The sequence below is a fragment of the Maniola hyperantus genome, chromosome 20 (assembly GCF_902806685.2).
Source record: "Maniola hyperantus chromosome 20, iAphHyp1.2, whole genome shotgun sequence".
NCBI classification, from domain to species: domain Eukaryota; kingdom Metazoa; phylum Arthropoda; class Insecta; order Lepidoptera; family Nymphalidae; genus Maniola; species Maniola hyperantus.
This window is the reverse complement of record NC_048555.1, coordinates 6,928,207-8,081,639: the sequence shown is the minus strand read 5'-3', so window position 1 is coordinate 8,081,639 and position 1,153,433 is coordinate 6,928,207. Positions and strand designations below refer to the sequence as shown.

The 1,153,433-nt window shown below is 36.9% G+C and overlaps 34 protein-coding genes and 2 non-coding genes across 61 annotated transcripts; 17 read left to right on the top strand and 19 right to left on the bottom strand.

Annotated features, from left to right (window-relative positions):
* Positions 1-25,195: 25,195 nt before the first annotated feature.
* On the bottom strand, positions 25,196-53,623 carry LOC117991722 (growth arrest-specific protein 1-like). Of its 2 annotated transcripts, XM_069505349.1 has the most exons (4): positions 53,194-53,623; positions 52,854-52,919; positions 31,569-31,805; positions 25,196-26,197 (listed from the first exon to the last, which is right to left on the bottom strand). In XM_069505349.1, exons 3-4 carry the CDS (start codon positions 31,800-31,802, stop codon positions 25,703-25,705), a joined length of 729 nt encoding a protein of 242 aa, XP_069361450.1. In that variant the 5' UTR covers positions 31,803-31,805; positions 52,854-52,919; positions 53,194-53,623; the 3' UTR covers positions 25,196-25,702. The 2 variants fall into 2 exon arrangements, with proteins under 2 accessions (XP_069361450.1, XP_034835215.1); XM_034979324.2 differs by lacking the exon at positions 52,854-52,919 and having other exon boundaries at positions 53,194-53,621.
* A 1,523-nt stretch (positions 53,624-55,146) lies between these two features.
* On the top strand, positions 55,147-57,277 carry LOC138403707 (zinc finger protein OZF-like). The gene is made up of 2 exons (XM_069505217.1): positions 55,147-55,430; positions 55,906-57,277. Exons 1-2 carry the CDS (start codon positions 55,361-55,363, stop codon positions 57,033-57,035), a joined length of 1,200 nt encoding a protein of 399 aa, XP_069361318.1. The 5' UTR covers positions 55,147-55,360; the 3' UTR covers positions 57,036-57,277.
* Positions 57,278-60,124: 2,847 nt separating this feature from the next.
* On the bottom strand, positions 60,125-75,936 carry Mfe2 (peroxisomal Multifunctional enzyme type 2). 2 transcript variants are annotated; one of them, XM_069505487.1, is made up of 15 exons: positions 75,726-75,936; positions 75,238-75,428; positions 73,705-73,850; positions 72,006-72,157; positions 70,863-71,034; positions 68,364-68,470; positions 67,496-67,625; positions 66,677-66,773; positions 65,938-66,098; positions 64,788-64,914; positions 64,241-64,424; positions 63,664-63,782; positions 62,311-62,472; positions 61,606-61,815; positions 60,125-61,183 (listed from the first exon to the last, which is right to left on the bottom strand). In XM_069505487.1, exons 2-15 carry the CDS (start codon positions 75,425-75,427, stop codon positions 60,966-60,968), a joined length of 2,175 nt encoding a protein of 724 aa, XP_069361588.1. In that variant the 5' UTR covers position 75,428; positions 75,726-75,936; the 3' UTR covers positions 60,125-60,965. The 2 variants fall into 2 exon arrangements, with proteins under 2 accessions (XP_069361588.1, XP_034835610.1); XM_034979719.2 differs by having other exon boundaries at positions 62,311-62,468; positions 63,660-63,782; positions 75,726-75,935.
* A 721-nt stretch (positions 75,937-76,657) lies between these two features.
* Positions 76,658-83,246, top strand: LOC117992070 (uncharacterized). The gene is made up of 5 exons (XM_034979723.2): positions 76,658-76,885; positions 76,967-77,169; positions 77,921-78,118; positions 79,757-79,911; positions 80,736-83,246. The coding sequence occupies exons 1-5, from the start codon at positions 76,867-76,869 to the stop codon at positions 80,974-80,976; spliced, it is 816 nt and encodes a 271-aa protein (XP_034835614.1). The 5' UTR covers positions 76,658-76,866; the 3' UTR covers positions 80,977-83,246.
* On the bottom strand, positions 82,369-91,089 carry Rab2 (RAS oncogene family member Rab2). The gene is made up of 6 exons (XM_034979721.2): positions 90,881-91,089; positions 88,945-89,104; positions 88,193-88,348; positions 87,475-87,655; positions 86,935-87,068; positions 82,369-85,831 (listed from the first exon to the last, which is right to left on the bottom strand). Exons 1-5 carry the CDS (start codon positions 90,924-90,926, stop codon positions 86,970-86,972), a joined length of 642 nt encoding a protein of 213 aa, XP_034835612.1. The 5' UTR covers positions 90,927-91,089; the 3' UTR covers positions 82,369-85,831; positions 86,935-86,969.
* LOC117992066 (uncharacterized) lies at positions 90,696-103,013 on the top strand. Of its 2 annotated transcripts, none has more exons than XM_069505291.1 (9): positions 90,696-90,746; positions 91,742-92,980; positions 93,440-93,615; positions 93,905-94,063; positions 94,416-94,501; positions 95,719-95,876; positions 96,947-97,216; positions 97,350-97,576; positions 97,786-103,013. In XM_069505291.1, exons 2-8 carry the CDS (start codon positions 91,744-91,746, stop codon positions 97,544-97,546), a joined length of 2,283 nt encoding a protein of 760 aa, XP_069361392.1. In that variant the 5' UTR covers positions 90,696-90,746; positions 91,742-91,743; the 3' UTR covers positions 97,547-97,576; positions 97,786-103,013. The 2 variants fall into 2 exon arrangements, with proteins under 2 accessions (XP_069361392.1, XP_034835609.1); XM_034979718.2 differs by lacking the exon at positions 90,696-90,746 and adding an exon at positions 91,518-91,541.
* Positions 103,014-103,636: 623 nt separating this feature from the next.
* On the bottom strand, positions 103,637-125,383 carry Fpps (Farnesyl pyrophosphate synthase). The gene is made up of 12 exons (XM_034979505.2): positions 124,982-125,383; positions 124,153-124,321; positions 120,760-120,900; positions 119,857-120,060; positions 118,068-118,307; positions 116,692-116,984; positions 110,917-111,079; positions 110,129-110,269; positions 109,123-109,326; positions 108,338-108,577; positions 105,314-105,861; positions 103,637-104,977 (listed from the first exon to the last, which is right to left on the bottom strand). Exons 1-11 carry the CDS (start codon positions 125,185-125,187, stop codon positions 105,520-105,522), a joined length of 2,343 nt encoding a protein of 780 aa, XP_034835396.1. The 5' UTR covers positions 125,188-125,383; the 3' UTR covers positions 103,637-104,977; positions 105,314-105,519.
* A 6,969-nt stretch (positions 125,384-132,352) lies between these two features.
* On the bottom strand, positions 132,353-133,548 carry LOC117991994 (uncharacterized). The gene is made up of 2 exons (XM_034979638.2): positions 133,091-133,548; positions 132,353-132,574 (listed from the first exon to the last, which is right to left on the bottom strand). The coding sequence occupies exons 1-2, from the start codon at positions 133,376-133,378 to the stop codon at positions 132,353-132,355; spliced, it is 510 nt and encodes a 169-aa protein (XP_034835529.1). The 5' UTR covers positions 133,379-133,548.
* An 11,595-nt stretch (positions 133,549-145,143) lies between these two features.
* Positions 145,144-163,964, top strand: nompA (no mechanoreceptor potential A). Of its 4 annotated transcripts, none has more exons than XM_034979502.2 (22): positions 145,144-145,241; positions 145,351-145,436; positions 145,616-145,874; positions 146,976-147,257; positions 147,750-147,882; positions 148,608-148,750; positions 149,628-149,814; positions 151,335-151,447; positions 152,703-152,780; positions 153,523-154,254; positions 154,634-154,736; positions 154,810-154,913; positions 155,018-155,372; positions 155,449-155,609; positions 156,148-156,326; positions 156,404-156,543; positions 157,410-157,646; positions 158,148-158,298; positions 159,948-160,196; positions 160,597-160,772; positions 161,496-161,630; positions 163,369-163,964. In XM_034979502.2, exons 1-22 carry the CDS (start codon positions 145,175-145,177, stop codon positions 163,550-163,552), a joined length of 4,254 nt encoding a protein of 1,417 aa, XP_034835393.1. In that variant the 5' UTR covers positions 145,144-145,174; the 3' UTR covers positions 163,553-163,964. The 4 variants fall into 4 exon arrangements, with proteins under 4 accessions (XP_034835393.1, XP_069361358.1, XP_069361359.1 ...); XM_069505257.1 differs by having other exon boundaries at positions 149,610-149,814; XM_069505258.1 differs by lacking the exon at positions 152,703-152,780 and having other exon boundaries at positions 149,610-149,814; positions 154,631-154,736; positions 163,369-163,963.
* A 71-nt stretch (positions 163,965-164,035) lies between these two features.
* On the bottom strand, positions 164,036-166,229 carry NELF-B (negative elongation factor B). Its single transcript, XM_034979503.2, has one exon. It carries the CDS (start codon positions 166,106-166,108, stop codon positions 164,342-164,344), a length of 1,767 nt encoding a protein of 588 aa, XP_034835394.1. The 5' UTR covers positions 166,109-166,229; the 3' UTR covers positions 164,036-164,341.
* A 1,167-nt stretch (positions 166,230-167,396) lies between these two features.
* Positions 167,397-176,950, top strand: LOC117991871 (CWF19-like protein 1). Its single transcript, XM_034979504.2, has 11 exons — positions 167,397-167,563; positions 167,684-167,844; positions 168,610-168,708; positions 169,664-169,887; positions 170,579-170,694; positions 171,098-171,317; positions 172,257-172,371; positions 172,971-173,122; positions 174,159-174,335; positions 174,520-174,680; positions 175,554-176,950. Exons 1-11 carry the CDS (start codon positions 167,544-167,546, stop codon positions 175,714-175,716), a joined length of 1,608 nt encoding a protein of 535 aa, XP_034835395.1. The 5' UTR covers positions 167,397-167,543; the 3' UTR covers positions 175,717-176,950.
* A 343-nt stretch (positions 176,951-177,293) lies between these two features.
* Positions 177,294-412,220, bottom strand: Dscam4 (Down syndrome cell adhesion molecule 4). Of its 5 annotated transcripts, none has more exons than XM_069505251.1 (38): positions 411,988-412,220; positions 359,403-359,452; positions 254,773-254,891; positions 223,790-223,988; positions 222,613-222,768; positions 220,909-221,040; positions 220,140-220,275; positions 209,569-209,753; positions 208,665-208,937; positions 207,132-207,236; positions 202,479-202,623; positions 202,110-202,372; positions 199,967-200,128; positions 196,666-196,965; positions 196,199-196,318; positions 195,675-195,848; positions 191,792-191,942; positions 191,524-191,674; positions 191,313-191,442; positions 191,066-191,233; positions 190,863-190,993; positions 190,556-190,766; positions 190,328-190,474; positions 190,038-190,193; positions 189,812-189,951; positions 189,573-189,729; positions 189,274-189,451; positions 188,793-188,983; positions 188,352-188,537; positions 187,872-188,008; positions 187,282-187,438; positions 186,375-186,515; positions 185,556-185,711; positions 184,958-185,115; positions 184,633-184,705; positions 183,794-183,952; positions 183,040-183,205; positions 177,294-182,333 (listed from the first exon to the last, which is right to left on the bottom strand). In XM_069505251.1, exons 2-38 carry the CDS (start codon positions 359,437-359,439, stop codon positions 182,180-182,182), a joined length of 5,904 nt encoding a protein of 1,967 aa, XP_069361352.1. In that variant the 5' UTR covers positions 359,440-359,452; positions 411,988-412,220; the 3' UTR covers positions 177,294-182,179. The 5 variants fall into 5 exon arrangements, with proteins under 5 accessions (XP_069361352.1, XP_069361356.1, XP_069361357.1 ...); XM_069505255.1 differs by having other exon boundaries at positions 177,294-182,277; XM_069505256.1 differs by having other exon boundaries at positions 183,794-183,883.
* A 17,588-nt stretch (positions 412,221-429,808) lies between these two features.
* On the bottom strand, positions 429,809-431,590 carry Arp3 (Actin-related protein 3). The gene has a single exon (XM_034979188.2). It carries the CDS (start codon positions 431,473-431,475, stop codon positions 430,219-430,221), a length of 1,257 nt encoding a protein of 418 aa, XP_034835079.1. The 5' UTR covers positions 431,476-431,590; the 3' UTR covers positions 429,809-430,218.
* Positions 431,591-433,027: 1,437 nt separating this feature from the next.
* On the bottom strand, positions 433,028-439,927 carry LOC117991598 (leptin receptor gene-related protein). The gene is made up of 4 exons (XM_034979191.2): positions 439,763-439,927; positions 438,689-438,764; positions 437,471-437,657; positions 433,028-436,356 (listed from the first exon to the last, which is right to left on the bottom strand). The coding sequence occupies exons 1-4, from the start codon at positions 439,776-439,778 to the stop codon at positions 436,243-436,245; spliced, it is 393 nt and encodes a 130-aa protein (XP_034835082.1). The 5' UTR covers positions 439,779-439,927; the 3' UTR covers positions 433,028-436,242.
* A 152-nt stretch (positions 439,928-440,079) lies between these two features.
* Polr2E (DNA-directed RNA polymerases I, II, and III subunit Rpb5) lies at positions 440,080-444,456 on the top strand. Of its 2 annotated transcripts, XM_034979189.2 has the most exons (6): positions 440,091-440,370; positions 440,818-440,906; positions 442,520-442,698; positions 442,944-443,106; positions 443,549-443,627; positions 444,350-444,456. In XM_034979189.2, exons 1-6 carry the CDS (start codon positions 440,314-440,316, stop codon positions 444,413-444,415), a joined length of 633 nt encoding a protein of 210 aa, XP_034835080.1. In that variant the 5' UTR covers positions 440,091-440,313; the 3' UTR covers positions 444,416-444,456. The 2 variants fall into 2 exon arrangements, with proteins under 2 accessions (XP_069361731.1, XP_034835080.1); XM_069505630.1 differs by lacking the exon at positions 440,818-440,906 and having other exon boundaries at positions 440,080-440,370.
* Positions 444,457-499,784: 55,328 nt separating this feature from the next.
* LOC117991992 (uncharacterized) lies at positions 499,785-514,312 on the top strand. The gene is made up of 9 exons (XM_034979636.2): positions 499,785-500,024; positions 501,088-501,237; positions 502,894-503,004; positions 503,898-504,031; positions 510,600-510,744; positions 510,834-511,099; positions 511,178-511,306; positions 511,392-511,682; positions 511,764-514,312. The coding sequence occupies exons 1-9, from the start codon at positions 499,910-499,912 to the stop codon at positions 514,092-514,094; spliced, it is 3,672 nt and encodes a 1,223-aa protein (XP_034835527.1). The 5' UTR covers positions 499,785-499,909; the 3' UTR covers positions 514,095-514,312.
* A 2,295-nt stretch (positions 514,313-516,607) lies between these two features.
* Positions 516,608-516,681, bottom strand: TRNAI-AAU (transfer RNA isoleucine (anticodon AAU)). Its single transcript has one exon. It is a non-coding gene; the product is annotated as a tRNA-Ile (tRNA).
* A 3,402-nt stretch (positions 516,682-520,083) lies between these two features.
* Positions 520,084-520,165, top strand: TRNAL-AAG (transfer RNA leucine (anticodon AAG)). The gene has a single exon. It is a non-coding gene; the product is annotated as a tRNA-Leu (tRNA).
* Positions 520,166-522,703: 2,538 nt separating this feature from the next.
* sha (shavenoid) lies at positions 522,704-601,898 on the top strand. 2 transcript variants are annotated; one of them, XM_034979433.2, is made up of 10 exons: positions 522,704-522,989; positions 541,950-541,985; positions 587,839-587,993; positions 588,610-588,759; positions 594,529-594,639; positions 594,852-594,985; positions 595,433-595,601; positions 595,849-596,285; positions 596,361-596,582; positions 596,740-601,898. In XM_034979433.2, the coding sequence occupies exons 3-10, from the start codon at positions 587,894-587,896 to the stop codon at positions 599,281-599,283; spliced, it is 3,867 nt and encodes a 1,288-aa protein (XP_034835324.1). In that variant the 5' UTR covers positions 522,704-522,989; positions 541,950-541,985; positions 587,839-587,893; the 3' UTR covers positions 599,284-601,898. The 2 variants fall into 2 exon arrangements, with proteins under 2 accessions (XP_034835324.1, XP_069361361.1); XM_069505260.1 differs by having other exon boundaries at positions 595,849-596,582.
* Positions 601,899-603,536: 1,638 nt separating this feature from the next.
* Positions 603,537-608,609, bottom strand: LOC117991717 (uncharacterized). Its single transcript, XM_034979318.2, has 6 exons — positions 608,245-608,609; positions 607,465-607,815; positions 606,227-606,324; positions 605,551-605,873; positions 604,737-604,989; positions 603,537-604,162 (listed from the first exon to the last, which is right to left on the bottom strand). The coding sequence occupies exons 1-6, from the start codon at positions 608,566-608,568 to the stop codon at positions 603,739-603,741; spliced, it is 1,773 nt and encodes a 590-aa protein (XP_034835209.1). The 5' UTR covers positions 608,569-608,609; the 3' UTR covers positions 603,537-603,738.
* A 10,437-nt stretch (positions 608,610-619,046) lies between these two features.
* Positions 619,047-674,283, top strand: LOC117991876 (carbohydrate sulfotransferase 11). Of its 5 annotated transcripts, none has more exons than XM_069505329.1 (8): positions 619,047-619,296; positions 633,564-633,854; positions 634,744-634,800; positions 664,678-664,865; positions 665,690-665,987; positions 667,551-667,727; positions 670,304-670,461; positions 671,723-674,283. In XM_069505329.1, exons 2-8 carry the CDS (start codon positions 633,702-633,704, stop codon positions 671,799-671,801), a joined length of 1,110 nt encoding a protein of 369 aa, XP_069361430.1. In that variant the 5' UTR covers positions 619,047-619,296; positions 633,564-633,701; the 3' UTR covers positions 671,802-674,283. The 5 variants fall into 5 exon arrangements, with proteins under 5 accessions (XP_069361430.1, XP_069361429.1, XP_034835399.1 ...); XM_069505328.1 differs by having other exon boundaries at positions 619,047-619,330; positions 633,613-633,854; XM_034979508.2 differs by having other exon boundaries at positions 619,047-619,330.
* A 4,718-nt stretch (positions 674,284-679,001) lies between these two features.
* PIG-K (Phosphatidylinositol glycan anchor biosynthesis class K) lies at positions 679,002-686,882 on the bottom strand. Of its 2 annotated transcripts, XM_069505203.1 has the most exons (8): positions 686,679-686,882; positions 685,907-686,185; positions 685,104-685,312; positions 684,246-684,363; positions 683,875-683,985; positions 682,908-683,086; positions 682,627-682,746; positions 679,002-682,453 (listed from the first exon to the last, which is right to left on the bottom strand). In XM_069505203.1, exons 1-7 carry the CDS (start codon positions 686,751-686,753, stop codon positions 682,671-682,673), a joined length of 1,047 nt encoding a protein of 348 aa, XP_069361304.1. In that variant the 5' UTR covers positions 686,754-686,882; the 3' UTR covers positions 679,002-682,453; positions 682,627-682,670. The 2 variants fall into 2 exon arrangements, with proteins under 2 accessions (XP_069361304.1, XP_034835401.1); XM_034979510.2 differs by lacking the exon at positions 679,002-682,453 and having other exon boundaries at positions 682,623-682,746.
* A 1,430-nt stretch (positions 686,883-688,312) lies between these two features.
* Positions 688,313-694,596, top strand: Rab19 (RAS oncogene family member Rab19). The gene is made up of 4 exons (XM_034979517.2): positions 688,313-688,614; positions 688,683-688,767; positions 689,844-690,100; positions 690,919-694,596. Exons 1-4 carry the CDS (start codon positions 688,405-688,407, stop codon positions 691,018-691,020), a joined length of 654 nt encoding a protein of 217 aa, XP_034835408.1. The 5' UTR covers positions 688,313-688,404; the 3' UTR covers positions 691,021-694,596.
* Positions 694,597-694,663: 67 nt separating this feature from the next.
* On the bottom strand, positions 694,664-703,579 carry LOC117991873 (tripartite motif-containing protein 2-like). Its single transcript, XM_034979506.2, has 9 exons — positions 703,346-703,579; positions 701,792-701,913; positions 700,839-701,110; positions 699,917-700,036; positions 698,876-699,091; positions 698,357-698,571; positions 697,707-697,933; positions 696,431-696,597; positions 694,664-695,699 (listed from the first exon to the last, which is right to left on the bottom strand). Exons 1-9 carry the CDS (start codon positions 703,531-703,533, stop codon positions 695,223-695,225), a joined length of 2,004 nt encoding a protein of 667 aa, XP_034835397.1. The 5' UTR covers positions 703,534-703,579; the 3' UTR covers positions 694,664-695,222.
* Positions 703,580-703,822: 243 nt separating this feature from the next.
* Positions 703,823-730,033, top strand: LOC117991878 (uncharacterized). Of its 5 annotated transcripts, none has more exons than XM_069505338.1 (7): positions 703,823-703,966; positions 704,653-704,747; positions 721,006-721,274; positions 724,365-724,578; positions 726,632-726,778; positions 727,520-727,657; positions 728,135-730,033. In XM_069505338.1, the coding sequence occupies exons 1-7, from the start codon at positions 703,934-703,936 to the stop codon at positions 728,211-728,213; spliced, it is 975 nt and encodes a 324-aa protein (XP_069361439.1). In that variant the 5' UTR covers positions 703,823-703,933; the 3' UTR covers positions 728,214-730,033. The 5 variants fall into 5 exon arrangements, with proteins under 5 accessions (XP_069361439.1, XP_069361442.1, XP_069361441.1 ...); XM_069505341.1 differs by lacking the exon at positions 703,823-703,966 and adding an exon at positions 704,277-704,377; XM_069505340.1 differs by lacking the exon at positions 703,823-703,966 and adding an exon at positions 708,777-708,949 and having other exon boundaries at positions 704,457-704,747.
* Positions 718,380-720,564, bottom strand: LOC117991991 (uncharacterized). Its single transcript, XM_034979634.2, has one exon. It carries the CDS (start codon positions 720,454-720,456, stop codon positions 718,414-718,416), a length of 2,043 nt encoding a protein of 680 aa, XP_034835525.1. The 5' UTR covers positions 720,457-720,564; the 3' UTR covers positions 718,380-718,413.
* A 548-nt stretch (positions 730,034-730,581) lies between the features above and the next one.
* On the top strand, positions 730,582-735,436 carry LOC117991874 (peptidyl-alpha-hydroxyglycine alpha-amidating lyase 2-like). The gene is made up of 5 exons (XM_034979507.2): positions 730,582-731,166; positions 731,254-731,399; positions 731,920-732,118; positions 732,808-733,323; positions 733,862-735,436. The coding sequence occupies exons 1-5, from the start codon at positions 730,954-730,956 to the stop codon at positions 733,982-733,984; spliced, it is 1,197 nt and encodes a 398-aa protein (XP_034835398.1). The 5' UTR covers positions 730,582-730,953; the 3' UTR covers positions 733,985-735,436.
* A 192-nt stretch (positions 735,437-735,628) lies between these two features.
* Use1 (Vesicle transport protein Use1) lies at positions 735,629-739,067 on the bottom strand. 2 transcript variants are annotated; one of them, XM_034979513.2, is made up of 6 exons: positions 738,806-739,067; positions 738,463-738,559; positions 738,087-738,213; positions 737,403-737,608; positions 736,752-736,893; positions 735,629-735,960 (listed from the first exon to the last, which is right to left on the bottom strand). In XM_034979513.2, exons 1-6 carry the CDS (start codon positions 738,994-738,996, stop codon positions 735,911-735,913), a joined length of 813 nt encoding a protein of 270 aa, XP_034835404.1. In that variant the 5' UTR covers positions 738,997-739,067; the 3' UTR covers positions 735,629-735,910. The 2 variants fall into 2 exon arrangements, with proteins under 2 accessions (XP_034835404.1, XP_034835405.1); XM_034979514.2 differs by having other exon boundaries at positions 737,403-737,605.
* Positions 739,068-739,720: 653 nt separating this feature from the next.
* Prosalpha3 (proteasome alpha3 subunit) lies at positions 739,721-742,412 on the bottom strand. The gene is made up of 6 exons (XM_034979515.2): positions 742,284-742,412; positions 742,126-742,168; positions 741,607-741,936; positions 740,741-740,871; positions 740,469-740,592; positions 739,721-739,920 (listed from the first exon to the last, which is right to left on the bottom strand). The coding sequence occupies exons 1-6, from the start codon at positions 742,284-742,286 to the stop codon at positions 739,778-739,780; spliced, it is 774 nt and encodes a 257-aa protein (XP_034835406.1). The 5' UTR covers positions 742,287-742,412; the 3' UTR covers positions 739,721-739,777.
* A 2,835-nt stretch (positions 742,413-745,247) lies between these two features.
* LOC117991882 (uncharacterized) lies at positions 745,248-749,042 on the bottom strand. Its single transcript, XM_034979516.2, has 3 exons — positions 748,746-749,042; positions 747,769-747,961; positions 745,248-745,752 (listed from the first exon to the last, which is right to left on the bottom strand). The coding sequence occupies exons 1-3, from the start codon at positions 749,040-749,042 to the stop codon at positions 745,454-745,456; spliced, it is 789 nt and encodes a 262-aa protein (XP_034835407.1). The 3' UTR covers positions 745,248-745,453.
* A 7,231-nt stretch (positions 749,043-756,273) lies between these two features.
* Positions 756,274-851,526, top strand: LOC117991692 (ADAMTS-like protein 4). 3 transcript variants are annotated; one of them, XM_069505287.1, is made up of 17 exons: positions 756,274-756,388; positions 777,561-777,826; positions 785,220-785,286; positions 785,986-786,101; positions 799,440-799,566; positions 805,955-806,057; positions 806,920-807,050; positions 839,868-840,054; positions 842,255-842,415; positions 842,576-842,887; positions 843,142-843,366; positions 843,587-843,826; positions 844,138-844,285; positions 847,247-847,422; positions 848,034-848,205; positions 848,773-848,841; positions 849,304-851,526. In XM_069505287.1, exons 2-17 carry the CDS (start codon positions 777,783-777,785, stop codon positions 849,405-849,407), a joined length of 2,382 nt encoding a protein of 793 aa, XP_069361388.1. In that variant the 5' UTR covers positions 756,274-756,388; positions 777,561-777,782; the 3' UTR covers positions 849,408-851,526. The 3 variants fall into 3 exon arrangements, with proteins under 3 accessions (XP_069361388.1, XP_069361390.1, XP_069361389.1); XM_069505289.1 differs by having other exon boundaries at positions 806,920-807,054; positions 839,872-840,054; XM_069505288.1 differs by lacking the exon at positions 756,274-756,388 and adding an exon at positions 776,807-776,906.
* Positions 851,527-857,006: 5,480 nt separating this feature from the next.
* On the bottom strand, positions 857,007-1,014,803 carry LOC117991707 (thrombospondin type-1 domain-containing protein 4-like). Its single transcript, XM_069505358.1, has 17 exons — positions 1,014,583-1,014,803; positions 981,312-981,526; positions 939,513-939,576; positions 938,168-938,310; positions 928,606-928,738; positions 927,749-927,851; positions 926,564-926,694; positions 867,713-867,896; positions 865,325-865,485; positions 863,490-864,032; positions 862,722-862,982; positions 862,005-862,146; positions 861,633-861,808; positions 860,728-860,923; positions 859,938-860,009; positions 859,389-859,523; positions 857,007-859,010 (listed from the first exon to the last, which is right to left on the bottom strand). The coding sequence occupies exons 2-16, from the start codon at positions 981,347-981,349 to the stop codon at positions 859,417-859,419; spliced, it is 2,454 nt and encodes an 817-aa protein (XP_069361459.1). The 5' UTR covers positions 981,350-981,526; positions 1,014,583-1,014,803; the 3' UTR covers positions 857,007-859,010; positions 859,389-859,416.
* Positions 1,014,804-1,037,436: 22,633 nt separating this feature from the next.
* LOC117991756 (uncharacterized) lies at positions 1,037,437-1,042,507 on the top strand. 2 transcript variants are annotated; one of them, XM_034979359.2, is made up of 5 exons: positions 1,037,437-1,037,692; positions 1,037,803-1,038,057; positions 1,038,624-1,039,015; positions 1,040,327-1,040,460; positions 1,041,926-1,042,507. In XM_034979359.2, the coding sequence occupies exons 1-5, from the start codon at positions 1,037,660-1,037,662 to the stop codon at positions 1,042,108-1,042,110; spliced, it is 999 nt and encodes a 332-aa protein (XP_034835250.1). In that variant the 5' UTR covers positions 1,037,437-1,037,659; the 3' UTR covers positions 1,042,111-1,042,507. The 2 variants fall into 2 exon arrangements, with proteins under 2 accessions (XP_034835250.1, XP_069361438.1); XM_069505337.1 differs by having other exon boundaries at positions 1,037,439-1,037,583.
* Positions 1,042,508-1,042,987: 480 nt separating this feature from the next.
* Positions 1,042,988-1,071,083, bottom strand: LOC117991713 (probable peptidoglycan muropeptide transporter SLC46). The gene is made up of 5 exons (XM_034979314.2): positions 1,069,883-1,071,083; positions 1,063,955-1,064,056; positions 1,048,243-1,048,464; positions 1,044,741-1,044,897; positions 1,042,988-1,043,180 (listed from the first exon to the last, which is right to left on the bottom strand). The coding sequence occupies exons 1-5, from the start codon at positions 1,070,853-1,070,855 to the stop codon at positions 1,043,093-1,043,095; spliced, it is 1,542 nt and encodes a 513-aa protein (XP_034835205.1). The 5' UTR covers positions 1,070,856-1,071,083; the 3' UTR covers positions 1,042,988-1,043,092.
* Positions 1,071,084-1,083,585: 12,502 nt separating this feature from the next.
* On the top strand, positions 1,083,586-1,089,693 carry LOC117991706 (probable peptidoglycan muropeptide transporter SLC46). The gene is made up of 5 exons (XM_034979306.2): positions 1,083,586-1,084,746; positions 1,085,025-1,085,126; positions 1,085,911-1,086,132; positions 1,088,249-1,088,405; positions 1,089,448-1,089,693. Exons 1-5 carry the CDS (start codon positions 1,083,795-1,083,797, stop codon positions 1,089,545-1,089,547), a joined length of 1,533 nt encoding a protein of 510 aa, XP_034835197.1. The 5' UTR covers positions 1,083,586-1,083,794; the 3' UTR covers positions 1,089,548-1,089,693.
* A 14,460-nt stretch (positions 1,089,694-1,104,153) lies between these two features.
* On the top strand, positions 1,104,154-1,120,993 carry LOC117991689 (lysosomal proton-coupled steroid conjugate and bile acid symporter SLC46A3-like). Its single transcript, XM_034979287.2, has 5 exons — positions 1,104,154-1,105,339; positions 1,112,160-1,112,261; positions 1,115,787-1,116,008; positions 1,117,594-1,117,750; positions 1,119,165-1,120,993. Exons 1-5 carry the CDS (start codon positions 1,104,364-1,104,366, stop codon positions 1,119,256-1,119,258), a joined length of 1,551 nt encoding a protein of 516 aa, XP_034835178.1. The 5' UTR covers positions 1,104,154-1,104,363; the 3' UTR covers positions 1,119,259-1,120,993.
* The last annotated feature ends 32,440 nt before the right edge of the window (positions 1,120,994-1,153,433 follow it).

The following is a 1,153,433-nucleotide window of genomic DNA, read 5'->3' as shown; positions in this document are numbered from 1 at the left end:
ATATATATCATATTTGTTCATACATTAAAAAAAAAAATGTTTTAAAACATACTAGTGTAAACATATTAATGTTGTGATACATTGTTTTAAAACAACAAAGAAAACTTGTTCTATTTTACTCTAATGTCGGTCTGACGTCTAGCTATCCTAGTTTTTATGACAGTAACATTGACATTGAGTCATTGAATTTTGTTTTGCAAATAGCACAATCTTATAAATTTTTTTTGTGTCGGTACTTTTGTTGCCGTAGTTGATTTAATTTCACGGGCTGCAGTTTTCTATTTTCCTATGTACTTCGGGAACGAAGTACTTATCAAGATGGCCGAATAGTAATAAAACATACTAATGCTAAATGACAGGAGAACAGAGGAGAGGGAAGGAAAAAGAGAAAAAAAAGAAAGAGAAAAAAAAAAGAAAAAAAAAAAAAAAAAAAATCTTCTCTCCTCAATGGAAACAAAATCTTAAGACTCCCAAATGTTAATGGCACAAATTCTAAGATTCTCGTATGGGACAAAATGTTAAGATTCTCGTATGGGTCAAATGTTAAGATTCTCATATGGGTCAAATGTTAAGATTCTCATATGGGTCAAATGTTAAGATTCTCATATGGGTCAAATGTTAAAAATTTTATATGGGTCAAATGTTAAGATTCTCATATGGGTCAAATGTTAAGATTTTTATATGGGTCAAATGTTAAGATTCTCATATGGGTCAAATGTTAAGATTCTCATATGGGTCAAATTTTAAGATTCTCGTATGGGTCAAATGTTGAGATTCTCATACGGGACAAATCCCCATAAGATAAATGTTATTATTATTATTTATTATTATATCATAATGTGCACTGTCCTTACAGGGGAGTCCTAATGCGGCAGTGTACTCTAATCTATCTTATACTTAAAATTTACAAAAAAAAAATATTTACAACGACTATTATTAATCCACTACTTAACAGCTATATTATGTGTAACTAATAATCCACATTGCTATCCTTGTGAGCTTAGTCAGAGAGCAACCAAAAAATATCTATATTTTTTTTCGGCTATGAAGTATGAAGTATGAAGTGTATGTTTAGATTCCCGTATGAGACAAATACTAAAATTCCCGTAAGGGATATCGATAAGATGCCCATATGAGACAATGCTATAATTCCCGTAAGGGATATCGATAAGATGCCCATATGAGACAAATGCTAAAATTCCCGTAAGGGATATCGATAAGATGCCCATATGAGACAATGCTATAATTCCCGTAAGGGATATCGATAAGATGCCCATATGAGACAAATGCTAAAATTCCTGTAAGGGATATCGATAAGATGCCCATATGAGACAAATGCTAAAATTCCCGTAAGGGATATCGATAAGATGCCCATATGAGACAAATGCTAAAGTTCCCGTAAGGGATATCGATAAGATGCCCATATGAGACAAATGCTAAAATTCCCATACGAGACAAATGTTAAGATTCCCATGTGAGACAAATGTAAAGATTCCCAATTGGACAAAGTTAGTTAGGTCTGCCTGGCGCTAATCATTGCTAGTACTAAGTAATCATTTGTTGGCCTTGTCTTTTCTTTCTTCGTATTTTCCTATGTACTTCGGGAGCGAAGTACTTGTCAGTATGGCCGTGTCATATCAGGATAAAAATATATCCAAATTATTATGCTAAAATTGACCCAATCATAAACTTGGAGTCTACAATAAATATTTGTAGTAATAATTTAAACAGAATCGTTATCCCGCGACAGGATATCAACGTCAATGTTACCCAGCCCGAAGGATTATGATTTAATAGTGTTTTATATTCTTAATAGTTGTCCAATTTAATATCTAGGAATGTGACAATACGATAAATAATATTATGTGAATTGTCAATACTGGTAACTAATTATTCATTGTAAATTAAATACTGTCAATGTACTAAGAGTGACATTATACTAAGCTATTGTCAACATACAGTTGGCAATAGCTATTATGTGAAATAATAATGTTGTGTAAACTGACAATTTAAGTCGCTTATTATTATTGTAAATTATTAATACGTAGACCATCAATGTCACTGATTTTATTATTGTAAATTGGGTGTGTCAACATACCTTTTGTCAACAAACTTAAAATAAATAATGATTAATATTAAGATCATGTGATAGTCGATATCCGCCTTGTTTGCGATGGCAGTGTTATAAAAGTACCCTACCTCGACAGAGAGGGGACAGTCTTGTATCGACAGCCCAGAGCAAACACAGCGGACCTTACTGAAGTTAAGTATTCTTATATTGTATTATAATGTAATGTAATCATTTGCCTTTTATAGGTTACCTGTTGTAACTGTGTACCAAATATGTACCTACTACTTTACTCAACGTTCTAGTTGTTTTAAAAGATGTGTGTTATGGAGTTTCTTTGCCCTTTCTTCTCCATGACTAAACACCTTAGCGAAATGGGTGGTAGATTCATTTTAATATAAATAGATCAATGCTGAACAAATACAATTCAGTTATTATTCGACTTGGTTGGTTTTACTTCTGTATTTATCACCTACCCTCTTGTGCTATTTATTTTATACATTGAGATAAAAGTAAACACTGGGTTGTTAGCTTCTAATTATTATAGAAGCCTGTTTAGATGATTAGGATTCTTACTTTGAAATAATACAGCAGATGCTTTGCTTGATTTTTAATTACTTAGTATTTGGCCTTACCTGACAAATAATTGATAGATGATAACTTTCATTAGTAATCATTGGATTTAATTTATCATCACTATTAAAGCCCACTGTCTCTTAACTTCTTTCTTTATCTAAATTTGTCACTCGCATCTTAGTATGCGTGGACTACACAAACTTCAAACCTCTACAGGGGTTGAATTTTCAAAAATCCTTTCTTAGCGGATGTCTACGTCATAATAGCTAACTGCATGTCAAATTTCAGCCCGATCCGTCCAGTAGTTTAAGCTGTGCGTTGATAATCAATCAGTCAGTCAGTCAGATTTTCCTTTTATATACTATTTAGATAGATTTAGGGCAATTACGCACTGCATCCGGATCCGATCCGAATCCGTGAAAATAGGTTCCGAAGGATCCTATAGTCATAGAACTATTTGTATGGTAGTTTACGCACTAACTCCGACTTCCGTCATCCGAGTTCTCTCCGTCATCCGTGAGAATATCTCGAATTTAAGTATCATTGGACATGAAATACTTACCTATACAAAGTCCATCTAATTAGGAAGTCGATAGACAAAACCTTGAATAAATCTAATCTCGCTGTACTTAATCTCTGATTTTCTTCTGCGTATAATCAAAGAGACTTTCTCGCCATTTTAATTGGTAAGTAAGTTTAACAACTAAATCAACGGAGTAACAGCGAGAAAAGCACTTTAATTGGAGCGTGCACCGAACATTGAACCGAGGCTGAATAGGTACGCAGACTGGTTTGCGGGATGCTGGGTAGCGGCCGGCGACACATAGAAATGAAATGAAATGAAATGAAATGAAATGAAATGAAATGAAATGAAATGAAATGAAATGAAATCATTTAATTTTGCTACATGTGAGTAGTAAATGATCGTACATATATAGATGGTCCTTTCACATTTTGCCATTTATGTATGGCGTGCAAAATATGTGGTACTTACAATAAAAATAAATTTAAGAAAAGAACAAATAGAAATGACCACGACAGTAAAACTTTAAAAACTTATAGTTACATTATCAAAACGTCATAATTCAAAGTAATAATAATTTATGTCAAATCCCACAGTTATCCAAAAAATCCTTAACACTATAGAAACATTGGTTAATTAAATAGTCAAACAATTTTTTCTTAAATTTAGACATTGGTAGACTTTTAATGTTGTCAGATAGTTTATTATACAAAGTGACAGCCATACAATAAGAATTGCGGGAACATATCTCTAGTCTTCGCCCTGGTATTTTTAATTTAAGTTTATGTCGGCGGCGTCCGTTATCAGGCTTCATATCAAATAAATGCACATGTTTCTTTACAAATAGACATGTTTCAAATATATATAAACATGGCAAGGGTAATATCTTTTTTTTTTTAAACAAAGGCTGACACGGAGCTATTATATCCGCGCCACACAATGATCTGATGCATTTTTTTTGTACTCTGAAAGCATTTACGATATCGACAGAGTTACCCCATAGTATTAGTCCATAACGCAGTATAGAAGCAACATAACCATGATAAGCAGTTGTAGCTGCTTCTTCAGAGACTGTATTTCGGAGTCGATATAATGCATATACAAACCTATTAAGTTTTTTACAAATTATTTGTATTTGTTCCTTCCAATTACAATATTTATCAATTGTAACCCCCAAAAAAGTTGCCGACGGCACCACTTTTATTTTTTCATTATTATAATTAATGTTAAGGTTAAGGGATGAGCTGTTATAGGTCTGAAATTCAACTATTTTGGTTTTTTTTAAGTTAACGCAAAGGTTATTTAGATCGAGCCAATGAATAATCTTATTTAGTGCAACATTGATGTCTTGTTCAAGTTCATCTTTTAACTTACTTTCAATTATTAATGTAATGTCATCAGCAAAGAGAATTGTGTCATTTTCAACCGTGTCTGGCAAGTCATTTATATAGAGCAAAAACAGCAGAGGCCCCAAGATACTTCCCTGGGGGACTCCCGATTTGACCTCTTTATATAAAGATCTATGAATAGATTTATGTTTATTTTGTATGGTCGTAATTTCAACACATTGTTGTCGTCTATGGAGATAGCTCTTTAGCCAGTCGTAGCCAGCACCTCGTATACCATATTTATAAAGTTTTTCAAGAAGAATCTCATGGCTGACACAGTCAAAAGCTTTGGACATATCCAGTAGTATAGCAGCAACTGCTCTTTGTTTGTTGAATGCACTATTTATCTTTTTAATTAAATCAAAGCATGCTAATGTAGTTGAGCAATTTTTTTGGAATCCGTACTGGTTTGCTTTTAGAATCTTGTTTTTATCAATGAAGTCGTTTATTTTGTCAAGCATTACTTTTTCGAGAATTTTTGAAATAATTGGTATAAGAGTTATAGGTCGGTAATTATTCATCTCATTTTTTGCATCCTTTTTATGTATCGGTTTAACAATAGAATACTTTAATTTTTCAGGAAAAGTACCATCTTGAAAAGATAGATTTATTATGTGGCATAATGGCCCTGTTATTGTTGGTGCACAAGTTTTTAAAATCTTCGTTGTAATGCTATCTGATCTGTAGATCTGCCTGTTTTCCTGCTATAGCGAATCTATTTTTTGTTTGTTAAATACCTATCTAGTTTCGTGATTGACTACGGTACTGTACCTATAATATTAAATATCTTTGCTACGAACGAACGTCATCAGCATTTATTTTAGTAAGCACAGTTTGTAAGCCACAATCATCTAAATATTATATAAAAGGAAAAGTTGACTGCCTGATCAACGCACCGCTCAAACTACTAGACGGATCGGACTGAAAGGCATGCAGATAGCTATTATAACGTAGACGTCCGCTAAGAAAGTCTTCTTCTTTTCGGGAGGTCGGGGGTTCGATCCTGGGCACGCACCTTTTACTTTTCGCAGTTATGTGCGTTTTCAAAACAATTGAATATCACTTGCTTAACGGTGAAGGAAAACATCGTGAGGAAACCTGCATGCCTGAGAGTTCTCCATGTTCTCAAAGGTGTGTGAAGTCTGTCAATCCATATTGAGCCAGCGTGACAGACTGTGGCCTTAACCATTCTCACTCTGAGAGGTAATTTGTGCTCGGTAGTAGGCCGGTACAGTGTTGATAATGATGATGATGATGATGAAACAGATCTTCCCAAATAAATATATCGGAAATTCAGGCCAGAGCGAAAAGTGGCGAAAATAGCCTCCACTTCCTGTTAACCACTCTCGAAGGATTAAAGCTTCGCCAAGCTCATACACTTGGAGATTTTAACTAGCTAATTAATTTAAAAAAAATTACACATGACTCAGGCTTATCGGCGATCTGAAGCGTCGGCATGGCGTCGGATAAAAGGGCGTGTAATAACAAAAACGAGCGAGGGCCATCACGTATAACAACTTCATTCGCGCTAACGAGAACCTGTTCTGGGAAAAGTGTTACCAGGTATTTGGAATGTCGTGGAATTTTTCATTGGACCCACAAACAAGGCTTGTAGTCTGCGGCCCAGGTGGGTGCGAGTGCGTCCTGCGGGGCGGCCAGCGGTAGAACAAGAAATTGGAAGGAAGAAACGCGGACCGTAGAACGCGTCCTAATCGAGAGCGGGTCGGACAGAATGTCATCGCACCCGCTCCCAGCTGGGCCGCAGACAATGTCCTACGAGGTGCGAGCTTTACGCAGTTTTTGGTAGCTGCCAGTATCTTCAAATCGCTGGTAGATCATCGCAAGACCGCTGTTTTAAACCGATATAATATATGTAGGTACAATCCGCGAGTAAAACCACAGCCTTTAGTGCAAGTTTATGGCTTGATCGTCAATGAGGACATACGAATCGGGCTGATATTTGGCACGGAGATAGATATTATGACTTAGGCAACCGCTAAGAAAGGATTTTTGAAAATCAACCCTTATGGGGGTAAAATAGGGCTTTAAAATTTATGCAGTCCACGCGAATGAATTCGCGGGCACAAGCAGGTTCTACATACATTAGTTAGGTCCAAAACTCCAAACCGAAATGGCCTCGCAGCCAGTCCTGCAGAAAGTAGTTTTGTACTTGGTAACCCTATCCTAAGGACGATACAACTTTATCGGCACCCATCGGGTAAAAAAAGGTTATTGCATCTTTGTCCAACTCTACATTGTAAGTACCTACATAAAAGAATACCAGTATAAAATCTCAATGAAAGCTGGAATGCATGGACAATGCATAATGATCACTCATTTTAATAGTATTGCTTAGCCTTACCGGCTACCGCAAAGGAACAACTTTAATTATAACATAATATATGTATGTTTTTAAAGGAGGTGATAGCCTAGTGGTTAAGACGTCGACATCCTATATAGTCAAAGGGTCGGGGGTAAGATCCCGGACACGCACCTCTAACTTTTCGAAGTCATGTGCGTTTCAAGCAATTAAATGTCACTTCACACTTGCTTCGAAATTGAACGTTTACCTTGAGGAAACGTGCATGCCTGAGAGTTCTCCATAATGTTCTCCAAGGTGGGTGAAGTTTGCCGATTCGCACTAGACCTACACCGATTAGATCACATGTTACCTTTACCTCCTAATTCCTAAACTACACTTGTGCGATTTTGTTTACAAAATAATAAACAGGGTTGATCTTGGAAAATCGTTTGGAAAATCGTGTGATTATTATTAGGGTCAGGGGCTTAGATAGAACTTAGTTTTTTCTATGTAGACGGTACCTAATTTGAAAAAGAAAATTATCGGATTACTTAATTACAGCTTACTGTAGGTACCTACTCTACTCTCGTCTCGAGGCCTCCACTCAGATAAAAAAAAACAAATTTAATTGCCCGTATTCATCACACGGTCCTTACAATTTCAGCATCCACATCCGGGACACGTGTGACAGTGGGCGTCACCACTGCCCACGCAATCGTGCCCTTAAAACACCAATCACACAAAAATAAGCCTTAACATTGAAACAATAAAATACAAAGTTATACGACATAATAGAGTGCATGCAGTTATGCAAAACAAAGCCTTAAAATAATAGCAGTAGATGCGAAAAGCTATAGTATAAAAGCTTTCTAGTAATTTACTCATGCGTCGCTAAGCACAGGGCTAAAGCTTATTGTATTGTAATCGTTTAGGCGGTAAAACTTGGCTGAATTAATAATAGGGTGAGATAATAGCTCGTACTTACTTATCTTAATTATTTTAATATCAATGACCATGTAGTAGAACGTACATTCTATTGTATTCGAAATCATTAACTTTCATCTAAAGTAGATGTAGGTACTTCTCAGATAAAGCTTTCAAAAGATTTACACAAAGTAGTAAAAACATAATAATTTTCGTAAAGTCACTTATCGAGTCACCTATTTTACGTAGGTACCATTGGAAATTTGTCTTTATTTTTTCAATAGAAAAATTGCACATGTACCTAAGTAACTACTAAGTATATATATATGCTACTACTTACTAGCAATAAAATAATGGAATCGTATAGAAAAGTTTAATTTATGTTAAAAAGTAGTGATTTTAGCATAAATTAAATTCTTTATTAATGCAGGGTTCATATAAATATGTTTCCTATTCCTTATTATACTTTAGTACTTAGGTATTTTAATTTTTTAAATCTGAAAATTAAAGAAAGGTAACGTTTGAGGGTTCTAATCTAAAATATACCTACCGTTACTGTTACTGTACATTTATTTGTATGCCAGATTGTAAGATCCGAGACGCATAAAACAAAACACGTAGAAAAAGCAGGAGGGAAATAATCAAAACGTGTATCAAGTCCATTCCCCGCGCCCGCTCGATGAGTTAATCAGACGCCCAGTCCAGCGGTGGTCAAAGTTGCAGTTTTATAAAGGGCATTACACAGTGTACATTTTTAGTGCCTATTCTAACTTGTAAAATCGTCGTTTAAGTTCTAAGCAACTTTACAAAAGACCGAAAAAAATGCCATTTTAAAAATAAATACAAGAGCTGCTGGTATACAAAAAAATATGTTTTATATCTAAATTAAAATTTTAAAAAAACAACATAAAATTAAAACTAATATAAATTAAATTAAGTAAATCTAGATTATCTAGATCTGACCTCATCAAGACCACCGCAGCGAGGCATTGTACCTAAGATGCTGGTAGCATTATCCCTTTGGATGGCCAAACTAATTGTTTGACCAAGGTCCTTATTCTCTCGGGTCCCCGATTGACCCGTTAACCCTTTTCGAGCTTCCTGTAAAGATTAAATAAAAGCCTCCTCATCATGAAAAGTCAGAGTAGCAAAAAAAAATTTGGTGTAACCTCCCCCCACCCCCTATAACTAAACAATATAACCAATGAACCCTATCTTATACGTCGTGTTCAAAGTTCTGACACGCATTTGACCAGTTATAAAGCAAAGGTTGGGGAGATGTGTACAATAATGGAACATAATGACTCTATCGGCGGCGGCCAGTCGGCCCGCAGGAGATAATCCCGCAGCTGCTTTCTCTTGCACAGTTCTGACTTCAAGAGAAACTGTATTATTATACTAGATGATGCCTGCGACTTCGTCCGCGTGGATTTAGGTTTTTCAAAATCCCGTGGAAACTCTTTAATTTTCCGGGATAAAAGTAGCCTTTGTCCTTCCCCGGGATATAAGCTAACTCTGTACCAAATTTCATCAAAATCGGTTGAAAAGCTAGCAGACAAACAGACACACTTTCGCATTTATAATATTAGTATGGATATGGATTATGTACCAAGTACTTGCCTATCTATACGCATAGGTACCTAATCTTTCAACGCTGAAAATATTTTAAATAAATAAACTAGGGACTCTATTTTTATGTTTTGTTTTGTTTTTCCGGGCATTTAAGGATAACTTCACGCCCATTCCGACCTAAAAATGTATGTATGTAAATTTTTCAGTCATTTTGACAGAGCTGGATAGGCACATTGCATCCTACCTAATTTATTTTTGTGCTATAGGTGTAGGTGCTACCTGGTTATCTGTGGCACCTATACCTATAAAAACCGATAAAATATGATTTATGATTTATTTATTCATTTGCTTTCATGGTTACATGAAGCCCCGTTAGGGCATTGCAAAGTTAGGTACATTAACAATACATACATGCTAAATATATAATTATTATACAATTACATGCAAGCTACGTGTTACATTATTTTATAATAGATTTTATCAGGTAATTATATAGGGCATTCATTTTGAATCGAAATTATTTTTATTTTTATTTTTAGCATATGCAAGTAGCTACTGTTAATGTAGCTTTTCTGTTATACTATTTCTTTATTTGATCGTTTCATGATAGGTACTGAAAATGGCTCAAATCCTGAGCCCACTTTACCTACTCTTCCAATCGAGTAAGCTGAAACATCATCACGTCAATAAGGTGTAGGTACCTATTTTATACTTGCTGGAAAATGCTCAATCATTGCTTGAACTTGTATCTTTACTGGCGATTTTCTGAAATCGTTCAAAACAATGTTCTTAATTTCAGAGCTAAGAAATCTAAAATTTTAAATTGCATCCTTTACCAAATTATCTGAAGCAAAAAATTCGTCACGTTTTATTTTATTTCGTGTTGTAAAATCGTCACAATAACATATTACGCGTAAAATTTAACTTCTTACGCGCCATTTTAACTTTGTTTCACATGTCATAAGTAGATTTTAGTCCTTATTTTGAAGATTAACCGTACTTTTGATATGATGAGTGTTAAAATGGCGCATGAGGAGTCATTTTGTACGGACTATAAATTTAATTTTACTGGCTTAGTTTTTATGTTTTATACTAACCTAAGTATACACTTTCTTAATGGCACATCCGTCAAAGTGTTGAGTATCGTAGTACGTGGAATACTCACTAATTAAGTAGTTTTTCTTTATAAAAGCCTCGGCGGTGTCTTCAAAGATAGATAGTTTGCTTTATTGAACCGTAGACCGTAAAGACTTCATTAACGATTCGTTTGATTTGTTTACAATATTGTTGTTATAGGAATATTGAAGATTTTTCTTGCACGCTGGTTATTAATTATTGCGACTGGTATTCCTGTCCATCAGAAATGCTTTAAGGTACTTATTTTGATTCCTATAGGTAAGTACATGATGCCCGCCGCGACTTCGTCCGCGAGGATTAATGATAGAAATACCGTGGAAACTCATTTGTTTTATGCAATAAATATCTATAGTACTTAACCCGTATTACTCTGATCTTCAACTACTTACCTACTTATATGAAAATCAATACAAAAATCACATCGATACGTTGCTCGGGTGCGGGATAGCGCGGGTGACGTGCGGGTGTGCGGGGTACCTTATATCTAAGTAGTATTTTTTTACAAATTCAGGAAAGGCATAGCTGTTCCGTAAAGTTGCAATCGAACAAAGTTGCAAATCAAAGCTATAACAGCGTTTATTTCGTAAGAGATAATAATCACAGTTAAATCGACAATTCAACACAAAACTATCCATAGCAGAAGAAATCTCTAATCTCCAATACCAATCTCATATTTGAAACACAAAAAGCCTCATACATTTCAAAGTTGTCTAGGAACTTATTACGATAAAGTTGTTACCGGCTCCAGTCGAATAGACATGGAATAAATCATGGGGTTTTTATAGAGGCGTCAGCGGCCGCTGTCAAACCACTTCAAAGATTGCCGCTTTTGAGGCACAAGCAGGCGTAATGCTGGTCGCACATCATGGACGAACCGCACGTGCCGGCCATGCCACAAAGGATGCACGCACCGAATGCACATTTTTCAATAAGTATTATAAATAAGAATAAAGTCAGCAGAACAAGTGGTGGAATAAATACAGTCAGCACTCAGCATGAATTTATTCAGTGCCAGCCTCTTGCTGCGTACTAATGAGGTAATCCAGTATGTCCATTTTCAGTACTGACATATGTATTTCGTTGCATCGTGCGGCCCGGTGCGTAGGTACGCCGCATGCAACTAGTTACGACTTACGAATGTGTGATCACCATACGTCAGAAGATGGTCTTAACGCCATGCCAATTCTATATCAGATACACTTTTGGTAGGTAGGTAGGTACTTACAAGTTACATACCTAATTCTACAATTTTTTATATTCATCTGATAGCGAGGACCTAAAACTTTTGAAACAATCTTTTATCTTAATTATGTAAGTACTGCAAATGGTAGTTAATTGTTTTTACAATGATCCTTCAATATTTGTAAGTCCCTTCGTAGAACCACCGGCTTATGAAAACAAACTTCCATAGTTTCATAAACACATAAGTACCTAATGACTACCAAGCTTAAAAGCTCCTTTTGATATATTTATATCATTTATAAGCTTTTCAGAATGACTATGATATTTAAAGTAATATGTTTGTAGGGTTTAACTTAAATATTTTTGATGGAACCTTTAAATTGAATAAAATAAAATTTGGGCTTAAGTCTTGCTTAAGTATTCGCCTTAAGTCCAATAGTCGTATTTAAGGATTAGGAATACTTCACAGTAATCGCACCTAAGACGGAAATAACATAAAGGTAATAACCATTTGACGACAATGAATAATAACCAGTAGCTTCCTAACTTTGAGAGGTTATTGAACTCGTATTTTCTATAGAAACTAAACCTCTTTTTATCCTACCCACAAAGAGACCGCCGGGCAAATTGTGTATTGTGTAATGACAAGTAAATGGCGGTATTTTGCCTAATGACCAGTAAACCATAATTACGTCTGTATTCCGAAGAATTATTCCAACTTTTCTACTTCGCACTATTGCCTGTGGAGTGTGGATGTACGGTGTACCTGCTAATAATAAAATAGAATAATATGCGGGTTACATAAAAGCTGTGTAGTAACATGCTATCAAATATCTAAATCTACTTAGGTGATTAAATAAATTTCTTTGCAACACAGCGCCCGCTGAGACGAATTTAGATTCTACAGCTAATCCTAAGGAAGCTGTGATAGCCTAGTGGCTAGGACGTTCGCCTTCAAATCGGAGGTCGGGGGTTCGATACCGGGCACCATCCCACGCGGGCATGATTGTATAGCAATTAGATAAGATTAAGATTTTATTGTAGTATTTTCTATAGTCAGCATTCGTCAATATAATATGAAAGTTTGTAGGAATTACGCCACTTAATTCCATACCCGAGTAATGTAAAATCGTTCCACGAGAAGATTAAGCAATGTCGCTCAGCATGATTTCAACGGTAGGTACATCTAATCTAAGCGCCGAATATACTTATAACGTGTTTGTGCCACACACGGTGTATCAAATATTATAACAAAGAGGAAAGTATGCGGTTCAGAGGTGTAATTATGGCATCGTCTGTGATCATTACTAGGTGAACGCGGTGACGCGCCCACCCACCAATACCTATCTACGGCTCCACGATGGATGTAGCAATGAAAGCTGCTCTAATTACTTTTCTAAAAACTGACTTATTATAGTAATATTATAATTAACCTAAGTAACGGGTAAGTAAGTAAGTTTGCAGAACATGTCAAGAGTCTGACAGGACTCCGATGCACATAATCGATGGGCCGAGTACTCGCTTATTACTCGGTAATCGGCATACTCGGCAATTCATTTCATAATTCCCTAGTATTTTATAATGTGGTAGGTAAGTAAGTCCAATAAAACATTTACATATTCACACTTCTCTGCAGTCATCATAATTATTTTACCATTTCCGTAAGAGCGCGTATCAAAGCACACCGCTGCAGTACCGCTTTTTACGGCTTCCGTCGCATAGGTATGCAAATTGCAACTAAAACTGTGCGTAATGACGTCGTAAATCGTATACGGATTAAGGGATAGACGTTCAATGGTGCGAATGGAGCTCTTGGTCAACGTGGGAGCTCTCATTGTAATAAAATCTCACCTAATGCAATAAGCCTTGACAACGCGAACGTCTAGACTAGCTACGAATACCTCCCTCCCTGGCGTCTCGGTTTTGATTCCTACAAGTATTTGAGCATTTGTGATTTCTTGGTCTGGCCTGGTAAGGTCTGCAGGCGCTATTTTATATTTGTATTTTTGCTTCTTTATTCCGATACAAGTTAGCCCTTAACTGCGGTCTCACCTTTTGGTAAGTGATGATGCAGCTTCTGAAATGGAAGCGGACTACCTTAGAAGGTGTTCTAAAGGTAAGGATATTTACCACATTACCGGCAAAACCGTGTCACCAAGTGAGTACCTACCTACCTATAAGTTTAATAAAACTGCAATGCAACTTCCAGGTTAACTCGCGCATCCAGTCAAGGGCTAACCACAATTTAACAGGAACAGGAACTTGTAACAAAACGTCAAGGCTTCGATTTCACTGGCAGATGTCAATTGTTACCTACATAATTTGAGTTTTCACGCTAGGTAGCCTATGAAACGCCTATTTTTCTTTGATTTTAAGCAAAGTAAGTACTAATTATTGAGGTAATAAGAGTTATTACTTTCTAAATCCATGATTTCAAGTTACCCATAGCCTCATAGCCTAATGTTTGACATAAGTATATCGTCGATTCAATCAAACCGAGAGTTCCCTCACTCTAGGTACCTGTATTGTAAGTATTTCTGTTCCCTCCTCTGTGCTGACTGCTGTACAATCATTCATCACAACTTTTTCACTAGAATCATAAATTGGTGTATCCTATATTTGGAGAAGGCGGGACCACCCATGGAGTCACCGGTAATCGCCGCGGGCCAAGGGAAAAACAATACCGAGATACGCGAATTTCGAGCGCTGGCTCGCTCAACGTCACACTAAATCATCGATTTGAGATGTGTGTATCGTGTATATTCAAAAGGCAAATAGGTGCAGGAATGTTTGGGTTAAATAGTAAAAAAGTTGCCAGTTCATGTTTCTTCTTCTAAATTCTAATATTTAATGAGCAAAGGAAAGAGAGAGATATTTTGTTGATGGAATTTGGAATACTGTATGTTCGTACTCGACCATTCTAATTCGATTCTACCTACACTATGTTTATACCTTAGTCATAACTATACACACCGATCGCCATCTCGACCTGTCGCGTACGCGTACGCGTCGCGAAAAGGGAAAGGAGCGTCAAGAAGAGGAGCGTAACTAAATCAGGATGAAAAGGCTTCAAATAAGTACATCAGACCCTGCCAGAAAACTCAAGTCACGTGGTCTCGCTTTTTAGAGCCACCGTCCAATTTTTTACCTCGTTCTCACGCCCATCGCAAAACGGATGCCGCCCTCCAGGAAATCACCCATTCAGATGCTTGAGAGAAAAGTGCTAAATCACAGCAAGTATCCTCTACGTGTATAATGGCTGATGACCCTACAATATTGCTGACCCGAGTTAAGAGAGCCATCGTCGCCAGTACGTGATGTTTTTGGCAAACTAGGCGAATCTACTGTGGGAATGGAATTATATACCACTTCTGAAAACTTCTTAGAGCCTGCACACACTATTTTAATTTACGTATATGCGGTTGCTTTTTTGGGGTTCCGATTAAGTAGGTACTTATAACATAAAAAAGTGTCGCACGCTTAAGTAAAAATAAACAATTATTATGTTGCCCATTCAATAAAATAATGTATGATTGTAAACGTGCGAGTAAGAGCCTCTGAACCTCTGCAAAAAGATTATACAAAGCAAAGTAGGTGTAATGCGTATGAACTCAAAATTGGAAAAAGTTTCCGTCATGTTGTTACGTCTTAGCTAGAAAATATATAACTACCTTGGATTCAATATATTTTTAATACATTTTCAAAGGATTTTGTAGGACAAAGTTAGTCAAAATATTATTTCTAGCGAGGACATTCAATATTTTTCCCTCTTAGTTGAGTAGTTCAGAGAACGCAGTCATATTACCTGAACTGATTATAAATTATAATTACCCTTACCAGCCGTCTGATGCAAAATATCGTGTGTGAACGCCCTTATATCGATAAGTGCTCGCAAAAAACTACTTTAAATGTAAGGGAGTCTGACTTGATCGAAATTTTATAAGAAACCACGTGAAAGTATTATTGAAGAGACAAAGGCAATTTACTTTTTACTTAGGTGCGAGTACTTAAATCTGATTCACAATGGTGAGGACCTCACGTGCAAAACACGTGGTTACATGTGGTCCAATGTACTTATCATTAAAATGCCCACCTATGAAGATTATGCTATAAAGTACCTAACATATACATAGGTACCTATGTACTTATAGGCATAGTTACATTGCGAGGAGTAGATTCCCTGCTCACAACATTTCAACAAGACTATTAGTAAAAGTACCTAATTATGTCCAAATCGGCCAGTGTTGTCAACTAGTACAGAAAAAAATATAATATGCATACTCATACAGATAGGTACCTCCGTACCACAGGTGCCTTACCCATAGTACGCAACAGATCGAGATGGCAAATGGGGTATGAGGCGGGGGGACGCCCCGCACACCCGCACGTCACTCGCCCTATCCCGCACCGGGTTAGCGCAGGGGCTGTGCGGGTGTGTCGCCAGCCTGACTGCCATCTCGACCTGTAGCGTACTATACCTACTTGCATTATTTTGTGTTTTTATGTAAATGACATACCTATCTATTGTTAGGCAACAATCGTTGGTCTGTTTTTTTAAAGTAAATTATTAGGTATTAGGTACGGATGGAGAATGATTGTTTTATTATAAAATGTTTAATTTTTCCCAACCCCCGCAATTATTTATTTCTGAATACAATAGGCTACTTGACAATTTTTTTAAGTTGGTCTTAAATGGTTAATATTTGTCCTATTATATCAAAAAAATTAACACTATATTTTTTTGCGCCCTAAAAACCGTAAAACTTTAATTTAAAAAAATATTTTTCTTAGACAGGTGAAAACACTGTCGGCCATGTTTGGCCGATAGATTATCTGTGCTCTGACGTCATGCATTTGTAAACAACAGCATAACCACAGAGTACATTATATATACTGAGCATAACCTACCAAAGTTTAATAAACATGACTTCTATACTAGTTTACATGAAAAATATAGTAATTATCGTTATTGTATCATCCGAGAATGTAAAAAACGCATCGATAAAGACCACAGGAAAGTTGTGGATTAGAGTGCCCAGTGAAATAAATATACGTAACACGCAAAGACTTGCTTAAAGGGATCCTATATGACTAACGACTTCAACCCAAATTTATTTTTGCAAAGATCACTTTGTTGTAAGTCTTACTTAATAACTTATTCAATTTATAAAGAGAAAACGATATTTTTTTACGTTTACTATGAGTTTTTAGAAATATATAAAAACTAGCTTATGCTCGTGACTTCGCCCGCATGGACTTCATAAATTTCAAACCTCCATTTAACCCACTCAGGGGTGGAATTTCAAAAAATCCTTTCCTAGTGGATACCTTCTCTTTACCTACAAAGAACACACTCACCAAATTTCATGTATCTAGGACCAGCTGTTTAGATGTTTAGGCTGTGCGTTGATATATAAGTTAGTCAGGACTCTAAATTTTATATATATGGATACTACGTTAGTCCCCGCGTGACATAGGAATGACATTTCTTTGTTTACATATTTAATGACGTCACATCATGGCTGACAGCGTTTTCTGCGTTTCAAATAAAAATAAAAATTGTATTTTTTTAAATTGGATTTATATATCCATCCTGCGTTTTTAATAATTGTTATTGATATATTTCGTTGTTTTAAGCAAAATACTATAATAAATAATCATTTATTGGACGAAATTAGATATGAGTCAAGTAGCCTATTTTCTCAACTGGTTCGAAGGACCAACATTTGGTACAGTTTAGTTGACGTTCGTAGTGAGAAATATGTATATACCTAAGTATAGAGACTTGGCGGTTTAAAGTAGAGACAATTCTGCTACAAATAATTTAATAAAATGAAATGAATGCGCTAGAGGGTTGAATAAAAATTGGACGCGTATTTTCGATTTTGTCTCTATCTTTATGTCTATTTATTTATCTAACACTTGCCAAAATTATGTATTTAAGTACACTCGTACCGGGGCGGTGATAACCTAGTGGTTAAGACATCGGCCACAATTGGATGGTCGGGGTTCGATCCTGGGCTAACTCTAACATTTCGGAGCTATATTAGGTATGTAAATATCATGTTTTGCTTTAACAGTAAACTTCGTGAGGAAACCTGCAAGTCTGAGAGTTCTCCTCAAAAGTGTAAGCTCGCCAAACCGCAATTGGCCAGCGTGGTGGCTTATGGCCAAACTCTTCTCATTCTGAGAGGAGACCCGTGAGGTTGTTGATGTTGATGATGGATTCTCATGCCAAATGAATGTGTAATTACTTTGCATTCCTCGCACAACTTTACTGACCAGACAAATTAATATGAATCGCACGACCTGAGCAAAGTAGTGACTTGATCATTAAAAGGCTCAATTCGATAAGCATACGTATAGAATACTTATTAATGTTTTCAATAAATTCCAGTAGATATGTGTCGCTTTTTATAATGTATCTTCTAATCTTACGTCACACACACACACACGAAGATTACCTACCTGGATGCTTTCTTGTACTTCCTACTTATCACCTAAGTAATATTAGGTATGTAAAAAGAAATACCGTCTGACCTTAGGCATATGTTATTTGAGGAAGTGAGACGAAAATGAAAACAAAATCATTAGAAAACAGAAATTTTATTGGAAATTTAGAAAATAAATACAACTGAAATTCTTAAAACAAGATTTTGCGAAAACGAAACAAATGCAACAATCCTTAAATCTAAATCCTAACTAATTTAAATAAATAATTAATTTTATATTAAACCTACAATACTTTGTACGATTACCATATTCGAGGCTTACATTACTATGTATTTACAATTTCCGATTTATTCTAATAATCTCACTTTGGTAAACTGTGGTTAATAAGGTCTTATATTTTAACATAAATAAATGAGACAATAAATTAGTTGGATGGAAATGAAGGAGAGATATAAGTTATTTCTTATAATAAGATAATATAAGATATAACTTATTTCTCTAGTCCGTGGATGGAACCAAGGTTAAGTTGGCAACGACTAAGTACTTACATACTTAGCAGGTTATACGAAAATGGTAGTAGGTGCGTGCTTACTCATACCAATTATATTTTTAGGGTTCCGTACCTCAAAAGGAAAAACGGAACCCTTAAAGGATCACTTTGTTGTCTGTCTGTCTGTCTGTCTGTCTGTCCGTCTGTCTGTCAAGAAACCTACAGGGTACTTCCCGTTGACCTAGAATCATGAAATTTGGCAGGTAGGTAGATCTTATAGCTGACATTTGGGAAAAAATCTGAAAACCGTGAATTTAGGGTTAGATCACACAAAAAAAAATTGTGGTCATGAACTAATAATTAGTATTTTCAACTTTCGAAGTGAGTGACTTTATCAAGTGGGGTATCATATGAAAGGTCTTCACCTGTAAATTCTAAAACAGATTTTTATTTATTTTTATGCATCATAGTTTTTGAATTATCGTGCAAAATGACGAAAAATACGACTGTAGTACGGAACCCTCATTGCGCGAGCCTGACTCGCACTTGGCCAGTTTTTACTAAACTTTGACTGAACTAGGTAAGATAGGTAGACATTCAAAATAGCCCAATAATTTTCCGCGGAAAGATGGGCTTGTGGTAAATAATAACATTAAGTAAATATCTATAATATGTATTCTGAAATTATTCTGGCAATATGTAAATACCGAAATGTTCTATTCTGGCAATTAATTTCTTCCACCGTATTACATAGAGCGTAGGTAGCTAGGTATACAAAAATATTATGTGGATGTATTATAAACATTAATATTTCATATATTTACATTAAAATATGTAGGTATAATAGACAGTAGGTACGCAAGTACCTAGGTACTTACCTACTAAAATTGAATGCCAATATTATTTTCTATTGCCTACCAAGTAACGACTAATTACGAATTTTATAAAATCTGATATAACAGGACAGTCAACTACCATCTAAAATCTAAATTATTCTAAAATCAATAACACACACACACACACACACACGCACACGCACACGCACGCACAAATACACAATCTCATAATTTTTTTTAAATTATAAAAATATTGTAGCTCGTAACTGTCCTTTTAGTTCACACCACAAAAAAAAAATTAAGGTAGGTAGGTACGCTACATGAATTAAAACCATTGATGTTGGAATCCCAACAATAGAACACATTTACGGCTATTAAAAATTTCGACCGATTTATTTTAATTAGATACTAGATACCAACAAAAGGTCGCACGTACAAGGAAAGTCAGTAAGCAACAAAATAAAATAAGAAAATGCTTCATTCATATTCGTTGCATTATCGTGACTTGCATTCCGCAGTCGGGCGACATGATTCTGGCGATAGAACATTAGTAAACAATTGTTTGTGATTCGCATACGAAATGCTCAGTGCCCATTGCGATGTGCGCAGTGCGACTGATGTGCCGATATAGAGCAATATTTTGAGAGTTGAATAAATTAAGATTCCCTTGAAGATACCACGTAGAGGCTAGAGCCTAAGTATTGTTTCATGGTTTTTAAGATGTCAAAGCCATTTGCTAGAGATGCGTCGTTTCAGTCAGTCAGAAACAAGAAAACATCCAACAGACACTCTTAAAGTAATATAAAAGTAACAGCGCGGTATCATTAACAACCCAAGCCTCTGGAAACAACAAATTTTATCACTCTCCTGGAAAGTTGCTAATTTTGACTTACGTCATGTCATGCTAGGACTTAAACGACGATTTGCTTGCCTGCCTAAAATATGTAGGTATGGCCTTGCATAAGCAAAGGAATTTTTAAAATATATAAACCTGACCTACATTGCTACATTATTGAACAATTATATGTACTAATGACCTAGATATATATGATTTTTAAAAGTGGTTTAAAAAAATAATCATCGAATTCGAAAATGAATAACCTTATTCTAAACTATTTCTACTTCATTTGTACTTACTTTCCCATCAACACAATCATTAAATTGAACAAGATAATTAAAAAGTATAAAAGTAGTAAGAAAGTGGGATATTTTCGATATTTTTTAAAATTTAATAAAAGAAACGCAACTTGAAAAATTACAAAATAAAATAAATCTTTTAGGTAGGTACACGAGCCATGAGTATACCGAGAACAATCTATTTTGTTATAAAAACCGAACACATTTTTTGTGGAACATATCTGTTTACATGACAACATTCAGAGGGAAACAAACAAAATATTACAAAGAGGGAAAGGATCAAGAACTTCCAAGGATTATATACCTACCTAAAATTGATTTATTTGCATTCGTTTCTCTATATATTGCAAAAGCAATGTTTCCTACAGTTTGAGTAGTAGAAAGATGATTGCTAATTGCTAACACCAAACCATTATATATCTGTGATTATATCACTGATTAAGTAGTCTCCTTTTGTTTGAACGTTTAAAAAAGTTCACTTAGGTACAATAATTAATTAGATCATCTAGATCAAGCGCATATAGTAAGATAATTAGTAGGATTAGCAAGATCCCGGGACATGTGCACTGTGCACAGGTGAAAACCATTCCTGCAGATGTGAGCGACAAGGCATTCCAATTTCCAACAAATAAACAAACTCCATAGTACTCCAAGAAGTAAATAAAATTCATTGTTTTCATATAATACCTATGTAGTTAAATTTGGGAACTTTATAAGCAAGATGAGTTAGTTATAAGCAAGTAGTTTTATATGATAGAACTAAGACCTTGCTTGGTTAAACCGGTTCTGAACCTCTTCATTACGAGACCACAAACGTTAGGGTAGGAATACACATGCAAAATGTATATGTTGTAAATGTATAAATATATGTAGGTACTATACTATGTTCATAGTAGTTATGCGCCTCCTTCAAGATACTCGAAGTTGGAACGAGCGAGGTAATGAAGCAAAATGTAATAAATATAAAAAATTGATCTAAAATTGCTATAATAGCTCGTTTGAAAGCGATTTCATTTTAATACTTAAGACCTACTTATGAAATCTATGTGCGTGAAAACTACTTGCAGTAATTTAGGCTTCGAGTTTTAAATGAGCATTTACAGATGAATTTAAAATGGAAAATTACGGTTCAATTTCTGAATCAAGAAAACAAGGCCATTTCAAAAAGTTTAACCTAGATCTACATGAATATGTCATTCAATGTTCTCAGCGTACATATTCAAAATCCTTTGATCTTTTATCGTTTTGTATTTTATGTCTTTTTTCTTGTACCTTTATTTGTATTTAAATTTATTATTAATTATCTAGTTAGTGTAAGTGGCACTGCCGTTCTAATAAGATATAAAATAAATAAAATAAAAAATAAATAAATCTCATCTTTAATTGTTATACTAGGGATTATAATGTTGTCAAGCGCAAAGCCTCTCAATATCTCACAATAAAAAAAGTTATTGAACTTCCTGGATTCTTGGAAAGTATAGCGTGACTAAATCCTACCAAGTAGTATACCTATGTATACCAAGCTTAACGTGCAAAGAAACCACGATTTTAACTCCTCACTGTGGCTCTTCGTGGAAATATCACGACTTGTGTATTTCACGGTGTATTTTAAATTAAGATTGCCATTTACGTCAACATCTTAATAAAAATAAATGTAGGAATCGTGGAATAAGGACACGTGATACCTTTACCTAATGTTGTGAGAGGACTATAAAGACGTGACAAACTAAAACAAAAAAAAATTAAATATATAAAAGGAAAAGCTGACTGACTGGCTGATCTGGCTTGATCTTGATCTATCAACGCACAGTTCAAACTACTGGACGGATCGGGCTTTCGCATGCAGATAACTATTATGACGTAGACATCCGCTAAAAAAGATTTTTGAAAATTCAACCCCTAATGCAAACCAACTGACTACTGAGGCCATTACAATTCACAATGTCAACCTCTTCTTTCTATAATATCTTCTCAAAAATATTTCCTTTAATAATTCATCTTCATCTTCATCATCTACCATGCTGGCCAAGTGCGGATTGGCTGACTTCACACACCTTTGAGAACATTATGGAGAACTCTCAGGCATGCAGGTTTCCTCGCGATGTTTTCCTTCACTGTCAAAGCAACTGATATTTAACTTCTTAAAACGCACATAACCCCGAAAAGCTACAGTTTTCTGCCCGGGATCGAACCCCTGACCTCCGATTAGGAGCCGGACGTCCCAACCACTAGACTTTTACAGCTTCAATTCACCTAACCGAAAATGCTTAGTATGCCAAACAGATTGTTGAAAACGTGCCTATATTTTATTAACCTAGATTTGACAGGCTACCAGTTTTCAGACCCACGCAACTAGTAAAATTAATAAGTTACAAGACGATGCACCTAGATAATAATAATTTATACCACCCGTCTAGCCTCCAGGGTTAACGTAAGTATATCTTTAAAATGTGAAAGTAATTGCAGTAGAAACTACAGTACTAATAATTAACATATTTTACGGAAAAGAGTGGAAAGATTATTTATAGCACAATACTATGTATTAGATCATATTATTCTAGTCGAAAGAGCAATAGATGTATAGAGCCGAAAAAAATACCACAATAAAGCAAGCGAATGTAATGGTGGACGCACTACATTACCTATTGAGGGTAGAGAAAAGTGACTGGATGAGAAAATTTAAGGATCTGTTGTGGGGTCACATATTAAAATGTCTTCGCCTTTAAAAAACGTTATTATTATTATTATTATGTTAAGGAAAGCCTATCAATCAGTATTCAGTCATCAATCATCAATTCATCAGTCGACATCGTCAAATTGATATACTATTAATGTTGATACTGAACAGTAGGTAACACTCGTAACTGTATTCAGAATCCGTAACAGTTCTACGTCTACCTTCAAAGCCTCTAAGAGTTTATATGTATCCTAGAGTTCATGACATACTATTAGTCCTCGTCGTCAGTAATCATATCTCAACATCAACTCGATTCGTTTTACTTTGCTTTCCAGATCACGACGAAGCCTAATATACGGTATTAAACAAACGTGGACCCCCACGAAACCAAATATTACCGCCATCCCAAGAACGCGCGGAAACACTCCAGTAGATCGATTTAATTTTCATCGGTTATTTCTTAATGAACTACATATCATGATAAATTTATCAAGCCCAACATCTTAGGAGGATGTCAGAGAAAATAGATCGAAAAAAAAGTAACAAGATGTTGGCATCCCATCCCGCATATTTGTAACACGCTAACATACTGAAAGGAGATTTGTTTCGCCCGCCGGAATTAGCCACTCGAGACATTCACTTCCTCGTGTCTTGTTAATCGCTGACTATTTGATTGCATTCTTTTTTGATCTAATGAGTTAATACGGATCATTAGAGCCGAGCTTGGTCGTACGCGCCGAACTTTTTTAAATGAATTTGACGTGCACATTCTCATTCACATGCAGTTCTGAGAATATACGTTACTTGTACGTTATAATGTAAGACCACTTTTTTATGTACTTCTTAAGTTATTAGTGCTGACTATCTGACTGCAATTGAGCAGATGACTTACCTAGTGTTAAATGATTACCGCCGCCCATGAACATCTGCAGTGTTACAAGATCTGCCATTGCGTCGCCAGCTTTCAAAGAAATTTTTGTAAGTTATAATTTTATATCTGAGGCATCCATAGGCGATAAGTTCTGCATTATTTAATTTCATCAATCATGCTTGAGTAAAGTAGCAGGGAATTTTGTAGATATCAGTCATGCAAATATCAATCATCAGACGGTCGACTAATTATTATTATCTCCACAGCAGTGACTGTCGCAAAACTGACAGCAAACCCATCTAATGGACACCTAGTCGACATCATTCGAGCTCAGCGACACTGATGCCCGATTGACGGCGGCATCAGTGTTGCTAGCTCGAATGACGTTCCCTTCATTTGTATAGTACATTAACTTGCCACTCTGTTACGACGGCACTGACTCCACAGATACTCAACTCGAAAATACACCTTTAGTGGGACGGAAAAATTAGTTCGGCGTGTGTGACGCGTGCGGCATGCACGTGCTGATTAGTGTGTGATCAGCTAACGAGATGGAAAGTGGGTGAGTGTATATCCATCTGTTTGACAAGTCGCGTTACCGCGCCGAGGCGTAGATCAATCGGCGTGGCGCCGCGGCAGGAACAACCCTGCATTTGTCACCGGACCACCGGCGCCGCCGCCGCCGCCGCTGTATTTATAGAGGGGCGCGATTCCCGCGCTTGCGCCCGTGGGCGGCTATTGCGCTCACTATGAACTTTATTCGGATATCTAACTTTTACGTTACTGACTAACTACAGAGACTGTGCAAAGTCAAGCCTGCCCAATCGTACAAGGAGCAAGGGGCAAACTACTGTGCTGTGGTATAAATGCAACTAGGTATATTATGTCTCCTATCACCTTTTATATGCTTATACCGTTTTTGTACTTTAGAGCATCGATCCCATTGCTGTCGCTCAAAAAACAGTTAAAAAGCGATACCTAAAACCATAATTATTTCCAGAGACTCTGGGCAGATTTATCAAATATCAAGTATTAATAAATAGTAATTTATCAAATTAAGTATATTAAACCAGTGGACGTCTATTGGTTGATGATGATGGTGATGATGATATTATACCCAGTGGGACTTTCAGTGGTAGGTATGTTGTTTAAAAATAATCTTTTAAAATTTATTCGGTTTTGTCATTATAATTATTAGATACCTACTAAGCTAGGCACCACTAATAATAATTAATAGGTTCTGCAAAATAACACAAAGTATGTCAGTCATTCGATTCGATACAAAGTCGATTCTGCCCAAATAGTCTCTACTTTGCACACCCTGCGCACTTCGCCTGTAACATATTTTTATACCTCTATAAGTCTAACTAAACAAAAACAAACACACTTCACCTATACAACTTTCATATACATTCAATCCCTTGCAAAACCTCCATTTAATACACAAAAGTGTTACTTTAAAATACTGATCTATACATATTTACAAAATCTTACATACAACCTTCAAAAGTTTATCTATCTTAATTCCTATGTATAATCATATGAGGTAGACCTCAAAGCTTCCTGTCACGTATTGTACTTCGAACTGAAAAACGTAGAAAATAAAAATAAGGCACTTGATATTGTAATGGAATTCGTGGAAGACACCACCTCCTGTGGGTGATGTTTCCTATGCTTCTCTTCGTAGCCTCTTTCGTGGTTCTTTGTATGATTCTTTGAGTGTTTGTGAAAGCACAACCTGGCTAGATTGTTCTGCATCTTTGGGCAGTCGTAGTCTTCGTTGCCGTCGCAATGGCACGCTTGCAGGGCGGCAGCTTTCTCCTGCTTCCGAAGAATCTGAATGGAATTAAGGCACTTATTGGAACACTTTCTGCCGCGATACACTGATCTGCACAGATCCTTGTAGTATCGTAAAGCTGTGGCACATTGCGCGTCTGCTAAGCAGATGAGTTGTGAGAGCCGACAGGAGGCTGTGGCGTTGGCTGCTCCTCTCAACACCTGTGGACGACAGACGTCGATCCTTTGCTTTGCTTCCAGGCAGTACTCGTCCTCACATTGACACTGAAACAAAGGAAAACTTTATAAATAATGCGCACATTTTCATACTAAGTAGTATAGGCAGGTTCTATGGAATAACATACTGGATTGATCAAATATATTGTTTTAGGTGGGGTCATCAGTATTCAATCACCCCCCTTTTCGACAGCCTCCCTGACGCAGTTGTCAGAGATTTGGGCTTATAAGCGAGAGGTCCCGTGTTCGATTCCTGGCAGGGGCAATTTGGGTTTGTAGATTCTAAGTTGTCTCTAGTCTGGTCTGATGGAAGGTTTCGACCATGGTTAGTAGTTACCAAATACCACCCTACTTGCAAAACCGTGCCGCCAAGCGATTTAACGTACCGTCCCGTACAATGCCGCGTAGAAACCGACTTAGTGGTAGGTATGGGTTTAATAAAACTGCTATATCTAGGTATTTCTTCTAAGTTAGCCCGCTTACATCTTAGACTGCATCATCACTTACCACCAGGTGAGGTCGCAGTCATGGGCCAACTTGTAACGGAAAACAACAGTAAGTAGGGTATATTAATAATCGTAAACGATTAAAGAATTCCAGAAATAAGTACATTAGGAATTAAGTCTTACATAATATTCCGTATTTCCCAACAAAAACTATTAAAAAGTAGGTACTAGATTAACATAGTTTTAGAAAAGATGTGGAAAGTCGTAAAATCTGTCATAACTTCTGTTAACATTTTTTACGATGCCAGAGAATCCGAGCAGCGGACGTTATTACAAATAAGTATCTCAGCTCCGAATCCGAAGTGACGACTCTATAAAAAGTTGTGAAATTGTCGTAAATTATATTTGACGTAAAATATGCGTCGTTTTGAGATATTATGTCCGGTCAATGCATTCTTTTTGTCCAACATGATTAGCTAAACACAGAATAGATGCCACTGGGGCAGACGTGTTGGAATGAAAACCGCATACCTACTAATGTAATCATACTATGGGAAGGCCTCCAGCCTGCTAGAATTACATTGGTGGGAAGTGGATGGATGAGGAAGGAGAAGGGCCATGTAAAAATGGTAGCGCGCTCTGGTAAAAGCCATCCAGCAGTGGTTGCGAACAGGACGATGTGGATGATGTCTTTTGTGATTTAAAAAAATACTAATAAACCTACGAATAACAATATATATGTTATTCGTAATAATAAACGGTAATCTATCTGATAATGGGACATAATCCATTCCTACTTATTTCTACTGTCAGAGGTACCGATTAACCGAATTTGTAAACTATCAGCATTCGTTCTAGTCCATTTCTAATCAGATTAGCGACTGCGACGTCTACGCGACGCAGCTGTGAAACGGAATTTTTAAATAATAATCCTTATAATCAAGTGGCTTAGCTATAAAATTCTTTAATCGTGGTCTGAAAGGAACTAATTTTAAAAATGGACGAAACGTTTGAGTTATTCGAACATTCGCTATGGAACTAATTAACATCTTTTGACGGTAACGTTTAATTAAATGCCGATTTATGGTCCTGTATGTCGATGGTACAGATAAATAAAAGAGTAGCCTCCGTCTTACGCTATATTTTTTGTTCGAAGGCGGCAACTAGTGTTTCCAGATGTGTAAGTTTTTCTGGACGTCCTGATTTCATCATATTTTGAAAAGTCTCACGTTGCAGCAAGCATTTTGGATTTTTTTGTAGTCTTTATTGCGTGTATCATGCACTTATGTACTTAGTTACCCAATATTAATTATTATAATTATGTATCAATTTATACTTAACTTATATTTTATAGTTACCTAGTTATAAAATACTAGCGACATGACCCGGCTTTGCACGAGTAGTCTAGGTAATTATTATATTTTATCTGGTGCATTATTATTTTTATGATATAAGTTCGCGACAGGTCGAGATGGCAATTGGGGTATAATATGGGCGGTACGTCAGGAAAAGCTTTTTATATGTATAGATTATAAGTATCCATTCCTTAGTCTAGTTTCCATTGATAAAATTTTCATCTTGAAATTCCTGGGTCTCAGAATTCTTTTTAAACAATTTTGGTGACACTGTCTAAATTGCATCTAAATTGGAAAATTTCCCAGATGCCGGTCCCGTTTTTACGAAAGCCACACCTGGCAACACTAGCTAACACCTGCGCAAGAACGCGCGCTGTGGTAGGTCCCGATCAAGACGTCAAATCTCAAGGCTGCGCGGCCGCTTTGTGTTACCTTTCGATCAGCGCCGGCCCAACTCAGTCCAAGCACACTCGGCGCCCTACGCAAAAAGTCGCGCCCTTACTATTATACCTTACTTAGTTTCTGTACCTTACCATTCAAATAATTTACTTTAATAGTTAGTAAAACAGTTTTGTTAAGACGACATTAAATTTTCTATTCTCCAGGTCTTATTATTAGCCTATGTCACTGTACCCCAGGTCCTATACCCATATAAATATTAGGTATTTTCGTTGCTCCGTTGTGACGTGATTGAAGTACCTACAAACCAACAAACCAACAAACAAACACACTTTCATATTTTTAACATGGGTGGCGATTATAGCGTTAATTAAAACAGTATTATTAAAAATAAAAAATTGCTATGCTGCTACATACAGAGGAGACGCGCGAGCTCGCCAGTCAAGCGGCATCACCATGCGACATTGTGGTCAAGCGTGTGCCTAAGTAAAAAGTGAATTTTAGAAAACCAGTACCGTCGTCACTGGCCATGCTGCCTCCCATATTCCAGCGCCCAAGGCGGTTGCCTAGTTCACCTTTATTCAAGGGCCGGCCCTGCTTTCGATACACATTGCCCAACGCACCACCATAATCACACCGTTACAACGACATAATCAACCCGACCGGTTCACGATAATACCAGCGTTTCCTTAAAAACCGGCCGGAATAAATCTTTTCGGAAGATTTTAACTTTGACAAAAAAAATCCCGCGACTTTTTTCGCGTAGATTTTAAAGATTCCATTAGAATGTCTCAAATTCTTTTCATCACTATATCAAAATCTAAGTTGGCTACACGAAGAAGGTATATTAAAGTTTTAGGCTGAGATTTATAGAGCGCACTTTGACTTTGCTCAGACTTAAGATTGAATTAAAACGAGACAGATTTATGTAAGATATATACATATATCTGATTCGTTTTAACTCTGTCGCAATAATAACGCACATTAGGTTAGGAACTAATGTTCGAGAACGTAAAAATTTCTGAAAGTTTATTTTACTTGAGTGCATAAAACGACAGCCTAATCTGATTGCAGAAAATCACGTGTTTACTTTATCTGCGCTACCTGAAAGAGGCAATAGAGGCATATTATGTCCAACTATATCTACATTCTACAGCAATTTTGGCTAATAATGATGATGATCCATATTATGTACTTATGTGATTTGCTTCCTTTGAATGTGTAAGTTTGATGTTTCAACTTTGAAGTGTCTCAACCTATTGTTTAATACATTATTATGGCAGAAGTATCATATTCTTATAAGTCGTCATGATATCTAACCAGCACATGATTCTGGCACCATTAATGTCATCAAGCAATCGTCTCACCGTAGGTTTTTATTGCCATTACTATTTCGTGTCATGTTGGTGGTCTGAAACCAGTCTGATTCTGAAGCAGATGGCATTACGAAATGTAATGAATATTTAATTTATAGAAAGACAGAATTTCTTACACCTGTTGCATAAAAAAATGAATTAAGGCTTTTCAACAGTCGAGGCCTAGGTGAGTTGAATATAAATTCAATAAAATATGAAAGTAACAATGATATTAGAAGAAAAACTTCTAATATCATTGGAAAGTAATATAATCCCACACGGGTGACGACCGACGTGCAGGGCACAAGGTTTGAGCTGACCAATTTTCATTAAACTTGGAGTACTTACTAGTATAATTAAGTTTGACTATCTATATCACGAACATGTTTTTATTTGTCGAAAGCTTGGATTCAATCACATCAGTGTTATTTGCGTAACACGTGTAAAAACCTCACTTTAAAATGTTAATCTTGTGATTGAAAATAATGTTGTTTTTTTATTTAAATAACATTCGACTCTAATGACAATTACAGTGAAAATCCTATATAACAAGATCATTTATAATAACATTTCGGTTATAATATTATCCAAAAGTTTGTAGCATAAAGTCCCATCTATTTGTAGCATAAAGAGTTAACACTGGTATTACAGCTAGGTACTGCCTTTTGCGATCTAATAATTATGGCCCCTTCAATGTTGCTATAACAGATTTTGACTGTATTATTTAAAACCCTCGAATATCTTTCGGATGAGAATTCCTACAACGAGAGGTCGTCAACCGCGACCCTCAAGAATGATGGCGAAGCGTCGTGTCCGACAAATCTGACGTCTAAATTAGATTTTATTGCGTGGCGTCTGTACCAAACCACACCACCATAAAAAGACCTCCCTAGCCCGACATGCAACTATTACCACGATTAAATAAACTGCTTTGAATGGTAGCTCATAATAATTCGGTCGTCTCCCTCAATTGAGAAAGACGTTGTAAATAAGTGGTGATGAAAAGTTATTGTAGCAAATACGACCTTTGCCACGGCTACACGATTTATAAACATGAACGAGATGCACTTTGTTTAAAGGGGATATTTTGATTTGGTGCGACAATGTGGCTAATTCCTTTGTACACAATCTCTAAACTAAACTAAAATATCACGTCTAAATCTATTGCTATCCCTTTCATAATGTTGCTTGCGGAAAAGGAAAGCACTAGATTTAGACCTGTTAATTTAGTTTAGTTTAGAGATTGTGTACTAGAGAATCGGCCCCATTGTGTCCAAATTACCATACAGGAACTCCTACTTATATTTTATGCAATCAGCTATTTATATGTAAGAATCCAAGACACGCAATACTGCAAAGCTGATACAACTTGTGAGGATACCTCGGTGAGAATTTTAGAACTAAGGAGAGGGAGAAGTACAATAAAGACTTTTAAGGTAACAAGTTCATAGGTATTAAAATAAACGTCTGTAATTTTTTCTGCTTATTGGCAATACCATGGCTCTCGAATAAGTTGGCCGTGCTTTTTGTTTGCCAACGAAGCTGAAGTAAGGACGATAACAATGGGATTGAACGTCTACCGTTGATTTCATTAAGGGCTTAGACAAAGACGATCAACTCACATTCATCTGTCTTTTTCTTCCTTTCCCTTTCCATTCATGATCACACGCGTTAGGGCACGAGCTAGCTGACTTAATCACAGCAGCTCATTGCTAAGGTACACGTTGTTGTCACAAATTATCAAAGGTCTGTTTATAGGTCACGATTTCATAATCGTTATTCATAATTCATAATTTTCAGATTTTTCCTAAATAAAGCCTCATGGCTTTATTTAGGAAAAATCTGATGGTCAGTTTCAACTTACATTCATGAGCTCCTTCCCCTCTTCAGTGGAAGTGAGGGCTATCAGCGCATGACCGCATTCGTTGGGGCACGAGCTGGCAGGCTTGGTCAGCACCTCGTTGCAAAGGTACATGTAGTTGTTGAGGGCCGCTCCGCAACCTGTTCTGTACGCGCAGCGCATGCGGGCCTCCTCGCAAGGCGTGCCTCCTGCGCCCACGCATGCCGTCAGACATGCCACCGCCAGTAGCCACCACATCACCTGGGGACAACACAAAACTCATCAGCATACGTTATTTTTCGATTAACCATTACTGAACACTTTTCAAAAGTACAAAGTAGGTAGGTACTAGGTAGGTACCAAATCAGCTCAAATAAAACTTTTATAAATGGCTAAAGTTTATCAGTATCGGTATCGCATAGCTTGTTGAGTTAAAAGAACACACGGTTTATGTATAAGGTATATAAGGTGTATAAGGTAGGACCAAAAAGCATATTAGCATTAAGTATAATATACCAATAAGTGCAATAAAATTTTGCAGTTGAAAGTTCGATTCAATGCAACAGAAAGTTTGCTCTTTTATTTTTACGTTCGCGTATTAGGTACCTTTTATTTTCAAAGGTCACTTGCTAGGTGCACAGAACATAACATAGATGTGCCCTCAGAAATACGATAAAGTAAATGCAATACATAAACTACAACTGATATGGTGAAACCTTCCATTTAGAATCCAGTTTTTCTTTTATATTTTATACCAACCAACTTTCTTGTGAGAGAGCTTTTACTGATTTCGAGCTTTACTAAAATGAGAGCTTACTTTATATCTTTATTTTAAACTCGAGTTATTTTTTTAACAAATCCTTTATTTTAAGTTTTAAATAACGTTATAATTACTAAATCGTCGTCATAATAGGCTACTTGACTCATATCTAATTTGGTCCAATAAATGATTATTTATTATAGTATTTTGCTTAAGACAACGAAATATATCAATAACAATTTTTAAAAACGCAGGATGGATATATAAACCCAATTTAAAAAAATACAGTTTTTATTTTTATTTGAAACGCAGAAAACGCTGTCAGCCATGATGTGACGTCATTAAATATGTAAACAAAGAAAAGGCTACTTGACTCATATCTAATTTGGTCCAATAAATGATTATTTATTATAGTATTTTGCTTAAGACAACGAAATATATCAATAACAATTTTTAAAAACGCAGGATGGATATATAAACCCAATTTAAAAAAATACAGTTTTTATTTTTATTTGAAACGCAGAAAACCTTGGTCAAAGAATTAGTTTGGCCATCCAAAGGGGTAATGCTGCCAGCATCTTGGGTACAATGCCTCGCTGCGGTGGTCTCGATGAGGTTTTAGATTTAATTTAATTTATTTTAGTTTTAATTTAATGTTGTTTTTTTTTAGATTTAATTTTATTAATAGTTTATTTAAATAATTTAAATACAAATAATTTTCACAAAAAAAAAAAAAAAAAACGATAATTACTATATTTTTCATGTAAACTAGTATAGAAGTCATGTTTATTAAACTTTGGGAGGTTAAGCTGTTGTTTACAAATGCATAACGTCAGAGCACAGATAATCTATGGGCCAAACATGGCCGACAGTGTTTTCACCTGTCTAAGAAAAATATATTATTAAATTAAAGTTTTACGGTCTTTAGGGCGCAAAAAAAATATAGTGTTAATTTTTTTGATCTAATAGGACAAATATTAACCATTTAAGACCAACTTAAAAAAAGTGTCAACTAGCCTATTATCGTAACTTTATTAAAATGCCAGAAACTTACTTCATTATTTATATAAGGTCATTAATATGATAAGATCAGTAATTCTGCGTCCTGGTATCTTGATATTGTGATGTACTTACTATTAAGGAGTTATGCAATCTAAGTAAAACTTGTTTAATTCAAGCAGGTTTTAGGTACAAGCTTTTACGAAAGTTACTACATATTACCATACTAATTAAACGTAGCTTAAAGCTAATGCTACGAATAATTTATAATAGTTTGAAATATTTGTTTACAACTATATAATATAGAACGTATACAACTATAACTATATACACTTAATAGTGTGGAGGCAAAATAAATCGTGTCCAATGTACCTACCTATTCGATCTCTCTATCTCTCTATCGATCAATTTGAGATGGAGGCATAGTATAATAGGCTAGTTGACACTTTTTTTAAGTTGGTCTTAAATGGTTAATATTTGTCCTATTAGATCAAAAAAATTAACACTATATTTTTTTGCGCCCTAAAAACCGTAAAACTTTAATTTAAAAATATTTTTTTCTCAGACAGGTGAAAACACTGTCGGCCATGTTTGGCCCATAGATTATCTGTGCTCTGCCGTCATGCATTTGTAAACAACAGCATAACCTCCCAAAGTTTAATAAACATGACTTCTATACTAGTTTACATGAAAAATATAGTAATTATCGTTATTGTATCATCCGAGAATGTAAAAAACGCATCGATAAAGACCACAGGAAAGTTGTGGATTAGAGTGCCCAGTGAAATAAATATACGTAACACGCGAAGACTTGCTTAAAGGGATCCTATATGACAAAGACTTCAACCCAAATTTATTTTTGCAAAGATCAGTTTGTTGTAAGTCTTACTTAATAACTTATTCAATTTATAAAGAGAACGATATTTTTTTACGTTTACTATGAGTTTTTAGAAATATATAAAAACTAGCTTATGCTCGTGACTTCGCCCGCGTGGACTTCATAAATTTCAAACCCCCATTTAACCCACTCAGCGGTGGAATTTCAAAAAATCCTTTCCTAGTGGATACCTTCTCTTTACCTACAAAGAACACACCCACCAAATTTCATGTATCTAGGACCAGCTGTTTAGATGTTTAGGCTGTGCGTTGATATACCTATAAGTTAGTCAGGACTTTAAATTTTATATATATCGATACTACGTTAGTCCCCGCGTGACATAGGGATGACATTTCTTTGTTTACATATTTAATGACATCACATCATGGCTGACAGCGTTTTCTGCGTTTCAAATAAAAATAAAAACTGTATTTTTTAAAATTGGTTTTATATATCCATCCTGCGTTTTTAAAAATTGTTATTGATATATTTCGTTGTCTTAAGCAAAATACTATAATAAATAATCATTTATTGGACGAAATTAGATATGAGTCAAGTAGCCTATTGGTGTTGTTTAGGTTACATGTGTATAACACTCACACACTCACACACACAAAAGCACACACGCATACACACACTCACAAGCATACACACACACTGTTGTAATTTTATTATTGTATATACCTACATTTATTCTAAATCTATTCTGTTAAAAATAGTTTTAATTATAATTTTAAGTAATCTCTTTTGGCCTTCTGTTATAACTAGATTTAAATTTAAATAACAATTATGTATTTACGCTGTTGATTACTTTCAAATAAATAAAATAAAATAAAATAAAAAACATTTTTAGAAGGACAATATAATATGAACTGTACCTATCTACATATTTAAGCGTACATAATAATTGTAACGTCAATAAACTAATAGGATTGAATTATTGAAGTTTGGCAGTTGCGGCAGCAGTAAATTAACAATTCGGTGGTATAATTATATGTTGATACATAATCCTATCATTTTCCACAGGGATTATCGTGAAATGATTTTAGTTAGACTTGTCAATTTAGTATAATTTAAATCACACAGAATTCAACCTCAAGAGTACGCCAAGGTTTTGCATGACAACAAAATAGTTGGTCTGTGATTTAATTAGTGGTAATTAGCTCCTACAGACTTTCTGTGATTGATGTGAAGCTGTAATAGTCTAGTGGTTAGGACGTCCGTCTCCTAATCGGAGGTAGGGGTTCGACCCCGGGCACGTACCTCTAACTTTTCGGAGCTATGCGCGTTTTAAGTAATTAAATATCACTTGTTATAACGATGGAGGAATCGTGAGGAAGCCTGCATGCCTGAGAGTTCTCCATAATGTTCTCCAAGGTGTGTGAAGTCTACCAATCCTGCACTTGGTTAGCTTGGTAGACTATTGTAAGACAAAATATTCTTAGTTACAAGAAAATTGGTGATCTACACAATAGGCTAACTAGAAACAGAGACAAACTTGCAGCTCCTGCCTTCCGCCTCAGGAATGTCCAAAAGTCATTTGTGGGTATTGGTATTACCTTTTATAATAAAATCCCGCAAACTATTTTGGACTTACCTTTGCACAAGTTTAAAAAATCTATTAAAAATATGCTACTGAAAAAAGCATATTACACAATTGAAGATTATCTAAATGATAAAAGAGCGTGGATTTGACCTGCAGCTCGTTCCAGCAACGCACAAGACTGCAAATACTATTTTATACATGGCATAATCTTGTACCTATATCAAATATTTGAAAAGAGCAACCGCCGAGTTTCTTGCTGGTTCTTCTCGGCAGGAAAGGCATTCCGAACCAGTGGTAGATGCATCCGACTATTCGTAAGCACTTGTAAAAGTTTATACGAATAAAAAAGATTTTCATTTTCATTTTCATTTTCATTTTCATTGCCAAAACCAATATAAGCCTCAATAGCGCAACCGGTAAAGGACTGGACTGAAAACCGAAAGGTCGACGGTTCAAACCCCGCCCGTTGCACTATTGTCGTACCTACTCCTAGCACAAGCCTGACGCTTAGTTGGAGAGGAAAGGGGTATATTAGTCATTTAACATGGCTAATATTCTTAAAAAAAACCTTTGTCACTCTTAGTACAGACTTCGTGCCTACCGGCCATGCGGCGCCCGTTGTTTAGAACTTAATTCTAACTGATCTCCATCCTGCCTACTCGGCAGCAGGTATGGTAAACAAACAGAATCGCGTCACGTACTCTCCACACTCGCTACTAACTTACACGTGAACCGGAACGCTTTAAGGTTGTCACTTTCCTGCATATAAATTAACAAACAAGTAAACCACATAATTTTACTTATTATTATTATTTTACGAATCGAGATAATGGAACATTATAAGTACAAGCAAAATATTAATCAACTAACGACCCGCCCCGGCTTCGCACGGGTAGCTTAGCATACAAATTTTGCACGGATCTCAAATTTTTTTGAAATAAAATATACTGGTGAAGGAATTTTCAAAAACAGTTCGGTAGTTCCAGAGATTACCCGCTTCAAAAACTTACATACTTTGCATCTGTATAACATAAGTGTAAATTTTCGTTTCGATTTATATAGCTTGCATGAACACGAGTAGCTAAAACCTATGGTATTTTTAACTCGCCTTCTTGTTTTAAAAGTAACATTTCATCTTTAGAAAATCTCTGCAAATACCTACCCGCTTTGTAGCGGGTTTACATATACAGTGGCTCAAAGTTTCACATCTTTGAGCCGGTGTAACTTTGAAACTACACATTTTTTATGGAAATCTGATAATGCACAGATACAGATATTTGTTTCTAGAATATACTTACAAAATTTAATTTAGTTCGATCGGATAGTATTCAAATGAGAAAAACTACATTTGAAAGCGCTGCTGGGGAGCGCGCTAGTACTTCTCAAGCGCGTTTTGTGTATATTGCTAGATAAATCCTCTTATTTACGTACCCTATTACGTTCAGAATAAAGCACAGCAAAGACATTGCTGTAAGTTATTGTGATTGAGAGAATACTTTTTGGACAGCCCTAACAAATAAAGATGAACAGGGTCGTCGCCCGTCCAAGAGCCCAATGGCAAAAGAAAACAACGTGACAACTTAAGATGTCCACCTCGCCTCCACTCCAAGAGTTACATTACAATAACAATTGGTACCTGGCGCAGGTGCCAATGACGTCGTTATTACCATCGAATAAGACTTAAAATTATGGTAAAATATTCCTTTTGTCCACGGTAGCTCGAGATAAGCCTACATCTCGTTTTGTTTGTTAATTAAATGGTATTTTAAGTCGATTTAAAGTTTCAATAATATAATCTTAGAAAACATTTTTTCACGGTTTGTTAATAATCGTGACTTGCAAGTTGCGTCTCGTATTCGTCGTAGGTTGGGACTTCGGAGAAATGCTGTCGTGAGACACCAAAGATGAAAACTATTCGACTCAAAACATGGATGTACTGACTACCGACCCATAAGTATCTAAATCGAGAAGTTGCATCTCACATGCGTCCTAGCTTGAAACTTCGGGGAAGTGGTCGCGTCGTGAACTCGTGAGCCTACGAAAGGAAGAGAGTAGGTACCTTAGTGAAAAGTATGCGGCCCCAAACATGGTTGTGTACTGTGTAATCAGTAATGTGTATCTTATGTATTTAAATTCTAAATCAAGATCGGGGAAAGGGCGCGACATTTCCACTCTCAAATGGACGGTTAGCATGAACGTGTAAAAAGCAATAATTGCTTGCACTCAGTCAATATACGGCGTGTCCTTTAAAAAGTTAAGTATTTGATTCTAAATTTAAATACTATGTATTAAGGGATTTTCCCTCTTTTTGTCTGGTGGGAGGCTTGGGCAATAGTCCTGGTGAGCTACCAGGTTTAACGTTCCAGTACGATGCCATGTAGAAACCTACGAATATAAGGGCTGTCGATTAAAAAAAAACTGTTATACCCCTTGCAAGTTAGCCCGCTTCCATCTTAACTGCATCATCACTTACCACCAGGTAAAATTACAGTCAAGAATTTAAAAAATATCGAGCGTTACATTTTTGTTCTGTTTGCTGTGGAGACCCTGGAGTCTTGGCCATGGAGTCTTAGTGCTAAAAAAATTACACTTCTACACCATCTCCGCATGCTTATAACTTCGATAGCTACCAGAGTATACTTAGTATCCTGAGTTACGTTACGTTGCATTCTAACACCGCATTCTAAGTAAGGCTCTGACTTAATTAGCTTGCCACCTAATAGCTGAAGCCTCCTCGTCCGTACGCCAATAGCAATACCAACATCTTCTTTTACAGCACCGTTAGCTTAAACACCATCGTTAGCTATTTTCAACAGCTAACGATAGTGTTTCAACTTAAATCAAAAACCTCCCCTTCAGAAAAGTCCTTGGCCAAGGTTTTGTTGGAACTGCCTATATCCAAAGAATCCCACTAAATAATGAGCAGAAAATGAAAATCCGGGTAGCACGGCATGCGCACAGCGTAGTGCTAAACAGTAAGTCAAACACGCGTGTTCCCGCGCGCATCATTATGGCGTGTCGTTAAGCGATAACTGACCGAGCAAACGTAACTATGTCAGGTAGTGCCGGGGTAGAGCACACAGGGAATCTTAGATAGGTGTTTCATTTTGGTGCTTTTCTCTCTCTTCCGATGTCATATTCCTCATTGCTGGGAGTAACCCCTTACTATTAATCACATAATACTTAGACAATGCTTAACCGAGCGAAGCAAGGTCTCTGAGTTTACTTGAGTGAAATTGCACTTGTCGGTCTGTCAGAGCCTGTTATAACTTCTGCATTACTGAACGTACCTAATTATGTAAACTGATGGCCTTCAGCCGATATTGCATAAAACATTGTGCCTCAATAGCTCAACAGGTAAAGGAGTGGACTGAAAAACCAAAAGGTCGACGGTTCAAACCCCGCCCGTTGCACTATTGTCGTACCTACTCCTAGCACAAGCTTGATGCTTAGTTGGAGAGAAAAGGGGAATATTAGTCATTTAACATGGCTAATATTCTTTAAAAAATATATAAAAAAATCTTTATTTCAGGGGGGCTCCCATATGAAATGCGGGGGCTTTAAAGTGAAGATATTAGAAACTGAAACTTGTTTATTATGCGATGAGCTCCCACATCCTATTCCGTATAGGTACTAGCTGAGCAAGAGATCTCGTGGTTATTATCAAATGTTAGTGATAATAACTTGACCGCCGCCGGTTTCACGTGCTTTCGAGGAAAATTTAACTAAGTGCACACTCCGTTCAAGAGTTTCTTGACAGTAATGGAGGATGGTTTCTTCTAAATTGAGTCTGGTCTAGCTGTCTGGAGTAACCTATAGCAGCTGTCATTACCATAACTCAAAAATCGCTCCGCAGTGGGTACCTCTAGTTCACTCTGCTATAAGATTTTGAAGCCATGTAGAAAACCAATAAGCAAAAGTTTTCTATAAATCCCATCTTCAAAGTTAGTGCATTCTATGTATGTAACTATTTGAGGCAAGTGTAAATCGTATACATAATACATAATATACCCAAATTCCAATAAATCAATGCAAATCTTTCACAAAAAGCTTAGAATTTATCGTTTACTGAATGACGCCTGAGACTTACAATTTATTTGATTTGGACTCGGATCAAAATCCAAATGGATCTTAGAGCATAAAAACTTGACATCGATATTTACGATACATACCGAGCTATAAATTAGATCGCTTTATGTTTAGAAAGTTGAAATTGTAACATTGGAATAGAACATTTTTTTCTCGTTTCTGATAATAAAAATTGATCTCGGTTTTTATTATTACTAAGGTATTTATCATTTTTATTATATTACAATTACCAGAGCCAACATTCCTATAATTTGGTAATGTATTTAATGTAGTGATTCTGTAAAGTGATAATACTAAAAAGAATACCCGGCTAAGTTTGTTGTGGGCTCTTCTCAGGCCTGGGCGCGTTTGGAATCCTCGTAGCTTTAGTTTTAAGTACGTATTAATTATCACCACTATATTATCTTACAAAAAAAATTTTTGACAATCAGGAAGCGTAAAATTTTATCTATTCTGAATAAATAATTTATGTGTGCCGAATAAAAACACTAATTTTTAGAGTGCCGTACCTCAAAAGGAAAAAAGGAACCCTTATAGGCTTACCCTCACTTCGTTGTCTGTCTGTCTGTCCGTCGCGTCTGTCAAGAAAACCTATTCTTATTGTTTTGTTTTTCAGGAAATTGCAACTGAAAATCTCTGATTGAATATAGGCTATTTTAATATCTACCTTTATGATTATACACTAGTAAAAAAATACGTGTGAAGTTGTAGTACAGTTTTGAATAATTACAAAAGAGACCAAGACAGCGTCTCCAGTCAGAGAAATAAAATATGTGAGCACATTATGTAACACAATTTACCTAATGAATTACCATCTTGCCTAGCCTTGGTGACAGAACAAACCGTATTTAATGCAAGGCCTCGCTTTTGTTTTCTCAGCGATTAGGTACTTGTTACGACATAGGTACACATTTGTTTGGCAAACAATGCTTTCAAGTACCTACCTACATTCGTTTATATAGTGTGATTAGCTGAGGAGACTAGGTTTTATAAGTCGTATTTTGCGTTTTTGGCAAACTGGACTAAACGTGGACTAAGCACACTGGTTTATGAGAGCCAGCGCGTGCCAGACCTTCGTTATTTCATAAAAGCTGAAAGTTTCTCTGCGTATTGTCCCTAACACAGGCAGAAACGATCAGTGACTATGAAGTTTGGATCATGGTAGCTTTGGGAGATAACAGGTAATAGAGGTGTAAAAAATCTTACTCAAAGTATAAAGTCAATTTTTTTTTCTTCGGACTTCGGAGTAGTATTAGAAATTACGTCATGCATTGCGTGCCAATGCACGTGGTGTGCGTGTGGCCCTGCCAGACGCCCTTAAAGTTTAAAAAGTTTAAAGTAGGTAAGAAATAGGTAGGTAGGTACGTATGTAGGTACTGTGTACTTTTATTGCAAACGGCCTAAGAAAAGTACTTAAGAAGAACCTAGATAACTAGGTCGAGTTGCCATCTCGACCTGTCGCATACCATAGCTGATAACATACATATGTCATATGTGCCGTCCTTGCGAAATAATAATTTTTGAGCCATTGTTGGCGGTAGGTAAGCAATTAATAGAGAATGGGAATATCACCGTATGAATTCATATACAATGCAGTAAAGATTAAAAAATATGTGATAATACAATGTGTGAACATTGCAATCTCCTTTGTACCACCGCACCGCGCCGATAACGCGACCTAAATGAATTAAATCGAATCACGTTCAGATAACGAAGAACACTGCTAAAATGATAATGAACGAACACCAAGCCGCTGATTGCGTAAATATTCCGTTGAATAAACTTCTAAATAAACAAAACAATAACTACGACTTTTGTATCCATGCGTAGATCAACTCTATCACGAAGCCTCTATCCCGGCTGTACTCACGTGTCTAGTCGACGTTAGCCCGACTAGTTTCGAACCCATCCGGGGTTCTTTTTCAAGGGAGTCCGTTCGCGCACACGTCGACTAAACACGTGAGTACAGCCGGGATAGATATTATTTTCTTTTTCTTGAAAATGCGAGCCAAGATTGCAACTGGGCGTGAACTGCGATCGCCGTATGGAATTACATGGAACGGTTAATGTAACCAGTTGTAACAGTTATAATGAGGTTATCGCTTTGTTTACTCGCTTGCTCTGAGCTAAATACAGCAGTAGCCTAAACTGCAAAGAACCGGTATCTGACTAGTATATATAAATACATAAATATTTAACGATATAATACCAAATAAAAATAATAAGTATAATATTTAATTCAACCAAGAAAAATGTTGCACAGTGCACAGAAAAGGTAGACGCAATATATTTTGAAAGCATGGAGTTCCGTAGTAGGAAAACCTGTGTTCCGGGCACCGCAGCCTTTCCTCAGTTTCATCGATTAGGTACTTAAACCGTACTTAGCTATCTAGAATCTAGATAAAAGGAAAAGCTGACTGACTGCACAGCTCAAACTACTGGATGGATCGGGTTGATATTTGGCATGCAGATAGCTATTATGACTTAGACATCCGCTAAGAAAGGATTTCTGAAAATTCAACCCCTAAGAGGGTAAAATATGGGGTTTGAAATTCGTGTAGTGCACGCGGACGAAGTAGCTATACGCGGGAATAAGCTAGTTTGTCTATAAAATCTATGATAGTTTTATTAATAGTAGCTCATTTTAAAGCAAAAAAACAAAAATTGCAGCAGTAAAAAGAAAAACAAATCAATGACGTCTGCAGTCCCACACCAGACATCAAATATAATACTGGAGTCAGGACATGAAAAGTGCCTACTAAACATTACAGATGTACAAAAATATAACGCTGATTCCGAGCTCCCTGAGAAAAATAGTTAACTAATGTAATTCGCGTCACTGCATAGATATAAAATAGTACAGTCGATGATTTTCAGTACGAGCTCAAGACACATTTCGCTGACTATCTACATCTACACTTAATTGTTTTGGATGTACCTAAGGTACCTATAGTATCTTCGAAACTAATGATCCGATTCAGAGGAAAATTCTTACACTGAGCTACATCATCTGCGAGTGCTGGCTATAAATATTTTATCACGCGGACGAAGTTACGGGAAAAAGCCTAGTACCTACTTGATATAATTATTACAGCTGAAATGGCTACGAAACGTTTTATAAAAACGAAACTGCAATACCTCAAATCGACAGACTTCCTAAAATAACGTTGCACAAACATACACGGTCTGCTATTGGTAGCAATTCCAAGTAAGTGCACATTAATAGGTGGAACGGAACGCGGTACCAGAGTCCGGAATGTCACAAGGTTTGATTCAAGGAACTGCAAGCAGTCTGGCTGGACATCATTTTAGTGACTGCAACTGACATTAACTCTTCTTACGGCGAATAAACATCTCATTATATTATCATACGATCATCATCATACGATCGAGCTCAAGCCTTGTCTGTTGGCCATCTATTAAATTCTGCATTTTGATGACCTCCCTGGCGCAGGGGTGAGCCCCGTGGTCGTATAAGTGGAAGGTCCCGAATCAGAAAACTGACTATAAATAGCTATATAACATTCCACGTATAGACTTGCCACATAAATAAGCCTGTAAGTACTTATAGGAACTTTAAAGTATACTAAGAAAGATGTGATACGTAAAGATAACATACACAATAGTAGTGTACTTATTAATACAATGACCTCTATACAAATAGCGGTCAGTGTAGCAAATATTAGATGAAACAAAATTATCTTTACTCAAACAATTACCTACATACCTACTCTGATATCATTGGTAACAAGAATTATTTCAAGTAGGTAGTTACCTAAGTAAGCAATAAGCATGCAAGATAAATCGGAACATTCGGAAGCATCAGCAGAGAGCTATCTAGATCACTAGCTCCAATTCAAGGAAAGATTGCGAGGGAATAGGACACCGTTTTATCAACTGCATAGTAATTCTCCTCTTACGTGTGAATTTTAAATAATGCTACGAACCACAATTTGGATTTTAATTACTTTATTTATATGCCTGTTATTTTATAATCATGCAAGAATGCATGTTGTGAAAGCAAATGGAACATTTTTGAGCCATTCCAAAATTGCTAAATATTATATAGGTACCTAAGTATTTGAAAAATATTTAGAAAATTTACTTAAATAGATGTTAAGAATTGCGCAAAACTTTTTATAACATTTAACAAATACAAAGATATAAAAAAATTGCTTCTCTATCAACACCACGAACACTAACTTTATTTTTTCTACCTAATCAATAAAAATTAAAAAGGACCAGCTATTTATATAAATGTTACGATTAAAAAGGTGGTTATAAGAAAAGATTGAACTTGACAAATATAAGGAAAAGCGTAGTAGGTTCCTCTACGTCGCTAAGACGGAAGAGCGTAAACGTGGAAGGGTTAAACAAGCACTTAATCTTCAACAACATATTATATTATTGCTACCAAAAAATATGCGGGCTTCGACAAAAGATCACGTATTCCCCGTATTCCCATGATTCTCATGTTGCACTGACTATAGTTGTACATAAGATAACAACGATCCGACTATTCATTCGATCTATCGTCAATGTTCGATGATTTTTATATACGCACTTTACAAAAATCTCTACATCCCCTTTTCTGCAACAGAGATGGTTTTCTAGCTATACAAATCTTTTGCTAGTTTATACAAAATCGATACAAAGAATCGAACTTTTTGTACCAAATTGAGCTGTTAAGTTCTGCAGTTCATGATGACATGAATTTATTGCAACCCCAAATCTATGGCAAACGTGACAAAAAAACTGTTAAAATTAACACAAAGGGAGCGCAGGTAGAATTTGTACAGTACGATTTCCTAAATTGAGTATGGCAAAATGCACAGTATATTATAATTAAGTATTAATGGTTATTTTTTAACAATCCACTTACCTATCCATATTAAGTTTCAGTACCCACTTAAATTCATATTAACATATAGTTTGTTTTACCTTCCATTTTATAATTCTTTTTTTTAATAGATCAGTTCTCTTGGCAACTTTTTAAATATTTTTACTTTCGTAAACTGTTTCAAAGAATTATTTAAATGCACTTATGGGTTTGTAACAAAAAATCTAAGTCAGACATGTGATGGAAAGATATTCTGATGAAGTCGTAGACCCTTTCAGCTTCCGACCCCATCATAAATCAACCAAAAGTTTCGCCCCAATTTGTCACACGTGGCTTGCAGCTGCTGGAGATGCTCAGAGATGCAATATTGAATTTTTTTATTAGACTAGCTTTTCGCCTCCGCTTCGACCGTGTCTAATTCGGGTCACGCTGTATCTTAGGTTCTATGACCAATTTTTAACTATATAAGCTACTCAAAAAAGTAAAAACACCCAGTTACCTATTGCCTACTGGTACTAATCATTATCTACCTACCAAAAATAAACAAGTATGTACCTAATACCTATTTCAATTTCACTTCGCAATTTAGTGTTTTATAACTACAGTAACGAATCCATTCAAAAACACCCAGCTACCTATGGGTGGTTACTTGTTAATAATTACCTACCAACCAAAAATAAATCTTATGCATTTTAATTTCTTTCCGAAAATTGGTGTTTTTATTAACAACAATATGGCGTTGTACACAATCTCTAAACTAAACTAAAATGACACGTCTAAATCTATTGCTATTCCTTTTATAATATTGCTTGTGGAAAAAGGATAGCACTAGATTTAGACCTGGTAATTTAGTTTAGTTTAGAGATTATGTACAAGAGAATCGGCCCCAACGAATCTAGTCAAAAACACCCAGTTACATATTGGTGTTAATGATTACCACCAAAAATAAATACATACATATACCTACCGATTTCAATTTGTTTTGGCAATATTATTGTTTTATAACAGCAATAATGAAAATTGTATCATAATTTTGTACCTTATATAAAAACAGTGAAACGCTGGCCCGGACGCGTGACTGAAATCAAAACAGGATACTAAATATAGGTATCGTATTAAATTTTGGTAACACCCTCGATAAAGTGGGACATAAAATATCATGATGGAAATAACTTTTGGAATTATGACACCTCGAATTTTTTTTTTTGTATATTATCAGAACAAATTAAAATCCGATAGTTTTACGTTAAGAAAGTTATAAGCCATACGTTTAAGAAAGCTGAGTCACCCAGCAGACGATGGAGAGAGCTTGGTGAGAGATAAGATCCGAAGAAGAACCAGAGTAACCGACATAACATAACTAAACGGGTTGCGAAGCTGAAGTGGCAATGAGCAAGGTATGTACATAGTTCGAAAAACGATAGACGTTGGGGTTTCAAGATCCTAGATGCTTGCAAGAGTGACGACCTCCCACCGGAAAGCGCAGCGATTGGAAGTCCCAAAAAGGCCCATTCGCTACACTATCTTGTGGACATCAATGAATGAATAAATGAATGAATGAATGAACTGAACTGAAAGCTCAGTCAGTTGCTTCCATGCAATCAATTTGAAACACTCTGGCATATGTTTTAAATTACACACACAACTCGAGATGGGTTGTCATACTGTCAGCTTCAACTAATTAGATACAGGGCAAATCCCATTAATAAGCCCTTAATTTCTCATATCTAACATGTCCCACGATAGCTTATGTGTGACATTATCAAACCAAATATAAAGCGTGTGTAAACATCCTTTGAGATGAGCAAAGCACTTCACAACAGGCTAGTTTCGTAGACGTGGCATGTCATGTAATCTAATACGCTTGAGGACAGACATGCACAGTTAATTGAGTAAACATAGATTACACACATCGTGCGTCGTGTGCTCCCAGCTTATCCGATTTCTTTGCTGCGATGACAAAAATAAAATATAAGTAACTAAGGGCTTAGTGATTACTGATTAGTATAACATAAGCAGCGAATAGCGTTTACTAATTACTAGCTAGCATGACATTCTTCTTTTTCAGGAAATATTACTCAAAGCCTTTTCTCGAGCGAATTGTCTCTTCTAATCGTTACATCATTATAGACAGACTAGCTTATTCCCGCGACTTTGTCCCCGTGGCCTACACTTTCAAATCGCTGTTTTACCCCTTTAAGGATTAGATTTGCAAAAATCCTTTCTTACCGGATGTCTGCGTCATAATTAGCTTTCTGCATGCCTTTTAGCCCGATCCGTCCAGTTGTTTTAACTATGCATTGATCAGTCAGTCAGTCAGCTTTTCCTTTTATATGTATAGATATCTAGAGGGGCCACAAATCTTTGCTTAGATAGCAAAATTTTTTTAACTGATGAAAGTTGAAACACATTCGAAGGTGTTTTTACTTTACACGGACGTCAAAGAATGTCCGCGAAAATATTCCTTAAATAAGTATATTATGTAAATACCAACCAAAATTAGTAAACACAGCGTTATCATTGTTGGATAGTTACCAAATCACACTCACTAGACTGCAACATCACTTACCACCAGGTGAGATTGCAGTTTGCAGATTTGCAGATTTGCAAGAGCAAATATGTATCTGAATAAAATAAAACTTTGTGTCCTCACACTTTATATTAAAAAAAAAACTGTCCGGTGATTAGAGAGCATCAGCAGTTAACTGCAAAACTGAATAGATAAACGAGAAGGCAACAAAGCAGTTGGCATATATTAATATTTAAAACATTTCCATAGAAACTTAGTCTCTTATAATTTGTAAATTAACATAATTTACCGCTCTGGATTCGTCATGCTAAATCGTTTTGAATTAGTTTCGTAAAATCAACACTTTTTCAACTAACAAAACGTAACACCACCCGTAAGCGTAACACCCACAAAACTTTTGGGCTTCAATGAAAAATATATGCGAACAATCGTCTACCTAACTTATTAGATGAATAACTATTGCCTGACCTTGATGCCATATCCGAGAGGAAACCCGTTCTCAGTTGCTAGTGAGCTAGATGGGTTGATGAAAGGTTGATGATGATGATGATGATACACTAGTTAGGTTTTAAGAGAGTTAAATTCATACCTTTAAAACCAGGTTTAGGTAGGAGAAAATATTATGTGGAAATGATAAACTATTTACCATAAATAAGTAGGGTTGTGGGTCCTAACACCGGAAATTGGTCTAGATTTGACGGAGTTATGGAGTAACACCGCCAAAAAATTAGTTTGGTGAAAAGGTCTACTATCTTCGAAGGGCAATCTCCAACCTTCCATGTATTAAAATATGCCATGTATCGTTAAAAACCTTATGAGTATTTCCTAAGATAGTAACTGATCGCGAGCGATTTACTCTTATCCGTTGAGGAGTTCCATTCCTCAACGGATGAATGTCTTGAAGACATTCATTAGATCTTCACCAATTTTATATGGAACCCAACTGATAATACTTTCTTTGAATTAAAAAAAGAATTATTGAAATCGGTTCAGATTAGACGGAGTTATAGACTAACATTGCATAGTACCTATTATGCTATAATAATTGTTGCCTTATCTATTTCACATGTGCATCTGCAAAATTATGCATGTTTGCATGGTAAACTTCCTCATACAAATAGGTGGACGAAAACTGGTGCACAGGTGGACGTAAAAGACAACTGGTGAAATCAGCATAAAGAAAAAAAATAAAACAGCATACTTTTTTTTGAATCTCACATTTTTTTAAAACATAGGTACTAGGTACTCATATTAGAAGTACCTACATACTTATTATTATATTCTAACAAGAACATTGTTAAACTCCACTATTTTTTTGATTTTGGATGCTTGTTGTTACATAGTTCTCCGAAACAAAGTAGCAGTAAGTTTATTTTTATCCTTTTGTACGTCACTACAGGTAGTTAAGGAGTTACAACAACTTATTATGGACAACAAGGCGCAATAAATCATACGGACCATGCGTACTGCTTTATTACAAGCGCGTGGGTCCGCTGTACATTACAAATAACTAAGACGTGTCTGTCGATGGTTTTGTGTAAATCTATATTATCTAAATACCTATATAAAAGGAAACGGTGACTGACTGATCTATCAACGCACAGCTCAAACGACTGGATGGATCGGGCTGAAAATTGGCATTGCACATAGCTATTATGACGTAGACATCCGCTAAGTAAGGATTTTTGAAAATTCAACCCCTAACGGCGATTACGCACTGCACTTCCGTCATCTGAGTTCAATCCGTTATCCGTGAGAACACCAGCGATTATTATCTACGACATATTATTTCATAAGCTCCCATACAAAGCAATAAGTAACGTATTTTCACGAACTCGGATCGACTCACGAGTCTTAGATAATCGTTGGTATTTTCACGGATGATGGATAGAACTCAGATGACGGAAGTGCAGTACGCAATCGCCGTAACCGCCGTAAGGGGGTAAAACAGGGGTTTGTTTGTGTAGTCCACGCGGACGAAGTCGCGGGCCTAAGCTAGTCCGTTGATTTACTTGCTGGTGCTGTTGTTTTACTTTCAAGTTCACCTTCCGATTTCTGTCTGCTTTTTCCTTGTAACAGTTATGGCCTTCCTACTGTTTAACCGACTTCCAAAAATAAGGTGGTTCTATTCGGCCCGTTATTGCTTTTTTTCGACTTTTTTTAATGTATGTATACCTACATCGATTTTTTAAGCAATAAACTACTACTCTACTAGGTACCTACGTACTACTACCCTACTTTGCTCAGTTAAACAGAACACTACATTCGTGCGTGATTTATTTATTACATGTGATTCTATTGACCGAAACCTGGATAAGTAATGAAAATCAAGCTTTGCAACTACAAATTCCGAACTATACGCATTACTACAACTATAGATCTGATTCTAGGGGAGGTGGAGTATCAGCTTACATACACAACAATATAAAATCAAGCTTATTAGAGTCGACGTATTCTGGAGGAAACAATTATTTATGGGTGCGGCTTGAAAAGTTCGCGATTGACGTAGGAGTTATTTACAATCCAGGACACACAAACTTTCAGGACTTTCTTGATACGTATGAATCTCAGCTTCAAGGAAAAATTAGAGCTATTGTCTTTGGAGATTTTAATATAGACCTGTTAACAAAAGACAAAAAGACCAAACAATATAAGGAACTCATTAAAGGTGCAGGACACATACTTCTGAATAAAATAAGCGGAAAATACTGTACCAGAGAATGCTTAACAAAAAAATCTATTATAGATCATATCAGTACCAATTTGAAGAATGATTCTTTTCACATGGCTATTATTGATTCACCAATGTCTGACCATAAGCAATTATACTTGGACATAAAAAAAACTAAGCCCCCCCCAAATTTACGGCTACAATATAAAGCAATAGACTATGATAAACTAACAACCCTAATGAACAATGCTGAGTTAGATACTGTGACCGATTTTATGCAACTAGAAAAACAAATAAGAAATGTTACAGATGCAAGTAAAATATTAAAAACCAAAATATTAAACCCTCCGCAGAAAGATTGGATAAATCGTGAGGTAATTAAAGAAATTAACGAAAGAAACGAGTTATGGACAAAACTAAGGAAGAACCAAGATGATGATAACTTAAAAATGAAATTTAAAACAAAGAGTGCTTCTGTATCTAAATATATTCAAACAACTAAAAATACCTACTATTACAAAGAATTTAAAAAATGTAGTAATAAGCCGAAACAAATGTGGAAATTGATTAATTATTTAGCTATAAACAAAATAAAACAAAACTCTGCCCTTCCCAAACTAATAATAGACAATAAATCCATTACTGATCCAAACGAAATCTGTGAAACTTTCAATCAATACTTCTCATCCATTGGACCTATTCTAGCAAATAAAATTCCTAAGTCCTACCACAATAATTTCTCCCACGCCCTGCCTCAAACTTTCCTCCAATCTGGCTCTGAGCTATCCACTTTTGAACCCTGTACAATCAATGAAATAACTAAAATAATAACTAACCTTAATAATAATTGCAGTGTAGGAATAGACGGTTTAAGTACTAAAATAATTAAATGCATATTAAATCAAATAGCTAACCCTTTAAAAGAATGCTTCAATTACTTACTTGTACATGGAATATTTCCAGATACTCTAAAACTTGCGAAAGTTACGCCAATTTACAAATCAGGCTCTAAATCGGATCCGGGAAACTACAGACCTATTTCTGTGTTGACAGTACTGTCAAAAGTTCTGGAAAGAATATTGTACAATAGGCTACAACAATATCTTGACTCAATTAATTTTATCTCTGCTCGACAATATGGCTTCAGACCAAAAAGTAGCACTCTTACTGCTACGATTGACCTTGTCACTAAAATCAAACACGGTATTGATGGCAAAAATATAGTTTTAGGCATCTTTATTGATTTAAAAAAGGCCTTCGATACCGTGAGCCCAAACTTGCTATTAAAAAAACTTGAAACAATTGGAATAAATGGCATCGCCCTAAAAATGTTTCAATCGTACCTAACTAATAGAGCACAAATTGTCAAATTAGGTGAACATCAAAGCAAGGCTTTAGCAGTAACATGTGGTGTTCCACAAGGTTCTATTTTAGGCCCGTTACTTTTTTTGGTCTACATTAACAACATCCAAGAATTAGGATTGCATGGTCATTTAACTCTCTATGCAGACGATACCTGTTTGTTCTATTTTGGGCCATCTATTGGAACTCTTATTAGTCAAGCTCAAGAAGATTTAAACACTTTGTCTGCATGGTTCAAATATAATCTACTAACGATAAATATTTCAAAAACATCCTACATAATCTTTAAAGCTAAAAACAAATTAATTCAATCGTATCAACCTCTTACAATTGACAATACTCCGTTACATCAAAAACACAACGAAAAATACCTTGGATTAAGATTAGATAATTATTTAAACTGGAATACTCAAATTGAACATCTTAGAAGCAAATTGGCAGCAATGACTGGGTCCATCAGAAATCTAGCACGAACTATACCACGTGAGCTTCGTTACACTATCTATAATACACTAATTAAGCCTCACTTAATGTACTTGATTGAAGTCTGGGGAAGTGCTGCCAAGACAAGATTAGCTCATCTACAAACTGCTCAAAATAAAATAATAAAAATTCTTTTCACATATCCCTTTCGAACACATACTAAAAAACTTTACATCGACACCAAAATTATGAACATTCATCAGTTATATATATACAACACATGTATTTTTGTTAGGAAAACTATAAATAAAACAATCCACACAAATATCACATTTACAAAAATTAAAACTAAAACTCGTCGAGCCAGTTACCTTATCCTACCCAAAACTAGAACAAATTATGGCAGAAAAACCCTTACCTATGAAGGAGCTAAACTTTATAACCAAATACCTGCACACATAAAAAATGTACACTCATTCAATGCATTTAAAACTGAATTAGCTGCTCACATTATGAGTAATGCGAATCACTTCGACAAATGCATTGAATGAGTACCTAAATGGCGAATATTTGTAAACTTTATTCTTAGAATTAAGTTCTCATGTAAGTGACTTTGTCTTTATGAGAATAAACTTCTTTAAACCTAAACCTAAACCTAAACCTATTTACGGCACTTAGTTAATAGATCATCTCATTATTTCAGCTCACGCTTGCATTACAGCTAAGGACACGAGAAAAGCGAGGACATACCTACCTACTTTGTTACAGGCGAGGTATGATCAAACATTCATCATCATCATCATCCTCAACCAATACACGTCCAATGCTGGACGTAGGTCTCTTGTAGGGACTTCCACACGCCACGGTCTTGCGCCGCCTGAATCCAGCGGCTCCCTGCGACTCGTCTGATGTCGTCCGTCCACCATTCCAGCACCTTAGGACCCCAACGTCTATCGGTTGTATACGAACTATGTGCCCTGCCCATTACCACTTCAGCTTCGCAACCCGTTGAGCTATGTTGAGCTCATTTCTGATTTGATCACGTAGAGAAACTCCAAGCATAGCTCTCTCCATCGCCCGCTGAGTGACCCTGAGCTTTCTTATGAGGCCCGTATTTAGCGACCACATGATATTAAAAACCTAAATCCACCTAATTAATTTCGTTATGAATCGTGTTTACAGCAGCTGTTATCACTTATCTGTAAATTTAACCTTGAGTTTCTTCAAATTTTTGCCGCCACAACATTGTGTTGGTAGAGCATTTCTCCTGAAGTCATTCTGCAAATGGTAAGTCCTAAGTTATTGCCCCTTTCCAAGAATTGTAAAACTAAGGTCGATCATCTAAAGCTCAAGCTTTCGAGGCTTGATTTTTAGACGGCATCTATAGATATGTTCCTCTAACTTGAGTTGGCCAAATCTACATAATTACCTATCTAAGTATAAGTAGAGCTCTTAGTTATATTACTTTGATAGCGGCAAGTTAGTTTTAAAAGTATAATTATTCTATTTCAATCATAGCACATCAAAACCAAAATTATACAAATACACGTACTTCTACTTCGATGCTCCTTCCAAGTCACATGGCTAGCGTTCGGTGAAAAGTTTCAACAAAAACTTTACGATCCTACAAAAATATCACTGTAGGTACGAGTCACGAACCAAACATCACAAAACGGGATTCCCGGAGGGCTATTGTCCTTTGGCTGCAATCGTTTCACTTTGTTTCAGTTATTTTGTTCGAATAAGTTTTTATTTTTCTAACGAAGTTTCAGCGCGTTGCTGTTAACTCGAACGAACGGACGTATTGAACTACCGCGCGCGAGTTTCAGATTGAGACGATTGAGTTGTGTTCGCTTGCTCCGAGGGCGAGGCCCGAGCTCAGATGACAGCTTTGATGCCCCTTCCCCGCTTCCCTCGGGATAATAAAAGCTTAGGAATAGAGTTGTCCCGTTTTTATTTAGTTTTATTTTTATTAGTCCAACCGGTCTTTTACTGAGATTGTGTACTATGATTTTTGTATTGGAAGATTGATGAAACTTTTAAGCTTCGTTTTTACATTAACTGTGAATTGTGTGAAATCTCATCCAGTTAAAATGTAGGTAGATAAAAAAAAATTTGGTTACCAGAATGACAACTAATTATTATCCACTATAACTAATAGGTAACTAAAGTTTCCTTATTAAGTATAAGTTACCGCCAAGCATCGATGTACTAGTATACAAGCCACTAATGGGTCGGTCGTCGCGCGTCTTCTTCTGAGTAGGTACCTACCTACCTACTTCGAATCAATCTTTCGATTCGGGCGGTGGTAGATTTTCCGGGCTGGCAGCCTTGGAAGCTCAAAGCTGAAAAGCTTTATTGAATAGGTTATTTTTGATTTTAAATAAAATTAAACTAAACATTTATGTACATCAACTTAGTCATAAACATAATATTATTGCCTATTATTTATTCTAAAGTTCTAAACACACGTACTTAAAGCTCTCGGTACCTGCGGTAAAGTTGAAATTCGCTCGCCAGAACACCTAATATATAGGTACTTCGTGAGTTGTTTATGTGTAACAAGTTCTCGAGAAAGTCATTATTGAGACCTTCGTCGGGGCATATTTTTTGTTCGGCGCGGCCGGCGTTTGTATACCTACTGCAGTGTACTATAAAAAACGGTTTATTTTAAAATTGCGTTGATTGAGTTGTTACGGCGCGGGAGCTGGAATATTGGAGTGATTTCATGCTCGCGGCATCGGTTTGTAAACACCAGATTGCGTGTTATGCCGCTATTTTACAGTTTATTTTTACATTGTACCTACGGAACTTGTTTTAACTTTTATGTACACCTAGTTACATTATATTATAGTATTTATACCTATAACCTATCCACCTAATGTTTTTATGTTACCTAGGTAATTACCTAGATCGAATCGATCGTCGGTCAGACATTCGATTAGATTTGAGCTACAATAATATTATGCATAACGACAGAGACGGCAACATAAATATTGGCACAGATATATACAGATATGCAACTAGCGTGGCCCCCCTCAGTCCTTCTCGCTCAAGCAGAGGTACTTACTTGTAAAATGTTATTCCTTCTACTTATTTTACGTTCGCTTCAGCTATTTTAGCCTAGTATACTGCAACCCACCATTGCACAATAACTTCAAAAAAAAACCAACAAAACAAATCAATTATTTCTTTAAAATACTTGAGTCAACATAACCTCATTTCACGTTGTTTGTCAAGATCTCCCGTACAAATACATTTTGACAAACAACAAAAAAGTGGCCACGGTGATAAGGACAAAAACAATCATTTTGTCATCTTCTAATAAGAGCTAATGCATTTAGCTATCTCGCTCTAACAGTAAGTGTCTGTCTACTTCTAATAGTCCTTATTCTGAGGTTTTTAGAGGCCGCGGGTAATAGTGTTCTGTGCCGCGGGGTGATTACGTATCTCGCGACAGGCTTCCGACAGGCGCAAATCTCGCGATCATTGCTGTCAAGTGTCAAACGTATAGGTACTCTTTAATGTAAACCTCAATGTAAACAAAATAAAATTAATACATATTATAGATATTAGGCCTGTGCGTTTTAGATCGTGTTAACTTGTGTTTCAGTTTAAGATTTATGAAATTTTACAATAAGATAATAAGTAATTAAATGATAAACGCTGCCTGTACTGTTGAGAACCTTTGAAAATAGGTAAGTAATAAATCATTGAAAATGCGGCGTGTGTGTGCTTCTGCAAAACCACTGCTGAAGCCTCTAAATCCACGGGGACTACATTTTACGAGTGAGTACTTTATTATATGAACTTCTTCCAGATAAGAATAAGACATATCAAATCAATAAGTCGAGAAAAATACATACTAAATTCTCACATTGTAAAGACACTATTGGGACCTGACCACTGTGATGTATACATAACACACTCTAATAATATTTTCTGTTCTGTTAATGCGTATTAATCAAAGTCACATATGTTTTGTTGAAAACCTAAATATACTAAAAAACGATAAGCTGTCTGAGTGATTGACTGACTGATCTATCAACGCTCAGCTTAAACTACAGTCTACAGTCGATTGTGTTGAAATTTGGCATGCAGATAGCTATTATGACGTAGACATCCACTAAGAAAGAATTTTTGAAAATTCAATACCTAAGGGTCAGTACCGTCTTTGTAAGGGGGTAAAATGTGTGTAGTCTACGCGGATGAAGTCGCGAGAATAAGCTAAAAGTAATATATTTCCAAACTTTTTTTGTTTCAGTGACTTCTTTGTCCACGAAACTTGTGACAAATCACGAAAATGAAGAGCAACCAATTGATGCTGACGAAGAGTTAGATATATTAACTTTCGAAAACAATTCTGATACTGAATCTTTTATAAATCATGAAAATGAAGAGCAACCAACTGATACTGAAGAAGAGTTAGATATATTAACTTTTGAAAACAATTCTGATACTGAATCTTTTACGAATCATGAAAATGAAGAGCAACCAACTGATACTGAAGAAGAGTTAGATATATTAACTTTTGAAAACAATTCGGAAATCAAATGTTTTATAAATCACGAAAGTGAAGAGCAACCAACTGACACTGAAACTTTTATAAATCATGAAAATGAAGAGCAACCAACTTATAATGAAGAAGAGTTAGATTTATTAACTTTTGAAAACAATTCTGATATCAAATCTTTTATTTGTATGTTATGTGATTGTAAATGTGCAAATGAAAGTCAATTAATGAGGCATGTGAATACCCACACTGGGGAGACATCATTTGCTTGTGAGTTATGCAATTATAAGTGCAAAAAGCATAGTACCTTTGCGAACCATGTGAAAAATCACAATGTTGAGAAACTTTTCGCTTGTGAGTTATGCATTTATAAATGCAAAAGTAGTAGTAGTTTTAAAAACCATATGAGAACTCACACAGGAGAGAAACCATTTGTTTGTAAGATTTGCAACTATAAATTCACAGAGCATAGTAATTTAGTAAAGCACATGAGGACACACACTGGCACAAAACCCTTTGTTTGTAAATTATGTGGTCATAAATTTACAACAAAATGTAATTTAGTGAACCACATGAGGATTCACACTGGTGAAAAGCCTTTTGCTTGTGAGTTATGCGAGTATAAATGTAAAGAAAAAGGTGGTCTAGTGAGGCACATGAGTACTCACTCAAATAGTATGAAACCTTTTTGTTGTAAGTTTTGCAATCATAAGTGTGCAACAAATTATAGGTTAGTGGTACATATGAAAACCCACACTGGTGATAAAATTTTTGTTTGTAAGTTATGTAAGCACAAATTTGTACAAAAAAGTGACTTAGTGAAGCACATGCAAACTAAATCCCATAAAAAAAGATTCGGAAAATTGGATAGAGATCGATAAGAACGTCTTATCGCAGTAGGTAGGTGCATAGAGCGTAATAAACGCGTTTCTGCGAGATCGTTTGTTTACCTTTCATGTAAATTGTAAGCTAAGAGTAAAGAGATTGTACAATGTTGAATAAAATAAATACATTATAATAGTTTTGTGTTAAAATCAGCAACAATTGACTTTATTTAATTAACCATTGGATGAGAGAGAGTGTAACCTATGGGAAATGGGAATATTAAACGACTTAAGAAATACTTTTATTTCTTTCCATCCTACTCTTAGATGAAATCTCTATGATCAATCTTTTATTCAAATATGAAATTGAGTATCATTTAACATATTTTTGGGTAGGTATGTATACTTTTTGATTGTCAAATTGTGGAATTTGTAAGATAATAATATAATGGTGATAATTCTACCTAAACTTAAAGCTACAAGGGTTCCAAACACGCCCCCACACCACGCACGCACAGTTTGGCATAGTAAATGGCGCTTTTGCGCTTTACCACACGAGTACTCGTGTGGCTTTACCATACCAAGTAGGTACTATAATATCTATACTATTATATAAAGAGGTAATGTCGTTAAGTTTGTTTGTAGGGGGTAATCTTTGGAACTACTGAACCGATTTTAAAAATTCTTTCACCAGTAGAAAGCTACATTATTCCAGTGACATAGGCTATACGGGATCTTTAAAAACCTAAATCTACGCGGGGATCAGCTAGTAAATAATAAAACAATTGTCTGTGTTTCTGTTCTTTTATTTTATATACTTATTGAATTTCAACGAAAAAGTTACGAAACACCAGCTCTCAGAATAAATACCTGTTGAGTGTAGAAGTATTGTCACTCATACTGTTAGAGCGAGACAGCTAAATGCATTTAGGCTCTTATTAGAACGTGACAAAATGATTTTTTCTGTCCTTAACACCGTGGCCACTTTTAGTTTGTCAAAATGTGTAGGTATGTATGTGAGATCTTGACAAACGTGTTGTGAGGTTATGTTGACTCAAGTATTTTTAAGAAATAATTACCTAGGTATTGATTTGTTTTGTTGTTTTTTGTTTTAGAAGTTATTGTGCAATGGTGTGTTGCAGTACCTATACGACAGCCGAAGCGCTAGGCTAGGCTACAATAGCCATAGACATAGCAATAGCCGAAGCAAACGTAAAATAGAAGGAATAACATTTCACAAGTACCTCTGCTTGAGCGAAAGGGACTAAGGGGGCCATGCTAGTTGCATATCTGGAAGTATTATAATATACTAGCCCTGATGCCCGCGACTTCGTCCGTGGAACTAGGTTTTTTTTTTAAATCCCGTGGGAACTCTTTGATTTCCCTTGATAAAAAGTAGCCTATGTCACTCTCCAGGTCTTTATCTATACCCATGCTAAAAATCACGTCAATCCGTTGCGACGTGATTGAAGGACAAACCAACAAACAAACACACTTTCGCATTTATAATAAGGGTACTGATCTGTGGCAGAGCTTCTTATTTGGTTATGTTGGCAAAACTGCGTTTCTGTTAGTTTCGTAATGTTGGTATTGGAGCGTTGCCTTCATTTCATACATTTTTGCTTTTTCGATTTTGTATGGAAGTCCGGTCTAAAACTTATATATACTCTTTGTTAGTAATATATTACTTTACTCTATGTTAGTACCATAGACCCCTTAGTCTATGCCACAGAACATTATTGCAACTAACAACCGATATTTTTTTTTGTTTTAATAAATAAGAATTATGCATGTATTAAATAACAAACAAAAAATGGTCTCTTACCCAAAAAAGTATTTAATAAAGGATATTATAGACAAGCCGACACCTTTAGAAGTGTGGATACAGGGCACTATCGAACAAACTGTCGGCACCGATATTCTAATAATTTCAGACACTTTTGGAAGAGTAAAAGCTGTAAAATGTGAATCAGCGGGTGGTTTAGTAGATAAAAATTCGATACGCAAAGGTATTAATAATTCGCTTTTCCTTCTTTATGTACCTACCTATCAGTTTTACCTAAATCATAGATTAGAAGTTAGTCAGAACTCTACTTACTACCATTTTGACTGATTTTGACGTGATTTTGACTTTGATCACGTTTTGGTTTCTTTTTCATTTTCTTTTCTTTTAAGAGCTTTGTACTCATAGTGCATACCATGGTGATTATATTCTCTTTGGTGCATACCTTGAGATATTAATAAAGTAGCTTATATGGTTTATTGTAAAAAAACTGATTCGTATTCCTAATTTTTTTTCAGGATAAAACTACCCTATATGTTAACCCAGTCGGCTACCACTGTACCAAATTTCATTAAAATCCGTTCAGAAGTTTTCACGTGATGCGGGCACAGACAAAAATTCTAAAAAATGTTTTGTGGTCTATATCGATGTTTCCCCCGATTAACATTTTCGAAATAATTTTAATGTACAGAAATTATTGTCCAGCTCCAGTTACAATTTTATTATAAGTATAGATTTAGCCTGTTTAATTGCAGGTACATACTGCTGTATAATAGGCAAGGCAGTAAAAACTAGAGGGTTGCCGGAGATCCAAGCGACTAAAATAATAGATTTAAGTTCACAGCCTCAAATGAAAAGTGCATGGGAAAGTGAAGTTAAAGAAGCTGAACTAGTGTTACAAGGAAAGCTAGTACCAGAAATGAATTAGTTTTCAATACATATTAGAAAGTTTTCACTACATGGAGCAGTGATAGCCTACTGGTTAATGTCTGCCTCCTATTCCCTGGAATGAGTTCCAGAGATCAAACACCTCCTTGGGTGAGGGCAATCCCTAGCACTCAACTGACTTAACAGTGTAGCAAAAAATGAAACCTGCATGCCTACATTCTCCATATGTAGTCTCAAAGGTATGTGAAATCTGCCTATACAATCTATACTTGACCAGGGTGATGGACTTCTCCCGGGTCTTACTGGATGGGTTTGGTGGACCAAACCTTTCTCATTCTCAGAGGAGAACCACCGGCAATTGGTTGTTGATGATTATTGTGTTTGATCAATAAAATATTTATATTATATTCACCTGAATAGACTGTAGTATGTATATTTTGAATAATTTAATAGGTATAATATTAAAATAAAAGCATTCTTTTTATAAAATGTGATTTATTTATCCATCACCTGTACACTATCCATTGGAATGAATAACAATAATATATAAAAATATAATTATTATCAACATAATAGTCTTAAAAATAAATAATAGTTCAAGTCTCCTTATCACTTTTCAGTCATTTGCGACGTTTGTTGTGTAGAATATCATTTACCATTTTCCCCCTTATCATATGAACCAAGTTTATAAAAATGATAAATTGTAAAGATTTCAATACTCTCGAGCTGCGCGACGCGACGCGGCGCGGCAAATATAAGTTATGAGTTTGTATGGAGCAAGGCGCTGCGGCCTTGGACGCATACGGGAAAATTATATATTTGTTTACTAAAATTATTTGTTTATTAATAGTTTGTGTACAAAACAAGTATCTAGATTCTAGATCAATCTGAAATTGTTGCAACATGATTGTTTTAACTTTACACATATCATAGAAAAAAAATTAATAAATACACAAGCCTGGCTGAAATCTGATTTTGTACAATGCAGTCTTACACCTCATGTTCATATTGGATTACTTGTTTTGCAAGCACTATATGGTCCAAAACCAAACTTAAAGCCTCCAGTTCTCACTGGCCCTATGAGTTACGTTACATATGGAGTGAATTGTGTTTACTGATATGTCATTGGTCACGATCGCCTCTAGCAATCTTTCAGATGATAGTCACAAACATTTTAATTGGCTATCATTCTGTAAATTCAAAATTGTAATGCTGATTTATTTTATCAGAAATCCGGTGACTAACAGGGGAACAGGTTTAGTAATTGAAAACTTGGTATCATTATAAGAAATGGCAACCCCAAAAATACTTTAGGCTTATAACTTAGCATCACTCTTAAGTAGAGGTCCCAGCTTTTGTGCCAACATGATGTTGCCAGCGAGTTTGAGTCTTCCCTTCAAGTAGGCAACTTGGGGACTCAGGGTGCCTGATGCGATCTCCATGAGATCTTCATCTGATACTGTCATGGTTGTGTCTGCTTTGCCGTTCTTTGGTTCTCCCAGGTAGACTGTCAAGTCTTTCTTCAAGTCTAGAGCTGTAAGGAAAGTTTTTAGCTATGAATATTAATTATGCCAATATGCATAAATTACTGGTTTTTACATAACTTTTTTGTTATGTTATATATTACTTTATTAGATACTATATAACGCCTGCTATATCGTCCACAAGGATTTAGGTTTAAATATCCCTGTTATTAAATGACTCATTTTGACCAAAATAAGCGCAAGTCCAACACTTGACATAATCATTATAAACAGTAAGTTTCATCATACTTTTTTCAGTAATTTTTGTGACATCATGATCAACCCATCATTGGTCCACTACTGAACGGATCTCCTCTCAACATGAGAAGAGATCTGAATGAGAGAGACTTCAACTTTTATGCAATGCATTAAGGTTGTGTATGACACAAGTCTGAATCGTTCTCTAAAGAAGTCAAGATAACACAATACTTACTCCACTGCTTAATAGTTTTCCCATTTTCAGTGATATTGTACAAATAGACAGCTCCTACACTCTTGGCTTTGTCCGGGTTGGCTTTGACGCCTTCCTCAATCTTGGCAAACAGGGAATCGCTCTTCAAAGCTCCTGAGCTCTGTACCGACTGTGACGTCGGTGCGGGGGCACCACCGTCTTTGACGACGTTCTTCAAGTCTACATAAGCGCCTGTGAAAGAACATTTTCTATGAATATTTAGATGATTTATTTCAACTCTATAAACCAAATATTTATGTATAACTAGCGTATGCTCGCGACTTCGTCCGCGTGGACTACACAAATTTCAAACCCCTATTTTACCCCCTTAGGGATTGAATTTTCAAAAATCCTTTCTTAGCGGATGCCTACGTCATAATAGCTATCTGCATGCCAAATTTCAGCTCGATCCGCCCAGTAGTTTGAGCTGTACGTTGATAGATCAGTCAGTCAGTCAGTCAGCCAGTCACCTTTTCCTTTTATATATTTAGATACGAGTCAAATAATGTATGTAATATTTGTCTAAAGAAGGAATTTCTTGATAGTTCTGGAATGAAATGTTTATGGATCAGGAAAAATCATGTCGACCCATTGCTCCGTAATGGCGTGATTAAAGGAAAAACCAACAAACAAACACACTTTCGCCTTCATAATATTAGTAGTGATTTACTGATATGAGCGGTTTACCTGCAATGACCACATTGCCAGTCTCCTTGATCTTGGTCTGGAAGTGGACGCGCTTGCCCTCCAGCCACATCTCCGTCGCCAGGGTCTGTCCCGGCAGCACGGGTTTAACGAAGCGAGCCTTCAATGCTTTGAAGTTTGCAGGGTTGTTGCCTGCATACCTGGGTGACAAATTACACGTTTATTTATTTATTTTAGGGCGCCTTATTGATTGCAAATCATAAAGATCCTGGCTCGGGCAAAAAAACAATACATATTACTAGTTGATCAGCTTAGCTCGATTGGAATTTCTAAAAATTGGTGAGGGGCAGTATTTTCAAAAATCCTGACACAATTTCACTGAAATGAATGATGAAATTTCAGCGGATTATAGCCAATTAAGCTTTTCTTGTAAATCCTGAAACACATACACGTATTTCTTCATTTTCAACTCAATGCCCAAATACATTGCATTAAAATGCACTTCTGATATTGGACACATCAGCAAAAGCTGCTTAGTCTATTAAATATAAAAATAATAATAATGATAATAAATTGAAGAATGACGAACTTTCATACGAACTTGCATTTTCTATTTAACCTCCTTGAGATAGAAATTTTCAAAAAGACTTTCTAAGTGTCATAAAAGGAATGTCAAAATTTCAAGTTTCTAACCAAGGTTTAACACCAGATAATAAATCAATAGTTTCATCATCATAATCAACCTATCGCCGGCTCACTGCAGAGCACGGGTTTCCTCTCAAAGTGAGAAGGGTTTGGCCATTGTCTACCACGCTGGCCATGTGCAGATTGGTAGACTTCGCACACCTTTGAGAACATTATGGAGAACTCTCAGGCATGCAGGTTTCCTCACGATGTTTTCCTTCACCGTTAAAGCAAGTGACTTTAATTACTTAAAACGCACATATCTCCGAAAAGTTAGAGGTCGAACCCCCGACCTCCCATTAGAAGGCGGACGTCCTAATCAATAGTTTACCACCAGTTAATAGATCAGTCAGTCAGGATAATTGTTTTTATATGTATAGACGCAGCTACAACACACAAATAGAACAATGGCACCGATTCCGTTGTCTTTCTCTAAACTAATATTAGAGTATCTGCCTTCCTTTTCTTTTTAACAATGCTAAAAAGGGACAGAACACGAACTTTACATTTAAAGACTCTAAGTTTTAGTGCACGCTACAAATTTAAACAGTAGGCTCGCGACTGTGCGCTAAAATAACGGGTTTTACCATCTAAAAATTAAATTTAAAACTGTCAAACTGCGTCTGTCCTTTTCATATTACATTAGTAAGAAGAGGATGCGAATACTCTAAAATTAGGTTGTGCTCAGAATCAGTACCAATACTTACTTAGCGAGTACATGTCTGGCAGAAAATCCAAGAGACGCCAGCCCGTGGAGGATTGGCTTGGGATGCCCACCGGCGGACGCCACATTCGGGTCGATGTGGAGTGGGTTCAAGTCGCCAGACAATCTGCGTAATTAGTTGAAATCAATTTAGTTTCGCAAATCTCTAAAATAATTAAATTTTATTAATAAACCTAATAAATAACTTTTTTTTTAATAATATTAGCCATGCTTAATCAGGACTAATATTCCCCTTTCCCCTCCAACTAAGCGTAAAGCTTGTGCTAGGAGTAGGTACGACAATAGTGCAACGGCTGGGGTTTGAACCGGCGACATTTTGGAATTCAGTCGGCTCCCCAACCGTTGAGCTATTGATGAACCGTTGAGTTGTTTCAATAAAACATACATAATTATCATACATACATACAAACTAATATTTTAAAAAATTAGATTTTTTTCTTATAAATAGAGAGAAAACGAGCAGTCCGGTCACCTGATTACCGCCACCATGCTTTCAGTATTTTGACTAGCTAGAGCTAGTTGAAATTTTTCACCTATTTTGATCGTTTTTTAATTTTATTATACCTGTACAAAGCAGCCTGATCCTCCGCAGTCTTCTGTTCGACCACAGCATCAGGCGCACGTTTGGGCGCGTTCTCGACGCTAATCGCTTGAGTACTGTTTCTGGGCCCGCCGAAACCGCCCTGACCCAGGACGAAGATGTGTTGCTGCGTACGGAGTACTAGCTCTCGGTTTTGGAAGACTTCACCTAGAGACAAATATTAGTGAATGCAGATCCGGTTCGAAGGACCATTTAAGCGGGGTACTGAAGGAAAGGCGTAAAATACGGGGAAATGCGGTGAGGAAGCCGTAAATGTTTTTATTTGAAGATAACTAATAATAGGTTAGTATTTGACTACGATCTTGTCATAAGTGATGTTTTAAGAAAACCTACCCCGAATCAGTTTTTACAATGATCGATAAATCGGCTACTCCACAGGTGTAAGGTCCTACTACGTAGGTGCGAATCGTGAACTCTCCCTCAATACAGGGGAAGTCCCCAATGAAATCGATGTATTTTGATAAATCGTCTACTGCGCAGGCAGGTCTTTAAAAAACGAACTGTACTTACTGTTAACGATCGCAACAGCGCTGGATCCTTTATCGAGCACGTCGACTACGTAGTTGCGGATTGTGAACTCTCCCTCAATTCCGGGGAAGTCTCCGATGAACTCGATATATTGCTCCCCATGAAGGATCTGTCGAAGAATGAGACAGTATTGGAACACTGCCAATTGTATGAATCGTCATAGTTTTGTACTTCTACAAATTAATTATCGCTCTGCGTTACTTATAAAAGACCAGAACCAAGCCAAATTTGTCAAAAGGTTAGCTGACTGTAGCGCACCGGGATGCATGGCAAGGCAACAAACCAATGTTGGCCGCCAACATAGGAATAAAAACCAATTTATGGCGTTTTAAAAATACATATCATGTTAACAAAAAGCAATTACATGAATGTTTTGAAAATAAAACACACATTAAAAAAAACAGCCAAGTACGAGGCAGACTCGCGCACCGAGGGTTCCGTACTATCGTATTTTTCGACAGTTTGCACGATAAATCAAAAACAAATAAATGCATAGAAATAAATAAAAATCTGTTGTAAAATGTACAGGTAAAGCCCATTCATATGATACCCTACTTGGTATATTCATCTTTGAAATCCTAATTATTTGTTCATGAACACATTTTAATTTTTTTTTGTGATGTAACCACAGATTCGCGATTCTCGGATTTTTCCCCGTACGTGTGCTATAAGATCTACCTACCTGCCAAATTTCATGATTCTAGATCAACGGTAACCCTATAGGTTTCTTGACAGACACGACACTACACGACAGAAATGGTAAAAAAAATTATTGGTAAATTAAATTAATGGTAAATTAAACTAGTTGACGATTCAAAAGCACTTGTAAAAGTTTATTTGAATACAAATTTATTCTATTCTATTCTAAATATGGGTTCCTTTTTTCATTTCGAGATACTGAACCCTAAAAACTACAGAAAAAATAATTAAAATTGTTGTGGGCTCTTCTCAGACCTGGGCGCGTTTGGAACCCTCGTAGCTTTAGTTTTAAGTTTGCGTAATAATTATCACCACTATATCTTAGAAATCCAACATATGACCATCAAAAAGAGTTATTTATTACCTATTTTGAATAAATCATTTGACTTTGACTTTATTTATAGATGAAAGTAACTTCAAAGTAAAAACTTACGTTGGTGAAGTCCGCGAACTTGCCGGGCGGCATGGCCTGGCCGATGACGGGCGACTCCATCACCATGCCGGGCAAGATGAAGAATGTGGGCAGTGCGGTGAAGTTCTCGTGACTCTCGTACAGGAACTTCAGGTCTGTGGGGTTCACTACAGATGAACCCACTGAAAAAAAAAACCAGTTATTGTATTAAAATAAATCGATGATAAAAACATTTCTCTGTCATTTCTTGCCTATTTGAAATTATGTACTCAGTTAAGCCGATTTCTAAATGCGTCGAGAGTTAGGAGAAGACTTGCATGTAATTTTTCTCATAAGATTTTGGTAGTTTTTAGTGTCCACGGGACAGTTCTGCAATTGGGTATTTGACTACATCAAAAATAAATTATTTCTCAGTGATTATTAAATAGAGGGTCTTCCAAAATACGTAAAATCCACGTCCTTTGTTAGTTTTAGGTGTAATAATCATTTTAAATTATCGATTAATCTAAAAACAGCACGTCAAATGATTGTGACGTCACACACCGGTATTTCATAGAATAGTGTATTGGAAGAACCTCTATTTAATAATCACTGAGAAATAATTTATTTTTGATGTAGTCAAATACCTAATAGTAAAAAGGTGATGGAGGGAACCAGTTCAAAAAGTTCTAGAGGCACACTCTGCGAAATATATTGTGTAAAATATTGATAGACAGGCAGCTTCGCGCCTCTATTTGCGTAACGACAAAGACTTTCTTACCGCCAAGAGCGTAACAGACGAGGTCTTTGGAGTTGTAGCCGTATGTGGTCCAGTATGACTCCCGCGTGCTGTCCAACTTGCTGCGCTCTTCGAATTCCTGCGATATTTTTATTTTCACTTATTTTTTATTATAACAGCTTTTTTATTGTATTTGATATTGACTCTTGGGTCCGTGAAAATACGTTCCCAATTTGTATGGTAACTTATTTGTATGTAGATATTTTTTATATCCAAATTTTCACGGATTCGGATCGGATGAGTGCGTGATCGCTCTTAGGGATTGAATTTTCAAAAATCCTTTTTGAAAATTCAATCCCTCTACATAATATTAGCTATCTGCATACCAACTTTCAGCCCAATCCGTCCAGCAGTTTGAACTGTGCGTTGATAATCACTCAGTCAGTCAGTCAGTCAGCTTTTCCTTTTACATAATTAGGTAGATCTCTACGAATCTTTAAAAATAATAATCACTACCTATATTATAAATCACTACCCATTTTATAAATGCGAAAGTATGTTTGTTTGTTGGTTTGTCCTTCAATCACGTCGCAACGGATCGACGTGTGTTTTTATAGTTTAAGACCTGGAGAGTGACATATGCTACTTTTTATCCCAGAAAATCAAAGAGTTCCCACGGGATTTTTAAAAACCCAAATCAATGCATCCATAAAATTATTTTTTAGTTTTAGTTTCTTTGTTTTTTGTCATTTTGTGTAGTATTTTTTGTATGCAATAAAGTATTTCTATCTATCTATCTATCCATGCGTACGAAATAGCGGGCATCAGCTAGTATATTGATAGTAAAATGATAATATGAACCTGTAACTTCTCGACCAGATCGAGTGTGACTTCGGCCATCTTGTCGAAATGTTTGGCTTTGTTCATGTTCACAACTTCGGACCATTTCTCCTTCACGGATTCTATCGTGACTGGGTCGGAGGGCTTCTTCCTGTAGAGAAAAAGGTGAAATTTCAATGGTAATAGTCATAAGACATCATCATCATCATCATCATGATCAACCCATCGCCGGCTCACTACAGAGCACGGGTCTCCTCTTAGAGAGAAGGGTTTTGGCCATAGTCTACCACGCTGGCCATGTGCGGATTGGTAGACTTCACACATCTTTGAGAACATTATAGAGAACTTTCAGGCATGCAGGTTTCCTCACGATGTTTTCCTTCACCGTTAAAGCAAGTGATACTTAATTACATAAAACGCACATAAATGCGAAAAGTTAGGGGTGCGTGCCCGGGATCGAACCCCCGACCTCCGATTAGAAGGCGGACGTCCAAACCACTAGGCTATCACAGCTTCATAAGACATAAGTACAAATAAATCGGTCAAGTACGAGTCGGACTAACTCACACCTGAAAGGATCCGTACCATCGTGCATGACATAACACTTTTTAATTTTATTTCATTTTCATGGTGGCCATTTTGAAATTTTTATTATTTGTTGTTATAGCGGCAATAGAAATACACAATCTGTGAAAATTTCAACTCTCTACCTGTTACGGTTCACGAGACGCAGCCCACACAGACAGATAGATGGAGAGACGCACAGCGGAGGCTTAGTAATAGAGTCCCGTTGGCACGATTGGTGGGATACAGACAGTCACACACGTCACACAGACAGTGGTCAAACCATAGAACCCCTCTTCGCATTGGGGGTTAAACAAATTGTTACCTCAAGGGTGTTCCCGAGGATCTGACGAGATGAGCTTTAGTGGCAAAGCCGAGAGTAGAATCGATGATCACTCCTGACTCGGGGAATGATTCATGCACCATGTAGGCCTGGTAATAACAAAAAGTTTAAAAAGTTAATCCATACTTATATTATAAATGCGAAAGTAAGTCTATCTGTCTGTCTGTTTGCTAGCTTTTCACTGCCCGATTTTGACGAAATTTGGTACAGAGTTAGCTTAAATCCCGGGGAAGGACTTAGGCTACTTTTTATCCCGAAAAATTTTTTTTATTGCCTTGGCAGGATGTCAAGTATTGTTCATCATCATCATCATGATCAACCCATCGCCGCGCCAGCTCACTACAGAGCACGGGTCTACTCTCAGAGTGAGAAGGGTTTGGCCCATAGTCTACCACTTCACACAGCTTTGAGAACATTATGGAGAACTCTCGGTCATGCCTTTTTCAAATGTAAATGAAAGCCAATAGCACATCAATAAAAAATTGGTCAAGTGTGGGTCGGAGTCGCACGTGAAGAGTTCCGTACCATCGTACAAGAAATAACACTTGGCTGCAATCAGCCAGAGTTTTTCAGAATATTATAAGTTCAGGAACTCACTACATCCAACACATTTGACCTGTAATATTAGTGTAGATTTTAGTATCTGAAAATATCCGTATTATATAAGTAGGTACGTAATATAGTATCACGATGACGTATTGCCATTATCATTGATTATGCCAGTCATACAGAGTATAATGTAAATAAATTATACCTATCGTTTTAAATTTGATTTTATTTAGATTAGAATTCCATATTCATTTGCCAAAATTTTAATCCGTTACACACAGTTCTGTTGCGATCCGCACTTGGAAGGTTATCGCTACCTAGTACCTACCCCATCTATACTAATATTATAAATGCGAAAGTGTGTTTGTTTGTCTTTCCTTCACGCCCTAACTAAGCAACCAATCGACTTCATTTTTGGCATAGAGATAGTTGAAAGGACGGAGAGTAACATAGGCTACTTTTTATTACGGAAAATCATAGTTCCCACGGGATTTTTAAAAACCTAAATCTACTTAAACGAACTAAGTGGTGGGCATCACATAGTATTATTATAAATGCGAAAGAGTGTTGATTTGTTGGTTCGCTGGTTTTTCCATCAAGTACGTCCCAACGGAATAACTGATCTATGTGCTTTTTGCATGGGTATAGATAGAGACCTGGACTACTTTATATCCCGAAAAATCAAAGAGTTTCCACGGGATCTTTAAATCCACGCGGATAAAGTCGTGGGCATCAGCTAGTTTCAAATTACTTTAAGCACAGATAAAGTTATCGTGATTACGTTACATTACGATAGCAAGAATAATTTGATAACGTTACGTGATACCTAGTTGTTTTTTCAGCTTAGCAATATTTATCTATATTTATCTTAAAATTGTTATTTATACGAAATTTATCTATTTGTACTAGAACGTTCCCTATGATAATTATCATAGGAAACGTTCTACTTAGTACAAATAATTATAATTAATAGGTAGATATGTGGCTTATATACCATTCTAACTTTTAATAAAATAACAACGTTTTCACGTGTGTTACCAGATCTTTCCGCATACAAGGCGAACGGGATTTCGATAATTTTATTTTTATTTTATTCGTTTATTTGCAATCAACAGCGATACATAGACATACAATATAATTTTACATAATAACAACTGCAAATAAGGCCAAATAGGATTACAATTTTTTTTTACAGATTACTTAAATACTTATTAATTAGAAATTTATAACAGTACATCTGATAATTTAAACAAGCTTTACAATAATATAATAATATGAAAATATAAAAGTCAATTAACTAGTAAAAATACCTAGTAGGTGATTCACAACATATGTATGTGTGTGTGTATGTGTGAGTGTATAATAATAATATGCATTGTCACAACTACGAAGTAGGCCACATGCTTCTCACCCTACGTCCCAAGAATTATTATTATCTAAATAGTAAATATATAAAAGGAAAAGGTGACTGACTGACTGATCTATTTCAGCCCGATCCGTCCATTAGTTTGATCTGTGCGTTGATAGATCAGTCAGTCACCTTTTCCTTTTATATATTTAAGACTACTGAAACGTGGACACTGACAGTAATTGGCCTTATATACAAGTTCAAAGTCGCTCAGCGTGCTATGGAGCGGGCTATATTGGGTATCTCTCAGAGGGACAAAATCTGTAACGAGGAAATCTGTAGGAGAACCAGAGTGACCAACATAGCTCAACCAATTGTCAGCTGAAATGGCAGTGGGCAGGCCATGTCACAACCTCCCAACCCGCTGGACTGACGACCTTAAAAAGGTAGCGGGAAGTAGATGGATGAGGAAGGGAAGGCCTATGTCCAGCAGTGGACGCAAACAGGTTGATTGTTTTTTTTAAATAGAAAAAGCGAGCAAACGTGCAGGCGGGTCACCTGATGTTAAGTGATATACTACTTACAACAACGGGAGCAATGAGCTCGGGCTTCATGGCTTGGAACATGTCCGGAGGCAGGATGTCCTCAGTGAGGCGGGACGCCGCTGTGGGCACGATGGTGTTCACTTTGATGTCGTACTTCGCGCCTTCGATGGCCAGAGTGCTGGCTAAACCGACCAGACCCATTTTTGCAGCACTAGAAATAAATAATAAACAATGGAAATACTGTAGTCAAATTATTTTACCCAAATTAGGTATAGATAGTTCAATCCATGATGACGCGCCCCACTCTTTATGTCACAATCGGTTACGTTGCAAATGTGCTATGTATTGTTAGACTGTAAGTTCTATCGTAAATCGTAACGCACCATCAGCGATGTGGGCACCCGCACAAGAAGATAAATTAGGCAAAGATCACTCCCCGCACCAGTAGTTTCCCCGCACGAAAAATAGTGGGGCGCGTCTTCGTGGAATGAACTATCTATACCATTGTAGACTTTGATCGTCAATTGCTGAATATTTGTCAAAAAAAAAACGTAAACGCAAAACTAAAGCTTACGATGTTTCCAAACGCCAAAGAGCTGAGAAGAAGTCCACAACAAACTTAGCTGGGTATTCTTATTATCACCTTATCTATTTTTTTTATTTTTAGTTTCCTGCAAAATGAGGCTTAAAGAATCTGGTACATTGTGATAAAAGAGCGGTAAATAGGTTATTGACGTTTATAAGAACGAGTCTTTTTAGAGAAAATAGTTTTTTTTATTTTTTTATTCCGGGTTCCTTCCTTTTTCCTGGCTTTGGATTTTATAATTTCTAAATTTCTGGTCTGGTCTGGTGGGACGCTTCAGCCGTGGCTAGTTACCACCCTACCGGGTAAGCCGTGCCGCCAAGCGATTAAGCTTTCCGGTACGATGCTGTGTAAAAACCAAAGGGGCATGGGTTTAATAGAAACTGCCTACCCCTTCCAGGTTAGCCCGCTTCCATTTTAGACTGCATCATCACTTACCACTAGGTGAGATTGCAGTCAAGGGCTAGCTTGTATCTGAATAAAAATAAAATAGTTGAAGTAAGCAATCTTTTAATGGTCTATTAATCAGTGAAATGCAAAACGTTGGAAGTTAGAAATCTGGCTGAAGAATCGACGGCTAAAGAAAAACAGATAAATACCTGTAATTTGCCTGTCCAAAGTTTCCCAAGAGACCTGCATTGCTGGAGGTCATGATGACACGGCCATACTTCTGCTTCTTAAATGTCTCCCACGCAGCTTGGGTAGTTTTGAATGCACCTTTCATGTGCACCGCCTGGATGAGGTCCCAGTCCTACACCAAACATAAGTTTAACGAAACTTAAATTGCATTATGTTTATTTAGCTGATGCCCGCGATTTCGTACGCGTGGATTTAGGGTTTCTAAAAATCCCGTGGGAACTCTTTGATTTTCCTGGATAAAAAGTAGCCTATGTGACCTATGTCACTCGTGTCCTGGTTTTAGACTATACCGATGCAAAAAATCCGTTACGATGTGATTGAAGGACAAACCAACAAACAAACACTTTCGCATTTATAATATTATGGGTGCTGATATAGGTACTGATAGTGATGGTCTCTCTAGAAAAACTGGTAATAGGTGGAGTACGGAGTATTAGTAGAAGTTTATTTATGGAGTAATCGAGTTGGTATTATTTACAGCTGCAGATATCTAACCAATCATTTACCAAAGTAGATACATAGATTATAAACTGGCCCATCCAAGAATCGACAATCGACCTAAGGCCTCGACTTGCAAAGCAACTCGCATTACTGACTGGAGAGGCTGTCGAAGCCTTTTGAGATAATAACTAATGTCAAATCATGTTATGTAGTACGCGACAGGTCAAGACGCCCTGAACACCCGCGCAGCCCTCGCCCTAACCCGGTGCGGGATAGCGCGGGTGTGCGGGGCGTCTCCCCGCCTCATACCTTCGATCGCCATCTCGACCTGTCACGGACTATTCATAAAAGTTACGAAACAAGCCAGCGCTTGCTTAGTAAGCGCATAATTATGCCAAGTTTAAACTTTGTAGTCAAGGTTACGTTGCGTTTTTAACCTATGTTAATGCTAAGTTATAAAAAATGTTTATAAGTACAGTAAATCACAACAGTAACTATTTATGAGATGTTATCGGCGAGTTCACGCCGCGAGGCCACAGGTGCATAGTTATTTTCGACAAGGTATAATTTTGTCAGAAAAAAATATGCAAAAGTTTTTTGAAAATCTCGCGGGAACTTTTTGTTAATAATTTGTTAAGTTAATAATTGTGGCTAATTCCGTTGTACGCAATCTCTAAACCAAACTAAAACGACACGTCTAAATCTATTGCTATCTCTTTTATAATGTTGCTTGCGGAAAAGGATGAGACTAGATTTAGACCTGTTAATTTAGTTTAGTTTAGAGATTGTGTACAAGAGAATCGGCCCCATTATTTCAGGTTATAAGCTATCTTTATTCCAAACAGCCACATCTGTTCATCTTCACCATCATCGTCATTGTGACGTGAAGGAGTAACAAACATCCAATCTTTTAATTTATAATAGGTAATATTATTAGTAAGATATATATAAAAGGAAAAGGTGACTGACTGACTGACTGACTGACTGAATGACTGACTGACTGACTGACTGATCTATCAACGCACAGCTCAAACTACTGGACGGATCGGGCTGAAATTTGGCATGCAGATAGCTATTATGACGTAGGCATCCGCTAAGAAAGGATTTTTGAAAATTCAACTCCTAAGGGGGTGAAATGGGTTTTGAAATTTTGTAGTCCACGCGGACAAAGTCGCGAGCATAAGCTAGTAAGATATATGTTTTTAACATTATATTTACCTGTTCGGACATTTTTTGAAAGCTCTTATCACGCAGAATACCGGCATTGTTGATAAGGATATCGATCCGGCCGAAATTATCAAGGGCAGTCTTAATTAGCTTCTCGCCTTCAACTACGGAGTTGTAGTCGGCGACTGCGACTCCACCTAAATAAGGAATCTTCTATATATAAAAATTAATCGCTGAATGTGTTGCTGATCGCAAATCTCGAGAACAGCTGAACCGATTTCGCTAATTCTTTTTTCATAATATTTCTAGAAGTACTAGTTCAAACGGTTTGGTTCTTTTGAGTCTCCTGTTGATGTCCATGTAATCTGGAAGCTTAGCACCTTCTAAATTAACATGATGGCGAAGTCAGGTACATATAATCATTTGCAAGACAAACAACATACCTCATAAATTTCCGTTTTTGAGCTATGCGACAGGTCGAGATTGCAATCGGGGTATGAGGCGAGGGGACACCGCGCACCCCCGCATATCACCGGAGCTATCCCGCACCGGCTTAGCGCGGGGGCTGCGCAAGGCGTCCCCACCCCGATTGCCATCTCGAACAGTCGTGGACAATATGTTACATAATTATTCCATTAAAATTATGTTCATACAAAACTTGCAAACAGGTAAAAACAATACTATGGTAAAACCTATGGCTCAATAACAGAACCCATTGATACAAAATATATTATGTCAGTATTTCTTATTTACGTATTTTCCTTCACTTTATATAATAATATCCTGTAACATGGTATCTCAATTATTACCACTGCTATGAACTTAAAATTATATACTTTACCAAAGTACTTAAACATTAAATTATTATTAGGCTCCCATTTCTTATACCACATTATGTACAGATTTATAAAAGCACTATCAAAATCTTTTCAACATTTGTGTTTTTTTGGTTGTTTGATTATAATTATCATGATCATGATCAAACCCATCGTCGGCTTACTACAGAGCACGGGTCTCCTCTCAGAGAGAAGGGTTTTGGCCATAGTCTACCACACTGGCCATGTGCAGATTGGTAGACTTCACACACCTTTGAGAACATTATGGAGAACACTCTGGCATGCAGGTTTCCTCACCATGTTTTCCTTCACAGTTAAAGCAAGTGATATTTAATTACTTAAAACGCACATAACTCCGAAAAGTTAGAAGTGGATCCCCAGGATCGAACCCCCGACCTCCGATTAGAAGGCGGATATCCTAACCACTAGGCTATCACAGCTTAGTGGATGTAGATTATAGGTACCTATACCTATAATCAAACAACCAAAAAACTTAAGCAAATGCTTAAAGTTATTATATAAGATTTTACCATATAAAGCAGTATCTTAAACAGTGTTTGATAAAAATTTGCTTAGTCATGATTGTCTTAGCTACAAATAAAATAAATATTTCAATAAAACAATCATAATACTAAAAATTGTATTATTATTAATCAAAAAGTATTCTTAACACTGATACGATAAAGTCTAGAATATTAAATATAATATACTAAGTACAGCTAAAGAATTAACAAGTCAAAGTACTGACCTTTGTCCTTAATTTCCTTAACAACAGCGTCTGCAAAGTTTGACTTTCCAACACCATCTCTAGCACTTCCAAGATCGTTTACGACGACTTTAGCACCCCTTGACGCGAGGAGCAAGGCGTATTCCTTGCCTAAACCGCCGCCGGCGCCCGTCACCACAGCCACACGACCATCGAAACGCAGTTGATCCATCCTGTACGACGTCGCAACACAAAGTGATCGTAAACTTTTCGCTGTCACCGCGACGCAAAGTACTCGCAAAGTGCTATCTCAATCCTCAGTATATTGAACTTTACTCATCGACATAATAGGTATAATAATTGATAACGAAGTAGAATGACTCGGAACGACAAAGTTACAAAATTACTTTGATTTAAATAAAAGAAAAACAAAATTTGATACCCATAGCAAAATTTACTGTTTTTTACAATGTCTTGATTAGAAGAGGCTCATAATAATTACTTTTATGGAGATTTCAGTAATAACTTACCTGTTTGACTGCTTTTATTATTTCAACCAATTCAACACCGATGCCCGAACTCCGAAGAAATCACAAATCAAATTATATTTATTGCCACATAAAATCAAGTTTATATTTTTAGAAGATATTATTAAAAACACATTTAAAAATACGACCTCAAAAAGAAGTTCGAAATCTGCTATTTTTGAGCTACTATTTTTGTACAAGATTTTGATTTTAATTGACGTTGTCAATTAACTTCTCTAAATTGACACTTGACACACGCTTGACATTTCCTAGGTCATTGCTTGACACCATAGAGTGGCACTAATTTCTACGCATTATTGTCAGTGACTTGCATGTACCCATAGAGTAAAGGCAGAGCAGGTCGTTACGGGTAACATTGTAAACGTGCCTAACAGTATGTCGACGATCGCAATGGAAATGGCTTAGAGGCCCCGCAGACGGTCAAGCATGCTTGTCAAATTTTACGTGTTTGACAAACGTGCTTGACTGTCTGCAGTCGATTTTCACGTGTTTGTCAAATAAACTATGTGCTTGTCAAACAAGAATCCAGGTCGAGAATGGTTAAAACAGTGAAATATATTCACGATGAAAATTTACTGAAATCAATATGGAGCTAAAATGGAACGTTTGTTTGACAAACATAGCCGTACACCGTCAAGCATGTTTGACAAATAGACCGTCAATCAAATTTGCCAAACACGTAGTTTGTTTGACAAATACGTAAAATTTGACAAACATGCTTGACCGTCTGCGGGGCCTCTAATGCTCTCTTACCAAAGAGTATATAAACTATATTCAAAGAAATTGTAGGTAATGGTTTATCTCTAACGAGAGGATCTGTGGTAGGCACCGTGTGGTAGGTACCGGGAGTAAATGTATTCTGTGGTACCGGTGGTACCTATGTTAACGGACTTTGAATTTTAAGTTTTTTTATTAATCTGAATTTCCCATGTTCATCCAAGGAATTTTATAGCAATTATCAAGTTATTGTGATTTCCAAATTTGTTTCATGTTTGTGCTGAAATGTGATTAAGGAGTAACTTTGCTGTTGATTTTTCTTATTATAATTCAAATTGTTATGCATTATTGTATTTAAAGTACTTCAACTGTGGATACTCTTTTAATATAATTGCTTGTTACCAAAATGAACGATCCGTTGGCTGGTAAGTATATATTTTTTTATTTATAATTTGTAAACAGCTTTTTAACGTCCTCTCTTTCAATAAAAATCAATTTAATTTCAGTAATATACAACGAGGGGTACTGGCGAGTTAATGTAGTATCGCCCATGTTCGACTTACAATACAATATAATTAAATTAAAACAATACTCCACGAAAATTCGTCAAGCACTAGTTAGTCGAGTGGTTGATAGCTCAGATCTGATGGTATCAATCGAAAATTTACCCTTGTTAAAGTATTCAAACGAAGATCCTAGTGCTCTTAAGGTAGGTAAATATTTTTGTTTACCTACATATTAAGTTAAGTATTAAGTTTACAACACATTCTACACTTTTCAAATAGGTTACCTACCTAGGTTGGTGGCAAGGTTTTCGTAACTTAAATTCGTATCTATCAGCAGCCTTAACCTTCAGCAGCATGTGCTTGGTGTATCATTCTTCTTATTCTTTTACATCATTCATAAGTCATGACTAGTGCAAACTGCTAAGAGATTCTCAATGAGAGCGCTCAGTGTGCAGTGGCATTACAACAGATTATAATGATCTGGACGTAGTTAAAGTATCCCCTATCCTAACTAAGCTTAACTGGCATCCCAGAAGAACATTAACTTTCATGATGCTAGAAATCTTATTCATATTTTCACATCATAATAAATGAAATAAAGCGGTGCTAGCCTAGTGGTTAAGACTTGGTTTCTGTTTTGGGAGGTTGGCGGTTGGATCCTGGGCATGCAACTCTTGTGTGAAGTCTGCCAAACTGCACTGCACAGTGTGGTGGATTATGGCCAAACCCTTATCATTCTGTGCTCAGTAGTGAGCCGGCAGTGGATTGATCATGATGATGAAGAGATTATGTGTTTCCGCAGAATGAAGTATCCTTTAGATTGCCAGCTATCCGTGAGGCAAATTAATTTAAATGAGTTCCTCATTTAAGTAACATGCCATTTTCATGTCACTTCCTTTTCTTTTTTGTACCACCGGTCTTGTAAATAAATGATTATATATTTATTTATTTCAGATAACTGTCAAAAATAAGGTCACAGAGGTCTATGTAGCAATCTTTCTTTCGTGGGGCAATGGTATAACTATAGACAATGCAACTACTCATTTACCCTACATGCTGGAGCGTGGTGGCAGGAGGATTGTAAATATGGCTGTGAAAAATACTGTGCAAGCCCTATTTGATTGTATCATATTGCCAATCAACTTCACCCAGGTGAATTATACGAAATTGTGATATCACTACAATCTATTTATCTTCAGCCAAACAAAAATTAAAAATGCAAACAAGTAGTTTCTCACAGAGATATGCTAGATGCATACTTTCCATGCTAGTCTTTAACTTTAAAGCTGTTAACTGCAAAAAATATTTTTAGGATTCCGTACCTCAAAAGGAAAAACGGAACCCTTATAGGATCACTTTGTTGTCTGTCTGTCAGTCAAGAAACCTACAGGGTACTTCCCGTTGACCTAGAATCATGAAATTTGGCAGGTAGGTAGATCTTATAGCTGACATTTGGGGTAAAATCTGAAAACCGTGAATTTGTGGTAACATCACACAAAAAAAATTAAATTGTGGTCATGAACTAATTAGTATTTTAAATTTTCGAAGTAAGATAACTATATATCAAGTGGGGTATCATATGAAAGGTCTTCACCTTTGCATTCTAAAACAGATTTTTATTTATTTTGATGTATCATAGATTTTGAATTATCCTGCAAAATGTCGAAAAAATACGACTGTAGTACGGAACCCTCATTGCGCGAGCCTGACTCGCACTTGGCCGGTTTTTCAAGTTTTTGTCAGACTCGGATACTGAGGGTTCCGTACTACACAAGAAGTAAAACTGTAAGAATCACTTTTGTTAACAAACGAAATTCTAGGTCGACGGGAAGTACTCTGGGTTTTGCTGACAGATAGACAGACAACAAACTGATCCTATAAGGGTTTCTTTTATTCTTTTGAGTTATGGAACCCTAAAAATGTAGGAATTTTCAAAAACTGTTTGAAATTACCCAAATTTTTCTGAAAAAGAATGCTACATAGAATCAAACTTAAAACTAACTAAAAATCCTTTTTCTACATTGCATTCTTTTAGTTAGGCTTTTTAGTTAAAGCACAGCAGCATGGCGCTCAGGAGATTCTTATTGCAAAGTTAAATGAAACAATGACAGTTGAAAAGCCAAACTTTTGAATTCTAGCATTTTCTGTTATCTATACTTCTATACTAATAAATAATGAAGTGTCTGTCTGTAATTTCGTAATTACTACCTCATATTAAGCTCGTACGGTTAATTGAACTGTACCATAACTGAATCAAACTTTTTTTAAATTTTTGTCTGTCTGTGTGTCAGTTTAAACGGGCTAATCTTCGTAACGGCTGAACCAATTTCTTTCACAGACAAGTAGAGGATTAACCAAGGAGTAACATAGGCTACATTTTAACCGACTTTCAAAAAAGGAGTAGTTGTGTTTTTCTACCTATGTACACAGAAATCTCCGAGATTTCTGAACCGATTTGCGTAATTTTTTTTTAATCGACAGAAACCTTGCGAAATTGTCCTATAAAAAATTTTTTATATTTTATACATAATGCTTTCAAACATACAGAGAGTTCAATCCATGTAACGCGCCCCACTCTTTTTCTCAATAGTTTACCGTACATGTGTGCTATGTACTGTTAGGATAAGTTCTATCATAATGCACCGACAATAACGTGAGCACACACACACACACAGAGACGAAGATAAATTGGGTAAAAATTACTCCCCGCACCCCGTAGTTTCCCCGCACGAAACATAGTGGGGCGCGTCTTCGTGGATTGAACTATGTAAGTATACCAATCACTTTCAGGGACACCTACTGGACTTCATGTTTAACTTTATAGAAAACGATAACTCACGGAGTACCAACCAGTTTGTGCTCACATACCGGACTCCTCAAGTTAACTTTAAGGATAATATCACCATAAGTTTTGAAATTGGTGATATACGCGAAATATGGAACAGGTAATTTAATTGTTACCATTTTATAAAAATAACAGGCTTTTTAAACATGTTTCACAGTAGAGGGCAGGAAATATTGTACATCAACCTTTAAAAAGAGATTTCGGCTTCGTAGAGCGTTGTCTCTGTCACTCATATCTATGTGACGTTTGGTCTGTCTCGACGACAGAGACAACGCTCTACGAATATCAATAATTTTTATGAATATTTATTACTAGCTGATGCCCGCGACTTCGTACGCGTGGATTTAGGGTTTTAAAAATCCTGTGGGAACTCTTAAATTTTCCGGGATAAAAAGTAGCCTATGTCCTTCCCCGGGTTGCAAGCTCTGTACCAAATTTCGACAAAATCGGTTGAACGGTTAAGCCGTGAAAGCTAGCAGACAGACAGACAGACACACTTTCGCATTTATAATATTAGTATGGATTACGCACTGCACTTCCGTCATCAGTGAAAATACCTCGGAAGTCGGATGTGCCTTGGATTCAAATCGGACATAAAATTCGCGCAGCTCGACAGCGGGCGGGGCGGGGCGTGGGGTGGAGAGTACTGACGTAAGCTGTCAGTTTACTTTTTATTAAGACTATGGTTTACTTCCATGGACCTATATATACATAAATACTTTTTACTTGGTACCTACGGTGATTTGGTAGTTTTAGAGACCATGATTTTTCCATAAATTTGAGGTTTTGACAGTTTTGTATAGGCAATCTGTCAATACGTCAAACCTATTCTTCCAGTTAAAGTAAATTTGGCGAATGAAAAATCAGCCCTTAGTGTTTAAAAAAATATTTGAAGCCATTCTAAGGAATTTTTTTAATTTTTAGGGTCAAAGAAAGCAACCACGATCAAAGCAGAAGACCTTTCGTCGCTTACCAAATGATCCTGAACCAAATATGTTATATGTACACGCTAGAAGTGACTTTGTTGCAATTGTATGAAGTAGCGTTACCAACAGCGGTGGTGAAAAACTCCAGTAATATGGTGAAAATGAAAACACCGGAAATTGTCAACTCAGTTTTTACGATTTTAAATGAAATCACACGTGAAAGATTTCAAATAGAGTGAAGTTTTCAAGATGACGAAGAGGACTAGCTAGCTTGCATGACTTCGCATAGGTAGTTTTAAGAATTAACATCTCCATATTCATGGTACTGATTTAGTTGTGCTCTTCTAAGCACAACTAAATCAGTACCATCGACGTCGATTCTAATATCTGTCTCTGACTAAATTTAAAATATCTGAAACTTTTTCTTTTAATATTGCTAAAAATATAGCATATAGATGAATTTTAGAGGAAATACGATGGCGTAAAGGCCGAAATAGACAATAGAGATGCTGCAATTTTGAACCTTCAAAGAGATAAGATAAACAAAAATATATTGACAGCCAATCAGCTAAAGCGCACACCAGTTTGATGAAAAAGGAGAATGACTTTAGTCTGCGGCTCAGGTGGGAGCGGGGCGTCCTGCAGGGCGGCCAGCGTGTAGAACAAACTCTTCGGACGCGTTCCAATCGAGACCGGATCGGAGAGTATGGCATCACACCCGCTGGCTTCGCCGCAGGATGCACCCGCTCCCAGCTGTTCAGCAGACTAAGAGTGCCGGCGAGGAAATAGAATCCTGAAAGAAAGCTCTGAGCAATCAGGAGCAAATCGCAAAAATACATATGCGACCATCGACCTTCAGGAGAAACTTTCGCTTATGGGGGAGAAGGTCCAGAAAGTTGTGGCTACAAATGACGAATATAAAATGAAAAAACTAGGGGAAGCCACCTCAATGTTCAAAAACTTAACAATAATATACGTAGTTAGGAAAGCTTCCAGAGATTGCCCCCTACATTCAAAGTTTTCACCTCTTAAGTATTAGTGTAGATAAATGTATTTAAATGTTTATTAAAATAAGTATAAATTATATTATGATAGTCATTTTATATGAAGCAGTTTATGCTTCACTGTGTGACGTCCTTGTCTATGATATGGCACTAAAATTTTGTTATGTAATAGTTAAACTTGAATAAAACTTGTAAAGAACTTTAAAGATATAAGTGCTCTCAAACAGAGGGAGTATCATTGGAAGGATTTATTTTAAACTATAGGTATTAGCTTTTTCCCGCGACTTCATCCGCATGATATAATACGTCTCATAGACACGGACGCCACACGGTGAAGCATAAACGACTTCATATAAAATATTCGTGATGTTTTGAATCCGTGCCTCGTACGTGGCACGGCTGGCGCCCGCCACGTGTACATAATCATCCCTTACGATGCGCGTCGTGTGCACGGTTCGTGCGCGTGCGCTGGTGTAGATCAGCCATATTACGAAGTGACGTTAGCTGTGTTGTCAGAATATAAAGCTTATAAGTACTAGGTGTTATATATATGTACCACTTCTATAATTGCCAGTAAAAAACAGGGGAGAGGGGGATTATGAAAATAATAAAAAGAAAGAAAACCAATAACTTTTTCAACATTTATTTCATGAATTATGCCTTACAAACGTGTTCGCATATTGTAATCTTACAAAATATTACTACATCATTACAATGTGCTAGACTTAAAGTAACCTAGTTCAGTTATCATGTCTTCAATATTATCTTGCAAGCAGTCCTTACAGATCACAATTTCGTCTTTCGGTATATTAAAATCTTGCGAAGCTTTTCCTCAAAGCTATTTCTTGTGCTAATGTAATCACTAGGCCACCACCTCTCCATATAAAGGTGCAAGCACATTACTGAAGTGGTGTGTTTAATTGCAAGACAATTTCGCGCTACGATGGGCTAGAGTTATTGTGCCTAAGCACCGTCAGACTAATGGGCACGTCTGATATAAAATGTACAAGTTCTATCGCCACACGCTCACAACACAGTAATGTGTATGCCGTTAAGACAGTCAATAATATAAATAAGTATGTTTTTATTTTATTTCTATATTATTAACTAAGAAATTCTCCGGCGGATAATCTAGTATAAGCTCCAAAAAATGTATAACATAATATAATTTTTTATTACAATAAAATATAAAAATTAAATAAACATCTTTAATTAACAAAATGTAAACATGTGTTAAAACACATTATTGGTTAGGTTTTTATTTTATTTTTATTCAGATACAAGTTGGCCCTAGACTGCAATCTCACCTGGTGGTAAGTGATTATGCAGATGGAAGCGGGCTAACCTGCAAGGGGTATGGCAATTTTTATTAAACCCACACCCCTTTGGTTTCTACACGGCATCGAACCGGAACGCTAAATCGCTTTGCGACACGCTTTTAGCGGTAGGGTGGTAACTAGCCTCGGCCGAAGCCTCCCACCAGACCAGACCAGAAATAATAAAATTCCAAACCCCTGCCGGGAATCGAACCGGGGACAGACTAATTAAAACAACAGACATGTCAAGAGAGTAAACAGAAATAAGTGATTTCTTTCTGGGCAAAGGCATTACGCATTAATCATATCACTTAAAAATTCACAGCATTTTAATACTAAGCCAAGTTCTCACCTGATTGCTAGGCCAAGTTTTCGCATTGGACCAAGTGATGCTGTTTTATATTATCTGTACAATAATTTTCAATATGATGTCAATAATCGTCCTTATACTTTAAAAATAAAAACCATGGTCAGCGAAAGGTCCTTAGCCCAGCAATTTGACAATATAAACTAAGCCTTGGGAGCAGCTGCAAATCTTGACAAACCCCCTTAACCAGTTATATTAGTAATTAGAACTTAACATACTTGAAATTATTAGTCACCATTGCATATTTTGTATTTGGCTCAAGTTAAAATGAAGTATGTTTAGCAAAAAAAAATTACATGCTTTTGTTTGGCCAGCAATCAATGAATAAATGCTCGGTCAAATTGTTATAGATCTATATCACACAGTGGGTGCAAAATGCAAATGATAAAAATTATTTTATTATTGAATTTATTAAAATTATATTCAACATTTGTGATTTTCACATCGACATTTTAGGGAGTAGGTATAGTACCTACGCGATAGGTCGAGATGTCTATCGGGGTGAGGCAGGAGGACGCCGCACACACTCGCATGTTACCCTCGCTCGCCCGCATCGGGTTAGCGCGGGGGCTGTGCGGTCGTGCGGGGCGGTACCTCCCCGATTGCCATCTCGTCCTGTCGCGTACTATAATAATATTATGTTCTATGAACCATGACGTCATCGGATAAAATAAGTCCATTTTTAGGGTTCCGTACCAAAAGGGTAAAACGGGACCCTATTACTAAGACTCCGCTGTCCGTCTGTCTGTCTGTCCGTTTGTCACTAGGCTGTATGTATCTCATGAACCGTGATAGACAGTTGAAATTTTCACAGATGATGTATTTCTGTTGCCACTATAACACACAATGCGATGCGCGGCTTGACTTCAAGCACGTAGATTTTTGCTTGAGCCAAGCACTTTGACAGTTTACAATGTTTGCTTGATGCCAGAGTCAAGCATTTACGTGCTTGACGGTGATTGATGCGATGTTATATTTTTGCTTGACAGCGTCGCTATTTTCGAGATATGAGAAAAGTGCCGTTTGCTTGATCAAGCAAAACAAAACTATGTGCTTGACGTCAAGCAATAAATGTCTAACTACAGAGGCAAGTCTAAAAGAAAATTTACACAAACATTACAATTTCATGAATGATGAATAATATACATAAAATACAACTATATGATTCCACGCCTGGTCCATTCTTACATTTACTCATTAGTACCGATTCTGATGGCAACTAAATTTTAGATTATATGCATCTTTTTCTGACCAATGTAATAAGAAATGGACAGACAAACTTGCTTTAATTTTAAAAACTGTCAAACCTCGTGACTTTAGGTGCCAGTCTTGAGCATAGGGTGTTTAAGTCCCACAAAAATTTGAAGTACCTACCTATTAATTTATATAAAATTCATTTTCCGCCCTTTTATAGCAATATAAAAAAGAAAAAGATGCAGATAGTCTAAATATAGTTTAGACTTAGAGAGAGTTTAACTCTAGAGAAAGACATCAGAATCGACGCCAGTGTTTGGTTACGCATAATGAATTTACTTAGACTTTACTTTAGATATTTATGATAGTAAGTATAGCTATACGAGAAATTACTGCCACTACATACATAGTGAACAAAAAAAATTCAAACAAGGTTTTACCAATGTCTTAATATATAAAATATCTATATATAGCTAAGAAACAATATTTTCTAGAAGATTAAAGAAACGTCTAAACTTTGAATAATCTGTGTACAGTAGCTGGCAGGAAATGTTGTACATCGACCTTTAGAAAGAGATTGCGGTTTCATTCAACGTTGTTTTTGTCGTAGAGACTAACAAAACGTCACATAGGTATGCGTGACAGAGATAACGCTCTACGAAGCCGAAATCTCTTTCTAAAGGTCGATGTATAATATTTCCTGCTGGCTACTGAACTCCTTTTATTAAATGTCTTAGTTATGAATATTACTAGGGTACGTTTACATTATTCCAGTAAGCTGTAATCATTTCATCAAGTCAGTTAGTTTAGCAGTCTATTTATGTTGGTTGGGTTACTTCATAATCGTCAAACTATTCATTGCAATGATTGATGCAGGTTTTCCGGAATCGATCTAAGGTGATTGTGATCATGAAACCATAGCACCATCGGATCTGGATTTATATAAACATATCGTTTTGTAAGATTAAATAATTAAATATAATATTATTCAAGTAAAAATAGAGGTCTTGTAGTATAAAATGACTAAGTTATCTTTTAACTGGCAGGTATTTTTCAGGATACCTTAAATTGAAATTACATAAGATTCGTTTCGCATTTTCACTATTATAGCGAGTTGAGATGCAACAATTGTAGCATAAAAATAAAACTAGGTAGTTAATCCGTCGTGCAGTAAGTTTCGTACCAAAGTTTGTTGCACACAGCTGCACCTCTTCTGAAATCGACAATTATGAAATATTAATAACTAGCTGATGCCCGCGACCTCGTCCGTGTAGATTTAGGTTGTTTAAAATCCCGTGAGCGCTCTTTGATTTTCCAGAATAAAAGTTGCTTATCTCGCTCTCTAGGTCTTTAACTATATCCATGTAAAAATCACGTCGAACTGTTGCACCCCTCGCGCCTCTCTTCCCGCCTTCTACACTCCTGTCCCGCTTGCAAGTTATAGTAGGGGAGCCCAAGAGGGGATTTTGGGATTTACTCGAGCGCGTCAGATTAAAACAAGGTAAGTTAATTAGATGCAGAAAAGTGTGCATTTCATTGATTTGACAATTTGAGCGTGACAAGGAAATGGGAGAGTCACAAAAGTTCAAAAATCGGCCATGTCTTTTGGTTGCGTCCCAATCGTCAGTTTTTTGAATAGAAGTTACTTGAGGATTCACAAAACATCCCTTCTCAATATCTGACGCGCTCGATAAATATTTTTGGGTCTTTTTTGTATTTATAGCCTCGCGCTTGGCTGCAATTAGACCTGGTGATAATGCAGCCTAAGACGGAGCGCCCCTTTCTACACCTTCTTACGACCACCTCCACCATGCAAACCGGCAGATAATATATTTTTGCGATAAAAAAACACATGGGGCGCATTATATACCTACTAGTAATATCTAAAGCGCTAGAGTATTTCTTTGTGACTATATATATATATTTTTATACATTTTTGAAAACCTGTACGCGCTCTCCCCACTAGTGAATGGGGTTGTATAGCCTTTTTTCTTTTTAGCGCCTAATCTTTACAATCCAATAGGTTCCCACGGCGCGGCGCTCGAGTAAATTCCTATTTGGCCTCTTGGGCTCCCCTACTATTAGTAACATACCGATTTCAAAGCCCAATGTAAATAGTAAGAATGTTAGCAGGATTTGGATTTTGGAAGCAAGCGGCATCGCGTCAGTTTAGTCGTTCATTTTTCTAACCGACTTAGTAGAACACACTGCGATTTTGGAATGCAATTCTTATTTCAAAGAGTCGTCGTGCTCATTTACCAAATTAAATGCGTCACAATATTGTATCTCTTTATACTGAGTATGGTCGTGTATCACCGTATAGGGCGGCCTCAGCGTGTGCAGCGCAGCACCTAACAGCAGCCGCCCGGCGGCGCGCCGCCCGCGCCTGCGCCCCCCGCACCGCCCGCGCCTCCTGTCGAGTGCTGCGGACCGATCTTGATGCCGTTCGCCTGTCCCACACATAGCATCAAATTACCACAGTGTAAGGGCGTTTTGCACTTGTATTCGATTCGTTCTTGTGGTTCATGAAAATACGATTCGAAATAGCCAGCTATAAATGTGTGCTTCATTTTCGTGTTTTTATATTCGTGAATTTCTCACATCGAGTTAATCGTAGCTCAAAGTTTTATTTTTAAGCATTTTGTGTCATCATTCGTCATACACACGAGCTAAGGTACCAATTACAATCTGGGTATCTTTAAAACAAGAGTGAATAGGCATCTTCTAGGTAAACGCGTCCCATCCTAGGCCATATCATCACATTCCATCAGGTGTGATTTTGGTCAAGTGTGTGCCTATAATCTATACTTATAATAAAATGAATACAAATAAAAATAAAACTGCTTCACACATCACCTCATTGTTGATGTCAAAGACTCCCTCCTGTATCTTCTCGTAGATCTCTTTGGCAGTGTTGATGAAGGCCTCCTCGACGTTGGCGGCGGTCTTTGCTGACGTTTCCATGAAGACCAGCCCGTGTTCCCGTGCGAACGCCTCGCCTTCCTCTTTTTTCACTTCGCGCCGCGATTCCAAATCACTGGAGTAAGGGACATAGTCCTCATCATCTCAACCCATTGTCAGTTCACTACTGAGCATGGGTCTTCTCTCAAAATGAAAAGAGTTTAGTCAACTGGAAATGCAAGCCAAGTGCAAATTGGCAGACTTTACACATCTTTGAGAACATTACCGCAGGGATGCAGTGAGTGTCAACATTGTGTAACTGATATTAAATAGCTTCAAAAACAAAACGTTTAAAAAAACCGGTAAAGTGCGAATCAGACTCACGCACCGAGGGTTCCGTACTCAGGTGTTTTTTTCGACAATTTGTATGATAAATCAAAAACTATCATGCATAAAAATAAATAAAAATCTATTTTAGAATGTACATGTAAAGCCCTTTTATATGATATCCTACTTGGTATAGTTATCTTACTTTGAAAATTCCACTCACCTCCACCCCATTTCCTATGGTTCTTTCATGTTCCACATTATACATTAGCCACTTACGACCATGTCAGATCAGTTCAGAATTAAAGTGTCATTGAATAAAAAAAACATGATGTAAGCATCTCACCTCTTATTACCAATAAGCATGATAACCATATTTGAATTGGAATGCTGGCGGGCGTCTTCTAGCCATGTTGTCAAATGGTTAAACGTCTCTCGTCTAGTAATGTCGTACACGAGCAGCGCACCCGCTGCGCCCCTGTAGTATGATCGGGTGATTGACCTGCACAAACACACAAAAAACTCAAAGCCATTGCATAAACTTCAGCGACTAATTAATTAAATAATTGAAGTAGCTATTTATACATATCTCAATCCTAAACAAAGGTTTTTGGGCCTTGAACTAACTCAGAAACGCGTGACGTCGTCATCAAAACCTGCGAGATCGCGCGAATTTTTTAACAAACTTGTCATGTGAATCATAAAACCATAATCTTTACCATAGGTTGATTCAGTAAAACCTGCATCAATCACTATTACAATCGCAATTGTTGTAGTTGGCTAAATTTGTGGTATTCGTGTTGCAACAATGCATTGTAGCCAATAGTGAGCGATAGGGTACTTTTTATCTCAGAAAATCATAGAATCCACTCAGACAAGTTGCGGACCCATCAGCATCGACCCCAACCCATCTCTTTTGATATAAATCGTATGTGTGATTTCGTTATAGGCAGTGCAACCTATTCACGTTCAAGAAGTTTTCATTAGCATGTACTTACATTGTGTAAAACCTTACATCCTGTAATAAATTATAATACAAAGTATTCCCTATATTTCTATATTTTTGTGGCACATGTACATAGTGTAAAATGCAGTTACCTAAATGCCTCTTGACCCGCAGTATCCCATATCTGAAGTTTAATTTGCTTGCCATCTATGGTGATCATTCGGGCACCAAACTCAACACCAATGGTGAGGTCATGGACTGGCTGAAATCTTTTGTCTGTGAACTGGAGCAGCAAGCAAGACTTGCCCACACCTGGAAGTGGATATAATCCCACATGTTAGGACTGCTGGCCTTGTACCTGTGCAGTAGGCGATTTATCGATCTATTTGATGGTAAGAAGAGATGATGGTGATGTCTATTGGGCTGAGCCTTGGTTTGTTCAGTATACCTTTCGACCAGTCTTCTAAGCCAGTTTATGCTCTTTACTTCAGCGCTTTGATACATTTAAGTTGATTAAGTATTGATTTAGGATTTTCTAGTACTTGAAAATTCATTAATTCTTTTTTTGGCAATTTTAGGTTGTTACATTTTAGCATAACTGGGTCCAATGGGCCCTAGCATCACTGCCACATTCATTCGTAATTTATCCTCAAGACCTATTAAGATGATAAATCTGGCTATAGCCTGGAGTACCGGTTCCTTGATATCAGAGGAAATAAGAGAATCAATAATATACACTAATACATTATTAATAATTATGTACTATTTCTTTCTTTCTAAGTTTGTATTTTTAATAAGAATGTAATTATTGCTAATAACTCTTATTAAAGACATGCTGTTACTTTATAACTGTACTTGTTTCTAGTCTTACTTAACTGTACACCAATCCTATTAGTATTACAACCTCATAAATCACTCTTCAGTAAAGACATACAGTATGAAATTTCAATTTCATGCATATTTTTTCTTATAAAATAGGTATAAGTAGGTTCCTCAAAACATTTTAATTACTTAATTGAGTAGTTAATCAAATAAAATTAATAATACAGATAAACATATTATTAAGAGCAGTAATAATTGTATTATGCATGTTTGAGATGCTATCATAGAATACTTTCATTTTCTGTTTTCCTTGTAATATTAAAGTTACAACAAATGATCAAAATCTCAAGTTTTTAGACCCGTGGGTTTGACAAGTATGATGATATTATGTGTCTGTTTGCTTTTGTTTAATATAAGTGATTACTTATTATAGGGCCAACAAAAGATTGCGTTTATAAATTCTGTCAGTTACATACAAAATAATATTGTGTGCCCTCTCGCACACATTATTTGCTATTGAAATATCAAAAACGCAATCTCTCATTGTCTCTACATTAATACAACTTTTTTATACAAATAGTGAGCAAACAAGCAGGCAGGTCACCTGATATTACGAGATTACCACCACCCATAAACATTTGCAACACCAGAGGAACTCCCAGTATAAAAATAATGTGAATCAAACTCTAAACAAAGGAGTTTATCATATCATTTCCAACCACATTACTTTATGATATCATTCTATTTGATTATTAAAAATAAATATTAGTTTATATCTATAAGTAAGACATTGAGAACAAAGTTTCCAGCAAGAATACAAAAAAAAGTTATTTATATTGGAATTGTAAAAGGTACAGTTTGTAAATAAAAAAACAAAGAAAGACCTTGACATAGCAACAAGTAATATGATGATTGATGACTTATATTGATATCAGTTGTGCAACCAAAACCATTGTTAAATCAATGTGAAAGTTTTTAAATCAACACGAATTTATAAACTATAGTTTACATTACAATAAAACAGACACTGATAACTGAATATAATATGCGCCTCAACACACTTGTGTACGGCGCAGCGTAGGAGGAAGGAGAACTTCATCGTTTTGCTACCTTTGAAACGGCAATCACCTGTGTATGCCTAACGAATACTTGAATATATAGCACTATGATCGTTTCCTAACGTGTTTCCATTATTTATAACTCCTTATTAAGAAATCCAACTGTAAATTCTACATGCAAAACAATCTAATGAAATAAAATCAATACCTGTGTCGCCGATGATGATGTACTTAAACAAGTAGGCGTAAGCCATTTTAGAGACTGTTGTTCAAATTTATAATGAAATGGAATAATAAAACCTGATCACTAAACTTCTAAAACACTTTCCTTGTTCTAATAAGACGCAATTTTTAATTATTAATAGTATGATATCTTACAGCTGGTAGGAAATTCAATTTCAATGTGTCACTGTGAATGCTGTGAATTGCACTGTCAAAGTCAAATCTGTCAAATTTCGAAAATTGATAGTTCATTAATTAAATCGTTAATCGTTCATTTTTAACCGACTTCAAAAAAAGGAGGAGGTTCTCAATTCGTCGGAATCTTTTTTTTATTCTTTTCATTCATTCTAGATTAATGATTAAATACATTATCTCTATGGTTAAATGCCTAGATTATATATCAGAGGATAAATGAGGATAAAAGATATATAACGCGTATTTAACTCCTCAATAGTACGATTTTAGTCCTTATTTTAAAAGTGAACCCACGGAGCTATTAGTATATTAAATCTACGCGACCCCCCGACTTCGTTCGTAGAATGGTATTTTTTTAAACATGCTTTACAGCTCTGGGTACTAGCCTTAAAAAATTCTATGAAAAAAAGTAAGTGTCACTGCTGTTGTCAAACTTTTGTCTAACGAAATTGGTTTGTTATTAAATTTTAATAAATGTTTCACTTCCCTTTATTTAGTTAATAATTTAACTAATGAGTATAATCTATTACGTTTAATGTAAAGATCTTGTATGTATTTTTAATTTAGAGAATAATAATTTGTGATTAACCTTAAACTGGACAACGCCGAACACTGTTGATACCATGTTGATACAATAATAATATATTTGTAGTGATGGATTCTCCCGATGAGTCAACTTTATCGCGAAATCGCGGCAAACATGATCGTGAAAATGAGATACCTAGAAACTGTAAGGGCACGTCGAAACAACCTGGACAGGGTGACTGTGATGGAAATGTGTTTACATCAATGTCACATGAATCTGATTTACGTTCGAGGCCTCTGAACGGTCCGCGAGCTAGGAGTTTGAATTCTTTGTCCAATAATGAGACTGGGCAACCATCTAATAGACTTATGGAAAACAATTTAAGACAAGAAAGTAGTAATACCCCACAAACGTCAAAGAGTGTGAACAAGTTTAGTGTTAATCAGTTTGATCTTATTAGTGCCTCCAAATCTGAGACAAATGCCCGTGATAATGGCCTAAGCTCCGGTCAGGATAAGCAAACATGTCAAAAACACAAGGTATGCTTGGAATCTGTTAGTAACTCTTACAGTTTGAATGCCCCTTCGACAAGCGGGGCTTCCACCAGCAGAATTGGTGAAGTTTTACCAGATAACAGTGGTTTTAGGGAGAGTAGGAAGAGGCCATCAAGCTTAAAGTTGAATAAACCTAATCTTGAAGCTAATGACAGTTCTAGTGATACAGGGAATGATGATTATTCATTAGGTTCAGAAGATGGTTGTATTTACACATATAGAGGTGGAGAGCATTTGGCTGACTTGCCAAGCTCTTTCTTTAGCTTGGACATGGGCTTGCCTTTGGATAGGCACCTCCCATTGCTTCCAAACTATCCAGTTGCTCAACCGGCCGGTCAGAATGCTAGGGAACATGGCTCGAGAATATCTAGCCCTGATATGGATTTTCTGGAAATGGACTTTGACCCTGGGCCGTCATGTGAAGTTGACACAGGCGATGAGTCCACTCCTGATGCTGATCTGGATGTTGAGAACATGCATGAGGAGGATGATCCAGTTATCATTCGAGGGACATCTCCAGAGTACTTGCCTTGTGTTGTGCAGCCACAACCAATAGCTGGCGCATCTACTTCTCAAGCAAATGTTGAACCAAATTATAACAATGAGCCTTCTACTAGCAGAGGTGCAGATCTGGTACAAGAGCCTGACAATGCAAGAGGAGTCCAGACATATGGGCCATATATAACACATGTAAATGTTAGGGGTGAAAACATTCTTGTTCGCAGAACTATGTCAATTTGCCCGAGCAACAATATTGTTTCGGTGCATGCATCTAGTGGAGATTTAGTATCACCAAGAGAAATATTAAATTGTGAGTATTTTTAATAATGGCTAGTTTGTGATTTATGCAGCTAGCATTTTCTACAGTTTTTCTACAGTTCTTAAAATTTTGATTAATAAATGCTAAAATGCTGATTCAAATGTGTGTTGTTATTTGTCAGTCAACCATTGGCGTTGATTCTGATGGTTTTCTCTGAACTAAATTTAGAGTATCTTAATCTTCTTCTTTTTACTTAATACTGCTTAAGAAGTATGAAAAATGAATTTTAAAGACTTAATTTTAGTGTACTCTACAAAAAACAATAGGCTCATGACTGACACCTAAAGTCACGAGGTTTGACAGTTCTAATTTAAGTTGTGTCTATCTTTTTCTTATTACATTGGAAAGAAAAAGATGGGAATATTCTAAAATTTAGTTGTGATCAGAATCAGTACCATTGTTTGAAATTTTATTAAATACAATTTAATAATATAAAGTGTGAAATTTTAGACGAAGAGGAACATGCAGAGCAACCTTTGGCCTACCAAATTAATCAAGGGGAGCGGCCGGCGTTTGACTCAGTTAATCTGTCGTCTGCCTTGTACCATGTTACTATGGCCAAGAAACTGATGGTTGAGAAAATTGTACCTGATCATTCTATCGAATGTCATGGTGCAGCATCTATGGTAAACTATATATTTCTGGCTTACTTAACAACATGGATTCTAGTGACCAATGGCAATAATGAATATCATTTTTTTTTATTTTATGTTAGTTCTTCTTCTTTACGTTCTTTGCTTTTTCTCGTTAGAGGAGGAGGGAAGGAGTCTTAAAAAACTTTTGATTTTTGATGTGATGCAAGCCAAAATTTTTCAAAATCAGTGAAACAGATGAGGTGTAAAAAGCTAGCAGACACACAGACAGACAGACACACTTTTGCATTTATAATATTAAGTATGGATCAATTTTTATTAGGAGCAGGAGTCCAAACAGGCTGATGCATCGAGCGAAGCTACTGTAGCTTGTGTGGAGCCGCCGCGATGCATGGTTTGGTCGGAACGCGAGGCTTGCGAGCGACAAGTTACCCAGATCGGCACGTCAGCTTGCGGGGCCACGGCTGTCGTTAACACATTTGTAAGTTCATTTTAAGAGTGCTCTTCATGGTCGGAGCAAGTCGAGAGCATGCAGGACCAGGAGTCCAAACAGCCTGATGCATCAAGCGAAGCTATTGTAGCTTGTGTGGAGCCGCCGCGATGCATGGTTTGGTCGGAATGCGAGGCTTGCGAGCGACAAGTTACCCAGATCGGCACTTCAGCTTGCGGGGCCACGGACTATATGATCAAACCCTTCTCATTCTGAGAGGAGACCCGTGCTCAGTAGTGAGCCGGCGATGAGTTGATGATGATGACGACGACGATGATATTTATTATTTTAGGTCATAGTTAAGGAGAGATAAATCTTTATCCTTTTAATATTATGTTTATAGATTGCATTGGGGGTACCCGTGGACATAGAAAGAATTAATTCCGCCGTTGGAACAAGACTGAGAGCGAACAACGCATCTTTGCCGAGGTAAAGGCATCTTTGATCTAATCTCTCTGCTGGGCAGGTCTCTGCTCTTACGCTGGTCAATACAATCAAGTTTACTGTCAAGTTTGCAGCGGACTTGACGTTAAACTTGATCATGTTAGCGTTAAATGTTTCCGTAAAGAGTAGCCATGCCGTAACGGCGGCATTCCGTCCTCTAAGCAGTTCCGTAGAACAATGGACCAGCGAGGAATGCTTGCCTTGCAGTGCGGATCGTCATGGAAACAACGCTACGTATTACGTATAAGCATTAATGTAATTTTGTATTATTTTATATTTCAATTTCTTATCACTAACTATATTATAAATGCGAAAGTTTGTTTGTTTGTCCTTCAATCACGTCGCAATGGATTGGCGTGATATTTTGCATGGGTATAGTTAAAGACCTTGAGTGACATAGGCTACTTTTTATCCCGGAAAATCGAAGTGTTCCCATGGGATTTTTAAAAACCTAAATCAACGCGGACGAAGTCGCGGGCATCAGCTAGTTATTAATAATTTTCGAAATCATTTTTTATTCTTTCGCCATTTCGCCACTCACACCTTTCACTAGACAGATTCTGGGAGCAATCATTTCTAATTTGGTGACATTTGTAATCTTTAGAAAATGTAATTTGTTTATAATTTTAATTGAAATTGACATAATATTATATTGAAAATAGCGACTACATACAATTTAAAGTGAGTAGTTCGATACTGCCCGCAACAGCTCGAACTTCACGTCTCGCAGTACCACAGTCCGTCGTGACAACGGCTCATGCACTGGGTTGAAGAATCGATAGTCCAAATCATCGTAATAATCGTATGTATTCGCTATTTAGATAATAATAATAAACCACGAAATAAGTCTAAAATCATTCAAAAATTTAAAATTTAAATCATTTATTCAAAATAGGTGCTATTGATAGATAATATTATAGTGGTGACATTAATTACGTAAATATAAAACTAAAGCTACAGTGCGACAAGGCTATCTTGGCGCGTGGCGAAAATCGGAACTAACGTTGCCGTCAAGTGTCCGTTTTGTTCTTGTTTGAATATTCTAAGGCTTTGTTCTCCAACAGCGCCCCCCTGTCAATGTCATTCAAGTGCCAAGAGAGCCTAGTCACTCTGTACGAGGGTTAAGTCTATATGGTGAGATTGATATATTTTAATTGATGCATGCGTGTTTATGACATTCCCGTTAATTTGAATATGTCCAGGTACCTGTTGTCGAGGGCGGTGGCGGGATGCACGGCTGCTGACTTGGTGGCGGGGATACAGAGGGCCTCAGAGGGCCTCGTCACTGCAAGGTTCTTCCATACGCACCCAGAAAGGGCCGTCTCTCTGTCTCACTGGCTCGCTGATTGGATATCACTGGGTAAGAATTTATTCTATCTCTCTCTGCATCGTATTCTTTTTTAAGGTTTTATACCCGAAGGGTGCTAAGGCTGCCTATCCACTAGAGGTGCATAAAACTCCCGCTCCACTTCAGTGGACAAGGATTTGCGGACTAGTTTAAAAAAATCATGCATTTTAACGCGGAGCGGGACCGCGCAGATGAGTAACAGCAGTTAGGTGGAACGGGAAAGTGGAGCGTGGAAAGCGAAGAACTAAACCAACTGCCCGCCGTCAGTAGCTCAAATTACTCGTCGCGTGCTCGCAACCTTGCTCCGCGTAAGAAAAAACAGTCCGCAACTCCGCTACCCATTACTTCCCTGCTCCGCTCCGCTACCTAGCTCCGCGTCTATGAGCAGATACAGTAATCGAAACTAGTAAATAATTACTAAAATAAAATAAGTACTTAGAAGTAGGTAACATTGGTATAATAGTGCTTTATAAAAGGGTTTTAGGATATGATTTACTTAAATATATATTTACTTGAGTAATTACGTGGCCTTAGATGTTATTAAACAATTTACAGCAGGTGATTGAGGTTTTTTATAATTTTTATGTCATTAATTCCATTGAACCATCGCGCATCGACTCAATGTTAGACACATTTCCAAAGTTACACGTAGCTACTCTGTTGTACCTACCAACTCAGTTGGTGATTCTTTTTGCCCTCGGCACTATTTATTTTTCATAAAAATCTGGTAGCACTGGTAAAGTCAAAAAATGTTGTTTAATTAAAAGTTCGACTATAACAATTGTAATATCGTCGATTTAGGATCAAACCGCGTTCCCTCACTCTGCTACAGGACTTTTTACCAAACGTCAAAACGCTTGCTTAGTGGGAGCTTGTATGAAATAGAGAGATATGAAGTCATAAACGTTTGATACAATTACAACAACAAACAAATACAATGACGTACTTTTTTAGTTAAATCGATAATTTAAATTGGCAGGAAACTTAAGACTAACAGCGGACGTAGATTTTACGAATTTCGGTAGACCCTCTATTTCGAAGTGCCTGTAGTTCCCTCTATTGAATGTCTGAATTCTGTTTAGGTGCAGTACCAATCCTAACCCTCAACCTGCAAGTAGGTTGTGAAGGCGACATCCCCGACGCGTGGCATCATCAGATGGTCTTTGGGGTATCATCTCAGGGTGTCTACTTGACCAACCCTGTTGAGTGTGTACAAGAGTCGGCCCTGTGGCCGCGCCTGACGTCGCCGTCCGTGCTGCTGGTGCGGTCGAGGGACATCCTCAGCAGGTTCACTGACCTAACGCCGCTCATGGTTGTGCCTGATGAACGATTTCACACTTTCAATGTTCTTGGTAAGTAAAAGTTTAATAAATTGGGACATAAATCTTGCCGGATGGGTCTGAACCGTCGTCCATATATTTGTGAAAATATAAAATTGTGTATTTGTGCTTAGTTTTTTCAAAAATGAAAATAAACTTGTTTCAGGTCAAGTGGTGAACGTGATACGCGAATTTCGCGCCAACGGCTGGTCCGAACATGGAACGAGGACCCGTCACATCCGCATTCCGGCCTCCTACCAGGCAGGCGTCACCGTCGCCGCCCTCACAGGCTCCGAGGCGCACCGGCGCCTGATGCACGCGCCACAGTTGCCCGTACTGGCGCCCGAGACGGGGCCTGCTTGAGGGCGACTGCTAGTGCTACGGGTGTACATGGTGAGTACCTACCGAGCGGCGGCAAAAAATCAGCGTTCCCAAGAGAAAACTTGAAAATTCAAGAACCTAAATCCATGGGCATGAAATTTATCATTTAATAAAATCAAATGATGAATATATCATTTAATAAAATTAAATGATATATTCAATTTAACTTTAAAAAGGATTCGATTTCTGTTTTGTTTATTTTGAAAATCTTTTACTTACAGGTGAGCCGTAAAGTGATTAGCAAGACAATGATGGACAAAACATAATTACCTACATTAGGATTATTCCTCAGTGTCTGTTCTGACGGACCACAATTCAACTATAGAGCAGCAAAAATGTCGCCAGGCAGTGGTCGTGTAAGAATGGTCTATAGCTGATGCGTTGTCGCCGTAAAACTACTGAGTACGTTGGTCGCGCTGTGCTCGATCGCCGTTTAATTAATCAAAAAAGACCAGTTAAAAATTTAACGTACCGTTAGAACCACCGAATTTATGTAATTGTCTTAACATGGATACAATTTAATTTGTATACAATTCTGTAAAAATATGACGTAAAAAATTACGTAGTTATAAGGGATGATTTATACCAACACGCGCCGTGTTGGACAGACGCCACACGGTGAAGCATGAACTGCTTCATAGAAAATGTTCGTGATGTTTTGAATCCAGCCTGGTCCGCGCCTCGTACGTGGCACGGCTCATGCGCCACGTGTTGGCATAAATCATCCTTAAGGCGGTAAGGTAAATTAAGACGACTTTCACACAAAATGTATGCATTGTACTATATAGTTTGTAGGATACATAAATTATGTCTTTCATGTAGAAACAGGGTTTACTACTTTTTGGAACTATGTATTAAAAAAGTAAAGAACTGTCTCGAAGAAATTTTTAAATTTTATTTATACCTACCAAAGTACCTAGTAAGATTAATTATTATTATATTATCGATAGCAAAACAGTATTTATTTGTCATACAATCGACAAAACTGTCAATATGAACTCGAATATATATTGTTACTAATGTATATGTATCCTATATTATTGTGGATACCTTATTTATGTATCCTACAAATGTATTCCGTGGTGTACAAGCCATCTTAAAAGTAGGATTTTTTATAACTATAATCTGTATTTACATTTCTTTTTATTGAATTATGAACTGAACTAATAAAAAATGTACTGATTACTATCCTTGAAGGTGAAAGCCAGATATAGTCCGTACAAAATGACTTTTCACGCGCCATTTTAACTATAGATCAACGGTCATGTCAGAAGTACGGTTCACCTTTAAAATAAGGACTAAAATCATACTTTAGATATGAAATTTGGCACATAAAGTTAAAATGGCGTGTGAGAAGTCATTTTTACGCATTATGTTACGGTTGATTAGTTTTTAGAAAGCATTGGGAACTAATTTTCATATCATTAAACAGCTGTTAATTTTTTGTACATAAATATATTTTATTATCTCATCGAACTTGGTCTGGGACGATTGAAGTCTTATGCCCGGTTTCTGAGGTACTTTTGACAACGGTTTATCTATTCAATAGCGCTTTTGGTCCGATAACTCGAGGCATTGCGTTTTTGAACAACGCAATGCAAGATAAACTCAGTTTAAACTTAACTGGCCAATGTACGCCGTTTAACTATTCCATAAAGTTATTTGACGTTTCATCTGTCCGTAGGTAGTTCATGGTTTGCGTATTTTTAGATTAAGTCTGCGGCCGAGGTGGGAGTTGGATGCGTATTGCGGAGTGACCAGCGTGTAGAAAAAATCTCTAAATAATTACAAGAAATTGGAAGGAAGACATCAGAGAGTATGGCATTCCGCCCGCTGGCCGCGCCGCAGGACGCACTCTCCAGCTGGGCCGCAGACTTTAGCAAGGAAAAATCTAGCGGAATCCTGCGAGCGGCAAAACTCACGCAGTACTCTACTTCAATGTGTCGTATTGAAATGTTAGAAACAAGATCGAATTACCGGTATTTTCTTAACGCTACCAAAGTACCGTTATGTTAACGTTAAATAGTAACGATACCTATTCATCCATTAACCATAACACCTGACAAGTAAAAATACATTTAGTATCTTACTATCTTCGCTCGGCGCGCATTTACCGTTAATTGACGATAAAAATATAATGTTAAATAATTTTGGCATACTGCTACTATTAGTGTTTTACCTTTTTAATGTAGCAACCAAATGTTTTGTGGTAGTTTTGACATCAAAAGTTTTGTACCGGCCGTCCCTGGTTAGAAAAGTGCCATATTTGGGCGGACGAGACGACGTCCATGATTGCATTTATCTCTCCTTTACCAAAGCAGAACCCAAACGGAATTTCCATTGCATTCAGCTAGTGAAATTCCGCATGCCGAATTTCCGCTAGTTTGTTCCTACTTCAATTTAATTCGGAACAATGCAAAAATTAAGATAGATTTAAAAGTTGAACTATTGAATTCAAATTACCGTGTATTATAGAAATTTAATGCGATAAGTTTCTTAATACTAGAGATGGGTTGGTACTCGCAGACCCGAACGTTTATTGACGACTAGCTTATGCTCGCGACTTCGTCCACGTGGACTACACAAATTTCAAACTCCTATTTCGCCCCCTTAAGAGTAGAATTTTCAAAAATCCTTTCTTAGCGGATGCCTACGTCATAATAGCTATCTGCATGCCAAATTTTAGCCCGATCCGCCCTGTAGTTTGAACTGTGCGTTGATAGATCAGTCAGTCAGTCAGTCAGTCACCTTTTCTATATTTAGATTCGATATAACCGGCCGCCGCGATCCAGCGATCTAATGAAATGAAATAACTTTTATTTCGTGTAGGACAATTTGTGCGGTGCCATACAAAAACAATATCATCAAAGTCCTGTGCGTAGACTGTCTAATAAATTATATGTATTTATTTTTGTCGGGAAAAATCTAATTTATTTCATAAAGTGACTCGTAGTGTTATTTGTATCTTTTTGGATATTATTTACTAGATTAATATGCTATGTCTGAAATGTATGTACATATTATGTATGTTTGGAAAGCAGATTCTATTGAAAAGAACTGGCAAGAAAACACAAATGTTACAATAATGATATGTAGATAATTATCTACTAGAGCACTATACATGACTTTGTATAGTCCGCGACAGGTTGAGATGGCAATCGGGGAGGGAACGCCCCCCCTACACGCGCACTAACCCGCTGCGAACGAGCGCGGGTGACGTGCGGGTGTGCGGGGCGTCCCCCGCCTTATGCCGTGATTGCTATCTCGACCTGTCGCGTACTATAGTGGTCTTACAAAAGCGAACCAGTTTTAATGATGGTACTCCTATCCGTTAGTAATAATAAATTTAAAAAAAATCGCCCGCATTCCTTACTTCGTTGACCACCCTGCACTGCTGCCGTAGTAATAGAGATGGCCAGTAGTCAGAAAAGGCAGTTTTGAGAAAATGGCGCCTGAATTATTCTAACACTAGCCCGCCCGATGATGCCCGCGACTTCGTCCGCGTGGATTTACGTTTTTCAAAATCCCGCGGGAACTCTTTGATTTTCCGGGATAAAAAGTAGCCTATGTGTTAATCCAGGGTATAATCTATCTTCAATCCAAATTTCAGCCAAATCCGTCCAGTAGTTTTTGCGTGAAGGAGTAAAACAAACACACACATACAAACCTTCGCCTTTATAATATTAGTCGGGATGTTGTATTTATGAAAATACTGTGCACTCGATTTTCATGTTGCATACATGCATGCATGTTACACATAATATCTAAATAGGAAGAAAGATTTGACGAACATTCTATGATTGTTTTTTTAAAATCGACTTTTTGCCCTAGTTAGTTGGACTGCGAAGTTCAAATACGAAGTTTCCGCGGACCAACCCATCTCTACTTAAAGGTGAGTACTGACCAGGAGCATTCGTTTGTAAGGTGACAACTCGTATTCGAGCGTTACATCGGTGAGTATGTCAAGCCAAGCATTACATTGCGCTTCGTTTGTAATAAATATACGAATAAAACTTGTAAATAATCATACAACTTCGAACATTGCTGTAGGTAAACTAGAGAGTGCGGTAGTGTGTGTTACAGTACGCGGCAGAAAGTAATGTACATCAGCCTTTAGAAGGACATTTCGGCTTTGTAGAGCGTTGTCTCTGTCACTCGTGCCTATATGACGTTTTGTCGGTCTCAACGACAGAGACAACGCTCTATAAATCTGTTATCTCCTAAAGGTCGATGTATATTACTTTTTGCTGCGTACTGTACTAGCGTTCTTCCAATCATTACTTGCACCATCGTAATGTAATGCTCAAAATCAGATTTTAAATAATTACCATACATGTAAATGCTTTTGGTCTGTACACACTTTAACATACAAAACTGTATTAAAAATGTACAAATGGTTCTATGCTCTATCTAGTATGAAGTCATCTGTCAACTAAGCTTTGTAATTGGCTAAATTTTATTAGCCATCAACACAAATGTAAATAATTTCGTAAGAATATAATATTATGTATGTTAGTCAATTGGTGCTTGCTAGTCAAAATTAAATTAGCACATACGTCTATATACTCATTAACACAAGAAAACTACAGAAAATAATATTTTGTACACTCATAATATCGTATAACCTTTTAGTTAACTTCATGTATCTACTGCTCAAACATCAAATGTTAAATAAGGCATTAAAAACACACGCTGAGCGTTGTGTAGCCACTACTGGCATTCTATCACCAAAGCTTGAAAGCTTTGCGACGATTGTAACCACCTTTGGCTGACACTTTTACAGTGCGACAAGGCTCTTTTGGCACATTGTTGACATTGACAGGGGGGCACTTTTGGAGAACAAAGGCTTAGACTATTCAAAGATTCAAACGAAAGGGCAGACTTGACGGCAACGTTAGTTCCGATTTTCGCCACGCGCCAAAAGAGCCTTGTCGCAATGTACTATTAATCGTGTTCTTTCGCTTTTTTTGTGCGCATGAACATGACCTGCACATGCGCACAAATAAATAAAAAACACTCACTTTTTGTAGTACATAAATAAAATAATTAAAAATTTGAAATTGGCGCGCGCAACTGAGCACGCACGAATCGCGCACTAAAAATACCACAAATTAATTACCTACGCCAATCACAACTGTTGCGATGAGATAAAATCAATTAATCACAACTTTCGTGCTACCCCCGCATAAATGAGTGACGTGACGTGACGCGCTAATCGGGCACCGAATAACCGATATATTTGTAGCATTACCCAAGTACCGTTATGTTAACGTTAAAAAGTAACGATAGAGGAGTTCTCATTTTGATGCGTATTTTTTACCCTATATTGGTTAATGGCTAAGTCATCAGGACCTGCTTTACATTTCTGAGTTAATGAATCGTAAATAGGTAACTGATCGTATAAAAATTATATTTTCCTTATAATTATTATATTATTGTATAAATTACGCATTTTAGTTTTATTTCTTGCATCCTATTAGGTATAAATAGTTGCCATAAAAACATTACCTACTCATCATTGTATATTTAAGATAACTAAGTACAGTGTCATTTAAATAATGGAAGGTCATAGAATATACAGGCTGTTGATGGCAGAATTTGTATAGAAAATGTTTTTCTAAAAAGTGTCTATGAAACTTGATAATAATTTAAAAATCAAAGAAAGAAAGAAAAACTTTTTAAATTGTGCAACGCTTCGTGTCTCACACACAGACAATTTTTACTTTTTGTGGGTTTGTAGGTACCTACCTTACCTAGTATAGTACCTATATATGTATAGTACGTGACTGGTCGAAATGACAATCAGAGGGAACGCCCCCCCCCCCCCCCCCCCCCCCCCCGAGTTAACCCGATGCGAGCGAGCGCGGGTGACGTACGGGTGTGCAGGGCGTTCCCCCGCCTCATACCCCGATTGCCATCTCAACCTGTTGCGTGCTATACCTTCCTACCTTCCTGTTCATTGTGTTAGGCTAAATCAGATAATACTTAATAGAACCTTAAGACCTGAACAAACACGAGACAGTATTCGGGCTGCTTTTCTTTCGGGACGTCTGTCAAAATAAAAAGCAAACAATATTTCAAAGGATTTATTGTATTTATAAATTAAACCCGATTTAAATAGATGCCTAATAATTTCCACTCCCATTATTTCTAATAAAAAACAATAGATTTCACAAAAAGATGAATAAAATGGAAATTAGTTATCCGACAGTTTAGACTCTAAATTAAATATAACTAGGCGGTAGGCGGACCAATCAATTTACCCGGTATGTGATGTCATAGAAAAGTGCCCTCTCGACCTGTCGCGAACTATACAAAGACTGCTAAAATCATAACCGTTCCTTTTAGCTTTGCCGTAGTTGGGTAAAAATAAATCAGTTTTCTAGAAAGCATTGTTTGACACCGTAACATCAGTGTAAAAAACAGCCGCAACGCGACGGCACCCGTATCGAAGAAACCCAGAGGTGTATTTAACTGTAGTACGCGACAGGTCGAGACGGCAATCAGACTACGAGGCGGAGCGATGTTCCGCACACCCCAACGTCATCCGTGCTATCCCGCACCGGGTTAGCGGGGCTGTGCGGGTTTGCGGGGCGTCTCCCAACCTCGATTGCGATCTCGACCTGTCGCGTACTATAACAAGTAGATACGAATAGATACACAAAAATTGCTAGTTATCTATCTACAACTGAAAGTACATTCCTTTTTAAATCTATAAAAAACAACCAAGAAAAGAAAGAAATTTACCTCTAATATTTTATTAATAAATTAATACCCAATAAATACAGTCAAGCTACTCGTATTTATACGTTGTATTTCTGATAACAACTGTACTTCTTGCGATCCTTACGGCGGAAACAAATTTATCGGACGCGGCTGACCGCCGCGACTTATAGGTGTCTGGATAATAAAATGTACACTGAACTGTGCAAACTATCGGACGTAAGTGGCGGACGTAACCTCGGGCTTTAAATAAAGCACTCGGACGTCCGAAAAAGAAAAAATGTATAAACAAGATAGTATTAGCAATAAGCAATAGAAAAAATGTTAATTTCAATTTATAAAATTATAGTGATTTTTATAATTCATTTTAAAGATTTCACTTTTATATCTGTTCTACAAATATCCAAAACGCATGATGCCGAACTTGGATTGAAATTGTAATGTATCTAAGAAAACACCGTTGCTTACCAATCCGTGTGGCATCATGACAGCTTATAAACCTAAAAAGATGGAAGGTAGCATTCTCGCGGCGAAATTTGAAATGTAAATTTAAATGCATTAAATAAAAAAATTGAAATTTTTTTGGTAGTTTATTATCACTTTAGGATCTAATTAAGACTTTTTAAGATTTTTCATAAAAGGGTAAAATACCCTATTCTTGCAAGCCGCGTCAAAAATGACTGTGCACACCTTTTTTTTGTGTTGTTTCGGATTGACTATGCTGCGTAGGCCCTATTGGCCGCTACAGCGTCACCGGGGGGGTTGGCGAGCGCGAAGCTCCGCCTGGGGGTGAGCCCTAGGGCTCGAAGAAATAATTCGAGAGGTCGGGGGGCAACGTCCTCCTAAGGGCGCCTCCTGTGAGGCTCGGACCACGGCTTAGGATGACGTTGGGATGGGTGGAGTTGTCGGTTTTGTTGGTTAGTCCGTACGCCCCCGAGGCCGTGGCGTGAGCCCACGTCCGGGTGACGTTAGAAATCGGGGACCTCGTCTTCGCCGGCGAAGACGCTGTGAACTGACGCTGCACACCTTTCTGTCAGCCGCGGCTTATAAACACGTCCGATAGTTTGTTTCCGCCTTTATTGCCTCAACGCACTTGAGCGGCGCTGCACGACGCGGCACGGCGCGGTAAATATAGTTTATATTATGAGTTTGTATGGAGCAAGGCGTTGCCGCGTCTAGCAGCGTAGCGCGAATGCGTTTGGAGCTTTAATATTCATTTACATAACAGTGTCCTAATTTTTCCTATCATATATCATGTCAAGGAGTTTAAGGAAGAGATCGGGCGGTATGGAAGTGCTTTCCGGGAGCTGCCTTACACTTTGTACCACTGAGTTGTACCTTTGTCTTTCCTCCGCTTGGTAGATCGAGGGTAGTTCCAGTTCTTCGTATAGTCTCTTAATTCGTTCTATGTGCGCTGGTTCGGAGCTTCCGTAGCAGGCTACAAACACTTTCCTTTGATTTGGCAAGCATCTTTGTAGGGCTTGTACGGCCAGCCAAGAACATTTGCCCTCTTGAATGTCGGTACCAATTTTTCCTGTAACTTTTTCTACGCCGAAGCAGTCTATAAAGTCATCCTGCAAACATGGGAAATGAGAAATATTTATGCCCTTTGATTTCAGTTTTGACACAGAAATAAAAAAATTGGTTTCATTTTAATGGCTTGTTAAACTTGACTGCACGAGGAAGAGGAAGAGCCCCAGCTAATATGGTGGTCCAATGTCGAGAGGGACGTTAGAGCTCTTAAACATCTCGCCAATATCAACCAAGGACAGTAAGTTTTGGTCCTTAACAGATGAAATGAGACATCGGACAAGAGCAAGAAAAAGAAGTAGAAGAAGCCTTGCTATATATTTACAACTTCCTTTTATGATTTTGTGGTATTGAATTATGTACACATAACCGGTACAGTCTCCTTCAGAGAAAATTAGCGGCAAGAGAATGTCGGAAGAAAATCGTGGCTTAGAAATATCCGGGAATGGACGGGGATAGCCTACGTAGCACAACTGTTCCGATTTGCAAAGAACAGTAGGTACAACGTAGATATTATTATTATCATCATGACGAGATGATAGATCTTCAACACAATATTGAACTAAGTAGCTGATGCTCGCGAATTCATCGTGGATTTAGGTTTACAAAAATCGCGGTGGGATTTCTCAAAATCTATTCTTAGTAGAAATCTACGTTATTGAGAGTGTGAAATTTCAAGTTCCTATAGACTAGACCCTAGCGGTTTAAGCTGTTCTTTGATATGCCAGAATTTCTCCAACCTGTATATTATATAAAAGACTAGAAAATCAGGACTCAACTTCGCTCGGTTAAAAATGAGACTTGAAAATAAACTCAAGCTCATTTCACACTATAGAATATAATAGTCCGGTCCAAAGAGACATTCAAGGTTACAATAATTCGCATAGGGCTAAAAATTGGTACGAGTGTTGGGAACACCAATTTTTACCAATTTTTAGCCCTATGCGAATTGTTGTAATCTTGAATGTCTATTTTGACCGGACTGTAATATAATTTATATCCCGTAGTGTGAAGCTTTATCTTCGATCGGTTGAATAATGAGGCAAATATAAACCGTCTTGTTTTCCGCCTCGATTCATGCTGTATTCAATCCGCTATTAAACAATCGAGAGACGAGAGTTGATGATTGAGTTGATATAGCATTTCCGTTCCATAATATGAGGTTAGTGTTTGTTAGTTAGACACTTCTCCCACGAGGCTATCGACAAGCGACTCGAGTATAGTACGCGTATCCTATTAGTCGCTTGTCAGTTCGCGCGTACAAAACATGGCGCGTAGGCAACAACCAATAGCGGACAGCGCGCGCTATGATTGGCTGAGATATTTTCGAGCCATTTAAAAATTTTATGCGCAATTCCTGCGCAGGTACATCGGCGTAACTTATAAAAGTAGTAGTACTGTAACTTGTAAGCCCCACAACCAAACTTAGGGACATAATGTAGGTAAGGGCACGTGACATGGGCTCGTTTCTAGACTATAGGAATTTTAGTGTGCATGTAATATAAATGTAGGACACCGCCTGATAGCCTACGCGTCTCGACACACCAACACCAAGTAATGTTTGCGCCTTTAGCATAAAATTATGTTCTGAGGTAGCTGAATAGGCAAATACGTAATTTAACCCAGTGCTATCAACACAAAAATCATTTTGTTAACAGTCGAGACGCAGACAAAAGTTTCTTTATTTAAATTTATTTTAATCCTGTCTTCACCAAGGCTAACAATACGTCATGAGATGTGAATCGTAAAACATGCTAGATATTATCTTTAGGGTGCCAATGAGCTTCCGGTGTCCGTCTGTATAATTTTAATGAACCCCAAAATTTACTATCCATACTTCCATACTAATATTATAAATGCGAAAGTGTGTCTGTCTGCTAGCCTTTCACGGCCCATCCGTTCAACCGATTTTGACGAAATTTGGTACACATATAGCTTGCGTTCCGGGGAAGGACATAGGCTTACTTTTTATCCCGGAAAATCAAAGAGTTCCCAAGGCATTTTTGAAAACCTAAATCCACGCGGATGAAGTCACGGACATCATCTAGTCATCATCATAATTTGAATTAATCTGGTGCTGCAAATGTTCATGGGCGGCGGTAATCACTTAACATCAGGTGACCCGCCTGCTCGTTTGCTTGCTATATCTATTAAAAAAAATCTTGTAAACTGATGTTATTGTATACAGGGTTGAAACTACACAATTCCTACTCTGAAGCAATGAGATTATGCAGACGAAAGTGGTAGCAAAAGTCACCTTTTAGCAATCCTTATAACAAAAAAAAAACATTCAGTGAGACCTATACTTTAACTTTGCTCAGACTTAAGTTTCAGTTAAAACGAGACAGATTTGTGCCAGCGATATAACGCTGTCTCGTTTTAACAGTGAAGTCTGAGCAAAGTCAAAGTGCGCTCTGTAAACCTCAACCTAAGCTAAGTTACGGTCTTGTGAATTGTGAGACCCTAACTTAGATTAGGTCATAAGATATTATAATACGAATTAGCGAAGTTAAAACTCACCTGCATTTGAAATAAGTGTCCAATTTCCAAACAGATTTTCTCCGCCTTTTTATGTGTTTCTTTGTCCGCGTTGTTTGCTAGGAAGAGTCCCAAACAGACGGGCAGCTTATATGTATAGTACGCAGTCTTATACTTCACTATAGAACTATATCTCTCTACAGTGAACAGACTGTAGTCGTTCTTGTTTCGATGGGCCATCGTGTAGTCGAGGTGTTGGCCTACCGATGTATAGAGGATGGCCTTGAAACAAAATTACTATTTTAGTAACTCTTATAGAGACGAGTTAGTTATGAGTGGCAATAGTAACCCACTATTGCCATTCTGGTTAAATCAAACGGGGTAAATTAAATTTGATCATAGAATAACATCAGGTTCACTTGGTCACGTGACCTGAGAAATATAATAAAATTGATTTATTTCAGGTTAACATACCCATAATTACAAGTCAAAATTAATAAAAATAAAATATTAATACATAAAATAATTAAGTAAAATTAAATATCTGCAACAATATATCTACGAGCTACGTTGTCCCTGACTCGGCACTCGCGTAATCGTATCTCTTATGAGATAGAGAGGGGGACAAAGAGTGGGTGTATGAGAGAGGGAGATAGTGAGTTTGTGAGAGAGGGAGAGAGAGTGAGTGTGTGAGAGAGGAAGGGAGTGTGTGAAAGAGGGAGAGAGTGAGAGTGTGAGAGAGAGGGAGAGAGTGTGTGTGTGAGAGAGAGAGCTTAAAAACCTAAATGTATGCCGATTAAGTAGCATAGCAAAAAAAGGTAACCCACCTCATTAAAAAGATCAACAACGTTGCGGTAAAGCGGTAAATTTCCACAGTGTGTATTCAGCGTCTCGTATATCGATGCGTTTATTAGTATGGAGTCATTGATTGCCCCCAGGCCGACGTCGGGGCGGAGGTACCAACAGGGGACGCCGCGGCGCTTCGTCGAGCCATCCATTATATCATCCATCACTAAAAAGTACGCGTGCAACTATAGACAAAAGAAAAATAATTGTTCAACTTCTGGACATAGGCCTATTCCAGAACTTCCGTCCGAAATTTAGAAATTTCCAAATTGCCTCTGCTGGGATTCAAACCCAGGATCTTCCACTTAGAAGGACATTTAGAGGCTTTTGTGCCAAGGAGGACAAAAACAACGCGCGTCCATCGCGCGTTGTTTTACACCTACAACAACGAATTCATTATGAATAGAAAAGTCAACTGTTTATCTCATCTATCTATCTTTTACGTAATTTTGCTAAATTATACATATTGAAACGTATAGCTAATAAGGTACTTGAAGTAGACTTTTTACAAGCGCTTTCGAATCGTCGGGTAGTTTTAATTTACCACTGGTTCGGAATGCCGTTCCTACCGAGAAGAACCAGCAAGAAACTCGGCGGTTGCTCTTTTTAATTTTAATTTTACAATTTAAATGTTATTATACCATACTATACAAGCCATTGCAGCCCCGTGCATTGCTGGAGCGAGTCAAATCCAAGCTTTTTTATCATTTACATAGTCCATACTAATATTATAAATGCGAGGGTAGGCCTGTCTGTTACTTTTTCACGTCTCATTCGTTCCCCAGGTGATTTTCAAAAACCCATCCATTTAACCGATTTTGCGAACAGTACAGAGATAGCTTGTATTTTGGAAACGGACATAGGCTACTTTTTATACTAGAAAATCAAACAGATCTCCGGGATTTTTAAAAACCTAAATACACGCAGAAATCATCTATTTAAACATGTCTTGTTAAAAAAATACACATTTTAAAAAATTTTCCTTACCATTTCGACACACCAGCCCATAGCCCTGCTGACTTTAAGAGACTCCTCAGTTATGTTTTCAGGATTTTCCAAGGTCTCATACGCATAGGTAGTCGTCAGGCCTCTCGTTTTTTTGCCACCTTGCAAGTTGTATTGTAATACCTTCAAAAACATACAAGACTTTAGTAATTAGAAAAACAATCAACTTAAAGAAAAGGATATGCTCTGTTTAAAGTTTTCTTGATCACATAATTTATTTTATGATAGATAAAATAAAATATTGTCGCAGGTAACAACCGGGATCAAATCAAGATTTTTCCATTTCCTAGCGACATATACAGCATCAAGACGTCAAGGCGTCTACATTGGAGCAGGTATAGCTTAGCTCATATAACTGATTTCATATAACTGATTTTTGATTTATAAAGCTTTAGCACCAATTTCCATATTTCTAAACTCAAAAACGACAAATTTCTGGATACAATACAAACTTTTATCCCCTATTTAACCCCTTCAAGGGTTGAATTTTCAATTATCCTTTCTTAGTGCTCACCTTTTGAGAAGTCAGATAGTTCCCGAATTCCAATGGCCAATGGGAAATTTCAAAATACAGTGTATTTGTTTTTTGGTTTATATTTCAGCTGCTTTTCATGATTCAAGTTAGTTTTTTGTAAAAGACATGTTAGGATTGTTAGACTACAGCTATTCCCGGGAAAACGAAGGCTGAGATGAGATATTTACATTTTTAAGAACCTAAATGTTCACAGATAAAATTCAAAGAAGTCAGTTTTAAGGTGATATAAAGTTACCTCTTTAGTCCACACTGCTACTTCAGGTATATCAGCAAACTTCGACTGTGACATCAATGAATCAATGAGGCCTGGGAGAAAATCCTGAAATGTTTCCTTTTCTTTTTGCATTTCTGATATAGAGGCGTTTGTCGACAATTTATACCTCTGTTGCTGTGATACACTGTAAACAATGTCATAAATTTTTCAATTGACTCTTAGAGATTTTATGAGTGTAATATTTGTTACTCCTTCATGCCACAACAACTGAATCGATTTGTATGAAATTTGGAAGATAGCTTACAGAGTAGATAGCTTTGACTTAATAAATAGGCTAATCAAAAGACTCACAAGACTCAGAAAATCAAAGAGTTCCCATGGGATTTTTACTTTACAAAACCTATATAAACACAGATGAAGTCGCAAGCATCATCTAGTAACAGATGATCTCAGCTGTCATGAAATTATAATTAAGAAATGTGTTTATTTGTTTAAGTGTATATTACAGTTCTTTACTGATCAGTTAAAAATACAAAACGAAAATAAACAGTACAGGCATGGAATTATGGTTAACCAAAGGTATGTATTTGCAAATATAATATGAGTTAGTTATTGTACTACTCCAGAATTTTATTGTTTGAGAATTTGAATTGCTATCTGATGAAGATGTTTCGTCAATAGATACCTATCACAGCACATTGACATAGCATTATTATGTATAAGTAAACGCAATGGAATTCTAAAAATATGTTTTTACATTATTATGGTAATGAGATGGTAACAGATAAGCATACATACTTAAAAAACTTGTAAGTCTTTCAAATTGGTTAAGAATAATAAACAGACCTTAGAATTTAGATAAGTACTAAGACCCTGGAACTTGTAACAATAAAAATAATAAAAATAAAGTATTAAATATGCAGAAGCTTCAATGGTTTTCTAAAAACCTTTGTTGATAAATGACTTAGTGTTGAATTTAATCTCCACTTTAAAGCCCCCCATTCCCCCCCCCCCCCTTATATTAGGGAACCCCCTAATATAAAGCATTTTATATATATATTTTTAAATAGATATAGCGAGCAAACGAGCAGGCGGGTCACCTGATGTTAAGTGATTACCGCCGCCCATGAACATTTGCAGCACCAGAGGAACCGCCGATGCGTTGCTGGCCTTTTAGGAATTTGTTGGTCCGCCCCTTGAATAACCCCATGTTATAATCTAGTGGGAATCTATTTTTATGCAATATTCAGCTGAAGGCTATCATTTTACATAATATTATGTTTAAATTTGAAGTAATAAAGTAATTGAGAAGTTGTAAGGATCTGACAGACAGACAGACAGACTGCAATTCCCTCAAGTAGACTCAGAGACCTTCGCTTCGCTCGGTCAAAAGTTATTCAGAAAGTACTAGCAAGAAGGCAAAATCTTTCGCTTCACCTGAAGGGAAATATGTTAAGCTGTATCTTTAGTGTTAATGGAACAATTTTGATCAAAAAAAATTTACACACTTTCTCCCTACATAAATATCGAGACTAAGTAAATAGACACACAATTTACACACTTACCTACATTCTAATGTTATAATAGCTTTTAGAGCTACAGAGACAATTTAGGACAGATAATTAACTTATAAAATATGTGTAAGTATTTCCAAATACTAATAGTCTTACTGTACCTACTGTACTCTATTGAACATTTATTTAGATGATAAGAAGGGCATACACATAAAAGGATAGGTACATAGACTTAACTTAATATTTTTAACTAACCTGAGTGTTTTTAACCTTAAATTATTAAATCTATTAAATATCCTAAATATTGTGATATTCGAATTCATTCTGCTTGATTGAGGGTACACGCCAACAACTTTCTCCTAATGAATTCTATGTATAATGTAAATTTAATTTTATGGGCCACATAAACTCTCGGTTTCACTTTTCAATAAATTATCACTTCTTTATTAGAATAATTAATAAAAATAACACGGTTATTCCATCAACACGTGCATTGCATAAATCTGTAATATTAATTTAGTTAAACGTCTGGATTTATAACTCAAGAAACCATTAATGGCTAAAACGCAAAACAACAACAAGTCCACACAGCACACAGCGCAAAACTGAAAGTTTAGCACAGTGTTTTCACTTAAGATTTTGGTTTTACCCTAGTTTCTTTCACTCTTGAAATTATTAACCTAATTTTTTTAATTACTCTGAGTAAATCTTAAAATACACACGGTGCGTATAAAAAAGGGTTACTGCCTGCAGAATAGTTCTACTTTACCGCAAAATGCAAATTACTCTAAAGTGTAATGCACTCTCATCAGTCATCACTGTCAAGTTAACATGAAAAATACCCTGTCGTGCTGCGTACGTAATATTAGTCGTTTCGCCCGAAAATACGGCGAAATCCCTAAAAATAGCAACATTGGTTTGGCAGCCAAGTAACAAATGTCAATATCAAATTGACGGAACACCATGGACGACAATGGAAGCGGGTAAGATTGGTATAATAGCGGGTGTTTTAGGATACCATAAAAAAAGTCTAATTTACATGCGTTCGCGCATCGTTCATCCTATTTGTAGGTAGGTCTTATAGCACAAGCACAGACCACCTCCAACCTTGGGGGTGTTCTGTGAGCACAAGTAAAGGGAAAAATCCTAAAACCGTGAATTTGTGCTTATACTACGTCACAGATAAAAAAAAATTGTTATTATTTGTACGATGGTACGGAACCCTTCGTGTGCGAATCCAAACTCATACTTGACCGGTTTTTTTAAATACACAGATAAGAAAACTAAGTAGGTGAGTACTACACTAGCGGCACGCTATGATGGCCGGTTTGACACATTACAATAGTGATGTGGAATGTCAATTTATTCTCGAACAAAAAACAATTAAGTTTTGTTTTTGTACCTGATTAAATAGGTTTAATAAAACAAAAATGTATATGTTTATTTAATTTATTTGAACGAACTGAATATTTGAACGAAAATGAATATACATACTTTATATGCACACAAGAAACATATGAATACAAAAGATACCGAAAAAGGTGCCACAAAAGGCCATAATTAATCAGATTCGTCCATACTACTATTTTCACTGTCGTCACTGCTATCATCACATACATTAATAATTATATGTTCGTTTTCTATAATATTATCTATTTTCACATCTCTTTCATAATCTTCCCTTATTAATTTAACAGTTCTATTCACAACCTTTTCCCAGTCTCCTTTAGTCACATGTTCACAAGCTTCTTCTAATAATTTTAGCATTTTTTTTGTGGTAAATGGGGGTTCTGTATTGTGTCTTGCAGCATATCCCTTAATTTGAGCCCACACCAACTCAATCGCATTATACTCACAATGGTAAGGCGGTAACCGTATAACTCTGTGCCCATGTTCTAATGCTATTTCGTCAATGACGTATCGGATCTTGGTTGGTTTGTTTTCTTTTAAAAGACGTACTAATTCCGCTTTTAACATATTCATGTTTGCATCTACGCCATTTTTACGAAGCCATGCGACGATATCAGCTTTCTTTTGGGATTGGGCAGGTGGCTTGTCAATTTGCATCGAGTGGTATGGGGCGTTGTCCATAATTATAATAGATGGTTCAGGGAGGCTACACAACATTGAGGTAAACCATTCAGTAAACTTTTCTCCATTCATGTCTTCATGATAGTCTCCAGTGGTTTTTGACGCAAAAGCCATGAGAGAACCTTCGACAAACCCGTTGATGGTTCCGGCGTGACAAATTATAAGTCGCGATCCTTTTCCTACAGGAACTTTGGAAGTAGATGCTGCTGTGTCATCGTTCCAAGAACGGCCTACAGTATGGTTAGCATTAAGCCATGTTTCATCCAAGAACACAACATTTTGCCAATTTTTGATTTCTTTCACTTGCCGTAAAAAAGTATACCTTGCCATCGCTATATCAAATCTTTCCATCAATATTTTGCGTTTGTTACATTTTTTGTATCGAAATCCAATGGTCTTCAAAATCTTCGTTAAAGAACTTTCCCCACCGAAGAATAATCCAGCTTCCTTCAGTGAATGCACCAACTTTTTTCTTGTTGGATACTCCTTCTGTAAATAGTAGCCGTAAACATGTCTTCGGATAGCATCGGCATCAAAGCTATCGATGCCTACGACTGGTTTTGCTCGTTTTCTCTTTTTTGGTGTGTGAAGTTTATTTTCTTCTGTGCCAGTCTCGCCATATTTTTTTTTAGTTATCCGTCTAACAGTTCGTTGTCCAATATTAAGCGCATCAGCTACGCGTTCAACCACTGACGTTATAGGTAAAATTGGCCCTCCATTTTGAGCTTCACGATCGAAATAGTTACGAAGGCGTATTAGGAACTCACGTGTCTGACTATTTAGAACAGTTCTCTGCGTACGTTCGGTCATATCGACGAAATCCACAACAAAGGGCTTGAACAGAGTCCAAATTAACGAGCAAGGGTCAACAGTAATGCAGTATCAATATTTGAAATCCAAAGCCAGGTCAAAACTATATCACAATCGCATTGCACTGACAGTTTATACTTTTCGAAGCAACGTCAATTCGAAACTGCTTTGTTTTGCATTGAGCATTGACGCGAGTTTGCCGGAGGTAGTAGTTGTGCTAGCCAGCGATCCTATGTGACGATCGTATTAGATTCCATTTTTAAAAATTTATTGATATTTTTTTGCGATTTCAGAGGTTTGTCCACATAGTGAAAATTGTTCATATTCACAAGTACATTCACCCCTTAAATGGTGCAAACTGATTTTTCTACACTTGTATACATTTAAGAAATCAATTTAATAAATAAATTTTGAGTCCTAAACCTAAAACTACATTCGATAAAATTTATGAATCTCTGCACATCACTATCGTCAATAAAGTAATACAATTATTTCCTTCAAAGTCGTTATCAATTAATACGGAACTTCATGAGCGGACAAACGTCAAACCGGCCATCATAGCGTGCCGCTAGTTTAAGTACTACCATTGATTTCGGAACCAAGACAGCAATAGTATCGTCCCACTATTGCCCTCGCCTCGTACTTAGACAATTTGTATTAAATAGGTGGGTAGGTGCTAGACTGTTATCTACTTATTATTTGGTTCTAATTTAAAAAGAAAACCTTCAGGAACTTATAGAGTTAGCCATTTAAAAGAAAATCATACACGATTACGTATCACATTTTTTATTTTTTTCATTTCACTTAGGTGTCTAGAATCGACTTATTATAATAATAATAATCCAGTAGATAACAATAATTACTCGTACTTATACCTAATTTTTCTATAAGCGGAGCTTATCTCAAACTCGGACTAAATTTAAAATGGATGGAAATTCGATAGTACCTACTTATTCATGTTTTTGTTCATTTATTTTTAATACCGCACACAATATACATATAGTAAAGTAGTAGGACCCACCAGGGCCTGCCATTTTCCCCTATTTGCTTTAAAAAAAAAATCTTCATTTCCATCTTAATAATTTATCATGCAACTTTCTTCAATGATTTGTGCCGCATAGTGCGTAATCTTCACTCTTCCGAATAACTACCCTAAATATCTAATTTAAAAAGCTTACATTACAGCCGGCCTAGTCACATCTATTTCTAAATTCACGGAAACCATAATTAAAATTTTACATAAATTATTTTTCAGACCTATTATATTAATAATATCACTTAAAATGATAATTATTGATAATACCTAATAATATTTATGATACTTAAATAAAACTATTCGTTTACACTTCGCCTGAAGATATTGTCGAGGATTTTAAAGAACAGGTCATGCGGTAATCCTCTAGTAACTTGTTGTATTTGTGTTCTAAGGAGATCATAAGTGGCTTCTTCGTAAACTGAGTATGTGTGGGGTAATTGTAGTTCTTCATACAGATCCTTGATTTTCTGGACATCTTCAGGCTTGGAGCTTCCATAGTGTTCTTCCATAAGTTGACGTTGAGTGAAATTTGCCCTCTGTAAGGCGACTACTGCTAACCAGGTGCACTTTCCATCTTGAATATCTGTTCCTGTCCTTCCGGTTACTGCTGGATCTCCGAAGCAATCAAGGAAGTCGTCCTAAAAGAAATTAAAAAAAAAATCATTTATTCAAGTTTTACGCGCAAAATTCTTATCATAATATTATAATAGCGTTAGGTATTCAAAATTTTAGCATAACGATTTCCTTATTATTGTTATTATAAGTTACTACCTACTTTTGAAACAGGAAAATAGATCGACGGAATTTTATCCACGCAGTTGAATTCAATTAGGTAGGTATGTACTGTTATTATCAATGCATTCCTAACATTAAAATTCTTCCTACCTAATAATCATATTATTATCGTGGCCTTGGTTTTCTAATCAAAGTGCATAAAATATAAAAACTGAGTATTAAATTATTTCTTGTGTTTATATTATTATACTTGTATACCTACCATATAAGTATAGTCTATATTTTTAGGGATGCGTACCTCAAAAGAAAAAACGGAACTCTTATAGGATCACTTTGTTGTCTGTCTGTCTGTCGGTCTGTCAAGTAACCTACAAGGTACTTCCCGTTGACCTAGAATCATGAAATTTGGCAGGTAGGTAGGTCTTATAGCAGACTTTAGGGGAAAAATCTGAAAACCGTGAATTTGTGGTTACATCACTTAAAAAAATTAAATTGTGGTCATGAACTAAAAATTAGTAAGATCCTAAATATATATATCAATTGGGGTAGGTATCATAATATGAAAGGGCTTCATCTGTACATTCTAAAACAGATTTTTATTTATTTTAAGCATCACAGTTTTAGAATTACCCAGCAAAATGTTGAAAAAATACAACTGTAGTACCTACGGAACCCTCTTTGCACGAGCCTGACTCGCACTTGGCCGATTTTATATTTATTTAATTAATTAATTTATTTATCGCAACTTGGAAGCATAGGGTATCTCAAAATCCTATAATTTCCAGAAAAAAACTTAACTATGTAATTTCTAATATTAAAATATTAATTTTATTAGGTACCTACCTACCAGCAATTATTTATGAAAATTACTACAAAATAAATTATGTATGAAGTAGGTAGATATTATCATGCATACATGCATCACATGTAAAATGTGTAATGATTTTGGTCATTATACGTTCGGATGAAATGAGAATATAACTTACTTGAATTTGAAAGAATTCTCCCATCTCCAGTAAGATCGTCTTAGCCTGTCTGTGCGTCTCTGGGTCGTCCACTCCCGACATGAGTAGAGCGAGCCCAACAGGCATTTGGAAGGTGTAGTAAGAGGTCTTGTATTTCGTGATCACTTCGTATTTCTCCATTGTGAATAGTGAAAGGTCTGGCTTGTCTGTTTTCATCATTTGCAACTCTAAATAATGGCCGATCGAACATTTAAGCAACATCTGTAACAATAATAAAAGCCGGTGATTCCTTAGCATATTCTAATTTCTAATAAGTAGTCTATTCATGATTTAGTTAATATAGATTGTAGTACTAAGCTTTAGTATCTATTAGAGTAGGGTGTTGTTTGATAGATAATGTATATTCATCATCATCATCATCATCGCAACCCATTGCCGGATCACTATACCTACTGAGCACTCAGAAAGAGAATGGTGGGATGTGGTGGGTGAGAAGGCTTCAAGTGTAGACTGTAGTGTAACATTTTTAAGGGGTTTAGTGGTAGTTATTATGGTCTACAAACCTCTTAAATAACTAGGTACTCTAGTACTTACTAGGTATTACTTATACAGAAGACAATTAATATATAATTTATTATTATCTTTGTGTAAATCTGTCATTAAGTCTTTATATAATCAGCATGGCCGTGGACGTGGTATAATAATTAAGTAGACCGTACTTAATTACTGTAACGTAGAATAAATATTATATTACCTCCGCAACCTCGCACATTCTGAGACAAAACTCATGGTTCAATTATAATTTTTCCGACTTCAATGGGTTTAACTATAGTTATTTATGCAACTGTTGTATAAAGAGGGGCATTAAAACACGAAAGTCGGTTTATAGTATGACTTGAGTGTTTTAATACCTAATCATCAACAGTTGCATACAAGACTTTATCTACACCCATAATATTATGAATCCTCTATAAAAGATTCTGAAACAGTTAGCTTACTGGTACTGCTAACATTAAAACAGCCAGTCCTAGTAACTTAACTTCATCCATTACCTACTGAGTTTATACAAATAAACTAAGTGTTACTGAAAGAGTTATTTATTGTAATAGTAATTTACATTTTGTATAGTGCACTTATTGAAATTTACTTGAATATTATGTTCTTTAATGTTGGAAGGTCCCGATTCCGATATAGTTACCTACTCGGCGGAATATTTATATTTAAGTACCACTTCACTATAGCGTTTAAAACACAGGCACAGGTTTAAAATATCTGAAAATTCTAGCAGTGTCCTCTCAAAACATGAATCCCTAATTTTTTTGTAAACAAAACAATAAAAATATTGAAGAAAAATGGCGGGGATTCGAATTACTTAGGTACTTTTTTTTTAAACGCGCGGCGTTCTGGTAGTGAAACGCGCGTGAATGTACCATAAATACCACGGATCACGACTTAAGGTTCGGTTAGAACGAGACAGATTTATGCCAGCAGTATAGCGCTGTCTCTTTTTCACAGGAGTGTTATAATGAAATTCAGTACAACATTATAACACTCGTTTGGATGCTTTAATGGTTATTAAGATATTGGGTGTTTTAATGTTGGCAATAAGCTAACTGTTTCAGAATCTGTTATAGAGGATTTAAAGCATGGGTGTAGATAAAGCTACAAACTTACTTACTTTTATGGTAAGTATAAAATATAGATAGGACATAGCTACAAAATAGCTACCTAAGTCGCTTATGTTATGAAGCATTGTCGGGGGTGTGGTGTTAGTATAGAAAAGTAAGTATAAGAATATTAAAATACATACCTCGTTAAACATCTCAAGTACGTTCTTGTAATAGGGCTTGTTAGAGAAATATCGTTTAAGGGTGGAGCACATGGCTGAGTGGATTAGGGCTGCGTCGTTAATGGCGCCGAGCCCAACATTGGGCTGTCGATGCCAGCAGGGCACGCCGCGGCGCATCTCCGCACCATCCATCATATCGGTTGTTAGCAATTGGTGTGTGTGGAACTGTAATACAACGTATACATTAGATACCTATAGTACGCGGCAGGTAGAGATGGCAATCGGGGCGTCCTCCCGCCTCATACCCCGATTATCATCTCGACCTGTCGTGAACCTACTTGTATTAGTTTAGAGGTTAGTGATTGCCACAATCGCAATATGCTAAAACTTTTGACTAAAGTCATTCAATTTAACCACCATTCAACCAATAACAACAACCATATTGAAGATTACTACCCTTATTATTATTAATGCGAAAGTGTGTTTGGTTCGTCCTCCAATCACATCGCAACGGAGCAACGGATTGACATGATTTTTTTGCATGTGTAGGTATAGCCAAGTAACTGGAGAGTGAGATAGGTTACTTTTTATCTCGGAAAATAAAAGAGTTCCCACGGGATTTTTAATATCCACGCAGATGAAGTCGCGGGCATCAGTAGTAGGTAAATAATATAAGTTTCTAGACCCGAACGGCGAATCCATAGTGTTAGGTACTATTCTAGAATCTATAGATACTTAGGTCCCTATAGTATACGCGACAGGTTGAGATGACAAACGCGGAGGGAACGCACCGCACACCCCCACAGCCCCCACGCGATCCCGGCGCGGGCGGGCGCGGGTGACGTGCGGGTGTACGGGGCGTCCCCCGCCTCATTCCTCTATTGCCATCTCAACCTGTCGCCCTCTTATAGTTTAGGTCCTTACCATTTCTGTGCACCATCCCATGATGTTCGCCAGGTGAATATTTTCCGGCGTCAGATATTGCTGTTTTTCCAACATTTTGTATGCAAGAACGGTCGCTAGGCCACGATTTTTCTTTCCATTTGGCACAGTGTACTGCAAAAGCTATAACAATGACAAATAAATTAAGTAGGGTAGGTAGATTATACTAGGTTTATTATTAACGATAAGCAGGAAAAATTAAATAAGTAGATATTGTACTTACAAGCACAGGGTTTGAAGCCTAGATAGGCATTTAGGTAGGCACTAAGTTACTGGCGGGTCATAATGAAAAATAAGCATTGATTTTTAGAACTAGGGTAAGCAGTGCTTTTATACCTCTACGACCTGCATACGAGGTAGGATTTAGCTGGAAGGTAAGATACCTTCCTATCCCGTCATGGAATACAATATTACAGTAGCCAGCAAGAAATATTGTAGGTACATCGACCTTTGGAGTGAGATTTCGGCTTTGTAGAGCGTTGTCTCTGTCACTCATACCTTTGTGACGTTTTATCGGTCTCAATAACAGAGACAACGCTCTACAAAACCTCCTCTTTCAGGTCGATGTAATATTTCTTGCCGGCTATTGTAGTTAGATCTTCTCTATACTCAGAGTTAGATGAATACGTAATATAAAATTTTACTCAAAAGAAAATACCTACGTATCAAAATAAGATCCACCAGCTATTTATGTGAATATGAAAAATAAAGTTCATATGGACAATTACCTAAATAATCACAAAAATCTTGTGCCGATGAAATTACAAGCAGGACCGTAGCCAGAAAATTTTCGGAGGAGAAAGGGGAAAAATGACCATCATTATTTTAATATTTCAAAAATATTAAGATATTTAAAGTACCATAAACATTTGACATAGTATTTAATGCGTCCAAAGCAAGAATAGGAAATTTAACGACCTCTTTAAAAATATAGTTTACAAAGAAAAAATTGATTATTTCATTATTAACCAAGTATTATAAAAAAATAATGAAACAAAATACATTTCCAGCTGAGACATCACAATATGCAATAAAAGTTTTTATAATCTCCGTATACACATACGGTTTTCTCTATAACTCCGCTACTAATTATAACAGTTACGGCCTAGCATGTACGGCCTTTATATCATAACAAAATATTTTAATCGTCATTTCTTGTGTTTATTAATATCAACCTTAAGTCTGAAAGTGACGTGCCTACTTACTTTAAGTACCACATGTTCGTAAAAGATGAGGTGTGTTCAGTGTTGAGTCATGGTATCAGGTAATTGTATTTTATCTTTGTTACTAGGTACCTCATAAGAATGCCCTACATGCGAAATTGTTTAGCACTCCTTAGTAACGTGAATTGAATCGCGCAGAGTTTGCTGACAAAATATATTAGTACGTATTTGACTACTAGATTAGAACTTTTATTTTTTAAAACATGCTAATTAGGTTGTAGGAACAATTCCTAAACTAAACTAACTTGAAAGAAATAAAGAATACTGTTAGTAATTTGGTTTATTTTATAGATACAAATATATAAGCCGTGATAGGTTACGACATCCCCGTTCTATTTGGAAGGTCGGGGGTTCAATCCTCGGGCACGCACCTCTAATTTTGCGGAGTTATGTGAGTTATACGAAATTAAACAACATGGCGAGGAAACCTGCATGCCTAATTCTCTATCATGATCTCAAAGGTGTGTGAAATCTTCCAATACACTTGGCCAGCGTGGTGGACTATGGCCATACCCTTCTCATAGGAGACTCGTGCTCTGTAGTGAACTGGCTATGGGTTGATCATGACGATGAAATCTTTAAACCAGCATTCAAATAAGCAATAGCTAAACATCAATAATTGCGCTCTCTAATTTAAGTTCAAATTAATCGATCGAGTCAATAACCAGATCGAGAAAGAGGACAAACTTTTCCAAGAGACAAGGTTGTTCGTAACTCGTAACAGGTAGAACTGTCTAGAAGCATGTTGCTCAGTATCGAAGTTTCCTTCAAGGGTTACTTAACGCAGTAGTTTTTTGACGAATTTCAACATCTACTTATAATTGCAATCTCAGTTGTTATGATGATGAAATGTCAACTCAAGAAGCAGGTAATTGTTGGCCATGAATGTCTAATAGGCTAATAAGCTTTGGTCAGTTAAAATTAAGCAGTTGCAAATTGCAAAATTAGAATTTTTGCAAGTTAGTCTAAAGGTGAAACTAAATGTTATCGTTGAATGATTTTTACAGAATAATTACGGATTGGTTTCTGTAAGTTTTCACCAGTATCTGTTTGTTTCTAACAAAACTGTATCTAAATCATCATCATCATTAAGTTCACACGGTTAAAATAATGTAGGTATGCTCTCAGTAGGTACTAGGTCTGACTTAATGTAAAATTTATGAAAACAAGTCTTGTATTGGTTTGTGTCTCTATGTGCGTGTGTGGGGCTATCTTATAAATAGCTTTAAAACCTGTTTTCGCAACACGTCTCAACCGGCAGTTAATTAACCACTGTTAAACGCTCTAGGAATTAGAACTAAACTGCGGTTGAGAGAAATTGGAGCTTGTTAACAAGATACTTATCTATGTTTTGTCTGTCTAGTTTTTTGGCAGTGTGACCAAAAAAGTAATGGTCAATCTTGTTTGTAGAATTGGTATTAATCAAACTCAAAATAAAATCATAAAAATGTCTTTAAATCGATTTGTTATTGAGACCCACATGAAGCAAAATATCTAAGACGACATACCTACCAATTATGTGTAGTACTATACAAGGCATTATGCGTCGTACTAGAAGGCGTTATGCGACGTACTAAAAACCGGTAATCTAAACGACAAGTTTCCGATAATCAGATATTAGATAAGTAATAGTTTTAGATAAAATGTACCTATATTTAAAGCATTTTTATTTCTATCATCGCTGACCATATTGTTTACGTTATCAAAGCATCCGATGAAATCATAACCAAAGAAGATGAAGGTCGATTTTTGTGAAATTGAATTTATATTAGCCTACCTAAAAAAACTTGAGAAGGATACCTAGTTAATTTTAAAAATAAAATATATCCTAAGTAGTTCATACTGCCTGTGTGTTGTGTGTGTGATCATCCATCATAATCTAAAGCATCACCGAGATCAACTACTTATGACGGGTCTCTTCTCAGAAGAAGGATTAGATTATTGGCCACCACGTTGGCCAAGTGCGGAGAGGAGATACCTACATACATACGTATGTTATAATTTAATTCAAAGTTATATCCTTCCTCTTCCTATTTTTCTGACTACGATCTTACAACATCAAAATGAAGGATACTGGTTTATGGTGATGGTTAAACTAAACAGGTTCTATATCATTCTGTCTACCCACTGACAAAAACAACATAGAACGTACCTTGGCCAACCATTTGCTGGCTTCCGGCACGTCAATATGCTTGCCAGTTTCAGTCAGGTCCCTCACGATGTCCGGAAAGCAAGCCATGAACTCCCGGGACTGGTCTTTGGAGACGGCCAGTCCACGGGCTGCCAGTGGCATTTGCTGAGATGTGAGGGTCGACAGGAATCTAAGGATTAAAAAGTTTAGTTGACCTAAGTCCATCGGCACTTGATGAAGAACCTATTTCTAAATGTAAAGTGACTTAAGTATGATTTGAACCCTAAAATGTTATGGTGCAGTGAAATGACAAACTACTATTCCGTTTCAGTTTGGAATGATTTGGGTTTTATGAGTTATGACTTATGAATAAAAAACCTTGATTAAAGACGTAAAATTTCCAAATTCGAGATTCAAATAGTAGTAATTTTTATAGGTCCGCACTTTACTAAAATAACATTTTCGATAGGATACCTAAGTGATAAATCTGATTACGATGAAGTAAAATTTTACTAGATAATCATGAAAGTATTTTGACCAGGCAAATGACTGCCTTTGTTTTAAAACAAAGCAGTTCACAATGGAATATTTTGTTTATATGAGAATAAGAATAAAGAATCTTTTGTTATACCTACTGGTTCTGAAGAAAAAAAGAGATATTTTAATATGAGCTGATAAAAAAACTGTGTTTATTTTATTGTACTTACATGAAATTTGAATATTCTGAATTACTCGTAAGTTCCACGTACTTATGGTGTAAGTAATGTATGCAGTTAATAGGTAGATAGGCGACACGGCGCGGTAGTATTACGCAAACTGTACTGTGTTACTCCGTTTAAAGTTCACTGACCTGTGATATTTCTGCAACTTCAACAACCTCTTCGGCCCCGCATCTTCGTTCTGATTTAACGAGATGTTGGACTGGTCCAGCCTGGGTACCATTGCATCCGAATTTGTCACACTGGTTGTCTTGCTGATGTGCCGACGCAGCTCATTTTTGTACATTTGCAGGAATTTCTCTACACTTTTCTTTGTAGAAAACATGATGACTGGCATAAATTGATTCCCTTTTATAAATCGTATGTGAAGAAGGTAAGTTTATTTATGTTTAATTGATCAAAGCTTATTTGCAATCAAAGTAAGTCACACAAACGCCCGATCACGACGACTACTTGCGACCGACTGATACTTTGTTATGTTTTGCTCCTTGCCTCCAGTGGTTCAAAATAAAGCGATAGAGCTGACTGCAATGTTTACACTGGTTCTATCGACATAAATTTCCTCCGATTTCATGCTGTTTATGTTTTTATAGCGTGCACTGCGTGTGATCATATTATTATGTTATCAAACATGCATGCATAATGCATGTGCTAATTTTGAACTATTGTTGACTTAAATAAAGCTTGTTTGTTGGAGGTAGGTACATTTCTGGGTTGCATGTTATGTAATTTTATTTAAGAACTAGCGACCCGCCCCTGCTTTGCACGGGTGGCTCATTACGTTTTTCATGTGGATCTCTAATTTTATGGAAATAAAATTTCAATTTTCAAAATCGGTTCAGTTGTTCCGGAGATAGCCCCCTACAAACAAACTTACAAACTTTACCTCTTTATAATATTAGTATGGAAGTATAGATTACAAGATCTTTAAAAACAAGTCGACTTCCGAATCACATAATCATATTATCATACAATTAGCTTTGTACTATTCGTGGATAAAATATTTACTGAATGTCCATTGAGAAGTTCCATCCTCCATTTCCAAAATCTTCGGGTCTTCAACAAATTGAAATATTGGACCCGCTTAGAGGTTTCAAGGTGGCTCATCTAATTGTCTACCTAGTAAGTGGTAGGTACCTACCTATTTTTAATCATCTCGATAGAAGATGGCGGTCTCAAAACAGCTATTCTGTTTGGCAGCTTCTTAAATTCTCAAGTAATTAGCACCTAAATAAGTTTGAGGCAAAAATGACAAATTGTCGTTTGCAAGGTTGAATTGAAATTAAATAAATGAGCAAGTAGGTATACAAAAGCAGTAAAACTATGTATTGTGGATAATACTTAATTACAGTGTAGTTACGGATCTTTACTCATGTTGTGTAGGTATCGATAAAGTATCACGCGTTGCAAGTACATCAATGCGTGCGCAACGCACCGGCCGGCGGCGCCCCCTTCCGCCCCTCCGTCTTCGGTGCCACGCGGGCCACGTCACGTAGGCACACCGCCCGCGGTGAGCCGGTTAGCCCGCTCCTACTCTCATATTTTCACTGCCATGCAACGAATTGCGATTTGTGACCCAAAACAATATATTTTTATGTCGCTTTCTCATTGCATTTATTAATAATACCGAGAAGTTTTGTTTTCAATATAATACTTGCATGTTAATTAGATAGGTACCAGTCTACCTACCTACCTACGTACTTACTTATAATATTTGTATGATGATCCTTTCATTAAATAGGTAGTTAAGTAGTAGGTATCAATATGAATTACTTACAGTAAAATAACGCCGACCTCCCTTGCGCAATGGCGAGCGCTAGGGTCTTTATAAATGGGAGGTTCTGGAAATAAATTCGATTCCCGGCAGTGACAGTTTCAGAATTTATAATTTCTAGCTTGTCTGGTGTCTGGTGGGAGGCTTCGGCTGTGGCTCGTTATCAAATACCAACCTATCTGCAGCGCCAAAGCAGTGTCGCCAAGTGATTTAGCGTTCCGTAACGATGCAGTGTAAAAATCTACCTACAATACCTAGGTATTAATGTAGTGGTAGTACACTTGCTTTCATCTTAGACTGCATTCATCTAAATATATAAAAGGAAAGGGTGACTGACTGACTGACTGACTGACTGACTGACTGATCTATCAACGCACAGCTCAAACTTCTGGACGGATCGGGCTGAATTTGGCATGCAGATAGCTATTATGGCCTAGGCATCCGCTAAGAAATGATTTTTGAAAATTCAACCCCTAAGGGGGTGAAATAGGGGTTTGAAATTTGTGTAGTCCACGCGGACGAAGTCGCGGGCATAAGCTATTCACTAATATAAGTAAATAAATTAAAAAAATATAAGTACCTACCTAAAGAAATTAAATATTTAAATTAAATTAACTAACTACCTGCCACCAGGTGAAATCGCAGTCAAGGGCTAACTTTTAATCGAATAATTAATAACAAACAAACAAAGGATGGCGCATGATGTTACCTACATTGTACCTAGGTAATTACTAATTAGATACTTATGCAAAAAAAACCTAACTTCCTGGATTTAGGCTTCGAAAAAGCCTGTGGGAACTGTGTGATTTTCCGGGATAAAAGTATTATTGTCACTCTCAGTCTTTATATATATATATATATATATATATATATATATATATATATATATATATATATATATATATATATATATATATATATGTATGTACCCATGCAAAAAATCACGTCAGTCCGTTGCTCCGTTGCGACCTGATTGAAGGACAAACCAAAAACACATGGGTAGGTATAGGTAGTGAAGTAAGTAGCTAGGTACACCTATCTTTGCTATACCTAGCTATACTTATATCATTTAATTTCAATAATTATGACTGCAGTTTGTATCCATTATTACTTAGTTGGTACACAGAGGAAATCATAAATTTAAAAATGCCGACATACGACTCTACCTACCTATCAAGTTGCTACCAACAAATCTTATACCTACCACATTTTTATTATTTATAGTTAAAATGGCGCGTGAGAACTGTGTTCTTTATTTTTTCTAGATTTTTTCATTCTTCAATTCCGCAGATCGGCGTTCGCTTCACAAGTGGGTATAACAAGCATGTAACAATCTAGCTTCTCTTGAATGTTCATTGTTCCATAAGGTGCCATATTAACGTGTGTCACACAAATTCTTCACAAAAATAAAACGCAATTAAACTAATTGTGTTTTATTATTGTTTAAATTAGTGTAAACAGCACATATACCTACTCGTAATAATGCAGCAGCATAAATACTTAATATTGTGACTAAATTGTTAGAACAGGTGGTAAAAATATTATTCAAATACTCAATATGAACAACTGTTACAATATTTTTCTACTTGTTTTTCATTATTTATTTCTCATATTAAGTATGTAGGTCTTGTTAGGTTGATGACGCCTAATTAAACGATATTTGAAACATTTTTCTAAAGGCTTTTTCGGATATTCTCTGGAAAAACCAGTAGATTTAGCTTCCATGCATAGTTCTGCAAATTAGTAACATGTCGGTTTTCATCTACCTACTCAAAGGTCACCTTTGGCGGGCGTAGGGATTGTTCTTATAAGTGCAACGTACCGGGTTCGATTGCCGGCAGGGGCATTTCGGGTTACATTATTTCTCTGTGGTCGCTTCGGCATATCTATTCATATGCTAGTTCATGTGCTTCGGCCGTGGCTAGTTATTACCCCAACAGCATTAGCGCAGGCTTAGCGTTTCTGTATGATGCCGTGTAGAAATCCTAAAAGTTCCCTTCCTTCTGAATGCATCGTGAATTTATCAGCCTTCAAGGACTGCTTGTCATTGAAAAAACGTCTAGGTGCATCTTATATTATTCTTAACAATTAGTTTAACTTTCAAGTTGGTACAAAATTAGTATTTATTCAATTCAAATGCCCCCCAGAATCTTCAGTTCAGTAGGTCCTCACAGAGTCCTTTCGTTGAAATCCTTTTCGTTGAAGCCCATGACATAATAACTTGAAGCTATAATAAGTACTGACAATAAGCTATAATATTATACGGATGAATAGGGCAGCTATATCTAGACTTGTATAACCTACAGGTAGATAGGTAGGTAGGTTATGGTAATTGGTACGCGGGGTTAACAACATCCACTTCTAGCCGACTTTGACCTAATTTCTAGAGCAAAGTTCGCACAATTAACCATATTATATAAATTTAAACGAATTAAGTAGGTAAATAAGTACCTAGGTATAATAAATTAACGTTACAGCCGAATTTATTATTAAGACAGTACCTACCATGAACACTTTGTAGACACTTAGGTACCTAGAATCTAGATAGGTACTATCTAATTTTCAGGGTTCCGTACCCAACGGGTCCGTCCGTCCATCCATCCATCCGTCCGTCTGTCAGTGTCAGTGGGTCTCGTGAACCGTAATAGGTAAAGAGTTGAATTTTTTACAGAATGTGCATTTCTATTGCCGCAATAACAACAAATAATAAACATTTCAAAATGACCGCCATGAAAATTAAAAAAATTAATAAGTGTTATTTCTTGTATGATGGTACCGAAAACTTTGTGTGCGAGCGCGACTCGCACTTGACCGATTTTTATTTTTTTCATGGGGTATTGTGAAAAGGTACCTACCTACCTACTTAGTTAATTTACTAAGTATTTTACTAAAGATTTCAACGCGGACGAAGCTGCCCAAAGATACTTACACGGTAACGAAACCAAACAGAGACTCACTTCAAAAAATATAAGTCAGAATTTCTTTTGTTTTTCTTTTTTGTTCAATTTGTGTTATATATATTTTTTTAGGTTAAAAATTTACGTTTTTCTTTCATGTACCTACTTAAGTAGTTACTTACTTGGATTATAATGGGGCTGACATGAACATTGAACATATCTTTATAAAAGCCCCTAATTAATTAATAAAGGAGAAAAACATTCATACTTCCCTCCCTCCCTCCCTCCCCTAATAAATACCCTCCCCTAATAAATTCCCTCGCCTAATAAATACTTAAGATAACAAAATTAGAAATGAACTAACTAGATTTAATTTAAAATATAAGCTAAAATCCTATTATATTAACAAATTGTAATGATCCCCATTTTTGTATTAAATGTAATGTAATAAGTGCTTCTATAAACAATGTAATGTTTATAGAAGCACTATAATATGTATTAAGAAGTAGACGGAATGAAATGACACACTTTTTAAACCTTCGTGGTTTTTTGCTGGGTCTAAATTGGATTTGTTAAACATTCTTTATGTTGGTAATTTAAAAAAAAAACTTATTATTTAGAGGTAAGTACCTAATACTTTACCGTCGTAAAAAACATTTCGAAAATAATTTTTAAGCACCTTGTGAGTGAGCCGTTATAACCAAGTGGTTAAGACGTCCACCTTTCATTCGGGAGGTCACAGGTTCGATCCCGAGCATGCACCTGTAACTTTTCGGAGCTATGTGCGTTTTAAACAATTCAGTGAAGGAAAGCATAAGAAAACCTGCATGCCTGAGAGTTCTCCATAATGTTCTCAAAGGTGTGTGAAGTCGGCCAATCCGCACTTGGCCGACGTGGTGGACTACGGCCTTAACCCTTCTCATTGCGAGAGGAGACCTGTCAGTAGTGGCCAGCGGGCCGGTGATGGGTTGATCATGAGAATAATGAATGTAATGAATAAGTGCTATATTAATGCGTATAATATAATATTACTAATAATAATAGATAAATTAATAATTTAAACTAAAACTAAAACTATAAGTTTACTAAATAAGTAGACTTGTATGCACAATAGGAATCTAGGTACCATCTACCTACTAATGCATAATCACGATTTCTAGACAAATCGTGTCTGACGTCACAGCATCAAATAGCACGACAATTTACTCTAGATATTATTTTTTGGAAAACACAATACTTAATATGTTTATTGGAGGTGTGTTGGTCAATAAGTATTCGTGCTTTGCCTATTTATTTTATACTTCTATATTTATCCAGTAGACCGTATTAGCAGAAAATAGATGATGACGTATTGCCGCGCCCACAAATTCATTATTGTGTGAGGAAAGTTGCGAAAATCCTTAAATAAACTTACGTGAATTTCAATTAGATAATTATTATTAATATCTTAGGTAGAAGCGGCGATAGTAAGCGTAGACATCCGGTCTTTTAGGTATTCGGGGATTCGAGGGTTCGATCCCGGACACGCACATCTTAAGTGGCAAGGTAGGTAGGTACCAATCTATCCCGCAACGGGTTAGCGCGCCAGTGTCCGGTGACAGGGTGACAATAATCCGTTGCGGGATAGCGCGAGTGACGTGCGGGTGTGCGGGGCATCCCCCCACCTCATACCACGATTGCTATCTCGACCAGTCGTGTACTAATACAGTACTGTTTGTTAAGTTTTCGACATAATTAAATTTACAAAATGGCGGGAAAATTGTCGCGCGGAAATATTTCGTATTTGCACATGACTCGCAGTGCGGGCTTGCTATAGGTACCTACCTACTTATTATGTACAGTATAATACCCTATTTAATTCTTACTTAGGTACCTATCGGCTATGTCTGACTATCACGCATCACAGTCGTGCCAATCAAGGTCAAGATCAAGGTTAAAATATTGGGTTCGATCATCTAGAGTCAAGAAGTTTTGTTTGAATTCACAAAATGAGTAAGATATTATACTTACCTACTGTATTACACATTTGCATTATCTATATTTTATTTAAATAATAGGTACTTTGTATATAAGTATAGGTACCTATTTAGTACAAAAAGTAGTAGACAGACAAAATTTTAAAAACGTGTGATTCAGTTATGGTAGGTACAGTTCAAATAACTATAATATACTTAACTAGTTAGTCCAGGCGGCGGGACACCCCGCACACCCGAACGTTATCCGCGCTCGGCGTGCAGCGCGTTCTCATCCCGATCGCCATCTCGACCTGTCGCATACTTACTATAGGTATTAGGTACCTACTTTAAATGAGATGTAGAGTATGATTTTGGTACCTACCCAGTACCCATATTATGATGGCACTCAAATGGCATTATATTTTCAATATTGTAGCATTTTATGAATTATCACATACTAGCTTATGCTCGTGACTTCGTCCGCGTGGACTACACAAATTTAAAACCCCTATTTGACCCTTTAGGAGTTGAAATTTCAAAAATCCTTTCTTAGCGGATGCCTAATTATTATTAATGATGGCACTAATGTCCGCTCTGTATTTAGTGCGTTGTGTGTTCAGTACCTTGCAGCATCAGTATTGAGGAGTTGGGATCCCAAGTTCTATGGTGTAGTCTATGCTTGGCACTAAACATAATATTGCGTCATCCGTAGTTCCTGAATTCCTGAATTAATTCACTATGAACACTTCCTGAATCCTTCGTGTGCGAGTTCGGCTCGTACTTCACTGGCTTTTTAGGGTTCCGTATTATTTTTATTGGGACGAAATGAAACGCACGCTATAACAAAAAACAAAATATGTATTAAACACACATCCATCACAGCAAGCTGGTGTCGTAGACGGCATCGTCGGGCAGCAGGGACAAGTCCTGCGGGCGCTTGTTTCCGTGCGGCTTACGCGCGCGGCGCACGAGCAGGTACAGCAGCAGGTTGAACTCCGACGTGGCGTTCTGCACCATGCGCAGCGTGGTCTCCAGGCGCTCCTGGCGCGCGTCCCATCCTCGCAGCCGCTCCACGCTCTCGCGCAGATACTGGTTCAGCTGCAGGGGAAACTATATTTTAAAGCTTCGTACATCAATTCTTTGGTACAGACACGTGGTGGGACGTATGGCCTAGTTATAGCAAGAGGGATGAGTGGGCTAGCTGTTGTGACAACGGATAAACAATACAAATTATTTGTTTCAAGAATGGGTTAGCCGCCGAATCCATTTCGACTGGACAGCGTTCGGAAAGCTTCGAGATGTCTTCTCATTCAAAATTCCTCAGTGCTTGAAGACTAAAGTCTTCAATCTCAGAGTTATTCAGCAGGCAATGAAGAGATCTATGTTTGGAGTTTCTCTATGTGATCAAATCAGAAATGAGGAGATCCGTAGAAGAACTAGAGTAACCGGCATAGCTTAGCAGTTGCGAAGCTGAAGTGGCAATAGGCAGTGCACACAATAGACGTTGGGGGTCCCAAGGTGCGACTTCACGCCGGAAAACGCAGCGTTATACGAAAGATAAAATGTTGTTACAGATAAAATGTTACAATACAACATACAACATCTTTGTATAACCTTTTGGAGTCTCCTTTCCATTAATTTCCTTTGTATCCACTCGCAAAGGTATGTCATAACTGCTAGCAGCACCAAGAAGAGCGTAAAAAACAAATCATGCGCTGGGAACTCTAGGAAGAACCACGTCTGAGCGGCGCTGGCCGGCAGAGACCTGACCAGCGGCCGCAGCTCCGGCTGCTTCACGACTGAAGAAGGAAGAAGGCTCGGGAAGTAATACTGTGTGGGCAGAAGCAACAGAGCCAGCAGCCCCGATGCCACCAACCCGTTCGTGCACCCGCTTATAACCATTAAGCCTCACCGAAACACCTCACACTTCTCATTCCCAGATAATATTGTAAGTACTAAAAGTTTCAGAGTAATAATGTAAATACAACGTACAATACAAAGGTATTTTGAAAACTGAGCTGTTTGATTGACACATTAAATTTTCTTCTTTCGGTCAATTTGCGACAGCTCTATTACAAACTCTAATGCCGCGGCTCCACACGTTGGCCCCAACGCTGGCCCAACACTGTTCGACCAACTTGTGGATCGGTAAATAATTATCAATTTGCTCTAAATTGAATATTTCAGATGATCTGCAGATGATCAACTATTTTATTTTGATAAAAAATTCCAAATTAATAGTATGTCAGTAAATACACCTTCGAAAGGAAGGCTTTGTTTCAGATCACATACAACACATACCAAGCTGGAATACCTACTATTTTTATAATACACTAGCTGCCCCGGCGAACTTCGTAGGTACCGCCTAACAGTCGATTCAATTTTTTTAATTTTTGTCTCCGTAACTCGTCCTCTATCCTCGTACTTCGAGGAATATTATAAAAAAAGAATTAGCGAAATCGGTTCAGCTGTTCTCGAGATTTGCGATCAGCAACACATTCAGCGATTCATTTTTATATATGTATAGAGATCATGCGAGACCAATAATTAATCTATGATAGAGATATATTCTGTTGCAGTAACGGGGCTGAAACTAAAATTATTAACTACGTAGGTAAGTACCTTATCCAGTTTTATGATAGTTAGGTACCCTACGGTACCGACTTACTTCGTTACGTCCGATAAGATCATAATATTATCTGCTAATAGACTTTGGAAGCACCCCACGAACCAATATTTAGGATTTAGATACTGAAGTAGATTATTCACAAAGAATGCGTAAGTAGATAATAATATACTATATCGGTATTGTGATCGGTATAACCTACATAGATAAGGGTTTTGTTATTTCAAAAATTGTTATTCATTCTAATATTATTGTCTAACAGTCGTAACATTATACTAAGTAGGTACTTAAATGAGAATTTCATAGCTTTATTATTATTGTAAGTAGGTACCTACCTATAAGTTAAAGACCCGGCCCATGGAGAGTGACATATTTCTTTCTTCGTCTGCGTGGATTATATGAATTTCCAACCTCTATTTTACCCTTACGAGTTGAATTTTCAAAAATTCTTCCTTAGCGGATGCCTACGTCATAATAGTTATCCACCTTTCAGCTCGATCCGTCCAGTGGTTTGAGCTGTGCGTTGATAGATCAGTCAACCAGTCAGTCAGCAAGCTTATCCTTTTATACCTTAGGTAGGTACTCTAGGTAGATTTCTGTCTTACACCTAGATCTAATAAAATATAAAGGGTTTATTTTACTCCCTGTTATTCTGTTATTCGCTTGATAAGAGTGACCCCGATGTAATTATTTCTTGAAAGATAACAACATCATACGTTTTCCTGCGGGGCGATTGTCTAAAACCTGCATCAATCATTATTACAATCTCAATAGTTCTGATTGGCTGAATTTGTGCGATTCTTGTTGCAACAATGAGCAACAATGCATTGTGGCCAATAGTGAGCGAGCATTAACCAATCAGAGATGATTGCGATCGTGACATTGTAGCTGTCAAACAACCGCGGTAGAGCCACTGATTATCTACGCAGATTATCGTAGACCGAGTGGACGGCGACCGTTGTATAAGATTCTACAGAACTTGATGCTCCTATAAATACATCGCTATTTCTTTACTTACCTACTTAGGTAGGTGCTTAATTCATTTCTTTTTGCTCAGAAAAATGACCTCTTAACTTTTGAAATAAATTAAGCATAAATTTTGCATTGTAATGTAATAAAATTAAGTATCTCGCTTTTTTCGGCATTGTGATTGTTGATAACTCCTGAACAAGTCATTATTATCTAACTTCTATTGTGTCGTATTTGGTAGATTCGTGTAAAAAAATCTCTGAACCGACCTAACGACCTGCAATCGCAATAAGGATCAGCGTTGGACGATCATACTAGATGACCGCACTCAAGGTCATGACATAAAACAATATGATCATAATTAATTCGACTACAATCTGTGTGTTCATGACAATATGGCTGCCACGCTGCCGCCATATTGAAAGAGCGCGCGACGCTATCCTTTGTATGCGGTTTCCGGAAAAGCGCGCAGTTTGGGGTCACTGAATTATTATTGCTGTATGTCTGCGAATCAATTTGTTTGAAATTAACCTTTATTATTTGTTGAATAAGGACTTCTAAAATAGGTATTTTACATAGATTTTTACAGTCTGGTTTAATTCAGAAGCTGAACTCGCTGAACTGGCTGTACTGAAAGTAAAGGTGCATTAAAAATTTCTAAAATTACATCGCATTATCATCAACATCGACAATCGATACAGGTCCACCGCTGGAGATGGGTCTTTTGTAGGAACTTCACACGCCACGGTCTTGCGCATCGCACGCTCGGTCTGAATCTAGCAGCTTCCTGCGACGTTGTATGTCGTCTGGCACATAGTTCGATAAATTGATAGACGTTGGGGCACAGAAGATGTTGGGGTCCCCAGTCCCCTGTGCTAGAATGGCGATCTCGCAGCTGAAAGAGCAGCGCTGGCAGACCTCCCACTAGATGGACAGATGAAATTACATATCTAACACGAATATTGTGACTGGTATCCAACAAGTATGATGATTTCGGCTCGGTCATCGGTGTCAGCATATCTATGGAAAATTAGCGATGCATGTCGTCGGTGTGATTCGCTCATACTACTCTCCCATTGTCAGTCCCCCCCTTGATGTAATTTAACTGAATTATGGTGTAGAAATGCCCACAATATAGTTTTGACTGGCCAGTGATGCGCCCGTGAGGTACTATTACACCATAGTGGACATAATATAGACTGTTATCCTGAAAAGTGTGGTTATTGCAAGTGCTACGACAAGCTACGAGACGTAGACGCCTGACGTTGAAAGCTCAAGTGAGTGTTACAGAAAATAGTTTGTATTTTTGATATTTTTACATCCGAGAAAGTACATGAGCTACCAATTCTTAAAGTTGACTCGACTTATAACATTCAGGTAAAAAGACAAACTAGAACTGCCTAACATTCGTTACTCTAGCATTTCGGATATGACTTCACAACATACAATCTGGCGTTTTTAGAATTCATTTTGCTTGAATCCTTGTGGTGTTCTTTGGATGTTATAAGGTAGGTTGAGGACAAAGTGAGGCATTATACACGAAGATTTTTTGGTTTCTTCTATACAACATGAAAAAAATGTGCAAAACCAAAAAATCTTCCTGTACATAATCGGAAAATATGAAATAGGACGCACTCGGGAATCAGGACACATCACGTCATCATGTTTGCAACTACAACGTGTTATTTTAAAAAAACTTGATATTTGAGAAAAAATATTTGCAACGGCAGTAAATTAGGTTCTATCGAGTTTAGAAGGAGTGTGTTCTGTGGGATTAACCGTGCAGTATCATAGAATAAGAAACAATATGAACGGAATGTAAGTTTTATCATTAAATATACGATAAGTAAATAGGTTTGAACATTGTTAGTTAAAAAATTACACTTTTCCTAAATAACACGTTGCAAACAGGCCACATGATGTTCTATGGTTCTAACATCAATTTCAATTTATTAACCGACTTCAAAAAAAGGAGGAGGTTCTCAATTCGTCGGAATCTTTTTTTTTTATTTTTTTTATTTTTTATGTATGTTCCCCGATTACTCGAAAACGCCTGGACCGATTTTGAAAATTCTTTTTTTGTTTGAAAGGGTATACTTCAAAGTTGGTCCCATTTCAATTTGGTGAAGATCTGATGAACATCTTCGAAGATAGATACTGGAACTCCTCAACGGATAAGAGTAAATTGCTCGCGATCAGTGTAATAGCTTAGTAAACAATAGATTTTTAACCAGTCATAGCATAATTCCATGGGGCCACTAAAAATTGTGAAATAAAAAATTTTTACAAAAAAAATAAAAACCGACTTCGTTACACAAACACTAAAAATTGAAAAATAATTTAATTTATTACCGAATATATTATGTATACAAGAGTTAATATGGTTCCATAATAATATTTTTTGGGGTCGGTACCAATGAGGTGCCATTGTGGAGTCCCATAAAAATATGAAGTCTAGACGATTCGCGCAGCTAAAGCTAATTGGCACCGGCACCAAAAAGTATTATTATGGAACTATATTAACTCTTGTATACATAATATATTCGGTAATAAATTAAATTATTTTTCAATTTTTAGTGTTTGTGTAACGAAGTCGGTTTTTATTTTTTTTGTATTGCAATTCCATAAACTATGTATAAGGTAGGATTATGGATACCCCATGGATACCCAGTTTGGGTGTCGCAATTTAATCTGAGGTCTCTGTTCGATGGTTAATTTTTGAATTTAGAATCTTTTTGTACATTGTACCTACCGTTAAAATATAATGTAAGTGTTTTCGTGTGGTGATCAAAATAATCACGCAGGCTTTTTGCTACGCGGGATTTTTGCAAGGGCGGGATTTTTGCTGACTGACTGACTGATTGACTAACTGAGTCACTGACTGACTGACTGATCTATCAACACAAAGCTCAAACTACGGGACGGATCGGGCTGAAACTGGGCATGCAGATACTTATTATAATTATTACTAGCTGATGCCCGTCGCGTAGATTTGGGTTTTTAAAAATCCCTTGGGAACTCTTTGGTTTTCCGGTATAAAAGTAGCCCACACTCTCCAGGTCTTTAACTATATGCATGCAAAAATCACTTCGATCCGTAGAAAAACACAACTCCTCTTTTTTCGAAAGTCGGTTAAAAGCCTATGATACTCCTTGACTAATTCCCTACTTGTTTATGAAAGTTCCGTCAAAAACAGGTTCAGCCGTTCCGAAGATTAGCCCGTTCAAACAGACTTTTTCAAAGTTTTTTTTAAAAAGAATATTAGCCATGGTAAATAACTAATATTCCCCTTTCCACTCCAATTAAGCGTCAAGCTTGTGCTAGGAGTAGGTACGATAATAGTGCAACGGGCGGGGTTTGAATCGTCGACCTTTCGGTTTTCAGTCCACTCCTCTACCTATGATTAAGTTAATTGTACAGTTCACATAACCATATACTTATGACTTATGAGCTTATTAGTAGCTGTATAGATTACGACTTAGACATCCGCCAAGAAAGGATCTTTGAAAATTTAACCCCTAAAGGGGTATAATATAGAGGTTTGAAATTTGTGTAGACCACGCGGACAAGGTCGCGAGAATAACCTACAATTTGCATTTGTATAATTTTGGATGAATTTTAAGTCTCTTCGTTCGAAACATAATCTGTTATGTACTTACAGTGTAAGTTTAGTAATGTGCACACTTAATGATTGGAGTTGGAAGTGTAAGTACCTATAGTAAATACTTACTTACCTACCCACTTCGATGTATTTTCAGTATTTCTTTACCTAAATAGTAACAGATAGAATTTATATACCTACTACGATGCAATTACTGACGTTAAGTACGTTAGTACTTTTTTAGCGTTTAAACTAGTCGGGCTAACGTCGACTAAACACGTGAGTACAGCCGGGACAGATATTATTTATAATACGTTTAGTACTATTATATTATCTTCTGTGCGTTAAGTACCTACCAATCTACCTATACTCTATTGTTAATCTAAGCTTTTCTTTAATCGTTCCTTTTATTGCTATTTAATTGCGTTTATATGCGTTTAGGTACATTTTGTCACAAATTGTTACGTTGGTGATAAAAATAGGTTGACGCCAGCGCATTCTAATTAAAGGTAGGAAGTTGGAATTATTATGCAATTGCGACCACGTGTGCACACACTACAATAACCACGTATTGTCGTATTATGCACATTACAAGGGGTATTATGTAGTTCTAAGCCGAACAAACAATGAAAATACATGTGTGTAAACTAGGTAACAACATCAAACTCGAAAACTTTAAAGTAATATGGAAGAAGTATGGAAGCTACTGTCTGACAGACGCATAGAGTTACCAAAGCAGCGAAACAACTGAGGTACCGCCAAATCTGGATTTTTTTATTGCTACGTGTCGCGAGTCATGACAGCACACTAGTAGATGACAGGATCCTTGTCGCCACTGGCTACGCACCTCTATGGGCTACGCACTACGCTACGTCTACGAGTAGGTAGATATTAAAAAGAAGAAACGACTGGAGAAACCAAAATATTTTCTCACGAGCCCCTCCTATCTAAGCCAACCCCATCACCCATCTCTATAATAGGCGTATTGCTCAGCAAGGAGCGTAATGTATTCAGGTTTCAAGTGAGTTTCTTTATACCACCATAACTTCTGAATGCCTAAACCGATTTGAATGTACGTACTTACTTTGTATCATTAGAATCCTTACATTATCCAGAGTAACACTGGCTAGAAACGAAAAAAAAAACAATATGGCGGCTGTATGGCGCCATTTTCAAATATGGAAAATTTTACGTTTTAGTTCATTTTTTGGCAGGGTAGTCGCGTTTATTAATTATTTTAAATTGCGACTTGTTTACTTCAGTTAGTGACAAATCTTGTCAACATTGGTTCGAAATTATTCTGCTACATCTGTTTACTTGAATGATGTTAGGTAGGTATGTGTTAGGTGATAATTATGTGCGCCAGATTATCTGCGCAGAAAAATGCTGAAGAAATTGTCGCTCGCATTTTCCGCTTGCGGAATTCTGATTGTGTTAGTCTCATGCAGTCTTGTAAAATCCATTTTACTGTATAGCTATAGTACGCGACAGGTCGAAATGGCAATCGGGGTGGGGACGCCCCGCACACACACACACACACACCCCCCACCCGCACAGCCCCCGAGCTAGCCCGGTGCGGGTGCGCGGGGCGTCCCTCCGCCTCATACCTCCATTGCTATCTTGACATGTCGCGAACCAGTATGCATTTAGAAATGAAGTAGGTAGGTACCTACCTATTTAAAAATTATTTGGGATTTATGCGAGGTAAGTATAATTAATATTTACTTAGATTTTTCATTAATTTTTTTAACCTGTCGTGGACTATACATACTGCAATCTGAAAATGTAGTTGCAACATGGCGGTTCGCGCAGGTCATAAATGAAAGATTAAAATAGGTACACAACTACACAAGCCCGGTTGAAATCTGTTTTTGTACAATGCGTCTCAGTTTCAGATTGGACTATTTGTTTTGCGCGCATCGGATTGATATACACGCTGACAATAGTCAATGTTACATGAGGATGGAATTTTCAATCATTCTATGTGGGCTACGGTTAAGTTGTACTACTAAGTACCTATGCAATGTATTGCGAAAGGACTGGGAAACACAGAAATACTTTCCCACGAGCCCATCCTAGCCCATCCCACCTCTACAATAGGCGCAGTTTTCACACTAGCGCGTCGTGCGTGATTGCTCATGAAAGAGTCCCGTTAAGCAGTTATCAGATGAATGAACTTCCGTGCTCCGGGGAAATGTCACCGATCAATTGTGACTTTCGCGTCCAGGCTCATGGACCGATTAAAATCATTTAAATGTCTATCTAGGTATATATAAAAAGGAAAAGCTGACTGACTGAAAGACTGATTGATCTATCAACGCACAGCTCAAACTACTGGACTGATCAGGCTGAAATTTGGCATGCATATAGCTATTATGACGTAGGCATCCGCTAAGAAAGGATTTTTGAAAATTCAACCCCTATAAGGGCGTCAAATAGGGGTTAGAAATTTGTGTAGTCCATGCATAAGCTAGTTATGTACATAATTACATATGTATAAAAGGAAAAGCTGACTGACTGATCTATCATGCACAGCTAAAACTACTAGACGGATTGGGCTGAAAATTGGCATGCAGCTATAGCTATTATGACGTTGATTTCCGCCTAGAAAAGATTTTTGAAAATTCAACCCGTAAGGGGGTAAAAATAATAGGCGTTTGAAATTTGTGTAGTCGACGCGGACGAAATCGAGGGAATAAGCTACGAGTAGTTAAAAATAAGGCTGAAAAGTTTACGATTCTTGCCATTTAAGGCTACGAGAGATTTCGCGACACAGATAACGGTTTCAAATTCAGACTACGCCATTACCTACAATAATTTGCTCCGACGAGGACATCGGTCGACCACAAAGCACCGGAAACTGGCATCCGCTTTCCATCGGCACAATTTTTGGAAACGCCAAAATTTTACACCGCAGGCCTTCATGGCTTTTGTCATGTAGATTTTCAAATTAGGTATATGATGGAGGGACATTGTTAATTTCAAAAAGGTGTGGGTGATTCATCTTGAAAATAATTATATTTTGCGGCGTTATTTTACTAGCGTTCCGTACCCGAACCCTAGTCTCCACTGTCCATCCGTCCGTCTGTTCGTCGCGTCCGTCTGTCGTTTGGCGGGCTGTATATCATGAACCGTAATAATTAGAGAGTTGAAATTAGTCCTGCACAAGTACGAAATTATTTAGATGACAATCTCAAATGATTTGGTTTTATGAAGTCGTTTATTTAGGTACATTGTATAGGTAGGTAGGCTATAACGGTGTATCTTTACCCTGGAAAGCCTAACAGTACTTTAATTATTGCTATCCATTACATGTTCTCTATTGATCATAACAATTGATCCATTGTTGATCACACGATGTGTCAATAATAAATGGCAAATAAAATGACCGTCATTATTTGCATTGCGATCTACTTGCGATATTATTCTGATAATGTTGATGGTCACTGAATCTCAGTATTTGGACAATTTTGTGCTATTACCTATTGATATCTAACTTTATGGTCTACATTAGAATAGAAAGTTCGGGCTAGGTTAGTTCAACAAAACTGATGGAATAAAGAAATACTAAGCATTAGATAACTAAAGCTAATAAGTTTTTTTTAAATAAAAATATTAGTAATGTTAGTCATTCCCTTTTCCCCTCCAACAAAGCGTATAGCTTGTGCTACTATGTAGTAGATACTAATTGTCTACCTACTCCTAACGCAACCGGTGGGATTTGAACCGTCGACCATTCGGAAATCAGTCCACTCCTTAATCGTTGAGCTATTGAGGCTCAGTTTGGGGTTTAAGGGATGGCTACAGAAAAAAATGGTTGAGGTATTTCTTAACACCAATTTTATCGTAAAGTACAGTTACGTTAGTATTATTACATGATTAGATATCCCGTACTTTTATCATTATACTATATTCTGTGCTTATAGTACGCGTCGTAATAGGTCGAAATGGCAAGCGGGGTGGGAACGCCCCGCCTCATACCCCGATTTCCATCTCGAACTGTCCCGTACTAGAACAAAGACAGTAGTAAAGACAAGTGAATTACATTACAAAAACACAACAAAATATATAACTATAAAAGTACTAGCTGCCCCGGCGAACTTCGTACCGCCTAACAGTCGATCCTTTTTCAGGATATTTTCTTAATTTTTCTCTCCGTAAGAACCATCCCCGCTACTTCAAGGAATATTATGAAAAAAGAATTAGCGAAATCAGTTTAGCTGTTCTCGAGATTTGCGATCAGCAACACCTGAATGTGTTGTATTGCGATTCATTTTTATATATAGAGATAGAAATAATAAATAATAATTGTCATTAGGTATATTTCAGTCTGTTAGCACGATGCCTGTTATCCACTTTTTATCGGTCAGTCGACTTTTGAGATCAAACAAACAAATCTAATGAGTAATGACCTAACACCACCTGTAACTGATCCTCTGTGACATTTGTTATCTAGGTATAGGTATTAATGCTAGGTAGTGATATTTGTTCAACCTTGTTCTCGATTGTTTCATCACATTCATCTTGTGCAGCGAACCGATAGTTTTGTATAGAGTTTCCAGTAACTATAGCTACATGGATATTAGTGATTTTACAATAAGGTCTATCTATGACGTCATTTGTAAATCCACACTTAATCTAAAACTATATAAAAGGAAAAAGTGACTGACTGATTGACTGATCTATCAACGTACATCTCAAACTACTGAACGGATCGGGCTGAAATTTGGCATGCAGATAGCTATTATGACGTAGGCATCCGCTAAGAAAGGATTTTTGAAAATTCAACCCCTAAGGGGGTGAAATAGGGGTTTGAAATTTGTGTGGTCCACGCGGACGAAGTCGCGAGCATAAGCTAGTAATATTATTTTAAATGATTTTTATTTATTTATTATAATGCACACGTGTACCTTATATAACAATTTATATCTCGCCAAACTGCACATCAGTTTATCGGCGAGTTTACGCTCATAATGGATTAACCATTATTAAGTTAAGTTAAATGCGAAACTATACCTGTTTGTCTGTCTGCTAGCTTTTTACGGACCATCAGTCAAAATGTTCTTGCAGGTGCGATAGCTTGCATCCCAGGGAGTCGCATTATGTTTCAATTACTTACCTACATAATAATAATATAATCTAATACACCTAATACGCCACCATCTAATATGCCTTAGCTGTGATAGCCTAGTGGTTAGAACGTCCGCCTTCTATTCGGAGGTCGGAAGTTCGATCCTGGGCACGCCTCTAACTTTTCGGAGCTATGTGCGTTTTAAGTAATTAAATATAACTTGTTTTAACGGTGAAGAAACCTGCATGCCTATCATCATCATCCGAGCTCCGTTAAATAGTTTAGTGTCCATGTCTTGCAATAGTTCTATACCCACCGGGATCATCGTTAAGTGCATCTTATAGGGTAGGTGAAGGATTAGATTCGAGTGTTGTACTGAACTCATAATTATTTAGTTCTCTTTTGAAGCTTCTTCGTGTTGGACCTAGCCCCGTGCAAGCATAAGATCCTGGTTTTATCTCATGAGAGTACAACAATAAGATACTGAAATAGTATCCTGACCGAATAAGTGTCCCGTCTCTTCATAACCGATAAATTTTAACCCTGGCTTTAATATGTATTATAAATACCAATGCCTTGCTTCAACTCAACCCAAATGACTTTTAATTGAGCTCATGTTCTATAGGTATGCTAATGATAGTGATTTTTACTAGAAGATTCTTTATATTTTGATCGTGGAAAAACAGCTATTTTATAACAGTGCATTATCTTTTATTTAATAGTAAATATTGTTAAGACAAATATAATATGCTTTGTTCAGAAATAGGTAAATATAAACATCTTTCGCGCTTATCGAGCAAGTACATATTTATAGATTGTATCTTGATTTCAGCTTCTTCTAGATCTAGGTAAAAAAATAAACTGATATGAAAACAAAAAGAAATGGTGCTTTTTGAATAATCATAAATTGAGTCATAAATTGACTATCTTTGCAGCACCACTACCCATATTATAAATGCGAAGTATTTTTGTTTTTTGTTTGTTGGTTTGTCCTCCAATCACGTCGCAACGGAACAACAGACCGACACGTGATTTTTTGCATGGGTATAGTTAATGACAATGATGACAGAGGCTGCCTTAGGATTTTTATCCCGGTAAATCAAAAAGAAGTGTAAAAAGTTTCTTATTTTATAGCTGTTGGTAGGTAGGTACATTGTAAAAAATATTTAATAACAATTAAGTAGGTACCTGATATGGCTACGTTATTAAATACTACCTACTATTTTCTCTACCTCGGTTATTCTCTATTATTAATTTGATTGATGACTTATAGTTCTACCAATCAATGTTAGGTCATCACAAAATACACATCATCTAGGATAGAATAATCTTCTTCTGCTTTTCTTTTAGTTATGCTATCTACTTAACTTTGGTTTATGTTTCAAGGACCTTATGTGCCGTCGGTGACATAAGGAAGAAGACAGCAAGAAGATGAAGCCCCGAGGGGCGAGCGTCATGCACGCCTTTACTGCCCTGACTATGCTCACTATGGCTAACGGTAGGTTTCGACTAAAAGCGCGTTCCAACTCTATCGTGACGACAGTTGTATATATGTTACCGATGTTGTATATGATAACGACGCCGTACTAAAGTATTATTTCTTTCAGCCCAAACTACATGCAACCAAGGAATGGGACGGGTAATGTACGAAAGATTACCAAATCAGCAGCTGCATGGATTTGATGACGATGTAGTACGTATAAAACATGATTTGCTAGCGCTTTTAAATTCCGGGCTATTTCTACATACGGTATACCTACCTACCAGCAACTGCAATAAAAATGTATTTACTTAAATACTTAATATGCAAAAACTGCTTAGCCTGGTTAGGCAATGTCTATCTTGCTTTTATGTTGCAATTTCTCCCCACAGATACGAGAAACAGCACCCCCGTTTCGGGTATTAGAAAAATGTCAGGACCTATGTCTCAGGGATCGATCCGGTAACAGTCTGGTCAGGACTTGTAACTCAATAGACTTCCAGCCTGGAGCACGCATTGCAGCTTTTAGCCCTGAACCGGAGTATGAGGAATCGACGTGCTATTTGACGAGAGAACAGGCAGCTCCGGAGGGCATTGGCACGCTCATGATCGTGCCCAACAGCGTGCATTTCAATGAAATTTGTCTGACGTGTGAGTTTCTTAAAATATATTTATTTGTATTCATAGCTCGTAGCGTATTCAGGACATCTGAGAGACAAAGAATACAAAATGACGAAAATGTCTTCAATGCTTTGTTCTTGTTGTGGTACTTAAGCAGGAACTGGAAAAAGAAACATCGAAATATTCTGCTCAAGAGATTTTTATCGATAATATGTTAAGTGTTTGTTTAACGATTATTATTGTTATCCTAGTAGGTGTTTAGCAAAAAGTTTCGAACAACATAGAAGATTTAAATATTGAAACAATAATTCACAAAAAATGAAAGGCGGGTAGATTTAAAATGGTTATTAAATAAATACACACAGTAACATTTAAAAAATATTGGAAATCGAAATAAGTACGTTCCTAACTACTTATTTCAATTTTATAAAATTCCGAAATTGTTTGTCGAATGACTACCATATCAAGACACCCGTTATGATTATTAGGCAGGTATAAATCTAATGTTTTGGTCCACATTTCAAATATTTATCTGATAAATTTGATTAGAATAAATATAAGTAGAAATATGTTTACGTGAATCCATTTTAAGATTGTTGCTAACTAAAAAGTCAATCAATCAACCTTATCATGTCCTACAGTATCTTCAAACAAGGACCATTGTTCGCTACTACAGAACATAGACTTACATAGAATATACACTATTCTTACGACAATTCCTAATTAATCAGAGATAGCGAGCGAGATAGAGATATATCAAATTTATTCAAAAATGTTAATTAGTCCTAAGCTTAGTTACATACGTCCTCGTAATCTAAAGATTAGGCGCATCATTTGCCCCCGTACGCGGGTGATGTGAGGGTGTGCGAGGCGTCCCCCTGCCATGAGGCAGGGGGGCGCCCCGATTGGCATCTCGACCTGTCGCGAACTATAGATACTCCATGCCGTTTCTTAGCCTATTTTTGACGAAACGCCAGTGAAGGTGAAGCTTCGCTTGTGTGCGTGCTTTTTAAATGTTTTGTTCGGAGCTGGATAACTGTCGTGAACTATGTCCATGCTCTATAGATATTATAGCTAACCCAATGAAGAATGGGTAGGTACTAACATCTGTTTAATATTATTAACTTGTAGCCAATCGTCCAGAACGAGAGTGCCCATCCCGTCGCTATGTGTTCGAACGTCATGCTCGAAAGCGCTTGAAGCTTCCACCGTCAGATCTCAAGGAAATTATGGTTACCAATAGAACTGAGTGTGAGGATAAATGTTTAGGCGAATTCAGCTTTGTATGCCGATCGGCGACTTACGATTCCGCCTTACGAACATGTTCTCTAAGCAGATTTACTAGAAGAACGCACCCTGAACTCTTAGAAGATGACCACAATGCTGATTATTTGGAAAATACTTGTTTGAATGGTAAGACTGATATCTAATAAATATTTCATTCTAGATGATGTACATACGTAACTACGTCCGCGAAGATAATTTTTTTTTTGTGATATTGCGGGAACTCTTTGATTTTCTGGGATAAAAAGCCCTATGTCCGTCTCTGGGTGCAAACTGTCTCTGTACCAAATAGATGACGCCCGTGACTGTATCCAGGTGCACTTAAGTTTCTTATAAATCCCGTGGGAACTCTTTGATTTTCCGGAACGAAAAATAGCCTATGTCCATTCCCGGATTGCAAGCTATCACTATACCTTTCGTCAAAATCTATTTCAAGTCTAGCTGCCAGCGGCTGAAGCCGTCCACCAGATCAAAGCCATTGATATATTATACATTAGTACTAAATTATTGTCTTCACTGGAAATCGAATCCGGAATCTCCCACTTGATATCGTCAAAAATCTGATCATCAGTTACTGTAATAATTTATGGGATTTCTCTAAACTGATCTATTCTTTAACAGCTGAACGCCGATGTGACGGCTTAGCGGTATTCATAAAAGAGGAGAATAAAAGACTTGGAGGTCCATTTGAAGCTGATGTCTTCTCGAATATGACTCTGGATGAGTGCCAATCTATGTGTGTTCGCGCTGAAAAGTAAGTTGAATTCTCTTTTCTAAGCGAAGCGTGGATAAGTACGAATAAACTTCGGAATGTCTTTGCAGCTGATCAGTCTTCGACTTCATTCCTTTATAGCCTGGCAGGTTGCCATTGAAACACAACTGGCACATTGCACATGTTTCCTTCTGTAATATGTACGTGAAACATACCCATAATATCGTTAGTGTCTCAACGTAAAGCTATATCGGTGGGTTTAGAAAATTTAGCATACCTAAGTTCTAGTTTTCTCTATACCTAAAGCAGACCTTCACTAAGAGAGATAATCAGAAGCTACATGTGTTCGAAACCGGGGCAAATCATCTGATTTCCTTATAATATTATGAGCTAGTTAGTGGAATAATTCGTATGATTTTTCATTTCTAATCGAATTAGGTCTAAATCAGAAAATTCTTACGTTTTGGATAGTACCTACTTAAAGAGATTTGGTTAGACTTACTCATCAACATGGTTTATCTACCTATCGCTCGCTCACTACTGAGGACGGGTCTCCTCTCTAAATGAGAAGGGTTTTTAGGCTGTAGTCTGCCCCGCTAGCAAATTGCAGATTGACAGATTTTACACACCTTTGAGAACAAGAACTCTCAGCCATTCAGGCTTCCTCACGATATTTTACTTCACCGCTTCAGAAGTGATATTAACTCTGAACAGTTAGAGGTGTGAACCCTGGATCTCTAAAATCAGCTCCTAAAATGTTCCTGCAGATATTTCTGTCGCTCCATCGAGCACGACGCAATGACGAAGCAATGCGTCCTCTCGGAAGAAGATTCTGTTTCTCAGAAAGACGACGTGACTGTCAGCGCATCACCCACACACCACTTTTACGATCTCGTTTGTTTAGATAATCGTAAGTATATTTGTGTTGTTTTCGTAATAAACATATTATTGATGTTACCTATTCCTGCATGACAAAAGTTTAGCACGAATTAACATACCTATATTTAATATATTAATATTTATATTTATAATATAATATAATATAATATAATATAAAAAGAAAAGGTGACTGACTGACTGACTGATCTATCAACGCACAGCTCAAACTACTGGACGGATCGGGCTGAAATTTGGCATGCAGATAGCTATTATGACGTAGGCATCCGCTAAGAAAGATTTTTTGAAAATTCAACCCCTAACGGGGTGAAATAGGGGTTTGAAATTTGTGTAGTCCACGCGGATGAAGTCGCGAGCATAAGCTAGTATTTAATAGAAATAAAAATACATTGGCGTAGGTATAAGGTGATTCTCTCATAGTGCTAGAGGTTCTTAGCTATAAAAAGCTACAAAATCTTTTAAAAAGATCCTTTCTGACAAAGGCACTTAAAAGACATATAGGTAAAGCCGAATAGTTAACAAAATGGTGGAGAACCGAGCGCCAGTAAAAAATGATTGTGTTTAGTAAGTAGGTAACGTTTAGGTACAGCTTTTCAATATTAATACGAAAATTAAAGTCCTACTTAGACAGAAACCTTTAACTGAAAATGTTATAAGGGTCCCCGTACCCAAAGGCTGCCAACGTAACCCTATTACTAAGTCCCGCTGACCATCCCTCCGTCTGTCTGTCAGCTCAATTCAAAATGGCCGCCACGTAAATTAATAAAATCTTGTACGATGGTACGGAACCCTTCGTGTGCGAGTCCGACTCGCACTTGACCGGTTTTGAACATTACATAAAACCACAATAAGGTTTTCTCTCTAATGATTAGTCTCTCATCGGGTGACAGCTCGAGGGACCGAGTACCCGGACAACAGTGTGACGTCGCACCTGTTCTCGCCCGGGAGAAGACCGGACACCGCCTTCCAGAGGTACCGGAACAGCCGGATCACCGGCGAGTTCCATTCCGAAATAACCGGACGATCGCTCAGCGAGTGTTTGGACGAGTGTCTGAGGCAAACGAGTTTCCAGTGCAGGTAAGAACAACTTCCAAATAGAAATAGAAAGATTTTTTTTCAAATAAACTTATACGCTTTTAGATTGTATTTTTCAAGGTGTTTTTGATATACCTTTACTGATCAATAATTTAAAAAAACTCACTTAAGTGAGTTTTTTATATGTAGACGTACATGTAAACTCACTTAAGTGAGTTTTTTATTACTTTTATTAATTCTTTCTTTGCCATGCCTGTTCTTGATACTTATTATCATGTTCTTCAGTACCTACATAATTTTGGTGTAGTTTAAAAATAATTTACTTAAGTAATATCATTGACGAACTGAATTCATTGAATTAAGCTTCCTATCAAGTTTACATAATTATAACATTAAGTATTTAGGTACCTATACCTACAAGCAAACGCAAACAAGATAACTGGTCCCGAAAACCAACAGATAAATTATTCGTGCGGGGTAACTACATAATATATACAAAAATATAATTAATTGTAGAGGTTACCGACTTTGCCAATATACCACCAGACAGACAAATGCGGGGGGATTGTAGTCGTTTCCAACTTTTCCAATAAGACAGATGCATATGTAAAGGTACCTAATCAACTCATAAATAGCGTTAAGAACCTTGAGTACATTGCATAGGTAAAAAAATTAGGCACCTAAATAAGATTTATATTATAAATACTATCTGTCCCGGCTTTACTCACGTATGGGTTCGAAACTAGTCGGGCTAACGTCGACTACACACGTGAGTAAAGCCGGGACAGATAGTATTTATAATGGAAATCACTCACGGTAGTTTAAACGCTAAGATCTATAACATATAGATCTTAGCGTTTAAACCATGCCTGTATCTAATCTTAATAGTTATACATATAAAAGGAAAAGCTGACTGACGGATCGGGTTGTATAATGCAGGTAGGTAGGTAGTTAGCCGTTATAAGTTATGACGTAGACATCCGCTAAGAAAGGATTTTTGAAAATTGACCCTCCAAGGTGGTAAAGTAGGGGTTTGAAATTTGTGTAGTCCACGCGGACGAAGTTGTGGGCATAAGCAGAGATAATATATTACACAGATTATCTCTGGCATAAGCTATAGTCTGGTATAAAATACCAGAATACCTAAATTGTTCAGGTATTCTAAATAAAGAAGCAGTGTATAAATATGCCATATTATAAATAATTATTATCAGCATGTTATTTTAAACGTGACTGTAGAATAGATTAGCAAGTATAAATTAAGTAATAATAATGTTGTAAATGAAACGACGGGAATAATAATATTTATTTTGATATATGAATCTAAACAGTGCGTCAATAGTATATGTATGTACAACACTACAAGTATAGACTATAGTACCATAGTACATAGTAATAAAATTACCTATTACGTGTCGTTGGTGTTAACTTATAACACCAATTTGCGATCGGGGGTGTCCGGCTCTTAGGCGTCTATTATAGGTGGTAGTCTATGTCTAACAGTAGAAAATGTTAGGAGACCCCAATATTCTTCGAGAAAATATTTTTTTTCGTTTCATAAGGTCCGCCGTGTACAGCGATCGCGCAAGGACTTGCAGACTCAGCAGATATAACCAAAAGGATGGCATGCGACTGTTGTATGATCCAGACTTCGATTACTACGAAAATCTAATGCGTAAGTAAACGTTAATTGTCTTAATTGTTGATTAATTTGGTTGGGTATATTTTTGGAAAAGTCGTCTAAGCATCGTCTAAGACCTAAGTTATTAATTTGACCCAATTTTGAAAATATTCTTTGACAACGGCTTTAAAATTTTAATCAATGCTATATAATTACCACGCGACGGGTTGAGATAGCAATCGGTGTATATAAGGCGGGGGGACGCCTTGCACACCCGCACGTCAGCCGTGCTCGTCCGCAACGGGTTAGCGCGGGGGCTGTGCGGGTGTAGGGGCGTTCCCACCCCGATTGCTATCTCGACCTGTTACGTACAATAATATCGCTAAGGCTATGAAGTCAAACACAATAGGTACCTAGCAACTTTTTTCTTTTAAGTAAAACGTTAATTTAGAATTAGATGATACTCGTAGGTCATTACTCATTATAGTAGGTAAATGACATGATTATAAAAAAAACACAAACAATATTCAATAGGTATCTAGGGCAGATCATCATCAGATATAAGTAATTTAGTAAACTGGACCGTACCTAGATGTATACCTATCGAATGAACAAGACGGATGATATCAATATAGCGACGATAGTTAAGAGTTACACGATACAAATGATACGTTGTCCTGTTATTGCCATTTATAAAGCCAATTGGCATAAGTAGAGTCATGACATTGAACCTTTGAAGCAGAAAATAGAACAGCAATTCGCTACATTATAAACCCTTTAAGCCGTAGACATAGATAATAGGTACTTAGGTAGTTATGTAGAAAAACTAATTAGAACAAGCTGAAGTTAAATAATTAAGTGAAAATCACAATCCATCCACGCGGGCATGATTTGTATAGTAATTAGATAGGCTTTGAGTTTTATTGTAATATTTTCAATAAATCATTTTTTTTTTTGATAAATAAGTCGAAGCCTAAATCACAATTGAATTGGATATTTCCACGGAACATGATAAGATTTACTTTTCAAATAGGTAAAACACTTACGTCGATTCTGTCGAATACCAAGAGCAGAGCGTTTTTGTCAACTGAATACAGAAAAGAACCCTAAGAACTAAAATATTTACAAAAAAGGATTTCTAAAATCTTGAAATTTTAATTAAAATCCAAGCAAACTTTAGCAACGTTACTTTAACGAAGGTAAAATCTGACGATCTTACCACGAAGATACTACGCATCACTGAGACCCTCGTTTCGACAACCTACTTAGTACAATTGGCATTTTTCTATAAATAAAATTATTCTATCAGATCAGCTAGTAAGTGGAGAAAACGAGGCTGGGGGATCAGGAGGAGGATCGAAATCGTCTTGGGGGTCTAATTCATCAGGTTCGATTGGATGCATTTTCAACCTTGTTTTGGTTCAATATTAAATTTTAGTAATGTAATAATTGGGTATTATAGAAAACGATTGAATATTGCATGATCTTTAGTAGAAAATTTTATTTTTAGTTTGTTTAAATTATCAAACCTATTGAAAAATATGCATGGAGTATCTATTGTAGAAATTATGAGATATTACTTAGTAAGTGTTTTTGTATAGTGTTTACTCAGTAGGTACCTATAACCATCATTATTGGTTAGATGTCGTGTTCTAGAGCATGAAAGTTACTTATGTTCCTAATTCTTATCGTTTTATCTATAAGTAAGTAATTGTAGTTACCTAATTTTCGAATATATACTCTGAATTCAGGGGGGCTAGGACCAAAGTCATGATTATTACAATCGCGATTGTTGTCATCATCATCATCGTCAATTGATTGACGGCCACAGCTGGACTTCCACACGTCATTTGTAGTCTTTATCGTATTGTAGCTGTCCAACATTGGTGCTAGGCCTACTGTTTTTCAATTTAATTAATTTGTAGTATAGACTTGTAGAAAAATACATAATATTAATTATGTTGTTGGGTTGTGGGTATGCAGTAATTCAGCAGTAATATTAACATTTGAAGTAGTTTGCTAATAGTCAAAATAAACGTTAAAGTAGCCCCAATTAGAAAATTTGTAGTAGTATATGCATTTTATATTGCAGTCATTGTACTACTAATACTATCTGTTCTATCTTCAAGGTGGTAGTAAAGGCGGAGATCGAGATCGGGATCGGGATCGGGATCGGGATAGGGACCGGGACAGGTATCCACCCGACGTGGATCGTTATCCGGATGACGACCGGTACTACGAAGACGATCGTTACCCGCCACGGCCCGACCGGTACCCAGATGACCGGTATCCGATCGGTCCTGAACCTTACCCTGATAGATATCCGGGTGATCGCGACCGGTATCCAGCAGACAGATACCCGGATGATAGATACCCTCCTGGCGTTGGACCGGATAGATTCCCAGTAGACCGCTACCCTCCACCGATCGACCAGTATCCGCCAGGCGTCGACAACAGATACCCAGCGTACCCTGGTGGCAGATACCCAGTAGGAGACCGATACCCAATTGACGGAGGACGGCTTCCTTATGATCCACCGAATGATATTGGTGGTAGATACCCAACCTCAGATCGATATCCTGTCAGTAGATATCCTATCGACGTTTACCCTGACAGATATTCTCCAGACCGATACCCAGCAGACAGGTATCCGGTACCAGAGAGGAGGCCGATCAGACCATCATGGTCTAGCAGATATCCTGATAGGTACAATCAGGACCGTTTTTCTGGCTCTAGTGATTGGGGTCGGTACCCGTACGGTCAGTACCCTGTTGGCGTGAATCGGGACCCTGTACCTTTGGGCGGTGACCGTTATCCTGATATGTATGATAAATATCCGCCGACCGGATCATCATATCCTGGTAAGCACGATGTTTTATTTGCACGAATTTATGTAGGGCACTTTTACGATCGATCTTTTGTTCCTGAAGAGGAAAATTTTAGTCATAAAGAAATATAATATTGTGTGTTTGTTTATTAACAAAATTATATTCTATTTGTAATAAATTATTTATTATGTCTATTTAACTATTGCGAACTTAAAGTATTAAGGTTATGATTGTCTTTAGGCAAGGCATTCCGAACTAGTGGTAGATGCATCCGACTATTCGAAAGTACTTATAAAAGTTTATTCGAATAAAAAGATTTTCATTTTATTTTTATTTATTTTACGTACAAAGGTAGTGGTACTTGAATTGATTATTCTTGAACAGTGTTCTCTATTGGTCATCTTATAAGCAGGTTATGGACGAGGTGGTTACTATGGCCAGGACTACCCTGCCGGAGACAGATTCCCGGCTGGAGACCGATATCCTGATAGAGGAGTTCGTCCTGGAACAGACAGGTAAATTAAATACCTAATTGAAAATTCACTACGTTCAAAATTCCTTGAATTTATTTGTACCGTTAATTTTTAGGTACCCTGTTGAGCCAAGGCCTCCATTTGGATCAAGAAGGCCTGTAGAAAGACCAGGTGGTTATCGTGGAAGCTATCCACCGCCAGCATTAGATAGACCTATAGGTAAGGTATTTTTATGGAATTTCCTCCTATCCATAACTTTGGAATTTGATTTTGCTGGTATCATAAATGTAAAGGTTTAATTAAAAATAATTGATCTATTTTAGGTGGTTACGGTGGTTACGAACCAGATGGACCAATACCCCCCGTTGGAATTCCAGTAAATTCTCCGGTTGGTGGTGTTTTAGGTGGTCATATTGGAGGGCCAATTGGGGGACCAATAGGTGGTCCTATTGGAGGACCGATTGGTGGACCAATTGGCGGCCCCATTGGTGGCAGACCTCCTATTGCTCCAAGGCCATGGCAAGGTTCTAGGTGTGAAGAAGAAAGCTTCAGACAAGTTGGCAGACAACGTATGCAACGGAGATTTGTACGTCGTTTCACAACAGCTCAATCTTTGGCACATTGCCAACGGGAGTGTATTGAAGCTCGCGATTTCATTTGTCGGTCATTCAACTACAGGTATCACTTTATATATAGCTTTGGATTGCTCAACTTGGGATAAGAAATGCTACTAATGTAATGTAAACATTTGTAGGGATGCAGGTTACGGAGCCGAACCACGTGACAATTGTGAACTTAGTGATCGCGATACTCGTGAATTAGATGCAGCCAATCCAGCACATTTTGATAATACGGCAAATGAATACGATTTTTACGAAAGAGCACTTGGACGAAGCGCTGATGATTGCTTAGATGGTAATCGAAATTTAAATAGGCTACTTGACAATTTTTTTAAGTTGGTCTTAAATGGTTAATATTTGTCCTATTATATCAAAAAAATTAACACTATATTTTTTTGCGCCCTAAAAACCGTAAAACTTTAATTTAAAAAAATATTTTTCTTAGACAGGTGAAAACACTGTCGGCCATGTTTGGCCGATAGATTATCTGTGCTCTGACGTCATGCATTTGTAAACAACAGTATAACCACAGGGTTATACTGTTGTTTACAAATGCATGACGTCAGAGCACAGATAATCTATCGGCCAAACATGGCCGACAGTGTTTTCCAAACATGGCCGACAGTGTTTTCACCTGTCTAAGAAAAATATTTTTTTAAATTAAAGTTTTACGGTTTTTAGGGCGCAAAAAAATATAGTGTTAATTTTTTTGATATAATAGGACAAATATTAACCATTTAAGACCAACTTAAAAAAATTGTCAAGTAGCCTATTGTCATCAGTTAAGTCTATAGCAACTCTGTAACTATAATTTCAGTAATTTTCTTCAACAGTATCACAAGTATGTAACGAGGATGGAATGGAATTTACTCTCAGATTACCAGAAGGTTTCTATGGACGCATGTACACTTATGGCTTCTATGACAGATGTTTCTTCCGCGGCAATGGTGGTGTCTCTAACGTACTGAGAATTACCGGAGCTCATGGTTACCCTGAGTGTGGCACACAGCGGGTAAATAAGAAATCTGATTGTTACATTGTTATTGATTAGGAAATAGAATAAATGATAATGATTAATGATGTTTTCAGTACGGTGATACAATGACGAATATTGTAGTTGTGCAATTTAGTGACAATGTTCAGACGTCAAGAGATAAACGGTTCAATTTGACCTGTTTATTCAGAGGACCTGCTGAGGCTGTTGTTACATCGAATTACATTGGAGCTGGGTGAGAGATTAGCTGTGTAGATACTTAGCGTCTATTTGAAAAGTAGGTAGGTAGCATGCGACTTTGCATTCGTTTTCAGACTTTCGCCAAATATAATACTTTTCAAGTGGACGCAAATGTTTTGTTTACATAGTTTTAGAGAAATGATTAACAGTTAACAGTTTGCGTGATTTACTGTGAAGCGTGCTATTTCTGAATTGAGGGTAATTTTAGAAACTAGTTCATGTTTTGGGTATTGGGTTTCAGAGAATCGCTAAGCTTCTCAATGTTTGAGTGTGGGTGTTCTTTTTTTGCGTGTGTGTTTCCTATGTTGTCTGTGCTAGGTAGTTAGAGTAGGTTATTAGAGCGATTTGCATATTGTATGGGTGTATTTTATTTATATTATTTTGAGTGCTGTTATTAACTAACAGCTACTAACTTAGCACTTTGAATGAAACCGTTCTTCGAATAAATTCTTTGTGTCTTATATTTTTAACCGTTCTTTGTAAATCGGCGGGGTGATCGCGTATCTCGCGACAGGCTTGCGACAGGCGTAAATCTCGCGATCATTACTGTCAAACGTCACACGTAACAGTGGTTTCAGAGAGACAGCAATAGCCACAAAGCAAAATAAGAAGAAGAAAAAGAGAGACAGCAAATGAACTGTCGCATTGCTACTGCTGACGCATTGCTGTCGCTACTGCAAAGTTTTACGTAATCACCCTACGGTTGTTATAACAGGAAATAATTTGATGATGCTATCTATAACTTTTTGTCCAAATTAATAATTTCTTAAATCAAATCGGTTTCATTCAAAGTCATCTATTATGTCTTAAAAAGCCCCATCTAAAGTCTAACAGTAGATTTGGCTATGATTTGGTCGACAGGTCTGGAAGTCCGATACCGATAGAGTATTTGCCAGAGGAAAGTTCATTGAACTCAAAGGTCAGACTGCTCATCCTGTATCAAGGCAGACCGACGACCACGATCGCCGTGGGAGATCCTTTGACATTTAGACTTGAAGCTCAAGATGGATATAATTATGCTACGGATATATTTGCAACGAATGTAATCGCCAGAGATCCTTATTCGGGTCGTTCGGTTCAACTTATAGATAGAGTCGGGTAAGTACGGCTGTTATCTAAATGTTATAGGTAGGTATAGCTATAATACACGACAGGTCGAGGTGGAAATCAGGGTGGGGACCACCGAGTGTGAGGACACAGCCCCCGCGCTAACCCGGTGCGTGATAGTGATGTGGTTTTTTACATCTCGACCTGTCGCGTACTATACTTGATTACCTGCCTTTAGTTTTTTATAGTACCTAGTCTGTAATGATCACGTAGTGATAGATCCTGCCTGCAAAAATAATATTGTTTAAGGTTTACGGGACTCATTGAATTCTTTAAAAAACCTACCCACAATTTCTTGTACCTAATTCCGATACTTAGGTACCTACACAAAAATACTTCAACCCAGCTCGCTTTCCCCTAAAGAAAACCTTTGGAACCCCTTAAAATGTTTTAAAATGGACAGTCACACATTATTAAGTATTATCTACATAAGTACCTACTTATATATTCTTTATTTGATGAACTTTCGGTGCAACATCTATATATTTTCAGATGCCCAGTGGATCCGGACGTTTTCCCAGAATTAGATAAAGGACGCAGCGGTGACTCGCTGGAAGCTAGATTCAACGCATTTAAGATTCCCGAGTCGAACTTTTTAGTATTTGAAGCTACCGTTAGGACGTGTAGAGAGGGATGCCAGCCGGTGAGTTTGTAGACCTTGTACTTTTGTTGTAGTTGTACGGCAACACAATATATGTACATGTAGTTGAAGCGCGATGACTTCACTAAATTGAGCTGGTGACGGATGCGCCCGGTTGTGCCCGGGTATACAATTGTAGAATTTATAGTGACAAAGTAGCGTGGAAGCAACCGGCTGAGCTCCGGCTGCAGAGCTTTCAGTTGCTAACAGGATGGCATAGGTAATTGTTTTGTTAAAATGTTACGATTGGAAAAAGAAAACTGCTCGATCAGTTTCTTGCCGGCTGTTCTCATTAGAATCTTAATTCCAAACCACCGTAGTACGGATCGGGCTGAAATTTGGAAAAATCCTGTAATATAGGGGTTCAAAATTTGTGTAGTTCACGCTGACGAAATCGCGTACATAAGCTAGTATTTTGATTTTTATTTTGGTTTACTTTTCCGCACTCCACAAATCCAGAAGGAATTATAATCGTGTGCAAAGAATTAAAATTAAGTACCTATACAATTTTACAATATTTTACAATAGGATGCCAGCGATATAATATTACCTACCTACTTGTTGTATTAAAGTTGATAACATTTACGTCAATGCGTTTTAATAAAAATAAATGTTTCTTATCAGACTCGCCAGCTAGGGTTGAGTCTAGGTTATCGATATACTTAACGCCTGTTTGTTCCACATAATCTAGGTATTATCGCATACCTATTTGTGACTATTTCTATTTATAAATAGTTTAATCAACAAGTAGTTAGGCATGGGTTTGGTTTGTGTTATCAATCTATTTTCTTGGGCTAAGTTTTTAGAATATCTAAGTACATGAATGAAATCTACCAAGTTGTATATTCTAGCAATTCTGAGTTTATAAATGAGAATAGCTTTTTCTCACACCATAGCGCGTTTGGAAATTTGGAACTCCCGTAGCTTTAGTTTTAAGTTTACGTAGGTAACTAATTCATTGTCACCATTTTTAGGGTTTCGTACCTCCAAAGGTTAAGGTACGGAACTGAGCCTCAAATCCAAAAGTGCAGTAGTTACCCGTCATCATCATGGTTGAGCAGTTAGGACTTGGACTTTAATCTAAATATATAAAAGGAAAAGGTGACTGACTGACTGACTGACTGATCTATCAACGCACAGCTCAAACTACTGGACGGATCGGGCTGAGATTTGGCATACAGATAGCTATTATGGCGTAGGCATCCGCTAAGAAAGGATTTTTGAAAATTCAACCCCTAAGGGGGTGAAATAGGGGTTTGAAATTTGTGTAGTCCACGCGGACGAAGTCGCGAGCATAAGCTAGTCATGTATAATAATAGTACGCGACAGGTCGAGATGTGCGAGTGTGCGTTCCCCCTTCTCATACCCCAATTGCCATCTCTACCTGTCGTGGACTATAGGTACACTGGGACCTACCCAGACTTTCGCGATATACCCACTTAGGTACCTACGTAATTCAGCGAGACCCTTTACCAAAATGTTACCAAATATTTTGCCAAGACATCCATAGCAAAAGGAGACAAAACAATTAACTGATAAAGTCTCTACATACTTATTACAATTTTTCAGCTTCACTACATATTTCACCGAAAGTTTGAGGCGTGTAGTAGATACTAGTGTCTACTTACATACAATATTTCGTATTATTCCAGGCTTATTGCCCGAGCCACACCGGCCGATCTGAACCTTCCTTCGGTCGTCGACGAAGAGACGTCAACTCTACTATTGAAGCTGAAAAGAATAACACAACTGAAACTGTGAAACCAGATGAAGATGCAACGAACAAAACTGACAATAAGAGCGAAGCATCTGTGTACAAGATCTCGTACGAAGAGGCAACTGTTGATAAATATCTGAAGGATGAAGTTGAAACTCCGAGTCATGTTAGAAAGATGATTGAGGTAATTTTGTTGACTTTTTCGTTTCTACACATTTTAATGATTTTGCAAAATAATATGTACGAGCTATATTTAGTTTTGAAACATATGAATTAAATAATATACTTAGGTCGACATACATACTTATTCATCAAGTTTCATACTCACTCCATCACTATTAGCAGTAGATGATAAAATTTAAAAATTTATACTTGTCCGTTGTCGACAATTTCGATCTCGAGTTCAAAGCTCGAGCCTTGAAGGTACAGGTTGATGGTATACGGTATAGGTAGTATTTTAACAGCTTAGTTAACAACTTAGAAATAGAACGGCAGATAGAAGAGCTTACCTATATCAGAAAAGTACCTCTCCTTTTTTGATATTATGTAGTAGGTATGAACCGTACCTATCTATGTACTTTTAGGTGTTCGACAACCGTAACGAGATGATAGAAGAAAACGGGCCGGCGGACTCAGCACCTGTAGTGGCCGCGGTAGGCGTGTGCGTGTCCCCGTACCACTACCGCGCTGTACTCGTCGCTCTGTGCGTTCTTCTGTCCCTTCTGTTGGCTATGCTGACCGCTGCACTGTATATTTACAAGTAAGATTATTGATTTTTTAATGTATCAAAACATACTAAACTACATAGTTTAAGTAGTTTAGTATGTCTTATTTATCTGTCCGCATGGAAGGACAAGAATACCTTCAAGTGAAGACTAAACATGGCATCTTCTAGGCAAGCGCGCTTCATAGGTCGCATCATCACTTGCCAGCAGTCTGATTGCAGCCAAGCGCTAGTCTATAAATTAAAAAAAAAACTGGTTGCATTTCCGCGCTGAGCAGTCAGGCTAATCCTTTGCGCAAAAAATGAGCCAGCCCTTCAGTTGTAGATGACTAACCGCGGTGAAACGTCTCGTAAGAATTTTTTAGGGTGACATGGGTGACATGTTCTGATTGAACACACGAAAACAGAAAGAATTTTTAGTACTAAGTTAATCTTTCGTTTGCTTACTTTGCTTTGTTACAGCTTTTTTTTCACGTTGAACAGCTAATCTCTTTTTCAATAATTACGTACTTAACTAATTAAAAAAACTAAAGAAAAGCAAAAAACAAGTTTTGCTTTCTTTAAAATAGAAATTGATAAGGTCATATCATAGACATAAATAGGTATTATAGAAAATGTATGGCAGGCTACTTAGGTACTATTAGCTTTCCCCCGCAATCCCTTTTATAATGCTCTTTACAGCAGGTAGATTAGACCTACCTATTTAGTTTAGAGATTCTGTACCATAGAATTAATTGACCCTTACATTTTTCATACAAGACGGTATTGGCGCGTGTTACGCAAGAACATCGAGGTGACGTCGGCGCCCATGCACCGAGCAGCTGCGCCCGCGCCGCGTCCTACGCGACCTTCTCTGTTCGCCGCCTCACATCTACATAAACCATTCTCATTAAGGTAAATACACAGAGAATTTAACCTCAAGAGTACGCATATACAAGGGAGAATGCTTGAAAGGGGGGGACAGGGGAGAATGCTTTGAATGAATGAATGAATGAATGATTTATTTATTCAATAATATTTTTGTTGATTAGTGGACTCAAAAGTCACGGAATGAAGACAATGGGCGAAATGAGGGTACCGAACGGGCGTGGGCCGAATTTAATCCTAAGCAACGGCCTAAGCTTGGCGATCGGGGGTGTTCGGATATTTAAGACGTCTATAGGTGGTGGGTCTGTAGGTAAATAATAAAAATGCCCTCGCAACCGAATTTCGGCCAAAGCTCAGCGAGATTACCCAACTGGGCGGGAGATATTATTACCTATAGAGCGCAAGTGTGTTTGCAAAGTGCAAACACACGTGCACTCTTTATTCCCTCAATCTCATAGCCCGATGGGACGGCACTCCAACACGACTGGAGAGAGATTAGGTACGGGACCGACGGCTCGACGTGCTCTCCGAGGCACGGGGATGTAATACCGCCAACTTACTAATTCCGGGCTAGTACTTATACTTACTGAGAATTTCTTAACAGAAAAACCCAATAAACTGTACCTATCTTATATCTGTTTATTTTTGGCCCGACCCGGGAATCGAGACGACCTCGTAATCCGCAGTCAAACATGCTAAGCACTTCACCAACAAGACAGTCAAGTTTCCAGGGTAAATAATAATGACACGACCGATAAGAAGACTTGCATACTTAAATTTGATTTGTAAATGAATTAAACTAAATTACGCAGTGATCGCCTAATGGTAGTGGTTAAAATTAAAACGTCAGCCTCCTATTCGGGGATCTGGGGTTCGATCCCGGGTACGCACCTCTAACTTTTCAGAGTTATGCAGTTATTTTTTTAGCAATTAAACATTACTTAGGTAGGTACCTTAGCGGTGAAGAAAAACATCGTGAGGAAACCTTCATGCCCGAGAGTTCTCCATAATGTTCTTAAAGATGTGGTCTGGAAAACCGCACTTGGCCAGCGTGGTGGACTATGGCCAAGCCCTTCTCATTCTGAGAAGAGACTCGTGTTCAGTAATGAGCTGGCGATGGGTTGATGTCTGATGATGAAATTACGAGCAAAAGATACCAAACAAGAATTTTTCTTATCTAGTAGATATTGTTATTAATTTTCGGAAGGCGTAATTTGTCCATAAACGGCCAAGTCAAATATAATAATTTAGCAATTTGGCTTGTCAAGTAAACGATGCCTTGGACGACAGCCATGATGGGCAAAGAGTACCTATAATCTTAAATATATAAAAGGAAAAGGAGACTGACTGACTGATCTATCAACGCACAGCTCAAACTACTGGACGGATCGGGCTGAAATTCGGCATGCAGATAGCTATTGTGACGTTAGCATCCGCTAAGAAAGGATTTTTGAAAATTCATCCCCTAAGAGGGTAAAATTTGAAATTTTTGTAGTCCACGCGGATGAATTCGCGGGCATAAGCTAGTAATCACTACGTTTATGATGGGGATTGGGGATGGGGTGATCAAATCACAAATAATAGACAAATTTTGTCTATGCCATAGAAAGTCTGCCGCTGCTGCTCTCTTTCTTCTATCACCAAATAGATTGATAAATCACCCACTGGGCCACTGCGCATTCTTTTTACGTATCCCAACGTTATGTTTATGTTTACCAAATACCAACAGCCAATAAACAGGTATAACCTTATTTTTTGTTTCTAGTGGACTGGGAAGAAACTTCTCCGAAATAGGCGAGGAAGCAGGCTCGTCAGGACGTTTGGCAAACGCATTCGACGATGGCAGTGAACCAATATACACAGACCCCTCACTTTTCGAACGGTCTAGGTCTCTCCGATCGCTGCATTCACTGGATTTGAAACCCGATCGTCGTGAACATCACGCATGAAAATATGAACTACCCTCACTTTACTTAAGAGCCTGCATTGCGAAATAATACTGCGCCAATTGAACAAACTAAATCGACCTTAACAGAACTAAGTAGGGTTTATTTTGTATCATACTACAGACCTACATTATTTTTTACCGCAAGTGCTGAATTGTGCGGTAATATTTCATTAGGCGGGCTTGCTTTAATATTTAACTTATAAAATAATTAAATAAATGTCTACATTCTTGACTAACTAAATAAATAAATAATATAATTAGTCTTAACTGCCTAATAATGTGCTCAGTTTCTAATCCGTCCAAAGATCTTTTATTTTATTTTTATTTCTATTGTAAATTGTAATACAGAATAATTGATTTTTACTCAATTTCTTAATTCTATTCTATTTATTTATTGTAAGTCAGTACTAATAAATAAAAGTCTTTACAGTGATTATGCAAATCTTTTATTTCTCATGTGAAAGCTTTATCCAGTAAGGTATAGCATTATTTAAAAATAGATATATTTTATAAAGAGAGATTTGATTAGTAAGAACTAGTATCAGCTCTTTTTTTTTATTTTAATAGTCAGCTATCTAGTATAGGAGTAGAAATTTTACATCATTTTATAGACTGAGTCTAAAAATAAGAATTAGCATAACTGTTTTACTAAAAAATAGTCAACTGTAGGACATAAACTTAGCACATAAATTATTTTAGTGAAGAGGAACTTGAAAACTGAGAACTTGCTATAACTCTTTTGCTATAATTTAATAGCCAACTATGAATACTATAGTATGTGTACATAAAATTAATTAATGTGATAAGGTGCAGGAGTAGGGACACTCATCAATGGAGAGTCCAAATACTCCATCTCACTAGTGCTTGCAACTGGTTCCACCTGTGTATGCATTTTCACTTGCAGAGATTCATATAGCTTATGCACAGATTCATTGTGCTGAGTCCCAGGCTGTAAAGCCTTCATCAAAGTCTGTATTCTTGTCTCTGGTAACTTGGGGTGTATGTACCACAAAAGCTTTAGTAGATGTCTGGTTACATTGTCCTTTTCGAGCCCAGCAAAGAAGAACTCATCAAATAAAACAGTACTGAAGTCTTCCCCTTGAAACTCTTCAGGTAATTGTATCAGTAAAGCAACAATTGCATGTAAGAATGGGTCTTCGTAAGCTCTACCATCTTTACAGCTGCCTAGAATACTCAAGATCCTTAATATAGCTCCCCTATCTCGAAGTTTGGCTGCATGAAGGGTGTAATACATGGCTAGGACTCCACATACAGAGCTCTCTCTCATGTAAGCTTCGCAAGCATCGGGAGGTGGACCAGAATGTTCTATTGTTGTGATAGCCGACTCTCTTTCATCGGGTGGTAATTTATTATGCAGTGCTCGCACCTGGTCATCGACCATTAAAGACATTAAGGCTGGTAAATACTTGGTGACCACTTGACTATCAAGCTTTGGCTCTTTGAAGTCTTGAGAATCAATAATTTCCCAAGCACTCAAACCGAGTGCCAACATTCTCAATAAGAGAATCAAAATTGTATTATCTCTGGGAAGCCCCTCTGTGTTAATCAAATGCTGCAATATCTTTATGGCTGAAGTAGCCAAGAAGTTAACTGCATATGGATCACACAAAGTCATAGAGAGGTCACCCAGTACTTGTTCTTGTCCTTTCTTAATACTATCCAAGAAACCTTGAAGTTCTCTAGATCTCTTGATGTCCACATTTCTTTCTCTAATGCATGCGTCTAAACACCACGTGAACTTGTGACACGGATCAACGGATATTATATCCTGTACTTCAGCATCATGTAGGGCCATGAGAAGTTCAGCTCTCAGAGTACAATAGTGAACATTTCTAGTTCTGAGGAACAGAGTACGGAGAAATTGAAGAACCATATCATATAGTTTTATGCTGGTGCCTACCATATGTGCCAGCTTCTGTACTACTGCCCCTTGTCTCCTCACTTTTGGTGAAGGAGAGAAAAAAAGATTAGTTAAATTTTCATGATCAAATAGTATGTTCTCTTTCTCTCTAATGTATTGACTGAGCAGTGGAGACACTTCATCACCAAATAAAGACTGGTTATCCTGCCAGATTTGTCTCTTGACCTCTGTATCTGTATCATTATACAAATCTCTATCACGAACAAGTACTCTTAAATATTTATCATCAATGTGCGGCGTGTTCTTTAGAATACTCATAATAATAGGTCTGATAGCCTTCACTTTGACCACAGGGAAGCTTTTAGAGAGAAGCTCCTTGAGTTTCTTCTCGTGTTCCTTTTTATCCTTAGTGCCCATTTCGTTAATGTGTGATATGAGTTTGTCTCGTAATTCTTCCAACACGGATGTATGAAAGTCTAGCCGACGGACACCGTGCAGATCGAGTAACGGCAACATGGGTCTCAATGAAGGAAGCAGGATACCGTTCTCGAGCTGAAACTCTTCGATTGCTTTTAGCGGATCGGTGCAACTTGTGAGAGCATCTCGCAGGAAAGTTTGTCCGGGCACTCCAACGTCTTCTAAACCAGTACCAGGCAACTTACTGGCTGATCCCATAATGTGATATTTTGACCGACTTTTAGTATATTAAACAGGTTTTTTTTTTAACAAAAGACGCAATCCTCCATGATCAACAAACAAATGGTGTAAAACACAGATCACTATTTATACTTAGAGAGTGTAAAAAAATCAGAAAAAAATGCAAATAATCATCAAAATATTCATCCAAGATCAAAATCTTTTTTTTTTAATTTATTTTACGGCCCTGGATAACAGTCCTTTAAGGCCTAGATCTGGCAGAGGAGGCAGATGATTTCAGAATAAGCAGAATAATGAGATTCACCAATATTCACAAAATGTCATCATGCTTTTTTTTAATTTATTTTACGGCCCTGGATGTCAGTCCTCTAAGGCCTGTCATCTCTCACCCCATTAAAAATAAAGATCGACCGAATAGAGCTGAAAATAAATGGCCCCACTTTCGTTCTTGTGGTAGCCATGGATTTTGCAACCAAAACAATATTATTATAGTTATATCTGATATTTTTAAAATTATTATAAACACTGGAGAAGCCTATATCGTAAATAGTAAAATAATTGTATTTATATACTTCGTGTCTTATATGATATATCGGATGAAATGTATCGATATTTTTATCGATATTGGATGATTTAATAATATCGGGTCGATTTGATATATCATGATATTATATTTTAAAAAGAAAATACATATTGATATTTTATGAATACATTATGAAATATCGATACATATCAAGCACCCCTAAGTATGAACATCATTAGCTCTTGCAGTGCAAGGCTCTTTTGGCGCGTGGCCAAAATTGAAACTAACACCGCCATCTTGTGAAGTGTCACGATGTCCTCTTATATGCGCTGTTGCTAAGTAAATAATTTGAAATTCAGTGTTTTTGTTAAATATTAGAGCCGTTACATAATACATAGCATCACGATATATCCTGATAATATATACAGCATAAATGTGTTTGAATCCTATAGCTATATTTAGCACTAGTTAAATATAGTATTTGAGCAGGTAAACATAATAAGTTGCAGGTCCATAAATGGTTTTTATTATTCTTTCTTGATTTGGAAACAGGGATGGCTTTCCCAATTTCCCATTCAGTTAAAATTAAATATAACTTACTCAATTATGGACATTTTCAATATATTCCCTAAAATTGAGGAGATTTTATTTGCTGGCAGCCTTTGAACTCGGTCGGTGCTGTCGGTGGTTTCAACCACAGAGTACATTATATATACTTTCAACTTTCAAGTGCCAAAAGACATGCAAAATCAAAATACCCTTCCCTTGTCGTATTGTATTTTATTTGAGAAAAAAATTAAATTATTAAATTAAATCTTTTAATACATATTATATTATGTAGCGACCTACATGTGTGAATGTATAATTATAAACATATTCTCTAAAACGAGTGATTTGTTGTACGGTTGGCTGAAATTGCTGAAATAAGAAATGGCAGAGAAGCAGAAGACGTGAGTTCAAATGAAATTCTAATTTAAAACCTTAATTTACATTCTGTATTTAATAAGTTCTTATAGATAATTTAATTGTTTAAATAAGAGGTATTTAGGGCTTCTTACTATATGTTTCAGACTTGTATGTGGTGATGTCAATGGAAATTTCAATACTTTGTTTTCCCGCGTCGAATCTATAATCAAAAAGTCAGGAACATTTGAAGTTCTGTTATGTGTGGGGAACTTTTTTGGCGCGGATAATTCGCAACTAGACGCCTATCGGATGGGAACAAGAAAAGGTTTGCTATGTTCTGAAACACAAACGTAGAGATGTCATCAGGTGATGAAGAAAGCCCTGGATGATCGGAAAGAGGATGACTACAGTACTTACTTACAGAATGGGTAGCAAAGGTTGACTGATTCACCATGCTATTGATTCATCAGTCACTGATGAACCAATAGCAGGGTGACGACATCCCTGCCGTGATATCCCACTTTGCACCACCACCAAGTAGATAGACCACTCAAATGCAGGTTCTTAACCAGAGTCCTTTTTTACCCAATGACATGTATCATCATCAACCCATTGCTGGCTCACTACTTAGTATAGGTCTGCTCTCAATGAGAAGGAATTGGCGATGGTGTAAATGTCCAGGTGCGGATTGGCAGACTTCACACACCTTTGAAAACATTAAGAACTTTCAGGCATGCAGGTCTCCTCTCGATGTTTTCCTTCACCGTTAACACAAGTAATACTAACTGCTTAAAATGCACATAACTCTGAAAAGTGTGAGGTGCGTGCCCAGGATCTAATCCTGAACTCTGACTAGGTGGCCAACATCTTAACCACTATAGTCAACGCATTTTAAACTGTTGTCGAGTTTTCTGTCTGTTTCGCTCGCATTTACCTACAACCTGTACTTGCAAACGAAACAGACAGATAACTCGACAATTCAGTTTAAAATGCGTCGACTATAGGCTATCATCACTTTTATGACATTTTTAAGTGCTGGTAATAGTTGTATAGAATTTCCCAAGTACAGATTTTAAAATATTTTTTATAGTGCCAGTCACAACATACATTTTTGGACCTTGTAGTGCTGAGCATGTCCAATATTATTGTGAGGAAGGAGCAGAAATTGTTCCTAATGTTATCTATATGGGTAAGTTTTTTTTTTGTTTACTAGATGATGTAACTCTGAATGATGACGCTTTGTCTGTGTTATTTGATTGAACTCTTTGTTTTTCCAGTATAAAAAGTAACCTATGTATTTCTCTGTCTCAAATCTTAAGCTATCTCTATACCAAATTCCAAGAAAATTGGTAAAATAGGTGGGCCATGAAAAGCTAGATGGACCGACACACTTTCACACAGCCGAGTTTCTTGCTGGTTCTTCTCGGCAGGAAAGGCATTCCGAACCAGTGGTAGATGCATCCGACTATTCGTAAGCACTTGTAAAAGTTTATACGAATAAAAAAGATTTTCATTTCATTTCATTTCATTACACAATAGTGTGGATAAACTAGCACTAGTCTGCAATTAAATTAAACCTAATGGCATGTGATGCAGCCTCAGGTGGAGTGGAAGGGAACAGATATTTATGATAATTTTGCTAAAAATAATTTCTAGACAATCACGTGAGACAAGAATGCTATCATTGAGATTAGAAGAACAGTTAAATGCTATTCTCACATCGATCATATTAGTGTCGTAATACAGAGGCAAATCAAAGATATTATAGAACTCCAGAATAGCCTATGCAAAGATCATATTACAGTGCAACAAGACTCTCTTGGCACTTGAATGACATTGACAGGGGGGCGCTGTTGGAGAACAAAGGCTTAGAATATTCAAACAAGAACAAAGGGGACACTTGACGGCAACGTTAGTTCCGAATTTCGCCACGCGCCAAGATAGCCTTGTCGCACTGGACAGTCATATTTTAAAAAGTGAAGACATTCATACGCTTGTGTGTGTGTGGTGACACATATTACACAGATTTATGCACCTTTTGACACCTTCGAGTTTGCTTCATGGTGCCCATTGCATATGGTGGCTCATAACCAGGATTGAAATAGATTAGTTTTAAAATTAAATTATGTATAAAATTTTTTTAGGAAAGAGAGGTATTTTCACCACTAGTTCCGAGCTTAAGATAGCTTATTTGACTGGCCTGTCGAGAAGAGAACTTGGCAAAGACATACCAATGTGTACATTTGAGCCAAGTGACTGCAGTGCAGTTAGGGACGCCTGTTTCAGAGGGCAGAGTGAGTTCAGGGGAGTTGATATACTAATAACAACTTTGTGGCCTTCAGGAATACAGCAGGATGACTTACAGAAGGTTTGTATATTATATTGAGTGTTTATTGAACACTCAGTTATGTTCAGGTGGGATTTATATAAATTAAAAGTAAAATATACTTGCTGATACCGACGACTTTGTACGCTTAGATTTAGGTATTTAAAAATCCCGTGGGAACTCTTTGATTTCCCGGGATAAAAGTAGCCTATGTCACTATCCAGGTCTTCAACTATACCTATAGAAAAAATCACGTCGGTTCGGTGCTCTATTGCGACGTGATTGAAGGACAAACCAACAAACAAACAAACATACTTTTGCATTTATAATAAGGGTAGTGATAGCACTCTGGGATAACCCTGCTGTCTATCAGTGAAAGAATTTTCAGAATCTGATCATTAGTTCCAGAGATTACCCCTTACATACAAACTAACTTTTACCTCTTTTAATATTATAGGTATAGATTGATAGTAAGAATGTGCTAAAATTTGCGATTTTATAAACATTAAATGAATGAATGAAATATGCTTTATCACCATCATAAAAAGAAAGACAAAAGTAGAACAATAAATAACAAATAGAAGTACTAGGGGCAGGCTTTGAAGCGATCAAAAAGAGATAGGAAATGTTGCCAGTTCACAGTTTAATGTGATGTAAAATTAGTATTATGTTACTATTATAAATACCCAAACCTACCTTGTATTATTTGATACAAGATTCAGCATTATTTCAGGCAGATGTGGAACCGGACTGTCTATCAGACCTAATAGCATGGCTTTCCATACACATTAAGCCAAGGTACCATTTTGTTCCATCAGCAGAGAAGTACTATGAAAGACAGCCATACAGGTAATCTCGACTGTTAATTTTTTCACGATAAACTTACAATTTTTAGGGTTCCGTGTCTCAAAACGAAAAAGAATCCCTTAAAAGATCACTTGTCTGTCTGTCGTGTCTGTCAACGTCTTATATCACAAGTAAAGGAAACAATCCGAATACCGTGAATTTTTCAGAGAACCGTGATTACATCACAAAAAAAATGTGTTCTAGAACAAATCAGTACCTTTTGGCGCATGGCGAAAATCGGAACTAACGTTATCGTCAACTGTCCCCTTTGTTCTTGTTTGAATAGTCTAAGCCTTTGTTCTCAAACAGCGCCCCCCTGTCAATGTAATTCAAGTGCCAAAAGAGCCTTGTCGCACTATACATTACAATCCATATAACTAATTCTAATAATAACATAATCAATCAGAAATCAAAGCGTACATCAAGATTACAAAGAATGTGCAACGAGGTTCTTCGCACTGGCTCCAGTGGGCAACAAAAACAAAGAGAAGTGGATATATGCGTGTTCTCTACAACCTATCTCCAAGATGCGGATGACGGACCTGTTGCAGAGTACGACCGACGAGACTGCCTGTCCTTATGACCCTGATATGTTGAAGCAGCATCAGCCAGGAAAAGTGGTCAAGGTAGTCTTACTAATATTATAAATACGCAACTATGTCTATCTGTCTGTCATTCTCTGTCTCTCTCTCTCTCTCTCTCTCTCTCTCTCTCTCTGTCTGTCTGTCTGTCTGTCTGGCCGTCCGTCCGTCCGTCCGTCCACATAAATCCACACAGACGAAGCCGCGTGCGTCATCTATTTGGTTTAGAGATATCTTGCATCCCAGAGATGGATACAGGCTACATTTTACCCCGGAAAATCATAGAGTTCTAACGGGATTTAAACCTAAATCCAATCCAATCCATCAGCCTGTTTGCGTCCACTGCTGGACATAGGCCTTTCCAAGAGCGCGCCACCAAACACGGTCCTCCGCCTTCCTCATCCAACCGCTCCCCACCACCTTCTTCAGGTCATCGGTCCTAAACCTAAATCCACGTGGTCGAATTCGTTAGCATCATCTTGTAACTAGTTCATAACTTCATACTATCTAAATGTAAAAATATCACCAATAACAATAGTCTTTTAGGTAAAAAGATCCTTTCCGGCTAGATTACTATCCTCAGCATTTTATTTATAAGGCAGTCAGTGCTCTGCAACTTCAAAGTAGCTTGAATGGTGTATAGATATTTGATAGTAATAAATTATTAGAGATGCGAAAGTGTGTCTGTCTGTCTGCAATATTTTCACATCCCATCCGCTTTACCGATTTTCAGATACAGATATAGCTTGCATCTCGGAGATAAACAAAAGCAATTTTTTCATCGCAGAAAATAAAGAATTCTCATGAAATTTTTAAAAGAGCCTATATTCAAGCTGATGAAATAGCGAACATTGTTTGATAAATAAATAAAATACTTCTTGATGAAGGATAACTTCTAATCAGAACTTAGCCAACAACTAAAAATATTTCAAGTTTTATTTCACTGAAGTTTTAAGTTTTTTTTGCACCATTTAATCCTTTTAGGTTACTGGCAATGGACAATTCTTTTTCAATATGGATGCTGGGGACGACGATCACGGAAAAAGGAAAAGAAAATCCGGGGATAATCCTGAACGAAAAAGGAAGGAGTTTGATCCAGGTTTGATCATTAAACTAAATATTTTTATTTTCAACATATTTTTTTTAAAGATCATATTAATTTTAAAAATACCGTGTCTTAATAGTTATATAAATTCTTTCTGTATTAATATTATTTTCTTATATTTATGTTTCCAAGTTTACGGCAAAACAAGAAAGCAAGTTATTTGCATTGTCATCCAGTTCCAACCTGTGTTCAAAATTTCAAGCCACTAGCTCATCGGAAAGTTAGTTTAAATCGATTGCAATGTTTGTGCTGAACAGACAAACAAACAAACCGAAAAGAAAGCATGTTAAAAAAAGTGTTAATTTGTTCCTGAACGCAAACTATATTATTTAAAGGTGCCGCCAGACGCTTACGACAAATAACAAGCACTGGCAAAACGTGTGGACGGGTGTTTGCGTATGCTTGCTAACCCTTGGGAGCGCTTGTCGTTCGATCCGATTGGCTGCAAGCCAAACCATGGCCAAACGACGTATAAAAAGTAATCTGTGGTGTTTGCTAATGCTTGCTGTATGTTGTTTGCCGCAATCTTCTGGCGGCACCATAAGCCTAATTTTTTAATGGAATAGACACTTCCATAATAATTTTATTTCCAGATACATGTTGGTTCTGCCTATCGTCGCCTTCGGTGGAAAAGCACCTGGTCATTTGTGTGGGAACTCACTGCTATTTAGCGTTACCCAAGGGACCTTTAACTCCATATCACGTGCTTATATTGCCTATTGCGCATCATCAGAGTGTTACCAAGGTATATAAGCCATGCAAAAGTGTACCTATTTCTGTCTGTTACGTTTTCACAGCCCATCCATATTTGACCGATTTTCACTTGATACAAATATAGCTTGTATCCCAGAGGCAGACAGGATACTTTTTATTTTGGAAAATCAGAGTTTCCACAGGATTAAAAAAAATCTGAATTCACGCTAGAACGAATCATATCCCACTAGATAATAATAATATGATTTTTCCTGCATTCTTTGTTTAAAATGAAAATTAAGGACTTAGGGCGAGGCCACAACACTGCGGTGCGACATCGCATCACAATAACGATGCCGCATCGCAATGCGATGCGTTGACGCAACGTAAAAATTTCATTGCTTACGGCGTCGTACCAGAAAACTCTGACCATCAATTTCTAGTAAGCCATGGACCGCATTACACTATCCTACTTCTACTTGCATTAAGACGCATCAAGAAAACACACACAGCACAGAATGGCACACAGAGAGGTGTGGACTCCGACTGAACAGTAAAACGTCGTCGCATCACAAGTTTGTACGGTGCGGCGCCGCATCGGGCACAGGGCATTGTGCGACGTCGTAGATTTTTACGACTCGACGTCGCATCGCAGAGTTGTGGTTTCAGCCTTATCTGAAGCAGTGAATGGCGCTGCGGTTTTATAAGTTGGAGGTAAAAGGTTATAAGTTGAAGTCAGGGTAATTTGAGAGTTCTTTTGGTCTAGTCTGGTGGGAGGCTTTGGCTGTGGCTGGGCTGGCCGCAAATCGATTTATGATTTAACTTTAACTCCATCCATTTAAGCTCACTTTTCTTTTACTATCATCACTTGGAATACTCTTCCGCGATATGTGTTTCCTACCAATTAAAACCCGGGTATCTTTAAAACAAGAGTGAATAGGCATCTTCTAGGTAAACGCGTCCCATCTTAGGCCACATCATCACTTTCCATCAGGTGTGATTGTGGTCAAGCGTATACCTATAATGAATAAAAAAAAAACTTTGCAGTCAACTTGTTATCAAATCAAAACAAAAAATATTGTTTCTAGGCACCCGATGAAGTAAATAACGAAATAAAAAGATTCAAAGATGTGTTGAAAAAGTTTTACTCTTCAATGGACAAACTGGTAGTGTTCTTTGAGAGGAACTATCGCACTTCGCATATGCAGATACAATGCGTGCCTGTCCCTAAGGCGTGCAACGAGCAGATATTGGAGGTTTTTCAGGTATGCTTATTTACTTATATTTGTTTTAACAATAGAGATCCATGAAGAGCACACCATCTCTTCATGGGGGCGAAAAGATATTAAATATATATAAAAAAAAGTATAGTACTTTTATTTCAAGTGACCACTGCCAATAAATTTGAAGACTACTTGTATTAAATAATAATTAAAAACACGTTTTCAGGACGAAGCAGGTATAAACAGCATACAAATGGAAGTATTGCCTCCCTACACAGAGATATCACAAGTGACGCTGCCCGGCGCGCCTTACTTCCACGCGGAACTACCTTCCGGCGAACAGATATACGCTAAGACCAGCAAATACTTCCCTCTACAGTTTGGCAGGTAGGTGTAAGGCGCCAGTCAGACTCGCACACATAAGGTTCTGTACCATACTACAAGATTGTGTCTTTTTTTAAAATTTACGTGGCGGTCATTATGACATTTTTGTTATTTGTTGTTGTAGAAGCAATCTGTATATATGAAATTAGCTTATGCTCGCGACTTTGTCCGCGTGGACTACACAAATTTCAAACCCCTATTTTACCCGCCTTAGGGGTTGTATTTTCAAAAATCCTTTCTTGGCAGATGTCTAGTCATAATAGCTATCTGCTTGCCAAATTTCAGCCCGATCCGTCCAGTAGTTTGAGCTGTGAATTGATAGATCAGTCAGTCACCTTTGCCTTCTATATATTTAGAAGATTCAAAGTCCTGTCTGACTGACTGACTGATATATCAACGCACAGCCTAAACCGCTGATCCTAGAGACATGAAAATTGAAGGGTGTGTTCTTTGTAAAGGGTAGGTATCCACTAAGAAAGGACTTTTCAAGAAATTTATATAGTCCATGCGGACGAAGTTGCGAGCAAAAGCTAGTAGTAGATTTAAGACTATAATAATAGAAATACACGTTCTGTGAAAAATTTGAACTCTATTTTACTGAGTTTCTGTTTACTTTAATAGTGTTAAAGTTTAATGGTGTCTGGCACGATAGTAAGTGTCTGGCAATGCATGACCTAATTTCTAATACTATTCCGAAGAAAAAAAATACACTTTATACTTTGACGAAAGATATTATTTTTGTTACTTGTCATATGCCAAAGCCACGATGATCCAAGCTTCATAGTTGCTGATCGTTCCTACCTGTGTTGGGGACAATAAACATAGAAGCTTTTACCCTCACAGTGAGTTCTATAGTTTTTTTCGGATATATTTCAGAGATGTATTATCAAGCCCGCCGATACTCAACTGCGAAGACAAAGCGGACTGGAAGCAGTGTTTGCTCAGCCGCGAAGAGGAGGATTCGCACGTTGCGGCCTTCCGGAAGAATTTCCGCCCCTTCGACTTCACGGCCGAGGACAGTGACAGTGACAGTGACTGAGTGAGTGACACGAACGATGCCTAATGCCCGTGATACACATGCCAGTGAATGGTATGCCAGGTGCTGGTAAGCTGGCATGCCAGCTACTTGCAGAATGTCAGCGCGTGATACACATGCTTGTGTCTGGTATTCCAAAAATGAATCTGGTAAAATGAGTATTAATAATGAAGAAATTAATAGTGTTACAATATAACTCGTGATTATATTAGTGAAGAAAATTTTTATGGCAAGAAATAGACGCAAAAGACGCCAATAAATACAAATAAAAACTAGGACAAAAACACGTGCTTCGCGTACTTGTAGCTGGCACGCGAATTCCCCGTCCCACTTCTTAGGGGGAAAAGTCAAACGCCTTGCGATATACTGGTATACCTTGTACTGGCACGCGAACTACTGGCCGAATCTTGATACACACGCGAGTAGCTCGTTCTTGCTTGTAACTGGCATGCTTTTGTGCGAGTAACTAGCATGTGTATCACAAACTGAAATTTCCTCAATCTAAGCCCGTGATACACATGCCAGTGAATGGTAAGCTGGCATGCCAGGTATTAGCAGAATATCAGCGCGTGATACATTTGCTTATGTCTGGTATGCCAGTTTCTAGAAAGGCTGCACAACAGTGCTGTTGAATCTAGATAGTTGATAGTAGATTACATTATACTACACTAATCGCTTTTATGTAGTTAGTATTTTAAAAGTATGTTATAAGCATAATATTTATGATACAAGTGAGCAAAGTTAACAACAAGGTCGGCGACATAATATAGAGATGGCAATCGGAGTATGAGGCGGGGAGACGCCCCGCACACCCGCACGTCACCCGCGCTGCGGTGTAACCCAGTAACCTGGTGCGGGCGAGCGCGGGTGACGTGCGGGTGTGCGGGGCGTTCCCTCCCCGATTGCCATTTCAATCTGTCGTGTAATATATATGTTACAGTTTTGTATAAAACTCGTGGTGTAATGATACATATGCGATATATTTAATGTATTAATGTAATTTAGACGATATTAGCATGTCTGGCTTTTGTCGTCGTGGCGTGATAGTAGGCTTTTCTGAGCGCATACCCGTCAACAAACTGCTGTGCAAGTTTGGCGAGGCATAAACTGAAATATTGTATTCGTTTGTGCATAAAAGTAATGAATAAATAAATTAAAATAAAATGAAATAAAATTGCTATTTATGTAGTTGTATTTGGTAATTTGATTTAGGCGAAACCAGAATTACTCGTCCGGCTTTGTCGGTGTATGCCTGATCACTTTCGGGCTTTATTACCTTCTTTAGTGACATTTAGCTATTCATCACGATATGTCAACACAAATCTTATTATTTGATAGTGAAATAGTCGACGAGTATTTTAGCGATGACCAATCGCGACCGAAATGCTAGATGTCAAAAAAGGTCTAAACCAGCCCCCCACTAAGAAAAACGTATTCGACAGCTGATTCTGTCCCTTGATTGATTGAATTAATTTTTCACATATTTTCATAATAAAATAATAATTTATGATAATTTTTGAATCATATTAAAAATAATAATAAGTATACGATATTTTAAAATGTAAAATAAAACATCAAACTCAATTAAATGAATTTTTATTTTCGTTCACATCGTACTGTTTCCTAATAACTCATTTGGTTTTTATAAAAACATATCTGTAACAACATGATTAACTAGCTTCTTAATCTATGTACGTGTATCAATGTATAATTAACATAACATTAAAAATGATATGGTACATTGACTTGATCGAAAATGATGAAATTCGTGAGGATGCGACATGGATTGATTCGAAATTCGTGTCTTGACGTGCGAGTTTTCGTTGTAGTCCATAATATATTATGACACAAAATATAATAATATGAGCCCGATAGTTACGTCCACATAAATCTAAAAAAACCAAAATGACAGAAAAGGACAGGAATGACAGGAAAAGGAAACGGCCAACCTTTTCCGCATATAACATTGGGGAAAAGATGGTATATTAACTATTGGTTTTAGATCTGTCTTACAATTAATTTACGTCTAACGATACTTGCGATTTGTATTACGATTTTGTATAACCGAATTGGCATCATTGAGGGCGCCCTCAGACGATCAACTTTGGTACTTCTAAGTTGTAAGCACTTTTATCTTCTATACCAATTCTATTACTGCTTATGAAAAATAGTCCATGTTGCGACGTGATATTTTGCGTCTTAATCTAGGTGATTAAGTGCTGTTCCGGAAATAAAAGTTGCTTATTCGCGTGCGCCCTAAATGACAGATAAAAGGAATGAAAAAAGCGTGGTTATGATTTTGTATGATGACGTCAAAATGTTTAAATAGAGACTCTCGAAAGTCACTAGAGACAATATAAGCTGTTGATTTGTGAGAATAGGTTGTTAGGTTAGCCAACTTGCATTTTATATGTGGCCGTTTTAAGATGTGTATTGTAAAAAGTAAATACATAATTATTACTAGTTAATAATACAATAAATCTGACGTGTCAAATGCAACAGCACATATAAGTGAACGTAACTTTTGTTTTGTGCGTTTGTGGTCGAACTTCTTATTTAATTAACTAAGGCAAGGACCAGACAATCAATAAATATCGCAACACAATATCGTTGCAATAATATTTATAAATATTACGTTATTGCGCAATAAAATTGTCGGGCCATTTTATGACTGCCTAGGCCTTGTCTTTGACTTTATATGATCTGCAACATTTCGCTTGGAAAACCTTATAGATTATTCCTCATATCCATGACTTATGAGATAAATTATTTAATCTTTGAACTAAATTACATTTTGCTAAAACTACTAAAGGATTAACTTCGATTAACTAGCATTAGGTATTTGTGACTAGATTATATATAAAATAGATCTCAATTAAATATAGGGCAGTCTTCGTTGGAATTACGAAAGAGAGTCAACGTAAACGATTGTAAATTATATAAAAAAAACACGCAATCCCACATAAAAAACGTGTCGTACCGTATAAAACGTATGCAACACCCAATCTAGAACTACACAGTAAAGTGGCAGTGGTATTTCGTAGTGGGCATGAATGGCGAAATAACTGTACTGTACTAGGTACTGTCGAATAGTTTTGTGTTGAAAATCCGTCGTTGACTGAGCCATTGACGAAAATTTGACTGATATATCCTTATATGTCTTGTACTCCAACAATATTGTGGTAAAACTGGTAATCGAATGTGAAAGTTTATAAGCCTACATTAGTTTTTATGCTTTTTAGGGTTCCGTACCTCAAAAGGAAAACGGAACCCTTATAGGATCACTTTGTTGTCTGTCTGTCTGTCTGTCAAGTAACCCATAGGGTCCCGTTGACCTAGAATCATGAAATTTGGCAGGTAGGTAGATCTTATAGCTGACATTTGGGAAAAAATCTGAAAACCGTGAATTTAGGGTTAGATGAAAAAATACGACTGTAGTACGTAACCCTCGTCGGTTTTTTTTTATTATGTCCTTGTAAAATATGCAGGTGTCTTTTTTCTGCGTTTACGGATTTTGTCTCTAGCACCCGTTCAGAAATACCAATCCACTGTACAAAATTACAAAGTTAACTTTCTGCCGTATTCACCAAACTATAGGTAAGTGTATTGTCTTGTGTTACTGTTAATGAGGATTGTATATTCTAACACCGTTACTTTACATCCTTATTGTAGGTTAAGAGCTGATATATAAGGTATGTTATTCAACAGTACTTAAGATTCCAAATTCCATAACACTTACGTTAAAATTTAGTCTATTTAATTGAAAAATTGAATCTTAAGTAAAGTACATTTTGTTTTTAGAGGAGCGTGTGGAGAATTTATAGGTGTGATATTCTAGATAGTAAATAAATTTCGGGTGAAAAGTTCATCCCCTTTTCTATACAAATGCTTTCAATGGGAATCAAAACTCGTTTACTCGGTATGCAATTTTTTCACTGGAATAGTTATAACCAGATGTTCTTTAAATATTTTAATACAATGTAGAACGTAGATATTTTTGTAACTTCACATAGGAAGTAAAAATAAAAATATTTAAACGATTTTAATCAAGTAATTATTATGTTATAGATTTTTAAAACGACAGAGAAATTGTGAAAATTGATTAAAATACGTTAAAATACTTTCATTCACACATTAACAATTATTATTTAAATTAGGTATGTGGAAAATGTGAGAAAAACATTTTTTTCATATTTTTTTATACATTTGATCGTTATTACATCTACGTTTAAATAGTTTAGGGTATTTTAAAATTTACCATTTACATATTTTTATGTCTTAAGGTTATTATTTATAGACAGCGATAAGATTTTTATCTCCCAATGAAAACGAGCAGTTTCCATAAACTTTACAACAATGAAACAATCCATATAGACTGAGAGCTGATAAACGATTTTTTCAAGCTTTCTACCGCTACATTTTTTTTATTAAAACCTCTCTCTTAGTACGTAATAACGCGTGGATATTATCGTCTTGAGCGTTAATAAGGGAGTAGGTAAGGATCGGATTGGCATAGCCTGATTGCCGAAATCTTTTTGTTTGTATAGTAAGCGACAGGTCGAGATGGAAATCGGGGTATGAGGTGTGGGCACGCCCCGCAAACCCCCACATCATCTGCGCTATCCCGCATCGGGTAAACGCGGGGGCTGTGTGGATGTGCGGGGCGTCTTCACCCCGATTGGCATCACGACCTGTCGCGTACTATAGATGCAGATTAGACCGATATGTGACGCTATGAAGAAATCGTCCACCACCTCTTAGACCAACAATTAAATATGTGATACAACTCTGGAATCGTATCCGCAACTAGTTTTACGACTTTGGTCAATAAGGCATTAAGTATAAACTTTTAAAATATAAATTTACTTTTAATTATTGTTCTCCTTAATTTTACATTTGATATCCAATACACATTTATTACAACAATATTTACAAAACGTCGCAATTAGAACCTTTGACACTTCTCTTTTTTGAAATACCTATTCATTAATAAATAGCGTCTTTACTAAGCACAGCAGCATCGTGAGACACATTATAAGAAAATTACTTGTCTTATGAGAAATGTCTTATTGGTTGTTACATGAAATCATACGTCATTAGATACAAGATATTTTTTCCTATGTCGGATCAGATATGAATCAGACACGCTCATACTAATCTTTTATTGTCTAGTGTTCGTGTCTTATAATGTACAAAAGGCGTGAGGCATTGCTTTAGGTAGCGCGGCTGATGTAGACGCGCCTCGACCGAGGCAAATGCGCATCGCTCTTTCGAGGTAGACGTTCACATCAAGAGAGCTGTCATAGCATCGCAATATTGCCGCGCTTAGTAGGCACCCTGCTTATCATTATTGTTATATTATAATATCGCATTAACGTATCCATAAAGTTCTTTATATATCTCGGAGTTTTGAGTACAGAGTACAAAATGATTATTGTTATACGTGGCACTAATAGTCCAAGAGACGATCGTAAGAAATCTAGACATGCATATCAAGTGATATATACAAATATATCGTTGTCAATCGCGAAGCATATCAATTTATAAAATCAATATTTTATGGGTAATATTAATAATATATTAATTCGTGTATAATTCAGTTGCACACATTGTCAACTCAATGGTAGTATTACTGCACCGATAACAGAAGTCTGAAAGATAGCTAGATGAACCTTTCGATACATAGATTTTTGACAACCGTCTCGCGGTGAGAGTAATTGTTTTACTATAACTATCTATCTACAGTATATTTACATGACTAGAAATATTTAGTTATTTTGGCAAGAGTTTTTGTGAGGCCAATCTGTTTACGCAGAAGTTCAAAGTATAGTTCGTATAAATAAATCTAATCACCATTTTCCTTGTCAAAATTTGATCGTAAATAGGTAAATAGGAACAGCTTTTATCAATGTATCAAATGGAACTTGTAAACTGTAGATTGACCCCACAATTGAATCACAAAAGTTGAATACATCATCAGTAGAATCAGACTAGAATTGTTTCGAAGAATCATCACAATTTCCGTTAAGTAATCCTCAATACTTTCGGCTTAGATTCCAAGAACATTTTGAATTAATTCGTTAAATGTTGAACGAGACCAGCAGTAAGTATACATTACGTCAGCATAAGACAAGAAAAATACGCTATATTTTTTATCGGCAAGTAACTTAAAAATAGGTACTGATAATTATTGTAATAAAAAACTACTTATAGGTATTAGAAATTTCTATAAGTACGATAATAATTTATAATACAAATTTAAACCACTCTTTCTCAGTATTAAAAATCGTAAAAAATATAGCGTATCTACAACAATCTACGTTATTTTGCAGACACTTTTCGCCAATACCATTCGCCAAAAATGCATAAAAGTTACGCGTATTTTTAGAAACAATGTTTGAAACACGAGGTTTGCCAATCTTTGCGAGTTGCGTTTCCGTGATATGGGGTTTACCTTAGGGGTGTTTCACACGTTAATCTGGAAGGCTTCTCGTGTCATCTTGGGGTCGCTGGCGAGCGCGTGCGCGCGCTTGCGGCGCGGGTGCCCCTCGCACTCGGTGTCGTCTGAAAACCGCGACGGAGGGTGGATGTGCTCGGTGTACGACGGGTAGTTCGATATACTGGATCGAGAAATATTTTGCTACTGTGTAATACCAGGGGTTATTTTGGTACTATATCTATAGCCAATTGTGTTACACTGTGTGAAATATTCTTCCAGTATTTCGAAGTAAAAAAATAATGAAAACGAAGTGCTTGTAACGTAACATAATTTTTTCAAATAAAAAGTGTTACACTGTGTGCAGGAATATTTTTCCAGTATTTCGAATTGTTTAAAAGTGAGGGTAATTACATTTAAATTATATTTTTGTAACAAATATCAATTGATGTCCAAGGTGTTTGTTATGTGTATGTATTGTATAGTGCTAATAATGTAAATAAACAACTAAATATGTAACCCTATGTAACTCTAACAAATTAGTTTTGAACTTTCGATATAGCGCATTGCCAGAACAAGGCGTGTGTGCATAGGATCAACAAAAAAGCTTGAAAATGAGACTTCATTGCCGATCTTTTAGCAAAACACCTACCGTCGTTCCACAATGAAGCTAAATCGTTTAGGAATTATTAGGGGGAAAAAATTGTCTCCCGTTTCTTATGTTCATGAAATAGAACATCTAATCTGTACCTATGTGTCTGATACGTATGTAATGGCTGTAGATATGAATAGAGTTCAAACGAACTAAAACCAACTAAACAGTTAATAAATTTCCATACAATCTTATCGTATGTGTTCTGGCGTGTAGTTGAAAGTGTTTCAGGATTCACCTAAACGTGGTCTCATCGTTGTGGCTGCTGTAGCCGCTGGAGGAACGCACGTGGCGCTTGCCCAGCGCGCCCGCCTTGCCCTTGCGCGACGGGAACGCCTTGCGCACCGCGCCGCCCACAGACTCGCCCGACGACGACGACGACGACTCCCGCTCTACGCTCGGGTCTGCATAACATAATTACTTGTTGTTATATCTATCCCATTACAAGAATTCGCCTATAATGACCGCGCTGGGCGTGATTGCAAGGCTGACTGGTCGCGTCGGTGTCACTGCTGCATGACACCGGCCCGTGCCGGGCATATGGATGTATGGGCAGGGCATATAGTTCGAAATACCGATAGACGTTGGGGTCCCAAGGTGCTGGAATGGCGATCTCGCTCTGGAAGATAACACACTTGGTGGAGGATGACATCAAGCAAGTCGCAGTAACTCTAACTGTCCTTTTCAGCTTTCACATAATTCTACAAAACCAACGCCATTTTGAATTCGTACGATACGTAGATCACTTGCTCGGTTTTGACGAAATTTGGTACAGAAATAGATTACATCTCGGAGTAACATAGGTTAGGTACTTTTATCTCTGAAAATCAAAGAGATGTGTTTAACCGATTTTTATGAAAGTACAAAGATAGCTTGCAACCCGGTGACGGACATCGACTTTTTATCTCGGAAAATCAAAGAGTTCCGACATAAAAAAACGTAAATCCACATGAGTCGCGAGCATCATCGTGTTCATATAAAGTATAAATTACAAGCGGTAGGGTGCGCAGGCCGCAGCCTCGCGCCCGGCTCGCTGTCGGAGTGCGGCGCGCTCGCGTCGTCGCTCGCGTCGTCTTCGTACTCTGTAATGGGCAGGTGCAGCGTTAGTATCTTCTTCACCTCCGAGTCCGTCGAGCCCAAGTTGTCCGACTCTGCAACGTAACGACACCGATACGATAACGTGATGCTCAATACGTTGGGATATGACGCTGTGTTGATATTACGGAAACGACAATTTATTTTTAAAATCCTGATGTGATTTATGATGAGAATCCTTTTTAGAGTATCAAAGTCGTGCTAAATATAAATGTGGCTATATTATGTATATAAAGAAACTGTTTCTGTCAGCTGTCGTTTTTGTAATATCATTGACACAGCGAAAAAAGCACGTAAAGAGTGTCTGAGTAGAAAAAGATGTATGACGTGATTGTTTTCTTTTGTTAGAGACGATGGTGATGTAAACGACGACGACAGATGGATGAATGCTGAATATTTAAAAGCTGAGGAAATGAAAGGTTCATTCAATAGATCTAGTTCATGGCAGTAATGAGAAGAATTCTAGATATATATAATGAAAAAAATCAAAGATTAATAAGGATAATACAATACATTATATGTGCATGCTTACCTTTATAAATTACAACACCAGTTACGCTCCCATCAGGTTGCATAAAAGGCGATCATTTTGTCAAATTCAAATATCAATACTTATAACATAAATGGGTAGTAAACTCAAGTAATAGAAGGTGCATCTACGTAAAATAAAACTAATGTACCTAACTACTTATAAACAAGCTTTATTCGACTTGAATTTTGCAATCATAATGCGTACCTTGACTTTCTGAATGTGGATCTCTTAGCCTATTTCCTTTTCTTCGTACTTTTGTATATTCTGGTTCTTTACCCTGTAACACGATAATATTTAATATAATATCTTTTTAGCATTCGGGTTTATTATTAGAGTAAAGTTAGTCCTAATACCTATAGTAAAAATGTCCACATTCAATTCGTCACTTAGAATAAACATAATGTTATAAAAATTAATGATAAAGATGAGGAAGAAGATTGGTCCGAAAATATTACCTTGTTGTACCCTAAAAATTTAAAACAACTAAGTACAAGTTTCTACCATGCAAATTATGAAATTGAAGGCCTACTTTATATTTATCGTTTTGCTTGAGGTCATGATAGACGAATGAACCTCGCACGGAGTGGTAGGGGCCGCTGTACACGTTCCCGCTATAGCTGCTTTCGCTGTATGCGCTAGGCTTTGTTAGCTGGAACGTCGCGTACGGACAGATATCCTCGATGTATTCTATAAACGATACACAAATCTACTCTGAAATATTGGTTTAAATTTTTTGTCCACGGACCTGATTTAAAAATAAACTGTCATCAAAGTAAAATAAGTATAGTAATTGGATAATGATTCTGAGTAGAATGATAAAAAATTTGAAATAAGGGTATAATTTTTTATTACGGAGCTGATTTCAAAGAGAAAAAAGAACAAAGTAGAATTATTAGTAAGGTAAATGGGTTTTGGGACCATGATCGTGAGCAGAATGATTTCTCGAAATGTCTCGGTATGATGATAGTGGATCAATCGCGAGCGGACATGTTCAAGGAATTAAGCTGCAATGTAACATATTGAAATAAGAGATGTGTTGCTCTCCTGCTCGGATAAAACGCAAAAGTTTTGCGGCAGATTTGTCCCTGGCCTATATCGGTTTAAGTGGGGTCTAAAGCAGCACATACCATTAGAAGCATGTTTGTAATGATGTTGCGGTGCCGGATGTTGTGCTCTGGTCGCCAAGTATTGCTGATCGCGATTCACTTTGTTCTGCAGCTGAGCGACTGATGGAGATTCACCAACACCGCTCTCTGGTTGCGCCGTTTCCGTTGGACCAGCTTCTGGAGAAAAACCAAATTAAGAATCAAGTATTTTCACATCAAAATTATTGTAAGATCGAACAAAGTTTCGAATCAAAAATTTTAAGAGTTCCCAGGCATCTAAATTATTTTGATATAATCATATCCAAAACGAATTTGGGGTTCTAATTTGATGCCTTTGTAGCTAAAAGTACTGTCGCCATCTTTCTTATCATAGCTTAATAAAGCGATGCGCGACACTCCAATTACTAAAGTAATCGCAGAGTTTCTTGCTGGTTTTTCTCGGTAGGTAGGGCATTCCGAACTACACTCTATCCGCGGAAAGAAGTTAGTACAGCGCTCTCTCTGTTACGTCATCCCACACAAATGATAGAGGAAAAAATATCAGTGGGCGCTAACCATTTTGAGTCACCAACCAATCACAAACGAAACTTTTCTAATTGAATTTCGAATGTTTTTGAAAATGTGTTTGTTTGATTGGTTGGTGATTCAAAACGACCACTGAGATTTTTGCCTCCATCTACATAACAGAGAGCGCTACACTAAATTATTTCCGCGGATAGAGTATACATAGTTATAGATTTACTTCACGATTCAATAGTTTATTTGAATAAAAATCTTTCTATTCTTTCTAAAGTTTATTGAAAAGATATTAATAAAGTTTTATTTTAAACAGGTACTCACTGTTCCTTCGTACTAGAAGCACAATTGCAACTAATGCCGCCAGAACGAGGAGGGAAAGTGCTGCAGGTAACAACACTCGAGCTCCGCCGAAGGATCTCGTGCCCGCTGCTGGGACGGCAGGAGACACTTCGCCTTCAAGCACTATAATAGTGGAAATAGCTTCGCTTAGTTTAGTAGCTTGTTTTGGATGGACAATAGGGGACAAAATAATAACTACTTACTAGTCAAATCAGCAACTTTTTATCAAACGTCAAAACGCTCACTTAGTAAAGGAACATGTCATTAACATTTGACGTACTTTTTTAGTTAAATCTATAATTTTAAAATGGTTAGCAAACTTAAAACTAGTAGCGTATGTGGATTTAACAAATTTCGGAAGACCTTCTATTTAATAACTAGTACTAAGAAATAATTTATTTTTGACATAGGCATCATCCCAATTGCTTTTTGTTGCTTTTCTTTACCTTGCTTGCTACTGCTGTTTTGCATAGTGGTACAAAAATATAGTTATAGGTACATCATAATTTATAACGATTATGCCTAATTTATTTTAATGGAATGCTACTTCCGTACAAAGTACACGAGCGCGTGGAACAAGACCTCTGCGCGAGCTCGCACTTGCATCGTAGGGCAGACGCGACTGCTCTACGATGCCGGGAACTGCCGGTATCTATACTTTTGTTTGTGCTTGAAAAAAATTCAAATGCAAAAATGCTTTAGTCGCAAACTGGCTTTACAATAATCACGTTCTTTAAAACAGTGAAAATAAGGATAGTCTCTCCCGGCTTAGAAAATTTTGCCTACTCAAAGGACTAGGATAATGAAGTCAGTAGATGTTTTTTATATTACTAAAATTACTCGATTTTCGTCAAATCTCATACGCTTTAACTAAAAAAAAATTACTTACTGCCACTAAGCGAGTGCGTGGTAAAGTTGTAAAGCGCGAGCGCATGTCCCGCGTTGTTGTGAGCCGTGATTCGCAACTGATAGTGCGTGGCGGGCGACAGTCCCGTGACGCTGAAAACTCGCTCCGTGGCTTGCACGCTGTTTGACACGAGGCGCCACTGGAAATGATATATTATCTTAGTTTATTATTGTTGTCTCCCTTAACAATTTTCTTGTTATTCAAAAAAAAATCTGGTGCCGTGACGTGAATTGTTGATCCCTCAGCTAGGTCAATTTAGGAATTTATGATTAGGCAGGTCTGGTGGAATAGAAGTTATCAGTAATTACCCTTGGTACAAACACACCGCAAAGTGATTTAGCATTAGGGTACGATTTCGCGTAAAAATCTAAATAAAACTATGACTGAAACTTAACTTGTGGCTGCACAGAAAAACAGCGCTGTGCCTTTGTGCCCGAGCTCCCATCAAAACCTTATAAAATTAATGCTGAGTGGACTCCATTTTGAAACTACACACACTCTTTGGTTAAAATTAACTGGGGCTCCAAATAAACGTTTTTTATTTATTTCTACTCAAATAATTTTATATTTACCTGTGATTGGCTGATCTCTCTGTACTCGATGACAAAGTATAAAATCCCGCAGCCCCCGTCACCCCATGAGTCGAGCCATACGGTGACCGTTGTTGTGTTGAGCGTTATCATTTGCGAATGTTTCGGTTTCACAGGCACTGGAAAAATCGATGAAAAATCTATACAATTTTGTTTAAGCCTTATGGACATGGGCAATTTTTTAAGCAATTGTTGCTCGGCAACACGTATGGATCATTCTGGAGCAATTTAATTTCATAACATTGCGGAAATTTTCAAATTGCTAGGTATTACAGTAAATTGTTTCATGTGGTCGTGCCGTCATAATTGACTAAATTGCCTGGAATTGAGGAGTTTCAATTGTCCGTGTAAGTGTACCTTAAGAAAGTTAAATAAAATTATAATACTTTAAATCTATTATCCCTCGCAGGCAGATAATTTTTTAGCGATATCAATTTGCTAAAGGCAGAACGCAGGACTTACCTGTGCCTTTAGTATACGCGTGTACAATATCACAGGGCAGGCCCGTGCCGATGCGGTTGAAAGCGGTTATGTACAGCTGGTAGCGCGTCCCACACCAAAGATTAGGAAGTACGTGCTCTGATGTACCGGCCTCTACCTGCAGTTCTTCCCAGTCTCCATGCTCGCGCTTGTAGTTTATTACATAACCTAGAAATAATTATTTAATTAGGTTTGTTGGTATTTGTGCTGGCTTAGTTAAAGCTTTTTTTAGTCTTTTGTGAACCAAATACTACAATATTATACTGGGTACCTACTGTGAACTTTTTCAAGAAATGCCAGGCCTTTTTACATTACGTTTCTTCTTGCAAAAATTCTTCATAATTATGTTAGTGGCACTAGCGTGTCTACAATGTTCTACATTCATATGAAATGAAATGAAATGGTGAAATGGTAGTTATTCACCTAAAATTGGGCTGCCACCGTCTCCCTGATCACTCCACTGTAAATGCAGAGAATCTGCGTAGGAATCCACTACCGCTAGAACTGGTGGCTGAGGCGGCACTTTGACTTCTACGCCATATGTGACTTCGTCGCGTCCATGAGCGTTCTCCACCAAACAAGTATAGTTTCCACTGTCTGCGTATTGTGTCATGCTGTGTACAAAAAATTAAATAAATATTACTAAGATTAGGTACCTATTGTGAAAAATGTAGAGCTATTCAAATCAGATTCAGACGGGAGAAGAAACTAAGAGTACCAGGCAGGAAACATTGTTCATCGACCTTTAGAAAAAGATAGCGGTTTCGTTTTTGTCTCTGACGTTGAGACCGACAAAAGTCACATAGGTATGAGTGACAAAGAAAACGCTCTACGAAGCCGAAATCCCTTTTTAAAGGTCGATGTATCCTGCCGGCTGCTGTAATCATGTCAATAGATTGCTCACCTGATTATAAGTGTGCCATCGCTTGACACGTTCTTCCGCAACGTGGATTCCAAAAGAGCTCCATTCATACTCCATGTCGTAGATGGTGTTGGAATACCAACTTTGTTACATGCCAGTGAAATGTTCTCCTTCCAAGGTGTTACTATGCTTCGGCTAAATGATGTTATTCTAGCGGGCACTGCAAATAAAGAATAGAATTTGTGAGAAAAATCTGTGGATCGACCCAATCCTGATAATAAAATTTAATATAAGGCTAATAGTGCTAAAATTGTAGTCAAAAAATATTGCAATGCATGTACCACTGTCAGAGGGCAGTACAGTGACAACTCTCGTGGCATCTCCTTCTCCAAGACGTGTTGAGGCTGATACCCAGAATTGGTGAGTGGCCCGTGGTGGAGACCTGGCAGTATCGTGCGATAAGGTACTCGGTGAGAGCATGCGTTTGTGGGTCCCTTCCTGCAAATTATCATTTCAAGGTTAAGTACACAGGAACATTCTATTATACCACCTCATATTATGATATGTGCGCAATACTTACTTCTCTTCCATCTTCTATGACACTCATATAAAGTGTGTATCCAACAAGAACACCATTGGGAGAAGCAGGCGGCAGCCATGATATCAAAATTTTGTTTCGAGATGATACTACTGCCTTTATATCCGCTGGTGCCGATGGAACTGCAATCAAAAAATGACAAAATATTTTACAATGTATTTTTACTCGTAACGACAAAGAAGATTTTAAATATAGAAGTATATTTTACCATCTTCCTCGGTATGGCAATATACAGGAGCTGCTCTCACGCCATCACCCGCGGTAGTAAAAGCGCACACAGTCACGGAGTAGTTTGTATAGCGACGCAGTCCTGATAACGTTGTGTGCAGTCCAGATATTTGCTTTGTTACCGCTTCTTCACTTCCTGTAATGAGAATTTTTTACATCTAACTTGAATATTGAACTTTGCAATGTCTTTTGAAGAGAGAGAACGAATATGCAGAACATTCGCTGTTATGAGTATGTTAATATGGAACTTGAAATATGGGATCCACTTACCATACCATTCCGTGACAGGAGCATATGTTACTCTATAGCCTTGTAACACTCCGTTACGTCCACGCATTGGTGGCGGTTCCCAAGTCACACGAACTGATTGGGAGCTTAGTGCCGTACATTGAAGCGCCCCGGGAGGGAGACTGGGCACTGGAAAGAGGATAAGAAAAAACTGCGATTATATTACGTTAAGGAGTCAGAGATATTGTAGTCCTCTAATATCCAGCTTACCATCTTCCATAGTAGTCGCAGTGGTAGGTGGCGAGGCAGGCCCCGCGCCTCTGCTGTTGTACGCTTGAACCACAATGGCGTACGCTGCGTGTTTCTGAAGACCTGACAACGTTGTACGAGCTCGCGCTACTCCTGTGCCCTCAACCGTTCTTACGGTATAAGATGCCCCACCTGGACCACTCGCGCTGAGGACTGTGCTGTTGCTGTTTAGCTGGAGTAGAAGATGTTGAAAAAATTATATGCTAATATTAGGATAGGTATACATGTTTATAATGTTATTTTAAGTGCTATTGAATGTTTAACTTACTTCTTGAAACCCCACATAATACCCTAGAATATTGCCATTCCATAGATCGCGTTGTGGTGGGTCCCAACTAACAGTTAACTCTGTTGAACTTTTGGCTTCCACTCGCACGTCTAATGGTGGTCCACTGGGTACTGGAAAATGATGCCATGTTAGCATGTGTAGGTATATTTTATTTTATTGAATTGGTGCAAGGTAAAAATTACCTTCTTCTGTAGTAGTAACTTGCACAAGTTGACTAGGTTCGCTTTGTCCTAGTCGGTTTTCGGCGATGATTCTTAAATGATAAGAAGTGGCAGGTTGGAGGTTTTGAACGCTGGCAGATGTGACACTGCCAGGTACGATTACTTTCTGGGGTGTAGTTGGCCATGGTTCTGGAAAAATGGCATTCGATATGGTAACTCTTATTTTCTTTCGAAATTTATTGAGTTTATTTTATAAAATAAGCTTTACCCGGGGCTTCCTTGTATTGAACTATGTAGTTGATAATAGGACTGTTCCCTGCATACGGCTGCGTCCAAGATATTTGTATTGACCGCGATTGCTGGTCTATTATTCTTATGTTCTTTGGCATTTCTGGAACCTAAAAAAGGATTCATTGTTTACTTTTAGAAAAATATAAGTTGAAATAAGGAGTTTGTGATTCTTCAAACATTTCACTGACCTCTTGTACCACCAGATGTATAAGCATCTCATCCTGACCATAAGCGTTAGAAGCACGGCATGTTAAAGCACCAGTATCTTGGCGATATGTCTGCAGTATACTTAGTTCTGACACCAGACCGTCATCAAGAACTTGTTCTCTGATCGTGTATCTGAAATTAAATATATATAATCAAACTAAACTAATCCGACTGTTTCATGGCTAAAGTGCCTACATAGTTGTGTGATTGGTTCATGAAACAAGTAGTAGGTACTTAAGTTTGGCTTACCGTTGGTCTAAATGATGAGCAATGGTGTGGTGGTGAGGACTTCGCCAGCTAACTTCTAAAGGAGCGTCGCCAGAAGCGGCACACTGCAAGTGAGCGGCTTCCCCAGCCGTAACTTGTACAGTTTTGCTTTTCATAGGAAATCTAGCTGGTGCTGCAAAATAATTCCCGCCAGTTAAAAATTTTCTAATGTCATTTTAATACAAATCCTCAGTCTTTTAGCTTGAACATTACAAACTTGTTTTGCTAGTTATTAATCATACAATAGTATCCAGTAAGCTAAAATAAAATTAGTAGAACACGATTTCGCTTGGAAGCTTTACAAACTTAAATGTTTACAAACTGGCCGGAACGTGACCGTACCCAAGTTGGCAGTGAAACTCTTTGCGAGTGCCGAGACATCTAGAAACTTGTTAGTTTTGCATAAACCGAACCCTTGTTTCGTTCGGGTCCGCGAATAATACTTATTATTTACGGTAGCTTTTGTTTGTGATTCAAACCTCGTAAAACGGCACGCTTTTGTAAACAAATCTTTTCAGTAGCTTTCTTTATATACAATTTTCGAAAAGTAAAAACAACCTTACTCTCCTCATGCCATTTATGATGTGTGATTAGATCACTTAAAATTAAATCAGAAGAAGATTAATAGAAAGACAATAGTAACCGATATAGTTCAACGGATTGCGAAGCCCAAGTGGTACCTAATAGGACCAGGGGCACATAGTTTGAAGAACTGATAGACGTCCGGTGTTCAACGTGCTGAAATGGCGATCGTGCACCGGAAAGCACAACTGACAAACCCCCCACTAGGTGGACGGACGAAATCAAGCGAGTGACAGGAAGTCGCTAGATCAAGGTGGTGTAAGACCGCTTTGTTTGGAAGTCCGTACAAGAGACCTATGTCCAGCTGTGGATGTTTATCGGTTGACAACGACGACGACGGACAATTACCATTACTTTGTTTTCTACATCTCAGTATGTGCAGTCATTCTTATTTAAAAGAATAAAGCCATTTTTTTTAAAGAATATTAGCCATGTTAAATGACTAATACTCCCCTTTCCTCCCCAACTAAGCGTCAAGCTTGTGCTAGGAGTAGGTACGACAATAGTGCAACGGGCGGGGTTTCAACCGTCGACCTTACGGTCAGTCGGTTTTCAGTCCACTTCTCTACCCGTTGAGCTATTGAGGCTTGTGTAATATAGTGAAGTGTCTAGTTGTTCTGATGGAATTCTGCAATCCCATTTTACAATGAGAAGGAAAACACATTGCAACGTCCGTCGGTATGCCTATTGAGTCTTCCGCACAGACGCGGCCGCTTTCCGATTTCCGACCGTCACAATTGAAAATACTTCTTTGTTGCAATTCCAATTTGTCTGTTCTTACATTAGTGTATCTAAAGTAAGAAGCATATTGAGCGCCTTATTAAATTCCAAAAACTGTAGTATTGAACCGTGTGCACCTAAAAGTAGATATACCTAATATACCTATCTACCGAGATCTACACTTACTAATCTGAGAACTGTCAATATAGCAATGTACCACGAATGTAAGTATACTAATATTTCATCCAAGCAATATACTTATTTGCTCTACAAAGCCAATATTCACTGATACATCCCTTGCACTGAGTTAATCAACGGGAAGTAAACTTTTTAATAAAAAGGGGACGAATTCCATTTGTATTGCCCGTCCAATTCACTGTTTAAACGTCTTAACCTTCCTTCATATGATTGTTAACACCTATACCTTTCCGACTGCCTACAATCGCAGCGAGCCATATATTTTGTAAAAGAATTGTTAGCTATTCGTATTATTTTATCCTAAACTATGTGTTTCGACCTACTCAAACACATATTTACAACTGTTTTAAAAATTAAACACATTTTTAAATCAACTAATATGAAGTCTTACCTTCAATTTTCTAACGACTGCGAACGTCAATATTGTGATAGATGAAGATATATTTGTTCCACAAAGCCAATATCGCAGAATACAAATACCTGAACGGAGTTATTCTGGTGGAAACCGACTGTCTCGTATTTAATAAGGAAAATACGAACATTGAATTTTCTGCTGGAACGCGTGCGGTGTTCTTCGCAGTTGAACAAAGTTCTTTATTGCATTTGTCGTTCATCCAAGTGTACGAAACGTACATAGGTACATTGACCACGAACCACAAAAGTATAAGACTTATAGCAACTAGCAAGTAGGTATACTAAATAATCAAAAAAAAAAACATGACTGCCCTGCCATATTGAATTTAAAAAACAAATTAAAGCTAGTGTCACTAGCGATGATGTAATTATTCTAATGATGCCCCATATATTATCATCATCACGATCAACCCATCGCCGGCTCATTACAGAGCACGGGTCTCCTCTCAGAGTGAGAAGGATTTTGGTCATAGTTTACCGCGCTGGCCATGTGCGGATGTGCCCCATAAATACCAATCTTTTACGAACGAAATTACTCCGGTGATTATGTCCATACATGTTTCCTACCTACATGAAACATTATCAAAAGTATAAGTACCTACATAAGTAGGTATATATTATGCAAAACTTCATAGATAAGAGACATGACCGAAATCTAACGTTCGCCATTTACCTACACGCCTAATTTATTAGATAGCGATAAGCGAAGAGACAGTTTGCGAAACGTCACAGTTCTAATGGATGAAGATATATTTGTACCGCAAAGCCAATATTGCGACATACTAACACGTGCACGGAGCTATCCTGGCTGAAGCCAACTGTCTAGTATTCCAATAAGGGCTACGGCAGACGGCAGTATTAAGTTATAGGTATTGCGGCATACTCCATTAAATTTTCTACTCTGTTACATTTTCCGCCTCATCAAACTTTATTTTTTACAAATTCATATTTTTTTTATACTTTGAATTTATTATTTGCTTTATTTATTAAAAGCCATAAAGCTTAAATATTGTATAACTCGTTTCAATCTAAACATGTTTATGATAACACCAAAACACAAAATTCTTACTATTGTGTGTGTTTCTTTTCTAAGCTTCTCTTTACGTCAAGGGGCGTTCCGGTTATAAATAAAGTGTAAAAATAAAAGGCCAGAAATCTTAAGTAAAATGGTCTATTTCTGATAATACTAGCGGAACTGCTATTGTATTTTCAGCTTTTCCTGCCTCGAAGATAGATTTACAGAGATAAATATCTTCCAGGAATGGGTATCCTTGATAGAGATAACAGAGATACTTGTAAGATAATAATATAAGATTCTTGAGTAAGTAACAAAATAAAATTGATATACCTACTGTGCTCTAGAAATGACAGTCGAACCTCCCAGCCTCTTCTCGGCTTTCAAAGACTTGGTTTGACAACTTTTTTAAATCTATATAATACTAGCTAATGCCCGTGACTTCGTCCGCGTGGATTTACGTTTTTCAAAATCCCGCGGGGACTCTGATTTTTCGGGATAAAAAGTAGCCTATGTGTTAATCCAGGGTATAATCTATCTCCAATCCGAATTTCAGCCAAATCCGTCTAGTAGTTTTTGCGTGAAGGAGTAACAAACATACACACACACACACATACAAACTTTCGCCTTTATAATATTAGTGTGATGTGATAAAAAGAAAAGCTGACTGACTGACTTACTGACTGATCTATCAACGCGCAGCTCAAACTACTGGAGGGATCGAACTGCTGAAATGTGGCACGCAGATCATAGCTATCTGCGTGCCAAATTTCAGCCGGATCCACTAAGAAAGTATTTTTGAAAATTCAATCCCTAAAGGGGTAAACAGGGGTTTGGAATTTGTGTAGTCTACCCACGCGGAAGATGTCGCGAGTGTAAGCAAGTCAGTCGATAAATATTGTTATTAGAAAATTGTATGAATATAAAATTACTTACCGTTGACTTTCAAAAAGATTAGTTTACTGAGCCCTGCTCCAATATCGTTTCTGGCCTCGCATAAGTAATGCCCTTCGCTATCCTTTGCCACTCTTTCGAAGACTAGCGATCCATTCTCCAAGACACGAGAGCTTCCTTCAAACATGAAGTCCTTGTATTCGCCCGGCGTGTTCCCTGCGATATAGATACAAAAATTCAGCTTCCGTTAGTTTGGGTCCGCAAAAGTAGAAAAGTTGATCGATTGACTAAATTTTTAAACCACTCTTACAACCCTTTTATACACTCTTGATACATCTACACAACGTTGTATATACACAGACCACCACTTCAGTTTCCACAGGAACGGAAATGGTTTACTTTCCTTAGACAGCAATGTCGCGATGCTTGACAGGATTAAAAAATAGATAAAAGTAAATGATAAAAATCTAAAATTAAAAAAGTAAAACAAAATATGACTTAAACTTGAAGTAAAACAAACTTAATCACCTTGTATAAGGCACACAGATCTGAAAGCTAATACTTACCAACAGCTTTTTTCCAAGTGATGTTAGGTTTCGGATAGCCATCTGCTTGACACTGTAGGGTCACATCTTGGGCAGCCGCAACGGCTACATCGTTTGGTTCCAGACGCCACCGAGGGGGTACTGCGCAAATAGTCAAATTAAGTAGGTACCTATTTAAAAAAATAGAAACAGCGATTACCGCCGCCCATGAACATTTTCAGCACCAGAAGAACTGCCGACGCGTTGCCGGCCTTTCAGGAATTTGTTGGTCCTCCTCTTGAATAACCCCATGTTGTAATCTAGTGGGAACACCACCGATGGGAGTTGATTCCACAGCAAGCGTGTGCGTGGAAAGAAGTGTCTGGCACAACGGACGGTCGAAGTGCACCAGACACCCAGGTGTTGAGAGTGAGGTGCTCCCAATGTACATTGAGCAGCCAAGAAACAAGATAGAGATACGTAAAATAGTAAATTTTGAAGATCCTTACCATTTACAGTAAGCGGTACAGTAAACCGTTCAGATCCTGCAACATTGGAAGCTATGCACGTATAATTTCCACTGTGTAGCGACGTGATATGCTCTATCACAAGCGACGCACTGTACTCGTCCATCCGCCTAGTTATTATCCCGCTCGGTGCATATGGCGACGACGTCACCGGCTGGCCATTTTTCTCCCATCGGAATGCAATCGGCAAATCGCCCTCCAATATCTGACAGGAAATAGCTGCTCTCATACCCTCCCTTAGTAAATTCGTCAGTGGCTGAATGGGCAATATCTTCGGTTGCACTGAAATGAAAAACCGTTGTACCTACTAACATAATATGTAGGTACTAGGGTAGGTATAATCTAGCAGAATGTTTTTGACAGACGTCCGTAGTAAATGCAATTTTGAATCAACTACATATTATCTATGCAGTTAGTTAGATTAATCTCTTCGTAGCTTCCTAAGTAGGTTGGTAGGTAACTATATCCTAAGTAATCCGCCTTGAAAACTTTTTGCAACTACAAACCAACATTCTTGCCTTGTTTCTTTTTAACGTTTAATTAGTGCAAAATCTTTGGCTACCGTTTAGGAATTCTTAAGTAGACGGCTGCGGCGCCGCGTTAATCTTTTTCTTTCTTTTTATTTCATGAGCCTATTTACCAAGAAAAGTTTCGTGGATGCTAGGAGAATGGTAATCGCGCGAGAATGGTAAAGTTTAATTAATTCCTTTAAAACGTAGCATACCTACCTATTGCTGATATTAGTATATACTGCCTATATTATTAATCTAGAGTTTAGAAACATGGACATAAATTAACTCATTTTTTTTTAATATGTAGGTAGGTATTCGCTTATAGTTATTGGAAAGCTTGTTCCTACCAAATTAAAAGTGCAAGTCACTTATCAACCAAAGTTTCATAACCGACCTAATATTTTATGCTGTTATATCATTTTTAAGCACATTGAGTTATGTAAGAAGAATTCGGCCATCTAAAATTCTTTATGGTGTTCGCTGAGGAAATTGGGAAAGTTTTTGTAAAAATTTTGCTACTGTAACACACTGAGGATGAAATTCAACGTTCAACAGGAGGGACAAATTACGAAACGAACTCTTTCTCCAGTTTCCTCGTCGGGACGCCTTCGGAAACTGAGGGGGAGACTGTAACACAAGCGATAACCAGATGGCGCTAGCCAAGGTGTGGATCGCGCTAACTCCCTCGAACTCGCCAAGTTGCCACTAGATGGCGTTGGCTGTGGGTTGGCCAAAAGCGCATCGCGCTGCGGAGATCGTCCGGCCGTAGTATAAGACCCAGCCACAGCCATCAGTTGTCAATCCGACTCAATCCGACTCAATCCGAATCAATCCGAATCAATCCGAATCAATCCGAATCAATCCGAATCAATCCGAATCAATCCGAATCAATCCGAATCAATCCGAATCAATCCGAATCAATCCGAATCAATCCGAATCAATCCGAATCAATCCGAATCAATCCGAATCAACCCTAGAGTTTGCCATGTTCGGATTCACCAACGTACAACGTACGAGTACGCTGAGTCGTGTTTCCGACTGCGCTTCCACTGCGTGGGACGTTTGTTCGGGACATGACTATCGGCTACTCGTACAGCACAGTCGCGCTTCCGGCGTTCGCTTCCACCGCGTGGGACGTGTGCACGGGACACGGCTGTCGCGTCGTACACTACTAGTCGCGCTTCCGACCTCTCGCTTCCACTGCGTGGGACGACGTTGGGACACGACTCTGACTTATAACGCGAAATAAACGTGTTGTTGTCACGCAACGGTGTTTCTCTTGTGCCGTCCGGACCCCGTCAACCAACGTGGGGCATACAGCGTATCCCACGTGGAATCTCTTACAGTGGCGCACAACGTGTGGGGCTGCTGGTTACAACCGGCAGACACAGGCAAATCGAAAACTTCAGACCCAAGAGTCTACGTGATGGCTATCAACATAACGTACGAAGACCTCACTGGAGTTATGCCATGGGAGCTGCTCTGAACCAGGGGGAGGATGAAGCTCAACATTCAACAGGAGGGACAAATGCCGAAACGAACTCTTTCTCCAGTTTCCTCGTCGGGACGCCTTCGGAAACTGAGGGGGAGACTGTAACACACTGAGGATGAAATTCAACGTTCAACAGGAGGGACAAATTACGAAACGAACTCTTTCTCCAGTTTCCTCGTCGGGACGCCTTCGGAAACTGAGGGGGAGACTGTAACACAAGCGATAACCAGATGGCGCTAGCCAAGGTGTGGATCGCGCTAACTCCCTCGAACTCGCCAAGTTGCCACTAGATGGCGTTGGCTGTGGGTTGGCCAAAAGCGCATCGCGCTGCGGAGATCGTCCGGCCGCAGTATAAGACCCAGCCACAGCCATCAGTTGTCAATCCGACTCAATCCGACTCAAACCGACTCAATCCTAGAGTTCGCGGTTCGCCAGTCTTCGGATTCACCATCGTACAACGTACGAGTACGCTGAGTCGTGCTTCCGACTGCGCTTCCACTGCGTGGGACGTTTGTTCGGGACATGGCTATCGGCTACTCGTACAGTGCAGCACAGTCGCGCTTCCGGCATTCGCTTCCACCGCGTGGGACGTGTGCACGGGACACGGCTGTCGCGTCGTACACTACTAGTCGCGCTTCCGACCTCTCGCTTCCACTGCGTGGGACGACGCTGGGACACGACTCTAACTCTTAACGCGAAAATAAACGTGGTGCTGTTACGACGTTGTTTCTCTTGTGCCATCCGGACCCCGTTAACCAACGTGGAGCAGTCCAGCTATCCAACGTGAGGCAAGATCCAGCATCCCAGCTGGAATCTCTTACACTACTAATATTTGAAATCGGGCTGCAGAATAAAACTTTCTATCAGGTTTTTGATATATGTGTGTGTAGTAAATAAAGTTCTCTGGTAATGAGTGTACTTAATGTCGAAATATACAACCGAAACAAGAAATATGAAGGTTTTAATATTCCAAGATATACCTATTATTGGTTGTTTTCACTAAGACCCGCAACTCGGCCGACGGCGACCGTTAGAATTTGTTTAATTATAAATTAATCATTAAATTTATATGGAAATCGCCGTGTATTATGCAATACGCACGCAATCGCCGCAACTTCATGCGCAAACACACGGCGATTTCCAATATAGTTGACCGTGCGTAATGGCTAAATGGGTAAATTGTTAACTTACTAAAAATTTAAATCATGTAATACTTATTATACTTTAATTAGTGAATTCGCTGAGTTTTCTCCAAATTATTGATGGTAGGTATTCATACCTAATATCTGCACTTCAACATCCCGTCGCGCGACGTGGCGTTGTCGGTTAGCAGCCTGACAGGTGTATGTACCAGCGTCTTCCCCTCTCTGCGTCTGTTCGACGATTAGAGTCCCATTTGGAAACACCTTTTGTCTTCGGTTTAAAGGCAATGTTTGACCATCTGTTAATCAAATTTATAATTATTATGATTGTTTCCGAACACTAATAAAACAAAAACTTGGCAGTCAGTAGGGTGTGCCGGTAGAAATGAAAACTTAAAACGTGGGATTTTCGGATTTTCGAATTCATTGTAGTATCAGTAATCAAAATTTAATTTGTAAATTAAAACCGCTTAACGTTAACGTTAGCTTAGTTTATACATTTTTCGGCACTCCAAGCATTATTAACATCAGCATGTTGGTGATGCGACCTTGAAGTTTTTACCCATCCCAAAATCGCCCAACGTGCCTAAAGAAGTTTTATCTTTAAAAATACCCCTTTTGGTTCAACATTGTGACATCAACTGTGACTAACTGAAATACTTATATATCAAGAATAAATTCCTAACCCACTTTACCTAAATGGAACAACTACTCTTACCCAAAACACTCATCCGCCAACCACAGATCAAAGTGATATAAACAAAATATCAGAGCGTAAAATCCTCAGTCAGTTTAACAGAATTACCGAGCAAGTTCAAATTAAGACTCGTCGGTCACTCCCCCGTAATTTTCCGTTTCCTTTGCGACCCTTGTCAACAACGATCTTGTCTTTTCATGGAGATCTCATTAAGCGAGAGTCTTTAAATGGCTTTATTATTTTTGATCCAAGCACTACGTTTGCAACTATTCAACTTATACCTGAGTATAAAGGGCTTTCAAATTCTGCTTGCCAGCGTTTAAAACAATATAACTTGATCTCCCTGTGCCTATGTAATTTTCTGTGGTAACAATTTGTTACCTATTTAATAAAACCTTATTTTATATGTAAAGTTAAATGAAGATTTTTTTAAATTTAAGTTAATCTTCATATTACGAATACGAGTTGATGTTAAAATAAAAATAGGGGAGCGAAATATAGTTTAAAATTTTGACAATTTCATATCAACACCTCCCCTATTTTTAATATTAAAAGTTAAACAACTAAAAGATAGCCAGATAGCGCATCGTATTTCAACAAAACTCTCGTAACTCCAACGGATGGCGGAAAATTTCATTCGAATTAAATATTTTAGCTCTCTCTAGACGTCACGAATTACTTTTTTTTAGCGGAGTTAAAATTCAGAGGTGTCTGACCATATTTATGCTAAAAAGAAAATGCGTATGAAATTACTATTATTTAATCTAGGCTGTCGTCAGGTCACAATAAGACTGTCGCATTGCTAGAAAGTGTCAACAATCCTCCAGAACGTTGACGTCACAGAGGCTTTTATGCCATTCTTTGTGTATTTTTGCCTTCGCTTACTTGCCCCAGTTTCCTTAACGACCTGTTGCTATGAGAAAGTTACTCTCCCTCGAGTTTAATTCGATACTCTTTCACTAAAGTGTCCTTTCAAACGCTTGGTTAAATCAGTGATATATTTGATTCCCCCATTTTCTTCTAAGCATTGTTGAATTTTGTCGTCACTTTGAGTTATTTCTGGTCTGTTGCGTTAAGTTTTTCGTTCAACTTTGAAAAGTCGCCCTGTCATTTTCATGAATCATGGATGAGTCGTAGTCCATTGCATATTTTAAAATCGTAGTTGCAATTTCTTATGCTAAAAAGACATCGATCCTAAAAGGTAATTTTTTGAGAAAAACGAAAACTAAATTTCTCCAAAAAGGCACGTTAGGAGATTTGCAACGACATAATAAAGTTTAATATTTTTTAAACACCAAATATAAAAACAACGATATTCTGTAACACATTTTGGAAAAATACTGTTAGAAATACCAAGACAGAAATAAGACGACAATCCAATTTCACAACGTAATGAGCACGAAACGAGGTAAAAAATTATCCATTACGTTAGATGATGAAACAACATCAAACATATAGGTAGATGTCTAAATAAGCACATAATATAAAACGCAAAAATTTTCACACATACCTAGATACCAACTAAATAATACAAAGAAAAAGGAAAATCTTCGGTAAAAATAAGTTTACTGTGGCTAGCTTACCTCTTTCCCACGTAATGGATTCAATGGGGTACCCAGCAACAGGACACTTTATGTTCAAATCACTGCCTGCGACAGCTGTTACTTTAGGCATTTCTCTTATATACGGTAGTCCGTAAACGTTAACTCTAGCAGCATGAAGTGCTTTGCCCGCTGAATTGCTGGCAACACATGCGTATTCCCCACCATCTTGTTCTGTAACTCTGCTGATATTAAGATGGCTGACAACGTCGTCTTGAAGAGTAACGTGCTGGCCCACGACGAATCTGAATAAGAAGTTTGTTGTTGTTGAATATTTTATAGTTTCTACAAATCTAATGATTAATTTTAAAAAGTAGGTTTATTTTAATAAGTAGTAATAAGTAGGCTTACCTTGAATTTGTTGGAATGGGGAAACCATCCAACAGCCATGTAAATTGTGGAGGCGGGTGACCCATTGCAACGCACTTTAGTGAAACACTTGGCCCTGGTTGTAAAGTCTGCTCCGAGAACCAGTATACTAACTCCGGTTTTGACTCTAGGAAGAAAATAAACACAATTAACGCGGTCATACATATTACGAGTAGGTACATATTATATTATACCGAATGCAAGATAAGCGTTATCCATTACATTATGTATAACTACCCTATTATCTTTATTCATGCTAATTATATACCCAACGGCTAACACAATGACTTCAGGGTCTATTGTTTAGCGCTGGAAAAATGGCTTGTGTGCAGAGATAAGTTAATGGTCTTTAATTTGTAGAGCACGGTCGGGGCATGAAATATAATACGGGAAGCAGTTAAATTTGCACATTGTATTAGGCACATAGTATAATGTTATTGTACCTAATGTATAGTATTTTTATTTTTTTATTTTTATTTTTCATGTACCAAAATTGTAGTTACAAAGTAATAATAAATTAAGTTACATCTCTAAACAGAGATTTCTTCCAGCTTCCCAATCAAGGTTGTGAGTAAGGCGTATTTTTCCCTGTGTTACAGTCAAAACCCTTAGCCGGTCAAAAATACTTTTTAAAAAACAGTTAAAATGGTTTTAAACCTGAGCCCCCATCTTCACACAGTCTTAAATTTTGCCCTACCCCTAGACTTAGTGTTTTAAATGGCTACGCCAGAAGACTCGCCTTGAGTCTTGACCCTTCATCCAGCTTCATGTACTTGATTTTGGTTTCGTGACGTAATTTGTCACAATTTAATAATATTGTATTTCTCGATACCATTCAATTCCTTCCCTCGGTAATTGGCACCGTATTAAGGCTTTAATCGGGGTAAGTACTGAAGGTATTATGGAATTGAGTGGTCGCAAATCCAGCGTTTCGTCGTTTCGGCACGAATCTTTGTACCATTCGAGTGAATATACGTGATTATTTTTTACGAAATAGTATAAAGTATTATTAGCCTATTTCGAATTAACGCTTCATGACGTTGAAATTTCCTAGACTAGACTAGAATTTCCTAACTTACATTTAAGTAGTTTTAGTTTAAAGTTTTATAGAGCAATAAATTTGTATAAAACGACGACTATGAAATTGCTAATACAAACATTTACCTATTTTATCGTAAAGGCTAGAATGAATGGGTCGTAGCAAATTCGCAAAAGATGTCCGCTAGCACGCTCCGTATGAAAAACTTTAATAATAGCCGGAAAATTCATAACTTTGCGATGCTAATGTGAAAAGAAAATTTAAGTTCTACTGTACATTTACCCTTATGCTTCTACCTAATTGAATAATGTACTAAACATAAATAAGGTATAACTACCCATATTACAAATGCAAGTGTGTTTATTTCTTGGTTTGTCCTTCAATCACTCCGCAACGGAGCATTATATGTTACAAACAAAAATGTTACATTATACCTGTTTTTTGCAATTTCTACTAGGCATTGGTGAATTCAAATTTTTCAATGGTGAATTTAACAAATAAAATGAATTGCGTTTGTAAATGATTTACCAAATCTTCGTCTTTTCTTAGAGGCTTACTCAATACCAGTGACAGCCGTTTCTGGTTATGTTTTTCCTTGTAATCCCTTTGATAAATTAACGCCATCCCTTTTATCGTATTGCGGGATTTGTAAAGATTAAAGCTTTTAAATTATTTTGTTTTAATGATATTGTTTTGAAATTATTTATTCTCTGGATGATAGCCACGACTTCATCCGTGAGGCTTTTAAGAATCCTATGAGATTAATTTCGGGATGAAAAGTATTTACGAGCGTCTCTAAGATACAAGCTATCTCTACTTATACCAAATAGATGATATCCGTAACTTTATCCACATGGAGGTTTTAATAAAAAATATTCTAAAACCTTTCGATTTACCGCAACAGAAATTGGTTCATGTTCGTTCTCCAGGATGTAGATAATCTAACTCTGCACCGCGGATGTTGTCTGCATGTTCGTCTTAATCGGTTAAAAACGTACCTATTGGCCATAAAACGTAGCATACGTCTGTCTAGACAGACAAACTTTCAATAGATTATTGTGTATATGGAAGTGTCATCAATATAGCTTTCCAGTATAGCCTGACTGCTTAGTTAACTAATCGAAGTAAAGACATTAATATACCTAATAATATGTAGGTATAGTACGCGACAGGTTGAGATGGCAGTCGGAGTATGGGGCGGGGGGACAGCCCGCACACCCGCACATCCCGCACTTCACCCGCGCTTTCCTGCACCGGGTTAGTGTGGGGCCGTGCGGGTGCGCGGAGCGTTCCCTCCCCGATTGCCATCGCGACCTGTCGCGTATTACAGGTAATCTTTATCCGTTTCCATTGCGTCATAAAATATAGTCCATTTTTATGGATCCGTTGCAAGGCTATTACAGTCAGCTCTTCAGCACAAAGAGCTTTCTGCCGCGGGCGCATCCACCGTAACGTTACTTTCAATATTGATAACACGATTTTAAACCTTGAAGCGTAATACTTAGGTAGAGTTTAGATTGACACTCACCGTAATATACGGCGCATTGTTTCTACTAACTACGTACTAAGCCATGAATTTTCCAATTAAGATTCTATTACGTAACTCTAAGGTATATTTTGAAATACAGTTTGTTGTGTTATACGTCGCTTCGTTTCCGTTATGAATTTGCTCCCCGCTATTTGGTGTCGCTGCTCTCGAGAGCTCGAGGACGTCGTAGCACCGGTTGATAGAGAAACTGTATCATTATTATAGAAAAGTGATATTGATTCCATTTACTAATAAAAAACGATACGGACGATACGGTTACTTACCTTGCTGTTAAACTGATTGATTGCGGAATAGAAAATGTAATTTTTGAAGTATTATAGGCTTTTTTGATTCTCTTGACGGGTTTTGACAGACAGACATACAATAAAGTGATCTTATATGCGTTCCTTTTTTTAATTTATAGACTAGCGCTTGGCTGCAATCAGACCTGGTGACGATGCAGCCTAAGGTGGAGCGCGCTTGCCAATCCTAGAAGATGCCTATTCACTCCTGTCTTGAAGGTGCCCATATTATAATAGGAGGTTAAAACTGATACTGGAAGGGTCAAATCTTAGCGGTTCGAATTAGAAATGAGGAGGCAAATCGCTTCGCACGTATCGGTGGAATTTCGACTACGTAAGGGTGCAGACCTTGGCGATGCCTTGCGGTGCGATAGTAGAAAGGTGAAGGAGGAACCAGGTTGAAAAGTTCTTCGGCACACTCTCCGAAATATATCCTGTAAAATACCGACCGACAGGCAACTTTGCGCCGATGTTACAAACTTGAAGTTTAGAATTGACTATTTAATTTTTTTCTCTGGATATACGGAACCCTAAAGAGGTGTAAAATTGTGGTAAAACTCATGATTGGACTTGGCCATGCCGGACAGTAGGTAATCCGTGCCGGGCATGTATCCGTCCTCGACGAGTCCGTTGTATAAATTATGCAAGTTGATAAACCCTCGGTGTACCTACCTGCTTTATTTGCGGCCGTGGTGTTTTTTAATATTCAGATACAAGTTAGCCCTTAGCTGCAATCTCACCTGATGGTAAGTGACGATGCAGTCTATGATGGAAGCGGGCTAACCTGAAAGGGGTATGGCAGTTTTTAATAAACCCATGCGCCTTTGGTTTCTTCACTTGGAAAATTACAGATATAAAGATTGAGTTTAATTGTTTAATTTTCAAATGAAAATCAAACTATGTTTGTTAGGAGTGCCCTACGAACAAACTCCTCTTTAGAAAGCGTAGGAGACACAAAAATTTGCATGCTTATATTGATAGGTAAGTACCTATTAACTGTGCCATAAATAAAGTAGGGCATAGTAGTAAGAGTCGAATCGTAGATAATAATAACAAATGTACCTACCTACCCAGTTTTTTCACACAACTGATGAAAAAATATTAGTGAAAAACGTTTACTTTATATAACGATTTACTTCATACATTTCTACAAGCCACGTTTTACAAACTTTATTCATTAATTTGTTTTCATATCAAATCCACACAATCATAAAGCTCTTGACTCCGCGTTACGAAGTTTCGTGTTTGTATTATCTAATTTAGAATACCAGAGAAGTAACTTTGAAGAGATAAAATTAGACTTGACAGAACCCGGAGGCACGGATGTAAGTAACAAATGTGTGTTATAAGTCGCGCAAATTGCTAATGCGCGTGGCTCCCTGCATTTTAGTGATGTCAGCACTAGACTGAAGTTTCGAGCTGATAGTATATTTTTATTTCGGCTGACGTCAAAATGACGTCATTTCGGTGTTAATGAGACATGGTTCCAGCGCAACAGCTATTTGCGGAACCTATACGTAGCGTGGTCTAATTTTGTTTTTCCGTAATTAATAATCCTTATCACACCCACCTCATCTACAGCTGAGGTGGTTTCTGGTCTGAAGTATGTAATTCTATCCGTTTGCTAAGGCTTTAGATAGAAGCGCTTCGCATGATGACCACCAAACTTCGTTTCGAAAAGGCCACACGATGACAGTGACTAGTAAAATAACTGTAATTATTATTATTATACCTGTAAGCTGTAATAATTATACAAAGTCACATACCTCTAGTGCCAGTGAAATTCCAGTCAGCGTCATGTGTATGTGTGCTGCGAGCGTAAGGCGTCCTCCGAGACCTATTCCCTGCATTTCGCGCCCGGCTCTCTGATACTGCAAAATTTATGATGCTTTAAAAACCCTATTTTAGAAGTTACTAGCTTTTGCCCACGTTTTCCTCTGCGTGATATAATTTGTTAGCTTATGCACGCGACTTCGTTCGCGTGGACTACAAAAATTTCAAAGGCCCCATTTATGATTTAAATCACTTAGGGGTGGAATTTCGAAAAATTCTTTCTCAGTGAATACTCATTCTTTACAAAAAACACACCCCCCAAATTTCAAGTCTCTAGGACTAGCGGTTTAGGCTGTGCTTTGATATATAATGTATGCTGTAATTTGATATATCAGTGAATTTTATATACATATACAGATATCACTCATGGAATGAGGATAGTGTAGCTATCTATCAGTAAAAGAATTTTAGAATCGAATCATTAGTTTCTGAGATTACCTATATATAAACTCACAGAACTAATAACATTAGAATAGATTCTATTTAGACTGGCCCTTATAACAGCCCTCTGCTGACCGTAATTGAAATAAAGCGCCTTAATTACAAATGGATTTCTTAATGAAACAGGGAGCCATAAAATAACTTATTTTATTCCCTGCGCGTTGCGCAGGCCAGAGAGCCAGCTGTCTAATACTTACTGAAAAATTCAAAGAACATGTTTAAGAATTTGCTTTGATTTAAGTACTGCCATAACTCAAGAATTACCTAAGCCCAAAATCTAAAAATGAAAATCTCTTAATCAAAAATGTGTGCCTATTTTTAAGTTAAGCCCTATTAACACCCTAATCACTAAATGATGGGGATTCATTATTCTGAAACGTTCGAGTTTTAATTAAAGTTCTTGCTGCTAATTTATTTGGTGAAACTGTAGGTAATTAATTTATGTGTGTTGATCCAATCGATAGTTGCTGTCGTACATTGGCACTATTCACTTAGGTACTGATAGGAGTATCAAGATTCATATTAGGTACGAATTCTTACAATTAGAATTATTACTTCTTTTCATTTAATGTTAACTATTAAAGAGGTAAGTAGGTACGAGGTTGTGAAGTTCCTGAGCACTCTCTTAAAAGACTGATAAGTAAGCGGGCGAAATTGCGTCGGTGTTGAAGCCTTTGATGAAAAAGCTGAAGCTAAGCAATTTCGCCTGCATAAGTGATTGATCGCCAATAATTCTTTGGGCTTGGCGATCTATTAGGTCTAATGCATCGTCTTTGACAGTGACTCTTGTGTCGTTCGTTCGTCTCGTCTAAAATTTTGTTTGACAAAAGTAATTTCGTTAAATTGTTAGGTGTAACGCGTAATATTTAATAATTTAAGACATTTTTTACGGAATATATTTTATTTTAATTTTAAAAAGACTCTTCTGAATATTTAAATAACAACTTTTGTTTACTTTTTAATTCAATAGTGCTATATGTATCACTATGTCACAGGTTTATTCGTTTTAAAAGAAGAAATTTTACCAGTTACAACATATTCCGCGGTACCGTAGGCCTGGTCCCTCGTGTTACTAGCAAAGCACTGGTAAATCCCCTGGTCGTTTTGCTGCGTATTTTTGATATGTAATCTTAAACCGTCTTCCGACATCCTGACTCGGTCCGAGTTTTTCATAACTTTTCCATCGTGTATCCAATAAACCATTTCTATAGGATGTCCTGATACTTTGCAATCGAAATTGACATCTATGTTGAATTTTGTTCTGAGCATTTCTGGTTGGATTCGGACGGATATTCGTTCTGTAAAGAAAGTGTTTATTAGCGATGATTTCTGCTAGACCGTGCCGGGCCCAAGCCGTGCCACTTACGAGGCACTTCCGACGCGCGGACGCTCTACCGATTGCAATTTTGTATGTAACACGGACGAGGCTTGGGGGACTCGGACACCGCACGGTCTGATGTGAGCTCATACAAATTCCCAATCTCGTGCCTCGGACGCGGCACGGCTTGGGCCGGCACGGTCTAGCATAAATCATCCCTAAGTCTTTCTAGTTAGTGTATTACGTTAGGTACTCTTATGAAAAGAGGTTTGCGTGGTTGGTTAGACTAGTCCACTTGGTATGAACTATTTTACAAGAAGTTGATTCTATCGAGAGATAGGAAGTCAGTAATAGCCTAGTGGTTAAGATGTCAAACTCCTAGTCGCGAGGTTCGGGGTTCGTTCCCGGCCACGCACCTCGAACTTTCCGGAGTTACGTGCGTTGTAAGCAATTAAATATCACATGCTGTTACGGTGAAGGAAAATATCGTGAGGAAACCTGCCAATCCGCACTTGACCAGCATGGTAGAATATCGCCAAAGCCTTCTCCTTTTGAGAGGAGACCCGTGCTCAGTAGTAAGCCAACGATGAGTAATTAATGAGTTATCATACCTGTAACAATGATAGTGAAATGTGCTGACTCTCCCCCAGCTGTGTTGTTCAGCCAGCATATAAATCTGCCGGCGTCCTCCCGTTGCAGCTTCTGTATACTGAGAAGACCGCCAAGTATCGTCGCTCTCGGCCATAGTGACGTCTTCTCTATTGGTACTAACAGCTCGTGGTGTTCACGAAACCACCTACAAAGAAAGAATTCATCTTATAATTAATTTTATGATTTGGCCTTTAAAAAATCGCCTGTGGCTCCTTTCTAATTTTACCCTTTTGTCCGATCCGGTTCGAATCCGAGAGAGATGAAATGGCCATAAACAACCCTACATATATTTTCGGTGCGAATTCAAATTATATTCAATAATATTATGTTTCCAATCTTGATATCCCCTACCCATTCAGTACAAAATTTCATTGAAATGTATTTTCTTGGATTCCTATCGAGTAATTCTAGATTTTCGTTGTCTATCCGCGGTGTTTGATGTTAATTGTGCTATATCTATATACATAAAAGGAAAAACTGACTGACTAACTGACTGATCTATCAACGCACCGGACGGTACGGGCTGAAATTTGGCATGCAGATAGCCATTATAACGTAGGTATCCGCTAAAAATGATTTTTGAAAATTCAACCCCTAAGGGGGTGAAATAGGGGTTTGAAATTTGTGTAGTCCACGCGGAAGAAGTCGTGAGCTAGTTAATAAATAAAAGTAGGTACGATGTGTCAGTAAAAATTGTATTTAGGGATGTGCTAACCAACGTTTTATTACGTTGGCCGTTGATTTGATTTACTAGAGGGGTTTTAATGCAATTTCGTTACCCTCTAGCGGTATAATTCATTTATGAAGTTACCCTGCGTTAATCGGGGTATTACGAAAAATCCTCGCTGGATTACGTGTTTTTTACTTTGCGTTTTTAATCTAACAAATCCTATTTTATCACACTACTATTATAAAGATGAAATTTGGTATGTGTATGTATGTGTGTTTTTTAAACATATATTTACATGATGTATTAATAATCTAAATATTTAAAAGGAAAAGCTGATTGACTGACTGACTGACTGATCTATCAATGCACAGCTAAAACTACTGGACGGATCGGGCATGCCGATAGCTATTATGATGTAGACATCCGCTAAGAAAGCATTTTTGAATATTCAACCCCTAAAGGGGTAAAATAGCGGTTTATATTTGTCAAGTCCACGCGAACGAAATCGCGGGCATAAACTAGTACCTATAATAAGCTGTGATAGCCGTAAGATTAGGGCGTTCGCCTTCTACGGAGGTCGGGAGTTCGATCCTGGGCACACACCTCTAACTTTCCGGAAATATGTGCGTTTTAAGTAATTAAATATTACTTGCTGAAAGTGTCGTGAGGAAACCTGCATGAGAGTTCACTATATGAGAAGATAGATATGATAACCAAGCAAGGAAATAATTTCAAAATTGAATTATGGAAAACAATGAATGAAACATAAATAATAATCCGCACTCCTCTTTCCGAAGAGGCTTGAAATAGTTTAATACAAAGAGAATCCTCCTGGTTTTATATTTTTTATTTATAATTTAATGCGGGAATTAAAATGAAATACGTATAACAATCAGCATATTGCCGGGGATCGTATATGCTTAGCAGTTTATTTTTACTGTTAATCATCAGTAGAAGATATAATGATATATCTACTGATGGGTTTATCATATCACTCGAAGAGCAATGTCCCGCAATATGGGACAGACCACAAACTCTCAGATCACTGGTGTACAAGAGTACTGAGTAGGTACCTACAACGTATTCTAAAATATTCCATGTTTGAAGAATTTCGAGTGGGTCGCGCCATTTATAAAGACAGATCTCTACTAATATACATTCAAAAAAATTCCCTGGACGGAATTCCTCCAGGAAACATGGGTCGGTCGACATCTACAATGTTCTCAGTTTCCTTGTAGGAATAGTTTCAAAAGAGTCGAAATGCACCCATTTGCATTCTAAAAGCTTCCGAGCGTGGTTTAAAAGAAAAGTTATAGCGCAAGCTTGAATCTCGATGTAATTTTAGAATTCCAGGAAGTTGTTAAAGTCCTTTATCAGGTTCTATGGAACTGATATTGGGGTAAAGTTATTGAGTGGTTCTGCTGCAGACATAAGGGTGGGTGAAATCATCGAATTTTGGATTACCTAGGTACTCTCGAAGTTTGAACAATATTGGATTGTTACTGGAATACCAATACCTACACCAGCTGTTTGTGAATTTGGTCACAGATCACCTTTTTTATTTTCTTATTATTCTGACATAACGAGAAGATAAATAATCCTAATAAGTAGGTAGATATAATCTTTACCAGTGTAGAATTATTAATTATAATATTATTAATTTTATCCTTACCTACTAATTATTAATACCTACCTTAATATACCTACCTATAAAAAGCTGTGATAGCCTAGTGATTAGGGCGTCTGCCTTCTACGGAGGTCGGGGGTTCGATCCCGGGCACACACCTCTAACTTTACGGAGTTACTTATGTGCGTTTTAAGTAATTAAATATTACTTGCTGAAAGTGTCGTGAGGAAACCTGCATGAGAGTTCACTATAATGTTCTTAAAGGTGTGTGAAGTCTACCACTACATGGCCAGCGTGATAGACAATGGCCAAATCCTTCTTTCTCTGAGAAAAGACCCTTGCTCTGCAGTGAGCCGGCGATGGGTTGATCATGATCATTATAATATTATTCGTAGCTGCTAACTTTTGCCTTTACCCACGTTAAATTCGTAATTTTCGAAAATCCTGTCTTTGGGGATTTAGTATAAAGAGACAGACAGACACACTTTCATACACACACAGACAGACACATTTATAATAGTAGTAGGAACAGGTATATAGGTGAACCATGAAACGAAATCCTCTGGATGGAACGATGTAAAGAAAAACTGAATGTGATAACCATCAATCACTCTTTTAATAGTTTCGCATACAAAACTGGATAAAAAAATCAATCTGTATAGCTATATGAAACCATGGAGCGCGGCGGTCAATGTTTTTTCCGGCCACGATTCCTCTAAAATGAAGTTTTTTTTTCTATAAAGCTACGTATATATTACATTTATAATTTTTATGATTGGATTAGCGATCAGAGCGTTGAGCACGATCCCAGGAGACGCAGGTTCGAATCCCGTCGGTTCCGCAATTTTTGATATGTACTTATTTAAAATTATTTATTAACTAGGTTACCTATATTTTATTAATAACGAGGTTACCTAAATATTCTGTGATATTGGTAAGTATTCTCTATCATTAGTAGGTACACCATCTATCTGCGTCGTAGGTATTCCTCATTGCTGAAGGTCGTAACATCTTCCCAGATGGCAGAAGTTTTCTTGGGATCATAATAATATGTGGTCGGCTCCCACTTCCCAGATACTTTCGCATACGACTAGACTAAGAGAACGAGATTTCGACGCTTATTTTGCAGTTATTATTAAAGATGATGTTATGTTAGTGATAGGTAGGTAATTGATATTAATCGGGTCCGATGCGATGGCTACGGAAGAAACCAAAGGGCCAAATTTGGTCCTCCAAAGTCGGTCACCCATTCAGTTACCAACTTTGATCAACGTGATATGCGTTGTCTTGTCACAACTAGGTCACACAGGCAAGATATATAAATAAAAAACCGGCCAAGTGCGAGTCAGGCTCGCGCAACGAGAGTTGGGTGCCGTACTACAGTCGTATTTTTTCGACATTTTGCACGATAATTCAAAACCTATGATGCATAAAAATAAATAAAATCTGTTTTAGAATGCACAGGTGAAGCCTTTTCATATGATACCCCACTTGATACCTATAGTTATCTTACTTCGAAAATTGAAAATACTAATTTTATTAGTTCATGACCACAATTTTTTTTGTGTGATGTAACCACAAATTCACGATTTTCAGTTTTTCCCCTATGTCTGCTGCTATAAGACCTACCTAGGTCTGCCAAATTTCATAATTCTAGGTCAACGGGTAGTACCCTGTAGGTTTCTTGACAGACCGACAGACAGACAGGCAGACAACAAAGTGATCCTATAAGGGTTCCGATTTTCCTTTTGAGGTACGAAACCCTAAAAACATAAAGGACATGTGTGCAACTAACTAAAAGGTGCCTATTTGTGTAAAGCTATGCAGTAGGTATCAAAGCGTGTTTGAGACAGCAAACATTTAGTTTCAGCCTACTGGTCGAATGATCAAAGCCGTAGAGCAGCCAAATACCATACGAAGTGCACCTGTGAGTCTACATACCTACCCACTGTTTCTATTAGTATTTAGACCAAAGCTGGACAGCTGGAGTTGCATCTAACAGAAACTTTTTAAATGAGGGGTAGTACAGAAAGATACTCCTTAAATGAAAACGATAACAGAAATAAAAATTATGTCTTAGAAAAAGTAGATATAGGCCTACTTTTTACCATTTCTCTTATAAATTATTTTTACTTGCATGTAACGAGTTATATTCCTCTCATATCTATAATATAATCTCATATTTATAGGTTAGATACTTATGTAAAAAGTGGGAATTTTGCCCTAAGGTAGGTATAGGTACATTTTCATTAGGTAACGATCTAAGGACCGTTTAACTGCAAACAAAACAAAAAATAATAGAGACCTAGCAACAAAATCATTGAGTCATTGAGTCAGACTCGCACACAAAGTGTTCTACGATCGTACAAGAAATAGTTCTTTTCAATTTTTTTTGTGATGTAACCACTAATTCACGGTTATCAGATTTTCCCCTTTACGTGTCTTATAAGTAGGTAACTGCTAAGACATTACTATTTCTAATGCTATTACTATTGCTGCTAACATTGGTACCTGCCAAATTTCATGATTTTAGGTCAACGGGAAGTACCCTATAAGTTTTGATTCCCTTGACGGGTCTTGACAGACAGACAACGAAGTGATCCAATAAGGGTTCTTTTTTCTCTGGAGATACTGAACCCTAAAAATGTTTACTAATATGTAAATGATAAAAAGGACGGTAGGTTATATAAACTGTACAGTCATATAATAAATGGAAAATCGCTGCGGTTCCGTGATAAGCAATTCGTATTCGCCTAACGGTATTATCCTCTTTACAAAAGGCAAGGGTTAGCCGCTTCTTAATATATGGAGGGTCTTTTAGGCCGTAAACACCAAATAATCACAGTGTCTGCTAAAACGCGGCAAAAATATACAGGATTTAAGGATTTCGTTTTCAAAGTTCGTCAAAATCAAAGCCAGATTTGCATTTTGTAAATTTAGATATATGGCCTCCAGAGCCGAAAGAAATCTGAAAAGGTAAGTGACGTCAACAGCATCGAGCGCGCCATAAAATGTGCAAACAGAGGTTGGTGTTACGTCCAAGGCCGTTGGCACAGGAATCGATTTTCGGGGGAGTTTTATCAGGTAAAAATTTTGACGAACTCTCCGAATGTAAAAAAAAATATTGGTCCAATATGGCGGGATTTTTGATCAGTATTTTTGACAAACCCTCCCCCGCCTACGGCTATGCGACTGTGAAGTGTGAACTGGCAATCGGTACTATCAATTATTTTAACAACTTTAAAGGATGAAGGGAAAATGTTCTTTTCTTCAGCTAAATAGTAATCACTAATCGTATGTATGTACCTACTACTACGCCTACCAGTGTATAGACGAAGTGCGTGCTTTTCAAATTTTTGTTCCAAACTAGGTAACTGTCTTGAATAATTATTGTGGCACTCTGCGGAGTACGAAATCATTGACTTACGAAATAGCATAAAGTGAAATCGTCACAAATTTGAGATAGGATAATATATACCTAATGTTGCCAGATCACAGTTACTTGGTAACTTCATAATAATACAAAGCTATAAAAGCATACATAGTAATTTCCAACTGGATATTATATAGCGTTTGCTGTAGGATATTTCCTAATATAAGATTGTCGGGATAAAATGGGGGATGAGAATTTTCAGCACGTTTAATACCTATGCGTTTTGCAGCGGTTTCGTTATCGGTAGCGCGAGCGTAATCTCATCTATTATTTTTATTTCGCTCAAGCTGTTGGTATTTTTTTTTACGCTTTGTTCAGCATAATATATCGGGATTCCTACATACAGGATGTTATATGAACATAATATTACAATGTATGTATGATAACTCTTATTAGAATGCCCTATGTTACAATATTTTACGACTTTCATAGTTTGTTAAATACTTTAAGTACAATACAAAAAATAGCTTTATTTATTTATTTAAGAATCAAAACGAGCTCTGTTGAATGTTGTCTTTGAAAAATAATAGGTAGGTAAGTTCGTAAAGTTTCGTAAAGTTGGTGGCCTAGGTAGTTCTCAGGAATGCCAGAGACCTAATTCAAAGCGAAACATTCGCTTCTGCCTAAAAAATAGGTATTTGTATCATATCATCCGATGAGACCAGTCCACGGTCGAAAATAATTTTTGGCAATTTTTGTCTTTGAAAGAACAATCGTAATTTAGGTACATCGATTTACGGTTGTTTCTATCAAAATTATCTACACTACAAAAACCTTACATTTGCAATACATTTGTTATAGATACTTACCTCGGTAATATTCGGTAGGTAGTATAAAAGGTAATTACGTATATTATCTCCTTGTTGTTTAGATAAAATCTAATACAAAAAAGGAACAATTTTCACAGTTCAAGTAACGTGCAATTCTCTGCACAAGTTGTGGGTAGCCGTAAACAGAACTCAGTGAACCCTGCAAACACGGTTTGTGTACGTTGTTTAGTGTTTACGATATTAGGGTACAACATTTAGGTATGTACCGCGGTTTAAAATAGGATTTTTTTACTGGTATAGAATTGTTGACGCGCGATTTCCATATATACATAGAAATTAAGGTTATTATTATAGTTTACCCAAAGCCTACATAACTATAGTAGTTAATAAAAACATGTGGCAGACACCTCATAAGCTATTTCAACTCATAAGCTTATACAATTCTAGCGCGGAAACCTCCCGTGCAAAAGTTTTTCAATTCATAACCCGTACGGCACCTGCCAACTTTACACTTTGATAGTTTTCTTGTGAACTGATAGATGAGTTTAATGTTTATCTACTTCAGTTTCATAAGTGGGACTCTCTCACACTGATATGAAAGATATGAATCCCTACTGTAAAAAATATCCCTACTGATAAAACTGTAAAAAAGATATTGCAGTTGCAAATACATTTTTGGGGTTTGAATAAGGCAGCGATTGTGACCGGAAAGCGCAAAGTCGGAAGACCCCCACTGGGTGGACAGATGACATCAAACGAGTCACAGAGAGCCGCTGGATTCAGGCGGAGCAAGATCGTGGTGTATGGAAGTCCCTACAAGAGACCTATGTCCAGCTGGACGTCTATCGGTTGATGATGATGATGATGATTGTGACTTTTCGGTGCTTATTAATATTTCGTAGTAATAATAAACATCTACTTACCTTCTCTCTATCTATCTTTCTTATCTATATACTTGCTTTAACTGTGAAAGAAAACATCATGAGTTAACCGCATGCCGGAGAGTTTTCCATGATGTTCTCAAAGATGTGTGAAGTCTGCCAATCCACACTTGACCAGCGAGCGAGGTAGAATTTTCCCAACCACGATCCTTATCATTCGGAGAGGAGACCGTTGGAGGAGGTCTGCGATCGGTTGACATGACGATGATTTATAACTTTAGGTACGAAGCATTTTCCTATTTTGCGACTTGTGTGTATTGTATTTGCGACGTGTAGGATGTAGGTAAATAAGTAATTTTAAATTAGTGAGTTGTAAGTAACTTTATCTTTATTTTTTAGCTTATGAAATACCTGATCCGCGACAGGTTGAGATGGCAATCGGGGTATGAGGTGGGGGCACGCCCCGCACACCCGTACGTCACTCGCACTCGCCCGCGCGGGGGCTGTGCGGGTGTGCGGGGCGTTACCTGCCCGATTCCCATCTCGACCTTTCGCGTACTATACCTACTATACGCGTAGGTATGTATATAATAGGTATAGGCTATCCAGTACCCAATAAATTGCGGAAACTGTGACCTTGCATGGGTGCACTTATAAGTTCTGTATTTGACTACAGAACCAACTATGGTCGTTCTAATTTTGAACAAATACGTGAGTCGTGGTATAGGGTAGGTTGCTTTAATTTTTCAGTTACCTATTCCAAAGTTAATTACCATTAAATAATTAAAGTTTTAAGTTAAATACCAAATAATTGCAGAAATTCTAGGAATTTAATATATTATTTTGGGTACATTATGTAGAAATGTGTGCGTTAAAAGTTTAATTTTCAATAAAAGTCAGCGTTCAAAAGTCGTGTGTTATAAAAACCAAGAAATTATCCATGAAGACTAAAAACGCTCTTTTAATAAAATTCAATAAACCTTTATATTTTGAAGATAAACTCACGACTAGACTAAATTCGATGACACGACTAAAAAAAATAGAGAGACTAAATTCACGAGACTACTACAAAATAAAGAATTTAAAACTGAGCTTAAATTTAACTTTCTTTGTCTATAATAGTGAGCGTTTATTTTATGAGAATGGATCATAAATTTTCACTTTTAGCGCGTAAACTGGTCACCGTTGCATAGTCACTATCCAGTGTTTTGAGAAATTGTGGAATTTAACGACGAATTTAGTTAAAACTGAACAGAAGATTTCATTTTTATAAAATTGTTTCCTATCACAGAAAGTCTTAAAAAGCATTTGACCCCTCTAATCAAAAGATATAAAAAGAAAATTCCTGACTCACTGACTGACTCATCAAACCCTTGGAAATATACTTAAAGCTGAAATTTTACAGGTTCTCTTTATAATGTTGATAAGAAATAAGGCCAGATTTTTTGAATTCCTAAGGGAATTAAGAGGATCTATATTTGAAATCAGTGAACCTGCAGGTGGTCTCTAGTACTGTTAAATAAGTATGTTAAATTGGAAATCAGATTTTCTGTGGGGGCGTAGGACCGGATCCTAGCGACTGCGCCATGTAAAGAGGTTTCAAATAAACATGAGCATCATTTCTACTTCGACAACCCATCTGCAATATTAACTCCTTCCTTATCCTCACAGTTAAATTGGTATTTTTTAGGGTTCCGTACCTCAAAAGGAAAAACGGAACCCTTATAGGATCACTTTGTTGTCTGTCTGTCTGTCAAGAAACCTACAGGGTACTTCCCGTTGACCTAGATGAAATGAAATTTGGCAGGTAGGTAGATCTTATAGCTGACATTTGGGCAAAAATCTGAAAACCGCGAATTTATGGTTAGATTACACAAAAAAAAAATGTGGTCATGAACTAATAATTAGTATTCACACACACACTTTCAAAGTGAGTGACTATATCAAGTGGGATATCATATGAAAGGTCTTCACCTGTACATTCTAAAACAGATTTTTATTTATTTTTATGCATCATAGTTTTTGAATTATCATGAAAAATGTCGAAAAAATACGACTGTAGTACGGAACCCTCATTGTTCGAGCCTGACTCGCACTTGGCTGGTTTTTATTTTACTTTATTAGCACTTACCTACTTAATTATTAATTATTAAACTATTTAGAAATAAATCCATCAGTCTGTTCTTCTGTTAGTATCATGGTACATTATTCTATTATAATAGGAAATCAAATAAATAAAAATGTTTGACCATCCTCGTTCGTTTATATTATAAATTTAGACACATCAGATTTGTTACTCATAGTGCACTTCTCGTTGGAAGCCGTCTAATACTGCTGTTACAACTTTGTGAACATGACAAGTTGGAATAAACAAGCTTTGTATGTCAGAGACTCGTTTTATAATGGATACCTCCTAAATTTTTTAAAATATTTAGTAAAATATAATGGATTTTATAATTAAAATCTGTATCATTCTACAAAGATTGGAAGGTAGGTATGCTAAGCAAATTCTGAGATGCTAGTACTTATCTACTTATATGAACTTTCGTCACTATGTAAATCGCTTTAGCGATAAGGCCGCCTTTGCATGCTACATCTATTAGAATAAGATCCTGTATTGTGTTTTTTCAATGTTTACTTTGTGTTGTGTGCAATAAAGTGTCAATAAATAAATAAAAATAAATATGTAAATTGCACCTGCAAGTTTATTTAAACTTCTCTATAAATAAAAATAATAAAAATATCAAGCTTTTATGTGGCAAGTAGGTACTCAATACGTGAAAATTGGAGACAAAACATATTGGTTTGTATACCATGGGTTTTCTAAAAAAAATCCCTATATTCTCATTTCATTTTTATACAGTTAAATTCTCAGTGGAATTTATTTTTACTTCAAAAAAAAAATTACAGTTTGAAAACACCTTAAAACAAGACTTTTTCGATTCCCTGATTTAATGCAATGGAGTGCATATACACTCGTATACCTATAATGTTAACTTGTGTCTCCTTCCTCTATTATACTTACCTAGGTACCCATCTACTTTGATAAGCTTATCATGGTTTTGTTTTTGTAGTAATAAAAGTATTTTCATTCATTTATTCACATTGTCTACGTAATAAACAAGTACGCATGTAATATTTAATACCCACCTATAACTAGGTACAGGCCACGCATGTGCTGCACATGGTAACCGTACGTCGTGGCCGACTTGCACCCTGCGGGAGCGTGGCTCCACAGCTACGCGAGGACGCACCCCGCCTTTTGGTTCTGTCACTATGATGTGACCTGAAACAAAAACTTTTTAACCAACGGCGGCACAAGTGTCAGAAATGCAAAAGATTTCGCGTTTCAGTACGATACAGCGTCAAAGACATGCGTTTCAAAATACGATAAGCTTTTCAGATTCAGAAGCCCTGGTGTAAAGTTTCAGTTTTCAAGGTAAATAACGTGGCAATTGGTAAGCTTTGTGATTTGTCGTCTCCATATTATTTGGGAGATTGCATGACTCTTTCGTTATGCTTCCCAAGCACAGTGCTTTTCTATAGATTTTGCACTGAGAAAGCGTTGCAAAAGTCTTGATAAAGCACGCAAAAATTTGATGAGTCACTCGTGCTTGAGTTTGCTACTAGATCTTAGGTTGCCTCCTCACAAAGGCTTATGATATGATATTATACGAGTGCAGACACAACAAAGCTTTTTAAGAATTCCAGAACATATCGCTCCGAATAATTGGGCGCAAAATTTAATGTTTAACTAAATACAGTGTGAAATGGACAACGCAGGCTATTAATGTAAACACATATCACATAACACAAGCCAACACAAGCAAGCGTAAATTCACACACATTTCAATAGATCCATTTAGGCGAAACATATTGTCTATCAAGTAGGGTGCAGGTACAATGTACAATGACTTACCAAAATATTTACTAGAATACAAAGATCCGGTGATTCTGTCCCGGACACGGCACCGGAACGCCGAGTACCGGTCGCCTGGACTCACTGCCCTTATGTAAAGAGACCCGTCGTCCAGACGAGAGTACTTTGACCCTGGTGACATAGGTATACAAATGAAACATATATAAATCTATTGTTATAAAATATCTCCTCTATGAGTAAAAGGGATTGCTTTCAATATGGTACTCTGTTTAGAGCACAACACAATAGACCTAGAATTATATGTAGAGTTGACAAAGATAGAGTTGTATTAACCTACTTTGTGGAATTGTGTAATGGAAAGTAAACAGACCGTTTACCTGAATCTAATTCTAGTGCTTGTTTTTATTTGATTGATTAAAAAAGGTGTACTAATTTAAAAAATGGGGACTTCTTTCAGTCATTCGATTTCTTTCGGCTCGGTTTCAGTTTTGTTTCTTTTAGATGAGATCGCAGTCTTGTGAATAAAAAAGTTTAGAAATTGAATATCACCATTAGTCATTCTTAGGCAATCCAAATTTTTCCCTTATTGAATTCGTAGTGACTGCATCATAATATAACTTTAATGTGTAGGATGTACTAGTATAAATCATTTTCTAATAAATTAATAAAGGACACTCCGTACCTATAGGTTAAAAAAAAACAATATTGCAACAAACTGCCTTGCTGTTGCTGATTGAATATGTGTAGATTATGTTCTCAATCTGGTAGATAGGTAGGTAGGAACGTAGGAAGTATTAACTGTCGTACCTTCGTTATTTTGTTCAAAGTGAAAGATTACACAGTAGAAAATTAATACATAGCAACGGCTTTGAAAGCGTATTATTGAAAGAAAGACAAATGAGCATACTCTTCACGTGCTCGCGTTCAAATTGATAGACGCCGACGTCAGGAACCCGCGGGATTTTTTCCAGACCGATTCAAATTGTTTCCATCAATTTATTTTGAGGGCAGTACGGCCTAGTTTCAAAGGCGTATACCGAATAGTTTTATGAATCTTCTTGACAATTGTCCGTTTATTATAACTTGACGCGTGAGTAATATGTTGGCACCATTGCTTCTTTACTTTATTCCTTAGAACTTAGGGTTTATTATTGTGTGATTTACAATGGTGCCAACATATTACTTACGCGTTAAGTTACGATGAACGGTAATAGCGACCTTTTATGGCATTCGTTGTAATATAGGTAATTCTGATCTAAGCTAGCCTGATAACTTACGACTTGATCACGTTTAAGTTCGTTCATACAAGAATGTGGTGAATTCTTGGCGTTCGAATATAATATCTATTATGACGAAAATAAATTTTGCATACAGAAAACACCTAATACCTTTTTTTGAAAAATAAACATACTTATTTTATTTTATTTGTACAATATTTATCAGAAATTCGATGTACGCAAAGCAGCTTAAAGCTTTCAGATTTACACCGTTGATGATGCGAGCGTTAGGGATTTACCTAAGTAAGTACCTGCCTATTTATTTATTGTGTTTTGGAAAGAGCCCAATATGCTTATTGATATAGATCTGGAGGTTTCTTTTCAGTAGAACCAGCGTTCCGAACCGGTGATGCATTCGTCGCAAAATCGCAAATATATTATTATGTTGGTGAGAAGTTGAGAACCTAATGTAACAACTTAAACCTATACTAAACTTAATGTAGATTGGTTGTGAAGGTAAACTTACCTAAATATTGGAACACACTGGTGTCATCATCGGTGAACCAGTCGGTGTCATCGACTCGTTCTGAGCAGTGCGATGGCACGATGCATCGCAACACTGCTGCGTTTCCCGCTATCACGTACTCGTCTGGCACGTGCACCTCCCAAGGTATGTTTAGCACTAAAAGTACCTAATAATTAATTACCTGCGATTTACACAAAATAATAAGCAACTTGTTACGGTTGCAACTTGCATCAGAAAATTCATAGTCACTGTTTTCAGTCATATAAAATCGTGAAAATATTTTATTAATTGGTTCAGGTTAATTCTAGAGGGGTTTTGGGTACAGCTGCTTATGGTACGGGATGGTACAACTTTGCTTGTAAGTTGTAGGTACCTAATTAGCTAGTTAAGTTGATAGTTAAAAAATCGGATCGTTAGGGCCCCCACAATAAATGGCGGTGCGACGCGAGAAAGACGTCGCACCTTGAAGTGAAATTCCCACGATGCGTTTTGCGTTGTCGTAGAACTTTATGGTGCGATGTCGCAAGTATTTTCTAAGGGCTCTTATTAGTGTTCTGAAATCTGAAGGTCAAATAACTCAATAACGATATCTCTAACCTACGCAGTTCTAATAATGTCTTCTATCTACCTATCTATCTAATAATTCTTCTATCTCAAATTTGTAATGATATGTACCTAACTAGACATTGCAAAAAGCACAAAGAGCAAAATCATAGTTTTTATGTTTTCCCAGAAATCAAATTGCCAATAAATGTCTTCGTTGAGTTATCTAAGGACCAAAATGAAACTTAAGAAGAATTTATAATATATCTATCACCAATAAAATTATAGAACAAGCCGTTACTACACTGTTTATTATAAGTTGTAGATAGATGGTATATAAATGAATATCATAATATTGTATAGGTACTAAAATAGGCCGATGCAATAACCTAATAGCCAAATAAATTGGGGCAGTATGTATTTGAAACATGAAAATCTCTACATTGGTAATAGATTCTTTTTTAATCAGACAGGTTTGTTGAACAACGAGGTAGAGTAATGTACAGAACAGTTCGTAAAAACTCCAACAGCCCGTTCACAAATTAACGTGTTTTATTTGTATCGTTGCATTATTTATAACCTACTGATCAAAACGATAAGTACGTAATTAGTAGATAAGTGCTGAGATACTTACCACCGTGTATGTGAATGTTTTTTGACAGCATAGCAAAACCGCTACTCAATCGCAGCCTACACCTGTATGTGGCTGCGTGGATGTCCCGCCTGTATCTTTCAGCGGGGAATGGTGGGAACTCCAGCGAGCCGTTCGCGAGCACTCTTCGCAGTCCTGCGAGTGACGTCACTGGGCTGTTGTCGGAGAGTAACCAGTCCAGCTGAAACAAAGAAAAATTGGCTAGCGTGACAAATAAAAGGCACGTTTTATTCCAGCATTATGCAGTAGGTACAGTAGTCCAAAACATAATCAGTGTGACACATTTCTCACACTTTTGCAACACAATTACAAATGCGCGAGAAAGCATTGCACTAATTGTGCTTGGTTTGTGGATTTAATCAAATTACTTTTGGAAAATCAGGTAATCAGTCAGACGAAAATCGAAAAAGACTCATTAAAAGGGTCGTAGGTGTATGTAGTACCTAAGCTTTGAAACAAATAGACCGTAAACGAATAGACGTGTATAGTATATACATATAGGATAAACCATCCAAAAAGCCCTAATCCCTGTGAAAACAGTTGACAACAAAGTTAAACAACCCCAACGCACAAAACCCATCTGAGTGACGAACATGAACGTGATTTGGTTCACAACAGTCAAAGGTTCAGATTAAATAATTTGAATTTCACTGTCAAAATTTCTTATACAATGAACTAAAAGCTTAATTTGCTATAATCCGCTGAAACAGATCAAATCTGTATGGTGCAACATGCAGCATGCGACATGCGACATGCAGATTTGATCAATTAAGCTTTTGGTTCATTGTATATCATGAATTTCCGCAAAGTAACGTCTGATTCTATACAAAAACTCCTATGTCCTCTTATTTTATTCTTTAAAGAAGTAGGTACCGCTAGATACGTACGAGTAGGTACTTATCATATTTTATTAGAGTTCCTCAAATCCAGCAAAACAGTAACATTTTTACAAAACTCTGCACCGATTTGCTTCAGTCTGCCAACTTTACAAACATTAACGTCCAATTTGAACGTGTTTTCTCTCATATATTTCAATAAAGACCAAATAAGAAGATCCCGAAGCTCGCAGTACGTAAAATTGGGTACGATAGTCTGCGGTGCTATCCACATATTTGCATTTTTCCGAGCCATTTGCATTTGCCGGCTGCCAGATGCGGACTTGCAATAATATACTATTTTAATCCTGTTATATTTTCGGGGATGTCATATTATGCAATTTAATGGAGAGCGAGATGTTATTATAAGCGCGGCGTAAGCGTAGTGTTGTGGTCTCCAACAAGATGAAACGATGATATAGAGTTGCGGGATGTGGCGGGATGATAATGTGTTTGTCTGTGTATTGATAGTGAGCAAATATAGGTATCGTCCACGACTGGTGGAGATGGCAATCGGGGTATGAGACGGGGGAAGCCCCGTATACCCGCACGTCACTACTATGCGGTTGTAAGGGACGTTCCTCCCCGATTGCCATTTCAACCTCGCCCACTATAAAGAAAAATGTATGACTAGTAAGTAGGTAGGTAGGTACTTAATAGGCTACTTGACAATTTTTTTAAGTTGGTCTTAAATGGTTAATATTTGTCCTATTATATCAAAAAAATTAACACTATATTTTTTTGCGCCCTAAAAACCGTAAAACTTTAATTTAAAAAAATATTTTTCTTAGACAGGTGAAAACACTGTCGGCCATGTTTGGCCGATAGATTATCTGTGCTCTGACGTCATGCATTTGTAAACAACAGTATAACCTGGGGTATAACCTGGGTTGGCCGTGAAAAGTTAGTAGACAGACAGACAGACAGACACACTTTCGCATTTATAATATTAGTATGGAAGTGTAGATTTTATGAACATACTTACAATTGGTATTTTGTGATTTGTATTGTGTTAAGAATTCTCAAACAAAGCGCAACGAACGAACGAAATCAACAGGAAACAATATTAATTATTCAAACTCGAAGACACAAAATTAAAGGCTTTGTTTGGCTATAAATAATGAATGACTTACTTTTGTTCCAATATTAATCGCGAAAGCTTATTAAGAATCGACAGCACTCAGATTATCTACTCTTTACTTATTTTTATTAATTCCATCCAGTGCTTAGGTAGATAAATAAGTATGTGATTAATTTTTTGTTTGTTTGTTATCGACAAACTGAATTTAATAATGATTTTAATAATTCTTTCTCGATTAGAAAGTTACTTATTTGCAGTCAAGGGCTAACTTGTATCTGAATAATAAAATATCCATAAATAACAGACTATAAATTACATAATATTATTTTTAGATGCCTATCATGGACGAAGTCGCGGGTAAAAGCTAGTAGTTTATAATAAACCGGCAAGAGGCATGAGATACAGACTTTCTTTACGAGTTCATGAAAAAAACTTTCTTGCAAATTAATATAAACAAAAATATTTTCACCCCCAGCGAGTTTTATAACCTCAAGTTGACGGATATAACTTGAAAGCTTTCAAGGGAGTAATCCTTTATTCAGTTTCTTTGTTGTTGGAAAGTTCACTTTCTTTGTAGATATGTGACTTGGGATTATCTTAACCATGTTAGGCCGGAAGTTTTCAAGTAACTTGACTATGAAATGTTAAAGAAGAGGTCTTGAAGAGGTATAATTTATTATTTTACTTACAGTACTTTACTCAGTATTTTTAGCTGCTAAGTGCTATGTATGTTATTCATTACTCAGGCTGCCATTTTTTAGGATTCCGTACTCGAAGGGTGCCAACGAGATCCTATTAAAAAGCTTCCGCCGTCCGTCCGTCCGTCAGCAGGTTTTATCTCATGAACTGTACCTAATAGGTGAAAATTTTCACAGTGTGTGTAGTTATTTTTTGCTGCTATAACAATATATAATAAAATCCAGCCAAGTGCGACTCACGCACAGAGGGCTCCGTACTACAGTCGTATTTTTTCGATTTTTTGCACGATAAATCAAAAACTATTATGAATAAAAATAAATAAAAACCTGTTTTAGTATGTACAGGTAAAAACCTTTCATAATATAATACCCCACTTGGTATAGTAATATTACTTTGAAAATTGAAGATACTAATTATTTTTTCATGAAAATATTTAATATTTTTTACAAATTTACAGTTTTCGGATTTATTCCTTTACTCGTGCCTACCTATCTACCAAATTTCATGTATCTAGGTCAACGGGAAGTACCCTATAGGTTTTTTGACAGACAGACAGACAGACAACAAAGTGATCCTATAAGGGTTCCTTTTTTCCTTTTGAGGAACGGAATTCTAAAAACCAAGATGGCTAATTTTAAAATGGTAGCCATGCAAAAATTAATTATACTTCATGCTTTGTCCTGGGAATTAGATTAGATTACAAGTAGTAACACGCAATCTGTTGCCAATCCTGCAGTTGACCGGTATGTTATGTCAAAATTTAAATACGTTTGCGGAAGGATCTGGGAACCCATTACCCAAAGCATTATTATCCCAAGAAAACTCCTTTATTAGTCATTACGTGAGTAACCTTCAGCAATGAGGAATACGATACAAAGAGAGGGATAATGTGGTTGACCGACAGCCATACCTAGTGGAAAACAATGATGAGATCTAGAGCGTAGTCTAGAAAATGCCTATTAAACTCTTGTTTTACTCAATTTACCTATCAACGTCTTTTATATCTTTAGGTAGAAGAGAAACTGAAACGATATTTTTTAACAAATATTGTCCAAAACCCATGTTACTTAAATGTAACTTAACACAATGACCTTCTCAGAGAATAGGGAAGACTAATACAAATTGTACTCGACAGAATGACAAAACAAGAAGAGGCCAAATTTATTGTTGGCTAACCAATTATTCAATGTGCTAGGTATTGTCATACAGGCTGCCGTGGCGTCTCGGGTCGTTCGTATTGTGTTTCTTTGATATCCTCTTGGGATTCTTGGGACGTATTGCATTTACTGGTCGGATTGAACTTATACAATGGGGTAAGTGCATTTGATGGATAAAGACTGGGATTTAAACAGGTCGGTGGTAAAGTTGACAGGTGGTTTTAAAAATGCCTGCTCTGTGCAGCTAAAGTGTTCGAATACTACGCTCTTATTATTTACAATGAGTTTGCACTGACGAAACATTTACATAATAAAAACATGTTGAAAACTCTGTTTTCTGTTAATTTATCGAACGTTTGCATTATCATGTAATTTGTTGAAGAGTAACTTGTTTGACATTATGGAATCTAGAAAATCAAAGAATTTCAACAAAACAAGTTTTATGTCACACATATTACACGTTTAATGTTTTTGGTGCAAACTCGCAGGTATACCGTATAAGTAGAAATACGATCTCCAGCTCGCTGGATTGAGGGCTTTAAGAAGGTGGCAGGAAGTGGACGGTTAAGGAAGGCGGAGGACCACGCTTAGTGCCTTGGAAAGGGCTATGCCCTGCAGTGGACACAAATAGCTATGATGATGAACTCCAATCAAATATTACTTGGCATAGTTTGTGCTCAAATGACTAAAAATGACAAACCAGCCTATTCATTCAAAGCTCTCAGTCGTTAAATGTTATTATACAAGCTTTTGTCTGCGACTTCGTCCGCGACACGTAGGCATATTATGTACATAATTATTTATAGCCTGTAGCACTTGGGAATATTTGTAGCTATCTATAAGTAAAAGAGTTTTTGAAGTCGGATGAGTAGTTTCAGGGATAACGTCTTACATCTAAATTTGAAAACTTTACTTACCTCTTCATATAATATCATGTAGATGATAATAATATTGGGAAATAAGAATCACATTAATTTAAGAAACTTTCAGATAAATGTTTACTTAAACAAGCTTTCAATTAAATGAAATGTTTATAAAGTTAATTCAAACAAGAACGAAAAGCAGGCAAAATGTATTCACACTTAATTGATCTAAAAAAAAATATTTGATGATACAGTTTAATTAATTACGAAAACCCGCAATGGGCTTTGTAAAAACGCGCCTCTTAGCTCTTGTATGTTGGCTTCGATATTAATTTTCATACCTAAGTAGGTACTTACTTTTTGTGTGGAAATAAATAAAAATAATAAATTAGTATCGTTAATTTGCAATTGCCCGCGCTTTGATCATGCCTCACTTCTGCATATTTATGAATTTCATGACCTTTTCCACTTTACTATTGCTGCGTTTGATTTTCAGTGCGTTAATTTTTGTATCTGATTCAGATTAAAAAAACAACTAAATAAATTTAGACTTACAAATAAATGGTGTAAATATTTTCTAAAAATGATGATGATGATGACAATTTTACAAAAACATTCCCGAAAAAATCCTTACTATTTGAAAGAGTCAACCCCAGAGCGAGAAAGAGCGTTTATACTAGGTGTTTGAACTTAGTCCATATTGGGCCTTCGAGCCGGAATCTCAAACAAAAACGATAAAGTTGTTACTACAAAAACCTTCGACCCAAATCGAAAAAGACCTTAAATTTATTTGTATAAATAAGTGCCGATGCTAGAAGTTGGTTCTGAAAAGATGCACAAGGGAGCAAAATTTGTTGGTTTTGTCGGTCTGAGGTGCCCCCAAAAGGATTATAAATACCTTATACCTAATGTGCTGTCAAGAAATAGCACAGGTATTATTTTTTATTCAATTCAGTTGTAGGTACCGGTTTTATATATACCTAATGAATATAGGTGTGTAATATAAAAGGGGAAAGATAATAATAATAATAAATAAATCATTTATTGTTCCAAAGCGTTGGTACCAGTATAAGAATATTTTTCCGACATATTATCGCGACAAAAGACTTCCTTAAGTAATAAGTTTGTAATATTTAAATTTTAAATACTTATCTAGAATTTATTTCTTAGTAGATCAGTAGGTAGGGGAATTTTTAATAGTTTGTACTAGGTATTTAAACTTTAAATAGGACAAAATCATTATCAAATAACCAACTAATTAATTACAACTAGTATTTTGAAATGAAGAAAATCTTATAATTCTGTTGGATAGGGCACAATAATTGTAGATTATTCAACATGGGGGTAATGTAATGTCTTATGTCACGGGCGCTGGGATAAATTCCAAGCGTAACGAGGGATTTTAGAGTATAGAGAGACGATAAATCAAAATCTTTGTATGCTTAAATAGATAGAAAGAAAGCAAATGTTATATCTCAGAGTACAGGTCCTAGTCGGTACAGTGTAGTTATTCACTATGCCATACGAAACTGGAGTCGATATGACCCATACTAATTATAAAATGCGCATGTGTGTCTGTCTGTTTGTCTGCTACCTTTTTACGGCTCATCCGTTTAGTTGATTTTGACGTTTGGTCGGTACTGAAATAGCTAGCAAACCGGGGACATCGGTTACTTTTGGTCTCGGAAAACCAAAGCCTAAAATCCACGAGGATGAAATCGCAGGCATCATGCAGTAACTCATAACGCAGGATTATTAAATGTAAAATATTGAATGCAGGCTGAATAAGCTGTAGTATAGTATAGATGTAGCATGTCACACAAAATACCGTCGTGAGCTGATTGATATATGAAAAAAAGCCGGGCCCTAAGAGATTATGATCTAATCAAAATCCATAATACAAAATGCAGAAATACGTGCGTTCCACGCGTGGTTGTATTTCGTGGTTCAATGTGAATAAGCCCGCAAGTAGCACAAAGCGACCAACTGAAGGGAGTACCGACCACAATAAATAATTGGTTTGCGGTAACCATAATAAATCTGAGCGCGTACATGCTTTGTCATCTGCAGAGTACAATTTATATCAAACTTGTAAGATTCCGTGGGGGTTGTTGTGAAAAGTTTTGCCATTCAAGTGAGATCTAAAAATAAGAACAATACTCCGTCTAGTTTAAGATAGAATGCGGTATTTTAGGTGTAATGAATAGTTGCTATTATACTGATTTGATAATTATATTTTTTATTTCTTATTGGTGTGGTGGATGGATTTTGAACTATTTAAATAAGCAAGAGATCAACCGTGTTAGCCGAATTCTTACGAGTATTACGTAAAAGTTAATGTTTGTCTGTCTGTACGATTTCTATGCGTTACCACATCGTTCATCCGATTGAGTTTAAACTTTGTATAGTTGTTGTAGGCAATTGCGTGAAGGTTTGTGACATAGTATCATCAAAGTACTGTAGGTAGAAAAGTAGCGCGTGAGTAGTAACTCATAAAACCGTAATAATAAATGTTTATCTGTTTATATAAAATGTTTATCTGTAATATATTTTAAGTGTTAATGTAATAATTAATAAATTTTCAATCATCACCATCATCTACGCCTGTCTGAAAAGTGTAGGACGGATTATACTCAAGTTTTCACCAATGGATATTAAGGAAGAAAACGAGGTTGCCTGTAAAAATATAGCGACAAAATATAATATTATACGTAACGAGAAAACGGACGGGACGGGACGTATCCTCCCGTATATTTTTGCGCTATAATATTTTTAAAATTATGTAACGATGTCAAGAAATCGTCCCGTTCAGTCCAGACGGCACGAGAAAAAACACGTTACTTATGCTATGACCTTTAGATAGATTTGTCTTTTGGAATAATCCATACCTAGAGATAGGTATGCTAAGTACTTTGGTAATAACCACGACCAATTTTTATTTGGAATGTTTCTTTTGTTTTAAAGTAGGCGTTTAGGGTTGGACAAGCATTCAAACAAATCTAAATTAACTGGTCCTCCTAAAAAAACAAAGACTATCTCCAACAAAAGAATACAAGAAAAAGAAGCATTTTTCTTCCACTCCAATGAGTACGATAACTTAGCATTACTTTTATTTACATGAACAGAACCTTTTGTTACAATATTCCGCTATATTCTTGAGGTGAAAAGGAAATATCGGCATTTTATTTGCATACGAATACAATACCGGGCAAATACGTAGCACATGAACTATGTATCTCCGAAGTTACAATATCCTGTTCAAATATTCGACCTCGGTAGGGCTCGATTCGAACCCGATATCTTCTTTAAACGTAAAAAGAATAAGGCGACCCTCGATGGCTACAAATCAATAAATATATTCGGTGTGACCATATCGCTTTTGTAAATGTAAATAAACTGTAGGTAAACATAAGGCTTTCTATTATTCTGATATGCAGAAGAAATATTAAAAATATTAAAGTTAAACGGAAAGAAGCTTTAAAAAAAGCTTTTTAATGTATTGATCACCACGTGTAACTTATTAAATGTAAACGTATAAATCTATACTCGACTAAGCTGTCATATTATTACGCATAATAACACACCTTTAGAGAATTCCCGGTCCCACCGTCGAAAACGAAGAAAATTCTATCAGAGAGTTCCAATGCACATCTCACACCTCCGTCAGCAGAGATGCTTAATGGTATCAAAATCGTCTAATGTCATCCAAACCACACGTGTTAGTAATATTTCAACTCATTCGATTGAGTGGAAGTAGCCGAAAAGTCTGTTGCTGATTTCGACAGAATGACAATATTCGGGCAAGACAACCGAATAAAAAACTTGAAAAATACCTGCGATACGAAATTGACGACTTTACGATTGAATCAATGTGGGAATTTCTTTAGGATCCTCTACCTTACCCATCGGTATTGCTTTTGTTGTCAAAATCGCAGATATTAAAGTCGCAGTCGCGATCCAAAACTAGCTGGCGTTTATTTTTTAAGCTTTAAGACTCGAACTAGATTTGTACAGCTAAAGAATGGACTAAGCCATTAAAAACTTGACATCGAGTATTTAATGGCGTTCAAAATGGTCTTTGAATGAAAGAAAAAATATTGTGGAAGACCGAAGAACTACTCAATGAAAATAACTACCTACCTACTTCATTTCTTTTATCGCTTAAATAGACGGTTGAGTTTGCAGTCTTGTGATGGTGAGATTGGTCAGACAGTATTTAAATCACTACTACCCATTATGCAAAAGTATGTTAGTTTGTTGGTTTGTCTTTTAGTCATGTTGCAACGGAGTAACTGATCGACGCGTTATGTGATTTTTGCATGGGATGGGACCTTGAGAGTGACAGGCTACTTTTTATCCCGGAAAGTTCCCACGGGATTTATAAAAACCTTAATCCTAGCGGGTCGCGGTCATAAGCTAGTCGAATAAATAAAAGTGAGACCATACTTTTAGCATAATTAATTAGATAGGTACCTATCTGCGTCCATTAAATTATTATTCATTGCTGTTTAAGTTGTCACCCGAACAATTTTAATTAGCGAGATATTATTGTAGCATTTCTTTGTTGTGATAACATTGAATTTCCTAAAAGCAGCACTTCATTAGATTTTCTTTGACACGCCCTGTAGGTATTGTGTATTGTGTATTGTCTGTGGCACTCGCTTTACCGGGCTTGCTTTTAACCCCGGGGCGATGTGACCCCCTTCGCTTTTGTTTAGCAATTTTTTTAACGACCTTTCACAAATAGTAAAACTAGAACGCTGCTTGATACATTATCCATACTTCCATATCAATCTATATCCATATTCATACTGACTAATAAATGCGAAGTGTGTCTGTCTGTCTGTCTGCTAGCTTTTCACTGCCCCTCCGTTTAATCGATTTGACATTTGGCGCAGGATAGCTTGCATCCCGGGGACGAACATATCATTATCATAGTCCCGGAAAATTAAAAAGTTCCTAAGGGATTTTTAAAAACCTAAATCCACGCGGACAAAGTCGCGCGTATCAGCTATGAGCTAGTCTGGAATATTTTGACATGGATGATATTATAATGTATTATACATTTCCATATTCCTTCCCCTCTGGTACAGTTTTCATCGGATAATTCCTGCAAGTGGGTCAAGTGCTTGGACAATCCGCGCCTATTGGAATTTAAACTTTATCCCCTTGACAATAAGTTCCTTAACCCCTCTACTCTATGTGCTCTTGAAAAGGTGATTGTTAAACAAGTACCGAAGTACTTTTAATATACGAAAGCACTTTAATAAGGGCCTACAACTACATAAAATGATATCATAATTGACTACAGAATTATTTTTTCTGGGAAAAAATATCCGATTAGGACTGGGTTTAATTGGTTCTTGAAGTGGTAGATAAGTAGGTACCTAGGGAAAGTTTCCATTACATATATCTAATTGCTATATATATATTATTTTTATTAAAACAAGCGAACGCCCGCAGCTCCGCTCTGTGAAAATATAAATTTACTCAAGCGAAGGCGGAATGGTTAAGCTAGTCAGGTAAAAAGTCATCATCATTATCTCAACCATTCACTATAGTGAATGAGAAGAGTTTAGGCCATAGTCCACCATGCTGGCCACGTGTGGACTGCAGATTTACAGACTTCAGATACCTTCAAGAACATTGAACTTTGAACATGGTTTTCTTTCACCGTTCAAGCAATCAAGCAAATACTAACTTTTCGTAACTATCTACGAAAAGAAAGTGCCTGCCCGGGATCGAAACCCAGATCCACAAAATAGGAGGCTGACGTCTTAAGTAGGCTATCACCATTAGGTAAAACTTAAAAGGTAGATATTTTACTTCAATACACAACAAGCAAGAATATTTCTACCTTCATGCATAATATCTCGGATTCGCACAGTCCGCGAAAGGTTGAGATAGCAATCGGGGTATGAAGCGGGGAGACGCCCCGCATATCCACACGTCACCCCATTGGGGTCTATCATTTGTTATAATATTAAATCAGTTTCGCATTCACATATTATGATAATTTTGGTGGTAATTTCCCTAAATATTTTCCATTAAGTTTTAATTAGAATAATATTTATAGGGATTATCCATGTTTATCTCTTGTTTATTCCCAAAATAGAAGACCGACGTCTTAACTAAGCTATCACAATTTGGTAAAAGGTATTTTACTTCAATACACAACGAACAAGAATGTTTCCTACCCCCATATTTCGTGCTCGTAGGTGTCGTAGCTCTTCAAGTGAGAGCTCTACACATTTCCTTATTTCCCATTGGGGTCTGTCTGTCGTAAACTTCCGCGTAACTCCCACGAAAAACATTATCCGAGTTGCGTACAATTTGCGAATATTAAATCAGAAAGCGAGTGGCCTGTGGGTGTAAATATCACTCATGTCGGTTTTACGCTGTTTTGTTTTTTCCCTATTATCTAGATAATAGGAACAAAACAAAATAGCTAGATTCTAGCCTGTCGTTTATTTTTAAAAAGCAATTTTAAAAGCATTAAAAAGCATTTGTAAAAGTTTATTTGAATAAAAAAGTCTTTCTTCTCTATTTCTATTCCTAATTTTGGAATACAAATCTGAGCCCGCACAAGCTTTGTCATCATTCTGGTGTAATTTATATTAAAGTTTCGTTATATTTTGTGGAGATTCTCGTGATAAATGCCGCGTCCTAATATCTTAGGAAACTTAAAACGAGACATTTTCCCTCTTTGAAATATTTTGTCTCATAATCTTCTAATGTATTTCTGTCGTATTTCATTTGTGTTTACGATATTACTTACTAGATAATATTTTGATAACAAATATGCGTAATATTATTAAAATGTTCTATTACTTATTGGTAGATCTCTTACTAATATTTAAAGCATCACTACCTACCCATATTATAAATGCGGTTGGATTTGTGGTTTTTTGGTTTGTCCTTTAATGACGTCGCAACGGAGCAACAGATTAACGTGATTTTTGTAGGGGTAAATATAGTTAAAGATAAAGACGCAGGTCAGGATGATTCGAACTCAGTGTCTAACTCTGTATGATAGCCACCAAGCTCATTTGACATTTATTTTTTAATCTATTGAAGGCTTTCTACGAAAAATAAATAAAATATCACTCAGTGAAGCAGCAATCTAGAACCAGCCAATGTCAAATGAGCTCGGTAGCTATCACACAGTGTTAGACACTAAGTTAGCGAATCACCCCGCAGGAAAGTGACATAGCTGGCTTTTTTATCTCGAAATATCAAAGAGTTCCCACGGAAATTTTAACAATCTAAATCTACGCGGACGAAGTAAAATATAAGGATTTTAATTTGGGTACTTATACCTACTTAATCAACATTAATATTGTTTGCTTTGATCATAATTCCGTTGCCTCTTACAGTAAACTAAGTCACAAAACGGAGTTGGTCGATTGTTAGTGCTTTGTTTTAACTTTATTATCAAAATTAAGCCTTTTGTAAAGAAATGGATAGGTATTTGCGTATTTATGAGCTTTCCTAAATAAATCTGACGGTCTTTACTAATATTACCGTTATAAATATGTCGGAGAACAGGAGGATGGCTCAGAATAGTTCTCAGTAACGTATCGCACATGGAAACCATCAACGTAACACAACCAGATCACCCTAACCTAACCCTACCTATGGTCGCCTCCAACCACCCCTCACAGCGACCCCTCACCTCACTCTAAACTAGCTAACCTAAGCTAAACACTACATCGTGTGATTAGGGCGCAATTGCTATTGCAACCTCTCAATCAAGTCACGACCTACTCCGTTATCTAATCATCTCAAGGTAATCAATCACAACTTCATGAACGCTCTTAAAAGGATCATTGCATCGACTCTCTTACGATCTAAACCAGATCTTATAATTGACTTCTCATTACTAATTCAGAATATCGCAATAGCTCTACCTTCTCCACTCTGTGCACATCTGCATACAGAACACCATAGCATCGTGCGCCACACGCGCCACGACTACTATATCCACCCAAATAAGCGATCACAACAGAAACCAGGTAGAATGTAAGCTATTCGATCTCATGGGCAACTCATTGTCTAATCCATTTCAACATTACACGAGAGTCATCAATGATTCTTTACCAACCGGGTTATACGATTCTAAAGCGGGTACCTACTATCAAAGTTAACTTCAAGTTACTATCACACTAAACTATCACTTCAAACTAATCATTATCTCAACTGCCGGTATATCTCCAATTACACTCTAAATCACTAGCGTCTGCAGAAATAACCTTAACGGATGTCCTTATAATAATCTATCCACTGAGCCAAACGTTAACTCACGAATTACTCTAATATTCACCAATAATTAGTATTCCATATTCGTCAAACAACTACGCGAACATTATTAATAGTGCTTTGCAGACAAAGTCACCGGATGGCACTAGATGTTACGATTTAACACAATGTACATTAGCATCGAACAATTACTGTTCTAACTATATCACAATCACCGAATTAAATATCACGATTAAGAAACTACCTACCTATCTCAAAGAATAATAATTAGCTAAGCTATAATCTGATACTTAATTAATTTAACGCGAGAGAAAATTGTGAACGACAACAAAATTCGTGCGTGTCAAAGTCCAACTTGTGACGTTGTAAATTTTGAACTACTAATTAGCGTTTCGCTTTTAATTAAAATCTATTTTGTTCAAAGTATGTTGGTGCCACCTAGCATCAAGGTGCAGAACTACGCGTGGGTCGATGTTCAGAGTTCATTCGAGCCACAATAGATGGCGTTTGCTTCGTTGTCAATTGTCGTAAAAATAAAACAAAATAATTAAATAAAACCATAATATCATTTGTTTATTGTTAAGTCATTAACAAAACGGTTCTTATAATATATCCTTAGGTTCCGCAAATATTCAAAAATGAATTGGCTTTATGATCAAACTAACTGAGAGCGGCAACACTCGGGTTGCGTCTGGCAACACCGATTGTTGAGATTTAGAATTTTCCTGGAGTCAACATGTGAAGACGAATTTTTTTCGTTCCAGGAAAATCTCACTTCTTTTCGCCCATGGCTTCGCCTGGAAAAATACAATAGTCATAAATTTTAGTCATCCTAACGTATTTTCAATGTTTCATCAGTTATGGTGAGTGAAAAATCAAGTAATGTGGATTCGACAAAATGGCGGTTTGGTTAGAGAAAATCCTAATCTCATGATTTCTTTCAGTTCCAGTTATTTTAACTTCCCAAATAAATGAGGATAATGGGTTGTGGGTGGACTTCTGAAAACCATTGGTGGCCAGGAGTTCAATAGGTGAGTTGTGTTTGATCGGGAAAATTCCACGTGTCGAAATTTTCACACAGCACAAATTATAATCTTGTTTTTCTTTGTTACAGGGTTTTCGTATTTACGTTTACGTTTACGTTTTACGTTTAGCTTCAGTTTTCCGTTTTAGTTTTCCGTTTGCGTTTTCGGTTTTCGTATTTATTTCTTTTGCACATTCACGTTGACAACTTAATTGCTATGGATAAGACTTGGTGAAAATCTTTGTAATGAAACATTTCGGTTGTGAAGAATCAAATAAATTGAGTTTTGGATCTTGGCCGATGCCGTCCAGCTACATTGCAGTCTTCGCACCTACAAGTAAGCAGATGTTTGTATCCTGGAACCGTTTAGTGAACCTTCTTAGTGTATGTGTACAGTAAGAACCCTGTCTTTACTACTGAGCTTTTATTTTGAAACAATTTTATGAATTTTACTGTGTCATTGTCTATTCCATGCCAATGGCATCTTAAATTTAAAACATAGATCTTATGTACTATCTACCTAAGTCATTCTAATGTATCTAAATTAAGTCTTGGCATTAAGCTAGAATAACTAAGCATTATTAGCCATCATTCTGTATTAAGCGACCCCGGTAAAAGTTACATTAAAAACAATTTTGCCTAACATCTAGCAAATTTCATTTATAACACCTCATATGCATTACAAGGGAGTCGACGGCTAGCTTCTATTCTTTACTAGGTAGATAGATCAAGTAAAGTAAATTAAAATTATTTTTTTTTTCCTCTAATCTTTGTAAGGTGGTAGATTATTCCGTATCCGGGTATATTTCTATTCCGCCCAATTTATCAACCTTACAAATGGCGCCCGAACGTTTTTTTATATAGTTATTTCAGTATATTTTGAGAAATTTTGTGAATTTTATGAAATGTACTCCGCTGATTGTACAATTTTCTAAGTGGTGACACATTGCAAAGAGCACTAAGCTGTTTTTATGGTTAACTAACTAAATAATAACTAATAGTTAGAAATTTTGTTTGATAGTTTAAGTAATTTTCTGAGTATAGTCCAACATTGGTTTTTTTTTCTTATTTAATTAACACATTATAAATGGTGCTTATGCCGTTCAATTATGTTATTTGACTTACCTTTGAGGTGTATAAGTGAATGTTTGCCTTCAGTTTAGTAATAAACATTGCTTAACTGAGTTGTTGTTGGGTATTGCTTTCAATAGTAAGTACATCTTATGTTTGAAAATTCCGGTAACTTAGTATAATTAAAGTTTTAAAACGCTATGTGCTGTTAACTAGTTACACACATACATTTATAAATACTAAGAGTTACAACTTGTGAAACTAAATATATAAACTATATTCAGAGATTACATTAAGTTCAAGTATGAAGTTATGAACAATTTTTTTTTCAGTGACTTGATACTTCATTATTTTGTTGAAATTTTGTTTAGAGCTGTGTTAAGGTTATGATAAAAGCTACTTCACACACAAAACATGTTAAGTTTAATTGAATGCTGGTAGTTTAAAGTGACATTTAGAAACAGATTTTGTTGTATTTTAGGTTATGTGTTAAAAGTGTAAAGTAACAGTCATCAAACCATTGCACAATCTCTTTGTTTTTTTTTGAAAGATAATATGCTAGTCAGAGTTCATTGCAACTTTGTTGCCTGTTTACTTTTGTAATTGTAAAGGTTGTAACACACTGTGTACTCATAAAGGTGATACTGCACCTTACAATCATTTATTCAATTTTGGGAAGTTTTATTTTGTTATATTTTGTTACTATAGTAATAATATGTGCTTGTATTATTAACGATATTTTGGAATAGGAACATAATTGATAAAATAGGTTAGGATAGACTTAAGAATATTGTTTTTGTTGTGTATTTTGCTTGTGTATATTTAATAGTTTAAATAACTTCTTTTGTGTTTGTGTTTAACCAATTTGTATAAGGCTAAACATAGACAGTTACACAAGTTCGATATTTTGTTAAATGTGTTTTGACTTAACACAATGGAACAGACTTTTGCCCAGTTTCATTCACTTTTGAAGGACGAATTGTGTTATGAGGTATCCATTCGTTCCGAAACTCCAGCACCTACAGTGCTAGGTTTAAAGAAACAGTTAAAACAATTAATTCAGGAAATTCCTTCTGAATCAATTTTAGAGACAGATTTCTCTTCTGAAAGTGAGTTAGGGGTTATTACTAAAAAACTTCAAGACTTAGAAGATTTATTAAAAAAGTGTTCTGACACTAAAGATAGACATGCCCTCTGTAGGTCTAAAGCTTTAGCTTCACATTTGTACTTTAGAATTTTGAGAATACAGTGTTCCGAACTCAGCTTAATAAGTAGGAAGAGTGAATTACATACAAAGTTGCAGAGTTTGATTTCCAGATTAGATGCTGACAATGAGTCGTCTCACGACGAATCACTGGATTCCGAGAGTACCGCCGTTGACTGCACTGGTGATAAAAATGTGGCCAAGTGGAAGTTACATTTCAACGGACAGGGTGATCCGCGCAGTTTCATCGAACGCGTTGAGGAATATAAAAGATCTTATGGCGTTTCAGATGGAAAATTATTTGTTTCTGCATTTCATCTTTTTACAGGCCGAGCATTGTTATGGTACAGAGGCAACAAATGTCAAGTTTCGTCTTGGTCAGAATTGAAAACTTATTTTTAGAGGAATTTGATGCAGTAGATTATGACTACAGGTTGCTAGGTGAAATTCGAGCAAGAACACAAGGCTCTGAAGAACCTGTGTCTATCTATTTCGCTATAATGTTTTGCATGTTTTCAAGGTTGTCAACACCACTTTCCGAAGAACAAAAGTTACAAATTTTATTACATAATATTCGCCCTTTTTACTCAGAACAATTAGCTCTTGTTGACATTAAGTCTGTCGCAATGTTGAAGGAAAAGTGTCGCAAACTAGAGGCTGCGAGGCAGCGTTCCGCCTTATTTTCTGAGCCTACTAACAGTAAGGCAACTTTAAGTTCAGAGTTTGCTTACAAACAAGTGACAAAACAGATAAACACACTTTCAGTCACACCTGCACCTAAGGTTGATACAAGTAAAGGCACTGATTTTACGAAAACAAATAAACAACTATGTTACAAGTGCGGCAAGGGTAACCATTCCTTTAAATTTTGCAGGACAGTTCCGAAATTTATTAGATGTTTTTCGTGTGGACGTCAGAACTTTACAGTAAAGACATGTCCAAGTTGTAGTAAAAAGGCGATTAGTAAACCCGCTCCGGACAAAAATTCAAAAAACTAATTAGTAAGAACTGTGCAGAGACACAAGTAAAGAACTTGGTCATTAACAACAAAACATCCCTTTTACCTGACACAGTTCTGTATTCAGTGGATAAACGAGACTTTAGGCCACATTTAAAGGTTTTTGTTGACGGTTTTGAGATTACAGGTTTACTAGATTCCGGTGCTTGCGCGTCAATTTTGGGTAACCAGGCGCACAAGGTTTTTTTGAGATTCGGTTATAAATTGCATAGCAGTATTGATACCACATTTTCAGTGGCAAATGGAGACAAACTTGATTGCATGGGTTATATGTTTATTCCGATTACTTATAATTCCGTAACTCACATAATAAAATTTTTTGTAGTACCCTCTATAATAGCGGATGTTATTTTTGGCTGTGACTTTTGGAAAACATTTCAGTTAGCCCCTGGCATTTTTGATAATTTAGAATTAATTAAGGCACCTTCTCAATTTTACAATATTTGTGCGATTGATAATGAACAAATTCATACCATCACTTCTTTTGAAAACTTATCATCTCAACAGAAAGAATTAGCCCAGTCTGTAGTAAATAAATTTTTAGATATTTCTTCAACGAAAATTGGATTGGGTAGAACAAAATTAATTGAACATGTTATTGACACCGGTGATGCCTTGCCAATAAAAATAAAACAATATCCACTTTCTCCCGAAAAGAAGGAAGCTTTAAGTAAAGAGTTAGATAGGATGCTGGAAATGGACGTAGTTACTCCGAGTGAAAGCCCTTGGAATAACCCAGCAATTTTAGTGAAAAAGGCAAATGGAGACTGGAGATTTTGCCTAGATTGCAGGAAATTAAATTCAGTGACAAAGGGGGATTCATACTCAATACCGTACATTCCACAAATTCTAGATAGCTTGAAAGAGGCAAGGTTTTTATCATCGATTGATTTAAGTTCAAGTTTCTGGCAAATTCCGTTAGCTAACGACTCTCAGGAAAAAAACCAGTTTTACAGTTCCTGGTAGAGGGTTATTCAAATTTAAAGTCATGCCGTTTGGCCTATGCGGTGCACCAGCACGACAGCAGAGGTTAATGGACCAGTTATTTAATCAAAATTTTTGTAGTGATATTGAAAATGGAATAGTATTTTGTTATATAGATGATATTGTTATTTGTTCTGCTGATTTTGAAACCCATTTAATTTTATTAAACAGAGTTCTGGATAAACTAAAAATGGCTCAACTATCCATAAATTTTGATAAATGTAATTTTTTTAGAAACTCTTTGAAATATTTAGGGTATATAGTGGATGAATTTGGTTTACGCACAGATCCTGGAAAAGTTGCCGCAGTTTTGAACTTTCCGACCCCAAAAACTGCACAGGAGGTAAAGATTTTCCTAGGCACTTGTTCTTGGTACAGGCGCTTTATTAGGAATTTTTCAACCATCGCTGCACCACTCAATAGACTAACGAGTAAAGGAAAGAACGCACCTAAATTTGAGTGGAGCGAACAGGCAGAGGTAGCATTTAATACATTGAAGAATGCGTTGGTAACCGCACCTGTTCTTGCGGTACCGAATTTTGAAAAACCATTCAAAATACATTGTGATGCTTCTGCATATGGTGTTGGCGGTATGCTAACGCAAGAAACCGATGGTTGCGATCATCCCATTGCGTATGTCAGTAGGAGCCTAAATAAAAACGAAAGGAATTACAGCGCGACGGAACGCGAGGCTCTAGCTGTGATTTTTGCAGTGGAGAAATTTCAGGCTTATTTTGGTTCCAAGCCAGTCACAATTATCACAGACCATGCATCCCTAAAGTGGTTCTTAAATTTAGAAAATCCCTCAGGACGACTCGCCAGATGGGGTTGTAGATTATCACAGTATAATTTTGTTATCGAACATAGGAAGGGTTGTGATAATGTAGTTCCGGATACCTTGTCGAGACTCATACACGTAGATGTAGTTGGTGATCGTAATGATAACTCTAGTCAACAAGTTTTGGTAGATGACTGGTATGACAAAACATTTAATGGCTGTAAAATCAATCCAGCAAATTTTCCGAATTTTTGTATTTTGAACGATAAACTATATCGTTACAGTAAATGTAAATACCAGCTTCTCAGTGAGTTCGACTGGAAAGAGGTAGTCCACAAGAACGACATCCTTAGAATTATGCAACAAAACCATGCAGATGCAACTGCAGGTCATTTTGGTGTGTTCAAAACTCATCGCAGATTATCCCTCAGATATTTTTGGCGTGGTATGTATAAGGACGTGGTTGAGTACGTTAAGAATTGTGATACTTGCTCTGCGTATAAACACACGACATCAGCCACTCCAGGTCTGCTTGGGAAGCCTAAAGTCTGCGAGAGACCTTTTCAGGTCATTTCGGCTGATTTAGTCGGACCTTTGCCTAGGTCTAAATCAGGATTTACATTTCTTTTTGTGGTGACGTGTTGTTTTTCGAAATATACAATGTTGTTTCCGTTACGGCGTGCCACAGGTGCCGCTGTTGTTAAAGCGCTAGAGAATTTTGTATTTTTGAACCATAGTGTTCCAGAGACTGTGATTGTGGACAATGGGTCCCAATTTACAGGATCTGAATTCCGTAATCTCATTAAGCGTTATAATATTCCGAAATTACACTACACACCACTGTACACTCCGCAAGTTAACCTTGTTGAGAGGTACAATAAGGTTGTTATGACTGCTGTAGCCGCTTTTGTGAAAGATAACCACAGGTCCTGGGACGAAAACCTGTACAAGGTCCAGTTCGCCATAAACAGTGCGGTTAATGAATCCACTGGATTCTCCCCGTTCTTCCTTGTCCACGCTAGAGAACCGGTCTTAAATGGTTCCTTCTATAAGGACACGGATAAGGAGTACGAGGCCGGAATTCCAAGGGAGGAATACGCAGGAAAGTTTGGAACTTTGGAGGACATATTTGGTCAGGTTAGGAGAAATTTGTTTCAGGCTCATGCAGAGTATGCAACGCATTACAACTTAAGGCGTAGGTCTGCAAGCTATTCTGTTGGGGATATAGTGTGGAAAAAGACCTATCCACAAAGCGACGCTACAAATTTTTTCGCAGCTAAGCTGGCACCTAAGTATGAAAAGTGCAGGGTTGTCAAGGTTTTGTCACCTTTGGTTTACGAACTAGTTAGAGTAGCTGACAACCACCCAATAGGCACTTGGCATATTAAGGATATTAAGAAGTAGATATTTGCCATTACTTAGTTTGGTCTAAACTGTTTGAATATTTAAGTTATCAATATTCAATTAGGAATTTGAATGAGTGTAGTGATGTTCTGAATTAACAGTTACATTACCATGGTTCAGTTGAGGATGAATGTAGTGGATGTATGTAGGGATGAATATGTGATGATTGGAATGCTTGTGGTAGACCAACCGGTTGAGAAAGTAAAAATGCAAATATCGTACTTTGGGGATAACGAAAAGGGGGGGGGTTTTGTGTTTTGTTTTCGTTTTCCTTCTAGATAATGGATCATTTCTGTTATTTTTCCGATTCTGTTCCGAGATCTATTTTCTAGGAGAGTTATTTCGTTTTTTTTCTCATATTCCGATTTTGATTCGGTTTTATTTTTCCGAATGGGATAGAGAACGGTTGCCATATCAGATGGACCCGTTCACATCCAGATTTTCCGTATTTGTTGAGTAACAAATATTACGATGGTAGTTTAAAAGAGTGAACCACCGTAGGCCTAGACGCATTCTATCAGTCAGCTGAAGAATGATGCCAAGATGTTTCCACTCAAGTGTCTTAGACACCATGAAGTTTTTTTGTATATATTCTTTTTAGAAGTTAGGGTTGTGTAGTTAAGTATAATGTATAAAACCTTACACTGTTTTCAGTATATTTATTTTGTTAGACAATTTTCCTTGTTAGTAGTAGATGTGCGTTCACGCGTAACTTCTGTGTTTTTTTTGTTTGTTTGTTTCAGGCAAATTGTTAGTAGTTGTTGGATGACGCTGAGGGCAGCGTGGTTCAACCTGTTGAACCTTTTCGTAGGAGGGGAAGTATTGTGACGTTGTAAATTTTGAACTACTAATTAGCGTTTCGCTTTTAATTAAAATCTATTTTGTTCAAAGTATGTTGGTGCCACCTAGCATCAAGGTGCAGAACTACGCGTGGGTCGATGTTCAGAGTTCATTCGAGCCACAATAGATGGCGTTTGCTTCGTTGTCAATTGTCGTAAAAATAAAACAAAATAATTAAATAAAACCATAATATCATTTGTTTATTGTTAAGTCATTAACAAACGGTTCTTATAATATATCCTTAGGTTCCGCAAATATTCAAAAATGAATTGGCTTTATGATCAAACTAACTGAGAGCGGCAACACTCGGGTTGCGTCTGGCAACACCGATTGTTGAGATTTAGAATTTTCCTGGAGTCAACATGTGAAGACGAATTTTTTTCGTTCCAGGAAAATCTCACTTCTTTTCGCCCATGGCTTCGCCTGGAAAATACAATAGTCATAAATTTTAGTCATCCTAACGTATTTTCAATGTTTCATCAGTTATGGTGAGTGAAAAATCAAGTAATGTGGATTCGACAAAATGGCGGTTTGGTTAGAGAAAATCCTAATCTCATGATTTCTTTCAGTTCCAGTTATTTTAACTTCCCAAATAAATGAGGATAATGGGTTGTGGGTGGACTTCTGAAAACCATTGGTGGCCAGGAGTTCAATAGGTGAGTTGTGTTTGATCGGGAAAATTCCACGTGTCGAAATTTTCACACAGCACAAATTATAATCTTGTTTTTCTTTGTTACAGGGTTTTCGTATTTACGTTTACGTTTACGTTTTACGTTTAGCTTCAGTTTTCCGTTTTAGTTTTCCGTTTGCGTTTTCGGTTTTCGTATTTATTTCTTTTGCACATTCACGTTGACAACTTAATTGCTATGGATAAGACTTGGTGAAAATCTTTGTAATGAAACATTTCGGTTGTGAAGAATCAAATAAATTGAGTTTTGGATCTTGGCCGATGCCGTCCAGCTACATTGCAGTCTTCGCACCTACAAGTAAGCAGATGTTTGTATCCTGGAACCGTTTAGTGAACCTTCTTAGTGTATGTGTACAGTAAGAACCCTGTCTTTACTACTGAGCTTTTATTTTGAAACAATTTTATGAATTTTACTGTGTCATTGTCTATTCCATGCCAATGGCATCTTAAATTTAAAACATAGATCTTATGTACTATCTACCTAAGTCATTCTAATGTATCTAAATTAAGTCTTGGCATTAAGCTAGAATAACTAAGCATTATTAGCCATCATTCTGTATTAAGCGACCCCGGTAAAAGTTACATTAAAAACAATTTTGCCTAACATCTAGCAAATTTCATTTATAACACCTCATATGCATTACAAGGGAGTCGACGGCTAGCTTCTATTCTTTACTAGGTAGATAGATCAAGTAAAGTAAATTAAAATTATTTTTTTTTTCCTCTAATCTTTGTAAGGTGGTAGATTATTCCGTATCCGGGTATATTTCTATTCCGCCCAATTTATCAACCTTACAAACTCTGACAACTAAAATAAAGATGGCTACCTTCCGTAGAGTAAAACTCATACGTTTCTTTTCACGGAGTCTATAGACAGTAAGAACTCTTTCAATATCGACCCTCCAATACGGCCATTCTGACATGCGACCGTCCTCGGGCGCTAGTATGTATCAAGCACAAACATTTTATAAACGTCAGAACATCCGCTCGTTCATCCTGACAATCAGCACAAGCACACAAACCACATATTCTAAAGCATGCATATCACAACCATTACAAATAAAACAAGCATGACACAACCAAAGCATAGCCCAACTTTATCCATAGTAGCAACTTCTAAAACACACTGCACCATTTGCCATAATAGACTCACCGCTCATAATTATGTCTCATAAAACCCGAACTCCAGCAGTACCCCGCTACTGATCCTATCACCTGTTCCAAACACCCACCACACTATACACCAAGCTAACTCCCCTCAGCTGAAACGGCCACGCCGCCGTCCATCCATCATCGGAACAGCCACCTCGCCGTTTATCATCTAAATGGCCACCTCGCCTTTTAGACAACTCCCTTTTTTTCAAAACAGCCACCTCGCCGTTTATTATCTAAATGGCCACCTCGCCTTTTAGACAACTCCCTTTTTTTCAAAACCGCCACCTCGCCGTTTATTATCTAAATGGCCACCTCGCCTTTTAGATAACCCCCTTTTTTTTTCAAAACAGCCACCTCGCCGTTTATCATCTAAATGGCCACCTCGCCGTTTAGACAACCCATTTTTATAAATCAAATATTCTTTAACGTCGCAATAGCACTTTTCCAAAAGCAATTCACTAAGCTCTTCCTTATACACATCCAAACTCATCCTTTTGAGGTCAATCGGCAGGCAGCTTATTGTTCATTTTTTTTTACAGCCATAGCGCAAACGCTTTTCATGCATGTACCACTGTGACATTCTGAAATGCATAGCTCGTTCGTGCATCCAACCGACCCACTCATCCTTACCTCATAATCTCGTTGGAAATATTTTTGACGTCTCCTAATAAATACGCCCATATCCTCTATGCATCACAGTGGAAGGACCCCCATTTTTTTTATAACGGCATACAGCAATCGAACAGACCCATAACACAGACAGTCCTTATGCACTTCCTTTGAAGTCGAAATGCCCTTTTAGCATCAACGTAATTACCCTACAATGTCAATCCATACGACAACACGGATGATACACATCCGTGGGATGCACCCAAAGCCACATTCAATTATATCATCTGCACCAGACGTCCCCACGCATACACAAATTCGTCCAATTCAGCACACACACCTAATGTGCACCCTCAAATTAGAGTTCCTGTCGCAAATTATTCCCAAAAACTTTAACTCATCAACCCTCTCCATCGTCGCATGATCATGAACTGCATCATTTTAGTTTTATTTAAGCGCACTTCCAAGTCATTATTACTAATTCAATTAATTATCCTCCAAAGCGCCGTTCAATTCCCATTCCTACATTCCTTCAACATTATTCTATCAACTGCAAACAATACACAACGAACAGTGGTCGCTATCGTAATGTCACCAATACAAGTTACAAAAAAAAAACAAATATTCCGGCGAATTTAAAAACCTCCTCCGTTTTTGAAGTCAGTTCAAACGGAAGGATTCTAATACACCACACATACCATACAGTCTGAGGTACCCCCCGCTTATCACATTCCAGTGGAGATCCGTACACCCTTTGGTATTATTTTTCATTCTAGCAATCCCAGCGCACATTTTCGGTCCATTCAAATACGACTCTATCCATTCATAAGCTCTTCTTTCAACACCATATCCATCTAATTTATCCAATAATATTTTATCATTCACAAAGTCAAAAGCCTTAGTCACATCCTGAAAAATAATAGCAATAGGTACCCTGTCATTCAGGCTATCATTATCTATTCCACTTAAACAGAAACAATCCTCAACAGTGGAGCTGTCATTGCAAAAACCAAATCGTTCATCCACGAGCACACCATTGGCATCGAATTTTTTTTTGAGACATTTCACCATTACCTTTCCAATCATTCCCGCTAATATTGGCACCAATGTTATAGTACGGTGCCACATCAATCGCCTTTTTTTTGAACACGGGCTACAGGAATGGTAACTATAGAAATTTTTAAGTTGCCTAGCAACCCCTAAAACCCCTTATTCAAACGACTGATTCACTATGTCTGCAAATACACTGCATAGGCGAATAGCGCACTCCTCTACAGAGCCAGTCCCCATCTCATCCTAGCCCAGCTTCAGTGTCACTCGGTGACTCTATTATACCAAAAATCCCTTCAGTCAACCATACCGTTTTATTATTACAATTATCCATTTTCACCTTCTTAAAGGGTAAACACAGCACATAGAAAAGTTATACAACATCATGAAAGGAATCAAATGCCTCGCCGACGCTTTCCGAATATTCGAAAATGTAAGGGACAAGATAAATTTCATGAATAAAATTATTTCGTATTATCCCCGTTGTAGTCCCTCCCATATTAAGACCATGCAGACCTATATCGCACTTTTTTTTCAACCCTTACTGCCAATGCCCAAGTAGCATCATGATCTGAGAGTGCTAGATAGTCAATCTCAGCAGCTGTAAACATCAGACCACTAGCTATTAAATTAGATGACAACCGTGCTGGGACATCACACTCCCAATGCTATAACCATTTAGTAAGGAAACCAAGTAGTTTGGAACCCTCGTAGCCTTAGCTCCAAGCTTACGCAATTCACCATCACCACCATACCACATAACTCCAACAACTGACAGTCAAAATTGTAAATGAACTAAACTTAACTATTTTGAATAAATGATTCGAGTTTTGAGTTTAACTCCATTAAATCACGGCCACTTTCACCACTCCTTAGCGCATCTCTACACAAAATAATCCTTCTTTCTTTCTCTTTTTATTCAAAACACACAAAAGTAAATCAAGCTTTTCAAGAAAGACCACGTGTGGGTATTAAAATTGAAAACATGTCTTGCACAAATAAATAATAAAAAAAAAAAAAAAAAAAAAAAAATCTTGTAACTTTTTTTTTTTTTTTTAAATAAAGCTAGTGTTGCAATGATTTTCGAAAATGTGGGCATAAATCGTGAATCCCACTTCTGATGTCGGAGAACAGGAGGATGGCTCAGAATAGTTCTCAGTAACGTATCGCACATGGAAACCATCAACGTAACACAACCAGATCACCCTAACCTAACCCTACCTATGGTCGCCTCCAACCACCCCTCACAGCGACCCCTCACCTCACTCTAAACTAGCTAACCTAAGCTAAACACTACATCGTGTGATTAGGGCGCAATTGCTATTGCAACCTCTCAATCAAGTCACGACCTACTCCGTTATCTAATCATCTCAAGGTAATCAATCACAACTTCATGAACGCTCTTAAAAGGATCATTGCATCGACTCTCTTACGATCTAAACCAGATCTTATAATTGACTTCTCATTACTAATTCAGAATATCGCAATAGCTCTACCTTCTCCACTCTGTGCACATCTGCATACAGAACACCATAGCATCGTGCGCCACACGCGCCACGACTACTATATCCACCCAAATAAGCGATCACAACAGAAACCAGGTAGAATGTAAGCTATTCGATCTCATGGGCAACTCATTGTCTAATCCATTTCAACATTACACGAGAGTCATCAATGATTCTTTACCAACCGGGTTATACGATTCTAAAGCGGGTACCTACTATCAAAGTTAACTTCAAGTTACTATCACACTAAACTATCACTTCAAACTAATCATTATCTCAACTGCCGGTATATCTCCAATTACACTCTAAATCACTAGCGTCTGCAGAAATAACCTTAACGGATGTCCTTATAATAATCTATCCACTGAGCCAAACGTTAACTCACGAATTACTCTAATATTCACCAATAATTAGTATTCCATATTCGTCAAACAACTACGCGAACATTATTAATAGTGCTTTGCAGACAAAGTCACCGGATGGCACTAGATGTTACGATTTAACACAATGTACATTAGCATCGAACAATTACTGTTCTAACTATATCACAATCACCGAATTAAATATCACGATTAAGAAACTACCTACCTATCTCAAAGAATAATAATTAGCTAAGCTATAATCTGATACTTAATTAATTTAACGCGAGAGAAAATTGTGAACGACAACAAAATTCGTGCGTGTCAAAGTCCAACTCTGACAACTAAAATAAAGATGGCTACCTTCCGTAGAGTAAAACTCATACGTTTCTTTTCACGGAGTCTATAGACAGTAAGAACTCTTTCAATATCGACCCTCCAATAAATATTAAAATATTACGAGAAAGGGTAAATTGAATAAACATTTCCCATGTGCTTTTCTTTTGACGTAGGTACTCGTATCATCGTATATATTATAAATTAAGTTTGAACAAGGTTAAGTTTATACAAAAGACATTCCTTAATGTGCTGTTGCGGTAATATTCAATTTCCTAAAAACAGCACTTCATTAGTTTTTCTTTGACGCGTCTCGCATTCTCGGCTTAGTATGAGTTTGCACATTATGACAACATTCATAATATCGAGTACAGAAACTCTGTCATAATTCGTAATATTGACCTAAATGTCTTCTTATATTAATATAACAAGGCATTTTTGGTCAATATTCGAATTTTAGGTTCGAGTACATCCACAGATACGTGTTAAAATTGGTAGTACTGAATTGCCAACTGACAGTGGCGACGACCAAGACGATAAGTACAAAACCGGGCATGACACTGTCTTTGACTAGACCACCTAATACGGACCTTTCTGAAAATCCAGTAGATCAGTGTCCATCATTTCAAGACTCGCGCTGTTAAAGCCTGGCCTCGGCCAATGCAGCATCCAGACAGAAAGTAGCTGTCTGAGAAGATATACGCTCAGACAAGGAGGTATAGCCTCGATTTCTATACTCGAAATCTATTCACGCTGTCGAGAGCGTAAACTTATACTAAGGATACTGTATAGTCAGCAGCTCTCGTTTGCCGAGCTTGCTTTAGCCCCGGTAATGTGACCCCTTTCGCTTTTGTTTAGCAATTTTTTGCGATCTCTCAAGGAAAGAAACTAGGACGCAGCTTGGTGTTTCTGGAAAAATATTGTTGTCTGACAGTCGGCCTTTATATTTAATGTTTGTGAACTGAAAAAAATGTTGTTCTAACTTCTAAAGTTCAGACATTTAAGCAAAAACATTTTTTATTGCGTGACTAATATATTTTATTATTTTTCAGGACCATGGGATATTGGACACTTTCTGTTTTTTTACAAGATAGATTTACGATTGATGACAGTCATGCTTGATGGGAAGCAATGATGATAACTTAGTTGAAGCGCACTTGCCTAGAAGATGCCTTTTTTTGCCTTGAAGATATTTAGGTTTAGCGTGGCAGGAAACATGGACGCCGGAAGCGCATTCCCAGGTATTCCATACCGTAGCAGTTCGTATCAGAAATGTTAAGCATAAACGTTTCATACGAGTTGATTGGATGTCGACCACATAAGGATGCCAACGTTCACGGTTTCTCGCTGTTCTGTGGTAGAACGGTGAAGGACGAACAAGGTTGTGAACTTCCGAAAGCAGGCGACATTGCGTTGCTGCTGTAAGCTGAGCAATTATTATTATAATCTTCTTTAACAAAATGCATTACAACAAATAAAAAAAGATAATAATGTCTATGGGGATAATAAAAAGAAAAACCTTAACCCAAAAACAAATTTAAAAACAAAAAGGCTTCATAGAAGTTATAAAATTAACTGCGACATTTTAGTACGATACAGGACAATTTCCCTCAGGTATCGTTTTCACCGTCCAAAACTTTTGCAAAGAGGTCAACAGCTCACGGGTATTATTTGTTGCAATTTCGTCCTTATTTCTAATGTCATAAGTATCATGCCTGTGAATATTCACATTACAATAGTGGTTGTGTTAAAAGGTGCTTGTTTGCTTTTTGGCGGTAATAAATACCTTGAAGGGGCGAGGGTAATTCTGTAGAATGAGAATGTCATGTATGGAGTTACGTGAGAAATTGCTAATGACTAATGAGTAATTTGGAGCCTCAAAAACTGGTCTTAGTGGAAAGGTTGATGTTTCAAATCCCGCCAATTGTAATTTCGATGACTTAGACTTAGTTCACAATTTGCACTAATGCGATTGTGAACTAGGTAAGCCATCGATTTGTCCATTGATGTCAAAAACACTCCTTTTTGTCAAACCAATAAACCAACAAACAAACACACTTTCGCATCTTTAATATGGGTAGTGATAAACCATCCACCTATACCACGATGACATAATCATCAATGGAAGGCTAAGCAATGAGAAATACGGCGCACCGAGAGATGATTCTGTTCGCAGTGACTTTTCCGTTACTACGTACGCCTGCAATGGAGGTCGTTCACCCTTTGCACCCGAGTTTTGCACGGTATACATTGCGGGTTTGAAAAATACTAAGTCACTAAAACTACAAAATGAGGCAAATGGTTATTGGTATTGGATTGTGTTTAGGTAGTAAAACAATAACGCTAAGTTTTGCTGGCGTTCTTGTTAAACCCGGTATATTATTGTGACGAATACAAGAACTCCATACATTTACTTATTTCCCACCGGAATCAGCCTGCGATTCAGCAAAACTTGTGCGAAAAACTTTATCAAAGCTACGTATGTTCGGTCTGTGAATATTAAATCAGATGGCATGCGGGACTATTCACTCCTATTGTTTGTAGTTTACACACTCAGTGCAGATAGGTTCCTATTTGTGTAGCATGTGGACTTCCAAATCGATTAGAATGGGCAAGTTTTAAATGATGACAAATAACCAAGGGTTGAATCCGGATCGAAACGAAATGTTAGCATTTTAAAATAACCATTTTTAAATTATTTTTAAAATAAATTATATGAGTTTAATCGAATTACAATCTTAAGAATTTCAAAAAATTAAAAATTGCCAGTTAGCGAGGGGACTATCGACAGAATTGAAAACTTAGGACTATGACATAAAGGTTTTTTTTTGGATTTCGAAATCATGATTTATAAATTAAAATCATTAACATCTTGAATCAGCACTCCGAGCACTATATTAGCATGTCAGTAACACAACCTTGAGTTTTTACCCATTCCCTACTCTATGACCCAACCCAAAATCGCCCAACGCGCCTAAAGAAGTTTTCACTTGAATAACCAAAAATATTGAAAGTTTCTTTTGGGTTTTAGATACTTTGTCCGAAAAAACTTTTGCTAAATGCCATCCAAACCGTCCTTATATACTTACTCCTCATTCACACCACAATATTATTATTATTTATTACGCGTATATCATCTTAAAACCATCTAAGTTTATCAAGGTGCTAGCAAAATCTTTGAATACTTAATGCAAATGCGTATTCTACAAGTCAGTCGGATGAAAAGCCTTCAGTATGCAGTAGAGTCCTCCATTTTTGTGAACCAACAGTGAGAGTCGCATATGAATTGTCTCTGTCCTGAGCGAACTTAAATAAATGAGGTCACATCCCCTTGCAAGCGCACTAGGACAGGCTAAGGACAGGCGTATATATTCGTCTTATTTGCCCTGTTTTCGCCTGTTTCTTTCTTACCTTAATGGGACATGATATAGTGCCTGGAAAAGGACCGTTTGTTGTAAGATTTATAGAATACTTTTCCTTTGTGAGAAGTTTTATTTTTATTTGTAGCGTGTAGTTAATTTACGTAACTACTTGAAATGAGATTATAGATTATACTTAAAATAATTAATGAAGGAATGCATTATAGTTATACCTAATGCCCATTCTCTATGTCCCTTATATTAGCTAAGTGCCTAAGTTTTGAAAGGTACGTAAAAGATTAATCTTTTGCCGAATTGTGGCTCTTAACAGCTGTTATTATAAGGATAGAACCGTTCACAGTGTACTTATATGAAGTAGGTACCTACAGATCGTGTGAAAAATATACCTACCTACATATAAAATGTTTTCAATAATTGAACTTCAAATGAGTGCTCAGATGATCACTTTTTCGACCAAGCAACCCTGTGAACCTAAGGCATGTCCATTCCACAGCGACCGATGCGGTCTAAGTTGGAGCGCACTTGGGTTAAAAATTATGTAGCAGGATACGGTTGAGATTGGCTGCCGTGGCTGGTCAGGAGAGCACTATTATTTGTGTGGATGTAGGGTATATTGCTGGTCTCACCTGGTACTGTCCTCTTGTGGAGCACGACAGCATCGTGCCTGTGTCGTTGGTGAACTCGACGTGGTGCGGCGGCTCTGTGATCGTGGGCGAACTGCGGGGCTCTGGTGTTGCGCGTACTGCTGTAAAGAAACACTGCGTAAGAATATGAACTACATATAGGGTTGAATACCATTGGTCTTAGTAAGATTGAGGACGTCGTATGGCAGAGACACAGGCCAGCGCAGACCAAGAAAGTAGGTAATGCCAAGAGGAGTTGCAGCGCGCAGAGTCACAGAGTGAACTCGGCCGCATGGGAGTTTTAAGATTAGGGGTACTTTCGGCGGAGAAGCGTGTATCTTGAGCCTCGTAAAAGGTGTTTTCCATACAATTGAAGTTAGGCTATGATACGCATGCAAGTATGCGGCAGTCAAATGTCAATAGTGCCTACGAGTAGAGCTGTATCATTAGGTAAAAACATGGTTAAAAGAGAGAGACGTGAAAGGTTAACAAACCCAGCAGTGGCAACCCAGATACTCCCCCGTCTCACTTTACTACGTACTATAAAGAGAGATTTTAACTGTACGAAATTGACTCGCGCCTCCTGTCGCCTAGTCACGCATAGTAATACGAGGTGAGGTGCAATAATATTATAGCGAAGGAAAATAACCTAATCTGAAAACGATCTAACCTCAAGGCGTTATCAAAGTTTCTAAAAATCTCGAATACCTAAATATTACCTAACAATATTATTTGTTTATGTTTACATAATGTCAACTCTACACAGATTCCTTCGAAGTATAGGGGCTAAAACAATTTGTAAAACACTTTATAGCAACCTCTGTAGGTAACGATTTGGTGTAGTAAATGCTATTAGACCCAACCCTCGGCATTTGCCCCATTCTTCCCTTAACGTCTCCCTCAGGATTCGACTAACTATTGAGTAACTTAAGTAAAAGCCTTGACCTGCTTACGTAGTAAAATTCACTACGTAGTAAGTAGTAGGCTTTGTATAAGATTTTACATCTCATCAATGTTAATAGAATTCGAGCGTTAAACACTTTAGTCTTAAAGTAAGATATACTTTAATAGCCGTGTTTTAAAACTCAAGTTTGTAGTAACTCAAGTTTAAAACTCAAGCAAACCTTGTGAAGTTTAAATTAGTGGTACTGAATTTTCAAATTTTAATCAATTTTTTAGGGCCATTTTATTTTGACATTGCGTTTCGACACTCGAATTTACCCCATTATGATCTACCCACCGCCGCGGCCTACTACTGAGTATGGGTCTACACTCATGATAGGGTTTGAGAAGGTTTAGGCCATAGTCCACCACGCTGACCAAGTTCGTATTGGCAAATACCTTTGAGAACATCATGGAGAACGCTCGAAGGCATACAGGTCGTCACTCTGACTAGTCTTAATAATAACAGAATGAACTAGTTACTAGTGTAGCTGAAGGGTTGATGTAATGAAGAACCAGCTACATATAGTGATGTTTATTTTACACTTTACAATTGATATGTTATGTACAATACAGACGGGCTCGCGAGCTTTATATAATACAATGGTAGAAGATGTTGACGTGACGAGCGGATGATAGGGAATGTGGAATCTTGTAACGTGCGTGACCAGGAGGATTCCCCACTGCGTTCCAAATTTGAATATTGTTGTGTGGCAGCTGCGAAGTTTTCCTAATAGCTGCCAGCCAAGTAACGGTAGAGGTTGCACCTCTACATCACCCCCCTACGGAGTGAGAAACAGAAAAAAAAAAAGAAATATTAAGTAAGGCAAGTATTATATACATAAGAATGAAGGAAAAGAACCCTAAAACTAGAACATGTATTGATAAAAATGAGAAGGCAAATAGGATTGAAAGTTGCCTCAATGTTGAGTCTTCTGTAGCAGTATCTGGTAATGGTGTAATACCTCAGGTCATTGTGTACACAGTGACTCGGAGGCAGTACTTAAGACCAGAGAAATAAGCAGTGGACCTGTATGCCTAAGTGACACGGAAAAAAATAATTACAATAAATGAAGCGTTCGGAGTGCAAAAAGTTTGATGACGGAGGAGACGCATGATGAGCAAATCTTCTTCACGTCGAACCTTGGCAAACACGCGTCCACACAGACCTGAAGAGAGGTTCTGAGCGCGATAAACTCAGTGAACCTGGAAAAGTGAAAAGGTCGAAGGACTTACGAGCGAGTGACATCGTGTCTTAGGCTGCCCAGTGTACTACAGGAACATGTGTGCGGAGGCTATACAGCACTCGATCACGTCGGGGTCACCAATTATGTAGCTGAAGGGTTGATGTAATGAAGAACCAGCTACATATAGTGATGTTTATTTTACACTTTACAATTGATATGTTATGTACAATACAGACGGGCTCGCGAGCTTTATATAATACAATGGTAGAAGATGTTGACGTGACGAGCGGATGATAGGGAATGTGGAATCTTGTAACGTGCGTGACCAGGAGGATTCCCCACTGCGTTCCAAATTTGAATATTGTTGTGTGGCAGCTGCGAAGTTTTCCTAATAGCTGCCAGCCAAGTAACGGTAGAGGTTGCACCTCTACACTAGTTAGGTACTAGTAGAATATCTCGATTAGATAATAGGTATTATTTGACATCTAAGTAATTTTCAAATAGTAGCTATTTAGTATAGTATGAGAGCCAATATCAACAAGACTTAGGTAAGTAAATGCATCATTGTTGCTGTTTTAAAATCTGTAGGAACTTATAGTCGTCACTGAAGGTCATAAACTATCTGATATTCAGATATTACCAACCTGTCTATAGATCTACCAGATAGACAGATGAAGGCAGGGCAATACCGCAAGCCGCATCCTTCGATTTCCGTTTAAATTCGCTGCAACTGCTTTTTCCGTGTCCGTGTGTATAGATAGTAGATACTAGATAGATCTTCAATAAGTAGTCACATGGAATCAGCACAGAGTTACTGCTGAACTGGCTGACGCTCGCGACTTCGTCCGCGTGGATTTACATTTTCAAAATCCCGCGGGTACCTACTCTTTGATTTCCGGGATAAAAAGTATAATATTAGTGGCTGATGCCCGCGATTTCGCCCGCGTGGATTTAGGTTTTTAAAAATCCCGTGGGAAATTTTGATTTTCCAGGACAAAAAGTAGCCTATCCGTGGTAGCCCGTCCCCGAGATGCAAGATATCTCAGTACCAAATTTCGTAAAAACATTTAAACGCATGATTCTTTACAAATCACGTGGCATCACCAGGATTTAGGAATGCGATTATTTACAGCATCAAGGATAAGGAGTTGGGTCCTCGAGTTCGACGATAGTCTTCACTTGGTTACCTCCAAAATCAATTTATAACCGACAGTTTCTAAATTCCATCAGTTTAGGTGATGTCCCAAGCAGCATCAGGATTGACACTCTATGTCAGGAAAAACCTTAACCTACGCAGACGAAGTCGGGGGCATCATCTAGTTATTAAATAAAAAAGGTAAGGGGTGCAAATGCGACTCTTCGCGGTCACGCCATATAATATAATTCTAGTTTAGCAAATCTTTCGATATTTTCCGTAAATAAAATGGCATCGTTCTAAAACGTGACATCTGCATGAATTTTGATTTGACTTTCACATCTAATCGATTACCAAAGAGCGCTTTGTGAAATCTGAATTTAATTGATCAAAGACAGAAAGGTTTTAAATAGGAGTGGAAACTGCGACGTTTTAACCGTTCGTTATTCAGGTACGTTCATAATATCAGACTACGTGATATCTCAGACCTATCTATAGTTAGAGTGATCTATAGATAGACTATCTAGAATAGTACATCTACAGCAAGGAACAGATAGGTCGACGCCGCAAACCGTTGCCTTCGATTTCCGTTTAATTTCACGACAGCCGCTATTCTAGTATACCCACTATAAATGGTATTTTAAGGTGATCTCATACCAAGAGACGACCTGCAAGACTCGCAAAAGCCCCGAAAATCCCCACAGATACAGACAACGCTTATTTCAATATATGTATTATACAAAAAGAAACTCACTGACTGACACATCAATGTTATAGTACGCGACAGGTCGAGATGGCGAACGGGGTATGAGGCGGAGGGATGCCCTGCACACCCGCACGTCACCTGTGGTATCCCGCACCGGGTTAGCGGGGGTTGTGTGGGTGTGCGGGGTGTCCCCACCCCGATTGTCATCTCAAACCGCTGGGTCTAGAAACTTGAGAAAAATGTCGTTACATGCAGGTTCTTTCTATAGCGTACTTATGCTGAGATCTATAGAGCGCACTCTGACTTAGCTTAGACTTAATACAGAGTTAAAATGAGACAGAGCTATATCTCTCACATAAATCTGTCTCGTTTTAACTCTAACTTAAGTCTGAGCAAAGTCAAAGTGCGCTTTTAGCAACCTTAGAGTGTCTATAAAATGAATATCTGAGAAAGGATTTTAAGAAATTAACGGTATCTTCAAAAATCGAAATTCATGCAAAGTTGTGTGAAGAAACGCTATATTAAGGTATCGTACCTGTTTTTCAGCATACTGTTCAAGATATGGCCCCAGGCCAATACATTCCTTTATCGATTTAGTCGTAGTTAGTTGCAACATGCATTCATACCACAGGAAATCTTGCAGCTGTCTCTTTGACTTCGAGTAATTGTGTTATAATGAATTGCGACAGAGCGAGCGTTCACGGCTGAGCTGACATGCTTCAAGAGGTTACTCTATTTCTGATTCGAGTTAACGTTGAGATGCTTGAAACTGATGTAAACTAACAATAAACAAGCAAGTTACTATGTGAACAAACATAACTATTTCATTATTACAGTTTAATTAAGGTACCTAGTAGAAATAGTATTTGAAGTTCCTTAAAATCGGGACGTTTATCCAAATGAACATAATAATTATTAATAAACTGTTTAGGTAGATACAGTATGTTGATGCTGATGCTGATAGGTAGATAGCGCAATGGAAATGTTTCTGTTTTCACAATAACGAGCACTGATGCTTTTAATGAAGCCATCTCTACAGCGATAAACTTGCAGATTGATTATTATTAAAAACTAGCTTATTCCTGCGAGTTTGTGCGCGTGGACTACACAAATTTGAAACCCCTATTTTACTCCGTTAGGGGTTAAATTTTCAAAAATCCTTCTATAGCGGATTTAATCAAATAGCTATTGCGAAATTTCAGCTCGATTCATCCAGTAGTTTGAGCTGTGCGTTGATGGATCAGTCAGTCAATCAATCAGTCAGTCAGTCAGCTTTTCGTTTTATATAATATATAGATATAGATATAGATATTGAGTACTATCAATTACAATGAGGTAAGATTTACATTTAGAAGATCTGACGTATTAATTCTGTATTAAACAAATAATATATATACGTAGGTACATGTAACGAGCGCCATATTAAAAAATATGTTTGAGCAAAGTTGACAATTCCTTTACGAAGACAAAGATTTTGTTCTAAGCTCATAAAAGAAATTGTGGCTGTCTCTTTGACTATAATTAATGGAGAAGATAAAGGGAATACTCGTGCCGGATTTGAGTTCTGACATGACGTTCCAAAACGTTATTATCTCTAATTTGTTTGTGAGTTGGGTTGATGTCTTTTGTCTTTTGTGCATCTAAAGTAAAGACAAACGTTTTACTATTTGTTCCATTACCGTAGAAGATATTGCAATTACTGTCTCTTTGCTACGACGACAAAATAACATTATGCTCGTAGATTAGACAATCTAACGAGCATACTAACAACAACTAGATATTGAAAGAAAAAGCAAACTGATTGACCGACTGAATCACTGACGTGTGTTGATAGATCAGTCAATCTATCAACGCACAGCTCAAACTCAGCTTAGAGCCTCGATAGCTCAACGGTTAAAGGAACGGACTGAAAACCGAAGGGTCGCCGGTTCAAATCCCACCCGTTGCACTATTGTCGTACCTTCTCCTAGCACAAGCTTTACGCTTAATTGGAGGGGAAAGTGGAATATTAGTTAGCAATTATCTTGGCTAAGATTCTTTAAAAAAAAACTACTGATCGGATCAGGCTGAAATTTGGCATGAGATGCAGAGCTATTTTAGCATTTAAACTACCGTGAGTGATTTCCATTCTAAATAATATCTGTCCCGGCTGTACTCACATGTGTAGTCGACGTTAGCCCGACTAGTTTCCTCCCTTGAAAAAGGACCCCGTATGGGTTCGAAACTAGTCGGGCTAACGTCGACTACACACGTGAGTACAGCCGGGACAGATATTATTTAGGTGCAGAGCTATTATGACGTAGACATCAGCAAAGAAAGGACTTTTTTAAAAAATTCAACCCCTAAGGGGGTAAAATAAGGGTTTAGTGTAGTCCACAAGGATAAAGTCGCGAGCATAAGCTAGTTAATTTATAAATTTATTACAATAAGCCTTTAAGAACTGACTGTGACGAATGATTTTAACATTTTTTTGAAAAAACCAAACAGCGAGGCTTCGACGTCACTGGTAGGCGTCAAATGTTAGTACATTTGACGCTAGGAAGCCCTAAGGTCTTCCTTTAATTTCACGTCACCATAGCCTAATTTTTGACATATCGTCGATTCAGGATGAAACCGAAAGTTCCCTCACTCTAGTTCACTCTGAAATTACCTATTTGCCAATTAAAAATCGTCCCCTACTATCCTATATCAATGTTATGAAAATGTTATGAAACCATAACAGAGATTGTGACTATCTCTCGGATTACAACCGTTGAAGATAAAGGGAACGCTCTTGGCAAATCTAAGTTCTGACATGTTGAAAGATATAAGGCTGTGTTTCCACCAGAAATGTGCGATAAATCGTATTTGTGTATTTACTGATATTAATAAGATTGATTCGTTTGCATAGCTTAAAATATTATCTTGGTAAATTTAGTTTAACTAAATCTGTATCCATACTAATAATAATATCACAAATGCGAAAGTATCTATCTTTCTGCCTGCTAGGTTTTCACGGCCCATCTTTTTTAATGACTTTGGTACAGAGATTACTTGCATCCCGGAGACGGACATAGGCTACTTTTTGTCCCAGGGAATCAAAGAGTTCCCGCGGGATTCTTAATAATCTAACTCTAAGTGGATGACGTTGCGAGCTTTATTTATTTGGTACGGAGATAGCTTACATCAGGAGACGGGCATAGGCTACTTTTTATCCTGGTAAATCAAAGAGTTATCAGGGGATTAAAAAAAAACTAAATCGAGGGCATCTAGTCGCTACCCATATTATAAATAGTTGTATGTTTGTTTATTGGTTTGTTCTTAAATCACGTCGCAACGAAGCAAAAGATCGACGTGATTTTTTGCATGGTTATAGTTAAGGACCTGGAGAATGACATACAGTGCTTTTAATTCTGAAAATTCAATAAGTCATCAAAAATTTAAATCCACGCGGATGAAGACGCGGGTATCAGCTGGTGCCATGGTAAGCTATAAAATCTATAGGGCATGCTATAGTGATCGCAATGGTAAATGTATAAGTGAGTGAGTGAGTGGTATGCGTATAAGTGAGTGATACACATTATTCGTCATCTCACACAACTACGGTGGAAATACAGCTTCATTATCTCTGATTTGTTTTGTCGAGTTACTGTCTGTTGTGGATGTAAACTAATGACAAAGCGAATGTTATTACGTAGTATGTAGGTAGGTACATGGATGGATTTGACAATTATTGTTATTAAGTAAAGCTTTTAGGCGTAATTACATTGAGAGTGTTAGCTATTTTCTTAGCAAAGAGTACATTAATAAAGATGAGAGGAAATACAATAACTATAGTAGGTCTGCAAATACACACTACATAGTAGTATATTAATTTAGTAGACGGTATTTGTGTTTGGTTTCATACTTAAGAAAACCGGCCAAGTGCGAGTCAGGCTCGCGCACCGAGGGTTCCGTAGTACAGTTGTATTTTTTCAACATTGTGCACGATAAATCAAAAACTATGATTCATAAAAATAAATAAAAATCTGTTTTAGAATCCACAGATGAAACCCTTTTATATGATACCCCACTTGATATAGTTATCCTACTTGGAAAATTGAAAATACTAATTTTTAGTACATGACTACAATTTAATATTTTTTGTGTGATGTTACCACAAATTCACGGTTTTCAGATTTTTCCCCTAATGCCAGCTATAAGACCCACCTACCTGCCAAATTTCATGATTTTAGGTCAACGGGAAGTACCCTGTAGGTTTCTTGACAGACAGACAGACAGACAACAAAGTAATCCTATAAGGGTTCCGTTTTTCCTTTTGAGGTACGGAACCCTAAAAAACTCTCAAGTGCGAGTCGAACTCGCACACGAAGGGCTCCATACCATCGTGCAAAACTTTTTCATTTTTTTTAAATTTGCATGACAGTGATTTTGAATTTTTATTATTTGTTGTTATAGCAGCAACAGAAATACGCACTGCGTGAAAATTTCAACTCTCTACCTTGAAAATTTCAACTCTCTACCTATTACGTACGTTACGTATTATTCATGAGATACAGCCCGCTGACAGACAGATAGATGGACAGACGGATGGACAACGAAGGCTTATAGTAATAGGATTCAATTGGCATCCGTCGGGTCGGAACCCTAAAGACCACAATCATGATCACATTAATTATAATCATCATCAGCCATGTTATTCACCACCTAGATGTTGACCTCTTTTAAGTAGCACCAACGTTCACCTTGGATTTTTGCTGGCCAAGAGACTCCGCTCGCCAATGCTCGTGGTCTTCATTTTAATAATAATAATCCATACTTAATATTATAAATGCGAAAGTGTGTCTGTCTGTCTGTCTGCTAGCTTTTCACGGCTCAACCGTTTCAACCGATTTGACGAAATTTGGTACAAAGATAGCTTACATCCCGGGGAAGGACATAGGCTACTTTTTATCCGGGAAAATCAAAGAGTTCCCACGGGATTTTTAAAAACCTAATTCCACGCGTACGAAGTCGCGGGCATCAGCTAGTAATAAATATTTTTTATTCAAGTAAACTTTCACAAGTGCTTTCGAATCGTCGGATGCATCTACCACTGGTTCGGAATGCCTTTGACGGAATTTGAGTACCTGACTCCAACGTTCACCGGTCCTCAAACAAACGGAACCAGCCCATTGCCACTTCAACATACAACCTAGAGAACTTAACCACTTTAGTTCTTTAGCGAAATACCAACGTCGTTTCGGACTAACGACTTAATTAAGTAAATATCTTACTTAGCTACCTCGTAAGTACTTTGTATTAATTAGGTGAGATTGAGTTTTAGTTTAAGTAGCCTTAAATCTAAAGAAGGTTCTGAGGTTCTTTTCTTAGTGTGAATAACGTATAAGAGTGAATTTCGTCAAAAAGTTAAATAGGAGATTAAACTCAATATTTATTAAATTAGATAAGTAGTAGATGAGATAAGTAGGTATATTATCTTTTATAGGTGTAAACTTTCTAACAGTGCCGGCACAGTTCACCCTGGTGCCAGGGAATTATCTTAAAGTACTTAATTCCAGACACGATTACTCAAAACTTGTCGTTTTGTAAAAAAACCCACATTGTAATGTGATTTTCTTAATTGTTACACCTGTAAGTATTACTCACGTAAGTAGCTTACATAATTAATTGACAACTGTTGTCAGCAAATTTATTAAGGTCAATGTACTTATAAGAGTGTTTACTTTAGTAAATTAGTCGTAAGTTAATTATGTAAGCTACTTACGAGTAAAACTTACAGGTGTATCTGCGGCCTAGTGTGAAACGTGTGCTTTTGTTATTTTAGAACTCTACGAAAACAATTAAATAAAGGGCATATGAATACGAGGCCAACTAAATCAACAAAGTACGGAAACTGCGCAGACAGAGCTGTCAGTTTAAATTAGACGAGAAAAAGTAGAAAAAATCTCCAGTCTAGCATCCTCTGTTGTTTGGTCGAGTAACGTAGTCCTTTTCGCCGAAACGCTACGTCTGTGTCAATATGCCAGGAACAGTTTTCGGCTTTAGAAAAAACTTCTAAAATTTTCAGCTAGTTGCTATAAAAAGGTCCTGGCGTACATTTTTTGATAATGTAGTGCAGTAGAGAAGCTATAAATTGTAAGCTAAAGATCTAATTTATTTAAATCTATAGTGGGATATAGGGTAGCTATCTTTTACAACTACAATACGCTTGAGTCCTGTCGCCACTTAGGGACTTTAATGTATAAACTCAAATTATGTTTAGTGTGGGGAAATTTTGGTAAAATTTGGTAGTTTTGAAATATTCGAGAAATCTTGAAAGTTTTGAGAAGTTTAGGTAGTTTTAATGTTGTTTTTTCTGTATCTAATTTCACTGGCATTAACAAAGGCTCAAATGTATTGCGTAACGTATTGGGAACCGAGCGTAAATGATAGAGATCGATGGTGAAATCTTATGGTAGTGCCAATAATAATGGTAATAATCTAAGTAGAATCCTCTACTTAATTCAGTTTTATACAACAATTCTAAACGCTTCGCATAATATTACGGGCACTACTTACAATTTAGATTTAGGTAAATCTTGACTAAGTAAGTCCGTGCCTACTTAAAATAATAAGTAAGTACTTATTTCAAACTTTGCTCTGAAGAATATATTCTATAGCTTTGTATTTTAAACGCCAGAACAATAGCTTTACTTTTAGACCTTAGACCTTATTTTTAAAGCAATAAGAACTAAATTTGTAAGATAAAGCTCTTGTAACTAAAGGATTCAATCTTTCGGAACACTGATGGCCTCCATTCAGGATTGTTGCAACATTAGGCACCATAAATTAAGGTTTTTAGTGTTCCGTAGTACCAAAATTGTACTTAAGAACAGCACACGAATACTATAATTATCCAATTTCTTTTGAAATGATCAAATATCCAACTTGTACTTACGAGTAACTAGGTGAGCAGAGATAAAATATCACTAGATTATCGGTGAAGGAAAACATCGTGAGCAAACTTGCATATACCTGAGAGTTTCTTCATAATGTGCGCAAAAAAGTCTGCCAGTCTAAATCCGCACTTGGTCATCGTGGTAGACTATGGCATAAGCATATTATGGCATATATTCTGAGGAGGAATCCGTGCTCGGTAGTGGGCTGGTGATGGTTTGATGATGATGATGACGAATTTAACTCAGTACCTACGACAAAAATCGCATATGTGCGTTGCATTCTCTATTCTGCTTTTCTATCTTAGAACTTCACACGGAAACTATAAAATTTAAATATACTCGTATATCTGCTACTTGCAACTTTCGTTACGCCGCGATTTTTGACATGTTTTCCGATTCCAGAGGGTTTTCTGAAATCCTTTCCGGTCGGTTGCCAACACAGCTTAGTTCTATAAAACACAATCGTAGCGGTCTACGGCTACGTGTGTCTACGATTTCTACGCGTATTAGTTATGATCTTTACATTATTGCAGCCGTTTTGGCTCTCATTTTTCTATCACGGTTTTTTATATATTGCTAGACTTGATGATGCCCGGGAGTTCGTACACGTGGATAAAGGTTTTTTAAAAATCCTGTGTGACTCTTTGATTTTCCAGGACAAAAAGTACTCTATGTCCGTTCCCGGGATACAACTGGAACATTCTGTACCAAATATTGTCAAAATCGGTTAAGCGGATGGTCCATGGAAGATAGCAGACCACACACAGCCAGAGACACATTTATAGAAATAGAAATTTATTTGTATGCTAGAATGTGGTACAATTCGTTCTTAAATCTATTTTGTTGTAACATATTGAACCAATAATATAGTGTGTATAATATTATGTAGTATAAATATGGATAGCTGGTACTATTTTTAGGACTTCATCTGCATGAAATTCTGTCTGATCATGTTGAAAAGGATATTTCCCCGCAGTGGGATTATAAATATATCAGGCAGTGGAATGATATAGTATATAGATAAATACACAAAGACCTAAATATATTATGGAACTTAATAAATACCTAAATATATTAGAGAATTAATCAAGTAATATTAGATGCCACAGAGCGTATAATAAACAGAAGTTCCAACCACAAGACTCCACAGCTATTACAGTAAATCATCGTTATAACCAAGATACCTCGCTATTTGCCTGTTTATTTTGTCTAAAGAGAATTTCATAAGCATTTACGATATTTACATGAATAATATTGACATTAAGTTCTCAACAAGTAGGCTTTTATTCATTTAATAATAATATTGTGTCGAATATTTCATTAAGTAGGTACAATAAATATTCTTTAGGACTGAAATACCGAATTTCATTCTTCTGTTCTGTTATCTGTTACTTTGATTACTTTCAAGATTTCCTGAAATCCTTTCCAATCGGCCTAGTCGACTGTGCGTAATGCGTCTTTAGTCCTATAAAACACAATCGTAGCAGTCTACGGTTACGAGGATCTACGACTTCTACGAGTGTTACAAATGATCTTTATATTTGCAGCCGTTTTGGCTCTACGCCTGTGAAATCACTGTGTAGGAAAAAATAATTTCACCAAATGAAAATGATTTAAAACTAGCAATAATGGCTATCTCTAGTACAAACTAGACAGGACCGCACTAACTACGAGACGTGCTTTCGAATAGCTCGTTAGCAGCACAATAAGCCGCAATACAATACCACATTAATAATCGCAGACAAACAATAACCACTACCCTCCCACTACTCACTCTATAGTTGGTCCTATCTACCAAGGGGGGCTACCTATATTCTGTGCTATTAATTTTTAACTTTTTTAATTATAAAGCTATTATGTTATTAAAGTTATTTTGTAAAGCCTAGCCTTAGCCGTGAACGAACTGGCTATACAGCTGTACCTACTAATATTACTAACTAGATGAAGCCCGCGACTTCGTCCGCGTGGATTTAGGTTTTTAAAAATCCTGTGGGAACGCTTTAATTTTTTTTTATTTTATATTAGTCATATTAAATGACTAATATTCCCCTTTCCTCTCCAATTAAGCGTCAGGCTTGTGCTAGGAGTAGGTACGACAAAAGTGCAACGGGCGGGATTTGAACCGTCAACCATTCGGTTTTCAGTCCACTCCTATACCGGTTGAGCTATTGAGGCTCTTATTTTCCGGGATAAAAAGTGGCCTATGTTCTTCCCCGGGATGCAAGCTATCTCTGTACCAAATTTCATCAAAATCGGTTAAATGGTTGAGCCGTGAAAAGCTAGCAGACAGACAGGCAGACAAACTTTCGCATTTATAATATTTGTATGGATATTATAAATGCGAAAGTGTGTCTGCCTGTCTAACTGCAATTTCACGGCTTGGGATAGCTTGCATTCCAGAGACGTACATCGGCTACTTTTGTCCTGGAAAATCAAAGAGTTTCTAGGCGAGTTTTAGAAAACCTAAACCCACGTTACAGAACATGGCAGAGCGGTTATAGTGTAGTGGTTAAGAAGTCGGCCTCCTATTCGGGCAGTCGGGGTTCGATTCCATGCACATACACCTCTACATTTTCCGACATATGTGTGTTTTAAGAAGGTAAAAAATCGTTAGCTTTAAGGGTGAAGGAAAACATTGTAAGGAAGCCTGTTTGCCTGAAAGTTCTCCATAATCTCATCAAAGGTGTGTGAAGTCTGCCAATCCGCGTTTGGTAGAAATGTGACCAAACAGTGAGCCGGCGATGGATTAATGATGATGATCAGCTCACCAGTATCGACTCTGAGGGTAAGAATCAAGGTTAGTTCTGAAGTAAGCTAGTAATACTTTTTCAGGCTAAATATTACGCGCACTCGTATCGCTCATTAGCGATATAATAGCTCGCAGTACAATACCGCATAAATAATCCCAGACAAACAATGCTCTTTCGACGGTATGGTGCGAGAAGGGAGAGTATAAACTGCGTTCTTAATAGGTAGAATTGTGTACAAAACATCATGTTTATCATATGTTTATTGATTAACAAGGAAGCATATTGTTAAAACACTATACCTACCAATATACTTAGGTAGGTATACTCAGACGCGATTTTAGTCACATCAAGTCCAATCGTTTTTTTTACGAGAGTCAGTCAATTACGTACATTTTTGAATTCTCTGTGATTTTACTAGATGATGTCCGCGAGCCAATGGAATTTCTTGAATTTTCCGGGATAAAATATATGCTATATGTCAATATTACTCTCTAGATCCTTAACTAAATTCATGCAAAAAATCACGTTGATTCATTGCTCCGTTAAGTACCTATCATGAATAGTAGTAGTTGAGTGATATATGGATAGAATATTATTGAATACCGATGCCATTCTGTTCTTTACAATAAAATCATACTACTATAGCACTGAAAAAACAAAACAGAAACATGATGTTATTCTGAATATATAGTGCTATAGTAATAATACGGGTCTTAAACATTAAAATACATATATATAGTGTTAGGATCTTAAGTAAAATAGCTTCAAAATTTTATTATATTTTATTTTTCACCATGGCAACTTTACTTTTAAATAGATTATCAGTTATCATTCTGTGTTTATTGACGCTGGTTGTTGTAAAATGGCGGGAACCGGCCAGATTGTTGACTGTCACGTTGGCAACTCTGTTTTTAAATGTCAGCATTCTGTGACTGGTTGACGCTAGTTGGCGCAAAACGGTGGGGACCAATCGGATTGTTATTGTCACGTTGTCCAACTTAATTTTCAAATACACTATCTGTTGTCACTCGTTGATTGGGTAACGCCAGTTGGCGCGGAGTGGTGACCAATCAGATTGGGTTTCCCCTACCTTGAGGGTTCGAAACTTAGCCAGAGGTTTGGGGAGTTTGGAGAGATCATTCTCTAGAGAGATGCTGAGTACAGCACAAATTGTGAATAGTGCGGTTAATAGTAATTATAATAAAATAAGTAATTAAGAGATTAATAAAAGTAATATTAACGCAGTAACGTGTTCGTATCTTTTCCGAGTTCCTTCAGCGCTATCTCGCCGCAGGGTGTTCTTTTATAATTCAGAAGTGACAGGACAGCGTTAACCATCAACGCGTAAGTACACGCCCAATTATACAAATTTATTAGCTGATAGCAATCGTTTTACCTCCTGTTTTACTAATATTTAGCTGTGTGAGATTTTACGGACAAAGCATGTTAGTCTACCCACCAACTCAAGTGATCATTATTACAACGTGGTAATATCATAACCTGTATTAATGTGCGTTCAACATTATTTTGTTGCATTACGTAATTTAGTGCGCACAGACGCCTATTCGCATTATATCTTAATGAAAGAGCGAGCATTTTAGGCACGCCACCTCGCCGTTGCTGGTCGAGTTTTATAAAAGTCTATGCATGCGTTATCGCCATTTTCGCTCTCGTTTGGCGGTCTCTTCCGTCCTCCATTCTTACGATATTTTTCCAATTCATTCTATTTATTGAATTGTTGTCTGTTATGATATTTTTTTTTTTAAATCATTTATTTAATGGTTAACTTTTAGATATCCGTTTCGTTATTTAATTATTGAGTAGATTATTGTTCATGGGCAGTGGTAATCACTTAACATCAGGTGACCCGCCTGCTCGTTTGCTCGCTATCTCTATATATAAAAAAAAAAAGGGATTCTGGATATTTGCTGGAAGTATTTAATCGTTTTGAAGGAAATCTTTATTTTTGTAATTAACGAGTTTTAAATAAAAATGATAAGAATCCACTGAATATAATATATAGCTATATATTTTTTTTTTTCCTTCTCAGTGAGTTTTACTGACATTTGTGAAAATACTTGTTGGTGTCTGGAATTAAACGAGCCAACTGACCCTCAACTGGTTTTTTTTTTAACACCTACCTTCTTGTGTAAAATAATTACCTATAATATTGTAGGTACCTGGCGCAAGCTAGCTTATTAGGAAAAGATATTAGTTAATAATTATTTTAGTAGATTCTGGCAAATTTACCGTCAAATATCATATTGGAATATACCAGAAGTAGGCCTAAGGCAACCGCGCACCATTAATTTTCTATCTACCTACATCCTAATAACACTTGTGAATCATAAACAAAGGGAATCCCTTCTTTTGATTCATATTATAGCTATCTACGTTTCAGCACGCGTACAATGTTTCTTTAATGAAACTCAATTTTTGTTTATTTTTATTTTGAGGTGACAGAACATGGATCGGCGACTCGAGACGCCCGGTCCCATGGAACATCGAAGCCGGAGCCGAAGGAGGGAACGCAGCCGTAGCCGGCTGCGTACCCGCAGCCCTTCTCCGATCCTGGGACAGCGACTAGAAGCGAGCCGGGAGCGGGTGAAAACTCTGGAGAGGCAGTTACTGAGAGAGCGGGAGCGACTTCTACATGCCGAAGGCGACAGTCCGAGTCGTAGCTGCTACAACGTGCCACGTACGACTTCGCATCAGGCTACTCCGCGGCGACATAAGAGTCGCAGTCATCGCAGCAGCAACGCGTCCCCAGATCACCGACGGGCAGAAACTGGGGCCAGCGCGGTGCATCCTGCTGAGCGTCGTGGCGTCGCGGGATATGCTAAAAGGTCACGTAGCCCTTCCATTTCTAAGCAATGTATTGCTGATATTTTGAAATGTTTTAAGGATAGTTTGGCATCTCGACCGTCTACCCAGGACACAAGATCTTCTCAAAAGGTTGATCACATGAATATCCTTCCCAATTTCGACCCCTCAAAAAAAAACCAAAGGATTGATATTTGGCTCAAAAGGTCAATGAATGTGCTAGTGTATACGGTTGGGATGATAAGACTGTCACTCACTTTGCCATGCAGAAACTCCAAGGTCTTGCCAAAACATGGTACGAAGGTCTAAATTCAGTTTTGTTTACCTGGCCGGAATGGCAGGAGAAACTAATAAATGCTTTTCCTTGCGAACAAAATTACGGCCAGGCCTTGGAGGAGATGCTTAAAAGGAGGAGCAGATATAATGAACCTATAGAAGTTTATTTTTATGAAAAATTAGCGTTACTTAATCAATGCGATATAGCTGATAAGCGTGCAGTAGATTGTATTATTCATGGGATCAGTGACAGGACCTTAAAATCCGGTGCGCTGGCATTACGCTCTTCTAACCCCGATCAGTTATTGCAATTCTTAGTAAGCAGCAAGGACTCGTACCAATCTTTCGACCGAAACCAGTCTAGGAACAAAACCGACCACTCTAGCACTCACACCTATTCCAATCAAAAGTCGAGTAGCAGATCCGGCTCTTTTCCAGGCTGTTACAACTGTAAGGAGAGGACACATAGTTTCTTGTTTTGTCCTAAGCCGCTAATTAAATGCACACAATGTAATAAAGTAGGCCATACAGAAGATAAGTGTTTCTCTAAAAAGGGTAATGGGGTTGTGAAAAATGTCAATGTACCAAAAACCATGCGCATTGACACAGCCAGTCAGGAACATGACTCTCCTTCTCTTCCAAGTTCAAAATTTATGAAGGATGTGCAAATAAACGACACGATAAGACAAGCGTTTGTAGATTTCGGGAGTGATGTTACGCTGGTGAAAGAATCCTTAGTTAGGGAGTTAGGTGTGACTCATGACAATATACCATCGTTATTAAGGGGATTCGGCAATGGTTTAGTTACATCACTAGGAGGATTGTTGCTTAGTATTAGTGTTGATGGAGTAAACGCTCGCGTTCTATGTAAGGTCGTATGTGATAATTTGCTAGAAAGGTCTGTCCTCATAGGTCAGTCATACACGGAACAGCCTCATATCATAGTTTATAAGGATGCAACTAAACTCCAGTTCATAGATATCGGCAAGGAAGTGCCACTTTCTGATCCGGGTGTACAAGAGACTTTGACTGGGATTCAAACTGCAGGTGTAGTGGAGCTCCATGGTGCAGCGTCGGTGAGAGCAAGAGTTGAACCTTCCCTTAGCAACGTCCTCGTAAGGAATAGTGTTGCGGGCAAGCCAACCAAACAATATTTTATTTGTGGAGGTCTCTATCACTCTGAAAGGGGTCATGTCTATATAACAGTGATTCCTTGTTCAAGTTCTTGCCGGATTTCAGATAGTTCACTCTTGTGTAGGGCAAAACGAGTAGACGTTGTAAGTAGGGTCATTTTCGAACCACCTGAGATACCTGTGGTGATTGAGGATAACTTCGACGAAAGGGAGGTTCGTGTAAGTGATAAAGTACCAGAAGGCGTGAAGCAGAGGTTGTTAGAGTTGCTCAAACGTTACAAACATTGTTTTGCGTCTTCACTTAAAGATCTAGGTTGTACGAACGCGACCACAATGAATATAGAGTTGAACAGCCAACGCCCCGTCGTCTATCGACCTTACAGGTTGTCACACCATGAGCGAGAAAAGGTACGTGTGATGGTAAAGGAGATGCTGGACGCAGGGATAGTTAGGGAGTCTTCGTCTGAATACGCCAGTCCGATTATACTAGTGCGTAAAAAGGACGGCTCTCTTAGAATGTGCGTTGATTATCGGATGCTAAATTCAGTTACAGTTAAGGAACGCTACCCCATACCCATTATGGAGGATGAAATAGCTCGACTCACAGGTCAAGCTTGTTTTATTTCACTTGATTTAACGTCCGGGTACTATCAGGTCCCAATTTCAGAGCATAGTAAACACCTCACATCGTTTGTCACGCCAGATGGTCAGTACGAGTTTAATCGTATGCCATTTGGCTTGGCAAACGCCCCGGCTGTTTTTCAGCGCATGATGAACTCAATCTTAGGGTCTGCTCGTTTCAGTAAGGCAACTGCGTATCTGGATGATGTTCTAATTTACGGGCGGGACCCCACAGAATGTTTAGATCGTCTCGAAGAAGTATTACAGTTAATAGAAAAAGCCAACCTCACATTAAATTTTTCTAAATGCGATTTCTTACGAGATACAATCGATTATCTTGGCTATGAGATCAGTGCGGCTGGGGTCAGGCCTGGTGAGAAGAAGATCCACAGCGTCGCCAACTTCCCTCGACCTGAGAATGTGCATAATGTCCGTCAATTCCTTGGTTTGGCGAGTTACTTTCGCAAATTTATTAAGGACTTTGCCCGTATTGCATTTCCGCTCAGCAAATTACTCAAAAAGGATGCCGTGTGGACATGGAACAACGATCAGGAGGAGGCTTTTGTAAACCTAAAGGCTAAGTTAGTGGATAGGCCCATTCTTGCAATATTTGATCCAGCGGCAGAAACAGAGCTTCATACGGACGCGAGCAGATTGGGTATTGGAGGTATATTGTTGCAGCGCCCCAGCGGAAGCGATACTTTTCGCCCAGTAGCGTATTATAGCAGGCAAACGTCCCCTGAAGAAAGGAATTTCCACTCTTATGAACTGGAAACTTTAGCGGTCGTATGTTCTCTGCGGAAGTTCAGGGTCTATTTGTTAGGAAAGTCATTTAAAATTGTCACAGATTGCAGTGCTCTCCGCTCCACGTTTTCAAAGCGAGACTTGATCCCGAGAATAGCACGCTGGTGGCTTTTGCTGCAGGAATTTCAATGTTCAGTTGAATATAGGCCAGGTGTGAAGATGGGCCACGTAGACGCCCTGTCTCGTAATCCTGTTGTGAGCTCGGAAGAATCTCTCGTCGAAAATGTTCCCGCTGTTAGGTCAATTAGCAATGAGGATTGGCTGCATACACTTCAGCTGGGAGATACAGAGCTTTGTAGGATAAAAAGTATCTTAAGTTGTAACCATGATGAGAAGGGGCTCAGATACATAAAAGATAACTTTTTAATAAAAGATAATAAGTTGTTTCGTTATTTAGGGTCAGATAAGGATAACGTGCGTTGGGTAGTGCCAAAGGGTGCGAGGTGGCAGATATGTCGCATGAACCATGACGATATTGGTCACTTTGGGGTGGAGAAGACACTCGAAAGGATAAAGAGAAAATATTGGTTTGGGAAAATGTCAAAGTTCGTTAAAAAATATGTGAATTCATGCATTGAATGTGCGTATGCCAAAACCCGTCCAAAGTCAAGTGAAGGTCTGCTCCACCCTATCACTAAAGTAGATGTGCCGTTTCATACCATACATGTTGACCACCTCGGACCTTTCGTCAAATCAAAGCGAGGCTATACACATTTGCTCGTGATTGTAGATGGTTTCACCAAATTTTGTTTCATTAAGCCCGTTAGAAATACCAACAGTTTAAACGCAATAAGAGCTCTAGACGACATATTCTTCACATTTAGAGTTCCTGACCGTATTATAAGTGACCGCGGTAGCTGTTTCACTTCTCACACATTCACTCGATTTTGCTTGGATAAGGGCACTAAGCACATTCTTAACGCAGTAGCTAGCCCTAGGTCGAATGGTCAAGTAGAAAGGTACAATCGTACCATTCTTGACTCCTTAAAGGCAATGACGGTGAAATACGGTGAGAAAGATTGGGATAGTCATTTGGGGAAAATTCAATGGGGACTGAACAACACCATCCAGAAAACAATCGGTAGAACGCCGTCAGAGGTACTGTTCGGAACTCCCATGAACAGCGAAATGAATCCTATTCTTAATGCTGCATCCAAAAGCTCTGATGGAAACTGTGACGTCAGTATCTTGCGTCAAGGGGTTAAAGATAGGATTGACAGCGAACAGGTGAAGCAGAAACAAACCTTCGACAAGGGCAGAAAACCAGCCCGAGTTTATACTGTAGGTGACCTAGTTAAGATAACTAAAACATGTTTTAATAATGATGGACAGAGCAAAAAGCTCATGCCCTCGTACATAGGGCCCTACCGCGTCACTAAAGTCTTAGGCAAGGATAGATATCAAGTAGCGCCGGTGCCAGGTTTGATAGGCATGCAAAGCAAACGACCCACAACGGTTGCCGCCAACCGTATGATGCCATGGATACATATTGCTGCTTTGGAGGTGAACGGTTCGGATACCAGTAGCAACTCTGATAGTGAGAATTGATTAAACCATAGCTAAATAGTCGATCACAGTACACATGATTTTAGCTTACAATGTTATATTATGTTCACCTTTTTGTGTGTGTGTGTTTTTGTTTCGTATTAGCCCTTGATGCATTGAAACTACAGACAATTATTTTCCATTGTTACAGATCAGGCACGAGAATTGATTGGATCGTGTCCTGATACAACAGAAACACTAGAACTAGGCACGAGAATTGATCGGATCGTGTCCTGGTACGAGAATATTAGAATCAGGCACGAGAATTGATCGGATCGTGTCCTGATACAACAGAAACACTAGAACTAGGCACGAGAATTGATCGGATCGTGTCCTGGTACGAGAATATTAGAGTATGTTGCCCCACTAACTGCCACAAGTAAATAGATCGTCTTGTAGGCACGTCTGACGGGGTTTTCTCGATAAATCTATCATTTAAGGAATAATCTGATAATGGGTTATTCGATTAATTGATCGTTCGAATCCCAATTAATAGATATTCGTAAGTGATGGAAAACATTAATTGATCGTTGCTCTTCTTATAAAGCAGATGGATAAATATAATTAACTACGAAGTAATACTTATCCGATGAATAATAACCAGTAGAATATAATGAAATATTGTTATAAGTATATTAATATTTTGATTTGAAATGAGATTAAAGATAATACACCTAGATTAAATGAGATTAAAGATAGTACCTACAAGTTTACTTGTGCAACTAATATATTGATGTTTGTGATTGTTGCGTTAATCATGCTGATTGCAATGTATAAAATATAGATACAAGTTGAGAATATAGTTTATATTTTGATATGATACATATAGGATATTGTGTTATTCAGTTGCTAAAATATGTATATTAATTATTAAACGTCGCCATTATTATTTGTGTATCATCATAATAGCACTATAATAAGAATGTAGGTTGGTATGATGTAAAGAATGAACAACTGGCTAAGTTCCGATTGTTAGGATGCCTCCTGGCGACATGTGCGGGGCGCACACGTTGTCAGGACGGTCGATTGTTAGGATCTTAAGTAAAATAGCTTCAAAATTTTATTATATTTTATTTTTCACCATGGCAACTTTACTTTTAAATAGATTATCAGTTATCATTCTGTGTTTATTGACGCTGGTTGTTGTAAAATGGCGGGAACCGGCCAGATTGTTGACTGTCACGTTGGCAACTCTGTTTTTAAATGTCAGCATTCTGTGACTGGTTGACGCTAGTTGGCGCAAAACGGTGGGGACCAATCGGATTGTTATTGTCACGTTGTCCAACTTAATTTTCAAATACACTATCTGTTGTCACTCGTTGATTGGGTAACGCCAGTTGGCGCGGAGTGGTGACCAATCAGATTGGGTTTCCCCTACCTTGAGGGTTCGAAACTTAGCCAGAGGTTTGGGGAGTTTGGAGAGATCATTCTCTAGAGAGATGCTGAGTACAGCACAAATTGTGAATAGTGCGGTTAATAGTAATTATAATAAAATAAGTAATTAAGAGATTAATAAAAGTAATATTAACGCAGTAACGTGTTCGTATCTTTTCCGAGTTCCTTCAGCGCTATCTCGCCGCAGGGTGTTCTTTTATAATAGTGTAGTACATGACTAAATATATACTACAAATGTGCTAGGTTAAAGATCAAGAACGTAGGTAGGCTTCAAGATTTCAAAGGATTAATTGGGATCGGCTTGGAGCTCCGAGCCGTCGTGAAATCGAACAAGTTGATCAAATTACAGCTTTCTCGATTATGCTACATAAATCTCTGTAGGTTGATACATCATTATAATTTTATGAAACCGGTCAAAGCTCTGATTTCATAACCTTCATATACACTTTTATTGGCCTATTTCATGAAAATCTAATCTTTTAAGGGTTCCGTACCTCAAAAGCAAAAACGGAACCCTTATAGGATCACTTTTTTGTCTGTCTGTCCGCCTGTCGGCCTGTCAAGAAACCTACAGGGTACTTCCCGTCGACCTAGAATCATGAAATTTTGCATGTAGGTAGGTCTTATAGCAGACAGGGGAAAAAATCTGAAAACCGTGAATTTATGGTTACATCACACGATAAAAAATTAAATTGTGGTCATGAACTAATAATTAGTATTTTCAATTATCAATGTAAGATGACTATATCAAGTGGGGTATCATATGAATGGGCTTTACCTGTGGATTCTTAAACAGATTTTTATTTATTTTTATGAATCATAGTTTTTGATTTATCGTGCAATAGGTATGTCGAAAAATGCCGATTGTAGTACGGAACCCTCAGTGCGCAAGTCTGACTCGCAGTTGGCCGTTTTTATTTTGGAAAAAAGGTGGAATTGTGTTTTTCTACCTATGTACACCTACCTACACTGAAATCTTCGAGATTTCTGAATCAATTTGCGTAATTTCTTTAATCGATAGAAACTTTGCGACATTGTTCTATAAAAATGTTAGATCATCTCCTCAATCCTGATGCTGCAGGGGACCTGACCTCCAAAACGCATGGAATTTAGAAACTGTCAGTTATAAGTTGATATTGGAGGTACCTGGAAGTAAAGACTCTATTGTTGAACTCGAGGACCCAAGTGCTCAACCCTGATGCTAACGATGGACGACTAAATTCATACTTTCAAATTTCAAACTAGTTGCGGAGGAAGCCGCGGGCATCAGCTAGTGTAGATACTATATAATTTTAAATTATAGCTAAGTAGATAGAAGTATAAAGAGTCTGGATTCCAAAGGCTTAATTCCAGTCTCATTGAAATCCGACAACTTGATCCAATCAGCGCTTGCAGCTGGCTCTCCGGAACTATTGTAGCGCTCGGATTGAAATGTATAATAATTACTCTTTTATACTTTGCGATGAAATTTAAAGCTTCTTCTTCCTATAAGCATGGCTCGGTATTTAATTCGGGTCAGCGAAACTATAAGTAGTTTCTACAGTGTCTTAAAATTTTCCACAATACACCTATTTAACGATGATTTGGGATAAATTACAATTTATTCGTGATATAATAGAACCGGGCAGGTACCTCATAATCATTTGCTTTACCCTGGAAGGAAAGTTGCATGCCAAAGGTGTGCAAAGTCTGCCAATCCGCATTGGCCAGCTTGGTTGACTCTTGGCCAACCCCTTCTCATTCTGAGAGGAGACCCGTGCTCAGTAGTAGCTGACAATGGTTTGAGGTTGATGATGATAATAGAAACTTGCTTATGCCCAGCTTACCTTGCAATGCAACTGATGTGTGACATAATATAATATTATCATCCTTAAGTACTCTGTGGTTACAGTGTGACATCGTTTGAAGCCTTGTTTGAAGCAATACGGTATTTGACAGCTAGTCAAATCAGTAACTTTTTATCAAACGTCAAAACGCGCGCTTGGTATGCGAGATTCTATGAAATACCCTGAGGAAATACCGGTGTGTGACGTCACAATCATTTGACGTGCTTTTTTTAGTTTAATCGATAATTTTAAATGGTTATCACACTTAAAACCAATAAAAGACGTGGATTTTACGTATTTTGGAAGACCCTGTATTAAATAATCACTGAGAAATAATTTATTTTTGATGTAGTCAAATACCCAATTCATGCTAGACAGTGGCATGCCCGTACCCCATAGGTATGTATGGGTTGCCCAGCCGTAAAAGTGCCTACTCCTCGCTGTCGAAGAATGAGTATAGGTACAAAGTAATATATATATATATATAGTATATAATATAAGTAGTGTGTGTAGTGGAAACCGCCGACAGAAGTGAAAGCTACTATGAATAATAACAATGTTTTTTTTTGGATTTCCAAATTAATTGTGTTAGCAAAAATTATAGATACACATTAAAGGTAGCTATTATCGGACGTTCATAAGTATCATATGTGCAACATGTCAAAATTATATGTAGATATACTTATACTACCATATCATATCGGTGACGCGACCTTAAAGTTTTTACCCATCCCAAAATCACGCAACGCCCCTATTAAAGTTTTCACTTCAAAAAGATAATGGCACAATGCTAAAGGTTTTAAATGAAGTTTGTCTCTGAAACACTTATCCTTGAATGTTATCACGCCCCCTTCTAATTACGCATAAAACGTTTTAGTACAAAATTTCTGCTGTATAAAACTTTTTATGTCCTCCGATCCCGAACCCTACATTAGAATAATAACGGTCGCCTTCAATATTCGCTCGATTGAACATTTCGTAGGAAATCGGGCGCGAGCGGCGTGCTTCCTTAAATTCAATAGACCTTTAACACCATCTTGTTACATTTTCATATAGTCGTAATTTTCTTCTTTAGAGCTGCAAAAGGTTTTGGATTTTTTTAAGCTGTTAACTCTAAGGTGGACAAGTTTCGAGCAAAGAGTATATAATCACTACGTTTTCGAGTCGAGAGGCAGATGTGATATGCATTATGTATTGTGTATTCACTAAAGTTAGGAAATTTCTAACAAGACGTCGAAGCTTCGACGTCACTGGCAGACGTCAGAATGTTAGTGAATGACTTTTTAAAAATCATCTTTCTTAGCGGATGTCTACGTCATAATAGATGCATGCCAAATTTCAGCCCGATCCGTCCAGTAGTTTGAGGTGTGCGTTGATATATCAGTCAGACAGTCAGTCAGTCAGCCAGTCAGTTAGTCAGTCAGTCACCTTTCGTTTTATATATTTAGATTTAGATTATTGTAAATGCAAATACTAGACAAAGCAATTTTGGAGACAACACAGGCGTTAACGGGTTTGTAAGTCGAAAATCGATGGCGCGTGGTCGCGCGGCCAGCCGTGAACATTCCTGGCCAAATGCCGCCTGTTACACGGAACATTCCTCTATTTTATGATACCCTAGTAGTCCGGTACCCAATACCCATAGCATTTAATGGTACTAACAAAATCCCGCAAACTATTTTGTTAATTAATTAGTTATGTAATTATTTTGGAGTCAAACCGGCTTAGGCGACTGAAATAGGTACAAAAATATTCACAAAATAAATGTTTAAAAATTGCCTCTATGTTCTGCTTCACTGAGTGAGTTTCAAAGCAAACACAAAAAATAAAATATTCTTCCAAAGGCTTGAAAATTTAACTCAAAGCATTTCATGAAAAGTTAGATAAACGAAAACTTTTTTCAATAAAACGTTTCAAAATCTGAAAGCTATCTTTAATATTGAAATCTTTTTGTCTACGAAGTTTTACTTTAAATATAGTTTGTAAAGGGTTTGTAAGTGATGCCTACGTAGATTAGTTTCACGCGCTAAGTATTAGGTACAGTACGTGGCAGAAGATTGTGTACATCGACCTTTAGAATGAGATTTCGGCTTTGTTGAGCGTTATCTGTCACTCGTACCTATATTACTATTTGTCGGTCTCAACGACAGAGACAATGCTCTAAAAAACCCTGTATGTAACTTTATCTAAACTCATATTTAAAATCTAATAAGTATGTCCATGAAATCTTGGTGACATAGTATTTTATCGTAACTCATATAAGGACCTGGTGAGAAAGGCTGAGGACCGGGTGTGGTGGTGCAATTTAGGGAAGGCCTATGTCCAACAGTGGACATCCACAGGCTGATCATGATGATGATGAACTCATATAAGATTTTTTTTCATCTTTCTCGCAAAAGATTGTAGTTAAGACGTATTGTTTTCGTTGCTACTTACAGAATGTGCGGTGGAGTCAAATTCTCTTCGCTATCAGACAATTTTTCCCAGAATAAAACTTTTGATTAACAAAACCACAGGTAAATAATAAATTCTGGTTTGGCCGCAGTGTATTTAAATGAAAAAAATCTGTACCTACGCATTATTCTGTTAGAAATGGCCTAGTCACATGTAGCTGTAGAGTTACCCTATCCTCAAAGATCACAAACCACAAAAGACATCCTAAAACGTTTGCCTAATTTCTTAACAATTTCTAAATGAACGAGGGAGGGCCTTTATAATTAGACGGCTAACTCCATTAAGCCTTATTTACATACCCCGGAGCACCCCGTGGAATATATTGTAATAAAACTTCCTATGTAATGAATAACAAAATCCTAATGAATTCCCTCATCGCGTGATGTGATGAAATTGTACCCACGTTATATACTTGTGACCTCTCAAGTCATAAACGCTAAAATAACGTTTATGCTCAATATCATAAGCGTTATTTTTGTATGAAATTATTATCGACTCCGCCGTTTTACTTTAATGTATTAATTGTAAATAGAATGAAAAGTAAGTGTAACCTTAATTTATTAATTTACTACTAAAGTTACTCATAAAATTAATGTTAAAGTTTATAGCAATGCTCCAATGGTACCTACCTTATAGGTACCATAAACTTATTTTTCAGTAGAATATACCTAAGTTTATCTTAGAGATTAAGTAGTAAGTTCTTTTATTTGGTTTATTATTTAGTTACGCTGCAACGGAGTGACGGGTCGACGCAATTTTTTGGATATAGTTAAAGAACTGGAGAATGACATAGTTTTTATTCCAGACAACCAAAGAGTTCTCACGGGAGTTTTAAGAAGTCTAAATCCATGTGGGCGACATCGCAGGCGTCATTTAGTAAAAGTCATATTATGCCTAATTAAAAAAGATAGTTATAAAAATATTTTTGTTTAGACTTTAAAGCTAGCAAATGAAAGAAAATTTTCCATCAAGACTCAAGAGTGAAGTGACAAAAATGTACGAATGCTGTCAGCCTCCAAGGCAATCCAAAGCAATAACGTTTATTATCAAGGCCCAAATGGTCCGAAACTTCATAACTGTACATTCAAATGTTTATTGCTCTCCTTTCAGCGTTTATATTCCAAAAATTCAGGTCTTTAGTCAAAAGTAGCTGTTTATTACTTTCCTACCCTATTTTATATTAGCCTATTTACTTCTACCTAAGTTAAGGTTGGCATTAAATGGACAATTAAGGCCTTCTGAATTAGGTAGGAAGTTTTGTAAAATAGTACCAACAAACTCGGTCTGGCTTTGTACAATTGGCGATCACTGTTTTTCTGAAAAAAAGTTAATCGTAATGTTTCTTTCGATACATATAAACAACATTACGAAAATTACAGATGGATTTTACCTACTTTTAATAACATAATTTGAGAAACCGGAAACAAATGGCGACCTCGCACCGGAAAGCGCAGCGTTGCAAGACCCTCCCTACTAAGTGGAGAGACGATATCAAACGAGTTGCAAGGACCCGTGGATTCCACGTAAAAACGTGCAGATATAAAAATCTACGGACAGTACCCGGCAGAAAGTAATGTACATAGACCTTTAGAAGGAGATAGCAGATTTGTAGAGCGTTATCTCTGTCATTGAGACCGACAAAACGTCATTTAGGTATTAGTGACAGAGACAACGCTCTACAAAGCCTTTAGAATGACATTTCGGCCATTACTTTTTGCCGTGTACTGTAGCTGATCTGACCCAACTTTGTTCTGGTGGAATTTCTGAAAATTCTGTGTGGTTGTATTATGTTGGTGTGTTTGCAGAATGTCTAATTTCTAAAAGCAGTTTAAATACTATGTTAGTCAGTTTGTCCTTTTATAAACGATACATATATATGAAGATAACAAAGTGAATATCTTTTTTTTTTTTTTGTCGTAAAGCACTGTCACCAGTACTTTACTACCATTACAATCTAGCCTATGAAAGAGGCTAATAAGCAATATTATATTAACCTAAACTTATAAACGTACTTATACCTATGAATCTGTCCATTGACTTAGCTTAGTTTATAGTTAAGATACCTTATTGGAAGACACTTTGTTCTTGTGTTCTTTAAATTGCACTAGCACTATGCTTTCACTTTGTTCGTGTGATCTTTGATTTGCACTAGCACTACACTTTCACTATAACTACACTAGCTCAAAAGGCTTAGTCCTCTTAACTCTACGTATTAGGTCTGTGTTGTCGAGGAGCTGGATAGCCTCGACGTTAACATGTTCATGGAGCCTGCGTTCGTGGGATTTAGCGTGTTTGCTAATAGCTGTGTCCACGAAGCCCATTTGGAGATCGCGATGAATGTCTACATTCCTGACGTACCCGGGTGCATTGACGATACCCCTAAGCACTTTATTTTGGAATCGCTGAATTATTAGTAAATTGGTCTTTCTGGTACAGCCCCACAACTGGATACCATAAGTCCACACTGGCATTAGGACTTGTTTGTATAATAGTATCTTATTTTTAGTTGACAGTGATGAGTTTCTGCCTATGAGCCAGTACAATTTTTTGTACCGTATCTCTAGCTCTTCTTTTTTCTTCTTGACATGTGCTTTCCAGCGTAGCTTACTGTCAAGAGTCATTCCAAGATATTTTGCCGTGTTAGCATAGGGTATCTTTTGTTGGTCAATATAAATGGGATAATATTTTGGTATTTTATTAGTAAAATCAATATGGGTAGACTTGGAATCGTTAAGTCTTATTCTCCATTTTTTCGTCCATTTATGTAGTTCATTTAGAGCTATTTGAACTTTTCCCGATGCCTCCTGGTGAGTATTACCCACAGCTATGATAGCAGTATCATCGGTAAAAGTAGCGATGGTATTGTGATCGGGTTGTGGAAGATCACACGTGTACAGGAGATAAAGGACAGGTCCCAGAACGCTTCCTTGAGGTACTCCAGCTTTGATCACCTTGAGTTTGGAGTAAGCTTCCTCTTGCCTCACTCGAAATACTCTATCAGATAAATATATATATATAATATATAATATCAGATAAAGTGAATATCGTTAAAGGAAAATGTAGAATAGGTAAATAAGATTAATGATCGGGACCTAAATGAGGTAGACAAATGATAACTAATTTATATGAAAAAGAAAAGAGAAAAGGGTGACTTTGAAGTGACTATTGTCTTAAATTAGGAGAGATTAGCCTTAAAAGCCTCTTCAGGTATAATTAATGGTCCTCTCTAAATAGACTTAATAGGCTACTTGACAATTTTTTTAAGTTGGTCTTAAATGGTTAATATTTGTCCTATTATATCAAAAAAATTAACACTATATTTTTTTGCGCCCTAAAAACCGTAAAACTTTAATTTAAAAAAATATTATATTAAAAAAATAACCCTGTGGTTATACTGTTGTTTACAAATGCATGACGTCAGAGCACAGATAATCTATCGGCCAAACATGGCCGACAGTGTTTTCACCTGTCTAAGAAAAATATTTTTTTAAATTAAAGTTTTACGGTTTTTAGGGCGCAAAAAAATATAGTGTTAATTTTTTTGATATAATAGGACAAATATTAACCATTTAAGACCAACTTAAAAAAATTGTCAAGTAGCCTATTGTGCATTTCGAAGAAATCTACGAGTAACCAGCCTCGAACAATAATAAGTAATATTTTTAAATTCCTATAGTTCTTTCCCGCAACATCGTCCGCGTGGATTTGGGTTTTTTAAAATTCTTGTTGGAAATCCTCAGTGTCGAGGAGATTTGATTGTACAAAAAGAATGTTTGATTTAATGCATATCTATAGTTATTACAAATGCTAAAGTGTGTCTGTCTGTCTGCTAGCTTTTCACGGCCCATTCGTTAAACCGATTTTGACGAGGTACAAAGTTAGGTTACAACCCGCCGGGGATGGACATAATATAATGCTACTCGCGGAAAATTGAAAAGTTCCCATGTGATTCTTAAAAATCTATATTCACGGAGGCATCATCTGGTAATTTACATTAGACAGGAGACATACTATACTGCGGAAGATGCATGTTAGAAAATTTTATTTTCTTTAAAAATCTATATTATGCCTTAGATAATACTTGCAGCTTCTTCTTCTTGACCTTATCCCATGCTACGTGGAGTCGGCACAACATGTCTTCTTCTTCCACTCACTTCTGTCATCCTTCAACGTAAGATAACGTCCTTAGATAACATTTGTGCTCTAACGAAACCCTTTTCATGACTTTTTCATTTCCATAAATACAATTCAAAGAAACTTTGGCCATAACGTTTCCATTTTAGTCCCAATAACCGTCACATTCATACTTTATCGCGAAGACGTGTAATCACAGACTGTCTCAAGTGTCAGCGCACCAATTTTCACTTGAGAAAACTGCAGGGAGAACGTAAAAAGATATGTAACTAAGAATACAAATGTTTTAACTTCTCTATCTACAAAAGTAAAATACGCGTAGGTTCTTATATTAATTTAAACTTGGCATATATATATTAATATATGCACATATTGATTTAAAATAATATGGCAAGCATTATAAGCTGTGATAGCCTAGTGGTTAGGACGTCCGCCTCCTAATCGGAGGTCGGGGGCTCGATCCCGGTCACGTACCTTTTTCGAGTTATGTGTATTTTAAGTTATTAAATGTCACTTGCTTTAACAGTGAAGGAATACATTGTTAGAAAACCTGCATGCCTGAGAGTTCTCCATAATGTTCTCAAAGGAGTGTGAAGTCTGCCAATCCGCACTTGATCACTATGGCCAAAACCCTTCTTACTGTGAGGAGACCCGTGATCTGTAGTGACCCGGCGATGGTTTGATCATGATGAATAATATTACATATTGACTGTGAAATGTACCTACATGTACTGTGACATGTATGCAATAAAGTGTTTCTATCTATCTATCTAAGTTAAACACAGAAACCGCTATAGGTAAGTACTTCCCGTGTGTAAAACCATCCCCACAAAATATAAAAATTTAAGGATTCTTTCAAATTAAAACATTCTTTTAAGTATAAATAATAGTCACATTCATGCTTTCCCCTGAAGACGTAATCATGCCGACGTCTCGAGTGCCGCCACACTAATTTCCACTTGAAAACACTGCCGGGACACGGGGAAAATGGCGGGACTTTAGACCGTGTTCCAAGAGAAAGGGTTCATACGTAGACTATGTCTTTTATTACTATTTACAGGTCTCGTCGTAGCTAATTTCCATTCGGTAACATGTTGGCATGGCATTGCGAGTTGCACACACAGTTCCCGCAAGCAGAATAACCAGTACTGAAATTAGTAGGTCGATACCATAAACACATTATTAAGTACTAGTTGTCGACATGCTCTAGTCCAAAGCTGAGACACTGGCACACTGGAAGTGTGATTGAATTGGAGAATAAGCTTTAACCTTAAACGTCTCAATAAAGGGAATTGCTCAATCGACAAAGGGTTTCTGGCCAATTTACATCCATCAATAAATAAAATATTGGCATAAGGATTGATATATTAGGTTAAAGAAACAAGCGCTACTTTGTTCATGGAATTCGAATCAACTTATGTAAAGCATGTTCAAAAAAAAATTGCAACAAAACAAATGTAAAGTTTTACGGAAGTGTTTTTAAAATAAACAATGTTGATTGAGTTTCTCTTTTATTCTGGTTTTTAATTCTGGAGGGTTTCACACAAGTGCATACCATCAATGGGCATTTGCCTTTGAGGCCAAAGGCAGAAGACAACTGCAGGTATACCTCGCAGCGTTGACAGAAATTACCAGCGTATTAATATGCTCCTTGCCAATATTGTGGTTTGAAATTTTTAGGCATATATCATTATAAAATATAAATCTCTTCCCCAAAAATATAAATCAAATTTTAATTGTGGGTTATTAAATAAAGGTAAAGTGAACGCTGAAAGATATTACTCCGGTGGAATGGAGGAAAAGTAAATAAGATGAACGCCTGTTGTTATTCTGTGACTCTACAACGCTGACGTAGCGACGATATCTGCCCCTTACAGCTAAAACTAGACTGTTACTTTATTGCTTTAATCACATATCTCATTATGTAGTGATTGGCTGAATTTATGGTACTCACGAATCAACCGTGCATTTAAGCCAATAATGAGAGAGTGCCAACTATTTTTATTTAACACTTTTTTATTAACTCGTTTTCTTGCCGGTCTGTTTGTGTGTTTGTCTATTCTTTACATTTAATTTATTTATTAGTTTGCTCTTTATTTAACAAGAAAATAATTTTTACATACTATAGCTTCATATCCTACACTCATATCTTAACGATGAGTTTATGTGGACTAATCAGTCGTTATTGCCATTGTCATGCTGTGGATGCCAAATTATAATAAAATGCTAGCTGACCTGAACTTTGCAATTGGGTTTGTTTCAGCAGCGAGCTCAACGACGAGTTTACTTTTTTAAGGAATAAATACCCCGGTTTCATATTTGAAATTTATTATGGCACAGTTGGAACTTGAAAGGAGCATATTGTGTTTATTTCAAAAGTTCCTTCAGTAGTTTCCTAATAAAACTTATTCAATTATAGCTAAACTTTTCTAAATTGTTTTCAAATGACCGAACAGAATGCGAGCAAGAAAAGAGAAAATATTTTTAACCGACTTCAAAAAGGAGGAGGTCGAAATCTTTTTATATTTCAACTTATTATCTATTTTTGTGTAAAGTTGAAGCGGGCATGCTTGTTACTTATATAAGACTGGCTTATGCTCGCGACTTCGTCCGCGTGGACTACACAAATGTCAAACCCCTATTTGAATTTTGAATTTTCAAAATTCCTTTCTTAGCGGATGCCTACGTCATAATATAGCTATCTGCATGCCAAATTTCAGCCCGATCCGTCCAGTAGTTAGAGCTGTGCGTTGATAGATCAGTCAGTCAGTCAGTCAGTCAGCAACCTTTTCCTTTTATATATTTAGATTGAATAGCATAGAATATTACTTAGTATGGATAAGTAATGTTCATAGTCGTTGTTTTCATCGAAGTTCAACCTATTCGTATACCTACTGCTTGATAAAGGATTTCTTATAAATAGAAAGAAGGAAGAAGATCATGAATGAATTTTTACAGATAATTGTCTTTGTGCCTAGTCACTAGTGGCTCCCAGAAACCACTTGAGAACCATATTCATCTAGAAGGAGGTCTTTCAACGCTGTGTTTTCCGGTGCGGTTTGGACCTCAAAGTTTATCGATTATTTAAATTACAATATTTCAGAATAACATAATTTTGTAATTCCAATTCATTTACACAAAAGCAATACATGCACACAAATGTTTTCACAAATGTTTGTGTATGTGTGTGCTGATTAGGTATGATTAGGCTTAGGTCCTAAGATTGAAAAGTATATTGCAACTCAATATCTTTCAAGTTCGCTGACTAAGTAGCTACTCATGACGTATTATAGAAGTTATTAAGGCCAATCGTCAATAATTGTACCTACGTTGAAAGAACTTAATAATACCTAGTCAGGGAGTTGGAGCAAAAAACGATTCCAGTTAGAAATAACCGACGACGCCATCTGAAATAGGTCAACAGGCGCTTAAGTAATTGTGCGATAGAAACGTCTCCAAGCGATCGATTAAATATTCAGACATAGCCAGTTTTGACATTTAACTGAATTTTATTATCATCATCGTCAACCGATAGACGTCCACAGCTGGACGTAGATCTTTTGCCACTTCAGCTTCAAAATTTCATGAATGACTTGTATTTTTATGATCGCGTACTTATACGCTACCTATACTTAGAAATTCAGTATAAAAAATCCCTTGACATTAGATAGCTTTGAAGAAAATTGCATTCATGTATTAGTTGTAAATTGGCATAAAATTTAGATATAAGTACCTATAAAAGCCGAACGTGTCTATTTTGAAAACTATAAACATCTAGGCTAAGACAATGGTAGAGCATTGGAAGACTTCCAGCCGATATCTCAAATGGGGTCAATCTCTTACAACTTTAACGCTTTCGACGACTCCCTTTTGAATCTTTGAAATTTTAAGATGATTGTCTTCTTAGCCTCCAACTATGTAGGTTAGCACATTGAGGAATTGCTACTTTAATAAGTACGCCTTCTTGACTACTGTTCTGAAGTTTTCGTTGCAATAGTTTACTTCGCTTAAGTAGTATAAAATCTTAAAGTTTACATCCCGTTTAGCTAAGTAGGAATATAAACGTATAATTTTATGACCTTAGCTAGGATCTCATCTTGAAACAGTCAGTCTAATTGAGCAAAACTTACCAAATAGGTTATTAATGTTATGATAAATAATTATTTATTAGACGATCTAAGCACGAGACGAAACGCTAGTGATTTGACTGTAACCTGGTTTTCATAAATGATAGATTGTTGATAAATTGACACTAAGAATATATTACAAAAATGTTTTGTATTCAAATATATAAAATACTTTTTAATGTTGCTATTTAGTTCAGGTATTTGGTCCAAGTGTTGCTATGATTATATTTGTTTACTTTCTGACTGAAATAGTATTAAAACTAAGGCCCGATTGCATTCAAGTTTCAAGTCATGAACATACTTAAGTTCGATCTGAACGAACTTTCTTGGTTATCTTTGTTTTGTCGTTGTTTTCAAAGAAATTTTAAAAGTAATAGAGCGGACTTTTAAAGTAACGCTACCTAGTGATTTTTATTTACATTTTCAATACACACCTTTAACCCCCAACCATGAGAGTGGAGAATTTAGTATTATGAAATTTTAAAACTAGGGCATCGTAAATACAATTCTTTCTTTCGGCCAGAGATTTTAAATATAATTTTCTGCGCTGCTCCACTGAGGCTTAGCGGTTTCATTTAAAAGTTTTATATGAACTCTATTCTTTAAAAAAGCTGGCCGAGTGTGAGCCTGACTCATCGAGGGTTCCGTAGCTTGAAAAAATATATAAAATATATAAATACTTAATTATTTGGTTAAATTATTATACCGTCTCAAAACAAATTCCTTTTGTAAGTTTGTTTGTGAGATAAGATTTATTGCTGATTCCTTAAAACAATGTGCTATTTAGAGACTTTATAATATTATTTTTCCTGTAAAATTGAGATGAACCACTATCACTCTTTAGGTATATTAATTTATAATGATTAATATTAAGAAACAGGCTTAACAAGACCATTTTAATTTTCGATACACAACTGAATATGCTACATGCCTACGTTTAGCACATATTTAAAATGTAAATATGCCATATTTTCATATTATGTCGCAACGCCGCCGGCTCAATATTATGTTTTTGTGAAAATTTATAGCGAGAAATCCTTTGAGCTACATATTTTTACAAAACAAACGTGATATTTCGTTACACGTTACAAGCTTTTGAATATAAAATTTTCCAATTGAAAATTCAGATCAAAAAACACTTCAAACGGCTATATACATATATACGAAAGCTCTGTAAAATTGTCACCAAAAAATATTAATATAGCTTACAGCTCTATTTATGGGTATGACGAAAATTCATTAACAATACCCAATAGGAAAAAATTGTATTATAACAATTGCTTTCAAAAACCCTTTACGCACTTAATTAAAAGAAAACGAGGTAACGCAGCCAGCGTTCGGGGCACCTTGCTGCGCTACAGTGGTTTAGATGATATTATTTTTGATTTGTAATTTTTATATTTTTTATTTTAAAAATTAGTTCCTTTAATTTAAGGAATGAAGAATGTTTAATTTAAAGAATGTGAAGTCTGAAAATCCGCAATTATAGAGTATGGCCATGGTAATATGCGATGTACTTACTAAGAAAAGTTGTTAAACAATAAAAACCTGAATTAGAAATTACTACCCTTATTATAAATGCGAAAATGTGTTTGTTTGTTGGTTCGCCCTTCAATCACGTCGCAACAGAGCGACGGATTGACGTGATTTATTGCATGGGTATAGTTAAAGACCTGGAGAGTGACATAGGCTACTTTTTATCCCGGAAAATGAAAGAGCTTACACGGGATTTGTGATAACCTAAATCCACGTGGACAAAGTCGCGGGCATCAGTTAGTAATAATATACTTACCGGTAGAAGTAGAACTCCATGATGAAAAATATTCAATTTATCCACAATGTTTACAAAACTGTTGAAAAAACTTAAAACCACGGTAAGTGCTTTATCAACTCGATCCATTAAAACGTCAATAATTTCAACCAACTTTTTTTAAACTTGAAGAGCTCGTTAAAAGTTATGCCTCCGAGGATCCAGCATCACCATGGATCGTGAGGTAAATAAATGCGAAAAAAAACATTATTGGAGCGTGTTGCGTGTAATAATCCATCGATAATGATATCTAAATCTTAATATATAAAAGAAAAAGGTGACTGACTGACTGACTGACTCACTGACTAATCTATCAACGCACAGCTCAAGCTTGCATCCTAGAGACGGATATAGTCAATAAGGTGGATAATCCGGACATATTGTCGCGGTGTGCGTTGGCGGTACGGTTGCCGGACAAACTACTTCGGTCATTCGGAAGACGTGGCCTTTCTTCTCGCTAAAGTCGTTCCGCACGCGGTATGCTGAAAGTGCGCCAACCTTCCGCGCACTTTCCATGCTAAATGAGTTGATTGCTCAGCACCAGAGCCTAGACGTGTTCAATATAAATATAAATAAATTTATTTCATGTGTAGATCACTAAGACTATAAGAACCTTTGTGTATTTGTTCGAATAGTATAAGTTATTAGTCATAAGTCTAACTTGTAATGCGCTTTGGCACTAGCTGTAAGCATTTCAAGCATCTAGAATAAAATAAAATAAAATAAAATAAATAGATTACCTTTACTTAGATAAACCTTGATTTCCCGGGATGAAAAGTAATGTACTTTTTATCCCGGAAAATCAATGAGTTCACATGATATTTTTAATACCTAAATCGTAGGCTTGGAGTATCTCTTCGTGATCAAATCAGAAATTACTACGGATCTCCTAATCAGAAATTAGGGGATCTGTAGAAGAACTACAGTAAGTAACCGACATAGCTCAACGGATTTCGAAGGTGAAGTGGCAATGGGCAGGGCACATAGTTCGGAAAACCGATAGACGTTGGGGTCCCAACAACGCGCTGGAATGGCGACCTCGCACCGGAAGACGCAGCGGTGGAAGACCTCCCCCACAAGGTGACAAGAAGACCGTGGCGTGTGGAAGTCCGTACAACGTCAAGAGACCTATATAAACAGGGACGTCAAACAGGGAACGAAATTTAACTTGTGCAATCGGGCTGGCTCAATGGAAATAATTATTCTCAATTAGCGAGTTGCGGCAATTAGTGTATCCAGTTGCTACTAATTTCTTATGGAACGCAATATTTGTTGCCAGACTAATTCGAAAATATTTCCGAGCAGACTCGGAGTTATTTACTTTGAAATTGTTCCACGTACCTACGGTTACTTATTTGCACAAGTATATTCGAGTAGGTAGGTACATAATTTGGTGACCGATTAATTCACAATAACAAATAACAAAGTTTCGTTGATTGACGTGATTTTTTGTATGGTTAAAGACCTGTGGGGTGATTCTCTAACTCAGTGTCTAACACTGAACGATAGCCACAGAACTCATTTTTTAATCCGTTGAAGGTTTTCTACGAAAAAATATTTTACTACCACCCAGTGAAGCAGCAATGTAGAACCAACCAACCTCGGTTGCTATCATTCTGTGTTAGACACTGAGTTAGCGAATCACCTAGCTGGAGAGTGACATAGGCTACTATTTATCCCGGAAAATCAAAGAGTTCCCACGGGATTTTTGAAAACCTAATTCCACGCGTACAAAGTCGCGGGCATCAGCTAGTAAATAATGATGTACTAGTTGGCGATCATACTATACCTACTATGTAACATAATATTACAGGTAGGTAACATTCTGAAAAATGGGATCCATTTTAGAAATTACTTTTAGGACTAAATGTAAAAATAAAAGGGACAAACATTTGAATACACTTTGTCTTAGTCAAAACACGGACCGTCTACGTCTGTACGTTTTGTTTGAATCAATGAATAGGCATTTCCATTCTATTGCTACGAGGAAAATTTACGACATCAACATTCTGAGACAGGTAAGTACTATGTATTTGTATACTTTAGAAATAAATACGTAGGTAACTTTCCTGGGACAAAGTTGTCCGACATCTTACTTATGTGCCACCGAATCTCAGCGTCACTGGTAATGCCTAAAGTGGGGATAGATTGTTATATATTTCATATTCCCAAACAGACACCTAACACTGATGACTGATGTAGAAAAAGAAGTGTTGTACATCTGTGGTTAAATCCAATGTAAAAAAAAGCATGTGTTTGTCAAATGTCACGATAAACAGTTCTTTGTGGCTCTTGTAAGAAGACTGATCTCATTTATAAATAAATAATATCTGTCCCGGCTGTACTCACGTGTTTAGTCGACTTTAGCCCGACTAGTTTCGAACCCATCCGGGGTCCTTTATTATTTATAATGGAAATCACTCACGGTAGTTTAAACGCTAAAATAGATCTCATTTAATTGTGATTTTAAGTTACGACAGGTCGGACAGGCAATCGGGGTATGAGGTGGGGGGACGCTCCGCACACCCGCAAGTCACCCGCGCTCGCCCGCTCCGGGTTATCGCGGGGGCTGTGCGGGTGTGCGGGGCGTTCTTTCCCCCATTGCCGCCTCGACGTGTCGCGTATTAACATCAAGAAAGAACCAGAGCCCTAAACAACAGTTTCCATAATTTATTCTCAAAGGTGTGTGAAGTCTATCAATCCGCACCTGGGAAGCGTGGTGAACTACGGCCTAAACACTTCTCATACTGAGAGGAGACTCGTGCTCAGAAGTGGGCTGGCGGCGGTGGGTTGTTATGATGATGATAAGTTTGAACTATGGGAAGTATATGAATAAATAAAAACTGCACTAAATGTAAATACTGAATACAGCTGAAATTAACGAAATGCCAAACACGGAAAATAATTATTGAAAGGGAGTCGCCATATCTGCGTTGAAAAATATTACAAAAATTCATGCGAGGATTTTCACGCCTAAAGTAGAAAAAAATGCGGCTCTCCGTTAGGATTACTTTTGCTTCGTTTTTAAGATTCGACGTTCCGAACCACGCAAAGAATTCTTTGGCGAGATGAATGGCGGCACAGATGAAAAGCGACAAATTCATTTCAGTCCGATGGCCACGGAATTAAAGGAACCATGGGGATGCCAGGACGTTCGAATCAATCTCCTTTTATGTCCATTCACTATTGTCACAGCCAGGAATTTGTCAATTAAAAGCAATAATTAAAAACCCGTCACTTTTGAAATATATTTTTTTGGGCATTCCAAACCAAGTTCCAAACCAATTTAAGTAAGTAGATTAAATTCACCTGACCATTCAAAAGCACCTGTAAGTGGTACATGTTTATTAGGGCAAAAATCTTTCCATTTTCTACTTAAATTTCTATCTGGAGATGGTGGTATAGCCACATTATAGGTATAAGTGTAGTGACGCAATCGTCTCGCAAGAAAGATTTTCAGGTTCGCTTCCCTGTTTGTCTGGAAATGGCTTTAAGTATATCAATGGTTGCAAGCCTCGTAAATCATAGTACCTACTAGTGACACTATGATATTAGAATAGAATAGAATAATGTTTATTCGAGTTATCATATAGGTACATGGTGTAGGCAATATCGTCCTGTACAGCAGTGCAACACCTCGAACAGGTAGGCCACTCAGCTTGTGTTGAGACGTCGTCGGGCCCCTCAGACTTGTAACTCAGATATTACATTATATGATGTTTGATATGATGTTAAATACCTACTAAGTTTCATCTCAATCGTCATTGAGTAATGTGCGCACAAAGAGACAAACAAAGATACGATTACAATTTTATAATAGTAGACGTAATATCAGCATTAATAAAAAGGTTTGTAACTCACATCTCACAAGTGGTTTTAAACTATTCAGTAACCTTCCAACTTTGCGACAAGTAGGTAAGTATTTCAGGATTCAATAGGACGAAGCTTATATTGTCTGTAGCAAGAAGTTCAGCGAAGTTGGTCTGTGTGTACTCTGTAAGCTAACACTCTACAGGTTACTTTATAATATCGTATTGCTAGTCAACTTAGTTTAGGTGTCTAATACTCATTCATATTCATTTTTTAGGGTCCCGTACCTCAAAAGGAACCCTTAAAGGATCACTTCGTTGTCTGACTGTCGTGTCTGTCAAGAAACCTATAAACTACTTGCCTTTTGACCTAGAATTAGGAAATTTACCAGGTAGATAGGTCGTAAGAGGAAAAATTAGAAACCATGAATTTGTGGTTACATCACAAAAAAATTAAAATGTGTTCATGAACAAATAATTAGTATTTTCAACTTTCAAAGTAAGATACTAAGTGGGGTACATATGAAAGGGTACCTGTACATTCAAAATAAGATTTTTATTTATTTTTATGCATATTAGTTTTATGCAAAATACGAGTATAGTACGGAACGTACAGTAGGTAATAAAATTCTTAAAGTGATGATCCCGTAGATATCGCAAATCTTTGAATTTACAAATATGCATTATCACTAAATACGAATCTGTGCTGAACTAAACGAACTATCCCGAATGGGTACTTAGCATTTTCCCGTTCACTTGATTGAATTTAAAAATATTATTGAACTTTAAAGTTTGGCACCGCCATCATAAAATCTCTCTACGTTTACTTTATACTACCTCGCCCCATATTCGCACTAAATATGATACCTAGTTATGATTAGTCGCCTCAGTTTTTCTAACAACCCCTGGTGTAGTCATGAACACTGTGGTTTTATAAGTGGGAAGGTCTTGGGTTCAAGGAGGTTCAATCGAGTTAGGTTTGGTTTGGTTAAAGGCTTTGGCTGGGGCAAGTCCTAAAACCGTGCCACAGAGAGATTGTAGCGTTCCTGTACGGTATATTGCTTAGTAACCAGTCAGTGTAGGGGCTACTTACTTGGGATCATGGGGGAGGGGTTTTTACTGTCACACTCAGTGTTAAATGATGACGCAGAGGTCATCATTTAACACTCGGCGAAAGTGCAGTCAAGGGCTAACTAAACTTGTCATTGTGTTTAGACTATCGTGTGTGATTTCCATTATACATGTATAACAAACCAGTTTTACTCACGTATTTCTTTGACGTTAGACCGACTAGTTTCGAACCATAGATAAAAGACTACGTTTCGAACCCATCCGGGGTCCTTTTCCGGGAGGAAATACGTGAGTAAAGTCGTTTTGTCATAAACTTGTCATCTTATAAAAACTTAACTAAAACCACGCATACACTTTGAAATGAGTGAGCGGCATAGAAAATCAAAGAAATGCCTGTAATATAATTTATATTCATAAGGTTCCGAGGAAGAAAACTTGCTAATAAATTATAAGAATTTAATTCTCGTAATGAAAATAGGGACCCACATTAAATCGCACTTTCTGTTATTTCTTGAACTATAATATTATTATCGTAAAGAAGTTTTGTTCGAAATTCAATAACGACTTTGCCAAAGTTATTATTTTACGTTCAAGCGATCACTTAGGATTTTAAAGGTGATCGCATACCACGAGACAACTCGTAAGAAGCGCAAAAGCCGCAACAGAAAGAGCAGTAATAATAAAGAAAAAGATACTCGAAATGACTAAATACTCTAAGGCACAGTCTACATAAAGGTAATTGGATAAACGAGACGACCTACAGAAGCCGCAATAGCCGCTAATAGCTGCAAGAGGCGCTCGTAACGCATGTTTGAATACTGAAAAGATGTGTGACGACAGCAAATTAATTCAGCCACACGGGGTGCATGATAATAAAAGATTTCAGTCTTACATCAATGTCCCTCATGAATTTTGCTGCCAAATACTGTTGATCGTGAAGGATTTTTCAGTACTAAAATTGTAAGAGACTGCTCTTACAATTTCAGTACTGAAAAATGCAAACCTTGCGCCTTTTGCGGCTCTTGCGGCGTTGTGAGATCACCTTAATAAATAGCGAAGTTAAAAAAATCACTCCAAATGGAAATGAAAAAGGTTATTAAGAAAATTTATTTGATTCAATTTCGTTTTATTGGCTAATGCATTGGATGATTGCGCGAGCGAGTCGAATATTCGGGAGACCTCTGATAAACGGCCGACTATATGAGTTTTTATTAAAGTACACTTTACATAATGTGAAATCCTTTTTCATATAAGTTTTAGCACTGAATTTGGCTCTTGACTTTGCTTGTGATAAATTTTAGTCAAGGTTGAGTCTGACTCATCTGACTTTTATCGACTTAACAAGTTTGATTCAGTGGATTTAGTGTAAAGCGCGTACGAACGCTTTTTTTAAATAAAAATATCACGTAAAAGAGCAGGCGGGTGCTTACATTAAATAAATACAGTTTTACATAATCCTAGCAAGCAACAACAAAAATGTTAAGTAACACTTTAAATTAAATTAAATTTTTTGAGTGTTTCCTACTCTTACATAATTATTATGTAAGGTATACCTACATAATAATTATGTAAGAGGCTCTAATCTTAGGCTGCATTATTATTACATGCACTTATTATTGCCACCAGGTGAGATCGCAGTCAAGAGCTAATTTGGAATGGTAAAAAAATTAAAAATAAAAAGAATTCTGACCAAATTTCCTATTAGTCTCACATTCTGATTCACTGCACAAGGATCTCTTCCACAAAGTTACTTTAAAACGATTCCTTTTCGTAAACACCACGACTGAAGTGAAAAACTATTCGGAATCACTCAAAGAGGAAACAAAATTGGTTGTAAAGAAAATTTATTTGGTTCAATTTGATTTTATTGGCTAATTCATTGGCGGATGATGGCGCATCCGCGTCGAATATTTGGCGAATCCCTAATATACGAGCGAGCTTTGTTGCTTCAGCGCCGTTTTATTGTACTACGTTTTACATACATAGAGGGTGCTGTGGAAAATCCTTTTTTAAAGAGCCTACGGAATTGCGTTATTGAAGACTTAATTAGGAAATGTATAATATTATTGTGGATTTATTAAGCTGGACGCACATTAGCCATCGCCCGAGCTTTCGGCCTCCGCCAGCAACGTCTTAAGCAGTACTTAACATTAAGCTTCTCGATTATAGCGGTCGCCCCAGAGTAGTTCCCGAGCGTATCGATGAAAGTTTCGGCATCGTCAGACGATAGAAATCGACTGTTGGATATAAGTCTTTTGTAGGGAGGATGCCACGCCACAAGGATCCAGTGGCTCTCTGCAACTCATTTGATGTGGGGTCTGCCAACTCTGCGCTTTCGCTATACTAGCACCGGTTATTCATCGTCTACGGTTCTTTGTACTATGTGCTCCACCCATTGCCACAGCAGCTTCGCAATCCGTTGAGCGAGTTACTCTAGTTCATCTTTTGAGGTCGTCATTTCTGATTTCATCACTAAAGCAACTCCAAGCATGGCTCTCCCTATCGCCCGCAGGAAGTGATTCTGTGCGATGATAAGACACAGCTGCTGAAAAGAAGTAATAGGTGGCTAATTGGCGTACAGCTTTACTTTAACCTTCACGAAAAATTCATTAGGTAGGTACTTAAGTCATTTACACATCTATCAGCTTCTATAATAATTTATTCAATTATTCATTATATAACTTTTTTATACATAACCAGCGGATACGTGGCGTGTGCTTCTACGCTAAAAATTCCATATTTATTTTTCTCCATCTAAATCATCTTCGCAATATTGCCTTTTTAATGCAACCGGTTTGGGGCAAATCGGTTGGGCATAGTTAAAACATTTTTTGTGTTTTATAATATAATGCCTTGAAAAAAAGCAGCACGTAAGTAAGAATACTAAGTATAATAGAGTGAACTACGGCGTATGCTGTTAGGTGTGCAACTATAAACATCCTTTTAGCAATTTAAAAGCAATAACTTTTTTTATACCATCTTAATTAAAATCGCGCTCTTGTTTTTATGGTTGTAATAAAAAGGCGGAATCCTTCACTGCACCCTATTTGTATGTAAAACATTGGGTAGTAAAATAGCAAGCCAAAGAATAGAAGCTCAAAATGTCGTATCAGGGATTAACCCAATATGGCAGTCGGAGTTAGTACTTAGGTAGGTACCTACTTATTTCAGACTCTTATAAAACAATATTAATCGGGGAAAATATACTTTTGCAATTATTTAGTTTTTAGGGTTCCGTACCTCAAAATAGGTGAGGATCACTTCGTTGCCCGTCTGTCAGTCTGTCGGTCAGTCAAGACACTAGTTTTCGCGAAGGATTGCGTGAAGCTATCAAGTTGAAATTAATATCAAATACTCAGCTCTCTGAAAAATACGACCATTTATGCGGCATATTTTGACACTCACAAATTAATCAAAACCTATAGGGTACTTTCTGTTGACCTAGAATCATGAAAGGTAAGAAGCAAGGTTTCATAGCACAAGTATTTTTTCATCTCACTGACTCAGAAAAGATTTCTTGGTCCTTCGAAATCTGCGAGGAACTCTCCATGGTACTGGCATGGCTGCAAATTTATTTGCGCTCATGCCTTTGAATTCCTCACTACGCTCAGGATTCCATTTTTGAACCACGAGCGAAGCGAGCGGTTCAACCTTAGAATGCTTAGCAGGCTCGAAATTCAAAACAAACTCTCGCGACAAAATAACAACTTTGCAGCCTTGCATAACAAATAACTATTACTGTTTACAAGATTTTACCCGATTCTGACGGTTCCCTAATCTCGACTAATTATATATTTGATTAAAAAAATAGATATAGTCCATACAAAATGACTTCTCACGCGCCATTTTAACTAACTAAGTGACTAAATACGAGTGTAGCCGTAACAATCTATACTTATAAATAGAAATCGTAGTGTTATCGTATGCCAGACTTACACAATTATTATAAGCAACTTTATTAATAATTCCACACAACACCTTCAGTCCTTCACGTTATTACACAAAGGGGGAAGTATATTTCCTGCGGATTACTTTACGTATACCTACTTACGCATCTACCAGCAAAGCTCAGCCTCGCCTATAAAGGAAAATATAAGGAAACTTTCCTGTGAAAATTACGAAACAGAGAAATTCTTGGTGTACCTACGCATTACGTAGCGTACGGACTGTGAAAAGCTTTACTAGTAGTCCGTAGCGACTGAAATCTTTATAGCTTCATAATGTTGACGTGTGGCCTACTAAGTTGGGTTGTAAAATGATTAATTAACGTTGGCATAACTTTGTATGAGTAATTTCAGTGTGCAAAGCCAAGAAAATACCGTTTTTTTGGGTTGATATGTAATATTGCTGAAGACTTAGTCGAGATTAGGGAACCGTCAGAATCGGGTAAAATCTTGTAAACAGTAATAGTTATTTGTTATGCAAGGCTGCAAAGTTGTTATTTTGTCGCGAGAGTTTGTTTTGAATTTCGAGCCTGCTAAGCATTCTAAGGTTGAACCGCTCGCTTCGCTCGTGGTTCAAAAATGGAATCCTGAGCGTAGTGAGGAATTCCATTTTTGAACCACGAGCGAAGCGAGCTTGTGTAATAACGTGAAGGACTGAAGGTGTTGTGTGGAATTATTAATAAAGTTGCTTATAATAATTGTGTAAGTCTGGCATACGATAACACTACGATTTCTATTTATAAGTATAGATTGTTACGGCTACACTCGTATTTAGTCACTTAGTTAGTTAAAATGGCGCGTGAGAAGTCATTTTGTATGGACTATATCTATTTTTTTTAATCAATTATAAAATCTTCTTCTTCTGGTGCTTTATGACAGCTGTCATGTTAAAAAAACTGCTCACTTTTGAAATAAGGACAAAAATGACATGACATTTGACACACAAAGTTAAAATGGCGCGTGAGAGCTCATTTTTTACGCATTATAGCGGCGCATATTGGGAAGGAGCATCTTTTAATGTTAAACCCGACAGATTAGGCAAATCAGTATAATTAACATTGCCTCCTGGGGTGACAGAGGGCTGGCACATTTTTTGCCAAAATAGCTTAGCGGTTCATCACGTAAATGCAGCCAGCTTTCTTGGGAAGGCTCCATAATATGATTAATGTTACACTAATTAGCTTAACGTTTAAGCATATTTTAGTAGGTAAATAAACGGCCAAAAAGGGAACGTTATCTTAGTGACTCTTTTTGGTCATTTTCTGTGTAGACAAAGCGCCAAAAATTTCTCAAAATAAACAAAGAAACCTAAAGGCATAAGGAAATGGCACACGACTACGTGCAAAAATTTTCATCAACTTTTCTTTAATGCGCTCGATGCAACCAAATCTTGGTGCTCGTCACCATCGCATTTTCAGTTTTGAAAAATGTGTTGCATGCACCTTAAAATGCTAGTCGTATCAATATAAAACTTATGGCTTTTATACTAAATATATCTAAGTAGTTTAGGTGTAGTTTTTAGAAAATATGGCTTGTAGACTAAAAAAATTATGGCTCAGATGTAGTTTTTTTTATCAGTTTAGCGTGGCTTTACAGTATGAAATAAATTTAAAACCCTCACCTAAAATATATTAGAGATATTGAATCGTCGTAACGTAATTTCGATCGCTTCTCCACAGTTCTACTTATTTCTTGGCGTGAGGGATGGGACTTTTAATAAATGTTCGCAATTCCCGGTATCGATATTTAATTCTAAGTTGAGAAAGTAAAATATAATACGGAATTTTTGCTCTGAAAGTTACTCAATCATAACGAAAGTATAAATGAAATTGGTAGAACTTCGGCAACAAATATTTACTTAATAATTATTTTAAGAGTAAAATGGGCTTTTTGTTGCCGAATTCGCAGGCTATCATTTTGAATTACCTATTCAAAGAGCTAAGTACTACTACCAGTAAGTAGAGCTGTAGGTACCTGGCTATAATATTAACTTCAGTACCAGAACGTAAAGTCACACATTTTGAGAACATTAGGCCGGTTACGCAGTCATCCGATCCTGGTCCGTAAAAAATAGGTACGTTCCGAAGTAGTTGTAAAACTATTTGTATGGTAGCTTATTATGACGTAGATATTCTTTATATCCGTATTTTCACGGATTCGGATCGGATAAGTAACGTTATCGCTGTAATGGAGGACTCTCAGGCATGCATGCTACCTCACGATATTTTCCTTCACCGTTAAAGTAAGTGATATTAATTTTTTTTAAAGAATATTAGCCATGTTAAATGACTAATATTCCCCTTTCCTCTCCAATTACTTAAGCGGCAGGCTTGTGTTAGGAGTAGGTACGACAATAGTGCAACGGGCGGGGTTTGAACCGTCGACCTTTCGGTTTTCAGTCCACTCCTATACCGGTTGAGCTATTGAGGCTCTAATTAATTGCTTAAAACGGACATAGCTCTGAAAAGTTAGAAGTGCATGCCCGGGATCAAACCTCCGACCCCACGTACCTATAAGAGGCCGACGTCTTGACCACTAGGCTATCATCGCTACTCGAAATTTTGGTGACAATAAAAAGAATACCCGGCTGAGTTTGTTGTGGGCTCTCAGACTTGGGCGCGTTTGGAACCCTTGTAGCTTTAGTTATAAGTTTGCGTAATAATTATCCCCACTATATCTTACAAATCCAACATCTGACTATCAAAAAGAGTAATTTATTACCTATTTTGAATAAATCATTTGACTTTGAAAAAACATTAATATGAAACCAATAAGCGCTCCCTATAAGGCAAAGCGCACACCACTCGCGTCCGTCACTTTATTTCCTAATCTAATTTGGCATGATAAATTCCATCTATAAATAACGTTACAGCCACAGAAGTTACAAAAACAGAGACGGTAATAAGAAAAATGCTGATATACAATGGCATGAGTTTGATTTCGCCAGGGAGCGCGGTCGGCGACTGCTGCCGTTGCTGATCAATTTGTAACAATATTTTTATATTCTGCCCGAAAGCTGTATAGTAGTATTATGTATACTGAGTCGAAAGTATTGGCTTAGAGTTTGAATACCGATACACAACATACGACGAAAACTGTACAGGCGGGACGTTACACAGAACAAATACACATAAACGTAACTGTGGAACCAACTCTCTGCGACGGTGTTCCCACTAGATTACAACATGTAGGGGCTGTTCAAGGGGCGGACCAACAAATTCCTGAAAGGCCGGCAACGCATTGGTGGTTTCTCTGGTGCTGCAAATGTTCATGGGCGGCGGTATCACTTAACATCAAGTGGCCCGCCTGCTTGTTTAAGACGTATGAAGGACGCCATACACTCCCAGAGCTCTGAAATTTTAACTTTCCGACTTTGCTTTTGCGTTATTGAATATTCTCTCTCTCTCTCTCTCGTCCGTTGCGGCATGATTGAAGTACAAACCAACAAACAAACACACCTTCGCATTTATAGTGGGTAGTGATAGGTAGTGATGGAGAGTACATAAAGGAGTAATTTCACTTGTGTGAAAGTAAATAATCTCTGTTATTATAATAATATGAGTAAGTAAATATAAAACTTTGAGCTACTAAAATTAACTAACAAACCATTGCGTGCCTGTAGTCCACGACAGGTTGGGATAGCAATCGGGGAATGCGGGGCGTTCTCTCCCCGATTGCCATGTCAACCTGTCGCGTACTATACCTACGCTAGCGACCTTCATAAATATTCATAAAATATTTCTTAATGAAGTGTATTTATATTGTAAAGAATGTTTTAGAAATATTTGGAAAATTTCGTTATATGAATAATAAAATATATATTTTTGTCTTAGGTATATTTTTTTATCAATACTTTTTCTTTTTACTTGTGCTATAAGACCTACATACCTGCCAAATGTCATGATTATAGGTCAACGGGAAGTAACCTATAGGTTTTCTTGACAGACACGACAGACGGACAGGCAGACAGACAGACAGACAGACAAGGAAGTGATCCTATAAGGTTTCCTTTTTTTCCTTTTGAGATACGGAACCCTAAAAATTTGGACACTTTCAGTAAAATAGTTCCAAGCGTCCCTTTCTACTTCACCCTTACACAACTAAAAAGAAGTTTTTCACGCTTAGGTAACTTTTGTAACTTGTAAACATAGTTGAGTAGACTTTTTAGTGGTTCCTACAATTTCTGGCCATTTTTAATTACGAGCGCCGCCATTGTTGGCTCGACGTTCTCGATAGTTCGATCAATGATACAAGTATCATCATCTCAACGTCTGGGTGTTAATACAGTTATATTGAAGCCAGACTTTATTGATCAGTAGGTATAGTACGCGACAGGTTTAGATGGCAATCGGGATGTGAGGCGGGGGGACGCCCCGCACACCCGCACATAGTACGCCACCCTGTCAATGTCAAGTGCTAAAAGAGGTTTGTCGTACTGTATATATTTTGTGTGGAAATATGAATAAGTACTTAACTACCTTCCTATATATATATTTATATATAATTTTTATTATTATTTAGGTGAGTATTTAGTATTAAGTACCTATTTATGTAAGTTAATTGAAGTAGTACCTATCCATCAAATACCTACTTTATAAATTACTAGCTTATGCTCGCGACTTCGTCCGCGTGGACTACACAAACTTCAAACCCCTATCTCACCCCGTTAGGGGTTGAATTTTCAAAAATCCTTTCTTAGCGGATGCCTACGTTATAATAGCTGTCTGCGTGCCAAATTTCAGCCCGATCCGTCCTCCGTAGTTTGTGCTGTGTGTTGATAGATCAGTCAGCCAGTCAGTCAGTCAGTCACCTCTTCCTTTTATATATATAGATTTATTTATAAACTTTAACAGAATATTAATTCTACGCCCTTGGAAATGTTAAGCAGTGGGTTTATCTAAGGTAAATTCTTCCGCTTCCCTTATCATGGGGTGCTTGAACGGAATTATGAATATCTTAATCTGGTAAAATATAGAGTGTGCACAAACATAAGATATTAATTAATTATTGTTTATTTACAGAAGCTTAAAATTATTATTACATACCTACTAATTTTTATAGTGAAATTCTTAGGTAATTGTATTTTGTAGTTGAACGTACCTATTAAGCTGTGAACAAAAATTATCACAAAACTAGAATTGTTTTAATAACTCTTAAAACAAAATACCCGAAATTCATGCGACAAGAACTTTCCATATTTATGCCCTATCATAATAATTAAATATTTAAATCAATGCTGGGTTTTATTGGACATCCCCCTTTATTTTACTTACTTAATTCAGTTAAATTTACGTGGAATTTTCATAAGACTCTCATCTTGGATGTGGACAATACTTTGTCTGCATCATGAAGCTAATACCCAGTACTTCTTCTTCTTCCTTACATTTCCCTACGCTACGTAGGGTCGGCACAACGTCTAGGTCAGTCTCTTCGTCACGTCAGAACGTCAGTGTCTTCTTCCCTTCTTCCACTCACTTTTATCATCCATCAATCCACCCCTTTTAGATAATACCAGTGCGTAGATAACACCAGTACGTAGATAATACCAGTACGTAGATAACACCAGTACGTATATATAAAATATTTAAATGTGCAAAACACCTACACCAAATGTATAGGAGTTTGCCATTTACATAATTTATTCTTGTATAATAATTCTAATTGCTTTTCTACTCAGCGTATTTTTTCAACATGAGAAATATGAGAGCCTTTAATGAATATTTTTTTCTACAGAGCGAATTTTAAGCATTTTGTTTCATAAGATGATTAAAATAATTATATATTCAAAGTTGGAATTTCTGACGTGAAAGACTTTTTGTCGATTCATTTTTTCCCACAATTCAATATACTACTAATATATTTTTCTTAAATTTAGTTTTACACTTATTAAAAAGCCTAAAAACGTTTTATATTTATTAAAGGCTTAAATTTTATAGTTATTTAAAAAATTAAATTAAGCTTGTGGTTAAAACGTAGGCTTCCTATACTGGGCAGGCAGCTCTAAATTTACGAACTCGCATGCGTTTTAAGAAATTAAATATCACTTGCTTTGACGTTGAAGCAAAACATCATGAGGGAACTTGCACGCCTGAGAGTTCTTCATAATGTTTCAAAGATGTGTTAAAGCTGTTGATTCGCACTAGGCGGGCGTGACTGACTGTGGGTGGTGGACCCTTCTCATTATGAGAGGATACCGGCCCACTGCTGCTCAGTAGTGGGCCGGTGATGGGTTGATCAATGATCATGAAGATGATGGAAATTCTAAAAAATATCTGAATAAGCTAACCTGCATGTAAGCGTAAAGGCCGGAGGAGCAAGTGGGCTCAACAAACCTATAATATAATCATTCAGATGTTCACACTACTCTTAAACCTTTGAGCTAGTATTTACATCACCAAAATGCATCAACACTAAGTCTTAAATTTTGTAACAATACAGTTTACCTTTATATGCGAGTTTAAGGGTAAAATAAAGGGGAAAATGAATAGTAAACTCGACAGCACGTTCCTCATTCGAGTCGCAAATAACGGCTGCAGTAAAAGCTCTTTATGAGCTACGTGCAAGGATCTTATGATTGCGGTCACACGGTACCCTGCACACAGGAATATAGCACTGATATACCGACTTGCGTATTAGGACTGTACGGTAATTATTATTGAAGCGAAACTTAAACTGACTTAAGTTTATTGATCTATGTAAAACTATGTTATCCACGTCCATGTACATATCAGTCACTAATCTATTCATCTCAATCGACCGATCTTGATTATTCTTGATTTAAACATATTTAGCATTCTGGTGGACGAATAATAATATAATCTACTATTATAATAAATACTCACTAAGAAAGCAACAAAACAATTATCGCAATTATATTAAGTCGCACGAAAAAACAGATGTATTTGAGAAACTACTTATAACAAAATGAAATTCTGGTAAAATATTGGATCTACGCTTTAGAATTATCTCGGCTCACTCTCTCGCTATTAAAATATATCGCTCGTAAATATACAAGCATTGATACAAAAACCGTTACACAGCTTAATAGAAATTTTTAGCGATGTTCGGTAGGATCAAAGTTCTTTGTTCGGCTGACAGTCAGTTTTAATTACACGCAGTTTCCATTGTTGGCTGTACCGATAGTTTCGATAGTCAAAAACCGACCAAGTGCGAGTCAGACTCGCGCACTGAGGGCTCCGTACTACAGACTTATTTTTTCGACATTTTGACTATTATGCGTAAATATACCTAATATCTGTTTCAGAATCTAAAGGTAAAGCCCTTTCATAATTATGATACCCAGTAGCGTGCACAGGGTTTGAAGCCAAGGTGGGCACTAGTTAAGAAGAAGCCTGTTTACTGGCTGGTAATAGTGAAATATATGCATTGAGCTTCACAACTGGGCTAAGAAGTGCATAATTATGCCTCTATGACCTGCACGTGTGAGATTATAAAAAGAGAAGAGAAGTTAAGACAGTGGGCTTTAATAGTGATGATAAATTAAATCCAATGATTACTAATGAAAGTTATCATTTAATTATTTGTCAGGTAAGGCCAAATACTAAGTAATTAAAAATCAAGCAAAGCATCTGCTGTATTATTTCAAAGTAAGAATCCTAATCATCTAAACAGGCTTCTATAATAATCAGAAGCTAACAACCTAGTGTTTACTTTTATCTCAATGTATAAAATAAATAGCACAAGAGGGTAGGTGATAAATACAGAAGTAAAACCAACCAAGTCGAATAATAATTGAATTGTATTGTTCAGCATTGATCTATTTATATTAAAATGAATCTACCACCCGTTTCGCTAAGGTGTTTAGTCATGGAGAAGAAAGGGCAAAGAAACTCCATAACACACATCTTTTAAAACATTAGAACGTTGAGTAAAGTAGTAGGTACATATTTGGTACACAGTTACAACAGGTAACCTATAAAAGGCAAATGATTACATTACATTATAATAAAATATAAGAATACTTAACTTCAGTAAGGTCCGCTGTGTTTGCTCTGGGCTGTCGATACAAGACTGTCCCTTCTCTGTCGAGGTAGGGTACTTTTATAACACTGCCATCGCAAACAAGGCGGATATCGACTATCACATGATCTTAATATTAATCATTATTTATTTTAGGTTTGTTGACAAAAGGTATGTTGACACGCCCAATTTACAATAATAAAATCAGTGACATTGATGGTCTACATATTAATAATTTACAATAATAATAAGCGACTTAAATTGTCAGTTTACACAACATTATTATTTCACATAATAGCTATTGCCAACTGTATGTTGACAATAGCTTAATATAATGTCACTCTTAGTATATTGACAATATTTAATTTACAATGAATAATTAGTGACATGTATTGATAATTTATATAATATTATTTTTCATATTTTCATATTCCTAGATACCAAATTAAACAAGAATAAACAATAATAGTTTTACACTATTGTATTGTATGATGACAGCAAGAAACTAGGAACATTGACATTGTATCCGGAAACGGAATAACGATTCTGTTTTAAACATCACAACAAACATTTACTTCAGACTCCCAAGTTTATGATTAGATGAATTTTAGCATAATAATTATGTATCCAATTTTGTCGTAATATAACACACGCCACTGATGATACCCCACTTGGTATAGTAATCTTACTTTGAAAATTGAAAATACTAATTATTAGTTCATGAACACATTTTAACTTTTTTGGTGATGTAACCACAAATTCACGTTTTTCGGATTTTGACGTCCGCCTTCTAATCGGAGGTCGGGGGCTAGATCCCGGGCACGCACTTCTTACTTTTCGGAGTTATGTACGTTTTAACTAATGAAATATCACTTGCTTTAGCGGTGAAGGAAAACATCGTGACGACACCTACATGCCTGAGAGTTATCTATAATGTTCTCAAAGGTGTGTGGTGTGACGTCTACCAATCCGCACATGGCCAGCGTGGTAGACTATAGCCAAACCCCTTCTCACTCTGAGAGGACACCGGTGTGTAGTGAGCTGGCGATGGGTAGATCATGATGACATAAATGAAGTTGCTTTCTTAATTTATTATTAGTAACAGTCGTAAAACTCTAATTGAATATCTGAGCGTTAAACGGAGCATTAACTATAAAATGTCCTGTAGGATCGAGGTCCTTTGTTAGATCGGCGGCCATTTTTAATTACGTGCACAGCCATTGTAGGCATCCGTTAAAGTCGATAGTTGATCAACGGTACAAGCATCATTTACACTTAATGGGTACTGCGACAAATTAGAAATGTAACAAAGTAATAATTAGAAAATTTTCCGCACCTTTAATTACATTTTTTTTCGAACTAAAAGATTGCTATAAGGTCAATAATATTAATTAGTTAAGTACTTTTATATTCGTAGTTACTACTATAGTACTAGCCCCAAAGAAATGCTATATGAAGTGAGCTTAGTAGGTTTTTAAAGTTATTTAAGAAAATCGATGACACTTGACCTTTTCCCTCCTTATTATTATTACGCAACAAATTAATTGCACGTAGTATTATTATCCTTTCAAGTTACGGAACCTTGGTACGAAATCCGACTCGCCCTTGACTGGTTTTTTGTAACATTTTGCTTTTTTGCTTTCTTGCCGCGTTCTAAATAGAACCTGCTTTCTAACCAGCAAAAGCGGCATAAGTTGCCCTATAGTCCGCGACAGATCGAAATGGCAATCGGGGTATGAGGCGGGGGGACGCTCACACACCCGCACGTCAACCGCGCTCGCCCGCACCGGGTGCGCGGGTGTGCAGGGCGTTCCCTCCCCAATTGTCATCTTGACCTGTCACGTCCCCTCCTACGTGAAATAAAGTTTTTTGAATTTGAGTTTCAGATCATTTATGTATTGTCACGACCTCATTAGAAGTAAAACAAAATCAGCATATAATATACCTACCGACTTATACACAGTGCGTGTCTAGAAGGATGTTTTGTTGAGAGGGGGGGTTGTGTACTAGGAACACTCTAGCTCTTATGAGAGGGGAGCTTGCTTTGTTTGCAAGTGACATTGGAACTATTTTTATTTTCCATCCCACTGCACTTGGTAAGAAATAGGACTTTGTTCAGGCCTTTTATCCATGCCGCACTCATATCCTTACGTACCTAGGAAGAAAATTTTTCTCCCTTTTCTGTGGGTATAAAAGAAAACATGTGAAAAACATATCCTTTGCAGATTAGTTTTTCAAACATGCCTACGTGTAATTTTTGACTGAGAGAAACGCGGTCTTCACTACTTACGTGATTTTGAAATTTGTCTGCACCTAACTCTCTGTCCGTCTGTCAGAGCCTTATAACGTTATTTTATACAATTACATGCCTAATGTATGTATGGACTAAGGCTAATAATAATTTGAAAATGACTATCCTTATTATCATTATCACGATCAAGTCATCACTGGCCTACCTACTGCCGAACACGGGTCTCCTTTCAGAATGAGGCCTCTTGGGCTTAGGCCATAGATCGCCACGCTGGCCTAGTGTGAGCTGGCAGACTCCACACATCTTTGAGAACATTACGGAGAACTCTTAGGCAGGTTTCCTCACGATGTTTTCCTTCACCGTTCAAGCAAGTGTTACTGTTAATCAGAATAACAACCCGACTGTTAATTCTTAAAACGCACATAACTCCGCAAAGTTATAGAGGTGCCCGGGATCGAACCCAAATAGAATAACGATGTCTTAACCAGTAGGCCAATACCTCTCTAATGACAATATGAGGGCGAAAAATACAAAACTGCGTCCTTTCCGGACATTATAATCCTGGATATTATCATAATTATACTCTCTCTCAATATCTATTTACTAAAAACCAACCATCAATCAGAGAACTTTGTGACAATCCTTAAAATGCCAGCAACATAAGCTTTTAGGAAAATTTGCGTTATCTACATTTTGCCTATTAATCATTTTGCTCCCCCAAAATACCCTTGAGTCGTGCTAATTGCCTTTATTATAATAAACCTCTAATTGACCCTAGAGTTAGATATTAAAACGAGATACTACAAGGATCCTGCAACGTGCTGATTGTGTTGATAAAGCACGGTACGCCCTACAAGTAGCGTTACCATAATTTCCATTGATAAAAATGGAAAAAATAGAGCTAGATGCTGCGGGAAAAAAATATTATGTTTAAAAAATTGAAATGCTTGTCGTTTACGCCTTGTGACGTTATTAATCGCCTTCCTTACAGCGTGACATTAATAATGAATTAGGTAAAAAAAAGAAAATTAAAATATCCTCTGATAATGAATTCTAACCCCATAAACTATTACTATATAAAGCATCACATCATTTTATTACTACAGACCAAGACCCTATTCAGGTGGGGTTGACTGCTACAGTTTTGGGAGTGTCTCGTTGTAAACCGCAACGTGTGGTAAGTCAACCCTTAAGGCTTATGGATCTCCATTGCTAATCACCCTGAGGATAATTTAGGTGCTTCAAATTTTTAAAGCTCTTCAATGGAACCTCTTGGGAGGAAATTGCTACGTAGCAGAATTGCAACGTCAAAGATAATTACCACTTTCATAGGCTTATCAAACGGTGAACGCTATACTAAGCATCGATCATATAACCCTTAAAGTAACCGTATCTGACTGAGTCGCAAAATTCTATCAAAATCTCAATGATTCACTGCTCGAAACTGTAGGTCGATGAGGTCTCAGTAGTTCGATTTCGTAAAACTTACATCAATCATTACTACAATCTCAATTATTGTGATTGGCTGAATTTGTGCAATTCTTGTTGCAACAATGTATTGGAGCCAATAGTGAGCGAGCGTTAACCATTCAGAGGTGATTGCGATCGTGACATTGTAGGTGTCATTCTACCGTAATCGAGCATCTGGTAATCGGTCAGATAGTCGCAATCTGTCGGTCAGGTTGTCGCAGTCAGTTGGCTAGGTAGTCGGTCAGGCAGTCGCAATCTGTCAATCAAACAGTTGTATAGTCAAATGGTCTGACAGTCGCAGTGAAAATAGGAATGAATGGGCACCGTCTAGTCAAGCGTGCTCCACCTTAGACTGCATCATCACTTTACAGTACGCGGCAGAAAATAATGTACATCGACCTTTAGAAAGAAGTAGCGATTTTGTAGAGCATTGTCTTTGTCGTTGAGACCGACAAAACGTCACATATGGTGGTATGATTGACAGAAACAACGCTCTACAAAGCCGAAATGTCATTTTAAAGGCCGATGTACCTACATTATTTTCTGCCGCGTACTGTACTTCGATGTGATAGTAGTCAAGCGCATGCCTATTTAGTTAAAAAGAGTCTGTTAGTCAGAGAGTAGGCAATTGGTCAGACAGTCGCAATTGCAGTCGAAAGTAGCATCGTCAACTCACAACATTGAATTTAAAACCCTCTTTCATGAACCAATCAGTGCACAGTGGCGTTCGCGCAATTATTTTTAAACCAAAATCGTTTCGAAGCAATTGTACGTCTTATAACTACTCCAATGCTTATTTTTGTTCGATACTTTTATCTTCTATGTGTATACAGATCTGCTGGTATAATGTCCACCCTATACATGGTGGAATAATATTCTGTCTGAGCATATAGTACCGAAATAACATACATAGTATCATCGAGTTTAAAATTCAAATTATTATTTTTTGATTACTTTAAAGTCGTAACTATGAATAGGTCAATTTTCGCAAATTACACTTGGCACCGCAATAAAAAATTACGGTCTGGATTTAAAACCGCCGACGTGATGTTGTATGCCATTAGACTACCTATAAATTTATTTTTAGTACTTGAATTTTTTGTTAGAGTTCGTTGGTTTAAAGTGTAAACTTAGCGTTGTCTCACTAGGCCAGCCTTGTCTGTGGCCAGCCTTCCTGACTCCTTGATCAACAGTAAAATTTCTCCACGGTTGGTATTATGTGCGCTTGGCTTATATGGCTGAAACAAGAAATATAGTATCAATGTCACATGGCAACAATAGGTACACCCCGTTACATAAGAGGTTGAGTTGTAACGCGAGGGTAGCTCGACTCCACTTGTGGTGGCTTAGGTCTAAAATATCTTTCTAGACATGCACGTGTTTTCACGTGCTTTGTTTTTGTTGAAGAGCGAGGATATAGGATAACATGTGTACATTGCCTACTATCTATATAAATGGAATAAGGATAAATCATTCATAGCTAGGTATATGAGGCATCCAAATACTTAATACATGAGCTTGTTTTGGAAATATTATGTAAGTAAAGCATTTTAATCCATAAAATTAAATGCGAAAGTCTGTCTGTCTTACCACCTTTTTACGGCCCATCCGTTTTCGATTCGAAATCGATACATTTTATACCGGAAAACCATAAAATCATAAAATAATTAGGATACTGAAGCAATTATAGTAACAATCACAGGCTATCGTAGGTCAAATGTTTGATTAATCAGAAATCAGGATAACTCGATTAAAATCTAATGTTTAATCACACAAAATATATCTACACGTCGAACAGCATTTTATTAGAGCGCTGCTTTAATAATCACACTAACACTGCCACAGTGCTTCGATGATACTTGTAACGTTGATCGACTATCGAGGATGTCGGGGGAATTAACAATGGCGGCGTACGTAATTAAAAATGGCCGACGACCTAACAAAGAACTTCAATCCTTCCGAACGTCGTTAAAACTTCCTATAAAGCATAAAAGTAGAATTTACAGATCTTTGTTCTCTATTTAAAAAGAATATTAGTGCATTCATAATTTCCGTAGAACTTTTTAAGGGAATTTTAAATGTAAATCCACTTTCGTCCAGAGGTTTAAACTTTTAAAAGCAGTGGGTATTAGAATCAGACAACTTTTCAATGGTTCTTAGGATATTTTGTATGATTTACTCATGGGATTTACTTATATATACTTCATCATCATCATCATGAACAACCCATCGCCGGCTCACTGCAGAGCACGGGTTTCCTCTCAGAGTGAGAAGGGTTTGGCCATAGACTACCACGCTGGCCAAGTGCGGATTGGTAGACTTCACACACCTTTGAGAAAATTATGAAGAATTCTCAGGCATGCAGGTTTCCTCACGATGTCCTTTACCGTTAAAGCAAGTGATATTTAATTACTTAAAATGCACATAACTTCAAAAAGTTAGAGGTGCGTTCCCGGGATCGAACCTTTGACCTCCGATTAAAAAGTGGACGTCCTAACCACTGGGCTGTCACAGCTTACACTTAGCTGGATTTGTATACTTATCTTGTATTTATCCTGATGATATAACAAAGGTTTCGGGCTAAGTTATTTCAAATGTTTCCAGACCATTGAGCAGTTTACTCTTTGAGAAATATATTTTAAAGAAAATTGAATAGATTCTGAATATTGCGTATCAATTCTTCTTCTTCTTCTTTTCTTTATTTACGGCTTTTCCAAGTGCCAAATCACCGCAATGCACTTCGCCAATCTCAAATAAGTACCTAGTTGCAAAGTAGATTGTCCGACAAAATGTGCATTCATGCAATGTTCACGCATTAATTTCTTCAGTGAAGGAATTGATAGTAGGTAGGTTCACAGATACATAAATATAGAAGTAAAAGCCTGTTGGCGCGAGTGCTGGCATCCAAATAAAACCTTAACGCAGCCTGTTATCTCAACGTCATTCAACGCGGTCTTTGTTTGCACAGAGGCTGAGTATTTGCCTCGTAGATAGAGGCAGCACTTTCCTTGCTATATAGCTTCTGTAATTTGCAACAATTTTACTGGTCGTTTCATCATTATTGTTATCAACTGATAGACGTCCACTGCGGGACATAGGTCTCTTGTAAGGACTACTACACGCCACGGACTTGCGGCGCCTGAAATCTGAATCCAGTGGCTCCGTGCGACACGTTTGATGTCGTCTGTCCACATAGAGGAGGCTTAAAGGCTTTAGTCTAAAATAAATAGTCATAGTCATAGTCATAGTCATTTATTCATAAATACACATTATACGTCAATTACAATAATTTAAATTCTTTTTCTTAATATTTAATAACATATTCTTGTTTCAAGAATAGATTTTTTTAAAATATAAAATAAAATAAATGTTTTAAACAATTTAGTCTTGATTTAGTCTAAATTAAAGAAAATGAACAAAGTCCTTAATTTTTCAAGTTATATCTGTTAAAATTGGTACTGGGGATTTCGGGTAAAAATCAAGTAGTATTTTATTTCAAAATTTTTGCAAATTCCATCCCCATACCGATTTTCAAAAATCGAGTCAGCGAGTCTAAAAATATAAAAGGAAAAGGTGACTGACTAGTGACTGATCTATCAACGCACAGCTCAAACTACTAGACAAATCGGCCCAGGGAAGCTGATAGCTATCATTCCGCTAAGAAAGGATTTTTGAAAATGCCACTCCTAAGGAGGTAAAAATCTGATCCACGCGCATTAAGTCGCGGGCATACACTAGTAATTATTATAAAACTGGAATGAGTAAGAATGTAAAAATATCACATTATAATGTAGTAGGATAGAATACTCAACAAGTATCCTCGTCCCCTTCTCGTGCACGTTTATTGAATTTCACGCCTCAGTCTCCCCGACGCTTCGTGCCCGGAATTAATATTAGTTTTTTTAAACTCTCCTAACAACCGGAGCAATTATCTACGTTTCTTTTTGCTGCGTAACTTTCGTGTAATAACGGTAGTCTTTGTTTCTTTCAAGGAATGTTGATTAAATGTTCCAGTGTTCAGGTTGACAAATAAAAAAGTTAGTTATGTGTAGCTACCTACGTCTAACGTAGGTGCGGGACATGAATCTACGTGATCTTTTTTTTCATAAAATAAATATTTTAAGTTATTTAGACATTAGTTAATGCTATTTGTATCCATATTACAATAATTATAATTATTACATACCTACTCGTATTATAATAATAAATGCGTAGCTCTGTCTATTTTTTACCTTTTCATGTTTAAAATACTTATCCAATTTCTAAAAAATGTCAAATTTTGTCGGAATTGGATCTGATTAGTATTCTAGGGATAGACAAAGGAAAATTTTAAGGAAGATTTAGAAAAAGAAAGGAATATTGTACCGAAAAATCAAACAATACCTAGAAGTCGCGAACATCACTGATTGATTGCAACATATCAACGTAAGTTTCAGATAAAATTTCAATTAGATAAAACGTTCGTATTAAAGTAGCCTGTTAATTAGAAAACTTATATTAACATAACAATTAACACAAAGCTAGAACTCTAGGGTTTAATTAAATCAAAGACAGGGCCAGTGGATAGCGTAAACAACAAAGTTTGAAATGATTTTGACAAATATTTGGTCCTTAAAACTTTAGCTGAATAAAATTAACCGTAACGAAATAAATTGAAACACAGTCGTGCCTTGAAAGTTGGTAGCTGTGAAATTGTTTTACAGAAATTTAATATCAAACAGTTCTAATTTAGCCAGCAACATTTGAGAATGCCAATGAGATGCAGCTGGCATTTGGCGGTTATGAACTTCACCTGTCGGATAATACAAAGCGAAAATCACATTTTATTTTTTAAATTAAATTATGCAACTACGGACTATAAATACGTTTCCACTTAAGTTTACTAACTATGAAATACTTCTGCTGACATACCTAATAGTAATATAAGTAAGCGCCTTTATCCTTTCTTAATTCTTAAACTGAGACAAACGCAAAATCAAGTATGGACATTTAAATTTCTCCTTGAAGGAATTTTGGCAACCAATTCTATAATATAAAAAACCGGCCAAGTGCGAGTCAGGCTCGCGCACCGAGGGTTCCTTAGTACAGTCGTATTTTTTCGACAGACAGACAGACAACAAAGTGATCATATAAGGGTTCCATTTTCCTTTTCAGGTACGGAACCCTAAAAAGTCTTAAGAATATTCTTATATCCCATATACTTATACACTTTTTTATATTATAAAATTTCCCGGTCCTTTTTTCCAACACGGACACGCCAGCCCCATTGTTAACTGAATGACATGATATTACTTACACTTTTTTTTCATTTCACAGCTGAAAGTTTTTACTGACGCAAAAATATCTCAATAAAATCAATTTAATGGCCTTAATGTGTTAACACAAAATTTAATAGTAGACATACTGTAGAAATACAATCTACCTACGTCAATTATTATTTACTAAGTACTTAGTGGTTTATTTTGGGTGATCCCCTTACTCTCTACATTTTGTAATATTTTCATATCTCCGACAAAGTTTTAAAGATAGACAAAGTTTCAAAGATTAGTGGCTATCCTAAAGAGAACTTACGCGCGCGTAAAAGTTTTTATAGCTGTAAGTAACCACTGAGGTAAAACATCCCTGTGAATTACGACCAACGTCTTAAATTTAAAGAATAATCGTGTTTCCAGCACATAAATAAATCCACCACTCGGCCGAGATTGCGTGCTCACTAACTCGTTTAAAAACGACTTTACCCTCGTAAAGGTGAGAAACGACTACTCCGCAAGCCCTAAATATAAAGTATTCCGATTTTGATTGCGTTTTTTATCGTTTATAAGTGCTCTCCTACCACGTTTTGGCAAGCTCCAACTTCCTTTATTGCTTCTATTACCGCGAAAGCAGAGCGTATTAGGCACCTAAATGAAAATTGAAATTTTAGTAAATTTATTGAAGCGAGAAGAGAATAAATCATATAAATTTTCCCGTAGAGTCCTTTATTTCAAACTTTATAATAATACATAGCCTGACCAAGAATATAAAAATCTTGCTCTAGGGGCGCCACTAGTATATTTTCTATGGTCAATAATCTTCTATGGTCTTGTATAAATTAGTTCTACGGGTTTTCCGCAATATGGCGAGGTGTTCTATTTTTCTGGTCAGGCTTTAACTGCTAGTTGACTCGACCCAGCTTCGCTTCCGAGTTCCGTGGAATTCATAAAAATCCTTTCCTAATGGGGGTCTACGTTGCAAAGAAAACTTACAATATCTCTAGTACCTACATCTTGATACGTCAGTCAGGCGACAGTTTATCCTTTTATATGTAGATATGGGTAGAGAATATATTATCCAATCTCGGTAGGTATTTGTGTCCTTATCTTCGTCTACATATTCTAAATCTGGCATTATACCTCATAAATTTCGTTGGATTTAATCTGGGCGTACAAAATCTGCCCAATGGCGTTCATTCGCGTCGAATATCTTGTTAGAATTATTTTACTGAAAAATTACGATCTAACAACTTCATAAGGCAGTTAACACTGGACCAGACGCTTCACAGCTGCCATCTGGTGGACTGAAACGTACCTAACTACGGCCGTCGTTTTCGCATAAAAGGACTCCAACGCGCGACGCCGGTCCTCTTTTATTATTGCTTTTGTTCGTAATCACCTTTCGTTGGACTGTGGGACTTATGATGAAATTACAATGTCTGCATTAATTGTGTTACCCAAAACAATTGAAGTCTGACGCGGATTCGTTTGGTCCCTTGCGTGTACACCGCATATTGTTTTAAATGTTTTTCGATTGTAAAAGTTTGAAAGGAATATTAATTATATTACGGTGTCATTAAAAAAAAATTACATTTATTTCATGAAATTTTCTGAGGACACCTCTGGCAAATCATTGCGAATATTTTCTTTGTTTCATGCCCAAGTTCGATTTCCAACATATAAAATATAATGTATGTACATTGTACAGGATTAAATAAAAAATATCATAAATCTCTCGGCACGTAATTGTTATAATTAAAACTAACAACTTTTGTTAATAGACTCAATATTGTTAGTAGTACCTACTCAAACTATATCTTACCTACTTAATCTAATTCAATTTAAATTAACATTAATTTAAGATGCGAGTCATCGCTGCACCATTCCATTAGAAATAGCACAGCAATGACTTTCATACCTGCAATCTAACCAATCATTCTCAGGATGCTGTTAGAACTGCAACGCAATCTGCGCACCAGGGATCCGCATCTTTTCCGCATAGTGGCGTAAAAGCAGTCAACTTGAAGATAAACAAATTGCAGTAATCATAGAAACGTGTAAGCGACGCAATTTGTCTGGCGCTTTGACCTTTTGGAGTTAAGTTTTTTACGTGTATTATGATTTCATTATCAGTTCACGGTAGAAAGGTCATATGGACCGTGTGTAGAGTGCCTCTTACGAATTTCAGCGAAGGCTACTATGTATTTACTGTTTACCTTTTAAGCAAAGAAAACTAAAGTATAATATTGACCAAATCCGTTGCCACTTTACTTTTTAGCCCAAAAGTGTAAAACTGTCCTCATAATAAAGACCTAAAAATTTTACACTGACAATTTATTTTACAAAAGCGAAAAGTGTGCATATATCGTACCATGAATAAATAAATTTTATGAGGATATTTTACACACTAATTGTATCACACGGCGGCAGTGAATCCTATAATAATGTTCCCTGGACATCGCTAAAAGTGTCGACGTGACCTTCCCCAGGGAAACCGGGATTTGAAATGCTGGAACACTTGCAGTCCACTTAAACCACCCATCTACAACTAATATGTTTTATTTTATTTAACCACTAGCTGACACACGTGTGTGTGTCAATCCGTGTGGATTTAGGTTTTTGAAAATTCCGTGGGAATTCTTTGATTTTCCGGGATAAAAGTACCCTATGTCACTCTTCAGGTCTTCAGCTATAGATATCCATGCAGAAATCACGTCGATCTGTTGTTTGTAGGACAAACACGTAAACTAGCAAACAATTTTTCACACACTACACACTTTCCCATTTATAATATGGGTAGTGAGGTAGTGATTGAATTAAATGTATGAAACGGATACTCGGAACAAAAATCGTGTTTTATTGTTGTCTGTATTTGTCTGTATTGTGTCAACTGTACAGTTGTCAAAATTAGTGTGACACTGAACATCAAATTGTAACCAAAAAAAATATCTCCCAAATTGAGTACCGGATTTCATTTTTCTCATTCTGAGAGGAAGCCCGTGCTGTCCCGGCTCACTACAGATCACGGGTTATGCTCATAGATCATGACGAAGAGGATTAATTTCATGTTTTCCTTTGTTTTTCCTGAAATTGTTAAAAAAGCGTAATTCGTGATGGGTTAATTTAATCACATCATCTGCTAAGTAATCCAAAATTGTAGATGTTACTTATCATAATCATGGTGATCAACCTATCTCCTCGCAGAATGAGAAAGGGGGGGTACTTCTTACTGTAAAAAATTCCGTTTAACGCAGAGAAAATCCAATCACCAGACAGTCCCAATGGAAATATAAACATCAATCACTAGCTTCAAAAACAAAAACAATCAAGCTATATAAACAAAAGGGGTGCCCTCTTTTGTTTTGATTCCCTACAACTTACAATTAAAGTCTATTTCCCATCGGACGATAAACCCCGGGTCAATAACCCTAATAGTGTTAGCTCTATAGATCCCACGTCCACGCAAATTGACACACGCACACCCTTTAAACACATAAACACAGGTGACGGCGTTCGAGGTCAATAGACGTTCAAGTGCCGTACACGTTTTTTCGGTCCGATAAAAATACATCCCGCCCAGATAGATCATGGAAATAGGAAGTACCTACTAATACTAGATCTATTCTTGTCTTTTCAATATTGCCAGCTTTGAAAAGTAAATCGTAGCTGGTTGTATCATTAATGACTAATGACTTCTGCCGGTATACCTAAGTTTCTGCCGCGGTCAATTTACACCAGTCACAAGAACAGCAGTTACTTGCAGTAAAAAAATTACACCTTCGTTTTTTTATTTCACTTCGAATAAAATAAGCCCCACGGGTCTCAAACTAGAGTACAAATTAAAAGTTAGCTTAGACAAGCGAGCTAGTCTAGCGTGTAGACTAGCTCATGCAACTCCCGCATTTGGTATGCACGAGTGCACCTGACATATATTAAATATGCATGCAGCACCGGATCGCAGGCACGGAGCGATCGCATTTAGAGTGCAATATGGACATACCTTTATACGTTTTAGCACGTTAGTATTGTTCTATTTTCAAATAAGACGTCCCCTTATCAAAATTTTATTCAATACATTTTTACTGGGTTCTTCTGGGTATTCAAAGTAGAAAGCGTAACAACAATGAAATCACCTTGGTGTCTGTATAATTATAATAGGTACTAGCTTATACCGCGACTTCGTCCGCGGGGACTACACTCAAACCTCTATTATAAAAGCCCATAAGAAGGTAACCCTTACAGGGTTGAATTTTGAAAAATCCTTTTTTAGCAGCCTTTCAGCTCGATCCATCCACAAGTTTGAACTGTGCGTTGATAGATCAGTCGCTCAGTCAGTCACTTTTTTCTTTATTTAGATTAGGTAGATATTCCGATTATTTTATGCTGGTATTCTGGTATAAATTACTGTGTTAGTTTGTATGATGATTTTTAGCGTAGCCCTGCGTAATCGTTTAGTGAGTTTTCAAAGAAAGAAACGCGATTTTTTATGAATTTAAAATTACAGGTAAGTAAAGGTAATTAGGTACGCTATTGCTTATCCTTGAAGTGACACAAATAAATTACGAACTTATAGGATCTCAAACTAATAATGAGTAAGAATCTTGCGCAAAATAGGCAAATTATCATTTATTTTTATGAGCTTAATACAATTTCCTAAAGATAACTAAGATTGAATTTCAAGAAACTAGCTTGGGTAAAAAGCAAACCACATCTAGCGAAACAAAATCCAAAAAAATCTTACAGGAAATTAATATTTTCCCCGATGAAAAGCCCCGACCCAGAAATCGTAGAAGGAAACTAGTGAAAGACTGGCTAATAGAGTTATCGCGGACGCGCAGGAGGTAAAGAAACAGTAAATGTTACGTAAGCTCCTTAGGTTCTATTAAGACGGACCGCAACATTGCGGCAAAAATACTGCCAGGAGTCTTGCAGCAATGGTCTCGCTGCAGCTGAAAACGGTTTCATCACCATCATCATCATCATCATCATCATCATCATCATCATCATCATTATCATATCATCAATCCATCACCGGCTCACTGCTGAGCACGGATCTCCTCTCAGAATGAAAGAGGGTTGGCCAGTAACCGTTTTACGTATAGATCGTAAAACTGTGCCATAGTCCACCACGCTGGCCAAGTGCGGATTGGCAGACTTCATACAACTTTGAGAACATTATGGAGAACTATCAGGCATGCAGTTTTCCTCAAGATGTTTTCCTTCACCTTTAAAGGAAGTGAATAACTCCGATAAAAAAATTATTTGTAGGGAGTCGAAAGGCGCCCCGGGAAAACGCCAAGAGCAATAAGTACCGAACGGAGCTCCCGCGATTCAGCCCTTATAACCGAGAACTTGGTGGGGCCCCTCCACCTCCCATGGCCATGAGGTTCTTGGGGCCCTGGGAGGTGGAGGTTCTCGAGATATACAGCCCGTGACAGTCGGACGGAAGGATGTACGGACAGCGGAGGCTTAGTAATAGGGTCGCGTTGGCACCCCTCGCGTATACGGAACCCTGAAAACTATTAAGCGTACCTACGCTGGTTTAGGTAGGTATACCTAGTTACTCGAAATTCAAACTCAAAAGTTCTTAACGTTCAGTCACACAACGTGGATCCCTGGCTCTATCTCTATGAAAGCTCGCTCAAACATAATTTTCATATGAACTTAATATACCTACACAGTTCATTTTCTAATAAAAGCCGGTTCTCAGAACTGAATGTCCAACTAACGGGAGGTGTGAAATGTTCAAAAAGCAATTTTCAATTAAAATTTGCCCTCCACTGCTTTGACAGACGTTTCATTAACCTGGTTCCATTCTCCGGGATTTCCGTAATAGCTTCATATGGATTTCTATCACGAATTTCAACATCGTGTTCAGATATATGCGGATGCTATTATAAGCGTAATACTATGATCACATTACTGATATTTTGCTCGACAATATCATCACCATCGTCATCATCGTCATCATCATCGTGACCAACCCATCGCCGGCCCATTACTGAGCACCCGTGCTCAGTAATGGACCGGATTCTCCTCTCAAAAATGAGAAGAGTTTAGTCTGCCTCACTGGCCCAGTGCGGCTTGGCAGACTTCACACACCACACCTTTGAGAACATTATATAGAACTCTCAGGCATGCATGTTTCTTCATGATGTTTTCCTTCATTGATATTCAATAATGATGATGGATAGCTTTAGGGCTTGGAACGAACGTATTTGGAAACGCACTAACACAAAGTTCTTTTACAAACAAAACGTAGTGAACATGTTAGAAAAATCTTATATTTTCTTAAGCTTAGCAAACCGTGGGGTTTTAATGTTTGAATAAAACGATACAAGCCCCGTCCGAGTAGGAGCAGAGGAGGTTTAAGTTGACAGCGAATGTGTAAACGTTTTAAATCCCGTTTTCCCTGGACAGGTCACGTTCGCAGTTTTAGTGATGTCAGGAAATAGAGGAAATATCCTGTCAGTATTGTTACTTATTTAAACTGCAAAATGTGCAATTTGCAAGTTTTGAAATATCTATATCTACTGTTCACCATCGTCATCATCCCCAACTAACGCCAGTATTAGAAGGGCCTTTTCAGAATGAGAAGGAAGCCGGGATACTAAGTACTATTGTTACCGAAGTGGCGAAAATTGGACCTTGAATTCTAAATATCAGACTATATTTAGAATTCAAAGTCCACGAATTTAGTAAAAAGTATTGTTTTTCAGGTATTTTTTCTGAACGTCAGTGTATCGGAAAATTAAAACCACTTTAGACTTTAAACTTAAAAACAAATGTTGTTTTATAAATGTCTATGAAGTATATAAGATACCTAATCAATATTTATTCATCTTACAAAACATTTCAAATGAGATTTTTGGGATCCAATAAAATTCTTAACTTGTGTGTGCCTTCTTCTTACTACTTTTTTTTTTTAAGAATATTAGCCATGTTAAATGACTAATATTTCCTTTACCTCTCCAACTAAGCGTCAAGCTTGTGCTATGAGTAGGTACGACAATAGTGCAACGGGCGGGGTTTGAACCGTCGACCTTTCGGTTTTCAGTCCACCTTTACCGGTTGAGCTATTGAGGCTCAAACTACTTAGTCAGTACCTACCTATTCTATTTAGTTAATTGGATTTAGAGTGAAAATACATGTAAAAGAAACATTTTTTTTAACCTACCATAAAAATCCTAGTCTATAGCGTAACCGTTTTAATTACTGTTTTTATAAGCGACCTCTGCGCGGAGCAGATAACTTCATTACCTAAAGAAAACTTTTATATTTTTTTTAACTGACTTTTCCCATCAAGAAATTTTCCTTATTTTACTTTATAATTATTTTTCGTCGTTTTTTTTTTTAAATCTATGAGTACGAAAGTATCGGAGCTTTCTTGTGAGGTGAGGAGGCCCATAGAAAGAAAGTCTCCCGACATAAACTGCAGACAGGTGCTGAAATGGTAATCTCACACCGGAAAGCGCGGCATTAGCAGACCTCACGCTTGGTGGGCAGTCGTTGCGGCTCCAATGTGCTAAATTGGCGACCTTGCACCGGAAAGCACAGATTTGGCAGATCCGGCCCCCAATAGATGGACAGACGATATCAAACGAGAGACAAAGACGATGGTGAAAGTTAAAAATGTTAAAATAGAAATATACTATACACATTTTAAACTATCAATGCGCAGAATTGAAAATCCAATGCCATTAGAAAAATTCACTCACCTAGAAAACTAGACATCCAACAGTTAAAGTTAAGACTTTAAAGCAGCTTACCTATCTTTTAATTTCTCTTTTCCTAATCCGCCTTCACGTTAGAGCTCCATTAGAGCAAAATATATATCTTTTGGTTTACTTTTACCTTTTCTATTTCGACTTTCACATCGAAAATTTATTTATTTATTTGTATGTTACTACTAACTTGCTAATAGCCTATAAGTAGCTGAAGTGGCAATGGGCAGAGCACATATAATAGTCGTTGGAATCCCAAGGTTAATGACGACCTCGCACCTGAAAGTGCAATGTTTAGCAAACCCGCCTCAAATAGGTGGGCAGAGGACGACATCGAAGGAGTCGCAGGGAGCCGCTGGATTCAGCCAGCGCAAAACCGTGGCGTGTGGAAGTCCGGGTTACAAGAGACATGTCCAGCAGTGAATGTCTATTAAACTACTAGTTTTAGGCTATATTTTGACAGATTAAAATATATGTATATAGATAGACTTTACACATTTTATTTTCATTTCATTTTCGAGAACGTAATGAAGAGCTCCCAGGCTTCCTCATGATAAGTATCGCTTGCTTAAGCGGTGAACTTCACCGCTAATTGCTTAAAACGCACGTAGCTCCGAAAAGTCAGATGTGCCTGCAGGGCTCGAATCGCAGACCTCCCAACTTGGAGGCTGACATCCCAACCACTAGGACCTAGTGGTTGGGATGTCAGCCCATGATGTGGTGAATAATCGGACCAGCGGTAATATAGTGACTAGATTATTGCCACTGGTCCTTATTATTATGTAAATACTAGCTTATGCTCGCAACTTCGTCCACGTGGACTACATAAATTTCAAACCCCCATTGAACCCCATTAGGGGTTGAATTTCGAAAAATCCTTTCTTAGTGGACACCTACTCCTTACAAAGAACTTACCCTCCAATGCTCCAAATTTCATGTTTCTAGGACCAGCGGTTTAGACTGTGCGTTGATAATATATTATAAGTCAGTCAGGCAGTCAGTCAGTCAGGACTTCTAACTATGTAATAAAGGCTCCATTTTGATCTAAGTAATTTTACAATTCTATTCTCATACCTAATGTAACTTAAATTGCGGTAGGTATACATTTTATTGTTCTGATTTACCGAGGGTTACCATTTCTGGTCACGTACATTTGCTTCTGAGTTATGGGGGATTTGATTACGTTTAGCTACGAAACTCCATTAATAATTTACATTTTGTCATCTCCATATTCTTACATGGAACCGTTTCGTACCTTTATAATTCGTAGGTAATTCGTGAAACGCACTTTATAGAATTTAGAGAAGGATTTTTTACACAAATCTTACTCTATTACGTGATTTTCGATTTTGAAGGTTCCGTATGCCGTGGTCCGCGATAGCCTAATGTTTTAACTTTATATCATCTCATTATCTCTTAGTAAAAATTAAAGAACCTATATTATGTTGGGTAAATCGTATTAAAAAGTGGGAAATCTGGAAGAAAATTGCCACACAACAAGCCAGGGTTTCTCCGGTTCTAGACCATTCAATCTGCGTGTAACAGTTACGTTTATTTTGAAACAAAAGGTTCATTTAGCATCCCATTGTTAGTAACTGTGGCATGCACAATAATGAAGCTGCAACGTGCTTTATATAAATTATTTTTATTAATCTATAACATAAAAATGAATCACTAAATGTGTTGCTCATCGCAAATCTCGAGGACCGCTGAACCGATTTCGCTAATTCATTTTTATAATATTCCTTGAAGTACGAGGATGGTTCTTACGGAGAGAAAAACGACTGTTAGGCGGAACGAAGTTCGCCAGGGCAGCTAGTATTAAAATAAATATTAATAAAAATAATAATTAATTAATTAATAATTACTCGGAAACATGCCAGCGTACAGAAAGCACAAATACCACCAGGTGTAGACTCGTCGTCGGACGAGGACTACAGGACCCCGCCATCATCTACGGGGTCCGTCGATGAAATAAGTCGCCCGCCGCGAGATGGCTTGGAACAATAGGGACTGTGTGCTCCTGCGACTGCTCCCGCCGCCAGTGGTGTAGTGCGTCGCATGCGGTGGTCTCAAAATAATATTATGATGAGTTCATATTTGTGCTCACTTGAAGGTATACTATAATCACACGAGAAGTGTGATATATTCTGTGCTATATTCATCAATCCATCGCCGGCCTACTACTAAGCACGGGTTATTTAGGCCATAATCCACCACGCTAGCTGAGTCGGATTGGTATACTACACACAAATCTGAGAACATTGTGGAGAATTCTCGGGCATGCAGGTTTCTACATTATATAAACATTAAAATGTAATAAAAAAACCGGCCAAGTGCGAATCAGGCTCGCGCACCGAGGATTCCGTAGTTCAGTCGCATTTTTCGACATTTTGCATGATAAATCAAAAACTATGATTCATAAAATTAAATAAAAAACTGTTTTAGAATCCACAGGTGAAGCCCTTTCATATGATACCCCACTTGATATAGTTATCTTACTTTGATAATTGAAAATACTAATTATTAGTTCATGAGCACATTTTTTTTTGTGTGATGTAACCACAAACTCACGGTTTTAAGATTTTTCCCCTAATGTCTGCTATAAGACCTACCTACCTGCCAAATTTCATCACTCTAGGTCAACGGGAAGTACCCTGTAGGTTTCTTGACAGACAGACAGACAGACAGACAAACAAACAGACATCAAAGTGATCCTATAAGGGTTTTTCCTTTTGAGGTACGGTACCCTGAAAAGTAATGGAAATATTATAAGCCGCTTACCTTACGCGAGATATACAGCAAGGTTAACGACACGAGTTGTAGAATTGATCGCCACGTCGCGTCGCGTCGTAGAGTTCGCAGCCGTCATAGCGACGACGCGGCGGCGCGGTGACGCGGGGACTCATTATTGCAACTTTCCTTTATCCTTAGTACGAGCAATTTACATCAAAGTTTTATTTAATAAATTGCAATTCTGCGTGGCACATATTGTGTTTAAATATGTAGGTACACAAACAAAAAGATAACTAATTAAAAATGTTTTAGCAGATTATACTCTTAAGGTGACGCAGGACGCTTGACCAAAACTGGCAGCGCAAGTGGGTAACATATTTGCTTTTCACTTGACATTGTATGAGAAAGTTGAGAGGCACGATGATTTTCACTGAAATCAAGCGCGCGAAAAGGGTTTAGGTAAAGTATTTTTGAGCAAAAACTGCTAAATTTATGTTTGCAAAGTAAAGTTATTTCAACTAATGAGTAAATAAACTACGTCTAATGATAAATTGTTTTAGAATTTTCATATCCCTAATCTTATTTATTTACACCCAAAGTTGTCATAAATTTAGTGTTAAAATAGGAATCTTTTGAGGCTCGTAACTTTTAAATCAATATTTTTTTCAATGTTTTAGATATCATTGAACCTAGATAATGACGAGATAAATCGATATAATTCTTAGTTTTGTGCGTACAATATCGAATATTGTTGTATTTTCCCTCCTACGTTTGTATGGAGAAAGCACCGAACTGAGCTACCTTAAGACAGCAATTTGTTAGGTATTTTACTTAAGGGAATTGGATTCGCTAATGACAGTTGCCGTTTCACCTTGAAACTAGCAATTTTTGTTTTGGCGTTTGGTTTTGGCGCAATTTATTGACATTTGATCAGCTGATACGAATTACTAACACGCATTTTTAGTACTTTAACGTACTAGGGTAAAGGACTCCAGGAAATGAACGAATACGAAACCTCGAAAAAATCGGTGTACATACATTTAAAAAAACGGGCCGAAATGAGAACCATCTCCTTTTTGGAAGTTGGTTACTAAATGCGAAAGTGTATCTGTCTGTCTGCTAAGGCTAATTTTTAACCCGTAAAATTAGAGAGTTCCCACGGGATTTTCAAAAAGCCTAAATCCACGCCCACGAAATCGCGGGCATCATTTAGTATTTTTTTATTATTTTGTGTATCTATATTATAGTCATAAATTATTTAATAATCAAAAAGAGCAAAAATAATGCGCGGTATTAATTATTGTTATACTTATATTTTTTTATTTAACAGGAAAACTTAAAGCTAATTGGAAAAGTAAATTGATAAGAACAGAAGAAAATTGAAGCTGATGACAAGTTTCACAAATAGAATTTATATAAGACTAGCTTATGTTCGCGACTACGTCCGCGTAGACTACATAAATTTCAAACACCTATTTCACCCCCTTAGGAGTTGAATTTTCAAAAAATCCTTTCTTAGCGGATGCCTACGTCGTAGATAGATAGAAATACTTTATTGCACACAAAAAATATTACATAACATGACAAAGAAACTAAAACGAAAAAAAGATTGTATGCAAAGGCGGCCTTATTGCTCACAGCAATCTACCAGGCAACCTTTGGTGAAAGGAGAAACTAGGTGTGTTGGATAGTACTTACACGCAATACAGAAAAATGAAGTAGTATAAAACAATATAATATAATTAATTAATAAGTACCTAACTATTTCAGTAATACATACATAACTATCATACATATACATATCTATTATAAATATCAATATATATACAATCCATATTAGTAATATATATATATATTACTCGACTACCACGACGATAGGTATATACCTATCGTCGTCGTAGTCGTAATAGCTATCAGCATGCCAAATTTCAGCCCGATCCGTCCATTAGTTTGAGCTGTGCATTGATAGATCAGTCAGTCAGTCAGTCAGTTAGTCACGTTTTCCTTCTATATATTAAAGATCAAAAAACAAAAAAAACTCGACTGAGGGAGAGAGAGAATAGAGGCAAAAGTAGTAAATGTTTGTCGTATACCGTCAATTGTAACACCTACAGTTGACGATTGATTTTTAAAAAACCTAATTCTACGCGGACGAAGTCGCAGGCATCACCTAGTAGTTTATAAGTCACTTAGGACCTTTGTAAACAGCGTCATACTTACTCATAGGCGAGCAAAATCCGACACGATTTTATTCCGAACGTAGAGGGCTGGCAAAACACCCGACATTTCTTGTCGGCGCCAACACAAAATCGGTTTTAGTCAAGCGTGCATCATATAAAATGTTCTGCCACTGGAACATCCGATTAAAATCCGGGCCCGACAACCGACAAGTGGGAACCGACTCTTACGGAAATAATCGACTGTGGTAGACAAACAGACGGAAGGACGGAGCAAATCGAACCATAAGGGTTCCATTTTTAGGGTTCCGTAGCCAAATGGCAAAAAACGGAACCCTTATAGATTCGTCATGTCTGTCTGTCTATCCGTCCGTATGTCACAGCCACTTTTTTACGAAACTATAGGAGCTATACTGTTGAAACTTGGTAAGTAGACGTATGCTGTGAACCGCACTAAGATTTTCACACAAAATTAGAAAAAAACAGTAAATTTTGGGGGTTCCCCATGCTTAGAACTGAAACTGAATAATTTTTTTTCATCAAACCCATACGTGTGGGGTATCTATGGATAGGTCTTTAAAAATGAAATTGAAGTTTCTAATATAATTTTTTTCCAAACTGAATAGTTTGCGCGACACTTCCAAAGTGGTAAAATGTGTGTGTGTGTGTGTGTGTCCCTGTTACTTCTAAAATACTAGAATGATAAAACAAAAAAAAATATGATGATATTACCATGAAAGTTTGCTTTCACCGAAAATTGGTTTGAACGAGATAGAGTAAGTAGTTTTTGATTTATCGTGCAAAATGTCGATAAAATACGATTGAAGTACGGAACCCTTAGTGCGCGAGTCTGATTCGCACTTGGCTGGTTTTTACGATTATGGTACGGAAACCCTTAAAAACTCTTATTCATAAAAATTTGTATCAGCTGGTTTAATTCCTGGTAGTTTTTATTTATGGTAAAAACCTGTGATTTGTTTATTCACTTGAGTCTTTTACCCTAGAACCTGATTAAACCGACCGCCCCATATCGAAACCCAGTAAATGACATTTTTTGAAAAATCGTTATCTTATGTCATAATTCTTACTTCAATAGTATCTCCCATTATTGTAAGGAAAACAGCATTAAAATCTATACTTCCACATCCATATCTATACTCCATACCTACTTAATATTATAAATGCGAAAGTGTGTCTGTCTGTCCGTCCGTCTGTCTGTCTGTCTGTCTGTCTGTCTGCTAGCCTTTCACGGCCCATCCGTTCAACCAATTTTGACGAAATTTGGTACAGCGATAGCTTGCATCCCGGGGAAGGACATAGGCTACTTTCTATCTCGGAAAATCAAAGAGTTCCCACAGGATTTTAAAAACCTAAATCCACGCAGACGAAGTCGCGGGCATCCTCTGGTTTTCCATAAAACAGAAATTTTGATACCTCTAAAGTCTAAACCTACGCGACAGGTTGAAAAAATGGTAATCGGGGAGGGAACGCCTCGTATACCCGCACAGCTCCTGCGCTAACCCGGTGCAGTCGTGCGGGTGTACGGCGCGTCCCCTTGCCTTATATCCCGATTACCCTCTCAACCTGTCGCAGGCTATATATAGTAAGTGCACCTTATACAATGAGAAAACCAATTCAAAGCCTAATAAGTCGCTGTGACCATTTTAAAAACATAACCCATGATCTAAAATCCAAATCAAAACAGTAAAGACGTTTAATAATGCATTAAAAGTAAGAATAGGAAAGGCAATAAGCTCTATAGTACGCGAGATGAATGATGAGAAAATGACAGATGGAAATCGGGGTATAAGGCCCGCACACCCGCACAGCCCCCACGCTAACCCGGTGCGTGATAGCGCGGGTGACGTCCCCACCCCGATTGCCATCTCGACCTGTCACGTACTATAGGTACATGTTAAATGTTTGCAAGGAAAATACTTTGCATACAATAATGTTTTTTCTGCATTATTTAACAAAGTCTAACTACTAGACAATCTACTGAAAATACTTAGTCTTAAAATAAAATAAATTAAATTATCTCCCTGCGATCTCGTCTGATGTCGTTTACAGGGTTTGGATTTTAGGCAGCCGAAATGTCACTGTTGACGCTATCAGAAGACCTAAAGCTTACGCTAGAACACAGAACTGTCATAATTCGTGTTCACTTAACCTAACGTCTCTCAGAGGGCTGAGAGGCAATAAATCTTTTTCTTATAATCCATACTAATAGTATAAATGCGAAAGTGTGTCTGTCTGTCTGTCTGCTAGCTTTTCACGGCCCAACAGTTTAACCGATTTTGATGAAATTTAGTACAGAGTCAGCTTATATTCCAGAGAAGGCTACTTAGGCTACTTTTTATCTCGCAAGAGTTCCCAGGGGATTTTAAAAAACCCAAATCCACGCGGACGAAGTCGCGGGCATCATCTAGTTTTAAATATCATTTTAATTTGAAATAGCCTTAATAATTATTATTAAGGCTTCAAGTTAACAGGTTATGCCAGATGCTTTCAAATTTTTTTTTTTCAAAATTTAAGAAGAAGAAGAAAGGCATAATCATCATCATCATCATCATCATCAACCGACAGACGTCCACTGTTGGACATAGGTCTCTAATAAGGTCTTCCTCATGGCACAGTCTTTCACCGCCTGAATCGAGCGGCTCCCTGTGACTCGTTTGATTCGTCTGTCCACCTAGAGGGGGTCTTCTAACGCTGCGCTTTCAGGTGCGAGGTCGCCATTCCAGTACCTTGGGAATTGGGATCGTATTTTGTAAATATATATTGGCTTTTCGAATTACGAGCGCTCATTGCCACTTGAAATGAAATGAAATGAAATTCAAATATGGATCTGACACATAGGTATAATACTTACTTAGAAAATATTACTGTCTGTCAACATAATCTATGACAACCTCACAACTAGTACGTAATACTACGATAATTTTAAAATAAATTTGAGTAGTGAGCAGGCTACATTTTGAGATAAATAAATCCCTATTTTATTATTCAACCATTACCAGTACATATAAACACAACTTTCATTCAAAAATAATAAGTTTATAGCGTAATTTTACGAAGAAATGGATGCGCGCAGCTCCGCCCGCCATGAAAGCCAAAAGGCTACTGACAGGATTTAGCGCCTGCAAGAAAATGAATAATTTCCGTTCGTTTTAGATTATTTAAGAAATGAAAAACATTTAGTTTAAAACCAATAATTTAAAATGATAAGATAACCTAAACATATTGTTTTGTGATGGTTTGAATTTAACACGTTTAGCCGTTAAGGAAAAAAACAACAAAACAAGTTGATCATAGCAATGTTTTCAACATCAATTCTTCAAAAAACGGGATAATTTGAACAAATGTGATATAGGTCATTATGATCTTCACAAATTGAAGTTTTTTATTACATGTATTTAATAGCTATTAATGCTTTAGGAAAGAAAATCTTTTTCTTCAAATTTACAGCATTTTCGCGATTTGACACTTCCTTTCCCCTTAATAAATACACTTTATTTGTACAACCACAAGAAGGATTACATTAAAGAATAAAAACACAGACAGAAGGAAGATAGGTACAGAAGGTTGCCTTATCGCTAACTAGCGATCTCTACCAGGCAACCTAACATAGTGAATGAACCTCCTGCAATGATGCGAAGATTCAAAAACCACACTTCTGAGTACATTTCTCTATAATAATCTACCAAAGGATAGTGCCATTTTCGTTAAAAAGTTGGTTAAATATAGACTTTTTGAAATAGAGTTCATGCCGTTGCAGGGTGACGTTGATGAACATTTTGCGCTATTTATTTAATTATACTATATTGATTTTATATAGTATTTATATACATGTATATTGTATATATTATATTATATTTTATAGTATGTACCTATTAGAGTGTATGTGTTTATATATACCTATATATATTTATATATATATTATATTTATAGCTACATTGCGACTCCCCGTCTTACAGTTCTATAAGTTCTTAAGTATGGGTTGCCTGGAAGAGATCACTTTAGTGATAAGGTCGCCCTTTGTTTTTTAAGTGTATCTTGTATTCTTACTCTCTGTAAATCTATTAACAATAAAGTTATTTTAAATTAAATTAAATTAAATTTGCGGTGACGCCGGGGACTCATTACAACTCCGTAACGCGAGATTATGTAGCGGTGTTTGTTATACGCTGTAAGGTAACTCATATTGCTTATATTTTAAATGAACCCACGTGTTAATTAAAACTGAATCTATTTTTTTAAATTAAATTCATTAATTTATACTATCGTTAGGTATGAAACGAGAAAACGAGAAGAAATAGAAACACCTACGAAGAATAATAAGGGAGAATAGGGGATGTATCAAATGATGTTTTGATAAGTTTACGACATTATGGAAACTTGTATGATGATTGATGAGTCTTAGATGTATATATCTTGCATAGTAACTGTTTGTGGAGTAGGTGATCCAGTAGAAACTCAATATGATGCTAAATCATGCAAAGAATAAGTACCTACTTTGAAAGGTAGGTATCTACGTATGATGCTGTACAGAAGAAGTGTTTTTTTAAGAACTTCTTAAATACCTAACACATTAAGTGTTTTGAATCCATTTTGATGTACCATTGAATTATTAGAATCCATCTTTTATTTTAAGGAGCTGCAGTGATAAAAGTACCAAAAAAACTGTCTTTCTAGAAAATGATTAAAATATGTATCAGAAGAAAATTCTGCAACTTATCAAAATCTAATATTATTCATAGAACATCCATCACACATGTCGCTAAGAAATTGGGCGTGAACACAATATCATGAACATAAAATATAGGAAAATTTATCGCGTGGATACATCCATCGTAATTTAATAATACAGCACGCACTTCATATCATATTGGTAATATTAAAGATCTAAGTAATTGATACTCGTACCCCTATAATTTATTATATAGATAAGTACTGTTAGTATGTATTAAATATTAATAAAGTTGTATTTGATGAGAATTTATCGAAAGCTACACCATCATAATTAACAATAACACATCGCCAGCTAACTACTGAGTACAAGTTTCAGATTGGCAGACTAAAATATAGCCTCGTACCTTTAGTTTTAAGTTTGCGTAATAATGATCACCACTATATCTTAGAAATCCAACATCGGACCATCAAAAAGAGTTATTAATTACCTATTTTGAATAAATCATTTGACTTTGACTTTGACTTAGACTATACCTGCCTTGGCCAACACTGTGGAGAACTCTCAGGAAAGCAGGTTTCCTCACGCTGTTTTCCTACACCGTTAAGGAAAGTGATATTAATTAATTGCTTAAAACGTTACGAAACTTAAAACTTAGCTCGGTTTAGCTCCTACTCCGAACTGAAAGTTAGAAGTGCCTGCCCGGGACTGAGCCCCTGGACCCCCAAATGGGAGCCCGACATCTTAACCACTAGGCTACCACTACTTTAAAAGTGTCATAGTATTATTAGATTAGATTGCAAATTGAGATACATGTTTGATCTGATAAACGATCTATAAAATATCCTTTTTGTTCGGAATATTCTAAGGGGATATCTATTCTAACTTGATCTACCTCCCCTCCCGCGGTACACCTAAAATTGGGCGTCGTAGGGGGCCAGTTTAATATCTGTAAAGCAACATTTCAGTGGGCGGCTACACGTGTGCCTCTGCCAAATTGCGCGTCAAAATGTTAAATGTGGAACCCAGTTACTTTCAGGACTGGAAGTACGTGATGTGAAATATCAATGGAATTCTGCAAATTAACACATGCTTTTGAATTTTTTTTGGTCAAAATATTGAATTTTTTTGGTCGCAATCAACATAATATAATCTTTTTGAAATCGTTTTCGCAAGAAAGAAAAGTTCAAAAAGGTTTTATGTAGACAGTGCTTTATTATAAGAAACTCAGGCACAGAGGCACAGAGGAAAAAACTGAGGTATTGACAATAAGAAGACCTGACTAAATTTTCCAAACGCTGCAGCTGCCCAGTCCAGCCTAGCCAGACCTATTCTTCTGTTGACTTCTTCATCAAAATTGTTTATACATAGTTGAATGATCTGGCCAAGGTAGTTATGCTGTGAAACGATTTCGATTCCAATATTTTCGACAACATCTGAATAACATGCTGATTGCTGATTAAACATAATTTTGTTTTTGTGCACGTCTATCCCAAGACTTATCCCACTACTTGTCTGGAAGAACGGCTTATGTTACCCACGATCAGCTCGAAGAGGAGAACCAAGGGCACTGACATAGCCCAAACCATCAGCAAGTTAAAGTGGCAATGGGCAGGCCATGCTTGCCGTAGGAGCTATGGCCAGTGGAGCTGGAAAGTTCTAGATTGGAGACAGAAAAAAAGTAAGCGTAATGTGGGGCCGTCCAGCAAAAGGGACCGACGATATAAAGAGGGTTGCGGAAAGTGGCTGGATGGGGAAGGCTGAGGACCGGGTGTGGTGGCGCTCTTTAGTTCAGCAGTGGACGTCCGTATGTATGTAAGTTTCTTTATTCTACCATAACTTCTAAATGTTTAAATACATTTGGATGTATCAAGTATCGTTAGAATCCTTACATCATCCCGAGTGACACTGGCTATAATTTTCACTCAATAAATACTAGTCAGCAGTCGGGTTTTTTGAATTTTTTGGTTTTGTTTTGTTTTAATTTTTTGGGTTTAATTACTTAAAAATTGTTTTAATTACTTATCGTTAAGGACAAAGTCGCGGGCATCAGCTAGTACAAAATATAACCTTGGCACGTGTAGGACTGTCAGTATAGGGAGGCCGGAGGACTACGTAAGACGTAGGTAAGGAAAACTTCGTAACCCTTAAACACCAATACCCGATTTGGTTTCTAACAAAAACAACTTAAGTGAATACAAACGTTTGTTTCCCAAGTTTGCCGGTCACGTATAGTTTTCGGGGGAATCTATCCCAACTGATTATTACGTACACTGACTGAATAACACGTTTTATTATCATGGCGCTTACGTGAACGCGTTTTCTTTCTAATCTGTGTTTTACAATCCGGGTATCTTTAAAACAAGAGTGAATGGGCATTTTCTAGGTAAATGCTTCCCATCTTCACGTCATCACTTTCCACAGGTGTGATTTTGGGCAAGCGTGTGCCAATAAAAATATCACTGAATTGTTACTGGCTTCTATGGCAGATTTAGGTATTTCGTCTCCGTTTTTAGGGTTTCATACCCTAAGCCTCCATCCGATCGTTTGTCCGTCCGTCTGTCAGTCTGTCAGCGGTAAGGTAGCAGTAAGGTTTATTTTCGTCATTAAGTACAATTTCCACCGTATATCATAGTAAATAGGCTGAGTTTAAAAGAAGATAAAATGAAACGAGCTGCGCCTCAGCGTTACTCTACTCGGATTCAAGTGAGTGTTGCGCCTTATGGATTGTTATTGGTATTATTGGTAATGCAATAATCACAGTTTTTTGATGGAAGTATTACTTAGGTATCTACCTACTCAGTGAATATTATACTCCAGTTTTCTTTGCTACTAAGTACAACTAGCTAGAAAATAAACTTATCAGTACCAAAACAAGAACTTGTACATACGGTCTACATAATATAACTTAAGTATTATATCAGATATTAATATATTTAATTAGGAAACTCACCATACAAACGACAACGATAAAACGATATACCTTACCTATAATGTAAAGGCATCAGTCCCCCTACTGCCATCTAATGGCGCAGTGAATAACGAAAACGCCGCCTTTATGATAATCGCTATATATTTCGTAGCTCCATGAAGAGAGGCGCTTAGAATGTATCGGATTTTTTATTTTCATACGTCGTCGGATAAGAAGAAATTATTGTAATATTAATTCAATGATAATAATATGATAGTAAGCTTTTGTTAGAAAACGAGTAGGTAGGTATGAATAGTGAAACCTTTCACTGGATTATCCACTACTAGCTTTTCCATTTTTTGCATAATTTAGGAATAGCTCTCGGGGAGTAGAACTATCTATTATTGAAATAATTTTTAGAATCGGATCATTAATTATTTCCAGAGATTACCTACTCCCTACAAGATACTCTCAAACTAACAAAGTTTAGATATTTTATTATTTGAGTTGGTTTCAGTCCAGGTAAGTACAGTTAATTTTTACTCTGCAATGTATATTTTTAAATATAATATTTGAGACTGCAATGTATATTAGGTCCCTACATAACAATTTGATTTGAAAAATCAGAACTAGTCTTTAGAAATACTAGCTGTTAGATACATATAAAACATAGTAGGTACCTATGCTGTTGGCTGCAACTTCATCCACGTAGCTCTTCGATTTTCCGAAATAAAAAGTATGCTATTGCCAGTCTTCAGGGTGCAAGTATACCTCGTTGCCTTTTGTCAAGATCGTTTCATACCCCGATTGCCATCTCGACCTGTCGCGAACAGTACCTTTATTTTGAAAGTTAAACTGATTTCAAAAACATAAAGCTACCCGATTGTTATTCAGTTTGTGTTAAGTTTGAAACTCCGCTTTTGAACAGCTTTGCCTTTAGACGACATGTTGTGGTTCCACATTTTCATGTAACTAAGTACTACCAGGCTTTGTCTAAATATAGCACACGAGTAGATATCCCTACTCGTGTGCTATATTTAGAATATCTACTCGTGTGAATATAGTGAACTAGTTTTGGCAACATAGCACTGCAATGTGAGTATGAGGCGCCGCGGTCATTTACTTAAGAAATTGAGCTCTTCTCTTTGTAAATAAAGCTTGCCTAGGTAGATAAGTACAAAACATAAAGAACAATAATCATCCTTGGGTGAAGAGATAAGGCAATAATTATTATGTATACGAATAGGTATTCAGCAATTTGAAGGTAGTCATTACATTTGTAACTGAATACTTAGCAGTTAACCATAATGTATCCATAAATTGCTGAACTTTTACGACTTCTATGTAAAATTATATTATTATTATAACGTTAGGATTCGCTGAGGGGAAACTTAATATTTTCTCAGCACACGTTACCTCTGTTCGTGTATGATAATTATTATCTTCACTATAGTAACATATTGCAAATAAGATGTGAAACATCATACTAGTAGGTACGTATTTAAATAAAATAATATACCTAAGTACTCAGATGTAATTTGCGTTAAATAAAACTTAAATATATCTACATAAAAAAAGATGCATTTGTACTTATTTAAATTTTATAGTTACTAATCTTTTATCTTATTGAATAATCCTATTACAATGCAAAGAATTATTTAAATGATAAGGTTGCTTAAACAGCTTTGTGATAGTTCTAATAAATTTAAGTGATTTTGTAAAGTGGTGATACTAAAAATAATACCCGGCCGAGTTTGTTGTGGGCTCTTCTTAGACCTGGGCGCGTTTGGAACACATGAGTAGTTGGAACCCTCGTCGCTTTAGTTTTAAGTTTTTAATTATCACCACAAATATCAACTTACAAATCTAACAATTCTGAGAATCAATAAGAGTAGGTAACATGTAACCTATTTTGAATAAATTAATTATTTGACTTTTGTCTTTTGACTTATTTTTAATGTGCAAGTTATTGAAATCGATTTTAAGAAGTGGTTAATTTAGTTATTTCAGGTTTGAAAATATATTTAATACCTACCAAAATTACAAAGTTAATAAGTATGATATCATACTTAAGAGTAGGGAGGTACTTAGTTCTTTAGATAACATAAATAAAATAAATAGGCTTACCAAATTAATAAAGCCGGAAAAATATTATAATTATGTTTTTTGTGTCGTGAGCATGAATCGCTTATTTCCAGGAATTCGTGTGTAAAATGATTGATACGATTACCGAATAAAAGTGGGTGATATCCGTGTCCGATGGGGACATTTATCATCTAGCTGTCATCGGCGGTTCCTGGGAACCCTATTTACGAAACACAACTTTTTATTTAATTTCTGCCGACAATTATTCATGTAATGGAAGAGAATGTTCTTATGATTACGACAGAACCAGACGCTTATTCAGGATTAAACTAAGTAGGCAAATAAATAAATTAAAGTAGGTAAGTATATTGAATGCATAATAAAAGATAAAAATATTTTATGCGTGTCGTGAGCATTGTTCGTTTGGCCTTATTTGAATTCCACGTAGCAGTTCAAAAGATATGGAAAACGAACTCAAATTGCGGAATACGACTTTTTATATAATAATCATAGACTTAGGTATATATTACTTATAATAATACAGACATATACCTACTAGGAATTGTCAATGAATTAAAAAGTACTGAGCCATCATTCGTGATTTGCTACTACGTTTTAGAAAAGAGTTCCGAAATAAATTAAAAAGATTTACTATTTTAGTACCCTACTTACTTACATGTTTATTTATTCGGTATTTATGTTTAGTTGGTATGTTTCAATGCAAATTTAAATTAGCTCACTGTACCCACTGCTGATTTTATTGTAGTTTACCTACAATATAAAATGTAGATATATAATGCGGTATGTCACGATGAATTTAGTAAATTATAAGTAGTTTTACTCCTTAGTGATATTTTTACCATCTTCTATCCCCTTTGCTGAACTTATTAACTAAATAACCGATTAAATCACTTTAAAAGTCCCGGTCCAACAGATTTCCAATAGGTTTAAAACTTGTCCCAACTCGGTGGCGACTTCAGAATCCAATAATTGGATTCTGATGTCGCCACCGAGTTGGGACAAGTTTAATATTATTATTATGGCTAGTTGCACAATGTCACTTAGTGGGGCGCAGGTGATAACTAAATTGAGTTCGCGAAGCTTGAACCCAGGGATAAACCGACAAAATGTTTTCGTATACATAGATTTTGGCCACGGCTCTTATCCGCATAAAATTCGGGTCAAATTGGTTCCTATTTTAAGTACAATGTTTATTTTCACAATAATTATACCATATATTACAAATTACAATACCTGAAGTAAAAATCAAGTTTATAATTTTTGTAAAGCGATTTTGTAAATTGGTGATAATATAATTATTAATAATAATTAATTAATTATTAATTATATTGCATCAATTATCATCAAAAAACAAAAATACCAAACTTATTCTAGAACATAAAAATTACAAATCGAAAATATCATCTAAGCCACCGCAACGAGGCAGGGTGCCCAGAACGCTGGCAGCGTTACCTCGTTGAATGGCCAGACTAATATGCTGACCGAGGTAACTGCCAGCCCTCCGGTCCCCCGTGGATTCCGCGAGACGGGATGAAAGGTCCTTAAAAAAGGATCTAGCATCCTCGCCCCACGAACCCATGGTCTCCACCCCATAAGGCACAAATATGAAACTATTTTCTATATTCTCATATTTGCGCCTCTTGGCCCTTTCTGCCTTAGTAGCCGCCGCTCCGGCCGCCACGGAGGTCGCCTGTACGTGTGACAGCGCCAGTGTATCCACACACGTGGCATCCCACACAAGCGACCTACCGTGCTTCCACGGGACAAGAGTCATACCGTCTGGTCTCTTGCCATCGCTAGATTATATTAATTATTAATTAATATAAATTAATAATTAATTTCACGACTTTATCTTAATAGAGATCTGTTCTGCCACCTTTTCGTGAGACAATTTGAATTGAATTCGATAACGCTAATGGAGGCTTCTAATATTCAGTATGACTTATCTCTAACGGGAATCTTGTCTTCTCTTTATTATTAGTAAAATATACTAGTACCTCAATAATCATTGCGGTACTTAAGTATATTTTAATTTTCATTAAATTTAGGATCCATTGCAGTTAATTTAAAAAATAGTGCTTTACTAACTACCTAATTCGTTTTGTTAGATTAGCTTTATTTATAATTATAAAGAACTGTTAGACATTATTTTAAAATTTTAGAATTGGGTGGCCAAGAATACAAAAAAACATATAATTTTTGTACCAAAATTTTATTCAGATAGGTACCCCTTTTGGAAGAAACTAGATTCAACTAGGTACATAAAGTAGGTAGCAAGTGCACCAGCAAACATTTGCCCCGACACTGTCATGTTTTTAACTCCGTAACAAGTTTCCGGGAAGTTTGCAGAAATAAAGTTCTGTTCAAAACTGGTGTACACTACTTTAGAACATAAAATATATTGCCAAACATGTATGTTTGGCAAGTTGTCTCTGTCGGGGAAAAATATTTTTTCATTGTATCAGTCCTGCAAATTGCTATTGTACTGGAACCATGTCTGATTAACATCGAAATGACGTCATTTTGACATCACCTGAAATAAAAATATACCATCAGCTCGAAACTTCAGTCTTGTGCTGACGTCACTAAAATGGCGACCACGCGCATGAGCAATTTGAGGGACTTTTACCACTTGAATAACTCCACTCTTTCAGTATAACTAGAAATTCTGAAAAATGGATACTCTATCAGCGGAAAGAAGTTAGTAAAGCGCTATGTACCACAAATGATACAGCCAAAAATCTCAGTGGACGTTAACCATTTTGATTCACCAACCAATTACAAACATGTTTTCAAAAAACATTCGAAATTCAATTAGAAAATGTTTTAAAGACATTCGAAATTCAATTAGATAACTCAGTTTCGTTTATGAACATATACATAATATGATATTTACAAATTAGGGCGTAAAGGCGGCTTTATCTTTTAGTGATCTCTTCCAGGCAACCTGTACAGCCTAACAGATTGCATACAAAGTGGTTGGTGTAATTTGCAATACTTATTAGTATTATTATAATATATTCTGTGCTTATAGTAAATTATGAGTCAGTCAGTGACCCCATAAAATTTTCTTTTTATATATTTTCATAATGGAATATAAACTTTCCACAAAATCTTATGAATTTCCTTTAAGGTCTCACTCTGAGAATAAACTATTTAAAAAAATAAAAATATAACAACGAAATAATTTGTAAGGTAACAATAACAGAGTTTTCTCACAAATAGACCAAGTAAATACGAAACAATTTAACGTATAAACTCACAAAGGGAAACGCCAACCCCTTTGGTTACTCCTTTTGAGCATGCATTTTTGACTGGTTAAATTAGAACGATTCTTTTGTCTGCGAGGTCACATAATATTATTTTGAAATATAATTTTACAAAGAAACTCCAATGTTATGTTAATTTTTGGTTTATTTATTTGGGAGCGCAGAAAGCAGCAGACAGACATCATAATAATACAATCTGTATTTCGATCGATCGAGCTTTGCGCAGTATTAGATACCTATACTGCGCAAAGCTCGATCATAAATCATCAAAGATTATAATTACCTATTTCGATAGGATCATCAATATCGAACCAACGCCAGCTCACTACTGAACACGGGTCTCCTCTCAGAATGAGAAGGTTTTGGCCATGGCCTACCACGCTAGCAAAGTGTAGATTGGCAGACTTCACAAATCTATGAGATCTTTATGGCGAACTCTCAGACATGCAGGGTTCGTCACAATGTTTTCCTTCACCGTCAAAGCAACTCCTAAAACTTAGAGGTGCGTGCTCGGGATCGAACCGCGGTGCTCCCGACTACGTCGGACGGACGCGCGTCGAGTCTTTACCACTAGGATATCACCGCAATTCGAGAAAAAAGCAACTAATAACTTAAATATTGTATTTTATGGCTGATGCCCGCGATGATTTCAATGTGGGAAACGTGGGCATTCTTTGATTTTTCGGGATAAAAAGCAACCTATGTCGCTCTCGGTCTTTAACTATATATCCATGTAAAAATCAGGTCAATCCGTTGCTTCCACTGCTGCTTGATTGAAGGACCAACCAACAAACAAACACTTTCGCAATTTATGATATTATGGGTAGTAATCATTAATTATTAATTATTAAAAAGTCCTACAATAGACAACATTTGTTTAACGTTAGTTAAATTAAGCAGCTTTGTAATTTTATTATTTTTGTGTTAGCAACATAAAAAGTAATTAAACGTAGGTCGCAAAGTTAATTAATTTATTCACTTTATTCTAGTCACGTTCAGCTTTCTTTAATTTTTGCAACTTCATAAAACACCTCCTGTTTTGTATGATATAAACGTAACTGTATTAAATATTATTTCTTTGAAAGAATATTTTTTGTAAAAGTCTGTTCATTAATTTTGTTTTACGAGTTTTCTTATTTTTATCCATATTTACAGGCAATATTATCTGATTAAAATATTGCCTGCTACCATATCAGTCAACTGCGTTGGGTATGCAACGTTGACTGGAGTCGGTAACTGGATGGGTGATAGAATTTGGTGGTCGCTTTCGTTTTTCTCTTGCCTCGGTCTCAGTTTATTATCCCTAACAATCACAGCACCTTAGAGTCGAAATAGTTTACTCTTATTTTAGTCGAATTGTATGAGGAAGGATTTTTAAGCCCACCGAATTGTTATCCCAAGAAAACCCGTACTATTATGCGATTAGTGGAAAGGGATCACCGACCCTTAGTAATGAGGAATACAACGCACAAAGAGAAAAAGAATATCTTATTTAGTATTTTTTACTTGTAGCAAGTACCCTGTAGTAGAATTAAAGCCGGCATCAGGCTTCATAATTATTGTATTATTGCTATACAAAATAATCCATCATCATACAATCCCACTTCTGACACCATGTCTTATATTGTTGGATTGTTATTAAGATACAGGATTTTTTTGGATATTGTGTTTATTAGCACGTATAGAGACACGGCTTGAAGACAATTGGACATATTATATTTTAGTCAGATATCACTTAGCTGAGCAGATTATCCTAAGTCTATAAAAACCAATAGACAATCTAGTAGGCATGTCACAATAATTACTGGAATAAAGTTTATAAGTTTAAAAATAATTAGAATAAAGTTGTAAAACGTAAGCATACGAACATTGCGCGCTAAATTAGTATTCGCCACACATTCCCGTAGTAGAGATAGCAGCTTAAGCAATTTTAGTTAACATACCTACCCCTGTGAGACTTACTCCTACTTATACTGCAGTTATTTAGGTACTATTCTTACGACGTAAAACTAACTACTTTAGCCAAAAACTTATAATGGAACACACAGAGAGAAAATAAATATTCTTTACTAGTTTATCCCCGCGACTTCATCCGCGTGGACTACACAAACTTCTTATCCCTATTTTATCCATTTAGGGGTTGAATTTTCAAAAATCTGTTTTTAACGGACGTCTACGTCATAATAGCTATTTACCTCCAAAATTTCAGCCCGATCCGTCCAGTAGTTTGAGTTGTGCGTTGATAGATCTGTCAGCTTTTCCTTTTATAATTATGTTCTTCATTTTTTACTTGTACCTATAGTTGTGAATGGCATGTGCTTTTTAATCGACCTAAAAAAAGGAGGAGGTTCTCAATTCGTCGGAATCTTTTTTTATAAAAATAAATATATTATTCCAAATCTCATACTTAGTTAAAGTTTATTAGTTTAAAAATACTTAATTATAATAAAGTAGTAAAACGCAAGCATACGAACATTGCGGGCTAAATTAGCATTCGCCACACGTTCCCACAGTAGATAGAGATAACAGTAAGCCGTTACATGACTCCTATGAGACGTTCTTGTACCTATACTGCAGTTATTTGTCCTTGCGACGTAAAACTAAATACTTAAGCCAAAAACTTATTTACTAAATTCAAGCTTTTACTCTGTTCTAAAATGGTGCACTCACGTTAATTTTGATTCAATTTTATGGGATTGTTGGAGAACAAACGCAATGCACATTGCACATACATACCTACTCATAACACCTTCTTCTTCTTCTTCTTCCTTACCTTATCCCACGCTACGTGGGGTCGGCACAACATTTCTTCTTCCACTCATTCCTGTCATTCGTCAACGTATTATCCACTTCTTTTTCACGCATATCCTCTTTCACGCAATCCATCCACCTTTTCTTTGGTCGTCCTCTCCTCTTTTTTCCTTCCACATGCATACTTAACATTCTTCTAGTGACATGGCTTTCTTCCCTCCGCATTATATACCTACTCATAACACCAAATAATAATATAAAGATCGATATGTACCTACTATTATAATCTGTCAGACGGATTTTATCTAGGAAGTTTTTCACGAAATTCTGTTCATCTGCTAACATATTTTCAATAATATCTATATTCAAGTGTTTTGAATTCTGATATCTTTTATGCGTTAATTTGATTCATAGTTTTTTTATCATACGACGTAGTTTTATAGTATAGTATACATCCAAGTTTTCAAACATTTCTTTTACATATTCAAAAAATAAACGGCTACGGACCCCAGTTTCCATCCAGCATTTAAAAGTTTATCTCTTTTACTCCCTTATAAATGAATTGTTCTCTCGCTCTTTTAAGTCAACTGAAATACTTAAGCATTGATGTCAGAGAAATCTACCTCTAATGGGCTGATTACACCTACCGAGTAGTTAAGCGAGACAGTAAAATGTCAATCGGCCGAGACAGTGCTGTGGTGGCCGTTTATACGTATTTCGAAATTGCGCCGAGCACTCGTAAGTGTTTATACCAACCGAGTACTCGGCCGAGGACACTGACTCACCATTGTACTCGTTAGGTGTAATCGTACCATAAGGGATAATTTAAGCCAAGACGTGCCGGGCGCGGGCCGTGCCACGTAGGAGGCGCGGACGAGGCACGGATTAAGAACATCACGAACACTTTAAATGAATGCTTCATGCTTCACCGTGTGGCCTGTGGCGTCCGTACACGGACACGGCACGGTGAACAATAAACTGCTTCATAATTATTATAAAATGTTCGTGATATTTTGAATTCGTGTCTCGTCCGCGTCTCGTACGTGGCACGGCTCGTGTCCGCCACGTGTTAGCTTAAATCATCCCTAATGGGGATGAAAATTTATCTAAACTCAGTGGATGTACGGTCGGCCTCGGAATTCGAGTAGCAATTCCGCAAAACTATTGCATGAAAAAGCAGTCGCACTTTTAAACCGTTCTATAAACTCCCCACACAGATGTGCGCACAACCTTGCCGTGCAGTGCAAGTGAATTTGATCATTGAAGTGCTAAACGAGTTTTGGCCTTTGACTGTACATCAATAACTCATTTCAGTGCTACGTATAAGTAAGTAGGAAAAAGAAAATGTATGAGAACACCCAGCTGTTTCTTGCCTTCGCTAGTCGAAGAGTCCGTAACAAAAGTAGGGACTTTATAGCCATTTTGGGATCGCACTTATGACCTTATGTAATTGTGATAAGTGAGTGTTCTGAAACAAAGAGAACAAATTCTGAAAAGACCGTTAACTTTTGTTAGTAAGTTGCAAACTTCTAAGTAATAAACCTTCGTTCTTTTTAGAAATAGGGTAATAGGTAGAGGTAGATATGTTTTTCCCTAATGCATTAGGGTTATAATAATAATTATTATAACCCTAATGCATTAGGGAAAAACATATCTACCTGTATCTTATCCCTTCATAAAGTCCAAATATAGAAAATTAAATATGAATACCTACTAAAAATTTCCCTACCATAAAGCCTGTAAAATAAATCGATATTATAAAATAATCGGCTTATGTCTTCGAGGCCTTATTCCTTTTTCCCCGGGTAGCTTATAATGTCCCATACTTACCTACTTCCAGATACTCGTACCTTAGCCTCAAAGGCCTAAAAGAGGTATGCTAAATTAATTCTTTATAACAAACTTATTGTTATAACAAACTTATTGTTATAACAAATAGTTACTCTACAACTCAAAGAACTGAAAATAAAGGCTTTCCTCACTAGTACAATTGCAAATCCTCAAGTTCTTTGGGTACATCACAAGGAAGAGTGGTACCATCGAAAACCTTGTGGTACAAGGTCGGGTGGAGGGCACACGTCCACGTGGGCGTTCCCCATCTAGGTGGACGGACCTAATCCGATCCGCAACAAACGCAACTGTCTCCGTGTGTGCACATAATGCCAACAACAGAAGTCGCTGGAGGGAGATCGTACGAGCAGCAGCGAAGAATTCATAGCCACGACCACTCTGTCAAGAGTGAACGATTGAGAATTAGAATAGTATTGTTTGGGTAGATAGTAGATACATACTGCAGGTCTGCAGAACTTTATTCGATTCCATGTTAACACGTTTTTAGTCGCGTGTGAAAATCGCGTACATACATACACAATCTGTTTCATAATGTAACAGATGTTCTACGTTGCTATTTTATGAATTATGTGCATATTATTGGATGCCATCTGAGCAAAGTTTTATGAAACGCTGTTGGAATAACTTGGAACCCGATCTCAAGGTATGACAATTTAATTTTCTCTTACACACGTTTCCGATCAAGCCAGTCTTTATTCAATTTCTTTATGCTAGTAATGTTCACAAAGGTATTCACCTCCGATCGAATATTTTAGCAACTCTCATTTATATGGGCGGTTCAATTTTCAAATAGGTAGGTAGGTACATACAGGAAAGAGCAAGTGGGTACAAGAAAATCTTTTCTCTTTCTTTCTAGAGAGGCTTTAAAGAGTCGCAACTAAAGATAACATATCAAATTAAATGTGAATTTAATGAATGTTAACGATAGGTACTGTATGCTATTATATTGTTAGGTATATACTCGCATATCAGGATCGCACCGCATACTGACTGTACTAAAAGTACCTACCTACCTAATAAATTTCATCATAAACACACTGAAAATTGTGTTAAAATGATCGGCTTTATAAAGTGCTTATGCCCTATCTAACAAAACGACTTTGCAACCTGTATATTTGGCGTTTTATCTATCCTACCTACGTAGTTCCGCAGCTGATTTTGTTTCTACGACCCTTTCATATTAAAAATCTTTTTGTTTGTCGTTAAACAAGTTTATAGCGTTATTAAGATAAAAGGGGAGTAGCAAAATGTTGTAAAACGAATACCAACCTAAGATAATGTCTCCTACAAAATATTTTATCGCAATTGAAGATAAAATACATAAATAATTACGACTGTTATACAGATTAGCCCATTATTCAACTAAATAGGAGAATAAAGCCAGTTTTACATAAGCTAACGATGTGTCAAGTTTTAAGGTACACAGTAAAATTGGCTTAAACTTTTGAAGCACTTAGCTAAGACTTTGTGGAAGCCTTCAACTACACCGAGGATAGGTAGGATTTAGCTGATCTCACATTAAACTTGCTTTATGTTTACTTTATCATAAACTGAATGCTGACCCGCCCCGACCTTGGTAAGCTGGAATTTCTGAAAGTATTTTGTACCTACGCCCAGCGATTTAAGTTAAACAGTCAGTTTATCTGATCTATGACAATATTTAAGTATCTTTAGGATAAGAAATGTCTATATTATATCTATAGTGAGGGCGTCCCCCTGCCTCATACCCCGATTGGCATCTTAATTTGTCGCGGACTTATAATTAGAGTAGAAGCTTATTAGATTCATAATATTATTGTTAAAATTTTAGAAGAAAAATGCAAACGAAAATTCTTTTAGGAAAATCACAATTTAAGTAGGTAGTAAGTATATTATAAATTTTAAATTTACTAAAAACTAACAAGCAAAACATAAACACATAGCCCTCCCTTGGGCTTCGGCGCAATCGGATAAAAAATTAACAAAAAAAATTGCTTACGTAATAATGTAGAGGCACTTTGAAAATACTGTTTAGTAGGTACCAGCGGCGAAGAGTCAATATAACACGATTCCTATCGGCTTCCCTTTAAGAATTGGCATAATATAGCGTAAGTAGGTATTGGGGCCAATTCTCTGGTACACAATTTTTAAACTAAACTAAATTAACAGGTCTAAATGTAGTGCTGTCCTTTTCCGCAAGCAACATTATGAAAGGGATAGCAATAGATTTAGACGTGCCATTTTAGTTTAGTTTAGAGATTGTGTACAACTGAATTAGCCACACTATTCACATAAATTCCGTAATACATTCGTAAATACAAAGGTTCGATCGTCACAAATGCTATTTTTTTTTGTTGTTATTAAGTACTAATTTAAGTTAAAAACATAACAGCTAATGTAAGTAACATACACCTACAGTCCTACACCATACAAGCCGTAAAATATCGGATTCCCTAGTTAGATTTTTGCTTAGTATTTATCTCTTTCATTTCCCTAGCGAAAGCGAAAGGAACGAACTAGGTCTGTCTCGCTCTACGGTCGACTAATAAAGAGCACACCAATTTAGTCTGGCCCAGTAGCGAATACGAATTTGGAACTCTGACAGGTCAGACAAATTTGACGTAAATAACTCGGTTGGATCCGAGTTACCCTATAATACCTCCAAATTAAAAATTATATTAATACTATTGTTTTAACAGGTACATGCTACTATTTTGAGTATTTTGTATTTTGAAGGGTGATTTGATATTGATACATTTGTTTTTGTGAAGCGGCCATGCTTGTTTGTTTAAGTTGTTAGTGGTGTTTTATTTTGATATAATAAATTGGGGATGTGATTAATAACTTATAAGTGGTAAGTTCACGGTAATTTTGATTCAGTTTGGTAAGCCAAAATCAGAAATGGCCTTAATTCACATAGATTGTTGTTTAACAGATTTCTTGTTACGTAACGATAGTAATTTTTCTAAATTAAGTTTTGAAAACAAAAATCGAACAGCTGATATTCTTTTAGGTAAGTACGTTTCCGGCTTCCCTTTATCAGATTTTCACCCTTCGCCACTGGTAGGTACCTACTTATTACGTAGGTAGTGACAGTGTATTAGTAGTACTTGTAGAGATCGTTGCAGTTGTATTTCTTAAAATATCGGTCCTTTCCGTACTCACTATTACAAGACTCGGAATTCTTTTAATACCATTTACGCCTTTCAAGAAACACAGAGTAAACAGGCGAAATTCTTGTTGAAAACAATCTGTTTACGAACCATTTATAACAGGAAATTACGGCTTTAGGTTCCGGAGCAGACAGTTTAAACAACACAAAGTAGATTTAAGACGTTAGCATGTCATTTAGCTTTCACGAATCATTACCATTGACTGCAACAGGCTGCTTCTAATAGAGATACTTACTTACTAATCCATATTATAAATGAGAAAGTGTATTTGCTTCTTGGTGTATTAGTTTATCCTATGTCCCTTTCATGGGGCAACGGAGCTACGGATCGATGTGACTTTCTTACAATAGATAGGTAGGTACATTGTAGGTACTCTAGTCAGGAACTAGGGGACTTTGCATGTTACTTTGTCAGCGGACTTTCAATGTCAAAAGGAGACTTTGATGTCACATCTACTAAGTACCATAGAGGGTTCAAACACTTGGCAGAACCCCTTTTTGTTCCCATTTGTGCTCAAACAAAACCAGAACAAAACATACGACAATATACCTACATTCGTATAGATATAATAGGGTCGCCTGACTTGTAATCTTCTTCTACTCTTTCTTTTTTGGTATATTCTTATTTTACTCTTTAGGTACTTAGCTATTATTTACTCTTTTTAAACGCAGTTTTTCGGTATTTCTGACCCAGTATAGAATTCCCTTTTGCCTTATTAGTGGGAGATCCTTTACCTGGCAATGCTGTGCTGTACGGCCAAGGGTTCCAATATGATACTCCGCAGGAAGGGAGTCCTAGAAGTCATCAAAATATAAAAACAATTTAGCCCTCTTCTAAGTTAGCTCACTGCCACCTAAGAATGCATCTGCACAGTGACATGCACGCTATAGATGCTGAAAAGAACTGTTTACCTACCCTAGTTAAAATTACTCGACGCTCGGTTATTGATATCCCTTGGTTGAAAATAGGTCCCTAACTAACAAATGCTTAACCCTAACTTCTAAGCCTGTGCTAGTCTAGTCTAACGAAGCTTAAGTATATCACGAGTAGATCCTATTAATCGAACCTGATGAAATAGCTTTTTGAAATCGAACTTGGTCAAGGTACTGAGAAAAGTTTAATTTTAAACTTAGTATGAAAAATATCTATCAAAACGGTGCATATTTTAGGCATGTTTTTGCTTGGAAGTTAGAACCGTACTTGGTAAGTCATACTTTATGGAAAGCGCATAAGAACCTTCGTCGGGGTAACTTGAACAAAGCTTTCTTACCAAGCCTTTGCACAGACTTGTTATCCTTGCCAAAGAAATGTATACGTTTTTGCTTCTTTGTATTTTTTCTTTCTTGTAACTTTCCGAGTTAGTATGTAGCTAAAGGCAATTACATTTTGATGAATGCGTGGCATGGTTCCGTTTAGCCGGTTTTAGGGTTCCACGCACCTAAATCATAGGGCAATAATATGCAATCTTGACAAATCTACTTGACACTTATTGTAGATACCTATCTATAGTCTATCTACCAGAGAAATTCCCCGAGAGGCTTCAAAATAAACTTTACCGTGACAACTTTGTTATTCATGCACCGACTTTAAACTTTCAGGAGTTAAACACATGTTCTTTAACTCTAGCGAGTTTCTATCAAAAAAGTAAAGTAGATTTATTGCTGCTGAAGTGCAATGTACCAACTTGTAAAAAACAGCTTGTTTCTCCGTACGTTTTTCATGGAGAACTCTTTTTTAGAAAAAGATTTGTTGTGTATCTACGTTTTCGTACTCTACTGAGGATCCAACATTAAAAAATCTAAATCGAACGCGACCGGTTAAATAGACTAAGAGCCATCGCGTGCCAGACCTTCATTATTTTATAAAGCTGAAAGTTTCTCTGCGTATTGTCCCCAACACTAGGAGGAACGTTTTTTTGTTATTGCTAATGACGGTCTCAATTGAAAACACGCCAGTTTATATTGAATGCACTATACCCACTTACAAATTCAAAACGGTAGTTATTCAACTAGTATCCATCCATACATATATCAGTTGTATCATTAAATGTTATTCGATACAGAAGTTGTACCAATCTACGCTCACAGCCTGTCTACTTGAAAGCGAACTATAAACTAAATCAAGTAGAAATAGCGAGTAGATATTCCTCAATAGGTGTACCTCGCCGGTGTTGGCAGCCGCGCGTAAAATTCACTAACTGTCTACAAACAAACTTGCTCCAGGCTGACAGCCCCTAAGGAAGCTAACTCAACTCAAACATGCATTATATTCGTATAATAAATGAGCTACAAAGGCCTGTCTGTTTGCTGAAATCTTTATTCGCGTAAACGGTTTTTGAATGCAAAGTTTTTGATCTTTCATCTCGAGTAGGTACAGGACGCTGCCGAAAGTAATGTACATCGACCTTTAGAAGGAGATAGATAGCAAGAGATTTGTAGAGCACTGTCTCTATCGTTGACACCGACAAAACGTCATATAGGTGTGAGTGACAGAGACAACGCTCTACGAAGCCGAAATGTCATTCTATAAAGGTATGATTCCGAACCACGCTGCACGCAGCAGTGCTGCCGCAACAGTGCTGTCACCAGCTGTCACAGTCCTGTCGCGGCACTACTGGTCCCCATACAATCTTTATAAGCTTATATGACATTACATTCCGAGCTAGGCAGCAATTTTGCGGCAGCAATGTAGCGGAACATTGCTGCCTAGCTCGGAATTTAATGTCATATAAGCTCATAGAGATTGTATGGGGACCAGTAGTGCCGCGACAGGACTGTGACAGCTGGTGACAGCACTGTTGCGGCAGCGCTGCTGCGTGCAGCGTGGTTCGGAATCATACCTTTAAGGCCGATGTACATTACTTTCGGCCGCGTACTATACCTATTGGCTTTTAACGATACCACAGACCACACATATTATAAAATGCGTCCAGTAAGAATGCGGAACAACAGGTTATAAAGATAATTTTATGACTCTGTGTTTCTCTATGTTTCTTTCACTCATAATGTTATGTTTTTGTAATGTGGACACAGACCGATTAAAAGTGTAGATATTTTGCAAAATACAAGGCAATAAGGTTTTGCATAGATTTGGACAGGCGACATCAAACGAGTCGCAGGGAGCCGCTGGATTCAGGCGACGCAAGACCCAGGCGTATGGAAGACTCTACAAGATACCTATGTCCAGCGTTGGACGTTTATCGGTTGATGATGATGACTATACATAATGGTATGGTCGTAGGTAATCGTACTCGTAGGTACATCAGTTCAACTTCTTATGGTGTTATGGCTTCAAAATAACCACTGTAGGGTTTCATGGGTTTCATAATGTTGACTGAGTATACCTACTGGCTATAATATCATACTGACACACTATTACAACAAAATTTCCGATTTTACGTTTATTATCGTAATAAATATCTGCCTATTTAGAATTCATAACAAATGCTTCAAAGCAAATATTCCACGGTTCCACGCATGGGCAGTTTCCAATCTGATATTCATGTAATGTTATCCTTACGTGTCCAAAATTTCACATGTAAATATCAGGCTCTATATTTACTCAAGTTTCTCGTATAATATCATAACTAAATAGGAGAATCACTAAGCAAGCAAGCAAGCAATAATAATATCTATAAATATAATAGCAAGATAATAATAATATCATTTTGTACAATTAATTTTGTAATATTGTTTTGTAATTGTAATATTAGTTTGTTAATCCATACTAATCCATTATAAATGTGAAAGTGTGACTGTCTGTCTGCCTGCTAGCTTTTCACGGCCCAACAGATTAACCGATTTTGATGAAATTTGGTACAGGGTTAGCTTACCTCCCGGGGAGGACATAGACTATTTTTTTTCTTGGAAACTCAACGAGTTTCCACGGAATTCTTATAGGCCCATCATTTTAACTGATTTATATGAAATTTGGTACAGAGGTAGCTTACATCCCGCAAATTGACATAGGCAACATTTTATTCCGGAAAATCACAGAGTTCCTACGGGTTTAAAATCCTAAATCCACGCGGATGAAGTCGCGGACATAAGCTAGTTTAATATATTTTCTGCTGGCACTACTCTTTTTTATAAAATCTCGTGTACCTACTATATACCTACGGAAAAAATATTGCCGTGTGAACGTAGCCTAGCTGTACATGTGGAAGTGCGTCAATTATAGCTTTGAATATCTCTTCAATGAAGTATACAGTATCTTTTACAGTACTTAATTGCCTCTGCTTTTCAGTCAGCACGGCTTTTAATTCCTTCTGCTTTTTAGTAAGCTTAAGGCTCTTTCGACGCGGAATAGGTTTCAATAGGTACGACCTGTATAATAAACCAAAAAGAATGTGAACAGCGAAAGTCATAGAGTTATATAACCACATCACTGGCGAAAGTCAATATAACATTAAATACTTAATAGTGATATCTAAATAAATATAACTATCTATTGTAATATTTAAATATATATATATATATATATATATATATATATATATATATATATATATATATTAAATGTCATATTGACTTTCCTAAGTACATTGCAAATTCCCAAATGCTTAGCTATAATTTCATGAATACTAGCCTTACACCCGCTTGGTGCGTGAAATTGTGCAATGTTTGCTACTATTTACCTACAGTGAATACCTAATAGGCTCATATCAATTAAGACCAAATATGCACAGTCAAAATTTGCATAGATGGCGTATAATATTGGAATTGATTAAGGAAACCCTATTTCAGTTAAGCGTTTAATCACTCACCTATCATAAAAATATGGGTAAGGTTACAATTCACAAAGAGCTAAAAATTGGTAAGAATGTCGGGAACACCATTATAAATGAACTAGCTTATGTCCGCGACTTCGTCCGCGTGGACTATACAAATTTCAAGCTTCTGTTTTACTCCTTCAGGGGTTGAATTTTCAAAAATCCTGTCATAGATGATGCCTACGTCATATTCATAGCTATCTGTATGCTAAATTTTAGCCTGATCCATCCAGTGGTTTGAGCATATTATAGTGCGTTCATAGATCAGTCAATCAGTCAGTCAGTCAATTAGCTTTTCCTTTTATAGATAATTGTGAAAAGTCCCCATCGATCCCACATTTGCAAAAAAAACAATTTTTAGCTCTATGCGAATAATTGTAACCTTGAATGTCTATTTTGTCCGGACTAAAATCTTCTTTGCCTCGGAGAACACGTTTCAGCCCTGGTTATTACTTATTATCACTAATATCTAATAATAACTGTAAAAACATGATTAAAATCAATCATGGGTCAAAATTATTTTATGTCGTGTGAAACCTGACTGAGATTGTTTCACAAACTAGTCGAAATAATTGACAGTAATTACTTACCTACTTAGGTAATAAAGTTTCGTATTTTTTTTATTTTTTTTTATTCAGATACAAGTTAGCCCTCGACTGCAATCTCACCTAGTGGTAAGTGACTATGCTGTCTAAGATGGAAGCGGGCTAACCTGGAAGGGGTATGGCAGTTTTTAATAAACCCATGCCCCTTTGGTTTATACACGGCATCGTACCGGAACGCTAAATCGCTTGGCGGCACGGCTTTGCTGGTAGGGTGGTAACTAGCCACGGCCGAAGCCTCCCACCAGACCAGACCAGAAATTTAGAAATTATAAAATTCCAAATCCCTGCCAGGAATCGAACCCGGGACCTCCCACTAATAAGACCACAGGCCACAGCGCTTACCACTGCGCCAGGGAGGTCGTCAAAATAAATAATAATGAACGTTGATTTACGACTGCAACTGGAAATTTCCATGCGTCTGTTCCGAAATGAAATTCGGTAGAATTACGCAACGACCGTAATGTAACCAACCTACTCCAATCTCGAAGTGGTTACACAATTCGCGTTGTGGTTTGCATTGTAATGAAGAGCTTTTTGCGACTCACATTCGCAATGTACAGTGCGACAAGGATATCTTGGCGCGTGGCGAAAATCGGAACTAACGTTGCCGTCAAGTGTTCCCTTTGTTTTTGTTTGAATATTCTAAGCCTTTGTTCTCCAACAGCGCCCCCCTGTTAATGTCATTGAAGTGCCAAGAGAGCCTTGTCGCACTGTATGGGGTACCTACCTATGCGTAGTTTGGAACTAGTAGTACCTACTCGTATTTTTAAACGGACAGAAGTTTTCTGATTTTGATGTAGGTCCTACTACATACTACAACTAGCTACCTACAACATCATCATCATTATCATGATCAACCCATCACCAGCTCACTACAGAGCGGGGTCTCCTCCCAGAGTGAGAAGGGTTTTGGCCATAGTCTACGATTGGTAGACTTAACACACCTTTGAGAACATTATGGAGAACTCTCAGGCATGCAGGTTTCATCACGATGTTTTCCTTTACCGTTAAAGCAAGTGAAATTTATTTACTTAAAACGACGAAACTCCGAAAAGTTAGAAGTGCGTGCCCGGGATTGAACTCCCGACCTCCGATTAGAAGGCGGACGTCCTAACCGCTAGGCTATCACAGCTTTTCTTTAATTTAATAATAATTAATTTAACTCATCATACGACGTAGTGTTAAACGTATAAACCTATAGTAAATTATGTACCTACGTTACTTTATGATGACATTATATCTATACTTACTGCCAGCCTAAGCACAATCAGTGTGACAACGCTTTCTCACAGCTTTTTCATCGACAAACGTTGCAAAGGCCGCGAAAGAGATGTGTCGCACTGATTGTGGGACTGCAGCAAATGTCAAATAATAGATAAAAAATCTCTAAACTTATTTGAATGTTCAACACTTGGATACATTTATATTTTGTCGGTATATTATCTCTAACAAAATTTAAATAAAATTAGAAGATTTTTGAATAAGAAAAGCACATACATTTTCACACAACCGTGAAGAAATATAGGAGAAATTGAGTGTATGGATTACAGGATCAGCGAAATCCTTGGTGAAGTTTGAAACTTGCTCAAAGTCTTAGCTAAGTGCTTTAAAAATTTAAGGCAATTTTGGTCGGGAGCTGGAAGCTCGTGTAATGTCTTGTGTAACTTGAATGTATATTATTTAATACTAGCTGACTCTCCCCGGCTTTGCTCATGCAGAATTTCTGAAAGTAAGGTAAGGTAACTATAAATGCAAAAGTGTATCTGTCTGTCTGGTAGCTTTATATGGCCCATTCATTTAACCAATTTTGAAGAAAGATAGTTTGCATCTCGAGGAAGGACATAGGCTACTGTTGGTCCCGGAAAATCAAAGAGTTCCCACGAGATTTATAAAAACTTAAATCCACGCTGACGAAATCGCGAGAATAATCTAGTCCATTATAAAATCATCTTCCAACTTCCTTATGATTGCTAAGCACTAAACAAATAATGGAATGTCAATATAACGTTAAAAACTGTAGATAGATATTATAAAAATAACATCATCTGTTCATAACATAATAAGAGGAAATCGAAAAAGTCCCAGAGCAATATTCTTTCATAAGAAAATTCCTGCGTGACTCCATAAGAACAAATATCCAGAACTTTTCCGGTATGCTCCGGTACGCCGTAAGCGGAAACTTCATTTGTGAAATACTTTAGTCTTTAAAAGGTAATAAAAATACGAAATTAAATAAAAATCCAATAAGTGCGACGAACGGAATTTCTAAATCGCCGAGGTAGTCCCAGGATATTTAATGGCCAAGCATTTTTGTTCTGGATAATATTTGAATATAATGCATATTTAGCATAGAAAGGTCAAAGACCATACTTACGTTGATTTTAAGCAATATATTATATCTCGTAGATATCGTAGTGGTGTTTGCCTATTTATTATATTAACAGTTTGAAATAAATAGGGCAAAGCTAGAGTTACTGAAGATACATTCAATAAAAAGTTTGGCCTGAGATGCAGCTTGACTCGAATGAAAGCATACAAGCAAAACAGAGAGTAAAATCTAGAGTGATTACATTAGGTTCCCTCAATGATTGCCATAAAAATATAAATAGCCAGCTATTTTTTTAGTAAACTTTGTTAGTAAAAAAGTGACCATGCAAGGGAGTCAGGAATAACAACGATGCCTCGAGCTCCAGAGATCTATGTCCGAAGATATAGAGATCCCTGAGGCCCGGAATTTATTACCGCAGTTTGCAAATAATTCCAGAGGGTTGAAAACGAAATAATTTAGGATTCAGGATCAACCAGAGATGTCGTGAATTGTTAGTTAATTTTAGCTAAAATGTTTAACTAATGCGAATTTTAATGAGAACGAATGAACAGATGTTCACAGTGTTATAATCTATACTACAAATATTATCGTATTTTAGTTAAGGGTTAGTTGGTTTATTTAATACAAAACCAAGGTGGTGCGCTGATTCATGGGTCGCACGAGGATGTCTGTACCTAACTACATATTACTACCAGGGGATGTCTTCCTAACTGTATACCTCCTGTATACTTCCTTACCTTTTAGCTCCACATTATAAGAAATAGTAGGTAGGTACCTCCACATTTCACAACCACATATTAACAAAAATAGTACCTGCTTAAAAAATCAGCGTCTAAATTTATGTCTTATTTAATCTGCTTATAGTCCCCCGACTGATTGCAGATAATGACAAGGAAAAAAAAATTTATGTGGAAAATGTTTAGTAAGGCTGTAGGGCTGAATTTTCTATCAACGTGTGTTGTGTTTAATATACGTTAAATCAATTAAAAAAAGAAATACTAAAAATCGATTTTATTAGGTACAACCTATCCACTTGTCACCCTGTTTTTTAACCGACTTCCAAAAAGGAGGTGGTTCTTGTCGCACAATATTCTCACACCAAAAAACAATACTGTATGCATTCAAGCACTAAGTACAATAAAATAATAATAAAAAATTCTTATTTCAGACAGTAAGTAAAATAAATAGCAACTTACCCAAGAAACTCAGCAGTAAATATGTACAGAGCTTCATCTTTCGAAGTTTCCTGAAAAGAAAAACACTTTTTGATTCGGTTTACTTACTTTGAAAAGCTTATAACGCAAACTAGGCTCTATAATATAGATAGAGTCTTAGAATAACAACTCGAATAGAGTCTATATTTTATTTAATAACTTGGGAGAAGTATGAATGGAATGCTAATTATTGTCTATTTAATTCATATTTGAAGTAAAATAATTAATTTTTGTAGACCTACTTTACAGGCGCTTTAGCGATCAAGATTACAGAATTCTAAATTAAGTGGATAAAAGAAGTAGTTACTGATGTCTTTAATACCGGGACATTGCTTATTTGAAGAAACAAACTCATAAAGAAATTGTTAGAAAGTACACTATAATACTTATCTGTAGCATCCTAAGTAACATAAACTAAAGAGTAACTATGAAAATTAGTCTGTTTATTTTACATATTTTTTTTGCTTATTTTTTTAAAATTAGGAGCAGTAAACAAGCAGGCAGATTATAAATCTATATATTTTTATTCAACAGCAGGTGTATATTTTTTGTCTAAGAGTTACTTTTCACAGTACCTTTGGTACCGCATTGGTGGTGGCGTATTATTAACTATTCCAACAAACGAGTCTTCCTCATATCATAAGTTGCTTAAATATGACACGTTTTAAACGGAAATCAATAGTACTTAAACTAGCGGCACGCTATGATGGCCGGTTTGACGTTTGTCCGCTCATGAAGTTCCGTATTAATTGATAACGACTTTGAAGGAAATAATTGTATTACTTTATTGACGATAGTGATGTGCAGAGATTCATAAATTTTATCGAATGTAGTTTTAGGTTTAGGACTCAAAATTTATTTATTAAATTGATTTCTTAAATGTATACAAGTGTAGAAAAATCAGTTTGCACCATTTAAGGGGTGAATGTACTTGTGAATATGAACAATTTTCACTATGTGGACAAACCTCTGAAATCGCAAAAAAATATCAATAAATTTTTAAAAATGGAATCTAATACGATCGTCACATAGGATCGCTGGCTAGCACAACTACTACCTCCGGCAAACTCGCGTCAATGCTCAATGCAAAACAAAGCAGTTTCGAATTGACGTTGCTTCGAAAAGTATAAACTGTCAGTGCAATGCGATTGTGATATAGTTTTGACCTGGCTTTGGATTTCAAATATTGATACTGCATTACTGTTGACCCTTGCTCGTTAATTTGGACTCTGTTCAAGCCCTTTGTTGTGGATTTCGTCGATATGACCGAACGTACGCAGAGAACTGTTCTAAATAGTCAGACACGTGAGTTCCTAATACGCCTTCGTAACTATTTCGATCGTGAAGCTCAAAATGGAGGGCCAATTTTACCTATAACGTCAGTGGTTGAACGCGTAGCTGATGCGCTTAATATTGGACAACGAACTGTTAGACGGATAACTAAAAAAAAATATGGCGAGACTGGCACAGAAGAAAATAAACTTCACACACCAAAAAAGAGAAAACGAGCAAAACCAGTCGTAGGCATCGATAGCTTTGATGCCGATGCTATCCGAAGACATGTTTACGGCTACTATTTACAGAAGGAGTATCCAACAAGAAAAAAGTTGGTGCATTCACTGAAGGAAGCTGGATTATTCTTCGGTGGGGAAAGTTCTTTAACGAAGATTTTGAAGACCATTGGATTTCGATACAAAAAATGTAACAAACGCAAAATATTGATGGAAAGATTTGATATAGCGATGGCAAGGTATACTTTTTTACGGCAAGTGAAAGAAATCAAAAATTGGCAAAATGTTGTGTTCTTGGATGAAACATGGCTTAATGCTAACCATACTGTAGGCCGTTCTTGGAACGATGACACAGCAGCATCTACTTCCAAAGTTCCTGTAGGAAAAGGATCGCGACTTATAATTTGTCACGCCGGAACCATCAACGGGTTTGTCGAAGGTTCTCTCATGGCTTTTGCGTCAAAAACCACTGGAGACTATCATGAAGACATGAATGGAGAAAAGTTTACTGAATGGTTTACCTCAATGTTGTGTAGCCTCCCTGAACCATCTATTATAATTATGGACAACGCCCCATACCACTCGATGCAAATTGACAAGCCACCTGCCCAATCCCAAAAGAAAGCTGATATCGTCGCATGGCTTCGTAAAAATGGCGTAGATGCAAACATGAATATGTTAAAAGCGGAATTAGTACGTCTTTTAAAAGAAAACAAACCAACCAAGATCCGATACGTCATTGACGAAATAGCATTAGAACATGGGCACAGAGTTATACGGTTACCGCCTTACCATTGTGAGTATAATGCGATTGAGTTGGTGTGGGCTCAAATTAAGGGATATGCTGCAAGACACAATACAGAACCCCCATTTACCACAAAAAAAATGCTAAAATTATTAGAAGAAGCTTGTGAACATGTGACTAAAGGAGACTGGGAAAAGGTTGTGAATAGAACTGTTAAATTAATAAGGGAAGATTATGAAAGAGATGTGAAAATAGATAATATTATAGAAAACGAACATATAATTATTAATGTATGTGATGATAGCAGTGACGACAGTGAAAATAGTAGTATGGACGAATCTGATTAATTATGGCCTTTTGTGGCACCTTTTTCGGTATCTTTTGTATTCATATGTTTCTTGTGTGCATATAAAGTATGTATATTCATTTTCGTTCAAATATTCAGTTCGTTCAAATAAATTAAATAAACATATACATTTTTGTTTTATTAAACCTATTTAATCAGGTACAAAAACAAAACTTAATTGTTTTTTGTTCGAGAATAAATTGACATTCCACATCACTATTGTAATGTGTCAAACCGGCCATCATAGCGTGCCGCTAGTGTAGCCTGCACATTTCAATGTCATTAAAGCTAATACGACCACATAGAGGCATGGTCGCATGTGTTCTTAAGGCAGCTCAGTTCGGTGCTTTCTTCATACAAACGTAGGAGGGAAAATACAACAATATTCGATATTGTACGCACAAAACTAAGAATTATATCGATTTATCTCGTCATTATCTAGGTTCAATGATATCTAAAACATTGAAAAAAATATTGATTTAAAAGTTACGAGCCTCAAAAGATTCCTATTTTAACACTAAATTTATGTCAACTTTGGGCGTAAATAAATAAGATTAGGAATAGGAAAATTCTAAAAAAAATTATCATTAGACATAGTTTATTTATTCATTAGTTGAAATAACTTTACTTTGCAAACCTAAATTCAGTAGTTTTTTCTCAAAAATACTTTTCCCAAACTACTGTTCAACCCTTTTCAAGCGCTAGATTTCGGCTAAAATCATCATGCTTCTCACCCCAAAACATTAGACACCGCGCGGGTGGCGGAGGGAAGGGCCAGCCCAGCGGCGCGCGGCTGCGCGTGTAATATTGTGGTTTCTATGACGACAACTGTTGTTATTAATATGTTTTCAAAAACAAAAGTCGTAATGATTTTATAAAATTAATTTTTATTCAGTGGCTATGCAAATGTGTAGAAGATTGAGCAGAGCAGAGTCAATAAGTCCTTCAAATACTTATTGCATTTTGTACATTGACCTCTGGAATTTGAAATTTGGACACCAATTTTATTCATTGGTTTATTGACCTGACTTTGTTGTTGAGGTCCTAGTAGGGATATCTACTCGTGTGGTCCTAGTACAATAGGTAAGTAACTTTGTTTAGTTATTTATTTTATCTAATTTTAAAAAACCGGCCAAGTGCGAGTTGCTCGCGCACCAAGGGTTCCGTACTCAGGTATTTTTTTGACATTTTGCTCCATAAATCAAAAACTATTATGCATAAAAATAAATAAAAATGTGTTTTAGAATACACAAGTAAAGCCCTTTCATATAATACCCCACTTGGTATACTTATTATACATTGAAAATTGAAAATACTAATTATTTTTTCATTAACACACTTTAATTTTTTTTTGTAAGTTGTAATCACAAATCTATGGTTTTCGGATTTATTCCTTTACTTGTGCTCTAAGACCTACGTACCTACTAAATTTCATGATTCTGGGTCAACGGGAAGTATCCTATAGGTTTGTGTGACAGATACGACACAGACGGAGAGACGGACAGACAGACAGACAACGAAGTGATCCTAAGGGTCCCCTTTTTCCTTATAAAGTACGGAACCCTAAAAAGGTACCTGTATATGTATAATAATATAGGTAGGTAGGTACCTACCTGGTGGTATTTCTTTGTATTTTTAGGGTTCCGTACCTCAGAAGGAAAAAACGGAACCCTCTGTCTGTCTGTCTGTCGGTCCGTCTGTCCGTCCGTCCGTCTGTCCGTCCGTCCGTCCGTCCGTCCGTCCGTCGTCCTTCAGTCCGTCCGTCCGTCCATGCGTCTGTCGGTCCGTCCATCGGTCCGTCTGCCCGTCCGTCTGTCCGTCTGTTCGTCTGTCTGTCTGTCCGTCTATCTGTCTGTCTGTCTGTCTGTCCGTCTTACAAATAAAGTACGCAACGCTTCGTACAAATAGTACTTTTTTATTTATTATAATAGGTAGTTATAGCGTAGGTATAAGTAAGCGTAGTGTGGGACGCCTTCCAGCACGATGGACCGACGATATACAGAGGCTGGCGGGAAGTGGCTAGGTGAGGAAGGCTGAGGACCGGGTGTGGTGGCGCTCTTTAGGGAAAGCCTATGTCCAACAGTGGACGACCGCAGGCTGATGATGATGGAAAAAATCACGTTGATCCGTTGCACCCCTCACACGTCCCTATCCGCCTTCTCCACTCCTGTCACGCTGGCGAATAAGTTTGGAATAGAATAGGATTTCGATGGAGTGCGTGGATTTTTGTGAACGGAGTTCAACCATGTAGTCGTGGTTTGGTACAATAGTAAATGGTACAATATTAATTCACCAACAACAGTTCCTAAAACCCATAGAATAGGAGTGCAGTACCCTGCAGCATCAGTATTGAAGAGTTGGAACTTAAAGTTCAATAATGGTATATATGTTTGGCATCTACAATATTATCTCACAATCAACAGTGGCTTAGGAGTGCAATACCCAGTACCCTGCATCATCAGGGTTGAAGAGTTGGGATATCGAGTTGAATTATGAAGTCGTTGCTTGGTACCTGAACCAGAGATAGTTTATTCTAAGCGTACCTTTAATATCAATTCAACATCAACTATTCCTAAAACAGCTGATTGAAATCCAAAAGTACAAAAGCTACCCGTCATTATTATGATGATGGTTGAGAAGTTGGAACTTGAAGTTTTAACATGTATGGTTTCTAACAAAAAAGAATGAATGAAATCGGACTACGCGTTAATGAATTACAGCTCAGTATACATTTTAACTTTCAACCCCTCTCCTAAGGGAACCATGCTGAATTTCGGGATAAAAAGTATCCTATATTCTTCCTCATAGTATGACGTCAAATCGTACCAAGTTTCATTGGAATCCATTCAGTAGTTTCAGCGTGATGCGCGGCCGTGATACAGACAGACAGACAGACAGACAAAAATGAAAAAAATTCCAATTTTGGGTTCAGTATCGATTATAGAGTGCCCTCGAAAAAAAAATTTCAAAATATCTTCAATGTACAGAATTTCACCTGTTACAGTTTTATTATAAGTAATAAAATAATAATAATAATATTGATTCAGATACAAGTTAGCCCTTGAATGCAATCTCACCTGGTGGTAGGTGACACGGTAGGTGATACAGTCTTGCTTACGACTATTTCGGATCGGAAATTCTTGGATTCAGGTTAAATGCAGTGCAAAAAGAGAGATCATTAGGATTCCGTACCTCAAAAGGAAAAAGGAACCCTTATAGGATCAGTTTGTTGTCTGTCTGTCTGTCCGTCTTACAAATAAAGTACGCAACGCTTCGTACAAATAGTACTTTTTTATTTATTTATTCAGATACAAGTTAGCCCTTGACTGCAATCTCACCTGGTGGTAAGTGACGATACAGTCTTGCTTACGGCTATTTCGGATCGGGAATTCTTGGATTCAGATTAAATGCAGTGCAAAAAGAGAGATCATTAGGATTCCGTACCTCAAAAGGAAAAGGGAACCCTTATAGGATCAGTTTGTTGTCTGTCTGTCTGTCTATCTGTCAGTCTGTCAGTGTGTCTGTCAAGAAACCTGTAGGGTACTTCCCACTGACCTAGAATGATAAAATTTGGCAGGTAGGTAGATCTTATAACACACGTAAGGGGAAAAATCTGAAAACAATGAATTTGTGGTTATATCACAAAAAATAAATAAAAATGTGTTCATTAACGAATAGTTAGTATTTTCAACTTTCAAGTAAGATTAGTAAACCAAGTGTGATATCATATAAAAGGACCTTACTTGAACATCAAAAACCGATTTTATTTATTTTTATCCATACTAATATTATAAATGCGAAAGTGTATCTGTCTATCTGTCCGTCTGTTTGTCTGCTAGCTTTTCACAGCTCATCCATTTAACCAATTTTGATGAAATTTGGTACAAAAATAGCTTGCATCCCGGGGAAGGACATAGGCTACTTTTATGATAAATAAGATTTAGTGGATACCGCTATTTTTCTGGAAATAACGTTAGATGCGAAACTTCAATGGGGCTCTCATATAAATAACTTATCGAACAGACAGTTCTGCTGCATATGCGGTAAAAAAGATTCGCCAGTTGACAGACATAGAAACGGCGAGACTAGTATATTTTAGTTACTTTCACAGCATTATGTCATATGGCATATTATTAGAAAAGAAAAAGAAAGAAAAGAAAAACGTTTATTTTTTAAAGCTGTACCACACATTACCAGTTACCAACTGGTTAGGTTATCCCAGCGCCTCTTATACTTGAGTAATAAAGTCAAAAAACCTCAAGTAGAAGAAGCGCCGGAATAAAGTATGTCATGTGTGGCACAACCCAAAAAAAAAGGTCCCTACTCAGCATAAATGCATATTGTCTTGCACAAGTACAAAAACATACAGCGCTGGTTTTCAGTAGAAACCCTGATTCAGGTGGCACCACGGAATTATTATGGGGTAATGCTGCTGATATAAATTCTATTTTTGTGCTGCAGAAAAGGGCTGTTCGAGCCATATATAGTATGGGACCACGAGAGTCTCTGCGAACTAAATTTAGAGAAGTTAAAATTATGACAGTGCATAGTCAATATATTTTTGAAAATTTATTGTACGTATATAAAAACATAAATAAATTTAAAAAAAAAGTGACTGTCATAAGTTCAAAGTTTTCATAAAACGTAAACTAATTAAAAAATCCTATTACATTGTAAAGGATTATTTAAATGATAAGCAAGCTTGGGAATGAGTTGCTCGGCTGTGTGATAGTTCTAATAAGTTTAATTTATGATTTTGTAAAGTGGTGATAATAAAAAGAATACCCGGCTGAGTTAGCTGTGGGCTCTTCTCAGTCTTGGGCACGTTTGGAACCCTCGTAGCGTTTGCGAAATAATTATATATCACCACTATATTTTACAAATCCAACAACTGACAATCGAAAAGAGTAATTTATTACCTATTTTGAACAAATCATTTGACTTTGACTTTTGATCCCGGAAAATCAAAGTTCCCACGGGATTTTTAAAAAACCTAAATCCACGCGGACGAAGTTGCGGGCATCATCTAGTGCATACTAAATAGTTTTTGATTTATCATGCAAAATGTCAAAAAATACTATTTACCTATTTATTTATTTTTATTTTTCACTAGCTGCCCCGGCGAACTTCGTACCGCCTAACAGTCGATTCTTTTTCAGGAATTTTTTAAAAAATTTCTCTCCGTAAGAACCATATTCGTACTTCAAGGAATATTATAAAAAAGAATTAGCGAAATCGGTTCAGCTGTTCTCGAGATTTGCGATCAGCAACACATTTAGCGATTCATTTTTATATGTACCGAAATTCTAGTTACATAGTAGTAATACATTAAGTTACATTGTAAATGCTTATCTCTAAACAGAGATTTAGAGATAAACATTTTACTATTGTAGTACGGAAACCTCGGGGCGCGAGTCTGACTCGTACTTGGCCGGTCGGTCTGTCGGTCGGTCGGTCGATTTATTTTAGAATGCATCGTATCGACAGCTGGTGGTAGTAGTTTACATATATCCTACTAATATTATAAACTAGGTGAAGCTATGATAGCCTAGTGGTTAGGACGTCCGCCTTCTAAACGGAGGTCGGGGGGTTCGATCCCGGGCACGCACCTCTAACTTTTCGGAGTTATACGCGTTTTAATTAATTAAATATCACTTGCTTTAACGGTAAAGGAAAACATCGTGAGGAAACCTGCATGCCGAGTTCTCCATAATGTTCTCAAAGGTGTGTGAATTCTACCAATCCGCACATGGCCAGCGTGGTAGACTATGGCCAAAACCCTTCTCACTCTGAGAGGAGACCCCTGCTCTGTAGTGAGCCGGCGATGGGTTGATCATGATGATGATGAGGTGATGCCCGCGACTTCGTACGCGTGGAATTAGATTTTTAAAAATCCCGTGGAAACTCTTTGATTTTCCGGGATAAAAAGTAGCCTATGTCACTCTCCAGGTCAACCATACCCATGCAAAAAATCACTTCGATCCGTTGCTCTGTTGCGACGTGATTGAAGGACAAACCAACGAACCAACAAACAAACACACTTTCACATTTATAATAGGTGTAGTGATGTGTGTGTGTGGATGTTTGGATGTTTGTTACTCAATCACACAAAAACGGCTGAACGGTTTTGGATGAAATTGGGAATGGAGATAGATAAAAGTGTTAATTTAGGGTATACCCTAAATTAACACATAGGCTACTTTTTATCCCGGAAAATCAAAGAGTTCCCACGGGATTTTTAAAAACCTAATTCCACGCGGACGAAGTTGCGGGCATCAACTAGTAATAAAATATAATTTGGACTTATCCGAATTCCGAAAGTCAGGGTTGTCAAATCACACTTTACATTATAAAGGCGAAATTTTGTATCTGCGTGTGTGTGTGTATAGGTTTGTTACCCTTTCACGCAAAAAGTACAAGACGGATTTGGCTGAAATTTGAAATAGTGATCGCTTTTGAAAGAGTTCTCGCGGGATTAAAAACCACTATATCCTCGCGGACGAAGTCGCGTATATCATCTAGTTACAAATATAAGTATGTAGGTCATATTGTGTGCTTAGACAATTTAATTATATACTTGAGTTTTCGTGTAACAGAAACAAAAATGGATTGGCGGAAGAGGAAAAAGAAACGGTTTAGACTCGCAAAAGCTTCTCGCAAAAGCAAATCCCTTGCAAAGAGGAGATCTATTAAAATTCATCAGAATCTTTCCAAACCATAATATTATCTTGTGATGATAATGCCATTACTTTTTCGGGGTTATTCCCGTGCGTCACACCCGACGTGAGTAACAATGTGACTCGACGGGAATTTTATTTGACTGAATATGTACTTTTCCGGGATGCTGAATTTGATAATGACATTTATTTTCAAATCCAAAATAGCAGACATGCACTTTTCACAAAAAATAGAAATGGGTGTCGTTTTCAGGGTTTCCAGGATGCTGGTTTTGATAATGACATTAATTTTTTAATCTAAGATGGCGGGCCAGCACTTTTTATAAAAAATAGACGCGAGTGTCGTTTTCAAGGTTCTCCAGGATGGTGAATTTGATGATGACATTTATTTATTTTTAATAAATACTTATATATTATACTTCTATTTTAGTGGATCACGGGATTTTCTTTGGCAAGGAAACGACAAAGCAAAAAATCGAATTGAATTAGATTATGATGCTATCACACCGTACCATTTAGAGCCAGCTTCTGAAAGTTTGACACTGTGTTTGTAAGTTGATATTATTTAGATACTAGCAAATGCCCACGACTTCGTCCGCGTGGGCTACACAAAATTTCGAACCCCTATTTCACCCCCTCCAGAGTTGAATTTTCAAAAATCTCTTCTTAGTGGATGCCTGCGTCATAATAGCTATCTGCATGCCAAATTTCAGCACGATCCGTCCAGTAGTTTGAGCTGTGCGTTGATAGATCAGTCAGTCAGTCAGTCAGTCAGTCAGTCAGTCAGTCAGTCAGTCAGTCACCTTTTTCTTTTATATATTTAGATTAGGAATTAGGATTAGGATAATATAATTATTATGTTACTAGCTGCCCCGACGAACTTCGCACCGCCTACAGTCGATTCTTTTTCAGGACATTTTTTAAATTTTTCTCTCCATAAGAACCATCCCCGTACTTCAAGGAATATTATCAAAAAGAATTAGCGAAATCGGTGCAGCTGTTCTCGAGATTTGCGATCAGCAACACATTCAACGATTCATTTTTATATAATAATATAGAGATTTACTATTTGTTGTCAGATTTGTCAATGCTGAATTATGTTGTATTTTAGTGACTCAAGACATTCCTTTTAGAAGAAAACAAGGAAAATAAAATGAATGTGCCCAATATACGTACCACTGAAATCCAACATGATGCTGCAACATTCAATTCCGTACTAAATATTGAAAGGTCTACCCATACCATACTTGTAAGTTGTTATGCTATGTTTTTTGCATACATTCTATATAGATAATACTCACAATATATTTACGTTGATTGTATGTTTATTAATTCCAGAAATGAAACGGAGAGCTTCAATAGTTCTGCGTCGAATGATACATCTAATGTGACTGTTGAAACAGAAAATGATACATATTGTGTTTATGTGTGTAGTGGGCTTTTAGAGGGAAATTGAATTGTACCTACTTCCTACTTATAAAAATAAAATTTTCATTTTTGAGATCAAAGTGGAATTTATTTAGACTTTTTTATACACAAGTAGATGGTATATATAGTTTTTAGTCGCTACTAATAGATAAGTGTAGGCAACAAAATTTATTTTCACAGACAAACGAATGTGTAATCATGTGTTCCTAATAGGTAATCCGCCAGCACAGAGAATTCAACTCCTAGAGTACGCATATACAAGGATTTACATGAAAACAAAATCGTAAAATGTTGGCGGGGGACAGGGGAGAATGCTTTGTTGTGATTGGTGGACTGACTAATAAAAACAATGTGCGGAATGAGGGTACCGAATGGGCGTGGGCGATGATTCATTTAAAATTCCGTGGGATCACCACGATTTAGCAATGCAATTCCTTAGGTACAGCATCAGGGTCGAGAAGTGGGTCTTCGAGTTCAATGATAAAGTCTTTACTTGGTAGATATAGGTACCTACCTCTCAATATCAATTTATAACCGACAGTTTCAAAATCCCATAAGTTTTGGTGGTCATGTCCCCTGCAGCATCAGGATTGAGGAGTTGAAATCCACATTTTATATAGGACAATGTTGCAAAGTTTCTTTATCAATTAAAAAAAATACGCAAATCGGTTCAGAAATCTCGGAGATTTCTGTGTACATAGGTAGAAAAACACAACTCCTTTTTAAAAGTCGGTTAAAAAAGTATCCTTTGTTAATTCTCTACTTGTCTGTAAAAGTCCCGTCAAAATAGGTTCTGCCGTTCCGAAGATTAGCCCGTTCAAACTTCAAACAGACAGACAGACAGACAGTTTTTAAAAACATTTGATTCAGCTGTTATGGTACAGTTCAAATAACAATATTATGAGCTTGCGGTAGTTATTTCGAAATTACAGACAGACACTTCATAGAAGTATGGATTTCTATAATATAATATAAGTACGAGTTGTTTATACACGCTGAGGTAGTAGTTACCTAATAGGTATGTATGTAAGTGAGATTTTATAGTATTCATCAAAAGATAAGTAGGTAATCATTATCATTCAAAAAAAAATTAAAAATATCTATTTCAGTAGGTAAAACAATTTCACATAGTGCGTAGTAATTGGGACCATCCCAGTAAGTGTTTTAGTATTGCTACGAGTACTCGTGGCAGGCGACCCCGCTCTTCCATAAAATCTTATACAATAATAATTGAAATAAGTAGTTCCTTCATAAATCATATATTTACAAAAATTCATCGGTGACATCTGTCCAACTATCTGTGTGCCATCATCAATATATCCGGACGCTAGTGTGAGCGCATGCACTCGCTACACTGCTCATCACTGAGTCTATTTCTTTCTATCACAATGTTAGGTGAAATAGCATACAGGTTACCCACGTGGGCCGAGCAGTTCGGACGTGCATCCAGCGTCACCTTAATGACACGAATCGATATTATAATAAGATTTCAATTTAGAATGAAGCTAACGATCAAAAGAGATGCTATAGAAAATCAGTTTCGTAGACTCTAGCGTCTATACTTAGAAATTTGGCTACAAAAGTCAAGAGTGAATAGGCATATTCTAGGCAAGCGCGCTCCATCTTAGACTGCATCATCATTACCACCAGCAGGGTGATTCGCTAACTCAGTTTCTAACACTGAATGATAGGCACGGAGCTCATTTTTTAATCCGTTGAAGGTTTTCTACGAAAAAATATTTTAATATAACCCAGTAAAGCAGCAATGTAGAACTAACCAACCTTGGTGGCTATCATTTAGTGTTAGACATTGAGTTAGAGAATCACCTAGCAGGTCTGATTGCAGCCAAGCGCTAGTCTATAAATTAAAAAAAAGTATAGTCCACGACAGGTCGAGATGGCAATTGGGGTATGTGGGGCGTTCCCTACCCGATTGCTAACCTGTCGCGTACTTATACAGGACCTATACTAAGCTCAGTTAGGCTATATTCATCATCGTTAATATTAATTTGTCGATGTCGGAGCTGAGCAGCATATGTTCACAATGTCCGGGAAACCATGCGTCAGTTTTATATGTTGTAATTATTCAACTTGGAACTGTGTCAACGGGTCACTATACCACAGGAAAATCTAATCGCTTCTGTAAGATATCCTGCAAGCGTAAGAGACGTAAAAAAGCGTTGCGAGCGGCTTTTACGCGTTTATAAACCTCTTGCGCCTACTGCGGCTTTTATGACAGTGTACGATCATGAGAGAAACTATTTTTCCAAACATGCGCATATGCAAAGCAGCCGGATAACATATAATATGAATAAATTTTAAAGACCATAATTATTAAGTACAAGCTAACCCGCTCCGGCTTCGCTCGGGTGGAATTTAGAAAATCTAAGTGGGATAGAATTTCCAAAATTCCTGTGACACGTATTTCTTCATTTGTGACTGAAAACTTAAATACCAATTTTCATGCAAATAACTTGAACAATAGAGGACTTCCATAGAAAATTTCATCCCCTATTTAACCCCCTTGATAGTAGAATTTTCAAAAATCGTGAAATATGTATTTTTTTATTTTTAATCGAAGGCTTAAATACCAATTTTCATCGATGTTACTTCAGAAATGACGGACTTTCATACAAATTTCCATCCCCCATTTAACCCCCTTAGGGGTGGAATTTCAAAACAATTTTTTTTATTGGATACCTACTCTTTAAAAGAATACACCCTCAAAAATTCATGTCTCTAGGACCAGCGGTTTAGGCTTTGCGTTGATATATATAAGTCAGTCAGTCAGGACTTTGAATTTTAGATATCATTCTCTACCGCACCACCCACCATTCACAGGAATATAGTAGAATGTAAGCACTTACAGCCGCACTCAGAGTCGCATAATCGTTACATAAGGCATTGATTAGTATGGATAAGGAGCGACTCTGGGTGCGGCTAATAGAGACCAAGCAAGTGGATACACACTCACGTTGAGTTCTATAGAGCGTACTTCGACTTCGGTTAGACTTAAGATACAATAAAACCGAGACAGAGCTATGTTTCTCACATAAACCTGTATAATTTCAATTTTAAGTAAAGTATGAGCAAAGATTCGATAGATCTCACTCAGATACATGTTTGAAGATAATACTTACGAGGTCATGATATTGGACCTTAAAAACTTCAATGAGCTTAATGTGGAGTAGGTATGTACGCTTGAAACCCTACTACATTCTAGGATATTTATGGAATCACCGAAGAACATCTTTAACAAAGCAAAAGAAGTTATAAGTGACCACTCCTTTAATAGGATTGGAAGCGATAAATTAAAAACTAAGAAAGAAAGATTTTTTTTTAAATATGCAGTCTTAATATTAACCCGTGCTTCAATTTTTCTTATTGATTCAAGAAACTGCGGAATTGAAAGTAGTTCAACTTCAATGTAGTTCAATCATCCGTTCTAGTTTTTTCAGATTTTTTCTAGTTATTAAAGTTCAGTAGTATGCAAGTTTTTTTAGGGTTCCGTACCTCAAAAGAAGAAACGGAACCCTTATAAGATCACTTTGTTATCTGTCTGCCTGTCAAGAAACCGAGAAGGTACTTCCCGTTGACCTAGAATCATAGAATTTGGTAGGTAAGTAGGTCTTATAGCATACGTAAGGGGAAAAATCTGAAAACCGAGAATTTGTGGTTATATCACGAAAAAAAATTAAAATGTGTTCATGAACAAATAATTAGTATTTTCAACTTTCAAAGTAAGTACTATATCATATTGAAAAAACTTTACCTACATACATTCTAAAACAGATTTTTATTTTTTTAGATTTAGATTTTATTCTTATGGTAGGTAAATGGTTTTGATTTATGTTACAAAATGTCTTAAATGTAGGACTGTAGTATGGAACCTTCGGTGCGCGGGTCTGACTTGCACTTGGCCAGTTTTTTAATTAAGATACAAGTTAGCCCTTTATTGCAAACTCACCTGGTGGTAAGTGATGATGCATTAACCTGGAAGGGGTATGTCAGTTGTTATTATACCTACCCATAATCATTTGGTTTCTACACGGCATCCCCGTATAGAAATTAAGTATTTCATTTCGGATAAAAATCCATTATCTTATAACGAATTGCTTTTGCCCGCGACTTCTACCGCGAGGTTCTTAAATATCTATTGTAGCCTAGATCGCTTCTTATTAACCCTATATCTACATGCACCTTTCAATTTTCCCTTCCCTTTCCCTTAGAAAGTTATTTGAGCAGTGCGTTGGTAGATTATTCAGTCAGTCAGCCACCTTTTCCTTTTATAAATTATTTAGATTAGTAATACGTCAACAGCACAGAACCCTCTATAGCGAAGCACTTATTTTTCGTATTGTACCATTGAATCCATTTACGTAATAAGTACGGTCTACGGATTATAATATTATTTTTATTTTATTTCTCATTTCTTAAGGGATACTATGGATGCTTACGGAACAAATACAATAGAATAATAATTAATTACTTTTCCTAATGAATGTAATCCCTGTGGATACAGAAAAGAAACTAAATAGTTAAGTACAATCTTTTTCGTGGATAAACTTAGTGTATCTGACGATCTTATAATAACAAATGAGTAAATAAATTATTTGAGTGTATGAATGAGATTATTTTGCGACTAAGCACAAGATAAATAGGTTATATATTTATCCGAAGTGGATATAAATATTAATACTATCTCATCTCATGTTAGCAGAATTATGACAGCCCTTTGATTCGCTTCTCCTACAAATTACACCAAAAGAAAACCATCTAAAATGATTTATAATAACATATTATTCACTTTTTGTTAACTATTTTGGCGTACCTAATAGCTGCCCCAGAAAGTAGACTGAAAACAAAATCAAAAATCTCTATTAGAAACGTGTTATCTATATGTAGAAACTAGAAACTCTGCTAGGTCAGAGATAGAGAATAATTATTTCAATAAACTTATACTTCAACCCATTATCAGCCCACTACTGAGCACGGTTATCCTCTCCGAGTGAGAAGGGTTTAGATCATAGTCTGCCACGCTGGCCCAATGCGGATTGGCAGACTTCACACACCTTTGAGAACATAAAGAACTCTCAAGCATGTAGCCTCACGATGTTTTCCTTTACCGTTAAGGCAAGCGATATTTAATTGTTTTTTAAAACGCACATAACTCCGTAAAGTTGGGGATCGAACCCCCGACCTACCGAACAGAAGGACAACGTCTTAACCACTATCACCGGTTATTTAACTTATACATATGAAAATCTGTAAGCAAAGCTAAAATAATAAAGTTATAACAAAAGCTCGAACGGCGGGATAAATGGCTGACGTAAAAAATTACTTACGCCATTTTATGCTCTCGGGGTAAACTGGAGTTTTATGATCGGGATTGCCTTAAAGTTACAATCTTAGCGGAAAGCCTAACAAAGTGTATAACTTCGTACAAGTCTCTGTATTACTTAAGCTTGTTCTTGACCTGGCATTTTTCCTACAAAATTTCCTTCGTCATGACATTAATTTTTCTTCTTCGATGTGCTTTTTTTCGAACCATAATTTTTACCCACCACCCTCACTAGATGTAATAAATGGAAAAGTGTATTTTGCTTATCGGTTTGTCCTCCTTTTACGCAGCAACGGAGATCAACGAGAAATATTTTATTCCATAAAAAACGTAAGTGGATCCGGGGAGTGGAATGTGCATACTCTTTTATCGAGAAAAAAGTAGCCTATGCGGCTACTTTTTTCTCGATAAAAGAGTTCCTACGGAATCATGTAAACTAAGATGCAACCAACTTGCTGGCTAAAGCTAATTACATAAGTTTAGCTGGCACAGAAAACCCTTTAGGCCGCCTACTAAACCAGTGCTACGTAGGTTCCCATGTAATTAGTAGTTTACATAAAAGTTTAATTTATTTTACTTATAATATTTAGCATAAAGTCCTCCCTATAATATGAATAATGAAAATTTGTTGTTTGAAATAAACTTCCATTTATTTATTTAAAGCTAGTTAATTATTATTTTAGAAAAGACTTTATTGTAGTAGATAAAATAATAATATAAGCCCTAGGCTTCATAAATTCAAAATCTAAATTGCTCTACACACAATAACAGCGCTATTATGGCAAGCGAGCATAGTCGAGAAGATACCTATTCATTCTTGCTTTGTAACGCTATAAAATTCTATGATCATGCAATAAATAAAAAATAAATAGTCAATATGTGTAGGAATAATTGAACATATTTCAATAACACCTGTCGAAGCGCTGCGCATTAATCTTGGCTACGACATGCTATGATTTACAGCAGAGAGAAACACCGCCTTTGTGTATCTCTGTGAAGGATTTACTGACCTTACTGAAATCGTTGAGCTTGCCAGTACCGAGTTATTGTTATTTTATTATTCATACAGATTATCTTCTGATTTATAGTTGCATTTGCGAAGCATTGTAAAAATGTGGTCTGTGTGGCTAACAAAAGACGAGTGAATTAATTAATGCCGTAAGGTACTACTTTTTAAGTATTACTGAAAATTGTACTCATGCTGCTAGAAACCAGCGCTGCGTAGATATACTAGCCCAAACTAGGTGGACACACGACATCAACCGAGTTGCAGAAAGCCGGTGGATCCAGACGGCGCAAGACCGTGGCGTGTGGAAGTCCCTATTAACTATTGTGGACGTCTATCGGTTGACAGTGATGATAACCATGAAAAATCCTAAAATCCTACATTTTCTTTAAAAACCCATCAAGGTATCACTGTTACTAAATAAAAGTTAATAATCTCAAAAGTGCTGAACATCTCAAAAAGTTTTTCACGGTATAAGATTGACCACTTTTCGAAAGAGGTTTTCTATACCGTACGGATAAGTAATAACTATACAATTTATACATATTAAAACTCCATTCATACGAAGCTAGGTAGAGGTGGCTATTGTAACAATATAAGTAAGTATATTATGTTATATATAATATGGAAATAGATACTTGGGGACTGGGGATCTTGTTATATTAATTTTATTATCGCCTTATTAAGAAGACTATTTTATTTTATCTAAGATATATTAGATGCTATAAGATGACCTATTTATCTTTTAACAGATGATGCCCATGACTTCATCTGCTTGGATTTAGGCTTCTCAAATACCGTTCTCTTCCCTATCTGTTTAATTTTTCGGGATAAAAAGTAGCTTATATCACTCTCCATGTCTTTAAGTATACCCATGCAAAAAATCACGTCGATCTGTTGCTCCATTGGGACGTGATTGTAGGACAAACCAACAAACAAACACACTTTCTCATTTATAATATCGGTAGTAATACAAGACTATACTGCCTAGTCGTAAAAGTAATCGGTCAGAATCAATACCGTTCGCATTTATAATCATTAATGTTAATTACAGACGGCTTCCACGGTTTCTTGGCTCTTGAATATAGGCAGGACGTAAATTTCAATTAAATATATGTTCTATTCATTACCGTTAAAAGAAAGTTTAATTCAACTTTCAAGTCTTTTCAGCTTGGAGTTTTTACCAAATTCTGACAAAGTATACTTTGTCAGAATTCAGGACATCTCAGTTTTTAATAATTTTTCTATCATTATTTGCTTATTTTTCATGGATAGTGTAAATAAAAATGAAAAAGAACCGAACCGAAAAGAAGACCGTGTTTGTTACTGCAACGCAAAATAATGCATCTTGACAATTTTAAGATTTACAAAAAATCAGACCTCATAACATTATTCGTTGAAGACTTGAAGCCCGCATAAGATTTCCCTTCTAAGCCGAGTCAAAATATTATACTCTCGCAAAATTCACGAGTCATAAAATAACGAAATGATTTTATAAGCTTCGGCAACGGAAGTGAAACCCAGGTGTACGTAACTTTATAACGCGTAAACTGGGAGCTGACGACCTGTCGACTGAAATATAGCTCAAAATTATAAGCGATCATGTTATAGTTACTGAGATTTCTATGGCAGACATGAAATATTATATCCTACTTTAATCTATAGTACAATATTGTAAATATGAAAGTGTGTCTGTATGCTAGCTTTTCACGGCCCATCTGTTGAACCAATTTTGACAAAGTATGGAACAGAAATAGGTTGCATCCCCGGGAAGGACATACTCGTAGATTACTTTGGTCCCGAAAAATCAAAGAGTTCCACGAGGTTTTTAAAACACCTAAATCTACACGGACGAAATGCGGACATGATCTACTTACTCGATACAGAAATAGCATGCTTTCCAATAAGGGATTATTTGATACTTTATTCTAAAGGGCGTGAGCTGAGGTGTAAAACCTCGTAAATATATAAATATACAACACCAACTGTAATAAATCTTGTCGTCAACTTTAATCATTTCCACGAAATTCATGAATCTTAAGATTACGTAATCATTTTATAAGTCGTTTTAAGGCTTCGGTAGTGAAGCGCAGGTGTTGGCAACCTTATGAGTACTACGAATAAGGCAATCCGTCCACTATGGATACCTAGCGATGTTTTTAAAACCTACAAATAAAATCGCTCCAATTTAACGGTTTGAAGGTTCTGGCGAAAAGGGTTTGATAAACACGTGCGTGGGGTTCATTAAAGTGTTGAATGAGAATGAGTTACAGTAAATGCAAAAGGAAAGATGACTGCAGTCAGTCAGCTTTTCCTTTTACAATGACTGACTGACTGATCTATCAACGCACAGCTCAAACTACTGGACGGATTGGGCTGAAATTTGGCATGCAGATAGCTATTATGGTGTAGGCATCCGCTAAGAAAGGATTTTTGAAAATTAAAACCCTAAGGGGGTGAAATAGGGGTTGTGTAGGTTTTGTAGTCCACGCGGACGAAGAGCGAGCTTAAGCTAGTATTTTTATAAGAGACACACAAGTGGCGTGGAAGCGGCGCGCCGCCGTAAATATATTTCTCAGGTCTCGTGACCAAACGAGCCCGGTCTACTGTCAGTTTCGTTCTCAAGCTTAGTTCTTAGCTTTGCTCTTTCGTATCGCTTTGTTGTCTCGCTGGAGAGGTAGCCTAAACGAGGTGTTGCCGTTTCGTAAGTTCGCCGACTCATAACTAGGTCATAGGAAACCATGTGATACTCACGTTTACTTAAAGGCTAAGATTTTGAGAAAATCTGGGTTTAAGCTCGTTAGCACTGATACATCATTAACACATTTGTTTTCGTTACAAACTTTGAATATTTTTTTAAATCTCATTAGAATTTCTCAAGCTTTCCTTAATTTATCTTATAGAAAGTGTAAAATCTCAAGTTTCAAGAATTAGTTTATATTTATTTTTCGTAGATTTTATTAAAAAAAATTAAGTAAATTAATCATTGTTATGATGAACGGTATGTACCTATAGGTTCATCATCATCATTGATTATCTTTTGTCTCATGCTACGAGAATCTGAAACATTTCTTTTCAATTTCGTAATTTCATTTTTCTATGTTGATTATATTTTATGCTTTTACTTATTAAAAATTATTAAAAGTAGTTTTCGTGCTAATAAATAAAAATATCCGGAATTATTCAACGTAGAGTCTAGCTGTAGGCGGTCTACGTTCGGCGTAGCCAATTGCTACGAAAGCACTTTTAAATAGTTTACACAGCGATTATGTAAAAAAAAACTTAACGTGAGTATAGTTTTGGATTACAGAATTTGAGTGTCAGTTTCTATTTTATTCACTTATTTGTTTGGCAAACAATATAATTGGTAGTGGTGTTGGACCAAAGGAACATTAACACTATTAGTTTATTCACCCTCTCACGCTCTTGCCCAGAAGTAATCACCCATAAAAGCTAACAAGAGCGAACGATATTTGTATGTCTGATTGATGGACAGTCGGGTACCCTAATGAGATTTGTGTACGTCGCGTCGAGGCATCTATTGGCTCATTAATATCCGGCCATGTGTAAATACTACTGGCAATGTGTATAATTCATTAATGCTATCTCTATAAAATCTCTCACCCTAAGAGATGTATCAAATTGTTTCCGTAGAGAGATGATATAATGCCCTATATGTTATCTTTAGACATGGATAAAACTTATACTTATACTAGGAATCACTCTTAGGGAAAGGGGTAAGTGAGGGACAAGATGATACACTTATGGAACTTACACAACTTACTTTTTTAAACTTTATTTTTAGCCAGGGCTTTATCACTAAGGACACTTACTTTTTCTCTTATATAAAAACTAGGTTATGCTCGCGACTTCGTCCGCGTGTACTACATAAATTTTAAACCTGCATTTGACCCACTTACAGGTAGAATTCCAAAAAATCCTTTCTTAGTGGATGCCTAATCTTTACAAAGAACACACCCTCCAAATTTCATGTGTCTAGGACCAGCGGCTTAGGCTGTGCGTTAATATACTGACTAACTGACTGACGTATATATATACGTCAGTCAGTTAGTCAGTTAGTCAGTCAGGACTTTGAATTTTATATATACAGATATCGTTAAAAACATCCTAATGTTTGTAATGGCATTATGCGAGTGCAATGGCCAAAGTAAAATAGACGGATATATCTTAGCGTTTAAACTACCGTGAGTGATTTCCATTATAAATACTATCTGTCCCGGCTTACTCACGTGTGTAGTCGAGTCAAAACCGCGGCGCGTGCGCGGACGGACTCCCTTGAAAAAGGACCCCGGATGGGTTCGAAACTAGTCGGGCTAACGTCGACTACACACGTGAGTAAGCCGGGACAGATAGTATTTAAGACGGATATATCCTGGATATTCTATAAGATACCGAGCTCTCCTTGAGTTCATTACCTATAACTGATATCATGTTATGCATGAATAAATTGCCAGTTCTGTCACGATCTGAATACATCGTCACGTTCCATTTATTGTATTGTCAGCATGTGAAACTGTTGATCAGTCTCTGCATACCGTATTAGACTGTATTATGGGTTTAATTCAGTATTGGTGTTTATTCGGGGTACGCAAATCTCTATCTATTCATTATTAAAAGATAAATTGACAGGAACAAGGAGGAATGCCAATGCGTTGCCGGCTTTGCAGTAATTGGGTGAGCCACCCCTTGATTAACCGTATTTTGAAATGTAGTGGGAACATCGCCGAAGGGAATTGGTTCCACGGTTTGTATTTGCGTAAAAAAAGATCTCGCAAAACGGGTGGTTGAAGTGCACCAAGCATCGAGGTGGTGAGGTGGTTTGCGCTGTGTTTTATAGAAAAAGGACCATGAAATCCATATCCATACTAATATTATAAATGCGAAAATGTGTCTGTCTGTCTGTCAGTCTGTCTGTCTATTTGTCTGTCTGTCTTTTTGTTTGTCTGTCTGTTTGTCTGTCTGTTTGTCTGTCTGTCTGTCTGCTAGCTTTTCACAGCCAAACAGTTTAACCAATTTTGATAAAAGTACAGAGTTAGCTACATCCCAGGGTAACTCTCTATATAGGCTACTTTTCATCCCGGAAAATCAAATCCACACGGACGATGTCGCAGGCATCCTCTAGTAAGAAATATTTCAGAAAAGACGTATTAGTGTATCAATTAAATATGTAATTACTCTTCGGTTTTAATACACATTTATAATCTTAAATAAAATTATTATTGTAACGTGAACCGTAGTTATAAAATAAAAAGACCTATATTATACAGCGAAGATTTTTAATTAGAAACTTGAGGCAAGTTAGAAAATAGAACCTCGCATAAAAATGCAGCGCCGTATGGCAATAAGTTACAACTACATTGCAATTTCTTTGTTTAACATAAACATTTTAGTTTACAAGGCAATGTTCTAGAATATTCAAGAATTCTACACAATGCAGCTTTCGCCCACCGGAAGCGGCGCAAGGCCGAACTTTAAAAGGTAGTTTAATATTTAAAGTTATCTAACACCTCCCTGCATCATCAAAATTCTTGAAACAAGAACAACTTCAAGAGCTCAAACCCAACTACTACTTCTTTTAGACTTTTTACTACCTACTCCACGATATAACCATTTTTGTATAAATTCAAATCAGATATATTACAAAACAGAGTAATAAACTCATATATATCATATATAGTATAATCATATATAGTAGGTACGATATTACATTAACTGTTTATTGGTGTTAATTCGGTTGTAGTAAGTAAAGGTAACACGGAAACTCGAGTAAACTCATGCGATCTTATTAGAACCACAATCGAATCCCATCCACCAGTTAGTAAAATAAAATACATACAGGCAAACTTTTAGGTTCAATCGGAATAAATGTGAACTGTAGCAGTTGAAAATTACAATTTAAACGTCACCAGTTTTTCGAATTGGTTCGAATTTCCCATTGACTGAAGGTAAGAGTAGGTACCTATGTTGGACGTGATTTTTACGTTCGAAAAGTTAATCAAAACAACAAGTACACTCGCAGTTTGAAATGACAAATTCGTCTGAATTTGCGATTGAGAAGTGGAACACAGGTACCTAGGTACGTGTCACCAGTACATTTATTGTAACTGGAACTATACAAAAGTAACTTTTTTCAGGAGTTTCGTTTTCAAAAGTAAAAATAGAAATTTTCGGAAACATAAGCTGTTTAGAAAAAAAAAATTTGCTCTAAAAGTGACTGATTTCGCAAGTTGAGTGTCTTTGCCTCTAACTCCTAAACGACACTTTAGAAAAATCCGAAATACTATAACGTTATAGTAATAGCACCTACTCGTAGCTATAGAATGAAAATTATTGCGATCATCTAGTATATGAGCTACAATCGACTAAGATAAATTATTTTAAAAAAACCCGGCCAAGTGCGAGTCAGGCCCGCGCAACGAGGGTTCCCTAATTCAGTCGTATTTTTTCGACATTTTGCACGATAATTCAAAAACTAGGATGCATAAAAATAAATAAAAATCTGTTTTAGAATGTACATGTGAAGACCTTTCATATTCCATACCCCACTTGATATACTTAGTTATCTTACTTCGAAAATTGAAAATACTAATTATTAGTTTATGACCACAAATTAACTTTTTTTGTGTGATGTAACCACAAATTCACGGATTTCAGATTTTTCCGCTAATGCCAGCTATAAGACCCACCTTCCTGCCAAATTTCATGATTCTAGGTCAACGTACCTACCCTGTAGGTTTCTTGACAGACAGACGGACAGACAGACAGACAGACAACAAAGTGATCCTATAAGGGTTCCGTTTTTCCTATTGAAGTAAGAAGAGTTGATAAGTACTCTGGCGCTATCTTGCCAACTAAAAGCAAAGTTCAAAATCAAACTACGCAGCTCTAACTTCAGCAACTCAAGGTACCTTTAGGGGATAAATATATTTAGAGGCTAAACTTTACGTTGAATTTTCACCGTATGAAGACAATAAATACATTGTAAAAGATGAATTCTCACGCGCCATTGTAACATTACGTCTCAAATTGCATATCAAAAGTACGATTTTAGTCCTTATTTTAAAGGTGAACCGTACTTTTGACATGACAGCTGTCCCATACAGTTAAAATGGCGCGTAAGAAGTCGTTTTGTATGGAATATACTGACTTTCGCGACTTCGTCCGCGTGGAGTTAGGTTTTTTAAAAATCCCGTGGGAACTCTTTGTTTTTCCGGGATAAAAAGTAGCCTATGTCACTCTCCAGATCTTTATCTATACCCATGCAAAAAATCACGTCAATCCGTTGCACCGTAGCGACGTGATTGAAGGACAAACCAACAAACCAACAAACAAACACACTTTCGCATTTATAATAAGCGTACCTACTGATGTATATTCTCAAATGGTCTTCGCGTTGACACAATGCTGACAGATGTCTCAGCATTTTCGAGTACGCTCACATGACGCTTACTGCTGCTCCAAAATGGCGAAGCGAAAATCAAGTTGCTTCAAAAACAGGACGGCAATCGCATGTACTTATATTAGTAGAGGTCAGTGAATGGTCCCCTTTCACATTGATCCCGAGACCAAAGCAATTGTATCGAGCTGCGTTGTCCCGAGGCGTCGATTGCCTCATTAATATCCGGTCATATGTACACACACGGTGTTTGTAGTACTGTCGTGATTTCGATACATAGTCACGTACAGCTTATTGCGTATTGTGGCACACAAAACTGTTTATCGGACAATACGAGTATCTGGTGCCCAAGATTTTAATATACCCCGACGAACTGCAATAACACTAGATACTGATTCATAGTGATACTAGTTCAACGTGTCTTTACACAAGTTTAAAAAGTCTATAAAAAGTATGCTCCTGATAAAAGCTTATTACATAATTGAAGGTTATCTAAATGATAAAAGTGCGTGGATTTAACCTGAAGCGCGTTTCAGCAACGCACGGGACTGCAAATACTTTTTTATACCTATATGGCAAAATATTTTATATCAAATCTTTGAAAATAGCAACCACCGAGTCTCTTGCTGGTTCTTCTTGGTAGGAATGGCATTCCGAAGTCCGAACCAGTGGTAGATAGATGCATTTGACGCTTCAAAAGTACCTACATATAAAATTTAAAAAAATATTTTTATTTCATTTTAAGTATTTTTATTTTATTTTATAGAGATCGCTAGATCACGCCATATTATTGTCTATATCAAGTCAAGCTAAACTTTTAAGCAGCTTTTTGCTACGATATTGTTCACGTGGATTTACATAATATTCTATAGATCCCATTGGAATTTTTCAAAATCCTTTCTTCCTACCTAATCCTCAATAGCTCAACCGGTATAGGAGTGGACTGAAAACCGAAAGGTCGACGGTTCAAACCCCGCCCGTTGCACTATTGTCGTACCTACTCCTAGCACAAGCCTGACGCTTAATTGGAGAGGAAAGGGGAATATTAGTCATTTAATATGGCTAATATTCTTTTTTTAAAAAAAAAAAAAAAAACTAACTCAAAAAAGTCTAGTTTCTTGACCCTGCAGAAGTTTGAACTGTAGGTACGTTGATATTATGTCCGTTCTACTAAATGTTGTTCTCTATCAGGATAATTCATCAAAACAAAACAGCTTTGGATACAGTTCGAGGATCAGGACTCATCGGAACTCGTCCTTGGCTTTAAAGGTTATTGTGGGATTATAACCCCGAATATACTTACCTGTATTTACTTAACTACGAGTAAGTAAATGTTTTAATTTTTTGTCAATGAAGGGTCTAATCAAGAAATGCATGTTTAAGTGAAGCCCCTATTTTTAAGAACACAAATAAATACTCACAATAAAATTTAAAATATCTAACGGTCTTAGTATATATATGTTAAGTATACCTTAACCTAAATTTTGTACATATAAAGCGGTGGTCATAAGTGAATCTTAAATATTTCAGTAGGTATCTCTTTAAGCGTAGCCTTGCACCGGCGCATGCCTAGTTACAATTGTTTAGAAATTCTAGCATATTTCTCTGGCCACCACAATTTTACTTTAATACATATAGCGAGCAGGCGGGTCACCTGATGTTAAGTGATTACCGCCGCCCATGAACATTTGCAGCACCAGAGGAGCCGCCGATGCGTTGCCGGCCTTTTAGGAATTGGTTGGTCCGCCCCTTGAATAACCCCATGTTATAATCTAGTGGGAACACCGCCGAATGCACTATAATAGAGAAAACCTACACGCAAAATCTAAACATGCTAGATCGAGCTGTTTGAGCTGTAGGTAGTTACGTTCCTTATTCACCCACGTAACCATAGAAATCATTCTATAATAAACCCTTTGAAATTACCCCTCGAACGTAAAGTTTGTGTCAGGGATACAGGTAGGGGTATGAGGGAAGTATCGGGTGGAATGTGAACTTAGGCCCTTTCGGACTTCAGCCTTTTCAACGATTAACCTATTTTTTTTTTTAAATATTAGCCATGTTAAATGACTAATATTCTCCGTTCCTCTCCAACTAAGCGTCAGGCTTGTGTTAGGAGTAGGTACGACAATAGTGCAACGGGCGGGGTTTGAACCGTCGACCTTTCGGTTTTCTGTCCACTCCTTTACCGGTTAAGCTATTGTGGCTATTGTTCAGTCACAATCATTTATTTAAACACATGATAAGGTAAGGGTACCTATTATAACAATATCAAATGTAATTAATAATAATAATCATACATTAGGTAATAAATCAATATTGGAATTGAAATTGCCAGCGCTGTAATCAGCTACGTAATTAGTAAGTACTATGTACTATTGTATTTGTAACCAAATCATAGAGCAAGTGTCAATATACCTACAATATGTAACCACACACATGTAATTTATAATTAGGGAATAGGAGAGGATATAGGATAGTAAAACGGGATAATCATGAGGCAATGGGCAGTTTAGGATTAGAAAAACGATTTGCGTTAGGGTGTGACTCCAATAAGTACCTACATTATTAAGCATGGTACATACCCGTTACATTATATAATGTGTCCATTACATCACTACACATATTATTATAAATGCAAAAGTGTGTTTATTTCTTGGTTTGTCGGTTTGTCCTTCAATCACGTCACAACGGGGCAATAGATCGACGTAATTTTTTGCAAGGTTAAAGTTGATAACCAGGAGGGCATAAGCTTTTTTTTATACCGGATAACCAAAAAGCTCCCACTAGATTTTTAATAAACTAAATCCGCGCGATTAAAATCATGGCCAAAATCAATCGTATAATCGCCGTTTATGGACGACAATAATTTTGTATGTTTTAAATCGTAGAAAGAATTTAATTCATTAATTTAGGTACTCAAATTACTATTTCAACTGCATGTCACCCTTAACTAAAGTTCATTACGATCGCGTTGCAGAAACCGTTTTTATAATTTATTTTTTATTTTATTCGTTCGTTGTATTTTTTTTAATAAATAGGCATACGCTTGGCTTGCACCGGAAAGCGCAGCGTAGGAAGACCCCCAGTAGAGACAGACGACATTTTGGATTTTGGATAGAATGGGGGATAAGATGGAAATCTACTGATATCCATACTGATATTATAAATGCAAAAGTGTGTCTGTCTGTCAGTATTTTGGTACATACATAGCTTGCATTTCAGGGACGGATTTAATCCCGGGAAATCAAAAACCTAAACACAGGCGGATGAAGTCGCGGGCATCGTCTAGGTCGTTAAAAACTTAGCTAAAAGGTTTGTCTAATTTACGGTAACGTGCTCAGAAAGATCCCTATAAAAATTTATAACCCGTCAAATCCTGGGCTAAAATAATAAGCAGGCCCTAGTTAAATTACGGTAAAATACAAAGTCGGAGAAGAAAGTAATTTAAACACAGCTGAGGGTAACCGATAGCCGTAATAGATGTTCGGAATTGGTCGTAGCTAGCCGAATTAAGGGGGTCTATGAAGTATAAACTGCAACCGAATATCGTTCGAAATACGAAGGAAATAAAACTTCTTACCGCCAACAGAGTAGAATTCAAAATATTTATTTATTTATTTAATAAACTGCTGACTCATGAAAAAAGCGGATTGTTATGAACCCTGTTCATTGCTAACTCATTCGTGTCTTCAACTTTGCGACACTTAAAGCAGGTTTCCCTGTATAGTTGGTTACTATGGTTTTCCTACGTATTTCTTCAATTTAGATTTAATCGAGCAGATGCTCCACTCCCTCCAGCGTCGCTGAAATAGGAACAGAAATTTTTTCTTCAAATTAACTTTTAGAAGTTCTTTTGAATCGTAACTGAAAATATAATTTTCTAAACATTGGTGAATAATATCTATAACAATTAGAGAAAGAAAATCGTTTTCGTGACTCAAACTTCCCTACTCTCAAACACCGATTCTTGTTTTTAAAGTTATACAATCGAAATATACCTTAGAGTGCAAACACAGAGTAGAAAATAGGTACACTCCCGTATGGGAATTTGTGAAAGAGCAGGTAGCTAAATAAAAGCAAAACCCAATTAGAAGTAGCAATTAACCTAAAACTCGGTAACAACAGATGTGTTGAAAATGGCTCACATACATACGGTATGGTCTAAGAGCCAGCGCGTGCCAGACCTTCGTTATTTTATAAAATCTGAAAATTTCTCTGCCTATTAGCCTTTTTTTCGATTTTACCGCAATAAATAGCCTCATCTGGTGACAGAAGGGCAGAAAAAAATAGTAACATTGGCCATTTTTAATCCAGCAAAAAGCTTACCTCAATCCACGCGTATGAAATCGCGGGCAATATCTTGTACGCGACATTTTGCTAGTTGCTGGCTTATTAAACGACTCCATCATCTCAAACTGCAACGGCGCGAGCAATTGCAGTTTTATTAACGGCTTGTTAAACGTGATTTTCACCGAAACGCAGGTTAAAATAAACACGACCCTTGCATTTATTGGTAATTGCAATTCAAATCACAATTTTATTTAAAATCATTTTTTTACTTCAAAAAATATAAAATTCAACATAGGTACCTACCTATTTTACATTGACTTATCACAGTAGGGTATCATATCACTGCTTCTTTACATTTACCTACAAACCATTGTCGTGCTACGAATAACAAATATTCATCTTGTCAACCAATAGACATCCACTAAATAATGGTCACAGATTTCCTGACAGGATCAACACAGAACAGTTGAGACGGCAATCGGGGTATGAGGCGGAGAGGATGTCCCGCACACCCGCATGTCACCCACATTCGCCCGCACCGGGTTAGCGCGGGGGCTGTGCGGATGTGCGGGACGTTCCGTCCCCGATTGCCATTTCTACCTTTTGTCCCTCTGCTCCCAACGACTTACTTGAGATCGACCGTCGTCGTCGCTTCATAGTGAGTAACCATTAGGCTTTCCGGAAGGTTTTTCGAAATATTAAATGCTTAGCAATTCGGCTTAGTGTCTCGTTAAACTACGGTTCTTGTCGGTATTCCTCATTTCCGAATTGATCGCGTAGTGAGGTAGGTAAAAGTTCGAATATAGGAAAAACAAAGTTACCTACCTTGCTCTCCATATATTAAGCGTCAGCTCAACCTGTAAATTGTGCGAACACACGCGGTTCGATTAACGTTCATTGAACGTGGCTTTAAACGTTTATTGAGGTTAAACCCAGCCTTTGCTTTTGCTGGTAATTACAGTTTAAATTGCAGTTTTCGCGCTTTCCGTGGCAAAGGAAATTACCACCACAGTTGGAGATGTTTTGCTCTATGGCATATGAAAGTAGAGTCGTTTGTGTTATGGAACACGGGCTAACGTAAGTTCGTAACACAGGTTTCGTTTATGTCCTCTTTATATTACTTACTTGCGCTTAAAGTCTGTACTATATACCTACAGGGCACGACGGAAATGGATCCAATGCGGCTCCTAAACTGGTCCACCTCCTCGTAATTCAAGTAAATGAATGAAACCATTCACAATGCGAAGCGCTCATCGCAGTCATCGACATCATGCGCTACAGTGAAAAGTTCTTCATAGAGTTCGTTGTACAAATCGAACACGCATACGCGCGTGTTGTGTATGATGTCCTAAATGTAGTTGCTGTTGTGTGTTGTATTTGGTTGAGACTTCACAAAATCAATATTACATCTCTCTGATTTTTTTGCTTTCGTATGCAGCTACATATCAAATAATTCTGTAGTTTTCTGAGAAAATTCATGAATATAGTACAAAAATATACAAAGCGAGAGGAAAACAATTTTACCTACTATCATTTCAGCGTTTATTAAAAGGAGTAGTCGGGTTTTAGATTTGAACTTTTTACAATAACAGCATTTTATTTGAACGCAATTGGCTCACTCCTCTGCCATTTCTATACAAATTCTAAATTCTGTGGCGTCATCCCTTGAATTCGTCATCATACAGTCATACACAAAAAGGCACAAGTCAAAGCAATTACGACTTTCCAACATACGACATGTTTCAGAAAATTTACGGTAAACAAAACTTTAATTACGTAGGTACTGTTCATGGCATAAATGTGCTTTATATTCAACTGAGTTGCTTTTAAATGAATTGTAAATATTTCCATACATTCAACACAAAATACACAAGCATTTTTAATTGCAAAACAGCACTTTTTATAGCGAATATAAAACCCACACCAATATTATGAATCTAAAAGTCTATACCCATCTGATTATTTGTTTCTTCTTTCTCAAGTTCAACTTACTTTGCGATGGGCTAATTTATAGGTAAATCTACTGATTTAGAAGTATTTCCACCAAGTGTAACGGACTGCGGAGCTGGTAAGATGCGTTTTGCGTAAGGTAGCTGTGCCATGAAGTTACACAGCGCGAGCTAAAACGCTTAGCTTTGGCTGTGCTTCATACCTATACCACTCGCGCATCCCTAACTTACATCTTTAGCTCGCATCCTCTTGTCCCTAACGCGCATCCTTAGCTCGCATCCTTAGCTATTGTCCCTAACGAGCATCCTTAGCTCGCATCCTTAGCTATTGTCCCTAACGCGCATCCTTAGCTCTTGTCCCTAACGCGCATCCTTAGCTCGCATCCCTGTCTTCAATTAGTATATAAAAAGTCGGTCAAGTGCGAGTCGGACATGCACACGAACGGTTACGTACCATTGTGGAAAATATAACACTATATATACTTTTTAATTGTTTTTATATGGATGGCTGTCATTTTGAAATTTTTAATACGTATTAGTTGTAATAGCGGCATTAGAAATACATACTCTGTAAAAAATTTAACTCTCTACCTTTAATTACGGTTCATGAGATACACACATCCCGTTCGTTGAACCCCTTTCCAACAGAGCTATGCTAAGCTATGTTATGGAAATCAAGCGATTCTACCTGGTGAATTTCACACACATCCATAGCACATCTCTCGTGGAAAGACAGCCTGGTATAAAGTGAAAAATGTAAGTAATAAGCGAGTTGATGCAAAAGCACGTAGTCTTGGATGCTGGTACGTGCGAATGCACTTATACGATGGAGAGAATTTGTAGAGATACCTACGCCATTATATGGCATTATCATCATCATCAACCCATCGCCGGCGCAATGCTGAGCACAGCTGCTCGATTGCGGAAAAATGACAGCTACAATGTCACGATCGCAATCACCTCTGATTGGTTGATGCACGCTTGCTGGCGTTGTCGCAACAAGAATCGCACAAATTCAGCCAATCAGTACAATTGAGATTTATAATAATGATTGATGCAGGTTTTATGAAATCGACCTACTGGTCTCCTCTCAAAATGAAAAGGGCAGACTTCACTTCACCTTTGAGAATATTAAGGAGAACACTCAGGCATGCAGTTTTCTCTACAATGTTTTCTTTCACCGCCAAGCAAGTTCTATTTAATTGCTTAATGCACTTGTTGGCCTCCTATTCGGGAGCCCAGCCTCCGGAGTTCAATCCTGGGCACGCACTTGTAACTTTTCGACTTTTCAGTAGGTAGGCAGCAGAAAGTAATATACATCGACCTTTAGAAGGCGATAGCATATTTGTAGAGCGTTGTATCTGTCCTTGAGACCGACAAAATGTCATATAGGTATGAGTGACCAGAGACAACGCTCTACAAAGCAGAAGTGTATAGTAATTCAATAACGGTGATGAAAAGTTTGTAAGTTTGGGGCTTGAGATGGACTTTTTATCTCGAAAAAAAAACAATATTATTTAGAGCCTCAATAGCTCAACCGGTATAGGAGTGGACTGAAAACCGAAATGTATTTGGCCAGCATGGTGGACTAAGTACCTCTCATTCTGAAGGGAGGCTCGTACTCAGTAGCAGGCTGTCGATGAATTGAAATGACTGTTGGCAAGGTAACTATAATCCATATATACTATAAACCATATTATATTTGAGCCTCAATAGCTCAACCGGTATAGGAGTGGAATGAAAACCGAAAGGTCGACGGTTCAAATCCCGCCCGTTGCACTATTGTCGTACCTACTCCTAGCACAGGCCTGCCGCTTAATTGGAGAGGAAAGGGGAATATTAGTCATTTAACATGGCTAATATTCTTTAAAAAAAAAAAAAAGTTCCCGTGGGATTTTCAAAAACCTCTATCTCCGTCGCGGTCACCATTATTTTAATGAATACTTAAAAGGATGCAGATTGAAACGTAAGCGGCGGGTGCCGGGTGGCTATGGCAGCCGTGTGACACCTCATGAAATTCTCGCATAGAATATATTATTGACATCGTAAAAAGGAGAAAATGTCAGACCCACGTTGTATGCAAATGATGTAAATATTTGATTAAATAAAGCGAGGCAACCCTTCTCTAGTGAGCGGGTACAACGTCAAATAAAAACCTGTTCGCCGTTTTTTAAATAACTTTTTTTAATTACAGAGTAGAAAAAACCGGCCAAGTGCAAGTCGAACTTGCATAGATTGGGTTCTATACCATCGTACAAGATGTACTTACTTACTTTTTAATTTTCACGGTTCCGTACCTACCTTAAAGGTAAAAAGGATTTCGTTGTCTGTCTGTCGTTCGTGTCTATCAAGCGGGAGGTCCTGGGATCGATTTCCGGTAGGGGCAGTTTCAGAATGTGTAACTAATTTATATTTTGTCACTGGTCTGCTCTAATGGGAGCCTACGGCCGTGGCTCGTTACCATTCTACCCACAAAGTCGTGCGCAAAGCGATTTAGCGTTCTGGTACGGTGCCGTGTACTAACCAATATATGGTATGGGTTTAATAAAACAGCCATACACCCCTTTCAAGTTATTCGGCTACCATCTTAGACCACAGATACTTCTCTAATCTGTGATCATCACTTACCACCAGGTGAGATTGCAGTCAAGGGCTAACTTGTAATCGAATAAAAAGTAAATTAAAAAAATCAACCTTTCACTATAGTTGCGCAGAAGGAAGGTATAGTAAGTAGCTATGCGTCCCTTGCACTGTAATTTCAGACTCGAGAAGTCTTTTTACCTAACACCAACTGTAAGCAATACCAAAACGCAAACATACAAGGTTGTACCGACTGGTTTTTATATCCGCATCGCGCCTATTACAGCGGTAATATCGTAATTCAAGCCGTCAGGTGCAGCTGCCACCAACGACTCCGAGCGATTAACCCATTTGAGGGCAGCGATACTCCCGCCCAGCCAACGATATCGAAATACCAAAGATAAACATTGTGGCTAACTAATTCTTTTATACAAAATCTCCAAAGTTATATAACATAAATAAATAAAAGTTTCGATAACTCGCTATACTAGATGGCATTAACAGTCGCTTCAGTACTGAGTGAACATACAAAAAATTTCGTCACTGGCATCAAGCGAACCGTGGCTTAGCGGTCATAAAGTCGAGCGCAATCCCAGGAGACGCAGGTTCGAATCTTGCCGGTTCCGCGATGTTTGATATGCATTTAAAAATTTGTTAAAAAAATAAGTCTAAATTAATTACGTCATAATGTTCCCCGCGGAAAAGAATAGCATTAGATTTAGGCCCGTTTGCACAAAGACACTTAGGTAAACTGATTTAGTGTTTTTTGTTAATGCTGGAATTTTTTGGCAACCACATTTTTCTTCTCAATAATCCACTAAATAGTTAAACTGATCAGTTTAACTTTCTTTGTGCAAGTAGGCTTTAGACTCCAATTTTGTTTACTTTAATACGTAATTGTGTACAAGGAATCAGCCACAATATTTTATTTTAAGGGGCTTAAAAAGCCTACGTAAAATAAAACGAACGAACGTGCGGGCGAACTAAAAATCTAAGAAATAGTTGGTTCCGTACCAATACTTGTTAGACTATAAATTGGTAGCTGTACAAGCTTATGCTTAGTTGAGATAAAATATTGTACTTAATTTATTATCATTCAAAGTCAAAATCAGAATTATTTATTTATATTATGTTAGTCTACTTAAAAATGTCTCTTTGTTTTTGTATGGACTATTACAAAATTATATTATTCTATTTCAATAAAATACTTGACTGTCTATATTTCCGAAACAGACAAATTCCATTTTCATTGTGATGCACATGTTTTTTTTTGCAATTTCTGAAACCATTCTCCATGCCCAAACGGCGCAAAATACTCAACGAAATAACTTTCAATTCGGAAAACTTTTCCGATCTGTACATCTTGGGGTTTGCATATCAGCAATATTTGAGGGCTGCGAAACTCCCGGCCAACTTATAAAGACCCCCAACACTATATCCACCCAACCCCGTTTCACACTACATTGCATAGAAATCGCAGGGGCGGGGAATATCTTCCCAAGTTGGTTACCACTTGCGAATGAGATGTTTGCACTGCCAATACTTGAAGGATTTTATTGACATTATTGTTTTCCATTTGAAGATTGGAGTATATTTAGGGCGTTTGGAAAAGTTATTTTTGGACTAGGAAAAATTTCTCAAAATGGTTTGACGTGTCTATTTCTAGATTAATTTATTGAAAAGTGTTTAGACTTTTTACTTTGACGTCAGGTTTTTTACACCTTTATTACCTGTTATCTCCCAAAGCCACCGTGATCCAAGCAAACGTTCCTCCCAGTGTTGGGGACAATACGCAGAGAAACTTTCAGCTTTTATAAAATACCGAAAGTCTCGCACGCGCTGGCTCTCTCTCTAACACCAAACAGTATGTAATGATGACTGCCTGGTCACAATCAGCGGGTGATATTATTTTAGGCCTGGCTCACTCATACCTACTTAAGTGTCTCTACAATCGTCTCATATCTTTTACGTACCTAGTACCTACATAAGACCGTGAAAAGTTAATTTAATGCTATAAAGTTATAACTTTATTCACGAGCAAGATTTAGAATTTTAGTAGCTATTCATAATATTACAGAGATTGCGAATCTCCTCGCAACAAACTTAAAGTAAAGCTTTAATATGTAATTTCGTAATAACGTCTTTGAAACTCATTTAGAAACTCGCTTTAGAACGTAGTGTGATTTCTGTACACTGTGATGATAATATTATTGTAACGTATTTATAAAGGGTCCAGTAAACATTGGCCCAATTCGTTTGGCAAGTGTGTTAACGCTGTTTTCAAAGTGCGCCAATATTCTTCGATGTTTGTATGAAAAGCCTACAAAAGTAGGCAAATCAGCCAGTACCGGACACATGTGACAAAATAATGTACGCCAAGTACACGTTCGTCGAGTGCATGCGCCGAGTATGATGGGCCAATGTGTACAAGAATCTTTTTCGTCGAGTAAAAAATTTCGCTAACCCCCGCGCTAACCCGGTGCGGTATAGTGCGGGTGACGTGCGGGTGTACGGGGCTTCCCCTCCACCTCATACCCCGATTTCCATCTCGACCTGTCGTGTCTTATAGGCGCCTCTCAACAAGGCGAAGTTATTTTAGGTAGGTACTGCTGAGCTGGAAAATGGGGAGTTTCATAACATCAAATAAGTAGGTCTACTTATTACAGAAGCGGTAGGTATAAATATTGTTTTGTTGTAGTTGTTAGAATGGGTAAAGCTTTATGACCTCCTTTCAATCTGAGATCTAGAATTCTAGATCAAGTATTGTTTTGGCATGGTGCCAGGACTTTAACTTTCAATGTTGATCATTGATAACACGGGTGTGGTAAATACAACTCGAGATTTTACTTTGCGATAAACTTTCTAAGATGTTTTTCACTTCTTAGCAAAACTGGAAAAAACAGAAGCAATATTTTTATATTATCCCGCCTTATGTGCCTACGTCAGATAGTGAGTACCTAAGTAATTTAAAATTTGAAGCAGTAGGATTTGCGATTATAAAAAATCGCGGAAACGCACCTGCTACCTATACCTACTTATAAAGGACATAATATTATTAGATATATAATAGTATGTAATGGGTATTACGTATAGCTAAAACTTAAAACTTTATCAAATTTTTACAGACATTAATTATTGCGAATGATTTGTTGCTATTCTTTCCTCCATTTTCAGAAAAATTTGTCAGATCTTCACCTTTAATTAATTAGAGTTAACTAATGGCACCTTATATTTATGTACTTTCCTACACGCAGTTAGTAATTAATATACATTTGACACAAAAACAAATAACTAAGACCTAGAAGTTTCTAATCAACATGTTCTAGGACTAGGCTTATTAAGAAGCGAAACACATAGCAAGCGAGCTGAGAAAGCAAGCGCATTTTCTCTTACTTCGCTTATTCAAGCTTTGATATTTATTTCCGCAAACCAATGCTTTATTTGCGGCGAAATTGCAGCGTGGAAAACAATTGTTTGTGAACTGCAATAGATAATCGAGTACTGTTTGTTTTGTGATGTTCCTCTATAATGTTTGATTGCAACTACATAGTGTATCTAGTAGTTATCTATTTATTAACTCATAAAGTGCCGTCTAGAGAAGTTATTTGTTTTTAAAAGACGAAAGAAGAAAAATCTAAATAAGTATGTTAATTGAAAAGGTGACTGACTGACTAACTAATTGATTTATCAATGCACAGCTCGAACTGTGGACGGATCCGGCTAAAATTTGGCATGCAGGTAGCTATTATGACGTAGGCATCCGCTAAGAAAGGATTTATGAAAATTCAACCGCAACAGGGTGAAATAGGGGTTTGTAATTCGTGTAGTCCATGTGGACAAAGTCGCGAGCATAAGCTAGTAACTTATAAGATATCAATATTATCGAGTATTCCTATTATCAATTAGCTGATGCCAGGGATTTCACTTGCGTGGATTTAGGCTTTAAAAATGCCCTGGGATTTCATTGTAGCCTATGTCTCTCTCCAGATCTTTAACTATACCCATGTGAAAAATCACGTCGATCCGTAGCTCTGTTGCTACGTGATTGGAGGACAAACCAACAGGACGCCGACATCATAACATTATTCTTACTAGGCAAGAGGTTTATTTATAAGTGCCTATTCCCCGTGTGCTTTACTACAAAAGCGAAACACGTCGCAAGTGAAGTGAGAAATCTAGCTTACATTCGCTCATTCCGCGTACTCAGTCTTCGATATTTATTTCCACAAACTAACGCTTCATTTACTGCTAAATTGTAGCTTCGAGCTGCTTGCAGTCGGCGAAATGGGAAATTTATATGCCTTGCATGGTTCCTTTGCTACATTTATTGTGGATTCCACTGTTGCTTTATTGGGTAATCTGTATTGTACAATTGATTAAAATTCCACCTAGCACGTATGTATTTGTATAGTAATGGAAAGAAAAAAACGCTTAAAAAAAAGAATAGCCCGTGCTTGCCTGTCACAGATGCTATTCAATTCGGAAACTAATCAAGCTTTAAAGACTTTTTTTTCTTTTTTTTAAAGAATATTAGCCATATTAAATGACTAATATTCCCCTTTCCTCTCCAACTAAGCGTCAGGCTTGTGCTAGGAGTAGGTACGACAATAGTGCAACGGGCGGGATTTGAACCGTCGACCTTTCGGTTTTCAGTCCACTCCTATACCGGTTGAGCTATTGAGGCTCAAATATAATATGGTTTATAGTATATATTATGGATTATAGTTACCTTGCCAAGAGTCATTTCAATTCATCGACAGCCTGCTACAGAGTACGAGCCTCCCTTCAGAATGAGAGGTACTTAGTCCACCATGCTGGCCAAATGCAAATTAGCAGATTTCACAGACCTTTTTACACATGATAGAGAACTCTCAGGCATGAACGTTTTCTGACGATGTTCTTCACCATTAAAGCAAGTGACAAGTATTTAATTACTTGAAACGCACACAGTTCGGAAAAGTTCGGAATCGAACCCCCTCGAATAGATGACCGAAGTCTAACCACTAGGCTATCACAGCTTTTTACTTTCTAAAGTAAAAACTCTAAATAGTTTTACTTATTATTTTAAAACATTCTGAACTAATTGGCTCATGGCATAATTTTTGATACGATAATAAAGACTCGATTTATCAGTATAAAACAATAAAATTCTTGTTGTTCTTTAAATAAAGTGCCTCACAAAGGTCCTTAAAAGGAACTTTTCAAATTTAAAGTTTTCAAGTTTTTCAAGCTCTTAAAAGTTGTAACTTTAATGTTTAATTAATTTTATACTTAGTTCAGAAGTCAATGATTGTAACAAGTATTGTAGTAAGTAAGTATCGGCCTTGTTTTTACATTATTTTGTATTAATAAGTCGTTCCAGCGAGCCGCTGGTTCCCCTCCAACTTTATAAATTAGACTTTGGTACTTTTCAAGAGCTTTCGAACAACTGAGGAAAAGAAATGCTATTATGCTCGTTTTTCTTTGTATATTTTATTTAAGTTAAAAAAGAAGTTTTTTTGGTCAGGTTTTTTTAGCTTTTGTTGTAAGTATAAAAAACTAAGTGAAATAAAAATCGCGTGGGTATTCTTTGTCAAAATCTTTAAACGGTCCTGTACGGTAGCAGACAGTTATATTACGCGACAGGTCGAGATGGCAATCGAGGAGGGCACCCGCCTGACCCAGTGCGGGCGAGCATGTGTGACGTGCGCGTGTGGGGGTGTTCCCCCGCCTCATGCCCCGATTGCCATCTAGACCTGTCGTGGACTATACCTACACTTTCGTATTTAAAATAATATAATATGTACTTAATAGTAAGGAAGTATGACGTGTTGTTTATTAGGTGTTTATTCGATTCCTAATGTGAAACCAGCTTTACAACAAAAATGAGTTAGGTGAGGAAAATGATGTTACGTAACCTTGTTAACCATAATATTTGTACGAGCGACGAACAACATATCAAATTACAAGAGCAGAACAAATCGGTAAACACGACGAGAGACGTAACTTTCACGATGTTGGTAAAAGACCTACCTAAGTGGCGCATCGATAGAATCTTGGAGCTAACACAGACGTCAGACAACCGCTTCTTTTATCTCAATGTTCAAAAAAATATTTAGGTACTGTTATTTAGACAATTTCCACACCCCACCAAATCGACAAGTTTTTATACCTTCGCAGTAGGTACAATAGCTATCTATCAAGAATTTTCACAGAGCAAAACTTGGGCGTGTCGTCAAACGGAACCTACTCACGAACATTCGGCCTGTTATTAATCACAAAAAACACTTGGCGGCTGCTGGACTATAAGTAAATAATAATAACAAAGCAAAATCTCACAAAGTGACAATCATAAATGCGAAAATTCACTGTCCCTGAAAACACACCTGCGAAATATCAGCGCTATTGATTATGATCTGATCATAATTCCTTGAGTTCATAAGATAGTTCAAAACGATTGTAAATGCGAAAATTAGAAAAACACTTTCCGTGAAAAATTGTCGGTGAAATAGTTAAATAAATGCAATAGAAGATATGAGTAGGTACATTTCCTTGTGTTCTAAATTTGGATGACGTTTCTCATATCCTGCATCCTCAGCCTGCATCCTGATTCCGAACCAACTAAGCTGCTGTCATATTTCCCGCCGGTTGTGGAGCGTCCGCCATCTTGGAAAGAATAGTCAAAGATCTTGTGGGACATTTTGACGTACTTGTTAAATATTGATTTTTATTATTTTAGTAGCTCTACCTTATACAGTACAGAGCACTTCCACATGAAGATAAGGATAATATAGTACGCGACAGATCGAGATGGCAATCAGGGTGTGAAGCCGAGGGACGCCCCGCACACGCGCACGTCACCCGCGCTTGCCCGCACCGGGTTAGCGCGGGGGCTGTGTGGGTGTACAGGACGTGGCGTCCCCGATTACCATCTCGACCTGTCGGTACTATATCACTAAGACATTGATAGCATATTATGATCACCTGTAAGAAATCAGAATATACCTAACCCTGCCGGTCTTCTACACGGACCTCGTCTCATCGGCGGGGAACTACAACCGGCTACGGGAATTCGCGCACCATTGGCATAAGAGGCGAAGCAGCTCGGAGCGTACAGGTGCCAGGTCGGCACCACGGAGGAGCAGCAGCGGAGATCACAGCTGTATTAGTGACGTCTAGCCCCCAAGGGGGGAGAGTGAGCATAAGGGACAAGGAAGAGACAAAATAATTTGTAGGGAGTCAAGAAGGCGCCCCGGGAAAATGCCAAGAGCAAGTACCGAACGGGCGCCCTCCCGCAATGCGGCCCATATAACCGAGAGGTTGGTGGGGCCATGGGAGGTGGAGGGTTGTAATACCTAACCCTGCAGAAACCCCTTTGAGACTGATTGTCGTTGTTCTATAGCTAGCTTATTTAGCTGCCTAATCTCTCTCCGGTAGTGTTGCGTTGCCGCCCCATCGGACTATAAGAGTGAGGGATTAGAGAGTGCCCCTGTATTTGCGCATACACGTTTTGTGCATTATGATATTAAGTATTATCTTTGTTTCTTATCATGGCATATTCTTGGCTGAAATTGGTCGCGTGACCGAAATTCGATTATAAAGACATTACATAAGCCTGTATTATATTATTATACATTCTACTCTGTTGCTATTATCGAGTTAAGTAAAAAATGCGGTAATAGCCTAGTGGTTAAGACTTTTTGGGAGATCAAGGGTTCGTTCCTGTAACTTTTCGAAATCATGTGCATTTTAAGAAAATAAATATCACTTGCTTTAACGATGAAGGAAAACATCGTGAGGAAACCTGCATGTCAGAGAGTTTCCATAATGTTTGTGTGGAGTCTACTAATCCGCACATGGCCAGATTAGGACACTATGGCCAACCCCTTCTCATTCTGTAGTGAGATGATGGGTTGTACTTACTTGTAGGTGATGGGTTGATTTTGATGATTATCGAGTGACTATCTAGTCCCTCAAGTTTACCACAAGCTCTTGTACCCGTCAAGCGCGTTGACGCTTTCCTATTTAAATTCCCCCTTTCATTCAGCCAGCGGCTATTTTATTTCAATGCAGGATCCCTAATTTATTGGAGGACCTATTGTTGGTAGGAACAAGTGACGTCAGTTGTTTGAATGAGGTATGACAGAATGACGCCTGACGTTAACCACGGTTTATTATAAAAGACTTTACAATGTTCCTCGTAGCCCTTTTATGCTCTTATACTATGAAAAATTACCGCTAAGAAGCCTATAGGTATCTACCTACTTTATTAATGTCTGTCAGTCATCAAACTTTTGAAAACAAAGATATTAAACAAAACATAGATTTATAGCAGAAGCTTAACATTTCTAATATATCAATAGAGGACTAGTTCAACAAGGGATGCAAAGTAAACCGCAAATCGAGCCGGCATTTCAGTCGCCCCAAATCCCGATCACCGCAGATCACTAAGTTCGACTCAACTTGCGATCAGCTATTCGTTCCCATCATTGATGTCGGAACCACGTATCCATTCATCAAACTGGATCTTATATATTGAAATATACTTATAACTAACTAACAACTATTTAACAAAAAAGGTGATCTCTTGATTAATAAAAAAAAACCCATTTTTTTATAAGTGTACTTTATCATAATTCTTGGTTGTTGACTACTAAGTACTTCTCAATCTTTTACAAATAAATAGATTTGTAGCCCTAGCACAAACCGTTTGACAAAGCTTTAGGTACGATGTAATATTGACTAGGTGATATGTCGCAGCATAATTACTCATAAGCATGCCGAGTTCACTTGCTTACGGTCTACGTGACCCGAGTAATATAGGTACCTACAGCAAGCCTACTAGGTACCTACAACACGCCCCTTCATGGCACTCATCTCTTGACAAAGAGATAAGTGTTTATGCGATAGAAAGAGAGAGAGAGGTGTTTATTAAATTTTAGGACGCAGCGCTGTACGAGCTGAATTGCACTTTATTGGGTCGTTACAAGAGTCGCTATTTGTTTGAACGTTTTTGCAACGAAAGCCTTCTTTACCTGAAACGTATTGTATTAGGTATTCTGTGGTATAAGTAGAAAGCAATAGATGTAATATCTGAAATATAAACCAAAAATATTTAATTTATTCTATGAAAAAAAAATACCTAACTTGAACAGAACAATATTATTCAGAAATAACGTTACCTAACGTCGAAACATTCCAATTTCATCTAATCTAAATGCTATGAAGCTAGGTGTAATCTAAACGCGTTCTGGAATATTTTTGGCGGTGAAAAGGTTCTAATTTCACCCGAAAGGGCAACTTGTATTCTTGTAGCGTAAAATACTTATCGCTTGGGCAATACCTTCTGAATGAATTAAATTATGTATAGGGTAGGTATATATTGAAGTTTGAACCGAATATTTTCGCTGTCTCTATAGAAAAGTACCTAACTATTTTATAATTAGCTTTGTTACGATAGAAGGTAAGGTAGGTAAGTACTAATAGGTTTGAGTTATTATAAAGGTAACACAACGTGAAGAATACCTACTGGTTCAAAATATTTTTCTACTAAGAAGAACCCCCAAGAATACCAGTGGTTTTACTTTGTGGTAATTCGGGTGGGATTTCACTAACCCATTGCAATTATAATACTGAGACTGCACGTTATTTTCAAATCGGTCTCACTATACCCATTGACTTAAAAAACGACAAATGGAAACAGTGAGACTCATGTCCTCCTATAAAAAGTCTTTGTATTTCCATTTAGAGCGTTTTTTAAATGTCTAGTGAAAAGCCAAAACCGACGATATTTTACAGAAAATAGCTTAGATGAATGATTACCGAAAATAGCCACAACAAACATAATGAAACTTCATCTTTCAGACAAATAACTGTCAAAGGAGGAAGTATTATAATATTGAGTCCAGAATGTTATACGAATTATAAACAAGCGTTTTCTTGGTAGCAAATAGTCGCGGTACAAAAACGCAACGGCCGCAACGGGAATAGTGATACAAGTAGTATCATAATATCATCAACGGGAAAGCGCAACGGGAATAATGAGACCCACCCGAAAATTCACATTTAAAAAATTTACATGTTTAGCAAGCCATGGCAAAGCAAATAAAAGTCCTACACAATTTGAAGATCTGGTTAACAAGAAGCCGTAAAAGTCTGGATGCCTTTAACCACCCTTTTATAAATAACTGCTCTCATACATTACAAGTAATAGATGCCCCGTAGATACCCAACTTTATATCTTAAGTACTGCTTGTGACGGAACAAAGCCAATTGCGATTTTTGGCAACCCATCGACCTTTTTTCTTATATTGGTTTGGTGGCCAACGGCTGGCTGAAATTTCTATAAAAAAGCTTAACATGTAGTAAGGAAGTGATAGGTAAGTACTATACTAAATCTGCCATATTAGAAGTTAGTTAAAATAGGGAGTTCATTATAAGAATGTTCATTTTTATAATATCCTCTACCCTAAGGTTGCCTGGAAGAGATCGCTATTTTAGCGATAAGGCCACCTATTGTACATGCTATCAAAGGATATTTTACTTTACCTTACTTTATACCACCGTGCGAGGACACCGAGGGTTCCATACTCGGGTATTTTTTTCGACACTTTGCATGATAAATCAAAAACTATCGACTAACTAACTAGCAGTATTATAACCCTTTTTGAAGAACAGCACCACCACGCTCCTGTGCCATGCTTCTGGCGTTATGCCCTCCTGAATGACGGAATTGAACAATCGCTGAAGTACCTTAAGTACTGGTTTTCCACCCGTTTCAAGAGTTCTGCTGTGATTCCGTCATCACCTGGTGCCTTGTTGTTCTTGAGTTGTTGGAGAGCCATACTAATCTCGTATAGGCTGACGTCCGGGATATCTTCGGTATAGTGTCGGGTCAATTTGGCCCTGGGATCTCTAGCCAAATCTTCAACAAGCTTTTGTGTGGTGGTGTATAACTATTCATAGAACTTCTCTACCTCTCTCAACATCGGTTAAATACAGTTAAATCAATAGATTCTGACCGGTTGAACAGTAAATTACAAAATGATCAAATAATTACTTACTCTCCATGGCACACTTAGGTATATGCTCTAAGTCTATAAGAATCCCATCATGTTTCTCTTGAGTGTCTGTTTTCGTTAAGGATATGGCTTTTAATGTAGGTAAAAAGGTCCAACAAATACATGCAATTTTTTTATACTTAACTTGACTGGGTCGAGTGAGTGCCTTTCAAAAAGTATTGCATAAAAAAGGATAGGATAGCAAACTTTGCTCTTTTTGCCCTAGGCAGTGGCTACGAAAAGTTTGCAAATAAAAAGAGAATATTTGGCTCGTACTTTCGCACGGCCTGCAATGTAATTCAATATTTCACCAACGTGATAAGAGTTCCTTATTTTGCAAAAGCGCTGCTCTGATATGAGTGACCTTATCGGCAAAATATATTATACCAGTTAGGTACTTACAGTACCCGGCAGGAAATATTGTATATCGAGCTTTAGAAAGAGATAGCAGTTTCGTAGAGTGTTGTCTCTGTCGTTGAGACCGACAAAACGTCACATACAAATGAGTGACAGAGACAACGCTCTACGAAGCCGAAAGCTCATTCTAAAGGTCGATGTAAAATTTTTGTTTCCGGCTACGGGTGTGCGGGGTGTACCCCGATAACCATCTCGACCTGTCACGTGCTATAGGTAGGGGAAAGCAGGTAGGATTCGTACACTTTTTACTCTAGGTCATGTAAAAACAAAACTAATAAATATTTCAAAATAATTTCAACTCTGCTGGATTACCTAGTTATCTGGCTTTAATTATAGTGTAGTTTAGTGTTGATGCAAAGTAAGATGACAAAGCTATGATGAATTTCCCAAAAAATGGAAATCGTACAAAAGCACCCCACACGCGAGGTAGCTTCGTACATCGACTAGGGTACATTCGTACATAGTGGGGAGCCTTCGTACACAGGAATTAAAAAGGCTATTTTATATGAAATTAAACATTTATTGATATCAAAATTAACACAGAATCAACCTTAAATATAGTAATAATTAACAATATGATGTTTACAAACAATTTGTTACAATTTAAGTCATTCATTAATCAACATTCTAATTTACCGTTATAGTAACTCGCGTTTCATCTCTTTAGCCTTCTGTTTACTCTCTCGTTCTTCTTTTTTTTTCATCTTTTTTGCTCTTTCCTTTTCTATCAGTCTATTTTTTTCGGGATTATATGTTATATCCTTAATTTTTCTAATACTTTTCCTTTCTTTGTGTCTTTTTAGTTTGCATTCTCATTTTTTTAGGCTAAGGTAAAAGGTTGCATAATTTCTGGCGTCATCATCCCACAGTTGATGTAGATGGTGATGGAGGTGGCAATCTTGATAATAGATCTTGTTGAGTAAGAGTAATTTCTTTGGGAGTTGAATTGGGATAGCGCCTATGTCAAAAATAAACGATTTCATAGTAATTATTATTAAACAGAGGGTCTTCCAAATTTCGTGAAATCCACGTCCATTGTAAATTTTAACCATTCTAAACTGATTCTAAAGTTGTCGATTTAATATAAAGAGTACGTCAAATGTTTATGACGTCATATCTATGTATATCTTTTATACAAGCTGCCATAGGTACCTACTAAGCCAGCGTTTTGACGTTTGATAAGAAGTTGCTTATTTGACTTATAGCGCAGCTCACGACAGGCATGAAACTTCGAAGAAAGAAAACATCGAGGTTTCACCCACACTGACAGGCGTCAAATGACGCCTATATTTGACGCTCGGTAGGCTATGAAACTACTAGGTATTTTTGATTTAACGACACCCCTAGCCTAATATTTAGCAGATGTCGATTTCAGGATCAAACCGAGAGTTTCTTCACTCTAGTTCTACTCTGCTAGTCTAGGCACCACCACTATTTGTTGCATGTTATCATCTGGGAGTGGTTTAGAATTGGAATCCCATAACCCATTTAGTGCATAAACGATCTGAACTCACGCGGGGTGCATTCGTAAAGTACGAATCCACCCCACTCCTAACTGCACGAAGGTACCCCAACCAAAAAAAATCAAACAATAAATTTAAAATATAAATAACGGTGAAGGTTATCCCAAAATTAATGTTTACACATGAATCTAAGGCACTTATCCAAAGACTATTATATGTTACTTCAACAATTTGAGCCAAGCTTATTACGAATTAATGTCGTCAAAGATGAGTCGAAAAATTATTTTCGCGGTGTGAAAACACGTTTTGACTTATTCTAAAAAAACTGACTGTTGTACAGCCACTGCACTTAGCTGTGAGCCTATGAATATGAGCGGGCCTCACATATACAAAAACACAAACGCGTCACCATGTAGCATAGTGTAGATATGACTGTTGTACGAATGCTCCCTCTGTACGAATCCTACCTGCTTTCCCCTATATACTGTCATTTGTGTTTCTGTGGTGCAATAAAGTATATACATACATACATACTGTTGTATAGTCCGTAAAAAATGATTCCTAAGTCCTCACGCGCCATTTAACTTAAAATACGATTTTAGACCTTGTGTTAAAGGTGAATCAACTGTACTTTACTCATGGAGTTAAAATGGCGCGTGAGGAGTCATTTTTTATGCATTATATGCTTTTTGATTGTCAGTTGTTAGATTTGCAAGATGACATTATATTATGATAATTAATTACGTAAACTTAAAACTAAAGCTACGAGGGTTCCACACGCGCCCGAACTATAAGAGAACCTGTAGGTAAATGAGTAGGTAAGTACAAGACTGTAATATTTCACTTAATACACACAATTATTACGTAGGTACTTATATAAATTTGGGATTCCTGAAAGTGTTTTACTGTAGGCAGCTAATTAAATGAAACATTTCATTGATATCTACTTTAATAATCGGAATTCAGAAGTATTAAATTGTTTTAGTTTGCGCGAAATGGCGTTACCTAATAAAATTTTGTCACCTATTTCGAAGTAATCTATATTTGGTACACCTAAAAAAACTTAGGTGCACTTATTTATTTTAAAATAGGTACCTACCTACTGATCTATATATTTTTAGGTTACAAAAATCATCCCGTAAGTACACCGTACACGGATAGGATACATGCTACATTTTATTTCAGAAAATCAAAAAGTGCCCTTGAGATAATTAAAAACCATAAATACGGACAAAGTCGCCGGTATATAGTTATGTCTCAGTCATTAAGCTGTTACTAGTAGCGGAAAATTCACTCGGACTTGACTCGGCTAGCTCTTGGCCGGATATTGACTTACGAGATTGTGCTGACCAAGCTATTTTATACAGACCACAAGACTGTGTATCAAGCGAACTAGAAGCAGAAGAGATAAAATTGCGCTAGCAGAACTTTTTGACTAGAACTTTAAAGTACTCGTAGCTGTAAATGTATTTTTCTGTAGAATATAAATTGAAAAAAACCGGCCAAGTGCGAGTCAGGCTCGCGCAATGAGGGTTCCGTACTACAGTCGTATTTTTTCGACATTTTGCACGATAATTCAAAAACTATGATGCATAAAAATAAATAAACATCTGTTTTAGAATGCACAGGTGAAGACCTTTCATATGATACCCCACTTCATATAGTCACTCACTTCGAAAGTAGAAAATACTAATTATTAGTTCTTGACCACATTTTTTTTTTGTGTGATCTAACCCTAAATTCACGGTTTTTAGAGTTTTCCCCAAATGTCAGCTATAAGATCTACCTACCTGCCAAATTTCATGATTCTAGGTCAACGGGAAGTACCCTGTAGGTTTCTTTACAGACAGACGGACAGACAGACAGACAGACAGACAACAAAGTGATCCTATAAGGGTTCCGTTTTTCCTTTTGAGGTACGGAACCCTAAAAAGTTATGTCTTTTTAGGGTACTTATTCGTTTAAGTATATGTTTTATGTTTTTTTACTTTTTTGTTGATATAAGTAGGTAGGTAATTCAACGAATCATTTAAAATATAGTCCGCGACAGGTTGACATGGCAATCGAGGTATCGGGCGGGGGGACGCCCCGCACACCCGCACGTCACCCGCGCTCGTCGCACTAAATTACCGCGGGGGCTGTGCGGCAGTGCGGGGCCTGCGTACCCTCCCCGATTGCCATCTCAACCTATCGCGTACCTACTATATGGGTACAAGCTTGACTGACAAGTCAGCATGAGCAATGTATTTATACAAGCATGCATGTTTGTATAATAATATGATAATAGAGGCTAAGGTCTATATATAAATTATAGAGCATATAGGTAGGTACTTTGCTAAAATTTTAGTTTTTTTCAGTAGTTACCTTAGCAGCCTTAAAAAGCTGTGATAGCTTAGTGGTTAGGACGTCCGCCTTCTAATCGGAGGTCAGGGGTTCGATCCCGGGCACGCACAACTTTTCGGAATTATGTGTGTTTTAATTAATTAAATATCACTTGCTTTGACGGTGAAGGAAAACATCGTGAGGAAACCTGCATGCCTGAGTGTTCTCCATAATGTTCTCAAAGGTGTGTGAAGTCTACCAATCCGCACATGGCCAGCGTGGTAGACTATGGCCAAAACCCTTCTCACTCTGAGAGGAGACCCGTGCTCTGTAGTGAGCCGGCGATAGGTTGATCGTGTGTGACCTTAGCAGCCTACGTTAAAAGATATTGCTTGTAACAATTAATTTTTATCGAAAATAGAATATATTATGGTCTTCAAAAAGACTGACTAAGTATTGTACTACAGACTGGTAATAAAATATTTTTCTCTGTCTAAAAGCGGTTACGCACTCATCCGATCCGAATCCATGAAAATACGGATATAAAAAACTTGGACAGAATTCGGATATTGCTTAGTGCGGTTACTCACTCATCCGATCCGAGTCCGTAAAAATACGTGCCGAAGTATTCATAGAACTATTTGTGGCATTTGTATTTGTGGTAGCTTATGAGTTATGGACAAATGACGTAAAAATAAGGATCAGAGGTCGGATCAGTGCGTAACCGCTCTTAGACTATAAATTGTTATTTATTGTGTAGTCGTCTACAGTTGTAGGTCCTTCAGTTAACGTGAAATTTCACAGTAATTTTCCATTCAGCGCGAGAACCGCGAGGTAATTTCCCAAATAAATATTAGAAAATAAATACCAAAGCTTAAAAAAACATCAAAATACTCGAATATTTATTGAACAAAAACCCATTAATAAATATAAAAATGTCTACTCAAGCATTTATTGAATAAATTACCTTTGTATTTATAGTGATGAAAAAATCTGAAAGAAACACTTTACCAATAATTCGCGCTCAGTGTGCTTAGTAAGAGATTTTACATCTCACCAACGATGATAGAATTCGAGCATGACGAACACAATGACGTCAGAGTTAGGGATGACGTGGCGGGCGTGGGCCGTTCCTCGTACGTGGCACGACTCGCGCCCGCCACGAGTTAGCATAAGTCATCCCTAAAATGAACCTAAATCTACTTGAGCTGCAGCAAAAAAATCCGTACCTCCGATTTTTATTCGCAATGTTTCCGCTTGTAACGCTAGCTGTAGATGTATGGATGGAATCAATCTAAATTCATCTTTAAGAGCGCTAAACTACTGGGATAACATGGCGACATGTGACTGGCTTCTAATCCAAATAATTCGTATGGCAGTTAACTCACCTGCCTACGATCTGGCGACGTCACCAATTTAGAAGCGTAGCCACAATCAATCGGCTCCTACGCGGAGACTGGATACTCTGGCGACCTGTGGACGTTGTCATGGCGTCCCAGTGTGTTATGGCTCTTAGACAAGACTACTAATGCCCATTTTCATTTTGCTGATAACGCTCGAATTCCGTTGGTGAGACATACCTCAAATCTTATACTAAGCCTTTTTACGAGGCTATATTTTTTCAGCTCGCAACCCACGCCTGTTTATCTTCAATATTTCACATGCTTCGCTTCAATTTGACTCATGTCATTTTTCGCATGCATGTTTTATGCATGCGAAAAATATATTTAGATCACCCTCAAGAGGCGCAAGAACCGTCAGAGCTGCAAGAGGCGCACGAAAAGAAAGAAAGAAAAAGGTTTATTCGAGGCATTACAAAAATAATCAGTTTATGTAGTGCAACGCCTCGAATACGTAGGCCACTCAGCTTGTGTTGAGACGTCGGTCTATGCCAAGCCTGTGTGGCAAACATCTGAGGTACCAGACGCAAAAACGCTTATTTCAGTGCTCACCTTTGAGCAAAACGGATTTGGGTAAGTTTCAAGACTCAGCGGATAAAGCCGTACGTTTATTTGCCAGTTAGTCAGCTTCTCCTTTTAGGCGCTTGTCCCACCGCCGACGAGGAAGCGACTAGCTATCAACTATTTTGTCTCTCAAGAAAGTAGGTACTTACAATCAGTGTATGATTCCGTGCCAATAAATGAGATAAATAAAAGTTATCGCTGGCTGTGCTTGAGAACTCACTCGCTGAGCGACGCTCTCTTGGCGGTCAAGTACTAAAAATTTAAATGTTTCGGCTGCCTAGACCAGCGCGAGTAATCGCCCGAAATGAAATTATTTTATTTGCTAAATTACGACGCACTCGCACGCTGCTCATAACCTGAAGACAAAAACTATCTCAATTACACCGGCGCTTCTTCTAATTGCTCGCCAACTCGTTTCTAGTTTTAGCTCAACTCTTTGCTCGCTAACCGTTGGCGGTGGAACAAGTGCTTCGATATGAGAAAAAACAAGACAATCTTCTGAAGCTTATATTGATCGAAACACTGAGCCAGGATGAATTTGGTGTAGGTACGTTACGTCTCCTGATTCCTTCCTAAATAATATGCAGATTTCCTCGCGATGTTTTTCATCGATGTAGAGCCGAGAGGGCGTGATGAATAGTAAATATCCATCAAAGAGGTAGGCAATTCGTAAGTCTCATTCAAAATCTTTGTAAATAGTCCTACTGGCGGTAGAGACGATGGGCTCCTGGGGCGAGGAAGCGAAGAGTTTTTCTTTTGTGGGGTCTGGGGTCTACCTGGTCCAAAGGTTGGCCATCGCCATTTAGCGTGGCAATGCCGCCAGCTTGACGGGCACCTTTGGCCTACCTATGGAAACCAGAGGCGGATTTTTTGACGATATTCTTACTGAAAAATATTATCAGTCATGTTTGGACTAGTTGGATTTATCTTGACATTTCTACTTAATCGTTTTAAATTTCAGCACAATATTATGGCTTAAATCAAAAATTTAAAAAAGGTTTTAGCTGAAGATATTATTTTAAGCCCATTCACCTAATAATGGTTACTGAAAAATGACGAATCCTGGTTCTAACCCGTACCCGTAACCCTATAGCAAGAATTGTAATATTACTACTGAACCTTCAAGCCCCTTTTATGTACAAATACAAAAGCAATGTCGATATTAAGGTTTTAATATTCTCATCCTTTCAAAGTTCCATGACAAGATTCATATCACATTTCTAAAGAACTCTCGAAACAAAGGAGCCTCGGAGAGGAAATAAAGGATTTTATGTAAATTCCGAGAATAATTCTGCAAGAGTTCAACCAGCATTAGAGAAAATACCTAAGTAGTTTATGTTTATTCCTGCTCTTTTATAATTCACGAGCGACCCGCCCCGGCTTCGCACGGGTAGTTTATTACAATTTTCTTAGGACTCTATTTTTTTTTTAAATATACCCTTTGTCACTCAGGAATAATGTAGCTTTCTACTGGTGAAAGAATTTTCAAAATCGGTTCAGAAGTTCCAGAGATGACTTCCTACAAACAAACTTACAAACTACTCTAACTACTATTTTCTTAAATTACCTACGACATTTGTTTATCTAGTCAAAAATCATTCCACAAAATTTTACAATGTCTGATATTTTGCTATTGAAGCGGATAAAAAAGTATTATCACATAATTATTACCAAGTAGGTATAAATAATAATGAGACAACCCTAGTAAATAATGTAACCTCAAAACTAAGCCCGTTCACATTGGAAATGACACTTAAATTCCATTTAAGTCTTATAAGACTTTTATATTATCTACTCGTACTAACCTAAAGTCTTAAATTTATATAAAGCGTAACATGTACCGATTCATATACTACTATACTATTATAGAATACATAACCTATTAAACCGCCATAGTCGTGTCACAGTCATAAAAGCCGGATTACAACTTTGCTAGCGCCAAACTAACTTAGCAATGCCCATCAACATTTATGACATTTATGTGGATAATAAAGACATCAACGGGCCCAGTAATATGGGGTGACATAAGAGGAAAGGAGGAAACATTACATTTACGAAATGTCACTTACCTTTACCACGCGGTCACACACACACAAGTATCAGCCACCGAATACTGTACATTGCACTGCGTAGTAATAGTAAAAGCACATGTATATCACGTGGTCAGTTCACAGTTGTTCTTCGGTAATCGGGGGACTTTGTTTTATCGGGAGATTAAGACGGGGGATGTTTTTAGAACGGGGTGATTTCAGACGAGTGGTGGAGCGGCCGGCGGCATGACGAGCTCGCGCGGGGCCTGCCGCTCACGCCGCCTCACTAATCAGTAATCGTTGCCGGGAAGGGAGGCTGCGTCGCTTCATCCCCGCGTGCCCCGCCCGCCTCGCGTAGCCAAACCCAAAATTCGCAGACGGGACTTTAGGTATTAACTGAGTATTTTAAAAACGAGGTAACTTCTTATTTCTTTACTTTCTTTAACTACTTGTGCTTGACTGCATTCACGCCAAAAAGTAAGTGATGATACATCCTAAGGTGGAGTGCGCCTAAAGGTATCTATTCACTCTTCTTCTTCTACTCCAGACTCTACCTCCTTATTTTCGAAACACGCCTTCGAGCAATGTCTGACTTTGGCCGTAGACCATGTGTGTGTGTTATCATTATACCATAACAATAGCCAAATATAAGCTTACAGATGTTGGGAACATATTAATAATATGGTCACTAGACTGAAATCCTTGAGAAAAACGTTTTTACCTTGAATTATGAATCGTACTACGTTTTTCTATCTATACGCTTCTAAAAAAAGATATTTTTTGAATATGATCGGCCTGCCACATCTACGGCCTTAGCATAAACTCTGTGGTCGGTTGTACGGCGAGCCGAATTCTCAGGGATGACACACACACCGATTAAATATTCATTTGTGGATAGTAAATTAGCGAATCCAGTGATAACGCCCTACTATAGGTGATAAGACGGTACAAGGGGCCTTAACTCAGAGTTAAGGGTTTTGATTTAATGAATAATTTACCCGTATTCTATTAATAAACTGCTATATAGATGCTTCGAAGATTATTACAATTTAATAGGTCAGAATGGGTCGAATGGTTATCTTAGAGCCCTTGCCCACGGCGACTTTTTGTAGCGATACAGTAGCGATGCTGTCGCGCGTCCGCATCGATACAGTCGCGAAGCGGTCGCTAGCTGTGTGCCCTCGCCCACGGTCTCAGATTCAGTCGCGATTCAAACGCGATATTGTCGCGCTTCTTTGTCGATGCAAACGAGAAAAAATGTTGCACTGATGCTCGGTTCTCTATTCACGCGCCACCCTCCCTCCGTTCTTCCCCCGATGTCATCCGACAAAGTCGCGCGTTTGCATCGATACAGTCGCGATGCAGTAGCACGTTGCAAATGCGACTAACACGCGTTAGTAGTGACAGCATCGCTACAAAAAGTCGCCGTGGGCGAGGGCTCTTACCAACTGCAAATTTTGATAGAGCTTTTGAAGCAGTGCAGCTCGCTATATTATGCCGCCTGTCATGTCTTCTGAATCATTTTGCTTCGCTGATACTTACCTACAATTTGGCTTTAACGTAGAAGTTTGTTTTAAAGCCGTTGTCTATAGGGTTATTATTTCTTTTACTAAAAGTTGTTGAAAAAACAATCAATAAAGTTTAGGGAGTAAATTAAGATTCATTTTCCAAACCGTGGGATAGTCATACTAGCTAAACCCCTAATAGAATCATAGCGCTAGCGGGCAACCTAATATTTAGATCAAATTGCTCGCAACTTCGTAAGACATCTCTAACCTTACAGTACCTACCTATACCTAATATTCTTGAAAAATATACTGGTATTTATATGGCTTATATTACGGAACTAAATCATTAACTAACAAGAGCACACTCATAGCAAATTCAAAAATTAATCCAATGAAGTAACACCATCTAAACTTAAACTTTGTAATTGAATTAATAATTTAATATTTGATAACCGACGGCCCTGATTCTGGCACATGCGCGGCAAGGTTACCTCGAGTGGCGATCTTAACTCGCACATCTTTTAAAATGCAACCATCACGCTACAATCTGAACACTCAATTTGAACTAACTACAAAAAGGTGGTATGTACAATGTACACTGCTTTAGCAATAATATCACAATTTGTCTAATATGTACCTCTACCTACTTAACTTTTCAATTATGTGTAGAGTTGAGATGTAGAGTCTAGTTACATCTGGAGATACCCGCGGTGTCGGAGTGAAACGTGCGTAGAGAGTGTTTGAGGATTTCTGCGGCGCGCGATCGGCTTGCTTTCTTGCATGTGTAGGTACGCACTTGTACCAGGAGGGCGGGCGGTGCATATCACCTGATGTGTGTTGTACTTTGCGGATTATAGAATAAACCTATTCTGCCTGACACCCACGACTTGGTCTGCGTGAATTTAGATTTTTAAAATTCCCGTGGAAACATTTTGATTTTCCGGCATAAAAATAGCTTATGTCACTCTCCATGTCTTCTATATAATGTGTTCTCACGTTTTAAAAACCTAAATCCACACAGACGAAGTCGCGGACATCAGCACCAGCAAACAGCTAATAAGTGATCAAGCTTGCTGTTCCTCCTGGTGAATTATAACGGAGTCATTTGAAGAAACATTTTCTATTCGGGGAAATTGACGTTTGCTCGTTTTGAGGTCCTACCCTGGCGCGTACCTAAGCGCTGAGGTCTCATAATGAGACGACTACGCTTCTGTGCACAGTGCAGGTTCAATTTATGACATATGAATTTGCTCAGGTCTGGTTAGGTCTTGTCCTAACGGAAAAAGCGTGCTACTCTAGCATTCTAGTATGATGCCGAATACGAAGCGATTAGGTTTTTTTTGGCACAGAACACTCAAATTACATAACATATTTTTGAGTTCTATAGGTCTCGTGTAACTCAATTTACGGGCAGTCACAACGTGCACTGAAATTTGAAAACAAGTCGTAAGTACCTACAATAAAATAAACTAACCTAAAGAACATGAAAAATATACCTTAGATTCAAAATACTAAAATAATATTATAATGAAATGAATACCTACTAAGTTAAATTATCTAAAATACAATATACTTACTTATAAATATATTGTATTAACCCTAGTTGTAACTAGGGTTATAGCTTTATTAAAAGGGCCGTTCCAGGTTCTACTATCTTACAAACTACATTTATTGAACTCACTCGGACAATTTGGAAGTAGCCGAAAAATCAGTAATTTCACGAAATGTAGTTTAAGCGTAATCGTATTTGTGTTATGCAGTATAAGTATTAAGTAGTAGTATAATATTAACAAGATAAGGGCAACTGCTGCAGAAAGATCGTCAAGATGTTCTATTGGACTTCGTAAACAAGGTCTAGGCAAGAACTATGAACAGAGCAAAATAAATAGCTCCCGTTCGCCAACTTGGCGCGAGTTGGACTCGCCAGTTTGTACTTTAAATTGGCTGAGTGTCGGAAACGTTCAATAAAATGATTTAGAAAACTAATTGGCTAAAAAAAGTCTAATGAAGGTAAAGGACTTTTGACCCCTTTGTTCCTGGGTAACGCAATTAGACGGTTAATTTAAAGTGAATCTAGTTTAGTGATTTTAGCTAGGTACACACAAAGTGAGGCAGCCTCGTGAGGCATTCCTATATGCGGTCAATATAGACCCACATCGACCCGTTCAAAGTCATAAAAATGTAGACTCCTCCGTGTTTTGAAGTTTTTTTTTTCAATAAGAAAGAAAAACGGATTCTCCCAATTGCGAAGTATGTGGTAATGTAGGTATGTAGATGATGTCTCGCACTTACTATTGGCATGTGTTCGCAATCATAATTTGAGAGAAACACTAACGTGTGAACTAAATTTAAATTTTATGAATATTGGTATTTTTAACTATATTTTAAACATACCTTCGAGCATTTCGGCAATGAAAGTGTATAAATTTGTTAGTGATTCTCTCAAATTTTTATAAGTAGTTTTAGGTTCGATGTAGTGTGATTTTAATTTAGTTTGTATCGATCGGGCTGGCATACAGATCATAACACCACTTATAATAATAATACAGTTTAAAAAAAACATTAAAATTAGTTTAAGGCGAGTCACCGAGGTGGGCAGCGCGGCTTTGAAGCAAACCGCTTGGCAACGTTCAAATTCTGTGTTTCAAACGTTAAATTTGAATTTAATAAATTATAGAAGTCCTGTTGAAAACCAAAATTTAGCAGGTTCTCTGTAGTACTTAAAGACAAATATTTCCATATAAAAACTATTTGCCAAGTCAGAAATTTTAGTATTAAATAATTCGTTTTAGACTTTTATTTCGGCTTATTTTAAGATTTTATTTGATCGAGTGAAGTACTTCCTATTGTGTATCAAAGTAGCACATTCTTTAGACAATGTCTTTAGGTATATTGTATATTTTTAGCAAGGCCATTATTTAATAGTAAATACCTAAAACATTTGATCTAGCAAACCAGTTTTTTCCGCTTAGCGTCGGTGACTCGCCTTAATGTAATTAGAAAAACCTCTAAGCCTCTCTATAACAAAGCTTTACAACTGGAAGGTAAATTAGGTCAAACCCGAAAGTAAGTATTAGGTACTTAACTAAAATCATAAAACAGTAGGTACTCGGTAGAGCATCAAAATTTCAACTTTTCCGACGATACCGTAGGAAGCCCCGAGTGCTCCCGGTGGGAGGCCCATTGTTGCTTCAGGTAGGGAGGTCGGAGGTCTATTTTGCCTCCTTTAAAAGGATAGGGCTGTACAAACAGCGTCTAAGAGCTGATACGGATTTTTACGAACCCACTCAGATTAAGCCGTTTTTATAATCACCGTATTTTAGGCAATTACCTTTTCTACGTTATTTAATGGGGTACTAGCGAGCGGTGTCTGAGCTAAGGAAGAAACATTAAAATGGGTAACTTTTCCCAACGCAATGCGACGTGATTTTTTGCATGGATATTATAATTAAAGACCTAGAGGTGGCATACGCACTTTTTATCCCGGAAAATTACACAGGATTTTTAGAACCTAAATAGACGATTACCGCGACTTCATCAGTGTAGGTTGCTACACTGATGAAGTCGCGGTAATCGTCTAATCTTATAAATTAGTCTAATAAATTATCTACTCATATAAAAATAAACAAAATAAAATGAAAAAGCCTTTTATCTATGTATATTGTATACCTACTATATAGTATACATAGATAAAATATAGTTGTTAAATAGGCGAAATACCGACTCAGATAATAAATGTACATTTGGCTAATTATATGTGCAAAGAGTCAGTCAGGCTGTTCAATTTGGAGATTTAGCCATAATTCTACCATATTTTCATACAGAGGCATTTTCGTAAAGTACTTAAGTAGATTAGGCTAGCAATAAGGAAGTGTATGTATTTTTAATAAAAAAAAGCTTTAAATACAATTCGGTGTTTAATAAATACCTATAAGGCTAACAAAATGATTACACATTTTCCGTTTCTGAAAATTAGCTTCGTAAGCTCGTTACACCATTAGCTTACACTGTTAAAGTCTTTACACGTAGTAATGGATTTAGTTCCTAGGAATCGTATTAGGAAGCCTTAGTTAGTTAATATCTAAATACCCATATGCTCAAAGTGCCGCAAGACTAAGTTTAATCTTAGAATCACAACTCAGTTTAACTTAAACCTATCTAAGCCATCTATTTCTGAAGAGAAACTACTGAGTATAATACTTACGCATTTTGGTCTCCTCTCTACGTGAAGCTACCAAACAGGATCTTACAAGACCTACAGTTCGAGACAGGTCAATATGGCAATCGGGGTACGAATCGGGGTGTCCCCCCACCTCATACCCCGATTGCCATCTTGATCTGTCACGTGTTATAGATCTCATCTATTTCCGTGAAACGTCAACGGTATTTGAATTGAAGCTGCTGTAAGCATTTTGGTCAACTATCTACCTGAAACTACCAAACAGCATCTTGTATTGTACTCATAACCTTTGGCATGCATTTCAAAGGGAAGGGAGATACAAAGATGTCTTGTGTCAAATACTAGGTAACGTCGTAGGGTGGCTAGTGCATGTACAACCGAGGTCAGAGAGCAAAATGTCGTTGGTGTGTCTGTAAACCCGAATGACGTCACTGAAAAATGTAAAGTTTTTAAACGAGTGTAATTCTAAAAAAATATTTTTTGATATCATATAACTCGGCTGCTAGGTATACGATAGCAACGAATTCCTAGAAAATCAGAGCCTAAAGTTTTCTTACTGAAAATAAGATATCTTTTCTTTCTACTTATCTCTGACCGCCACTTGTCCACATCTCACTATTTCGCATTTTCTAAGGTAGTAACTAGTAACTGGTACGGTATATTTTTGCACACACAATAGAGCATCGAAACGATGTCCTATGATATATTATGTCTGGTCGCGATCCTTCAGTCGACAATAGTCTTTAGTTCTGAATCCATAATTCTGCTTTTCGTAGACACTATAATCTAAGCTTCGTTTTGGACATCTAGATTCTAGCGGCAACTATTAGACCTAGGTCTTTGACAGCGTAAAGTGGGTTAATGGTGCAAGTTGCAACGTAGATATAACCTACGCTCTTAAATCTCAGTATGTAAGAATGTATTTTGAGAATTTTCACCGAGATAAAACCTAATCCACGTAGTCACTGGAAAAGGCTAGTTATAATAATGATACGAGCTAGAACTCACGTAAGTAACATTTACAAAGCTTATAAGCGCGGTTAGCCTCGCGACCATATGAGAATGCTAAGGTGTGATCATTAGTAATCGTTAGTGGTGTAACTTTGTTTAAGGCCGGTGATTAATCACCGTGCAGTTGACAGATCCTATACTAACACGCCGTGACGTAGGGCAGATGGATGGAGAAACGAAAATCTTGGATATTATACAAATCTTTACGTCATGTAGAAAACGTGTAGGTGTTTTACGGTCGAGATATGGACGAATAGGTACTAAATGAAGCCTCAATAGTAGATTATGTACGTACCTACTTAATTATAATTAAGTATGTCATCATGATCATCATGATCAACCCATTACCGGCTCACTACAGAGGACGGGTCTCCTCTCAGAGTGAGAAGGGTTTTGGCCATAGTCTACCACGCTGGCCATGTGCGGATTGGTATTAAGTATGTACGGAAACCTAAAAGAGCGAAGCCCGACTCGCGCTTTGGCGGTATTCAGGGATTCGCCATGAAAATCTCGACTCGCACTTGACTGGTTTTTATTTTGTTTTGATCGAGTTCGGAGCTTCTTGCGAGCTAAGTGCAGTACCTGAAATTTCGTATGCACAAATTGTATTATTAGAAAAGCGTTCCTGTTGCGTTGTATCATTTGTTATACTTATCATTTTAGACAAGGGCCCGTGTGATGGATCGCCATAGACCCAGCTTTGGGTCGGACCCCTTCGTCGCGAATCTGCTTTATGACATGTAATTAGGACAAAGCGAACCTATTTACCTATTTTTTTATATTTGACGATAGCACTTGACTGCGCTCTCATCTTGTGATAAGTGAGTCTGGGTTTCGCCGCTACGCTGATGTGTGTGTGACACACATCAGCATAGCGTAGCTCACTACAGAGCACAGGTCTCAGAATGAGAAGGTTTTTGGCCATAGTCTACTACGCTGGGCAGTGCAGATTGGCAGACTTCACACACCTTTGAGAACATTATGGAGAACTCAGAGGCATGCAGGTTTTCTCACGATGTTTGCCTTCACCATTGAAGCCAGTGATATATTTTAATTAATTAAAAAGCACTTATCTCCGAAAAGTTAGATGTGCGTTCCTGGGATCGAACTCCCGACCTCCATTTAGAAGGCGGACGTCCTAACCACTTGGCTATCACAGCTTCACACTAAAGTACGAATTTATCTTCACTTTTTAAAATACAAATCTATTAACTTTGCTTACCTATCTGGAATTATATATCCTAGGTTCATCATCATCGTTATCAACCGATAGATGTCCACGGCTGGACATAAGTCTCTTGTAGGGACTTCCATAATCCATACCGCCATACGTTATGGTCTTGCGCCGTCTGAATCTGAATCCAGTGGCTCCCTGTGACTCCCTATGGCTCATTTGATGTCGTTTGTCCACCTAGTAGATATACCTATTTGGTTAAAAGCAGCAAAATAATAAAACCCAATAATAGACTATGACATTCCGCGTCGGCGTGTGGTGGTCATCGTGTGGTGAATGATATCAATTAGATACCATGACCGCACCAAACGGATTTTCCAACTATTAGGGCGTGGAAAACTCATTTAACCCGAACTAATAGAAATTCCCGATTGCCAAATACGGCCACTTCATGAGCCGTGCCCATCGCACATACCACTAACCATAATATAGGCCTTTAAACTATTATAGCTAGTGACGCTAAGCTCGACCGCAAACGGGCCGGTCCGATAAGCAGCCCGGATTACTTCAAAGAAACTTACGCACGCATTATAATTTTTTTTCACTCAGGTAAAAAAATGCTCTTCAATCACATCGCAACGGAGCAACGAACCGACGTGATTTTTTGCATGGGTATAGTTAAAGAGAGAGTGGCATAGACTACTTTTTATACCGGAAAATAAAAGAGTTCCCACGGGATATTTAAAAGCCTAATCCACGCGGAAGAAGTCGAAGGCATCAGGTAGTCCATGATAAAGTCGTTAGACGTGTGTTAATCTTTATACTTTTCTTCCAGCGCATATCCGGACCGGCCGACCAGTGTGTGTGCGGACAAGCTAAATCTTTATCGCCAACCTTACTGCCCGTTACTGCACAATGTCCGAAGTACCGATTTATATCAGCCCCGTCACTTTCGCAGTTAAACGGCGTAAGGGTGGTTTTAACGAGCTGGCACAGGTCTTAGTTACGGCGGAACCAGTTTAAGCCCAGTTTTATTTAAGCAGCTATATAAATGTTGCACTAGATGCGGCGCTTTGTTGTAACAACATATTCCAACGAACATCGGTGTCCGCACTCCTGTCAATCGTAAACGCTTTAGACGCAGTCCGTTGCTACAAACATAGGTATAGGTACTAAAACTACCTATACCTACTCAAAAAATATTATATGACAGTGTGAGTAATACATTAGAGTCATCGAGCAAGTTTAATTTTTACAAATGACTGCGTTTAACGCAGATTACAATAGGTACCTAATTGACGGGAGTGCGGACTGCGGACACGAATGTTCATTGGAACCATTGGAACATGTTGTGACTATGAAGCGCCGCATCTAGTGGATCATTAATATCGCTGTATTATGTATATAATACACGTCTGCCGCAGAACCGATGGCCGATGGGGCAGACGTGTTCTGGAGTGGAGACCGCGTATCAGCAAGCGCAGTGTGGGACGACCTCCAACCCGCTGGACTGACGACCTTAAGAAGATAGCGGGAAGTGGGTGGATGAGGAAGGCGGAGGATCGTGTGTGGTTGCGTGCTCTTGGGAAGGCCTATGTCCAGCAGTGGACGCAAACAGGCTGATTGATTGATTGATGTATATAAGGCAGTCTGCCAATGAAAGGCACATATACCTACTTACACGATGTTCGGAGAATGTGGTGCAATTAAAACCGGATATGAAACTTCATTAATTTTAAAGCGCGCGTCAGTTACAAGAATAAGTATAGTGCTCTCATGCTATGGTAAAATGTGTCGTATATTACCTATTTATTATGCTCTTTGAAGCTGTTTCAGCACGCTTAGAAAAAGTTATACTTGTTGAGTTTTCAATAGCAAGGATTTTCAAAATACGTTCACTTTTTTTGACTACAGTTTTCATATTTTAATTAAATTTGATTAATCACCACCATCACCATCACCATGATCACCCCATCGCCGGCTCACTACAGAGCACGGGTCTCCTCTCGGAGTGAGAAGGGTTTTGGCTTTTGGCCATATCACGCTGGTCATGTGCGGATCAGCCGAAAAGTGTGTCCGGGATCGAACCCCCGACCTCCGATTAGAAGGCGGACGTTCTAACCGCTAGGCTATCACAGTTTTTAATTACGGATATCTTTAGCAAACTTTTGCCATTTCTTATTCGAAGCCTAGATAAATATAACCTATATTAAGTCGGCAGCAAAATCTAATTATATCTCCATTTACATATGGACTAACATCCGGTCAGGTTTGCAGAGGAGTATTGATTTAAAGGATATTTTAGTCTGAGCTAAAACCAGAATGAGGGTAGAACAGTGATGTACAGTACTGTAATTTGCTAAGCTAGCTGTAGGGTATTGCAACAATCCATACTAATATTATAAATGCGAAACTGTCCGTCCGCTAGCTTTTCATCGACCTGAATTTGACGTTTGGTATAGAGATGGCTTGCATCCTGGGGAAGACCATACTTGGGCTACTTTTGGTCCTGGAAAATCAGTATTCCCATGGGATTTTTAAAACCTACATCCACATAGACAAGGTTGTTGAAATAGGTATATAGATATATATTATATACATAGATAGATGTAGAATTTTCGTAGAGATGCTATGCTACCAACGTTCATTGGACCAATTTAGCCTGGATGTAAAATTCTCTTCACAAATTTAGAAAAATATACTACAGTTATTATTATAATAAAAACTTTTGAATATATAATTCATTTTCACGGTATGCCAGTTAAAAATATATTTAAAAATTCGGGTTAAGCTCATAGCAATTAACCTAAATAAGGTGTCGAAAGTTTTTGCCGGCTGCTCCATTTCGTGAAAGAGGACTTGCAAGCGTCTCTCTATTAAAGTAAGCAAAAACTAAATTTTCATTTTGGCCGGACAGAGATTCCGCTTTTGGACAATTTGGTAATTATGTTAGTTGAGCATTCGCAAATTTAATTTAGATACCTAATAGCAATATTAATTTATCCAAATGGACTATATTATTATTTACTAGATGATGCTCGTGACTTCGTCCGCGTGGATTTAGGTTTTTAAAAATCCCGTGGGAACTCTTTGATTTCCCGGGATAAAAAGTGAAGTATATGTCCTTCCCCGGGATGTAAGCTAACTCTGTACCGAATTTCATCAAAATCGGTTAAACTGCTGGGCCGTGAAAAGCTAGCAGACAGACAGGCAGACAGATACACTTTCGCATTTATAATATTAGTATGGATTACACTTTACCTTTATTAAATTAAACGGTAATAGCCTGGCGGTTAAGATTCGGTCCGGAATTTAGCGGGTCCGGGTTTTGATCTCGAGCACACACCTCTATTTTTTTGAGTTAGATATGTGAGTTTTATGTAATCAAATACCAATTGTTTGAATGCCAGGAAACCTGTACACCTGAGACTTCTCTATGGCAGAATGGCAGACTTTACATACCTTTGAGAACATTATGGAGACAGGAAAACTCTCACGATGTTTTTCTTCACCGTTAAAGCAAGTATACTTAGGTAATTACTTAAAAAGTACATAACTCCGAAAAGTTAAAGATGCATGCCCTGGATTAAATACCGGACTCCCTAAATAGAAGGCTGACGTCTTATGTCTTAATCACTGAGCTATCATGGTGATGACTTTATTACTGTTAATTTCTATATTTCAATGTGAAGAAGCGCAACTAACATTTCTACGAATAGGTAGAATACTTTCTTTAGTCCTATTAATTTTTGAGCAAAAACTGACTGACTGATGTACTTAGTATGTACATGTAACTCAAAGGCATGATAATCTAAACTAGCTTGACGAATGAAAATTCAAAATACTCGGTAAAGGAAAGAGACAAATAGGGAATAGGCATTACTTACGTATTAGGTACTTACTAAGTATCTAGATTTTTAATATCGCATTTCTACAACAAAACAATAATAATAAAATATATCCCTACGTTAGATATACGTGTACGCTGCGACACACGGGTTTTAAAATCCAACACATTCGTCCGCTTAACTAATAGGTATTTAAGACCATATTTTTATTAAAATATTTCATTACAGACCTTCAGCTCATCGTGATAAGGTCTCTACCGAAACTCACTCGCTTCACTTGTTCACTTCCTATTTTAAACAATATAGGTACTTAGTTGTCTCACAGCTGGCGAGAGATACCTACAAACTCGGTTCCATCAAATTCCTTTGAAAAAATCTGTCTGCGTGGAAAATTATCTCAAAAATATGTATTTTGAAGGATGGGAAGCCTACGGCGTAGCGTGCGAGCAAAGGGCACGGTGTAAACAATAGTGCACTTTGCAATTAACTGCGGAACCCGCTCGGAAGACGTATTCACAGCGGCCATATTGCCTGGCAGATTATATCCAGCCAGTGGAGTTGGCTCAATGACTAATCAGCGAAAAAATAAGTAGTTTTGCTCTCTAGCTGCCAACGTTCTGGTTTTTACTGGGAATTACTGTAATAATCACATCTTCTTTAAAAAAAGCTCTTCCAGTCGAATAAAACTTTTTGAAAAACTTCAGCTAGACTAAATCCGAGTCCGATAGCCTTTCAACCTCACCAAAAAAGGCCTTAACTGGGAATAAACAAAGGTTAACCGATCATATCATAGACTTGAGCTATTAAGTCATATCGTGTGAGAGAGGGGCGAAGAAGAAGCGGTGATAGGTTAGTGGTTAAGACATGGCCTCCTATTCGTGGGGTCGGGGTTCGAATTCCATCACGCACCTCAAACTGCACGGAGTTAGTGCGATTTAAGCAATTAAATATCATTTGCTATACCGGTAAAGGGAAACATCGTGAGGACTACATATCTGAGACTTCTCCAAAATGTTTTTCAAAGGTTTATGAAGTCTGCCAATTCGCACTTGACTAGCGTGGTGGCCAACCCTTCTCACTCTGGGAGGAGACCCGTGCTCAGTAGAGAACAGGCGATAGGTTGATGATGATGATGATGATGACTATCGTCTGAGCGATTGCTTCTATTCAACAATAAGTGGTTTTTAGCAGTTTAGGCTTCTGTCGGAGGTGGCTAGGGTGTCCAAACAGAATAGTAAGAGAATTTTATATCTGCTAGAGACCAGCTCAAGCTATGGCTGCTATCTATAGAGACGCTATAGATGCCCAAGCTATAATAATCAACTGTGCGCTTAGCTTTAGGTTCAATAGCGCAGTCTTTTCTGTGACTAGATACTTATAAATAAGTTAGGCTTTGTGTACTTTCAGTAGATAAGTAAGTATATATAATACTTGCTAGCTATTTATGTTTGTGAAGGTGGTAGTACAATGGTGGGAAAAAACTTAATAAGTATTTTTCTTAATGCTACGTCTTAAAGCACTTTTTAAAGTACACACAGAAAGTTAAAACTACTAGGTAGGTACCTCTTATTTAATTTAAGTTAATAAAGTTACACTCGGAAACCGGGAACTAACTGTTCAGCAGAGGGCAGATATGCGTAGTGTGACGCGTGATTTTGGAAGAAAGAAAAACAGAAATGCTTCAAAGCAGTCGAGCCACTAATTTAATATAAGAATCACATTATAATTAGTTAATTAATTATTTAACAATGAGGAATACAAAAAGCTACGTGTAAATCGAATGGTGGCCAAAGACAAGAGAGAGTCCGAAACAAAAGTCAAATGTCATTTGTATTAAGCTTGTCTATGGCAAGAATGCGTTCAAAATAAGAATGGATACATTCATTTTCCAACACTAACTACATTCGGTATTAACCTTTCGAGAGTTGGCAAGATTTCCTATTACCGCATTTCCTCGCTCCCAACTTTGCGTGCACTGGATCCGACCATTTTATTTACTTTTCCCACTTCTTGGAAGCAAATACTTTTTGTGTTGCTGACGGATGGAGATAAAACTTGTTCTTTAATTCAAACAACAACCCCAAGCCGGTTGCGGTTGCCATGTTGTTTTTGGAACGGATTTGTACGAGAAAAAACACTGTTGTGTGTTAGTGTACTACATACAGTATGAGTATTATCATATCATGCACTAACTTATGCTCGCGACTTCGTCCGCGTGGACTACACAAGTTTCAAACCCCTATTTCAATCCCTTAGGGGTTGAATTTTCAAAAATGCATGCCAAATTTCAGCCCGATCCGTCCAGTAGTTTGAGCTGTGCGTTGATAGATCAGTCAGTTAGTCAGTCAGTCAATCAGGCAGTCAGTCAGTCAGTCACCTTTTCCTACCTACATAATATTAGATAAGTACAAGTATTTTTAATGTAGGGTACTTACCTATACATCAGTATTCTTCTATTTTTTACCTGTAAAATCGTAGTTACGTGGTTACAGTTACCTATGTAGCTAATTACCCAGGTGTACCATGTGCCTACCTATGCAGCTAGTTAGGGAATCGGCTCTTTATTGTAAGTCGTACACTCGTACCGAGCGATGCCGGGACTCCGGAAGCGACTAATTAGCCCTCGCTACAAAAACACCCTGCGATAGGAAATTACAAACCTAACGGTTCCGTTTATAGCTACGAGTAGGTATATAGGTATAGTACGCGATAAGTCGAGATGGCAATCGGAGTAGGGACACCCCGGACACCTGCACAGCCCCCGCGCTAACCCGGTGCGGAATAGCGCGGGTGACGTGAGGGTGTGCGGGGCGTCCCCCCGCCTCGTACCCCGATTGACATCTCGATTGTCAACCTGTCACGTAACGTACTGTAAGGTACTACCTATAGAAAGATACTAAATATACCCAATCAGTACTTTTTGTGCAGGCGGTCTCTTATCGTGGATGAAGTCACGTCACAGCCATGACAAATCAGCACCTTGGGGTATTGTTAACCATGGCATGACCTGGCAGGAGGAAGGTGTTCGTCCGCGCGTCCCCCTGAACTCGAGCAGAGGGCGCAGTAAACGCACTCATGGGAAACCTTCGACATACCAACCTATTGTACGCAACAGGCCAAGATGGCAATCGGGGTTGGAACGCCCCGCACACCCGTACAGCCCCCGCGCTAATACGGTGCGGACGAGCGCGGGTGCCGTGCTTGTTTACGAGTCTCCCGCCACATACCCCGATTGCCGTCTCGACCTGTCGCGTACTTTACCTACCTACCACTGTCAGAGTGAACTAGAGTGTAATTTTTAAATTTTGTGTGTATTGAGGCTACGGTGACGTAAAATCAAAGGGTAGGTTACTAACATTTAACGCCTGCCAGTGACGTCGAATCCTCGGCGTTTTGTTAGGTTTCACTGTTGTGAACTCTGCCACTCTAAAGCGATTACGGTTGACAGGAGTGCGGACGCCGAAGTTCGTTGGAACGTGTTGTTACTATGAAGCACCGCATCTAGTCGAATTTATATCACTGATGTCCTATAGAAAAAGGATAGGCTGAATCAAGGCGGGTGGTAAGGAATATATCCTCGTAATTGCGCGTCCTATACGAATGGCATCGACTGGGACTAATTAGACGGCTTTCTAAAAATATCCTGCCACGTAACAAGTGCATCCACACTCTCTACGAGGCAACACGAGTGAGATGAGGTCGCCTTCCTCGACTTGCCTTCGATGCGCATGCGATTCCACTCGGTGTCGGTGTGTCGGTGTTTTGGCCGAAGCCAAAGAAAGCGAGATGCAATACGTAACGGTCAACTGAAATATAGTGCTGGCTTTACGTAGTACTAAGTATTATACATTCTGTGCTATGGTGCAGAGTGTGCAGCGCACACGGGCGCAGGGATAGGGGGTGCCAAGCGCCGCTCGCTATTCCTCCTCCAAAGAGCATGTGTCGCTCTCACCTACTTATTTTTGAATTAATGACAAAGTTTTGCATTTTAACGCTATTCTTGTAAGCCCTTCCTTCCTCAAAAAACATTTTACTCGTCTACCTCGCGGGAGTCGCGGTTCCACGTGCTAGCTTGCTTGCGAGAATGTATATCCGGATTTATAAGTTTCCAGCCTTATTCACCTCTATGCCTTTATATTAGTACGAGTACCTACGTATCGATTACTTTTTGTACTGGCATTTAGCTGGTTAAAATAATGGTTACCTACTTATTAGTAGTTATATGTAGTACCATCTAGCTCATCCACCCGGCTTCGTTCGCTAGAATTTTAATTAAATTCTATATATAAAACAAGGCACCGCTAAATAATTGTGACTTGTATTCTCTTGCCCAACAATAAAAGTGTCTGAAAGTAATTAGCTCTCGAGCAAAATAAAAGCGACCCTTTTTCTAACCGCGTCGAGTTCATCCGTCTTTACGGCCTCTCCCTTTTATCTAGCCACCCCAAGTGACAGTATTGTAGCCGTAGGGTCCGGAGAAAATCAAGGTACCACTATAGCGGACCCCCATCCTCCATTAACCCCTTTCCTCCCTCACCAGAATCTACATCTACCTACTTGGTGTAAAACTCGTGTAAGTAAAAATTATGGCGATTTTATTGTCAATGTTCAAAGTGGCTCTAACCATTGGGCCATATAGCGAATTCCTAGGCGTGCCTTTTATGTAGATGCAGTGCCACCACAGAGTACTTTGTAATATATGAAAAGTGCCACCAAGGCGTTGCAGCAAACGTAGGTAGGTAGGTTTTGTATGGTAACTGTTACCACAGACTTTAATTCATAGACAGGATCGCCATCGAATCGTCAGCCGCGCCATCCCACACCAGGCTAGTGCGGGGACTGAGCGGGTGTGCGGCGCGTCCCCACCACGATTGCTATCTCGACCTGTAGCGGACTATAGATACTTCCTATAACAGATCATATTATTATTTTGCTCTTCAATACCAATTATTTGGTTGAATTTTAATCCCGTAAGTAAACTCTAAACTCGTAAGTAGAAATCATAGAGTCGAATCGTCAGCCGCGCCATCCCACACCAGGCTAGTGCGGGGACTGAGCGGGTGTGCGGCGCGTCCCCACCACGATTGCTATCTCGACCTGTAGCGGACTATAGATACTTCCTATAACAGATCATATTATTATTTTGCTCTTCAATACCAATTATTTGGTTGAATTTTAATCCCGTAAGTAAACTCTAAACTCGTAAGTAGAAATCATAGAGTAAAGTAATCATAAAGTAGAAATAGAGCTAAAATTAAGTTAATTTCCCAAGAAAATCACTGCAGTTTAAGTAGACTAACGCCATCTATTGTATGTCTATGAAAATACTTCATACATCTTTATGAACCGCCCCTAGTCTGTGGGTCCTGGTTTTATAGTCTACTTTCCAATACCTAGCTGTTCTACAGTATTTAATAGTTTAATTATTAAAGGTTGTTGGAAAATAAATATAAGATAAATACCAACAGGACATTTCGATCTAAAAAATCTGTTCTACAGCTGTTTCAGATTGCAAATGGTATGAAAATGAAAATGAAAATGAAAATCTTTTTTTATTCGTATAAACTTTTACAAGTGCTTACGAATAGTCGGATGCATCTACCACTGGTTCGGAATGCCTTTCCTGCCGAGAAGAACCAGCAAGAAACTCGGCGGTTGCTCTTTTCAAATATTTGATATAGGTACAAAATTATGCCATGTATAAAATAGTATTTGCAGTCTTGTGCGTTGCTGGAACGAGCTGCAGGTCAAATCCACGCTCTTTTATCATTTAGATAATCTTCAATTGTGTAATATGCTTTTTTCAGGAGCATATTTTTAATAGATTTTTTAAACTTGTGCAAAGGTAAGTCCAAAATAGTTTGCGGGATTTTATTATAAAAGGTAATACCAATACCCACAAATGACTTTTGGACTTTCCTGAGGCGGAAGGCAGGAGCTGCAAGTTTGTCTCTGTTTCTAGTTAGCCTATTGTGTAGATCATTAATTTTCTTGTAACTAAGAATATTTTGTCTTACAAAAATTATGTTATTATAAATATATTGAGAGGCTACAGTAAGGATATCTATTTCCTTAAATTTGTCCACAGAGAAGACTTGAATTGAAATAAAATAGCTTTCATTCAAATAAAATTTCTTGATGTAGTGAAAAGTCTTTATTTGGTAAAAAGCTGGAATGCAATAAGTACATTAAATGCTTAGTTATTTTTACTCTCCAGCTGTAAATAATGATTTATCTATTAAATAAAATAGTACATAAAATTATTGGCAATAATACTTTACATTATACAGGATAATAATTCAGAATGCAGTTTTTTAACCATAAAAAATTCTAATAAAAAATTTGTGTCTAGCATTTTTAACTTACTTTGTATACATCTAATAATAATTATTGATGCTTAACTAATTAAATTCAATTAACAGGCAGTCTTCGAGTTACCAATTCCATTTCAACCGTTCTACAGTAAACCATAATTTATTTTGAGAATATAACATACAGTAAGTACGAAGACTACCTGCAGAATACTGGCATTTAAAAAAGTCAAGTTCATTATGTCATGGTGCCAAATACAGGATTGTGCCTGCAGATGCTAGGGCCATACTCCATGTAGGCCTGTTTACTGTGACACACCTGGTAAAATTCAGGTGTCGAGCCCAACATACTCCCTCCAAACCATACAGCATATCTCTGCATATTGTGGGATATCACTTGGACATCAATAGGTTTAGGTGTGATACGGCCCTCGGATAACATTGTAGACAACTTTAACCTTGCATCAACAGTTCTCTTAATGTCCCGTTGCAGCCTCCTTCCAAAATCTCTGAACATTGTAGAGCCTCCAGATAAAACAATGTTCCCATATAAACCTCTTCGCACATCAATGGGGCAGCTTTGTATCACTTCATCGACCATCTCATTCAACGGCACTGTGAAATCTGCATTAGAGAACTCTGGATGGAAGAAAATCTCTGGTCCTAAGAATCGTTCATATCCAACATCAACTGAGAATGGGTTTTTCGTGATTGCATTGATGCCTGTGTAGTTTTTCATCCATTTAGCAGGGTCTGAATCATATTTTGCAAACTCCTTTGCAATGTCTGGACAGATATAACTGTATCGTTCTTTGATCGCTTTTGCAGTTTCCAAACTCTGTTCTGGAGGGATACCTACTTCGCGTTCACGTAAAAGCGACTGAATGAATGATGTAATGTTCCTACCTGCTATTGGAATATGTTTGATACAGGAACCGATGACGTAGCCTTCAGCGACCGGTACAATGTGAGTTACACCATCACCACTGTCTACCACGATACCGGTAAACGTACGTCCGGCCGATGTACGCGATTTCCACGACGCTGCGAGTGCAAGGACCGCTTGTACGGCTATGTACAAACCCGGCACATTGAACGACTCAAACATTATCTCGGCGAGATATTCGCGATTTTCCGGTGTGTTCAGCGGCGGCTCTGTTATCAAAAAATGATGGTCCTCAGGTTCAGCGCGTAAATACTTGAAAATACACTGCTCGATATACCTTTCCATCAAATCCCAGTCTTCAACTAGACCGTGACGGACTGGATACTTCACCGAATAACCCGTCGCCTCGAACGCTTCGTCACCGATAAAGAAATCTAAGTCTTCCACGGCCTTAGTCATCCGTCTAGTGCTCTGATCGCCAACTTTAGCAGTTTCCTTTATCGCTATAGCTGACGGAATGATGAACTGGGGTTCCTTGTTGCCGGCGAAGCCCAACTTGGTATACCCTGTACCCACATCGATAACACAGGCCGGCAAGTGGTCACCCATATTTATTTCCAATTAATCACGGATTTTTAATGGGTGCGGCGATATCTAAAATATTTTTTACGTGGGAGATGGAAAACAAAACTATTCACACAAATGAAATGTCATGAATGTCATGTCAGTCATTTTCATTGTCTTGGTGTCAAACCATAGACTAGTAATCTTGGTTGTCTTGGTTTCTCATAGTCTATGCGGTTTCTTCATGTTTGTATCAAAGAACAATGGGACAAGTTGGCCGATATATCCAATAAAAACCACTTGCCCATAAAAATGCTATCCCGCGGAAACTGTTTCTTCTCGCAGGATAAAAAGTAGCCTATGGTGACCAGTTTCCAGACCCTCAACTTTACCCTTGCAGCTCTGTTGCGATGTGATTGAAGGACAAACCAACAAACGGAAACACTTTCACATATAGGTATAATATGGGTCGGGATGATAAAATAATATTAAAAATTGTTACTTATGTACCTACTAGATATTATTTTGATGGTTTTATTTCCATGATTTCTCCAAGGCTATGGTTCAATCTTGTGAAAAGATATTATATTTTATGAATTTCACACTTTATGTGTGTAGTTACGTGCAGTATAAATTTTATTATTGAGAATAATAGATTTTTTTTTCAATTACAGAAGACAAGTATAGTTACTTTTGTAATAAGCTACCCATGCCAAGCCGAAACTTTTGAGTACTAATTTAAAGCTATAGGTTTAAATTAGTACTCAAAATTTTGAAGTTATAAGGCCAATTTACATGTAGGTACATGACTAGGTATACTTAGTGTTGCAATGAAATAAGCACAAGTGCGCCCCTACAGCGGGTTTTTATTTTTTTGGTCAGGCTTTAACATTGGTTATCGCCGGAGTTCATAAAAAATGCCCATGGTCCTTTACAAATTTCAAAAGATAATAATATAAATGGCGACACCACATGCTTGCGAGTACAGTGCGACAAGGGTATCTTGGCGCGTGGCGAAAATTGGAACTAACATTGCCGTCAAGTGTCCCCTTTGTTCTTGTTTGAATATTCGAAGTGTACTACGTAGTAGTACTTCCAACTTCTTTGTTCGAAGCATTTCGAAGCTTGTCGAGGCCTTTGTTCTCCAACAGCGCCCCTCTGTCAATGTCATTCAAGTGCCAAGAGAGCCTTGTCGTACTGTAACGACAATAATTTTGATTTTGGAATGCGCGCTTTTCCGTACCTGAATTATTTAAAATTTTACAATTCCCGTGATTCGTCGGAAATCAGTTGTACGCACGGATTACTGAAAAGATGAATAGATTATATCTATACAACACTTACCTACTTACTAATATTATAGAGGTAGTTTGTAAGTTTGTTTGTCTGGAACTACTGAACCAATGAATTCTTTCACAAGTAGAAAGCTACATTATTCCTGAGTATAGGCTATATTTCATTTTCGAAAACTAGAGATCCCTGCAGAAATAGGCTTATTGTTTTTTAACCAACTTCAAAAAAAGGAGGAGGTTCTCAATTCGACGGAATCTTTTTTAATCTAATTAATCGTATCTAGTAGCGAAATAAAACAAGAAAGAAAGCAGGTAGTAACATTTATATTGTGACCCGATTCTAATACTATATTTACACAATATACATTACAGGAATGTTACATTATAAAATTTTGCATATTTTATTGACGGCCCATCCAAACTATATTTATCTGGTAAAACATGTATTTTAATTGTTATATTATGCCAATCTTAAAAAATGTTGCTTTGTAATACAATAAATAACATTCTGGATGCACCTTAACACAATATAAACAAAAGTAACTATTACAGGCTTTTTAACTTTATATACTCCAATATAAAAAATAATAATAATTTAACTATGCATAACATTCAATTTTTAAAAGGAGATAATGTATATTGATGATGAATATTGGTCTGTTCTCTTCAATACCAGCCAATTGTCTGTAAAACTTAACCTTTCTACCCACTCTTATCTTTTATTTTAAAAGTAAAATTTATTAATTTCTAATCTAAATAAACATATTTTGATATCAACCAGTAAACAATAATTTAGTTAGTATTTCAAAGATACTTGAAAATCATTAGTCAAATACTTACCAAATACAGTAGCCAGCAAGAAATATTGTACTGTACATTAGAAAGATATTTAGGCTTCGTAGAGCATTGTCTCTGTCATTCATACCTTTTTGACGTTTTGTCAATCTCAACGACAGAAACAACGCTCTACGAAACTGCTATCTCTTTCTAAAGGTACATATGATGTACCTACATAAAATATTTCTTGCTGACTACTGTATTGTATCTATTATTTATGAACAAGATGAAGCTGCAGACACAATTATTGTGTTCATGGCTATTATACTCAGGCGATCATGACTATATATATCTAATATGTTGTGTTTTATATGAAAATATTAGCGATATTAGTATGGAAAGTTCAAAAAATCTAGCCTTATTCCATCTGAAATTATGCATAGTTTCCCTTTATTATAATGTAGAATAAAGGGAAACTGCATAATTTCAGCTTTCTAGGTCCAAGGGTGTTGATGAGTCAGTCAGAGAGTGAGAGAACTTTTTTTTTGTATGAGATCTAATCTGTTGTGGCGATCTGGCGCATTTTGCACGAGGCGCACTCCGATTAGTCGTTCGTCACGCCTAAGCAACACTCCACATCACAATAGCGTGTCTATCTACACCCTTACATGAGTTGTATTTTATTACAGTTGGTGAAAAATGGAACTCACTTACACATGGTAGGTATTATAATTATATAGTGTGGAAGAATTTGGAGTCCACTGCATGATTTTAGCAAGAAAACTCCTAGTATTATGTCATTAATGGAAGCTGGGATCGCGAACCTCAGGAATGACCAATAAGACCCACTTAAATGTTACAATTCAAAAATTTGTATTCAAACCCAGTTTTGCAATATTACAAGAGTGAAGCAAAAACAAATATTAATATTAGATATTATTACATTCGGCTATTTATAGGAAAAAAATTTTTTTTCTACGTCTTAAGACGCAATTACCTACGTGGTTTTGTCATTCAGTGAATGACTAAGAAAAAATGAATTATTATGATGAACACCAAAGATCACGGAATCAAAGATTGAACATTCTCAGTCTGGCATTAGGGAGTATAATATATAGATATAGGCAATACAAAATAAGTAAATAGCTAAAACAAAAAAGAACAGTACTTGTCACTAAAATATTTCGAGTACTATTTATTAGAATTTCTCCATGAATTGGTCGAAAATGGGTAATATTATTAATTGTAAATTTAAAAAATCGACTGAAAGTTAGGACATTCAGAAGAAACAAATTAAGACGTAATATTTTAACAGTCATTAATTTTATTTGAAAAAAAAAAAAGAAATCTAAATATTAAGCTTTTCACTATTATTCACCATTTATTCAGACAGAGTATAAAAGCTGTTTTGAATTTTTGAATACCTAGTTTCAGTCAATGGTTTTCAGTTACTATAAAAATAGCCAAAATTAGGTATCAATGATATTTTTTAAGATTATTTGAATTATTATAAGTTTTGAATTTAAACGTACAGAAATATTCTTCGTCTGTACCTACAATTCATTTTAACCTCTATTTTCCTAATCTAAAAACTAAGTATATTTAAAATTTTGTTTAAAATCGAATTTATAGTAAACATAACAAAAAAATCTGCATCTACGTATAAAACGTTGCATACTCAACTGATTAATTAATTATTGAAAACTTTAATATTGTAATAATAATAATTATTTTAAAAGGTTAGACATGGGAATTAATTTGCTAATTCGTAAAAAAATACATGTGATTATTATGTTAATACAATTTTCTTATATACTTAATTAAGTAGGCTAATTAATCTGCAAATTAAATAGAACAACCAATCAACCAACCAAAGACAATATGTATTAATAAAAGAGGGATACATCAACATATAAAGTAACAAATCAATATATGGGCGGAATTAGATGGTTCATTTGTGGTGATAATTTTAGTGAAAAACTATGAATAAAAGTGCTAACTCAGTTAAACAAATCTCTAAACTTAACTATTGATAAACCTATCATTAATAGAAAAGGACAGCACTATGATCATAGGGCTGTCTTTTTCTATGAATGGTGTGAAAAGGATAGCACTATTAAAAATTAAACATAGAGAGGATTTAGCAAGTTGAAGATTTAGTTAGTTTTAGAAATTGTATACAACCAAATTAGCACCAATGCATAAAATCATCAGCAATTGCATGACAAGCTGTTATAGTTAAGTTAAGATATAGTCAACGTTAAATTTTGACCATCAAAAAAGCAAAATCGGTTTATTAACACAAGTCAGGGTTTAAACTTTGGATCAAAGTTTACCTTTAGCCTTAATGATGGAGGTATGAATACTGAATCATGCCTGCTTTTTATTGGTGGCCAAAGTTTAACGGTAACTGTAAAATAACATTAACCATAATTTAATCTCATCGTTCCGGATTGAACGATTAGTTTAAATGCTTCGTCACTTCGTTTATGCCCTTGAAAAACTTATACGCGCGAATTGCCATTGAAAAAAAATCCAATAAAATGAACCATCTAATTCTGCCATAGAATGAAAATTCAATTCAATATATATTTATTAATATCAGTATCATGTTATCAGACTTAAATTATTACATAATGGGTAGACAATAGACATAACCACATTTCTTATCATACAAAAAATCGTGTATTACAATCGTCTCTGTATATATACTTTTGTCTATAACAAAGACATGTTAGATCTCTCACCACATTGCATAATCTGAGTCGTCCATGTCAAAGATTGTGAAGAAGCCAAGAACGGTCAGGTAGACAATTACGTTACCTGCTAGTGTTAAATAGCAAGCCCCCCACAGGATCTGTAAAGAAAGTTTAATTTGTTATTGATTGAAAAATCGCTGATTAAAATCCTTAATGCTGATTGATGCGCCTCATCACGGTACTTATCTCTTATGAGACAAAGAACGTGGTGAGGGAGAAATTAGAGAGAGAAGATATGGGAAGGGATAAGTGACTTCACGCGATAGAAAGAGAGGTGTTTATTAAATTTTACACCGCATTGCTATGCAAGTTTAAATGCACTTTATAGCGTCGTAAATATAGTCGCTATTTTATTTATTATGTTTTGTGGAGTGAGTAGTATTAATATTTTGTGGCTAAGTAAATGTGCATACAGATATTGGAGTCACGTAACAGGTCTCTGACGAAGATGTATCGCTTGTACTATTATTTCTATTTGGGCATAATAAAGATTATAATTTTCTTCTTCTTATAGTGCTGTCAACCATCCATTAGGGCTATCTGCACCTTGGACGCTGCTGTGCGAAATAGAGATCGGGTACTCATCCCGTTACCCGTACCACATAAATTCTTGAGCCACGATGTTCTTCATCGGGCAGGTGGACATCTGCCGGCTATTTTCTCCTGAATTGAGCTGAAGGAGGTCGTATTTCTTGTTCCCCACAATATGGCAAAAGTACTCCAACTTCCGCACTATACAGTCTTCAGGATGTCAGGGTATAATAATGTGGTTGTACATGTCACCCCTACAATGCCTGAAGCGGAAGGTTACCACCAAGGTAAGGTTAGAACAGACACCCCCATCGCGCCACTGCTGTGCCACCAAAAAATTAACCTTCTATGCAGGATCAAGGTCAGAGTTCTTTTAGAGGTCATGAGTACTGCTGGTTATTGTTGATGCATCACTAGGCCATATCACTCTCCAAAGTAGACAAGGATAGACCTACTTTTTAACCTAGGAAAGTCAAGGTGCAACGCCTATGAATGGAGTGGAGTGGTGTCCAGGCATGGCTTCTTTTTTTATCAACTTTGAACCTTTTTTACTTTGATTTCAACTCACCGTCACTCAATGCGCTTGGTCTGCGCTAACCCTTACAAACCTATCACAATATAACCGTAGAGAGCAATTCAGTCAAAAAATACTTTACAAAAAAAAGCGTAAATTTTACATACCACAGAAGCTCGCGCAAGTACAATGGGTAGAGCAAATGAGCTCACAAGTATACCCATGGTTATAAAGATAGCCGCCTCCATGCACGGAGAGTTGGTGCCTCCGGCGCTGTCGGTGTGACGTCGAGCGATCATCGTCGGGATAGGGCATAGGATGTAGAAGAGAACTACGAAGAACGGCCACCATAGCCTAAAAGAGGAATTGAAAACACTTATTAAATAAGGCTCGTGTACAACTAAGATGAGCTCATTTGGTCATGTGACCTAAGAAATATATCAGCTTTATAACCTTTATATGAATCCATACTAGGTATATTAAAAATCTAAAACTGTGTCTGTCCATGGTCCATCTGTTTAACTGATTTTCCATGTATAATATTATTAATCCTAGCTTATGCTCGCGACTTCGTCCGCGCAGACTACATAAATTTCAAACCCACTTGGGGGTGGAATTTCGAAGAATCCTTTCTTAGTGAATACCTACTCTTTACAAAGAACAAACCCTCCAAATTTCATATCTCTAGGACCAGCGGCTTCGGCTGTGCGTTGATATATACGTCCGTCAATCAGTCAGTCAGTACTTTGAATTTTATATATATCATCTTCGCTCTGGGCTGGTTTCCGCACTTAAACGTTTCCGTCTGTTGTGCGTGGAATACAGAAGATCATTATAAATGCGAAAGTGTCTCTCTGCATGCTAGCTTTTCACAGCCTCGCTATTTATATATATAATAGTAACCGATTTTGATGAAGGGTATAGTTTGCGACAAGTCGACATGGCAATCGGGGTATGAGACGGGGGCGCCTCGCACACCCGCACGTCACCCGCGCTGTCCCGCACTGCGTTAGCGCGGGTGCTGAGCGGGTGTGCAGGATGTCCCCACCACGATTGCTATATTATCAACCTGTCGCAAACTATACAGAGTTATAAATACTAAACGCTAAAATATACAGAGTTAGTTTGCATCTCATTTTTGTCCCAGGAAAACAGAGTTCCCAAGGGATTTTTAACAACCTAATTCCAAGTGGACGAAGTCGTGGGCATCATCTATGTGGTACAGAGATTGCGTGCATCTCAGAGAAAAATATAAGTAAGCTACTTGTTATACTGGAAAATCAAAGAGTTCCCATGGGATTTCTTAAAAATCGAAACAACGCGACGTTCTGAAACTTACGCGAACTTATAACGAATAGCAACAAGTTATTCTATTTCATACTCACTTGTACTGTGGTAAGGCACAAGCTAATATAACAAATGTCATCCCAATGGAGCCAGCAAATGCCAGGGACACCAAACTGTAAGAATTGGAGACAAAGAAATTATAATGGTGGGTGCAAGACCCCTGAAAATATGAAATGTGAAAAGATGAAAATGTGGAAACATTATGATTATGAAACATTATGGGATGTCCCGCACACCACACACGCGGGGGCTGTGCCGGTGTGCGGGGCGTACTCAACCTGTCGGATACTATGGTATATTTATTCAATTGCTTGGTGACTTATCAGGATATTATTGTAATCCCAATCTTTTACAATTGTAGATTTTTTAAATAAGGCATATAGGCACCTGTACCGCTCATAATTACAATAGTGCTAATTTGATTATACACAAATCTCAAAAATAAATGGACAAATCTAAGAACAGAGTTATTTTATGCTACAGGGCAGCTTTAGAGCTACAAATTTAGTTTAGGTAAGAGATTGTGTGTAACCAAATTAGCACTATTGTGCCCTATTTATTACCTTACCTTAATGCTTTATATAGGTCTAATTACCGTATAATATATTAATTAGCTTACTTAGATAATATACAACCTTATAAATTGTATCTCATATTAGAAAATGTAAATAATTAAGTCACTTCACATATTTTGACCTAGTAAGTAGACAGATCATTTTAAGATACAATACGTGTAAAACCCACAAGAATATTAGAGTAATTAAAATTAGTAAAACGGTTCTATAATTATTGACAAGCAAGCAAGTAATAATAGTATTATAGAGCATATTTTCATGTTTGCTAAAATATACCAAAAATTCTGTAGATAAGAGCTTGTACTTATTGGATTTTTCTATTGATTTTTTAATGCAAAACACCATTACTTACCCTGTAGGTAAATAGTCCGTGGAGTGGAGACGACATGTAAATAAAAGAGAAGATAGCGTTATTAAATGATAAATAGAATTGATAAATGGAATTATTAAATTAAACTGTTTGTAAATACAACAAATGACTCATACAAATGGACAAAAGTGAGTCTCCGCAAGATAGAGAATACACAATATTTATACCTTTGATTCCAGCCATTGTTCTTATTAAATAATAATCTAGTTTTTAAACTTAACACTAATATAAATGCCTATTTAAAGTAAAACTTTCTCAATTTTTATAGAAATTTTTAGATTTTTAGAATTAGAAAAGTCACAAAAGCAGGAAAAGCCCACAGAGCACAGACCAGTAATCCGCCACAGAGTAATCAAATCCACAGATTAAAATCATAGAATTTTTTTAACTGGCTTTATAGCTCTGGCTCAACAGAATAGGTACATCATAATTCATAGTACAGGCGATAACGTTAACTTTGCATAAATCGACCAAAATTGTACGGAGATGTTATTTTTAGGGTTCCGTAACTGAAGGGTGCCATCATAATAATAATAATATGGAACTATGGGATTTTAAGGCTCAAAAAGGCTAGAACCCAGAGCCGTAAAACCAGTGTTTAAAAATTAAGAATTTCAAAATTCAACAAAACAATATTATTTTTGTAGTTTTTGTTTGACGATTTTTCTGGAAATTCTAATAAAATTCTCTACCATAATAATAATAATAGGTGCGTACAATGGACGATGATGCGGAAACTTACAAACTTTGGCGAATTCGTAAAACTGTTATGCAGGTTGGTATTACTATTTTGAGGTTATTATTATTGCTTGAAAATTAGTTATTACAGTTTATGTATTCTTGTACCTATTTACTTTTTATTGTATTTATTACTTATATTCATTTTCATTCAAGATTCATGCATCTTTTTATTAGGAATGCAGACTAAATCATTGTGTACCACACAAATTTCAAACCCCTATTTTACCCCTTAGGAGTAGACTTTTAAATCCTTTCTTAGCAGATGTCATCGGCATAATAACTATTAGCTATCTACATTCTACATGCCAAATTTTAGCCTGATCCGTCCAGTATTTTGAGCTGTGTGTTCATAGATCATTCAGTCAGTCAGGCAGCTTATCTTGTTCATTTCATTTTTATATATTTTGATAAATGAAAAAAAAGGTTATCCTTTTTTATTAACATCATCGTTTAAAAGTAGCTAATGAATGTTGTTTTACAGTTGTGCCACGATAGAGGATATCTAGTAACCCAAGATGAATTGGATCAAACTTTAGATCAGTTCAAAGAACAATTTGGGGACAAACCAAGGTTAGTTATCCATGCCGTTTCCATTAGTATAGATAACGTTGGTGGATTGCTTTGACAGTGGCTAGTTACTACCGACCCTTTTTTTTAACTCTGGGAAATGCGTTTACGCATCCCCCCCTCCTGGAAGCTAGCCAACTAACCGGCCAGCCACTGTGCCCTCTGCTAGTCAGAGGGACCTCCCCCCAGTTACTACCGACCCTAGCAGTTGTGCTGCTAAACAACTATCATGTCATTATGCTTACAAACTGATTAAAACTTATTCCATATGAGGTTGGATTGTCACTGACCGTCAGGTGAGTATTATACTGATATAAATGTTAAAAAAGAAGTAGATATGTTACATCTATACCAATATTATGAAGAGGTAAAGTTGTTTATAGGAAGTAATCCCTGGAACTACTGAACCAATTTTGAAAATTCTTTCACCATACGAGCTATACAATATTTCTGAGTGACATACCTAGTCAGTTTTTTTTTCAAAAAATTAGAGATCTCTATAAAAATTGTAATAAGCTACCTGTGCGAAGCTATCTAATATGAAGACTTGAGACTATGGAACTTAGGTCACATTTGTACAGCACAGATGGATAGGTGGACGATTAGAAAAATGGTTCCAAAATATTTAGTTTAAAGTCTTACCCACATATAATTTTGTTGTTTGGGAAACTGTTCTTTCAATGATATTTTTCTTTATTTTCTCATCTAACATTTGCATTTTTAGTATTTAAATAGGGGTTTTTGTGTAAATAAATATAAAGTAATCAAAGAATTTAAATATTTTTAACTTGCAGTCATGGCTTGAAGTATAAATGTGACATTAATTGATTAAAAGTGACATTGCAATTTTGACAGACTATTTTTGTTTCCTAAGAGGATCAATGGGTCTAAATTTCAAGTATAGTTCTTGCTTTTCACGAAGGCCACTGACTCATGCATGTGTTTAAGGTAGCTCAGTTCGGTGCTTTCTCCATACAAACGTAGGAGGGAAAATACAACAACATTCGATATTGTACGCACAAAACTAAGAATTATATCGATTTACCTCGTCATTATCTAGGTTTATTGATATATAAAATATTGAAAAAAATATTGATTTAAAAGTTACGAGGCTCAAAAGATTCCTATTTTAACACTAAATTAATGACAACTTTGGGCGTAAATAAATAAGATTAGGGATATGAAAATTCTAAAACAATTTATCATTAGACGTGGTTTATTTATTCATTAGTTGAAATAACTTTACTTTGCAAACATAAATTCAGCAGATTTTCTCAAAAATACTTTTCCTAAACCCTTTTCGCGCGCTTGATTTCAGTGAAAATCATCGTGCCTCTCAACTTTCTCATACAATGTCAAGTGAAAAGCAAACATGTTACCCACGTGCGCTGCCAATTTCGGTCGAGCGTCCTGCGTCACCTTAAGTCGTATCGGTATACGTAAGGTACACTAAATGTGTGCGTTTGACAGCGCTTGCTCGCGACTGATTGGTCCCACATGCACGCACACTTACGCAATGACCATGTAAACGACGTTACCACAATTAAAGTTCACTAACCTTTGTGAATTGCCAGAACTGTAGTCTGTATTTTATATTATAAATTATTACGTTTCAGCGAGAAGAGACCTGCCAGAAGTGACTTGATAGTACTAGTGGCTCACAATGACGACCCTACAGACCAAATGTTTGTGTTCTTCCCGGATGAAGCCAAGATCGGAATTAAGACTATCAAAACATATTGTACAAGAATGCAAGAAGAAAATATTCATAGAGCTATTGTAGTTGTACAAGCAGGTATATAATATTCCAGTACGCTGGGTCTATATTTGTATCATTTTGGTTAGAGAATCTAAATCATGAAGCCCCAGCTGGTTTTATCTCTCTCCCCCTCTCTCCATCTCTCCCTCCCCTCTCTCCCTTACCACGATTGTTTCACTGTCGACATTTGGTTATTATGAACTCCCCCATGAGATACTTTCATACCTAAGATATCAAAACGTGGATTCCTTGTCTCTTTCTTTGACAAAGTATGTTTTCAGGTATGACGCCGTCCGCAAAGCAATCTCTAGTGGACATGGCGCCGAAGTACATTCTAGAACAATTCCTGGAGTCCGAGCTTCTTATAAACATAACAGAACACGAGTTGGTGCCAGAGCATATTGTGCTGACGCCAGATGAGAAACAGGAGCTTTTGGCTAGATAGTATCCTTTTTCACTCTCCACACAAAAAGTATTATATCTAAAAAGATTCCAACCCTCAATAAGGGCACGTTTCCACTGATGCGAATTGGAGCGGAGCGGACCGTGAATTGACCAATTACGGTGCTCGGAATCCCCACTCCACATTAGTGGAAACTGTGTGATTGGTCAATTCATGGTCCGCTCCGCTCCACTCCGCGCCAGTGGAAACGCACCCTAAAGTCAATATCGAGATATTATTAAGTGCGAACCAACCAATTTCAATGCGGTTTTTAATTCAAAGGTTTTTATTCAAGTTAGTTCTTAGCTACTTTTATGTTTGGAAAATTTTGCACTTATGTACCCTGATGTGAAATGTGACAACCCTAAGTTTGGTAATAAGAGGTAGTTCTTTCATTCTGATTATTTCAGTAAAATTATGATGTTCCTTAACTTTTCCACACAGTAAATTGAAAGAAAACATGTTGATGAGGATTCAGGCCGGAGACCCAGTCGCTAGATATTTTGGATTGAAAAGAGGACAGGTAATCCTTGTTTCAACATTAGATATAAGTATTCAACCCATAGTTAAGCCACTAAGTTTAAGCGAAATTTACATTTGCGAAACGCATCACCACTGGTCGAAACGGAATGTGACGTCACGATTTATGTTTTCACGTTTTTCGGCCTAACCGTATCCTATAGTAATAATGACGTGACAGGTGACTGACGTGAATCGTGACGTCATTCAAAGCCCGCGTAAAATGGCGGCATTGGAACACATCCATTTTAGCAATGTTTTAAATATTATTTTTAAAAAAATTTGAGCATTTCAAACAATATTTATATTTTTTATTGTAACAATGTTAAAAGTGAATTACAATTATTATAAAAAAATTACATGCATATTCCTTCTAATATCAAAAATAATAGGTTCTTTATGATATTAGATGGTTCCAGTATCGTACCGCAAGCAGTGGCGTGCACAGTGTTTGAAGCCAGGGTAGGCATTAGTTAGGTAGGAACCTGTTTACTGGCAGGTCATAATGAAAAATATGCATTGAGCTATTACAACTGGAGTAAGCAGTGCATTTATGCCTCTATGACCTGCACGCCACTGACCGCAAGGCATCTTCAAAGTCTGATCATCATTAATAATAATCATTAATTCATTACTAACGAATGATTTATAATTTTATTTTTGATCTAGGCACTATACTAATTATGGATACTATGGCGTTTTATAATATTTTTATTTCTATTCTAGGTGGTGAAAATCATTCGGTCTTCAGAAACCGCCGGGAGATACATTTCATATAGATTAGTTTGTTAAGATTAGATTAATAAAAAAAAATCCATTTTGTAAGATAAAAATTGCCTTTCATTGCTTATTTGAAAACCAACCTATTAAAAACCTACAAACTATACTCTACCACCATAAATAAATAAAACGTACGTCACCGTGCGTGCCCGGGATTTAAATTCGAATCCCTGACCCCCGTGAGGCCTACGTCTTAACCACCGGGCTATCACCACCTTGCGTCCGATCGCATACCAAGCTGCAATGACACCGTTATGGCGACCGCAACAACGATCGAGATTCCTATAAAAAATAACTTTCGTAAAATACCATAATAGTGATATGTAACGACACGCAAATCTTTTACACTTGATGGCACTGCATGCGTTGGCGCCGGTATCCGTATATCACAATTCATAAGTTGCGCGCCGATCGAACTTTGCGCACGTTTGCGAATACTCGAATTTGCTATATTTGATCAAAGGTCCAACCTTTGTAACAATGTTAAAAGTGAATTACAATTATTATAAAAAAATTACATGCATATTCCTTCTAATATCAAAAATAATAGGTTCTTTATGATATTAGATGGTTCCAGTATCGTACCGCAAGCAGTGGCGTGCACAGTGTTTGAAGCCATGGTAGGCATTAGTTAGGTAGGAACCTGTTTACTGGCAGGTCATAATGAAAAATATGCATTGAGCTATTACAACTGGAGTAAGCAGTGCATTTATGCCTCTATGACCTGCACGCCACTGACCGCAAGGCATCTTCAAAGTCTGATCATCATTAATAATAATCATTAATTCATTACTAACGAATGATTTATAATTTTATTTTTGATCTAGGCACTATACTAATTATGGATACTATGGCGTTTTATAATATTTTTATTTCTATTCTAGGTGGTGAAAATCATTCGGTCTTCAGAAACCGCCGGGAGATACATTTCATATAGATTAGTTTGTTAAGATTAGATTAATAAAAAAAAATCCATTTTGTAAGATAAAAATTGCCTTTCATTGCTTATTTGAAAACCAACCTATTAAAAACCTACAAACTATACTCTACCACCATAAATAAATAAAACGTACGTCACCGTGCGTGCCCGGGATTTAAATTCGAATCCCTGACCCCCGTGAGGCCTACGTCTTAACCACCGGGCTATCACCACCTTGCGTCCGATCGCATACCAAGCTGCAATGACACCGTTATGGCGACCGCAACAACGATCGAGATTCCTATAAAAAATAACTTTCGTAAAATACCATAATAGTGATATGTAACGACACGCAAATCTTTTACACTTGATGGCACTGCATGCGTTGGCGCCGGTATCCGTATATCACAATTCATAAGTTGCGCGCCGATCGAACTTTGCGCACGTTTGCGAATACTCGAATTTGCTATATTTGATCAAAGGTCCAACCTTTGTAACAATGTTAAAAGTGAATTACAATTATTATAAAAAAATTACATGCATATTCCTTCTAATATCAAAAATAATAGGTTCTTTATGATATTAGATGGTTCCAGTATCGTACCGCAAGCAGTGGCGTGCACAGTGTTTGAAGCCATGGTAGGCATTAGTTAGGTAGGAACCTGTTTACTGGCAGGTCATAATGAAAAATATGCATTGAGCTATTACAACTGGAGTAAGCAGTGCATTTATGCCTCTATGACCTGCACGCCACTGACCGCAAGGCATCTTCAAAGTCTGATCATCATTAATAATAATCATTAATTCATTACTAACGAATGATTTATAATTTTATTTTTGATCTAGGCACTATACTAATTATGGATACTATGGCGTTTTATAATATTTTTATTTCTATTCTAGGTGGTGAAAATCATTCGGTCTTCAGAAACCGCCGGGAGATACATTTCATATAGATTAGTTTGTTAAGATTAGATTAATAAAAAAAAATCCATTTTGTAAGATAAAAATTGCCTTTCATTGCTTATTTGAAAACCAACCTATTAAAAACCTACAAACTATACTCTACCACCATAAATAAATAAAACGTACGTCACCGTGCGTGCCCGGGATTTAAATTCGAATCCCTGACCCCCGTGAGGCCTACGTCTTAACCACCGGGCTATCACCACCTTGCGTCCGATCGCATACCAAGCTGCAATGACACCGTTATGGCGACCGCAACAACGATCGAGATTCCTATAAAAAATAACTTTCGTAAAATACCATAATAGTGATATGTAACGACACGCAAATCTTTTACACTTGATGGCACTGCATGCGTTGGCGCCGGTATCCGTATATCACAATTCATAAGTTGCGCGCCGATCGAACTTTGCGCACGTTTGCGAATACTCGAATTTGCTATATTTGATCAAAGGTCCAACCTTTGTAACAATGTTAAAAGTGAATTACAATTATTATAAAAAAATTACATGCATATTCCTTCTAATATCAAAAATAATAGGTTCTTTATGATATTAGATGGTTCCAGTATCGTACCGCAAGCAGTGGCGTGCACAGTGTTTGAAGCCATGGTAGGCATTAGTTAGGTAGGAACCTGTTTACTGGCAGGTCATAATGAAAAATATGCATTGAGCTATTACAACTGGAGTAAGCAGTGCATTTATGCCTCTATGACCTGCACGCCACTGACCGCAAGGCATCTTCAAAGTCTGATCATCATTAATAATAATCATTAATTCATTACTAACGAATGATTTATAATTTTATTTTTGATCTAGGCACTATACTAATTATGGATACTATGGCGTTTTATAATATTTTTATTTCTATTCTAGGTGGTGAAAATCATTCGGTCTTCAGAAACCGCCGGGAGATACATTTCATATAGATTAGTTTGTTAAGATTAGATTAATAAAAAAAAATCCATTTTGTAAGATAAAAATTGCCTTTCATTGCTTATTTGAAAACCAACCTATTAAAAACCTACAAACTATACTCTACCACCATAAATAAATAAAACGTACGTCACCGTGCGTGCCCGGGATTTAAATTCGAATCCCTGACCCCCGTGAGGCCTACGTCTTAACCACCGGGCTATCACCACCTTGCGTCCGATCGCATACCAAGCTGCAATGACACCGTTATGGCGACCGCAACAACGATCGAGATTCCTATAAAAAATAACTTTCGTAAAATACCATAATAGTGATATGTAACGACACGCAAATCTTTTACACTTGATGGCACTGCATGCGTTGGCGCCGGTATCCGTATATCACAATTCATAAGTTGCGCGCCGATCGAACTTTGCGCACGTTTGCGAATACTCGAATTTGCTATATTTGATCAAAGGTCCAACCTTTGTAACAATGTTAAAAGTGAATTACAATTATTATAAAAAAATTACATGCATATTCCTTCTAATATCAAAAATAATAGGTTCTTTATGATATTAGATGGTTCCAGTATCGTACCGCAAGCAGTGGCGTGCACAGTGTTTGAAGCCATGGTAGGCATTAGTTAGGTAGGAACCTGTTTACTGGCAGGTCATAATGAAAAATATGCATTGAGCTATTACAACTGGAGTAAGCAGTGCATTTATGCCTCTATGACCTGCACGCCACTGACCGCAAGGCATCTTCAAAGTCTGATCATCATTAATAATAATCATTAATTCATTACTAACGAATGATTTATAATTTTATTTTTGATCTAGGCACTATACTAATTATGGATACTATGGCGTTTTATAATATTTTTATTTCTATTCTAGGTGGTGAAAATCATTCGGTCTTCAGAAACCGCCGGGAGATACATTTCATATAGATTAGTTTGTTAAGATTAGATTAATAAAAAAAAATCCATTTTGTAAGATAAAAATTGCCTTTCATTGCTTATTTGAAAACCAACCTATTAAAAACCTACAAACTATACTCTACCACCATAAATAAATAAAACGTACGTCACCGTGCGTGCCCGGGATTTAAATTCGAATCCCTGACCCCCGTGAGGCCTACGTCTTAACCACCGGGCTATCACCACCTTGCGTCCGATCGCATACCAAGCTGCAATGACACCGTTATGGCGACCGCAACAACGATCGAGATTCCTATAAAAAATAACTTTCGTAAAATACCATAATAGTGATATGTAACGACACGCAAATCTTTTACACTTGATGGCACTGCATGCGTTGGCGCCGGTATCCGTATATCACAATTCATAAGTTGCGCGCCGATCGAACTTTGCGCACGTTTGCGAATACTCGAATTTGCTATATTTGATCAAAGGTCCAACCTTTGTAACAATGTTAAAAGTGAATTACAATTATTATAAAAAAATTACATGCATATTCCTTCTAATATCAAAAATAATAGGTTCTTTATGATATTAGATGGTTCCAGTATCGTACCGCAAGCAGTGGCGTGCACAGTGTTTGAAGCCATGGTAGGCATTAGTTAGGTAGGAACCTGTTTACTGGCAGGTCATAATGAAAAATATGCATTGAGCTATTACAACTGGAGTAAGCAGTGCATTTATGCCTCTATGACCTGCACGCCACTGACCGCAAGGCATCTTCAAAGTCTGATCATCATTAATAATAATCATTAATTCATTACTAACGAATGATTTATAATTTTATTTTTGATCTAGGCACTATACTAATTATGGATACTATGGCGTTTTATAATATTTTTATTTCTATTCTAGGTGGTGAAAATCATTCGGTCTTCAGAAACCGCCGGGAGATACATTTCATATAGATTAGTTTGTTAAGATTAGATTAATAAAAAAAAATCCATTTTGTAAGATAAAAATTGCCTTTCATTGCTTATTTGAAAACCAACCTATTAAAAACCTACAAACTATACTCTACCACCATAAATAAATAAAACGTACGTCACCGTGCGTGCCCGGGATTTAAATTCGAATCCCTGACCCCCGTGAGGCCTACGTCTTAACCACCGGGCTATCACCACCTTGCGTCCGATCGCATACCAAGCTGCAATGACACCGTTATGGCGACCGCAACAACGATCGAGATTCCTATAAAAAATAACTTTCGTAAAATACCATAATAGTGATATGTAACGACACGCAAATCTTTTACACTTGATGGCACTGCATGCGTTCGCGCCGGTATCCGTGTATCACAATTCACAAGTTGCGCGCCGATCGAACTTTGCGCACGTTATACGCGGAATTTGCAATATTTGATCAAATGTTGGTCGAACTTTTCTACGGCACGACAGTTAAAAAAATTATTGGACATGATTTGGACTTTAAAATAATATTTTTATGTGCAAGTGGTGTTGTATGAATGAACGTTTATCTATTATTAGGGATAAAATTTTGGTTACATGGTAAGTACTTACCTAGTACCTAGTTTATTTTTTAATAGCCTACCTACCTAGGATCCTAGGTACATCAAAATTATTGTTACACACTAGCTGCTGGCCCGCGACTACGTACGTGTGGATTTCGGTTTTTGAAAATCCCGTGGGAACTCATTAATTTCCCGGAATAAAAAGTAGCCTATGTCACTCCCCAGGTCTTTAACTATACCCATGCAAAAAATCATGCTGATCCGTTGCTCCGTTGCGACGTAATTGAAGGACAAACAAACAAACACACTTTCGCATTTATAATATGGGTACCTACTGATTTTCTTTGAATCACTGATTTTCGTTAGAGATGTATTTCAAAAAAATAAAGCATACTTACTAAGTACCTATAGTTTTTCAAATTGACACAATGTGACGATGTAGAGTTAGCTAAAACTAAGAACTTAAAAATAAAATAAAAGACTATTTTAGAATGTTCAAATGAAGCCGTTTCATGATGCCCATTTGATTTAGAGATCCCACGTTAAAGTTACAACCCCGTGCACCCCCCATTTCGGCCCTTTTGCAATTGTTATACACATTATTTTGTCGAATTGTTTTCTTGGTAGATAGATATCTACCTAAGTGGTATTGGATGTTGGATTTATGTGAAACATACTAGTAAGTTCCAATTCCAATCCCGTGTCATGTAAATTCTAATGAAAAACGAATTCTTTCTACTTGACATTGGTAGATCACGAATTTCGAGTTAGAAAGTTGGAAATTCGTGATGATACGTACCTACCACCTAGGTATGTGATTCGGTGGTGCTTTACATATTTAAATCGGACTGGTTTCTTGTAAAGTAATAATTATGAAAGATTGTCTGCTAACTCAGAATCAGCATTAATACTAAGACAATAAATCCTGCAGCTAAACACTATAAAAAAAATGTGAAAGTTTTTATGTTTGGCTCAACTTTAACACTTTATTAGGTGCTAATTAGTAATTACTAGATATGTGTTGTTGTACCTACCCTCCTACCCATGTAGAGAACAAGCTTGAGGGTAAAACGGTTGGAGAGAAGAATGTTATACGCTAACGGATTTAAAATTAAAATTCCTTAGTAGGTACATTCTTAATTACATTTATTATGTTAAATAGGTCTTTTTGCCTGTAAACCGCGCACCCGTGCACGCTACTGCTTGAAGTTACGCAAAAACTTATGGATGGTGGCGATGAACCTTCTTTTTACTTGGGCTTTACTCATGTATAATCTTTGATTCGACCCATTCTACCGTATCTAATATTACTTATTAGTTATTACTTTACATTGGATTGTTTGCAGACGGTAATGAAATAGGTACCTACCTATATATATTTATGTACCTACATTGAAAATTAATGCCGAAATAATAGTCCTACCTACCTCTGTAGTCGGTACCTAACCTGTTGGTCGATTTCGTAAAACCTGCATCAATCATTATAACAATCTCAATTGTTGCGATTGGCTGAATTTGTGCTCTTGTTGCTACATTGCATTGGAGCCAATAGTGAGCGAGCGTCAACCAATCAGAGGTGATTGCGATCGTGACATTATAGCTGTCATTCTATCGCAATCGAGCAGCTGGTGTCTGCTTAGCATCTTTCATCATCAATCTATGACCGAAAGTGTAGGTATCTATCTATCTGCTAGCTTTTCACGGCCCATCCGTTTGATATAGAGATAGCTTGCGTCCCAAGCCCTTTCCTGATTCTCTTGACCTGACTGTAGATAGGTACTTTTTAATCCGTAAATCATCAAAAATAATAACATTTCGTTAGTGGATACCTACCAAACGGTAGAGACACGTGAGTAGGTACAGGATACAGATATCCCTATTAGAGGTGTTTGTTCCGATTTCAAAACCTCCCTCCTTTTACCGTTGAGCTATTATGGCTTAGGCTTAGATGCATTAATTTTTTAATTAGTTTCATACTAATAAGTCACGACTATAACAGTTATTGGCAGGCAATCATGTTTTATGTCTAACGGCTGTTTCAAAAAATATCTTTGAATGAATCCCCGCTTACTTATGCATTAGCTTGAATATAAATGGCTTTTTAAGCATATTATGAGGACAAATTAATATTTACAAAATATACATTGTACCTATCCACTTTCATTGGGACTTGAGATTTTTTTTATCAAAACATGTTTACTATACGATCTCACCTGTAGACTGTTTACATCCTGAAAGAAGTGTGTATGACAAACGTATAGGTAATAATGTGGTAATTAAAAAGCTGTGATAGCCGTAGTTAGGACATCCGCCTTCTAATCGGAGGTCGAGGTTCGATCTCTTCCTCCGATTAGACGCACCTACTAATTTTCCAGAGTTATGTGCGTTTTAAGTAATTAAATGTCACTTGCTTTAACGGTGAAGGAAACCTCGTTAGAACTTAGAAAACCTGCATGCCTGAGAGTTCTCCATAATGTTCTCAAAGGTGTGTGAGGTCTACCATTCCGCAAATGGCCAGTGTGGTAGACTATGGCCAAACCCTTCTCATTCTGAGAGGAGACCTGTGCTCTGCAGTGAGCCGGCGATGGGTTGATCATATTCATGAGTCATGACGATGGATATTATACTTAGCCACCTGTAAAACTCGTATTTTTATTCACATACAAGTTAGCCCTTGACTTCAATCTCACCTGGTGGTAAGTGATGATGCAGTCTAAGATTGAAGGGGGCTAACCTGGAAGGGGTATGGGAGTTTTTATTAAACCTATGCCCCTTAGGTTTCTACATGCCATAATTTCATATATAACCTAGCTTTTGCCCTCGACTTTGCCCATGTAAAATTGAGCTATGTTATAGAAACTTGCGTTTTAATAAGGTATTAATCCATTCCAACGGCCTGTTTGCTTTTACTGCTGGACAGACGGTAGTAGGTCTTTCGGTTAGATTGAAGCACAATCCAATGAACCAACAAAACCATTTTCGCTGTTATAATAGGTAGGTATGGGTAGTGGTTTCTGAGGGTGGTAACCTCTTCATTAATCTATACTTACTGGGAATTTTCTTGGGATCGTAATGCGATGGGCACTCAAGATCTTTTCGAATTAAAGAAAATATCTGGATAGGGCATAAAATACCATAATCTAGTCTACAAAGTTACAAACCCCTAGCATTTATCGGACTATCACAAAAGAATTTGTATTGTATACCTAGTCTCTGTGAAGGTAAATTATGTGGCTCACCAAGATATTCGGTAAATGACCATAATCGAACCTGCTGCCCTGAATGCCTATCAGAGCATCGACTAATGACAGATGGAGACAACGCGATCCGAGATAAATTGATGCGATACTTTCTACGGAATTCCAACGCGTAAAGATTCACATTAGCTATAGGATTGTTTGTTTTGATACCCTATCTAATTGTACTAACTACTACCTAACCACCTAACCACCTAACCACAGTTTTATTATACGACGCGACGTCCCAAAGGAGTGTACTTAATGTTTGCAGGGTTCAAGCCTCTATACCTACCTAGTCTAAGGGTTCAAGTAGGTAAGTGCAGTGCCCGGCAGGAAATATTGCACTTTACAACTTTTTAGAAAGAGATTTCGGCTTCGTAGAGTGCCGTTTCTGTCGCTCATACCTGTGGTACGTTTTGTCAGTTTCAAAGACAGAGACAACGCTCTACGAATTCGTTATCTCGTTCTCAAGATCAATGTACAATATTACTGATTGCCTGACTGCACTGCGCCCGGCTCCACATCTCTCCGTTGATGTATGCGTTGCGCCTAAAAGAGTTTTTTAAAGCGGAAATAATCGTTGAGTCTACAAGTTCGAAATCTATGCACATGCAACGTCCTATCTGTTAAAAACCAATTAATGAAAATACGTACGTATGTATAATTAATCAATTAAAATTTGATGATGTGTTAAATAATGTGGAAACGTTTTTTTTGCAATGTTGATGATTCGTAATGAAGCAGTTAATCATTACTTTCACTGGTTTATATTTCATAACTATCCGGCCTATTTGATGCAGTCGGCTGTTATGATTTACTGCGGCCATGTAGTGTGGACATTATAGTTTAGAAACAATTAATAAAGGTGGATTATTACACAACTCTAGCCTCGATAGCCCAACGATTAAAGGAGCGGACTTAAATCCAAAAAATCGCCGATTCGATCCCCTCGCCGTTGCACTATTGTCGTACCTACTCCTAGCACAAGCTTTACGCTTAGTTGGAGGGGAAAGACGAGTATTAGTCAGCATGTAGCTAATAAGTATTCTTTAAAAAAAACTAGTGAAAAGGGGCCTAAAAGGGATACGTTAAGACTCGGAAAATCAATAGCTTAGGTACTAATCGAAGCTGAACACACATACAACTAGTGTGTTTAATGGCGCATAAAACAGTTATTAGTATTTTAAGATCAGTTGATTAATAATGATTAATGAAGTTATAAGGGACAATCTCAAAGAAAAATTTTTTTGCCCTGGAGGGAGCCTAATGCGGCTTTAGGTATCGGGTAAAGCGGACGTACCAAACACACACACAATAGAATAGAATAGAAAAAAGGTCATACATCCAGTTACCGAATTAGGTGAACGTTGCTTAACCATATTAAAACACTCGTAACTAATAAAGGAATACGCCTCACCATCCTTAAAAAACTTTCATTCAAAAATATACCATCAGGTGGTCGAGGTCATCCATCGTACTGGGAAATCAAGATTAGATTAAGTATGTACAAGTTTACTACCAAACAATACTTTCAATAGTATGTAATTCAAAAGATTGCCGTATGATGACTTTGAAAAATCACGTGAAAAGATCTTTGAAGCTCTACCATCAAAAGCAGCAAGCCAGCCTAAGCGCAATCAACACGTTTTCTCATGCCCTTCTCTTGGCTTTTTAGCGTAGCAAAAGAAATATGCGACCCCAGTACTATTCTATACTCTATCTGCGGAAAGAAGTTAGAATAGCGCTCGCACTGTTACGCGTAATCCCATACAAATGATAGAGACAAAAATCTCAGTAAATGCTAACCATTTTGAGGCACCAACCAAGCACAAACGAAACTATAGTAGGCATCTAATTGAATTTCAAATGTTTTTGAAAACACTTTCGAATTGAATTTCGAATGTTTTTTGAAAACATGGTGATATTGGTTGGTGTCTCAAAATTGTTAACGCCACTGAGATTTCTGTCTCTATCATTTGTATGGGATTACGTAACAGAGCTATGCTTAACTTCTTTCCCCGGATAGACTATAGCTCGGCAATAGGGATGCGTCATGCGACGCACTGATTGCGCTTGGACTGCAGATTATAAAATACTATAGGTATATGGTTCGAAGTTGGAACTAAATCATAAACAGAAGTGAGCTTGCAAAATCAAACCAATCAGATATTGAACTAAGATTTTGCTTCCCTGATCTTATCTTGACAACAGGGCCCTAGGGAATAGATAGTCTAGTCAGTCTGTAAATTGATTGCTGTTCTTTTAAAGTGCCGATATAATTTTTATATCTTTTTCTTACTGCTTAAATATTTACATACCTATTTATTACTGTTCCTACCTACCTTACTTGCTTTTTACAACAAGCTATAGCTACCTTTACCTACCTAATGCATAGCCTGACTGACTTAAATAAAATGCCATCGCTCTAATCCTAATCATATCACTGAAAAGTTGCTTAACTATTTAAAATACATATCTATTATGTCTACTTACAATACCTTCTTTTGCCGCTGATAGCGCCAGCAAGCGAAATTGATTGAAAGGCAAAGAAAGTAATGACCTCAATTAATTAAGTCTGACAATGGCGGGTTAAAGTTCACTTCTCGCAATCAACACTCAGTAATTGACGGTTGATTTACACTTAAGGTAACATAAGATAATAATATAATGATAGGTCGGTAGATAGGTATTTTTATGATTATTTCGTCATACCTACTATGACAACTAGTTGCTATACGTGATAGCCTAGTGACAGAGTGAACTAGAATGAGGGAACTCTGTCTGCTAAAATCTGTTAATCCGCACTTGGCCAGCGTGGTAGACTATGGCCAAACCTTTCTCATTCTGGTAGGACACTCGTGCTCAGTAGTGAGCCGAAGGGTTGATGATGATGACGACGGTGTATTTTGGGTCTTGAGTCGTTTCTTTTGAAATTAAAATGATTTCCGGTATAAATAGACATGATTCCAGCTTTAGGTACCTACTCATAGTGTAACGTAGGTATCCTATTTAGTCCACCGCGACGTAAGCCCTTTACTAGTTTCGAACCCATCCGGGTTCCTTTTTCACAGGGACGGTAGGTATGAAATTGCAAGCCGCTCGAGCGAGAGATTTCCGGCGTGTTTAGTAAAACTATTAACAACGATTGGGATTGGGAACGGGTGAATACCCGTTTTGAGGAAAAAAAGTTTACTTATTTTATTTCGTAGGAACTTTCTCGTTCGAAACGTGATCTTTACTTGATAGGTAAGTCTGTTTACATAAATTGGATAGCTTTTTTGCATAGGTGATTGCTAAGATTATAGAGAAATCATTGTTGTGAACACAACAACTATGTAAACAAACAGATCATAGACAAGGCACTGGGTCTGTGGTCTACTCAAAAGACATTGACAGTGACAGTGATACGACATATAAAGTGACAGCCTGACATTAGGCAGGAAACGGACTAACAAGCTTCAGATGAATTCAGCACGCAACGTTAACGGACTTTTTTACATTACATCGATTTCAACACACAAGTTAATAAAGGAAAACTCAAGATTCCACAAACCCAATTGTGACAGCCAAGAAGAACGAAGGTTCGAAACTTACCAGCGCCTAACCAACAGCCCAAGGTACAAACAATCATAATGAAACAGAAAGCATTTTGCACGCTCTTTTGTGAAATGTGAATAAAATAAATTCGTCTACTCAAACTCTATAAAATCACAGTTGAATAGAGACCAGTAAAATAATTTTTTTGTGCAAACAATTGTATACGTACTTATATTTTATTCTTCATTAGTCATTACGGGCGCATTCAAGATTAATGGCAATTTCATACAAAATATTATACTTAGGGTCTAGAATTTATAATATAAAATTTTTTCGTTAACGTAGTCTCAGTTTTCGCACCAAGTATTTTTCTGTTCCGTGGAGAAAGGCTATAATAGGTACAGACCTACTTAATATTACCTTAATCCTACCTATCAAAGAGACCTATCAAAGTCATCCCACAATTAAAATCTTTCTCTGATCAAACTGACGAGATGCAAATTCGAAACAAAGCAACGTATATCTACTCGTATGTTTTCTCATACTTATTGAGGTATTCATCATTTATGAAGAATCTTATTTGCATACAATTTTCCCTTCTTCGTTTGAAACACGGGAAACCAACCATCCGTTTCCTTTAGTATAAACACTGTCTTACATTGAAGTAAATGTACAATATGCAAACTAATATTGTGTAATGTGAAAATTACTAGTTATGTCGTGTGATAGTGTGTGATAGCCTAACTTGATGTAATTTTTCAGACACGTTTTAGAAACTAATTGTGTCTGTGTTTGTGTTTGCCAGACTTTCGTAAAAATATCTAATTAAAGTTTAAACACAGGTTAAAAATTTCTAGGCAGATATATTTACAAATCCTTAAGTGTGTAACTTTGAAACTAAATACCTATCTCATGTACCCTGTATATGGACTCGGCTGAGATTTGCTTATAGATATACCATACTTTGACTAAGCTCAGACTTTACTTATAGTTAAAGTGAGACAAAATTATGTGAGAGACATAACTATGTCGCGTTTTAACTATGACTTATAGAGAGAGGAGCCGGGAGGGCCAGACCTTCGTTATTTTATAAAAGCTGAAAGTTTCTATGCATATTGTATTAAACAAGTTAGTAAGTAACAATTTATTAAAGTTTAAGGGTGCCTGGCGGGGAATTCCCACGACTGTCTGGCAATGCATGACGTGATTTCTAATACTATTCCGAAGAAAATAAAAATAAAATTACGCTTCATACTTTGACGTAAGATTTTTTTGTTGCCTGTTATCTCCCAAAGTCACCAAGATCCAAACTTTATAGTCGCTGATCTTTCCTGTGTTAGGTTACTTTAATTTCTAAAATTTTTAGGCAACTTAATACGGAGAGAAACTTTCAGCTTTTATAAAATAACGAAGGTCTGGTCGTCCCCGGCTCGTCCATTAAGTCTACATAAATGTCAAAGTACGCTCTATAGATCTCATACTAGACAATTCATACACGCACACGCTCCGGCCTTCGACTCAATTAAAGTCAATGTATGGGGGAAAATGCAAATGTAGACGATACGTAACCGGGTGTAGGTAAACTGTTAGATACAAACGAGTGAGAGTAACCATAATCGCTGACTATTAAAGTGATTTGTCGGTAAAATTAAATATATTTACATATTATTTACATGGCTATAAAGTTTAAATAAAATCTGCATTAGATAGGTTGTATGTTTGGAAATGTTCCACTGTTTTGTTGTTTTTACCGAGATCCGTAGAACTAACTCCGCAGTGCGCGCGCTTCTATGTAGTTCTATCACGGAACAGAAAAAAGTTTTTTCTGTTCCGTGAGTTCTATAGTTAACAGATTTTGCGGAGGAAAAACGTATGGACCGTGGTGCGTGCTAGCTCGCCGACAAATCGATCGCAGACAAAGATTGACTGTCTGTGGCTACGATGAAACGTCACTGGCCATAAGCATCCATTCCGTTCCGGAACGCTATAAAATACGATGTTAGATCACTAGATTGCATTTGCATATCAAAGAAATCTAGCCCAAACAACAGTCCAAACGGATATCGCGTTGTAGTTTTGCATAAATTAACTTCTACATTCATCATCATCATGATAAACCTATTGCCGACTCACTACTGAGCACAGCTACTCTAGGAATGAGAAGAGCTTAGGCCATAGTGTGCCTCGCCGGCTGCTTTCCTCCATCGTTCACACCTATACAGCCTACAGGTTGTATAGGTGTGAACGGTAAAAACGAAGACGTGATAGTACTGATGATTACTGCTATAATACCACAAATAAACGCAAAAAAATATAAAAAAATATCCTATGTTTTGTAAAAGTTCATGTTATATTGCAAATAAAACATCTGACTGACGCTAGAGGTCAACGAACGTTGCGTAAGTAGGCCACTCGGAGTCAATGTCGCGTCGTAGTTGGGCATTGGCTCCAGTTTTGCAGCTACACATTGCGGGTTTGAAAAATACTAAATCACTAAAACTACAAAAAGAGGCAACTGGTTATTGGTATTGGATTGTGTTTAGATAGTATAACAATAACGCTAAGTTTTTGCTAGCGTTCTGGCACCCTGTAGGTATGTGTATATCTGCCTGATTTCGAAAAGTGAGAGGTGCGTGCCCGAGATCGAACCCCCGACTTCACAAATAGGAGACCGACGTCCTAACCTAGTGAGTAGTGGTTAGGTTAGTCTATCACCGCTCTTCTTTACTTGCATGTTATTTTACTTGAATTGTTGAATTCGAGGACCGATGAATATTATAAGAGGCTTGTTATATAAAGTGGATGTTAATGCATTATGTAAGACGGTAACAAGCAAACACGAATTATTATTTTTACAAGTAATTAAACATTTAGTATGAATCGTAATATGTAGCTTAATGATTTCAGACCTATTTCATTCGTATCGATATTCAATAAACGTGTTCTGTATTCTGTGGAACAATCCGCGAAATTACTTCAAAACCGGCCAAGTACGAGTCAGGCTCGCACACCGAGGGTTCCGTATTACAATCGTATTTTTCGACATTTTGCACGATAAATCAAAAATTATTAATGCATAAAAATAAATAAGTTTTAGAATGTACAGGTACTTAGAGCCTTTTCATATGATACCCAACTTGGTATAGTTATCTTACTTTCAATAATTGAAAAAACTAATTCTTTTTTTGTTATAGCGTTTAAACCATCGTAAGTGATTTCTATTATGCATATTATCTCACACCCGGCTCGACTAGTTTCGAACCCAGATGGATTTGATAGTGCTCAATAGTAGGCCAGCGATTGGTTGAAATGACGATGATGAATTAACTGAATGACAAAAGGTACACATTGTCCTTTAGTTCACTAGTTATGTTGAAGCTGTTTCGAAGAATCGTTTCCGCCTCTAGGAAATGACACCTCTCTGGATATAAACATTCAATTTTACAATTCTAAATTAACATACAATAATTTATCTTATCAAACTCGTTTTGCATATGCGGTTAGTTGACGCTTAATCAATATTTTATTCCATTTTCTCAAACGTTAAGAATTATTAATAATGATAACTTGCTATAGGTTTTTAGAAGTCTAGAATTCCTCGACCGTTAGTTCATTTACATATTATTCCGTTATGCATACCTACTCCAAAAAACATATTTACAATAATCACTTTCAAAAAAGCAATAAAATAGGTAACCGATTTAATAAATCATAATTTTTTGTTCGATTAGGTAGAATTAATTAAATTAGTATCAGTTGAAATTATTTAAAACTACAAACCTAGATGATGCCAGCGATTTCGTCGGCGTTGATTTAAGTTTTTTCAAGAATCCCAAGGGAACTCTTCCGTTTTCGGGCATAAAAAATAGCCTATGTCCATCCCCGGGATGCAAACTATCACTGTACCAATTTTCGACAAAATCGGTTAAAGGATGTAGATAGACAGACAGAGAGACACACTGTCCGATTTTATTATCCGAACCAGTGATTTGACGATTCAAAACTAGATACTTGTAAAAGTTTAATTGAATAAAAATATTTTTATTTATTTATAATATTAGTATGGATTTTGAGTTATGACACAAGTTTACTGAAGTCCTGGTGATTGTAAATGGAATGAGGATCATAGAATCGCATGACCCTGATCATCGTGGTATTTATTAGGATTACAATCCAAGCTCGGAGTAAAAAAAATTCACACTGGCGTGTGCCGAGGGAGGTCTCGAAGTCTCGAGGTCGGATCTATCAATTTACTGTCATCGAATCAAACATTTCATAAAAAACTTTCTCTTGATACTTATGTACAGTCAGGACCAAAAAAAGAAACTAAAAACCATAAAATTTACTAAAATCCACTGTAGGATGCCTATCTAAGTATACCAACTAGTAATTGCATACGCGTAGGCCTTTAATAAATAAAATTTAATCTCTATAATCAAAGGAGTAAGTAGGCATCCTAAAGTGGATTCCTAAGAACCGATAGAATCTATTATTGCCAGTCAATAAAACATTTATTTATGTTACATGAACTTACCACTTACGCGGTGGTTAGTCAGTGAAAGTTCTAACCTTTTTGAGTTGAAATCGTAGGACATAGCTACACAGGTGCCCATGTCGCTTTGAAGTCACGATTCTAGAAAATTCCCACTATATTCCTCACATTTCCACTATCATTTGATCCACCCACTAATCTGTCTTCTTGTGATCACGCGCTTTCCCTTAGCGTAATGTTTTTGCAGGCAAAATCGATTTTTTCGATGACAATTTTATGATTAATGGCTGATTACGGGGAGTTTAATCATGGCGCACTGTAAACAAACGTAGGTACCTAGTTTGGTTCTCATTTATTTATTTGGTTTGGTTATTGGTCTGGTGGGAGTAGTCGGCCGTGGCTAGGTACCACCCTACTGTCAAAAGACGTGCCGACAAACAATTTCGGGTTCCGGTACGCAGCGTACCGGCCGCTGCCGTGTAGAAACCGAAGGGGTATTGGGTTTAATAAAAACTGCCATAACCTTTCCAGGTTATCTCGCTTCCATCTTAGACTGCATCATCACTTACCACCTATAAACGTTGCTATGGATATTACCCTTTCCTATATCCATAGCAATGGTCCACCCTCTTGTATGGTTGTGAAACTTGGGTTCTCAAAAAGGAAGCAAATAACCGCCTGCAAGCTTTTGAGATGTGGATCTACAGGAAAATGCTAAAGATAACCTGGAACAGCTTTACACCGAATACGAAGGTACTGGAAATGGTCCACAAAGACAGAGAACTCATGTCCACTATCATGCGAAGGAAGATCGCTTTCTTTGGGCATTTACAAAGAGGAGCCCAATTCTCATTTCCGAGATTAGTTTTGGAAGGAAGGATTGAGGGCAAAAGGGCTCCAGGTCGCCAAAGACGCAAATGGTTGGACGATATAAGGGGGTGGACAGGGCTTAGTTACCCAAAGTTGAAAGAGGCGGCTTTAAATAGAGAAGCTTTTCGCATGATGACCTCCAAACTTCGTTTTGAAGAAGGCACACGATGATGATGATATCCAATCAAATTTCTGTTAGGTTGCTTAGGTTTCAACTCCCTGGAGGTCAGACGCATTTGCGATCAACTGAAAATTATGTGTCAAATTTTGCGAGGAGATGTTAATGCTCCAGAACTTCATGACCAACTGTGTCGCATACGTGTCCCTGAATCCAATAGTAAAATTCGTCCACGAAAAAATAAACTTTTCGTGGTCCCACATCATCGCACTGTTGCTAGATCTATGTCACCTATACCCCGTTCATTAGCATCGTTCAACGCGCTTTTGGACAATAATGCTCAATGGGACCCATTTAATGATGGGTCTATAATACTGGTTCGGGAGTTACTGAAGTACGCTGAGAGCATTGCATGAATATGTCATTCAATGTTCTCAGCGTACATATTCAAAATCCTTCGATCTTTTATCGTTTTAAATTTTTGTATTTAAAATTATTATTAATCATCTAGTTTGTGTAAGTGGCACTGCCGTTCTAATAAGATATAAAATAAATAAAAATAAAATAATGTTGCAGTTCCGCGTAGATACACTACATAACACAAAGAGTAGGTACGTAGGTACCTATATAATATACTCGTAAGTCACTTCTGCAACATAACATTTCTCGGTTATCACTTTTAATTGCTGCGAAAAAGAAAGAGACTGGCATTTTGATAGACATCTGCAATCGTTCTGACTGGATAAAATACAAGCTCAATTAAATATGTTATTAGGCACCTAATACAGTATCAAATACCTAGGTACCTAACCTACGTTGCGGTTTTGTATGGATAATGTTCGAAGGTATCAGAAAATAACATAGACTAGAGCAAACCATTATTTTGAAATTTTTAGATTTAGGTACCTACTTAAACTATGACTACCAAATGCATAAATTATTGGAATGAAAAAAGATGATAATTCAGATAAAAACAAAACACAGCTCTACATTTTTTAACAATACCTACCTAATCTTTTAAATAGATTTTTTAAAGAATTTTAGCCAAGCATGATGACTAATATTCCCCTTTCTTCTCCAACTAAGCGTGAAGCTTGTGCTAGGAGTACGTAGGTAGGACAATAGGTGGGGTTTGAACCGGGGACTTTTCGGATTTCAGTCCGCTCCTTTAACCATTGAGCTATTGAGGCTCTAATGCTAATGAGATTCTTGAGAAAGTATAATTTTTTTTTATCATATCAAGTAGCTTTAAATCTGACGAGAAATAAAATAGATTAGATTTACCACATCCAATATTTATTTAAGTACAATATCCATAGGTTCCGCAAAAATAAAATGATGGAATGAATCGGTTACATAGACCAAGGTTTCCGTTTTTATCCTCTACTAGGTGATGCGTAGATTTATGTTTTTAAAAATCCCGCAGGAACTCTTTGATTTTCTGGGATAAAAAGTAGCCCCCAGATACAAGCTACCTCTGTACCAAATTTCATCAAAATCTATTGAGCGGGTGGGCCTAGAAAGGCTAGCAGACAGACAGACACACTTTCGCATTTATAATATTAGTACGGATTACGGAATCCTAAAAGCAGGGAGGTGGCCGATTAAATAACGTTAATTATAATATTGTGCTATACCGTTTAAAGTTCCATAAACTTTCACTTAATATAAATTCCCATATAGCAAGAATTAAATTTAAATTATTGGATTTCTAATCTCTAGATGTAAAAGTAAAGGGCCCTTTTTATAATAAAATCATTCGTTCGCTGAGGTCCGGTTAGCGAATAAGAAACTGTTTTGACAAAATCGATGGTTTTGAGAATAATTATTAATGGCAGTGATAGGTAGGTACATACTGGAATATTATTAGTTAGTTTTAATCATGGAAATATCTGGACAAGACAAAAAGTTAACATTCAATAATTCAAAAATTTTGATATTTACTAACTCTTGAGATTCTTTATAACCGTTTTTAAATAACCGACTATTTAATTTGCTTTTCAAGATTGAAGAGCCTTTTAGCCCTTAGCCGGCCGGTTTGACTATACCTATAGTACTTGACAGGTCCAGATGGCAATCGGGGTGGGAACGTCCCGCACAGCTCCCACGCTAACCCGGTGCGGGCGAGCGCGTGTGACGTGCGGGTGTATGGAGCGTCCTCCCGCTTCGTACCCCGATTGCCATCTCAACCTGTCGCGGACTATCGAGTAACAAAGTTTCGTCACACATACAGTTTTAAATTAAAGTTAATAATTGTATACTACGCGTACGGTACCATCAATGAAGAAAAACGACCTGCCGTGCCGCAAGTGGATCATAAAATATATTAAGTAAGTAAGTACCTAGGTATTCTGTGACAAAATGCTTACTTTGTTTTCACCCTATTGGTATACGAGAGCTTACGGTACCTAGTCTCTTTGAAAATGCTCTGAATAGACGTCAATAAAACTGCAAGCCAATTTCCCTTACCATTTTCTCATATTAAAACTACACTATCTCGCCGTACGCAAATGAGTATTTTTTATCGAATGTACGAGCAAAATTAAACACGCAAGGAAACATGTTGTGAGAAAAACGCATCCGGGAAACGATCGCGAGTCAATCAACGGAATTGCTCTATTGTTCGGGCACAAAACTTCGAGGAATGTAAATTGTAAATAATAACCAGCATTTCCTAGATCTACGGTGAAGTGATTTTGACGAGCGGCCTGAGATATTACTTCTGTTACTAACCTATAGATATCTTTTACCTAGAGCGTGAAATGTCCCGAAAAATCTTTAAACTCTCAAATGTCTGCACCATCAGCGATTTGCCTCTTCGTTTCTAATTCAAACCGCTAGGATATGGAATTTAGGATAAAAAAAATATTTTATTTTGTAGTGACTTTGGAAGTCGATTTTTTGAAAATAATCTTTTTATTATGATAAACTTTATAACAAAAGCGGAGCTGAAATTTTGACGCTAAATGTATGAGATTTGTTCCTCCAGCAAACTGACACCTCTCTCGGTGGTGTCATAGAATGTGCTGTAAATAAAGTTGGTTAAATCATTGCCCGCTTGTTCATTATGATGCTAACAAGGTTCGAGATGAGTTACTTTGTGAAGTCCACGTAGGTGATAGGTAGAGCAAATGATTTACTTTGTGAAATCTGTAGGTTCAGTGCCTATCTGCGGAGTGGAGTGGAGTCGCGACGCAGTGACTTTTTTGATACAGATCACAGTGGCCAATCTCCATAGACATCAGCCAACTACGCGGAAGATAGGTAATAGAAATGCACAAGTGTATTCGCAAACACAGGTGCACTCTCTATTCCCTCACTCTTATAGCCCGATGAGACGGAAATCCAACACAACCGGAGAGAGATCAGGCGCAGGACCGACCGATTCCTTTACGTGCTCTCTGAGGCACGGTGGCTACTTGAAACGGATAAATCCAATGCCTTACTATTTTTTGGTTCCATCCGGGAATCGAATTCAGGGCCTCGTCATCTGCAGTCGAACACGCTAACCACTTGACCAACGAGGCCATTTTTTATTATAATACTAGCTGATGCCCGCGACTTCGTTCGCGTGGATATCACACCTAGTATAGGTTTTCGAAAAACTCGCGGGAACTCTTTGATTTTTGCCTATGTCATTCTCCAGGTCTTCAACTATAATTACCCATGCAAAAAATCATGTCCATCCGTTGCTCTGTTGCGACGTGATTGAAGGACAAACCAACCTTTCGCATTTATAATGTGGGTAGTGATAATAATATGGGTAATGATAATTTGATTATAAGAATAATTAACAATCAATAGGTAAGTACCTATTATAAAACCTATAATAATTTATAGTTTATACGTATCACACACTTTCTAAGGGTTAGGTAGGTAAGTACAGTAGATACCTAAGCTAAGTTTCACCAGTATACACAGACGGTGGTTTTTGCTAACTTGGCCTTGATGATGCTTGATAGAGGTTTCTTGTGTAGATTGCAGTTATTTCAGATCACGATTTAATTTAATGAAGAAAGTGGAAGGTGATTAAGAATGGCGAGGTGTTAGTTCTTAGGTATATATTACACTTATATGATACTAGCTGATGCCCGCGACTTCGTACCGCGTGGATTTAGCTGTTTAAAATCCCGTGGAAACTCTTTGATTTTCCGGGATAAAAAGTAGCTTATGTCACTCTCCAAGTCTTTAACTTTACCCATGCAAAAAATCACGTCGATCCGTTGCGCCGTTGCAACGTGATTGAAGGACAAACCAACAAACCAGTAAACCAACAAACTAACAAACAAACACACTTTCGCATTTATAATATGGGTAGTGTTATGATATGGGTTAGTGATTAGATGATATCCGCAAAGAATTTGTGTTTTTAGAAATCCCATGGGAGCGCTGATTATCCTGGATAAAAGTATTTCCGGGGTGCCAGTTATCTCTGTACCAAATATCTACCATCAAAGTCTGATAATTGGATGGACCGTGAATAGGTAACAGACAGACCGACAGACTCTTTCGCATATATAAGTATTAGGTAATAAGTTTTTGCTCGGCATGCATTGTAGGAATGCGAGTGCCACTTATTTTACGGTCTATGCTACGCTACCAACAACTGTACAAAATTTCAACAAAATCGGACGATACGCTAACGCATAGGTAGCGATCGGACCCACAAACATTAATTTTATGGGATTGGCTAGGAATCTTGATTTAGAATCGGAAAAATGGCTACCTAAATCCTAATACCTAGCAAAGAATGTCTATTAAATTTTTAAAAGGTAAAGGCGTTCCGCACCAGTGGTAGATGCATTTAACGATTCAAACGTAGGTATAATACCTACTTGTCAAAGTTTAATTGAATAACAATTAAAGTTTTTTTTTTGTATCACCAATATCATCATCATGATAAGCCCATTGCCGGCCCACTACTGAGCATAGGTATCCTCGCGGAATGACAAGGGCTTAGGGCTTACGACCTCCATGCTCGCCAAGTTTGGATTGGCAGACTTCACACACCTTTGCGAACATTATGTAGAACTCTCAAGCTTGCAGGTTTCCTCGCGATGTTTTTCACAAGTGATACATATTTAACTTTGACGACCTCCCTGGCGCAGTGGTGAGCGCTGTGGTCTTATTAGTGGGAGGTCCCGGGTTCGATTCCTGGCAGGGGTTTGGAATTTTATAATTTCTAAATTTCTGGTCTGGTCTGGTGGGAGGCTTCGGCCGTGGCTAGTTACCACCCTACCGGCAAAGCCGTGCCGCCAAGCGATTTAGCGTTCCGGTACGATGCCGTGTAGAAACAAAATGGGTTTAATAAAAACTGCCATACCCCTTCCAGGTTAGCCCGCTATCATCTTAGACTGCATCATCACTTACCATCAGGTGAGATTGCAGTCAAGGGCTAACTTGTATCTGAATAAAAAAATAAATAAAAAAAATGCTTAAAAAGCACTTCTGTAACTCTGAAAAGTTAGAGGTAGAGTCTGGGATCGAACGTCCGACCTCCCTAATAGGACCGTCCATCTTAACCACTAAGTTTTCACGGCTCACACTATCTTGTTTCCATACAAGTTTACAATACCATTAAAGTTGTGTGCCATACAGTTTTCTATCTATTGCGTTATTAAGGGGTCACAATCTGCATATTTATAGTAAAACGTCTTTTATTGAGCTTTGCCAATTGCTTATACTTACTTAACCACTTCAAAAGATTATAATATCTGCGTGTTTATAAGTGTGATTCTTAGTATAATTGAGTAGAGATGAGCTTTCCCTTACGTATGTTTTATGTAAATAGGTATAGTATATATTTAACGACATGCCTTTAAGTATATTTTCATGGGGTTGTGGACCTAAGGGCTTTCCGACTAGGTACCTGTTCCATTTTGTATATCGATCACAGGAAATGTAGGTAGTAAGATAAAGTTGAAAACTAAAACCCGACTACGATCGTCTTAATAAACGCTGAAATGTTATAGTAAGGTTGGGTTATACTATACATAAGTGTTTGGAGGTCATTTGATAGCATTTGACCTTCTCTACAAGTTCTCAAAGAGACCATAACGTTTTACTGGACGTCATGGATAAATATAGGTATGTATGTATAGGTTTCAAAAATATTAAAAAATATTTTTCCGCTGATTTTAAATAATATGTAAAAAGCAAAAAATTAAAAAATAATCATTAAAATCGGCGCTGTTTCTGAGTACTTCCGACGAAAAGACTTTAAATTGACTCCACTATAAATAAAATGATATTAAAACAAAATAATAATATAATGTGGTTATCGCTACCGTTCAATGCACATACACACAACATAAGTTCAATGGTAAATAATTCTTAAATAATTCATACATTACGCTACGGACTGCAAAAAGAAAAACCCGGTCAATTGCAAGTCGGACTTGCAAACGATGGGTTCCGTGCCATCGTTCAAGAAATCACACTAACTTTTTGTGGTGTAAAGGTGACTGTAAACACAAATTCAAGGGAAGGGTTTTGATTCCCTTGACGGGTCTCGACAAAGAGACAGAAATAGAGACGGACAACGAAGACTACTCTACCCCTACTATCTCCAGAGAAAATAAGGGTTCCTTTTTTTCTCTGGGGATAGGGAACCCTAGAAAGGAAATGCATGAATAGCTTTCATATAAAAACCGATGCGCAAACAAAGCAACAAAAACTGGCACATTATCTTACGCATTGAGCTGGTAAGGGAAATTATAAATACTGACTCATTTCATTTCTATAGACGAGAATTGTGAATCAAGCTGTGATAGCCTAGTGGTTAGGACGTCCGCCTTTTAATCGGAGGTTGGGGGTTCGATCCCAAGTACGCACTTCTAACTTTTTATGTGCGTTTTAAGTAATTAAATATCACTTGTTTTAACGGCGAAGGAACACATCGTGAGGAAACCTGCATGCCTGAGAGTTCTCCATAATGTTCTCAAAGGTGTGTGAAGTCTACCAATCCGCACATGAAAAACCCTTCTCACTCTGAGAGGAGATCCGTGCTCTGTAGTGAGCCGGCTATGGGTTGATCATGATGATGATGAGACGAGAATTCTTAGAGAAAAATGAAACTAAGTAAATATACATATAATAAACAAAATTACACTTCTTATAGCCATACTCAAAACAAAGTACCTGGAACCAAGAATTATAATAATCATCATTACCACCAGCCCATCGCCGCGCCGGCTTACTACTGAGCACGGCTCTCCGCTCATGATGTTTGGTGAAACCTTTTAAGAAGTAAGTACTTAAGGTATACCCAGTAGATTCCTACCTAGTTTTAGGTTGAGATTTAAGAAACTGCAATAGGTATAGTACGCGAAAGGTCGAGATGGCAATCGAGGTACTAGGCGGGGGACACCCCGCACATTCGCACGTCACCCACGCTCGCCCACACCGGGTTAGCGCGGGAGCTGTGCTGGTGTGCGGGGCGTTCCCTCCCCGATTGCCATCTCGACCTGTCGCGTACTACAGATCTATCTACAGTGGAAACTCGATTAACCGGACTAATTGTTGTCGTTAGGGATTCGGATAATCGAAAATTCGGATAATCGAATGTATAAAGAAAAGCGGGTTTGTGCATATTATGTAGTTCACTATAATAGTATTTTCAATTTTCAAAATAAGATAACTATACCAAGTGGCATATAATATGAAAGGGCTTTGCCTGTACATTCTAAAACAGATTTTTATGCATAATAGTTTTTGATTTATCGTACAAAATGGCGGAAAAAATACCCGAGTCGAGTATAGAACCCTCGGTGCGCGAGTCTTACTCGCACTTGGCCGAACAATTTTGGGTTGGTAGTCCGGATAATCGCGAATCCGTATAACCAAGGGCCAGATAATCGAGTTTCTACTGTATATTCTTTTCATACGCTAAAAAGGCAAGATAGAGCCACGTAAAGCTATCAGTAGGTACCTACTACCTACTGATAGCTTTACCTAACAATTACCTACCTGAATTACAAAATTTTCATATATTTTTTTCTAATTAAATACCTATAATATGAGTTGTGGAATAATATGCTACAACTTGTTAGCTATTAATCACTTGGGCGTAGGAACCTAACAAAAAAAATTTGAATAGATTACCTAATATCACAGGTTATATTGAAAACAATTTGTTATTGGAGGTGTGGACTGTATAGCTGTGGACCATAGAATTGCTAATCAATCGAAAGGAATATTAATGGTTTTAATAAAAATATAAGAAAGTAGTGATTTATGTTGCCCTTCGGTGGGCTATTCGGCTTGTCGCTTCTTATTGTCTTCTTTGAGTTATGGTAATTTTTACTACCGCTTCGATTCAACGTTTTCTTACGTAGCTTAGCCTATACCTATTACGATTCTGCCCGTTACGATTTTAAAATATCTCTTGCGATTTTTTCAATTACTTTCAATTACCTTTCTGATTTATAACTTCAAATATTCAAAATATACACTATAATATTATATTTATTTTTTCTATAAAATCTATCATGATTAGCTTTTGCCTGCGGCTTTGCGTCTCATTCTATCAGTAATCACTCCAGAATCATTTTGCATTATTGTATTCCAAATTCAATGAAGTTTTGTAGACATGGACCCAAACGGTTCTAGGTCCTAGGAACAAATATCTGTCCATGGAATGGATTAAATCAGTACCCTTATTATAAATACCCTTATTATGAATTTAAAAAAAGAATGCCTTCTGCTATGTACCTATCCTAATGACTAAAATGCCCCATAACATGCCCATAACTTAACAATAGGTATAACCTCTCAAAATTGCCCAATTATACTCCAATATGTGATTCAAAACTAAGTCCATTTGGGTTTCAGAATGCTCTCAGTTGAATTATTGGTGCTTGAATTACATGCACATCAACCCAGCAGTTTTCAAATTCACAAATTTAAAATAACCAGTTAAAAAGATTGATTTACCTAGCTTCCAAAACGCATTTTTATATTGAATAGACTTATAACGAAATCGAGATAGCCTTTTCTAATGTTTTAGATCCCGTTAACTAAAAAGTCGATAAACATACTAAATGTATTGAAAAACGGGTTCTTCTTGAAATGATACATTCGTACCTTCACATTAAAATGTGAATAAGCAAGGTCGAATAAATATGTAGATACCTATTAGTGACAAGTTGACAAATTAAAAAATTTCAATCTTGTAAGCTTCGTATACGGATAGTTTAAAGTTCTTCTTTGGGAAATTTATTGGAATAACATGATTTCGATACGAGAAAGTAATTAATCTGAAATTGGCATCCTAGTAATATAGGTTTATATAATATTTTTTTAAATGACTAGCTGATGCCCGCGACTTCGTTCGCATTGATATACACAGGTTTTCAAGAATCCTGTGGGAATTCTTCGATTTTCCTCGATAAAGAGTAGTCTATGTCTAAGCTTCAGACTCGCTTAAATATTATTATGAGAGATGTTTGCTTACTTGCGACATATTATCAAATATATCAGTCGATTGTGCTGGGTAAGCAGCGTTGGCACAAGTCGCTAACAGGGTGGGTGAAGAAGTAGGTCCGAAATCTATGCCTCAGAGAGCAAGTTGAACCGTTGGTCCTGGTTACTATCACGTATACAGTACGGTACGCGGAAAGTAAAATAAGTAAATCAAAGTAAATCGACCTTTAGAAGAAGTACTTAGCAGATTTGTAGAGAGTCGTCCCTATGTCGTTGAGACCGACAACACGTCATATAGGTACGAGTGATAGAGACAACGCTCTACAATGCCGAAATGTCATTCTATGGGTCGATGTTTAAGAGTTCTCCATAATGTTAAGAGTTCTCCATAATGTCCCAAAGGTGTGTGAAGTCTACCAATCCGCACATGGCCAGCGTGGTAGACTATGGCCAAAACCCTTCTCACTCTGAAAGGAGACCCGTGCTCTGTTGTGAGCCGGCGATGGGCTGATCATGATGATGATGACTGTAGGCACCTATCTACTATCGTACCTAATAGGTTTCTGTGATCGTAAAAACGTAAGAGTGGACATCATTTTTCATTTCAAATTTTTAATAAGTAAGATTAACATACATTTTCTAATATTGCAGGCGATTACCTCTTTTAACATCACGTAACCCGGGATTATTACTAATTTAACAAGATTAGAAAGGCCCTAGAAAAATCCAATCAACATAATATCGATACTGGGGCTCACCAGTTTGAGCCGTTTAGTTATAATAGCGAATAATCATAACAATATGTTAATTTTAACTTCTTATATAATTTAAATTTTGAACCATAGGTAAATAAAATCCAAGATATACAGCGCCACGTGAAAATGAATGGAAAATCAAAGCTCTTTATTTAATTGCAAATAAGAATTACGTAAAGCAGTGAAAAATATCGATACGTTCATAACTTTTGTTAAAGTACGTAAAGTTAGCTGAAAAACCTAAACATTACCAACCATTTTCATAGTACTTAATTTATATTTATATTCATTTATTCATTTGCATTCATGTAACTACAATTGTTATTATGTATGGTAAACGCTTAAATCTAACATTTACCTGCGGCTCTGTGAAGACATTGCAATTATTACATTACATAGGTAGGTACTTAGTAATAAAATATGCCTAAACTTTATTAAAACTAATCTATTAACATACCTACATTAATTTTGCATGCTATAGTTTTTTGTCATTATCCATACTTCCATACTAATATTATAAATGCGAAAGTGTGTCTGTCTGTCTGTCTGTCTGCTAGCTTTTCACGGCTCAACCGTGGAACCGATTTTAACGAAATTTGGTACAGAGATAGTTTGCATCCCGGGGAAGGACATAGGCTACTTTTTATCTCGGAAAACCAAAGAGGTCTTACGGGATTTTCAAAAACCTAAATCCACGCGGACGAAGTCGCGGGCATCATCTAGTATACATATATTTCTTTAAAAAAAGGTACCTAGGTATACTGTGCATCAGCTGTCAAAAACTTAGTATAAAAAATTACGAGTAGGTAGTTAGTGTTTCCGGCCCTCACTCATATCTTTGTTTATTTATACCAATGTATCTTCCGGAACTATATGGCAAGTGATGGCCGTGCACCTGCACAGTGTAGGGCAGACACAGTGGCCACTAGTGCAGTGAACATTTCTTCGAAGGCCGTTCGCAAACAACCACGCGAGGCGAGTGGAAATCGCGGAGTTTCGCGCGGTTTTCCGATTAGACTTTTGAAGTCAGAAGTTATTGCTTGTTATCTGTGGAAGTGTTTGTGATATTTAACAATTTGTCTGTGTGACTTATACGGCGTTATTATGTAAGTCTTATCGAATAGTATCCTTTCTATAAGTAAATATTAATTATTTATAGGTTTTGTGGAAGTATCAGATACCGTTAGTAGGCAAACTTACAACTTTTTTATTTACGTATCAGAGGTTTTTATAATGTAACTTTCGAGTTAATGTAAATACGCTAAAATTGTTAGAAAATGTCCTTTTAAGTTTAACCTGAAAGTTTTAAGTGACAGACTTACGCACAACTTGAAAAGCTACACCTAAGATTTTCAGTTACCTACGTAAAGTATAGTCTAAATCTAAATCTAAATCTGCCTGTGCTGTCCCACGTCTGGGCAAAGGTCTCCCTCCGATCCTTCCACAATTTCCTATTTCGTGCCTCTTCAGGCCACGTAACTGTAAAGTTATCTAATTCATCACGCCAACGTGAAGTTCGTAAAGTATAGTGATCACTTTTAAATTACTAATACTGAAACTGAGATGACCTACGTCCCCGGACGTTCCCTCCCCGATGGCCATCTCAACCTGTCGCGCACTATAGGTATAACTTTTAGCTAACAACAACGTTCCTATAGTAAGATAGGTCTTATCGACAAATTACAGGTAGACATTGGAGGTAGATTGAAAACGGATGATAACGGATTAAATTATAAATTAAAAAATACGATGGGATTAGCTTGCAAAAAATATGCATCAATAATTTAGGAAATAGATAAAAATATGTAGTGACCTCCAAAAGTAATAGAATTTCGATTTTAAATTAGTTGAGTGGGAGGACGTTTCAACATTCAAGATAAATAAATGTTTGCACATTTTGAAAGCTTCGAATAGAAATTTTTAATTTACATTCGTAGAAAAATTCATACAGAATCCTTGAACTATGAGGTCAAATGTTTTATATACTAGATGAGATGCCCGCGACTTTGTCCGCGTGGATTTTGGTTTCTTAAAATCCTGTGGGAACTCTTTGATTTTCCGAGATAAAAAGTAGATAGCCTATTGTGCTTCCCCGGTATGCAAGCAAATCTCAAGACACTTTGGTATTTATAATATTAGTATTAGAAGTATGGATATGGATTTGTATTATACAATCCATATTTCCATATTAATATTATAAATGTGAAAGTGTGTCTGTCTGTCTGCTAGCTTTTAACGAGTCAACCGTTCAACCGATTTTGACGAAATTTGGTACAGATATAGCTTGCACACCGGGAAAGGATATAGGCTACTTTTTATCCCGGAAAATCAAAGAGTTCCCACGGGATTTTCAAAAACCTAAACCTAAAAAAAAAGTTGGAAGGGCGATTACTCGGATCGATCGCGTGGTCGCCGAGACATACATATTTTGATTCCTGCATAAACTGCGCGAGTGTTTTGACCAATAGCGAGAACAATAAAAGAGAACGTCACTAAGCGATTTTTTTTCTTTGATTTTTCTCTTGTTGCTGTTAAACTAGTGGTGAGAGAGTTCTCGATGACAGTGTGCACAGTCAGCTATCAATTTCTTTTATTGATACAGAATCATACATCGGGTGCACGTTTCGTGAGCGAGAAGATAGTCGACAGCTAATCGCATCCCCGTCGCCGGTGGGACAAGTGCCTTAGACAGCACTGTGGATTTTCGGTTTATACGAATACGGGCTACGGTATAATATTTCTTGTAAGTTGTATTCGAAAAGTTACGCTGAACGAGCTTACGGTCCCTTTAAGATGATAATATTTTTGGGATAACAATACTATTCAAAACATCCGATTTCAAATATGTATGGCTGAACAGTTATAATTCCTTGATAAATGCCCAGGCTCAAACAGGTCTTGAGAGAAGGATGTTATTTAAAATAATAAATACTGATGTTCAAACCATTACTTATTATGGAAGGAGCACATTGCATTCGTAGTCTAATAAATCAATTATGCGGATTTTAGCCACAGTGTCTTAGACTAGTTGTACTTTATATAAATAACTAGCATATTATGCTTGCGACTTCGTTCGCGTAGACTACACAAATTTCAAACTACTATTTTACCCAGTTCAAAATAAAGGAAACTAAGTGTAGATAAACTAGACATATACAAAATCTAGTTGTATCCCTAGGCAATCAATCGTTCATCAATACAATACAATGTCTATCTGACCTAGCTGTAATGTATGCTATTGGCTATAAAATATCTAAAACATCCAATTATTGTGGTCATAAATTCCCGCTTTTTGCTATTAATAGTCCTATTTTTGAATTTTATCAGAGTTACAATGGAAATAAAATTTTATTCTAATCTAGCACTGAATCTTTATGAACACCATTTAGTCCAGCCGTATATTTATACCTACTGAAAACACCGTTATCTAGGAATTAATTTTGCTATCTAAAAGCTCACAAAATACAAGAAAACTACCTATCATTTTTGCGATATTAGTTTTTATTGCAGCACTACGTCATTGGAAGCGCTAAATCGTGCTAAGTTGATAATATTTAATTATCAGTCTGGTTGTAAAAAGTATGTGAATTTTTCAAGTCGTATATTTTAATTTACTTATAGCGTAGGTGTCTAAATATACTAATCTAATACACATTTAGTTCGCGACTACAGATTGCTGAAGCTTCGCAATGAATTCTTGGTTATAGGCTATGGGTAAATTGGCGGTTCTTAATTTTCAGCTTAGCAAGCTCATCATAGCTCTATTGAAAAAAAAATCAATGAGCTGAGCAAAGAAAATTAAGCGATCCGGTGATGCATGTGAAACTAAGAGTAGGTACCTACTTAGCCGAAGTTAGACTTCACAAATTCCAAACCTCTATTTCCCCCCTTAGGGATTAAATTAAAAAATTCTTTCTTAGCGGATGCCTACGTCATATAGCTATCTGCATGCCAAATTTCAGCCCGATCCGTCAAGTAGTTTGAGCCGTTGATACATCAGTCAGTCAGTCAGTCACCTTTTCCTTCAGATTAAATATTCAGATGCATTGAACAAATAATGACACTTACCTACTTATAGCCGAGACGGTAATCGGGGTGTGAGCGGGGGAACACCCCGCACACTCGTACGTCACCCGCGCTCGCCCGCACCGGGTTAGCGCGGAGGCTGTGCAGGGCGTCTCCACCCCGATTGCCATCTCGACCTGTCGTGTACTATTCATAATAATTACGAGGTCGTCATCGTTTGATGACACAGGGTGATAAGTATTAATGTTTGTGTTGCACTGACCTATGATTTCAATATCGTACATTGTCTGAAGACAATGACAATTCAAATAATGGATAACTAGCGACCCGCCCCGGCTTCGCATGGGTGCAAGGTGATTATACTATACTTATAAATCTTCCTCTGGAATCACTCTATCTATTGGTGAAAACCGCATCAAAATCCGTTTCGTAGTTTAAAAGATCTACGCGTTCAAACATACAGACAGAGCGGGAAGCGACTTTATTTTATACTATGTACTTAGAGATAATACACTTTACAATTTTAAGAATCAAAGTATCTACTTATTTGTAAATCCATTTCCAAGCAGTGATGAATGTAAATCTTTGAGCCCTTGTTACTTTTACTAAAACTACTCATTTTTTACAGAAATTAAAAATAGACTTATTAATGATTTAATATAATATATAAATTAGGTATTAGATATTATTTTCCTTCATGACTTTCTCCTATAAAAGACATGCGAAGTTAAGTATGTGACCTTTTGTCGCGCTCTTGCAAGGAATCCTGCAATTGTATCTGATGGCCTTTATGTAAATGGCTATAAATCTAATTGACCTCTGCTTTGTAAAAGACAAGAAAGCGTTTTCGCCATTATATCTCTTTAAAAGTCCTATGTAAAGTCATGTATCAGGGACTCTTCAAACAATGCGCCTTGCCATAAGACAAATGCTAAATTACCTCAAACTAAAATAGGCTTTGTGGTTTACAATGTAAAGGTTTTATTATTCTGTACTATTTTATCACGTCCTTCCTTTAAGGTTTGTCTGTAAATTTTGTACAGATTTAAAACTACGTAGGTAACTTATAAATAATATTCTCTGTGTAATACCTATGCAATGAAGATAGATAATGTATTTAGTGGGGTCAAGTAATCTCAAAGCTCTTTAATTCAGGTTGTTGATATTGATGTTTAAATTTTTGTATATTCTATTGAAGATTGTAGGTAATAAACTCATGATCTCTCGATTGCATTTGCACACAATGTCTACTTATGGTTTCTTATTGGATAGGTAACTACTTGAAAAGTTTGCGCTTGACCACTTGATTTATCTTACCCGATGTTTAGTGATGGTGATTTTTATGAGAAACTACGCTACATGGATTGGCTGCCTTGTAAACGCCAAGGGCAGCTCCTTAATTTTATTAGGTACCTATAGACATTAGACTTGTCTTTATAGAAAGTTCAGATACAGCGAAGCTTGGATAGTTTATTCACAACCATTATTTATCTCGGCTATCCATGTACAACAGACCATTGGTTATCTATACTAAAATATATGTTAATATATACTATACTATATATATTGGTTATCTATAATAAAATATATGTTAATATATACCCACCTATAGGTTCTACCTAATTTATTTTTACAAGCTAATGTAGCGAAGTTTCACACAGATAAAGTATAAAAGGTCCTTCGTCAAACTGAGAAACTATCTAGTCTTTATCTATTACAAAATAATAAACAATACGTTAATAATATTTTAAATGTTCTTCGGGGTCCGCTTTTTTGCTTTTGCCTACTTTGATTTTTGACTCTAGTCTAAGTACATTTCCGACACGTCAAGCGCTTTCGTGATCGGCCTCGTGGTGTGGCTCAAGTGATATAAGATGTCTCAAACATCTGTGTCCGGTGTAATTTTGATCGTACCATACTACGATAGAGAGAGCTATGCTTGGCTAGTTTCTCTACGTGATCGATCGAGAACCAGAGTAACCAACTAGCTCAAGGGGTTGCGAAACTGAAGTGGCAATGGGCAGGGCACTTAGTTCGAAAAATCGATAGACGTTGGGATCGAAGGGTCGTAGAATGACGACCTCTCACTGCAAAGCGTAGCGTTGGAAGATCCTTACTAGGTGAACAGATTTGCCGTAATGTGTGGAAGTTCCTACAAGAGACCTATAGTATCTCCTAGTAGTAAATGTCTATCGGTTGATGATGATGATGATGATGAGGCAAGTAGCTATATTATACTTATTTTGATTAATTGGCGTGTGATTACTATTATCTAACGCAGCAAGAAATTCAGTCATCAATGTTTTGCACAATAAACCAATGTGTCGGAACTCAGAACACATTGTTACTGTTTTTGCATTCCTTGTAGCAGCAATGATACTCTTTCCGTGTATCATGTCCGTAGATACCTATTACGAGGAAAACATTTACTTCTACTTTCTATAAACATGATTGATACGTTAACTTTTGACCGGAACCTCTCATAGTGCTAAGTGATGTCTGAAGCAAAGCAACCTACTGACTTGGAGAAATGACCCTGACATTCGCAGACCTTGTAACCTATTTTTTACGGTTCCGTACCTCAAGAGGAAAAACGGAACCCTTATAGGATCACTTTGTAGTCTGTCTGTCGGTCTGACAAGAAACCTACAGGGTACTTCCCGTTGACCCGTTCCCGTTCGAGATTTTTCCCCTAATGTCTGCTATAAGACCTACCTACCTGCTAAATTTCATGATTCTAGGTCAACAGAAAGTACCATATAGGTTTCTTGACAGACAGACATACAGACAACAAAGTGATTCTATTAGGGTTCCGTTTTTCCTTTTAAGGTACCGAACCCTAAAAATATATAAGGTGATTAAAATATTGAGTGGCAGTCCTATTTATCAACGTTTGAGTTTACGACAATAGATAGGTAGGTATCTACCTACCTGATATTTGCATTATCAATATTGCGCAAAATTCATCGCGCTCCTTGACTTTTGAAATTTCTCTATGCAAATTCAATAAGTTTCAAACATTTTGCACATTAATATTAAGTTTCGAGCGTTGGCTATTTATTGCAAGTCATTATTGAATTGCATTAAGACCATCAATAATAAATTCCATATAAACCCACGAGAGTTTCGGACAATGAAACCTATTATTTCCCAGGTAGGTATTTTATAGATACCTAGGTATCTCTTACGAATACCTTTTTAATACTATCAAATTAGAAGTAGGTAGTAGGTAAGTATATCTAATTATAAGAAGGAGAAGCTGTGATAGCCTGGTGGTTACGACGTCTACTTAATAATTGGCGGTCGGGGGTTCGATCCCGGGCACGCACCTCTTACTTGCGGAGTTATGTGCGTAAGGAAAACATCTTGAAGAAACCTGCATGTCTGAGAGTTCTCCATAATGTTCTCAAAGGCGTGTGCAGTCTTCCAATCCGCACTTGGCCATACCATGGCCAAAACCCTTCTCATTCTGTGCTCTGTAGTGAGCCGGCAATGATTTGATCATGATGATGAATGATGATGAAGTATACCTACATGACGTTATAAGTAACACGTCCCAGCCCAAGGTACCTAAAACAATTTTAAACGTGACAAATTTTCATCTCAATTTTATACATGCAGTGCATGAATACGTGGGACTGGCGCACGTGATTCGATCCCATGAGAATGTTCTATTCGTTTTCGTTCCTGTAAATATGGAAACTAATTTTAAAGTTGGCCATTTAGGTTCAATCCTGGGTCAGAGCCTGAGAGCAAGTTTTGTATCACTCTTAGTTACTTATTACAAATTAAATAAATAGATAGAACGTTTTATATATTTTATTTAGTAAACTCAATGTCTTAAAGAGGTCTCAGAGGCGTTTCTTTGTTGGTAAATACTAAATAGGTTACTACCTTAGGTGTGCTCGAATTTTAAAATGCTTAAGGTATAATAAACTGAGAGGAGAATCTCCGCTTTTTGGAGTCGTTAACTAGACGACTGTGATATTGTAAGCTGTGATAGCCGTGGTTACGACTTCCGCCTTCTAATCGGAGGTCGTAGGACCTCTTACTTTTGGAAAATATCGTGAGGAAACCTGCATGACTAAGAGTTCTCCATAATGTTCTCAAAGGTGGGTGAAGTCTACCAATACGCACATGGCCAGCGTGGTAGACTATGGCCAAAACCCTTCTCTCTGAGAAGAGACCCGTGCTCTGTAGTTAGCCGGCGATGGGTTGATCATGATGATGATGATGATGATGATAATTATAATTCAATGTCAAAACTAGCCATCTTCGCTGTATAATAAGTAGGTACATCATAATTTTTTTTTATTACGTAGCTTAGAATAGGGCAAGCTAAGAATCCTGCACGACCACTATTCTCACGTTGTAGGTCCTGTAGAAATCACTTTCTCACTAGCAAATAAATAACTAATCTAACCTTGCTTGCCGTTTTACCACGATTACCATCTGACCCCTACGACTCGCAGCAGGATAACCTGTCTATGATAGTTAGAGAGACAGTGGGACATTTTGAGGAAAGGTTTGATCTTGAGGGAGGATTTTGAGGTAACTGTAGTTTCCTTGAAACTTGAAAGTGGAAATTTGTTCCTATAGTATCGCATTCCCTGAGTAGGTATGCAATATTAGCAACTGAACCCTATGATGACAATAGGTAGTAAAACCAGCACAAGAGTTTGTGGAAAATTGAGGGGCTTGATATAACTGAAGGCTAATACAATGGTTTCCATATCTTTTCTGGGTATTTAAAATTAGCTGATATGCCACGCATATTTATAATATTTATTTTAGTTTTTTCTTAAATTAGCTTCGTTTTATTTAAAAAATAAAAATATGGTACGCGGATATTTAAAGATGCAATTTATAATAAGTAACCTATTTAAATATGTAACTTGTTGGAAAATGGGCAGGCATAATTTTGGGTAATCCTACTAATCTGTGCGGCCTGGCAGTTCTGTTTTTATTGATCAATCATGAGACATGAACACAGTACGGTCCAACTGACAAACCTAGTTTATCACACTCAGGTGATGTAAGATAACCTTACAAACTTTCATCTTCTACTAAGCACTTCCAAAAAAATTTCTACCAGCTCTTCGCCTATTTTATTAATATGTTGAGCGTGCAGCAAACACAACAAGCGAAGCTAGTTACAATCAGACCCAATAGCTTAATGAGCTCTCTTCGATAAAAATGCTAAAAATGTGCCTCAATTAACATACTTAGATATAAAGTCGTTATCACTTATATTATGGGCTATAAAATTAAATATCTTAATTAGTATTATAAGTAGCTTTTACTTAGTTACTTAATTATTGGTTTTTCTATAGTAAGTTGTTTAGTTTGTATATAAAAATCTTTTATAGGTTGCTTTCTTTTTTGTGAAGGTACCATAATAGATAATTAAAAAAAATTCTTTGATTTTACTTATAATATTATCACTACTATATTAAGTAGGTTAGTTCAAACTACCAGGTTAAATATATATTAAGGTACAAAAATTAATAATTTTCGTATCCAAAAAATCAATACTTAAAAATAAAATCAATAGACATCTAATAACAAGAATTCCATATAAATAAAGCTATCATTAAATTCTAATCAGTCATTACAGTCTTGCGTAATACAGCATAATAATAGGGAAAACCATAACCTAGTCTTAGAACTAGCGGGAACAAATAAGTAGGGTCCAGCTACAAACCGGGCATAAAAACATTGAGCTAGATCATAGAGCTATATACTTACTTACCTATAGTACCTACGGGCAGGGCAGAGATAAATTATCTCTGGTACGGGACAGATCGAGATGGCAATTAACGTCCGCACAGCCCCCATGCTAACCCGGTGCGGGATAGCGCGGATGATGTGCGGGTATGTGGGGCGTTTCCCCGCCTCATACCCCGATTGCCATCTCGACCTGTCGCATACTATCTCTCCTAATGACAACAAGAACCTGAGCTTAGATCCAGTGATAGCCCAGTAGCTAAAACTTCGGGCTCCTATTCGAGAGTCCGTAGATCGAACCCGGCATGCTAACTTTTCAAGTTGTGTGCGTTTAAAAAGTAGACCTACAATTTGGTATCCGTATCTAGCGATCCTAGCGATCTCTTTCAGGCAACTAACGGTGTAAAAAGACATGGGTATACATACGAGATCTTTCTTTCTCTCTCTCTGCGTCCTATTGTTGTTGAGGGTCGTGACCTCTACCTATTTATCACACAAATAATGGAGATTTTCTTAAAAAAAAATATTCTCCCAGATTCCCAGGTCGTTCCGCATAGTTATACGAGATAAGTGATGCATAAAGAGTACCTAATGTGAGTTGCGTAACCAACATTTAATAGTTACAGCACTAATTTACTGAATGACAAGAAAGATGACTGTTTACTAGTCATCCTTCTCTTATTTTCACCTGTTATTTATGTGATTTGTAAGGTTCATGGCCCTCAGCAATGAGGAATATGACGCAGAGAGAGAGAGAGCTGGAGAGATTTTGTATCTCTTCTCTCTCTCTCTCTGATATTATATCTTATACCTAGGTTTTTTATATAATTAGTTTGCCTGGAAGAGATCGTTAGACAGCGATACGGGTGCCAAATTGTATTCTTTGTAAACGCACATTATTTCAAAAAGTTCCCGGGTTCAAATCCCGGACCTAACTGTACAGTAAGATTCAAACGTAAATGCGCCCCTGACGTTTGCGCACGACGTTGCGCAGAACACACATTTTGGGTGTCCGAGGTAGCGGGGACGGTAACTGCGCACGTGTCGCAACTTCACGCAGACGCATTTAAGTTTGAATCGTACCTACTGTACACATAAGTCAATTAGCATCCAGTTTGCGGAAGATAGCTGCTCTAGCAATACATAAGTCTCTGCTTAAAAGGATGTAGGCAGTTCGTTGTGGTTGAGGCACACCCAAACAAAGTTCCTACTTATTATGTAAAAATAATTAGTTTGGGTAATAGATGAAAACATGCATAATTTACATTGAATAATAAATAAATAATCACGATTTCGTAATGCGACGTACGTAGGTACCTAGATGTTTTTGTTTTACTTTACGTCATGCAATGGAATATAATATGTATGTTTTGGAAGACGCATTATAATCGACCAATCTAATTAGATTTAGATTTCAATATTCAAGTTGATGAAAAGAGATTTTAGTGGTAGGTACATAGGTACAATCAAGCTATTAGGTACAGTAGATAAAATTTGTAGTACTTAAGTAGATACAATCAGTACCTAGTACCTACCCTTATTATAAATGCGAAAGTGTGTTTGTTTGTTGGTTTATTGGTTTGTTGGTTTGTCCTTCAATCACGTCGCAACGGTAGATTGACGTGATTTTTTACATGGGTATAGATAAATAAAGACCTGGAGAGTGGCATAGGCTACTTTTTAACCCGGAAAATCAAAGAGTTCCCACGGGATTTTTAAAAACCTAACCACGCGGAGGGCATCACCTAGTATTAAAATATATGTATACCAAGCGACAGAAAAACAAATTTACTATGTTTCAGTGTTAAGTCAGGTTTAAGTTTGGAATTTTATCTTGATAATTATGATAGCTTACACTTTCACACTTGCCTCACGCCATGAATCAGTTTTACGTCCAATAAATACCTAGCTGCTATCAGTTCATTAAACTTTATTAGTCAATTAGCTATTCACCCTTTAACCTACCTTTCCACATTACCTGTAATAACACGAGTGCCTAGATACTTCGTATTGTCATTGCTTTAGAAAATGCTAGGGGCTCACCTCTTCTTTGATAGAAATTAATTTATTTCCTTTGCCTTTAAAAATATCTAGTCTATCTAAGCGAATCTATGGTAATAGAGTAAAGAGTTAGTTTAAGACATTTAAGAAAAATAAAGTAGTCTGTGGTCTATTGGACGCCAAGTAAAATGGTTTCATTTTAATGATCCGTAAAATTAAAAACTAATATACAATAAAACTCAACATGGTAGCAGACCAGTGGTTCCGATAAACGTAAAAATAAATAATAAAACACCTATACCGTAAAAATAATAAACATAAAACTGTGTAAGAAAAAGTTGTGAGTTGTGAAAACTCGTGAAAACCAAAATGGAGGAAAAAGACGAAATTTCTCGTATACAAAGGCTTACAAATGAAAAAAACGTTTACCTTATGGAAATTTCAAATAGATATTCATCTCCGAAGTACTGATTTGTATGAAATCACACTTGATCCGACAGACAAAACGTACACCTCCAAAGAAGAAATAAAAAAAGATGCCCAAGCTAAAAAAATTATCACCAGTACAGTTGACCGTAAACACCTACCATTATTACTATCATGCAGTACTGCATCTCAAATGTATAACAAGCTATGCTTTATCTTCGAAAAGAAAAGTGACCAACAAAAATGTAATACTTTACAAGAATTCTTCCAATATTCTTATAACAAACAACATGATATGACCTTCCATATTAGCTCGCTTGAAAACATAGCATACCAACTGAATTGTCTTGGTGAACAAATAAATGAAAACATGCTCATTTCAAAAATTCTGTCCACATTACCTGAGCAGTACAATAGCTTCATAACAGCATGGGAATCAACTATAACCTCTGACAAAACTATTAACAATTTAATTTCAAGAATATTAGCTGAAGAAAAGCGCTTGTCAAACACGAATAATACTGAAAATGTTGCATTTAAAGCCTATAATAAAAACAATAACAATAGAAAGTTCAAATCTTGCAAATTTTGTCATAAAAATAATCACTTAGAAAAAGACTGCTTTCATAAAAACAAGAAACCTTTTTGCACTGTCTGTAAGAAGAACAATCATCAAGAAAAAGATTGCTTCTGGAAAAAGAAACAAGTATCTTTTCTGGCCGTCAATGAAAATTTCATAATCGATTCAGGCTGTACCAGTCACATGACAAATAACGACTTAATATTACATAATAAAAAACAATGTGAAATAGAAATAAAAACCGCAGAAAAGAATAACACAATAACAGCAAGTAATATAGGCACAATAGAAACTAAAAACTGCAACTTTGATGATGTGCTTTATGTTCCAAAACTTGAAAAAAACTTACTGTCAGTTAATGCTATAACGGAGAAAGACGGAGTTGTCATATTCACAAAAGATAATGTTATTATTAAAAAGGACGATGAAATAATACTACAAGGCGAAAAAAATATTAAAGGTTTATATAACATAAATATCAACACAAATACTGAAGAAAATGTCTTGATTTCATATAAAAAAGAAACAGCTGAAGAGTGGCACCGTAGATATGGCCATCCTGGAAAAGAAACATTGAAAAATATTATTAAATCAGTAAATGGCATAAATATAACAAGTCAGGAAATAGATACACTTACCTCTACTTGTGACATATGTATGAAGGCAAAACAAACAAGAATACCATTTCATACTAGACAAAAATCTGAAAGAAAATTACATACAATACACACAGATGTGTGTGGGCCGATTTCACCCATAACGTGGGATGAAAAGAAATATATATTAACATTTATTGATGACTATACAAATTATACTCAAGTCTATCTATTATCTAATAAAAGTGAAGTATTTATGTATTTAAAACAATACGTTCAAGAAATGGAAAGACACACAAACCAAAAAATCAGCATCATACGCTGCGATGGTGGTGGAGAATATTCTAGTAATAACCTGAAAGAATGGTGTAAAAACAAAGGTATAAAAATAGACTATACAATACCCTACAGTCCACAACTTAACGGCAAAGCTGAACGTTTTAACCGCACCTTGATGGAGAAAGCACGAGCTATGCTATATGAATCTAACCTAGAATTTGAAATGTGGGGCGAAGCTGTACTGTCAGCAACCTACTTGTTAAACAGAACTCCACGAGATAATCAAACACTAACTCCAATAGAAATGTGGTCAAATAAAAAACCAAATGTGACAAATATTCAAATATTCGGTTCAGAAGTCTATACAAAAATATTAAAACCCCTAAAAAAATTAGACGAGAGAAGTGAAAAACTTATAATGATTGGATACGCTCCGACTGGATATAGACTCTGGAATTCTGAAAACAGAGAAATAATAATAAGAAGAGATGTCAAATTTGTTCAAAGCAAAAAAGAAGTAAAAAGTAATAACCTAGAAAATGATGAAGATATAGTTGAATTAACTCATAGCTCATTACAAAATAAAGAAAATATGGAAAAAGAAATAGAAGAAGTTATGAATGAAGAAAACACTAAGAACAATGAAACAACACAGACACAAACAGACAATGAAATCCAAAAAATATATGAAGAAGAACCAAAAACAAATGAAGAAGAAATAAATATACCCGATGACATAACAGATACAAATCAGGATGATGACAATACAGAAAGTTCAAAAGGTAAAAGACAACGAAAACCACCGCAAAGATATGAAGATTATGTTATGATTACATATAGTGAAGCAATTAGTGGTAAAGACAAACATAAATGGCAAGAGGCTATTGAAGATGAAAAGAATTCTTTGATTAAAAATGAAGTTTGGAAAATTGTAAGTGAAGAAGAGACTAAAGGAAAAAAGATTCTAAGTAATAAATGGGTATTAAAGATTAAAGATGATGGCACATACAAAGCTCGTCTTGTGATCAGAGGATTTGAGCAAAGAGAGGGAATTGACTATAATGAGATTTTCAGTCCAGTAATAAACAGTAGTCCTTTAAGAATGATTTTAGCAATTGCTGCTCTAAACAATTTAAAAATCAAAACATTTGATATTAAAACTGCATTTTTATATGGCAGATTGGACAATGAAGAAATCTATATGTATCCACCTGAGGGAATGAATATTAACGGTATATGCAAATTAGAGAAAGCCCTGTATGGCATGAAACAAGCTCCTCTTAAGTGGAATAAAACATTTACAAATTATTTGAACAGTCAAGGTTTATTACAACTTAAAACAGAACCATGTATTTTCAAAAATGAGGAAAATTCAATATTTTTAGGCATCCATGTAGATGATGGAATAGTAATTGGGAGAGATGAAAAAGAAATAGACACAATAATAAGAAAAATAGGAAACAGATTTATAACTAAAGTAGATAACAACCCAAAAAAGTACCTTGGTATGGAAATAATACAAAAGGAAGATGAGTTAAACTTAAAACAAGAAAATTTTATAGAAAACCTCTTAAACGATTATAATATGATGGAAACAAAAATATCACAGATACCAATAGAATCGAGTAAAGTAATAGAATCACCAAAGAACACTAAATTTCCTTACAGAGAACTACTCGGAAGTTTAACATACATTTCAAATAAAACTAGACCCGACATAAGTTTTGCTGTTAACTACTGCAGCAGAAAAGTAGAAAACCCAACCGATCAAGATGTACACAATTTGAAACAGATATTGAAATATCTCAAAGGATCTAAAGAGAAAGGTCTTATTTACAAGAAAGAGAAACAAGATATCGAACTAACAGCATATTGTGACTCAGACTATGCTGGAGATTCTGAAACAAGGAGAAGCACAACGGGATATATAATATTCCTGAGCAACTGCCCAGTAACATGGTGCACGAGACGTCAACCTATAGTAGCACTTTCTAGCACTGAGGCTGAATACATTGCCGCAGCTGAATGTTGCAAAGAACTATTATACTTAAAATCAGTGATTCAAGAACTCTTGGACTTAACTAGTGTTAAAGTGACAGTGTTTATAGACAATCAAAGTGCAATTAGACTAATTGAGAATGGAGTTATAAATAGACGTTCCAAACACATAGACGTTCGATTCAAATTTATCCATGAAAAAGTGAAAAACAGTGATCTGATGATAAAATATTGTCCAACTAGTGAACAAACAGCTGACATTTTTACTAAAGTACTAACCAGAATCAAATTTAATTATCATGCTAATAAGATTGTTGTATAAATTAAATTCTGTGTTTAAAATTTAAAAATATTGCTTAAAACTTAATTCAAAGTAGGAATTCTATATAACTTTTGTTTTAATCTAAAATTGTATAACTTTATCTTAAGAATGTTTTAGTAATAAGTAATAACTTAGTAAATGTAGTAACTAAACTAAAAACTATGTATAAGGAAAATAAAACAACTTTTTTTTTATATAATTGTCATTTAATAAATAAGTGAAAAAAACCAACATTGTTAAAATTTTGAATAAGTAATTTCTGTGTAACTTAGTATAAAAGAAAAAATTGTTTTTTGTGTTAAAAAAGAAAATTGTGTAAAAGACAAAGGAAACAAAATTAGGGGAGTGTGATAGAAATTAATTTATTTCCTTTGCCTTTAAAAATATCTAGTCTATCTAAGCGAATCTATGGTAATAGAGTAAAGAGTTAGTTTAAGACATTTAAGAAAAATAAAGTAGTCTGTGGTCTATTGGACGCCAAGTAAAATGGTTTCATTTTAATGATCCGTAAAATTAAAAACTAATATACAATAAAACTCAACATTCTTCACATGGATAATAGGTATCCATCTGGAATAGTGCCTTTCAAATAATGAAAGAATTTTTCCAACAGATAGATACAGTGGTTCTGCATGTTCACAAACTTACTAAATTCGCACTCTTTCTTATATAATATTAGTATGATGTGAACCTGACCTAACCTTCCCGAGACTGGGCCTAGGAACTAGCTTAATGTCCTAAGTAAGTACAATCAATGCCAATTTCCTTTACCACCAGGCTTATTTTTAACATTAATTACCACTTCAGATGAAAATAATTGAAACGGCATTGAAAGAAAATTAGGATAGATTTCTCATGTACATTAGGGTAACTAAGTCTTAGAATCATAGAACAGGACATTACCGCATGGTCAAAATGCAATAGACATAATATACTTAGGTACCTACCTAAATGTCAAACGTAAAATGTCAAATAAATAAATTAGGAATAGAAGTTAAGATTTGAATTTATTTCTTTTCGAATTTTTAAACTACGACAGATTATTTATTTATCTCTATTACTTACTTACCTACAATGACAGAAATGTTGTTCTACCCAAATAACGTAAAATAATAATAATAACCCGTCATTCCGTCATTCCAGCGCCTCTGTACCCCAACGGGTACAAAGGCGCTGGAATGACGGCCTCGTACTGGAAAATGCGGTATAGGCAGATCCTTCACTAGGTGCACAGACGAGTAGCAGGGAGCTGCTGAATTCAGGCGGCTGCGGTGTAGGACCGTGGCGTGTGGAAGTCTCTACAAAAAACGTATGTCCAGCAGTGGAATTCTACCGGTGCAGACTGCAGTGGATGACGACGATTAATTTGATCCACAGCCCGTACCAGAACTTTGTGTAAAGTTTTCATGTACAAAAGCAAACTAATCCTGAAAAAACAAAATGTTTGGTAATTCTATCACATGATATGATTTTTTTTATTTTTTTACATGGAATTTAGATAACTGTCAATTTTTTGTGACAGCATGTACCGCTAAACGCAATTAGTAAGTTTTTCAATAAAAGAAACAAGTATGGAAATTATTACTTAAGTAAACACAGTTTTGGGTTACGAATTTGGCAGGCAAAATTAATTATTATTCACTTTACTTCAGCTTTCTATCGAACGTGATAGTCCAATGCCTACTTATAGTAGGTACCTATACCTACACATCGTACATACCAGTAGAAAATTCACACAGATACTGGAATGTTAGTGGAGTAATGTGAACTAGTGAGATTGTGTGGCCTAATAATATTGTGATATTGCAGCCATATCAATCGATTTCCATTTTTAAGCAATAAACCCACGTTGGTCACTGGATGGGTAACCGGCTCTGGAGGTTTGAATTTGGCCTTTTCGTTTCCCCCGGTTATTATCATTAACATTAACATGATCAATATCTGTAAAACCTTTTTCTTTAGAGTTCTTAGAGTTTTCTTAATCACATAATTATTGTGATTAATGAAATAAGAAATACTATGCAGAGTATAATAATAATAATAGAGTTTGATATTGTAGTAGAGGTAAAGTGTTAAATAGTATACTTTATAGAGTAAAAAAATCTAGACTGGTCATTGATCTAATTATAATTATATTCATCGAACATGATATTGCAGATTATCAAAATCTTAATAGCTTTTAGCTCATGGCACTCCCGGCTAACCGCTAGCTAATAAAAACATGCAGTAAAAAAACCTGTTTATTTTTTTATTTTTTACCTACCTATAAATTTAATTATTTATTATAATTTTGCAATAAATTGGTTTATGTCACGATTACCATGTTTTGATTAATTAAAGTTACTGCCCATGACAGTTCATCTCTCGTAGCACCGCAGTCCCGTCGTGACCACGACCCATGCAATTGGGTTGAAATATCGACAGATAAAAACATCAAATTAACCGTGGTATGTACCCGTTATCTACCTTAAAATATGTCGTCAAACCACGAAATAAGCTTAAAATCATTAAGTTGTAAAATTTATAGAAACCCTAAAACAAATATATCCGTTACGTTATGACTTATGATATAATTCATGACATCGGCATTTTAAAATTCAAATGAGCATTCACGTAGACCAAAACTAAATAACTTTATAATGTGTGAATTACTCGTGGTGGTTTTACGGTTAATTTCATAGTTCACACTTCGACTGCTCAAATTAAAAGGCGGTGGCAAAAAATTGCTCAATATAACTTCAAGTGAGGTCAAATTCCGTAGGTAAAACTAATTGATAGGTAAGTATCTTAATTAGTTTGAAAATAATGATGCGTCATTCTTACCATATCGGACGTGAAAATTAAAAGTTGTAAATTCTATGCTGTAAAAAAAGTTGTAAATATAATTATTTAAGTAAGTATAGGTAGGTCTATTTTCGATTTTGAAATTGCTATTTAATAAACTTAGTTCATAATTTTGTAAAATAATAATTTCGGTTATAAAAGCTTTCAGAAGCTTTCGTAATAATTGTCTGCATTCGCTCTAAATTTTAAATATTCTTGCAGCTATGCTTACCTACTTGTCTAATAGAAAATAACAGGTAAAGGAAAAGAAAATAAAAGTAACGACAAAGAAGAAGAAAGCTAACAAGTAAAAAATAGCTACATAGTGTGAAGATAGTTTTAGTAAAATGCATTTTTTTCTACACGCAATATTACGTACCAGTGATGACAATCATCGACGATGAGAACGATTAAAATAAGGTCTAGGTTGGAGTGCACTTGCTCAGAAAATGCCTATTGCCTCTTGTTGAAAATATCTTACATTCAAGTTATATGTTGTCTGCGTCGTAGGTAACCTACCTACTTACCTAGAATAGTAGGTACAGTGCCTTAGTAGAAATGCAAAATTCAGAAATGAGATGCGCGACTTGAATTAAGGTCACCTCTAGAAATCATTGATAAAATATAATAAAGCACTGTGAGATATTGTGAAGCATAAAAAGACCTAATATAAAATACAACCGTTTTATAAGAGAATCAGGTAACGGACCTTTGTGCTTAGTATGAGATTTTACGTCTCACCAACGTTGATAGAATTCGAGGACGAAACACATTAATGTCAGAGTAAAATGGACCTAAAAATCCTTGTTGACTAATTTTGTCCATACAAGTTCGAGATCCAACCAGAAACCTTGCGAAATTAAAATCGGTGGTACCTACTGAATTTTTGGCGTAAAATCGACTGACTACCTTTACGTCTAATTACTTTGTTTCAGTACTTGAATTTTTTATTTATTTATAGACTAGCGCTTGGCTGCAATCAGACCTGGTGGCAAGTGATGATGCAGCCTAAGATGGAGCGCGCTTGCCTAGATGCCTATTCACTCTTGACTTGAAGGTACCCATATTATAATTGGAGGGGAAAACTGATGCTGGAAGTGTGTTCCTAATCTTAGCAGTTCGAATCAGAAATGAGGAGGCAAATCGCTTCCTACGTATCCGTGAAATTTCGATTACGTACGGGTGCAGACCTTGGCGTGCCTTGCGGTACGATAGTAGAAGGTGAAGATAAGGAACCAGGTTGAAAAGATCTGTGAGTGTAGATTCGAGTGAGATGTAATATACTTATACTAAGCATATTGATCGGTTTTGGATTTATTATTTATAGTTTATGGCAGCTGGCCTTTGACCGCATGTGGGATTAATAAAAACACGCATAATGAAAGTTAATGACAATGTTAATTGCTATAGGCGTGTGGTATCTATGACCAGCAGGGTGAGCCGAGATGAGTGATTTCCAAGAGATCGAATTATTGTAAGATATGTAACTATCTCAGTGGGCACTTCATTGGTGGATAAAAATTACTAACCAATCAATTTAGTTCGTATCGTAGCGTATTTTTTACACGACTTGCCAAAAACGGGAGTGTAATGTTTCTCACTTCTCAAGTTTCATGTACATAATTGTATTGTATTATGTATGTACCTATAGTCCACGATAGGTCGATATGGCAATCGTGGTATGAGGCGGGGGGACGCCTCGCACACCCGCATGTCACCCGCGCTCGCCCGCAAAGGGTTAGCGCGGAGGCCGTGCGGATGTGCGAGGCGTTCTCTCCCCGATTGCCATATCAACCTGTCGCGGAATATAGGTACTAGGTAGGTAGGTACAGACTACGGACCCCGTAGTTAACAGATTTACCAGCCACCGCAATGTCAAAAAAGAAAAAGAAAATTCCTAACTGTGCCATATCGATCGACTACCAGTAGGTAATGATGTGCGAAATAAATTAATAACTCATTTTGATTTGTTCAGCACACCTTACATTTCAATCATTACCGAGCACTTTAATTTCTCTGTGATTAATGATTTCTTGTTTTGAGTGAAATATTTCAATCAGTTCAAGTGACTGACTGAGAGGCATTTAATTAGTAAGTAGTTAGTACCTACCTAAGGTTCACCTATTTTACCTAGCATATTATATGTAACTATACATACTAAAAATTGCCATGTTTAGTATGGCAATAAAGAATAAAATTTATCTATCTATCTATATTTCCACGTGGACGAAGCCACGGGCATCATCTATTTATGAATAATGGATTTTTTGCTCTCATTACCTACCCGACTGCAGTGAAGCCCAAAGGAGGGTTATGTGTTTGACCTGTATGTAGGTACATATATGTATTCTTAGACTACTAAATGCGAACTGTCGGCTCTAGAATAAAAAAATAATTAAAAGGCTCATTCTCACTATCGTTAAATTAAGCTATATTAATAGCAGTAGGTAGGTACTTACAACAATGGATGGGGTTTAAACCTTCGACCTAAGGGTATTGGATTTCGCAGTCCGCCATCTAAGCTCTACATTGTATTTTATGCCTCAACTTTAGCAAAGTAGGTAAGTAGGTCTTTTCGTATCTGGATTATTATTAACTCTACTTATTGCACAAAATCTGCTAAAAATAATATGCGTCAGGTCAAAAATCAATGTATTCAGTGACCAACTGACCACCTGATATTTTAAAGCTCTAACTTGCACACTTATTGCATAATAATAATAATTAAGTAGATAATAATAATCTATATATATAAAATTCAAAGTCCTGACTGACATATATATCAACGCACAGCCTAAACCGCTGGTCCTAAAGACATGAAATTTTGAGGGTTTATTCTTTGTAAAGAGTAGGTATCCACTAAGAAAGGATTTTTCGAAATTCCACCCCTAAGTGGGTTAAATGGGGGATGGAAATTTGTATAAAAGTCCGTTATTTTTCAAGTTATTTGCATGAAAATTGGTATTTGGGTTTTAGGTCCCAAATGAAGAAATACGTGTTTCAGGATTTTTGGAAAATTGGCCCATAAGGGTGGTAAAATAGGGGATGAAAGTTTGTATGAGACAGTTTTAATTATTGATATTACTAACTTGAAATTTGTAAAGTAGGTTTTTTCTTGAGGTTAGGTGTCAGCTAAGAAACGACTATGAGAAAATCCCGCCCCCCAATATGTGGTATTCGATGCTGGTGCAGGGTGCAGGGTGGTGTTTCTGAAAAAAAATGCCATTTGTTTCCTGTAGGCCACGCGCGGGCGAAGCTGCGAGCAGAAGCTAGTCTACTAATATAATAAAAGACCATTGTACTCGATTTCGACATTATTTAATTGTTACAAAAGACTTTATTAAATTATTTTCCTATTTCTTTTACTTTAAAATTAATTTAATAAAAACAGCTCTATTCTGGGGGTGCTATTTCGTAATTTTAAATTTAATTTTCATAATATCTGCAATGATTGCGCAAACGTTGCTGTAAGGAGATGTCTAACTTACTTGTAGATGCGATGTGTGAGAAAAACCAACCCACGGAGGGCATACTTAAATATTCGGAGTCAAGGAAAATATCGGCCGGTCAACTATCTCCAACAACACTTAGCAGCATTACGATTTTGAAATCGCTTCTGAAAAATTACGAGTTTTGTTAAGAGTTGAGAGTTGCGTCTAATTTGCAGCTGTCAAGAATTATTTCAGGCAATTTTACACTTGATGATGATTATACAAATGAGAGAATAATATGGGGCCCGCAGTTATATCACTTTAGTTTGATAGCTAGAATGCAAACTTACCTACCTTACCTATCTCTGCTTGGTTTATTCTACCTGCGACTTTAGCCGCGTGGATTTAGATTTATGAAAATCCCGTGGGAACTATTATTTTCCGGGACAAAAAGTAGCCTATGCTACTCTCTAGCTCACTAACTATACTTACTCATGTCAGAATGGGCATTGATAGATACAATAAAACCTCAGAATAAAACATTGTTTGACAGTCAGTATTACACACTCGTAAGTAATTTTCCTACTGTGCGTGAGGTATCGATAACCTTTGGCCTTACTTATAGTGTTAATCTTATAGGCCATTGTATTAAAATTTTTGTCGATAGTTGTCAATTGGTAGGCTTTGTTAGCTTGTTAGATGGTTTTATACGCTATGATGGCTTAAATCTCGACTCTAGTATCATAAGGTCGGATGTGGATTTTTGCTACTTTTCAGGAGAGCCAAAACAAAAATGCTAGGGAAATCGGGTCATAATTTCTAAACTACTAGAGATACCAGTTCAGTTGTTTTTGTAATATTTAACACTTAACTGTACCTATCATTAACCATTACTAGAAATACTTTATCATTAATAAATAAAATATAAACTCACAATTTCTTCAAAATGGACGATATGCGACTTTATGCTGGTAATATTCGTAACTGTGCTAGAAAATTGTGTGCATAAGTTGTAAACCGACTTTATGGCTGCAATTTTTACTATTACAAATTTGAAATAAAAGTCGGATCTATTACTTAATATTTCATAATACGTCTTAACTGATTATACATAAGTAATATTCGGACAAAAGATCACAGTAGTTATCTCACAAAAATCATTTAGGAGTTTTGTGAGATAGCAACAATGTACCTATCTGATTTTTTCTGAAACTGATTAGTTAGATCTGAAACATAATAATTGCATTCGCCCGATAGTCTGACCATTGCATCCGTGTAAACCTTGTGACTTCTGAATGAATGAAAATAACATTTACAAATTCACAAATAAAGCCCATTAATTAAAAACAACGGCCAAAAATTGGAAAAAAAAATTACAAAGTACTTAGAAACCTACAGTGGGCCAAACATTTTTTGTGGAATTGCACACATGACGGTTACATCAATATAGAAATCTAAAACATGCCAACATAGCCTGATTTTCCTTATAATGATTAGGAACGTAAAGTAAGAATGGAGGTCAGCAGGTACCTACTGCAAAAGTTGGTTATATTTTACAGTGGATAATGTATGTATGTATGTATGTATATACTTTATTGCACCACAGAAACACAAATGACAGGTTACAAAAAGAAATCTTAATAAGTAGGTACAAAAAGGCGGTCTTATCGCTAAATAGCGATCTCTTCCAGACAACCTTAACGCTAGGGAAAAAACGAACAAACGGACAATGGGAGGTGGTGTAAAATAAACCTAAATACCAATAGGTAAATAAACTAAACCATATAATAAGAATATAAAATACATATTATTAATACACTAATATAAATACTAATAATGGTTTCTCATTATGTCGTATATTGGGCGAAAGCGGGGAAGAATTTTAAGTTTATATGTACCTATAACATACTAATGAAATACAAAAAAGTCTTCTTTAAAGTAGTGTTTATAAAATAATAACACCCAGCATTATTGCGTTAGTTGTAGCCAGGTAATATATTCCGAAATCTGAAAATCCCCGCCGTTCTTTTTTTTTTTGAAATAACAAACGGTCCTGATATATCACCTTTGTAAAGGGATGTGGTCTTTAAAAATATGTTGTAGTGCCAAATCAAACTTATCAAAAAGTTTTGTTTCCTTCGCATGTTCTTGTAAACTGTGACCAATCTCTTAGTTTAGTAATCTGCATTGTTTTCAGCTGTCCCCTTTTTTCTATTTGTGCATGGATTACATCTTACTCCACGTAGGTACATGTTGCATTTTAGCATAAAGCTTGTGATTTATCACCTTTTAGTGTGGTAATCCTTATAATAATCATAAGTAAGCCATAACGATTATCATGTTCCGATTATGACCGACACAATTATCAGACCACAAAGTCAATTCTTCAACAATTTCGAGAATACTTTGTTTCTTCTCTAGTAGATTAATGAAATAAGACAAGATACTGTTTTATTCCTTCCGCTGCAGCTGATGTTTTCAGACCACATTAATGTAGCAATACTGCTGGTAGCATCATGAATGGTTTTTAAGGTGCAGAAACTACGCAGGTATAAGGATTTACTGTTAGTCAAATCCGGCATTGCCACTTTTGTAATAAAAAAATACTTTCTGCTTTCTTGAAAATTCAATTGCTTCTGTTTCGACTGTTCTTTTTAACAGATATACTTTTTTAAACTGTTTCTTTCGTGTTTTAGTTAAGTTTTTTATTTTTTTACTTTCACTTTCATTAGTTGTTTAATTAATAAATTAATTTATACTACATTTATATTTAAATTAACATAATCTAAAGCTTCCTAAATTTAGGTATGTTTCGTTAGAATCACTATCATCACATATTGTAGGTGCCTTATAATTTCTGCTCTCGATTAATATCAAATTCGGTCGATTATAAGACGGGTAAAGAAGAAAAAAATTGATTAGGTACTCTAATTTTTTAAGGCTACCTTAAAAACTAGGGCAATAAATTTTTGAACTGATGATTTGAACTACGATTCATAAAAAAAAACCATAAATGCACGGTTTTTTGCTTAGTGGGGTATTATTATAATATATGTTTAGATTTCCATGGTGTGATTTTCGTGGTCCTAAAAGATTTTCTAGTCTACATTTTCAAAATGTCTTCAGCTTTATTCTGGCTCTTTACTTTTTTCCCGCAGTTTAGTCCAAAATTTTGGTGAAATAGGATGGATCTCTTACCTATTAATCACATCAACTTTAATGTAGTCACAAACAAAAAGCTTTATTTCAACTTACTTCCATGAATTTTATTGCAAAATTATTTATATTACAAGGCAAAAAGTCTTAAATGATTCACAGTCCAAATATTAATACAAAAAATTCGAAGCATAACATCTGTTGTGATTTTACCTAACAAAATTATTACATATTTTAGAAGCAGAAGTGCGTAACTGCAGTACCAGCTAGTATTACAAATAAACTTATTTCGTAGCGTAATGGTCGAACTCAAAATACATCTATCATTTTTCTCCATTGCTTTGATGCATACATACGCAAGTCAAAAAATATAATTATGGTTCTCCAAATTTTTAGAATGTGTTCAGATACGACATTATGCATGTATTTATCTTTGCAACGAAAAGAGATAGAAATACTGGTGTCAGCTTGGCAGAAAGAGCCCGAAATGCTCATTACCTTTATGTAAAAAAGTGAGTTTGGTCGGTAGTACACATCCGACCTTATGATACTAGAGTCGAGAAATTTTATTAGCATTATTAACATAAATTAGATAGGTATTAGGTAGAATTATTGTTCATCGATGACGCGAGCTTTCATTGTAAAACCGGCCAAGTGCGTGGCGAGCCACACGCAGTGTAGGGTTCCGTAGTCACAATTAACCTCGAAAAACAAAATATACCTTAACCAGTGAACCCTCTCTATAGTTCACTCTGCTATTGGCTACAATCCATTGTTGCAACAAGAAAACCAAAGATTCAGCCAATCATAATGATTGATGCAAGTTTTTCGGAATTGACCAGCTGAACTTTAGCTTTGGATGGAAGTTTGCAATTTTTTACAATAATATTCAAATAACAGATAAAATCAGATATTCGATGTCAAGTTGGATGTTACCGAAGATGGCATGCATAAATTAATAAATATTACGAATAATTCGAAAGTAGCATAACGTTTTCACTCGCCAATGGGCAATGGCTATTATTAAAACAACGGCCAATTTTAAAATCCGATAGGAAATAGCAATTAGTTTTTATTTATAGTTAGAGCTAATTATTATTTATTTGGTTAAGGAAATTAATAATTATAAACGTAGGATTAAAAAGATAACAATCTCTAGTAATAATTACACAGATAGGTATAGATATATACCTACCTACATATCATCATCATCATCATTATCAACCCATCGCCGGCGCACTACAGAGCACGGATCTCTTCTCAGAGTGAGAAGAGTTTTGACCATAGTCTACCACGCTGGCTATGTGCGGATTGGTAGACTTCACACACCATTGAGAATATTATGGAGAACTCTCAGGCGTGCAGGTTTCCTCACGATGTTTTCCTTCACCGTTAAAGCAAGTGATATTTAATTAATTAAAACGCACATAACTCCGAAAAGTTAGAGGTGCGTGCCCGGGATCGAACCTTCGACCTCCGATTAGAAGGCGGATGTCCTAGCTACAGGCTATCACAGCTTTTACCTACATAGTATATAAACAATAATTTACAAGTTTACAAAATATTCTTATATAAACTTCTTATTGGTAAGTAGGTACCTACTGCTGATAATATAAAGTCTGTAAATTTTGTTCTAATGGCTTGAATAGATTGCAGTGGGTTATCTGGAGCAAATAAAAATTTTGGCCCAACTTGTTAGGAAATTAAAAAAGCGGGCCTCTACGTTTTAAAAGTTATTTCGGTTCATGTCTGGGATTTCTGAGGGTATGAACTTTGAACCCGCAAAACCCCTCCCTTGCCTATAGGCTATAGCTAGGCCTTGCCTTTCCCACATTATTAGACAGGTCATAGATGACAAAATATACCTAGCCCATAGACTTATAAATTACTTCGTAAGGACAGGGCCATTGAACAAGCAAAATGGCACCGATTCATTGGTCCTAAAATGTGGCATTTATATCGATGACCTAGCCACAATAAGTTGTACCTACCTACCATGAACAAAAAGGTCTATTAAACTAAATTAAGTAGGTACCTACTCCATTCCTTAGTCGAATAGGTAGGTTTTTCAAAAATTACATTATGAATGTTCGATATTACTTTAATAGCCGGTTATTTTAAGACTTGCTGAAGTAGCGATTATAGTCTTTTTCTTCTAATATCATTGATTATAGTCATTTCATTAATCATAATTATTTTATTAGCTCGTCTAATACCTACTTAATTCTTTTTCTTGTTTCAGACGTGAGTGCAACGAATGAGATTTAGGTCACCTTCGGAGAAGTTGAAATGCAACAAAAATGTCTACAAAATCAAGAGACCAAAGAAAATTAATTGTACTTTTGTCAAAAATTTGTACGTTTACAACTGAAACAGAAAATGGCGCCAGCTGGTTAACAATGATAGAGTAACGTAGAAAGCTCATTATCTACGTGATACCCGAGCTTGACGAAAGATGGCGCTATTGATACTCATGATGATAGCTTTTGCAAGTGCTTCTAATACGAGTGGAGAGATGTCGCTGGCGAATGTTACTAGATTTGCTAATGGAGATCTATTCTCCTTAGTTGGTAAGTACCTAATAAATAAATAGGAATGATGATAGCTTTAATTCTTTTTAGTAACATAAAATATATAGATTTCTCATATTACTTCGGTACAAAGTTGCTTATAGCCGTATTTAGCCTACCTTTCATCATCATCATCACCTAGTGGGAGGTCTTCCAACGCTGCCCTTCCGGTGCAAGGTCGCCATTTCAGCATCTTGGGACCCCAACGTCTATCGGTTTTACGAACTATGTGCCCTGCCGTTTGCCACTTCAGCTTCGCAATCCGTTGAGCTATGTCGGTTACTCTAGTTATCCTACGGATTTCCTCATTTTTGATTTGATCACGTAGAGAAACTCCAAGCGTAGCTCTCTCCATCGCCCGCTGAGGACTCTGAGCTTTCTTATGAGGCCCATAGTAGCGAGCATGTCTCGGATCCATAATTATGTCTTTACGGGCAGCACGCACTGTTCGAAGACTTTAGTACCTACCTTTAACACAATATTACTATCTTCAAATAGAATTGCGAAGGTAGGTACATTTTTTGTATTTTTAGGGTTCCGTAACTCAAAAGGAAAAACGGAACCCTTGTAGGATCACTTTGTTGTCTGTCTGTCTGTCTGTCGGTCTGTCAAGAAACCTACAGAGAACTTCCCGTTGACCTAGAATTATCAAATTCGGCAGGTAGGTAGGTCTCATAGCAGACATTCGGAGAAAAATCTGAAAACCGTGAATTTGTGGTTACATCACACAAAAAAAAATTAAATTGTGGTCAAGAACTAATAATTAGTATTTTCAATTTTCAAAGTAATATAACTACATACATTGGTATCATAATATGAAAGGGCTTTACCTGTGCATTCTAAAACAGATTTTTATTTATTTTTATGTGTCAGTATTTGAATTATCGTGCAGAATATCGAAAAAATACGACTGTAGTACGGAACCCTCGGTGCGCGAGCCTGGCTCGCACTTGGCCGGTTTTATTCAGATTAAGTAGGTACCTAAGTACCTTTAACACAATATTTATTATCTGCTCAAATAGGATTGCGAAGATAGATACATTTTTGTATTTTTTTTATACAGGAACAGACTGTGGCTTGACTCGGTGTATGGAAGTGTCCCATGGAACTGCGTTGGCCGCCATGGGAGGCGGAGGAGGCTGCGTGTGCCAATGTAGAAGAGAAACGCCTGCCTTTAGAGAGGATCGCAGAACTTGTGTTAACAACATTGACGGTTCGTGCTTGTCTTTATTTTGTAGCACACATTTATTATCATCATCATCATCACAAGCGACAATATAATTGTTCCACTAGATGCAGCGCTTCACTGTTAACTGTTCTCCTAATGAGGACACTAGCCTTAGTCTGTTCTAACACTTCTAACTTCCAACTTGTCTATGTTCGTAGGAACGGACTGCGTCTAAACTCTAAAGCAGCCCCCCAATTCTGCAAGAAAAACGTACTTATTCATCGTTATCGTAATCGGTAGCAAATTCTGACCCTTGATTGGCTGTGAAAAAATTTAAACAGTGAATCAACCGCCGGATTACGAATTACGATTGTTACTAAGTTGTTACAACTTAGTTACTACTTAGTAATAACTTAGTAACAATAGTAATTCGCGGTAAATAAAAGCGTAAATAATAAACGCGGCGCTTCATAGTAACAACCTACTTAGTAACAATATTGATGTACTATGAAGCGCCGCGTCTAGTGAAACATTTATATCACTGATCATCGTCATTAACAACCGATAGACGTCAACTACTGGACATAGTACGCGACAGTTCGAGATTGCAATCGGGGTGGGGACGCGTCGCACACCCGCACAGCCCCCGCGCTAACCCGGTGTTGGACGTGCGGGGCGTCCCCCCGCCTCATACCCCGATTGCCATCTTGACCATTCGCGTACTATAGGTCTCTTGGTCGTCAGTTCCTCAAATGTCTTTGTTGCAATGCAAAACATTATGCAAATATCATTAATAGATAGATAGATAGATTGTACGGAGCACTCCATGTTCAAAATGCAAAATGAACCGAGTTCAAAATTCGTGACCCCCACATTGTGATGTCAACCTCGTCGCAAATGACGTATCCATATAATTATTACTAGTTCATGTTTTATTAATGACCAACAATTGCACAAGCACTTTCGACTTTCCTACGGTCTTGACTCTTAAATGAGACGCCCGAAGAATAATGGCTGAAATTTGCTGTCGCATTTAAATAATATACCTACCTACTTAGTAGGATGTAACCAGTAGGTATGGTAGGTACGTAGAATTTGCCGAGAAAGTGAATATACAGTGACGTAATTAATTTAATGATAAAAGTATTTATTTTCAAGTTACTAGTTACACCAAGTAGATATTATTTCATATTTATTTGCTTATGCGCCTTTTACAGTGATTGCAAAATAAAAAAAATAAACTATACTCAACATTATGCTAAGTATCTACCTACTTAGTACACTAGATTAAAAATTAGTTCAACTGTTCAGAGATTTTATCTAAGTAAGTACTATTGTACTCACATTATAAGTCCCTGTGATGAAGGGAAACTTTTTGTAAAATTTCAGCTTTCTAGGTCCAACGGTTTGGGCTGGGTGTTGATGAGTCAATAAGTCTGTGAGTCAGGACTTTTCTTTTTATCAAGCTCTATGACACTGCAGTTGTCAGTACTGCCGTGTCATGATGCTGGAACCAAGATAGTCTCTGCGGACTATCGAACTTTTTTGATAACTTACAAGTTACAACTCTTCCAACAGATAAATCATGTTTGACGGCTTTTATTTTAAGTAGGTAGTTCACCTAGGTGTGATGTTGGTGCGCGAAGGTGATCAATCTGGGTGACTAACTTCTTAATTTAACACTTACCTATTCTTTTCCAGAATGCCCAATGGCCAGTTTCGGACGTGGAGCGACGAAACCGCAAATACCTTTCGTCTTTCTACCTCTGAAAGGACAGATCATCTACCCTTCTAAAGAAATAATTTTTACGGGTATATTTATCCTACTTACTTACTTATTATTTGTAATATATCCATCCATCCAATCCATCTTAGATTGCATTATCACTTGCCACCAGGGTCTGAATGCAGCCAAGCACTAATCTATAAATTGAAAAAAAAAATGTTCATCTTCGGGGGATGTGTGGGTCCTAGTGGCGACAACGCATAGCAGTCGATTGCTGTAGATAATCAAGTTGTTATAATGCTATATGTAACTATATGTGTCAACTGTCTTACCAAAAGTACGATTGCATTCCTCATTTTAAAGGTGCAGAACCCTACTTTTAACATAACAGCTGAGCTAAAATGGCGATTGGGATCTCGAAATGTACGCACTAAACTTTTAGCCTCAATAGCTCAACAGGTAAAGGAGAGGAAAATCGAAAGGTCGACTGTTCAAACCCCGCCCGTTGCACTATTGTCGTACCTACTCCTAGCACAAGCTTGACGCTTAGTTGGAGTGGAATGGGGAATGTTGGAATGTTAGTCATTTAACATGGCTAATATTCTTTAAAAAATAAACTAGGTAGATTTGTAGCCACGGTCCCTCTTTTGGAAGCCAAAATTCGGTCGGTGTTTAGCGAGTAAGTTGGCAAGTATAATTACCTAATAATATAATATGCTGAAACGTGGTAACTGACAAAATGGTCTCGTCCACAAAGCTATGGAGACGGCTATGATAAGACGTCCACTGCTGAACTATGATGCCTTTCCCAAAGAGCGCCACCACACCCGGTCGAAAACTAGAAAAGAGATGAATCTTCAAACGGCTGCAAAGATTTTCAGCCCTTCTCATCCAGTCGCTTCTCAGTTCCCATCACCCTCTTTATAACGTCGCGTTGGTAATTTATCAAAAATATAATGGAAATATTTTTCTCTTCTAGACGTGGAAGATGCAATCTGTGCAGTGACCAGTGCACAGTACCTATCACCATCGGGCTGGGTGACACTCCGAGATCTGGTGGACAACGACGTGCCTTTCGGGCTGTACCGTGACGAGGGCAGCACTTACTTGCAGGTGAGTTGTTGAGGGCAGCACTTACTTGCAGGTGAGTTGTTGAGGGCAGCACTTACTTGCAGGTGAGTTTGAAGGCTTCGTCAGGCACTACGCGCGACTTTTGAGTACTGCGATGGCAACAAAAGTGACAAACCCAGATATGTCCTTATTCCTCACTAATCCATACTATCCATACCTATCCATACTTCTATATACATATATTAAAAGGAAAAGCTGACTGACTGAATGATCTTATCAACGAACAGCTCCTGAGCTCAAACTACTAGACGGATCGGGCTGTTTGGCATGCAAATAGCTACTATGACGTAGACATCCGCTAAGAAAGGATTTCTGAAAATCCAACCCCTCGGGGGGTAAAATAGGGGTTCGAAATTTGCGTAATCCACGCGGACGAAGTCGCGGGCATAATTAGTACTTATATAAAAGGAAAAGCTGACTAACTGACTGACTCATCTATCCACGTACAACTCAAATCACAGTAGACATCTGCTAAGAAAGGATTTTTGAAAATTCAACCTCTAAAGGGGTAAAATAGGGGGTTTGAAATTTGTATAGACCATGCGGACGAGGTCGCGAGCATAAGATAGTCTTCTAAATGTATAAAACGAACAGGTGACTGACTGACTGACTGACTGATCTACCAACGTACAACTCAAACTACTGGACGGATACCTAAGACGCAGACATCCGCTAAGAAAGGATTTTTGAAACTTCAACCCCCAAGGGGGGTAAAATAGGGGTTCGAGAGTAATCCACGCAGACGTAGTCGTGGGCATCCTCTAGTATTATTATAAATGCAAATATGTGCCTGTCTGTTTGTCTGCTAGCTTTTCACGGCCCAACATTTTAACCGATTTAGGCTTCGTTTCGGACATAAGCTTTTTATCCCGGAAAATTAAATAGTTCACGTTCACGGCCCATCCGTTTATCTACGTTAAACTTTAACCGATTTTGATGTAATGAGTTAGCTTAGAGAAAAAAATATTTTCCGCTTGCTGAAGTTTGCCAGCTTTATACTTATAGGTACATTCATTGTTTCTAGATTTAAATATGTAAGTAGCCTTTTTCTCGATGAATACAATAATGCGATAATAAAATAGCAAAAATGCAGGTTCATCCAGATGTAGGTAACTTATGTATCTTAAATAGATACCTACTAAATCATACATTAAAAAGATAATATTAAGTAAAATTTTGTATTATTATTTAAACGCGTTGCCACCCAGACTGTTCTTAAATACGCATATTTGGATTCTTTTTGATATTAGAGGCAGAATTTTATCAAAATAAGGCACTTATCTGCACATATTTATCGACCGTATTATCAAGGGAATAACTAATTAAGGTGTATCTGGTATTAAGCCTTACGAAACCAACTTAAAGGTAGGTACCTAAGTACTAAAAACCAGTCACACATGTATCCGTAAAGCTATCTGGATCGGCCGCAGATTCAGATTTTCTGGAAACGCCTGTTGTAAATTTGTTAAATAATCCACAATGATATTGTAAATGTGAACAGACAGATAGACAGACACACTGTCTGTCTATCTGTCTGCTAACTTTTCACGGCCCATCCGTTCAACCGACATTAACGAAATTTAGTACAGAGATAGCTTTCATCCTGGGGAAGGACATACGCTACATTTTATCCCCGAAAATCAAAGAGTTCCCAAGGGATTATTAAAACCTAAACCCACGCGGATGAAGTCGTGGGCATCGACTGGTAGTAAGTACTTATATAATGTCGTCGATTATCATATTTTAGAGTACCATTATTTTTATTTTTCAGGAACAAAATACACGCCTTCAGCCATTGAACAACAATTAATTATGTACCTACTAACGTCACCTGTCCTGCAGATTTATTGTCATGACTTCCGATAATCTCCGATATGTGTGTGAGCGTCAGATACCTTGAAAATCAAAATGAAAAGTTTTTATAAAAAAAGTTGAAAAGTTTTTAAAAAAAATCATAGAGTGTAGTGATAAAAAATTAAACAGAATATTAGTAATATTTTATTGCTCAATTATTTTCTTTTCCAGTGGATTTTTCTTTAATTTTTATATCCGCAGCCGTGATATCGAACCCATAACGTCGTTGTTGTTTTCGTCAAAGTCGTAAACCGTTTATTAAAGATCGGTGATGCTGCTGTTCACTTGACGAGACTTCGTACCTACTATACCTACCTACTGTAGGTACCTACCTACCTTTCTTAGGATTCCGTACCCAAGGGGTAAAAACGGAGCTGTCTGTGTATTCGTGTGTCCGCTTGTCACAGGTCTCTAGCTCGTAAACGAAATGAGTTAGAAATCTAAAATTTTGTTATTTGGTGTAGAACGTTGACCCAAAACCAAAATGATTTTATGTGAAAAAGAAATATTTCATGCACCGAAAATATGATGTTCATAATTATTATGTATAGGACCCAGAAAGAGCTAGGCCCGACTCGCACATTACAGGTTTTTGTTTATGGCGGGAAATCTCCTAAAGGTACCCGACGACGTCCTATAAAAGACATGTAGGATTTTTACACCTACATCCCCCTCGGTGGCCACCCTCAGCGCATATTGGGAGGCTCCGAGATCTGTTATGAACACATCGGTTATCTCATTATCTGCGAAATGATCATCAAAGTTGAAATCTTAACGGTAGCCAATTCGGCCACACACATGGATGGTTCTTGAAAAATTTACATTATCACGTACTTAGCTTTATTATTTATTTAAATTCAAACATTTTTGCCAAATTTTTGATGCAAATATTAAAAATAAATGCACTACCACCAACTTAATAAGGTGACGGCTAGTACTTACAGTTTGGTTTATTTATGTCTCTAATTACGGTCTAGGTACGATTTGCTGTGTACGTACTACGTATTTGGAATGTTTACGAATATTCACTATAAGGTTTTCGACTGTTGCTCGGCCAGGGGTTTTACAAATTACAATATCTTTCCCCAACGACATCGATCGATGCCTTCGATCGATATTATTCGATAGTTGCAGGAGATAAGTCGTCATCGTCGATTTGCAAGTTCTTACGATTCGACATATTATTATATCTACTTAGTTACTTGTCCAAAGTTACACGTCATCATTCGTCGTCAAGAAAACTTTCTCTCGGTAATTTCTTACGTCGCTCGATAGATCTACAGTCTATACCTCATCGATTGACTATTGATCGATTGTTTTATCGACCACTATCCGTTGAAGCTACCACATCAAAATAATATACAAAACTCACTCGTCTATCTATGTTGAAAAGATGTGGTAGCCCTACTACATTACATTATAGGTTCTGTGGATAACACCTTGTCTGAGCCCAAAATATAGATTCCATGATATTTAACTACCTCTACCAGCAGGATATTTTCTATAGCGAACAGACTAAGTAAGAATTTGAACTTATCAGCGCAATTAGTTTGAAAATCATTATCTTCAATATTTTAGTATGTTTGAAAACAATAAACTGAGGAAAGGAGTTAGGTAATGCCGCTGCGTAAAGCTATTAAAAGACACTTAAAACGATCATGGGGTATTAAGACAGCTTTTTTAGTAATTATTTATTTTATTACCATTACTTACAATATAATTTAAAATGCTTGCAACGTTAAAAATGCAAGGTACCTAAATGATATTATATATTTCAAAACATATAAAATAGATAGCTTTCATGATGTACAGAATAAGAAGCAACAGACATACCTACTAATAATATTATGAGATATAGTACTAACTTATACCTAATAGACTGATGGCATATAATACCACCATTTCCTACCAATTTACAACCCGGGTATCTTTAAAACAAGAGTGAATAGGCATCTTCTAAGTAAACGCGTCCCATCTTAGGCCTTATGATTACTTTCCATCAGGTCAAGCGTTTGCCTATAATGAATTTAAAAAAAAATTGTGTAGCAAATACAGTGTAGGTACACCATTAATTACCTACATAAAAATCCAACATTAAACGTTCTTCTTGTGGCGTAAAACACGTAGAATTTGAGTAACGGTTCCATATCGACTTTTTTGTTTAAATTAGATTCTATGACACTAGTAAAAATACATGAGATAAAAGGTGCTTACCTATAAAGCTCTTCTAATACAATATTGGAGTTATAAAACGGAATTTATATACTTAAACCTATAAATTTAAATTCACACTACGGAAAATAAGTTTATTAATACAAGAATTAATTTTAAACATTTCAATATTAGACCTAATTTTTTTAGTGATAAGTTTTTTCTAAATGTAAATAATATACTTTTCTTTTGTATTTAAGTAGTTTTAAAATATTGACCCTTAATCTTACGTAAGAACTAAGACAGTGAGTAAAATAATTGTAAGGTAGGTATTAACATTTTGAACCTGCCTGTTTTACTCTCATTAAATGATATAAAATTAATGATAAAAAGAAACTATAAAAGAGAAATGGAAAACATTAATTTAAAAAAGTGCTTTCGAATAAAATAAATAGGTATAAACAGAATTTTAATTTCTTAACTAAATAGGAAAGGAAAGCACAGTAAACTATAGTTTCAAACAAAATTGAAATACCTACTCGTAAATATGAATATTTATTGGGGATCGGGTTTAATGGCTTGTTAATTTATGCAGGGATATAAAAATCAAAAGTTGTGCTTTTCGCGTTGTTGATAATATCATTTTGAATAATATATGACTTTAAAAAAAAAATCATGATTTAGAATTTTATGGCGAGCAATTTGGAAACCAAAAAAATCTAAAAAAACTTAAATTTAGATCTCGAAACTTTCTAAGTAGATAAAGACTAGAGAGTATCCATACTTATGTCTTAAATACCTAAATCTATATTTAAATATATAAAAGGATTGACTGACTGACTGATCTATCAACGCACAGCTCAAACTACTAGACGGATAGGGCTGAAATTTGGCATGCAGATAGCTATTATGACGTAGGCATCCGCTAAGAAGGGATTTTTGAAAATTCAACCCCTTAGGGGCTTAAGTCGCAAGCATATGCTAGTTATGCTATGCTATCTATCCGTTTTTTCTTTTGAGGTACGGAACCCTAAAAAACATCAAGAGTTCTCTATAATGTTCTCAAGGGTGTATGAAATCTTCCCAACCGCACTTGACCAGTGACCAGCGTGGTAGACTATGGCCAAACCCTTCTCATTCTGAGAGGAGAACCGTACTCAGAAAACGACAAAATGACTAGCTGATGAAAATGATGAATAGCTCCACCAATAGGATTCAGCTAAATAAATATTGAGGCTAAAAATTGAGACTGAGTTTTAAGCTATCCCATGTATTCTCCAGTCGGAAGTCAAGGTGTCGGCAGTGAAAAGCGAGCCGCAGATGTGGGCGTTGATAAGCTCGGAGTCGTCAAAGGAACAATTTGTGCAGTCTGTGCAAATATGCAGCGCTTACATTGAATATGTTGATGCCGCGTTGATAGTGTGGGGAATTTAGGGTCCTTTGATCTGACCTTTTTTTAAAAGTTAAATCAAGAACGACTATTTCGCCAATCTCTTGTTTCTTTTTAGGGTTCCGTACCTCAAAAGGAAAAATGAAACCCTTATAAGATCACTCTAGATCTGTCTAGACAGACGACAAGAAACCTATAGGGTACTTCCCGTTGACCTAGAATCATGAAATTTGGGAGAAAGGTACAGGTCTTATAGCAGACATGAGGTGAAAAATCTAAAACCGTGAATTTTGGTTACATCACAAGAAAATAATTAAAATGTGTTCATGAACAAATATTGCTATTTTCAACTTTCATAGTAGATTACTATACCAAGTCGGGTATAATATGAAAGGGTTACCTGTACATTCTAAAACAGATTGTTATTTATTTTTAGGCATAATAGTTTTTGATTTATTGTACAAAATGTCGATAAAATACGATAAGTACGGAACCCTCAGTGCGCGAGTCTGACTCGCACTTGACCGGTTTTTTTTGTTAATCTAAAAACAACAATTACTTATTTCAGCAACCTAGTTAATTCAGATTCAAACCCTCTATTCCATTAGGTACACGGCCCTTGACTGCAATCTCACCCTGGTGGTAAGTGATGATGCAATCTAAGATGGAAACGGGCTAACTTGGAAGGGGGATGACAGTTTTTATTGAACCCTTATCTGTTTATAGTACCTGCTGAACCTTGAAACACAAAATTTGAAATTAATACTGTAACTCAAAATACTTCAATTGTCCACTAAAAATAAAAATACACATTCCAGTACGGTAAATAATAAGGTAAGTTAAGAAAAATTGGTGTGTCAGCGAATATAATTGTGACTTCTAAATTTTTTAAACAGCCCCATTCTTGCTTTACCAAATTTTATTTTAACGAATGTCGCAAGAATTTTGCCAAATCCATGATGCAAATTAATCTTTGCGACGGCTGATTCGAAGCGGTGAGATTCTTTATATTCCCGCAATTCTAACATGACGGACGTGGCAAACTTACTTATTTCGTCACGTAAAAAATGTTTTAAATATAGTCCTCAATGGTTAAATAAATATTTTTGTCGACTATACTACCTGTTTTATCTAGACTCACATTTTTCTCGGCAGTGGCGAGGTTCTGCGAGTCTTCACACGCGTCTGGAAGGGCGCCTTGTGACCGCTCACGTCTTATGCTCAGCATCCAAACCTACTCACCTTGCTGCTTCATGCGCCGCTTTCCGTATCGCTGGTATAACTCGCCAAACTTTACTAGGTAACATAAAATCAACATTTTCAATATTTTCTATACTATATTTTCTTTCGCAACATTCAATAACAATTTTAATCTCTTGATTTTTTCAGATGTTAGATCAATACCATTCCATGCTGGAGAAACGGTCACAACAGAGCCAGCTGGGCAAAGTCAAGGCCTCAGCGTTTTGGAGTCACTTGCGATCGGTGTCTGCGTCTTGATGATTGTCTTCGTCTACGCAGCTGGAATAATCTTCTTCATCCACTATAAGCAAAAGCAGAGAAGAAAGTCAAAAGACCCTGAGTTGAATGATTCTCACACTAATTCTACTGATAATGAATCTACCATGGATTCACGTCTGGGCATGGATAATATGGTAAGGAATAAGCTTAGGTGAATAACAATCTTAGTTTAAATTTTAGCTGTAGATGAAACCAAAATTATTATGTTTCAGATAATGAAAACCAATCCATTGATGAACTTAGAAAACGCAAGAAGTGATTACACAACTGATGCAGGTCTATCTGATGTGAGCGAACATACAGAAGATACATTTGATTCTACGTCGCTCAAAACACAACAGGTACTTTTTTACTTAAATTTCATTGGCAATTTAACCGAATAAATTATTGTTTTATTTTCAAGGTGCTAATGAAAAATTATGACAGTTTCAGGACCGTAATTGTAACGTCGTATCTGCTGTAGTACATTCAAGACGTAAAAAACCGTCAAGACCATCAATAAGAGCATCTTCCACTCCAGAGCGTGTCAATGAACGGATCCAAAGACGATCGGCTTCACCTGAACTTGAAAAGGCTCCACATTCTGACCTGTCAATACTTCACTGTAGTGCAGAAAATGATGAATCAGAGAATTTATCACTCCCACCCGAAGGAGAACCAATTATTAGAAGAAAATTGTATTTTAATCCAGTGTTTTTTGAAATAGAACATTTGAAGGTATAGTTTAAGTTTAACAATTAATTTTGTTTATATTAGTTTTATCATGAACATCCACTAAATAGTTATTTTTAATTGCAGAGTCCTCCACCGGCAGCTGTCGACTTTTTAACCAAATTAAGAGAAGTCATGTCTATTGCCAAGGAAAAGATGATATCAAAGAGATTCATTCCTATATTATATGATATACCAGAAGAAGAATCATATCATACAGTAGATCTTGGTTGGGATATTCCTTGTGCAAGAAGGGGTAGAAGATTTAGCGCTATAAGTCTAAAGCGAGAAAATAGCCGGCGCACTATTTTATGCGGAGGTTGTCCGGGATGTAACAGTAATGAACGAGCAAAGAAAAATGCTAGCTTAATTAGATCTAATTCGTGTAAAACTTGTGTTAGTGATGATTATAAACAGAGGATAGTTCAAAAATGGCTAGACGAAGTTCCTACACCTGCCACAGCAACTAGACCTGTAAAATCAATAGCCAAGGTTAGTGGAACACCAAGAGTTGTTGAACCTAAAGAAAAAGAAGAAATTAGGATTAATTTAGTAGAACCAGTACGTAACGAAGAACCAGAGGATGTTCGAATTACTGAATCGCTTTTAACAAAGTATATTAATGATATAAATTTAAAAATAGAAGATAATTTTGAAAATCAAATAATCCAGGATCACAAAATATCTCAAAATACTATTGTTTTATCAACTGCTACTAACTCTTTAGAAAGAAAAAGTCCTTCAAATTATGCTACTCGGCTAGTTCGAAAGAAGTTGCCCCCACCACCTCCTCCTCCAATCGAATTCTCAGATTTAAGTGATGTAAAGGAGCCAGTGTCTCCGGAAGTGAAAAGAAAAATGCAGGCAGTCATACGTGAATTAAATAAATGTCGTCGAGTTGAAGAACCAGATGAATTTTATGATATACTTAAATCACCTACTATGGTACCAAAATTAGTGATACCAGTTGTCGCCGCGGATTCGATTTATTTTTGTGACAATAATAGACTTTTCGTAGATCGTAAAAAGCATGCAGAAAATGAACAGTTTGATAGTTTGGAAAGAAATATGTTGAAAAAGAGAAGATTTTCCTTGGATTATGCGGCGCAACCTAATAAGAAAGAAATGTCACCCCTACAAAACACAAATATAACTCGCGACAGAAGAACACAAAGCTGGCGTGATTTAAAAATTACTTCAACCAGTAATTCTCATCAAACAATAACATATAACTGTGATAGTAGAAAAAAATATAGCTCCAATAATGATGTATTTATAAACTCTGTAGAACCTATATATAATAACATTGAAAATCTTGGTCCTCTGACAATTGAAGTTCGAGGTTCTCCTGTAGAAAATAGACAGAAGATCAAAGATGATTTTGATCCTGATACTCTTGATAGAAAACCTAAAAAGTCAATGGAAGAAACTGAAACTAAAAAATGTGTCGAAAGAATAGTGCTCAAATCTGGTGGAAGTTTTAAATATAAACTTGTTGTTCCTGAAACACAAAAACAAAAAAGTCCAACAGAAAATGCATTTACGAGAAAAATTGGTAGTTTAAGGCAAATTTATGAGGCTAGAACTAAAGCTCAAAATGATGTAAGATTTTATGCAAGACGGGGTAGCGTACCTAATGGTGCTCAAGAATTGGCAGCTTATATAAAGAATTTGGAACAACCTAGAAACTTAGACAATCCATTTGAATTCAAACCACCTGTACCACCTAAACAAAAACGTGCGGAGTTCTATAACAAAGGAAATACATCCAGAAACAGTCCTCCAAGTGATCGATACCGTTCATCAGAAGAGAGAGATAGATTCCCACCACATTCAAGAAGTGACGAAAAACGAAGTGATATAAATGCAAGACGCTCTGGAAGACGATCGGCTAGAACAAGACCCAGGCGAGTTGATATAAGAAAACTATGCCGTACAGAAGATTCTGGTTATTTAAGTACAGATTCAAATGAATCAAAGCGAAGAGCTAGATATTTAATGCAATTGAAACCAAAATTAATTCCTCCCGAACCTATTCTGAAAATGCCTACAAACAAAATAAATAATTTACATATAGATACAGACACAGATGATTTGGAATCATTGTGTGACGGAAGAAGTGAATCTGGGGGAGAAAGTGTAGAAACTGATTCGGTATTTTTTGGTAATTTTAATGACTCGAAGCATATTTTCGAAGAATTAGGTTATGGGCGTCGCAATAAGTTAGGTCGCAGTCAAGAGCAAATAGATTCTGGTTTTGCTGGTGAAACCAATATAATTGTAAGTGGAGACAGTGACTCTGAGCATAAAAGTGTTATTTCTATTGTAACTGGACATGACGGGAGAGCGTCGGCTGCTTCCATTACAAATTTAGATGATTCGCCATATGTACAATCCGTCCAAAAGTTAAATTTATAAAGCCAAATGATAAAATATGTAATTTTAATTGTTTAAATAATAATGTTCTGACGTGAATAGGTATATGTATTGAAATATTCACTATAAGTATATTATTATGGTAAAATGATTAATAATTAAAAGGTTTTATGTTTAGTGCCACCGAATTTTACCTCAAGGTATAGATTAAGTGTTCGTTCATTAAAATGTAATTCAAAACATCACTTCCTACATAGAAACAGAATCAGTACCCGTAGTACAAGATTTTACGTCTCACCAAACGAAACCAAATTCGAGAGTCGAAATACTTCCGCGTTACAGTAAAATGGACCTAAACCGCCTTGAATTGAAGTCAAATATTCAATGCCACTGATTTTAATTTCGTAATGTTTCCGCTTGGAGCGCTGGCTGTAGAAGTGTAGACAAACTTGAGCTTTAAAACAAGGCACTTAAGATCCAGTTTACTGTAACGCGGAAGTATTTCGACTCTCGAATTTGGTTTGGTTTGGTGAGACGTAAAATCTTGTACTACGGGTACTGTAATAGCAAAAATAGTACGTAAATAGTAAATACAGACAGAGGCTTTTGGGGAATATTATTGTGTTAATTTCATTAGATGGCATACTCCATAGCGTCTTTTATACTGCCACCTTTATAAAAGCACCAAAAGATCATAAATAAGTTGTGTTTAGAGTGCAGTGGTCAGTGGACTTTGGACTGGGTTAACTTCATGGGTTAGGACTTGGGAGCGCTGCGTGAGGCATTCTTTAATTTATAAAAAATCCTAACTCCCAATATATTATAGTCAGCTGTGAAAATTATAATACAATTGGATTTATTAATTCCAAGATAATAGGTAGGTAGGTAGGAAAAGGTAGGTATATCGACATGATATCTATTTAAAAAATTTAAAAGAATATTCCATTCTAATATCATATTTTAACATTTTTAATATAATTAGGTAGGTACTTACTTACGAACTACGAATATCCAAAATTCAAATCTCTGTCTTTAATCATGTTGAATCTTGTGAGCACTTTATTATCATTATGATGTCTATATTTGCACATATCAGTTTCTATGCATAATATATTTAATCATTGAACGACGCACTATGTATTTAAAAAAAATTATCAGAAATTATTTAATCTCTTATAGGTATATTTCCCGCAAATTGCTAATGCGCGTGGCCGCCATTTTAGTGACGTCAGCATTAGACTAAAGTTTCGAGCTGATGGTATATTTTTATTTCGGCTGACGTCAAAGTGACGTCATTTCAATGTTAATGAGACATGGTTCCAGCGCAATAGCAATTTGCGGGACGTATACCTACTGAACGCTGCTAATGCGCGTGGCCGCCATTTTAGTGACGTCAGCACTAGACTAAAGTTTCGAGCTGATGGAATATTTTTATTTCGGCTGACGTCATTTCAATGTTAATGAGACATGGTTCCAGCGCAATAGCAATTTGCGGGACGTATACCTATTGAACGTTTTTGTCATTTTTTTAATTATTACTAGCTGATGCCCGCGACTTTGTACGCGTGGATTAAGGTTTTCAAAAATCCCATGGGAATTTCCGGGATAAAATAAGTGTCTTATGTCACACTTCAGGTCTAAAACTATACCTAACCATACAAAAAGTCACGTCGATCCGTTGCTCCGTTGCCGTTGTGACGTGATTGAAGGTCAAACCAACAAAGTACAAACAAACACACATTCGCATTTTTAATATGGGTAGCGATTTTCTTTAATCTGCACATATTGTAAATAATAGATATTCTTTGTTACGAATGCCATTGTTGTAAATATTAGAACCGGCCGGTTGTGCAATTAATTCATAATGTATATAGAGTTTTAAAAGAGGCTAGAAAATTAGTTTAACTATTTTAAAGGATTTTCTATACAAAATCAAAAACTTCTTTGTAACAGTTAGGTTTCTTTTGTCAATTTTATTGATTTACTTAAATGTTAAGATCTTTTATGAATAGGTAAGGTAGGATTAAACATAAATGGGTATCTACTTAATTAATTTTAAAATATTGAATTTTATGTAAGAATAGATTTAAGAAAGAATTAAAAAAACAGTTAAAGAATACCTGGAAAAATAAATATATTATTTAGTCAGGAAATATTACTTTTTATTATTTACCTTAGACATAAAGATCCAAGTACGCGGCAGAAAGTACCTACCTAATGTACCTAATCTAACTTTAGAAAGAGATACCAGATTTGTAGAGCACTGTCTCTGTCGTTGAGACCGCGCAAAACAAATAGTCTGATTTGAAGATGCAACATGGCTTTTTGCGTAGGTTTAGGATTATGTTTATAGTAAGGAAAATGATTAATATACAAACCAGACGTGCAGTCATACAACTCGTGTTCAGACTTCAGATTGAACTACTTGTTTTGTGCGCACTTTGTCTCAAGACCAGAAACTTTTTTAGATATTAAAGCAGAGTGAACTACCTAAAATCAGAAATAGTTGTAAAGGTTACTTACAATAAATAATTAGCAAAATAAAAAGTGTGTTGTGGCCCATGAGGGGATCGAACCCGCGACCTTCGCGTTATTAGCACGACGCTCTAACCAACTGAGCTAATGGGCCGATGACAACGACGCAGAAATTTTTAAACAAAAGTTTTAATTTAATACTTTCTTCTCTTATATCAATGCATATCGGGGATTTTTTCATGACAAGGAACTTCTTATGGGTGCTTTTCCATTGGCCGGTACGGCACCGAGCGACACTTGAAAGGGCACAACAAAGCCGAAACAGTACGGGCCGTTGCCATCGCCCGGCGAGTAGGTAAGAATTTACTAGATCCTGCTATCTTTATCCGTTGAGGTGTATCATTATCTATCTTCGAAGATGTTCATCACATCTTCACCAAATTTATAATGGGGTCACCTTGAAAGTATACCCTTTTAAACAAAAAAAAGAATTTTGAAATCAGTTCAGGCGTCTTCGAGTAATCGGGGAACATACATAAAAAATAAAAGATAAATCCGACGGATTGAGAACCTCCTCCTTTTTTGAAGTCGGTTAAAAATTCCGAAGAAACCCGGAGTAAAGGGCATGTCGAAGAACAAACACAAAAGCATATTATTATCAGGTAGCAAGACCAAGACGTTACGAATAATAATATTGAGGATTATATTACAATACGTGTAATCACAGGCTCAATTACACATGATTGTCTGAATCTATCGTATCTATTATTGGAACTGGAAGATTTTAAACAATTTTGATCTCTATGTTTTAAGTATTAAGAGCTATATTGTAATAAGTAATATCTATCTACATATTAGGCAGGTACTGTTAGATTGGTTGACCCTTTGATTAGAATTTTAACACGTATTTGCCTATAATGAAAATTTACTAAATGGAATCAATCAATCATCACTGGAAGAATGGGCTTGTTACTACTACTTACTAACTTGACATAGGTACCTACGTTAGTACTTCCTTCTTATGTTGTTATAGGATGGTTGTAGGATAGGCATTATTATACTACTTAGCTGCAGATTCCCACGACTTCGCCTGCGTGTATTTAGGATTCTCAAAGATTGCGTGGGCGGTGGGAATCAGGAATGTCTCGAAGTCAGTGTGACTCGTCGGGAATCTATCGATTCTTTTCCCATTAAATCACCATTGGCATCATCCTACCTATTGATTATTGAATCACCATTGAGACCTTTCTCAAAATGTATGATTATAACTAGCTGATGCCCGCGGCTGCGCCTGCGTGGATTTAGGTTTTTGAAAATCCCTTGGGAACTATATTTTCCAGGGCAAAAATTAGTCCATACGTAGTAGTCCGTCCCTGTAATGCAATGTGCCCGTAAAACATTTAAACGGATGATTCATTAAAAATCCCGCGGGATCACCACGATTTACAACGTTTATCTATCGATTAAAAAAGAAACTACGCAAATCGGTTCAGTAATCTCGGAGATTTCGGTGTACATAGGTAGAAAATCACAACTGCTTCTTCTCGAAATTCGGTTAAAAAGTAGCCTATGTTACTCCCTGGTTAATCCTCTACTGTGAAAGTCACGTGAAAATATGTTCAGCCGTTCCGGAGATTGGCCCGTTCAAACAGACAGACATGACAAACAGACAAAAATTTTAAAAACATGTGATTCAGTTATGGTACAGTTCAAATAACCATAATATGAGCCTAATATGAGGTACCTAGTTATTTCGATATTACAGACAGACACTCCAATTTTATTTATTATATATTATATACCTAGATTACCTATTATACGGCTGCTCTGAGAAGCTGTTCGCAATTGCAAATTGCAAACAAAGTTGCTAAATATACGCAATACCTTCTTTTATTGATATAATTTCCTCCATACACCGATATTTAGAGTTAAAGGTTATGCTCTGGATCTATAGATTGCACATCATCCAAATTTTACAACCAACGATGTAAGTAAGGAAAATAATATAACTTAGTTAGCTACTTTAGTTACTTAGGTACTCCTGTTTTGGTAACGGTAGTTTGCTTAACTCAGCTACTACCTACTAAGTAACATGGAATACATAGAATAATAAAATTATCTCGTAGGAACTCTTTTACTATCCGAGTTATCCGGGATAAACGTACCTAGTCTATAGTCCAGCAGCCGCCAAGGGATTGGATTTTCGTGAGTAGATTCCGTTTGACAAGACGCCCAAGTTTTGCTCTGTGAAAATTCTGGGTAGAGGTAGCTATTGTACTGCGCAGGTGTTTAACTTGTCGATTTGGTGGAATGTTGATATCATCGATATTTAAATATTTAATGACAAGATATAATGACAAGCGAACAAAATTTTTCACGGTTTTGGAACCAAATAAATCAGCGCCACCTCTTAGATATCTACTAATGAACGATAAGTATTTTTTTGAACATTGAGATATTATTGGATGATAAACTCGGAAAAACAATTGTCCTACAAAATAGATGGTATGACTGGAGGGTCCTCTACTCTGAATATGTCACAATAACGAGGTCATAAAAATTATGATTATCCAGCTGATTTTTTGTATGCAGCTTAGTAAATATTTGGACAATAAAATGGCCACATAGTCCTACAAATTTAGTGGCACGTTTTCCCAGTCCTATACCTACGCTCAGAAGTTGCCCATTTTACGGTAACAAGTTTTTCATTTGCGTTTAAAAAAATATCGCTTGCTTTAACGGTGAAGGAAAACATTGCATCATGAGGAAACCTGCATGCCTTAAAGTTTTCCATAATGTTCTCAAAGGTGTGTGAAGTCTGCCAATCCGCACTTGGCCAGCATGGTGGACTATGGCCAAACCCTTCTTTTACTGAGAGGAGACCCGAGCTCAGTAGTGAGCGGCGATGGGTTAATCATGGTGAAGGATTTTAGTAGTTGATAGGTAAGTAAGTAGGTAGGTATAATAAGCGACAGGTCGAGATAGCAATGGGGAGGGAACGCCCCGCACAACCCCCACAGCCCCGTGCTCACCTGGTGCGGGCGAGCGCAGGTGAGGTGCGGGTGTGTGGAGCAGGCCCCCGCCTCATACCCCGATTGCTATTTCAACCTGTCGCGGACTATAGGTAGATAATGTGGGGGGTCGAAAACTGTTTTACACTGGCAAGCGAGTTTTCTCAGTTAAACATGATGTTGTATAAAATGTCACAGTTGGCAGGTCGTAAAGTGACGGCTTGGCGGCTTTCTATGAAATTGTAAACTCTTGCATCATTTCTTAGAAATCTGTCACCCCGTTAGTACAATTTTATTTGTTTCAAAAGTCTGTTATTGAGTGGGTAAGTACCTACCTATCTCTTAGTAAAAGTTTATAAACATATTTTTTTAATTTCTAAATAAAGATTTATCAAACCAAAGTACTAAATGTTTCGATGATTGATTACATAATAAGCACCTATTTAATTTTAAAAATATATTTTAAAAAATGTGATCGTTAACAACATTGTTAACATTGACATTAAAATAAAGACTGATTAGTAATTTCGGCCGTCACTGCAACGGGTAGCGTGGCCGAGCGGTCTAAGGCGCTGGTTTAAGGCACCAGTCTCTTCGGAGGCGTGGGTTCGAATCCCACCGCTGCCATAAACTTTTTATTTTTTCCTATTTATTCTGTCAAAAATAATCAGTATTTATTTGCACACAATTATTTTAAATTATTTACAATATAATAATAACAATTATCGTTTTCATTTTTTTGTGATACGAAAAAAACTTTTCCTAATAAAACTTTTCCTACATAAAATATTATCAAAACCGTCATCTAAAGCACAACAACGCTATAACACACTGTATACAATGCTAGCAGCACCTCTTTGAATAGGTAACCAGGCTGATGTAATTATGCTGACCAAGGTTACTTCTGGTCACCTGCAGGCCCTTAGCTGCACCATACCTATATAGTCTATCAACTGCAGATACGTTCCTTGATCGCTATTACCTCTGACTGGGTGATACAATACCCAACGCCCTCTCTCACCATTGATTGGCCAGTGGCGTGCAGGTCATAGAGACCTAAAAACACTGCTTACCCTATAGTCCTGCGTGTGCCGAGGCCGAACGTCTGAACCACTAGGCTATCAGTTATCACCGCTTCATATAGAATAATACAAGTTCAGTTAATCAGAATAATACCGATTAGATATATTGTATTGTGGTGCAATTGGCTGAAGGCGCAATGAGATGGGAGATCCTTAAACAAATCCGAAGGTTCCGTACTACAGTCGTTTTTTTCGACATTTTGCACTATAAATCAAAAACTATTATACATAAAAATAAATAAAAAATTGTTTTAGAATGTACAGGTAAAGTCCTTTCATAATATGATTCCCCACTTGGTGTATTAATTTATTTTGAAAGAAGAAAATACTAATTTTTTGTTCATGAACAACATTTTAATTTTTTTTGTGATCTAACCACAAATTCACGATCACGATTCACGATTTTTCCCCTTACGTGTGCTGGACCTACCTACTGGCAAATTTAATGATTCTAGGTCAACCGGAAATACTCTATAGGCTTCTTGACAGACACGACAGACAGACAGACAACGAAGTGATCCTATTAGGGTTCCTTTTCTCCTTTCGAGGTACGGAACCCTAAAACCTATTTTGCTAAACGAATAACTGCGAGCGAATAAAATCGCAATAATAATGATAATTTATTGCTATTATGAAAAAGTCATCATCAATGACAGACAGGCATAAGGCAATTAATCAACTCACTTTACCAAAATACCGGCGGCAGAAAGAATTCATCATATTCATAATTCACAAGTAATTCAGTAACTACTTACTTGTGCATTGATGTAAACTAGGGTTGACAACCATTACACATGTAATAAGGCATGTTTTATACGACTGTTCAAAAAAATAGTGTAAATACTAGTAGGTAGGTAGGTACCTAATGTTCTCAGGGTTCATGTACAGTGCTACAAGCCTCTGTTGGCGCGTGCCGAAAATCGGAACTAACGTTGCTGTCAAGTCCCCTTTGTTCTTGTTTGAATAGTCTAAGCATTTGTTTTCCAACAGCGCCCCTATACAAGACTTTGAACTTGGTTCCTATTGCAATAAAAATGCAAAAGTGGCGCCCCCACAGCAAGTTTTTTTATATTTCGTCAGGCTTTAGATTCAAAGTTTTTTTCATACAACTATGAAACATACCTACGCATGTCCTTGCTTTTTGACCGACTTCCAAAAAGGAGGAGGTTCTCAATTCAGTCCGTTTTTAAAGCTGTTTACTTTAGATGTAGCAACCCTGTGTAGTCGTGTTAATCCGATTTCAATCCAATGGCTAGGTTAATTAATCTGATGTACATCAATCATTACAAATCCGAAATCTTTTAGGATTCCCTGTTTGGAAACTAAAAAATCTGAATAAGCATCCTCAAGTATCCACTATATTATAGTAAGTATAGCGACTCGCCCCGGCTTCGCACGGGTGCAATGTTGCTACTAATGTGGAGTCAGTGTGGATATTATTTCAAATTAAAAAGCTCTTCGAAAAAAGTTCGATGAAAGCTCTCAAATATCGTCATATTTCAACAAATTAACACAAAAAAAACTACATATTTACTTACGTATAAATCTTCTTATTATATCACTCTATCTATTGACGAAAACCGCATTGAAATACGTTGCGTAGTTCAAAAGATAAGCATACAGTATTTATTTTTTACAGACGGCGGGAAGCGACTTTGTTTTATACCACTATAGGTACTATGTAGAGATCATAATACTATGTAGAGTTCATCACAAAATCATTCCTTCCCAAGCCAGGAAGGGCGCGGTACTCCCTCTAATCTCTATAGAGTTACATTACAGTCGGTACACACTATTATCATACGTATGTTACGCATTTCATAGGTATTCGCCTAGAATCTAGATCAATTCGTTAACTATATACTTACCTACGAGTTAGAGATTGAACTCACTCTATTAGGTAATTGTTTAAATCTACGACTGCTAACGTCGAAAAAAGATCTCACAAAGTTACGGAACCTTCGTGAAGCGTGCAATAAACTTTTTAATTTGCGCGTCATTGATATCAGTACAACATCCCCGTGCGTTACACGCGAGGAGAGTAGACAGACAGGTGCGGTGTCATTTATCCGACGCACGCGGACTCGATGGGTCCACTCGAACGAAACTCGACGCGAAATCTTCTCCCGATAGAAAACTCGTAGTATGTAACACAAAAACAAAAAACTTATGTTCTATTTCCGAACGCGGCACGCTTCATTCTATTTTCGAACGCAGATACAGATAACAAACTGAAACGCGTGTATGTGTGTGGACTGAACTTTTTGGTGAAATACAGATTAAAAATGATAATTTTAATGACGATGAATTATTTAGAAATTTAAATTGTTGTGGTTTGCGCTTGGTGAAGTGAAGATAAATTATTGTCGGTGAGTGAATTAATTATATTAAACTTTGCGTTATACTTTTGTATTTTTTATGAAATAATAATTAATTACCTAATAATAATAAGTACCTAACTATTAGAGTGTTGTATTCCCAAACGCTCACACGCAATATTCTATTGGAAGTTACTTTAGAACCAATTTGAATTTTGAACACAGACAATAATACTTAATTAATAGTACCTACCTACTTACCTATTATAATGCGCGTTTATAACTTTGAATTGAAACTAGCTTTTGGTGCTTTTGGGTAATTTGTCCGCGTGGATTTTGGATACTAAGACATCGTTTACGAACCCTTTGTTTTCCCGATAAAAAGTACCTACTTATCTATCCGCGTGGTTTTAGGTTTTTCAAAAATCCCGTGGGAACTCTTTGATTTTCCGGTATAAAAAGTAGCCTATGTCCTTCACCGGGATGTAAGCTAACTCTGAACCAAATTTCATAAAAATCGGTTAAACTGTTGGGCCGTGAAAAACTAGCAGACAGACAGACAGACACTTTCGCATTTATGATATTAGTATGGATTATGTGATTAACAAAAAAGCTAAAACGGAGTGGCGGACAAAATACTTACTTATCTATCGTCATTAATATATTATTATACCTATTAATATTATAATTAGCAACAGTAATAAAAATATAATGCCTAAAATTAGAATATAACATGTTTTTTTTTTCCGCACGACGATGATATGTATGGTCTCTACTCAACTCTACATAATTTATAAACGTTTACAAAAAGTTTGCTAATGTCGGATAGATACCTAGCTATTAATACACAACAGTAGGGCGATTGTCTAAAACCTGCATCAATCATTATTACAATCTCAATTGTTCTGATTGGCTGAATTTGTGCGATTCTTGTTGCAACAATGCATTGTGGCCAATAGTGAGCAAGCATTAACCAATCAGAGATGATTGCGATCGTGACATTTTAGCTGTCAAACAACCGCGGTAGGGCCACAGTGCTACATTGCTACGCTGGAAATTAAATCGACGATAAATTAGGATTTATTATTAATCGACTATCGATTTCGGGTCTAGATATCGGAATAACCTCTATTAGCGATTAATAGCTTCTTTTTAAGGTTCCGCACCTCAAAAGGAAAAAGGAACCCTTACAAAATAACTTCGTTGTCTGTCTGTCTGTCAAGAAAAGGGAATCAAAACGTAGAGGAGTTAAAGGATATTTCCCGTTGACTTAGAATCATGAAGTTTGGAAGATAGATAAGTAGGTCTTATAGCACAAGGAAAAAATCCGAAACCGTGAATTTGTGGTTACAGCACCAAAAAAACCAGCTAAGTGCAAATCAGACTCGCGCACTGAGGGTTCCGTACTCAACATTTTTTTTTTCAACATTTTGCACGATAAATCAAAAACCATAAAGTATAAAAATAAACAAAAATCTGTTTTATAATGTTCAGGTAAAGCCATTTCATAATTATATGAAACCCCACGGCACTTGGTATACTTATTTTACTCAGAAAATTGAAAATACTAATTATTTGTTCATGAACACATTGATATAGCCACAAATTCACGGATTTCGGATTTTCTAGGTCAACGGGAAGTACCCTATAGGTTTTCTTGACAGACACAACAGACCGACAGACTGACAGACAGACAACGAAGTGATCCTATAAGAGTTCCTGTTTTCCTTTTGAGGTACGGAACCCTAAAAATTAAAGTGTGTTTACAAAAAAATAATTAGGTAATTAGTTTACTAAATCAAAATATTATGTAGATCGCGCTGAGTGTTATATCCTGTACGATGGTACGGAACCCTTTTTGTGCGAGTCCGACTCGTACTTGACCGATTTTTGTGACGTTGCCGAAATATTTCTACCAGCTACAGCGGCAATCCAATAGGGTCTCGGACTGTTGTAATAAAATGATGTGATTTTTTGTATATCGGTTGTTTATGGGGCTAGCATTCATTATTAAAGAGAGTTACTTATTTAAAAAAACATGATTTTATTTATTTTTAACACAATTAATTATTAACGCCATGCTGTACGGAAAGCGAATAATGACGTCACAATGCGTATGCGACAAATACTTTTCAATTTTATTAACATAAAAATATAGTAATTTCTGCGGGAAAGTATCTTTTGTTACAAACTTGAAAAATATTTGTCGTTTATGCATTGTTACGTCATTGATCGCTTCCCGTAGAGCCGAGAGTAGTGAGCCGGCGATGGGCTGATCATGATGATGATGCTGATGATAATACGAAATGTGAATTAGCCAACGTGCGTCGGTAAATTAATTGTGACATTAAAATTGGTTTTATTGAAATAAACGGGAACCGCACTTGAAATCGATAATATTTTGTCAAGCATCATGTTATAAACGGTTCTTACCACTCGTGTAAGTGGTAACTGGTAATCAATTAAAAAAAACAGCTAAGCGTGAATCGGACTCGCGCACCGAGGGTTGCGTTCCTTGGAAGGGATACCTGTAATTATTTTGCTGCCTAAATTTCTCCAAACGCAAATAATAAATAATTTTTTATGTGGTTTAACTACAAATTAACGAATTTTGGATTTTTTCCTTTACTTGTGTTTGCTTAGACCTTACGTCTTTAAAATTCGTGCGTTCGTGCGTTAAAATGAATGTTAAGGAAAGTAATTAGTAATTACCTACTTAAAACGCACATAACTCCGAAAAATTGGAGGTGCGTGCCCGGGATCGAACCCCCGACATGGAGTCCACCACGTCCCTCCGAGGTGGACATCCTAACCACTAGGCTATCACAGCTATGAGGTGCCTACGGAATCCTAAAACATTAGAGTAGTTAAGTAAATGTCTGAGTATTTGTCGAGTACAAAACAATCAAGGTGTATTGTTGAAGTCATCAATTATCCCCACTTATTATTGAGAGCTCTCACTCGCGTCGCGTCGGTGGGAACGACCTGAACAATGGCTTCGGAAGCGATCATGGGTATAAATTATACTAAAAAAGTAAAAAACAAATTATTAGCAAATAAGTAAGTTCTTAGGGTTCCGTACCCGAAGGGTGCCAACGGGACCCTATCACTACGCCTCCGCTGTCCGTCCGTCCGTCCGTCTGTTAGCGGGCTGTATCTCGTGAAACGTAGGTAGAGTTGAAATTTTAACATAATAAATCATAATCATCATCATCATCATCATCATCAACCGATAGACGTCCACTGCTGGACATAGGTCTCTTGTAGGGACTTCCACACGCCACGGTCTTGCGCCACCTGAATCCAGCGGCTCCCTGTGACTTGTCTGATGTCGTTCGTCCACCTAGTGGGGGGTCTTCCAACACTGCGTCTTCCGGTGCCAGGTCGCCACATATACACACATAATAAATATTTCAAACAAATAATAAGAATTTCAAAATGGCTGGCATGAAAATTAAAAAAAAGTGTTACCTATTTCTTGTATAATGGTAAGAATACGTATGATGATAAGCTAGACCTTGACCACAGTCTCACCTGGTGACAGATTTTGGGCTGCATCTAATCAATTTCTACGCGGCATCATACCGGAACCCTGAACCGCTAAATCGCTTGGCAGCATGGAATTGCCAGTAGGATCCATTGCCATTACGGTCGCAGGCTCGCACCAGACCAGACCAAAGACAGTAAGTATAGATTTTTTTGGCCCTTTCACTCATGAGACCACGGCGCTCATCCAGTGGCACTGAATAAGACCCCTTCATGGTGCTCAACTTCTAAGTTTTCTAGTATAAAATCCTTTCTAGACTCGAAAACGACAGAAAAATGTAACTCATTTAAGAGTTTAAGCGATAGCGATAGGCTCGAATTTTTTCTTTTATTTTACAGAAACGATCCTTAGGGGCTTCCAAGTTCCAACTTTGTTAGAAACTGGGTTTTACCCACCTACTTATTTATATTTTCTTTCACCTGATTTTGGATTTTATTTACCTAAAAGGATTTCTCAATGTTTGAAGGCCCCTCTAGACCCGAGGCAAGGGGCGGACCGCCCTCTCCGCCCCATCTTAGTGCGCCACTGCGCTCACCACTGTGACTCGGAGGTTGTACCTGTCGCATGTAAGCATTGAACACTAAATACAATAAATAATAATATTTCTAGAGATGAATACATCGTAACAGTAGGTACGAGTATATGAAAAGTTAATAAAGTTAAAGAATAGGTGCTTCTAAAAGTATACGAGCAGTAAGCCTGTGTCGTGTAAACACGTTTCGCCTTTGTTTTGGAAGTTTATTACTTACCTACCCGTTAATATCTATCTACTTACTTACTGTGTTTTGCTTTCTGAAATCAACATTCTGGGCCGGAAAGTATTTTTCCTCTAAATACGAAAGGCAAGATACTTTTGGCATAAATGCGTGAACGAAATGCTATTTAGATAGGACGTTCTATAATAAATCCGAGATTATGAAAAACACAATACATAACTCTAAAGCATTGAGCAAAGCGATAGGCTTACGCGTTTCTTTGAGTTTTCTACAAATTATTTACACTGGACGTCAGTGGAGTGGACGCCGATAATGATAGCTAAGAAAAGCTAGAAAAGCTGTAGGCCGTTAGCAAAACTAAACATTCTTCTGTGTGGCTGCTAGAAAGGCTAAATGCTCAAGTGACAGTAGCCTGTGTGCCCAAACATAAACGCACTGCCGTTTCGGTTAATTGGTACTCAGCAGTACACACATTATTGATACAAACGGCGCCGCCTCCAGCAGGCGGTGCTTAAGCGACCAATGTGGCTAACTTAACGGTAAAGGTGATACAATCCCCACCACATCACTGTGCGTAATACCTACTGATAGTTAGGATAAGGTTACCATTTACGGATAAACAATAGACACCTTCGCAGGGGCACCAAACGCAATGTAACGTTAACACAAACGTATGTAGGTAAACAGATGAGAAACTGCTAAACTTTTCTAAATCTCCTATTCCGTCTTGGAAGATAAGATTTTTTTTAATAGCCTCCTCATACATAATCCTATCTATCACTAGTCGATGACCGCGACTTTGTTCACGTGGGATTAGGTTTTTTAAAATCCCGTGGGAACTCTTTTCATTTTCCGAAATAGAAAGCAGCCTATGTCACTCTCCAGGTCTTTATCTATAATAATTATGCAAAAAAATCACATCAATCCGTTGCACCGTTGCGACGTGATTGAAGGTCAAACCAACAAACAAACACACTTTCGCATTTATAATAAGGGTACTGATTTACCAATAATAGCAATGGTAATAAAGTAACAATGAATAACCATTTGCTGAAAAAATAGGTACCTACCCTAAATTTAAGAACAGCAGTTACTGCTGCCAACAGTTGAGAAATATCCGAAGTTTTATTTTCTAGTCCTCTTCATACGGGAACGTCAACGGGAAGTACCCTGTAGGTTTCTTGACAGACAGACGGACAGACAGACAGACAGACAGACAGACAGACAGACAGATAGACAGACAGACAGACAGACAGACAGACAGACAGACAGACAGACAGACAGACAGACAGACAGACAGACAACAAAGTGATCCTATAAGGATTCCGTTTTTCCTTTTGAGGTACGGAACCCTAAAAAGGTCACAAAAAATTAATACCCACAAAGGTAATAGACATTATTCTCGTACGTAACCAGGGTTACTTAACAACCATAGCAGTAAAAAAGTGAATTTCAAATAGCTCATTAGACTTGCAACAAAGGAATCAGCGAGTCAAGAAATTAAATACGAGTGCGCTGGAAACGTCAGAAGAGCTATTTTAATTATCATAAAAATTAAAACGTATGAAGAGCACGCGCCGTTATTTTTGGTAACGTCTCGGATCCCGTTTACAAATCGGCGATACGATACGCTCAACAAGTCGTCGCAAAGCTGATGTGGAAAACATTATTCGAAGAACCCATAGACGTTGGTGTCTCAAGGTGTTTTAATATTGATCCCGGAAAACGCAACATTGGGAAACAGCTGATCATTTCAGATAAAATCCTGGGAGACGTTAGACTTAAGATCGTGTTCTGTGGTACTAAGCAAGAAAACTCATAGGCAGTTATCTAAATGTGAACGTCTATTGATTAAAACGGCGGTAATTCGTAGCGCAAAAAGTAATGACTAATATACGATAATATCAATGTTCAGATTTGCCATTTTTAAATGAATACATAAATTTATTATTTCAGAATTTATGCGAAGATCTTTCTAAAACAAAATTACTAAAATAACGTTTTATTATTCCAGTTATTACGCATCAGACGTGATGTTTAATTTAAACATTGACTCAAGCCTCAGACAGTAAAAAATGTAAATAACGTACCTTGTTAATTGTTGTGGAATCAATAAAATTTAATGGCGGCAAAATTCGTTTCATTCGGACTTAATTGTTGTGATCTAATTTAAACTGCAAATTTTAAAACAGTTTTAATTAATGAAAATAATTTGCATAAGTTTCGGATATCAATAAAAGTAACTGGGCCAATTGCAGTAAAGACATAATATGTAGAGCTATTAACTTGATAATTTAGCAATCAGCAGAGAACTTAAAAAATTCAAATTTTAACGACTTTTTAATAAAGAAACAAATTCATAAAATTAACTTATTTAGAGGAATCTTTACGAAAACAATTTTATTGACCAAGTTATGGACTTTGCTGACCTTAGCTGCCGCAACAGTAATTGATAATTGAATCCAAGCTTATGGCTTCAATCCCACTTTTTAACAATGAGATGTTTGCTCTAATTGAGATGTGGACAGTAAAGCAGACTTTTTAAGCTGAATTGTTATTTTAGACATTTTAGCGCGGTTAATAGCCTCATCTGGTGACAGAAGGGCTGGCTCATTTTTTGCGCAAAAGATCAGCCTGGCTGTTGGCACCATTACACGCGGGCATGATCAAGCACTGTAATTAGATAAGGCTAGCTTTAAGTCTTACTGTAACATTTTCAGCTGAATTCGAAGTTCGGATTCGCCAGAAAAATTAGGGTGACGTCATTACCACTATTTCTAATACTGAAACACATATTACTTACACCTGGTTACGAATTGTGTGTTCGCCCATGAGCTTACGTCGTCGAGATATCTTGTGAACGGGGCATGGTCAATTCGGTAACGGTTAAGAGGAAAGCATAACGGGGGGATATAACACGCGATTCTGTAAAGCTGTCCTCATGTAGATCACGATTGGTTGTCGTGTCGTCGTGTGTAGTTTACTGTTATTGCTGTAAAACTCATCTTTCTCTTGCAATTTTCCTGCTATTTTGCATATCAAGGGCGGCATTTATAACTCATTATACTACGGTGGTAAACATTACTTAGAACTAGATTTATATATTTTATTGTTAGGATTAATTTATATGGAAGTTGCCGTGTCTGTGCGCACGAAGTCGCCGCAACTCCACGCATAGACGCGGCATAGAAGATAGCTTCCATATAAATTACAGCCCCTAACGGTCGCCGTCGACTGAGTTGCCGAGCGACTAGTCGACCGTGCGTAATGGGCTGAGACGAGTTCAAATCCAATTACCAAGTATTTATTGAACTAAATCAAAACTCAACTAAGTAGAAACCATTCATACCGTTGTTTCACCCCTTTTCTAGATAAATTGTAGAAATGAATTAGTGTACAAAAACTCGTTGATCTTTCCCATGAATCAGTAGGCAAGTAGTAGAGGTACGTGAGGTTGAGTGGAGGTTGATTAGAATCTAAACACTAGTTGTTAGCTACAGTTAAATATATCGCTGCATTGAATAACAATGAAAATAGAAATCTGGTTTTTGCAATTTTTCTCAACTGCCGTAGTTCATGACAAGGGCCAGAGAGTCAATAACATATCTAACGTTGAACTGAAGCAATTACTTTGTCGAAGTTCGTTTCAAGGATCACCCTTTCGCAGAGGTGAAAGACCCTGGCATGCAGTGGCAATTTCAGAATTTATAATTTACGTTACGTTTACGACGCTAGAAAAAGCAAAATATCAAGAAAATGCCAAAAGACCAAGCTGCCGAGACAAAACTCGCGGACCTAGCTGCAATCTCGGTGCAGTCACGCCTCCTGCCGTTTTGGCGTCCCGTGCTAAGGACATGGTACTTTGTGTAGTTTGAAGCAGCTGTCAACCCACTGAAAACCTCGGATGATCAAAAATATAGATGTTATGTTATGTTCTACAGAAGTTCGACCCAGCAGATCTACAGCACGTGACAGACTTGATATACAACCCGCCCGAAACCAGGAAATATGAAGCAATTAAGGTTGGGCTGCTTAAAATCTGATCTAAGAACTCGGTAACCAGAAGCCCAGCGTATTGCAGAGGAAGATGCGCGAACTTAAGGATGGGCTGATCACCGAGGAAGGCTAAAAATTGAATGGCTAAATTATAAATTATAATAATTTCAAAAATCCTTTAATGTTTTATCGTTTTGTATTTTGTGTCTTTTTTGTACCTTTATTTGTATTTTTTATCATTAATCATCTAGTTAGTGTAAGTGGCACTGCCGTTCCAATTAGATATAAAAAAAATATAAAAAATAATAAAGGTCTGGCACGCGCTGGCTCTTAGTCCATTAACATAACTTGCATTTAATATTTTACGGTATTTTACATACATATTCGTATTTCAGAATTTATTTACATCTCGTATTATAAATTTGATAAGGTAATAGCTAAAATATTGATTTTTAGGAAAAATCTTTTCAAATTATTCAAATGAGGATGTAAATTCTAAATTGAGTATACAAAGTCGATTTTATAAAAAAAAAGCTGTTTTTGACTGATAAGTTTACTGCGACCATTTAACTTAGTAGAAAAAAAAATCTACGCTTAGTATAATGCACAAATAATGAGAAAGGACTTGCCATGTTATTTGCTCTATGTGTCAACTGTCATGCCAAAAGTACGGTTTACTCATTAAGGACTAAGGACTAAAATTGTACTTTTGTCATGACAGTTGAAACATAGATCCAATATGACGAGTCCCTTCTCAAAATTTATACGTTACTAGCTCATGCTCGCGACTTCGTCCGCGTGGACTACACAAACTTCAACCCCCTATTTCACCCCCTTAGGGGTTGAATTTTGAAAAATCCCTTCTTAGCGGATGCCTACGTCATAATAGCTATCTGCATGCCAAAGTTCAGCCCGATCCGTTCAATAGTTTGAGCTGTGCGTTGATAGATCAGTCAGTCAGTCAGTCAGCCTTTTCCTTTCCCTTTATATACTTAGATAATTACTGTATCTGTTTATATTATCTAAATTATATTTATGTACCTACTTAAAAGGTAAAAATTTTCCAGGAAATTAATTAAATTTTAAACATATCTAGATGCTTAAATTAATTATTTTAGAAACTTGAGATTTTGTAGGTGTGTAGGTTTTCTCAATGGAGCCAAAAAAAAAGATTTCAGACATTTCGTCGAGTAAAGCCGGGGCGGGTCAGCTAGTATACCCAGATAAGACGTATTGTTTCAATTTGTAGTAAAGTTTAAACAGGCAGGGAAATATATTAAGTACCTACCACAGCGGTGCTTCCACAACTTTCTAAAACAAATGGCCATTATGAATTCTACGTACGCTGCGGACACGTAACATCCACTTGGTTTAGACAAATATATTTGTGGCAAGACAACTGTAACTAAAATATTTGTCTAAAACGTGTGTTTAACTGGCAACACTAATGTGCGATCACGTTCCGAGCTAGCAACACCGTGGAAAGTCGTAATCTCAGGTGTGCGCGTTATGCATAATTTGTTTTCCCCGGAAATGTTGAGGCCGATTCTCTTGTACACAATCTCTAAACTAAACTAAATTGACAGGTCTAAATCTAGTGCCATCCTTTTCCGCAAGCAACATTATGAAAGGGATAGCAATATATTTAGACGTGTCATTTTAGTTTAGTTTAGAGATTGTGTACAACGGAAATTGACATTTATAATATTAAAATGCGAAAGTGAGTTTGCATGTATGTCTGATCTTTATTAACGTAGATCGAGAAAAAAAGTTCTTTAATTATTTACTACAAATAAAGAACACCTTCAATTATTGTCAATAAGTAATAAAAAACTTGCCAAGTGCGAGTCGGACTCGCGCACCGAGAGTTCCGTACTACAGCCGTATTTTTCATACGATAAATCAAAAACTACTTATTTGTTATGAACACATTTTGATTTTTTTGGGATGTAACCACAAATTCACGGTTTTCAGGTTTTTCTCCTTGCGTCTGCTATGAGACCTACCTATCTACCTAAGTACCTACCTGCCAAATTTCATGATTCTAGGTCAACGGGAAGTACCTTGTAGGTTTTTTGACAAACACGACAGACAGACAGACAACGAAGTGATCTTATAAGGATTCCTTTATTCCTTTTGAGGTACGGAAGTCTAAAAAATTATAAAATTACATAAATCAAGAACCGTACTTAACCGCAACAAAGTGATTTAAAATTCAAAAGTAAAAGTGTTTAAATCGAAATAAAATGCATAAATCGCATGCGAATGTGAAAATTTTAATTGCGAAACTCGCAACTTGGAGTTAGTAGGTAGGACCTACTCGTACCTACCGAGTGATACCATCTAAATTCTAATAGGGCATTACTTACTTTGATTTATTGTACCTCAGTGTGTAGGTACCAGACTAGAGGGTGCTTATTTCTGAAGTCAAAACTAGTTATGAAGCTATCAAAATCACTACCCATAAAATTATAAATGCAAAAGTGAGTTTGTTTTTTGGTTTATTCTTTCAATCACGTCGCAAGGGCAACGGAGTCGACGTGATTTTTTGCATGGCTATAGAAAGACCTGGAGATCCTCTCCGCTCCACTTAGGTGGATACCGGGCCTAACAATGTATTACCAAGCGCTGGATCTAGAAGCTTAAAAAATTTCGCATTTAGACAGGTACACTTTCACCACAAGAAAGGATTTTGAGAAGAGATTTGGAAAATCAATACATGCGGATAAAGTCGCAGAAAAAAGCTAGTCATAATATCATGCTATTAGGTATAGTTATCTATAGTACGTGACAAGTCAAGATGGCAATCGGGGAGGAAGCACCCCGCACACCTGCACAGCCCCCGCGCTAACCCGGTGCGGGCGAGCACGGGTGACGTGCGGGTGTGCGGGGCGTCCTCCCGCCTCATACCCCGATTGCTATCTCAACCTATCGCGGACTATAATATATTATGCTCATCTGTAAACATCCGTGGATCATAGACAAGGACGACTTTATTTTACACTGACATGCTATCACATTGCTATTGGCTACAGACGCAATTTTTGCGATCAGCTGAATTTATGGCATTCTTGTCGCAAATGTGTGAGAGTGCATTTAATAGCTAACAGCAAGAGAGTTTCAGCTAAAAAGTGATTCCGATCTTTACGATGAAGTCAAGCTATGGCCGTTCCGCCGTCTGCGTTAACTCTGCAGGTTCTACTGAGAAAATATGACAATAAACTGAGCAGTAATAGGTAATAGCAATTAGCAGTTGAGACAACGTATTTGTTCATTATTATATTTTAGTCATAGATAACAAACAATTATCGGCTCAAGCACAAACGGATAAAATGCAATGAACAATTTCATTTAATGTGGTTTTAAAGTTTGGGGTTCAATCCAGGAACCCTCACTCTCGCAGGACTCTGGCTTTGCACGGACTAAGTATTAATTCTATTATGACTTTTCGGTAGGTACCTAAGCTCTGTCAGCGCCAGCAGGATTACCACGTTGTCCAAATGTTGAATGTAAGTAGATTAAGTTTAGTGATGTTCCTTTTTTTTTATATTGCGAGCATAGGAAAAAGTGGGTCATATGATAGGTAGTAATATTGCTCGCTATTTACATTAATATAATCAAGCAGTGATAATACCTATCAATTCTAGAAATGTTAATTTAATGACGGGATTTTACGCGCTATATATGTAGATTCGGATCTATATTTTTTGTTCCAATGCAAATACGATATCTTGAAAATCAGTCGAAAGATCTCCAATGCAAACGATGTTTAGGTATTACTAATAAGTGGTGGCTAATAAAGATCCGGTGCATTGAACCTATTATTTAATTTTGAGGTGTAATGCCAATTCCCAATAAATATATTGATGACATCATTTTTGGCCGATGTCTCGGCTATCAATGTAAATATGTAAGATTAGGGTGACCATCTTATAGACTAGATCTTTGACTTCGAAGTTAGATATTTTATACTCAGGAATATTATTGACTAATATCTGATTATATTCAGCCATACTCATAAGAATAAGAACCTAAGTACTCTTCAATATTATCAATAATATGATTCCTTAGTGATCCTTAGTAAATACTTAGGTACCTACTTACTGTTTAAAAGATCTGTTGCCATTTGTTTCCTTCGCAGGAGGTATCCCCAGCAATAACTAGGATGACCAATGTTGTTCTTCTGTTGGTTCCAAATATTTTTTTATCCCTTTTCTCAAATAAAGATGGTAGTTTTTCAAGTTTCAACACATTTAGACTTAGGTAATAAGACTTAATTATTATTAATTTGATCGTCAAATTTTAAGCTATAGTCGTATATTTAACCTTGGGTGAAAACAATTCTTTTCAGTTCAACCCCTTCAATTAAAAAGTTTGTACTATGTTAATATAAGTACCTACTATTAATTAATAGAGATTATTTCATCCAATCTATTCCTATCAAAGATGTAGATATCCGTTGCAAATTGAATCGTCAATCTAAAATGGTGACTCTAGTTCGAAATGGATTTCGAATTCGCCACACTGCGCATACCAAAGGGTAGGGACATGTTAGGTAATCGGTTCATTCGTGATCCGAATTGATATGATCGCATTTAGAAATGTAGATTGCTAAACATCTCTAAGTTGCATGTAAGTTAGACATATTGTGTGGTATTTTCTTACTCGTATTTAGGTAATAAGTATGTATTTGTTGTGGTCTTTAAAAGCGGAGTGGAAAGTCTGAGGTTCGATCCCGGTTTGTAATAACAGCAAATTTTTGATCTCGGACACGCAGCTGCAGCATTTAGGAATCGTGCATTTTATGCAGTAAAATATCAATCGCTTGTTCTAAATAATTTTAAAGTTGAAGGATATCTTCGCGAGTATGCCTGAGAGTTCTTCATGATGTTCTCGATGATGTGCCGACCTAGGTACATGAAGTCTATTTATCCGCATTTGAGCTAACGTGGTAGGCTATGACCTGGCAGACCCTTCTCATTCTGAGAGGAGACCCGTATAACATTACCGTGCCCGTGCTCAATAGAGAGTCAGCGAAGGGATGAGATAAATTTGTCAAGGTTGAATTTGTCCTTTTATCTCAACTGATACTGTAATGTTCCATCTTATCCATCCAATCCATCTAATCCATCTTGAGAGTCCATACATATATTCAGGCTTTTAAGCGTTTTTTTCGAATCCATATATAAATTCGTAGGTAAATATATAATTTTTATCGGCATGACATTATTTTAAATTTAATACGATTTACAGTTATTTCTCTAAAATCATCAAAACAGAGCTAGTTTTAATTCATTTCCTCAAACGAGACAGTCTGTAATCAAATCGGATCGGGAACTTTTTTGAAGTAGGTAAATATTCTCCGAGATGCCCAAAAAAACGTCAACATGACTTGGCTTATTTTAGAAAACTCTTCAAGTTTCCTAAAATGAGCTAACAAGTTCTGTTGAAGTGCCGTTTTGTTGCTTATAAATCTAGTAAACTACTACTTGTTCCAAACGCTGTTGAAATGTTCCTACAAGACGATGCACGCAATTAACCAAATAAATCAATCACTCAATTAATTTATTGCTCAGAACCCGGTGATGGTATTTAACGTTTTGTTTCAAGGTGTATGCTGTGTAATTGTAGTAGTCTGTGCAAGTCTTAATTATGATGCTCAAAGCATAGATTTATTTCAGGAAGTATAGGTAGGTACATTTCAGAATATAATAATTATGAAGGTATAACGTCGATTTGAAATTTTCACTTTCCATTTTTGACTAAAAATCTTGTATCTCAAGCAAAACTCATTCACCCGGCCTCTCTCGAGGTGAGGTACGGTAAGAGGCTAAGGGTGACACGCACAAATAACATTTTTTCCGTTATCTTTGGAAACAGCACTATTTTAGACTCCACCCGCCAATGAGTAGTCGCTTCAGTGAAGCGGGCTCTTAAGTAGATTTTTTGTAACTCCTGATTTACATGCTCCAGTCTCAAAATGTACTTCTGAAAATAAGTAGAAAATTGGACATGTATAAACAAAATCAAAAATTAAAAAGTCTCAGTTAAAGGACTTGTGAAAGTAACATTTACCTACACTATACAATCATTAAATTATTACTATCTTCGGTCTTCGAGGAGGTCCTTGTTATCATGTTGTGTACGCAATACGCATATCGAGAGTATTATGGAATTCTTGTTTTACCTAGCTTATCAGCCACTGAGTTGGACCAATTAAGATATTATTATATCTAAGTTACGTTCCCTTAACAAGTAGAAGCAAGGAAGTAATATTATCACTATACACGAGTTATAATTGCTTAGTAACTAGGTCGGTCGGTAGTCGTCTCAAGCAGTAGACGCTGACTAAGGTCTCTTGTAAGAATATCTAGGTACAAAACACGATTTAGCACTGCTTGTGCCAATACTCCACAGTCCAGCACTTAGCAGATCCCAGCTACTCGCTCGAGGTCTTTTAACGCTGCATTTTGCGGGGCGGGTAGGATGCTTTGTTAATTTTATTAGCACGTAGAGAAATTACAAGCATAGCTCTATCCATCGCCCGCTGAGTGACTTTAAGCTTTCTTACTTGTATGAGGATCATAGTTAACGTCCATGTCGTCTTGCATCCAATGACATCACTTTGGTCTTCAAGAACTAAGGAATTTAAGACGAAAAGACATCTTGAAGCTTCCCGAACGCTGCCCAGCCGAGTTGCATAAATTATTAAAAATATTTTAATACTCTAGTGCCTTAGACAAGCTTATGGATGACGGTAACACAAAACTGCGTTTTAACAAGCAGAATTTGCGACAAGCGTCTTATTTAGAGGCCAAGTAGTTAGCGGTTTACTATAAATGAAACATTACAGTTGTTACCATATCAAATTCAAGCCTGCGGTTTGTCTTGGATAAAGTTTAGCGTCGCAGACTAGGTGCCGTGGGATCTTCGTCAAGTTAACGAGGTTCTAAATTTAAATTATAATTATGTTGTGACCATGCGGTGACCAATGTGGTTTTTCGCATTTCACAAGTTGTAGGAAAGATGACTCGGGATTCAGAGCTGAGAGAGGAATAATAGGCTACTTGACAATTTTTTTAAGTTGGTCTTAAATGGTTAATATTTGTCCTATTATATCAAAAAAATTAACACTATATTTTTTGCGCCCTAAAAACCGTAAAACTTTAATTTAAAAAAATATTTTTCTTAGACAGGTGAAAACACTGTCGGCCATGTTTGGCCGATAGATTATCTGTGCTCTGACGTCATGCATTTGTAAACAACAGTATAACCCTCGTGGTTATAAATATAGTGTTAATTTTTTTGATATAATAGGACAAATATTAACCATTTAAGACCAACTTAAAAAAATTGTCAAGTAGCCTATTAGCGTTTGGGTGCGATATTTCTTAGGCTGATAAGAGTTATGCATTTAGTAAGATGTCCTTTCAGGTTAGCGTGGTTCCATTTAATGTTACACTAACCTTTTTGTTAGTACTGCTGCTATAAGATGAGGTTGCTGTCAAGCGCTTAGGGCACGTTTACACTGAAGCGGAGCGGGTTGTTTTCAACCAATCGGATTATTGAGAGATGACCTATTACTTCATCTAACAATAACCAGATTGGTCGAAAACACGTCTCAGCTCCTCATAATGTCATTGAGTATTGGTAGGTAAGTAGGTAGGTATAATAGTAATACAGTTTCGAATGATGACATATGGATCCGAGACATGGTCGCTAACTATGGGCCTCATAAGAAAGCTCAGAGTCACTCAGCGGGCGATGGAGAGAGCTATGCTTGGAGTTTCTCTACGTGATCAAATCAGAAATGAAGAGATCCGTAGAAGAACTAGAGTAACCGACATAGCTCAACGGGTTGCGAAACTGAAGTGGCGTTGGGGTCCCAAGGTGCTGGAATGGCAACCTCGCACCGGAAGACGCAGCGTTGGAAGACCCCCCACTAGGTGGACGGACGACATCAGACGAGTCGCAGGGAGCCGCTGGATCCAGGCGGCGCAAGACCGTGGCGTGTGGAGGTCCCTACAAGAGACCTATATCCAGCAGTGGACGTCTATTGGTTGATGATGATGATGATGATGACAGTTTCGAATTGGTTCGAATGAATTCGAATTACGTGCCACTAGGCACTGATGCTTTAAAGATGAAATCTATATTAGATACAATCTAGTTTAGATAGTTTAGAACAGGTTTTATTTAACTCTAAGATTACAGGTAGAATAGTTTGTCCAAGCGTAGCTTGTAAAACATAAACTAGTAAAACTCCTGACCCTTCTAAGTTTTACGGTGGCGCACCCTCGATCTTGACCACATTGTTATTTTGTTGCAACTATAAAAACTGACAACATCGTTCCGCTTCAGGAATTCGAACAGCTTGATATTAATAAAAATCAATTCTGCAACAAAATGAAAAAACTCAGGAAGAAATTTCCAAGAGCAGAAGTATATACCATACCTCCTTGGGCAGTTAAGTAATACGCTCCAGCGCCGCCCAGCCTACCATATCGCACTGCCTAATGCCTCATAACCACTCAACACAAAATATTATTCAAATGAAAATCACCCTTTATCTTTTTACATAGAGTCCATAATACTTACTTTTTATAAACTCTCAACGATGCCCTCGTAATAATTGCTTCTTAAGTGAATGAACTAAACAACGAACACGCGCTATTTTTGTACTAAACTCATATCAAATTCATAAATGATAACGGTTTTTGCTTTATTATTCGTAATAAGGAAGTCAGGTAGGTAGCTCATAACAAAAAATCTTCCACGATGTTTACGAACACGATCTCCAAAAACTTTGAAAAAAAATAATTTTCTAATGTCTTAAAAAGTTTTGTTTGCTTTTTGCAGTGTATTCAATCTAATAGGTAGGTATAAGGTAGTGCATTCAATTCAGCTAAGGCAATCAAATGAAAAATCACTTTCACGCAGATTTAGCAACGCTTTGTCGATGTAAAAATCGCGAGAAAGCGGTGAGCGATCGTAATATTCAATATTAAGTGTTTTAATGACGTCATTGCTTCAAGACATCTTCGTTTGTGGCCCAAAACTCAGAAGCCTAACTAAAATATAGAGTCAACCTTCGCTATTCCAAGATTCATGTCATTGCGATGCATCATTTGCTATTCCCATTTGCTAGTGCCGCCTTTAGCTATAGTGTAGGGCAGGGAACACACCCACAACAAAGAGTCACACTTAACTATGGATGTGACTTAATGGGAAAAAAGTAGATGGATTCCCAACGAGGCACACTGTTACACTATTAGGTGTGACTCGTGAGGAACCCAATGCATGCGCAACGCATACAGAACCCTCGCACACCCGCACTGCCCTTGCTAACACGGTGTGGACGAACGCGGGCGACGTGCGGGTGCGTGGGGCGTCCCCCCTTTTTAAACCCCGATTGCCATCTCAACCTGTCGCGGACTATAATATGTAGTAAATCATCAATGTACGATTCACACCTGACGGACCGCGTCGGTTGCACTGACCGAAACGCACTTTACTGTAGTAATAACGTGAATTATAAATGTTTTGTTGGTTTTTATTGTAATTGCCTTTATTTGATTTACGAGCACGTGTCAGCTACTCGACACGGCTCGTTCGTTCAAATGTAACTGAATAGGTATATTCACCAATGCGCAATGGCAAATTACTTAAAAAAATTAAGTTCTTTGTTTAGAAGTATTATATAAAATATTTTGGTTTACAGAACGAACTTTGCCGGATTATTATAATAAGCGTGTATTTCTTTTATTTTATTAAAATGTTTTTAGGTTTCCATACGTCCAAAGTAAAAAAGAACCGTTATAGGATCACTTCGTTGTCTGTCTGTCCGTCTGTCCGTCTGTCCGCCTGTCCGCCTGTCCGTCTGTCCGTCTGTCGTGTCTGTCAAGAAAACTTGCCGTTGACCTAGAACAACATAAAACCCGAATTTGAATCCGTAATCCGTATTGTAAACACACGTACCGAGCGAGTCGAACAAGTTCTTCATAACATAAAATACATATATCGTATAACAATATTTACTCTACGAATTTTTATCATAATACGCACCTGACTCTATAGAAGTCTCTTTTTATTTTTACTTAAATATACATTTGAGTAAAAATAAAAAAGAATCGGAACATGTTTAATGTTTATGTTTACTTAAATAAATTGGTTATTTGTAAGAGTCCGTGTAACTGGCGCTACATGTAGTCTTTCTTTATACAACATCCAATTTTTTTTTAAACTAGTTCTACTAGTATAATATTCATTTGTCCTTTACACTTTTATGACAAGTTTTGATTTGTTTAAATCACTCTCAAAATTTGGAATAATATGTGTATACTATTTTTAAGCACTATGATACTACGACCAGACGGCAGACAGACATACATTTGTACACAGAGTCTTACAGATAGAGTAATCAAACTTTTAAAAAAGAATACATTTTTCTTTTTTATGTTTGGTCCAGTATTATATTTTTTCAAACATACTGAAATTGATTATGCATTCTAAGTTTAGAATGCGCTTTACCTATTCAATCTTTTTATTTTTTATGGCCTATTATATGAAATTTTAAATATTTATTTGCCTTGAAAGTGCATTTGCAGGCACGGAAGACTTAACTTAGTCTTGTCGTGGTTATAGATTGCTAAGTAATTAATTATCTATTAATAGTTTATCACTAATGAATCGTTTCTATGCTCGATAGAAATTATTATTTTAATTTATATAAGTCATTTTCTTTATTTTCAGAGCGTCGACAACTAAAATCCGCAATGATTTCATAAGGTACGTACATTTTTTTCCTTTTGCAGTCCGCCCTTTCTCATAGTCGTAAAAAGCGATTGGCAACCATTACTGCTATCTATATATTATTTCGGACATTACGGCTATATCTTCCTACTATAGTACGCAACAGATCGGGATGGTAATCGGGGAGGGAACGCCCTGCACGCCCGCACAGCCCCCGAGCTAACCCGGTGCGTGTCTGGGGCGTCCCGCGCCTCATAAGTACCTACTTCGTACCTACTATACATTTGTTGTACTGTAACACTATTTCCTTAAGCATAGAGTTATACCTATTGACCATTGATGTTAGTATTAAGCCTGCGGCCCAGGTGGGAGCGAGTGTGTCCTGCGGGGCGGATTCCATGCCGCTCGTCACCCGCTCTCGATAAGGACACGTCCGCGCGTCTTCCTTACTATTTCTTGTAAATATTAACCCTCTAACAAATAAACCTGGAATAGCGGTGGAATAGTTATACTCTGTTTTGTCTTTTTCCTTCAAATGTCAAATTACTGATGACAGAGAAAGACAAAACAGAGTATAACTATTCCACCGCTATTCCAGGTTTATTTGTTAGAGGGTACAAGTTTGTTCTACAATCTACACGCTCTCTGGGCGCTCCGCAGGACGCACTCGCTCTCACCCGCAAACAGACTCTTTCTAGTAGAGAGACGTAAACTTAGGGAGTCCCAATTATTCACTGTGAATTACTTTTCAACATTCTCAAGACTACAGTACCCAAGTTCTCAAGATTATTAGTTTAGTATCTAGTGTAAGTGCTCGTAATATTAAGACTAGGTTTTCCATATCCCTAACATGCTTCCCGTAATAACCTTAAGTAATAACCGAGTGTTGACGATTCGTTACGTAATCCATCATCACAGGTGCTCAAAGGTGCTATTGCAGCTACTGCAGGTTACGATAAAAGGTCTATTTATAGAGTAGCGATCGCAAGCGGCTTCCTTTGCAAATGATGGGTCATTATGTGTTATAGGCTTATAAGTTGTTATATTGTTATACATCATAACGTTCATAGCGCATATTGGCCATAAGTAGGCCCAAATCGGTTGCGTAAGTCTCATCCAAGATTCCTCAGTGCTTGAATGCCAAAGTCTTTGAACAATGCGTTACTGTTGCTAGTGATATAAATGTACCCGAGATATGGTCGCTACCTATGGGCCTCATAAGAAAGCTTAGAGTCACTCAGCGGATGATAGAGAAAGCTATGCTTGGAGTTTCGCTATACGTGATCAAATCAAAAATGAGGAGATCCGTAGGAGAACCAGAGTAACCGACATAGCTCAATGGGTTGCGAAGCTGAAGTGGCAATGTGCAAGGCACATAGTTCGCAAAACCGATAGAATTTAGGAGTTGCCAGATGCTAGAATGCCGGAAAGTGCAGCATTGGAAGATCTTCAGACAGACGACATCAAATGAGTCGCAGGGAGCGTTGTTAGATGACTTGATAATTTTAATCTTGTTGATTCAAAACACACATCTCCATTCCAATCCGCTTCAGTGGCAACGCACCTTTAGTGGACATCTATGATCGGTTGACGATGACAATGACGAATCGACTATGCACATTGTTTTGAAAGTAAAAGCAATATAGGACCACCTAGACATAAAAACAAAAATGTACGCAATGCAGTTTTACTCTATATTTACTTAATGCTCTTTTTTCTCTCAATGATTAAATTCCACATGTAATGGAGTGCATCTCCGTCAGAACTAGAAGTCATTGCGTAGCGTAGGCATTATCTCAGTGTGTCTAACCGCAAATACTAAGGCATTAGCTACACGTAATGCTAGGCACGCGATCCATGTCATACGAGGACGCCATGCTTTGACAAAACTAGCGCTGAAAGCATCTGGTTTGGCATTTGTACGACGATAAAGCGCTGATATTGCTAGAAATAAAAAATAAAGGGACTAGGGTTGTACTGTACCTATTCTTTTACTAAGTTCTAGTTAGAAAAATTAGAAAACTCATGCACAATGCATTGAAATACTGTCCCTATTCTAGGAAAGCCCGTATATTTTATAGGCTAGCTGTGCCTTCAACATTGATAAATAATAATTACCACTTGAATAATATTATGCCTGACTAATTAATTACCTAGAGCACTATAACGAACACAAATAATTCAATGATGTGTTCAGTTTTCCATTATTTTTTAATTCCTAGTTAAACTCATTAAAAAAGAACATAGGACCTACCCATACCTAGGTTATCAATCAATAATAATAATCTCAATATAATCAATAGAATCTGTGATCTACAATTTTTGCTACGTAAATTAAAGTGTAAACTTATCAGATGGAAGTTTAGTATGTCGCCACATCAAATACAAGTAAGTACGAGTATATTTGTATCATATATTGGTATGGTAGACATCAATTTGTCCATCTAACCTTATTTGTAGTTGATTTGTGATGAGCATTTTCGTAATTGGTCGCAGCTAGATCGAAGTGTGTCAAACCAAGATTCGGACAAAACTCATTCACAACAATTAGAAGTGTCTGTAATTATTATTGTACGTGAGTTTTATATTCGAATCTTGGGTTTGGCACTATTTGGTCTACTGCGTCTAATTAAGAAAATGCCCAGCAAAAATTAACTAGGTAGGCAGTAGGTACATATAAGAGCCCTCAGGTTACCTAAGCCTCTTAGTTTGCTAATGTTCCAAAGCTGTTTTGTCTTACTAACTTATTATTATAAACCTGAAAGTTTATATGTTTGTTACTCCTTCACGCGCCGCAATGACTGAACCGATTAAGCTGAAATTTGGAGTGGAGATAGCTATACCCGGAATTAATACATAGGCTACTTTTTGTGCTAGTTATATCTAAAATTCAAAGAGCTCTCCTGTAAAATCGACAACAATATAGTTACACTAGCGGCACGCTATGATGGCCGGTTTGACACATTACAATAGTGATGTGGAATGTCAATTTATTCTCGAACAAAAAACAATTAAGTTTTGTTTTTGTACCTGATTAAATAGGTTTAATAAAACAAAAATGTATATGTTTATTTAATTTATTTGAACGAACTGAATATTTGAACGAAAATGAATATACATACTTTATATGCACACAAGAAACATATGAATACAAAAGATACCGAAAAAGGTGCCACAAAAGGCCATAATTAATCAGATTCGTCCATACTACTATTTTCACTGTCGTCACTGCTATCATCACATACATTAATAATTATATGTTCGTTTTCTATAATATTATCTATTTTCACATCTCTTTCATAATCTTCCCTTATTAATTTAACAGTTCTATTCACAACCTTTTCCCAGTCTCCTTTAGTCACATGTTCACAAGCTTCTTCTAATAATTTTAGCATTTTTTTTGTGGTAAATGGGGGTTCTGTATTGTGTCTTGCAGCATATCCCTTAATTTGAGCCCACACCAACTCAATCGCATTATACTCACAATGGTAAGGCGGTAACCGTATAACTCTGTGCCCATGTTCTAATGCTATTTCGTCAATGACGTATCGGATCTTGGTTGGTTTGTTTTCTTTTAAAAGACGTACTAATTCCGCTTTTAACATATTCATGTTTGCATCTACGCCATTTTTACGAAGCCATGCGACGATATCAGCTTTCTTTTGGGATTGGGCAGGTGGCTTGTCAATTTGCATCGAGTGGTATGGGGCGTTGTCCATAATTATAATAGATGGTTCAGGGAGGCTACACAACATTGAGGTAAACCATTCAGTAAACTTTTCTCCATTCATGTCTTCATGATAGTCTCCAGTGGTTTTTGACGCAAAAGCCATGAGAGAACCTTCGACAAACCCGTTGATGGTTCCGGCGTGACAAATTATAAGTCGCGATCCTTTTCCTACAGGAACTTTGGAAGTAGATGCTGCTGTGTCATCGTTCCAAGAACGGCCTACAGTATGGTTAGCATTAAGCCATGTTTCATCCAAGAACACAACATTTTGCCAATTTTTGATTTCTTTCACTTGCCGTAAAAAAGTATACCTTGCCATCGCTATATCAAATCTTTCCATCAATATTTTGCGTTTGTTACATTTTTTGTATCGAAATCCAATGGTCTTCAAAATCTTCGTTAAAGAACTTTCCCCACCGAAGAATAATCCAGCTTCCTTCAGTGAATGCACCAACTTTTTTCTTGTTGGATACTCCTTCTGTAAATAGTAGCCGTAAACATGTCTTCGGATAGCATCGGCATCAAAGCTATCGATGCCTACGACTGGTTTTGCTCGTTTTCTCTTTTTTGGTGTGTGAAGTTTATTTTCTTCTGTGCCAGTCTCGCCATATTTTTTTTTAGTTATCCGTCTAACAGTTCGTTGTCCAATATTAAGCGCATCAGCTACGCGTTCAACCACTGACGTTATAGGTAAAATTGGCCCTCCATTTTGAGCTTCACGATCGAAATAGTTACGAAGGCGTATTAGGAACTCACGTGTCTGACTATTTAGAACAGTTCTCTGCGTACGTTCGGTCATATCGACGAAATCCACAACAAAGGGCTTGAACAGAGTCCAAATTAACGAGCAAGGGTCAACAGTAATGCAGTATCAATATTTGAAATCCAAAGCCAGGTCAAAACTATATCACAATCGCATTGCACTGACAGTTTATACTTTTCGAAGCAACGTCAATTCGAAACTGCTTTGTTTTGCATTGAGCATTGACGCGAGTTTGCCGGAGGTAGTAGTTGTGCTAGCCAGCGATCCTATGTGACGATCGTATTAGATTCCATTTTTAAAAATTTATTGATATTTTTTTGCGATTTCAGAGGTTTGTCCACATAGTGAAAATTGTTCATATTCACAAGTACATTCACCCCTTAAATGGTGCAAACTGATTTTTCTACACTTGTATACATTTAAGAAATCAATTTAATAAATAAATTTTGAGTCCTAAACCTAAAACTACATTCGATAAAATTTATGAATCTCTGCACATCACTATCGTCAATAAAGTAATACAATTATTTCCTTCAAAGTCGTTATCAATTAATACGGAACTTCATGAGCGGACAAACGTCAAACCGGCCATCATAGCGTGCCGCTAGTTTAGTGTAAAATATGAACTAAGCCATCGCTATATTGTAAAACAAACTAGAAATAATGATGTTACAACCCTAACAAATAGTTATGCGTTACGTTGCGTTGGCGCGAGCGATCGCAATCAGAGACGCGTGCTTGGCTGCGGCATGCGGTTTTTTCACATAATCCATCTGCTGGATAGACAATAATTGAGCAGATACAACATCGTGGTCAAAGGAAACGATCGACTGTATAGTTAAACCCATATCATTACCTCGTTCATAATAAGGCAGATGCCAAAGATAGAGAAATTTAAATCATCAACATTCCGCGCTGGCTCGTTTAATTCTCATGTTCGATGATTTGCAAATTCGTTTGAATCGATCGGTCCCCTCGGCACGAAGGTCGGAAATAGAGGTCAGAAGGTTAAAGCCGAAGCGCCGGAATACACACGTCTCGTAGCAATTGTTCTCGAATAATGAAAACACGGTTCTTTCTATGTAGAGATGTGCCGCGATGAAGGTTCTAAGTATTAGTTTATTGAGTTCTTTTTGGGTATTTGTTTTGTACTCGAATAACTCGGAAATATTTAGTCAATATGGAGAAGCTGGCGAACAAAACGGCGTAATTACACTTCTGATAAAAATACTTATTTTTCTTTAATCCGGATGTTTTTAGCTCACTGAATACAAATCTGAATCATTTCCAAGCAAAACGGCCTGTAAAAAAAGAAACTGTAGGTAGGTACCTACTGAAATTGAGGGCAAAGTTCATGATTTTGATCTCTGAATACAAAGTAGAACTCATTTCCAAGCGAAACAACCTACACCTGTGCTAAAATTGAATCCAAACTTCTTAATTTCGATCAAAATGGTATGATTACAGTTAAAGTATGATAGCTTTTATTCCGTCTTTTACTCCTACTGAAATTTTTTATTTCGCGCAATTACAGCATTTTGTTTGCCAGCTTCTCCATTTTAATGATCGAAGTCTGTGTAAGTACGTAGTAGTACCCAAGTATCAAATAATCCAACAACACACAATTCTTTGTTCCTTTCGGTAACAGTATCATTTTCAGACATTTAATACATAGGGTAACATGCTTCCGAAAATATAAATATAGAAATATTATTTTGTAATTTGTGCTACACGCATCACGTGTTATTTATAGCTAAGGGTTGGCTATCCTGGCGCTTCTACCACTTGAGCATTATAAAGTCAAAATTCCTCAAACAGGAGAAGCGCCTGAATAAATTATGTCATGTGTGGCACAACCCCAACAAAAGGTTCCAGCTCAGCATAATGCTGTATGCCTTGTACCTACCTATATACACAAGAGCATAGAGCACTAATTTTCAGCCGGGACACTGATCCGGGTAACGCCACAGGGCTATACATACCAACTTATAACGCAATAAACGTAAAATACTTATATAAGTACTTACTTATAGGGGCGTAGTATCTGTGCATCACTAGTTCCTTGATTAACATTTGATAGTCAAGAATGATAAATCAAACTCTGGTTATTCCCGCCGTACGAAGGTATTTTGCTATTTATCTGCAAAAACTGTTTTTGTCGGGGTTTTGATTAAGATTCATATTGGATTCCCGGCCGGGTGTGATCATTGATTAATGACACTTTCTTGCAAGTCTTTGAAAGTCCCTTCTAATAGACTGGGGGAGTTTATTAGTGGGTAATAAAATTACTCTGGCTATTAAACTTGAAGAAAATAAAACATGTAAAATTGTAAGTATGCCTAGTAATTTTTCTAATGTTCAAACAATTACAGAATCATTAAATAAGTGTTATTATAGCTGTTATTAGAAGTTAATGCTATCGTCTAAGATAGACTCCATATACTTACATATAGTTACAAATAACTGAAATATTATCTGTCCGGTCTAATTATCAAAATGGCTAAACAGATTTTGACTTTTGAAACTTTCTAGGAGTGATCTAGGCTACTTTTTATCCCTGAAAATCAAAGGGTTCTTAGCGTATTTCCAAAAACCTAAATCCACACGTATCAAGTAGCAAATAAAAACTTGCAAGGAAAAAGACGAATGTAATGATTTTTTTTGTGTGTTGCTGTGGTTTTGTGTCGCTTATTGTCCTCTGACATGATGATCGGACTTCGGAGACCTTTTATAACTGCTGCTTTTTGCCTTGCTCTTTTCGACGAGAATAAGCAGCCAAATTTTTTTGTCATTCATTATTATGTGTTACATATGCCATATCAATAAAATGTTTATGAACAAGATTTATTACCTACAGAAGACAAAGTTTAAAGCTAAAACCCGACTACGAGCCACTTGAAGTAAAATTGATTTTCTGTCGCTTGGTACATTTTAATATTGTACAGTTCTTGCAATTCACGAAGGCGAGTGGCTCATGCTTGTGTTTCAGTCGTATCGGTATAAGTAACGTACACTGAATTGCGCGTTTGCGAGCGCTTGCTCGCGACTGATTGGTCCGACATGCACGCACACTTACGCAATGCCCGTGTATCCGACTGTGATCCGACGTAACTACAAGTAAAGTCCACTCGCCTTCGTGAACAAGAACTGTACCTACTTAGAGCTAGATATATTCATGAACTCAAAATTTTCTCGTGTTTCATTAATTGATATCCCACTCGACACAATCCTACTAGTATTATAAATGTGAAAGTGTGGATGTTTGTATGTTTGTTACTCAATCACGCAAAACGGCTGAACGTGGGGTGAATGAAATTTGGAATGGAGATAGATTATACCCCGGAATAAGACGTAGGCTACTTTTTATCCCGGAAAATCAAAGAGTTCCCGCGGGATTTTAAAAACCAAATTCCACGCGGACGAAGTCGCGTGCATCAGCTAGTAGTAAAATAAAATTTCAGAGACCCCACCTTTTTGGATGTAAAATCCGCCGTATTGATTTTGTTCAAATGAAATGTAGATTTGTCACCCGGACCATAATAACGAATCTATTGACACCTCATTCATCAATATCGGCTCAATAGTTTAGGCGCTACGACAGAACACACATATAAATACAAACATACATACAGATATAGACTGCTAAAATCATAACTCTTTCTTTTGGCTTTGCCGTAGCCGGGTAAAAATGACACATGAAAGGAGTTTGAACAACTAAATATATAAAAGGAAAAGGTGACTGACTAACTGACTGATCTATCAACGCACAGCTTAAACTACTTGACGGATCGCATCGGGCTGAAATTTGACATGCAGATAGCTATTATGACGTAGGCATCCGCTAAGAAAGGATTTTTGAAAACTCAACCTATAAAACTTAAGGGTACCTAACCTATAAAACCTAAGTAAAATGGGGGTTTGAAATTTGTGTAGTCCATGCGGACGAATTCGCGGGCATAAGCTAGTTAAAATATAACGACATATAAGAGATGATTTCGCTGCTAATGACATTGCATCGTGCGCACGCCTGTTTTCCAACGCAAAGCTTATGAAAAATTAAAGGCAATTTTATAGAAAAAGTCTCGCCTTCAAAGTGAAACTAATCATAGTTGATTAGATTTCATGAAGGAGAGATTGCAGTGCACTTCATAGACTTAGAGCCTGTGAGGGCTAAACCTTCGTTATTTTATAAAAGCTGAAAGTTTATCTGCGCATTATCCCCAACACAGGGAGGAACAATCGGCGACTATGAAGTTTGGATCATGGTGGCTTTGGCAGATAACAGGTAGGTAACAAAGACGTGTAAAATCTTTCGTCAATGTATAAAGTCTAATTTTTTTATATTTTCGGATATAGTACCTATTAGAAATCACATCATGCATTGCCAGACACTTAAGTATCATGGCAACTCCCTGCCAGACACACAAGACATATCAAAGTATAAGGGTGTCTGGCAGGGGGTTGCCACGATACGAAGTGTCTGGAAATCCTGCCTCTTATCTGTCAAAGCCTCCATGATCCAAACTTCATAGTCGCTGACCGTTCCTCCCTGTATTGGGGACAATGCGCATAGAAACTTTCAGCACTTATGGGCTCTTAGTCCATCAGTACCACCGTCTGGACGCCAGATGACACTACAAAATTGCCATCAATTGCAAATGAAATTACCGTTTGCACGGATGACATGTGTCACATTACATCTAGTGCGGCAATTTTAAAATTATCCCAATGCTTTCTCCACAGAATTGCTTACATGAGACCATGACGGGACGTGTGCCTACGATAAACCTCTAGGTTAGGTGGACCAATAATGCTGTCATTCTTGTATTTTGTTAATATTTGTGAACTAGGTCATCGTATTTCGGAGTTATGTGCATTTTAAGTAATTCACTTGCTTTAGCGGTGAAGGAAAAACTCGTGAAAAAACCTGATAGCCTGAGAGCCTAAAAGCCTAGAGCCTGAGAGTTCTCCATAACGTTCTCAAAGGTATGTGAAGTCTATCAATCCGCACATGGCCAGGGTGGGAGACTATGGCCAAACCCTTCTCACTCTGAGAGGAGACCCGTGCTTTGTAGTGAGGTGGCGATGGGTTGATTGTCAACCGATAGACGTACTTGTAGGGACTTCCACATACCATGGTCTTACGGCGCCTGAATCTCTCGTTTGGTATCTGTCCACCTTGTAGGAGATCTGCCACCACCATTCTAGATTCTTGGGCCCAAACGCTTATCATTTTTTTGAACTACGCGGCAGAAAGTAATGTACATCGACCTTTAGAAGAAGATAGCAGATTTGTAGAGCGTTGTCTCTGTCGTTGAGACCGACAAAATGTTATATAGGTATGAATGACAGAGACAACGCTCTACAAAGCCGAAATTTCATTCTAAAGGCCATTGGTACATAACTTTCTGCCACGTACTGTACTTCAGCTTCACAAACCGTTGTGCTATATCGGCTACTCTGGTTCTCTAACACGAGACTACTAGACTAGAGTAATATGACTTCGATAAAAATAGCCCTGAATTACCCAAAATTTGCTGTCATTCTTATTTGTTATTAGCTTGAGCACATGAGCAAGTTTGTATACTTACTCTAAACGACGAGAGGTCCCTTGAGTAGGCGCCAGATGACACTACAAAATTACCATCAATTGCAAATAAACTTATCGTTTGTATGAATGACATGTGTAACAATCTAGTGCGGTATTTTTAAAATGCATGCTTTCTCCGACGAAACTCGACCGATATGCTTATTTATATAAGCCGATAACGACACGACAGCGATAGAACAACCTAACGTTTGTTGCAATCAATCATTGGAAAAAACTAAAACATTCCAAATATTAAACTTACCTAGCACAGGTCTCCTCTCAGAATAAGAAGGATTTAGGCCTTAGTCCGCCACACTGGCACACAGTGTGGCAGACTTCACACACCTTTTAGAAAATTATGTGTAACTTTTAGGCATGCAGGTTTCCGCACGATGTTTTCCTTTACCCTTAAATAAAGGAAGATTCAATTGCTTACAACGCAAAACTCCAAAAAGTTAGAGGTGCGTGCCCCCGACCTCCCGAATAGGAGGTGGGAGGCAGCCATCTTAAACACTAGGCTATATCTATAATATAAAAATGAATCACTAAATGTGTTGGTCATCGCAAATCTCGAGAACAGGTGAACGGATTTCGCTAATTCTTTTTAGGGTTCCGTACCTCAAAAGGAAAAACGGAACCCTTATACGATCACTTTGTTGTCTGTCTGTCTGTCTGTCTGTCTGTCTGTCTGTCCGTCTGTCAAGAAACCTACAGGGTACTTACCGTTGACCTAGAATCATGAAATTTGGCAGGTAGGTAGATCTTATAGCTGACATTTGGGGAAAAATCTGAAAACCGTGAATTTAGGGTTAGATCACACAAAAAAAATTAAATTGTGTTCATGATCGAATAATTAGTATTTTCAACTTTCGAAGTGAGTGACTATATCAAGTGGGGTATCATGTGAAAGGTCTTCACCTGTACATTCTAAAACAGATTTTTATTTATTTTTATGCATCATAGTTTTTTTTGCAAAATGTCGAAAAAATACGACTGTAGTACGGAACCCTCATTGCGCGAGCCTGACTCGCACTTGGCCGGTTTTTTTATAATATTCTTTGAAGTACGAGGATGGTTCTTACGGAGAAAAAAATTTAAAAAATTTGAATAGACTGTTAGGCGGAACGAAGTTCGCCAGGGCAGCTTGTTTAATAATAAAATTGATACCATACCAGCAAAAAAGCAATGATCGTAATAGTCGTTACCGCTTAGACTAAAACCGTTTCTACGCCATCAATGCAAATACAAGTTGTGACTTTGAAGATTTTAAAAGAGTTTTCCAACGGAACGGAAGCTTTCTCGATGACAAGGTAACATAATTTGCCTCTAACGGGTGAAACAGATTATGTGCAATGGTCAGCTTCGAGTTGCCTAAACTGGGCAAGCTATTTACACTTACATAAGCATATTCAATGATAAGTAACTTGGATATACTAATGTAGCTAATGAAGAGTTGGGACTTGAAGTAGTTTAACTTTTATTTATCTTAAATTTTATTTCATAATCAATGAAATATTAAAAAGTAAAATATTGCGTTACTGACTGACAGAATACTTTTAGCGGTAGGTTATTGAATATTGGTAACTATAGTGTCTTAGCGGTACCTACCACAAAATACCTTTGTACTTTGGCGGTAGTTAGGTAGGCACCACACGCCTTGTTAGGCAGATGATGCCCACGACTTCATCCAAGCTGATTTGGATTTAATAAAAATAAATAAATTTATTTCCGACAATAATTGTCCTTAATTAATTTAAATTTAATTAAGTATTAAAGCAATATTAAAATAAAATAAAAATTGCAATAAAAATATACTTTGTAAGTACCAAATATTATTAAATAGGAATTAATTTAGGAATATAGTGGTAGAGGTCTACAGTTTTTATTTAGTCTCGATAAGAATCCTGCTCTAGCCCTAAGCATTACCTTACTGCATAAAAATCGTCAACCCTGTGCATCGCAAACATATATGCCTTTACTTCCATGGCAGCCCCAGCAGAGCTCGAAAGCGAAACGCGTTGTTGTATTGCACTCAATCAATCAATTGGGTATTTGACTACATCAAAAATAAATTATTTCTCAGTGATTATTAAATAGAGGGTGTTCAAAAATACGTAAAATCCACGTGCTTTGTTGGTTTAAAGTGTAATAACCATTTTAAATTATCGATTAAACTAAAAAAAGCACGTCAAATCATTGTGACGTCACACACCGGTATTTCATAGAATATAGTTAACTAACAAACTAAGCGCGCGTTTTGACGTTTGATAAAAAGATACTGATTTGACTAGTTGTCAAATAAAATACCGTATCAAAGAGAGCGTCAAAAGTAGGTTTGGTATAGTCGTACCATAGCTGAGAGGTGTAGAGCGTCTGGCAGTAGGCTTTGAACAGGGTAATCTTTACTTGTCGGGAACAGCGAGCTTATAATAGGTATTCGTGTATTACTTACTTAAATACCTTTAGTATTCTATCCATCTATTTAAAGTCTAGACAGGTCAGGTGTTGAACTGTAATCTTAGTCGACGTCTTTCGATTCTTTTATTTGCTTTGCGGTTTATAAAAAGTGTGTTAACTGTTAGCATCTCATCTCCAGAGTTAAACAAAACGTCTAGTATTGTAAGTAGGTAGGTAATATTGACATTATTGTTCGCCAGTTAAAGGATGACGTTGATGATCATTGTTGAGATTCGAGCTAAAGACTGTATCCGATTCATCTGACCTCTGGTGTTAGTTAAATTTGTGGGTCAGAACTTTGATCTTGGAAAACAATGGTTTTAAATTTTTTCGACGTTATTTTAATGCTTAGAACTGCATTGGCACAATATATTTTTATATACTTTCCTGTTGAGAAAGGGAAGTGTTCGTCATGATCCGTAAGCAAAACTATTTTGGCGACTCAACAACAAAATAGGTAACTCCAAACTCTATGAGTACACACGTTCTAGAATTTAATATCTGTGCCTATAGTTTGCAAATACCTATATAATATAATAATGTGTACCTACTAAGTGCTTCGGGTATTTATTCTGAGAAGTAGGTAGGTACTCAGTTTGAAAGTTACATGGATTTAAAGATTTACACGGAGTCTAATATCGGGCACTTGTTTATTTCTAGATGTACCTATTTACAAAATTTTATTTGGGTTCACCAATTAGGTTAATATTTAAATGAGAACCAAAATACGTTTGTGTGGCGAGCGCTGAGGAGCTGCCCTTGCTAGAGAAACAGCTCTTACAATTATGTACGGTCTATGTAATACACTATTATGTTATCATCTTACACTGTTACATAGCATTAATAGCTCTAAATGATGATTTTATTCACCGTTATAGTGCAATGTGTCTTTATTGCCTTTTTGTGACGTCACATTACATGCAAGCAGAATCAACGAACAACAAACACACCATTGTTTACCTAATGCGCAATCTTTATCGAAGAGAACCGTAAGAGACAGTTCAATTAAAATTCTAATAAATTGCGTTCCTTTCGTCTCATTGCTTTTGCTCAAGTCGACAAAGATTAATATTAACGTGACAAGTGTCTAGTCATTTTATACAAATTGTCTTCCTAGTTAGAGAACCCCCTGAATATTCTGGAATGCAAAATAAAACGATAAATTGACGGACTTACAATATTATCGGTAGTGGAAGCTAAAAGTAAAAAGATCGCTAACTATATATTTAGATAGTGTATAGTTGCTATTTTACATCTTTTTGCGAAAGGCTTAGTTTTTTTGCACTACAAACATCAATCTATCTAATACTTATATCCAATACAAACTGCTACCGTCGTTAGTACTAAATAAATGACACGAAGTATACCTACTTGTGGAATAAATAATATAGAATTATGTCTATAATAGCATCTTCATGTTATTACGAGAAATGATTTGTTGAATTCCTCTAGGTATATTGAGGTCAAGCAAATCAGAATCAACAATTACGCCTTACTTATCGTATTAATGTTATTTTGATAGACCGCATGTATGTACACAAACGTTTAAAGAAATAAATAATTTGTAACCCTTATTTTTATCGGCACAGAATCGAAAACTCCACAGCATTTCATATTTCTTATAACAAAATACGGAATAAAATGTGGCACGCGTACGTTCAACAGCCATATGGATTGATTGATATTTTATTTGAGTGACGACTCGACATGCTTTTTTTGTGTTCTATTGCTTAAGAGTGCTCTCCGTGGTCGCTCCAAGTCGAGCGTGAGCGCATGCTGTTCCAAACAGTATCTATCAGCAGAACATAAGTATTATTCAACTTTTTAGTAAGATGGACTAATGTTTTATCAACGCAAATCAACGTTTGCAATTAAGTTATTATTATAAAATTAAAATCAATATTTTTGAAATTATTATTAAATAGTATAAAACCATTAGTTTTGCAATTCTGCTGTTTTTTCAAATAATTTGGTCTAAGAAAGATATATAAGATATTATTTCAAAGGTCATAACTTTCAAAATAAGTGTCATTTATCATATTTATTGTTGCCGGGCATAAATATTTCAGAGCCAAGTCGATAATTGACTTACCACCGCACTCAGCGTCGCTAATCGTTACTTAAGATTGAGATAAAACGAGACAGATTTATGTGAGAGATATAGGCTCTGTCTCATTTTAAGTAAACTTAAGTAACGATTGAGCGACTCTGAGTACGGCAGTTAGTTTTAAACCTAGAACAACTAATAATAGAATAATCGGTGTAATACGTTTGAATGGAGAATCGTATATGAAGTGTTACCTTAACAGATGCAGGTAGAGGCTCTAGGAAAAAACGCTACAATGTTTTTCTAATGGCGACACTTGAGCGTCCGTATTTTCAAAACGTGTGGTCTATGATTAATCTTTATAGCACTGAATATAAATAATTACAAAGCTGTAATAAATTTTAGTTGAACTTTAGCTTGAGCTTTTATGGTCGTTTTGACTTTAATAATTATTACCTAAATAAATTGTGTAAGATATTTTAATCGTCATTGACGCGAGTCAAGTAAAGATTAAACTATATATTAGATAATCATAAAATTGACCTAACTATATATTTTGCTTGATAGATGAGCAATTTCAAAACTGAACTCGACCTGCTCATAGTTATGCATAATATTATTATTTATTATATTATAATATATATTTTTTATATATAATAATATGTTATGTAAAAAGAAAAGCTGACTGATCTATCAACGCCCAGCTCAAACTACTGGACGGATCCGGCTGGCCATGCAGAAAACTATTACGACGTAGACATCCGCTAAGAAAGAATTTTTGAAAATTCAATCCCTAAGGCGTAAAACAGGGGTTTGAAATTTTTGTACCTAGTCCATGCGGACGAAGTCGCGAGTATAAGCTACTGCATAATATACTCCTTAATCTAAGCATAGTTTAGCATAGTTAGAAACTGAACTGACATGTCCTCAATATACTTATAGTTACGTAGCTTACTTATTTATCTTGTTTTAAGTCTTGATGTAGGAATGACCATTTCTTAGTATGATCATAGACCAACTGCAAGTAGCGCTGATGACTGAAGGCGTAATCATACATTTTAAAATAACTTCGCTTTAATACCAACCTAAGAATTAAGTTCCGTACGTGGTTCTCTGATTACATTTATGACATGTATCACTATTCACTATTATACCTACTTAATGCCGGTTCACATTTTTCCAGTAAGATTCTAGTTTAGTGATCTAATCCAGAGCTATATTACTACAAGATTAAGTCGAAAGGGTTTTAATTCCAATTTGTGTCTTGAATCCAATGGGTAAACTGTTCCAGTCAAGCGACGAAATGAATTTCACTTTATCTTTATTTGTATAAAGACAGCCAGCCCAAACAAGCTGAAACATTACAAAGAGGTTCCCATAAGCTCAAATATTTTCTAATATCCTGCGGGAGCAAAGATGCTGGCGATCGCTAGTCTATATTACATAAAAAGAAAAGCTGATTGATTGACTGACTGACTGAATGGGGTTGAAATTTGGCATGCAGATAGCTATTATCATGGAGGCATCCGCTAACCAAGGATTTTTAAAAGTAGAGAGGATAAAATAGGGGTTCGAAATTTGTGTAGGTACTTCACACGGACCAAGTCGCGGAAATAAGCTAGTAATATTATACACGGGCAGTATCTGGTGTAATGTGAATCGGCCATTCCATCAATTAGAAGGCTCAATAAAGGTTAGTGGACTGACTGGCTATTAAAAACGAATGACACAAAAGAGCTTGTATCAAAAAGGCCTAATTGAATAAAGCTTATCCCACCAAAACATTTCATGTAAAGGTTGCCAAGACTCATAAGATCATAATGCTTTCACTGTTAAAAAGTTGGACTTCTGGAAGTACCCTAACATTTTTGACTATGAATTATGATGATCATCAGTGAGTCACGAAATCGGCGTATTTCAGGTATCAATAAATCTGAAACTATAAAAGTTAGATAAATGATGCTCAGTAGTTTTAATAAGTTTTCTGAGGATAGCTTATCCTGAAAATTTCAGCTTTCTAGCGTCATCCAGACCGAAGTTATGACTGCTCGAAAATACGACGAAACGCTTCGAGAAAAGGTACGTAGTGCCCCGTCCTTTAGTTTGGCTCGTCTTGGCGGGGGCACTACCGTGCCCCCTGATTTTGGTATAACGATAAATTATGATGTTTTTTCCTTAAACAGGTAAAACAGGAGTTTGAAATCTGTGTAGTCCACGCGGATGAAGTCGCGGGCATAAGCTAGTCTTGATATAAGAACTAACTGTAGTTCCTTATGTAGTTTCTTAGTGCAAAAATATATATAATACCGACCTACTACTGTTATTATTACATAATCAATTCAATTCTACGCTATGAATATATTCCATTATGGGTGAGCGTCTAAAATCGATCGTTTTAATGATAAATTCGCTTCGCTTTTGAGTTTAGTTACGTGTCGATATTAGTGTCCGTCATGTAACGGACGGACGCGCGTGTTCGGCATCGCATCGCGAATGTAGCGTAATCGTAATCGCTTTGATTGCGCACGCATCGGGGATGCGACGTGACAGAGACCGCTGCGCTGCGTCTGCGCAGACGCCGGCTATCATATTCCGTGACAGGTCGAGATAGCATTCGGGGTATGAGGCGAGGGGACGCTCCGCACACCCGCACGCTACCCCGCGCTCGCCCGTACCGGATTAGCGCTGGGGCTGTGCGGGTGTTCAGGGCGTTCCGTCCCTGATTGCCATTTCAGCCTGTCGCGTACTATACATATTGAAAGGGACGTATCATCGTTGTAGAGTGCGGTGTGTTATGGAGCTTATTATCTATTACTTTTATAACAAGTTTGCGCCTGAGTATGATCTAGTTTGATAGTGAGATGAAATAAGAAATAAGAAGATGAATTTGCTTACCAATGAATTGTTGACAGTTTAATAGGAAGTTTAGACCAACCTACATCGAAGACCAACTTTGCGTTGATCAACTAGGATCGCGGCGCGGCGGTCCATATCAAACAAATAATGGTCAAAATCAAATCGGGAACAAAAATGTTAACTTTTTGGTGATTTATCCAGAAATTCACGGTTTTGGATTTTTCCTTTAAGTACTTGTGCTGAGAACAAAAATAACAAAGAAAAACTCATAAATTACATATTGCAACATAATAACGTCAGGACCTTGTCTAAATATGAACGATTATTAGAATTACAAGAATCATTAAAAAAAGTTACGAAATGGGATCATATAGCACAGAACCGAGATAAATGGATATCTTTGGAGGAGGCCTTTACCCAATCTGGGGTTCTTACATAAATAATAACAATAATTACCTTACAATACCTACTAGCAACTAAATTTGTTTGACATTGCTATGGTCAATGGGAAGTACCCTATTGGTTTTGATTCCCCCGAATTGACAGATACGACTGACAGATGAGGGTTAATTTTTTTCTTTTGAGGAACGGAACCCTAAAATACCTAAAACTTACACATTAGTTCCGTCAGTGTATTGAAAAACAGCTAATAAAGCTCCTAGTATGCACATCACAGAAGAGAATAGGTAGGTAAGTAAGTTAGTTTAAAACAACATTTGTAAAAAGAACACACAAGGCCGAAAAACAAAAACAACATTAATACCAAAGTTAAGACATGTTTAAGTGTCGTTTTGTATTGTATCATCATCCTAACACTGTTAAGATAAGATCTGTGCTCCACTAACCAGTAGCCTGTTTGCTGGAAGCCATTGTTCCCTCATCTTTATAGTTTTATACATACTTATAGATAAAGTCAGCACGCACAGTGTTACTTATCTTTCTTTTAGTACCTATACCTAGTCTTTCTTACCAGGCAGTTTTTAAATAAATAAATAAATAATATCTTTATTTGCAAAAAAGATTTGACACATAAGACTTTGACCACTGGCTCCCAAAGAAGTAGAAACTGTGTCATGGGAGCCAGTGCCTTCGCTGTTACATAAGCTTTTTCAAATTTACAAAACAGCTTTTTCTAATTTACAGTGCGCCAATCTGACTGGTCCTTAAAGACGAGTTAGATTGGCACACCGAAGGTTCCGTTGCTTGGAAAAAAACATAATAATCTTGCAGCAGCGGGGTCTTCTCCGTTTGACCTGGGCCAAAACGGGGGTACGGGCCTCGAGGCATGGCCTTCTTGCCCGGGTGTGGCGCGGGGAAGAACGCTTCCCCGGTAACGTCCTTTAACTGTTGTCGGCTAAGGCCTGCCTTCTTGGCTTAGGGCCTCGAGGTCTCGGTTGTGTGTTGGGTCCGCGGCGCCCGTACTGTAGGCTGTGGGCTCGTCGTTGTGAGTTTAATAATCTTAAAATGATAATTTAATAATTAGGTAATTAGGTAGGGTAGGCCTACAACAAATTACCTTACTTATTTTGGAAGACCATAATAGGTATACTGGTTACTAAAAACAGCTATATTAGTTAGAGACTGCTTTATTTTTCTTCTAAAGGTTTTCTCTTTGCAATCTTGGAAGGGGGAAGGGGCAAGGCATTTTTAACTAAGTATTCCGTGGATAGCATTGATATTTATGCACTGAAATAAGCCACAGTGAGAGACAGACAGACGGAAGCACGGTATCACACCGTGAGGGCTGTTTTTTACCATTTTGGTACGGAACCCTACAAGCAGTAGCTACTTATATGTAGTTTTTTATGAATTAATACTCATACAACGAAAATTTTAAGATTTCTGTTTATATGAAATACCTACTTTCTTCTGAGTAAACAACTAAACAAATGGAATGGACGACGATATGGCTGTAAGTATGAATGAACCTTTTGCATAATATTTTGTGCTCAACGGCTTCGAAAATAAAATACTTCACAAGCTGGAATTTGCACAACTGTTTTACTTATTTTCATGTTCCACCTTACTTACTGTTACTACTAAGTACCTATACCTACCTACTATAAATGTACCGCGCCGATTAGTGAATGCGCTTATCGTTAATTACTTAATTAGGTATACCTCAGCAAAACACCAGCATTATTTTGAATCGATCCAGTTCTTTCCAGCTTCTTTTACTTACTTTAATTTGAGATGCTATTTGAAAAACTAGAATAAGATCTTTGTGTAAGTACATCATCATCATCACCAACCGATAGATGTCAACTGCTGGACACAGGTCTCTTGTAGGAACTTCCACACGCCACGGTCTTGCGCCCCCTGAATCCAGCGGCTCCCTGCGACTCATCTAATGTCGTCCGTCCACCTAGTGGAGGTCTTCCACTAAGTACCTACTGTTTCTTTATCTATATTATTTTTACAATATTTTAGCTCCTATATTGTGGTCTTATCAGAGATCGGCAGTCAGTAAATTAAAACACCTCCTGTGTACAGTTTAAAAGATTAACAGAGAAAAGGTACCTAGGTACATAAATATGTGTACAGAAGATAATTTTCGCTTAACTACTGTAACAATTCGCCGTAACGTCATATCATTCCTAGTTACGTTACGATAGCAGTTTCATATGAACTGGTCCCATAACAGTAACATACCCGTTTCAAAAAATACCGGCGAGATTTACAAAGAAATTGTACAAAACTACAGGTCAGCGGGCCGCGTACCATAATGCCTAACGATGGTTATTGTACACTTTTAAGACCTACAAACTGGACAGTTGTGTGATAATAGCTCACATGATAGCGTACATGACTGCATGACACTAACATTGTGGTACATTGTGCTAACATGGGGTTTTTTGACTGCTTGAGTGACAAAAATATAATCGTAAAATCATGTTACCTATTCTTGACTAACGGTGCAGTGTTAACTAAGGTGTGAATACCCACATCCTTACAATAGACTTTACAAGTTAAGTATCAATTTTTAGAGTTCCGTCTTTTATCACTCTCGTATCGATCGTTTAGTCAGTCACAGATGTACCTACTCGAAAGTTCTAAAAAACTATAGGTAGGTAACGTAAGAATTTGGTATGCCTACCTAATTAGCGCGACTAGACTAGACGAATAAGCTAGTGTTTACATATGAATTAGCGGCAAATTAAATATCGGTTAATGGTCTCATAGAGATTAGAAACGATTCTTAGCTAATATCTCAAGGAGACAGTGGCTTTCCCTTAACTGATTCGGATCAAGGGCTGGATGCAGATGGTACTTAGGTAGGTATTGTTTGATTTTCAAGAGTTTAAGGAGCCATATACCTAATCACTTATAGTCAGACTGTTGAGTCCTAATCACTGTTTGCCCAGATTTCTAGCAAACCCTCTTTATCATTGAGTGGATGGATATGTTTCTTTTGTCACTCACATAAATAAGTGTTTGTTAAATATAGGTCTCACATCTTCGTCGAATACTTTGGGGCTATGCATGTTCTTGAATACCCTGTATCACTTCGACCGTCTACGATCCATTGTGTTTGCCTTCACTTCGCATTTCTTTTTCAAATCATGTGGCCGCCAGATACAGCAGCACATTTTTGACTGGAATTGAAGTAACATCTTCAAGGTATACCGTATACTATATGTTTCCCAAGGTGGGTGATGCTACGTTTGTGCATTAGAGCAGGGCAGTAGCAGATAATGTGTAACGGAGTCTCGACAGACTCGTGGCACAGTCTACCTATCTCACATACTACATCATATTATTATATTTCATAGTTTCCATCAATTCGGCGGTTTGGATTTTTTTTTATTATAGAAAGAGCGAATAAACGAGCGTTGCGTCATCTAATGTTAAATGATTGCCGTCACCCATGAACAAGCATCACAAGAGCATTGCTGACTTTTCAAGAATTTGTTGATCCGCCCCTTGAATAACCCCATGTTGAAATCTAGTGGGAATATTGCCCAAGGTAATTGGTTTCATAGTTTTTATGCATGTGGCAAAAATATCTGGCACAACGGGAGGTCGCAGTGCACCAGGCTCGCAGGTGGTGAGGGTGAAATAAATAGGTATACTTATATCGACTCATAAGCGTAGAATTTCAGAAGATATCCATCCTTTGTGAAATGAATAAAAACTAAGTAAGACTGTGTTTAGATCATAAAATAAATAAAGAACAAATATCTCTTTAAATGGCTAGTTAAAAAGACTAGTTAGCTACATTTAATTTCAACTCGATTTACAAAACGGCTTCAACTTTTTGTGATTCAATTGCACGGTTCTCAACTTCTCACTACCTATATCCTATCTCATTCATCAAAACTTGATTCGACATGCACGATTCTAAAAGCTCCCAAACTAAGAAAACTTAATTTCTTTAAGGAAATAAATAAAAGATTGGTCTTTTTGAGGCCGAGCTTGGGCTCAAAAAGACCTACCTTACCTACCAACCAAATTTTATGATTCTAGGTCAACGGGACCCTCCAAGTTTTCTTGACAGACACGACAGAGAGATAGACAGACAGACAGACCGACAGACAGACAACAAAGTGATCCTATAAGGGTTCCCTTTTTCCTTTTGAGATACGAAACCCTAAAAACTAACTTTACTTTTCAACATTGAAAAATTCGCTTGCTCTCGCGTCTCTAGTTATTTGCCAAATATGGGTAGTTAAACTAATAAGACCACAGCGCTTACCACTGCGCTAGGGAGGTCGTTAAATTTATCAAATTTATAATTTATATAATAAATTATGCGGAGTATATTATTCAACAATGTCAATATTATACTTATTATTTTAGTAACATTATGTCAAGTCGATTCTATAAAATTACAGCAAATTAATTATGTTGCGTCTCTAACGGGTCCTCTAGCGACTATAGTGGTATAGGATCACCTTATAGCTACACACTTAGATATAAAATAACGTGACTAATATGTCGTAACGAAGTTCCATCTACCACAAATTACATCTATTGAACTACAATCGAGCGTTACCTGCAACTTTTTAGGGTTCTGTACCTCAAAAGGAAAAACGGAACCCTTATAGGATCACTTTGTTGTCTGTTTGTCTGTCGGTCTGTCAAGAAACCTACAGGGTACTTCCCGTTGACTTAGAATCATGAAATTTGGCAGGTAGGTAGGTCTTATCACAGACATAAGGGGAACAATCTGAAAACTTTGAATTTAGTTTTCATCACACAAAAAAAAAAAGTCATGACCTAATAATTAGTATTTTCAATTTTCAAAGCAAGATAACTATATCAAGTGAGGTATCATATGAAACCTGTGTATTCTAAAACAGATTTTTATTTATTTTTATGCATCATAGTTTTTCAAGGTATCGTGCAAAATGTCGAAAAAATACGACTGTAGTACGGAACCCTCGGTGCGCGAGTCTGTCTCGCACTTGGCCGGTTTTTTCTTTTTAAGTCCTCTAAAAATGGCGTTGGTATGTACACGGATCCAGACACGAAATTATTTTTACTGTTATATATTTAACTAGCTTTTGCTTGGTTATATTATGTTGGCGTTTAAACAGAATTTGCATTAACGAGTCTTTTCAAGGTATCGTGCAAAATGTCGAAAAAATACGACTGTAGTACGGAACCCTCGGTGCGCGAGTCTGTCTCGCACTTGGCCGGTTTTTTCTTTTTAAGTCCTCTAAAAATGGCGTTGGTATGTACACGGATCCAGACACGAAATTATTTTTACTGTTATATATTTAACTAGCTTTTGCTTGGTTATATTATGTTGGCGTTTAAACAGAATTTGCATTAACGAGTCTTGAGTTATAATAAACCGAAGTTCAAATATTATGTTGTATGCACTTCGTTACGTGTTTGCAATAACCAATAAGTAAAATAACACATCACTTTCTATAAGATTACCATCGTACAAGAAATAACACTTCTTAATTTTTGGCGGCCATTTTGAATTTTATATTATTATTTTTGTTTGCTATAGCGGCAATAGAAATACCTGAAAATTTCAACTCTCGATAGTCATCTATGTCAAATAGCGCAACTCTTGATAAATAATAGTTTTTGTTGAATTCGTTTATGTAAATTAAGACATTTTTAATTTTGTCGGTTTTTAAACTCAGTATGAATGGACAACCTTTTTGAGCACTAAAAAGTTTATTCCACAAAAAGATCTCAACGCAAGTACGGCTCTTCGAATTTGATATATTAATTATATATCATTTATAATAATTCGGCCATGGCGGCCAATCTTCATAGAGATTAGGCCACTGCGCACAAGTGCAGTGGCCTAATCGCTATAGCACGATAGGACGGAAATCCGACACGACCAGAGAAATATCAGACACAGGTCCAACGGCTTTATGTGCTCTTCGCGGCAAAGGGGTGCAACACCGCCAACTTGCAAACTCCGGAATAGTATTTCTTAACAGAAAAATCCAATACCTAACTATTTTTTGGTCCGACCCTGGAATTAACTTCTTGTCATCCGCAGTCGAACTAACCACTAGATCAACGAGGTACCGGTTAATAAGGTATCTATAGACAAATCAAATAAGCCGCTAAAGGATTTCAATCTCATAAAGGCATGGAACTAGTCCATCGGGTGTCAGCGAAGTCCATCCTATACTAACTGGTTGGGACACGGACCACCGGCTAGTACTTAACTATATGGACTTATTTGTCTAGGATATACAAATTGAGTTTGTACCGCCAATAGCTTTTGCCCTTACGTAGGTATATCTGCATTTCAAGTTGGTAAAATAAATCCTAATCTAGTTTAATGAGGAAATTCGAAATTAGACATAATCATCATGAATTGCTAAGCACAAGACCTAGGTCTCATAATAATCATAAATTCTGGGGACTTTGCTATGGTAGTAAATAACTTACTTAATACAAAAAAGAAAAAAAATAACTGTAACTTGAACTTAAACTTAAACTCTACATTAATTGATTGTGTACCAAGTGATTAATAAACAATTTCTAATTATAAAAATTCTAATTCTAATTTAAAAAATGTCTTTTTTATGATTTTCTCGTACATTTTTTGCACCTTGAATTTTCAATGCGTTTAGTTAATATTCTTAGTGTTATTCTACGCGAGTAGGTTTTATTTTTACATACAGCTTACTGTAGCTGCATAAGTTTTAAGTAGTGTAATTTTTTAAGTTGTTTGATGCCAGTAACAAACACAGTGCGACATTGAGGCATGCCACAAGGTCCTGTGCTCCAACAATAATTTTAATTAATATTTCCCAAGAATGGTTAGAAAACTGTCATACTGTAATATTCCCAGTCTACAGCGCGCCGTCTCAGCATAAAATATACTGCCGAACGTTGTATAATGCCTTACCGTTTATTTATAGCACACCGCATGTTATTGCGGCGTAAAGCAGTAAATAAAATGACAGTCAAAAATGTGTCTCGTTTTTTAGTTGACAGTTGACTAGGTATAGCATGACCAAACTAAATCAAACTTTTTCATTCTTATCAAGTCCGAGCTTAAATATTCTGTGGTATTAGAATCAAGGGCGGGCGGCGAGTTTTTGAAGAAGAGGTGTACTCAATATTAATATAATTATTTAGTACTAATTAATATGTATTATTTTTTACAAAATTTTATACTAACATTATTATTTAATACTAATTATGTTAGTAGATAGGTTTTTTTAAAAGGCTTTCATATAATTTTGGAGATGTCAAATGGTAGGATAAGCAGATCCTTTATGCCTCTATTGGCGGACCGCCACTGATTAGAATCCATATTGACATACTAAGGACAATATCAGGGTATTTTCAGAAACGAGATCTAAACAGCATATTCAGTTCAATAATTTCAGTGTACAGAAAACTAGTGAACATACAGACAGACTCACTTTCACATTTTGATAATATTATTGTGAATCACGATTTCATTTAACTTTATGGTAGTAACAACATTCCTGTAGGCATCCGGCCCAAACCTGTTTTACCGATACGCAAATATCTAGACTCTAGAGCTACCTACCTAAATTTGTAAATTAAGACTTTGCATAACTTATAGTTCATATGTGAACCATAGCTGTATATTTAAAATGAGTATGGTACCTACCTACCTACAGGTTAATTTGATCGGCCATTATAGGTAACCTAGGAAAAGAATCATGCGTTTAAATGTTTTTACGAAAGATACTGAGATATCTTGCATCACGGGGACGGGCTACTACAGATAGGTTACCTACTTTTTATCCCGGAAAATCAAAAGTTCCCACGGAATTTTTAAAAGCTAAATCCACGCGGGCGAAGCCGCGGGGATCAGCTAGTTGTAAAATATACGGAACATCTAATTAGTTATACACTTTCATTGTGAGATTTTAATATGAAAAGTGTGTAAATAAAGACAAGAAGTTTTATGACCAGTAATGTTATTATAACGCCACATTTATTACAAGTAGGTAAGTATGTTCTGAAAATTACTTTGTGCCGTCGTAAAATATCGTTGACATGGTAAAGAGCTTAATTTCAAGAATTTATTTATGAAAATTGTGTGTCCCAATCAATGATATTAGAAGAAAAAGAGGTAGATAGGTTACTTATATCAAATTCGATGTTTATTAATGGCACGCTGCGTCAGCGCCGAAAGACTCAACACACATAAACGCATAGATAGTATTTTAACCTCACACAACAGAGAGTAAAGGACGGTGAACTAATAACCTCAGCTTCAGTTGCGCACGAAAAAGAGACGGTTATATTTTGCACTACCTCGTCCTGCACAGAACAGTGGAAGAAGGACGGATATATGCCTAATAATGCGAGCGTAAAAGAGACGGGACGAGACGGTATACTAGAAACTCCAAAGAAAAAAAATCCGTAAAGTCTTTTCGGCTAATGCCGATTTATGCCTACACTGTGGCTAATTCCTTTGTACACAATCTCTAAACTAAACTAAAATATCACGTCTAAATCTATTGCTATCCCTTTCATAATGTTGCTTGCGGAAAAGGAAAGCACTAGATTTAGACCTGTTAATTTAGTTTAGTTTAGAGATTGTGTACTAGAGAATCGGCCCCATTGTAGTTGTATAGTAAAATAAAAATCTTATACTGTGGTATTTAATATATTACGAACTAGCTTTTTCCCGCGGTTCCGCTCGTTTTTAGGGTTCCGTGCCCAAGGGGTGCCAACGGGACCCTATTACTAAGCCTCCGCTGTCTGTACGTCCATCTGTCAGCGGGCTGTATCTCGTAAGTAGACAGTTGAAATTTTCACAGAATGTATTTCTATTGCCGCTATAACAAAAATAATAAAAATTAAATTAAATTAAATCCTTCCCTAAAACAGGAAATATGCACACTATTTGAATTGTCAATACTCAGAAGAGACCTATCTGTTTATTTTATATTCTTTGATCGGAAACTTTAAAATACGTACAACGATAACTTGATACGTACTTATGGCATGTGACATAAGGTCGAAATTGCAATGAGTTGCATTTTACACGAACGTGCACGAGTTTGTTATTGTTAAATAAGTGAAAAATACGAATTATATAAAAGAAATAGTTTTACTTACGAATGAAATGTGATTCCTTGACTTTTGGAAACCTTGCTTGTGTAGTTTGTGCGGAATCTCATCACACACGACGGCATTTTCGGTTGTTTTGGGAGACGAAAACAAAATACACATTACTATCAACGACGTCGGCGATAGCGCGACGCCAGCGGGCGACTGAGCTCAGGTTTGCTAATTAGCTTAGTTTTAACGTGCCACTTGCGGTCCGCGTATAACGTATCTACCTATTTTCTTCTAATATCATTGGTCCCAATTCATAGTGTGTGTGTAGTTTATGTACGTGATTAAATCCGAAATGAGGAGATTGTATGAACAACCAACATAGCTTAATGGGTTGCGAAGCTGAAGTGGCAATGGACAGGGCACGTACTTAGGAAAAATATATTAGAAAAACCGACTGCCAAAACCACTACAAAGTATAAAATAACTTTTGTTTCTTCACGTTTTTAGCTATTCTGCTAAATTGAATCATGAATACGACAGTATTTTTTCTTTGAATCTTGGGTCTTAATATTTTAATGTATCATCAACACATTAAGCAATTAATGGCCACATTACGTCAGGTGTTCATTTTTATCACTTTAAGCTCCATTAATATAATATTTATCTCGATTTTAACAATTTCCCATAAAATGTACTAACGCCACCACAGCTCACATGTAACAACACTATAATTTATTTAGGTTTAACAGTAATAAATAAAGTATTAATTTATTACAAATGACCATTTATCGGCTAACGAACATATTCAGTGTGATTTTTTTCACCAAATTGATAGGTACTTATAAAATTTTAAGAGGGGAAGATGGAGGAAAGCCATTATACTTCAAGATTTTGAGATCTTTTAGAGAAATATCTTTATTTTTGGAAAAATTAGATTCAAATATTTGAGAGTGTCGTGGATAAATAGCGCAAATAAAAACTGTTTGTCTGTCTGTCCGTCCGTCCGTCCGTCCGTCCGTCCATCAAACGTACCTCAAAAGGAAAAAGAAACTCTTATACGATCACCTCGTTGTCTGTCTGTGTGTCTGTCTGTCCGTCTGCCGTGTCTATCAAGAAACCTATAGGGTACTACCAGTTCACCTAGAATCATGTTTGGCAGATAGGTAGGTCTTATAGCACACGTAAAGGGAAAAATCCGAAAACCGTGAATTTGTGATTAAGTAGGTGTATCACAAAAAAATGAAAATGTGTTCATAAACAAAATTAATTCATATTTTCAACTTTCAAATTAACATTACTATACCAAATGGGGTATCATATTATTATGAAAGGGTACCTTTACCTTTACCTGTAAATTCTAAAACAGATTTTTATTTATTTTTATGTAGATATAATAAGTTTTTCATTTATCGTTCAAAATATCGAAAAAATACGACTGTAGTACGGAACTCTCGGTGTGCGAGTCTGACTCGCACTTGACCGGTTTTTTTCAAGATTGCATCTACCATTAATGTCGCGCAGTTATAACAAAAAGATTCCCACTCCAAGTTTTCATTCGTAGCTCTACCAACGAAAGAATCAGCAAGCAAGTTTCAGATGGTTAATATATTATCATATCACGGTTTTTAATAAAGATATTATCGTCAATAGATGGCTTTTACTTTTTTTTAAACAAAGTTATTAATGTTAGATATTAATAAACATTCCGAGCGTTATCACAATATATTTTATCGCTATAATTATTGCCTATCTATCTATCCTTTACCGTTTATTCATTTTCGAGTGCATAAAAAGCATTTTTGCCGCTAGCTAAGATGCCCCGGTTAGGATTTGCGACGCCATCTCATAAGAAGGCGAAGAGTCACGTATGTATGCGAAAGCTACCATGGGAATCTTGTCTGTGGAACCGTCTCTACCGATTGACAACTGACACGCCACCGTTATTGTTCCAAGCCTTAAATAGAACCACGCTATAATATTCCTTATTATCATTTACAGTTAGAGTTATATTCCTTTGTGTTATTTAATGGATGAATGTAAGTGGTATACTGATCATCACGATGGAAATATTTCACACGGTGACGCTCTTCATCAAGACAATACTAATATTGTTTTCGATATTATTACTGTTATAAGATGTCGATTATAAGGTACCTATATTTTATTTGTAAGGTAGATTCCTACATCATTAATCACACAATGAAGGTTTGTTATGTCTTCTTTATTATTGACTGTTTTTAGAACAGCCCCACAATGCCGTTCCTAGCGTGGGCATCAAAAAGTATGTGACATCCATAATTCCATAGACGATTACGCACTAAATCCGATCCGTATCCGTGAAAATACGTTCCGAAGTAGTCATAGAACTATTTATTTTGTATGGTAGCGTACACATTAGCTCAGACTTCCGTCATCCGAGTTGTCCCCGTCATCCGTGAGAATATCTCGGATGTGCCTCGGATTCAAATCGGACATATTATGACGTAGATACGTCAAAAAGATTTCCACTGAATAAACTTAGATTTGGATCAGAGATCGGATTTTTCTATATAAACGTAAAACTAAATGTAGTTCTCTAATTAATATTAATCCGATACAGTTAAAGGGCCTGCCACATTTGTGATTATTATTATAATAATCATAATTTTTTGTGTGTATACTTACTTACTTACACAAAACATGTCAATATGAACAAAAAAACAATAAAATACCTACCTACTTAGTTCTCTAATTACGTGTTCTCTTTCCTGTTAATCCGATGCTGTTAAAGAGTAACATAAAAGAAGTTTGATGTTAAGTGGTTTTTCAGAAGCCAAGTCGTTACAGTAAGGCACAAAACATTAACGCTACTAATTCCTTGCTAAAAATCTATGAGCGTAGTCGTTAATGAGACGTCCGTTGAGATTAATCGCTTTTTTTCTAACAGAGCTTGTACATTAGATGTGTCGTCGCACAATTTGGATTAATTTACTTAACAGAACAGCATAACATTTGTTGGTAGAGTCTCCTAAAAGTTAAAGTTCTTTACGCGGGTGCGAATATTTTTTTGATAAATATTGGAATCATGGAATCTGCCAGGACGAAAAAAAATTGTCTTAGTTCATTTATTTAAAAAGGTATTATAGTCTAACAAGTTGGCTAACTTACCAAATTATTTTCAGATGCTCGGTCACTTATTTAATCTATTTCTGAAGTTATTAATTTCAAAGTTGCTAAAATTCACATTTTTAGGGTTCCATACCTCAAAAAGAAAAAGGAACTCTTATAGGATCACTTCGTTGTCTGTCTGTCTGTCGTGTCTCTGAAGAAACCTATATACCCGTTGACCTAGAATCATGAATTTTTTTGCTGGAAGGTAGGTATTATAGCACACTTAAGGAGAAAAATCCGAAAACCGTCATTTTGTGGTTACAGCATAAAAAAATTAAAATGTGTTTATGAACAAATAATTAGAGTTCTTTTAACTTTCAAAGTAAGATCATATACTAAAAGGGATATCATATGAAAGGGCTTTACTTGTACATTGTAAAACAGATTTTTAATTACATGTATGCACAATAGTTTTTGATTTATTGTGAAAAATGTCGAAAAAATACGAGTCTAGTACGGAACCCTCAGCGCGCGAATCTGACTCGCACTTGGCCAGTTTTTAAAAATAAGAATATTTATTAAGTGCATAAATTCCTAAAATACGAATTTTTAAGGTGAAGCCTAGTTAGTCGGCAAAATGGCCATTCTGAATCGGGCGATGAAGCAACCAATGTAAAACCATCTTTAAACACTACACGGCACCCAAAACTATTTCTTAATGATTGATGATTACAAATTATATCTCAATAATTTCAATTAAAAAGTTCTTCGTTATTTCGGTTTTTATTCACAGCCACCGCGGCTTGAGTGAAATTAGAGACAATGATTCACAAAATTTAAATATAATTATGTAGTCTGACCCTATTATTTGGTTGTTTAGTAAAATTAAATATTTTTTCGTACGAAAATAAATCGGTGGAGTCATTCTTAAGCGAACAATTGTATTGAATTTAAAAAAAATAGATTAGGAAAAGAGAGCAGATTTTTTAGGGACTTTTTTTACAAAAGCAAATGGTTATTACAAATGCTCCGCTACGTAGTGAAACGTTGTCGAGAAATTTTTGAATTAATTAATTACAAGATTTTTATACCTTCACTTGACGCAATAACACTAAAATGCATGTCACGCTGAATTTGTATAACGCGTCCACACTCCGAACTGAGAAAGGAAAAACTTGTCCGCCGTATTGTGATTCTTCAATTCCACTGATGTGTGCATAATTCTCAGAGTAGTCATCATCTTATAGGTAAGTTACAAAACTGTTCTGGTCTTTGCAGATATCTGAATAAAAACCTCGATGTCTGTACCCCGTTTAAACCTATAGCTTTAGCTTTAGCGATATCTGTCACTACCTAATATCTGCCCTTTACGTTCTTCTTGATTTTTCAAAGTAGGTAGTTAGGTACGAGTAGATCTAGTATAGAGCATTTATATGTTGTATATGCCATAGCTATACTACCACAAATTTTGTAAAGACTAATCACTTTTAAGTAGTTTAGAATTGAAAGATGTAAAAGTCGTTAATTAGGTATATCTCGCTAATGACATTTCACTCCCAAAAAAGTCCAAGTACTAAATTTAAGCGTTGATAAATTTTATGGAGCAATTTAGTTAGGTACTTATTTAATTTTATATAGGTTCATTTTAAGTATCTTCCATAATGCAGGTATGGACTTAACGTGTATTACATGTCATGTATCTTATGTGAATTAATATTTTATTAGTAAATTGACAAAATAAGTACAGTACGCGGCCGAAAGTGATGAACATCGGCCTTTAGAATGACATTTCAGATTTGTAGAGCGTTGTCTCTGTCACTCATACCCATATGACGTTTTGTCGGTCTAAACGACCGAGACAGTGCTCTACAGGTTCCCCTAACTAATGCCTACCCTGGCTTCAAACCCTGTGCACGCCACTGGGCACACATACGAATGTTATGTTACTGTAATTATTAAACTAGTGCAAACTAAATTAAGTTTGGCCTCTCAAAAATCCTCTTGTAACGGGTAATTTAAGTAAATTAAAAAGAAAGAATGTCAGAATGTACAACACCGTTTTTTTGACGTTCACAAAATTACTAAGCACATAACCTAGCTAAATGTTCCTTTTGTCCAAATTGTCCAGTTTTGTGGAAGTCGTCAAACAACTTGATACAAGTGTATGGTTTCCAAATGTTAGATTATTACAGGACAGAGTCCCGAAGTTTTAAGTTCTCTCAGAATGAAAAACAGAATTTTAAAAAAAGCTGAAAATATCAAACCGAGTTCAACCAGTACAATTCGGTCGTTGAATTTTATCACATTCCCTGGAAATGTTAAAATGACTCAATCCTAAAAATCCAGAACGAAGAGTGACCTTAGTGAAGAGTACCCAGCTATGTTTTTTATCTAGAGAACATGTTTCACACTTAATAAATTGTGGATCATGTATTTAATTTTCAAATATAATTTAGTGCTTGCAACGATCTCATAAAACGGTTTAATAGCATTTTATTGGCAAATTTTAATGTTCATTTGGCAATTAAACATGTTTTAAAGCGATCTTGTCTGCATAAACTAGTTCTATGAATAATTTAATCAAAATATAAAGCAGAGCGTTTACCATGGCACGTGCCCGAAGTAATTTATAGGTAGGTATACATAAGTACGTTTCAAATTAATTTTGATTTATTTAAATGGGACAAGAAATTCTCAATTTTATTTTAGAAATTGCAACAAGTTAGCGATTCTCGTCTATCGTAGACGAACTGCAGGTACCATGCACGATACTATGATGTCTAACAGTAGGTATATTTTGTACTGAGGTTGTGTGTACTGAATAGTACTGCTATATACTCTGTGGCGACTAGTGTCGGTCCGACAAAAGTCGGAATAAATAAAACATGCGAAAATACTATCATTCTAAATGAAACCGTAAAAGGAAAATGGGAATATTAGTTAGCATAATTATGAATAAGATTGATCTAGTCGAGCAATTTTTTTTTAAATCTTCATAATTTAGGTAAGCAGGTATACTTAGTCGCAACATTTCCTGAGGGAGTATAAGATGCAACGTCTCGATTTTAAATACATAGGTACATTGAAAATCAAGATGCGGCTGTCCAACATCTGTCTGCAGCGGATGCTCGACTACTTCGATCACATTGCTAGGAAAAACACGAGTAGCATAGAGAAACTGCTGATCACTGGCAAGATCGGAGGAAAGAGACCCCGCGGACGAAGCCCGAAACTGCGTTGGTCCGACTAGATACGAGAAGCGGGTCGACACACCCTTCTGCAATGCCTTCCGTACGTCCTTCATCGTGAAGAAGATCGAGGGATGGTGAGGAGGTTCGAGAGAGCGACGATCCTCAAAATTGAGGGACCGACACGAGAAGAGACTTAGTTGCAACAGAGGACAATTAGATTAAATTAAATATTAATGGTGGGCAATGGCCTTTAAGTGGATGTGATATTTGATATGCGAGCTTTCTTAGTGCAACTCAATCGTGCGTTACTGTGCAAACTGCAAACAAATTGATTATGAAGATTATTCTCATTATAGATTCTAACACTTTATTAAGTTGCTGCTAGACAAACACAAACGAGGTTTTATGCAAATAATAAGTATAAGTAGGTACCCCATGGTATGTCAATAGTTGGCAGTTTGTGTTTTTTATTTACTTACATTTTAAGACTCGTAGAAAACATAAGAATGGGAATATTAATCACAAGCATATCACAAGTGTAGGTATAATGGCCATGGAGTCTTAGTGCTAAAAATTTTTACGAGACATTTCACCGCGATTAATAGCCTCATTGACAGAAGGGCTGGCTCATTTTTTGCGCAACGGATCAGCCTGGCTGTCCAGCGCGAAAATGCAGCCAGTATTCTTGGCACCATTCCACGCGGTCATGATTTATATAGTAAGTAATTAGATAAGGCTAGCTTTAAGTTTTATTGTAATATTAGAAAAAAAAAAAAGTGTATAAACAAATCCCGTGAGAACTCTTTAATCTTCCGGGTTAAAAAGTCTATGTCCTTTCCCGGTATGTAAGCTAATTCTGTACCAAATTTCATCAAAATCGGTTAAACTGTTGGACCGTGAAAGGCTAGCAGACAGACAAACACACTTTCGCATTTATAATATTAGTATGGGTGTATACAAGTGAAAAATAAAACAACGTAGGTATAGATAACTGACATACCCATGTTAAACTTGGGACAAATTATTGATAAGGTAAGTATACAATTTCAAGGTCTTTATTATTGTTATTTAAAGGCTCATCTGTGATATTTAGGTAGGTATATCTAGTGGTTCTCTAAAATATCTCATTCACAGTCAAGTCAAGGGCGTCCTTGAGGAGTAAAGCTTGCATTAAAACGTGAGGTCGGCCCGACACAGGTGAGCAAATATAAACAAGTGGAGAATTTCTGTGGGCATTGCCGCAATACCGCATAAACAAGTGGAGAACTTCTGTGGGGATTGCCGCAATGCCGCATGTTTACATGCCTTTATCTTGAGTAAAATAAAATTCGAAGGTTCCCCTTTTTGAAACAAAAAGTAACAATCTTCATTGATAAGTAAATATCCATCCCAGGATGTAATTTATCTTTGTACCTGTCAAAATTTATTAAACGGACGGGCCGTGGAAAGCTACCAGACGGACAGACACACTTTCGCATTTAAAGTAGATATATTGTACCTATTAGCAATAATGCCCATTGCCACTTGTTACGTACTTAATAATTTTATTGCCATAATCCTAATTCCTAATAATATTATAAATATGAAAGTGTGGATGTTTGGATGTTTGTTACTCAATCACGCAAAAACGTCTGAACGGATTTGGATGAAATTTGGAATGGAGATAGATCATACCCTGGATTAACACATACTTTTTATCCCGGAAAATCAAAAAGCTCCCGCGGGGTTTTGAAAAATGTAAATCCACGCGCACGAAGTCGCGGGCATCAGCTAGCCCTATAATATTATGCTCAAGTTACGCATACAAATTGATATTATTTTTATAGCCCATTCGACCTAAACCGACTTACCTAACTACTTACATTGAATTTCCTGTTATAAAACTCAAAGCTTAACTAATCCATTTTTACACGGTGTAAAAATAGATTACTTAAGTCACAGATACGTTACTTAAGTGCGGGTTTAGGTCACGTAGTGCTATAAATGTAATTTTTAAGCAAAGCATTACCTACCTACTTAAAACGGTGCCTGAAGCCACATCGACTGTCCAGCGGTAAAACGGGCTAATTGTCGACTATTATTTACATCTAATACGACTCCCGCATGCTTATGAAGATTAATGATTAGTAGGTTAAGGATTTCCAGTACGTGTGCTGTTCCGTCCAGCCCGGGGCTGATAATAAGGTGTCATTTTAAATAGCAGTGTATTTATACAGCTTCCCGACTGCAAAAATGTATCTTATTACATATTGGCAAGAGTTTACCTATACTTATACAGGAATTTCCTTTTTAATTGAAAACATATATTAATTGAGGATTTTTGTATTCATTTTATAATTATTATTATTATAAAATAAATAAATCTAGGCGTAATAGCTGTAACACAATTTATAACTAACGCAGCTATTATCGTTTCCCTAGCGTTTAAGTTCCTATGTAAATTTGAAGAATAAATAAATTATAAATTACTAGACTAGATGATGCCCGCGACTTCGTCCGCGTGGATTTAGGTTTTTTGAAATCCCCTGGGAACTCTTCAATTTTCCGGGATAAAAAGTAGCCTATATCCTTTCCCGGGATATAAGCTAACTCTGTACCAAATTTCATCCAAATCGGTTGAACGGTTGGGCCGTGAAAAGCTAGCAGACAGACAGACACACTTTCGCATTTATAATATTAGTATGGGTGGATTCTAGTACTGAAAGACCTACAGGTATTTGACTTCTTAATACGCCTTACTCACAACCTTGAATAGGAAGCTGGAATAAATCTCTGTTTGCAATGTAACTTCATTTTATTATTACTTTGTAACCACAATTTTTGGTACATGAAAAATAAAAATAAATAAAATAAAAATAGATTCATCGCTCTGTAATTACCCTACATTGAAAGGGTAGTTTATTTTATTCCTCCTAGCTTAAGATTATTTTATAACCTCGTATTAGTCGTAAATTGATGTTTTTACCTACCTCCAATACCCAAAACCCAAAGCCATCTCCATCAGAATACCCAAAACCTACCTACTCGGATACTAGTTCGATGCCATCATACCGGCCTGCTTTATGTTTTTTAGACTAAAGTAGTCTAAAAAGAGATTGCTAAGCTTATGGACTTAATATTATAATCGTTTGTATAGAACATCAACGTAGAAACTCGGTTTTCCGCAATAAAAAATGTTTGTTATGTGTTCTTCCCTGGGATGTAAGCTAAAAGTTTAAACAGATGGACCGACAGACAGGCACACTTTCGCAGATATTATTATGGATATGGATATTAAAAGAAGACACTGACTGAATGACACATCAGCATCACTGAGTATAAATTAAACCGCGGTAACATTAAGATTTAGATTTTGTTTTTATATTAACTGCCTAGCACTAATAAAATGGTCTGTGGTTATTACGTAGACCAGAAGCTGGGGCGGGTCAGCTAAAGTGGTTGATTTAAAAAAACTGAGATCGTAACATAATAAGTTTTTCGCCAGCATACCTACTCAGGTTCTTAAGATCCTCTTCAGATAACCGTAGGCAAAGCGATATTCTACATGTTTGACAAAAAATTAAGCCGGTCAAGTGCGAGTCGAACTCGCACACGAAGGGTTCATCAGGGAACATCGTACCTAGAAGATAATATGACACTTTTGTCACACAGGTAGGTACACACTATTGTGTACCTACTTTTTAAGTTTTTTCGCTATCCTGGTTTTTATTATTTGTTGTCATAGCGGCAATAGAAATATATACGTACACTTTATGAAAATTTCAATTCTCTACTTGTTATGGTGACACCACATGCTTGCAACAAACAGTAAACAACAATCACTGGCAAGCATGTGAACAGCTGTTTGCGTATACTTTGCTAACGCTTGGGAGCGCTTGTCGATCGATCCGATTGGCAGCAAGCCAAACCCTGTGTATAAAAAGTACTTTGTGGTATTCGCCGATGCTTGCTGTATGTTGTTTGCCGCAATCATTTATGGCGGCGCCATTATGTTTCATGAAATACAGCCCGCTGACAGTACAGACGGACGGACAGCGGAGGCTTACTAATATGGTCCCGTTGGCACCCTTTGGGTACGGAACCCTAAAAACTAGGTAGGTACTCGAAACCGGCGGTAATGTTTACTTTATTTGCAAAAGCAATACGCAAATAATACGTTCAGTTACCTACGGTGGCAAATCAGTTACTCTGTTTTAATGTTTATCTTCATATTTTATCTTTAAAGTCGGAGTGGCTACTTAAGTGGGCCATTTTATGTAGAACGTGGAATATCCCACTTCACTTGATTTGTAAAAAAACTTAGGCTCAGACTTTGGATGTCGCACGTGCCCAAAATGCACGTAGACAGTTTTTTTCAGAGTTTCCGTATCAAAATGGTAAAGAAACGGGCTGACTGAATTGAGAACCATCTCCTTTTTGGAAGTCGGTTAAAAAGGAAACCAATAACCTAGACGTGAAAATTCTTACGTAAGGAAAGTACGACGTAATACTTACCTGATTCTGCGTAACATCAAGCTTTTGCATCCATTAATCTTCTTTATTATACTAGCTTATCTACCCTGGCTTCGCTCGGGTTGAATATCTTAAAATTCTTTCATAGTCCCTACATTGTAGGCCCAACGGTTTAAGCTGATCCTACTTCAGTAAGTCAGATATAATTCAGTAAGTCAGATTCTCGTTTTATATGTAGGTACGAACAGGGGTTTGACAATTTGAGTACAGTTTTTGCATGTAGTTTTCTCTATAGCTCTAAGAATGATAAGATCGAAATCCTCGCGGACGACGGTTGCGGCAAACGCAACGTAGCAAAGTAGAAATAGAAGGAACGCAAGGAATGTTTGTAGGTCTGCACTCTGCAGCTAATGATCGGTTATACAAATGGCGTACTTAAGTACAGTATGTTTGGAACGGTAGCAACACTAGACAGTGCATCAATTATTATTATCATCGACATCGACGCATCTGACAAGCAGTCGCTTTCCGGAGATTTTCTGTACTTAATGGTAGGCTGCGATTCAGGTTGCTCTGGAGTCTAGAGCTGTTCTAGATCTCGGTAATGAAGCACGCTGTGATATATTATTGGGTGGTTGAGTACCACTAGAAACGTCATAATGTATTGTGCTATTCGTATTTGAGGAATTCGGGTCAGTAATATTTAGATGGAATCTTTTGTAAATTAGAGTTAAATTAAGAATGCTAAGCTTTACTATCAATTTTAACTTACTGCCTACCTACATAATATTTAACTTGTGAAGTTACAGTTGGGTAATTGACTGATAAATACCTAATTGCATATCAGCTAATACCTATGTTAATGAGTTTTAAAGCTTCCGCGATACAATTCATCAGATTTGGACAAAAGGATTAACGAGTAATTTTGTGTCTGCATATAACATTTTAGAAGTAGGTACAGTCAACGCGGTGATAGCCTAGTGGTTAAAGACATCCGCCTCCTATTCGTGGGGTCGCAGGGTTCGATCCCGGGCACGCACAACTTTTCGGAGATAATTATTTGCGTTTTAAGCAAATAAATATCATAGTTTTAAGCAAATAATTATGCGTTTTGAGTCTGGTGGTAGGCTTCGGCCGTGGCTAGTTCCCACCCTACCGGCAAAGCCGTGCCGCCAAGCGATTTAGCGTTCCGGTACGATGCCGTGTAGAAACCATAGGGGTATGGGTTTAATAAAAACAGCCATACCCCTTCCAGGTTAGCCCGCTATCATCTTAGACTGTATCATCACTTACCATCAGGTGAGATTGCAGTCTAGGGCTAACTTGTATCTGAATAAAAAAGAAAAAAAAGCAATTAAATTTCACTTGCTTTAACGGTGAAGGAAAACATCCAGAGGAACCATGCTTGCCTCATGCCTGAGAGTCCTCCATGTTCTCAAAATTCTAGTCAACTGTACTGCACCTAAATATATGGCCGCGTGTAAAGATACTTATACATTTCAACCACACTGCCATAACCTTGCGATGTGGAATGGACACTTCATAACCCACAGGTCATTAAAATAAATTAGAAGCACTGTTCTACAACTCCTCCGATTATAGTAAATTAAACAGACGATGCACTGTGCTCGAGCATACCCATAGAGCATACCTATTACCTACCCGTAAGAATGGGTACACACTTAAGACATATTCTTGCCTGTCATATTAATGTCAACAGAAATACTTGCCCGTTGTCTATCAAAAGGATTAATGAGTTCTTCCGCATACGAAACAAATTAACATAACATCCGTTCATAGATAATAACATGCTGCGCAAGATGCTGCGCCTAAAACTAGGTAGGATACAAAATCATTCAAACCTTACATTTTAGTTTACCTCGCTCAGTAAAATCCTGTTCGAATCGTTTCACTCATTAGGCATCCTGACAGTACTCTGCGTTCGTAAATCTAAAGCACAATGCTTTTCTATTACAGTACCTAATGGTTTTCCCCATTAATTCTTCAGTTCGACAGTGTTTATTTTATTGGAAACCTTGAATGTTTAGAAATTTCCAAAGTATGCACCAAACTACCATCTCTTCAAATTTTTCCCTTGCCTACGTAAATTCAGGCATATATATTTTGTTAATTTACCTACACTACATTTTACAATTAATATAGTAGGTCTTACTTACTTAATGCCTATTAATAATACCCGATTGGCATCTTTTAGCTTTAATTGAACTTCAGCTCTCTTTCCTTATAATATAACAGTGCTATTATTATAAGGAACGACGTAAGATTTTTTACACCTTTACTACTTTACTACCTGCTATCTCCCAAAGCCACCAAAATCCAAACTTTATAGTCGCTGATCGTAGGTACCTCCCTGTGTTGGGGACAATAAGCAGAGAAACTTTCAACTTTTATAAAATAACGAAGGTCTGGCACTCGCTGGCTTTCTCTCTATAACAGACACCCAGGGATAGCACCACACAATGGCTAACAAGCCATACAGAACAAAATAACAAATACCTAGTTTTTGAACAAAAGCAGTTACTTATTTTGTACCTAACTGTCCTAATTTAATTCCTATAGTAGGTACGCAACTGGTCGAAATAGCAATCGGGGAGGGACGCCTCGTAAACCCGCGCTAACCCGATGCGGGCGAGCGCAGGTGACGTGCGGGTGTGCGAGGCGTCCCCCCCGCCTCATACCCGGATTGCCATCTCAACCCATCGCGGATTATACCTACTCGCCACAGACTCAGTTCACTTTACTGCGACCAACAATATTATACCTATTCTTTTACTGTTATTCTTGAGAGCTTTTGCATAAACGCTCTTCCCACATTTCCATTTAGACCTGTCTAAGCGTTCAAAGCACAGCCTTGTACTATTAACATTTTGCATTGCCCTCAGCCTATGACCCTTCCGCCACAAATCACCACTTGTCTCAAAATTCAATACGCACCAATGACAAGCCGTAAAACTTAATGAAACCCGTGCGGCCTTTGTTCCTCTCGCCGAAATTGTTGTCTCTGAACTAACAATAGATCGTCATATTCCTTTGGAGTCTAGAATAAGGATTGCAATACAGCAAAGTGGGATACCGCAATCCCGCGGAAACAAAAACCAACACCATTTGAAGGGCTACGGGGCTCTGCAGGCTACGCGACATAATAATTTGCACAAATCTATTAAAACCTGCCGCACTATCAATCGCAAAAGCCCGAGGTAAGTACATGGGTGAGTACCCAAAGGATACTCTATCAGCTTTACATTACACATAAAAGAGTTATATTTTAAGTAAGTAGTAATCAGTTTTCGTCTCACGTTCAAAAGTCAAAACTATTTATTTAGCTACCTAATAACATTACTGAAGAAGAACTTCTATCTAGCAGAGCTGTCGAAGAACTCTCGAGGACTAAGATGAAGTAGATTAGAATCGCAAACGTATATTTCTCTACGGCAAAATAAAATTAATGGTTGATTTAGCCATTCTCAACTCTGTAAAAACATTTGCATAAAGGTACCCATTCGTGTTCACGGATTCGTGTTTTTCATTAATCATGTCCCAGGATGTCCGAATCTTAAACACTACTAGCTAGGCTATAACGTTATCTACTCACCCATAGTACGCGACAGGTCTAAATGGCATTCGGGATGGGGACGCCCTGCACACTCGCACAACCCCCATACTAACCCCCGCCTCATACCTCGATTGCTATCTCGACGTGTTGCGTACTATGCCTACAGGATTAGAGTTGTAAACGTTTGCAATACATCATAAACACGATTAATTCAAACGTGACGTATACTCGTCATTCACGCCTAATAACACGATGTTTTGATGAATAATGGACTCTCGTATCGTTTGCCAAAGGCTGGGAGGTCTGCCCACCGGGTAAGGCCTGAGCTTTCTTATGAGGCCCATAGTTAGTGACCATGTATGATGTATCGGATCCATATGTCACCACTGGCAACATGCTTTTTAAAAGACTTTGGTCTTCAGGCACTGAGGAAACCCAACAAGGCTCGGGCAAACTCATCTAATTTGACGGACTTGCCTAGGTACCTACTTCCAAACTACGTTTCCGCGTCCTAATAGTTACTCTTTAATCGCGGCCTGGTAATTATTATAGGGTTCTACAGTCTGGTTATAATAATAAAAAGGCAGCCCCTGTTTAAAAATATTCTATCTAAATATATAAATGGAAAAGGTGACTTGATCTATGAACGCACAGCTCAAACTACTGGACGGAGCGCGCTGAAATTTGGTATGCAGATAGCTATTATGACGTAGACGTACACTAAGAAAGGATTTTAAAAATTCAACCCCTTACGGAGTAAAACAGGGGTTTGAAATTTGCGTAGTCCACGCGGATGAAGTCGCGAGCATAAGCTAGTGGGTATGTAAGAAAAAGGCAGCTACTATTTAAAAATCGGGAATAACCTAGGATTATACTATAAGATTTAGGCACGAATATAGACTCGTATTTCCAAATTCTATGCTTTCACGTATGTCCCAATAAATCGATATCTAAGTAGGTGTTCTGATAACTGATAAATGGACTCCTAAGTATTATTTGTTAAAGACTGGGGGGTCTGCCCACCACCAAGTGAGTTTGTCAGTGTCATTACACCGTGAAACATTGTCACTCCAATAATAGTTTAAACCGCGTTCCCGATTTTAGTGCGTGGTCGTACTAGGGTCATTAGCAACCAGGGCAGGACCATGCCCCACCAAATAAAATTAGGTACTTAGATATATGAAAAAACTGGCCAAGTGAAACTGGACTTGCACACCGAGGGTTTCATACTCGGGTATTTTTTTCGACATTTTGCACGATAAATTAAAAACTATTTTTCATAAAAATAAATAAAAAATCTGTTTTAGAAATACAGGTAATGCCCTTTCATATGATACCCCACTTGGTATAGTTATCTTACTCTAAAAATAGTAATCATTTGTTCATGAAGACATTTTAATTTTTTTTGACGCGACAGACAGACAGAGCGCGGGTGACGTGCGGGTGTGCAGGGCGTCCCCCCGTCACACGAGTAGATATCCCTACCCACGTCTCATACCTCATTGCTATCTCAAGCTGTCGCGGACTATACCTACCTATCAGAATTACAAACCTAGTACCTACCTGCCTATCTAGATACAAAGTATAAAGTCAGAAATGCTACCGAACGATATAATATCATAATGGCAATCTCCTACATAAAATATCTAAAAACCTAAGCCGCCAGACAACAAGAGGACTTTGAACATTTGAAAACGAGCTTAGCTTGCAGTGGTATCTGATCTGGTATGTAGGTACATCTAAATTAGGCTATAAAAAGGCGAATACACATTGTGGCTGGGTCTAGAATCTTGATATTTTGCATGTAAGTTTTTTATATCGTAGACACCTACTAAGAAAGGATTTTCAGTAATAGGCGGGTTAGCTCTAAAAAATTATTTTTCAGAGTTCAACCGCTACCTACCAATTACTCTTGTTCTTGCCGGTTGTTGTTCGGTGTTGCCGATTGTTAATATATAGTCGTTATTTGTCCCACAAGCCAAATAATTTATTGCGCTTCTGTGACCAGCCCCTGGTTACGGCACTGTTCTTTCGGAGCAAACCTAGAGCAAACACTACCAAAAGCTTGTCGAACAGGGAAACAGATTTACGAAGAATCAATATGTGCACAGCGCGGACGCGTGCCAGTTGAACGAGCTTGCTCTATGCTACAGTCTATGCCCGAAACTCCGCCGCTCCTAGTTTTGCCTAGGTCTGGCAAGAGCGTTTAGTCGAAGGACTAAACCTCCAATCTTTTTCTTTAGATGACACTGTGACAAAATCTAAAGGACCGAAATAGAATCGAGAGAGGAAAAAGAATCTGTGGTTAGAACTGAATTCATATCTACGAACGGACCCTGGAGGAAACCCAAGCAAGGATGAACTCAATTTTTTTGCGCGACCTCACTTAGTAATAGGCGCAAGTGCAACGCACACACAGATTCACAACTTGACTAGAAGCGGGAAGTTTGAACTTTTGACCATAACATAGACACAGATAAACTGCGTAGGTACGATCTTCACTGGCCTAGCTGACTGCTGAGCACACAAGGCACAATACAGTAAGACAATATTTGATGCACGTGCAATACAATATTATTATGAAGCTGTTAGCGTTCATAATCGTGTTATAAAATGCATAATCCGAAAAATTCTAAAGTAACGTAGTGAAAATTAACAAAATTAACATGTCTTTTTTCTCGCATCGTCGGCTCCTCGTCAGCTTTGAGGATTGTGGCTACTTCGAGATATGACTTCCTTCGCCATTTCTCTCTGTTGGAGGCCTATCACGTCTAGTGTGAGACCTATAACTAACTAGCTATACCACCAAACAAGATAATAATACCACTAAGATAATTTTTGTTCTATTCCATTCGAATCCAAAGTTTGTTTATTACTTCTTTAAGCACCAATTACTTGGATCAATTATTATAATATTACCTATATTGATACAATTATCTGGACAGTAATAAAAAATCTAAATCAAAGTCGCGGAAAAAAACTAGTGCTTGTATAAAACGTGCCTAGCTACTATAGACTAAAGACTTTATCATTAGGATTAATTATTATTAGGTACCTACTAGAATCTTCCTTCTAGGCCGTTAGATTGAATTAACTTTTTATTGGAACTAAACACGGGAAAAATAACAAACCATGTCTCCATTTTCCCATTAATTTTCTAAGGTTATCGCAAATAATAATGTGAACTAAGTGAAATCGAACTGAGACAATGTATTTTTGCGATACCGTGCGAGCTTTCACTGCGTCTGCGCACTTATGTTTCATCCGAGATAGACGTCCGCACTTGTTATTTCTTACATTCAGATGTCAATGTGGAGATGATGTAGAGCAATTCTATTATCTTCCTAATGTGGATGAATGTCACCTACATGTTGACAAATTGCCCAGACGATGTAAAAACAACATCCACGCCATATTATCGTAGGTAGGTACTATAGGTAACATTGCAATAGTTTGTTCAAATAAATATAAGTATTTGTCTGTTTCTTCTTGAGGCGTTTATTAAGTACGAGGTTGATTAAAGTCGGTGGACGTATACGTAAAGTACGCGACAGGTTGAGGTGACAATTCGGGTGGGTACGCCCCGTACACCCGCATCGCCACCGCGCTAACCCGGTGCGGGATAGCGCGGGTGATGTGCGGGTGTGCGGGGCGTCCTCCTGCCTCATACCTGCCACCTCGACCTGTCGCGTATACTATACGTATAGTATAGGTCCACCGACTTTAACCATTTAAACACTACCAAGTGAATGGTATCAGACAATAGGGGTTTTTAGAAAACCTTAATCCTCGTGGACAAAGTCCCGCAAAAAGCTAGATTTTATATGAGAGAACATTGAAGAGGCAACATATTTTTTTCAATTGACGCACAACTTCTATCGATATTAATAAATTTGAATATGGGCTAGATATTGCATGATTAATTTCTATGAATGTTCGAATTTGAATCCGCCCTTATGACGTTTATCTCATTCTCATGTGTATGCGAACGTTACGTTTACAGCGATCTGTGAAATTTGACTAAACTGTTAAATTAACAATTTTTACTGCTTTAACGGTCATATTGATCTGATACCGTGAGTTTACGGTTCGCGGGTTTTTAGTTTATTGCTTGCTTGTAGCCTGTAACTGATTAATAATGTGTTTTACAGTTTTAGCAATGTACGTAAGTATCAATACCAGTATAATAGTGATATTTCGACATACAACGCACACTATGATGGCAAAATCCATATTTTGCATGGTTCAGTATGTGCTTTGGCCTCTGGTACTTCTTGTAAGGAGAAGCGCAACGTGGGAAACATTGCGCTTCTCCTTCGAAGAGTAGGTAGTCTGTGGATCGTGGCGCTTCTTCTGCGATTGCGATGCGATGAGTTTAGTTTTCTTATTATAAATTAAGAAAACTAAATTAACGAAACTTATCTAAGTACCTAGCCGTTTTCGGGCCACTCGACATTCTAAATAGCCCTTCCCTTAACTAAGCTAACATATAGGTACCACCTATTTTGAATTCGACAGCAATCTTTTTGTTATAGCACCCCACGACATCCAATGTGTTTTAGCAATTCATCATAACTCATGACTTAATCGCTAGATTCGCTGAATTCCTTAAATAAGTATATACTTACTTACTTAATGAGTTTCTCTTGTTATTTCCAGGTGGTAAGAATGCGGCGGCAAAGCGGATGCGTGAACGCGGGCGGCGGTGGCTAGCATGGCCGGGCTGCTCCTACTGCATCTGTTGAGCGCCGCGGCCGCCGCTAGCCTCGGCGATCTGGCGAGACGAGACACCGGCGACGTGTTCACTATACTCGGTAAGAATACGGCGGCAAAGCGGATGTGTGAATGCAGGAGGTGATGGCTAACATGACTGGGTAGCTTCTACTACATCGTTAAGTGCTGCAACCGCCGCCACTAGCCTCAGCGATCTGGCGAGACCACTACCAGCGTCATGTTCACTCAGTAATACGATAACTGCAGGTTATTTAGACATATACTTCTCACACTACAACCCAGATCCCGAGCATTGTTTTGCATAATTCGGATTCGAAAAAAAAATACGAGGTTTGCAAATGAATACGAAATCAAGGCGGCTGTAGAAAGCAATTTTGATGGTTAAGTACATAAGACAAATTAGCAAACCATAATATTTTTCGGAACTATCAACGTTGAATAAGCTCAGGTAAAAATTGCATTTCGCTCAAAGGAAATCACTTTGAGAAATAATTACTTAGGCAGGCTATTTTTTAATAATATCATAGTTACGCATAAAACAAGTTAGGAATAAGGTAATCACATAAAACGTTGTGTTAATCCACGCGAATATGCAATTAAATATGTTAATAATCTTCAACCGCTTTCTTATGGATGTTGCAATGGTACCTACCTACCTACTATGTTTATTCATTTATTGAAATTTTTCTGACACAGGTGGTGAATGTGGGCCGTCGCAATGCGTGGAGTACGGTGCTGGTGCGGCGATGGCAAGGGATTCGGTGAAGGGGGAGTGTGCTTGTTCCTGTCCTCAGCGCGCCCCGTTGTTCAGGGAGGATCGAGAGCTATGTGTGGACGACCTACCAGGTAATTGCCGATACAGTGGGCCATAGTAATGCGTGGAGTACTGGGGCGATCGCAAGGGATTCGGTGAAGGGGGAGTGCGCTTGCTGGTGTCCTCAGCGAGCTCCGTTTTTCGGATGATGATGATGATTCGAGAGCTTTGCTTAAACGACTTTCCAGATAAATAAATCAAAGTAACTGTAACGCCCTCAGCTGATTAAGGGCCTGCTATTTTATAGGAAATATATTAGACATATTATTATCACCTACCCAAATCATATTTTTCTTAAATCACCAAACCTTGGGAAGCTTCATAGTGTAGGTAGGTAATCCCTCCCGACTCCCGCCTAAATAGCATTTTGAATTTTGTGCCTCAACAAAGTAAGTAGGTACGTATAAAAATATACAAATGCAAGGGATCATAATGTCACATTATGAATTTTATTGTTCGATTCACGCGTGCGCAAGTTTTATAGCTTATGTCTCCGGAACATTTCCGTTTTAACTTGCGTCACCTGTCCTCAGGCGAGACAACGTAATCTTTGTTTATAAACAAAACCTTGACGCCCGTGGCTGTATAGGTACCTAACATAACCAAAGCATATAAACGCATCACTTGAAACATGAGGTTACAATACTTTCACCACTTAGACCACTAAAGCAACATTAACTAAAGAAAAATTATGACATGTAGCGCTAACAGGTAAACATTTTAATACCACTAATCTTCCTAATTAATTGCTATGAAACATCTATATGAAAGCAAATAAATAAGTGAAATGAAATGCAATGAAGACTTCCGTCGTGATGTGTTGTAATGATTTTGAATACTTATTAAGTAGGTACTAGTAAAAATAGGTATCGGTAATGTCCCTGGCGCAGTGGTGAGAGCTGTGGTCTTATTAATGGGAAGTCCCGGGTTCGATTCCCAGCTGTGAAAATTTAGAATTTTATAATTTCTAAATTTTCTCTGGTCTTTTCTGGTGGGAAGCTTCGGCCGTGACTAGTTACCATCCTAACGGCCAAGCCGTTCCGCCAAGGGATTTAGCGTTCAGGTACGATGACGTATAGAAGCCAAAGGGTTATAGGTTAAATAAAAATCTGACATACCCCTTCCAGTTTAGGCCCACTTCCGTCTTAGACTGCATCATCACTTACCACCAGATGAGATTGCAGTCAATAGGGCTAATTTGTATCTGAATTAAAAAGAAGGTAGGCAGCCAGCAAAACTAAATTCTTAAGCAGATAACATTTGAAGTTATGGTGGTTTCTAATGGGTGCCCTATCAATGTGAAAACCTCATCAGTCATTACATTCTATCACATAAAAATATACATAATTACATAGAGTTGCTAATTTCGACACGGTTTCATGAGAGGAATTCAGTGGGAAAATTTATAATTTTTCACACTTGCGCTCTAAGTAAATCGAAACGCATAAATCCATACTAATAAACTAATGGTATTGAAATCTTAATTTATTACAATCAATTTTATTGGAATTCCGGCAACCCGTATAAACAAAAAGGCGACGTCTGCCTTGCCTGTGGCTGCGTGGTAAAAGAGTTCATATTATGTGTTTTGAATTTCGATGTTGGCAAATGGTACCTAATATAAATTATTCTAAACACATTGAACCAGTCGTAGGTACCTATCTATTTGCTAATAAGTAGCAGAGTTCGTTTTATTGCGAATATGAACTGTAAAATAGAAGTAGGTGGGTGAAATTTCCAGTAATCCTTCTCTTTATGGTCTATGCAGGATGTAACCAAAAAGGTAGCAAAAACTTTAATCATTTGCTTTATCTTGTAGTTTTAGTGAATTAGTATTTTTCAAACCCGCAATGTATAGCGCGCAAAATTCGGGTCAAAGCCCCACCTTCGAGCATCACGCGGCATTGACTCCGAATGGCCTATTTACGGAACGTTCGTTGACCTCTAACGTCAATCAGATGTTTTATTTGCAATACAATATTGTGAACTTTTAAAAAATACAGGATTTTTTTTATTTTCTTGTTTGCGTTTTTTTTGGTATCATATCAGTAATCGTCAATATTATCACCTGTCTTCGTTTTTGCTAGCGTTCTGGTTACACCTGTATATTTACCTACCATAAACAGAGGTACCTAATATTTTCTAGATAGGTCCTACAAAATATAATTATATGGGACCATTTGATCCATACCCGAACTGCCTTTTATTTTAACTTTCATACCAAGTTAATCGGATTACCGACTGTAGGTAGATATAATGTAGGTAGCTAGATACTTACCTATCTATCTACCTAGACACTTTGACTTGAAGATTATTCCGCAGTTTATTAGTCAGTCCCAATAAAATCATAGTAAAACCTGCGAGCTCTGAACTATACATATCGTATTACTAGGTAGGCATATTTTCTTTTATTCCTCTAATAAAAAAAAAGATTCCGACGAATTGAGAACCTCCTTCTTTTTTTGAAGTCGGTTAAAAATAGGTATCCGGTATCTGACCAAGTAGTAGGTAATATTATTACTAACAGCAAGTAAGCACCTATGCACCTAAAAGCACAGCAGTTAAAAGTTAGTAGGTAGTAAATAATAATATAATAAGGTCGTTATAATAAAAAAAATCTTTGTCAATAGCATAATTTTCTAACAAAAAAATGAAAAACTGCTCTGCCTAACAAAAAGCTAAAAATAATTTAAAAAAATCAAAAACATTTAAACATTTTAAAAAATCGCCATGATACTAATTTTTTTAAAATAATAGCCAGTGTAATGTGTCACTCGGGATGATTCTAACGTTATCCCATACATCGAAATCAGTTCAGGGATGGAATAAAGAAACTCACATAGGTGCATAACTACCTAACTACCTGCATACCTTCATGAATCCTGAATATATTAGATGTAGCCTACACTTTTGGGCAGTCGTGTAAAAACCATTATTATTTCGACGTAAACAACACACATAGTACCTACCTATATGGGCGTGGGGAATTTGATATACTAATACACGTCTAGGTATACTTAAATCTTAAAATATGAGATTGCCAATATTTCAAGATCCAGGGGTTATTATTATATCAGTGACAGCACACATTGAAAGCAAAAATGTTGCGACACAGTTTATTTTCGCTAAGCTGTAATAAATTCGGGCATCGATAATCTCTTTACAAAGTTACGTAAACCAGATTTATGCACAGGCTTTTTTTTGTAATTTATCCCATATTTTTGCTGGTAGGCAGTAAGCACCTTCTATAGATACCTATTGATTTGACAGAGCGCCTTCCAGTTCCGTGCATAAAAATTGTGGTTTTAATAAAACTGGAAATAATTTTTATTTTGTCAGGCTTTGTTTGCATAAGTTTCATGTAACAGCGAAACAAAATAAAATCTGGCTTATAGAGAGAGAGCCAGCGCGTGCCAGACTTTCGTTATTTAATAAAAGCCGAAAGTTTATCTGCGAATTGTCCCCAACGCAGGGAGGAACTATCAGCAACTATGAAGTTTGGATCATGGTGGCTTTCGGTGTTGAGTTTTATTGTATATTAGTTTTTAATTTTACGGATCATTAAAATGAAACCATTTTACTTGGCGTCCAATAGACCACAGACAACTTTATTTTTCTTAAATGTCTTAAACTAACTCTTTACTCTATTACCATAAATTCGCTTAGATAGACTAGATATTTTTAAAGGCAAAGGAAATAAATTAATTTCTATCACACTCCCCTAATTTTGTTTCCTTTGTCTTTTACACAGTTTTATGTTTATTATTTTTACGGTATAGGTTTTTTATTATTTATTTTTACGTTTATCGGAACCACTGGTCTGCTACCATGTTGAGTTTTATTGTATATTAGTTTTTAATTTTACGGATCATTAAAATGAAACCATTTTACTTGGCGTCCAATAGACCACAGACAACTTTATTTTTCTTAAATGTCTTAAACTAACTCTTTACTCTATTACCATAGATTCGCTTAGATAGACTAGATATTTTTAAAGGCAAAGGAAATAAATTAATTTCTATCACACTCCCCTAATTTTGTTTCCTTTGTCTTTTACACAGTTTTATGTTTATTATTTTTACGGTATAGGTTTTTTATTATTTATTTTTACGTTTATCGGAACCACTGGTCTGCTACCATGTTGAGTTTTATTGTATATTAGTTTTTAATTTTACGGATCATTAAAATGAAACCATTTTACTTGGCGTCCAATAGACCACAGACAACTTTATTTTTCTTAAATGTCTTAAACTAACTCTTTACTCTATTACCATAGATTCGCTTAGATAGACTAGATATTTTTAAAGACAAAGGAAATAAATTAATTTCTATCATTCGGAGATAAAAGGTAATAAAGGTGTATAAAAATTTACGTCAAAGTACCCACAAAGTCTAAGTTTTATATTTTCTTCGGAATAGTATCAGAATTTAGAAATCACGACATGTATTGCCAGACACTTAGTATCGTGCCAAGCCCCGCCAGACACCCTTAATAATTTATCAAACTTTAAGGGTGTCTGGCAGGGAGTTGCCACCATACTAAGTGTCTGGCAATGCATGATGTGATTTCTAATACAATTCCGAAGATTACGTAAGATTTTTTACACCTTTATTACTTAGGTACCTGTTATCTCCCAAGGCCACCATGATCCAAACTCCATAGTCGCTGATCGTACCTCCCTGTTGGGTAGGTAGGTAGGTACAGTATGCAGAGAAACTTTCAGCTTTTATAAAATGACGAAAGTCTGACACGCGCTGGCTCCCAGTCCATTTTAAGAGCATACTCCTTGGCTGAATGATGAACACAGCCTGTGGAAATATAGCATAGGCTAGTTTCTGATTGGTTGCAGGTCACTCAAAATGGTTAACGCCCTCTGAGTTGTTTATCAAGCTGTGATAGCCTAGTGGTTAGGACGTCCACCTTCTAGTCGGAGGTCGGGGGTTCGATCCCGGTTACGCACCTCTAACTTTTCGGAGTTCCGTGCGTTTTAAGAAATTAAATATCACTCGCTTTGACGGTGAACGAAAACATCGTGAGGAAACCTGCAAGCCTGAGAGTTCTCCATAATGTTCTCAAAGGTATGTGAAGTCTACCAATCCGCACATGGCCAGCGTGGTAGACTATGGCCAAAAGACTTCTCACTCTGAGAGGAGACCCATGATCTGTAGTGAGCCGGTGATGGGTTGATCATGATGATGATAATAAATAGTTCTTTATCCTTATCATTTGTATGGGACTAGCTTCTGCCCGCGGCTTCGCCCGCGTGACCTACAGGAAACAAATGGCATTTTTTTTCAGAAACAAACATTATAACATCAGGACGCGCACTCTGAACAGCACCGAATAACACATATAACCTTCCAACCCCCATTTCATCCCTTTAGGGGGAGGGATTTTCTCATAGTCGTATCTTAGCTGACACTTAACCTCAAGAAAAAACCAACTTTCCAAATTTCAAGTTAATAATACTTAGGGGTGGAATTTCGAAAAATCCTTTCTTAGTGGATACCTACTCTTCACAAAGAATAGACCCTCCAAATTTCATGTCTTTAGGACCAGCGGTTTAGGCTGTGCGTTGATATCTATGTCAGTCAGTCAGTCAGGACTTTGAATTTTATATATTAAGATTACGTAATAAAGAGAACCTTGTACGAACTTGTCTCCGTGAATAGAGTAGGTATAGGTACCTTCTCATCTAAAAATCTTTGTTATTATTTAAATCCCTTACTTTACCTGTCAATTTCGTAGAAGTACTTTTGTAGAGCAGTTTGTTATTGTAAGCGCTTGCTATCAATTGCAGAATGCTCCCTGGCAACCTTCGGCTCCGGTACCGGTGTGCAACGGATCCCGTTCATCTATTTGCCGCTCAAAGGTCAAATCATACATCCATCTCGAGAAATCACCTTCCACAGTAAGCATCTAAATCAATTTATTTTACTAACAGCTGTAGGTACAACATGCCTCGTAACTGTTGAGAAAACGACGATCAAAAAAAACGATCTAAGTTCTAGCAAATCTAGTTAGGTAGGTACCTATTTTCATAATCTTTGACCATTGGCATAGGCAAATATCCAATTGTGGTCGGACGTGCGGTCTGATGATCAATAATTTGATATTTTTCAGATGTGAAAACCCCAATCTGCGCTGTTTCGGGAGCCCAGTTCCTGACACGAAAAGGATTTCTGGATCTCCGCAACACGGTCGACGCTGACGTGCCATTTAGTTTGTTTCGAGATGAAGGCAGAACGTTTCTACAGGTATTTCTTTAATATTTTTAGTTTTATTTTGCAACAAAGCTGAAAGCAATTTCACCTAAGGACCAAGAAAGACTAGTGTGAAGAAGACAAGTGAATAGGCATCTTTTAGACTAGTGCGCTCCAACGCAGACCTCATCATTGCTTTATATGTACTACACAATATGATTGTCGTCAAGCGCAAGCGCGCTATATCATACTAATATTATAAATGCGAAAGTGTGCCTGTCTGTCCAAACAGTCTCAAACCACTGCAGGGCGGATCGGGCTGAAATTTGGCACGCAGATAGCTATTTTGACGTAGACATCCCCTAAGAAAGGATTTTTGAAAATTCAATCCCTAAAGGGGTAAAACTGGGATACAAAATTTGTGTAGTTCACGCAGACAAAGTCACGGGCATAAGCTAGTCTCACAATAAAATATAATAAAGATTTCTTATCACATTTCAGTGGAGCGGTGACGATGAAGTGCGCAAACGCATGTCGGGACGCGTCATGGTGGTGCGGCTGCTGTGTCGAGACATCTCCACCGCGCCAATATCCCCCTTAGATCTGAGGGGGGTGTTCACACCGTGTGTCGCGTTTAGGGTCCAGGGAACGCCTCCAAGGCATTCTAACAGTAAGTTGAAAAGCAGGTGGTTTGCAGTTTATCCGGAACAGTATGGAAGAGTCCTTTTAAAAAAGAACAGCCGTATTTTGCAATTGGAGCATTTCTATAACTGTTCGAGCTTTTTCATTAGCCTTAAAGTTAAACTAAGCTGTAAAAAGTTTTGATGTCTTCTTTTCTTACTAAGCATCCTCGCATATTTTTGTTGAAAGGGCAGTCTTACCAGTTTTTCATAATATACTCATTCTCTCAATTTCAGATATAACTGAGGTTCAGTTCGCATCTAACGCACAAACTTCCGAAACATCTAGCACATCTGGACTCAGTGTCACAGAATACATAGCAATTGGAATCAGTTCCTTACTACTCGGTCTTATATACGTCGCTTCTGTTTTTCTCTACTTGCATATCAAAAGGCGCCGCAAAGCCTCGGCTGAAGACAACGCTTTGAGAAAACTCAAAGTGCTAAGAAAAAAAGATGGAACCGCTATAACGGAACATGATATCATAAGAATAAATAATGAAAGGGTCCAATCATTGGCCAATGCGTTGGGCCAAGATGATGGAGTGGTTAAGAAAAACCCATTATTGAATGTAGGAAGACAATTCCATGAAAATAAAAGCTTTACTAGCGACTTTTCTGATTCTGAAGATTTCCCTGATAGCAGTTTACGCGATGAAGAAAATGCCTTTAACGTATGTACTTTTTCAGAATTAATTATTTCTTCCATTCAAAAGCAAGGCTCTTACTCAAGGTATTTAAATTTTCAGAATGAAACGTCGGTAGTTATACATAGGCATATGAAAGAAATAAGACATCAAGGTGATGGTTTGGAATTAAACCATCGAGATGAATCAAGCATAGAACGTCTTCCAGATGAGCATGTATCCATAGTAGAGACAATAGACGATCGTGAGATCGCAAGACCAGTGGGAACAACACGCCGCAAACTTTATTTCAACCCAGCGTACTTTGAACCTCATTTAATGGCAGTAAGTAGTTACAGAAATTACAATTACATATTATTAGAGAACAACAACCTAAAAAACTTAACAAATATAACCTAATGAAACAAAAATATTTGCTAATATCTAAATCTTGATATCATGGATTAGTATTGAAAATTAAACTCTTGATTTTATTTTCCAGGATCCTCCAGCTGCAGCAATTGAATTCCTTTCCAAAATTCGAGAAGTTATAGCAATCGCAAAACAAAAAATGGCTACAAAACGCTTTCATCCAGTCTTAAATCATATACCAGAAGAAGAAACTTATCCAACTAATGGAAACAGCGTTGATCTTTACCACAGCATGGGCAGTCAACGAAGTGGAAGCGTAGTTAGTCTTAAAAGAGAGAATAGTAGAAAAAGATCTTCTAATTGTCTAGGTTGCCCTGGATGCAAAACAAATAACACCGATAACGATGTCCAAACATTCACAAAGTATAATATACCTACGTGTTCAAACTGTCTTGGTGAAAAAGGAGACAAACAAAACAGCATCAGGAAATGGTTAGAAAACATTCCAATTGGAAAACAACAAGTATTTTACAATGAAAGCCAAACCCAAAACTTGGCAATTTCATTACTATCTTTGCCTACCAATGAAAAACAATGTCAGTTACAAAAGCAAAATAGTTTTTGTTCATCTCACACTGCAAATGTAACAGATGAATTCGCACGTTCTAAAAGAAATGCTTCCCGTTCAGTAAGATCGGAACCATCTGTCCGAAACTTCAATATACCTTTACCAGAATTTGACGATACTGAATCTGAAAATAATCATCGCCAAACTGTGTCACGTGTAGACGATATAAGGCCCATTGATTTCAATGGATATCATTCCGGGAGTTTACGGAAGAAACTCGATGGCATTAAACTAAACGGAATCACGTTAATAAAACACAATGCTTTACCTGATATGGTTAATGAAGCTGTAGCTCTTGATCATTTCTCAAGATCATCATATAATTTAAGTAGTTCAGATGAAGAACGGTGTCCTAAAAATTTAGCACCAGATGAGGCTAAAACCACATATACCAAAAACAACTCAGATGTACCTTCAGGAAATGACTATGAAACAGACAGCCTCGAACGAGCATCAAGTAAAAAAGGCAAAACTGGTCTTATTGATTATCCCGATGTTTCATCATCCCAAGCGAGTCCAAGTTTAAGCAATGCCTTGCCATTAGAAGAAGAACTTACAATGAGAAATGCTGTATATAAAACCAACTCAAGTGGCAACAGCAATACTCCATCGCCAGAAAAAAATATGCACGTAGATGATGATCACTATGAAATTATAGAAATAAAAAAGACTAATGTGGATCCCACCATTGATGTAAAATTAAAACCTAATTCTAATTATAGCTTGGTAACTGAGGTGTATGTAAATAACAGCTATAATTTTAGCAGTGCACCAACCTCGCCAAGCGGTTCTGAAACTTCAATGGGAAGTAGAAAAGCATTTCAAATGAACAATTCAGAAGAAAGACCTGGGTGTTTGACCATAGAAGTAAAAGACCCACCAGAAAACTATATTAAAATTCATGAATCAGACGGTTTCGAACCAGACACATTAGACCGTAAACACCCGAAGCACAAAGAGATTATAGAAAGTATTCAATTTAGTCGAAAAGATCTATTGAAAAATATCGGTACTACAGAAACCCGAAATCATGAGCGCAGCATACAACTAAGAAACAGTGGCACATTCATTAAGAACAATGCAAAAAGTGAAGGTTTAGGAAGGAACAAGTTCAACAGCTTGAGAAATGATCATGAACATCAGCGTTATTTTCAGAGTCGCTCAAAGCTGTCGCCAAATATATACAGTGGCTCAAAATCACTAGAAGATACAACTGACGATAATTTGGATTTATCGTCCAATGGATGGACCTCTGAAGATAGTCGAATATTAACATTAGAATTGAGGCATTCGAAGAGGCAACGACAGTGCACACCGCCTACTATAAAACAACTTTTAGCTCGACCTGATATTTTACCACCTTTACCACCAATTGAAGATACTATATATGAAAATCCTAAAGTACCATGTAAAAGAGTACAATGTGATGACACAGAAATTGAACACATTTCCTCTATAATGCACAGTAGAAGTGTTAGTCCAAGAGCGAATACAATATCAGAATCCGGTATAATTCGCGAGAACATGTCTCCTCGTGATTTCATTTGTGAATCTTCACATATACCGGTGACATCATCCACTCACTCTCCAAACTCAGAACATGAAGATGTCTATCTTGCACAATCGAGCCATAGTGACATGAAATTCGATGACAGCCGAAGTTCTAAAAGGATGAAAAGTTGTTGTAGCAACGGAATAAACACTAATACATTCGTTAGAAGTCAGAAGGGAGATAATTTTCATAGGACTAAGTTTAGACGGAAAAAGGGTACCAACATCGAAGATTCTGGTTACCTCAGTAGTGATTCGACGAGTTCTAAACAAATTCAACGAAAATTAGTAATCGCAAAAATAGCAAGTTGTACCGAAAGTGACGACACGGGGGACGAAGCTAGGAGTGAATCTGGTGCTGAAAGTATAGAAACACATTCAGTGTATTTTGGTAATTGTCAAAAACATACTAACGAAATCATGAAAAACACTACCAAAGTGCCTAAAGATACTAGAAGAAAAATTAAAGTTAGAAGTGAAAATCATAGCCAGTGAAATTTGTGCAATAATAATGAACACAGTGCAATAGTAGAATAACCAATACATAATAATAGTATAAGTAAGTATAGTTTATATAATGTATAATAAAATTATGAATAAATACACCTCTGCAAAAATATACAGATACATTAGTCTAATTTATTTGTAACTAATAATATAACGAAGAAAGGCCGGACGTGCAATGCAATAATAGAATAATTAAATGTTAAACAGTGTTATGAATAAAAGATTTTAATACCTGTTTATCTTTGTACAGTTTACCTAGATAACTATATCTTTCTAGATATTATTTTTATAGCCCTTAAGATTGTTGTCTGTGTTTTGATATAAAATGTGTAAAATATAGGTAGATAAATTTTATTTTATGACTTTTTGTAAATATAAAGCAGAGTCAGGCAGCAAAATTTGGCTTCCTAGTACCTGACAAATATAGATTGCTCCGGAGAGGGGTTTTATGTTAAAAGCAGTTTTAATCCCCTCCGTTATGTAATAGAGCATACGTTATTTGGTTGTTACTTGTTGAGAATAAGCAATTTGGAATCAAACATTTAAAGGAGAAGGGTCACGCCCCATAGAAAAAAAAACCCAGACCCGACAGAAACGAGACATATCTCATTTTAGAGATAGATAATACACTATTGCGCCGGCTGTCGAAAAAGATTATTACATAATCCAGCTACATCTCCAGGTCACCTAGAATCCCATAGCTTTTTTATCGTCATTTAGTTATAGTTACATACGTTTACGAATTTGTAGATAAACAGGCATTTTGTATTATTTTTTTGTGTAACGCCTGAACTAAAACATAAGGCAATAATTTGGTGTTAGCCATTGATTGCGAATATAAAAAATATATAATTTAACTATATAAAAAAAACAAAAAACTGAGATATGTCTCGTTTCTGTCGGGTCTGGGCCACAGATGACCCTTCTTCTTACATAGAATAATTATTATTACCACAAACATTATAAAAAACCGGAATGCATGGTTCGTTTTTTCTTACACATCATGCCAAACTAAACTATTCCATTTCTTTCTACGAAGAATATAGTGAAAAGGATAGAAATACCTACCTTCAGTTTTGTCAATTTAGTTTACAACAAAATAGGTAGGTACTTCATCATCATCATCATCATCATGATCAACCCATCGTCGGCTCACTACAGAGCACGGGTCTCCTCTCAGAGTGAGAAGGGTTTTGGCCATAGTCTACCACGCTGGCCAAGTGTGGATTGGCAGACTTCACACACCTTTGAGAACATTATGGAGAACTCTCAGGCATGCAGGTTTCCTCACGATGTTTTCCTTCACCGTTAAAGCAAGTGATATTTTAATTACTTAAAAACGCACATAACTCCGAAAAGTTAGAGGTGCGTGCCCGGGATCGAACCCCCGACCTCCGATTGGAAGGCGGACGTCCTAACCACTAGGCTACCACAGCTTTACAAAATACTTATAAATACCTAAATGTTAGTAAAAAGTCTATAAGTACTTTAGTTTATTCTTCTAATTGATTATTCCCAACACATATTCTAACGGTTGTGGGTATTTTAGGAATCAATATATTATTATAATCAATAGGTATAATAAATAATCAAAATATTATTTTAATAATAGCTGATAAATGGTGCTAACAACAGGAATAAACCGGGTATCGAATTTTGACGTGTTTTATATTATTATTATTATAGATCAATTTTGTATGTTTGTCATGTTTTGTTGTTAATAATGTTAAGTAATTTTTTATTGATGGATATACTTACATTAATTCTATTTAGTGTTAATTATTAGTAAAGGCTCAATTTTATTTTAATTAGGTAGGTATTAAGTAAATTAATCTTTGTAAGGTGACGTAGATAAATTAGATTATTGAATCGATATAGTTAATAATGCGGGTAGACCATCAATGTAATTTTACTCAAGACGCGCTGCGACAGTCGCGTCGCGTAACGCCCCGCTTCTTCCTGAATGAGGCCTAAGTGCCCGCCGTTTAGTACGCGACAGGTCGAGATGGCAATCGGGATGGGAACGCCCTGCACACCCGCACAGCCTCCGTGCTAACCCAGGGTACGATAGGATAGATAGGTATCTGCGTGACCAGTTATCTTGGTCTAAGTTATCTTGGGAGTTTTGTCCGGTAAACCCGTTCGTATTAAGGTATGATTCCGAACCACGCTGCACGCAGCAGCGCTGCCGCAACAGTGCTGTCACCAGCTGTCACAGTCCTGTCGCGACACTACTGGTCCCCATACAATCTCTATAAGCTTATATGACATTACATTCCGAGCTAGGCAGCAAAGTTGTGGCAGCAATGTAGCGGAACATGCTGCTAGATTTGTCTATCGTTCTGTACCAAGTAAAAAAATTCGATTGTTACAAATTAAACGAATTAATTATTATTTAAGCTCAATGCCTGAACTGTATTAAATATTTATTTTACATCTAAACTTAATTCAAGTGTACTCTATTAGAATCAAATGATATCTGTAAGTATTATAATATTATTATGCTCTCTTTACATGCAGTATTTATTTAACATTTTAGGCCTAGTTTACACCAAACCGGATGCTGGACCGCGAAACTCAGCATTTAATTCAAACGCACTCGGCAGGTGTAAACTATCCTTAAATAATATACTCATAATTTTGTACTTTATGTAAGTTTAATAGACAAAGTCTGAATTAATTATTATTAATAATTTTATTTTAAGTTTAAATATCACAATTTTGAATAAAAAAATATTTTTAAAAACGGCGTTTTTAATATACTTATTATTTACTCAGATGTACCTACCTATACAGCGATCAAACGCCCATTTTGTCCCTATAACGAAATTCTACAGAAGATTGAAAGAGCATCAATTCCGAGTAAGTCCCCATATTTTGTTCCACAGAACTCAGGATTCCATAGGACGTCATTGGACAAAATGAGACAATTTTATACTAGTTTCTTCAATCCATACTAATATTATAAATGCGAAAGTGTGTCTGTCTGTCTGTCTGTCTGTCTGCTAGCTTTTCACGGCTCAACCATTCAACCCATTAAGACGAAATTTGGTACAGAGCTAGCTTGCGTCCCGGAGAAGGACATAGGCTACTTTTTATCCCGGAAAATTAAAGAGTTCCCACGGGATTTTCAAAAACCTAAATCCACGCGGACAAAGTCGCGGGCATCATCTAGTAGAACTATATAGGTACTATCATTTCACTGAGAACTTGCTTTTCGACGTGACAAAAACTTTTCTTTTATCGTGGCGGAATGTCATCAGGAACATTTTTAGGGTTCCGTATTCGAAGGTTGCCAACGGGACCCTAAAAATGATCCTGATGACATTCCACCACGAAAAAAGAAGTTTGTTTACTTTGTTCTATAGAACAATTAAGGAAAGAAAAATTACAATTGTTCTATGGAACAAATTAGGATTAAATTGTCTCATTTTGTTCGATGACGTCAAGTTATATAGAACAAATGGGACTTACCCTCAATCTACAGAACAAATGGGACTTAGCCTCAATTCGGGACAAGCAGATTGACCTTGCTCAAACTTTAAATGAGTCAGATTTATGTGTATGACATCAATCTTTACGTTCTCGTTCACAGCACTTCACATAAACAGTGAAGCGGACCGGAGCGGAGACATCAGACAGGTCGAGATGGCAATCTGGGTATGAAGCGGAGGGACGCCCCGCACACCTGCACGTGACCCGCGCTCGCCCGCACCAGCTTAGTGTGCGGGGCGATCCCTCCCCGATTACCATCCCAACCTGTCGCGTACTATAACATCAGTGATTTTACTGGAATCTGTGGTTCTCTTGAATGTAGCAGCCCATTGAAATGTTTACTTGTTGCTACCAAACTCCATTGAATTTGGTCTTCAATATCTATATTAAGCTGTGATAGCCTAGCAAAGCTGCGATAGCCTAGGAGTTAGGACGTCCGCCTTCTAATCGGAGGTCGGGGGTTCGATCCCGGGCACACACCTCTAACTTTTCGGAGTTATAATTAATTAAATATCAAGTCAAAAGTCAAAAGTCAAATGATTTATTCAAAATAGGTAATAAATTACTCTTATTGATTGTCTGGTATAGTGTTAGATTTGTAAGATAATATAGTGGTGATAATTATAACGCAAACTTAAAACTAAAGCTACGAGGGTTCCAAACGCGCCCAGGTCTGAGAAGAGCCCACAACAAACTCAGCACTTGCTTTAACGGTGACTAACTGGTAACTATCACTTGCTTTAACGGTGAAGGAAAACATCGTGAGGAAACCTGCATGCCTGAGAGTTCACCATAATGTTCTCAAAGGTGTGTGAAGTCTACCAATCCGCACATGGCCAGCGTGGTAGACTATGGCCAAAACCCTTTGCACTCTGAGAGGAGACCCGTGCTTTGTAGTGAGGCGGTTATGGGTTGATCATGATGATCTATATTATACTGCTCACTTTTTCAATCATCAATAATCATGCAATCCAAATCATCATCAAACGACGGCGGATCTTCATGCAACGATATACTCTTAATGCCTCTTAAGCTCTCTTCCAGTACTTTGTCCCTAAATTCTAAATATTTCGGCACTCCCAAAGCCATCAAGTCAACTTCCGTACCGACTTTTTCCTGGATCTCTGGACTTCTATCTTCACTCATTTTTAAAGTACACTCATCAATGAATTCCTTTATTAATTTTGTCTGATTCATAATTGACGAAGCACAACCTTTATAGTTGATTTCCTCGGTGGTTTGAGATTTCTCAGTGTAATTCGACAAGTCATTGTTGATTTCGGATATTCTGTAGTCTGATGTAGTAGCAATGATTCTATGTGGTACTGCATCGTACATGTAATGCATTAAAGCTAATACTTGAGATGGAAACCTTAAAAAATAGAAATCTAAATACATAAAAGGAAAAGGTGACTGACTGACTGATCTATCAACGCACAGCTCAAACTACGGGACGGATCGGGCTAAAATTTGGCATGCAGAGGCTATTATGACATCCTTTATTAGGCATCCGCTAAGAAAGGATTTTTGAAAACTCAACCCCTAAGGGGGTAAAAAGGGGTTTGTTTGTGTAGTCCATGCAGACGAAGTCGCGAGCATAAGCTAGTATATACTATAGTAAAACAAACTGCTGTCTGTGACTTCGTCCACGTGGATTTAGGTTTTCCGGGATATTTCCGGGATAAAAAGTATAATAGCCCATCTTTAACCTGAAAGTTACTTCTTTGTTGTTCAAAGGAATCGGTTCAGTTGTCAAAAGTTAAGAGACAAACAGACAAGATCCTGCTTTACTTTGCTTTACTTAATTGGCTCAAGTCTGGTCTGGCAGTAACTTGGCTAGTTACCAACCTAACAAGCGATTTTACGTTGTAGTATTGCTATAATATTTTGACGCGCTGTGCAGCGCAGTGGGCTTTTTAACTATACTTAATAAAAAGTTTACTTACCTCGTATAAACTTGAACATTCATTATATTTGTGCCCCGGATATTATCATTAAAAACAACCATAACTCCGTAAAGCTTGTGGAATGGTTTAAATTTATGTATGGCAACATTATCTAGGCACTTTTCCATTTTCAAATACTTGTGAAATATATCTGATAGTGTTACCACGTTATCATCTTGCTTTGTTATGTGCCTGAGGCGCAGATCAAAGCATTCTGACGTAGCGAGAACCGATAGCACCAAATATGTGGAATCTGAAATAAAATAAAGAATGATAGTAATTCATACTAACTAGAGATGAAACGGATAGTGATTTGGCCGGATACCGAATATTCGGCCAACCTTAAAGCCGAATAGCCGAATAGCCGGCCGAACATAGTCGAGTCGAACATTCCCGATCGCTTCACTCACACTCGCATAATTAATCGGCTCGTTACACGAGTGAAGCGATCGGGTGGACTCGGGTGATTTCGAGCCCTTTCCTTTGTGTGAATTTAGCGCTTTATTTTCTTCTGTAATTGATTGCAATACTGCAGTAGTGTATATAACGAAAGACTTCTTTTGGAAGCTGGTCTTGTATACGAAGATAAGCGAACCCGTCTGTTACCTTTTAACGCAGAGAAATGGGCGTTTATTCATCATATTCGTCATTTATTAAAAATTCATGATTCTTTATGTTAAATAAAGATTGAAGTGCCTTCAATCTTTATGTACGAGACCATACTCAGTAGTGAGCCGGCGATGGGTTGGTGATGATAAGACCCTGATTAAAAATGCAAAGTACATGCTACGATGATACAGGTAAAGCAACTCACCAATATCACTGCAGTGCAAAACATCAGAATTCTCTCCCATAATATCCAATGGTGATATTGAAACACTCTCGATTGGCTGTATTTGAATCTTCCCACTTTTAGTATAAGATAGGGTAATTTCAAATTCTATTCTGCTTGCTACATCAAACTGGAGTTCCTTCAAGTCGACAGTAGCTACTACCGTAGATTTGTTGTAACTACTAATTTCTGCATCTGTCTCCCTCCAGTGCGGTGGTTTGGAAATAGTTTCAAAAACTTTTGTACTGTGCTCTACCGATTGCTTCAAATCACTGTGTAGAAGAACACATACTTCTTTTATGGGCCTGTAATACAAAGCATGAGGTTAATGTAAGACCATTCTTACATACAAGACGCCTTTCAGTCTTGCCTTATAAAAATACTAGCTGATGCCCGCGACTTCATCCGCGTGGATTTAGTTTTTTAAAATCGCGTGGGAACTTTTTGATTTTCCGGGATAAAAAGTAGCCTATGTCGCTCACCAGGTCTTTAACTATATCCATGCAAAGTCATCGTCATGAGAGTCATCGTGTTATCTTGTGGTGAAGGAGGATGACAGTTGTTACTATCACCCTTGTAGTGGAGTGGGTGAGTTTTAAGCACTAATACTAAATTAAGTAAATACATAATTTTTTAATAAAATAAAATAAAAACTTACACATTGTTATTGTTTTTCAAGCTTATTATAATTACAACTTTTTCATTGCACATCTTTACAATTGGAGGTTTCACAGTTACTTGCAGCAGATTGGATATCTATAAAATAAAAAGTCAATAAGGTCATTCTTGTAAACCCATACTAATAAAGCTATTAGTAAATTAGTATATCAGCGCCAGTTAAAAAGTCGTTCTTGAAGTTAACCACAAGACGCACCGCAATAACATTTTTTAGGCGCCAGTGGGGCGCGCGACGCGAGGGAGCGGACCACACCAGCCTGCGCGCCGCGCCGCACCCCGCGTTCGCCATCTGCATAATTGTGAGTGCTACTACATATTTGAAATTTGGCACAGACATAGCTTGAATGAAAATACTTTTATTATCCCAGAAGAAAAGGGGTTCTTATGAAACTTAAAAATTTTACATTCATATAGATGCAGTACCATGGATGCCCATTGGCGCTTCAAAATGGTTAACATCCACTGAGTGTTTTGACTGTCATTTGTATGGGATTATATATATTTTTTAACACAACAAAGAGAGCCCTATACTTCTTTCCGTGGATAGAGATAATATCCGACATGTCACAGGCCGTCTCAGGATTCAGGTGGTGTAACACTGCAGTGAGTGATACATCTGTGAGACCTATGTCTAGCAGTGGGCACAGTGGCGTGCAGGTCATAGAGGCATAAAAGCACTGCTTACCTAGTTGAAATGGCTATGTGCTCATTTTTTCATGATGACCTGTCATTAAATAGGTAGTTAGCTAACTAATGCTTACCCTAAGTTGAAACCCTGTGAATGCCACTGAGTGGGCATCCATCAGTTGACATTGCTAACAAAGACGACCACCACCACTGCTAGAGGTTAGATCCTCAGGTAATAGTTATAGCCAATGTGTGCTCAGACATAATAAAATAAAAATAAAAATAAAATAACAATCTTTTTTATTCAAATAAACTTTTACAAGTACTTTCGAATAGTCGGATGCATCTACCACTGGTTCGGAATGCCTTTCCTAGCGAGAAGAACCAGCAAGAAACTCGGCGGTTGCTCTTTTCAAATATTTGATATAGGTACAAGATTATGCCATGTATGAAATAGTATTTGCAGTCTTGTGCGTTGCTGGAACGAGCTGCAGGTCAAATCCACGCTCTTTTATCATTTAGATAATTTTCAATTGTGTAATATGCTTTTTTTGTAATAATATGTAAACAACAAGATCATATTATATTTACCTCATTCAAACGAAGTTTAGGAACAGATTCTTCTAATTTTAAAGTTGTTCTCTGAAACAAAGAAAATGCTGCCGCTTGCCTCATATTGACATAATCTTTATATTTCTGCTCATTGTGATTTGTTGTGTACTTCGCTTCTGTCAATTTTTTCATAAGTTGTTTGACGACAGGCAACAATTCTTCTGACTGTGCATTGTTTAATTCTATCCGTTTCTCCGTTAGATGATTGAAATTGTCATCAAACACCAACGGTATTGCATCATTCTTCCGAATGACTTTCAAGCTAGCTTGCCCTGTGCATTCTAAATCCTCTACTTTATATGATTCAATATTGGAAATTCTGTTATGTACCTGAAAGCAAAATCAGACTGGTATTACTTAATACCTGTAATGTAGTGTGACCCATATTATAAAATATATAATATGGGGTACACTACATTACAGGTTACACATTTAATGTGAAAGTGTGTTTGTTTGTCCTTCAATCACGTCGCTTCGATGTGATTTTTTGCATGGGTATAGTTAAAGACCTGGAAAGTGACATAGACTACTGTATATCTTCAAAAATCTAAGAGTTCCCACGGTATTTTAAAAACCTTAATCCACGTGGATGAAGTGTGGGCATCATCTTGGTACAGTAGGTTCCAATCTGGAGTCGGACATAGAAACTATTTTTTTATCCCGGAAAATTAAAGAGTTCACTCAGAATTTTCAAAACTAAAAACCACATGAAGTCGCGAGCATCATCTAGCATTAATATCTACCTATCTAGGTACTAACCTGAAGTTTATCATTTTTCGATAAAATGAGTATCTCATCCCATGTCTCTAGTAAATAAAAAAGTTCACATTTACTATTTCGTAAAATTTTTATTTCCTTGACTTCGCCTGTATTTTCCACTAGAAGTGAAGAAATTAATTCACGTTGATAATACTCAAGCACCTCGCCACTCTTGGTACAAATAGTTACGTCCAAGCACTTCTCGTCTCTCGGATGGTGATCGTAGAACACAAAGCAGGCTACTTCACCAATAATAGATGATGGTATCAACTTATGGAGAGCTTGTCGCATGAAGTTACTATAATTTACGAAAGCACTCGCCATTTTTGCTAGTAAAATTACATTTTATGGGTAATCTTTTTATCTGGTCCGACCAAAAAAAAAATAAAGAAATTGGTAAATTATATAGCGTAAATTAGTAAATAAACATAGTCACTTGTCAACACAGAGTACTTTTAACATATGGAAATGCTTGTCAACTGTCATAAGGTTGACCAAAGAGAATATAATCACTACGTTTTAGGTTGACACTGACACTTGACAATGTCTGCAACATAGATAGAGTAATATAGGTAGATACAGGAACGATTGCTTTCTCATTCACACTAAGAGAGCACAGGATAAAGTTACTAATGTGATAAACAGAGATGCAGCTAACCTATTTTTTGTCCCTTATCTTGTAACTGGTTTTTTTCAAGAATACATACAACTTACATACTACAAGGCATGAAACCTTTAGTTGCGAAACAAACTTTGAGAATTCGTGGCGTAATTGTATTTATCATGAGTTATTTACTCGTTTTCACATAAAAAACGTTTAATACAAATATTGTTGATCGGTTAATACAAATATTGACTACTAAACAATGGTAATAATTGTCGCGTTTTTCATCGTTACGTCGTGCTATCGCTATCTCATACGCGGTTACACACTACTTAAATCTACCTATTTTCTATCTACGGTCTGGAATATTCATCAGTGGTACGAACCACAGATTACCTACCTAAGCACTTTTTATAATAAACGGGAATTTATATAACTATTACATAATTATACAATGTTACGGATCCCTTCGTGTGCGAATCCGACTTGCACTTGACCGTTTTTTTTGGAATCACTGTAAATATCTACTAAATTAACTAACTAACTAGTTAACTAGGTAACTAGTAACATGAACATGAACGTAGGTACCTAGGTATTTATAATTTTTTCGTACCACTTGCTCAAAAATGTGACATTCTATGCCACAAAAAGCGAACATAACAATAGTCATAATCTGTTAAAAACAGGGAAAGAAAATTGTACTGAATTCTGAATTTCATTCACCTCTAGGGGGAGAATGTGATTTAAATTTGGAATACTTACCGAAATTTATACTGAACTACATCTGTGTTTACACCATTGAGTTTGTATATAAAGCATTATACATCTTTTTGAAAAAGGAATAGGTACGCATTTATTATGCAGTTATGATTATTAAATAAAATTACGAAAACTGACGTGGCCGTATGAGCTAAGAGCTTGATGCCTTTGCTTTTCCGACAAAAAATATTATTAGTCTAGGAATTTGCCGCGTTTTTGTTTTCTTCAAATACATAAACGTTAAGTTTATTTTAATTTATTTTTTTAAATAAGTTAATGTTCTAAAAATACGTATAATAAATGCTTATCTCATATTATTATTGTGTAAATTTTTTCGCAAATGGTACGAAGAGTAGAGTATTTACCTCGGTGATAAAGCTGTCTTAGTCTTGGGTGAACTTAAATCCCTCGCTACACTCAGAACTCGTCTTAAATCCATCACGAGCGAAACACCCTCGCTAAGCTCGGGAGTAAAGCTCGAGTCCTTCGTTACGCTCGCGATTTAAATCGTCACCCGCGACAGAAGACACTGCTTTATCCCCTTGGTTAATAATCTACTATTTATATACGTTTATGAATATTATGAACTTGAACAAGTCGAGATATTAGTAGCCACCACGGGATATAACGCGTAAAATTATTTAACTTTTCACGCGCCATTTAACTTTTTGTGTCAAATTTCATGTCAAAAGTACGATTTTAGTCACTCGCTCACTATTGGCTACAATGCATTTTTGCTACAAATTCAGCCAATCAGAACAAATTGAGACTGCTGAGATTGTAATAATGATTAATGCCGTGGCCCTACCGCGGTTGTTTGACAGCTACAATGTCACGATCGCAATCATCTCTGATTGGTTAACGCTCGCTCACTATTGGCCAGAATGCATTGTTGCAACAAGAATCGCACACATTCAGCCAATCAGAACAATTGAGATTGTAATAATGATTGATGCAGGTTTTAGACAATCGCCCTACAGGTTTTAGACAATCGTCCTACCGTACTTTTGACATGACAGTTGACCCATAGAGTTAAAATGGCGCGTGAGGAGTCATTTTGTACGAACTATTAAATTATGTAGCTCTATGACTGTGGGAAAAACGGCTTGAAATAGTTCCTTTAAATGGCACACTTCCTTTGAAAGGCCGATGATTGTTACCTACCGAAATGATTATCGCACCGGCTCCATGTGTCATTGCTTTATTTATACGATAGGTAGGTATATAGCAACGTATATAGTTCTACAAGCCTATGCTCGCGACTTCGTCCGCGTGGACTACACCTAACCCCTATTTTACCCCCTCAGGGATGAATTTTTAAAAATCCTTTCTTAGCGGCTGCCTACGTCATAATAGCTATCTGCTTGCAAAATTTCAGCCCGATCCGTCCAGTGGTTTCAGCTGTGCATTGATAGATAGTCAGTCGTTTATATAGACTAAGTATAATAATACTAGCTTATAATGTAAGTTTTTTAATCCCGTGGGAACTCTGACTTTCCGGGATAAAAAGTAGCCTAACTATGTCACTGTCTAGGTCTTTAACTATACCCATACAAAATATCCCTTCGCTCCGTTGCTCAGCTGCGATGTGATTGAACACACCAACAAACAAACACACTTTCGCATTTATAATAAATATGGGTAGGTACTGAAATATGGGTTATAGGTAGGTAGAAGATGTGCTCATTGTGATTTATGATGACAAAGCAAACATGGCTGAAATTGACCTCATTTCAGAAATGTCAAATCAGTTATTTTATTCTTTGATTGAACGACACTGACCTTTAACTTTTTGTGACCTAAATACACTGTAAATATGACCCATTTATAGTACGCGACAGGTAGAAATGGCAATCGGGGAGGGAACGCCCCGCACACCTGCACAGCCCCCGCGCTAACCCAGTGCGGGCGAGGGCGGATGACGTGCGGGTGTGCGGGGCGTCCCCCCACCTGATACCCCGATTACCATCTCGACCTGTCGCGGACTAAGTATAACTATACACTAAAGTGAGGACTCGCTGCGGCGCTGGCCATACACAATCAAGTTTTTAGTAATAAGTATATTTTTCATTATAAGTAGTGTTTTAATTTTATTTAATTTTAAATGCATATCAAAAATTGCGGAACCGGCAGGATTCGAACCTGCTGCATCTTCCTGGGTATCGTGCCCGGAACGCCTTAGACCACTAAGCCACGGTTCACTAGCTGCCAGCGCAAAGGGAACATCTACTCATAATGTGATGCCAGCGCCGAAATTTGAGATATGTAGATATTTTTCATTCAGTACTGAAGCGATTGTAAATATACCTGCAACACATTCTGTGTAAATTTCAACTCTCTACCTATATTTACGGCTCACGAGAATCGAAATACAGCTGGCAGACAGACGGAAGGATGGACGGGTGGACAGCGAAGGCTTTAGTAGAAAACTCGGATCCAATTCTGATTTCGATCGAATTTACACTGCGACTAATGCCTCTTGCCACCGCCGCTACCGCCTGCAAGAGACGTGTCGGATTCCGATCGGAAACAATGTGCGACCGTTCAAACAAGTACCTAATCTTTTTTTTTATTCAGATACAAGTTAGCCATTGACTGCAAATGGTAAGTGATGATGCAATCTAAGATGGAAGCGGGCTAACCTGGGGTATGACAGTTTTCATTAAAGCCCACACCCCTTTGGTTTCTACACAGCATCGTACCGGAACGCTAAATCACTTGGCGGCGCAGCTTTGTTGGTAGGGTGGTAACTAGCCACAGCCGAAGCCTCCCACCAGACCAGACCAGTTTAGGAGTTATAAAATTCCAAACTCCTGCCAGGAATTGAACCCAGGACCTTCCACTAACAAGACCACAACGCTTACCACTGCGCCAGGGAGGTTGTCAATCGATCAATCTATCAGCCTGTTTGCATCTACTCCTGGACATTGGTCTTCTAAAGAGAGCGCCACCGCACACGGTCCTCCGTATAGCCTTCATCATCCACCCACTTCTAGCCATCATCAAGATCGTCAGTCCAGCGGGTTGGAGGTCGTCCCAACTCCCACACTGCCCTTGTGGCACATCAAATAATACGTTTGCCCCAGCGGCCATCGGTTCTGGGACAGACATGGCTATATAGTACGATTTTAGTCCTTATTTTAAAGGTGAACCGTACTTTTAACATGACAGTTGCTGCGGTTGACCCATAAAGTTAAAATGGCGCGTGAAAAGTCATTTTATAAGGACTATATATTATTATTATGTATGTGGTAGGTATATCTAAAAGTAGTATACTTACCTAGTTTCATCTTAGTGCTTCTATCCAAAGAGATAACATTATTAACTATATTGGTTGATGTCAATCATCCTTATCATCAAGATAAAGGCGATAATATAACGGATGGAAGGAAATTTTCTAATCTTCCTAGTTCCTTAAACATTTGAATGCCGTAAAACGTCAACTGAGTAATATTTTTTTGGCGATGCGTTGACAAGTTTAAAAAATCAAACGAGAATCAGGTACCCTGATATTCATAGTTACCTACATGATTTTCAAATCATAAACGTGTGTTCAAGGATCCTGATATATTAATATCAAGGGTTTCCTCGGGAAAATCTAACTACCTAGTACCTAGGTACCTACCTACTACCTATAACAAAAATTTTTTGAACTAATCATCTGTGTAATCAGAATCTAGTAATTATAGTCGTTCAAAATAAAATGTTGCACTGAGATATTTGATATACCTACTGACCGCGACAGGTTCAGATGGCAATCGGGGTATGAGTCGGGGGGACGCCCGCACACTCGCACGGCACGTCCGCACTATCTCGCACCGGGTTAGCGCGGGGGTGTGCGGGTGTGCAGGGCATTCCCTCCCCGATTGCCATCTCGACCTATCGCGTACCTACTATACAGTGGCGGATTTGCCCTTAGGCACAATAGGCCCGAGCCTAGAGCGGCCACATATTAGGGGCGGCCGCTCTGCAATGCATCATATTAATACTTATAACTAACTTGAACTTATATAAATAATCAATAAGTTCAAGAAAAATCACTAATAGAAAGTGCGTAAGCAACCAATAAAAGGACAATAGATCATTGTTTTTACGTGAACGGAACAATAGGTCAAGGATCGAGAAAGGCAAAAGTGTAAACACTTACAACCCATATTTACAAATGTTACTATGAGGTCTCATGTTGCGTTCGAACGCACATGCTACAGAAAACCTATTCATAAACAACAGGAGGGACGGACGACACCACCAAAACGAGACCATAAAACTTTACGCGATACATTTTGGCAAAACAATACAGATAGGGTATAGCGTAGGGTATAGGGTGTATGTCCGAGTGTTTGAGTGATTTAAATAATTTCTGTTTGAGAAATCGCGATTAATAAAGTAAATCCTTGAGAAAACTAATATAGAGCGATCACTACAAAACTTATACCTACGTGATATAAAAAAAAACTATTATTACGGTGCCGATGAATTTTAAAGATGCTAATGGATGCTATAGATTTTTTAGGGTTCCGTAGCCAAATAGCAAAAAACGGAACCCTTATAAATGTATAATATCATGTCTGTCTGTCTGTCTGTAGTCCGTCCGTATGTCACAGCCACTTTTTTCCGAAACCATAAGAGCTATACTTTTGAAACTTGGTAAGTAGATGTATTCTGTGAACCGCATTAAGATTTTCACACAAAAATAGAAACAAAAACAATAAATTTTGGGGCTCACCTACTTAGAACTGAAACTCAAAAAATATTTTTTTTCATCAAACCTATACGTGTGGAGTATCTATGGATAGATCTTCAAAAATGATATTGAGGTTTCTAATGTCATTTTTTTCTAAACTGAATAGTTTGTGCGAGAGACACTTCCAAAGTGGTAAAATGTGTTTTAGAAGTTACAGGGGGGAGACCCCCCTGTAACTTCTAAAATAAGAGAATGATAAAACTAAAAAAAATATATGATGTACATTACCATGCAAACTTCCACCGAAAATTGGTTTGAACGAGATCTAGTCAGTAGTTTCTGATTTATCGTGCAAAATGTCGATAAAATACGATTGCAGTACGGAACCCTCAGTGCGCGAGTCTGATTCGCACTTGGCCGATTTTTTAAAGATATTGTTATGAATCTACTTTTGTCCTTAATAAATGCAGATCTTTTGACAGTTACTAGTAGAGGACATCCAGTGCCTCCTATTTTATTAGTTACTAGTGACTTTAAAATTTTATTCATTGGGGAGTTGAAAAAACATTAAAAACATTAAGAAAAAATATTAATTATTCAGTACATATTATTATGTGATTAGAAAAATATACGACTATTTAGTTGAATTCCGAATTTCCGAATGTTCATCTATTGGTCCGGGTACCCTAATGACAATCTTAGTTTTGGGTTTTAAACGATGTTCTGCCATCTGGACACCATCTGGTAGTCACTCGAGTCTTCACTCTCGCGTATCCAAACTAAGTTGACCAATCCCTTAGCAGAGTCCTTTAAGTGCAGACGAGTTCTGTAACACACTATCTGATCTGCCCGGGCTTCACTCGGGTGGGATTTAGAATATCAGCGTGGGGGTTTAAATATAGTGCTAGTGCAATTCAAAGAACACACGAACAAAGTGAAAGCATATAGTGCTAGTGCAATTTAAAGAACACAAGAACAAAGTGTCTACCAATAAAGACTCAATAGACCGATTCTTAGGTATAGTAATTACGTTTATAAGTTTAGGTTAATATAATATTACTTATTAGCCTCTCTCATAGGCTAGATTGTAATGATAGTAAAGTATTGTTGTCAGCACTTTACGATAGTAAAAAAAAGCATGGGGGTGGAATTTTCAAAAATCCTGAAACACGTATTTTTTCATTTACCTACATACTTACCAATTCTCATGGAAATAACTTGAAAAACAACGGACATTCATACAAACTTTTACTATTTTACCCCCTTGGAAGTAAAATTTTCAAAAATCATAAAATACTTACATAATATTTTTATTTTTAACCGAAAGCCACATACATACATACATTGAGATTGACTTGATATTACTTCGTATGGACAGGGCTTTTGAACAATCAAAATGGCACTGACTCAGTGGTGCTTTAGCACCAATGCAACCTCAGTGACGTCTGGATTTCAAACGAGTCGTTCATTAGTACCTATCTAAGAGGTGGCGCTGATTTATCTGGTTCTAAAACCGTGAAAAATTTTGTTAGCTTGACCATATCTTGTCATTTATATCGATGCTTCTATAACAATTTTTATCGATGTAACTTTAAAAATAAATGACTTTCATACAAACTTCCATATCCTATTTAACCCCCTTTGGGGTTGAACTTTCAAAAATCCTTTCTTAGTGGGTGCCTACGTTAGAAAAGGAACTTACTGTCAAAATTTCATCTTTCTAAACCCAGCAGTTTAGGCTGTGCGTTGATAGATCAGTTTGTCTGTCAGAACAAGTCTTTTTATATATATTTAAACTAGCTTATGCTCGCGACTTCATCCGCGTGGACTACACAAATTTTGAACCCCTATTTCATCCTCTTAGAGGTTAGATTTTCAAAAATCCTGTCTTAGCGGATGCCTACGTCATAATAGATATCTGCATGCCAAATCTCAGCCCGATCCGTCCGTAAGTTTGAACTGTATGTTGATAGATCAGTCAGTCAGGACTTTTGTATATATACAGATAACCGTTTTAAATGTTTTATTTGAATGTGCAATTATCCCTGAAAGGTCGAAAAATATTGCAAACTAGGTACCAGCTATGTTAACTAAATTTCTGAATCGATTTCGATGAAAATTGACAATAAAGTAAATTCATTAAGTACTGTGTAGTCTAAATATATAAAAGGAAAAGGTGACTGACTGACTGACTGATCTATCAACGCACAGCTCAAACTACTGGAAGGATCGGGCTGAAATTTGGAATGCAGATAGCTATTATTACGTAGGCATCCGCTAAGAAAGGATTTTTGAAAATTTAACCCCTAAGGGGGTGAAATAGGGGTTTGAAATTCATGTGGGCCACGCTGATGAAGTCGCGAGCATAAGTTAGTCTTTAATATGATGAGAGCTGGGAAAGGGGCGGCTCTGGCCTGGGGCCTAGAGCGGCCAAGACTGCAAATCCGCCTCTGCTACTATACCTACTCGTATTGATTGGACAGTCATGGAAAACGGATGCAATTTATCAGTCTGATAAAAATGACTTATTCAACGAAATTGACCCTATCAGCGTGAAATGCTACATATATTTTTATTGAAATTATTGAAATGCTTTGATAAAATAGATTTTTATAACGCGTAAAATTAAACTCCGCACGCGCCATTTTAACTTTGTGTCATTTTGTATCGACTAACTAACGCATGTGGTAGGTATTTCTAAAAGTAAGTAAGTAATAGATTAAAGTAGACTACGCATATTACGGAGGTTCTTACGCAAACTAACAAACAACTTAGTGAAAAACTAAACTTTAGAACGTCTAATCTGATGCTGAAATCTATACATAGACTATAGAGGGTATAGGTGAAATTATTTGTTTGACTTTGCGCATATCTAAGAGAGAGTTCATAACAAGACAGATTTTGAATAGGTACCTACCTACTTAACAAATTGGAAAATAAATACTATCATTCTTTTAGGGAGTTATTTTGGCCTCCTCCCGCTTATAATCATGAGACCACCTTCGAAGTCGAGGCCCCCAATTTCTTACGTCACCCGGCCGTAGGCCCTTACCACGTCTCGACGTGACGGCCTAACGTACGGGGCGTGCGGACAAACCAATTCAGTCCCACACACCATTCTTCCTAATCCTAAGCCGAGGTCCGAGTCTCACAAGAGGCGCCCTTAGGACGACGCTACCCTCCGATGTCGTCGAGCCTTAGGGCTCAAACCCAAACTTCTGGCTACTAAGATGTAAACTCGGAAGTGTACCCGTCTATCCACGTCGGACGGCGAATTCGTGCCTACTTACTTATGTTGTTAGGGTTCCGTACCTCAAAAGGAAAAACGGAACCCTTATAGGATCACTTTGTTGTCTGTCTGTCTGTTTGTCTGTCTGTCTGTCAAGAAACCTACAGGGTACTTCCCGTTGACCTAGAATCATGAAATTTGGCAGGTAGGAAGATCTTATAGCTGATATTTGGGGAAAAATCTGAAAACCATGAATTTAGGGTTAGATCACACAAAAACAATTAAATTGTGGTCATGAACTAATAATTAGTATTTTCAACTTTCGAAGTAAGTGACTATATCAAGTGGGGTATCATATGAAAGGTCTTCACCTGTACATTCTAAAACAGATTTTTATTTATTTTTATGCATCATAGTTTTTAAATTATCGTGCAAAATGTCGAAAAAAAACCACTGTAGTACGGAACCCTCATTGCGCGAGCCTGACTCGCACTTGGCCGGTTTTTTTTTATAGTGACAAACTTTCCCTACACCCTAGAGTGGCTGTTTGAGGGCGGATAAACGGCATACTAAGGCCACGTTTGCAAACTCGTTACTTAGTATTTAGCTACACCATATTTTATGAATATATTTGCACGATCGAGATTTAGCGTAGGTACCGCATCATAGCAATGCACAAGACTGCATACGTTTATATAATTTACGTTTACCTACTCGTACGAGCTCCCGCTCGCAAGTCGCAATGTAACAAATCAGTGTGGTGACATTGTGATGATAGTAGTTTATTTCTGTGCGGCCGTGACTCGACCTCCAGGTCCATATCATCCAGTAGAAGATACAATTATTACCGTGGGAACAAGGTCATTCAGACAGCAGCGGCTGCCTGTCACGCATGTGTGTCTAAATTTGATCCCTCAACCAAAATAAACATCTGGGTTTCGCAAGTGCAACCAGTGGGTTATCCATATCTCTTTTGACTTTTAGCAATTTGGCTGTGATTATGTCAGTGTCATCTCTATATGAGAACCTCCTCCTTTTTGGAAGTCTGTAAAAACTCAGCGAAGATTGTGCAAATCATGAGAAAGGAATTTAAAGAATCAAGCCACAGTTCATTGACTCTGTATTTTTTGTGACTGTTACCTACCTACTACTCTGTAATTGCCTTCTCCATCAATTCATGAATTGACACAGGCTATGGTGTCTATAATACCTATAAGTATATTAGATAAAAAAGGAGAAACTAATTGATTGACGTATCAACGTACCTATCTACGGTTCAAACTGCTGCATTGAAATTATCTACTATTTTTGCTATGCTATGCTAGGTAGTTAGTCATAGCTCTTCAGTCCTGTAAAATCGACAATTGTGTAGAGTTAGTGAAATTAGAATTTTTCATCGATATGGAAAATCTGCAAACTCCCGTACCAACCTCGGCCTTTTGGCACAATTTTCTATAGGACTCCGCCATCGGGGATTCCGCCAAAGTAATTTGCCAAAAATAAAGCTGCAGTGCAGTACTGAGCTTGCAGCGGGAGACTGCGGTGCTGGCCCTCCTCCATTCATTGTTATGAGGTCGATACGGAGTCGGATTCCTCACTCCAGTGCCGACGCGATTGCCATCGTGCGCGGACGTTAAGATCCAAGTACATGCGACTCCTACCGCACGTTTGGTAAACATCGAAGCTTTTATTTATTAAAAAAATGTTTATTTACTGTAATTACGTTGGTTAATTTGCGGTTTAGAGATCGGAACGTTGGTGAAACGATTTCCCTGTGTAAAGTGGCTTGTTTCAATGTTTATATTCGAAGGTGAAAACACATGTGTGGCTTTGAGAAGAACCAGGATCATAATAATATAATGCCCATCTATTAAAATTATTAATTTTCAAGCATTCTTAACTCTATTTTTGTCTTGTTCTATGTTGGCAGTGATTCCTATCTACTGATATACCTACTAAATTCTAATGAACTTTCGATAAGAATTTTGATATTAGGGAAATTAAAGATTTTCTGCAAAGGCTTTCGTTATTTAATAGTTTTGATGTTATGAGAACGATCATTTGCAACTTTAAGTCTTAGATTTTTTTTTGTCTTCTAGATTGATGGATTTTGGATTTTCCTTGGTAAGATGGTAGAGGAGATAGTAGGTAGGTAGGTACCTATTGCCTACTACTTAGTATGATTGATTTATGGTCTATGACTGTATTATATTTAAGGTTTTCATCTTCGATAAGATCTGATATTATATTAGCTAATTGGGTGCCTAGCTGAAAATCAAAATCAAAATCTATTTACTAATCACTAAACATATTTTATAAATGCGAAAGTGTGTTTGTTTGTTGGTGTGTCATTCAATCACGTCACAACTGGGCAACGGAGTGACGGATTTTTTGCATGGGTATAGTTAAAAACCTGGAGAGTGATAGTGGCCATTTTTTATACCGGAAAATTAAAGAGGTCCCATGGGATTTAAAAAAATCTAAATCCACGCGGACAAAGTTTCGGGCATCAGCTAGATAGAGAGTAGAACTACAATAAAGTAGATAAAATTTTGGTTCCAAAATTGAATGGTCCGGAAATCGAACCCAAAACCTTTCTCACCGCTGCACTGCGCCTATAGAGATTAGTGCATAATAATTCAATGACTGCGCCTAAGAATTACTTTTTGTTTATGAAAGTAGGTAGGTACCTAGTAAGTAGTAGGTACTAATAGTATTTGACGTAGGTAACCCAAGATAAAATGAATTGAATGCCTACCTACGTAGATCAAAATGTTTACAACAAAAGGTAGGTAATAATTAGTAGGTATTTAATTGGTATACCTACCTAGGTAGGTAGGTACCTACCTACTATCTATTTCTATTATATAAGTCGGTATAGTTTGCATGTGGCATTATAAAGAAAATTAATTAGTTACTACCTACATATTTTAAATTAATATTAAGTAAACAAATATGTGTGCATAACAAAATAAAAAAAGCTGTGATAGCCTCGTGGTTAGGACGTTCGCCTTCCAATCGGAGGTCGGGGGTTCGATCCCGGGCACGCACCTCTAACTTTGCGTTTTTAAGTAATTAAAATATCACTTGCTTTAAAGGTGAAGGAAAACATCGCGAGGAAACCTGCATGCCTAAGAGTTCTCCATAATGTTCTCAAAGGTGTGTGAAGTCTGCCAATCCGCACTTGGCCAGCGTGGTAGACTATGGCCAAAACCCTTCTCACTCTGAGAGGAGACCTGTGCTCTGTAGTGAGCCGGTGATGGGTTGATCATGAAACAAATATGTAGTAGGTACTAGGTACCTAACTACCTACTTACTTAAGTACTTACAATCTACATACTTAGTACATAGGTAGGTATAGGTAGGTAGCCTACCAACCTAACATAATTTTCTTCTTGTAGGTAGGTAGGTCCCTATATCAAAATTAATATGTAGGATGTCTGTCTGTTTGTTTGTAATCTCTGCGTTCGAGAATCATTAATCTTGGACCGAGTTAGAACTTTGTGCAGTTGTTGGCACTTGCGTAGGTACCTAAACATTTATGTTAGGATACCTACCTATACCTAGTAGGAACCATGAATGTACAATATGTTATTGCGCAACAAATGCCAGGAATCAAGCTAGATACCTATAGGTAGGTAATCAGGCTATATCTATAGGTAGATACCTAACCTACTTAAGTTTTATTATAACAATTTAAATAAAAATAATATAGATATTCTATCTATATCAATAGATTATACAAATGATTTTTATTAGGCTTATATTTCGCCTATAATTAATCATTAATGGCTTATTTATGGCATTTTATCTGATGCTATAAAAATACGTTTAAGAATTCAAGGCAATAGGTACACAAATGCCATTCTTTTATAAGTTTGACAAACAAAAGGTTGGTTGTAGTTCGCGACAGTTCCACATGGCAATAGGGTGGAGACGCCGCCGGCCGGCCCACACACCCACACGGGCCACGGCTCCCGCGCTTACCCAGTGCGGGAAAGCGCGGGTGACGTGCAGGTGTGTGGGGCGCCCCTCCGCCTCATAGCCCGATTGCCATGCCGACCTGACGCGAACTATATCTACCTACACATGGTAGGTACCTACCTACGTAAACCTCATCATAATACCTACCTAATGGCGTTATGAAACATACCTAATTAGATTTTTAAAATGTAGAAAAATATGACTGGTTTCTGCTGTATTTTTTGCCTGACTGCGATAAAACCCAAAAGAGTAATGTTTAGGTGTTATTCAACCTGCGCATCCACTTCAATGCTCTCTCCTAGAAGTAGAGAGTTGAGAAACAATAATAAATGATAATAATAATGGGCACTTCGACCGTCCGTTGTGCCAGATCCTTCTTTCCACGCACATGCAAACTGTGGAACCAACTCCCATCGGCGGTGTTCCCACTAAATTACAACATGGGGTTCTTCAAGGGGCGGATCAACAAATTCCTAAAAGGCCGGCAACGCATCGGCAGTTGATCTGGTGCTGCAAATGTTCATGGGCGGCGGTAATCACTTAACATCAGGTGCTCGTTTGCTGGCTATCTCTTTAAAAAAATATTTTGATCAAAGATAACATGAAATTAAATATTGGTGAGATCGCAGTCAAGGGCTAATGTTACCAGTTTTTTTTGTTATTAAAATGGGTTAAGTAGTTTGGTAATTTAACGTTTATACCATAGATTAATTATTGGTCTCGCTCCGCTCTACGTTTATACCATCCAAGGTTTATACCTATTGTCCCTATTGACAATTATTGACTCATAATACGTATCAATTTAATCGTAGGTTTAATCGTACTACGCTAATCTACAGAACTGCGGTCATTCGTGGATACGCTCGGCCAACTTTCTTAAATTTCATAGCTTTCCAAAGTCGCATCTTACTCAATTTGTGCTCGTTGAAACACCAAGACTTGTTTTTATGTACTAGTGTGGCCCACTTTCATGGTATTGTCTTATTGAGTCATGTGGAGCTAAAAACTGCCGATACATTCGATAGGAAGCCTGAGTTTGTATAGTGCCTGCATTTACAAGTAAATTAATAATTTCATAGTTTCATTTTGAACCTGTCAAGAAAAACCTAAAAGACACTCGTCAAGAAAAAGGCGAATTAGATTCGCTGAATTTATTTATCAGTCATTTGACAAGAAAATCCCTAATCAGACAGGGTTATTAATAAAAATAAAACATCCCTGAAAAATTATTGTAACTTTCAGACCTTTTTAAATTATGTAAGTTAAAAGATTTTGTTTATTTAATTTTTATGATAAGTTGAAGTAGGTACCTAGGTACCTATTCCGCATTTTCATTTGATGTATTTAAGTACCCACTTGCTTTATCATGAATGGCTTTTTTATGGCATTTTATCTGAAGCTATTATTTTTATAATTTGATTGTATTTGTAGGTACCTACCTATTATGATTGCAAACAAGCCCTTGATTGCAATTTCTTTAGTTCTAATTAACCAAAGAAATTTTAAGCACTAATTCTTAAGAATTATTACTTACTAAATCCATGGTTGTAACCCAAGGATCTGCTCTGTCAGTCTGTCACTATACGGCACCTCGTTTTAGATGGAAAACCTGACCCTAAACAATGATACCCGTCGGGCATTCATACAAAGGGTTAGAATGCCCAATCACATAGTGATAATATGGCTTTACTGGTAGGTATCTATATTCTGACCAAACCTGAACTTGAAGTCATGATCATAATCTGGAATTACGGACACGACTTTGTGTCCATGATCACGTAATCAAAACATAACCGCTAGTTGGAACTGTTAACAAACAATTCCAACATAAATAAGACATCTCAGCTTTCTATTTCATTGACAGTTTTGTACACATAGCCACAATAAAACAGATAGAAATTAGAAGCTTAAGTAGTAGTTTTTTCTTGTGCTATTCAAATTCTTAAGGAAATTCAGAGGGCTCGTGATGACAGAAAATATGAGAGTTCATTAAGGTCTTACAGCCAAACTCTCTGTTTTCAGTTTAGCTGGAAGAGTAGAAAATATTATTATACCTCCTGTTCTTTTTAGATTTTCTTAAACCCATATCAGTCCATGGTACGAAAGAAGTTAGTAAAATTGAACTTATTTATTCCAATTATTCTTGAAAATGCTACAAAAAACTTACCCATATCTAATTTCTGAACAAATCATGCCCGTGTGGAATGGTGCCAAGAATACTGGCTGCATTCTTTTGCGCATAGAGTGAGCCAGCCTGTTTGCCACTAAATGAGGCAATTAACCGCGGTGGAATGTCTCATAAGAAATTTTTAACACACACCATATGGATCGAAAGTCTCCACGGAAAACGGAACAAAAATGTAATTTTCGATGAGAGGGCATAGCTTCTTACGCCGCTTTACGTAATTTCTGAGTCTGCGCTTTCATATTCCAATTATGTTTCTGGAAATAAAGATTCATTGTTTGATTTAAAAAATCCTAAATATCTACCTTTTTTTTTCATGTGCTAAAATTTACAACGTAATAATAAATTAAGTTACATTGGAAATGAATGAAAAGTTGTGAGTAAGACGTAATAGGTCTTCTTACCGTTACCTTTTAACTTAGTAAAAATATGTAGTTTAGTTCCTTAAGATGGCAACCCTGCATAAAATGATTTAATGAACTCTATATTTTGTGACTCACTGTACCTCGGCAATGAACACGAAGAAGCAATGAGGAAGAGTTGATATTGTATCGTTTATTTTATGAGTTTTCGCGTGCAACTTCGTCCACGGGTTTTTAACGTAAAATCACCTGTAATATTAGATGTCTACGGTTCACTTAACTATTAAAGTAAAGTAAATGCAGGTTTTAACGACTGCTTTTAGAAAAAATCCAAATCGATCACATTTATTGATTTTACCTTCACACTTACTATTGTATACTTATGCAAATGTTGAATGTGTAGTTTACTTCCTTTTATTGTTACCTTCTCAAAAGCCGCTAACCAGAAGAATATCATAAATATAATTTAATGACTAATGAAGTGAGTAAATCGATTGTTTCTATTACCGACTCATAGCAACGGCTATGCTAGGTGCATAGCGTTAACGATTAACGAAGTTATTACCGACTGTAGGGAAATAAAATTTTATTTATTATATTAAGTACTTTATATGTATACGAAACTACCAATCATATTATATAATTACTATTTATGGAACATGGGTGAAACGAGAAGACAGTCGGGAATCGGGACTCGGGACTCGGTAGTTGTGAGTTCGGTAAAATGTTTTACAATATAATTTAGTTTCAGTAATTTGTTTGTTGTCAGGAAAAACAATGTTCTCCGAAAATTCCTAATAAGGGAAATCTGCTAAACAATGCCACTTTTATAATGCCCGAACTGCTGCAAATCTGCCCTAATGGCAAAAATATTGAATAGGGGATGGAAGTTTGTATGGGAAAATGTTTATCATTGTTATTGTTAACTTGAAGTTTGGAAGGTAGTAGGTAGAAGGTAAAAGAAAAGGAATAAAAAACGTGAATTCCAAACTTTATGTTATTCCATAAACTTCAATGAGTCAGTTGCGTGACGAAAGCTTTTACCGTGGAACATTGACTTGTATGTTCGTGCGGATGCACAAATTATTGGTCTGCAAACTACTTTCAAACCACACTTGATTGCCGTATCAAATTATTTATTCAGTACCTTTGTGTAAGTGGGTTAGAGTCGTTAAAGTACGTGACGGGACGTGGGCGGTTTACTACTTGTCTTTATTCTACCTAAGTATAGTGTCTCTGTCATCATCATCATCATGATCAACCCATTGCCGGCTCACTACAGAGCACGGGTCTCCTCTCAGAGTGAAAAGGGTTTTGGCCATAGTCTACCACGCCTGGCCAGGTGCGGTTTGGCACACTTCACACACCTTTGAGAACATTAAGTGTCTCTGTCAGTTGACCAAAACTCTCACAAACTAGACTGGGTAGCTTCAAAGCAAGAGAGAACAGTGATAACTGATCATTGATTTACAGAAGTAATTGTATTTGTACCTACCTAGGTAGCCAATCGTAGTCCGCAAGAATAGTACGAGACAGTTCGAGATGGAAATCGGGGTGGAAAAGCTGTTTATACCAACCTATATTATCTGTCTGCTTGTTCTTCTTCTTCTTGTGTCGTTCCCTCAGTTTTGAAGTGTGGCTTCCTCATGATAACACTATATTTACGATTGGCATGTGGCACTTCCTTATATTCGCAGTCGTAATGCTTAAATGTAAAAGTTTTTTCTATTGTATGATTTCTCGGCTCTATATGTAGGTACCTAACTTCTACAATATGTATACTTGAGCATCTTCAAAGCAAGAGTGTATAGGCATTTTGTCGGCAAGGCTCCATGAACCGGAATTAATTCCAAAAGAATTTCAATTTAGATGACTTCACCTCCTTCGAGATTAAAAAGAAACAGAAAGTGTTTGATTGCGCAACTGGTTATGTAAAATCCAAATATTCAGACTTTTAAGTTTATGAACATACCAACTGAGGTAATTTGTGTTATGGAGTTTATGAAATTGAAGCCCAATGGGCGTTGCGCACCTTTGATAGCTAAAGATCGGGTTATGACGGTTTCTACCCAAAGAGTGTAGAGACCCCACATAACCCGATCTCTCCCCAATGAGATCGGGGACTTATATAGTTTTCCTCCCCGTCAACAAAAAAAAGGTACCTGGTCTATGCAATAACCGAATGCGGAATGATTCATTAGATATTTGTCGCCGAGGTCAACCGGTGGCTTCTAATGTCACAACTCACAAGCTCGCTTTTAGTTTAGCAGCGATATTCAATGCCAAGCGAATGAATGTAGCAAGATTCCCTTTCTATAATCCACATGCACATCGTATAGCTAGTCTGTACCTATAGATCTAGCTATAATACTTAATTGAATTTAAGACGATACTTGTGACGTTGGTGGATCTCAATGCGGTTTCCACCATTTTACAAAGAATATTGAAATGTTAGGTTGAAACCCGTTACGATAATCTGTTGTTCGTAGACTAGCTCAACTAGATCAGCTATCTTCCCTTATTAATAATTGTTATATATGTAGTTATTATATTATGTCTCTCTAGGAAGATTCCACTATGATTTCCGTCTTATCGTTACGTAATATCTTAGTGGTGATAAAACTTTCCTCAATGCAAATTATGAATTCGACAGCCATTAAATGTTTGTTTATGATCTAGATTCGTCGGATGTGGCCAGTCAATTAAAAGATAAAATGAAATATATTAAAACAGCTAGTACAGAATTAGCCTAGTGACACACAATAATTAAACAACATTAAAAAGTAAACACAAGCACAATTAGTTCACATTTTTGTTCCGTTTGCCGCGGAGACCCTAGGGCCATGGAGTCTTAGTGCTAAAAAAAATTACGAGACATTTCACTGCGGCCGGTTGATAGTCTCATCTGGTGACAGAAATACTGGCTTATTTTTTGGGCAAGGTATCAGCCTGACTGCCCAGCGCGGAAATACAGGCTTGGCACCATTCCACGGGGGCATGACTTACAGTAATAAGATAAAGCTAGTTTTTAAGTTTTATTCTAATTTTATTAAAACTTAGTTTAAAATTATGGACTTAAGTGCTTAATGCTTAAACTTAAATGCTTCATAGCCAATGACCAAACAAAAAAATGGTTTGCCTTGAAACTTGATTCAGCGTATTATTCAATCGACTGAATGGACCACAAATGACAAAAGCGGGAGACTAATTTGACGCTACTATCAGAAATAATTAACAAAATTGGTATTTGGTAGGTACGGTAATAATTTACAATTGGCTAGTTTATTTTTGTCACTCTACAAAAAAGGCCGTTTAAAAAGAGCCATTACTTACGTAATTTATTTATTACCTCGTGTTTTTACTCGACTGCCCAAGAAAAGGAGTGTATTTTTCCTCTGTTAGGGGTCTTCCAACGCTGCGCTTTTCGGTGCGAGGTCGCTATTCTAGCACCTTGGTCAGTTTTCAATCTCAAATCAGTTTTTCGAACTATGACCTGCCCATTGCCACTTCAGCTTCGCAACCCGTTGAGCCATGTTGTTTACTGTGGTTCTCCTACGGATCTCCTCATTTCTCATTAGGTACGAATAAAACCTCCAAGCATCGCTCTCTTCATCATCGCCCGCGGAAACAGAGTAATCATTTTCAAATACCTAGTAGTTACCATATAAAAATGAAATTACTATTAGGAATCATTAACAAGCTTGCAGCAGCAAGAATGCTTTTCGCAAGTAGTTTTGTAGTCATATCTAAGTATTTTGGGTCACTATTTCAATATGTCAGTAAAATTAGTAGAAAACGCGTATTTCAAAACCAGTTAGAATTATGTACCTAGAGGTTAAAGTAATTCCATTAGGTTTTATAGTTGACTACTTACCTACATTTTTTTGTTGACGGGGGAGAAATCTTCTAAAGATACCCGATCTCTTTGAGGTTATGTAGGACTTTTTCCCACTGAAACCCTCTCTGTGGTCATCCTCGACGCATACTGGCACATAGCTTCTATTTAAATTATTCGACAACGATATTTTAGACGTTAATATTTTCCGACAGAATACCTAGATGTTATGCCTATCCGAAATAACTAAGTAGTTAGAGCATGTTTGTACCTACTTTAAATTTGATGAGTCGGGTAAGTGGTAAGGAGGAGAAAAGTCGTAATAAAACATGTACCTACCTAATCGTAAAAAATAACACATTTTTTAAAACTAATTTTAAGTTTTGATACGACGCCACAAAGGAGGGCCCGTTTACGGGCGATCTCCTTTCATGAAAATTTTCCATTTTTCATCTACTTCATCATCATCATCAACTAATAGACGTCCACGGCTGGACATAGGTCTCTTGTAGGGACTTCATCTACTTACTTAAATCGTATGTATCTATCTAACTATACTAGCGACAGGTTGAGATGACAATCGGGGAGGGAACGCCCCGCATACCTGCACAGCCCCCGCGCTGAAGGCGAGCACGGGTGATAGGTACCTTTCTTAGAACCGAACCGTTAAGCTGTGGAACATGGAACGCCCTTCCGGCGACCGCGCTTCCTGCCACGTGTAACTGGAATACGTGAATATACCTAGACACATTCTAGGCAAGTGCACTCGAAGCTAGACCTCATCATTGCTTTTAACTTGTGGGCAACTAACTAAAAGCTGAGCGAGCCGGCTCTAGCACACAACTTTGTCATCATCTATTGTATACCTAATACCTAGCTTCTGCTTAATAATTGTGTTTTTTACGAGTTTGTGTAATTTATGTGATTAAGTAGGTACCTATCACTACCCAGTACTCATATCACATTCACTACCCATATTATCACTACCCATATCACTACACTTTATTTTATTTACTTACTTACTTACGTTTGTTGGTTTGTTGGTTTATCCTTCAATCACGTCGTAACGGAGCAATGGATCGACATGATGTTTGGCTTGGGTATAGACTATAGTCAAGAGTGGAGTGAGAGTGACATAGGCTACTTTTTATCCCGGAAAATCAAAGACTTCCAACGGGATTTTTAAAAACCTAAATCCGCGCGAACGAAGTCGCGGGCATCAGCTAGTACCTATTATATAATTTTTAATTTCTTACTCTTCAAGTCGTAAAAGATGATTCACCCAGTTCACCTAGCAGCTTTCAATGGCTGACTTGTAACGGTAGCGTTTCTTCTATAGCGGTATAGACTAGACTATGAAGGCAGAAAAAGTACAATCTTATCATCAAAGAAGATAGTAAGTATGAAATAATGCGCATGTAATCGTTCTTGCAATCGATGTTCGTGCCGTTTCGTGACTAGGGGATCTTTTGTACAAAAACTTAGACAAACGCAGCACGACTTTCGTAGGGATGTCTTCCTTTGTCTTTTTGAGCGATCTATAAAGCTTACAGCGATTTCTTTTAATTTAAAGACTAGCGCTTGGCTGCAATCAGACCTGGTGGCAACTGATGATGCAGCCTAAGATGGAGCGCGCTTGCCTGGATAGTGCGTATTCACTCTTGACTTGAAGGTATCCATATTATAATTGGAGGGGAAAACTGATGCTGGAAGGGTATTGTTCCAAATCTTATCGGTTCGAATCAGAAATGTGGAGAAAAATCGCTTTGTACGTATCCGTGGAATTTTGACTAGGAACGGGTGCAGACCTTGGCGATGCCTTTGCGGTACGATAGTAGAAAGGTGAAGAAGGAATCAGGTTGAAAACTTGCTGAAGTGATGCTGCATGATCCTGATGGCATATGGCGTGGCTAAAAGTGACCACGTTTTTGACGACCTCCCCGGCGCAGTCATAAGCGCTGTGGTCTTATAACTGAGAGGTCCCGGGTTCGATTCCTGGCAGGGGCAATTTTGGAATTTATAATTTCTAAATTGTCTCTGGTCCGGTCTGGTGGTAGGCTTCTGTCGCGGTTAGTTACGACCCTACTGGCAAAGCCGTGCCGCTAAGCGATTTAGCGTTCCGGTGCGATGCTAAAACCGATCAGGGGTTGGGTTATATGGAATTACTAGCTGATGCCCGCGACTTCGTCCGCGTGGAATTAGGTTTTGTAAAAATCTCGTGGGAACTCTTTGGTTTTCCGGGATAAAAAGTAGCCTATGTGGCTATGTCACTCTCCAGGGTCTTCATCTATACCCATGCTAAAAATCACGTCAATCCGTTGCACCGTTGCGACGTGATTGAAGGACAAACCAACAAACAAACACACTTTCGCATTTATAATAAGGGTACTGATAGTGGCGAATAGTGCGCCTGACATCTCTTACGCATAAATCTCTACAAAGTATAAAATAAAGTCGCTTCCCGCTGTCTGTATGTATGAAAGCGTAGATCTTTTAAACTACGCAACGGATTTTAATGCGGTTTTCACCAATAGATAGAGTGATTTAAGAGGAAGGTTTATAGGTTTAGTTTAATATTGGTTTGTGTTAATTTGATGAAATATGACGATATTTGAACAAAATGTCGGAGTAGGTATCTACATTGCACCCATGCGAAGCCGGGACGGGTCGCTAGTAAATAAACAAATAATAGCTTTAAGTACCATTTTATCGATATGCTGTAGACCGCGTTCCGTAATAGAATATTTTTTTTGCGATATGCCGTTTGGTCTTCACTAATCATAAACTTTATCATTCTCGATGACATAGAAAAATCTTGGAGCTCATCCAAAAGAAATGTTAAAATGTATAATTCAGTTAAGAACTCTTTATTTACAAGTCATTTTATAGCTACAAAGTACAAACAATGCTTGTCTAACATAGGAAAATGAATTATCCTGCAATTTGTCACGTCCAATAGGTACGAGTAGCTATGTTGTAAGATTTTTTTGCATTTTTGTTTTTGATCATGTGTTTAATTTATTTATCTTCATCTTTCATTGGCAATTTTTCTTTGTAGTGGGCTACATCATTTTTGCCTACTTATTATAACTTGTAATAAGTATTATCATTATCTCGATGACATATAATTTGTAATATTTGTTTGTACAATTTGTAATATTATGACGACTCGGCGAAGTTGTATTCTTTATTGGCATTTTGAATATATTATATGCTATTTTTCATTCATTCAGATGGGTGTTTAGATCACGCCGTAGGATCTTGGGCTATGTTTTGGTCAGATAAGATTAATCAGACTGAAATACTCAGAACCTATGAGTACTAATCTGTCTGTACGGTCTAACATGCTAGGCATGATTTGTCTTAGTACGCCGCCTATAGACAGGGCCGTGCAGTGGCCGGGCAACCAATACATTAGGGCCCGGATCAACCACAGCTGCGGCACTGTCTAGCATGAATTACTAAATCCATCCATACTAATATTATAAATGCGAAAGTGTGTCTGTCTGTCCGTCTGTCTGTCGGTCTGTCTGTCTGTTTGTCTGCCTTTCACGGCCCATGCGTTCAACCGATTTTGACGAAATTTGGTACAGCGATATGTTGCATCCCAGGGAAAAACATAGGCTTATCCCAGAAAATCAAAGAGTTCCCACGGAATTTTTAAAAACCTAAATCCACGCGGACGAAGTCGCGGGCATCATCTAGTATATAATATATAAAAAGAAAAGCTGACTGACTGATTGACTGACTGATCTATCACCGCACAGCTCAAACTACTGGATGGATCGGGCTGAAATTTAGCATTCAGTTAGCTATTTTGACGCAGACATCCGCTAAGAACGGATTTTTGAAAATTCAAAGAGTTTGAAATTTGTTTAGTCCAGCGAACGAAGTCGCAGGCATAAGCTAGTACCAAATAAATGCTACAAATTACAATAGTATTTACAAGTTTTTGTACTTTGCTCCATCCAGGCCCGGTGAAAATAAATCTGGCCTTAGAGTTCGCTAGTCAACAACTAAAAAAAAACTAATTGCCAGTACCGTAGGCAATCAATAACAATACACTTGGCGAAAGACGAATGAGTTTTATCTCTATAAGCATTCGCAACACTTGGATTTCTTCCAAAATAAATTAGTCGTACCACTCATCTACAATGTATTTATTATTGCATGGCAACATACTGGTTTGTATTATGATACGAGTATGTACCTACCAGCGCGCTTAATATAAATATGTAATAGGTATGGTTGAATAATAATTAAGTACATCTTTATTAATTTTATCAAAGCCTACCTTTTTATGAGCTAAAGCCCTTTTCTAACTAGTCGGTGCAGCAGCGGTGCGATATCAGCATGCTCGGATGTCAAAAGCATACCGCGCCGCCTCCACTTTCGCACAGAGAGATTTTTAAAGTCCGTCATTTTGATGGAAAATTCAGGAACGCTTAATAGAAATATAGGCACTTGGCAAGCTCTCAGTACCTACCGCGTATACTGAGCGTTCTAATGTCACACTGCACCTCTGCGCTGCTGTACCAACTAATCAGAAAAGGGCCTGAATTTTTTTTTAATAATCTAAATAATAGGCACTCTCATAATAAGAGCATGTACCTATCTACAAAAGAAGGCACAAGTATCAGAGAATTCTTGAACTTTGACTTGAAATAGAATTTCCTCGCAGAATCAAATTTAATTTTTCAAAGATTGCCCCTTCAGTACTGGGGGAAATTGCTTTTCGATATTAAAGCAATTTGACCACTCGTTCTTACAAACGAACTTCGTTTTTGCGCTTTATAAGTGCCTGTCTGCTGATTCTTTCTTTTCTGCTCGATTTTTTATGAAATCGAAGATAGAATAGGTATTCTCTTTAGACCGAGGCGGGCACGTGCCATGTCTCATCCTACATCAGAAGTCTTTATAAAGTAGAATTTTTTTATTCATTTAGCTATCAGCGTGTCCTCTCGACACATAGGCCTCTTCCAGCAACTTCTATCTTTGCCTGTCACGCGCTGTCCTTTTCCATGTTGCTCCTCCAACTTTTTTTATGTCGTCTTCCCATCGCCTGTATTGTTTTCCTCTTTTCCTTTATCCATCTCGAGGTAATCATTCAGTTATTTTCTGTGTCCATTTTTCGTTGCTTTCCCTTGTCATATGTCCTGTCTACCGCCAATTCAACTTTTTAATTCTTTCAAGTATGTCTTACACTTTAGTGGTATTTCTTATCTTAAAGTGAATCCTACCCACATAAGAAACATAAAAAACTTAGCGCCAATTAACATAATTAATCATTATTTACCTATTAACATTTTGTGCCTCGGCTATAATTTTTAACATACCTCACCTCACTTGGAATATGGTACGTTAATAAAATATAAGTTTTAATAATGATAATCTTTATTATCTTCTTAACATGTAGTTGATGACAAGCTTTAGTGTGAGGCCCGGTAATATTATATTTTTGGTTTCGAGATCTCCCTTAATTTAAATAACAGCGAATGATCGTTCTCATGCGCCACTTAAATAAAAAAATATTACTAGTTAAGTAATTAAATTATTATTATTAATCTATAAGTAGATTTTGTATGAAATAGACTTTGACGATTCAAAAGCACTCGTAAAAGTTTATTTGAGTAAAAAATCTGTCTATTTCAAAATATTAACCATTATAATATCACAGGAAAAACCATACTAAAAATACTATGTGAAAAAAAAAATTGTGTTAATAGTGCAATTGCAATGTAAAGATTCGTGCTAAGGTATAGTACAGACTACAGACAGTGATGGTGATAATTTAAAAACAAATAAATAAATAAAAATGGGGAGAAGAAACGTGAGCGTGATGCGGTTAGGGAGATGTGTAGCTTTCCTTGCCGCTGCAACCTTCCTGCTTCCCTTCACGATACTGCTGATGGTTGCTGATCAGCAGTACAATCTGACTTACAACTCCAAACGGGTCTTCTATCAAGAGGTAAGCAAAATACATTATACATTTTATATCAGTCCAAATGCTAATAATAATGAAATGATCTGAGGCCTTAGTTACAACCTCCGCTTAGCCTTAAAAGAGCAATGTTTTAATATTGTCTATACATTTTCACAAAGATTTGTATGAAAATACTAAAACAATACTGAAACATCATTACTTTAAGCGGTGGCAGTAGAGTCCCTGCTAACTTGTAAAGGAGCTGGTTCAACCCTATATATTTTGTTGCAAATCAACTAGTGTTGATACTTTTGAATTCACCCGCCACGACTTAATCCTATTGTTATTGCTAATGACGGTCTCAAGTGGAAACACGTCAGTTAATATTGAATGTACTATACTCACAAGTCACAACTTCACAACATTACTAACATTAACGTTTGTGAGTGAAGTTATCAGAAGAGTCAAGGGTTATTTTATTAGCACACAAGTTACTGTAAAAGTCCAATAAGTATCTCTTTAAAATAACCAACTACTTAATAATGCAAATAATAATAATTAATCAAGGACAATTTTGTGTTACATTGACGGTAAATGACGCTAAATAACTAATTTTGTTGCGAGTGGTTGAGTTGATTTATGCTCATCAATTTAAAATTTAATTAAAGTTATAGTTGTAGACTATTCTAACAATTCGGGCGTAAAAAAATTACTTAAGTTAATTATCTCATTTTACTCCACAATCGAATTATCTTGAACGCACCTACCTATTTTATACACAGGCAGTTACTTTTTACTTTAGTTTTTACGCCCGAATCGACATTCGATCAAAGAAATAAAATAAAACATATATGTTCATGTTTTCGTGTCGTGTCGTCTTAGAACAATTCAAAAACAGGTAAAACACACTCAAATTGGATTTCTTTTTTTGCAGAGCGACTTCTATAAAATTAATGGAACATATTTAACGCCCACATTTTTACGGACACAGGTAAAAAACAAGGAATATTTATCGACACTAGTGTTGAGTTGAGGCTATGCTACATCCCCTTCCCCTTTCAAAAAATCCCCTTCTGATTTTAGACAAGAAAAAGACGAATTGTCGAATATCGTTACTAGTTAAGTATCTATAATTAATGAATTAATAATCAAAGATAACTTCTTATTCAATTTGTTTTTCTCAATATTTCTTCATTGTTAGACACTGAATGATGAACTTTTTCTTTTTTCAATTCCCGAAGTGGATCCCAAAATTTCTTAAAATATATTATGCACGGAATTACCACAGATTTTTAACACAATATAATAAAATTCTCTAGTCTAAAAAACCTGCTTTCAATTATTATCATTTTTAACTAATTATGACGTCAGACAGACAGGATTTTAAATAGGCCTAACCTAAACTTTAAATAGGTTTTAACCTAACTCGAGTGTCACGTCTTTGAATATGAAACTTACAATGGCACTGTTTTCTAAACACCTACTGAAACATGTCGTCTCTATAAAAGTGGAGTAGTGTAGCCTTAGCGTAACGCTAACATTGCACACGCTTTCAAAAGGTCTAAAGACGACTCTGCACGATTCACTTGCCTTTATCCCGATAAATACATAGGTGTTAAACGTAGACACTATTTCTAGTCTTACATTTTCTTGTTATGACCATATTAACTTGATATGAAAGTGAAATCTGACTTGGAATAATTGTTACTGGTTGGAGTTGAAAGTGAATTCGAACTTAGAATTGTTACTTGTTGTAGACTTTTGGTTTACAAACAAGATGGCTAGCCATCTTGTTTGTAAACCAAAAGTTAGGATGTAGTTTTACTGCAGTTGACATAACTGCTTAATCGAACAGCCAACTGACTGAGCCGTATGCAGTTCTATCTATATAGACTCTAGTACGGAGAGTGGAGACACAGTGGTATACCCTATGTCGTGACCCTGAGAATAGCCCGCACTGTGAAATTTCACTGCGCGATTTGTCCGCAGAATTCTGTGATATGGAAATTATATGACGGCGTTAGTACGTATTTTTTCGTGCGTATGCGTGTGGCTTCATATAATTTCCATATAGGTATGTCAAATAATTTTACGAGAAATAAAGGCGCATTGAAAATACGCAGTGCGGGCTTGGAATCATTCATCTAAGGGGCTTGGCGTATAATAGACAAAAACATTCAAAGAGTCAAACCACAGTGACCTAGTCAAACGCTGTCTGTGGGGTGATTCGGTAACTCAGATGTTCAACTCTCAATGATAGCCAACAAGCTCATTTGACATTTATATATTTCTCCACATTCTACGGGATAAAGGCAAACACACATTGCAAGTATAACATTGCTTCAAGCGAATAAATTGGTTCCATGCTCCGTCTTGTGTTGTGTTTGTGTATAGAAATTATTTGTTGTATAATATTATATACCCTTAAAAAAGTTCAGCTGAGCTGGAGCACTAAATATCTTCTTCGTCGTAACACTCTTGGCAGAGTGGTCGTAGTCATCACGAAGTGACGATGTCCGCTGTGGGCGGTCCCTTGCACGAATGTACCAGACTATCAGCCAGCAGGGAGAAGTGGCGAATGCTCGTGAGGCGTATAAAATCTGCCCCCAATACGTCACTTCGTGATGACCACGACCACTCTGCACTAAATATAATTAAAAATAAAAGTATTTTATTTACCTACTCGTTGGTAAATTAATGCTCAATAATAATAATTAATCCGCGAAAGTGGACTGTTAACTACAGTCGATCCCTTAGTAACTTAGGACAGAATACGTGGTTAATTTTATAAATTAGTGACGTAAACAGCTGTTGTAATTACTGAGAGGTTTGTATCTATTGATTTGCTCTTGATTTGATAAGTTCAATGATTAGAAATAAATTATCAATACATACCTACTATCGCCTTATATTATTACTCTGTGCCTCTATAAGTCTATAATAGTACTAATGTTAATTATTTTCAGACATTTCTTTCTGTTCATTCAATAGGTAAGTAGCCTACCTATTGTACATTGATGGTACCTACTATGTCAGAAACCTTAGCGTAGCCCCAATCACAAGCGAAGTCTTTCGTCGATTTCGTCCGCGCTTTCAAATCTCTATTTTACCCCCTTAGGGGTTGAATTTTCAAAAATCCTTTCTTAGCAGATGTCTACGTCATAATACTTAATAGCTATCTGCATGCCAAATTTTAGTCCGATCCGTCCAGTGGTTTGAGCTGTGCATTGATAGATCAGTCAGTCAATCAGTCAGTCAGTCAGCTTTTCCTTTTATATATAGGTATAGTTATAAATAAGTAAGTATACCGGTTTTAAACAAGGAAAACGACCAATTACTCAAGTGTTTTGTTTATAAATAGCTTTAGGTATGGGTATTCGAGACCTTTAACATCATAATTAATGCGTTCCTTGGCATTAGAGGCCCCAGTCTTGGATATTGGATGCTCATTAGCCTTGGCCTGATAAAGTGTTTTCTCTATCCGGGTGTATCGAATTCAAAAGTTTTATCTTTCTAACAATCGAAGCCAGCTTTTTATCACCAAGCAAATAAATAAAGAAAATATCTAAGTACCTACCTACTTATGATTTTTTTATAGCAAGATAGGCTTGCGTTTGACGACAATCATGCGTAATAAAAAGCAATGATGAGGTCTAGGTTGGAGAGTACTATGATAATACAAAATGCAATCCTAATGCTTCTACAAAATGGGCCTTTGTAAAAAATCTGTAAGATATACCTAGTCTAATCCATACTTATAAGTACGAAAGTCTCTGTTTGCTAGCTTTTCACGGCCCATCAGTTTTACCGATTTTAACGGGTACCTATAGAGACAGCTTGAGTCCCGGTGACGGACATCTACGCTACTTTTTATCCCGGAAAACCAAAGAGTTCCCACGCAGACGAAATCGCGGGCATCATCTACCTAGTAGGTGGGTATGCAAATATTATAGTCGTATTTTAAGAATGTAAGAGTGCTCTGTAAAAATAATTTAGGTATAGGTAAGTACCTACCTAGGAACGAAAATCCTATTGCGTTGATATTTTGTGGTCAAACTGAATTTGTGAATTCTTGTTGACATATTTACCTACTTACGTATGCACTTATATATTATTATGTAAGATTGTATATTACGTATAACTTAATTTTCAAGTTTTGGCTTGTGTAAATTTTGTAATAAAACCAGTTTTGAATAGGTATGTATGTTGAAGTAGGTACTTCCTACCTCACGAATCGCGACGACGCGACGTCTAGGAGACGTGTAGTGTAGGTAAATTAATAACAAACATATTTTAGACATAGATGTAAGTATGTAGTTAGCTAGGTACTACTTAGTTACTAGATCCGCATCCGCGTCCGCGAATGCTGATCATTCGCATTAATTCAGACATTCACATCAATTCATGCGGAGCTTTTACGGATGCGGATTCCTAGTTGCAACAAGTAACGACCTGCAAAGAAAGTTGATGGGGCGAGAGTGGCGCGGGCCTCGCGCGTGAATTCTAGCCCAATCTAACTTCGCTCCCTAACTGACCAATCAAAAAGTGTACCTACACTGATAACCAACAGGGGTGTTACGGATATTCGCAAATGCGAATCATTCGTATTAATTCAGACATCCGCATCCGCGTCTGCATCCTCGGATGTGAACTTCTAATAATCCGCATCCGCGACAACCCTGGTTAAGACCTCCGCCGCCTATTTGAGAGCTCGGCAGCTAGATTCCATGCACGCACCGCTAATTTTCGGAATTAAATATTGTGCGTTTTAAGCAGTTCAAAATCACTTGCTTTAACAGTGAAGGAAAACATTGCATCGTGAGGAAATCTGTAGGTATGCCTGAGAGTTATTCATAATGTTCTCGAAAGTGTGTAAAGTCTGGCAATCCGCACTCCGTTAGCGTTGTAGACTATAGCCAAACCTTTCTCATTCCGAGAGGAGACCCGTCCTCAGCCTCTGTTGATCATGATGATCATAAGAAAGACAATTATTACTTACCTGATACCTCTACTACCTTACTATACTTTTTCAAAGCTTGTTAAAATAGAAACAGATTTGTATTCATGTCGTTACCTTAGGTTAGTGGCTAACGGTGAGGTGGAAATAAAACGAATTGAACTGTACCCCAATTCAACAGTGTGGGAAAATTTGACAATAGGTACTTACCTACTTTAAGCCCATAAGGCCTCCCAGTATAATTACTTAGAACAGTTCACGGCCATAACATTTTGATAGATTAGAAAATTCGAATCTCTATAATATAAAAAATGAATCACTAAATGTGTTGTTCATCGCAAATCTCGAGACCCGCTGAACCGATTTCGCTAATTCTTTTTTTATAATATTCCTTGAAGTAGGTACGAGGATGGTTCTTACGGAGAGAAAAATTTCGATGTTCACCAGGGCAGCTTAGAAATATTATGTACCTAGTCTTATTTGTTGGCGCACCCTAATAAATATTGCACAGTAGATAGGTATTTAATTATTTAAAGAGTATAGTATAAGTGCTCGGAGATATATTTTAAAGCGTCTTAATGAAAAAGGTTTTTGCGGAACGGACTTACTTAATAAAGTACCTACTTGAATACTCTTTCTTATTTTTTGCTTATTACGGTCTTAGCAGCATCAATCAGTTCCGAAAGCTTTTTTCAATAATTTCATCAGCAGTCCTTTTTTGTAAGTGCGAAATGAGCGGTTTTTAAGTGACTGTTAAAAAGTAAAGCTGTCTGTGTAGGTAAGTAGTTAATTTTTTTTACAAGAATGTGTTTTTTTAAAGAATATTAGCCATTTTTAACGACTAATATTCCCCTTTCCTCTCCAACTAAGCGTCAAGCTTTTGCTAAGAGTATGTACGACAATAGTGGGAGGGGTTTGAACCGTCGACCTTTTTCGGTTTTCAGTCCACTTTACCTTTACCTGTTGAGCTATTGAGGCTCTAAATGATGAATGATGATGCACTCTTTTGAAACTGAATTTAACGCCCATTTCTAAAATTTCGTGACTATTATAATACGTACGACAGGTCGATATGGAAATCGGGGTGAGGACACCCTGCACACCCAGTGCGGTACAGCGCGGGTGTGCGGAGCGTCCGCTGCTTCATACCCCGATTGCCATTTCGACCTGTCGCGAACAATATGTATCATTCTATTGCAGGAATTCAGGGAAAACACCAATCAAATCAAAATACAGTACCTACCCGGCAAGTAATCTTATCATCATCGACCTTTAGAAAGAGATAGCGGTTTCGTAGAGCGTTTTCTCTATCGTTGAGACCGACAAAACGTCACATAGGTATGAGTGACAGAGAGACCGCTCTACGAAGCCGAAACCTTTTTCTATAGGTCGATGTACAACATTTTCTACAGGCTACTGTACCTATCTAGTGTCTAGTACTTATCTGCCTATAATTTTTTTTGCAATACTTAATGATCAACAAGCGTAAACTTAACTTAATTTCCGGTGGCGCGCATCGCATCATCTATTCATTCTATTCGTGGTCGGTTGTTGAATTCATCAATTATGTACTTATACTCGGTTTTAGGATTCCGTGCTAAACGGTAAAAAAGACCCTAAGGCCGCGGCCTCGAAGTCAGCGGGTGACAGGGCGGGAGCGAAGGCGGTAGCGGAGCCATTAGTGAATAATAATTATCACGCGAAAGTGTGTTTGTTTGTTGGTTTATTGGTTTGTTGGTTTGTCCTTCAATGACGTCGTAACGGAGCAACGGATTGACGTGTTTTTTTTTTGCTTGGGTATAGTGATATAGTCAAAGACTTGGAGAGTGACATAGGCTATTTTTTATCCCAGAAAACCAAAGAGTTCCCACGGGATACTTAAAAACCTAAATCCACGCGAACGAAGTCGCGGGCATCATCTAGTATTAAATAAGAATGAAGTTTCTAACTATGTAGCTATATACAGTGCGACAAGGCTATCTTGGCGCGTGGCGAAAATCGGAACTAACGTTGCCTTCAAGTGTCCCCTTTGTTCTTGTTTGAATATTCTAAACTTTTGTTCTCCAACAGCGCCCCTCTGTCAATATGTCATTGAAGTGCCAAGAGAGCCTTGTCGCACTGTACCTAGTACAGTTTTTTTAGAAATTTGCAATAGACCGTAACAATTAAACTTAATTTTGCAGTCCCAAGTAAAAGAGATTTGATTTTAGACGGTAGATTAATTTAACGTAATTTCTATTTTTATGTTTCTTTTCGGTACAGGACCCTCGATGAGCGAGTCTGACTCGCGCTTGACGACCTGTTTTTTTAAACTGGTGACAAATCTAGCCTTGACCTCGATCTTATTGCTGATGATGTGCCTGACTAAAGCTGATCGCACACTGCATGCAATATCACGCGTATTTTTACGTGTAGAGTAGGCAAATTAACAAACTAACGCAGCAATAAACTTTAAAGCTATGATAGCCTAGTAGTTAAAACGTCCGCCTTCTAATCGGAGGTCGGGGGTTCGATCCCGGGCACACACCTCTAACTTTTCGATTTTATGTGCGTTTAAATAACTAATTAAATACTCACTTAAATAATCACTTGCTTTAACGGTGAAGGAAAAAATCGTGAGAGTTCGCTATAATGTTCTGAAAGGTGAGTGAAGTCTACCAATCCGCACATGGCCAGCGTGGTAGACTATGGCCAATGCCCTTCTCACTCTGAGAGGAGACCCGTGCTCTGTAGTGAGCCGGCGATGGGTTGATCATGATAAATAAACTTTCTAGATAATAATAATGTTCTGTCTTTTTAAGTTTCACTCTAACAAACCTATGAAATATTCAAGCATTTTTTTTATAATATGCTCATACTACAATAATATTTCTGACAGATTTTTTTATATTATCTAAATAATATTTATTTATAGTGTATTTTCGTGACAGCCCTAGTTCATCTCTATTGTGTCGTGACTCGTGACCTTTACCCGGGGGCTGCCTGGAAGTGATCGGTGTTCAGTGATAAGGGACCATTGTATCTCCCACTCCCTTACAACCTCAGCTTATTTGTTTTTGTTACTTAGCTTCGTTACATTCCATTTCTGCTTGTAGTCATTTTCAATCTTTCTATCCACCGTTTTTCCATTCACAGTAATCAAACCTAATCTAAATTAGCCTGTAACCTACTGTCCCGCGACTGTTTCTCCTTTTTCCATCATTCACCTATACCACTGTGCCTCTTCGGGCCTCCTAATTGTAAATTATTTACTACTCATATTATAAATGTTGATATAGTTGAAGATCTGGAGAGTGACATAGGCTACTTTTTGTCCCGGAAAATAAAAGAGCCCCCATGGGATTTTTGGAAATCTAAATCCACGCGTACGAAGTCGCGGGTTTCAGCTAGTTATTTTATACTCGTATAATTCATCATGCCGATGCGTTGCCTCGTGCTACCACGCTGGCGTTGATGATGATGATTCAAAGTAAGTCTTCAATAAATTTTTTGATATTTTAAACCAGAACTAAAGTATTAAGTTGTTCGTTCTACTTTCAAACCATCGAATTTCGAATTATCGATAGGGATAATGGTACTAGTAATAGTATCTATACCCACTCGTATAGTAAGTTACGTGATGCTACGTGATGTGACAATTTAATACATATACTTATTACCTTCTCTATAGATACATAATTTACATACTTAGTAGATGTAATAATAGCTTTGTAATCAAGATGGTTTGATGAGATAAAATGCACAATGATTTAAATTGTTTTGCATCCAACACGGGGCACGGGTATAAAGTTCAATAGATACGCTAGGAACCTATTGCAGCTTGATAAATTTGTAGAGTCTAAATTACTAATTAATTGTTTATCTAATAAAATACTCACACTGAAATCCAAAAGGTTGTCTGGATAATATCCTACCCGTTTTTCTATTCTTATCCAAGTTTTAGCTTGTACTAAGCGTTATAGATAAACAGCGTGGGTGGTGGACAAAATAATAATTATTATGTACCTATACGAGTTTCCACAGATGATCCTGGAGAGTAAGATTCCTTTCCCAGAAAAAGAGAAAAAGGAAAAAGAGCTTCTGAAAGACAGAAAAGGAATCTTGACGAACATGGCACAATATATAGAAAATTAGGAATGTTTTTCTAACCGCTAAACTTCGATATGAAGGCACACTATGATGAAGGCAGGAAGTCACGAGAAAGACTAATAATACAGTTTTAATGGGTCAGCTACTGAGTACCTAATAATATAATGTGCTGTCCATACTAAACGAACTTGTAAACACTTCGGAGACTTTCTCGGCACTTAATATCTTTGAACACAACCGTAATGGTGTCATTACCAGGTATTCCCGCAGTGTGATCCACCCTTAATGGTTCACATTAAACCTAAGCACCGGCCTGTCTATTAAAGCCAGCGGAAGAGCTGAATAGGTTTTCAATTACTTCTAATAGGTGATATTTTGTTTACAAATTACTTACACTTAATAAGTTCATTTTACCTATGTTTTGTTCTATTATAAATATATTTAAAATATATTAATATATTTAAATCGTAGGTAATAGAAACGATAGAGGTAGGTACCCGGAGAAATTTTCAAAATCTGAGAAAAAATATGTTAATTCAAAAAAAAGTTAATTAAAATAATCGATTCTCTGAAAACCACGCACCTCCCTAAATTCTTATAATGAGTAAAGGCACCTACTTTTCGCCTGGCTGAAAAGGGCGCTGCGATATTTTTTACAGAATTCTTAAAATATGAAAAATATCTATTTTAGCATTCGTACTGAATGTAGCAAGACATTCCTACAGGCAGAAAATTAGAAACTAAGTAGGTACTTTGAAAGCGGTAGATCTATGGACTATGAGTAGGCATGACATGGCATTGAGAACCGCGGAGCCGACCTAGACCACGACAAATATTGAATTTGAGATATCAAATCACGGCGTTTTCCGTTGTTTTCCCGTCTTTACTTATGAAGGTCATGACTCATGACCTCATGCGTCATGACTCTTCAAACTAACGACACTTCATTTATCAAAATCGAATGAGTAGTTTGGCAATTGTAAGGGAATCGATGAACCGTTAAATTCACATATTACAGTGCGCCAAGGCTCTCTTGGCACTTGAATGACATTGATAGGGGGGCGCTGTTGGAGAACAAAGGCTTAGAACATACAAACAAGAACAAAGGGGACACTTCACGGCAACGTTAGTTCCGATTTTCGCCACGCGCCAAGATAGCCTTGTCGCACTGTAACAGCCAAACACTTACTCTTCCAGTGATCGGGAAGGTAGGTATTTATGTGCGGTTAACATCCGTGACCATACTTATGTACGTATAACATGAGATACGTGCCTGACATGTTATTTCATATACCTATATGTCTATAGGTATAAAATACTTAGCTCGTAAATGAGCATTTTCCGTTGATGTCTCTATATTTAACGTACGCGTCAGGTAATAACAACTTTGAACTCTGACTATGACCTTGGACCAGCACGAGCGCAAATGATTTAACGATCCACATAATAGGTATTATTTCATCATCATCATCATCATCATCATCAACCGATAGACGTCCATTGGTAGACATAGGTCTCTTGTAGGGACTTCCACACGCCACGGTCTTGCGCCGCCTGAATCCAGCGGCTCCCTGCGACTCGTCTGATGTCGTCCGTCCACCTAGTGGGAGGTCTTCTATCACTGCGTCTTCCGGTGCGAGGTCGCCATTCCAGCACCTTGGGACCCCAACGACTATCGGTTGTACGAACTATGTGCCCTGCCCATTGCCACTCCAGCTTCGCAACCCGTTGAGCTATGTTGGTTACTCTAGTTCTCTTACGGATCTCCTCATTTCTGATTTGATCACGTAGAGAAACTCCAAGCAAAGCATCGCCCGCTGAGTGACTCTGAGCTTTCTTATGAGGCCCATAGTTAGCGACCATGTCTCGGATCCATATGTCATCACTGGCAACACGCACTGGTATTATTTGGTGGTACAAAATAAGTTTCGACGTTCCGCACGTTGCACGCATCGTTGTCGTCCTTACCGCCGGCGCTATTGGTTCGTCAGGTCAGTCTGATTTACGCTTCCCAAGCTTTACGAAAGCTAAGCACGACACATTCATCCAGCACCCTCAGTGTAACTTTTTTAAACGTCGACTTAGTACTACGTAAGTAAATCCGTTTAGATGCACAACGCCAAAAATGCAAAATGCCAAAATTACAATAGTGGCATTTTACGATACTGAAAGCTTACTAATATCATTAGCATCACTATACTATATCATCACTATACTTGAGCACGACATTTGAAAAATGTCAAAGCTACAAAGTGTTTGCAAATAAACGATTTCGCCCATTGCTTTAGTGCTCGAAACAAGGGCTTTTAGGCCTTTAGGTGTTGGAAAATGTCGCATTGCGGCAGACTTCGGCCTTGCAAATGCACCGCTCACAGTTAGGGTTGACACTAAACATAATACCTAGGTATTTATAGATCTTAAACGTCAATAAGACGATTAGTTTTGCCAGAGATACTGCGGTGATTGACAATAAACCTATTGCTTAACAAAAATAGAAATAAATATTTTTTTACTCAAATAAACGAAGAAGGGCCAAATCGGCGGGTGCTCTTTTTAGTGCGATCATGAATGATTCATTACCACCCTACCGGCAAATCGTGCCGCTAAGCGATTTAGCGTTCCGGTACGATGTCATGTAGAAACCAAAGGGATATGTGTTTAATAAAACTGCCATATCCCTTCCAGGTTAGCCCGCATCCATCTCAGATTGCATCATCGCTTACCACCAGATGAGATTGCAGTCAAGGGATAACTTGTATCTGAATAATAATAAAAAAATCATGACAAATACTTATTTAATATGGCTTTATCGTTTATGATTGTGACATAGAAAGTGCTTCGCTAAAGTTTACATTGACTAATGAGTTGTTTCAATCGTGAAAAAATTCGTATGATGCGGACATCAGCGGAAAATTAAGTAAAAGAAAATGCGTCTATTTCGTCCTTGCCGGTCGTCTTATTGCATAAAGAAATTGTTCGCAAATTTTTTCGTTTGTTTTTGTTTTCATATTTATTGTGATAACCCTAGCCTAGTCCCTTATGATGAGATGCCTCTCGTTTAATTTGAACACTGTACGTGGGAAGGTCTTATGTGTCGTAATGAATTAGCTTTGAAGTGAGATCCAGTATCTAATAAAGTAATTGCATCAGTGAATTTTCATTTTGTGATTATGTAGACTGTAGATCTTATACAAACGGAAATTACGAAGTCCTTGGCAATTTTACAGGGATTTTGTTGTAGGTATTTTCTTTCTAGTTTAAGAGTTCCGAGTTTTCTGCTGCATAATGTAGGTACTATGTTAAATACCTTAGCTTAGCTTGTATTAACTAGTGAAAACTGGTAAATATGCGCTTAAATGGTCTTCGACTCCAATGCAACTTATCTGTTTATCATTCTCACAAATCCATACTTCTATACAAAAGGAAAAGTTGACTGACTGAGTGACTGATCTATCAACGCACACTGCACAGCCCAAACTACTGGATGGATGGATCGGGCTGAAATTTGGCATACTGTAGGTTGATTTCGTAAAACCTGAATCAATCATTATTACCTACTATATCAATAGTTGTGATTGGCTGAATTTGTGCGATTCTTGTTGCAACAATGCATTGTAAGCAAGCGTCAACCAATCAGAGGTGATTGCTATCGTGACATTGTAACTGTCATTCTACCGCAATCGAGCAGCAGATAACTATTATAATGACGTAGACATCCGCTAAGAAAGGATTTTTGGAAATTTGACGGAAAAAATAGGGATTTGAGCAGACGAAGTCGCCAGCATCATCTAGTAGAAAATATAAACTGTGTGTAATAAATTGTACACGTGTACCCAACTGTGTTCCTGGTTAACGTTAATGAGATCTCTTTTGCATAACCGTGATTATAAAGCTAATATGAGTGTGTTGAACGTTGTAAACTAGTTTCATACTAACTACACTTACCGTTAGTGCCGGGTTGTTTTTGCTTAGAACAATAACTTGGAACTGGGGTAGTGTTACGTAGGTACGTAGTCTGCACTCGGGTATCTGTTATACATATATTTGTTACTGCAGCGAACTTAGTTACAATGAAATCGTGAAACAAGTGAAAAACCGGACAGTGCGAGTCAGGCTCGCGCAACGAGTGTTTCGTAATACAGTCGTACTTTTTCAACATTTTACACGATAATTCAAAAACTATGATGCATAAAAATAAATAAAAATCTGTTTTAGAATGTACAGGTGAATACCTTTCATATGATACCCCACTTAATATAGTTACCTTACTTCGAAAATTGAAAATACTAATTATTAGTTCATGACCACAATTTTTTTTTGTGTGATGTAACCACAAATTCACGGTTTTCAGATTTTTGCCCGAATGTCAGCTATAAGACCTAACTACTTGCCAAATTTTATCATTCTAGGTCAACGGGAAGGACCCTGTAGGTTTCTTGACAGACTGACAGACAGACAGACAACAATGTGTTCCTATCAGGGTTCCGTTTTTCCTTTTGAGCTACGGAACCCTAAAATACATGTACGTACCTATTGACAGCGGCGTTGGTATTAAAAACGGTGATATAACATGCTTTAACAGTGAAGGAAACGTCGTGAGAAAACTTGTATGCCTGAGAGTTCTCCATAATGTTCTCAGAGTGTGTAAAGTTTGCCAATCTGTCTGAAAGCTTCTCGTTCTGAGAAGAGAGCCGTGCTCAGTAGTGGGCCAGCGATGGGTTCAAATCATTAATACCTGTGTCCGCGTCGCTCCGTCGCCGCCCCTCGCAACTTCTTAATCATGTTATCATAATATTTCAACACAAGTAGGCAGTGGCGTGCACAGGGTTTGAAGCCAGGGTAGGCATTAGTTAGGTAGGAACCTGTTTACTGGCAGGTCATAATGTATTGCATTGAGCTATTACAACTGGGGTAAGCAGTGCATTTATGCCTCTATGACCTGCACGCCACTGCAAGTAGGTATACCTATTACCTACCTACCTAACTTTCCAGCAAGCTTCATCAGTATCATAGGCTTTTGTTTACGTACTAAACTAGGAATGTGAAAATTCCTGCTAATTCAGCCATCTAACTGTCAGGAGGTGATATGACACTAAACACGTGTTTGCTTTGGCCAAGGTGTTAGCACATCAAATAAGGCCGCGCGCACATTAGAAAATTTAAAGCCCTGCATACCTACTTTAATAGTATAAAGACGGTCTTTAACCAGTGTGTTCTTCCCGTCCGTCCTCACCTATGGTGCTGAAACGTGGACACTAACAAACGGCCTTGTCCACAAATTCAAAGTCGCTCAGCGAGCTATGGAGAGGGCTATGTACGGAGTTTCCTTGAGGGACAAAATCCGAAATGAGGAGATCCGCAGGAGAACCAAGATCACTGACATAGCCCAAACTATCAGCAAGCTGAAGTGGCAGTGGGCAGGTCATGCTTGTCGTAGAGGCGATGGCCGTTGGAGCCGGAAAGTCCTTGAGTGGAGACCGCGTTGCAAGCGTAGTGTGGGACGCCCTCCAGCACGCTGGACCGACGATATAAAGAGGCTGGCGGAAAGGGGTTGGATGAGGAAGGCTGAGGACCGGGTGTGGTGGCTCTTTAGGGAAGGCCTATGTCCAACAGTGGACATCCACAGGCTGATGATGATACCTACTTTAGTAAGCCTTTTATCTACGTAGGTAATTCTCAAAGCAGTTTTGTGAAAACTACGTACCTAAGCACCTAGTTACCTAACGGAGGAAAACTAGCTTACTTGTAAATGATTTAATAAAATCACTATCACCCATAATATTATAAACTAGCGACCCGCCCCGGCTTCGCACTACTATTATTATGACAATTTTCGTTGGGATCTCTAATTTCTTGAAAATAAAATATAGCACGGGCACGCACTTCGAACTTTTCGGAGTTATGTACGTTTTATGTAATTAAATATCACTTATATTAGCGTTTGAACTATCGTGAGTGATTTCCATTACACACCGATTATTATTATCGACTAAATACGTGAGTAAAGCCGGTTTGTCATACATGCATAAATATCACTTGCTTTAACGGTGAAGGAAAACATCGTGAGGAAAGCTGCATGCCTGAGAGTTCTCCATAACGTTCTCAAAGGTGTGTGAAGTCTGCCAATCCGCACTAGGCCAGCGTGGTGTACAGCCAAACCCTTCTCATACTGAGAGGAGACCTGTGCTCTGTAGTGAGCCGGCTATGGGTCATGATGATTGGCGGATGTGGGCGGAGGCTTAGTAAGAGGGACCCTTCGTGTACGGAACCCTAAATTCTATGTAGGTATATCAATCTGCACGCACCTTACGCAATTAAGGAAGGATAAACCGTCTCCGTTTTGTTTACCCTGAGCTCGTTACAGCGCTTTATCCAGTAAATATTTATTTTACGAGTAGTTAGGCGTGTGCGAAGTGCGAACATGGTAATTAAATAGCAGTCAAATGTCTTGCATGTGATACACACTAGATATATTATAAAGGGTTCCATACACGGTACGATTCGTCGCTTCGATCAGTCTTAAAAAAATCGTGACTGTGGCGGTTACCACAATAGAAACTAGATGGCGCTGTTTAATCGATGACGTAGTCCCGAACAAATGTACCGCCGATAGTAATCGCACTAACGGAGTTTTCTGCAATCTGGACTATATATAGAAGTTTCAAGACATAACCGTCGGCCCAGCTGGCGCTACCGAGCACAACCAACCGCTCGGTGGGAAATCTCCCCTTTGGTACGGTCGAGCCTGCACACCGCTCCCGTACAGTGACAATCCATCGCTTCAAAAATGCCGTTCACTCACGAAACGAAACGTTCGAAACGGAACGATAAAAACACGCTCAAATCTAAATATATAACAGGAAAAGGTGACTGACTGACTGCTGAGCGTTTCCCCGATAGCCATTTCAGCATGTCTATATGATGTTTTCCTTCACTTACATAACTCGGAAAAGTTAGAGGTGCGTGCCCGGGATCGAACCCCGACCTTCGATTAGGAGGCGGACGTCCGGATAACCACTAGGCTATCACAGCATCAGTTTTCTATAATATGCACAAACTAGTAGCTAGTAGTACGCGACAGGAGATGGCAATCCGGGTGGAGACGCCCCACACTAACCCGGTGCGGAATAGCGCGGGTGACGTGTGGGTGTGCGGGGCATCCCCCCGCCTCATACCCCGATTGCCATCTCCAACTGTCGCGTACTATACTTATTATTTCTCTATAGGTAACTATAGTTACAGAAAAATAGCCTAGAGATACAATGGTATTGATTTAACCATCTAACCACCAAGCGATTTCGAAACCGACATCCCATGACTGCACGCGAGCTATTTGCATGAATACATGCAATCATTCTCTATTTACTTACCATATCCTACAATCTAAATTCTATGTAACAAATTATGACCTAAGCATCATCATCATAATCAATCGATACGAGATATTAGTCCGCAACTTGACTAATATTCTTTTTTTTTTAAACTCATAGAGAATGTATAATATATGTGTCGGAGAACAGGAGGATGGCTGATAATTATTATTCATCTTTAGCCGACATCAGAAGGTAGTAATTAATAAGTAGGTACTTTAATCCATGTTCTTACAAATAGTTCTCAGTAACGTATCGCACATGGAAACCATCAACGTAACACAACCAGATCACCCTAACCTAACCCTACCTATGGTCGCCTCCAACCACCCCTCACAGCGACCCCTCACCTCACTCTAAACTAGCTAACCTAAGCTAAACACTACATCGTGTGATTAGGGCGCAATTGCTATTGCAACCTCTCAATCAAGTCACGACCTACTCCGTTATCTAATCATCTCAAGGTAATCAATCACAACTTCATGAACGCTCTTAAAAGGATCATTGCATCGACTCTCTTACGATCTAAACCAGATCTTATAATTGACTTCTCATTACTAATTCAGAATATCGCAATAGCTCTACCTTCTCCACTCTGTGCACATCTGCATACAGAACACCATAGCATCGTGCGCCACACGCGCCACGACTACTATCCACCCAAATAAGCGATCACAACAGAAACCAGGTAGAATGTAAGCTATTCGATCTCATGGGCAGCTCATTGTCTAATCCATTTCAACATTACAAGAGAGTCATCAATGATTCTTTACCAACCGGGTTATACGATTCTAAAGCGGGTACCTACTATCAAAGTTAACTTCAAGTTACTATCGCACTAAACTATCACTTCAAACTAATCATTATCTCAACTGCCGGTATATCTCCAATTACACTCTAAATCACTAGCGTCTGCAGAAATAACCTTAACGGATGTCCTTATAATAATCTATCCACTGAGCCAAACGTTAACTCACGAATTACTCTAATATTCACCAATCATTAATATTCCATATTCGTCAAACAACTACGCGAACATTATTAATAGTGCTTTGCAGACAAAGTCACCGGATAGCATTAAAGGTTAGAATTACTTTAAGGTTACGATTTAACACAAACATTCTACATTATCACAATCACAGAATTAAATATCACGATCATTATTATTCACGCTAAAAGCTACCTATCTCGAATTACCTAAGCTAATCTGAATTCTAATAAAAAGGCTAGAGTGAATTCTGAATCAGACAACCTACGCGTGTCTGTCAAAATCCAACTCTGACAACTAAAATAAAGATGGCTACCTTCCGTAGAGTAAAGCTCATACGTTTCTTTTCACGGAGTCTACAGACAGTAAGAACTCTTTCAATATCGACCCTCCAATATATGTATCTAATTGTACCTATATTCTTTACTGCACCACAAAACACAAATGACAGGTTACAAAAAGAAATCTTAAAAAGTAGGTAAAAAAGTAAGAGTAGAGGAGTAAGGTAGATAGTAAGATAGTAGTAGTAGAGAATGTATCCGGAACGAAGACGAAATAATATATTATATAAAATATAATTAATTATTTCCTCATCAATAAATTGAAATATAAAGGAATAATCATACTACATCTACAAAATGTCAGTATCACGCTGCAGCTTCAAATCCAAAATGATGATTATTAGAAAAATGATTATTTAAATGACGAATAAAAGCACATACTTAATCATTATGTACTTATTTATACCTGTCAAGAATGTACCTACAGTAGACAGGACATACCACGGACATACGGAAGGTGGGCTAGGTGGTTCAATTTCCGATGGATGTGTTCGTAGTCCGTACCTATTCCATACCAACAACGTCCGTACTGCCGCACGAGGTGCGCGGTGGCGAACCGGTAAATCACGTTTCCTGCGTGGAATGAATCTGCTGACACTACGTTACGAAGGAAAAGGACAATACAATAAGCGGATCGGCAGCTTATATATGCAGATTATAAAATATCCTTAGCTGTAATTTTTGGCTGTTATTTACTAGATGAGACCCGCAATTTACCTAACTTAACTAATGTAGAATCTCGAGCAATTGCGAAGAACTTAGGTAAGTATAGTACGCGACAGGTCGAGATGGCAATCGGGGTATAACAGGCACACCCCGCACACCCGCGCTTGCCTGCATCGGGTTAGCGCGGGGAGCTGTGCGGATGTGCGGGGCGTTCCCTTCCCGATTGCTATCTCGACCTGTCGCGGACTATACCTACCATGTTTAGCAGTCTATGGTGAATTTAATTTTAAAACACGCGTGAAATAATAATTTGGTTAAAATTTATAGCCCTGCTTGACTGGCATTAAAAATATTTTTGCACTTTTTAATTATGCTGTATATCAAGTTAAAATTTATTACTAGGTATCTAAGTAATTATACCAAATACAGGATGTATAAAAAGAAAACAGAAAGATAATATTATATTGATGATTGAATTATATTATAATCAAATTCAGCCTACTAATACCTTAGATTCACACACACATTTTATTCACACACGAGACTGAGGGAAAAGCTGTGAAAAAGTTATATTTGAAAAAGTATTGAATTTGTTGTGAACTTCAGCTATTCAGACCGGGGCGCGTTTGAAACCCCCGTAGCTTTAATTTCGGTCTACGTAATTCATTATCACCATTAGCACAGGCTATAAATAGTACTCCATTGGGTAAGTACATTACATATAATTATGTTATAAATTCAACAACTGACAATTAAAGAGTTACAATACAACTTGACGTTGACAAGCGTAGGTACTTAACGTTAACACCCTATATCTATTCGGCAATGCCGTACAAAGTGGCACAAGTGCGCAAATTGTTTTCTTCACGCTCGCAATATCCAAACCACAAAACGGGTATAAAGGCTAATGACAGTCGTAAAAACTTGCCCGAGACATAAAGCAACGGTATCTTAAATCTTCGAATATACCGTCATGTCGTATATGAGAGCGTTTTTGTCCCTTCAACCAGTAATAGCTGGGTTTATTAGGCTTAATAATGTGCGATTACGGCTTTGTTAATAATGTACTAGTACCTATTGGAGCATTATATTAATGCAGCTGTTGTGTTGTTTACGCTTTTATGTTCGTTAGCGTCGGATTTTGTGAATAAATAAATAAAATCGGCTTTAATTAGGTCCGGTTTTTGCCGATGTAGGTACGCCAGTCTCGACCCTGCTCAGGCTTTTTAAGAACACCTAATGCAATTGACCGATAATATAGAGAATTGACCCCACAAAAAAATGTTCTTGAGATCGGACTAAATATTTCCAACTCCTGCCCACCGATCCGATTTTTAATCGGATCGCTGGGCAGTGGCGTTCTGCTGTAGAAGATTGACGACGGAATTTCCGTGCAATGTAGCACTAACTAACAAACGACAGCCGACAGTAAGATTGAATCGGCATAAAAAGGTCGGATGCCGTTTCAAATAAAATCGGTCTTTGACAAAAAGTAGTCGTGTGTGTTAGTCCTAAGAACTGGCTTAAGATAACTTAGATTTAGACGAGGTCTTTATAAAGTTTCTTAAATGACTGGGCTATACCTATTCATGACACGAATGCGGTCATATTTGGTAATAGTTAATCTAGATTCTAGACTATTGACTTCAAGGGTTGTCCTTCCTCTAGAAAAACTTGATTATGTTAAATGACTTAATCTAGATTTGTGGTCAAGGTCAGTCGACACTTACAACGTAGGTACTATTAAACGTATAAGGAAAATTGACAAGGCTCTTAAAATGTTTAAGTTTATGTGGTCAGTCTAAAATAGTTGTGTTTGAATTTTTCCTTATTGTACTTGGTCTCACTACACTAATGCGCTTTCCTTGATTTCCTACTGGATAAGGGAGATCAGGGATTCGATCCCGGGCACGCACTTCCAACTTTTCGGAGTTATGTGAGTAAATTATTATGATATCTGAGAATAGGTAGGTTGTACTGCTATTTGTCTACAGTTCGCGGGAATGAAGGTTGATTGACGAACCAATGCACGGTGGAATAGACGCCGAACAGTCGCCCCATCGTCGCTCACATCTTCATATACTTAAGTAAATAGATAGACCTGGTACTTAGGTACACATTTCCTAGACATTTTATTAAACATCCTGGCATCAGTATTTTTATCACATGAGTAGATTATAAATATTCCTACCTATACTAACAATTTTTTTGATGGAACCGTTAGAGTGGTATCAAACTAATATTGCGCTAATCTAGACGATTCCATGAAAATTTGCATTCTACCCGCATTATTTTTATTTACTTGCAAATTATTTTGGATCTATAAAGGAGTCATGTCAGGTACTGACGAGGTACCTACCTGAGTTTTTGAATTGTAAATTGACAACAGGACTTTACGACGATCGATTTTACGACAAGAATACCTATTTGGTATACGGAGCGAGACCAATAATTAATCTATGTTGGTATATTTAGGTTTATAGTTGCCGTGTAGAAAATTTAACTGCGACTTCAGTCTTGTTTGTGTTCATAGCACGAGACATTTTCAAATGAACCGCTTCGTCACTTGCAGAATAGTTAGCTATTATAGCTAGGTTTAGGTAGTTAAAATAAAACTAATACTCCAATCCAATCCCAATCCAATTTATCAGCCTGTAGTCGTCCACAGTTGGACATAGGCCTTTACAAGAGCTCTTTGAAGCTCTTCAGGGTAACTGATTTCTCTACTCTATTCCTTTTGTCACACGTTGCAAAGAGTTCAACGGGCTTTAAATTTTAATTTTTATCAAGGTTTACATCAATCACATAAAAAGTTCCGTGAACTCCCGGAAATTCCCAATAAATTCTCGACTTTGGGAACGATATCATCATCATCATCATTATCAACCGATGTCTCCAATGCTGGACACACCACTGTCTTGCGCCGCCTGAATCCAGCGGCTTCTTGCAACTCGTTTGATGTCGTGTGTCCACCTAGGTCATAGTAGGGTCTTGTTCCAACGCTACGCTTTCTAAACTAGCGGCACGCTATGATGGCCGGTTTGACGTTTGTCCGCTCATGAAGTTCCGTATTAATTGATAACGACTTTGAAGGAAATAATTGTATTACTTTATTGACGATAGTGATGTGCAGAGATTCATAAATTTTATCGAATGTAGTTTTAGGTTTAGGACTCAAAATTTATTTATTAAATTGATTTCTTAAATGTATACAAGTGTAGAAAAATCAGTTTGCACCATTTAAGGGGTGAATGTACTTGTGAATATGAACAATTTTCACTATGTGGACAAACCTCTGAAATCGCAAAAAAATATCAATAAATTTTTAAAAATGGAATCTAATACGATCGTCACATAGGATCGCTGGCTAGCACAACTACTACCTCCGGCAAACTCGCGTCAATGCTCAATGCAAAACAAAGCAGTTTCGAATTGACGTTGCTTCGAAAAGTATAAACTGTCAGTGCAATGCGATTGTGATATAGTTTTGACCTGGCTTTGGATTTCAAATATTGATACTGCATTACTGTTGACCCTTGCTCGTTAATTTGGACTCTGTTCAAGCCCTTTGTTGTGGATTTCGTCGATATGACCGAACGTACGCAGAGAACTGTTCTAAATAGTCAGACACGTGAGTTCCTAATACGCCTTCGTAACTATTTCGATCGTGAAGCTCAAAATGGAGGGCCAATTTTACCTATAACGTCAGTGGTTGAACGCGTAGCTGATGCGCTTAATATTGGACAACGAACTGTTAGACGGATAACTAAAAAAAAATATGGCGAGACTGGCACAGAAGAAAATAAACTTCACACACCAAAAAAGAGAAAACGAGCAAAACCAGTCGTAGGCATCGATAGCTTTGATGCCGATGCTATCCGAAGACATGTTTACGGCTACTATTTACAGAAGGAGTATCCAACAAGAAAAAAGTTGGTGCATTCACTGAAGGAAGCTGGATTATTCTTCGGTGGGGAAAGTTCTTTAACGAAGATTTTGAAGACCATTGGATTTCGATACAAAAAATGTAACAAACGCAAAATATTGATGGAAAGATTTGATATAGCGATGGCAAGGTATACTTTTTTACGGCAAGTGAAAGAAATCAAAAATTGGCAAAATGTTGTGTTCTTGGATGAAACATGGCTTAATGCTAACCATACTGTAGGCCGTTCTTGGAACGATGACACAGCAGCATCTACTTCCAAAGTTCCTGTAGGAAAAGGATCGCGACTTATAATTTGTCACGCCGGAACCATCAACGGGTTTGTCGAAGGTTCTCTCATGGCTTTTGCGTCAAAAACCACTGGAGACTATCATGAAGACATGAATGGAGAAAAGTTTACTGAATGGTTTACCTCAATGTTGTGTAGCCTCCCTGAACCATCTATTATAATTATGGACAACGCCCCATACCACTCGATGCAAATTGACAAGCCACCTGCCCAATCCCAAAAGAAAGCTGATATCGTCGCATGGCTTCGTAAAAATGGCGTAGATGCAAACATGAATATGTTAAAAGCGGAATTAGTACGTCTTTTAAAAGAAAACAAACCAACCAAGATCCGATACGTCATTGACGAAATAGCATTAGAACATGGGCACAGAGTTATACGGTTACCGCCTTACCATTGTGAGTATAATGCGATTGAGTTGGTGTGGGCTCAAATTAAGGGATATGCTGCAAGACACAATACAGAACCCCCATTTACCACAAAAAAAATGCTAAAATTATTAGAAGAAGCTTGTGAACATGTGACTAAAGGAGACTGGGAAAAGGTTGTGAATAGAACTGTTAAATTAATAAGGGAAGATTATGAAAGAGATGTGAAAATAGATAATATTATAGAAAACGAACATATAATTATTAATGTATGTGATGATAGCAGTGACGACAGTGAAAATAGTAGTATGGACGAATCTGATTAATTATGGCCTTTTGTGGCACCTTTTTCGGTATCTTTTGTATTCATATGTTTCTTGTGTGCATATAAAGTATGTATATTCATTTTCGTTCAAATATTCAGTTCGTTCAAATAAATTAAATAAACATATACATTTTTGTTTTATTAAACCTATTTAATCAGGTACAAAAACAAAACTTAATTGTTTTTTGTTCGAGAATAAATTGACATTCCACATCACTATTGTAATGTGTCAAACCGGCCATCATAGCGTGCCGCTAGTGTAGTGCGAGGTCCGGATACGATATTATATTCCCTGGAAATTATTGATTCCAAGATCCCGGGAATGAAATCCTAGGTTGAACTTAGGACCTATTCGTTGATCCATTGGACTTATTTTGACACTTTTCCCAATACAATGAACGGAGTATTCACAATGAAAGTCACACGAGTCTCGGGTAAAATAGTAGCAGACAACAGTAAAATGTCATCAACCTCATAACCATAAGTTCCCGTTGGAAACCTCAAACCCATATTACTGGCACGGTTCATTGCGTAACGGGAGCGTGAGACCACCGTAGCACAATTCACGGGAACTTCTAACAAAACGTCGAGGTTTCGACGTCATTGGCATGCGTCAAATGCTAGTACATTTGACGAAGCTGGCCCTAAAGTTCCGTAGTGGGCCGACGATCGTTACAAAGTACCTACTCTGTGGGCGATCGGTTGATCGTGATGATGATTTATTATTGTGTGAAGGCAAATATATTTATTGTCACCAATTATTATGTAAAGGCCATATTTTTTGTCACCTGCTATGTAAAACTTTAGATTGTCGTTTTGATTCGTTTCGATAAGAAGGTAAGTAGGTACTACAGTTTTTATATACCTAGTAGACTTCGTCCGCGTGGACTACACAAATTTCAAACCCCTATTACACCCCCTTAGGGGTTGAATTTTATAAAACCATTTCTTAGCGGATGCCTATGTCTTAATAGCTAGCTGCATGCCAAATTTCAGCCCGATCCGTCAAGTAGTTTGAGCTGTGCGTTGATAGATCAGTCAGTCAGTCATTCAGTCACCTTTTCCTTTTATATATTTAGATTAAAATTAAAATTATATGATACTATACCTAATGTTCTAAACATACCTAGTTATTATTTTATTGCTATACTAATATTGTAATGCCATGAGAAGCGATTTCATTATGGTAGCCGTCACAAAGGGCTGTTTCGCGATCTCATTGTTCAATGAACCGTACCAAAAATATGGGTTTCCAACGAAGCATTATGGAGCGAGTGAAGTATCCATCACTATTATTGTGAATTTTATGTTTATTTCATGATACTTATAGGTTTGTATGATATTACGGAATATACCTTATTCTAAGTACATATCAATAAGGGTAAGGGTATTTTCTAGAGATGATCTAAAATCACTGAATATATTCACCTGATTTCCGGTCGTTTTAAAGGCATGTTCTGTTGCCTGATAGAGCGCGTACAGCTCTGCCTGAAAAACTGTACATTAAGCCTCGAGGCGAAACTTTTTTATGCGTTTCTTCCCTATCTTCCCAACAGGTCAAAGCTGCACCCACTCCATCTTCTGTCTTGCTTCCATAGGTGAATATATTCAGTCCGGTTATTCCATGCGCAACTATTGTCCGCTCTTCCATATCTTTTAAACAAGAAAATTCTATATTCGGCTCCTTAGTGGGGTGAGGAGCAAAAAGGAAGCAGACTAAACGAACGTAATTTTGCGAGTTGTGAAACGCGTTTTCAGTCAAACGTACAGGGCCGGGCGGTCGCAGCACGGAATATCTACTCATGACGTGCTCTGGCCCAGTTATATCTATAATTTTAATTACATATGCACTATCACGGGCATTAAAGACTATGTGCGCGCAGTCTCTACTATTATTAAGTAGGTACTTTGTCGATGTATCGATCCGGAACGAAGGAATCTGCAAGAGAACTAAGGTCACTAACATTATCCCAAACTGCACCAGCAAGCTGAAGTGGTAGTGGGCACTGGGCATGTCATGTTTATAATAGGGCCGACGAGCCTAAAAGTTAGTAGAGACCGCGTAGCGACCCTTAGACGCGAATAGGTCAACGATAATATAAAGAGGTTGGCGGGAAGTGGCTGGATGCCGAAGGCTAAGGGCAGGGGGTGGTAACGCACACTAAGGAAGGCCTATGTTCAACAGTGGGCGTCCGCAGGCTAAGTAATATGATGATGATGCATTGAGGCGGCTTTTTATAAACGCCTATGCGTAGCGACACTAATTAAACCAATTTTGCGAAAATCAACGACGGTTGAGTTGAGACAATTACGTAGTTAACTTCAGTAGGAAATGCAAACACAAATATTCGCGCTAAAGGAAATCCTTTAAACGTGACATGCAGTGAAAGTCAATCATACAGCCATAGTCACACAGCCAGCAAGTGGCGTAGAAAGTGAAGAGTGCGTTCACACGGCAACAGAGCACAGACAGGCGAACTGTACGAACCATTTTTTTTTAATTTATAGGCTAGTACTTGGCTGTAATCAGACCTGGTGGCAACTGATGATGCAGCCTAAGATGGAGCGCGCTTGCCTAGAAGATGCCTATTCACTCTCGACTTGAAGGTACCCATATTATAATTGGAGGGGAAAACTGATGCTGGAAGGGTGTTCCAAATCTTAGCGATTCGGATTAGAAATCGCTTCGTATTACTACAAAACCTTGGGGACGCAATTATTGACATAACAATATTATTTGTCAGGAAAAATCTAGCAGAAGTTCTGCGCATGAAGTTGACTCCTACATAGAGGATATTCCACTTCGACCTTTGAACCTGGCGGAGGAGAGAGGAGACCTAGAGGAGTGGAAGTTACACTAAGTAAAAGTTGCCAAATTACTGCCCTGTTGATACGGAATTTGCCGGGAAAGCGTCCTGTCCGCGGAAATATCTTTGGATTTTTGAAATAATTTTGCGTTCGCACTCTATTTCCGTATGACGTCATTTTTTAAAAGAATAATCTTTGTTGAGCCTAAAACTACAAATATAATAGAATAGAATAGAATAGAACGTTTTTTTATTCATGTAAACTTTTTACAAGTATTTATGAATAGTCAGGTAGTTTTAATTTACCACTGGTTCGGAACGCCGCTGAAATGAAAAAATACAGACAAATTTTCTTTCATAAACGTTTTTCCGCTCACGATTTTTCAGTAGATTTGCCTCTACACTGATTACTAGCGGTAAACTAGTTGAAGCACTAGTTTCCTAGGAAAATGGTGCGATGCCACTACAGATACAGCGTTTTTTTAAGACGTCGCGGCGTTAACAAAGCTCTCTCTTGTTTCCTTCAATAGGAAAATCATGTACAACCATGATCTTGATTAAATACACAAGAATGCTGTGACGTCAGCTCTATTTTAATAACCAGATATAAAAAGACCTGCTAGATTACCAATTTCGTAATGATGTATATCTAAAAGACTAAACCTTGCCTCATGCAGCTACCTAAGCCAATTGACACATCCACTCGAAATAGCCAAACACGAAATTTTTCTATTTTAACATTTTAGCAGTTTATTGAAAACCAATTAGCGTGATCTTAGGTCATCAAAAGCAAGAAGTCTTTGTTTCGAATTTCGACATGGTATCTACCGCATATAGTAAGTAGGTAAGTACAATAATATTATTAGCTAAAGAAATCTAACACTGTGGCTGATTCCGTTGTACACAATCTCTATACTAAACTAAAATGGCACGTCTAAATCTATTGATATCCCAGCTTTCATAATGTTGCTTGCGGAAAAGCAAAGCACTAGATTTAGACCTGTTAATTTAGTTTAGTTTAGAGACTGTTTACAAGAGAATCGGCCCCAATACCTACTTATCTAAAATCTACTTATATCCTACTTATCTAACGTTCGAGGTTAGATTAGTGGCCCTGGCAAAGGTCGGTAGGTGACCTGGCAGAGAGAGGGTGTCGTCCGCGCGTCCCTCTGAGTGTCCCGAGCAGAGGGCGCAGTAGACGCACCCATGGGGCATAGCCCCAGGAGCGGAGGGTGTGGCTGTGTTGGTAATGAGTGTTTCAACACCCATCCTGATTGGCTGCCCCACCGGTTTCTTGCCTGTTCAGTTTGGTGACAGGCGAGGGAGATGTTGAGGATGGGGAACGTGGAAAGGGAATTGCCCTCCCCGCGAGCGCTAACCCTCGGGCGGACCTGTGGATGATGGACATGGGGCGGTCCGTCGCTCACGGTGTGGTCGCCGGGTTGGTTGGCGTGCTATGGTTCCGTCATGCGGTGATTAGGGGGCACGTAGTGTCCCAGTGGGTCTGTTGTTGCGGACATCCGCTGGTGGAGTAACAAGGTGTTGTTCGGTCCCTTGTGCTCCGTCGTCAGCAGTAGGGTAGAACTTCGTGAGGTTTTTAGTCGGTAGGTGCCCGACATAACCACTGTGCTCCCCCGTGGCCAGTGGTATCCATGACGGATTCTCCTCACGAGAAAAAAAAGGTTTTCTTCCAACGTTCGAGGCACCTTTACTTATGTGGTCTGGGTGCATACGTGGTCCAGACTAACGAAACGAATACGAATAACGTTTTCGAAATTCGAAAACCTAAAACATCTTTATTGTATCGACTCTAGCAAGGACTCCCATACACTGACGGCACCTGACGGTTTTTTACTTTGATGTAAGTATAAGGTTTGATCCCCCCTGCTCCCAGAGAATAAAACTGCCTACAGCCTATAGCTTGGCGACTAGGTTCGTGACTCGAATAATTACTGCCACGAACAATGAGTCTGCACCATGTCTGCATACTTACCTAGCTATGCGAATTGCATATCATATCCTTAGATTACCATATTATCATAACTCTTATGTCACCTCAGTACTCACTATTAAAAAAGTTGACACACTCTTATATAATAACACGGTGCTATAAACCATTTATTTCAACCCGTCGCCGACACACTACTGAACACGGTCACGGTCGCTCTCAGAAAGAGAAGAGTTTAGGCACTTTAGGTCGTCCACCACGCTTGACGCTGGTCAAGTGCAAGTGACAGACTTTACACACCTTTGAGAACATTATAGAGAACTCTCAGGCTTGCAGTTTCCTAATAATGTTTAGCAATTGACATATTTTAATAATAATTAAACGTTAAAACGCACGTATGGATATATAACATACCTACTTACATTATACTATAATATAAGCCATTAAGGTACCTACATAATATCATTATTAAATAATTGCCATGAGGTAGATTAGATTATATTATTATATTTAAAACAGTCATGTCCTGAGAACCAATAGTGAAAATACTCTGAGTCGTGGGTCACAAAACTTGTGAACGTCCTATGTAGGTATAAGGTGCATTCTGTAGGACTAGGATACGTGTTTCAATGAGGCTCACTTACCTATAAAATTTCTATAGCAAATATTTAACGGGTCATGCTTTTGCGAGCTCCACAGAACAAAGAATCAGTTATTTCTATATTACTGCACTCAGTTGTGGTCGTGCTATGTAGTTATTTTCAGCCAAAGTTTTTAATAACTTGCATCAGTTTTGCTTCTACCTAATAGCTCAGTCTTTTGTAGAGTCAAATTCGAACCGAAAATTATTGTTTTACGATTTTCTATTCGCTACTATAGGCACCTAAATCTATAGTGTGAGTCCACACTAACGTCATTCGGGCTTCATTAAGCAGTTAGGTATAGGTAGTGTAACATAATATGGAAGTTTTTAATACTCTATTAATTACTACATCCGATAATAAACGTTGCTTAATGAATAGCGTCGCGTGTTAATAAGGTCACAATATCATTAGTAGTAGGTTATTATGTGGGTTTATAGAGCAAAAATATGAAGCACTGCATACGTGGGGTTCCGTAGCGATTCCACGTAGAATTGCACTTTTAAGTTTTTCTAAAGTAGATAGATACAGTACGCGGCAGAAAATAATGTACATCGGTCTTTAGAATGACATTTCGGCTTTGGAGAGCGTTGTCTCTGTTACTCATACCTATTTTAAGACAGTGCTCTACAAATCTGCTATCTCCTTCTAAAGGTCGATGTACATTACTTTCTGCCGCGTACTGTACGTAGACTCAGGTCACCTTTTCCCCGGGAAAAAAGTATTTCATATCCGTATCTCAGCATCACACAAAATAAGTTCAGCGGTTGAGCTATGGAAAGTTGACAATCAAACAGACAAAACCTATCGGAGAGTGGAGACCTAGGGCGATATCACAGCTACATTTTAAGCCGCTGGTCTTTTCAATTTCATCAAGAAATATAAGCACGAGCGAAGCGAGTACAGTTTCTGATGCGTTTTGTAGAATTCATATTCACTATAAAAAGTATGAAACGAACTGAAAATGGAAATACTACTTTCTCCTATTTTTTAAAATTATCCTTAAGCGAAACATAATGAAAATGAATAAGCATAAGGTCATAAGCACGAGCGAAGTAAGCGCAACATTTGTTCTTTTATGTCAGTGAAATAAATGAACACGACTTCTTTTGTGTATGGAATATAGGAATAAATAGTTCGAAAGCAAACACTTTTATCGATATTACTCATGAGAATATGGATGCCCTACCTAATGCACGGAACTCTAAAAGTTATTATTTAGGCGTGGCTCTGTAGTTTGCACGGCAATTATGACTAATTTACATGGCGGGTGTGTATGGGCTATGTAGGTATTTAGGTGATGGGCAATTAGTGAAGTTAGATCGATGGCAACGGACAGGAATAACGGAGTTTTCGTTGCGCGTTAAATTGCACTAGGTACCTACTATTGAAACATGCATATGTTTCATAAATATCTATGTAGTAAGCTGTGGTAGCCTAGTGGTTAGGACGTCCGCCTTCCAATCGGAGGTCGGGGGTTCGATCCCGAGCACGCACCTCTAACTTTTCGGAGTTATGTGCGTTTTTAAGTAAGTAATTAAAATATCACTTGCTTTAACGGTGAAGGAAAACATCGTGAGGAAACCTGCATGCCTGAGAGTACTCCATAATGTTCTCAAAGGTGTGTGAAGTCTGCCAATTCGCACTTGGCCAGCGTGGTAGACTATGGCCAAAAACCCTTCTCACTCTGAGAGGGGACCTGTGCTCTGTAGTGAGCCGGTGATGGGTTGATCATGATGAAGTAACTAGTAAGTAAACACTAAATAACTATTTTACTAAGTGGTCCAGACTTAATTGCGGTTAGACTGAGGCCACTCGATGCGTATCCCGTGTGTTGCGGCGCTGCCGCACGGCTGTGGATTTGAGTATTGGGTGCCACTAGCCACATGGGCACTGCGTTGCCGCTCTGACAAAAAGTATGGCGTTGCAACGCACCACCACCTCCCCGCCTCTCTGGTCCCAAGTCCGTTGCGCGTGCGGTGCAGCACGACGTCGTAACGGATCCTGTGGCATGGTACAGCGATTTCTATGTAGGATGACGCAGCGGCACCGCATCAGGCGCCACGACTTATCGTGTGCCTTCACTCTTCCTTGCATGCTTTAGTTACTAATTTAGTGTTTCTTTTGTTATAGTACCTCTTCGAAAATGGTACCCACGAAGAAGGTTTGCTACTACGCGATAAGTTCCTGGATGTCGGTGCTAGGATGGACGCCAGGAGAGAGTACCTGAGGAGCGAATGTTCGAGACTTGGCTTAGATAGCTCATCGCATAAGGCGTACGCGTGGGAGTACTTGATCAATCGGCAGTACCATGTTATTTGGTAAGAACTTTTTTATTAAGATTAATTTATTATTAGGTAAAATTTAACCTCGTCTAATTCAATTGAATCAAGGGATCTTACAGCCGTACTCAGAGTCGCTTAAGATTGAGTTAAAACGAGACAGATTTATGTGAGAGATATAGCTCTGTCTCGTTTTAAATAAACTTAAGAAACGATTAAGCGACTTTGAGTACGGTGGTTGGAGTAATACCGATTAGCTGTTGTCGGCAGCCATCTATCGTTTCGTACCAATACTAGATACCGGTCGTATTGCATAGACTACAGTACGCGGCCGAAAGTAATGTACATCGACCTTTTGAAGGAGATAGCAGATTTGTAGAGCGTTGTCCCTGTTGTTGAGACCGACAAAACGTCATATAGGTATGAGTGACAGAGACAACGCTCTACAAAGCGGACATGTCATTCTACCGCGGCCGCGTACTGTACCACAGATGACAGAACATGATCTTCTGCTGCTTGCTGCTTGTGTCCAACGGTTCATTTGAGATGGTCCGTCCACTATGTACGGTATTGCCATTCAAGCACCTTGGTAGTTGGAACCCCATCGTCTACGCGTTCTTCTAGCTGTCTGCACTGCCACTTTAGCTTCCTGGCTCACCTAAATTCAAGTGTTCGGCTGTTTTTAAAACCCTATTTGTTCAGCCAAAAGTTTGACCATAACTCTACATAACATACCCTCCTTACTTTCTAATCTAAGAATTTGACATTCGAATAATTACCGAGAGCCAAATCTCGATGGCTTCGATAGGTAATCTTTACGGAGAGATATATTATTAAAACAAACATTTTTTGTATCTCAACAGGTGCAACATTTTCAAAGCCGCATCAACATCATGGATGTACAACTTTAACTTAATGGCTAACTACACCGCCGCATTCCTAGACAGAACAAAAGAAGTCCCTCTAGAACTTGCTAGAAAGAAATACGCCAGGCCTACAGTAGAAATGATAAGAAAGGCGCAAGGTGATTCGATCACATTCCTCATTGTGAGGCATCCGTTGGAAAGGCTGGCTTCAGCTTACAATGATAAAATCGTTCATGCTTGGCCTAAGTCCTTCCATGACCAGATGGGGCGTAGGATAATAAAGAAGTACAGAAAAGTAAGTGCAGCACTCATATTATTAAACTAGCTTATGCTCGCGACTTCGTCCGCGTGGACTACACAAATTTCAAACCCCTATTTCACCCCCTTAGGGATTGAATTTTCAAAAATCCTTTCTTAGCGGATGCCTACGTCATGATAGCTATCTGCATGCCAAATTTCAGCCCGATCTGTCCAGTAGTTTGAGCTGTGCGTTGATAGATCAGTCAGTCAGTCAGTCACCTTTTCGTTTTATATATTTAGATTTACATGGTGCCCGCGAATTCGTCCGCGTGGGTTTAAGTTTTTAAAAATCCCGTAGGAACTCTTTGGTTTTCTGGGATAAAAAGGAGCCTATGTCCTTCCCCGGGATGCTAGCTATCTCTGTAAGTACTCAATTTCGTTTAAATTGGTTGAACGGCTGGGTCGTGAAAAGCTAGCAGACAGACACACACTCTCGCATTTTTAATATTAGTATGGATATGGATTTGATACAAACAAGGGTTAAGTAGTACGAAAAAGGGTGAAAGGATAAATGGGTTGGTTATTTGTGGTAAAAAATTGGAATAATACTTACTTGAACATATTTAAACATCGGACTTCAATACTAATGGCGTCTGGAATCATCCGTGCTCTTTGTGCACTCTCTTTCTAGTTTACCTTCAACTGAAAGTAGTTTCCACCTTGTTGGATGGAAGTATCTAGGATCTAGGTGTTACTTTGTTTTTCGGAAGCCCATGATACACAGCAAACAAAAATCTTGCCTCCTACTATCCTCTAGAGCCAGATAAATTTGTATGCAACGTACGGGATGCATCGATCCTGCTTTTATTAACAAGGAAAGAAAAAACCAGCCAAGTGCGAGTCGGACTCGCGCACGTATGTTCCGTACAATTATCTATAAAAACGAGCAAAAAAATCACGGTTGTTGTATGGGAGTCCCTTTAATTTTTTTTTAATTCTGTTTTTTAGTATTTGTTATTGTTATTATAGCTGCAACAGCAATACATCATCTGTGAAAATTTCAACTGTCTAACTTCCACGGTTCATGAGATACAGCCTGGTGATAAACGGACGGACAACGGAGTCTTAGTAATAGAGTCCCGTTTAGCCCTTTGGGTACCCGGAACCCTAACAAGCAATACGCATCACCATAACCCACACTGTTTCGCTGCGTGTGACTTGAAGGCGTAGTGCGTATTGCTTTCCACCAGGCATCGCCACCTTAATAAACACAAACAAAAAAACCGGCCAAGTGCGAGTCAGGCTCGCGCAATGAGGGTTCCGTACTTAGAAAATTGAAAAAACTAATCACATGTTCATGACCACAATTTTTTTTTGTGTGATCTAACCCTAAATTCACGGTTTTCAGATTTTTCCCCAAATGTCAGCTATAAGATCTACCTACCTGCCAAATTTTATGATTCTAGGTCAACGGGAAGTACCCTGTAGGTTTCTTGACAGACAGACAGACAACAAAGTGATCCTATAAGGGTTCCGTTTTTTCTTTTGAGGTATGGAACCCTAAAAATTATCAAGTTTTTCAACTGCTCATTCAAGCCGATTAATTTTTGTCTTTCAGTCAGGAGCCAAGCCAGCACCCACGGAGAGGTATCCCGTGTTCGAAGAGTTTGTCTCGTACGTGCTGGACGAGGCAAAAGTCAAGCGGGCATTGGACATGCACTGGACTCCTTACACGGACTTCTGTACCCCGTGCAAGTTCAACTTCGACGTCATACTTAAATTCGAGACACTTGACGTAAGCATAACTATTCTAGGTATAGTACGCGACAGGTGGAGATCGCAACTAAAGAGGGAACGCCCCGCACACCAGCACAGGCCCTGCGCTAAGCCGATTCGGGCGAACGCTGATGACGTCCGGGTGTTCGGGAGCGTCCCCCCGAATCATACGCCGATTGCGATATGACCTGTCGCGGACTATATTTATTTACATAAAGTCATGTAGAATTCGGGAGAATTTCAGGGAAATCCTTGTATAGTGACATAGAATCTCTGAGAATTCTAGGGAAAGTTCTCTCATGTACTAGTTTTGTCTTTTTATCACTGGTTTCTAGGACTAATGATCACGGTGATATCTAAAGGTAGAGATTTGTATCGACAGCCTCTCGACAATTTTCTTCCTCAGTCTGGCCCAATTATGGCAGCGCAGCTGTGCGTCCATACCAGCCACTCTTACTGGTAGTTTAAAAATTACTCTAAATTTAATTCAAGCTCGTGCGGTTACAGCCAAGACAAAAAAAAGTTCTCACAGTTACAAATTACGATCCTGTAGGTAGCGACAGGAATAAAAACTTGTTGGGTATACCAACATCTTAGATATTGTATACCTTAGCGTAAGTTGATAATGCTAACTGCATGTCTCCTCGTTAAAAATCCGCCCTTCACAAACAAAAACTCTTTAGCTTTGACGTCAAACCAAAGTTCGAAAGTTTCCGAGTGTCGTCTTGAATTTCCTTTAGAAGATTGACTTCAAACTAAGCGTCAATTAAAACTTTCTGCGAGATATTGATTGTGGTAATAATGCAGACGAAAATAATTGACACCAGCAAAGATGCGCGACGAAATTGTGGCCAAAGAGGCATGTATTCTAGAAGATCTCCTCTTCTATCTTTGTTGTATCTATTCTTCTTCCTTTACAACCTCTCCCACTGCCAAGGATTACTGGTAGGGATCTTTTATAGAATAAATGCTTTCCTATGTACTTGCATCATCTTTTTGTTTTTCAACATCATCATGATCAACCCATTACCGGCCCACTACTGAGCACGGGTCTCCTCTCAGAGTGAGAAGGGCTTAGCTGGCCCAATGCGGATTGAGCCAGCGTGGCAGACTTTTTCTTTAAAAAAAAAACAAATACCTAAAGAAAGAAACAAATCGCATATGTAAGTGACTCATGGCATAAAAACCTCTGTCCATTTCAACACAACGTAGCAGAGTTGTGATTTGTGCTGGCTGGAACTCTGCATTCCTGTCCATTCTTGGTTCATCTCCAAGGGATGGAATGGACAGGATGTAGGCATAGAGTGTATTTTTGATTAGACTATCACGCTCACTTTTATTCTCTCTCTCTCTCTCTCTCTATCTCCAGTCGGTCCCTCATGACTGAGGATCGTGATTACCTTCCTGGCGAGTCGACATCTTGTGGTAAATGATATCCTTCCATCGGGTCCTGTTTTTGTTGTGCACGCCAGTTTTCATCTGTTTTCATCTGACCAGCGCGCAGCGGATAGGAGATCTTCCTCGTGGTGTTTTGCCTTCCACGTTCTCAACTATACCCTGTATGGACCCAGATCACCTTTATGGACGGGCCGGTCCAACCTGTCGTTCTCTAGCGCGAATAGCCCAACTTTCGACACCATAAAGTAGATACTAGTATATTCGAAGTCTAAATACTAATTGTACTGTGTGACTGCATACGTTTATTTCTTAGGAATTCTATGCCACCTATATGCAATTAGTATAAGTGACACGGTTGCTTGCTAAACTCCACACTAGCGTTGCAAATATGAAGTGCAATTACGTCAAATTACGCAGGCGCTGCAGTTTGCATTGAAAGCTAATGGAACGGTATAAAATTGGTCATATTACAAAATTCAATTAGTATCACGATTGCATATAAGAAGTGCGATAATAACTGTAAATAAAATCATTATAGTGGGTTGGTAACATCAAAGTAGTAAGAAATTGTGAGGAAACTTAGGAACTTCTGTTTTTTTTTCGAATTGGCAGACCAAAACGACGAATGAATTAGCTTTAGGTGAATTAGGTTTTTGACGACCTCCCTTCCGCAGTGGTAAGCGCTGTGGTCTTATTAGTGGAAGGTCCCGGCTTCGATTCCTGGCAGGAATGTTATAATTTCTAAATTTCTGGTCTGGTCTGATGGGAGGATTCGGCCGTGTCTAGTTACCACCCTGCCGGCAAAGCCGTGTCGCCAAGCGATTTAGCGTTCCGGTACGATGCCGAGTAGAAACCAAAGGGGCATGGGTATATTAAAAACTGTCATACCCCTTCCAGGTTAGCCCGCTTCCATGACTGTATCGTCACTTACCACCAGGTGAGATTGCAATCAAGGGCTAACTTGTATCTATCTGAATAAGTAAAAAAAAGGTTTATTGTTTCTCCTGGATACCTAAGTATATTGGTCCGAATTTAAGAGATATTGGCCCGACCAATCCCGAAATACCCGTATGTTGGCCCGACAAAATTCGGTCCAACATACGGGTATTTCGGGATTGGTATATTCGGGATATTGCAAATAATCAGTAGGTATGCAATATTTTCAGTTAACGGTATCTATGCTCGTTTTTCTTGCAGGAAGATCAAAGGTTCCTGATACAAATGGCGCGACTGCATGAGGTCATCAAGCCAGAGTGGAGGAACAGTGGCAAGGGCACCAACACTTTGCACAACATCAATCATTTGTATTCGCGCCTCAAGAAATCGCAACTCGACGGCCTGTACAATTTATACAAGTAAGTAAACCTTTTCCAGGGTTCCTTACCTGAAGGGTGCAAACGGAACCCTATTACTAAGCCTCCGCTGTGCTCCGTCCGATCCGGACGGCTGGGCACACGGGGACCTGCGTGTAGTGCCCCAGAAGTGGGAGAAAAACTCATAGGGACAAGGATGAGATAGAAAAAAAATTGTAGGGAGTCAAGGCGCCCTGGGAAAGAGCCACCGAGCAAGTACGAGTGTCCTCGGTTGGTGGGGCCAAAGGAAGTGGTGGGTTGTCCGGTCTGTTTGTCAGCTGGCTGTATCTCGTGATTCGTAAAAGGCAGAGAGTTGAAATTTTCACAGGTGTATTTCTATTGCCGTTATAAGCTATAACAGCAAATAATAAAAATTTCAAAATTGACGCCATTAACATTAAAAAAATTACTGTTATTTCTTGTACGTTGGTACGGAACCCATCGTGTGCGAGTCCAACTCGAACTTGACCGATTTTTAACTACACAGGTTTATGCGCTTGATTGCAATTACACCAAATACTTACACTATGATGAGATTACAACATGGGTTATTCAAATGGCGGACCAAGAAATTCCTGAAAGGCCGGCAACGCATCAGCAGTTCCTATGGTGCTGCAAGTGTTCATGGGCGGCGGTAATCACTTAACGTCAGGTGACCCGCCCGCGCCTGCTTGTTTGCTCGCTATTTTCTATTTAAAAAAAAGTGATAAAGCGCGCCATAAGCTAAACTGAATTCTTTGAGCACGCCCAACTATTCACTTTTCTTTTGAAGGTTTCAATAGTGTAACTGGCGAGGAAAATGGAAGCTGGAAAGTCATTCCATATTCTAGCAGTTCATATTGAAAAGCAGGAAGCGAATCGCTTAGTAAGAGTCCGTTTAATTTCCACTATTAGGGAGGTCGTCAAAATTTGTCCATAAAGACCTGACCGGAGACGAAACGTGTTCATTAGACAATTATTGGTCGAAAACAACTGATGTATCCGCTCCGTTCCGCTTCAGTGGAAACGAACCCTGATCCGTCCCGGTTTGGCTCGGATGATGAAAATCTTTTTTTTAGTGAAACTCTACAGACAAACCCCATAAGCAAAAATTCAAGTTTCTAAAACCCAGCGCGGTTTGAGCTGTAAGCTTGTAGGTTAACCTACGTTGATATTAGGCATGTCAGTCGACAGTTAATTTATACGTTTAGTAACCCTAATTAGTAATTACCTATAGAATTATGGTATTCAGTAGGTATTAATTTGATGCCGTTATGATTTTCAGATATGATTTCCAACTATTCAACTACACAATTGACAACTACTACGAAATATTACAAAAGGACGATAGCAACCACGGATGAACGCAGAGCTCAGTAATATGAATGCTTTATTTTATACGCTACAAAAGCGACGAGGTTGATTGATGATGAAAAGAATATCGGAAAGACTGATTGTAAGGGAATATTATAATGGCCACTTTATCGATCTGTTGATATAGTGTAAAGTTTTTCATTGTCTACAACTGAAACATAAAATAATATTATGTATCTATTGATCACTAAACCGATCTGAAACTCAATCGGAAAAAATTGTATGTACACCTACTGAGTTTCGATGTCTAAAAAAGGCATTCTACACACTCAATTTTATCACAATATTTGGATCGCAATCCTTGATCAAGATCCAAGTGCTGCGATATATTGAACGTGTAGTATATCCCTTAGTGACCGCCTCTTATCCGAATCCGAGAAAATAAGGTTACTCCATTTCGGACCGTATTTTCTCAGATTGGGATCGGACCCTTGGACAAAAAGAATACAAAATTCAAGTTTTGTCCTTCTATTTAGCCAAAAGACATCGCGACACTTTTTGCATTCCGCTGACTTTTTGGGGCGTGCTACACGTTCAATAGGCGCATGGCACACGGTCAATATATTCATCACGATATTAGGTTAGCAATCTTGGATCGTGATTATTTATACTCGTAAATCGTCGTAATACGTCGAGTTCAGTACATTGATGGATGATGATAGTTATTTCAGTACATTTTTGCAGATCACGGATATTTCCAAACACCGCGTTCCGAGTTCCTATCGTGATAAATATTGAACGTGTAGCATAGCGCTTTTGATTTTTAATGTTTGTGTTGGAGCTAAAAGCTATGTTTTGTGATATGCCAATCCTAAGTCGGGTTACGCTTAAACAAAAAAAAACTGCTTGATCAAATTTTGTATCTAAGTAGTACCTAGTATGATAAATTATGTAGTTTTCATTTGTTCACATGTCTATAAATGTTGTTACAAAAACTATTCGATAATCTAGTTTATCTGTTAACTTAAACAATTTAGAACTTAGTAAAATTATAAGCTTAAAATGTTAATTCCATACGTGTAATTTTTTTTTACTCCCACATGAAAGTTTTAAAATGTTTTATAACGTTATGAAAAACAATAGATTCTGTAAGACGTGTTAGGTAAATTTTGTTAGACGTAGTTACCCCCAAACCCAAAAATTCTGTGTTGGAATGGAAGTAATATAGAACTCGCTTTAAATATTTGTAGACCTGAACTTAAAACATTTGACAACTTTTGTGTAGGAGTATTTTTTGGTGACAATTATTGTTGGTTCAGAGTAATGATCTATGTACCACAATATTATACCTACTAGCTAATTTAATCGATATGGGTATTAGAAAATATTATATTTTACAATATATTCTATTTTAATATGATACAAAAATTTATTAGTGCTTCCGTATACGTAGGTTTACAAAGTTAATATAATAAAAAATTTATTGTGCAATACGCAATACGTAAGTAAATATTTTGTATAAATAGCGAATAAAATAAGAAAAAAGTTACCATACAGTCTTAACGATCATTTAAATTGGAAAAACAATAAAAAATAATTTGACTATACGTAATATCATCATATAGATGTATAATACTCGTTGTATGCAAAAAAGTAAAAAGAAATATATTGCGACTGTTAAAATATAGACCTATTTAAAAATTAAGTTATCTATTGTCTCTAGTATAAATTATGTAAGTAAAAAGCTTGGAGGTTAAGAAATTTCGTATTTTGAAAAAAGATGTTATCACCATTTTGTCTCGATCAAATAAAATTGTTGAAAATTTTGGAAGGGGAAACTATTAATAATGGGCATGCTAGGCGTTAAATATTTGCCACAATATCTGGATCGCGATCATGGATCTTGATATAGGTACCTACCTACTATTTTGGGGGATCACGGTTCTTGATTAAGATATCGTGATAAACATTGAGCGTGTAGCATGCCCCTAACTAAGTAACTACTACTTTTTGCAGATATCATTCAGTAGAACTCATAATAAGTAATTCATGTTTTTGTGGCTTTAACCATCTATTATTACTTAGGTAGATTTTTACATATTGGGCAAATATCGTGTAGGTAGGTACCTACTACCTCCTTATTAGAATTTATCGACTGACCTGTGTTTAATTTGAATGGTGTGAGTTCTTAGAATACTTTACAATAAATGTCCAGTCAGGGCCGTGCCACCCTGTTTTTAATAAAAAACAATGACATCCAGATACTAATATAAAAGCGAAAGTGTGTATGTCTGTCTGCTAGCTAATCACGGGCCGCGCCCCACGGCCCATCCCTTTAATCGATTTTGAACAAATTTAGCAAGTAAAGTTAGCTTGGATCCTGGGGAAGGAGACACCTAGGATACTTTTTATCCCGGAAAATCAAAGAGTTCCCACCATAGGTATTGTGGTTCTCACAGGATTTTTAGTCGCGGGTGTCATCCAAGTTCATTATAAAGATGATCGCATATTATAGCGCTTTAATAATTGACCCGCACGTGCTAGATTAGCCTCAGAAGTATAGAGACAATAGAGTCAGGAATCACCTACTGAGAGCCTAAACCTTAGTTCGTTATCAAAAAGCTAGGGCGTGGTTGAAGGTAGAAAACAAAATAAAAGATTGTATAAGGAAATAAACTGTTTTATTCAGGGAAAAGTCCCTCCAAATCAAAGTTTATCTTTACCATTAATTATTGCTTTATCATTATATAATTTATTATTTCCTTTAAGAAAAATCTACCGCCAGTTCGAAAAAGCATATCTACCGAGAGAAAGAACTGGCAAGAAAAAACTCGGCGGTGTCTATTCACAATTATTGAAAAATAGATACAACTATGGTAGGTATTACCATAACATATCCAACCCACATAGGGTATAAGCATAAACTATTACAAAGGAATACCAGATGTATAATAAATTACACATTAACCAACACATAAAACAACATACATAGTATAACAATAGAAATATAAAATCAACAATATTCGTACCTGTAGGTATGTCACAGCTTCTTATTAAAAATAGGAAAATTAATGATCTCTACCGTCAAAGCAGAGCCATTTATAGGCTGGGATTAACTCCCACCCTCTGTATAAAAATATAGTGATACCATCTAAAGATTAAATTCAATAGAGTCGATAGAGTTTAAACTCTACTAAATTTATATACTTCAAATTCCACATTATACTCTATTTAAATCTACAATTACTTTACTTCTAAAATATAATAAAATCAATTTCACCATGTAAGACCTTTGGATTAGCTGCTATATATTATCTGTTACGTCTGTAGTATTTTGTCTATCATTTTGACGTGCCTCTGTTTACAAATAAAATGTCAATGGTTTAGAATTAATTCTTAAGCAAAATCTAAAGAGTTTAGTAGCAATTTCAAGAAATAAATAGCAACTCTAACCATTTATCTTATACGGCCAAACTGACAATTGCTTCGTTCTCGAAGCAACAAAATAAAAACAAACAATTCGTAAAGTAAATTTTTAACAACATCAAATGTCTGTGGCTTCCAACAAAATTTAAAAAAACATTTTAAACATGTGTGTGACATACAAAATTACCACACAGTTTACTCTCAAAAATACAAGAAATATTTTTCTCGCCACAGCACATAAATGTTTCCAAACAAGATATCCTTTAACCCCATTGGTTTTAAACCAATATCATAAAATATTTTTAACACCACTGGTATTAAAGCGATATTATAAAAATACTTTTCAACACCGTTGGTTCCAACGTTTTAAAGTATCATCTACAAAATATCCTTCAACACCATTGGTTTTAAGGCAACATCGTAAACCATCATAAAATTGTCCCTTAACACCATTGGTTTTGATCCATATATCACTATACAATTTTTCCATTGATCGAACATTTGATCAAAGTTTTAAATAAATTCCAATAAAATATAGAGATGAATATTAAACAAAGAAAAATTGCAACTGAACAAATTGTAAATTATCAGAATTTAAAATAATATGTTTCATAAAAAAAGAACCATCAAAATGAAAAAGTTACAAAAATATTAATATTTCAAAATAAGTTAAATCATAAGAACTTTTTTTCAATTTCAAGTTAATAATTTTGCAAAAATAATAAAATACCATCGACTCTTACTCCTAAAGTACCAAAGTCAAAAACAAAGGGTAGGTATATAAAAAGTAATTATATGTAAGATATATCAAAACAAAACTAACTACTATGTTAGAAGAAGTAAAAATAATCAAAGAGTAAACTTATCTAATTATCGTTATTTACTTTCAAAAATATTTTCTATTCAATCTCTTTTTGTCTATCTGCAATCAGTCCTTGGACTATACAAAAACATTTGTTGCTTCCCACATCCAATGATGTGCCAACAACCTTCCTTTTTAAATAAATACCAAAACATTTTTCCACAATAAAATATAAAAATCCAAAAAGATCGTAAATAAAAACATAAAGGTAGGTATCAAAAACTAAAATGTCAAAAAATACCACAAAAATAATTTACATTAAAAAGATCGTCAAAGAAGTAATCAATATCAAAAATAGTTAAACACTTCAAACATCAAAAACGTCAAAAAATCAAAAGTATTATTCAAACAAAACAACAAAATACGGCATTAAAAAATATTAAACACAAGTGGGTAGTCAATAATCTCTAAATTCCAATATTCTAAATTTAAGTTTCAGGTTTAACCATAGTCCACCACGCTGGCCAAGTGTGGATTGGCAGCTCCATTACATCACATTACATAACGGTGGGTATATATAAAAAAACAATGACATCAAACAATCAGTAGCTACTAGACTTAGCGGCATAGCAACAGGATAAGACATCAGCAGCCTAACCTATCCTTATATAAAAACTACAAAAATAAACTCCAACAAAATTTCTTAATTATTGTAGGTAGGTATCACAATCTTTCATCTCTACGTTTCGCGAGTGAGAACTCCGATGCAAAGTCAATAGCAAATTTACAAAAATGGCCACGCTAATCGCGTTTCTGATCAATGAATCATCAATATTTAACGAATGATGCAATATGTATTTCTGTATTGTTCTTAATTTGAAACAATTACAACAAAATTTTTTTTTTTTTTTTCTTTTTTTTTTTTGGTTCTTTTTTTCCTTCTTTTCTCTCTGTCATTATGTAACACATAAATAAATTATATATATATCTATTCGGCCAACCTGAAAAGTACTTCGTTCTCGAAGTACTTACATAGGAAATGCCTCAAGAACATAACTAAAAAAAAAGTAAGATGACTCATCACTCGTAAAACAATATTCAATGATTCAATGTCAACATCACTATCATATAAATTACGAATATACGGCTAGACGTCAGACGTAAATTAAAATAGAACACAAATTAATCATCAGTAAATATTTACTGACAAACTTGCTTTAGTTTTTCACCGCTCGGTCAGTCTGACATTTAACCACATTTTATCGTATGATCATTTAATAAAAATTTCATACCAACTAACTACCTGCAAATTTTTAACATTAATTTACGTAATATCGATTTGTGTTACTAGCTGGGACATCATGCGATTAAACACCTTCAAACATTAATCTGAGTCATTGAAACAGAACATCTATACTGAACACAAAATTACCCGCAAAATTTTTATTTATTTAGTACCCACATCTTTATTTCTATAATACAATTAGTTTTAAAACAAATAAAATGACGACAGGTACTATGAAACTGTGTTACTACATTACACAGAGTATTAATAGGTCCATGATTACGCAATAAAACTTTCTAAGGCCTACCTGCCTGAAAAATTGTCTTGCAAAAAAGTTTTAATTCACTTTCACTTTTGTTTTCATACCATATTTTCATATTAAGATTTCCAGATTTAGGGTATCCAATGTCCATTGTGGTACCTCTCGTGGACGTCAGTCATCACAACGCCTGTTGGAACATCTTTGATGGCTTTTCACAAAGCCATCCGAATTCGCCGGTATTTCTGAAACTGTACAAACTGCATTAGAAAAGGCACAAACAATTCAGCCATATCGTATCCCACTTCTGATGCTAGATTAGCCTCAGAAGTATAGAGACAATAGAGTCAGGAATCACCTACTGAGAGCCTAAACCTTAGTTCGTTATCAAAAAGCTAGGGCGTGGTTGAAGGTAGAAAACAAAATAAAAGATTGTATAAGGAAATAAACTGTTTTATTCAGGGAAAAGTCCCTCCAAATCAAAGTTTATCTTTACCATTAATTATTGCTTTATCATTATATAATTTATTATTTCCTTTAAGAAAAATCTACCGCCAGTTCGAAAAAGCATATCTACCGAGAGAAAGAACTGGCAAGAAAAAACTCGGCGGTGTCTATTCACAATTATTGAAAAATAGATACAACTATGGTAGGTATTACCATAACATATCCAACCCACATAGGGTATAAGCATAAACTATTACAAAGGAATACCAGATGTATAATAAATTACACATTAACCAACACATAAAACAACATACATAGTATAACAATAGAAATATAAAATCAACAATATTCGTACCTGTAGGTATGTCACAGCTTCTTATTAAAAATAGGAAAATTAATGATCTCTACCGTCAAAGCAGAGCCATTTATAGGCTGGGATTAACTCCCACCCTCTGTATAAAAATATAGTGATACCATCTAAAGATTAAATTCAATAGAGTCGATAGAGTTTAAACTCTACTAAATTTATATACTTCAAATTCCACATTATACTCTATTTAAATCTACAATTACTTTACTTCTAAAATATAATAAAATCAATTTCACCATGTAAGACCTTTGGATTAGCTGCTATATATTATCTGTTACGTCTGTAGTATTTTGTCTATCATTTTGACGTGCCTCTGTTTACAAATAAAATGTCAATGGTTTAGAATTAATTCTTAAGCAAAATCTAAAGAGTTTAGTAGCAATTTCAAGAAATAAATAGCAACTCTAACCATTTATCTTATACACGCATAGCAACAATGTTTGTAGCCACATTAACGTAACGCATGTGTGCTGACACAGTACCTATTTTAATATTTAAAACTAGGTTTTACCCGCGATATTTTTAGCGTGGATTTAGGTTTTTAACTTTTCTATACAAGGTTCTGTATCGAGGTCGCAACACTGATCAATTCTTTCTTAATTTTCCGAAAGTACTAAGGTAAAAAATATACAGCCTGACCTCAATTTATATCAAAAATTTATTTTTAATTTTGCCTGATTTTTACCTCTGTAAATATTTATTACATAAATAATGTATAAATATTTATGTATTTAATACATAATTTTGTAAGTAGACAAAATGATTAAATGCTTATTATAATAAATGATCACAGGATAACGTAAGTACAAGTACAAATTTAGTATATAAAAAAAATATTGAAAACTTATACGTAAGTAAACGTTATTTTTTTATATTTTTTCATTTTTAGTTTGTTTTATCTACGCAAACATATAGAAAAAAATATTAATGTTATATATAGATAGTTATGGTTTTGTTAGTTTCTAAACTAGGTAACAAAACTATCACACAGCACAAACCACTAAGCCTAATGGTCTGTGCCTCATAGATACCTGAATGAATTATTGTATCGACATTCGACATAATATTATATTGTTTGTTACGTCTTTACTTTCTATCACACTATTAAAGGTCTCTATCACTATTTTTAAAAAAAATACCTAATGCATCTAAAATTACAAGTAAATTAACTTCGGAATTCGAATTATTACATTATGCTTTATTTATGAAGAGTTTCGATTTAAAAGTTTCGGTTTTTTTGGCATTACACAGTATTTTATTATCATCCTGATATATATATTTTTAAGTATGATAATTGGCTTATTGAATTAAGAATACGAAATGGTTACAATACGCATCTCCAGGAGATTATTAACTATACCCTATAAAGTAATTATAAATATCTATTCCATTACATTGTTTATATTAAATATCTGTCTTATAAAACGGTATTAATTTATAAAATGGATTTATGTATAATATGTATAAGTAATTTTTATATTTAATTTCGATACTATAACATTTAGCCCATACAAACCATTTTTATAAATCAAATAACCTAGTCGTAGCTTGCTAAGATCATATACCTAATAATGAGAAATTAAATTTTTAATTACGAACTTAGTCAGATTATGTGCAAAGATTTAATAGCCTCTCCTGTTAAATTAATTATTATAGTATGTTTCTACCATAATTTTTTGTTAGATAAGTTAAACCTTTAGGATTTTTTAAATTATTTTCGCTCTCTTAGATTGCCTTAGAACATTTACGAATATACTTACTTAGTTGATTAAAAAAAAATGAGTGTCCATCCTTAATGCTGGGTGGAGTCCTATTTTTTTTTTCTGAACAAACATCATTCAGATACCTTAGGTATAATATCTTTATTCTTTTAATAAAGAAAATAAACATTTTGTATCATAATGTTTTGTTATAGAGTTAAAAAGGATTTTTATCTTTTATGTTAGGTACTAGGTTCTCATACGTTGTATGAAAACTTAACAAACCGTAAGCACATGTTTGTTGAAATTACATAAAGTAAAAGTTTCTAAATAAAATGGAAGAAAATAAACAATATAAGTAAACTTAAACTGTACATAATAGTACCTTACTTTCATTATAAACAGAATTGTTTACTTATAGTAAAAAGTTATAAATATTCACTTTGTATTTAAACAAGCATTTATTCATAGCAATATAAAGGTGATCACCAAAGACCCACAAGAGACGCAATTAAAAAAATATAATAAAAATCTGTGTGCTTAGTATACGATTTTACATCTCCCCACGTTTGTAAAATTCGACAGTCAAAACAAAATAACGTCAACCTAAAATTCATCTAAAAATCCAACTGATTTTAAGTAGGTACATTCAGTACCTTACCTACCGTAGATTTTAATTTTTCCGCTTGGAGCGCTGGTAGATATTTGTTTAAACTTGAGCATTAAAACAAGGCCATTAAGGTTCATTTTACTTTAATGCTAAAGTGTTTTGATCATTGAATTCATCAATTCGACATTTAAAATCTTATACTACGGCCTCTGACCACATACCTACTCTTATTTAGTAGCATCAAGAAAATGCTGATGTTCTAGCAATAGATGCAGCTGAGTCTGTCACTCGCATTTACAGTACTGAAAAATGAGTCTCTTATTGCTCTGGTATGCGATCACCTTAAAAGGTAAATAAAGCAACTTTTCAACAATTTTTTGGCTTAGCCCAGATTTGCCGAAATCTTTAATGATGATGTTGAATTAATACAGTTAATATTATTGTAAGTAAAGAAAATATTAAAACTACGTGTCCGAAACCGATTTTCAAGTGTCGTAATTTTATCGTGCAAACTGTTTGCATAATAATCGGTCGAACGAAAAAGTCAATCTAAAATCGGTCGCATGCTAATTTTAATGTGGAATTACTTTCATATTTCTATAATCTTGCGCCGCTGTTAAATAAAAGTACATTATAATATAAATAAAACCATAATAATAATTATTATATTATCCTTTAAAACTTTGTAGAATAAGACTTTATTGTACGGTCAACAGCAACAGTATGTAAACGTACAACCTAACCATTTTGACGGTTCGAGTTACATATTATATTAATTTAATAGATGGCAAGGTTGTAATGTGAGTACAGTCAGCATAAAATATATTTAATCTAAGCTCATAAATTATGTTATTAGGTACCATGATTTTGTAATTTGGATTTTAAGTGAGTGTGAGTTTAAATACCGACCCTTAGGCGAGGTTTTTAAACTCGTAGTTTTAGATTCTTAAGGTCGATCCACACAGCCCGGCGGCCATGCCGGCGGCCTCGGCCCCGGTTTTTGCGGCAGTCGCAATAAAACCGGCGGCCATTTTGCCGCTGAGGCCGCCGGTAGCGGGTGAACTGTGGACAGTTCGTTCGCAGCTTTCTGATAGTGCTAGTGTGGTTAGTTTTTCTAGTGCAAAATCGATTCAGAGCCGGCAAGTCCGGCTTTTCTCTAGCGGCTTTCTTATAGTTAAGCAGCCGGCAGTGCCACCGGCCTGTGTGGATCGACCTTTAGGATCACGTCATAATTTTGAAGCTGACTGTATAATTTACACATTGTTTTTGACTGTAATAGTTTTATGGAAAGAATGTTAGACCAAAAAGAATGGCCTAGATAGTAACTGAAATGGTGCTATAGTCCTTTAGATTTTGATCTCATATCAATTTGAGAGTGTGTGTGTTGCTTATGTGTTGATTCCCAACTATCGAATCGGTTGTGTTAAATGATGTTAATGAAAATTTTATTCTTAGTACTTATAGAGAATAAATATGAGTTTCATTCAAAATAAGACAGTGTTTAATTTTTTTGCTGACCCTATATTAATCTATAGAGCGTACCTACTTTGTGCTCAGCCTTTAAACATTTAAACGAGACTTTATGCCAGCAGTATAGCTGTCTCGTCTAAAGTCTGAGCAAAGTCATAGTACAAAATATCTTAAGTTATACTTATATTTTAAGATCTAGGTATAGATCTTAAGTTATATAACCAAACTTGATGTTGACTTATTTCCAGATTTGATATTAATTGCCAGTTTCCTTTTCCTTTGCCTTACCTCGCCGAATTTGAAGTGAATTATAATTGTTAGGTAACTCTCCGGCTGTGCAGAAAAAACAGATTAATTAAGTTAAATTAATTACTTATCACCTTTCCCATTATGAGAGGAAACCTGTGCTCAGCAGTGAGACAGCGATGGGTTGATTATGAATTCGATTATGAGATACCTAATATAGGTACTCAATAAAAAACTAAATTTAAAATATACCTACTAACCTTTAATACTTTAATTTAAATTATTATTGTAACAAATAATTAACTTATACAGTAGTCTTGACTAGATGCACAGGGAATTGTGGCAGGTATTCCCATTTTTCTTGAACTTTGGTTTTGTTTCTGCAACAAATAATGACAATTACCTAAGTATAGTACGTACAAAATAACTCCTCACGCGCCATTTTAACTATGGGTCAACTGTCATGTAAAAATCGTAATTTTTGACATGAAATTTACGCTAAAAAGTTAAATTTTACGCGTTTTACGCATGCATAACTTACAATGAAACATTTTTCTTTCTCTTAGGTATGTCTTGAATGTCAATAGGATCTGTTGTTATGATAACAGGTCTAACGGAGCCAAAGAAATCTGTTATGGGCACTTTGCTGGGGTCTCGCTTAAACAGATCTCTGCGAACACCGACGGTTGATAAACAGGCGCTCTTTGGACACACTTCGAGCTGCAAGAAAAACTTAACTTTTCACATGTCTTATTCAAAGTAGGTAAAGTAAGGCCAATGAGACGAGATAAAATGCGAAAACAAACTGATCGTTACAAAGTTACATGCGAAAGGAGGGAGTTTACCATTAGCCTAACTTTACCTTTGTACACATTTTGATTGTCAATTTACAAAAATATTGTAAAATAATCATAAAGATTGATTATGTGAACTTAAAGTACACCTGTGCATGTGTAAACAAAAGCTGGCACACATAACACATTCACATACTGCACTTGTGTCTGTTGGTACAGTTCTTGCAATTCACGAAGGCGAACTTGTGGTAACGTCGTTTGCATGGTCATTGCGTAAGTGTGCGTGCATGTCGGACCAATCAGTCGCGAGCAAGCGCTGTCAAACGCACACATTTAGTGTACCTTACGTATACCGATACGACTTAAGCAAAAGCATGGCTCCTCTGGTGCTGCAAATGTTCATGGGCGGTGGTAATCACTTAACATCAGGTGACCCGCCTGCTCGTTTGCTCGCTATATCTATTTAAAAAAAAAGCATGAGTTCAGTGGCCTTCGTGAAATGCAAGAACTATACTGTAATAATTGTGCTAGTTCAATTTTTAATTAAAGTTGGTACATAGTTTTCAAACTGAGCAACTTTAGTTCATGTAGTTTTTGCATTACTAGCATTGCATTTTTTGCAACAAAAATCATTTTTATTAATTATAATATTTGTAATAGCATTTCAAGTTGGTTCTTTCAAAGGAGCTTATAAAGATGATAACAATTACTTACAAATTCTGCCATGGTCTTCTTACTGTTGGGATGAACATTTTCCAGAAACTCCAGAACATAATATGTGTATCTATCAATTATATACACTCCTATCGCAGAGTCGACATGGTGCTGAAATAGTACAATTTCTTGTATAATACATTCAATAAGGTAAGGTTAAGTCAAACTCAGTGGCGGATCTGCCCTAAGGCCTTACTAGTAGACATGTGTCCGCTATAGCTTAACGTAACTGAAAACCGCTGCCGTGCCTATAGCGTAGCGCATCGTTATTGTCGTAGCTAGCAACGGTTATCAGCTATCATATCATCTATATATCAGCTATCATATCATATCATCATCTATATCTATCAGCTATATATCATATCACTTACCGAAAGTGAGTCTTCACCAACTAAACTACTGGCTGTGGCTAGTATGTTTGGTGAATAGAACTTCTCATACATTGAAGAAGCCTGGCATGTGTCTATTATGAAGAAAATCTCATTGTATCTGAGGACAAAAATAATGCATCTTGCTTTGATGATTTAAGTTTTGTCAATACTACAAACTATCACTCTGTAGTCTGCACATATTTTCCAATCCAAACACAAGATTAATTTAAATGTAAGCAATGGTTATGTACCACAATAAATATCGAAAAAGCAATCAGCTTTTTCGATATTTCAACTTAGCTACAGTAGCTGGCAGGATTTTTTATTTTTATTTTTTTAGTATTTCACCTACACTTCAAGGACATTTCTAAATAATTTTAGTATTTAAAATTATTTAGAAATGAAAATATCAAAAATTGCGGACTGGCAGGAATCGAACCCGCGTCTCCTGGGATCGCACCCGACGCTCTGGCTACTAAGCTATGGTACGCTTGCTGCCAGTGACGAAAAATTTGTGAGATGATGTTCACTCAGTACTGAAGCGACTGTTAATGCTATTTAGTAGCGACAAATATAGTCCATAGCTGCAAAGTGTTGTCTAACTATACCCATGCAAAAAATCACATCAATCTGTTGCTCCGTTGAGATGTGATTGAAGGACAAAGCAACAAACCAACAAACAAACACTCTTTCACATTTATAATATGGGTAGTGATTATTATGTATAGGACAAACTGAGGTCAGTTAATCTCAAACTCAAACTCAAATATTTTTTCAGAATAGGTAAAATTTTACGCTTCCTGATTGTCAAATTTTTTATTTGTAAGATGATATAGTAGTGGTATATAAAATAGATACCTTCTTTTCTGCCACATTTGCTCAAGCGCATCAGCAAGCTCCTGGCTTGTTATTTCCTCAGAGTCTTGAAACTTGAGGAACCCGTCTCCACCGTGTCCTGTGAGGTATATGAGTATATTGCTGCCTTCATCAGTGAGGAGACGCTTAGACCTTGGTGTGTCTGGTGGCACACGTCCAGTTAGAAGTCGTACAAAATTTTCTACTGAAACCTGAATTAATAGAAGAATAAAATCCATACTAATATTATAAATGCGAAAGTGTGTCTGTCTGTCTGTCTGTCTGTCTGCTAGCTTTTCACGGCTCAACCGTTCAACCGATTTTGACGAAATTTGGTACAGAGGTAGCTTGCAACCCGGGGAAGGACATAGGCTACTTTTTATCCTGGAAAATTCGAGAGTTCCCACAGGATTTTTAAAAACCTAAATCCACGCGTACGATGTCGCGGGCATCAGCTAGTAAAAAATAAAAATACCTTAAGATTAAATATAAGTTTTGATTATTTTTGCTTCTATCTAAAGTGGCCTAATATATGTAAAGATGGTAGATTCTAAGACCAGAATGTTTTTACCAAGATTTTCAGACAGGATGTTATGCACTTTGCCTAGATAAGATCTGGAGTTTTATAAAGCTTATTGATTTTTTCTCTGATGACTAGGTCACTCAGAAGTTACAGTTAAGGGCCTTGATGAATTTTTTTTAGTGTAGGTAACTTACATTCTATGTTGTTCTGTCAAGAGGAACTAAAACCAAAACATGGCTCAAGAGTAAAAATTAGTTAATAATAATAACAAATTTAACAATACCTCATAGCCTCTATAGTCCACTTCAACATCATCACCATAAACATTAATTTGTTCCATCGCATTATTAAAAATAGTTGCCGGCCGCGGATTCCTAGGGTTACAGGCCATATCGTCAGATATCATCAGTATTATCTGGCTATCAGGAATTCCTAGCCGCTTCACACTTCGGTATATTGATAACACATTGGCTACATGGCGATAGTTAAACCAAAATCTAGATGTATCCACCAAAACTGCCCAGTTATTTGTGTGGTTTGACTTTTGAAACTGTTCTGGAATCTAAAATTATCTTTGTAGAAAAATAAAAGTTCGTTTTTAGGGTTCTGTACCTCAAAAGGAAAAACGGAACCCTTATAGGATCACTTTGTTGTCTGTCTGTCTGTGGGTCTGTCAAGAAACCTACAGGGTACTTCCCGTTGACGTAGAATCATGAAATTTGGCAGGTAGATAGATCTTATAGCAGACGTACAGGGAAAAAATCTGAAAACCGTGAATTTGTGGTTACATGATACAAAAAAAAATTGTGGTCATGATAATAATTAGTATTTTCAATTTCCGTAATAAGATAACTATATCAAGTGGGGTATGAAAGATCTTCACCTGTGCATTCTAAACCAGATTTTTATTTATTTTTATGCCATCATAGTTTTTGAATTATTGTGCAAAATGTCGAAAAAATACGACTGTAGTACGGAACCCTCGTTGCGCGAGCCTGACTTGTACTTGGCCGGTTTTTTTGTATTTTTTACGAAATATTCAATAAATACTGTACCTCAACAGCAATAGTTAGATAAAAGGAAAACATTAATGTAAAGATTAATAAAACTTTCTTCATAGATCTTGCCATTTTATGGAAATGGATCTTAATTATTCTCAGTTTTATTTGAATAATTAGGTATTTATTATTTAAAATCTTGGAGACCGATAAGAAATTTAAAAATGTCAACTTCAAATGAATATCTTTTTTTAACTGGATTTACGGCTCTGGGTGTTAGCCTTTTTGAACCTGATGAAATGAGTATCCTCATCAACAGTGTTGCCAACAGTCAATGGTTCAATGAACTATCCACCAAATGCAACAAGTTATCTAAACCCACCTGAAAACCACTAAGAATTAAAAACGGCTTTAATCTCAAAATTACTAAATATTCCACTAAACAATAATAATTACTCTTTAGGTATGATACAAAACAATATAGACAGCGAGCCAGCTGGTGCATGCCACACATTCGATATTATTATAAAAACGTGAAAGTTTCTAGCGTATTGTCCCTAATCAACACAAGGAGGAACGATCAGTGACTATGAAATTTAGATCATGGTGGCTTTGGGAGCTAACAGGTAATAATGGTGTAATTTTTTTTACTTTAAAGTAGTTATAAAATCCAAATTTTTTCTTTGGAATAGTACCTATTTAAGAAATCACGTCATGCATTGCCAGACACTTAGTGTCGTGGCGACCCCCTAAAAATTGTTAATGTGCACCACCCCACACCGCAGTGCACCGCACCGCAGCACACCACACCGTACCGCACCGCAGCGCACCACACCGTACCGCACCGCAGCGAAGTGCATCGCAGCACACCACCAGTCACCACAGTGCAGTGCATCACACTGCAACGCACTGCAGCAAACTGGACCGCACCGCACTGGACCGCACCGCACCGCAGCACACCACAGTGAACCGAATTGCACCGCACCGCACCGTTGTTATAGCGTAGAGGCAATAGAAATATACATTTCAACTCTACCTCACACGATCCATGAGATCCAGCCCACTGACAGACAGACGGACTGACAGAGTCCGGGCAATGGAAGCTTATTAATAGGGTCCCGCTGACATCCTTCGTACGGAATGTCCCGCTGGCTGGTCTACGGAATAACTATAGTGCGCGACAGGTTGAGATTGCGATCGGGGTATAAGTCTGGGGGATGCCCCGCACACCCTCACGTCACTCGCGCTCGCCCTAGCATTGGGTTAGCACGGCCTTGTGAAGGTGTGCGGGGCGTTTCCTCGCCGATTGCCAATTCAATTTGTCGCTCACTATACCTGTACTATTATGTATTCTGAGCCGTGTAACGTAGTTCAGAGGTTGAGTTTTGAAACTGAATTCTATTAAACCACTAGAAAAATCCAATAGCCACTAAAAGCAATAATTCGGTAATAAGAGGGGGGTTGAAACCACCAGTTTTAGTGGAAAATTCACTAGTTTGGCAACACTGCTCATTAATCATCAATCACCAACCCATAGAATAAAAATTGTACTTTTGACATGAAATTTGACACAAAACAAAAAGTTAAAATGGCGCGTGAGGAGTTTTTGTACAAAGAGCCAGAAAAGCCAAAGAGAATCACTATTCACTAGACTAGATATTCACTCGGTGTTCACTACCATAGATAATATACTAATTCACTACGTTTGAAAAGCAACAACAAATGGTCGTCAAGTGAACAACGTAAACATAATTTGTTGAAAAATTAATTATAAATTGTAGCCATGAGCAGCCGCAATCCTAACACTTTGATGAGTGTTCCAGACGAACAGTTCGATTATCTATTTAAAATAGTGCTCATTGGGGACTGTGGTACTGGAAAAACGTGTATTGTGCAACGTTTGAAATCCGGTAATTTCATAGAAAGACACGGCAATACAATAGGCGTAGACTTTTCAATGAAAACTTTAATAGTAGACGGGAAGAAGGTCAAGGTACGTAGCAATTCTCTCTGAATTTGTCTAAATTCTGTGTAAAAATGTATTAATTGTGACAAAATCAGCTTCAGATATGGGACACAGCAGGGCAGGAAAGGTTCAGGACAATAACACAAAGTTACTATCGGTCAGCGAACGGAGTAATTATAGGTATGTTTAGTTGTATAATTAGCCATTTTACATTATTTGCAGCTACTAGGAAACTATTGACTGACTAGTGAAATTATGAGTGTATTGCTTTTACAAGTTTTTGTTTCCTACTTGTGTATTTCTAAATAGTACAGTAGCGTGTGCTGTGGTTTTGGGATGCAAGTTGGTTGATTCCCAGTTGGGAAACTTTTGGAATTCATAATTCCTCAATTTACTTACTTAACTATAGGCCTTTTCTGGACTTCTAGATTTTGATAATATAGAATAAATACCTCTCTAGTATTTAGTATTCTGGTATGACTTGCGATACAAAAAATCTGTACTAAATAATGGCTCAACCTTAACAAAACCAAAACATACTCGTTATCTGTCTTTTATTATCATTATGTACTAATAAAACATGTTACTGTAACATGACACATTTCAGCATATAATATTATTACTATTTTATATTAGTTCATGAATTAATTTGCAATATAATACCTATACATTTTGTATTGCCGAGTATTTCTAATGTACATATGTGCGATGTTATCTTAAGTATTATACAAACTCAACTTAAAGCTATTCTAACATTGTGAGGTTTCCTATTTACTTACATAACAACCATGTTTTCTAGTTTATGACAAACTATCCGAATCTCTGTGACATTGCTTGGGTACTAGAAAAGTTAAAAAGTAGCCTATGTCATTAGGATACAATCTGTACCAGGTTTCATCAAAATCAGTTAAGCAGATAGGCAGAGAAAGGGAATAAGTATACTTATATACACATTTATAATTTACAATAATATTAGTATGGATTTATCTTTAAATATATATAAGAAAAAGGTGACTGACTGACTAACTGATCTATCAACGCACAGCCCAAACTACTGGAGGGATCGGGCTGAAATTTGGCATGCAGATAGCTATTATGACATAGGCATCTGATAAGAAAGGATTTTTGAAAATTCAATCCCTAAGGGGGTAAAATAGGGGTTTGAAATGTGTGTGGCCCACGCGGACGAAGTCGCTAGCATAAGCTAGTATAGTATAGAAATAATTTAGTCACATTTGATGGCTCTTTCTTTTCAGTGTATGACATAACGAAACGATCCACATTTCTCTCTCTACAAAAGTGGATAGAAGAAGTGAGACGTTACACTTCATCCAACGTCATTGTGTCCTTAATAGGGAACAAGTGTGACCTCACGGATCAACGGGAGGTGGAACAGGATGAACCAAAGTCATTTTGTCGTTATGTTCCTGAGATTATGTTTGTGATGGAGACATCTGCTAAGGATAACACTAATGTAGAGGATACCTTCCGGAGTTTGGCGACAGAGTTAAAGGTAACTTAGTAAATTTACTAAAGATTTTCCATCCATTTGCCACAAATAACTTCATGATCATCATGATCAACCCATCACCTGCTCACTGCAGAGCACGGGTCTCCTCTCAGATGAGATCTCGGTGAGAAGGGTTTGGCCATAGTCCACCACCCTGGTCATGTGCGGATTGGTAGACTTCACAACTCCGAAAAGTTAGAGAAGTGTGTGTGCGAGGTTTATTAAAAACTGCCGTACCCTTTACAGGTTAGCCCGCGTCCATCTTAGACTGCATCGTCACTTACCACCAGGTGAGATTGCAGTAAAGGGCTAACTTGTACAGTGCCCGGGTAACAACTGGAGCATTGACGCGATTGGCTGGCGAATGGCGGGTGTACGCGATTGGTTAATGTGTCTACTTTCGCTTACCCAATTCGTAAATTTTCTCCCACTATGCCACTTCTGATCCAAGTTGTTTGCCGGGCACTATATCTGAATTTTAAAAAAAATTACCTACAATATTTCCTGTCGGCTACTTTAGTTATGCTCTATGCCTATAATCGGCATACCCTAATCGCGTTAGTCTAGTCATACTTATTTATCAGTACCCATATTATAAATGCGAAAGTGTGTTTGTTTGTTGGTTTGTCCTTGAATCACGTCGCAACGGAGCAATAGATCGACGTGATTTTTGCATGGGTATAGTTGAAGACCTGGAGAGTGACATAGGCTACTTTTTATCCCGGAAAATCAAAGAGTTCCCACGGCATTTCAAAAACCTAAATCTACGCGGACAAAGTCGCGGGCATCAGCTACTATTTATATAAATATACTTATTTCAGAGACAGCACGACAGCAGCGAAGGCCCACCGGCAGAATCAGACTCAGTAGTACTCGGCGACAGTCATTCTGTAAGTAGGTGTCAACCGTGTAGGTCCTCTTAGGTAAATCATTGTATACTAGGACAATCTGCAATTTCTTTTATTCTTACATTTAGAGCCTGGATGATAACCAAATATTTTTTTATGTCACAATTTCAATGGCTATGAACACTTTGTAAATATTGTAATGGATTTAATCATAATATTATTCGGAATACTGTGTAGTTAAATGAATTATAAGACCAGTATATAATAATTAATATTATATATTACTAATGTTAGGTTCGGTTTGCGCTTGCGAATTCTGTAACTTAAAGGCTGGCGTCCACTAGCGAATCGCAATAATTCACCACCATTGTTTACTCACAGCTTACATATGTTGCTTACAGACTAGCTAGTGGTTAAGAGGCGCGCCTCCTATATGGGAGGTCGGGGGTTCGATCCCGGGCACGCACCTCTAACTTTTCGAAGTTATGTGCATTTTAAGAAATTAAATATGACTTGCTTTGACGGTGAAGGAAAACATCATGAGTGGTCATGTGTCAAAGGTGTGTGAAGTCTGCAAATCCGCACATGGCCAGTAGTTCTCAGTAGTGCGCCGGCGATAGGTTGATCATGATGATGATGTTTACTGCAGAACTTCTGCAATCAGTGATGTGCCGAATCGAATTGTTTGTCATACCAATTTCAATCAACGCGTTTCGATTCGGCGCACATTAGGTCGACTGCCAGCTTAACAGTTCGTATCGCAGTGCTTCTACTTTGAGGCAATGTGCCTTCAGCCTTACCAATGTTGTATCATGTTAGCTATGCAGTATGACAAGCGATAGGTAAAACAGTCACAAGTCACCAGTAAAATGATAGATTTCATTAAATTTTCTTACCAACCAAGGTGCTATAACACTCTAATGTGAATCTCTACTTATGCATATTTATTTTTAGATGCTTCTTTGAATTATTTATAAGGAAAAATGTAAGATTTACTCAAAAGTTATTCACGTATTTTAAAATGAAAAAAGTCAATTTTTTCCATTTAAAATAGCTATTTCATTTATTGCCTATAATGAATTTAAAAAGCAATGTTCTAAATAAATAAAACTTGAGCAATTAACACTACCTCTATATTATTATAAAACCATACATACACATTAGTCATTAATCTGTTTGTATGTAAACAAAAGTTTAACTAAACTGTAAAGCGTAAGGCACACCGACAGAGTTTATAGTGGCGGCAATGTTTGAAAAGAGCAACCGCCGAAGTATCTTGGTGGTTCTACTTGGAAGGAAAGGAATGCCTTTTCTCGTTTGATGTCGTCTGTCCACCTATAGGAGGGTCAGCCAAGTGCCAACGCAGCTTAGCCCCAGTTCTTTTAAAAGTTTAGTTAAACTCCTGTGTGTTTAGTTGATAAATCTTAGTTTACAGTTAACAGTCACAAATCATAATTCAATTTTGTGATGGCTTTAATATTGATTTAATTGTAAAGAAAAATCTCATTACTTTTAAGTGTATCTATCTTAATTTGTAAGGTCGTCAGTCAGTTTCGATAGTGTAAATACCTAATTATAGAATAGAACATATTATTTTGTACTTATTAGTGTTGCAGAAAATCGATAAGAGTTCACCCCAATTACACATAAAATCGATTATTCTATCGATATAATATTCTATAGATACCATCGGCCCTCTTGTTTTTAAATATTACTTTGGTAGTATTGGTGCTAAGTACGTTATCGATAGCACAATCGTTTTTATGAGTAATTTGGTGTCCTACGATAGACTATCTATCGATTTTCCGGCAACCCTAATTTGTGCCACCTATTCGAGACTGAAACACACGCCATAATAATATGTTACTAAATTTGTAAAAATATACAAACTTTTTTCATATTTCATTGAAATTATTGCCTGTACGGTTATAAAATCGTATAAGCACCATTATGTGTTGTAAATATTGTTCACTTCACTATTTGCAAGTGTGTATATTGATTTTTTTTTTTCAGTTTTAATCACAGAATTGCTGTTTCTCACGTTTTGATGAAATCAAAAATTAAACTGTGCGTAGATGAAATTTATTTATGTAAAATTAAGACATATTTTAAAAAATACACCTCAAGCCGAGAGTATGTTTGAAAATATGAAAAACGTTCCAAAGTATTGTACTTTTTATCTTCACTGCGTAAGTAATTCCCTGGAATGGGGATCCACAGGCAACACTGATCCCAGAGGGCGCTACAAGAGGTCCAGCCAATGTCAAATTGAAATCACCATTGTTGGTTTTGGTTGGAGCTTTGCTAAGAATTGTTGATATCGATACGATTGGAATTAATTTAAAGATATTGTATGGATGGATACCTTGAAGTTCGTACAAATAAAATTATGGCGTTTGACAGCTCACTATAGCCGGTTGCACAGATGATATACTACAGTATACATCGACCTTTAGAATGAGAATTTGACTTTGTAGAGCGATGGTCTCTGTCATTCGTACAACAGAGACAACGCTCTACGAAACCGTTATCTCTTTCTTAAGGTTCATGTACAATTTATTCGCTTATGCGCCATTTGCCAGGATAAATTTGCAGTGCGGATCCCCATTATTTGAGTCTTTTTCATGTTAGTACACTATGCACTGGAGTTAAAGTTGAATTCAGTTACTTTGAAGCATTTTAGACAAGACACGTAGCAGCATTGCCATTATGGCATAATATATGCCTTGAGCATTCGAATCTCGGATTTTGTGTGATAAATTCGCCTCGTGAGAGTCGGTTTGGGTTTAATGCACGAGCTGTTACGATCGGCCATAGAATTATGAAACTAAGAGTCAAAACACAAAACTGCGATGCGGGTCCGTCCGCATCGTCAAATCTGCAAGCTACAATGACGTTTCGCAAAAAGTTACGAATTGATTTCCATCGCGCAGTGATGTTACTTTATTACTTACTAGATGATGCCTGCGACCTCGATAGCGTGGATTTAGGTTTTTAAAAATCTCTTGGGAACTCTTTGATTTTCTCTCTTTGTAATGAAATTTGTTCATTAAAATCGGTTGAACGGATCTGCCGTGAAAAGCTAGCAGACAGACAGACACACTTTCGCATTTATAATATTAGTATGGAAGTATTGATAGTATGGATAATAACAGACGTACAAGATGCTTTTTGCTATCCATGATACTGAACAAACCTTCAATAACCAAATATGTATACGTCCAATACTTAGGCATACTTAATTTATTATTACTTTGTAACTATTATTTTGGTACTTGAAAAATAAAAATAAAATAAAATAAATAGTTCCATGAATGGTTTAGTTGGTTATCAAGACGATTTGCGACGCAAAATCACAGTTTTTTGAGTTAAAAATTAGCGTCACGACGCGACGTCGCAACGCAGTTTTGTGTTTCGGTCCTAACCTAAAACTGATTTAGTTAATAAAATATTATATACCTATTTATTTAATAAAACTTAATATTAAATAGAAAAAATTAATAAATGTTAGACGTTATGTGGTTAGGAATCCCTACAATAAAACGGTTCTATTAGTTCTAGTATATTAATTTATTAATACTTACTCAGAACACAGATATGTTGATAATAATAACACTTTTGTATATATTATTGTATTTTATTTTACATAATAAAACCGATCAAATAAAATGATCTAACAAAATGTTAATAAATATGTTTTTAAATAAATATGTTTCTGTTATAAAAAGTTGGTTTTCATTTATATTTAAAAAACAGTAAAATATATTCTAAAAAAATATACCTACTAATTTTAAATGGAATAGAATAACCAGCAATAAATTTTCACTTTCTAGTAGCAATCCAGATGACTTGGATCGCTGGTAAGTATTAAGTAAAGTACGTGACAGGTTGAAATAGTAGTCGGGGAGGGAACGGCCCTCACAGCCCTCGCGCTTATCCGGTGTAGGTGTGCGGGGCGTCCCGCCGCCTCATACCCTGAATACCATCGCCACCTGACGCGGGCTATAGGTAGGTAAATTAGCTAGTACAGTACGCGGCCCAAAGTAATGTACATCGGCCTTTAGAATGACATTTCGGCTTTTTAGAGCGTTGTTTCCTTCATTCATACCTAGGTATATGCCGTTTTGGCTGTCACAACGACAGGGACAGCGCTCTACAAATCTGCTATCTCCTTTTAAAGGTCGATGTACATTACTTTTGGCCGCGTAGGTACTGTATAAGATGCTTATACTTTAATTTGTAATTATTTAAATCATCGATACTTAACAGTTTACACTCTAAAAGAAATTAACGCTATGATTCTTCGTATCGCTAACAATGATATCCAATTGTTTCGTCACATAAATACCAGAAATCCACCCAAACTTACCCGGCTCACTGCCCAACCTTCCAAAAACCCTTACCAATTGTCCATTAGGTTTAAATACTTGTACGCGGCAGTTTCCAGAATCCCCCACTAGGATAAAACCCATAGGGTCGACTGCTAAACATTCTGGTTGTCTAAATTGCCCTTTTCTCTGCCCTAGCGAGCCAAACTCGACAATTTTGCTCTTATCTTGTTTATTATAAACTTTGACTCGTCTGTTTCCACTGTCGAGGACGATTACGCGGTCGTTGGTTACGGCCACTGCAGTGGGTCCGTTGAATTCGGTGCACAACATTTCTTTGGTCTCCCAAAGGCTAGATGTATGAATTGCTTGCTGTTTGGTCGCTACTCCGTATTGGTCTACGAATTTTCCGTCACACTCGATGACCTGTAAGTGGACATTTAAGTATCCTGTGAGTTCATTAGTTTTAGCTTAGTTTGATGTAAAATTACAAAAAAATTAAAACCTTTATTTTAAGAGTACTAGGTACTTTGGTAATTCATCTAATGTCCAGGCAGAGATAAAAATTTAAGAGGTTCCGAGACTGGCAAGCGGCTGGATGGCACATAGTTTTGTTCATCAAGCCGTCTGATGCGTCCGTCAAGCAGCTTGATCAAACGGCACTTTTCTCATATCTCGACCACTGTCTCGTCAAGCAAAAATATAAAATCGCATCAATCACCGTCAAAAGCACGTAAATACTTGGGTCAAGCAAAAATCTACGTGCTTGACCGTCGGAAGCCTATTACTTTTGTCGGGATGTCTGCTATTTAAAAATGCTGACCATACCTGTGTGAAGCTGTGATAGCGTAGTGGTTAGGACGTCCGCCTTCTAATCAGAGGTCGGGGGTTCGACCCCGGGCACGCACCTGTATCTTTTCGGAGTTATGTGCGTTTTAAGTAATTAAATATCACTTGCTTTAACGGTGAAGGAAAACATCGTAAGGAAACCTGCATGCCTGAGAGTTCTCCATAATGTTCTCAAAGGTGTGTGAAGTCTACCAATCCGCACATGGCCAGCGTGGTGGACTATGGCCGAAACCCTTCTCAATCTGAGAGGAGACCCGTGCTCTGTAGTGAGCCGGCCGATGGGTTGATTATGATGATGATGACCACACCTGAACTCTATCATTGCCAGTGTCGACGACGTAAATGTGGTGCTGAGCGTTGTCTGTCGCTATGCCCTCTGGCGATCGGAACATGCCAGCCCGACTGCCCTTCTGCCCTATAGACCGGAGGTAGTCGCCATCCTTTGAGAATACGTGGACACAATGCTTCCATTTATCTAGAACAAGTTTGTTATTGTTGGTGAGTAATTCGACCTCATAATATTACGAAATAGGTTTTAAAAGCTGTGATAGGACGTCCGTCTCCTAATCGGAGTCGGTTCGATCCCGTGCACACACCTCTAACGTTCACGTTTTAAGTAATTAAATATCACTTGCTTTAACGGTGAAAGAAAAAATCGTGCTTGCCTGAGAGTTCTCCATAGTGTTCTCAAAGGTGTGTGAAGTCTGCCAATCCGCACTTAGCCAGCGTGGTAGACTATGACCAAACCCTTCTCACTTTAAGAGAAGACCCGTGCTCTGTAGTGAGCTGGTTATGGGTTGATCATGGTGATGATGTACCTATTAGAAGGTTGAAAAGAGGAAAACTTTCTCTACAGTTTAGGTTTAAAATGACGTCAAGTATTTAAATATCCGAAGCAAATCGCTGAAAATGCAATTTTGCTTTAAATATTCATGGCACGCGCGGAACGGTGCCGGATATTCAATCAAATCGTTAAGCACTTTTCATGCACATACCTACTCATCATGTTTTTTAAGTCGGTAGGGACCAATGTTTTGAGGAGTAGTAGGATAAAAACTTATTACTTAGGTACTTTCTAGCTGACGCCCGCGCCTTCGTTGCCGTGGATATACTTACTTAGGTTTTTTAAAAATCCCGTGTGAACTCTTTGATTTTCTGGGATAAAAAGTTGCCTATGTTTTAATCCAGGATATAATATATCTCCATTCCCAGCCAATTCCAGTAGTTTTTGCATACTAAATAAAATAATCGGCAAAGCCGTGCCGTTAGCTTTCCGATAAGAGGTTTGGGTTTAGTAAAAAAATTGCCATAGCCCATCCAAGTTAGGGCCAATTCCATCTTAAGCTGCATCATCAGGTGAGATGCAGTAGGTCTAACTTGTAATGGCACCAATATTGAAAAAAAATCTTAACAGTTAAAATAATACTGAATTCGAGTCAAAGGATTAGGGAACACACAAGTAAACGGTAAACCCCTACCAGGATCACGGCTCTTAATAATGAGGGATATAGATACGACGCAGACAAAGAGAGAGCTATCGAATCCTTTAAAATGGCTCATAAAATACAAATAATGACCATTAACCTGTCACATATATCTCTCCCAAGCTCTTCATAAACGCAATATGCACAGGGCATAGCATCTCATCACAGGAGAGCCTGGTGACAATCTTGGCTTGCGCGCGCTCCACCACCAGCACGCTGTGGCTGTCCATGCCGCAGATGTAGAGGTGGTTGTTCCATGGACTGATGCCGACTCCGGAGGGACGGGAGGTTTTACGCCATATGTAGTGAGGGATGAAGTTGCGGGATCTAGAACATTGATGATAATAGTGAGATAGGTAGATAAGTACAAATTTCGCTTCGTTTTCGACTTTATCCAGATGCAATGCAAGGACGAATTAAATTGACTTTGTACACGTATTTTGCTTGAAATGACACAATTTTTCCTAGAAATAGCATGGTGCGTTTGGCAAATAGGAAAATATCTATAAGTAGATCGGTAACAGGTCCAAATTCCAGAATTTTCAATCAGAAGTTGGAAAAACTTAAAACCTACCTGTAACTCTAACCATGAATTATTATTACCATAATTTTTGAGTAGTCTTTAGGGTACACTAGGAGACCTTTGCTATAGTCCTTATGTGGCTACGAGATTCTTTTTCGAATTGTGGTCGTCTTACCTAAATAATTCGGTCCCTAGACCATAATTTAGCCATACCATTAATGACTTACCTATAATGCAGAGATAAGCTTGCTTCACTCTCCATAGGATCGTCTTGTTTAGCAGTCTCGGGCAGAGGGTCGTCCGATTCTGCATCATAAGGCGTGGTAGAGTCAGATTCTATGCGGAAGTTCTCTTTGTCGAATGCGTACTTCTCCGCATCCCATTTGGACACTTCGGTTAGAAGTTGTAACGTGTTTGTGTGAAGATTTATGAAGGTCATAACCTAGAATTTTTTTTTACTTTTATCGAGACATATTAAGTATATCTAGGTCATATGTTTAATCATCTATCAAAAGGCGTAATTGCAGAAATTTAATTCAAAGTTGGACCTATTCAATATCAAATGAGTTCTCAGTTTCAAATATCCCTATAGTACGTGACAGCTCGAGGTGGCAATCGGGTATGAGGCAGGGGTACGCTCCGCACAACCACACGTCGCCCGCACCAGGTTAGCGCGGGGGCTGTGCGAGTGGTGCGGGGCGTTACCTCCCCGATTGCCATCTCGACCTGTCGTGGACTACACATACCTGCTCTTCATCATCAACATTCTCCTTCATGTTCATAGCACGTTTAGCGACGTCGCGAGCCTCAGCCAAAGACGACTTCAATCCCAAAGCCGTCATATCACCCAACTTCTGCAACTCCGATGCTTCTCCCAACAACTCCATCTTTCCTTGGAGGATAACATCGATCTTTTCTTCCGCCGTTGTGTTTATTTGTTCGATGATACGGTCGAATCTATCCTGTAAAGTTAAGAAGGATTAAGAAAATCAAGCCCAGTTAAAAATATACTTAAGACTAATATTCCCCTTTCCCTTCCTTCTAGAGGTATATAATATATATTCTGTGCTAGAGGTATAAACCCATTGAGATGACTCAGCGTATCATGACGCGATAAACGGAGATCTAAGTAAGAGGTCTAAAGGCGATTCGATCTATCAAACAACAAAAATATAGTAGGTATATCTATCTTCTAGGCTTCTAGGTACATACCTACTATATAGGTAGGTACTTACATATTTATTTTTTCCATGATACGATCGAATCGGTCCTTAAAAGTTGAAAACAATCTAATGATAAGGACTAAGGACATTCAAGCGCAGTTTTTGAAGTACCTAGGCAGGTAACGCGGATAGATACCGATATCAAACAAAACAAAAATAATCAAGATAATTACAGCGAAAGGGTAGGTTAGATAACAAGGAAAACCCGTGATTTCATAATTATAAAATTCACAAATACAATTCATCATCACCATCATCATGATCAACTCATCGCCGGCTCACTACAGAGCACGGGTCTGGTCTGATGATGATGATGATTGTCATTTGTTTTTCTGTGGTGCAATAAAGTATATACATACATACATACATACATGATTGTAATGTTGCTAGATTTTAAAAGAGTTGTCACTCGCCCCGAGCCTTACGCCAATAAACGAGTCTACGATAGCACGTGTTTTATTCAATACATCACATTGGCGCAGTCGATAGGATCTCATTTTGGCCGATGACGTCAAGTTCTAGGGATCAAATGGGACTTACCCCTTAAAGGGGGTAATTGGTTACCTCATAATGTTCAATTTTGTGATCAAGTCGACTTGCGGCAGAGTCGAGTTCTTTCAAAATCGATCCCATCTGGGTTCTCATGTCTGCCAAATGCTGCAACCAGCATACTTTGCAGAAATTCTGTAACAAATTATTTTATTACATCCTTAATTTAATCTTCTTTGTTCGTTCTTTGCTTCCCGTATTTTTTCTTTGTTTTTGGTCTTCCATAAAAAATATTTGATAAGTAGTAAGAATGTCCAGTTTAAATCTTTTCTGGTATTCAAAGAAATAAAGAAAATGCTTATTTATGACGCTATAAATAAATACATTGATGTGACTCACAATAAGTAAAGTAATACTGGGTTATATTTTTGGTAGAATGATAAACAATGATAAATAATGAATATACCTACATACGGCTGCAGATTCTTTTTAAACGGAATTTAGGACAAAATTATTACAAAATTAAGTAATTACTTACTTTGGGATTACTATTGTTTTCATGTTTCTAATATGTAGTGATACAAATTACGCCCTTATGGTCGTGAATCCTATAATTGTTACATCACTAGCTTTAATATATAATTATATTTACTACATTATATCATAATAATCATGATGAGTTATGATGTACAAGCACTTCCTCAATGATAAATGCTTTATTGTTGAAGCACAATAGTAATTGTTCCAAATTAGTTACTTATTAGATATAGCTGGTAAGTAGGTACTTCTACTTAGGCCTATCTTAAATTTTAAGGGGGAAAATATTATGTCAGCACCTTGTGCAATTCTGAATTGTTTGTAATAAGATCTATGTTAGATAACATACTTAGGTACCTACGTATGTTTAGTACTTGCTAAAAGTGTTATGAATTAGCTACCTACCTAAACCATACGCTATACATCAGAGCTCTCATAAGCTACGATTAGGATTACGTACCGATTTGCAATGTTCACAGTTAGATATGTCAAAGTTGTCGCATATCGATCGACAGTGAGAACACCGCACTCCGGCAGCAAACAGCTCCACACTCTGCGTGTTATTGTTCATTGGTGACAATGGTGGGGTGTCTGGCTTCATCTTATCCTCGTTAACACCAACCATAGCCAGCAATGTATCTATATACAGGTTAGATGGAAGATCTTCTACGAAATCCGGGCTGTGCACTTGTATTCGTGTACGGCAGATCGGACAGTTGAATAATGGGAGATCTGTAATTTTAGAAGTTGGGAAATTCTTTAATAAGGTATATCGGATCCCTGGCCACGAAGATCAGAAATCTGAAGTTTTTAATACTACCCGTACCAGAACCGTTTGACAGTACCTACCCGGCAGAAAATTTTGTACATCGAACTTTAGAAAAAGATAGCGGTTTCGTAGAGCGTTCTCTATGTCGTTGAGACCGACAAAACGTCACGTATGAGTGACAGAAACAAAGCAGTACGAAGCCGAAACCTCTTTCTAATAGTCGATGTACAATATTCTCTGCCAACTACTGTATTTGAAAATGAAGCATATCGTCGCTAAAATGAAGGTATTATAGAAGAAGCCGAGAAGAAGAAAGAAGAACATAGAAGATGAGAAGGAACCAAAAATTGCAGACACTCATTAGGTTTAGGAATAGACAGATATCCCGTGTCTCTTGACTTGGTTTTCTGGTAGAATAGCGCAACCATTTTACCAGTGGATCTTAGGACTGTAGAAGATGGATTTGGATCAAGGGCAGTAAGTAGATGGTAAGTAGATGTTCTAGTCTGCCAAACCGCATTTGGCCAGCATAGTAGACCATGGAAAAACCCTTTCATTGTGAGAGGAGACTCGTGCGCCGGCGGGCGATGGGTTGATATGATGAGATGTTCTAATAAATTTAGATGTATAATTTAAAAACTCACCAGCAACGTAAATTTTGAGACAAGCACAGCAGAAAGTATGCTGGCACGGCAACATCTTAGGTCTGGTAAGAATTTCCAGGCACAGGGCGCACTGAATCAAATCTTTGATGCCACCAGATAATCTAAGACAAATAAAATTACATTGAAAATTACATGTGTTGCGGGTCGTATGAGAAGTTTAATAGCCACGATCTCGATGAGATATTACTTGATTAATAATCTCGATGAGATATGATTTGATTAATGATGCAATCTACAATGGAAATGCCTATTATCTATTTTTTGAGAGGCCGTAAACCTAAGTAAGTAGGTACCTAGATTAGGATATCGAGGCGCTTGATGGTAGGGTGGTTGCTACTAAGCCAGTTATGAGATGAGGTAATTCCTTCGTATTCCTCTTTAATAAATGAAGGTCTCCTATTTAATCTACTACTCCGTGGTACTTAAGCTTTCCTCGCTGAATATATAATTAAAAGCGGTTTGTGCTTTATAATATTAATTATCTCCTAAAGGAACTAACAACATAACTAACCCTATTGAGCGTTTCAGAAGATTCATATTTAGTTTGGATGGATACCTACTGAAATGGACAAAGTGATCGGAATTATGTAGAAAATTTTGCATCGGCGCATGAATTGCAATTCGCCATAGCACGAGCGCTGCCAACTTACATCTTCGATGTTTGCTATTAATACAAAAATTTTGAGTTTTTTTATAGCGAAGCAAGTAGACATTATTTTTGCATTTTAACAATCCTTTAAGCCCTCCCTTATCAGTCAAGTTGAACAAAATTTTACTTATGTAAAACAAGAAATCTATAAGTACCTAACTATAGGTAGTATTTTATCAAAGAAGAAGACACCTACAACTCATTCTACAACTAGACGTAATTTGTAAACACACGCTGATTTTTTTTCGATTCATCACTTCGTGTTCAGAAGACACAGATCAACTCTGCAGGAGAGCACAGGGATTTTTTTTTAAATTTGAATTTATGTACCTACCTACTTAACTGAGCAAGTTTCTTAACTGTTCTTTCAGTTTCAACTTTGGAGATATAGGTTAGAATTATTAAATTCGCCATGTATATCGCTGATTGCAGCCTAGACAGGGTTTTTAGGACGGGAAAACGAAAAATGTGATTTAAAAAAGAATCTATACTATACTATATACTAATAAGTACGATAAGTAGTTACAAAATAATCACTTAGGTAATTTTGTACCTAAACTACTTAAAAAGCGTTGATAACCGGCGGCGGTTAAGACGTCGGCGGCCGGGCGTTCGATCCCGGGAACGCACCTCTAACTTTTCGGAGTTACCTATGTGCATTTTAAGCCATTAAAATATCACTTGCTTTAACGGTGAAGGAAAACATCGTGAGGAACCTGCATAGTTGAGAGTTCTCCGTAATGTTCTCAAAAGTGTGTGAAGTCTGCTAATCCGCTCTTGGTCAGCGTAGTAGACTCTTCTCATTCTGACTTTTGAGAGGAGACCTGTGCTCAGTAGTGAGCCAGGGATGGGTTGATGACGATGATACCTAGGTAAAGACTTACTTTCTGGGCTTCGAATTGTCTGATGTAGTAGAATTCATTTGTCGAGATGCAATCTGACTGGTTGATCTATACATAGGTGGTGCGGTCTGCGATAGTGGAGTTTCCGGAAGTCCAGTCTCTACTCTATGACTGTTAAGCCTTTTGAAACTAAGAAAAAAACTAGGCTTTTTCTTGACTTTTTCCGCCATTTTGACACCTTTTTAAAAGCATTGAACAATTAATACTGAATCAATATCAGTTTTTATAACAAAACAGATTACACCGATTTCAAATAACGATTAGGCACTTAATCAATTTTGATAAGATAAAGTACCTACCTATTATAAGTACCTATGAAGGTACTTCTGGTACCTACATATCTATTAATAATAGATAGCTCGATTCCCGGTGACGAACATACCTACTTATGTCTCGGAAAATCAAAGAGTTCGCACGTGATTTCTAAAAGCCTATCCGTTATGTTATGTTGACGGAGATAAGTTGCATCCCGGGGATTGACATGAGATACTTTTTATTCTAGAAAATCAATGACTAAATTTTTCAAAAAACCTTAATCCATGCGGGTGAAGCCGCCGGGCATCACCTAGTATGAACATAAAATATTTGATACCACCTGGTACCGTAAGTACTTACTTTTTCTTTATCTGTGGATATCTAATTATAATTTATCAATTTTCTCCGTCGCATTTGATAAGAAAGGTGTACTGTACTTACTTAGATAAAAATCCGCCTGACGACTGAGTGGTTCGAAGCATTTTTACTATAGAGATTCTTTCTAAACAAAATGTGTAAGACTAAAATAAATTATTGTAACTTATCGAAATTCTTTATAAATGTGACCAAACACGGATGATATGGAAATGCGACGAGAAAGTATAAAATGTAGGCTTTTAGGTTGCCATATTTTATTTCAAACAACGTCCTCACACAAGTTCCTACTTTAAGGATAATATACCTAATAAGGCTGTTTCTTAGGTTTCTGACGCAATATGTTTTACCTATATTCTGAAGTTTTTCACTTTTTTCACCTAGGTAAGTAGACCTACATAATTAGCTAATTCAAGAAACGAAAAGCTTAATTTGCTGCAATCCGCTGAAACAGACAAATCTGTATGGCGCAACACGCAGCATGCGACCTGCACCGCCACTGTTTAATATGCAGCAAAAGCCAGCCACCAGCAAGCAATAATGCACCACCACCACGCAGCACCACACATATCAAAACCATACCAAAACACCTTGATGTTCATCATACGTTACTACAAAGCGAGTACATGTGATTAAAGATTATTATTACCTAATTTCAGACGAAAACGAAATTTCCTCGCCCAAGAAGTGGCGGCGAATTATTTCAAGTGACAGTGACAGTGATCAAGAAAATATCCCTCCATCAAATCAGAAGGTGATTGCGTCTAGCTTATTACAGAAAATTGGAAGGAGGTAAATGTGCCTATATAATATTTGCAATTGTGCATTGCAATGGCAATACACAATTGCAAATATTATGTAGGAAGGTACCTACTGCCGCAAAATAACGCCTGCTTCTTATACAATAATTTGCTACTTAATTGAAAGACCAGTCAGATTTCTGTGGGTGTCCGTATATCAAAGTATTCATTAGTACGTATAAGTATACCTACTCTACTTATAATAATTCAATGGGTTATAATAACTACAAATACTTACCTACTGTTTGAACTTCACGCGGACGAAGACGAGGTCAAAGGCAAGTGCTAATTAATATTTGAGCACATTTGAGTATGAATGACCCTTAGAAAGTATCTTTTAATAGGTTTATACCGAAGAATTCTAAATAAAATGATAGAAATGGTAGTCGACAATTTTTAGCAACTCGAACAAAAATAACTCGAAAGTGTTATTTCAAGTATCCAATCATCATCATCAAAGCGTTACAGTCCTAGGAGGACCTTGGCTTAGTCAAGCAAACTTACCCATTGGAGGCAGTCAGATGCAGTTTCTTTCCAGCTCCGAACCCCCAAATGCCGCTATGTCCTTCTCCATTCTGTCAATCCACCGAACTCCTTGCCCTCTGGTTTGCTGTCCAACAACTTTTTCGGGCTTCTTGTGTCGTCCATGCGTTGCACATTTAATGATTTTGACGGTGCTTTAACGGTGAAGGAAAATATCGTGAGGAAACCTGCATGCCTGAGAGTTCATGTACATGTACTGATGTTCCACTACACATTTCTGCGGGGATAATCTTAGCACTTCTATACTTATTTATCCTGAATTCCGTCGGTCATACGAAGAAGCCCAGATAGCTATTTAAAGAAGTATGGAACTGACCGTATTAGTCACAGGATCAGGCTTAGCAAGATTTCAACTCGCCATTTGCCAATTAAAACACTGATGTAGGTAAGTAAAACACTGAAGTAGGTAGGTAATTAATCTGTATGTATATACATCCACCTATGTATATAGGATTAGAAATACAGGTTCACCGCAGGTCCTAGACTTTAGTTGCTTGCATCTTTCAAAGTCAGTGGAGCATTGATATAAATATTCTTCTTTGTTAACTCAGTCGCTAACCAAACAATACCTGTACTTACCTAGTCTTTATGTAGTTAGGTAATCAAATAAGGAGGTACAGTGCGACAAGGCTATCTTGGCGCGTGGCGAAAATCGGAACTAACGTTTTTAAAAAAAAAAATTATAGACTAGCGCTTGGCTGCAATCAGACCTGGATGGCAAGTGATGATGCAGCCTAAGATGGAGCGCGCTTGCCTAGAAGATACCTATTCACTCTTGTCTTGAAGGTACCCATATTATAATTCGGTGGGAAAACTGATGCTGGAAGGGTATTCCAAATCTTGGCGGTTCGAATTGGAAATGAGGAGAACGTTGCCGTCAAGTCACAAGTGTCCCCTTTGATTTTGTTTGAATATTCTAAAGCCTTTGATCTCCAAAAGCGCTTCCCTGTCAATGTCATTCAAGTGCCAAGAGAGCCTTGTCGCACTGTATTAAGTCTCGACTCTGGAATTCTATCAACATTGTGTTGTTTCGGATGGACTATGCTGCGTAGGCCCTACTGGCCGCTACAGCGTCACCGGGGGGGGTTGGCGAGCGCGAAGCTCCGCCTGGGCGTGAGCCCTAGGGCTCGAAGAAATAATTCGAGAGGTCGGGGGGCAACGTTCTCCTAAGGGCGCCTCTTGTGAGGCTCGGACCACGGCTTAGGATGACGTTGGGATGGGTGGATCGGGGACCTCGTCTTCGCCGGCGAAGACGCTGTGATGAGGTTGAATTGTGTAGCCCTACGAGATAGGGAGCATTGTCGGTCATGATTTGATCCTCGGGATCGTTAAGGACGTGCTTAGGGGGGTTAATCAACATTGGTGAGATGTAAAATTTTATACTAAACCATGATAAATGGTTTTTAAAATTTCTACTTAAATGTACATAGCCCCGAAAAGTTAAAGGTGCGTGCCCGGGATCGAACCCCCGACCTCCAAATAGCCTCGGCCTTTAGAATATCATTTCAGCTTTGTAGAGCGTTGTTTCTGTCACTCATACCCATATGACGTTTTGTTGGTCTCAACGACCGAGACAGTGCTCTACAAATCTGCTATCTCCTTCTAAAGATCGATGTTCATCATAAGTGATGGCCGCGTACTGTTTATCAATTTTTCGTATCCCGCACAGTAGGCAACGTTATGTGCAGGCACATCAGCTCTACTGTCGTTCAGTCTTTATACCTGACAACATCTGTCTCCCGTTTCTTGTACAATATTACGGATCTCTCGGAGCTGTATATTCCGTTTGAAGACTTGCCGCGTTGGCGTCTCGCGTTGTCTCTGTCCAGAGCTTTTAGATTCTAAATCCTTTACCACTGTAGTTTCTACTAGTGGTTTAAATTGGCGGTTATCCATATCAGGTAGTTTCATCTTACCCTATGATCTTGGCATTCCATGACATGAATTTAAAGTATGTATATAAAACGCAATTCAACTCTGCTGAGGAAAAACAAAAGAACATTAGCAGGTAGGTACCTAGATAAGTTTATTCTTATAATAATATGTAATAAAAGCTTTCGAATATTTTAAACATTTTTAACAAAAAGCCGAATAAGCGCTGCAAAATGACAAACAGTAGGTATAGTTATAGTAGATACCTAGCTAATTACGGAATTTGTAAGTTGTAAGTTATAAAAGTGGTTTTAGTTTTGGATATTTGGACTATGTATGTGAAGTAAGTATGTTCTTTAAAAAATTATTTACTTAATTATTGTGAAAAAATATATGTAGGTATTCACTGTTAAGTGAATTCAATGTTAACAGTTAATCCGTGTACTACTTTTGAATGTACTTAAATAACCTTAACTAGATACTTATCAAGGAAAATAAGGAACAATTAGAGAGAAATGTCGAAGAAGACATAATGGGGTTTCTACCTAGGTAGGTAGTAGGTACCTACTTATCTTGAACAAGAAGACATTTCTTTACCTACTTTGATTATTGTAACTCGATATGTCCAGCGGAAAACTTCTTATACCTATTAGGTAAATTATAATAAACCAACCCGTCGTCGGACCTAAGTATTAGATAAAATATGTAAGAGCGTTATAATAATAACAGTTTGGTATTTAAAAAAAACTTTACTTATCGCATGAAATAAACGTAACTATCTTCATCTAAATTAATTATTCTTATCGTCAGTACCTATAAGACGAATAATTCTACTGTTTATATGCCTGTATTGTTTCATGAAAGAAGCTGTGATAGATAGCCTAGTGGTTAAGACGTCTGCCTCCTAATCGTAGGTCGGGGGTTTAATCCCAGGCACGCACCTCTAACTTTTCGGAGTTATGTGCGTTTTAAGTAGGTACTTAATTAAATATCACTTTGCTTTAACGGCGGCGAAGGAAAACATCGTGAGGTAACCTGCATGCCTGAGAGTTTTCCATAATGTTTTCAAGGTGTGTGAAGTCTGCCAATCTGTACTTGGCTAGCCTGGTAGACTATGGCCAAAACACTTCTCACTCTGAGAGAAGACCCGTGCTCTGTAGTGAGCCAGTGATGGGTTGATAGAAGTATTGTTTCATGAGTAAAATGGCGGGTAGGTTAACCTACTCACTAATAAAATGTCAAGCACGTCATAGATCTCGTATGTTAATCGAGAATGTCATTTGTTTAATTGATTTCCTAGAAAGCTCCATTCATGGCCTAGGCAACAGGCCACACATAAACCAGTCGGAAACGGCATTTTTAATGTCTCAAAAAGCAATTTAACGGGACGTTTCATTATGAAAATACAAGTAGACTTGAAAGCAAGTTCGTAGTAAACTCGTGCTGGATATGGATGGCTCAGGTCAAAAAGCTTGCAAATCTTAGGGGCAACGCACATTGGCAGAGTGGAGTGGTGTTTTTCTTGATAACAAATCGGACTTTTATTTAAGCTCTTATTTGGTTTCCAGTATACCAATAGACGTTGGGGTCCAAAGGTGCTGGGATGGCGACCTCGCACCGGAAGGCGCAGCGTTGGATGACCCCTTGGTCCACATCAGACGGACGACATCAGACGAGTCGCGGGGAGCCGCTGGATTCAGGCGGCGCAAGACTGTGGCGTGTGGATCAATTTCAGCCATATGTAATTCAGAGATAGGCATTATTGCTACTTTTAAATCATTTTAAATTGTTTTCACAGCGATTTCACAAGCTAGTTTTTACGGAAAGTAAATTTTTGCTCTTATGCAAAAATTTGTAATAATGAAACGTAGCAAACTATTGCTTGCTATATAGTTGCTGCCTCTTGCTACATTTTAACTAGATGTTTTTCACTTTCTTCCAGCGTTGCGAGTTTTCTCGCTTGCGCGTTCCTTAGCGTCTGGGTTCGAGTAGATGACAGTGTGTGCGCTAAATTGGTCATCATGCCGTAGTGAGATATTGGCTTTACTCTATTCTATAATCAGCTTATATTATGGTATAGAGATTAGAGTATTTTGACTTTGCTCAGATTTATTAATTCTATCTTCGGTCTGAACAAATGTCAGCCTTAGCTTTTGCCTTTGTGGGTTGAGCGGGTAATTAACACAACAATAGGGCGTAAAATGAATTATTTATTGTTGGTCCTACATATGTAATGACTGGTTTCTGTTTAAATTTGAATTTCAATCGCCATCATCTGAAATGAAAGCTGGGACAGCTATAGCGCCGTCCTTAGGACCTGGTAATTATATTACAACTGGATGATGAACCGCAGCTTCGCCCGCGTGGTTTAAGGTTTTTTAACGTCCTTCCCCAGGATTCAAGTTATATCTCTGTATCAAATTTCGTCAAAATCGGTTGAACGGATGAGCCGTGAAAAGCTAGCAGACAGACTCACATTTATAATATTAGTATTGATAGGTGCTAAAAATGCCATCAATGACTCAAAAGTCAAAAAAAAATTGAGCCGTTATTACGGTCATCTGCTCTAAAAATATTGAAACACAATCGGTGTCTCTTATAGACATTCCCTCTCTTATTCTCTAATACTCTTGTATTCTGTAATAAATTAATTTGTTTTTCAATTTTTATTGTTTGTGGTTATTGATTTTTTTCCATAGCTTTTTAAAACATAGGTAATAGGAATAAATTCAAATTCCACTCATCCCAAAATGCGTTCTATAAACACTATAAAGGAGATAGAGACTGAGTGCATGGAGTTGGGCCGATAAACAAAGAAACAGACAGCCTACTGATTTTGTTCATGTAGTAGCTGCTTCCAGGGACGCCGGGTGCTTGTGATCGGTATAAAACTAAGCACCACGCGGGGAGGCTCTTTTCATGTCCCCTTTATAATATTAACAGTAGGTAACTATTATAGTATGGATCAGTATTGATACTTAGTCATTCTGTTCCGTTAAAATTGTCAATGCACAACAAGGCACACTGCTGTATGTAAAGGGTCCTATTATAAGATTTCGCTTTCATTACGTTGCACCGCTGCATTTCAAGAGATGCCAAGAGCATCCAAAGAATATGCAATAAGATGCAATTGTGTCTAAAGAAGGATTTATTTTGTACCTATTTACATATAATCATCATTTATAGTATACTAGAGGATGCCCGCGACTTCGTCCGCGTGGATTTTGGTTTTTAAAACCACGTGGAAGCCTCTTTGATTTTCCGGGATAAAAAGTAGCCTATGTCCTTCCCCGCGATGCAAGCTATCTCTGTACCAAATTTCGTCAAAATCGGTTGAACGGTTGAGCCGTGAAAAGCTAGCAGACAGACAGACAGACACACTTTCGCATTTATAATATTAGTATGCATACAGTACGTGACTTTAGTTCAATTAGAAAAAAATATTAGTAGTCAATCTTCTAAAGATCATTGAACATGAACACCAATATTTTTTTTTGGTTTAGGTATTGACTAAAATTGGAAAGTTTCAGATTTCACCCAATTGCAAAAAGTTCTGCCTAGTGGTTGAGATCCGGTATTAGAAATATCTACTTACACCCTCATCTGTCATTTAATCGTGATGGAGAATATATGCTAGATTATAGATAGTGTATAGATTGATACATTAAAAATAGGTTGCCTAGCTAAATCCGTGAGAATGATGTTAAACTACAAAAAAAAATTAATGTTTTCGACCTTTTGACTTCCCTGATTAGTTATTTATGAAAGTCGAGCATCAGCTGAAAGAATATGCCCCAAGGAGTTGAAAAAATAAAGGTTGCCTACTTTCCCTTCTGCGCAACATAGTTGCCAGGTATAAACAGATAAGTAAGCGTTATTAATATTCCCTCATCTCTTATTTAATCGAATTTCATATCAAATGAAAGATTATTTTATTGCCAATCCAACCGTATTAGGTTGCCTTATCAGAAAAGCAAAAACATTTTTATACTAACCGGATCTTAGACCATATACCTAAAAGGGGAAATATTAATCAAATTTGAACATACTTCACATTCTCTAAAAAAAATTGGACTTTTTTACGGAATAATGTGCTTGATAAGTTTATCAAAATTGTCTCAACAGCTGAAGAATCGAAGTAAATCTTCGAGTTGTAGGTATGAATAAAAAATTAACATTTCAAGTTTGATTGGATTCCCGAGCGGGTTTGCCCACAAGTAGGCATGATGCCCATTAAGCGAAGCAGGAAAAGGAGCACCGCTAACCCAGTAACCAAGTGCGAGCTACGATTACTACGCGCAAGCCTCCATTCCATACTCGCACCGCAAGCACACCGCCCGCAATACTCATCACAAGCTATCAACTATGAACAATTAGACCTTACCACACGATACGATGACGACTAACCTGTCACCCCAGGGCGCTGCCTGTCCATTGTTCCGTGCAGAGGAAAGCGCAGGATGCTCCGTGCATCCTAATTAGCAGAGAGTTTCGGCGACAAGTGAATACCAACTACAAACTCATCAATACCGCACTTCGACGGCTAAAGGACGCCAGGGATACCGTGTGTAAATTTTGAAACTTCGAACCCAAAAAAATAAAAGAAGAAGGGAAATTCGACTCGGATTATTATAAAGGAGGACAAGACATAGTGTTTGTTATGCGAGAGTGTACCCGAAAGTTAGCGAAATTTTGGCAACGGCGCAACCTAACTGACGAGTGCGTGCACAGTATTATTGGATACATTTTGTGATGATCGTCCGGCAGGGGCGTTTATAGTGCATCAGTGTATCGGGACTTCTTCCTTTTTCTGTGTTGTGTTTAAGTGCTTGTAGAAGTTGTAAACATTTTTGAACGGGTAAGAAATTTTTGCTACTACGTAGGTCACATTAATTATTTCTCCCGCGCAAAGTATATTATATACCTATTACCTACTTAATTGTCTTAATTAAAGAGATTTTTCCTGAAACATGATGCAGATTCTTGTATAAATTCTACTATGCTCAGGAGGGAAAAGTAAAATTATATTGACCCTTTGGAGTTGTTTTAGAAAAGAGGTGATTAGTCTTTCAACCTTCGCACTTTCAAGTGATTGACTCAATTTTTCAACTTTTTGTTTACGGAAAATACAGACGTAGTACACTTTACAAACTTCTTAGATCCTATTCATTTTTTATCAGCCAGTCTAAGTTCTAACACTAGTCCTGTGTTTATAAGAATCTATAGCAAGGTTGCAATAGGTAATTACGTTCCTTCATACATTTATTGCAATTAGAGATTTTGCTATCTATACGGGTTGATAAAATGCAGCCTAGTTAAACTGCTAGGTTGCCTGCAATTATAAGGATACCCGCTTTCACGAGCAATCATTCTTCGAAGTCACATCGGGGCCAAAAAAATGTCGAGGTTTTCAAGAGGTCGCCGTTTTTATTAAGAAGATGTTTCTGTTATATTTTACTTACTCGTAACTTAAGGCTCGACGGGGTATGACAAGTTTTTGTTGTGGTATCAACTTCATGAAAACAAGTTTTGAATTTTTCGCGCTCTTTATATCGAGGTTATATTTTCAACTCATGATAAAGTAAGTATTGTTAAAGCTTCTTTCTATTGAAGGTAATGATTTTTTTAAATCCATAAATCAACTTTAATTTATCAAATAATAGTAGTTTTAATCCTATTACAATCTAGCCTGTGAGCATCTGTGAGTTAGTAAGTAATATTACTTTAGCTCAAGCTTCTACTACTTAGGTACCTACTTGTGATTATTTCTGTATCTTATTTGCAGTCCAATAACTGTCCTTAGTTTATTCTAATAGGTAGCTACTTAGAGTTCAGTATGTTTTTGTTACCTAGTTAAATAGCACAAGCATTATTACACTGATATTGCATTTAAATGCACTTTTAACACTACTTTAAATGGTTTTGTTCTTTTGAGTCTCCTTTTGATGTCCATGATATCAAAAAGCTTATCAGCCTCCAAATTAACAAGATGGCGAAGTCGATGTTGGTGATGCATAGGTATTATATATTTTTGTATAATGTTGTTTACGATTGTTTTCCCTTAAATTTTAACTAGCTTATGCTTGCAACTTCGTCCGCGTGGACTACACAAACAAACCCCTATTTCACCCCCTTAGGAGTTGAATTTTCAAAAATCCTTTCTTAGCGGATGCCTACGTCATAATAGCTATCTGCATGCCAAATTTCAGCCCGATCCGTCCAGTAATTGTGCGTTGATAGATCAAAATCTCTTTGATATTCCAGGATGCAAGCTTGGGAAAATCGGTTTAACAGATGACCCGTGAAAGACACACTTTCGCATTTATTATATGTACTTAAATTAAGTATGAAATTATGTATAGATATTTACAAAAAGATAGGTAGATAAATCTATTTAGTTTTAGACTAGCATTTATTCTTTTCCTCATGTATCTCCCTTGTCAAAATTTCAAAGCAAAGACACGTGCTCAAGTTAGTTAACATTGAGTGCACTTGCGGTGCAATAAAAGAGACCGCAACTTAAAACAATAACGCATTTGGCAGATGAAATGGCGCGATTTGCGTTCTGTATTACCTAGGTAGCTGCGTGTTCACAATGCCTCAATGCAGTGCCGGAAATCTAGATTTTACTTAGGTCACCTAAAATTGAGGATTTACAAACGTTTATTAGTAGGCCAAGCAGCAAGTAGGCCATACTTAAGGCTCCATTGAAAAGTTAAATCTGTCTTTTAGTAGTGATTTTACTACTTACAGTATGCGATAGGTTGAGACGGCAATCGGGGAGGGAGCGTGCCGCACAGCCCCCGGGCTACCCCGATGCGGGCAAGCGCGTGCGCTACCATGCTCATACCCCGATTGCAATCTCGACCTGTCGCGAGCTAAATTGATCAGCTAGCATATTCTACAGAAACCGGCAAAAGACTCGCCGGCAACTGTTGTAGTTGCAGTTCAAAAAGTAATATTCTAGGCTGACTTGCGTCACACTACCTATTTACGGCGGCGGCTGTGTGTCTGTTACCTTTCCACGGCCATTCTTTTAACCGATTTTGTCAGTGTTTGTAAATGTAGTCACTTACCAGGAATGAGGTACGCTCTTCGATGATGGGGGTCCGCAGTTGCGCTGGTAAGGTTCAGGGTTGCTGATTCTGGTCCAAGATTGCTGAACTTCGTGTCTATAATGCGTCCTTTTAGTGTCCATTACAGGTACATTACTCCTCGATGGGTATAGACTACAGAGATAGCTCGCATCCCGTAGACGGAATGCTACTTTTTATCCCGGAAACCAAAGAGTTTTAAAGGTTCATTCAGCGCGGCTATTTTTATCCCGATCCTTTCTATCCCTTGCTTCACTCGGGTAGAATTTTTGAAAATCCTTTTTTAGTAGGGAAGAAGCTTCAGGCAAAAACTCAAGTTTCTAGAGTCTGGACCCAAACAGTTTGTGAACTATACGATTTTGTTGTACAGCTGACTATGTTAGTCAGTCCGTTTCTCCTTTAAATCTGAATATGTATTATCAAAAGCCCCGGTCTCCGACGTATTTTTATTACTTACACAAAATCTTGTCGCGATTAACAAGTTACTTAAAACGAGAGCGACAAAATTCTTTAAAAAGTGAACTTGATAATGTCTGGGCATCTCGTAAAATGCTTTTATCTCAACCTTGACATTTTCAAGGTTAAAAACCTTAACTCGAATAAGAGTTGCAGTCATTGCATAAGTATTGCTTCTGTTATTCTGTACTTACCTACTTACGAACCAAATGAATGGTATGCCTTAAATTAGATACCATAATATTATAGCTTTCTTTCTATACCTAAAAATAACAGACCTCTATCGTCGTTTCTATACCTAATTCAAATAGATATTATGTATAGTCCATCTGATCAATGAGGCCGGGGAAGCCCCGCACACCCGCACGTCACCCGCGTTCGCACGCACCGGGTTAGTGCGGGGGCTGTGCGTGTATGCGGGGCGTTCCCTTCCCGAATGTCATTTTGACCTGTCGTATGTGTATATTTTAGTTACCTTGTGACCTATAGTTACCATTATCCATATCCATACCAATGTTATAAATGCAAGTGTGTCTGTCTGCCTATCTATCTCTTACCTTTTCACGCCCCCATCCGACAGAGACAGCTTGCATCCCAGGGATGGATAAAGGATATTGTTGTTCCGGAAAATTAAGATTTCCCAACGGATTTTTAGAAAACGTAAATCCACACGGACGAATTCGCGAGCATCATCAAGTTCCCGCGGGATTTCTAAAAAAAAGGAATCCATACTAACAAATTCGCGAGCATCATCTAGGGTAGTGTGTAGATATCACCATTTTCCCTCAGACTATAAGTGTAAACTGTAAAGTAGTGCTTGTGTAGATACAATAGTTCAACGGGTGGAATTTGAACCAACCACCTTTCGGATTGTATGGCACCCCCTACACATTCGAGCCTTTTCTAAAAACAACAGGCGTGCATATTGTACATCATTTTTACAGCGAAAGCAATGTAAGTACAGATGGCATACGAAGTATTTCGTGTTCTCAATCTAGAATATCGACGCACTTCATCGATTCGTTTTCGTATCTTATCGATATTCGATAGCGTACCTATTTATGCGTGTGTGAATGACAATGAGCATTGCAAGTAGGTTTACGACGATGTGTCATGTGTGTATGAAAGGGTTTCGATTAGTAGGTAATTTTCCAAAGGCACTACATATCCTTTCTTTATTTTTTTTTATCTGCTGAGTTTCTTGATGGCTCTTAAGACTTAGTAGAATCTTCATTCCAAACCAGTGAATTGCCCTTTCCTATTTTATGGTCAACTAGCTGATGCCCGCGACTTCGTCCGCATGGAACCAGGTTTTTAAAAATTCCGTGGGAACTCTTTAATTTTCCAGGATAAAAAGTAGCTAGCCTATGTCACTCTCCAGGTCTTTATCTATACCCATGCAAAAAATCACGTCAATACGTTGCACTGTTGCGACGTGATTGAAGGACAAACCAACAAACAAACACACTTTCGCATTTATAATAAGGGTACTGATTTCACGTAATCAAACACCTGTTTTCCTAATTTTTGAGTGTCAGTCTGGTTGTCCGGTCTTACCCGAAACAGCAAATGACGACCGATTTTGAAGAGACTTTCGCAGACAGCTAGAGGACTAAACTAATGACTACTTAATTCCTACGGGATTATTTAAGAACCTTAGACTATATCTACCCAGACGAACTCGCGGGAAAAGCTAGTAAGAAATAAAGAACTTCAAGTAGGTAGGTACCGTAAGGCTATGAAAATTTAGAAAATTCGCGAAAGTCTCGGAAAATCGCTGAACTTTGGAAAATAAGGCCAAGTCCGTTAAAGCGTTCGTATTTTACAAGAAAATTCTCATAATATGTGGAACAACACTAACATTTGACACGCGCCTACTTTTCATGAGTAAATTATGCTTGAAATACTAAAAACACAAGTTCGTGACTATTCCCTCAATTGTCATTGGCAAAACAATGCCCCAACATAATATAATAACGGTTGTTAGGAAAGCCTACGAATTAGTTATCCGCTTTGAATACGGATCATTGTCATTAAAACTTCAAATGATTTTCTTATGTGCGCACGCGTCGAACCAATGTCGAACAATTGTCATTATAGACCCAAACTCTTTGGTAAGTATTATTTTGATACCAAGTTTTAAATTCATTAATCGTTTACTGATCGCAGAAAGTTTTCATATTAATAGAAGGTGCAATGTCCGTCAACGCGGTTGTGTAGAAACTTTTGTCATTCAGTAAATTGGCGCTAGACTTGGTTTGACCTTTATTCTTCGGAAATAACATCGTTTATTTATAACTAGATGATGCCCGCGACTTCATCCGCTTGGATTTAGGTTTTTAAAAATCCCGTGAGAGTTCTTTGCTTTGATAAAAAGTAGCCTATGTCCTTTTCCGGGATGCAGGCTATATCTGTACCAAATTTGGTCAAAATCGGTTGAATAAATGGGCCGTGAAAGACTAGCAGACAGACAGACAGACACACTTTCGCATTTATAATAGGTATTAGTATGGATACCTCATAAGATAGCTTAACAAAGAGATGAATGACTCTTCTAAATATGTATAAAAAGGAAAAGGTATAACTGACTGACTAATTGACTGGTCTATCAACGCACACCTCAAACTACGTTTATTAGTAACTTTTCGTAGTCGTACTCACTACGAGGAGGGTGCTGGATTTTTTGACGCCTGATGTGTGAGGCCTGCTTCTCCAGGGTCTATCTGACAACCACAAACCGATGCTTAGGGCCTACTGTATCATATTTTATATTTTTTTAATGACCATAACTATAATATGCGACAGGTCGAGATGGCAATCGGGAAGGAAACGCCCCACACACCCGCACAGCCTCCGCGCTATCCCGGAGGGCAAGCGCGGGTGTGCGGGGCGTCATACCCCGATTGCCATCTCGACCTGTCGCATACTATAGGTATATAATACGTGTAGTAAAGGATTTGTTTGATCTGCTGTAATGAATCTAATTGAAAGTTATACGTTCCAACAATGTGCCATACTGCTAATTTTACTTCTATTGTTCATTTTTGCTACAAGAAATTTTACTATTGATCGCTCAATGCGAAATCTTTGCGTTAAACAATGTAAAATTCGCTAGTGAGAGTAAAACTCTTACTCATGAGATAATAGTTTTTTTTTTTGTTCTCAATTGTTAAATGGCGAACATGATATAATTTTAAACGATGTCATTATTACGCACGTTTCATTAAAGAAACATCTTTGTAAACGACAGGCGATCAACAAAACATCGATCACTTCGATTTACGATCGATTATTATTTAAAACCGGCCCAAGACCTGCCAATAAAAACTGGAATATTATACGGGAACATTACTTGACCTGTGATACATAAAAGTCGGTCAACAGGTTTAATCCTTGCTGTCCTCAACGACATTCCTTGGAACTTCACTTGTTAATGTAATTTTTATGACGCGAGAAAGTAAATTATTGCTTGTTTTTTTTCCTTGAAGATGAACCTTATTTTATTTTTGCGATATTAAAGTGGGCGGGGTGTGGATGAATAGCGGTTTTATGTCTTTATTTCCTTAGCAATTTTATTAAGTACTTAAAATAAAATTCCATAAAACTAGCAAATCATGATATTTATTAACATTTAAATAGGTAAAAATACAAATTTTTACAAGGGCTCTGCCAAATTATTAACATTTATTACGCTTGAATCTACAGCATCACTGAAATATTTGGTTCCATATATTCGTTTAAATTCTGTCCCGCATGGTGCTATGATCTCATAGAAAAGCGGAGGTACGTTTTGGTAGACGGATTTATGTCCAATAATAAGAATTTTTATCGTAAAATAAGCTAGATCATCGAACTCTGTCGATTCTAAATTATTTCTTGTACATATTTTAACGTAAAATTTCGCACTGGATTGTGCGGGAACTAAAGTTTCCATAGGCGTTATTTTAAATATCTTTTTCATTTTTGTGGTTGTTTTTATTTTAATTGTAACTGGGAAAATCTTGTGCGAATTTGTGATTGTGAAGTTATCTTCCAAATAACCAAAGGTGGTAGGTGATTTACTCATATCAAGTATTTTTGGATGTAGAGTAATTGGATGAGGCAACACCTCCGCAAAAACTTTAATTGTTTTAGTTATTGTAATGTTATCGTCTTCAGAATCGTTAAATATGAAATCATAATAACTTTGATGGCACCCTACATGATGGACTCTTGTAAAATACACTATAACTAATTTCTTGGATCGAGATGGAATCCGCAAATATGTTTGTTTAAAAATAAAAGGTTCAAGAACAAGACCTATTATATCATTTAAAACTAGTACAACAATATCAACAGCACTCACTAAATCATTATCATTATTAATTAATTCATCAAAATGTTTACTCGTCATTTGGTTAGTATTTGGTGTGGACAAAATTGTACTTTGGAGTTCATTTTCTATATCATCTATCCTTCGAACTAAACTCTCCGAATCTGCACTTTCAACGTCATTTGATTTAAGACTTTCACCAAGTTCTTTGGTAAAATCTACATTTTTTTTCCTGATATGTAAATAATAACATGCATCATCTTGATTTTTTATATGAACAACTGCTTTTGGGTAGCCGAGTTTTGGAGTTACCTGCCAACTATAATTTGAAGGAATGTAAACTGTTTCAGTAACTGCTATGGTTCTTGATTTTATAAAACTGCTTTCTATTGGAATGATAAGAGCTTCTTCAGACGTTTCATAGATCACGTTACGACTAATTCTTAAATGTATTGATGATATAATATTGTCATCATTTTTATTTTTAAGTGAATAGATTAACTTTAAAATAACTTTTAAGCCAGGATACAATTTAATCGGCGTACAAGGAAATATCTTGATATTTTTAAAATATGAATAGTCTGATATTTTTTTAAATTGTAAATGCAAATATTCAGTACAACAATTTGTCAAAAATAATTTCATTGATTGTTTTTCTGTTGTATCATTTGTTATAATGATTTTATTCGGATAAAATTTTATTAGTTTCGTTTGAGTTGGAGTAAAATTATTTTCTTCGGTGCTATCTAACTTCAATTGTGTGTGACTTAAGTCAATTTCTGGATTTATTAAGGGTGTATAGTTGGATCCAAGGGGAGAAATCATTTTGTGTTGATTTGTGCCTATATTAACCGGTAGACGAGCAGATATGGGGGATTTAAGTTCTAGCTCGGTATCCGGCCTTTCAACTAAAAGTTGATTCGATTGCACTTCTTCAGTATTAGGATGTGCTTGAAATTTATTAATACTCACTTCATCCATCGTTTCTTGAATCAGTGTTTGTGAGTTGAGTGTTTGATTCACATCATCATTAGACTTAATAAGAGGTTGGTCTTTAGAAGCTTTACGTTTTCTAAGGTTGAGTTTCATATTTTCCCAAAATTTTGACGTTCTTGCAAATTTATCAGTTAATTCAAATGGACTGGGTCTGGAATTCTGTACAAAAATATTTTGTAATATTTGATATTTACGATTTGCTGCATTCTGAATTTTCATTTTATAATCCGTCTGAACGATATTCATTATTTCAATAAGTTCCTTCCACTGTGGTAGCGAAGTAAAATTAATTTTGAACTGCATCTCTATAGATTTTATAAATTCTTCTATGTCCATATTATAGTCCCTGCTATCTCTAACTCGTAGATGTTTGCACTGCGATATGTCCATTCTTATAGTCGTTTTAAACTAAAAAATTAATATAAATCATAAAATGGAAATGGTAATAAACTACCAAAATCAATCATTGAAATCAACAGTGACAAATACAACTGTCACACAACAATAATGTTTACTTATAATGCGTAAAATTTAACTCCTCACATTTTAACTTTTTTTGTCAAATTTCATGTTAAAAAGTACGATTTTAATTCTTATTTTAAAGGTAAACCCAGGTGAACCGTACTTTTGACATGACAGTTGACCCATAGATTTAAAATGGCGCGTGAGGAGTCATTTTGTACGGACTATACTACCTTTAACGACTTTCTGATTGTAACTTTTTTATCAACGGTTTGGCTTAAGAGCCAGCGCGTGCCAGACCTTCCTTATTTTACAAAAGCTGAAAGTTTCTCTGCGTACCTATTGTCCCCAACACTGGAAGGAACGTTCTTTCTAGATATTATACCTACACAATTAATAGATATACTATCATAGCAACAAATCAGTTCTGGCACTTATGATTAATGAATGGATTACAATAAAATATATCTTCAACAGGTTGACAATGGAGAGAATACCACGCGTTTTAATCAGTATAGCACTCGCAGCACTTCTACCGATAGCCTCACCGGAGAACCAGGAGGAAGTGGCTAAAGAGAACGTCCCTCACTCACGCCAGAAGAGAATACTTTGGATCACGAACGATGGACGTTTGGCACTACCACCCGGAACTACGATGGCGATCACACCATCTATATCTATGCCATTTGTGAGGCATCCACCGAAAGGATTCCTATCTAACATGACTGTTAGTTTTCCCTTTACAAGTAAGTATTAAGTCGAATGGTAAGAAATAAACGTAAATTTCAGAAATAACAACACCTACGAGTAACTTCCTAAAAATCATGATAAGCATATTTAAAAAAAGATTAATTCAACGATTTTGCAGGTACCATAATGTATCAACTGGAAATTCAAAGTCAGTATTTTCAAATTCGTAGATTTCAAGTAGAGTTTTAAAAATTATTAAACCAGTAGAAACTAAAAAGTATGGCACATAACAATATTAGATATTAGATACCGTAGTTGACCGTAGTCTTGTAATTTATTTACAATAACAGTTATAAATAACATTATGCATCTACTCTTATCTATTGGCAGATAATAGAGAGAGAGCCAGCGCGTGCCAGACGGTCGTTATTTTATAAAAGTTGAAAGTTTATCTGCGTATTGTCCCCAACAGCCTGACCTTAACTTTTAAACTTTATCGCGTCTGACAGGGAGTTCCCAATACCTGGTGTGCCATTGTGTCTGGCAATGGATGGCGTGATTTGGAATCTTTCTCATACTATTCCGAAGAAAATATAAAAAAATACACTACTTTGACATAATATTTTTTACACCTTTATTACCTGTTATCTCCCAAACCCACCATGATCCAAACTTCATAGTCACTGATCGTATACCTCCCTGTGTTGGGGGACACTACGCGCAGAGAAACTTTCAGCTTTTATAACGAAGGTCTGGCACGCGCTGGCTCTTAGTCGCGTAGTTACAATACGCGGCCAAAACTAATGTACATCGGCATTTAGAATGACATTTCGGCTTTGTAGAGCGTTGTCTCTGTCATTTCACCTAAATGATGTTTTGTCGGTCTCAACGACTAAGACAATTTTTTTTTAAATAGAGATAGCAATCAAACGAGCAGGCAACTGGTTGTAATGTAGTGGGAACACCGCCGATGGAAGTTGGTTCCACAATGCTCTACAGATCTGCTATCTCCTTCTAAAGGTCGATGTACATTACTTCCTGCCGCGTAGGTACTGTAGTTGACGATGTAGAGTAAATTAGTATTTAACCAAAGCCGGCTGAACTCATGTGAGTAGTCGAAAACTTGTCGGGTTACTATGATAGCCTAGTGGTACTGGTTAGGACGTCCGCCTAGTCGGACGTCCTAACCAGTACCACTAGGCTATCATAGGTCGGGGGTTCGATCCCGGGCTCGCACCTTTAACTTTTCGGAGCCATGTGCGTTTTAAGAAATTAAATAGGTATCACCCGTTTTAACGGTGAAGGAGAACATCGTGTGGAAACCTGCATGCCTGAGAGTTCTCCATAATGTTCTCAAAGGAGTGTGAAGTCTACCAATCCACGCATGGCCAGCGTGGTAGACTATGGCCAAAACCCTTCTCACTCTGAGAGGAGACCCGTGCTCTGTAAGTCTATAGTAACGGCGATGGGTTGATCATGATGATTCGGGTGACTTCGACTACCTACTCACCTGAGTTCAGCCGGCTTTTGTTTAAATCACTACCCAATTACCTACCCATATTAAAAATGCGAAAGTGTGTTGTTTGTTGGTTTGTTGCTTTATTGGTGTGTTGGTTTTTCCTTTAATCACGTCGCAACGGAGCAACGGATCGACGTGATTTTTTGTATGGGTATAGTTTAAGACGGAGAGTGATATAGACTACTTTTATCCGGGAAAATCAAAGAGTTCCCACGGGATTTTTAAAAACCTTAATCCACGCGTACGAAGTCGCGGGCATCAGATAGTATTTTATAATGGACTAGCTGACGCCCGCGACTTCGTCCGCGTGGATTTAGGTTTTTTTAACAATCCCGTTGGAACTTTGATTTTCCGGGATAAAACGTAGCCTATGTCAGTCTCCAGGTCTTAATCCATAGAGCAGAAACAAAGAGGAGTTGGCCTAAGCAACTGTGCACTGTGATTTTCAACTAGGTCCTGACGTCATCACTGTGGGCGGGGCCTTAGTTAGTATGCTGTCTGCGTTCGTCAGGTTCACATATATTGAGACTCGTATTATCGGTGTGTTTTCGCGTTTTTAAGAACAAAAGGATGAAGTGTTGTGTTTTATCGTGTCAAAGTTATTCAGACAGACGTTCTGATGCTATGAATGGTATCACATTTCATTTGTAAGTAATTTTATACGTAATTTCTACACTTATTGACATCTAGTGTGAGATAGCTGAACTATGTAGTGACATCAATATATCGATGTTAGGTCGCTAAGTGAGTAGTTTTGCTACTAACCCGCAGATGGAAAATTGAGAAGTGGGCGGCGTTCCACAACCCCTCACCCCGCAAAATGTCACTCGATATTTCATAGGGAAATCTTAATACAACATCTCCTCTTTGTTTCTGCTCTATGTCTTAATCTATACCCATGCAAAAAATCACCTCAATTCGTTGCACCGTTACGACGTGATTGAACGACATACCAACAAACAAACACACTTTCGCATTTATAATAAGGGTACTGATATATATCGCTCACGATATTTTAAACGCTAAATTGGCAAACGTAGAAATTAGGTAGGTACTTAGGTTACTGTAGTAATCGGACGACGGGCATGCTAGTCGTTACCATATAGCACAGAACGATCGCACCGGTCTACGGCCGTTGGTTTCTAACATAGTGGGTACTTTGGTGGTATGTGACCGATTGTTGTGGTTGTACAACGATCAATTATGGGATACCTACCCTATTTCTGTACATGTTCATTGGTCAACCATGTGTAATGTGTATGTTAGAGAACTACATTTTGAAACTGGACCATTGCATTGGTAGATTTGTTTTACCTATCTTTGTCGATTTGAACCTTGTAAAATTGTATTCTATTCGGAATAATGCCCTGACAGAGCTATAGAGTCCACTATCCAATGTACATAAACGCAAATAAATAAACGAAATGAACCTTTGGCTTCAGGCAAAACTTGGGCCCATTTTGGCCGAAGCCGAAGTATTGCTGAAGGGTGGTTTTTTTGGCCGAAGGTTGCGAAAGCTGAAGCCGAAGGTTCGGACTTCAGAAGCTTCATACTTTAAAGTCAGTTAAGAAAATATTGATATGATAACAGTAGGTAATATTATCTCACGTATTTTTTCCATTTGCAGTTGATTTCGACAAGCTGGGTTTGACTGACAACGAAAATCCCTACGGCGATTTGCCGCCTATTTTCGCGCGGTCCATGGGAAACGTTGCAGCGTCAGTCATGGCGGACTATGTGGGACAGTACTTGGATAACAGGAGGGGGAAGAGGTCAACACGAGAAGCCATCCCGCCTGAGGCCGAGAGCGTGGTGCTGGACAGGTTTCATGGTGGAGAGAGGTAATAATATGATTCTGGGAATTGCAATAGGTACATATAATTTGTTCCTTAGCTAACAAGTTAATAAATAAATCATACACGTATTAATATGAGTTATTTAGGTACTAGCCGATACCCGCGACTTTGTCCGCGTGGAATTAGGTCTTTTAAAAAACCAACAAACAAACACACTTTCGCATTTCTTATAATAAGGGTACTGATAACAATGAATGGAGATCATACATTAATATAGTAGGCTGTTGTGGTAGGTGTGGAAAACGGAAGTTTATAAAAGCACAAAAGTAGGTTTCCGAAAATAATAAGCATATAAGTACCAATCTCTTCATCTGTCTCTCAGCCTGCCACTCTAAAATGTGTGTAATGTTACTCTACCCATGGAAGCCATTTACATAGACCATTCTCTAGTTCTCTCCATAGTTCTATTAAAAGAGCCCTGACTCAATTTCTGACTGACCCATTAACGCCCAGCCGGCAGCCCAAACCCTTGGACCTAGAAAGCTGGAATTTCGCACAGGGTTTCCCTTTGTAATGTAGAAAGGTCGGATTTTCCAAAATTGCCACGGTAGCGGAGCTGCGATTATTGAATTGTATAAGAAACATTGCTCAAGATATTATGTTGTGGTCATAATATTGTAAAATATCAGTGGACCTAATTCTCGACGCTTTAACAAAGTGATGCATTGGTACCTAATTTAGAATCTCTTCTGAATAAGTATTAATCAATCAACGCTTGTTCATGGGTTTTGAATTTATTCGTTTCAAATGTGACCTAAAGAAATTCCATAAACTTCTGTAGAGCCTTAGCGCCTTTGTTAATCGGAACACTTGTTAGACACATTGTTACGAAGTAATAGAAAATTCCTATCAGGTGTCTATTACCGGTCTAGTGACCAAATAAAGTTACGCAACGACACCGAACAGCGACTTACGAATTTCAAACGATTTCCTACAAATGGACTAAGAGCCAGCGCGTGCCAGACCTTCGTTATTTTATAAAAGCTGAAAGTTTATCTGCATATTGTCCCCAACACTGGCAGAAACTTTTGTTTGGATGTTTGTTTGGATCATGGTGGCTTTGGGAGATAACAGGTAGTAAATGTGTGAAAAATCATACATCAAAGTGTAAAGTCATTTTTTTATATTTTCTTCGGAATAGTAAGTACCTATTAGAAATCGCGTCATGCATTGCCAGACAGTATGGTGACAAACCTCTACCAAACACCCTTACACTTTTAAACTTTAAGACGTCTGACAGGGGGTTGCCACGACAGTACCTAAATGTCTGGCAATGCATGACGTGATTTATAATACTATTCCGAAGAAAAAATAAAAAATTGACTTTACACTTTGATGTAAGATTTTTACACCTTTATTCATGTTATCTCCCTAAGCCACCATGATTCAAACAAACATTCCTCCCAGTGTTGGGGACAATACGCAGAGAAACTTTCAACTTTTATAAAATAACGAAGGTCTAGCACGTGCTGCCTCTCTCTCTATAACATAGCGTCACGGTGCGGTCCGAATTCCTGATAAGTGATAACTTTATTGTCGAGGGAAAGTGACGGATCATTTTATGGTCACGTTATCCTTCAGGCAATGTCACGTGACAATATGCGTGTGTGGTCTCGTGTTGTGTGGTATTTTGTTTGAAGTATTTATAAATTACAGGTCTTCGGTTGACCGTGATATCACCTAATGACATCTGTGGTTTAGTACCTTTTTTATATTCAGATACAAGTTAGCCCTTGACTGCAATCTCACCAGGTGGTAAATGATTTGTCAGTAAACTCAATCATCATTTATTATAGGAGTGAGTATATTAAAAAAAAGAATATTAGCCATGTTAATCATGACTAGTAATCCCCTTTCCCCTCCAACTAAGCGTAAAGCTTGTGCTAGGAGTAGGTACGACAGTAGTGCAATGAATGGGGTTTGAACCGCCGACCTTTTGGGATTCAGTCCCTAACCCGTTGAGCTATTGAGGCACAAATTTAAGTGTTAACAATATTTTTTAAGATACTACCTATAGCTATTTATGATTATTTTCTAGAGCATTATTGTATGGCATCGCAGAGGATCTCCTGGCAAACTTCGGGTTAGATGGCAAAGAGTGTCTCCTGCGAGCCATTTGCGAGGTACACGCGCACCCATTGAAGAATTTTGGCTTCGTGGGCGAAGTCATGAAGCTTTTCTTCAGGTAATAATTCCTTTTGATTTTATTTTTTGCCGAACTATCGTCGTTGACTTGTGTTTTTTTAATATTCCGGATTATTAATAAAAAAATCACGTGTCGCAATGCTTGTTAAAAGAAAAGACTCGTCGGTATACTTATATCTAACAAACGCCTGCGCATGCTACGGCAACCGTTTTATAGACGTACCTCTGTAGTCTGTACCTAATTTTATCAAACTGCCCTTCGATTACGGTAGAATGACAGCTAAAATGTCACGATCGCAATCACCTCTGATTGGTTGACGCTCGCTCGACGCTCACTATTGGCTAAAATGCATTGTTGCAACAAGAATAGCATAAATTCAGCCGATCACAACAATTGAAATGTAATAATGATTGACGCAGGTTTTACAGAATTGACCTACTGAATTTCAAATTTGAATAAAATACGTACCTACAGTCACGCGTCGACATAGGTACTTGTAATTATCTAGGCTTATTCTACATTCCACCGATCTCCCACCGGAACACCCCCAAGTCGGTGGACATACGAGATCGAACTAGTCACAGCGAGCCGCTGGATTCAGGAGGCCCAAGACCATGGCGTATGGATGTCCCTATAAGATACCTATGTCCAGCAGTGGAAATCTATCAGTTGTTGATGAAGATGATTCTACCTTACGATTAATCTAGCTGCCACGCTCTATTGATAGGGGATATCCTTCATAATCATAAGCCAATCATCATGTTTGAACGAATATTGCAGCCCTAACAAATCACCTTACGCGAAGCTCCTAGAGGAATATGTGGAGGCGCAACGGGCAGGTGAATCTGGCGGGGAGTGCTGGCCCTACTACAGGCTCTGCCCTAAGAGTATATTCATGCCTTCTACCAATAAATATTCGTAAGTAAAGAATTCGTTTATCTCTCTCGTCTATTAGACACCGATAATGAGTTGCAAAAGCCACGAGAAAGTGTTGTCGCACTGATTGTGCTTGGGTGCTGCCGGTACCTACCTAGTATTTACTTATAATGTAGTGGAAGAGTACCAGATATCCTAGCTACAGTATCACAGAACCTAGTCTAATCTGAAGTTGCAAAATAGCGGTTTGCACAGTTCAGACTAAGTATAAAGGTATGATTCCGAACCACGCTGCACGCAGCAGCGCTGCCGCAGCAGTGCTGTCACCAGCTGTCACAGTCGCGGCACTACTGCTCCCAATACAATCTCTATAAGAGTGGTTCGGAATCATACCTTTAAATACACAAGCCCGGCTGAAATCTGCTTTTGTACAATCGTAGTCATACTCGTCATAGTTTTCATTTGGTCGCTATATCTACACTCTACAGGTATATTATTAAGAAAAAATTATTATTTCAGGAAAGACGCGGAAACTCTTCACAGGCGACAGGAACAAGAAAGCATCGATAACAACGAGATGGAATTTAAAGCTATGTAGATAGTGATAATGATATCCATAGCTAAAATAATATTTAAGGCTTAAGCCATGCTTAGACCTTTTCGAAATTCCAAATGTAGTGGTAGTTTTCAACCAAAGTTGACGCAAATTTTAGTCTACTAAATGAATGTAGTGAATTCATAAAAGTTTGTGTAGAAAGCGACTTTATCACATTGTGCTTTGATTATTAAGGTGCAAATACATATCACTGTGTAGTTATGTGTGCATTTATTATCAGGACGGGCACATTGGGCTGTTATGGTGCTCATTCTTAGTCAACCCATCGGAGTGCCCTCAAGCACCTTGCTTATGCTACACACTACAAAATAATGTGTTTGGAGCTTAATTCATATTCATTTGGTGTCATGTATAGTACGCAAAAGGTCGAGGATGCCAATCGGGGTATGAGGCGGGGGACGCCCCAAACACCCGCACGTCACCCGCGCTCGCCAGGACCGGCTTCGCGTGGGGGCTGTGCGGGTGTACGGGGCGTCCCCACCCCAATTGCCATCTCAACCTATCGCATAGGTACTATAGATATTTTGAACTTTTTACAGTAGATATCAATTTTTTTGTCTAGTTTCATGTGCCGATTTTCAAACTTTTATGAATTTACAAGCCATATTTATTTTATCTAAGTGCCATTGAATAATGCTTAGCTTAAAAAGAAATGTTGTTGATGTTATTAGGTACCTACACTTTGAAATAAGGAACTTTTACACTCGTCTCGCTCTTTTGAAAGGATGCCAACTTAGAATAATCAAAACTATGGCGTGGCTTCGTCATCAATGGATACGAATAACAATTGTACAGTACACGGCAGAAAGTAATGTACATCGGCCTTTAGAATGACATTTCGGCTTTGTAGAGCGTTGTCTCTGTCACTCATACCTATAATATGACGCTTCGTCGGTCTCAACAGAGGCAGTGCTCTACAAATTTGCTATCTCCTTCTAAAGATCGATGTACATTACTTTCGGCCGCGTACTGTACCTAACTGAACATCTTTATAATCCTTCAATGGTATTGCAAGACCCGTGTAAAACTGTCCTATTTATTTGATTTATTTGTAAAATACTTATTTCTAACAATATCGCTTAATAACTAGGGTAATTAATTAGAATAAATTAAAACATGGATTTTTTGAACATTTACCTACTGTTGTTATATTTTTATTTGTTATTTTTTTTTGTTTTACGAAAGTCCTATTAGAAGTTAGATTGTAATTATTGTAAATCTATTATTTATTTTAGTTAAGGTGTTTTAGTTAAGTAATACCTAATTATTATAAACATTATTTACCGGTAAAAATACTTTAATTGTCTATTAAACCTGCCTATTTATTACCTACTTAAAATCGTAATCGCATCGTAATCGTATGACGCATTTTTCTTATCGCATGTAGTGATGTAGACCAGAAAAAATAATAAAAATTTATAACACGTCATCATTGGTCGCCAAGCAAAGCCTTTTCAGTCAAATAGAATCGCATTCGCAGATTTTTTTGCACAGTTTCCCAGTTTCCTAATGCAATACGAAAAGAAAAGAGATGGCGTCTTTCAAAGATGTATCAAAGATTCAAATGCTGCCGCAGTCTAGAATCTGTCTGTCTCAATTTCTCTACACACCTATATAGGTATATACCTAAACCAGACAGCGCTATCCCGTACATCACAACCTGAAAGCTCCGACATGGGGCGGGGAAGGCTACGCCAAAATAAAATATCTATTTAAAAATGCCTAAATGATGTCAAGGATTGTGATTGGCTAAAAGTGAGGAATATAGTACTGTGGATGGCTCTAACACGAATATAATTATGTACTTAACGATTACGTACATACTTGTGCTACATGCCGCGTTCGAGTGTGCTGCAGTCAGCAAGCGAAGCTATTCCGACCAATCTATAAAGGGATATGTTACTGAGGTAAGAGTTCATACGCCCATTACTAATTGTTTGATAGATAAATCGTATATATCTCTCTATCTAGTTCAATAGGAAAGGTATAGATACCATAAATATAATCTTGAAGCTTTTAAAAAAGTTTTTAACATTCTAGACGAAAAGTCTTGATCGTTTTAAAATTTTAATGAATACAAATCTAAAAGATATTTTTAATTATAGTTGGTACTGAAAGAAATGGTGATACGGCTTTTGTGAGATATCATGGTATATTTTTCAGAGAACATGTTGGTGGAACGAAATTTGCAAGGAGGAGTTCCAAATACTGTTCAGATGCAAGTGTCCTTCGTGGTCGTACTGTCGAAGCCCAGGAAGATATTACAACGCAGTCTGCTCTATGACTGAGACAGGCTACATATGGGACCAACCCAACTCTCCCTGGAGAGGACAATGAGCAAGGAAGCACCGATAACCCATATTTGATTTGTATAAGTGTTGCCTTACAAACCCCAAGAAAATTTTGAATTTCCAAATGTGCCACGTTCTAACGAATACCTGAGACTGATTTGGTAGGAAAAGAAATTAAATTTCATCTTCTATTTTCGTATTTAGCCTAAGATGCCTCGTTTATTATACCCTAGAAGAAGGGCGATGATATAGTTTCTTATGACCAATTTTGTTGAAAATTGTTGAAATTATACGTTAAATAAACGTATGATAGCTAACCAATCTTGTTTCTATTTCGTGACTCCTTTTTCGACCTTGATAATAATTTTAGTAAAACTTAAGTCGTGCGAGCTGAAAATCCATTACTGAAACGCTTGAAACGCGCATGCGTGATGGCTATTAAGAACCAACAATCAATACGCTCTAAGTACACACCAAGAGAATTCCATCGCCAAATCACAGAATTATCAAAAATGTGGCCGGTACTTCTGCTAGTTTTTTCATTATACGGATCTAATTGTGAACCAGAAACGGTTAGGGATAATTTTGACTACTTCAGCTATGGAAACGAAGATAATCTTTTGAAAAACCTCGATCTTCATATGGTGAGTTTTTTGTACAACCTAATACTCTACATTTCCAATGAACTTGTTGTGTGACAGATAATTTCATTCATAGAAAATTCATTTCAGCCAAAAGATGAAATCGTGTTACGACCGCAAGAAGTAAAGGATTGGCCACAACAGTCACTGAATGTGGGGCAAATAACTGCTGTCTCAATAAATTCTTTGGGACAACCAGTAATTTTCCACCGGGCCGAAAGAGTGTGGGACGAGAGGTAATGTATTATTCTCAGTTTACAATGCGCACACTTTAATAAAATAAACAAAATATAAAACGGGCGATAAAAAGTGTCTATATTTGGATTTTTTGTTTTTATCGGACTCATAAAATTACATTAATAAACACGGTAAAGTTCACCCTAATATGGATATTATTACATCTATATTAAAATCATTAAGTATTATAAAAATACTTAATAAACACGTACTACGTAACCACGCCATAATTTTATTTTAAAACATTATTTCTATTTTGTTTGGTACGGTTTGAAAAGCTTTTCAATATATTTCGTCGTTTAAGTTCTAAGACCATGTAAGACATTTTTTGGCGGTTTTAACATTTCGGAGTCAGTAGATCACATTCGATAGAGAATCGATAGACGCGTTGTTTTGGTCAGTCAGAAACAGAAACCCTTAATAACGGAATAAAATGCAACTCCACGGTATTCATAATGACCCAAATCTCTGGAAACGCTTTTTCGCTCTCCTATAAAGTTGCTAATTTTGACTTTTCAGTACTTTCAATGAATCCAATGTATACCAAAATCTCGACAAAGGACCAATTAACGAGGATACAATATTAGTACTTGACCCGCAAACTGGATCGGTGCTTCACAGTTGGGGGGCGTATGCATTTTACATGCCCCATGGACTTACTGTTGACCATCACGACAATGTGTGGGTCACTGATGTGGCAAAGCATCAAGTTTTTAAGGTACCGTTGATATTTTTTTTAACTTGAGTTTTGTTTAATATTTTCCCTGCTCGCCCAGCAAAAAATTATTGACGAAAGGATACAATTTATTTAATCGATGAGCTGTTGAGCTATTAGGATACCCATAGGGTAAAACGGGACCCTGTTACTAAGATTCCGCCGTCCGTCCGTCTGTCACCAAGCTGTATTTCATGAACCGTGATAGTTAGACAGTTGAAATTTTCACAGATGATGTATTTCTGTTGCCGCTATGACAACAAATAGATACTAAAAACAGAATTAAATAAAAATTTAAGGGGGGCTCCCATAAAATACAACAAACGTGTTTTTTTTGCTTGTTTTTATAGGGTACGGAACTTATCATGCGTGAGTCCGACTCGCACTTGGCCGGTTTTTATTTCGTTTTGTCGAGTTTCAAATTACAATGGTACTAAATAAGTTTTCACTTCAATACTTTTTGTCTGTCGGTCTGTTCGTTACCTATGCGCGTTCTCGCGTCGTTCATCCGACTGAGTTTAAATTTTGTACAGGTGTCATTGTTCTGTGAAAGTTCCTATTATAGTAATCAGTGTACTAAACAGTGTGTGGTGGTGTCACATTGCAAACGCTTGATGGGCTTTGACTAGTTATGAATGAAGTAAAACAATTGACCAAAATACTTAATTGTAACTCTCTTAAATATTTTTCAGTATACGCCTAACAATCACAAGTACCCAAGCCTGACAATCGGAGAAGCGTTCACAGCTGGTTATCCCTACAGACACAGAGTTCTCCTTTGCATGCCAACATCAGTAGCAGTGGCAACGACAGGCGAAATCTTCGTCGCTGATGGATACTGTAACAACCAGATTTTGAAGTTCAACGCAGCTGGAACACTTCTCTTTGCGATTCCATCTTTCTCTGACACGCTAACGTTGAATCTTCCACACAGTGTCACATTGCTGGAACACTTGGACGTAGTCTGTGTGGCAGATAGAGAGAATATGAGAATTGTTTGCCCGAAAGCTGGATTGAAGAGTTACATTAATATGCTGGAGCCTGCTACTGTGATTGAGGATCCGACGCTGGGACGAGTATTCGCAGTGGCATCACATGGCGATATCATCTATGCAGTGAACGGTCCAACGTCTCAGAATATCGCAGTAAGAGGATTTACCGTCAATGCTGTTTATGGAAATATTTTGGACACTTGGGAGCCAGTCGCGGTGAGTTTTAATTTTTCATACCTACGAATCATAAGAATCAGTGCGAGCGCAGGTGACGTGCGGGTGTGCAGGGCGTCCCCCCGCCTCATACCCCGATTGCCATCTCGACCTGTCGCGTACTAAACGAATCACAGAAATCAACTGCTCTCAGACATTTTTATGTCGGGTTCTCTCTTTTCCAAAAAGTATACAATATATCTCATATATAATCTCTTTGAGAATGGGTGACCTTCTTAAAATAAGACTACTAACTGATAAAAATCGTTTCAAATTGGCCATCAATAGTGGTGAGCTTCTCTTTTTATAATTTTTTAACTACACATAATATGTAATAGGCTAGCGCTTGACTGCAATCACACCAAGCCGTAGGAGATGATGCAGCCGTAGGTGGAGCGCCTGCCTAGAAAGTGTCTATTCACTTTGGGTTTGCACCACCAATATCAACAGACGCAGGTCGTCTTCATAAAAGTCCAAGTTGCTCTACCTACTTAAATTTAAATTGTATAATGAATCAAATAAACTATTTTTCTATTTTCAGGGCTTCACAAATCCACACTCTTTGGCTGTAACGAGAAACGGATCCCACCTGTACGTAACGGAAATAGGACCGAACAAAATATGGAAATTCGAACTAACCGACGCGGTCTACGACAAAAAGTAGAGAGTTTATTAGTCACTTTGCTGTAGGCTTTAACGAAAAAAAATAGATACCGCTTTATATTGGCGCGAATATGATTCGCATTAAAATTTAAAATATAGATGAAATCTTTCCAATATTACTCAATAACTAAATAAACTAATTTTCAGTCTGTTATTATGTAAAATTATATTGTATATATCGCTGTTGATTGCAAAAAACGAATAAAATAAAATAAAAATAAAATAAATGAAATTGGGGTTATGGCGCAATGCAGTCACGATCAGTTTGTTTTTGATATTAGCCAAAGCATAGGTATAGGTATATACGAATCGAACGAGCAATATATACGAGTATATAATATTATAAGCGATAGACATCTCACATCAGCGTAGGAGAAAGAGTTTAAAGATGATTGTGATTGCGAGTGTGTTGTGTAATTAATCCTTTTAAATAAATTATAATACGTAAACTAATATTTGTAATTGTATTAGTGTAATGTATTAAATCAAGGTACTACGAAAATAAAATTAATATATTTATTTTTTCACGCTATATTTTGTGTTACTACTTACCTTTATGGTACCTATATAATTTAAAAATAAAATTCGGAGTATTTAAAACGGGAAATAATTAAGTTTATCAATATATTTTAATATTATGAGAGAAATACCTAAAAAAAAATTTAGATCCTAGATTCTCAATATTTTACCATATAGGCATAGCATAGCACTAGACTTGCAAAGTATTTAAAGTATTATATAATATTGTATTCAATGGAACCAAGTAGGGCCAATAAAATCACGCACATAATTTTAAAAAATCGTATATGTGTAGATTGGATATTTGGTAAGTTTGCAATTTGAAAAGTTAGGTACCTACATTAGATTTTTGCGACATAATTTGAAAGCAAGAGTTAATAATACATCTTCTTTCCAAGTTTTCAATGTCATTAAAAAAATAACCCGCGCTTTCCATCAGACATGATTGCCAACTCGAATAAAAAAAAATTATGTTATAAATAATTTACCTTCCTTTAACCTCCATTTGATAACTATTTGGAGTGACTTAGAAAGTTCGAAACCGCAAATTAATTCCGGCAGTTTATTTCACATTAATTATTTACCTACTGCACTATTAATCATTATAGGTATATCAATAAATATTTTTTTTTCTTTCGAATAATCATTGATAAGTATATTGTTAATAAGTCAATGAAGAGTTAGTAATTATATAATACCATATTATACTAACATTATATTTTTTAAATATATATAAAGCATTTTAATTTTTATATTTGTTGGGAATGGACTTAAAAAAGATGAAATGAGGCAGACTATTTGCAGACTATCGAACAGCAATTGATATGTATAATAAAACTAAGGACCAAACCTGGATTTGGTATAGTAAAGATATCTAGAAAATGTAAAAATTCTATTAAAATACATAGTAGTAATAAAATGTATTTACAAATGAGTTGTGTCGTTTTATTATTCCTATAAGTTTCCAGCTGATGTGCCTCAGCTGGTAACTATTTAGTTCCTATTATCTCAATATCGACTTGAATGTGGGTTAGAAGAATGTTTTTCATAATTTACGTCCAATTGAATAGTCCATATAAAAAAAATTTTGCCTACAAAATTAAAAGCAAAAAGTAAAATTTACTAGTATAGACTAAAATTTATTAGACATTTATTAGTTACACTTATAAATTAAAATGTACAAACTTATAATAATTTAAATAATAATTTTAAATATTATAACGCGTAAAATTTAACTCCTCACGCGCCATTTTACTTTTTGTGTCAAATTTCATGTCAAAAGTACGATTTTAGTCCTTATTTTAAAGGTGAACCGTACTTTTGACATGACAGCTGTTGACTCAAAAATGGCGCGTGAAAAGTCATTTTTTACGGAGTATATAGGTAACTTACAGTATATAAAAATAATTTACGTATCGTATTTCCGCTTCTTCGTCACTTTCATGAACAGCACCATATCTGAAAAGAAAAGAAAATATATTTTAGAAAAATGTAAGTAATCTTTAATAGTCACCAACCTCATTCACACTTGAAATTCACACATTGGGCTTACGTAGTTTCTATGAATAAGCGCAAGTGTCATGAAGTCTTTCTGTCTCTTTCGCACGCAGCTAGCTTATGAGGGTTACAGAGAACGTTATTGTTTTGTTTTTATACTAGGCTATTATTAGACTACACCAGGCTATTACTATACTTTATCCCGGGAAGAAGTTAGTATAGCGCTCTCTCTGTTACATAATCCCATACCTTACTATTTTGTTGTAATTTAATTGAACTACTATTTTCTCAGTGGGCGTTAACTATTTTGAGTTACCAACCAATCACAAAACAATGTTTTGGAATTGAATTTCGAATGTTTTTTGAAACTATTTTCGATTTGAATTTCGAACGTTTTTTGAAAACATGTTTGTGATTGGTTGGTGCCTCAAAATGGTTAACGTCCACTTTTACCTCTATCATTTGTATGGGATTACGTAACAGAAAGAGCGCTATACTAACTTCTTTCCTTGGATAGGGTATAGACTATACTGGGCTATCACAAGCCTACACTAAGGCTGATGAAATCCATAGAGCGTACTTTGACTTTGCTCAGACTGAAGACACTGTTAAAACGAGAGGGCAATATTTGGCTGGCATAAATCTGTCTCATTTTAACTGAAACTTAAGTCTAAGTGCGCTCTATAGATTTCAGCCTAGGCTTCATTAGGCTATTACTAGGCTACACTAAGGATGAATTATTAATGACTTACTAATAAATATGGCCACCACGACAGCTAGCATGAGCCAAAGCCAGCACTTCCACGCGCCGCGGCTGTGCTCCTGCAGCCTATCCGACTCCACTTTCAATGAGATGAGATTCCTATCTGTCAGGTCTGATGATTTTTTCAGCGCCTAAAATGATAACAAATATAAGAAAACTGGTAGAAAATTTATACTAATATTATAAATGCAAAGTGTGTGTGTCTGTCTGTTACCTTTTCACAGTCCATGTGTTTAACCGATTTTGACGAAATTTTGTACAGAGATAGCTTGGCATCCCAAAGGCTGCTAGAAGATCAAAGAGTACTCTGGATTTTTAAAAACCTAAATCCGCGCGGATGTAGTTCTTTTAGTAAAAATATAAACTGAGACTGACTAACTAAGATGTTACTAATCGCTTGATTTTTAGATTTTATATGATAACTAGCTTATTCCCGCGACTTCGTACCCCTATTTTACCCCCTTAGGGATTGGATTTTCAAAAATCTTAGCGGATGTCTACGTCATGACAACTGCATGCTAAAATTCAGCTTGATCCGTCCAGTAGTTCGAGCTGTGCGTTGATAGATCAGTCAGTCAGTCAGTCACCTTTTCCTTTTATATATTTAGATTTTTAATAAAAAAAATTAAAACTTACATACCTCAGTATCAGCCTTTATAATAGTGCTTGCAATTTGCGACTGTTCCTTCAAGCTCTTAGTGAGCATGACCATGTTTTCCGCAACTTTCTCTTGCATGTTCTGATGGTACTTGAGTAAGGAATTAATATCTTCTTGACTGGTACTGTTGCTGGTGAAATTTGCTGCTTTGATGATGTTGCGCTGCCTGAGTGCATCATCACTGTCTTCTAGAATAAATTTAACAATTTATTATTCAATCTAAAATAATTGTCTTTACAAAATAAAAATAAAAAACCGGCCAAGTGCGAGTCAGGCTCGCACAACGACGGTTCCGTAATTCTGTCGTATTTTTTTGACATTTTGCATGATGACTCAAAAACTATGATGCATAAAAATAAATAAAAATCAGTTTTAGCATGCACAGGAAGACCTTTAATATGATACCCCACTTGATATAGTTGTCTTACTTCGAAAATTGAAAATACTAAATATTAGTTTATGACCACAAATTAATTTTTTTTGTGTGATGTAACCACAAATTCACGGTTTTCAGATTTAGACTTTGATGAAATTTGGTACAGAGTTAGCTTACATCCTGGGGACGGACATAGGCTACCTTTTATCCTGGAAAATCAAAGAGTTCCTAACCTAAATCCACGTGGATGAAGTAGCGGGCATCTTCTAGTTATATAAATAAAATCTTACCTAAGCCAAATAGTTCTGATCGCAGTTCCACTCCATACTTCGCCACAGTCTTCTGGTGTATCTCCTGAGCGGAGCCATCGGCTGAATTTGTTGCAGTACCATGTGATAATAATTGTACTGCTTCAAGCTAAAATATTAACAATATTATTACTTATTATAGACAAAGTTAAAGGCATAAACTAATTATAGCATAAGTAAATAATTAGGTAACATTAATTTTAAAATATATTTGCTAAAAATAGGTATATATCTTAATGATAATAAATATTATTTAGATAAGGTCATTCCTTAAATGGAACTTGAGAAATGACATTTTCTATATAATATTTACACATTCCAGCAGATTAAATCCTAGTAATAATAGTATGTATCATACCTTTTCTATAGGACTATTGAGGGTAGCTGTTTGAATCAATCCTTTTAAGAAAGCCGCTCTTTTAGTATACTCTGCTAAAACATCTTTAGGTGGCTTGCTGTAAGAGATACGAAACATTCAAAACCCCTTTTTTTCTAACGATTTTCTATTGAAAGTGCCTCTAAAATCTAGGTCAAATAAATACATTAAAATATAATAAATAATAGTCTGACTGTTATATCGATAACACAATAATAGTTTTACCAATTCTATTGTAGGTTTCAAAGGTCCAGTATTCGGTCCGGTATTGAGAGAACCAGTAATATAGTACATTTCTAAGTGAACCTTACATAAGTAAACTTACTCAGGACCCGTTTTAAGTTCAGTTATCATATCATTCAGAGATTCCACGTATTGTTTCAATCTGCAATGAGTGTCTATAGGTTCCTGTTTTGCAATCAATTCGCATTTATTTAGCAGTTGCCGCACATTCATTTCCAGTCTAGATTTCTTTGGAACTGTTACATTGCTCATTTTAGCTTGATCTACAGCCATCCTATTGATTGTATATTTCTTTTAAATATTGTAATAAAGAAAACCGTGAAATCGCAGTACAGCCAATAGTACCTACCTACCACAAAAAATGAAAATTCAAAAATATTGACATGTCATCATTGACAAGTCAAAGTCAATCGAGTGGTCTTGACATTGACATTAGTGCTACAGTTAAATTTTTTTACGTACCTGGGTTCTAGCTTTTGAATCCGCAATAGTCCAAAATTCTAAATATGAAAGTGTGCCTGTCTGTCTGTAACGTGTTCACGGCTCATCCGCTTAACAGATTTTGATACAGGAATAGGTTGCAACCAGGAGATGGACAGTCTACTTTTAATACAACTGGGTGTAATTAAATTCTATACAGGTGTAACCAGAACTGGCTAAAACGAAGACAGGTGATAATACTGATATGATACCACAAAAAATCTATACTTTCACCAAAAGTTCATGATATATTGTAAATGAAACATCGGACTGATGCTAGAGGTCAACGAACGTTGCGTAAGTAGGCCACTCGGAGGCAATGCCGCGTCGTAGGTGGGGCATCAACCCGAGTTTTGCATGCTGTACCTACATTGCAGATTTGAAAAATACTAAATCACTAAAACTACAAAATGAGGCAAATAGTTATTGCTATTGGAATGTGATAAGGTAGTAACTACAACGCAGTTTTTGCTAGCGTTCTGGTTACATTCTGTAATATGAAAAAATAAAACAATCATTTAGTGTAAAATATTTAATGTGCAATTAGTAGAACCTTAAATCCAATGATACAAAATTACGATTTGGTTGCCTGCTTCTTGGCAGCCTCTGCCTCAGCTTCACTCTTTTCGAAGGTTGCAATCAATTTTTCAACTTCACTGCTTGCAAGGACTCTGATGATAGTTTTATTGTCTTTACGTGTGAGAGTAGCCATTTCCACTAAAAAAGATAAAACTATTTTGAAATCCAACGTACGATCGATATTAAACATTGCCTGTGCTCGCGCGATGGCTTGTGAGCTTCAATTAGGACACTCTGTATGTTTGAACTCATCGTGCGACGTCGAACGCATCGTCATCGTACGATCGTTGCCAATTAGGACGACGAGCTAGTGCGTTTGGACCTTCATGGTGAAGGAAAACATTGTGAAGAAATTCTGCATGACTGAGAGTTCTCCATAATGTTCTCAAAACTGTGTGATGTTTGGCAATCCACACTTGATCAGGTGGTAGACAATGGCCAAACCCTTCTCATTCTGAGCGGAGACCCATGCTCAGTAGTAGTAGTGAGCTAGTGCTGGGTTGATGATGATGAACTAAATAATACATGTAGTTCACGACAGGTCGAAATGGCAGGACACCCTGTACACCTGCGTGTCACCCGTCAGCTGTCATATAGCTCACACCTTGTTAGCATGGGAGCTGTGCAGGTGTGCAAGATGTTTCCTCCTCGATTGCGATCTCAACCTGTCGCACACTATCACCGACCTTTATCTGGAGTGAGTTTGGTCATATCTAAAGTCTTGCTGAGAACTTTGATGGCCAAAGCTTGTGCTTCAGCCAATGTTGTCTCGTTTTCCTTGTATTCCTGTTTCAGACTTGATACTGCAGCCTAGAAATTTATTTTTCAAATATTATTAGTAAGATCCAAAAATTTATCCTAAATAATGTATAATGGGTCTACCAACAAAGGAAAAAGTATTCCCCATGTTATGACGTCATAGCTAGGAATATATTTTGATATGACTATAAATACTTACCGCACTATTATTTCCTATGCAAGTAGCTTTCCAGCCACCATAGTTGCCACTGGGATCAGACTGGTACAGCTGATAGCCATAGTGTTTATCCCAGCCCATGTAGAGAATGGACACTCCAAAGGGTCTCTTACCTAAAATAAATTGACAGTCATATTATGTCTACAGAATAGTAAGCATTTCTCTTGGATCAAAAACATATTATTTATTTATTTATTTATTTATTTAAACAACTTTATTGTTAACAAAATTACAGACATTAAGAATACAGGATACACTGAAAAAACAAAGGGCAACCTTATCACTAAAGTGATCTCTTCCAGGCAACCCATACTGAACTTATAGAACTGTAAGACGAGGAGTCACAATGCAGCTATATACATTATAGGTATACATATACTATTAAAGTAGATTTTTAATAGAACTTTTTAATTTCATTATAAAAAAACACTAGACATTAAAATATAGAAAAATATTTTAATGTCTATTATTCTGATATTCCATTTACCCCTAGGCCTCCACTGAGCATAAGCAAGATTGTTATAAGCTATGTTTAAAAATTATAATCTATTGAATTCAAAATTATTGCACACATTCTGCTATACAAAGAGTGTCAAGTACACACATCACAAAATAAGTAGCCCAATCTAGCATGAGGTGATGCAAGTGTACAAAAACAGATCGATCTCTTTTGACATGTAATCCTTAGTCTATACTAGTACCTTTCGCAGACCCTCACACTGCCACAAGATTGGACTGCTTATTTTGTGATCACTGTAAGACAGCAAACTATTATTAAATACATTTTTTAAATTAAATTTACCAATTCATAAAGACCTTAAGATAAACTTGTCCATAAAAAATCTTACCTCCATACTGTGTATAAGCCTGTTTAACATCACAGAGCCAGGACACAAGTTGTTCACAAGGTATTGACTCTCCATATTGCAGCAAATACCTCTGTGCAATCAAACGCAGCTCATTAGTCAACACATTGGCGTCAGATGTGATCCCAGCCACAGAGCACACCATATCATCATTTAACTTGTATATCTTTTCAGAGAAGAACACTTCATCAAGGAGTTTGTTGGTGTTTCTACGTTCCGCTGCCAGCAAGATCCCGTCAGTTGCCAGAATGCCAAGCGATGTGCCAGCATGACTGATAGCTTCCATAGCATATTCAACCTGATATAATCTTCCTAAAAATACAGTAGGTAATCATTTTATGTTTTAATTATCCTATTGCCTATATCCTTGTTATTTTTGTATTAGTACATAAAGGATAGTAAAAAAGTTACTAATAATTCTCTACCTATTGATTAATAACACTAAGGAAAGTCTATACTTAGCAATAGATGAAAATATAAATCTAAATTAAGGTGAATTACCTTCAGGCGAGAAGATTGTTGTCCTAGTATCATAACGCCGAGCCTGTGAAAATGAAATATATTTTTGTTTAGCGGAATGACCAAGCAAGATGTAGCTAACCTCATATTTGCCGTAGCAGTTACTAAGTTATATCGTATGTAAAAACTCTGATACTGACCATTTTTGAAAGAGTATAATAGTATAATCAAATAAACTTTATCAAACTATTTTTAATCACAATTTTTATAAAATCATTTGCTTTGTTTCGCCGGATAGATAGAACCATAGACTATGTACTATAGATAGAACCACAGATTAATAGGGATACTACGTATGATAGAACGCACCTATATTCAATGTACTCTGTGGAACGCAGTGAGATGGCAGTGAGTGATAATCACAGATATATGTCAGATTTGCAACTAGCGTGGCCCCCTCAGTCCCTCTCGCTCAAGCAGATTTTCTTACTTGTGAAATGTCACACCTTCTACACTATTCACGTTGTTTGTCAAATACTCACGTACAAATACATTTTGACAAACAAAAAAAAGTGGCCACGGTGATAAGGACAAAACATAATCATTTTGTCACGTTCTAATAAGAGCTTAAATGCATCTAGCTATCTCGCTCTAACAGTAAGTGTCACAATAGGGCTACTTCTAATAGTCCTTATTCTGAGGTGATAATATTTTATTCTCTTTGGGAAAGATGACAGGACAGGATGTACAGTGTGACAAGCTTATTTAGTCTGAGGCTTGGATGAATGATTACCGACAAGGCTATCTCGGCACGTGGCGAAAATCGGAACTAACATTTTTGTTCTTTTTTGACTTGTTTAAATATTTTGAGCCTTATATATAGTAATAAAGCTAGATAAAGGATCGTTTGCTTTCTCTTTCCACTAAAAAGAGAGCACAGATTAAGTTACTAATGTGATAAACAGAGACGCAGCTAACCTATTTTTTGTCCCTTATCGTGTAACCGATTTTTTTCAAGAATACATACAAGGAATGCAACTTTAGTTGCAAAACAAACTTTGAGTATTCGTGGCGTCATTATATTTCTCATTAGTTACCTATTTACTTGATTTCACATAAAAAACGTTTAATACAAATATTGTTGATCGGTTAATACAAATAGACTACTAAACAATGGTAATAATTTGTCGTGTTATTCATCGTTTACGTCGTGCTATTGCTATCTCATACGCGGTTACACAGTACTTTAATCTAGCTTTTTTACTCAATCTACGTTCTGAGCCTTATTAGTCTGAGTTCTGAGCTTCAACAGCGCTGCCCTGTCAATGTCATTCAAGTGGCGTCGCATGTTTAGAAACTGTCATGGACGTGGGACTGGGACAGACTGGGATGTCACCATCGACATCAATAGGTGTACTACGTACCTAGTAGTAGGTACTTCCAACTTCTTTGGAAGTAACACAGTAATAAGAGTAGTACATAGTAGTAGGTATTTATTAAGTAGAATGAATCGACCGTTTCCTGCCCTTTTGATGCTGAGCCAATATTTGCAAATGGCGTCAACTGCCAACGGCCCCAGCAAGTGATAGGTAATCCATATCCATACTAATATTATACATGCGAAAGTGTGTATGTCTGTCTGTCCGTCTGTCTGTCTGTCTGCTAGCTTTTCACGGCCCATCCGTTTAACCGATTTTGATGAAATTTGGTATAGAGATAGCTTGCATCCCGGGGAAGGACATAGGCTACTTTTGATCCCGGAAAATTAAAGAGTTCCTAAAAATCTAACTCACGTTGACAAACTCGTGGGAATCAGCTAGTTTACTATAATCTGCCAAATCGATATTACAACTCGCCAGCCACTGCGCTAGTCAGGTCGTCAGGAATTGCACAAAAAAATAAAATTATTTTACAACTGTTTATTAAAAATCACTCATACACGTATTAGGCCACCTAAAATATAGCTACTCTACTTAATATCATTATGCTATACTATAACAATACAAGTACCTATGCACATTTTCATTTACAAATCACACATACTACTTCGCTACTTAATTAAATTTGGTTTGTATTTAAACGAGTGAAAATAAATTCAAATTTTGTTTCAAGAAAACCCATTTTGAAATAATGAAATGTACGAAAACTTGAGGGCGAATACAAATACTGAAAACGGCGATGTGAAAACTAATACTATAGAGTATCGTTTTCGCCCACTTAGTATTTTTGTCGCACGCTTTAGATTTTAGCTCAGTCACTTGAAATTATCATTAAGTACAAGATTAGATTAATTTTGTTTCCCATTTTTATCAGCTCATTTTATTAGCAGTCACCAACTGAAGCTCATTTCACACTACGGGATTATAGTGCGGTCACCATTCGTAGGTACCAATTTGCTCTATGCAAATTATTGTAACCTTGAATGTCTATTTTGTCCGGACTATATTATATCCCGTTGTGTGAAATGAGGTTAATTTGTTTTCCGCACGATTTATTATATCCCATTAAATTTCTATTAGTTTTATTATAATTGGTACAAAATGACAAATGCAGAATATATTTAACTAAATTAATGACTCCTACCTATTCACTTAAATAAAATAAATTTTGAAAAAAATTGCAGATATGGTATTATTATTATAAGCGGTACCTAATACATCCAGACAAAACTTTGAAATTTTATTATGTGTAAATTTAATTTATACATAAAAAATCTACTGAGTCAATAGTTAGGGGTAAGTCCCAATTTTACACACTGCACTGTCTGCTAAAATAAGTAGGACTTAGGCCAGCTAACATCTAAAAAATTTATTAATTACCTTTAATTATGTACCTACCTACTTACTACTTATAATCTTACTTGTACTTTATTGTTTTTAAAAACCTAACTAAAAAAGTATTTAAGCACTTAATTCTTTAGTGTTGAAATTTATATGGATAAGTAATACAAGTAGCGGCACGTTGCGCTGAACGATACGCGGGGATATCGCGCGGGAATGCGATTGGAGAGCCAATCGGCGCTACGCACGCTCGCCCTTCATCCCGCTACGCTAGCCCCAATGGTACCTTAATTATAACTTCGCGCAATAACGGTCAGCGCTAAATTTTCGTGCCGCTACTTGTATGAAACTATTACTTTAGTACAGTAGGTACGCGACAGAAAATAATGTAGGTATGTAAGTACATCGACCTTTAGAATGAGATTTCGGCTTTGTAGAGCGTTGTCTCTGTCACTCATACCTATGTGACATTTTGTCGGTCTCAACGACGGAGACAATGCTCTACAAAACCGCTATCTCTTTTTAACGGTCGATCTACATTATTTTCAAGCGTGACTATCTCCATCGGTGGAACCCGTTATATAGAGTAGTCACAGAACATTTCTTGTAGTTGATATTAAATCAAGAACAGGCTGTACCAGAATATAAAATAGTATCATAATAACAAATGCCATAAGTGCCGTTGAAAGTCCTCCTTGTGTTTCGCTAAAATATTTCATATTGAATCCCATTGTCATCGTTATAAGACCCATGGAAACCGCAAACATACCGACGGCAATGTGAAAAATTTTAACAGGTCCACTCTTGATCAATAAGCGTACTTTTGAAGAGAATAATGCTATGACGCCGGATATGAAACTTATGAGGGTGAAACATAGCGCGATCACACCTGAAATAGAAAACAGGATTATAGTTCGAGGAAATTAAACGAATATCTTAACATACTCAAAAAAAAGTTAAATAAAAAATAACGCATAAGGAACTGCATATAGGTAGGTACCTACAGAAAAGTTTACTAAAATTAAATCAAATTAATAAAATTCAAAAAAGGAAGATACGACAAGGGCTACGTAGGTATTAGGTAAGCAAAGGTGTCGTGACTAATATGGAAAACTATACTACAGAATTACTACTACTGTACCACCGTAGTAGTACGGAACTGAGCAGGACATAACATAATTATTATGGACTAAAAGTATGGCACATAACAATATTAGATATTATAGATACCGTAGTCTTGTAATTTATTTACAATAACAGTTATAAATAACATAATGCATCTACTCGTATCTATTAGCAGATAATAGAGAGAGAGTCAGCGCGTGTCAGACCTTCGTTATTTTATAAAAGCTGAAAGTTCATCTGCGTATTGTCCCCAACACTGCGAGGAACGTTTGTTTGGATGTTTATTTGGATCAGGGTAGCTTTGGGAGCTGAAGGTGTAGAAAATCTTACGTCAAAGTATGAAGTCTAATTTTGTTATATTTTCTTCAGAATAGTATTAGAAATCACATCATGCATTGCCAGACACTTAGTATCATGGCAACCCCCTGCCAGACACCCTTAAAGGTTAAAAGTTAAGAAGTTACTAGCATGGGCTAGAAATGAACAATAGAGAAAACTGCGATTTTATTACCTACCAAATAAAATAAACGAAGTGTGAAATGATACGAGAAAACTATAGTATAGCACTGCAAAAAAAAAGGAAAGGAAAAAGAATGGGTCTAGCCTGTGGGTCTAGTAGTGGATGAAATATAAAATAGTTATTAATAAATAGACAAAATATGCTACAATAAACCATGTAAAAGCTTATAAAAATATAAATATAACTAGGTACCTAAAAACCGGCCAAGTGCGAGTCAGGCTCGCGCAATGAGGGTTCCGTACTACAGTCGTATTTTTTCGACATTTTGCACGATAATTAAAAAACTATGATGCATAAAAATAAATAAAAATCTGTTTTAGAATGTACAGGTGAAGACCTTTCATATGATACCCCACTTGATATAGTCAGTCACTTCGAAAGTTGAAAATACGAATTATTAGTTCATGACCACAATTTAATTTTTTTGTGTGATCTAACCCTAAGTTCACGGTTTTCAGATTTTTCCCCAAATTTCAGCTATAAGATCTACATAACTGCCAAATTTCATGATTCTAGGTCAACGGGAAGTACCTTGTAGGTTTCTTGACAGACAACAAAGTTATCCCATAAGGGTTCCGTTTTTCCTTTTGAGGTACGGAACCCTAAAAACGTACCAACAGCAAAGGAGAGTCAAGATAAAGATAAAGATCAAGATTTCACAATTTACTTTGTTGAGATACTGATGAGCTCTGTAAATTGTAAATCAATCAACAGGTAATAATGTGAAATCTTGATTTTGTATGCAGATAAAAACGTTTTCTTATCTACAAAATATTTAACTAATTTTTTTTTTTTTTTTGCCAGAACCGAGAAAACTATTCAATTTGTAGCTGATAAGACCAATTTGGAGTTCGAGTCTACAGTAACATAATCCAATTATTTGTTACAACAACAAAAATGTATCTGTTTATCTTCAGTTAGAATTGGAACACTCAATAATTTTGATACTAACAAAATTTATCTTGTCACTCACGATATCCCATGCTCGTACGTATTTAGCAATTTTTTTCGATAACAATGAGTATGACGATTTTATTCGCATTGTGGAGGGCGCTACGCTGTTTAACGTAAGAGGTCTTCAAAGCGATTCCCGGACGGATCAAGCTTAATTTTCAAATTGGTTACCATCATTTCATGATAAGGCAGTAGATCACGGCAGCTACCGAGCAAGCCCGCATCCATCTCATATGGCATCGTACGACCAGTAGTAGTGAGAGCGCAGGCTTACTATATATTCATTAAAAAAAAAATAGATTTTACCACAGATTCCATGGGCTGTGTCGATCTTCATTTTCACTTCTGTCAATGCAAGAAAAGTACCAGCGATGACGAACAGAGCTCCGACTAGTTGAAGGCATCCATGTATCACTCTTTTGCTATCCTTGCTGAGTTGGAATGACCAGGAGTTATGTCTATGTAGAGTCAATACTGATTCTACTAGAAAAAGTTGATACTGGAAGAAAACACATATTAATGGTTAATGGAGAATTTAGAGCTAAAAGAATTGCAATACATTGATAAATCGATAAGTTTAATTATCTACGAGAGCGAAATAACACATTCCTAAGCGCCTTTATGCACTCATCCGTATTCGGTTCGTATCCGTGATAATACGTACCTACAATGTACTTTCAATTCGTATTTTTTTCACGGATCCATCAAATCACGGATGAGTGCACAAAGGCTCTATGAGTTCGTTATCCCGGCACTTACTTTAATTTATTATTTCCTTACTTATTTTGACTTTAATGCTCCACTTGAGCGTTAAAGCCAAAATGCCCCAAGCAGAAGTGCCGGAATAAACTGTGTCATATTGAGTGGCACCAGTGTGGTACAACCCGACATGTTGGTCTAGATAATATTATTATGTCGGTAAATAGGTAAGAGAACTATTCTATGTAAGTACTAGTCATTTTTTAAAGTAATCCGCTTATCACTGATTTTTGAAATAACCGGAAATTTACATAATATAAATAAATTGGAAAGATAAAAATATAGATAATATCTAGAAATAAGATAAAGATATTGGAATCACTATGATTTCACAATTTGACAAACATAATACAATTTTGATTTTTATGCAAGCAACAAATAATTTTTTATGATAAAATCAAAGATATTTCTTAGAACCATCCTGAAACTTCCGTTAATGCTGATATCTTGGTATCATATCATAATGTTCTGTAAGTTTTCAAAAGTTTTACCTAAAAGAAAACATTAGGGACAATAATACGTACACCAGTTCCTGCAAAAACGATATGTAGCTGCAAGTTAGTGATATCTCCGTTAGGTTGGGATGTCAACGCAAAGTGCCACAAGCAAAACACTACAATTGCTATTTGCATGTGGTGGAGTAAGTTGATTAGTTGGCATATGGCGACCCACGCTGAACTCCAAGAAGAGCTGTACGTGTCGTTGCTTTCTTCGTCGTAAGTGGGAGCTTTGGTCACCTCAACTTGGTAAGGAACGTGTTCGCGAACTTCGAATACTTCCACATTGTCGATAGAGTGCCTGCTCCCACTGGGCTTATCCATTTTAATTGCTCTACCACCAACACAAACTCTTTATGTACTTTAGTATTCAAAAGAATACTAAAATTATTTTCGCACTAGGTGACCGACACCTATCAAGCTACATACTAAAACTTAAGGAATCTTGTGAGATAGTGTATCTTGTACCTATTGATAAAAAGAGAAAATTCGATTTTTAGTTCGACTATCGTCACGGGATTGACAACTTCGAGATTACAATCTTGCGTAATCCTTTGATAGTGTAAGATGAGGTAGATTATGGTTATCTCCGGCTTTGATATAAAAATGTTGAAGTTCTCTGACTTGAAAATGTGTGATTCATAGAATTGGCAAATTCCTTTGTAGGTATTAACTTGATTTATAGTTTGAACGTTATTAAGATCTTAATAATTTTAAATCAATCAGCCTGCTTGCCTTCATTGCTGCATGCTGCTAGTTACTAGTAGACCTTCTCAAGAGCAACCCACCGTACACGGTTCTCGTCTTCCTCATCCACCCTCTCCCCGCTATAGTTATAGTAGGTAGGTAGTAAGTATAAGAAGTTTTCCCTTTTGACGCCATTGCCCTAAATCAGAGTGAAGTAGAGTGAGAAAACTCTGAATCTAAATCTGTCAAATATTAGGCTAGTAGAAACTATAAAGAGGTTTCGGCCTGGTATCTATCAATGCGGAAATGGGTGGAGATGTTTTTAAGTTTCAACCCTTAGATAATGGTGCTAATTCTGTTGTACCCTAACCTAAACCTAAACTAAATTTTAGATTCTTTAATTTTAGGTTTTCTATTTCTAAGCTGCATTCGCTTTTTTGCTTCAACTAAATTTAAACATCCTAAATGGCCGTCTAAAATGACGTTTGAATTGAATAGTAAGTAAGGACTATAATAATTTCAACCAGATTATTTTATTGATAGATGGCGTGATAATTTTTTCACATCATCTATAGAACCAGATTACTTTGATAATGTGCTAAACAATAATTCTGTCCTACTCCGCCTTTGTGGATACCTGGCCAGACCTTAAAACTTAGAAGCTCATCTGCAATCTGCATACCAATAGGCTACTTGACTCATATCTAATTTCGTCCAATAAATGATTATTTATTATAGTATTTTGCTTAAGACAACGAAATATATCAATAACAATTATTAAAAACGCAGGATGGATATTATATAAATCCAATTTAAAAAAATACAGTTTTTATATTACCTACATGACGCAAGGCAAATAGAGACTCAGTGGCTCCATCTATGGTTGACTTAATTTTTATCCACTCGACGCTAGATGTCGCAAGAAGTCAAAATAACAGATGTTAAGTAATAATAAAATTTTATATTATGTAATACTAGCTTATGCTCGCAACTTCGTCTGCGTGGACTAGGTACATAAATTACAAAGATCTTTGTAACCCTCTTAGGGTTGAATTTTCAAAAATCTGGATCTAATGGGATATCTAATCTATGCCAAAATTTCAGCCCGGTCCACCCTGTTAGTTTGAGCCATGTTTGAGCTGTCCGTTGATAGATCAGTCAGTCAGGCAGTCAGCTTTTCCATTTATATACCTACTACTAGCAACCCACCCCGGCTTCGCACGGGTAGCTTATTACAATTCGTAGGGATCTCTAATTTTTTTTGAAAATAAAATATAGCCTACGTCACTCAGGAATAATAAACTTGATGGTAGTGGTATAATAACTAATGATGAAAAAATTTTCGAAATCGATTCAGTGGATTATCCCTGTAAACAAACATGACCCATTTACTAAAGTATATTATAACTCGCCAACTTTACATATTCTATGCCACTGACGTTTGGGTGATATAAAAGGCGGTCACTGAAATTATATTTGCTATAGAGGTTTGTGTCTGAGGGGCCCGACGCGCGACGTCTCAACAAAAGCGGAGTGGCCTACCTGTTCGAGGTGTTGCACTGCTGTACAGGACGATATTGCCTACACCATGTACCACCTATATGCCTCGAATAAACATTATTCTATTCTATTCTAGATTCACATTAAAGTATTTATTTACTACATTCGCAAACCTAATAAGTCTCCAGTTCAACATCTCTTAAAATGTTAAATATAAAAACGTTCCATTGTTATGCTGGGTCCTATATAGGTAAATTCTGATATCCAGGAGTCGTAAATTAGAAGGTAGGTAGATAGTCTAACTAACCCACTGTGTAGGGATCCAAAATTTATACAAGCTTTAGAATAGAACAATAGCTAAAAATACAAGGTACACAAAAAAACCATTCAGTTAGATCGGTAGGTATTTGATTGTTAAAATGATAATTTTATCGAACACAGTAATTTTATACCAGAACGTAGAATTAAAAGAGAAAAAAGCAGTAAGTACGAGTAAGTAGTTATCTCTACAGTACAAAGGTGCCGAAGAGTGGCGGCCAACCTCCAAATTAATAAGGGATCTAATTAATAGTTCCCCTACGGCCCTCGTCGCCCTTAACCGAGTCTTGCCCATTTGTCAACCTAACGCCGATAACTAGAGGTCAGTTTGATCACAGGTGCAGTGATCTTTTTGGGTGTTAGTAGGTACCTACTAGGTAGGTATGAGATTATAAATAATATCTATCCCGGCTGTACTCACGTGTCTAGTCGACGTTAGCCCGACTAGTTTCGAACCCATCCGGGGTTCTTTTTCTAGGGAGTCAGTTCGTGCACGCGCCGCGGCTGTAACTGCGAGCCGCGCCGCGCCGCCCGTAGAGCCCGCTGCGAGGGTGGCTGGGGTGGGGGGGGGGAGAGACACAGCTGCCGAACGACTCCCTTGAAAAAGGACCCCGGATGGGTTCTAAACTAGTCGGGCTAACGTCGACTAGACACGTGAGTACAGCCGGGATAGATATTATTTATAATGGAAATCACTCACGGTAGTTTAAACGCTAAAATAGGTATGAGATATTTTAGAATAGAATAGAAACGTTTTTGATACAAATACACTTTTGTAAAGAGTCAAATGCATCTAACTGTTGCACTGGTTAGGAATGTCTGGCCACTGGAGAAGAACCATCAAGAAACTCGGCTGCTGCTCTTTTCAAACATTCGATTTACAATATTATGCCATGTATAATAGGTATTATTGTTATAGCAAAATATCCCTCTTGTGGAAGTAGTTTTCTTTTCGATCATCATAATTTTCTAAGCCCATGAGAGTTCTCAACGCGATTATTATAAATCGATTGTCGGTATCCGCATCGTGTATCGATTATGGTCGATTATTATTGATTCTGATTTATAGCATCGTATGCGCATCCATCGTCACGCGCGTTTCATTAAATAAGGAAAACAGAAAACTTAGAGTAACTACTATAAATAATAGGGCCACTAAATCAAAAGTAATCGCTGGTCTTTGCTTCTTTTGCTTCTGATTATTAAATCGATTTTAGGAGTCATTTTAAATCGATATATCTCTACATGGTTATGGACCAGCACTATCATCATCATCATCATCGTTATTATCAAATGATACACGCCCACAGCTGGACATAGCTCTCTTGTATGGATTTCCACACGTCATGGTCTAGCGCCCGTCGCCATTTAGCGGCTCCCTGCGACTCGTTTGATGTCGTCTTTACACCCTAGTGGGAGGGTCTTCCAACGCTGCATTTTCCGGGCCAGGGCTAGCCTAGCACTATGGGACCCCAACGTGACATCTAACGGTTTTTCATCCTATGTGCCCTACCCATCGCCACTTCCGCTGCGCAACCCGTTAAGCTATACGTCGGTCACTGTGGTTCTACGGATCTCCTGATTTGATCACGTAGAGAAACTCCAAGCATTGCTCTCTCCATCGCCCGCTAAATGTCTGAGCTTTCTTATGAGGCCTATTGTCAGCGATCATGTCTCGGGTCCATCTTATGTCATCACTGGCAACACGCACAGTTCAAACACTTTGGTCATCAAGCACGAAGACTTCTCGAAGCTTTCCGAACGGTGCCCAATTAATAACTAGGTACTTTTGAAAGGTCATTGATTAAAAAAAACCGGACAAGTGCGAGTCAGGCTCGCGCCATGAGGGTTCCGTACTACAGTCGTATTTTTTCGACATTTTGCACGATAATTCAAAAACTATGATGCATAAAAATAAATAAAAATCTGTTTTAGAATGTACAGGTGAAGACATTTCATATGATACCCCACTCGATATAGTTATCTTACTTCGAAAATTGAAAATACTAATTATTAGTTTATGACCACAATTTAATTTTTTTGTGATGTAACCACAAATTCACGGTTTTCATTTTTCCCCGAATGTCAGCTATAAGATCTACCTACCTGCCAAATTTCATGATTCTAGGTCAACGGGAAGTAGCCTGTAGGTTTCATGACAGACAGACGGACAGACAGACGGACAGACAGACAGACAGACAGACAGACAGACAGACAGACAGACAGACAGACAGACAGACAGACAGACAGACAGACAGACAGACAGACAGACAGACAGACAGACAGACAGACAGACAGACAGACAGACAGACAGACAGACAGACAGACAGACAGACAGACAGACAGACAGACAGACAGACAGACAGACAGACAGACAGACAGACAGACAGACAGACAGACAGACAGACAGACAGACAGACAGACAGACAGACAGACAGACAGACAGACTGACAACAAAGTGATCCTATAAGGGTTCCGTTTTTCCTTTTGAGGTACGGAACCCTAAAAAATAATGAACTCGTTAAAAATCATCGTTTTTTTTAACCGACTTCAAAAAAAGGAGAGGTTATCAATTCGTCGGAATCTTTTTTTTTTTTTTTTGTTTTTATGTATGTTCCCCGATTACTCGATGACGCCTGGACCGATTTTGAATATTCTTTTTTTGTTTGAAAGGGTATACTTCAAAGTTGGTCCCATTTAAATTTGGTGAAGATCTGATTAACATCTTCGAAGATAGATACTGGAACTCCTCAACGGATAAGAGTAAATTGCTCGCGATCAGTGTAATAGCTTAGTAAACAGTAGATTTTTAACCAGTCATAGCATAATTCCATTGGGCCACTAAAAATTGTAAAATAATTTTTTTTTACAAAAAAAATAAAAACCGACTTCGATACACAAACACTAAAAATTGAAAAATAATTTAATTTATTACCGAATATATTATGTATACAAGAGTTAATATAGTTCCATAATAATATTTTTTGGGGTCGGTGCCAATGAGGTGCCATTGTGGAGTCTCATAAAAATATGAAGTCTAGACGATTCGCGCAGCTGAAGCTAATTGGCACCGGCACCAAAAAATATTATTATGGAACTATATTAACTCTTGTATACATAATATATTCGGTAATAAATTAAATTATTTTTCAATTTTTAGTGTTTGTGTATCGAAGTCGGTTTTTATTTTTTTTGTAAAAAATTTTAATAATAAAAGTTGGTAAAGTTTTCCATAGAAAATGCGCGTCGGTACACTGATAATGCAGAGGCAGGGCTTTTTTATGGACAGGTAGAGCTTAACGTAGAGACAACAGTGAATAGATTTTAACGTAACCGAAGTGATCCAGAGTAAGTAATGATTATTGTTTTATTTCCCGACGCCTCAGTGCCATTAATATCGCATCTATGGAGTTAATCTGTTATTAAGGAGCAAGATTATAGGTTGAAGGTGGGCTGGAATATCTCTCTGTGTGGTCCAAACACTACGCAGATCTGTTGGTGTTCGTAGTGTGGTCTTATTTAGGATTGGGAGAATAAGCTATAGATATAAAATATTATAAATGTGAAAGTGTGTTTGTTTGTTGATTTGTTGGTTTGTCCTTCTATCAAAAAAACAATTACAATAGGTATGCCTATCACTTAGTAGAAACCTGCATGCCTGAAAGTGTAAAGTCATGAACGATATGTGTGAAGTCTGCCAACTGGGCCAGCGCGCAGCGTGGTAGACTATGGCCTGAACTCTTCTGATTCTGAGAAGATATCTGTACTCATTAGTAGCCAACGAGGGGTTATTATGAGAATGGTGATGAATTCTGCTGTAAGTACTATTTTTTTTATTAAAAGCATTTTTTTTGCATCAAAGATTTGAAGCTGCGGTACCTTATTGCTATCTTGCGGAATTCAACCACTAAGTAGTAATACTGTTGCAGCAAAGCGTTATACATCTATCTAATGGCGATGTAAGGTTCACCCGCAACGAATGGATAACCACGGCGCAGGCTCCCTAGGGAACAATCTAGACAGCCATCATCTGTCATCGCTAGATTGACATCATAAATCATACAGGAGATTTCCTCTTCCGATGTAATATTAATCACTACCCATATTATAAAGGCGAAAGTTTGTTTGTTGATTTGTTGGTTTGTCCTTCAATTACGTCGCAACGGAGCAACGGATCGTCGTTTTTTTGCACTGGTAGGTAAACAACTTGGAGAGTGACAAAGGGAACTTTTTATCCCGGAGAATGAAAGACTTCCCACGGGATTTTCCATCCGGACACAATGCACACGGACTTTGGGATGGGTAAAAACTTCAAGGTTGCGTCACCGACATGCTAATTTTATTAGCTTTTAAAAGTTGCTTAACGCAACCTAATAGGTTCAATTTTTAATGGAAGTGTCAAGTACGCTTTCGGTAGATGGTATCCTATCCCCTAACAGCTCTTAATTTTTTTCATAGTTTTATAGTAAGTAGGTAAGTTTTACTTCTGTCGGCAGTAGAGGCAATTTTTTTTATCTAGCACTAAAAATTATAATAATTATAGATTTCGTTCATGACGTAATACATACAGATTGTTATAGTGAAGATGTAAGTACCTAATAAATGAGTATGGAATGTGGGATCGGCTGCATCCTCCTCTCAAACAGTCGGCATTCTGTAATTTGGAAAAGTAATACTTTTAAAATACTAACCAATTAAGTAGGTAGGTACTATTGTAATTTGAAACACCTTAAAACTTATAAATGTGATAAAAACTTATGGGAATTGCCTCACATGCTCGTAAATGTATTGATAACATGAAATTAAAACACATTCAATCTGGTAGTTGCCGACACTTAGTCACCATCATAATTGACCAGACTTTTACTAGCATTTTTACTTTCCACTAGTTAACTTCTGGAAGTACCAAGCCCTTTTATCGGAAAGCGGTGCCGCCGTCAGTTCATGTCGAGCTGTCATAGAGAAAATGCCGCCTTTTTTCACGCACGCAAAGTTATGAATTAGTTCGAACCGAGCTTTCTTCAAAGTTATAGTAGCCTAGTACTTTTAGTTTAGCTTACAGTTTTATTATATGTTTGCAGTAATTTGCAGTTATTTTTTTAGTTTTATACTAGTTTAGTGAAGTGCATAGCTGAAATTTACAGAATTAAAGAAATTATATTTAGGTAAGTTTGCTTTTCTTTACCTACTTATTTTGTTTACAATGAAACAAAAATAATAATACTTAGCAGTTATATTGAATAACCGACTTCGTATCGTATTTTTTTATTCTCTTATAAGCTGACTTATTTTACGAGCTTTTGAAGATGAAACTTTTCGGAGACTGCTTTCTATGGGTGAAAACTAAAATAAAATCCATTAAGTGTTTTTAGAGAAATACGCTTTCAAGCAGACGGATACCAGAGGGTTTAAAACTATATTTACTTATTGATTATTTATTAAATTATTACAAGAAATGTTGTAACTAATAAATTTTTCATAAAGTTAAGTAGGCAATTTAGTTCCGTTAAAAGCACTTGTTATTTCGTCCATCTCAAAATTAGCCTGTTTATACTATGCTGCTTACAGAGTGACAATGCATGTTCTCCGTGTAAATGTAGATGTTACCGATTTGTACATGGCACAAGTAAATCCAGGTACAGTCATCGTCATATTAAACGTGAGATTTAAAAAAAATTGATAATTTAGGTAAAGGTATCTTAATCTAAGTGTATACAAGTCTTAACTAAAATCCTTTCAACAGCGACGTCCATCATTTTATGTACTTACCTACAACTTTCTTGTAATTTTTAATTTTCTTTCAAGTTTCAAATCATTATTGTTTTTGAGATTTTTTTAGATTGTTACAGTTTTAGGTAATACTTAAAATACGATTTCGGCAATGTGATGATGTTACTCTCTAGTACTACATTAGCAACCAAAGCATGCAAATTTTTGCAAATTGCAGGCTAGTGTAGATGTACAAATTTCATCATGACCAACCCCATTGCCAGCTAACAAGAGCATGGCACGGCGTCTCCTCTCAGAATGAGATTAAGGAAGGCCAAATTCACCACGCCAGCCAAGTGCAGATTGGCAGGATTCACACATCTTGGAGAATATTATGAGAGCTCGCAAGCATGCAAGTTTTCTTACGTTCTCCTTCACCACTATGCATTTATTTAGTGGTATTTAATTGCTTAAAGCGCATTAAAACTGAGAACTCGTGCGTGCCCGCAGATCGAACTCCGGACCCCACGAATAGGACACTGACGTCTTAACAACTAAGATATTACTCGAGTTCGAAATGCAGAATATTGTTGCATTAAAATGCGGATATTTTTAGCATTCGCTTACAACAATGGAGTTATTTTTGTAGGCGATTGTATTACATACCGGCTCATCGCGCTCGCTGCATCTCTGTTTGTACTATACGCCACGTGCATGATAACAGGTTATTCAGCCTACAAAACTTATGCTGATCGCACATTACAGCCAAACGAGTCGCATGCGGAATTGAAAAATTTGAATTTACCTAAAAATGTTGACGTCTTCTATTGCTGGAAATGCACTTCTTGTCCCATAATTAGCTTAATATGCGCTTTGAACAGAAATGGGTGCAGTAATTTTGTATACTTACAACAAACAGACAGACAAAAACTAAAAAGAGTATGTTTATGACTATGTATTTTATTATTATTATATTATTTCTATTTATTAGTAGGTATGTATTATTAGTTAATATCTATAATATTATTCGGCAGAGGAATGTAAAATCTCTCTACCATCAGTATATAGGTACTACCGACCTAGCCGTTTATTTCGTTGAATGATTGAAATAAAATTACACAGTGCAGTAGGAACAGTATACCCGGTACCTGCAATAAAGATTTTTATCACGGCGCACGAGTTTACTTTCGAACACAGGATATTTGCATAATCAACGGATTTCTGTAAACTAGAGCGAGATATTGTCTGGTGATAGATAGGCCAATTGATGGAAAGGAAGCTGTATATTATATTACTTACGTAGGAATATCGAAGATATCTATAGACGTACAAATAAATACAATTAATGTGTTCATGTGGTACTTATATATTTTTATTATATTGAAATTGCTGATTTTTACTTTTTAATCTCCTATCAAAATTCAAATACTCATTTTTGGCAATTTGGCTCTCTGTTTAATCATCGAAACCACTGTACCGATTTAGACGTAACTTTCACAGGAGGATAGATCTCTTTGCTGGGAATGATTTAGGTATTTTTAATTCGCAAAAACAAAGATTTCCCACGGTATTAATAAAAAAAACATTCTGAAAAAACTGCAAAAGCTAGTTAGTTGTTAAACGAATACAATGAAACAAACAAAATAAAATACGAGTTTCAATTGGTTTGAACTATTATAAATACTATACTATACTTACTTTACTACTATACTTTAAACGCTAAAATGGTTTGAACTAGATTATGCCCGCGACTTCGTCTGCATGGATTTAGGTTTTATAAAAAAACCCGTGAGAACTCTTTGTATGGATGCACGGACGCACTTTCGCATTTAAAAATATTAATTAATATGGATTTTCGTTATTATTAAACAAGATTTATAACTTGATTTAGCTTTAAACGTTTAGCAATTATCGTTTCCTTTCAGGCTTTGACTTTCCTAAAAATAAAAGTATAATCTTTGTTAAGTAGTTAAGTACTTAAACATTCTTTGTAATTAAAGTAATGGAAGCAAATGAACATACGGTTAGTTTATTTACTAGCTCAAGACCTGTCTTAGGCTGCCTGTCCACTGGTGCGGAGCGGAGCGGAGATGTGTATAGTTGACTAATCAGAGTTTTTTGAGATGACGGAATAAAATTATCACGTTATTTACCGACATTCTGATTGGTTTGCCCAACACATCTCCGCTCCGCTCCGCACCAGTGGACAGGCAGCCTAATGCGGTAGAGTCAGGAAGAGAACCCGACACCGCCGGCTAATGGCGGCGCTGCGACATCGGCTCCAGTTACTGTGTCTTCATCTTTATTTGTTTTTTATTCAACGCATCATCATCAAACCATCGCCAGTCCATTACTGAGCATGGGTCTTCTCTCAGAATGAGAAGGATTATGGTCCAGCACGCTGGAAAAGTGCGAATTATCACATACGTTTGGTTTCCTCACGATGTTTTTCTGCACTGTTAAAAGTAAAATTGCTTGAAACGCACATAACTCCGAAAAATTAGAGGTGCTTGCCCTATAACGACTCAATATATTTCTTAAAAGGAAAAGTTGACTGACTGATCAATCAACGCATAGCTCAAACTCCTGGATAGCTCCGGCAGTCGAAATTTGGCATGCAGATAGCTAATATGACGTAGACATTCACTAAGAAAGGATTTTTAACAATTTAACCCGTAAGGGCGCCAAATAGGGGTTTTAAATTTGTGTAGCCCACGCGGACAAATTCGCAGGCATAAGCTTGTTCAATATAATACACATTTATTAGTCTACAACTTCTAATAAACATGTGAGACTTACAGAACTCGTAATAGGTACATACTCTCATATAGTGGGTGGTCTTCCATAATAAAAGGGTTCTTTATAATGACGGGGATGCTGTTTTAATAATAACCTGTGCATTCGCTACCGCACAGCTCGCGTTCAATCGATCCACTTCTAATAACCGGTCTAACGATACCGTATTGACTGAGACTGATGTAAAATTAGATGGATCCCACGGGATTTTCAAAAACCTAAATACACCCAAACGAAGCACACGGGCAACAGCTAGTAATTTAAAAAACGAAAGTAGCTGACCGTGACGGCCAAATAAAAACTTTTCTGTACAGCTTGTAGATGCCATTACACGGGTACTTTAAGTAAAGTAAACGTGAAATGTAAAACTCTAACTCAGAACTCTAGACCGTTGGTTATGAGATGGGCACCTAAATGTTAAGTCTTAACTCGTAAGTTTGATCGGATCGGTCAGTCGTGTAAGTATTCACTGAGAGCCTACACATGTACACAACTACACAATCCACTTCAAATTATTACGATCCAATCATCTAAGTAGATTGGGACGAGTGACTGTATAGAGCTGTTAATACCCACAATTAATTCATATGTGAAAGTGTGTCTGTTTGCAAGCTATCCAAATAACCAATTTTTAAGAAATTTGGTAGTGTTAGCTTTACATCCCGGTGATGGACATTGCAGATTTTGTAAATCAGGCATCATCTAGTATAATATTTTAATTGAGAAAATTATTAAGCTTTTAATATTCTTTATTATGCCTTATTATTATTAATTCTATAAATTTAACTTATATTTAAGCACGCAGATATAAAATAACTGTGATAATTCTCACTGACTGCATGTAAAATTTAAACTTTATAATATTTTTTCTGTTTTAATCTTCTGTTTATCTATTTCAATGTAAAAATTATTTTATGGTGGATATCAAAATCTTTATTGAGCTAAATAAATCTTTATTTTTTTAAGTATGCCATTATTTTCTGCATTAATGCTTAAAATACCTGCCGCAGATGGCAAAAAAATATTTTGCTATTCAACATTCTTATTAAATAAACAATTGGGTTAACATCTCTGTATTGTACACAGTAAGTTGGATTCCCTGTCATGCGATTAATGTTGGACACACTGTAAAATTTAATTTATTTACATACTGATACGAAGGTTGAGTGATTTTGAAACATAAAACTATCTGGGCTAAGTACCTACCTATTACAGTGATGGCAAAACAAGTAGCCCAATCTGAACTCGAGGCATAATAATATGACTGCACGGTGCAGTATACAAAAAGTGGGGGGGGGGGGGGGGGGGGGGAATTAATTTGTAATAATTTATTTATTATAAAAAATTTAAGGAATGACAGTAGATAAAACTTACACTTACACTCTTTCTTAATTGTGTAATATCACAGGATTTAAGTCGATTGCCGGTGGTAATCTATAAACTAATTATATAAAACAGTATTAAGGCCTTGTCTCTTCAGATAAAAATGGAATTAGAAATAACTAATTTGTTACCCATAAAGTTTTTATGGCTGGTGTTGAAACTCTCGCCTACCTACGTTACGATAGGGAAAACTAAAATTTAAACATTAAACCACTCTAGATATTTATTTTGTACTAGCTGATGCCCGCGACTTCGTCCGCGTGGACTTAGGCTTTTAAAAATCTAGTGGAAACTCTTTGATTTTCCGGCATAAAAGTAGCTTATGTCACTCTCCAGGTCACTATACCCAAGCAAAAAATCACGTTGATCCGTTGCTCTGTTGCGATGGGATTGATGGCCAAACCAATAAAACAGCAAACAGACGAACAAACACGTCAAATTTCATGACGTGCATGCAGCTATTATGACGTAGGATCGGCTACAGATTTTTGAAAATTCAACCCCTAAGGGGGTGAAAAAGGGGTTTGAGCTGGTTTGACACGAGGACGAAGTCGCGGGCATAAACTAGTTTATGGCCGCGACATTATGAAAAAATCGCCGTATAAGGCTATATAGTACGTTAGTACTATTATATTATATTCTGTGGCTATTGTCACATATTTACATATAGACTACGACTAAAGTACTTGATTCTTATGCGTTCTCAGGAGCCAATAGGTGTCCAGTCTTAAGGTACATTTCAGTGGGTCAGCCACAGCTGAATAACACACGGGCGCGACGGACGCGCAGCGGCTTACGCGATAATTCTAAACCACTGAGTGGTAAATTAATGCTAAACACTATGAAACTGTGTGACGTCGCCCGTACGAGCCTGAAAAAGGGGGACTCGGAAGCGATGCCAAACATTTTCATAGTGTGGTACGCGCAAAACAATTAGCCCAATCTGAAAAGTCTGAAATCGAGGCGTATGCGCATTTTACAAAAACAGATTTCAGCCAGCCTGTTGTGTTCCATAGGCCTACTTGCACCAAACTGCTTAATCTAGTTGAGTTGAATTTTGTAATGCTGTCACTTTTTATCTAGTTTAGTCCATAGTTGACAAGAAAAGGACAGGGATGGAAAATTAAATAATTAAACACATTTAAAAGTTTGGTGCAAGTCGACATACTCGTAAGTCTATGACCCGCGTAACCGCTTTACTTGCAACTTTAGACTAGACGACCTGATTTTGCGATCTGTAGCAGAGTGAACTAGAGTAAGAGAACTCTCGGTTTTTATCTTGAATCTACGATAATATGTCCAATATTAGGCTATGGTGACGTAAAATCATAGAAAAATAGGACTGCTTTAAGGGCTTCCTGCTTCAAATGTACTAACGTTTGACGCTTGCCAGTGACGTCGAAGCCTCGACGTTTTGTTAGCGTTTTCTAACTGTCGTGAACTGTGTCTGTAGTTGTTGTGGTATTGTCGCGTCAGTCGCGGCGCGTTCCACGCACGCGTCATTCGGGTCGGCCGCGACCCACGGAGTCTACCTTTATTGAATTGACACTCCGCACGCACTCATAATTAACTCTCCGTAGGTAAATAAGATGCGTGTGACCAGCTTCTAATGAGCTGTTGGCTTGTGATGTGTAAATCAGAGGAGACGTGACGCGGCGGCCACCGGCATAGAGCGGCGATAACATCTGACGCGCAAGCGCAAGTCTTTGTAGCTCTTAATTGAATTATTTGTCAGGAGGGCTCGTTAATGGCTATTGTGACTAGCGTTCCCTTTTCTGTTAACGGTAAATTTAACGTAATGTGCCATTTACCCGACGACTAAAGGGTTATGTTTCTATATTGTTTATTTATCTATAGGCAATAGGCATAGTACGCGACATGTCGAGATGGCGATCGGGGTGGGGACGCCCCGCATACCCACACAGCCCCCGCGCTTACCCGGTGCAGGATAGCGCGGGTGACGTGTGCAGGGCATCGCCCCGCCCCATAACCCGATTGTCATCTTGACCTGTCGCGTACTATAGGTACCTATATTAAAATTTATAAAAGGAGAATTTGACTGTCTCATATACTTATAAAAGCATATAGATAAACTAGGTCTAGAAACTAGAGATCTTGCTCGTAGATTCTTTCAGTAACGTAGACCCCTCACTATAAGAAAGGCTTTTGAAAAATTCCAACGGGAACTTTAAAAAGTCTAAATCCGGTTGGCAAATTCGCAGGCATATTATTATCAATGTACATACATAAGTACCTACAGTTCAAACGCTGGATCTAAAAATATTGCACACGCCCATTATGAAAGGATTTTGAGTTGCAACGGGATTTTTCAAAATACCTAAATCCACGCAGATGAAGTCGCTACTCAGTAGGTAATATTATAATATTATGTTCGTACGTCTGCATCCTCATAGCTCCAAAATTATTTTTAGGCAGATCTTTTTATCTTAGTTGTGAGTAGGCACTTGGCTGGGTTTTGTAGGGCAAATTCCTTAGTTGTTTAATTCCTTAGGTTTTTTTGTTATTGTAAGCTTAATAATCGCGCTGTTTATAGTTCACTTCGCAATGTAGGGAATCTGTTAAATCTCTTATACAGAAGATTTTTCACACATAATTATTAATAACTCATAAGCAAAATCTAGGTGGCGTCAGGCGCTAGTGACGTAATACGCAATCTCTCCCGCCACTTGTTATGTATTACCTACCTACTAATTGGGGAGCTTCAAGACATTATCAGTGGGAATAGATATTTTTTAACATACCTTAGGTAGGTATCCAAAAAGTAGTCAGTAAGTTATCGCCAAAAAATGTGGGCATTTAGAAAAACTGCTTCTAAAAATTGCTACGTAGTAGGATCAAACTAAAAACTAACTAAAAATCTTGATCCTAAATAACATTCTTATTTTGAAATTGGAAAATGTAGGGGTACAAGTAGGTAGGTACATAGCTTGAATAACCGTTTGAATCCTAACTTCCAAGGTTTTTTTTTTTTTAATTCATTAAAATTTTCCCAAACGCCATCTTGACCTGTCGCGTAGGTACTGTAGCTTTGGTTTCCACTAGCTTGAACAGATGACTTCAACCAAGTCTTTGGACACAAGTCGTGTTCTATGGAAATCCGTGCTAGAGTCCAGAGACTTATGGCACACGAGTAGATATTATAGACCAGAGGGGAAGCTTCACACTAGCTCACGCACACTACGACGTGCCACGGAGTAGTGAGTGAACCTACAGCCAGCCGCTAGTATGAAACTTCTCCTCTGGTCTATATATCTACTCGTGTGCTTATGGTTGGAAAGACAATGACGATGAAAGAATCATAGAAAAAACAGATTCACGGCTGAAGGGAGATCTAGTTCCATCTACTTTACCTAGCCCTAAAGGACAGGATACCTACTGTGCAGGCGATGGGCAATATGTCCAAAAATCAGTCAAATGCGAGTCGAATTCGCACACGAATGGTTCTGACCATCTACAAGAAATAACACTTTTTAATTTTCTTTAATTTTCGTGGCGGCCATTTTGAAATTTTTATTATTTGTTTTTATAGCGGCAAAAGAAATACACATTTTGGTGAAAATTTCAACTCTCTATCTATAGATACAGCCCGCTGATAGACAGATGGACGGACGGACAGATGGATAGCGGAGGCTTAGTAATAGGGTCCCGTTGGCAACTTTAGGGTACGGAACCCTAAAAAGTAAATTTTAGTAATATTGCTCTGCCACTTAAAGTTTTGTACTCGGGCTATAAAATTGGTTAATAATTGGGTATTGAACTTAACAAATTGTGTGTTCGCTTGGTTATTTGGTACCCCATTATTTGGGGAAAGCGTGTAATTTCCTCGTAATAACACGTTGTTAAATGGTCCGGATCATCACCAAATAATAGGATGAAATATATCGAGCGTTAAATATACCTACCTTCTTTACATAATGGAATAATGTGTCATTATCACTCATTTTTATAACAAACTAGCGCCCCGCCCCGGCTTCGCACGGGTAACTCATTACAATTTCGTAGGGATCTCAATTTTTATTGAAAATAAAATAATATAGGCTATGTCACTGCATGGGATAATGTAGTTTTCTACTAGTGGAAGAATTTTAAAAATCGGTTCAATTGTTCCAGAGATTACGTCCTACAAACAAACTTACAAACTTTACCTATTTATAATATTAGTACAGATTCCTTACAAATTCTTCTCCCCCGCCTAATACCCCGATTGCCATTTCGAACTGTCGCGTACTATAACCTAAATGGGCGATTGAATTTTGGCCAACATTGCTAAATCACTAAAAAAAAATTTGTATACAATTTATCGACAGATGTGTACTTATAGATACGATTGATTATATTTATCCAATTCCACCGTAAATACCTAACCAAACATACCTTATAATATGAGCTTTTTCAAAAGCAGTTCGAAATCTAATTTTTTTTTATCTGTCCCTACCTACTTGCAGAATTTTTAACTTTATCTTTTAATTCTTAAATCTTCATTTATTATTCTCCTAGGTCGTTCATTTGGCACAAACATACTGGTTCTACAACTGCACTAGAATTGTAAAGAGCCCGAGTCAAGATTTAATGCGTCAGTAAAAGTATTTAGTACGTGAGAAAACCTTTAAAAGCAATTTAGTAACGCATTATATCATTGTTTGGATGCTTACAATAAATTAACCGACTACTTTACCTTGTAAGGGCAGGGAACTATTCTCTAAGTAATGGTAAGTAAAGTTACCTATTAAAGATGTCTTCATACTCGTTTGAACATTACTAACTTATTTATATATTGAACAGCAAACTTAGCTCTCGGCTACACTAACGATAAGTTGCACGACAAAATATTGTATTTGTAGACACATCCATCGAATAATAAAATCATAGAGATGCAGAAAAAAAAGTTATCATATTTCTTTTTATTTCACCATATAATGATATTTAATAAAGATGTCGATCGCGTAGTTAAAGCATGATTAATTATTATTTAATTTTTTGAATGACAAAAAGCACAACTGTTCTCTTTTAGCTTTGCCGTATGCAGTTTTGACTTTTGCGGGAAATCACTGACTCCAGAATACTATACATATTTTCTCTAATTTTATCATTCACTAGCTTATGTTCGCGATTTCGTTCGCATGGACTACACAAATTTCAAGTCAGTCAGTCAGCTTTTCCTTGTGATAAATATAGATCAGCGACTGACAAGACAAATAATAATTGCTCTATTCGATGTTTCACGTAACCATTATAATCAGTACCCTTATTATAAATGCGAAAGTGTGTTTGTTGGTTGGTTTGTCCTTCAATCACGTCGCAACGGTGCAACGGATTGACGTGATTTTTTGCATGGGTATAAAGACCTGGAGAGTGACATAGGCTACTTTTTATCCCGGAAAATCAAAGAGTTCCCACGGGATATTTAAAAAATCTAATTCCACGCGGACGAAGTCGCGGGCATCAGCTAGTTTATAAATAAATTGTGGAAATTGGCGAACATGAAAAAAAAATTAAGACAACTAGTCGTTGATGTGATATAACGCTTTACAAAATAAAAATTGATCCAATATAACTCAATCAACTCTGAACCATACAGTAACATTGTTAGAAGAATTAGTGATTTGAGTGCTTTTTAGATATGCCAGCAATGTGGAAGATACCACCAGAGAAGAAGAAAATTTATGACGGTTGCCTACGTCGAAAATTCCGAGAATTGTGGTGAATGAAAGGAAATTACGTTGTATACTTTAACGCCTTAATTTTTCACAGAATCCCTTTTTAAATTCCATCGAATACTCTACGTGAAATTGTTCTTTTTCTTTGATTTGGTATTTATGAGCGTAATCTAGTGGCTGAATAGGTTTTATTAGGTACCTTATTTAATATTGACCAAATTGTATGACTATTATTAAATATCTTGATTCCTTTTCCTTTAATTTTATTAATAGACTAGGTTATGCCCGTGACTTCATCCGCGTGAACTGCACAAATTTCAAACCCCTATTTTACCTCCTTAGGGGGTGTATTTTAAAAATTCCTTTCTTAGCGGATGCCTACGTCATAATAACTATCTACCTGCCAAATTTCAGCCCGATCCGTTCAGTAGTTTGAGTTGTAGGTTAATAGATCAGTCAGTGTGTCAGCTTTTACTTTTATAAATTACTAGCTGACCCTGCGAACTTCGTTCCGCCTAACAGTCGATTCAAATTTTTTAATTTTTTTTAAAATATCAATTCACTATCAGAAATTCTAAAATCCCCACGATTTAGGACTTCAGTACTTTGCAGCATCAGGATTGAGGAGTTAGGATCCGAAGTTCAATGATGTAGCCTATGCTTGGTACCTAAAATAATTTTGCATCATCCACAGTTCCTGAAACATTATAGTTTAGGAGTGCTGTACCCTACATCATCAGGGTTGAGGAGTTGAGACTTGAAGTCTGAGAATAAAGTCGTTGCTTGGTACCTACAATATGAATTCACTATGAACACTTCCTGAATCTTGATAACTCAGGCGGGCAGTAACCCTGCAGCATCAGGATTAAGGAGTTGAATCCAGAATTTTTTATGTGACCACCACGAAAACTTTTTTTGTTGATTTAAAAAAAATATTTGCAAATCGGTCCAGAAACCTCGAAAAAATCGATGTAGAAAAAAGAACCACCTCATTTTTGCCAGTCGGTTAAAAACCGATTACCTTGAAATATTTACGGAACAATTTTTAAAATATCCCCTTTCTAACAAAAAAAGAATGAATGAAATCGGACTACGCGTTAATGACAACTCAGTATACATTTTAACTTTCATCCCCTCTCCTACGGGAACCATGCTGAATTTCGGGATAAAAAGTATCCTATATTCTTCCTCATAGTATGACCTCAAATCGTACCAAGTTTCATTGGAATCCATTCAGTAGTTTCAGCGTGATGCGCGGCCGTGATACAGACAGACAGACAGACAGACAGACAGACAGACAGACAGACAGACAGACAGACAGACAGACAGACAGACAGACAGACAGACAGACAGACAGACAGACAGACAGATAGACAGACAGACAGACAAAAATGAAAAAAATTACAGTTTTGTGTTCAGTATCGGTTATAGAGTGCCCTCGAAAAAAAATTTTCAAAATATCTTCAATGTACAGAATTTGACCTGTTACAGTTTTATTATAAGTATATTGATAGTATCTATAGATCAGGAAATTAAGTTTAAGGATAAAACTCACTTGTGAAGTGACTTTCTATGTGGACTTAATTTGGGCTCTAAAGATAAAAGAGCAACAATTCTAATGAAGTACGAAGTGGAAATAATAATAATTTTGGCCCCCGGCGTTTTGGTTACTGATATTGCAGAATCCATACTTCCATACTTCCATACTAATATTATAAATGCGAAAGTGTGTCTGTCTGTCTATCCCGGAAAAACAAAGTGCTTCCACGGGATTTTTAAAAACTTAATCCACGCGGACAAAGTCTCGGGCATCACCTAGTAGGTAATAATTTTTGTCGTAAGTATAACGTCTGTAGTCTGTACGTCTGTTTGTAAATAGTCTGCCGATTCGCACTTTGTAGTCTGTCAATGTGGTGGATTATGGCCTAAGGCCCTCTCTCTTCTGAGATAGGGGTTTTCTGCTTACTGGTCGTGGTCCTACGATGGAATGATGATGGATGGATGATGATGGTGATGATATGGTATAAAGTGACCATAACAAAAATAGCAAACTAGGTACTTCGTGAAGGCATAAAATTCCATAAAAATAATTAATATAATTGTATGTGTGGCTTTATAACAAGTTTCTATTGCCTGTCGCGTGTCATTGACCCCGTGAACACGGGTGTCCGCAGTTATATAATTATGTCCAATATTGGCCGATCGTCGACGCTTGACCTATCAAATGCTATCAACTATCAAGTAGCCTCTTCTATTTAACATTCGCTTCAATTATTTTCTACTGTTTGTGTCCTTGAAGTAGGTAGGGCTGTCACACCCAATTGATTAAAATCCGAAGTTTACATTTATAAACGTCGTAAGTTTGTCAAAAGCGAGTAGATTTCAATCGTTGACCCCGTGAACACGGGTGTCCGCAGTCATATAATTATGTCCAATATTGGCCGATCGTCGACGCTTGACCTATCGAATGCTATCAACTATCAAGTAGCCACTTCTATTTAACATTCCCTTTAATTATTTTCTACTGTTTGTGTCCTTGAAGTAGGTAGGGCTGTCACACCCAATTGATTAAAATCCGAAGTTTACATTTATAAACGTCGTAAGTTTGTCAAAAGCGAGTAGATTTCAATCGTTGACCCCGTGAACACGGGTGTCCGCAGTCATATAATTATGTCCAATATTGGCCGATCGTCGACGCTTGACCTATCGAATGCTATCAACTATCAAGTAGCCACTTCTATTTAACATTCCCTTTAATTATTTTCTACTGTTTGTGTCCTTGAAGTAGGTAGGGCTGTCACACCAGATTGATTAAAACCCGAAGTTTACATTTATAAACGTCGTAAGTTTGTCAAAAGCGAGTAGATTTATATCGTTTGATTTTGAGTTTAAAAACGACTTGTGTTGCTTGACAATCTAACGCACAATACAAACTTTATAGATCCTGTATGCGAACATAGCACAGTCTTTGGTAATGCTTATTATTAATAACATTTTTGAAAATAATAATAATTGCAGTATCACCCAGAAATTATACATATTTAAGTGTAATTATTAAGCACGTTAAGCTAATTTATAATGGGGTAACTTACATAAAAAAAACGCAAGGCAACCACGGGCGACTACGGGTAACCCTATTTGTGTTACGAATAGGGTTGCCTCGTGCACTATTTTGATTATAAGTACATTAATTGAAGCAATTGTCACATTCAGATTGACAGGTTGTCAACATTTTTATAGAACGAGGAGTATTTTGTAAACCTTCTATAAACACTTGCCTGATCTCAGGCAAAAGGTTTAAATCTACAGTAAATTATCTCTGACAAATCTGATTTAAGTGGTCAAGGAACCCCAAAAAAAACAAAATAGAAGGTAGGTATGTAGGGTAGGTACGACAGAGTGACGGGCTATTTCCATATTACCTTAAATTATCCATACTAATATTATAAATGCAAAAGTGTGTCTGTCCGTCTGTCTGTCTGTCTGTCTGTCTATCTGTCTGTCTGCTAGCTTTTCACGGCTCAACCGTTCAACCGATTTTGACGAAATTTGGTACAGAGATAGCTTGCATCCCGGGGAAGGACAAAGGCTACTTTTTATCCCGGAAAATTAAAGAGTTCCCATGGGATTATAAAAAACTTAAATCCACGCGGACGAAGTAGCGGGCATCATCTAGTAATCATATAAAGCAAAAGTATAGTAGGAAGATAAGTAATCGAGGCAGGAATGTCCATGCACATCTTAGGAGTACTTAAGTAAAGTAGGTACTTATTATACACCGGACATATGCTATATCGTTAGCGTTGTACTTGGCAATTTCCTCAAGGAGGGTTCATGATCCGTTATTATTAAGGCTTCGATCCACACAAGCGCGACTTCTGATTTTTTAAATGTAGAGTGGTGAGCCAAAAACATCCGGATTAAAAATGAAAAAGCATTTTGTGATAGTTTTAAGGGCGTTTGTGCACTCATCCGTATTTGCTTCGTATTAGTGTTTTATCTAAGCAAAAAATCGGAAGCAAAAAACGGATCGCACGAATACAAACACGAATACGAACCGAATACGGATGCGTGCACAAACGTACTTTGGATGCGTTTTCACTGATGCGGAGCAGATATAATTATTATTTTCTGCAGTCACGTGATAAAATTATCACTAAAAATATCGTTACAAAATTATAGGTAGGTACAATACGTGATAATATTATTACGTCATCTAACGATAACCTGATTGGTTTAATGAATCCATTTACAGACCTTATATTAATTAAGTAGTAGGTATAGGTTCATAAACAAACTTTTGTGATACAAATTCTAGGAGCAGCGTTGATCAAGTTTCCGTCACGCGTTGTATGTGTCCAAGTCCTTAATGCTGGATTACTGAAACGCCCATTTGCTGTTGCTAATATTGTCAGATATTTTATACGCCAATCGGCTTAATCGGGATCTTGTTAAGGCTTAATAACCATTAGGATTGGATGGAACTTTTACAAGCTTTACTCGGTTAAATCAACGAAATTTATTTAATTTATTTATTTATTTAAAATTCTAAATTTTAACAATATATGCCCTTTACAATGTTACGTAGTCATTAGTTACTAAGGACGTATGAATGGGCCGCGTGACAACCCCTGTAGGGTGAATACTGTATTACTGTGGGTTGCCTTCTCCATTCCTAAAAACTTAAATACAAATACCGCAAGTTTTAAATAACTAACAAGCTACTCTGCTAATTAGTAATGCAAGAAATCAATCAACTAACAAACAAACACACTTTTGCATATGGGTCGTGTTTTAGATTGCCGTATAATGAACCGAGGTGGGTATTATACGTTTATTTAACCGCACAGTGCGTTTCGACCCTATAAGGTCTAGTAACTAGACTTTATGACGTAAGGTCAGAAACCGCATATCAGACGCAAGTGCCTAAAGCGAGTGACAAGTTCTAGCCGCGGTTTGGGTGAAATGAAACCGCAAGTGAGCGTGCTCCTGCCTGCAATTTTGTCATCAGTGCATTGGATTGCAAAGGGCCACTTTCTAGTTGGCTGGCTCAAACTACTTAGCTAATTAGTAATGGTTCTATGTTATTTCTTATGCTGACACGGTTCAGTGGGTAGAACTTAAGCGTTGAATGCACAAGGCGCGTCAAAAATGTAGCGTGATTAGAGCACGAGATGTATCATCATCATCATCATCAACCAATAGACGTCCACTGCTGGACATAGGTCTCCTGTAGGGACTATTTATAGCTGAAACCTGTTTTGTGTGCCTTTATAATAAAATAAAATAAAATAGGTACTCTTCTTTCATCCGTCCCTTTACCGCCCAACGGCCCAACAATCTAAACCATACAAAGTGATAGGTCTAACGTCTGTTTTATAGATTTTCCCTTATTTTACTTTCTACAATACTGCGCTATTTACAATTACCACGACACAGTCGATGATAGCCCGTAACTGTATATTCAAACAAACTCCGAATTAGTAGCATGGGCAAGTTAGGCCCTATTATCATGTTTAGCAGGCGTCAGTTAGGGCACTTACCTTTGACCCCATATTGAGGTCTCGATTCAGACTTATTCGCAAGTATTGTGTTTTGTTTCATTCAAGCTTTCTTCACTAACGGGATTAAAAAATAAATATGTACCTAGGTTTCAATGAAATTTTGTTTTTATATCTAAAAGTTTTAAAATATAGACGTTCGATTGACACTTCGTGGAATTCGCAAACTATTTCTAGCTAATTTCATCACTTGGTTCGGTGGCGGCGGTTTAGCCATGAAAATTGACAAATGGGTAGACTGACTTATTACATGTAATGATTACTAGGTAAGTATATTTTTATATTGCATTATAAAAAGTATGGGTGGCGAAGCTGAAGTGATAATGGGCAGGGCACATAGTTCGAAAAACCGATAGACGTTGGGGTCCCAAGATGCTGGAATGTCAACCTCGCACTGGAAAGCGCAGCGTTGGAAGACCCCCAGTCCCCCACTAGGTAGACGGACGAAATCGACGACGGAAGATGCAGGGAGCCGCTGGATTCAGACCGTGGCATGTGGAAGTCCCTACAAGAGACCTATGTCCAGCGGTAGACGTCTATCGGTTGTTGTTGTTGATGATGATGATGATGATAAAAAGTATATCATTGATATAATATTCTTAATAGGTAAACAGGGTTTTTTATATCATTTCAATTTCTCCTCATCAAAACTGATAAGTAGGTGCTTGGCTGTCATACTTTCAATCACAAATGCGTGCTCGAACCTTAATTATAACAACAAATATGTAGGACTTTCCTTGAAGAGGACTTTCACTTTAATTACATATGCATTTACATGCACTGACTCATTAGTCGCGCTTAATGTGATCAATGGGGCGATCCACAATTGATTTCAATGAACAATCGATAATCATCAACTGTAGAGAATTAAAAAAACTAACATGATCGATTGTGTTGTTGCATAAAGTTGATTATTCGTGATCGTCGTCGTCATAAACCGATAGACATGCACTGGAAGTCTCTTGTAGGCTACTTCCAGACGCCACGGTCTTGCCTGAATCCCGCGGCTCCCTGCGACTCGTTTGATATTGTTGGTCCACCTAATGGGCAACCTGTTAACTCTGCGCTTTCCATCGCCATTCCAGCGCCGTGGAACCCAAATGTCAAGGGTTTCCTCGAACTACATACCCGCCCATTCAGCGTGACACCTGATGGAAAGTGATGATATGGCCTAAGATGGGACGCGTTTGCCTAGAAGGTGCCTATTCACTCTTGTTTTAAAAATACCCGGATTATAATTGGAAGGAAACACTGACTTGAATTTAAGTCAAGCAACAGTAATCTAGTAAAAATTACGAAGCTGCTATTTATTTTATGCCCTAATGGAACAAAGTGAAACAGAACATCAACGAACTATAAAAAGTTTATCAAACAACTATGCCGAACTAATAAAATAGTATTCGACCACCTAGAGTGCTGGAGAAAGTATGGCACGGAACGCGATTCGGGAATTTCGTGCCCCAAATGTATGTGAAATTAACGGTGTTTTTGAAAGGAAATCGTTATGGTGGACTAATTTTAACGGGATTAATTTTCCGATTTTTATCATAATCATCATCATCATCATGATCAAACCATCACCGGCTCACTACAGAGCGCGGGTCTCCTCTCAGAGTGAGAAGGGTTTTGGCCATAGTCTACCACGCTGGCCATGTGCGGATTGGTAGACTTCACACACCTTTGAGAACATTATGGAGAACTGTCAGGCATGCAGGTTTCCTCACGATGTTTTCCTTCACCGTTAAACCAAGTGATATTTAATTAATTAAAACGCACATAATTCCGAAAAGTTAGAGGTGCGTGCCCGGGATCGAACCCCCGACCTCCGATTAAAAGGCGGACGTCCTAACCACTAGGCTATCACTGCTTAATTTTAAGAATACTGTGATCCCTAGAAAACCCATACGATTATGTGATTAATGGAAAGGGGTCACGACCCTAGGCAATGAGGAATAAGACCCAGACATAGAAAGAGAGATTTAGATGAAATGTCAATTTTTCGTAAATATTTTCTTTCCTTTTTGTATGAAACTTTTACATTCCAGAAAATAACTAAGCGGTCCTTTATGTTTATTGCAAAAAAGAAACTAAATTTCGTATGCAACGACATGTGATTGCAATCGAGTATCGACAGTTATCGTTTGGTGACCGACTTGACTTGACGATTGAATGACGAATGCGATTTTTACGGTCTTGAATGATTCATTTTTCATGATCGATAGATACTACTTGTATAATTTATTATAACGTTACTAGGTTCCGTGCGAATTTAGGCTTTTTAAAAATCCCGAGAGAACTAGTAATTTTTCGGAATAAAAAGCAATTCTTATCTGTTCCCGGGATGCAAACTTTTTCTATCCTTATCTTTCATCAAAATCGGTTAAGCGGATTTGACATGAAAATGTGACAGACAAGCAGACATATTTTGCATTTATAATTATTACTTATACTAGCTGATTTTGTCCCCGTAAGTTTCGGTTTTAAAAAATCCTTGGGAGCTTTTTGATTTTCCGGCACAAACTCACTAAAAGTCTAGCTAGCCTACATCTTTCCCCGAGAATCAAACTCAGTACCGAATTACGTCAAAATCGGTTGTACAACCGATTTTGACGAAAGCTAGCAGACAGCTGTTTCTATGTCTGTCACCTTTTTACGACCCATTCGTTCAACCGATTTTGACGAAAGGCACAGATGTACTTTTTTATATTATAGATATTTGTACTAGTGTGGAATGTATGTGGAGTAAAGGTAACTTTACTAACCAAACCAGAGAAATTCTAATAGATTTATCATTTAATAGCTAACCGTTGTAGAAATTTACATGAAGTTCAATTTACTTGAATGCCACTTAGAATTCAGGGCTACGCTATGATTGAATCAAGTGTTTACCGCTGATTTATATTTTATCGTGACAGTATGTAAATTTCACGCTGTAGTGGTATTTTCTATTGCGTTTTAAATTACTGTGGATTGTTAAATTTTCTATTTCAGTAAAATTTACATAACTTTATTTCGCTAATACTTTGATAAATTGTTTCTGTTTTATTTATGTGTTAAAATATTAAAAAAATCACTACCAATACTTCCAATAATTACTAAGTACCCATATTATAAATGCGTTTGTGCATGGGTATAGTTAAATACCTGGAGAGTGACATAGGCTACTTTTATCCCGGAAAATCAAAGAGTTTCCACGGGAATTTTACAAACCTAAATCCACGCGGACGAAGTCGCGGGCATCAGCTAGTATTAGAAATTATAAATGTGACAGGGTTTGTTTGTTTGTCTGTCCCTCAATCATCTTGCTCTGGATGGATGCTTCATCGCCAGCATTTTAGATTTTGTTTGTAATTTAATAAAATTAAAATTGACCGCCAATCTGCACTTGACCAGCGTGGTGGACTATGGCCAAACCCTTCCCATTCGGTGAGATCGTAATTCTTTGATTGGGCCCAATTTCAGTATCCATGCTATTATCTGGAATTCACTTATGGTTGATTGTATGGAGTAATCCATCCTCATGGCATGGGAGCGGCGATGTCCAGTCGTGTTAAGGCACCTTTGCTATACGCCCGTTTTCCATAGTGCGCGGGGCCCTTTGAACGGCAGGGAATTTCGAACCTTTTTCTTGTAACTTTGATTACGAACTTTGTGCGTACTTGGAGTTGTTCAGATTTTGACTTGCTTAGAATTTGGAGTTAGGATTTTGTCAACTGTGTTTTATGCCTATGCGTTAAATTAAATGTGAAAAGGGTTTTTAAAGGTAAGAAATTGGAAAGATTTTTAACGCCTAGTACTGACTTATCGATATCGATTCTGCCTGTATTATATGGTCAACGTTGATAATTATTTATCAAAGTAGATTATTTTATGAGCTCTTTTAGGATGTTTTTAGAGATCATTGCTATAGAATAGGTTTATCACAATACAATGCAGTCTTTCATACCAAGCATTTATTTCATAGCAAGCACTGGACGACAAAACAAAAACCCGACTACACTTCATAAAAATATCATCACGGACGAACGTTAATATTTTCTTAAAATCGAACTACTAATTTTCGGAATTTACACAAGTTAAGTTATTTTATCTCAATACATATATTTAGATATCAAGCTAAGCTAGTGCTAAGCCATTACTGCCGGTAGGATTAAATTTTAGTAGGCTAAAAAATTAGCAAGGACATAATAATATGAAATACTAGGCATTATTACTATTAAGTATATTTAAAAGTATGGAATTGTGAAAATCCTCCATTACCACATGAGTAGGAATGCTATAACTAAGTAGTCTAAGATCTTACATCCGCTTTTCGCTATCTCTCTTCCTCGGCGTGATGCTGGAGATAGATAAGCTATCCAGTTCAGCACACTGACACAGTGAGGCGTGTCGTAACAGTTTGGTAATGCGCTCCACGAATATTTACCTTCACTGTTGACTTGCAGATAATGCTGGAGACACGCTGTGTAGTGTTCATGAATAATATTTGGATGTCTCATTAGATCTATTCTATTATAACTTAGAATAGCAGGTGTTTATTTTGAAAAATAATAGAGGTACTTACTCTTTTAATTCAATCATGATCATCATCATTATCACCTCATCGCTGGCTTACTACCGAGAACGGGTCACCTCTTAGAATGAAAGTCACCACGCCGCCGGCGATTAGCAGATTGGCAGACGTCAAAGATCTTTGAGAACTTTATTGATAACTCTCATGTATGCAGGTTCCTTCACGATTGAAGCAAGAAAAGTGCGTGCCCAAGTTTGAACCTAGGACCCCCCGAATAAAGGTTTTAACCACTAGGATATCACCGCTTACTTATTGCTTAGTACTACACTTCTCTTAAATGCCATAGTTACTCTATGCTGCATATCTGTATTATAAAATTCAAAGTCCTGACTGACTGACTGACTGACTTATATGTATATATCAACGTACAGCCTAAACCGCTGGTCCTACAGACATGAAATTTGTAGAGTGTGTTCTTTGTAAAGAGTAGGTATCCACTAAGAAAGGCTTTTCAAAATTCCACCCCTAAGGACGTGAAATGGGGGTTGGAAGGTTATATAAAAGTCCTATCACCTATGTTTTTGAATTTAGAGACGTGATCAATTGCAAAGGTAGGTATTGTAAAACTGAAAATAAACACGAATATCTATTTGAACGATAATTTTAACTTTTACTATATTATATTGTTTTGTTTCAGATTAACATCAGTGATGAACGATTTTCGTCAAGGCAAAATAATATGAGGAACATTCGCGGAGTCACGTGACGTGACCACAGATAAAGAATGATTGTGCTGATTTATATTAACATACTGCATATAAAAAGTACTTAATATTTGTGAGTTCAAAAGACTGTGGACTTTAAAATGGACAAATATTTTTTTTTTCATAAAAGTTTATCAAGATAGTGTTGCCGCGAAATGGAGCGACGAAAACATTTTATTTGGAGGAAGCAACCTTTTTGGTAAGTTTAACTTAATTTTCTTACTTTCCTTTTTTTCATGCCTACCTTTCTTTTGACTATGCCCAAAGGTTGACTGGCAGGACACAAGTAGAAAATTTTCCAACACAGCTATACCTACCTGCTGTTTATTTTACCAGAACTAGTTTTTTGTGTGCAGTAGAAGAGTCATGTCACTAGAAGAATGTTAAGTATGCATGTGGAAGGAATAAAGAGGAGAGGACGACCAAAGAAAAGGTGGATGGATTGCGTGAAAGAGGATATGCGTGAAAAAGAAGTGGATAATACGTTGACGAATGACAGGAATGAGTGGAAGAAGAAGACATGTTGTGCCGACCCCACGTAGCGTGGGATAAGGTAAGGAAGAAGAAGAAGTTTTTTGTGTGCAGTAGGTACGAAAATTTTGTACAGGGTTGCAGGCTTGCAGATATATACCAACATTTTCTAACCAGCCCGAATTATTATTAACTACTAATGTACTACAATTTATTATTATTTATCGTTTAGGAAATAAGTATAGAAAGGGCATCAGAGGCAGACATTGGCTACGGCTAGTTACCTACCATCTTTTAATTGAGTGAGTACTAGCCATTAAATACGATAGACGCATAAAAAATAATATAAAAGAAGTTTGTGTATGCCTAATTATATAGTACTGGAATAAGCAAATGACGTGATAAAATCAGTGAATTATCTGCTCGTACTTTGTAGACAAATGAAACTATTCACTTTTATATATATATAGTATACTTCAATTCATTGTCTATTGTATACAATTTTCCTTTCAATATTTTACGCAGAGAAAGTGTTTTGCAAAAGTAAAATAGTTATAGGTATTAGGTACTTAAATACATCTCGTAAATGTGTTTGTTGCTATAAATTTACGGCTTTGCTGATGGCATGAGGGTAACCGCAACACAAATTGGAATAGGTGTAGTAGTTTTTAGGTCGTTGGAAAATTACGAGTTCGGAGGAAAAGTTTTAATAGGCAAGCCCTTATGACCTACCTACTTACTTCTGGTGTAGCGAGTGCCAATAAAGTAATCCTTTTTTGATTCTACATTTTCTTGTCATAGTCTTGCTCGCATTTTTAACCGACTTCAAAAAAAGGAGGAGGTTCTCAATTCGTCGGAATCTTTTTTTTTTTTTTTTATTTTTTATTTTTTATGTATGTTCCCCGATTACTCGAAAACGCCTGGACCGATTTTGAAAATTCTTTTTTTGTTTGAAAGGGTATACTTCAAAGTTGGTCCCATTTCAATTTGGTGAAGATCTGATGAACATCTTCGAAGATAGATACTGGAACTCCTCAACGGATAAGAGTAAATTGCTCGCGATCAGTGTAATAGCTTAGTAAACAGTAGATTTTTAACCAGTCATAGCATAATTCCATGGGGCCACTAAAAATTGTGAAATAAAAAATTTTTACAAAAAAAATAAAAACCGACTTCGTTACACAAACACTAAAAATTGAAAAATAATTTAATTTATTACCGAATATATTATGTATACAAGAGTTAATATAGTTCCATAATAATAATTTTTGGGGTCGGTGCCAATGAGGTGCCATTGTGGAGTCCCATAAAAATATGAAGTCTAGACGATTCGCGCAGCTAAAGCTAATTGGCACCGGCACCAAAAAGTATTATTATGGAACTATATTAACTCTTGTATACATAATATATTCGGTAATAAATTAAATTATTTTTCAATTTTTAGTGTTTGTGTAACGAAGTCGGTTTTTATTTTTTTTGTAAAAATTTTTAGATTTAAAGAAGAGATTAGATTTAGTATTTTGAATTTCTGTATCACGAATCGAATTTGTCTTGCCCGATAAGATTTCCGTCATAAGTAATCAGTACCTAGGTACGCGACAGGTCGAGATGGCAACCGGGAAGGTAACGCCACGCACACCCGCACAGCGCTTGCGCTAACCCGTTGCGGGCGTTGCGGGCGTGCGCGGGTGACGTGCGGGTACGCGGAGCGTCCCCCCCTTTTTAAACTGGTTTTACGGCTCTGGGTTCTAGCCCTTTTGAGCCTAGCGTCCCCCCGGCCCCACCTCATACCACGATTGCTATCTCAACCTGTCGCGGACTATATATTACGTGCAGAATTATAAACTGGGAGACCGAAATGACTAAAATAAAAGGTTTCCTTACTTATTTGACAAGGTACCCTTTAAAAGGATACCATGTTTGATTTTGATTGTATGACTTGCATCAAACATTTGACCCCCTATCACCAGTTATTTATCCTTAACAAATGTTTTTACACGGTCGAACGGTAAACTTTTTATGCCCACTCGTAACTCCTTCAAGAGTAAAAGTAAACAGAAATCATATTCCCATTCATGAACCACGTGCTTATTCAGGATTATAAAAATAAGAATACCTATGTAGAGTTCGAACGATTTGAATATCGCGTGTGAACAATGTTCATTCAGTTCAATGTTTATCTTTTTTTCATACAACAGCTTTGAATAACTTAATGGAAACTGATGACGATTTTGAAATATATATTTTTTTATTCCGATACGACCTAGCCCTTGACTGCAATCTCATTTGGTGGTAAGTGATGATGCAGATGGAAGCGGGCTAACCTGGAAGGGGTAGGTATGGCTGCTTCTTCTCAATCGTTCACTCGTGACAGAGTGGTCGTGGCTATGAATTCTTCACTGCTGCTCGTGCGATCTCCCTCCATCATGGGTAGGTATGGCAGTTTTTGTTAATTAAACCCATACTTACCCCTTTGGGTTCTACACGGCCTCGTATCGGAACGCTAAATGGCTTGGCGGGAAGGCTTTGCCGGTAGGGTGGTATAACTAGCCACCAGAGATACTAGCCATAACCGAAGCCCCAGATCAGACTAGATACAATTTAGAAATTGTGAATTCCCAAACTGCCCCTGCTGGGAATCGAACTGCAGACCTGTCACTTATAAAGACACAGCGCTTACCACTGCGCCAGGGAGGTCGTCGTCAGGTGTAGCTATGTACCTAATATGTATGTATGTAGGTAGATAAATACCTAGATTGTTTTAAATTACGCAAAAGGCACCGACTTGGGGCCGATTCTCTTGCACACAATCTCTAAACTAAACTAAATTAACAGGTCTAAATCTAGTGCTATCCTTTTCCGCAAGCTACATTATGAAAGGGATAGCAATAGATTTAGAAGTGCCATTTTAGTTTAGTTTAGAGATTGTGTACAACGGAATTAGCTACAATGTAAATCCAATTACTGTAGACATTAAGTATCTGCATGATTTAAAAGTAGAGACCCCAGACCATATTGTTTAAGATAAAAGAGAATATTTTTTACTTTACGTTCAGAGTCAGACTTCAGACATAATAACAAACACAATAATTTATACTAGAATAAGATTATTTTTAATTGTTAGTAGGTATTTTTAATACCTAGTTATTAAGTAATAGATCCTACGCTAATTAGTACGTAGGTTGTTAGAGAAAATTTAGGAACGAATAGGTAACAAAAGAAACAATAAAAGAAAAGAATGCCCGCGACTTCGTCCGCGTAAGTTTAGGTTTTTGAAAAACCCGTGGATTGCCACGGATTTTTTAATTTTCTTTGATTTTTTTTGAGAAAATAGTAGCCTATGTTCACTTCCAAAATCGGATACGCGGATGGGCCACAAGTGAAAAGCTAGCTGACAGACTCACATTTCTATTTAATAATGTAACTACATAAAAGCAAAAGGTGACTGATTGACTGACCGACTGACTGACTGACTGACTGAGTAACTGATCTATCAACGCACAGCCCAATTTACTGGACGGATCTAGCTGAAATTTGGCATGCAGATAGCTATTATGACGTAGATATCCGCTAAGAAAGGATTTTTGAAAATTCAACCTCTAAGGGGGTAAAATTGGGGTTCCAAATTTGTGTAGTCCACGCGGATGAAGTCGCGAGCATAAGCTAGTAGCATATAAATGCGAAACATAGGTAAACTATACATATTATTTCGATTTAGTAAATCCTTGGCAGTGAATTCGACCATAATATGCCAGTGAGCTTGCATTCCTGATCTAGACCGTTTAAGGTCAAGAAGTGGCCTCTAGTTGGCCCATGAGCTAACGGCGATCTCGAAGCTTAGGTAGGTACCTACTACAAATACAAACACTGCAGTCAAGTACCTGTACATTCTAAAACAGATTTTAATTTATTTTTATGCATTATAGTTTTTGATTTATCGTGCAAAATGTTGAAATAATACGACTGTATTACGGAACCCACGGTGCGCGAGTTTGACTCGCACTTGGCCGGATTTTTGAGCAAGTACTGATTGGAACTCAATAGGTATACAGATACAGGTTTACCTTGTTATTTAACGCGAGTAAAGCCGAGGGCAAAAGCTAGTAAAGATTTAAAACAGTGTAGTGTTTATGGGAAAACCGAATCCATCTGGAAAAAAGCACTATGCAGAACGACAAGAGCAACTTTTAACAGGCAATAAAGATAAAATGAATATATGCACAAATGTGTATCAAGGGCGAGAGGCATAAAAATAACTGCGATCGGCACTTAATAAAGCACTTAAGATGTTTATTAGGCGCACCCAGAGCAGAGTAGTGTTGTGCAGGGCATGCTTTCAAAATGAGAACATACTCCTCAATATGAACCGGTTCTTTTTTATCGGGAGCCTGCAATGGTCGTTTCAAAGGAGAAGAGGCATGCCAAATTGTAGATACTACAATGTTTAGAAAACTGCCACTCTCTTATTTTTTTTGGGGCGTGACCGAAATGACTTAGATATAATATTAGTAATCAAATATATATAATATCTTCCTTTAAACAACATTATAATTTAAAATAATTTCTTTAAAATAACTAAAATAAAATAAAATAGATCTGAAAGGTACATGTATTTTATCTCTATACTGTAGAGCCTTGCTAAAAAAAGATTCTGACAAAAATTTATTAATTTAAAAAAATCTTTTACCCACGCTGGCGAAGTTATGGGAAATATCTAGTTGGCACTAAGTCTTGGATAAGATAAATGAACTGACAAAGATAAAAGCAACCAATGAACTGGCTAAGAAGTATATGAACTAGCTATTTTAATCTTTCCTTACAACACTACTTTAGAATCGTTGGATCGTTTTAATGCGTATACGTTTCGGGTGCATCGTCGTTTGTCGAAAATGTATCGTTAGCTGTTCAAACATCTAATGGAGTTGTCAGATTGCGCAAGCCGATGAGAACTGCGTGGGTCCAGATAAGGGGTGTCACAAAGGAGGAAGTTATTATAATAGCTTAACTAAAATGACAGCTCCTATAATAAAATCACTGCCCATATTATAAATGTGAGAGTGTGTTTGCTTGTTGGTTTCTTGGTTTGTCATTCAATCACGTCTCAACGAATCGACGTAATTTTTTGCATAGGTATAATTAAGACTTGAAGAGTGACATAGGCTACTTTTTATCCCGGAAAATCAAACAGTTCCCACGGGATTTTTAAAAACCTAAATACACGCTAACGAAATCGGGGGCATCAGCTATTTATACTAAAAATGGCACCTCATACAGCGAAATTATTATGACAAGACAAATTCCGAAAACAAAGAACTTAGGGACTGAAAAACTATCAGCTTAGAAAAGAACAAAAGGAATCAACTTAATTTTCTATCGAGGCAAATATAGATCTTCTCACAAGATTTAATGATCAATTCAGTGAGTCTAAAATACGTGAAATATGTATGACATGAAAATATTTTTACCTAAGTAAGTTAAAAAAGCTTTCCTAAGTTGGTACCCCTATTAAAGCGAAGAAACTGAGAAAGTAAGTAAATTGGAAAGACAAAGTAACAGTTATGGTCTAACACCCACTAGTTCATCTTTAGAGCAGAATGGGAATTAGGAGACTTTTTTAGGAGATTTTGTATCAGTTATGGCACGTATAAAATCCCTACCCATATTATCCCTACCCATATCCCTACCCATATTATATGGTGGTGGTCTGTGATCTAAAAGAACAAGAAAGAAGGTAGTTGGTACTGCCCATTACAGCTCGAACTTCACTCTCTCGCAGCATTGCAGTCACTTAGTGACCACTACCCGTGCAATTAGGTCGCAATATCGACAAATAAAACCATCAAATTAATCTTGGTATGTACTTACCAGTTAAAAATGTATTTTCTTTCTTTCTTCCTTTATTTATTTTACTACTCTTGCTCTTGCGTTTATAATTTTCGTTTCAAGGTAGTTTTTTTAACGAGCGAGGAGACTTTATTCTTACCGACGACATGTAAAGTCTTATGTATGTTGTTAGAGCTCATTACACTCTCCGTGAGAGTCATAAATTGTATGTACAATGGTTAGACTGACAAATTGTCTGTGGATACGAAAACAGCGGCCGTTTTCTATCGCTAAACAGATAATTCGAAATTGGATCACGTTTCACGTGGGATTTATTCTTTTTGTTCTAATAGGCCGCTACAATGCCCTTAACGAGTGTGAAAAACAACAGGAGCTTTATTAGTTATCAACCGAGAGACATCGTGTAAAGTTGCAAATTTTGACTTAGGCACGTGGTGTTACAATTTAAGTGTTAACATGGCATCGACACGGCAACGACAAAACAATAACACGAACACGACACGGCAACGACACGGCAAAAATTAAAAGTGTTTTCCGACTCACACTTATTTGTAAATGAAAATTCTTACATAAAAATCAAAGGACACAGCCAGTGACAATTTGAACGGCCTTTTGATTTTTTATTGATCATACCTATTATCTACAAACGATTCGATGAGAAATCCTAATATACTTACTATAATATTGTAACTTATATCTCGTATCTAAATATTATGTATCCTCGGCATGCATAACATTGAAATGAAAGCAAGTGCATTGCAACCCTACTGATAATATTGTTATTTACTGATGTAATGAACAAAGTGATTAAGATGAATCGGTAACTTTGATCGTCTAATTCTATAGCGACTGTCATCTTATTTATGTGATGAGTAACATTGACGATGAGCCACTTAATGAACTACTATTAAATTAATTTAAAACAAATCATTGCAAATTGTGTAATAACTAGTGACGGCCCGCAGCTTCCCTCCTGTGAAAATTTCGAAATATCCGGCCCTATTCCTTGTCTACATTTGAAAGGAAACCTCTATGCAAAATTTCAGCATTTTGCATAGAGGTTTCCGCTTATATTTTCTTTTCAACTAACGTCTAACTTGTACTTACTTACCTGCAATGAGAATTGGCACTACAATAGTCCGGATTAGGCTAGGAGTTAACTATTCCAACTGCAGTCCATTCTTAGCTTAGCTTAGCTTAGCTAGCACTGTTGAACTAATAAATTTTTAAGAAATTAGTATTTTGATTTTTAAAGTTCTAATTTATTTCGTTTTCAGGTTGGTTGTTGTGATGCAGCTGGCAATGTTTACAACTGCAACGAACGTGACCACAGATTCGTCACAGGTGAGATCAATATTAAAAATAATTAAGCTTTTTCTATTGTCAATTTAGTTTATTAGCTGGCGCAACGAAGCGAAGCCACGAAGTTTGAGATGACTGATAAGCTCATTATCTATTCTAATATATAATATAATATTATAAATACGAAAGTTTGTCTGTCTGTCTGTCTTCTTGCTAGCTTTTCACGGACCATCCGTTCAACTGATTTTGATGAAATTCGGTACAGAGATAGCTTGCATCCCAGGGAAGCTACTAAGGTAACGTACTTTTTATCCCGGGATATCAAAGAGTTCCCACGGGATTTTTAAAAACCTAAATCCAGGCGGGCGAAGTCGGGCATCATCTAGTCATCAATATAACAAAATCTAGTTATATACTAGAAAATAGAAACTAACTTAACGTGGCACCTTCAAAATATAAATAAGTATAGTCCGCGACAGGTTGAGATAGCAAGCGGGCTATAAGGCGGGGGATGCGCCGTACACCCGCACGTCACCCGCGCTCGCCCGCACCAGGTTAGCGCAGGGGCTGTGCGGGTGTGCACTGTGCAGGGCGTTCCCTCCCCTATTGCCATCTCGATCTGTCCCGTACCATAGGTAGCTTTGCTTCTTATCTAACAACTAATGAACTCAGAAGCTCAAGAAGTTTAAGAAGAGAAAGTTTAAGAATTACATATAGCGGTTTTATTTGTTTTAATTCCAGGTGATAGAAGATTCTTCAGCAAAGCTCTATGTGTGGAGTTCGTGGGGCAGCTGGAGTCCCTGTTCCAGAACATGTGGTGGCGGTGTATCGGTCCAAGAAAGGCAGTGTTTACCCAGGTATAGTGGGGTGAAGAAAAGGGTTTGGCCATAGTGGATAAATGTCTGTGTCTGCCACACTGGCCAAATGCGGATTGGTAGACTTTACACACTTTTGAGAATATTATGGATATGGAACAGTTAACCATAATATTCTCAAAGGTGTTACTCTTAAGCAACGTAAATGATACTTAATTGCTCAAATTCTGTTATTCTTCTATTTCCATTTGAAGTAAGTACCTGCTAACTAATATCTTAACTTCAAAAACAATACTCATAACAACAAACAACACATAACGACAAAACCTTATTATGGACACATTATAATTTAAGTCCAGATCAAAATTGGGTCGTAGACCTTGCCAACTTTTGTTCTACCGAAAATATGTATCTAAAAATGCCTTTATTTTATCATCTTGCGAAACAAGGTTTTTGATTTTTTTTATTAGTATTTATATACAGAGTATTTTTCATTTTAAACATTTCTGTAACCTACCTTGTTTGGAGCAGATGAAGACACAGACCTCTACTCGTACAAGTAATACAATATACTTAACAAAACCACGGATAACAAAATTGTATGCTTTACTAAACAAGGCGGTACTAACACGCTCAAGGCGTGTTATGGTTGATAGAACAAAATTTGTTAACACCATACATTTACATGCCCATTACGGCAATTCTGTTTTAACGGGTTACACCTTCAATCAGTGAAGATAACAATCTAAGGCTGAGTACACATTCACTTAACAATACTTTTTAGGGTTCTGTACCTCAAAAGGAAAAACGGAACCCTTATAGGATCACTTTGTTGTCTGTCTGTATGTCTGTCATGAAACCTACAGGGTACTTCCCGTGGACCAAGAATCATGAAATTTGGCAGGTAGGTACATCTTATAGGTGACATTTGGGGAAAAATTTGAAAACGGTGAATTTAGGGTTAGATCACACAAAAAAATTAAATTGTGGTCATGAACTAATAATAAGGTCTTTAATATTCGAAGTAAGATAACTATATCAAGCGGGGTATCATATGAAAGGTCTTCACCTGTACATTTTAAAACAGATTTTTATTTATTTTTAAGCATCATAGTTTTTGAAATATCGTGCAAAATGGCGAAAAAATACGACTGTAGTACGGAACCCTCAGTGTGCGAGCCTGACTCACACTTGGCCGGTTTTTTAACGTTAGTTGACAGTCACGTCTAAAAGCTCGGCAAATATTTCACATCTATACAGACATGGTCAAGTAATTGTTGCTCCAGCAGCAAATTTTTAAGAAATGTCATATTTGGTATTATAATGCACTAGTTTATTCACTAAATTCGTCCGCGTGGACATACACAAATTTCAAACCGCTATTTTACCCCTTAGGGGTTGTATTTTCAAAAATCCTTTCTTAGCGGATGTCTACGTCATAATAGCTATGTGCATGCCAAACTTCAGTCCGATCCATCCAGTAGTTTGAGCTGTGCGTTGATAGATCAGTCAGGCAGTCAGTAGCTTGGTGAATTGCGCGAGAGACTCACACATACGATAGTAGCTAATGTTTAGCCCGTCTGTACTGATGCTTAGATACACCATGCTTAAAGTCTTTAATATTTTATAGCTAGTTACTTAAGTGCCGTTATCAAATTATGATATAAACGTAAAATTAAGCAATTAATTCTAATGCAATTAATTTTTTACCTATACAAACTTTTAACGGGAATCGATAAATTATGTAGGTAAGTAGTACTTTTTAATTTTATTGCAAGATAGGCTTGCGCTTGTCATTGCGAAACAATGATGAGAGCTAGGTTGAAACTCCAAGCTCTCTCCATCGCCCCCTGACTGAATTTGAGCTTACTTATGAGAGCCATATAATTAGGGGCCATGTCTCGAATCCATATTATGTCATCACTGGCAACACGCCCTGTTCGAAGACTTTGGTCTTTGGTTTTTTATTCACAAGATTATTATTTATACCTAACTCTTAAATTATAGGCACATTTAGAATAACATTGTTATTTAGATACATTACGTCTGCACTAAGATTGTTAAGTATCTGTATTTTGCTTTTTAATATACCTTGATAACTATATAACTTGATAACCTTAAAAGAGTCATAAGTTATTAGGTAGAGCCGTGGTAAAGCTTAAATTTTCTTTAAGTATAAAGCAGCCTTACCCAGGTCAAAAGGTTAAACATGGTGCGCGACACTGGTCAGAAGATTTTCAATTTTAAACCTTATAGCTTTTAAAATAAAATTCATAATACCTTTATTATTATATTGAACTCGGTGCATCGTTCATTGAACCATGTAAAAAGCTTTTACTATAGATCTTATTCTTCAAGAAATAAAGGCGTAATTATACATTGAAAATCAAAATTGGATTCGCGATTAAGGCTTTTTGTCTCATAATGCTAATCGCACATCAAATCAGCACACGCTGCACTTGACGCATTTATTTGGTGATATTTCGTATTTTTTGATGCATGCCTTGTAGACCTAATGATGATATCACTCGAATTTTGAAAAAAGACTGAAAATGCATAGTTTCAATGCCATACAAATGTCGAGCTATCAATGCTATCAAGGCATCAATCATTATTACAATCTCAATTGTTGTGATTGGCTGAATTTAAGCGATTCTTGTTGCAACAATGCATTGTAGCCAATAGTGGCCCAGTGTCAAACAATCAGAGGTGATTGCGATCGTGACATTGTAGATCGTGACATTCTACCGCAATCGAGCAGCTGATTTCTAGTGCATAATCGCAAATATATCATTTAATATGCACGGGAAAACGTCGTATTTAATATCTCCATAAAATTTTGACAGATTTGTGTTACTTTACATGAAAACTTACAGGCACTTAACAATAATTCAGAAATCAGGGCGATTTCTGAATTATTGTTAAGTCTACACGGTCTTGCGGCACCTGAATCCAGCGGCTTCCGGGGAAATCTGTCACCGCTGCTCGCCAGTGCGAGGTCGTCCTTCCAGCATCTTGAAACCCCAACGTCTATCGGTTCTTCGAACTTCGAACTTCGAACGAAACGGTTTCACCCGTTGCCACTTCAGCTTAGCATCCCGTTGAGTTAATTTGTTACCTTCTAGGGATCGCGTCATTTCTGATCTGACTTTGTAAGAACCTATCTACTAAAAAATCGCTGCTTACAGATATTGCAGCACAAGCTGTCAAGTGTGCGGTCAACTTTAAGACCTTTTATCTCATAAAAGGTGTTTAGCGTTAACCTTGTAACAAGTTGTTTGGGCTTCGATTGTAGTAATCGTGATTGACACGCATGACTCTCTTGTAGCTAATGAGCTTGCAATTACTGTCGATTATGTTCGGCCATTGTTTAAAGGCTATTGGTACAAGTTGGGCCAGCATGTTCGGCTAATGCCAAGTTTGCCGAACAGTGTACAGGCTGTACTTAGCTTATTTTGTAAATGTAAAATGTAATCTCATTATCATCATCATCATGATAAACCAATCGCCACTACTGAGCACAGGTCTCTTATCAGAATGCGAAGGGTTTAGGGCATAGTCATGCAGATTTCTTCACATTACCTTCACCGTTAAAGCAAGTGATATTTAATTGCTTAAAACGCGTTTATATTGCTTAAAGTGCGTGCCGGGATCGAACCCCCAACCCCCCGAATAGAAGGCTGGCGTCTTAACCACTAAGCTATCTATCAGCAGTTGCTAATGCAGTTTTTAGTAGCCTAGGCTCAAATGGATTACTAATTGGCTAGGATTCAAATGATAGTTTTTCGGCTGAAAAAAGGCGTTACTCAGGTTATAGTAGCCAACGGGCACCCTAAACCACAAATAGTGGTATCTATAGTCCGCGACAGGTCGAGATGGCAATCGGGGTATGAGGCGGGGGGACGCTCCTCACACCTGCACGTCACCCGCGTTCGCCCGCACCGGGTTAGCGTGGGGGCTATGCGGATGCGCAAGGCGTTCCTTCCCTGATTGCATCTCGACCTGTCGCATACTAATACACGTTTGGCCAGTGCCTTGGCCCAACATGCGGGCCCAACGTGTACTAAGCCCTTTGTATACAGTAGGTACGCGGCAGAAAATAATGTACATCGACCTTTAGAAAGAGATAGCGGTTTTGCAAAGCATTGTCTCTTTCGTTGAGACCGACAATACGTCACATAGGTATGAGTGAGCTCTACAAACCCGGAATCTCATTCTAAAGGTCGATGTACATTATTTTCTGCCGCGTACTGACTCATGAACCTTTTAACTTAGCGCCATGTTAAGGCTCGTGCATAATGCGCGTGTCGTACACAAGACATTATAACAGTCGATTGATTTAAATGCCCTTTGTTTAGGTATAATTAATGTCAATCCATGTCATTGAAGTTATTTAGATCGTAATACTAAATGACATCATGCATATGTTTTGTTGTACAAATCTGTAAATAGCTTTTGGTGTTCATACAAAAGTTAAGCCTAATAAATTATGAAAGCTATAAGATACAGAAGAAGAATGATTTGTCATGATACGCGACGATAATCTTCGCGTATAATATTATTATAAAACTCCAGATGGACAAAGGTCGAAATTGTATTTTAAAAATTGAAGACAAAGTTCGCTTGAATAGTACGCGACAGGTCGAGATGGGGACAATCGGGGTGGGGACACCCTGCATTAACCCGATGCGGGCGAGCGTGGGTGACGTGCAGGTGTGCGGGGCGTCCCCCCGCCTCATACACTGATTGCCATTTCGACCTGTCGCGATCTATACCTACACCACCTATGTTGTGATGTGGTATAGGTATATTTGGGCATAATTGGCATTGTATTTGTAGTTTGTACGCGCTAAAGAAAACCAATGACAGTCCAGCAAAATCACGGCCAAGCATAACCTTGTCATCATTAGCATTTAGATAAAATCTTCGTAGCTTCAAGATTTAGTGACCATTGTACCTACATACCTCTCACATTAATTTCCTGCAGTATGACAAATAATTGCAAGTACTACACAACTGCATGATTGCTAATTTTAAATCATTTTCATTTGGTGATTTTTTTTCACAGTGATTTCGGTGATTTTTCAATTTTCGCACTTACAAATTGTTTGCTAAATTAATTTAAATAGGAATTTGCCCAAGATCAATAGCGCTGACATTTCGCAGGGTGGTTACTTACAATATTATTTATTATAAGTACAAAAAATCACTTTTCGCATTATTTGAACTAAATGTTCTTTCTTCCCTTTCGAACACGCAGGGATGCGAGTGATCTCGCTTGCTCGCTCTTTAGCTTGATCGATGACTTAATAAAGCTGGATTGCATGTAGTAATTTTCAAACTGAGATTTTGCTTTGTGAATATTCACAGGCTACTTTTAGTAAGATAGCAAGTGTTGCATATAAAAATGCTTTTCACATGATTTTTCACATGCTACCTGTGAAATGGTCCAGCTCTATCAGCAGTATGCGGTATCACATTTCACATAGTACACCTGACAGCAATGAATGTGTACGTTGAACGAAAACGGCATGACGCCTCCTCCATTACGCTTATCAGATGTGAATACCAGATACTGCGGCCATCACAACCTGTTTTTGCACTTAGGATGAAGTGTGATAGTGTAATTAATTTATTCTATGTCCATTATAACTTGCAGAATTTTTCTATTTTAATTGGCATAAGTAGGTATGCGATTAGTTTAGATTGTCTCTATAGGAATTTCTATAGAGACATAATTATTATTAATATGCCATATTCTCATTTCTCAGTTATTAATGATTGTTTTATTAAATTAAAGGTTTCTTTATATCCATACAACAAATGTCAAAAGAATCACTGAATTTTTATGACTATTTCAAATTAAAACTTCAGAGGAGTTTATTTGTAGCGCACTCCAAACAAACTATAGTACGCAAGAGGTTGATATGGCAATCGGGGAGAGAACGCCCTGCGCACCCGTACAGCCCCCGCGCTAACACGGTGCGGGCGAGCGCGGGTGAAGCGCGGGTGTGCGGGGCGCCCCCCCGCCTCATACCCCGATTGCCATCTCTACTTGTAGCAGATATAGTTTGGTTCTAATTTTAGTATTAAATTAACCAATCAATCACAATGAAATTTTGTAAACACGTTCTACAAATTACTTAATATCTGTGTCTGTGGTTTTCCAGATTTCTGTTGATTTTCAAATGAGAAGCAAACTACGATTGTGGAAGAGAGTTGTAAAACGCTCTTGAAAGAAAAAGAAGACAAGTTCAAAATTTTGTCGTTAGTTCTCCAAACCTTCGATCTTAGGTAAATTTTAATGGAGCCAGATTTTTGATGATGCTTCGGTTTTTAATAAATTTTCAACGCTAGTAAAACCCTCGTCTACGGCTTAGGTTGTAAAGTTCCGTATCAGCTTAAATGGTACACTTGTATCTTGTACTGTTAAAATAAATAATAATGCAACAAATTAGTCAAGTGCTTATTGTTTATCTATGACAATATCACATAAAAATAAACTATGCCATTAATTAGGCATGAGATATTTACTACATTGTAAGTAGTCCATTTGGTTACTGTAAAGATTTATGCAGTGCCGAAGGTCTCCATTAAAGGCTTAGTCAACGTAGCACTCAATGCTACACGAACTATGTTGGCAAATCAACCCATTAAAGTAAACAGACCACGAAAATACCGTTACTTTAACGATCCAGACTATTTGTATTTGCTCACAAATGAAAGTGTAGGTACCATGGGCCCACAGATAATTTTAACAATACAAAGGATTAAAGGCTCATTTTCATTGGTCGATAGAAAACGCTTCGGTATGCGAACTATTTCTAATTAAATGCTACATAGGAAGAAGAAAGGTTTTCATTGGTTGATCTCGAATTAGAACGCATTAATAATACTTAATAATAATCTTTATTATCTTCTTAACAAACATGTAGTTTACAATAAGCTTTACTCGTAGTGTTCTGCCTCCTGAGGTAGTGAAAATTGCGGGCATTGATTGTGGGGATTTATAAAACACCTGTGTTTGTGATGTTATGTATATTTCTACAAATAAATACTTAGTTAAGTAATTGGTGATTATTTGAAAATTAACTGATGATAATAATGATTAAATGCACTCGCAGTGCGTTCCACGTCGACCAATGGAACTTGACGGAGATTTCTATGAGGCATGCCTTATGGCCCTCGTAAGTGGACATACGAGGGACCTTATGGCATGTTTTTTAGAAATCTCCATAAACCCGTACGCTACATAATATTAACCAATGAAAATAAACCTTTATATGACCAGTTTCGAAGTCCTGTTAGGTAGATAAATAGGTACCTAATCAAATACAGTCAATCTCAAATTAGCCGGGGTACCTTAGACCGAGACCGCGAGATATAAGGCTTTAAACCGAGTATGGAGGAAATGAGAAAATGATATCGTTAATCGATTAGGCATCGATTAAGATTAGTGTTTCTCTATATCGACTGTGAACTGGCAACCGTCAAAATCTCAATTTTGGTATCTTTACAGGATAAAAGAAAAACCTTATTTCTTTCAGTTATCTAAATAGTAATTGTATACCAGTGTAGGTAAACTAGATACTAAAAGGTATAGTTTTTGCAATTTACTTGTGGTTACGTTGTTTAAAATTTACATGGGCATTGGCATTACAGTGTGCGTGTATGTTGGACCAATCAGTCGCGAGCAAGCAAAAACTTTAGAGGTACTAAATCAGCTGTCGTGAATTGTGGCACTGCGGAGTACGAAAACCTCGTAAGTAGTAGGTATAAAGAGAAATCGACAGAAATTTGAGACAGGACATGTTGCCAGTTCGCAGTCGAGCTGCTAATTTAAAGGATTGATTTGCGTGTGACCTGCATGATCTAATCAAGATAAGCACAGAACTGTCTCGAATGTGTTAACATACAAGAGTTGCATGGCAGTTGTATTTGGCCAAACATATCTACCTCAATAATCCTAATTGGCTGTTACAATGACACATGAAGTCATAGGTTATATAAAGGTTATAGCCACGGCCCATTTCTGCCGTTGTTGCACTGATTGTGCCTTGGGCTGATGTTCGATCTCATTGCATTTAATAGCTAATAGCGTAGATAAACAAATCCATAAATATTATAAAAATTCACATTTGTGTATCCAGCAAAGCCGTGTCACCTAAAAATTAGCGTTCCGGTACGATGCCGTGTAAAAGCCGATCGTTTCATAAACTGCCGTACTTTTCCAAGTTAGTCCGCTTCGTCCATCGTCCATCTACGGTGGTAAGGAACCCTTCGTTCGTTTCGTGAGAATCTGTGTTGCACTTGACCGATTTTTTAAAAAATCCCGTGGGAAGCCTTTGATTTTCCGGAACTAAAAGTTGCTTTTGTCATGCCCCCGCGGGATGCAAGCTGTCTGTAGGTACCGTTAAGATCTGTTAAACGAATGAGCCGTAAAAGTCTATTGATTTTTAGAAGATGCCGGCTTAGTGTTTACGACGTCCGCCTTCTATTCGGGAGATCGGCGGTTCGATCCCGGGAACGCACTTTTCGGAATTATGTACGTTTTAAGAAATTAAATAGGAAACCTAGGAGTTGAGTCTCCTGAGAGTTGTCCATAATGTTCTCAAAGGTGTGTGAAGTCTGCTTGGCCAGCGTGGTGGACTATGGCCAAACCTTTCTCATACTGAGGAGACCCGTCCTCTGTAGTGAGCCGGCTATGAGGTGATCAGGATGATGGTGATGATGATGATGATGATACCTAGATTTTTAAATGGCTGTGACACAGACGACCTTAATGAAACTGCAAGGGTTGTTTTGGTACAGAACCCTAAAAATGACAACAATGTATTAATTTATATCCCAGTACGAGTAGTAACCCAATGCGGCTTCCAGTTCATTATCGCACGAAATAAATTATTTAGAGCACCTCGGGGGAATAAATTCCTTCATTAAGCGCATTTCTGTAGTATCCTGCTGATAGGGGCCAGGTTGCCGGTGTTACAAACCAGACAAATTAGCTCCGGCCTCATTTGTCACGGATCTAAAGGCTTGGGCGGACGCAACTAGCGACGGTAATGTGTCCAACGCAGCTATAACAGGGTACTAGTTTTAGGCATTCATTCACATTATGGAGTGCGTGGAGGCTTCACCTCACTAGGCAGTGTGGACTGTAGCGTGTCTCAAATATATTTTCCTTCGTTTCTTCCTTTGTTTGTCTTTACGCTGCTAGTGGTACTGATTCTGAACACAACTAAATTTTAAACGTTTTCTTTTAATTTTAACTAACATCGTTTTCTTACCATTGAAATATGAAAAGACAGACAAAGTTTGACAGTTTTAAAATTCATTTAGAGCTGTCAAACCTCGTGACTATAGCTGTCGGTCGCAAGCTAAGCAACTAAAATTTAGAGTTTTTAAAAATAAAATGCATGTTCCGTCCTTTTTAGCAATATTAAACCAATAAAGTTGTTTAAGTAAATAAATAAAAAGAAAACGATGCAGAACTCTAAATTTAGTTTAGAGAAAGACAACAGAATCGGCGCCATTGTTGCTCTTAGGTACATAGACCTTTTCATGTGTAAGCCATTTTTCGCGGTTTTAAACTAAATTCATAATTTATTGTTTTAGAAATAGTAGCACGGATTTAGAATAACGATTTGAAATACAAAAATGTATAAAGATCTTCACATAGTGCAGAGCGTGGCGACGAAGATGCACGATTGCAGCTGGTTCCTACCCAAACTCGACCTGAACCCCTTTAAGCAATTCCTTGTTATCCAACTCCTACGAGCAGCTGTGGTCTCCCACGCCACGCCTTGTATTTGGCTAAGCCCTTAACAACAGGGGGCACATTTCTTGGCTGAGTAATAACAGAAATGAAATATGGTATGATCCTTAGATTTGAATTACAATTGCTGTGGTCAGTCCATAAAACTGTTGGATGTTACCTACTGTGTAATATGTGATCTTGTATGAGTCTATTATAAGAATATGTAGAGATTTATGCGATTATGTCCGCGTCGATTTAGGTTTATACACTTAGTACAAAATAAAAGGCATGTTTAGAAATTATAGACAAGCTTTTTAATTTTATTTACCTACTAGCTGATGCTCGCACCTTCGTCCTCGTGGATTTAGTTTTTCAAAAATTCCGTGGGAACTCTGTGATTTTTCGGGATAAAAAGTAAGTAGTCTATGTCACTCTCCAGGTTTTTAACTAGACTAATGCAAAAAATCACGTCGATCCGTTGCTCCGTTGCGCTATGATTAAATGACAAACCAAAAACCAAATAAACCAATAAACCAACAAACTAAGAAACAAACACAATTTCGCATTTATAATATGGGTAGTGAGTGATAATAATATGGTCGTATAATTATTGTAAACGGAAGATTTTGTCTCATTACGTAACGTGTAACAGTTCCGGTACTTTTTAACCGACTTCAAAAAAGGAGGAGGTTCTCAATTCGACTGTATGTTTATTTTTTTATTTATTTTTTTATTTTTAACCGACTTCAAAAAAAGGAGGAGTTTCTCAATTCGACTGTATGTTTTATTTTTTGTATGTTTGTTACGCGATTACTCCATTAATTATGAACCAATTTTGATAACTCTTTTTTTGTTCTGTAGGATATACTTCAGAGGTGGTCCCATTTTAATTTGGTAAAGATCTGACGAATATCTTCGGAGATGGAGAACGGAACTCCTCAATAGATAAGAGTAAATTGCTCGTGATCAGTGTAACAGCTTAGTAAACAGTAGGTTTTTAACCAGGCATATCATATTTTAGTACGATGGGGCCACTAAAAATTGTGAAATAATAAAAATTCAAAAAAAAATAAAAACCGACTTCAAAGAATATTACTATAGAACTACAATAACTCTTGTATACATAATATATTGGGTAATAAATTAATTTATTTTTTACTTTTTAGTGTTGGTGGTTATTGAAGTATTGGTTCACAATTTTACCACCGAACCGCAAGACGTCGGGCGAGTTTCCATCCTTATGTCGTCGACATTCCATCTACACGCACGAAACGTTTTGCGTCATCATTCCTCATACGTATGGCTAAGGTTTGGAATACTCTTCCGCGATATGTGTTTCCTACCAATTACAACCCGGGTATCTTTAAAACAAGAGTGAATAGGCATCTTCTAGGTAAACGCGTCCCATCTTAGGCCACATCATCACTTCCCATCAGGTGTGACTGTGGTCAAGCGTACACCTATAATGAATCAAAAAAAAAAATGCAGACGGTTTTTTTTTTAATTTGTCGGGTTAATCAATCTCGATATATCAAACGTTTGATATAAAATATGGAATTATTGAATCGATTTTCTTAAAATGAAAATCAATAGGTATGGCCGATGTTTCACCCAAAAAAAGTGGGGGTTTCAAAATTTTTTTGCTATCGTATCGAGTGGGGTGTCAAATGAAACAGGAGAAAATTTTGAATTCATCATAAATATAAATATACTACAATATTAAAATATACCAAGCGACAGAAAAACAATTTTACTATTATATTTCAGCGTTTATTAAGACGATCGTAGTCAAGTTTCAACTTTATCGTATCAGTAAGTTGACATTTGAAAGTATACAACGTTTACCTATTAGTAAAGGGAAACTGTGAATGTGCTTAAGGCCACCTGTCCACTGGTGCAGAGAAGAGAGGAGCGGAGCGGCGCTGTGCAAATATTAGCCAATACAATTGCATAAAACTCCCGCTCCGCTTCAGTGGACAAGGATTCGCGGACTAGTTTATGAAATCATACATTATAGCGCATTATCATAATTATACATCAGAGCGGGGTCGCGCAGATGAAAAACGTAGCAATGAGACAGAGTGGGGAAGCAAAGCAGGGAACCAATTGCCCGCTGCCAGTAGCTCAAATGACTCAACGCGTGCTCGCAACCTAACTCTGAAAAAACACAGTCCGCAACTCCGTTACGCATTACTTTCTCGCTCCGCTCCGCTATCTAGCTCCACGTCTATGGACAGATCCAGTCCGCAACTCCGCTCTTTCTCGCTCCGCTCCGCTACCTAGCTCCGCACCAGTAGACAGGCAGCCTAATCGGCGAAAGTCTCGTTAAAAAGATTAAGTACACCTGTTTTTAAGTTTTATTTTATTTTATTTTATTGGTTTGCCAACAGATAGTATACATATTATAAAATAACAATTATATTTCACAGAGAAAAAATTTAGAGTGTACAGTGTACATCCAATTACTGGCAAACCAGCATGCATTTTAAAAGTTTGCAAGTGCGGGATTACCAGTTAACTTAAAGCTAAAAATACAAATATGATTTGAGAAGTTGATTATAAAACGATGCTTGGGAACATTGAACTATTATATAAGCGCTTTAATAATACGTTCTTCAATTCTTTATTATTGGGAAGCATAAATCCATAGATATCGAATTAATTAATTAATTCTTTTTCTAAGGACTCGATTCCTTTAAATACGTTTGATAACATCTAAGTATCATTAAATTAGATTAACGGGTTTGGAGTTATTTGTATCCCGGCTCGTTAATACCATTGCAGGACCCTTTGATGTTACCGCCCTAAACGCCTTGTTTCACTGTTAGACATCAAGTGGTAATTAATAAAGGAGGTGTGATTTATGATTTATGAAAATAAATACTTTGAAAAGATTGTTAAGTACCTTTATCTACTTAATATTCTTTTTATTAAAAGATTTCAAAATAATCTTTTAGTCACTGATTCTAGATAATGTACCTACCTACCTAATAGAAAAGGTATTAAATATGCTGTCTAATAAAAATAGCATACCTACTGGGTGGGAGTTGGGACAGTGCGACTTTTCGTCGATTATTACACGACTGCAAAAAAAGTAATGATATAATGTTTTCGGGGTTTGTCGTATGCAGGAACGTATGTGAGTTTCTTTATTACACTACAGTACATTATAGTGTGTGTTAGAATGCTTAGATAGGGTAGGTACATCATCCCGAGTGACACTGGCTATATTTTTTTAAATTCAATATGGCGAAGCAGTCGTCTTTTTTATTTATTTAAGTACCTATTACTCTAGGGAATAATTTCATTAACTTAAGTTCAGCCTCAAAGTTTACCTAATTCTTTGTTTCTAATTTATTTTTTAATATCTGATGGCCGCGATTTCGTATGCGTGGATTTATATTTTTAAAAACCCGTGGGAACTCTTTGATTTCCTGGGATAAAAAGTAGCCTATGTCACTCTCCAGGTCTTTAACTATACCCATGCAAAAAATAACGTTGATCCGTTGCTCTGTTGCGACGTGATTGAAGGACAAACCAACAAATCAAAAAACCAACAAACAAACACACTTTCGCATTTATAATAAGGGTACTGATTTCTAATTCATAATATTTTGTTCCAGATCTCGTAACCCAGCAGTTGTTCCCAATACTACTCTAGATACTCCAACGATCAGGGTTCGTGTGACCAGACAGACGTCGCAGGACTGCCTAGGAATATCTAAAAGATACCACGAGTGTAATACGGCTGTAAGTTTTTTGCTACCCTATTTTTTAAAGTGCAGTTACTGTTCTTGCAATTCACGAAGGCGAGTCAACTTTACTTGGGCTTACATCGTATAGGTACATGGACAGTGTGCGTGCCTCATCGGGGTTTTTTAATGTGTTCCTTCCTTTTTCCTCCAACATGGCGGTCGAGGACTTTTGTAGGTTAATCCTGCGCGCTAACCTGATAAGGGTTAGCGCGCAGGCTGTGCGGGTGTGCGGACAGTCCCCACCTCGATTGCCATCTCGACCTGTCACGTAATAGTTTTTGAGTTATCGCTAATAAACGTGAGAATTTTTGAAAATTGAACTTTCTATAAAAAGGGCTACCTACGTAGAAAACGTTAAATAATATCGACATGACTGGTATTGGTCTGCGACATACATACGCTATTTTGGGTCAGGGGAAATCAAAGAGTTCCCCCGGAAAAGCCTAAATTCACGCGGACGCAAGCCGCCGCTCCGGCTTTACATAGTTTTGAAAAGCCGGAGGGGCTTTTTGTAGGTGACCAAATTATTATTATAGATGGCCAAGTCGTGCGGCCTATCTGGCTTCGGTGTGTTTACCCGTTAGGATTGTATTTTAGAAACAGTCACCTTAATCATAGATTAGTGAATAATTAACCATTAACCTTAATCCGTGTCCATAAATCTAACAGGACTTAACCTAACAAATATGAAGTCATAACGTACCAAAGGCTTGCTACGACGTAGAGAAGTAATTAAATATGGAGATGGTAAGTTCAATGCGGCAATCTGTGATTAAGAATTCACCCACTAAGGGTTAGAGATTTGATGTGAAATAAATACCTTACTAGCTATTGCCGGCAACTTATTCTGCGTGAAAAAGAAAATTAACTTATATTTTCCTGTGGAACTAAGATTAACGATGTTAGAGGGTAGTCTTTAAATTTAAATCCAAAATGTAGGTACCTATTTCATTTGTACAGTGTCACTTATTTGCTACGTCTAGAGCATTCTAGGACTAGACCACCGGTTCGGAAAGCAGTTTAGACTGAAAAGAGTAAGAAATTAAAATCATAACAAGTTACATTGGTCTCTCAGATAGGTAGCTACTACCGAAACTTATCAGATCATGCCTGCCAAAGTCAGTTTAGCAGTTTAACCTAAAAAACTTAAAAACTAATTTGTCGGTGAGTAGGTACCTATTAGTATGGATACATAAATATTTTGAAAAATACTTAAGTATACGAAGTATAAGTGTACGAAGTTACAAAATAATCCACACATAATTACCTAAGCTTATCCATAATCGTTAAGATAACGCACTAGCTAGGTGCTTATAACATAGGTACTTATTGTGTTTGGCGCCGGTTTGCGGTGGTGATTATCAAGAACTTGTACACTTATGTACATAGAGATGTCAGATACTAGAGGTAATAAGATTTCGTAAAAAGGCCTCAACTTGACTGGTGAACCATTCAGTAAATTACCGCTGCACCTGCCTTTACCCTGTCAGTCAATAAATTTATTTTACCTACCATAATAGTATTGCGCAATTCTTATCTACACTAATATTATAAAGAGGAAAACTTTGTTTGTTTGTTTGTTTGTTTGTTTGTTTGTTTGTTTGTTTGTACTGAATAGGCTCAAAAACTACTGGACCGATTTTAAAAATTCTTTCACCATTCGAAAGCTACATTATCCACGAGTAACATAGGCTATATTTTATTTTGGAAAAAAATAGGGTTCCGTAAGATATTTGGGTTTTTCGGACACAAGGTGTAAAAAATCAACCAGAAAAGTTACTTATTTTGCGTACGCTGCCTAAACTATAAAAGATAGAACCATAAAATGTTCTAATTAATTGTAGATCTTATAAATATCTACAAAAAAGTCCGCGACACACTATACCCATCTATGTCGAGTGAGGCACAGCAACCATTTTTTTATTTAAAAATCTTGAATTTTTTTTGGACTACATTTAAACGCGTTTATTTTACTCATGCTATTAATCCTTATCAAAATAAATGATTTCATCACTAAGAACAGTTTATGGAGATAATATTTGGTCTTTGAATGATTAAAATTGGACGTTTGGTTTTGAAGTTATGGCGAAATTAAAATATTACGATTTCTGCTGCACGGCCCGTTGTATTATATAAAGAGGTAATGTCGTTAAGTTTGTTTGTAGGGGGTAATCTTTAGAACTACTGAACCGATTTTAAAAATTCTTTCACCAGTAGAAAGCTACATTATTCCTGAGTGACATAGGCCTTACGGGATCTTTAAAAACCTAAATCTACGCGGGCGAAGCCGCGGGGATCAGCTAGTATTATTATAACTTGGCGGGTTGTAGGCTACATTGACAGGCTGGTAGGTGCTTCGACAAAGAAACTCCAATTTTCCAACTTGTTACAAAATAGGCCTCTTATTACAATAATAGGAGAAAAAAATCGCATACTGATTTGGCAATAAAATATTTGTATATTTCTTTAGAATAATCCAATATTACTAATATAATAATACTAAGATTACAAAGTATATATAATTTTATGTAATTATATGTATGTATTATATCTACACTAATATTATAAAGAGGAAAACTTTGTTTGTTTGTTTGTTTGTTTGTTTGTTTGTACTGAATAGGCTCAAAAACTACTGGACCGATTTTAAAAATTCTTTCACCATTCGAAAGCTACATTATCCACGAGTAACATAGGCTATATTTTATTTTGGAAAAAAATAGGGTTCCGTAAGATATTTGGGTTTTTCGGACACAAGGTGTAAAAAATCAACCAGAAAAGTTACTTATTTTGCGTACGCTGCCTAAACTATAAAAGATAGAACCATAAAATGTTCTAATTAATTGTAGATCTTATAAATATCTACAAAAAAGTCCGCGACACACTATACCCATCTATGTCGAGTGAGGCACAGCAACCATTTTTTTATTTAAAAATCTTGAATTTTTTTTGGACTACATTTAAACGCGTTTATTTTACTCATGCTATTAATCCTTATCAAAATAAATGATTTCATCACTAAGAACAGTTTATGGAGATAATATTTGGTCTTTGAATGATTAAAATTGGACGTTTGGTTTTGAAGTTATGGCGAAATTAAAATATTACGATTTCTGCTGCACGGCCCGTTGTATTATATAAAGAGGTAATGTCGTTAAGTTTGTTTGTAGGGGGTAATCTTTAGAACTACTGAACCGATTTTAAAAATTCTTTCACCAGTAGAAAGCTACATTATTCCTGAGTGACATAGGCTATACGGGATCTTTAAAAACCTAAATCTACGCGGGCGAAGCCGCGGGGATCAGCTAGTATTATTATAACTTGGCGGGTTGTAGGCTACATTGACAGGCTGGTAGGTGCTTCGACAAAGAAACTCCAATTTTCCAACTTGTTACAAAATAGGCCTCTTATTACAATAATAGGAGAAAAAAATCGCATACTGATTTGGCAATAAAATATTTGTATATTTCTTTAGAATAATCCAATATTACTAATATAATAATACTAAGATTACAAAGTATATATAATTTTATGTAATTATATGTATGTATTATATATATGTATTATAAGTAATAATTTTTATGTAGTTTCAAAAGTAAGAGAGATAACTATAATAATATCATAATACATATTATGTTAACTAATTTTTTGCATAAGCTACGGCCAGATTCATTGAGAAGGCGTCATCATGTCTCCACCTCTGTGGTCTATAACTTAATGCCTATTTATGCTAATTTTAATTTATTTGCCTATTAAACTCTGTCATGGACTGTTTACAGTAGGTATTTTGACTTGGCACAAATATGAATGTATTTTCCGATTAACAAATATCATATTTCCATCGATGTTCAAATCAATTAACTAGAAAATATTCTCTCTGAGCAAGTCTTTTTCAAGTCGCGATTTTCGTTCCTTTAGCTATGTAAGTTCGCATTATAAAAAATAGTTTATAGTTTCGAAAGTTTAATAAAATACGACGTGCAATGAAAAGATATCAAAGCTCATTAAAGAAAAAGTAGACTTAGATATTTTTTATTAATGAAAATGAAAACATAAACAGGCGCGTTGACAATTTCTGTATCCAAACAAAAAATTAGATGGCTACTTACCTTTAGGAAGATTAATAAGCTATAGATAAAAGATAATCCAGTCTATATTTTATACTTTATAGACATACTAGTGAATGCCGTAATTTTGTCCATGTGGAATTAGGTCCCGTGGAAACATTATGATTTTTAGGACATCACCCACGCTCACCCGCACCGGGTTAGCGCGGGAGCTGTGCGGCTGTGCGGGGCGTTTCCTCCCCGGATAACCATTTCGACCTGTCGCGTACTATAGGTATATAGCCTATGTGCCTATATGCTAATATCCAGGTCTTTAACTTTATCTATGCAAAAAATCACGCCGATTTGTTGCCCCACCTCCGTTACTGCGTGATTGGAGGACAAACTGACAAACGTATTCGTATTTATAATACTAGCTGATGTACTCGACTTCATCCGCGTGGATTTAGGTTTTTATAATCCTGCGGGAACTCTTTGATTTTCTGGGATAAAAAGAAGCCTATCTATGTCACTCTCAGGGTTTTAACGGATGGATAATATGGATAATATATATCCACGCAAAAAATCATGCCGACCAATGCTTCGTTGCGGCGTTATTAAAGGTAAACCAACAAACCCACGAACAGACAAACTTTCGCATTTATAATATGAGTAGGTATTAGTAGGATTACAAGTAAATAATATACAGTTTTAGTAATAGATATTGATTTTCGTATCATTGTACTCAGCAAACACAATACTTTGCCGTGTGTATATGCCAACCTCCATAAAATCTTTGAATACGACAGCGATCACATACAGGGTGTAACCAGAACGCTAGCAAAAACGAAGACAGGTGATAGATAGTACCTACTGATGATTACTGATAATATGATACAACAAAAAACTCAAAAAAAATATATCCAACATTTTGTAAAAATTCAGCATATATTGCAATTAAAACATCCGACGCTAGAGGTCAACGAACGTTGCGTAAGTAGGCCATTTGGAGTCAATGCCAAGTCGTAGGTGAGGCGGAGCATTGACCCCAGTTTTGAACGCTATAATTGCAGGTTTGAAAAATACTAAATCATTAAAACTACAAAATGAGGCAAATGGTTATTTTTATTGGATTGCATTTAGATAGTACAAAAATAACGCTAAGTTTCTTCTAGCGTTCTGGTTACACCCTGGATAGTCGTACCTACGAGCAATTTCCCATATGATTTAAGAGTTTTATGCCTCGTAAATGTTTCCGTGATTGGCATTGTTCGCTGCTAACGGCTAATAAACGTCGGATTTTTAATTTATTGGCTGCATGTTTGTTTAATTTTCCCGCGGGCACCTCACTTGAAAGGAAAACCTGTGTAAAGTGTTTATTGTGAACTACTCAGGTAATCCTCAAGATGCGGATGTTTAGAGCTTTATTAAGATTTTTAGAATGCAGAGTTTATGAACTGTGCCTATACACATTGAAATAGGTAGTTTACTAGCATACCTTCTAGCAGTGGCGTGCACATGGTTTAGAGACAGGGTAGGCATTAGTAAGGTAGCTACGTATTTACTGGCTAAAGAATAACGATCATTGAAATATTTCAATTATGGTAACTATTTCTAAGCAGCGTTTTTATGCTTCTATGAGCTGCACTCCTCTGCCTACTAGTAGGTATACTATAAGGACGAGGAGTCAGACGATTGTATAAATCTAGTGTAGTAGGTACTTCTAGTTGTTAATGAGTACCCCAAGTCATACACTACAGGATACAGACAGGACCCTGCCCTTAGGAAAGACAAAGGTCCTGCATTTAGAGCCTTCATAATTTTTATGTTTTATTTTAACAAGATGGATACAACACCCGGATCGTATTCAACCTTAATCCTCATATTACTGAATTATAATCCATACTATTCCATACTAATATTATAAATGAGAAAGTGTGTCTGTCTGTCTGTCTGCTAGCTTTTCACGGTCCATCCCTTCAACCAATTTTGACGAAATTTGGTACAGAGATAGCTTACATCGCGAGGCTAAACAAAGGCCTGTTTTTATACCGGAAAATCAAAGAACTCCCACAGGATTAATAAAAAACCTAAATCCACGCGGATGAAGTGGCGGGCATCATCTGGTAATATATAATACTTCTCATCAAAAAATCGAAACACATCGCAATATCTTTTAGTTTGAAAATGTTTCGCGTTTTTTGATGAGAAGTACCTATATATTATTAATTTAATTAATGTAATTTTGATAGCAATAAAGCGGTTTTAAATTAAATTAAAATTAAATTAAATGAAATTATTTTAATGATAAATCAATAGGTAATATTATTATTTCTTTAGCCCTGTTTGACCGGAGAAAAGGACATGCGGGCAGAACAGTGCTCGTCTTACGATCGAAGACCGTTCCGGGGAAGATTCTATACATGGGTACCTTATGTAGATGGTAAGTGTCTTTCTCAGGAAGAGCTACACCATCGTTTAGGTATTCGTGTTGGACCGATTCCTTTCTTGGTGCTCATGGTCCGTGGCGTGAGACGGCTCGTCATGTGGGGCAAGGGTTGTGAAGGGTGACAGGTGACGTAAAAATCAAGTTGCTTTTAAAGTCCCACAACCGAACCGCAAGACGTCGTTGGGCGAGTTATGTCGTCGACATCCCATCTACACGCACGAAAGGTTTTGCGTCTTCATTCCTCATCAGTGGCGTGCATAGGGTTCCAAGCTAGGGTAGGCATTAGTTAGTTAGGTTACCTATTTAGAGGCTGTCATGATGAAAAATGACCATTGAGCCATTTCAACTAGGGTAAGCAGAGCTTTTATGCCTCTATGACCTGCACGCCACTGCAGTCACACGCATGGCTAAGATTTCTAACACTCTTCCACGATATGTGTTTCCTTCTAATTACAACCCGAGTATCTTTAAAACAAGAGTGAATAGGCATCTTCCAGGTAAACGCGTCCCTCATCACTTTCCATCAGTTGTGATTGTGGTCAAGCGTCTGCCTATAATGAATAAAAAAAAAAACCGGCACCCTACTCTATGAGGCGCCTCAGTCAAGAGATAGACCTATAGTTTAGGCACGCCCTTTGGCGGTAGGGTTTTGCGGGTTGGGTGGTTACTGGTTACTAGCCACTAGCCACGGTTGAAGTCTCACACGGCTAATTTAGTAATTAATTTCCAAACGGACTCAGATGGAAATCGAATCTGGGACGACAGCAGTCACCACCACCGGTCCACTGCACCAGCCAGTGTAATTTTTTAATCAGCGACATGATTTTATAACAGTGGGATTTTTCTTTCTTACCAGGCAACTCACCGTGCTTGTTAAACTGTAGACCTCTGGGCCAGCAGTTCTACGCTTCGCTATCGTTAGTGGCGGATGGGTCACCGTGTACCAAGCCGGGGTATCGAGCTATGTGCGTGCAAGGGAGCTGTAAGGCCAGTATTTAATATTGTCTATTTCTTTACATTTACATACTTACTCAGGGTGTGATTCCATTGAAGGCGAGATGAGAGATGCAGAGTAGACGGTAGAATCTTCTTATTTGTCGTTACGCTCTTAGCAGAGCGGTTATACTTAGGTATGAGTCCCCATTTCTCTGAGATGGCTTGCTTCCTTGTATACTAAGGGGACGTCTATCGCAGCTTGTCTTTCACTGGGGCTGCCAATCTCATCAAGTTGGCTGGCGATCTACCAAGTGCTCTGGTGCCCTTTACTGTTTCTGGAACTACTAGGCGTTTACCTAATGGAAACATGCTAACGTCTAGTATTATGACCAAAGAAAGTGAAAGAAAATTACGGCCTATAGGAAGAATAAAATATCTTTCAACTAGCTTATGGTCCCAACTTCGTCCGCGTGGACTACACAAATTTTAAACCCCTATTTCACCCCCTTAAGAGTTGAATTTTCAAAAATCCTTTCTTAGCGGATGTCTACGTCATAATAGCTATCTGCATGCCAAATTTCAGCCCGATTCGTCTAGTAGTTTGAGTTGTGCCTTGATAGATCAGTCAGTCAGTCAGTCACCTTTTCCTTTTATATATTCGTATTTAGATAATATTAAAAACCCTGCGATTTTAGTATTAATAATTCAGTGTAGAGCCACGATTACACCTGTAAGTTTTACTCACGTAAGTAGTTTACGTAATTAATTGACAACAAAACTAAGGTAAATATCACAAAAGGTTTATAAGTAAGTTTATTGTAAGTTAATCATGTAAGCTACTTACATGAGTAAAACTTACACATGTATCGCGACCTAACGTCAAAGTTGGACGGGACAAGGTCGTGATTTAACATCTCCATACAATATTATTAGGGTTGTAACACTAATTAAATATGTATTATGTTATGACTAGCTGGATATGACTAGCTGATCCCGTGGGAACTCTTTGGTTTTCCGGGATAAAAAGTAGCCTATGTCACATTCCGAGACGCAAGCTAAAACACCAAATTCCATATAAATCGGTTAAATGGTTGGGCCTTTAAGAATCCCGTAGAAACTTTTTGATTTTCCAGGATAAAAAGTCGCTTATGGCCGTCCCCGGGATGTAAGCTAACTCTGTACTAAATTTCATCAAAATTGGTTAAACTGTTGGGCCGTGAAAATCTAGCAGACAGACACACGCATAATTAATATTAGTATTAGTATAGATAGTATGGATGTAAATCGAGCTTAGGTCCATTGTTGAAGCACTTGACAACTTATTCTTAGAAATATAAATAATGGGCAGTAAATTACTTAAGGAATGGAGCAGAAATTGTGTCTAAGCTGTCATAAATATAGAGGGTCAATAACAGTCAACTCAAGCATCGTTGTGAGTAGGTACAACACTGAAGTCTAAACTGTAATGTGATATGTAATGCGTTAACTGAATTTATCTAGAATCTAGATTCATCATCATCATGATCAACCCATCGCCGGCTTACTACAGAGCACGGGTCTCCTCTCAGAGTGAGAAGGGTTTGGGCATAGTCTTCCACGCTGGCCAAGTGCGGATTTGTAGACTTCACACACCTTTGAGATCATTATGGAGAACTCTCAGGCATTCATGTTTCCTCACGATGTTTTCCTTCACCGTTAAAGCAAGTGATATTTACTTACTTAAAACGCACATAATTTCGACTAGATGCGTGCCCGAGATCGAACCCCCGATTACGGTACAACGATCGCAAAATAAATATTTAGGACTAGCTGATGCCCGCGATTTCGTCTGCGTGGATTAAGGTTTTTAAAAATCTTAGATTCCTCAGAACTCTTAGATTTTCCGGGATTAAAAGTAGCATATGTCACTCTCCAAGTCTTAAACTATACCTGTGCAAGACATCACGCCGATCCGTTGCTCCGTTGTGACGTGATTGAAGGATAAACCAACAAACTAGCAAACTAACAACCCCAAAAAACAAACAAAATAGTGGATCAGGATATAGATATACCTAGGTAGATAAATTCTATTTTCACCTAATGTACAGGACATTTAAAAGCTCTGTGGTTACATCATGTCACGTATATAAATTTTACTATTGATTAAAATACTGAGATCTAAACATAATATTATATCCTTGTATAGCTAGGAAAACCGCACAACCACAGACTCAAAACCACAAGTAACGATTTTGAAAATTACTGTGGTTTCTAATCAATAATTTTCCATCGTAATATTATATTGATGTATAGGTACTTACCTGAGATAATAGTTTGGCTACCATCTTATATCTTTTGACATGACTCATAGAGCGTGGTTGTATCTAAAGTTTTTCACGTGGATAATTTAAATTTAATATATTTTGATCGCCATTTTCAATAAGAAAATAATAGCGAGAGCCTTGTAAAAAATATTACAAAATCATACTATTTTGTTATTAAAGTAATTGAGGCTCTGTAAGGCAAGGCAAGTGATTTTAGACTAGGACAAATACCTACATTTCAAAAAAATGAAAATGCTGAAACACCTGGCCTGGGTCAAGCCAGGTGCACAGATTGAACTAAGCCATCTCAAACTTTGCCATAGACCATAATGATCTAGCGGGTGACAACAAATTTGGTAACCATCACCGATATGGATTTTGTTGGGTTCATAGGATAGAGGCCAACTCTCTGAAGACAAATTTTACATTCTCTTGGCCCTCAGTAATAAGAAAATCAAACTAAAATATAATTACCGTAGTGGACAACATAAGATATGCGTGCGAATTACATCGTGTTGAGGCAATTGCGATTAATTTACCCAGATCATTGTGTCAGCCTATACCGCGAAATCAATCGTTAGTTGATCATGTTCTATTGGCTACAGATAATAAAATGTGTAATTTACGACTGTTTTGACAGTTATGACATGTCTACTTGTGTCTAATTTTCATTGTCTAGGCATATTATAACGTCTGGGGCTTATTAGGATAGCGCCACAGAAAATAACAGTAAAATTTAGGTATTAAATTGGTGCTTTAGGGTTCAATTCTGCTGGTGGATGCTGGTTTTTAAAAATTCTATGCGAACTCTAATTTTTTGGTAGGTATAAAAGTAGTCTATGTCTGTTTCCGGGATGCAACCTACTAAATTAGGTAGGTATGCTAAATTCCATCAACTACTAGTAGACGGGCCGTGAAAAGAGTAACACATATTATACTTTAGCATTTATACTACTACTTACTAGTAATAGTATGGATACGAATCAAATCTCTTAACTACTTGTGCAGATTTAAGTTTCTGATTAAAGTTGCTGTGACATATAGTTAAAAGCATGATTTCGCTTGCAGATCTAGCGAAACTGTCAATCTGGGCCTTCTTGTTTCTTTAGGAACCCTGACTGTTCAATATCTACCTTTAGCTTGCTATGTTCTCGTTGTTCTATATGTCCCTTCTCTGAAAGAAAGTAGCTGTATGATCTTTCAAAATATTCTGAAAGATAATTAAGCTTCGTTGTGTGAATTCATAAGCATAGACAGATAGGTACACTTCATATAGATACCTCTTATACATTGACAATAGGTTTCTCTTTTAGGTCTTGAGTTTAGGTTCTTCGTTTGCTCTATAAAGTGTTGAATAGATGCAACTTAGTAGATCCAAGGAGAGACGTCTCGTAATCGTAAATTATTGAAAATACTGCTATTGATGGTTACTACGAGTATGTGATAATGTTCGTCGGCATATGTTTATTGCTCATTTTACACTTGACTAGGTCACGTGTCTTTACTATTAGCTTTTAGTGTATTGCGATTTATTTGTTGTCAGGGTTAATTGGCATATTTAATCCAACGTTAAAATTAAGTCAATCAATTAAAAAATTCAAAGGATTGAATCAATCAATCAGCCTTTATTTTTTCTTTCGGATTGTGTTGTACGTACTGCTGGCCCTACTGGCCGTTTAAGCGTCACCGGTGGGTTTGGGCGTCCACTGCTTGATATAAGGCCTTCCCCAGAACACGTCACTATTGTTAGCGACAGGTCGAGATGGCAATCGGGGTATGAGGCGGGGGACGCTCCGCACAATCGCACGTCACCTGCGCTATCCCACACCGGATTAGCGCGGGGGCTGTGCGGGTGTGTCCTCACCCCGATTGCCATGTCAACCTTCGCGTACTATACATATTAATTAAGGTCTTATCCATCCACTTTCCGCCACCTTTTTGTAGTTAGTTTGTTAGAGGTCATCTTAGGCCACGATTACACCTGTAAGTTTTACTCACGTAAGTAGCTTACGTGATTATCTTACGACACATTTACTAATGTAACCTCTCACATTTACGTTAGTAAATTTGTTGTAAATTAATTAAGTAAGCTGCTTACGCGAGTAAAACTTACAGGTGTAATCGTGGCGTAACGCTACGCTTGTCGATACATTGTCTCCATTCTCCACTAATATTTACCCTCGTATAACCCTTTCCCCTATATATTTATTATCTTTGGAACCGAGTACACACATTAGAATTAACTTCGTAATAGGTTCCCGCGTTACCTTCCAGCGGGCGTAATAAAACACAATTAAATTCCTTACGTAATTAAGCACCTACATAACATCAAAAAGGTTATTCATATAAACATTTATTAACACCTATCATTACCTAAACCTTAGAAACACGGTTGGAATAGTAATTATGATTGACTCACCTCGTAAATTTAGCATGGAGGCGCCACCTATGAACTCGAGCCTTATTCGGCTCTAGAATTGCTTTTATTTGCAAATAGCCAATTTGAAGTTGTTTACTGAATGGCTGTATGGTAATCGGGCGGCACGTACAAGGGCTTTAAGGATAGGTATTCGATGTTTATAACCTCAGGACGCAATTGTAACAATCCTATGGTAGCTATTACGGTATTAACGATTGAAATTTATTGAGTTATCGGTGATATCTACGCGTAAATTGTAGGTTGGAATAAAATATAAGGTTTTGTGCTCATAGTATGCTAGCTAATCTATGACAACAGTGTCGTGTCGCCCCGTTAACATTGGAGCCCTATATTGTGCACATAAATCTTCTAGTTCACTCTATCTATACACCCTGGGCACACCCTGGGTCACAGAACGACACATTGTGAAGTGGTTTACCGTTCTGATATGGATATAGTGAACTTTTTAACGATTAGCGAACGCTTATGAGGTCAAATCTTCTTCTAAATATATAAAAGGAAAAGGTGACTGACTGAATGATCTATCAACGCACAGCTCAAACTACTGGACGGGTCGGACTGAAATTCGGCATGCAGATAGCTATTATGACGAAGGCATCCGCTAAGAAAGGATTTTAGAAAATTCAACCCCTAAGAGTGAAAGAGGGGTTTGAAATTTGTTTAATCCACGCTGAGTATAACCTATGTTATTACTAAACTTCGTTAGATGCGAAGGAGATAGGTATAAGAAGATTTTGATTGCATTTGCAATATCCATAAGCTATAAAATAGTACTTAAGTAATATGGAGTTAAAATAAATTAAAGTCCAGCTTAAGCCTAACTTTGTGAAAAATCAGTTAAGTAGAAAGTATATAGAGGTTCCAATATTAAATTGTCATGATCAACCCATCACCGGCTCACTACGGAGCACGGGTCTCCTCTCAGAGTGAGAAGGGTTTTGGTCATAGTCCACCACGCTGGCCATGTGCGGATTGGTAGACTTCACACACCTTTGAGAACATTATGGAGAACTCTCAGTTTCCTCACGATGTTTTCCTTCACCGTTAAAGCAAGTGATATTTGATTATGTACTTAAAACGCACATAACTCTGAAAAGTTAGAGGTACGTGCCCGGGATCGAACCCCCGACCGCCCGATTAGAAGGCGGACGTCCTAACCACTAGGCTATCACAACTTTACTGTAATGTAAGCTACTCGTACATATTAAATTAATTTTAACGTAATCTGTAACCATTAAAAAAGCAGATAAATCTGGTAATTTTCTGATAGTGTTGGAGTCAAGTCGAGGGCAAGTCTTTCCTCGATAGATTATAACTAAACAAGTTGTGATGCGTAGAGAGATTGAGGTGAAACTATCCATTATAATTGCGGATGACGCCGGCGCCTGGCCCCGCTATCACACATCATTGATTACAGCCCGGAGCGGGGAGCCCTATTCTGGGAGTAACAATATATTTGAAAACTAGGTGATGCTCGCAACTTCGTCCGCGTTGATTTAGCTTTATAAAAATCCTGCAGGAACCCTTTTATTTTCCGGGATAAATGGCCTTCCCTGGGATGTAAGCTAACTCTATACCAAATTTCATCAAAATCGGTTAAACTGTTGGGCCGTGATAAGATAGCAGACAGACACATAGACAGACAGACACACTTTCGCATATATATTAGCATGGTATAGTTCTTCCATATTAGTATGGACTTCTTTTGTTCAAAATTGATATGCATTAAAACAAAAGAACGCGGTGTTGAAAGATACGGTGATAACCGAGGGGTATTAGTAATTATACTTTAGATTGTGATAAAAACCGGCCAAGTGTGAGTCAGACTCGCGCACCGAGGGTTCCGTACTACTGTCGTATTTTCCCACTTTTTGCACGATAAATCAAAAACTATTAGGCATAAAAATAGATAAAAATCTAGTTTAGAATGTACATGTAAATTCTTTTCATATGATACCTCACTTGAAATTGTAATCTTATGACGATACTATGACATACTAACTAACTAACTTGTAGAAAATACTACTATTGTACTAAAACTTGTAAAACTAAAATAAGATAATATTCATTTAATTAGTAGTCCAGAAACATAAGTACCTACTGAGATAGTGCTAAAACGCACTCGCCCATTAACTCCCAATTTGGAGAAAATCGTATGCGCAAGAATTTGTGATTGATTCACTGTAAACTGTGAATACAATACGAAGTCCTGGATTTTGTAGGAGATGAATACAGAATTAGTAGCTGATGCCAGGAACTTAGCTCAGTTATATTTTTAATTTTTTTATGATATTGTTTTTACCTACACTTCAAGGAAATTTCATACAAAAGAATAATTTCGTACAAGTTCAGAAGTGGGTTCTACATTCTACGATCGTGGTAAAATTCTAATGTTATTTAACTAAAAGGTCAAAGCACAATTCATTGGTTAAACCCATTAAGTTTATTACTATCTTTCATCTACAAACATGAATGAAGATATAACTGTCGTTCTAAACCAAGTGACGTATTCGTAATTTAGGTATTTGGAGCAATGTTACAAACAGAACCGCATTTATTATTTATAGCCTATCATAAAACATAATACGTACCCATTGGCACACATACTCTGGCAGTCAAAACTTTCAAGATATAAATTTCGAAAGGGTAATCTTTTAATACAATGCGTATTATATCCATAAAACAAGGGCGATCGTAAATTTTACGTAAAACCACTTTAGTATTAAATATTTTACTAATGGATTCAAATAAAAACATTACTGTTTCTTTGTATATAAATAAAGTTTCCGAGTTTAGTTATCGGTGTAACACCTTTAAAATAAATCCTAAGTGGAAAAAACAAATAAGTAGGTACCTGTGTGATATCACACTAATTTTCTTCCAAAAAAAGTTAAATTGAAAAAAGTCCATATTGAAATTTATAATTTTATATTATTTTAAAAGTTTCGAGTATACAAAAGCGGTGACAGCCTAGTCGTTACGACGTCGGTTTTTTGTTCGGGAGTTTGGGATTCGAACTTTTCAGAGTTATGTTAATCTTACTTCTTATTTTGCTTTATGGCTTTCAGTAGCTTAAAATGTTATGTTCATTTTAAGCAGGATACGTACGTATGTTGACGGATGACAGCTGCAGTGAGTGGAAGAAGAAGACATGTTGTGCCGACCCCGCGTAGTGTGAGATAAGGTAAAGAAGAAGAAGAGATTATTTAAGGCAGTTAAATATCACTTGCTTTAATGGTGAGGAAAACATAGTGAGGAATCCTGCAACTGCATGCCTCAGATTTTTGGCAGTGGTGACCCTGGGGCCATGGAGTCTTAGTGAAAAAAATAATTGCGATACATTTCACCGTGATTCAAGCAGGCACATTTTTTGAGCAACGGTCAGGCTGGCTGTCCAGCGCGGAAATGCAGCCAGTATTCTTGGCACCATTCCACGCGGGTATGATTTGTATAGTAATTAGATAATTTAGGCTTTATGTTTTATTGTAATATTTTCAATTTAAAAAATACAATTATAGTATGACCTTTGCCTATCTGGAGTTTATTATCTTTGCTTATAAGTAAAAGTAGGCAAAAATGCTTCCGGATACCCTTTATAAATACAACTGATATAAAGCACTTAATGCTAATTGAACAGTGAACACAATTTATTGCATTTTCTTTGATAACATTATTACACTGACAATAAATTCCTATAAAATATTAACACGTTTTAAAACTTAAACGTTTACAGGGAATTTACATACCCACTGCGTATTTAATGGTGGATATGATAAATAGCTACAAGATCGTATTTTCTTAGTGACAAATAATTGGAAATTACAGTATAGGTAATTTATTCCAGACTCGTTTAAATAATTATATTACAGTGCAAATTTATTAGAATCGTGATTTTGTTTTGACCTCTATATATTTTTGAAATCTATAATACATGCAACAGGTAAGTATGTCTTGAGTCCTCCTGACTGACTGACTTTTATGAAATTTGATATTTGGGCTTTCTGTTTACAGTTCAGAAATACATGTTTTACGGTCGTAAGAAATTTCACCCCAAGGGAGAAATAGGAGTATTAGAGGATAAACATTACTTGTGTATAAAAACATCATTTCACAAGCTAAGCATATCTATGAAAGTTGGTAAGTATTGACCTTTCGGGTAAAAATGCAAAATGTGTGTTTCAGGACCTTTGGTAATTCCACCGCTCACTGATTTTTAAAATTTATTGATTTTTAAAATTTCCAATCGAGTGAAGCCGGGGCATGTCAGCTACTCATATAATTATATTATACACATATTATGATAAAGTCTCTACTCATCTAGACCGTGGGTGCTTGAAAATCTGTCTGCATTTCTTCCTAACAATTGTGAAAAAGTGTTTATAATGGTAGACAATCCATTTCATAGGCGATTAAAGTACTGTGCGCTTACGTGCTTTCGGCTTTTCCTTGAACTATTTACTTGTCGTTTTGTAGACACAATTACATTATCTTTAGACCGCAATTACATCTGTAAGTTTTACTCACGTAAGTAGCTTACATGATTAACTTACGACAAATTTACTAATGTAAACACTCTAATAAGCACATTTACCTTAGTTTTGTTGTCCATTAATTATGTAAGCTACTTAAGTGAGTAAAACTTACAGGTGCAATCGCGGCTTAACACTTGGACACCTGTCCGAAGAAATAGAAGATGTGAGCTTAAAAAAATAGAGGAATGAGGATAGACAGAGTTTTGACTAATAGGGCAAAATGATGGCTTAAAAAAGCATTCTTCTAATGCGGCCACAACATAATTGAGACATCAAAATTCCAACCATTCCTAATCCTCCATTAGGAATATTGCCCATTAACGAACTATGCTTTAAAATGATGCTTTAATAATAATAATAATAATAAATAATTTATTTATTTAGGAAGAATATGTACATTTTACAATAAGTTTAGGTGTAATCATAAACTTTAAATCATAAGTTTTTCCGTACACCAATGCCGTCGACAGTAGATAGGTACACGTAGCACATTAATTTAATGGTATAATACTTAAAGCTAAATAACAATACTTACTTATATAAACTAACAACATTGAACTAAATGTAGGTTATTTTAAACTAAATATACTTAGTAGGTAAAAACACAATCATTAAATTTATAGATAAATGTAGGTAGGTAAGAAAAAGTTCGTTATTTATATCACAGCGGAATAGTAACACAATATGACGAGCGTAAGACGCTCACTCACACTACGGTAGGAGTAATAGTGTTCTGTGCACACTACTTCGTGTATGATGTTTAAATTCGGTATTTCTTTAGCGTCGGTATTTCGCTTCCATTTAATAAGACGGTGATTGAGTATCATATTAAACGTGAATCGTATCATAATTTTAATCTAAAGATGCATTAAGAGTAGATTAGTTATAGGCTATGTAGTTTTAGTAAGCACTAAGTTTTACATTCAGCTTCTTCCACGTCAGGTCAAGTTGTATCTCTAAATCTGTACCGATTTTGATAAAGTTAGGGCATTATGTTAACTGAATTTTGGCGGCTTTGGATGTGCAAAAGTTTCATTTCAATCACTTCATTGTTGTCTATATTATTCCATACTAATATTATACATGGGAAAGTGTGTGTCTATCCGTCTGTCTGTTAGCTTTAGGTACAGGGGCCATGCGTTTAACCAATTTTGATATTTGGTACTGCTTACATTGGACAAAAAATATTATAGATATAATTTTTATATCTAATAGACACACCTTTCGACCCGAAAAATCATAAAGTTTCCACGGGATTAAAAAAAACCAAAATACACGTGTAAATCCTGGAGAAACAAAGAGTTCTCTCGGGTTTTTTAAAAAACTTATAGATATCCACGCAGACATCGCGGGAATCGTCTAGTTTAATATTAATAGGCAAGTACTAAAGTTTAGCCTAAACATTTAGTCGAGACTCAGAATTTTGAAGCATAGTGAAACTGATGGGATATGGACCGCACATCTCTTTCGGGTATTTCGGGTTTCTCGGGGTATCGCGTCCTAAGTGAACCCATTCAGAGTAGAACCTAAGTAATTTATTAGTCTAGTGGTTAACACGTCCGCCTCGTTTCGGGAAGGCAGGGGTTCGATCCCGGTCACGCACCTCTGACTTTTCTTGAAACTTGCATGCCTGAAAGTTATCCATGAAGTTCTCAAAGATGTGCGAAGTCTACCACTTGGCCAGCGGCAGCGTGGTGGATTATGGCCAACCGCCAAACCATCATTCTGAGAAAAAACATCGCGCCAGTAGTAAGCGGGCGATCTTTGATCATGATGAATACGATGCACAACAAAATAAACAGACAAACTATTACACTTTTATGTAGAGATAATATTGTAGATGCAGTAGGCTGATCAGTCGAAGTTTCCACATATGAAGCGATTGGCCCGAAGCTCGACCCAGTAGTGCACGGCCACGCTGCGACAGCGACGCGTATCGGAAAACTCGACGAACGTGAAATACGAATTCGAAAATCGAAAATTGAAAAAAAAATCTTTACTCGGAAAATATTGTGTTCAGTGAATACCTACTGGTAAACGCTATGTGATGTGTAAAAATGGAGAAAAAGAGAAAATTTTCGTCGAAAAATGAAAATTCGTTAAAAATAATATATATTTTAGATTTTTAAATAACCATGCGCTATTTGTTATGAATATGATTGCATACTTTTTAATTTATTTTTTAGATAGAAAATCGAAATTTTCTTTTCAATATTTTTTTTTGTTAATGTTTTTAACGTTGAAATAGAAGTAGAGTAAGCTTAAAATTATCTAAAAAGTAGTCCCTTAAAATATAGGTAGTACACTTCTGTAAACTTTGTTTATTTGTTGACAATGAAAGTTTACAAATACTCTAACAAGAAGAACCAGCCAATCTATAGACTTTTTCTTGATACATTAGTCTATCAAGTACTTATCATAATCATAACATAAAATAAAATAAATTTCCATTGAAAATCTAAAAGCAGGTATATAGCTACCTAACAAAGCGACTAATATCATAAATTGATTTCACTACCAAAAATTATAAAACATGTTGTATAACTTGTAACCAAATTCGATGGCCTACAGAGGCCAAAGTTCGGTGCCAAGATTGTAATCAATAAAACGACGAAAAAATACCTTGTAGTCAATAAATCCTCACACCATCGACGTAGGTGAGCGTCCCAAAGCAAATAATTTAATTTCCGTTAAGAATCTCTTATCGTCGCAATTACGGGATGTGTTAAGTGATGTAACTTCCAATGACAATCCGATGTTAATTTGATAGCTGTCAAACATCGATTTCCGACAAGACGAACCGCGTTCTCAAATGCATATTATGCTTGTTTTTTATCTCTACTGGACTGTTATTAAATTGTAATATTATAATTTGTCTCTTTGTTTGTTTGTTTGTTTGTTTGTTTGCTAAGCACATTACGCAAAAACAATTATTATACCAATTGAGTCGCATCTTCAGTTTGGAAGAAAATAGACCGAAATTCTGCTCCAATGAAGAAATTATTATTATTAGATTTAAATACTCTATTTTATAAAATTGTAATAATTTGTCTCTATCTTTGTTTGTTTGCTAAGCGAAACACGCAAAAATAACTAGACCAACTGAGTCTCGCATCTTTCATAGTTTGAAAGAAAATTGGCCAAACTTTATTAGACTTAAATAATGTTCGATCTTTGATCACTGGAACCCAAACTTACTTGACCCATATTTTACACAGACGAATTAGAGGGCATAAGATAATTATACTTAATCCAGGCTACTTACTTATAGTAAAATATGCGAAAGTGTGTCTGTCTACTACCTTTTCACGGCCCATCCGTAACCTATTTTGATGTTTGGTATAGCTTGCATCCCAGAGACGGTCATATAGGCTACTTTTCATACCGGAAAATTAAAGAGTTCCTATGGGATTTCAAAGGTCCATCTGTTTAACTGCTTTTGAAGGGTACAAAGATAGCTTTAATCCCGGAGACGTAACATCTACGCTACATTTTATCCCGGAAAATCGAAGAGTTTTTAAAAACGTAAATCCACGCGGTCGCTTTATCTAGTTTACTGGAAATACACAGTGTGGCTAATTTCGTTGTACACAATCTCTAAACTAAACTAAAATGGCACGTCTAAATCTATTGCTATCCCTTTCATAATGTTGCCTGCGGAAAAGGATAGCACTATATTTAGACATGTTAATTTAGTTTAGTTTAAAGTTTATGTACAAAAGAATCGGCCCCAGTACCTACATACCTACTCGTAAGTAATAGTATGATACCTTATTAAAAGTATTTAATACAAACTTTCTGGTTCGCAAAATTGAAGAGGAAAATATTTTTAAGAAATAAACATGAGCAAGAGAAATTAAAAGTTTTTTACAAAGTACTTTCAGATGTTTTAAAGAGTAGGCTCTTAAACGCGTTAGTGTGTGCTAATTTATGTAGGTCACGCTTCCTTATGAATCGGGATTGAGATGCATGGCAAAGGTTGCAGATTCAAAATATTACGGATACGGTATATTAAAATATTATGTTGTAGTAACTTACTTCTAAGAACTCTGTGATGCTGTGATAGCCTAGTCGTTAGGACGTCCGCCTCCTTATCGGAGGTCGGGGGTTCGATCCCGGGAACGCACCTCTAACTTTTCGGAGATTATGTGCGTTTTAAGATATTAGGTAAATATAACTTGCTTTAACAAAGGAAATGAAGGAAACATCGTGAGAAAACCCGCATGCCTGAGAGTTCTCCATAATGTTCTCAAAGGTGTGTGAAGTCTGCCAATCCGCACTTGGCCAGCGTGGTAGACTATGGCCAAAAACTATTCTGATAGGAGACATATGCTCTGTAGTGAGCCGGCGATGGGCTGATCATGATGATGTTAATGATGATAATATTATGCATAATAATGTTCTCTTCTACTTTCGACCACTGCAGGCAATCTCAACAGACTAAGCAACTACACAGGAGGTATTCTCTCTAGAGCATAAGTTTTTGTGCAAACACAGGTGCAATCTCAATTTTCTAATTTTTCTCTCATAGTCCGATGGGTCCGATGGATGAGACGGCCATCTGACACGACCGGAGACAGATCAGGCGCAGGATCGACGGTTTCACGTGCTTTCTAAGGCACGGGGTTTAACGCCGCCACAATTTTTTATAGTCACATTTTTATTGAATTATTGTACCTACGGCTAAATCAACAGTAAACACAACCTACACAAAAAATGTTACGACAATGTAAATAAATTAGCAACTTTTTGTGCTGCTACAAAAGCACAATGAATGAATCAATCTATAATGTTCTTTGTTCAACAGAACAAAATGAACAAGACACTATACTATTACAAATAATGCCGCCTACATTTGGCTGCCTTTTTGATGTACCTAAACCTACTCGAAGTATTGATTTCTTCATGTCATCTGGACCTTAACTTATCTACATTTAATTTGCAGCCAAACCGCGTGAATTTAGATTTTTTAAAAATCCCATAGGAACCCTTTTTTCTGAGATTAAAAGTAGCCTGGCAGACAGCCTTATAGTCTGACATATAGACCTACTAAAGTCACGTCAGATTTGGTTAGCCCTTTCGGAGATTAACCCAGACAAACAGACAGTCAGACATATAAAAAAAATTGCATGTAAATAATGAGAACACTAAATTGGGATAAAAATTTGTCTAGCTATCTCTTTACCTTTCTAAATCGGTTAATTGGATGAGACAGACAGTCGCACTTTCGCATATACAAAACTAGTAAGTACAGGATACAGGGGATTGATAAATGCCACCTGTAAGCGTATCAGCTAGTAATAAAATGTAAAGAAATGTTCCTACAAAATTGCATCCAACAATATAGGCACAACGTTGTGCAGTACCTATCTATTGAAACATATTATTGAACCTTACAAGGCAGCTAAGATACTACTCGGACAATAATTATGACATGAAACCGCCAGCCAGAATGCAAATCAGCCATTTTGTACCAATCTTTAATGGGTTTCGCCAACTCCTTTATCAGTGCGAGTCGGGTTTCGTACCTCCGTACGGTAATATGAAACCGTTTTAACGAGACGTCTTCCCATTTAGTTGTGTCTGTGCCTTTTTGCTTCAGTAATCGGATTACTCTATTTGTATGATCTTAGATTACGAACTATTTTTGAAAGGGCACTTGTTTCGCGTGTAATGTAATATCATTTTGTCTTTTAAGTATATTTGGTCAGTGTTTTCTAAAATATGTCGTGTATTTTTGCAATTTTCTTTGAGCTCAACTATTGCATAGGTACTTTTCTATATTTTAAGAAAAGTTTTATACCCACTACGAACCAGCTTATGCTCGCGACTTTATACGCGTGGACTTCATAAATTTCAAACCCCTATTTTACCCCCTTAGGGGTTGACTTAAGGGTTCAAAAATTCTTTTATAGCGGATGTCTACGTCATAATAGCTATCAGCATTCAGCATGCCAAGTTTCAGCCTGATCCATCCAGTAGTTTGAGCTGTGCGTTGGTAGATCAGTCAGTGAGTCAGCTTTTCCTTTTATATATTTAGATAACTGTTATAGCAGGTTTTACATTATTTCTCTAGAAACTGGAGAATCGGTATAATCAGAACAAGACTTGAAGAACACTTCAAGGACCAACGGCGTCGTTCTGCTTAGTAAAGTAATATAGCTTAGTTTAAGCTATTATCAAAAAATACTGCACCTCGGCTCCACTGCAGGTTTGAGAAGTAAAGTGCAGGCAGCAAAGTCTCTGGCAAAGTCCTGCTGACACAAATACGAAATTCAAAGAATACGCAATGATGACAAACGACAACTTGAAACAAAGATGTCCTGTTGATCCAATTAACACAATATGATAGGGTTGTGAAAAATTATTTTTTCAATCACGAGTAAAATGAGTTTTTTTACTATTTCATTCTAAGATAAGATTTCGCTTAGTTCAAACGGAAGAAGAATCCGTCTCAATTTAAAAAAAATCCTAAAACAATTTAAACGCGTTTTTCGTGATATTGATATGAAAATAATGTAAACTTTAATATTAAAAGTATAAGTACTTTTAATAATAAACTTTACATTATTTTCATAAAGATTAAGGCCTTTTTAAATAAATAAAGTAACATAGCAATACAATTTTTAGGAAAAACAAGATTATCTATTTATAAAATTATATTTATAATAAGAAAAGTCACTGACTGTCTCAACAATGCCCAGCCGCCTGCTTTCTAGTCCAACGCCTTGGACTAAAAAGTTGAAATTTTGCAAAAAGATACTCTTAATAATGTAGACGAGGAATGAGGCTAGATTTTCTAAAATTCCCACAAGAGCGAAGCCAGTGCGTTCGCTAAGATTTGTTCTAAAACTGAAATTAATTAATTAAATTAATAAATTTTCACTTATAATACCACAAGAGCTTCAAAATTATCCGAACCTATCGGGTATTTCCCGATAGGTTCGTTGCAAACAAATGAAGGAGTCAAGTTTTTCAGGTTAAAAAATCACGAGCGCGAAGCGCGAGTGATTTTTCCTGAAAAACTTGACGACTTTATTTGTTTGCAGGGAACCTTGAGGGAAATGCCAGATAATTTTGAAGCTCGTGTGGTATTCGGGGGATTATTTTTCCGTCCCAAATGTCGGCCAAAATCTCCAATTTTCACAATTGAATTCAACCTGTCAGTTTGACGTGTGGACTTCAACTACCAGAGAAAATTTTCAAAAAATTATCAGTATAATACCATGTAGGTTGTACCACGTGACGTCGAATGGTGCAATTCTATTGGTCGACATTTGGGTCGGAAAAATAATCTACAGAAATAAATGAAATTTTAGCAGAAAGCACTCAACCCTAAAACCCAAGTACATACCTCCCGAAAATATTAATCAACCTTGTAATAACCCAAATTTCTTGATCACCACTTGCAGTAATATTTTTATAGCCGTCTTAATAGAGTCACGTCAAAAAATCTACGCTGAGTCGTGTTTTGGATGACGGTGGCAAAAGTTTTAAGTACCATTCGTCACGCCTTAACCGCAATTAACTATATCATAAAAGTTGGTGTTAATTTTGGGGGTCACCACTCACCACTAAAAATATACACACATTCATGTTCCAGGAACTCTATGATCACGTTTCCGTTTGAAGTTTTTTTAGTAACCAAACCACTAGATTTTGAAAAGGTTTTCATGTTCATACATTTCACTGCGTAAGATTAAACAAGGAAGTAAAATTATACTTTTGTTTATTTGTTTGGCTCTACCAAATTATATTTAACTATTAGATGATGCCCGCAACTGAAATTAGGTTTTTAAAATCCCGCGGTAACTCTTTGATTTTCCGGGACAAAAAGTAGCCTATGTCCATCCCCGGGATGCAGAAGCTATCACTGTACCAAAATCACTTAAACGGCTAAGCTATGAAGCTAGCTGTAGACATACACACTTTCGCATATTTTATAATATTAGAATGGGTTGTGATAATACATAGGTTTATGAAAGCAGGTTTTTAAAAAGATTAAAAAGTAGAAATTTTTCCAAATCCTTTCTTATTGGAGATCTAGGTACGTTATAGAGAAAACCTGCCTACATTCAACTGTGTGACATTAATATTGTCTTACATTACCTATTGTTTTTGGTAGTAAGCAATTAATTATGTGAAAGTACAAAATACCTATCACAATCCTATAAACATTGATACAATATTTTTACATTCAGTAAGCATTAGGTACTTACCACCGTGAGAATAAAACATCCTCCTGTACTGGAAATCGTTCAAATTTGTTTCACTACTGGATACCTTTGGAAATTCCACGTTACATGGGTACTACAATTACAAAATGACAATCTAATTCAAAAAACATCAGAGATTTACGGCGCCCTGATCCTTTTCACCGATTAATATTCCAAATAGACCCATAACCCTTTCACATGTCACTTCTAATAACCGCACGAAGTTTTAATAAAATTATTGTCAACTGTACAAATATATTTTATGGGACCATAATTTAATTTTTTCCTTTTAATCCCCGACAGTTTCTTTCGTAAAAGTACTCTGTCATTAAATTAACTGTTGTAATTTATCGATAAAGTGAATAGGTGGTTACTGGTTTGCAACATAATTTCCATCAACGGTACTTTGCTTGGCTCAGATTTAGTAGTAGGAAAAAGTCAGTTTCACTATGTACAAAAAGTTGTTCCCAGTGAAACTAATGTGAACTAAAGTGACCTATCTTCTAGATTTTAGTTTGCAAACTTTGAGCTACTACTTGAGACACTGAGATATCCTTCAAAGACTCATTGAAAGCTTAAATTTTTTTTCAGTCTAAAATGAACTTCCAGTCTCTACTTAAGTTGCGGAAATCAACAAATTCATATTACATTTAGGGCCCGAGCACACTTGCCCAACATTATTCAATTACACTGACAAATAGTGGTTTATATTGTGGTCTACAATATAAAGTTCATATAGATTTTATGAGCATTGTGAGATAAACGAAAATTTGCCTGTTGTTCGCTCCATGGTGGCCATCAATTCAAGCGGTAGATTCAAGCTTATCGTGGTAGAGTTATTTGTCACTCAGACATGGTCTGACGCCCTAGACGCCATCCTGATGGTCGTCATTTGTATCAATTCACTAAAGCAATTATACTGGGCTTTTCTTTGATTAAATCGGATTAAATATATAGGATATGTGATTATAGGAATTAAATCAAAATTTTCACTTATAGTACTTAATTGATAGTTACTCAGATACTCATGATATAGTCCGTACAATATGACTCCTCACGCACCATTTTAACTCTACTGGCATGTCAAAAGTTACGGTCAATATATATTCATGAACACATTTGAATTTTTTTTGTGATGTAACTACAAATTTACGGTTTTCGGATTTTTCCCCTTAAGTGTACTATAAGATCCACCTACTTGCCAAATTTAATGATTCTAGGTCAACGGGAAATACCTTCTTTTTCTTGACAGACACGACAGATAGATAGACAACGAAGTGATCCTATATAAGTTGCTTTTTCCTTGTGAGGTACGGAACCCTTAAAACAATCCTAAAATAACATTTTTAAAATACCAAAAAGAGCTCGTAGTATTAACAAAAAAAAAATAAGATGATAGTTCGGAATACTTATACGTTTGTCGTGACGAAATTAAATTATATATACCACTTACTTTTGTTATCCTAACATTGATCCTTTCCTTAAAGACTTGAGTTAATAAATGTTAAGAAGATTACAACCACTTATAACATGACAAATCCTTAGACATGACACCTCTAAATCATTTCAACTCAACACTGTTTGCTTTAATGTTATTTAGGATTATCCACGTGTGGACAATGAGTCCGAACTCCGAGTCAATAAATTGTAAGCAACTGTTGCTTTGTTAGGCCGCGGCTGCATGACATGCGTTATTGACAGCTTTACACCTAAAACCTACTTTGAAGCATTCAAATATTACTGCATTAAATTTATGATGTGTGTACAGACTTAATGGGGTACATGTACAGTTATAATAACTACATTTATAGGACTACACGAATTTCAAACCCCTTTTTACCCTTTTAGCGGATATCTTAATAGCTATGGACGAATAGGGCTTAAATTTGGCATGTAGCCAATTCGAGATTCGTTCAATATGCGTTGAAAGGTCAGTCAGGCAGTCAGCTTTTCCTTTTATATATTTAGATGAATAAAAGAAAAAGAAACCGCGAGCGAAGCGAGCGCGAAATTTTTGATACTTTTACATTTATAAATCTATATATTATTACTATAACAAATGCGCAAGTGTCGGGACCACCCCGCACACCCGCGCAGACCCCGCGCTAACCCGGTACGGGCGAGCATGAGTGACGTGCGGGACGTTCCCCCGCCTCATACCCCATTGCCATCTCAATCTGTCGCGGACTATAGGTATGTACATTCCCCCCCCCCCCCTCATTCATCTCCATTATTCCTCTATCAAAACTAGATCAGTAGGTAGGTAAGTCTAGTCTAATTTGTTTACTGATCTATGTTCATAGCAGTACACAGTTCACACTTCCCTTTTTTATGTGATGCAAGGTTGACGTTAGTTGACACTCCCTTTATTGTTTGACGTAACAACACGTGGATAGTCCCTAAGCAGCTTACTGTAACGGACATCTCTATTATCCCGATGCTACGCTAGTAGGTACTCGTACGCGAGTGATCTCAATATTGATACATATGGAATAATTATACGCGTACAATAGCCGAGATTGAATGGACCGGCGAACAGCTGTTGGCGCGTCGCCATTAACGGGTTATGGCTTTGCAGCATACTCATAGGATTGTACTTACTTGACTTTATTTTTTACTTATTATTTTATGCTTGTTAAATAGTAATTACTTTTATTTTTATTCAGATATAAGTTAGCCCTTAACTGCAATCTCACGTGGTGGTGAGTCCCTCGGTGCGCAAGTTTGATTCGCACTTGGTCGGTTTTATTTATTTATTTATTTACCTATCTGATAACCATCTCGTTATCAATTGGAATAGAAGATCGTTGTATAGCAGGATCATAACAAAGTTCCGAGACTACAGGCACTTTAGGAGAAATACTTCTTCTTTAGGAGAAGTATTAATAAAGTGCCTCAGGAAGAACTTCCTATGGGGAAATACCTAACATTAAGATTATCCACACATCGACTTACAAGTAGATTCAGTGAAATTAAGGGGAAAGGAAGTGTCAAATCGCGAAAATGCTGTAAATTTGAAGAAAAAGATTTTCTTTCCTAAAGCATTAATAGCTATTAAATACATGTAATAAAAAACTTCAATTTGTGAAGATCATAATGACCTATATCACATTTGTTCCAATTATCCCGTTTTTTGAAGAATTGATGTTGAAAACATTGCTATGATCAACTTGTTTTGTTGTTTTTTTCTTTAACGGCTAAACGTGTTAAATTCAAACCATCACAAAACAATATGTTTAGGTTATCTTATCATTTTAAATTATTGGTTTTAAACTAAATGTTTTTCATTTCTTAAATAATCTAAAACGAACGGAAATTATTCATTTTCTTGCAGGCGCTAAATCCTGTCAGTAGCCTTTTGGCTTTCATGGCGGGCGGAGCTGCGCGCATCCATTTCTTCGTAAAATTACGCTATAAACTTATTATTTTTGAATGAAAGTTGTGTTTATATGTACTGGTAATGGTTGAATAATAAAATAGGGATTTATTTATCTCAAAATGAAGCCTGCTCACTACTCAAATTTATTTTAAAATTATCGTAGTATTACGTACTAGTTGTGAGGTTGTCATAGATTATGTTGACAGACAGTAATATTTTCTAAGTAAGTATTATACCTATGTGTCAGATCCATATTTGAATTTCATTTCATTTAATTTCATTTCATTTCAAGTGGCAATGAGCGCTCGTAATTCGAAAAGCCAATATATATATTTTACAAAATACGATCCCAATTCCCAAGGTACTGGAATGACGACCTCGCACCTGAAAGCGCAGCGTTAGAAGACCCCCTCTAGGTGGACAGACGAATCAAACGAGTCACAGTTAGCCGCTCGATTCAGGCCGTGAAAGACTGTGCCATGAGGAAGACCTTATTAGAGACCTATGTCCAACAGTGGACGTCTGTCGGTTGATGATGATGATGATGATGATGATTATGCCTTTCTTCTTCTTCTTAAATTTTGAAAAAAATAAATTTGAAAGCATCTGGCATAACCTGTTAACTTGAAGCCTTAATAATAATTATTAAGGCTATTTCAAATTAAAATGATATTTTTTTTTTTTTTTTTTTTAATAGATATAGCGAGCAAGCGAGGAGGCGGGTCACCTGATGTTAAGTGATTACCGCCGCCCATGAACATTTGCAGCACCAGAGGAGCCGCCGATGCGTTGCCGGCCTTTTAGGAATTTGTTGGTCCGCCCCTTGAATAACCCCATGTTATAATCTATAATATTTAAAACTAGATGATGCCCGCGACTTCATCCGCGTGGATTTGGGTTTTTTAAAATCCCCTGGGAACTCTTGCGAGATAAAAAGTAGCCTAAGTAGCCTTCCCTGGGATATAAGCTGACTCTGTACTAAATTTCATCAAAATCGGTTAAACTGTTGGGCCGTGAAAAGCTAGCAGACAGATTGACAGACACACTTTCGCATTTATACTATTAGTATGGATTATAAGAAAAAGATTTATTGCCTCTCAGCTCTCTGAGAGACGTTAGGTTAAGTGAACACGAATTATGACAGTTCTGTGTTCTAGCGTAAGCTTTAGGTCTTCTGATAGCGTCAACAGTGACATTTCGGCTGCCTAAAATCCAAACCCTGTAAACGACATCAGACGAGATCGCAGGGAGATAATTTAATTTATTTTATTTTAAGACTAAGTATTTTCAGTAGGTTTTCTAGTAGTTAGACTTTGTTAAATAATGCAGAAAAAACATTATTGTATGCAAAGTATTTTCCTTGCAAACATTTAACATGTACCTATAGTACGTGAAAGGTCGAGATGGCAATCGGGGTGGGGACGTCACCCGCGCTATCACGCACCGGGTTAGCGTGGGGGCTGTGCGGGTGTGCGGGGCGACCTCATTTTCTCATCATTCATCTCGCGTACTATAGAGCTTATTACCTTTCCTATTCTTACTTTTAATGCATTATTAAACGTCTTTACTGTTTTGATTTGGATTTTAGATCATGGGTTATGTTTTTAAAATGGTCACAGCGACTTACTAGGCTTTGAATTGGTTTTCTCATTGTATAAGGTGCACTTACTATATATAGCCTGCGACAGGTTGAGAGGGTAATCGGGATATAAGGCAAGGGGACGCGCCGTACACCCGCACGTCATAAGGCGCACGACTGCACCGGGTTAGCGCAGGAGCTGTGCGGGTATACGAGGCGTTCCCTCCCCGATTACCATTTTTTCAACCTGTCGCGTACTGTAGGTTTAGACTTTAGAGGTATCAAAATTTCTGTTATATGGAAAACCAGAGGATGCCCAGTATAGATATGGATGTGGAAGTATAGATATTAATGCTGTTTTCCTTACTATAATGGGAGATACTATTGAAGTAAGAATTATGACATAAGATAACGATTTTTCAAAAAATGTCATTTACTGGGTTTCGATATGGGGCGGTCGGTTTAATCAGGTTCTAGGGTAAAAGACTCAAGTGAATGAACAAATCACAGGTTTTTACCATAAATAAAAACTACCAGGAATTAAACCAGCTGATACAAATTTTTATGAATAAGAGTTTTTAAGGGTTTCCGTACCATAATCGTAAAAACCAGCCAAGTGCGAATCAGACTCGCGCACTAAGGGTTCCGTACTTCAATCGTATTTTATCGACATTTTGCACGATAAATCAAAAACTACTTACTAGATCTCGTTCAAACCAATTTTCGGTGAAAGCAAACTTTCATGGTAATATCATCATATTTTTTTTTTGTTTCATCGTTCTAGTATTTTAGAAGTAACAGGGGGACACACACACACACACACATTTTACCACTTTGGAAGTGTCGCGCAAACTATTCAGTTTGGAAAAAAAATATATTAGAAACTTCCATTTCATTTTTAAAGACCTATCCATAGATACCCCACACGTATGGGTTTGATAAAAAAAAAATTTTTCAGTTTCAGTTCTAAGCATGGGGAACCCCCAAAATTTACTGTTTTTTTCTATTTTTGTGTGAAAATCTTAGTGCGGTTCACAGCATACGTGTACTTACCAAGTTTCAACAGTATAGCTCCTATAGTTTCGTAAAAAAGTGGCTGTGACATACGGACGGATAGACAGACAGACATGACGAATCTATAAGGGTTCCGTTTTTTGCCATTTGGCTACGGAACCCTAAAAATGGAACCCTTATGGTTCGATTTGCTCCGTCCTTCCGTCTGTTTGTCTATCACAGTCGATTATTTCCGTAAGAGTCGGTTCCCACTTGTCGGTTGTCGGGCCGGATTTTAATCGGATGTTCCAGTGGCAGAACATTTTATATGATGCACGCTTGACTAAAACCGATTTTGTGTTGGCGCCGACAAGAAATGTCGGGTGTTTTGCCAGCCCTCTACGTTCGGAATAAAATCGTGTCGGATTTTGCTCGCCTATGAGTAAGTATGACGCTGTTTACAAAGGTCCTAAGTGACTTATAAACTACTAGGTGATGCCTGCGACTTCGTCCGCGTAGAATTAGGTTTTTTAAAAATCAATCGTCAACTGTAGGTGTTACAATTGACGGTATACGACAAACATTTACTACTTTTGCCTCTATTCTCTCTCTCCCTCAGTCGAGTTTTTTTTTGTTTTTTGATCTTTAATATATAGAAGGAAAACGTGACTGACTGACTGACTGACTGATCTATCAATGCACAGCTCAAACTAATGGACGGATCGGGCTGAAATTTGGCATGCTGATAGCTATTACGACTACGACGACGATAGGTATATACCTATCGTCGTCGTAGTCGAGTAATATATATATATATATATATTACTATTATGGATTGTATATATATTGATATTTATAATAGATATGTATATGTATGATAGTTATGTATGTATTACTGAAATAGTTAGGTACTTATTAATTAATTATATTATATTGTTTTATACTACTTCATTTTTCTGTATTGCGTGTAAGTACTATCCAACACACCTAGTTTCTCCTTTCACCAAAGGTTGCCTGGTAGATTGCTGTGAGCAATAAGGCCGCCTTTGCATACAATCTTTTTTTCGTTTTAGTTTCTTTGTCATGTTATGTAATATTTTTTGTGTGCAATAAAGTATTTCTATCTATCTACGACGTAGGCATCCGCTAAGAAAGGATTTTTTGAAAATTCAACTCCAGAGGGGGTGAAATAGGTGTTTGAAATTTATGTAGTCTACGCGGACGTAGTCGCGAGCATAAGCTAGTCTTATATAAATTCTATTTGTCAAACTTGTCAATAATAATTATTACCGCGCATTATTTTTGCTCTTTTTGATTATTAAATAATTTATGACTATATATAGATACACAAAATAATAAAAAAATACTAAATGATGCCCGCGATTTCGTGGGCGTGGATTTAGGCTTTTTGAAAATCCCGTGGGAACTCTCTAATTTTACGGGTTAAAAATTAGCCTTAGCAGACAGACAGATACACTTTCGCATTTAGTAACCAACTTCCAAAAAGGAGATGGTTCTCAATTCGGCCCGTTTTTTTAAATGTATGTACACCGATTTTTTCGAGGTTTCGTATTCGTTCATTTACTGGAGTCCTTTACCCTAGTACGTTAAAGTACTAAAAGTGCGTGTTAGTAATTAGTATCAGCTGATCAAATGTCAATAAATTGCGCCAAAACCAAACGCCAAAACAAAAATTGCTAGTTTCAAGGTGAAACGGCAACTGTCATTAGCGAATGCAATTCCCTTAACTGGTTACGTGCTTACGTGTTAAACTATGCGGCGGAATTCAGTACAAGAGTCAAGACGTATTCTCAAAGTAAATAGAGATCTTTGGTTCTCAGCCTATACCGGTGGGAATCTGTATTGTACTATAGATATGTCTCAAAGCTCACTACAGAGCACGTGTAGGAGACACGTGCTCTGCGTGAGAAGAGTTTTGGCCATAGTCTACCACGCTGGCCATGTGGCTACAATATACGTGTGCATTCACATAGAAAAGCACGATTACTTTTTAAATTGGACGACCTCTCTGGCGCAGTGATAAACACTGTCTGTCTTATTAGTGGGAGGTCCCAGGTCTTTTATAATTTCTAAATTTCTGGTCTGGTCTGGTGGGAGGCTTCGGCTGTGGCTAGTTACCACCCTACCAGCAAAGCCTTAGCGTTCTGGTACGATGTCGTGTAGAAACCAAAGGGGCATGGGTTTAATAAAAACTGCCATACCTAGCCCTTTCAGGTTAGCCCGCTCCATCTTAGACTGCATCATCACTTACCCCCAGCTAAATAAATAAAAAATATATCGCACCCGGGGAGGCACGGAGGTTATGTTGGACTCTTACCGACCCCACGATTTTTCACGCATCGCCTGGTGGCTGGGCTACGGGGCCAAACACTTTCGCGCAGCCCAGCCAGCGACGCCTGCTGAGGACCCCACCTCATAGGCTGAGTCGCGAGAGACGCTCGTGGGGCAAGACCTCTCCTGCCAGCCGTGGTCAAAGCTATGGTTGGCGGGTCTTGGAAAGCAGTAGCTACGGAAAATCCTAAATCAACCAACGAAACAAGTAATTATTAAAAACCAAAAATCCCGTCACTTGTTTGAGGTATTTACAGCAATGGCCAACCAGAGAGTCGTCTATTAAAAATAGATCCGAAGATTATCAGATAGCAATTGAAATAATTTGCATAAAGCCGCTTTTAAACGTATAAAGTTTCCTGATTGCAAATAAGATGCTTACAGTAATCTTGAAGTACGCGTAATGCGTGCCGCATGCATATCAGAGGGATTGAAATATGACAAATTAATGATAATGTTGGTTGGAAATATGACAAATTAATGATAATGTTATAATCCGTGGCCAATTCGAAACGTTTAATGTGTTTTTTTTTAATTCGGATACAAGTCCTTGACTGCAATTTCACCTGGTGGTAAGTGATGATGCAGTCTAAGATGGAAGTCTAACCTGAAAGGTTTTATTCTATGACGAGTGTTTTGCGATCTCACCTGATGGTAAGTGACCATGCAGTCTAAGATAGAAATACTGGCACGTGACGTCACATCATTTGTAGTGTTTTTTTTAGTTTAATCGATAAATTAAAATGTTTATTAGTACTTATTACACTTAAAACTAACAAAGGATGTGGATTTAACGTATTTTGGAAGACCCTGTATTTAATAATCATTGAGAAATAATTTATTTTTGACATATTAGGCAACATCCCTACTGCATACCGTATGCAAGTCAAAGAGATTGAAATATGACAAATTAATGCTAATGTTATAATCCTCAGCGAATGCGAAACGTTTAATGTGATTTTTTTAAATTCGGATACAAGTCCTTGACTGCAATTTCACCTGGTGGTAAGTGATGATGCAGTCTAAGATGGAAGTCTAACCTGAAAGGTTTTATTCTATGACGAGTGTTTTGCGATCTCACCTGATGGTGAGTGGTAAGTGCGGTCTAAGATAGAAATACTGGCACGTGACGTCACATCATTTGTAGTGTTTTTTTAGTTTAATCGATAAATTAAAATGTTTATTAGTACTTATTACACTTAAAACTAACAAAGGATGTGGATTTAACGTATTTTGGAAGACCCTGTATTTAATAATCATTGAGAAATAATTTATTTTTGACATAGGCAACATCCCTACTGCATACCGTATGCAAGTCAAAGAGATTGAAATATGACAAATTAATGCTAATGTTGTAATCCTCAGCGAATGCGAAACGTTTAATGCGATTGCTCAAAGAGAGCCTAGTATAAAGATATCAATGGGATTTAGGTATTGGCTTCGATTCAGAGATCAAAGGAAATGCTTGCCAGTTATATGAGTCACTATTTACGATAAAGTGTTTTGTTGTGAGTTAGGTTCTTTGCAAATAAATACTTGATTTATTAGGTAGGCACTGTACAGTACGCGGCAGAAAATAATGTACACCAACCTTTTGAATGAGATTTCGGCTTTGCAGAGCGTTGTCTCTATCACTCATACCTATGTGACGTTTTGTCGGTCTCAACGACATACAGAGACTTGCTCTACAAAACCTTTTGTATATTTTATTTTTTTAATTAAAAAGCTAAATTAACTTCAATGTAAACTACGGTCAGCTAAAATCGATCAAAACTCAGCTCTTTTCCTTCCTTTCTTATTAAATTTAATTAATATATCCCGTAGGTATAATATATTATTATGTCGGTGGTCGTGGTTTAAAAATTGTAATATGCAAAACATTTTAAAATGTTAAAAAATATATAATCGTTATAAAAATATTTTTTCATTTGATAAAAATAAACACGTCAACTATAATGGTTATTTAATTTAATGAAATTTATTTTAAGTAATTGTATAAATTGTTATGAGATTTTCGCATAAAGGTTTGTGGAAGCGTAAAATACAGAAAATAATAATTATGTACCTAATCTGAAATAAATTGCCTTCGTGGTCTAATACGAAAACAAGAGAAGATGACGCCTACATCGGGATTATTCATCATTTTCCTGATTATCGTAAGTATCCATAAGGCCGCGATTACACTTGTAAGTTTTACTCACGTACAGACATGCCGTCATGTTAGCACCTTTGCTTTATTTCTTTGAACTTAGGGTTTATTGTGTGAATTGCATTGGTGCCAACATAGCGTCAGGGGACAAGTTATAGTGAATAGTAAGTAGCTCACATAATTAATTGACAAAAAATTTACTAAGGTACGAGTGTTTACATTAGTAAATTAGCCCTAAGTTATCTAATCATGCAAGCTACTTACAGGTGTATCCGCGGCCTAAGTCTCTAGCATGTTGAGCTTAGTAACGTATAGTAGGTTTCTACTAGTTCGCATGGTAACTAAGTAAGTGATTGTATTTGCAGTCTGTTTTTCCTTAACTTTGACTTATCGCCGAAATTAGTAAAATCAGTACCATGTAATGTGTCGATAAGTTACTAATCAACGTTGTTATTTGGCAAACAGTGCATGGATCTGTTTGACAAATAAAAATGTTGCTAAGTTACTTATCTATAGATTGATATCAATTTCGGCCGTTAATAAGGTTAAATATAATTATTTACTATAATAACAATAATTCTGAAACTGCGCAAGTTAGTTGGATTATCTGCACTTATTTTCATTGATTACTACTAAAGAAAATCATAGAAATACGGGCTCTATCCTGGTAAAATAAATATACAAAAAATACGTGGTTATATTGTGGCTCTGACGGATAATAATATTTTATTACTTCCTTGAAAGTTTTTTATTAATAGCAACGCCAAAATGTACATTAAGATGACATAAAACTAGTAAATGATAAATCTAAGTTTACCAAATATGGCATGATTAACAGGATCGAATTAGCCTAATTAAGACTAAATTACTGTCTTAGGAGATACTTTTTGGGTAATAATATATTTTGTCATTTACATAATTAATTTGTCGTTTCTACACGACTATTATATAAATCAAAGAATGGTATGCATAATCAAAACAAAAAGTGTAGATTTAGGTAATACAAAAATAATATTAAATTAGCTTCTGAATGTTCTAATTCAAGTCAAGTCATATAATTTATTTAAATTGGGTACTACAGTAGGTACACTTATTAATGGTTATTGGTTACTTGCTGAATTTACAATACAATGATAGAGTGGTGATAATAATTAAAGTAAACTTAAAGCTACGAACTGAGAAGAGTCCACAACAAACTCAGCCGTTGTTCTCGATCGCTAAGTTGAACCAATAGGATTTGGTTTGCTTTTAATAATAAAATTATACAGGTATATCAAAGGTTCAAAATGATTACGAATAATTTGGAAAAATCTAGGTTCATACTATCAAATAAATTGTATGTACAGCTTTTAGTATTTATATCCATGAGTCATGAAGTTTAAAAGAGTATAGTTAGCCGCACACACATAACTTTACTGACAATTTTCACATTATTGGTGATATTACGTGGTTTTGGAAGATTTATTGTTTATACATAGAAGTAAGATAAAAACGCCTTAGTCAATAATATCCCTTGTATGTACATGTTAACCTGGTGCAAAATGTTTTGATAAAAACGTGACTCGGTTGCTATCGTACGAGTATATGTACAAGCGTTGCTATAAAGCGTGATATAGCGGCATTGCTCTTTAATATAAGTAAGTATACAATATTATTTGCGAAATATACGTATTATACCACGTTGATTATAATATTAAGGATATAAATTATTATAAACAGCATCTGAACTAAACAAATTCAGACAGGTAATTCATTTCACACTTAAGCTTAATTAATTGTCTATTAGTAGACGTTTTCAATTACCAGTGCTTTTGATTTATTGATCCATAATATATTATATAATTATAAACTATTTAGTAATTGCTGACGCTGTTGATTTGATCAAAGAAATTAATTAGGTATTTATAAAAATATTATTACTTACACTTAAATTGATTAAAAAAAGTTTCTGTTTTAGGCAACCTAACAGTCATTATAATATGACTCTACCACAGATTCCTACCTACTGACCTAGGAAAAAATTATGCCACGGCTCTTGAATTAAAAAAATGTTTAATTTTCCACTGTGTATAATTTTAACTTTTGCTTTGAAAACTTCTTCAATATGGCCGAATATGTGGGACTACGTATAAGGGTTAGGCCTCATAGGGAGAACTTTTGCTGCGAGCATTTCAGTGCGCAACTATGTGGGGGTGGGATGAACTATGGGTTGGGTGGGGTGTAGGCTTCCATTACGACTAAATCCTTGCTATTCATGATCGCCTAGTACTCCATGTTTTGATGTTGAAGTGAACTCTCTACTTTGTTGGTTTTTAGAACCTTTGAACGAACTTTTTTGTATGAACTTTATCGATGAAATCGAAACAAAACCAATCATTGAAAAATGCTATGTTTTCGATATTATATTTTTGTTTGAAAAATTTGTATAAACCGTGTTATTATTATTGCTTTAGCTTAGCTTTGCTTAGGATTTTTACAGTATTTTCCATTATGGGAAAAAACGCACACTCTACCGTAACAAACCCCCTGCACAAAGGAACGGATACAGGTGTACTATTATATGCGATTGGTGTAAAGGGGCTGTAAATAAAATAATTTATTTAATTATTGTGTGTTACCATTTGCATCAAAAGCTTTTGAGGTAAATTATGATAGCACAGATCGATTTAGATCTTAGATTTTCTTTAAAGCAGGTTCCTAGGCTCCTACTTCGAGTTTATCTACCTAGATCCCAAGCGAGTGCTGCGCTTGTGGGTTTACAGAATCAGAACTATCCTATAGAAATACTAATTTTAAAAACTCCTTGCTCTCTATAATTTCCTGATGGCCATTGTTTTCAATTTCGAGCGAATGTTATCGATTTCAAGGCGGTGTGCTTTGTTGTATGTGGTCGTACTGCACGACAGAGTACGGATGTGTTTGTTTTGCTCGCTCTATGCAGCTATAGTTTTTATAGCATCGCAGTCAATACCAACTTTTAACCGTATATGATTGCCTGGTATTCTATGTTTTGATTTAAACGTAACTCAATATATTACGTCAAAAACATGTTTACTTATTTGATAATCATGGTTGAATTTTTTTTACATAATACACGTGAAAGTGAAAGTTTTAAATGCCAGGTCTACTAAATGTACTAAATCTTATAAAACTAAATTTTTATAACAAAACAATTTCAATTCTGTAGAGCCATTATAGAACCATTTCACTAGAAATAATACATTTTATCGCTTTAATTACAATGATTCACACATCAATAACTATTATAATATCAATGTGCGAGCAAAATTTTCAAATTATAAAATGTGTTCCTCTTATTTGATCAAATAGGCATACCTATGGAAATTCGGTGCCGTTTTTAACATAAATTTGATTTTAGTGGGCCATTTACATCCGAATTAAGTTATTAAATAAAAATAAACCGCATTAGCTTTAAAGGTTTCTTATGTGTTATAAATGAAATTTTCATTTTTTTTTAGGTCAGACCAAGTCTTTTATGTTAAACAGATATCAAAATATTGTTGTTGTAGTATATTATATTTATATATTCAATTCGAAAATGAGACATAAATGATTACTAAATTAATTTGCTACCTGAGTTATTTTCTTGGTAGCTATGATAAAATTAGTCAGTTAATCGTACTTGGGTTTCTTTTTTTCTCCAATTTTGTTGGTTGAGTACCTATTACTGCTGGAGAACTCTACACTGTTATCTGGGTATCTCTCTATAGGTGATCTAGGCACCCTTTTATTATCCTTATTTAGTTTCTACAAATTACTAGCAAATCTCCGTAGATTCTTCAGGATATAGTTCGTACAAAATGAGAACTTACGCGGCAACTTTATGTGTCAACTGTCATGTCAAAATTACGATTCACCTTATAATAAGAACTAAAATCGTACTTTTGACATGACAATTAGACACATAAAGTTAAAATGGCGCGTGAGAACTTAAAATTTATGCATTATAACAGAAAACTGCCAAGGGTTAACAAACTAGAACATACTTTCAGTCACGCAATCATTCTGATCTGTAGTAATGACGTATTTGTACAACGCAGGTGACATCCCGTTGAACTATGTCCAACCATTACTATAATTGCACGGTGCCTCGTCTGTCATCGACTGGCTGTCGCCTGATGTTCACGCTCCAACAAATATCTCGCCTCTGTTTTGACACGTGAAGGAAATTTCTATTTATTTAAACACTAAAGGCAGATCTACACCTGCGTATGCGCATATCCACATAAGGCGCATCATAAGAATACAATGTGGACGTCTTCACGAGTGGTTTTGCAAGCGGTTCGCGTGCATATTGTACAAGTTAGTTTTGGGAATCACAGATAAGTACACGTTGCATGCACGATTCGTGCGCGTGCGCAGGTGTGGATACACCTTAAGCTTTAATCCCAATGCCTGTAAACTTGTCACGAAAGGTTAAACTAGGCAGAAGTAAATTTTTAAAGAGGTTTTTAAAGAAGGAAGTTTTATTCTATGACTGCAATTTCATCTTCCAGTAAGATATAGTTCATTATGGAAGCGGGGTTATTTGGAAGGAATATGGTATTATTGTACTGAACACATTTTTTTTTACCGGAACACTAAACTTTTAAGGGGTCATCTTTGCCCCATAGAAACGGACTCATCGTTTTGCCGTTAACCGATAGACATCAACTGCTCCACCACTGTCCACATTACTATGGTTTTGCGGCGCCTGAATCCTGTCTTCTAACACTGCGCTTTCCGGGACGAGGGTTGCAATGGATTAGTGAGATGGATTTATTCTTTATTCATTACTACTGCTACTATATCCTTTCCAAGTTAGCCTGCATTCATCTTATCTTAGACTGCATCGTCCTTGCCATTAGGTGAGATCTCAGTCAACGGCTAACTTGAAAAATACCTAACAAGAATTTGACCTGCAGGTAGTGGGTCGTGACGTGCTTGCAGTGACCGGGGGTCGCGACCGCGACGTGCGCTGCGGCAGACGGCTGGTCTCCGGCCTGTTCGCACGGCCGCGCCTGCCCCTCGGCTACTCCTACGTTACGACGGTACCCACGGGCGCCTGTCGGCTCAACGTGTCGGAAATCGTGTCGAGCGATAATTATATCGGTGAGCTCCTCAGTCTTTTTAGTTGCCCGGTCCTTTTCAATTTATTAGGTATCAAAGAAACTTTTCTGCGTGGGCTTTATTTTCAAATAACGTCTCAGACTTCGTCCGCGTGGATTTAGGGTTTATTATATTTTAGAGTATATTATTATAACTGTATCCATGCAAAAAATAACTTCGATCTGTAGTTTCGTTGCGGCGTGATTGAAGGACGAACCAACAAAATATAAAAACCAACAAACTACAAACCATTAAACAAAACACACTTTTGCATTTATCCTTACTTCTTATATTTTATATTTTACTGTAAATAAATAATGAAACAGGAATTTTCAGATTTTTGATTCAAATGTTACATGTAGAATCATAAAATATGAGTGCAAAAAGCAAAATAATTGTTCCTATTAGCATTTTATTTTTTCAAGCAGTCCTAATAGTAAAGGATGGATTAGAGTAAAGGTGAGATAAGGGGAAGACAATGGCCCCAATGACATGGGTGATTTTCTTATTATCTACTACAGTAAAGTACCTAATTGAGTAATTTTTTTACTAAAATGATTTTCTCCAAAAAGCCTTACTTGAAAATGCTCAATTGGTGCTGTTGAAGGTATCATTATTCAAACGGATGAGTCTTATGTGACAGAGTTCACATTCGCGTTAGACATCCATTTGTTCACAGTCAATGGTCCTTTGATGAAGCCAAATGGGCCGCGAACGTTAGGTTAGTCACTTATCAATCAACGTTGCCCATCGGATTGCTCATAAATCATTCTTAAATGCAACAATGGGGACGCCTACGTTGTTCTGTGTGATTACCAACAGATCCCGTAGCCTTGCGGTCAATTCCGCATTATTTGGAATCAATTAGCTTCTAAACTTCTATTCAGTATTTGGGCAATTGTATGAATTATATTTCGAGTATGTTTGCGTTTTCAATCAATATGCTACTAATACATTTTACTACAAAAATAGTCGCGAATCCATCGCTGTTTAACTTGATGGTCTGGTTAACCATACACAAACACAATGTAACACAGAACTATATCTACTGAGTATAATTCCAAAAATTCCCTGACAGATAATCGGTTAGTCTAGAAGCATGAACTTTTGCCCAGGAGCTCCTTATATTATAACGTCGGTGAGCATAAGAAAGGATTTTGAGAAATTCCATCGAGATCCGCGGACGCAGTCGCCGGTGTCAGCTAGTTACAAACTAGTAGTAGTAGTAATAGTAGTAGGATTTCATCAAACACTTCTTCATAATTTTCTACAGGCTTTCAGGACTTTGAGAATATAATAGGGATATAAGAATACTGGGCTTTTTAAAAATAAATTTATTTGCGTTGCAATATGGTTTTATGCAGTATTAGACACACAAAAAGCTTTATACTCTATTCAGGGAAACGAGTTAATAGGAAAGTAAGAAACCACATGTCATTTGTCGCAGATAAGAGACATTATACGTACTTACTATGATAATAATTTTAACAACAAAAGTATAATAATAAGAAGTTGGTATAACATCAGTTTACTCAGATTGTACTCGTAAATATAACTTCGATCGTAGGATGTATTATAGGAACCTTTATTAACTCGATCCCTTTGAACCAAGGCTAAAGGTTGGGGTCAAGAATAAGATACCGGCTGGTATACGCTACAATAATTCCTAGCCATGTAAACTTGAGGAATGCTAACAAGCCATGAATACTGCGTCCCACAGTCGCATATTCAGTGCGACAAATCTCTCCCGCGGGTTTTTCAATGCTTTGTCCATGGAAAAAGGCGCAAGAAAGCATTGTCGCATTGTTTTAGCGTTTAAACTATCGTGAGTGTTTTCTATTATAAGTCCTGCAAATTGCTATTGCGCTGGCACCATGTCTCATTAACATCGAAATGACGTCATTTGACGTATACTTATAGGAAATTCATGTACGTTTTTCTGACGTTAATATTATTGATAGGTATGGTATCTAACTACAAGTGGTCTATGACTTCGCCCATGTTGATTGAGAATTTGATACACATAGATACTTAACTCTTATTAATATATTCTAGTGCACGATGCCAAAACTGCACTGAAATCCTCTTAATTTAATGTTAAGAAGTTATAAGCGAATACACACACAAAAACAGATTGTACTGAGTCTATGAAAAAGTTTTGAATGGATGTTGATTTAAGTATATAAATCCTGACGTTTTTTAGCATTGAAGATATCCAATGGGTCGTACATAATGAATGGTGAATTCGCAGTCAGCTCCCCTGGTACATACGAAGCTGCTGGTACAAGGTTCATATACACGAGAAATATTGGACTTGACTCAGTCTTCGCTTTGGGACCAATACAATATCCTATAGATATTATGGTAAGAATTTGATGCCCTTTATCTATAACTCTAATGTTTGCCGTAACGTTTTCAAAAATGTTGGTATGATTCACATCATTATTCTGATTAATCATATTTTCTATATATTATGTTTGTTTCTCCTTTTTTATGTACAATAACTTGTAAACGCATTTTTTAGGTTTTATACACGCAACCAAATCCAAGCATAAGATACGAGTATTTCACTGAATCTATACCAGGTCAAGTTGATGTGGAATCTGTTACTTATCCAAATTTACAAGAACCTACAGTTCTTCCTAAACATACCAGACGACATCATGGTTTCGATGCATACCCTAGATCTGGTATCAGACATCCAGACTCAGCAGGTTTGGGAAAGGACTCTTCAATTGAAAATAGTTTTGAAGAAAACATTGTTGGTGAAAGGAAATTTATATGGAAGATATTATCCTATACTCAGTGCTCTAGAAGTTGTGGTGGCGGTATTCAAGTAAGAAATATTTCATTTATACCAATGGGTTTGTTGTCTACGTAAGGACTTTTCAAATTTTTGACTAGCGTGTGGCTGCAATTAAAGCACGCTTGCCTAGAAGATGCCTTATCACTATTGAAGACACCCATATTAAAATTGGAGGGGAAAACTGCAGCCAGAAGCGTTCCATACTTTAAGTGAAATAAGGTTACTTTAATGAAATATGAATTTGACATAGTTAACATCATTTGGCATCACTTTTGTTGCTATAGGTAGGTAAATATCGATGTGTTGAAGCAAATTCTATGGGAGATCGAGAAGTATCATCAGTACATTGCTCAGGCTCACCACCTGCAGGAAAGAGACGTCGGTGCGGTCAAGGACCTTGTGCACCTAGGTGGCGGGCAGCTGCCTGGTCTCCATGTCCTCAGTGTGGTCCTGCTACCAGAACTAGGATTGTTGGCTGTGTACAAGATCATTCTAGAGGTATTACGAAGGTATGTTTTGTCTAATATCTTTTAAATCTGAGTTTATGATGTAACCTTATCATTACGTTATAAATAAGTACCAAAAGGTAGAGCAATTCTGCTTTGGTAATTATATCTACCTTTTTATATCCTTTTTCTCTACAGTTTTTAGTGTGTATTCTAAAGATTCTATAGACGTCACAACACACCTCTCATTAGCACTACAACTATAATGGTAAAATTTTTGTAGGTTAGCGATCAAAAATGTCCAGCACCCAAACCAACTACTACAGAAACGTGTAAAATACCAGATTGTGGTCTTACACCAGGAATAAGACAAGTCGAACGCAGTAAACCACGACTTCAGACCGACACCTTTAGAGATGGGCCAGTATATACTATAGCTGTGAACTCGTCAGATACTGAGTTAGGACCTGAATACAGTTTCAATACTGGAGTTGGAGGCTGGCTTCAAACTGATTGGTCTGAGGTAAGAAGTAAATTGTTGTGTAAAAGTTTCCTTATTTATATTTGCCTCAACAACTTTGTGATATAGAAATCATAGGATGTATATGCCAGTCAGCTAAGTGAAAAATCTCCAACCGTCGTTTGATTTCTGTCACAGAATTTACTCCTAGGCTTAGGATACGAGGTGCAGTTCAAGGAGCGTGAGAGATTGTCGTCGAGTATGTAATCGACTACCATATTTACATAGTGTTACGAACTACTTTATGTTGCTTTGGAAGTTAGAAATATCAGATTTATCTTTTTAGGTAATATGATAGTAATAAATGTTTGCAGTGTGTAGGCTGGTGTGTAGGGGGAGGTTTACAGACCAGAGCAGTTCGATGTGCTGATCCTTCCGGGTGTCCTCGAAATTCTCCCGAACAATCTCGTACTTGCTCTCCTAGATTGACTTGTGACGCGCATAGTGGACATTGGTTTACAGGTAATTTCACTATTTCTTGAATTTTTATTTAAGTATCCTTAATTCTATTTTATCTATAATTTGCGACATAGCTAGTTTTAAACTTCCTCGTCGTATCGAGTTCTAAAATTTACTAACAGTTTATTTATTATTTATAAAATTATTTTCTTAATTCTTTTTTAATTTTTTATCGTGTAAATTATGATTTCTGTAAATATTATAGTATTATAATTTTATTTTATATCAATGGTTAACAAATAAACTATTAATAAACTTAAATCTAAAAAAAAACAAAATTCTGTAAATTATAACAATGTGATAAGTATGTGAGAGACAAATTTTATATGGTTCATTTCTCTCCTATCTACAACACTACTCTTATCTTATTTATGTTATTGGAATTTTATTCATTTTTGAGTGTTGTTATCAATTTACATCTTATCACGGAGGGAATGGTTCCACCTGACTTATATCATCCTCCTCTTAACATCAAAATTAATACTCGTGCAGCCAAACACTCTGAACGATTGGAGCCTAGTAATATAAGCTCCTCCAGAGATTGGAGTTTCCGAAAATGTGACCACGAGCAACTTGTAACTCTATTGTCTTCAGTGTCTTGGGATGGTCTTTTGGGCGCAACTGATGTACAGTCAGCGACAACTTGTTTCTATAACATCATGTATGATGTTTTTGATTCGTGCATCTCTAAAAAGAGTAGAAAAAAAAGTACTATTAAACGCTATCCAGTTTGGTTTACAAGTAGTATTATACGCGATACAAAATTGAAATTAAAATTGCATACAAGATGGATTAAAACCAAATGTGTTGAAACTTACTCCAGGTTTTCAGAAATTAGGTCAAATTTGAAGGCTTGTATCACAGAAGCATATGATGATTATATAAGGCGTGCTGAAAGAAGCATTAAAACCAATCCTCTATGTTTCTGGGACTATATCAGTAGCTTGCGGTCTAAAGGTGGATTTGAACCTAACGTTACATTTAATGGTTCTATGCATAAAGGAGTAGATGCGGCCGAAGCTTTTGCGAATTTCTTTGCAAACGTATTTCTTCCTGATGTACCAAAGTTACGTGTAGTTGAGGCATGTCTAAATGATGGCAAGCTAAATAGTACTATATGCCACATCCCAAAGTTTACAGTGACGGACATAAAATATGGCATTGATAAACTGAAGGTAAATTGCGCAACTGGACCAGATAACTTACCAGCTGATGTTTTGAAAATGTGTAGTAAATATCTTAGTCTCCCTCTTTGTCATGTACTTAATTTAATCTTAAAGACTGGACAATATCCTTCTCAATGGAAGCTGACCCGAGTTACACCAATACCTAAAAAAACCGGTACGACGTCCGTAGAGGAATTTCGGCCCATAGCTATTCTCTCAACGCCTGCCAAGGTATTTGAAAGAATTGTGCATAGAGAGATAAGCCGGCAAATCAGTAATTTACTATGTGACGAACAGCATGGATTTAGGATTAAGAAGTCTGTCAACTCCAACTTATTAACAGCTACTGAATACATATCGTCCTGCCTAGATAGAGGCCATCAAGCAGATGCACTTTATTTTGATTACCGCAAAGCTTTTGATAGAGTTAATAACGATATTCTTCTAAAAAAACTCAGTGCTATTGGTCTTTCTCCTCAGCTCCTACATGTATTATCAGACTACCTCCGTGACCGTCAGCAATTCGTTCGATATGGCATATATGAGTCTAAACCATATCATACGCGATCCGGTGTAAGCCAGGGCTCTATCTTAGGACCTCTATTCTTCCTAATCATGATAAACGATCTTCCAGAATCTATAAAATATGCAAAATGCTTGCTATATGCAGATGACCTAAAACTTATATTCGAAATTACTTCTATCGAAGATTGTCTCAAGTTGCAATGCGATCTTACAGCTGTATATCACTGGAGTAAAGCGAACAAAATGGAGTTCAATCGTGACAAATGTTCAGTTATGACCTTTGGTAAAGTTCGGTATCCTTTGATACATGAATATAAAATGGATGGAATCCCTATTCCCAGAGTACAGAACATAAAAGACCTAGGTGTAATTTTTGATAAAAAATTGACCTTCCATGACCATATTAACACCGTAGCAGCTGACTCATTTCGAAGATTAGGATTTGTACTACGCAACTCTCGGGAGTTCCATAGTCCTTTGGTAATACGATTACTATATTACGCCTTAGTCCGAAGCAAGCTCGAAACAAGCACCTGTGTCTGGCATCCGTACGAGGCAAAGTACGGGCTTATATTAGAAAAAGTACAAAAGGCCTTCCTAAGATACCTGTATAAACGTTGCTATGGATATTATTCTTTCCTATACCCAACCAAATTTCTGTTAGGTTGCTTAGGTTTCAACTCCCTGGAGGTCAGACGCATTTGCGACCAACTCAAAATTATGTGTCAAATTTTGCGAGGAGATGTTAATGCTCCAGAACTTCATAACCAACTGTGTCGCATACGTGTCCCTGAATCCAACAGTAATCTTCGTCCACGAAAAAATAAACTTTTCGTGGTCCCACATCATCGCACTGTTGCTAGATCTATGTCACCTATACCCCGTTCATTAGCATCATTCAACGCGCTTTTGGACAATAATGCTCAATGGGACCCATTTAATGATGGGTCTATAATACTGGTTCGGGAGTTACTGAAGTACGCTGAGAGCATTGCATGAATATGTCATTCAATGTTCTCAGCGTACATATTCAAAATTCTTTGATCTTTTATCGTTTTGTATTTTATGTCTTTTTTCTTGTACCTTTATTTGTATTTAAATTTATTATTAATCATCTAGTTAGTGTAAGTGGCACTGCCGTTCTAATTAGATATAAAATAAATAAAATAAATAAATAAAAATAAATCTCTATCAAAGGTCGTGTAATTCCCTTTTTTCATTATTTCTTTTATTTAAATTGCATCTGTCATAAATTTGATTTTGTTTATTTTAGGCGACTGGTCCCCATGTACGTCTTCATGCGGAGGGAAACAAATTCGTGGAGTTTTGTGTATTGGTGGCACTGGAAGACATCTTCGTGACTCAGCTTGCAAGGAGCCAAAGCCTGAACATGAGAGAAACTGCGGTGGTGAATGTCCTCCAATTTGGTATACCAGCGAATGGGGTCAGGTATGTAGGTAATTTAGATAAATCTGATAGCGAGACCTTTGTTATTATGCTATTTTAACCTAGTTCTATAAAACATAGTTAGCTCTTCAAGGTTAGCTCGTTGTCAGTTCTGATCGTATGCATTCATTTACAATATAGGTAAAGGTTTAGGTTAGGTAGTTAGTTAGTATAGGTATAGATTTATTTTTAAAGGTAGATAGGATCGTCACTAGTTATTAAAAAAATCACCTATACAGGCGTGCCATGTAGCAGCACACTTAAAAATTTACTAACGTTGGTTAATTTATGCGACAGATAAATAAAAATTTTATTTGAACCAAAAATTAGTAACAGTAATAATGAAAACATAAGAAGTGGACAGGGACGCACTTATCTCTATGGGAGGGATTGTAAAGAAGAAGAATAGGTACAACACGAGTAGGTACATCTTTACAAAATTTTCAGCCCGTGTCTGAGCCTATGAGCTTTAGACATATATTGCTAACTTCTGACTTAAGATTAAGCAATACGTATTTACGTACATTAGCAAGAAATGAAATAAATGGTATAAAATCTGTCGGTACTGAAACATGAAAGTTTTTCTTGTACCCAAGTGTAGGCTGTTGTTACAGTGTACAGGCAATTGCACCCTTGAAGTCGGTGTCCAGCGAAGGACAGTAGTATGCGCACGTGGCGACAATGCAGCTGCAAGTGATATTGAGTGTCCTTCGCCACGACCGCACGCGCATCGACCCTGCGAGCCCAAGTGTGCAGAGGCCACACTGCCACCGCAGCTGGCGATAGGTAAGAAAAATACACATTTATCGAAGTCACGTCATATTTTGTCCAATGCGCTTGGCAAACGTCTATAGAACCTTTCTTCTAGCATTGATTCGTCAGCTTTGAAGATCGTGGCTCCCTCCAGATATCATTCCCTCTCTTCCCTCAACATCTTACGCCATTTCTCTCTATTGTAGGCTGTAAAAAGGAGTTCGACATGTATCGACCGCTTCTACTCTGTTTTATCAGGTTCTACTCTGTGTATTTTTGGGAAACCAACTTTATAAGTACTAACGTTCTTGGCGCCTCTTCATTTTGCGACATCATTACTCTACCTATCTAAAGTTATACTATGATACCCAATGTGCCCAGAACTACTAAATATCAGCCTATATCTTTAACATTTTAGATTTTTCCTTGATCCTTCCTCGTAAACATTTATCGCTACTATTTTTAACTTTCATTTAAATTAATTCCCGTAATATTTTTTAGAAATGTTAAAACAACTACCTGACTATTCATAAGCACTTTTAAAAAGTTTACATGAATAAAAAAAACATTCTATTCTATTCTATTCTATTCATGTTTCAGAGTCTCAAAAGGCTGTCACTGAAACTCCAACAACTCAAAGAAGTATTACTACAATTAGCATTAAAAAAGGTAATTTAAAACACAGTAATTAAAAGTAATAACACAAATAACCTTTTCGATGACAAATAAGCAATCAATTGGCAAAAGGGATGTTGGAAGGCCATTTAAACGGTGCACGGTGGTCTGACGAGATAATACAAACTGCAGAGAAGAACTGGTTGTATCTGGGTAAGGACAGGGAGAAGTGGAAGAGGTTGTGGCGGGCTTTTACGCGAATGGGGATGGACCCCATGCGGGTAAAGTTCTATAACACAACGTGGCCACTTACTAACCATAGTCGATACCTACTAACTTAGGAAAATTAGGGAAAATATGTACTAACTAACAAAACTAACCACATATCTATAATATAACTAATTGAGGAATACGAGACTAAAAAGGCTTCTTTTAACATTTCATGTTTTTATATTTTATTAGCTCAAATAAGAAATAAAAATAGGTATTTATTTTAAATTTTTTCTTTCTTTACAGACTGTGAAGACAAATTGCCGAACTGTGCTCTCGCCGTTCAAGCGAGGCTTTGTCATTATAAATATTACATACAAAACTGTTGTGATTCATGCAACGTACCATAAGGGATCAACCAAGATGACGATCCTACTTTCAACGGTCGAGACTTCTGTTTACAGAGTTCTGCGTTCAATGCAAGCTATAGATATAAACTCTTGGCTCTTTACTCAAAATTATTAACTTTCAGAATTTTAATTTTTTACAATAAATAACATGTTTTTGCAGATTATAAATTTCACCTTACAGATCATTAGGTACCATTCAAAAAAACACGAACGCGACAGTCAAATAAGCAATTACCTAAGTACATGCGGAACACTGAACTTTGAGTTCAGATCTGTAAATTTTAGGATTTATACCTGAAATATTAATTATTACAATAATAATATCGATTTTAAAGATACTTTGACGAACAATTAAAGTTTTCGAATAATCTTTAGTATTTTAACACGTCCGTGCCGATACAAGATAGCCGTAGTAAATAACATTACATTACATTAATATTACACATTAAGTATTAAGAAGCTATTTTTCACAGTTCATTGAAATTAATCGATATGTTTCGGTGTGATATTTAATTTATGTTTCTAAGGTAAAAGTAAATTTAAGGTCTATACTACTACACTCTACAGAGACAGAAGACGGCAGCGGGTCCAAATCAGCTATTCTATAAGTTTTAATTTAAAGGAACTGGGAGGCTAACACGGTCAACAACAAAGTTGTGATTATCACAACGCAATAATCACAATTGTTTTGATTGCGGCTGAAATAATGGCATTATTGGTACATCTGTGCATTCTGTAGGCATAGTGTGAGAGTAACTTTTAATACATATCAAAAATTGCGGAAACGGCAGGATTTGAACCTCTTCTCCCTGGGTATCGCACCTGGAGCGGTTCCGCAATATTTGATATGTACTTATTTAAAAATTATTTAGTCTTGAAGTAAAGTTAAAACATATTTTAATGTAGATAACGGGTACATACCACGATTAATTAGATGTTTTTATTTGTCGATATTTCAACCCAATTGCACGGGTCGTGGCAACGACGGGACTGCGGTGCGGTAGAAGGTAAAAACTATTTCATAAAAATTATAAATAATAGTGTCAGCCAATCGGAGGTGATTTCCGTTACAACTGTAGTTTAAACTTTGGGGTTAGGCCTTGTATTAAAAATGCGGTCACACTGTGGAGGCACGAGAATCCTTCACAATGTGACACGATTCATATACTTAGTTCCTTATAATATTATAAATCTCTAGATGCTGCAGTTCCCGCGAACAGTTAAGGTAGACTTCCGTGGGTCACGGTCGAAGCGATTGAAGTACGCTTTGCGCCGCGGTTGGCGCAACAATACACACTATGAAAATAGGTACATAGCGCTGGCGCACGTCTCTAACTCAAGGGGCTTGGGAGCGGCAGCGGACTTGAAAACCGTGCCGCGTCCATTGCTTCGCTGCGACCGTAGAGCCGTGAGCCACGCAAGTCTACCTTTACGCAAGCGTCGCTGTCGTCATGACATGGTGTCTTACCAGCTGCCCAAGCACAATCAGCTCGATACAACTCTCACGAGATCAAAAAGCCGCTAGTAATTGCTGTCGAAATGATTGTCCTTTAGTCTGGGTTGAGCTTTCTTACATGAATAATATGATACAGAAGTTGATGAATTATAATACACATATATAACAGACAGGGTGTGATTAGAACGCTAGCTAAAGCGACGACAGGTCATAGTACCTACTTATGATTACAATACCAAAAAACTGAAAAAAAAACCTATATATTTGACAAGTTCGCAATGTATTGCATACAAAGAATTTGCAAGTACTACTACGTAGTACAACATTGCATATAACAAAAATCATCTGACTGACGCCAGAAGCCAACGAACGTTGCATAGATAGAGGGCGCGGGCTCAATGCCGTGTCGTAGGCGGGGCTTGAAACCCGAATTTGCCCTCTGTACATTGCGGGTTTGAAAAATATTAAATCACTAAAACTACAAGTACCTCTAAGGCAAATGGTTATTAGTATTGGATTGTACCTACTTTAGGTTATAATAATAGCGTTAAGTTTTGCTAGCATTCTAATTACAGCCTGTATAAATAAAAAGCCATTATACACCAGATATTTTGTACTGATAATGTAAATAGATAACAAATAAAATGAGTTTATAATATAATAAAACACAAAAATTGTTTTATTTTCTTTTTCAAGAACATTACCTCTTACGTCACTCGCATTAGAGCCTGTGCAGATGACTGAGTATTTTATTGTCCGCAGAGGACAAAAATCCTCTACTACTATTTAGTCGTAGTATTTAGTGGCCTTTTACTACTTACTTAATCGTCCCATCCAGAGGCGTCTCTAGCCCTTGTGGCGCCCGTGTGCAACCAGTACCCTGGCGCCCTCTAGTCTAGTAGGAGCAGGGTCAAAATGGAATACTAACAGTTATATTTTCAAACGGAAATTCGGATGCAAATGGTGCAATTTTAAATGATGATTTTAAATTATGACGGCGTCGGCCATAAAACGAGCGCAGGGTCTTTGAGAGCGCCGGCATCGACGCATCTTTGGAGGTGTCGCATTAGAGGGCGCTCGGCGCCCCCTTAGAACCCGGCGCCCGTGTGCGCCGCACACCCTGCACCATAGGTAAAGACGCCTTTGCCTACATCCCTCGTCCATCGTATGCATTGTACAATGCAGTTCTTGTGATTAATTTTAGTCCTCCGCGGATAACATTCTGTTCATCTTAGGCCCGTATCTACCTCCTGAAAAAACATACTTCTGGCGGCTGTTGCGTTACTTTTCTTGAGGAATTAAAACTATACTAGCTTACGTGCACTCATAATCGGTGATGCAAGAATTAATATTACAGATATAATTACAAGACAAAGGAATAAAATTTCATTTGTTGAATTATAATAATCTCCAATATTTCCTTTAGCTGGCAAAAGCATAGCCGTGAATGCGAATATTATTGTTAAAAAGCCTAAAGTAGAGTGGGCTATTTTAAGAAAGTTTTTCTTTAGGCAGATTTTTGATGAGTTCAAGTTAACAACTCCGCCAATCAGATTTAGTATTGTTAGCAACATCACAAAGAGACCTGGAATGGCAAATAAAAAAAACATTCATTAATCAGCCTGAATACATCTTACATCCTACTAGATCATTCCGCTAAGAGTAGGTAAGTATAATAAGCAGGTCTGATTTGGACCAGTTTTATGGAACTGCTACTCGAATTCTGAGGCCGACCGTACATATGTCAGTTTCTTTATTACACCATAGCTTCTAAACGCCTGAACAGATACACAGAACAGACTGAACGCCTCCTTTCCTCCGAGATAATTGATGAAAAAACTTACCAAGATAAGCGTGTGCCGGCATATCACGATAAAATGTACGAGAATGAACCGCCATTATTTTAGTGCAACCCGCTAAGCCTAGCATGGAACCACCGAGTTGCAGAATGTAGTGTATAGCTCTCTTCTTGTTTTCGCAACTGAAGGCTCTGGCCCAGCCTGTGTGAATATTGATGCTCAGTATGGCTTGTGGCATTAGAATGACGTACTGGAAATTATAAAGATAAATCTCAATACAAATATAGATGATCCCGGCTGTACCTACTCGTGGTTAGTACCTACGCAGTACGAGTAGTAGATACGAGAAGCGATCTTAGCCGCCACTCGAATTTCAATTGTGACAATGCACAATCTTATGGATGGATGCCACCCTCAGTGTGGAAAATGCTTTTTCAAGCTAAGACAACGTTATCAGTCGTGGGTAGGACACCATGAGCACGGTGCCTAATGCACGCACGCACGCACGCAGCACGCAGTCTCAACCGCGCTGCGTTGCGAGCTGAGTCCCTGTGAAAAATTACCACTTATGGGTTTGAAACTAGTCGGGCTTACGTTGACTAACCACGTGAGTATAGCCGGGATCATCTATATTATGTATTTATAATGGAAATCACTCACGATAGTTGAAACGCTAACATAAATCTCAATAACTGGTTTAGCATCATCATCATCATAAGGCGTCCACTGTCTCCCGCCGTAATATAGCCGTTACAATATCTTGTACAATATGTTAGTGTGCGAATCCGACTCGCACTTGACCGGTTTAAAAAACACGTAGTCCATAAAATTGATCGAAGTTGATAGTTGATACATATGTAAAGTTCCGTACAAAATGAGTCTTCCACGCCATTTTAACTCTATATGCCAACCGTCATCTCAAAAGTAGGTACGGTTCCACCTTTAAAATAAGTAGTTTTGACATGATTTGACAATTTAAAATGGCGCGTGAGAACTCATTTTTTACGCATTATACATAGGATGATTTTTGTACTTACCCCGAAGACGCATAAATAAATATGCTGTGAAACATAATTTAATTGAACCGCGTTTGCATAAACAAAATAATTCATTGCCACTGCACCAAGGAAAAGATTAGTTAGTGAATTTGTCAAGTTGAGAATCGTAAACACGAATGGAGATTCTTCCCTTAACTGTTGCACATTGTAATTCTTAATAGTTCCTAGGGGTAAAGATGTCATTTTTTACAAGGAATGAATACTTAGATGCACTTATCGGGTCTGTGTCTGCGAGAATTTTTGTGCAAATATATTTTAATATCTTGATAATACTTTAAAACTATAAAATGACAATGCTATCATTTTGCATGATAATGCTATCATTTTATTGCTATCAATATTATCTATATATATAAAAGGAAAAAGTGACTGACTGACTGACTGACTGCCTGACTGACTGACTGATCTATCAACGCACAGCTCAAACTACTGGACGGATCGGGCTGAAATTTTGCATGCAGATAGCTATTACGACGTAGGCATCCGCTAAGAAAGGATTTTTGAAAATTCAACCCCTAAGAGGCTGAAATAGGAGTTTGAAATTTGTATAGTCCACGCGGACGAAATCGCGAGCATAAGCTAGTTTTAAGATAAAAGTGTAAAGAGAAAAGATTAGAATTTTATACAGGGTGTAACCAGAAAGCAAAAACTAAGCGCTATTGTTATAGGAAAATGGTTATTGGTATTGCCTCATTTTGTAGTTTTAGTGATTTAGTATTTTTCAAATCCACAATGTATAGCGTGCAAAACTGGGGTCAATGCCCACCTACGACGCAGCATTGACTCCGAGTGTCTTACTGACGCTACGTTCGTTGACCTGTAGCGTCAGTCCGATGGTTTATTTGCAATATATCGTGAACTTTTACAAAATATAGGATTTTTTTTCGTGTTTTTTTTTGTGGTATCATATCAGTAATTATCAGTAGGTACTATCGCCTGTCTTCGTTTTTGCTAACGTTATGGTTACATCCTGTATAGAGATTTAAAAAAATAGTTTTAAAGGTTTGAATTGTAATAATTATATTTCCAAGAGCCTCAATAGCTCAACCGGTATAGGAGTGGACTGAAAACCGAAAGGTCGACGGTTCAAACCCCGCCCGTTGCACTATTGTCGTACCTACTCCTAGCACAAGCTTGACGCTTAATTGGAGAGGAAAGGGGAATATTAGTCATTTAAAAAATGGCTAATATTCTTTTAAAAAAAAAAAAAAAAAAAATTCCTCAACAGAAAAACCCAATACCTACCTAATCATTTTTTTGCCCAACCCGGGAATCGAACCTAGGACTTTGCATCGAACATGCTAATCACTATTATATAGGTGTTGTAGGTAAGTACTAACGAGGCAGGCAGGCAAAGACTTTTTTAATCATCATGATCAACCCATAGCCGGCTCACTACAGAGCACAGGTCTCTTCTCAGTATGAGAAGGGTTTGGCCATAGTCCACCACGCTGGCTAAGTCCGGATTGGCAGACTTCACACTCCTTTGAGAAAATTATGGAGAACTCCCAGGCATGTAGGATTCCTCACAATGTTTTCCTTTACCGTTAAAGCGAGTGATATTTAATTTCTTAAAATGCACATAACTCCGAAAAGTTAGAGGTACGTACCCCGGCATCGAACCCCCGACCTCCCGAGTAGGAGGCGGACGTCGTAATTACTAGGCCTAGTGTACAACTAAAATACAAATCCATTGAGATACGTACGTTGGTAAGCTTAGAATAGGTTTAGGCCTGCTAATGACCTTCAATTGGACTGTACGCCTCAGACCAATGACAACTCTCTGCCTCTTGAGGTCAAGTACGCAACGGTGTCTCATAGAGCGGTCGAGTAGGTACCTACTTATGATAAATGTTTGCAAGCTCAAACGGCTAACTTGTTCCTGACCTACCGTGCAATTACTGTCTTGGCATATGTTTATATACCAAGAATAATTTAAGTAAAATGATTTTACTTAGGCCGCGAATACAAAATTCAAATAACTTATGGCGACCTCCTCTATGGCGAGTGCAGTGGCCATCAGCGCCGAACAGGCCAAGAGGCGCAAATATGAAAACCTCGATGGGAGCTTCGTATTCGTGCCTTTAGGTGTGGAGACCTTGGGGCCGTGGGGCCCGGGGGCTCAAGCTCTTTTTGAAGAAATTGCGAAAAGAGTTATCAAGTCAACCGGGGACCCGAGAGCTGGCAGCTACCTTGGTCAAAGAATTAGTTTGGCCATCCAAAGGGGTAATGCTGCCTCTTGGGTACAATGCCTCGCTGCGGTGGTCTCGACGAGGTTTTAGATTTAATTTAATTTATTTTAGTTTTAATTTAATGTTGTTTTTTTTTAGATTTAAGTTTATTAATAGTTTATTTGTTAACCATTGATAATCAAATATACTTAAATATAAACGCTAAAAAAAAAATTATTCAAAATAGGTAATAAATTAGGTACTTTTTTTGATAGTCTGTTGTTGTATTTGTAGGATATAGTAATGATAATTACGTATTACGCGAACATACAGCTGTACCTACCTAAGTTTTACTCGCGTGAGTAGGTAGTTTTACTTACGTAATTCATTGACAACAAAACTGACGTAAATATGTACTTATAAGATTGTTTACATCAGTAAAGTCGTAAGTTAATCATGTAAGCTACTTAACACTTAAGTTTGAGTTGAGTAAAACTTACAGGTGTATCCGTGACTTTATATTATTTCTTCCTCCGTAAAGCCGTTTTAGCCTAGTGTTTAAGACGTCCGCTTCCTATTCGGGAGGTAACTTGCTGTAGCGGTGAAGGAAAACATTGTGAGGAAACCTGCATGCCTGGGAATTCTCCATAATGTTCTCAAAGATGTCTGACGTCAATCCGCACTTGGCCAGCGTGGTAGACTATGGGCTATGGCCAACCCCTTCTTACTCTGTAAGAAGACGCTCATGATTCGCTCAGTGTTCAACGATAAATGATAGCTACCGAGCTCATTTGACATTGGTTGGTTCTACATTGCTGCTTCACTGAGTGTTATCAAAATGATTTTTTGTAGAAAACCTGCAGCAGATTAAAAGTAGACTGTTATTTTTAATCCGTTGAAGATTTTCTACGCAAAATCATTTTGATCACACAGTGAAGCAGCAATACAAATGCGCTCGGTGGCTATCGTTCATTGTTGGACATTGCGTTGAGTTGAGTTAGCGAATCACCCCGCAGCGTTGAGTAGTGGCTGTCAACGCAGAACGCTGACTGTTGAATTGATAATGATGATGGCAAAAAGTCAAGTAGGTAAGCAGGTACAAAATAAAAAAAATGTTGGTGTTTAAAGCTTATTATTTTTGTACGTTGTTACACGCTTTATTAGTACAGACAGTATTTGCTGTTACATTAGTAGAAACCAATTTTATTATAATTGTGATGGTACAGTTTAATTTATTGTACTTGTTACCTATTACATAAATACTTACAGCCGGTAAATAAATGCGCTATACATAATAAAGTAAAATATTTACACGAAATTTGACTTTTAATGCAGTGCCACACCAGTAGATTTAGCTGGAGCCAATTTTAGTACCAGTACAAATTGTATTGGTACAAAAATCGTTCGATAAATTTATTTACCTAGATAATAGATTTAAAAATGCCATAATAATGAAAACCTGCAAAAACTCATGTTTATTTTTAAACTTTAAATTATATTAACAGAAATAATTTAAAAACAACAAACAATAAAACTATAAAGACTACATGATACTTAAATTAAAATCAGACCCACCCGCGCCGCCGCGGAGTTGAAATAGTTGAAATGGATTTCTTTGTCACCATTAATAGAATTACCTAGACGGATTTTAGAGAAGCTGACGACTATTATTTATAGCATTGCAGAGCCATGGAGTTTCAGCTAGTTCTAAATATTTCAGCAAATTACATAGTTTAACTTTGTAATAGTAATCTGAGGGCTTTACTTGTGACGAAGGTAAACGGATTCCAAACTTGTTGGAATTCAACCTCATTTCAAAATTGAGCTTGGAATACCAACGTGGGTGTTCTACATTTTCGGATTTCTCTGACCACGTACGTCACTCTTAACTGAGTGAGAAAAAGGTCCGAATAAAATTAACACAAATAGCAAAAAGACTACATAGCTACTTTTTAAATGAATTATTTTTATGATCAAGATGTTAGATGACATATAAGGTATACTAAGCTAGTAAGACTCTAATAAAAAAAATCATTCGCAATGGTGCTTCGGTGGTCTATAAGATTTTGAAAATTAGAAATCGAATCACATAGGTAGGTACCTACTTAACTGATTAAATAGACACAAATTTCGTGATCGAAATGCTGCATTCGTGATTTACGGGTAATTAACGATTCAATGTCACTCCTTGATTTATTATCTGTCTCGTTATGTGGCACTGCCTCAAAGGACAAATTCTTTGTTTACACAATCAGAATCAATAAATAATGAACACAATGCCATTGTATCTAAACGCTACAAATAGAAACATATTGTTCTTTGTTACAATAAACTTACTAAGGAATACTATAAAACAGTAATCTAAGAACATAGCCTACATTTAATGACTAAATCTATAGAACAGTTTCAATGGTTAACTAACTTATTATAATACAATTTTTTGTTGAATCTCTAATGTTAATTAATTAAAAATGTATTGTTTGAAATTCGGTGATAATAAAATTCAACAGGCAATCTACTTTACTGTGCAGAAAATTGTAAACGATGTGCGTCGATATAAATATTTTTAAGAGTAAACATTTCTTGATTATTGTTTTTTATGAAAAAATTATATTCTTAAATCCGTATCTAATATCTGCCTTTCGTGGTGCTTTAGTTTTGAATTAATTTCTCCTAATGTTTTCAAAATCTAAAGATACGAAAGGAAGAAATCACATTACTTCAGAAACTCTATATACTGGAGATCACAAAACTATTCCTAACTTAAAGAGATACAAATGAACAATATTATTCGATAATTTATTTTGTTGAGAAAGGACAAACATTTCTAATTTTATGTAAAAAATACCTAGTTAGGTACCTGATTAGGAAAATTTTGTAGAATAAAGTTAATGGTGACAAGGCAATTTTTATACTTGTTATTATAATTAAGTGAACTATTTTTTATGTGTCAATTACAGTGTATATAAGGTAGTGTAAGTGTTTTACATTATTGAAATTATCAACAGTACTCGAATGAAGTATCTATTAATAAGTAGGTATGTGTATTTTTATTATACGTGTCCATCTGTATCACAATACTATGAGTCAACTCCTTCCGATTCTTCTAACGGTACTACCTGAAAAAGAAAAAAACTGCATAATTAACTATTATTAAATATAAATACCTACCTATTTCTTGAATTGCATATGGTTTTTACTGCTTTTAGATAGTGATGCAATGTGAATATTTTTATAGTCCCAGTTCTCATCTCTGAATTAGAAGGGTTTGGCCATAATCCACCGAAGTGCGGATGGCAGACTTTACACAACACACGTCTTTGAGAAAATTATGTACAACACTCAGGCATGCAGGTTTCCTCGCGATGTATTTCTTCACCTATTGTGAGTGGGCAAGACTCTACATCTGCCAATCTGCACTTGGCCAACGTAATGGATATGGCCTAAACCCTTCTCATTGGGTTGGTGAAAATGATTGGTGACGATGATGATCTTACATGTCTGTGCTGGGCTTAAAGATGACGTCTACCGTCCATGGCAAGAGTGGCAGCAGTTGTCACCGTAGTAGTGGTAGTGGCACAGGCGCGCCTGCACCGCCAGCGCGCAGTTACTGAGCTTGTCCATGCACGCGCCTACAAATAACACCAAAACAATCTGTTTATATATCAAATTCATATCCAACACATCTGAAACGATTGTCGTGATTTATTTTTTATTTTTCATGATTTGGTATGATTTACCAATGTTTAGAATCCCATTATTTATCAAAGCGTAATTATTGTTTAAAAAGGGATATGGTATTAAGGTCATGGACCATTATCTTTGCCTCGAGAAAAAGCATGGACAAAGAAGAAAGACAGAGATAGTCTGTTGCTCGAACTAATGCTAATGGAGAGTTCCATCGGCGGTGTTCCCACTAGATTACAACATGGGGTTATTCAAGGGGCGGACCAACAAATTCCTGAAAGGTCGGCAACGCATCGGTAGTTCCTCTAGTGCTGCAAATGTTCATGGGCGGCGGTAATCTCTATTTAAAAAAAAATTACCGTTAGTGCTAAACGAACGTTGCTTGACGTTTTGCGTTTGGCTTTGGTGTCTCGTTACTCGCTGTTGTGGATCTGCAATTAAAATGTTTTTTTTTAATTCTTTTTTTTTCGGTGCAAGTTAGCTCTTGCCTGCGATCCCACCTGGTGGTTAATGATGACTGATGATGCAGTCTAAGATGAAAGCGGACTAACTTAGAAGCGGTATGGTAGTTTTATTAAATCCGTACCCATGATCGGTTTCTACACGGCATCGTACCGAAACGCTAAATCGCTTGGCAGTAGGGCTCCTACCAGACCAGGCCAGTGACAATTTAAAAAATTGAATTCCCAAACTGCCCCTGCCGGGAATCGAACCTGGAACCTCCCAGTTATAAGACCACAGCGACAACCTAACGATGACAGGTCATTAGGTTTTCTTTAAAAAATGTAATGATACAGTAATTTATTGTCACTACCAATTAATGGAGTCATTCCTATCATATAGTAATAGCGCAATAGAAAAAAAAAGGAAAAACTAACTTTTTCAGGTTTGATTATAGAAAACTTGGCAACAATTTAGTATCTAAATAAAACATAAAAATACCAAAAAATTACATATTTGTCGCTTACATGACATACCCACATTTTATTAAAATGAGCCTGAGTCTTGATATATTTGAAGTTATGGTCTAAATAAATCATAATAAATAATAGTAATAATGTGGCTTAAAAAAAATACTAGAATCAAGAAGATAGGTATTACTTACACCAGATACAAAATAATTTGTTATGTTTTCACTTTGCATCTTACCTGATGAGATAGAACTAATAATGGCAGGTTTGACCACAGGCCGCGTGGAGCATCGCGGCGGCACACACGAGCGTCTCGCCGGCGGGCGCACTCCCGCGCAGTCCGCGTCCCTGGCCGCCCCACTGGCGCCCTCTGCGCCGCCGCGAGCGCACCATACCGTGCGAGTTTGTATGGCGGCTTCGCAAGGGCCTGTGCACTGGATAAAAAATATAAGTGTATAAGTAAATTGACAAAATAATTTAATATCGATACTCTATATACAACAAGCTGTAATAGCCTAGTGGTTATGACGTCCGCCATCTAATCGGAGGTCGGCGGTTCGATCCTGGGCCTGTAACTTTTCGGAGTTTTTGCGATTTATGCAAAATTACTTTGTGTTAATTAATTTATGTAGTTGCTTTAATGGTGAAGGAAAACATCCAACATGAGGAAACCATGCTTCATAATGTTCTCAAAAGTGTGTGAAATCTGCGAATCCGTACTTGGCCAGCATGGTAGACTATGGCCAAACCCCTTTTCTGTGTGAGAAAATCCGTGCTCTGTAGTGAGCAGGCGATGGGTTGATCATGATGATGTACTACTCATGGTGATGTATCAATGTAGGTACTAATCTATTGCGACGCGTTAGATTTATTTAAAAATAAATGAACGGATTAATTAAATAATAAGCATTTTCTAAAAAATAAATAGGTTAAGTGGAAATGTCTATTATTTCCAAATTATGTCTTACTTCTCTGTATTGAAACGCGTTTTTGCTTGTACTAACAATTTAAAATTACGCTTTTTTGCCTGAGTGCACAAAACACTTTAAACATTTCTAGGATTATTACAGTTAAGATATAATTTAAACACGTAATAGTTACTTATCATTATCGTGTAAAAGGTAAGAGCAATATTAAACAAACCTCTCCCCAATCACTAAGGTACCAGGAGGGTGAGCAAGTTCCTCCACAAGACCTTTCTATTTCAGGCTTGGGAGCTCTGCATGAAGCATCTCTTAGCCTCCTTCCATTGCTTCCGATACAAATAACTCCTCGGATTTGACGTCCACCACATGTCGTTGTGCATGGAGACCAGTCACCTGTATACATGGAAATAACATTTTAAATCGCTTGATGAAAATCAGGACTCAGGACTGATGAAAAGCAATGAGGTCAAGATTACTTATGTAAATTTTGGTCATTTGTTTAAATAAAAGGAGAAAATGACTGACAGATCAACGTAGAGAGATGTAAACCATTTATGAGTAAGATATGGTAAAATTTTAAAAGACTTACCCGTAAACCACTGCGCGTCACACTGCTTTCTCGGTGAACATGTTTGGGAGGAGTGGGGAGCCCGATGAGCTCCGCATCCATTAGGCTCAGCGCAGCGAACTCCTCGAGATTGTACTCCTCCGCCAACACACCATCCTACACACTGGGGAATGTAAAGAAGAATTAATTTTAGATCTTAACAAAAAGAGGAATTTTATTTTATCAGCGTTTTTTAAACTGCCAGTCTGCGCCATGCGACGACAAGATTTTTTAATAAGAAATTCTTGCGCTTGATGAAAATCAGGACTCAAGACTGATGAAAAGCAATGACATCAAGATTACTTATGTAAATTTTGGTCATTTGTTTAAATAAAAGGAGAAAATGACTGACAGACCAACGTACAGAGTCTAGAAACTTGAGATGTTGCATATTAATTTATTTCATAGCATAGGCCTTCATCGTGAAAGAATTTTGAAAATATTAAATGTTTAAAAAATAATTCGCAGGCATCAGCTAGTAATAAAGAGGTAAAGTTTTTAAGTTTGTTTGTAGGAAGTAATCTCTGGTACCACTGAACCGTTTTTGAAAATTCTTTTACTAGTAGAAACTTTTTTATTCCTGAGTGACATAGGCTAAAAATTAGAGATCCCTACGAAATATAATAAGCTACCCGTGCGAAGGCGGGAAAGACTAACGGTCATTCTCATTAATATTATAGGTACTAAAAATAATTCTACCTCTGACCACTCTGTATACAGCCATCCTCCAACCGCACTGAAACTGAAAGGTTTGACGTGGCTGATTTCATTATCCGAAACATTAGACACGAGTGATAACACTGGTCCCTCACGGAATGTATCTACGTGATCGTTTGGTCGAACTTGTCGACGAGCGTCCAGTCGTGGTGCGTCTCTAGTGTTAGGCGTGCCATCGCAATTGGGGACATCACATACTTCTTTACTTGGTGGCATTGGTAGGGGACATTTTTGGTCACTTATCTGCGAAATAAAAATCATATTAGTTACAGGTGATTCCGCAAATGCTGCATCAATCATTGAGATTGTAACAATCTCAATTGTGATTGGCTGAATTTATGGTATTCCTTGTTTTAACAATTCATTGTAATGTATTGTAGCTATTAGTGAACAAGTGTCAGCCAATCAGAATTAGTGATTGTGATCGTCACAGTAACAGTAAAAATTAAGAGAAAATTAGGAAGAGCTATAAGGTTGACGAATTTAGGGTGTGGAATACCATCGAATGGAGCGGACATGTGTCAAACAGTGCAATGGTGTAGACCAATTAAATTATACTGACAGAGTACGTGTTAATTTTATTACGTCATCTCTGAGTAATCTGATTGGTCTGCTGAACACGTCCACGCTCCGATCCGCTATAATGGACAAGCACCCAAGTACTTTTAAGATGGATCCACCATTAGTGATAGTAGAGCCCAGCTATTAAGGTAAATAAAAAAAATCTTCCAAAGAAAAATAAACATTTACCTTTGTGATTCCTCGAGCATGATCCTGAACGCATCCCACAATTCTAGTTCGATGTGCTGGTCCACAAACAGGACAAGGTCCCCAAGCTGCAGCCCTCCAACGTGGTGGACAAGGCGTTACACCACATCTTCTGCGACGGGAAGAAGGTGGCGATCCCGTGCAGTGAACAGGAGAAATCTCCCGATCCTCCTTGTCACTAACTTCCACACATTTAAATTTCCCTATTTGAAGCCCACCTCCACAAGTTCTCGAGCATTGTGTATACGACAAAATTTTCCACATAAACTTTCTGTCTCCAATAATATTACTGTCTATTTGATACTGGTTTTCAATAGAGTTTGATTCTCCTGGATTTGACAACGAAGGGCCGGATTTATCCAAAGTTCTCGTATGAGATTCAGAGTTGTGGTGACGATGGTGTCTCGGCACTGGATGATGGACAGGAACGCTGTTCGCAGTCGGAATATCGTTACTAGTTTCATCTTGAGATGAATCAGTAAGGTATTCGTATTTTATATTCGGACTCGGTTGAGTGTAAAGGACCTAGAACAATGCGAAATTATAAAGTTCAGATGAAATATTTGATATAAGTAGTATTAATATTGTTCACCAGATCGAATTTTATCGACGGTAACTAATTTCAAAGAAGGCTAGCCAATTGTACAAGGAACATTATGGTCTAAGTGTATTAGCAAAGAAAAATCAAGCTCTGAGCATTTATATAGCACAAAAAATACGATAGCATAAAGTCCGATGGGGTGTCTGGTACGATAGAAGTGAGATCAGGCAAAAGGACCAAGGTTTTAAGTCCTCTCCGAGATAAGAGGGTAGGGAGGGAGTATCACCACAAGTATCCCAACTCGGGGCTGCTACTGAGCATTTCTTGACCTAACTGATGCTAAGATCTATAGAGCGAACTTTGACTTTGAATAGACTTAAGACACTGTAAAAACGAAACAGCGTGACATTGCTGCCATGAATCTGTTTTGTTTTAAATACAACTTAATTTTCAGCAATATTGAAGTCTATTAAACTCAGCCTGAGAATATTTCTATAGAAAGTTTTTTGACCTGACTTGGGACTCGAACCTTATAACTTTGAAAATAATATATTCTCACAGTTCATCATCATCATTATTAACCGATAAACGTAGGTCACTTGTAGGGACTTCCACACGCCACGGTCACAGTCTTGCGCCGCGGGGTGCCAGCCAGGTAGCCTCCCAGTGTGCCTGGGTACTGCTGGTCCCTTTTGGATGCATCGGGCATCCGAGGGGAAGAGCAGTATTCGGGCCGGTGCACCCCGGTAACATGGCTAATAATCTCTCTTCGGGGATTTTGTTAGCCATGGCTAATGACCTGGCAGGGGGAAGGTTTCTCCGCGTGTCCCTCTGACTAGCAGAGGGCACAGCGGACGAGGCGGAGGATGGGACGCGGGTGACGTGCGCGGAGTGTGCAGTTGTCGCCCCGTCCCTGGGTCGGGAGGCGCAAGCACTTGGTCGGTGCGCCTCGGACGTGCGGTGTGGGGACCTCGTGAGCGAGGTGGTGGAGGGTCCGCCTCGGCGGATGTCGCTGACTGGGTCGCGGTGGTTTACTTCGGCGTTCCCGTGACCCAGTCACCAGGCAACGCGCAGGAGCGCCGCTGGGTTTTAGTGGGTATTCCGGTCGCCTCCCGGCCGGCGAGTCCCACATACCTTCCCTCCAGTTGGTTGGCTGGCTGGTTAGATGGCTGGCTTCCAGGAGGGGGGGATGCGTAAACGCATTTCCCAGCGTTAAAAAAAACGGAATTGCGCCGCGCCGCCACAAATATTCTCACAGTTGCAAACGAATAATTACCATGATATCGATAGGCTGGTGTATGGGTCCCATCGCAAATATATTGTCGAGGCTGGCAGATCGGGAGTATATAAATCGTGCGCCAGCCGCCTCGTAAGTGCCCGGGGCGCTCACTGCGAACTCTCCGTTCACGATGTATGACCCATTGGATACCCTCAGTGCTAGAACAATTGCAAAATACATATACAAATACAAATAGATACACAAGACCATGTCAGTTGGTATTCTGTCATGATTTTTCTGCCACGGTAAAGAAAGATTTAGGAAAAATAACATTTTATCTGATAAAAACAATACTCATTGTATTAAATTTAAAATTAGTTTAATCACACATCAAATTTTTGTAAAAATTTCGTTACATATAATATATTTGTAACAAAAGTTTGCAAATATGAAATGTGGTAGCCTGGGATTCAGGAGTAAACGAAAGATGGAGCAATACAGATAAGAATAGCAGTCAGAAACGTCTAAGGGTGGACACAGGCAGACAAGATTAAAAAAAAATCGTAGCGACCTATATCGGAACTAAGTAGAACGATAGGTTCAGAAATGTACCAATTCCGAAACTCAAAATACACAAGCAAATAATCTGCATTGATCTTAATGTTTACGGAACAATCAGCAAATTGGTATTCCGGAGCGTTGCAGTGCGTCATGCAAATAATTAACCGTCAATTGTAACGGCGGCTATCTCCATTTATCTCACAATTTGCGGCGTAGGCGCCTCTATTGAAGAGATGCGCCGTAAATGTGCGCCTGCAATTCCTATTAATCGATTCGACATCGATCTTTGCACTAACATGCTCTTCATCTCTCTATTAAACCACCAGCGGCCTAGCAATCAAAACCCATTTCAATAAAGATTTGTTTCTGTTTACTGGAACTATTGCTATGCTTCTATAGTTTATTTTTGTGAGATAAGGCTTCCTATTGACGACAATTATGCCTGAGAAACAGAATAATGACGAGGTATGCCGAATGGGTCGGAGCGCACTTGCCTAGGAGATGCCAATTCATTCTTGCCAGATCTACAGTCTACACCTAGATATTCAGTTATTTTACCATTGAAAAAGATAGCCGTGTAGAGCCGTGCAGATAACCTAACAGTTAAGACGTCAGCTTATATTCGGGAGGTGAAGGGGTTCAATCCCGGTTACGCACTCTTAAATTTTCGGAGTTGAGTTTTAAGTAATTAAACATCGTGAGGAAACCTGCATGCCTGAGAGTTCTCCATACAGTCCTCAAAGGTATGTATGCCAATCCGCACAAGGCCAATGTGGCCAACTATGGCCTAAAACCTTCTCATTTCGAGAGGAGACTCGTATTCATAATGGGCCAGCGGTGGTTTGAAGAACACCAATTATGTTCAATAAAATAATGATGTTCATTAAAATTGCCTTGTACGTATTCCTATTAATAAATCTTTGCTCTTGTGCCCTTTTCTTTGTTGAAGTTCCATTGACCTAGTATTGGAACAGAAAGTCATGTCAATAAAATATTGATAGGTATTGAAATTGATACTATTGGCACTGTGGACCCAAAAGCTTTATTAAACGGCCTTGGAGGCAACATCTGTTCATTGCTAATTTACTACAAAGTATATCTACAATTGAACTCGTATGACCGGGTTCAATCAAACCTTTCTTGACCGTATATAATTATTTCTTTAATGTTGACCTAATTTGTAACGATTTTCTTCGTTCGTTAATGTATCGTGACCCATCTATCATATATTCTATCTATAGGTAGGTATATAAAAAAAATTTGTCCTGATTGACTGACTGATCTATCAGCGCACAGCATGAGCCACTGGGTATACAAATTAGAAATTTTATTATTAGTTTTATAATGTAGGTACCTACGTAGGTACTCACTGATAAAGGATTTTTGGAAATTCCACCCTAATTACACAAGGAATGAAAGTTTTTTTTATAAAAGTCCGTCATTTTCAATTCATATATGTATGTGAAAACTGGTATTTGGACTTTCGGTTAAAAATAAAGAAAAACGTATTTCAGGAATTTTCTAGTATGCCTGCCAAGTATAACTTACCTATATACCTTCAAGGCAAGAGTAAATAGGCATCTTTTAGGTAAACGCGCTCCAACCTAGACCTCATCATTGCTTTTTATCACGCATGATTGTCGTCTATATAATTTTTTTTAAAAGCTCTAAATATACGACGCAGAATGAATTCAGTGGCATGCACAGGCTTCAAAGCCAGGGTAAGCAGTAGTTAGGAAGGTACCTACTTACATTGAGCTTTAAGCTATTTCAACTAGGGTAACTATTTCTTGAGTAAGCAGTGCCTTTATGACTCTATGAGCTGCACGCCAGTGCCTGAATAATGGATTAGGTTGAAATGCATAATCTCAAATTAAGTGTTACCGATATAATTCTCGCTGGAGACGATTTCAGAGACGTTGAGTCGGCAAGCGCCTCGCGGGACAGTCGTCACGTAGGAGTAGCCCAGCGGCAGGCGTGGACGTGAGAACAGCCCGGACACCAGACGCCGTCCGCAGCGCACGTCGCGCGTCGCTGTCGATGCTAACACATCTTCACGACCCACTACCTGCGAACAAAAATAAATAATTGAGATCTCCGTTTATTCCTCTGTTTTTATTTTTAGGGTTCCGTACCTCAAAAGGTACAGAACCCCTATAGGATCATTTGACTACAATTTCACCTTTTTTATTTTATTTGGTACAGAACCGCCCACAGAATTACACACTTAAATCTAAACATATAAAAGGAAAAGGTGACTGACTGACTGACTGACTGATCTATCAACGCACAGCTCAAACTACTGGACGTATCGGGCTGAAATTCGGCATGCAGATATCTATTATGACGTAAGCGTCCGCTAAGAAAGAATTTTTGGAAATTCAACCCCTAACGGGGTGAAATAGGGGGTCGAAATTTGTGTAGTCAATGCGGACGAAGTCGCGAGCATAAGCTAGTTACATAATATATTTTTGAGTTCTATTTTTCAATTGAATTTATGGGCAGAAATTCACATTCATATCTTCCTGCTAACCTGGAAGGGGTAGGGCAGTTTTTATTAAACCCATACCTACACGCACCTTTGGTTTCTACACAGCATCGTACCGGAACGCCTGCTGTATCAATTGGCGGCACGGCTTTGCCGGTAGGGTGGTAACTAGCCACGGCTGAAGCCTCCCAACAGACTAGACCAGAGAAAATTTAGAAATTATTAAATTTAAAATTTCCCTTGCCGGGAATCGACCCCTGGACCTCCCACTAATAAGGCCACAGCACTCATCACTGCACCAGAAAAGTCGTCAAAATTTCTGATTCGTTAATCCTTCTAAAAATCTACCAGCTGTTATAAAATAGAAGTTTGTGTAACATTGAAGAGCCATAACTGATTTGCAATGTACGAGATTACTAACACTCCATTAAAACTGCTGACTTGATTACTCTAGACTTACTGGATGTTCAAAGATAAATTCAAGAACAAAATAGAGCAAGTATAAAACAAGCTTTTACTCGTATTTTACGCAATATTAAATTAGCTACGGTCATACAACTCATACAAGTCGGATGATCCACGTCTACACGGGCAGGGGAGGATTAACACGTCAGCATATTACACGCGTCGTGGAGGGCCCGGCGAACCGTAATTGTAGGATTTAATACGTGAATAACTGGCTTGCTATATCGTTAGTTATGACGCTATACAAGATGCATGTGGGAACTGAGAACATGGGTTTAGGAGTTCAGGAATGAAACTGCTGATCATCTTAAATAGATATCAAAATCAATGAATGACACCAAAAAGAATGGGATTTAAATATTTTTTCTAGTATCCAGTTTTATTAGTAGTAAATTTTTCATAATCCATCCGTACTAATATTAGAAATGCGAAAGTGTGTCTGTCTGTCTGTCTGTCTGCTAGCCTTTCACGGCCCATCCGTTCAACCGATTTTGACGAAATTTGGTACGGATATAGCTTGCATTCCGGGGAAGGACATAGGCTACTTTTTATCCCGGAAAATCAAAGAGTTCCCACGGGATTTTTAAAAACCTAAATCCACACGGACGAAGTCACGGGCATCATCTAGTACCTAATAATTATTATTATACTTAGCCATATGTACTTAACAAATTACTGGTCTTTTTCTTTTTCCTTTTTACGATGTATAGAAACTCTTTTCAACAAAATATATGGCCAGATTTAACCGTAAATATTTAAGTCAAGCATTCTGTTAAGTACATAATATGTTTTGTCCAGATTTGGTTTCGAAGATAGGTGAAAGTGCAGTAGGCAAAAGTGGTTGTCTCAATTTCAAGTTATTAAGTTTTTTCGTGGTCACATTAATTATACAAATTAGTAAACTATCTTTAAAAAAATATACATGTAATTTTAAAAATACTACCAGTCTCAACCTATTATAAGTATTAATAGTAAGTATTATATTATGTAGGCAGATCTCTTATCCAAATTACAGGATGCATTATTATTCGTTATTCCGACGTTCGGTGCAATGATTGAAACGTAATATTGACAGGCGAAGCGAAATGTCTACAATTTAAACCATACCTCAGGACTATTCCTAAGCCCTCTGTAATTTAGAATAATGATGCTTAGAACATTAGGTTCGCCAATAAAGGTATACTATATGTATCTAGGAATTACAGAATCGTGTTGCCTAAAGAACAAAATATGGAAAATCATACTTTTAGGGTGCCGTACCTCAAAAAGAAAAAGGAACCCTTAAAGGATCACTTCGTTGTCTGTCTGTCGTGTCCGTCAAGAAACCTATAGGGTACTTCCCGTTGACCTAGAATTATGAAATTTGGCAGGTCTGATAGCATACGTAAGGGGAAAAATCTGAAAACCGTGAATTTGTGGTTAGCTCACAAAAAATTATTAAAATGTGTTCGCGAACAAATAATTACTATTTTTAACTTTAAAAGTAAGATGTCATTATAATGGCAGCATATGAAAAAGCTTTACCTGTACATTCTAAAACAGATTTTCATTTATTTTTATGCATAATAGTTTTGATTTATCGTGCAAAATGACGAAAAAATAGGACTGTAGTACAGAAGTTTCGGTGAGCGAGCCTGACTTGCACTTGGCCGGTTTTTTAACAGAAATGTCATATTATCTTACTTATAACTAGCTTATACCCAGGATTTCGTCCACGTTGACTACAAGTATCATAATATCATCTGGGAACGCTACGTTTTCTCACATATCGCTAAGGTTTTTGAAAGTTGTCTTAGATTCCAGATTTACAGTCAAAGACTTCGACTTAAACCTATAGATATACAAAAGGAAAAGCTGACTGATCTATCGATGCACAGCTCAAACTACTGGACGGATCAGGCTGAAATTTGTCATGCATAACAGCTATTAGCTGTTATGACGTAGACATCCGCTAGGACTCTTCAAACTTCAACTCCTAAGGGGGTAAAATACGGGTTTGAAAGTGTAGTCCACGCGGATGAAGTCGCGGGCATATGCTAGTCTAATACATATAGGGATTGCATTTAAAAAGCGTGTGACAAAATTCTCGAAATTGTAAGTCAATACCAAGATGCATATGGCTATGCTTACATCATGTCGAAACATTCGCTGTGACACTAATGCGTGTAGAACATTAGTTGATAATAATGTCAGTTTTATGAGTCTCTAATACAAGATAACGCCTCTAAATTTCATATTGACCGACACTGGAGTTATTAAGGTTTTCGCCCACAGAACAGGATCTTAAAACCATGTTACATACTTATAATATTATTATTATGAATAGATAATTTAAATGATTGATGGTAGAAAATAGCGTGGGATATTATTTTTCACTGCTAGAAAAACGACGATAGCCACTAGGCTATCATCTACTAGATTCTATTGTACTACTAGGTACTACATCATAAACCACTAGGTTCAAGAGGTCAGCGTCCAATTCGGTGGGTACGGTATTTAATCGCAGGCCCGCACCTCTTTAACTTTTCGGAGTTATGTGCGTTGCTTTCGGAAGCAACGCACATAACTACGAATAGATGTATTTTTTTTAAATATCAGTTGTTCCAAGAGTTGTCCCACACTACCTACCTTTCGTTCTACCTTACATAATATGTGAAATACAGTTTGGTATAGCATGCGGTGCTTAAAAGATCTAATCATAGACAGTTCACTTTTCATCAAATAAAATTTTGACATTTCAGATTGACATCAATTAATTTAGGAAGGTCAATATTAAGTGTTTCTTAAATAACCAGTTCTTAATGAAAAGAAAGCATTTATGTGACGCCCGGCATTACGCCCCCATAAAACCCCACTCATTTTTAGGGTTCCGTACCTCTAAAGGAAAAAGGGAACCGAAAACCGTGAATTTGTGGTTGCATCACAAAAAAATGTGCTCGTGAGCAAATAATTAGTATTTTCAATTTTCAGAGTAAGATAACTATACCTATCAATTGGGATATCATATGAAAGGGCTTTACCTGTATATTCTAAAACAGATTTCTATTTATTTTTATCCAAAATAGTTTTGATTTATCGTGCAAAATGTCGAAAAAATACCCGAGTAACCTATACCTACGGAACCTTCGGTGCGCGAGTCTGAATCGCACTTGGTCGGTTTTTTATAAATCGGTCGAGTTCAGTCTAGCCATTAAACGTTTGAAAGATGAGATTGTCAGTTTGTTTTTAAAAAATCCTTTGAAAGACCCGGCGCGGGGTTGAGTGGATTATATTTAATAGAATTACTTAAATTCCTCGTCACCTCAATTTAACATCATTTTATTGACCGTTATGGATTTTATGAGTTTTCTTAATTTAGCCGTGAATTATGTAATGATGCTTGTATATTCCGATAGGTGCTTTTTAATTTGTGAATATGTGAAGTTAATTTGTGAAGCTACTAGATATTTTTAATAGAGACTCTATAGAGACCATGATATTATAAAAAGGTATTAAGTATAATTATTATTCTACGCTTTTTAATAGAGCTCCTACATACATCATACATGAAAAGTTTTGCCGTCAACTTTGTTCGCGTGGATTTAATTGAAAATTTTTTTGGGTAAAAAGACGATTAGGGATAACATTTTTGTAATGCTAACCTAAAAATATGATTATTTTTTATGGTTAACTGTCTTATTAGTTAGTAGAGTCGTATTATGGTAGTTATAGCAAAAATAGGTAAGTTCACTGCACACATCAATTTGAAATCCTAGTATGACTATTTTTCTGTCTACCTTTTCACGCTTATATCGCAGAGCCGATCTTATAGATTTTATTTTACAGTAGATAGGTACTTTTTGATCTCAATCTTTATGATACTTTGCACAGAACTTGAATTTTAGAAGTGGACATACTTAACTAATTTTTGTCCGAAAAAAATATATTATTCAGGCTTTCGTAAAAATAAATATACTTACCACACGGAGGGATTAACAATGTAAATTACTATTAAAATGATAATTACCCAGCAACAATATTCAATGTCTATTTTAGGATTCTTATAATTAATTCAATCATTATGAATGACATAAAGTTAATTAGTTAATAATATTATTTGTAACATTGTGACGAATTTAGGGAATATATAACATAAAATATATTATCTATGTTGTAAACTCTATAAGTAGTTAGTAGTAGTCATTTGACCACAATGTCGCTAAAACAGAACCAACAACTCTTTTTGCTGATTCATCGTTTTCCATATTGTTTAGGTAGGTATAGGCGCAAAACTTTAACAACTTTTTTCGTCCGAAAACAGTTGACTTACCTACAAGCTTGTTCACATTATTCCAGTAAAATTATATCCAGAGCTGTATTATTACTAGAAAGGGGGATTTACATTAAGACTTTGATTGGTAGCAGTGTCATAGGTATAGTACGCGACAGGTCGAGATGGCAATTGACCACAACGCTTACCACTGCGCCAGGGAGGTCGTCAACATAATATAAGTAGGTAAACATTATGTAGCGCATTAGCAATTTGCGGGACTTATATAGCACGCGGTGCTTAAAAGATCTAATAATCAAATAGACAGCTCACTTTTCATCTAATACAATTAACTATGGCTTGTAAGGACAGGTCACAGGATTGTAGACGTTGCCAATTTCAATGAGAACTTACTCGAATCATGTAAACCGGGCGATGAGCCTACGTACGTGACTTTATTACTTTCAATTGTTTGTCGTATATGGCACACGCCGAGACGAGGGGCAAGGCCGATACATTTAGGGTGTGCAATTTAATGCATATGAGGAGACAATGTGTAAGATCAGACCAAAAATAGCCTTAATGTAACACCAGTGTTGACACTAGACTCTCGAATATGGAAGTCACATTCATTATAATATTAGCGAAAACTTGTGTCAGTTAGGGTACGAAATATAATGGATACGTAAAGGAGCGTATAGGAGACACTAGAGTCTAGAAAAAGTTTCAATATAGATATTATATTCATTTAAATATTTCTCTTTCTCTCATCCGTCCACCGGATTCACTCAGCAATGCGCTTTCCGGTGCAAGTTCACCATTCCAGCACCTTGCGACCAGTAGCGTGCAGGTCATAGAGGCATAAATGCACTGCCTACCCCAGTTGTAAGCTATTTATCATTATGACCATATTTTTCATTATGACCTGCCAGTAAACAGGTTCCTACCTAACTAATGCCTACCCTGGCTTCAAACCCTGTGCACGCCACTGCTTGCGACCCCAACGTCTATCAGTTTTTTGAACTATGTGGCGCCCCCATTGCCACTTCAGCTTCGCAACTCGCAGAGCTATGTCAGTTAAGTTACTCTAGTTCTCCTACAGATCTCCTAACTTCTGATTTAATCACGTAGAGAATCGCCAAGCATAATTCTTTCCATCGCCCGCTGAGTGACTCTGAGCTTTCTTATGAGGCCCATAGTTAGCGACCGTCACTCATTGAGTTTCCAAGGCTTTAAGCAAAGAATTTTTCTTTAAATTTTCACAGGGAAATTCTGCTATAATTTGCACAGGATTTATAAAATCAAAGTACACGACAGCAGCGCATAATTAAAATAATGGAGTAGCTAATATAAACACGGCGAGGTTTCAATTATTAGCGTAACTAGACCAGTCGTTGACTTTCCATTATCATACACGATGAGGCTTGCTCCGTTTGAATTATAAATTTATTACCTTCGTTGACTCCCCCGGCTCGGATGTAATTTCGAGCCGCCTTTACTGACGACAATGCAGTTTTGAAATATTCATTGGCACTCCAAAATGTTCAGGCAAGCAGGAGACGTAGGTTTGGGTTAGTTTCTATACCAAAATTAGTGATTTACCTTAAAAGCAGATACTTTATGCACAACTATGCAAAAAAATGAGTGGAATGGTAATTATGTAGGTACATGAACCTTGCAAACATTACACTTCTGATGTATGTATGTAGCCATAGTCCGCAACAGTTTGAGATGGCAATCGAGGTGTGAGGCGGGAGGACGCCCCGCACACCCGCACGTCGTGTGCGAGGCGTTCCATCAACGATTGCCATCTCGACCTGTCCCGTACCCACGTGAGTTTCTTTATTCCACTACTAGCTGATGCCCGCAACTTGTTTTGCGTGATTGAGTAACAAAAATCGAAACATCCAAACATTCAAACATCCAAATATCCGCACTTTCACATTTATAATATTATTAGGAATTAGGATAACTTCTGAATTCCTCGATGTAATTTTTTTAGTTCGTTTTTTTGACAGGGCAGTCATGTTTGTAATTTTTTAAATTACTATTTGTGATATGCGCCGCCCACTCTCACAGCTAAACATGCAGGAAAAGCTAGCCTATCCTGCATGTTTAGCAGTGGGAGAGTGGGCGGTGCATAGGTACCCATCGTATGCTGTATGTTGCACCATACAAACATGTCTGTTTCAGCGGATTATAGCAAATGAAGCTTTTGCTTCCTTGTACATCATGGATTTCTGCAAAGTCAAAAAAACCTAAATCCATGTCACAACATAAATTATTCATTTAAGTATGTCAAAGTCGATTCGCAAAACAAATACATAAAGCTATCAGGCGAGATATGTTCCAGAAGTGTCCTATGTAATTAGATGAACAAGAACCAACCGGCCACGCAGCTACTCTTGAACAATTTGACGTATCCCCTCTCCCCTCGACCTAACGTTCCCTGTATTTATAACCTGTTGCTATTTGTTCTATTGATTTGACAGGCTTTTACATGAAACAATTTCCACCTGCAACATAATTTTGTGTTTGACGGGAAGCCAATGAATGCAAAGGGCCCGGCTATGATATAGAAAATAAATAAACAATTATAACCTTCTCATAACCATCTCATGTATGATCCTATAGGTATAAGGCCGCCATTTTAGTGGCGTCAGCACTAGACTGAAGTTTTGAGCTGATGGTATATTTTAATTTCAGCTGGCGTCAAAATGACGTCATTTAGATGTTAATGAGACATGGTTCCAGCGCAATAGCAATTTGCGGCACTTATAGACTAGCCCCTACTTTCGCCTTTACTTTAGACTTATCTCCGTGACTTCATCCGCGTGGACTACACAACCCCTATTTTACCCCCTTAAAATCCTTTCTTAATGGATGTCTACGTCATAATAGCTATCTGCATCCCAAATTTCAGTCCGATTGCGTTGATAGATCAGTCAGTCAGTCAGTCAGTAACCTTTTGTTTTATATATTTAGATTAAGAAATGATAACATTTCTTAATTGTATGTTTTTACTTTGTTTCTAGGGTCCCGTACCCGAAGGGTGCCAACGGGACCCTATTACTAAGGCTCCGCTGTGCGTCCTTCCGTCGTCCGCCCTTCTGTCCGTCCGTTTACCAGCGGGCTGTATCTCATGAACCGTAAAAGGTAGACAGTTGAAATTTTCGCAGAGTGTGTATTTAGACATCCGTTAAGAAATGATTCTTGAAGGGGTAAAATAGGGGTTCAAAATTTGTGTAGTCCACGCGGACGAAGTCGCGGGCATAAGCTAGTAAGATATATTATTTAATTTGCCAATTAGAAACGGTCGGAAAATAATACAAAAGTACCCATAGGCGACAAAGCGACTATGCAAACTGTGTGCAGTGCGGCATCTGGGTCGCACTGTGTTTGTCATGCAACACGATATTACTCATTGGAACTGTGTAAATATGTAAAGTATTACAATACGCGAATGATTATTATGTAATAGGTGCATGGTCGAGCTTATATTAATCGTTTCTATTGTTAAACTGTTATATAACGTTGGTAATGGCTTCGAAAGGTAAAATGAATAAATTCCTAAGAGATATTTTACGATAGATCTGTTCTTGCAGTAGGGTGGTAACTACCCACGGCCATAGCCTCGCACCGGACCAAAAACACTTGTAAAAGTTTACTTGAATAAAAATATTATACTTATTCTATTCTAAAAAACGTAAAATGTAAGTTAAAAATAACTCTTCAACACGTCTCTATAGTAACACGAGCGTATCAGTTTTTGCAATTAACACTAGTTGAGCAAATGAAAATTCGTGAGTAATCAATTGAAAATTTGCTCGAACGACGTGTGTCCATTCTTGTAAGCGCCATGAGCAAACAAAACTCACCATCGAGGTGGCGCCAACATTCCTTCTACACTGCGATATAATCTTTTGTAAATAGTATGGCTGTGGTGTGTGCGCAAACATTTTTTTATTTTGTAAAAAAATTGCAGAAAAATTTTAGGCATTTTTTAATCCTTTTATTTTTTGGTTGGCCAATTTATTATTATAGTGCTAGCCTAGTGCTAGTGGTTAGGACATCCAGCTCCTAGTCAGAGGTCGGGGGTTCGATCCCGGGCACGCACCTCTAACGTGCGGTACAGTAGTTCGAAGTTGAGCGTAAAAAAGAATAGTGGTAGAGTGACTGACGTAGCATGATAATAATAGCTGTCCTACATGAAATAAATTTTGATTTGTGTCGAGGTAGACAAAGTACTAAATTAATTAAAAAAAAAACTTATACATATCTATGTACATATTGAAAAAATTAAGTATATCTATTGTACATATTGTGCCTCATGAAACAATACTGGTTAAACGCTTAATAACCACAGCGGCATGATAATGTTGATTTCCGGGTACTAAAATGAGCAAACAATTTCAATGTCAAACTTTACGACCGGCAAATGAGGCAACATTTGTTTTTAATTCGGGCACAAGAATTTCAAGATTCTCCTCTATCTAATTCATGTAGGTAGGTACCTACGTAGTTTTCAATCATTTGTATCGCAACCACAGACACTATATTTTTTTAATATATAGCAATAAAAAGAAAATAAAATTCTGTTAATGGGCGCCTGGTAAGGAAAAATGACTTTTTTTATTACACTTTTGTTATATCGATTTGCGTTTGAATGCCAAACTAACCTGATGATTTGGCATTAGTTAGGGGAACGGCAATAGTAGAAGAAACATCGATGAGAAGAAAGTAAAGTATTGTTAAGCATTGTTCTCGGGAACATAAATCTTACGGAGACTGTACGATGCGACATTATTATAGGAATAATAAAGGATAGTAAATAAGAAATGGTACCTATATCTACAAGTAGGTATGTCGCTTTTTGCAAACTATTCACAAATGTACAGAAATAATTATTCTTAAGCACAATAATAATTATACCTAATATATCACTATCAGTATCACAATATCATAAAACGCAGCCTCCAAAGCAAAATAAATAAACGAGATGGACAAAATTTGCCCCAGGCTGAACAAAATATAAAGGTATTAAATATGTAATTTTAGAAAAAAAAAAATACAATGAACTAAGTATATATTTATGCAAATACGTCTATTTTTGCAATAATCCGTACTGATGTTCCACTAGTCATCTGCACAACGATAAATAATTACCCTCGTTAACCTCTTCTATACTTACTTACTTTCCCTATTTTCTGTGACTGATATAAGTCATACGTGTAGAGGTTTTTAATTAACCTAAAATATATTGAAAAAACAGAGACCGCGATGTAGGCATTTGAAAGTATCGCTGCAGGTTTCAAATGCATTCACATTCAGGTGAATGTTTTCAAATAAATTAAACAGAGCTTTGAATCACAACGCTATCGCATCACCCTTTTGCGAATTACTTTCAATCAAAACTATATAATAGTTCGATTGTATTGAAGTATCAATTTAAACAAACAGTACAATAAAAAAAACATAAAGGGTAGTTTATTTTAATCACGCCTAATGTAAAAGAAGGCCTCAAATATATTCAATACGTTGAGATTGAGACGGTTGACCCAAATTGACAAAATACACGAACGTCATGTCGTTCACAAATTTTCTAATCAACACTAGGTGACCACAATGATTTAAAATTGACCGTCTAGACATCATTGCAATTCGCAGTGATTTACACATAATCAATGATGGCTGTTATATGTTTCTATTTCACGCTAAAGATCAAAGTAAAATGGAACAAGGTTAAAAGTTAGGTATTTTAGTGGATACATTATTGTATACATAACGGTCAAACAAGTCATTCAGCTATTATGTACGAACTATTATCTTCTAGAAAGGACATATATAAACGCAGAAAGGCCGGCAACGCATCGGCGGTTCCTCTGGTGCTGCAAATGTTCATGGGCGATGGTAATCACTTAACATCAGGTGACCCGCCTGCTCGTTTGCTCGCTATATCTATTAAAAAAAAGAAAGACTACGAAAATTTATTCAGCAGTAGGTACGGTACATCTCTACACTAAAAATATAAGTATACCTGATAGACTTGTCGTGCACTAAAGTTAAGTACTTTACTGTCACTATGTTATTAAAAATTAGGAATTATTTTTCAATTTTGATAGATGAAATTAAATTGTATGTAGGAACCAATATTTGCCGCAATTACTTACTGTGATCTTAACACAAAAATAGATGAAACTTTTTAACCTAATTTTGCCAAAAAATCTATTTGTTACATCGTTATAATATGTTACTTTCGCCGATGTCACTTCTAGTATTCTATACTTCTAGGACGCAAACTTGATATTCACTTCGGTTTACATATAAACTAAATAGAGAACTCTGGGTTAATTACAATCCAGATCCAATCCCGGCAAATATAAATTGTTTCCTTTGATATTAACTGCAATTGTAAATAAATAAATACGTTCATTGATTAAATGACTTTAAGGCGAGTCACCGAGGCTTAGCGGAAAAAACTGGGTTGCTAGATCAAATGTTTTAGGTATTTACTATTTAAAGACATTGTCTAAAGAATGTGCTACTTTGATACACAATAGGAAGTACTTTTCTCGATCAAATAAAATCTTGAAATAAGCCGAAATAAAAGTCTAAAACGAATTATTTAATACTAAAATTTCTGACTTGGCAAATTATTTCTATATGGAAATATTTGTCTTTAAGTACTACAGAGAACCTGCTAAACATTGGTTTTCAACAGGACTTCTATAATTTATTAAATTCAAATTTAACGTTTGAAACACAGAATTTGAACGTTGCCAAGCGGTTTACCTCAAAGCCGCGCTGCCCGCCTCGGTGACTCGCCTTAACCATGCGCATTAACATTATTGTTATACCGTATACGTTTATTATCATGTCTGTTATAAGCTTTCAGTTCACTTACTGATAAAGTCTACAACCTAATAGATGATATAGTCACTAACAATATTATGAACTAAAAGCCAGCGCGTGCCAGACATTCGTTTTTTTTATTAAAACTAAAAAAATCTATGCGTATTTTCTCCAACACTGGGAGGAACGTTTGTTTGGATGTGTTTGGATCAATTTTTTTATATTTTCTTCAGAATAGTATTAGAAATCACGTCATGCGTTGTCAGACACTTAGTATCATGGCATCTGCCAGACACCTTTAAAGTTTAAAAGTTTAAGGGTGTCTGGCAAATAAACATCCAAACAAACGTTCCTACCAGTGTTGGGGACAATACGCAGCTAAGCTTTCAGCTTTTATAAAATAAAGAAGGTATGGCACGCGCTGGTTCTCTCTCTATTACAATTGATGCTTGCTTGAAAATATAGGCATTGATATTTTTTATTTGATAAAACATTTGTTTTACTTATTTAATTTTTACGAAATAATATAAAAAAGAACAAAAACTTATTTTCCGTCCTAATTATTGTATTTTATCGAAAATTTTACAGCAATAAGAAAAACACGCATCAGCCAGTAGAGAGTTTTTGTTATTTTCTAAATAAATTTTCTAAATAACTAAATCAAAAGTTTCAATATTTTAATTCAAAAATTTTACTTTAAAATAAAAATTGCCCAAATTGGTAATGAATGAATTGATAAAATATATCGAGTAGACATTGATTTGAGTGCTGTTTCAAGGAATATACTAAAGCAATCTAATAAATAAATAATAAGTACTGAATAAAAAAAACTTACCATTACGATGAATATAGCAAATATCGCTGGTATATTAGCCATGTTCGTAGCCAACCACTCTCTTCACAATAATTATACACTTCTTTGACTGGAAAAACTTTAATAATTTGTCTGCAAAGAACTGTTCGATTTCTATTAATACAGTGCTTATCTCTTTAATACGGATAAACGAGATGAATTATACCAATCTTCTGCGAAATTAGTAATTTTACCGTTTTTTAATCGTTAGATAGTTATTATAATTATTCGATGTAGTTTTAGTATTCCCGTTATTTAACCTTTTTTTAAAACATTAGATTACAAAGAACAAACCCTGCAAATTTCATGATTCTAGGACCAGCAGTTTAGGCTGTGCGCTGATATATAAGTCAGGACTTTGAATTTTATATACAGGTTGTAACCAGAACGCTGGTAAAAACAAAAACAGGTGTTAGTACTGATGATTACTGATATGATACCACAAAAAAACGCGAAAAAACTATTAAAAAATCCTATGTATTCCTTGTAAAAGTTTACGATAAATTGCAAATAAAACATCTGACTGACGCTAGAGGTGAACGAACGTTGGAAAAGTAGGTCACTCAAAGTCAATGCCGCGTCGTAGGTGGGGCATTGACCTAAGTTTTGCACGCCATACGTTGCGGGTTTGAAAAATTCTATATCACTAAAAGTACAAAACGAAGCAAATGGTTATTGGTATTGGTTTGTGTTTAGGTAGTATAACAATAACGCTAAGTTATGCTAGCGTTCTGGTTACACCCTGTATATACAGATGGATGGATAGTAGTTAAAGATGTAATAAGCAAACTTGCACGAGAGTGGCGCGTGGTATGGTTAGCTTTTAGCCAATCACCCCGAATTTTCCGGGAGGTTACACTTTTTAAATTAAAATCAATATTTCTTAAAATTAAAATGATAAAAAATTCAGATTCCGTTATTCTATAAATCTGTAAAATTGGAATGAAAGTCCCCAGTGCTGTATCAAATAAAATAATTTTTAGTTCAACATTTCAAAATATCTTAAGAGCGTATTCAAACCACGTTATGAATAAAATTAAGGCAAAACCAAAATCTGAAAAGCTCTTAAAAAATGGCGACTCTCCATTGACGGTGAAGAAGGTAGCGACCTATATTTTACTTAATTAAAAACAACATGTCTTTCCGTGCACTGCCGCGCGCTGTTAACATTTTCATAATAAAAATGAGTTGAGTTGGAAATGTGAGCTGAAACAGAGTGGAAACTTTTTGTGCAGGAAAAGTTTGTGCACAAAATTAATAATATGAGACTATATTTTGTTTTCTTACTTACTTATTTGTTTTCTAATGAATTATCATCACTACATCATTGTATTGCAAATTCAGCAATTGACAATCAGACAGTGTATGCTATAGTAATACCCAATCTGAATAAATGATTTGAGTTCGAGTGTGAGTTTAAGTTTAGAAAGAATGCTAGCAAAGTGTTGTCTGTCTGTATGTCTGTCTGCTAGCCGTTTTTGACAAAATCTGGAACTGATATAGCTTGCATCCCAGCGAAGAACATAGGGTACATTTTGTCCCGGAAAATCAAAGCGTTCCCACGAAACTCTTAAGAAACATCAATCCATGTGGATTTCGTCGCAAGCATCTCTATTTGGTACAGAGATAGCTTGCATCCTGGAGACCAGTATAGTCGTATTTTTATCACGGATAATCAAAATGTTCTCAAAGGTGTGTGAAGTCTGCCAAATGCCAATCCGCACTTGGTATGCGTCGTATATATCTGCCACATCCAAACCCTCTGAAAAGGAGACCGGGCTCTGTAGTGAGTATAGTGAGCACAAAGTCACAAACCGGGACACAAAATACCGGGATCGCGGGATATCGCTATTGGAAAAATTCGGTATTCGAAAGCCCTACTCACGATAATAAAGAACATGGCTTCTTTCTATAAATTTCTATTGTTTCAGATACTGTGTGCATCAAATTATGTAGTAGTAATTAAATGTGCACCTAAGATGGGATCTATTTTATTTGACCCCCTCTATGAAGCCAATCTTACAAATAATACTAAGCCGACGATGGGTTGATCATGATGATGATTATACAGGGTGTAACCAGAATAGATAAGTATCTACTTTCATAAGTACTAACTGATATGATACCACAAAAAATACGGAACCCTAAAAACGCGAAATAATATTTAAAAAATCCTATATTTTGTAAGAGTTCACGATAGGTACCTATACTGCAAGTTAAACATCTGATTGACGCTACAGGACAACGAACGTTGCGTAAGTAGGCTACTCAGAGTCAATGCCGCGTCGTAGGTGGGGCATTGACCCGAGTTTTACACGCTAAACATTGCGGGTTTGAAAAATACTAAATCACTAAAACTACAAAATAACGATAGGTTTTTGCTAGCGTTCTGGTTACACCCTGTATAGATCATGGTCAATTACAGACTGTAATTTAAAAAAGTTACATTACTCTGTTTCGATTACATTTGATGTAAAATATAGCTCAGTAACGTGTATTAATATTTGTTTTAGAGATCAATCAAACGAGCGCTTTGCTAGCAAGAAATCAACTCTAGTATTTTTGTAACGTTATTTTTAAACCTATAAATATAATTTACAACATAAAAGTCTGTATGTCAGATTAGCCAGAAAACCTTACCAAGGACAAGTCGTGGATAAAGTAAACAACTTTATATTTATGTAAAACACAAATAGCTTTTTATATCATCTGTAAATACATCGGGATGTATTGATTTTGATTTATTAGGGGAGAGTAATCTGCGTCATAGGTTCTTGATAAACAAGTGCAAGGACAGCGCAGTAGGATTCTGTATATAGACGACAGACTCGAAGTTTATTTCATACTACGGGATATAAATTATATCATAGTCCGGTCAATATTGGCGATTCCAACATTCGTACCATTTTTTTATTAAAATAAAAAAAATAAAAAAGTTTCTTTATTTAAGGTAAAAATTCGAGTAAAAGTTAGTACGAATGTAGAGAACGCCAATATAATTGTCCGGACTATAATAAAATGTATATCCCATAGTTTGAAATAAAGTATGGACACGGCATTGAATCCAGGCTAATATTATAAATGCGAATTATGTCGATAGATATTGAATTGCTTAAACCCCATATAATGCTGAAAATTTAGTTGCGTGTCCGGGATCGAACCCGCGACCCATCTGACAGGAGGCATTTAACGACGTCTTACCCACTAGACTATCGCCGCTCAGAATAAAATAATACTGCAGTACTGAATTAATTTGCGGTAGGTAAGCGTAGGTATAGTCCGCGACAGGTTGAGATAGCAATCGGGGTATGAGGCGGGGGGACGCCCCGCAATCCAGCACGTCACCTGCACTCGCCCGCACCGGGTTAGCGCGACGTGCGGTGTGCGGGGCGTTCCCTCCCCGATTGCTATCTCGATCTGTCGCGTTACTTATCTTGTATTGTAAAGTCGTGTGGGTAAATACCTAACATGAGCAATACTTTTTTGTAGTAATACAAGTTGTTTGTAGTAGTTGTAGATGCGAACATCAATGAATTCATGAGTAGGCATAACACGAATATTTTTATTGTTAGAAATGTTACATTGTACTGAATGAATGACGTGGCTGAATGGATGCTTCTGGCGCAAATCCAATGTAACTAATTGTTATTTTCCTCGCAGAGTTTTGAAACAAATCTCTTTTGTATTTGTATTTTTTGGTAACCAATAAATAAGCAAACAGTAAGCCTGTTGATGTGTAAGGATTTATGTTGTAGTCATAATTTTGATGTGGCTTTTTTCTTAAACATCTTTTCAGTACGCTTAGTACGAGATTTGTCTCACCAAGGTTGATAGTATTCGAGTGTCGAAACACTGCCGTGTTATAGTAAACTGGATTTTAACTACCTGGTTTTCAAGCTCAAGATTGTCTACACATCTACAGCCAGCGCTCCAGGCGGAAACGTTTCGAAATTAAAATCAGTGGCATTGAATTTTTGAATTCAATTCAAGGCTCTTTAGGTCCATTTTACTTTGACGTTATTGTGTTTCAACTCTCGATTTCTGGCAACGTAAAATCTTATACTAAGCGTACTGACTATAAAATTATGTAACGAAATCATTTTAGTGGTCCTATTCTCTCCACTTAAATGATATAAGCTTTTATAGTTAGGACAGTTATGTTTATACGAACGCCTTGGTGTTTTTGTGTGACACATAGTTATTTTTAGTTTTATTATTCGCAAACAATTTTACCATTGTAACAAGTACCTACATAAATATTTTTAATATTGCCGAGATTTATTAAAACTCCGACTCAACTCTCGGTAAAGCATGGAAATGAGAATACGATACTATTGAGCTCACGTCACGTCCACGCTTTTACTTTCAGTCGAGAGAGTGAAGTTGGTCGTTAGACTCTGCGTAATGTGCGAAGACTTTACTTTTAATAATTACTTTTGTGCCCTAAAATTCTTTAAAAAATCTCAGTATCAAAATAAAAACTTACGTATTGCCATGCATCGTTAACTACCTCCTCAAAACGGTAGCATTCACCAAATGTATCATATTCATAGTCATGGATGTAAAACTCTACAGTTTTTTGTTTAAAATTCTTACTATCAAGCCCATATCGGGCGAGATTAGGCATCTTAATTACGGTGCCCGTGATCGAATATTATGGTGTCGGATCATAACAGTTCCACTTTAGATCTCGAAAGGTGTGGTCTTTGACCAATTACGCCTAGATTTATTCGAAAATAAAATAAATGACCACGCTCCCAAAATATTTGGCTGTCGATAGGCAATTTGCCGCTAGATTTATCATTAGTTTGCTGGTGTTGAAATGACAATCTATTATCGCCTGTAAAATATGTAATAACTTAATTTATGGTTATTTTAACCGCTCAAATTTGATACGCATCGGACCAATTTAGTTCGGTTAAATTATAGTTATAATAATAATACTTTATGAGATTTGATTACCGAAAATAAAACGTTAACGCATTTTTACCAGAGAAGACCACAGATGGGGAGATTTTAATCAGGCATAAAAAACGGGGACCTAACTATAGGTACACAAAAAATACTTTAAAGTAATAGGTAACTATTTTTAACTTTTTTGATCTCTTTTACTTGTGTTTAAAATTCATCTACTAATATTATAACTGCGAAAGTATGTCTGCCTGTCTGTCTACCTTTTCATAGCCCATCTGTTTAATCAATTTTGATAAAACTTTGTACACATATAGTTTTTATTCCGAAGACAGACATAAGCTACTTTTTATCCCAGAAAATGAAAGAGTTTCTGCGATACTAGATCCACGCTGACGAAATCGCAGGCATCATCTACTATCTATCTACTATATTATCATAAATATACATATATTATATACTAGGGAGAGTATAACTATCCATAGCATACTTCCTAATTCCATGAAACTATCAATTTACTGAATGATACAAGTAGCTGAATACATAGTACAGTACGCGGCAGAAAATAATGTACATCGACCTTCAGAAAAAGATTGCGGATTTGTAGAGCATTGTCTCTGAGACCGACAAAATGTCACATAGGAATGAGTGATATAGACGACGCTCTACAAAGGCGAAATTTCATTCTAAAGGCCGATGTAAGTACCTACATTATTTTCTGCCGTGTAGGAAATATGTCCTTTTATTCGCCAGTCAAGTTGAGACTATTTTACTGGACATGAGATTTGAATACGGAAAATTAAAAAAAAACAGACGTCTACGCACTACACAGATAAGGAAACTGTACGGATTCTTCATTAATGAGTTAACACCTCACGCGGAATCCGTCCGTATCTTGTTTGTTTAGCTTAGAGTTTACACATGTGAGCAAAAAATTTCCGAATGTTTTTTGGTACGTGTTGTTGTTTCTTGTAAAAAATAGCACTGGTGCACTGAACCTTTCTAACCGAGAGGTATTGAAGTAAATATTATGTTTATATATGCGGTTGTAAATTTACAAGTGTTAAAACCACGACCGGTTAAGATTTTATTAGTCTTTAAAAATTGTTTTACCTACCCCTACCTACATTTATAGAATGAATTATTGAGTAGAAATCAACACACCAAAGCAAACTAAGACGAAAACATTGTACGTACAGTAAGTACGTTTATTTAAATAAAATGAGTTAAGCCATAATAAATAGTATAATTAATCTAACAAACCTATAGGATTTGGTCGGAATGTCAAACAAAAATGATAGTGATCCTATAAGGGGTCTGTTTTCCATTCAAACGTACGGAACCTTAAAATTCTTATTTAAAAAAATGTTGCGTAAAAATTTATTTCGATAAAAAAGTAAATGTTGGTCAAATAAGATTTATAGTTCTGACATTCCCGCGAACCAGTCCCAGGCTTAAAATAAACGGGGATGTACGCCATTCATTATACTGAAGGCAGGAGCCGCAAATTGACATAAAGAGATAAAGTTCGGTCCCTTTTCAGAAATTCAGGGCAAGCAAACTGTTTTGCTAGGGCGCTGCGTGGAGGACGTTGCTACGCACACACACATGTTCGCAATATTTATTATATTTTGTAATTGCCCTATATTATCGCGCTATCTTTTCCATGTTGTAATTTCGATTTGGAGATATGGCGTTATATATGGCAAACTTGATAGTAAGGTTGGCGTTCCACCAGAGATATGCGATGTAGCTAAGTGGTGAGCAAGGTTAACCTAAGCTGAAACTAAATCACAGTATAAAGAAACTGAAGCTATGCACTTTGCGCTATAGGTAGCTGTGCGAGGAAGATGCACAACGCGAGCTAATAGGTCTTGGACTGTAGTAATAAAATGACGTGATTTTTTGTATAGCGGTAGTTTATGGGGCTAGAATTCCTAATCAAATATTAATTAAGAATAATTAAAAAATCATGATTTTTATTCATTTTTAAAATAATTAATTATTATCGTCACGCTGTAGTCTGTACGGAAAGTGATTAATGACGTCACATGGCGTAAAACACTAATATTTTTCATTTTCAACATAAAAAAATATTTTTCCGTAGAAATTAATCTATTTTTATGTAAAAAAAAATATATATGACTTCACTGAACTATCGCAAATAAAGCGGCAAAGTTAACTGCTGGAGCAACAACCCTAATGAATTTAATCAATGATCACTTGATCATATTAATCTTGACTGGGCGATCTTATCGGATAGCTAACTAGTAGCCTGTCAATACGTTTTATGGAAACCGAAATGACAGCATTCAATCAAAGTTCATGCTCCGTACGTGTATTGGTTTAATCTGTCCTAAAATCCCTTTACATATTAGGATGTATCACACTTGACTGCCAAGGTTTTTATCGATTTGGGCTTATATTTGGCTTCAGTTTTAAAGGGGATCTTGACGTAATGTTCAAAATATTTCCCTTTTTCGTTTTAGGGCAGTTTTTTTGGTTACGTTATTAATTTTGTATTATTTGTAATTTTGTACTATTGTAAAATTGTATTTCTTGATACGACCTCCTTCCTGGGCGGTAGTTTGTACGAAAAAAATCAGAAGTGTAATTCCGAAAAATAATAGGTGGTGGACCTTACGATAGATCCACATAAATTGTTAGATTACATACCTAACAGGATCTGTCCAGTTTTCTATTTTTCCCATTATTAGGTTTAGGATTTAGGTTCTTTGTTGGCGATTTTGAAAAAAATTATAACCATCTCTATCATACCTGAGATAGCTCTGCCACGAATAAAGGCCCTTTTCAAACCAAACTAAGTTCCTGGCTCGTGTAACCTAGTTAGGCGTTGATAAGAGAAATTTAGGTAGATAAACTGATAACAACCTTACCTACGATGACATTGGTCTCGCCGGCCTTGGGACACATACGGTTTATTTTATTTTAAGAGCATTGTGTTTAATTATACCTAATTAGGATTTGTTTCTACAAGCGTGTAATGGAAACGAAGTTTGTTTATTAGCTTATGAAGAACTATTTGAATCGTAATATCTCAGAAACGGTGAATCTTAGGAGAAAAAGTGTATAGACAATTTTTATAGATAATATTGCATGATCTACAATTAAGCTTAACCTATTTTTATGATAAAACTTATGGTTTGGATGAAAAATGCAAAAAACCCATTTGATTTTAAATATTTTGTTTTGCAAATGTCAGATCGATGGGGATTTTTCACATTTTATTTATAATGGTGTTCCGAACATTCATACAAATTTTTAGCTCTATGCGAGTTATTGTAACCTACGTATATTTTATGGAATGAATTTATGAAAAACTATCAGTGTCTACTAGCTTTACGGCCCATCAGTTTAAACGATTTTGACCAAAGATTGGTTTTTTTTGGTTCAGAGTTCTAAGGAAAGGCCATAGGCTACTTTTTAGCCCGCAAAATCAAAGAGTTCCCACAAGATTTTCAAAAACCTAAATCCACAAGGGTGAATTTGCGGGCATCATCTATAACTAAGGTATAAGTTCGTTTATAAGTTTAGGTTAATATAATATTGCTTATTAGCCTCCCTCACAGGCTAGATTGTAATGGTAGTAAAGTACTTTTGTGAGTACTTTATAACTAAAAAAATTAAAAAAATCTATAAATAACAAAATAAAACAGATTTAACCAGTGCAGCTCTTGTGGATATTTGAATTTTTAGTTATTCAGAGAAAAGGAATTTCGACGAGTTGACAATCTGAGCCAGTGTTCAGGCACTGCAAACAATTTCACGAACAGCTGACTGCGGGCTTTCCGAAGTGCCACAAGTACTCTCGTTTAATAAAGGGCTTTTTACGACGGTTCAAAATACTTCACAATCTTTTGTTACGTACATTTCCAGTATATTCTGAAGCGTTGTTTTATTTATTTGAGATATTATGTACTTTTAGGGTTTCGTACCGCAAAAGGAAAAAGGGATCCCTTATAGGATTACTTCATTGTCTGTCTGTCTGTCGTGTCTGTCAAGAAACCTACAGGGTACTTCCCGTATACCAAGAATCATGAAATTTGGCAAGTAGGTAGGTCTTTTAGTAGACATAAGGGGAAAAATCTGAAAACCGCGAATTTGTGGTTACATCACAAAAAAAAATTAAAATGTGTTCATGAACTAATAATTAGTATTTTCAATTTTCAAAGTAAGCTTACTAAATTAAGTGGGGTATCATAAGAAAAGGCTTTACCTGTGCATTCTAAACCAGATTTTTATTTATTTTTATGCATCATAGTTTTTGATTTATCGTGCAAAATGTCGAAAAAAAAATGCAAATACAAAACCCATCAGTGCGCGAGTCTGACTCCCACTTGGCCGGGGTTTTTTTTATTCCATTACAAGTTAGCCCTTGACTGCAATCTCTCTCTGTGGAGGATGCCATTTTAGACATTTTACCTACACTAATTGTAAAAGTTATTGAAAATAGAAAAAATCCGAAATTAACAACTATAGGTTTGCTATTGTAGACAATGCTCTACAAATAATTTGAAATACATATATATATTTTTTTAAATGTATTTAAAATTATTTAGAAATTTCCTTGAAGGTAAAAACACTATAAAATGCTCTACAATTTTTAAGACCTATATTTTAGATAGTTTATTACCTTATTAAATCTATCCTAATTATTTACTTATTACAATTTTTATGTTTTCCATTGAGTTTTCCAATGTGCGCCGCTACCTAGTTTGTTTAGTTTTGAAATTGGTGCGCGCAATAATTTACTCTTATCAGCCTTGTTAGTGAGAATGTTGATTTACAAGTAATAAAGTTTTATATTACCCCTTTACTACGAGTAGGTCTATATATTTAAAAAGTATAGTTTTTCTTACATTTTAAAAGTTAAGACGTAATGCTCTACATCTCTACATTCTAGATATCAAATATTTATAGTAGGTATGTATAAAGTATAAGATAGTTACTTTTTTCATTTGCACGGTTGTTCCTAAATATCTATTAATTTTAAATAGGTGGATTTCCGAGTGATACTTTATCTATTCTTGAAAATTTTAACGAGATCTGTTCTGCATTTTTTTAATTTAAACATTTAGTATAACACGTATAGAATAGGCGGTCTGACTTTATACTATTTGACATGATAGCAGTAGTAGGTATGTAAAAATCTCAGTTGTTTATTCAATCATTAACTGTACTAATTGTAACTAGGCAACTGTCATTTTTTTAAACAGTTGTATAAGCGTTTAAGCACGCTTCAATCTTATACCTAGGTATTGCATCATCGTGATTTTCCAAAACCAGTTAAAACTGTCAAGATATCAAAAATATTTCCAGGTGAAAGATTATTTGGCTATTGAAAAATCGTCCAATGTGCTGTTTTTATCTAAAACTAGCTGATACCCGCGACTTCGTCCGCGTGGAATTAGGTTTTTAAAAATCCCGCAGGAACTCTTTGATTTTCCGGGATAAAAAGTAGCCTATATGTTATAATCCAGGGTATATCTATCTCCATTCCAAATTTCAGCCAAATCCGTCCAGTAGTTTTTGCGTGAAGGAGTAACAAACACACACACACACACACACACAAACTTTCGCCTTTATAATTAGTCGAAAGATATCCAAATTAAACTACAAATGTAATAAAGTTTAACAAATTGTTTTACACAAGAAATGTCCAAACATTTTAATTTAAATGAATCATTCACACCGATGTCGTAATATTTGGCTAATATTAATGAGAATATTTAAATTAGGTCCTAACACTTTTATCTTTGTCACAAAAGTTTACGCCTTTTCTTTAGAATATCACGTTTGTATCACGGTTAGCTGACAGAAGAAAATAATAAAATCTAAGCCGGCGCGGCGCTTTGCCGTGTCAAAACATAAATAATCAACACACTGTATGACATATTTCTTTACAGTCCATGTTTGACAGGGCTCTAATTGGCTAACTTTATTCACCTTCGGTTTTATTTCGCTAAAAGATTTTTAAATTTGCTAAATTTTATAGCAAACAATTACGTACGGCTCTATTTTTCAGCGCCTTTTCAACAAAGTCCAATCGCTGAAAAACTTATGAAATATTAAGTTTTATTTAGTGTGTTTTTGATATTTTGTCCAGACTAGACTAATATAAACTAACATAAAAACATAAACATTTATGAATCTTCATAATGCCTAAAAGACATTTTAATATGCAGTTATAAGACACTATTTAAAATGTTTAATTTAAAAGAAGGTTAAAAAAATTCGGTAAAAGTACGCAATTTTTCACAGAAGATTTTCATACAATATTTTTAAAAAAACACTTCACGTCCGTTGACCGATTGAGTTCGCAGCCCGAAAAAAATTAAGCTGTCAATCGCGAGTGACAGTTCCGCATTTTCGCGCCAATTTCCCGCCGCGTACGGTCGTGGTCACACGTTGTGCGAGACACGCGCTCTCAGTGTGAACTGCGGCGGGCTGCCTATGCCATCTTACTACCTTACAATTTACGAGCGTGACGCAAAAATGAATATTATAGCAAGGCTCGGGATAGGTCACGTGATAATATCATCCATTAGCCGTATTAGAAAAACGTGGGATTCATAGTTCATTCACGTGAAAACACTTCTAACCAGTCATAGAGTCCTTAGCAACGGAAATCCGTCGGATTTTGCTTTGACTAATAAATATTATTTTTGAAGACCAATTTGAATAAAGTAGAAACACTTAGTTGATATCGAATGAAGAGTTTTCAGTTTCCATGAGGCATGATTGTCATCAATCATTTGTGGGTATAATGGAATAGGTAAGCCCACCCAGACAAAGCCGCAATGGGTCAACTATTTCATCATATTTTTTGTAAAAGTTTAATTGAAATGAAATCCGCACCTATTTCACTTGTGCGGATGTAGGTCAATTGACTTATTACTGTTGTAGACAGGCTGGAAACGTGAGTAGGTATCTAGGTACGTATTGTGGTTTAATAAATTTCATCTCCCATCATGCCTGGCAGATTTTATTTATTTTCATTGAAATTACTTACCTATTATATTTTTCATTGAATATTGGTTTTACCTACCTACTCACTATGATTTCGTACTTGCAGGCTTACCTATTCTGACACTAAATAATACGAACATATTAAATTGTATTATATCAGTACCCTTATTATAAATGCGAAAGTGTGTTTGTTTGTTGGTTTGTTGGTTTGTCCTTCAATCACGTCGCAACGGTGCAACGGATTGACGTGATTTTTTGCATGGGTATAGATAAAGACCTGGAGAGTGACATAGGCTACTTTTTATCCCGGAAAATCAAAGAGTTCCCGCGGGATTTTTAAAAACCTAATTCCACGCGGACGAAGTCGCGGGCATCAGCTAGTTACTTCTATGATTTTAATGAACTTTTCTATGAACATTGAAAAGTTACTTACGCATAGACCGTTGCATTGTACATGAAATGTTATAATAATGGTGAAAACCGCATTTACATCCACTAAGAACTTTAGAAGTTTTAAGAAAATTCACAAACATACGTGAATTGGCTTTATACCTTACTATTATTTATGAAATTTCTTTAGAGATTACTTTTATAGCCTACTAGCTTATGCCCGCGACTTCGTCCGCGTGGACTACACAAATTTCGAACTCCTATTTTACCCCTTTAGGAATTGAATTTTTAGGCATCCTTTCTTAGCGGATATCTACGTCATAATAGCTATCTGCATGCCTAATTTCAGACCGATCCGTCCAGTAGTTGGAGCTATGCGTTGATAGATCAGTCAGTCAGTCACCTTTTCGTTTTATATATTTAAACTAGATGATGCCCGCGACTATGCGAGAACTCTTTTTCGGAATAAAAAGAAGCTTATATTGCGTTAAATCAGGGAATAAGCTATTTCCATTCCCAGCCAAATCCGTTCAGTCATTGTGGCGTGAAGGAGTAACAAACATACACACATACCTACAAACTTTCGCATTTATAATATTAGTATGAAGTATGATGTTTATGTTTATACTTGTAGCAATGACTCGCTGCCCGCGGAGCAACAGAACTTCTTTTGTTCTTTGCTTCCCTACAAAAGAAGTCTTTTTTTGCGACGACTAGGACTGTAGAAAAAAGTATTGGTAACATCATTGATCAATAAATACATTATTATTCATCTAACTTTACTTATGTGGCCGCTTACTAAAACGGCAACACTACAGCTGTCAGTCGAACTCGAAGTTGACACATACCGCGAACGCTCCGCGCGAACCGTGACACACATCAAAACACAAGCCTCTGACGGCTATCATCAAAAAAGGCCAAACTTTAGACGCGAAGTTCATCAACCTTCGACCAGATCATCAATCCTGGACCTTACCAGCGCATCTTGGGGGCCCCCATCATCGGAGCGCGTTCCCGGATCCGGTAAGTGACTGCATTATAAACACTGACCGTCCATTAGCTTTTCTTCTAAACATAGTTTAGTTCTGTCTAATTCATATAATAAAATGACGATTTCTTTACATGAAATAAGTAAAAATAAGAAAATTTAAAAAAACAATTCATTCCTAAAATTGTATATACCTACCTACCTACCACAATATTTGTACGCCGCTGCGGCTAATGTCTTGGACTTTTGTAAGAATCATCATCATCTTTTGTAACACAAGTTATGCAAATAAAAGAATTTCATTTCATTCCAATTCATTTAAAAAAAAATCGCTTGCAAATGTAGGTTCATTAAGCAACATTCGAGGAAGTAGAAGGTCTTTCTCTCCTTGTAGAATAATAAGGACATTTGCTTACTTAAATACATTAAACCACTATTATGTAGTCAATACTTAGTACTTATAAGTAATGATATAGATTAAAAAACAAGGCCGCAGTACAATTAAGAAATAGAAATTTCCTTCTAGGTGGCGGCAATATCCCAGAGAAGCCATTTTCTCTTACATAATTACATGCAAGACTTTCCCCTTAAGGCGAAACACTCTTTTAAAACGTATTTTAATGACTTCCTAATGATTATTATGCAGTGATGCGTAACAATTAAATAATTTAATATCACTTGCTTTAACGGTAAAGGAAAACATCGTGAGGAAACCTGCAGTGTGAGAGTTCTCTAATGTTATCAAAGGAGTGTGAAGTCTGCCGATCCACACTAAGCCAGCGTGGTGGACCGTTGCCTAAGGCCTAAACTCTTCTCATTCTAAGAGGAGACCCATACTAAGGGGTAAGCGATTGGTTGATGATGATGATGATGATGATCATGAAGATGAATGTTTCTCGGGGTTTTAAATTTAAAATTAAAAAAGTTATTTTAGTGGAAATAGTTTAGTTAGACCAGAACATCCGGTTCCAGTTTCATAAGACCTGTAAGAGCCCTCGCCCACGGCGACTTTTTGTAGCGATACAGTAGCGATGCTGTCGCGCTTCCGCATCGATACAGTCGCGAAGCGGTCGCTAGCTGTGTGCCCTCGCCCACGGTCTTAGATTCAGTCGCGATGCAAACGCGATACTGTCGCGCTTCTGTCTCGATGCAAACGAGAAAAAAATGTTGCACTGATTTTCTTGGTTCTCCATTCATGCGCCACCCTCCCTCCGTTCTTTCCCAGATGTCGTCCAACACGGTCGCGCGTTTGCATCGATACAGTCGCGATGCAGTAGCGCGTTGCTAATCCGACTAACACGCGTTAGTAGTGATGCTGGCGTGTGTTTAGTAAACGCGCGACAGCATCGCTACAAAAAGTCGCCATGGGCGAGGGCTCTAAGTGTGAGTGAGAAGTCTGATAAAATGATTTATGACACAGTTCGCACGTTCGTAATGGCCTCAGTAAAGGTATCGAATGGTTAAAGAAGCTGACGTAAAAAAATCTAAAAGCGTTTTTATAGTTCAGTTTTTGCCAACCTACTCATTTACGTAATGCACTGAAAATATGCCAGGTATTTCCGGGCCAGAATGAGTATTAATCGACACACGTGAATATAAATATTTGAACAAAAATTTTATACTTAGGCAGAATTATTGATATTTAAAAAAATATCGCCCAAAATTCCTTAGTGCATGTTTTCGAATAGTGCGTGTTGCCAATAATGACGTATAGGTATGTGTGGATCCGAGATATGGTTGCTTACTTGTGAGCATCGTAAGAAAGCTCAGTCACACAGCGGGTGATGCTGAGACCTATATTAGGAGTTTATCTGCGTGATCAAATCAGAAATGAGGATAACCACAGTAACTGACATAGCTAAAACGGGTGGTGAAACTGAAGTGACAATGGGCAGGACACCGTTTGAAAAAACGATAAACGTTGGAGTCCCAAGTCGCTAGAATAGCGATCTCAAGACGACAGTAAACGAATCGCAGGGAGCCGCTGAATTCAGGGTCGCAAAGACCGTTGCATGTGGAAGTCCCTCCAAGAGATCTATGTCCAGCTGTGGGCGTCTATCGGTTGATAATCATAATTACTAGAAGGAGTCAAGTCCCTTAACAATGAGAAATACTACTTACAGAGAGAGAGACAGAGAGAGAGAGATGATAATAGCACTATCTGTGAAGCTCATCGTTTAAAAGATATTCAACATTTTTCTTACCTATTTAGATTTCACTTAGACAAATTTTCGAAATTCCTTTATGTTGTAATAATTACCTATTAGATACAATTACTTCCCAATTAATTTTAGATCAACCAAGCTGAGTGTTACTATAGAGTACTTTACAAAATGATATGCATTTGACTTAATGACAATGTTCTACTTCGGCCTCCATTATAGGTCCATAAACTTGATCCCTATTTAGATATTTTGAGATATTTCACCACATAATAACACCATATCGATTAAGATGTTGACTATAGAATCCTAAATTATTATTTGTAGTCTATTTTGTAGGATTGATCTATCAACGCACAGCTCAAACCACTACACGAATCGGGCTGAAATTTGGCACACAGATAGTTAATACGACGACGTACACAATACATATCCTCTAACAAAGGATTCATGAAAATTCAATGCCTAAGGGGGTAAAATAAGGATATGAAATTTATGTAGTCCACGCGGACGAAGTTGCGAGCTAAGTAGTCATCAATATAACAACGCATTCTAATACATATTGAAAATGAAATTTAGTTACCTACTGAAGGTACTAAAAAGTACGAAGTGATACTGTAATCAACAGAAGATTTAAACATATTATATAAATAAATAAAATAAATAAGCCTTTATTTACTTAACTTAATTTTTTTAAGTATTGATGTTAGCTATAAGTATAATACTAATTAGATAATTAAATGAATCATTTGTAGTTAAATTAGGTTACACATCCTTTTGTAAATAAATCCATTGATGGAGGAAATTTTGTTTTAGGTATATTTAGAGACACGTCATATTACCCATTATAAGGACAAAAACACTTTGTATTATTTATCCTAGCAAATATAGGGCAGAATAGATCATAGTAAAACATGCAGAAGTACTCGTAGGTACCTACTATTTATGACGAATCACTACATATTATAAATTAAAGTCCCCCGCCGCGCTGAGTTCGTGTTTGTTCAGGCTAATCTCATAAACTACTGTTGTAGGTACCTACGTATTTCATACGGTTTTTACTAACAAAAAAAAGTGTTTCTAAGTAGGTAAAAAGGTTGCAGGCTTTATTTCATGATCATTTGGCCAAAATTAAGCGACCGATATGATGATAATTTTTTGTGAATTAAGTCTGACTAAAGGTATGATTCCGAACCACGCTGCACGCAGCAGTGCTACCGCAACAGTGCTGTCACCAGCTGTCACAGTCCTGTCGCGGCACTACTGGTCCCCATACAATCTCTATAAGCTTGTATGACATTACATTCCGAGCTAGGCAGCAATGTCCCGCTACATTGCTGCCGCGACATTGCTGCCACAGGACTGTGACAGCTGGTGATAGCACTGTTGTGAATCATACCTTGAATCGTCCCATCTGAGAGCTTTAGTGGCGTGCGATGTGTAAGTAGGTAAGTGCTAACCGTGCGAAGCCGGGGTTGGTCGCTAGTAACAAATCATATTTGTGCCTTTGATTTGTGACGGACGGCAAGTTTAATCATACGCATAATGCATGTGCTATTTATCCCTATCCATGGAAAGAAGTTAGTCTATACTATGTAGTCTCTCTGTAACGTAATGCAATACAAATGATAGAGCTAAGAATCTCAGTGGGCGTTAACCATTTTGAAACACCAACCAATCAAAACATCGAAAATCAATTCGAAAATGTTTTCAAAAAACATTCGAAAGCTACCTTGGTCAAAGAATTAGTTTGGCCATTCAAAGGGGCAATGCTGCCAGCATCTTGTGTAAATGCCTCATTGCTGTGGCCTCGATGAGGTTTTAGATTTAATTTAATTTATTTTAGTTTTAATTTTATGTTTTTTTTAAACTTTTAATTTAGATATAAAAAAAATCTTTGTATACCGTTGGCTTCCTATTCGAAATTCAATTAGAAAACATTGTTTCGTTTGTGATTGACTCAAAATGGTTAGCGCCCAATGAGATTTTTGCCTGTATCATTTGTATGGGATTAAGTATATTACGTAACAGAGAAAGCGCTGTACTAAATTCTTTCCGCGGATAGGGTTAATATACCAAATCAATCAAGAGAAATGTCACAATATTTGCAGAAGCAGGTGAGCCTTAACACGGCAGGTTAATGCACGATAAAGCCTTCCAGATAGCTGCGATTTGACGGACAGGTGTAGTTAGCTACTGCACTCACGACCAGCAAATGGATGGATGACGATAATGCGGGCTATTCTATAATTGATTAAGATGAATAACGTAAGACGAGAAAATGTTTATGAATGCATCTTAGACTTATCAATGAAATTATGTTTAACTAGACTAGGCTAGAAGTAGACTTCACCCGCGTAGATTTAGGTGTTCTAAAAATCCCGTGGAAACTCTTTCCTTTTCCGGATAAAAAGTTGCCATGTCAATTGCCGGGATGCTACCTACCACTGTACAAAATTTCATATGAACCTGTTAAACGGATGGATATGTAAGAATCCCGTGGGAACTCTTTAGTTTTCCGGGATAAAAAGTAGCCTATGTCACTCTCCCAGTCTTTAACTATATCTATGCAAAAAAACCATTGCTCCGTTGTGGCGTGATTGAAAGACCAACCAAAAAAGCAACAAACAAAATACACTTTCGCATTCATAACACATATTATTATGTGTATTGATAATAATATCATATCACGACAACCAAACCCTTGGAAGCATCGATTGGCGCCAATTGGTGCAGGGTAGATATAAGTGACAGCTTCTAGTGGTCAATGCTACGAATCATGATCCTCTTAGAATCTTTAACCACTTATTCAGTCAGTAAATATTAAAAGGTCCTTCTTATTATTGATTTAACATTATTGTCCTTTCCTTAAAATTTTTGGAATCAGAGAAATTATTATGCATACTTAATAATAATATTATAAATTATGCGAAAGTGTTTCCGCCTGTTTACTAGCCGTTTCGCCGCGACAAATGTGTTTGACCGATTTTGACGAAATTTGGTAAAAAATAGGCTTGCATCCCGGGAAAAGACCTCCGTTTTGCACACTATACATTGCGGGCTTGAAAAATACTAAATCACTAAAACTATAAAATGAGGCAGACACTTAAGTTTTTGCTAGCGTTCTGATTACAACCTGTATAAAGGAAAAGTGGAAAATAAGAGAGCAAGGGTAGACAAAGTTGACGGCACAAGTAAACAACGATGCCCTTCGAGATTACCATTGATATGTTAATGCTTATTCTCGATTGCGGAACGGCGGAATATTGGCCAGCTGTGCATTAGTACCGACGATAATCGATGAATTTATCGTCCCGCATCGCGAATGTATTGTGTGTGTAAACGGGATACTCTGGGCGTAATCGAGGGCAATTTTTTTCGTGTTCTTTATCAATGTGCGTAGGATAAATTAGGTTTTCATTTTATTTCTGAAGGATTTGTTTAGATGTGAGTTTATTAACTATTCCTACGTAGTAAGATGTATAATACTCAAAGATGAGAGGTCAACAAGCCTTGACCTTTCATACTAAATTTAAAGACCAACGCTCAGCTTGAGCAAAAATATTTTTTATATATTTTCTATTTCATTTTAAATAGGCAGGCACTAAATATTACGTAATTTTTAATGTTCTGTACCTCAAAAGGAAAAAAGGAATCATTATCTGGATAACTTTGTTGTCTGTCTGTCTGTCCGTCGTGTCTGTCAGAAGATCTATAGGGTACTTCCCGTTGACCTAGAATCATAAATCATGAGTTCGGGCCTTTTCGTTGGCACGACACATTGTAGACACTAGGTACCTACCTATTTGTTGAATTAGATTTTAAGGAATGTTTTTTTGTAAATATTTGTGTTTGTGTTTATCGTGTGTTGGGTCAACCAATAAATGGATTTCTATTCTAAAAATGATAGGTAGGTAGGACTTACAGCACAGGTGAAGAAATAAATCCGTAAACCGTGAATTTGTGGAATGTGTGAAGTTGACATCACAAAAAAAAATTAAATGTGTTCTTGAACAAATAATTAGTGTTTTCAATTTTCAAAGTAGGTAAGATAACTATACTAAATGGGGTATCATATTATGAAAGGCTTTTCCTGTACCTACATTCTAAAACAGATTTTTATTTATTTTTATGCATAATAGTTTTGATTTATCATGCAAAATGTCAAAAAATACGACTGTACTACGGAACCCTCGGTGCACGAGTCTGACTCGCACTTGGCCGGTTTTTTAAAGCAATTTCATCCAAACCGCTCAAACTACGTCGCCGTAGACAAACAAAAGCTAAACAATAACGAGCAAAACCAGACTTAACCTTGACCAATATTTACAGAAAAGCTGAGTGCATCGAAATTGGGAGCTGTTTCTTTAATCTATTCGTTATTTAATGTACAAACAAGACTCTTGTGTACCCACAGATATTTCACATTTGTGTAAATATTTTTTACAAAGACTGTACCGTAGGAGAGGACTGGTAGGTACACAATTTATAATAAGCTAGTGACGTTAATTATCTCGGTATGTAGTGTGTAAACAGTTTTATCAGCTTACCGTCGAATTGCATATTAATATGCGCCAAACATTCGCGAATTTTTGTTAGGGTTCCATACCCAAAATTACTTGTCTCTCCGTCTGTCTGTGAAAGGGTGAACTGTACTGACATGAGTGTTGACACAGAGTTAAAATGGCGAGCGAGTTCTCATTTTGTACGGACTATATCTGATTTTCAACTTCAGTGAATTTTAATTTTTATCACTCCTCACACTCACAAAAAAGTTTAATTTACAGTTAATAGTGACGGCTGCGTTTCCATACCTGAATATTAATAAGAACTAAAAAATTGACGTCTGACAAAAATAAATGATACAGAGGCCCATATGGGTAACTATGTAGACGTTTCATCAATGTTTATTGAAGCCAAAGTCTTGCGTAAAGTTGTTGTGTCGCGGTATCACAAAGTAAAGATTTCCCTTAAAAAGATCAACAGAATGACAGTTCGCCGCCTCATAAATCATGTCACGTAGGTAACGTAATTCGACCATTTTCATGGCAGTTACCACAGATATGGACAAGTACTACGCTAGATATGGTATGCCATACAAAAGACTGTTATTTTTAGTGTCGTTTCAAAGCGCCCCACCGAGCGAACCGGGAATTAAAATTGACACTTTGTGTCAAATGGTCTTCTTGTTGACACTATGCTGACAGATGTTTCATCACTAATATTAAGTTCCGAGTACGCTCACATGACGCTCACTGTTATCAGCGCCAAAATGGCGATAGATAATGAAGTTGCTTCAAAAACAGGCCGTCCAAGTCCAGCGTGCTTGTATTAGTAGATGTCAATGGCAATAGCGACAGCATGAAACCTATGGAAGTGCTATTTGTTTTTTTAGATGATTAGGTATCTTAGATAAACAGCGTGGCATGCCCTTAATCACTTATTAATAGCCAATCTAAACCACTCAAGTAAGAACTACGCCTATCGCACATGAAGGATAATAATAGTAGGTTTGACAAAAGTAAGCGAAAATAGAACCCAAAAATCGGCATAAAATTGGACATCGTTCGCTTCGCTCGTTCTAATGTTCGATACTGTCGGATTGGTCTCAAGCAAAAGTAATTGCAAATTTTTTTACACTTTGATACCCAATAATGAACGTATCATTTACTAGGTGATTCCTAATTCCACGCATTTCATCAAAATCAGCCAAAGGAGTTCAAGAAGTAGTAGATAAAAGAGTCTGCATTAGGTACGCCGTACAAGTTTTTATCTAGGTACAAACAGAAATAATACTGTAAACGTACAAGAATATGAATATACTAGGAAATACATATTATGAAAAGAATGTTTTTCACTTTACACGCTGTAAAATTCTCGCGGCCTCTGAATGAGTACCTCTCCATTTAAAGATGTTGCCCTATTCGGCGCGATGAACTCGCGACCTTGGTCGAAAATAGTTAACGAATTTACCAAATTTACTGGCGCCTAACAAAACTGTTTTGATCTTATCTCGATCTACCGCCCGAAACACAATGTCGCATTTTATGCACAAATGTTCGCCACCCAAATGCGTTTAGAGTTATGTATTTAGAGTTGATTTATGTATTTAGATTAAGAGTATTTAGAGTTATGGATATAATATTTAATACCTATACAGACCTATAATTCTACTATTTATTAACAGGCACATTCCTAGGCGATGTTTACAGAAATTATGCAATGCTCGAAGATGATTTACAATAACTTTATAGCACAATTAGCGACTTTGTCCCCATGGATTTACTTTTTTTAAATCCCCTGGGAAATATTTGATATTCTGGAATAAGAAGTAGTCGGCCCGTCTCTAGGATGCAAGCTATCTCTGTACCAAGTAGAACACTTACAACGTAGTACAATTTAAAATTCCTGTGAAAACTCTTTGATTTTCCGGGCTAAAAAGCAGCCTTTATCCGTCCTCGGAACGCAAGCTATCTTTGTACCTTTCGTCAACTGGGTAGTGAAAAGGTAACACATACACTTTCTCATATTTTATAATAAACTAGCTTATGTTCGCGACTTCGTCCGCGTGGACTTCACAAATTTCAAACCCCTATTTGAAAGAAAGAAAGAAAGAAAAAACGTTTATTTTTTAAGGCTGTACCACACATTACCAGCTAGACCTGGTTAGGTTATCCCGGCGCCTCTAATACTTGAGTACCTAGTAAAGTCAAAAGACCTCAAGTAGAAGAAGCGCCGGAATAAAGTATGTCATGTGTGGCACAACCCGAAAAAAAAGGTCACTACTCAGCATAAATGCCATATGTCTTGCACCCCTTCAGGGGTTGAAATTTCATAAATTCTTTCTTAGCGGATGTTTAAGTCAAAAAAGCTGTCTGCATGCTAAATTTCAGCCGTCCACTAGTTTGAGCTGTGCGTTGATACATCAGTCAGTCACCTTTTCGTTGTATATATTTAGATATCACGATTCATGAGTATTTTGATTTTATTATTATTAACTTTCTGTCAATGCTTTTTAATTGCTAACCTTGATGGTACCAGTAAGTTGTACCAGTAAGTACGCTACATTAAACATTTAATGTTCAAAATACAAACGATAAACGTACAATAGAATACACATCCAGTTATTATTAGCATTGATTCTATCATCTACGTGGTTATTATAAAGCTATTTATAGCATCGACGCTCATGCACCGTTTAATCCTAGAGAATATTTAATAATAGCGCGCACACCAAATGATTTATTTGAGTAATTATTATGTGAATCGGATAGGAATGTTAAGTAACGCCGCATGTTTGCATGATTCAGATGATTCGGTCAATGCGTTAACACTTGACCACAGTATACGGAGAAACACAGTAGTCCTACGCCTTTGATATCGTGGTAAATGACGACCTCCCTGGCGCAGCGGTGAGCGCTGTGAATTTATTAGTGATTTGATTTGATTTGATGCAATTTGATTCCCGGCGGGGGAAATTTGGAATTTTATAATTTCGAAATTTTCACAGGACGTCTGGTCTGTTAAGAGACTTCAGCAGTGGCTAGTTACCACCCTACCGGAAAAGCCGTGCCGTCAAGCGATTTAGCGTTCTAGTACGATGCCGTGTAGAAAAGAAACTAAAGGGGTATAGGTTTAATAAATACTGCCATACCCCTTCCAGGTTAGCCCGCTTCCATCACTTATCACCAGGTGAGATTACAGTCAGGGGCTAACTTGTATCTGAATAATAATAAAAAAGATCACGACGAGTCTTAAAGTCTCACGTAGGTCAATTCGGGTCGCTCCTTTGTTCCACACTTATTACTGCACGATTGCTCTGTGTAGACGGCTTCGTCGAACCTCTGTATGCAATATTTACTCTGTGACCTGGCGTTAGGCGGTTGGCGCCGATGTATGGGATCATCGTTGATCTATGCCAACGTTTTAAATGCACCGTTTGTTTGACTATCTGGTTTTGTCTAGGACTTTAATGAGGTTTTCATGCGTGCTAATGATGTTTCATGGTGCTTTTAGCGGTGATAGCACCTCCGGGCCGACTCTTCAGCCTCCTATCCGGGAGGTTTGGGGTTCGATTCCGAGCACGTACCTCACAAAATTTTATTTTCAATGATGATGATTTTGTTTTTAAAGTTACGTTATCACAGCACTGCAATATAACTGCAACTCTTTACTAGATCAAGTTGCAAGATCTACTATTCAGTTGCAGAACGCCGTTTCTATGGGACTAGGGTCCCAGATTAATGTCCTTTTTACCATATAGTCTAATCGACACATAAGAAGAATTTTTCAGAGATTTCACCCGAACACGATGATATTAAAAATAAAGTGAAAAGTTAGAGCCATATGACTGGATACTATGATGAAATGAGGAGATCCGTAGAACTAGAGTAACCGACATAGCTCAACGGGTTGCGAAGCTGGAATGGCAATGGGCAGGGCACATAGTTCGTACAACCGTTAGACGTTGGGGTCCCCAGGTGCTAGAATGGCGACCTCGCACCGGAAGACGCAGTGTTGGACGACCCCCCCACTAGGTGGACGGACGACATCAGACGAGTCGCAAGGAGCCGCTGGGCTCAGGCGGCGCAACCGTGGCGTGTGGAACTCCCTACAAGAGACCTATGTCCAGCTGTGGACGTCTATCGGTTGATGATGATGACTAATCATAGTCATCATCGTAAGGAGAATGAGCCGTAATGATCTAGTTCTAAATGAGCCGTTTTGTTTGTGGTACGGTAGAACAGATGACGGATTGTCTATGGAATGCGTGCGCGTGCCATTGACAATTCATGCATAATATTTGGTAAACACGACCTCCCTGGCGCAGTGGTACTGTGGTCTTAAAGCCGTGCCGCCAAGTGATTTAGCGTACAGGTACAATGCCGTGTCAAAGGGGTGTGGGTTCATTAAAAACTGCCATACCTCTTCCAGGTTAGCCCACTTCCATCTTAGACTGCATCATCACTTACCACCAGTTGAGATTGCAGTCAAAGGATACCTTGTATCTGAATAAAAAAAAATAAAGGAGGTAGGTAAGCAAAGTTCAAACATAATCTACGCTAGGTAATACTTTTAAATGCTAATTTTGAGAATATCTGTTGGTTTTTTGTTGAAGTGAAATATCCAACTCTTTTATTTGAAAGTAAAAATAAGTTTGAGATAAGCTTTGTTTATATAGTGTGTCCAACTGTCAAGGCACTCGCCAATCTACACTCAAAAATCTATAGAATAGAATAGAGAATAGTATCTACGTATTATATTTTTATTCAAGTAAACTTTAACAAGTGCTTTTGAATCGTCAAAATAATTTACTACTGGTTCGGTTTGCCGTTCCTGCCGAGAAGAACTAGCAAGAAACTCGGCGGGTGCTCTTATACTTTGCTCAATAGACAGTGCCTTTCCTTCCCTATGAAGTGTCACTGTCACTGCTGGATATATGAAACTAATCCTATTAAACATGATTACTTACTAATCTTCCATGCCGTATTAAGCGTATTAGAAATTGGTTTCGGTTATTATAGGGGCTTATACTCAATAGGCAAGTATCTATTAAATAATCCATATCCCTAAAGCTGTGGTAGCCTAGTGGATAGGACGTCCGCCTTCCAATCGGAGGTCGGGGGTTCGATCCCGGGCACGCACCTCTAACTTTTCGGAGTTATGTGCGTTTTTAAGTAATTAAAATATCACTTGCTTTAACGGTGAAGGAAAACATCGTGAGGAAACCTGCATGCCTGAGAGTTCTACATAATGTTCTCAAAGGTGTGTGAAGTCTGCCAATCTGCACTTGGCCAGCGTGGTAGACTATGGCCAAAACCCTTCTCACTCTGAAAGGAGACCCGTGCTCTGTAGTGAGCCGGCGATGGGTTGATCATGATGAATCCATATCCCTACCTAACACTTTAACCTATTATAAATATGTGAAAGTGTATCTATCTGTCTGTCTTCTGCTAGCTTTTCAGGGGCCCATTCATTTAACCGATTTTGATGAAATTTGGTATAGATTATAGAGATAGCTTGCATCTCGGGGCCACTTACCTACTTATCAACTCTGAATACTATTGAATGATTTGAATAATTTTATTGATTGTAGATAGTAGATACTCATGTATCGATGTTGAATTATTGTTACGTATGAGTACGTTATCTTTATTTTAAATACTTAAAATTATTATCAATATAATATTATATTCGAAATTTTTATTAATTTAACATGTCACATTTAAATCTGTTGTTATTAAAATGTAAGATGATATGCCTATATAACTATTACAAAATACATTTAACTTCACGCAAGCAAGTACTCATATCAAATTTCCCTTGCTTATGAAATATGAACCAAACAAGTTTACCGCGATATTGACCTAAAAAATTAATTTTTCTAAAGCCTCAAATTGTGTGTCACAGACATCGTGGAAAACCATCGAGCTAAGGGCCATAGAGATGGAGACCTCGTTAACTGCATTTGATGATTCAAAAATCAAAAATTATGAACGTGCAAAAGTTTATTTAAATGAAAAATATTTCTATTTTCATTAGACGCCAAAAAAGGGCCACAACCAAATGACCATGCACAAAGACGTATAAAATAATGAATGAAATGCTTATACTATTACTGTACAAGGAAGGAAAACCGCTAAGAAAGGATATTTGTAAATTCAACCCCTAAGGAGATAAAGTGAAAGTTTACAATTTGAGTAGTCCACGCGGACGAAGTCGCGAGCATAAGCTAGTGTAACTCAAAAGTCTAAATTAATGTGTCGTGCCAACGAAAGTGTCTTTATCTTTTACTATTACCTATTTGTTACAAATTACAATACCCTAAGAATATACGGTTTAGTAATATTATTAAAAGACAGAATAAAAGCATGTTCAGTGCCAATTTATAATAAAAACAACACGAATGTTTACCATAAGTTAAGGCAGTTTTAAATGACATCACCTCTAGTATACAGCACCTCATAGACACCGTGGAAAACATTTAATTGGCGTATTATTTGTCGGAGCTATCTTATCTCGCGATAGTTGGATTGTCTGTATGTAAAACTGACACATTTCTGTGACACAAGAATGTCGGTAGGTAAACATTTTGATCGGTTACACGGCGCGGCACTTCGGTGGTATTTTCAATTTCGTTCGCCTGGTTGAAATTATTAATTAAAAGTCGACTCATTTTCATGAATTTCTGCTCAAGGAAGTGCAATGTTTTTAACAACTGTTTCCGATAAGTGTGAATAGCTTCATATAAAATCCGGGCCGAACAAACGACAAATGGGGAGGGGGGGTTTAGAAAAACTATAAATAATCTATATATATAAAATTCAAAGTCCTGACTGACTGACTGACTGACATAGATATCAACGCACAGCCTAAACCGCTGGTCCTAAAGACATGAAATTTGGATGGTCCATGTGAAGAGTAGGTATCCACTAAGAAAGGATTTTTCGAAATTCCACCCCTAAGTGGGTTAAATGGGGGATGGAAGTTTATATGAAAGTCGGTCATTTTTCAAGTTATTTGCATGAAAATTGGTATTTGGGTTTTCGGTTACAAATGAAGAAATACGTGTTTTAGAAGCTAGTTAACTATATATAACATAATTCCCTGAGAGCTAGCGCGCACCACTAGAATTGCGGTGCGTTTAAAAATCCGCAAATTTTAATTTTAATCTATCAAAATCCGGTGCGGATATAATTCTGCAGTGCGCGCACTTCAATGCAGTTCTACAGTTCACAGATTTTGGGGGGAAAACGTACGGAAAGTTACCGTGGTGCGCGCTAACTCTTACTTTTTTGAACTGTAAAATAAAAATATCATGCAAAGAGGCCTGAGTAAACTAAAGGAGCAATTTAATTGGTAGAACATTCTTTTATAGACTAGACATAGGTTCAAAAGAATCAATTAAAAGATCAAGTTTCTGCTAGTGAAATTGGATCCGTGAAGTATTTATTAATAAACAGTAATATAAAATTACAATAATAATAGGGAGTAGGTACAACATAATCTAGCCTGTATTTTTGCCTGATTGGTTGCACGAATCTCGATTTTGCTTCCTCGAACGAGTTACAAATTCAAAGTTAATTATATTGAGGTAATCAAAATAGTATCTGACTGTTGATTTAACTAGCCGGTAATCTGAGCGACTGTAATGATAAGGTTTCCTTATCTCCAGATATTTGCCATACAACATCTAGTCAATAATTTGATAGTCAATCAGTACTTAAGTGAATTATAGAGTCTAATAAATAGATAGATAGATTTAAATAGAAATAACGTGGATTGATTGAGATCAGTGATGCAATTAATTTTCAGTGATGAAATTTTGTTAAGTTACCATACCTCAAACTCAGCAATATGACTGTTTTAGGCTCTTACTAGATGAAGCGGTGATCGCCTAGTGGTTAGGACGTCAGTGCTATTCGAGGGGTCCGGGGTACGATCGTGGACACGCACCTCTAACTTTTCGAAGTTACGTGCATTTTGAGCAATTTTTAAAGATCCTTCATCTGCATCGTGAGGAAATTTGCATGCCAGAGAGTTATTCACAAAATTCTCAAAGGTGTGTGAAGTCTGCCAATCCGCACTTGGCCAGCGTGGTGGACCCGGTCTAAACCCGTCTCATTCTGAGAGTAGACCTGTGTTCAGCAGTGGGCCAACTTTAGGTTACTGATGATGGTGACTAGCAAGTCCGCGACAGCTTGAGATGGCAATCGGGGTGTGAGACGGGGAGACTACCCGCACACTCGCACGTCACCCGTGCTCACCCGCACGCGCGGAGGCTGTGCGGGGCGTTACCTCCCCGATTGCTATCTCAACCTGTCGCGTACTATAGGCAGGCGCGTTCCACCTTAGGCTGCATCATGAGCCAGCCTATAATATAATTATCTGGCTATAATTTTAAAAAAATATAAGACCTACCTACCTTCCAAGTTTCATGATTTTAGGTCAACGGGATGTACTCTATAGGTTTCTTGACAGACCGACAGACAGACAGACAACAAAGTGATCCTATAAGGGTTCCGTTTTCCTTTTGAGGTACGGAACTCTAACCGTCTAACTATAGATACCAGTAGATTAGATTTAATGTATTGACCAATATTTTTGTTGATTGCTGTACCTATGCATTTAAATTCTTTCGGACAATGCAATAATTGGATTCATTTAGATTAATTTAGCGATTACAATTTATTTGAGAGTTTACAGGCAGCGCGTCAATCTAATGAAGTCAATGACCCACAAACAAACACGTTTTTGTTTGTTTTTGTTTGTTGTTCGTAAATAACACAAAGAACTGAAGGCGGAGTTTTCGTAAAATATCGGTTCGGTGTGTCAGATATTTTCAGAAATTCGTTTATAATTATTAGTGTTTATTTATGCCCCGGTTTGTACTTTTTAGGGTTCCGTACGTGTCACCGAGACCGGATTACTAAGACTCCGCTGTCCATCCGTCCATCCGTGTCTGTCAGTGTGCTGTATCTCGTGAACCGTAATAGGTAGAGACATGAAATTTTCACAAAATGTGTATTTCTAAAGAATACTAAAGATTTCTAAATGTCCGCCATGAAAATTAAATTAAAAAGTGTTATTTCTTGTACTATGGTACGGATCCCTTCGTGAGCGAATCCGACTCGCACTTGGCCAGTTTTTTTGTCAAACACTGTAAAGAAAACAAATGTACCAAAACAAACAGAAATCATGGATTTATGCACACATTTCGTGAAAGATATCTTTCGTGAAAGATAAGTGCAAGTCTGAGAGACGCACGCATCTCGGACACGGCACGGCACGGTGAAGCCTAAACTGCTTCATATTAAATGATCTTTATGTTTTGAATCCGTGCCTCGTACGCGCCTCGTACGTGGCACGCCTCGTGCCCACCACGTTTTGGCATAAATCATCCCTACATCTATTAATTTGTTCGATTTCCATAAAATAAGAATTCAGTATTACCACGTATTACGTAACTATTAACTTCTTTTTAACCGACTTCAAAAAAAGGAGGAGGTTCTCAATTCGTCGGAATCTTTTTTTTTTTTTTATGTATGTTCCCCGATTACTCAAAAACGCCTGGACCGATTTTGAAAATTCTTTTTTTGTTTGAAAGGGTATACTTCAAAGTTGGTCCCATTTCAATTTGGTGAAGATCTGATGAACATCTTCGAAGATAGATACTGGAACTCCTCAACGGATAAGAGTAAATTGCTCGCGATCAGTGTAATAGCTTAGTAAACAGTAGACTTTTAACCAGTCATAGCATAATTCCATGGGGCCACTAAAAATTGTGAAATAAAAATTTTTTACAAAAAAAATAAAAACCGACTTCGTTACATAAACACTAAAAATTTAAAAATAATTTAATTTATTACCGCATATATTATGTATACAAGAGTTAATATAGTTCCATAATAATATTTTTTGGGGTCGGTGCTAATGAGGTGCCATTGTGGAGTCTCATAAAAATATGAAGTCTAGACGATTCGCGCAGCTAAAGCTAATTGGCACCGGCACCAAAAAGTATTATTATGGAACTATAATAACTCTTGTATACATAATATATTCGGTAATAAATTAAATTATTTTTCAATTTTTAGTGTTTATGTAACGAAGTCGGTTTTTATTTTTTTTTCATCAAGTAGGGTCGTAGTATATTATGATACCTACTATTATCCTTCTTATTAAAAAGGCATAATATCTGTCTACTTTAACGATAATAATTTAACTCTCGGTTAAAACGGTATAAAATTTATGTTATTTTTTAAACCACTCTTTATGGACTAAGATCAAGCGCGTGCCAGACCTTCGTTATTTTATAAAAGCTGAAAGTTTCTCTGCGTATTGTCCCCGATACAAGGAGGAACGATCAGCGAGTTTGGATTTTGGTGGATTTGGGAGATAACAGGTAATAAAGGTGTAAAAATTCTTACGTCAAAGTATTACCCGTAAACTTTTAAATAAGGGCTTCTGGCAGGTGGTTGCCATGACACTAACGGCAGTTACGCACACATCCGATCCGAGTCCATGAAAATACGTTCCTTTTTTTTTGTATGGGAGCTTATGACATAATATGTCGTAGATAATCGCTGGTATTCTCACGGATGACGGAAGTGCAGTGCGTAATCGCCGTAAGTGTCTGGCAATGCATCACGTGATTTCTAATACTATTTCGAAGAAAATATTAAAAAATTTGGCTGTATACTTTGACGTAAGATTTCGTACAGCTTTATTATCTGTTATCTCCCAAAGCAGCCATGATCCAAACTTCATAGTCGCTGATTGTCCTTCCCTGTGTTGGGGACAATACACAGAGAGAGAAACTTTCAGCTTTTATAAAATAACGTAGGTTTGGCACGCACTGGCTCTGTCTTTATAAGTAACTTTGTTGTAGCACTTTCGCCTTCATTAAGCTCGTAATATTATTACTCCCTTTAATTTGACGACGGTTACCGGCTTGCATCAATTTTCGATAGTATATCGTAAAGTGTTGGATAAAACTTATCACTATTTTTATTTTATTTTATTTTTATCACTACATAATATGAGGAGCTAGCGAACAAAACCGTCTAGGTAACTGCATGAAATAAAATGTTACAGGATAGCAAAAAACTAAATGTAAGCTATTTATAATTTTTATAATACTTATAGTGTTTTACCTTCGCCTGAGTTTGTTGTGGGCTTCTTCTCAAACCAGTGCGCGATTGTAAATAAGTAGTAAAGAGCGTTAAGACGGTAAAATCGTCCCATTTAAAGATTCCGTGGCGTACGTGCATAAATAATAATTACTTTAAAGTAGGTACCAAAAACAATGGTGGTATAGTGGTTATAGCTTGAGAGGTCAAGCTACCCGTGCAAATTTGGGGCGAGTCGCTAAGCATCTGAAAAAAATTTCATATAGCTACTGAACGGTTTTAAATCGATCATGGATCGGTTACAGGATCCTGGATTTAATCTTAATATAACAATTAATAGAATAATCTCTACATAGTATAAAATAAAGTTGCCTCCCGCTGTCTGTATGTATGTATGAACACGTAGATCTTTTAAACTACGCAACGGATTTTAATGCAGTTTTCACCAATAGATTGAGTGATTCAAGAGGAAGGTTTATAGATATAGTTTAATTTTGGTTTGTGTTGATTTGTTGAAATATGACGATAATTGAACAAAATGACGGAAGAAATCAAGCTTCCATCGATAATTAACAAATATTATAAGAAAAAAGTAGGATAAACTCAAAGACTACTCAACTGACCTCACGGACACCAGATTGGTATTTACATTGCACCCATGCGAAGCCGGGGCGGGTCGCTAGTTTACATATAATAATATCTTGTAGTTTAGCTATAGGATTGGTATGCCCCAAGAAAACAGTAAATTTGTAAACTCTACAATAAAGCGAGACTTTAACGATCGTTAGCAAGTAATAAATGTTTTACTTACTAACATTTCTAGTCTCGCTATGGTTATTGAATCAAAATATCAATAACTATAAGAGTATTATGCCCCCTTAGAAAATCCAATTAACTTTTATCGTCTGTATTTATATAATAACATTATTTTATCTTAACAGTTTTGCAATAAAGTGTATAAAGTATGAGTGTAAGATTCTCATACGTAATGGAGACGATTACTGAGAAATACTTAAAATAGAATTTTAGTTCTTGCAAAGAAGAGGGCAAAAAATAATTATAAATAGTTACGATAGATCCTTTAGGAATTTAGGATATAGATTATAGATCTATCCTAAATACTTTTTTCTTTATTCCATAGAAGGTACGATGAAAAAATTACGCACACAGGAAGTAACCTAGGTAGGAAACCTATAATATCACGTATGGTCTAGGTATTACCACAGGAACCTACTGCCATCCTAGAGGTTAGGCCTCTATGAACAAGATCTATGCTAATATTATAAATGCCAAAGTGTGTTTGTTTGTTTGTCCTTCCTTCACGCCCTAACTAAGCAACCAATCGACTTGATTTTCGTCATAGAGATAGTTGAAAGGACGGAGAGTAACATAGTACTTTTTATACCGGAATATAAAAGAGTTCCCACGGGATTTTTAAAAACCTATATCCACGTGGACGAAGTCGCGGGCATCAGCTAGTATCGGAATAAAGTGAAACGCAAAAATATAAATAAAAATAACTTAGTAGACTTAGTACATTCCTTTACTTCAGTACTAACTTATTTTTGGATTTAAATATTTTTGAATGAAATGGGTAATGATAGTAGGCCTAAAATTAAAATGTAAGCTAAATTGCCTGCATTTTAACTAATTAACTGTACACAAATCCACACGATATCCCAATGGATGACTAACAAAAAGCTTAATCCTTGGATAAGAATAGATTAGGATTTATCTCCTGTTTTAATTGTGCTGCCAGCGCACGTGGCGACTGGCGAGTCAAAGATCAGCATGACGCGAAATTGTCGATGTAATTTACCATTTAGCCATTCTGATCGAGCACTCACGTTCTGGGCCCGAGCCTTTTAAGATGATGTTAAAAATAAGTACCTGTACGATAACCTATGTATAATGTTGACCTAATTGATACAACGAGTACATGCGTCTATACTCTATCCACGGAAAAAAGTTAGTAGGTATAGCGTTCTCTCTGTTACGTAATCTGACTGACTGACTGATCTAGCAACGCACATCTCAAACTACTGGACGGATCGGAATGTTTGTCATGCAGATAGCTATTATAACGTACGTAGGCATCCCCTTAGAAAAGATTTTTGAAAATTCAGGGGGTAAAATAGGGGTTTGGAATTTGTGTAGTCCACGCGGACGAAGTTGCGGGAATAAGCTATTATAATATTATAAATGTAAAAGTTTAGATTTGGCAACATCTTATCCATACTTAATCCATACTAATATTATAAATGCGAAAGTGTGTCTGTCTGTCTGTCCACGGCCCCACAGTTTAACCGATTTTGATGAAATTGGTATAGAAGTAGCTTACATTCCGGGGAAGGACATAGACTACTTTTATCCCGAAAAATCAAAGAGTTCCCACGGGATTTAAAAAACTAAATCCACGCGGACGTTGTCGCGGGCATCAGCTAGTACTTACAGAATATATTTATTTTTACAGTATGAATACACAAGTCTGTTAATAAGATGAGTATAATTTTGAATTCATACTAATTGAAAATGTATCCAGTAGGTATTGTGACATCTTCCTTGAAGCAAACAAAGTTGCAAGCTCAAGGCAATAAGTCCGTATCACTATTAGTTCACGGTACCTCGTTATGGATCACTGGATCAATGTTAGGGTCTCGGTAACGGTTAACATTTATAATGAAGATGTAAAATGCTACTAGATAGGCTCCCAATGAGGAGACCGTTACTCGGTCGGTCTGCAATTACAGTTCACCTGACACTTATAATTTTACATAGATAAATGTTGACGTTCTATGTCGCAGTACCGGTGTGATGGATGGTAGTTCCATGGGCATCATATGGCGTCCATTATACGATAATCTAACCTTAGTCGTACTGTCAGTTTTGTCACAGTCACTGCTATGACTGAAGGATAACCTACCTACCTTCTAATGCGATAACTAATTTTTGCTTAACAAATATCTAGAAAATTCTCTACTCCATCAATATTTCATCAAAAATGGTGGACTCATTTGACGAATGGAGAACTTATACCTAACATCCATAAATTCATAATTCCTTAGTTCTATAAATTACCTACGAACTCACTATCATTATTGACGGAATTAACATATTGTACCATTTTTTTTGTTAACGGGGGGAAATCTAAAGATACCCAATTTCTACCCATTAAAACCCCCTCGGTGGCCACCCTCAGCGCTTATTGGGAGGCTTCGAGATCTGTCATGAACACATCCATATATCCATCCATTGGGCTCGTCGCAACGAAAATAGCCTTCTGTCTCATTCGCTAATCGCTATGAGGCAGCTTGTACCACAGTAAGCTATCATCTAAGGCCTAAGCTAATTGAGCAAACTCACAAGCTACTAGTCGATGATTTTTTACGAATTTGTAGTAAATAGGTGAGCTTTTGAAGCTTCATCCATCCTTGGTATTGGAGATCACATACGACCGCAAGATTCATAGTACGCAGACGAGCTACCAAAGCCGTGAAAGGTACAATGCCTATACTTGACTAGCGTACTCATAGAACTCATAGAAGGACGCGTTCCTATTCAAATTGTACACTGCACAACTGGAGAGAACTGGAGAGCACTAGGTAGGCTAATAAGCAGGCGATGGAAGGAACTAACAAGCACACTGCGGATCAAGAGCGCCGACTTGTCATTAGCTACAATTAATTTGTCGCCCGCCGCCGGCACACAGCTGCTCTTTCATTATGCGTTGCGGGTAGGGTGTCCATGGTATCAAAAATTATATCAACGTCCTGGCATGTACCCGGTTTTAACCCAGAGTTTTTACAGTAGGTACGCGACAGAAAATAATGTACATCGACCTTTAGAAAGAGATAGCGGTTTTGTAGAGCATTGTCTCTGTCGTTGAGATCGACAAAACATCACATAGGTGTGAGTGACAGATACAACGCTCTACAAAGCCGAAATCTCATTGTAAAGGTCGATGAAAATAATTTTTGCCGCGTACTGTCCTACACTTTTATTGACAGGTTATAAGTTTTAATACGGAGCAATTGCCAATAGCTGACCTTCACAAGTAGTGAATTAACGATAACTTGAGGTTTAGAAAGAGTATTTTCTCTATTAATTTGACTGATATTATCAGACGCTACTGTCACGCATCTCCGACTTTCTTATAAAAATAATTTGTGTTTACAAGATTTAATCATAATATGTCTATTTAACTAGCTGGTGCCCGCGACTTCGTTTGCGTGTATTTAGGTTTTTGAAATCCCGTGGGAACTCTTTCATTTTTCGGAATAAAGCCTGGTCTTGAGCATCAGATTTACAGAACGTTTTTTTTGTAAGAGCTTTCTTAGGAGTAGGAGAACTACTCCTGTATCAGAAGTATTGGTATTTGGTATTTTTAGAACATTTTAAATTTATTTTCATTTACGAAAGAAGATTTATTTAAAAATCAATATCAGTCTACCTGAATCGTCATTTAAAATGTGTCCTCTTTTTTATTTCGAAAGTAATAGTTACCCTGAACACGATTCAATACATTTCAATTTCAAATTCATTGCTATGTATTATCCAGTAATGAGAACATCCTTTGATTGGCTGTATAGCTGGATTGGCTGGATGGGAAAAAAATCCCAGCTTTTTGTATCGTTATTTGAGAACGACAGCCTGTTTCGCATTGTTGCACACATGTTGCTGTTAATTGGGACGCGAATTCGATTTATTTACGGCATTCTATAAACATTCTTAAAAATAGTTATAAGGGCTTTAGCGCACTCGATGCTTTTATCATCAGTGATTAGCCATTTTTAACTCTCATCCATAATGTACCTATGCGCTTCAACAACTTGATAACTTGATCGCGGTGTAAAAATGTTGCGTTTTCATGACTACGTCAATGTTCTCATTGTTATATTACTAGCTGATGCCCGCGACTTGTCCGCGTGGAATTAGATGGCTTAAAAATCCCGTGGGAACTCTTTGATTTCCCGGGATAAAAAGTAGCCTATATCACTCTCCCAGGTCTTTATTATAAATGCGAAAGTGTGTTTGTTTGTTGGTTTGTCCTTTAATAAGGGTACCTACCTACTGATTCTCGTACTTATATTATTTTATATTGTTTACTCTACAATTAACAAGTAAAAAATATAAGTATGCTTCTTTCACCTATTTTGAGAGTTTTTCAATTTTCATGGCAGGTACTAAGTAGGTATTATCGTTTTTTTCTTTGCACCGCTAAACCGCTGTGACCGGCTTTTGAATGTATGCGGATCGAAGCTAAGAACTAATTAAAACAAAAAGTGATTAATATTACGAGTATAAATCACCAATCGCTGATGCTAAAGTATCGAGTGAACTACAGCCTTAATGATTAACTGGTTGAGCCTGTTTTGTTATTGTTAAAATGTATTTTGTATCCACGACATGTATCAGATCTAGATAGCGATGTACGATAGGTATGTCTTTAAAAAGTGAAGTGGGATGTTAGGAAAAAACAAATATTTCATTATATGTGATACTTAGGTAAAAACCGCACAGCAGGGTATCTATAATATTATGTAAAAAAGTTGCAAAACTGCGTACCAATTAAGAGAGTCTTCAAGTAGTTTGCCAGTTGGTACTTACTTGCATTTTACATAGTTATTCCTGCATTTCTGAGATACCTAAATTCTTTTCTAGGTTGTATATTAGGTTAATTATATAATATAACTAATCTAAGTGTAAGGATTTCATTATTCTCCATAATATTATACTTAACGCTTTACGAGATAAAGGTATCTACTTAATACTTATTAATAATATAATGCTCGATAAATAACCATTAATTTTACACTCAGCTATCGGTTGCCGCGTAGAGGTCTATATTAATAAGTAATTTACCTAATACACCGTTTCTAATATCTCATAACTTAAGGCTAACAACGATGTTAATCAGTTACTAATTGGTGCGTGGGCGCAACTGGAAAACAAATCGTTTCCATGTTTTAAAACAACGTACAATTTTATTGGTTGCCAATGAAGTTGTAATACCTACCTACTTGTTTAAATACTTAGTGCATCTGTTTGTCGCTCTTAGGGCCGAAATTAATCAATCCTATCTGTAAACTGTCGATAGGCAACGTTGCTATTTGTCCAAAATTGTATGGTCTTTTTTGACAGTTAACAGAGTCGCTAAGTAACGTATCGACATTGCGGATAGATTGATTAATTATTAATTTGTGGGTGCGGGGGGGGGGGGGGGGGTTTGAGTGTCGCTTCTTTACGTAGTAATAGTTAAGGTATAGGCGGCGCTAATTAAATAGTCGTTCTTGAAGTTGAATCGCGTCGGAATAGCATTTTTTTGGCGTCAGTGGAGTGCGCGACGCGAGGGAGCAGAACACACCAGCCGCACCACACCCCGCGTTTGCCATTTGCATTAGTGTGAGTGCTACATTCGTACACAGTACACGAGCGCGTGGAACAATACCTGTGCGAGCTCGCACTTGCACCGTAGACGCAACTATTTAACTGCCGGGAACTATAATAGGTTTCACTGAGGCGGCTGAGAGGTAGGGCGTAGGCTGCGGGGGGGGGGGGGCACAGTTGACCTTAAAATCAAGGACTTCAACATCGCTATCACCCTTCTGCAACTTATACCTAGCTCTTAAGGTTCGTACGCACCTGAGCGGCGCGGCGCGGCGCTTCAGTCCGACTGCAGAACGCTTCACCTCAGGCCGCTCGACGGTGCCTACCGCACTACAACTGCAGTACGCGGCAGCTCGCGTCACTTGCGCGTCACTTCTACACCCGTTCGCGTACGAGCAACAACGTCGCAAGATGAGCGACAGTGAAGAGGATTTGATTATTATTTCTTTGTTGTGCAGAAGAAGAACGAATTATCGAAGAGAAAAAACCGGCCAAGTGCGAGTCAGGCTCGCGCAATGAGGGTTCCGTACTACAGTCGTATGATTTCGATAATTCAAAAACTATGATGCATAAAAATAAATAAAAATCTGTTTTAGAATGTACAGGTGAAGACCTTTCATATGATACCCCACTTGGTATAGTCACTCACTTCGAAAGTTGAAAATACTAATCTAAAATATTAGTTCATGACCACAATTTAATTTTTTTTGTGTGATCTAACCCTAAATTCACGGTTTTCAGATTTTTCCCCAAATGTCAGCTATAAGATCTACCTACCTGCCAAATTTCATGATTCTAGGTCAACGGGAAGTACCTACCCTGTAGGTTTCTTGACAGACAGACGGACAGACAGACAGACAGACAGACAGACAGACAGACAGACAGACAGACAGACAGACAGACAGACAGACAACAAAGTGATCCTATAAGAGTTCCGTTTTTCCTTTTGAGGTACGGAACCCTAAAAAAGAAGAAGAAATGGATTGCTGACATACCAAAGTCACGCTATCAAGAAGGATATCACATTTTGTTTCCTCGCCTTCTTAATGACTCTGTACCATTTCACATTTACTTCAGAATGTCGAAGACAAAATTCTTTATGCGATTGCCTAATAGTTTTTGTGGAAATTACATTAGAAACAATAGGTATACCACACAGGTCGGTAATATAATCCTACAAGAAACCTATGTCCAGCAGTGGACATATCTATCGGTTGATGATGATGATGATGATGATAGTTTTTATGGAAATTATAAAAAAATATTTATGCATATCCATACTTATATTATTATCAACGCAAAAGTGTATTTGTCTGTCTATCTACTAGCTTTTCACGGCTCAACAGCTTAACCGAATTTGATGAAATTTGGTACAAAGTTGAATTACATCCCGGGGAAGGACAGGCTACTTTTTATCCTGGAAAATGAAAGAATTTCCACGGGATTGTTAAAGGCCCATTTATATGAAGTTTGGACCAGAGGTAGCTTGCATTCCGGGAATTGACAGAGGTAGGCAACTTTTTATCCCGGAAAATCAAAGAGTTCACACGGGATTAAAAATCTAAAAAAAAATGCAACTAGATGATGCCTGCGACTTCGTCCGCGTGGATTTAGATTTTTCTATAGGTGAGCACATTTCCGGGAATTACCTACTCGTACCTATATACCTGAGATAGATTATACCCTGTAGGATAAAAGTAGCCTATGTGTGCCTACACATAGGCTAGTTTTATCCCGAAAATCAAAAAGGTTCCACGGGATTTTTAAAAAACCTATATCTACGCGAACGAAGTTGCGGGCATCAGCTAGTCCCTTAGGTTCTGTGGAAATTACATTAGAAAAAGCATTTTCGCAAAATGTCTTTGTTTTATGTGCAATAGAATATATAAAATAGGCAGGTAAACACAGGTACATATTATATCTAAATACCTATATAAAAGAAAAAGGTGACTGACTGACTGATCTATCAACGCACAGCTCAAACTACTTGACGGATCGGGCTGAAATTTGGCATGCTGGCTAGCTAACTAGCTAATATGACGTAGACAACCGCTAAAAAGGGATTTATGAAAATTCAACCCCTAAGGGGGTAAAATAGGGGTTAGAGATTTGTGTAGTCCACGCGGACGACGTCGCGGGCATAAGCTAGTATAATATAAACACAAGTACAACAATAGGTAGGCATATTTCCGAAACTATTAATTCTACCTAGATGAAGTAGGTAGGTATAATATGTACATAATATATTATAGTTATTTAATCAGGATTATTTTTACCATTGATGTTTTCTCATAACGCTCGGAGAGACATTTATACATTTAGACACTGGGAAGGGGGGAAGCCGACATCCTAGGGGTTGGGACCTTTGAGGATATACTTCTAAGAGCATGAGGAACACGTCATGTGTCAAAAATTAAACCTACGTTATTTATTTTGAGGTCTATCTTGCCGATTCTTGCCTGTACTTTAAATACCTAACAAGATGCGCGTGTATCTTATTCGAGCGACGTACGCATACTGAAGCGCCGCGCCGCGCCGCTGGGTATGTCGCACTAGCGTCACTGCACTGCGCGTCGCTTCGGTGCGCTTCAAAATATTCTCTCCAGCCGTGCCGCGCGGCAACGCGCGGTGAAGCGCCGCGCCGCGCCGCTCTAGTGCGATATGCGCCATACAAAATGATAGAAATGATATTTTGAAGCTCTGTGCCGCGACGTGAAGCTCACTGAAGCGCCGCGCCGCGCCGCTCAGATGCGTACGAACCTTTAATCTAAGTGCCACTCGCACCCTGCCCCACGAGTCAGCTTAGTGAAGCGGTAAACTTATAACAAAATCGTCCCACTTATCTCAAGCTCCCAATTAGGTGCCTATATTATTGATATGGATTTATTCTTTACAACTGTCATGTACACAAAACAGTTTTTTTGCCAAACCATCAACCATCAGCCATCAGCCATCATAACATGAGATCGCTATCAAGCGCAAACTTTTAATAAAAAAAAATTAAGTTGGCAATCCTCAGGTTTAAAATATTTCAATAAGAAATACTTAACAAAGTTTATATTTTATGAGTATAGCTTCATATAATAATAAATAGTTATACCTAAGACCAAAAATTATACTAGGTAAGTACTATATAAACGATTTGGCTAATTTGGGAGATTCGACAGGTTACTTTCTGGCTTCTGCTGATTAGCGAATCAAGGACCGATACACAGATTTTGGCTTTAACCCGTTTTTAACCGACTGCGGCGAAGCCCAAAGCTTGTAGAGCGCTGTCTGTCACTCATACCTATATGACGTTTTCTCGGTCTCAACGATAGAGACTACAAATCCGCTATCTCCTTCTAAAGGTCGATGTACATTATTTTCTGCCATGTACTGTAACTTGATGCCCAGTGTCATACTAATTTTGACAGTTTCATATATCACGATTTTATGAAGACTAGATGATGCCAACGACTTTGTCTGCCTGGATTTAGGTTTTTAGAAAACCTGTGGGAACTCTTTCCGAAAGTAGCCTATGTCCGTCCCCGGGATAACTCTCGTAATTATAGTATAGAAGTTAGAACTATGGATAGCTTTTCTATATGTAAAAAGTAATTTAGTTCAATGATTTGAAGAGATTAGCGAGATACACAGCTATCATAGGAGCGATTTCAGTATCTAGGGCTAGCGAGTGAAGCGCGTAACGATAGCATACATCTGCGGCCCGTTACCGCACAAGGACTGTTTGTGTGAAACTCCTATCATCTGCTTTACGCATTCCTTACCTTTGGGAGTTATAATAATATAAGACGTATCCAGCCATTTTTAGGGTTCCGTACCTCAAAAGGAGAAACGGAACCCTTATAGGATCACTTTGTTGTCTGTCTGTCAAAATACCTACAGGGTACTTCCCGTTGACCTAGAATCATGAAATTTGGCAGGAAGGTAGGTCTTATAGCAGACATTAGGGGAAAAATCTGAAAACCATGAAATTGTGGTTACATCACAAGAAAGAAAAAGTGTTCATGAACAAATATTGCTATTTTCGACTTTCAGAGTAAGATTGCTATACCAAGTGGAGTATCTATGAAAGGGCTTTACCTGTACATTATAAAACAGATTTTTATACATTTTTCGGCATAGTTTTTGAATTTTGATTTATCGTGCAAAATGTCGATAAAATACGATTGTAGTACGGAACCCTCATGGTTAAATATGCATCTGCCAAGTACGGTGCCTTGATAACAGGTATCGCAGAAACACAAATACAAAAAAAAATTAAGGAAGAAGCAAGTATTGATGACATACCTATTCATGTACTTAAGAATTAACGTATGTCTTGCGGTTTAATTACCTAATGATAATATGGACACCAAAGATTTTATGAAATAGATTCTTCCTGTTGTAATGTGATCAAACTAATTAATTAATAAGGAGGAGTCTTATTCATACTAGTTTCCATTTTATTCAACAATTCCTGCATTACAAAAGCAGAATTTCTAATCTCCTATACTTAGAATAAGTTCTAACAATTTATTTCGTGGAACAAGTGACAATATTACACGGCAATAAATAACCACACACATACAAAATAATGGAGGAGGAGTTGTTTAAAATAAACTGTGATAGTTGAAGCACCAACCGCTCAGATCCCTGGTAGTTTTAAAATTTATTAGCAAAGTATGAAGAATAGGAGGTCTACGTTGAATGGCCGTGTGAAATCCGTGGCGATCTGCGGCAATCCACAACAATTACTGTCAAATACTGCCAACTGATCTATTGTACAGTTAAGGCCTGGAGCCAGTGCCGGCTAAATAATATTTTATGGTAAAACTAGCTTATGCCCGCGACTTCGTCCGCGTGGACTACACAAACTTCAAACCCCTATTTTACCCGTGAAAATACGTTCCGAAGTTGTCCTAGAACTATTTGTATGGTTAGTTTATGACATAATATGACGTATAGATATTTTTAATATCAGTATTTTCACGGATTCGGATCGGATGAGTGTGTGATCCCTATCAGGGGTTGAATTGTCAAAATCCTTTCTTAGCGGATGTCTACTTCATAATAATTATTTGCATCAGTGATGTGGTTATCTCAGTATAATAAGTCGATGATCTGCATGCCAAAATTCAGCCCGATCCGGCTCGTAGTTTGAGCTGTGCGTTGATAAATCAGTTCAGTACACTGTCAGTCAGTCACATTTTCCTTTTATATACTACTTAAGACTAGCTGCTATCCGCAACTTCTGCTACATCTAGCTTTAGATTTCCTTGAGGTATTTCGCGAACGCGATATTTCCAAATTGAACGAAGCTTCTTATCGCACGTTTGAAAGTCACAAAAGTGAAATGTCTCGAACGAACGCGACGATGAAGCGCAAACATTCTTCACAATTTTCTTAGCATTAAAAACTCGTTCACATGTATAATAGGTAAGTACCTGCGCTTCGAAGTTCGTAAGCAAAGGTTGTCATAAATTAATATTACTTGAATAAAATTTTCTTCAATAGAATATTAAATAACAGATTGAAGGCAACGTATATTTCAAGTTATCATATTAGCGATTGTGTGGTCTGGCTGCACGATAAATCATGGCTTTAGGCCACGCGGGGCTGCACGTCGGGAACTAGACAACCAGTCACGCCTGGAGCTTAGCAAATCAGATCTTTGAATATGGAATCTAGAAATAAAATTTTAAACCTGCAATGAGTACAAGAGAATTGGCCCCATTGGGGCCAATTCTCTTGTACACAATCTCCAAACTAAACCAAATTAACAGGTCTAAATCTAGTGCTATTCTTTTCTGCAAGCAACATTATGAAAGGGATAGCAATAGATTTAGACGTGCCACTTTAGCTTAGTTTAGAGATTGTGTACAAGAGAATTAGCCACATTCTACTTTTTAATTAAATAAGGAGAGATTACGTATGATACCACCACAGATACCTACCTACTCGTCATCATGATCAACCCATAGCCGGCTCACTACAGAGCACGGGTCTCGTCTCAGTATGAGAAGTCCACCACGCTGGCCAATTCCGATTTGGCAGACTTCACACACACATTATGGAGAAATCTCAACCTAACTTACTACAAAATAAATTTGGGTATTTTTGTATAGTTTTTACTTTTTAGTCGTTTCACCGAACGAAGTGCCAATTTGATTCCAATAATATTATGTTAGGTACAAGTAACTACGTTCTGTAAGTCACGCACCTTAGACGACCTCCCTGAAGCAGTGGTCTTATTACTATTAGTAGGAGGTCTGGGTTCGATTCTCGACAGAAGTAATTTGGAATTTTATAAATTCTAAATTTTCTGTGGTCTGGGTCTGTCACCTGTTATTTTACAAAATGGTTTACTAAAAATGGTTTATTACTATAAACGCAAATTACCCGTTAACAGTTATTACTCTATACTTAATTTAAGTATTAGAGTGCATTGGTCAATAATAATTGATTGCTGCTGTTTTGATTAGAAACCTTGCAATTACTAGGCATTGCCTGTCATTACCTAGTTGTTTCAAAAGAGCTTTAACTATTAGTATAAGTACGGTCTATCATTTTCAATTTCAATATTTCCCTTTTATCTGTATTTATATCATCGTAATTATGTACCTAGGTAGTCAAACCTTTGTAAAGCAATGTTTACAGGCAAAGCAAGCAACTAAGTAACTCAGACGGAGTACATAGATTCAATTCAAAGCAGTCCAATAGGCCTAGTTCACTAGGTACTAATCCACTACATTGGCCTCCTATTCGGGGGTCGGGAGCTCGATGCGCGGGCACGCACCTCAACTTTCCTAAGTTTTAAGCAATCAATTAATATCACTTGCTTTAACGGTAAAGGAAATTATCACGTGGAAACCTGCACGCCTGAGAGTACGATATTTTACACCAAGCGAGATTTTTTTTTAAATGTAGTAGGTAGATTAGCAATCGATAAAATGTTAATTTCAGTTTATAAAATTAGATAATGAATTTTATAATTCATTTTAAAGATTTCATTTTTTTCTGTTCTACAAAAATAGTCTAACTTTCTTATTTGAATTCTGAATTCTATTAAAATGTTGACGAGGTACCTACACAGATAGCTTACATCCCGGGGAAGGTCTACTTTTGGGGTTACTTTTTGTTTCAGAAAATGAAACAGTTCCCACGGGATTTTAAAAACCTAAATCTACGCCAACGAAACTGAGGTACAATAGTAGATTATTAACCAAGGGGATAAAGCAGTGTCTTCTGTCGCGGGTGACGATTTAAGTTCACCCAAGACTAAGACAGCTTTATCACCGAGGTAAATACTCTACTTTTCGTACCATTTGCGAAAAAATTAACACAATAATAATATGATATAAGCATTTATTAAACGTATTTTTAGAACATTAACTTATTTATAAAAATAAATTAAAATAAACTTAACGTTTTTGTATTTGAAGAAAACAAAAACGCGGCAAATTCCTAGAATAATATTTTTTGTCGGAAAAGCAAAGGCATCAATCTCATACGGCCTTGTCGGTTTTCGTAATTTTATATTTTAATAATCATAACTGCATAATAAATGCGTATTCCTTTTTCAAAAAGATGTATAATGCTTTATATACAAACTCAATCGTGTAAACCTTCGTGGTTTTTGCTGTGTCTAAATTGGATTTGTTAAACATTCTTTATGTTGGTAATTATAAAAAAAAACACAGATGTAGTCTGTCTGTCTGGTGGGAGGCCTCGGCCGTGGCTAGTTACCACCCTACCGGCAAAGCCGTGCCGCCAAGCAATTTAGCGTTCCGGTATGATGCCGTGTAGAAACCAAAGGTGTATGGGTTTAATAAAAATTGCCATACTCCTTCCAGGTTAGCCCGCTCCCACCTTAGACTGCATCGTCACTTACCATTAGGTGAGATTGCAGTCAAGGGCTATCTTGTATCTGAATAAATAAATAAAAAGAAATAAAAACTTCAGTATAAATTTCGGTACCTAAGTATTCCAAATTTAAATCACATTCTCTCCCTAGGGGATGAATGAAATTCAGTACAATTTTCTTTCCCTGTTTTTAACAGATTAAAAATGACTATTGTTATGTACGCTTTTTGTGGCATTGAATGTCACTTTTTTGAGCCAGTGGTACGAGAAGTTGATTTGGTACAAACAGCAAAGGTAAATAATTTTACTGACTTAAAGCTCAGTAGAAAAGCAAGAGTTTTGCTAAAATTTAAGCTACTCGTCACTAGATGGCGCTGTTATAAAATGTGACCGATAAAGATTGAAATTAAATGTTTTCTAAAATGTGATTTTCTTCTGTATTCTTATTTTTAATTTTAAAATATTAAATGCGGTCCTACTTGACAAACTGTTAATTAATTTTAGTAATTATGAAATAACTTACCTTACAGGAGCCTTGCACGCATATCGCTCGGAAACCAGGCTTGGTACAGGGAGTGCCATCGGCTACTAAAGCTAGTGATGCGTAGAACTGCTGACCGCGAGGCCGGCAGTTCAGGATACAAGGGGCGTTCCCTGGAAAAGATAAAAGAGTTGCTGAAAATCACCGATACTGCCTCGGTATCTAATAAAAGGAAAAGGTAACTTACACACCAAACGTCTGACTGACTGATCTATCAGCGCACAGGTCAAACTACTGGATGGATAGGGTTGAAATGTGGCAATCAGAAGGCTATTATGACGTTGACATCCGCTAAAAAAGGATTTTTAAATAGGGTTTCGTTTAGTCCACGCGGACGAAGTGACGTGCATAAGCTAGTCGATTAATAAAGACAGCAGTTTTTATTGGTCATTTTCGTCAATCAATGTCCACAGCAGCTGGGCATAGGTCTCTTGTAAGGACTTTCATACGCCGCGGTCTAAGGGCGGTTTCAGACTAGCGTATTTTTTGCGCGTATACGGTCGTTTCAGCATACGCGCTTACACGCGCGCTACATACGCGCTTCAAAAAACCGGACGCGCGTATACGGGCATATTTCGGCGTGTACGCTCGAACCGGTGGTGTTGCGGGGAGGTGTCTCTCGCGGCTCCCGCTTATAGGTACGAGCTTAGAAGCGCGTCAACGCTCATACGAGTTGAGCGTGTGCCAAAAGGCGCGCCTATACGCGCCTACATGCGCTTCCAAAAACAAGCTTATACGCGCGTATAAAACGCTAGTCTGAAACCGCCCTAACGCCGACTCATTTAAATTCGTCTGTCCACTTTACACCTAGTCACTTGTGCGGAAGGAGGTCTCAACGCGGCGTTTTTCAGTGCGAGGTCGCCATTTCAGCACCTCTGTTACTTTATTTAAATTTCGAGATTTATTAAGATTCCGTACCTCAAAAGGAAAAAAGGAACCCTTATAGTTCAGCTAGCATCCGCTAGGAAAGGATTTTTGAAAATTTAACCCGGGTAAAATGGGGGTTTGAAATTTGTGTAGTCCACGCGGACTAAGTCACGATCATAAGCTAGTCTAGTTAGTATATTATATCAATCTAGAAGAGGGAAAATACATCTATATATAGATTAGAATAAATCTATAGAGATTTATTTTCCCTCTCCTCTCTACTGTATCAGATAAACTCACCGTCTACATACGGCACCCACGTGTAGAACCTCCCGCGGAAGGGCCTGCGGTCGTACACCGCACACTGCTCGGACCTCGAGTCCCGGGCCGGACCCGGACATGGCTGAAAAATTAATTTATACATTAGATAAGTATTCGAATTTGGAATAATGTTGGACTTAATTCCTAACCTATACTAGGAAAGCTTTTTTTCTTTATGCTACGTTGGAGGCAAAAAGATATGATGGTTTTGCTATATTCTTTTTCATGTTGAAAATATAAACCTGTGCTAATTAGTAAGCTCCATTCCTGACGACGCGTTGACGACGCATGTGTTCCGCACCCGACGTATACGTTCCGCGCTTCTCACGAGCTTTCTTCTTTTATATGATGTAACAATAATCAAAGAGTAGTACCTACCGCAGTATTACACTCGTGGTAGAGACGGCCAAGGCCGGCACAATCAGGCGCGTTGACGACGCCTGTGTTCCGCGCCCGACGTATACGTTCCGCGCTTCTCACGAGCTTTCTTCTTTTATATGATGTAACAATAATCAAAGAGTAGTACCTACCGCAGTATTACACTCGTGGTAGCGTCGGCCGAGGCCGGCACAGTCAGGCGCGTTGACGACGCCTGTGTTCCGCGCCCGACGTATACGTTCCGCGCTTCTCACGAGCTTTCTTCTTTTATATGATGTAACAATAATCAAAGAGTAGTACCTACCGCAGTATTACACTCGTGGTAGAGACGGCCAAGGCCGGCACAATCAGGCGCGTTGACGACGCCTGTGTTCCGCGCCCGACGTATGTACGTTCCGCGCTTCTCACGAGCTTTCTTCTTTTATATGATGTAACAATAATCAAAGAGTAGTACCTACCGCAGTATTACACTCGTGGTAGCGTCGGCCGAGGCCGGCACAGTCAGGCGCGTTGACGACGCCTGTGTTCCGCGCCCGACGTATACGTTCCGCGCTTCTCACGAGCTTTCTTCTTTTTCTGCTGCGTCGCCATCTGGAAATTAGACTGATCTTGTTACGAAGTATTTGTGTAATATTTCCATACGGTATTGTAGAGACAAAGATATTTAAGTAGATACCTAAGTATATTAATCTACACATGTAGAGCCGATTGAAGAATATAATATAGATCATTTTGTTCTACCAGTCCTGCAAACACAAACTGCCAAAGCAGGCTACTGATGTTGAATACAATAATTGCCAACAAAATATCTTATACTCAATATGGAATAAGATCGCAATACAGAAAAAGGATGAATTGCAAAACCAATATGTATGTATTACTAGATTATGCCCGCGACTTCGTCAGCGTGGATTTAGGTATTTAATAATCCCGTGGGAACTCTTTGATTTTCCGGGATAAAAAGTAGCCCTTGTTCTTCCCCGGGATGTAAGCTATATCTGTACCAAATTTTGTACAAATCGGTTGAACGGATGTACCGTGAAAGGCTAGCAGACAGACAGACAGACAGACACACTTTCGCATTTATAATATTAGTATGGATTATCATTTATCCAAGAGACTTAGTTAATCCATTAGAAGGTAGGGATTTTTAAAAAGATTTAAGTATCCATTTTATTTTATAAAAAATATTTTGGTGAGCAGATTGAATTTAGGCATCTCCTAGATAAATACTTTCATTTCTTTAGACACAAACAAAAACAGTCAAAGTGAAAAAATCTTCTATAGGTACTCTATTCGTAATTAAAAAGTTGTCAAATTAATATCGAACACTATTATTTCTGGTGTTAAACACAAGTCATGGTCATCATTGCTTTTCAAACTTTAATTAAAATTACTTATACACCCTCGGTACGATATGTAAATTAACTGAACATTATGTATGGAAATGGATCCCTTAAGTACAGATCTGTAGACAAGTCGTAGTTAATCAGTTTTGATGGTTTATAAAAAAAAACAAAAATGTGAATTTATCTAAAAAAAATTACCTAAATAACGCTTCCTTCTATTTAATGGACGCGATAGCTATTAATTTTAAGCAGAAAATTAAACACAAATAAACTTAAATAAACTATTGTAACTATGGATTACTTTTTATTTTAAGCGTATTTTCTATTAACGTATTCCCCAGCGTTCTTCATAGAAACCTAGTTTGGTCATCATTTGAAGAATATTATCATATCAATATCAATGAAGTTTTGTAGACATGCTCTTAAAACAAATATAATTTGTGTTTATAATTGCCAGATTTCTGTAAGAATGTGTAATCTTAAACGGGCTGAAAGAAGCACGTGTAACTTTGTCTCTGAGAATGAGAACTAAACTACGTTTGTATAGAGCTTAGTATAATATTTTACGTCTCACCAAACGTTGCTAGAGTTCGAGCGTTGAAACACAATACCGTCAAAGTAAAATGGACCTAAAGAGCCTTGCATTGAAGTCAAAAATTCAATGCCACTGATTTTAATTTCGCAACGCTTCCACTAGGACCGGTGGCTGTAGATGTGTAGACAAACTTGAGCTTCAAAACAAGGCAGTTAAGATCCAGTTTACTACAATGCGGAAGGTTTTGGACACTCGAATACTATCAACATGGTGAGACATAAAATCTAATACTAAGCATACAGAAAATTACCAATTTAAGTTCATAAGCACTTTTCTCATGGAATGTACTGGGCATATCAAGCCTACGTACATTTTTGAAGACATTGTTTCAGCTCATCACCAGGGCCCATACCTCCGCGGCAGGGCGCCTCGACTTTTGTCTCGTAATTAATATTATGAAACTGTTACATCACAGTGAGACGCCTCCAGTGATTACATGCACTAGACCATGATAGGTTTTTTTTAAATTAATTTGTATTTTCATTGTTCACTTTCATTACGTTTTTCGTATGTGTAGTGTATCGTGAAACTTTGAAGTGTAAAATTCCAAATCTCTGCCAGGAATCGAAGCCGGGACCTCCCACTAATAAGACTGCGCTTACCACTGCGCCAGGGAGGTCGTCTAAACTAGCAATGATTTTGTACTCCACGCTGTTTCCGTTAATCTTATTTGTATATTACAACACCAATGACGCATAACCTCCAGTTTAAAATGATCGTTAAATGATCAAAACGATCGGTTCCGATTATTAAACTTCGCTTGCACTAATTTCAGTTTACGTTTGATCCAAAACGACGTATTGTGGTAGTTTGCTTGTGGTAAGAAGCCGCTTCGGTAAGACTATTTTATTGACATTATTGTTTGAAAGTGTTTTGAATAAGCTTAATGTAACTTTTGTCTTGGCAGCAGTTTCATCTGCTGCAAAAATTGTTTCGGTTAAAAGTCGCGTTGCAACGTACATGCACTTTCATTTACAATTTACGAAGTTTTCGACGACCTGCCTAGTTCCTAGCGCAGTGGTAACTGGTAACCACTATCTATCACTACCCATCACTACCTGCCTTTTTATAATATAAATGCGAAAGTGTTTTTGTTTGTTGGTTTGTCCTTCAATCACGTTGCAACGGAGCAACGGAAGTGATTTTTAGGGTTCCGTACCTCAAAAGGAAAAACGGAACCCTTATAGGACTTTGTTGTCTGTCTGTCTGTCTGTCAAGAAACCTAGATTTGTAGAGTTGTTTTCCATTGGGATTTATGTACATTTTGACACATTTTATACTTTAAAAAATAAAATCCTCAAGGCATCGATGCAGTGCTGATCCATGTCAAGGATGCAATGGTTATTCAGCCACATTTATTCTTTAGACTAATTAATAATCCTGTAATTTATCACGTCTTAAATAAAATTAATTGTCCATCTATAAATAAATCATAGGAAATAATTCGCCACATTCGTATTAGGTATTTTGTACTGACAACCAATTAGCTATAAGCTCTTTATTTTAATTGAGAGGCGTCATATTTTTTCATGTAATAAATTATTTAGCAGCCATTTATAAGACCAACCAAAATAATTATAATACAAACTGAGATATAATATTTTCATATTATCATTTCGCACCGTTCGTCTTTGTAGTCGAATCATTTGTATTTGTTAACTTACTCAGCTTTACTGGGCTAACTTTAAATTATACTAAACTACTATACTGAGACATTCTCCTATACAGATTTTTTTTTGAATATCTTTTAAATTTGAAACAGGAAAAATCCTGCCGGTTTCGTAATTTTTTAAAATCATTTACAAATTTCCGTAAAGTCTAGGTAAATACTTGTCATAAAAAGTATAAACAAAGAAGTTCTTTGTTAATTCAAAAGTTATATAAATTATGATAATTTTGGATGTGTAACTGCATAGTTTTAGGTTGTGTTGTGTATAAACAACCAAACTCAGTAGGTATAAAAAAACATCTCATCAAATTTATTACCACACTACGTTACCTTGTTAACACAGCATTCGAACATAGATTAAAACGATACAGACTGACTCAGCGCAATCTCTAATGATCCCACACGTTCACATACAAAAATTCGAAAAGCGGTGCAAACAAAAAGATAACAATCGAACATTAGCGAAAGGGTTATAAATTATTGTAGGCGTCAATCAAACGCGATGTCCGTAAATAGTTGTACTGGTTGTACGTTGTATCTTCAGATACGAAACATCGAAAGCTTGTTCCGTGTTTCGTTGAATTACCTTAATTTGGTATGTTGGACGTAAAAAGGGCGCTCAGGGTCACGTGTGAAGCCTTTGACTTGCAATGATTGGTTCTGATGGCGAAACGACTATAATGAATGCTTCCCAGATTAATGTATGCAGAGAGCTGTCTAAATTACTAGAGCGTGCAGTCTCTCAAAATGGCCACACCGGCGCGACTTTATAAACGACGACGGAAAGTTGCGAGGAAGGTAGAGAATGAGGTGTGATGGCGCTCATTAGGAAAGGCTTATGTCCAACAGTGGATGTCAACCAGCTAATGATGATGGTGATTAGTACTGATTAGACTCTAGGCGAGAGGGAGGGCATGTACTAGGCGTGCCTTTTAAGTTCTGTCGTTTCCATATTTCCCGGCAATTTTGAATTTGGAACTGTTTTATATTCGAATGTGTTTAAATATTGAATCTCAAAACAGTTGAAAGTATTAGGATTAATGCTATTGTTTAGTCACAGCGTCGATTCGAATCTGTCAGGTTACGTACGAAAATGAATCTTTTTAAGGAAAATGTTCGTGCAATAATTTTCTACAACTTTAGAAGAGGCCTGACACGGCTTCAGTGTTTCGAAGAGCTAACATCTGTGTTCAGTGATGTAGCCCCATGTCTGCGGACTGTCGAACGCTGGTATTTAGAATTCCAGCGTGGACATACTAGTGTTAGTGACAAATCTCGCGAAGGACGACCAAAATCCGCCTTCACTGAAGATAACATCATTGCTGTGAGACAACTAATTCTCGAAGATCGTCATGTGACGTGTCGAGAGATAGAGGCTCTATTAGGCATCTCAGGGACAACCATTCAGAAGATCTTGCATGAAGCGCTTGGTGTGAGAAAGCTAGTTTGCCGTTGGATACCGCATCTGCTTTCCGACGATCACAAGGCGGCCCGCGTCAGATGGTGTAAGAAAACTCTGCAAAGGTTCAACCGAGGAGAGTCAAATCACGTCTACGACATCATCAGTGGTGACGAATCTTGGATCTATGCTTACGATCCTGATTCCAAACAACAATCTACAATCTGGGTCTTTCAAGACGAGCCAAAGCTGACTAAAGTTGTTCGTTCTCGAAGCACTTCAAAGAAGATGGTGGCCACGTTCGTTGGAAAAACCGGCTATGTTGCGACTATTGCACTTGAAGATCGTAGAACGGTTAACGCAGAGTGGTATACCACAGTTTGTTTACCACAAGTCATCGCCGAACTTCGAAAATCTAACTCAAAGCGACGTATCATCCTGCACCACGACAACGCAAGCTCACACAGGGCTCGTCAAACGATTGAGTATTTGAAGCAGGAAAAAGTAGAAATTCTTGACCATCCTCCATACAGTCCTGACCTAAGCCCTAACGATTTCTTTACATTTCCTAAAATTAAGAAAAGTCTTCGTGGTCAAAGGTTACAGTCCAGTGAAGAAGCAGTCGACGCTTTCAAGTCAGCCATTTTGAACACCCCCACTTTAGAGTGGAATAATTAATGTTATAATAACTGGTTTGAGCAAATGGAAAAGTGTATTAAGCTACGTGGTGAATACTTTGAAAAACAATAAAAAGTACTATAAGGTTCTAGTTGTGTTTTTTTCTTCAAACGACAAAACTTAAAAGGCATGCCTCGTATATGGCGAGATGACTGACCAATTAGCGATTTTAAAATAATGAAAACTACGAGTATTTATAGTCCGCGAGAGGTTGAGGCAATCGGGGTAGGAAGCGAGGGGACGCTCCGCACAACCGCACGTCACGCGCTCGCTTGTGCGGGTATGCGGGGCGTTCTCTTTCCGATTGAAAGAAAGAAAATTTTCCAAACTGTACCAAACATCACATCTTACAACTAAGAGCTGTTTATTCCAGGCATTGCCATTTCAACCTGTCGCGTGTTTTCTACTATAAAGTTACCTATACTTATGTTTTTTGTATTGTCAATGTCAATTCATCATTTATTGTTATCAAAGGCAAACGCCTTTCATTACAATAAATGATGGGATACGCTAATTTGAAACTTTTTGTCTATAAAAGGCCGGTTTAGGCCATTATCGTTGATCAACGCTGATCAACCACCACAATCGTTCATTAAATATAATCGTGATTACCTTTAAGCACGATATAAATCACGATATTAAGTTAATCGTATTTTTCATCACCTGTTTTTCTGTTTCTGATTTTCTGCCATTGACTTACCGATATATATTACTTCTGTACAGCGTGACGTTAATAATAATTAGTTATGTTAAAAATAACGAAATATATGTAAAAAAAATTTTAAATATTCTCTTTGATAAAGAATTCTAGCCCCATAAACTAGTGCTATACAAAACATCACATTATTTTATTACTGCAGTCCAAGACCCTATCCTTACATGGCCAGGTGGTAGCCTTTTCATTCTGAGATGGATCCCTTACCCCCATTACTGGACTCCTCTGACTCAGTGATGAGTTGAGAATATGATGATGACGATGTGTGCAGCACACATTTTAGAATAGGAACGTAATCAACCAATCAAGTTTTTAACAACTTTAAAAAATTACCACTTAATAAAACGGACATCCAATAAAACTTCCGTGGACATTCGAGTTGTCAACAAAAAATACATCGTAGGCACTAAATTGTAAATTAGTTGATATTTATTTTTTCAATACAGAAAGGATGTAGCTGGTAAATTATGATATCTCGAACACAAAGGCGGGCCGTCGTTCCTCGTACTGTGTTCAGTTTGATTGCCCCTACTACGATATTATGTCAATTTATGTTTTCTTGTCTTATCTTTTACAAGATAAGTTTCGTAATTCAAAACGTAATTTTACCGATTTATGACTTCATTTAGAATTTTATTATCAAGAAATCTACCTATTTTCCTATAAAGCTGACTGACACTATTGTTCTGAGAATTGAAGATGTCATGAAAAATAATAATATTAAAGAATGTAGATAGATACAATGAGATAAAAATAATCATAGAGCAAAAACTAATACTAAAAAGTAATACTACTATAAAAATAATTTGCATATTGAATGACATTGCGATCTCTTTACACCTTGACTTCACACGACAATAATAAGGTATGCCCGTCTGTCCCTATATTTCGTTTCGTTCGTTCATTTAATTGAATTGAAACTTTGTACAGTTGTTGTCGGCATTTGCGTAAAGGTTTATGCCTCCTGAAGGTATTTTGTGACAGGATCGACTGCCATCAGTACTAGTGAATCACTGTTGTATGATTCACGTGCTGGCAAATCGATCCTGTCCTAATTTAAGTAGTTATAGAAATTTTACTAACAAATAAGTTTAAGTTTCGTGTACTTACTAACACCAATATGATCCTTTCGTTGGTCGAATTAAAAACATTTTATTTTTTTATTCATTATTTTATTTATAGCACAAATAAATAATAAAACTTAGAATTAATTTAAATAGGTAACCTAAACCTCGGCTTCAGGTAAACTTAAGATACTTGTGGATACATAGCTCATTAAATGCACGGCTCTGTTACTACTGCCGACTTTATATGAACCACCGCGTTCCAAAGCCAATGATAACTAACTAGAGCTCGATTTTTCGATCGAGAACCGATAGTAGCGTGAAAATAGAAGGCTCTCCCGCGGTGGGCACAGGCCCTTTGTAGATCACGCGCCGTATCATTAGATATCATTGTGATCTATGATCAATGCGCCTGCATCTCGCGGCAGGGCTGACCAATTGAACTTTGTATCTCTTCATACGTGAGTGTCAATTATTCAGAGTTTTTGGCAAGTTTTTTTTTATTATGATGTACCTAAGTATATCCAAAATGTTATTTATTTTATTAAACCTAAATAAAAAGCTTGAAAGAGAATCAGCCCAGCACAACTACTTTTTTAGGGTTACAATAGCATACTTTGGGTAGAGCTACCTAGTAGCTACCTAAGATCCTAGTAGGTAGATACTAACCCTCCGCTGTCCGTCCGTCCTTCTATTCATCCATTTGTCTGTCTGTATGTCTGTCAGTGGGCTGTATCTCAAGCACCTTAATAGGTCCAGAGTTAAAGTAGATAATCTAGTACAATGGTACGGAACCTTTCGTGTGCGAGTTCGACTTGCATTTGACCGGTTTTTTAGGGTTCCGTACCTCAAAAGGAAAAAAGAACCCTTATAGGATCACTTCGTTATCTGCCTCTCGGTCGTGTTTGTCAAGAAATCTATAGGGTACTTCCCGTTGACCTAAAATCATGAAATTTGGCAGGTAGGTACCTAGGTCTTATAGGGTAAAAATCCAAAAACCGTGAATTTGTGGTTACATCAATAAAAAATGTGTTCATGGACAATAGTTAATATTTTTAACTTTCAAAGTAAGATAATACTAAGTGGGGTATCATATGCTAGGGGTTTACCTGTAGGTACATTCTAAAACAGATTTTTATTAATTTTTATGTATTTGATTTATCGTGCAAAATGTCAAATGTCAAAAATACCGAGTACGGAACTCACGGTGCGGGAGCACCTGGCCGGATTTTTTCTGAATGTTTCTCTTGCAAGAGATTCGGCCCAAAATTCTTACGCCGAACTATGTTGACACAACCTAGGTACCGTAGAAATTTTATAGGGACATAATTATTATACTGTAGACATTTTATAGGGTCATTTGTTGTACAAAATTTAAAGGGGCCAGGGCCATTAATTATCTCTACAATAATGAATTCCTCATAAAGGTTAGCGGCTACATTATAATGGTCTGTAAATTACTAAAAGATTAAAAGAGCTGAGTCGTCGTGTTTTTTCCTCAAAACAAAATTCAACAAAAATCACGTTCAAGGATAAAATAATATTTAACGACCTGTTAATTAAAGGTCCATTAAGTAAGTATCTGAATTTACAATAGATAAAACCCGCTATCACCAAGTTAATCTCAACACGTACCGGCCCTAATAATGAAACAATTAAGACAATAGCTCACAAACAATGAATCAAAGGCAAGGAAACTACGAATACACACCGTTCAATATTACTTGTCCCCTGCCGTCCTGTTGGCACCATTGCTTTGTTTGCTTTATTCTTTACAACTTAGGGTTTATTACTGTGTGATTTGCAATGGTGCCAACATAACGTCAGTGAACAAGTTATAGTGAACGGTCTGTAACAATAATATATTAATCTTCTTCAAGCGTTGACTTGTTTGTTTTCCCGTGTCAAACATGAATTTGGTTTTTAGTGGGAGTCCCGAAAAGGATATATTTTAATTTTATCTACCAGTATCTGTTTTGTATGAGTGTTATAGATAGGTAATAGGCTGTTTGGGTGTAAGATTGTTTTTTGGATCATTATGTCATGTCAATTTCTTTTTATCCTTTGTGCTTTTGTTTATTGAAATGTATTATTTTAAATACGTAATGACTAATGAGTTGTTTACAAGGATGGACGAGTATTGGTCACCTAGTTATCCCTAGTTATGTTTAGATTACGTGACTTTTGAGTCTACCAATCACAATAAAGCATTCTCTCCTGTCCCCCGCCAACATTTTACGATTTCGTTTTCATGCAAAACCTTGTATATGCGTACTCTTGAGGTTGAATTCTCTGTGTGGTAATATGATGTCAGTAAATTAGGTATAGTACGCGACCTAAAGTAATATACATCGACCTTTAGTAGATAGCAAATTTGTAGAGCACTGTCTCTGTCGTTGAGACCGACAAAACGTCATTTAGGTATGAGTGACAAGCACAACGCTCTACCTTACGCTCTACAAAGCCGAAATGTCATTTTAAAGGCCGATGTACATTACTTTCGGCCGCATAAATGAATACCCGGTTACAGGGTGCATTGTCGATAACTCACCTAGTAGGGTCTCTCGGCAGGCAGTGTCGCTCCTGCACAGCAACGCCGCCACCGCAAGTCCTTGAGCACGCACTCCATGTACCCCACGAGCTCCACGCGTACGTCGTCGTTACGTTCGTTCGCGTCGCTTGCGTCGTGTGTTGCTGAAATCACATACGTTAAGAAATTTTACTACATGCCTTCGAAAGTTATAGAAAAACTCCTATCTATATCATCTGATTACATTACACGTTCAAATATTCAGATCAACTATGTGCTCTTAGTACCAAAATTTAAGTGACAGTGACGATTGCAATCTACAAAGAAACGAAAATCAAACGAATACTACAAAGCAATAGATGGTAATAAAATCACGGATAAACAATCATGGGTCACCACAGTTAGATATTTAGTGAGCATTAATTACTTGTACTCAATAAATATGTCCTAGTTTAACTACCTACTATTAATTAATAAAAAAGCAATATACATACCGAAGTCATAAAAACCTTCAGTATTGATTGTCCAGGCTATTTCTATTGATTGGGCACTTATTGATGGGTCACTGACGTACGTAAAACATTCCGCTTAGCAAATCAACAAACTCACACATTGTATGAAGGCACTACCATCTTACAATGTGTTTTCGGTTTGTGTAGGTATGTCAATGTCATAGCGTTACAAGTCACTTGATACATAAAGAAAAAAAGTGGATTAAAATATGGGCAAGAGTATTTTAAAATATACTTAATGCTCTTGCGGCTCTGGCAATTCTTGCGCTGAAGTTAGTTATTTTTCAATACTTACAATTAGTTTATTTTCCAGATTGAGTATTACAAGGTGGTAGGTTTTAGATGGTTAGATTGAGTTATAATCTGCCAAATGCCAAGGAAATTACATACAAATATAACTTGACTACTTTCAATGAATATTAATATTATGCAATACAAAATAGGGACATGTAGCATAATTAGTCTAATAGATAGGCAGCGGATTATAATGTGATTTCGAACTCGATGCCCAGGTCAGGCTAAAAAGTCATTTTAAGAAATCGTTAGTAGCAGCATATTATAATAGGGAAGTTGGCGATTAGCTCGTAACGTCGTTGCACCTGATATAATATTATCTCGGGTCGTATCGGATGGAAATTCCATCAGATTTTGAAGTGAGGGAATAGATAGTACTCATTAGTAGTAGTAGTAGTAGTACTAGTAGTAGTAATAGATGAACCTGTTTGCGCATAAACTTGTGCACTATAATATCTGATTCGAGATAGGCTGCCATGGCCGAAATTTGGTCAGAGGAATATTAATCTTCCGATGCTTTCACCCTAAGTTTTATAAAATAAACGTAAATAGATACTCACTTGTAATCCAACTCCTGTGCTTGTTTGTGCATATGTTAGTGGTTTCAGACACACAGCAATGAATCTGAAACAATAACAACAAACGCTTTGTCTAAAAGAGGATATTCTGCCTTTTGTATCTTCCTTCTGTCTGTGTTTTTTATTCTTTAATGTAATCCTTCTTGTGGTTGTGCAAATAAAGTGTATTTATTATTATTATTATTCTGTGTCATACATTATTTGTTCAGTTGGAGAAAGCTCTTGGCAAATATTGTTCGAAAGGGATTTAACGAACTTTGAACTCATGGCTAACTATAACTCTGATATCATAAAGCGTTACATCATCCACTGCTTATAACTGTTTGCCTAAGGGGATGTTTTAGCCCGTTCCCAGTTATAGTGTAAAACTTAGAATTTTATAAAAAAAAACTAGCTGATGCCCGCAGCTTCGTATGCTAATCATTAATAGTGAAAGAGAAACTTGAGATGATGGTGATGAATATTCATTATAGTGTGATTCGCAAGACCGTGGCGTATGGAAGTAATTCCCTACAAGAGACCTATGTCCAACCGTGGACGTCTATAGGTTGGTAATGATGATGATTAATGATTAAATAGATTAACACATCCAATTGTGTTTACTTTAAAAATGTTAAGCTACAAAACGTCCGACTGCACTAATTGAATTCCGAATCGCCTCAGCGTATAATGACAAGGATGTGAATTCTACCGCATTCAGTCCCATCTGGACCGCATAGACCTAATTATCGCTTCCGATCTTGCTATTCCTGTGGTGTCTACTCTGTCAATATGTTATAAACAGTATAAGGTTTCTTGTATTTATTTATGGTACAAGTGATTTTATTCCAAGACTAGCTTATGCCCGTCTTCGTCCCCGTGTCCTCCATCAGTAAGTCACCATCTCTTTTTATATTATATTTAGATTACATTTGATATTTAAAGCAATTTTTTTAATTAGCACGTGAGTTCATCTTCTTCTTCTTCTATACACATAAAAGGAAAAGGTGACTGACTGACTGACTGACTGATCTTTTTTTTTTTTAAAGAATATTAGCCATGTTAAATGACTAATATTCCCCTTTCCTCTCCAACTAAGCGTCAGGCTTGTGCTAGGAGTAGGTACGACAATAGTGCAATGGGCGGGGTTTGAACCGTCGACCTTTCGGTTTTCAGTCCACTCCTTTACCGGTTGAGCTATTGAGGCTATAAATCTGATCTATCAACGCACAGTTAAAACTACTGGACGGATCGGGCTGAAAGGCATACGGATAGTTATTATGAGGTAGGCATCGGTTAAGGATTTTTGAAAATTCAATCCCTAAGGGGGGAAGTAGGGGTTTGAAATTTGTGTAGACCACGCGAACGAAGTTGTGAGCATAAGCTAGTCCTCTATAATAAGCACCATGGACGGATGAAAACAAATTTACCTCACGGAAGAAGGTGTTCTTATTAACATAACATAATGATTCATTCCTTGGTTTCTGTCAATCAAACTAAGTTCGTATTACGTTTCAGGAGATGAATTTCAAGAGAGATAAGCAATTAACTAATTTTAGCTGCCATAAGGAAACCGTTATTTGACTTAAGCCAACGCATATGGTAATTGTAACTCCTTGTCGATCATACAGATCAGGAATTAATAAGTTTGGCTCAAGATAAATGAAGGTATTTTTTTACAGATAAATTATCGCTTGGTTAGATCCTTTATCTAGTAAAGGGACGGACGTTAGTAAGAATCATAATGCAAATTCACTCTGAAAATAATAATTGTTACCTATTGTTCGGATGTTGGGAGTTGGAACTAAGGTACTTACAGAAGGTTGAGATGGCATGTAGGTATAGTGAGAAGAGTCTTCACCTCAGCGCAATCGTGATTATCAGTCAGATTTTCAGGATTCAAGAACTTGAAAAGTGAATAAAATACCAAACAATGAGAGAAAATTAATGTGTCTGAAAAGCTCTTGAAAACAATCCGAATGAAAATATAGCAAAATAAAATGAATTAAAAAGAAAAAAAATTGTTGAAGATGATAAAAAGACACGTAATCAAACCAAAGGCAAGTCTACAAAAGAAAGTGGAAAAGCTGTAGTACAAAAGACACAAATTAAAGCGGAAAAGCTACAGTCAGGTCGTTAGAGCAAAGAATATTGATGATTAGCAACAAAGGGCTAATCCGTGTCACATGTTTATTGCATCGATTATAATTTCCGTCACACTCATGCGTGTTCTTTATGCCGCCGATAGATGGCGCCATGCATACCAATTAGTGATAGATACGATCTAAGGGCCAGGCGTTTACTACTAAGAGTTAAGACCCGTTGTAAAATACCTAGGATATATTATGTAGATGGATAACTATCTACACTTTTGCCGACACTCTCTCTTTGAACATCAGCTAATAGACAATTATTGCAATTGTCCACGAAAATAATATTATTATAAGCTCAAGCACGACTGGGTGTACCTATATTCGTCATTCAATTAATTTATTTTATACTTTATCATAATTTATAATGCTACATTTAAGCACTTACGTGTACCTACCAATTTTATTTTTGTTTCTACTGTAAACAAAATAAGGTCAAATGAGACTTTTCTGTCAGACTGTTTATAGGACTACGTATCTTTTATTTAACAAAGGTATGGCATACTTAAACGTACCTACGTGCCCGTTATAAGTTCAATTATAGTCCGTATTGATATTATTGATAATATTTGGTTGATATTCTTATCGCATAGTGCTTTCTTGTACTTGAATAGAAGACATTACTTATTTTGTTGTTTTCACTATGTGATAGATAGCATAAGAGACCGATCAGCATGCATCTATTGTGGTGAATACAACTATTTGTTTCGAATACAGTATAGCTGGCCAAGCTGTGATAGCCTAGTGGTTAGGACCTCTGCCTTCTAATCGGAGGTCGGAGGTTCGATCCCGGGCACACACCCCTAACTTTTCAGAGTTATGTGCGTTTTAATTAATTAAATATCACTTGCTTTAACGGTGAAGGAACACATCGTGAGGAAACCTACATGCCTGAGAGTTCTCCATAATGTTCTCAAAGGTGTATGAAGTCTACCAATCCGCACATGGCCAGTGTGGCAGACGATGGCCAAAACCCTTTTCACTCTGAGAGGAGACCCGTGCTCTGTAGTGAGCTGGTGATGGATTCATCATGATGATGATGATGATAGCCAGCCAAAGGGAAAAGGGATAATTATTGGGATATTTTCTGGGCCTGACAAATTACCGAGTGAATGGAAGAAAGACGTGGACCCACAAGGAGTTGTAAGGTCGCGGGATGATGATGATAATAAAGTCCCGAAATGTTTGCCTTTCCTTAGGTATGTTAGGTTAAGAATAAAGTTTAAATTAAATTCATACTTAATACGTACTTAATATTATAATTGCGAAAGTGTGTCTGTATGTCTGCTAGTGTTTCACGGCCCATCTGTTCAACCGATTTTGACGAAATTTGGTACAGAGATAGCTTGCATCCCGGGGAAGGCTACTTTTTATCGCGGAAAATCAAAGATATTTTTGTTTGTAGTTAATAAGACAGGTATGCTAGATAATGTATATTCCTTAGATTAATTGGTATGCCTAGGGGGTGAAATAGGGGTTTGAAATTTGTGTAGTCGGGGACGCGGACGAAGTCGCGAGCATAAGCGAGTCCTCTATAAAAATAAAAATCACTGTTTTGTTTCTTTTACATTTAAATCATGTTGACATTGTAGTGATCGGGATCATGTTTACATCGACAACATTTTTCAGTTCGCGCTGGCTTTATAAAAATAGGACATGTTAAGTCTTATTCACACGTAACGACATGTCGGGCTGCTGAAACGATTATTTGTTAATAGGGCTGATGCCAAATTAACAGACGTAGGTACGGCTTATTTGAAATTTTTGAATGCAATCTTAGACTTCTTTTTAATTTATAGACTAGCGCTTGGATGCAATCCGACCTGCTGGCAAATGATGATATTATGGCCTAGAAGATGCCTATTCACTTTTGACTTGACGTTAGGCGTTCCATACCCACCATAAAACTGACAACCAAACTAAACACACCACACTAAACCAAATCGACTGTATTTGTATGACCTTCTCATGACATCTAATGACTTCTGGTAACTAATCATCTATGGTTTTAAAAATGAATGACAAATAATAGCAAATGTTAAGTATGTACCTACCTATTACCAACAACGATAAAAATCTTAGGTTAAAAATGCCATAGGTAGATAGTAGATACTTAATTCGCATTGACATTGATCAATTAAATCGTGATCAGAAACGATGATGGAATTTTTCCAGTTCGCAAACATTCAAATATAGCACGGCAGACATGTTACGTTCTTAATATAACATGGCATACCTAATTCGTGCACGGCGATGAGTAAGATAGAAGATAAAAACGCATGAGAGTATAGGAGAGATAGCGCTCTACAATGTAAACCAAATGTGTCCTAGTTTTGAGTCTTTTTTTTAAATAGAGATAGCGAGCAAACGAGCAGGCGAGACACTTGATGTTATGTGATTACCGCCGCCCATAAACATTTGCAGCACCAGAGGAACTGCCGATGCGTTGCCGGCCTTTCAGGAATTTGTTGGTCCGCCCCTTGAATAACCCCATGTTGTAATCTAGTGGGAACACGGCCGATGATAGTTGATTCCACGGTTTGAGTCCTTACTTTAGATACTATGTAGGTAATATTATATCTATTTATTTTTTGCATATAATTTATATTGTCAATGTAGCACGACAAATCTTCTTCACACGGTACGACAAAGTAATGCTCTGGATTATGGGATAGGTACAAGAATGACGAAGACTTAGAAATCAAAATGAATTCCAGTAGGTATCACAGATCCATAGTAGACTATGTAACAAAGTCATAAATATTTGAAGATTAAAACATAAATGTCCGCGACTACCATCGTAAATCAACTCTACTATGCAAAGATTAGGCACACATTACAAATTACTGTTGACACTTACTAAATCTACACTACAATTTTAAGCCTTTTTTTTAAAAGCATCTGTAATATTTTGAGTATCTCAAATACCTTAAGATTTTGCATTAAGAAGACAAGCTTTAATGTTCTAGTTTTTAAGAGCTTATTCAAATGATTAACAACTAGATGATACCTACCAGTAACTCAAGCTAGTTAAGGTACTTTATAAATCTCGTGAGAACTCTTTGATTTTCTTGAATTAAAAGTAGCCTTTATCCGTTTCCGGGATACAAGATACTGTACTAAACGACAAAATCTATTTAGCGGATGTGCTGTGAAATGTTTACAGATAGGTACAGACAGTAACACTTTCGCATTTATTATTAGTATGTCAAATACATTGACTAAATTCAAGTAGGTAAATTCTAATCAGTTTATTCAAAACAAAATTTTACCTGAGACTTTGAAATTGGCGTTGCAACACTTTCATGTAAAGTTAAAAGACTAAACAGATCTGTTTGAAGAGACAAATGTTGCTCGTATGTGCACAGCTACAGTCCTAAATATTTGTATAGGTATTTAGTTATTTGTCATTTTTAATCTATCGCAACAATACATTTTGGAACAATTGGTTTTACAAAGTTAAATCAGCCGTATCAGTGATTTATTGCTAATTTCCGTGGTCAGCATGTTCAAACACACGACCAACAATCGTATCGTCTGTTCAAATCGGCAGCTTATAAAGAATGTTTGGGCTACGTAGCACTAGGTAGTGACACGAGAGCCAATAGTTTATTGTGAAAAGGTGCTCGGTAAAGGTGAAAAGTTAGTATGGAGATTTTTCTGCGTTGCCTGTTTATGACAAACTAGACTTTTCAGCTGTTTAGCTGTAGTGCAGTGGTTGGTACTCTTTAAATTTAACTATTACGGTTCACGTTAATAATCTGACTTTGTGACATTTCAAATATTTCATATAACAAGTGCAGAGAAGCTTACATTTTTATAAAACATCGGTTCAATAAATTCTCCAAAAATAACATGAAACAAGCCTTGCTACCTAATAATACTGCTAGTCCGAAAAAATTCACTTTTCACGCTATAGGTACAATGTTTCATTTTTAATACATTGTTGTATTCTCGTATATCTAATACTTACTTATAAATGTGTGAAACTATACCATTTAACTTTTTTACTAAAAAAAATATCCCAATCTGATGACTTTACGAATCTACCGCTAGTTAGCATAGACAGGTAAAATCTCCGAAGAACCTCCAGTTTTGAAAAAGCACCTCTTCAAAATTTGCTACGGGCTCTCGGACCAAGTTGTTCGCATCACCAAGGAGTGTCAGTCATGGACGGGTGGTCTCTTGCGTCACTGGCGCTGTAATCTGACGATAAATCACAGCTTCTGGATTGGAATGAGATCACGGGCTTATGAGCCCCAATGAAAGACGGACCTGATTTGGCTTCCAGATCAGAGATTTTAACTCTTCGATTTACTGCGACGAAAACTGAATTCGATTTGTTACTCGGTCACGAATGATGGTTATGATTATGAGTAATGTTAGTAATTTTTTTATCAAGTCGTGTACTCGTTGATGAAAAGTCACTATCTCAATAGGACATCAGTGGCAGCGCAACCAGTCACGCTACCAACAAAATGGATATCTGGGTGTATGAGAGTACCTCGCCTGGTGTCTACTTGGTAGCGCAACCAATTTAGTGGCCACCATTCAGTGGCCAGGCAGTCAGCCGCCAGCACCACCCACTGGTGACGCGGACGCAATTACTAATATGTATAGAGACATCATTTAGACCATTTGATGTCTCACTCACTCGACTACCAGTTGCGTTACCAGGGACGCCGTACGTCGTAAGAAGGTCGTAAGTACATAAAAGCAGTGTTAACTTTTCGATGTCCATTTTGAAACTCACTATTCTGGTGTCTGCTTTGTTGTTTCTCGTTTGGTAGCTCATGACATAAAGGTGACGTGATTGGTGGCGACTGGCGCCGCCATGGTGTCCTAGTGAAATATTAGCCTAAGTAATTTAGTACAGAGTACGACGCAGAAGATAATGTACATCGACCTTTAGAATGAGATTTCGGCTTTGTAGAGCGAGCTTTTGTAAAACATTGCCTCTGTCTCAACGACAAAGACCAAGGCAGAGACAATGCTCTACAAAACCGCTATCTCTTTCTAAAGGTAGGTACATTATTTTCTGCCGCGTACTGTAAGTCTGTAACTATAGTTAGTTGCGGTTGATTTTTATTGATGTAGCGCAGAGTTTAACTTACAAATCTTACAAATACATAATATTTTAAATATTTTAACGTTCTAATTATGCAAATCGCGAACGTTCAAAACTTATGTTGAACAGTGGTTGGTCAAAGGTTAGTCCAAAGTCGTAAATTGAGCTGTTCTTGTTCTGTATACAAATGCCTTCCTATAACATAACCGTTAAAGTTAACAAGGGTGAAGAAAACTATTAATAAGTGTAATGTGCTGATGATTTCTCTCACAGCAAAATATTAGGTGTGCTTTATTTTCTAGCGCTTTTCCTAACATGGTAGGCAATTAAAGGTAACAATATATCATAATTTTCTCACATAATCCGGTGTCTTGATTGCAGTAGGTAATAGGTATAGTTAGTAGGTACCTACACTTAAATTTTTAAGATACATGAGACAGCGCTTATATGTAAAACTAGCTTATGCTCGCGACTTCGTCCGCGTGGACTACACAAATTTCAAACCCCTATTTCACCCCCTTAGGGGTTGAATTTTCAAAAAGCCTTTCTTAGCGGATGCCTACGTCATAATAGATATCTGTATGCCAAATTTCAGCCCGACCCGTCCAGTAGTTTGAGCTGTGCGTTGATAGATCAGTCAGTTATTCACCTATAAGTACTATTTATTTATTTAGACTAGCTTATACTCGCGACTTCGTCCGCGTGGACTACATACATTTCAAACACTCATTCAAACCACTTAAGGGTAGAATTTCGAAAAATCCTTTCTTAGTGGATACCGACTCTTTACAAATAACACACCCTCCAAATTTCAAGTCTCTAGGACCAGCGGTTTAGGCTATGCGTTGATATATATTTAAGCCAGTCAGTCAGTCAGGACTTTTATAATATTTTTATAGAATTTTATAAGTATATATAAATGAAGTAGGTACAACCTGTCAACAAAAATCTCTATGTACCACCAAGTCAACGATAAACCCCCATGAAAATACTAAAAATATGATCATCTGTAAAATAGGTATACATTTAAAATCAAGGTTTTATATAACCTTGATAATATGTCCGTCAGTCAGTTATCACACTCAATCGTCAGTTAGCCACTCAAACCGTTTTTAACCGCTCAATCCGCTGCTGCTGGGTCTAGAAAGAGAATGTGTATGAACCCCCATTAAGAAAAGCTTTTAAAACATTCTAGTTGAGCAAAGCCGAGGCGGATCACCTAGTTTCAAACATTGAGTGACTGAATACTGCTTGGCATTTTTTTCAAAGTTCAAACAGATAATGAAAAAATAACAGCCATTTTATTATATTTCGGTCGTAAATCTGGAAACAACTGCGAGTCAGGCTCGCGCAATGACGGTTCCGTACTCTAGTCTTATTTTTTCGACATTTTGCTCAATAATTCAAAAATAATGATGCATAAAAATAACTACAAATCTGTTTTAGAATGCACAGGTGAAGACCTTTCATATTATGATACCCCACTTGATATAGTTATCTAACTTCGAAAATTGAACATATTAATTATTAGTTTATGACCACAATTTAATTTTTTGTGTGATGTAACCACAAATTCACGGTTTTCAGATTTTTCCCCTAATACCAGCTATAAGACCCACCTACCTACCAAATTTCATGGTTCTAGGTCAATGGGAAGTACCCTGTAGGTTGCTCGACAGACAGGCAGGCAGACAGACAGACAGACAGACAACAAAGTGATCCTATAAGGGTTCCGTTTAACCTTTTGAGGTACGGACCCCAAAAAGACAACCTAGCGCCATTTATATTGTTATTTTATTATTATTCGTATTCGTTTGGAATGGTAATATATTCTTGAGACTGTCTTGTTTCATTTTCTTGTCGGAAGACGTGTCATATCGTAAATATTTTCGGTTCGATTAGACTCGTTTGCATAATTTTACATGTATAAGTCCCGCAAATTGCTATTGCGCTGGAACCATTTCTCATTAACATCGAAATGACGTCAGCCGAAATAAAAATATACCGTCAGCTCGAAACTTCAGTCTAGTGCTGATGTCACTAAAATGGTAGCCACGTTATTATCAATTTCCGGGACTTTTACAAAAGTTTTAATTTTAATAATACTCTAGCTTTTACTCTAGCTTAGTCTTTATAGACTCGGGGAAAAAACCCGCTAATAATAGCGTAGAGTACCTAGGTACAAGGTTTAATAAAAAAACTATACCTATTCGTTATTTGTTTGTTTTCTCGAAATAAGTCGTTCTGTCTAAGTGTGAAGACCATAAATTATTATAAGTAGGTGCGAGTCGAAATAGCGTGGAAAGGGTTCCTTACGATCAATACGTAAGTTTGTACGCACAATATTGAGAGATTACTCTAATTTATGAGTAAATAACTTTTTTCTGTACCTACCTATTTTTTCAAAATTTTAGAAAAAGAGAGCTATTATTTAAAATCAATTGAATAATACCTAGTGCAGACTACAGATAGACTACCTGTGACCTATAAATTAAATATTAAGTACACCTAAGTACCACAGACAAAGTAAACCTTATACTTCATCGTTTATTGATAGAATATAAATTATAATCCATACAAGAGCTTTTCTATAAAGTCCGAACTCCGAGCCATATATTATTGGTTTTATTACAATAATATGATTATAATACTTAATAAAATATTGAATGCGTGTTAGTGTACGATATCCATACATTATTTCAAGACATAAATACGGCGGGCTCTCCATCGCTCTCTCCATACAAACGTAGTTTAGTTATCATTTAAACTCGATGTAATTTTGTAGACACGTACTAGAAACTAATATGATTTAAAATTAAAGATTTGTAGGTATGTAAATTATTAAGACCGTGAAATTTTGAAACTGAATATTTTGATGAAAATCTGGAAAACTAGGTACTTACATGCATCTACAAAGATCTTGAGATTGGTTAGCATTTAAATGAAAGCCAAATTATAGTACGCGACAGGTCGAGATGGCAATCAGGGTGTGAAGCAGCGGGACGCCCCGCACACCCGCACGAAACTAACGCTCGCCCGCACCGGATTAGCGCGGGGACTGTGCGGGTATGCGTGGTGTTCCCTCCCGGATTGCTATCTCGACCTGTCGCCGAATATACGTTTGTTTGGAGCGCACTACGAATAAACCCGTCTTAATCGTACCATCAATAATGTTTTAGTTGAGTCATTTTACTGCCTAAGCTTTCTTATAACAATAAAGATAAAAGCCCATAAATTAACCCAAATTGTTTCAAATTAATTCAATGCCTTTTTAATTCAATTAAATATTTAGGCATATTTCAACCGTATCCTGCTACAAAATTGATGGGCTGCTGATGTAAATTCGCGGGTTAAACCCTTCAACAGTAGCTGGTATTGGAGCTAATTAATAATTTGTTATCAGATAAGGTCAGCCCTTAAAGATCTGGTCAAACACAAAGCTTAACGGCAAAAGCGACGGCAGGACGGTACAATGAACATGTAGAATGGTTTCGCTTGTGCTAACGAAAAAAAACTAACAAGAAACTCGGTGGTATAGAAGTTGTCGACCACAACAAACTTGCAGGTATCTAATAAATGAAGTACTTATACTATCCATACCTTCATACTAAAGTAAATATTGCGAAAGTGTGTCGTGTATATCTGTCTGTCTGCTAGCTTTTCACGGCCCAATAGTTTAACCGATTTATATGAAAAGTACAGAGATAGCTTGCATCCCGGAAATTGACATAGGCAACTTTTTATACCGGAAAATCAAAGAGCTCCCACGGGATTTTTAAAAAACCTAAATCGAATGAACGAAGTCGCGGGCATCATCTAGTAATAATATAAGTAGGTACTATAGGAACCTTTGACAACCTCCCTGGCGCAGCGCGTTGTATCTGCTTAAACCTTTCTGTTGAGCCATAAAACTAATTGCTGTAATTCGTCTCAATCGGGTGTAAGATTAGGGTTACATGGTCTGAAGTACCGAGGCATGTATTGCATTGTTTTACGGTCAGTGCTTGCGGGGTTGTGGTTTTAAGTACGTATATCCGGTGACAATTTATAACCGACTTTTGTGTAACAGTATTCTAATTAGTATTTTATATGTCACTGACTTTTGAATTCATTCGCGTGCCTGCAGAAACTGTACATTTTTCTTGACAATTTACAGCCTATGGCACTGGAATGCCATTTATTAAGGTGATCGTATAGCAAGAGACGAATGTCAAGACTTGCCAGGAGTGCCAGGGTTAGGCGAGTAGAAGTAATGCATTTCTCAAAAGATGTCGGCGAAAGGCCTCTGCTTATAGCACCTTTCAACTCATTCATATTAAGTATCTATAACAATTATTATAAATGTGACAGTGTGTCTGTATGTGTGTTACCTTTTTACAGCCTATCCTTTTAGTCAATTGTGACGATAATTTGCATCCCGGAGTTTGACAGACTGACAATTTTTTATTTATTACTAGTCGACGTTAGCTCGACTAGTTTCGAACCCATCCGGGGTCCTTTTTCAAGGAGTTAGTTAGCGCACGAGTCGCGGTTGAGACTGCCCGCCGCGCGCGCCGCTGCCTGCACAGAGTGCACAGCCCGTTGTCGGGCTAACGTCGCTTCGACTTTAAACACGTGAGTATAACCGGGTGTAAGATAGGTATAATATGGAAATCACTCACGAAAGTTTAAACGCTAAATTATTTTTATTGTAAGTCTGATGAAATTACATACCTACTATGACATCATGTCGATTAGTCCGTGACGCGAATATCGGCACCGCTCCCATGAAATAATAACGGTTAGGAAATCGGTCAGAATCGTACCATTGTCTCCGTTACTAATTACGCTGAATTACTGCCCGCAACCCGATTTTACAGACCAATAAACCAATTAGGTATTTTAATTGGGTATTTGACTACATCAAAAATAAATTGTTTCTCAGTAATTATTAAATACAGGGTCTTCCAAAATACGTAAAATCCACGTCCTTTGTTGGTTTTAAGTGTAATAACCATTTAAAATTATCGATTAAACTAAAAAAAGCACGTCAAATGATTGTGACGTCACACACCGGTATTTCATAGAATCTCGCATACTAAGCGCGCGTTTTGACGTTTGATAAAAAGTTACTGATTTGACTATAGCTGTCAAATACCGTATGAACTATGAAGGTTAAAGCACATACTATAGAGAGAGAGAGCCAGCGCATGCAAGACCTTCCTTATTTTATAAAAGCTGAAAGTTTATCTGCGTATTGTCCCCAACACTGGGAGGAGCCTTTGTTTGGATCATGGTGGCTTTGGGAGATAACAGGTAATAAAGGTGTAAAGTATAAAGTCTAATTTTTTTATTATATTTTAATCGGAGTAGTATTAGAAATCATCACGTCATGCATTGCCAGACACTGAGTGTCTGACGTCATGCATTGCCAGACACCCTTAAACGTTAATAATTTATTAAACTTTAAAGGTGTCTGGCAGGGGGTTGCCACAAAACTAAGTGTCTGGCAATGTGTGACGTGATTTCTAATATAATTCTGAAGAAAATGTACAAAAATTAGACTTTATACTTTGACGTTAGATTTTTTTACACCTTTATTACCTGCTATCTCCCAAAGCCACCATGATCCAAACAAACGTTCCTCCCAGTGTTAAGGACAATACGCAGAGAAACTTTCAGCTTTTATAAAATAAGGAAGGTCTGGGACGCGCTGGCTCTTAGGCCGTATAATTATAATACCATATCGGCGAACAGTAATTTTTCGACTACATCGACGCTACATCCCGTTTTGGCGACCCAATACGTTCGAAATTTGAATTATAGCTGCATAGGGTGTTTGGGGATGAATGCGCAGATTCGTTTCTATTTTAATTTAGGACGAAAGCACAAACGTAAGAAATAGGCGATTTTTGATCGTTATTCGGAAGTTACAAGTGGTTAGAAGCTTCGACGTAAATATTGGTAGCTAGTAGCTACCTAGTACCTACATTTTTATTCATTTTCAACGCAAAAAAGCTGCGCCGAACATCTATCTATGTACCTATTAATGTTTATGAGTTATTGTAAGTAAGTAACTGGTAGGTAGGTACCTACTAAAGAGAAGTTTTACAAATTTTTTTGGAAATCTAAAAACAGGATAGGTATTCAGCTTTGTTTAAACACTATACAATCTTAAAGCTTTTTCATGATCTTTTAAATTGCTTAACAGTTTCTTTGATGTTTGGGTAAAATCTAGATTACAGCAAGCTTAGCTACCATACTAATTAATTATTATTATTAATAGCGTAGTAAAAATATCACTTTTATTTATTTTTTAATTAAAAATATTTTTAGACCGTTTGATGTCTGGATATAAGTAGCTACAGTACGCTGCAGAAAATAATGTACATCGGCCTTTTAGAATGACATTTCGGCTTTGTAGAGCGTTGTCTCTGTCACTGATACCTATATGACGTTTTGTCGGTCTCAACGACAGAGACAATGCTGTACAAATCTCCTTCTAAAGGTCGATGTACATTGTTTTCTGCCGCGTACCTACTAAGTATATCGGCACAAATAAACTTTGAACTGAGTAATAAGTTGAATTCCTCTCCCATGTATCTAGTCTCTATTTGATTCTGTAACGAGTTCCTCTTATCAGGACAGCACTTGTAATTCGTGGCTAAACTCTCGAACGGCGCGCGTGACTTTACAAAGTGAGTAACTACTAGATACACCATTTACTCGCCGCCTTTGAGATCTCCTTGAAAATGCATGAGGTAAAAGCTTACATAAAGAACCACCGCCCTTTTGGAAGTCGGATAAACAGCTCGTAGAGCAGACCTTAAGCTTAAACACTTTACCTAGACTTGTAGAAACACGGTAAGGTTACACAAGTACCTAAATTAGTATGGATTGGACTAAACGCGTGAGCACTTAAGCAGCATAGAGAAAGATCTCAGGATAAACATACAGCTCTAGATTAAGAAAATTGTAGGTAATAAAATCTACTTCTATTCAACTGGTGCTTCCGTAGGTGACAGTACGATAAAAGGATTACACATAGCATACAAAACAGACAGGTGAAAATATCGGCAAAGCAAAAAAGGTCCTCAGTTACACTTATATACATTTTTTTTTCTTTATTTCAACCAAATAATAATTGTACAATTTTCCACTTGACATCCAGAAACTCTCTTGAGTTTATATGGATGCAACACATTCCTCTTATAATACTGAACTAAACTAAATAACTATGTACAAATCAAAACATGAAATCGGTGCGATCATAATAATAATATTAGTAGGTAATAATATTTCAATGTATGTATGTTTGACGAATAGACCATATTATTATTTATTTTGTCCATTCGTGTGGTACATTTTGGTCACCCTATTCTAAATTCGCAATTAACCACATCTAGTCTAGCTTCAGACGGGGCTAGGCACGAAGTAATAGTATGTAAAATTATACTACCTTCCACACCTGCACCAGATTAGGTACTTTTAGATTACAGGCTCCTTAGATTGAATGTGGTTTGCACTTTGCATTATAAAAAGTATAATTTGAGTGCGGGCTTAATTGAAATTTACATATTCAAAACAAACAGTAGCAGTTTTGATCTACATAATTCAATTTTACAAGAATGTGGTCGGAATTATGAAAAGTAATCAAAATTTTGGTTTTGAATATAATTTGATTTAATTATAAGCTAGCAGATTATAATCTGTTATTATAATAAGCATTTACTTAATCCTTTTGCTGTAAATAATATTACTGTGCAGGAAAACACTTTTTCAACACACGAAAACACGTTCTCAAAGGTTTGGGAAGTTTGCCAATTCGCTCTTGTCCACCGTGGCGGACTAAACCCTAATCCTATACCTAAACCCTTCTCATTCCCAGAGGAGATCCATGCTCAGTAGTGGGCCGGTGACGGGTTGTTCAATGTTCATGATGAAAATAAATAAAAGCGTAGATTTATAAAACGTAGAAAATAAATGCTCATTGCGAAATAAGCGTAATATATTTCGAAAGTGCCACCCTGTATCTGAATGCAAGCAATAAATATTCCAGAGGTATATATGTAAATGAGTTGAATGCAATTATTGCAGTTATCTTTATACGAATAGAATCTTAATCATAAATCAATGCATTTATTTTGTTGTAAGCATTCACCGCAGGCGCCACGTCGTTTGAATCTAGGAGTAAGGAGTTAGGACCTACAAGCACCGAACACATACGGTGTAGAATTTACTAGTGGTAATATACTAAATCCAACACTCTAAACTTTAGATGCAAGGTTATCTGTGGAATTAAAATGGCGTGTGTTGCACACCTTCGGGTTAAAATACATTTTTTAAATTCACTATAAGCGTGGCCTAAGATGGGACGCGTTTGCCTAGAAGATACCTATTCAGTCTTGTTTTAAAGATACCCGGATTATAATTGGCACGAAACACTGATCTTGGAAGAGTATTCCAAACCCTAGCCATGCGTATAAGGAATGACGAATGATGTTAGACATAACATAGAACATAGATTGTGCTCAATTTTATTTGCACAATTTTTAACTACTAAGGTAAATCTGAGTTACTATTCATGTGTATGTAACCTTACTAGGTTTTACCAACTGTAAAATTTAATTTAATTTAATCAGTTCTTAAATACGAAGTGGATACAAAGAACGTACGAATTTAATCCTTGGAGTCATCTTAATTTTTTTCAGTCTCCTAATTAGTGATCTTTTTATGATTTTTTTTTACTGATTATGTACCTACTTAGTTAAAGAAACAGTAACACCAGCTAGGTACTTATATAATGTTCAAACTATCGTCAACAGCTAGTTCAAATGCATTAAAAAAAATTGTTTCTCTACTTCTAATAAAAACTAGTTGAAAAACTGGATAAAGTTCCGCAAATTGCTATTGCGCTGGAACCGTGTCTCATTAACATCGAAATGATGTCATTTTGACGACATTTTGAAACTTCAGTCTACTGCTGACGTCACTAAAATGGCGGCCACGCGGATTAGCAATTTGCGGGACTTATACCTACCGAATATACCATATATAGAATGCGAGTCATTAAATCAGTGTTAAATCAACAAAAACTAGCTTCAAAACATTAATTAGCATTCAAACGTTTAGACACAAGCATCGCACAAGTTGAACACGAGGTCCGTATATTCACACACGTATGAAACTAGAGCCTGGCGCCTCCACTAGACGAAAAAGTCATTTAGCGAAATTAACGACCCGTTTCGTTAGCCCGGAATGTGTACAGAGCACTGAATTGAGCTAAAGATTTAAGAATTAAAGTCTTGAAACTCGTTAGACGTTCTTGCTTTGAATATTAACAAGTCGTAATTAAAATACACGACTGCCCTGCCAAAAATCGATCTCAAAAGTAAAAATCTTCACATTTGAAAATGGTGCTATATAGCCGCCATATTATGGAACTTTTTTAAAAAATATTATAGCCAATGTCACTCGAGAGAGGCATTTAGAAGTTATGGTGGAATAGAGAGACTCACATATAGTATGGTCGAGATGGCAATCGGGGTATGAGGCGGGGGGACACCCGCGTCACCCCGCACCGGGTTAGTGCGGAGGCTGTGCGGGTCGCGGGGCGTTCCCACCCCGATTGCCATTTCGACTCTGTCGCGTACCTACTATATAGTTGCATACGTAAAATAATCCTGAAATCATTACACTTCTTTTTTTAGGCAGTAAAATTTTTTTGTGTACCGCGCGCGGTCTGCGATGACTGTTTAGGTTTCATTATAATTTATCATCATCAAGCCCTTAGACATGTTACTTAACAATTAACTAATTACTTCATACGACAATTGTATTAAACTATTTTTGTAACATGTGAGCCTCGGTTGTAAATAATTTGATAAAGACACTTCATGTTCATAGACATTATATTTTATCACAATGACTATGAAATATGTCTGATTTAATGTTCCAAAATTTGGTCTATTCCTAGTTATCTACCAATAAAATTTATAAATCGAATCTACCGCTGGTTCTTAAGAGGATCATAATAACTAACTATTGTTATTGATTGATAAAACAAATATCTAAAAATATTACCAACATTTACTTCAAAGAGATGTTAAATAAGTAGAATCTCTATTTATTTAGGTTGTTCTAATTTTGTAGAGAATACATATTAATTTAGTAGTAGTAAAATATATATCTGCATGATTAGGACTATTTGCGAACATTACACAATGCAAGAGTCCATTATGTATGGCGTGAAGAAACTTTTGTACTATCGCCTGATAACGTCGCGTAGGTAGATAACTTAGAAAATAGATCACGAGGTAAACGACTGCTTGCATTTCGCTTTATGATAATTGGACAGAGTAAATAGAATAACGTACTTTGACAAATGAATATACGTTATGATAATGGATTCGCTAATTTAGTTAATACAGTAGAGAACAGAGATTACCGACAAAAGTAATGAAAATTTCATCTTAATATACAGAAGGAAAAGCTGACTGACTGATTGACTGATCTATCAACGGACAGCTCAACTGGACGGATCGGGATGTTTGGCATGCAGATAGGCGATAGCTGTAGACATCCACTAAGAAAGGATTTTTGAAAATTAAACCCCTAAAGGCGGGCATTTATGTAGTCCACTTCATGCAGATGAAGTCGTGGGCATAAGCTAGTCAAATAAAAACTTATAGTAAATATGACAACGAATATATACAAAAAGTTCGTTCTTTATTTTGAAATCCGACTATCAGAAAATAACAAGAGTAAAAGTGTCTACTCAAACACAAATACAATGCAATACTATATACTGCTTACAAAAAACAAGACTCCATTCCCAAAGAAATCACCAGCAATTCCATTGAAGAAAGGAATTAAAACAAACCGTAAAATGATAAAGCAAAGCAAATAATTGATGTGTCACATTACAACCTCTTTGTATGTTTGCACAGTTACTAAAATCAAATTGCCGACTTCTGGTGAAGCGGAGACGACAAACATTGGAGCTTTGTTTACGTTTGGAACGATAAAAAGTTTCATGCAGGAAGATATAAAAATTCTATTTGAACACTTCCTTGAATAAAGCACGCTAGATGGTACTGACCATGTTATTAATTTATGAAATGACCTCTATGGTGGCATGCTTTACAAGCTTTTTGATTGATCTTGATTATTTTATAACATGTTTCCCACGGGGGACAAGAAACAAATTGTTCTTTTTTACCTTTTATAGGACATATTATTAAACTCTTAGATCAGTTTTATTCAGGATACAATTTCTGAGCTTACTGACTGAAAACCGAAAGGTCGATGGTTCAAACCCCGCCCGTTGCACTATTGTCGTACCTACTCCTAGCACAAGCGTGACGCTTAGTTGGAGAGGAAAGGGGAATATTAGTCATTTAACATGGCTAATATTCTTTAAAAAAAATATATAAATTATAAATTTTGTATATTTCTGTAAACTTTAATACATTTTCCAGATAACTAGAGCTTGCGCTTTTCCATATTCAACGCTAGTTTCCTGGCTTTTAAGCGGCAGTGTCGTGCAATAATACATTGCTTGCAATTCTTGAATGCTCAGGTATATTCACAAATCTCTGACTAGCGTTCGATAGGAATACAGAATCGACTATTTCCGACATGTCCCCTCCATGTTAGTTCAGCAAACGCAAGAAATACTAGAAACTCGTATATTTGCCTGGAAAACTATTCCGACGCAACCATTTATTGTGAACACCAAAGTGTATAGATAGGAACTAGAAAGGCATTTTCAAAAGCATTAATGGACTTAACTCTCATAGTTAAAATTTCAATAAAAGTGATCCATTTAAATAATTTGGATTATTTTTGGAATAATAATTTTTTCTTATCCCTTAAATGAATGCAACCACACAACACAGGAAAGCTTTTTTTCAAATAGGTATGCCTATGATTTAATTTTATCAGGTCACCTATTTTATTGTAGCTGAGCTTGCTTATGGATTTTTATAGCCAGCCTGCAAAGCAGCCACACTTGCGCTATTGCACATACCGTAACTAAATATTTATATCACGCAGCAAATCGGTTTATCTATTGATTTTATTTATTGATTAATTATGAATTAATCGAAATTGTCATCGTGTGTAACTAATAACCAAATAAACCTGTTTGATTACGAGTGACGAAAGCATCGATAATTAAGAAGTAAATTCAAGTCGAAAATAAGTCTTATGAATATTCATTTCTACACGCATACCAGACATTGCTATCTTAGTTTTCTTTTATTGAATCAGTATAATGTATTCAGACCAAAATTTATCGGTCTTTTAGAGGTTATTGATTCACATAATATTATATTAAAATATTTTAATTATTTAAGTGCTTAGAAGTCAGTAACTAAAGTATTTTAAAATCGCTAGCTAACTACCTGTTATATGTATGTTTGATTTTGCATTAATTCTGCATGCTAAACGTGATTTCTCTAGCACAACGGTGTAAACATTGGCTTTCACAAAATAGTTAAGTATGATGATTATAATTAATATGCTTTTTGTGGATATACTTTTGACCAGCCGTGCTACATTAACAAGTCGTCACGGGAAAGGTACTTTATAGGTATTAAACTAGTAATAACAAAAGTCACTGGGTGGATACAGATGGTGGCAAGTTCCGTTGCGTATGATTGGACCGTGTAACGAATGTTTACACGAACACGTGAACCATGTAATTTAAGTAAAGTACATGGAACAAATCCTTCAACGATTTAAAGAAGTCTGTAAGTTGATTTGAAGAAGATTTTACTAAATTAAAGAGTTCATAAACTGTATAGTAGCATCATCAATACACACTCATCCGTTATCTTGATTAAGTTTTATGAACTTTCGGTGTATTTCTTAACTTATCGCTTCACGTAATTGTCACGACAATATAAGCGGAAGACTTAATTTTTGTACTAATTGTAATCCTTCCGTACGCTATATTTTTGTATTAAGCAGATTATATAAACCGGTCAAGTGCGAGTCGGACTCGCACACGAAGGGTTTCGTACCATCGTACAAGATATACTTAACACTACTTACGTACTTTTTAATATGCATGGCGGCCATTTTGAGATTTTCATCATTTGTTGTTATAGAAATACACACTTTGTGAAAATTTCAATTCGCTACCGATTAGGGTTCATGAGATAAAGCCCGCTGACAGACAGCAGGTCGTAGGTAGGCTAGTAATACCTATATATTATTTTTAAATACAGATACAAGTTAGCCCTTGACTGGCAATCTCACCTGGTGATAAGTGATGATGGAGTCTAAGATGGAAGTGGGCTAACCTAGAAGGGGTGTCGTAGTTTTTAAGGGTTCTGTACCTCAAAAGGAAAAACGGAACCCTTATAGGATCATTTTGTTGTCTGTCCGTCTGTCTGTCTGTCTGTCTGTCTGTCTGTCTGTCTGTCTGTCCGTCTGTCTGTCAAGAAACCTACAGGGTACTTCCCGTTGACCTAGAACCATGAAATTTGGCAGGTAGGTAGATCTTATAGCTGATATTTGGGGAAAAATCTGAAAACCGTGAATTTAGGCTTACTCACACAAAAAAAAAATTAAATTGTGGTCATGAACTAATAATTAGTATTTTCAATTTTCTAAGTAAGATAACTATATCAAGTGGGGTATCATATTATGAAAGGTCTTCACCTGTGCATTTTAAAACAGATTTTTATTTATTTTTATGCATCATAGTTTTTGAATTATCCTGCGAAATGTCGAAAAAATACGACTGTAGTGCGGAACCCTCATTGCGCGAGCTTGACTCGCACTTGGCTGGTTTTATTAAACCCATGCCCCTTTGGTTTCTACGCGGCATCGTACCGGAATGCTAAATCGCTTGGCGGCACGGCTTTGCCGGTAGGGTGGTAACTAGCCACGGCCGAAACCTCCCACCAGACATCTAGAGATGTTGATACCGTTCGGGTACGCAACCCTAGAAATGTAAAGACGCTCTTTGAATGCACACGAGTGCGTACTAGTATATTTGTTTACTCTTATCCCTAAGTAAAGACTTTGTCGTCGATATTAATGTTTTAGTATTGTCTTTAATTTGTACTCATTAGTCACATGAATGTGGCGATGTTTGAGCTTTGTTTTGTACAATATTGTTTCAAATTCATTTTAGTTTATCTAACTGAAATGAAGATAAGTTACAGTTTTTTTTAATGCGTGTCCCCCGTATATTAATTGTCCTTAGATATGATGGTCGCAGACTTTTTTATACGACTCGATTTTTTATTGTCTACCTTTGTTCGATGAGAATAAGTAGCTCTGTTTTTTATGAAGAACTAGCTTATGCTCGCGACTTCATCCGCGTGGACAACACAAATTTCAAACCCCTATTTCACCCCCTTAGAGGTTGAATTTTCAAAAATCCTTTATTAGCGGATGCCTACATCATAATAGCTGCTCTAATCTGCATGCCAAATTTCAGCCCGATCCGTCCAGCGGTTTGAAATGTGCGTTGATAGATCAGTCAGTCAGTCAGTCAGTCAGTCAGTCAGTCAGTCAGTCAGTCAGTCAGTCAGTCAATCACCTTTTCCTTTTATATATTTAAGATGTACTCTTTTTATTCAAAAGTTTGTATTTCCGCAAAAGAATATATTATCAGCCAACCAGACTAATATAATTTTTATGGTTCTTGCCGGCTCCTTTCAGTGGAAGCTGCTTTCCCAACCCGTGGTAGGTATAGAGGCTTGCCATATCATGAATAAAGGTCCTACATGAAATAAACGGGCACTGAAGTATGGAAACCTTACCAATACACAGCGGACACAAACGAAATTAACAGTACCTACTACCTACCTACATATATTTAAATACGGTTCTAATCTACACTGACCACTGACTTTGTTGTGGGTCATGGAAATCACGAAAAAAGTCGAAATAATGCATATAATATCATTATAGAAAAACTATTGATTTATACAAATACGCGGTTACGCGGTTGAAAGTAATGTACATCGACCTTTAGAATGACATTTCGGCTTCGTAGAGCGTTCTCTGTCTGTCATACCTATATGACGTTTTAGCGGTCTTAACGACTGTGGCAATGCTCTACAAATCTATCTCCTTCTAAAGATCGATGTACATTAGTTTCTGCCGCGTTCTGTAAATACTAGTTTCGGATGCGGATACTATTGATTGAACAATTATTAAATCGAACTCGTTGGGGCCCTGAGTTTCCGTTATAAATGCTCTAATTACAGTGACCGCGAGAATTGTATGTCATTAGACAATCGACACAGCATACAAGTAAGCTGAATGCAGTGAATGTATGGCCTATATATGTGACTGGTGATCCAAATCGTCGCGCCCGTGTTGCGACAACGACACAAAGGATCACTGTCTCTTTGTCACTTGAAACTGCCGTGTACTTACCTATAGTACGCGACAAGTCGAGATGGCAATCGCGGTGTGCGGGGCGTCCCTACCCCGATGGTCATCTCGACCTGTCGCTTACTATACTTGGAATACACTTGTTTTTTTTTTAATTCAGATACAAGTAGAATCTCACCTGATGGTAAGTGACGATGCAGTCTAAGGTGGGAGCGGGCTAACCTGGAAGTAGTATGGCAGTTTTTATTAAACCCATACACTAAATTTTAACAGTAGGTACTTATTAATAACGGATATCTTTTTTATTCGATTTCGTACACGTAGGTTTATTAAACATCCCGTGGGAACTCTTTGATTTTCCGGGACAAAAAGTAGCCTATATCCATTTCTGGGATACAAGCTATCTCTGTATCGGTCAAGATCGGTTAAAATGACGGACCGTAAAAAGCTCGCAGACACTTTCGCATTAGTATAGAGAGAGAGAGAGACAGGGCGTGCCAGACCTTCGTTATTTTATAAAAGCTGAAAGTTTCTCTGCGTATTGTCCCCAACACTGGGAGGAATGTTTGTTTGGATCTAACATGATACTTTCTGGCAGTGCATGACGTGATTTCTAATAGATATGTACTATTCTGAAGAAAAAAATCGACTTTATACTTTGACGTTAAAAAATTTACACCTTTATCTCCCAAAGCCACCATGATCAAAACAAACATCCAAACAAAATGTTTTTCCCAGTATTGGGGACAATACGCAGAGAAACTTTCAGCTTTTATAAAATAACGAAGGTCTAGCACGCGCTGGCTCTTAGTCCATATGGATATGGATTGTGCTAGGCATCTTGAAAAGGAGATCGCAAATCTGTAAATCAGGATTTTGGTCACTACAAAAATGATAACTTAACTCAGTTGAAACTTGATGGTCCATTTGGGTTATTTGAGTTAATATTAATCGTAAATCAAATATTTTATGAAAATATTAAACTATAATATTGCGTAACGAACTCTTGTGGCTATAGCGCGCGTTTTTGGTCAGAGATAGTGGGTACTTATTTGTGTCGACATGTGAATGACATGTCCAATTACCATGAAACAGCCCCGTGGCTTGAAATAAAATTTGTGAGTGAAATATTTAAAAATATAATATACGGATTTTATGAGCAACTTACATTACATTGGTTCACTAACAAAAACCGGTAACTTTTTTAAACTAACACTAGCTTCTGCTCACGACTTCTTCCGTGTGGACTACACAAATTTCAAACCCCTATTTCACCCCCTTAAGGGTTGAATTTTCAAAAATCCTTTTTTAGCGGATGCCTACGTCATAAGCCCGATCAATCCAGTAGTTTGAGCTGTGCGTTGATACATCAGTCAGTCAGTCAGTCACCTTTTTTCTTTTATATATTTAGATAGGCAAACGCTTGACTACAATCACACCTGATTGAAAGTGATGATGTGGCCTAAGATGGGCCGCGTTTACCTAGAAGATGCCTATTCACTCTCGTTTTAAAGATACCCGGGTTGTAATGGTTAGGAAATATATATATATATATAGCATTTAAATAGTAATAGTATGGATAACTGTGCTAAATATCGGACATGGCAGAGTATGAGTGGCGTGCGGCAATATCACAGCAATTAAAATGGGACGATGTAATGAAATGAAGTGCAGCGTCGCTTTTAATACCTACATAATTTGTTTCTCAATTCTTAATACCATGTTAAAAGCTACATTAACTACTCTGTAATGTAACTGGATACTAAGTAGTTCAGTTGAGGGATTTTTGTGCGCCTCTTTTGGAAGATTAAAATTATTGTATCTAGAACGGGTATAAGACGCAAAATCAGGCATCATTTTTACACACATCTCTCTATGATAGTAGAACTTGGAAGGTACTGATTCTGATGACAGCTAAATTTCAAAGTATTCATATATTTTTCTTACTAATGTAATAAAAAGAAAAACTGGCAAACTTATTTTATAATTTAAAACTGTCAAACCTCGTGACTTTAAGTTGAGTACTACATTAGCACATCAATTTTTTTCGAATTTATTCCTTTACTTGTGATAAGACCTACCTACCTACTAAACATGATTCTATGTCAACGGGAAGTACCCTATAGGTTTTCTTGACAGACAGGCAAGACAGGCAACAAAGTGATCCTATTAGGGTTCCTTTTTCCTTTTGAGGTACCTACGGAACCCTATCTATCTAATAGCTATCTAACGATTAAACAATCACCCCTAAGTAAGATAAGATGATAATCCATACTTCATAGCAGAAACTTCAGACAACCAGTAGCCGCGCATCGTAATTGATTAGTTATGCTATTTCTGTCGAAAGGTCTCCTTGCATGCGGTCGGATTATTATGCACCGAGGAGCTTGCACCATAATTAACCTTGCCCGTTTATCACTTTCCGAGTTCTGACCTCTCCATTTGACCGGTTATGGGCTATGACTAAAATTAGATTAACAGTTACATAACTGTGACCGTGAAAATGGAACTAGTTATTCACAGATATAATACATAGGTAGGTAGTTGACGAATGACGATCAAATTAATGCAACTAAGTTTATTTCTTGATCCTGATTTTAGTAGTGTGAGTACGATGTAAGTATACTGTAATTATCATCATCATCATCAACCGATAGACGTCCACTGCTGCACATAGGTCTCTTGTAGGGACTTCCACACGCCACGGTCTTGCGTCCCCTGAATCCAGCGGCTCCCTGCGACTCGTCTGATGTCGTCCGTCTACTTAGTGGGGGGTCTTCCAACACTGCGTCTTCCGGTGCGAGGTCGCCATTCCAGCACCTTGGGACCCCAACGTCTATCGGTTTTACGAACTATGTGCCCTGCCCATTGCCACTTCAACTTCGCAACCCGTTGAGCTATGTCGGTTACTCTAATTCTCCTACGGATCTCCTCGTTTCTGATTTGGTCACGTAGAAAAACTCCAAGCATAGCACTATCCATCACCCGCTGAGTGACTCTGAGCTTTCTTATGAGGCCCATAGCTAATAGTTCAATATTCAATAAAACATTAAAAAAATGTAAAACACTTTTTATTTCCACTGAAAATGATCTAAGATCCGGTATTAGAAATATATACCCTCATCTACTATTTAACCGAATTTTATATCAAATCAAAGTCTATAACTGACATAGGTATAGTACGCAACAGGTCAAGCTGGCAATCGGGGAGGGAACGCCCCGCACACCCGCACAGTCCCCGCGCTAACCCAGTGCGGGCAAGCGCAGGCGTCTGCCCGCCTCATACCCTCATTGCTATCTCGACGTGTTAAGACAATTTTAGTGTTTTATATATAGAAATAGATAGATAGGATTTACATGACCGCAGATAAAGTGGCGTGAAATTCTCTAGAGTAAAATGTAAACAAAAAGAAATCTATGCAAATCAGTTGAAACTCATCGTCATGAATTTGGCCTTGAGGCTCTAGTTGACAAGTCATTGACCGCTGTTGATTAATTTAGCACATTCAGATTTTTTAGTGCAAAGTCGTTAACATTTCATTTGAGACTACAGCTACCAAATTGGAGAGTATACTCGGATTTTGTAGTACTTTTCTTACTTTACATTTTATTGTTCGTTATATAAATCACCAGATGATATCCGCAATTTCATCCACGTGGATTTAAGGTTTCTAAAAATCCCGTGGAAATTCTTCAGTTTTCCGGAATTGAAAGTATGTCCAACTCTGTTGTAACTTGCAAGCTATCTCTGTAGGTACCAAACGTAAAAATTGGTTAAACGGATGAGTATGAATTGCGATACGATATCAAAAGCGAAGATATTTCGTAAGAACGATAATCTGTAAGGGGTTATTCAAGGCGCGGACCAACAAATTCCTGAAAGGCTACGTTGCATTGTCGGTTCCTCTGGTGCTGCAAATATTCATCGGCGGTGGTAATCACATACCATCAAGTGACCCGCCTGCTCGTTTGCTCGCTATTTTTATTAAAAAAAAAAAACTAATAGTCTTTTTAACAGACGTGTTTGCTTACGTTATCCTAACTAGGAATATACTAAAAATCATGTTATATTTGGAAACCCTATTCCTATAGGTAGACCGAAGTTCTTCTTAAATTTAGATTCAAGAAAGTCGCCGTCTCTATTGACGACGTTGATTTATTGATATTTTTTTGGAAATATTCAAATATGCATTGTATGGTAACAAGTTGCTTTGTATTGTATTTTCGTAAAAAGTTACGAAAAAACCTTCAGTTGCGGCCATTAATTTTGCAGATATCTAGTAGCCAGATTATTGTTGGCACAAAAAATAGAAAATTTATTAGAGATATTTAAAAGATTTATTTAGTGAATAATTTACGTATTTACAGGTAGGTAGGTATTAGATATTTATTTAACGTATTGTATGCATTTATACTTACCTCGCATTAAAATTTATACACCGCTAGGTCTAGAAAAATTTGTAGGTACCTTTTCGTTGGCACGACACATCGTAGACACTAGGTACTTACCTATTTGTTGAATTAGATTTTAAGGAATGTTTTTTGTAAATATTTGTGTTTATTGTGTGTTGGATCAACAAATAAATGGATTTCTATTCTATTCTATTCTATTCTATTCTATATTTTAGGTTTTAGCGCAGTACAGTACGCGGCCGAAAGTAATGTACATCGGCCTTTAGAATGACATTTCGGCTTTGCAGAGCGTTGTCTCTGTCACTTTAACTATGTGACGTTTTGTCAGTCTCAACGACAAAGACAGTGCTCTACAAATTTGCTAACTCCTTCTAAAGGTCGATGTACATTGTTTTTAGCCGCGTACTGGGGCTGATTCTCTTGTACACAATCTCTAAACTAAACTAAATTAACAAGTCTAAATCTAGTGCTATCCTTTTCCGCAAGCAACATTATGAAAGTGATAGCAATAGATTTAGACGTGCCATTTTAGTTTAGTTTAGAGATTGTGTACAACGGAATTAGCCACAATGTACAACTACTTAAATAGGCCTATTCTGTAAGTGAAACAATCATATCAAAAGCCGTACGCAAGCAATTGTGACATGCAATCACGACTCTATTCGGCCAATCGAGTATTTACTCAATTATTCCGAATCAGTTCGGCCGGATCAATTTGTGTCAACTACGCATGTGGTCTGATAGGACGTTGTCACAAATACCCATGCTTGTAATTTATTTATTACTAAAATAATAATGACTCTGTCCGCATATAGGTTTCGATTTTTTGAATCCCGTAGGAACTCTTTGATTTTCTGGCATAAAATTACCGTCTCTGGGTAGAAAGCTATCTTTGTATCTACCAAATTTTGTTCTCAAGTTCATTCCGAGATGAACAGCTAAGTGCGTGAAATAATAAATTCTTTATGTTTTAGTTAACTACTTGACAACTTAATGCGTGGCTTAAGAACGAGCGAATGTAGTAAGTAAATACGAAATAAAACATTATAAACATAAGTAATACTAGTATAATATTATAATGACGTGCTCTGAAATGGTCATTTATAAATTATTTTTATATTTCTCTCAAAACTCAACAATGATGAATGGTCACTTATTAAAATGTCTGACTTCATAGCTCAAGTGGCACCCCGGTGCAGGCGCCGGCGAATAGGTGATAAAATTATTAATTATAATTATTTATTAAAGGCTAAACGTGAGGTTTGATTAATGGTTCCATGATAACGCGGCGGGATAACTAACTGGTATGGGCTCTGGCTACGTGTTGGATGACTTTATGCCAAATATAGACATCAGGGATGTCTATATTTGGCATCTCTACCCATGTCATAAATGCGAAAGTGTGTTTGTTTGTTGGTTTGTGTTTCAATAATGCAACAGAGCAATGGACCGGCATGATTTTTAGGGTTCCGTACCTCAAAAGGAAAAACGGAACCCTTATAGGATCACTTTGTTGTCTGTCTGTCTGTCTGTCGGTCTGTCAAGAAACCTACAGGGGTACTTCCCGTTGACCTAGAAACATGAAATTTGGCAGGTAGGTAGGTCTTATAGCTGGCTTTAGGGGGAAAATCTGAAAACCGTGAATTTGTGGTCACATCACACAAAAAAAATTAAATTGTAGTCAGGAACTAATAATTAGTATTTTCAATTATCAAAGTAAGGTAACTACATCAAGTGCGGTATCATATTATGAAAGGGCTTCACCTGTGGATTCTAAAACAGATTTTATTTATTTTTATGAATCATAGTTTTTGATTTATCGTGCAAAATGTCGAAAAATTACGATTGTACTACGGAACCCTCGGTGCGCGAGCCTGACTCGCACTTGGCCGGTTTTTTATTTTTCACGGTTATAGTAAGAGATCTGGAGAGTGATAGGCTACTTTAAATGCTGAAAAAACAAACAGATTTTAAAACCTTAAATCTACGCGGACGACCTCGGGAACATCAGCAAGTCTAGGTCTGATATCTATAGAGCGCACTTTGACTTTGCTCAGACTTAAGATTGAGTTAAAACGAGACAGATTTATGTGAGAGATATACGTCTGTCTCGTTTTAACTCGTCTTAAGTATAAACAAAGTCAGAGTGCGCTCTATAGATTTTACCCTTATGTAAAAGAAAAAGCTGAGAGACTGACGGATGGACGGATCGGACTTTTTGGCAAGCAGATAGCTATTATAACGAAGACATCTGCTAAGAGTGGGTTTTAAAAAATTTAACCTCTAAGTGGATTAATTAAATAGAGGTTTGTTGTGCAGTCCACACGGATGACGTCGCAGGCATAAGTTAGTTATGTATAAAAGACATACAACACGAATATAAGGCCTTGTGTCTTGACTAATGACATTCAATTAGCTTTTAACGTGCGCTTTGAACATTCTTCAAAAAAACCTTACTCACGTCTTTTAGTGACCGGTAGTGCTGTACTTGGTCAAAACGATTTGATTTTATATAGCCTTTGTTAGTTCGTGTTTCATAACATGACGTAATTTGAAGGTTGTTAGAAAAAGGTTTCTATACTTCGAAATTTGATAGTAGCATTAAAGAATGTACACATTCAACGGTTTTTAGGGTTCCATACCTCAAAAGGAAAAACGGAACACTTATAGGAGCACTTTGTTGTCTGTCTGTCAGTCAAGAAACCTACGGGGTACTTCCCGTTGACCCTAGAATCATTAAATTTGGCAGGTAGGTAGGTCTTATAGCAGACATTCGGGGAAAAATCTGAAAACCGTGAATTTGTGTTTATATCACACACAAAAAAAAATTGTGGTGATGAATTAATAATTAGTATTTTCAATTTCCGAAGTAAGATAACTATATCTAGTGGGGTATCATATTATGAAAGGGCTTCACCTGTGGATTCTAAAACAGATTTTATTTATTTTTATGAATCATAGGTTTAGACTTATCGTACAAAATGTCGAAAAATACGACAGTAGTACGGAACCCTCGTTGCACGAGCCTTACTCGCACTTGGCCGGTTTTTTAATAATTAATTTAAACTGAGCGATAAAAGTTGATACAGACCTACAATATTTAATTTCGTTCTGTTTACGTAACTCTCTTTTGTAGGTAGGTGCTTAACGACTTACCAACTTTTGTCCGAAGTCAAAAGTCGCCAAGCCGGCATTTAGCGTTTCGACTGTTTTTTTTTTCAATTGATTGTTAGAATCGTATTTTGTATAGGTATTACATTTTTTACTCTATAGATAAGCCTTTCTTTATTTGTAAAACATAGATAAACAATTAAAGTACCATTTTATATGTAAATTGAGAGTTAGTGCAATTGTAAGTCTGGAGTGGTATGATATAGTCTCATTAATTTTACATCTGAATCAATTCTACGCTTGACGTCAATGTTGGTTAATGGCAGCCGATATTGCTTGTACCTATTGATGATGTATTATGAGCAATATGAAATAACAATTGTGTACAGTACCTATTTGGCCGAGAACATGTGCCTATCAAATCCCAATGTCCCAATTTTTCAGGATTTAAATGACCTCTCACTATGTACAAGTAGGTACTCGTAAAAAAGGTTCTTAATACCATTAGTCTGCCAATCTGCACTTGGCCAGCGTGGTAGACTATGGCCACAAATCCCCTCTGAAAGGAGACCCGTTCTCTGTAGTGAGTGTAGTGTAGTGTAGTGATCATGATGATGATGATGACCATTAGTAATAGGTAACTAATAATAATCAAGCTGTGATAGTGTGATGTGGTTAAGACATCCGCCTCCCAATCGGAGGTCGGGGTTTCGATCCCGGGCCCCGAGACACAAGATTCGCCTTCCAATGACAACATTATTTTCCTTCGATCAGACTGTCACATAGAGCTATAAGTAACCATCAACAACATTACACATTCAATCATAATACAATGTTTGAAATAAACCAACCGTTATAAGCACAAAATAAATATATCTTATCTCTACGATTTAACTCACTTTAGAAAATGAGATTTAAATGGATTTTCAATTCGAACACAACAAGGGGTTTGGCGCCATGGGTGGCCTTTTGTACATATCGTCCAAATCGTAAAATCATTAAGTATATTTTATAGATAGGGAGACTATGGCAGAAAAACTTAAACCTTTTGCAAGAATGCTCCTGGAAAAAGTATGTACCTATTACACAGTCGAAGATTATATAAATGACTAGCCTATGCTCGCGACTTCGTCGCATGGACTACACAAATTTCAAACCCCTATATTTTCACACCCTTTGAATTTTCAAAAATCCTTTCTTAGCGGATGCCTACGCCATAATAGCTATCTGCATGTCGAATTTCAACCCGATCTATCCAGTAGTTTGAGCTATGCGTTGATAGGTTAGTCAGTCAGACAGTCAGTCAGTCAGTCAGTCAGTCATCTTCCTTTTATATATTTAGATAAAAGAGAATGGACTTGTTGGTTCTTCTAGGTAGGAAGGGCATTCCCAAATCCCAACCAGTGCACTGTGGTAGATCCAGTTGACGATTCAAAAGCACTTGTAAAAGGATATTTGAATGAAAAGGTCTTTCTACTTCCATTTATTTTTGGTTTCAGTCGTTTTAATAAACTATACTAAAAACGGTCTTCATGCTCTACTTACGAGTACTTATTAAAATTTAGTTCTGGCATTCTAAAATAAAAACAAAAACCAAAAAAAAAAAAAAAATCTTAATACCAGTCATGAGCAAACCATTAAGCGCAGCTATTTTCCAAACTTAGGTATTTAAGTAGGTTTTCTTACAAACTTTAAAAATAGCAATTTTACCGTTGAATCTCAGTGTTGATCTAATCATAATTTAAAAATTGGCACCAACTCTCTAGCTATTAGTTTATCTGATCACAAATATGCCGGCATTCAGTTTGATGTAAGTATGCAAATAGCGGTTCACTTCTATGGCATGGAATAAATATTTGACGTCGTAATATTTAACTTGCAAACTTCACACTGCTTTATTGATCGTGCAAATAAATTTATTTGCGGGAAAAATGTGCATGAATGCATTATCCTAATAATAGACAAAGGTTGCTACCTATCCGCGACAGGTCGAGATGGCAATCGGGGTATGAGGCGGGGAGACGCTCCGCACACCCGCACGTCACCCGCGTCCGCCCGCACCGGGTTAGCGCGAGGGCTGTGCGGGCTGTGCGGGTGTGCGAGGCATTGCCTCCCCGATTGCCATCTCGTTCTGTCGCGTACCGTGTCGATTGCCGGGGCTTCCTCACGCCACGGTCTTGCGCCGCCTGAATCACGCGGCTCCCTGCGACTCGTCTGATGTCGTTCGTCCACCTAGTAGAGGCTCTTCCAACGCTGCACCTTCCGGTGCGAGGTCGCCATTCCAGCACCTCGAAACCCCAACGTCTATGGGTTTTCCGAACTATGTGCCCTGCCCATTGCCACTTCAGCTTCGCAAACCGTTGAGCTATGTCAGTTACTCTAGGTTCACTTAATAGGTAATAATAGGTAATTGAATAAATAAGCTGTGATAGCCTAGTGGTTAGGACGTCCGCCTTCTAATCGGAGGTCGGGGGTTCGGTCCCGGGCATGCACCTCTAACTTATCGGAGTTATGTGGGTTTTAAGTAATAAAATATCACTTGCTTTAACGGTGAAGGAAAACATCGTGATGAAACCTGCATGCCTGAGAATTCTCCATAATGTTCTCAAAGGTGTGTGAAGTCTACCAATCCGCAGATGGCCAGCGTGGTAGACTATGGCCAAAACCCCTCTCAGAGAGGGAGACCCTTGCTCTGTAGTGAGCCGGCGATGGGTTGATCATGATGATGATGATGAATAAATAAGCCTACCCGTGCGAAGTCGGGGCGAGCCGGTTTAATAAACAAACCATCCATGTGGATGTCAATTTCGTCCATGTGGCCTCAACTCTATCTATCAATAGAAACATTGACATCAATGACTGAAAACAACTTGTAGTATTTGATCAAAATGATCATAAGGAAGAGGAATACCCTTCCCTATCGAGGCTGTATTGAATTAAATGCTATTTGAAATATTGAAATAGTGCAATTGAATATGATGCCTCGCTCATGATGTAATTGCGATATCGATATGCTATTATGTTATTTTGTGTCTATTGTTTATGAAAATGTTGCAAACTTTAATTGACTTTATATCATCGAGTTCTTTTTACGTTTAGGGCTGTCATAGATAATGTACGAGTATAAGGAAAGCGACAGAGCGATCACGCACTTATCCGATCCGAGTCCGTGAAAATGCGGATATTAAAAACTCGGACCGAATTCGAATATTGCTTACGCACTTATCCGATCTCTTATCGAAACCCAAGCTATTCAGTGGACATCTTTGACATATTTACGTCTTTATATTATGTTCGATTTGAATCTGAGGCACATCCGAGATATTCTCACGGATGACGGAAGTTTAAGCTAGTGGGTAAGCTACCATACAAATAGTTCTATTACTACTTTGGAGCGTATTTTCATGGATTCGGATCGGATGCAGTGCGTAATCACCCTAAAACGTTTCGACCGATGGAAAATATCTTACGGAAAAACAGAAATTTCAAGCGTAAGAGCGTTTCAAATTTAAATAATCTATACTAAGTAATATTATTAACGCGAAATTGTGTCTGTCTATCGTCACAGAATACTATCGTGATTTTGATAAAAATTTGGTACAGAGATAGTTTACATCCCAAGAAAGGAGTAGGAGGACACAGGATTTTGGTTTAGAGTATCTAAAAGTCATGCCCGCGTAGAATGATGCCAATTGCCAAGGATATTGGCTGCATTTCCGCACTACAGCGAGGGCAGCATGCAATATGCGTTAACACTTTGCCAGCCTCTCTGTCACCAAAATGCAAGAGGTCATTGATCACTGTAAAATATCTCCGCAAACCCGACAAATCCAGATGCATCGCAAACGGAACAAAATAAATGTAACTAGGCGAGAGAGAAATACCTACGTCGTATTTGGCAGATTTTAAAACTAGCTGAACTCTACCCATGACGGCCATTGAAAGGTTCATTCAAACCAACTGAATTAATTTGCTTATCGATTTTATATAAGTTAATCAATCAACTTTTTACGCTCACATACACAAACAGTGTGATAAAATCTGAATTATTCAACGAATCTAGTCAGAAGGCATACAATTTATTACTACTTGTATCCACCTTACGTCATATGTAGTATCTTGATTCTAGTATCTACTGCAATAAAATATCTGACGATTTGACAAAGTATCTATACAATGTGTATATATATTTTTAACAATGTCCGTTATAATCGTTGCTTGTCTCTGAAGCTTTGTTCATACTTACTAGAGACAGTCGTGGGTTTATTTATAAGGTACGCCGTGCCATGAGGCGAAATAATGTAGATTTTTTTTAAATTCATCTGAATATACAAGTTAGCCCTTGACTTGCAATCTCACCCTGGTATTAAGTGATGATGCAGTCTAAAATGGAAACGGGCTAACCTGGAAGGGTTATGGCAGTTTTTATTAAACCCATGCCCGTTTGGTTTCTACACGGCATCGTACCGGAACGCTAAATCGCTTGGCGGCACGGTAGGGTGTTAAGCGGCCATTGCCATTGGTAAATTGCCATGGCCCAATTTAGTTCGGTTTTTTTTTTTAATTCAGATACAAGTTAGCCCTTGACTGCAATCTCACCTGATAGTAAGTTTTAGTAGGTGGTAGTTAGGTTTTGGAGGAAAAGCACTAGCTGAGAAGTCCCCAAGCTACGAGACGAGGCTGCTCGGTCCAGGCTTGCTCAAATTGAAATAGAAGTGCTATTAAAACCATCCTTCTAAGCAGTTAACCGTTATTTCAGTAGAGGTATCTTTTTTTTTGTATCTGCCACTTTTTTCAAACCACTTTTTTCTGGCTGCTAGCTTCTATTACGTTTCTTTCTTTCGTGTTGATTCAATTTATGTGACTATCTATCTAATTAGGCGCATGGTTAATCGTGCATTTACTTAATCGCCATTGCTTCTTAATTTCATAGACATGTTGAGCACAATCTCACCATTGCGCGGTGGCACGACGAATGTGTTCTTCACTAGTCGCGTTCATATTTGCGAATTTTTAAATGCACCGTTACTCATCAAAAACCACATTTGCAGTAATTTGATTGGAAGAATCATTTTTGAAAAAAAAAAAAACAACGTAAGTATAGATAAAACAATATACACAATATAGGTACCTAAAATACAATATTATTATAATCAAAATTCATAGATACACATCAACATCCATTTACACTTAGGTTACTACTACCACGGTAATATTATCATACAGTATTCCAACTTCATACAAATGGACGAAACGCGAGCTATACCTACGCGCCTCGATCTCGGGATGTGCTCGGGACACTGCCAGTCGCGACTGTGCCGCAGTGGCGAACGGATGGTGTTTTGTTTATAATAACCGCGCGATTTTTCCACTAAAATAAGTTCAAGTACATATTTAGTATGACGAGTAAGAAATATTGTGCTTTTTTTGGTTGAATGAATTCTTAAGACATGAACGCATCCAGAGATAAGTTTTTTTAAAATACCTGCAAAGGCGGGCAGCCCTATCGCATGTTTACGTACCGCGCTGCTGTAGGTATTTATTTCAAAGATACGGCCGAGTTACAATACTGTATGATAACATTACCGTGCTACTACATGCGTAGTTTTAATCGATTCGCTACATCTTCTATATATATATAAAAGCGAAATACCATAACTAAATAAAACAATACTGAATCGATTTATGTTTATCGTTATAGAGATAAAAATCTTTACACAAACGTTTTTGTTTTGGAATTTTTATACACGTGTTTAAAATAATAACCTGTTGATTTTATTCGGTATCTTAAATTCACGGCCACAATTATTTTTATCAGATCACGATCTCTTTATTTATTTAGTCTTAGGATTATTCCATCTAATATAGGCTTAAAAATAGGCTATCCCTAATGAGCAACATCATACCCTCAACCTGCCTCATCCAGCCTCTTACATTGTTCGATCCGTCGTGCTAGAGGGGCTGCACTATACGCTTGTCTCCACTCTAGGACTTTTCAGCTGAATCGACTGAATCAGCTCTACAAACAAGCGTGGCCTGCCCACTGCAAGTTCAGCTTGCTAATATGGTTTGGGCTATATCAGTGACCTTGATTCTCCTGCGGGTCTACTCATTATATATCTAATACCTGGATCTTATACCTACCTATAATAATATCATAGTTATTTTAAGAGCATCGTACCTCTAACTTTTCCGAGTTATTTGCATTTTAAGCAATTATATATTACTTGCTATAACGGTGAAGGAAAACATCGTTAGGAAACCGGCATGGCTGAGAGTATTTATTGTTCTAACAAGTGTATGAAGTCTGCCAATCCGTACTTGGCCAGCGTGGCGGACTATGGACTAAACCCTTCTCCTTCTGAGAGGAGACCCGTGCTCTGTTGTGAGCCGGCGATGGGTTGTGGTTGATCAAGATGATGATGATGATGATTTTGTATGTCCGTTTGTCAGTTCACGTTTCAGCACCATACGTGAGGACGGGAAGGAAACACTGATTAAAGACTCGATTTAAAAAAAAACATTTGCCAGGAAATGAACCTGGCATTATGCTTCCAAGCGCCTCCGCTACGCCAGAAGAGACATGAATAATAGGTTTATGGGAAATTTAATGACCATTGTGCTACTAGGATGTGAAGTCATGGTGGGTTTGGCAACCGCGTGATTAGGTCATGCTTTAGTATTGACAGCTTTGCCTACGGTCTAGGTTAAAAGCATTTTAAGTCTGATTGACTCTTTCAAATATGCATCAGTTGTATCCAGTAGAAGATAGATAATGGAACTTCTCAACGGATAAGAGTGAATTGCTCGCGATGAGTGTAAGCTTAGTAAACAGTAAGTAGGTGGCATAGCAAATACAGGGGACAATAAAAATTGTGAAATAGTTTTTTTTTCAAAAAAAGGTATATGAGGGAGACAGATACATAATAATTATGCTCGACAGATTAAAATATAATCAGGTCGCAATGCAGTAGCGGTTGTACATACCCAAAAAATTAAATTGTGTATTTAAAAATTTAAAAAGTAAATTTTATATTTATTACATCAAATCAAACTAGAACTCAATGAATCTTTAATGGTGCTAAATCTCTAACAGTTGCGATTTCTAGAATTCAGATAGGTAATAAATAGGGACAGGTATTCTGACACCCCTGCCTGCCGTGAAATGCTCTAAGCACTAAGGAATGTTGTCCACTGAGCTAATTTTATTATGATCTTTTTAAACAATCTGTCAAGTGCGAGCCACACTCGCAAACAAAGTGTTCCGTACCATCGTACAAGATGTGTATATAAAATTACGTACCTACTCACTTTTTTAAATTTATTTTCAACTAGCTTATTCCCGCGACTTTGTCCGCGTTGACTACACTAATTTACCTTGGGACGATTACGCACTCATCAGATCCGAGAACGTGAAAATACAATCCGAAGTAGTCATATAACTATTTATGTAGGTATAATGGTAGTTTATGACATAATCCCATAATCCGTATCTGATCCGTCCAGTAGTTTCTTTTGAGCTGTGCATTGATTATATCGTAAACTTTTACAAAATGTAGTTTTTTTTTCGTGGTATCATATCAGTAATCCTCAGTAGATAATATCATCTGTCTTCGTTTTTTCCAGCGTTCTGGTTACAAGCTGTATAATAGCTTTATTTTCCTTCAGTATTAAGCAATACTACTTTCAACGAGCTATTCTTGTGCGACAGACTGAAAGACACTGATTAATAGCTTCTATTCGCGAGATAGTTTCGTGAAATAAAAGACCAGAAAAATCTTTTTACTATAATTAGGAAAAAGTTCAGAAAAAAAATTATTTTCAGATAGGTATAATACGCAACAGGTTGAGATGGCAATCGGGGTAAAAAAATATCTTTTTTATTCAAATAAACTTTTAAAAGTACTTTCGAATTGTCGGATGCATCTACCACTGGTTCGGAATGCCTTTCCTACCGAGAAGAACCAGCAAGAAACTCGGCGGTTGCTCTTTTCAAATATTTGATATAGGTGCAAGATTATGCCATGAATAAAAAAGTATGAGGCGGGGGGATGCCCCGCGCACCCGCCCTCGCCCGCACCGAGTTAGCGCGGGTGACGTACGAGTTTGCGGGGCGTCCCCAGTCCGATGGCCATCTCGACCTGTCGCGTATTATGGTTCTTAAATTCTGTTAGCATTCCTCAAATCTCTTTCTTAGGCCAAAAAGAAAACCTACGTGCAAGTCTCAATTTGTAGGGTTTCTTACCTCAAAAAGAAAAAAGGATCCCTTATACTTATAGGATCACTTTGTTGTTTGTCTATCTGTCTGTCCGTGAACCGTGAATTTGTGGTTATATCTATCACAAAAAAATTGAAATGTCTTCATGAACAAATAGTTACTATTTTCAATTTTCAAAGTAAGATAACTATATCGAGTGGGCTATCATATGAACGAGCTTTACCTGTACATTCTAAAAAAGTATTTTATTTATTTTTATGCATAATAGTTTTTGATTTATCGTGCAAAATTTCGAAAAATTACGATTGTACTACGGAACCCTCGGTGCGCGAGCCTGACTCGCACTTGGCCGGTTTTTTATTTTTCACGGTTATAGTAAGAGATCTGGAGAGTGATAGGCTACTTCAAATGCTGAAAAAACAAACAGATTTTAAAACCTTAAATCTACGCGGACGACCTCGGGAACATCAGCAAGTCTAGGGCTGATATCTATAGAGCGCACTTTGACTTTGCTCAGACTTAAGATTGAGTTAAAACGAGACAGATTTATGTAAGAGATATACGTCTGTCTCGTTTTAACTCGTCTTAAGTATAAACAAAGTCAGAGTGCGCTCTATAGATTTTACCCTTATGTAAAAGAAAAGCTGACAGACTGACGGATGGACGGATCGGACTTTTTGGCAAGCAGATAGCTATTATAACGAAGACATCTCAGTGCGCAGTCTGACTCACACTTGGCCGGTTTTTTTATTTCAATCAGTTATTATTTTAAGAGTACAGAAGATATGACAGCTGAAAATTAAATTTAAAACGTTCAAACTGTGTCTGCCCTTTTCATATTACATTAGTAAGAAGAGGATGCGAATACTCTAAAATTTATTGGTGCTCAGAATCAGTACCAATATAAAAAAATAGTAGCGAATAGGCAAGTTTTCTTTTTTTAAGTGACAGTTAGTCACGGTTACTGTCACTAATATTCGATAAAGATCTCTCACCACAAGTACTTCTATACGTACCAATACGTACAGAGAGCTTATCTGAAACCTTGCTGATTTAATCTTAATGGGTTACGGAGGTCAGATGACAATCGATAAGAATATGGCGAATTAGCAAAACATTACAAACAAATGAAAAGGAAATAAAATGTCCCACACATATAATTTTTCTCTTACTACCATAGTTAGTAAGAGAAAAAATTAATTAAAAAGAGTTTTTTGTAATTTTTTACAATAACAATAAATAATGATTGTCGTAAAGTTACTATGGAGAAAAAAATATTATATTTTATAATTTTTATGGTGTTTTTACCTACACTTCGAGGAAATTTATATATATATATATATATAAATTTCCTGCCGGGAATCGAACCCGGGGCCTCCCACTAGTAAGACCGCGCTCACCTCTGCGCCAGGGAGGTTGTCAAATAATTGTCACCATCTTACCTCGCAAGGCTTGTGCTAGGAAATAATCAAAAATTAGAATTTGAAATTTGAAAAGTGTGGCACAATCTTTCAGACTTTTCTATGCAACTTTTGCCTTCAAGCTTTGCCTTGATAAAAAAATAAGTAATAAAATAAGCACTTAAGACAGTTGTTTATAATAATTCGACTGTAATTACAGCGTAATTTTACTTTACTGTGAGTTATAGTTCGCTAAATGCCTAGTCCTCCATGGATCATTAGCTTTACAAATTAGGAAAGATCTTTGTCATTGCAAACGAATTCATTTGGATCTGGATCGCCCACGAAAAGCACGTTATAAATCGACCACGCAATTATGCAATTTAAAACTAAATAGGAAGCGAAAGTAGTTCGATAATTGTTACGAAATTGTAGATAATACGGCACTGATAACTCGGGTTTAGTTTTTTTGTGCTCACGATATCTAACGTTGATGACTCGTTGACTTCCACGCTGATACGGTTTTACTACCTATTTGTAAGAATTTTCTTGAGTAATCAATGTATTAACTAAAATATATTAAGAGCTTTATAAAATTCTTCTGCTTCTAAACTGAGATCCATTCCAATGGATTTAGAATAAAATGTTTAACAATAAAATTAGCTCTAAAACATTGATACTCGTATTAGGGCCATAACAGACAAGATGCTTTTTTAGCATCAGAGACCGACGATTTTGCGACTGTATCGATGCTGCATCGCATTTTGACGACTTTCTGCGTTCGATCCACGGGTTCGATCGCTGTATCACGGTGATGTATGATAATATTACCGTGGCTGTATGTAATAATAAGTCAGATGCATGCAATGTGTCGTGCGTGTGTGCGTGCATGCGTGCTTGTGTATGTATGTATGTGTCTGTGTGTGTTATATTTGTGTTTGTGTGTGTGTGTGTGTTTGTGTGTTGTTTTAATAGCACTTTCAATTATTATTATTTAAATTTGTGATTGCATGTGTGTGTGGAGTGGAGCGTTCAATCATGGCATCGAGCATGCATTTCAAAAAGCAACTAAATCAATTATGCTTATGCTTTAAAAGCAACCATTTAGTCATGTCTGCTGTGGTCCTGCTGCATGGTGTCTGTTATGTATAGGTAGTTAATGAAATCAGATACCAAATAAATTCCGAAGTCACCCATACTTTTCAAATTCAATCTGAGAATTAGTTCCAACGTAACGACAAGATGTATCTAATAGTTTATTTATTAGGATTTTAATGTTTTAGATTGTCACTACCATCTGTTGCATCACAAAGTGATGAAGTATTATGGAACATTAAATAAAAATATGACAGTCAAGTGGTTAAGTGTCAATCCATTTGGTTAGCTTTTATAAGTTAGACGCTATTAATTTGATTTAAATCCATTTTACGACCGCATTACGTGTTTTGTTTGGTGTTTATGGCTGAGCGGTAAATTTCAATTGATATAAAATATCGTAAACCAAATTGATACAATAGAAGCTTCAAAAGTTTAGTGTTGTTTGAACAGTTGAAGGCGAAATGCATTGATTTATAGGAGGTTAAGGCTAAGATGACCATTTCCTATTAACTTATTTATGTATTATGACGATGTAGGTGTCATTCTTGGCCCACGTATGTCTACGTATGTCCATTGTAGCCTCTTCAAGATGCGATATCAACTGAATGACATAATATTAGTAAAATAATCAAAATAAACTATTAAATAATCATCATCTTATCTTATCGTGACAGAAAGGCTGGCTCATTTTTCGCAAAGGATCAATCAGCTTGGCTATTCAGCGAGGAAATGAAGCCAGTATTCTTGGCATCATTCCACGCGGGCATGACTTATACAGTAATTAAGATAGCTTTAAGTTTTATTGTAATATTTTCAATATAAACAAATTCAATGTCACCTTGTACTAACTATGATAGAACACTTGCTGTATTAAAAAATAAAAGCTATACACTTCTAAATTTGACTAGAAGACTGAAAGTTTCTTGTAAGTAGCTAATTAGTAAATGATATCTATTGTAAATTTAATCTCCCAAATCGATTTGTATGTTATTCAATACTCACATTGAAATGTAGAGCAGAAGACGTCTCCGATACTCCATGACTGTAGTTAACTTACACTCACTGTAACTTAATATTTATGAGACAATTGTCAGTTAATAGCACTTTAGTCACTAACACTATTTCTTAATCTATTTCTATTGAGGTCTGCCTCTCTACATCACGTGACACCGTCGTTGCTTCTTTTCATTTTTGCTTTTAGTTCCTCTTCTGAAGACCTGTGAAAGAAAACTTCAGCTTAAAAGTTGTGTTGCTTTATTTTACTTATATTTTACTTATGTCAACAAAATTATGTAGCGGCGTTAACGTTATGTTCTCTTTTGGTTTAACTCTAAAAAGCCTTTCACCGTGTATACGGACGTTTCAGATTTTTGCCGTTCGCATTAGTTGAAAATTTTCACATTAAAAATCAGCATTAAATTACGGCGCGAGACGTTATACCTTTAAAAATCATTTCAAACTAGCGCAACTCAAATTAACTGAATCTTCGACCCAATAAACACGAGCGCCATTCAAAAGAATGTTGCCGATGTTTTCCTTTGATGAACGCTGAAATTCTCTAGTACTCGAGTCGGGAACTAAAAATAGAAAAAAATCTCCCATGATCCATCAATATCTGACGTAAAACAAATACCTCACTCTATAAATCGTGCAGTGATCTGAAGAGCTTCGGATTGACTCACGATGGCACCTAGGTGTACATGTACACGTGTGAGTGTGTATAAATGGGAAATTATTTTATAAATAGTTTAGTTGAATATGTTTTTTTTTTTAGAAAATTCACCGACATTTAATATTTCAGGGCCCCGTGAATATAATTATAGGAGATGCTGTGATAGCTTGAAGATTAAGACGTCTGCTTCCTAATCGGAGGTCAGGTGTTTTATTCCGGGCACGCACATAACTCCAAAAAGTTTTTCGAAGTTAAAACAAAACGCACATATCGTTTTAAGAAATTAAATATCACTTGCCTTAATCATGAAGAACCCTATAAGCCTGAGAGTTTTTTATAATATTATATTCAAAGGTGTGTGTAGTCTGTCAATCCGCACTTGGCAAACGTGGCCTAACGTTCACTCTCTTCGGCTTCTCTCACTCTGAGAGAAGATCCGGCTCAGTAGTGGGCCGGTAATGGGTTGATCATGATGATGATGATGATGTACATGGATTTATTCAAGGGGCGGACCAACAAATTCCTGAAAGGCCGGCAACGCATCGGCAGTTCCTCTGGTGCTGCAAATGTTCATAGGCGGCGGTAATCACTAGCATCAGGTGACCCGCCTGCTCGTTTGCTCGCTATCTCTATTTTAAAAAAATGTTATGAACGTGTCACAAAAGTAAAACAAAGAATTCACACGGAATTTTAAAAAAACGCAATTGACGCGGACGAAGTCGCGACCATTTAGTAAAAATAATACCTATAGTATGTAGAAGCAAACAAAGTCACACGTTAGTTTTAGTAGTGACTTCTTGTAAAGATTGTTAATTGTTTTAACTTTTATGGTGTCTACCGATTAATTTAATTGGATAAGATTTGACGAATGGATAATTGCTATTTGATTTATAGTTTTTACTGTTTTCGTGTTTGCAAGAATTTTTGTTTTTGCTGTTACTAATTTTTAATGTGCACAGTATCGCTAACAGCTAGCGATTAACGAACAATTATAACGGTTATATAAACGTATGTATTTAGTCTTAAATTTTCTGGAAATTAGATAAAATTCATGCAGTTTGTATTTAAGAAAATCATTATAAACATCGTAAAGGTAGAGTCATATAAGTTTAGTTTCGGAAAGCTGCTCCAAAAAAACCTAACAATGACAAATGTTTTAAAAAAACCAAAGCACAATAAATCAAGTAAGTAAGTAATAAAAAGTTAAACTGTTACAGAATAAGACGATACTTAATCCCCAAACTTGAACATTCAAATCTTTATTTATAACGCCTAATTATTTCAAGGCAGAAGATTTACTATCCAAATTAGCATTTAACAAATTATTCACAAATAACTTACAAGTTTGTTATACTGGACCTTTATTTATTTATTTATCGTTGTGAGAGAAATACCTACTGGCAGTTTCTGAAACGCTATTCAAAAGCTAAATTACTAAATTAGCTAAATAACCGTTGTTCTTTTGCTAATCGGGTTGCAATAGAGACCATTTGGCAATTAGATTATTTAATTAATTTAATATCAATATTATTTGATTTGGTATGATTGATCACAGATTGGGTATTGCAGCGCAATCAAAAAAGTTTTTTTTTTAATTTTAATAGCAACAGCTATTTTGGTTATCAGTTAAATTTAGTCTGCAGATACAACTGTAAGTTTTACTTACGTGATTAATTACTTACGACAAATTTGCTAATGTAAACACTTTTATTTTGCATGTAATCGCCGCCTTATGTAATGTGAGGTGGTCTTACGCATTTAAGGGCCATAGCAGATACAATGATTTTAGGATCAGCGATCTGATTTTTAGTTGCTTTTCGAAAGCTCGATGCCACCTTTGAAACCTCCACTCCGCACACATTCAATCTCCAGTTGCTGCAATCAGATCGATTTTCAGAACCTCGATGTCGCGTCCAACCACTTAAACGCGCGATTTCAATTCAGCGATCAAACGGAGCAAGTTGTCAAAATCGCTGATCTCCAATGCTAAAAGGGTCACGTGTGCTAGGGCCCTAACTGTAACAAATTCATAATAATTCACCAATGATTGATATCTGATATTCAATGTCGGCTTACTGACATCAACGAACAAAAAGAAATGGTAATGGTTTTATGATTTATTGTTATTACCACGGACAAGCGTTAACACTTTTCAGCATCCTAAAAGTATGTGAGAAATTTATTAAGACAGGCGCCATGAGCTTCTGACCCATAAATAATAAAATAGACTGGGAGATGGTAAAAAGATTCTTAAATGAAATTAAAAATGTACCAACAACTAATTTTCTTCTATTTCTATTTATATAAAAAAAGATTCCGACGAATTGAGAACCTCCTCCTTTTTTGAAGTTGGTTAAAAAGCTGACTAAATGACTGATTGACTGACTGATCTATCTGAACTATCTGATCGGGCTGAAATTTGGCATGCGTAGGTATCATCTAAGAAAGGATTTTAGAAAATTCAGTACCTAGAATTTTTAGAAAAATCCACCGGAAAAGTGAGAAATTTGGATGGTATTTTTGTAAAAAAATGTCAATACATTTCAAATTTTATTCATTACTAAATCGCACCCGTGCGAGCTAGAGCGGATCGCTAGTAGAAAATAAAAATAAATAATTAGGATGCCACTGACAAGCAATAATATCGATGGATTATCAAAATCCTTGGTCAACATCACGTGCCATTTTAGGGTTCCATTCCTTTTCATTCCCATTCATTCATCCACCTCAAAAGGAAAAAAGCAACCCTTATAGGACCACTTTGTTATTTGTCTGTCATGTCTCCCTGTCGTTTCTGTCAAGAAAACCTATATAGGATACTTCCCGTTGACCTAGAATCATGAAATTTGGCCTTTAGGTAGGTCTTACAGCACAAGCAAAGGGATAAATCCGAAAACCAAGAAATTGTTTTTTTTTTAATTTATTTTTTCTTATTAATTTTACAGGGCATTTATATTTCTAACTCGCCAAACTGGTGGGCCAGTTTGTTGGCCAGTTTGTGGTTAGGTACATTATAAAGAAATGAATGGTCCATGCATAGTCCCAGCCAAGTGCCGGTTTCTCTTTCTTCCCAGAGACAGTGGGACGACATTATTTGCAAAACGACATTTGACACTTTACTAGCAAACGCAAATTCTAAAAAAGACCGTGCTCGTCTTCTCGCTGTCTCTGCAAAAGAGTCCGGCTACTGGCTACATGCTCTTCCCTCTGCCAACCTGGGCACTATGTTAGACCATACGACACTTTCTGTTCTCATTGGTCTTAGGCTTGGCGCCACAATAAACCAGCCTCACCGTTGCCACTGCGGTGACTGCGTTGACGCCTTCGGCCACCATGGGCTCTCCTGTTCGAGAAGCGCTGGACGCTTCTCCCGCCATAGTACCCTTAACGACATCATCCGGAGGTCCCTTGCCACCGCCCATGTGCCAGCTGTACTAGAACCTATTGGTTTGGCACGTAGCGATGGCAAAAGACCTGATGGTATGACGCTCGTACCGTGGAAGATGGGCAGGTCGCTTGTTTGGGATGCAACTTGTGTAGACACTTTAGCTGCATTCCACATTCAGGCGACCTCCTCTATGGCGGGTGCAGCGGCCATCAGCGCCGAACAGGCCAAGAGGCGCAAATATGAAAACCTCGATGGGAGCTTCGTATTCGTGCCTTTTGGTGTGGAGACCTTGGGGCCGTGGGGCCCGGGGGCTCGAGCTCTTTTTGAAGAAATTGCGAAAAGAGTTATCGAGTCAACCGGGGACCCGAGAGCTGGCAGCTACCTTGGTCAAAGAATTAGTTTGGCCATCCAAAAGGGTAATGCTGCCAGCATCTTGGATACAATGCCTCGCTGCGGTGGTCTCGATGAGGTTTTAGATTTAATTTAATTTATTTTAGTTTTAATTTAATGTTGTTTTTTTTTAGATTTAAGTTTATTAATAGTTTATTTAAATAATTTAAATACAAATAATTTAAATTTTATTTATAAAGAAATAGTTAAAATGTGTTCAGGAGAAAATGTATTTACTAAATCACCTGCCTTGTTAGCGATACTAGCGAACTTCAAGGCACCACGTGTTCAGTACGCGGCTGAAAGTGATGTACATCGACCTTTAGAAGAAGATAGCAAGTTTGTAGAGCATTGTCTCTGTCGTTGACACCGACAAAACGTCATATAGGTATGAGTGACAGAGACAACGCTCTATACAAAGCCAAAAAAATTTTTACAAAAAAAATAAAAACCGACTTCGTTACATAAACACTAAAAATTGAAAAATAATTTAATTTATTACCGAATATATTATGTATACAAGAGTTAATATAGTTCCATAATAATACTTTTTGGTGCCGGTGCCAATTAGCTTTAGCTGCGCGAATCGTCTAGACTTCATATTTTTATGGGACTCCACAATGGCACCTCATTGGCACCGACCCCAAAAAATATTATTATGGAACTATATTAACTCTTGTATACATAATATATTCGGTAATAAATTAAATTATTTTTCAATTTTTAGTGTTTATGTAACGAAGTCGGTTTTTATTTTTTTTGTAAATTTTTTTATTTCACAACTTTTAGTGGCCCCATAGAATTATGCTATGCCTGGTTAAAAATCTACTGTTTACTAAGCTATTACACTGATCGCGAGCAATTTACTCTTATCCGTTGAGGAGTTCCAGTATCTATCTTCGAAGATGTTCATCAGATCTTCACCAAATTGAAATGGGACCAACTTTGAAGTATACCCTTTCAAACAAAAAAAGAATTTTCAAAATCGGTCCAGGCGTTTTTGAGTAATCGGGGAACATACATAAAAAAAAAAAAAAAAAAAGATTCCGACGAATTGAGAACCTCCTCATTTTTTTGAAGTCGGTTAAAAAGGACGATGTACATCACTTTCGGCCGCGTACTCTAGATATGTAAGTACAGAAGAATACTTGTGATTAAAGAGTGATTACCTTTACGCAAGTTATAAAATGTAGAATCATTTCCTCAGTCGGTTTTATTTGTAAAGAACGGCATAGCGGAGAACTTATTCAAATCGAGGATGTGTTGGCGCCTCCCTGGGACTAAAAGATTAATAAATACATGTCAATATACAAATTGAAACGTCAGGAACATTGATTTGTTACTGCCGGAGGTATTATGAAAGTATCGTGTTTCTGATGTATTTAGAATAATCGAGTTACTGTTACAACTTACAACTGGTTATGATTTGAAATTATCGTAACATTGACGTGGTGAAATGTTTTTGTGTGATCGCTCGCAACACATTCCACCTGCATCGACTGATATCAGATTACTTTATTGGATGATTTTGATTAAGTTTCACAAACAGTAATTGGTACAAATTTTCATAATATGACCTTTTTGGGGTCCGTACCTCAAAAGAAAAAAAGGAACCCTCATAGGATCAATTCGTTGTCTTTCTGTCTGTCGTGTCTATCAAGAAACCAATTGACCTAGAATAATGAAATTTGGCAAGTAGGTAGGTCTTATTGCACACGTAAAGGGAAAAATCCGAAAAATTTAAAATGTGTTCATGAACAAATAATTAGTATTTTCAACTTTCAAAGTTACTATACTAAGTGGGGTATCATAATATGAAAGGGCTTTACCTGAAATATATTTCTATTTATTTTTATGCATAGTAAGTAGTTTTTGATGTACCTTGCAAAATGTTGAAAAAATACGACTGTAGTACCTACGGAACCCTCGGTGCACGAGTTTGACTCGCACTTGACCGGTTGCTTAACTACATATAAACACATCATTCGGAAAACCAATAGTCGTTGGGGTCCCGAGATGCTGGAATGGCGACCTCGCACCGGAAAGCGCAGCGTTGGAAGACCCTCCACTAGATGGACGGACGTCATCAGACGAGTCGCAGGGAGCCGCTGGATTCAGGCGGCGCAAGACCATGGCGTGTGGAAGTCCCTACAAGAGACCTATGTCCAGCAGTGGACGTCTATCGGTTGATGATGATGTTGATGATGATGATGGTAATGATGCAGCCTAACATGGAGCGCGTCTGCCTAAAAGGCGTTCTAGCTCTTCCCTTGAAGACGCCAATATTATAGCTGGTGGGGAAAATGGAGACCGAAAAGATTCCACATTCTAGTAAGTTCCTAAGTATTAGAAACGAGAAAACGAATCGCTTCATAGGAGTATGTCGAATTTCGACTAGGTATGTAGGGCACATATTAATCCGCTCCCTTAAGAGCATATTCAAATTATTAATTCATAATTTTATGGCATGCTTCACCGCGATAATTAACCGCTTTCTAAATCTAATATGATCATTATTATAATCATGTCACGAAATTTAGTGGCATGTGATTCTGCGGCTTTAAATTGCGGTTTAAATATATCAGTCGAGTTAATATAAAGATCACGGTTCAGCCTTAATTATGATAACGATAAAAAGAATATATTAACATATCTTATGTTAATTATATCAATATTAGTTACATGATATCTTTTTGTTTTGATTTTGCGTATTTTGTTCTCGATTAGCAACGAGTTTTAAGATATAAATGCAAATTATTTAAAAACTAGTCCGCGTGGAATTAGAGTTTTAAAAATCCCGTGGGAACTCTTTGAATTTCTGGGATTAAAAGTAGCCTATGCCACTCTCCAGGCCTTTATTTATACCCATGCAAAAAGTCACGTCAATCCGTTGCACCGTAGGGACGTGATTGAAGGACAAACCAACAGACCAATAAACCAACAAACCAACAAACAAACACACTTTCGCATTTATAATAAGGGTACTGATAAAACTTTAAAATTGGGTATTACTTTGGATGGCAAAGTACAGTCATTATCAATCAATAGACGTCCACGGCTGGACGTAGGTCTCTTTTAGGGACTTCCACATGCCAAAGTCTTTCGCCATATGATCCAGCGGCTCCATGCAACTGATGATGTTGTCTGTCCTCCTAGTGGCCGGTCTTCCATCGCTGCGTTTTCCGGTCAATCAATCAATCAATCAGCCTGTTTACGTCCACTGCTGGACATAGGCCTTCCCAAGAGCACGCCACCACACATGATCCTCCGCCTTCCTCATCCACCCACTTCCCGCTATCTTCTTAAGGTCGTCAGTCCAGCGGGTTGGAGGTCGTCGCACACTGCGCTTGCTGATACGCTGTCTCCACTCCAGAACACGTCTGCCCCATCGGCCATCGGTTCTGCGGCAGACGTGGCCTGCCCACTGCCACTTCAGGTTTCCACTTCACCACTTCACCACTGCGTTTTCCGGTGCAAGGTCGCTATTCTAGCAACTTGAAACCCCAACGTCTATCAATTATTCGAACTATATACCCTGCCCATTGCCACTTTAGGTTCACAAGTCGCAATCCATTTAGCTATGTCGGTGTCTCTGGTTCTCCTATGGATATCCTCATTTCTAATTTGATCACATAAAGACACTCTAAATACATTAGGCCGTAATTAATAGCCGATTAGCGCCCTTCTACTTATGCGAAGACAAAGGCTTAGTGTTGCAGCTTATTTCCATCTCATTACCTACTCAATTGTTGGTGGTAGCTTACATAATCCTCAAACTAGGTAAGTACAATAGTTAATTCTCATAAATTAAGGACATTATGTATATTAAGGTATAGTTAAGTACTTACAATTAGTAATATTTTTCTTCAAAGCTGAATCCATATTAATTTTGATCCATACTTCCACAATCCATAGCTAACCATAATCCACGAAAGTGTGTCCGTCTGTCTGTCTATCACCCTGTCTACATTCTTTTCCACGGCTCATCCTTTTAACCGATCTGGGCGGAATTTGGTACAAAGCTTGCACCTCGAAGTCGGATATTGGCTAAAAAGTAGCCAATATCCGGAAATCATGCAGTTTTCACGGGATTTTTAAAACACCTAAATCCACGCGGATGCGTCGTATAGATATAGATAAGTCGCGAACATAATCTAGTAGGTACCTACCTAATAGATTGTTCCAGATCGCTGAATGTGTTGCTGATAGCAAATCTCGAGAACAGCTGAACCGATTTCGCTAATTCTTTGTTATAATATTCCTTGAAGTACGAGAATGGTTCTTACGGTTACGGAGAGAAAATTGCCTAAAAAAGTCTAAAAACAACACTTTTCTATATTCCCATACAAAAGATTCGTAATAATACTTAAAAGTCAATTTGAACTTTAATATCATACCATAAAGTTTAAGTGTTAGTGGAGGGGTTCCGGGAAGGCAAAACAAATGAGTGTCGTCGTGTTAGGCGGTACGAAGTTTGCCGGGTCAGTTAGTATCAATATAAAAGTTGAAGTTAGTTTCGGATTTAAATCTTTCAAATATTATCATCATCAACCGATAGACGTTCGCACCTGGATATAGGTCTCTTGTCCTACTTTTTGGTTGGTAGGGACTTCCACATGTCACGGTCTTGCGCCGCCTGAATTCAGAGATTATCTGCGACTCGTTTGATGTCGTCTGTTCACCTAGTGGAGGTTTCCTCAACGCTGCACTTTCCGTTGCGTGGTCGCCATTCCAGTACCTTGAACCCCAACGTCTATACCTGCTAAATCGGTTATTTGAACTTTGTCCTTTCAATTATACTTAGAAACTCTAATATTCGAGCCAATACAACATTGTAACATTGTAATTAGTTTTTCTTGCTATAATCACACGATAATCCACTGACGACTGTCAAGACCAAAATATTATGAAGGCATGTAAATATTCACCTGTTAAGAAAGTTAAATGAAACTAGTTAGATGATAATATCTCGATTTGAAAGGTTCTGTACATGCAATTAATTCTGTCACTTGCAAAGTCTGTTTGGACCAGTGTCTGTGCCACTTCCGTGTGTCATGTCGGTAAAGTGACAAGAGTACCATCTAACCTGCTACTTAATGGTTATCAGATGTCTTGGAATTGCTTTTTGTTCAAGTATCAATAGCCTGGTGGTTAACACATACGCCTCTGCGGGTCCCGAACTTCGATGTAATCAATTCTAAATCACTAATACTATAAGACATATAAGGCAAATCATCATCATCATCATCATCAACCAATAGACGTCCACTGCTGGACATAGGTCAATTGTAGGGACTTCCACATGCCACGGTCTTGCAATTAAGGCAAATGGTTATTGGTATTGAATTGCGTTTAGGTAGTAATAATAGCGCAAATTTTTTGCTAGAGTTTTAATTACACCCTGTACCATACAATATGGTTAATTAGCCCTGTATCAATAAAATTGGTCTAGCGGCTGTCTTACTGTCAAAAGAGATAGCCTTAACTACATCCGTATTTATAGTCAAGTCTGACAGATCGATACAGCAACATCGTAACTGCTTCTGAATGATTGTATCTGAAATCTACACTTTGAATAGAGACATTGATACTTGAAGTAAAACAGGCAATTTAAACTATACAGACATTACAAACGATAGCTTTTAATGGAGTTAGAATAATGGAAGATAGACGGGTGGTGTAACTTTGTTCCCGCAGCTTGTATCGAAGTCAAACGTTTAATTAAATCGATACCACAGAGTATATAATTTGTAGGTAGGTAAGTATTACTAGAAATACTTAAATTAAGATTGTATTTCTACTATAGCGGTAATAAGCGAAGCGTAGAAGAGACGGAAAGGAATAGGCCAGTCAGATTCGATATCTAGATATATAAAATGAAAAGCTGACTGACTGACTAATCTATCAACGCACAGCTCAAACTACTAGATGGATCGGACTGAAATTCGGCATGCAGATAGCTAATATGATGTAGGCATTGGCAAAGAAAGAATTTTTGAAAATCCATCTCCTAAGGGGATAAATAAGGGTCTGAAATTTGTGTAGTCCACGCGCACGAAGTCGCAGAAATAAGCTAGTGTGATAATAAGAAATGATAAATCTCCTTTCAAAATTATATTTTTCGTTTGGCTGAATACGACTCCGCTACGCTCTACTGGTACCTACTTCCATGGACTTTAAATGCTGTCTTTAAATTATCTTTTTCTGCTATTATAAAATTTATTTATTTTTGTGGACGTCACGCAAAAAATACTGGAGTGCTTTTTGAGAGACAAAACTAACGTGAAAAGCTTATTATGGTCAGGCATTTTTCAAATCTAATATGTTTACGTGGCTTTTATAGGTAATCTATATGCCAGCCCCACTGTTTACATCCTAAATTAAAATCGAACTATGTTTAAATCTGAAATTATAACGATATGGTCAGACAAAATTATCGATCCCAGAGAAACAGCTTGATCAAATCATGCTCAATCGCTTCAGCGGTTTTAAATTAAATTTATGCGCGTATAATCTTATAAACGGACAACTTATAATTATATTTTTATTATATCATGCAGTAGAGATAATATGTATATCACCTTAAGTATATTTTCATGTCATGTCAATGAATATATAATTCAACTAAAATAGTGGCGTTCCAAATAGGCTCATAGGAACACCCGCAGCTATAACAATAAAAACTGTATGTTAATAGACTAACCATCAAAATATTTATGGTAATTGGGCTTCTTTTTTGTTTTTTTAACAACGATCCGCCCACATAACTCGGCCATACAATGCTCTAAACAAGCCGGTGACATGCAAATTTGTCAATTTTCGTGAAGAACTCATAAAACACCGCCTACTAACTTCAAAGGCTAGCGATTCATTATTCTTTGATTGATTTATCATAGCCATTGATTGTACTTAGTATTAAACAACAGCGTTTGAGCAACCGATGGCACAGTTTTATAATTATCGAATGTCAACGGTGAAGAGTTAATTCAATGGCAAACTTATTATCTCTATTTGAGGAACTTTATTTAATTTTAATGACTGCCTTGTCCGAATTTAGAAACTATTTTGACATGGAACGATGTAACTCTACTGAGGTCATTGAGCTTTGTAGTAGTCTTTCAAAGCCTCTACCGTAACGACTGTAATATCATTAGCAAAGATTGTTCGTGCTAAGTCCGTTTCAATCCAGAAGCATAAAGACGTCTTCCAGTGCAGTGGTAAGAGATAATGCTTGGAGTATCTGTGCGTAGACAAATTAGAAATGAGGACATCCGTAGGAGAGCTGAAGCAGCACGTTGGGACATATTGCTTAATTCACCGCTGGAGTTTGAGCCTTATAGTTCATAGGTCTAGTCTACCAAATACTAGCACCTTGGAATCAACCCCGCGCTGGAATTAATTGGTTGACTACACACTAGGTTGTATACAGACGACATGAAACATCGGCAGTTAAAAATCGCCTAACTAATCGTGGCATGTACCCGTTTTCTACAATACAATATGACATAAAACCATTCAAATAGAACGCTAAACGTAAGCGACACAGTACCGCGAAGTGTGGAAACCCCTAGAAGAAGTCTATGTCCAGCGGTGGACGTTCTTGGTTGAGACGTTCTGGTGTTTTGGTGTGATGTCCATAAAAATTAATAGCAACCCAATTTTTTATCGCAACAAGTAGGTAAGTAGGATAAAATAAAATTTCATCATTTTTATTCGTTATTCCTATATGAAAGAAACTAATTACAATAATATAATCTATAAAACCTCTTTTCCCAGTAGCCGTCCGCAAAATTGAATTTTTTTGTCTGAATTTGCCATGACGCCTAGCGACAAAGGCTGCAAGGCTATGTTCATTTTGTACTAACATTTGCTCTAGGATTTGTCTTTATGCTTCTACGAGTATAACTCAAAATAAAGCAAGTAAGTACTTAATAGAAATGATATCCGTTGTTTTTAATATGGGGACCAATTAAAATCGTTGATATTTAGCAACTCTCTCATACAAACGTATTGTATGCGAATACTTCTTTTACAATATCGCGTTATGATGGGTCACTATACTCATCTGCGCGGCAACAAACATAATATTACGCTTCTTTAACATTTTTCCATTTTTAACGGCACTTTCACAAAATTTTGGGTACTGCCAGGAGGTGTTTAAAACCTATAAAATATAGGCTACGGCTTAGGTTTAATATTATAAACTATGTGGGTATAAGTGTAAATAACACAAAAAAGGTAAACTGTTTTTACTCGATTAAATTCTTACTATACCTAACTCAAAAATTATGACCTCTCAAATACTAGACCAATATGACTGTCACATACAACACAGTGAAATCTACGGTCTTATTAATGCTAGCCACATGTCCAAACTTTTGGTCGAATGATTTTATTATACGAATAGATGATCGCATTGCATTGTAATGAATTAATAATATAAATCCTAAGGTTATTGGTCTACGTTTTAATAGCTTGGGCAAGCATGGTTTTAAGCGAACCAGCAAAGGATTTGTTCTTCATCGATTTGAGATACTGTAGAATGTAATTTTGTAACCCTTTTGTAATCGCACTTAGTAAAGTTTCTAAGTAGTATTCTTCTTTCTTAAGCAATCAATTAGTTGTTAAGAATTCATGTCTCAATTTAATACCTACTTTTAACGAACTTAATAGATCGCCCTGACGCCGAACTGGCGAGGATGGTGGAATTGTCATAATTGGTGTGTCCATAAAATTACTTGCGCAATTAAACTCGGCTCTTTGAGATGACGTCAAAACTTACAGATCTTTGTAATTTATACATGTTTTCCAATATAAATGACAAGATAATATGTCAATCTGTTGCTCCGTTGCAACGTGATTGGAGGTCAATACAAATATTCATAGATATACTCGTAACTTCAAAACTGACTGACTTACATACAAAATTCAAACCCCTATTTGACTCCCTTAGGGGGTGAATTTTCAATAACCCTTTGTTAGCAGATGCCTACGACATAATAGCTATAGTATGTCTATTAGAAGTGGGTGGTATGCTAAATTTTAACCCGATCTGTCAAGGTGGTTTAAGATGTACCTACGTTGATAGATCAGTCATGTCAGTAGGTATACTTAAAAATTATAATTAACATAACAATTGACGGGATCCTACCTACTGGAGGTATGCTTTTAGTACATACTAGCTTATGCTCTCGACTTCGTCCGCGTGGACTACACAAACTTCAAACCCCTACTTTACCCCCTTGGGGGTCGAATTTTCAAAAATCCTTTCTTAGCGGATGTCTACGTCATAATAGCTATCTGCATGCCAAATTTCAGCCCGATCCGTCCAGTAGTTTGAGCTTTGCGTTGATAGATCAGTCAGTCAGTCAGTCACTTTTTCCTTTTATATATTTAGACTAGCTTCTGCCCGCGGCTTCGCCCGCGTGGCCTACAGGAAACAAATGGCATTTTTTTGGCAAAAACATAGGACTTTCTTATAACCATTCAACCCTCATTTTACCCCTTTAGACCCGTAAGTAAGATTTTCGTTAAAAATCTTAGCTGACGTACCTCTAGATAGAACTTACCTTCCAAACTTCAACTTCATTTGTGACGGAGAACCCAAATAGCAATTTTCGTGCAAATAACTTTAAAAATGACGGACTTTCATACAAACTTCCATCCCCCATTTAACCCCCTTAGGGGTAGAATTTCTAAAAATCCTTTCTTAGTGGACACCTACCCCTTACAAAGAATAGACTCTCCAAATTTCATGTCTCTAGGACCAGCGGTTTAGGCTGTGCGTTGATATATATGTCAGTCAGTCAGTCAGTCAGTCAGTCAGTCAGTCAGTCAGTCAGTCAGTCAGTCAGTCAGTCAGGACTTTGAATTTTACATATATAGATTAAAGTAACCCTGACCGGAATGAAGAGGGGAACGGTGTCAAATTATAATAATTGTTCCAAACAATTGTCCAAGCAATAAGCTAGCTGTTTGTAGGCACAACTGTGCAAATAATGGGCTGCCATGAACTAATTTACATCAGACATAATATGTCTATGTCTATTTAAAATAGATTTAAAATGACTTATGGATTGCTATTTTAGTTGTCTATCGTTTAGAAGTACTGCCATACCCCTTCCAAGTTAACCTGCTTTAATTTTATAAAAAAGTCGTAAAAAAACTAATGATGGAAGTCAAAATATGTTTAAATCCACTTTAAATAAAGACTTTATTTTAAGTGATTCACGCTATATAATATTAGGTACTTACCTCTTTCGTTCTTAATCCATACTTGGAATACCTACTATAACCGTGCCGCCAAGCAATTTAGCGTTCCGGTACGATGCCGTGTAGAAACCAAAGGGGTATGGGTTCAATAAAAACTACCATACCCCTTCCAGGTTAGCCCGCTATCATCTAAGACTGCATCATCACTTACCACCAGGTGAGATTGCAGTCAAGGGCTAACTTGTATCTGAATTTAAAAAAAAAAAAAAAAAAAACCCGTTCGCACTCTTGTACTTTATAGCTCGAATCTATCTGGGATTTAATTACATTTTAATGGAGATCCATTAAAATCTAGCCTATAAACTAAATATTTTACGAAATCTAGCATAGCAAAAATTAAAATTAACTATCATGATTTTTTAGTTTGCAATAGTGAAATGATTATCCAATAACTAAAATTCTATTAAAACCATAATTAGACATAGATTTAATTTAATTTAAAACAACTTTATTGTTACAGAGAGTAAGAATACAGGATACACTCACAAAAAAGTTAAGAATATAGAAGTTAAAAAGTATAGTTATTATAATGCAATAAGGGGTTTTTTCAGCGTTTTCTTACAGGTAATAGACCTTATATCACTTCACTTTTTATAGACACCTAGAAGCTAAATGCATTCGTATTTATAATTTTCATGTCATTTTAATTTAAGTACACAAAATCCACTAATCCACAAAACTTCTTTGTACAAAAAGAAAGTGATAACTGCTAGAATATGCTTGAAAAAAAATGTCAATTTAAGTACAAACAACTTTACAATATAAATCGCAAAGTTCAGAGTCGAACAAAATATAGTGAATCACAAATTCCACGCTATCAGTGTCCGATTACACAGATTAGGTTACATTAGGTAACCGCGGCTTATCTAGTTAGGTGTACTATTTTCCTAAACATTCTCAATTTTGGCTTCGCTTATCAGCACATCTGCATAATGTGACGACTCGGTTCTATTGTTGACAAAACCACGCGACCTACAAATGCTTATTTGGTTAAATTTATGAATAAAACATAACTACTTACCTAAATGATCTTCATTATAATATTGTATGTGTTAACGTATTTTATCCAACTATACATCAAAAGTTATCTTAAGGTTCATTTTCGAACTATATGCCCTGCCCATTGACTACAGCTTCGCAACCCGCCAAGTATGTCGGTTACTCTGGTTCTCCTACGGATCTCCTCCTTTCTGATTTGATCAGAAAAACTAAATTTTAACTTAAAGATTAGAGAAACTAAAACCCAAGGTGTTGAAACGGTGATCTCGGACCGAAAGCGTTGGAAGTCCCCCCCACTAGGCAGACGCCAGCAAATGAGTCAGGCGGCGCGGCGCGGCGGCGTAAGACCGTGGCATTTGGATTGTGGAAGTCTCTACAGGAGACCTATTAGAATTATCAGAATCGTAGCATTAATTCCGACGATTACTTTCTACATACGAATTAAATAACTTTTACATCTTTACATTATTAGCGCAGATAGAGATATCATTAAACTTTATGGCTAAGAATTTTTAACTGATTACCAAAAAGATAGAGGTTGTCAATTCCTGTAGTTTTTAATGTCGCCAGATCGGAAAATTAAAGTAAAGACTTTAATTTTCCGATTAGCTTGTGTTCGGAGTAGGTAGGTATGACCGCCGACATTTCGGATTTCAGTCCGCATCAACCGTTAAGCTATTTAAGTACTAAACTACTAAACAAACTTAAATTTTGCCAACAATGTGCGTTTTGCATGTGAATAAAATTAGGACGTTATACAGTTTTAAGTGATAGTCACATAAAACGTCTGCATTTTAGTACTGAATGCAGATAATGGTAAGCCTATAAATGTTTAGCAAGCCTTTGAAAATCTAAACATGGGATAATATATCGTGTTTTCATGTGAAACACCTAGTTTATGGACAAAATTTCTTGTAGTATTGAAAGTCAATTACAAATAGCATCGATTCAACTGCAATTTATTACTTGTTCATCCATAGTAGGTACTTACTGTCTTAAACAGCAAATTATTGGTGAAAGCTGACTATAAAAGAAATGTTCATAAAGGTTAACATAATGTTATATTAACCCTTATGAACATTTGACAAAAATAATTATTTTAAATTCTTTTTTAAGTTTATTTAAAAAAAATTGTTTGCATTTCTATTTTGTTGTACAATAAAGCATGATTTCATTTCATTTCAACATATTCGGATTCACAAAATATCAAATAAATATTTATTTATTTAAACTAGCTTATGCTCGCGACTTCGTCCGCGTGGACTACACAAATTTCAAAACCCTATTTCACCCAGTTAGGAGTTGAATTTTCAAAAATCCTTTCTTAGCGGATGCCTACGTCATATTAGCTATCTGCATGCCAAATTTCAGCCCGATCCGTCCAGTAGTTTGGGCTGTGCGTTGATAGATCAGTCAGTCAGTCAGTCAGTCAGTCAGTCAGTCACCTTTGCCTTTTATATATTTAGATTATAGACCTTTTATTTTACCCACAGTATCAATCATAAAATGCCCTATCAATACGGTGTATGTGGTTAAGAGGATTGTCTAGTTGTAAATGTTTATACAAAAAGCGATATCGTATTCCTCCCCGTAAAAATGTAGTCCAATTTTTATAATTTTAAAAAATGTTGTAGATATAATGAAGAACTATACTCGTACATTTTAATTTTAAAGAAATATTACTTATGTTAAAAGTTACTAAGTGTCTAAATATCCATATTTTTGACAAGACCAGAGATCTTTCACGAGGAGAAGGCAGCGAAGCGGCGTGAAACAGATAGCATTTTTCAAAATAAAGATAACGTTTTATCATTAGACGAACACTTTAAACTACCCGAAGCTCAGGCTATACCTACACTTTAATCAAGGATTCAATTCCATGATGCAACAAATCAAGGGTAATTACAACATGCAATAGAATAGCTTCATAACTAGAAATATAACTTACAATACATATAATCATCACAATTGTAGGAATGTTCACCGCACATTCCTTCATAACGGTCAGGATCTAACTCAGCTACTATGTCATAGCCAGCCAATGCAGATACCAGTTTATTTCCTGGCTTGGCTATTTTTAACTCAGGGTATTTAAAGATGGATAAAATGTGGATATTATAGGTCTCCAAGCGCCGTGTAAGTTTACCGCGATGGTTAGTTTATCTGTCTATTAGATTTATTGTCGTGTTTCAACTCAAGAAGTTGTCTGCCGTCGAAATAAACTTTGGAGTGAATATTATTTTAACAATGGTCTCTTTTAATTAATCACCGTGTTTCATCATCCGTACTAACTCGTACCTACGACTGTGAGTTTTCTTATGAGGCCTATACCTATAGTTAGCGACCATAGTTGGCAAAATAATATGGTACATGCATAATATTATGTAGGTACTAAGTATTTGTATTTACATTTTAATTTGTTGAATCAGACAAAAATGTTTATAAGAAAAATCTACGTAGATGTTTAGTTTTAGGCACGTTAAGTTTTTCAGATATCTACTAACAAAACACGTAGTTGTTTACGATGTTGATAAATTACAGCGAGTAAACTACATGTTGTAAGAACCGGATTGTTCTAACAGAACTTTTTCTACGCTGTCGTGATAAGAGCGAGTGGGTTATCAGAACACTTTACCTATTTCAACCGTAAAAAATCGGTCAAGTTCGTGTCGATCTCGCATACGAAGGGTTCCGTCCGTACCATCGCAATCGTTCAAGAAATAATACTGACTTTTTAATTTTATTTTCACGGTGGCCATTTTAAAATTTTTATTATTTGTTGTGATAGCAGCAATATAAATACATATTATTCTGTCTTTCTATTACGGTTCACGATATACAGCCTGCAGACGGACGGACGGGTGGATGGACGGACGACGGAGGGACAGCAGAGGCTTCGTAATAGGATCAGGTTGGCACCCTTCGGGTAGGTACGGAACCCTAAAAATAGACGAGTGTTTTTTAATGAAGTGTTACTTTTATCTCTACATAATAGGTCACCCTTACTGATTGATGGTGATCTTCCTGACCTAAAATAAAAATGCAATTGCATCGTATTAATGCACCACGCTGTTCAAGTGCGGATTACAGCCCTTCTCATTCTGAGAGAAGACCCGTGTTCAGTAGTGAGCCGGCAGGCGGCAATGGATCGATGATGATTGTATTAATACACTTATTAGGGAGAAGAACTTAACGAGAAACTTTCAGATATCAATCTTCCGTGCATGTGTCGAGCATAGTCGTCTTACTCATAATCGTTTCAATTGATAGACGTTGCTAATCGCTGGACATAGATTTCTTGCAAGGATTTCTACAGAAATAATTATTAAGAACTAGGTCACTATTAGGACTCATAAGAAAGCTCAGAGTCATTAGCGGGCGATGCTTGGAGTTTCAAATCAGAAATGAGGAGACTCGTATAAGAACCGGAGTAGCTGACATAGCTCAGCGGGTTGCGAAGCTGAAATAGCAATGTGCAAGGCACACAGTTCGAAAACCGACAGATGTTGGAATCCCAAGTATGGTGACCTTGAACCGAAAATTGCAGCGTCGGTAGACTTCCTACTAGGACCTAGGTGGACGTGAGGTGGACATACGACATCAAACGAGGCGCAGGCAGCCGCTGGATTCAGGTGGCGCTAGCGGCTAGACGGACAAGGAGACGTATGTGGACGCTTCTATCGGTTGACGATAATGATGATGATGAGTAGACAATAAGCTTCTTTCACTAGTAAGATCGAAGACAAGAAGTCATGCGGACGTAGCTCGAGTTGTTGAATGAACTACTTAGGTGAAAAAAAACACTCGACTCTCTGATCTACAGTGCTTACTACACTGTGAAGAACCGACAGAAATAGAAAGATATCATCAAGAAGGTCATAATATACGTCCCGCAAATTGCTATTGCGCTGGAACCTTGTCTCATTAACATCGAAATGACGTCATTTTGACGTCAGCCGAAATAAAAATATACCATCAGCTCGAAACTTCGGTCAAGGGCTGACGTTACTAAAATGGCGGCCACGCGAATTAGCAATTTGCGGGACTTATATCAAATAGAAGTCACGATAGCCTCATTAATGAGGAAACGGCGCAAAGTGGAGGAGCAGATATTATTAAATCACATTATGTATTCACACAAAAAAAAATACTTAATGGGTTCTAAAGTGATGATATAATTATTATTAAAGTTACGATTGTAAAAACTTAACCTGTCAAGGCAAAAAATAATATGAGTGCTGTATGAAAGTGGACTTAAATGTCGATGCCTTTATTAATGAAACGAAACAGGTTTTTAATAAGAGCAACTTGCAATTAAATTCAATCTGTCTGTAATGAATGTCAACAATTACCCTAGTTTATGTGACTAGTTTTGCAATAGGGATACCTAGTGCACCCCAGCTCTCTATACCTAGCCTATAAGGATGTGAGAAGATTCCATTTATGTCTGTTTGAAATGTTATGTTTTGATCTTGATTGAGCTTGATTTAAAATTTAAACTCTCAATGATACCAAAACCAGCCAGATACAAATAGTATAGTCAAAGAGATTTTGTTACAAGTTCATACATACTGTAATGCGAAAAGACTTTTTCCCCAACCCCCATCTTAACTTTCCCAACCAATCTAATAGAGATTGGTTGGGAAAGTTAAGATGTAAAACTATATTAAAATATTACTTCTGTTTTTATTTTAAACATGCAATAATTTTAAAGCGAATAAAAGATTGCGTTGAAAGTCGTTTACGTCAATCTGAATATGCCACCCACAGAGTACATAGGTACCCGCGATGTAATTCATATTTTGGCCATTTCTAGGGTTCCGTATCCGAAGGGTGCCAACGGGGCCCTATTACTAAGCCTTCGCTGTCCGTCCATCCGTCCGTCTGTCTGTCAGCGGGCTGTATTCCGTGAACCGTAATCTGTGGTAAAAGGTAGAGAATTAAAATTTTAACAGAATGTGTATTTATATTGCCGCTATAACAACAAATAATAAAAATTTCAAATAGCTGCCTTGATAACTTAAAAAATTAAAGTGTTATTTCTTGTACGATGGTACAGAACCTTTCGTGTGTGAGACAGACTCGCACTTGACCGATGTTTTTATTATAAATTAAATACACCTAAATTATTACAATGTCTTTTTTTGGAAACACTTTCAATTGCAACTGCTTAATAAGTTTACAAAACAATAGTAAAATAACAGGGTGCTTAATTTTATTCTCAGGATTTTTATAACAGGTATAGTTTTATACCTTTCGTGCTGTATTCATTATTTTGAAGTAGCGGGTACTTGTGAAATGTAGAGCAGCTCAATGGAGATAAAAATAATGATGTTCCCGATGTTCCGTCCTTTTTAAAATAACGATTTTCATATTCAAACATACTTAGAACTATAGCTTATTTTCACAACTTCGTCCGCGTGGACTAGAAAAATTCCAAACCACACTTCACCCCCTTGGGGGTTGAATTTTCAAAAATTCTTAGCGGATGCCTACGTCATAATAGCAATATTTGCATGCCAAATGTCAGCCCGATTCGTGAAGTAGTTTGAGCTGTGCTGCGTTGCAGTGGCGAAGGGTGAAAATCTGAAAAAGGGAAGCCGGCAACTACTTACTTACCTAAAAGAATATCAGCTGTTCCCCATCAATTTTTGTTTTCAAAACTTAATTTAGAAAAATTACTATCGTTACGTAACAAGAAATTTGTTAATCAACAATCTATGTGAATTAAGGCCATTTCTGATTTTGACTTACCAAACTAAATCAAAATTACCGTGAACTTACACTTATTAGTTATTAATCACTATCCCCAATTTATTATATCAAAATAAAACACCACTAACAACTTCAAAAACAAACAAGCATGGCCGCTTCACAAAAACAAATGTATCAACAATATCAAATCACCCTTCATAATACAAAATTCTCAAAATAGTAGCATGTACCTGTTAAAACAATAATATTAATATAATTTTTAATTTGGACGTATTATAGGGTAATTCGGATCCAACCGAGTTATTTTCGTCAAATTTGTCTGACCTGTCAGAGTTGCAAATTCGTATTCGCTACTGGGCCAGATTAAATTGGTGGGCTCTTTGTTGGCCACCCGTAAAGCGAGACAGACCTAGTTCGCTTCTTTCGCTTTCGCTAGGGAAATGAAAGAGATAGATACTAAGCAAAAATCTATCTGGGAAAGCCGATATCTTGCGGGTTGTACGGTGTATGGTACCTGCTACTTACATTAGCTGATATTATGCAGTATGCTTTTAACTTAAATACAATAACAAAAAAAAATTTAGCATGCGTGACAAACCTTTGGCCTACATTTATGTGAAGTAGTACCTACGCTATAGGTATGCCAATTCTTAAAGGGAAGCCGATAGGAATCGTGTTATATTGACTCTTCGCCGCTGCTGCGTTGATAGATCAGTCAGTCACCTTTTCCGTATTTAAGACCAAGACCATGACATTATTTTTTTATGAAAATAATACAATAAAACTTAAAGCTAGCCGTATATAATTACTATACAAATCATGGTCGCGTGGAATGGTGCCAAGAATACTGGCTGCATTTCCGCGCTGGACAACTATAAGCTGATCCTATCTCTTGCCATCATCCTAACTAACCCCTGCCGGCTCAATGAGCGCAGGAATGTCATGTCTATGGTGGTAAGAGCCCTTTTGATCGTATATTTTGCTATATAATTATTTTTGCATTATCATTACCTACCTACAGTGTTATCTCATGGTTATATTATCTGTTTAGGCTAGCCTATAAGATAACTACTTTTGAAATTTTAAAATGGATTTTAGGATAGATCGCCATCCTAATATCTCCCATCGCGCTTGACGAAACATACGTTGTACAATGTCGTATGTACGTACGTACATACGACATTGTTTCACCAGCACTTTATTGCCTCTCATAGCAGCGTTACTAATAACCTATAGTTAGGGAGGCGAGGTAGCTAAATGGCGTAATTCAACGGTGCCGTCGAGACCTATCAAAATCGAAAGATAAAATAATTTCGAAAAGAAAAGCTCGTATGGTAAAAACCATTTTAGCGGTGGGTTTGGCGTGTACGGTTTTTCAAAAATGTTTAAAAAAACAGTTACTTGGGCATTCTCGAGCGCGTCAGATATTCATACTACGTATGCCCCAAGTGCCTCTGATAACAACGGTATACTAATCTGCCGGTTTGCGTGGTGGGGGTAGGCATATAAAGTAGTCAAAAATGCAAAAAAAAAATTTACTCGAGCGCGTCAGATTTTCGGAAGGGGTGTTGAGTAGGCCCCAAGGAAGCTCCCTTTAAAAAAACTGACGATTTCAGCGCGACGATAAGTTACGATGAATTTTTGAAAATGCAAAAAAAAAAGTTTTTTCGAAATACTCGAGCGCATCAGATTTTCATAGGGGAGGTTTATCTCGGTATCCTGAAATCATATTTTCTTAATCTGACAAAAATGTTGGTGGGTTCTCTTAATCTGACCGAAAAAGGTTTTTTGGTTTCTTTTTTTTCCTTTCTTTCTCCTTGATAAAACGGGAAATTTAAGAATGACAATAAAGCGATAGATACAACCAACGTAAATGTAGATGAAATGTAGTATTGTATTATTTATTGTATAAAAAAATGAAATGATATAAAAATAGTATTATAATTGTATTGTTATGTATGACCTTTACATTTTTGCTCAATACAATTCATCGTCTTCTTCTTCACTGGAACTTTCATATTGTGGCTCCTCATCCACAATTCTTCAAAGAGACCTTTTTGTGTAAAATAAAATTACCTTTTTTGTTTATTTAAACTTTTTTTGGTAAAATGTATCGTTCGCGACTTATATGCCGCAACGCGTTTTTCGGATGACGAAATGGCTCCTCCACACTTCCGGTCATGCGGAAACCGGCAGATTTTGTATTTTTAGTAAGTTTTAGATTATATTCTTCAAAATAAAAAAAATAAAAATCGCGCTCGAGAATGCCGGATTAACGTTTTTTTTTTACAAGTTCGCGACCCTATAACTCGGCGGCGTCAAGGACTTATCGTCAGATTAGTTAAATTTAGTCTTAAAGCACTAAAATCAACCCCCAATATCTTAATCTGACGCGCTCGAGTATTTCAGACTATCGATTTTTTTTACTAATCTGATCGTCTATCCTAGGCGCGCGTCACTACATATAGAGCTAAATACTTTACAAGGTTGTTCTATTAGGTCTAAGGTATCTCTCATATCTTAAACTGCCACGCTCGAGTATTGCCGAAAATTCCCCTATTCGCCTCCCTAACTACTACATAAGCTAGTCTGATAGAAAAATCACACGATCGAAAGCATTAAGCCATCCAGTGATATCCGCGATAGTGTTATCGCAAGGCCCCATAATTTCAACCTCACACATGGCTTCCTTTTTAAAAATAGTTTACTGGCTGTGAAAAATCATATGAAATCTTCAATAGCATGAATCAAATCAGGCTGTTTAAAAAACCTATCGCAGATGACCGATTTTGACAATAATAATTCGGTTCGACAAAGTTGGCGAAAAGAGCACACAGGTTTTACTTTAATGCATATGTCCCACAAAAAACGGACCTACAAAAAAGCAGAGTATAAAAAATCCCGCCAACACTACCTGTGTTCCAACACCAGTGTGTTCGAGTAAAATAAAGAGGATATAAAATGTCGGGTGTAAAATATGAATCGGTCTGGGACGAAAAGCGGTTGTCTGCACTTGTCCTAACGGAGGAGATAAAAATATCTCACTTCAAATCGGAGCCGATAGTGTGCGTTACTTCAAGAATTATTGTTGTTTTTATTCCTTTCTTCCTCATAACTCTTTACTCTCAGAATAGTTTCGAATTCAGAAATATCAATCCATTTACGATTCACTTATTGTACACGTCTTGTACCTAGATATTGTACAAGAAACAAGTTAAGTAGTTTACTCTTATTAAAGCTCTGTCTGGAGAGTCTAGCAAATATAAAATTATAATCCTGACCCCATGGCATTGTAACATTTAAGTGTGAGTTATAGCCTATGTCACTCTCCAAGTCTTTAACTAAAGCCATGCATAAAATCACGTCGATCCGTTGCTCCGTTGCGACGTGGTTGAAGGACAAACCAGCGAACTAACAAACCAATAAACCAACAAACAAACACACTTTCGCATTTATAATATGGGTAGTGATGGGTAGTGATAACGCCGAAAACGTTTTTTTTTAATTCATAGACTAGCGCTTGGCTGCAATCAGACCCGGTGGCAAGTGATAATGCAGCCTAAGATGGAGAATAGGGAAAGTGAAGAATAAAATAAATATTTTATTGAACCTGAAAATAATAAATCCATGTAATGCATAATGGGTATATCTTGAGAGCATTAAAGAGGGCTATAAAGTAAACTATTTTATTAGATATGTATTGTTAAGTAGTAGTTTAATTCAATTATGTCAACAGCATCAAGATTCCAAGACCTTGTTACGCCGCTATGTGGCACTACGACCTATTGCGTATATCCAAATCATAAAGATAAACAGTTGATACACTGTTAAAGACCTGCCGGTCATTAAACTAGGTTTACACTTCGGCGCCAACATCGGATATGAACTTTCGTAAGTATGCGTCTACTGATAAATAAATAATCGTAACCTTCGTACTAGTAAGAATTTGGTATACTTCTGTGCGTCATTTTGTTCAATAAAGGATTTAAAATGGATATGCCTCTTGACTTGTAGAGTTTTTCGGGTTCCGTACCAAAACGGTTGAAAAGAACCTAGGTTTTCACTGACTAAAAACCATACATCCTTTCACTTTTTGTCAGGGTAAGTTTTACCAAAAACATTTGGCAACAAAATCAAAAATAGGCTTTCCGGGGTGATAAAGAGAATTATTAAAATTTAATTGAAATTTTTATGGTTAAAATATGATACTAGTCTGGCGTCACGGTGCAGCGGTGGTCTAGCCATGTCTGGCCTATTTATTAAAATTTGCCCTCTAGCTTTAATTTAAAATTAAATTAGTACTAAACAGGCTTAGCATTTCAAAACAATAACGACACACTACACAACGACTTGTTTAGAAGTTGATCGATAAGAAAATAATGCCAAGTGCGTATTGTGCTTGTAAAATAGAAGGATCCGTGACTTTTACTCGTAGGGACATAATAATTTTATTTTACTTATTATAACTTTGCTAGTTTCCGGTATGTTTAGAGTTTTTTTGTAAAATAAAAAAATACTAATCTTGTTTCGCTAAAACTATATCTAAGTATATTTTTTATAATTAAAAACGGTATAGGTTACATACAATAAACCTTTTTCGTTCAAAAAAATCATGTTTACAAATTCGAAAAGATATTTCTTAAATTAGTACATACAAGTTGATTTCTGTACATATGTAATATACTACGTTGAATTCCATGTTTCAAACTATGAAAATGCGATATGTATATTATTAATGTTATCATCATATCGGTCAATTATTTTTATCAATATAACATTTTTTAATAACGGCCTTATCGCATTTACACATCAATAAAATTGTTTATGGACTCACGCGTATCGATATTAGGTACATGTATTATATTCACTCTTTGAACCTTGCCATATGGAGAAGTGCCAGCGCGTGCCAGACCTTCGTTATTTTATAAAAGTTTATCTGCATATTATTGTCTCCAACACAGGGAGGAACGATCGGAGACTATGAAGCTTGGGTCATGGTGGCTTTGGGAGATAACAGGTAATAAAGGTGTAAAAAATCTTACGTCAAAGAAGAAAGTATAAAAAAATTTGACTTTTTAAGTCTAATTTTTTTTTTAATCAAGTCATGCATTGCAAGACACTTAATATCGTGGTGTCTGGCAGGGGGGTTCACGATAATAAGTGTCTGGCAATACAAGACGTGATTTCTAGTACTATTTCGAAGAAAAAAAAATAGACTTTATACTTTGACGTAAGATTTTTTACACCTTCATTATCTGTTAACTCCCAAATCCACTATGATCCAAACGTCAAAGTCGCTGATCGTTCCTCTGTGTTGGGGACAATACGCAGAGAAACTGTCAGCTTTTATTAAAAAAAAAGGTCTGACACGCGCTGGCTCTCTCTGTAATAGGAAAGCCTGATTGAGCGAATTGAGCTGTAAGATGTAAGTTTGTAGGTTGTAAGATAGTTTAATTAACGTTCGCTACGGAACTCTAAAAAATGTTTATGGCAAAGTCATGTTCCACCGTCAATTCGCATAAAAACATTAATAATCCATTGTATAAAATTTAAACGCGTGACTTGATATCACTTATGTAATGGACCGTGGGTTCATTGACCTCGTAGTTAACATCTGATTTTGTTTGATTAGATTCTTTGCACGAAGCCACAAATCTTTGATCTCCGGACAAACAGACCGACCAGCGCTTTATATCGTGGCGTGCTAATTGACCTGAAAGTGTTACTATTATGATTATGACTCAACATAACCAATGACGTCATCGGGGAGCGCTGCACTATTTGCAACGACTTTTTCAGTCATTGTTTTGATTAAGCAATGATTATCAAGACTGGTACATGGATGGATACGTGTTTTACCTATTGATTGCGATTACATTTCTTCTAGTAAGTAGGTACAAGTAAGAATACCATAATAAATTGTAGTCTCCCGTTACGAACTTTTCTCACAAATTCTACCGAACTTGGGCAAAATGTTAAACTCTTTGATTAAATTGAAGGCATCTAAGCAAAAATTACAGAAATCCAAAGGATTTAAACCGTTCAAACTTTTGAATTTCTGTTTAGTACATAGGTATAGTCCGCGACATGGTTGAGAAGGCAATCGGGAAGTGCGGCGCCTCGCACACCCGCACGTCACATGCGCTCTCCCGCACGGGGGGATGTACGGGTGTGCGGGGCGTTCCTTCCCCGATTGCCATTTTGACCTGTCGCGTACTACCTACTAATTACTAGTTTTGTTCTGGTAAAAAAATATAGAATGAATAAATTTTAATTAAATACCTAATAATAATTATTAAATCTTTAAATAATACCTACCTATCCCCGAATGCTATTACTACCCATACTATAAATGCGAACCTTGTTTATTAGTTTAGTTTGTCCTTCAATCACGCCACAAAGAATCGACGTGATTTTTTGCATGGGTATAGTTAAAAACCTAGAAAGTGACGTAGATCACTTTTTATCCCGGCAAATCAAAGAGTTCCGACGGGATTTTTTAAAAACTAAATCCAAGCGAACGAAGTCGCAGGTATCAGCTAATATCTAGTAAAAGAACTACCTAGGAAAAGCTAGTGTTAAAAATAAACACAGTACGAAAGCTCCTAAGCCTACTTTACACCATCTAGAGCCGAGAGAAGCTGCGAATTACCTCCCTGCATAAATTGCAGGCCCACGAGAAACAACTGCACGATACGCAAAACGCAATTTATATTCCCGTTGTATAATATGCTCTACTCCGCGATCCCGTTAGGTTAGTTAGGTAGGCTCTGGATAGTTTAGTGATCAGAATAAAAACGCATGCTTTATTTTACACTTCCTGGTCCTAGATTTCCTTAGGATGTTTCCTTCAGCATTAAAGCAAGCGAAAGTTAGCTTAGTTAGCGCAGACGTAGCTCAGTGGCGTACGCTGTGGTCTTGTAAGTGAGAGGATTGGGGGATTGGGGTACACAATATTATCCACTCCGCTTAGCAGCATGAAGTATAGACAATAAAATTGTACAAACGAAAACAAAACCAAAGCAAAAAATAGTACACATAATATGGTTAGCCTTCATGATTTTACACACTTTATGTAAACAATCATGTTTTTTCTGGTGTAGATGAACTTTAGAACTCAGAAGTTAATTTATTCTCATATAAAAGCAGTTTGCGTTACCGTAACTAAAGCAGGTAAACTGTTGAAAACTTGTTTACACATTGAGCATGCACTTAAATCGATTCACAACAAAAAACGATTTTTATTCGAGAACCGTTGCAAATGGGTTAGTGCCAATAAAGATTATTCAAATGTTCTAATAAATATCGCACTCAATTGGTTATGCATGCGAATGTGATTAAATAATCCCACTATTGACATAATAACATAAATTATATTTTAATAGGCGTCAATTTCGTTACAACAAACAGGTAAATCTGACGGCATCGAAAATGAAAAGAATTAAAATCAAGTATTAGAAGTAGAGCTAGCACGTGCCACACCTTCGTTACTTGTAGGGTTACAAGCTCAAAGTTTATCTTCGTATAGTCCCCAACACTGGGAGGAACGATCAGCGACTATGAAGTTTGGATCATGTGGCTTCGGGAGATAACAAGTAATAATGGTGAAAAAATCTTACGTCAAAGTGTAAATTCTATTTTTTTTATATTACTAGTAATCACGTCATACATTGCCAGACACAGTATTATTGCAACCGCCTGCTAGCCGCCCTTAAAGTTTAAAGATATTTTACTAAAACTGCCAAGTGCTATTTAAATTTCTTCTAACTTTAGTCGTTAGTACTATTATATATTCTATGCTTTAGTGCAGAAATGAAATTGAAATCAAGTTGTTTATTTTATATAATAATATATTACAATAATAATTAATTGACCCTATGTCTATGAACGATGGTGGATGAAACAGTTGTCAAATGCGTACCACCGGTAGACCATACCGGTACAGACTGAGCTTGGCTCGACTTTTCTCGAGTTCTTACCGCGGGAACTCAGGAATGAAATTTAACTACAAAACTTGGAAAGTATCTTCATCCAAATCATTAGAGCCGTTTCCGATAAACCAATTTCATATATTATACCTACATTCATATAAAAATGAATTGCTCGTCAAAATATTGGAAATGTTTACACGAGTACATCCTCAAGTTACCGTACAGTTTCCTTTCAAGATACAGTTTCCATAATAACAGCTACAATAGTATGTATTGTTTAATTTAGTTCAATGTCATCTATTTTATATTGAGGTAAAATTGTGTCACTGTTAAATACTGGGTCCAAACGATCATACTCTTAGATAGGGACTAGTGGAATAAGATTGTTAGATTCATGTTTTGATGAGTTTTAGCCTACTTTTTTTTATTCCAGTCCATTACATCTTACAAGTTTACTCTGCGACCTCACAGTCTAAGATAGAAGCGGGCAAACTTAGAAGGGGTATGGCAGTTTTTGTGCAACCCACACTTCTTATCGGTTTCTACACTGTATCGTACCGGAACGCTAAATCGCTTGATGGCACGGGTTTTCCAGTTGGGTGGTAACTAGCCACGACCGAAGCCTCTCACCAGACTAGACCAGAGACAATTTAGAAATTATATATCCCACATTGCTCCTGCCGGGAATCAAATCATGGAGCTCCCACTTACAATACCACAGCACTCACTACATATTGCACTAGGGAGGTCGTCAAACCCAAAATTAAAATAAGCTTAATATGCTGATGATTTTACTATCCACAAATAAATTATCTAAGCAATCCCTAAAACCAAAACAATCTACATGAATATTAAATGAGAGCCCAGATCATCCACTTGACACTGACGGCTGTCTAATTAATACAATACAATAAATTGATCTGTAAGACAAGCGTACAATAACCGGCAATATAATAATTATTGTTAATTGCTTCTAAGAACAACAACATAGGTATTATATGTATTTGATTTTCCAAGCTTCGGATATCGTTAACTTCTAAGCTTTCCTCGATGATTATGGATTACTTAACATAAACTCCTAACTTTCTAGCGTACTATACTAGTTTGTTAATCTTGTCTGTAAAAAAAATATTTTTAGCAAATTCTCATTAAACCCTTGGAAGAACTTTTTCTTTTACAGGACTACCGAAAAAAAGAACGTACCTAGTGTTTATGAGTTTCCTTATACACCGTAACTTCTAAATGTCTGCAGAGATATACCTAGATGCATGGGGCCCATAAATAGATATGGGGTATCTATAGAATCCTTAGAATCCAGTGATGTAGAATCCTTACATCATTCTAAGTGACACTGGCTATAATTTTTTTGAAAAAAAACTCGACATAACGATTGCATGCCGCCATTCTCAAATATGAATATTTTTAGTTCGTTTCTTGACAGGGTTTTTTAAATTTTTTATTATTTGATTACGAATAAAGAGCTACATTCTCTATCAATGCCTAAAATAATAAATATTCACGTAATTGTTACAGTTTCGACAATTTATTTAAATGTAATGTGCGGGCGGGCCAGGTTAAGGTTAAATTGACTAAACTCTACATATACCTACCTATCCGGCTTTTCGGCTTCAGTGCGGGACACACCGATCAATAATTAAACAAACCATTATCATACCATCTCACTTCATAATCGTTATCATCATCAACCAATAGACGTCCACTGCTGGACATAGGTCTCTCGTAGGGACTTCCACACGCCACGGCCTTGCACCGCCTGAATCCAGCGACTCCCTGCGACTCGTCTAATGTCGTCCGTCCACCTAGTGGGGGGTTTTCCAACGCTGCGTCTTCCGGTGCGAGATCGCCATTTCAGCACCTTGGGACCCCAACGTCTATCGGTTGTACGAACTATGTGCCCTACCCATTGCCACTTCAGCTTCGCAACCCGATGAGCTATGTCGGTTACTCTAGTTCTCCTATGGATCTCGTCATTTCTGATTTTATCGCGTAGAGAAACTCCAAGCATAGCTCTCTCCATCGTCCGCTGAGTGACTCTGAGCTTTATTATGAGCGATCTATCTGACTTAGATATACCTATAAATAATTATTATGAAAATTATGAGGAGCTGGCAAACAAAAATGTGATCAATTCACACCAGATTGTGGTCACTTCTGATCAAAATACTTTTTTTTTCATCCGCACGTTTTTGGCCTATTGAATACATATCGGAACTTATTTCCAAACAAAACAGCCTAAAACTGTGCTCAACTTTAATTTAAAGTTCGTGAGTTCGTCACTTATTTCCAAAACTGACTACAAAATTCGTGATTTCGATCAATATGACATAATTTAAATATATAAAACGAAAAGGTGACTGACTGACTGACTGACTGATCTATCAACGCACAGCTCAAACTACTGGACGGATCGGGCTGAAATTTGGCATGCAGATAGCTATTATGACGTAGGCATCCGCTAAGAAAGGATTTTTGAAAATTAAACCCTAAGGCGGTGAAATAGGGGTTTGAAATTTGTGTAGTCCACGCGGACGAATTCGCAAGCATAAGCTAGTTACATACAAAGTTTTAACATCTTTCTTTAAATTTTGTGCTCTCATGTAAAATTTAATTTCGTGCAATTATACCATTTTATTACCACCAAACCGTGATACTTTAGTGGTTACAACGCCCGCGTCTTATTGGGCGGTTCGATCCCGGGCTTTTCGGAGTTATGTGCGTTTTAAGAAATTAAATATTACTTGCTTTAACGTTGAAGGAAACATCTTGAGAAAATCTGCATGCCTGAGAGTTCTCCATAATGTTCTCAAGGGTGTGTGAAGTCTACCAATCCGCATTTGGCCAGCGTGATGGACATGGCCAAACCCTTCTACGAGGAGACCCGTGCTCTGCAATGAGCCGGCTATGAGTTGATCATGATGATACCAATTTATTTGCAAGCTCCTCATTTGCAAAGCATTTGATTTCTGTTGTGGTTTGACTGATTGACACATTCAAGGTCAGCTCAAGCCGCCTGGGTCTAGAAATTTGAGAATTGAGATTATGCACGAAGGTTCTCGCTAGAACCACGTACCTACCTACCTCTATCAAGAAAAAAATTGAGAAATTCCAACGATGAACTAAAACAAGATACTGAACTGCGAAATTGAACATCTCGTTGTCCTGAAATAAGCTACTGTTAGAAGTGTTACCTATTATTATTAGCAGCGAGTAATTAAGTGTAATATTTTCCGGAAAACTCTAAGAAAAGCGTGTTTGATAATTTATTTGTTAGTCAATGTTATGGTCCTATCAAGCAAAAATTTTGAGAAATGCTAGCGTAATTTTTAAATTCCACGTCTCGGTACAAAGTAAAACAAGATTATGACTGCGACTTTGAACGTCATCCTGCAATGAGTTTCTGTGTTATTAGCACCGATTATAATTTAAGTCAATAATTATAATAAAGTTTTCAACGCTCAACAAAAAATTCAAAGAAAAGTGTGCTTAATAAAGAAAAACTTTACCCTTCTCTAAGTCAATAATATCTTAAGCCGTACCTAACTAATCACATACTGACCTTTCACTGACCTGACGGTTCACTGAAAATTATTCACTCATTCACAAAACTTTTACGAACGTACACAAGTTTTAAATTCCAAATGTAGGTAGGTACGAAGTATCAGGAAAAAGTTAGTCAACATATTAAAATTAGATAATAACTGCGAATTTAAACGTCCGTCGTCCTGAAATAAGTTCCTGCTAGTGTTATTAGCTCCGGTAATAAATCAATCACAGTAAATTTTTAACGCTCAACTGAAAACTCAAGAAAAGCGTGTGTAATAAAGAAAAACATTACCCTTACACGGTGTCAATAATAACTTAAGTCGTAACTAATCACATACTGACCTCTAATGCACGGTTCACTGAAAATCATTCACTCATTCACAAAACTTGAAATGCGGAAGTTCGTTCTATGGATACTGTTCGGTTTTGTTTTTTACTGAAGCTTTTTTTTGTTAGTTGATACGGTCAAGTGCGAAAGCCGCAATACCGCGTGGTTGTCGCGCCAGTCCGCAGACCAACACGTCCGAACACCAACACGCGATAATGTCGACTAAAACGGAAGGAACGTGATGCCGGCACTGCTTAGCTAGTATTTACTTTACTATGTACATGTTCCCGATTCGAAGATTCAGTGTAACTGAAAACTGCTTTCACAAAATTGTCCCGTACATATTTCATGCATTCAGTATTTTATGCATTCAGTCAAAAGTTCGTACATCCATAATATACTTAGCTCAGTATCTTTGTGGCATAAGTGATTCACGATCGCTATCCATCGGTGGCTACTCGGTGATCATTACCCATGTTATAAATATGCGAAATTGTGTTTGTTTATTAGTTTATCTTTCAATCACGCCGCAATAGGGCAACGGATCGACGTGTTTGTTTGCATGGATATAGTCAAAGATCTGGGCAGTGACCCAGGTAATAAATAAAGAGTCCCCAGTGGATTTTCAAAACCTAAATCCACGCGCACGAAATCTCGGGCATCAGCTAGTAGATAATTGGAACTAAGGAACGTGAGTTAAAGGATAGGCGATTTAGGAATCTACCAATTTGTTAATAATAATTTAGTGCTATAAATCTTTGAAAAGTCTATTTTACGAAGAGAGTGCCTAATAATATACTTAATAGTTATAAAATATTATCTATTTAGTATAAGCAGAGGATAATTGACTACTACTTTACAATTACTAGTTTGACAGTAGGTCGGTACGTAAATCGATGTTGTTAGAATAAAATTTCCGCTCTTGGCTGTAAAAAAATGTACAAAAGTTTTAGTTTATCCTATGTTTTACATGTATTCATAATAGAATAAGGATATTTCTGTTACCTTTTTAGCTGATCCACTGCAATCATTTGCTTAGCCGCTTTATCAGTTTCTCCTTGATTTTTCTGTTTATGACATTCACTAAAATGCGTTTTCAAATACCTAACTTTAAATACCTTTTATTAAATGAACATTCTATTGAATCTAATAGTCAATTCGTGATCGATTTATTAAAAAATAAGAACAAGATTTCAATGTCGTCATTCGATTTTACCCAAGCGTGGAATGAAAGCTCATTCCATTTCTTATCCGACATAAAGAAACGTATGATTTTTTTACCTTTATCATATTATTCGATTAACTTTTTGCTTCCGACTACTACTTAATGGGAATGAAAAAATATTAAATTGAGAATCGACGAAAAAAATAGACGCAGAGAGTTTAATCGAATTTATTTCTAGGTTAAAAAGAGAATTCAGTAGTAGATACTACCCATATATTAATGTCACCACTATTTTTTATGGAATTTATGGTAAACTAGCTGATGGTCGCGACTTCGTACGCGTGGATTTAGGTTTTTAAAAACCCTGTGGGAACTTTTAAATTTTCCGGGATAAAAAGTAGCCTATGTCCTTCCCCGGGTTGCAAGCTACCTCTGTACCAAATTTCGTCAAAATCGGTTGAACGGTTGAGCCGTGAAAAGCTAGCAGACAGACAGACAGACAGACACACTTTCGCATTTATAATATTATAAGTATGGATAACCAATGATATTTATAACATAACTTTTTAAAATATTGGTACCAAGATTTTCTTCTATACAGATATACCTACAAGTAAAACCATGGGAAAGTAATTGCTGTTTAATATACTGTGTACTTTCGAAGCAGATACTTATTATATAGAGCTTAAGATTACTTAGGTACTATAACTCTTTGTTTTGTCCAGTTAGGCTCATCCCAAAATCTCTAACACTGTCCTAGGACGAATCATCACTAATCACTATTTACTAATAAGACAAAGCAGGAAAATCTATATTATTATAGATATTTCGACCAGACGCTGGTGTATCCAACAAAATAATGCAAGCCGATATCCTATGAAAAAAATATGTAAGTTTATCCACCCATGTCAAGAATTACAAAGTTTCACATGAAAGTTAGCGTCTCTCTACCTTTTATTTATCGAATGACCGGCGTCGAATTGAAGTTAACCATTTCCCTTTCATCTGTCAATGTCTCAAATCATTTGGACCGTGCGATGTGATTTCATTACTCTTTAGCTGCTGGCAAGAAAGTTTCGTGGATTACAAGTCAATAGCAAAATAATACCATCAGTTCATCTCTATATTGTATTTATCCTGTCTGTGTAGTTATCGCAAGTATTTTCTTCATTTGCCTGTGCTAAATACATACCTACAAATATTTTACGCTACATTCCAGACTACGTTACTTATACGTATTTATATTTTACGTTAAATTGTCTGCCGTTAAATTTTCGACACCACGACGCACCTTTAAATTTCCTCAAGAACAATAATTAGATCATTCTTCAACTAAGGGTGCTCTTCAAACACATTTTAATATTAAAATACTGTATGTGTTCTTGGTAAGTATTTTAAATTCTAACTAAAAACAGGCTATTGTTATATCAGTTCTATATGAATACACACTAGGTAAGTATGTCTTTATAATATTTCTTACGCGTAAAAAGTAAAAACAGAGGTATTGCGTTTAGGCATACAATAAACTGTGATAGCCTAGTGGTTAGGACGTCCGCCCCCTAATCGGAGGTCAATGATTCGGTTCTAACTTTTCGGAGCTATGTGCGTTTTAAGTAATTAAATATCAATTGTTTTAACGGTGAAGGAGAATATCGCGAGGAAACCTGCATGCTTGAGAGTTCTCCATAATGTTCTCAAAGGTGTGTGAAGTCTGCCAATCCGCACTTGGCCAGCGTGGTAGGATATGGCCAAACCTTCTCGCTTTGAGAGGAGATCGTGCTCTGTAGTGAGCCGGCGATGGGTTGATCATGATGATCATGATACATTAATAAAACCTTTATTAAAAAAAATACTTACAATAGTCATTAAACAGCTCTATATTCATATTTTGCTGGTGTTATTATTCATCTATTTTGTCTTGATTTAATAATTGGGAGCAGGATAACCAAAGAATTCACGGCCATACACTATCTTGTTACCAAAGTAGCACGTTGTAAAATTACTCGTGGCCTCTATACAAGGAATTCCGTAAATATCGCAGGTTCGTAAACGTCAAATTTGTTTGGACAATCGGGTTTATTGGACGGCAAATAAACACTTTGTCGAATTAACCAACGCCTACGTACGAGATTAGCTTTAACACCTTTAGTGAGTTGATGAGTAGAGAGGTCACCTGATGATATTATATGGAAGCCGGCTCAGGAAATAGAAAAGAAAATGACTGTATAGTCCGTACAAAATGAGTTCTCATGTGCCATTTTAACTTTGTGTCAGCTGTTATGTCAAAAGTACGGTTCACCTTTAAAATATTTTACCAAAGAGCTTGTTGTAAACGGTCAAAATACTTGACTCAAGCAAAAATCTACGTGCTTGACGTCAAGCCGCGTGACCGTCTCGGTCTTCTAAAAATCGTAGGTACCTTTGACATAACAGTTGACATATAAAGTTAAAATGGTGCGTGAGAACCATAGTCTGACTCTGAACTGAGGACTCATTTTGTACGCATTATATAAAAAATGATGAAAATGACTGTATTAGAAAAGAAAATCATGAACTTTGGCCTCAATTTCATTACAGTTTGAGCTCTTAGGTAGTTTAACTTGGAAAGACTTCTGAGATTTGATCAGTGAGTCAAAAACGTCCGGATTAAAGAAAAAGTAATCTGATCAGAAGCGTATAACTACTTACACCGTTTTGGTCGCCAGCTCCTCAAATACTTAACTCAGTAGGTACTTAACGTAAAATATAATATATATAATACTTATTTTTTTCATATTTTTAGAATATTTTTTATAATATTTTTTTCAATTAAAAAAAAAAACAAAAAAAAATTTAAAATGTTACAATATAACTTAAAGCTAGCATTACCTAATTACAGTACAAATTATGCCCACTCGCCATGCCAAGAATACCGGCAGCAATCCCGCATTGGCCAGCCAGGCTGATCCTTTCCGCAAAAAATTACACGGTCCTCTAGAGGCTAATAACCGCGGTGAAATGTAATAATACTTAATATGCCTAGTCAGTTTTTATGTTTTCGTTACTGTTTTTGCCATTTAGTGGAGGCATAATAATATGCTAATGATCTGTCAGCAGTGTTTGATTATCTCGTTATATAATATCTCGCATAGTGGCAAGCTAGTGGCAACTGATTATCATTTGACAAAGAGTGACAGGAGCGCCGGAAAGACTGCCAGATCCATAATTTATACTGAATATTAATGCTACTATGAAAACCAAATGAGGAGTAAGCGCTTACGCATGTAGAGATGAATTGAAATTCACTCGCGCCCCTTTGTAGATATAATCTACCTAAGTTCTCGTGTAAATACTTAGGCTCAGATCTATAGAGCGCACTTTGACTTTGCTCAGACTTAAGGTTGAGTTAAAACGAGACAGATTTATGTGAGAGATGTAGCCCTGTCTCGTTTTGACTCCGTCTTAAAGTCTAAGCAAAGTCAGAGTGCGCTCTATAGATCTCACCCTTAGATCTTGGTAACGATAGTCTTATGATCTACTAGCTTATGCCAGCGACTGCGTCGTGGACTATACAAATTTTAAACCCTATTTTACATACAACCCTTGGGGTTGAATGTTCAAAAATCCTTTCTTATGCGATGTCTTCTTCCTATTAGCTATCTGCATGCCCAGCACGATCCGTCCAGTTGCAGTGGTTTAAACTGTGCGTTAATAGATCAGGCGGTCAGTCAGTCGCCTTTGCCTTTTATATATTTAGATTCACATACATATATTATATAGACAAAGATATATAAACAAGCGCAGTGTGGGACGACCCCCAGCCCGCTGGACCGATGACCTGAAGAAGGTGGTTGGGAGCGGATGAATGAGGAAGGCGGAGGAACGTGTTTGGTGGCGCGGAAAGGCTGATGGATTGGATTGGATTGGATATAAACATAATAACACTGGTGAGAATAACACTTATGATTATAAGTAGTAGATGGCAATTCATTCATACGAATTTTAAATCAACATTTGTACCTTTGAATTTTTTTTACAACGGTAGGTACCTACCGTATTAGCAATTCCTTCTGCTTAGAGTAAAATGAAAATATAAAGTTTCAAGTTTGTTATTTGTAATTATATTTATATAGTCAAAGAATCACGTGTTTGCTATGCTAATATTTTGCAACATTATACAGTTGCTTATTCGTTTGAGCTTCGGTAGATACCTACCTATATACTTTTTTTGATATAAGTACTAAAATGTTTTCACGAGTTTTTTTTAAATACCTAAGTATAGAGTTGGCTGCGTACAAATAACTGCGTAATAATGATAATTTATCATGCCTACTTCCGAACAAATTGAAAAATTTTAAAAAGTGAAAGATCTAAAAGGTTTTGGTAACCCGAGAATATGGCAAAGTTCTCACGGTTGTAGACTGTAATCGAATCTCTGATATCGTTTATCACTCTCATTATCGAATTCTTGGCGCCCTATTAGTTTGCGGCTAGATTAAACCGACATAAGGCTATTTTCGCCATATTTCGGTGTAACTTGCCTGTTCTAAAGGCACTCTTCACCTCACTTGAATTACACACAGTTATAAAATTACACGGTGACTAGCCGCAGCCGAAGTCTCCGACCAGACCAGACCACACATTATTATTATTATTTATTATTTGTGAAAATTATGAAATGAAATGAACCTGAGACCTCCCATTAATAAGCCCACAGCACTTACCACTGCGCTATAGGGCGGTCGTCAAATCAGCAAATTCTATGTTCAGCTGTGGACGACGGACTATATAATATATTATAGGTTGACGATGTGATGATAATGATGATGATGACTTACTCAGTTTATCAAATTAGGTTAAAGAGATCGTAGAGCCTCTGGTAAAGCTTATATTTTGTGTTAAAATTTATGACCAGATAAACATTTTACGGGCTAAAATGTTATAAAACATTATTCGAAAACCTATTTCCATACTAACCGTGTAAACATTTATATTTTTGCATACAATTAATCTCAATGAAACGTCTTTTATTAGAATTTATTGTCACCTCTATCTACGAGAGTAAAGATCGAGCGTAACAGATACTAGGAAGTGGACACAACTATTATATTACCTGCGAGCCGTATGTGGTCGTATTTTATATTTAACGTTTAGAGTTTAGACGAGTGGCCTTAAAAATATATATTATATCAATTGATAAATGAGACTATCTATTATTGTGATAATGACGAGACAATAGTATTTTGTTTTGTTTTCATATTATGGTGCATTATTTATATGAGCGCGCAGATTCAGATATGATTTATGGTAAGATTACTGTTTACTCAATTATTATCTTCTAGGCAAGCGCGTTCCAACCTAAACCTTATCTAGCGCAAGCCTGTCTCCAGTGATGTGGTTATCTCCATAACTCTATGCCTGTCTCGCAATAAAAAAAGCGAGAATAATATTCTGAAGAGAATGAACGTATTATGGCACTTTTGACAGTTGCCACATTTTTTCTGAAAAATAATCGCAGACATGCTTGTAATAAGAATTATAACTTGGTTCCTACTTCCATGATGCTTGTGTCTTGGGGTTCTTAAAATGTTAAAGTACTTTAGATTTTGAATAACACATGACAGTCCAAGTTTAAGGCCAGCACCTATTTGAAACAAGATTTGAACTAGAGATCATTGATTTTCCGGGATAAAAAGTAGCCTATGGTGACATAGCCTGGAGAGTGATCTCCAGGTCTTTATCTATACCCGTGCAAAAAATCACATCAATTCGTTGCACCATTGCGACGTGATTAAAGGACAAACCAACAACATGTATATGATACCTCGAATAAACAGTATTCTATTCTATTCAAACTAACAAACCAACAAACAAACACACTTTCGCATTATAATAACTAATAAGGATACTTGATAATAAAGAGGCTTATTAAAACAGCTTTAATTTTAGATCAATGACTAATTATAGACGAAATTAAATTGCGCTTAGCGGAAACGCGAATCGGTCTTCAGCTATCCTGCTAATTAAAGATATTCGTAGCATTGCATCAAGTACATTTTCAAGAATTTTTCAAGACAGTAGACATAACGAGCAGACGAAAACGATTCCGATCTGACCCAATTTCGTTCGAGTAATGTAGAATGAAATTGTTATTTGCAATTTGTATTCTCCGAGCCTTCAGCACATAAGTGTGATACTGATAAACATGTCATTTCTATTATACAACTGATGTGATGATCTAAACCGCTATTTAATTCAATGTATAATTCAGGAGGTTCTACAATTGCATATGTCGATATGTAGGTAAATTGCACAGCACGAAATACCTATCGCGCCATGGTGATGTCTTGAAACCCAAACTCTCACAATTCGGAAAAATACCTGTACTTGAAAATTTTAGTATGTATCGTTAGGACGATTACGCATTGCATCCGATCCGAGTCCGTAAAAAATAAAAATACGTTCCGAAGGAGTTATAGAACAATTTGTATGGTAGCTTACGCACTAACGCCGACTTCCGTCATCCGAGTTCTCTCCGTCATCCGTGAGAATATCTCGGATGTACCTCGGAGTCAAATCGAACATATGACGTAGATCACGTAGATAATATGTCAAAGATGTCCACTGAATAGCTTGGATTTGGATCAGAGATCGGATTAGTGCGTAAGCTATATCCGAGCACGATATTTACTCATGTGATCCGAGTTCGGTTCGAGGTTTTTATATCCCTATTTTCACAGACTACTATCGGATAAGTGCGTAACTGCTTTTAGAGGTGTTAATCCAATGCAACTCCGACACGTTTTCATACAAAATTTCGTATGTTACTTATATATATTTTTATTTTTTTAAAGTTTTTTTTTTCAATTTTTATATAAAATTTTTGACGCCAGCTGAAACCACATACAGTTTATTACAAGCGTAGATATGGGTGCCTGGCGCTCATACGTGGGTGATCTTCGTATATCTGGGTCAATTGTGGCTGAGACTAAGACCACTAGTGTAGCTTCTTGCCGGATCACCTAGCCATCCCGTTCAATTCAGCAGCTTAGCAGATCGCCCAGATCTCCGTGGCTTTTAGGGACTAGGGGAGTCAAAGTAGGCTGAGCATTGCAATACACTCTTGCATTTACTCGTACTAAGTATCTATAGTTCTTGTTCCGGTGTCCGCTTTTCATGCATGCTTTGCATAGAATGATGTTTGTGATACCTGGGATGAAAAAGGTGCTTTCTTAGCTAGCAATACTTGGCTTTCTTTCTTAGTTTAGGCTTTTTTAGCTCGTCGTTCCTACGACTCCATGGTTCTGAAAATATATAGGAACACCAGCTACTTCCTAATATACGTAGCAAAACAACGTATATTCGGTGTTTATATAACACTTAATACTGAATACAGATGCTGCAGAAAAGATTCGATCTAATGATTAATTAATGATTACCTAGTGACCCTTCTTCTAAAGATAGCAACGCTGTAGTATGTTTAATTCAGCAAGGATCTCACTGGCATTGGCGTCAAAATGTAGGTAAATAGTCATGACCAAAGTGCCAAAGTGTTGAGATGAACACGAGAGGCGCCGCCTGTACGACGACGTGCCGTTCGGCGCTTGTTGCTTGAACACAGTGGCCGTAGAGACGTCTTGTTGCTACTTTTTTATATCTTACTTTTTTAATGAAAATAATACAATAAAACTTAAAGCTTATCTAATTACTGTACAAATCATGCCCGCGTGGAATATACTTTTTGTATTTTATTATTATTATATTACTATTTGTATTTTACTTAATAAAATTTGGTTTGTTATCTTTTTATCTATATCCTGCAGCTATATGTACCCACGCTGTAGAAATGCCTGACTGATCATCATTTCTTCAATGCGATATGGCTGATTTTTGCTAAAAGAGATCGTACAAGGTCAAAATTTTCCATCTATCTAATATATAAAAGGAAAAGGTGACTGACTAATCTGTCAAAGCACAGCTCAAACTACCGGACGAATCGGGCTGAAATTTGCATTGTCATAGCTATTATCTATCTATGAAGTCTACCAATACTACGCACAGGCCAGCAGCGTGGTTGATTATAGCCAAAAGCATTTTCACTCTGAGAGTATACCCGTGCTCTGTAGTGAGCCGGCGATGGGCTTGATACATGATGATCATGTGATTTTTTTTTTTTTATTTAAACAGATTCTATGCAATCTTTGTTCCAATATAGGTAAGCAGTAAGTAATGAAAAAGCGTTGACAGCGTATTGTCGTTCACTCTGGTATTGTTCCGCACGAATGATCAACCCTCAAACAACAGCCAGGTGGGGTAAAAATGACCTAAGAATTATAAAATCTTTATGTACCTATAAAAAATAATAAAAATTTAATGTGAAAATTTTCTTAAAATTCTCAAAATCAGTTCACGTGAGTACACCATAAAGCCGTTCGCGATTCATCCATTTCGTATGTTTACTTATTAATTAATATCGCACCATCACTTTGCATTTCGTTTATTTGTGGCTTCAAGCCTATGTTCTCATCGTCAGAAATCCTAATCATCAAGCTACTGACTTTGTAATACCTACTTACAAGCACTAACATAATAATATTAATAATATATGTTAACCTACTTTTTCTCCGAGAACAATAAATCTGCTGGCACAAATTACCACCTAAATATCCATGGGGTACTTTTAACCCAGCGGAATTCGAAATAACCATTTCTCAAAATCAGTTCACGTGGATACACCATAAAGCCGTTCGCGATTCCTCCATTACGTATATTTACTTATGAAATACGTTCGCATCATCACGTTGCATTTCGTTTGTTTGTGCATCTTCAAGGTGATGAATTGGTAACCATCCATAAATTGGCTCTCATGTCAATACAAAAGCTTCCCTACGTATTGTTGTTTGTGATTGTTAACATCAGGAATCGTTGACATAAGAAATTGCCTTTTAGCTAAAATCACACTAATCACACTAATATTATAAAAATTCTTCTCGGCAGGAAAGGCTTCCGAATCAGTGGTATGAATATTTTCTCGCAGAAATTACTCTATTTTTATGTTACAAAATTGAAACATATTTATCGTGTACCTACGCCTTGTGACGTCATTAATAGGATGCCGTACAGCGTAACGTTAATAATTAATTATGTTTTTTTAATGATTCTATTTAATAATGAATTCTTGCCTCATTTATAAACTACCGCTATATAAAAGATTACATCATTTTATTACTGCAAGACCCTATTGTTGACACACGGTCGGTGTGACATTCTGATGGCCTGCTGCTGTCACGCTTTGTCTCCCCAGGCCTTATTTAACCAAAACAGCCGATCATTGACGAGCCAAATATTAATACAAAGTAACCAGGTATTTCTAACCTTTCATATTTTACAGGGTTAAAATTTTCACCAAAAATATTACCGTTTTTTACTAAACCGGCGCGCGTAAGCATCATATATTCTAACGAGACAAGTGCCGAAGAATATTAATGTTGTCTGATTGAAATTCTATTGAAACCCATGTCCCGTTGGATTTCTCGGCAGATTTAACTTATCGCATTGGCTTAGGGCGCATACTATTGTCTACTGCGGCAATCGTGCACATTGTTCATTGTCTATTCCTAAGAAAATGTAGATATCTTCATATACGAGAAGATCAGTGTGTTTATTTTGCAATGTTTTAGAAGACTTCTTTAGATGTTAAAATGTAGGTTGGTTAGTTGTGTGTGTGATTTCAATCTGAATCTTTCTGATTCAGATTTTGGAAATCGGTTAAAAATCGTTTCAAAGACGAATTTATGGTGAAACATCGATAAAATTTGAATTCCGTATATCCCGAACGACCCCAATGTTTTTAGGGATAAAAACTATCATAATATAGCTAGACAACCTACCTTTGAGAAGTTGCGTTGAAGTTCTTGCCAATTTCTATTTTTCTCAAAAAAATAAAATTTACATATAGGTCCCGCAAATTGCTAATGCGCGTGGCCGCCATTTTAATGGCGTCAGCAATAGACTGAAGTTTCAAGCTGATGCTATATTTTTATTTCGGTTGACGTCCTAATGACGTCATTTCGATGTTAATGAGACATGATACCAGCGCAATAGCAATTTGCGGGACTTATATAGGTACCTAGTTAGATTTATCCAGGACTACCTCCTACCATCCTGGTGAATGAAGAAAATAAACGGTTTCCAATAGGCTACTTGACTCATATCTAATTTCGTCCAATAAATGATTATTTATTATAGTATTTTGCTTAAGACAACGAAATATATCAATAACAATTATTAAAAACGCAGGATGGATATATAAATCCAATTTTAAAAAATACAGTTTTTATTTTTATTTGAAACGCAGAAAACGCTGTCAGCCATGATGTGACGTCATTAAATATGTAAACAAAGAAATGTCATCCCTATGTCACGCGGGGACTAACGTAGTATCCATATATATAAAATTTATTATTTATTTTATTTTACACTTTATTGCACACAACACAAAGTAAACATTGAAAAAACACAATACAGGATCTTAATCTAATAGCTGTAGCATGCAAAGGCGGCCTTATCGCTAAAGCGATCTCTTCCAGGCAACCTTTAGTTAGACCAACCAGAACCAATTTAGAGTCCTGACTAACTTATATATCAACGCACAGCCTAAACATCTAAACAGCTGGTCCTAGATACATGAAATTTGGTGGGTGTGTTCTTTGTAGGTAAACAGAAGGTATCCACTAGGAAAGGATTTTTTGAAATTCCACCCCTGAGTGGGTTAAATGGAGGTTTGAAATTTATGAAGTCCACGCGGGCGAAGTCACGAGCATAAGCTAGTTTTTATATATTTCTAAAAACTCATAGTAAACGTAAAAAAATATCGTTTTCTCTTTATAAATTGAATAAGTTATTAAGTAAGACTTACAACAAAGTGATCTTTGCAAAAATAAATTTGGGTTGAAGTCGTTAGTCATATAGGATCCCTTTAAGCAAGTCTTCGCGTTACGTATATTTATTTTACTGGGCACTCTAATCCACAACTTTCCTGTGGTCTTTATCGATGCGTTTTTCACATTCTCGGATGATACATTAACGAAAATTACTATATTTTTCATGTAAACTAGTATAGAAGTCATGTTTATTAAACTTTGGGAGGTTATGCTGTTGTTTACAAATGCATGACGTCAGAGCACAGATAATCTATCGGCCAAACATGGCCGACAGTGTTTCACCTGTCTAAGAAAAATATATTTTTAAATGAAAGTTTTACGGTTTTTAGGGCGCAAAAAAATATAGTGTTAATTTTTTTGATATAATAGCACAAATATTAACCATTTAAGACCAACTTTAAAAAAGTGTCAAGTAGCCTATTGTGTCTCCCAAGCGCACAATAAGCACACAACAGTCTAAAACTTCCAATAAGTTATCAATTTCAAAATGGGATGTCCATCGTCCATCATGCTATTAGGTACAACACGTGTAAAGCGCGATTCTAACAAACGAAAGCTCTCGATTTCATTGTGGGCGGTCTATTTTCTTAAACAATTTATGCGTTCGGCGCCTTTGGGACTCGCGGTGACGTGCTAACCAAATCAGTGATAATGTAAGTAATGGGCACTGATAATTTACACAATCTACTAGACTATTTGCGACGATGATCTGTTAACTGATTCGTTTAATTGGCAATTCAATTCAAGTTTGCCAATTGCGTTCTCTAGATAAGAGGCAACATTGTGCTTAATGGTTATGACGTTAATTTAGTGCTCAGTGTGGTATCTAGGTTAGGGCTACTCGATATATGGCCAGATGTTTTCTCTTGCCTATTAATTGCACAGATTTATTGTAACCTCCCTTGCGCAGTGGTAAGCGCTGTGGTCTTGTTAGTGGGAAGTCCCAGATTCGATTCCCGGTAGGGGTTTGGAATTTTATAATTTCTAACTTTCTGGTCTGGTCTGGTTGAAAGCTTCGGTCGTGGCTAGTTATCAATCTACCGGCAAAGCCGTGCCGCTAAGAGATTTAGCGTTCCGGTGCGATCCCGTGTAGAAACCAAAGGGGTATGGGTTTAACAAAAACTGCCATACCCCTTCCAGGTTAACCCGCATCCATCTTAGATTGCATCATCACTTACCACCAGGTGAGATTGCAGTCAAGGGCTAACTTGTATCTGAATTTTAAAAAAGTGTATTTTTTGGCGCTCAACGTCACTGTCTAATTAGACTTCTAGTCTACCAGCAGCCTGAACATAATGAGCTCTACATCAAAATTTTGTTGACTTTCAAAAATATCATTAACTTGTTTCTGATTTCTGAACTCTAAATTGTACTTACTTACCTTCCTGCTTCTTTTTATGTCCTGGGTTTCTTTTCCGTACTTAGACGTAGTTATCCGCTGCAGGTACGTGAGACTGCTGTGCATATCACCACCGGAGCTAGCCAAGCTCACTCCAGAATCCGAACCGACCATACCAGGGCGGCGAGGAAATGATGAAAAGTACCTACTTTGAAACTGACTTAACCTAAATTCATCTAATCATCGAGCAAAATTAAAAAGTACCTAGATGTTCTAAGTTATATCTATACAAGCAGAACTTGGAACAAGGCATAAGAAATACAATTTCAAATATTACAGATACTACTCTCATAAAATAGTTCTCGAATCCGTTATATTAAATTAGATCATACAAATGCAGGAGGGTATCTAGCACTAGCCACCGCAACCGCAGTGGTTTGACCTTTATACTCGACACCATCTAGATTGACTGTCATTCTATTCCACTTAAATACGTATCCAGACTCCAGTTAGTTAGTCGCCTGTGTCACTACTTTCTGTCTAATAGTAAAATATCTTTGAAATATCATCACATAATCTGATAAAATGTTTCATTCACCAACTATTGCCAATTAAAAGTAAACTGACTGTGTTAAAATTATCATCTTAGGTAAGTAGTATTTTTTTACAATATCATTAATGGTAATTTTACTAAATTTTTTTGTTGTTGTTATTAAACATACTTTCTTGTGCATACTAATACTAAAAATGTGTATGTGTGTCTGTCTGTCTGTTGACCTTTTCACGGCCCATCCACTTATATTGGATTTCATAGTCAAGATAGAGGCTTCTTTAGAGGACGATTCAAAAGACATGTGTCATATTCAAGCTTTAAGCGATGCATTAAGGTTGTGTATGTCACATGTCGTTTGAATCGGTTAAACAATTTTGTCAAAATTAAGTACAGAGACACTTGATTAACCGTCGCCTAGGTAGACATATTTTTGTTTCGTAAAATAACAGAGTTCCCATAAGGTTTTTAAAAACCCAAACCCAAGCGGACGAAGTCGCGAGCGTCATCTAGAATGTAATATAATACTAAACATCTTCATTCATACCGAACAAAAGACCATCTCTGGGTGCGGAAACTATTATAATACTTAACTGGTCCAGAACTGCACTATTTATGATAGAAATGTTATCCTTTATTATACGATTCTAACGCTTATTACCAAAAGGTACCGTATGTTTTCGTATAATTAGTTTAGGCTTTATTTCTTTTAACATGTCACCAAAGGCAATTACTGTATGAAATATTTCTGTTATGAATAAAATCATAACATTTACTCTGTTAGCTAATTGCTGTTGGTTCTTGTTATTAGGTGATTTATTTTGTATCGTTTCCGCTTACGGGTACAAATAAGTTTGTGAAGAATGCGATTAGAGTTGTGTGATTTATAACGATGTATTGATACCGACGGGCTAATTGCATTATTATTCTTATTATTATACATTTGCCTCTCCAATTACAATTATTACAATTCCTACCTTCTGAAATATTGATGACAGAATGGCGCTAGGAGTAAGTATAATAATATTATTGTTCTTATAGGTTCAGAATAAGATATTTTGTGATATGCTTAGTTATTAATGGTAAGTAGAATCCTACTAAGTTTCAAGTTTATTTTCCTCCCATTTATTTACTCCTTTTAGCTTACCTATTGACCTAATTTAAGCATTATTTTAAAGTTTAAATAAATCTTTCAAAGTTATTTTCTGGCGCTTTTCTTCTTTCATAGCAGCAATTTCGTCCAATCTATTAGATCCTACTACTACCTTTTTTATTCTTTTACAAGTTACCCTTTGACTGCGATCTCACCTGGCGGTAAGTGATGAAGCAGTCTTACCTAAATGGAATGAAAGAGATTCTCATGACGCAATTCCCAACAAATTCCCAACAATTGAAATGTTTGGCTTTGATTGAAACATCGCCGTGGAAAAAGGCAAAAAACGGGAACTGCCCGATGGAAGCATCTTATCTTATTGAGATATTCGATACCTGCAAATCATTTGTTGTTGGGTTACCATCGGTTTTATATATTCCGGAAAATAATAATGAAATTAACTTTACACTGATTCATTTTTATCTAAATATATAAAAGGAAAAGGTGACTGACTGACTGATCTATCAACGCACAGCTCAAACTACTGGACGCATCGGGCTAATTTTGCAGATAGCTATTATGACGTAGGCATCCGCTAAGAAAGGATTTTTGAAAATTCAACCCCTAAGGGGGTGAAATAGGGGTTTGAAATTTGTATTTGTAATCCACTCAAATCAAATTTTATTTGTAATCCACTCATTCAAAATCTTAATGAATACGCTTATAATTGGGCGTCCTTATCGCTCGCTACCTGGCGATCTTTCTTGGAAAATCTACTTATTTCCATTTAAAAATAAGCAGTTCTCGTATTAATTCGTAAGGTTTAAGTTGCATTTAGGAAAAATCTCTTCATTATTCATTATATCATATGTGTATATGGGTTGTTTTATGCCTGAAAATAAAAAAACTATTATTATTATTATGGATATACATCTACTCTCACGCCCGCGTACAAAATAGATACATATAAAAGCCAAAAGAGTTATAATATACTTACATACATAAAAATAAATAAACCTACATAAACATTATTATTATTATTATTATTAACTAGAGTCCAGTTTTTCTCTGGTTATGAATTTTTATCTATCTTTGTTTCAACCGATAGGAGGCGTCCACTGCAGGAAAATTTTATTGCACTTCCGTAAGACATTGTTTTGTGCCACTTGTGGCCTGCCAGCAACTTGCTTGAGATCGTCTTCACCTACTTGGTTATACATAGTTTGAACCATTCGTTACCATAGTTACGTCATTCTCGACCTTTTTACGGTTAGCGCATAGAAAAACCAGACCATAATATTGTTATTAGTCCCGCAAATAGCTAATGCGTGTGGCCGCCATTTTAGTGACGTCAGCACTAGACTGAAGTTTCGAGGTGATGGTATATTTTTACTTAAATATACGACAAATGACGTCAAAATGACGTCATTGCGATGTTAATGAGACATGGTTTCAGCGCAATAGCAATTTGCGGGACTTATAATATGACAAACCTAAATTTTTTGACAGATGGCATAATTGTACAAAATTTGAAGTTCATCATGGTAACCCTTCCATCTGCTACAAAAGAGATATTCCCATTGACCTGATGGCCAGTGGTAGATAGCAATAATTCACGATGCAACACTACAGCAACACGACAGTCGGACCGATTCTGACATGTGACACGTCACGATCTTTATACCGTTTTGCATTCTTCTTATAAGATTTTTGTGCGGAGATAGAAAAACTGCACGACGAAACGGTGTATACGAGTACGTAGTTCCTTAAGTAACGGGTTTTATTGGGCAACCTTGATCTGCTTTTTCTGTCTGGTATCTCCCAAGGCTATACGTTTTTGGGATACAATAAAATGTCTTGATTTTTGAGTCTCTTCTGCGAATGCTCACGTGAAATTTCTCACATTTAGATTAGGCATCTGTATGTTTTATTGTTTATTTTGTAACGGTTTCCACACTTTTCTATGTCACTATGCCTAGGTATAGTACGTATAGAATAGAATAGAATAGAATAGAATGTTTTTTTATTCATGTAAACTTTTTTAAAAGTGCTTATGAATAGTCAGGTTTAATTTACCACTGGTTCGGAATGCCGTTCCTAATGACTGAGTAGGTCAGCTATATTAACACAGTAAATAAAGATTACATTAGCAAATTGGTGAGCCTCATTTTTAAAGATGCTTTCCTGGTTTTCCTGGCCGTGGTCAATGAGCCAAGTTATCAGCAGAATTACCTTCTTGATAGTCGCTTTAATATCAACTCGTACCTAAGTATACGTAAACCATTCCATTGCTAAGCCACTACAACTTTTTTTTAAACTGGCAAAGTTAGGGCAAGGAGGAACGCCCATGTGGTTGATACACCAAATTAAGTTCGCTGTGGGCGGTTCCTTACACGCACCATTGTGCATTGTGCCAAGCTGTCGGCCAGCAGGGACAAGTGGCTCGTGAGGCGCATAAAATCTGCCCTTAAAGAGGACACCACAACCACTCTGCCAAGAGTTTAATAGAGGAAGTAGATCATCATCATCAACCGATAGACGGCCACTGCAGGGCATAGGTCTCCTGTAGGGACTTCCTCATGCCACGGTATTGTGCCGCCTGAATCCAGCGGCTCCCTGCAACTCGTCGTCGTCGTCTGTCTACTGCGGCGCTTTCCGGTGCAAGTATACAATATGTATAGTTTGCCACAGGTCGACTTAGCAATCGGGGTATGAGGTGCACGATCCCGGATAGTGCGGGGGCTGTGCGGGTGTGGGGCGTCTCTGATTGCCATGTCGACCTGTCGCGAACTATAGGTATTGGTTATTTTCAGTCGCATTTTTTATGGTCTATCATACCGCATTCATTGATTGTTAGGACGTGTGCTTCAACCCACACAACAATTTTAATCGGCGTTCACCGTTAATTAATGTTGCAATTAGTCAAATTAAAATAGGATTAATACGTTCCTAGCGTTACAAAGATATCATTAACGGGTAAAAAAGTGGTGAATCGTCCATTCAACTTAGACACTTCCAAGTGATATGTTTGTTTGAAAATGTAACTCTTGTAGAAATGGTGATGACAAGGCATCTTTTAAGTTAACATGCCCGCAGGCGTTTAGTGAAACCACTTGTTAATCGAATGAGTTATGCTTCGTTTGTCGAATGCAGTTATTGTTGACAATTTGTGTAAGTAAAATGTAGATTAGTGTCGTTATCCGTTTTGGATGTCTGTATTATTTTAAGTGGGTGACACGAATTGATTTTCCCAGCAATCATTTTGTTCGCTGGAAATGTGGGTGTAAGATCGATAAAATAATATTTTACCTTCTTGCACGCGACTTTGTCTAGGTGGATTTAGGTTTTCAAAAATTCTGTGGAAATTCTGATTGATTTTAGGCATAACAAGTAGCATGACTCCCTGCAAACGGTGAAGCCGTCAAAAGGTAGCAAACATATAGACAGACACCCTTATATTTACGTTTACTGACACACGATTTCCACTCCAGAACACTTCTGCCCCATCCGTCGGTTCTGTGACCGACATGACCTGCCCACTACCACTTCATCAGCTTGATAACCCTTTGAGCTTTTGTTCTTCTACGAATTTCCTTGTTCAGGATTTTTTTATTTTTTATTCAGATACAAGTTGACTTGAAGTTGCCCTTGACTGCAACCTCACCTGGTCGTAAGTGACGATGCAGTCTAAGACGGAAGCGAACTACAGTTTATGTTAATTAACTCTTTGGTTTCTACACGGCATCGTACCGGAACGGTAAATCGCTTGGCAGCACGCCATTGCCGGTAGGGTGGTACCTAACCACGGCTGAAGCCTCCCACCAGACCAGACAGAAATTTAGGAATTATGAAATTCCAAATCCCTGCCAGGAATTGAACCCAGGACCTCCCACTAATAAGACCACAGCGCTTACCACTGCGCCAGGGAGGTCGTCAAAATTTTTTTATGCCTGAGAGAGACGCCCAACACCCAACATGATTGCTATGAGGTTGTTTAAATCCTAACCGCTAAAGATGTCACAATACCATTAAATAATAGGCAACATATTCACAATGGGCTGGCGTTATCGATATAATATCTGAATAGTTAAATCTCTTAAATCCTATCGATTATCGATCAGAATGTTGTGTTACCCTCATTGTCCTGTCTCCACCCCTATCATTGGATGCTAAACTAGGCGTGGATATCAAACAATGGTCGTTATTCCACGGCTGTCACCTCGACATTATCCTGCGCTTTTGTTACGATTGTCCTATGCCGCCGCAATGACTCTAGTTGACAGTCCTTTGGGAAAGTTCTCATAATAATATTGATATTAAGTCCTTTAGAGAAAACCCTGAGATTGAATAAAATGATAAAATTCCCAGATCTTATCGATATCCTGTGGGGTTAATCCATATTCTGAAAGTGGCTGCACTTCCACTGTATTTATGTGGTATTTATACACTAGCGTCCCACCCCGGCTTCGCACGGATAGCTTAATATAATTTCGTAGGGATCTCTAATTTTTTGAAAATAAAATATGGGCTATGTCACTCAGGAATAATGTGGCTTTCTACTGGTAAAAGAATTTTCAAAATCGGTTCAGTAGTACCAGAGATTGCTTACTCCAAACAAACTTACAAACTTTACCTCTTTATGTTTATAATATTAGAAGGTATGTATAGATTTTATTTATCCTTCTCTCTCTCCACGTTTTATTTCTCATTGCTGAGGGTCGTGACGCCTATCCATTAATTACATAATGGTATGGAATTTTCTTGGTATGGAACGGTAAGTTCTATTTTTCAGAATGTTAATACAAATGACAATAACTGGAATCCAGTCACGAAGAAAATGAAAAGACCAAATTCAGACCTCCAAGATTGGTCACCCACTCAGTTACCGACTTGAGTCAACGTTGCTTTACCAGCGCATCCCTCAACGTAGGCATTTGTACTTAGTTCTACTAAAGACTTGTAGTTCCTTCACCGTTATAGCAAATGATATTTAATTACCTACTTAAAACGCACATAACTCCGATAAGTCAGATGTGCGTGCCCGGAATCGAACCCCCGACCTCCGATTAGGAGGCGGATGTCCTAACCACTAGGCTATCACAGCTTGTAGGATACCACACCACGGACTTGGTAGGTAAGTACCTACATAGAATGGAACATCTTCAGCGCCAGGCAAAGCACATCGGCGTCTCATTTTTATATGAGATCTCATCATCATCATCATGAGCAACCCATCGCCGGCTCACTGCACGAGTCTCCTCTCAGAGAGAGAAGGGTTTTGGCCATAGTCTACCACGCTGGCCATGTGCGGAATGATAGACTTCACACACCTTTGAGAACATTATATGCCTCTACATTCACAAAAAATTATGAAATGAGTGGGTTGTATTTGTTATTCGTAGGTTATTTACCTGTGAGAGGAGTCTATAAGGTATGTTTGATTATAGAGCTTATATTTTAATGTGTAAATCAATATTTACTTCAAAGGTGGCTTAGGCACCACGGAAAGGTGCTTTTACACTTAGCTGATGACTTTTTAAATACCTAAGTAAAATTTTGCATGCCTGATTAATTAACATAAGGTGAAATTGTTCTACTGAAATTCTACAACTGTAAAAATGCTCTGCAAATTAAAAAAATAGATTTTTTTTAAATTTTGCCTGGTTATTCATTGCAACTTCTGAACCAATTTTGACGGGACTTGCAAGCAGGTAATAAAAGACGCAAGAAGTCGTCATATCGGCTACTTAAATACCTACTTACCTAGTTACCTCTGTAAAAAGAATTAGTGCAAGGGAAAAAATAATACTTACCCATTTACCTAAATTGATTTTTAAAATCCTTAGATTCCTTAGGTAGGTAGGTACCTAATATAATAACATATATAATAATAATATAATAACAATAAATAATATTAAAAAAATCTTACATTTCTCAACCGCAAATCTATTATTGATAAAAAGTCAAGCTACCTCGCTTTTCGGTTTTAAAAATAAACGGTTTACAAATTATCGATCGCTTACTACGGTTAAAAACAAAGCAGTTTAAAGTTTATAAAAAGCGCATTGTATGAATGTAGTCTAAGAGACGACGGTAGTTTTTCGATGACTCGAATACAAAAATGACAAAAAGGCATTTCTATATTGGCGTGAACACTCGTCAGGCTAGAAGGTAAAGGCTTTGGGACTAGCGCCTTGGGCATTTCTGAGCATTGCCGAGTTCAATCACGATGTGGCCGGACCGCACACCTGCATTAGCAAAGCGCGCGAAACACTTCTCTGTCTCTGTCAACGCTCACACGGAAAACTGAAACATCTTAAATCTAGGCAACTGTTCAGTGCAACTGCACTTAACCAGGGCGTACAAGGCGTCAGAGGCGCGGGGCGTCAGCCGACACCTGCCTTCGCTTTGCGCGTGCAAGCATTTCGCAGTGCATCGGGCGCACACAGCCTACATAATATTAAAAAAATTGTAATTAAGAAATTAAACCAGTGCCTAAAATTCTAGAGTTTTCTGTGAACACACCAAACAGCAACCATAATTTAAAAAAAAAATTAACAATTCAACCTATTACGGTTAGCTTGGGAAATAAAATTCGATTTAAACTATAACTAAAATTCGATTAAAGATGGGGTATAGCCTTATAGGTATTAATAATGCTTACTTACCCGTTTATACCTGGCAAGTGGCAACCCCATAGTTGCGCGGAGGGTTCACTAGGCAACCTTTGTTTTTTAACTCTTTGGGGATCTTTCAGCTGCTGTTTGACTTTCATAAATTGATATATCCGTAGTAATATTATAAATGCGAACGTATGTCTGTCTGTCTGCTAGCTTTTCACGGCCCAACGGTTCAATCGATTTTGATGAAATTTGGTACAGAGTTAGCTTATATCCCGAGGAAGGAAAAAGGCTACTTTTTATCCCAGAAAATGAAAGAGTTCCCACTGGATTTTAAAAACCCTAAATCCACGCGGACGAAGTCCCGGGCATCATCTTGTATTATTATATATCGATTTCGTCAGCTCTCGGCCTATGCTGTGCGATCACCATTCACCACCCGCTGGGAAGTTGGCATCAACGATTTGAGGCAGCGTGTTAATCGACGGGCGATTGTCGGCGATCACCTATAATAGACAAAAAAACGAATTGGGCTATTATATTAAATCGATAATATTACTTAGACGAAAAAAACAAAAGAGGCTTGGCTTGGCATTGGTACCTAATCCTGGTAGTGTTTCAAGCATAAGAAAATCGGCCACCCATAAGGCTAAGATAATGGCAGCGGCGTTTTCTCTGATCAATTTGATAAAGAAAATTCGCGATTTAGATGTTAGACGGTTGGATCATTAGTTATCTTGATGGGCGGTGTATACAACCTGCAAAAATGAACAAGATTTTGGATTTTTGATAAAAATAATGTAACTAAATATTAGTTCCATCTAGTGGTGAATAGTGTCAACATTATAGAAAAAAACTAACTAAGTGTTAATCACTGAGAGGATTTCACGCCACCTAGTACCCAATTATTCTCTTTTACTACAACTGCATTTAGTTAAACTATTCACCAATAGATGTCACATAGATGTCTTAAAAGATTATAATTTTTATTGTATTAATATTTTAACCTCTTTCATTTAAAATATATATGTTTTAAATATTAAAATCACAGAGTACATTGAATATAAAATACCTGAGACACTGTTAAAAAAAATCTCGAAATATATATACTTCAGAACCATATTGAACTAACATTGGATATGTCAAACTTTTATTTTGACATTTGTTAAATGACAGTGGTATATTTATTTTTATTTTTCTAACCTCAAAAATTTAAAAACTTTAAAGTTATACGTCTATTTTCATTTACCATTTTTACACTGAAATAAAATAAATGTACTTACTATGTTAATAAGTTAATACACAGTGACAATTTATAGCAAAATGGTATGTAGGCATATAACCTTTCTATACGTTAAACTCATGCGTTGAACAAACCTTTAGGAAGTATAGGAGTCTGCAAATGGAAACGAAATGCAACGACTTAAAACTCCAAGTAAATATCTAAGAACTTTGTATAATGTTAGAGAACTGAGCCGAAAATTTTCTATACTCACCTCAAATTTCACCACAAGTTTTGAAATTATTGACCATGATCCATTACAGAGGTATAAAATCGTTCAAGCTCAAGGTTTTAGACTACGATACTTTATGGAAATGGACAGTAAGACTGTAGACATCACTAACATGACTATTGAAGAAATTGACAGTTTATTACAAGATCTCATGACCAGAAATAGAGATAAACAACTTGCAACGTTTGTAAACGAATGTCTTGATAAACGGAAATATTTTAGTGCCAATATTCTTAAAAAACTGTTTAGGCATTACAGTATATCTGGGCGAGTGGATGTAGTGGAGGTAAAGTTTAAAGTTAATTTATTAATTAAACTTTGAATCATTATAATCCATACTTAATATTTAAATGCGAAAGTGTGTCTGTCTGTCTGCTAGCTTTTCAGGGCCCATCAGCTTAACCAAATTCAATAAAATTACAAAATTTAGTACAGAGATAGCCTGCATCCCGGGGAAGGACATAGGCTACTTTTGACCCAGGAAAATCAAAGAGTTTAAGAAAATCTAAATCCACGCGAATAAAGTCACAGGCATCATCTAGTAATATAGGTAATAAGGCAATTAATTGTTGGTAACTTTGTCAACTAACCTCACATGTTATTCAGAAATTGAATGAGTATGTGTATTTATGCATATTTTTTTCATTACCAACATCAAAATATTACCTAATTATCTAAACATTACTATAACTATTTGTGGGTCTTGTAACTCCTCTATGATTTTCCTCCAATTCTATTCATAACTGCTTTCTTTTACAGTGTAAACTTTCCAATTTTTTGTTGATCTTCCACGCAATCTGTTAATCTAGCATGAGGATAGCATAGCAGTTAAAAAATGTTTACAATTTACAGGTACTCCAAAAATACTGCTCGAGAGTAGACTATAATTTGTATATAAGAAATGGAGAATTCATGCATTATCTAGCTAAAGCACAGTGTATGAAAGGTAACTCGGAACAGGGCCTATCCATTTTAAAGGAAGCTTATATAAAGTATGAAGGCTTAAGAAGTTTTTACAGAGTAATATTTAGAGAGCTCATTAATGATGCCGTGATGAATCGGTCGGAGGCATCTATGGTGATCTTTAAGAAATATGTTCTGGATTTCAGTGTGTCGTGGAATGACCATTATCCTCTTATTTGTTATTGGCATATCTGTTGGTCGAGCACCTGGTTCTCAGATCAGATGATTTCAAATGAGTTGCTAGATAGCTCACAAGTTTTACAACATATTGTAAGAGATAAGTAAGTATGAACAGTTATTAGTTTTGGTATAAACATTAATTCTAAGTACTGCCTATAGAAATGGAAATGTTTTTTATTCAAATAAATTGCTTTTGAGTCATTTAGAATGCCCAATATGTGTACATTTGCATAAATTACTTACTTACAAGTTCATTGGACAGTCAGTATCCTTTGTGACAGGTTGAATATTTAGTACAGGCCTGTCTACCATTGAAATAATGTTCTTCTTAATTTGCTTTATGGCTTTCAGTAGTGCCACACCGAGCACAATGCCCTTCGCCAATGAATGAAATAATGTTTCCTCACAGGTTTTAAAGTGTTAGTAACTCATCAAAATGTGAGGGTTAAAAAATAAACTTTTTTTATTATAATGTTGGACATATAATAAGACTAACTGATGAACTGAGAATTCCGCATAATGTTCTTAAATGTCTGTGAAGTCAGCTAATCCCCATTGGGCCTGTGTTGTAGACTATGCCCAAAACCATTTTTACTCTGAGAGGATACAGATGCTCTGTAGTGAGCCGGCGATAGGTCATGATCAATGGATGGATATATATCATGATGAATATGACTAAGAACTGCCTATTACCTAAGTCTTTAGTAGAGTTGTACCTAGTATACAGGCTACTACCTACCTAATTGCACTCCCTAAAGGAATCTAAATATATGGAAGGAAAAGGTAACTGACTGACTGACTGATCTAATCTATCAACACACAGCTCAAACTACTGGACGGATTGAGCTGAAATTTGGCATGCAGATAGCTATTATGATGTAGGCATCCGCTAAGAAAGGATTTTTTAAAACTCAACCACTCCACGCGGACGAAGTTGCGAGCATAAGCTAGTTGTCTCTAAAATTACTTGTATACTGTACCTAATTCTGTTGTACACAATCTTTAAATTAAACTAATATGACAAGTCTGAATCTTTCGCTATCCCTTTTATAAGGGCCAGGTGCCAAGAAACACTATGCGTAGAAGGATAACACTAGATTAGACCTGTCAATGTAGTCAAGTTAAGAGGTTGTGAACAACAATTAGCTACATTATAACACATTATCTACCTAAATATATAAAAGGAAAAGGTAACTGACTGACTAACTGACAGATCTATCAATGCACAGCTCAAACTACTAGACGGATTGGGCTGAAATTTAGCATGCAGATAGCTATTATGATGTAGACATCCGCTAAGAAAGGATTTTTGAAAATTCAACAATTAAACCAATAAAATAGGGGTTTTGAATTATTGTAGTCCACACAGCCGAAGTTCCCGGATTAAGTTAGATTTTCTTATAAAATTCCAGAGCATCAACATTCAGTATTAACATCCTCCGTGAATACAATGAGGATGCGGTAGTTCGGTTATTACAAAGTCTACTGAAATACAATATGATGGATGAGTACGCCAAAGTCTTGCAAATACTGTTCAACTATAAATGTAAGTCAAAGTGGGTAATTTGCATTATGGCTTGTAATATCATCATCATTATCATCATCATCAACCGATGGACGTCCACTGCTGAACATAGGTCTCTTGTAGGGACTTCACACGGCACGGTCCTGCGATCCTGCCTCTGGCTTATAATATAATAAAACACAATAATCAGATTGGTCTGCTCAACTTACTTACTTTTATCTTGGGAAATCAAAGAGCTCCCAAGATAAAAGAAAGAAAAAAAAGGAATTAAAAAAAACTAAATCCATATGGAGAAAGTAGCTGGATCATCTAGTATGTAATAGCACAGAATATATAATATAAATAATAATAATTATATATATTAATAATAATATAAATAATTAATAGGTATAAAAAACTAAGCAGTGATATTTATAAACATAAATATAAACATAATATTATAGATTACATATAAAAAGTAGATAGGTGTTCAGAATTTATCATCTTTGAAAATAAACAAAGTGTCTTATAATTAACTTATATTATACCTTTCTCACAGCTTTTTTTTTTAAAAAGCCTAGTGGTTTAAACGTCCGCCTTCTAATCGGTCGGGGGTTTGATCCAAGCACACACCTTTAACTTTTCGGAGTTATGTGCGTTTTAAGTAATTAAATATCACTTGCTTTAACGATGAAGGAAAACATCGCGAGGAAACCTGCATGCCTAAGAGTTCTCCATAATGTTCTCAAAGGTGTGTGAAGCCTACCAATCCACACATGGCCAGCGTGATAGACTACGGCCAAAAACCCTGAGAGGAGACCGGTGATCTGTAGTGAGCCGGCGTTGGGTTGATCATGATGATGATGATGATTTCTCTCTCTCTGAGATAAGCTTACGCGAGAGCCGACAAAAAGAGGCGCGCCGCCATAGGTATGTTTCTCGGGTCATGTGCTGCTCATATCACGGTATCATTGTTCGCAGGAAGAATGTCCTATGCATTAGTAATAGTTATATTGTGTCGCTTACGCGTTTCTGCGAGAAGTGACTTGATTGCCTTTTAAGTGGATTGTATATATAACACGTTAGTACTATTATATATTCTGTGATATAACTTTATCTTATGAGGGTCAGGTTGGGTCATTTTGATATTTATAGTTTTATTTTACTACAAGTTTATTATATTTGTTATATAGCCTAGTGATTAAGACGTCCGCCTCCTAATTGGAGGTAGGGGATTCGATCTCGGACACGCACTTCCAAATTTATGGCGCTATGTGCATTTTAAGTAATTAAAATGTACTTGCTTTAACGGTTAAAAAACATCGTGAGGAAACTGCATGGCTTATCCATAATGTTCTCAAAGGTGTGTGAAGTCTACCAATCCGCACTTGGCTAGTGTGGTAGACTTTGGCAAAACCCTTCTCACTCTGGGAGGAGACCCGTGCTCTGTAGTGAGCCGACGAGAGGTTGCTCATGATGATTATGATGAACATTTATTTTGTTTCAGTAAGGAACAAAGACCTGCGTGGTTGCGCAGAGATCGTCAGGAATTGTGAAGCGCTCGGGATATTACTACCGGCCGACCAACAGGGCAGGTACATCAAGATGTTAATATACAAGGACTTTACTGATGACGGACCAGACGATAAGCCCAAGAAACCAACGTCGAAGAACTTCAAACTGAAGTTTTAGCAGACTGGGCTCACTTGGTCACGTGATCTAGAGCGGCATGATCCGCCGGAGGTTAATAACTCCCAATCCCCTTCAATATCATAAAAAAGATAGAGATATATATACAAGGTGTAACCAGAACGCTTGCGGGGGTTTTATAAAATAACGGAGGTCCGGCAAGCGCTGGCTCTTAATCCATAATTCTTACCTCTTTTACCGCGGCACGTGTAAGTTTTGGTGTGACGCGATCTTCGGAAGATAAATTTTTTTATCATTGAACGTGCGTTCCGTGTCACAGAGTGACTAACAAATGATTAAACCAAGAGTTGGTTTTTTTAGCTAAGTAATTAAAATCGTTTCAAACATAAATCGAAACCGGCAAAGTGTGAATTATTAGAAAGAAAGAAAGAAAAGACGTTTATTAATACAAATTATGCCACACATCACAACTTAAGCTAAGAGCTGGTTATTCCGGCGCTTCTTCCACCTGAGAACAAGCAAAAGAAGCGCCGGAACAATATTGTGTGGCACAACCCGAAAAAAGGGTCCCAGCTCAGCATTATGCTGTATGCCTTGTTGCACAAGAACATACAGCGCTGATTTTCAGCTGGTACCCTGAACCGGGTGACGCCACGGAATCATAAACTAATGATAACTAAACTAATGATAAGTAATAAAACACACGGAAACATAAATATTACTTTTATAGTGTACATTTTGTAGCATATCTAGGTAAAATACTGTACATAAAATTTTAATTAATAAAATACTTACCTGATTCATGTGTTTTTTTTAACCGAGAAAAAGTTCGCGCGTAGGTAACTAGGTACCTATGTGTTGTGCGCATTCGCTATTTTTTATCGGTAGGTAGTAAAAACCTCGGAAAATAAAATAAACGTTTCAATACAACCTTAACTTTATTGAGAATTTGTGGTAGGTACATAATAGGCTAGGACTAAAAGTTAAACAATAAATTATATACAATATGGGTATTGATAGTTCACTAAAATCGGGTAACTTCGTTCTCCTTGGATTTACTTTCGGCGGACTTGCTCTGCTCGATTTCTTTTCTTCGTAAAATATACAGGCTTCTGGAAATAAGAGAAAAAAGCGTTAAAATCTAAATATATAAAGAGAAAAGGTGACTGACTGACTGATCTATCAACGCACAGCTCAAACTACTACAGATAGCTATTTTGAAAATTCAACCCCTAAGGGGGTAAAAGTGTTAGTAGTCCACGCGGATGAAGTCGCGAGCATAAGCTAGTCATTCGTAAAATAAAAATAGATAGTCTATATACAGCTAAGCGTTACTTTGACTTTTTTTAATTCATTAATAGGCAAATGATTGACCACAATCACACCTGATGGAAAGTGATGATGTGGCCTAAGACACAGAATAATATAATAGTACTAACGTACCTAAGATGGGACGCGTCTATCTAGAAGGTGCCTATTCAGTCTTGTTTTTTTCTCAGGCCTTTACTAAGAGTTAAAAGTTCCAAGTATACGCTCGCTGCTACTATAAGTCACGCAAATTGCTATTGCGCTGGAACCATGTCTCATTAACATCGAAATGACGTCATTTTGACGTCAGCCAGAATAAAAATATACCATCAGCTTGAAACTTCAGTCTAGTGCTGACGTCACTAAAATGGAGGCCACGGTGACGAAAATCAAGTTGCTTCATAGGTTGGCTCAGGTAGGCAATCGTGTACAGTAGCCGGCAAGAAATGTAATACATAGACCTTGACAATGAGATTTCGTCTTTGTAGAGCGTTGTGTCTGTCACTCTTGTGACGTTTTGTCGGTCTCAACGACAAGGACAACGCTCTATCAAACCGCTATCTCTTTCTAAAGGTCGATGTACAATATATTCTGCTGCGTAGGTTCTGTATTAGTAGAAGTCAGTGATTAGGTTCAGTTAGGTATAAATAGAACTGTTTTCGTCACAAACTTTTTGCAATATGACGACTAAAATACACAACACTTCACTTTCTACTATGGGGGAAAAAACAAGGCCTTTTAAGGTATCTTTTTTTACATTACACTTAAATAGAAAATTCGGTTCAAGGTTTTGATTGTTATTAGAAATCGGAGTGCTTCGACACTAAAGGGCATGATATCAGTGACCGCAAGGTCTCTTTTTGCTGGAGGTGTTGAAATATAGGTTGGTATTACGAGGTAGCGAAGCTAGGACTTCACGACGACAGGAGGTCATGAAACTTGAAACAACGTGCGAAGCCAGCGCGGTGCGATGGAAACTGCATAACAAGATATAACACTGGGCACGTATGCGTGTATTATTTTTTGTGCAAGGAACTGAATCTAAGTATATTAGGACGGCTATCGAGGCGCTTATGAGGTAGAAAGCGCCTGAGGTACACCTCAACGTACTATTTGCTGTACGTGGGCTAAGTATAGTTGATGCATTTCACGAGGGCGAGCGGTTCATGCTTGGGTGTAAGTCGTATCGGTATAAGTAAGGTAGATACAGTAAATGTGTGCGTTTGCGAGCGCTTGCTCGCGATTGATTGGTCCGACGACGTGCATGCACACTTACGCGCTGTCCGTGTATTCGACGTAACCACAAGTAAAGTTTACTCGCCTTCGTGAATTGCAAGAACTGTATATAGATAAGGTTGACTTACAAATAAATAACTATGGCAGGGACGGCTAGCGCGGCGCTTATGAGGTAGAAAGCGCCGGCGAACGTTGACAACGTACTGAGGTACACCTTGCTGTAGACGGGCGAGTAGATCACAGGTACCAAGGCCTCTGATATACTGATTAGAGAGCTCGCTTTACCTGAAAAAAAAAAGTTTTTTAAAATAAAAATAGAGAGCTAATAAGCCGCTTAACCTGATGCCCATGAACATTTGAAGCACTAGAGGATTGAGGAACCACCAATGTGTTGCAGGCCTTTCAGGTATTTGTTGGACCGCCCCTTGAATAACCCCATGTTGTAATTATTAGCACTTTAACTGCGGCAAACGAATGTGTTGTGTATTACGTAACGCGTAGGTATGCGGCTCGCACGCGCTAGGCGCGTTCTATACAGGGATGCGGCCTATAAATAAATAAATAAATAAATAATCATTTATTTGCAAGAATGTTTGTACAAGAAAGATGGAAATACGAGTGCGGGTCCTCTGGCTGGATTTATCAGTGAGATGTAAAATCACCACAACACAATAGTGTCTGCACTGCGCAGGTTTTATTTTTCAAAAAATCATTTCCCGTGTAAATTCCACTGTTAAATTATCTTCGGATCCGTCACAAATTAACAATGAGCTGGCAGTTCGATTGTGGTAAAAAGCAATTTCTGTAATTGCAAGGTTGGCAGGTATTACTTATTTATTACTCTTTGATAACATTTTACAAAGGTAGGTAATACTTACCTAGTATTTCGAAATTTGTTGTTTTTGCATGAACTGCCCATAAAGATACCAAACTACCTAATACCTAAATAGTAGGTAAGTAGAGGTATTAACTAATAGTCACGTTGAAAGGACTTCCTAATTCGGCGAATTGGGTAAGATAGTTTCATTACGATAGTAATTATATATACATACCTATAGATGGGTCTTAACACTAAACACCTCATACGACATGCAGGCAGTAACTAATAGTGCCGTCCTATATTAAAAAGCCGTTAACTGCAAAAAATTACCGAAAAGCGTTGTTAAAACACGTTCTACGTTAAAATAATACGACAAAACGAGTCTGTTTATTAATGCATTTTTTTTTTGTAATTGGACGAAACCTGATTTTGGTATAATTTCCTAACTATATCTACGTAAATACGACTCGAGTGATCTATGGGAGCCGGGAGACAATAATCTATACTTAGATGTAATAAAACTAAGAGCCCAAAACAGATTTTTTAATTTTGTCTGTCTGTACACGCTTCACGCTGAAGCTATTGAATGGATTTGAACATAATATAATAATTTAATAAAAACCGACTTCAATAACCACCAACACTAAAAAGTAAAAAATAATTAAATCATGCATACAAATAAATAAAAATCTGTTTTAGAATGTACAGCGCTTTCATATGATACCCCACTTGGTAGGTATATTAATTTTACGTCGAAAATTGAAAATACTACCTATTAGTAGAAATTGAAAATACTACCTATTAGTACTAATTATTTGTTCATGAACACATTTTAATTTTGTTTGTGATGTAAACACAAATTCACGGTTTTCGGATTTTTCCCTCATGTGTGCTATAAGATCTACCGACCGGCAAAATTTCATGATTCTAGATCAACGGGAAGTACCTACCTACCCTAGGTATAGGTTTCTTGACAGACACGACAGACATAAAGACAACGAAGTGATCCTATAAAGGTTCCTTTTTCCTTTTATTTTATGGGGTACGGAACCCTAATCTCGTACTCGAACTAAAATCGTACTTTTGACATGACATTTGACACAAAAGTTAAAATGACGCGTGAGGATTTTAAATTTTACGCGTTATAATGAAGTTGTTATAATACTGGGTCAGTATCAATTGCTCTATTTCTACTGTAGTTTAAGTAAATTAGAGCCACGTCATATTTTATCAACGTTTCAATAGAACACCTGTCATAGTGCGTGTACACAATAAACAAACGCATACCGCACTATGTGCTTTTGTGCATGTAAACCTGGTGTTATTGTTTGCATGAATATATAATATAGGACTAGCTTATGCTCGCGACTTCGGCCGCTTGGACTACACAAATTTCAAACCCCTATTTCACTCCCTTAGGGGTTGAACTTTCAAAAATCCTTTCTTAGCGGATGCCTACGTCATAATAGCTATCTGCATGCCAAATTTCAGCCCGATCCGTCTAGAAATTTGAGCTGTGCTTTGATAGATCAGTCAGTCAGTCAGTTAGTAAAGGGCCCTGTTGGCAGTTGGCACCCTAAAGGGATATATACGCAAGGCTAAAAATCACATCAATCCGTTGCTTCGTTGCTTCCTAGCGGCATGATTGAAAAGCAAATCAACTAACAAACACACTGTCGCGTTCAATATTATGGGTAGGTACCTATTGATTGTCTTTGAACAAGAAGTGATATTACGAACAACGGAATAGCGGCCAGACTTGTTAGTTTTTCCATTTTAATTTCAGAATTTGACGACCTCCCTGGCGCAGTGGTGAGCGCTGTGGTCTTAATAGTGGGAGGTCCCGGGTTCGATTCCTGGCAGGGATTTGGAATTTTATAATTTCTAAATTTCTGGTCTGGTCTGGTGGGAGGCTTCGGCCGTGGCTAGTTACCACCCTACCGGCAAAGCCGTGCCGCCAAGCGATTTAGCTTTCCGGTACGATGCCGTGTAGAAACCAAAGGGGTATGGGTTTAATAAAAACTGCCATACCCCTTCCAGGTTAGCCCGCTATCATCTTAGACTGCATCATCACTTACCACCAGGTGAGATTGCAGTCAAGGGCTAACTTGTATCTGAATAAAAAAAAAAAAAAAAAAAGAATCGTGTAGGTATTAGGTATATTATAATAGATCGACGGTATAGGTATATAGACACAAAATATAATAATATGTGTAATAATGTTATAATATAATAATATATTATGTATAAAATAAAAATGTTTGCCATTCTTCACATGGTAGAAACTTGAATTTGATATTTTTATGCCGTTTGGAAAATACTTTGTTAATAGGTAGGTATAGTCCGCGACAGGTTGAGATCGCAATCGGTGTATGAGGCAGGGGGATGCCCCGCACACCCGTATGTCACCCGCGCTCTCCCGCACCGGGCTAGCGCGGGGGCTGTGCACTGTGCAGGTGCAACTAAACTAAAGTGACCTTACGGTGACCGCGCGCCACCGAATGACACACTCACCACCTGGGTGTCTGGTGCACTTCGACCGTCCGCTGCGCCAGATCCTTCTTTCCACGCACGTGCAAACTGTGGAACCAACTCCCATCGGCGGTGTTCCCACTAGATTATAACATGGGGTTATTCAAGGGGCGGACCAATAAATTCCTAAAAGGCCGGCAACGCATCGGCGGTTCCTCTGGTGCTGCAAATGTTCATAGGCGGCGGTAATCACTTAACATCAGGTGACCCGCCTACTCGTTTGCTCGCTATATCTATTAAAAAAAAAAAAAAGTAAACTGTAACTAAAGTTGACTTACCAACTTCATCAGCTTTCACAAGCTTCGTAACAATGGACCGTAGTGATGTAGCTCCCGCCGAACTGAACATGTCGAGAACAGGCCCCAGGAAGTACACCGTTCTGCTGGGGGCCATTGCGTACACAATACTCGCGGCCACTCGGCTGAGGCAGGCCACTATGCCGATAATGCTGTCCTCTATGTTCCATCGCTTGCTGAACAAGTATATAGTTATGAAGGAACCTGCACAACAAACGGGCATAAATTATTCACTAATTAAGTAATTACGGTAGATTTAAAACATTGCCATTTCTCTTATGCAGTCGGTTAACTAAAATTTTACCACATAAGATGAATGAATTGAGGAATTATGTTAGAAACAGGCCAAGAGCGAGTCGAGCCTCGCTCTATAGGGTTCCGTACATAATTATGAACAACAAATTAATTATTTTGAATGTATGAAATATTTCATTTCCGAGTTAGACATCGCAATAAACCGTAAAAGAAAACCCAAAAAAAGTTCATTTGTTTTGGTCACAGTTTAAACATTACGTTTTGGTTGTTTTTTCCAGTATTTGTTGTTTAAATCCACTATATGGTACATAATTTATTACATTGAAATTTCGTATTCCTAGTGGTAAAGAACCATGAAATAACGCTTGACACTATGACAAGGTACTACGCCCTCCGCTTCTATTCTGGCGCAGCTGACGATCGGTTTATTCACTGTGGTAATGAGAATGTTTCATGATTAATCATCATAGCCAGCTAGCCAGCCAGCCAGCCCAGCCAACTGAAGGGAAGGAAAATGGGACTCGCCGGTGCGTGTCACCTGGCGATTTGGTCACGGGGACACCTAAGCAATCAACCACGACCGAGCAAACGACGTCCGCCGAGGCGGAACCTTCACCAGGTACCCTTCAGGAGGTCCCCCACCGCACATCCACGCACCAACGATGTGGTTCTCAATTCGGCCCGTATTTTTTTTATGACCAACCCGTCCGCAACTTCAAGCACAGACAAATTCTTGAAGCTGTCGCAAAAAATATCGTTCAAGGCTAAGATCACGAAAATGATTTAATCTTATCCAAAGTTGACTGTTTCATGCTTATTAACTATTCCTCTTCCTACAAGTGATTTATTAAAGATAATAATAATATAATAACTCTATATTATTAGGTATGTTTGCCTGTTTTATCGTAACATAATTTAAATATACATTTTGAAAAATTGCGAAAATACCGTAAAGTTAAAAATAATAGATTTCGATCTGGCTCATGAGGTTACCGACATATGGCATGTGGAATTGTGGAGTTCACTGAAACCATCCCAATTGTCATATCTGCGAATTCATCATCATCATATCATGTACATGTACTTAGTTCATTTTACTTTATGTTATTTTTATTTTTATAATGGTATATTTTATGAATAATATGTATTATGTATACTGGGTTATTTTGCCTTTAATAAAAAACTTTATTATTATCAACTGATAGACGTCCACTACTGGACATGGGTCTCTTGTAGGGACTTCCACACGCCACGGTCTTATGCCACCTAAATCCAGCGGCTCCCTGCGACTCGTCTGATGTCGTCCGTCTACCTAGTGGGGGGGTCTTCCAACGCTGTGTCTTCCGGTGCGAGGTTGCCATTCCAGCACCTTGGGACCCCAACGTCTATCGGTTGTACGAACTATGTGCCCCGCCCATTGCCACTTCAGCTTCGCAACCCGTTGAGCTATGTCGGTTACTCTAGTTCTCCTACGGATCTCCTCATTTCTGATTTGATCACGTAGAGAAACTCCAAGCATAGTTCTCTCCATCGTCCGCTGAGTGACTCTGAGCTTTCTTATGAGGCCCATAGTTAGCGACCATGTCTCGGATCCATATGTCATCACTGGCAACACGCACTGTTCGAAGACTTTGGTCTTCAAGCACTGAGGAATTTTGGACAAGAAGACATCTCGAAGCTTCCTGAACGCTGCCCAACCGAGTTGGATTCGGCGGTTGACCTCTTTCTCGAAATTGGACCTACCCAACTAGATTGTATGTCCTAGGTATATATACTCGTCTACAATTTCGAGTGCAGAGCTCTCAACGATTACTGGGTGGGGCCGGACATTAGACATGATTTTCGTCTTACTCATGTTCATTTTTAGGCCCACCTGCTGAGAAGCTCTGATAAGGTCACTGAGCATTGTATTGAGGTCTTCCAGAGTCTCTGCAATAGCGACTATGTCATCGGTAAATCGAAGGTGAGTGTTGTACTCGCCGTTGATGTTAATACCAAGTCCGTTCCAAAGCTGCGGTAAATAATGTATGTAAGTGAATTATATTCCTTTTTGGCTTTTATATTTGTTTAAAAGATTTTTTACACGGGCGTGAGAGTAAAGGATACAAAAACAATAGATGTAAGTTCGTCATCATTTTGAAATAATGATTGTGCTATTAAGAATTTCCCACAATACCTAGTAATGTTTACAAAGTAAACAACTATCTTCATTTACTTACCTACCTATTAAGCCAATTGACACAATAATTATATTTATTTTTGCTGAGAGAGCTCTTTCTATGTAAATGCTATCAAGCTAACTAATAACGATTAAATAGTAAGAACAAAATGTATATCAGAAATCAAACATCGCAACGGAAACTTCCGGTACCTAATTGAAAAAAACCGGTCAAGTGCGAGTCGGACTCGCGCACCTAGGGTTCCGTACTACAGAAGAAGTAAAACGGTAAGAATCACTTTTATTAACAAACCGCAAAACTAACTTTGTTTGTAGAGGTTTATTGTTAGTATCAAAAAATATGATTTTCAGCGTTAGTTTTATTTTTTATGTAAAATATATCATATATACTTCTATTGACCATAATTATTTCAGATTTTTCAATTGGTGAACTTCGGAGATAAGCGGGGAGGAATGGTATTTTTTCGACATTTTGCACGATAAATCAAAATTTATTATGCATAAAAATAAATCAAAATTCTGTTTTAGAATGTTCAGATGAAGCCCTTTTAAATGATACCACATTTGATATAGAATTATCTTACTTTGACAATTGAAAATACTAATTATTATTTCATGTAATAACACATTTTAACTTTTTTTTGTGATGTAACCATAAATTCACGGTTTTCGGATTTTTTCCTTTACTTGTGCTACACCTACCTACCGACCAAATTTCATGATCCTAGCTCTACAAGGGGTACCCTATAGGGTTTTTTGACAGACACGAAAAACAGACAGACAGACATACAACAAAGTGATCCTATAAAGGTTCTTTTTTTTCTTCTGAGGTACGGAACCCTAAAAATGAATGCTTTTATATATTTTATATAATATCTTATAGTTTCATCCAGTTTATCTGTCTGTCTATGAATAAAAATCTTATAAAATAAATCTTTTGACATAGGTAATATTATTATAAGGACTTTGAAAATAATAACCGTAGATATAAATTATCTCCTCAAAGGAGACCGAATAAAAATAACTTTAGGTAGGTATACCTAAGTAATTATAATAATTTTTCACTTATGGTTCGTTAAGCATGAGAGGAAAATAATTATTATTTAACATAATATTGTTCTAGAATAGATAGATACAGTAATATTACCTGATACGATCTTAATAATTTATGTGTTCTTCATTAAGAGTACGCATTTATGAGCAAGCCAAACAGACAGCCAGCTTAAAATAAAACAAACCAAAAACTACTGCGTTTGATATTGTGTCTGGCAAAGAATATAAAAAACTGGCCAAGTGCGAGTCAGACGCGCACCGAAAGTTCCGTACTGGGGTATTTTTTTCGACATTTTGCACAATAAATCAAAAACTATTATGCATAAAAATAAATAAAAATCTGTTTTATACCCCACTTGGCATAGTTATCTTAAAAATTTAAAACTACCTAATTATTTGTTCATGAAAACATTTTAAATTTTTTTTGTGATATAACCACACATTCACGGTTTTCGGATTTATTTTTAGGATTCCGTACCTCAAAAGGAAAAACGGAACCCTTATAGGATCACTTTGTTGTCTGTCTGTCTGTCTGTCTGTCTGTCAAAAAACCTACAGGGTACTTCCCGTTGACCTAGAATCATGAAATTTGGCAGTTAGGTAGATCTTATAGCTGATATTTGGGGAAAAATCTGAAAACCGTGAATTTAGGGTTAGATCACAAAAAAAAATTAAATTGTAGTCATGAATTAATAATTAGTATTTTCAATTTTCGGAGTAAGTAACTATATCAAGTGGGGTATTATATGAAAGGTCTTCACTTGTGCATTCTAAAACAGATTTTTATTTATTTTTATGCATCATAGTTTTTGAATTATCGTGCAAAATGTCGAAAATATACGACTGTAGTACGGAACCCTCAATGCGCGAGCCTGACTCGCACTTGGCTGGTTTTTTTACTTGTGCTATAAGACCTACTCTGCAAAATTTCATGATTCTAAGTCAACGGGAAGTACCCTATAGGTTTTCTTGACAGACACGTCAGATGGACAGACGGACAAGCACAGAGACAGTCAACGAAATGATCCTATAAGGGTTCCTTTTTTTTGAGATACGGAACCCTAAAAACACTGAATGGACAGTTCATGTGGTCTTCTTTACTACCGAGGTTTTGATATTTTTGTCGGCCTCCCTGATCGTGTAGTGGTGTGCGATGTGGTCTTAGGTGGGCGGCGCGCGGCGGTGCCGGGTTCAATTTGGGAATTTAAAATTTCTAAATTGGCTAAGGTCTGGCTTCAGCTGAAATTAGTTACCTTACTTAGTTATCCTACCGGCAAAGCCGTGGTGTCGGCTTAGCCTGCCAGTAAAATGCAGCATAATCGATACGGGGATTTAATAAAACTTAAAGTTAGCCCATTTCCATTTGAAATTGGAATGTAAGGGCTAACTTGGCATCCAATAAAAAAAATTGTATTTCGAATACTTTTTCTTTATTTTTATTTATTTACAAATCTATATCAGTAGGTACCTACCCTTATTATAAATGCGAAAGTGTGTTGGTTAGTTGGTTTGTACTTCAATCACGGCGTAACGGTGCAACGGATTGACGTGATTTTTTGCATGGGTATAGATAAAGACCTGGGAGAGTGACATAGGCTACTTTTGATCCCGGAAAATCAAAGAGTTCTCACGGGATTTTAAAAAAACCTAATTCCACGCAGACAAAGTCGCGGGCATCAGCTAGTCTTATAAAAAAGGACTGACTGACTGACTGATCTATCAGCGCACTGCTCAAACTACTTACTGGACGGATCGGGCTGAAGGCATGCAGATAGATATTATGACGATGACGTAGACATCCGCTAAGAAAGGATTTTTGAAAATTCAACCCCTAAAGGGGTCAAATTTTGACATTTGTGTAGTACACGCGGGAGAAGTCGCGGGAATAAGCTATAGTTAGTATAGTTTAGGATTCGCGTAGGACACGTTTCCATTGCATGTCCCGATTATTTCAACGTAGGGATACAAGGGATACTGACTGCCGTCCCGATTTTTTCTTCCGGTACACTGAGATGATTATTGCATGAAATTGAGTCGATTAAAAAAAATTACTTAGTCTGTTTTATTTATTTTTATGGACAACTCACGCTTGACCGTAAAAATACTGCCTATCCCAAAAAAAATCCAAAAAAAAATCTGACTGTCCCTAAGACAGTTTCCCTGTATGGTTTTATGGATTGCCCCATACTGTTAAAATACCACAATATCAACATCGCAAACAAACACCGCTAAATCTTTATTAAAGAATATAATTCTCGGTTTCCGTAAACCCGTGACTCATTGTTGCAAAAATAAACAAAATAATCAAGTTAAGTAGGTAATTTTAATTCACAACAGAAAAAAGGTAAAACCAAACGAATTTTTCTTTGTTTCGTAAAAGTCCGTGAAGCCAGTGATGAAATAGGTAGGTATACCTACTACCTAGGACCTAGGCTAGGTACTTTAACACGTCGCTTAAAGTACCTACAAAAAGCAATCAATGAGTCAAGTTGGCAATGTTGACGACATCACGCATAAATCGTGATTAACTTAGTAAGTATATACAAATAAAATAGCTATTTTATAACATTTGCAATGCATTTTCCGATAGGGCGTATTGTCTGACGATGCATTGCTCGCGGTTCGTTAAGGTATGATTCCTAACCACGCTACACGCAGCAGTGCTGCCGTAACAGTGCTGTCACCAGCTGTCACAGTCCTGACGCGGGCCGCGGCACAACTGTAGGGCGATTGTCTAAAACCTGCATCAATCATTATTACAATCTCAATTGTTCTGATTGGCTGAATTTGTGCTATTCTTGTTGCAACAATGCATTGTGGCCAATAGTGAGCGAGCGTTAACCAATCAGAGATGATTGTGATCGTGACATTGTAGCTGTCAAACAACCGCGGTAGGGCCCCTGGTCTCCATACAATCTCTATAAGCTTATATGACATTACATTCCGAGCTAGGCAGCAATTTTCCGCTACGTTGTTTTTTTTTTTTTTTTTTTTTTTATTCATGTAAACTTTTTAAAAGTGCTTATGAATAGTCAGGTAGTTTTAATTTACCATTTACCACTGGTTCGGAATGCCGTTCCTACCGAGAAGAACCAGCAAGAAACTCGGCGGTTGCTCTTTTTAATTTTTCAATTTACAATGTTATTATACCGTTGCTGCCGCGACATTGCTGCCTAGCTCGGAATGTAATGTCATATAAGCTTATAGAGATTGTATGGGGAGTGGGGACCAGTAGTGCCGCGACAGGACTGTGACAGCTGGTGACAGCACTGTTGCGGCAGCACCGCTGCGTGCAGCGTGGTTCGGAATCATACCTTTAATCGTTTCATAATGCGGTCGGCTTTATCCACAGAGTACTTTGCTTTATCTTTTTAGTTTCACTAGGTAGGTAATTAATGAACGCATTAATAGGATGGGCAGCGAAATTCGGCAATTCGGCTTAACTATATTTTCATAGCTTAGCTAATTATTCTAAGCCATGGTGCAAAAGTAAAGGGTTCAAAGACTTTTGAATTCAAAGTGAATTTGAAATGAATGAAATGAAATGAAATAAATGAAATGAAATGGAAGACAAGTTGTTACAATAGAGAGTTAAGCCAACATATTATTATCCAGTCAGGAAACCCTGACGTACAAATGTTTTGACAAAGTAGGTACCTAGTACATTTTCATAAAGCTAATAGATTAGATAAGTATATAATACTAGATGATGCCCGCGACTTCAACCGCGTGGATTTAGATTTTTTTAATCCCTTGGGAACTCTTTAATTTTCCGCGATAAAAAGTAGCCTATGTCCTTCCCCGGGATATACCGGGATAGCTAACTCTCTACCAAATTTCATCAAAATCGGTTGAACGGTTGGGCCGTGAAAAGCTAGCAGACAGACAGACAGACACACTTTCGCATTTATAATATTAGTATGGATTGTGTCAATGATATAAATGTCAGTCAATAATATAATAACACAATCGAATTCATTTTAATTCTTGTGCATAAAATTTTAAAAACTCAACAACAGAATAAAATACATTTTGCGACAGCCACTTTTTTAATGCATTTTTGAATTTGTTTACTGGTAGTGCAGTTACAGATTTAGGAATTGCATTAGAGATTTTTACACACATAGCACTACAATTCTTTAAATATGTGGCTGCCCTGGGCACATAGACTAATATAATGCCTGGGCATGATGGTATGATTGATGGAACTATGACTAAGCAGAACCAGGGCCAACTTATACATCGATGCAATTTAATGAGTAAAAGATGTCAAATGAGGCCCCCGTTATCTTTTATATTTACTTTTCGCGGATTTGCCACCTACTCCGTTAAGCATTTAATTAAATATACGTGAACGAATTAACATGAATTTTTTTCCTTATTTTACAGAACCAATCTTATTCATATCTTTTTCGCTCTTTAGTTTTTTAAGAGGGCCTTCAACTCCAAACTTGCTCTAATTTCCCCCCTTGAGTCGAGGCCCGGGCCCAACAGCACCTCATCTGCCCCATTCAGTCCGCGAATGCCCTTTGTTTTCCAGGCGGTCGTATTTTGATTGTTTGGTGGTAAATGGTAATATGGTGATGTAAAGAAATACCGTCATGGATGTTAAACCGAGGTACTTTTAAATAATACCTATTTCTTCTTTTGGTTATATAAACAGATTTTGGGTATTCCGTTTTGATATCTTCTTATAATATAAAAATGAACAACTAAATGTTGTTGCTCATCGCAAATCTCTAGAACCGCTGAACCGATTTCGCTAATTCTTTTTTTAAAATATTCCTTGAAGTACGAGGATGGTTCTTACTGAGAGAAAAATTAAAAAAATTGTAAGTATTAAAAAAAACAAAGAATCGACGGGTCAGCTAGTAATTTTATTTTTAACTGACTTCAAAAAAAGGAGGAGGTTCTCTGTATGTATTTTTTTTTGTATGTTTGTTACGCGATTACTCCGTCAATTATGAACCGATTTTGATGATTCTTTTTTGTTTTGTATGACATTCTTCAGAGGTGGTCCCATTTCAAGTTGATTAAGATCTGATGAATATCTTCGGAGATGGAGAACGGAACTCCTCAATGGATAAGAGTAAATTGCTCGCGATCAGTGTAATAGCTTTGTAAACAGTAGGGTTTTAACCAGGCATAGCATATTTTTAACCGACTTCAACAAAGGAGGAGGTTCTCAATTGAAATGTATGTTTTTTGTATGTTTGTTACGCGATTTCTCAGCCAAATATAAACTGATTTTGATGATTCTTTTTTTGTTTGGTAGGACACACTTGAGAGGTCTATTTTACTTCGGTAAAGATCTGATGAATATCTTCGGAGATGGAGAACAGAACTCCTCAGTGGATAAGAGTAAATTGCTCGCGATCAGTGTAATAGCTTAGTAAACAGTACGTTTTTAGCCAGGCATATCATAGTTTAGTACAATGGGGCCAGTAAAAAATGTGAAATAAAAAAAAATAAAAAAAAATAAAAACCGACTTCAATAACCACAAACACTAAAAAGTAGAAAATAATTTAATTTATTATGCCAATGATTTGCCAATGTGGAGTCACAAAACAATATTATGAAGAGTAGATAGACGGTTCTGGCGGCTAATTGGCACCGGCTCCAAAAAATATTACTATAGAACTACAATAACTCTTGTATACATAATATATTGGGTAATAAATTAAATTATTTACTACTTTTTAGTGTTTGGGGTTATTGAAGTCGGTTTTTATATTTTTTGGAAATTTTATTGCATACGTTTAACAAGGTGAGTTTAATATTATTAAAAATACTGTAAGTACTTAAAACAATCTTGGAATAATGAGTCTAATTAATTTGTGATCTAATTAAGTAGGTACCTAAAGCGTTATACTGTGATTCAAAGTATACCTGTAGGCAGTAGCGTGCAGGTCATAGAGGCATAAATGCACTGCTTACCCCGGTTGTAATAGATCAATGCATATTTTTCATTATGACCTGCCAGTAAACTGGTTCCTACCTAACTAATGCCTACCCTGGCTTTAAACACTGTGCACGCCACTGCCTGTAGGTATCTTTTTACCATAGTAACAATGGATTTGAACAATGAAATTATTATAATTACATTAATAATATTCAATTTATATTATATGCGTAATATGTAGGTAGGTATGTAGATTAAGATATAGGTAGGTACTTGTCTAGGCAACTATTTTATAGTAGACAACACGTATGAACTGTGGAGGTATCTAGGTATTCGTAGGTAGGTATATACCTACATGATATTATTTTAGACTACAATAATAATACAGGCTTTAGTTAGTAGACTACCAGAAGGACGCTTATAATTTTTTTATCGTGAGGCTGTATTATTCATTTTTGGATGATGAAACATAATACCTAAGTATTTTACAATGTTTCTATTATTATTAAAATTATTTTAATTTGAGTAGGTAGGTAAAGGTATCTTTCCGAAGCTCGAGGAAAAGTACCTAAAATATCACATTCAGACCTTTAAAGTTAATCGGCAAATGAGTACACCGTATCTAATTACTAATTATTATTAATTAACTAATTACCGACATGGGTCAAAGTTGCTTAACCATCACCATCACAATTGACATGTGCCGTCACTACTAGGTCACAATCATTAGTACAAGTATTTGCTAATCACGATTTATTATTATTATAATTAGCTGTACATTAAATTATTATGATGTAAAATAAAAGCAAAATTAGTTTAGTAGGTACTGCATAGCAACAATTGACAGACATAATTAATATTATGCATAATTGCATGCATATTTAACGACATTATGTAAATATTTCGAGAAAAGAGTCAGCCGCCGAATTCAACTTGGCTAGGCAGCGTTCAGGAAGATGTCTTCTTGTTCAAATTCCTCAGTGTTTGAAGACCAAAGTCTTCGAACAGTGCGTGGTCGGTTTGGCCTCATAAGAAAGCTCAGGGTCACTCAGCGGGTGATGGAGAGAGCTATGCTAGGCGTTTCTCTACGTGATCTAGAGAAATGAGAAGATTCGTAGGAGAACTAGAGTAACCGACATAGCTCAACGGGTTATGAAGCTGAAGTGGCAATGGGCAGGGCTCACAGTTCGAAAAACCGTTAGACGTTGGGGTCCCAAGGTGCTCGAATGGCGATCTCGCACCGAAAAGTGCAGCGTTGGAAGACACCCCCCTTAGGTGGACAAACGACATCAAACGTGTCGCAGGGAGTCGCTGGTTTCAGGAGGCGCAAAACCGTGGTGTGTGGAAGTCCCTACTAGAGACCTAGGTATGTCCAGCAGTGGATGTCTATAATTGGTTGATAATGATGATTATTATGATGATGATGAATTACTTTCAAGATGTCTGTAAAACATGCATTATGAGACTATTAGACATGACGTGTGTTATCTGTTCCTATGCAGTAATGCTTTAATTTTACATCATACCTAGACTATGATGCAAACGAACAATTACATTAAAATCACCTTCAAATTGCGACACATACTTAAGTTACATCATAATTTAATATTAGACGTAATAATAGAATAACTTTGGCAAAAACTGCTCATTTACCTACCTACTTGAAAATATTTCATCAGATACTCACAGCATTTTTAATTTTATTTCAATTTGGTGGTTTTGATAGACCGTAAAAATCATACGTAGGCTATATATAAAAATCAGTATTTTTGAAGTGAAAACTCCTTTAGGAGTGCTGGGCGATTTTGAGGGTATAAAAACTTCAAGATCGTGTCACGGACATTATAATGTAATGTGATCGGAGTGCCGATAGATGTAAAAATTAAACTTATGTTTATGATTTTAATTTACAATATTTTTTATAAAATAGCGAGCAATTGTGCATGCGGGTTATCTGATGCACCCAGGTGGTGAGGGTTACTTACTACAATTAATTTGAAAATTATAAAAAAACACTATTTTTTGAATTTTCACTTCTGTCGGCAGTCCATACTGATTGTCATTTTTAGGGTTCCGTACCTCAAAAGGAAAAAAAGAAACCCTTGTAGGACCACTTCGTTGTCTGTCTATCGTGTCTGTCAAGAAACCTATAGGGTACTTCCCGTTGACCTACAATCATGAATTTTGGCAAGTAGGTAGGTCTAGCACACGTAAGGGAAAAAATTCGAAAACCGTGAGTTTGTTGGGTAAGTACATCACAAAAAAAATTAAAATATGTTCATGAACAAATAATTAGTATTTTCAACTTTCAAAGAAAGATTAATATATCAAGTGGAGTAACATGCATAATAGTTTTTGATTTATCGTGCAAAATGTCGAAAAATGTAGTACGGAACTCTTGGTGTGCGAGTCTGACTCGCACTTGGCCGGTTATTTATATTAAATCTTTGATTCTATTGCACTGAAGCGGAAATAAAGAGAAGTGGTGCCTATCTACCTAAGTACCTAGGGACGAAGGGAAACAAAACGCGCAAAGGGCGGTCCTTTCAGAAGTAATGTTTTCCACTCAACCCTGCCTAACAGCACCTTAGAGAATACACGGGTTTTGCGGGTTCTTATTCTTTTACCGTCCTTCTATGGCCTATCGCAGACAAACGATAAAATTAATAGTCGGTCTAACAAAAATAAAATAATAACAGAAGGGCTATTTCAAACAAAAATCGGTTCTATCAAGCTTCTAGTTATGATACTGGATTCAAGTTGTTAGCAAAAAACGAGTGGCAACTAGGGATTTTTTTTTTGATCGAAATGGCCCGTCTTTTGGTAGGCTCATGGAATTAGGAATTACGTGACAGGTCGAGATGGCAATCAGGGTGGGGACGCCCCGCACACCTGCACGGCCCCCGCGCTAACCCGGTGCGGAATAGCGCGGGTGACGTGCGGGTGTGCGGGGCGTCCCCCCACCTCATACCCCGCGATTGATATCTCAACCTGTAGCAAACTATATATACCTACTTCGTTCTTAAAATTTTTTTGGGTAGACTACTACGTAGAGATGTTGAGCACAGGATATTTGACGAGGTATTTTAACCGTGACTTTGCATCAAAAAACATTACCTTAATACGTGAATAACTTGCATCTAAGGTAACGAATATTATAGCCTGTCCTGTTAACTTTCGCACTGGAGAAATTCGGATACATCCATAAACATACCTTATCATTAAAATACCTATTTTAAACAAATTCTCTTCAACACGACTTATGTGACATATTCCACAAGTTATGTGACAATGCGATAGCGGTACGATACATTGCCAAAAAACCCGGCCAAGTGCGAGTCAGGCTCGCGCAACGAGGGTTCCGTACTACAGTCGTATTTTATCAACATTTTGCACGATAATTCAAAAACTATCATGCATAAAAATAAATTAAAATCTTTTTTAGAATGCACAGGTGAAGACCTTTCATATGAAACCTAACTTAATATAGTTATCTTACTTCGAAAATAGAAAATACTAATTATCAGTTCATGACCACAATTAAATTATTTTTGGTGTGAAGTAACCACAAATTCACGGTTTTCAGATTTTTCCCCGAATGTCTGCTACAAGGCCTACCTACCTACCAAATTTCATGATTTTAGGTCAATAGGAAGTACCCTGTAGGTTTCTTGACAGACCGACAGACAGACAGACAGACAACAAAGTGATCCTATAAGGGTTTCGTTTTTCCTTTTGAGGTACGGAACCCTAAAAAGAGTTGGTTTTTATGTCAGTGCAAATTCATGTTCAAGCAGTTGTCCTATAAATATTGTTTATAAATAATTGCACAACACTTCTCGTCCTTTGCAGATACAAATCGGTATTTTATTAGCAAAGCGGTTATGTGCGTTAGCCTTTACACGGTTTTAGCGTTTAAAAATTTGCTTTTGACCAAAGTTGAATATTCCGGAAAAGAAAAGTCCCGTTTCTGGCGAAAAAAACCGGAAGCTCGATATTGGTCCTGTAAGAGCTTTTGGACGTCCCTCTTTTAATCTCGAAAGGCAATATAGTTTAAATATTATGCATACTTTTACAAGCTTGCTATTATAGAAATTATGCCCCGCGGCATATCGCATACTGAGATTTAGGAGATCTAGTAGGTACTTGTATGAGTTTATCGCTACGACTGAGTCTAACCGCAATCAAATAGGTAACAGGGAAATATGAGGTTCCATTAAATGCACCAAGAACCGCAAAATTGCATACATTTGACGCTAAGCTTTTAATCTTGGCTAATCTTGCCCAAAAATGAGCTAAAATTGCTCATGGGTATAAATTCTCTTAAAACCCAAAACTAGGATTGTCATTAGGGTAACCGGTTCAATAGGTGAACATTTAAGCGGAATTCAAGTGTTATACTTTTTTTAAATAATAATAATAATAATCTTTATTTTCAGATAAAAATCCAGCAATTTATACACTGTACGTATACAATATAATAAAATAACGTTTAGATGAAATAAAATTAAAATAAAATAAATAGCCAAAAGTAAAAAGTAAAAGTAAAATCTTACTTCTTATTCGCGTCCCGATATACACGATAATCATCATAATCATCATAATCATAATCATCATTGTCGTGAAAAATAAAACACAGATACTTAAAACTGAAAATCATGATGATAACCATGATAATCATGGCTATGGTGATCATTATCTTCATGAACATCATGAACACCATCATAATTCTCAGTTTAGCTGCGTTTTATTTTTTATTTACTCACTAATTCTACACTTTACTGTTATACTTTATACATTTCCTAGGAGAATTTTGGAATTGTATAGAGTGCCTAGGAAATAGGGATTGTATACAACGCCCAGGAAATGTATGAAATGGTCAACGATACTAGATTGCATATTTTTTACTTTGCCAAAACAAGCCCGGTATTTCATGGAATGACTAGATATTCCATAGAATAACAGAAATATATATATTTCCGGTAACAATGTCAATTTTTCAACTTTTTATATACCATGTTTTGTATCACATTCCAGCGTTAATATTCATTGCACAAGTTATTACTCTTACAAGAATATTATGAAATTTCTATGACTAAAGAGCTGTTATTAAAACACTCACAATAGAAACTTTCTTAAACAAGGCCTGGAAAAGTGTCGATTCTGAACGTTTTAATGTTATTTTGCACAACGACATTATTAATCGCATAGCCGTTGAATAGAATCAAAAGCGCTGTAGAAATTAGGTAGGGAAGTACTTAGTTACTTTTGTGATCTCTTTTTTAAATAACCTACCTATCTTCTATTTAAAGCTTCTATAAGATCAGATATAGATCCGAGAACAATAAGCAAAAACTTTATGTACTAAGAGCCAGCGCATGCCAGACCTTTGTTATTTTATAAAAGCTGAAAGTTTCTCTGCGTATTGTCTCCAACACAGGAGGAACGATCAACGACTATAAAGTTTAGACCATGGTGGCTTAGGGAGAGCAGGCAAATAATAAAGGTGTAAAAAATCTTACGTCAAAGTATAAAGACTAATTTTTAGGGCTCCGTACTCCAAAAGTAAAAACGGAATCCTTATAGGATCACTTCGTTGTCTGTCTGTGTGTCTATCTGTCAAGAAACCTATAGGGTACTTCCCTTGAACCTAGAATCATGTTTGACAGGTAGGTCTTATAGCACACGAGTAAGGGGAAAATCCGAAGCCGTGAATTTGTGGTTGCATCACAAAAACAATGTGTTCATGAACAAATAATTATTTCAAATTTTCAACTTTCAAAGTAAGATTGTGGGGTATCGTATGAAACGGCTTTACCTGTACATTCAAGAACAGATTTTAATTTATTTTTATACATAAAAGTTTTTGATTTATCGTGCAAAATGTCGAAAAAACCGGCCATGTGCGAGTCACACTCGTGCACATACTACAATCGTATTTTATCGACATTTTGCACAATAAATTAAAAACTATTACGCTTAAAAAAAATAAAAATCTGTTTTAGAATGTACATGTAAAGCCCTTTCATGTGGTACTCCACTTGATATAGTAATCTTACTTTGAAAGTTAAAAATAACAATAGTTGTTCATGAACACATTTTTATTCTTGTGATGTAACCACAAATTCGCGGTTTTCAGATTTTTCCCCTGACTGCTATAAGATCTACCTTCCTGCCCAATTTCATGATTCTAGGTCAACGGGAAGTACCCTATAGGTTTCAAGACAGACAGACAGACAACAAAGTAAGGTTCCGTTTTCCTTTTGAGTTACGGAACCCTAAAAATAAAACAAAAATCACTTACCAATAGAGCCAACAAGGACGGAGTATGTGAGGAACAAGCTGTAGTCAACTTCGGTGAACTTGAACTTGTAGCGGGTGAACCAGTACGTCATCTGCGCCTCACCTTTATTCCAAACGAAACATCTATTAGTCAAGCGAGCCCTTTGAGCGGTCGGTCATCATCTGCAAACATTATGCTTAGCAGATTCTGCGCAACGGCAATCAGTACCCTTATCATAAATGCAAAAGTGTGTTTGTTTGTTGGTTTGTTGGTTTGTTGGTTTATTGGTTTGTTGCTATATGCTAATGCAAATAGCATTGCAAGAGACGGTTTACTACTTAAAAGTTACGAAACTTATAAGTAGGTAGGTAAGTATTATTCTTTATCCGAGTATGGAAAAATTTGCCTCATAAAAAGAATAAAATAAAATAAATTACTTAGCCAATGTTTGGGGAAACAAGTCATCTTCGCAATTTATGAAGTGAAAATTTTATAGGCGCGTTGGGCAATTTTGGGATGGGTTACGAACTTCAAGGTCGCGTCACCGACATTCTAATATAAAATATAGTACTTTGAGTGCCGCTAGACGTAAAAACTAAAAATTTACAACTCATGTATTTGGAAAGGTACTGCATTTAATTTGGAATCCAAAAAAACACTTTTTCAAAAACTCTTATTATACCACCTAAATGAAAAAATGTGTTTATCTGTCTCTTACGTTTTCACGGCTTTACCATTTAATCGTTTCTAGCTTATCCTCGCAACTTCGTCCGCTTAGACCACACAAATTTCAAACCCCTATTTCACCCCCTTAGAGGTTGAATTTTCGAAAATCCTTTCTTAGCGGATGCCTACGTCATAATAGTTATCTGCATGCCAAACTTCAGCCCGATCCGTCCAGTAGTTTGAGCTGTGCGTTGACAGATTAGTCAGTCAGTCAATCCTTTTATATATTTAGACTAGATGATGCCCGCGACTTCGCCCGCGTGAACTTGGGTTTTTTAAAAATCCCGTGGGAACTCTTTAATTTTCCTGGATAAAAAGTAGCGTATGCCCAGCCCGATCTGTCTAGTAGTTTAAGCTGTACGTTGATAGATCAGTCAGTCAGTCAGTCACCTTTTTCTTTTATATATTTAGATTGACGATATTTGGCACAATGATAGCTTACATCCTGAAGACAGGCATAGGATATTATTTATCCCGCTCAGTCAGACTGCCCAGGGGATTTTCAAGAATTTTAAACTCACACGGATTATGTCGTGGGATAACGCTATTATAGTACAACCTACGAGTACACCTGCGATTTAATAAAAATGGGTTGATTCATTTACTGACGGCAGATATAAATAAATGAACGTTGATCTCCATTGAACTCTGATATACTGTGCCATATTTAACTAAGGAATTACGACGTAATAGAATCTAATTACATTTTACTTCCCTGTTCAAACAGCATAAATAGTTTTCGGAATATACAAAAACAGAACAAGACCTCTGTGACCCGCTAAAGTTAAACTAAGTAGAGTGATATTCCACTGAGAACGATATCCTTGGAGATAATATAGTATATGTTTGTAAACTTACTGATAACTAAGAAAAAACATAATAAAAAAATACTGGAATGACAATGTTATTAAAATTCAAAATAGAAGCAATATTTTAAAGGGGTAAGAATAAGATTAATATATTATAGCTTTCTAAAAAGATAGCTTAGCTATACATCTACCCTCTAACAAATAAACCTGGAATAGCGGTGGAATAGTTATACTCTGTTTTGTCTTATGCCTTCAAATGTCAAATTACTGATGACAGAGAAAGACAAAACAGAGTATTCCACCGCTATTCCAGGTTTATTTGTTAGAGGGTAAATCTTTCTGGCTTTAAAACTGCCAGTGGCGTGCACAGGGTTTGAACCTAGGGTAAGCATTAGGTAGCTAACTACCTATTTAATGACAGGTCATCATGAAAAATGAGCACTAAGCCATTTCAACTAGGGTAGGCAGTGCTTTTATGCCTCTATGATCTGCACGCCACTGAAAACTGCCTACCCCTTCCAGCCCCTTCCTTATCTTAGACTGCATCTTCTCTTACCACGACCTTATCCTTATCCTTGTATAGGATTTAAAAAAAATTTAAGGAAGATTTATAGATTAGTCTGAATGCTAAAATTGAAAATTATTTTTAGGTTGATAAAAAAAGGGGGAAAATCGGAGGTTTGGAATTTCAAAAAATTAAACCAACGCTCCTAACTAGCATATTTTTTTAATATTAACAATAAACCTTCACACACAAAGTTAGTTTTGCCGTTTTACTTCTTCTGTAGTACGTAACCCTCGGTGCGCGAGTCTGACTCGCAATTTTATAAACATGATTGTCGTCAAGCGCAAGCCTGTGGCTTTATCGACGGATGTATGTAAGAGACATAAATCTATCTAGTTATACCTGAAACATAAGTCTGAGGTAAGTCACAATAGGAAGGTAGTGACGCTCTATAGAATCTCGGCCTCTCTCTCTCTAGGCTCTCTATAAGTCCTATGTAGGAAATGTTAAGACTGTACTGATATCTCAGCAGCACAGAAATACGTTTTGTCCTCTTTTGATAATACTGCTCTACGTGTCTTTCATTATTATAGTCGTAAATACAATTTATAAGAGTTACAGCATTACTTCAGTTGAATTGGTAATTATTATGTTACTTATCAGTTTGTGTTCGCACCTAGTCAGATAGATCACGTTGACATCTAAAAGTTATCAATGTCCTAACATTTGGCCTGTACTATATTTTTACCGTCTTTGTGTTTGAAGCGTACATAGTACGTACTTATTAATAGGGTTCCGTACCTATTTTTTTATTTTATTTTATTCAGATGCTTACCACTGCGCCAGATTTTACCTGGCGCAGTGGTAAGCGATGTGGTCTTATTAGTGGGAGGTCACAGGTTCCATTCCTGGCAGGGGTTTGGAATTTTATAATTTTTAAATTTCTGGTCTGGTCTGTGGGAGGCTTCGGCCGTGGCTAGTTACCACCCTACCGGCAAAGCCGTGCCGCCAAGCGATTTAGCGTTCCGGTACGATGCCGTGTAGAAACCAAAGGGGCAATGGGTTTAATAAAAACTGACATACCCCTGTTAGCCCGCTTCAATCTTAGACTGCATCATCACTTACCACCAGGTGAGATTGCACTCAAGGGCTAACTTGTAACTGAATTTAAAAAAATATAAGTTAGTCCTTGACTGCCATCTCACCTGGTAGTAATTCAATCTAAGATGGAAGCTGGCTAACCTGGAAAGGCAGGCAGTTTTTATTAAATCCATGACCCCTTTGGTTCCTACACGGCATATTCATTTCATTCTAATAAAGCAATTTAATCAACAAAGACCTTCTATAATATTAGTGAATCAAAAATGAAAAGGTGTAGAACCTATTTCTATTAATTAAAATTATTTGTAATTTTATTATTATTAAGAATAAGAAAAATAAAAAACATTAAAAATAGATTCCATTATAATATAAGATTAACCGCATACCTACATCGTTAATGAATTTAAGTTTTATCAACAAAAGACGGAAAAATGACTATATTTAACTTTTAATATGAATTATTTATTTATGTAAATTTTTAATGCTCGCAATTATTATAATTTACATCAATGTTATACTTAGTTATTCACACCATACAGTTTTATGATGTAGTAAAACACTATTGTGAGTACGTATAATAATATTAAGATGACTCATAATATATTATAATCGATAACACCGTCTTTATTCCTGTCCATAAAGCCTACTTATCTACATTAAAAAGAAAACCGGCCAAGTGCGAGTCAGGCTCGCGCACCGAGTGTTCCGTACTACAGTCGTATTTATTCGACATTTTGTACGATATGAATTATCGTAAAAAACTATAATGCATAAAAATAAATAAAAATCGTTCTTAGAATGTACAAGTAAAAAGCCCTTTCATATTATGATAACACATTTTGGTATAGTTATCTTACTTTGAAAGTTGAAAATACAAATTATTTGATAATGAACATATTTCATTTTTTTTATCTAACCACAATTTCACGGTTTTCGGATTTTTCCCTTACTTGTGCAATAAGACGTCTACCTGCCTGCCAAATTTCATGATTCTAGCTCAACGGGAAGTACTCTATAGTTTTCTTGACAGACACGACAGATAGACAGACAAACGAAGTGATCCTATAAAGTTTTCTTTTTTTCTTTTGAGGTACGGAACTCTAAAACAGGCCTTTTTAACCGACTTCAAAAAAAGGAGGAGGTTCTCAATTCGTCGGAATCTTTTTTAGTCTTTACTTTGGACAAATATTTTATGAATCAAAGAGCTTGTCAACTACTGTGAAGCCTATTTAAAAATATAATTTCAGCGTACCTACCTAGGTCAGCCAAAACAAAAAATCCTTGCTTCATCTTTGTTTTTATTGTTATCCGCAATATCCAAATAGCTAATTAATAACTATTAACTATACATTTTTACTAGGTATGGACTTTAACCTTAGATAATAATTACTTTGTCTAAAGTAAACAAACCTATTCAAGCGGTTCGCCTAGTAAGCAATGAACTCTTTACTCTATCACACAATCTAATTACCTACAATAAATTAACCTTAATCTGTGTCACTGTAATAGTTTTAAAAAACAATCAAAAGCATTTACTATTTATTTTAAAATGATTGCTTGTGGTTTATTATTCTACCTCGTGCCAAAAGTTCGTAGAAAATGCGAGATAATTTCCACATTAAACTAGAAATCTTAGGAAATTTTAGAAGCTCTACTAATTTTTTAATGACTGGAGAAGAATGATCGGGTCTGTGCTTCCTTCTTCAAATAGGTAGCAATACCTACCAACTTATTCCCAATGCCTTTAACTTTTCCTCATAACATTAAGTAAAAGGATAGTTAGTGGATGCTACGAGTAATTAATTTGGTTTTTATTTTCACAAATCGAAAATTCAAGACTGCAAATACATATTTGATAAGAGCACTTTTTCGATTGATATTATGCCTTGATATTTGTTACAGGTTTATAGCACATCAACATCGAGGGAAAAGGAAATTTACATTCGGCCATAAAATGAAAATAAAATCTAGCGATGCGAGCGCATGTGGTGTACTTTTACGACAACAATTTATCCACACACGTCAGATTTTGATTATGAAAAACATTATATTATTATATTTTTTATTGTATTTTATTTGTACCAAAAACATTTACAATAAAGAGAAAAGAGAGTAAAAGTGGACAGGGAAGCACTCATCTCTATATGAGAGATCGCTAGCAGTGACCCTTGGCAGTGCGAGAGATCGTAGGAATAATAAGCCATTTTTTTATTCCGTGGCAACTCGTTGATGTTTCGGGAAAAAAAGTAGCCCATGGCCTTCCCCAGGATGCAAGCTATCTCTGGACCAAATTATGTTAAAATCGGTTAAACCGTGAAAAACTAGCAGACAGGTAGACACACTTTCACATTTACTTATAATGTTAAATATGGATAATATGGATGATCTAAAGTTGTAAACTGTTGCTAAGTTGTGTTCTAAGTACAATCAAGGTTTCGCTAATCAATATCACAAAGCGACAAACCTTTGATGAATCAAAGAGCTTTCATTCCGGAGACGGATATTAGGCTACCTGCATCCGTCTCCGGAATGATACTTAAGTAGATATTCGTACTCTATACTAATTAGATGATGCCAGCGATTTCTTCGGTGTGGATTCAGGTTTTTTTTTTAAATCTCGTGGAAATCTTCCGGAACTAAAAGTAGCCTATGTCCTTCCCCGGGATGCAAGCTATCGCTGAACCTTTCGTCAAAATCGGTTAAACGACGGTTGGACCGTGAAAAGCTAGCAAATAGACAGACAGGGAGAAAGATAGACACACCTTCGCATTTATAATATTAATATGGATAAAAATAGAAATACTTTACCTAAAACCGGTCCTACGATGAACATGTACGCAAACATAACTAAAACGATTTGCAAACGTCGTGAGCCCTCGCGCTGTTTGAATGCTACATTCACAGTTGCCGCGAAATCTTGCACCGAAAACATGGAGAGCACCGTTTCAGGTTCGTCGTCATCAATATTCTTCTTCTTCTTTTCCTTGAGTCTTAGAAGTATGTACACAAAACCAGTCATGTAGAAAATACACGCTACAGTAAAAACACCGTAATAACCAAAACGTTTTGTCATTATTCCACTAAGGGCTAGCCCAATTGGCCTGCTGAGAGTCAATATAGCTGTGATAATCCCTAAACGAAAAGTCCGTTCAGAATCACTTGTGATATCCGTGACATAGCTGTATACCGCCATTGTCATTGCAACACGACCACCGGCTAGTGCTGGAGGCAGGCCCTCAATTATGGCCGTTTCGTTTAAGCCCACTTGGAGAAAGAATACTGTACTCAGAATGATGCCAAAACATGATAAAAGTTTTCCTAAAATTGGGAACACCATGAAGCTCTTTCTGTTCCCTGTGCGATCGCTCCAAGCCCCAACAAACAGGGTTAAAATTCCAGGCAGTGCTGTCTGTAAAGGGAAGCTCCACGCTGTCATTCCCGCTACCATCTTCTGAACATTCTTCTCTTGCTCTGTGTAATTGTGTGTTCGACCTTGCATAATGTGACTGCATGTCTCCTCGTCGTATTTTAAATTTACTAGGCATGATTTTTCTAAACATAAATTCTGTACAGCTAATCCCGCTAAAACACTCGGTAGCACATAACATATTACATACGGTTCCACTGTCACTTTTGATTTCAGAGACCATGTTTTTTTAATAAACTCCTTCAACCTGCCGCTGAATTTTTTTTCAGATTTTTTTATTTCTTTCTCATACGATTTGCACTTGCATGGTTCTATATTGAAAATCTTTTCGGGCACTTCGACCCGCAACGTCATCTTGATTACCGATTGCCAATATACAGTTCATTTGCTTTTAGCATACTACGCAAACTCTACTTTTATTTTGATTAACGTAATGCTTGGGTTATTTATTCTGACAAAATATTATTCCGATTTTTAATTTAATAGTCGCGACCGCACACTGGCGCGTGCGGCTTATGATTGGCCGCTAAGTAGTTACGTTGCGACTGTTTTTGAGAGCTTGAACTCGACTACAGTGCCTATCAGCTGGGTACTGTTACTTTTTACTCCATCATTATATCTCGCTGTAAATATTATATTGCTCCGCTGAAGTTTATTAACAAACTGAAATTGAGTAGCACGTTCACTTTTAACACCGCAACCTTCCCATAGGTCGCCTTGAGAATTCTTACATGAATTAGTACCTACCCTAAACTATTCGACTAAGGTTTTTTTACATTAATTGAGATAATTTGACTACGTGTTTCAATCAAAGCACTACGCAGACGTCACGTACATGTTCGTCCTAATTTTTTTGTAAAGTCGGTCAAGATGAAAATTGCGTAATGATAATATTAAAAATAAATTAGATGGATGCCATTGACACTGGATGTAATTTGTGAATGAGCTGTAAAAAAGCAATTGTGCCCCAAGGTTTTTAATTGAAGTTGCTCTCTTTCCTAAAATTGGATTTAAACATTATTCCAGTTCAAACATCTTTTTAGGGTTCCGTAGTAAACAAGGAACCCTTATAGTTTCACCATGTCCGTCCGTCTGTCTGTCCGTCCGTCCGTCCGTCCTCGGTTAATCTCAGAGACTATTAGTGCTAGAAATCTGTAATTTGGCATGGGTAAACATTAATCACGCCGACAAAGTGGTGAAATAAAATTTTGATAAATATTTTTTTTTAGGGTAGCTCCCGTACATGTACGCACTTGGCCGGTTTTTTAATAGAGACTCGTGTACATAGACTTTATCGTAAAGAAGAAAAAAGAACCTAAGAACCTGCGTCGAATGACCTGAGTCATATTTCTATTTTCTACGATGAAAACAGAATTGGGTAGGTACTGTGGTAGCACGGAGTATGAATGAAACGGCTGCTCACATATTTACAAGATATAATTCAGGATAAACACAATTAATATAACAGACGAAATCAAGAAAACTGGAGCTCGGTGCTCGACAGTGATGTGTCGGTCTTGGTATCTGAGGAGCGAATCCTCCTGGTCACGCACGTTACAAGATTTCACATTCCCTATCATCCGCTCGTCACGTCAACATCTTCTACCATTGTATTATATAAAGCTCGCGAGCCCGTCTGTATTGTATATAACATATCAATTGTAAAGTGTAAAATAAACATCACTATATGTAGCTGGTTCTTCATTGCACCACACCTTCAGCTACAGTACCTACGCATCGCCTATCTATATTACTTACCCACTCGGTTTAAATTCACATTAGCATATTTAGGGTTCCGCACTTGAAGGGTGCGAACGGAACTCTGTTACTAAGCCTCCGCTGTCCGTCGCGTCTGTCAAGGCAAATACCCAATTGAGGTATGGACGGTCCTGGGTCAAATAAACTAGTGCATCGTTATCTATCGGTAGTGCACGCTAGGATATTAAAAAACGAATGACAAAATCCTACATGGAACTTTTTCAAAACCAATAAATGATAGGCGTGGTAGACACCAAATGACCCTGAAATTTGATCGAGATCTACTTACATGTTGAATTGTTCAACCCTGTCGCGCTCCACTATAGACGTGAGCATGCTCCTTTACGAAAATAACCGAGTGACATCAATATTACACAAATGCACAAATATTTCCTCCAATTTTCGGTGGAAGTTTGCATGGTGATGTACATCATATATTTTTTTAGTTTTATCATTCTTTTATTTTAGAAGTTACAGTCATTTTACCACTTTGGAAGTGTCTCTCGCGCAAACTATTCAGTTTTGAAAAAAATGATATTAGAAACCTCAATATCATTTATGAAGACCTACCCCACCCCACACGTATGGGTTTGATAAAAAAAATGAGTTTCAGTTCTAAAGCACACACTCACACAATCATACACACACTGTTGTAATTTTATTTTATTATTGGGGCCGATTCTCTAGTACACAATCTCTAAACTAAACTAAATTAACAGGTCTAAATCTAGTGCTATCCTTTTCTGCAAGCAACATTATGAAAGGGATAGCAATAGATTTAGGCGTGACATTTTAGTTTAGTTTAGAGATTGTGTACAATGGAATTAGCCACATTGTACATTTATTCTAACTCTATTCTGTTAAAATAGTTTAATTATAATATTAAGTAATCTCTTTTGGCCTTCTGTTATACCTAGATTTAAATTAAAATAATAATTATGTATTTACGCTGTTGATTACTTTCAAATAAACAAAATAAATAAAATAAAAATAAAAGTATGGTGATTGGGGAACCCCAAAAATTTATTGTTTTTTTTTCTATTTTTGTGTGAAAATCTTAATGCGGTTCACAGAATACATCTACTTACCAAGTTTCAACAGTATACCTCTTATAGCTTCGGAAAAAAGTGGCTTTTTGCCATTTGGCTACGGAACCCTAAAAATGAATCGCTGAATGTGTTGCTAAGCGCAAATCTCGAGAACAGCTGAACCGATTTCGCTAATTCTTTTTTTATAATGTTCCTTGAAATACGAGGATAGTTCTTACGGAGAGAAAAGTTTAACAAAATTGGCTAAAAAAGTCTAAAAACACAACACTTTTCAAAAGATTGTTAAAAGTCAATTTGAACTTTAATACCATACCTACCTACCATAAAGTTTAAGTGGTAGTGGAGGGGCTCCGGGAAGGCAAAACAATTGAGTGACGTTAGTAACGTATAAATATTAATGTCAATATTTTTCAATATACGATGGTAACATTACTCTAAAACAAATTTTCTATGGTAAAATTAAAGAATCGACTGTTAGGCGGTACGAAGTTCGCCGGGTCAGCTTGTCTCTTTCTAAAGGTCGATGTACAATATTTCCTGCCGGGTACTGTACGAAGTACGAATACGGATGTATTTTAAGGTTAACGGTAAATATTAGCATTGTAACAAATACATAATATTATTGCAAAATTTTCCATAAGTAAGTACCTATTTAAATTTAATTCAAGGATTTTATGTGCATTGATATTGATGCACGTTACAATGGATGCATTGTTGAAATTATACGTTCAAATTTCACGTTATTGCGGCTAATTACCTCTTAATTACCTACTCTATTGTGTAAGCTTATATTTTGATAAGTAGTTTAATTAATATGATTTCTGTAAACGAATGACTGTTGTCAACCGAGAATATTATGTTGGTACTATTTCCGTTCATCATCGTATCTTGACGTGTGAGTAATATGTTGGCACTTGGCACCATTGCAAATCACACAATAATAAACCCTAACTTCTAACCCCGGCTCCACACGTTGGCCCTATTATTGGCCCCAACGCTGTTCGCCCAACGTGTGGATCAGGAAATTAGCATTGGCCCCAACACTGGCGCCAACGTTGGGAGTTGGCCATTCTGTGTCGGTTTTTCATAAGAATCTGCGCCAACGTTCGCGCGATCCATCCACACGTTGGCGCCAACGTCAGTCTTGTTGCAATTCATATCGAGTGGGTACGTCCACCATCTTCTTAGAGGTGTAATTTTAAACAAATAGAAATAACATGCACTTAGTATTGTAGAAGCGCTTAGAGCAATTATTTTGATTTCTGTATCGGACATCACGTTGGCTCTGACGGGACAGAACTAGTATTATGGCCAACATGTGGACATACATTGGGGCCACTGTTGGGGCCAACGTGTGGAGCCGGCCTCAGGAATTCAGGAATAAAACAAACAAGCAATGGTGCCAACATATTAGTCACGCGTCAAGTTAGGATGAACGTGCAATTTTCTGTTCCGGAAAATCAAAGAGTTTCCAAGGAATTCTTTAAAAACCTCAATACACGTATAACCTCCCAAAGTTTAATAAACATGACTTCTATACTAGTTTACATGAAAAGTATAGTAATTATCGTTATTGTATCATCCGAGAATGTAAAAAAGCATCGATAAAGACCACAGGAAAGTTGTGGATTAGAGTGCCCAGTGAAATAAATATACGTAACACGCAAAGACTTGCTTAAAGGGATCCTATATGACTAACGACTTCAACCCAAATTTATTTTTGCAAAGATCACTTTGTTGTAAGTCTTACTTAATAACTTATTCAATTTATAAAGAGAAAACGATATTTTTTTACGTTTACTATGAGTTTTAGAAATATAAAAACTCGCTTATGCTCGTGACTTCGCCCGCGTGGACTTCATAAATTTCAAACCTCCATTTAACCCACTCAGGGGTGGAATTTCAAAAAATCCTTTCCTAGTGGATACCTTCTCTTTACCTACAAAGAACCACGCACCAAATTTCATGTATCTAGAACCAGCTGTTTAGATGTTTAGGCTGTGCGTTGATATATAAGTTAGTCAGGACTCTAAATTTATATATTGGATACTATTAGTCCCCGCGTGACATAGGGATGACATTTCTTTGTTTACATATTTAATGACGTCACATCATGGCTGACAGCGTTTCTCTTCAAATAAAAATAAAAACTGTATTTTTTAAATTGGATTTATATCCATCCTGCGTTTTTAATAATTGTTATTGATATATTTCGTTGTCTTAAGCAAAAATACTATAATAAATAATCATTTATTGGACGGAATTAGATATGAGTCAAGTAGCCTATTGGGCTGAATAATTGTACTCCCGTAGGCATTTAATCAGAGAAAGGGAAACAATGAACCATAACCGCAAGTTAAGTGAGCCATGAAAGAGTGCAAATTTTATAAGACGAGGGTTCCGTATTTTTTTTAATACCCAGAGAAATCTCCTTAAAAAAATCGAAGAATGCGAATTCGCAATCATGTAATATTAATTCCTATGAAAAAATATTGCTTTGTTGGAAAGAGGCTCCAGATACAATTTCTTTAAATATAAACATTGACGGTAATCTTTGAGTTCTAAAAACGAGTTTTGGTCTATACTTTGCTACATTGTATCAGTACTTCGTTCCATTGTTACGTAGTATGTGTAATATTTAGGTGCTATTTAAGAAATATAAACTGCATTTGTGGTTATATTCAGGCTTTAATTTCCATTCATTTTTACATAAACAATAGACAGAACGAACATAAAAGTTTCATCTACAATAATATTGAAAGTTAATTATTATTAGTAATTAAAAACTCCTAAAAAAATAGAAAACTCAAAAAAACTGGTTATTGGTATTTTTCTATTGGAGCTTTCTCTTTCTTCCGCTGCAGCAGATTAACATTTACTGGCTGCTCATAGTGCTGAGTAATTGAGGTATTTGTTTCATCCAATTGTACCGACAAGGAGGGCAATTTTTGTTTGATTTTCTATGGCTGTATTGAGTTTATCCAAAATTAAAGCTTGATCATCAGAGTGTTCATGTTCTCCGAGCTAATCACTTGTACCAGCTGCTGCGTCCAGTTGTGAATTACCCTGTGAAATAAAGTTATAATAAGTATTAAAACTAATGACGAATTAAATAGTGTGCACGGCAGACGTGTTGTATCTATTTTATCCACGATTTTTTAATAGGTGCAATAAAATTATAACTTTTATAGACTACGAGTACCTAAAAAGTAGGTAACCGACTTATTATCTCATGTCCAAGCGTTCACCACGGACCCCTAAAAGTTAATCCTTGACAGATTATTCAGCTGTTCATTGGGTAGGGCTTTGTCGTATATGTTACCGACTATCAAGCTCTACATCGATCTAGGGCTGACTTGTTAGACACAGGAGCTACTCGTATCAGCTTGTTGCTGATTAATATGCCCTTAGCACCTTAATATAGCTCTTAAAGCATTATAACGGTTCACATTGCTTGTCCACCATTTTCCATGTTCTAAACTATAATATTTTATGATATTTACTATTTATTTTTATTTTGTCTGCAAAATATCTACTGGTTTTGGAAAAGATTTTTAATAATTTATAAGTAAAAAGCTTATCGTCAAATTCAATGTTCCGTAACTAAGAAATTGCTGGCATTTTTATAATATTACAATCCATTTTATAATAGAATTTCCAAGAAAACAGTTATATTTCTTAGTTACGGAACATTGAATTTGACGATAAACTTGCTTTCCTATCAAATTTCAGACACTAATAAACAAATACAAGTTTCACTTACCGAAAATGAATTAACTTTTCACTTCAAAAATAGATATGTCACTTAGTGTAGTAAACACTGCATGCAGAATATCGAAATAATATAGCATTGGAGTAATATTTATTCACAATTTCTCTTTTAGCTGCATAAAAGCGCAAAGGAGATGGATTTGTAGTTTTAGCTGCATAATGGGTAACATACACTCTCTTTATCAGCCAATGTTCAGCTCTTGGGGCGGCTGGATAAAGTGGCGTGCATCATCTATTTGGTAGAGTATAGCTTGTATCGTTGACGGACATAGGACACTTTTTATCGCGAAAAATCAAAGAGTTCCTAAGGAATTTTTAAAATTCTATATCCGTGCGGACAAGTCTTAGTATGAAAATTATTCCTCGCTACGCATCCTTACATTTACGTGGTAGGGAAGCGCCCTAAGGGATTTTTATGATAAAGCTTAGATCTCATTTAAGTAAAAACAAATCGAAGAAGCAAGTAAATTTTTTGCATTCAAAACATTATAAATTTTATTGATATTTAATTTCCTATGTCGTTAACGCTAAACGTGTTGCGGTAATTGTTTTAGGCAGTGGTCCGACCCGCGCCGGCGAAAATACGACTGACTATCGGTGATTTTCTCTCTCAAGAAACGCACAATAAATGTACATTCCGTGTAAACGAAAGAGATGCATATATCAAAAGTTGCTCTCTGACTGTTCACACTGCCGGCGACGACTCGCTTTACTAGTGTTGTCGCTGAGCGACGATCTTTCAAAAATAAACTCGCTCAGCGATGCTCGCTCGCTGTTGTGTTGTAAACACGTGTAACGCGCGCGCAGGTTTGCACAGGACTGAGCACAGAGTACTTTGTAATATATGTATACTTTGTAATAACCGCTTATAGCCCGGCGACAAAGCTATCGAAACTACACACTCGCTTCCCGCTGATCGCCAACTCGTTTATAGTTTCTAGTTCTACTTGTTTTTCGTTCGTCGTCGGCGGTCGGACCACTGCCTTACGTAGACCTGTATTTGTCGCATTCCCTACTATGTCAGAATTACCTAGGTACATATTATATTAACATTCTATTAAGTACCTAGGTTTTGTTTAGTGGAAAATTTTACAGGAGTATAATGTCTATCCATACCTATCTCCTAATTATTACTCATGCTAATAATTTAATTTATATTTATTAAGTATGCACAAGTTGTTTATTATACCTACCTTCCAAACTCGAAGTTTAATTTGAAAGAAAGTATAGATAGATATTAGTTGGTTCTAAAAAAAGTCGACCAAGTGCGAGTCAGGCTCGCGCAATGAGGGTTCCGTACTACAATCGTATTTTTCGACATTTGGCACGACAATTCAAAAACTATGATTCATAAAAATAAATAAAAATCTGTTTTAGAATGTACAGGTGAAGACCTTTCATATGATACCCCACTTGATATAGTTATCTCACTTCGAAAGTTGAAAATACCTATTAGTTCATGACCACAATTTAATTTTTTAAATAACCCTAAATTTACGGTTTTCAGATTTCCCCAAATGTCAGCTATAAGATCTACCTACCTGCCAAATTTTATGATTCTAGGTCAACGGGAAGTACCCTGTAGGTTTCTTGACAGACAGACGGACAGACGGACAAACGGACAGACAGACAGACAAGAAAGTGATCCTATAAGGGTTCCGTTTTTCCTTTTGAGGTATGGAACCCTAAAAATGTCTTTTGGTCTATATTATTGTCGTTCGTTCGTCGTATAGGCACTGAAATGGACGTAGGTATTATACAAGTAGGTACGCTGGAAGAGGTGTGTCATGCAAAATGAGTTAATTTTGTGCCGATTCGATGCACCCCACCGAGCGTACAGGGAACTACAATTAAAGTAGGTGATACATCCTACCTAACTAGCCCCATGCTATGATAATTTGTCAAGTATTCTATTTAGGCCTAGAAGTGTTAAGACTTGAGATATCCTGGAATCGGTAAATATAATCCATATCCATACTAATATTATGAACGCGAAAGTCTGTCTGTCTGCTAGCTTTTCACAGCCCAACAATTTAACCGATTTTGATGAAATTTAGCAGATAGTTAGCTTACATTCTGGGCACGGACATAGGTTTTGTATCCCGGAAAATCGAAGAGTTTCCACAGGATTAAAAAAAAAACCACGCGGACCAAGCGGGCATCAGCTCTTATTATTATTAGGCACTTATTATGAAAAAGAAAAACTCCACACATACTCGTATAAGGTCCTAAATTAATATAAGACTCAATTATCATGACGATAATGTAATTAGCGAGGAAGCACGTAAAAACGTATTTCATATTGCGTTCTTTGGTGTAAATATGACGTTTTGGCTATTTACGAACAATAGTTCAAGATAATTTCTAATATTACACCGTAAAATTATTATTATTAATATAGGTATTAATGATGGAAAATTCCTATTTGATACACTTACTTGATTTATAATAATGTAATCCATAGACCATACTAATATTATAAATGCGAAAGTGTGTCTGTCTGTTTGTTTGTCTGTCTGCTAGTTTTTCACGGCCCAAAAGCTTAACTGATTTTGATGAAATTTGGTACATCCCGGGGAAGGACATGAGCTTTTTACCCCGGAAAATCAAAGAGTTCCCACGGGATTCTTCGAGGCCCATCCGCTTAACCGCTTCTTCGCTCCGCTTCCCCGCTCCGCGTTAAATTGTATGATTTTTTTTACAAAAAATAGGATTTTATATTTATATTTTATGTACAAAATATAGCGTTTTCTAGTGTTATCATATCAGTAATCATCAGTAGTATCACCTGTCTTCGTTTTTGCTAGTGTTCTGGTTACACCCTGTAGAACAGGGTTATAACATTAAATGTATTTTTGAAACCTATAGTAAGGTATAAAGATTTTTAAAAAAAATCCGTTGAATAGATGAGGTCTAAAAGCGACCATACACATTTATATTTTAATCTTACATATAAAGTGCTCCCGTAAACGGCCAAACATGTTTGTCAAACACGCTGTCAATCAAATTTGCCTAACACGTAGTATGTTTGACAAACACGTAGTTTGTTTGACAAACGCAGCCGTACACCTTCAAGCATGTTTGACAAACAAATTTCCAAACACGTAGTTTGTTTGACAAACGCATCAAACACGACTGCAGACGTTCAAATAATTTGACAAACACGTTATATTTAACAAACTTGTTGTTGGGCGATTAAAGTTTGATAGAATCTTTTAAACTTTTCAAATTTCTATTCGCTCCCTAAGCGTATAGCTTTATTCAAGTAAGCTAACTTTGAAAGCAGTTAGTACTTACTAATAAAATAAAATAAAAATTGTCTAGTACCTACTACAGCGGATGCTTATTTAAATAAAGCCACGGAAAAAAACTACATAGTTGAAAAATCTGATAGCTAACAGTAACACAAGCAAAGCGCCTGGTAATTAATTACGGCAATGTCGCTTTAGTGGACTTTAAGAATGTACTTTCAAAGCTTTTATTAGCATTTATCATAAATTTAAAATTTTAGGTTTTAGCTCTATTTTTGCAAGTTAAAAAGAAGTTGTACTTACAAAAAATAAAATTATTGTATTCCTACCTATAGTTCGCGACAGGTCGACATAGCAATCGGGGTAGGGACACCCCGCACACCCGCACAGACCCTGCGCCCAACCGGTGCGGGATAGCGCAGGTGACGTGCGGGTGTGCGGGGCATCCCCCACCTCGTACTATGCCTATCAGGATAGCGCGGGTGACGTGCGCACATAACTCCGAAAAGTTAGAGGTGCATGCCCGGGATCGAACCCCCGACCTTCGATTAGAAGGCGGACGTCCTAACTACTAGGCTAGCACAGCTTGCCTCTGCCTAGTGCCTACTAATAATTAATATAGGTACTTACGTAATAACTTAACTAAATGAGAGCTGCCTATATTTATTTAATTAAATTTTAGACGCGCGTATCTAGATTCTAGGCAGAACAAAAGCTTGGAGCAGCTTTAAAGTGACGTAGGAATGAGCCCAAAGGACTAATAATTTAATTAGTTCTCGTTCTTAGAGCTGTACCTATCAACCTTGTAGGTACATAGTTAATTTGTCTTACTAGTACGTCACAATCTAGTCCCTCCTTTACTATGTTAACAGATAATTAGGTCGTTTGTATAGTACGCAACAGGTTGTAATGGCAATCGGGGTGTGAAGCGGGGGGACGCCCCACACCCGCACGACACCCGCGCTCACCCGCACCCGGTTAGCGCGGGGGCTGTGCGGGTATGCGGCACGTTCCCTCCCCGATTACCACCTCGACCTGTCGCGGACTAGGTATACCTAGGACCTACATTACTTAAGCTATTGGATTTAAGGATGCCTCATCTATAGTTACCACCTACCTTACCGGTCGAGTCCTACGATGCCATATTGTAGAGAGCGGTATAAGGGTACGAGTCCCCTTCCATCTTAGACTGTATCATCACTTACCGCCAGGTGAGATTGCAGTCAGGAACTAACTTTTAAATGGAATGGAAAAATACTAAGGTTTTGTTACAGCCCAAACAAAATTAAAGAGAGGTAAAACCTAGCGAACATAGAGAAAATCCGTAGGAAAACCAGACAAACGACTAGAAATTTAACTAGTTACAAAGATAAACACCTGACTAGAGATAGATAATTTTTATGTAATAGTGTAATAGTAAACTATCTATCTATAAGTATGAATCCAAAAGTTCAAAAGCTTGGATTAATTTCGTCCAAACTTCTGAATTCTCTTACCTACGTAGTAAATACTCGTAATAGAAATTATTCGTTTTTACATAGTCCGAATACTGAATACTGTATTTTGAAGAGCCGTATGGTATAACTTATGTACGTTCCACTTGACATATGTAGGTTTTAATATTAGGGGATTTCCGACAGTTGCTTGAACTTTTGAAGGCTGTTTATGAGCAAATCCGTTTATTTCGTGACTTCAAGAATTAAGATAAATTAAAATTATACTCAATTTTAGTAATATTTTAGCTTAATATAATTAAATAGCAAAAATACTGTAATTTGGTTCAAATTTATTGGTGAACTTATTGTTGCGCACATTTGCAAATAAGTCATTATTTTATTTATCTAGATTATGTTTTATTCTGATCTTGTTCCATTTAGAGAAAATCTAAATATATAAAAGGAAAAGCATACAGACTGACTGATCTATCAATGCACAGATCAAACTACTGGACGGATCGGGCTGAAATTTGGCATGCAGCTAGGTATTTTGAGGTAGGCATCCGGTAAGAAAGGATTGTAGAAAATTCAATCCCTAATAGGGGGCTTAAATTTGTATAGTTCATGCGGACGAAGTCGTGGGCATCGACTAGTATTTTTTTTTTTATAAAGAATATTAGCCATATTAAATGACTAATATTCCCCCCATATTAAATGACTAATATAAGTATTAAATAAATAGTAGAGGAACGTGCACAAAAATTAATTCATATGGAAGTGTCTTTGTTGTTTTCTGTTAGCTTTTTTAATATTGACATGTTAGGTTATTACATCGCAATAATAATGAGGTAAATTATTAAAACAATGTATGTACCAAAGTTACTACAGTATAATAATAAGTACCTACTCATAATTATTACTGTTACTGCTAAAAGCTCTCACACATTTACCACCGCGCCGTTGGGAACAAGGTCTGTCCATGATCATCTTTTTATACGTACTGATACTTACAACATTTTTTGAATTTATTGGTCTCCCTATTGAATATGGGTAAACTTCGGAAAGCGTGTTCAGAAACCTTAAAATTTTGAAAACGTAGAAGTGCGGAAGTTGGAGTATTTTGGCAATATACGAAAAATAGCAAGTACGACCTCCTTCATTCATAATTCGGCGGGAAATAGCCGGCAGAAGACCACCTGATCTTCCTGATTTGATCACTTAAAAAACCTAATTATCTAAATCGCCCGCTGCGTCACTCTGAGCTTTTTTATGACCGTCACTGGCAACACGCACCAGTTGAATAGGTAGTTACAATGTTGTCTGAAGAGTTTTTATTCTCATAAATATAAAGAGTCATTAGCAGTCATTTGATACTCATCTCTATGTACCTATATTGAAATGAACATGTATTCAAAATATGAATTTGATTTATTGACCCGCTCCTACTTAACATAAGCATCTTGAAAATATTAAGTAAGTATGTGTATGCAAATAAGGCTACGGATTTTTTAAATAGAGCTAAGTAGGCATGTAATATATTGACAGTATGAACTAGGAGGTCTTGACTATAACCTATGTGAAACAAATAGAATCACTATTTCAAAGTACAATATAATATTACAAAATGTTACAAATAACATTAATATTTCGCATTGGGTACCGCAATTACAGTAATTTAGTTACTTAGTACACTAAAGCTTCCGGATAACCGTAAATATGAAATAGTTTACAAAACAAATCTAAAGTTAAAATACAATTTTAGAAATGATTGAACTTTGACTTACATGATGGTCATCGTCAAGGATATTACGTCGTTAGATAATTACGGAGTTTTTAAATTGGTTATATTATATTCAGACGGAAACAAGTTTGTTAGAGCTTCAAAGTCGCTAGAAGTCATTTGGGTTGCGTGTTTACAAATATTCGGACTTGATACACAAGTTTCTTGACAGCGTTATTAACTAAAATATTACACGTGATAAAAATGTGTAGTTAATTTGTAGTATAAATAAACATAATCTTATTAAAATGGTGGGAAAAGAAAGTGAAACTGAATTAAGTGACATAAAAGAAACTAAAAACAATGGTGAAGTGGTGAATGATCCTGTATTTGTGCCTACAGTAAAGGATAGGATAAAAGCATTTTTTAAATTCTTTACAGTGGAACCCTTTTTATTCTGTTTCATTTTACCTAACATTATATCAGCTGTGGCGGTTCAAAAACTGAATATGGAAAAGGCATGTCGTGCTGATCTTAATTACTCAGAATATATTTGCTCGGAAGCTATTTCTGGAAATACTGAAGATAACTTGACGATAGATGCTTTAGGTGGAGCTCAGGTTATGGTAGCTGATATGACAGCGTGGACGCAGCCCCTGCAAAGTGGCATTCCAGCGATAGTAATTCTGTTCGTTGGAGCTTGGAGTGATACAACTGGAAACAGAAAGTATCTGATGCTTGTTCCAGTTCTAGGGGAATTAATTTCCTCGATAGGATTGATTCTGGCAAATTATTTCTTTTTGGAATGGCCTTTGTGGGTAACCGGGTTGATAGAAGCTTTACCTTCTGCGCTCGCTGGGGGTATTTCAATCGCTTTAATGGGTTCTTATAGCTACATAGCAGATATAACAACATTGGAGTCACGGACATTTCGAATGGGTTGTGTAGCTGTGATTGTAACATTGGGAATACCACTGGGATCGTCTATAAGTGGAGTGCTAACAGAATCAGTTGGTTACTATGGAATTTTTGGAATATGTGCTGCTCTCTATGCATTCGGATTTATTTACACGTGCCTTAGAATACACGACGTTAAGAATGTACCCATGGAGGGCACAGTGTTTGAGAAGTTGATCAAATTTTTCAATCCAAAAAATGCTTGGGACACACTTTCACTTCTATTTTTGTCACCTAAGAGAGAGTTAATCCAAATATGGTTGGTTGTTTTGGCTCATATCGTTGTCATGGGCCCAGTTTTTGGTAAGTTTTCATAAATGTTTACATTTATGGTCGCTAATTCCGCTATGTGGAAAACCACAAGTTTTTAAAAATCGCACTACTAAATTTAGGTTGAAAAATGTTATTTCTTGTACCAATATAAATGCCGAAAAATCAGGTTCGCAGACACATTCCTTTTAGAGCAACAAAATGCATACAAAACGAGAATTCTAAAAAGTCACAGCGAATTTTGCAAGCACAACGATGTTTTTAGCGTTTAGTGATTTAGTATGCACAATTTATTTTTATTTTTATTCTAGGTGAAAGTGCTGTATTATTTTTATATACTCTGAAGAAATTTAGTATGGACATAGTGGATTTCAGCTTGTTTTCAACCTATTCCGTGTTGATGGGATTAATTGGTAATTTTTTCACATATTTTAATAACGTATGTCAAATCAAATGATTTATTTAAAATCAGACAAATAATATTATGTATTAGCTCATAAAGTTATGATAAAGCGGTTATAGGTATAATTTTAAAGATTAACAAAAAGAAAAGAAGCTTTAGATCAATTCCAAACAGGATCTCATTGGTTAAATCGTAAATGACTCATTTTCAAATACCGAATCAAAAGTTAATTAAATTTAAATATTCCATGCAAATTAAATTCATTTAGGATATGCCTTTTTCTAAGAATGGCAAAAGCTTTATGAGTCATTTACTAAACAATTATTCATACATGTGCATGTAGAAAATAGTATTTATCTACTTACCTATTTATTTTCACGAGTAAACGATAAACATGAAACGAATCATAATTTTCACATTAAAAAATATACTTTTCTTGCTGTCCAAATATTATTTAATTTAGTTTGTAATAACAGACATCGGAATACAATGTGCCCTATAAAAATGGCAAAATATGCACTATCAAATATACTGTTTAGAATTTACACTTATTTTGATGAGATTCACAATATATTTATAATATACTAGAGAATGCCCGCGACTTCGTCCTTGTGGATTAAGGTTTTTTAAAAATCTCGTGGGAAGTCTTTGACTTTTGAAAAAAGGTCGCCTATGTCTATTTCCAGAATGCAAGCTACCTCTTCCGAATTTCGATGTTAATGAGACATGGTTCCAGCGCAATAGCAATTTGCGGGACTTAATACATATTTAATATTTTTCAATTGTTTTTTCAGGAACGATAATCGCTGTGACTCTCTTCAGCAAGCGCTTACAGATGCATGATGCACTTATTGGTATCATAGCAACCACGTGCAAAGTGGTATCTAGTTGTGTCTATGGACTGGCTCCTAATAGATCATGGTTCTATTCAGGCCCATTCTTTGACCTGTTTGGAAACTCTGGTACTACAATCATTAGATCCTTGGGTACTAAAGTTGTGGCGCCTGAAAAAGTTGGTACGTACATACATTTTTAACAACTTCAACAGCTTCAACTATTATTTTGATATCGGAAGTAATACTTTTTTTTAAAGAATATTAGCTATGCCAAATCAAGACTGATATACCCCTTAAGCGTAAAGCCTGTGCTAGGAGTAGGTAGGTACGACAATAATAGTGCAACGGGTGGGGTTTGAACCGGCGACATTTCGGAATTCGGTCCACTCTCCAACCGTTGAGCTATTGAGGCTCTAAAGAGTCACCTAAGTTCTAACTTAAGACCGAATTAGCAACTTTATTAAACTTTAGCGAAAAACTTTTCGGTTAAATTCTGAAAAAAGTACTTAGGTACCTATTCAATAATCAGTAGGTATATATCCCGCAAATTGCTATTGTGCTGAAACCATGTCTCGTAAACATCAAAATTAGAATTAGAATTTGTTGAAATGACGTCATTTTGACGTCAGCCGAAATAAAAATAAACTTCAGTCTAGTGCTGACGTCACTAAAATGGTGGCTACGCGCATTAGCAACTTGCGGGACTTATAGCAACTTGCAGGTACCTAGGTTATACTTACATGCTGATCCCGAGGTTTGAATTGTTTGATGGCTACCATGCTGCTATTTTTCATTCCTTCTTCTAACTTTGCTCTATGGCTTTTATAAATGCTACACCAGCACAATGCACTTCGCCAATGTCACGTAGAATGGAAGAGCCACAGAGAGGATAATTTAAAATAGAAAGGGCAACTCAATTAATGAACTTCTTCTAGTCCGAAACCCACTACTAAGTATAACCCGTGAAAAAAGACTTCTCACGCGTTATTTTAACTTTATGTGTCAAATTTCATGTCAAAAGTACCATTATGGTCCTTATTTTAATAGCTTTTGATATGACAGTTGACCCATAGAGTTAAAATGGCGCGTGATACGTCATTTTGTACACGTGGTGTTAAAACTTAAGCGAGGATAGGTATAGGTATAGCATAATCTGTTTACAGTTACCTACTTACATTAAAAAAAAATTGTGTACCTAATTGTCTAGCGAATTCCTTAATAATTATTATCTTCCTCTTCAAAAAGTTAAAATAATTACAAGTAAGTAGGTAGGTATATTGTTAAGAGTAGATGATGAAACAGAATCTAGTAAACCTTGAGGCTCAATTGAAGATGAAAACGGATTATAAAATTACTGGTCAAATGCGTTTTAGAGCACGCTTTAGGTAGGGTTCCGTAGTCATGGTAATACAAAAAAATCCTGTCCAAGAATTATTGAAATAACGTTGTCCCTCCAGTCGAATACATTCTCCCTCACTATTCTATGAATTTAATCTATTTAGATCCTATTCGCGGCGGTACGCAATTTTTTTGTGATAGTTTTCATGTTCCAAAAATAGACGAACCAGCTGAGCAATAGCTTCTTTAATGTCCGATTTAATTTCCTAATCTAAGATTCTCACGACAAAGATTGAGAGAAAGACGTATATGACGTAACTATGGTTTTGCTTCTTGAAACTGAGGATCCTTAAAAACTTGCCTTATAAGATGTAATAACAGTGTGTCTAGTAGATCCAACAGTAAATTCCAGGCAACCGCAAAAACCGGATTTCACGTAAAGATATCTGAATGTTAGAATGATTTGTAATGTATCTTAATGTCCAATGAATCTATCATGTTTTATGGCTGATCACTGCTTTGCAAAGCTAATCTTTATTTGTGTAAATTAATATAGGAAGCTACTCTAAAGGCCAACGCATACAGACGTAGCGCAGTGGCGTCGAGTCTTTTGATAACTACCGATCTCTCATACGACTGTCATACGATACTTATTGGTATACTTATTGAAAAAAAACAAGGAGAATGCGCACCGCGAACTAATACAGCGATGTGTACCAAAGCAAAATAAAGCTTAGTTTAAGTTGTAACACGTTGTAATGAAGAAAGTCGCCTCGCCTCGGCTCTACTGGTCTGCGTTGCGCCCACGTAGTTTTCTCTTACGTTGTTCAAGGCATGAATAGAATCTGATAATACTTTCGAAGAGATACCGACTAGATACATAATATGGGCACTTATATTATTAATAATAACTTATAAACAGTATTTTTAAAAATCTTTACTATTTTCTTGATTCCAGGCAAAATGTGTTCACTGATCGGATTTGTTGAAGCTATAATACCAGTCATTTATACACCACTATACAGCAAAGTCTATTCTAACACTTTGGAGAGCCTTCCTGGAGCCTTCTACCTTCTCGGCGCATTGATGACTGTGCCTGCAATCTTTGTGTTCGCGTAAGTAGAGTTCTCAAGCAGTTTCCTAAAACTCGTCTGGGCGGAAGAAAGCCTGAAACACGAACAATGCATGAGGTTTTTTTATTGTGATACAAGTTAGCCCTTGTCTGCAATCTCACCTGATGGTAAGTGATAAAGCAGCCTAAGATAGAACCGGGCTAACTTGGAAGGGGTGTGGCAGTTTCATTGAACCCATACCTACCCTGATTGGTTTTTACACTGCATCGAACCAGAACTCTAAATTGCTTGGTGAATGGCTTTGCCGGTAGGGTGGTAACTATAGTCGCGGCCGAAGCCCCCCACCAGACAAAACACGAAATACAAAACGCGCGCATGCGCGTGTACTGCCACAGAATACCTACCTACTTAAGGCGATATGCGTCCCAAAAAAGGTGTTGAGACACATTTCGGATGTTTAAAGAATCAAGTTTTGGCCTGAAAAGCTACAAATTGGTTTATTTATAGCCTAGCCTTTTCCCATGTTAGTTGGGGTCGACTCTAGAAATATTTATTTATTATTTAATATTTTAAAATTTAAAGATATTCTTTAGTGAATTACGAGAAACAAAACACGATTTTCACAATTGGCTCGATACAAAAAAATCGCGAAGTTTCTCCAAAGTAGGACGCATTTTTTATAAGATCATTAGGAGAAAACCCAGTTTTATTCGATTGATAAAACCAATTTCAATAAACTTTCGTATTTACGTTCAACGTTTAATATACCTACCAAGGGAATACGGTATTATTTTATGGTAACAGAGCACATAGAATTTTAAATATAAATATTTATAAAACCTTGCAACTTTGCGCTCGGACGGCCTAGACTTTTCCATACATTTCGCTTTTGTGATCCCATTTCGCCTTAATAGTTGTCTATCGGTTTTTCGAACTATGTGCCCTGCCAATGGAAGTTATGTCCGTTGAACTATGTCGGTTATTATGGTTCTCCTACGGGTCTCCTCATTTCTGATTCACGTACAGAAACTCCAAACATCACATAGTAAGCAATCAGCTTAAACATTAAACGTATTTGTTTCAGAATTATTTACACGATATACCGGAGAGAACAAAGGGATGTGGTTAAGAATCCTGATGCCAAGGGGATGTATGCACACGATAACGCAGTCACCGTACTGTGAAAACAAAAATAAGAGTAATTTTAAAAATATTTATAGGTTCAAAAGCGAATTAATTAATATGAAAAGTCTACTTAGTAGAACAAAATGTACAGATATAGTAATAATGTAATATTCTTAATAACCAGTTTATCTTAGTAAGTAATAAAGATTTCTTATAAAATCAATTTTTTTTATTTTTTTTTAAATCATCAAATGCTAAAAAACGCAGAAATAACAAATAATAGGCAGAAAGACGCTAGACACAATCGGCGAAAAGCCGTGCCGTGAAATGTGGAAATCATTTCAAGAGATCCCTACGAGAATACCTAGATATCACCAGTCACTTAGACCGAGAAGATACATGTTTTAAAGGCTGGATTCGCTAACTCAGTGTTCAACGATGAAATACTCATAATATTATTTATTTTTAATCCATTGAAGGTTCTCTCCGAAACAATGTTTTAAGATCACTCAATGAACCAGCAATGTAGAGGCAACCAATATCAAATGAGCTTGGTGGCTAACATTCGGTGTTAGACACTGAATTAGCGAATCACTTCAATCATTTTAGAAACCGTGATAGCCTAGTGGTTACGACATCCGCCTCCTGTTCGGGAGGATGGGAGTTCGATCCCGGGCACGCACCTCTAACTTTTCGGAATTATGTGCGTTTTAAGAAATTGAACCTCACCCGCATTAACGGCAAAGGAAAACATCGTGAGGAAACCTGCAGGCCTGAGAGTTCTCCAATGTTCTCAAAGGTGTGTGAAGTCCGCCAATCCGTACTTGGCCGGTGCGCAGCGTGGTGGACTCCATAGTGCAGTGAAAAGGAGATCGCCCGTGAACGGGCCCTCTTTTGTGGCATCGTGTCAAAACTTAAATTAAATTTTTAAAAAATGTGTTATTTTTTTACGATTATGTTTTATTACGACTTTTTTTCACTCTATTATTGAAAATACCCACAATTACAGTTAGAATCGTAGACATGCATTTATTTTGAAGAAGTATTAATTAAATATAACCTCAATATCAGCAATATAAAAAATAAGATTTCTTTATAACCTGGGTATAAATAGAAATCGTTTGCAGAATATAAAGAGTTACTTATTTGTCTACAAAATAAAATTAAAACCATGGTGACATAACAATTATATTAGGGGGGGCCCAAAGCTCCTAAGAAAATGGGCAATCTCCTTTCAAAATTGTGTTGATAATTTTGATATTGATATTATAGCGATACATAAACATAACACCGAAAATAATTTACAATTTATGTCCGAACTCATAGGAAACGCAGTCTCAGTTCCGGGCAAACCACTAGTTATTTATCACCCATAAATAAAGCAAAAGCATAATTTAAATAGGCACCCAATCTAGTTAACAAATGACTCATGTGATATTTTAACTTTTATTATATTCCTTAGGGGTGTATTTATATAAGATCTAAATGATAATAATTATTATTTACCTATTTACATTTACGTGATGTTCCTGGGAAAAAATATTAGCTAAGAATTTTATCATTGAATCCACTATTGCTTCTAAGTAATACAGTCTTATGAAATTTTATATGGCCGGCCTTAATTTACTGTATAGGTAGGTACCTTGGACGATTTAGATCGTCCAAGGTAGGTACAGGTCATGCTATCAGAATTCAAAACACCTTTGATCAAAACAGATTTGTCGTGGCGCCTCCTGTTTATGCTTAGTTAGACTCGGCTTGCCGCCCGGGTTTGAGGGTTGAAACCAGAGACGTCACGAAGGCTAGTTTGTGAATGTTTGATTATGCACTCACCCTTGCTCGATGCGCAGTCAGCTTGCGCGTGCGACACCAGGTTAATGCGCTGTCTTCACGGCACGGAGGCGACGGGCGAGGAAGCGGCCTTCCTCCCCGTCGCATAGGACGGAATCCATTGCCTCGCACTCTGTAATACATATATGGGACGGGCAGATTTCGCCTAGACGAAATCTGCCGGGGCTACTGTCTTCCTCGCCGCTAAGCGGGGAAGACCAGGGCTGACTAGCACTAAATTAAAGGAGGAATGGTTCCATCATTAGCCCAGCCATTAGGATTATAATTGGGTCCCATTGACCTACCGCGTTTCGGTCAGGTAACTGGCTATTCGTGCCGGCTCAAAGTGCCACACCTTTGCTTGCTACTTACGCCGAGAGTTAGCCGGGGTCGTCACTGACGTCGAGAGATAGCTGGTCTCGTCATCTGTATCGAGAGTTAGCTGTTCGACGCTAAGGCCTGCCACCCGAGGGCCCCTACGACTCTCGATACTGACGGATTACTTTCTCCCAGCCAAGTCCTGCCAACAAGGGTCCCAATGGCTCCCGACGCTGACGATTTACTATTCCGACTAAGGCCTGCCAATAAAGGGCCCTTACGACTCTCGACGTTGGCTACATGGAAACGTTCCTTATGCACACAATTAATAGCAATCAAATATAGTTACTTATAGTTAGCCACTTACGAGTAATAATACAGGATGCGAGGCACCGAACTGATGACGGCAGGCGTGCTGTGAGGCGAGGCTGCCGTGTTCGGATCCAGTCCACCACAATATGGTGGGCGCCGTGGTTTAAGGCTCCGACCACAGACAGTCGGCGTCGCGTTTCAAGTATAGACCATTAGACCCATAGAGTAAAGTCACAGACAACTTACCATAGTATTTTAAGCGTCGGGCTCTGGATTCCTCTCCTTCTAATCTCGTTTTGCTCGTTATTGTAATTAGATATTATAATTGGATGATTTAATTTTACGATGATTACTATTTATATTTTGTACAATTAACTATTTCGCGACGTTCGTCGCGACAAGATTAAAGTCTGAAACATTTTATTAAGCAACGAGTGACAGCAGCATGGCGCAATGGCAACTGTAGGGCGATTTCGTAAAACCTGCAGCAATCATTGGCTGAATTGGTTGTGATTGGCTGAATTTGTGCGATTCTTGTTGCAACAATGCATTGTAGCCAATAGCGAGCGAGCGTCAACCGATCAAAGGTGATTGCGATCGTGACATTATAGCTGTCATTCTACCGCAATCGCGCAGCTGTATAGGAAGCAGCGCGCGAATGTTGGAGCGAATCTTACGCGCGTTTCGCAGTAGGTATGTATCTTTGCAGTATTGTATTTTGCCCATTGGTTTAGTTAGCTTTTTCTTCTGCACATCATCATGAGGTCCTGAGTTCGAGTCCAGGTTTAAGCCGAGTTTTTTCTTACTTAGTCAATAAATTTTCAGATTTCTCAGGAAAGTTGGCGGTGGTTTTACAAATACCCCGTTCCTCGAAGAACACGTAAACCCGCGGTGCTGCATCTGATCTCTCTCCGGTCGTGTCAGATTGCCGTTTATTGGTCATCAAAGTATGAGAGTACACCTATGTTTACGCATACACTTGTGAACTGTGACGTTGTAAATTTTGAACTACTAATTAGCGTTTCGCTTTTAATTAAAATCTATTTTGTTCAAAGTATGTTGGTGCCACCTAGCATCAAGGTGCAGAACTACGCGTGGGTCGATGTTCAGAGTTCATTCGAGCCACAATAGATGGCGTTTGCTTCGTTGTCAATTGTCGTAAAAATAAAACAAAATAATTAAATAAAACCATAATATCATTTGTTTATTGTTAAGTCATTAACAAAACGGTTCTTATAATATATCCTTAGGTTCCGCAAATATTCAAAAATGAATTGGCTTCATGATCAAACTAAATGACAGCGGCCACACTCGGGTTGCGTCTGGCAACACCGATAGGTGAGATTTAGAATTTTCCTGGAGTCAACATGTGAAGACGAATTTTTTTCGTTCCAGGAAAATCTCATTCTTTTTCGCCCATGGCTTCGCCTGGGAAAATACAATAGTCATAAATTTTAGTCATCCTAACGTATTTCAATGTTTCATCAATTATGGTGAGTGAAAAATCAAGTAATGTGGATTCGACAAAATGGCGGTTTGGTTAGAGAAAATCCTAATTTTATGATTTCATTCCAGTTCCAGTTATTTTATCTTCCCAAATAAATGAGGATAATGGGTTGTGGGTGGACTTCTGAAAACCATTGGTGGCCAGGAGTTCAATAGGTGAGTTGTGTTTGATCGGGAAAATTCCACGTGTCGAAATTTTCACACAGCACAAATTATAATCTTGTTTTTCTTTGTTACAGGGTTTTACGTTTACGTTTTACGTTTAGCTTCAGTTTTCCGTTTTAGTTTTCCGTTTGCGTTTTCGGTTTTCGTATTTATTTCTTTTGCACATTCACGTTGACAACTTAATTGCTATGGATAAGACTTGGTGAAAATCTTTGTAATGAAACATTTCGGTTGTGAAGAATCAAATAAATTGAGTTTTGGATCTTGGCCGATGCCGTCCAGCTACCTTGCAGTCTTCGCACCTACAAGTAAGCAAATGGTTGTATCCTGCAACAGTTTAGTGAACCTTCTTAGTGTATGTGTACAGTAAGAACCCTGTCTTTACTACTGAGCTTTTATTTTGAAACAATTTTATGAATTTTACTGTGTCATTGTCTATTCCATGCCAATGGCATCTTAAATTTAAAACATAGATCTTATGTACTATCTACCTAAGTTATTCTAATGTATCTAAATTAAGTCTTGGCATTAAGCTAGAATAACTAAGCATTATTAGCCATCATTCTGTATTAAGCGACCCCGGTAAAAGTTACATTAAAAACAATTTTGCCTAACATCTAGCAAATTTCATTTATAACACCTCATATGCATTACAAGGGAGTCGACGGCTAGCTTCTATTCTTTACTAGGTAGATAGATCAAGTAAAGTAAATTAAAATTATTTTTTTTTTCCCTCTAATCTTTGTAAGGTGGTAGATTATTCCGTATCCGGGTATATTTCTATTCCGCCCGATTTACCACCCTTACAAATGGCGCCCGAACGTTTTTTTATATAGTTATTTCAGTATATTTTGAGAAATTTTGTGAATTTTATGAAATGTACTCCGCTGATTGTACAATTTTCTAAGTAGTGACACATTGCAAAGAGCACTAAGCTGTTTTTTTATGGTTAACTAACTAAATAATAACTAATAGTTAGAAATTTTGTTTGATAGTTTAAGTAATTTTCTGAGTATAGTCCAACATTGGTTTTTTTTTCTTATTTAATTAACACATTATAAATGGTGCTTATGCCGTTCAATTATGTTATTTGACTTACCTTGGAGGTGTATAAGTGAATGTTTGCCTTCAGTTTAGTAATAAACATTGCTTAACTGAGTTGTTGTTGGGTATTGCTTTCAATAGTAAGTACATCTTATGTTTGAAAATTCCGGTAACTTAGTATAATTAAAGTTTTGAAACGCTATGTCCTGTTAACTAGTTACACACATACATTTATAAATACTAAGAGTTACAACTTGTGAAACTAAATATATAAACTATATTCAGAGATTACATTAAGTTCAAGTATGAAGTTATGAACAATTTTTTTTTGTCAGTGACTTGATACTTCATTATTTTGTTGAAATTTTGTTTAGAGCTGTGTTAAGGTTATGATAAAAGCTACTTCACACACAAAACATGTTAAGTTTAAGTGAATGCTGGTAGTTTAAAGTGACATTTAGAAACAGATTTTGTTGTATTTTAGGTTATGTGTTAAAAGTGTAAAGTAACAGTCATGAAACCATTGCACAATCTCTTTGTTTTTTTTTGAAAGATAATATGCTAGTCAGAGTTCATTGCAACTTTGCTGCCTGTTTACTTTTGTAATTGTAAAGGTTGTAACACACTGTGTACTCATAAAGGTGATACTGCACCTTACAATCATTTATTCAATTTTGGGAAGTTTTATTTTGTTATATTTTGTTTACTATAGTAATAATATGTGCTTGTATTATTAACAATATTTTGGAATAGGAACATAATTGATAAAATAGTTAGGATAGACTTAAGAATATTGTTTTTGTTGTGTATTTTGCTTGGGTATATTTAATAGTTTAAATAACTTCTTTTGTGTTTGTGTTTAACCAATTGGTATAAGGCTAAACATAGACAGTTACACAAGCTCGATATTTTGTTAAATGTGTTTTGACTTAACAAAATGGAACAGACTTTTGCCCAGTTTCATTCACTTTTGAAGGACGAATTGTGTTATGAGGTATCCATTCGTTCCGAAACTCCAGCACCTACAGTGCTAGGTTTAAAGAAACAGTTAAAACAATTAATTCAGGAAATTCCTTCTGAATCAATTTTAGAGACGGATTTCACTTCTGAAAGTGAGTTAGGGGTTATTACTAAAAAACTTCAAGACTTAGAAGATTTATTAAAAAAGTGTTCTGACACTAAAGATAGACATGCCCTCTGTAGGTCTAAAGCTTTAGCTTCACATTTGTACTTTAGAATTTTGAGAATACAGTGTTCCGAACTCAGCTTAATAAGTAGGAAGAGTGAATTACATACAAAGTTGCAGAGTTTGATTTCCAGATTAGATGCTGACAATGAGTCGTCTCACGACGAATCACTGGATTCCGAGAGTACCGCCGTTGACTGCACTGGTGATAAAAATGTTGCCAAGTGGAAGTTAAATTTCAACGGACAGGGTGATCCGCGCAGTTTCATCGAACGCGTTGAGGAATATAAAAGATCTTATGGCGTTTCAGATGGAAAATTATTTGTTTCTGCATTTCATCTTTTTACAGGCCGAGCATTGTTATGGTACAGAGGCAACAAATGTCAAGTTTCGTCTTGGTCAGAATTGAAAACTTTATTTTTAGAGGAATTTGATGCAGTAGATTATGACTACAGGTTGCTAGGTGAAATTCGAGCAAGAACACAAGGCTCTGAAGAACCTGTGTCTATCTATTTCGCTGTAATGTTTGGCATGTTTTCAAGGTTGTCAACACCACTTTCCGAAGAACAAAAGTTACAAATTTTATTACATAATATTCGCCCTTTTTACTCAGAACAATTAGCTCTTGTTGACATTAAGTCTGTCGCAATGCTGAAGGAAAAGTGTCGCAAACTAGAGGCTGCGAGGCAGCGTTCCGCCTTATTTTCTGAGCCTACTAACAGTAAGGCAACTTTAAGTTCAGAGTTTGCTTACAAACAAGTGACAAAACAGATAAACACACTTTCAGTCACACCTGCACCTAAGGTTGATACAAGTAAAGGCACTGATTTTTCGAAAACAAATAAACAACTATGTTACAAGTGCGGCAAGGGTAACCATTCCTTTAAATTTTGCAGGACAGTTCCGAAATTTATTAGATGTTTTTCGTGTGGACGTCAGAACTTTACAGTAAAGACATGTCCAAGTTGTAGTAAAAAGGCGATTAGTAAACCCGCTCCGGACAAAAATTCAAAAAACTAATTAGTAAGAACTGTGCAGAGACACAAGTAAATAACTTGGTCATTAACAACAAAACATCCCTTTTACCTGACACAGTTCTGTATTCAGTGGATAAACGAGACTTTAGGCCACATTTAAAGGTTTTTGTTGACGGTTTTGAGATTACAGGTTTACTAGATTCCGGTGCTTGCGCGTCAATTTTGGGTAACCAGGCGCACAAGGTTTTTTTGAGATTCGGTTATAAATTGCATAGCAGTATTGATACCACATTTTCAGTGGCAAATGGAGACAAACTTGATTGCATGGGTTATATGTTTATTCCGATTACTTATAATTCCGTAACTCACATAATAAAATTTTTTGTAGTACCCTCTATAATAGCGGATGTTATTTTTGGCTGTGACTTTTGGAAAACATTTCAGTTAGCCCCTGGCATTTTTGATAATTTAGAATTAATTAAGGCACCTTCTCAATTTTACAATATTTGTGCGATTGATAATGAACAAATCCATACCATCACTTCTTTTGAAAACTTATCATCTCAACAGAAAGAATTAGCCCAATCTGTAGTAAATAAATTTTTAGATATTTCTTCAACGAAAATTGGATTGGGTAGAACAAAATTAATTGAACATGTTATTGACACCGGTGATGCCTTGCCAATAAAAATAAAACAATATCCACTTTCTCCCGAAAAGAAGGAAGCTTTAAGTAAAGAGTTAGATAGGATGCTGGAAATGGACGTAGTTACTCCGAGTGAAAGCCCTTGGAATAACCCAGCAATTTTAGTGAAAAAGGCAAATGGAGACTGGAGATTTTGCCTAGATTGCAGGAAATTAAATTCAGTGACAAAGGGGGATTCATACTCAATACCGTACATTCCACAAATTCTAGATAGCTTGAAAGAGGCAAGGTTTTTATCATCGATTGATTTAAGTTCAAGTTTCTGGCAAATTCCGTTAGCTAACGACTCTCAGGAAAAAACCAGTTTTACAGTTCCTGGTAGAGGGTTATTCAAATTTAAAGTCATGCCGTTTGGCCTATGCGGTGCACCAGCACGACAGCAGAGGTTAATGGACCAGTTATTTAATCAAAATTTTTGTAGTGATATTGAAAATGGAATAGTATTTTGTTATATAGATGATATTGTTATTTGTTCTGCTGATTTTGAAACCCATTTAATTTTATTAAACAGAGTTCTGGATAAACTAAAAATGGCTCAACTATCCATAAATTTTGATAAATGTAATTTTTTTAGAAACTCTTTGAAATATTTAGGGTATATAGTGGATGAATTTGGTTTACGCACAGATCCTGGAAAAGTTGCCGCAGTTTTGAACTTTCCGACCCCAAAAACTGCACAGGAGGTAAAGATTTTCCTAGGCACTTGTTCTTGGTACAGGCGCTTTATTAGGAATTTTTCAACCATCGCTGCACCACTCAATAGACTAACGAGTAAAGGAAAGAACGCACCTAAATTTGAGTGGAGCGAACAGGCAGAGGTAGCATTTAATACATTGAAGAATGCGTTGGTAACCGCACCTGTTCTTGCGGTACCGAATTTTGAAAAACCATTCAAAATACATTGTGATGCTTCTGCATATGGTGTTGGCGGTATGCTAACGCAAGAAACCGATGGTTGCGATCATCCCATTGCGTATGTCAGTAGGAGCCTAAATAAAAACGAAAGGAATTACAGCGCGACGGAACGCGAGGCTCTAGCTGTGATTTTTGCAGTGGAGAAATTTCAGGCTTATTTTGGTTCCAAGCCAGTCACAATTATCACAGACCATGCATCCCTAAAGTGGTTCTTAAATTTAGAAAATCCCTCAGGACGACTCGCCAGATGGGGTTGTAGATTATCACAGTATAATTTTGTTATCGAACATAGGAAGGGTTGTGATAATGTAGTTCCGGATACCTTGTCGAGACTCATACACGTAGATGTAGTTGGTGATCGTAATAATAACTCTAGTCAACAAGTTTTGGTAGATGACTGGTATGACAAAACATTTAATGGCTGTAAAATCAATCCAGCAAATTTTCCGAATTTTTGTATTTTGAACGATAAACTATATCGTTACAGTAAATGTAAATACCAGCTTCTCAGTGAGTTCGACTGGAAAGAGGTAGTCCACAAGAACGACATCCTTAGCATTATGCAACAAAACCATGCAGATGCAACTGCAGGTCATTTTGGTGTGTTCAAAACTCATCGCAGATTATCCCTCAGATATTTTTGGCGTGGTATGTATAAGGACGTGGTTGAGTACGTTAAGAATTGTGATACTTGCTCTGCGTATAAACACACGACATCAGCCACTCCAGGTCTGCTTGGGAAGCCTAAAGTCTGCGAGAGACCTTTTCAGGTCATTTCGGCTGATTTAGTCGGACCTTTGCCTAGGTCTAAATCAGGATTTACATTTCTTTTTGTGGTGACGTGTTGTTTTTCGAAATATACAATGTTGTTTCCGTTACGGCGTGCCACAGGTGCCGCTGTTGTTAAAGCGCTAGAGAATTTTGTATTTTTGAACCATAGTGTTCCAGAGACTGTGATTGTGGACAATGGGTCCCAATTTACAGGATCTGAATTCCGTAATCTCATTAAGCGTTATAATATTCCGAAATTACACTACACACCACTGTACACTCCGCAAGTTAACCTTGTTGAGAGGTACAATAAGGTTGTTATGACTGCTGTAGCCGCTTTTGTGAAAGATAACCACAGGTCCTGGGACGAAAACCTGTACAAGGTCCAGTTCGCCATAAACAGTGCGGTTAATGAATCCACTGGATTCTCCCCGTTCTTCCTTGTCCACGCTAGAGAACCGGTTTTAAATGGTTCCTTCTATAAGGACACGGATAAGGAGTACGAGGCCGGAATTCCAAGGGAGGAATACGCAGGAAAGTTTGGATCTTTGGAGGACATATTTGGTCAGGTTAGGAGAAATTTGTTTCAGGCTCATGCAGAGTATGCAACGCATTACAACTTAAGGCGTAGGTCTGCAAGCTATTCTGTTGGGGATATAGTGTGGAAAAAGACCTATCCACAAAGCGACGCTACAAATTTTTTCGCAGCTAAGCTGGCACCTAAGTATGAAAAGTGCAGGGTTGTCAAGGTTTTGTCACCTTTGGTTTATGAACTAGTTAGAGTAGCTGACAACCACCCAATAGGCACTTGGCATATTAAGGATATTAAGAAGTAGATATTTGCCATTACTTAGTTTGGTCTAAACTGTTTGAATATTTAAGTTATCAATATTCAATTAGGAATTTGTATGAGTGTAGTGATGTTCTGAGTTAACAGTTACATTACCATGGTTCAGTTGAGGATGAATGTAGTGGATGTATGTAGGGATGAATATGTGATGATTGGAATGCTTGTGGTAGACCAACCGGTAGAGAAAGTAAAAATGCAAATATCGTACTTTGGGGATAACGAAAAGGGGGGGTTTTGTGTTTTGTTTTCGTTTTCCTTCTAGATAATGGATCATTTCTGTTATTTTTCCGATTCTGTTCCGAGATCTATTTTCTAGGAGAGTTATTTCGTTTTTTTTCTCATATTCCGATTTTGATTCGGTTTTATTTTTCCGAATGGGATAGAGAACGGTTGCCATATCAGATGGACCCGTTCACAACCAGATTTTCCGTATTTGTTGAGTAACAAATATTACGATGGTAGTTTAAAAGAGTGAACCACCGTAGGCCTAGACGCATTCTATCAGTCAGCTGAAGAATGATGCCAAGATGTTTCCACTCAAGTGTCTTAGACACCATGAAGTTTTTTTGTATATATTCTTTTAGAAGTTAGGGTTGTGTAGTTAAGTATAATGTATAAAACCTTACACTGTTTTCAGTATATTTATTTTGTTAGACAATTTTCCTTGTTAGTAGTAGATGTGCGTTCACGCGTAACTTCTGTGTTTTTTTGTTTGTTTGTTTCAGGCAAATTGTTAGTAGTTGTTGGATGACGCTGAGGGCAGCGTGGTTCAACCTGTTGAACCTTTTCGTAGGAGGGGAAGTATTGTGACGTTGTAAATTTTGAACTACTAATTAGCGTTTCGCTTTTAATTAAAATCTATTTTGTTCAAAGTATGTTGGTGCCACCTAGCATCAAGGTGCAGAACTACGCGTGGGTCGATGTTCAGAGTTCATTCGAGCCACAATAGATGGCGTTTGCTTCGTTGTCAATTGTCGTAAAAATAAAACAAAATAATTAAATAAAACCATAATATCATTTGTTTATTGTTAAGTCATTAACAAAACGGTTCTTATAATATATCCTTAGGTTCCGCAAATATTCAAAAATGAATTGGCTTCATGATCAAACTAAATGACAGCGGCCACACTCGGGTTGCGTCTGGCAACACCGATAGGTGAGATTTAGAATTTTCCTGGAGTCAACATGTGAAGACGAATTTTTTTCGTTCCAGGAAAATCTCATTCTTTTTCGCCCATGGCTTCGCCTGGGAAAATACAATAGTCATAAATTTTAGTCATCCTAACGTATTTCAATGTTTCATCAATTATGGTGAGTGAAAAATCAAGTAATGTGGATTCGACAAAATGGCGGTTTGGTTAGAGAAAATCCTAATTTTATGATTTCATTCCAGTTCCAGTTATTTTATCTTCCCAAATAAATGAGGATAATGGGTTGTGGGTGGACTTCTGAAAACCATTGGTGGCCAGGAGTTCAATAGGTGAGTTGTGTTTGATCGGGAAAATTCCACGTGTCGAAATTTTCACACAGCACAAATTATAATCTTGTTTTTCTTTGTTACAGGGTTTTACGTTTACGTTTTACGTTTAGCTTCAGTTTTCCGTTTTAGTTTTCCGTTTGCGTTTTCGGTTTTCGTATTTATTTCTTTTGCACATTCACGTTGACAACTTAATTGCTATGGATAAGACTTGGTGAAAATCTTTGTAATGAAACATTTCGGTTGTGAAGAATCAAATAAATTGAGTTTTGGATCTTGGCCGATGCCGTCCAGCTACCTTGCAGTCTTCGCACCTACAAGTAAGCAAATGGTTGTATCCTGCAACAGTTTAGTGAACCTTCTTAGTGTATGTGTACAGTAAGAACCCTGTCTTTACTACTGAGCTTTTATTTTGAAACAATTTTATGAATTTTACTGTGTCATTGTCTATTCCATGCCAATGGCATCTTAAATTTAAAACATAGATCTTATGTACTATCTACCTAAGTTATTCTAATGTATCTAAATTAAGTCTTGGCATTAAGCTAGAATAACTAAGCATTATTAGCCATCATTCTGTATTAAGCGACCCCGGTAAAAGTTACATTAAAAACAATTTTGCCTAACATCTAGCAAATTTCATTTATAACACCTCATATGCATTACAAGGGAGTCGACGGCTAGCTTCTATTCTTTACTAGGTAGATAGATCAAGTAAAGTAAATTAAAATTATTTTTTTTTTCCCTCTAATCTTTGTAAGGTGGTAGATTATTCCGTATCCGGGTATATTTCTATTCCGCCCGATTTACCACCCTTACAGAACTTAATACAGGATGTAACGAGAACGCTAGCAAAAACTTAGCGTTATTGTTATACTACCTAAACACAATCCAATACAAATAACCATTTGCCTCATTTTGTAGTTTTAGTGATTAAGTATTTTTGAAACCCGCAATGTATAGCGTGCAAAACTCGGGTCAATGCCCCACCTACGACGCGGCATTGACTCCGAGTGACCTACTTACGGAACGTTTGTTGACCCTCTAAAGTCAGTCAGATGTTTTATTTGCAATATATCGTGAAATTTTACAAAATATAGGATAATATAAATTAATTTTCTTTCGCATTTTTTTTGTGGTGTCATATTCCTGATCATCAGTATTACCTATGACCTACCTTCGTTTTTGCCAGCGTTCTGGTTACACCCTGTATAACTCCTGCGTATATGGCTAGTCTCCTTTCAAACGGTCAGGACTCAGGACATTATTATTAAAATACACCTCTAGGAGTCATATATTGGACTAGCTTATGCTCGCGACTTCGTCCGCGTCGACTATACAAATTTCAAACCCCTATTTCACCACCTTAGGGGTTGAATTTTCAAAAATCCTTTCTTAGCGGATGCCTACGTCATAATAGCTATCTGCATGCCAAATTTCAGCCCGATCCGTACAGTAGTTTGAGCTGTGCGTTGATAGATCAGTCAGTCAGTCACCTTTTCCTTTTATATATTTAGATAAGTTGCCATCGCGCCACGCTGCCCTCTCACGTTATGTTTATTAATTAAACGAGAGATCTAAATATGGTAATATGGCGGCCTTACATGTCTACGGATTACAACATACAAATCCTTTCTTTTTCCTCTCCTTTGAAATGGCCTGATTTCATAATCTATACCAAAGAGATCTTGTTCGTCTGTGAGTTTGTATGTAGGGACTAAACTCCGGAACTAATGATCCAATTCTGAAAATTCTTTCACTAGATAGCTACATTATGATATGGGCAAGAGGTAGTATATTATAATATATTCGCATGATCATAAGAGTGTTGCAAATAAAATTATCAAGCTCATAAATGATAAAATACTAATAATAATTTATTTCAAATACACATAGCAAAGACTGCCATGGAAAAAGAAATAAAAAAACTTTTATTTACGTTTATCAGAGACGCTCTTCATAAATTCAGTTGTAAAATGTTAGTACTCATAAATATCTACACCAATGTATGCTGTTTATTTACTTTGTTACGCCGTTTGTAAAAATATATATTTCCTAATGGTGTTATAATATGAACGATAACATAATTGCCTAATAAAAAAAACGGTCAAGTGCGAGTCAAACTTGCACACGAAGGGATTCGTATCATCGTGCCAGATACAATAATAGGTACAATGTATTTTTTAATGTGTATAGCAGCCATTTTGAAATTTTTATTATTGATGTTATGAAGGCAATAGAAATACACAGTATACACTCTGTAAAAATTTCAACTCTCTAACTATCTATTCATAAGATACAGCCTCCTCACAGACAGACGGACGAATAGCGGAGGCTTAATAATAGAGTCCCGTTAGCAGCCTTTGGGTACGGAACTCTAAAAAGTACCTCTAACGTTTATCGCTGGAGTCGAACAGTCACTTTTGTGACACTTTAATTAATTTGCAGTTGTTTAAATACTTTGGACATATTATTTTTATTCGACTGGCAGAAGCGAAACAATGTTGTGCGATGCGTAACTCAAGGTGCTCAGATAAATAAGCTATTTATTAAAAGAGTCGACGAGTACGGTAAGACCTCTGTTATCGTAACGAACGAGATGCGAGCGGCCCGTTCGCCTCGGCACACTCTCATATCGCGCTCGATTTTACAACCTGACATTAACAACTCTGGTTTTTGGAAACGACAGTCGAAAAGCCTCGGATTAAGTAGTCACTATCGGTCGGCGCCGCCGCATACCATCTACAGTGCTGTGCGTGGTTCAAATAACGAACAGTGCTTCCACTTTTACTAACTCTCACTTTTAGTGCCATTTAATATGACAGCCAATAATAATTGCAGCACAATCGATCTGACCAAATCGAGTTTACGTCTCACCGGAGACAAAGAAGAGGAGACGTGGCGGGAAAAATCAAAATTTTTATTCAAACAGTTAAAATACTTGTTCAGTGAGATCACAGTTGAACCATGCTTGTTTATTTACATGCTATGCACCGCACTGTCGTCCATCGCCGTACAGAACATGCACTTGGAAAAGTCATGCCGCGTCAATTGCGCTTTCAGTGAAGAGATTTGCGATCGTATTAGAGACAGAAATACGACTGGCCTGGAGTTGGAGCTGAATCAGGTACAATCCTTGGTTGCTAAAATTGTCGCCTGGAAGTTTCCTCTCCAAACGGGCATCCCGGCTGTTATGGTGCTTTTTATTGGAGCATGGAGTGACAAGACTAAAAAACGGAAGATATGTATCCTGGTTCCGTTTTTGGGGGAAATTATTACCAATATTGGCCTTTTATTTGCTACTTACTATTTTTACGAGCTATCGTTGATCTCTACTGCATTGATAGAAGCGTTACCGGCTGGGTTTAGTGGCAGTTACATTGTTATATTCATGGGCATGTACAGCTTTATGGCTGACAGGACTACAGTTGAAAGCAGGACGTTTCGTTTGGGACTCGTTACTATATGTGTGAGTTTGGGTACTCCTACGGGAACAGCTCTTAGTGGAATACTGTTACAATCAGTTGGATATTATGGTGTGTTTTCGACGTTGATATGTTTGCATGTTAGTGCGTTAGTGTATGGTGTTTTAAGACTTGAAGACGCGTTACCTGTTGAGAGTGATCGGCCCGTGCGTGAGGATGGGCAGAGTAAATTTAGACAATTGTTGCACGAAGTATTTGGTCTGGTCACTAACACCGTGTTGGTGGCAGTTAGACCACGTGCGTTTGGCATGAGGAAGCAGATACTGTCAGTCATCATCCTCTACCTTATTATGGTTGGACCGTTATATGGTGAGTAACTCTAATTTAGCAAACTTGTTTATATTCGTCGGTTCTCTAGGCACTTTTAGATCGCATAGTCACGCTTATCTATACTTGGTCAGTATTAATTAGGACGAAGCGATTTAGATAAAAGTAGTGTCAGAAGAAGAGATTCACGAGTTCTGAGGTTTCATAATAATACATCTAACGGTTATTGGAGATAATTTCAAGCTCGAGTGTGACAATAATTACCTATATCGTATTATGACGAATGAGTGTTAATGTACGCATTCCGGTCAAAGACCTTTGTTTAATAGCAAGATCGAAATCAGTATATTGTGAGGAGCTTTATTTTAATTTTAAAAATAATACCTACCTACTTATAGTAATGACACGTTATTTGTAAATTTCATAAAAAATAGTTAATATAAACCTCTAATTTAGGTCTACATAAAAATAAAATTCAAGTAATTTTTAAATCTAGCAATCAATTAAAATTTAGACGATATCATAGGTACCATATCTGTAAAATATAAGTAGATTATATAAAAAATTGGCTAAAAAGTTACTGTTCTACAAATTCAAGTTTTATTTTAAAACCTATAACATAGATTAATTATTGGTCCGCTCACCTATAACTAGTAATATGTCGGTAGAGTCAGCAATTGGGTCAACCCCAAAGTAAGCAGATAATCTTAAAGAATACTGAATAGTAATAAGATTATAAATCAAAAACTCAGTTAACACAAAGCGAAGTCAGTTAACGGCTAATTAACGTTATATATCGCTCTAGAAATATTGCATCGAAGACAGTAGAAAAAACTTAATTGAATGTGAACCATTTTGTTTTCATGGAACTTATGCTCATTAATGTCTGCGGAATAATCTTATATGTATAACTGCATTTAGGTCGTTACCCACCAGCGATCGAGGTAAACTACTGCTCTAGCACGCAACGTCAATTCCTCGTTGCCATGTTTAGCAATCGAAAAATGTGCAAAAACTCACCTACATAGGTCCAAGGATTGTCTAAAAATCTTGTAGAACTCCCTAATAATAATAATATAGCTAGGAAACTCTTAGATTCAGGAACTAGTATGTTTATTTTTTTTACGACGATGCGCGACGTAATCTGACAATAAACCAAAATTTCGTACCTATGTCTGTTTCACGTCCATCGGCTTCATCGATTTTGATGTTTTATTAATACTCTGAAGTATAAAATATCAAGCTTGCTTCTCAGATGCACTGCTATTATTTAACCCAGAAAATCAAAGAATTCTCACGGTGTTTAAAAAAACCGAAATCTTCATCATCAGCATTTCATTTGGTATTAAATAACAACCAAACACAATAATTATTGTCTACTAATTGGAGAAATAATTAAGTATGAACGTTTAAGAAAAATTAATTAAGAAAATTGTAGAACAATGACCAAGCTCTAACTAAAGGAAATAATTGCTTATTGAATAATTATTTCATTTTATAAATCTATTCATTCGAAGAATCGCGACAAGTCATTTAGTTTTTATTCATTGCAACTAAATAAACTTAATTACGTTTTAAATATACTATTATTTCTAGTCTTCTCTCAATAATTTTGTAAAGTAACTTAATAAAATAAATAAATAACAAAAAACTGTTAACCCTGTACTCATATTGATTTCCATGATGTAGGAGTGTATTGAATTAATATGGATAATAATTTTGTTAGATATTTATCTTTTTATAAGTAAAAAGAAAAATAAGTAGTAAGTAAGTAGGTAAGCCTACTTATTTATTATTTAACAATTATTGATTTACTAGCTGACGCCTGCAACTTTATCTTTTCTTAAAACCCGTGGTAACTTTTATTTTCACAGTTAATATTCTTAGTCTATCTCCAAGCCTTCAGTTAACTCTGTGTCTTTCATCAATATCATGAGATTGAGTCGTGAAAAAGTAATAGAAAGATGGACACACTTTCGCGTTTAAGTATAACTTGAGTTACCTAAATATTTATAATATTAAGGTTATTGAAAGTTTGTTGTACGCAACCTTGGATTTGTTTATATCCTCCTTATTATAAAATTTCCTTTAACTCCGACTGGGACCTTGAATATTAATGTTGGCACTTGGCAAAATGGCAGCACCACAATTGCAATTGATAGGTTTCGCCGCTTTTGTTTTGCACTCTTTTGTATGTTAATGTTAGGGCATAATATACATCATTGTGCTTTTTGCGCAACTCGGAGGTAGAATCAGATTGCTGGAGTCAGACTTATGAGATATTATGGTAACTTTGATTGTTATCTATTTGTATTTTTATACACTACCAGTACAGTGGTGCCTATTAAATAATGATCAACAATTATTATTCTATCCCTGTTCAAACATTAGGTCTTGCCTCTTAGGTTATTACCTATTAAATGACCTAAGATAGTAGGTAGGTATGCAGTATTCTGCGTACCTACCTACCTACTATCTACGTACTGTCCCAATGCAGAAAATTTGCCCGAATTTAATGTAAATGCTGAACAGAATCGTTTTTTAGGTATTTTTACCCGACTACGGCAAAGCCAAAAGGAAAGGTTATGATTTTGGCAGTCTATTAGTAGTCTAATAGTATTTACTAATTAGGTAGGTACACTGTGCAAGTTATCATATTCTAATAAACTAACTTAGCAAGTAATACTTGCACATTGACGGTATTTGTCCATTTCGAAGCATTCGCTTCGCTTATAGTACGACTCCACAATCGGGATTCAACAAATGATTCGAGTTCGGGTTACGGTAGTTCGACATTTGGTAAATCAAACGGGCACACTATTCGGGTTACGACGAATGTTTGGCGAATTTGTTAATAAGTTTAGCTGGAATTATGATGCCACTCTTTTTAGGGTTCAAAAGGAAAAACGGAACCCTTATAGGATCACTTTGTTGTCTGTCTGTCTGTCGGTCTGTCAAGAAACCTACAGGGTACTTCCCATTGACGTAGAATCATGAAATTTGGCAGATAGGTAGATCTTATAGCAGACATTCGGGGAAAATCTGAAAACCGTGAATTTGTGGTTACATCACACAAAAAAAAAATTGTGGTCATGAACTAATAATTAGTATTTTCAATTTTCGAAGTAAGATAACTATAACAAGTGGGGTATCATATGAAAGGTCTTTACTTGTGCATTCTAAAACAGATTTTTATTTATTTTTATGCATCATAGTTTTTGAATTATCGTGTAAAATGTCGATAAAATACGACTGTAGTACGGAACACTCGTTGCGCGAGCCTGACTCGCAATTGGCCTGTTTTTTGTAATTTATAAACTACAGCTAGCGCTAGCAATGCCTAAATTGGCTGACGCCATTGATCTGACACGTAGGTGTTCACGGAGCAGATGGCCCCGTCAGTTTTCTCGCTTGAAGAAGCAATTCAGCTGAACAGCCTAGTGGTTTAAGACGTCCGCCTTCTTTTAGGGAGGTCGGGGGTTAGCACGCACCTCCAATGTTTTTAAATAAGTTTAATCAACCGGCTAGCAGATCTGACATTCTGTGACAGCGAACAGTCTTCCCTGTGGTGTGTTAGAATATAATATATCCCGGAAAAACAATGAGTTCTCGAGGGATTTTTAAAAAATACATGTTCACCAAACATTCGATTAGCGCGAATGTGCGGAACAATGCTATTGCCACAGGCCACACATCTGCAATATAATGATCATATTTTGCCGAATCTCGATAGTGGAGACGAACCTTATAAGCCAATCAAGGCCTGCCTTCAAATACCAACCGGCTACTTGGCCGTATTATATCCAATTAGCAAGTATCGTGCAAGTAACTTGTAGGTAATATTATAATGCTACTCATACAGGTAGATAGTTGAATTGTATGTAATACCTACTAGCGGATACCCGGCGTATGCTACTATACTAAAAAAGAATGTGCCTAATGGTTGTTTTAGTGATCTAAGACCATCTTCGCATTATTGCCTTTCTAATGAAACCGCATTGGGGCACATCAATTGGATGGTTTAATTTTTAAAAGTCTATAACGGACATAGGTACCCATAGGACATAGGTACATAGGTACGCGAACCACCGCGTACTTGGTTCCGCGATTCATAAATGAACTACCTCCAACGCTGATTAAAAAAATAGATATTAAAAACATTAAGTATAAATTAAAAGAATATTTTTTAGCAAAGTTAGATGGCTGAGTCTTTTGTGTCTATGTAGATTATATAATTATTTATATTAGTGCTAATCCTATTCACCTAATAAATTTAATAAACCTACTCACGATTATAATATTATGTTACATACTTACGTGATTCTTCGCGTTATATACCTACTGTAGATTATTTCTTTTAAGTAATTAGTTAATAGGTATCTTCGTTGCAGATAGGCACCGAGGACAAACCTCTGTGGTTTTTTAGGTGTTTTTAGTTTAAGCTTTTATTTGTATGTATTTTTATTTGATAATAAATTTAAAAAAAAAAAAAAAAAAAAACATGTTTTGTATTTTATATACATATTAGGATTTGACAAATACATAGGTGTTTAACTTTTGAATCACTACCCTTAGTATAAATGCGAAAGTGTGTATTTTGTTGGTTTATTGGTTTGTCCTTCAATCGCGCCGTAACGGAGCAATGGATTGACGTGATTCATGGGTATAGCTGGCATCCCGGGGAAGAACATAGGCTACTTTTCCCGGAAAATCAAAGAATTCTCATGGGATTTTTAAAATCCACGTGGACGAAATCGCCGGCATCATCTAGGTAGTATTATCATATTTTTTCGTTGAAATGGTTATTGACCTAACAATTTAATTACAATACAGATTAAGTAGGTAACCGGTCCAATTCTATCGGGTTTAACAAATATTAGCTAATAGATTAATACTACCTACCTACTTCGATTAGTCAACTCATCACCGTCACAGAAATAATATTGAAAATAGAAATGGAACTTCTTAACGGAAAGAACTAAATTGCTCGCAATCTGAGGATTTCGCTAGGTAGGTATAGTACGCGACAGATCGAGATGGCAATCGGGAAGGGAACGCCCCGCACACCAGCACGTCACACACGCTCGCCCGCACGGGTTTAGCGCGGGGGCTGTGCGGGTGTGTGGGGCGTTCCCACCCCGATTCCAATCTCAAGCTGTCGCCCATAATAGGTACACTACGCGGCCGAAAGTAATGTACATCGAGCTTTACAAGAAGATAGCAGATTTGTTAATCGCTGTGTCCGTCGTTGAAACCGACGAAACGTCATGTAGGTATGAGTGACAGAGACAACGCTCTACAAAGCCAAAATGTCTAAAGGCCGATGTACATTACTTTCTGACGCGTACTGTATCTACCTACTACTTTTGCAAAAGAGAAAATATTTTTTTCTATTTACAGCTCTAGGCATTTAATCCAAAGTTTTATTACAATTCTTTTTATTATATTTTCGAACTATTCTCTAAAATTAACTGTAGGAATAAATAGGAGGAAAAATGGATTCTATTAGATTAAGTTTAATAAAAAGTTATGCCTACGTGTTAGAAAATAGGCATAGTGAAATTATCAAGTCTGGTGATGTTCTAGAGCCATTAAAAATTGGCTCGTAATATGATCCATCATTTGGGTGGCATAGGTATTTTAAAACACATACTACTACTCTACTGTGTAATCGCATGTCAAATTCCGTACAATGGAGCTGATGATTCTGTTGTTTTTCGCTCGCGATTTGTAGTATCTGCATCCTTTTCTTTTTAATATTGCTAAAAAAGGACGAAACATGAATTTTACATTTAGACTCTCTTGAGACTCTAAATTTTAGTGCACGCTACTTTAAACGATAGGCCCTAAATAGCTAGCTAAAGTCACGAGGTTTGACGGCTCTAAATTAAACTTAAAACTGTCAAACTATGTCTCTCCTTTTCATATTATATTAGTAAGAAGAGGATGCGAATGCTCTAAAATTTAGTTGTGCTCAGAATCAGTACCAATATAATATTAAATTATTGATTCAGCTCGCTACTGCTTCAGCGTTGAAAGCAAGGCTGTATTTGAAAAAAAAAATAACACACTCCAACCGCTAATTATTTAGAAGGTAAATGAAACAATTAGCCTCATATTGACAGACAAGTTAATGAACTCAAAACATGACCGATAAAAATAAGGGGCTGCGCACACTGAGCATCAAACCACGTGAGACAGGCTATAACTTGTATCTGAATAAAAGTAAAAATAAAAACTCTGATGCTAGCAATTTTCTAACGGACGCGGACGGTCAAAAAATTAAAAAAAACTGAGATAAGAGGAGACCCGCGCTGCGGACTGGGGGTTGAGGTATTTTGTTATTTACCAGATAATGCCGACGATTTTACCCGCGTGGATATAGGTTTTGACAAATCTCGCGGGAACTCTTTAATTTTCTGGAATAAAAATAGTCCATGTGTTAATTCAGGGTGTAAAGCTATCTTCAATCCATATTTCGACCAAATCAGTTCAGTTATTGTAGCGTGAAGGAGAAACAAACATGCAAATATCGAAAGTGTAGGCTATGTGTTAATTCAGGGTGTATAAATTATCTCCAATCTTCAGCCAAATCAGTTCGGTTATTCTAGCGGGAAGGAGTAACAAACATCCAAACTTTAGTATAGGCTATGTGTTAATTCAGGTTATATAAGCTATCTCCAATCTAAATTTCAGCCAAATCGGTTCGGTTATTGTGACGTAAAGGAGTAACAAACATCTAAACATCCATTATCAATATTATAAGCCGAGGAAAAAGTGCTCGAGTATGCGAGCACAGTGGGTCGCTCGGTCTGCGCTGACCCTAAGACGTAACTAATCCGTATTGTTTTTATTTTTTCAGGTGATTCACAAGTAAGCTACTTGTACGCGATAAGGAAATTTAACTTCAACGGCGTTGAATTCAGTGTGTATGGCGCTATCAATATCGTTTTAGGATTATTTGGTAAGATAATCTCGTTCTTCTACTGTCTGTCTTCTTCTTCTAAGTACCTAATACCTATATAGAGAAAGAGAGCCAGTGCGTGCATTACCTTCGTTATTTCATAAATTCAGACACTAGTAACCTAAATACCGATTTTCAGGCCTGTAACTTCAAAAACATAGGACTTTCATCGAACATTTTAACCCCCATTTAACCCAAATTTCGAAAAATCCTTTCTTAGTGGATACCTACTCTTTACAAAGAACACACCGTCCAAATTTCAAGTCTCGAGGACCAGCGGTTAGGCTGTGCGTTGATATTATGTCAACCAGTCATTTTTAAAATGTAATCGGCTAGCTTAGTACCATCACCCTACTCCTAACCGACATGCTATTACATCTATCTAGTATTAGAGTGATATGTCTTATTAGTTGGAGGTCCTAGGTTTTATATCTAGGGGGTGAATTTTGGATTTTTAATCAGGCATTTGTTAATTAGCTTAAGTCTGGTCTGGTGAGAGGCTTCGGCCATGGTCCAACAATATCTATACATATTATATTATCATAACATATTATTATCTACCTCTTCCCGCTTTCATTAGACTACATCATTACTTAGTACTAGATACTGGTTTTATTTCGAAGACTGGTTGATTAAAAAAAAGTATAAAGATAATAATTTAAGGTATTGTACTGGACGCCATCATGATTTCGGCTAAAGTGCGCTGGGTCTTAAAATTGCTAATAAAATGCAAAATTCGGTGACATTTTATGATTTCGTCTTTGACGGTAAAATAAAGTCGAAGCAGTAAATGGTAAAACAGGTTATTTTCATATAATTATTTATTTATTGCATCCGTTGCTCGAAGTTTGAGACCATTTACGCGATATAAAACTTATCTAAAATCTTAAAACATGTTTTTGGATTCGGATTAGCCGTTTACATGGATTTAGCAGTGGAGAGTAAAAAATACCTACTAAAAAAACCCAGACCTTACCTTAGATTTTAAAAAAATATTCAAGTAAGTAAGTAAACAACAAACATAATTTGTTTCAAGAAGACTCTGATTAGGTAAGTATTAAACTATAAGTACATAGTTATCTTGGTCGATTACGAGTTGCTGTTGAATTAGTATAAAATACCTAAATAATTAATTAAATACCCACCTAAATAATTTTCTTTATAATTTTATACTAAAACTTTCCATAGTTTAGGAGTTAGGCTGAGATTTAAAGAGATTATTTTGACATTGCTCAAACTTTACTCAAGAGTTCAGATGAGACGCAAGCAAAGTCTGATTTTAGCTTAAGTAAAGTCTGAGCAAACGCAAAGTAAGCTCTATTAGATTGAGATCTATATATCGTAGGTACCTACTTTAGTGTAACTTAGAGCACGTAACTTAACGCTTTAGAGTAATTTAGAGCACGTAAAGTAACAGAATTTTTTGTAATTAGTTTTTACCAAAAATAATTTCATTTCCCTCAAATATAAATAATTCAATACTAAAGAAATAAATGAGATAATACTCATAATATGGTACCTAATTGTACCTACACTACTTAGATCTTGCAAAAAAACTTTAAGGTCAACTTGAGGACTCGCTTATTTTCGGATGATACACTGATAGTAATATGCGCAGTTTGAATTTATTTTCTTATCACCTTGAATAAATTATCGATTGTAAATTGCATATGTGACATTTGACTTAGACTTAAGGAATCACTATCATCATCATCATCATGAGCAACCCATCGCCGGCTCACTACAGAGCACGGGTCTCCTCCCAGAGTGAAAATAGTTTTGGCCATAGTCTACCACGCTGGTCAAGTTCGGATTGGCAGACTTCACACACCTTTGAGAACATTATAGAAAACTCTCAGGCATGCAGGTTTCCTCACGATGTTTTCCTTCACCGTTAATGCAAGTGATATTTAACTTCGAAAAGTTAGAGGTGCGTACCCGGGATAGAACCCCCGACCTCCGAGGCGGCGGACGTTCTGACTCCTAACCACTAGGCTATCACAGCTCATCCAATACTTACTGATGATTATATTAAAATAAAATAATTTTAATCGCTGTTTTATTTATGACACAATGTGAGTAAAAGAAACCTGCATGCCTGAGAGTTCTCCATAATGTTCTCAAAGGTGTGTGAAGTCTACCAATCCGCACATGGCCTGCGTGGCCAGACTATTGCCTAACCCTTCTCTCTCTGAGAGGAGACCCGTGCTCTGCAGTGAACCGGTGATGGGTTGATTATGATGATGATGATGGGATGAGACAGAGCTTTGGAAATCTATTTAATTATTTTTGTACATTTAAGTAAGTTAATCCATACTATATTACTACATATTATAATAACACACTTTATCTACTGAGACAACTCTATCAGTATCACGAATTTAGGTCATTATGGTCGCAAGTAAATTTTTTTAAATCTGAATATATAAAAGCGAAATACCACTGACTAATCACGAAATCTCAGGCACTATAAAACCTACAAACTTGAAATTTCGAATATAGGTTTTTTTTCTAGGACGTAGGTGTCAGCTGTGTGAAAGGGGGGGTCGAAGGTTGTATGAAAGTCCTATGTTTTTGAAGTTAGAGACATAAAAATCGACATTTAGGTTATTAGCTTTAAACTGACTTTAAATAATAAAAATCTGTACCTATAGTTTTCATAGAAAAGTTTCAACTATTGTTATTTTTACTTGAAATTTGAAACGTAGATTCTTTCTAGGGGGTAGGTATCAGAAAAGAAAGGATGTAACTAAATTCTCCCCCTGAGAGGGTGAAATGGGGGTTGAAAAGTTATATGAAAGTCATATGTTTTTGAAGCTGTTAGAGGTATGAAAATTGGAATTTAGGTATTCTGGGTTCCGTGCCTTAAGGTGAGACTGACTCAGTAGGTAAGTGACGCCTTTTGCAGCGGGAAAATTTCAGATCTCATGAGAAACCAGAAATTTTACGCGGACGAAGTCGCGGGCAACTGCTAGTAATTAATATTACTACGATTAGGAGACTAGTGTACCTAATAGTTTTTGTTTTATTTTATTCCATTACAAAGTTAGCCTTTGACGGCGATCTCACTTGTGGTAAGTGATGATGTAGAGTGAAGTAGATGGAAGCGGGCTAACCTGAGAGGGTTATGTTATTTTATTAAACCCACACCCCTTATCGGTTTCTATAATTTATCGTACCGGCACGCTAAGTCGCTTTGCGGCACGGCTTGGTCGTTAGGGTAGTAACTAACTAACTAGCCATATCCGTAGATTTTACCAGACCAGACCTGCAGAGACAATTTAGAAATTATAATTTCCCAAATTGACCGTTTTTTTGTTAAACGTTGGGGGGTTACAATATTACTATGGATTCCTCCTTGCTGTGATTCCTTTCCATTAATCACATAATTGTAGGCGTTCTCTTGGGATAATAATCTAGTGGATTCCCAGATCCTTCCTTCCTTTCCTTTCCTTTCCTTTCCTTATGTTAAAGTTATTATCAGGTGCAATGTCCAATTAAAAATTATATTCATTTATTGTCCAGGAACATTCTTCTGCATAACAATCCTCTGCAGAACATTCCACGTACAAGACAGCTTGATTGGCTGCCTGGCCGGTGTGAGCAGGATAGCAGGCAGCTTGGCGTTCGCTCTCTCACCCACCAGGACGTGGTTCTATGCGGCACCAGTGTTTAACATCTTCAGCCACACTGGCTTGACTGCTGTGAGATCTATAGCCACTAAAAGTGTGGCTGTGGAAGAAGTTGGTAGGTAACTTTTACTTTTAATGTACTTAATCAATAATAGGCATGTATATTATTATTAGAAACTAGATGATGCCCGTGACTTCGTCCGCGTGGCTTTGGATTTATAAAAATTCTGCGAGAAATCATTTTTCGCTATTTAAAGTAATGTATAGTACACGACAGATCGAGATGGCAATCGGGGTGGGAACGCCCCGCACAGTCCCCGCGTTAAAAGTAAAAGTCGATAAGCCAGTCACATTTTCCTCTATATATTTAGATACAGACTTTTAGTATGAAGATGTTAGTGTATGCTAAAATTATAAGTGAAATGTAGTACAATATGCGGCAGAAAATAATGTACATTGACCTGTGTCAGTGAGATTTTAACATTGTAGAGCGTTGTCTCTGTCACTCATACCTATGTGACATTTTGTCGGTCTCAACGACAATATTCTACAAAACTGCTATCTCTTTCTAAAGGTCGATGTACATTATTGTCTGCCGCGTACTGTACCTACTATTTATCCAGTAACTTATTGCAATACGTACCTACTTAAGTTACTACTTACGCAGTAACCGCATCAACTACGTAACTTTACATAACATCTTATATCTCATTAGCTGTTCGAAATGTAGGTTACTGGGAACTATTCGCACGTTTGAATAAAATCATTCGTTATAATAACTTCCTTAATCTATGACGATTTGTTATTCGAATGCAACCCTCTGCCAGACACAGTTACACTTTTATATCTTTTGTGTGTCTGGCAAGGGGTTTCCATTTTCCACGATACTAAGGCTGAAATCTATAGAGCGCACTTTGACTTTGCTCAAACTTAAGATTGAGTTAAAACGAGACAGATTTATGTGAGAGATATTAGCTCTGTCTCGTTTTAACTGTCTAAGCAAAGTCAAAGTGCGCTCTATAGATTTCACTCTTAGTGCCTGGCAAAGGCAATGCATGACGTGATTTCTAATACTGAGTATAACAATAGAAGAAAATATAAAAAGTAGGGTTTCTATTTTGACGAAAGATTGCATACGCCTTTGTTATCTGTTATCTGCCAAAGTTACCATAATTCAAACTTCATAGTCGCTGATCGTTCCTCCCTGTGTTGATGACAATGTGCAGAGAAACTTACAGCTTTTATAAAACAGCAAAGGGCTGGCTTTCTCTATGAAGGAAGAATTAATGTCATACATAACATATGAAAATGCACCCCCACCTAGTAGTTAGTAGTTACAATGACGTAAGCCTGAAAGTTAAATACTGCATAAAATACTTCAGAGTCATGCTTATTTTGATGCGCGGGATTCCCTCAATATGATATGGGGTTATTCAAGGGGCGGGTAAGTCGACATCGCATTGGCAATCGTATGGTTGTGGTATGGGCTTTCTTAAGAAGGGGAAATGTTGTTTCAAAGTATAGAAACTAGTTATTAATTTATATACAGCTCAAACTACTAGGTCGAGAAACTAAACTTTGCATGTAGATTTTAATTATACCGTAGAATCCCAGAAATAAATTGATGTTCAGAAATTCCAATGAGCAAAGCCGAGGCGGATGAGCTACTAAATGTTAATCTGATTCCTCTTGCTTTTCAGCAAAACTGAGCTCTTTGATAGGCGTGATGGAGGCTTTGGCGCCTTCAATATACATGCCGAGTTCCAGTTTTATATACGTGCATACGATAGACACGTTTCCTGGTGCATTCTACTTGTTTGACGCCGCGCTCACTGTTGTGGCCCTGGCTTTATTTGTGTAAGTTGGTTATAGTATAACATTATTTGTTATTAATCAGTAGAAACAAGTGTAGGAAATTAAATGAAATAATAGTTATTTATGCAACTGTTGTATAAAGAGGGGCATTAAAACACGAAAGTCGGTTTATCACACGAGGCGAACCCGAGTGTGATAATAGTATGACTTGAGTGTTTTAATACCTAATTATCAACAGTTGCATACAAGACTTTATCTACACCCATAATATTATGAATCCTCTATAAAAGATTCTGAAACAGTTAGCTTATTGCCAACATTAAAATACCCAATATCTTAATAACCATTAAAGCATCCAAACGAGTGTTATAATGTTGTACTGAATTTCATTATAACACTATTGTGAAAAAGAGACAGCGCTATACTCCTGGCATAAATCTCGTTATGTTATCAATAAGCTAACTGTTTCAGAATCTTTTATAGAGGATTTAAGGCATGGGTGTAGATACATAAAATTAAACCACTAGCCAGTGCCAGATCAGTAATCAGTGAAAGATATTAAAGGAACTAGGAGGCATACCCATTACCCATATTATTTAACATATCAAAAATCAGAGTTTGGGATGACAACCGCTGATGGCGATGATAAATCCTTAGTATAAATTAAAGCAGAAAATATTTTGTAACTTATAACTACATTATCCATTAACAGTAATGCAACTTTATGCCGTAATTTATAACGGACTAAGCCAGCGCGTACCAGAATTTCGTTATTTTATAAAAACTGAAATTTGCTCTAGCGGTTTAAAATTTAAAAGTTTAAGGGAATCTGGCAAGGGTTTGCGTGTCTGGCCATGCATGACGTGATTTTAATACTATTCTGAAGAAAATAAAAAAAAAAATGATTTTACACTTTGACGGAAGATTTTTTACACCTTTATTACCTGTTTTCTCCCAAAGTCACCATGATCCAAACAAACGGTCCTCCTAGTGTTGGGGACAATACGCAGAGAAACTTTCAGCTTTTATAAAATAATGAAGGTCTGGCACATAATGGCACAAATACATGTTGCAGTTTCACTTTTTCATATTTATATTTAAAGAATCCATCAGATAAAAATAAAAAATATAATATAAGACGAGAAAGTGATTACGTATAAACCCACTTTCAAGAAGACCGTCGGCTGTTGGATTATTATTACAAAATCTTCTTTTAAAATCGACCCCGATTCATTAACACGTCAATCAACGAGTAAACTTGTTTCGATCAAGCTGAGAATAAATAAATACCGTGTAATTTTTATCATAATAAATGTTCTTATTTTTGAACTAGTTAAGTCTTATCTTAAGATGAGGCCTCAATAGGCGGATGCACAAAGATCAAGTTCGATTAAAAAGTTAATTTAATGAAATCCGGCCCTAGTTTTTTTTAATCTAAAATATTATCTCATTTCAGATACATCTACGTTTTGGTGAAACGGAGAGACGTGGTCACAAACCCAAGTAGGAAAGAAGAATATGCTAGGACAAACGAAGTATCTAGGTTTTAATAATAAATATTAAAATATAATAGAAATGTTAGTTTAATACACATAATAATATGACCTCACACCAGAAGACGCAGCGTTGGAAGACCCCCGCTAGGTGCACGGATGACATCAGACGAGTCGCAGGGAGTCGCTGGATTCAGGCGGCGCAAGACCGTGGCGTGTGGAAGTCCCTACAAGAGACCTATGTCCAGCAGTGGACTTCTATCGGTTGATGTTGATGATGATGATGAATATGATGATGGTTGCCTTTCTTTTACACTCAATTCGTGTAATGGGATTTTCACTGTACACAGAAGATGAGAAGATGACATAAAAAAAATAGATGGAGCAACATGGAAAAGGACAGCGCGTGATAGATAAAACTGGAAGTTATTGGAAGAGGCTAAGTGTCGGGAAGACAAGCTGACAGCAAAACGGATTTACCAATAATAATAATAAATAATCTATACTTATAATATATTTTATAAAATTTTGGAGAGGTAAGAAAAATACTGTAAAAATTGACAGCAATATAGGCTTTATTATTATTATGTAATATAATGTTACATTAAACTTATCTTAATAATAGGAAATTTTTTGCTCAATTCATCCTGGATTATAAACGTCTGCTCAATGATTAGAAATGACTGAATGATAATAATATACGCTGAAGTGTTTTTCCGAAGAGAAATGATTTTGTCATAGTACTGCAATCAATTTATAAATATAAAAAAATATTAGAATCAAAAGTGGCAAATTTACAATCGAGAAAAACCAAACTCGAAAGACACCTCGAACCAACAGTGATACCGCGTACGTGTAGGTAAGTTTATGCCTTAACACTACGTGCGACAGCTTATTTCACTCTAAATATTTTTCTTTATCGGCAGCGCGGTTCTAATGGATATACTATTTACATTATTTTACGTTAGTACTATTATATATTCTATGGTTATGTCTAGTGAATTACTATTGTTTCTCACACGCCTTCGAGTTGATGACTATTCTCTAAACTATTTCTAAACAAAAACATTTTGTTTATTAAATTTAACTGTAGCTTTCAGCCTTCCGGATAGTACTACTGAGGGCAAATTGTTCTACCGCGGGAAAACATCCATTAAAATTTCAGCGTGTATATTAATATGTTAATTATGAGTTAATAGTTATTGTTAATTAATGATAATACAATAAATCAATAATTATGAACTCAACTCATTAACAAGTAATATACCTAACTAAATTCTGAATTTAACATCTAAAATCTGCATCAACTAATTTATAATAATCAATTTTAAATGCAATATGTTACCTAACTCATATTTATAATACTGTAGTTGCTGCCTGCAACCGATCTGAAATCAGGCTTTGATTCCGAAAAGTATGGGATTAAACGCGCATACCCCCCGAGTAGGAGGCCACAGTCAACCACTAGGCTATCATCGCTTTTTATAATAATATTATAACTAACACAAATTAGCAAAAGGTTATGGTATCTTACATAGATAATATACATGTTATAATAAATCGTGTTAATAAAAATAAAGTTAAATATATGCCATATTACTTTATTTATTTATCTAAAAATAATTTTATAACAGACTAAACTTAAGTTTGCCATTAGGTTACCAGTGTTTTTATTAATTTCAGCGTTATTGTTGAGTAATATTTAGGATTCCCCAAGGCGCAATAATATTATACTAAGACTGTTTTATAAATTACTTAGTGAAATGTGACATAGGTATGCTATTATTGTAAGACTTTGTAACTTTAAATTTTTGTAAGATTTAGGATTATAACTAAATTATTATTTATAAAAGTTTTAATTAAGAAATATTATTTTGTTACAAATTGTGTTTTTATTCGATTCCCATATCTTCTCTATATATAAAATGAATCGCTGAATGTGTTGCTGATCGCAAATCTCGAGAACAGCTGAACCGATTTCGCTAATTCTTATTTTATAGTATTCCTTGAAGTACGAAGATGGTTTTGACGGAGAGAAAAATTTAAAAAATTCTGAAAAAGAACCGACTGTTCGGCGGTACGAAGTTCGCCGGGGCAGCTACTTATTTATAATAAAGTTAATATTAAAATATACATAATATTAAGTTACCACATGAATAGTTTTCTCAGGACTAGCTACCTCATGACCAATATAATAGTTAGGTACTAACTATTTTTGATATTAAGTAATTCAACAAAATCTCAATTATTAAACTTAAGTTAGGAATATTAGAGGAATTATACTAAGTTCAACGTTTCATCAATATCTTGAACAAATAAAGCGTTCAAGTGTTTTTATTGTAAAATTTCTAATAATAATGATACCTATACCTATAGTTATTTCACGGCAAATATTTGCGATTTGACGACTAGTTAATCGACTGTTTTAGATCCCCAATTAGGTGGTAAATCAGATAATACTTACCTTGTCTTTTGGGGTTCCATACCTCAAAAGGAAAAAAGGAAACCTTATAGGATCACTTCATTGTCTGTCTGTCTGTCAAGAAACCTACAGGGTACTTGCCGTTGATCTAGAATCATGAAATTTGGCAGGTAGGTAGGTCTTACAGCAGACAAAAAAAAAATGAAAATCTGTTCATGAACAAATAATTAGTATTTTTAACTTTTAAAATAACATTACTATACCTAGTGGGGTATCATAGGAAAGGGCTTTAACTGTACATTTTCGCACAGGTTTTTATTTATTTTTATGCATAATAGTTTTTGATTTCTCGTGCAAAATGTTAAAAAAATACAACTAGTACGGAAGCCACGGTGCGCGTGTCTGACTCGCACTTGGCCGGTTTTTTGTTAAGGAGGATCACCCGATCTTCTTCAGATACTGGAAAGGACGTCGGGTTATGTAGGATTTTCACCTACTGAAACCCCCTCGATTGCCAACCTCAGCGCATATTGAGACAATATCTTTTGCGTAGGTAGGTATAGATAGACCAGAATCTCATGAAAAATACGGAAATGAAATTCCAAATTTAGCAACACTGCACCCTGTGAATATCCTGTGTATTACCGTAGTACTCTGTGGTGAATTATTAATATGTACCACAGAGTATCACATTGAAAGGCTCATACAGTGAGAAAAAATCCCAAAAAAACAACTGTGTCGTATGGATTTCTGTAATTCTTATTTACTTCACGGTAAGATTTTTTTAATTTCTTAATATTGTTCTGACTCGCACTTGCCCAGTTATTCTAATATCTTATTTCAAGCGGATGTATGTAATAGCATCAGGAAAAATTAATAATAATACTATGAGTCGCTTGGTGAAAATCATAAAATAGCTTAGACTGTAATAATTAATTATTATATCAGATTGTACCTAACGGGTTTCTGATCGTATTACGGCCTTTAGAATGCTTCTCAGATATTATTTCGGAATCAACTTTTAATCCTCAATTTGGTTAATTTATTCTCAAATACATTTAGGCAGACATCTAGTAGTTACAAATCAAATTGTTGAGGAAAACGTTTTCATTTCTTATTATATAGGGATAATAAATATATTATGTACTAGCTGACCCGCCCCGGCTTCGCTCGGGTGGAGTATTTCGGACTGGGAGTGTCATCGTGAAGCCGTTGCTTGATACCTAAAATATCAATTCACTATCAGAAATTCTAAAATCCCCACGATTTAGGACTTTAGTACTTTGCAGCATCAGGATTGAGGAGTTAGGATCCGAAGTTCAATGATGTCTATGCCTATGCTTGGTACCTAAATTAATTTTGCATCATCCGCAGTTACTGAAACATTATAGTTTAGGAGTGCTGTACCCTACATCATCAGGGTTGAGGAGTTGGGACTTGAAGTCTGAGAATAAAGTCGTTGCTTGGTACCTACAATATGAATTCACTATGAACACTTCCTGAATCTTGATAACTCAGGCGGGCAGTAACGCTGCAGCATCAGGATTAAGGAGTTGAATCCAGAATTTTTTATGTGACCACCACGAAACCGAACCGGCTCACATTCACTTTTTGTCGCAGTATGCCCGATTAGTTTTATCTGGTAAAAAAGATATATGCATGCATCGTAAAACGGAATCGCTTAGAAAAAATGATTCGATACGTATTATACGACTACAGCTGCAGAGTCCACTAGGTGGACAGACGCCATCGAAGGAGTCGCAGGAAGCCGCTGGCTTCAGGCGGCGCAAGACCGTGGCGTGCAGAAGTCCCTACAAGAGACCTACGTCCAGCGATGGACATCTATCAGATGATGATGACAGCTGCAGACATCGCAATATTTTATAGTCTAGCTATGCCTGATAAAGAACTGAGTAGATCAGCAGGGCGATTGTCTAAAACCTGCATCAATCATTATTACAATCTCAATTGTTCTGATTGGCTGAATTTGTGCAATTCTTGTTGCAACAATGCATTGTGACCAATAGTGAGCGAGCATTAACCAATTAGAGATGATTGCGATTGTGACATTGTAGCTGTCAAACAACCGCGGTAGGGCCACTGTACTATTTTTATTGCTTTTTAATTTCTCTCTGCCCGCGACTTCGTCCGCGTGGATTTAGGTTTTTAAAAGGTACCTAACTTTTTGATTTTCCGGGATAAAAATAAGCCTACAAACCAACAAACCAGTAAACCAACAAACAAACACACTTTCGCTTTATAATATTATGGGGAGTGATTAAAAAAACATAAGTAGGTACTTAGATTTGAAGGACGTCCTAACCACTAGGCTATCACAGCTTATTCGGGGTTTGACCCTGGGCACGCACCTCTAACTTTTCGGAGTTATTTCGTTTTAATTAATTAAATATCACTTGCTTTGACGGTGAAGAAAAACATCGTGAGGAAACCTGCATGCCTGAGAGTTCTCCACAATGTTCTCAAAGGTGTGTAAAGTCTACCAATCCGCACATGGCCAGCGTGGTAGACGATGGTCAAAACCCTTCTCACTCTGAGAGGAGACCCGTGCTCTGAAGTGAGCCGGTGATGGGTTGATCATGATGATGATGTAGTAGGTAGTACCTATGCTAAATTAAAACAGCATAGTACCTACCGTCTTGTGACGTAAACTAGATACCTACCTACTAGGTATCTAGTTTATTTAGGATTTATAATACCTAGGTATTATAAATTCTTCAGCATTGCCCTGTATCTTTGGCACTGAGGTAGGTATATGAATATTAGATTGTTTTTGACTGTGTATTTTGATGGATGGTGAAAACTTTGGAAGATATTTTTGATGAATTGCTGCAGAGTAGTCAGGAAGTTGTGTCGAACGTATTTTTACCCGACTACGGAAAAGCCAAAAGGAATATGTTAGGTTATGACTTTAGTAGTCTATGTATGTATGTATTTGTCTGGTGGGAGGCTTCGGCCGTGGCTAGTTACCACCCTACCGGCAAAGCCGTGCCGCCAAGCGATTTAGCGTTCCGGTACGATGCCGTGTAGAAACCAAATGGGGTATGGGTTTAATAAAAACTGCCATACCCCTTCCAGGTTAGCCCGCTATCATCTTAGACTGCATCATCACTTACCACCAGGTGAGATTGCAGTCAAGGGCTAACTTGTATCTGAATAAGAATAAAAAATAAAAAGTATCTATATGTGTTTTCTTCTCTGCCGACTGAAATGATAATTAAGTCACTTCATGCAGAAATTCATAAGCCTCGCGCTATTATGAACGGCACATTCTTGCTGCAGAAATAGCCATGAAACTGCGAATTATTGTGATAATACCTAATATAAGTGAAAAACTAAACTTTATCTTGCTTGGCTTAAACGGGTTGTTGCCAGAAGTTTTTAGGAATTGTTTACCGTTTAAATCAGTTTTATCCATACTAATATGCACCCATTGCATTATTATAACGCGAAAGTGGTCTGTCTGTCTGTTGCCTTTACACAGTCCATCCACTTAACAGATTTTGACGTTTGGCACAGCGGACGGATATGGCTAGATTTTATCCTGGAAAATCAAAGTTTTCCCACACGCGGACGATGTCATGAACATCACATGGTACCTGATTGATCTTTACATAACACATTCCTTCACCCTTTCCAGGCCCGCTTTCATCTTAGACTGAATCATCACTTACCACCAGGTGAGAACTAAAAGGGCTAACTTGTATCTGAATAAAAAAGTTACTTGAAACGCAATGTCCGACGATTTCTTCTCCTTTTTGTGGTCTCTATTAATGCAGGATCTAAAAGAGAATTTGGCTCAAGGAACAGAATAAAAATAAAAATTGAAGGTATGTATGTTTAAAAAGCTTCATTAAATAAGGTGAGAACAACGTTTTGGACAAAAACTACTTTCTCCAACAACGTACGACAAAACGTTCGCAATGCGACCCAAATGCATAGTAATCAGTTATTAAAGTATACCTACACTTTATAAATAAAAAAATAAAATAAAACAATACGATCACTGACTGACTGACAGATTAAAACTATATCGGTTTAGTCTGTAGTAGTTTCATAATACTTTTATTATCTTTTCAATTGAAATAGATCATTTTACGTTGTAGGTAAGTAAATGTAGCTTGCCAATTTTCAAAGTAATTTATCGAAGTATTCGAATGAAAATTTAATTTGCGCCTCAGCGTTATGGATATTTAGTAGTGTTTGATATCTCAATGCTCTACTGAAGAAATTGAAATTACTTCCGTTACTAGTAGGAATGGTTAATTTTAGATTTAAATCTATTCTGCGAAATGGTAATTACTCTAATATTTTGACTGTGCCAACTGCCATTAAATACATATTAGATTGACTTTATACTTTACTAGCTTTTTACCATGCTTTCGTCCGCATGGCATAATTTATAGTCTACTAGCGACACGCAAAAATATGTTTTTTTTACTGTTATACTTACAATGTATTTGCGCCTAATTTTCTTGCACTGCAATCTTTTTAGATGGTGTCGACTGTCGAGCGCCTATATACGGTATACATAGCTATTCATCATCCTCAATTCAATAGACTGACGTCCACAGCTGGACATAATAAGTATCTCATGAAAGAATTTTACAGTACACCAAGATATAGTAGGCACTTCAACTTCGCAACCCGTTGAGCTGTGTCGGTTATTCTGGTTCTCCTACGGAACTCCTCATTTCTGATTTGATTACGTAGAGAAACTCCAAGCGTAACTCACTCCATCGCTGGAAGAGTGACTCTGAGCTTTCTTACGAGGCTCCTAGTTAGCGATAGGTATAGGTTAACGATCATAATATTGTCTCGAATCCATGTCATCAAATCATCACTGGCAGGCCACGTATAGTACGTAAAACCGATAGACGTTGGGAGAATACCTGTAGGTATGTCCAGCCGTGAAAAGATTTCAGTAAGCAATTATTTTTATTATCAACAAAATCAAGAAAAAATCTACTTGTGCTTAAGTAGGAATAAAAGTTATTAATAGGGCACTATCACAAACAATTTCTATCGAGTCACAAGATACCTACTCGGACACTAAGTAAGTTAAAAGTAGCTTAGCTAGCTCCTTAGGGATCCCTATGTTGATGCTGGGTTGAAAAATTAAACGTACAAACTACATTGTGCTGTGTCTGTACACACTAGTGTAGTTTCAACATATTTTAAGCAATTTTTTTATAAATTTACCATAATAAACTAAATAAAGGCTATTTAGCCCCATGCTTGAGTAAGTAATTTAAAATGTAGCAAAAATCGTCGGCACTCTGTCCTATCGTAATATCTATTCCAATTTTACAGCACGATGTCTTCTCGGCATATAATAGAGTACCGCATTCTTCTTGTTAAAATTAATGTTTTCATTTGTAGCATGCTGCATTGTCGCATGTTGTTGTTCCAGAGGTGATCGTTTACAACAAGTGACAAGTGGACCGGCAAGTGCCCGTGCTGCAAGATGACAGACAACCCCTTTTTCAAAACCCTGAAAATACGTATGATATCAGCAGCAAAGTTCGACCGCATCGACCGCATTGAAGACTGATGACATCTTGACTTAAAAATATTGTCACTGGCCAGTCTGGCATCAATATTAATGTATAATTTACTGGATAGATATTTAGGTACAATATTTTAACTAAGTATACCAGCTAGAACTACTTGTACCTACCTGGCTAGAACAGAGACCTGCTATGTTAAATTTTTTAAGCCGTAGAGATAATATCGATAATATAATATTATGTTCGATATATCGATAAATATATATAATTGTTCATTTTAAAAGAGTATGCATTACCTACTGCGTACCGTTTTTTGTTACATTACAACAAAATTCGTGTTTGAAAATTAAAAAATTTCAATCCCTGTGGGCCGACATCCGGTTCCTGAGAGCGACGCGGTGGATGCAATATCCGAGTAACAACTTAGTTATCGTATCGACTGTACACGAAGACACCAGCATAACACTACATTACAGTTATACATGACAATACTCCTTATCGTATGCACGTGAGAGATTTAGTATAAAAAGAGAAGTTAAGACAGTGGGCTTTAATAGTGATGATAAATTAAATCCAATGATTACTAATGAAAGTTATCATTTATCAATTATTTGTCAGGTAAGGCCAAATACTAAGTAATTAAAAATCAAGCAAAGCATCTGCTGTATTATTTCAAAGTAAGAATCCTAATCATCTAAACAGGCTTCTATAATAATTAGAAGCTAACAACCTAGTGTTTACTTTTATCTCAATGTATAAAATAAATAGCACAAGAGGGTAGGTGATAAATACAGAAGTAAAACCAACCAAGTCGAATAATAACTGAATTGTATTTGTTCAGCATTGATCTATTTATATTAAAATGAATCTACCACCCATTTCGCTAAGGTGTTTAGTCATGGAGAAGAAAGGGCAAAGAAACTCCATAACACACATCTTTTGAACGTTGAGTAAAGTATTAGGTACATATTTGGTACACAGTTACAACAGGTAACCTATAAAAGGCAAATGATTACATTACATTATAATAAAATATAAGAATACTTAACTTCAGTAAGGTCCGCTGTGTTTGCTCTGGGCTGTCGATACAAGACTGTCCCCTCTCTGTCGAGGTAGGGTACTTTTATAACACTGCCATCGCAAACAGGGCGGATGTCGACTATCACATGATCTTAATATTAATCATTATTTATTTTAGGTTTGTTGACAAAAGGTATGTCGACACACCCGATTTACAATAATAAAATCAGTAACATTGATGGTCTACGTATTAATAATTTACAATAATAATAAGCAACTTAAATTGACAGTTTACACAACATTATTATTTCACATAATAGTTATTGCCAACTGTATGTTGACAATAGCTTGGTATAATGTCACTCTTAGTACATTGACAGTATTTAATTTACAATGAATAATTAGTTACCAGTATTGACAATTCACATAATATTATTTATCGTATTGTCACATTCCTAAATATTAAATTAAACAACATACAAGAAAAGATAATAAATCATACTCTTTCCGTACATTGATATTGAATCCGGAAACGGAATAACGATTCTGTTTTAAATATCACAATAAATACTTATCTAAGACTCCCAAGTTTATGATTAGATGAATTTTAGCATAATAATTATGTATCCAATTTTATCGTAATATAACACACGCATACGTCAAAATTGAAAGAACCATTTTACTGATAGTTGCTGTGGTAGTAAGTATCTATCTATAGCCTATTTGTTATAAGCTAAGACTGCTAAATAAGACATTGATTTCATAATAATTATTTCTTTCAAGATCAAATATAATTTTTCATAGTGTCTCTTATGCAAAGTTACGCTATGTATGTGAGTCTACCACCGGTTTAGAAAGAAATTTTTACTGAAAAGAGTCGGAACGAAACTCCTCATTTCAAATCATGAAAAATTACAGGAATGTAAGAATTCTCTACAACATCTTGTAGGGTTCTGAAAGCTCAGCCAGTTGCTTCCACGCTACTTTGTCACTAAGGGTTTCATTATAGTGTTGTTAGTTTTTACACAATATTTAAATTTGTGTAATGGCAAATCTAATGCCATTACACAAATGCCATTATTATCGTCGGTCCATCAGCAAGATGGACCGACTATATAAAGAGGCTGGCAGGCAGTGGCTAGATGAGGAAGGCTGAAGACCGTCCACGGCTGATGATGATTGGCATACTTAAAAAATTGTAACTTCTCTAAGTTCTTCCGAATTTTTGTTATTAAAAATCAAAAACTCAGCCCCATAAAGATATTCTTTATTTGATTATATTTTTTATTAGGGAAGAATTAGGGATATATATTTTTAGAAGACATTTTATTGTACGCAGTATGACTGATATAACAAGTTATCTCAGTTTGTAATATCAAGTTATCACAAGCCACGAGTATAATAACTTGGAAACACTAGAAACGCAATTTTTTTCATGTTTTCGCAAAAATAGAGCGGCACAAACAATATAAATAATGGCATGTATTCATTTCACTCTAATAAGGAGATTTGTTGGAAAAAGAAAAACATATTATTATGTATAGTGTATAGATCTTCTGGGAAATTCTGTGAACTTTATTGAGGAAGAAAACTACAAAGCTAAAGATAAAGATAATATTATGTATGTGAGAGCCACAGTATAGTACACGACAGGTCGAGATGGCAATCGGGGTGGGGACGCCCCACACACCGCACAGACCTCGCGCTGATCCAGTGCCGGCGAGCTCGGGTGACGTGCGGGTGTGCCGGACGTCCCCCCGCCTCATACCCCAATTGCCATCTCGACCTGTCGCTTACATGAGCTAGATAATATGAGACGCTAGAAAATAGACCTACAAATACGTAGGTAAGCATGAATGAGTATCTTTTAGATTTTTTATTTAAACAAACTTTTACAAGCGCTTTATTTGTATTTGGCCCTTTTTCCTCTTGAATGATCACACAAAACATACGATTTTAATCATGTAAAAAGACTATTAGCTTATCCCAATACGGCGTTATTACGCGAACGTCAAATCTCGATGGTTTTCCTCTGAATTTTGATTACATTCGTAAATCTAATTTCGCCGTTGAAGGAGCCATCATTCGGTGTTTATAAAATAGATTACGTTGAATTCATGTTGTATTTGACGTTTCCAATACATTATTGAATAATAAAATATGATGGAAAAATTAAATTTTACTTGAAATGCAAGGCGTCTTACCTCTTTAGATAATACAAACAAGGTACCGTTTAAAACTAAAACCCGACTAGGTACTCCTCTTACGCCGAAATATAGTAAAACATTCTGATGCCCACGACTTCGTACGCGTGGATTTAGGTTTTTAAAAATCCTAAAATGATAAAAGTAGTGTCCGGTATGTCACTATACCTTCCTACTTACAAAAAAATTACGTCGATCAATTGGCTCCGTTGCGCCCGACGAGCAAATGAAGGAGAAACTAGCAAACCAATAACGAACCAACAAACGAACAAACACACTTTCGCATTTATAATAGGTATTATGGGTAGTGATTGTTTTTTTGTCGTTAGGTATATTTTAATATTGTACTATATTTATGAACTCAGAATTTTTTCCTTTTTTGACAACGAATTCGATACAATTTAATGTATTACAAGAAATAATATACCTACTATTCAGATGCCTTCCATTATATTCGTAACAACTGCATTATTCCTGCTTCACTGTTCCTATGTATTACATTCTCGAGAATAGACAATAAGAGTCAATACAGTATACAGACACTATAGTAAAGTACAACCGTAGGTACGTTCAGCTATTTCATCCAATGATCTGTGGGCTTAGTATAAGATTTTTACATCTCACCAAACGTTGATGGAATTCGAGCGCCGCGCGCCGCGCCGCACCAAACCAATTAATAAACCCCCCTGCCAGACACTCTTAAAGTTTACAAGTCTAAGGGTGTCTGGCAGGGAATTTCCACGATACTAAGTGTCTAGCAATGCATGGCGTGATTTCTAATACTATTCCGAAGTGCAGATATAAAAAAATTAGACTTTATACTTCGACGTAAGATTTTTTACACCTTTATTACCTGTTATCGCCCAAAGCCACTATCTTCCAAACACATCCAAACAAACGTTTCTCCCAGTGTTGGGGGACAATACGCAAAGAAACTTTCAGCTTTTATAAAATAACAAACGTCTGGCACGCGCTGGCTCTCAGTCCATAAGCGTTTAAGTGAAATGGATTTTAGTAAACGGTCTTGTTTTAAAACTCAAGTTCGTCTCTAGGTACATCTCCAGCCAGCGTTCTGAGCGGAAAATCTTGCAAAGTTAAAATCGGTTATTTAGGTTTTTGTGTTTTGACGTTTTGACTCTCGCATTATTACTATCAACTTTGGTGAGATGTAAAATCTCGTACTAAGCACACTGAAATTGAGGCCAAGAGCGGACAAATAGGTGTTGAACCAATCGACGTTAACTGAAACCAATAAGACCCACATTGTTGCACGGTCTTGTAAATGATACAATTACTTACACGTACACCGAGATTTCCTGCTGCTTTGAAACTAAGTTAAAGTTTACTGCACACAATTTTAGCCGGAAAATAGTTAAAGGAAGCAAAATTATTTACTAATATCCATACTATTATTTATGTAGGTACATATAGGTACACATGTACAGTACAGTAGGTACATAAATAGCTAATTTCTTGTGATATCTATTGTGTTATATCTTATATATTGTGATTTTTCAAAATATTATAAGCAAATTAAAACAAGATAATATTGTAATCTATTAAAAATGAAAAAATTTAAATTGTAAATTAGTGTAACGATTATTATTGATAACAAAAGTTGCTGTAGTATAGTGGTGTGTAGTGTATACAGTGTATGAGCTTTTCCATTTAAAAACTGTTTTTCAAATATTACCCAAATAATTGCAATTTAATATCATTTTTTTTTTTTAAATCTTTATGTTATTGTTGTAGTAAGTAATAAATGGGTTTATTAAAATAAAAAAAACGGAAAAAGTATTAAGTATATAGGTACCTACTTGTTTACTGTAATTATAAGCTAAAAAAATTCTTGTATAGAAACATGTTTGTAATGTATGTCTGTATCAATTACACAATCCAACATTGTAAATTTATATTTTCAGTAATAAAGGCTTTATTATTATTATTATACTATTATTATACTTAATTGAGTATTGTGGAATTGTGTCTATCTGTCTGTATGTCTGTTACCTTTTCACGGTCCTTTAGACACATCCAACGTCGTGCACAAAGGGTACTAACTTAAAAAGCCAGTGGTACCTATTTATTGTGTACTTTAATGCCTCTATGATCTGCATGCTACAGCTTGCATTTCGGAAAATCAAAGAGTTTAAATGAAATTTTAAAAAATCTAAATCTAATGAGTATACTCAAAATACTTTCTATATTAATTTCTTATGTTTTTCGCGACTACAATCAACAACGTGCTTCGTAATTTATTACGACCAGGCCCTAAGCTGCCAGATGATTTATTAGTATGCTCTGAATACTATCTGATAACCTAAAATTGTATACTGCTAATGGTTGCCTAATGAGCCATCAAATTAATATCCCACGGTATAGCCGCAGAATACATACCCAATATTACAATTGTGGAAAGTACAGATACATTCATAGCCTCGATAGTTCAACGGTTATAGGAGCGGACTGAAAACCGAAAGGTCGCCGTCAAATCCCACCCGTTGCACTATTGTCGTACCTACTCCTAGCACAAGCTTTACGCTTAATTGGAGGGGAAAGGGGAATATTAGTCAGCAATTTGGCTAATATTCTTTAAAAAAAAAATTACCAGTTAGGTACGTTATAATATAAAATTGTAAAACCTCAGTTTTACACATCTTAGTAAACAAAATTTCAGTCAGTAGGTACTTAGGTACCTAATTTTTACACAATCATCATCATAAACCCATCGCTACCTCACTACTGAGAATGAGTTTCCGCCAGAATGTTTTTTCAAAGCGTTTTGTAAAATAACTGAGAGTAACAAAACAAATTTCTATTTTATCAGGGGGCACGGCACTACGCTACGTAACTTTTTCCGGAAGCGTTTAGTCGTATTTTCGAACAGTCATTGAAAAAAAACTAATTAATATTTCTACGAAATATCTATTTCATATTCTATATCGCTATGTTAACAGCTTGTTGGATTTATTTATTATGGGAGGCTTTTCCTTGCAGATGATTTATTGGCGTATCCGAAAACCCTGTAAGCCTGTTATATTTTCCATTAATAACAACATAATAAGGTATCCAATTAGTGTTCGGCGTGTTATTCGATGAAATGATTGCGGCTCTTCAGAAGATAATTAGCAATAGTAAATAGAGAAAATGTAACGTAATTTTTATACAAAATGTGGTATGAAGACCAACTAATTGTTTTGGATAACAGAGTTAATATAAACATTATTTTGAATATTGTATCTAAAGAGCTTCATTAAATATAGGTATAAAAATATAGGTATACATAAAAATTAAGTACTTAACTTATTAACATATTTGTTGTATTAATGATAAAAAAATACTGTGGATAATAAAAGAAGTGCTACACTGTAATCTAATGTAGGTATCTACTAAATCTTTTTTTAAATATAGTTTTGAAAAATTTCGGTTGCTATTACTAATTTTGCTGTAAGTTAAGCTGGGTACCCACTGGCTACTACAGTCTACATGACCTAAGTGATCACCTCTTTCGACACTTGAGAGTCTGCTATTTAGCAGCTGTGGCTTCCTTGACTTGGCTTGTTGCGGGGTACTTCATAGCTGGAGTAAAGAAGCTCGAACTTCTATAGACAATACAGTATCAACTAGTCAAATCATTAATTTTTTATCAAACGTCAAAACGCGCGCTTAGTATGCGAGATTCTATGGAATACCGGTGTGTGACATCACAATCATTTGACTTCACAGCTTTTTTTAGTTTAATCGATATAACACTTAAAACCAACAAAAGACGTGGATTTTACGTATTTTGGAAGACCCTCTATTTAATAATTACGGAGAAATTGTATATTTTTGATGTAGTCAAATACCCAATTGGTTGCTATAGAGGAGCTTGATGTTCAGTTACAATAGACAATATGCGACCTGCGAGTAAAACAAATCTGCCTTGTGTGATGAAATTGTAGACAATAGAATCTATCTTATCAATCAAAGATTATTATTCTACCTATATTATGTACCTAATTAAGGTATATAAAATAGATAGGTACATAGGCGAGTTTGTTTATATTGTTACTGTATTGATTGGTGGTTAAGTTAGTTAATTGAACTAATATGTACCTATTTAATAACAGCGTTATCTAGCGATGTAGTCTCGTGTTTGATAACGTTGATTATATCTAATAATTAATTAGTGCTATGAATATTAAGCAGCGACCTCGGAACGGAAAGTGCAGCGTTGGTAGCACGTTGGTTTTTTAACGACCTCCTTGGCGCAGTGGTAAGCGCTGTGGTCTTATTAGTGGGAGGTCCTGGGTTCGATTCCTGGCAGGGATATGGAATTTTATGATTTCTAAATTTCTGGTCTAGTCTAGTCTGGTGGCTTCGGCCGTGGCTAGTTACCACTCTACCGGCAAAGCAATTTAGCGTTTCGGTACGATGCCGTGTAGAAACCAAACGGGTATGTAAAACTGCCATACCCCTTCCAGGTTAGCCCGCTACCATCTTAGACTGCATCATCACTTACCACCAAGTGAGATTGCAGTCAAGGGCTAACTTGTATCTAAATAAAAATAAAAAAGAGTCTCCACTCAAAAATTAAAGTAGGTAAGTAAGTAAAAACACTGTGCTATCTATTATAAAAGGAAAAGCTGACTGACTGACTGATCTATCAACGCACAGCTCAAAATACTGGACGGATCAGGCTGAAATTTGGCATGCAGATCTAAGTGTAGACATCCGCTAAGAAAGGATTTTTGAAAATACGACCTATAAGGGAGTAAAATAGGAGTTTGAAATTGATGTAGTCCACGAGGATGAAGGCGCGGGAATAAGCTAGTTTCTTGTCACTATGAGTGATCTCTTCCATGTAACCTATATCTATTTTTATCTCTCTCTCTCTCTCTTTTATCTATTAGATCAAGAGCGATGTTTAAAGACCGGTATTTATATTAGTTACATTTCTACCTGCAGACTGTATTCGAAGAGTTATTTCTCACACTTAATAGTGATAGTGACAAAGTATCGAAAATTCAATAGTTTGTTCTCGTGGACTTTACAGTTTAATAAAGCGAACGTCGATTTATTTGTGTGACAAAAACAGGTGCTGAGAGGGTTTGATTGCTTTTGCTAAATGACTACCAAGTGAGCAGTTCAATATTTACTGAAGCTTGGAAAATGCAATGAAGTGAATTTAGAAAGAATATAAAAAACAGACGTACTACAAACATAACGTCAAAAAGGAGAATGCCAGATCCTGACCCACCAATTTACACACAATATAAATTTTATTATTGATAATCATCCTAGACCTAGTACCTATTAAATAGCCACTTAAAAATTAAAAGTTGTGATTTTAAACTTGCGGATGTTTTTATTAGTTTCACATTTATAGATAAATTGCATATAACCTAGAATCATTAAGTATGTGACTTAATCTTAGATATTTTAATGATGAAAAACCGCAAGTTCTAGAGGTGTTAAATTCTATGTTTAGTTATCAGTGATCGAATCGAGGTTAAAACTAGAGTCGATAGAACTGTCCCGAGCCTGTTTTATATCTACTACAAAACAAGAGTTATAGCCCTTTTACAATTATTGTTACTAAGTATAATAGACTTTTCGATGTGGGAGTGTTGATCTAAACATTGAAACTATTGACAAAGGTAGAGTGAAACAAGGGCATTCGGGTACAATTTAATTCTTAGCTTTTCAAGGAGTTGACTCCGGAAACATAAGAAATTTAATTCGTATAAAGTACAAAGACAAATTAATGTTCAGAACGATGATCTAAGTTTAGTTATGAAGAATATAAAGCGTAAACTTGTTAGCAACTCTAACGATGTACTGAGCTCGAGCAGGTCAGCCGAACTTCACAGTAAAGTTACTCCAAGTATCCTTGTAGAGCTATTGGGTTGATAATTTCATAATGCGGCGAATGCGGATGAAGTTACTAACTCATTGGAGATGTCCTATTACACAGTGACGGCCCCTCTACAGGGTGTAACCAGAACGCTAGCAAAAACTTAGCGTTATTGTTATACTACCTAAACACAATCCAATACCAATAACCATTTGCCTCATTTTGTAGTTTTAGTATTATAGTATTTTTCAAACCCGCAATGTATTGTGTGCAAAACTTGGGTCAATGCCCCACCTACGACGCGGCATGCGTTGACCTCTAGCGTTAGTCAGGTGTTTTATTTGCAATATAATGTCGTAAATTTTTACAAAAGTATAGGATTTATTTTTTCGCGTTTTTTTTTGTAGTATCATATTAGTAATCATCAGTACTATCACCTGTCTTCGTATTTGCCAGCGTTCTGGTTACACCCTGTAAAAAAGGCAAACTAGGCAACGGCTTATGGCTATGGCAAGGCAAGCTGATTCTTAGTTCCATTAACTCTGTTACAACCCATAGATAGGCTTCAGTCGTAATCATAATACTAATTCAAAAACCTTATTTTTGTAATATTATGATAATCTTCTCTATAGGGCTTTAGAGCATTATGCTTAATACCTTCTGAAAAATGAATGCTTTTCAGAGGATTTAGAAAACCTTCGCACGAAATTGAATCATGTGTATAATATTATGAAATCCCCGAGATATGGGAACTTTTGGAACAGTTTTTATGTAAGTTGAATTTTTCTTCAACTTAAGGGGAATTTATATTATGCTATGGGTATTTACGATATCTTCTTACTATTATTTAAAAAAATCTATAGTCGACACATTTTAAACTGAGTTGTCGAGTTATCTGTCTGATTCAGACAGATAACTCGACGACTCTGGTTAAAATGCGTCGACTATAAATATAATATATAAATTATGAGTAAGTAGCTATAAAGTAATGTAGCAAACAATCGTAAGTGCAAAAATAAAAAAAATCACATAATATGGAATCACTGTTAAAAAATAAATGATTTCATTAAATGAAAATTAAAAGTAGCAATTATTCCCATCTCTAGAAACCATATTGAACCATATACCACTTGTCGGAAGGGCAGAGAGATGTATTAGGAGTGAATGTCCAAGATGAAAAGATGGATCGGTCTTCAGAATGAAAAACGAATTGTAGCTCACAGTAACAGACCGAGAATGCTTTATCAACGTTCACTGTACACGGATCATTTGTATTGAGGCAAAAATGAAATGAACAGGTACAAATAGATGTCCTAGCATTTTTCGTTAAAAGAACTTTTAGGTTAGGTACCTACCTATTCTTTGACGTCCTAGGAATAGGTTTGACATGTTTTACTGTATTTTATTTTATTCGGTTACAAGTTAGCCCTTAACTGCAATCTCATCTGGTGGTAAGTAATGATTCAGTCTAAGATGGAAGCGGGCTAACCTGGAAGGGGTAGTATGGCAGTTTTTATTAAACCCATACATACCCCTTTGGTTTCTACTTACATGGCCTGGTACCGGAACGCTAAATCGTTTGGCGCCACGGCTTTTCCTGTAGGGTGGTAACTAGACATGGCCGAAGCCTCCTACCAGACAAGATTTGTTTATTTAGTACTAGTTGATCCGCCCCGGATTCACACGGGTGGACTAACTGGACTTACCGATAGCAGATAACAAGTAGTAGGTACCATAAACTTTAATTCAAACGTGTTTATGTCAATTCATAAAGACTATATAAACACTTATGTGTTACCTATTATTAAAATTCACAAGAACATGTTACTTTACTAAACCGGGTATCCATAGCCTGTCTGCATTACATAACACTAGATGATGCCCGCGACTTCGTTTTAGATTTATAAATCCCGTGGGAACTCTTTGATTTTCCGGGATGAGAAGCTTAATGAGAGAAGATGAATAGCTTATGTCCTTCCCCGGGATGCAAGCTATCTGAGTACCAAATTTCATCAAAATCGGTTGAACGGATGGACCTGAGAAGCTAGCAGACAGACGGACATACACACTTTCGCATTTATAATATTAATAGTATTGATTGGAAAGGAATAATTATGTGTATGAAAATCGCAACTAAAGAAAAAGGAAAATTCTAAATTGTTTAAAAAAATTACAATTTTGTAACAACTTTAAATTCACTAAACTAAATTTTATTTTCTCCTTAGAACCTTCCAACATTAAAAAAAATATATATAACTTACTAGATATTTAAATGAAGTCGTCCAAAATCAATAATATGCCTATTTACCTACAACTATTCTAAAGCCTACCTAGACATACCTAGACCAAACAGAATGATTCAAAGTAAACATTCCCTGAATATTTTTGGGTATGATTAATTTTCTATTAGTAGGGCGCGATGGCTATTTGTTTATTCTATTCGTCAAAATGTTCACACTCGTTCATCTCGATTGTTTGAACAACAACGTTTACTTAGAATTTTGACCTATAAATATTTTCAGTTTATTCTTTTGTGAGTGGTTCATACTCATATCCGTACTATAATTATTGTTGTCTATTCATACCGAGCCGATTGTGACGAAACTATTTTTATATACATTTTACTATCATCATCATAATTATTAAACTACTGAGAATTTGTCTCTCTTACAACATTAAGCTATATAGCATACTAGCTGATACCCGCGACTTCGTCCGCGTGGTTTTACATTTTTCAAAATCCCGCGGGAAATCTTTGATTTTCCGGGATAAAAAGTAGCCTATGTGTTATTCCAGAGTATAATCTATCTCCATTCCAAATCTGTTCAGCCGTTTTTGCGTGATTGAGTAATAAACATCCAAACATCCACATTTTCACATTTATAATATCAGTAGGATTAGGATTAGGATAAAATAACAGATTTTCCCAGGGCATTCCTCATAATACGGCTATGACCACCCTAGTTACGTTAAGAAACATTCAACAAGGAATTAGGAACTAAGTAGGCAGTAGCCAAAATAAATACCGAGGAGTTGTATTTCCTAATACTTGATGACAACACTTTTAGGCGCCGTGAAAGCCTCGACTAATCTGCACCCAGACTTTCTGTTAATATTAGCTAGGTCCAAACTAGCCACTTGCTTTGGCGACAGCACCAGTACTGAATGCAGTATAGATTTTAATTATGCCTCCGTGTAGCTATAATAATCTAAATATATAAAACGAAAAGCTCAGTCAGTCAGTCAGTCAGACTGACTGACTGATCTATCAACGCAAGAAATAGATCAGTCAGTCAGTCAGTCATACTGACTGACTGACTGATCTATCCACGCAGAGCTCAAACTACTGGACGAATCGGCCTGAAATTTGGCATGCAGATAGCTTTTATGACGTATGCGCATGCATACAAATGGACAAAAGTCCTAATCTAAATATATAAAAGGAAAAGGTGACTGCCTAACTGACTTATTGACTAACTGACTGACTGACTGATCTATCAACGCACAGCTCAAACTACTTGTCGGATCTGGCTGAAAGGCATGCTGATAGCTATTATGACGTAGGCATTCGCTAAGAAAGGATTTTTGAAAAATCAACCCCTAAAGGGATGAAATAGGGGTTTGAAATTTGTGTAGTCCACGCGGACGAAGTCACGAGTATAAGCCAGTAGATTTCTATAACTGTACAAAAATTCAATTTTACAGCCTTTTTAAAATGCCTGTGACACACAGACAGACAGACTGGATGAACCTATAAGGTTTCCTTATTTTACTATGCAACCCTTAAAAGTAAAATGATATCCAGTATCCAGCAATAGGAAAATTTTAATAAACAGCCATTAGTTGCACTGCATCATAAGCTCTAATGCTTTTCCTCGTTATTTCTCGATACTTTTAGATAAGCGATAAAAAGAAAAAGCAAGAAAAGCCGTTAAGTATTTTAGAGTGCCATTAAATGTATCTACCTACTAAGTTTAGATTTACTCAGCTATTCTAGACAGTTCAACAAACAGTTGGAAAGGTGTGAACCTGCAGGTTTTTAATCTAAGATCAAGTACTGGCGCCGATTCTCTTGTCTTTCTCTAAACTAAATTTAGAGTATCTGCATCTTTTTCTTTTCAATATTGCTAAAAAAGGACGGAACATGAATTTTACATTTAAAGACTCTAAAATTTAGTGCACGCCCGTGACTGGCAGCTAAAGTCTAAAGTCACGAGGTTTGACAGCTCTAAATTAAATTTAAAACTGTCAAACTTTGTCTGTCTTTTTCATATTACGTTAGTAAGAAGAGGACGCGAATACTCTAAAATTTAGGTGTGCTCAGAATCAGTACCACTGAAGCACTTTAATAGAGTAAAATAGGTACTTTCGTGAGTGCAACTCTCAGTATTTGATATTATTATGGGCTATTATCTTAATATAGATTGCTAGTTCCTTTGAATTATACTAAGGATGCTATGGAGATTCAATACCGTAACCGGAACTATTAGATTGAAAAACAACCGATTTAAATATTTTATTTATTTAGAAATCTTTATTGTACTTAATATACTTATAATAAAACTGTAACCGGTCAAATTCTGTACATTGAAGATATTTAGAAATTTTTTTTTCGAGGGCACTCTATAATCGATACTGAACCCAATCAATCAATCATCATCAATCAACTTATAATAAAACTGTAACATGTCAAATTCTGTACATTGAAGATATTTTGAAATTTTTTTTTCGAGGGCACTCTATAATCGATACTGAACCCAAAACTGTAATTTTTTTCATTTTTGTCTGTCTGTCTGTCTGTCTATCTGTCTGTCTGTCTGTCTGTCTGTCTGTATCACGGCCGCGCATCACGCTGAAACTACTGAATGGATTCCAATGAAACTTGGTACGATTTGAGGTCATACTATGAGGAAGAATATAGGATACTTTTTATCCCGAAATTCAGCATGGTTCCCGTAGGAGAGGGGACGAAAGTTAAAATGTATACTGAGTTGTAATTCATTAACGCGTAGTCCGATTTCATTCGTTCTTTTTTTGTTAGAAAGGGGATATTTTAAAGATTGTTCCGTAAATATTTCAAGGTCATCGGTTTTTAACCGACTGTCAAAAAGGAGGTGGTTCTTTTTTCTACATCGATTTTTTCGAGGTTTCTGGACCGATTTGCAAATTTTTATTTAAATCAACAAAAAAGTTTACGTCGTGGTCACATAAAAAATTCTGGATTCAACTCCTTAATCCTGATGCTGCAGGGTTACTGCCCGCCTGAGTTATCAAGATTCAGGAAGTGTTCATAGTGAATTCATATTGTAGGTACCAAGCAACGACTTTATTCTCAGACTTCAAGTCCCAACTCCTCAACCCTGATGATGTAGGGTACAGCACTCCTAAACTAAAATGTTTCAGGAACTGCGGATGATGCAAAATTATTTTAGGTACCAAGCATAGGCTACATCATTGAACTTCGGATCCTAACTCCTCAATCCTGATGCTGCAAAGTACTAAAGTCCTAAATCGTGGGGATTTTAGAATTTCTGATAGTGAATTGATATTTTAGGTATCAAGCAACGGCTTCACGATGACACTCCCAGTCCGAAATACTCCACCCGAGCGAAGCCGGGGCGGGTCAGCTAGTATCTAATAAATCTTTTTTATTTATTCAGATACAAGTTAACCCTTGACTGCAATTTCACCTGGTGGTAGGTGATGATGCAATCTAAGATGGAAGCGGGATAACCTGGAAGGGGTATGACAGTTTTTATTAAACTTTTGCCTTCGATTCTTGCCTTCCTGTTGACTCACCTTTCGAATGCTTGCAGGCGGTTAGTTTGAGAACCCAAGTTTTGCAATCAAGAAAAATACAAAGTCTGATATTTCCAGATCGATATCGAGTGAACGATTTATCGCATATTTAACAATTGAAGGGAGCAGCCCTCGCCTATCTACTGTTAAGTGTATCACTCGACAATCGACCCCATGACCTACTTAGGGGAAAATGACAGGCTACAAATTGGATTCCCCTGTCTATTTTGGTTCATTTTTTTGTGTAAGTAAGGGGATTTATTTAGAAAATTACTACAGTACGTAAAGCTATTTATTATTAAGTAGGTACACCATCACAAGATGGTGTACCTACTTAATATTTTTTTTGGAAACATTTAGATTTAACAGAATGTGCCTACCTACAATTTATTAAGTTCGGCTAGTATTTTATTTAGAATATTTTTTGCTATAAAATTAATAATCTGGTTATTTTTTTATTTAAAGTAATGTAGTTTATGACCACAATTTAATTCTTTTTGTGTGAGATAACCACAAATTCACAGTTTTCAGATTTTTCCCCTAATGTCAGCTATAAGACCTACCTACCTGCCAAATTTCATGATTCTAGGTCAACGGGAAGTACGGGAAGTAGGTTTCTTGACTGACAGACAGACAGACAGACAGACAACAAAGTGATCCTATAAGGGTTCCGTTTTTCCTTTTGAGGTACGGAACTCTAAAAAGTATGCTAAGAACAAATACATTTAAAATATAATTTGTGTTGTTTTTTCTTGCATCTAGCACTTTTCCAATGGTCGTGAGGTGAAAGTTGTGTTTCGCACGTCTGCAAAATTATAATTGCGTCTCGGGCCTTTGAATCGCTTTATTTACGGTTGTATTTTTGAATCCTGAGTGAAATCTTAGAATCCTTTGCTTCCTCGGTAAGTATCCAATACAAATAGTCAAATAATGACTTTGCAACCTTGCGTAAAAAATAGCTATTTCACCTTACATTATTACTTAGTATGGCAAATGGATGGCAATAGGTTCTTTTTCTTTTCACACTTTTAACTTTCTCGTCATTTGCGTATTAGTCCAATTCACCTTATCACTGTTGATCATTAATTTTTGACTAACTATCGCCACACAAGTGTCATATCATATGGGTATGCTAAACTGATTTCGTAGAACATAGTTAATTATCTTGGTGACAAAAGTACTGTACGTGGCCGAAAGTAATGTACATCGACCTTTAGAAGGAGATTTTTTAGAGCGTTGTCCCTGTCGGTTAGACCGACAAAACGTCATATAGGCACAAGTGACAGACAATGCTCTACAAAGCAGAAATGTTATTCTAAAGACCGATGTACATGTGATGATTGTGTTTTTTACCTATTATGTATATTAAGTCTAAAATACTTTTTAATGTATAGTAAGTTTAAAATAACCCACATTTAGCTTAATGTTGTTAGTTTATATTAAGTAATTGTTAGTTAGCTGTTAAGTATTGAGTATAACAATAAATTAATGTTACGTGTAGGTACCTATCGACTGTCGACGGCACTGGTGTACGGAAAAACTTATTTAAAGTTTATGAATGCACCAAACTTGTTGTAACCTGCAAATATTCTTCTTTAATAAATAAATAAATACAAAAAATACATTACTTTTAGCCTCGTACTGTAAAGAAATGCCAAGAGTCAAGACTTAGTTCATATCCTAAATTAACCTAGCCGGAAATCGAAACTAGCTCCATCGCTCATGTAGAGAGTAATTGCACTGGTACGCCAGTGTTTCCTAATAAGATTATAAATCGATTTGCTTTAAGTATATCGTCGACCACACAATCAGCTTTGTGTGCTTGCACTTGGGTGTAACCTAAGTATCAATTTCAGGTTTCTTGACTTTATGGCAAAATGGGATTGAAGTTGTACACGGGTGCTCTCTAGGGTGAGATCTATAGAGCGCACTCTGACTTAGCTTAGACTTAAGACAGAGTTAAAACGAGACAGAGCTATATCTCGCTATTTTTATTTTTTTTAAATATCCTATGTCCCTCCCCGGGCATAAGCTATCTTTGTAACAAACATCAAAATCGGTTTAATGGATGGGCTGTGAAAAGCTAGCAGATAGACAAATGGGCAGCCGTGCAGACGGATAGCTGGACGGACGGACGGACGGACAATCGGACGGATGGACGAACGAACGGATGGAGGACAGATATAATAATAACTAGATGATGCCCGCGTCTTCGTCCGCGTGGATTTAAGTTTTTTAAAATCCCGTGGGAACTCTTTGGTTTTCCGGTGTCAAAAGTAAGCTAACTCTGTGCCAAATTTCATCGAAATCGGTTGAAATGTTTGGCTGGTAAAAGCTAGCAGACAGACGGACAGACAAACAGACACACTTTCGCATTTATAATATTAGTATGGATGGATAGTATGAATAGTATGGATTAACACTTACATTATGTTTACGTTATACAATTTTGAGTCTAAGAACATTTTATGATCGCGGCCGAGCGCGTGGTCGTCACTGCAATGCTGAGATATGATGGACTATGCGTCTCAGTCACACACAGGCAGTTTCCTCGTGCATTCATGCAACAGCATGGAACCTCTACCAAAGCCCTCACTTGGTCTTATCCATTTTTTTTCTTTTTCAATTTATAGACTAGCGCTTGGCTGCAATCAGACCTGCTGGCAAGTGATGATGCAGCCTAAGATGGAGCGCGCTTGCCTAGAAGATGCCTATTCACTCTTGACTTGAAGGTACCCATACTATAATTGGAGGGGGAAACTGATGCCGGAAGGATTTCACGGATATACTACCCCGTGTAGTACCACGATAGTTCTACCTAAACTTGTGTAAACTTATTTCAATTAAAACTTCTCACTTATCCGAAGTTAGCTGTGATCGTGACCGAAGGGTAGCACTGGAATGGAAGGGACCAAAAGTACAACCACAGTTTGGCGACCCAGTTACCGATTCGGGTCAATGTTGCTCAATCAAGATTTTATCTACGGTGTCGAAATGAGACACCTTTTTCCACCCTCGGCGGAATTATCTCCACAATAGTGTGTCTTAATTTGATCCTAAAGAGATATTAAACTACCAAAAAATTTACAAAAATTTAAACCAGTCCAGACCAGAAATTTGGAAATTATTAAATTCCGAACCCCTGCCGGGAATCGAACCCGCGACCTCCCCACTAACAAGACCACAGTGCTTACCACTGCGCCAGGCAGGTCGTCAGGAACTATTCATATAAAAATTATATGTAGTTATTATTGGTAAGGTTTTCCGTTTTGTAAATCCTCTTTTAATGGTATTTATGATCTTTATGAGCTTTTGTGCTGCCTCTACTTTGATTGAATATTTCTAAAGCAAATATTGAAGCGCTCAGAAGTAATTTCGGAGGAAAAGCAATCAAACCTTGTCACCTCTTGTCATCGTTACGCAGAGAGATCGAATGGCTCTTTAATAATGACGACGGCGATCGTTCTAGACTCTAGAGCAAGATCCCGGAACCGCCAGACCTTACCTACTTATTGTCTGTACGCTTGGTATAAGATTTTACGTCTCACCAACGTTGCTAGAATTCGACAGTCGAAACATAATAACATCAATTAAAAATGGACCAAAATAGCCTTGAATTAAAGTCAAACATTCAATGCCACTGTTTTTAATTTTGCAACGTTCCCGCTTGGAGCGCTTGCAGTAGATGTGTAGACAAACTTGAGCTTTAAAACAAGGTTTTTTAGATCCAGTTTACTAAAACGCGGAAGTGTTTCGAAACTCGAATACTATCAACGTTGGTGAGACATAAAATCTCGTACTAAGCGTACTGAGAAACATAACTGCAAGTGATTGGGACAAAGAGTGGGGCGCGTCATCATGGATTGAACTATCTATAGTGTTAGTGTACGTACTGTGTACTATGTATGTGCGCATAATCTGCTAACTTGTACCGTGGGCCAATTTATAGATATTTTCGAGCTAGCAATTATAAGTTATAATATAACTTTAAAAGTACACAGTAACACTAATCTATCACACACATTTTTGTTTCTCAGAAAATAAGTAACGTCTGGCGACACTGAGGGTGAAATCTATAGAGCGCACTCTGACATAGCTTAGACTTAAGACAGAGTTAAAACCAGACAGAGCTATATCTCTCACATAAATCTGTCTCGTATTAACTCAATCTTAAGTCTAAGCAAAGTCAAAGTGCGCTCTATAGATCTCAGCCTGAGACCTTGGACCATTCGTCTCAACCGTCAACTGCGGGGCTTGAGTCTTTTGAAGGGACTACACACTCCATGGCTTTATTCAGCTTTCGTCCAACATCTCGTTTGATATCATCGGTGCACCAGTTTGTCCGTCGCCGTCCTTTAACTAAAAAGTCTTTAAAAGCAAAAATATATTTGCAGCACCATAGGAACCGTCAATGCATTTCCGGCTTTTCAAGAATTTGTTGATCCGCCCCTTGACTAACCCCATGTTGAAATCTAGTGAGAACACCGCCAAAGGAAGTTGTTTTCACAGTTGCATGTGCATGGAAAAAAGAGATGGCACAACGGTTGATAGAAGTGTATAGTCTAAATATATTGAATGAAAAGGTGACTGACTGATTGACTGACTGATCTACCAACGCACAGCTCAAACTATTGGACGGATTGGGCTAAAATTTGGCATGCAGATAGCTAGTATGACGTAGGCACCCGCTAAGAAATGATTTTTTAAATTCAACCCCTAAGGAGGTGAAATAGGGATTTGAAATTTGTGTAGTCCACGCGGACGAAGTCGCGAGCATAAGCTAGTTATTTATATTTGAAGGCATCATGACCTGTACCTAAAGTCCCAAATAGTTCCTGTTTTAAATACTGGGATACATGCTAAAACCAAAACCTCACAGCCTCAATAGCTCAACGGGTACTTAAAGGAGTGGACTGAAAACCGACGGTTCAAACCCCGCCCGTTGCACTATTGTCGTTCCTACTCCTAGCACAAGCTTGACACTTAGTTGGAGAGGAAAGGGGAATATTAGTCATTTAACATGGCTAATATTCTTTTTAAAAAAAAAAGAAGAATGAGATGTTGCAATTATAGGTACAATGCCTCATTACAAACTTTACATTGGCGCCGCTTATTAACATAACAAAGACAAACACGATATGTAATATCAATACAGAATATTGATGAGTATAATTATATGCATATATAGACCTATCGCCCAGTGTACTAACTATTTACGATCTTTTATATCGAGCCTAGCATTGACCTAGCCTTTCCAGAATGAACAAAATATCACATAAAATGACGTGGGTGTATTATGTGAGTACGAATTTGAAAAGTGTTTCGTATGCAGTTTAGTCCTTTTAAACGGCATACTAATGGTCTCAAACTAGACTCAGTTTTGAAAATATTACGTCTTCAGATTGAGGATTGGTCGAAGCGTAGTAGAGACCAATCGAAGTAGTTGGGACTTGGAGTCCAAGCATGAAGTCGCTGGTATTTGGTATTTCAAAATTAATTCACAATGAACAATTCCTGAATATACACATAACTTAGGCAGGCAGTAAACCTGCAGCATCAGAATTAAGGAGTTGGATCCAGAAATTTTTATGGGACCACCACGGAATCTTCTACTGTTGATTAAAAAAAATTGCTAATCGATGCAGAAACCATGAAATAATCGGTGTAGGTAGACTGTACATACATTTAAAAAAAACGGCCCGAATTGAGAACTTCCTCCTTTTTGGAAGTCGGTTAAAAATACAGCCTACACAACGCAATATAAGGGCACAAGCACACGAGTTACTTTTATCCAAAACCAGAGAGATAGTGAATACCCTGTGAAACAAACGGCTATAACCTGAGTGTTTAGTGAAGTGTTGAGTTTACTGAATAAGAGTACCGGTTGGTCGTGCTATTATCTAGTGTTTAATTGCCAATGTCCCTAGTCACGCCAGGTTTACACCCACAAACAATTAACTTTTGATACTAGTTTCCACCATAACTTGTAAAAAACGTGTATTGTCATTGTTTCAGACATAATTATTATTGGTCTCTCTCAGATTTATACAAGCATTTTAAAATCTTAGTAAACAACTACTGAACTACTGACACAACAACTTGTTTCTGGTGTAAAATCAAAACTGGCAACAATGCATACTTCCTACATTTTATGGTATTGGTACATTGTTTTAGACCTTGGTGTAAACTATTAAAAATTTAAAAATATAAATATAAATAAAATATGATATTTTAATAAGCAAGCTTATTTTGTGCACTTTTTTGGAATCGCATTTTACTTTTAAAATCTGACATAGAAAATTGAAAAATCAGCTCCTCCTTCCTATAAAATATATGCCAAGAAAATCTATTGACACATAATTTACGTCTTGCTGCAAGCTTCGGGTGTGAAGTCTGATTTATTTCACACCGTAATATCCCAGCAAATGTTATAGAATATTGATATTCATCAGAGCTTTAATAGAAGTATCAATAAATAATTTCGTTCGCTTTTGGTAATATTGCCTTTTTCGTACTAGTTTATTATATAAATGTTAATTACTAAGTACTTATTTGTTCCTCCTTAAAACTGCCCATCTATCCATCAATCGCAGTACGCGGCAGAAAATAATGTACATCGACCGTTAGAAAGAAACTAGCTTATGCTCGCGACTTCGTCCGCGTGGTCTAAACAAATTTCAAACCTCTATTTCACCCCCTTAGGGGTTGAATTTTCAAAAATCATTTCTTAGCGAATGCCTACGTCATAATAGCTATCAGCATGCCTTTCAGCCAGATCCGACAAGTAGTTTGAGCTGTGCGTTGATAGATCAGTCAGTCAGTCAGTTAGTCAATAAGTCAGTCAGGCAGTCACCTTTTCCTTTTATATATTTAGATTAGGACTTTTGTCCATTTTTTCACAAGAATTATATTGAGCATAATTACCTTTTATACCTCCAAGTACTTATCTCCATAATAACCTTGGTAATTGAAAATAACATTTGGGAGAGATATTATTTTAACTAAAGTTTAGTGCGGTTTCAGTTTAAAACTTATTATTAGAACAATGAATATGATAGTAAAATTTTTGGATTTATTTTCTTGTCATAGAAACTGTTGAGACAATATTATTAGGCCCGTCGCCGCCTAGTTGAAACAGAGATAGAATTTCAGAGAATAAACTAAATAAAATGGTTAAAGAGGGTTCAAGCAATTCGAATTTAATTCATAAAAGCTTTTGGCCGCACTTTGTCCTTGTGAATTTAGATGTTTAATAAAACTTAAGTTTTTTATCGAATTAGTAGTAGTGGGCCTACGATCACTCTTCGTATAATCGTCTATTCGCTTAAGAAAACCCAAACACATTGTTTAAGCCATTTCAAAGATTAGTCCGACAGAACAAAATCCTCATTTCGGTAACAAATAAATGAATACCTTTGAGATTGGTGGAAAAAGATGAAATGCAATTAAGTACCTATTAAAAATTAGGGTTAGCTCATTTTTTGGGCATCGAATCAGCCTGGCTGTCCAGCGTGGAAATGCAGCCAGTATTTAAGGCACCATTCCACGTGGGCATGAATTGTATGGTAATTAGATAAGGCTAGCTTTAAGTTTTATTGTAATATTTTCAATAAAAGAAAAGAAAAAAGAAAAATCACAGACGCACATTTTATCTTTATACACAACCGAATTCAAAGGTCCAACTTATGGTTAATGAAAATGATGAAAGCCGAAGGTGACCAAAAAAAACTTAAAAATTGCTACGTCATGAAATCCCATGTCGACCTTCCAGTTCCGTATTAGAAAAACTCTCAACCACTTATCGGGCCTTCAACTGCAGAAAATACTGTTTTAATAATATCGAACATTAATTCTACTGGGCCAGTATTTATTAAATAATAGTAATCGTTGTCTGTGACTTCGTATACGTTTTTTGAAAATCCCGAAGAGGAATTATATCCTGCTGCTGCATAGAGTGTTCAAGATTAATTTGTGGTGTACACACCACAAATTAATCTTGATCTACGATCGTAATATTCCGAATCAAAACTTTCGTACCTACTTACAAGTAGGTACGAAAGTTTTGATTCGGAATATTACGATCGTAATTGTAATGATAGCAAATATGAAAGCAAAATCAAAAACCATCATTTGACCAGATCCAACAACGAAAAAATCCATACTTCCATACTAATATTATAAATGCGAAAGTGTGTCTGTCTGTCTATCTGCTAGCTTTTCATGGCCCAACAGTTCAACGGATTTTTATGAAATTCGGTAGAGAGTTAGCTTACATCCTGCGGAAGGATATACTTACTTACTTACTTTTAATCTCGGAAAATTAAAGAGTTCCCATGGGATTTTTAAAAAAACCTAAATCCAACGCGGACGAAGTCTTAAATGTTTTAACTAGGCGATGTAATAAAAAAATAATTTCATACTTGTACAACTATGCTATAAGTCCCATCCTCTTTTTAAGGCCAAAATTACGATAGCAGCAAGGTTAGACCGCAGAGTGAACTTGAAAAATGCTACGTCATTAACTTGTACCCGACGTGTCCTTCTACGCTCCGAGAGCCTCTCAGACCCGTGATCCGAGGAGAGGCTCTCTTTGTCAATAATAACGTGTGATATAAAAGTTCCACTAGATGCGGCGCTTCATATTGACAACATGTTCCAACGAACATCAGTGTCCGACGTCCGTACTCCTATCAACCGTAATCCGTTTTGGACGCAGTCCGATTGTAAAAATAAAATTTGCGCGATTTGACGACCTCCCTGGTGCAGTGGTAAGCGCTGTGGTCTTATTAATGGGAGGTCCCAGGTTCGATTCCTGGCAGGGGTTTGGAATTTTATAATTTCTAAACTGGTCTGGTCTGGTGCGAGGCTTCGGCCGTGGCTAGTTACCACCCTACCGGCAAAGCCGTGCCGCCAAGCGATTTTGCGTTCCGGCACGATGCCGTGTAGAAACCAAAGGGGCATGGGTTTATTAAAAACTGCCATACCCCTTCCAGCTTAGCCCGCTTCCATCTCAGACTGCATCGTCACTTACCACCAGGTGAGATTGCAGTCAAGGGCTTACTTGTATCTGAATTTAAAAAAAAAATTGTTTAACTCTGAATATCGATGTTATCATATTTGAATAGGTATAGGTAGGTTTAGTACATATAAAGTCTATATTATCTAAATATATTATTCTAAATTATCTATGTTCGTAGAAACGGACTACCAACAACAAGTTATTAACCACATTGTTTGTATCTACTTACTTATATTTTTTTAAACTGTCCGAAACTTCTAGCTCCACAAAAGACCTTCTTCTTTCTTCTTCTTCTACCTATAGTCCGTTGCAGATCGAAATGGCAAGCGGAGTATGAGGCGGGCGGACGCTCCGGCAACCCGCACGTCACCCGCGCTCACCCGCGCCCTAGCGCGGGGGCTGTGCGGGTGTTCAAAGCGTTCCCTCCCCTATTGCCATCTCGAACTGTCGCTTACTATACCTCTAAAGCGGATTTCGATTGACAGGAGTGCGGACACCAATGTCACGATTGTTATCTATAAGTATAAATATTACCGTGCCAACGTCGTTGGAATAATATGTTGTTACTATGAAGCGCCGCATCTAGTGGAACATTTTATATCGCTGATAATAACATGCTCACGAAATCTAGAGCAAGTATCTGTTTTCGCCCCAACACTCCAAACAAAAGTACAAGATTTTGAATAAATATAAGGGCAATATTTGATGGATTATAATAAAACTTGAATTAAATCCCTTTGGACACTTTTATTTTACGATATTTTAGGGTGGGCAATGGTAAAAACAAACAGATACCAGATTGAAATTGCATTTGTCTGTAATTTTCACGACCTTCCTGGCGCAGTGGTAAACGTGGTCTTGTTCGTGGGTGGTCCCGGGTTCAGTTCCTGGCAGGGGTTTGGAATTTTATAATTTCTGGTCAGGTTTGGTGGGAGGCTTCGGCCGTGGCTAGTTACCATCATACCGGCACAGCCATGCCGCTATGCGATTTAGCGTTCCGGTATGATGCCGTGATGAAAGCAAAGGAGTATGGGTTTTATAAAATTTATTGTATTGGAATGGAAATTGACATAGGCAACATTTTATCCCAGAAAAGCAAAGAGTTCCCATGGGATTTCTAAAACCTAAATCCACGCGGACGAAGTCGCGGGCATCATCTAGTTGACTAGATATAAATTGTCACGTTACTAGTGAGTTTTAACTTCAGATGCATTTGATTTTAAAAACCTACAAAAGTGTCTACCTTTTTTTTTTTTACTATATTCTGAAATCGTGGTCAAACGTGGACTTAGAATCTTCTAACCAAATGGGCTATGGAATATGGAAATATCATAAATAACACGTGCAACTATTTTTAGTTTTTCTACGAAGTACGATCGATTGGCACACTATACCGTGTGGCATCCGTGCACGGATACGGCACGGTGAAGCATAAACGGCTTCATATAAAATGTTTGTGATGTTTTGAATCCGTGCCACGTTCGCGCGTCGCACTTGGCACGGCCTAAGGTGCTGGCATAAATCATCCCTAAAGGTAGATGGATAGATGGATGGATGGCAAATAGAATCGGCTGTGATATCAAACGCCTCGCTCGCACCCGCCACCTGAAGCAATTTATGCTTCACCGTGTGGCGCACGGGCACGGCACAGTGAAGCATAAACTGTTTCATATAAAATGTTTGTGATGTTTTGAATCCGTGCCTCGTTCACGCGTCGCACTTGGCACGGCCTAAGGTGCTGGCATAAATCATCCCTAAAGGTAGATGGATAGATGGATGGATGGCAAATAGAATCGGCTGTGATATCAAACGCCTCCATAAAAAGAATAATACCAAGCCTTCCTACAAACACTTAACAGCTTAGTTATGTAAACTGTATGACATGAGGAACGTTCAAAACAAACTTCAGTTTAGTCAGCCACCTTGGGTTCCATATCCGGAACTAGCAAGGTGTGCCCGTTGACGGACATGACAGGGAAGACAACTAATCTAGAGTAGGTAATAGGTCAGGCTTTCAATCTAGGATGTGTGAATGGAGAACATAAATAGCCCGCAAATAGCATAGCTTAGCTCATTAAACCCTTTTCCCTACAGTTATAAGATAATACAAGGTATAGATATAGATACGAGCAGTAGGATACCTATAGTTTGATCTGGATACAATAATGGCTTTCTGAAAGAATAATACGTGAGCTTTTGATTCATTTGAATGTTCATCTTACGTATACATACAATAGTAGGTATGTTCTTCCGACTGACTAGCTATAAAAATCACTTATCGCCGACTGCCGAGCCTAAACGAACATGAAATTGGGGTAGAGTACTTTTATGATGTAGGGACTCATTTAGCCTTAATAGCTCAACGATAAAAGGCTGGACTTATTTTCAAAAGGCTTGAAGC

What these genes read in the sequence shown, in the direction of transcription:
- LOC117991874 (XM_034979507.2), top strand. Translation starts at nt 730,954, where the DNA reads ATGGCTATTAAGAACCAACAATCAATACGCTCTAAGTACACACCAAGA. An exon ending in GAAAGAGTGTGGGACGAGAG is followed by an intron (nt 731,400 to 731,919) that starts GTAATGTATTAT and finishes TTGACTTTTCAG; the next exon opens with TACTTTCAATGAATCCAATG. An exon ending in ACACTTGGGAGCCAGTCGCG is followed by an intron (nt 733,324 to 733,861) that starts GTGAGTTTTAAT and finishes TTCTATTTTCAG; the next exon opens with GGCTTCACAAATCCACACTC.
- LOC117991871 (XM_034979504.2), top strand. Translation starts at nt 167,544, where the DNA reads ATGGCAGAGAAGCAGAAGAC. An exon ending in ATGGCAGAGAAGCAGAAGAC is followed by an intron (nt 167,564 to 167,683) that starts GTGAGTTCAAAT and finishes TATATGTTTCAG; the next exon opens with ACTTGTATGTGGTGATGTCA. An exon ending in TCCTAATGTTATCTATATGG is followed by an intron (nt 168,709 to 169,663) that starts GTAAGTTTTTTT and finishes AAATTTTTTTAG; the next exon opens with GAAAGAGAGGTATTTTCACC.
- LOC117991598 (XM_034979191.2), bottom strand. An exon ending in TGTGCCTTACCACAGTACAA is followed by an intron (nt 437,658 to 438,688) that starts GTGAGTATGAAA and finishes TTCCTCTTTTAG; the next exon opens with GCTATGGTGGCCGTTCTTCG. An exon ending in TACTTGCGCGAGCTTCTGTG is followed by an intron (nt 436,357 to 437,470) that starts GTATGTAAAATT and finishes CTTTCTTTACAG; the next exon opens with ATCCTGTGGGGGGCTTGCTA.
- LOC117991873 (XM_034979506.2), bottom strand. Translation starts at nt 703,533, where the DNA reads ATGGCGGAAAAAGTCAAGAAAAAGCCTAGTTTTTTTCTTAGTTTCAAA. An exon ending in ATGTTGATGATGAAGAGCAG is followed by an intron (nt 698,572 to 698,875) that starts GTATGTGTAGTC and finishes AAAAAATTCTAG; the next exon opens with GTTATGACCTTCATAAATCT. An exon ending in AGCTTATCTCTGCATTATAG is followed by an intron (nt 697,934 to 698,356) that starts GTAAGTCATTAA and finishes TCAATGTTCTAG; the next exon opens with ATCCCGCAACTTCATCCCTC.
- LOC117991713 (XM_034979314.2), bottom strand. Translation starts at nt 1,070,855, where the DNA reads ATGACGTTGCGGGTCGAAGTGCCCGAAAAGATTTTCAATATAGAACCA. An exon ending in CATCGTAGGACCGGTTTTAG is followed by an intron (nt 1,064,057 to 1,069,882) that starts GTAAAGTATTTC and finishes TTTGGAATAAAG; the next exon opens with GTGAGGCGCAGATGACGTAC. An exon ending in CCTGCCATAGTTATTTATTT is followed by an intron (nt 1,043,181 to 1,044,740) that starts GTAAGTCAACCT and finishes TCTTATTTCCAG; the next exon opens with AAGCCTGTATATTTTACGAA.
- Dscam4 (XM_069505251.1), bottom strand. Translation starts at nt 359,439, where the DNA reads ATGAAGCTCTGTACATATTTACTGCTGAGTTTCTTGG. An exon ending in CGGTGGCAGCCCAATTTTAG is followed by an intron (nt 188,538 to 188,792) that starts GTGAATAACTAC and finishes AATTATTTCTAG; the next exon opens with GTTATGTAATAAACTACAAG. An exon ending in GCCTGCGCACCCTACCGCTT is followed by an intron (nt 183,206 to 183,793) that starts GTAATTTATACT and finishes TATGTTATGCAG; the next exon opens with ACCCGAGCGTAGAGCGGGAG.
- sha (XM_069505260.1), top strand. Translation starts at nt 587,894, where the DNA reads ATGGCCGGGCTGCTCCTACTGCATCTGTTGAGCGCCGCGGCCGCCGCT. An exon ending in ATGTGTGGACGACCTACCAG is followed by an intron (nt 588,760 to 594,528) that starts GTAATTGCCGAT and finishes TATCAATTGCAG; the next exon opens with AATGCTCCCTGGCAACCTTC. An exon ending in TTGAACCTCATTTAATGGCA is followed by an intron (nt 596,583 to 596,739) that starts GTAAGTAGTTAC and finishes TTTATTTTCCAG; the next exon opens with GATCCTCCAGCTGCAGCAAT.
- LOC117991717 (XM_034979318.2), bottom strand. Translation starts at nt 608,568, where the DNA reads ATGGCGAGTGCTTTCGTAAATTATAGTAACTTCATGCGACAAGCTCTC. An exon ending in TTTGCACTGCAGTGATATTG is followed by an intron (nt 604,990 to 605,550) that starts GTGAGTTGCTTT and finishes ATTTTATTTCAG; the next exon opens with ATTCCACATATTTGGTGCTA. An exon ending in AATGTTCAAGTTTATACGAG is followed by an intron (nt 604,163 to 604,736) that starts GTAAGTAAACTT and finishes CTATTTTTTAAG; the next exon opens with GTTTCCATCTCAAGTATTAG.
- Polr2E (XM_034979189.2), top strand. Translation starts at nt 440,314, where the DNA reads ATGGACGATGATGCGGAAACTTACAAACTTTGGCGAATTCGTAAAACT. An exon ending in TTCGTAAAACTGTTATGCAG is followed by an intron (nt 440,371 to 440,817) that starts GTTGGTATTACT and finishes GTTGTTTTACAG; the next exon opens with TTGTGCCACGATAGAGGATA. An exon ending in CAGGAGCTTTTGGCTAGATA is followed by an intron (nt 443,107 to 443,548) that starts GTATCCTTTTTC and finishes TTTTCCACACAG; the next exon opens with TAAATTGAAAGAAAACATGT.
- LOC138403707 (XM_069505217.1), top strand. Translation starts at nt 55,361, where the DNA reads ATGCGGCGTGTGTGTGCTTCTGCAAAACCACTGCTGAAGCCTCTAAAT. An exon ending in ACGGGGACTACATTTTACGA is followed by an intron (nt 55,431 to 55,905) that starts GTGAGTACTTTA and finishes TTTTTGTTTCAG; the next exon opens with TGACTTCTTTGTCCACGAAA.
- LOC117991878 (XM_069505338.1), top strand. Translation starts at nt 703,934, where the DNA reads ATGAACATAAAATATTTGATACCACCTGGTACC. An exon ending in TCCCTCCATCAAATCAGAAG is followed by an intron (nt 704,748 to 721,005) that starts GTGATTGCGTCT and finishes TATCTTCAACAG; the next exon opens with GTTGACAATGGAGAGAATAC. An exon ending in CCTTCTACCAATAAATATTC is followed by an intron (nt 727,658 to 728,134) that starts GTAAGTAAAGAA and finishes TTATTATTTCAG; the next exon opens with GAAAGACGCGGAAACTCTTC.
- PIG-K (XM_069505203.1), bottom strand. Translation starts at nt 686,753, where the DNA reads ATGGCAAGATCTATGAAGAAAGTTTTATTAATCTTTACATTAATGTTT. An exon ending in TGGACTATAGAGGCTATGAG is followed by an intron (nt 685,313 to 685,906) that starts GTATTGTTAAAT and finishes CTATTAATTCAG; the next exon opens with GTTTCAGTAGAAAATTTTGT. An exon ending in AGAAAGAAAAATGTTTCATT is followed by an intron (nt 682,747 to 682,907) that starts GTAAGTTATGCA and finishes TATTTGTTGCAG; the next exon opens with AAACAAAACCAAAGTTCAAG.
- Rab19 (XM_034979517.2), top strand. Translation starts at nt 688,405, where the DNA reads ATGAGCAGCCGCAATCCTAACACTTTGATGAGTGTTCCAGACGAACAG. An exon ending in AGCGAACGGAGTAATTATAG is followed by an intron (nt 688,768 to 689,843) that starts GTATGTTTAGTT and finishes CTTTCTTTTCAG; the next exon opens with TGTATGACATAACGAAACGA. An exon ending in GTTTGGCGACAGAGTTAAAG is followed by an intron (nt 690,101 to 690,918) that starts GTAACTTAGTAA and finishes TACTTATTTCAG; the next exon opens with AGACAGCACGACAGCAGCGA.
- LOC117991994 (XM_034979638.2), bottom strand. Translation starts at nt 133,378, where the DNA reads ATGGTTATAAGCGGGTGCACGAACGGGTTGGTGGCATCGGGGCTGCTG. An exon ending in TGGAAAGGAGACTCCAAAAG is followed by an intron (nt 132,575 to 133,090) that starts GTTATACAAAGA and finishes TTTCCCCTGCAG; the next exon opens with CTGAACCAGTATCTGCGCGA.
- LOC117991707 (XM_069505358.1), bottom strand. Translation starts at nt 981,349, where the DNA reads ATGGAGTATCGGAGACGTCTTCTGCTCTACATTTCAAT. An exon ending in CTGCCGAGAGACCCTACTAG is followed by an intron (nt 928,739 to 938,167) that starts GTGAGTTATCGA and finishes TCTAATTTCCAG; the next exon opens with ATGGCGACGCAGCAGAAAAA. An exon ending in ACCACGAGTGTAATACTGCG is followed by an intron (nt 927,852 to 928,605) that starts GTAGGTACTACT and finishes TTAATTTTTCAG; the next exon opens with CCATGTCCGGGTCCGGCCCG.
- LOC117991706 (XM_034979306.2), top strand. Translation starts at nt 1,083,795, where the DNA reads ATGGTGGGAAAAGAAAGTGAAACTGAATTAAGTGACATAAAAGAAACT. An exon ending in TGTCATGGGCCCAGTTTTTG is followed by an intron (nt 1,084,747 to 1,085,024) that starts GTAAGTTTTCAT and finishes TTTTTATTCTAG; the next exon opens with GTGAAAGTGCTGTATTATTT. An exon ending in CGTGTTGATGGGATTAATTG is followed by an intron (nt 1,085,127 to 1,085,910) that starts GTAATTTTTTCA and finishes TTGTTTTTTCAG; the next exon opens with GAACGATAATCGCTGTGACT.
- nompA (XM_069505257.1), top strand. Translation starts at nt 145,175, where the DNA reads ATGAAGCCCCGAGGGGCGAGCGTCATGCACGCCTTTACTGCCCTGACT. An exon ending in CAATGAAATTTGTCTGACGT is followed by an intron (nt 145,875 to 146,975) that starts GTGAGTTTCTTA and finishes ATTAACTTGTAG; the next exon opens with CCAATCGTCCAGAACGAGAG. An exon ending in TGTCGGTCATTCAACTACAG is followed by an intron (nt 155,373 to 155,448) that starts GTATCACTTTAT and finishes AAACATTTGTAG; the next exon opens with GGATGCAGGTTACGGAGCCG.
- LOC117991756 (XM_034979359.2), top strand. Translation starts at nt 1,037,660, where the DNA reads ATGGAAACGAAATGCAACGACTTAAAACTCCAA. An exon ending in CAACATATTGTAAGAGATAA is followed by an intron (nt 1,039,016 to 1,040,326) that starts GTAAGTATGAAC and finishes ATAAAATTCCAG; the next exon opens with AGCATCAACATTCAGTATTA. An exon ending in AATACTGTTCAACTATAAAT is followed by an intron (nt 1,040,461 to 1,041,925) that starts GTAAGTCAAAGT and finishes ATTTTGTTTCAG; the next exon opens with TAAGGAACAAAGACCTGCGT.
- Prosalpha3 (XM_034979515.2), bottom strand. An exon ending in AACAATCTTCTCGCCTGAAG is followed by an intron (nt 741,937 to 742,125) that starts GTAATTCACCTT and finishes CTGTATTTTTAG; the next exon opens with GAAGATTATATCAGGTTGAA. An exon ending in GGCTTATACACAGTATGGAG is followed by an intron (nt 740,872 to 741,606) that starts GTAAGATTTTTT and finishes AATTTATTTTAG; the next exon opens with GTAAGAGACCCTTTGGAGTG.
- Rab2 (XM_034979721.2), bottom strand. Translation starts at nt 90,926, where the DNA reads ATGGCTTACGCCTACTTGTTTAAGTACATCATCATCGGCGACACAG. An exon ending in GCGGGTCAAGAGGCATTTAG is followed by an intron (nt 88,349 to 88,944) that starts GTAACTGCATTT and finishes GTGTTTGTGCAG; the next exon opens with GTCAATCACCCGATCATACT. An exon ending in ATGCTTATTGGTAATAAGAG is followed by an intron (nt 87,656 to 88,192) that starts GTGAGATGCTTA and finishes CCCTTACTCCAG; the next exon opens with TGATTTGGAATCGCGGCGCG.
- Mfe2 (XM_069505487.1), bottom strand. Translation starts at nt 75,427, where the DNA reads ATGGATCAACTGCGTTTCGATGGTCGTGTGGCTGTGGTGACGGGCGCC. An exon ending in TTCAAAAAATGTCCGAACAG is followed by an intron (nt 72,158 to 73,704) that starts GTAAATATAATG and finishes TGTTTGGTGTAG; the next exon opens with GACTGGGACCTCATCCAGGC. An exon ending in AGTTCGCGGACTTCACCAAC is followed by an intron (nt 64,915 to 65,937) that starts GTAAGTTTTTAC and finishes ATTCTTCGACAG; the next exon opens with ATCCTTCATGGGGAGCAATA.
- LOC117991689 (XM_034979287.2), top strand. Translation starts at nt 1,104,364, where the DNA reads ATGACAGCCAATAATAATTGCAGCACAATCGATCTGACCAAATCGAGT. An exon ending in TATCGTTTTAGGATTATTTG is followed by an intron (nt 1,112,262 to 1,115,786) that starts GTAAGATAATCT and finishes TTTATTGTCCAG; the next exon opens with GAACATTCTTCTGCATAACA. An exon ending in GTGGCCCTGGCTTTATTTGT is followed by an intron (nt 1,117,751 to 1,119,164) that starts GTAAGTTGGTTA and finishes ATCTCATTTCAG; the next exon opens with ATACATCTACGTTTTGGTGA.
- LOC117991991 (XM_034979634.2), bottom strand. Translation starts at nt 720,456, where the DNA reads ATGGACATATCGCAGTGCAAACATCTACGAGTTAGAGATAGCAGGGAC.
- Arp3 (XM_034979188.2), bottom strand. Translation starts at nt 431,475, where the DNA reads ATGGGTGACCACTTGCCGGCCTGTGTTATCGATGTGGGTACAGGGTAT.
- LOC117992066 (XM_069505291.1), top strand. Translation starts at nt 91,744, where the DNA reads ATGGATTCTCCCGATGAGTCAACTTTATCGCGAAATCGCGGCAAACAT. An exon ending in CGGCTGTCGTTAACACATTT is followed by an intron (nt 94,064 to 94,415) that starts GTAAGTTCATTT and finishes TTATGTTTATAG; the next exon opens with ATTGCATTGGGGGTACCCGT. An exon ending in TCACACTTTCAATGTTCTTG is followed by an intron (nt 97,217 to 97,349) that starts GTAAGTAAAAGT and finishes AACTTGTTTCAG; the next exon opens with GTCAAGTGGTGAACGTGATA.
- Use1 (XM_034979513.2), bottom strand. Translation starts at nt 738,996, where the DNA reads ATGGCTGTAGATCAAGCTAAAATGAGCAATGTAACAGTTCCAAAGAAA. An exon ending in GAACTTAAAACGGGTCCTGA is followed by an intron (nt 738,560 to 738,805) that starts GTAAGTTTACTT and finishes TATCTCTTACAG; the next exon opens with CAAGCCACCTAAAGATGTTT. An exon ending in ATCAGAACTATTTGGCTTAG is followed by an intron (nt 737,609 to 738,086) that starts GTAAGATTTTAT and finishes AATTTATTCTAG; the next exon opens with AAGACAGTGATGATGCACTC.
- LOC117991992 (XM_034979636.2), top strand. Translation starts at nt 499,910, where the DNA reads ATGGCGCTATTGATACTCATGATGATAGCTTTTGCAAGTGCTTCTAAT. An exon ending in TAAAGAAATAATTTTTACGG is followed by an intron (nt 503,005 to 503,897) that starts GTATATTTATCC and finishes TTTCTCTTCTAG; the next exon opens with ACGTGGAAGATGCAATCTGT. An exon ending in AGGGCAGCACTTACTTGCAG is followed by an intron (nt 504,032 to 510,599) that starts GTGAGTTGTTGA and finishes TTTTCTCGGCAG; the next exon opens with TGGCGAGGTTCTGCGAGTCT.
- LOC117991882 (XM_034979516.2), bottom strand. Translation starts at nt 749,042, where the DNA reads ATGGATAAGCCCAGTGGGAGCAGGCACTCTATCGACAATGTGGAAGTA. An exon ending in TCGTTTTTGCAGGAACTGGT is followed by an intron (nt 747,962 to 748,745) that starts GTACGTATTATT and finishes GTTTTCTTCCAG; the next exon opens with TATCAACTTTTTCTAGTAGA. An exon ending in CACAGCCCATGGAATCTGTG is followed by an intron (nt 745,753 to 747,768) that starts GTAAAATCTATT and finishes TTTCTATTTCAG; the next exon opens with GTGTGATCGCGCTATGTTTC.
- Fpps (XM_034979505.2), bottom strand. Translation starts at nt 125,187, where the DNA reads ATGCCAGTCATCATGTTTTCTACAAAGAAAAGTGTAGAGAAATTCCTG. An exon ending in TAGCAGTGTGGACTAAAGAG is followed by an intron (nt 110,270 to 110,916) that starts GTAACTTTATAT and finishes ATGTTTTTGAAG; the next exon opens with GTATTACAATACAACTTGCA. An exon ending in GACACTTATTTCAAATGCAG is followed by an intron (nt 105,862 to 108,337) that starts GTGAGTTTTAAC and finishes CCATGTTTGCAG; the next exon opens with GATGACTTTATAGACTGCTT.
- LOC117992070 (XM_034979723.2), top strand. An exon ending in AAGATCCTAGTGCTCTTAAG is followed by an intron (nt 77,170 to 77,920) that starts GTAGGTAAATAT and finishes TATTTATTTCAG; the next exon opens with ATAACTGTCAAAAATAAGGT. An exon ending in ATACGCGAAATATGGAACAG is followed by an intron (nt 79,912 to 80,735) that starts GTAATTTAATTG and finishes TTTAATTTTTAG; the next exon opens with GGTCAAAGAAAGCAACCACG.
- LOC117991722 (XM_069505349.1), bottom strand. Translation starts at nt 31,802, where the DNA reads ATGTGGTGGCTACTGGCGGTGGCATGTCTGACGGCATGCGTGGGCGCA. An exon ending in AGGGGAAGGAGCTCATGAAT is followed by an intron (nt 26,198 to 31,568) that starts GTAAGTTGAAAC and finishes CCTTTGTTTCAG; the next exon opens with TGTCAATGTGAGGACGAGTA.
- LOC117991692 (XM_069505287.1), top strand. Translation starts at nt 777,783, where the DNA reads ATGGAGCGACGAAAACATTTTATTTGGAGGAAGCAACCTTTTTG. An exon ending in GTTGTGGTGGCGGTATTCAA is followed by an intron (nt 842,888 to 843,141) that starts GTAAGAAATATT and finishes TTGTTGCTATAG; the next exon opens with GTAGGTAAATATCGATGTGT. An exon ending in GCCACCGCAGCTGGCGATAG is followed by an intron (nt 848,206 to 848,772) that starts GTAAGAAAAATA and finishes TTCATGTTTCAG; the next exon opens with AGTCTCAAAAGGCTGTCACT.
- NELF-B (XM_034979503.2), bottom strand. Translation starts at nt 166,108, where the DNA reads ATGGGATCAGCCAGTAAGTTGCCTGGTACTGGTTTAGAAGACGTTGGA.
- LOC117991876 (XM_069505329.1), top strand. Translation starts at nt 633,702, where the DNA reads ATGGGGAGAAGAAACGTGAGCGTGATGCGGTTAGGGAGATGTGTAGCT. An exon ending in AACGGGTCTTCTATCAAGAG is followed by an intron (nt 633,855 to 634,743) that starts GTAAGCAAAATA and finishes CTTTTTTTGCAG; the next exon opens with AGCGACTTCTATAAAATTAA. An exon ending in CGGCAGTACCATGTTATTTG is followed by an intron (nt 664,866 to 665,689) that starts GTAAGAACTTTT and finishes GTATCTCAACAG; the next exon opens with GTGCAACATTTTCAAAGCCG.